This window comes from Fusarium keratoplasticum, chromosome 5, assembly GCF_025433545.1.
Source record: "Fusarium keratoplasticum isolate Fu6.1 chromosome 5, whole genome shotgun sequence".
NCBI lineage: Eukaryota > Fungi > Ascomycota > Sordariomycetes > Hypocreales > Nectriaceae > Fusarium > Fusarium keratoplasticum.
The window spans coordinates 1,918,151-2,985,096 of NC_070533.1; the positions used below are offsets into that span (position 1 = coordinate 1,918,151).

Genomic DNA, 1,066,946 nt, shown 5'->3' on the forward strand with positions numbered 1-1,066,946 from the left:
TCAGCGGAGCTTACCGAATGGTGGCCAAGCAATGTTAGTTGTTGCAGAGATATGCAGGAGAGCTCTTTCAGTTCAACTCGGACAAAGTGCGTACAACGCCATGCTCCGATGGCTGACATACACTTTCCCATCACAAAGCGGCTGGAACCTACAAGACGCGTGGTAATGGCCATGGCTGAGTTACACCGACAGCCCAACGACTATTCGGAAGGGGGGCTTTATACAGCCAACACTCCAGAGGGCCGTCCCGGTTCCTTACCCGGCATCAACCCCCATGATATGATATGAGGGAATGATTCGATACTGGCTTCTAACCCTGCGCATACCAGCATCAAGCCACGGGACCTTACCGCCGGGAGGCTTAAGAGGATTGAAGAATAAGTTGCTGAAGGAATGGAATTCATTGGGTGCTGCGACTCCGGGGAGCGTAGCCGAGTGCCCATTGGCCTTATGTGCAGAAAAGACGCAGCGCATGACACACTGCGTAACGCAGGTACTGTGAGCTCACCGGGAACACACCGTAATTTTTCCTTATTTTTTTCTTCCTTCGACCGGCAGTGAGTGGGTTAGGTGAACATTCGAGGTCGGTGCCCAATCGGAGCATGTTGGTTGACCGTGCTCTCATTCAGCTTATGCTTCTAGCTCATGAGAACCCGCCGCTATGACGTGGGAAGAAGATGACGTCGAGCTGGGAATTGCTCAGGCGTCGAGGTGTTATCTAGAGTTGTACATGGATCCTAGTGACACTGAGCTCGGGTTTCGCAGTGGTGAATGCTGGCAGGTAGACTCTTATCATGATACGTCGATTGGTATACATGCCCAATGTGCTCGACCCACGGGACGGGAGAACTCTGCCGTCTGCAAACCGGACCAGCAGCCGGTGATGCTTAACTAGTTACTGCAAATGGAAATATCTGGAGAGAATAGCGGCTTCAACACCCCACGTTCTGCCCAGTGACGTCTGACGTCTTTAACTGTAAAGGGCAGCAATTTGACAGGCAGAAGTTGTAAGCTTGTCTTAGCCCTTTAGACACAAGAAAAAAACTCGACGTAAAAAACATGGGTTAGCAGGCCAATGCACTCTCTGCTAGTGGTGCCAGGTCATCATGTTCCTGGGAACACCCTTCCAGGCACAGCCATTGCACGGTTCAGTACTCTCTGGTGTCCAAGGATGCTGTTTAATACCTCGCGTAGGACCCCATTCTTTTTTCCATCACCGCCTAATCGACATCTGGGGTTCTAAGTTGGGGTCTGGAGGGTGTTGCTGCCCAAGGTTGTCCGTCCGTAGTGAGACAGGAAAATTATGACGCTGCCGTGGTCTGTTTTGCGGTGGGCGTCGAAAATTTTACCCGCATCCCCACCAGGAAGGTCCGGGTACGTGCAGGTGCGTCGTGGCTGCGAACTCGTTAAAAAGACAAGCCTCGCACCTTTTTCGACTCTTTCATCACCGCTCGCAGTTGGACTCATCGGCTCGTCGCTTCATTACCATCGTCGCTCGCAGCTTGTTCTTCCTCTCTCTCACTCTCTACGCTTCTTCAGCACAATGTCTTCCGAGGAGATTACCCACGAGACCATCAAGGGTGAGTTTCTACACACAAAGTTTCTACCCCGCGCTGCCCCTCTCCCATGATGATCGCCCATCCCGCTCCGTCTTCCCCATTGTCGCGAATATCCTCAAAAATGCGATCCCGACGACCCGTATCTGGAGAGAATTGCACCAAGAAATCAATTCCCGATTGAATGACACGCGTCGACCTCATCCCGAAACCACGGCTCAACCTCACCTCACCCCTCGTTGGAGACTACCCCAAGCTTCCCCTCATGATGAGCCCACCGAAAGACCGCTCCATTACTCGCATCTCAACCCAAACCCCAACATCGGCTGACTCGTCAATCTCTAGATGGCTGGTTCCGAGAGATCTCGGAGATGTGGCCCGGCCAGGCCATGACCCTCCGCGTCGAGAAGGTCCTCGTCCACGAGAAGAGCAAGTACCAGGACGTGCTCATCTTCAAGTCGACCGACTTTGGCACCGTCCTGGTCCTGGACAACGTCGTCCAGTGCACCGAGCGCGACGAGTTCTCCTACCAGGAGATGATCACCCACCTCGCCATGAACTCTCACCCCAACCCCAAGAAGGTTCTTGTCATTGGTGGTGGTGATGGCGGTGTCCTCCGAGAGATTGTCAAGCACGACTGCGTCGAGGAGGCCATTCTCTGCGACATTGACGAGGTACTTTACTTTCCGAATACCATTAGCTGCAGTCTCACTCACACCACCAGGCCGTCGTCCGTCTCTCCAAGCAGTACCTCCCCACCATGTCCGTCGGCTTCGACCACCCCAAGGTCAAGGTTCACATCGGCGACGGCTTCAAGTTCCTCAACGACTACAAGAACGAGTTCGACGTCATCATCACCGACTCTTCCGACCCTGAGGGCCCCGCCGAGGCCCTGTTCGAGAAGAACTACTTCAAGCTCCTCCACGATGCCCTGAAGGAGGGCGGTGTCATCTCTACCCAAGGTTGTATGTTCCCTATTTTCCTCAGGGAAGTAACTGGGGTCACTAGGAACGGCAGAATCGGGGAACCTTCCACTGTCAAAGTTGACTGGTGTGCATGGGCTCACCCTCGATTGGCACATCATGGTGCCACTCCCGACCTAGCGACTACCAGAAGCCAGTGCTGCTTCTCCAGCTCAGCTTCCGGTAGTCCCGCGTTAGCATGCATTTTCCGTTCCTGCTTTTATGCGTGCCGCGTTCTGCTGTTCCTGCCTCGTTACTTGTTGCACTGCATGGTAGTTCATGATGGGACTACGCTTACACAGTTGACTCTGCCACAGCCGAGAACCAATGGCTTCACCTGCCTCTCATCACCCAGCTCAAGAAGGACTGCCGCTCCATCTTCCCCGTCGCCGAGTACGCCTACACCACCATCCCCACCTACCCCTCGGGCCAGATCGGCTTCATGGTCTGCTCCAAGGACCCCAACGCCGACGTCAAGACCCCTCTCCGACAGTGGACCAAGGAGGAGGAGGATGAGAAGTGCCGATACTACTCTTCCGAGATCCACAAGGCCAGCTTCGTCCTCCCCAAGTTTGCCGAGAAGGCTCTCGAGTAAGGTCACCATTAACGACGACCGAAAACGAGAAACGACGACAATTGGGTTGGGCATTGCTTACGAGTTTAATGTTGGAAATGGGATCACGGGGGAAAAACCAGGCCAAGGTGGCCATTTGGATTCATGGATGCCAGGATATGCATCACAATACGGAAAAGACTCTGGCGTTACTGCGAGTAGGGCTCATGGAGTCATGAAATATAGAGTATTTCAATCTCTCATCTGGGGTCTTTGTCTATGTGAAGTTGCTCTGACCATGTTTTATATCACGAACCAACTTGATCCAAGGACACGCGACAGTCTATAACTTTTGACAGGTTTCTATTATCTAGTCTCATGCAATCATAGCTCGTCGAACTGGACCTTTCCCTGGCTCACATCCGGATACACGTCGAATCTCCGTTGTGTGTTGAGGGGAATATTCCTCCTGGCCTCGGTGATCTTTTCAGGCTCAAGCTCCCACTCGATAATTGTCTCTTTCTCATCAGCCTCAACAGGGACGTGTGCCAGAGGGTCGGCGACAAGACTGTGACCCCAGGCAACATAGTCCGAGTCGACGTTGCGGGCGGGACTGCACAGAGCAACGTAGAGCTGGTTATCGGCGGCACGGGCTCGGCCGAGAAGCTGCCAATGCAGAGCGCCGGTGGTGGTGTTGAAAGCTCCGGGGTAGATGAGGGCAAAGGCACCCTTGCGGGTTGCGATGGTGGCCAGCTCGGGGAAGCGCACGTCGTAGCAGATGGCGACGGCAATCTTGCCGTACTCGGGCAGGTCAACCAGCGTCACCTTGTTCCCCGGGCTCAGGACATCAGATTCGCGGAAAGTGACCTTGCCGGGGATGTCAATGTCGAAGAGGTGCACCTTTCGGTGTGTGGCCAGCAGCTTGCCGTCCGGTCCAAACACTAGACAGGTGTTGTAGTGCTTGCCTGTGTCAGGGCTGAACTCGGGGATTGAGCCACCAACGAGGTAGACACCGTTGTCGGCAGCCATGGCCGAGAGGGCGTGGAACGACGGCGCGGCATCGCGGGAGGGAGGACTCGGCAGGAGGGTCTCTGCGTACTCGGGGAAGTGCTTTGTTCCGTACGGCGAGTTGAAGCACTCGGGGAGGACGACAATCTTTGCCCCCGAAGCTGCGGCGCGGGCGACGTGCGAGGCTGCGCTGGCGAGGTTGGCCTGCTTATCTGCCCCCGAGGCGAGCTGCACCAGAGACAGCTTGACGGGCTTCTTGAGGACTGGGTCGGGGATTGACGACATCTTGCGGACGAGGGAGGGCGTGTAGCAGCTACGGGGGATCGAGGATGAGAAGATGGATCTTGAGGTTATGGCGACTCGACCGAGGGCAGTTCGCATGGTGAGATGTAATAGAAAACCGAAGAAGGAGGAGAAAAAGGATAGCTATATATCATGCAGAGAGAGATGTCGTTTACTCCTCCGCTCCGGTGACCGGATGGAAGTGGGGGTGGGGTCAATTTGCCAATTACGCGATGGGGCCCGGCATGACGCGGGGCAAAGAATCGTGAGGGACGCTATTTGTCAGGACGAAAATGGTAACGGGGAGCGACGGAGGCTGTTGTCCGCTCTGTGATTTTCCTTGAGGGTTTAGATAGTCTACAGGTTGGAATAGTGTGTGTTCGGGGTGTGATGTAGTTCCGAAACTGGCCGAGATTCTGAGATTAAGCACCAGTATGAGAGCTTTTACACTGGTGACCCATGTTGCTCTATGTGCTCGCCATCAATTGGATATATATGACACCTGTTGGGATCAATCATGACTCAGGTCTAAGATGGAAATTCAATGTAAGATGCCATGTAAGTAAAGCCTGATAAATGCAAGGCATAGTCTCATAGAGCAACATTCATTGACCAACATTCAAGTGAAGCTGGAGAGGAATTGTCATGATGAGTTGTGCAATCACAACTTCAGTGTCACTCAAGAGCATAGTAAGTGGTTGGAAAGAACAGAGTTGTTGTCGAGGTTCTCTAGACACGGCAAAGAAGCACATAATACTGCCTCTAATGCCCAAATCGAGTAGCTCATCAACGAGTGACTCAACACATCTTTCTCAAACAATTGCCCATGGTATCGTTCCATCGTCAAAGAAAAGGAAAAAAAGGGAAAAAAAGAGACGAAAAATCGAGGTATCTCAAAGTATCAACTCTCGCAGACTCATAACCCTCTTAAACATGTGCTGGTTGACATATACATGCGAGACCCAGCAGGTCTCTCAATGTTTAGAGAGCCCGTCAGGAAGAGGGACGGCTGTACACGCCTTGGTTGCTTGGCGGCGATCCATGGTTGTTGTTATTGTCGCGCTTTGGTGGTGCAGGCGGGTTGCCCCCCTGATGTTGCACCTGTGGAGGAGCAGACGCCCCAGCGAGATAGTCATAGGAAACCCTACGGACCTTGCTCCCTTGGCAGAGCTTGCAGATTTGACTAGTTCTGGGTTAGCGATGCTTGACAATTGTAATATGATGAGTAGACATACGCTTCGCGTTGGAACGAGCCACTGCAAAGATCACAAGTGATCCAGGTCATGCCATACTCGTCAAAGACGTAGGAGGAAAGGGGTGAGCTCATGATTGCAACTCGAGAAGGCTGTATGAGATGAGGTTGAGTTTAAGTTGATCTGGCTGTCGTGGTTCAGGTTGCTTGCTCGACCAAAATAACACCATCCTGAGACGTTGGGAATCTTGTCGGTATATATACTCGGGATCTGGACATCATCAACACTGCCGAAGGAGAACGACCAACAGACTGGGCCCCGTCCGTCCATGACGGCAACCAACACTTCACCGCCCCGCGGGGAGTTATCAAGACGAGGGTTGACACAAGCGCGCCCGTCTGTCAGAGTCGGTAGCCGCTGTCATGACGCCGGCTGCAATCGGGTCTTGTGATGGCGATCATGTCAAGGATGGGCAGTTGCCTTGATTCGGGCTCTCACACCTCAGCCGTCAAAGCCATGTCATGTCTGGGACAATCTGAGCCCAACCGTGAAAGGAAAATTGTCCAGGCGGTAACGACTTCCACATTCTCTACCGCTCTGTGGTCATCTTGGGCCTCATTTCCAGGCGTCCATCCATGCTCATGCCCACGCATTCTCCGCAGCGCGCAACTACAACTGCAACTGCACACGGTGGACCGAATGGCGAGCAGCCTTGGCTTCCTACGCCTCCTGCAGCCTCCCCCTCGGTCTGCGCAAGGAGCGCCTCGCGGACCACATCCTCGGTGCCTACTGGAGTGTTGGGCGGGGAGTAAATCCCTCGACGTCTTGACCGGTTCCGGAGAGGACCGGCAAATGGAAGCCCGCGCTGACCAAACCCGCCGGCTCGCTGCATGATCGCTAGGTCGTGCTTCACGTTCCGGCCGCCGACGAGCCAACCTAGGCCAAGACCCGTCGAGAGCGGCGGATTCGGCTGAACGTCTGCGGCCTTGCGGTTGGCGGCAGCACCCCAGCTCTAAGAGACAAGCACCTGGATGCTATTGCGTGCATCCATGGTTAAGCTCCTGCATCAGCCATGAGACCATGTGCGAGGGGCTTGTTGGGGTAGGGCAAGAGTCGGCCAAGCCATTCGTCAAATCCACGTCACATCTTGTTTGAGAAGCAGATATCTGAATCTCGTGCAATGTCAGGTGTAGCCTTACCTGGAGGCGGCCTTGGGCTGAAGGCGATGCAATGACACTGACAAACGGCTCTGTCCGATGATGCAGCTGTCATCCAGTGGTTCTCTGTAGTGTTTCCATAGCAGCCTGTGTTATCCAGCATGTAGAGGCCCGAGGCTGTGGACGCCTCGGCCGCCGTCCCCGTCCCGCGTCCGTCCCGTGTCGTCGCCCGGTGCATCCTCCCGATAAGCGTCGGGCCCCCGTTCAGCTCAGCAAGGATTCTTCCCTTCCTTTCACAACTAGACCGACTTTTTTTCGGCAGACCGTTTACATGTTCGTTTCTGCATCAGGGAGGGCCGAAAAGCCCGTTCCCGAGACAGGACCAAGCATGCAAGGCCACGACGTTTTTGTCGACATCCCACGCTTGTGTTCCCCATCATCAGCTCGACCGGTCAACAATAATCTTCCTGAATCGACCAAGCGAACCCCAGGAATAGAACGAGTTAGACCGGCAACTCTTTGTGATTTCATCGATGTGTACGTGTGCTTCTCTTCCCTGGCTGTATCTTGTCGTGTTACCCTCTTATCCTCTGGGACCCTTGTCACGCGCCTTGTCGTCTGTCCATTCAGGGTATCCAAGAGTTAAAACCACTCGTAGAAAGAGCTGTGACCAATCTGAGAGTTTGTTATTGATTAATGCCGTATCTGGCCTTTTGCTCGGCACAAGAGCTCAGCCAGTGCAAACGAGGCTATTCACGATCTGACCACCATGTTCCAACTCCCTTGGTTCAGTTGGTCCACGAGCCACAACCCATCATCCGTAGACACTTGTCGAGAGAATCAAGGTGGGGGGGTCTGGCATAGAAGTTGGGCACAAGGCAATTTCGAGTCTGTTTCACAAACTTTCTGGCAAGGCTCATCAGGAGATATGATGCCACATGCCTTAATTTTCAGTCCTGCAGATCCAGTTCTCGACAGTTGACCTGTTTTGATTAGATGGCATCCACGTTGATGCCAAAAGATCAGATGACCCGCAATGCAGCTCGAGGCAATCGATGGCAACGCCGGCGATACGAGGCCTCAGCTCGCAACGGAGGGACAACCTGATTCGTGGGGCAACGTGGCTATCAATAGACAGCCCAACTATGTGTCGCATGGCGCGGCTTCGGCTTCGGACTCTTCTCCGATAACTTACTGACAAATGCTCGGTTGAGAGGGCCTCAGATAGGTCAACCACCCTCTCGGCTTCGGCGTTACAAGCAGGGGCTCCGGCACTTGCGCATGCCACTGACGAATATCTGATGCATCCCCCAAGACTGAAGCCGAGTTGACAGGTTTTCTGACCAAAATCCGAGACAAAACGGTAGGTATGTCTAAGAATTTCCGAGAGAGCAGGGGTTGACAGGCCGCAGTCAGCTTCCAACGGCGTCGCACAGCATTGGACCTGCATTGTGACATATTCGTGAAATGATCTGATAATGCAGTTGAGAGGTGTTTTGAAATTGACGTTGGCCAGAGGGAAGGGGTATCCGCTGAGGGTAGAAGAGACCGGGCTTCACATCTGGTTGAATACCTCCTCAAGCTGAACTCCTCAAACACTCGTCGTAAATCACACGCAGAGGCTGAACGTTGAGAACAGCAGCAAGCGACATATGTGTAGATGGCAGCGCTCGAGTCCAGCCATGATTCAGCGTGGCGTTGTCATAACGGCTGTGGGTAGCCGCCTGCAAAGCAAGGCTTACCTGCCTGATCCAATCGTTGAACAGTCCACTGGAACATGCTGGCGTGGATAGGTTCTGGTAGCACTCGAAGGAAAGAATCCCGACGTCCTGAGTCAGTGACCCATGCAAAAACCTGTCGCCAATATGCGAGACGGGTGATGACATGGGCAAAAACGTCGATGAGCTCGTGTGACCTGTTGCACAGGCGGAGGTTCCTCCGACGCAACAATGACGAGTTCGGCGGATAGGCAGCGCCCCGCGGGACCCCATAGAGGTACATTCGTTCGTCTGAAAGCTTGTCATTTCGTATGTGACCTGAGTCCAACTCGTGATGGTGTCTTTTCTGGTACATCGTCTTCGTGGGATGAGCCATGTTGTATGCCGAAACAACTCATTTCGTTCTCCAAACGCCTCGATGGCAATCCCATGGTTCTGGAAAGATCATGCCTGGTCTTGACTGGCATTAAAGAAAAGTTTGTGGTTAGAAAACAAGAAAAGTTGATGTCGTGCTGTGAGGAAGGCAGGGAGGAGGGTTATGCTTGACATCGGGGTCATGCACGGATTAGAGCATACCCCGATTGGTGCATCTCGGCGACCGCGTCCCGCGCAGCGCAGGCCAAAGTTAGGAATCAATGGGAGTTACGATACCTCTAGAGCTACCTCTCGCCCTCCTCACCCTAGAAAAGGCTACAAAGTCCCTGGAGGACTCGTCTACCATGAGCTGAGCTTCAAGCGACTGATTTACCGTCTTCAACATGTCTGTCATTCTCTGCACTGGTAAATGCGACTGACCTACTCCACGACTTGCGACTCACGAGCTAACCCACGTCGCAGCTGGATATGACCACACGATCAGGTTCGATTCGACCCGCGCTTCCTCCACGAGTTTCCCCCGTTGACACTCTTTCTCGATAGGTTTTGGGAGGCATTGTCGGGTATCTGTTCGCGCACTATACAGCACCCAGACTCGCAGGTGAACCGTCTGTGCATCTCACCCGACAAGCGATACCTCGCCGCCGCGGGCCACCACACGGTCAAGCTCTACGATATCAAGTCGACCAATCCGAACCCGCTGCTGACTTTCGAGGGCCACACGGGCAACATCACTGGCGTCGCCTTTCACTGCGAAGGAAAATGGATGGTAACTAGCTCCGAGGACGGCACCGTCAAGATCTGGGAGACAAGGACAGGGACAATTCAGCGGAGCTACAACCATGGCTGTCCTGTCAATGATGTTGTGATCCACCCAAACCAGGGTGAGATTATAAGCTGCGATCGGTCTGGCAGCGTGAGAGTCTGGGACTTGGCCGAGAACAACTGTTCCCACGAGCTCATCCCGGAAGAAGACGTCTCGGTCTCTAGCGTCACAGTCGCTAGTGACGGCTCTCTCCTATGCGCTGCGAATAATGCTGTAAGTTCCCACCATGCCACTTGAGGGTCTGATCCTGACATATACAGGGCAACGTGTTTGTATGGAACCTTATCCAGAACTTTGACCGCACCCAATTAGTTCCAGTCACGCACTTCAGCGCTCACAAGGAATACATCACGCGCATCCTGCTCTCACCTGACGTCAAGAAGTTGGCGACCTGCAGCGCCGACCACACGGCAAAGATATGGGAGGTCAAGAACATTGAGCCCACCACGGACCCAGAACCCAAGCCGTACCCGCTCGAGGCAACCCTCACCGGCCACCAGCGCTGGGTCTGGGACTGCGCCTTCAGCGCTGACTCTGCCTACCTGGTGACGGCCTGCTCGGACCACTACGCGCGACTTTGGGAACTGCATAGCCAGCAGATCATTCGCCAGTACAACGGGCATCATAGAGGAGCGGTTTGCGTCGCGCTCAACGACTATTCCGAGACGCGATGATTCAGGCATTGGGTGCTGTCAAGATTGGTTGGCCGGAGAATGGCGTTGGGTCCGTGTGTTTTGGTTGTTTAAAGATGTGTTGATGATTGCTCGAGAGGTTTTGTATGCTCCTTGCATGGCAGGCTAGCTGTTCCCGGTTGTGTATGAATGGCAAGTGTTAGACTCGGATATGAAGTTCTATGTTGTAGTGTCTTTGCGGTGATTGGTTCTGAAACGATGCCAAAGCAAGAAAAGGAGTGAGTACTTGACACATCAACTAGGCTCTTTGACGTCCATATTAATAGTAACCTTAGGGCAATCTAAGAACGAGAGAACAGGGTCTAAAGGAATGAGGAATTCATCCAAGTCTCTTCTGCCTATGTTTGGTCCTTATTCTAGAACAGGTTGTGAATGTGTGCTAATATCTGTTCTATGCAAAACATGAGACTACAACTCTCCCATTGGGACGTGGCGCAAGATAAGAAGCATCCTTGACAAGATAGTCCAACATGATGATATCGAGTCGAATGTGGTTCTTGACCAGTGTGATATTTGTCGATGAGAAGGCTAGATTGGATATGAGGAGTGAATCTGGCAAAGTCACAGTAGTGGTTCAAGAAATTATGAAGCAGCAACTCGATTGCTCATGCTAGATACAAAGCCAATAGGTCGCTGCAGATTTCCGTATGGCATTCCATCGCTCGTGAAATTATTCGCCCATCTTGTTGAGGCGGTCCTTGGCAGACTCCTTTGCCTCGTCCGAAGCGTTGGGGTTGCTCAGGGTCCTAGAACTGGTCAGTACAGCCCCATACTTGTAGAGACGAAGAGACTCACGACTTAAGACCACCGGCAACATTACCAGGGTTCTTCTCCTTGTTGTCACCGGCCTTGGAGACTGACGTGCTTGTTAGATTCGGTTTCATGGTCAGGAGTTGAGTGTCTTTACCATTGCCGTCGTTGAACTCCTCATGGAGGACCTTCTTGGAGTGCTCCTTGGCCTCCTGGGAGGTGTTGGGGTTGTTGATGGTAGCCTTGTGGCCGCCAGCGATCTGAGCATCGGTCATTTTGATGGTTGTAGGTGGTCGGTTGGAGTTGATGGAAGTGGTTGCTGTTGCTGTTGCTGTTGCTGCTGTAGGATTGCTATGTTGATGAGAATGATGAGAGAGTCTCTTCGAAGGACAACGTCCCCTTCTTATACTTGGTACTCGACACTCATTCTCGCAGATCGCCGATGTGCTCTTGAACGACCACCGTGAAAATCGACTTCATTGACGCAATTGATGACCTCCTCGATCCTCTAGCTCATCTGTTCCGGCGGTGAAGCTACTAGTAGTCTCGCACATTTCACGACCTCCTACTCGCTCGATCACGGAGCTTTCATTCTAGAGACTGTGCCGTCTGCCAGAGTGGTGACGTGTGGGCGTATCCGGGGTAAGACTTCTACAGGGATTCTTTCTCTCGGTCAGGAACAAACACTCCATGTCTCCCCTTGCGTGCCAGTCTGCCCTCTACGGCATCAGTCATCTTCGGCAAAAGGCGTGCCCGGGAGATGCTAACCTGTGCGATCAAGGTTAGCTCCGATCCGGGCTACTGCGAGGCATCAGAGCGGCTTGTATACACCGATGGCCTGTGAGTTATTAGGCAGACGAGGAAGAGTCCTCCATCGAGATTCACGGTCAATAGAAGAACTTTGGTTCACCACCGTGATGCAGCAGCTATCACCGCGCTCGTCAACGTCGTAGCCCAGGGGTTAAAGTTGAGACTGGTCGGGTTGGGGGCCTAAGATATGAAGTCATGACGCATCAATTTTGACGGTCGATCAAAAACAACACACACTTGCCCGTTGTAGAAACGGCCGCGAGATGACGGGTTTTGTTTTAACAGAGAAAAGACGCCAAAAAGCAAAGAGAAAAGAGACGGGAGACGCGGGCTGCTCCATCGATGAATCATCATGGGCGCGTTGTGCATGACATCGAGACGTGTCTGGTGCTGACACGAACACTGCGCGAAGTCCCGTGAATCTGCACACACAGCAGGCTACCGTGTGAATCAAGGTTCAGGTGAGATGATGAATGAGAGGTCAGGAATTGTCCTCTTGAGAATGTCTTGTAGTGGGTTTGAGTGGTAAAGAAAAAAAGGACAAGAGTTCAGCCGAATGCGAGAGACGAGCTGAGATGATACTGTAACACGGCTCGGAGGTACGCGACCATGTCAGACCTGACCTCACAGAATTTCTCGTAAAGGAGATGGCCGTGGTGATCGGTCATTGCCGGATTATGTGCATCTCTTGTCACTGAGAGAAAAGGGGATTGATGATAGGGATAGCATTTGATCCTTCATCAGACAAAGGCCGCAACCAGTAAGCCAATGACCATCGTGATCCCGGATATGTATGTTGATCCGGAACTCTGAAGAAACCACCTTTTGGAAACCGACCCAGGCCAGGCGTCCTTTTGAACGCCACGTCGATCAAAGAGCCCAACTCGAGTCGGCGTGTCCGCGTCAAACCCGACGAATCAGGGTCAAAAGGTGCCCCCTGCGCGGCTCTTGGCCATGCGTCCATCACCAGAAACCTCCACCCGCACGAGGTCCCGGCTAGAAAAGATTGGATGAGAGAGGCCTACCACGGGCTGTAGTCGGAGTGTTTTTCAAGACGGCACATGACGTTGTGTAAGAACCTTATACCCCATGTCCAGCTGAGCAGGGATCTGAAGAGTGAGCGGACCCAAGCGCCCGGGGCGGTCTGCATGACTTGACCAGAAGAATCCGTTGGGATGGTTGATGTCGATTGTCAGAAACGAAACAGAAGAAATGCGGCTAAAAACTTCAGCGCAGCCAACCACGCGGCGTGTGGGGGAATAGCAAGCCACGCCCAAGCCCCCCCTGAAGGAGGAAGATCGGGGGCGTCTCCATCCTGTGTCTGGACCCCTGTAGCAAATAGCGTCAGCTAGAGCGAGGCTGAGGCCGGCCCGCCACCTCCAATAATAGAACGCATCTGGCATCTTGTGTCGATGACATCCACCTTGGATCAACACCATCTACAACTCCAAACTCCGCTCACAGGCCTCACAGGGCTGCCAGACTGAAAGCCCTCTCAGACGCACGAGCCTCCTGTTCCCCCGTCTCTCTCTTTCATTCTACACGCCCCTCCCCTGGACTCCACGCATCCATCCCTCCTTGAGCCTAGAACAATCATGACCTCAGACGACAAGCCCCCAGTCTTCAACTACATCCTGAGCTTCATCCTCGTAGGGCTCGCATGGGGCTTCACGACCCCTTTCATCCGCCGGGCCGCCCAGTCGCACAACCCTCCTGCGCATCCGGTCCTCGAGAGCCCTGCCGTCCAGGCCAGCTGGCTCAAGTCCAAGGTCTACGGGGCATTCTTCGGGGTTGTCGATCTCCTGAGGAACCCTCGCTACGCCATCCCGCTGGTTCTCAACCTCACGGGAAGTGTGTGGTTCTTTCTGCTCATTGGCAAGGCCGGTAAGTCCGCTGTCTCTGATGGGCGCCTGTCAGAAGAGTGTCGATCCTCCCAACTAGTCTAGACCGGCCGAGGTTGACAGGTCGCCACCTCTAACCTCTGTATCAACTGCTGATGACGCCAATTGTCCAGAATTGAGCCTGACGGTACCCATTGTGAACACTTTGGCGTTTCTATTCACTGTTCTCGGTGATTGGTACGTTGACGGCAAGGTAATCAACAGAGGTGAGTGTTTTCAGTGCCCATCGTTCAGGGGTTGTCTCTAAACGTCTACTCCAGATACCGCAGTTGGGATGGGCCTCATGCTGGGCGGTATTGCCTTGTGCGTCCAGAGCAAGCGTTGATATATATCGGCCTTTTTATGTATAACATGTACTGTTATGATTCTTCATGCACAAATGTCAGCCCGGTGTCTCCGGATTGGTTACCGCCGTTTGCGGCATGTTGATGCGTGACTCCACCGCAAAGCCTCCCACGCTTGGAGGCTTTTGTTGAAGATGCAAAGACATACTGTCAATTCAAGTCTTATAGAGACTATGAATAGCGAAAAATTGATGAATTTTTACATGTATGCTAGACTAGTCTTGAGTCAATATCTTGTGACAATTGCAAGCTGGACGCATCTTAACACGTTGGAGCACCAATATGTCCCCGTCTTACCATAATGCGCATACTCGCTTAAAAGCAGGAACAACGCCTTTCTGGAAAACGGTGCATATAGTAGACCGCCATATGCCACCATGCCAAGAATAGTTTCTAGCGTAGAAGGATGTTCAAATATGTCTGTCCAGATGTAGTCAAACTTGTTCGTCATATAGACGCCAAATGATCCAAACAATGCCAGCTAATTGTCCATGTTAATCTTCTGCAGCAACCTCACTTCTCACAAGATAGCCAAAACAAGGTAAAGTAATTGTTCATGTTGATTCTTCTGCTCCTGGCAGTAGTTGTATTACAATGGAGCCCAGCCCCATGTTGACCCCCCTTGGAGGAGGAACCCTCTCTCTATCTCTTTGGATATGATGCCCATGCCAGGTTGCAAATGCCATTTCATGGCCATGAATAAAAAAAAAGGTTCATGAATCTTTCTCGGTCGTGAGAATGTCGAACAGAAAAACACACTTGGTTCTCCTTGACCCCCCCCTTTTTCTCCTTGCGTGTATTTCACCAGTTCCCAAAAAAGAAAACCCGACATATAAGAAAAAGAACTCCGTGCAAAAATGTTCCGGCCGTGGGGGTTTATCTCGTAAGAATCGTAGGCGTCAAGAATAGAAAATTCGTGTGAGGCGTTGGGTTGTTGTTTTTGTCGGTTCATTCATGAAGTTGTTGTTGTGTTGCTTCCGGGGTATCTTTGATCGCTTCATCACTTCTTCTTCCCCCCTTCAAGCCATTCGTTCATCGGCGTGCTCGAAGCCAGCGGAGCACGCTTCGAAGGCTGGGGTCTTCGGCCGTCCAGCGGCCCATTCCGTCGTCCGAGGCCTTGAGCTCGGCGTAGATTACTTCGTCGCTGATGGCTGCCAGTTCCTAAACACAGAGGCGGTCAGTTGGGGGCCTCTAAGAGAAACCGAGAAGACGGTCGTACCGTTCGAAGTTGGCGGTCGCAGGCTCGGAGTTGCGACTGGTTTCTCGATGGTGAGCCGCTCTGCAGCACCTGTCGTCGGTATTCGACCCATCGTTGCGCCGCCGCCTGACGAAGATAGATCTTCTGTCCCTCGTGTCGTCTTGCGTACGCGTCCAGGAGAACCCTTTACCACAATGGTCAGCCTCGAAAACCCCTTATCCTGCACGAAAGCACCTACTGCTTGAGCTCGGCCTTCATCTGCTCGTCCTCGCCGCCAGGAGGGTTGGGCACGCTCGTGTCCGCCGCACATTCCAGAATGTGCTGTCCATCCAGTGCACACTGGCGGAGAGCGGCCCAGCCCTCGGTGTAGTAGTCACCCGTGTCCTCAGGGTCGACAGGGGCCGCGGCGATGTAGTACTGCAGCGTTCGGAAATCGGAGAGAACCTCAGCAACCCGTGCTGTGCGATACTCGTTCACTGTGGGGAGACAAGGGTTTTACGTGTCAGTGCTTCTGAGCTGCTGTAGGGAGGGTTGGGGGGGGGGAGAGATGGGATGGGAGGGGCGGCGGTGCAAGGCTGCGGCCTGGGGAACCAATTGTTCTCCCAGGAGAGCCGCCAAGATTGCCGGATACGACGTACATCCGTCCATTGTTATAGAGATTCCGGAGTGGTAGAGAATGTGTAGAGAAAGGTTCAAGAGTTGACTAGGAATGGTTGAGAGTCGTGTGTTGGTCAAGCCAGTAAAGGTCGAGAGATATTCGAAAGGGATATAATTGCGATTTTGTTGTTGCAGGGGAAAGCAAAGTTGGTAAAAGGTCGAATGGTAGACGGAGGAAAACAGGCAAGGAAATGATTATAGAGACTTTGTCATGCCGATCACTGGACAATTGAGAGAAGCCGGTTCTTCAAATGCTGCTTGACTGAACAAGTCACAACACGATTCCATCAACCGACTTGGGCATCCTTTTTGTATATCGTGATGGTCCGTCGAAGGCCTCCCGACGGTAGTCCCCCCCCTTCGGAGAAAAAAAACACAAGGAACCACAAGCCTATGCTCCGGAAAGGGACCCATCTCCTAGAGGAGAGACGACGGCGAGCTGCCAACAGCCTTTCACTCTTTGCACCCCACCAAAACGGGAGCGAACGGCTACTAGGGGCCACCCCCTCCTTAGCTTGGTACAGTAGACACACAAACGAAGACGACACGACATCCATCACAGAGTGTGAGGGACCCGGCAATTGAGCCAGCCTTCCCATGCGGGCCACCAGTGAGAGGGTCGGGAGCGCTGCCTCCACCCGGCGGGTGGCAGGGTCCTATCCAAGCTGGAAAGGAGGAGCTCAAACACACAGACGACCCTGGACGAGCTGTGGCGAAAACCACTTCTGTCGAACCGACGACCGAAGCCTCGCCCTCAGCCCTATCCCACCCCTGGCAGCAGCATAGTTTAATGCAGGGCCCGTAGGATGGGCACGTCATGGGTCATGGGAGGTGTAAGGAATTGGGAGCCGTGAATGGTGGACAAGCCACTCTCCGCGATAGGCCTGCATGTCCGAGAGAGTTTCTGAGGCGTCCTGGAGGCTTCTCCTTGGTTTCGGCCGGCAGATACACCCACAAAGCCTCGTGTCACCAACCCTGGATGGGGATAGAGACGCCGAGACGCGGTGCTGCTTGTCTGAGCCGCGTGGGTCGGGGCCATTTGCGAATCGAAAGGCGTCGATTCCCTTCTGCTTCTTTACAAAGCAGAAAGGGCCGGGCTGTGTCCACAAATCTACCAGATGAGAGATAGGTACCGGACTGTAGTTGCAGGGGTTTCGGAAGAGGGGGGGATTGCGGTCAGAATGACCTAGTACCTAACTTGACAGGCGCGCCCAGTATCGTGCCAAACGTCGCCGGTACAAGTTGAAAGGCAGGGTATGTCGGTTCAGTGCCTGATAGTCCGCAGTCCGGCGCGGACTTGACTGCAAGTGCATGTGCATGTGGTGGTGGTGGTAGTGGTGGGTTTCTGCGGTGGGTGGAGTATTCATGGTAGTGGCGCCGGCTCAGCTATGTCGAGCCACCACTAGTCGCGCCAAAAGAGGAAAGGGCTTGGGGCTCTATTGCGGGATAGTCGGCCGGGCGGGACCAATAGGCGCGCGGATGACGCCAAGGGCAACGGTTTGGGGCGAGCTGAGGAGGGCAGTTTGGAAGACGTTTGACGTATATAATTGGTCGGTTGTGGTCGTGTCGCTAGATCTGGTCAAGCCTACGAGAAAGAGGCCGTCTGAAAACAAGAGGGAATGTAACCCTAGGACACTCAAAAGAAAAATGTAGGTTGAGAGAAATAAAACACTCGCTGCGCTGCACTGCACTGTCAGGGGGGCCAGCAGGCTGAGTCAAATCCATCGCGGTGACACCGATTGTGAGAAATTACAGGTGGTGATGATGGAGTTGAGGGTCATGAATGGAGGCACGAGTGATACAGACAGCTCCCATCACGATGCTGTACTTGCCGAATCGGGTAGGTGTCAGGTGTCCTGACGTCGGCTCAACTCTTGATGCAGGCCTCGTGAGGCGCAGGCTCAAGCGCAGGCACAGACACAGACACAGGCACACACAAGCTCGAGCGCAATCTCTAGATCTCCTGAAACATTACTACACCACTGCATGCATGCATCTGACTGCTTATCATCCATCCTTCTCCATCTTCCAGCTCGGCCGGGTTCTTTGAACAAAAGCCCGAGATCATAATCGTCCGTTCCCTGCATCTTGTCTGTGATCTAGGCTGGTTCCATCGACGTCAAAGAGCCGCCCGCCCAAACTGTGGCGTCACGCTTCTATTGTTTGCATGGCGCCGTTTATTCTTGAGGCCGCCTCTTTTTGTTGTCTCTCAACGTCTTTGCTGCCGCCATTCGCCTCCGCCAACAGTTCGTTCACCCGTTGAAACTAATGTTAGCTGTTTGTACCGTTCGCCTCCCAACGGCCTCATCACGGCTCCCCTTCCCGCTCCCGCTCCCGCTTCCCCCATTGTCTCGTCGTGTGCTTCGCTCTCCTCCTGGATTGGACGTGAAATCTTCTTCTCAGCGCCCCTCGGAGGCTCAAATCGGCGCTTACCGGAGTCAGCCAAACTGCCTCCCAGGGCCCTCCCAGCCCCCAACCGAGAGACTGGCCAGGGCCCCCCTGTAGACAGATCCGATCGACTGGAATGCCTTTCAGATGCTCCTCTTCAAGCCCCCTCAAGCCTCTTTTCGTAACTCACGACATCCATCACACCCGCACCATTTCCAAGCGCAGAATCGACGCCAGCCATCGTCCACCCTGGACCCACCACGCGACTCGGGAGCCCTCCTAGTTCCAAGGTCTCGGGCTGCTAGTCCTTGGCGCAAGGCATACTCGCCCACCATTGGGCTATCAGGCGCGCCCATTCACTTGTCAGTTGCTCAATCCGAAATGAAGACCTCGTCAGAATCTATTGCACATGGTTTGGACGCCTCCCCAGCCAGACACCTTGAACTAGGACCCACGCCAACCACCACGACGGCATCCAAGTTCCTGATCCCCATGATCCATCCCCCTGCATGGCCCACGTTCTTGGAAGCAGCACGCACGTCGTGTCTACTTGCTTGCTGCATTACATGCTGTGAATCAACTTTCTGCCCTTCTAGACCAGGTCCATCGTCCCATTCATCGTCGGCGGCGCTTCTTCTATGATATCATCATTCTCTCTGTCCGCTCAGTCCTTCTCGGCAATAGCTTGTAACCGGTCGTCAATCTCCTCCTCGGTCAAGGTTCTGAACCCTGGGTAGGTTCCCTCCTCACCGTCGGCTCGCGGGCCGCCCACGATACCAATCTCAATCTCCCCCTTCTTGAAATCCATGCTCAGGACGGTGCTCAGCGTTGTAATGGCCAGCTCAACCACATCCTCCCAGGAACCCTCGGCGTGATCCTTGTTGCGCAGCTTCTTCTCGAGGTGGTTCAGCGCTTCCTGCTGCTTCGGGCCCGCCGCGGTGCCCTTGTAGCCGATGTAGTATCCGGCAGGGTCGCACTTGAACAGCTGGGGACCATATTCCGAATCGAGTGCGATCAGCGTCGTCGCGACGCCGTAGGGCCGCATGTATGCCTGGGGATGATGTCAGCACATGATTGGCCACTCTGTTTTGACCGCTAGAGCATGCTTACTCGCTGAGTATAGACCTGGCTGATGTTGGCCAAGCGCTTCGCCAGGGCATCAGCTGGCATCTCGTAGCCGTACTTGTATCGGAACTCTGCCGCCTCGCCCTGGGCCCTTTGAGCAAAAGCTCGGGCATCCGCGATGGATCCTGTAATCACGCATCCGACCGAGGGCGAGATCTGGAAGATGTGGGAGACGGAGGCAGGGTCGATCAGCTTATCCTGTTGCCTGCATCAGTCTTTGATCTGGACATCTCATTCGAACACTTCCAACATACGGGGACCTTCTTCTGGGACAGGACAACGGCGCAGTCCTTGCCCCTCACACCGACAGACATGATGTTGGCTGCTGTGATCGCCTTGAAGGCGTACTCTGTTTAGGATATCATGTCAGTCTCGGGAATAGGCGCTCGTCAACGTCATCGAACAAGGGAGCATCGTGGGGTTGGTTTTGCTCGGGATCGATGGGGGGCTCGCATACCAACTTGGTACAACCGACCATTGTCGGCGAAGATGGTGATGTGTCGGTCGTATGCGCCGGCTGTGATAATTGAAGGTTAGCTGAAGCTCAAGATGGATGGATTGCGGGTAGGTGATAGCCTACGTACCCGACATTGTGGAGGATTCGATGGGTTGTGAAGGTCGGTGTCGGACAAAATTAGACTGCGAAGCTCAAGCAGAACACTACAAGTCCTGGATGAGGAGATTCAAGGTGGATGTTGACGATGTGGTGGTGGAGGGGAGCTGTTGCTGGTTGAGATGGTAGTCGACGCGTTAGCAGGAGCTTGCCTAGAGGCTAGAGCACACGAGGCAAGCAAGCTCAGTGGGAAGGCTGAGTTGATGCCTCGTTGTGATTACTTAAGCCTCAGGCAGAACATTGTAGGTGACAGAATAAAGAACCACAGTCATTCTCATATGTGAGCACCAAGTATCGGGATATAGCATTCCATAACCTTAAAAAAGTGCATTTCATCAATTTTTAATATCCAAAGATCTATCAATTTCATGATATTTTCATCATCAAGCTGGTGGTATAACCAGCTAATAAAAACCATCAACATATAACTCCCCTCTATAATTATATCGTCCTAGCTCTTATCTTATCAGCCACCAGCTCCACTCGCGATATCTTCCAGATCCATTCAGAAAAAAGTTGCAGCCAACAAACATCAAAGGAAATCCGGCCCGCAACAACACGACACTCTGCATATCGACCTTGCACTTGCGCTAGAGGTCCTGCAGCCATTGGCAATTCTTACAAACCGCTTCCTTGCCCGTGTTTGACTGCTATTGGCTCTAATAGGCCAGTGTCAACAACAAGTCCACCGCTCAGCAGCAGCTAGAAGAAAAAATCCAAGACCCCGGCAACCGCGAAAAAAGGTCCAGTCCAGGACGCGCAGAGCAGAGAAAAAAAAAGACTGGCTTTCGAGGTCAGAGCTTGGGTCTCTACGCTGCATCCTCCTCCCTCTCGCTCCCGTTCGTTCCCTAGCTCCTCAGAAACACCATCTCCCACACAATGTCTTCGTCCACAGGGAACGCGCCAGCGCAGCAGGTGCCAGCATGGAAGAGACTGGGCCTCAAGCTCAAGCAGCCATCTGCTGCATCCGAGCCCGCAAGCACCCAAAGCTTTGGGCACCCAAGCACAAGCACCACCCATTCGGCCACAAAGAGAAAACTCGACGCCCCGCAGCCTTCCAATTCCTCCCAGGTTGCTAAGCGACCACGCCAGCATGAGACCACGGCAGACCGGAATGGACAATTAAAGAGGCAGAAGTCGGTCACCTTTGCCGACACACCTTCCAGGAGCACAAACGCCGGCGTCGCCTCCAAGTTCAACACCCCGACAAAGACCCCCAAGCAGAGCAAGGCCAAGAGCAAAGGCCCCGCCAAGAAGGAAAAGCCCCAGGCTCCCACGGACCTCAAGCCTGCCTTGGAGCACCTGAGACTCTGGAAGACGGCTCGCGATAGCTGGAAGTTCAACAAGATCCATCAGAGCAACCTCGTCAAGCACGTTTTCGATGCCGACAAAATCCCCGCCGCCGACATCGACGCCTTCTACGACTACATCCAAGACTTGAAGGGCTTCGTAAGGATGCGCCTGCGAGATACTGCTCGGGAGATTAGGGACCAGGACCAGTCCGAGGGGGCAAAGGCCTTCCCCGAGGGAACCAAGGATCTCGAGGCCACTCAGCAACGATATGAGACGGTACTTGCCAAGTATTTGGAGAACCAACCCGTAGGGACCAAGAGGAAGGGCTTCACAGAGGTTGACTACCTCTCTGATTCAGACGATGATGCCATTATTATCCAGCGGCTTGTCAAGCGCATGAGAGCTGAGCTGATCCTCGAGGAGCTGTCCGACAGCGATGACACCGAGACCAGCACGACATCCTCTCAAACCATCACCGCCAGCGACAACAACGCCACGACGACTACAGATGCTGATAAGCGTGTCAAGCTCAATGACGGCACTGGAAAGCGGAAGCGGAAGTTGCGTGTCAACATGGACGACAGCGACACCAGCAGCTCTGAGTCGGAATCTGACTCTGACTCTGATTCAGACGGCGACTCTGATACGAGCAGCAGCGGAAGCTCGTCGTCCGAGTCCGAGTCGGAGAATGAAGGTCCTGCTCGGCCTTACCGACGTCCAGGTGAAGAGGACTCGAGCGACTCTTCATCGTCTTCAGACGACACCAGTTCGGAGGAGGAGGACTCGAGCGAGGACGAGTCAGATGATGAGTGAAGAGTTGATGATACCAGGACACCATGCCATGATAATGAGGGATGATGAGTGTCGGCGTGGTGTGATTGGACAGGCTGTAACAATTATGTTTGGATACCAGTTCCCTGTTAGATACCCGCGGAACCTGTTTGTCACTCTGCTTGTATAGTGGCTTAGTTACTTTTTGGAAAAGATGGAACATAGATGGATGCTCCAACGAGCACTTTGATAACGGGCTTGCATGACGCACCTGGCATTTATTGTATAAGTGAACCTAGCTGTACAGTTTCGTGAAGCCCTCTGCAGGCGGCTGGAGCCAGTTCCTCTCGTCATAGTCCCTCTCTTGCCCCTCGATGATGTGGAATGTGTAAATGATCCTCCCCTTCTGACTGGTATTCCTCTCGCTCTTGTGCAGCAAGTTTCCATGGATAAGAACCAGATCGCCAGCCTTGACCTCTCCCGGGACGTACTCGGCCTGGGATTCCGGCGCAGCATCTCCATATCCTTCCTTTGCCGGGAACCGCGGACCGTCATTGTCCACCATCTCGGTACCAACATTACCGGCCTTTCGTACCAACCTCTTTTCGACAGGCGCCCAGCGGTGCGATCCAGGTAGGAAGCTCAGACATCCATTCTCAAGCGTCGCGTCCTCAAGAGCATACCAAAAGCCCACAGCCGAAGGTGGCTTCGTGTACAGGAAAGTCGAGTCCTGGTGAGGAGGCACGGCACCACCAATCTCTGGCTGCTTACAGATAACCATGCTCTGGAGACATCGCGGATCCTTGAAGCCGAGGCTCCGGGCGACAGCGGGCGGGCTGACGCTACCGGCGTCGTGGTCAAGCAGACGGGCAAAAGGCGGCGACAGAGCGTGCAGATAGTGACCGATCTTGTTGACGGCCCGGGCCTTGGGCTTGACGAGCTTGCCGTCGTCATCAAAGGCGTCCTCTTCGAAGAAGAAGCGGACCTTGTCGCCAGACGTGAGGAAGTAGTCATCACCGACGTGGTCGCGCTTCTCGCCGGTTGAGAACCGGGTCAAGGGGTGGTCCTCGAGAGAAAAGGAGTCGAGGAGGCGATGAGTTTCGTCTAGGAGGGAGGTGACGGTCGAGCTGGAGAGGGCTCCTGGGAGGATGAGATACCCATCGCGGTTGAAGGCATCAAGCTGCTCGGCCGAGAGTCCAGGCGTTGATTTGGTTGCCATTGTGAATATCTGTTGATATACGCCGTGATGTTATAAGTCGAAATGGGGATTTGGCGAAAGCAGTAGGCAAGTGTTGTTGATAGATTTGTAGGTGCTGAGATGAGGTTGGCGATAAGTGAAGTTGATATCTTTGATTGTGAGTGGCACAAGGTGGGGGAGGGGTCAACCCCGCCTGCATCATCACTTGGATGCCTCACACCAAGGCAAACAACGTCGAGGCCTCCCAATACGAAGCTATATCTACTCACACTAGTACTAGGCTTCGACAAAAGCCTACATAGCAACTTGGTGAACAAAGGAGGCGTCCAGTATGATGCACATTCACAATCTTCACTGACCGACCTAACCGTAAGATGGAGAGTGAGAAGATACTCTATAGGCATTATCCTGAATATTTGATCTTCTCATCCTAAGCTAGGATTATAAGAGTCAAATGGAATGAGGAGACGCTGGTAGATTTACCCAAGGTTAACCTCGAAGGCATGCCAACCAAGCCTGAAGCTGTTCCCGTCCTGTTTACTCCACATCATCAAGTCCGCCATCCTGCTTGTGCATGTTCTCATCCCCTCCAGTGTTAGGAGCGGCCTATGGTGCCTGAATAACACCATGTAAAGACTCATACCATCGCACCCAGGCTATCAGGCCATAGGCCATGCCCTCCAATCTCTCCACCCGATCCGCGATAGCTCTGGACTCAGCAGCACCCGACTGTAGTGCACTGGTGTCTGATCGTAGTTGGTGAAGGGAGTCGTTGATGGAGGAGACTGCTGTCTCAAGGTCGGTCAATCACTATTTTGTTGTTAGTATCTGGGAAGCCACATGCGAAAGATGAGATAATACTTACAGGACTCATCGCAACCATACCAAGGTTGAGAGCAGTGGCCTGCGCGTTGGAGCTCTTTTGTGGGCAGCCAGACTGTAGGTGGCCAAACTTGTGACAGTAGTGGCACTTCATCTCGTTGAGGTCTCTCTTCACCTAGGTACATAAAATGTTAGACAAAACATGAGGACAAGGCGAAAGGACATACATTGTTGGTGGCGGGGAGAGGGCATCCAAAACAAAACTCCAAAAAGAACCAAGAGGAACCAAAAGAACCAAAACACAAGGTACCCCGAGCCAGAAGACAGCAAAGCCACAGATATCGAAAGGAAGAGATGTAGCGGGTCGGTTAGGAGGATGAGTTGGATGGAAGATGGTGGGGATGAAAGAGGAACAGAGGAGGGGAGGGACGAAGGTCAGAGGAAAAGTTGTGTGCCCCTAAGTCTTGGGATCCCAGGGCAAGACACAACCTTGCCCGCTCCTGGGTCCTAAGACTTACCTAAAACCAAGGTATCTAGGTTAGAACCGAGCCTCCCTCACTTTCCCAAGTAGCATCGATGACGAGAGCTGAGCCAATGGTCCACGCATCTATTAGCTGGCGACAGCGCCTTAAACCCTGCGACTGAAGAGAAGGAAGGGGATACTCTGATCGGACCAAGGATACACAACTGCGGCTAGCTAAAAGAAAAGGCCCTCAAGAGGAGCAAGTTGACAGTTTTTCGAAGTGTCTACGACTAGGTTAGCGATAGGACTACCTAGTTATCAAGGACGATCTGCTGTACATAAACATGAGCCATGACATGAGCCTCGTCGCCGAGCTCGCCCATAGTCCGAGCTCGAAGGGACTAGTGACGGCGGTCGCTGCAGAGAGAAAGGCGCAAGTGTAGATACCAAGGGTGACAACTGCGATGATGAATGTCCAAGATCCATCTGAACTCAAGTAGACAGGGTCTTTTCAACGGCATTGACCTTTCTAACTAAAGTGGCATGGCTGGCGGGAGCATGCATTTGGTACACCAACTTGACTTTAACATCCATCATGCCTTTGAGGCCAACCTTGGGCAAATATCTATCAGCGTCTCATCGCACTATTTGACTCTTGTAATCCTAATTTAGGATAATTCCTATCAGTACCCTTAGAAGAGGATAAGCTAATGCCTTTGACCTGGACTAGCTTGATGTCTGTAAGCTTGAACAAAGTGAAATAACATTATGAGATGTGTAATTCAACACAGGATTGAGAGGGTATTGTATCACATTCTTGGTGTAAGTGGACAGTGCGCCGCAGAAAATTGCACTGTCATATTGAAGTGGGTCTGAACTTTTTTTCGTGATGCCTCTAGCTCGCCTTAAATCTTTCACGACGCCAACTCTCATCACCGTGACACGCTCTTTCTTCACCCTCATACGTGGCTCTACGGGTGAATCAACATGGCCCCTATCGAGGAGACTGGCGATCAGTTCGCAGTCCTCCCCATAAAGATCCCAGCGACGCCATCCTACCCGGAAACGGCCATCCACGAGATCCGCGTCCGACGAAATGCGCCCAAGATCCCAACGCCAAACGACTCGCGAAGTCTGTTCCTGAAGAACATCCCCGTGGACAGCACAGAACCCCACTTTCGCGCTGTCTTTTCAGAGCTCGTGGGCGCCGGGCGCTTCGAGAGCATCGCCTTCGAGGACGAGACCCGGAGGGCGCTCCCAATCGATCCCGCGCAAGCCATAAAGGTCGCGGGCTTTGCGCGCAAGAGGAAGCGCGGTGAAGTCGAGGCAGAGGAGCAAGACCGTGAAGAGCAGGCGGCTCAGCTACCACAGATCTGGACTCGTCGAGTGCAGCGAAGCAGTAGCACAGCCATCGTGCTTCTCGCCGACGACAAGAGTGTGCAATTGGTGCTCAAGGCCATCGCAAAGCTTCAAAAGACAAAGAAGTACCCATCATGGGGCAAGGGCGTGTCTGACGACGTCCCGGCTCTCGGGTCTTCATGGATTGCCTCCCATCTACAGCTCTCTCGTGTCGACAAGCCAGCCACCCAGAAGGCTGTGCACGCCTTCTTCAACACCTTCAACCGCAAGGAGAAGGAAGCGGCTGAGCTGGCCAAGCGCCTCCGCAACGAACCTGACGAAGATGGCTTCGTGACAGTGACGCGTGGCGGACGAGCTGCTCCAGCTAGCCGCAACGAGGCCGAGGAGGCCAAGAGGCGAATGATTGAGAAGGACAGTAAGAAGAAGTCAGAGATGAAGGACTTCTACCGCTTCCAGATGAGAGAGAGGCGGAAGGCTGAGCAGGTGGCTCTGCTTAAGAGATTCCAGGAGGATAAGAAGAAGGTGGACGCGATGCGGGAGAAGAGGGGGAAGTTCCGGCCTGAAACATGAAGTCAATTGAGTCGAGAGAGAATCAAGTAAGTCAGCCCGGTGTGTTTCTTGTCTTTTGACTTGCCCTTTGATCCTTCATGATGACGTCGCGGGGCCATCGAAGCATGAGGGGAGTTTGAGGCAACTCGAGCTCCCCTCTGGATGCCGAAAAAAACCGCGATATTTTAATCTTCTCAACTTGTCTGAAATCTTTTCGCTTTTCTTCGCTTTAGTGCCGGCTTTTCTACCCTGATAGGAGCTAACTCGGGGGCACAGCAGAAAACCGGCTTGGTCGGTACCGATGCTCAAGTCAAGTTGCCTGGTGAGCTGCATATGTCCTCTGGACGACGACTCGGTTCCATCTGCATGGTGAGAGCCGCGCTGTGGAGAGGCAAAATTTTTGACTGAGATGCCTCCACTACGGATGGAGGCAGAGACGAACTCCTTTGCCAGGCTTCTCCTCAACAACCAAGAAGAATCCTCACGACGGCCCACATGAGGGGATTCCAATGCTACATAGGGGTCCAGGAGCCCCAGGAGCCCCAGCAGCCCTAGGTGGGGAGAAACGGTTATCAGGGTAACCCTTGAGGCCGTTGAGCCGTTCCGGCAGCTCGGGTGTTAGCCTTGAGGCTCGTGTGGACCCGTCACGATGACAAGTGAGGGGGAAGCTTCGATTGGATCCGACGATTGATCGGGCATTGACAGCGGGAGAGGTGTGTAGACGTCAATATAAGCCCCTGCATTGACCACTTGTACCAATTCTTTTTCTGGATTGCTTCGTGTCTCTGTTGTCGTGTCTTTTGGCCGTCTCAAGTCAAGGCCTTTATGTGAGGACAACGTCATGGTGGACGGGTCCCCTGCAGCAAAAATGTTTGTTGTCTTGACCGCCTCGACCCATTGACCCCTCCGCTCGCCCATGGACGCACGTAATAGCTGTGTCTGCTGCATATGGCCCAGTCTCTGCCGTAGAAACGCTGTGATCTGACCGACGGTCTTGTTGCCCAACATGGCGCTCTAGTCGGACGAGTGGACCTGTCGACCCAGGCGACGGCCCGCGGGCAAGACCCCATACTCCAGTTCCAAGGGCATGCGGCTCGAGGGGAGCAAATAGAGCATCATGTTCATCCTGCAGTGCCAACTGTCGAGGCTTGTCCCGCCAAAGAGGACCCTGGTAGAGGCGTGGCCTGGACCTTGGGAGCTGGGGCCTTGATGCGGCCCCTGCCTTAGTCATCCGTCCACTTCCTTTGTTCTTCAATGGCTTGGCCACTCCATTTGTTTACTTTGCAACCCCACATAGCAACCAACCCAAACAAAGGCGACCAGGAGCTTCTGCTTTTTCTGCTATATGCGCATTCATTCCCGATCGTTGGACAGTTTCTCGAAAGAAAGGTCACATCGAAATTAGATCAGGGACATGAGTATCGACGCTCCGACACTGCTTCAGACTCTTCCCTAAGCATGATCGACACCGACAACCTTCGTACAGCATCGCTGTACATCAACAATCAGCTCCTCTCGAGAGGACTCCTTCGCGATGGCCAGAGCATTGATTTTGCCAGTCCGGCAATGTTTGATGATGAAGCTGCCGCGACAATGGGACGCATCGTGAGCGTCCTCAACGACTTGATTCTACGGCGCGATGTATGTAACCTCGTCTCCTCTGCTGAACGTCTACTGACTAGCTCAGCGCGACGCCGAGCATCGCGAATCGCTCTCTGCAACCATGCGAACCCTCCGCGCCGACAACCTCAAGCACACAAACGACATTGCGCGCCTAGCAGAGAAGCATACCGAGGCCAAGAGGAAGCTCGACATCGCCGAGGCGTCCGAGGCCTCCCTCAAATCGCAGATGAAGTCGGCTGATGCTGCTATCCGCGGCTTGAAAGAAGAGGTTGCCCGTACAAAGGGATTGGTCGCCCAGGCGCGCGCTGCTTGCGCAACCGATGTGCGGCGTCGCGATCGCCAGATTGATACCCTCAAGAAGCAGCTCGGCGAAGCTGGTCGCGCTCGAGGGGCGAGAGGAAACCCTGCCGTGACCTCGATTATTGTCACAGGGGACGTTGGCGAGCAAAAGTCATCCCCAGCACGAGGAGGAAGCACAAAATCAGATGACTATGATCTGCGCAACGAGACAAACTGTTTCCTAGCCAAGCTGGCCCAGAACCTTAGCGAGGAGAACGAGGCCATCCTGACCATAATGAGGAGGACGATGAAGCAACTACGCAACATGAGCGGGTGGAGCAACGAGAATGAGGATGGCCTCGTTGTTAAGCAAGAGGGCTGGGAGGACATGGCCGCAGAGCTGGACTCTGTGCTGGACCACATGCGGACAATTCTCACCAACCCGTCCTTTGTGCCTATCGAGGAGGTCATGGTCCGTGAGGAGGAAATCAGCCGCCTCAAGGATGGTTGGGTCAAGATGGAGAGCCGCTGGACTGAGGCCGTCCACCTTATTGATGGCTGGCGCAAGCGAATGGCCGCCAATGGCAGGCCCATCTGCGAGGAGGAGCTCCAGATGGGACTGCGACTCAGCCCTGTGCGTGTTAGAGACGTGGCAGAGACAAGACAGGCGGTTGGGCTGAGACTCTCGGCTGTGGCTGAGGAGCCTGAGGATGATATGGATGTCATGAACTCGCCGTGTCCTTCGGCGCACCGGTCTCCCCATATGCAGACCATCGACGAGTATGACCACGACGACCACGAGAGCGACCCCGAATCCGATTTTGACGACCATGTACCCGTGGAAGAGTACGATGTGGAGGAGCCCAACGTTCAGATCCTTCAGCAGTCAACAGGGGTGCCCTTCATGCAACATGAGCCCAACTCTTCTTCGCCTCTACCAGAACCTCCCCAGATGACGCCTCTACGAGATTCTTCATCAGCGGGCAACCGTGGCTCTGCGCGACTCAACAGGCATCCCAAGAAGCATGGTGACTATACCACCATTGTCGAGGAGGATACCTGGGAGATGGCCGGATTGGCTGATCCTCTACCCATCCGAGCGAACCGGGACCCTCTGGACCGTGTCTCCTCTGCTTCGTCCCTCGAAGAAGTCCTCCTGGTCAAGTCCCCAGAGCCTGCGCCTCAGATGAGTGAGACGAGGGCATCCACTCCTCGCCGAGGAAGTCCCCGACGCAGTGATAGAGCGTCTACGCCCCAGCAACAAACCCCTCGCCGTAGCGACAGAGCATCTACTCCTCAACAACAGAGTCCTCGACGAAGCGACAGGGCTTCCACACCTCATCGAGACAGCCCTCGACGCAGTGTAGATCGACCCGACTCTCGGTCAGGGACTGCGCCGCCATCTCCCAACCGCTCCCCACGCCGTACCGCCTCGCGCCTCCCACTGCCTCGAAACATCGACCCGGCCCCTCAACAGAGCCCTCTCACAATGGCCACCATTGCCGCCAAGCTGGCTGCTTCTGAGCGAGAGGCCGATGCTGCCCGAGTACGGGCCAAACTCCGTGCTGCTCGCGGCACCCGCGGCGTCAAGAAGCCCACCATCACCAGGTCACAGCCAGAGCCAGAGCCGGCGGCGCAAGAGCAAGACTCTCAGAGAAACGGGCTCGAGGACGTGGACCCCGTCAAGAGGGATCCCACGCCACCAGCAGAGGAGCATCAACTCAAGCCCGAAAAGAGACGGCGTGAACGACGAACAAGCAAGACGGCCTCGCGGCGGAGGAGTACACTAAGCCCGTGGGAGCTAGAGAGCTTGATCACAGGAAAGGTGCAACAGTGATGGGAAACGAAAAAAAAAAAAGAGGGCTTTCACGTATTGATGACGACGATGCTACGAGTGTGTATGCCTGGGATATCCTTGGGAAAGCTTGGAGCGAAACGAAACATTGGTCTGGCGTTTGGTGTAAAAGGGGGATTGCGTGGGCTCATCGACAAGGGGCCAGCCAAATATGTAGTTCTCTAATGCATGAGGCAATGACATGATACGGGGCGGAAGTTTGTATATCTAGATATTGAGATACTCAGCTAGTTTCTTGGCAATACAACACCTGTCTATATGCCTCCCCTGCCCCCAGAAACTGAGACTCATTTATGTGATTAGTTTTGAACTGGCGTCACGTTGAGCTTCAATGGGTACGTAATCATCAATTCCTAACAACACTTGACAAGAAAATCATCCTCCGCGCCTGTCCTCCGTCTGTCTGAGCTCAGAACTGGCGCATTTGTAAAAGATAGCTTGTCCCTTCCCTTCCAGCTTTGCATAGTCCTCATGTTCACATCAAAAGCCAGTAGTAGCATAAAGATCCATCCCTCAAACCCCCAATTCTCCCTTAACTCCAATACCAGTCAGTGAGTAGAACCATCCATCTTCCTTCTACAGCGTGGGGGCCGTGGCAATGAGAGCAGACATGACAGCGACGCCGCCCAGTGCTGCGTAACCGACTACCTCAGCGACACGTCGAAGACGCTTGCTTGGCGGGGCTGCCGCTGGCGTAGAAACTGCAGGGCGAGCCATGTTGTTCATACGGCGTCTGAACCGAAGACGGGCATAGCGCGATCGGTCGCCCCGGGGAACCACTTCAGCGTGCTTCTCTTCCTCCGGTGTAAGCTGAGAAATGTCTTCGGCCTTTCTCTTCGAAGATCGAGGAGTCTCTGGTAGGTCGTGTGACGCCTCGGGTAGCTTGGGCTCAGCATGCTCAACGTTGTGAGCTGGTTCTTCAGCGATATCGCTGGAGGGCATGGCCTTCTCGTCGGTTTTCTCATTGCCGCCCTGAGTCAACTCCAAGGGCTCCTCTTCCCTCTTGTCCGCGGTATTAGCATCAAGACCACCATCGACATCATCCATGGCATCAACAATAGCAGCAGGGGCATCCGTAACGACAGCATCGGCGCTATCAACAGCACCATCAGCAGCACCATCATTGTCCTTCTTGCTGAGAGCGTACTCATAGGCAGATGATGCATCCACGGCGGGCTCTTCTGTGGAAGAAGGCACCTCGGGCTCCTGAGGGGGCGTGTTGAGGAACTCGGCACCAGACTTTGCTAGGTCAGAATCAACCAGCTGGAGCCCTTCGCTAGTGTCGTTGTTGTGTGTTTCCTTCTTCCGCTTGGAGAAAGACGGAACTGGACGCAAACTCTCTTCTAGAGCATGCTTGCGGGGAGGCCTCCGGGAATCTGGGCTGGAGAGAGAAGGACTCTGGGGGACTGGCAGTGGTGTCTGGAAACGGGGCTGAGGTAGCTGCGAGCTACTTGCCATGGACAACGAGTCGGCCTTGTTTGCTTCGCGAGCAGCGAAGAATTCGTGCTTTCCTGTCTTCAGACCTAGGATCTCGGCTCCCGACAATCCCTCCTGGTAAGGACGGGAGAACAATGGCTGTTGGGGAATGGTCTCCGAGATGGAAGGCAGCCTTGGGTGCACAACCAGGTTCCGTGGCAGAACGGCGACGGGGAAGGGGTTCAAGAGGTAATCCATCTGAGGGGTGGCTGTTCCACGGCTGACTGGTTGAGATTGTTCCGGTGCCGGGGCTCCCACGGGCGTGGCCTGAATCTCCTTGGCAAAGCTGGGGAGTGAGGAAGGCACAGTTACGCGACTCCCGACTTGCGAAAACTCCCACATATGGCCGGCGTCCTCTGGGTCCTCCTGGTCCTCCGGCTCATCCGACTCATCCAGAGGGTCTTCGCAGTTGTCTAAAAACAAGTCAATACTGGCCAGAGTATCGAATTCTTGGTGATCCATACACTCATCCTCCTCAAACTCATCACGCTCCTCAAAGTCTCGCTCGCTCATATCATCCGAATCTTCATCTTCGTCCTGCATGATGGCAGACACAGGGGAGAATCCGACGCTCTCATCATCAGATTCAGTTCCAGGCAAACTCTCCGTGTCCATATCCGTCGACTGTGTCAGGTTGATATTGTCGACGTTTGAGAATGACCAGGGGTCACGGGGCGAGTGAGGAGCATCATATTCAGAATCCTCCATCGGGATAGGAACAGATACGCGAGCCTGAGTTCTCGTCATATCTGAATCAGGCTTTGAGCTGGGAGAAAACAAAGCCTGGTGATCCACCTCATCCCTCACGTTGGACAGGGGATATTGATCCTTGGTCGTCAGATCGATTGGGGACTCGCTGGGAGACGATGCAGGGAATGCGGCGGGGAAAATCTTCATGGTGCGCAGGACCTCGTAGCTCTCGCGGACTTGTTCGTCTTTCTCGCTGTCCGAATATTCCACGTCAGTGTCATCGGGAACACTGAAAACCTTGGGTCGATCCTCAGGGCTGATGCGATGGTTAGCTTTTCGGAGTAAATGGAAAGGGGCAAAGCTTACTCGACGGTGCCGAATTCTAGTCGGGCCTTCATCGTGCAGGGAGGATATCGTTCCATGCCTCTCTCAATAGGGATTCCAAACTTTACCATGTCGCCAGTGGCCAAGACTGAGTAGGAGCCCCGAAGCAGTCGCTGCTCGTTCTTGAAGGTGCCGTGGAGGGATCCGTTGTCCTTTATGTACACCTTCTGTTGAAAGGCCACATCAGCATAGGAAACCACAAAGTTTAAAAGAAAAGCTTACCTGCTTGTCGACGTCAAGCTTGAGTTCAGCATGCGTGCGGGACATGACAGCCGAGTCGAACCATGCATTGTTCTTAGCAGCCTCAAAGGTCGAGTTTCGCTTGCTCGTACGCCCGATCGCAATAGTAGGCTTCTCTTTGGTGAGGAAGAAGCGGCGATCAGGAAAGGCGAAGTCGGATGGAGGGTCGATGCTCTCGAGCGTGACCAGCACTGGCAAGGGTTAGGAGCTGCCCAACACTGGAGGATATTGGGGTTGGATTTTGGGGTTTCATCATACCTTCGTCGCGATACTGAGGCACTGCCATTTTGATCAAGTTCGGCGTGCGAGGCAGCCTTGAACAAGAAGTTAAGACGTGGTTGATTTATCGAAGTGGTGAGGGGTGTATCTCGGCGCAGTGCAGTCCAGTGCAGGCGTCTCCCGCTGAGGCGTACAGTTAACGACGTCAGCGGGGCCGAGGATGGGGCAGGTGAGGCAGAGTAGACTGGAGGATGAGGCCGAAACCATGCGCAAAGCAAGAAGAAGAGGTCACGGAGATGAAGATGGAGAGAATGAGGAGAGATGAGAAAAGAAGGCACAATGAAGATGAATGCAAGAGTAAGAGAGGGCGAGCGGATAGGTGACTTGTGAGGTGCTGAGAAGGGTCGAAGGTGAATCCGATCGAGGTGGGGCAGAGGTGCTGCGGTATCAGGCAGAAGGCAGACAGGTGACTGAGGGAGGTCCCGCAGGCAGCGATAAGCGGCTTATCGGAGCTCGGCGGGGGAGGTAGTTGGGTGGAGGGGTGATTGCTCACAGTGTGGCACACGGCTTGTCGAAGGATGCCGGAACGACTTCCTGCCTTTGGCCCACGGAAAGCAATAACATTTTATCATGATAATTTGGTCTTAGTAGATCTTCAACATACAATAGCTATACCTTTTTGCCACAAGCCTGTGAAATCAATGAATGCTATTGCTTGACATCATACATTCTCTGAGATGCGGTTGGTATGGTACAGTGTGAACAGCCTGCTTGGGAGCTCCCTTCACACGGAGACAGACTACCCATGTCCCTGGCTCGGAGCACCTGGATGTCTTGAAAGTGCTACAGCTCCTAGGTACCGGGTAAGCTGGCATTCAGTGCGCGGAGAAATTATTCTTAGAATTATGACTCCTCAAGAAGAGAGTTTATGCCGCCTTTTCTTAGAGAGGCTTAAACAAAGAACCCGTCGTTCAAGAGCCCGAATGTTGGGAGCTTCTCAGGGCAGGGAGTCCATACTTTAAGTGGTTTCAGGGTCTCAGCAGCTAAGCCTATTAGCCCGGTGAGTGGGCGTGTGCATGGGGGCGCACTGTACATGGCAGCACGGACTGCCGAGACAGCCTCGATTTAGACGGACCAGGAGATGGATGATTCTCTCACTCGGCCTTGAATTGCAATCTACCTGGATGGATACACAGAGTACGAGGCTTCTCAGGCCACAAACCTCGAGTATAAAGCACAGGACTCGGCTCAAGTAAGCGGGCCTTTGCATTTTTAGCTCGGCGAGCAACCAGAGCTGACTGACATGATCGCCTTGATGCGAGGGTCGGACCGACGGTAACGAAGCAAACAGGCCATGGATGTCTAGGACAGAGATACAGCACAGTATGCAAATGGATCACCGAGGAGGATGGATGGTATCTGTAGGTAGGCTACAAATTTCAAGCTAACATAAATGCGGCATGGCAGGTCGCTTTGGAGCCATCTCATCAATAATGCTACTGTAGATGATGAGCACCTGATGCTCGCTTGCTATCTGAAGTGGACTCCCTCCCCCGCCGCGCCACCACAACACATATCCATCTCGACCACTGGTCAGTGAATCAGGCTCCGAGAGGGGATATGGTTCGCAATAATCGCAATAGCCATCGCCAGGACCAAGGCACCTGCGGCTACCACGTTTCGCCCGCTTATTTGCGTAATTTGAGAGGAGATGCTGCAATAGTTCAGGCAGTGAGGCTCCCTTGCCTTGAGTGAAGCGAGCATGACCGTGCAAAACGACAGGCTTTCACACACGGCATAAAGCCGCAATCAATGAATATGGTTCACGGCAAACCCTGGCCCCTGAACAGACAACTCGATGCGGCCTCCGGATTGAAGCCTCCGTGCTCGAGCCGTTCTATGGCCAGTTTCACAAGGCACAACCAGCATGAATCGCAAGCCCCTGTTTCCTGTGGCATTTCTTGTCGGTCGCCTATTGAAAAGCTACACGCCCCGATTCCCTCCACGGATGCCAACTCAGTCAGGCCCGAAAGCAAGCGACTTCAGCTCACATCCAGAGAAAGCCTGTCACATGTCGGCTGACGAGCCAGCGGAGTAACGCTGCCTGATGACCCAACAAGACAGCCCGAGAACAGACACGAGCTCATCGACTGGCCAAGAGCGCGCAATTTTCTGTCTCATCGTCCCGTGCTTTTTCGTCGGCTTTTCCGCCCTGAATCAGAGCAGAAACCCATCTCGGCTGGTCGTGACAACGGCCTAGAACCCTATTCCTCCCGGGGCTTGCTTCTGCTGTTCAGGTGGTCTTTTGCCAACAATTAGCGGCCCGCAGTCACACCACCGCCTTTATCGTCAGTTTCCTTCTCGCCCGGACAAGCCCGCAAAACATCGCAGGATATTCATAAGCGATAAGGGGAATTCGGTAGCAGACGCGCACAAATCTGTCAACCAGGGATCCAGTCGCGTAAAGTGATGATCGATGACGCTGTTCAAGACAAGGGTTGTTGATGGGAGGCACTTGCTAACGAGTGGAGCAGCGGGCGAGTGGGACGAAACAGCGGGGGGGCTGCCGGATGTCTCTAGCGGTTCCCTGACCCTTTTTCTGGGGACAGGCGTTGGATGTTGTCATGATGGGGCCAAGGTCAAGCCCAGGAACAACGGCGTTGAGAAGCCTTGCTCAGGAGAAGCACTGGCAAAGATCTCACAAGCAGCTTGGGAGCCATCGCCCGAGATCTAAGGGAATCTAGAAAGCTCCAGGTACGCTTATCTAGACGCATTACCAAGCCCATAACTGTCGTGCATGATTGCATCCAGTGATGCATGACAACCAGACGTGGACAGACAGCTTCGCCAGGGTTCGCCACTGGAGCCCTGACATTTCTCAGCGGCTGATCTTGACTGGCTGATGGTCCGGGCCCTGACCCAGGCCCCCCTTCCCGGACCAGGCCAGGGTCGCCACACCAGCTCACGTTCCTCCGCCACGCCACAACCCAGTTCTCCTTGATTTAAGAAATATTCATCGCTGTGCGCTTCCAGTCTTGTTCCTCTGCTTTCTCTCTTTTCAACCCACACAAGGTGCGCCTCTTCGTTAACACCTATCCCCGAAACTCTGATCGAATCACCCTCATGGACTTTATGCCTCGCTACGCTTATAAAGTTGTCCAAGCCCCCGTCTATTGTTCCCATCTCAGTCGACCTAGACCGAAAGCCATACCCAAGTGACAGAGCCTGTCAGACTCTCTCACGACGAGGATCACTTGCCGCACAGCTTTCGACTTGCTGAATCGCTACTAAACTTGCTTATACTCTGGCTACGCCCTTTGCAAGTTTTCCTCGTCGGCCTACACAATACACAACTCTCGATCACCACTTAACAGACTCGTCCACGGACCATCCCAGCGAATCCACTCCTCGAGCACTAATTAATCGATTTGCCAAGCAACCACCGACAAAATGATGAACCACGCCCGAGTCAAGGCCCTCAAGGGCGACGGCAAGACCGTATCCAAAAAAGCCATCAAGTCTGGTCGCGCTTCTGCTAGCCAGACCCCTCGAAGCTCCCCCTTCGCCTCTCTTCTGACGTCACCTGCGCATTCCACAGCCCCGAGCAGGGCCGCCTCTGACCTGAGCGAGGACGACTACGACTTTGACGACACTGTTAGCACGCATTCCGGAAGCTCCCTAGTCGAAGCCAACGAGGATGGTACTAGCACCTTTGACGCCAAACAGCTCATCGAGGAGCTCCAGGATCGCAAGCACAACAACAGCGACACCCGAATCCAACTATTGGAATTGTACATCAAGGTTCTGCGAACTCGCTACGGCCCTTCCACGCACGAGTGGCTTGACGAGTCGGCCAATGCCCTCGCCGAGCTTTTCCTTCGAGGCGCCAACCGTGGACTGGAAGCCAGGGAGCGTCTGCTCAACTTGCAGTCCTACATTCTGACCCTGAGCACTACCGAAGACGCTGACGTTTACGAGCATGCCGAAGCGACCCTGAAGCAGATTGTGGCCGACGACGATGACGAGGAATGCAAGGCATATGGCATCTACGCCCTGTGCTTTACAGCGCTCTATGGTGGTGGCGGCGAGAATGAAGCCTTGGATCTACTTGACTACCTGAACACCATCATCGAGTCTGATGGTGAACACATTGATGCTTATGACAACGGCTTCATTGTTGCAGCAGCCCTGCAGGGGTGGGCCTTTGTGGCCAGTCATGTTGATGACTTTTCCTACGCGGCGTTGATGGCCCTGGACGGATTCTATGACCAGCTGGACAGTGTCGACGTTGGGGTCCAATCCAACGCCGCAGCATGCATCGCTCTCATCTTTGAAGCGGCGCGAAACCACGAAGAGGAAACCGGAGAGACCTGGGAGTTGCCCGTCAACCCCGAGAAGCTTACTGGTCGCATGTCAGAGCTCGCCAAGCAGAGCTCCAAGTCTGTTTCCAAGAAGGACCGTCGTGACCTTCGCGACAGTCTCATTAGTGCCATCACCTCTCTTGAGAAGGGAGTTGGTCCCGGATACTCATCCGCTGGATATGCGCCCCAGAAGAGTGACAAGAGGCCTACCAACAAGACCAATGAGGATGGTGTTGTCGAGTTTGGATACCGCCACAAGCTCCGCCTCGGCAACTACGTTGCCGTGATCGACTCGTGGTCGCTCTCCTCTCGAATCAACATGATGAAGCTCATTTTTGGTGGGCATTTGCAGAAGCACATCTTTGAGAACCCTGTTGTTTCAGAGTGTCTCAGTGACGCTGACTTTAGCGACCAAGGTCCCGTGGCTAAGAAGCCCGCGAAGAGATAAATTCAGAATGGATGGAGTATTGTTGGTTTGTTTTTTTCGTTGGCGTTCTTGTTGGGCATTTGAGCGAGAATCAGTCTCGCTGTGAAGCACATGACTACGGGCCATCTCGTAGTCACAGTTCAGTCAGTTTCCCAAACCTGTGTGTCCTAGAGACCATAGAGACTTGGAATATGCAATATATGTTTTATAGTCATTATTTAGTTCAAACAGTCTTCTTTACAGTTCTGCTGTCGTGTGTGCTGGCGTTCAGTATACCTCTTCAACCACTGCTTTCCACAATGAACGTTCTCTTCTATATGTGTGACAGTTATTCTACAATCTTGTTAAGGCTTTATGCAGTATCTCACTTATCACGCATCAAGGTAAGTAGGCACAGTGATCAGATGTCCACCCAAGGTGACACTTTTCCCTCCAACTATGGGCGTATTCTTCATGATCGAGGGCTTGGCGCACCGGGTCCCCACTCTGGTTCATGAACGCAACACGCATATTTCCATATGGACGAGGCGAGAACATCAAGCCTGATAATTAGGATGCCGCTTCTATTTTCATGGCCCCTCATCTTCGGCGACCTCAGCCGTATATTATGGCTCGTTGTATGTTGTATTGAGTATTGGATAGAGGAAGGTAAATGTGCTCGCTTGTAGGTGTCATTGGGCTATTAGTTGAATGTACATAATTATGATGTATTAATACTAGATGTCTTTCTCTCTATGCAAAGAATCCAACCGAAACGCCATACCCTTTCTGATTATAGTGACCCAGACAATAATGTGCGTAATGAAAAACCGTCCAAGGACGTTGGGTAGAGATACCCTCTCAAGCATCGAGCGGGTCCGCCAAGAAATCGTAGCCTTCCTCGGGAGGAAGAAGATACGCCGAGAGGACAAGTCCTGCGGCACCGAGGAGGCAGATGATGGCGCTGACTGTGCTCAGATAAAAGGAGGCGTCCAGGTTCCATCCAGGGATGGTGAATTGGTCGTCGTTATCGTAAAGGTAAGCCTGGCCCAGTTAGCATATCTTCCACGTCTTTGGACCCAGTAGACTTACAACGATGGAGATGGTGATGAATTCAACAACAGCGACCAACGTCATCATGCTTCCAACAAAAGGCCATCCCGTCTCCCGCTTGTACTTGCCACCGCTCATGATGACGACGAAAGTCACCAAGCCTCCCAAACAGAGAATGGTAGCGAACGAAGCCATAAATCCAACCGTCCTCCACAGGGAGCAAAAGTAGCGCTCCCCTTGACACAGCTCCTTGGGTGGAAAGTCCAGACATTGCGGTTCGGTCAGAGTCGAACAGCTCTTGTGCAGGCCGATGTGCTTCTCGACAGTCTCGCCGCTAGCGGTCGTGACGGAGTAGCTGACCCAGTTGGGCAGCCAGATCGAGGTCACGATCATGACGGTCGCTGTCGCGCGTTAGTGATGCTCTTTTCCTGTTGATGTTTCACAGAGTGGAGGGTCTCGAACGACGTCATCGCGGATGGCGTGTGGCGGGGGAGTATGGGGCGAACGTACCGGCCGCAAAGGCCACCAGGGCCGATGTGTAGATGGAGACTCGGGTCATGGCAATTCCTATCGAGGCAGCTTTCGTCAAGAGTGAAGAAAAAAGAGGTAAAAGGTTGCGTGGGAGATGGAAGAGGAAATGTTGGTGCCTGTTTGCCTGTCATGGTCGGCTTGAAACAGGGAATGGGCGCGTGGCTGGTGGAGAGGTAAAGTGGCATCTGTAGGGATCCAGCGGGGTTTGTTGTGGCTTAGATCCTGGAGCATTAAAGGAACAAGCGCGCCAGGCACGACAGTGGGATTGAGACGATTTCCAGCTTGGAGCAATTGAATAGTAAAGTGAAATGAACATAGAACCGATTTATTTTGTGTATTTATTGAATCCTTCGCTATTTCATGCTGGGTTGTCGCAATCAAGCGACAGTGATCAAGGCAAGTTTACAGCATAACAGATAACAGCTATTTCTGGCGGTAAAAGCACCTTATCAGATAGCAGCATATCACTTAAACAACAAGGTCATGTAGTCTGACAGTGATAATGCATCAAAGAACAATAAGAGCGTTGTATAACGAAGAAAAAGAAGAAAAATACAAGAGAGAATGCATCTTCCAATCCATCCTCAGCTTTCACTGACAAGGTCCTCGCTTCTCATGAGCATTTGTTGAGCATCAGGCAGAAGATTCTCGCCATGACGGCCTCAGGACCCCTGAACAATCTCCATAACTCTGCCAAGCCCTCGTTTATGAAACAAAAATTGCCATATTTACTCCCGGGCCAGCTGTCAGTTGCCTAGCTGAGAAATGGCGTCGAACCGGATCACTCTCCCCCCGTCCCGGACAGCAGATGCCCAGTTCCTGCAAGATGTGCCCCCCTCAGCCTTGGGAGACTCGTCAGCTGGTGCTCTTATCAAGATGCAACGAGTGAATCCTTCTATGGGATCTTGCCTTGGATACGTGGAGTGCGTCCTGTAGGGAATCCCCTGTCTGTACGACAACGAAGCTGTCAGCAACGGAACAAATATGCTCCCAGCTGAAGTATCTCAGACAGCCTCCCCCGGTGTCAACCTTGGCCTAGGTACGGCTGAGCTCCTCGGGGGTGTTAGACAAGGGCGCGCCACAATAAGTGGCCTTGATCGGTGCTTGTCTGGAAAGCTGTAACCATCGCGGGTCCAAGAATCTGCCGCGCTGCGGTTAGCCAACCCCGAATAGATCACTCCCACGTCCGCAGACTAGGGCGGTTTCAGACGTCATTGCCATGCTGTCATTTATGGGTGTCCTTCTCTCGCTCTCTCGCAAGATGACCTAAAAACGTACATGGCTTTGCACCAAGCTGCTTCAGTCGGTGGCTGGCACTACCGGCCCAGGATGTGAGGACGGGCAACGGAGAGGGCTGAGAGGTCACGTTCCTTGCTCCTCGAGCAGTATTTTCTCTCCTCCTTTCAGCTGTTAACCCCTGGTTTATGAGATTCTGACGTCGACGTCAGGACAGGAGCAGAAGGGTCGCTCCCTCTGCTCACCTTCTCATATCATGACTGTAAGGTTCCCGAAGTGAGACATCTACACACAGTGCAATGGAAGAAAACAGGAAATTTGCAAGAGCATAAAGCCGCTTAGGCAACATTGACCTCAAGGCGCAGCCCATCGAGTAGCCGTTGCAGAGCGACATGACAACTGCGCATCAAAGAGCGCATGCTTGCGTCCTGGAAAGAGTGAGTTATCAATTCCCCAATGCCCATAAATAAAAAGGAAATGTCTTTTTTTACTGCATGCGAGGAGAAGGCAGTATTCAACACCCCATTATAGCTTACGGGCTTTTGTGGTTGCGCATTTCCCCCCCTCCATATGCAGCCCTCGCGGGCCAAAAAGAAAGGATTCTGCCTTGGCTGTCGTCGAAACATGCCTTGGCCCGGTGACCCAAGGGGAGGAGACGGTGCAGTTCGATTGGGCCCGTCCTGCGAGTCGACGGAGTTTTCCATCTCGTGCTCTGATGCGCTGCTGCACTGCCACCCCTCAGTCCCAAGATCTGGGAATGTGTGTCTGGCCAGACTCTCAACCACCATTTTCGTTCTTGCTCTTCAATGTCCTGCACTGGACTGACTCTCACAGCTTTTCGGCATCTCCCGCTTTCTGTCTGCCCGAGAGCCTGGAACCAAGGGGCCTCCGGCATGACGACGTTCCGGGTGGGGGATGCAGTGAGACATGCTGGATGGTCGGCAGTCGACGATATCGTCTTTACGAGAAACAAGTGGTTTTTGCTCGGATTAGCTGCCGAGTTTAAATTCCCGTCTTAGTCATACAACTTAGTTGCCAAGATTTGCTTGCTTGTTTGCTACAGTCTGTCATCAATGGTGATGGCATCTCCCGCGGAACTCGCGAAACTCCATGCCAGACATGCTCGAATCGTCAAATGTCTGCCGCTATTCTCGCACAAAAACCTTGGTTTCAGCTGAGGATTCTGTGGCATATGACGATTGCATCTCGATGCTGTCATTGGCCGCAAAGAGGTAGCCACGAAAAAGCCATGTAAGACTCAGCCCAACTCAACTAAGGAAACCAGAGCCAATGGCTCGGCGCCACACAGACGGCGCCCGTTTGATCCCCCTTTCGGCGACCACATTTTTCCCTAACCACCAGCCAGGACTCTTGGTATCGTGGTGGGGGATAGAGGGCCAAGGACTCTTCGCTGGTGAGCCACATTGTCGGCTCCTGCATGGACGGGACCAGGACGAAACGAGCCTAGGCAATGCGCCTCGACGCAACTTTCCGTACAGTGCTTGTCCCTGGCCTTGTACTGACGCCCTGCCGGATCTTCTGCCTGCTGCTGTGGGATTCTGGCTTCTCTCCCGTCTATCTTGTATTAGGCAGCATGGCCGATACTCAAGACTTGGTTGAGGGTTGCGGGTTGTAAGCTCCATGCAACGCAAGACGGCCTCGCAGAATCTTGTCGACAACGGTCCTGGGCCAACCATTGAGGAAACATCAGGTTGGTGGCTGATTTTGTCTCGCTGCTAGAGCATCCCTTGTCAAATCTCGATGAGAGAGCCCCGGTAGGGGACCACTAACCTCGTCTTTGATGAAAAGCAACTGCGGCCTGTGGATCAGACAATATCAAGCTTCAGCAGGAGAATACAGGGAACAATACCAAACTTGCGCCTCCCTGGACGTGACCGGGGTGTCCGATATACTCCCAACTTTGAAGCTGTCTCGGACAACAAACAACACGGAAGCATAGCCATGAGCGGTGTGTGTGCGTTGCAACGGCTCCTCCACCAAGACTGCCTCGCCAAGCTGGACCCTCACTCACGATGCCCTCGAAATAAGCATCTCACGCGTAGAGGCACTGCCTCTCGGCACATGTGTCATTCACAGCCGTGCAGGTTGCGGCACCCAATGGCTTGGCCGGGCCTCGTCCCCCCCATGTTACCGTCCGGGTGGTGCGCCTTCAACCCGGAACACTGCCACGCTCCCAGGCTATCAGCCCTAAATGATGCAGGCGTTTGACGGCTCTTGACGTGCGGGCTTGAGAGGCTTTCCCGCCGGTTCTAAGATTACCTTCCAATGAGGTTGGCCGTACGCCCTTTTTTTTCGAGGCCGTCTTGCTCTGCCTACCCTTTCTCTCTTCCTCGCGAACCCTACCGTACAGTGTGGGGGGAGATGCTACTTTTGTTTCAAAGGCCAAGGCAACCAGCTCGAGCCTAGAGGTCGTCCGGCTTGATGTTTATTTTGAGACACGGTTCTGCTTCATACATTTATTCGCTTGGCGCCCTGGGGACTTTGACAGCTTCTCTCTCGTGGCTTCATCACCACAAACGCCTATGTACACCGCGACTCAACAACAGCATCCATGGCCTCCAAGCACCCATTGAGACGGTCGTGTGCCTTTTGCCGGGCGAGGAAGATCAGGTGTTCTAACGAAACCATCTGCGAGGCCTGCCGCAAGCAGGGCGCTGACTGCATCTACGACTTCGAGTCACCACGGTCCAGGGTTCGGAACCCGAGCATTGACAGCACAAAGTCCAACTTGTTACATGTTCGAAGCGATCATGGACTGCCGGATAGCAAGAGAAGAAGATCTTGCTCTGCTAGCTCCACCCCTTCTACTCCCCCGAAGAACCAAGAGGATCAGGGTCCCCCAGGGGAAGCCTTTGAAAGCATTGCTGCATCCCTAGAGCAGATGTTTCGGGAGAAATTTCCTCACAAGTCTGTCAAGTTTACCCCCGAAGAGCAATCCAACTCTCAGTCAAAGCCCAGACCCAAGGATATCAGGTACACCGGTCTTCTCTCCCTCCTGGCCTACGACCTTGTCGGGCTTGTCGTTGACAGATTTGGCTCCTTGGGATGCTACCACAATGAAGAGAACAGTAGTCGATTCTTCCGGTCCGGCCTGGCCAGCGATAATACCCAAAACATGTTCGACAACCTTGTCCAGGGAACCAACCCCCTTTCCGACTATGGCCCACGACAGCGGACGCAACTGATCGATGTCTGGTACTCCATCCACCCCCTGTCTTTCCTCATCTCCAAGACCCTACTTCTTCGGGAGGTCCGCGATGGCACCTGCGACGAGGTTCTTATAGCTGCTATGCTCGCCGAGGCCAGCTTCGTCCTTGGAGACGAAATCAGTGTTGGTCGTGGCCGTGACTTGTTGAAGTGGGCCGAAGCACAACTCCAAAACCGTCGACGTCATCAACAATCCAGCGAAGACAACTCCATACACTCGAACATACCCACGAGGGTATACAAGCGAGTCACTACTGCACAAGCCTTGGTCCTCCTGGCCTGGAACGCTCTCTCCTCCTATGAGTTTCGTCGGGCAGTCTGCTACATCGACCTGGCTAGCAAGATGGTGACGGAGATCAAAGAATGCATGGCAAGAGATATGTCCCCACCAAACTCCAGTCGTATCAACGGGGTCGATGTGCTGGATGTTGAGAGAGAGGTTGTGACCTATCTCTGGTGGACAACGTTCTCCCTGAATCTCTGGACTTGTGTCCAGACGGGCTTCTTGCCTGAATCCACCCCCGCCACTTTCACCCTTGATTCCCTTCCCGTGACGGAGGCCTCCTCTATCATCATTCAACTGGACCTGGTATCCGAGAACTTCAGCACGTTGCAGAAGCAGAAGGGCAGCATGCGTGAGATGTGGCCTCTCGCCCACATTTCCAGCACTGTTGCCTACCTGTTCCTGCATACTTCCGACCAGGCGGCAGCAAGACATGGCGTGGGTGTTTGTCGAGAGGCTATCCGCCTGCTTTCTGGCGAAGCAAACAAGGCAGAAGAGAAATGCAAGGCGCCCTTCAGACGACAATCTGATGACGCTTCACGGCACTTGCTCCTTGCGTTCCATCATACCATGGCTGCCCAGTTCCTCTTCCCAAAGGCCTTCCGGGATCAGGCAACCATCTCTCCAGATACTGTTGATCAGTTCTGCACCTCGATGGACCAAATCCTTCGATTCCTCTCCTTGACCCCGGAGCAGCCTTGCGACCCCATCTCCATCACTTCGTCCCTTCACCAGTCTCTCCCCAAGGCCCTTTGCCTTCTTCTTGATACCTGCTCCCGAGCCTTCAACTTTATCCGTGCCAACCTGGGTCTCAGCCTGAACGAGACTTACTTCCATCAGGGATGGGATGGGAGACTACATCCTCTTGCAACCCGGCTGTACAACATGAGCAAGGACGACCGCTTCCATCAGGGGTCGACGCTTCGCGCCGTCAGGAAGCAACTCAAGACTTGTGCCCGTGCTTTTGGAGCAGCTGGTGCCTCGAACTCTCTGGGTGTCCCTGAAGCAAACACAAACAACATGCGCTCAGCGTCACATTCTCCTCAGCACAATGTTCAGGCGCCCGGCTACTTTACTGCCACACCACAGGCGATCGGTGACGCTTCGTCGCCATTCTCATGCATCGAGGATATTTCCAGAGTGTCTTCATCCATGCCATCGTCGTCTGGCTCATCGGCGAGCGTCTCGACTCCATCGTTTACTCCTTTCGAGCAAATGAGCAAATGGCCGATCGATGGTGGCTTCTCTCCAGATATGCTGAGCACAAGCACCTTTAGCCCTCCTCCGGCCATCCAGCATGGCGTCACCAATGGATCGGTCATGAGCAATATGTGGTACTCTCAACCTCCGATGATGGACCTCGAGCCCGCGGGCCCGGTCTCGATCCAGCTTGGACAATGGGTTTGGCCGCCCACGAGCTCTGAGGAAGCTACATATCTCTCCTTCCAAGCCTTGGATATGGAGGAGGCTCCGGAATAGATTGAGCTTAGGAAAGATGGTATAAGCCAAGAGGGCTAAGATTGGGACAGAACTTGCGAAAATCTTGATAAAAAGACGAAAGGTTGAGGCGGGGTTTAGGATCAAGGCTTCTGTGAGGGGGGAGGCTACCCACCATATGATCTTTGCCTGCTTTCAACGCATAGACTATATCATATAGCACGGGATGCTTCTGCCGCCGGCGGCATTAGGCCATGGAGTTACTGGATGTCATCTTGGGTACAGCGCGGGCGTGGGTTTGGCAATTCATGACTTGTACGTACGAAACGAAACAACCGAGACTGGCACGTCTTGCAAGAAAAACAAAGGAACGAAGAATGATGGAATGAACGCGATCGAGATTAGTTTCTCCAAATTCATCTACATGTTAGATACTTGAAAATCTTTACTATTTGTGCCATTTTAATACGACGTATTGCGCCTAATATTCCCTGTCCGCTTAGTTCCGCCGCAGTTTGGTATGAGTGCAAGGGGATGTCTTGAGGCCTCAAACATCTCCGGGCCCTCTGCCACCAGCGCAATGGTGTGCCACGCGTTGTCGAAAGGCTGCTCCTGGTCGTGCGCAGGAACTTGTCAAGTAGGCAGAGGAAGAACAGAACAGTACTATGGCAATCACCATCGCTGTAGTGTAGGCCCGTCTGAAGGCATTTTCGGTTTCATTAGGGAAGGACAGAACATGGACAGGGCCCAAGTCTAATAAACGATGTATTCTCCTAACGCTTTAAATTTTTGCGAGCACCTTAATACTAACCGTTTCTATACTGCTAGTGTTCCCCCTTAGTCGCCACGTTCACTCATAGTAAATTAAGCCCTCGTACTCCGAAATGTACTACCGTCCAGCTGCGGCAATCTTCACGCCCATCTGCCTCGCGTGCTGAGCCATGAGGGCGTCAGCAATAGTCAGAGCGGCCATGGCCTCGACGATAGGAACCGCGCGAGGAGCAACATTAGGGTCGTGACGGCCCTTGGCGGTCAGGATGCCCTCGCCCGAAGCGTCGTAGCGAGCAGTAGTCTGGTCCTGGGAGATTGTAGCGGGGGGCTTGAACGCAACGCGGAAGAAGATGGGCATGCCGTTGGAGATGCCGCCCTGGATACCGCCCGAGTGGTTCGTCTTGGTCTGCAGGCGGGACGGAGGAATGCCAGCGCCAGCGCTCGGCGTCGCATCGTCGGCGGCGGCGGTAGACACGAAGGGGTCGTTGTGGCGGGATCCGCGCATCTCGGCGCCGCGGAAGCCAGAGCCAATCTCAAAACCCTTGGTAGCAGGAATAGACATCATAGCGTGGGCGAGGAGAGCCTCAAGCTTATCAAAGCACGGCTCTCCGAGACCGGAGGGGCACCCGCGAATAATACAGGTTACGGTACCACCAGTAGAGTCGTGCTGATCGCGGAGCTCGGCAATCCTCTCCTCCATACGCTTCGCGACGGTAGTATCAGGGCAGCGCACGGGAAGGAACTCATCCACCTTCTCGCGGGTTAGAGAGCCAACAAGCTCGAGGAACTTAGGGTTGCTACTAAGGGAGTCGATATCGTCGCTATCGGTTACAGGCCTGTCCTCAAAGAGCTTGATGTTGCCAACCGAGGAAACAAAGGCAACGATCTCGACGCCGTAGGCCTCGCGCAGCCACTTCTCGGCAACAGCGCCGGCAGCGACGCGGGCAATAGTCTCACGGGCGCTGCTCCGGCCGCCGCCAGAGGAGGCCTTGATACCATACTTCTCAAGGTAAGTCCAGTCGGCGTGGGAGGGGCGCGGGTAGAGGTCGATGGTCTTGGAGCCGTAGTCGTGAGGGCGTTGATCCTCGTTAGGCACGGTCAGGAGTATGGGTGTGCCCAATCTGCGACCCTAGGGTATTAGCATCATGGCAAATATCATGACTTCCTGTAGGGTTGTCACACGTGCGCCCAAACTCGCATCCAGATCCTATAGTCACACGGTCCTTCTCGTCGCGCGGGGTGGTGATGGCCGATTGGCCCGGGCGCCGGCGGTTGAGCTGCGGCTGGATGTCGGACTCGGTGAGGGACAGGCCTGGCGGGCAGTTCTCGATGATACAGGAGACGGTCTTGCCGTGGGACTCGCCGGCGCTGTGACGATGGAGGTCAGTAGGCTGTTGTCTTGCGTTCCTAGCAGTTTAGTGGAGGGAGAGGACTCACGTCGTCACGCGAAAGTAGTTGCCGAATGTCGACATGGTGTCTTTATCTGTTCTGTATGTTCACTGGGTGAATTGATTGACGGAAGAGAGAGAGGTTAGAGGGGGAGGAATGTAGCGATATCGCAAAGATATTTTTCTGGGGAGTCATACCTGCACCGGGGCCGGCGCAAATAAGTCACGTGCCCGCCGCACCGAACCATGAAAAAGGACAAGCTGGGCAACGAAACACTCAAGGAAGCGAGGGAGATCAAGTCGCAGAATAATACGACTATCCGCGGGTGTCTTGGACAGGTTCCACAAAGAAGAGACAAAGCCATACATCTTGAACTACGACATTGTCCGCGGAGAAGGCAGTGACTGTCGATGAAGGGGTTGGTATTAACCCCAGGCTGATTAGACAACACTGACTTGATATATCGTTTGCGACACAAGCCTAACCTTTTTATGATCTGGCATCCAAAATATACTATCATGCTGCCTTCCAGGACTTGACAAATAACATTGCCGCCACTATGGCTGACATTTCTTCTGGGACAGATAGCGCTTGCCATGGTGGCATCTCAACGCAACAACCTCCCTTCTCCTCTTCAATCAAGGAGCGAAAGTACAGCCAATGTCGTCCCCTCTTCGCCAGACACAGCGGAGGCTCCCAGCTCAAACAACAACGCATAGATGGAAAATTCCAGGCAGCCCAGAGTGCATTCGAGCCAAGCGGTTCTTGGACTAGTCGTTTCTAATCGCATCGTAAGAAGAGCAACACAGAAAAGGACCAAGATTAGAAAACGTCAGCCCAGGAGTGTATTTAAGTCAAGAGACTATCGAGAAGCTGAGCCAAAGTTCATGGACCTACCAGCGTTTTATACCGTCGATGTCTTTCTCAGAGGTGGTCTACTTAGTTTTCTCCAGGTAGAGAGTCAAGAACTCGTCACAGGGAACACGCATCATCGCTTTATCTGGACGCTTAGGTGCCAGAATTAATGCATATAATCCAAGTTTAGTGTGCTAACAGATGTGCCTTTGAGCATGGCTGGAGGGTATACGCTTCTGCTATATGAGAATATGTCGATAAACCTTTCCCCTAGTCATCAATCGTGTCTATAAGTCACGAGCAGCTCAATTAAAGTTCCCAAGGTAGGTAGAACGATAGCGACTGGAAACGCCGAGTTTGAACGTGGAGAGCAATATTAGGATATTTGGTCCGGGATCTCGATCTTAAGGTCTCCCGCCTTTGTCTCTTCGTTCGACTGAATTTCTGTCCCTTAAACAATCCTAGATTCGAGCAATCAACTATGCACCCAGAATTTAACCAGGGCGACAGGGGATTAAGAATGCCAAAGCCTTTTAGTAAATTTTCGGGATGATACTATTCAAGATGAGCTAGACCTCTACACAGCATACGTTAGAACCATAACCGTATAGATCGCATCCATTGTAGCATGACTTGCACTTACCCTTTGGTATCCATATCTAACTACCCTATGCCTCAAACGTGGAATGCTTGGTTGGAGAGTTAGTTATCGTATATGACACATATTTTCGTTTAGCTCTTCAAGATAATGCTTCGCTAAAAGCTCAATGCCGGGGATGTTTTGTTTATTTACAGCTCCGTAATGGCCTCAACATCGTGTTGTCCTCACCTGACGTGCCGTCCATCTGACCTCTACCGAGCACCGGTATCGCTTCATGCTCAATGATATGGGACCGGGCCGTGTCTAGGCTAAAAATAAACGTCACCTGTATTATCAGCCGCGGACATGCGCATACCGAACGTCGCCACCGTCGAAAGAGTCGCTTGGTGTCGGCCCTTTGAGAATCGGCCCGGAGGTCCGGTGTCTGGCCCACTTTTCCGGCCCGGGACCGACCTCTTTAGGAAATCGAATCGGTAGCGTTCTCAATGTGGGACGGAGGGGTTCGATGGCCAGATGCCGACCGGATTTTATGTCGGTAGAAGAGGTCATGTAAGCTCGCCCCCTGAGAGAATTCTGATACGCGATTGAATACTCAAGACAGGTCACAGCCTGGTACGAGCAAATCACGGGGCGGGGTCGCTGCTGAGAGTGCAAGAGCTTCGTTCAGGCACACCACACCATCCTGCAGCTCTGAGGCGAGTGAAGCGAGGGTCCAATGAAGACTAGGATTAATCGGTGCTCAAGCTTCTTATCTCTCCATGATATCACATATGATCAAAGTAACCCCGCACAGATGAGATAGGAACAATATCCCGAAAGCTCCAATGTTGAACTTGAGAGATAGTAGATAACATAACCGCCATGTCTTTAATCGCATAGCAATGCGAAATTCGCACCATTTGCATTTAATAAAGCTTCTTTCAACACGGTGTAAGCTGATAAATGTCAGTAGCCCTCCAATCCTTAACCTACAGGGCGGAACTGTCAATTCACAAACATGACAAACAAGTGTCAAACACTAAAAAATGATGACAACAACAAGGAATCTATTCCTTTTCGCTGGGAGATCCATGATATGTACTTGAATTATGCTTCCTTGCATTCTTTCAGTGGCTGGTGTTGTCCATCTCACACACCCTTAGGTAGAGCTCGCTCACCCACGTGCTCTGGCCTCAGCAGCAGCCACCGTCGCTGACGTCAGCTGATAATCTGAGCTCACACTCCAAAATTGAATCCAGTGTGGACATGCCAGTTGGATCTATCAGGAGCTCCAACGCACATTTCTTCTCCCCCCTCCAAGCTTCGTTCTCGTCCCGCAAGCTCCGACAGCGACGGCCATGAAACCGATCATTGCCGTCCCCGCGACCTGCGCGCTCGTCTACCGAGCGTGGAGCAGGAACTCGCTGACCCCGGCCGGAATAGCCGTCGCAACCTTGACAGCCATCGCGCACGCCTACCACCCATGGAATCTTCCTTTCGTCCTCCTCTGTGTCTTCTTTTTGGCAGGAACACGCGTGACGCATGTGAGCTTTTGCGCCCGCCGCCATGGACTGACCCTGATATCCTGACGTGGCCGTAGATCAAGGAAGATGTCAAGTCGCACTACACAGTTCCCTCCAAGGGAACATCTGGCGGAGAAGGACCTAGGACGCATGTTCAAGGCAAGTTCCTGAAGCGCTGTCCCCGATGGGAGCTAGCTAACCCTTGCGCGCCAGTCCTCGCGAACAGCCTGATGGCCTCGGTCCTCACGATCCTCCACGCGAACCAACTGCGCAAACGAGAAGCCGCCTTTGTCGACCCGAATACTCCGGACCCCGAGAGTTCACTGTGCTTCTCCTGGGGTGGCGATCTCCTTGTTGTGGGAATCATTGCAAACTACGCTGCCGTCGCCGCTGATACCTTCAGCTCTGAACTGGGCATCCTGTCCAAGAGCCAGCCCCGCCTCATCACGTCGCCAACACTGCGAAAGGTGCCCCGCGGAACAAATGGAGGGGTCACTCTCACAGGTCTTGGCGCGGGACTTTTGGGTTCCATGATCATCGTCACTGCGGCCATGATGTTTCTACCTTCATGCACCGAGGAGACGGCACAGAAACCTGGGGGTGGATCGCCATGGTCGGTGCTCGAACGACGCAAGTTTATGGGCTTCATGGTGATCTGGGGCACGTTGGGTAGCGTTCTCGACAGCTTCCTGGGCGGAATGTTTCAGCGATCAGTCAAGGACGTCCGGTCTGGAAAGATCGTCGAGGGGGAGGGCGGCAACCGGGTGCTCGTGGCTGAGTCTGCCGAGGCCATGGCAGCGCACTCCAAGAAGAGGGCCGACATCAAGGCGGCCATCATGCATGGGGAAGGTCAGAGGGCGACTGCGAAGCTGGGCGGCTCCGCCATTGCAGACGATGACGATGGTGAAGCTGACGCTGATGTCTACGATCCTCGGGACAAGCACCGGAAGGCAAGTTTTGGGGACGAGCGGCCTTCTCGCGTGGTTGAAAGTGGATGGGATCTTCTCGACAACAATGATGTCAACTTCCTCATGGCCGTCTCGATGAGCGTTGGCGGCATGGCGGTAGCAAGCTGGTACTGGGATGTCCCCATTCAGAGCGTCATGGGTGTGTAGGGCTAGTTGAAAGCGACGTCATCAGAGCTTCTGGTGCATTTCCCGTCCCTCCAAGACAAGGGGGTCAAGAAATAAACGAGACAACAGAAGAGAAAGAGAGTGACCTAACTCCTCATAATTATTATGAATAAATCTATACAAAATATAATAAAAATTAAATTATATATCATAATAATGATAATATTTTAGAGCCTTTTTTTATTATTCTTATTACTATCTTTAAGGGAGAATCAGCTAATGGGTTTATACTGGTGTCTCGTTTTTTCCTCGACCCGGGTGCGTGTGCAGGGGTTCGCTGCCAAGGCCAATGAAAATCTCGTGGAAAAAACAACCCGCTGTCGACTGCTGTAGAACTTGACCCATAAACCCACCCGTTGATTGTCATAAAACTCGGCTCATGATGACAACTAAACCAGCGTTACCCGTCGCCACTTGTGGTGTTGAACCACACCAAGCACTTGGCCTAGGTTTCGGCAAGGTCAACCCCGGTGAGGCCCCGTCACACCCCCGCCCACCCCGCCCGGGTCTCGGCGTGTTTCGCAGAGTTTTCGGGAGGCAACCCGGAGGGACCTCCGGCGCACGAATGGCACATGGTGTGGTAGCTAGGGAGGTGTATGTAAGACAATGAAGAGCCACGAGGGCACAGCAGCTTAGATCCACACGATTGGACCTGTTGTGAAATATGAAACAGGCTGTATCGTGCTGATCTCAGTCTCGGACTTGTGTGCTTACTTCCTCTAATTCTTCAACTTGTCTAAGAGGCTCGCTACTCCTCTTCCACAATCCTTTGCTTACGACTCCGTGCTCACCTACGCCCGCAGCTCTGAAACCCAGCACCCTGGAATGGGATCCCGAGCATCTCGGCATCTACCCCAGATGCCGGGATCCAATGCGCAGCCGGCGGATTGGGATTTCCAACCGGCACGATATCTCAACAAGTCAGGACGACCTCATTCGCGCGGGGGTTCTGGAGACGTGATTCCATCACCCAATCTTCCCCGGATTGTCGCGCCCGGTAGAACGGGAAGAGGGAAAGGGAACCGCACCCGTGATCCGAGGATCCAATAGACACGAAGCCTTTACTGATCGCGATCAGTTTGCTCTTTCGTGTAAAGATAGGGAAGATATCAACAGTAAAACCTGGGGTAAGCTCAGAGGCTAACGGGCTTTCATTACTCATTTCGTCGTGTCATACCGTCGCACAGGCCTCTGATTGGCCCAGGCTCTTTCTGGGAAGACGAGTTACACGATTGCGGGGAGCCGCAGATCTCCCAGGTGTCCGAGACGACGATGAAGGCGAAAAAGACCGCACAATATTATGAGTGACCAAAGAGGAAATGGTGGTTAAAATAAGACACGATTCTTATGATGAGTTGCCGTCCTAAACATGTGTAGATAATTGTGTCGACTGCATCTGCGTGGGTCATTCGTTACGTACCCCCGGTTTTGATGGGGAACTTCGTAGGTGCTGGGGTACGAAAACGTAGCTACGTGCATGTATAACGCGTCCGTGTACCAAGTCATTATGTTTTAGAAATGTATATTCGCCTGCATTTTTCAAGGTAGGAAAAGGCAAACGTGGCTCAGTATGAATGCATGCGCATTGTTTACTCCCCTGTTAATTCTCATGACTGTCAGACACTCGAGGATGTGTCAATTGAGAGTCAAAATGTGCAGGGCGACTTGCGACCCTTGCAACCAAGTCACTCTCTTTCCCTGGTCTTGTGCCCACAGGAGAAAGCAAGATGAACGGTTCGTTACAGGCAGCCGGACCCAGCTCGGGAATAAAATCTTGACGCCGGGAAAACGGAGGCGCTTTTAGATGAGTTGCCAAGGGGGAAGGGAGGTCGGTCAAGAACCCGAAAGATATTCTAGATGAAGGGATCGTGGGTTAAACTAGGAGCTACGGGACCAGATGAAGAAGTTTTTTCCCCGAGGCCGGAGAGCAAGCTTTGGGACCTGACAATCTGGAGTCAAGGTGTACGGAGACGGTCTGGGGAAACGGAAAAAAAAGACTGGGGGTTCGCCCAAAAACTCAGATTTGCTCAGCCCGCTGAGCGATTTTACCCAACCAGGAGCTTCAACGGCTGGCAGCCGTGGCCGTGACAGCCCAAGGTGAGATAACAGGCATTATGCAGAACATCCTTGGGACCAATCAAGGGCCGACGATAAGATTCTGCTGTCCGTCCTGCGTCCTGCGTCCTGGTGTGGCTCCTTTGACTCCAGAGCATGCTTTTTTTGGGGTGGCGTTTGTTGGTGCAGTATCCACGTAGCTGGAGATGTACCTCGAATGTCAAAGTTGATGACTTTTTTAGGATAGGAATGAGATGAAAAGGCTCTAAAATAAAATAAAAAATATCATAAAACTCATCAAATTCATTAAATCTTCTATCTAAAGTTCTCTAATTTTCATCTTATTATTATAGGCATTCTTAAGGGAGCACAAGCTAATCCTCCCGTACCGGTGTCTTCCTCAGCGTGGTACCTTGGGCTTCTTGGGCCTTGGGCCTTGGGTGTGCTTGGAGAGACACCGACTCGTCGCCCGGCAGCACCAAGAGGCGGCGGCACAAGGCTTCCGCCTATGGCGATGCGGCGCAGGGTTGGGAACAGGTTGGAACATGTCGAACAAAGAAACAGGGCCTCTTACCCAAACGAGTATAAACCGTCTGGGGCTCAAGCAAACGATTTGGTAACAGAACGGGGACAAACCGGAACCACCGAGCTCAGACGTTCTCAAGAGTCACAGGAACAAGTCAAAGAAGCCCGGACTCTGAAAATAACCAGAAGGAAAGGAAAGAAAAACGACAGGGCAAAATTTTACAAGGCCAGTCATCCATGGCTCGCATCTGGGAGGGGCTCGAACAGGGCGCTTGTTGGCCATGGCAGGCTGCTGCCATCTGCGATGCCGCGTGCTTGCGCCTTTCGCTACATGTATGTACATACATGACATTAGGACGTGGGCCAGGGGTAAAAAACAGGGTCCAGAGTTGGATCTCTCGTCGAGGCCAGGAATATCACTGGTTCCTGGGGAACACTGGGGACCGCACAAGGATTTCAAGGTACCGTTGTGTCGTCTCTGGCCGCACAAGCCAGCCTCAGGGCGTCAAAGTCTGTCTTTTTGCCTGTCCCACACTTCAACCCCAGAGTCTTCCTCGCGGGTGCGGGAGCCATTGATAGCCTCGACGCCGTGGTGGGAGGATTTGGGGGGCACACACAATATGGGGGGGATGGGGAATGGGGGACAGAGGTCAATCAGATAGCATCGCTATCTTCTGACTCGATCAAAGTGTAATCACAAACTGTCAAGGCTTCACAGGGCAGTCCGCGATGGCTTCGGTCTGGAGGAAGAGTAATTGGCACACGCCGAGTGGACGAGTGGACGGGCTGATCAATGAGCGGAAAGGGCTTCGACTTGTCACCCCACCATGCCCCTTGCGGGCATGCGGCGGGCACACACACGCACCACAGCTAACTCGACTCTTTAACAGTTTCTGACGATAAGAGGCCCTGGCGCGCGTTGGGTTGGGGTCTTGGATAGGCATTTGCATTGGCCGAGGATGGGGGGAACTGATTGCGTTGCGTCTCTGGTCTGGCCTGGTCGTCGGGGATGGGACTCCGTGGGCGAGCGAGTCGGAGGAGGGCGCTTCTAGAGGAATCTCCATCCGTGGTCGTCAATTCTCAGATGACTCTTTTTCAAAATAGAAGCCGAATCGGCACTGTTCACTGTCTAATTACAGCATTACAATTCAGTTAACAAGAGGTCGCTGAGCCAACCCGGCCCGGTGGTGGCTGGGGAGGGACCTCGAAGGGGCACCGCCATATGCCGCTGGCGATCTCCGCCGAGCGGCTGTGCGAGTACGGAGGTACATGGATCAGACCCGGCGCACACACCCCCTCGTGAGCAGAGCTCCGCCGAGGCCGCCGCCCGTTATGTCATATGGGTACTCAGCGACTCCCCTACCCGCCTCGGTGTCATCACGAGGCGGCGGTGCCCTGAAGAGAGTAGCTGTCCTGCCGGCAGCAGCAGCATTGACGCAGCCCATTCTTTCTTGAAAACCGGTTGGGGGATGGGGGGGCCCTTGGCTGACCGGAAGACCGCAGGACCGGATATGATGAGAGCGGGCGGTGGGATGCTGCCCGCCGCGCGCACAACGAGATGGGATATGACAGAGAGAAACTGACTCCGAGCCGACTCTTGAATGCGCTCAATTTAGCAGCCTGCTCGGGTTCTGGGCTGGGCTGGCTTCGGGGCGTGGCGAGAGTAATCCCTGAACGGAACGTCGTTACCTTATGGTTTCTCTCTCCCGCGACAAGTACATGTTGGAGAAGGAGGTGTTCTATGTAGAGCTCATGTATCTTCCATGTGCGTGCGGTTTGCGAGGATCCTTACGCCACCCCCCTCCTTCTGGCCCTGCCGAACGCCAATCGCACCCTGTGGTGGGCGAAATACCCACCATGGCCGGTAGCAGCCACACCCCTGCATCCGGCCACAGCAAGTCTTATCTTTTGGTGGGCGAAAGAGTCAAGCTGTGCTTGGAGACGGCGGCGCTCAAATCCGTCAACATAAAACCCTCATCCGCCCCGGACTTTCAAACGTTGAATTTGGTCATCCTTCACATTCCCGTCTATTTGTGTGATACGTTTAGTATCAATTCACTTTCTTTCTTCCGGATCTCGCTTGGAATTCTAATCTCTTCTCCCTCACCTCACAAAAACAACCTTCACAATGGTGAGGCTTATCATGTGCCCCTCCTGTTATCGGCGCCCACTAACACCACATGTCACAGGCGACTTCAGCTCCCGTCACCTCGAGGACCGAGACCCTCGCAAAGTATCTCAAGCTCGACCAGAAGGGCCAGATCATGGCCGAGTACGTCTGGGTTGATGCCGATGGCGAGACTCGATCAAAGTCCCGAGTAAGTCTTACTCATTCTCTCCTTTCCGGGCTCCTTTGTCCGGGCTGCCTTCTCCTGTTGCGATGGCGAATCGGCAAGTTTTGGCCACCCGGCCGGACCCAGCGTCATCACGTCGCAGGGTCTTCATCCGAGGCTGAGCAGCGCATTCGCCCTTTCCGGCGTCGCGCCTGCCTTCTGGCCAATGGGACCAAAAATAGCCACCCGCATACCCCACAAAGTGGGGTATTGCGGGTCCCGATCCGTCGGCCTGGATAAAGCCGGCATTGCCCGATTGAGAAGGAAGCAAGAAACGACGACGAAGAATAGTCATACTGATACAATTCTCGCAGACTCTCCCTGAGAAGGAGTACAAGCCCGAGGACCTCCCCGTCTGGAACTTCGATGGTTCTTCCACCCGCCAAGCCCCCGGTGACAACTCCGATGTCTACCTCCGACCTTGCGCCGTCTACCCCGATCCCTTCCGTGGCTCTCCCAACATCATTGTTCTCGCCGAGTGCTGGAACGCCGATGGCACTCCCAACAAGTACAACTACCGACATGACTGCGTGAAGGTCATGGACACCTACGCCGATGACGAGCCCTGGTTCGGTCTTGAGCAGGAGTACACTCTCCTCGGTCTTGACAACCGACCCTACGGCTGGCCTTCCGGTGGTTTCCCCGCTCCGTAAGTCGTCCGATATTCGTTTGCGTATACTTTTCTAACCTCATTACAGTCAGGGCGAGTACTACTGCGGTGTCGGTACTGGCAAGGTTGTCCAGCGTGATATCGTCGAGGCTCACTACAAGGCTTGCTTGTGTAAGTTTTACCCACCCTTAAGCCGTCTACACGTTTGAAATATCCTGCGAATGATAAGTTACGACATGTAAACGCACTTGTCATTCGTGGGAGCTCAATCGCGTCGTGATGGCGGTCACGTGACACCCCAAACTAACATCACCCAGACGCCGGTATCAAGATTTCTGGCACCAACGCTGAGGTTATGCCTGCCCAGTGGGAGTACCAAGTCGGCCCTTGCCTGGGCATTGAGAGTATGTCTGAAGTTTCCCCGTTTTGCCCCATTTCGTCGCTAACCACCAAAATTTCGCAGTGGGTGATATGCTCTGGGTTTCGCGATTCTTCCTCGCCCGTATCTCTGAGGAGTTCGGCGCAAAGGTTTCCCTGCACCCCAAGCCTATCCCTGGTGATTGGAACGGAGCTGGCCTGCATTCCAACTTCTCCACGAAGGCTATGCGTGCTGAGGGTGGTATGAAGGTGATCGAGGAGGCGCTCAAGAAGCTCGAGCCCCACCACGCCGAGTGCATCGCCGAGTATGGCGAGGACAACGACCAGCGTCTCACTGGTCGTCACGAGACCGGCTCTATCGACTCGTTCTCCTGGGGTGTTGCCAACCGTGGAACAAGTATTCGCGTTCCTCGGGAAACCGCCGCCAAGGGCTACGGTTACTTCGAGGACCGACGACCTGCTTCCAACGCCGATCCTTACCGGGTCACCAAGGTTCTCCTTCAGTTCTCTATGGCTTAAGCGTTTCTGAAAAGATTTTTATAACATGGTTAACGGCGTGAGGTTTGGGACACTATTCAATAGATAGCATGACAACTGGTCCAGCGAGATCCAGTAATTACAATGATCACTGATTCAAACATATATTCTGTCACTAAGGCCCATGAACTTCTGTCTATGCTGTGTCTCTATCCCCTGTCTCTCTATCATCCGTCGGTTGGTGCTCTTGAGAACGAACAGGCGGCAAGCCGTTACCGGTTGTGGCGCATACGCTTACCCGCTGAATGCAACAGTAAGAATATATTCCGATGTCCTTGCAGGTCCCAGACTCGCGTTCCCAACAGACCCAACTACTATGCATGCTCTTTTCGTTATTCAGCTCAACCTGCATGTCCCACTTGGTACGCACTCTCGTCGGGCGTCCAGCAGACCCACTGACAAGCAACAGAATTGGGCATCAAGAATACGGCAGATGAAATGAGCAATAGGGGCAAAAGCCAACTTTGAGTCTGAACTCTGAACGCGGGCCAATGCGACTCTGCCGGCGGCAATCTCGTCAACGCTGACAGGTTCAGAGAGCTGTTAACTACACCCTCTCTCCAGTGTTGCGTGCTGTTGGCGCGACAACCCTTGAATGAACGTGGTTGAAACTCTGTTCTGTCACTGATCTCTATGACACTGAGCTCTGCTTTCAGCCTTGGGAAAGTACTGTATCCACCGAAGCGTACACCATCTCTATGCCCTGCTAGTCTTAGTACCCAACTATAACTCTTCACTTGTTGGGCGACAATATCTCTTCCCGACATGATGAAGTTCTCAAGGAGGCTGAGCCGGCCGCACCTTCCGGCTTGACAGAAAAAGGTGGCCGCTACCCCCGCAAAATTCTATGATTGGAAATAAGGTTATTTATTTCCGTGTCGACGGGAGCGGCTGCAGATGCGGGACCCACTAACCGCCATCCTTCTCTCATTGATCAACAGTCCACCAGGGAAAGCGCGATGGGTTACGGCAGAGTTGCTTAGTCTGAAGCTGTATTAATTCCGGCTGTTGGGATACTTCCTATAACAATTGATTCGGCCGTGAGGGAGTGCCATGCTGTAGTTAGGAAAGATGCTTGCTCTACCTAACAAGAGTGAAGAGGCAATCCTCTTTCTTGATTCTCGTCACGACCTCGGTCATCTAGGCCGTCTACGACACCTGTCTTCCGAGCCTGTCAATCTTTCATCGTAGCTATTTTCTCACAGATCGAGTTCCTTGTCCGGTCCAAATGGTCCAAGGGAACAGGACAAGTATCGCAGCGCATCATTTGCCCGTATGCATTCGTTTCTGTCCGCCTTGTTCCCCCGCAATTTTGTATGAGAGCAAGGGCATTAGCCTTGCAACCTCTATTTTTTGGCAGGGCTGATCGCGACAACACCAGAATCACAACTAAAAACCCAAGGTTTAAGGACGCAACTTCCTTTCCCATTGAATGCGTATTTATAATTTATATACGTTCGTGAATCGGTAGCTCTAACTTTTCAACTATAAATACCCCCTCATTTCCTGCAGCGATTATTCTCTTTTCCCTCTCCTCACACATCACTCATCAAGATGCCGTCACTCGCCAGCTCGCTGGCCGGCCAGAGTTTGAGGACTGTACCCCCAAGGGTGACACGTCTAGGCGGAATTAACCTAAGCATACCCACGATACCTCTTCCGCTAGGAATACATATACCTTGCGTCCACCTTTCTCTTACTCCTCAACTTTGTATTGCCTTGTGTTAGATGCTTTTGTCTAATTATACTAGAAGAAGCAGAACAGACAAGAGATGACCTGCTACTGCCTCAAGAAGTCCCAGGACGAGAAGTTAGCTGCCGCGTCCTTTGGGTCTCCTCATCATAAATATTAATAAATAATTAGAAAAGACTTCATCAGAATTTTGTTTCATCTTAGGCCAGACACAAGGTGACAAAACGTAGACGAGTGAGAGAAAGGTGGATGCAAGGTACGGATAGATTTGGTGGTGTGGGCGTCCTTGGACCCCTCGTCGTCGAGGAATAGCTGTGCGAGCGAAGGCATCGTGATAGGGAGGAGAAAGAAAAGAAGAAGCTCTTTAGGAATTGAGGGGTTATTTATATTATAAAAAAGTGGGTCTACTGTTTGCGTGCAGTGCAAGCAGTCAGTAAACTCAACGCGCAATTAATTGACAGAATGGAAGAATGACAAAAATTGTGTCCCTAGTCCTTACGCTTTTGGTTGTGATTTTGGTGTTGTTGTGATCAGCCTCTCCGCGGACGATGTCGCAGTTCAAGCTGTATGGCTTTATCCTTTCTTGATAGAACCTGCGCGGATAGCCGTGTTATCCTGTGACTTGATATCCTTCGCTTCCCTGAGTGTTTCGCTGTTTAGCTTGCACTTCTTGGTGCCTTGATCATTGCATTTCCCTGGTCAGTTGGTGTTTTCGTCATAGGCGAGGCCGTTTAAGGTGACGCTGCCTTTCTTGACATCCGAGCGACGCAAGTCGAGACTCCTAGATATGACGGGCGTGGTATCGAGGCGAAGGGCAGGCCGTTCTCCTGATCGCTGTCGAGGTAGTCCCTCGTGTTGAGGGCAACACCAAGCACGCATATGGCTGACACGTGTTGAGCAAGAGTAGTCGAAAACCATTCGTCTTGTCACGTTCAAAAGCCATGGGTGGACTGCCACGCTGACTGGTTGCTTGATATGTGACGCCGAATTGAGGTCTCGACTTAATCAGAAGGAATTCGATTAGAGGTGGCGAAAGAGGAGAGGTTGTTGGCTCATCTTTTCCATCCACTTTCCCTGTATCTATTCACCGATCACTGGCGCATTCTCTGGCGCTGGAGCTGCGTTACCTCTGTCCGAAATGTGAAAGCCTCGAGTGTCTCCTACCTGCGAATAACTTGCGACATCCCTTGGATTGTTACCCCTTTCTTATTCCCTGCTCAGCTGTTAGTGAAACAACACCGTGAATGAGTCCTCACTTTCTCTCCGCCTGGCAAACCTACCCTTGAAGGCACTCCTCCTTGTTCCGCCATTTCTCTCCGCAGCTCCCTCGTCCGAAAGCTTGCTGTGGCTGTCGCCCACTCCTTGCTCTCCTCGAATATTTGCTTGGCCCTCCCCGGATCTTGTTCTTCTGCCTTCTCTTTAAATTCCTCCTTTTTTCTTCAACATCCCCCCCCCTTTTCTTTTTCTCTCTCTGTGTCTGTCCCACCCTTTCCATTGTCGCTCTCTTTCTTCCGTTCCGATCTGTTTTCCCTCCCCTTCTCCTCCGCCATGGCGGTCACTCGCAACTCCACAAACAACGTCTCATGGCCCTTCTCTAATCTCCGACTTTGTCTCCTTTATTTCATCTCGCATCGTCTGATGTTGCAAATACTTAGCGAGGCTGTTTCGTTATACTTGGTGGTGTTTTGACATCAGGATCGAGTTCGACTACACCAATTAGCCGGCGACGACATGATGAACATGAGTTATCATCCCCACCTTTCGCACCTCCGGTTAAGCAATTTGAAGATAGACTGAAGCCATATGGACCATCAAAAGGATGTGGGTCACCTTCTTCAATTATGGTAGTGTCATTCCGGGGGCCAGAGACTCGTTGTCGTTGAATTCAGTCTTAGAAAGCTGTCGCGCCGTGGGGATATGCTCTGGGAGGCCATGAAGCGATAGGACCCTGATCAATAGAAGTCTGGCATTATTGTCGATACGAGAGGGGCCTCCGTTCTCTGCCTTCACGTGCATGAGGTCGGATGTATGGGATAAGGATAGCTGGTATATCATTCATCCTCCTCTTTCGCTCCATCATCGATCGTGGCGCATATCCGTCCATTTCTCCAGTGGCCATTCCGGGCCTCATTCATGTTGTTAACTCATGGTGCTAAGAAGTTTGTCAAAAGAGGTGCTTTGGTATGAGCGACTTGGTGCTTGGAACTTGGCCTGATACCGCCGTGTTGACATGTTCATTGGTTTGTTGGCCGTCTCGGCTTTTCTTTAGTAGTGCCTGACCCTTCGCTTTCCATCGCACTGCGGACGTACTTTGCGGGATCACCTTCTTCAGGCATTGACGGTGAGTGTTTCTCTGGAGATGACCTCGAAGAAGTGCGGTCAACGATCACGATGATTCTATAGCTGCGGCGGGGTGTTTATGAGCGCATGACACTGTGACGACCTGAATTGATGATTAGAGCTTTCGTATCATAGAGTGCACAGCAATGACGCACCTCGGCTTTCCATATTCGCAGTTGGGGTGTCCCGATTGTAATATTCGGATATTCGCTTCGAACTCGTCGTGCTTCTAGGTCGCCTGATTCCTGGGGGATCATATGTTCGCTTGCATCAAGTGGCTGAATGCTTGAGTTGTCGGTTGTTTTGGGTTTGCGTAGTTGTTTTGCATACTCGTCTCGTGTTGTTTTGCGTGTTTGATGGTCACTGCTTGAGTTTTTTAATGGGAAGTGTCGATGTCGGCGTCGGTGTCAAGGTCGATATTCTTCATCTTTTAATATAGATAGGAAGTGATTGATGCGAGCTGTGACGCAGGAATAGTTTGCGTAAACCTGAAATCTTCCTTGCCGATATCTGTGAATGGGCTGGCCGTCTTGGGAGGGATTGTGCTCCCAGTCCTCCGTCTTGACCCCAATGTGCTTGGCAGGCTTCTCTGGTTCACCTCCACCCGTCGCGCTGGCCGAACACCCGTAATTTGTCTTCGCTACGCGTGGTAGTTGTTGAGGGTTCGTTTAGATGGTGCTGTCGAGGAGTCTTGTAATGGGTGGGCTGTTTGGTCGGGCTCAGTCATCCTCTCACACAGCGAGGAGGCAAGAATGGTCTTTGGAGATGCCTGGCGCAGTGTTGATGAAACTCTAGATTAAAGTGTCTTGTACATCACTGTCGATTTAGTTCTCACTTATTACTTCGTACGCTAAGACTAAAACATTGTTTTGTTAACCGTGGGCATCTGCCCTCTCGATCTCTCGTTACCTATGCTAGAACATCACCACAGTCCAACCAACCGTTCGTAATGGTGAATCCAATCGGCGGAGACCAGTTGCCGAAAGATTGAAGAGGAAAAGTTGGTTTATATATCTCTTGGTTCTTTGCTTGTTGAGCACGTGAGCAGTATGTGATCTTTTGCTCCCTGTTTCCCATTTATGAATAGAAAATCGACAATCTTGAGTCCGCCTCCTTGAAACTGAAGAACGACATCGCCACAACTGCAGACTCGCCTGAACTCCCTCTTCAAAATCTACTAGGATATCCAGAGCGCGATTCAGGGACATGGGGTTTTGGCTGGACGGATTCGCCACTCTGGACATATCCATGGTGTTCTCGTAGCGCAACGAGATGCCGGCAAGGAGGGAGATCATATTCATTATAAGAATTAGTAAGTAGTAAGAGAGGACTCTATAAGAATTCATCTTGATCTAAGACTATTTTCTCCCACCCTGAGACCTTTATCCCATAAAGAATTTGTCAAGGTTGGCTAACTATTATTCTTCGTATGTGATAGAACGTGGCCGTACAAATCCAAGTACCCCTTGAACAGTAGCTGTTTGATTTAAGCAGTACTCACCTCTATCGACAGAAGTTTTAATATAAATACTCTTTCAAGGCCATCAGATCTGCTCCCATACTCTCTCTGTACCCCTTCGGCTTGGCCCTTAGGCATGATATGCTTGACAGAGCAAGTTGGAACAGGCCAAACCCGAATGGCCGACTGAGGGCGTCCGCTCTCTTTGAATTAAAATGCATACTGAACGCTATTAAACTATAGCTGACTTGTTCATTGGTTTGTGGAGGAGGTGCACTCTCCTGTTACGACCTATATGGCAACTATGCTATCTATCTTATACCACAAAGTCCATCGCACTTTTTAATGACCCTAGTGCTTACAGAGTTTGTGTAACCGAAAGTGCAACTAATAGATCCCAGCATACGTTGCAGCCGAGTTCGTATTTGCCGAACTGGGTAGGTAGTTGTGGGGTGGGACTGGGGCAAAGCCATCAACATCAACGTAGAACTTCCGACTAATATATCAAGGTCTTTGCTTCCACTTCTATAATAAAGGGTGCTATGGATGAGTTGAGTACGTTCGCAATGGCCGAGTGTTGCTTGGGCGACTTTGCTCTGTGATAGCACTAATTAGGCTATACTAGGTAAGTCCTCATAAGCAACCAGGATCACTTTGCAAGATGTTTATCATAAATTCAAGAATATGATCATCATAAATGAAAAAGAATAAGGCCAATGTCAGTGCAAAGTTAGTGAAAAGTATCGTCTGCATATGAAGCAAGTAGCCGAGTTGATGTATCAATTATATGCTCACATTCCCTCACACCACTTGCTCGCAGCCTCGTTTTCAGAAGCATATTTTGCACTTTGAAACCCGTCTCGAACGCCAAAATGTGTGTTTGATATGTATGTGTTGTCAAATCGATCCGCTTCCTGCATCAACCATCTCCTTTCCATTTCCCCATGGCGAGTGTTGCAGTTGCAATAGCAAATAGCACATGCAGGAATTCATCGTCTGGGTTTAGTCCCTCACTTAATATCCATCTGAGCCCCATCTACAGCACTTTTGTTTCGCCCGGTCGTAGTGTAGCGTACTTGAGGGGTTCAGGCGGGCGCCTTGTCATGATCTGGCGAACCACCCGGATCCCCTGGGCAATTCTCTCCCCCACGTTGCACAAATTAACCCGAGTCAGAACCGCTTCTAGACCAGTTCGTTCGAGACGAGGCAACCAGTAAGCAGTTCTCCTGTTATTGCCGTCCCTGGACTTGCTTTTTGGCCATGTGACTATGTGCACAGCCCTGCTGCTAAGACACGCGAGATCAGAAGCAGGCCTTGAGGCCTCCAGGCTAGTCTTTAATTCGCGTAGCTAGTTAATTTTGAGGCAAGAAAACAAGAGCCTCAAAAGTCTGTTGTGTGGGCATACAGCTCAAACGGGTTACCATGTCGTGCACTACGATGACATGTTACAAAGGCTGGCCTGAGGGTGGTCATTCAATGTGTTTTATTCATGTTTTTAGTGTCTTGGCTTGGATATTTCATGTGCTTCTATCCACCATCCACTGAAGATACGGCAGGCCTCAGAGTCCTCAGAAACTCAACCCGTTGACGAGGAATATGACATGTCGAAGCCATGCGCAGCTCCGTTCCCCATACTCATTGTCTGATACAACGGCAGGCCTGGCGTGACGAACAGTGAGGGGCCTTCATGTCTAACCTGATATGTAAGCCACTCGCCCGGGCTGTGGGGAGACAAAGCTATATCATCGATGCTGCAGCTGGACTCCTGCGAGTGTGAGTGTGGAGGTGTGTTGGGCAGCACAACACTCGGGCGGGCTGCATCTGTTGCAGATTCGAAGGGATATTTCGGAAAGCCGGGGAACTTCAGGCTAGGATCGTATGAGATAAGGGTGACGGGCCTCAGTTGCCCTTCCCTCCGTGCGGGCGAATAGACGAGAATTCTCTCGTCCATGCTCCATTCGAGGCCGTCGAACCTTTGTGAGGGGTTAATGACCTCATGGAGCTGGGCCAAGGCGTCGTCGGGTTGAGAAGGGCTTGGTTCTGGCGGCCACATCTCGACTGTTTGCTCTATGCCGTCCTGTCTCGATGAAGATGGATGCCCCAATTCCTGGTCGACGGCCTCCATCTTTGGCCTCACCCTGAGCTGCAGCAGCGGATTGGCGCTATATGCTTCGTACACAAGATCGACGAATGCTTCGCAAGACGGGTTATAAGACCGGACTGGGCATTCGCCAAGGGTGTAGGTGATGGTGTCGCTTGGGTTGTCGCCGACGTGCATGTCCCCAGGAGTTCGCTCCTCAAAATGCTTCTCGCAATCCCAAGGCGTCTCGATGGGTGAGTTTTCAGCAGTAGCTGGCGGTGTAAGTAGAGAATGTTCGACAAGATCGTGGCCGAATCGGAGTCTTTTCTTGTAACAAGTCCTCTGGCTCCCCGCATTTCCCGGGAACCACTCTCGACGGACTTCGATGATGAAGACTTCTCCTGTATCTTCATCTTTGTTGAGTTGGAGTGAGGTCCAGCGGTCATCTAGGGCGCCCTCTGAATCGTGACGCCGCCAGAGGTTGCGCTTCAGGGGCTTCTCGCAACTCTCATGCGTTGCTTCACTCACTGGAAACCTAATCGCTTGGTAATAGCAGTTTGGAATCTCGTAGTTGGTCTGCGTCTTCAACTTGTTCGAAACGCAGTAAAAATGGTCGTCGATGATCTCGAAGCAGATATCGGATCCAACCTCGGAGCCCTCAAACTCCCACAGGATAATATGTGAATCCGACCACTGCCGGGTTGCGAGATCGAGCCGCTGGACACCCCATCTGTAGGTGCCGTCAATCCTGGCATGTGACTTTGTGACGCAGAACAGGTAGTTCTTGTCGTTCCGGATCAAGATCTGATGTTCTGAACACAGCCGCTTCACGACAACCCATTGGAAGTCTGACCTCACCTCAAAGATGATGAGCCAGCAGCACGTCGTGCCCCCCTGGACCTGGGTGGCCCGGCACGACAGAACACCCTCGGCGCAGTACAGGGGCTCAAAGGAGTACGGCAGAAGTGGATCGTACTCGCGGACGGCGTGCAGGAGCAAGGGAACGTTGACCTTGAGCTCCTCCGAGGGATTTTGACGGACGTTGAGGACACGGAGGTGCTCGCGGTTCACCGTGTAACACAGGTACCCGCTCGTATACACGAAACGATCCGCCATGGCCACGATGGCTGCCGTCCAGGGCTCAGCAGAGCGAACGGCCATTCGTCGCTTGACGAGCCGCCTAAAGGCCCTCGCAAAATCCCCCGTCTCACGCGCCTCTCTGGCCTCGGCCGAGTGGTCTGCCTTCTAAGCTTTCGTCAGCAGACTTGTAAGCCAAGGAGGCGCAGCTGAACGAACGGACCTTGAGAAGGGCAAGACGGCATATGCGTCGATCATAGAGAATGTAGCTGAGGCAGCGGCTGGTCAATCCGAGGTTGAAGATGCTCTCTACATCGAGGTTTTCGACGAGGAGGGCGACAATTTCGGCTGGGAGGCGGAGGATGCTCATGACGGAGTCGAGGTCCAAGGAAGAGAAAGGAGCCCTTTCAATAACGACGTCATAACATGGTCACCATGTATAGGAATGTGTAAATGGCGAGAGGCTATCCAAGGGCCAGAGCAAACAGGCCTATAAAACGAAAGCCACAGCAGAGCCGCATTGTTCGAGAGCCTGATTCACTCCCTGCTGATTGAGGCTCTGCTTCACCCGCCCTAGACGCCAGTGAATGAGCTAAACTCATGCTAATACCACCGAAATTGATTAGTTCAGGAATGGTTGGGGGAGAGGAAAACAGGGCTAACCTGGTGGGTTGGACAAAGAACGAGCAGTCTCAACAGGCTCTCTGAAGTGAGACGACAGAGGATGGTGGTGATGCTGACGGCGATTTTTTTTCCCCCTCGCACGCGATCAAAACTTCTAGTAAGACTTCCAAGTTAGTGTGCTACGCCATAAGCTGTCATGCAGGAGCCAGGAATCACGAGAGAGCTATTGTTGAATGTGTCGTGGTGCCACTATCTTGGCTTCATGGTGTTGAGCCTCACGCTTGGTTGAGCGCTCATTCGGCTGGAGGCGTCACGAATGGACTTGTCTCGGCATGGTGCTCATCTCATCCAATTCATGCCATTTCCGATTCAATGGTAAACCAATAATCTCGTTTGTCTCTGTCTCCCCGAGATTTTGAGGCGCAGCAGTGCACAAGCATTCACGAGGAGGTTACACACAGAAGAGCCAGTGTCTAAGAAACACGGGTCAAAGCTGGGCCCAGAAGGTGAATGCGGCTCTGCGTGGTGGCGTGCAACTGCAGGGTTTGTTATTCACTGAGCAACTTACATGTGTCAATAACAAAAGAGCCTCAACTGCCAAGTCACTTTCACTGACGATTCGAGCATTTAGAGTTTTTCAGATGCGTTTTATTTGCGTTAGAATCAGCCATTGATGCTCCTCCGTGGTCTGATTCAGTCACCAAAACATCAAATCTCAGAGCCTGATTTATGTATGAGGTCCTTTTTTACCAGGCTGTGTTAGCTTTGGCCGGGCGCCTCTTCCCGCTCCCCCTGGCTACCTACAGCCAACAATGTCGCAAGAATGCATCTCTGCATATGCCACTATTGGCCTGGCACACTGGTCGACAAACTGCACATCCCCAACACAAGAACAGAAGAGGTTTATATAAATAGTAAAAGAAATTACAAAGATCATCATAATAATAGACATTATTTTAAAAGGTTTATGTATTATTTTATAATTTATTATTCTCACATACACTTGTGCCTGCTTTCATTTGATGCCTGCTCTACTAGCGTCCGGTGCTATTGTTCCTCAACACCAACGTTCCCAGCCCCGCATCACGAGAGGAAGCTCAGCAGAGCCTCATTTCCTTCCCACCGAATTCTCTAACCGCTTTTTGAAATCAGGCTCTGGGCTGGGGCAGTGCGCTGCAGCAGTCGTCTGCAAAAATACGCCCTTCCTAGTCACCCTAGTCCAAGCAATGGTCACTCGGAAAGCTTCCCCGGGCCCAGGGTGACCTCGACCCCGGCTGCCTCCCAGACTTCACCTGTCCGACCTGCCCGATGCCCCAAAGTGAAGGCATACCCCGCTCTCACGAACGAACCCTTTCCTGGTCATCAGAGCTCTATAGCTATTCTACCAATGCCTCGGCTTACGCACGCGAGCATCCCTCTCCTCCTCTCCTCTTCCGAGAGAGCCGTCCCCCTGTGCTCCACGCGCCCGCTCTCAACCTTCACCTTGCAAGTGCCGCAGTTGCCAACCTCGCAGGATGATGGGACATCGTCAAACTCCCGGCGGAGCACCTCCAGCAGGCTCTCTTCCCCGTCCACTCGGACTAGCTTGTCGCCCCGGTTGACCACCTGCACCTCGAATGCATCCCCCGACACCTCAGCCGCAAATGCCTCAAAGTGAACCTCGTTTGCTGGAATCCCGTGTTTCTGGACTGCCTCTTTGGCAGCCGCCATCATCCTGGTTGGCCCGCACACGTAAAGGTGGCTGTTCCAGGGGAGTGCCTTGACAATCGCTTCGATGTCCATCCTCTGTCCCTTGCTCCCATCATAGACGACCACATCATCCCCTAGAGCCTCTAACCGATCCCGATACGGAAACTCTTCGACCGAACGCACAGCATAGTGCAGCTTTAGCGCCCAGTGGATCGTGTGATATCTCTTCAGCAGGTCCATGAATGCAGTGATACCTATCCCCCCTGCGATGAAGACGTGTGTGCTTGCTGATTTGGCCGGGACGACATCGCTTGTGATTCTGCCGACCTGGATAACGTTTCCCAGCTGAGCGTGGTCGTGTAGATACCGGGAGCCTCCGCGGCTTTTGTCGTCGAGAGCCACGCCCAGCTCAAACAGGTTTCCCACGTTCACCTTGTCCTTCTTCTCTGCTGTTGACACTATCGAGTAGGACCGTGTGAGCCCGTTCGGGAGCTTCAGTCGTGCATGAGATCCGGGAACAAACTTCTCCGCCTCTAGATCGGGAGTAACGGCCTGCAAAACTAGTGAAACTACTCTGGCAGTCTCCATCTTGCGGCTGATGATCCTGTATTCCTTCCAGGCATCTTTCCTGTTCTTTCTCCTGGCCCTGGCAACTCTCTTCAGGAACTGCCCTCTGCTCTCCTGACCCAAGACTTCCAAAGTCGACAACTCCTCGTTCATTTCAAGATTGTCCGTGTTGCGATGCAAGTACTCCTGCACCCGTTCAACAGTCCACTTGGGCCATTGACGTTCCACGAGCCTCAATTCATCTCCAACACTGACGAACCCTTCACGTAGGACACGGTAGTACCATCCGGTGCGGCTCGTCTGGTATGTAACAGGCGCAAAGTTCTTGAGTGAGAACCGGTGGTTCAGTTTGAAGCATGGCTGACGGGGCAGAGAGACCTGCAGTAGAACCTCGGGACCAACAGAGATTATATCGCCGATGCAGACGTTGCGCTCGTTCATCTTGGCCGTCACAAAGTTTTCACCGAATCCACCAGGGACAAATCGATCTTGGCGTTCTGGATATGATGCTTGCCAGGCGAGATAATGAGATGAACAGTCTGGGCCGGGTCAGCAATGGGGTTGAATAAGCATATGAAACGGATATTCTCATGCTCAGATCAGAAGAACATAGGTACTCACATCCGAGGATGGCCTTGTCTGGGCCACCATGAAACGTCGGATCATGCTCATCGCCTTCAAGACCAAGTTTGCTGACTTTCATTGGACCTAGACACATTTTCTTGTCGATTCCCGACATGACCTCAAGACCTGGCATCTTTTTCATCCTCGATGTCCGGATCTCCAGTAACCTGTCCACTACAAAGGGACGGCTTAGCTCCTCGGGAGACATTACAGTCATCTCGTATCATACATCGGCGGATAACTGTCACTTGAACCGGGGTATTGTGAAGAAAGATGTCCTTGCTCGTAGTCTGTGAGAGTCCGTTATCGTTTGTGTAAGAGGTCAAAATTGATACGGCAGTGGAGGTCCTTCTCATTCTAACTGGCCTAGTAAGTGGCTGTCCCCACAGCCGAAGAACAGAGGCAGTTGGCACTTAAATCTCTCGAAGGATTAAATGACAACTATCTAGAGGCATAGTGAAAGGACAGGAGTGTCACTCAGTCCCTAATCTAAGGATGATACTTACTCATCATAACTGACCTAAAGACCTATAGGACCTTACTATAATAATGATAAGGGAATATGGCTGTCTGCTGAAAAAAATATTGACAAAAGTTTTGTCTTTAGGTACGTCGAATTAACACCCCTTACACTAACTAGGATTGCTATCATACCTATCGAAAGACGAAAATATGCTCTTAGGGTTGTTCTAATGCCAGGCGCCTGGCTATCCTGACGGTCGTCAGACATCTGCTCCTGATGGATGTTGGTACATGCCAAATAATACTTCCGCCTCGATACAACGAATATACGAAATGATTAGACACGTCCCCAAGCCTAGAAGTATATGAAATAATCTTGTCTCTTCTGATCCAGGTCAAGCCCCTTGGGCAACACAAGGACCCAGCGAGTTCTGCTTATGGCTCTACCCTCATCCTCAAATATCAATATGATTTAGATTATCTGCTTCTGCAGACGTCAAGCAAATGTCCTTCCATAACGCCAGGAATGCCCGTCTTTGACCGCAGAGGCTCGCCCACATCTCCAGATACAAGAGGGCTCCGGGATATCGCTCCCGGGTTACATCAGTCACGCACCCTCCCTCTTTCTTGCCCGCCCCTTTGCTTCTCCCATACGCCTAGAACCCTTAGAGCTCCACATCTCCGGTGCTGCTCTTTTGCATTTATGAGCGTCTATCGTGGGCGCGCTGCGATGACATGATTCGCTTCGTTGTGGTGGTATCGAGGTAAGTGAAAGCCTTGTCGCGGACCGGGCTGCCGCCGTACATGGTGTCATGGTCAGATTCTTCAGCCGTTAAGTTGTACATAGTTGCCTGGCATCGTGGTTAGCTTTATAGTCGAGAATTGTCCAGGCAGACCTACCAGGGAATTGTCCCTCCTTGCCGTCTAGACGTCCCGTCCACCATTCATTGTCATTTTGCGTCCTCTGTATAATCTCAATCACGTCGCCCGTCCGGAAACTCAAGTCGCCCTCAGCTTGCGCGGCGTAATCGTAAAGAGCCGTGACCGTCTCGGTCGCAGGCGCTGTTAGGCGCTTAGGCTTGGGCTTGGGCTTGGGAGGCGGGGGCTTCTTCTTGCCAGCGGCGATTGCGGCCAGGCCGGCATTGGCACCAGTTGGGGGAGTATACGGTGGTGGCGCGGCCTCGTTGGACTCGGTTTGGCGTTGGTATCCACCAATCTTGGGGCTGGTGATAGTGCTGGTCGGGGTCTTTGAGTCTTCGCCCTGGGTGAGCAGCGCGGGCTGCTTGGGGCCCTCGAGTGCGGGTTTGGCTCCATATCTCACTGGTCTGGGGCGACCGGTTGTCTTGAAGCGAACGATTGATAGGGCTTCGGCCTGTTCTTGGATATCGCCGCGCTTCTGGTGGAAGGCCTCCTCGATGTCGAGCGTCAGGTCAAAGTATCCAATATCGCACTGCTGCATCCGTTCGTGCAGGGTATAAAAGATGTTGAGCTGCATATAGTAAAAGGACTGGAAGAGAGGCTGGATAAACTCGCGCTCGAGCGCAAACAGCTTGGGCAGCTCATCCTTGAGGAGATCGTTGAAGTAGTTAAAGTCCTGGGTGGCCTGCTCAACGTCTCCCTCGGCCTTCCACATGGCCTTCTCGTCCTTGGCGGTGCGCTCCTTCTTGTCCTGCAGCTTCTTGAGGGTGGCGCGATGGCGGTCGTAGTCGAGTCTCTTGTGCTCGCGCTTGACGGCCGTCTTGCGTATCACCTTGATGACGTCGAGCAGCTCGTTGGCGGGACGGATAACTCTAGTCTCTATCATATCCAGCTCGGGCGCTAACGTTTCTTGCAGGTCCTTGACGACGGCTTCGTACTCCTCGCAGGCGGCGATGCCCTCGGGGTTGCCCTCGACAATGGCCGAGTCGGGGTCAGAGGCACGACCTGAGATGGGCTTGTAGACTTCGGTCATGGCCTTGCTGAACTCGATCTGGTGGGATAGCATGCCATTGATGGCGTCAAAGTACTTTTTGGATTCATCGTGGAGCTTCTTGGTCTCGGTCTCGAGTTCCTGAAAACGGCGTTCGGCGTCGATGTAGACAGCATCCTTGGTGTGTTCGCCAATGTTGAACTTGGCTTTGAATTGTTGGGGCGCCTAGATGATCCAGAGGTGTCAGTATTGCTTCTCTCTGTCGCATGATGATCCAGCTGGCTGTTGATCCTCCCGTGTATCCAGCTTGCGCGGCATCGCGAGGTGTCTCTGCGCGCGTCTGCAGGCTTCCACAATCCAGCCACCAGATGAGGGGCAGGCACGGCTTACCCGGGTGAGGCTCTTTTGAAAGCCTTTGAAGCTCATGGCGAGGGCGCGATGGTGTCAGGCAGATACTTGATGGTTCGGCGGATGGATCAGCAGAGGGAAGAAAAGATCGCGGAAAACCTCGAATCGCGAGGCCGCCAAGTTGAACGAAAGGGCATCAACCTTAATTAAGAAGGCATGTGGATGGATCAATGTGACGACTCGTGGAACGGTGACGACTTTGAAGTGGCTGTGCCCTCAGCACTGAGCGTCCTCGCCCAGCTTTTTTGCTGCCCAGCCTGCCCAGCTGCCAAGCTATTGTTTTGTGGCGCAGGCGGTTATTCGGAATCAGTTTTGGGGGAGTTTGCACTGATTCCACGGGGTTTAGAGGGCTCCCGGGGCCCGTCATAAGCCACAATGTGCCACTGCGTCACAGGAGAGTTGCGTCACTTCTGCTGGGACCCAGGCATCCATGGATCCATCAATCTCACTGTTCAAGGCACAGCACCTCGTCTACAGGCTCGTTCAGGGCATCCAGGCGAACACCTGCTATGCTGTAGGGGAGGGTACGTACCTTTAAGAAAGAAGCTCCGCAACGGGAGCGACCATCCTCGCAGGGAACAAGGCAGGACTGTGCTGGGGTAGTTCTTCTTAAGGGAGCTCTCCTGGAAATGACTGAGGCCCTGCAGCAAAAACCAATCTCTGGCACAACGACAACACCAACCAGTTTCATCGTAGAATTTTGTGCCAAATTGCCTCTTTGGGTCTTTCTACAGCTTCTCGCCACTCGACACAACTCGATGACTTTTCCATCGTCTTCCCCCTCCCACGCCAAATACCCCGTCATGTACCTAAAAAGCCGCCATGTCCGGGTCCCCAGCCGCTTCAGCCAATAGCCGGGCCGGATCTGCCGAAAGCCCAGTCTTAACCCCGATGCCGAGCGGCGAATGACAAATTCTCGACTCGGAGCTCACATCTCCTCCTCCACTCAAAATTCCCTTTTCTTTCCCTTCCCTTCCGCTCTTGCTTGCTCTTGCTCGACGCTTTTCTCGTCCATGCAACTGCCAGCAAATTGACCATCATGGCCAGCAACATTGCATCCTGCGCTCTGCGCTCGGCGGGCCGAGTGTCTCTGACCTCGAGGGCCCGTCTGTCGGCGGCTCCTTTGCGAGGTCTCCGCGCAGCTGCCGTCGTGGCGAACCGGACGTCGCGCCGCGGATACGTCTCCGAGTCCAAGAGGGATAATGCCCAGGTCGAGACCGCCATCAAGCTCGACAAGAAGGACTTTGTCGATATCCCTCCAGCGATGGAGACCCCCTCCAACGCCAAGGTCAGCCCTATGGCCGGTGAGTTTGCCCATCTCCCAGCCTTTGCAAGCTTCGGAAAATTGACAGAGAGATATCAGAGGTGTTGAAGCAAGCAGCAGTCATGGAAGAGGGCCAACGCCCAATCTACCTCGACATGCAAGCTACCACCCCCGTCGATCCTCGAGTCCTTGATGCCATGATGCCTTTCTACGTCGGCGTCTATGGCAACCCCCATTCCCGAACACACGCCTACGGCTGGGAGAGTGAAAAGGCTGTTGAGGAGGCCCGAGAGCACATCGCCGCCCTCATCGGCGCCGATCCCAAGGAGATTATCTTCACAAGTGGCGCTACCGAGAGTAACAACATGAGCATCAAGGGCGTCGCTCGCTTCTTTGGCCGCTCCGGCAAGAAGAAGCACATCATCACCACACAGACTGAGCACAAGTGCGTCCTCGACAGCTGTCGCCATCTTCAGGATGAGGGCTTCGAGGTCACATATCTTCCCGTTCAGAACAACGGCCTCATCAAGATGGAAGACCTCGAGGCCGCCATCCGGCCCGAGACTGCCCTCGTCAGTGTCATGGCCGTCAACAACGAGATCGGTGTCATCCAGCCGATTGAGCAGATCGGCAAGCTCTGCCGACAAAAGAAGATCTTTTTCCACACCGATGCCGCTCAGGCAGTGGGCAAGATCCCTCTCGATGTCAATGCCATGAACATTGACCTCATGTCTATTTCCTCACACAAGATCTACGGACCCAAGGGCATCGGCGCCTGCTATGTCCGAAGACGACCCAGGGTCAGACTGGACCCGCTCATCACCGGTGGTGGTCAGGAACGAGGTCTCCGAAGTGGAACCCTCGCACCGCCCCTCGTCGCCGGCTTCGGCGAGGCGTGCCGAATCGCCAAGCAAGAGATGGAGGTATGTACCACTCATTTCTTTTCTTTCCCCGTGTCTTTTCTACGTGATGAGTTGCTCTACACATGCATGGCTTTCTGAATGGCCCGTGACAAGGCCGGCCCTGTTGATTGAAGCGTTTGTCTGATTCTGTTGCTTTACTGCTATCTTTGTTACTCGTCCGCCTTCTGTTTCACAAGGTACTGACCTGTTCCTAGTACGACACAAAGCGTATTAAGTACCTATCAGACCGTCTGCTCAACGGTCTGCTGGCCATGGAGCACACCACACAAAACGGCGACGCCAACTCATTCTACCCGGGTTGTGTCAACGTGTCCTTTGCCTACGTCGAGGGCGAGTCCCTCCTGATGGCTCTCAAGGACATTGCGCTGTCCTCGGGTAGCGCTTGTACATCGGCCTCGCTGGAGCCTAGCTACGTTCTGCGTGCACTGGGCAACAGTGACGAGAGCGCTCACAGCAGTATCCGATTCGGTATTGGTCGCTTCACCACCGAGGAGGAGATTGACTACGTCCTCAAGGCAGTTCAAGAGCGTGTCACATTCCTACGAGAGCTGAGCCCTCTGTGGGAGCTGGTGCAGGAGGGCATCGACCTGGACACTATCCAGTGGAGCCAGCACTAAGTTTGTGACTGATGATGATGAATGCATATAAGGGGGCGTATGGGGTTGTTTGATGGGGATGGCCGGTTGGAGCGAGGCTCAGCCGTGTCTGTACAGCATACTGTAATATCAGAGATACCTCTTTCTTTTGGACTTGGAGAGGGTGAAAATGGGAGGGGAGTCATGGAAATTCCAACCGGACTGGGGGATGAGATCAAGGATAGGATTCATACAGAATGAGACATGACCATTCATTCGTTAACCTGAGCTCTGGCCGTGAGTCGGGGAATCTGAGTTAAGACTATCCAAAAGATGTTAAAGCAGCCAAAGTTCTCTTGTCTTGTGATTGTTTGTTTCACTCGAGCATCATGCCCGTTGAGCGACTGGTTTCGAGTTGGTTCTACAAAGGAGCAAAAAGCCATGTGTTGTTTCACTTGACAACGCTTTCGATACTAAAATGGTGCCATCCCTGACGCAATTGTCCATGTCCTTGCACATCTTTGCGTCTTCCGTCCCTTCCATCACGTTGCGTCGTTTGTGTGCGGCTCTGCGCGCGCTCTGCAGGCGCTGCACGCATGGGATATCACATGTCAACAACACTTGCGCGAAACATCCCAAATCTCGATCTCAACGCATCAAGTGACAGGGGGGATCAGATGCCATTACGTTTTCTTCACCCCTCTACAGTAAAAGACTGCAGCCTGTAATTACGTACGCACAAAACATTTGCTGTCAGCGTCTGAGGTGCTTGTTTGCAGTCAAGGTCGCTCGCCGAATCTGGAACGCGCTGTGTCTCCCGTTGACGTCATGATGTCCCCGCCTCCTGCCCGCTATCCGCACCCTTTCAACGCCGCAACTGCGTCACCAGCATCCCGATTGTTTGCAATGACATCACCGAAATCCCCTTTCACGGTCGCGATGGCCATGGAACTGGAACCTTCATCGCGCCTGCAGCTGCCTTGTTGCACCTGCCTACCTTCGTGAACAACTTCCTCTGTTCAGCTATAAAGATCCTTCCTCTCCTCGTCTCCCTCCCATCTTCTCTTCTCCATTCCATCTACAAACCAAACCTCAAGACCAAACACACCATCCCAAGCCTTTTCAGCCTCAACAATCCATCAACCCAACAACCAAACCATCTACACCTTCACACCAGTCAAAATGGCCGACAACAACTCTTCCACCCTCAAGTCCTACGTCGACTCCGCCACTGGCGCCGTCCAGAACGCCATTGGCAACCTCACTGGCAGCACTGGCGACCAGGTCCAGGGCGAGGCCAAGAAGCAGAAGGCTGAGGCCGAGCATGAGGCTTCCCACACTACCGCCAAGCTCCCCGGTGCCACCCTCTCCGGCTCGGGTGCCGTCGCTAAGGACAGCTCTGACCGCACCGAGGGTTCTTGGAACCAGACCGCAGGCGCCACTAAGGAGGCTATCGGTGGACTCATCGGCAGCGAGGTTAGTTGATTCCGATGTTGTTCAGACATTCTCTTACTAACACACATGGTACAGTCCCTGAAGAACACCGGCCGTCAACAGAACCTCGAGGGCCAGCAGCAGGAGGCCAAGGGTCAACTCAGCGACCTTGGCTCTGGCATCGGTGACCGCGTCCAGGGCACCATCGGCAGCGCCGTTTCCAACATCACCGGCGACAAGCAGGGCGAGACTCACTACGACCAGCTGCACGCCGAGGGCAAGACCCGACAGCGCGGTGTCGAGCATGACCTTCAGAAGAAGGCTGAGGCTGAGCAGAAGTAGAGCAATGACACGATTGGACGTGGCGATGAGCGGAGGATGTTGCTGAGCACGAGATGAGAACATGATACCCTAAGTTGCGACTTGGCATGACATAGGAGAGTAGCATTGGCACTCTCACCCAAATTCATTCACCTTTCACATCTTTCTTCTCTCCAAGTGATGAATGCTGTAACTCCCTCTTCTTGACAATGTGAACATCACCGCCTTGCATGAGAGCTGACCCAGGGTTGAGACACCACAGACCTTCAGAGATCTTCAGAGACGTGCATGGTCTTGGGAATATCTTCAATTCGTGTGCCCTGATCATACCATCTATCACCCAGGCGAGCGATGTATCAAAGACAACAAGGCGGCCGCTCAACGGCGGCCCAAAACAACATGACGCGCAGTTCCAAGTCCCTTAGACCAGGCTATTTAGCACAGCCAGATTTTGAATCCAAAAAAAAAAAAAAAAAAAACTAGGTATTAGAAGGTACATGAGCTCATGGGCGTATATATCCTCGTCCAAAACATAGCTAAACATTCGCATGCAATAGATCGCATCGTAACGTGGACGCTTCCGTCCCTCAACTACTTCTTCCGACGCCCAAACATTTTTGATAGACTGCTGCCACTGCTCTCTTCCTTAGGAGGGCCCGTGATGACGGGCTCGGGCGGCGGCTCCGAGGTTCGGAGGAATGCAGCGAGGTCAGACGTGCGGGACACGTTGGACACTGCATCTCGAGGCTCGAATTTCTTCATCGGCACGCGCCCTGAAGACGATGATGAGGCCGGCAGCGAAGGTCGAGACGAGCCCGAGTCGATAGGTCCGTACTTGTCGTAGCCCGGCGGGATGTTGACTTGGATAGGGATGTGACCCTTGAATCCGCTGCGACTGTTGAGGGACCGGGTATCGTTGCTGATAGCCGGCGGTGGTACGGCACTAGAGTGGCTGCTATCCCTTCTAGTGAACCGTCCAATGAGGCTCGGTGCGCTGGCCTTCTTCTTGGGCACCTTGCTCGAGATCGGTGGTGTAACGGGCTCCGGTGGAGGCTCGTAGTTCCTCAAGAAGTCTGCCAAGCTTTCCTCCTTCTTAGCGGGAGGCTTGGGGGTCGTGATGAAATCATCCTCGTCCTCCTCATCACTGAAATCGAGGGCATATGGATCCTTGACGCGACGGGTCTTGCGCTTGGGCATCATGTCCTCATCATCATCAAACATCTTGCTAGTCGGTGCTGGAGCTCCCTTGTTCTTCAGGAGGGCCGTATTTGAGTTCACCGAAGAGTGGATTGAAGGCATCGATGTGTCGGTACCGTGAGTCGAAGCCTGGCTGTATCGGATATCGGGGATATTGGCGTCGATAGCCCGTCCACCAACAGCTCCAGACATCTCTTCAGAGTCACGGAAGGGCGCAATGTTATGCGGGATGCGGTTCCTATTCGCACCAGGCGGTCCCTGTCGGATAAAGTCGATTAGATCCGAGTTGCCAGACCGGGCCTCCGTGACAGCATCCCGAGGCATGTAGCGGTTCCGGTTGCTTGCCGACGAAATACGACGCGTATCGAGGCTGGTTTTGGTGGGGGTAGGCGGGTTGCTCACATTTCGAAGGGGCGTCGGTCGGTTATCTCCCGTAGGGCCAGTCGACTTGATAAACTCTGCAAAGTCCGCAGTCGATTCACTAGGAACACGTGCATCTCTGGGAGCAGCAGACATTCGGGACTTGCCAGAGTTGGGGGATGGCAATGGCTTCATCCTGTCATCGCTGAATCCAGCTGATCGCTGGTGCGGGGACGACTTCTTCATGTCTGTTGCAGCAGAGGATGACCGAGATCGGTTGTGAGCACGAGTATCCTCGCTCTTGCGTGCTCCCTTAGCACCAGAGCCGTCGAGGGAGTGCTTAGCCTGCGATTGTTAGCATGTATTTCCTCCCAGGAGTAGTCAGTGACTCACGTCAATATCACGCATGTTTTCAGGCGTCAGCGTGTATGTGATGGTCTGGTTGCTCTGAATCAGCTCCTCAAAGTTGCGCGCCACATTTGTGCGGTTCGAAGCGTTCTCTTCCGAAGTTCGGACAGCCTTGAGACGACTGGTACCAGAGGAGGCCGATGAGCCAGAAGTGTGAATTGGTCGAGGAGGGACAGGAGCATCTTCGTCTGAATCCCTCGTCTTCGATCGCTCGATAGACACCATGCCGATGCTGTGGGTCGGGGAAGTTGGCACCTTGTCGCTTCGAGAAGCATGTCGGCTCGAGTGACCTGGGCCTTTTCGAGAAACATCCGTGGATCTTTCTTCGGGCACGGTTTCCGTCACGCCTGTCGAGCGAAGAACCGTCACCTTGGTTCCGGAGGATGACTGGTGGATAGTAGGCGAATGGTGAGGGGATGCAATGATGGGCTGAGGCCGTCTTCGTTCTGTCGGGGAAACAGCCTCTGGCACAGTAGGTGTCGAGGGTTGGTATGCGGAATATTTGGGGATCCTCTGTTCCCTATGTCGCTCTCGCTCCGGCTCTTCCTCAGACTCCGAGATCGTGGCAGCATTGGAAATCGAACCTCGCTTACCATCAACCGGTGATCGGCTCTTGGGCGCTGTGACGATGGGGCGAGAAATGTTGGCGGCAACCTTGGGAACCTGTGCGTCCTCCACGCTGACCTGGTTGGAAAGCCCACTGCTAGGGGTAGTCGTGAGACTGGCCCGGCGGATTCGATCTGCAGCCTCGGCTGAAGGCGAACGAGATCCGCTAGGGCTCTTGGGACCTGCAACGTCGATGAGGCGAGCCGAGTGCACGCTTGATGATCTCTTGATTGCGAAAGGACCGCCAGTGTCAGAAAGGGCAGGTGAAGAGCTTCCAGCGACAGACACCCGAGCCGAAGTCAAGATTTCGGCCTTCTCGTATGTCAGGTCATCGTCCGCGCCATGTTGCGATCGAGCTGCGTCCGGGGCAGTTGTGATAATCTTGGCCAACCTCTTGTTCTTCGAGTTCACAGGCTCCACAGTAGCCTCTTCCTTGGTCGTCGCCTCGTCCTCCACCTTGATCTGAACATCGTTGGTTTGTTCCTCCTTGGCGTCCTCAAATTCTTGCTTGTCTTCGGGAGTGCTCGTCTCGGTGGGACCGGTCTCCTTTGAGCGCTTGAGCGCAGCTCTATATGGCGATGTACCAGGAGTTGGGAGCGAATTAGATCGCTTTCGGCCGGCAAAGTCAGGCGTATTGGGTTGCGACAGAGTCGGCGTAGGAAGGCCATGGGTAATTCCCAAGGGCGAAATCAACAGACTCTTAGGTCGTCGCCCAGTAGGTTCCTCCGCACTCTCTTCTTCATCTTCATCATCGCTATTGATTGCAAGACCAGGGACTTCGATCTCATCTACATCGTTGCTTCCCATAGGCAGCGCAATCTCAGACGGTGATAGCTCGTGGCTACTGGCCTTGGTTTCGCTCTTCTTGGTCTCGGCTTCTGCGTCGCTGTGGGTTGCAACCCGGCTGAGGGCAGGTGAGTCAGATGCCCTTGAAAAGGGGCGACCGTTCAGGTCAATAACGGGCGATCGTATCCGCTTCTTCCATCCCCTCCAAAGCCGTCCTAGGGTCCGGTCAAGGGCGACTCTCTCCATGTCTTGCTCTTCGACAACAATGCGGTCGGCGATATCAGTGGGGTTTCTGGCACCCTCCTTGATCTCCTTCTGGAATCTTGTCCGCAACCTGTGGTATGCGGCCTGTCCCGCGACAGTCAGGGTGAGCTCACCCATGTACTCCAGAACAGAAGTGAGGAAAATGGCCACGGCGGGGGATATAACGTCGGAAACCTGTTCATCGGCGCCGATTTCGAGGTTCTCCTGTTCCATATAGAGATCTTCATCTTCCTCCTCCATATCACCAAGAGACGAGTAGACCATACATCGCAGTCGTGTGCGCTTCCAGACCAGCTCGAGGTCCCAATCGCGTGACGAATTTGATCCTTGGGGTTGGACATAGTCTTCTTCGTCGCCTTCGCCGAGGTATTCGCGCAGCTCTTCGTCAGCGTTGTTAACAGCATCTTTAGCGAGCTTAGGTTTCAAAACTTCAGAAACGGCGGGTCGTAGGGAAGCGAGCGTAGTAGCGCGAGAGATGGACAGGAAATTGAAGAGGAGCTGATCGAGGAAGCTGTTGACAAGCGAAAGCGCCTCAGCTGACACCAGCGCAGTCTCGCCAGCTGGCTCAATACCATGCTGATCGTACCAGGTATCGGCATGGCTATCGTGATCGTTGGTGACAATCTGTGAGGCGGCCGAGGCAGCGATGAAGGCCGCCGCGGGTGAAACAGAGAGTGGTGGTGACATGAGACTGTGGGCGATGGTGGACGGTCGGTCGCTGGAAATACTCTGTGTCCTAGATCTCACACCACGGGGAGAAACGATGCCCGAGGCTGGCCGTGACATGGCCAGGTCGGGACTTGGGGCTGCCATGATGGCGGTCTATATGGTATCGACGGGTAGACCTACACAGGCCTCCCAAGGATTATTATCGACCGGGCTCCGGTCGCTAACGGTAGGGCTTTCGTTTGTCTTGTGCGAGGCGAGCCCAGAGAGACCCGGACAGACGCAGGCTCAGATGGCAAAGTGTTGAGGGTCGCGATTCACGGTGGCTGGACGGCTGCAGGCTGCGTTTGCGGGTGAATGCTGATTTCTATTAGTGGAATTGTCGCAATCGAGATGGAACACTGGAGCAGCGAGATTGGGGTTGCAGTCGCATCCCTCGTAGGGTCTCAAGCGCGGAAGCAGAGCGGATAGCGGGAGCGGAGAGATGCTCATGTGTAACCACACTTGCAAGACTGTACAACACGGCCACCATCTGGGAGACGACAGCTGATGACGACGGGAGCGCCAAACGTCACAGGCAAGACGGCTGCAGGGCGCCGATCGCACCAATGCGATTGCCGCAGGATGCCAACAGAAGCGCAAGGCCGAGGGGATGTTTGCACATTCAAGGTGGCTCGCCGTGCGTCTCGTCTCGTCTTGAGGCTTGAGGGGGCAAGAGGAGGTAAATGGATGGAATAGGGATGACCAATGGACTCACCTCGAAAGCCAAGATTGGATAGTAAAGAAGCAGCCGAGATGGCGGCCGCAAAAGCAAACAAACGAATACCAGCGAGCGACGGATGGAGTTGGGAGAAAACAAGAGCTGAGAATGGAATAGAATACGACTAGGAAGTAGGTACAGTAGAAGTCGAGGCGGAGGAGGAGGCGTGAGCGTGTCGTCGTTTACCTTTCTCTTTGTCTGCGCGGACTGTGGTGGTGGTCTCGCTCAGGCGGCGGATCGTAGGTTGGTGTGCAGCCCCTGGACCTAGACCCGGACAAGGACCTGGAAAGCTTCTGGCGCCGACACACTCGGGGTTCTTCAGAGCGAGGGAGAGGGGATGGACCCTGCGGCGCGCGGAATCGACAGCAGGTTAATGGGCCACGCAGCTAATTGTATGTACGGCAGCAGGTAGCGTGGTACCAGAGTCGCTGGCCAGGCCGCAAAGTAAAGTCCCGTCGCAGCGCAATGCAACGGAGCGCAAAGCCAGGGACCCGGCTTGGTGAGGAATAGTCGACACAAGATAATGGGATTTGCGACGGATCCCCGACAAAGCCCTGAAGGGGTCTAGTCAGTCTAGTCCCTGACGGGGATGATGGGATGTTTCCACGGCGGCGGCCGGGGTGGACTGGGATGGCAGGCCTGGCTGCGACTGGGTGAGACACAGAGACCTCGCTAGATGCAACTCCACAGAGAGGCCGTTCCTGGACAAGGGCCTAGGAGGATCGCAGGGTTCGAGTCAGGGACTGTGGGCGGCCACGGGCTTCGCTTTTGATTGGGATAGATGGAGATGGAGGGGCCGGGGGGCCACTTGGGATCAGGAGTTTGGTGGTGTTGTGCATTGCTTTAATTGCGGATGGGATGTGTATCAACGGGGGGGAGGGCTCTCGCAGATAGAGTGAGCTATGTCGGTACCCAGAAAGCCATGAGCACTGTACGAGCACTTTGATACTAACAACACATACAGAACAGAGGCTGGGAGAGATAAATGACACGGCTGAGTGGCTACAACCTCGATGCCCATGTGTAATTTAGCATCTCCCTCCTTAGCAGCATTTGCTCCGCGATATTCATTACTATCGCGGCTAGCCTCGTGGGCACTCGGCAAGGCCGTCTTTGCGGCTCCTCGTCATGACTAGGACGGTTAGTGAAAGGGAGCTTGGCGTGTCCTGCCACTGACTGCACCGTCGTGGTAAGTCTATTTAGGCATGGCCTCCTTTAGAGCTGGAGGCTTGTCCAGTGCCCCGGTGGTTGGTGTTGAGGGCACTTCGATACCACAGTACCTTCAGCGCACGATGGGGGAGAAAGGTTTGTATACGGTGCAATTTCTCGTCATCACACACAGTCATTTCGACTTGCGCCTGCCCGGAGAGTCTGAGGTCCCCGTCGCTCGCTCACCAAATCCACATCCACATAGAAGGAAAGAAGGAGCGATCTGTGCGGCTTCGTCTCCTTCCCCGTCCAGTTCCAGTTCGACTGTTCGTGCTCAGCCGGGGTCGCTCTTCTGTGATCTTCTTCCGTGACCATCAGACCACCTGGTGAATGGATGCACAACAGCCCGTGGCCTCCTAATATTGACCGAAGCCGTATGTATTCATTTCTCTCTGTGCGTCGCAAAACTTTTCCTCCCGTGTTTTCCTTTTTCCCGTTGCGTTGAACATTCGATCGCCATAATGGCCTGTGCCAATCCCTGTTTCTCTGTGCTTCACGACTCCATTCTGCTGAGACGATATGCACATCCTAACACCTTCTATGTATGGCACGGTTACATAGTGGATTCTATAGCCGGAGGCATGGCCAAGCAGGGTTCTTGACGACTCCACTGCCTCTTGGGCCGTTCGTCCAAAGGGCGGCAACTTTCATCTCATCTGCGCTCGCTCTCCATCAGCCCGTCTCTGGACGATTTGATATCATCCACTCGCACAGACGGACGCCATAAGGCGCCCAGCTCTGTGCAAGTCTCCGTGGTCAACGAGCCAAGCCCACCCGCGCGGCGTGGCAGCCCCTCTCAGCTTCGCAGATGGCCGGTGACCCCCCGCTAGCTCAGTCCGTGTCTACTCCACAAGCCACGCGGGTCAATGGAATGCTGGGCTGCCACCCACCCAGCTCGACGCGGATGGAACACCTCAGGAGGCCGCGGCGAGCGGGAGGCGGCGAGACGGGATGAGGCCAAGTCACATCGCGCACCAACTTACACAAGCTGCAACGCATGGTCTGCAGCCTAGGCCGGCCAAACAAGTCCAGCCGGTACGCTCTGGAGCTCGAGGAGGATCCCCAGCATGGGTAGGCCATGCCTCTCCTGAATACTGCCGACTGAACCTCAGGCCTGGAATCAACGGCACTTCTCTCCGGCTTGATGCAGGCAGGGGGACGTTGCAGAGGCTCGCAGAGGTTGTCGATACCTACTTGCATCCAGGCATTGGATCGCTGCCCCGGCCGTACGTCCATCCCGCCAACGGTAAATCAGGGGTTAGGCTCGGGTACCACCACCACGTTGTCTTGTTCCCTGACAGAGAAGCGGTGTCTGTCTCGTCATTCTGTTTTGAAACCAGATAGTTTCCACAGCACAGGGCAGGGCAACCACCTGCCCGATTCTTCAAACCGTGCACTGGCTTGTACGATTGCGTGTTTGCTCAGCTAGCCAGATGTGCTGTGCTCGTTCCCTTGGTAGTACGCATCCGTGCAAAGCTGATCAACAACGGGCTCAGGCAGTGGGCGGCATGGGAGATTAGCCCATGGTCATCACCCGCAGAGGCGCCGTTACACAATCATCTCAGAAGAGGCAATGACTCGGCCAGCTCCCGCTCGAGATGAAGATAGAAATGCGGCCACCCGCAGCTTGCCTCATGGAGCACCCCAGCGTCCGCAGGCTCGGTCCCCACTGCAAGAGACAGTCCAGAGCTTCTCGACGAGACATTGCGAAGGCGCCGGTGCAAAGTCAAATTCGTGTTCCAGCCCAACGGGGCTTTCTGGAAACGCCCTGATTATCTCGTCCCAAGAACCATTCCGGCTGGTGATTGGCTCCAAACCGACCGCTTGAGGTTGCTCAATCTACGATCCTGCATACAAGCTGGGCTGGTGGCAGGTCGGATATTTTCCAGTGCCGGCCGAAGGACGACTCGCACATGACGGCACCCAGCCCCATGGGTCGGGGTACGACAAAGAACACTGGGCTGGCTGCTGGGTCTCCGACACGGGTGTGATCGTCACAGAGCAGTGTCTCAGACAGTTGCTGGGTCTCACCTCTAACATGGCTCAGATACCGCCGCGCTTGAGCCCATCGGCTTGTTGGTGATGACTACTGGCTCTCGTTTGTCGCCCACATCGTGTCGTCACCCCGATCGACATCTCAGCTCTCCACTGACTTTCTCCCCTGCGGCTTGTCAATCTGGCCAGCAGCCACATCTGGAACAAGTGGCGGCGCTATATCGGCTGGCACCAGTCGCAGCTCGAGATCTCTGGATCGTTTGGAGCTAGTAGATGATGCCCAGAGCGCTAATTGGCGTCACTCTTGTCAGGCTCTCACCAACCGACCAGGATCCCCAACCACAGCTGCGTTGTCATGGAAGACGATGCCTGACGGCTTGGGCACGGCAAGCGAAGAGCTGATGCGTCTTTCTACATCCTGCCTCGTCTGGTGGCCAGTCTGTTTGCCAACCACCTTGTTTGCCCTGCCCAACGTCTCTGTGCCCCCAAACTGTGATGGACTATTTTGAGACATGTCGCGGATCTCCCGCGCCAGACAGGGCAGGGCTTCTTTGATACCGAGCATTTCACCAGTCCCCAGCATTGTCTTTGAGAGTTGGTCCACTGTTGAAAGGGATATGAGGTCAGAGATCAACTGATGAGCTCGTCTCAGGCCGTCTTCACTATATGGCTAGGCAATTCCCATTCACATCAAGACGGGAAAGGCCGATCTCCCATCAGAGACAAAGCAATTACCCTCGGAGCAGAGCCCGTGGGATTCTTGCCTACTTCGGAATCGTGGTGACTACCTGGCTCGGCCCGAAGTCTAGGCGTCCTCATCGGCGCCTCAACTAATAGCCTACCCTGCCATCGGTACTCGTCTTTACGGCGCTGTTTGCTCGATTGTTTGGTCGATGGCGCTAAAACTAGAAACAACAGAGACGGGTGGGCAGTGCATAACGCCTCTGATGCAGGTTGCCATGCTTTGAAGTACAAGGAAGATCTGCACAATAGCGTTGAGGCCTGGTCGAGACTCGTGGTGAAAGGAATGCAAAGCGGCAAACCAGTCACTGCGTCGAAGACAACTCCCCCCCAGTCTTCCATCTTCTCTGTAAATCGATCTATACAGAGGAGCATACAATTTAGGACGATTTATATAATACAAGGTCTAGTTACTATCTCCTTGCTTGCGCGGGGACTCCCAGAGCATACTCATCCCACTATTAGAGCACTATCTAAGACTCTACGAAAATAATACAATAATAGGCTAATCTCTCATCTCAATTTTGGCGAGTATAGGAAGAGACTAATCATAATTGGTCTAGATCCCTGCTCAGTACGCAAGCAAGGACATACGGGTATCAGGTCAATGCTTGCAAGTACATATTTTGGATAAGCGTAAGGAGTACATGAACACATTCAGAAGACAAGAACGGAGAAAGGATTGGGTGGGTCAATATATTATATTTGCAGCTATATACACCCAGCCACGGTTTCTACAGTCTCGCCCAAGAAGGCTCTATAGCGGAGGAGCCTCTTGTCCCCTCCACTTGTAGACACTCTCTGGTTTCTCTACCAAAGTAAGTCATTGGCCTGTGGCACTTTGTTGAGACTTCTTGCCGAGTTCTGTCGGCTTTCATAGGAGTCCTTGCCACTCCTCCAGGCTCAAGGCTCTGGGTATGTTGCTTCTGTTCGGGCGCCTCGCAACGCCTGCAGACTGACGTCGTTCCGTGGGGAATGGACCTGTCCAGTCATTGGCTTCTACTCTGGCCATTGGTTTCTCAGACATGGCCAGGAGTGACACCTGGACCCGAGGCCGAAGAGTTGTGACATGTGTTGGTCTGGAGTGAGCCTCTGCGGCCCTCTGCCGCGGTTGTTAGTGGTTGTGGTGCGGAAAAGCTCTGCGGTGATCCTACCTCGTCCACGGACATATTGACACGCTCTGCAAATGAGCTCGATGCTGCGTGTGAAGCCTTCAATTTTGGGTACGCACACGGCCAGGCCACAGTATTGCTCGATCCGAGGGACACGGGCTCCGCACACGGGGCAAGGAACCCACACGCCTTGGCACATGGTTTCTGTGTTTTGGGGGTTTTTCAAGAGGATGATGTTTTTTTCTCCTCGCTCTTGACTGATGGCCGGAAGGCGGTTTTGTTGCTGGTGAAAGCTGTCGAGTTGCTCGAGTTGTTGCTTTTGACTGCGAATCCGATGATGGTGAGGATCAGTTCCAAAGCCTAAATCAGCCGACCATTTATATATGGAAGGCTTCGGTGAATGTCCTCTCGTCGATCTTGCGTTTTCCGGTTTGTTCAGTTGTTCTGTGCTTGTTCAGTTCACTCTGTTCAGTTAGTTTCACTCGGGGTGACGCGCCGCACAAAGGTCGAAAGCCATGATTTGAAGGTTATAAAAGGTTTGTTCGCAAGGTCCATTGTCTATAACAAGTGCTCTTAGATTCTGTTCAGGCATGTTCGAGGTTCCAGATAGAAAGTTGCTATTCTCGTCGTGTTTCGATATCAGGCTACGTCGTGTTGTTGAGCCGCAAACCCCCCCTTGTTCTTTGTTCATTGAGACAAGATGAAACTAAACATTGTCGCGCCTTTCGGGTTTGGGTTAGTGTTTTTTCGTTTCTAGAACAACATTAAGACAGGAGGAGAAGAGACAAAGGGTCAGCCGTCAAAACATGGCCAAGGAGTGTCGCCGGGGTATCGGGCCAAGGCAATTGAGGTCGCGGCCAGTTTCGACTATTGTGAACATAGATGAGCCGCAGCCAAAGTCTTTCAGATAGAATGATATAAAGCTGTTATTGATATCGTTCATGTCGTTATGGATGTTTGATGTTTTGTGCTTTCTTTACCGTCTTCAACCTGAGAGGACAGCCATGGCCGTCAACTCCGGTGCGTGTTTCGACTATGGTGAACATAGATGGGCTGATGCCAAAGTCTTTTGGATAGAATAATATAGAGTCAATAGTACGTTCTTGTCGTCATGTATGTTTGATGTTGTGTTCTTTAGTTGTCGTCGTCAACTTGAGACGGGTATAGCCGTCAGCTCTGGTGAGGGTTGCCATATTCAAGGGAGGTCAGCATCCAAGGCAGCAAGTCGGAAGACCAAAATTTTTTCAAGAGAAATGCCTCGCATGGCAGACTCGAGCCCTTTTAATTCACAACTGGCATTACCCCTGCATAATTCCTTTGTCGTCTTAGTTCTTTGATAGCGGCCGTCGGCTCCTGGTTGTGTCACAATTGTTCCAACCATCAACTCTGTCAGAACAAAGGAAGCCGCACGCCAAGTTGAGAAAACATAGGAGTTCTGAAACAGAATGATTGAGTTGAAAGAAGTTTCTGTGGTGTGTGTGTGTGTGATTTCTTTGAGTTCAGCCAGATCGATCGGCTCAGGGTCCTCATGGTGCCCTGCACACAAAACAACTTGGCCATCAGATAATCTACCATGGGCCGGTATTATTAGATTCTTTCGAGGAATATTCTAATTCTACCATGTGCGAGGTTGCAGTTCGTTCTCCTCGAGTTACTTGAGAAGAATGCAGGATCCAAGGGTACGACAACCACTGCGCGCCCTCGTCCACACAAGCATCATGAATACTAGTTAATAAAATAGCCATATTTAATATGCAAATCAAATTTAATCCTATTTTCTGTTTCGGAGAGAAATTACCTCCCTAGAGAGGTATATTGATGGTGCTCTCCAGTTTTGCACTGGCACTGTCAATCAACTGCACATACCCACCCTAGGTAGACAACAGAGCCGATATGTTCTATTGAGAGCATGGCCATCAATTGAACACACTTATGGCGACCAAAAAGGAAAATTCATCATCATGGCGAAGGCCTAGAAACACCAGAAAATTCACCATCCATTGTTTGAAATAATCTTCACCAACTTCATACTTCAGTCACCATGTGGTCTCGCTCATGCAAGGTCCCGCGAAGCTGTTTGCTCCCCTTTCTAGGAGTCTTTCTCTTCGTCATTCAGCTTGGCCTTTCTCTGGGAGACCTGCCTTCGGTCAGGCTGATGCAGGACACTGTTTGCAAGAGCCATTACGGAATCACGAATGATGAGTTACTCCCGGAGGAAGAGTGTCGGGGCGAGGAGGTACAGCAGGAGCTCAACACCATTGTGATGGGGATTCTCATCTCGGTGACTGTGTCCTGTGAGTCGTTCAAATTGAACTTTGAGCAGGATTATAACAGAGGAATAGGCGCTCTTGTGGCTTTTCCTCTTGGAATCCTCGCAGATCGAGTCGGCCGTGTCCCCATCCTCAGCTTAAGCATTCTCAGCATGCTACTCTCTCAAGCATACGGCATGGTCATATGCTGGCAATGGAAGAAGATACCAGTTGAAGCACTCTGGGGTCTTGGTGTTCCATTGCTCCTGGGTGGTGGACGAAGCGTTGCGGAAGCCAAGGTGTTTGCCATCATCGCAGACGTGGTCCCCGACAAGAAACGGTATATCGCATCTCGTTTAGTAAAGGATTGGCTGCTAACAGTCAGCCAGGGCCGTATGGTTTCAGTGGATAGCCGCGGCTGTACTTTCGGGGCAACTCCTTGGGCCTCTATTGGCGGGTGTTCTCGTTCAACCCTCAATATGGCTACCGCTCTGGATATCACTCGGCTTGATCACCCTCGGAGGCGCCATTCTCGCTGTCTTTACGCCAGAGACGCTGAGGAGGGGACAGACTCCGGACATCTTCAACTTGGACTCGAACAACCCTGCTTCACGCAATGCCTTCAACTCAAGGTTGGCAAAAGAGAATTGTTCTGCTTGGGCAACGCTCAAATTCATCTTCAAGAGGCCGATGGTTTGGCTCTTGCCCGGCGCTGTTTTGACAATTCCCCTCGCGACTATACAATCCGATATTTCTATCCGTCTGATGCCTATCCAGTTCGACTGGCGCCTGGACCAGTCTATACTCCTCATCTCTCTACGGAGTCTGGCCACGCTCTTCACGCTCTGTGTGTTACTACCAGCCGCCTCTTATCTCTGGACCAAGCTGTCGACAATAACATTCCCTCACCAGCGAGATCGCATCTTCGCTCGCGCAAGTTCACTCCTCTTCCTCGCTGGGAGTACATGCATGATGATGGTGTCTGATGAAACCTTGGTCATGGCAGGTCTTACCGTCTCAGCGCTGGGTTCGGGCCTGCCGACGCTGTGCCGCGCGATGCTGGTCGGTGCGACAGGAGAGGAGCGGGCCGGGACCATGTTTGGCATGCTGGCGGTCTGGGAGGTGTTGGGGTTCCTGGGATGTGAGATGGGCATGGGAGCGCTGTTTGGAGTTGGGTTGAAGACGTGGATTGGCATGCCGTTTTGCCTAGGGATGCTGGTCGCTTTCGGGATGGCTACGGCGACGTGGATAGCCCCACAGAGGCTGCCAATGGCCAGGAATACGGGACGAGACGTGAATAGTTTGTAGATAGTTAAGTGGCTGTGAATCAGAGAAGAGGTTTTCTCTCAAACGATCAGCTACCTACCCTAGCAGGCAGCCAAGGAATAAGAGACGCCAGAACTACAGAGCACGTCTAAAACTTCTCAGAGATTATGAGGTTTATTATGAGAAAATTTATCTAAATACATTAAAATGAGACAAAGGATACTCTCATAATATTCATATTTTAGATATCTACTATTGGCGCGCTCGCGCGAGGATCTGGATGACGGACATGTTGTGATCCACAACTCAGGTCGTCAATCTCCACGCCAGCCGCATGAACAAGGTCCAAGACAAGGTCCATCCCAGGAGACGAATTCTCAATCCGAGAGAGTGATTTGTCCACGTCTCTGCGGACCAAGAATTGCACGACATGTCACAGACGCGCCTCAGAGGTGTACCTAGCTGGAGATCCAAAACTCAGCTCAAAGCAGGTACCACGGCATCCGAGGTGTCACTGGGTAGTATCAGTCTGGCACTGGTGACTCAACAGTCACGGCTAAACCCCCTTGCAACTATCACATATGTTTCCGCCGAGTGCGGGCTTTTCATCCAGTCCTCTATATGCCCGTGTCTCAGAGCCGCTGAGACACCAGAACGGCAAAGATCTAGACTAACTTTTAGGAAAACTTAGGACTAAATTTATATACATATAGAAAAATAGTACTATAATTTAGTTAAGATATTACATCTTTTTCATTTCATTTTATTTTATCTTTACCCTTTGGGGATCTTAAACTAAGGTACATATGCAGGTCAACCAGTGCCCCATTAACAACTGCAAGTCGCAAATTGCTTCTCTCCATGTCTCAGTCCCTGCCAGGGCATACGCGGCAATGCCCGATGATGCAACTCGCCCTACCATGTCGTGTCATCACTAGCGATCTGCCCGGGTGCTCTTTTTCCTCTTCGTCTCTCTAGCCCTTGATTCCATTGCTGACCTTCAACTTGCCGTTCCTAGGAAGTGAGATTATAGACTCGCGCTACTCCGTACTCCAAACTCGACTATCCACACCAGCGAGCACGTCAGCGCCCAACACATTCTCCCCCATCAGAAGTCTCTCAATTGCAGCTTGGGGAAGGGAAATCTCTTCCCGCACAAGCAAAAGATGGCGGTGGATCAGGTCAACACCGAAGAGGCACTTCGGCGGGTCATCCAGACCACTCCCATCATCGACCATCACGCACACCCGCTGCTCAAGCTCGGCGCGATAAGGAAGCATTCGCTTCTATCTATCGCTACCGAGGCTAACGGTGATGCCCTCGACTCCTCGCGCACAAGTTTGGCTCACATCCGCACCGTGAAGCATCTGTCCGGACTTCTCGGAACTGAGCCAACCTGGGAAGCTGTCGAGGCAGCTATCGTGAAGAAGCAAGGGGGAAACTACCAGGAATGGATCCGGACATGTCTGTCGGGGATCGAGAACATCCTCGTAGACGACGGTCTGGGCAACTCGGCTGATGTCGAGCCTTACAACACTCTTGACGCCTATACGAGAAGCCCTAACAAGCGTATCCTCCGCATTGAAGAGGTCGCGGCTGATTGTATTGAACGGGCATGTGCCCAGTTCTCTCACCCCTCTGAGGCATTCTCGGGGGCCGTCGAGAACTTTATGGATGCCATCTACGACGCCCTCGACGACCCCGAAGTTGTCGGCTTCAAGTCCGTCATCTGCTATCGGACCGGCCTCGACGTGGTCCAGATCACCGACCTGGAACTTCTCATGTCAAAGTTCCAGGTCGTCTTCGACGAGAGGAAGGCTGAAGGTGCTGAGAAGTTCACACGGCTTGAGCATGAGCCCCTCAACGATTACTTCCTCCATATCCTGGCCGGCTTGATACAAAACAGCGAGGACGAGCACAAGAAGCCTCTTCAGTTCCATACGGGTCTTGGCGACAACGACATAACCCTGACCAAGTCATCGCCTGCCCATCTGCAGGAATTCATCAAGACATACCCCGAAGTGCCGATTGTGCTTCTCCACGCCGGCTATCCTTTCACCCGCGAGCTAGGGTATCTGGCCACTGTCTACAGCAATGTGTACGCAGACATCGGCGAGGTGTTCCCCTTCCTGAGCCGTGACGGACAGGAAGGAGTCGTCCGCCAGATTCTGGAACTCTGCCCCGTATCCAAGATCCTCTGGAGCACAGATGGCCACTGGTTCCCCGAGACGTACGTTCTGGCCGTTGACCAGCTCCGAGAAGTCCTGGACACGGTCCTCGTCGACTATGTCTATAAAGGGGACTTGGCCTGGTCGCAAGCAGGCCAGCTGGTCCAGGATATCTTGTTCAACAACGCAAACAAGCTCTATGACCTTAGATTGGAGTTCCGACCTCTGCAGCCGGACTCCAGCTATAGGCTTGAGGGCTCCGAGCACAACAACATAGCAACCCTTGCCCGGTTCCTGAAGAACAAGGAGGAGCCGAGGTTCCTGCGGGTGTACTGGAACGACTTCACAGCGATGCCTCGGATGAGGGCTATCCCGATGCGTAGGGTATGGTCTATGCTTCGCAACGGTGAGGATTTTACTTTTGGCGTGACAAAGGCCGGCCTTGGTCTTCTCCAGGTTGATGTGCCAGCGCCAAATGTCACACCGACGGGAGAGTACAGACTGCATCCGGATCTCAACACTCTGCGCCTTGGTCCTCGGAAGGGGCATATCACTGTCATGGGAGACTTCAAGGAGAAGGACGGTTCAGCTGTTGCTCTTTGCCCTAGGACCCTATTGAAGAAGACTCTTGCCAAGGCAGCTGAACAAGGTCTGGCGTTTACCCTTGGGTTCGAGATTGAGCTCATCCTCTTCCGTCGTGGAGAAGAGACCAAATACGAGGCTCTCAACGGTGATGGACATGCATGGTCAGTAGGACGAGCTATGGAACACGAGGCGATCGAAGTCCTCGAGGACGCCATCGAACAGCTCGACGCCGCTGGTGTATACATCGAAATGGTACACCCCGAGAGCGCCAATGGGCAGTACGAGGTTATTATGCCCAAGGCGCCTGCGCTAGAGGCGGTAGACACTCTTCTCTACGCACGGGACGTCATCAACAGCTGTGCCACAGCTCGAGGATTCCGCATGACGCTGCACCCCAAGGCCTACGCCATGGCTTGTGGAACGGCGGCGCATGTACACATGTCAATCTCATCGGCCAAGGGCTCGGACAAGGAGGTGTATGAACCATTCTACGCCGGTGTCCTAAAGCACCTTCGGGCCATCACCGCCTTTACATACAGCAACATGGTCAGCTACGAACGAGTGCTGGACGGCTGCTGGGCTGGTGGTACTTGGGTGGCCTGGGGCACGCAGAACCGCGAGACGCCGCTGCGCAAGATCGAGGACAGTCACTGGGAGCTCAAGTGCATCGACGGCCTCGCGAACCCTTATCTGGCGCTGTCGGCGGTGCTGCTGGCGGGCACCAAGGGCGTGGCCGACGGGGAGAAGATGGCGTGGGGGGACTGTGTCGAAGACCCGTCGCAGCTGTCGCTTTCGGAGAGGGAGAGGCTTAACGTGAAGGTGAAGCTACCTAAGAGCATCAAGGAGGCCCTCGGGGCGCTGATGCAGGACACGGAGCTGTGCGAGCTACTGGGGTCGGGGCTTGTGCACAGGTATTTCGATGTCAAGAAGGCTGAGACGGACATGCTGGAGAAGATGGATGATGAGGAGCGGTCTCGATGGATCATGGAGCGGTATTAATGGAGCAGCTGTAAGGATAAGAGGCTGATAAAGGTGCGCGGACTAGATAGGAGGAGAAGCTAGAATCAAGCTCGTCACATTTGATTGATAATAGATGAATTGAGACTCGCACGCCAGAGGATTAAAAGAGTTGCCTAACTCCTCACAAGTAGTACAAGTAAGTTTATAAAAATAATATAAATCAACATAAAAACTTGGAGTATATTTATTTATTCTTATTATATCTTGTTAATTATCTTTAGGGCAAAATAATCTAAAAAGTCTATCCTAATATCTTGTTTTGTCCTTGACTCTGGTGACAGGCTTTCGCCGTAAGAATGTGTATGGTTGATGCTGCCTGGCAATTGGTTCCTTTTGGGGGCCGCGGAATGAGGCGTCTCTAAGATGGCCTCGAGCCGGTGCAACGGCCTGCAAGGAGCATTCCGGTATTGATATGTCTATTCTAGGTACTCAATGTTCGTGGTAGACCAAGGACCTGTTGATTTCTTGCAATTTCTGCTCCCAAAACCGTCGTGAGGCTCTACTGCATCGCCATGTCAGGATATCCTCGCACCGCGCATGGAGTTGAAAATCACGGTGGACCCGAGCAGACGTCGATCCCCCGTCCAAAATCAGATCTGCAAGGAAAATGGGAGAAAGCTTGGCCCTGGCAGGACCCGCTATCCCACTCCGGAGCAGGGTCATCTCTTGGGCTCTTTGCTCCGTCGTCGAGATTAACGGAGCAGGTAACAAGCCCGAGCCCGGGGCAGCAAATAGCTTGTTTCTAGATGTTGACTTGACACCGAGGGCGCCATCTTCCTTGGAACTACCCGTGTCTTTTTTTAATGCTCTTATTTATCTTGACTTCAGGACCAGGGCCATCAAGAAAAAAACCCCTGGCGTAGCGTGCCCCCAATCATATGCGGCTAACCTTTCCAAGGACATTCGTCTCCATCCCCCGGACTGCCCGTATAAACATCATGACTTTTGCCGTGGAGCTGAGTGGACCAGCGTAAAAGCATCACGGCAGTCTTTCACAGCTCAAAAGTAAATACCGAACGATCCGTCGTCGTCACATTCGCAGAGCAGAGCTGAAGACGATGGATCCGTCCATTGTGAGGTCCGCCAAGGCTCGGCCTCGTCGCCTCAGCTGGGCTTGGTCGCCCGGAAAGCATCGCCCATGGCTGCGCTAATCCATTCCATCCGAGAAAGAACCTGAACCTACTGTACGGGTACCCATGTGCCTGTCCGCGACCTTTGATCTGGGTCTGTGCTTTTCTTTCCCACTGGTCGAGATGGCCCGGCCGATCATTTCCTCTTGCTGGGTTATGGACGCTCATCACCCGCAGACGAACTGAACCCAGATTTTGAGCTTGTTCGTTGGGCGTAGCATTCGCAGGTAATTACTGGAAATAAGCGATGGACACCCACCATGGCGAGAGTTGCATGCGGAAGCTGCCAGACCGAGAGAACCTAGAAACCTCCCGCCCACGGTCAACCAGCTGCTTTCATAACATGAAACTGCCCTGGCAATGATATGGATCCATCCATGCTTCTTTTCCGCTGGTGGGCCGACGCCGTGTTGTCGCAGTTGTCCACTGAGCAATTACCACCACCTCCACTGTAGGTCACTAAGAGTGCAGCGCTAGACTGCAACTAGCCCAGCACCGCGACTGCACCGTGTTCTAGGTCGACCTCGATGCCCGCCCACGCTGGACGCTTTGCCCATCTATTATTGACCATCCGTGGATGGATGGATCACTTGGATTCCGCATCTTACTCTGTGCAAATTCTTGCTTCTGTTGTTCTCATCTGCCCCTGCCATTCATTCCCTTCTCTCCTTCATCGCCGTTTCTTCCCTTCTTAGACGTCGAGTTCAAGGTACCATCTCCTCATCCACCTTCCACGCGTTCTCCATAGCCCAAGAGAGCCAAGCTTTACTGCCACGCCTCGGTCCCACGCTGCCCCAGCCAGTACCAGAACCTCTGTCGATCGCTACCCTTTCGCTCTGTTCTCTTCCTCCCTTCCTCTCCATCCCCCCAGCTCTCCCCGTCCCCCCGTCTCCGCTCGCTGCAGCTGCTGCCAATTCTCCGGACTCAAACTCTGTTGGGAGACCCCGAATGCTCACGAGGCAAAGATAGGCATCAGAGTCGGCCAATCCGTTCCCCCTTTGCTAGATAGATCCATCATCGTCGTTGTTGAGGACGGCCGACTCGGGACGACCGAGTCAGCACACCACGGGGCAGCCCTCGACTCTTCGCCTCCCTTGGCCGTCTTGCCGATCGTCGATCCACAAACCGCAACGTTCCTCTGCGACCGCAGCTACCGACCAGATCGACGACCTAGACGTAGCCGAGAACCACCACGACCGAAGAGACTCTGGGTGTTGAGACGAGGACGCGAGACGAGCTTCACCGAAGCTCCCACTCCCCAGCAAAAGGTCGCCGTCTGCCTCCTATCTTGAAGCACGAATTCTCGCACCCGCCCTGTCCGCGCCTTCGACCGACCGATCTGAACGACACGACGATGCCGCGCCGTCGTGCTCGGCCCTCGATCTCTTCTCTCTAGCCTGCCTAACATGAGGATCGCCATTCGCGAGCAGCTCGCAGCCCTCGTCGTCTTTGCTGTTCTCGTCGGTCTCGCTGTTGTCTCTATCCCTACCTGGATCTATGTCAACCGTTTCGTCGTCGACGTCGAGCGCGAGGGCTTGACACTTACGGCCTCGCTCAAGGCCTCGCGCATTTCCGCAGAGCTGAACCTCGTCCAGACAAGCTGCATCACCATCGCCTCTCGCATTCTTCTTCAGGATGCCCTTACTGACTTTTACGACACTGGCCGTCGGGACTGGGATGCCGCCCAGGAGGATCTCCAGAGTGCTCTCGCCGTCAGCGCGTCTACGGGGTTGTTGCAGATAAGGTTGTACTCGAGGAATCAGACGGGTGCTTCGCAAGGTGGTCTGCTCAATGTCACGTCTCCTGCGGTCCCCAGGATCGCCTTGCCCTACAGGGACTCGTCTGGCAATGAGGTCCTCCTTGGTGATGATGGTCCGGGCTATCCCCCGAGCCTCTACCCCAACATCACTTACGTCGATCTCGGCCACCCAAATACCATCAGGAACAATACTACAGCTGTGGCTGCAGAGGCCTTCAAGGATGTGCGCATCTACCGCGATGGGGGTTTGCTACTGGGCCCGCTCGTTCTCAATGAGACAGCGTCTCTCCTGTCCGTATCGATACCCATTCGAAGCAACAACGATACCTTCATACTCGGTTACATGACCGTCGTCGCACTGGCCAGGTCCCTCACCCTCATACAAGAGTCTCGTGAAGGGTTAGGGAAAACAGGCTCGGTCCTGCTCATAGGACCTACCGATCGCTCAAATCGCTTCAATTCGTCGTTCCCTGCGAGCAACACGACCTACCTCCCTGACCCAGAAGAGTTTGGCAACCTTATGGTCAAATTCATCCTCCCTCCCAAGACGCCCGAGGGCTATAGCGACCGCCATAGCGTTTACCAGTTTGACAAGGAGTACGACAACAAGGCATTCCCCGTTGAGAAATACCCAGCCGCCTTTGACTCGTTTGCTAAGCGGTACAATTCCGTCAACAACGCCAGCGCCATAATCAACACTCACAACGAACAGGGCGTCCCGGTCGCTGTTGGATTTGCGCGTACCCAGACCCCCCTGGTCAACTGGACTGTCATTGTTGAGAAGGCCAAGTGGGAAGCTTACAAGCCAATCGATACACTGCGAAACATTCTCCTCGGCACTGTGTTCGGAACAGTCGGCTTCATAGTCATTCTAGTTGTCCCATGCGCTCACCTCAGCGTCCTGCCGATCCGGAAGCTCAAGGCCGCCACTGAGAAATCAGTCAACCCCCCTGGGTACGAGGAGTCCTTCATTGACTCGGAATATGAGGATGACGAGGAGCTGCCAAGCTCGGGTGGAATATCTCAGAGATCAAAGAAGAGGGGTTTCTGGTCCAAGATGAAGCGGCGACTCCAAGGGAAGCGTACCAAGCCGAGCTCCAATCGAGACGTTGCCCGTCGGATGTTCAAGATTCCTGGCAAGGTGGACGACCGGAAACACTTCATCACGGATGAGCTCACCGAACTAACGCGGACATTCAACGACATGAGCGACGAGCTGGTGAAGCAGTATCTCTCACTTGAAGTCAAGGTAGCTGAGCGCACGAGGGAGCTCGAAGAGAGCAAAAAGGCGGCCGAAGCTGCCAACGAGAGCAAGACGCTCTTCATCGCCAACATCTCGCACGAGCTCAAGACCCCTCTCAACGGAATTCTTGGCATGTGTGCCGTCTGCATGGAAGAGAACGACATTGTCAGGATTAAGCAATCCCTGAAGACCCTCTATAAGTCAGGCGACCTGCTGCTGCATCTTCTCGAGGATCTCCTGAGCTTCTCCAAGAACCAGATAGGCCAGCAACTTAGCCTCGAGCTGAGAGAGTTCAGTCTGGCCGAGATCCGGTCACAGATCCTCACCATCTTTGACAAGCAGGTGCGAGAAGGAAAGATCAACTTTTCGGTCGAGTTCCTTAGTTCCGATAATGTCGAGATTGGTAGGAGCCCGGATCGAGCCGGCGGGGAGACCAAGTTGCCAGCACTGGGACCTCAAGGCACGGGACGTCTTAAGGATATGTGGCTCTGGGGCGACCAACATCGAATACTTCAAGTCATCATCAACTTGGTGAGCAACAGCTTGAAGTTTACTCCCCACAATGGCAGCGTCTCGGTACGCATCAAGTGTCTCGGAGAAGCTGAAGTCATTGCTGAGAACGAGAGCCGCACATCATCGCTCTCGAGGAACTCACGAAATAACTCGCGAACCGGACGCACTCGTCACCGTGGAGCGACCAGCCCGACGCACTCTAGCAGCTCTGGCCGAAAGGACTCAGGACAGCGTTTCAACGGCACCGGAACGGCACTATCCATTAACCCCATGGACCCCAAGGCGACTCCCCATGTGCAAGTCCGTGAGCGGTCTCCCACGCCTCCACCACCAGGAGCAAAGGCGTACATATTCCAGTTTGAAGTTCAGGATACAGGCCCCGGTATTCCCGAACACATGCAACAAAAGGTCTTTGAGCCGTTTGTTCAAGGAGATCTCGGCCTGAGCAAAAAGTTTGGCGGAACTGGCCTTGGATTGAGTATTTGCCATCAACTAGCTGGCCTCATGGGAGGATCGATAACGTTACGAAGCACCATGGGCGTTGGCACGACATTCACGATGGAGATTCCTCTTAAATACGTCAAGAACAGGTAGGTCCTCTTGGACAGGTCTTGATGGGCGTGACTAACTGTTGAATCTAGGACTCCTAGCACTGCCTCGAGCAGCGTGAAATCTCGGCCAACAAGTGTTGATGCTACTGCCGATATGGAGCCACCGCGCAATCCCAACCCTCCGAAGCCCGCAACCGATACCAAGTCGTCCAGCGTCCTGAACCCTCAGCCCCGACTGGTCGGTCTAAGCCAACCGTACTTTGCTGCTGACCCTCCTGCTCCGAGGAGCACGACGCAAAAGATGGCCGAAATCGATCGAGCACTGGCCAATAAGAATGGTCAAGGGAAGCTGCGTGTCCTGGTCGCCGACGACAACTCGACCAACATTGAGGTCGTCAGCCGGATGCTCAAGCTCGAGGATGTCTACGACGTGACCATTGCCAAGGACGGCCAAGAAGCTTACGAGCTGGTAAAGGCGACCATGGAGAAGAACGAGGCGTTTGATGTCATCTTTATGGACGTCCAGATGCCCAACCTCGACGGTCTACAGAGCACCCGTCTTATCCGCGAGATGGGATACACTTCCCCTATCGTTGCCTTGACGGCCTTCTCCGAGGAGAGCAACGTTAAGGAGTGCATTGACTCTGGCATGGACGAGTTCCTCGCCAAACCGATCCGACGGCCGGCTCTCAAGCAGGTTCTCAAGAAGTTTGCGACAATTCCGGAGGAGCCGGAGAATGAGAAGCGCTCCCCTTCAGTCAAGCCGTCAACACGGACAAACGGGAATGCAATCCAACCACACACTGAGGGACAGAATGGTACTCTCAAGGAAAAGGAGGGTTGAACTCCACCTCACACACATCATATACCAGAGTCTTTATCAAAGAACAGTCGCGAACAGGCCGCGACATGACAAATGAGCAACCTGCCATACTACTACAACACTTACATGTCCCACATTAGAGGACCTCGCACTGCATATACAGTCAACAACCCCTATCTCTGCCACCTACATCTAGAGACCTTACAAGGGGGCGACTGACATGGACTGGGGGATCAGGTCAGCAACACAGCCTTTGCTTCCCCTTCCTACTACCACTACCACTAGTATTACTACTACTACTACTACCAACTTGCATATCCTACCTCCTCATTCCAAGCTACAACAAAAGTTTCAAGCGGGAGGAAACCTCGTCTTTGGCGTTTGGTCGTCTTGTGTTTCTTGATTTGTTATTCTCTTGCAGGAGGGCGCGGGACTGGCGATAAAACAAAAAGCCCCTCGGGTGTCACGGGTTCGGTTCATTCTGGTTATGCCATTTTCTTTCTTCTCCCTTCACATCGCGGGTCTTTTGGTCCTTTTTTCCCACCCTTACAAGTCTTTACTACTACTTTGCTTTTGCTTCTCTTTCGCTTCTCTGGCCATTTGACACTCACACACAACACGAACGATCGGACCCGCGCGTATAGGTACATATGTCTTGTCATTGTTTTTTTCTGCGATTGCGAATACAGAGGCATGGTTGCCCTGAGGGAAAGGGTAGAAGAAGATGAAGAGGGGGATTTGAGAGCGCAGAATTGAAAGAGAGATGAAGGGAAGGGATCAAGAGAAGAGGGTGGAAAGGGAGCGTCTATATATATTCATGCAACTATATGTATGCGCATAATACTGAGATGAAGGATGAACAACTATTCAACGTTTTGCTTTCTTGACTTTTGATACGCACTTGGTGCTATGATGCACTGCACCATTGATAGATGATGCCTTGACCTCCGGATATCAAATATATGACCTCGAACATTTTAGACTAACCTCTTCTATCTTTACTTTAAACCCACAAGGCTTAGGTCAGAGAGCGAAGATTTTAGACTTGGCCTCTTCTGGCCTCTTTACTTGAAAGCTACAAGGCTTAGGTTAGAGATAGACGTTAAGGATACGGGTCGAGTAGCCAATACTCTTCATGTCACGATATTGAGTTGGAAGCGTTGGAACTTGAAATGGAGTGAATTTTTTGAGTCCATCCCCGTGTCAGAGCAAAGCATCAACCAGCCTGACCCCTTACTCGACCCTGCCCATCAAGGGCCCCGTCCCTGCCCGTTTCATTGACTTCGTCACTTTCATTTCATCCGCTCTCCCCTCACCGCGGGGCGCGTTTCCCAGACCAGAGAACTCCATCCTGTAGGAGCCTCCCATGATAACCCACCCACCCACCCACATCCATTCCATGCATAGCCATCCCGGGTCGTGAACCAAAAAGATACAGACAGTCGAATCGAATCGAAACGAGAAGAACCGATAAGAACACAGCTAAGAAGAGAGAGAGAAACAATAGCCACAGACAAGTCAACAACACGGACGAAGGAGAATTAATAAAAGGAAAAAGAAAACACGCCAGAGACCAGAGCAACCAAGAAAAGCACACATGTACCACCGCGCGTTTGAAAGCGAGCCCCCGAAAACGCCTCGTGTCGCGGAATCCCAGCCGCTCTCACCGACCAGAAGCCTGCCCAGGCGCCACGCCTTCATACATAGGAAATCAACATGTCCAAGGAAACAAAAACAGGTTGGGACGCAATCGAGGTCCATGAACAGAGAAGTGGAGCAGGGAAATCGTGTACTGTTTGGCCTTCTCCGTGTCGCGTCGCGTCGGTTCGCAAGCGGATGACCGTTGTTGAGATTAAAACGGCGTTTGGTGTTGAGGTGTTGAAAAGAAAGCAATCCAATGCGAATGTGGCCAGTAAAAGCCGCCCAGCCCAAGAGCTACAGCGCAACAGCCGTGTCGATGGAGCTGGCCTAAATCTCCATCCGGCCGGCGATGTCTTCACTCATGAACCTCTCGTTGCTTCTGTCGAGCATGTCCATATCGTCAATGTCGTCGTCAAACTCGTCATCTGAATAGGCAACAAGATCGCCATCTTCCCCTCTGTTCCAGAACAGTCCGTCGTCCATGTCCTCATCGTCTTCCGTGTACGGCACCAGCTCAGCATCTCGATCACCAAGCCAGTAGTTGGCACGCTTCTGCGCACCAGCTGACTCGAGCTCTTGTCGGTTGCTGTGGTTCCTTGCCAGGTTCGTAGGCCGGAGTGTCGGGCTGTGGGATGAGATGACAGGTACTACACGCACGTAGAGGTATGCCACACGCTTCAGGGATCGGTTGAAGAAGAAGTAGTGCGCGGCCCAGATGGCGCTCTCGTCCTCCTCAAACGGGTCAGTGTCGGGGTGATAACTGAAGATTGTACACTCGTTAAGGTGCATTTCCTTGTCGATCAATGACCAGCATTGGGGTCCCCAGTTGGAACTTGTGTCGCTACCGAGAGAGGAGCCGAGCGACTTGGGCTCAAAGTTTGGCCTCACATTTTGGAGAATCGAATCGAGGTTGACCATGACGCGGCGCAGGTTTCGCTCGCGCTTAAAGTCGTTGGGCCGAAGAACGTGGGAGAAGTCGTAATGGGGATGACTGGCGTTTAGCGTCGCGATCAGGTACGCAAATGTCCGACGGCTTGAAAGTTCTGATAGAGGACCGAAGGCACTCGAGTGTGAAAATAGTTGCATGCTCGGTGAGGTGGCCAGCATCTGCGCACGCTCCGGTGGTGATAGGCTGGCGCCGAGCTTGAGGAGGGCTTCATGTTGCGAGTTGAGATCCTTATCGATATTCTTGTAGAGCTTCTTGTCGGATCCTGTTGACTTTGTCGTGTAAAGATCGCAACCGCCAGTAACGTTGCAGTCGGGGGTGTTGAAGTTGAGGGCGCCCGTCACCGCTTCGAAGTCTTGCACTGGTAGATACTGCAGTTCACATGTCAGCATGGCCATGGCACGGGGAGTCGCGAATGTCGGGATCGCTTACCTTCATATTGATGGAGGAGGAGCTATCTGGCTCCGATGTCGCGATAGAGGTGCCGTGGTGTCGCTTTGCGTTGCTATGCGATGATTGTCGTGATGCGAGAGCGCGGTCGGGAGGGAACCGATTGCGTCAGCGTGGAGTAGCGGGCCACGGGGCGGCAGGAGACAGATGTCGCGATGCGGAAGGTGCGAATGGGGCGCAGAGGTGGAGATGGAACCGGAGTCGAAGTCGGAATCGGAGTCGCAAAGCGTGGGATTGAAGTCGATCGCAAAGGGCGACAAGGGCGACGATGGTAACGGTTGGTGTTTGGGGGAAGAAGGGATGGGAATGGCTTGGCTGGATGGAAGTCGGGGTAGATAGATGATCGCCGGAGCCTGCTGCGGTTCGGAAGTATGAGGGAGGGGCGCGGTCGGCGTGGTAAAGAGACCCCGTGAATCAAGACCGGAGATAAAGAGACCAACGGTTGGGTGGGGGTTAATGCTGTAGGTCAATTCACCGGTAGTTGCGGCGATTGCAATGGTCAGGTAGAGAGATAAGCGACCAAGATGGTGAAGCTGCCGAATGAGTACGTAAGTGTGTAAGCTGCAAGATGAATGGAATGCAACAAGAGGGAAGGAAAAGGAAGAGGGGCGGCAATGGCAATTGAAGTTGCGTGGATGGAAGGGAATGACCGGCTGCGGGACTGATGGATTGGATGCTTTTGTCTGAGGTCAGCGGGTTCACGCAGGCAAGACAGCTTGTGAACCAATATGGACGGCTTTGTGATCTGATGGTCGCGGCCACCCGGCCACGGGATCGCAGCAGCGGATGAGCCACGCTGGCACCCGCACCCGCAGCAGCAACAGCTCTCCTGGAGCTTTGCCGGTCCCGGCCATCGACACCGATGGGAGCTGGAGCCAAAGAGGGAATTCCGGGGACTGCGCCAGCTTGTCCCGTCGGTATTCGGGTCAAGCAAGCTAAGCCGGCGGAGCCCTCCCCCTGTCAGCCCATCTCATGCCTCATCTCGTGGCTCTCATGAGACCAGGGGTCCCGTCCCAAGAGGTCCAAATCCCTGATCTTGACCAATTGCCCAGCTCTGCTTCCAATCCAATCGATTTGCCCATGCGAGCTGCTGGCAATCTGTAAGCTCAACAGAACACTTGTTCCCGCAATCGCTAGGTTTGGGGCACCACAAATAGGGGGGCTCCTTTGGCGCGACATAACAGCGAATCGGGCACTGCTCTGAAACCACGGGCCGCTGTCGAGCGCCATCATGCTTCAGCTCCAGCATTCCAGGCGCACTAGATGAAGCTTTCAGTCATGGTCCAATGTCAGTTTGCAAGTAAAAAAGGCAAAAAATGAGGTCAATCGTTTCTCTTCATTCTGGTTGCGAGGCGTCCCGACGGGGTAATGCGATTGCGCTCGCGCTCGGGTTTGTCGAGCGCCCAAGGGACACCAACGTGTCAAACTGGGACATGCCGAGTGGCATACGGCGTGTGAACTCGGTGCATCCATTGAATGCCGTCACTCTTCGCCATCCGAGGTTCCGCTGTCCTTGATTCGACTCTCTGCATGATCCCTCCGCAATGGGTCGACGTCAAATTGCCGTCCCTTGCGCCGTCAACCGCATCTGCCGCGCGGCGGACGCCTTCGCCCTTGGGCCTCATCTCTTGATATGAAAGAAGGTGGTTTTCCACCGTCAAAGATCTACAAAACAAGACCGTATCGGCCTAGGACTCCCCAAACACCACCAGCGCCGGTTCCCACGATGCAAATAAACATGCGTGTCCTCTCTTCCCATTGAAGAGATGCTCAGCCGCCTGAGACTTGCCCCATTACACAAACCCCGCATCCTTGAGTGATTTCAATATTTCTTCTTCGACCTGTTGATCCAAAGTTAATCCGAGATCAACTAACGCGTTGTAGTTCTTCGTATGAAACCGTATCATGGGGGACATCGCTCGATCGGTCTGGGGATTCGTAACGCAAGTCGAGTCGAGTTGGTGCCAGGCAGCTATTAAACGTCGTCGCCGAGGATGGTCTACATGATCTTTGTAACTTCGTCCTCAACCTTGTTGACATTCCGGCGTTAGCTGTCATCTGGCGATGCTTTTGCTGGGTGCAGGTTGCCGGGCCATCACGAGACTTCACTAGTCGCCAAGCTGGATATCACCCCTGATTACTCACCTCCATGTCCTCAAGAGAGTCTTGCTGGCCGATGCAGCGGAGTACGTTCTTCTTGCTGCTCTCCTGCAGCTCGCCGGCGAGGAGGAGTTCGTCGAGGATGTAGTATGCCTTGGTGAAGGAGAAGATGATATCGAGCTCGCAAACGTTGCCATAGTACTTGTCCATCTGCTCGACGTATCGGTGGATGATTTCGAGGGTGATCAACTCATTGTCCTCCGAGGAGCATCCCGCAATGAAGAAGAGCGAGGCATATCGGCGGTAGACGATCTTGGTGTCTGTTGCTGTCAGCATAGGCCGGCATCAAGATAGGAGCAAAGGGGGCTGACCCTTGTACTCCAGAAAGTTGCACATCCGCGTCCTACGGGCGAGCACGAGCTGCGACACGTCCTTGACGATCTTGGCCTTGTCCTTGGGGGAGAGTGTTGTGAACCACTTGGCGAGGCGCTGGAGGCACTAGTCAGTGACGACATGTCTTGATGGGAGCTGGCAGACGGACCACTTTGCCCTGACGGGACAGGAGAATGAGGTATCTGGGGGGTTAACTCTAGGTCAGCGGCCGGGAACGGGCGAGCAGCTGTGGAGGAGCATACTGGATCGCCATCGTGATGTTGGTTTCACGCTGCCGAGCCTGCTTTGAATCGTGCAGGAGGGAGCGAAGGAGATGTTTGGGGAGATGCGAGTTGATGGAGATAATTCTGGCTTCAAGGTGGACACGGAAGCAATTTGGCGGGTTGGTGACGAGTCGGGCCTCAGGCGGGCAGCCCAGTCAGAGTGCCCGGTCCAGGCTCCAGCCAATGCGCCCGGGCCAGACTGATCCCCGCTGCGAGTCAGTGGACAGCCAGGTGGCTTCAGTGGTTACAGCAAGTGACGGGCGATCAATTAGCGGCCGCTTACAGCGAGTCCACAGGAGGCTCACCTGGGTCAAGGAAAAAACGAGACACCAGTACAAGTATGTTAGCTTATTACTCTCTAAAGATGATCAATAGAGTATACTAAGGGTAGATAAAAAGCACTCTAAAATATTCCTTTCTTTATGATATCTTTATTAGTTTTATTATATTTTATTATATTTTGTTATATTTTATGTAAATTTATTTATTATGATTGAGAGGACTCAAGTGATCCTTTGAGGAACTCTGGCGTCTCATTTATTTCTTGACCGGCGTGCCTGTCTATCCAGCTTCCATCGATCCATCTGGTGTGGACGATCTCAGACAAGAACAGCCATGATTCAACGGCTCAAGACATGGATCAGTCTTGCCTGGGCAAAGCACTCCAAACCCCGCGTCAGTGATGGAGCCATATCCGGATCGCGAGATCATCATCGTATTGCCCATCCCCGTCCTCAAGCACGCGACTATGCGCTCCCTCTGATGTCAGTCGCGATGGAGGTCCTTGGCCATTCAGGAATCAACCTTCTCCCACCACCTCCCACCTCTTCATCACATCTCATCCTCGACCATCATTCGACTCCCCTGCAACCGTGACAAACGCAAAACCTCCACGCTTATCATACTGCGCACCACTGTGATTCCAAAGCTCCCGTCTGCGTCTGCGGCCAGGCAATATTACTAATCCCACCTCCGCTCTCCCCCACGTTTCCCTGGGGACTCAATGGTCTCGAAAAGCCCGCTTCCGAGCAATCGGAGTGTGGGCAGCTGGGAGGAGCTAGCAAGTTTCGTTGTCTAGCCCAGGGCGCGCAGAGTTGATAAAGACGGGACTATCTGGGCTTGCCGCTGGCGTCTCCGAGTTTAAGCCTTGAAGACGCCGACGCCGAAATTTTTCCTCCCATTCTTCAAACCTTGGCTCAGCCTTTCTCTACTTTAGCTGTTGATATTTCTTTCTTCTTTGATCATTTGATACCTGTCTATTCTCTATTTTACTCTCATATACCCATCATGACGAAACTCATTCTCTCTACGGCGTTTGTACTCCCAGATTCCTGTGAGGCGCTTTCGTGCTGACAAACCCCTCTTTAGCAATGTCATGTCGGCAGGCCCTTCGGTGATTCGCAAGCCCGGAAACAACAGATCCAACCTCGAACTCGTCAATTCCCTTCGCGACAACTTCGCTGAGGCTCAGCGCGACTATGCGACCCATGCTCCTGGCACCAACGGCTTCACGAACGGTGATGCGCCCAACGGCAAGGCGACGGCCGTCGAGCTCTGGACGGAGCGACAGGGCAGTGCGCTATACGTTCCCCGCATCAATTGGCAAGCCGCCGGGTTGCGGGAGGAGTCGAGTCAGTATGAGATCACCGTGAAACTGTTCCTCTTGCCCGGGACGCCTGTCGCCGAGCGGGAGCAATACGCCAAGGAGGCCCTGGACTTGGTCCGGAGGGAGCTCGGTATTCAGACCATCGATCTGCTAATAGTTTCCTTCCCCGGCATGTCGTTCGAGGGCAATTGCGAGTGGGAGGCGGACAAGGCCAACGCTAATCAGGGCAATCTGGAGGAGGAGCTTGCGACTTGGAAGGTATTCGAGGGTTTGCACAAGCAGGGACTTGTCAAGCGACTGGCTGTGTCCGAGTTCGGCAGCGAAAAGCTAGGCGCCTTCATCAAGCGCGCCACCATTCGGCCCGTCATTGACCAGATCAACCTGCGCAACTGCTGTGATGTCCCCCCGCCGCTCAAGAAGCTGGCCGAGGAGGAGGGAGTCGAATTGCACGTCCATACCGACTGCACTGATATTCTCCCCCCCGGAACTCTGCGCGAGCTTCTCGGCCACGGCCCCAGAGGCGCTGGCCTGCTCGCCGATCCCGCCCACAACGGAACCGGGCTGGCTGGGGAGATTGTTCCTGAATGGGTTGTGCGTTACACAGCATTTGTCCAGGATCGAGGCGTCATCGAGAACAAGGGCTATTTTGCCGGAGCGGAACTGGTGGAGCCCTAGTTCCGCAACTCCGCAACGGTTGAGGAGTGGGATGGTGATGATAGGGAAGAGGTGTTTCCGAGCATATCTGACAGCACGATATCGGGCTGTGGATGGATTTCGTCCTTTGGTTTTTGCAAAACAGCGAGCATCAGACACACGGAGTTTAGACACTATGACAGGGAAATTGGCCGAGACGGCTTTTCTGTTTTTCTTTGGTTATCCCAGCATGCTTCTTTTGCGACCTCTCATCCGTACATCTTCAAGCTTCTTGAGTACGATTTTGGCCTGCTTGAAAGTTTGGCCATACGCATCGAGCAGCTCTGAGAAGATACACTCAGCACGGGGGTGCGTACTACCAAATGCCCTCTCTAGCACGTAGAGATCTACCGCCCGGTCTTCATCTGATACACTCCCACTTGCAAGACCGAGGTCGATGATGACTAGCTCACCATCGAGGGGACTCTGGTTTTTTGGATCGGTAGGGGGCGCCAACATCATGTTACTGGTGGTCAAGTCCCCGTGGACAATTCCAACCTTGTGCATATTGCCAATAGCAGTGCCGATGCGTCGCATCAGGCTCTTCAACTCGGCGTCATCCTCGATGCCCTCTGTGCGGCTTCCGAGGCGCTCGTTGATGCTCTTGCGAACGGGCCCTCCATGTATCCATTCCAACATCAACCATCCAGCAGCCTCGTCGACAGCGTAGACGGCTGGCACGCGGACGCCATCGCGACGGCACTTTGCGAGGATGCGGGCCTCTGACAGGATCCGGTGTCGCGTGAGGCGCTGATCGAGAGTCGGGTGCCGCCAGGGCTTGGGAGGGCGGTACTTGAGGGCGCAGGGGATGTCGGGTAGCAGGTAGGTGCTCTTGTAGAGGCGGCCCTCGGCGCCTTGTGTGATGAGGGTTGGCGGGGTCGACGCGGGGTATTCGAGGATCTTGGGGAGGGGAAATTGATTCGCCTGCTGCGCCGCGGGGTCGGTGGCCGGCGCCGTCACTGTGGCCGTCATAGCTGCTGAGCTGAGCTGAGTGTTGATGATAGAATAAAAGTCAAGGATTAGATCAGTCAGTGGGGAAAGATCTAGCAATTATGACGAGCTGCAAGACGAGCGCAGGTACGGGGCGGTCATGAAGTCAGTTGAAGACACAGACAAAAAGGCTGATTGGCACCATGCATCGAACGGAGACGCGCAGTCAGCAGCGGGCCGATGAAGGGAGTGGACGGCAACGGCTAGGAACATTTTTTGGCGGGCACGAGAGAGAAACCTGACTGGCGGGTTCTTTGCACTAACAACCAGCCTGTGGTCAAATCACGTTTATTTCTACCAAGCTTGACGCCATCGACGTCTTGCTGCCCCTCAAAGTTTTGACAACACATGGGATTTTTCATGTCCAGAGATGCCTTCACTCACTCATGTAATAACACCCCCGAATTCACTCAGCGCACATCGAAACCCTAGGATTGATCCACTGCGCCTCCCCAAACCCTAAGCCCAGGCCGAGGCGCATTTATAAGTCCCCTGGATAGCCGAGACACTACTGGAATAGGCCTGGTAATAGTGCCGCTGGAAGAATCCCTCACGACCAACCGATGCCGGAATCAACTGCACAAGTCCACCCGGGACGCTGCCAATGCAATCGAGAACCCGCTAGACGGTTCGGCATCGCAGCATTAGCGCTGTGGGAGGGGGCGACTCCAGGGGCAAACAGCTTACGGCGCATCCTCTTTAACCACCACCTCTTGAGTAATACGGTCTTTGTCAGGGTACGTACAAGAAACACCAACAGTCAGCATCACCATATCCTGACCGTTTCTTCTCGGATCTCGTATGCCCGGCACTCCCGCTCGCCACAACGGCCCTCTGCCGCGTCCGAGGCGAATGGCTGAGGGGCCGCCGTCAAACTAAATCAGTCACACACAACGCCATCCGCGCATCCCACATCCACCTGCCATGTGATGGGTTTCCCTGCCCTGGGTCGTAATGGATCTTTTAGCTGCAGCTACAGGGGCCCTTCTCCATTCCCAGCCATCCGCGCCAAGTGGCCGAACACGGCCGCTCCAGAACAAATCTGGCAGTTCGGCCTGTCCTGGCTACTGGACGGTACGGCGCTGCTTGAAGCCCCGGAGGCTAGAGCAGCGCACACACAAACTGCTTTCGCGCTTGTGCTGCCCCCCGTCGTCATTCACTCACTCACCCCTCTGTGCCCAGTTATCTTGTGCGCCGTCGATCCAGCCTCTCTCCTCTCCCTTTTCCCTCCCCTCAAAGAGAGAGACACCCCAAGGACCATGCGCGATAGCCTCACCCAACGCCCTGACTTGCCATCCAGACGCTTCGCGCTCAACCATGGCAGAGTCCGACCTGCTCCAGTGGACCACCGTCCTCATTCTGACCGCTCTTTTACTTGCCGCCATCGTCCTCGCCCAGATCGTCTCCGTTTATACAGCCTACCAAGTGGCGCCGCAGGAGATCGCAACTTTCGTTGACACGGCCGACTTTTCCTCCCAGGAGAATGAGTCGTATGACCGCGACGTCTCCAAGGTGCAGCGTCTAGATGAGAAGCTACGCTTGACCCAACTCCTAAGGGAGATACAGAGGACGTGCGACGATTTGCGCGAGGACCTCAATGGCATGTTGCTCGAGGAGGACGCCACCCAGATGAGGACCGTCGCCAGGTTGCTCTGGGCGTCGAAGCGATCGAGGCTGGAGGGTCGTGTCCGGAGGCTTGATATGTTGCGCATGCGCTTTCTTGTCGTGTACATGGGTGTCGTCGCATTCAACACCAACACTACCAGCCATACTGAGAAACCACAACCCCCATCTGTGCCCAGGGACCTCGAGAAGTCGCCCGTCTTCAAGACACCACCTCGTCCAGCTCTTCCCAAAGGCCTGATGGAGGGAATCATCAACCGTCCCCCCCTCCGCAGTCTGACCACGCAGGCACTCGTCGGCCACCAGGAGCACACTTCCAAACCCCATCGCAAAGGATGGGCTGGCGTTGTCGAGGAGCTTCAGACGTCTCCCAGGATGCAGCAGCGCCACGCTTCTATCGAGCGCGCAATGTCAAGGTCCTACTCAAAGTCGCCATGATCTGCTAGCATCGGTTTGGTCATCAAAGACTTCCCCTGGTTTTCCTTGCGTATTGGCACACGGTTACAGCGACACGACATAAACTTTCTCACAGGTTGCCCATTGTATGCGACGGACAGAGCGCGGGCATGGCACGGCGTTTTCTGGTGCGGCCATCTTGGCCACCAAACATTTTCACGATACCGCATGATCCGATAAAGTACAGCACAGCATCGGCATTCTAGATCTTCTACAGGCATGGAGGGGCGCGGGTTATGAGCGATGATTAATGATGCGTTGGTCCGGCAAAGGTTGGAGGGCATTGAGGAGTTTGGTTCGTTTTCACTTCACTTCGCATAGATGGGATGATACCCCTTTTTTTTTCTTTTCCGAGGCCTTAAGCCTTGGTGCATCTTGTTTTGTGCCTGTTTTTGCTATTGACGTTGATAGCATACTCCTATCATGTTTCGTTGCCGTTCTTGGGAGATATGGAGGATACAGCAGCCCCCCATCAATGACCAGAGACAGCTTCGGGGCCGGTACCGTTTCTTTCTCCGACTATAACGTTGTTAGTCTTAGCTTTAGACGGATCTGATTTTTGAGTTTTGACTTGCCATCGAGAGCCACCAAGAAACGGCTCACACAGTTGTAGCAAGCCACCTAGGTTTCGGGTTAGCTCAGACTCAATTTACTACGCTGGGCTTTATCTTACCGTTGCTGTGATCTCGACAATCTCCTGCTCGTTGAAGAACTTCTTTAAGTGGTCAAACGTCTCGTCCTTGACCTGCACGTTCCTCGTCATCTCATCCGTGTACAGTAACACGGCCCACTGCTTCTCCGACAACTCGGCTGGACGCTCGCCCAGCGTGTCCTGCTTGACAGCCTCGAGTCCCGCCTCAGATACGCCGCCCTTCACGGCCAGCGGGGCGTGGTGCTTCCACTCATACCAGGCCTTGTTGCAGACGGCAACGCGTGAGATGGCGAGCTCACGTAGGTCGTCGCTCAGCGAGGTCTTTGTACGGACAGCGCCGAGGAACGAGTTCCATCCGTCTGCCACGGGAGGAGAATGAAGGAGCGCAAGGTCAAGAGACTGAAGAGGGCGAGGGTTCCTTCGCTCCTCGATGCGCTTCACAATGGCAGCTTCTTCATCGTTCTTGGTCGGGGGAGGGGTGGGTACGTAAGGGATTCTCATGATGCCGGTTTGGTGTAAGTTGACTGTGTGTGTCAATTGAGAGGATAGTGTGTGCTCAAGAGGTGCTGGATATATGAGGATTGAAACAAGGGGATACTGTAAATAATGTATAAGATGAGAGATAAACCCGACAGATGTCGAGACCCGAAAGCCGCTCCTTGGTTATATGTTCTCCCGGATGCGCGGGGTCGGTTTAGAATCGCAACTCCCGTCTCCACTTCCCGAAAAGCGGCGCCGAGAGGCGGAGGTTTATCACGGCATCTGGACGGTTACCAAGATGGGCTTGGAAGATGCATTTAAAGATGGGTTGAATGAAGTGTTGCGGGTAGAGTTAGACCAGGTCTAGTCGCAACTAGTTTATAGCGAATTGGCATTCAGGAATATCGAGTAGAAGATGGGCATTCACTCCCGAGCCCAACATCCCCCAGGTGTTCATTGAAATGCCCATCTCCATGGACAACCTAGCATTTTATCACTATATGAATTTTCCATTGAATTTAGGACACAATGAAAGTTTCCCTTCAAATATGACGAGCGTTTTGAAGCCACGTGCCGTTTATTGCTAGGACCGCTGAGGCAGCAATATTTACACTGCTATAATCCGAGTCTCGAGATTCTTTGTTGCTCCGTCAACTCTCCCCTCAACATCCACACCCAATTTCACCAACCGCTCAGTATTGAAGCGTCAAGATCCAACCAAGCAATCGTATTTTGCAAAACTCGAGAAGCGACGCATCAAGCCACATCGAATCATTTGACTTGAGATATCCCAGTCTCACAGCGACATTTGCGCGGGTGCGCTCCAATCCCTCCTGTCAGATCAATCCAGTTCATCCGAGCTTGGATCGCAGGGACGCGTTGCGCACCGTCACGTGACAGGGAGCTCCCAACCTGGATCATTAACGCGACCTCACTTTTTTCGCGTCGTCACGACTTCCTTCAAGCTCTTCCTCCTCCCCGTTCGCTCTTCCGTCACTCTCGCTCGCGCGTCCATCAGCAACGATGGCCGAGATCAAGATTGACAGCAAGGTCTTCCAGGAGCGCATCTCGCACTTTGTGACTGCCTGGAAGAATGACCTCCGAAGCAAGGATGGCCTGTTCGGCGGCGCCCAGTCCATGATCGTGATGATGGGCAAGGTCGAGGAGATTCCCGAGTTCCACAAGAACAATGCGATTCACGTATGCGACCCCGATAATTCTCGATTCGAAGCGAAAGATGGAAATGCTGACGACTTTTACAGTTCTGGCTCCTAGGCTACGAATTCCCGACTACACTGATGCTGTTCACCCTGGACACGCTGTACATTCTCACGACAGCCAAGAAAGGTACTGTTGCTTATGCGCTCGTTGCGCGATTTATCAGGAGCTGACTGTTGCCTAGCGAAGCATCTCGAACAGCTCAAGGGCGGCCGATTCCCCATCGAAGTACTCGTGCGAGGCAAGGACGCTGCCGAGAACGAGAAGCTCTTCATCAAGGTTACCAACAAGATCAAGGAAGCAGGAGTAAGCGAATCAATCCCCATCGTCTCGAGCCCATCTTAACATGTTGCGATTTCAGAACAAGGTCGGCACCATCTCCAGGGACACCTCCCGAGGCCCCTTTGTCGAAGAGTGGAAGAAGCTCTTTGCGGAGCAATGCAAGGACGTCACCCAAGTCGATGTGTCAGCGGCGCTCTCGACTCACGCCTTTGCTGTCAAGGACGAGAGCGAGCTCCGAGCGATGCGAACCGCTTCCAAGGCCTGCGTGGCCCTGATGACCCCCTACTTCCTCGATGAAATGTCCAACATCCTCGACGCCGAGAAGAAGGTCAAGCATTCGGCGCTTGCCGAGAAGGTCGACAAGAAGCTCGACGACAACAAGTTCTGGCAGACAGTGCAACTTCCGAGCAAGGCGAAGCTCCCCTCCGACCTTGACCCGACCCAGCTGGACTGGATCCTGGGACCTTCGATCCAGAGCGGCGGCAAGTACGATCTCCGATTTGCGGGCGAGCCCAACGACGACAACCTCCATGCCGGCATCATTATCGCCGCCATGGGTCTCCGATACAAGTCGTACTGCTCGACGATCGCACGAACCTACCTGGTCGATCCCAACAAGTCCCAGGAGAGCAGCTACAAGCTCCTCACCCTCATTCACAACACCATCATCAAGGAGATCCGAGATGGTATGACGGCAAAGGATGTGTACGCCAAGGCTCTGAGCATCATCCGAAGCAAGAAGCCTGACATGGAGAAGCATTTCCTTAAGAACGTCGGCTGGGGTATTGGATTGGAGAACAAGGACCCAACCTTGGTGCTCAACGCCAAGAACCAGAGGACCCTGAAGGACGGCATGACTTTGATCATCAACACTGGATTCCAAGACATCGAGAACCCCCAGCCTCAGGACAAGCACAGCAAGGTGTATGCCCTTGTTCTTACCGACACCATCCGAGTCACATCCGCAGAGCCTGTTGTGTTCACAGCCGAGGCGCCCACTAGCGCTGACGCAAACTCGTTCTTCTTCAAGGACGATGAGGAGGCCGAGCCTGCCCCAAAGAAGGAGAAGAAGGACTCTCGTGTCGGTGCCGTTGCTACTAAGAACATCACAAACACAAGACTCCGCTCCGAGCGTACAACTCAAGTCGCCAATGACGATCTTGAAAAGAAGCGACGCGAGCACCAAAAGGAGCTCGCGGCCAAGAAGCAAAAGGAAGGTCTGGCGAGATTCTCAGAATCCACCAGCGGCCAGAACGGTGGCGAGGTCAAGAAGTTCAAGCGATTCGAATCATACAAGAGAGACAACCAGTTTCCCCCCAAGATCAAGAATCAGGAGATCATTGTTGACGTCAAGAACAACACCGTCGTCCTCCCCATCATGGGACGCCCTGTTCCGTTCCACATCAACACTATCAAGAACGCTAGCAAGAGCGATGAGAATGACTTCTCTTTCCTGCGTATCAACTTCCTGTCTCCTGGTCAGGGCGTGGGAAGAAAAGATGACCAGCCATTCGAAGATGCCACAGCACACTTTGTGCGAAGTTTGACCTTCCGATCGTCTGATGGAGAGAGATACAATGAGATAGCGAATCAGATTTCCAACATGAAGCGTGACGCGGTCAAGAAGGAGCAGGAGAAGAAGGATATGGAGGATGTCGTTGAGCAGGACAAGCTAGTGGAGATCCGAAGTAAGTTCATGTCTTTACTGTGGGTGACCTGATACTAACAGAGACCAGATCGGCGACCGGCTGTATTGGACAATGTCTACATTCGACCTGCCATGGAGGGCAAGCGAGTGCCCGGAAAGGTTGAGATTCACCAGAACGGTATTCGATATATCTCACCCCTGAACGCACAGCATAGAGTGGATGTGTTGTTCTCCAACGTCAAGCATCTTTTCTTCCAGCCTTGCCAACACGAGCTGATTGTCATCATCCACATTCACCTCAAGGACCCCATCATTGTGGGCAACAAGAAGAAGACCAAGGATGTGCAGTTCTACCGAGAAGCGACGGACATCCAGTTCGATGAGACGGGTAACCGCAAGCGCAAGTACCGGTACGGTGATGAGGATGAGTTTGAGGCAGAGCAGGAAGAGCGACGCCGGAGAGCAGACCTCGACCGACTCTTCCAGGGTTTCGCCCAGAAGATTGCCGAGGCTGGTCGCAACGAGGGTATCGAAGTTGATATGCCCATCCGCGACCTTGGATTCCATGGTGTGCCGTTCCGCAGCAATGTCTTCGTCCAGCCTACCACAGACTGCCTTATCCAGGTTGTTGAGCCTCCTTTCATGGTCATCACTATCGAGGAGGTTGAAATCGCGCACTTGGAACGTGTTCAGTTCGGCTTGAAGAACTTTGATATGGTCTTTGTCTTCAAGGACTTTACACGAGCACCTTACCACGTCAACACCATCCCTGTTGAGTTCCTCGACCAGGTCAAGGACTACCTGGACTCTTCCGACATTGCCTATACGGAAGGACCTCTCAACCTGAACTGGCCTACCATCATGAAGACAGTCACAGCAGACACTCACCAGTTCTTCGTCGACGGAGGTTGGTCCTTCCTCCAGGCCGACTCGGACGAGTCTGGCGGTGAGGACATGTCGGAAGAGGAGTCAGCGTTTGAGATCGATGACGATGAGCTTGACGAGGCGTCCGAATCTAGTGAGGAGGACTCCGACTTTGGCAGCAACGCCAGCGATGATGATGACGACGAGGATGCTGAACTCGACAGCGACGAGGAGGGTGAGGACTGGGATGAGTTGGAGCGCAAGGCGAAGAAGCGAGATCGTGAGAGCGCCATGGAGGACGAGGACCGTGGCAGCAAGAAGAAGCGCAAGCGCTAAAGGGGGTGACTTGACTGACGCCTTGCTTCCCCCGAGGCGGAGGGTGATTTTGGCGTGAACGGGAAGACGATGGGACTGGTTTATTTGGTTTTTTGGCTTGGTTTCTTCGATTGTACTAAAAAAATACTTGCCTCCTTTTGGTTTCTTTGTATGGCCGTCAGGCACTATGCTCCCAAAGGGGGAGAAAGGGGGTATTCAGCAGAGAAGGGGCAAGTGTCTGTCGAGCTCGGACGTACTTGGACGCTTCTCCCGCGAGGCTTTTCATATCATATCGAGTTGGAATGATCAGGATCAGAGTAGGACAGTTGTACCAGATAAGATAATTCACGATTTCAGCATAATGAATGAGCGGCTCTTGCACCGATGGAAGTGGGTGTTGTTAAAACATGTATAGTTTGTTCTTGAGCATAGCATAGCATCAACTTCACATGGACAGGCAAGCGACAATGATATAAACCAGTTCATTCTATCCTTGAACCAAATTGCATCGCGCCCAAACTCCCTTACCCAATAACGATACCAAGGTCAAGATCCTTGCTCTTCCGTCTCATCCGTCTCTTTGATCCGTGAAGAATAAGCTCAGGGGAGGAGGAAGAGACATCAACCCCTGAATTTCCCAGAATCGCATCCTTCAAACGCAAGAGAGCAGCAGTGCAGAAAATAGCTGACACACAGTCGGGCGCTGCGGCGAATAATGGTACAGAAAACAAGTAACCATGTGAGAAACGACGAAAAAACACACCGAAGCAAGTTTGCACTTTTCCTCCCACAACCCTCGACCCAATCTCGCGCTTCAAGGTCAGAAGCCCGAGTTCTCACGTCTCCCAATCAGAGGCGACATGGCAGTGCGGACAATGCTGTCCGTGGTGCTGGGAGGAGACCGGATGGACGCAAAGGAAGGTCTCGCGGGAGCTCGGAGGAGAGTGCGGGAGTCCTCGCGAGCCGCCTAAGCCTCGCCAGGACGAAGTTCACGGCCGGAAGCGACGGCTGTGCTAGGGCCGGACTTGGCGCCGGGGGCGTTGTTCCAGGAAAGATAGGTGTGGTCACCAAGTTTCCTGACAAGATGTTAGCATAAGAAATGCAGACTAGAGAATTAAGGGCATACCTAGGGCGGATCAGATGGGTCACTGTAAAGACAGCACCGAGCAAGATGCAAACACCGCCGACGACCACGTAGGCGATTCCAAGGAAGGGGTTGCGGCCTCCCATGACGGTCTTGGTAGTGATAATGATGGACTTGGTACCTTCATACTTGCTGGCGGGGAAGTCTAGCACACGTCAGTCAAGCGTTCCGCAGAAGCGTACATCTTGGTAACTCACGATCATCAACCTGAAGCTCGTAGGTACCGGACCACATGGCAAGGGTATCGTTGCGCTGGTACAGCTTGCTAAAAGTGGGAAGGCCGGCGGTTCGCATCCACACGTGGAAAGCCTCCCACTCCTTCAGGTTCGGCGGGGGGTTCTTGGTGGTGTAGTTGTCCGGGTAGCGCTTATGCCAGTTGGGAGGGGGGATCACGTCGTCAGGCTTGTAGCTGGTATTGCCGTACAGGTCCCTGTCGCTTCCCCAGGCAATGTTGCTCGTCTTCATGTCGTAGGTCCAGGTATCGTTCTCATTCTTGGGCTTGCTCGAGGCCGGAACAGTCACAAGCTCGGGGCTGTAGAAGGTATCGTTGAACATGGAGTTGGCGATGAGTCCGCAGGGGTAATAGGGCTTCGAAGTCTTGGAGTCTCCGTACAGGGGGCCGCAGTCACCGTTCTTGATGTCGCCGTACGAGCGAGCCTTTCCCTTGAGCTGCTCGCTGTCAAACGAGAGCACGTAGCGACGATGGTTCTGGTAAAAGTTGGTGAGGTGGTAGTAGAAGAGGACGGGAGGGCCCATTTCCTCGGGCAGCGTAAACTTGAGATGGCACCGGTTTGTCTCGTTGACCCTGACGCCGTTGTCGAGGGTGACGGTGATGTTGGTCTCGCGCGCCCACATCGCATTCACGGATCTATTAGAGCTCTTGAAGGCAGTCTGGACATTGTCGCCGGGCATGGACTTGTAGCCGCCGCCATCCCTGGAGAGATCGGGGGCTTTTTCTGTGCAGTCGGTGTAATCGAGTCGAAGTTCTTGGACCTAACCAGGCTGTCAGATGCGTCTTGTTGAAGCGGCAACGTCGGAGCTCACCTGGGCGCTGGCATAGAGCAGCAATCCTCCGATAGGAGCGAATATGATGCCAATGGTGAAGAACAGGGGCAGGACGGTCTTGGGTGTGAGGATGGGCCTGTCGCAATGAGCATCGAGAACGGGGAAGAGCAGGGAACGAGGGCAACGTACTGCCAGGCCTTCAAGCGCTGCTGTCGGAACGCGGTGTCTATCGCGAATCAGTCAGCACGAATTTGTCGCGGTGCACGGCGGCTCGGCTCGAGGGATGCTCACTCGCTGGTCGACGACTCTTCTTCTTGTCCGGCTGCTTCGGGCCATCGTTGGAGTCGATGGAATCAGTGTGGTCGATGCCACGGGGATCGTCGGCCATTGTAGGCAAGTTCGGCGGTGGAATCTGCGCGGGCGCGCGATGAAAGATCCGTCGAGATCGATGTTGGCGCGAGGCGGTGGGTGGGAGATGCTTGATTGTTTGTTCTGTTCGTATCCCAGGGGAGAGAGAGCTGATGGGATGGATTCAGTGCAGGTGTGGCTTGGCTCGTGAAGCGTTACGTGTTGGACATTGCGGCGTGAGTGGGACGTGCTTGGCTGTCAGGGTGAGTGGCTGTGCAGTGACAGATTGCGGGCTATGCTGCTCGGGGTTTCGGGTCTTTGTTTTATCCGGGCGCGTACTCAGCTCGTTGAAGGTGTGAACCTGAAAAGGAATGTGATAAACAGACATATTTAGGGGTATCTCTCTCTTTCTTTTCCAGTTGTATTGTATGTTAGTTGCTCTGCATGTAGGTTGTGGTTGCATATGCCTCAAAACACCTTATTTTAGCCTATCCACCAGGCGGCATTGGCAGCTACCGGACCGTTTCTCAACTCAATGGGACTGTCAACTCAATTCATGAGATTTCCAGTCTCGGGTCTCGAATAACCCTCTCGTGGTACGGATTGATATTGTTTTCTATTGTTACTTGGGAAGGAACAAAGTCCCATCATGTGTAACTGAACCATTTATTAACCCAAACTGATCGGGGGCACAAAGTCAGCACTGTCATCGCATGAACTGTCGAGTGAACAGAAAACAATATTCATCGAGAACTCGTTTTATATTTGATGCATCGTACAGTTATTGCTTTCCTCTCCTTTTCTTCCCCATTCTTTACCAGCAATCAGCCCCATTTTCATCGACCCATTGTCCCATTCACCACCAGCCGTGAATCTAGGACTCACTCATCCAGCCTCACCAACTCATATTCACCTGCAACAACTAGGACTCGTTCATTCAGATCCACCAGTCCTACTTTTCAACATCCCAGCATCTGTAAAGTCCAGCGCCATCATTCGCTGCCCCTTCTTCTCCATCCACCCCCAAAGCCTTTGTCCCTTATGCACACCGTCACTTAACATCAGGTCCTCCATCTGCAAGTCCTTAGCATCAGCAGAGCCCGCTAAAAAGCTACTGGACCGTAAGCCACCAAAGCTCGACCTACACATACAAGTCAGCAGCCCAAGGCTGTTTGCGGTCAGGCACGAATCCAAGGAAACTGACTGATATAAACTGGGCTGTGTGCCTCACTTCACTGTCCCCCTGTCTTGCGCCGCGTAATCCTTCTCTTTCTTGTTCTTGTTCGGCGCTTCAGAATCGATATACACGACGTCCGTCTAAAAAAGGGACAATTAGAGCCCATATCGGTCGGCACCCCCCGATAATACTTTTGCCAAGCCGACTATCAACGCTCTGAAGCTCTCGCTACATCTTCCCCTCCCCCACCACCCTTGGCGTCAACCTCTCCGAACGTCAGGTCGCACCACCCAAAACAAAACAACCCCCCATCACCACCACAGCATTCCCCCATCGCCCGCCAAAACCCACCGTCGCGATGGCCTCACCCTCCGCAAAGGACCCCATCACCTGCCACGTCCTCGACACCCAGGCCGGTCGCCCCGCCCGTGGCGTCCGCGTCCGCCTCGAGGGCCCCGTCCCCGCCCCAGCGCCCGGAGCCAACCCGCACACCCAGCCCCAGCCCAAGACGTTCGAGTCCATCACCGACGACGACGGCCGCGTCCTGGTCTGGCTGCCCTACAGCTCCGCCGACTCGGCCGGCGAGGTCCCTGTCTACACCCTCCTCGACGTGCTCGACGAGCGCAAGGGCCAGGGACCCTCGCGCTGGACACTGCGCTTCGACACGGCCGCCTACTTTGGCGAGGAAAAGACCTTTTTCCCAGAGGTGACCATCACCTTTCGTGTCGAGGAGGGGCAGCACTACCATGTGCCACTGTTGTTGAGCCCATATAGCTATACTTCTTACCGCGGAAGCTAGAGGTAGACCTACACTACCATTATGTGTGGAATATCTATAGAGGACTAAGTTGTCGTCTTTCCCCTCACAATTCGCTACCAGCATGATGAATGCGCATAGCCAGTTGCGAACGATATGGAGGATATACGAAAAGGGTCACCATCATGGACACACCAGCATAAATAATGATAAAGATCATGAGAATAGCGATGATGCTAGTTATTAATTCTTTAACGAATGTCCTAATCGTTGATTGCTCCCTCGCTGACTGGCCGGACAAGTGACATTCCCGTCTCTCCCTACCAGAGGGGACCGTAATCTCAAACTTTTGGCCCCTTGTCCTCGGCAACACCGATAAATCCTGAATCCAATCCATGCCCATGCCAATGCCCTTGTGCCCATCAAACGCCACGCTATCCACAAAGAGAAGTAATTGAAGCAGTCCGTCTGAGTGATGTTGCCATCCTCGATCATCAGGTTCGGCCGTATACGTCGTAACAGCAGTCGTCATCGTGTCCAGATTTGCCTTGAACACCTAAGGCTTCACCAAGCCGCTTCTAGTTCTTTCGCCACTTCCTCATGAAGCCCTTCTTAGATCGATATGAGGGCACATCAGGAGATGTTGGTGGCGTTTCTTCGTCCCTCCTCGTGTTCCTTGATGCGAGGCTCTCGGTTTCGTCCTTTGAAAGCCGGATGCTCGACATAGATGGGCGAATGCTAGACATGGATGGCCGGATGCTAGTCATGGATGGGTTGGCTTGCTTAATGCTGGCGTTGTCTCCAGTGTCGGTGCTAACAAGGGATAGCACGCTGTAGAGGGCTTCGGACGTGGGTGTGATACGTCCGTGGTTAAGAGTCCGTCGCTTCTTCCTCAAAAAGGACCGGCGAGTTCGAGTGAGTGCCCGGTTAGGATCGATGTCTTCTTGACTGATACAGGCGTTTGGTGAGAGGTCTGCATCGGGATGAGGTAGAGTAGTGTTGCGGACTGGACAATGGTTAGCAAGGCCACGGTTCACTGCATCTCGGAGCTCTAGACTCACCATCGTTGAAGGGCTCTGGGAACCCTGTGTCTCGGGGCTCCCGTCGAGGCTTGGTGGTTGTTGTAGTAGTAGTAGTAGGAGAGGCGGCCATGATTTCGATCTGAGGGACAGATTTAGACTCTGCAATCATCGAATTGCTCCGAGCAAATGTTTGTTTTGAAGAATCCAGGGCAGAAGAGGAGTCGAGAAGCCGCTCAGCTTGACGAGGCACTCTCGACCCTGCCGAATCGGGCAAGTACAGAATGGAAGTGAGTTGTGTAAGCGCGATGCCGTTTTCGTATCAGTCAGTGAGCGGCAAGGCTCAATGAACAGTCGCGGAATCGATCGGGAGAGTCGAGATGACAATAGGGAAGACAAGAGAGAAAAAAGAAAGATCGGTCACTCGACGAAGAAAGAAGAAAAGGGGATTTGATTTGATTTCACTAGGAAGAGGCGTCAAGATTTGTGTGAAATTAAAATCCGACGCCAGGGGATAGGGAGGATACAGCTGAGTTGAACTGAACTTGCTGGGGGAGGAGATTTGACGAGACGATGGGATGGACGACGGGGCCCAGGGCCGCAAAGGGCCAGAACGACAGGGTTATATTGGGACGATGAGTTGCATCCGATCAGCAGGCCACGGAGCCGCTTGGCGAGGCGCTTGATCGGATCTTCGGAACTCGACAAGTCTGTGTCGCGGCGACGAGGAATGGCGAGTCGAGGTGACGAGCAGATGAGCCAGTCAGTGAGGCTTGGCTCTCGCTGTTCGGCACAGCAGCCAAGAGAGAGTCTCTCGACGACGCCGTTGCGTGGCTCCGCGCCCCAGAAAAGTCGAGAAAGCACTGGGACCGAGCAAGGGTGTAGGGGTGCAGCGTGGCGGACGACAGGGGGTGGAGTGGTTCCAGAACAAGACAAAGTCCAAAACCCCAAGAACGAGAAACTTGAACTCACTTTGCGCCAAGCTGGTGCCCACGTAGTTGACCGTGATAAACGCCCTGATCCCTACCAGAAGTGTCCTTGACTGCAGACGGCCGTGTCAAGTCCGGATCCTGACTGAGCTGAGGATCGACGAGGCGTCCGCCAGGCAAGATGGGAATCTACAGTAGAGTAGTCCAGTCCGTCGACTCCTGCAATTTACACCAACAAGCCGGCGTTGGAGGATTCCACGCTTCCTCTTCCGGATCCAAAGCGCGAGCTCTCGCTGCTTGCTGTAAGGCTACGGCGGCGTCTGGGGTAGCACCTGGTGTAAGTGGCTGATTGAGGCTCGGTCGGCCCTGAATGGAGCCGCTCTCGGATGGAACTCGCCGTGGAGCCTGGGCGACAAGACGGTGTCGTCAGCCCGGAGGGGCGTCTGTCTGCTTGGCGACTGATTTGTTGGGCCAGAAACGGTGCACGATTCTCTGCGCCTCTCGAAAGAAGCTGAGGATCCAATGTGTGTCGTAACGGTCAGCAAACAAACGGCGGCGACAACAGTTGTCCAACGTCATCCATCCCACGCCCGAGGCAGCAGATGTTTGAAGTGCCGCCTTGTCCGAGTGGGTTGCTGTGCGATATTTATACCGTTATGGTCGTCAGCATCACAAGGCCCCGGCGGCACACATCTTTGAGTTTGACTCCTCTTTGCTGCTCTGTATCTGCTGGTGCTGCTGCGGGCTCAGACATGCAGATATTCAGTCAGCCATGGTCGACAGTGAGGACCGGCCAAGTGGTTCCCCAACAGTCTGGGAAAACCCCCGAACGGACCAACCCCATTTTTCTTCAGGTCGTCCCTCCCGGACCAGATGATGATCATTTCCCGCCGGACCCCTGGACACATGACGACAAGGCCGGACCGTGCAGTAGGTGTCTCGCAGGCGAACGCGTTAGTGGCCGGCAAAGGAGCCCGCGTCCTGCCAGCGGGCGAAACCCTCCATGGCTAGGGTCCCAAGGTCTTGGATGTGATGTATCGGCGATACTGGCCTGTTCAGACGGCAAATCGGCCATGGCGTTTTCAGAATCTGGTCAGGAAATCAGTTCCAGTGGATGGCGGTGTCGCCGATGGAAGCGAGTGGGTGCAGCTGAGTAGCCCACTCTACTTCTTGGCCCGGCATCACGTGAGTCACATCAACCTGTTCTCCCTCCCGTCTGCCCAAGGTACGACTATCGAAATAATCGGGCATGAATTCATCCATATTACATCAGTCTTCCCCTAATATTCTGGAGAATATTGCAAACTCTTAAAGTTTTCCCGCCGCTAGGGCCATGATTCCACTTATCTCCGGCAGTTTGGGCGTGGGCTACCTCCCAATTTCGTCTCTCAGCTCCTTCATTCCGACCCCTGATCAGCCTTGATCTTCAGAGCCCACAAAAACAGATCTACAAGAAGCACGCAAAGCTCGACGACGAGTTTATCCAGAGCTACAGTACAGAGCGCAATACCTACGTATTCGGCTTTTTGGCAATTATCCGCTGTTGACCTCGGCTGGCTGAACATGTCTGAAACCCACTCTTGGCTGCATGAGCGGTCAAGACCTTGGTCACCGAATCGACGTGCCTATTCAAGAAGGTCGAGTAGACATGTCGAACCTGTACCATACCGTGATTGGCTGTTCAGGTGATGCATTGTCGTGACCAATGTTTCTCAAACTCTGCCAATGGCTTGGTTGAGGGGTAGGCTAGGCAGCGTGTTGCTGACCAAATGGGCGGTTGGAAGAATACGATAGCTTGCCATCCAAGGTCTCCCATGCTCCGTCAACTTCAAGATTTCTCGCCATGGAAGCTGCTTCTTGATAGGCCAGTCCGTACCGGCTATTGTGGCGGAGGCCACCTGAAGCATGCAACTCGTACAGCAGGCGGAACACACGGAATCATCCAGCCATCGAGCGCTTATGCGGCACGTCTGCCGTCTTGCTGAGTTCAAGGGCGGTTCAGAACGACCCGTTGAGCAAATCTTTACCTTTGGGCTGAAGAGTAAAAGCCGTCATTGTACAGCTTGACATCGGCATTCCCGCCTCTAGTAGATCTCTGTGGAGAAGGATCCAGCAGACCACGCAGCTCGCCCGTCTGCCGTCGAGACGATCATGCCCTATCGGCACTCGCTAGCTCTTTAGCTCAAGTTTCACGTTGGCTTTGATCAGCGAAACCAAACACTTTGTGCTGTACTTGTTTGGATGGTAAAGTTTGCATCGTTGCCTTTTACAGGTTGTCTTGGATGATCTTTATATCACGTGTGTTATCCCAGCCATTGAACTGGCTTCCTGCATGTGAGTCTGAGAAGTGTCGATGTAATCGAATGCGCCCAAACTCTTGACTTGAGCAAATCTTGAGGGATTCCTCTAGCATGCAGAGATCTCACGCGAATAACTTCGGTGGGCAGAGCGACATGGCGTCCGGGGAGGCGCCTGTTCGTGATGCTTCCACATATGAGAAAAGCATTAAGGGTACCTATGTAATCAGATACCATAGTGGGCGGCCAACCACCTTCTTTCACGGGTATCCCAAGTCACACGCCGTTCTGGACAAGATATCTATTTCCCTGAACTCACGGTACTTATCTAGCGAGATGTTGATCCAGACCCCCAGAGACACAAACGAGTACACTCCCCGTGAACCCATGTCATTTGAATCCAAAGGATCGAATGCAGCATGGCCTCATAGATGATAATCCATATAGAAAAGTGCATTACTTAACGTCTATGTCCCGTACTATTCTACCCGTCACCGCGAAAACAGTGTAAGACTGGTGAATATCCATCCCAAAGATACTTCATCCATCGGAAAGAAGAACGAGGAATGACATGCGAACATTTCCGGAAGCAGAAGTAATGACTGCAAAGGAAGACAGAAAACGCAACAGGGGTTATCTTGAAGACTCCTCTGCCACTTACCCTAGACCTGGGCTCAAGAGTAAGTCGGTGACAGCCCAGGAGAATTAACCAGGAGAATTACCCAGGAGAATTCAGAAGTTATGAATATGAAACAAAACAAAACAAATATCTATACAGTACCTCATATGTACTCAGCCCTCTGAATCCTGTGTGCCCGTGATGGTTGTCGTCCCTGAGGTTGCGTCCAGCCATCAGGTCTCGGCCCTTGTGGACCCAAATCTCAAGTCGCCCATCACCAACAAAAGGCGCGGTGGCAGAGTGGTCTAATGCGATAGACTAGAAATCTATTCTCTTCGGAGGCGTCTGTTCGAATCAGGCCCGCGTCGATTGGTTCTTTTTTTGCTTCTTTTTGCGGTTGTTGATGAGTTGGCTTCTTTTTTGGTGTGTGTTCAAGATAGTTGACACATCTAGAGACGAAGTCAAACGGTGTTTATGCGGTTCAGATGAATGAGGAAATGGCAGTCACAAACATGATAAACTCTATATCAAAGAAGTCATGATTTTTGTTCTGGGTGACAGTATCATGTGGCAACAGACTGGTCTTGACGTCCTTGCCTGACAAAATGAAACAGTCATGAGGCTACCCATACGTGGCCTTCCTATTCTGTCTAGATCTACCCCTCCAAACCGCCAACTCCACCATGAAGACGGGAGCTTCTAGAAGATGCCCAAATCTTGAACTCGACAACCTCTCAACAAAGCCACCTCTCAAACCTGACCCGATCCCCATTATCGCAAACCCTCTACCGACCGTCTGAATCGCCATCTCATAATGGCCGCCGTAATCTCTGCTGACGACGCCCTCGAGCCGTCCCTCCAGTCCCTCCTCGACCAGCGCAGCCTCCGCTGGATCTTCGTGGGCGGCAAGGGCGGCGTCGGAAAGACCACCACCTCGTGCTCCCTCGCCATCCAGCTGGCTCGCGTCCGTCGCTCCGTCCTCCTCATCTCTACCGATCCCGCACACAACCTCTCCGATGCCTTTTCTCAGAAGTTTGGCAAGGAGGCTCGCCTCGTCAACGGCTTCGACAACCTCAGCGCCATGGAGATTGACCCCAACGGAAGCATACAGGACATGCTGGCTGGTCAGGGCGATGCTGATGATGTCAATGCCGCCGCTGGTGGCCTGGGAGGCATGATGCAGGACCTTGCCTTTGCGGTGAGTTTGGAAACTTCACAGCTCTCTACCTACTGCTGACATGACAGATCCCTGGTATCGACGAGGCCATGTCCTTCGCAGAGGTCCTCAAGCAGGTCAAGTCCCTCTCCTACGAAACCATCATCTTCGACACGGCCCCCACCGGCCACACCCTCCGCTTCCTCCAGTTCCCCACCGTCCTCGAAAAGGCCCTCGCAAAGGTGTCGCAGCTCTCGTCGCAGTACGGCCCTCTCGTCAACAGCTTCCTCGGCTCGGGCGGCCAGCTCCCCAACGGCCAGAACCTCAACGACATGGTCGAGAAGCTCGAGTCGCTGCGCGAGACCATCTCCGAGGTCAACACGCAGTTCCAGGACGCCGAGCTCACCACCTTTGTCTGCGTCTGCATCGCAGAGTTCCTGAGCCTGTACGAGACGGAGCGCATGATCCAGGAGCTCGCCGGCTACGGCATCGACACCCACTCTATCGTTGTCAACCAGCTCCTGTTCCCCAAGAAGGCGAGCGACTGCGACCAGTGCAACGCCCGTCGCAAGATGCAGCGCAAGTACCTGGACCAGTACGAGGAGCTCTACGCCGAGGACTTCAACGTTGTCAAGATGCCCCTGCTGGTCGAGGAGGTTCGGGGCAAGGAGAAGCTCGAGAAGTTTAGCGAGATGCTCGTCACCCCTTACGTTCCCCCGGAGTAAGCAGGTCTATAGAACCAGGCAAAAGACATGGACACTTTGAATGTTACCGCGCAAGATGGAATGGGCAAGACAAAAAGAAAGGTCATGTAGCACATACAGGAGCAAAGAGGGCGTGGAGTTGTCGTTAGGGGTTGATGGTTTATGACAATACACAATGCTATTTATTGGTTATACGCACACAGTCATGAGAGAAAATACCCAACAATTTCAGCAAGTTTGTTTATTATTTTATTTGTTTTCTGCTTCATGTTTGCCTCGTAGACTAGCGACGCCTCTCGCTGTCAAGTCATGCCCCCTGCCAAGGCCAAAGTCTGATGAAGTAATTCCTGAACCCCCAACCGGTGGCATAAACTGCCGTGAAACCCTTCCAAGATCCATATCTACACCCCGAACGCCGTTCCGCTTGCTTGACGGAATCATGCAACATGCGAAAGCAACCCCAAACCCCTTAAACAATCCAGAATAATGACAGCTCTGTAAAGCTCGCGTTGATGGCCTCATTGTATGTAGGGCGTGATACCCTTGCTGTCGAGATGGTGAGAAAACAAGAAACAGCCGCTGGCGGAAATCATAGTCGTGCGGGAGCTGAGCATCTGGCTCACAGCTCTCGATAGTCGCTGGGTCGAACTCTTCGCTGCTTGTTCTGGTGTCGATGGGGGTTGACGGGCTTGCGGAAGTAGGCGTCTTCGTCGCCAGCGTTACCGCCCTGGGAAAAGTTGCCGTTCTGGAAGCCGTTCATGCCTCCATTCATGCCTCCGTTCATACCCATGTTTCCGTTCATGCCATTCATGCCATTCATGCCGTTCATACCATTCATTCCCATATCCCAACCGTTCATGCCTCCAAAGCCACCATTCATACCGGGGAACCCTGGCATGCCCATCATGTTGGGCATACCCATCATGCCCATGTTCATGTTCATGTTGCCCATGTTTGGCATTGGCATCATATTTGGCATCATGGGCATGCCATTGAACATCATGTTATTCATTCCCATGTTCATACCCATGCCATTCATCATGTTGGGCATCATGTTTTGCTGGTTCTGCATCGCCTTGGGACCCTTGGGAATCCGGGGATTGTCGAGAATATCGTCTGCAGGTCGCTTCTTGGAGTTGACATCCGTGGGCTTGGCGCCGTCGACCTGCTTGTCCGCGTCTTGTGAAGCGGGGACGAGGCTCTTGGGACCAGTTGGTGGAGACTTGACAGTTGCCTTTTGAGAGGCGGGTGAATTTGACTTCTCCTTTGGTGAATCCTTGGACTTGTCGGCAGCATCGCTCTCGGGCTTTTGCTCCGGCTTGTCAGCCTCCACAGCAGGCTTGTCCTCCTTCTCTCCATCGGCCTTGGCTTCACCTGACGCCTTGGGTGATGGAGGGGGTGGGCTTTTGGCTGCCTCCTTCTCCTTCAGATAATCCTGAATCTTCTTCGATGTCTCCTCATCTGGTAGGAGGTCATCAATCAGCACGCCTTCTGACTGGCAGGCAGGGCAGACGAAGTCGCTTTCGATGAGAGCATTGGTTATGCAATCATTGCAAAAGGTCTTCTGGCAGCACGGAGTCTTCATTGGCTCTATGAACATCTTCTTGTCGATCGAACACTCCAAGCCCCGTTCTTGAATCTCCTTGTCCTCGGCCAGGGGTGCCTTGGCAGCGGAGGAAGACTTGGCCTTGGCCTGGAACTGTTCCCAAGATGCCTTGTCTGGTTCGGCAATGACAAAATCTCCTTCAGCGTTCACCATGATGCCCGAGGGGCGCTTGGATTCGTCGCCGTCAGTCTGAGCTAGCACAACAGACTTGTCGACCTTTTGCAGGAACGAACGGGGAATTCCAGTAGTTCGCTTGACTCTCGGGCGATTGTCAAACTCAGGATCGTCGTTAGTAGGGCACAGTTGAATCCAGTGGCCCTTGTTGCCACATCGGTAGCAAATGTAGCCATTCGGGGGGTCATGGTCTGGGACATTTGCTGGCCTCTTCGCACCGGGCTTGAAGACGGGTGTTTGGCTATGGCATGTTAATGATTGATCTACTTGCTACGGGTGGGCGATACTTACTGTGACATCTCTTCCTGCTGGGCTGACCACTGCTCGGTCTGCGCTGCAAACATGGCTGCCATCTTCTCCTCTTCGGTCATGGCATTGTTCATTTGGTTGATTGCGTTAGAACTAGGTTTTGATGCCGAGGCCTTTGCTGCTTGCTCTTTGCGACCAGCATTCTTGGCCGTTGAAGGCATCTTGCCAGATACGTAACGGGCAGCCCGCCCCGCGCCTTGCTTGACGGCTGGCTGACGTCGAGCGATCACCGTTGTTGATCTGGGAATAATGGTGGTGTCGTCATCATATTCTGAGCAGTGATTAGCAGCGCTCATGTATTACGCTTGGGACGTAGACTTACCCTCGCTGTTATCATCGGTGTATATATGAAGGTCGAAATCAGAGCCATCGCCAAGTCCGCTCTTGATGATGATTTCACGCTTGAGCTCAAAGACTGAGATGCCGGTGCCGTCGAATTCGACTCTAGTGGGTTCCCTTTGGGACTTGAACTTGAAGAAGACGGAAGACGTCATGGTGATTGATGTGTGCTGTGTGTTTTCCTACAAGGAATCAAGACACCACAGCACAGAGGGACAAGAGGCGGTGTTATAGCGGAGGTCGAGTAGTTTTCCAAGTCGAAGTGGCCGGGCGCACAGAGCACTATGTGAGTATTGATTGCCTCTTTTGTGTTTGCAGAGGGAACTCTGATTGTTCTCTTTGTTTGTTCGTTTCTTTCTTGCACTGCCGTGCCTCTTTCAACTCTCGAGATGAACGGAAATAATCAATTTTGATTGTACTTGGAGGGAACAATAGTGGCAAAAGGGTCAAAAAAAGGTGCAATGAATAAAGGAGTACAGCTGGCCAAAGAAAACAGCCAGAAGAGAGACAGCCCTGAAACTCCACCTCAATTTCCAGTCACCACGTTTGTTAAACCACTCAACCAGAGACCTTGAGAGTTAGCAAGTCGTCCTAGGATCTACGCCCTTTCGAGAGAAGGCTAGCGACAGAGCACGATGGCGTCTCGAGCAACGAGGATGCGAACGGTCGGGCTCGCGCGAGGTCGGCGAGATCGCGTCAGGTAGCCGCGCGTTGCCAGGTGGATCAAACGGCGCTCGATAATCGTTGAGCAAGAGTGAAGAGAAGAAAAGGTCGCGCGCAGGCGAAAAAAGAGTGCAGCCAAGCGACTGCTCTGGTGTCGCGAACTGAATACTCGATGGGCGGAATGAACAGCGACGATGGATGAGTGTCGAGACGGGTGGGGAGAGGAAGAGTCTGCGAGGGAGGAAAAGCACTGCCCCTGGGGTTAGTAAGCATCTGGACGTGAGGAGGCCGGATGCCTAGGAACCTAGGGAGGGGGAATGCGCTCGAGAATTCCGGAGTCGGGTGACCGCAAAAAAGATTTTCCTCCCGATGACTCAGCTACTTGCTGGCTGGCATGTGACGTAAAGGCTGGTTGCATCTTGTGCTCTTTTGCCCAACGCAAACGTTGCCCATTTTCCCTTACTAATCACTACTCGGCCTAATCATTATTGGTTGCCGTTACTAGCCGGTCTCCTTCATTGCTTGCGTTCAAGCTGCCCCGCCATAAGGTGAGCACGGCGCTGTCTTGCATCACTATCAGCCCGATAGAGCAGGTCCGGCGTAATGCCCCGCACCTTCCTCCTCAATAGGGCAGCTCTGTGTTGTTTTCGAGTAACAGCACTCCCCAAAAGGCCCTTTATATCATCTCGTGTCTCCCGGATCTCCTCACAATCCCCCAAATTTCTTTCCCGACCATACCTCACCGACTCTATACGCGCCCACCAAGCAAAGAAGATGGCCCCTCAGCTTGACAGTTTCTTCCAGCAGGTCGACAGCTCTGCTGACGACTTCATTGAGCGCCTGCGCAAGGCTGTGGCTATTCCTTCCATCTCCGCTGAGGATGCTCGCCGCCCCGATGTCGTCCGCATGGGAGAGTTTCTCGCCGAGGAGCTCAAGAACCTGGGAGCTTCGGTAGAGCTTCGACCGCTGGGAAAGCAGCCCCACAAGGAGCATCTCGAGCTCCCTCCCGTCGTCCTCGCTCGATACGGAAACGACAGCAACAAGCGAACTATTCTCGTCTATGGCCACTACGACGTTCAGCCTGCCGAGAAGAGCGACGGCTGGGCCACCGAGCCCTTCGATCTCACCGTTGACGAGAAGGGTCGTATGTTTGGACGTGGATCTACGGACGATAAGGGCCCTGTCCTGGGTTGGTTGAATGCCATCGAGGCCCACCAGAAGGCGGGTGTCGATTTCCCCGTCAACCTGCTCATGTGCTTCGAGGGCATGGAGGAATATGGTTCTGAGGGCTTGGACGACCTCATCAAGGAGGAGGCCAAGAAGTACTTTGCTGATGCCGAGGCTGTCTGCATTTCTGACAACTACTGGCTCGGTACCGAGAAGCCTTGCCTGACCTATGGTCTTCGTGGCTGCAACTACTACTCGGTTGAGATCTCCGGCCCTGGTGCTGATCTTCACAGTGGTGTCTTTGGTGGCACAGCCCAGGAGCCCATGACTGATCTCGTCAGGGTTCTGGGATCGCTGGTCAACACTGATGGTCAGATCCAGATTCCTGGTATCATGGAGCAGGTGGCCCCTGTCACCGCCGACGAGGAGGGTCTCTACGATGGCATCTCCTTCACTATGGACAACATCTACGAGTCGCTCGGTAGCACGACGACTATTTTTGAGGACAAGAAGAGCACTCTTATGGGCCGCTGGCGATACCCCTCTCTGTCTCTCCACGGCATCGAGGGTGCCTTTTCCGCTCCTGGAGCCAAGACGGTCATCCCTGCCAAGGTCATTGGAAAGTTTTCGATCCGAACAGTCCCCGATATGGACATTGACACAACCAACGAGTGTGTGTACAAGTACGTGAAGGAGCAGTTCGCCAAGCTCAAGAGCAAGAACACCCTGAATGTGTACGCACAGCACACTGGCAAGTGGTGGGTGGCGTCGCCCAAGCACTGGAACTTTTCGGCCGCTGCCAAGGCTGTTGAGCGTGTGTGGGGTGTTCAGCCCGACTTTACTCGCGAGGGTGGAAGGTAAGAGTCCCTGATGTAAAAGAATATGTGTTGAGTGCTAACGATCCTTGTCAGTATCCCCGTTACTCTGACCTTTGAGGAGGCCACTGGCAAGAACGTTCTGTTGCTTCCCATGGGTAGCTCGACCGATGGTGCGCATTCCATCAACGAGAAGCTGGACAAGCGCAACTACATTGAGGGCATCAAGCTGCTAGGAGCCTACCTGCACTACGTTGCCGAGGAGCCCAAGGCCTAAGCTAAGATTACATCCTAATAATGTAGATGATTGAACGTGATATGATATCCTAGCTTGGGATTCTGTGACATGTTTGGTGTGTTTGTAAACAGGACTCCAATGAGTGAGGGTTGGAAGGTGATTTCAACTCCCTTGATGCTCCTTGTGAGCACGAGTATGATGTCGGGTCCCTTGTCACCAACGTGCTCTTGGCATTGTTACGCCATCCATAGCACAACGGCCCCCACTTCATTGGGAAAGTTAATGATGGCCATGAAACCATTGTGGTTGTAAGCTGAGTAACAAGAACTCACTCCCATCCGATAGCATTATACACTATTCTCTGACTGGCAAAAGATCCAACTGATAAGGGATTGTTGATTAATACCAGTTGGTGATAGTCTTGATGATGGGCTTCGGAACGAGGGTTTCCCATCTGCACGTTCCCGCGAGCGGCCCCACATTGTACGTACCTTGAACCCCTCCCTTCGAGTTCTGGCACCAGTCCGCTCCAACCGCCATCCTTTCTTGCCCCTCCACCGCCCTTCCATCCACCCATCCAATCCGTCCATCCGTGTTAGTTGACTGATGAGACAGGTCCGGTGATCGCTGCCCGGCTGAGCCGTCGCCGACATGGCCAAGTGACCGCTGCATTGCTTTTATCGCCGGAGGTCGCGGGCGATACTCGTCTTTTCCTCACCTGCAGCCTCACATACTCGACTGTAACACCTCTTGTCTCGCCTGCGCATCCCTTGTTGAGCTCCTCAACGTTCAAGACTCATCAGGCCTTACAAGGACCTGACTGTACGCCACTGGTGGAGTGCCTGACTCTGGCAGTGGAACTCAACGCCGCTCTAACCACACCTTATCGGACCCTTGAATCTACCACTGGAAAAGTTCCAAGAAACGGTCACACTTGAAGATATTTATTTCACTGCGAAATATCAGATCTGGGATCGTACAAAGACGTCAGCTTCGACCGCCGAGATGGTTCGCGAGAGTGGCATCTCGGCTACCAAGCCCATCTTTCCCACCTACCTGCTGTCCAGCATCAGACTACCTTTCTCTCGTCGCCACTCTGCGTCGTCGAGTTCTGCCACCGACTCGACCGCTTCTTCTGCTGTCACGACACCGGCAAGCTCACCTCCGAACCATGGACCCTTGACAAATGCCGAAAAGGGTTCTCGGCTAACCAAAACCGCGCCGAATACTCTACGCTGCGCTGGGTGCTCGACCGATCTTGCCTTTGCCTCCCAGATTATATCCAAGGGCTTTACTGGCCGATACGGTCGCGCGTTCCTTGTTGCTCCGCCTGCGCTACCGGCGCCTCAAACACTGAACAATATTCGAGTTGGCAAAAGCGAGAACCGGCAACTTGTGACGGGCTGGCATATAGTGGCAGATATCACTTGTGGGATCTGCTCAACCAAGCTAGGTTGGAAATACGTCGACGCCAAGGAAGAAGGACAAAAATATAAAGTTGGCAAGTTCATCCTGGAGGTAGAGCGAGTCGTCACATATCGAAGCTGGGAGGACACTGCCGACGACGATGTCACCTACATGTCCGAATTGGACAAGCACGACGAAGATGAGATTGTGTTTGATTCGGACGATGAGGATGAATGCGAGGACATATTCGCGGGGACCTGGGATCCTGAAGTAGTGGGAAGGAGGCGGAGCCGAATGGTTGCACGAACAAGTCGTGCCGGGAACGAATAAGTCGTCGTTGCTGTGGTGCTTCGAGGTGAATGCCCCTTGATCTGGGGTCAGTTGAGACATTGGAATGGCGTCAAGGGATGGATGAATACTGAGACCGGGATGGCTCACGAACAGGACAAATACCCAAGAGGAGGAAACATGACGGAATGAAATTGCTAGTAATTATCAACCACTCAAGTCATTGAGCTGTCTACCCCATACTCGGGGGAGTCAAAATATGTTTCGCGTGTTGGTGGAAATGATAGAGCCAATGTGACCGTGGCGTTTGTGGCTAGGTATGGTTAACTCAACGTCTAGACTATCCGGGCCGTGGAGTTGCTCGTGTCGATACTGGGGTAACGGGCAAGAATGGTTCTGGAATTATTTCCACCTCGTGTCATTCATCAACCTGGCATGCCTGCACGTTGTCTGGCGGAGCAACATGTCTTGGGACGTCCCCCCTTCAATCTTGACCGCTGCCGAGCCGGTGCCGGTTGGGCGTTGAGGAATCTGAACATACTGACGTCGACCTGTTGTCATGTAGACTATTTAATGTGAAAAGAACGGGTCTTGATATGATGATCTTGAGCCTTGTGAACAAGAGTTTCCACATATCGCTTGAGGTGACTCTACTCGGAGCTGCCTCTGCTGGACAACACGCAACATGTCGTTCAGACTGTTGGAGCGGAGTTGCCTGTTGGGGTATCCCATATGCTTCAAAATCATGCCCAAACGTCCATGCCAACCTGACCGTTTGGTCATGTCAGGTCATCTAAGATCCCCAGTTTACATCTCTTGTCAAAGCACAAGCACAAGCGTAAGCGTAAGCACAGGGGCCTGGTATGCGAGACACCGCGGTTCAGGGGGGGATTGCATCCAAGTGTCCGGCAGTCGAGTGACCTTGAAATGGTCTGATGGTATCGGCCGGATATCCCAGGCCTGAATATGCGTGTCCAGTATCCTGGGATTGGTAAAGGGCTGAGGTGGATGGGTGGATGGATGGGCGGGATGGGTGTGCTGGGCACGCGGGATGTCATGGTGGGGGGAGCCGTTTGCATGGGGGGCCAGCTCGGCTGGGCGAGGTGCGTCCTGGGGGTAACACAGCAGTGGGTTACAGCGGGCAACGCGCAGCAACAGCGCTGCCGGGGAGGCCAGGTATGGGGCGGTTCTTGACGTTTGTGCCCCTGTAGTGGAGCACCCCTGCTGCTGCTGCTGCGTGATATCGTCACATCAAACACCAAAAAAAGCAGAGGCGGATCTGGGAGAGAGGTGAAACAGAAGAAGCCCGCGAACCAAAGGCTGCGTAACTGCTTCTTCGCCCTGCTCTTTGCGCCCTCACCGAACGACTCTGCATCAATTGACCCCCGCCGCGGCCCCTGTTTCCTCTTCACCGCTTCCCCGGTTAGGAAGTTCGGTCAACGAGACCGAGGCCGTTTGCTAACAATCTACCTGGATCTCTCTCTTGCTCCAGCTGGCTTCGTCACCGGGGGACAGGCCTGGCTCCATTCCATCCTCCCTCCATCCCACCTCATCCAAAAGAAAAAGGCCCAAGCTCTCCGCCACTTTCTTTGCTCCTCCCGCCCTCTCCTCCTCTCAAAAAGCCCCCTCCATACCCTGCCGTCATCCCCTACAATTCCTTCACGACCAGACCTCCACAGCTACTTGTTTTGTTTTCCTGCATCCTCTCCTCGTGACTTGTCCCTATTTACGTCTGACTGACTGGTGCCCCTTTCTTCTGACCTCGCAACCTTGTCAGCTCAATTCGCCTGTGCCATATCATCTGCGAAGCTTCACACTTGCCTCCCGTCCCTCCATCCATCCACCATCCGCCCATCTGGCCAACCCCGCTCTGTCCCATTGACAACGACAGCTTCAATCCTGCTATCGCCATGGCCGCGCCCAGCCACCGCTCGCGCGGTTCTGATGATGGCGTCTTTGACGATGCCAGAACATATTATACCGAGGAGCGCCACACTAATCGTGCTGGCCCTCGCACCCGAACATACTCGCAGGTGAGCAGTGAGGTGTCCTTGGTGCAGATGCAGCAACCTTATCTGACACGGTGCATGTAGAACAGTTTGATGCGCCAATTCGAAAGAGTTGGCCTTCGTGAGCCCTTCCGACGAGGTAGTCATGGTAAGCAGCTAAAGACGTCATTGGATAGTGAGGCTTTGAAGCTGACGTTTCGTCCCCAGATGAGAGCTCCCAGCAGAGCCGCCGCTTCCTCATCCAGGTGGACTCGACCCTGGAGAGCCTGCAGCTGCAGGAAGATACCGATGGAAATATGCAAATCACAATTGAGGACAACGGTCCCAAGGTCATTTCGCTGCGGACCGCTGCCTCTGCTGGCCACAACCGGTTCGACGTTCGAGGAACATACATGCTGTCCAACCTTCTCCAGGAGTTGACACTGGCCAAAGAGTACGGACGTAAGCAGATCGTGCTCGATGAGGGACGACTCAACGAGAACCCTGTTGATCGCTTGTCTCGTATGATTCGCGATCACTTTTGGGAGGGCTTGACTAGACGCATCGATGCATCCACCATTGACATCGCCGCTCGAGACCCCAAGGACTGGACCGATGATCCCCGCCCGCGTATCTATATCCCACATGGATGCCCCAAGCAGTACGAGTTTTACAAGAGAGTGGCTGAGGAGAGACCCGACATGCGGCTGGATGTTCAGCTCCTGCCCGAGAAGATTACCCCGGAGCTTGTCCGTGATATGAACGATGCGCCTGGTCTGCTGGCTGTAGATGTTGAGGAGGTGGAAGATCCAAACCACAGCAGTGGATGGTCTCTCAAGGGCTTGCCGTTTGTTGTCCCTGGTGGTCGCTTCAACGAGCTCTACGGATGGGACAGCTACATGGCGTCTCTGGGTCTTCTTATCAACGACCGAGTTGATCTGGCCAAGTCTATGGTCACCAACTTCTGCTTCTGCATCGAGCACTACGGCAAGATCCTCAATGCCACTCGATCATACTACCTCTGCCGATCGCAGCCTCCATTCCTGACCGACATGGCTCTCCGAGTCTACGAAAAGATCAAACATGAGCCAGACGCCAAGGAATTCCTCCGACGCTCAATCTTGGCGGCCATCAAGGAGTACCACAGCGTGTGGATGTCAGAGCCTCGACTTGACCCTACCACTGGACTCTCGAGATACCGACCAGAGGGTATGGGTGTGCCTCCTGAGACTGAGGCTACTCACTTTGTGCATATTCTTGACCCATACGTCAAGAAGCACAACATGACCTTCGAGCAGTTTGTGCACGCTTACAATCATGGCGAGGTCAAGGAGCCTGAACTTGATGAGTATTTCATGCACGATCGCGCTGTGCGAGAGTCTGGCCACGACACCTCGTACCGCCTCGAGGGAGTGTGCGCCAACTTAGCCACCATCGACCTCAACTCTCTACTTTTCAAATATGAGACTGATATTGCCCGTACTATTCGCAGTGTCTTCAACGACAAGCTTGCCATGCCCGAAGAGTTCTGCGCTGGAACGCCATACCAGCCCGGAGAGATCCTTTCATCGGCAGCCTGGGACCGACGAGCTAAGCGACGCAAGCTGACAGTTGACAAGCTGATGTGGAACGAGGAGGAGGGCATGTTCTTTGACTACGACACGGTGAAGCGCGAGCGTTGCACATATGAGACTTGTACCACCTTCTGGGCCCTCTGGGCTGGTATTGCGACACCAAAGCAGGCCGCCGAGATGGTGCGCAAGGGTCTCCCCAAGTTTGAGGTATACGGCGGTCTCGTTTCAGGAACAGAGGAGTCGCGTGGAGCGGTCGGCCTCAACCGGCCTAACCGACAGTGGGACTTCCCGTACGGCTGGCCGCCACAGCAGATGCTGGCGTGGACTGGATTGATCCGCTACAGCTTCACCGAGGAGGCGGAGCGGATTGCTTACAAGTGGCTCTTTATGGTGACCAAGGCGTTTGTCGACTTCCACGGCGTGGTTGTCGAGAAGTATGATGTAACGCAGCCAGTTGATCCCCACCGAGTGGACGCCGAATATGGCAACCAAGGTCTGGGCTTCAAGGGCGTCAACAAAGAAGGGTATGCTTGCTCATGTCAAGACGAGGCATGGACGGTTTGCTAACTATCAACGCAGATTCGCATGGGTTAACGCGAGTTACGTCTACGGATTGCAGATTGTCAACGCGCACATGAGGAGAGCTCTGGGAGCGCTCACACCTTACCCAACACTGATCAAGGCTATTGAGCAGAACAACGAAAAGGCGCTTGCTGGCCTGCTGGCGCCTTGAATAATGCGCTGAGAGTTGGAATGCTCGAGTGGGCTGAAGGCAACACTAGGTGACGCCGTGAGGAAGTGACATTTTGCCATGATATGCCATCTTGGTTTTTGTCTTTTGTTCTGTCGCATCAAGGTCTTTGTTCGGAGTTGAACTTGAGGTACGAATTGTATGTCGGCAGTACGGGGTGATATTGGGTCGGTTTGGCAGGTTGAGGGCATCCCGACGGGTTGAAAAGCGTGTAATGGGGGAGATCGATACTAGAGGCAGCAGCACCATCGAACGGGAGAAGGGGTGAGAGGCTGTGGTGGTAGTTGATGGGACAGGATGGAATCAGCACGGGTCAGGGCACAGGTTGCTCACAAGACTGAGTCCACCTGCCTATCCCGAGGACAGTTTGTGTCGGTGTCAAGCTGACGAGATCTGAATGAGCTGAGTTGAGCTTGATAGAATGCAGTACTGTATTGAGTCAGGAATTGAATAGCCGGTGCAAGTGAGTGACAGTGGATAGATTTCCATGTGATGCATGCAATGCATGACTTGTGTAAGTATAACGATGTGGTCGATATGACGAGGGTCGTCGGTTGGTAGTGTCAAGCTCGGGAAGTGACCGAAGAGAAATGACGGCTGATAGGGCACGTGAGATCCATGAAACAAAGGAATCTGCCGTCAGAGGGCAAGCTCGAAGTGTATCAGTGGTTTGGGGTTCTCGGTAGAAAGAAAGCGGAAGGCCGAGGTAGTTTTGTGCCTCGAGACGCAAGGCGTGGGGCTGATGAGTGCCATTGGCCTCTCATAGGTATCTGGAAACGCAAGGATAGGGGACAGCTTCTAAAAGCAGGGGAAAAGAGATGCAGGAAATAGATGCTGTAGGTGGTAGAAGGGGGTGGGAGTGGTGGACTTCAATTCCCGGACAAGTCAGCTCCGAGGGGGGATCAAGGCCGTGAGATTCGGAGAAGTATGCTCGGAGAACCGATGAAACTGTCAAAAAAAAGACGGTTGCTGTTCTCGGTGACTGAGCGAGAGTGCGGCGGGTTGCTTCACATGCCAGAGACCTCCGCTGCTCCGGTGAGGGCGGGACTCGGCCTCGGCCAAGTTCCGGGGACGGAGAGAGGCAAGGCAGGGACGGAGGAAGGCCGAGAAGGGCAGATTGCGTGCGTGCAAGAGCAATTGTACCTGTGTAGAGAAGGAAAAAGATTGAAGCCTGGCTATTTTACTGATATGCTGATTGGAATTGCATCGCTATGCAGCGTGGACTGCATCGTCGTGATGTTGGTGGTGATGGTTGATCCTCTGAGCCGTGATCTAGTTCAACTAGAAGAACCTAGATCCGGCCTAGAGGGATGAGGTCACAGCCGGTGAAGAGGGAGAGTCGAGGTGAGTCAAGGTGAGAGGGAGAGACGTGTGTACCCCAGGTTTCGAGGAGGATTACTTCATCTAGCATGGATCAGGTTAGATGTGGTACGGTAGATGGCCAAGTACCGTATCTGAGATTTTGGGGTATGGGATCTCGGTTTGGCGTTCGTCGGGGAAAAGGCACATGGCGGACCCGAAGTCTACACAGGGTTTTGTACATTATCTTTTAGAGCCGTTGTTGGCCGAAGTTTACTGTCTCGTCGGCGACTCGGAAAGGGTCATGAGACTGGTTTATTGTGAAGCAGCTGAAGAATTGGCTTTGGCATTCAGTCAGATCAGGTCTGAAATGGGGTATCATAGCCGGTATACTGCAGTATCTGGTCAAGAGGCCTCAGATCGAGGACACCTACCTAGGTATTGAAAGGACGGCGTTCGGCATCTCGGTCAATGGGCGGCAAAAAAGAAGCCCTGGCCAGCGGATCCCCGGATCCGCCATGTGCGGCAAGGTGCGAGGTGTCAGGCTGTGCCAGCCTTTGAGCCGAAGATACGCAAGACTTGACTCTTGTGTCGAGAAGAAACAGAGAAGAAGGAAAGACGTCATGCAGGTTCATTCTCCCCAGGGGCGCACATTCTGACGGCTCTGCAAGGCCAGGGGATGGACATGTACCGAGCTCCGTTTTTTCTTTTTAATTCTGCTCTGCAGGCGGTATGTACAAGCTGCGTAATAAATGCACAATACGGAGTGTGTACATACGTCTCTGCAAGCCCAATTGCCCGTCGCGATCACGCTGCGGCCGTTGATTCGACAGAGGCTCCATCACCGTCAACGGAGGATTACCGTCCAGTTTCTCTGCTCGCCCGTGATGGCCTCGACGTTTCTCCCTCGGTGACTGTCCGGAGGTACGTACCCGCACCGTCCGGCTCGTCTACCCCAGTTTGTTGGCCACGGATCATGCCCGCGCGCCGGCCGGTTGGACGGGGTTAGACGCCCCCCCCCCTGCTTTTGCGGCTGCTCGTGACGACAGGATGGCGGTTCTGACATCCCATCCATTGAGTCCTTCTCTAGGGCCGAGGTGCAAAAAATTGTTGTTCGAAGGCTGGCGGGTTTAGATTTGGTTCCTGCTCGGTGGGATTCCGAGCGAGGGCCACTATTCTTGAGCCGCAGTTGAAGCGCCGGTACCTGGCTACGTACCTGGGTTACGTAGGTGATGCTATACAGAGCATCTAGATGCTCTTGAGTGTCGAGTTGCAATGAATGAACCACTGTAAACTACCCGTTCGTCCGGCTCGTCAAGACACATGCAAAAGTCAATGGCAAAAAATACACAGAAAAAAAAAAGAGACAATCTGGCTAGGCTGACGGATCTGTCCTGGCCTTGTGATTCTGGACCAGGCCCTGTTTGCCGCTCTCGTGGCTGGCTCTTTCCTCGTGGAGGGCGGGTCCACTATTTCGTTACAGTACCTCCATCTCCACCTCCACCCTCCACTTACAACTTCCACTCCCCCAGCTCTTGTTCGCCTTTCAACCACGGCTAACCAAAGGCCAGGCCAGACCAGACCCAAAACCGACTCTCGACCCCAATCATTGCCTCTCTCCAATCACTGTGGATACCCTGGGCGTGCATCCTGCCCGTCCTGACTCGGTGGGGCACCCGCTGAACGCCGGGTGCGGAGAACAATGACCACCATGGGGAATGGGACCGACGGGGGGACGGGGCACAGGAGAAAGAGATCCAAGGTCGAGTGACTCAAGCTGTTGGAATTCCCGGCCGTGATTCTACTTAATATAGCCTCCTCCCTCGTCCTTCGGCTCGAAAAAAGTCTCCAATTCCTTCTCCATTCTCATTCATCTTCACTCCTGTCTTGTGATACCCTCCTCCGCTCCGACTCTTCAACTTACACACGCGACCACCTCAACTCAACCCAATTCACCTCCAACCCTCATCACAAACAGTCACAATGGCGGCCAACAACATGGCGAACCCCTCCGTGAACCCGGATCACGAGGACGAGCTCTTCCAGAAGGAGGTTGAGGCTGTCAAGGCCTGGTGGTCCGACTCGCGATGGCGACACACCAAGCGACCTTTCACCGCCGAGCAGATCGTCTCCAAGCGAGGATACCTGCCCATCAACTACGCCAGCAACGCCCAGGCCAAGAAGCTGTGGAAGATTCTTGAGCAGCGCTTCGAGGTGAGCAACTGCGCGACGCCGGATGCTTGATCAACACTAGACCACTAACACGCATTGTCTAGTCCCGAGATGCCAGCTATACCTATGGCTGCTTGGAGCCTACCATGGTCACTCAGATGGCCAAGTATCTCGATACCGTCTACGTCTCTGGATGGCAATCATCTTCTACCGCCTCTGCTTCTGACGAGCCCGGTCCCGATCTGGCTGACTACCCCTATGTGAGTCTTGCGCGCAACGCCATTGCCACCTGAGCATGGCTTTCACTCAATTGCACTCGCGACTCAGTTTGCTGACTCGGAATTCAGACTACCGTCCCTAACAAGGTCGGCCACCTCTTCATGGCTCAGCTCTTCCACGACCGCAAGCAGCGCCAGGAGCGCCTGAGCGTCCCCAAGGCTCAGCGTGCCAACCTCCTCAACATTGACTACCTCCGCCCCATCGTCGCCGATGCTGACACCGGTCACGGTGGTCTCACTGCCGTCATGAAGCTCACCAAGCTCTTCATCGAGAAGGGTGCTGCCGGTATCCACATTGAGGATCAGGCCCCCGGAACCAAGAAGTGCGGCCACATGGCTGGCAAGGTCCTTGTCCCCATCCAGGAGCACATCAACCGCCTGGTTGCCATTCGCGCGCAGGCTGACATCATGGGTGAGTTTATTTACCCCAGATTCTCCAAATCTCACATGTGAACGTTGGACGCTGACATGTGATATCAACAGGCTCCGATCTCCTCGCTATCGCCCGTACCGACGCCGAGGCCGCCACCCTCATCACCACCACCATCGACCCCCGCGACCATGCTTTCATCCTCGGCTCCACCAACCCCTCCCTCAAGCCCCTCAACGATCTTATGATCGCCGCTGAGCAGGCTGGCAAGAGCGGCGCCGACCTTCAGCGCATCGAGGACGACTGGCTGACCCAGGCCAAGCTCAGCCGCTTCGACGACGCCGTCGCTGCCGCCATTGACGCCGGCTCCTACTCTGACAAGGCCGGCCTCAAGCGCGACTACGCCGCCAAGGCCAAGGGCAAGAGCAACACTGAGGCTCGCGCCATCGCCAGCCAGATTCTCGGCCGAGACATCTTCTTTGACTGGGACGCCCCCCGAACCCGTGAGGGTTACTACCGCCTCAAGGGTGGCTGCGACTGCGCCGTTAACCGCGCCATCGCCTACGCCCCCTACTGCGACGCCATCTGGATGGAGTCCAAGCTGCCCGATTACGCCCAGGCCAAGGAGTTCGCCGACGGTGTCCACGCTGTCTGGCCCGAGAAGAAGCTCGCCTACAACCTGTCCCCCTCTTTCAACTGGAAGACCGCCATGCCCCGCGACGAGCAGGAGACCTACATCCGCCGCCTCGCCAAGCTCGGCTACTGCTGGCAGTTCATCACCCTCGCCGGTCTGCACACCACTGCCCTCATCAGCGACCAGTTCGCCAAGGCCTACAGCACCGTCGGCATGCGCGCCTACGGAGAGCTCGTTCAGGAGCCCGAGATGGACACCAAGGTTGACGTTGTCAAGCACCAGAAGTGGAGTGGTGCTACCTACGTTGACGAGCTCCAGAAGATGGTCACCGGTGGTATCAGCTCTACCGCTGCCATGGGTGCTGGTGTGACTGAGGACCAGTTCAAATAAACTGGGAGACGCCTAATGAAAACAACGAAAAGGAAAGAGTACGACTTTCAAGGACGCATTGGCGAGGAAGAGTACAGTACAGTAGACTAAAAAGGACCCAAGGGTTGTTGGTCCACAGAAGGGAAGCGGCGACAATGTGCTTTTAGCCATCATGTTTTGGACGTTTGATATCATACCGCGGAAATGGTGTTTGTTTCTGTTTTCATTAACGTCGCCTGTTTTCTTATTACCATACAAGTCATATACAAACTAGGACGTCCGGTCACTAGAATTAAAAGATTTCATCTTCAATCTCGACGTTTCATCTGTTGAATATGTGTGAAATCATGTGAGCTCGCTGGCACCTCCCGTCCAAGTCTATCTAGGTGGTGTAATCCGTGCCATTACCTTTCCTGCGCCCTATTCCCTTACACCTTGAACCCATCATACTGCATATAGGCATTGCAACTTCGTATCAACATCATCTCTCGAGTGATTGGACCCAGCCCGTGGTAATAAAAAAAAGACGTCGCTAACACAATCTGTGCAAGATGGCTATAAATCCCACCCCCTCTTGCGGTTCCGGTTCCGATCCCACTCCGAGGTTCGGCATTTCCGAGTCCGTCCGCCCGGTCACGGCGCCGGCTGCCAAGACCTATCGATCCCAAGAGCATCCGCTCCGTAATCGCCTCCTCGAAACGATCCTTTGGAATTGGAACGTCTTCCTCCAAACGCTCATGAGTAGCGCGCGATTCCGGGTGGTGAGTGCGTCTCAGCAAGGTGCTGTGTACGCAACATGGTGCGATTCGGTACGTCCGAGGAACGTGAATGATCGTGGTACCAATATCAAACGATTTCCTCCTCTAGTCCGCTTCCGCCAGCTGCATAATCAACTTGGCAGCCATGTCCAAGAAAGGGAAGGGACTGGTGACGTCCTTTTCCTCGAGCAGCCGGCCTTGGGCTGTCTCGTAACCAGAGCACTTGAAATCGACTAGGTAGACACCGTGCTCCATTTCGTAGATCTGGATATCCAGGTGCAGGGCGACGAACGGCTCATGGGCGTGTCGTCCATCAGTGGTGCCGGCTTTTTCCTCCAGCTTTTTCTTGAGGGCTGATGCTGTTAGTGACAAAGAAGCCGAGAGGAACGCGCCGGACTTACTTGACGTATCCCAACGGACATTAATGTGCCATGGGTCGGCTGGTAGCCTGTATCGCTTCATAGGATCAATGCTTGAGCTGGAGCCTCGGCTGCCATCATAGGAATCGGCAAAGCTGCCGTCACCCGATGCTTCAGCACGCTCCTCTGCGTGTCGTGACTCGTATTCCTCGTCAGGGATGTAGGTCGCCCCCAACTTGTGCAGAGCCTTGTGGATGCACAGAAGGGCCTCCCATGGCGAGTTGCGTGATCGAATACCAAACTGCCACCGCACCGGCTTCGTCTTCTTAGGAGGGTTGATGGGTGTCATGCCTTGGGGTCTTGTGTTGGCTTCGTCAAGGCGCAGCTGGCTTCGCGAATGCGGCCTGAGGCGGCGTGATGTCTCTTCCTTCTCAGCATCTGTCCTGGCAACTGGTAGCTCGTCGTTGATCAAGACCTGAGGAGGCGAGTTGTTGATGGCGCCGGCCTTTTCTCGCTCGACGTAATCCTTGTGATAGGCTGGAAGACTTGAAGGCAGAATGCCAACCTTGCTAACATAAGGACGAGGGGTGGTCGTGGTGGTGGTCGAAGTCGCCGACCGGGCTGAAGACATGCTGAGCATGGGGCTTGACCCTTCAGGCTCTAGCAGTGCTTCAGGGTGTTCTGCATCAGTTTCAATACGCCATGGGGCCAGGCCAACTGGAAGGGGACTCACGATTCACTTGCATCATCTTGTTCTCTCTCACGATCATGTAAGCATCCTTGATGGCCGAAGGCTCGGATGCCTGCAGTGCCTCCTCGACATCGTTCTTGCCGTAACCCATGGTCTTGCTGATCTTTTCCGTGACTTCATTGTGAAGTCTCTCTTGGACCTTTTCGGGAGCATTAGGCGCGATGTCGTTCTTTTGGATGGCCTTGTTTGGATCCACTCCCGTATTGAAAAACTCTTCGACGGGAAGCTGGAGATAGGCGGGGAGATCAGTGGTGAACCAAGGATCTGCCCGGATGTCCTCGATCGTGGCTCGGTGCACGGGGTTGACCACCAACATCTTCTTAATCAAGTTGGCGGCGCCAAGAGGCATCCACTGGGGGATGCTGTAGGTACCCTTTGCGATCTTGGCAAACAGGCTGGGGATGTGCTCGTCGTCAAAGGGAAGACGGCCGACCAGGAGGACGTAGAGAATGACGCCGCAACTCCACACATCTACTTCAGGGCCAGCATACAGCTTTCCACCGATAACCTCGGGGGCGGCATAGTTGGGACTACCGCAACTCGTCTTGAGAAAGTTGCCGTCCGTCATGATATTGCTGAGACCGAAATCGGCAATCTTGACGTTGAGGTTCTCGTCAAGGAGCAAGTTCTCGGGCTTTAAGTCACGGTGGACAATCTTGTGGCGATGGCAGTATTCCACTGCGCAAAGCATCTGCTGGAAGAAGCGACGGGCCTCAGCCTCCTTCATACGGCCGTGCTGGACGATGTAGTCGAAGAGCTCTCCACCAGCGTATTCGAGGACCATGATGATCTCATTGGGGGTCTTGATGACGGTGTAACTAGAGAACCGCGGTCAGCCATGGGTCTGGAGGTTGCATGCTCGCAAGTGTAACGTACAGCTTAATGATATGGGGATGACGCAGCAGCTGGAGGTATTCGATCTCGCGCTCCACGCGTCCAGCCATGTCACGGCTGATGAGCTTCTTCCTGGCGATGATCTTGAGGGCGACCTGCTGGCCGGTGCCGTTGTGAATAGCAAGCTTCACCTTGCCAAAGGAGCCCTCTCCCAGGGTGCGGAGGACCTTGTAGGCGCCGATGCGCTGCTCCGTCTTGATCCTCTCCTTGAGCGGCGCATCGGCGGGGCGGGAGCCAGGTTGAGGAGCATGTTGCTGTGGCTGCAGTTGCTGCTGCTGCTGAGGTCGACGAACGTGGGATGAGGACAAGGAGATGGTCAGCTCCTCGTCCTCGAAGCCTCGGGGAGCCATGGTGATGTCGAAGGAGGGGTGTCGAGAGCCTTGACCAAGGCCAGGAACGAGAGAAAGCGACGGCGGGGTTGGAGGGATCTCGATGGGTACCTAGCGGCGGTGGATGTTGGTGCCCGCTGGGTATCGGGTGCTAACAGCGAATATCAGGACAATGGGCGAGGACGACACAATCCTGATATGTGCGATATGGTCGGTCTGAAGATGGAGGAGGGGAGGGGGCGTTCACAAGGATGAGACGACAAGATGTGAGAGTTGGTGGTGGTGGGCGCCCAAATTATTAGTGCTGTAGCACATGGGAAGTGGTGCGCTCTAAAAGCTCCAGTCTCTCTCGCTGTAGGAGTCACTGACGATGGATGGATGGGTACCCCGGCAGCCCGGGGAGGGGCCCCTCTGACCAGGTGAGGTCGGGTTTTAGTGGAACCCCAGCCAAGGTCGTTCATGGATCCATGGATTGGATTGGATATGGATGGCTGGGAGCAAACGAGACGTGAAATGTGGACCATTGATACTGTATCTATTGATTCCAAGCTCAAAAACACAATGCTTGTTATCATTACAATCTCGACCGACAAGAATCCATCCGAATACGCAACCGAAAGCGTCCTCTTTCAGCTCGGATTTGTTGGGCTTCCTCGTCTCAAGCCATCTCCCTGGAAAATTCTTGGTGAAGCCATTCGTTCGTTCGTGCCTTGTTGGTCGTCGTGTTAATCAGCCCATGATTCATATGCACCTCTGGCCTCATACAATCCATCAGTTGAGACTGCTCGTGGCTGGCTTCCCACCAACTTTTTTTTTTGCTTACCGTCTGATTCAATAGTAACCCGAATACCTTCCCAACAACTCAGAATGAAAGTTGCGGAATAAACCTGGCCGGGAAATCCGGTTTCACTGGTTATGTAACCGTTAAAGAGTTTCGAAACATACGCTCCTAGGTATCCATCCCACAAACGCTCATTACTTGACTCATCCCGGCCAACAAATGCAATGATATTCGTACAATAGTCGTTACAGCTATGATACATTGTCTTCAAGGGCGGTTCCAACCCCAAGCCACTCGCTTTTCCCTTTTTCGTACTCCATCTGTTAATACGTAGACAGACACGTCACTCCCTCAACCAGCTCAGCCGCTACGTTGCTTGGCCTCCTCTTGCTTCAGCCTCTCAATCAACTTGCCCTGCAAAAACGGACTGAGTCCCAAGCTGTTCCCCTGATTAGCAACACTCCCGTAGATCAGTTGTAAAGCTCACTCACATTCCAGCATTGGTGAGGATACGGTATGTCCCACTGGGCTGCACCTTGCCGATGATGGTTCCAGCGCCGTCCACCTCGACGCTCCCCAGGATATCCTCGGGCCAGGCTATCCGTCCAAAGTCTGGGGGATTCCGTCGGTCGCTGAGGTGCACCCATCCTCCCCGTCCTGCCCCGCCGGCGCCTCCTTGAGCGCTTGCGCCGCCAGCACCGGAACCTCCGGCGCCACCTCCGGCACCTTGCTTCCGTGACCTGCCTCGATTAGGCCGCTTTGCGGAGAAGAAGGAGCCTCCAGATCCGAGGTTGAATCCTCCGGGGCTGGCGAATGCCCGCGCCTGGCTGATTAGGTCTTCATCCTCATGGCCGTACTCGGACACCACCTCGTTGAGGATCTTGACAAAGTCGTGGTTCTCGTTGAAGGACTGGGGCGTGGGAGGCACTTCGGTGGTGGTTCCAATCGCTAGGCGCTCAGACGGAGGTTCGGTCTCGAGATAGCTGAGGATGTGTGTGAAGGGGGAACTGGGATTGTTCAGGACTTTCTTGATTCCAGTCAGTGTCTGGTACATTCAGGCTGTGGCTGAGGGTGGTGGTGTATACTGACGATTTTGGGGTTGCTCGAGAGGCTTGAGATTGCCCGGAATGGCACTGCCCGTTGGCGAGCCACAAAACGAAACGTTGTCCCCAGCATTGCGTTGCCAATTGGAGATTCAAAACTTGATGTTCTCTCTCAACTCGTCGCATTCGAGCTCCGAGCTCTGGGAACCAGCCCCACGTTGGATGAGGTCACTGGTTCAACGCGGGACATGTCTTTAGGCGTGTTATGCACTAATGCGGATTCAATTAAACGCGTCGACGCGGTCTTGGACGCGACCCCTCGACGGCCCCAGACAATTTCATGGGGGGCACATGTAAAATCGTCGACATTGATGAATTGATCAATATCAACCTTGACGATTATAATGCTGAACTCATAACCTGAAAATGGACAAAACACCAGCTCCCATATTTCGCAAACAGCGACCAGGCGCTCCACCGTCTTCTGCGATACCCTCATCCTCTCCCGCCTTTGGCACTCCTGTCCACCCTCTCAAGCCCTTCGCCGTCAACGCCCCCAAGGCCGCCATCCTACCGATCATCCTTCCCCCGCCTACGCTACGACCTCTTGCCTTTCGCACATTCACAAAGAAGCACTCTCTTACCCTTACATCATCCGCTCTTCAAGAACTTGCGTCCTTCATCGGAAGGCATTGCGGTTCAGGATGGCGAGAAGAAGGTCTGGCTGAGAGGGTGCTCGAGGAGGTGGCGCGCAGCTGGAAGAACCGAAATGGAGGTGTCATCGTTGAAGGGACTAGCAAGGAGCTGCAGGAGATCCTCAAGGCGCTCGAGGGAAACATGAGCGGTGGCAGAATCACAGGCCCAGCTAGGGGACTCCCACGGGGTGACAGCATGCTCGATATTAAGGATAATGAGGCGCTGAACACGAGACTGGGACTACGGCCGGCGGAGCTCACGACGGACGATGCCAACAAGAGCTTTGGAATGTCGGGATTGGGTGTGGAGGAAGAACCTGAGGAAGAGAATACCAAGGATCCCAGGGCATGGCTCAAGATCATCAACGCCTATGAGCAGCCAAGGCTGATATACAACGTCAGCAAGAAACACTTTGAAAGGTCGGTACACCAGTATATTGGAACCATGCTTGTTGCTAATTCTTCTTCAGAGACACTTCGTCGCCTTCATTATTACCAGCAGCATCACACAAAACGACAGTCTTCCGCAACCGCTACAATGTCATCCACCAGCGTCTCCTCCGAAACGAATCCTTCCAGACCTCGGCCGTCTCCTCCTCTCGCAAGCGCACTCTTCAGCGTTCTCTATCCAACCAACAGTCCCTCAAGCTCACGCCGATTGCCAACCTGCTGGGTCGTCATGGTAGCAGTCACATGTTGCTAGGCCTGCTGGTCATCCTCCCTACTGGTGATCTTGCTATCAGCGACTTGACGGGTACTATTGCCCTGGATCTTTCTCAAGCTGTGGCAATCCCCGAGGACTCTGCCTGGTTCTGCCCTGGTATGATTGTCCTAGTGGATGGTGTTTATGAAGAGGAAGATGAGTCTGTTGGCAAAGGTCTCAGCGGCAGCAGCGGCGTTGGAGGTACACTAGGCGGCCGATTCCAAGGTTTCTTCATCGGCCAGCCTCCGTGTGAAAGACGCAAGGCGACCCTTGGAATCAGCGGTCCTGATGGTGGCCAGGAGCAGACCATAGGAGGCGGCTTCGGCTGGATCGACTTCCTCGGCGTGGGCAGCGAGCGCGCTTGCGGTACTAAGATGAGGAGGCTTGAGCAGCGTCTTCTTCGCTCCCGGGATGAAGAGGATGATGCGCCACCTCGTGGCCGCGTGGTCATCATCGGTGAGCTCAATCTCGACCAGCCTCGGACTCTCCAAGCTCTGCGGAAGATCCTCTCCACGTACGCATCTGAGCCTGAGGGCTCGGCACCCCTTACCTTTGTCCTGATGGGCAACTTCACACAGCATTCTGTTCTAGCGCGTGGTGGCAGTGGCGGAAGTATCGAATACAAGGAATACTTTGACGCCCTCGCCTCTGCCCTCTCCGACTATCCCACCCTCCTCCAGTCATCCACCTTTGTCTTTGTCCCCGGCGACAACGACGGCTGGGTCTCTGCTTTCACCGCCGGTGCCTCGGTGCCCATACCCCGGAAGCCCGTCCCGGACATGTTCACATCCCGCATCCGCCGCGCCTTTGCAACGGCCAACGCCGAGGCAGGGGGCAAGTCTGACGGTTCTGCCATCTGGACGTCCAATCCCAGTAGGATCAGCTTGTTTGGTCCTAACCACGAGCTCGTCCTCTTCAGAGACGACGTGTCTGCTCGCCTGCGTCGAACATCCGTGCGGCTCAAGCCCAAGGCTCACGATGCCAATGCCAACGACTCGCAGCAACCCCCTGAAGCATCTCGAGATGAGAGACAACCCTCCGAACCTATGGATCTTGATGCAGCCCACCATGATGACCCAACTACCACTGACACTGCATCTCCGGCTACTCCCCTAATTCCCCATGATGTCCACGCCGCACAGAAACTCGTCAAGACCCTCCTCGATCAAGGCTACCTTGCGCCCTTCCGCCAAACCATCCGTCCTGTCCACTGGGACTACGCCTCAGCGCTGCACCTGTATCCGCTACCTACGGCCATGGTCCTCCTTGACACGACGGCACCACCCTTCTGTGTCACATATGAAGGGTGCCATGTCATGAATCCTGGTAGTGTACTCGTACCAGGACGCAAGGGTGTTGGACGGTGGGTGGAATATGAAGTTGGTCGGTTGGGCCGACTAAGGGAATGCGCTTTCTAAGCCACATACAGTTCATGGATATTTGCAAAGGAGTTGGCGTCAAGGATAGGGCTGCGATCTGGGTCATGACTATAGGGACGAGATAGATAGATAATCCATGCGACTTGAGAATCACCAACAAGAACAAGTTGAAAACACAAAGACTTATAATCGTATATACCTTACCTGTATCTTTCCTGTATACGTATCGTGATAATATCCTTGAACACGCCGAATGCCTCTCCTAACAAGATATAACCAGTTGTCGTCCAGAGATAGCTATGCAAAACGACCGATAGACACGCCATGAATCTCTTCTCCCATCACTGCAACAGCAAAGACTCCTCGTGTAAAACACCATACAGACCCTCAATCTCAGCCCTCACCTTGTTCAGCTCGGCCGCCACCTGCAGCGTCACCAAGGTGTACGCATACAGCAGGGCGTAGTCACTCTCCTCGAGTGCGACCGGTGACTCGTTGCCCAAGAGATCCACCCCCATGTGCTCCTTTCGGAACTGGTAGATCTTCCCCAAGAGCCGATCCTTGTTATTTTCGACAGTTGGGATGGCGTCGGTCAGCGGATACTCCAGCATCAGGCACGAGGCGATGACCTGGAAGACGTGGCAGATGCGTTCGCAGAGCAGCATTCTCTCCGAGGCTGTGAACTCGAGCAGAGCTCTTTCACCGTCGGAAAGACTACTCCGCTTTGACGTGATAAGACGCATCGCGTAGAAACCATTGAGCATGTTTCTCGTGGATCGCATAATGCGGCCATAAGCTGCATCCGGGAATGGTCCCCGGAGTTCAAATTCAGACTTGGCAGAGGAACGCAGACTTTCCAGCTTGAAAGCTACCACAGAGTCAGCGCCAATTTCAAGGGGTGGGAGGGAAAATGTACTTACCATATCGCTGAAGAGCGGCCTGCTCGCCCTCGCGCATGTAGTCGAGTGTATTGTTACTGTGAAGGGACACGGTGAGAGGGCCACGCTTCCAGATGAGACCCATCTGTAGATACAGAACAGAAAGACCTTCTCGGAACTTCTTTCGCCCAGAAATGGGCCAAAAGAGACGACAGAAGATGATACCCCAGAGGATGCCCAGAGTAACCGAGATGACTCGATGGAAGGCAATGTCCCAGATCAAGGGGTCGGCGCCTCCTTCGTCGTCATCGTCATCATCGACACTCTGGGATATGCTGTACGCATACAGAGTGCTCACATTGTATGCCAGCAGGGCGATTCTGCCCAGGGGAGCCTTCTTGACCACCAAAATCACATAGAAATTGAATAAAGCCACAAGGCCACCCAGGAACACCAGAGCAATGGCATTTCCTCGGCTGACAGTCCAAGCAGTTATAGCGAAGGCAGCACCGATGAGAGTTCCCTTGAATCTGGCAGTTCCTGTCGTGTTTGCCGCGCCAGTCGTCATGGCCGCGACAATCATGAAGGACAGGAGACCCCATTCACCTCGCCATCGCTGATAAATGGGCCGTGTCGAGGGGATAAAAGCGAGCATGGCCCAGAGCAGTGCTCCAATGCCAACCTTGAGACCGAACAGAATATCCTCTCTCACGAGGAACCGTGAAATTGTGAGTATTCTCTGAGCGAACCTCCTCATAATCTTACTAGATTGAGGAGCAGCATCCCAGTTGAAAGTGTCACGTCGCTTCACCATTGTGTCGGGAATACCTTTTGGTAGCTGAGATTTGCGAAGTCTCCTGACTGGTGGTTTGGGAATCAGAGTCTCTCGCTCAGGGTCGTCGACAGGGGCTTTATCCGAGGCTCTAGCCCACTTGAAGTACCTCCAGACCTTGAGCCAATTCCAAGACCGTGAGCCGGTCTCAGTAGAGTACTTCAAGTCTTCAAGGACATCCAGGTAGGCGTCAGTCTCTTCAGCAACAGCCTGCAGGTTGAATGAGAAATGCCCGCAAGCCGCAGCTACCTCCTCGATATCGGCTTGGATCTTTTCCGATCGAGCTCGCCCCATCTCAATGGCGCGGTAGAGTTCCTGCAGGGACTCTGCTCTGGCATTATTGTAGAGGTTGAGGGCATCTCGCAGACTCTCTCTCAACTGCTCGTTGACAGCAATATCCGTGTTAGGGTCCTTGCCAAAGGCAGGTTCGCGGAGGATCTCGGACAGAGTATGAGCCAGAGACTTGATCGACGGGCCAAGCATGTCGATGAAGAGGGCAAAAATGTCCGAGGGCACTTGGAAGGTAGTTGTAGTAGCAAGGGCGCTGTCTGACTTGTTTCTGTTGTTGGTCTGACGTTCCTCTTCGCTCTCGCCAGACTCATCGATGACAGCCAATCGCTCCCTGGCTTCATCCATGAAGTCGGATATCGCACGGGTCAAGGCAGGCGAGAAGCCAGCCTGTGTTGGGGACGCAAGAGGCTGGTTTTCCAGAATCGGAGCCTCTCTAAGCAAGGCGAACTGGGTTTCCAGTGCACTCCGCAATCCTCCAATTGCCTGCGACAAGGTGTCAATGGATCTAGTCAAACGCCTGTCAAGTGGATAAACAGATTCGCGACCCAAGAAGTAGTGCTCAAACTTGGCTTCGCGGAGTGTCGAGTTCATCTTTGCGTAAGCAGTGTTATACCTGGCTGAGACACGACCGTACTCTGCTGACCAGAGCTCATCTTCGGTGCCACTAAGGAAGCCCTTTGTGATGGTCGAAAGCTTGTCGCCCAGAGCCGTAGTGGCGGACATGATGGACTTTCGAAGCACCCGTCTCGCCGAGACCTTCCAGACTAATACATTGACTGCCAAGGTGCAGGATATGCCAATGACAAGCATCTTCAGGACTTGAACAATCTTGTCATCGTCAAAATAACCGCCGTGAACACCCTCTTCTTTGGTAATGACAGAGATGATGGCAATCGAGGTCAAGGTGCAGCCGACGTTGACCAAGGGATTGTTAAGCCTTTGCTTGACCCAACCGACAAAGCCCAGACCTCCTCCAATGCAAATAATCAGGATGAGGGCGTGGGCAGTAGCAGTCAAACCGAACTGTGTCTTCATGGCAATGGCTATGCCCATCGACAGCAACGATATCACTTCTGCGTAGAAGACGGCGACAAAGGCTATCACGGTAGCCTCGAGCATGGACCCAAAGGTTCGAGCAGGGTGAAAGTAGACGGTGATGGTAGCTGTAACATGCTTGCCGTCTCTGTTTCCCAAAAAGTTGGAGAGAGGCGACAGAAAGGTGCCCATGCTACCGAGCACATAGGCGAGTACACACTTGAGGACTCCGTGGCCCTCGTCCGTGTTTAGCCATGCCCATAGTAGGACAAAGGCGACCTTGATGTTGTGAAATACGATGCGCAGACGGTCTTTGTTCGATTCGGCCGTGTCGAATGAGCGATAACCAGAAGCATCGTTGGAGTTGTCGCTGTTGGATGTCGCGTTGGTCGAGGTGCGCAACGAGAATTCTTGTCGCGAACGTTCACCGGTTCGAGGGATGATGAAGGTGCCATTTCTCAGTTTCTGCTCAATGCATTAGACAAGAACAATGGTGTTGATATGATGTGCAGCCGTATACGTACCATTCGCTGAGAAGGGCGCTTGGGTGGCCATGCGGCGGTGGAAGAGCTCGTGGCGGAGCTCATGGTCGGTTCGCGTCGACGTCGTCGTCTTTGGAGTCGTGGACAGTTATTCCGAGGCGCTTCATTCTCTCAAATCTTTAAAACTCGATGGACAAAGCGGCGGCCATCACGAAGTACAATCTAGAAATGGTGTCGAAGCTCGAAGAGGATGGCAAGCTGACGTTGCCGTGGTTGTATTGGATGGATTGGAGCAAACAATGGATGGATGGAATCGGATTGGATAAAAGCCAAGGATGACGATGATGAAAAACCCTGGACCTGAGCTCGAGTGGGGATTGGGCTGCCAAGTGGACCCCCTAGCGCTGTCTAGTGCGAAGCCACCTTGATGGGACGGGCGGGAGCCTGTTGCTCGCTGTTGATAGGTGCTAAAGCATTTACATACTTCTTGGCTAAAAATGCTATTAGGCTATCTATCTATGAATATGTAAGTAATTCATAGTCATTATCCTAGCAAGTCGCGAACATTGCTAGTTAGTCCCTTGCAGCATGGGACCCCAGCTGAGATAGGCGCCAGCCCAGATGTTATTAGTTTCATGTGATTCGACCGCCCTATGGTTGAACTAATAAATAGGCCTCGACCCTACGAACTTCCTTGTCCTTCGTATTTCTGTTACCCTACCTTCAGCGGCAGCATATCTTGTTTCAATACGAAAACCATTCAAGGCTTCAGTGTAACATAGTTCATTCATCTTTTGCGGGATAGCAGAGCACAAATTGACACTTTACCCCATGTTTAATTTTTATAACGCCTTTTTACCATCCTCCTCTTTTACGTAGGGCTTGTGCCCATCACTTCTTTGTCTGAGTGATCCCAAACGACGTCAGGTGTGGCCAATCTATCATCCAGCGTTAGAAAATCTGCCAACGACTTGAGACGAGACGAGGAAACATACCAAACGTTGTCCGGTCTTTGTTGATGTACGTCACCTTTGCCTTTTGTCCAACACGAATCTTCTTACCCAGCGAAGAGCCAAAACAGTACCCGTAGCGTCCAAACACGGGGCTATACTTTGCTCCCTTGTCTACCCTCCGGTCCTTGTTGAGCTTCTTCCACGCCATGCCCCTATCATCAGTCGCTGTCTTGCCCGTGTCGTAGTCGACAGTGATGCTCTGACACCGGTAGCAATTGGCCGTCAAGGGCATCTGGATATCCCCGTCAAAGGTCAGCTCGCCCCAGTAGTCCTCGACAAAGGCGCCCGATGCGCCTCGTACGACGATGTTGGGCCGGAACTTGGTTACGTCCATGGTATACCCCTCATCGAGTCTCGATGTGACTTGGTCATTTGACTCTTCTGTTACGACGAGGTAGTGGGCGATGTCGTTGAACACGAGAGATTCTGGCGGATGGGCCAATCCTGGGAGCAGCGATTGTATACGGCGTGTGAGACGGCTTCTCGTGAGACCCGATTTACTGTTGGGTGCCATGGAACCAAGAACAGGCCTAGACCCGTCTCCAATATAGACGAGGAGAACTTCGAAACCGAGACGGTCCGAGAACCAAGTTGACAGTTTGCCATCCATCTCAAAGGCTATCGCCTTGCTTGCATGCAGGCTCGTCTCAAACTCTTTGCGTCCTTTTGTTGAAGGATGGAGCGGAAATCGAATCTCGTCGGCCGTCTTTACGTCCTTAGCCTTGTCAAACTCAGTGCCTCGGCCACGCCAAGTCACTACCACTTCCGGGCCCTGGTCTTGGTAATAGTCGATTGAGGCTTGGAACAGCATCAATTGCAAGTAGTAGCCCGCCAGCATAGTTTCGTATTTTATCTCGCCCGTTTCTTCATCACGGTGGACCTTTTGAAGGCTAAAGGTGCGGTCTCCGACAACTCCGTACTTGCCAATACGGACTTCTTTCATCGGCGAGCCTCGAAGCGCCTTGACTGGGTAGACATAGAGCTGCAATCAAGAGTCAGTTGTGGATTTGGCTGAGATGTATGGTTCTTGGATTACCTGTGTGACCTCCAACTTGTCCCCATCATGTGGCCGGGAGGACAGGACCAGAGCAAGTGTGGTGAGCGCCACGAGAAGCAGTGTGATGACGATGATACCATCGCCAGCTACCCCCAGGCTGCCCATGGCTATCTCTCAGAAGTTTTGGGTTGCGTAGCAAGATGGGGTTGTTTTAAGAATTAGAAAAAGCTATGACAGAAAACGTTCGGCCCCGAATCGATCAAGACCAGGGCATGGGTTTATGTAGGTGTCCGCCATAGTTAAGCTTCGGCTCTTATCACTGCAAGTGGGTTGAGTTACTTAGACTATCGCTGGCGTAATGCAAGCGCCAAGAACCGCCCCAAGGATTCCTTTGCCTATTCCAGTAATTTCATCGACCACATCCTTAGCGTTCAAAGACGCACCGCTGATCCTGGCGCAACAGGCGGGGTGACATATGACGCCCTGAATCGAGTGCCCGGTCAAGTGTTTCACTGACTCGAGGGCTTCCTATCCACGAACCGGATATTCTTTACTATTTCCCGGTTGGCTTGGATTTGACTGGCGGTTTTGAGAATCGTTCACATCGGATGTCTCGGTTGGTAAGCGATCCGTAGCTGGGTATGTAACCTCCACCGCGGGGCGATTAGCATCCATCGTGGAGATACCGTTGATACTCGGTGGTAACGACTGAGATAATACACAACAGGGCAATTACTGGAACGATATCTTGATATTCACGAGCGATATTTAGCAATCTGACGAGATACGCTCACTCTATCGCCAATAGACGGTCAGGACTTTATTGTACCGAAGCAATGTTCACATAAAAGAAAGCCAGGATGGACAGCAATCCAACTCCAAAGACTGACACCACCCACATGTACAGACCAGAAAGCCGCTTCACCGTAGCTGTATTCTCCTTCTTGGAAACATGCAGCTCGCCAGCAAGCAGTTGTTTCAGCTGCTCCATCGCCTCCTCGCTATGTCCCACCTCGTGGAAAGCCTGTGTAGCGTCCGTCCCGAGCACTTCAGCTAGGATATCATCGCCGCCTCTGACAATGCTTGGTCAGTCGGACTCAGCAGGCAGAGAGAGTGAGTTACTGACGGATGTTTTGACATGTAATCAGTGATTTCGTACACCTTGTTGTCAATGGCGATGTACCCGGACGATTGTGTCGACTTGCTAGCGACATCTTGCAATGTGAATGTTGTCATGGTGGGATTTGTGTATGACGGCAAACTGCTTGGGAGTAGTTGTTCCTCTGAAGCACATTGCGAGGGCTTCTTTCATATATGCCACAAAAGGGGCTAGAAGAGAAGCCATACGGGGAAGCGTGATTGTCCAGACAACCCATCAACAGGCCTTGATTTGGAATCAATAATTCCACAACTAGCTATTTGGCTAGTCAATTGACCGATAGATCCTTCGCTGCTGCGACCATCTTGCTGTTCGTGCCTGGTTGCCAAATCTGTTACCAGATATGGCAACTTGTGCGGCCAACTGCCAAGATAACGATGGATACTCCAGCCACTCATAGCCAGGACGAGGACCGCAGTGAAACGAATCCCATATTCTCGTCCTTTTGTGTCGTGTGGATCTGCTATGGACTTTTCTCGGTCGAAATAGAGTGAAGCCCCTGTCTTCTTCATATGGACTTCCCCAAGTCAACACCCCTTATCTTCAGACGAAATCTCAGAACATCCCTACTCAACCAATTCCTCGAATCGTCCATTGGTCTTTTTTTTTTCATATTTCCCAGCGGCCTCTCTCTAAGCAATGTTCAGCAACATGCCCGTATCTTGGCAGCTTGACCACGGCCTACCTAAGGGTTTGGCGCTCTGCTTCATCTTGCCAGGGGTTGTCGCCGTCGGCCTTTCGTTCTCGACGCAAGTTGACAAGTCTCTCACCTTGTTGTCCGCAATTGTTCTCCTTGGAGGTGCATTCTACCTCGGTCTTGGTGAGAATCTTTGATTTCGACCCCTATCTACATCGAGCTGCTGCTGACATCTATCGTTGTCAGGCCCAAGACACAGAACTGTTCTCAAACCCGACGTTTTCCAAGAGTTCAAACTCGCTGAAAAGACCATAGTCAGCCACAATGTAGCCATGTACGACATAATTCCTCCATCATGGGACTCTTTCCTTACTCACCATCAAATTTAGCTATCGCTTCAAGCTACCATATCTCGAGTCGATCCTTGGCCTCCCTATCGGCCAGCACATATCCATCGGAGCAGCCATCAAGCAGCCTGACGGCAGCGTCAAGGAAATCATACGGTCCTATACCCCTATCTCGGGTGATCACCAGCCTGGCTACTTTGATCTCCTCATCAAGGCGTACCCAAAAGGGAACATCTCCCAGTTCGTGGCTTCACTTTCCATCGGTCAACCCATCCGGGTACGGGGTCCTAAGGGAGCCTTCACATATACCCAAAACATGGTGCGCCGGTTTGGAATGATCGCCGGGGGTACGGGCATCACGCCAATGCTTCAGATCATGACAGCCATCGTCCGAGGCCGGTCCAGCGGGGATAGGACCAAGGTAGACCTCATCTTTGCCAATGTTACGGGGCAAGACATCCTCCTAAAGGATGAGCTTGACAGCCTGGCACAGGACGCGGGCATTCGCATCCGATACGTACTTGACAAACCTCCCCAGGGCTGGAAAGGGGGAGTTGGCTACATCACGGCCGACATGATCACTGTAAGAAACCGAGCAAGGTCTCACTTTCTTAGGGGTTTCCGCTAATAGTGAACAGAAATGGCTTCCTGCCCCTGCTCCAGATGTAAAGATATTACTTTGCGGCCCGCCTCCAATGGTTGGTTCTCTGAAGAAGGTGACTGAGAGCTTGGGATACCAGAAAGCTCGAGCTGTGAGCAAGTTGGAGGACCAGGTTTTCTCGTTTTAGAAAGGGGGGGCTACTGAACGATTTCATGTTTACTCTGAATCATCACGTAGCTCAAGTCGGATGGCATTTCTATCTCGTCTTTGTAAGCAGTAGTACTAGGACATGCAGATGAGGAGAGAATTAGGCCGCCATAACGGATGACCCAAAGGACCCAAATTTACGACTTGGCAGTGACTTAGACAGGCATCGTGATCCCTCTCGATTATCGGTAGGTAGTGCAAATGAGGCCATGCATGTTCCACGCGTCATGGTCGCAATCGCAATACCAAACTAGGTAGTCAGATCCAGAGTCTAGATCCCTGCGATAACGTTAACCAAGATCGATCAGCCCAAGTAGTTTAATCCTTCGAACCCATCATCCATGGCCTCCCGCGCCACAAGACATGTGTCATGTCCCAACGCCTAGTCAGGCCCATTTGGCCCCGGATAGACAAGAGGCCCATCTTGTTGCCTGGAACGGTATAGCCCTGGTTGGCCCCCTAGTCCTCGTGTCGGCAACTAGTCTATCGACTTTCTCGATCGCCTCTATCTTGGCCTTTCTCAAGGCTTAGTCGCTTCGGCCGCTAGAGATGGCATGTCCATAAGAACCAGCTCAACCTGCGACAACTCGTCGATCTATTCGACATCAACCATCCATCGCAAAGGATCATCTTCAACTTAACTTTATCTTATCTCAATCTTCTTGTTTCTAGAACAAGATGAGTTCCACTCCCATTCCGGGCACCGTCCAGCTCGTCGACATACAGGGCGTGGTCCATGCCAAACACGGCGAGGGCCACAAGGACATCGTCCTCATCCCCCAACCCAGCGATCACCCGGATGACCCCCTTGCTTGGACTCCCAGACGAAAGTTGTTCAACATCTTCTGGGCAATGACCTGGTGTTTTCTGGCTGCCGCAATTATCTCGGGCCTGTCCCCTGCATACCTCATGATCGAGGCCGACACGGGTATATCCGTAGCCGACCTCAGTACCGGCAACGGCCTGCTATATCTCTTCCTAGGTTGGGGGACTCTCATCACTCAAAACGTCGCCCTCACTTATGGCCGCCGCATTACCCTGGTCGCCTCGATTCTGCTCACTACCTTTGTCACTCTATGGTCCGCCTACGTCGAGTCACGAGCCGAGCTGTTTGTCAACCGTATAATTCTCGGCATTGTTTCGTCTCCCATGGAAACTCTCATCGAAGTCATCATCGGCGATGTCTTCTTTATCCACGAGCGAGGTCTTTACATGGGCATATACTCCTGGAATCTCTGGTGCAGCGCCTTTCTCTGCCCTGTTGCCTCTGGCTTTGTGGCGGAAGCCCATGGTTGGCGTTGGATTCAGTACATTCTTTCCATTATCGGCGGAGTTCTTACTGTCCTCACATTTCTCTTCTTTGAGGAGACCATGTTCAGTCGCCCCGAAACAGTGCCTGCTGAAGCTCTCGAGATAAGCGCCAAGGGCGAAGATACCCCTGGGTTGATGGAAGCGGCGCCGGAGCAACCCTCAGAAAAGTCAGAGTCCAAGGATGCTGAGCAGAGACCTGCTTCGATCTCTGCTGGGCGCCAAGTTGACTACCTGGCTCAGCCAAAGACGTTTGTGCAAAGGCTAGCTCTATGGGGATTTCAGTCGCCGCGACCAGCGACCAAGCGCGCCATCCTCCTCCCCTTTCAGCTCTTGCGATATCCGGCCATTGTCTTCAGCGGTTTCCTCGTCGGCGGTATCCTCTCGTGGTATAACGTGGTCGGAGGTTCCTTGGCTCTCATCCTCGGCAACGAGCCATACAACTTTGGAACCAACACTATTGGTCTTTTCTATCTGGCCGCAGTTGTCGGTGTCTCCATCGGCTGTGTCCTCTGCAGCACAACGAGCGACAGGATGGCCGTGTGGTTTGCCAGGAGAAACGGGGGCATCATGGAGCCAGAACAACGCCTGTGGCTCTGCCTCGTGTGCATTGTCGCGCATCCAGCCGGTTGTCTGCTCTATGGAATTGGCGCCGCATACCACCTCCACTGGGTAGGAATCGCTTTTGGGCTTGGCCTCATCAGCGTGACTCTGCCGATCGGGTCGGCTTTGGCTTTCAACTACATCTTGGACAGTTACAAGGAGGTGGCAGGTGAGGGCCTCGTCACGTCTATTTTGATTCGTAACCTCATGGGTAAGTACAAAGATTCACCTCCTATTTCAGGGTTTTCTTCTCACATTATCCAGGTTTTGCTTTCTCCTACTCAGTCGTTCCAATGATTGAGAACCTGGGACTCAAGAATGCCTTCATCTTGATTGCAGTCCTTGGTCTTGTGCTCTGGTGCATGTGTCTGGTCATGATCCTCATTGGCAAGTCTGTGAGGCAAGGTTCGGCAGAGAGTTACTGGAGGCTCGTTGATAAGTTGGGCGCTAAATCGCACTGATAGCATCCATGTTATGGATATCGGTCTATTGTGACTATGTGGTGGTTATACAGTAATTGCAGGCTTTATTTGCTTCAAGTCTCTTTGAATCCGTTATATAATCGATCTAGGAAGCAGATCCACTTCAAAACCCACCTCGCACTAACTCGATCCTCTACAATCTTCTCTTCTGTTACATCCATCACAATCATGAATCCTACACTGGAGCTTCCAAGCCTGCAAGATGCCCCCGTCCGCCACCCAAACTGCTGTCTCAGCTTTTCATCCAAACTCGTTCAAATCTTGACCCGGATATTCTCCAGCGCGGCCAATCCAAACGGAACATCGACTGTACTCTCTATTGGGAGCGGCTCAGGGCTACTCGAGGCCCTTTTGCTCGCCCATGCCGAGACCAAAGACGACTCAGGGGCTCCCAGCTTCAACGTGGAAGGCGTCGAAGTCCAGCAGTTGAGTGGGAAACCCCCGGTCAACAGATATCTCCCAGAGCAGGCCATATACACAGTTCGCGGTACTTGGGACGTCGTTTCAAGACTGCAAGATCCCGATGTAACAGCCTTGATGTTTGTCTACCCACGACAGCCCGCTCTAGTCACCGAGTACATGAAAGCCATTGCTGAGCAGGATCTACGCATACAGACCATTGTCTGGCTGGGGCCTATGGCCGACTGGGATGTCTTTGAGCCTTGCTTTTTGGCCAACGAGCACCAAACGGAGTTAGAGAAGAGACAGGGGGAGGAGGCTGGGCTCGACGAATATGAGATGATGGCTGTGTTGAGAAAATGAGAAACCGAGAATTCAGCCAAAATTGACGCATTAATGTCAACGTGCCAGGAAACCACTAAGGACTGCCCTAGATGATACCACTCCAGCTTCAACGTTTTTATCGCTCCGATTCTCCCAGTTGAGTAAACACCATCAACACTGCCGCGTACCTATAAACCGTCAGAACAACTCTTGTGAAACGCTATGAAAGTCTTACGCTGCCGTCGCTCCAAGAGCCTCAAAGGGCTTCGAAGCCATTGCAAATGACAGTACCAGAAGAAATACGAGCACAAACGTGGTGATAACCGCCAGTTTGGCCCGCAACCCGTCCATGGCCTGGAGCACCCAGATGGGCGTGATGAGCATCACGATGCCAACAGCAACAATCACGACAGAGGCAGTCTTGTCCATGCGAGAATCCGAGTAGTAAGAGACATGCTCAGCGTCATATTCTGCTGCTGCCTTGCCCTTGTGTTTCCATATTGGCAACGTTCGGATAGTCAGAGAGGTGTCTATGAGGCGTCGCAGAGGTGTCTTGTCTTTCTGCACCAGGCAGATGAGATCTTTTTCATGCTCCAGGTACTCTTGCTCTTCGGCTGCTATTGCCACATAGTCGTGATTATGGTGCCAGTTTCTGATGCTTCTTATGTCGCGATGGGGTGCTTCGGGAAACCTTCGGAGCTTGGACTGCTGAAGCACAAAGGCATCTAGTTCGTGGAGTCCCATGAGTTTCATGTCAATTAAGTTTGTTCTGGTGTACTCACTATACCTGTAGAGCTTGTCCGATATCAGCTCGGTCAAGGCCCTTCGGTCTTCTGCGTCTCCTCGAAACCTCCCATTGTGTCGGTCTGGCGATTCGCGTCGGCTATAGCTTTCATCCAGCTCCTTAAGTTGCTCCTCCAAAACTGATATCTCGTCTTGCAATGCAAGGGCAACTCGAACGTTGAGTGTACCAAAGCGTCGGAGAACAAACCAGTCATCCTCAGATGATATAAACTCAGTGTATCCCTTGTAACCAATGAACTTCCACGGTTTGCGCTGGATTTCCTCTTCTAACGGGGGTGCATTCTCTGTGTTGCTGGACGATATCTGTGTTGTCGAGCCCTGTTGTGTTTCTGAAGAAACACGGGTATGTATTGATGCTCTTTGCGACATTTCGAAGACTCTGGAACATTTAGCATCGGATGCATTGCAGAACAGTCTTCAAACCAGGTAGTCAGACGCACTTTGATGTACTGTCTAACGACTAGGCTGTGTCATACTACCGACACAGCCAAGAGGTCCTTGCAGGTGTATCGCCCAACAAGGCGAAATGAAGTGGCGGATGCCTACAAGTATCGAAGTCACAGAATAATCAGTTGCAATCTCAGAATTCTTGTTCCATCAAAGGCTCTTGTTGATCATTTGTGTTGGCTACAGAGCCCCCGTTTCCGAATATCAGATCAGGCTGCCTCCCTTGTATCTGGTTCACACAAAGTCCAGCTTGTCCGTAGTGTGTTCGCAGTTCTAAAATAAAGCCTGGTGAAGGGGTTCATTCGAAGGGCTTTTGCACAGCCTATCGCCGTTCTGCTTTCAACCTCTTGTGTGGCACTTTTGAACGCAGTCGTCAGTTTGGGCTTCCAGCCATTGGGCCCCAATCCTCTCGCAGCCAGCCTGCTTGACATGGGACCGAGGCAGAATCGGGCGGGCAGTTTGGTGAGGCAGACCGCCTGCAACGCGAATTTTCTGTCTATATAACTCAGTAGTGATGCACACAGAGTGTTATCCCCTATCAAGATATCTTCGAAGAATACTACGGCCAAACACCAGCTGCTCATCTTGAATACCTCTCGCCCCCTACAAAATTGCTTCAACATGACTCCAGAAAACCACGAGGCGACCGAACTAGCGGAAATAGAGCCCAATCAGATAAATGATCACATGAATCAGAGCTTGGGGCCGGTCAAGTCCAAGACGTCGGCCTCCCAAGACAGCAATGACCATCCCCTGAAGGGAATCAAGGCCCGCCTCCCAGAACCTCAGTATCGCACCGTCGCCGGTCACGTCTCCCGCAGAGCCAACACATCCGTGGCAGCAGATCCTCCTCCTCCTCCGCCAGCCCCTAGTCGAGCGACATCCTCTGATCAGCGAAGGAGACAGCGCAAGACGGACAGTGGTGGTTTCGATGATGATTCCGACGACTCGGACTCAGGTGATCAAAGGCCAGGCCAGCGCAACGGCAGTCCCAGTGCTACAGGTCGTCGAAGCCGACCACGGGCCCAGGACGATCACGAACCTTCATCCGCTGGCGCATCCTCCCGACCTTTCGAATCGTTCCAGTTCAAACCTATGCAGTTCAATAAGGAAGAACAGGAGCGCCTTGATCGTCGACGCGAATTGAGTATCATATCATCCATTTGGAAGGATACAATGCCACTCCGAAGACGAAACTGGAAGCAAGCAGCCAAAAGAAGAGCCCAGTTGATGGATTACATATGGCGGAATGATTTCCCCGGGCCCAGCGTTGGTTGCTTTGTGGTTCCTAGCTTTCCGGCTCCTGGAACCATTGATCACCAGCACCACGACGAACGATTTGGCGTATACCTGGAACGCCCCCTTCATCAGGCGGCTATCGAGGCCATCACTCATAATGTTCACCCAGTGATGCAGTTGACTTATCGGTTCATACGTGAACTTGAAAAGGAGGTAATCCTACGGTGCGAGGAGGTGAACCATGCACAACACGCCGAATCCCCCTCACACCTCCAGAGAGAAACCAGAAATGCGACCCTCCTCCACATGGCAGCACACTTGATACCAGAAGCGGCAATAGTGGAAACTACTGATCTTAGCATCGAGACTTGGTCTGGCGCTGTCAATATTTTTGCGGAAGCGTTAATCAACAAGATGATGAGATGTGCCGAGAGTGGACGAGGCTGTCTAGATTCTCCCTTTGCGCAGCCACCACTGGCATTCGCAAATAGTGAAGACCGAACTCGGATCTTTCTCTTCAATCGGAAACGACGCGGGATAACGAACGCTTACATGGAATGGCTGTGTGAGGACGTGGATATAGATTCCATCCAAAAGTGCCCCATGGAGTTACTCGACGGTCTCCGGGGAATACAGAGGTTGAAGTCATCAAGGGAAGGGACTCGGCAAGAATTCATATCCCACACCGAAGTTTCCAATGGCACACCCTGCCTCTGCGTCTCACTCGTTATGTTCAAAGGAAACCAGCCGCTACGAACCCAAAGGGTCAAGCTTGATGAGCTGTCTCGTATGGGTTGGATTCGCGACACACATGCCCTTTTTTTGGCGATCTTCTTTACTCGAGGAGGCTATCCCCGGGGAACAAGGGACCAGGACGGCGGTGTTCAAGGTTGATATGAACTGCGCTGTCCTGGCAATTCAACATCCAGACGGTCAATGGATTGATTGGAAAGATATTGAGGGTGGAGAATGAATCAACTGAGCATAACGAGCAAGGCCGAAGACATTCGAAGTCTGTTTGACGTGGCAGTATCCAAGTTTCATCAATCAAGGCATGTATGAGCTCTCTCACATGAGCCTTCTGGCTGATCTACAATCATGATACTTTTTAGTGTAGGGGGAAACTGGGGCCTCGACGATTGATAAGAGGATGAAACTATTCAATTCTGTAAAATAACCACAGAGCGTGACTTCTAAGCAAGGATGCATCTAATTCATCGATATTAATCGACTTTATACTCACTCGTGATATGTTCATATAGTTGTTGTCCTATGAGGAGGCATAAACCTCCAGCCTAGTCACGACGGGGATTGGAGCCAACCACATCGTAGTGCAGATCAAGTTTTGAGCCGAGCAGGAAAGCGTCAGGATTATCTTCTTGCTCGAACCCAGGTCTCTCCACCAAATGTACGTTTCAGAAATCATGTTGTGCCTCTCTACTCAGTAGCCAAGGCGACCTTGCAGTTGTAGAGCCCGACAAGGCGGATGGGTCGCCCAGGGGGCTTGCCAGGGTAACTAAGCTACAGGAGAAGTAATTGTAATTTCATAACTGCGCAAGATCGTGGCAGTTACTCATTGGTCATTTCGTATACCACAATGCCCATGTATACCAAGTATCGATCCAGGGTGATGGAGGTTTGATCCACGTCAAGTCCGGTTCAAGCACAGCGCAGAGATACAAGAGGAAGCCAGGGGGAAACGTCATGTCGACGGACACTTGTACAGCCCGCCACCGCAGTTCTTTTCCTTTTTCGTGGGATCCTAGTCCATAACCTTCTTCCCCGAAGGATAACACACGGCCACCCAATCTTCAGCCACCAAGTAGAAATATGATCTTCTCACGAGTCTACCAGTTAGTATGACATCCTGACTTAGCTCTGGTGATTATTTTGGAGGCACTCTTAGTAATTTCCAACCGCGTAGTAGTAGCAGCTTGCGAGATAAATTATCAACCCGTTTCTCATTGGTTTCGGCTCCCAGCCATTGGGCTCACCGCCAGGCTCACAGCCTCCCTCAGCCCGACTTACAGCTAAGGCAGAATCTATTGGGTGGCTTTATGAGCCACACTACAATATACATTTTCTGTTTATTTAAGCACACAGTAAGCGCACTTGAGCACTACGCCTGACATCTCCCGATACTCTTGCGACTAGTCTTGGTTACCCATCTCGAACACCGACGCGCGTTACGAATTGCTTCACTATGTCTGACGGACCCCCGCCAGCCATAGATGACTGGATCAAGGCACCCCTTGATATAAACATCATATTCGGCGCAGGCCACGTCATCAGAAAGGATACAACTGCCGTTGCCAATCCTCCACCATCAACCCAAAAATAGTGACCCAAGCGAACAGCAACGATGATTCCAGTGGCAGTTTTACATATTAGGGGGAAGGGTCGTCAGGTTTGGCGACCACTGTCTCAAAAGGGTGACGAACCATAGCCCGCGGATCGTGCATATCGAGTTTGCGAGTCATCCCAGGTCCATACTCTGTCGTTTGATGGGGGAGAGCAGAATCGCCTTCTCTCAGACACCAGCTACGAACCAAGTCATTCGTTTCAGAACGCATTGCCACACCAAATTCAATATGCAGAACAAGCAACCGAAAGGCGGATCTAGTCCATAGACTTCACGTCTGAGGACAATAAAGCAGTCGCTCTGAGATGTCCGAAATCGACAGCTTTTTGGACGTTCGGAGTCGTTCCGTCCAGCGCAACAGGGAGGCATCAGCCAGGGTTGGTTCAAATAGCATTGTCTTTGAACTTTGGGGTTCAGGCGGCTGCTAGGGTTGACTAGGAGGAGGAACGGATTCAGTTTAAGTCTTTCCGAGGTGGAACAAGGGGTTACTTCAATTACGGTGGTCAGGTTTCATCAATCAAAACTGGATGTAGAAGCTTTCTCATCGGGTTCTTTGAGTCCATATTTGCATACGGGCGTATAATTACCTAACACCAATTGTGATTGAGCCATGGGGTAGGTATGACTTGTATAGTGCACGATACCTACCTAGTCAGCAATAGTCCAACCGTTCCTGACCAAACTTCAGTCGCCTGCTCGAGAAGTGCCACAATATCTATCTACCTATCTAATACCTCGGTACTTTCTACTTAGCCATAAGGGTCTGGGCGATTGATAAGAAGATGAGGTTATTCAAGACGTCAAAATAACAACAAAGCGTGGCTTATTGACTAGCACCTAGCCTTAGTAGCCCGCGGGTTATCCTCGTCCCCCCACTCCTAAATTGGTAGGTTAAAGCGTCATCTCTCAGTCAATGCCCTCATCGTTCAAATCAGCAACAGCATTCATTTCCTAGAGAAGCAGACCTCACAAGCTTGGTCAGCGACAGAAGGAGGCAGCCTAGTTTCTGTGTCACCTTACACCCTTCAACCCTTTCCTTGAAACTCCTTCTCCCCCGCACATACTCAACCCTCTCGGCATGCTACGCCGAGCCATTTCCATCATGGCATCGTCATCCCCCAAGCGTTTTGTCCCGTTGAAGAAGGGCCCCCATGACGTTCCCAGTGACACTCCCGCTCTCCGGGGCGTCGTCTTTGACATGGACGGCACGCTTTGGTAAGATCGGCGCTTCCCCTTGCTTCGTTTATCTAGTTATGCGCCTCGGAGGGTTTTTACCCCAGCCAGTTCCCCGGCTCGGCTCGTTACCCTACACCGAGGCGTAGGACCTGGTTCAAGAGGTCTTGAAGGTGGAATATTGAGGGATAATGGCTTGCAGCATTGGAATTGGGATGGTCCTTGGCTGTTGTTGTGCCACTTTGCTTCAGACTACCATTCAATTGGGTTGTCATACACTGAATATGAGTGCTAACCACCTCACAGCCAACCTCAGACTTACATGTTTAGAGAGATGAGGCAAGTCCTTGGAATCCCAAAGACAACAGACATCCTCGAGCACATCGACACCCTCCCAGATCACGAGCAAAAGACGGCCCTCGAGTCCATCCGCGCCATCGAGCGCGAGGCCATGAAGTCGCAGACCCCGCAGCCGGGCCTCATGACCCTCATGGCCTACCTCGACGCCAACTCCATCCCCAAGGCCATCTGCACCCGCAACTTTGAGGTCCCCGTGCAGAACCTCCTGGAAAAGTTCCTCGAGGGTTCTCGTTTTCACCCCGTCATCACCCGTGACTTTCGGCCACCCAAGCCTGACCCCGCTGGTATCCTGCACATTGCCAAGGACTGGGGCCTGCAGGACGGGACCGGCGAGGGAGACGCCAGTGGACTCATCATGGTGGGTGACTCCATCGATGACATGACGGCTGGGAGGAAAGCTGGTGCTGCTACGGTGCTGCTGGTCAATGATGTGAATCGAGAGCTGGCCGAACACGTCCACACGGACCTGGTCATCAGCACGCTGGATGAGCTGGTTGATATTCTCGAGCATGGCTTTGTTGGACGGGTAATGGATGATGAATGAAATGGGGGAAAATTAAGACAACACGGCGCTCTGTAGGACATGTATCACCTAGCCGCTGAACAAGAACGATACCAATTTTTTTCTTCACCAAGCAAAATAAAGATCCCTACTCAAACGCTGATTTCATTTCATCTGGCTTTCCTACGTGGTCCTAATTCCTGTACGAGGGCCCTCCTCCTACACGGCTAGATACAGAAGAAAAAACCCCCAGAACCGAGATCGAACCAGATCCGCTGCCTCCTCAAGAGATAGATGTGATCAGGCCTCTGGTTCTAGACGAGCTATGTAGTGATTTGAGTGTGATGATGGTCTGTCTAGAGACCACGATAAACATGTTCAAAACAGTGCGCCGAGGTATGCTAAACGAGTATCAGGGGGGCTGGGCCGCTGTTTTCAATATGTGCGGGAAGGGTGGTGTAAAAGTGTACAGCTTTTGGGCATCACACGGTTTGAGGCGCTCTATACGCCATAGCCCGGGTTTGGCGGCAGTCCAAATCTTCGGTTCTCCCTTCGGAGCTCGTCGGGAGTCTCCTTACGAGGTGGGGGAGGAGGAAGAGGGCCACCAGGGGGAGCTGGTCGGACCGGCAGGCTGAATGTCATAGCATTTGCGCTCATAGGGCCAGCACTCTCAGGGTAGCCCGACACCTTGGGGATCGAGTTTGTCGTGGCGACACGGGGCAGTCCAGGATGCGCCGAACCCGGCGTGCGGGCAGAGCCATAGCCGTTGCGAGGTGGCGATCGGCTGTGGCTCGAACCGTACTGATCCCGAGGAGAGATGATTCCAGCCCCAGCAATGGGGATCTCGCCAGAGGTGGGAGTATGGCTTCGGTCTTCGGGTTGCGGCTGGCTCTGAGTAGGGGAATCGCTCGACCGGAGGAGCTCCTGAGTCGCGGGGGAAAGTTGAGGGGCAAGATGGGATTTCCGGTTGTCACGCTCAATCAGTCCAATAGCCCACTCTCGAAGATCGACTGGTGTTCTCTTGGCGGCTTGAACAAAGGGATCGCGATCCTGGTTCCGTTAGTAAATGTCAGACAGGCTGGGCTGCATCTCTTACAAAAAGTTCCTGGGGAGTTGGTCGAAGTTCAGGCTCCTTGTAGAGACACTTCTGGATCATGTCCTCGAGGATGCTGGGGAATGCATCACTCTTGGGGAGCTTGGGCGCCGGCTCATGAACAATCTGCTGGAGCAGGTCCAGGATACCAGCAGGGGCGCAGTCACCATCCGACAGCTGTTCGCTCGCCGCAAAGGGAAACTTGCCAATGGCAAGCTCCATAATGCTGAGACCGAAACTCCAGACATCCGACTTGACCGTGTACTTTTCTCCCTGGATTCGCTCGGGGGCCATGTAGGTAGAGGTTCCAACAAAGGTGTCGGCGATGGAGTTGACGAGCTCGCCCGAAACACCAAAATCGCAGAGCTTGATATGGCCTCTCGAGTTGACAAGAATATTGGATGGCTTGATATCACGATGCATGATGTGATGCTTCGTGTAGAGATATGTCAAGCCGCCGAGAGTGGCTTCGGCAATCTTTCCCAGTACATCGACACGGACGGGACCAAACACCTTCGAGACTCGGTCAAGGGCGCTAAACATTAAGTCAGCCATCGCGTCCCCTGTAACTAGTCCAAACCATACTCACCCAACGTCCATGTACTCCATGCACATAATAACATCATTGTTGGGATTCAAAAATGCACCGTAGAATGTAACGATGTAGTCGGAGTGGCATCCATGCATAATCTGGAGTTCTCGAACGATTCGCTTCCGTATCTCTCGCTTGGCTTCGACGTGAATGACCTGAAACCATTAGTGTCTTGCAAAGTTGGGCCGGTGGTGGTGAGCCTACCTTGCGAGCCATGACAGTTCCTGTTGTGAGGTGCCTGACTTTGCTAACGGTGCCGCCGTTGCCAGAACCCAGCTCCTTAACGATCTCGAGGTCTTCGGGTCTCAGATCCAGCTTGTACTCGATTCCAATCTCCAACTGCTCATCTCTGCCCGCATCTTGGCTCCCCGAGTTGAAGTCGTGTCGGTTGGTTTCGGCGGTTGGTGGGGGTCGAGGGGCGGCGGCTTTGAGGGCAAGACCTTTGACGTTTTTGCGCTTCATGGAGCGCGGAGCAAAGGGATCGGCCATGATGACGTCGGGTGAGCGATCGCGCTCGTCTAGTGAGGGTAGAGGAGATGTAGAGGTTGGGCGTAGCGAGGCCTGAAGTCGAGTTCAGTCAGACACAGCCAGTGTCTGGCTGATGCTCCCCGCGACGGAAGATCGAGGATGAAGACGGAGGAAGACGACAGCTCTCGGGAGCCTGTGGAGATGACAAGTGCTGAGATGCACGAGTATCGATCAAAGCAGCGACCAGAACAAGAGCCGCGTCGATCGAAGGGGGGGTCGAGGGCCGCGTTGAGATTCTCGCTTGGAATTGCTGTTCGGTGAAGTGATCTGGAGTCCAGATGGCGTCGGAGCACACTGTGACTAGGTCGCAGCAGAAGATGACTGGGTGGCGTCGCCGAGGAGAAGAAAGAGTTCTTTGACAGAATGCGAAGCAAAGAACCAAGAGTATCCGTCGACCGTGGACTTATTAAGAGGTCTGGTCAAAGCGTCGCTGAAGATTGCACGGGGTGTCGTCTATCACGGCTCCTGGTTAGGCGCGGACAGGCAGGACAGTGGCCAGTGGAGGGCGGGGTTCGACCAACGATAACGTGACGGGAGTGGCTGGAGGTGCGCTGAGCGAGCTGGAGGCGCAGGCGCAGGCGCAACAAAGGACGTCGAGAGGACCAAGGCGGCAAACAAATCACATCAAGGAAAAGGGGGCCAAGACGGGTTTGCGATACAATCACCGTCTCTACAAACCAGCAGCGGCGGTCATCCAAATTATGTACCTCAGATCTGGTGGGCCACTCGCTGTAAGGGGAGAGACGACGACGGGACGGAGTAAAGGTTTATAACACGGAGTAATTATAGCGGCTGATTGAGGCCCAAGCCCAAGCCCAGGAGGTGATGCCCCTGGTTGGCGATTGGGGATGGAGACTGGCCAGGTAGGGATTTGAGACACTCCACGCCTCGAGCTAGGTGCACGCATCGACTCAGGATTGCGACGAGGTAACATGGGAGCTGTGTGATAATTTAGGTCCTACATTAGATTCATACGACAGGTCAACCAGGTCAACCAACCCCCCATCTCCCGGCTCCGTCTGGTCGACATCCGTGGCTGCCGTAAATCACGACACTGGTAGAATAAGAATACGCGGAATCCATTTAGATAGGAGGTTCAGGCGAGGCTTGACAGGCATGATTTCGTCCCGCGGTTGAGCATGAAAAAAGGGATGATAGACCAGACGCTCCTGCAACCACCGGTCGATTCGGCACTATCACGAGGTCGGCACTTGGACCAGGTTTGAGTGAGATTTTGGAGACTTTGACGAATTGAATCCGGCTCCGTTTGCAAGAGAGTGAGGTTGCATTAAGAAATTCACCATCGGTGTCGCGCATGGAGCCAAACGCCTTGTCCTTGTGTAGATTATTATCCAGACCAGCATCAATGAGGAGGCTCAACTTTCATGGATCACTGGATGAATGATTATGTCAGGAATCCTCCTCGGCGCCCCGAATTCTCTGCATTGCACCATGCCTAATACGAAAGGGGAAGTTCCAGCCACAACGCCACACTCTGTCTTGTGTGCTCTCATGGCTGGTCCTAGGATATTTGAACGAACATTTTCATTGAAGTAAAGAGTAGAATTAAGAACTCGAGTCGAATATTGTAAGGATTAAGTTTAGAAACTTCGGGACATCGCTCTTAGGATGTACTTTTATTTGAGTAAACTGTCAGGGCGCTGAAGAGCAGACGCCAAAGCTGAGAGAGGCTGCACTCCTTCGGCCCGGAATATCACTGCTTCCGAGAACCCCTGCCAGTCGCGACAAGGCTGCACGCTGCACGTGTGTTGCTCTTCCAGCGCATGTCCAAAAAAATACCAAATACCAGAAGCTTTCCAGGAAAGCTCATCATCAAACTTCTCCCATCTTTATTTCCTCTTCTCTGAAAACGCGAGTCCAGTGAGCCTGGGAAAAAGCTCGCGACCGACTTTCTCGCTCAGTTCTCGAGCAATCGACCCCCGAAGCCGACCAAGAAAGCTTTGTTGCCTGCGCGGCAGCATCGCAAATCGTCAACATGAGCAACAGCATGCGCGATTTAATCTCTGGGGAGGCCGAGTTGGACGACGAGGAGGACGACGAGTCTTTTGACGAGGATGATGGTGGCAACCGCAGACGGAGACCTGCCGTCGAAGACTCGAGCGAGGAGGAGGAAGACGATGACGATGAAGAGGAAGCTCGCAAGGTTTGTTTTGGCCTCGAGCCTCTAAAATAAGGCACTGTGGCTTATGCGCTGATTCTACAGGTTCGCGAAGGTTTCATCGTCGACGAAGATGAGGACGAAGACGACGTTGACGAGGATGACGCTGATGTGCGACCCGTGGTCAAAAGAAAGCGAGAGCATCGCGACCGTGAAGAGGAGGAGCAACTAGATGAAGATGATCTAGAGCTGATCGGCGAACAATTTGGCGAGCGACCCAAGCCGCAGAGTCAGGTGAGTTTTCATGACGGCAGCCTGCGCGACCTCGACCCCTTGGCACCTCTAACCTTTACCACAGTCCCAGTACAAACGTCTTAAGCGCGGCCATCGCGGCGAAGATCGCGCATCCGAGCGTCGTGGCCTTGAAGAAATCTTTTCCGACGACGAAGATGACGCGGGCGAGCAACGAAACTATGGCAGGTCATACCGAGGACAGGTCGACGAGTTTGAAGACTTCATCGAAGAGGACTTCCCCGACGACCCGGATGTGAAAGCACGGGAGATGGAAGATGCTGAAGTCGCCCGACCCAGAGATCGCGGTGTTGGTCATGTCATTGACACCACCAATCTGGACAAGGACGCGTTGGACGACATGGAGGCTATCTTCGGCAATGGCGAGGACTACGACTGGGCACTCCAGATGGAAGAGGAGGAAGAAGACCGTGAAAGGGAGGAGCAGGCCATCGAACTCAAGGATGTGTTTGAACCGTCCCAGCTGAAGGAGAAGCTCCTGACCGACGAGGATAACGAGATCCGCTTCACCGACGAGCCTGAACGATTCCAACTCGACCGAAAGAACTTCAAGAACCTGCAGCTCACCGCCGAGCAGTTCAGAGAGGAGGCACGGTGGATTACCAACCAGCTGTGGCCAAAGAAGGGCCTGGCCCCCGATCTGCAGAGCCCATTCGGCAAAGCTGTTGGCAAAGTCCTCGAGTTCTTCATTGTCGATGAGGTGGAAGTGCCCTACGTCTTCCAACACCGCAAAGACTACCTGCTTCATACTCGAAAGACGCGCAACCCCAACCGCGACGATCCTGATGCCCCTGAATATGTCATCAGTGCCGAAAAGCTACTGAACCAAGATGACCTCTGGAAGATTTTGGAGTTGGATATTAAGTTCCGATCTTTCGTGGACAAGAGAAACTCGCTCGAAAAGACCTTTGAGAACCTTCGAGGCTTGGATATCAACGACTCGATTGTGGAGGAGATGATTCCCGAGGCCACAACCATGGAGGAACTCCAGGATCTGCAGGACTACTTGCATTTTCAATATGGACCCCAGCTCAAGGACCTTGCCGCCATGGCTGGCAACCTTTCCCTTACGAAGCGGCCGGGTTCCAAGTCGAATCTCCTGGAGCGAGTCCGCCAGGGCAAGGCATACAACTTTGTTCGTGCCTATGGCATTAGCGCAGACCAGCTCGCCAAGAATGCTTTGCGACAGGGAAAGAAGGTGTCTCCTGATGATGACGCTCAATATCCTATGGACTTGGCCGACAGCTTGATTGATGATAACTTCAGCACAGGCGATCAGGTCATGAACGCAGCACGACAGATGTATGCTGAGGAGCTGTTTGCCAGTCCGAGAATGCGCAAGCATTTCCGAAACTCGTACTACCAGGCTGCTGAGATCAGCTGTCGACGAACCGACAAGGGACTGCGCAGGATCGACGAGACTCACCCTTACTACGAGGTGAAGTACTTGCAAAACCAGGCCATTGCCGACCTTGTTCATCAGCCTGAGCTCTTCCTCAAGATGATGAAGGCCGAGGAGGAAGGATTGGTCAGCATCAAGCTTGATATGCCCGCCAGATACGACTTCCGCAGGCAGCTCTATCAGGAGTTCGAGTCGGAGAACTTCAGTGATCGAGCGGAACAATGGCGGGAAGAACGCAAGAAGGTCCTCGACGTCGCATACCCCAAATTGGAGAAGATCATTGCCAAGAACGTCAAGGAGGTTATCCGAACGTTCTGTCAGGATGAGGTGCTCAAGATGTGCCGAGAAGAGTACGCCAAGCGACTCGACCAGGCGCCTTACAAACCCAAGGGCATGATTTTGGGTACCACTCCTCGTGTGCTGGTTCTCTCCAACGGTATGAGTGACCCTGCTCGCGATCCCGTCTGCTGGGCTTGGGTCGAGGAAGATGGGCGAGTGATTGAGCAAGGAAAGTTTGGCAATCTTGCTCGAGACGAGCGCCAGCGAGAGGACTTTGTTGAAGTTGTCAACCGCCGTCGACCCGATGTGATTGGTGTCAGCGGTTGGTCTGCCGATACCAACAAGCTTGTGCGTGACCTGGAGACTCTGGTTACCGAGAAGGGCCTCATGGGTCCCGAGTTTGAGGACCCAGACACAAACGACTACCGCACAGAGCCTTTGGAGGTTGTGGTGGTGAACGACGAGGTGGCCCGCCTGTACAAGGACAGCCCCCGAGCGCTTGCCGAGCACCCGAGCCTCAACCCCGTCACAAGGTACTGTGTTGCTCTGGCACGCTACATGCAGAACCCCATGAAGGAGTACGCGGCCCTCGGTAGGGATGTTACCTCCCTCTCTTACCACCCGTGCCAGAACCTCCTCCCTCCCGAGAAGCTGGCCAAGTATCTCGACTCGGCCATGGTCGACATGGTCAACCTCTGTGGTGTGGACATTAATGAAGCCATGACCGACAGTTACACTGCCAACCTCTTGCCGTACGTCTCGGGTCTGGGACCACGAAAAGCCTCGAGCGTGATAAAGGCGATCAATGCCAACGGCGGCGCTGTTAATACCAGAGATGAGCTCGTTGGCGATCCCGATAGCGGCAAGTTGCCAGTCGTGGGCCCCAGGGTGTGGAACAACTGCGCGAGTTTCCTCTTCATCGAATACGAGGCCACTAACCCGTCTTCTGACCCTTTGGATAACACGCGTGTGCACCCTGAAGACTACGAACTTGGCCGCAAGATGGCGGCCGACGCTCTGGAGCTTGACGAGGAAGACGTCAAGGCTGAGACAGACGAGAATGGCCCGGGTGCAATCGTGCGGAAACTCTTTAAGCAAGATGAGCAGGACAAAGTCAACGAGCTTGTCCTGGAGGAGTATGCAGAGCAGCTTGAGAGGAACTACAGTCAACGCAAGCGAGCCACTCTGGAGACGATTCGTGCCGAACTCCAGGCTCCTTACGAGGAGCTGCGAAGGAACTTTGGCCTGCTAACGGCCTCAGAGATCTTTACCATGTTCACTGGCGAAACCAAGTTGACACTTTGCGACGGCATGATTGTGCCCGTCAACGTGCGAATTGTCAAGGATGACTTTGCCATTGTCAAGCTGGATTGTGGTATCGAGGGCAGAGTCGAGGCTCATGAAGCCAGCCACCGCGCGTCCATCAAGGAGGTGCTCAGTGTTGGACAGACAGCGCAGGCCAAGATCCTGGACATCAACTACAAGGATTTCATGGCCAAGTTGTCAATGCGGGAAGACTCGCTGCGGATTCCGTACAAGCGGCCAATCAACTTTGGACGTGATGGGTGGGATTACGCCCTTGAAGCGGCGGACAAGGAGGAGCTGCGGGAGAAGGACAAGACCACGGGCCGAACGCAGCGTGTGGTCAAGCATCCCAACTTCAAGCCATTCAACGGTATCCAGGCCGAGGAGTACCTCGGATCGCAACCCAACGGTGAGGTGATTATCCGTCCCTCGTCCAAGGGTAACGATCATCTGGCGGTCACGTGGAAGGTTGCAGATGGCGTTTACCAGCACATCGACGTGCTGGAGATGCAGAAGGAGACGGAGTTCTCGGTGGGCAAGCTGCTGCGCGTTGGCGGCAAGTACACGTACAGTGATCTGGACGAGCTGATCGTGGAGCACGTCAAGGCCATGGTGCGCAAGGTGGAGGAGATGATGCGGCACGACAAGTTCCAGAGCCGATCTCGGGGAGAGACGGGTAAGTGTGACAAGATGGATTGGATCAGACAGGGGGCATGATGCTAACAAGGGGCTGCAGAGAACTGGCTAACGACATACATCAACGCCAACCCGAACCAGTCAACGTATGCATTCTGCATTGACACCAAGCACCCTGGGTACTTCTGGCTGTGCTTCAAGGCCAGCCGGACGGCCAAGGTGATAGGGCTGCCGGTACGAACGATCCCGCAGGGCTTTGAGCTCAAGGGTTACCAGTACCCGGACATGCGAGCACTGTGCAACGGTTTCAAGCTGCGATACCAGAACGAGTTTTCCAAGATGGGACGCCGTTAGGTCGGCAGCCAGATAGGCAGGCTGAAGGGACGACTAAGGGGGAGAGCGGGAAGCACATGTTTGATTAGACTTGGAATGAGGATGAAGCTGCAAGTGTACTTTAGGCGTAAGTTAATGAGTTTTCTTTTGCGAAACGAGGAGATAGAGGCGAGCTATGGCAGCAGGGAAAAAATGAGAACCAAAACCAAGCTTAATCGACATGATTTGACGCATATCGAGCCGTTTGCCTAGGGGTGCATTCACATGAACGAGGAAGCCAACACTGTGAGATGAAGGCCGATGATAGGCATCCATTCGCCCTATCTCGAACTGACCTTTGACTCACGGTGCCTAGTTGACAATCTCATGGATGAGCATGATTGCGTATCATGTTGCGCCATAGGCCGATAACGTTTAAAGAGTGATATCACAACTCAAATCTCGGAAGGCAACCGAGTTAAACTTGATAGGAGATGATACGATCAAGATAGAGTATCGCGATATCTATAAGCGTATGCAGATAGTCATGACTATGAGGTGAACCATGATTATGGTTACGCCATGGCCGAGATGGGTTGATAAGGTGCTTCTCGAGGGGGAGTCAAAGGAAAGTCACGACGCCAGCCACGCGCTAATGTTGCCAACTCTGAGCATAATGGCCCATCTGGAGATATCACAAGCACTCGGCCTCGAGTTGCGTAATTCCCAAACAGCTTTGAACACTTGTCCACTGCAACTGAAGCAAAGAGTCGGTGATTGCGATAAGAATGGGGCATAGGGACGATCATGGGACCTCTCTTGGAGTCTACTGGTTCTTGTTGCTTCTGGAACGAAGCGGATACCTCGGGCGTGGTCGTCGCGAGAGGCGCCATGAGTGGCGAGCTGTGACGTGTGGCTCATGCATGAGCGATCGCGGAGGAGGGGGAAGCTGAAGTCGCGGTTTGATCTTAGGGGGTTTGTTGGTTCCATGAGGCTCAAAAAAGGGGATCGAGAACTAGCTGGAAAGAGCTCGAGCTCAATTGAAGCTTGCAATTGGGCAATTGGAGCCCAACTTGGCTCAAACCCCTGAGAAGTTGCTCGAGTGCTTTCTGTTGTTCGAGGTGTCGTTCGGGAATGGGTCGATGAGGTCATGTGCACCGCTGCGCCTGACGAACAGGAGCGCGTGGCCCGCTGAGTCAGTTCCAGTTTCGGGGAGACCCACTCGATGGATGTCAATGTCAGCCAGGCAAGAGCTCGAACTCCGAGAGCGGCATCGGACTTTGGGAGTTTGTAACTTGTCTATCCTATCATGATGGGGAAAACTTGATGAGATCGGGTTCTTGTTAGGTTGGAAGAATGGCGACCCACACGTTGGTTTTGGGAAGGAGGCTCGTCGGTAGGTAAAGGTAGATTTGGCGGGTGGTTCCCCGGCAGATGCGGCTCGTTGGAATTGGTCAATGTGACGCTGGGAGTAGTAAGAATCAGCCAATATCCGCGACAAGTCCTCTGTTTTGCATCTCAAGACGAAACAAGACGATGCAGACACGTCTGGGCCTCAATTGAGTCTCTAGAATGATGAAAGCATACTCACATACTCCCTCGTATCTGTTGACGACCTTTTGCTCAGCTATCGCTATCAGCGGCACTCTCCTAGGGCGTACGCCGGTACCTGCGTACCCCGGATCCCCGCAATTTAGCGGATCCTCCTCTCTAAGTTGTGGCCAGGCGGACCGCCCGCCGCCGACCGCCGAAGAGAGAAAGGGAAGGAGGCAGGGAACAGGAGACCCCTGCTGCAGCTTGAGAGACACACCGACGTCAGTTGCTCTGCTCACCACGAGGTCACCTGGTCCTACACGCGCCCGCCGCCGCTGCCGAAGGAAGAGGAGCTTTTGCTCACGCGTAACATGTTGCTGCTGCGAGCGCACGCACCGCCTTGGTCAAGACAAGAGGGCGGATGGCGTGTAGGTGCCGCCAGTCAGAGAGGACAGCACAGCAAACTTGGCCATGGATGGGATAGCTAATCTGTCGTTTAAGCGCCGGGGAAGGGACGGCCAAGGAAACCCTGCTAAAGAATCTACAGTGCTGTACTAGATTTGGGAGGGTCAAGGGGAGGCGAGATTCAATTGAGCCCATTGACCACGGGCAATGGCACGAGCATCGTCATGGGATTCGAATTGCACAATCTGCATCACGGCCTGTGCTCAAATCACCTCAATTGTCTCTGCAATTGCTCGCAATCTCTCTCCGTCTCCCTTGTCCCGGGGGCTGGAATGTTTGTGACTCTTTCCCCCGCAGTGGTAACGTGCTTGTAGAGCTTCGGTCGTGAGAGGCATAGAGTTGGGGCGGCGGCTGCTTGCGTCAGGTCACGCGATAACGGACGGGATGGGGACGAGACCCGCCCGCTACTGTACCAAGACAAGATCCCCTCCCCACTGAGTTGAGAAGGTGGAGCCAGAGTGAGGCGCTGCTTGCACCGAGACCCATGATGGACCATCATCATCATGAATGATGGGGAAAGAAACTGGGCCCTTTGTTGCAATGACTCTTCCGTATGCGTTGGTCAATTGATCCATCCCAGTCTCCGGGGCCGGCACTCGCTCGCTTCCATCTTGTTGGGGGGAGATGCGAAGCTCACCTGGTAATCTGCCTGCACAGGTACCTACCTATGTACTGTAGCAGACAGGGGAGGAGCTTTGGGAGCTTCCCCTCGTCGACGTCCTGCCTAGGGAACATCGGCCGGGCCATGACCTGATTGGGCACGAGGTGATGCCATCACCCAGCGTCCCTCGCGTGACTCTCGGGATATAAAGCTTCGGAGCTGTCCCTGGATTGCATCTCGCTTTATCCCATCCAGCATCTGTCTGCCCATCAACAACCATCAACGTCAACCAATTGCGAACCAACGACAACATCTCTTTTTGAGATCCAACACCTTCATCCGTCTCCTCAAGCACACTTCTCTCCAACAAGACTCCAACACACATAATACAGGGATCCAACGTTGATTCACTGTCTACATCCACTGCCTACACAATCAACCAACGCTCAATCGCCATCATCCAACACGTGCCCGCCTGCCTTGAATAAGAGCACCTGAGCAACAGCTACACAAGAACTTGACTTGTTCCTCACATCACATCGCAACACTTTACTCTCACACACTCATCAGCATAACATCGCCTCCCAACTAGTCCCTCACACCTCTTTCATCAAAAGTAAGTTTATAGTCTCCTTTTCCCTGCCGCCTCCCGCCACTTCCTCGTCCCCCTGCTCCCTCGTCCCTCCTCCGTCTCCCGGAGTCGAGGTATACACGGAGTACCTGCCTCGCCGCCCAGTACAGACTCCGGCACCCCGCACCCGCATGGAACACCCAAACTCGCTCACCCGGGGAAGGGGCTCCCTGGCGATTGCCGTTCGTGTCTGCGTCTGTCTGGTGACGTTTGGCCGGGCCTCCATTTAAAAGCCATCCAAACCCCCTTCGTTCTCGAGCCTCTTGACCCCTCTTTCCCATCCTTCATCATCCTGATCATCCATCACTTGTCATCTACAACCTGTATCTTCGCATCAACACGACTCTCCTCCATCTGTACCACCAAGCGTCTTCCCCTCTACACCTCTCACGAGTTAGCTTGCTGTCTACCCTTCTGCCTCCAACCTCATGCTGACTCCATCCCTTGTAGTGACTCGTTCCCACAAGGCCAACGACCGTGACCACAAGGGTCTCGCTGAGGGCACCGCCCTCCCCACCGAGCATCTTCCTCGCTTCTTTGCCAAGCACGGCTATGCCGATGTCGACCCCAAGAAGGTGAAGAAGGACGGCTCTGGTCGAGGTAACTGGTATGTGGCACAGAAACCTCTTGACTATACAACAGCGCACTAACACGGCTGCCAGGGGAACCGTCAACGACGACATCGCTGACGAAGACTTCACCTTTACCAACGCTCGTCGCCGCTCCAACAGCAGCAGCTTCTCACACCACGTCTCAGACCTCAAGACCAAGTTCGAGGTCAACGAGCCCGAGCCCGTCTTTGAGGAGTCGGTCCATGGTCCAGAGGAGGAGGACCATGAGGACCTCTCCAAGACCGACTCTTCCGAGAGCGGCCGATCCTCCTCCTAATCGGCATATCGCATCCTCCTCGAGAGGTCGATAGTCATACGCTCGCTGCCATGTTTGGCAGCAGCAACTTTTTGAGGGTCCAACTGTACAAGGAACTAGGGGGCAAGGTTTGATCTTTTTTCTTAATGCAAGCACGAAACGACATGGAATGAAACGAATGAAACAACAGAATTATCAGGGGATGAATACTTGATCAAACGGATGGGGAAATCGGAACGGCAATTTTGGACGGAGTTGACGGACCCTCGTGGCTATTCACTGATCTCGACGTGGATCATCATGGTTAAGGACCGCCTGTGAAGACTTCTTTTTCCACGCGGCCAGATGTATTACTGTATCACTAGCTTAGCTTATCAACAAAGCGACGACAAGGCTGGAAAGATGCTCATATGAGCCCAGCCGAAACCACTGTGTTCCTTGCATGAGTCCCATGTCTTGTCATGACTGTTTGTCTCATTGACATCAAATGCCCCTCTTATAATATGCATATCCGATGAAGATGCGGTCTTTCATATCCGGAAACCACTAACTCAGCTGGGCTGCCGGGCCTCAAGACCCGAGACCATCACGAGTTCACCTGCAGCAAATGAGAGTCGGATAGGGACATGCCCAGAAACCCATTGAGCGAATAACCAAAGCGGGTTGCCCTGTCTATCCTCGACAAAAAAGCCCCCTTCATCTCTCTCTTTCTCTACCCCGCTCCCTCAAACTCCCCTCCAGCACAGTATCAGGAGCAGCAGCCACGGCGGCGGTGTCGATCCCTCGCTTGCGCCCATCCCCAGGTTGCTAGCGCTGGGAAGGGGTAAGCGTCACAGTGCTCCTGTGTGGTACTGTGTGTGCTCTTTCGGCGCCCGGCCGTGATGGAATGTACGCACGGGAGTTGTCCCATTTGCTGTGACGGGAATGTATGGATGCTCGTGGATGGTAGTTGGTGGGTGTCGGCATGGTGATGCTGAAGCTGGGTCCTGCTGGAACTTGTGTTTTGAAAGTTGCTTTTTTTTAAAGCATGTCTGTATTTTGACCTCTCTGGATAATGTACCATAGATTACAATACCAATTGATCACCAGCATCTCTCCATCACTCTCTACCCATCTAAAGTCATCGTCCATGTCGTCGTCCTTATCGCTATCGCCATACATGACCGCAGTGGAGATTGACCCTCCTGCGGATGTGACCTGCATCGCGATGGCCCGCTGTAACACCCCTAAACTTACAGGGGGGTTAGCAAGAACCCCGCGATACCCGGATGGGGTGGCGGGTTCCTCGTGGTTGGCCCGGGCGTTGGGTCAAGCCACCAAGGCTGCGGGCGAGGCTGAGTTGTGGTCTGTGCGTTTTGGCACCGTCGAAATTTCCAAGGAGAGCTTGCGAGGCTGTGATGCTTGAGCTTCAAGCTTGCGACGCGACCAAGAATCAGCGACGACTCGAGACGATACAAGGCAACAATTGGGAGATCACTTTTGGACCGAGTAATTTCGCGATATACTTGGACTAAACACTACACAATATCTGGCTTCCACGGCCAACACAAGCGCAGTCTTGCCAAAACACCAAGCCAACCATCACCATGGCCGTCCCCCCAGCATATCACGAGTCGCTCCCCTGTAAGACTCTCTCGCCCGTCACTCATCCAAACAAGGCTAACAAATATCCTCCCAGATGTTGACCCCGAACCCTCTCCCGAAGCTCTCGCCGCCGCCCGCGCCCTCATAACCGCCGAGGCAGCTACACAACCCCCCAAACCCTCCTCCCACCCAGAGCCCTCTTTCTCCCCCGCCATAGCCGCCGAGCTCGCCCGCGTATCCAACTCGACGCCCCTCGCTCCCCTTGATCTCTCCCGCTACGAGGCACCCTCGCCCAGCGCCCCTCCCGCAGAGGCCCTCCCCTCAGCCGCCGTTGCGCACAGCTACCTCTCGTCGCGTCTCACCAACCTCGAACTGCTCGACCGATGGGGCAAGAATGCATGGCTCCTCGGCAACCATGCCCTCGAGGCCGAACTACAGGCTCTTGAGCGCGAGCTCGCCGCCACCAAGCGAGAGGTCGACATTGTCAACCTCGAGAGACAGAAGCGCCAAGGCGCCGTGGGAGCAGAGATCAAGGCCCTCGATGATACCTGGCGCGCCGGCGTTGGCAGGGTGCTCGAGACCGAGGTCGCCGTCGAGGAGTTGAGGGGCAGGATCCGGGAGGAGTTGGCGCGGAGGGCGGCGCAGGGCGATGGGCAGGGCCAGGAGCAGTAGAATGGGAGGGTTTCAAGTTGGGGTTGATATTACACGACACATCACGGGGTACATCACGGGAATGCCTGCTGATCAGCATTGACCCTTCACTTCGTAGGCGTTTTGATACCAAAGGGTTTCTTTTCTGTTTTGAACATTGCCATATTAGACACAATTGAAGAGCCAAACAATATCACAGGCACTACTCCAAGCAGTCAAACACTTCCTTTGAGCCAAACACATATGCACACTCATCGCTGTCCCAGTCATAGTACCATATACTTTTATCATGCAATTGAGCGGCGAGTCATGCATAATCATGATGCTGATATCGACCAAGGTATCTGATCACTACCTACCTAGCCATGCTGTCTCAGGAAAGCGAAGGTGGGAGAAGAACCTCACAAAACGCCAACCACAAGTCCATTTCCTCCATGCGTCACCTCACGTCAACCCCTCAACTCGGATACAATCGTATCCAGACCATCCACTCGAGGCAAATTGGGGTTACACTTGCTTGATCCAAACACCGCCCTCATACACCGAGGTTCTTCTGCTCATCCACCATCTTGCCATAAACATACACACGTCCATACCAATCTTGTCGTTTGCCCATTTATCCAGCATGCAGAGGATCCATCTCCTCGACGCCAGACTTGACACCCTCGTACTTGGTCCGTCGAAGAATACCCTCCACAGGTCCCAACAGTCGCTGGAACGCGTTCTTGCCCAGGCTCGCCACCTTGACGTCCGACGTGGCCACGACACTAGCTGCCCGTGGTGCATCATTGAGCAGTGCAAGCTCACCAAAGAAATCGCCTTTGACGTAATGGCGCACCGTGTTCTCCGGGCTGCCCTTGTAGGCATCTGCCTCACCGTTCTCCAGCAGGTAGAACGAATGGCCGGGGTCCCCCTCGTTGATGATGATCTGTCCTGGCGCAAACTTCTTGGTCTCCAGAGCATCTGCAATCTTGGACCTCTCGTACGGCGTCAGGCTCGCCAGCAGCGGCACCTCTTCGAGGAAGCTCTCGTACATCCGTCTTCGAGCAAACGTCGACTCCATAAGAATGCGTCGGAACGTCACACGGTCAAGAGCCCATAGAGTGCACCCGGGTTCGGCAGAGATAACGGTTGCGGCTCGGGGCGCGTTATACATGAGGGCAAGCTCACCGAACGAGCCGCCAGCCTGGATGTTACCAACCTGGTTACCCATGCCGTCTGGGCCGGGCTGGAGAGTGCCGGCAGGGTTGACATAAACATCAAAGGATCCCTTCTCGACGATATAGAAGTAGTCGCCGGCATCACCCTGGCTGATCACCTGCACGACGGTTAGTAAGACATCTTTCATCTTCGGCTAGCCACAACTTACCTTGATTCCCTTAGCAGGTATCGGTTTCTCAACCAGAGCGCCCAGGATTTGAGCACTCTGCTCATCCTCCAGGTGGCTAAAGAGAAAGTTGCCCTCAATGGCACGCTTGAGACGCTCAAGCTGGTCGGCCGACTTCTCGTGGAAGGGGGGAGACCAATTATCATTAGAATCAGCGCCAGGCTTCAGGGATTCGGCAGACACTGAAGTCCGGCGCCCAAAGTTGTACTGAGCAGGATAACTATCTGGATTCGGGGGTGTTCGAGAGCTGGGAGGTACATCGCCCGGGGCATCGCCGCCGAAGCCGCCGCCAAAGGGACCTGAGAACAGCGATCCAGAGTTTTGCGCGCCAAAGCTGCGGTTTGTGGGTGATGTGATGTTGTCCGTCTCATCCTCTTCGATAACACGATGCATCAAGTTGTTCGAAGCTTGCCCTCTGTCTGTTCCAAAGGGGTTGCTATTCTCCCCAAAAGGGCTAGAAAAGGGACCGGCCATGATTTGAAGGTAGTTGAGGCGGAAAGTATTTATATAGATATCGTCGAGTGTTGTGCGAGACGACGCCTGTCGACTTTCCAGCCGAGAAAAGAAGAGGCCGGCGCCAATTTGGAGGGATCGAGGGGAAGGGGAACAGCTGTTGTTCAGGCTCCTATGTCCTCTTGGTAAGCTTCCGGGAAAACGGAGAGTTGGTAGTCCGAGGACGATCGCAGATGGGGCGTGAAGCTGTAGTGATTCGCGAGGCGGCGGCAGGTGAAGCGAGGCGAGGGGTAAAAGTGTGATGGAGGTCAACCTACCACTATCTAAGCACCCTCGTAGACGGTCTTCAGAGCAGACAAGCTGGGCCAAGGTCAGCACAAGCTGCAGGTGAAGCTGGGATAAGATCAATGGCGATTTGGGAGCAACAAGGGGGTGGGTGCCGTGCAGGAAAGGGAGCTCCGGGGTCTGGGCGCTAAAGATGAAGCTGGACGCGGGCTGCAATCCGCGCTTGAAAGTGACGTGTTGTGGCGGGGCCTAGATCAGGACCCTGTTGCAAAGTCTATGCGTAGCTCAAAGGGGGAAGTGATGAATCAAGTGCAAGACAAGATACTCTTGGCGTGCAGCATCAACGACAAAGGAAGTGGAAGGGAGGGAAGATGGTGGCTGTAGCGCTTGAAAACGAGTCCTTCAAGGTCTGAGGCCGAGGGGAGAAGCATCCGAATGGTGATGATGAGATGACCCAAGAGGGGTGGCGTAGCGAGATGCGTTCGAAGTTGGATGGCGGGACGGCGCAGGGAAGCAGGAAAACAGGGTTAACTCACGCTCAATCCTAGCAAGGTAGACCCCAGGAATTCGGATTTGACCGAAGGATGAAGGTATTCCGTGAGTGTTCTAGAAATCAGGTACCGACGAGGGCTGGACCGGGGTTGGGTCAGGACGGCGGGGGAAGGATCAAAGCTGTAGGCGACGGCGGGCTGAGGTCGAGAGGTCCTAGAGCTGGAAGCGAAGATGAAGAGGCGAGATGTAAGAGAGAGGAGGGGTCATGACATGGGCCTGGAGCGGCCAAACCGAGGAGGAGGAGAAGGAGAGCAAGTCGCAAGGCGAGTGGGGTTGAGCTTGGGTTGCTTTGCTTGACGTCCGTTCTTTTGCGCTTGCTTCCCCGCCTTGCCGTGGTCGTCAAAGGAGCAAGGGAGTCGAGGAGAAAGGCTGCAGGTTATAGAGATGGAGTTTGAGATACTGAAAGAGAGAGAGTAAAAGGAGAAGCCGATGAAGAAGGAAGAGATGAGCGAGCAGAGAGTCAAAAGGCAAGAGACCTGACTGACTGACGGAATGGGGAGAAGTGGGGGAAGTGAAGGGGAAGGTGAGAGGGGAATCTTGTTAGTTAAAGCGAGAGACTTTCCCAAGATGGTTGCCGCCCAGGGAAGCTTTCTAGAACGAGTGCGCACGGGCCAGTCGACGGCACGGGCTCCTCGGGCACTTGTTCCACAGGCCGTTCCGCTGCTCTTCGATGCAGCTCCCGGACTGGGAAGCTGCTATTGACCTCTAATGCGCCGTGATGCCAACCTCAGAGATGGACGCCTAGACTAGGTACAGTAGGTGATCGCTCCATCACCAAGGCTTTTACCCTTTCAGCAAAACGTCCGGAAGCAGAATCAACGCATGTTTCGGGCCCCCGCCGGTGGAGCCGCCCTCCTGCTGAACCCTCTGCGGACGAACCCAAACGATGGCTCTGGTATGTGGTAGGGCGCTGGCTCCAAGCTAGCTCCTTGCCACCTTTCTCCCCTTGACCAGAGCTGCATGCCATTTCCCTAGAGATCAGGCTCGGCCACGTTATACCCGTGCCTCGCTCGTCTCATGCTCGATCCTCTGGGAGCGGCTCCTTGATCAGACTCGGATGGCTCCACGGCGCCGGGCTGCTAGATCAGCCCTGGGACCGTCCATGTCGCCCCCGCGTAAGCTCCCCGGGAGCTCCTAGCTCCCATTCCGGATGGTGGCGGCCAACTACACCACTCTGAACAAGAACAATGAATGAATCGAGTGGACCGCCTCCGTCCGTAGATGCATTGCGGCCTGCTACCTAGTTATTTGCATGACTCTCCTCGTCATGTTTGCTACACCATATCTTCGGCACTTGTCCCTCCAGCTCGCAGCTTGCTCTGCTGCTACTGCAGGTATCCCGATATGCACCATCCTCCAACCTGCACAGCAAGAAGCTGCCGTGTCACTCTTCTCCTTGCCGTATCCCCCGCATCATGCCACACGTCTTCACCTCTGCAAACATTATACCCTTTTTGAACTGATTTCTCTTGAGCCAACGATGCGCTACATACGTAATACATGGTTGGCCTCTGTGAACCCTCCACCCATCATTGGACGCAGCAGCTCCTGTCCCTCAAAAGCTGCTCGGGTATCGTTCCTGGCTGGCAATGATAAAGTACAAAAGTCCTCCTCCTGCTCATCTTCTCAATCACGCACCCCCAAGTCTTTCTCCCCCATCATCCAGCTACGCTGCTCGGCGTCCATCATCATCCCCTGCTCGGTAGCAAGTACAAGTATACAACAAAAGATAACAAGACAAGGCCGCTGCAATCGCAACCATAAACAAAACCCCCCAAGAAACCCCTGCGCCAAAGAATAAAGCCGTCCGGTGCAAATGCATTCGTTTGATCCCCCAAATCCAAGCTTGGCGCCAGCAACGCGGCCTCACGCTCGTGCCCGTGCCCGTGTGCCTGTCAAACGCCGGCTCCTTGCACGCCTTGCCTTTCCATCCTTCTTCCTAAATCCCATATCCAGTGTCCACCTTGGGACGCGACCTGGAGCCTGAACTCCTTGCCTCGTACCCTTTAGTGTGTTTGCAGTAACATCAAATAATCCATCAGACATGCCTTTCAACAGACCGAAATCCCCAGCTGATGGTTGGCAGCTGCGCATAGTTGGCCCTGCACCATAGGACCCCACCACTAGGCACGAGTCCAGGAGTGTGTCCAACATATCCATGTCATGGCTCTCTGTGCCCTCCCAATGGCTCTTTAAGCCAATTTCCACGGGGTGGAGGGGTCTATCCGGACTCTGGAGAGTCGGCTTCAGATCTCGTGGCCCAGTCGCAAGACATAAGTCCAAGACTGCGTCCAGCATCTCCAGATCCTGACTCCCCGCACCCTCCCACCATGTTTTTATATCAATATCAGGACGACCATTCGGGCTCTGCCAAGTGGGTTTCATGTCCTATGACCCGACCGCAAGGCATGAGTCCAAGACTGCATCCAGCATATCCATATCCTGGTTCTCTGCGCCCTCCCACCATGTTTCTGTGTCAATGTCCATGGCGTCGGGGTGGCCGTTCGGGAGTTCGTACACTCTTCCGCCGTTGATCCCTGCCACATGGTTTTCTTCCACGTAGCCTTCTGGACCCTGATCGTGAATCCAGGTGTAGTCGTCCCAGTTCTCCAGCTCGCCTTCTCGGTACCCATACAGAACTTGTGTCATGAGCACCGGGAACTGTGCCATTCCTGTATCGGCCATTTCCAACGACAGGCGCAGGTCTGCCATGCCCAGAGGTCCCCTCTCGCTCGCCGACTTGGACTCAATCGGGAGAAGCCCGCTCTTGTCCCGGGATATCTCGCCTCGCATGGCCGCATCTTCTTCGTACTCGAGTTGTTGCTTATACTTGTGCGTCTGTATCCACGTCGTTCCAACGCCAAATCCGGCACTGCCAGAGTCGCCAGGTCCGTTACTCCGTGTGCGACTGAACACTTGCGTCAAGACTTCCTTGATGAATGTCTCTACAGCAACCGACATGAACTGAGGAGCATCTCCAGCGTGTCCGCTGACAAGACCTGCCTCATAACAAAATGGTAACATCCGGCCTGAGATCATACCGATATCGGGGAACTCGCCGGATTCGACCGCCAAGGGTTGGGCATATCGTTTTCGAATCTCGAGGTCAAAGTCTTGCGCTATCGTTAGGACACTCGTAGAATGCGCGAACATGCCCGATACTTACTCATATTATTGATGACCCCTGCGCTAGGGGTAGCATCCGTCACCATGGACGGCTTGCGATGGGTATCTGTAAAAACATGGGATATACTCTCGTGAGGATCCCACTTGGTACATGTTAGTGGGTGCGACGAAGCGGGCTGGGATGCACAAACATCATTGTGAACCAAGTCCTTGATGCGCCGTCGGTCTCGCGCAGGCAGTTGCATAACATCTCCCTTCAACCTGCGCTCGGCGGCATCGCCTGATACTGGTTTGCTCCCGGTGGTAGCTGCGGGCTTGTCGTTGGCGCTGACCCAGGGAGCCAGCCCTTGGTCGGGCATCTCACGGGTGACATTTCCGTAGATGGCCGCTATAAGGTTATTATGTAGATGTTCCTTGTCGCCGGGGCCTGCGAGGATGGGGTCGATTCGTTCCGAGTATTCGGCCTGGTTTAAGCGTCCTGGACGATGAGGTCAGTGTGCGCAACCGTAGATGTAATGCGCACGACACCTACCGGTCAAGAACTCGCTGGTGGAGGCCTTGTAAATGGGCCATTGTTCGTTGCCGATGGCGGCCTTGAGGGCGGCATACGGGGCTTCGAGGTCAATTCGCGCAGGGATGATCTGGCTCGACTTTGCGATTTTGGGCGCCCCAGTGCCAGAGCCAGCGAGGGTCTTGTTGGAGAGGATAGGAGTCGAGAGGCTGATGGATGGGCGACTCAGAGCCGCGGGGTCGATGTCGGGCATCTTGACAGGAGACGAACAGGCGACGGCGGCGTCGCGTGCGGCAGTGTAGCGCGGCGCGACACGGAGAAAAGACGCATGAGTTGGATAGAACGAATGGCTGCAACTCTGCGATCACGGTGGAGGTATTAATTCGATGGGAAACGCATTCTGCGGTGTCTAAGTTGATGAGGCACCCTCTAACTGTTGACGTGAGGTAAAGGGTTGATGGTTGGAGTGTAGTCCTTTTTTTGCCGCGAGGCCTGACAGAGGCGGACATCAGAGCATGGCCGAGGTAGTGGATACATAGTTGTGCACACAGATTAGTGCGCTGTGCCGAGTCACCGCTACTTTCTAGCTCCCGCACCCTCTCACCCAACAGCCTTGAACCACCACCAAACTCTCACTGTCGCGTCTGGCGCGTCTGAACGAAGTCAACTCTATACTTCACAAATATACCAGATTTGGCGAATCTGCCTGCGCAAGCCCAATTCTTCCCGTTTTTGACGCTTGCGAGCTTCACAAACTCATCCATACGCTCATACTGCACCTGCTCGTCCTAGGTCGCTTGCGACGATGCCGTCATGGCTCCCGACCGCATAACCAATGCCATCGACAGCTTGATAACCCACCTCGTGCCCAGCAACCCCAACGACAATGAAGAAGTCGCCCAGGAGCGCCATGATACTTGCTTTGAAATTGTCAAATCCATCATAGACAGGTAACCAACTGCTTTGCCTATTAATCATGTACCATCAACCGCTAACCAGGCCCTCCACAGCCCATCCTCCCCCGCTATCTCTTCCGACGTCAACCATGCCTCCGACCTCATAAAGCGAAAGCTCATCCAGAGCAATCCCACCCAAGCCCTCCGATTCTCGAACCTCTACACTCGTCTGCTCTCTCTACCTGTGCTCGAGCACAAGTGGGCTATCCTCTACTTGCTCTACCAACTGGCTGATTCTCCAGACCCCAGCGAGCCCCTCCCGCTGAGCCCTGTGAAGCCGTCGGCGCCCAACTACCGAGACGCCATAAACCGCGATGCTATAAAACGTCAGGGCCGGGAGCGTGCCACCAAGACATCTAGACAAGAAGAGGAGCAGTTCAAAGAGGCCTTTCAGCCAGAAGGGCTCAAGAAGCTTCCACCAAAAGAGCCCAAAAAGTCGGGCAAAGATGGGGACCCACGGCCTGAAGCGCCCAAGAGAGACGTCTCTCTCAAGTCAACGTTGCTAGCGAGCAACTATTCAGAGATCGAACCTCCGGAATCAGTCATCCTCAGAGACCTTCCCTTTACACTCCAAGGCCTATCTTCCACGACATTACCGTTTCCCAAATCAGACACCATAAGGTTACCTCCAACTCTACCTCTACCAATCGTCTCTCTACTCCACACTTTGGCGGAGCCCTCGCTACTATATCGCGGCCTCGATGGCTTCTGCAAGACTCCTGCCAAGGGACTTCTTGGTCAGAGCTTGAGAGCGGCCATTGGCAGTGAGCTCAAGTCATATCTTAGCTTGATTGCTACGCTAGAAGGGCAGATTCGAAGAGCTTTAGCCTCTTTGGATGAGGAAGCGCCACGGGCAGGCATCGGGAAAGCCGGCGTGACACTGAAAAGATGCGTGGTCTGGACTCGCGAGGCAACCATGGGGCTCAGGTTGATGAGTCTCATCGCTGAAGAATCTGAAAAGAAGAAGGGAGGCCAGCTCGTCTCGCTTATCCACAGCTTCTCATCGTCTCATGGTGACCCTGTCGTGGCTGCCTTCGCAGAGCGTCTCCTGGGGAGCTTCACGCGACCGTTTTACGACATCCTGCGCCATTGGATATACGACGGTGAACTATCAGATCCATATCAAGAATTCTTTGTCAGGGAACAGGCTGCCAACAAGGACCCTTCAAAGGCCAAGGGGGCGGGCAACGTCTGGGAGGACAAGTACGAGATCGCAACAGACATGATTCCGAGCATCATCACCCAGGATTTCGCCCAAAAGGTGTTTCTGATCGGCAAGTCGCTCAACTTTATCCGACACAGCTGCGGTGATGCAATGTGGGTTGAAGACTACTCCAAGGCAGCCTCCAAGGAGCTCCGGTATGGTGACACGGCCACGCTAGAGGCTTGGATCGACGAGGCCTACAAGACAACCATGAAACGACTCATTGACTTGATGGCCAACAAGTTCCATCTGTTTGAGCATCTGCAGGCGTTGAAGAACTACATTCTCCTGGGCCAGGGAGACTTCATTGCCCTCCTGATGGAGTCGTTGGCTGCCAACCTGGATCGTCCTGCTGGAGCACAGTACAGACATACGTTGACGGCGCAGTTGGAGCACGCCATTCGAGGCTCAAATGCTCAGTACGATTCGCCCGAGGTGCTACGGCGTCTGGATGCACGAATGCTCCAGCTGTCACACGGTGATATCGGATGGGATTGCTTCACACTCGAGTACAAGATCGATGCCCCTGTTGATGTTGTTGTGACTGAATGGGGCAACCGGCAGTATCTCAAAGTCTTCAACTTTCTCTGGCGCATCAAGCGTGTGGAGTTTGCCCTGCTGTCAACCTGGCGCAAGTGCATGACAGGTTCCCGTGGCGTGCTCCAGAACTCAGACCCTGCTGTCGCTCAGGCGTGGAAGTCGACACGTGGAGTTCTCGCCGAGATGATTCACTTTGTTGGTCAGCTACAGTACTACATCCTATTTGAGGTTATTGAATCCTCGTGGGGCGAACTGCAGAAGCGCATCCAGAAGGAGGACTGCACTCTGGACGACCTTATAAAGGCGCATACACGCTATCTCAACGACATCACGCATAAGGGTCTACTTGGCGCCAAGCGACGAACGCACAGCGCGGATGAGGATGACCGCACAACCTACATGATGCAGCTCGGAGAGATCCTTCGGTTCATGCTCAGCTACCGAGACTCAGTCGACGGGCTCTACAGTTGGAGTGTGTCGGACTTTACCCGGCGACAGGAGGCCGATGTGAGGAGCACCACGCGGTTCAACGACGAGCACGACGACACTCCAACAGCAGGCTCGGGGGCTGTAACGTCCGAGTTTCCTGTCCTGCAGGAGCGGCTGCGGCATCTGGGCGTATCATTCAGGACCCGCCTGCAGATCCTCCTCGGCGATCTCGCGTACCAGCCAGACGTGGACATGCGGTTCCTGGGTGTTGCCATGAACTTCAACGACGTGTACCAGCCTACGAGGAGGAAGACCAAGGTTGCGGGTTCCTCGACGGCGACGCGCAGTGCATCGGCATCGAGGGGTTGAAGCGGGGCTCTTGTTTGGGTGTGAGCGAGCCAGCGCTGGGCGTGGCTCGACGAGTTGGAGAATCGCCGAGTGCATAGCGATGGGTATCATGCTTGTTTGCGGGAATCCGGAGTTAATACACATGTTATTTGGCGCAAGTCTGGCAATGCCGGCCGGTATAACACTTCCGGTGCCCTTGTGATGTTTTGACGGGTTCGAGCTAGTTCCCAGGGCTTGTCACCTTGGTGGAAGAGAGGCAAGGCTAGTCTAGTTAGTTCTCGGGGCAGGCAACAGTCTTGGTGTTGCTATTATGGTATCTTTGAGGCCCAACATTATGCATGATAAAGTTGCCAACTGGCGAGCAAGACCGTGGTCTCGGGTAATCCCCATCGCATTTGAGGTTCTTGCTGAGAGTCCAGGGTAATCAGATAAGTCATGAGTCAAGAACGCCTTGTTGCCAGCTCACCCACTGTTAGGGAGTGATATCTGACTCGTCAACTTGAAAATGGTATTGAAGGGTCTACGAGAGCCCCAACGTCGCATCATGCCATGCCACGTGCTCGGGTATCAACCGACGAAGTCATGAGGCAACCATAAAGACAAAGTTAGAAGAGCTGTGTCAGATAGAACAAGTTGGGGGTAACTGTCGGACCCTGAGTGTATCCAGGGTAACTCGCATCCCAGCACACCCGTTTTAGTCCGTTCAAGGCCACCTATGAGATGAAAATAACCTCGCTAGCCGCCCGTGGAGTTTCCCCGTGTAATGGCTTTGGCTAGGGAGAGAAGCCCCATGGGGCAGGAGGGTTCGATAGTCGAACGTAAGCTGGTGGCTTCAAGATAACGGATTGCTCAAGATAACAAACGTTCAACTCAGAATTCCGGTTGAACTAGGCTGCCCCCTGTCAACGTCCGGCGTTATCAACCCGGCGGGATAGGTAGGGAAAAGAGATAAGCCCGTTTACTTTTCCGTGTCGGGGACTTACCCCCAACTATCTTAACCCTATCTAGCAGGTAGTGAAGGAGGGATAAGAGCTGTACCGGAGGGTATTGTCTCGACAACTGAGTCAAACAGTGTGATCGGCCAACGGGTCCATGTGAAAAGGGCGAGACGCTGATCTGCCATTTGCCTGAATACGGCAGTAGTCTGATACTGGCTGCGTACACTGAGATGGCTCGTGTCACCACCAGGGACTTCCCCGGCAGAGGAGCAACAGAAACGCTCCAGTAACGTTTGAGACGCCATGGTCAACAACGGAAACTCAAATGGCGTGCACGACATCCCGACCCTAGGCACAGGGCATATCCGTATCAAGGATATGTCGAAAACGCCTGGAGGATCTGCCTGCAAGGTCTTAGATCCAGGAGGAAGTGGTAAGCAAGCGCAACTTGATCAACCAACTCCAGTGTATCCAAGACATAGAGCTCACTGGCCCTTCACAACTGAGACGTCCTCGATAAACACACCAAGATGTGCAGAATGGCTGCCACCACGGACTGCCGAAACGGCTCGCTACGCACGATGATCTGGGGTAATATTCAGGGAGCAACAACCCCGGCGGCGTGGCGTCCCCGAATGCAGGAAAAAAAGCTGGAGCCGTGCATGAGAATCGCGTCTCAGTCCGCCAAAGATCGACAGGATAAACTCGCAGACCGTTACGGGCGCCGACAAGGTCCCCATTCTACCACCTGTCCAATGTCGACGATCCAGCCAGAAAGCACGAGGCTGCTTGGTGTTCCAGAATGCTCCTCTCAAGCAGGTACGCGTCCCGCCCCATCGAGTACAGGCCAAAGAGGTTGTGATCGTCGGACAGTTTGAGGCTTGCTACGTGGCAGCTTCATTGTATGCCTCGTGTAGAGTAGAGGCCGCAATGCCCGAGATTGATGAGTTTGAGGCAAAGCAGCTGAGCGTTGGGCAAGTCCGCCCTATTTCTGGCAGCTGCTCTCGAGACGATGGATGGATTCGACCTGTCAACCCTGTCGCGTGTACGAACCTGAAGCAAGCTCAGGGTCCAATTTAACTCGGACTGCATCCGGGGTGTGATGCAAGCTCTTGGTGGTCTTGTCGATTCTCAGCAAAACCATCGATTGTCATTTCTTATAAACACCGCCTCGTGCCTGTGTCCCTGGGTGCACCCTGACTCGTCATGCCGTAGCGCTCCCCCACACAACACAACTGCTGTCCAGGCGGCTTCACGAACGAACGAATCCGTCTGGTCATGTTTATCAAATCTTCTCCTCCGCCTTACCTGTCCATTGGTAGTTAAGTGCTTGCTGTCCTTCCTTGTTTGTTCGACAGTACCAGGGGGTTGCTAGTTTAGGCGCAATAGGGCCGGAATCCAGGAACGCGGACGCGGCGTCCCGCCATGATCCATGGCCCGTCCGTCTCCGCACTCCCACTCACTCCCTTTCTCCTTCTGGGCTTTGCCTTGGCTTTGGCTCTGGCTTTATCCCCACACGATATTCCCATCTTCCGGCGCCCCACACGCCTCTCCAGCCCAGCTGCCGGAACTGGGCAACTCAACAGGGGCGCCGAAGCGCTAGAACGCTGAAGAAGGACAAGGGGCTGCAGTGACTGTGGGGATCATGTTCCCTGAGACTCTTCGCTGAACAAGAGTCAGGGACAGTGGACACCAAGCATGGTCCCCATGTCTGCGCCCGGCGCTGCGTCTTTGATCTGGCACCGGGGAAAAGGCGGGAGCTTGAGGCATTGGATTAACCTCGTGCTTCTCAGGACGAAAGGTAGCAGGGGTGTGGACCAGCCAGCATTGGAAACAAGGGATGAGAAGAGAGAGGGAGAAAGGGCTACGTGAGCCAGAAGAAACGGTGAAACGGCCGCGTGCCAACAGCTTCCGCGGGCGGCTGTTTATGTCCTTTGCCAGGATTGTATGGCTTGCTCTCCTGTCGCCACTCTGCCGTGTTGTTTACTGTTGGTATTTATCGCTTGAGTGAGCATGCTGCAGTGAGAGATCGGACACCCATCGCTAGTTAGCTTGGTGGTCCAGATGCGGTGACATGGGCTCGACGCTGCAACTGTGTGACCAGCCCCTTGCGCGGGTTGGCATTTGGGGTATCCTGATGCTGATAATCAGGCGTCTTCGAGACCTTCATCTTTGATCGGTCTTCTGCCAAGTCGATTACATGTGCATTCTCACCAAATGGATTGCTCAACGTGGGGGAATATACTGTACCTGACCCATCTCGTCATGCTCAACCATGGTGTCGCAACAGAGTATCCGCACCGATGAGTCTTGTGTGACATACACGTCTTCAGCCAAGCAAGCCTCTTTGAACGGGAGGCGGCTGGCGGAGTATGAAGACCGGTCTTGCGCTCCACCCCCCGACTCAGTTGTCCGGCTTCCGGCGGGAGGCAGCATTGCGAGAGTGCCTGAACTGAGTATCGTATCAAAGCACCCATACATCTTGCACCGTCCTATCCGTCCTTGTCATGCTGACCACTCGCAGTTGCTGAGAGTTGGTCGGTCAGTCTTCCAGTCCGTCTGTCGGTGAGCAACACGGCCAGAAAGCGTGGGATGTCTAGAAGATGCCACCCAGAGGGACTATGCTGCCATCGTCATTATTACTTACCCTGAGAGCCCTGGAGTCCCACTCAAGCTCCCTCGGAGACCCGGGTACGCGCCGTGTCTGTCCCCTTTGGACTTCCGCCCGGACCGCTCGCAATGGCCCCCGGCATAAATTTCCCAACCCCTGGTCTCATCTCGCCTTTGTCAAGTTTCCAGAAGAAAATACTGGGGAACATGGCGGCACCACCGAGTCAAGCTCAGATAAGAAGAGTACTTTGGCTTCTGGTACCCCTTTCCAAGATCCGCTTCTTGGGCGGAGGTAGGCCGTGGGTTGAGTGTGGGAGAAGCCGCTTGATGTGCGCTGGGTATCCTGGACCTCGGACAAAATTTCCCCTTGTTCCGCCCGTCTTGACGTTGCGTCGTTGTTGTTGCATCTTTTGCCGTTGGATGTGCGTGCTCTCTATCTGGATTTGCACTGACTCACTGTTGTATCTGCCTCCCTGATTTGGCAGAGCAAGCCGCCATGCCATCCTGCCTGTTACACAAGCATTCCTGTATGTAATTCACAATAAGTGTGAGCATGCAAGGGGGGAGATAGCTGGCGAGAACAAACCAGGCAGCAGATATTGTGTCGTTTCCCTCCCAGCAACCTCGCACCGCAGAAAGCCTTCGTACCAGTCCAGTCACCCTGCTCACTCCCTGGGCCGTCCACATGTCGATTGACCCGAGGGTTTCATGGCGGGTAAGATTGAAGTCGGTTTAACCTGTGGCTTGACCGATGCGTGAGCCAACAGAACAGGACCCATCAGTCCCATCAGTCCCATCAGTCCCAGACTTGGGCCAAACATAGTTGGAGTTAGATGAGAAACCCAAGATAAGAGCCCAATGAAGACTGCTTAGGCGAACTTGGCCCTGAGGTAATCAGGCCATCACGATGGAGCAGAGTCGTTTTCAACGGAGACAAGTGCCGAAAGCTTCCTTGTACGAGAAAAAATTCTTCCAGGTTGCTTTTTGGGTTGCGCTCGAGTTTCATTGTTGCGTAACCATTCTCATGAAAATCCTGAGTGGTTGCTTTTTCCACCGTCCGTCTTCTCCGGCTTGAAGCCGTCACCCTTGACGATGCGGCGGCATTGGGCGGACAACGGCCTGAGGTTCCACGAGCTTTGAATCCGATGGGAGCGCATTAATTCGGGCAGAGTTTTAGGCCCTGCTAACCGAGTTTCCAGAAGGCATCAGGAAAAGGAAAACGACTCCATTGTGCACCCATGGCACTCTTGACCCATCTTAACCGGCAACCCATGTTTGCTCGGAAACAAGGCCCCGGTACGGCTGGTCCCCCACGCCCTCAGTTCTTTGCTTGGGAACTTCGTGTGTTCGTGCTCTGTTCCTTCTGTTGCCCACTTGTCCTCCTAGTTCAGAGCCTCGTGGCCGAGCTCGTGCTTGCAGTGGTGCTTCTCACTGGAAGTGCTGGCTGACGTCCTTCTCCATCCGTATTTCGTGCGTCCCCTAGTGCCCAACGTGCTCGCCAGCTGCCCTGAGCTTCAATATCATTTCTCGACCGCCAGACCATCAGTAGTATGGCACTGGACTTGCCCATAGTGCTCCGGCCCAACAAGCTTGACGTTTCCCCTCCCCTCTTCCCCCCTTCCTCACTCAATATTGCTTGCTATCTTTTCTTTTCCTAAATCTCTGACGACGTGTCAGAAGTGCGGTGCTTCTTCGGGAGGGAGCTGAGCTGCGTGATCACTCGATGGCCGGTTTTTCCTTCCAATGATATTGGGGTGATGCAGCGAGTTTGCAGATGAAGCAACTATTGGTGGTGGACCTGGGACGGTACATACCCCGGAACGCTGCTGTTGGGCTGGCTTTCTGACGGGAATGGACGTGCCTTGGTTTGGTTGCAGGCTTATCGAGAATGCGGCCCTAGAGCAAGGGACAGGATGTTGCAGCTTCTTCGCAATCTCGTCGCGGCACGCCGTGGGCCTCTGCAGCTCATGGCCAGACACAGAGAGAATGGGCACTTTGGTCTTTGATCCACGGAAGCCATCCCGATCAAGGTGCCGAGCTCTGCTCCGTACATACCCTGACGACCGACACCAGACAAGGCTCCTTGTCCAACTTGGCCGCGGGAGTCCCGGGGGTGAGGAAATCGTGGGAGTGCAGCCGGGGGGTGCAGTCTCGGTGCATGCCTGGGCCGGGTGAGTGTACGCAGTAGTGTGTGTACAGAGTATGGCTGCGACAGGTACCTGCACCGCTAGTACCAGAGCCAAGACGTGCCTCCCGGCCTGTTCCCCAGGTTTTTCGCTTCCGAGGCCCTTGCTCTGAGTCGTTGCAGGTCGCCGTCTCACAGCGCCGCGACCGCCGGCTTACCAGCCCAGAGCCGACCAGGCAGACAGGCCATCCCATCCCATCCACAGGCGCACGCAAATCGGCTCGCCCTGTCAATGCCGCTGGCGTTGGCGTTGTCACTGGCATTGGCATTGGCCTTTCTTTTCGTGGGGCCCGTCGTCGTTGTGGCCGCCCTTGTTTGCCCCATCTTGGGACTGGCACTGGCTCGTTCAGGTCCAGGTTGGGCTGTCTCTTCCGAGTGAGACGGGAGAGGGGAGACGATGGGACTGGACTCATCTCATCTCCCTCCGGTTCCTTCCCTTTAAATAAGCTATAACCATCCTCCTCCCTTTGATCCTGCCTTCCCTTCCTCCTTCCTTTCCCCCCGAACTCTATCTTCATCTCTTCACAAACGCTCCTGCCTTGAAATATTAATCCTGCTTGGTCTTGATTGCCCTTTGCATCATCTTCCAAGACTTCGATCGTTATCAAACTCCACCCAAGCAAGCTCCATCTGAACATTTCACCCTCCACTACCAGCACAAAATCCTCACTGTCCATACTTGCCTCGCTACGATCTTTCTAATCACCGACTCGGTTCGAGCAATACCAAAAAAAGAATACACCTTTCGACAGACCTCTGCTCTTCTCCACCGTCGTGCCCTCGTATCTGCCGACATCTCCGATCCCCAACGCTTATCACCAAGGCACCACTACGGGGCTAGTCTCCATCTCATACCCACAGTTTACGCAAGCCGTTCTATTCTGGTATGTCTTCTATAGCTTATAAGACATCCTCACTTCACCTGAAGAAAGAACTCTTCTGACAAGCTCACTTTACAGATTTCATCACTCATCAAAATGCCTGGCTCTCACTCTTCTTCGATCCAGTCCTCCCCTCGGAGCATGAGGCTGGTTACTTCACAGGATCTCTATACCAGCATCAACGCTACCCTCACCTCCAAGGACAACCGCCCTTCAACTCCTGTTCACCACATCCAAGAGGACGACTACACTGTTCCCGCGCCTCCCCCGCCCAGCCCTGTCAGCTTCAGGCCTGAGCATTGGCCCACGTCAATCCGCCGCTGAGATGCAAGTCTCACGGACGGAGGCGTCACACAGCATTGGCGGCGCCCTGTTCCCCCAATGCACCCCACACGTATCAAGTTGCTGGGGGCTGGGAAGTAATGGATCCATGCTTGTCTTCTTGTACAGTTGGCGTTTGACATTGCGATATCATGTTTGAGCGGTCTGGAGTCTGGGTCAGCGCAAAGCTGCTAATGGTCGTATGGAGGATTGTGCTTTTGTGATGCAGGCCTTCATGATAGGGGGCTGCACATTTCGGACGAGGGCGCACAGGTTCGGTACGGGGAACACGCAAAAGTTTCTAGGGTTGGTTCTCATGTGGTCTCTTTCAGGAGACAAGGTCGAGGTGTTTGTGTGTATGTTGTAGCCTTTACAGTCATGGGAAGATGACTTTCCACCAAGACAGTGAATAACAGTCGCCAAGACACGTGTGTACTCTATGATCTTTGGAATACGATGTCTTTGGGAGCTGATGGTGAATGACAGACGTTCATTGGCACACTGGTGAGAGAAGATTACCCAGTTGTGCGTCCCAGCCAAGGCCGCGAGCGGTCTGTCTGGAATTGAGGTGCCCTAATGTGGTACCTCTGCAGAGTTGTGCTGGGTTTGCAGTGTACTTGGGGTCAAGTACACCAAGGGCCGCAAACATGTTGCAGCTATCAAAGCCAAAAGCCATGCCATTCGGGAAGCACGGATAGTCGTTTGATACTCATTGATTTGTCTTGTGTGCCCAGGGCACAGACGGCCAGACCGCCATTCGAGCTATTCTTCAGCTGAGTGGGCGAAATATTGGACATGAGGGGGGAATGGTGGTGAGCTAACCCACAAACAACACCATGTTCCCAGCTATTGGGCGTGTTTCTGATGAGTCAATGAGACATCATCCAGCAAGAGGCTCAAAGTCATATCAGGCACAGGCAACAGGCAACAGAAGCCGAGGTGTGTAGCACAGCATGGCATGACCCAAAGTCTCGACAACGCTGTGAATGGTGGTGCTGACAGTCACGACGTATCAGGTCTGTCCATGGGGAAAATTCTGCACAAGCTGAACTCCCAAGGTTTTCCCCGGATGAGCGGCTTCGTAGCCGCGGGACAGGAAACGTTTCTTACAGCCCAGGGAGCGACGGCATCGAAGGAAGCTTGTTTACCAGCCGGCCGGGTTGGATGGATGAGCTCCCGCAAACTATCGCCTGTTCTAGCTGGGCCACCCCGCAAGCCACCTTCACAATCGTAACCGCATCAGTCCGGGGAAAGCCAAGCCACCTGAAAGGGAAAGACAAAGGGCAGCGGCCGCACTGCGACGCTGGCGAATTCGGTTAAAGCTGGAGTGACGTGGAGATGAGGTGAGTTTAGCTCGAGCCTCGTCTCCTCGGGAGGAGGGGAGAAGGTACAGTAGAAACAAGGTACAGCGGACATGTACCCGCATTGCTGCTGTCGCGTGGCCGAGCTTGGCTTGTGCGTCGCGGTGTTGCGGGCCACTTTACGCGTCCACGACACGGATCGAGACGCGTCTGGGCGCGTCTTGGGTCCCGCTTAGAACTTCACGCTTCACGTTCCCCTTGGCGACGGTGCACATGCCTGCTCTTCTTTGCGGGCCCCATGGCCCATGGCTCTTGCCCATGGCTTCCACTTTTGCAAGACATCACTTTGGCATTTTCATTGCGATCGATTGCGCCTTCTGCATCTGCGTCTGCTTCTTTCTTCGATTCTGCTCGCATCTTTCCGTTTGTGTAAACAACTGCACCGCTCCTTCCACATTTCCCTTTCTAAACTACCACGGCCTCGCACCTTCTGTGTGTTTGAGGTATCTCATCGCCATCACCCCTCACGACTGCTCCTACCCTATCCCCGAGAAAAGCTTTCAAGATGCCTCGACCGGCCAGGCGCAACCAAGCTGCGCCTGCTACCACCCAGTCCATCAGCAGCTTCACTCGAATCTCCAAAGGTCGCCTTGGCGATGCCACCGGCAAGAATGCCATCGCCGATACCAAGTCAACCACAGTCACAAGGAAACGAAAGGCGGCCGTCGAAGAGGATCCTCACCCCAAAGCCACATCGCGGACATTTTCATTTCCTCCCAGCAGCGATGATGAGCTTTCCGGGCCCAAGAAACGCGCTTGTCGGCGCCAGGAGCCCGTCATCAACTCGCCCGCCAAGAGTGTCACCGTTGCCAAGGGCAAGCGAGTAGCAAGGACGACACCTTCGAGAGCTGAAGCTGCTCACAAGCCAATCAACTCAACCATTATTTCCAAGACGAGGTTGCAAGGGAAGACGGTGCAGACAAAGCTCGACGGCGTCTTCAAGAAGTTGAGCAAACCCGGAAATGGCCTTCCTCCCCATCTGGCCGAGATGGTCGACCTTCACAGAGCCTTCGTCAAGACCATTATGATCCAATTCGCTCACAATGGAAGCAATTCGCCAATCGATGTTCGGACTGTTGCTCCTCACATCGCACAGGCATGGGGCAAGAGACAAGTCACGATGGAGGACATCCGGCGATGTATCGCCATTGAGACTTCGGCACAGAACAACACTGTGTCGCCATTCATTATTTCCGACTATGGTCGCAACAAGATCTGCATCGAACTCGCCTCTCACGACAACAACCCGATTAATGAAGAGCGACTGCTCAAGCAGTTTGAGGCGAACCTTCGATCACTGTGCACCGAGCGATCCGCTGACGACATGGATGTCGACCTTCCACTGGACAGCCTTTCGCTCAACGATCTTCCTCAGGTGGCCATCACGAATATGGACACTGGAGCCAGGGCAAACCCTCTCCTGAGCAAGGGACAACGCGCGCTGTCAGAGCTCAAGAGCGGCATCGCCACCAAGCAGCAGGAAAAGGAGGCCAAACAAGCTGCGGTTACCAACAACCCCCTTCTTAACCCTGATGGTACTAAGATGAGCCTTCTCGACCGACTTCGACTGAAGCAGCTCGCCAAGGCTAATGAGCCACTACCGCCTTCTGGCCCTGAGCTTCAGCGACGCGCAGCTCTCAACCGCGTCGTAGATGTAGCGGCCACCATCTCTATGCTCAGCCTCTCGAACCCCATGTCCCTGCCACGTCAGGCTTTTACAATGGCTGTTATTCTTGAGAAGCTGAAGGACTCGCTTCGCATGCCTGTGTCTAGGGAGGAGGGTGCGGCTTGTGTCCGGCTCATCGCTAGCGAGGTGGCTCCCGAGTGGCTCCGCATTGTCACTATTGGAGGCAGGGAGAACGTTGTGGTGCAACGGCATAGCCAACCAGTCGATCGAGTCATTCAGGAACGGGTGCAGAAGCTACTGGGTTGAGAAAGACCGATTTATAGGCGGTCGAATCATGTGTTTATATGAGAATACCCCGTGGAGGATGGATCTGCTTTATCGCACATCACTGAAGGAGTTAAGAACTGCGATTCCCTGATTTGGGATATGGAAATGGATAGGTAGGCATGGCATTGCATCGAGGTGCATCTTGACACGCATTGGATGGAGTTGGCGTTGCGGCATACCATATTGTTTTTAGTCTGCGCTGAGCATTCGCATTCGCATTCACACTCGTGTATAGAGACAGACATCCATGATAGGAGAAGGAAAAAAAAATCGAATACGTATTTTAATCAATTTCGGTTCCCATACGAAATGTTGCATCAAGTCATGGGCATTCCGCCAATCGGCTTGTGCAATCATGCACCGAGCTTTCTGATTGATATTCGGTCGTCCCCCCCGAAAAGGTGGGACTCCGGCATTGAATTTATCGGCCGACGGAAGCAAGGTTCCGCGCCGGCGGACCGCGGCCTCTACCGATGAGCCGAAAACATTGCGATTTCCCGCGCTATATGTGTGATTTTGGGGGAAATGTAGGACTGATTGAATCCTGTTAGTCACTGGCATTCGGTGGATATCAATATCGTATAGAAACAACGTGTTTGTAGACATTTCACCTCCCCGGACTCCGGATGTCGGCGACCGGGTGTGGCGCGGATCTGTGCAAGACGAGCAGAACCCAAGTGGATATCCAGGGAACGCAACGCACCAATCTTGGATGCGGATCTCGTGCTCAACCGCCTGTGATTGATCAATGGGGAACTGAAAAAACGCCGGGGGTTAAAGGAGGGTGCGGATGGAAGGATTCAAAAAGGCCTGGGGTTCGCATTATGTGTGGGGTTGGATGTGTGATGGATGGATGTGATTTCTTTTGCTTATCGACGGTTTGCAGAGTCTTTCGAAAGTCAGCGGAATATTATCCGAGCTTTCCTGGGTTTGAAATGTCCTACAGAACTTGCCAGAGCCCAGTTCTGCCTTGAGACACCTTGGTCCAAGACCCAATCCTCTATTTGGTATTACACAGAAACCAGCATACTTCCCAGCAGGGTATCGACATCATGAGGGCAGCGGACGAGGAATCATCAAGCAACCGTAGGCCGTCATCGTCTTCGGAAACAGATGTCGAGTCACAACACATCACTTACGCCGCAACCTCGGGGGACATTCACCACGCAACCTCTCACGTTTCGGGCCACGATGCCTTCGAACCGGACCAGACTGGTACTCCAGATAGTCAGATTCCGTACCACGAGGCGGGCGATGAGGTATACGACCGGCTATCGCGGACGCGAAAGGCTGCTATCGTAGCTGTGCTGTCGTTCGGGGCGTTTCTATCGCCAATATCGAGCACGTCGGTGCTGGCGGCCACACCAGAGGTAGCCAAGGACTATGACACCACCGGCAGTATCATCAACGTGAGCAATGCCGCATACATGGTTGTCATGGCACTGTCTCCTCTTGTTTGGGGACCAATGAGCCAGGTGTTTGGAAGACGAGTTGTGAGTGCCCATTTTCCAATTCTCCTTTGATAGGACCTATCCCGGGGCTGTGACGGCCGTGATGGTTCCATATGCCTTGGACACACATGCTAACATTGCATATAGGTATCTTTGGCTTCGTCTGTGATGTTCTTTCTGCTGAGTCTCGCAACCGCACTGGCACCTAATTTGGCCTCGTTCATTGTCTTCCGAGCCGCTTCAGCCTTTGGTGGAACGGCCTTTATTCTCATTGGGCCTGCGTGTGTCGGGTAAGCATTTTGCGTGTTTCCTTCAGTCAATTGCCTCATCAGGGGTCTATCTTCTTGGCCAATCTTGAACAAGTAGCGTATAAGAGTAGAACAGCATGGCTCCTCGAGAAAGACATCGGACTTATGCCCCAATTGCTTTCATACGCTGGCGGTCATCGACTCAGCTGCTCTTTTCGTAAGCATCAATAATGAAGGAAGCACTGACACTTGAACAGTGACATCTATCGCCCAACAGAACGTGGAACAGCCATGGGTTGGTTCTTGACCGGCACGCTGGTCGGGCCTGCATTTGGCCCTTTCCTGGGTGGTATCATTGTGACATATTCGTCATGGAGAACCATCTTCTGGCTACAGACAGCGCTGGCTGGTGCTGGAGTTCTTGGAGTGTACTTTGTTGTACCGGAGACAGCCCATCACTTGAAGATTTACGACCTGGAGTCGTTCTCCCGAAAGGAAAAGACTTTTGCGATCCTCAGCATGATCAGTCCTATGAGAGTGCTGAGGCTGTTCAGGTACTTGAATGTTGCGCTGGTAGCCGTGGGCAGCGCATCCTTGACATGGAACATGTACAGTCTTCTGACCCCGATCCGATACGTCCTGAATCCGCGGTTCAACTTGGAATCACCGCTGTTGTCGGGCTTGTTCTATCTGGCACCCGGATTCGGATACCTGCTGGGGACGTTTTTCGGTGGTCGTTGGGCTGACTACACCGTGAAGCAGTGGATCAAGAAGCGAGGAGGCGTCCGGATACCGGAGGACCGACTTCGGTCCACGCTGCCTTTCATGGGCGTGATTATCCCTGGAAGCATGCTGGTGTATGGCTGGACCGTGGACCAAGAAGTTGGGGGCATCCCTGTGCCTGTGATTGCCATGTTTGTGCAGGGTGTTGCGCAACTGTTCTGCTTCCCTTCCTACAACACGTACTGCATCGACGTGATGCCCGGGCAAGGGGCAGAGGTGGCGGCGACCAATTTCTTCATGAGATACCTGATCGGTTGCGTGGCGTCGGCTGTGGTCCTGCCAGCGGTCGAGGGGGTTGGCATCGGGTGGTTTTCAACCATCACGGCTGCGTACTTGGTTGCTTCAGCTCTGGCCACAATGGCTGCGATCCGATGGGGGAAGGGATGGCGAGAGAGCATGCAGGCCAAGCTCGAGGGTCGAAGGGAGCAGAAAAAGGTCGAGGGAGGAGAGCACCAAGGCAAGGGCGTTGAGGCGGTGGAGGAAGAGCTAGGACTGGACAGCCAAGAAAAGGCCCGTCAAATGAAGGAGACCGAGACATTGGCTGCGAGGTAGTTTAGAGAGGGAGAGTGGTGATATTGTTCTCTGGTGACGCCCTGGTGCAGTATAATTGGCCGAATGTGTATATACTGAATGAGACAAGCAGTCGAACAAGGTATCAAGGCTGGAATGCGAAACTCTTGGAGTGTGTACTTGTGCCCTTGAGACCGGAATAAGCTCGTGTGAGATATGCCCCTTGGGTGGTAAATGCCTGATTTATAACTGTTCGGGCTTCCTGTAGGAACTCGGTACCATCTCAGGACGGGATGCAAGTGCCACACTCTCTTTTGACACCTACTGTGTCAGGGAGAACAAGGGCAAATGCTGAAATTGTGAGACAAGACCAAGTAAACAGAGATGCTACGTGGTACGCAATATTGAACGCCATCCACGGACTCGGGCTGACACTCCGATGTGTCGTTGTCTGACTGTTGCATTCAGCCTTGAATCTCTCTTACTCAGAGTGGGAGAACTCTTGGCTCCAGCTCTGGAGTATTGTGGCCTGTGGCTGGTGATGACGCTGCTGACACCACCCTGCAATGCCGCTGGTGCCGCGCGTGGAGCGCCTCAATCGGCCGCCAGAAGTGGGCTGCCGGTGGGAGGCGAGCTGTGGCGTTGCTAAATAAAGACGGCGCGGGAGAGGTAAACGCCTGTGGCAGGTGATAGAGAGCGGCCGACTTGAGGGTGAAGGGCAAGCATGGGCCATGACGGGAGCAAACAAGGCCATATCCGCACTCTCGTCCATCTCATATAACCATACGGGATGGATGTGTGTGCGTCAAGCATCGATCCGCGGCTCCAATCACTCAGTGTCACATTGTGGTGCTATGCGATAGGGCACGGCGGAGCTGGGGACAGATTTGGGGAATCCGGGCCGGGAATCTCGAGGGGGTGAGATGAAGATTCCTGGGCTCAAAGGTCGAAACAAGATGAAATGCTTCGCGTTGTGGCATGGGAGGCATGCAGGGCTGCCAGGTCCGACGTGGTGACTGGTGGACACGAGCATTGGCGTCACGGCGAGACCCGCTTGTTCAAAATGATTCTGGAGCTATCCCACGACATGGAGATTACTCACTCTCGCAAAAGCCCAGCCAAATGGCGCCGCCCGCAGGTTCCGTCTAGCTTCGATATGCATGTATGTGTGAGGACCTGACCTGCTGGGTCAGGAGATGAACGAGACCCATCCGTCCTCAGGTATGGCGAGAAACTTGGAACAACAAGGCGCCCTGGTCCTGTCCTGGGGAGAGAGAGCAAACATCGTCGACAACAAGCTTCTCCGGCAGTGAATGTGGGAGACGTTCCGATGCGATGAGATGCTCGTCAAGGATCACCTCTTGGCGACACGTTACACGGCCGAAACACGACCACGGGGACCATGACGTGGAACGGCCTGGCCGTCGCCGGGTGTCGTTTGAAAGAGGCGTTTTGAGGGTCTGTCTGTACCCGAGCCCGTATCTGAGGAGTTGGATCGATGAACCAAAAAAACAAAGTTGCCGATACGAAAAGCCATGATCCATCGCCCAGCCTTGTCGGGGTCACAGCAAGCAAGATCCAGATGTCTCCTCCAACACGATGATGAGCTAATAACGAACCTGCACTATGTCAGCAACCGGCTTGCTTCCTGGCCTGGCCATTCCAAAGCAGGGCCCAGGCAAGCTGCGAATTGGCAGGCCTCATCCCCTGCTCCCTTGGCCTCTCAAGGGCCCATTTCTAGTTCGTGTCAGTCAGTGACTGACCCCCTTGGCAATCTCGCCGTTACGGCGGCTCCATCTGCTTGTGGGTGTCGAGCAATGTGCTGTTTATTAATGTCAAGCTCGTGGGGCCGTCCCTTGGTGCTGGTCCTCGCTCGAGGGTGCCACCTGTGGCGTCTGTTACGAGGCAAGAGGACAAGGTGATATCTTGGCGCCCTAGCGGGATGCTCTTGTCAGGGTGCAAGAGGTGGTTGAAGGAAAAGTGTCAGCTTTAGAGGCCCGCCGGTAGTTAGAATAGAGTCAACGGCTCTGTAGCCTAGGCCGGAAGAGGCAGCAAACTTCTTGATACGCCATGCAACCTGGTCAGAGTGAGACCGGCGGTGGAGAGAAAGATGTAGTGAGAATCACCTCTAGCATGGGGATTTCTGCCAGGCATTCACCGGCACGACATTCTGGAATCGACATCCCCAGGTTCGGCCGTCTCAATATCCCCCAGCATCGGGTTACCGGCTCAATATGTGAGAAGCGCAACGAACTGAAAGCTGAGACTGAGGGACGCGTGGCGGGAGGACCCTCAACAGCCTCTTCTCAGGGCCTTCAGGGCCACTGACGATCTCCCACAGACCGAAGGGGGTGCGGCCGATGTCCGCTAGGGGGTTCGCTTATCCGAGACTGGTTGTCCAGGCTTGGGAGGGAACGTTGAGAAGCGTCCCGTCGATAGAGAAGGCGGAAGAGGAGGGTCGCGTCGGTAACTCATTCGTTCAACTTCAAGGGCCCAAGTTTGCTGAGGACCTCGTTCCAGCCTTCCAGGGCAGGTCGTCGCGTCTGTGGTACTATCTGAACCGATCCGCAGGCGCTCAGAGCATCCATGATTAAGGGACCGCCTGCCTTCCATCTTCTGGAAACAACGACCAACGCCCGACAATTACGAGTCCCACGGCCGATTCTTCGGGATGTGGCCGCCTCCCCACTCAAACAGCCGCGATGTGTTGTGTAGGTGGCGATTGACAGGCGGCTCAAAGCACGAGGTGCGGCGGTCCTGATGCTCAGGTGTCGATCAGGAGTTCGGGACGCGCAACCACCGTACTGTAGTGAGTGTCTGCCTCTATGTCTGAAGCCTCTGGAGCAGCAGAGAGCCACGAGAGCCTCTTGTCTTCCTGACGAAAGGGGCTTGAACCAAGGGGCGGATTGACCCTCGCTCGTGGACCCACAGACCCACGAGCCCCCGACTCGCTTCTGGCTGGGATGAGGCCTGGAGACTTGCTGGGATATGGCGCAATAACAGGGGATGCAAGGCTCGGGTCAAGGCTTGTGAAGCTGATACTGTTGCTGCTGCTGTTGCTGTTGCTGGTTGTGATTGTCAGTGATTGTCCTCGACGTACAGAAGATGCAACAGCTAGTGAAGCAACCAATGGATCCGTTAACTCTACTGCGTTTCCACGGCAGCGGAACAGAAAGCGCCCGTCTCCAAAGGCAAAAAAACGCGCAACGACGCTGCGATGACATTATCGATGGGGGATGAGAAATGGCCGATGCTTTGTTGTTGACAAGCATTGATGATTGATGATGGCCGTTCCATGTCAGATCAGCGTGGATTGGACCGGGTCCTCTCCCAATCCAGGCCAGCAATTCCCCCGACAGCTTCTCACGCTCGCACTCTCGTTGGACAGCATGTGTCTCTGGCGCCGCCCATTGGCTGATGGGCTCTCCGCCCGGCAACGCCGTCCCATTGGGCGTTGGCTCAAGGGCCATTCACAGCGCTCGTTGAGGTGATTCCTTGGGGCGTCGAGGGGCCCGGGGAGAGAATTGAGTGGTGACCAGCCCCCACCCTTTACTGTTTTTGGAGCCTCCAGGTTCCATCTTGCCAAAGCTTGAACGGGACGGGGGTCGTGTTTTGTTGCGGGTGCTGGACTGGACTTCTTTCCATCATTTTCTCCCAAATGCCAGAGGTATCTTTGCGGCGACACTTGGCTGCCAATGTACTTTCCCGCATGCCTTACTGGGGGTCAGCTTCGGGTTAGAATCCATCCAGGCGGAGAAGGGAAACACCTTGTTGCAACACGCCCATGATTGTAGTGGGCATCTTGCGGCCCTCACCTCGGGTTTCTAAGTATGGACTCGAGAGACTGGAGTCTGTCCAGACACTAGTAGACTCACAGCTACAGTGTCAGCTGTGTTCGTCTCTCGCGGGTGCAAACCAACCCGAGATCGCTCTGCCACAGTACTCGTATCAAACCTCCATCTCAGCACAGCCATTCCATCGGCGTCGCCAAGCCACTGCGCTCCCTCCCGCCAACCACTGTGTGTCCCGGGCCTGCCGATGGCTACGTTGCCCTCTGAGATGTGCTCTCCAGCGCTTCGCAGACCGCGCCGCCACCACCACGGAGGGCACGCAAGGGCTAAAACCGTACAGTAGGTCAGCTCAGGAATAGCACCGTACCTGGCAGACAAGAGTAGATGCGACTACGCACCCCCTTCATCCCTAGGTCCCCTTAGCGGACCCCGTAGCGGGCCCCTCCCCTGGCCACACTTGGTTCTTGCCTACCCCGTCCCCCTATCGCTCTCTGCAAGGCCCTGACCCTGGGATGCCAATCCCTTGTCCCGTGTCCGTAATCCCCTGCTCGTGCCTCTCCTGGCCTGGCCTGGCTTCGGTTTTTTTTTTCTTCTCTTCCCTCTCCTATCTCTTCTTGGTCGACTCTTTTTCCTCTTCCCTTCCCCCTCCTTTCTCTTCCACCCCCCGTCAACGCCCTTCGCTCTCCGGCCTGTCCATCGCCGTCCTCGACGCCGTCGTTTTCCTCTTCTCAATCGCGAATTCAAAGGCACCGCGCTGCTCATCAAGCTTCGCGCTGCTTTTCATTTGCTTTTGCGTTGCGTCGCGTGATAGTCGTGTTCAGTCTCTTTTATCTACCTGCCTTCGTCTGATGACGAGGTAGCGACTTCGCCCACCAACTTCCGCTCCTCGCCGGACTTCATCTTTCGTCGGTTCCCTTCATAGGTTGTCTCGACGACTGCCAGTCGTTACTTGAATTGCTTTCCGGCCAAATTCGCCAGTTTCCGCAACCCGTTGACTTAATTCCTCGATGACGGCCGGCTCCACCTCGACATTCGCTCTGTCCTAGGCTCCCTAATTTTCTCAACCTCAATCTCACATAAACAACACATCACCCTCAACTTGCCACACGCACACAACAACACCCACCGTTGCGACTCGATCGACCCAAGGCCTAAGCGTGCCAGACTTCCCAGCCTAGCATGCAGCGGCGCCATTCAGTCACCATGGCCGCCCGCAACAACAGCTCGCGAGTCCCTCTGGGCAGGAAGATTGACCCCCTGCTTCCATACTCAATTATTTCCGAAAAGACAAAGAAGCCCCGGCTTCGTCTACGCTCCCTCTTCGGCCACTGTCATTACCGAAGAGTCTTTACTTGGCTCATCGGCATCGCCTTCCTCGTCACTCTGATCTTCGTCAAGTCCAGAAAATCCGGATATGGTGGCTACAACATCGGTGGTACCAGGACCCAGGAGCCCGTCGCAACTGCCACTGTCATCAACACTAACGGCGAGCCCGTTGTGATGCTGACTGGTGATATGGACGGTGACGGAAAGCTGGAGACGGTCCCCGAGGATGAGTATGTCACGGCGGATCAGAAGAAGGAGGTTGCCGAGCAGCTTCAGAAGATGCCCTGGTTGAGATTCCCTCAGTATGTCGCCCCTTAGCTTGTCTGCCCCCCGCATTGCTAACCTCTCTCCCAGCCTGGATGGTTACTTCCATGGCCTCCGGACCCTCGTCCCTAAGACCAGCCTGCAGCCCGAGTACCCCAATGTTACTGAGAAGGCTCCCCTGCCCTCTCCCGCCATGAACGATCATGTTCCCAAGCCTAAGAAGTACAGCCCTTATGAGCAGTCTGCCGACATCAAGACTTGCTACCTCGATTCGAAGAAGACTGTCCCCGCTCCGGATCTGTACGCCTACAATGGTGTTCCTCAGCATATGCCTGACCCTGCCATTGGCTCTTACAAGCTCCTGGGTCTTCGGGACGATGTCTGCTTTGACCGTTTCAGCCGATACGGCCCTTACGGTCTTGGTTACAGCAGAGCCCACGGTGGTTTGGATACTGGACTCGACACCGAGAGCTCGGGCAACGAGGCCGTCTGGGCCGAGACTGGCAAGATCAACTACATCGATGTGAACTGGGCTGAGGCCCAGGAGGCTTGCTACAAGGCCAACAAGCACCGCTTCAAGCAGGTCAGCCCCGAGACTCAGGAGCTTCAGGAAGGCTCGACCAAGAAGGGCCGCATTGCTGTCGTTGTCCGTACCTACACTGGCTTCAAGTGGACTGAGCTTGCTGTCCTGAACTTCCGCGCCCTGATCAACGAGCTGTCTCTCAGATCCGGTGGCGAATACCAGGTTCACTTCCTGATGCAGGTCCGCAACATTGATGAGCCCATTTGGTCCGACAAGTGGACTGTGCAGCGCATCATCAACGACAACGTACCCGCCGAGTTCCGTGGCCTCGTTTCGCTCTGGAGCGAGCCCCAGATGAGGCTCATGTACCCCGGCAGGTTCGGCGAGACCATTGAGAACCCCAGTGGTGCCGATATCCACGGCATCTACCGCAGTGCTCACTTCCCTCTCCAAGTCTTTGCCATGCAACATCCCGAGTACGAGCACTACTGGAACTGGGAGATGGACATGCGATACCTGGGCAGCTACTACGAGTTCTTTGACCGTCTTGGCAAGTGGGCCAAGGAGCAGCCTCGCACTCTTCTCTGGGAGCGCAGCGCTCGCTACTACATTCCCCCTTACCACGGCACCTGGGAGAACTTCTCTCAGAGCGTCCAGCACGACACTCTTGCCTCTGGCCGTGCCCCCATCTTCGGTCCCTTGTCCTTCGAGGGTAAGGAGCAGCTTCGACACGACGAGTGGGGTCAGACCATGATGCCTCCCTCTTGCAGCTCGGATGCCCCTGATCGATCCAAGTGCGGTGTTGGCGAGGACGCCGATATCATCACCCTCAACCCGCTTTTCGATACGGAGCAGTCTGGCTGGGTCTTCTCGGACGATGCCACAGGCTACAAGGCCCCCCCTCCTCGACGATGCGCCATCATCACTGCCTCTCGTCTCAGCCGTCGCCTGCTCATGTCGATGCACGAGGAGGTGTGGCGATACCACCACACCATGTTCTCGGAGATGTTCCCTCCCACCGTCGCCCTGCATCACGGCATGAAGGGTGTGTACGCGCCTCACCCTGTCTTCCTGGACCGAGCCTGGTACCCCTTCAGCGAGATTGACGGTGCCTTCAACGCTGGCCGAGACCACTCAACATCAGGCCCTGGCAGCCCCTTCGATCAGCTCAACGAGCACAACCACAAGGGTACCAGCTGGTACTTCAACAGCGAGTTTGGTGGTCTCCTGTGGCGCCGATGGCTGGGCTATGCGCAGATGGATGGTCGTGGAAAGCACGGTGGTCGTGCCAACGAGGGACGGGAACGAGGTGGCAAGACGGAGGAAATGGATGAGCACAGCAGCGGCCGGTTATGTCTGCGTGGTATGCTGGTGCATCCCATCAAGTTCGAGCATCCTTCGGAGAAGCCGTAATGAGAACCTCCCTCACCATGTCGCCGTCATGAGCAAGGCGACGCCACCTCTCCCCCCTCGACCAGCGCACACGACAGACACCACACGCACATACGCATTTGCAGGAGCATCTGTACAAATATACCCACGACACCCGAACCGCCAGACATCCATCCGAGACGAGACGAGACGAGACCAGCGCGGCGCGGCGCAGAACGCATCAGCCATGATGAGAGGGGAGACGACGCGAATTCTCTGCATCCATTTTACCCGATTCTTGTTCGACCCGACTTGTATTCCGTCTGTTCACGGACCAACCAGCGGACTCGGCCTAGACCTACCTAGACACTTTATTATTTGAACCTCGTTTTTATCTCTTCACTTCCACGTTTGGGTACTTTCGCCAGCAAGGGGTTCCAGAACGCCGTCCTAATCAATCCCTCTCCGCTGGGAATCAAAGGTTGTCTGCCTTTTTTCAAAACAAAAACTCTTTTAACCTTATTCGACTGTTTCTTCTTGTTTTTTTAAACCCCGATTGTTGTCATTTTAACTGTGTGGCATGTTGTTTCTGGGTACGAGGCATCCGGGACCAGGAGCGGAAAGGTTCTCCGCCCATGCTACGGGGCGTTTGGGATGGGGGACATTTGGGAAGACACATGTGAACAACGGTGCTACTTGTATAGATTCGATCTAGTATTAGAAGAGGTGGTAGTTAGGTGTGAAATTTACCTGGGTTTGAAACGAGTTTCTCTCCTGTTAATCAGTTATTTTCTTCCTGTGGCGTGGACTTGTTCGAGTTGTGGCCACGTCCTTTCGGCGTTGAGCCGGCAACGGCGATTGCATTCGATGTAACCGTGTCCTAACCCAAGCTAGCACCGAAGTACCATCTGCATCTGCACCTAGGGATCCCACCGGCGTCAACAGAACAGGCTCAAATGGTAAGCATCACTCACCGCATTTTCTAGAGGCTTGTCTGGTCAAGGCCAAGTTTCAGGGCAACAATTTCTTGGGGAATATCAAAGATAAGGCGGGTTGCTACCTCGGGAGCTAGCTTCTTACCAATGCAGCATAGTATTATCATCCATGGATGCTAGGCAGCGGATACCTTTGCGACTACCAGCCACCTCAATAGCGCCTATCCGCTTCACTCGAATCAAGGAAGACAAAAGGCAATAGACAGACACTGGTCTGATGCTCTTCAACAAGCGGGGTGTAGCTCTACGAATCGAGTGGACCAAAAAACACTCATGACACAAGCCCTGAAGGCCAGCATGAACGCGTAAAGTGCATGTAGTCATTCGTTCCCAATATACGAGATAATCCTTCCAACCCCCCCAAGCCTAGTCGTCGTTCACTCATTCAATGACGCCTTTCCTCTCGCCGGCCTCCGTGTCTCATCCCAGCCAAACCCAAGTCCCATGTTGGCCGTTTACCCGTAAAAAACAACAACACAAGATTTCACATCCAATCATCTCACAGGTAGCCCAACTGTCCCCCGTCCGCTTCATCCTGGACTACCCTTGTGGGTAGCTAGACTTTGTGATGCAAACCAAGGCTTTTGAGGCCAAGGAACTAAGCTGAGGAGCACAGCTCGAGATCCATATCAACCAAAAACACCGCCGAGAACGCTAGATGCAGTAGACGCGGTTTCAAGAATAAAAAAAGAGTCCCCCCCAGGTATCAAACGCCCCCAAGACGCCATCAACACCTTGAACGCCACGGTGACCGAGGCCCCCGAAAGAACAAGCAGAAATACTCGCTGGACCAAAGTGACCCAGAAGCTTGATTCTGATGTGGTCAGAAACGTGCTAGCGTCTCAGAGCTGTTTCTTGTTATTGTCATCGTATCGTCTCTGGGTGTAGCAAGAGCCCGAGGTCCACGCAGGAGTTACAAGACCACACACCGTGAACCAAGTATTGTCGCCTCCTACTTCCTCAGAACCGCGTCGTAGATGCTCATAAGACCAGTGATGGCAGTGCCAGTCAAGATTCCCTTGTAGCCGCCATAGATGGCGTTGTTGAGGCGCACAATCGACATATCGTTGAGAAGACCGCCAAAGTTAACGCCCTGTCCGTAGACCACAAACGAGATGAGGGCCTTGACAATGCTGAAGGTCAAGGGGTCCACCACATACTCGGCCGTGTTGGAGCGAAGGCGGCCGCGGGTGGGTGGCGTGCTGGTGGCGCTCAAGTTGAAAAAGTAGCCCATGAAGCTGGGGACGGCGACGCTGGTGAAGATCCAGGTCAAGGTCGGGGACCAGAAACTGGATGAGAGGAGCAAGAACATGTCGGGGACGTAGACAGGGTAGTCGGAGGTGCCGAGGAATTGGATGGCGGGGATGGTGAAGGCGTAAATATTACTCAGAACTTCGCGACGGACGTTCCACAGCTCCCAGGCGGCGACGCAGAAGAGGACGCTCGTGACAGTGCTGAGAGTGTCGCGCGTCGCATGGCTGACCTCGGTGATACCGCTCTCCTCATACATCGACGAGACGCGCTGGCGCACGGCGCTGGTCGAGCGATCTACCGCGAGTGCCACGTCGGCCGGTGTGGCAGGCAGCGGGATGCGCGCCGCGACCTGAGAGAGAGCCCGGCCGGGGGTCTCGACGAGCGCCGTCGATATAGCTTGGGGAGAAGCTGCTTGAGGAGATGCGGCTTGGGGAGAAGCATCGTCGCTCCTGTACATGCCAAAGAAGGCCTGGTCAGCTTTGGGGGTCCAGAGAGCAAGGCGCAAGCTCCTCTCTCGGTCAACACAAGACGCGCGCTTGCGCAACGCGCAGTTTCAACGCGACAAGAGGACCAAGGAACTCGGAATGGCGACTCACTCAGGGGTAATCTCTTCAGAGAGCTTTGTCGTCCGTCGGCGGGAGACCTTGAGGGGTTTGTCGGCCTCGTCGCGCATCACCTCTCTCTTGACGGGCGAGCCGAGAGCCTTGGAGCGGCTGTTAAAGTAGCCCGCCAGCTCAGGATCGGCGAGGTAACGCGACGAGTTTTCCGAGAGGTATGTGTCGAGGGCAATACCCAAGTCATCCTTTTTGGAACCGGCGATGCTATATCAATTAAAGTCAGCGCGTTGAGGGGCTTATTTGTCGCATCGAGGGGTCGTGATGGAAAGTGGGCGCGTCGCGATGACGCCCGGACTGGGGTATGAATGAGGCGAGGCGAGGCGCAAACAATGGGCAAACAAAGAATGCGCCCGACGGTCACTTGTTGAAGATTGTTGCGCGCACCGCGTAGACAAAGAAAGCGCAATTGCGGGAGGCGGAAGCACACGTACTCTTGCAGGCCAAACTGCTGGGCGAGCTGGGCAAGCTCGGGCTTTTTCTTGGTCTTCAGCCAAGAGTTGTAGCTGTGGTTGGACATGGCGATAATATGAGGGTGTCGCCTATAATAGGCGATACTAGAGAAACAGACGGAAGGGCTTCAATGGCCTTTGTGGTTGGCGAGGGCTGGTGGCGCCGTGGGAATTGCTTCAAGTGGGCGGGCGATGATGATGTTGGCGATGGTGACGATGATGGAGATCTCGCCTACGACGGTGTTGGGTGGGTGATGGAGCTGGAGCTGGAGATGGAGGTGGACGGCGCGCGGAGCAAGAGGGCCCGTGTCAGCGGGTCCTGCGTTGTTTATGTTTTTTTCTGGCCTGGAGCTGAGGTCCCCGCAGATCAGCCTGACCGTGTTGTGCTTGCCTGGAGCTGGAACGAATGCAGATGCTGGAGCTGGAGCTGGAGCCGGGCGCTTGGCCACTAAAATCATAGGCACTTGATTCACTGGAGCTCTAAAAAAGGCCATGACCTCACAGCGTGCCTGCCTGCATTGGAGCTCCAGTTGCCGGTGGAGAGCTTTCGGATGATGACATTCATCCATTTGTTCCATCGGCGCTAGAACGTTTGGATGCGGTTGAACGAGGCAAACAAACTCCGTGACGCGACTTGCTTTCTATCACGAAGAGACCTTATAGGCCATACATTAGATGTCTGCTGTAATACTCTATTGAACTACTTAGGTATCTTACAGACAGTGTTTACCTAACTGGGTGAATTATTCTACTACACTTGTTATTTCGAGAACAGACACAATAATGGCCAGGCAAGGCCTTTCATGGGTTATGGCTTCCAGTCGAAAGAGGACGGGTGTGTCCCACTACGACTAACGCCAAGATGAACAACTCAACACTAATGAGAGTCTACAACTTGAACACATATTGGTCCGTCAACTGAAATGTTTTCATCCTGCACCACAGGAAACACCTTCATCCATCCCTAATGTTTACTCCAACCGCCTCTGGCCCGACGCGTGACGTGTTCTGCGTCTAGGACGCGACTGATGAATCCAGACCGTTGTTGGTCAAGCTAAGCGCTCACATCGCACCCGAATCAATCGACCCAATCAGGTGTAACATCGGTGCTGCCCTCAAGTTGATCAAATATCGCCTGTTCAAGGTCTGCCAATCACGAGCTCGATCACTTCTAGGACTCCTTACGAGTGTTTCCCAGCAAGGGTAACTCTTATTGTCTATTGGATCATGTACCTCGGTCATTATATCCAACTCGTAAACCTCTCCTGGCCCCTTCTAACGAGCCTGACGGGCACATGGTCATCGTTCATCTTCAGTGTGAGCACTGAAGTAGCGCCTAGGAGCTTGTTGCGGCTTGTGGTCTGCGCCTTGGCGTAGACTTCGCGTCTTTGCTCGCGGTCCATCGACTCAACCTGCTCGTCACTTGCCCACTCGTCCACGGCTAGCTCGATACTATGGTCCCTGAAGATGACGGCAAGCGCTGCAATGATCTCGACCTGCGCGATCCTACGGCCTAAGCATGAGCGTGGGCCGTCACTGAAAGGGATATATGCCCCCCTCTCCGGCCGGAAGAGCTGAGAGCTTATGTCTGAGCCTCCATAACCTCCAAAGTCTTCTGCTTCTGGCTCTTCCGTATCTGTTTCCTTGGCTACTGGGTCCTCGCTGTTGCGGTACCAACGCTCAGGGACCCAGTCATTAACGTCGCCTTCGCCCGGGTGCAGTTTGCTTGGCCTCGCAGGCCAGTATCGAGGATTTCGCTGGATCGACACTGCAACTAGAGACACGACTGTGCCCCTCGGAAGGAGGTGTCTCTTCCCATCGACTGTGATGACCTGATCCTGACCTGGGGTTACCTTCTTAGGGATCTCCACCACGGCAGGTATCATTCGAAGCGTCTCGTTCATGCATGCGCCGAGCATGCTGGCCATCATTGGGTTGACTAGGCCTTCGTAGTCCCATGAGCTTGGATCTCTGCCCCCAAGGATGTCGTCGATATCCTTCTGAAGCCTCCTCTGAGATGCTGGGTTATTTGCCAACTCTAGCAGAATAAAGTGCATGGCGTTGGCTGTTGTCTCATGCCCAGCCACGAGCATGATGAAGGCGTTTCCTTGGATTTCGTCACGGGTCAGTGAGCCTTTCCTGGGTTCAGCCCCCTGTTTCCCTTGGGTTTCGCCTGTTCCGTAACTTGACCTGACGAGTTGCCCCATCAAGTCCATGCCTTCGACACGTTCGCCCCGTTGGGCTTCCTGAATCTTTTCATCCATCAGTTCCTGCATGTATTTGCACCAGTCCTCGTGGGCGTCGGCTGCGAGATGGGCCTTTTTGAAGGGCATCAGTCCTGAAAGTTGGGTTAGCACACGACCATCTTGGCAATTCCTACGCTGACACTCACTCAACAACCAGCGTGGTATAAGTAACAGCATTAGGATGTATTCCAAGAGGATAGCAACGGTGTTCACAAAGCTTAGTTTGTGCCCAGCAGAGGGTTCAAGCGAACTATACTTGGCCAGCCTCGGGTTCACATCTGGAGGTAGGGTCTCGCCAGGCCAAAGCGACCTGAAGCCAAATCCCACGTATCCAATGATGTTGAGGGCCAGCCTCATGGTGTCCTGATCCAGTGTGTGAATAGTGCCGCTGTCGTCGTCGTTGGACCCCATCCACATTTTCACCATGCCCTTGGCCTGGTGGATGGACTCCTTGAACACGAGGGCTGCGTTCTTCTCGTTAAACGAAGCCGATGTGACTTTACGGTGCATACGCCAGACAGCACCTTCAGTAGTCAAGACATTGTCTCCAAACTGCTGGAGAATCTCATAAGTCTCGACATACTTGGGGAAGTGCTCACGCCTAGCAGTGATCTGGTGGATGGCCTCGGCGTTGCAGACCATGGTAATGATGAGTTTCGGCGAGACAACCATAAAGATGTCGCCGTATTTTGCGAACCCATCATGGCGCGTGCGATATGAGAAGCCAGGCGTCAAGACTCTACCCAGTCGGCATTTGTTAGCCACGGCTCAGCCAGGGGGGAGAGACACATACTCGAGCCACCTCTCCCACCATGGTTTAGGAAATAGTTTAATGATTGGTGTCCATAACTTGAACGTCAACTGCCATGGCAGGAAGATGGGTGAACACGCTAGATTGGTCAGATGCGAACTATGAGGGTAGCAGTCAAGGGAGGACAGGCGTACGGGCGATGATGTAGGGCAAGCCGCTACGCTTTGCTTCTGCGATGTTTTGTCGCAGATTGGAGATGTATGTGTAGACGGCATAGGCAAGGGCGGCGCCGATGAGGATCAGGACCGATTGCATGGCGTGGCAACGTCTCTGGTGGTTTTCACCGAGATGCTACTGAGTTGCGCCAATGACGCTGGTTGAGTCTAGGCTGTCAGATAGGCGTCAAGAGTAAGATTACGACTTGGTTAAGATAAGAGAAGAGTTTGCGCACAGAAACAGATTGATGAAGAAGAGGATGAGAAACTAGAATGATGGGATTTATCAATTAAGAGGGTGCCTCGTTGTCTTCAGTGTCTTCAGTGTTGGCGTTGGCTCTTCCCACACACATTCTGATGCACCCCCTTGTTTCCCGCCGCCCCGTCCGTCCTGCGTTCCAGACCTAGCCGAGGGACGCTCGCCGCAGAGAATCCCCTTAGCTCCAATCGTAGCGTCTTGAAATCATCATGGCACCCCATGGGATCCATCCATTGTGCGGCGGCTAAGTCGCCGGTCGAGGACGACATGTTTCTTCAGTGTGACTGTCAGTTTCGAGTGTGGGTTCCAAGAATCTTACAATGTTACCATGGACACAACAACTTGTGGATGTGCTGATGACTATTTTGCTGAAAAAGGGTCGATAGTGCGAAACCCTTGCTTTCAATCGTTCATGACCAGACGTTTTGCCTAATGGAGTTGATGGCATCCGCCTCAAACAGCAACAGGTCAGCTTATGTCACCGCCATGTGTTCGTTCAATTGCGCCTAGTGTTGTGTTACCATTATCATGTGAAGGGGATGTATGCAGGCAGGTTTGCAAGCACCGGGACAACCGGCGCATTCTCTTTCACTTAAACAGAGTCAATCTTTGGGGGCTAGGTACTCCGAGAAACATAAAACACCATAGTGGAGGATATTCCGTGCAACCAAATTACTCTTGTGTGTTGACTATCACGAGCATAGCATCATCGATATTCCTATCGCTTGCTCCACCACGTTTTCAAGTAATTGGACGTATTCCACAAGACATGCATCACTAGTACAGGCGCATTTCCCATAGATCTCAATATCGAGCTTGAGTAGGACTATGTAGTGTCTACGCACATGATCGCGAGTCTTTGACGAGTGCATGTTGCATCAGCTGATGAAGGTTGATTCCACACCCTTTGCTATCCATATCCCATCACATCCTGATCCGACCCCATGTGCGCGGGTAGAACATGGCGGACGACTTTTGAACAGGAAAGCCAGTGGTTGCGGTCGATACGCGGAATGAATGAATGGGCTGCCTCCTTCGTCGGCGAGTTCCATCCATCCAATATCAATGATTTCTCTGGGTCAGCCAACCTCCGCAGGTAATTTCCCTTGAACCTGGGCGAGCTTGGGGCACACTGGGCAAATCCATCATGGCACCTTTAAGGTAGACCCTCTTGCGCGTCGGGCCTTTGCTGAGGCGTAGAAACGGTGGATTAAAAAGGCCACGATGGCGCTTGCGTGCATGACATGTCGGCTGCTTGAGCGAACCATGTAGATCTCTATTTCTCTCTGAAACGTCTGAGCAAAGAATCTGGAGTTGAGCGAGAGGCGTTGCGGGCGTCTGGTGGACCCGTTTCACCTGTCCGTGATGGATGGATGCTCGGGGCCAGTGGATCTCCCCGACCTTGACTGCCCTGAGTTAGGGGCCCAAGGAGCAATTCTAGGGAGCCACTCCCCTGCAGAGACCCCCATCTCCCACCGACCGACGGGGCCCGGACTGTGGGTGTCATCGCCTTGAGGTGGCCGCCGCGGACTCCATCCATCCAGGATCCTTCCCAAATCCGCAGGTCACCGATAGAGGGAGCCCCGTCTGATCGTCCATTACCGCGACCGACCTGACAAGGGTTTCTCCAAATTTCGGGAGCTCAATGATACGAGTCCTCCACTGTGAACTTCTCCCTGGAGCTTCCATCTCAAAAGGGTCTCGTGACAGGAGACGTCGCTGCGAACCTCTATCCTCCATCGACGAACCGTGGTCTCGGGAATCGCCCTCTCCGGACCCCCGTGTCTATTCCAATCCGTCTCGTCCGTCCAACGTCGACCGCTCTCGCACTTCACCACCACCTCTCGCAAGCGCAGCGAACGTGCGCCGACTGCAACGCTTCCCGCCCCTTTTGTCAGCCTCGTTTCTCCGCCACGAGTATATCGACTCGACTTTACTTTGGCTTGGGCGATATTAGATTCGTTTCGTGTCGTGTCCGCTCGCTTGTTCATTATTCAGCATGCTATGTTCGACTACGTCAACTGAGCAACCATCCCTGTCCCGTCGCTTCTCGTTTGCTGTCATCAGCATCTAGGACTTTCAACACCACAACCATTAGAATCGAGTTCGAAGCATCGTCATGACACAGCATAAACGGGACGAGTCCGTCTCGCCCATGGACGTCACTCCTCGTTCCGCCTCGCCCTCCAATCCCGAGTTCAAACTCACCCCTCCGCCTCCTCCCAAACAAGCTTCCAACAATCTCCTTCCTCCCGTTGACCTCAAGGTCGCTCGTCCTCCAGAAACTCAACCTCCGCCTATCGAGACCAAAGGCGCTCTATTTGAGCCCCCGCACGCATCCTACTCGGCGCCCACGTCGGCCATACCAAGGTCTACCCCAGCCTCGACCAAATCACTGAAGGATCATGGAATCAACGACCGAGACTTTGGACTTGCACCTGAGGGAGAGGGCCAGGATACTAGCCAGGCACCCTCAAGACGCAGTGTACAGTTCACCCGACCCGAGGGCGTAGAGTCTCCTCCAACACATACTCGAAACAATTCATGGGAGGAGCCTGATACTCCTGGAAAGTCCAAGGGTGTCTCTTTGATGTCCAAGCTCAAGGCTCTCACTAGCACGGGTGGTCTGCAGACGTCAAAGTCCTCGACCCTGCCCTCTGCTTCTTCCGAGCAGGGCATGCAATCCATGGCGAGCTCTCCTACTGGTTCACGGCCGCCCCGTGGTATCCCTGGCACATTGACAGAGGAGGATACTGATGCCGACGCCGACGGTGAGGACACGGCCGACGAGGGCAACGCCGAGGGTACCAAGTCAAAGAAAAAGAAGAGAAGGATGCGTCGCATGAAGAGGACGAATGGTTCAACACCCGGAACACCAAAACGGTTTGCTCATGACACGAATGACCTCGACCCCTTTGATCGCATGGTTAGGCGCCGTGCGAGCATGCCTGATGCATCTGCTCCTGACTACGGAGTGTCTGAAGGTGAAGGTCGAGATCGTCTAGGGAGGGGATATCGCAGAGGGAACTCGTGGATGACACCTGCTATGCGACCCCCTGGCGAGGAGGCCGATGAGGTGGAAAGCCCTGGTGCCGTTGGACGACGGATGGGCCACCTTCGTCGAATTACTGTATTCGGTGGAGGAGGTGTGTCAGACGGCGATGCTATTACTCCTCGACGGCCATTCTTCACATCTGAAAGGGCTTCCACCTTTGGTGCTCAGAAATGGAAACAAGTGAAGAACACTCTCAAGCTCCTCCGACAGAAGAAGGAAGATAGGTTCGACTACTTCAAATCAGCGGAGCTGATGGCTGAATTGAGAGCTGGAGCCCCCGCTGTTCTCATGCTCGCCAGTATGATTCAGAGAGATGAGCACGGTAACAAGAGGATCCCGGTTCTCCTGGAGCAGCTCAAGCTTCGCATCACTGACAGCTGCCCCATGGAGGATGACGACAAGGACAGACACTGGATGTTCACAATAGAGTTGGAATACGGAAGTGGTCCGAGCAGGATGAGCTGGACCGTCACAAGGACACTCCGAGACATCTATAACTTGCATCTGCGATACAAGTTCGCTATCAACAACGACAAGTACATGCCTGGGCGTCTGGACTTGGGTGGCCGTCCGAAGCAGCCCAAGTTCCCTTACTCTGCTTTCCCTTATCTTCGTGGTTCCCGTAAGAAGGGTGAGGAAAGCGACGACGAGGAACAGGGCAGCGGCCGCGGCGAGGAGACCCAAGGCGAGGGCACCGCCACTGAAGCAGCTGGAGATGGCGTCTTCAGTGACCCGGAAATGCTCGGCGCCCAGAGAAGAAGGTCTCGTACCTTCTTAGGCATGGGGCCTAGACGCAGATCGACGGGTATTACTGATCCTGGCGAGATGTCTAGTGCCGAGGGCGCGGGTATGGATGTGGCAACACGAAGGCAGCGCTATGTTGAGAAGCAACGGCGTATCTTAGAGAAGTACCTCTCCGAGATGATCAGATGGCTCATGTTCAGAGCGGACAGCAACCGACTCTGCCGCTTCCTGGAACTGTCGGCGCTGGGTGTTCGTCTCGCCGCTGAGGGTAGCTACCATGGAAAGGAGTGCTATCTACACATCCAGTCCTCCAAGGGCCTGGACTTCCGCCGCGTTCTCACACCCGCCAAGGTAATCGCTCGTCACAGTCGCAAGTGGTTCCTTGTACGACAGAGCTACATCGTGTGTGTTGAGTCTCCCGAGAACATGAACATCTATGATGTATACCTCGTCGACTCCAAGTTCAGCATTGCCTCAAAGAAGAACAAAATGAAGGCAATCGGCTCCAGCCAGAAGAAGGATGAAATGGATTTGACCGTGGAAGCACTTCCTGAGAAGCACCATACGCTCACCCTCCGCACATCCGAGCGTAAGGTGCGATTCTTCTCGCGCAACCAGTCCGTCATGAAGCAGTTTGAGGACTCGATCAATGAGATGCTGAAGCAGACCCCTTGGTTCCAGGAGAAGCGTTTCGACAGTTTCTCCCCTGTACGCACAAACGTGTTTGCTCAGTGGCTTGTCGACGGCCGTGATTACATGTGGAATGTCTCTCGAGCCATCAACATGGCTCGCGACGTTATCTACATCCACGACTGGTGGCTGAGCCCCGAGCTTTACATGAGAAGGCCAGCAGCTATCAGCCAGAAGTGGCGACTGGACAGACTTTTGCAAAAGAAGGCCCGAGAGGGCGTCAAGGTCTTTGTCATTGTCTACCGAAATGTCGAAGCCGCCATCCCCATCGACTCGGAGTACACCAAATTTTCTTTGCTCAACCTCCATCCCAACATCTTTGTTCAAAGATCACCGAACCAGTTCAAGAAGAACCAGTTCTTTTTCGCGCATCATGAAAAGATTTGCATTGTAGACCACGACGTTGCTTTCGTGGGAGGTATAGATTTGTGTTTTGGACGTTGGGATTGCCCCCAGCACCCGATTGTCGATGATAAGCCAACCGGTTTCGAGGTTTCTGAAATCCCCAAGGATGCAGAGCATTGCCAGCTCTTCCCTGGTAAGGACTACTCGAACCCTCGAGTCCAGGACTTCTTCAGGCTCAATGAGCCCTATGAGGAGATGTACGATCGAAGCAAGGTTCCCAGAATGCCCTGGCACGATGTGGCCATGCAGGTCGTTGGACAGCCTGCGAGAGATCTGACGCGCCATTTCGTTCAGCGATGGAACTATCTACGCCGTGGACGCAAGCCCACTCGTCCCCTGCCCTTCTTGCTGCCTCCGCCTGACGCAAAAATGGACGAGTTGGAGGCTCTCGGACTCACTGGCACTTGCGAGGTCCAGATCCTTCGATCAGCCTCTACTTGGTCCCTGGGAATTGAGCAGACTGAGCACAGCATCCAAAACGCCTACATCAAGATGATCGAGGACTCGGATCACTTTGTCTACATGGAAAACCAATTCTTCATCACGAGCACTGAGGCATATAATACCCGGATCGTGAACCGAATTGGAGATGCCTTGGTTGAGCGCATCATCCGGGCTCACGAAAACGACGAAGATTGGCGATGTGCCATCGTCATTCCCCTGATGCCTGGTTTCCAGAACACTGTGGACGAGCAGGAGGGCACAAGTGTTCGTCTCATTCTCATGTGCCAGTTCGCGAGTATCTGCAGAGGAGAGCAATCCATCTTTGGCAGACTTCGAGCCGCTGGCATTGACCCAGAGGACTACATTGGCTTCTACTCTCTTCGACAATGGGGCATCATGAGCAACGATGTGCTCGTGACTGAGCAGCTCTACATCCACGCCAAGACCATCATTGTCGATGATCGGGTGGCCCTCATTGGCTCTGCCAACATCAACGAGCGATCCATGCTTGGCAGTCGTGATTCCGAGTGTGCTGCCATTGTTCGCGACACGGACATGATCATGTCGACAATGGCTGGAAAGCCGTATCAGGTCGGCCGCTTTGCCCACACACTCCGTCTGCGTCTTATGCGAGAACATCTCGGCTTGGATGTTGACGAGATCTTGGAGGAGGAGCGCCGTGAGGAACTCGATCGCCAGGACTTTGAGAAGGAGATGGAAGATATCTACAATGAGGATGTGGCCTCTCCCAAATCTTCTACCTCCAACTCCAAGCGTCCAGAGCCTCTGCAGGTCCCCAGCTTCAACCATGATCTTGATGTCGCCACTGCCCGCGAGATCGACACCTCCAGCACCAGTGACAACCAAGAAGAAACACCGGATATTGCCCAGGCTGAAGGCAAGAGAAAGCACGAGCTGGATGTGACTGGGTACGGCCCTGACCGATGGAAGAGTGCCGAGAAGACCGGCCTGGACGCAGGTCGTGACTCCGTCATTGTCAATGGCCGAGAAGTCCTCGTCAATAACGTTAGCAACGAGGGCAAGGGCACGCTGGAGTCTCCCAGGGAAGCACACCAACATCCTCCTCTGGCGGACAACAGGTACCTCGAGCCCGGCCATGCTAACAGCGATGGACTTCCTCCTGTGCCCGCTTTGAATCGACGGACCACCGACCAACTGGGACTGCCTCGACCAGCACAGCTGCCTTCATTGCCGATTAGCGATGACACTGACATTGGAGGGCCTCCACTACATGTTGACCCCGAGTCTGGAAAACTGACCAATGGCGTGTTCCACCCGATGGCCGCAGACATTCACCCTGCTCACATCGACAAGGACTGTATGAAAGACCCGGTCAACCCCAACTTCTTTGACGAGATTTGGAATCGCGCTGCTCAGAACAACACCAAGCTCTACCGCCGCGTCTTCCGCTGCATGCCTGACTCTGAGGTGAGCACTTGGGCCGAGTATCGCGAATATATGGCCTATGGTGAAAGGTTCCGCTCAAGCATGGAGGGACGAAGCAGATCAAGGGGCGAAGATTCCGAATTTCCCCCTTCTTCGCGCCATCGTGGTTCTACCTCTGCAGGCGCCGGCGTGGGCGCGCCAGGACCGGAGGTGTTGGCCAAGGCTGCCCAGACGGAAGCCGAGAAGGCGGCCGGGAAGCTGACTGAGAAGCTGCCCTTTTCTGGACATCACGATGATGATAGAATCAAGATCGTTATTCCTGACGAGGGACCACGGGCTATGGACGAGAAGCAAGCATTGCATGATGGTGAGGGAGGCTCGTCTCGACCAAACACGGGCCTGGACAGCGAGAGTGCCGTTGACACTCAGCGGCCGATAGAGGCACCTTCTCCCGTTTACTCGGTGGGAGATGTGCCATTCCCTGCTTTTGAGAGCAACAACGGAAGGTTCTTGGAGCCGCAGACAAGCACCAAGAACAGGGAGCGTCGAACCACCTTTTCGACCCTGGAGAAGCCGTCCTCGCGAGAGACTAACGCTCCCCCGCCTGGTCAGTTTGGTTCGGTGAAGCGTAGGCGCCGCGCAACCACTAAGAACAGCCGGCGTGGCGTGTTCACCGTTGACGATATGCCGTCGCGCACTGAGGCCGAGGAACTTTTGAATATGGTACAGGGGAACATTGTACAGTTCCCTTACGACTGGCTTCTTACCGAGGAGCAGAACGGAAACTGGGGCTACCAAGTGGATGGCGTTGCCCCCTTGGCTATCTAGTAAGTAACTTGCTCCGCATGGATGACGGCAGTGCTAACAGATCGCAGCAATTAATCATAACTTGTTTCAAGTCGTGTTTGAACATGAGTTTGCACAAAAGCATGGCAAGGCGTTTGGGTTTCCAGGAATAAGGGAGCATTCATTGGGCGCGCTGGTTATAGCACACGCAGAAAGTTCCTTTCGTGCATTGAGTCTCATGTATACATCTTTCTGACTCCAGCAGACGCAAGTATTTCTATATTACATGTATAATACAACTAAATTGATGCTTCACACCCTCTCGCTCACCCAGATGGCACCCCGACAGCCTGCTCGGATGACACCGGTGAGTAGCCAGTGTGGCTCTGCTTTTCTTGCGTCATGCTCGACGGCATGATCTAGATGCTCCAGCTCTTCGTCCCTAATCCTTCGAAGGGTCTTGACGAGCTCTGATAGCTCTTCGCCGACTTCATAACCCTCGGCCTCCCACTGAGTGATCATCTCCAACAGCGTTCGAATCTGCTCATTGTAGTGACCCCCAATCTCGGTCTCGACAGCTTCGGTGCAGGCCATGGCAGCTTCATAGCCCATCATGGCGGTTGACCAGCCCAAACCTGTAGCCATGACGGACCACAGGGGGTAGAGCGCGGTAGGTCGGATGCGGTGCTTGTGAATGAGGCTGTTGAAGGTCTTGAAGTGGCCGTCTTCCTGGTCGTACATGTGCGCCATCAGCTTGCGGAGGTGTGGCTTTGAGCGGAGGATGACGGGGGACTGGGCGGCGTAGATGAGGACGGCAGCGAGCTCGCCGGCTTGGTTGACGCGAAGCTGAGGATCTGTTAGCAGTGCACCGGGTGCAATTGAGTCGCTTGTGCTTACAGCTGAGTCAAGAAAGTCACTCTGCTCCTTGGTAAGTGGCTTGCGCTTCTTGGGAGCTTCAGCAGATCCGGCGGCCACTGAGGCCTGGGCATTGGAGGTTGTCGCAATGGAACGGACACATGGTCTGTAGAAAGAGGCAACTGGCCGAGCCCCTATAGTGCACAGAGGCCGTACGAGAGCTCGAGTCGAGGCCATGGTCACTGTAAAACCTTGGACGTCAAAATTGCCTCTTTTGAGCCGTCAATTGAAGGGTCGGTGGCTCGAGGGTTCACGGAGTCCCGAAATCGAACGATAAACTATGACGGCGCCGATCGAGCTCCGGGTCCTCTCGGTGAGTTCACCGATTGGTTGCAGCTCACCGAGGGCGGACTAAAGCTTCGCCGGGAGCACGGACCAGCCATACACGTGCAGTAAATGACATAGCCTTGGCCAATCAAGCGCAAGCCAGCAGACGACGAATTCAGCACAGGTTGTGGAAGAGAGCGACTCTGCTCCTTCAATTTCTTGCACAAACACATTCTCTCCATCAAACGGAACCTCATTCATCCCCGCAAACCTTTCGCGCCTGCCCTGTCATCCTTACGGGCTCTCTTTCATCTCGACACGGCCCGAAATTTTCATCTCGAGACGCGAGCGACGCGCCTGCTGCGGCTGCCATAGCTTTACGAGCTTGCGCCTCCCCCTGAGAGCACTGTGCTTGAGGTCATCACCAATCCCCGAGAGCAATCGCTATGGCCGATATCGATGACGAGCTTCTCGCCCTCGCGGGTGGAGATTCCGATGATGAGGGCTCTGGCAACGAGAGCAGGGACGTTTCGGCGTCGCCGCCGCCTGCCAAGAGAGGTGGCTCGAAGAAGGGATCGGGAAAGAAGTCGGGGCGAGGAGGCGACGACTCTGAAGAGGAAGGCGAAGCGTAAGTGACCTTTTTTTCGCAAAGAGCCATCCTGTACTACAGGAAGCTGTTCTTGCCCTGCGCGCGAAGTGAGCGGCTGGGCTACCCTCTTCTCCAAATCGCCATCACCAATTCATCAAATGCTGACGTGCGACACAGATACTCTGGACCCGGTACCCCGAACTCTCTCGAATCCGCACCGATGGACGAATCCGACTCTGACGCCGAGCCGTCGCGAAACCGAGCTGCTGCTGCGGACGACGATGATGACGACAAGTACCCCGTCGAGGGCATGTACGTGAGCCAGGCGGAGAAGGCCGAAATCATGGCCATGCGGGAAGTCGAACGAGAGCAGATTATCGCTGAGCGTATGATGGAAATCGAGCGCCAACGCCAGAATCGCCTACTTCGTCAGATGATTAGCAGCGTCGAGAATGAGGAGCGCACGCAGGGTAAGAAGAAGCGCAACGCCGACACGGCTGAGCTTGAGGGTGGTGAGGGGAAAGCATCACGGCAACGCACAGGCGATAAGGGAGAGTCTCACGGGGACTCTCATCGCGGATCAGCAATGGATTCCCTGCGCCGAGCGAGGGCAGAAAAGGCACGTCGGCGAGAGGATCACGAGAGACGCAAGGATGCCTACTCTCCACGCGATCGCGACTCTGATCGCCAGGACAGCGACGACGACTTTGGCCACAGACGCTCACCCACGCCCGAAGCCGACGAACCTCGTGACCAGCCGCCAGCTGAACTACGGGATTACGACCGAGTACGATTGGGACGAAACGAGTTCGCCCAGGTCTGCTTCACGCCTGGTTTCGAACATGCCATCACGGGATGCTATATCCGCATCGCTCTTGGACCACACCCTGAAACCGGGATTGAACAGTACCGCATGGCGTTGATCAAGGGTGCGTATAGAAGAGGGGATATATCAGGCAACACTGACAAGATGTGCAGGTTTCACTACCAGCCGGCCATACGCTCTCAACGGACCCAACGGTACCTTCGTGACGGATCAGTACGTAAAGGCAGCCCATGGAAAGGCGATCAAAGAGTTCCCCTTCATCGCTGCCTCGAGCGGAAAGTTCACAGATGTACGTATAACATGCCTCGGTTCCTCGACATAGTCACTGACTGGATGAATGATAGGCCGAGCTCAACCGATACAAAGTTACCTGTCACAATGAAGGTGTAACGCTGCCTACAAAAGCCTATCTCCTCGATAAGATCGACGAGATCAACAAGCTGATCAACCACTCGTGGACGAGCGAAGAGATCAAGGGCCGGCTAAAGAGGATCAAGGACTTGAAGCGGCGGTTTGACCCAGCAGAACGAGAACGTGTGGCCCGAATCCTTGAGGAGGCTCGAGAGCGTGGTGACGACGCAAAGGTTGAAGAGCTCCAAGAGGAACTCGACAAGCTTGGTACGCAGCGCCTGGCGTTTAGAACAAGCCTGGGGCCGTCCAAGCTCTCCGAGACTCCCAAGGGACAGTCAGAACAAGACCGGTTGGCTGAGCGCAACCGAGAGAACCGACGTCTCAATGCCGAGGCAGTACGAAAGGCTCAGTTGAAGGAGAAGGCGAAGTCGCGCGAGATTGAGATGGCCATTAAGCGTGGCGAGGCGTATCAAGGCGACATGTCACGACGACTGAGGACAAAGGCCAAGTTCGTCTACGACGTCAACGAGTCGGTGGACAAGAAGCCGGCGGCCAACGGAAGCGGCGCCAGCACACCAGGAACAAGCACACCCAAGCCAGCAGCCAAGTCTCAACTATCATCACACTTGGCCAAGTTGCAAGAGGAAAAGTACCAGGAGAAGAAGGGCATCCCAACGATCCACAAGCCCCTGATGGACGACGATGTGATCGGGTCGCTGGACCTGGACATTGACGTCGAGATTTGAGGAGGGAGCGTTACTACGAAAAGCGCGGATAATTAATTGCTTTGTATCATTGCTTTACGGATTAGAATCAAGGGCAGGGCGTGGGTTGCATTTTATGATACGTTCCAGGTTCTCACTGATCAGTAGGGGAGGCTACAGGCGAGGGACCAGGGCTGCTATGTGCATTAGATCAGGCTTGAGCAAAACAAAATTACTATTAAGTTTAAATCCTCCATCTGATGAGTTGTCACTCTTCGTGGTAGTTTGTGGCCCCATGGGGTTCCGAGTGAACACTCCAGTACTATCGTGGCTTATAAGTGATCAAGTGTGGTCAAGGGCAATACTTGGGTGTTCACGCCAAAACTGCATCTTATTCTCGGCTTATGTTCATAGATGGAAAGCGGTGTATTTCAACTAAATTATGCCAAGCATTACATGTAAACATCTACTCGTGTCTCTTCTCATGAGCTCTCTCTCGTGTATTCTGGCTTGTGATCTATATCCCATTAGTAGCATCTCGCTCATCCACCCCCTACCGTCTATCCAAACTCTTGCGATCCTCGAGGTAGTCAAACTTTCCCTGGACTCTCCTGACGATGTGGTAGGCCATGACTAGGACCTGGAAGAAGAGCACCGAGCACACAGCTCTCACCTCTTCCCTCGCCTTCTGAGCCAGTCCCATCTTGGGCCGGATGACCTTGCCGTCCATCTCGTCCTCGAAACGCTCACACACATCAAGGTACAGCCGTGGGTCGTCGGTGATGACCCCGTCGATGAGGGCAGGGCCAGCACCGGGGGAACTCCTCCCACGGCCCAGGTTCTGTCGGATGCACCACTCCATCCAGCGCGGCTCGTTGACGGTCCAGGTCAGGAGGAGCTTGTCGGTGCGCTGGAGCTCGCGGAGGAACATGCGTCCTGGGGGTCCCACGAGGCTCTTCTGGTTGAGGTTGAAGCCGAGGTTGGGGACGCGGAGGAAGTGGTGCGAGTAGAGCAGGGAGGCGCTGATATGGGCGAGGGGGAAAGTCGGGAGGTGTCGGCGGGCTGCCTGGAGGAAGGATGCCTATATGCTAGGGTTAATCAAGTTCTTTGAGGATGGAGTGAAACCGTTGTGAGTATGAGGGGTGTAAGTAGTGAGAGTGTCGCAAAGGCCCTGAGTTGACCACATGGTGACTAGTGGAGGGTGTATAAGTCAAACGCGACTCACGTTCCAGCATCCCAGCACGATACGTTGATCCCATGGCACCGACCCCTGTACACTATCAAGGGCCTTTGAGATGGCAAGCATCAGATCGTTGGGGTCATCATCAAGCTAGTAGTCGCATTAGTCCATGTCTTACACATGTCAATCTTGAAACTCACCTTGATGTCTAGCACAACCCAGATCTCGTCAAAGCGCGGCTGGGCCAGCCACGAGAGAAAGTCCTGCAGCCGCGGCATGGCCTCGTGAGGCTCCTTGAGGGTGCGCATGGTGCTGAGATACTCCCACGAGCAATCGGCGATGCGGGCGTCGACGCCGAAGCATCGCTTCAAGGTTGGGTCCTGCGAAATTCACATGCGTGCACATGTCAGCCCGTTTTACAAGATATGAGATTTAGTGGTGGTTAGTTTTATGAAAAGTGGTTGATTACATGTGACAGCACGGCGACACCATCGGCCGAGAGATGGACGTCGGTCTCGATGGCATGGGATCCGGCTCCGAGTGCGCCCCGGAACGCGGCCATGGTGTTTTCCGGAAAGTAGGCCTTGGCACCGCGGTGCGCGATTGCCTGCGGGAGACGGCGGGATGGATCCCGGAGGGACGGCCGGGCAGCTGCCCAGGGTGCTTCCTGCCGTGTAAGCGCCATTGTCTTTGTTGTAGGTAGCACAAGCAAATACTCACCCCGTGGAATGGCTTCGCTCTGGGCATCCTTATCAATCAGGGACTGTCTCTCGTGTGACATGGCTGTTACTGCTACTGCTGTTGATGTTGCTACTGCAACAGAGCGTCGCTGTTGGTGACTGAAGAGGAAACAAGGGCCTGCTGCAGCCTCATGCGTCGTTCGGATATATCGGACTCGGAGGAGGAGAAACTGGCGGTCAGGACAGGCACGCGATAGGAAAGACACTCGCTCATGGACTCTGCAGAATGGCAACGAAACAGAAAATGGAAGAGTCGTCGTCGTAGAGAGAAGCCTCGTCTTCATCCCAAGGCTTCCGGCTGAAGTGGCTCCATGATCCGATCCACCTTTTGAAGACGACCCCTGGCCCAGATGACGGAGTTTACGTCGTTAACCCCAGCCAAAAGGGACCTCTGGAGAAGAAACGTTTTGCACAGCCACTATCAGCCACATATTGTTTCAGCCACATCCGGCATCGCTCGCTACCTACCGAATTAACCTCCCGGTAGAAGCTCAACTTTCGGAAACAACGTGGGATTCCTGCAGCGTGGGAGCTATTACAGAAACAGACTAAAAGACAGGGGAAACGCAATACGCGCGTGTCAAATTCATCACTAGGAGACACAGTACATTGCGCACTGCTTCTGCGTCGGTGAGACTCCGAGAGCTCGGTTTCTCTAGCGGCAGCCAGTTAGAGTTAAACCTCGGCTATTGACCTCGGTCTACCAAGAGAATTCCATGATGGGAAAACAGACAACTAATACGCACAACTAATACATTCAACCCAACATGACACAATAAAGAACCCGTCATCTTTTTCTTAGTCACGGGACCATTCAATGCTTAAACCTGTTTCTTTGTCTTGTGCTATTATCGCTAAGCGAGAGACTCTTCTCGACTCACTCTGGCTCCTGATCGACGGTCTCGACCCAAAACACCACACTTATAACAACAACAGCAACCATCATGGGGATGATGAATGGCAGACCCGGCTTTGCTTTCCGGGGCACACTAAGCAGCGGCATGATGGATGGCCACTCCCCCTGATGCATCTTATCGTAAATGTATGTACTGCCCGTTCCTTGAGCTGAAGACAACGCCTCCCTCCCGCTCACGCGACACCCAAGCCATAGAGCCCGCATGCACAACATGACAGCGGCGACCAATCTCGTGCTAATCCGGACCGCCTCCCATTTTCCTTTCTTTTTTTCCTTCTTCCACTCCCTCCCCCGCCCTTTTTCTCCAAACATTATTCCTCCCCCGGTCCCTGCTATAGGCGGCGTGGTCCAGTCCCCTTCCTTCGCAGGCCACCGGCAACATCTTTGGACTTGGCCAGGCCCGGTCGAGGCTGCCATTCTTTTTTTCCTTTCTTTTTCCCTTTGTTGTTTTTAATTCTTCAAACCCGGGGTAGGCGAGTCCCGGGGAAAGGTGTGGGTGCATCTTGTGTAAGAAACTAGTAAGCCATAAAACGTCCAACGGACAAGATTATCTGCATGCCATGGGGATATCTGGACAACCCCCGTCAGACGGTGCCGAGACACCTGTTGGAATTGGCTGCCTGGCCAGGTTAAATTAATTAGTGAAATATCTTGGCTTAGCCGGCCGCAATGCTTGACGCGCCCTGGCATCCTTGGCGACTTGGCGTACACACGCCTGCACATGGACGCATCCCATCCTCCCAGAGACCATCCCATCCGCCTGCCGGTTCTCGAGACTAGGGCCGGTGACCTGGTGCTGCCTGTCTCACATTTCACTCATCCAAGAGTGGATAGGGGCATGTTCTTCAGCCGAGGCGTCATCACCGAATTGCTTCAGAGTCTTGTTTGAATTTCTTTCTTTCAGCTATGTACGAAGTAGCAAGCAGACTTTCTAATCTCTCGTCGCTTTGCGAGGCCCATCCTTGGACTCTGGCCATCATTCGTCATTCTCTTCTGTTCTTCATGTCCTCTCCGAGGATCCAACCCATCGATCAACTCCTTCAAAAATCAAACAATAAACTGCTGGTGTCCGCCTTGCCGGTCCCAGATTACATAGAGTGCCAACACCAGGCGCAATAATAATAAGAATAAAAGCAGTCGCTCAGGTCCGCCAAAAGTAGCGACAGTTACCTCCCTTCGGTAGATAACCGAACTGTCTTCTTCCCAACCAAATCATCAAATCATTCCAAAGACTCCCGTGAAACTCCCTGTCAAACAACTCCGTAAAAGTCATAGTCATGCCCAGCCGTAAGAGTTTTCAAAAGCACCCGCCCGAGGTATCATTTTTCCTTTTGGTTCCATCCTTACATGGGAAACGCCTCCATCCGGTTATCAAGCATGTATCCTTCAGGGTTGTGTTGTTGCTGCTGCTGCTGTGCCATCATCTGGTTGCGGTAGTCGACATTCTCCACGCTGAGGCCGAGCTCAGAGGGGCCAACCTCCTCACCCGAGCTGAGGCTCTCGTCGCTCATGCTAAGAACGCTCTGCGGGGGCTGGGGGTTGTTGCCAAAGTCGCCGATGCTGAAGCCGCTGAGGTCCCAGTTGTCCGGGGGCCAGTCACCGCAGTTGCTGACGGCGATCGACGCCTCGTTCACCAGTCCCTGTCCACCGTAGATGGCATCGTAGACATTGTTCATGCCACCATCCAACGAGCCCAGGAGCGTCTCCCACTCAGTGGTTGAAACTCCGTGCATCTTTGCCGAAGCCACAGGGGAGTGCGCCATCATGGGGTTGGCCTGGGGTGTCTGTCCAGAGTGGGAGTGGGCGCGGTTCTGCTGCGGCGATGCAGGCTGCGGCGACTGCGAGGGGTGGCCGAAGGGCATAAAGTCCAGGTTGGGTCGGGATAGAGGTGAAGCCTTGTGGCCGGGGTTCGGCGAGATCTGCGACAGGGACATGCGGTGGTCTCGGTGGCTCATGGGAACCTCGGTCTGCAGGTTGTCAAAAGACTGGCGGGATCGGGCACGGTACAAGTCTGGTCGCTGGCCGGCACCGGCGGGCATCGTCATGCGCCTCAATTTCTCCTGCTGGTCCATCAAGTTGCTGTCGCTAGCCGCGGCCCCCGGGAGCTGACCGAGGGGGTAGGCGGTGGCGCTCTTCTTCTTGGGGGCCATACCCGCAGGCGGCGACCCTCGGTTGGATGCGGGGGCGGCGGGCATCGACACCTCACGTGAAGTGTGCATGGGCGAGCCGACAGTCTCATCCAAGGTAACCAGCATGCTGGCCACACGCTTGAAGTCGACCGAGCCGGTGGCCTTGGTCTTATCCAGGATCCGGACCACAGAGTTCACCAGTCGCTCATTGTCGCGCATCAGCTTGCTGTCGTGCTTGAGGTCGATTGAGTGGTACAGCAGTGTCATGCCGCAAACAACCAGGAGGTCGGACCGGTTCAGGCAGAATGAGAATGTCATGCTGCGCTCCTCGAGCAGCTGAATAATCTGAATAATGTGCTTGCTCGAGGTGCCAATCGAGATGAGTGCCGAGGCCGCCTTGGGTCCCAGGCTGGAGCCGACGGCGGGGCGGTAGATGAGTGTGCGGATGTAGTAGTAAGCCAGGGCCTGTGGTTCGTTAGCGGGAAAAGTCCACAAAAATACCTCAAGGATTTCTTTAGTGACATACCAGGAGAGGTGAGCGGCTGCCAGTCACATCTGTAGACGGCTTGTCCTGGACAAAGTTGAGTCTCAGATGAGCAGGCAGCTGGTCGTACCAGGCATCAAGCTCGCTCTCGAGGGCTGCCATCTGCTGCAGCGACATCTCGTAAGAGGTGGCAGCAGGGTAGTTCTTCTCAAGCACCTTGGCGAGGATGCGGGTAGCGCGGAACAGGGCCAGAGCACTGGACAGCCGAGTGTACTCGCCAGGGAGAGTGGGCTGGAAACCCTTCTCGGTGACGTACTCATCGTCAGTGTCGCAGGGGTACTCGGCTTGGACATCCTCCTCCTTGAGGAGCTTGGGAAGGCCGAGGATGGCAGCCGAGAAGCAGTCAAGGGTGTAGAGAGTCCAGAAGACCTTCTTGCGAGTCTCAATGGTCAGGGCGCCAAACGAGAATCGCTTCTGGCTCTGATGCAGACCGAGGCGGTGCGACAGGCCGATGGCAATGCCCTTGTAGTGCTGGAGGCGCTTATAGTCGGCGCGCATGGTGCAGTAGAGGAGGGCAAGGGTGAGGCACTGCAGAGTGTTCATGGTGTTCTCCATGAGGACGGCGTCGAGAGCCTTGCGCCATTGCTGCTCACAGGCAGCCAGCTGAGGAAGATCAGGGGCATCTGATGAAAGACCGGCAATGTTGAAGACGAGGTAGAGCTGAGCAAGCTTGTGATTGCTCTTGACCTTCTCGGGATCGGCGACAAACTCCTCATAGACGTGCAGGAAAGTGGGCTTGTGAAGGACAGGGAAGAGGGGAGCCCATTCTTGGAAGTAGACGTTGACGCAGCGGTCAGAGAACAGACGAGGAGGAACCTTGAGTGACTGCTCAGGAGTCTTGGGGCCGAGGGACTTGCAGCCCTGGATGTGCAGGAAAGCCTCTGGGTTGAACTCAGTGCTGGGCTTGCCAGCCTCCTGAATCTTGCGCTTGAATTGCTCTGTCGGAATTGTCAGTAGATATTTTTGTCAAAACGGCTGTGGTGAAAATTACCAATAAATGTGCGGCCACTAGAAGCACCCATAAAGTAAGAATCAGAGTTCTCAACGCCGAGCAACAACGGCGCGGCCTGAACTCTGAATGTATCCTCCTTTGTGGGCTGGGCGTCACTCCGAGTGTCCATGGCGACCGGGCTGCTGGCGGGCATTGAAGGGCTTCTCCGGTTGCCGTGAATCTTGGAAAGCATGTCGATCTTCTCATCCTTCTCGTCCAGCAGGTCCTTGAGCTCTCTCACTTCGGCCTCTAGTTGTCGTACTCGCTCCTCCAGGGACTCGGTGTAGCCACGGGGAAAGGCGCGGCGGCTGAGCTTGTCGCTTGTCCGGCACTCAAAGCCGACGTTGGCGCACTGGGAACAGGTAGGGCGGATTCCGTCGCAACGGATCTTTTTACTCCGGCAGCGATCACAAGCCTGGGCAATCCGGCTCTGAGAGCTGGTGCCCACCTTGATGACCTTCATGGGAAGAATTCCGGGCATTTTGGTGGTTGTGTGTGTATGTATGTGTGTATGTGCGGTTATATGGGTGGGCGGCTAAATTGCCGAGGGAAAAAGAGGTTGCCGAAGTGTCGTCGCCAGAAGCGGTTGTTTTTATGTCCGGCGTTGCTCCTTGGGATATTGTGTCGTCCGTGCTGTCACCAGCTAAATCGTCCAGTTGAAGAGTAAGAGGTCACACAGAGTGAGTCGATTTCGTGTGTAGACCGAGGTCTTGTTCGGGTGTGATATCAGCAGCGCCAGGGCCGGGTATATAAGGTATGGTGGTGGATGGTGGGGGTAGCCTTTGGGCGCGCGGTATTAAGCAGCTGTAGTGTAGGTATGGGTATCTCTGAAAGATGAAGGTTTGAAGGCTGGTGTAAGTGATGACAGCCAAGGGGAAGGGAGGACAGATATAGGTATAAGGGCACGAGACAAGATAAAGAAGCAAAGGGCAGAAAAAAAGGTGGGAAAGATCAGTGAAAACAGGGCAGATTTTAGAATTCTCGGGGTGGGAAAGAGGAAGATTTAGTAGAAATGAGGAATCGGGGGTCAAGGCCTAGGACGCGATTGTGGAGAAGAAGTGGGAAATCCTGGGGGAGCCCGGGGACAAGCCCGTGTGCACGCTCTGCTGGCCCAACCGCCAGGTGCGAAGAGCCACTGAGGATGAGGGTACCTTGGATTACGGCGGAAGAGCAAGGTTGGCTCTAGGTACCGTCTTAGTGCACGAAATCTGGGGACGCCCATCTGAGGGCGTGGACGAGGGGGGCGAGTGTGAGTGTGAGGGTGTGTAACTGAGAGGGAGTGTGTCATGACGGCGACGGGATGCGCTCACGGTCCGGCACGGTACGGTACAGTGCCGGAGACGGAGAGAGAGCTGGTGCGGTGCACATGGCACTGGCAGAGTCGCCAGGGGCCGGGAGTCACCGCTGGACGATCAAGGGACCGGCGGCGTCTTTGACCAACCCTCACTCAGCATGGCGAGATGAATGACCTTGGTGAGAGGAGAGCAGCAGAAGGTGTGTGCAGCACGTCAAAGGCCCAGAACGAGGTACCAGGTGTACAGTGCGGATCCAGAAGCGGCTCCCACTGGGTAAACCGACTCGCCCGTTGGCGGACTGGCTTCCTCGCTGGCTCACCCCCGAAACCCGAGAAGGACAAGAGAAAAAAAGCTACTGCTGCACGCAAGCAAAAGCACGCTTCCTGGCAAGAGCCACTAAACTCCCTTTGGGGTAGTGGGGGGACCCCTCTAGCTGGAGCGCTGTGCTCTGAGTCGAGTCGAGTCGAAATCCAGCCCGTCGATTGAGTCCAGTCGGTACCTCAGGTACGTACAGCCGCAGCAGGTGTTGAGGTGTGGCATGCCATGCCCTGGCCACGTCCGCAGCGTCTAGGGGCGTGCGATGGACGGTTCCATTCTGTTTTAGTGCAGGTGTGTGGGGATTGGAGAAAGACTCAGATGGAAAGAAGAGAAAGAGATTCCGGTCTTCTCTTCTCAGCTGTGGGGAGTTGTCGTGTTGTTTTACGGAGAACGGAGTATTCGGAGGACACGGAGAAATATGTCTTCAATTCGCGGCAGCGCATTCTCTCAGTGCTGAACAGAGCATCAACAAAGGATCCAAAATGCTAACTACTCACTAGAATCATCTCAAGAGGTTGGTATAAGTCAACCCGAAGCAAATCATGGCGGTCTGCACAAAGGTCAAGAGGCGTAGTCCCTCTAGTCTGCATCTAATCCATCCATTGGATAATTCACTCCCTCCTGACTGCAACCCAAAGCATGGAGGTTTCGACTCTTGGGGATAGGAAGGTAAGCTCCCTATCCAGAGTCCAATCGCGGACTGCGGATTGCGGCCGGCGCATGTTGCTTCGTCTTATTCCTCTCCTCCTAGCTTCTCATCTCATCTCTAGTCCCAATCATTTCCACTTCCTCTTCTTTTCCCTTGTCAGAGTTCCAATGTTGTCTTTTTACAAGCTAGCTTGGCAAAAAAAAGACGGCCGGCAAATAATGGAACGAGTCCCCAACCAACGCAGCCTAGCATTGGATATCCTTTCCAAAACCAAACAGCCCAGCCCATGACAAAATGAAACCTAGACGTAACGAAACACACAGTACGCGCCGATACATCCATTCTATCAGCTCCAAACCAGCGGCGGCAGCAGCTCGTGGCCATCGACAAGCGCTTGCCTTGATCGTGCGAAATGACACCACCCTCGCAACTCTAGAACACCCCAGGACATGAATAACAGCCCACCATGCCACACCCTCACGGCCTTGGCCGCTGGAACCAGAGCAACTCTCGTCACCTCCCCATCCGCTTCGTCTCTACCCCGGATTCCTTCTCGAAGAACCTTTTTTTCCTCTGTGCGGTGCGGGGAAAGTTGTCGCGGCCGCATCATCGTTTTGGCTTTTTCCTCTTGCTTCTTCTCTTGGCCTTCGTTCCACCGACGTATTGAGTCGCATCGTTGCCAACCAGCCAAGACTCTTGATATTAGCCAGGGCTGCGCCTTTGGATGCCACGAGCCAAGGTCGTGTGCCTACATACGTCTTAACCCACTGCTTAACCTACGCGTCGGGTCCAATCTCTGCCCTGCGGCCCTCACCTTCACCTCGTCGCTCCACCTCGTTGCACCGCAGTCCGTAGTCACCCCACCCAAGCTGCTCGCCCACCCCCAGGAAGAGCTTGTTTTTCGATCTATTCCGGGGCCGGTCCTGAAGCCATCAAGCACATGGCTGACCAGGTCCAAGGCTCCTCCTTTGCCATGCCGCCCTATCCATCCTTGGTTGTTAGTGTCGTCCAGAATCATGATGCTACTGCTACTGCTGCAGCTGCCGCTGATTAGACCAACAACCGTCGAGCCAACTTGCCAATCACCATCTGCACCTCAGACCTTGGGGCCCCAGATACCCCGGAGCCGCTCTGCGGCCCCCCTTCTCCTCGTCCGCTCCCCGTCTGGGCGTCGAGATCCGTTGTGCGATCACCGAGATTTCCCAAACCAGCCGCCATACGCACCCTGTCCTGACCTGCATATGCCCTCACTGGACAGACAGTACGCGGGGTGATGTGATGCCACTCGCGGGACGGACGTCCATGCTCTGAGCCCGTCATGGCAGATTTACCCCAGAACCCAGAAGCACAAAACATCCGAGATCTCGAGATTTCCCCAGCTTATCGTCAAGCGAACTGCCCATGTTGTGTGAGCTGGCCATTAGTCGTGCGTCACAGCATCTCATCTCGAGTCCGCCCCCAGAAATGTTCATCTGGGGTTACAAACGGCCGCCATGCCGTGACCATGTCCTCCCCGCAACCCAGATCTAGCATCATGCCGTTCTCCCTCGCCTCTTGTGTGTCTCAAAGTCCTGACTCAACTACACTAACTCTACTCCCAATCCCGTCCGCACGGATCCCGCTACCTCGAACCGTGCAGTCTGGGACTGTATACCAGCCGGCCAGCCCTGCCTGAGGTGAATCAAGGTCAGCAAGCACAAGAGCTAAGCTACACCGTAGCTAGTGCATGAAATCCGCAGCTGGCGCGGATTAGCATCAAGGAACACGGCACGCTCACCGCGGTGGGACACGACGTTCTGGAGGTCTCGTTCTTGGCCAAGGGGGCAAGTCGTCGTTCTCGTTCGTATCCTTCAGGGCGCAGATCCCCAAGATGCAACGACAGAGTCGTAGCAAATTTCATTCACGGATTCTCGGATTCGCTCACGCGAGCAGGCAGGCAAACGGCCAAATCTCCATGAGATTCATGGATGCATATCCAGCTACTCTCACCGTCCGTGCCATGCTAGGCTCAACCCCGTCCACCCCATCTCAACTTGTCAAACGCTGCTAGCTCCGCCGCCTCCCTCAAGCCCTCGAGCGCCCCCCAAGCCTCTCATCCTGGGGGAGCCGCAATGGACCCACTTCGGAGCCGCAATCGTTGCGGACGCAGATCACTGATCCGCAGCTAGTCCGAGACTGTCTGGGCCCTGGAATTGACAACTCGCCGTCTCGAGTCTCGAGCCTCGTTTCTCATTTCGACCTGCGGTTAGTTGCTGTCCTGTAGGTAACACCGCTTACTTTTTTCTCGCTAGCTGTTCACTTCTCACTTCTCATGACCCTGCTTCTCTCATCAAAGGGGGTTTGTGCGTTCCAGGGGTTCAAGCCATCCAGCCCCAAGTCCCGAGTCTCAGGTCTCTGCCCCATCATATCGCAACCCTTTACGACTCGCATCGCATCTAAACTCTCCTGTCCTGCCATGCACTATACCGTACCTACAGTAACTTCACGTAATTATGTTCCCACAACCTGGGAGATGGCTCTGGTGCATCAGGAGGCGCAAACTAGAAGCTTGAGCTGGTCGTCATCATCTCCACTGGCCTTGATCAAGTGCAAACTGTACTGTAGTCCGCTCCAAGCCTTGACTCTCTGCCTGCGCCTTCGATCCTCATCGACATGAAACCCTGTGAGCGCGGCGCCAGTAGACAGATCCCCGACTTCCGTCTGCCTACTGCGCAGCACAGCACAGCAAGGCATCCCCTTTACGCAGTAGCGCGCCCTCCCGCTCGTCCCATCCTCAACGACGGCTCCGTCCTGACGCAATTCGCTTTTTCCAAGCGATCCGCGAAAGGAGAATGCTGGCATCACCTGGCCGGTAGTGGGGATTGGCACCTGGCGCCCACCGCTTCCGCGCCCTCGCAGCGATCCTTATGTGCAAGCGATTGAGTGAATGAATTAGTGAAGGAAATAAATCCCATCGCAGAGATCGTGTTTGGGTCTCACAGCTACTGGCGGAGAACTGGGGTGTGCGACTAGCGCCAAGGGTGTGAGCACAGTGCCTGCATCTCATCCTTTCTCCTCACGAGAACCACCCGGGGAAAAAGGACGTCGCGGCCAACGAAACAACAGTAAAATCCTCCGCACAGGTCCAAAAGGGTGCTGTACCGTGTCCTGTACAGCACTGCCCGGCCTCTCTTCCGGGATAATCAACCCTGATCCATGCTGTTGTCAAAGCAGCAGTTGCTGACGCTGGTGCCCCGGCTCTGGAGCAGATTCAGTGGTTGACACTTAATCAATCGGATCGCTCTCATGCCGCCGCCCATCTCGTTGCAAAAGAAAAAAGAACGGTTAATCCTTGACGCACATCCTCATCCACTCGGATAGAATCTGATCAAGCCGACTGCGGCAGATGACATGGCGCAACTCCGTTGGTGATTTGTCCCGAATGTTGCTGCTCAATTGCTGAGGTTACCTGGCGAGCACACTTGTGCGGTCCGTCGCCGGATCCGAATCTTGGTGCGATTTTGGCATCTCCGAAAAGCGGAAGTTGAGAAACTGTAAAATAGGTCGTTGTGCATACCGCGCCTATTCAATTGATGCAGTCCAAGGCCTTTCTTTGCAGGCACAACGGAAACTGACCGAAACGATAGGTGCCGTAACCGTTCCGGCCAAACGTCAATTCCGTTGTTGGGGTTCTCGGTTGGCTTGTTGGAGAGGAGAGTTGGAGAAGCTGGCCAAATCACACCTCACTTGACGGAACGAGAATGCACCGGAATCTGAGTGCAGAAGTAGCGTCCGAATGTGGGAGTCCCCTGTTGCTTTTGCGAGACGGTGTTGTCGGTCGGTACATGCAGTCTCTCCATCGTGGTGGGCGGTCAACGTCGAAGGAACCGTCAGGAGGGCAACTAGTTGCGAGCCGATCACAGATGGACTGCGAATAGAACCAAGAGGCCGCGATGGCATCGTCATAATGCTATATCAAAGAACCAAATGTCAAGAAATCGGCAACCCGTAGAAGGTGGCCAAGGCAAATGCGGAGCCCCACAACTCGCATAGCCGACCCAACATGGCAATGCTCAACCACAGCCGAATCGCGGAGGCCAAGGTGTGCTTCGGTCAGCTAAAATCGTCCTCCTCATTGGCTGGAGCGTCATGCGCTTGTCCGCTTTCGGAAACTTCCATCGATCCGAGATATGCCACCACGTGGTCGTCCGCAAAAAGGTGGGTCCTCTGTAACATCCGATGACGCACTTGTTAGTTGTGTCTTCTGTTTGTGGTTCATGGCAGCCAAAAAGCGTTGAGATGTGTGGAGGGAGCTCGGTGTGTGGCCGAGCTCCCAATTCTTGGGCCTCGGGATGGGTGGACTCGCCAGCCAAAATGCGGAGGAGTTCCTTAGGCTTTTGAGGGGAACGTCCGGGGGTGAAGGGAAGAAATCTGGGGAAGGCTACCAAGATCTCACTGAACTGCCGAGTGGCCAACTTTGACCTTGTTCATGAACCATGGCCATGGGGAATGAGAATTGGCATGCGTCAGTTGAAGTCCCAGAATGCCATTTCCTGGTATTGCCATCATCACTCGATCCGGCAATTTCGCCACCCGTTGTTGCTTCAACGTCGAAACTCCAGTAGGGCTGAGTGAAACAGACTCTCTGACACGTACCTGTTGCTCCAATGCCTCGGTTGCACTCTCAAGCACACTAGCCTCAACCTCCCAGAGTGTTTCCGCTGCTCGGATACACTCCTCTCTCACAAGTCCGGCCCGGCGCAACGGGTCCAGTTGATCATGGGAAATCTCGGAGGGGAGGTGCGTCAGCTGGGTAGACACCACCTCGTGCAGGACGGTCACCACTCGAAGCCTAAACACCTGGCAGAGGGGGTGTTGCTCGATGAGAACTTCAAAGTCGTCCGCCCGTGCCGTCACGTCCTGGTCTTGCCAGAACAGCTTTAGCTCCCGCTCTCCGTCCTTCCCCTGCAGCACCCTGAACTCGAGACCATCTTCCTCATTCAGACACATGAGGTAAGCAAACGGGCTGCGCCAGGTTAGTCCCCCGTCTGACCGAGACAGCTTCAGCGTAGGCGGTGCCTTGAAGATGTGGAGCTTGGCCTTTCCCAGCGGATCGTCGGGGAGCGCCTCCAGAGGCAGGGTTAAGTCGTGGACAGCCGAGTCTCGGTCAATGAACCCGTAGCTGAAGAGCATCTCTGCAGGGGACTTTTCCCCGTACGAGATGGACATCTCTTCTCCGCCTGTCACCTCCACGCCTGGCCGCAGCAGTAGCACGATATCATCCTTGTCGTCCTCCTCATAGTATGCAGTCGGATCATGTGAGTGGTTGGCCATGTCGAGACCAGGGACCATGGCGTCCCCAGCTCGGGGAAGTTCCAGGCAACGGGAACGATACAGTGCATCGATCAAGATCCAATCTTGGATAGTGGCTGTCTCCTTCTCCCAAAAGAGCGAGTTCCAAAACGCCAGCCCCGAGGATTTTTCGCGGAGTTCATCAAACTCGTTGTTAAGTGCCGCAAGCTTAGCCTCGAGCGCAGCCTGGAGCAATTCGTTAGGGTCCTTTTGTCCAACCATGGGGAAATTCTCCGACAATCATCATATCCGCCATGAAATGATTGCGGTTCCGCAATCAAAGAGGCTAGGCGTCAACGCAAGTCTGGGGAAACGCTCACCTCTAGCGATGTGCCCTGCAGGAGAGCTCGCTCAACTTCCGACCACATTGTTGGTACGGGGACATGGCGAGGCAGAAACTTCAAGTACTCGGTCCACGGCGTCGAAGCAGGTCCCCGAGAGCCGGAGGGGCCTTTGGCGGAAAGAATGAGGTGCGTCAGGAGATACAATAGGATGTCCTTCCTCGTAGACTTGGCAGTGTCAGCAGTTGCCTACACCACCCATAGCCTCTCTTGTCCATCCTGGGGAAAGGCTCGAGAAGTGCTGAAGGTGTTACCTGATGTCCTGCAACATCGAGAAGTTGACGGAAGTTCTGGTCGACCTTGGTGTATTCCTCAATGGCAGCCGCTGATAGGACCAAGTCGTGGGGAATGCGAAGCAGCTGTATTGGGTCGTGGTCGGTGTCTTTGCCCTCATCTTGACCCCCAATTGCTGTTCCAGTCCCAGCTCTTTCGTCATCTTTTCCATCTCCAATTGATAAATCATCTCCTTTCCCATTGGCGTCTGATGTCGTTTCCTTGGTTGGCCGTGCTGTCGTTGTCGTCTTCAAGTCCCTCGCTGCCACCAAGCCAATTCCCTTCACATCCGTCTCCCTCAGTTCGGCGTTGGTGAAATCCACATCGTTAAGTCGCGCCCAGGCGGGAAAAGACGCAATTGATAGTGGCGGGCTCGATGCCATGACCAGAAGCAGAGCAAAAAAGAGGCTCAAGTAGAATCAAGGCGGGAAAAGCCTCTTAATAAAACAAGCGCACCTTATCGTGGCTTCTTCCTTGCACCTTGGTTGAATGGCTTGAATGGCCGAGCGGGCAGGTACGTAGAGGAGGTTGATGTCCGGCGGTTATGTCCCGCTTACGGCCGCCGGGCACGATATTCCGACCCACTTCAGCCTCCTTGGCCCAGCACCAAATTTGCGTCAAGAGGCCTTCCATTCGATGGCATCGCCGCCTCATGGCCCTGCTGCGTTGCCTATTACATACAAACAATCCCCGCACAAGCCTGTAACCTCGGGCAAGACAAGGGCGAGAACGCACTGGAAGCGCTTGCACAGCGGCAGGAACAGAAAACTCGCGCTGTCTGGACCTTGTTCTTGGTCTTGGCCCTCCTCTAGCATTTGTCCTCGGCTCTTGATCCCTCAAGCGCGCGCCGGACCAAGCCCGTTCGCCGCCGGCTGCCGTGTCTTGCATCTCGGAGACTCGGTCTTACGTCCCCTGCTTCTTACTTGAGCCTCGCTCGACTCGGACACCTGGTTCCCGATCCTCCCTCTCTCCTCTTCCGTCATGCCTCGCGATCCGCTTATCGGCCTCGTGGGAAAGCCCTCGGCTGGAAAGAGCTCGACGCTCAACAGCTTGACCGACGCCTCCTCTAAAGTTGGTTGGTACAAAGACCCTAGCCAAAGCTGCCGCAGCTCGGCGCTGATCGCAACTTTTACATAGGCAACTTTCCGTATGTCTCCTTCATGAAGCCCGCGCCTTCTGTGTAAGCTGTTTCCTCTCTGGAAGCTGACCTTGGTCTTCAGATTCACTACTATTGATCCTCAGCGAGCGATTGGCTACCTCCAGATCGAATGCGCCTGCGCCCGGCACCACGTATCAGATAGGTGCAAGCCCAACTACGGCGCATGCGTTGATGGCCGACGTTCTGTGCCTATCGAGCTTCTCGATGTCGCCGGTCTCGTCCCCGGCGCCCACGAAGGCCGTGGCCTGGGCAACAAGTTCCTCGACGACCTGCGCCATGCCGATGCGCTGATCCACGTCGTTGACGCCTCCGGTACAGTTGATGCTGAGGGCAAGGAAACAAGAGGCTACGATCCCTCGGTAGATATTGCATGGCTACGAAGCGAGATTGTGGCCTGGGTTCTCGGCAACCTCATGCAGCGATGGGGATCAATCCGACGAAGGCATCAAGCTATCAAGGCAACGGCGACAGAGACGCTACAGGCCCAATTCTCTGGATACGGTGCGACGTCGACTATCGTGAACAGGGCGCTGGATCGCTGCGGGATCAAGGAGCCTCTGGAAGACTGGAGCGATGAGACGGTCGAGCGTGTGGTCAACGCCTTCATCGACGAGAAGTTTCCGACGGTCATCGCGCTCAACAAGATTGATCATCCAGACGCCGACAAGAACATCGCCAAGATTGCCAAGCAGCAGGATCCAAACACCATTGTGCTATGTTCAGCCATCTCAGAGATCTTCCTACGAAAGATGGCCAAGCAGGGCTACATCAAGTATGTCGAGGGCAGTGAGTTCATCGACACCAAGGAGGACCTAATTGAGCAGGGCGACCCTACCGGCGGTGGTCTCAAGGACCTAGACGAGAAGAACCGCAACCGCATCGAAAACCTCAAGGACATGGTCCTCTATCGATTCGGGTCCACGGGTGTCGTCCAAGTCTTGTCAAAGGCTGCCGAGCTGCTTGGTCTGGTGCCCGTCTTCCCGGTCAGGAACACCACCACCTTCACCTCTGGCGCCTCCGAGTCCAAGTTCGTCTTCCGAGACTGTGTTCTTGTCAAGAAAGGCAGCACCGTCGGCGACGTGGCGCGCAAGATCATGGGTGATGCCCCCATTGCGTTTGTCGAAGGTGCTGGGAACATCCGAGTATCTGAAGACGATGTCGTGGCTGTGGGGAAGAACGACGTAGGTCTATCTCGTTCCTAGCCTTGCTGAGCTTATGCTAACCATTCGTAGATTTTATCATTCAAGGTTGGTAGGGCGTGAGTGTCCTGCTTAGGCACCGCTGAGCCAACCATCTATCATGAGATCCGAGTTATAATGATACATGTCCGTTCGAGGTTGTAGATATACGGGGAGGCGTTGGGATCGTTATTATTAGACTCGGACACGAAAAAAAGTCTGGTATAGAATTTGGGGGCTTGGCCTAGAAAAGCATTCAAACAAAACAGTTGCTCAGGGCAGACTCATGGGTGGTATTGTAATAGAGAGGGCTCTTCCTATGATATAGGCTAACAAAACCAACACCCAGTTGAAGCGTAACTACCACGCAACGCATGTAGTCCAGTTTCTCGAAAATTTGGGCCAGGAACTGTGCTGTCAGGGACTCTTCTCGGCCCAATCCTCTCATAATCCATACATTCCTCCGTACAGCCCTTTCATAGGGGTATCTTCAAACACGACTTTCTTGACTTGCACAAAATCGAACCACTCAAACTTACTCCTCGATTGGCAAAGGCCATTGCCGCGGTCTCTCTCCCCAGACAAGCTCCACCTTGTACTTGGCAGCCAGTCCACGGAGCTGGTCTAGCGCGATGCCCTGCACTGTGGTCTGGTAAATCTTCCGCAGGTGCGTGACCTTCAAGATGGCCTCAATCACGGTGCCGAATTCGGGTCCCTCGTAGTGGGCAGAGTTGATCTCGATGACCTCGAGGTTGGGGAAGGTAGCCAGGAAGCTTGGTAGAGGCAGGTCGTCATCGTTCTTTGGATATGAACGGAATCTGAACTCAAAGATGCCCAGACACCTGATAGACTCGGCGCTGCGCAACCATGCATGTTTGCGGAGGTGTTCGACACTTATTGATCCTTGGGGGGTGCCAAATGGCTCCAGCGGGAAGACTAAGTCAAGTGTGTGAAGCTTGCGAGCTTCGATGGCATCGCTGAGGACCGCTTGGAGTTTCGAGGGCGGGATCAGCGCTCGAGTGAGTCGCAAAGAGTGTAGGTTTTTGTACTGGTTACCATGGTTGAACTCGTTACTGTCCATTGTCGCGGGCTCCTGGTTTAGCATGTTGGACAGCATCCTCAGACCAAGCGGCCCCTGCTCGTCGTACTTCCAGCGAAAGTCGAAGTCGACATACTGCAATGTGTCTCCTTGGCGTATCGAAGCTAGCTTCTGGATGGTTTCTGCTGTTTCAGGATCAGAGTCTGTCGAGCCATTCACTATAACCGCGTTGAGGTTTGGCCAAAATTCGTCCAGCTCGGTGTCTTCAGGCTGGCGCCCTGACAGTTGCACGTCGCTGAGCCAGAGTTGCCGAATACGTGGTGCCCCAGCTGCAATGGTCCACTGTGTATTATTAGCCATGGTATCGTCATGGTGATGGGAGAGCTTACAATTCCCAATCGAATAGGGTTGGGTTTATTTTGTTCTTCGATTCGCAGATATTGCAGGTTGGGTAGGCTTGGAAACCCAAATGTCGTGGTCGTTCCGACTTGCGGCAGGCCACGGATGTGAAGGTTGTGTATGCTCTCAGAAGCCTGTGTCAACAGTGGCTCCAGGATGTGAGGTTTTCCAACGAGTATTTCGTCAAGGAAGACGCGATTGAGCTTCTTGAAGAATCCGTTCGCCATCGGAATCTGCAGGTCCTCTTCGATGTTGCCTCGCAGAACAAGGGACTCGAGGTTCTTTGACCCTTGCAGGAGAGTATTAAGCTTTTGTTGTGTGAGACGGAATCGCAGCACGCTATCAATGACAATTTGCCGGACATCGTTTCCAGAGTAGGAGATGAGTTTCTTGAGAGAGGCGGTACTGGGAGCATATCGGTGAGGAAACTGTCTTGTGAACAGCAAAGCCCGCCAGAACCGCTCGTTGCCCCGGCTTGTGAGGTATTGCCGCCAGCCCTTTGAGACGTGGAGACATCGCACGATGGTAGCGAAGTCGAGATACTGAAAGATGCGCTGCACAATCTCCCTGGGGTTCCTTAGAGGATCCCGGCGATAATACCGAACATGTAGCGGTTGTCTTGCAGAATGGAGCTTCTATGGTCCAGTTAACAGTCGGTTTTTGCACGATACTCTTGCAGTGGAACCCTACTTGGAACTTTGGCGATTCTGCGAGTTGATGTTTGTTCCCAACCTCGATGCCGGCAGTGTAGACATGCCATGCGAATTCGTGTTTCTTCTGAAGGCGCGCGATCTTGCCCAGCCGCAGATATCCCTGCCCATGTCAATAACCAGCAAGACCAAGATCGTCAGCTTCTTACATCTGGAAGACGAGGCGCCAGCTCAAGAATCCACTCAGCATCTCTCCGCGCTCGGTCAAGCTCCTGGAGCGCCTCCCAGGTGGCTGCGCGGTAGTCGAGCGCCTGGATGTGGTGTTTGTTGTCGCACTTGTTGAACATCTTGCCTACGGTGCACTTGCAGGTGTACATGGCCTCGTTGAAGATGGAGCCGCCCTCCTGGGCCACCTTTTCGAAGTCCTTGCAGCTGCAGCGCTCCCGCCTCGTCTGACGGCTGCAGGGACACAGCTTCATTGCCTGTGGAATGGTCAGCAGCTACATCGGATTGTATGTAGTCGGCGTTCTCACTCTTGTAAACTGCTCGAGGGCGGGCTTGAAGCGCTTCGCTCCATAGTGCTGGCGACCTGCAGCAATAGCTGCTTCTGGTGTTTTGGGGTTTTCAGAAGCCATGATTTCGCAGCGTAGTCCGGGATCGGAGGCCGCACCAAGCCAATTGAGGTTGCCAGCTGAGTTGTAGAAGTTTCAAGGTCTCATTGAAGGAGGAACCAGATATGCAGTTGCAGCTCTTGGCGAAGTGGCCGAATGGATCCAAGGACCAGGTCTGCGTTGCTTGTCAACTCAAGTCCCCAAGCTCTCCATAAATACTGTATATCTCAAGCTGCCCAAGTGGCGAGGTTGGGCCATGGAATGTCCGAGCAATGATATTTCCAAGACAAGGAGCGAGGTCGTTGCCATCAGAAGCTCTAGGGTTGTCTCACCTTGTGATGGGCCTGGGGGAGCTTGACTTGGTACGGCGCGATCGGCGTGCGTGCCACGAGGGAGGAAGCGCTAAAATGACCCACGTCGCGCGTGGCTGTCACTTTTGCTATTTCCTCTCTTGGGTGATGGCGCTGGCTCTTTACATGGGGTGACGATAATAGGAGAGTTGATCTCGTTGTTGAGCTTCTCTTTCGCGTGTGTAAATCGATGGAGTGAAGGTACAGTAAGGTAGCTCAGCAACGCGCTGCACCTATCAAGTGGCCCCGCTTTTCTTCTCGCCTACCTACCCTGCACCAACGACCATCACCACCAGCTCTACCTCCAAATACCATCCCGCAGTGCCACCACGATTTTCAGGCTTTCGTGCGTATTTGCTTTTGTTTCTTTTAAACAGGTCATCCGAATATTGGTGCCCAGGGTGACATTGAAAAGGCTGATAATCATTCACTAAGACAATGCCAGGCATGATCAGCAAGCCTCAACTCCACCCTTAATAACACCATCACGCTCTTCACAACTCTCGAAGCCTCATCCCGCACTCTCGTATTCGGAGCTGCAGATAATCCCAAGCCACTGACTTAATCTAGCATTTCATCCCTTGGATCGTGATCTGCCCACGTTTCTTTCCACTGTCTTTCGAGAAGACGTGCTGCCCCCACTGTCTCCAACCGCGCTGCATCCCACATCACATATCCCCAATGTCGGATCTCATCTGGGATATAGTCTCCATACAGCTTGCTATAGGACTCATTCCATAGCGTCGTCCATGCCAACGGAGGACATAACTCGCTGTCCCCTAGAAAAAGCATATGATACCGTCGCTTTTGGTTATCGTCGCGCGACGCAGCATCCTCTCGATGCCGCCTTTTCTGAGCAGCCTTGCTCAGGATGGCGTCTTTAAGAAATGATCCCCCAAACCAAACAACAGAGCTCCCAATAAGGACCGAGAGATACTCATCATCCCTGGTCAAGATAGTGTGAAGTATGGGAAGACCTTGTGAAATGGTGCTCTTTAAGAGGGTGGTCCTAATTGCTAGAGTATAGTAAGGCATTAGCAGGATGTTTTCTTAGAGGCAGAAGACGGCACCAACATACCAGTATCGCCCAGATCATAACCGTCTTCTGGATCCGGTACCTTTCGTGGCCTTGTTTTTGCACCATCTCCAGCGGTGCACCGCCAAACAGCCTCAAATACGCGCTCAAACCGTTCGTTGGCAAACGAGTAAATGCACCCCATCTCTTCAATCTCCCATGGCTCAAGCAGACTGATGTAGTCAGTCAAGATACGCATCGTTCGCCCGTTACTGCTCAAAGTAGATGATTCTGGAAAGTTTGCCATGGTGAACAAATTGCAACACAGTTGAAATCGGTAAAGTCCTCTGATCAATCGAGCCTGTTCGACCTGGCTTAGTGGTTCTTGACCGACAATCCCACCCGTCTGCTCATCTAGGACCTCTAGGACATGTCGAATGTAGAGCTGCATGATGGGGTCGACAGTAGAATAATGGAATGCGGCGATTCCGACAGCTAGGTTCTCGGTGACACTCTTCCTGAGGATTGAGTAGGAACCGGACGCCCGTTGATGCATGTAGGCCTGACGGAAGTTGGAGATAGTCTCGTCATTCGTAATACTGGGAAACTTGGATGACCTGGCAGTTTGGTAGACCCAGTATGCATCCAGGACAGTCCTCCCAAGAGTTCTTTCTAGACACAGGGATAGGATAGAGCGACGCTCCAGGACATACTGGCGGTAAAAGACTGGAGAAGCGTGGACCACGTTGCGCAGAGAGGAGAGGTCAAGCGTAGTGAGAAGTTCATGCCGTACCTCCGGTGGCAGATTATCAACCATGGCATCTGACGTGCATGTAGAGTGTGTTGTTTCCATGTCGAGATCGGCCACCAGAAACCGGAATGTTTCGTGGCTGGGAGAAGTTGTCCCGAAAAGCAACGAAGAAAGATGGGGAAAACCGAAAGGTTGCGGGGTGAGAGGCAGCCATGTCACACAAGCCGGAGAAGGGACAGTTGCCAACATCCTAATGCACAAATGGTGACACAGCTGGATTGGATTTATGCCCAACACGCCACCAACTCGTCCGGATGGAGATCGTAGCCAAGACGGGAGGGGCTGTCGTCCCTATCATGTTGCTCAACCTCTATTCTCTTTCTCGTAGGCTGATAGTCGCGGACATGAAGCCTCTGACGCCGTTGCTGAGCCAGCATTCTTCGCCGTCGGTAAGAGATTTGACATTCACAGCCTTCTCAACTGCCAATCCTCTGTTTGCGATGTCAGTACCAAATAGTCAGTTGGCTGGGCAAAGCCTACCTCTCTAATGCCCAACGCCTCGAGGTTCCATCTTGGCCACCACTACCTTCATCCCAGCTAAACTTGGACGAGATGGGAGGTGTAACCCAACGACCATCCCTCCAGAAGTAAGGAGTAGTCCTAGTCCCTTCCATCACAGACCCGTCATCTTGATTAATGACGAGTACTTCTGCGAGATCTGCTGGAGAAATGCCAGCTCTTTGACTGGCAGCGTCGTACATGGCCCTTTTCGTGGTCTTGAAATGGGTATACTCGGACCTCGAGGTTGAGGCCTGATCTACGAGGAGAGTATAATTGGGGGAGTTTCTCGGTTCGTCTGCTGACGAACCTGACGACGGGACGGGCAGCCGGCGTGGCAACAAGTTTTCCAAGGGTGCCTCGGGAACGTTGAACTTCTCGACCCTGATGTCCCCTTCACGAGATACCACAATTCTCAGTCGCAGAGCGGTCCCTGGAGGTGACCCAACGGCCTCGTCTATCAACTGAGCAAGAGACTGAAGTCCACTGACACCTGACAGTCGATCAATGGCTGGATGCCAGTTCCAATATGTTGCTGCCCTGAGTAGACGATCACGATGAAAGTCGAGCATATAGAGCGGCGACTCATTTTCAAAGTTCCAGCCTTCGCCATTGAGCCCATGTTGTCGAAGCTTTTGAAGCTTTGGATCGTACCTCATTGAGGTGAATAGGGAAAATTCGTCACTCATTTTGTCAATGACTTGCCCGAGAGCTGGTTTCAAAGATAGATGATTGCTGTTTGTTGAGGTGGGGTTGATGCGGTCCAGTTAACATTAGTCAGGTACTCGGAAGTTTAGCGACGGGACTCAACCTCCGGTCTAGTTGGAGGCGGGTGGACATGTATTTGGGCTCTAAAAACTCGTAACCTGCTAAACCAGGCGGATCAATGCAAGATTGGCTATCTAACTGAAACATACAGTATGTACTTACGCCTATGTACAGATAATCCAGCTTGCAAGTAACAGAAGTCCGAGGGTTCTGTGCCCTAGGCACCAATTGACTATCCGTACGGCACACCCCTCTCAATGACGATGACGCTATTGAAGTTCTGGCAGCTGTATCGAATTGGCATTGGCCAAGTCCCATCCTCTAGATGGACTAGATCAGTCGCTACTTGCTCAACTAGCTGATTGGATCGCAATTGCTCGGATCGGCTCTAGACCAGTGCGGCGGCATCATGTATCTTATCGTGTCAAAACCCCCCGCAACAAGTCACCTCATTCTTGACGTAAATCGCCAGACCGCTTGAAGCCGGCGGTAGGGGCCGCAAACAGACGATGCAATCTCTTGGCCGTCTCAAGAACCCATGTCGGCTGAGCCGAGAAGGAACAAGGTCCGTGTGTATAGGACGTGTGGTGTTTATGTTCTGACTTGGTGGGATGTTCTGGTCTGGTAGGTTCTTAAAGCCGGCGTCATCCGAGTGCCTCAGGCATACGTCAGTCAATCCATCATTCAGCAGGTGCTGGAACTAACCGGAAAAACTTTCAGTGGGCCCCGGCCCGCAGTCTTGTTGGAGCCAGCGCCAAATTTCAAAGACGGCCGTCAGCTTTTTTTGCGCGTGCTCCAGCTCGCCGTAGCTACCACTCCATTGCCCGTATTACCGCGCCCATACATCATCGGCTTCCCGACTGCTTCTACCGCATCGACGGCCTCGATTCCATCCTCACCTCCCGCCGGTCCCCTTAATCGTCCATAGGCCTCGTCATGTCGGCTCCGACTCCGTCAATGCCTCCGGGCAACCCCACGGCTATCCCTGTCGACCCTTCCTCTGGAGTCTGGGACCGGATAACAAACTGGGTCTCAGAGAACAAGGCCGTTGTCTACACCATTGCCGGTGTCTCCGTCGTTGTTACGGGCGCCGGTATCGTCTACTACCTCTCTGATGTATGTCTTGTCAACCCCGCTTCGACATTGCTGCTGCTGCTGCTCCCGCCCACTAGTTGGTGCGGGCAGGCTGGCTGTGGCATCGAACCATTTCCTCGTCATGATGAATCTCAAACTGACGTCCCGCCCCAATCTCTAGTCCTCCAAAGACACATCCCCCAAGCTCAGCAAGAAGGAGAGGAGAAAGCGCAAGGAGGCTGAGCGCAAGGCTGCTGAGACCAAAGAGACCCCCTCCACCGGTGCATCTCAACCCAAGCCCGTGACTGCCGAGAGCGAGCCGGAGCTGCCCGAGATCAATGAGGAGACAGTCGCTACTCTCACCCAGCAGCAGCGTGATGAGTATGCCGCAAAGCTGAAGCAGGCCGGTAACAAGGCCTACGGCGACAAGGCCTATAACAAGGCCATTGACCTCTACTCCAAGGCTATCCTCTGCAAGGCCGATCCCGTCTTCTACTCCAACCGAGCCGCCTGCCATAGCGCCATGAGCGAATGGGACCAGGTCATTGAGGATACCACCGCCGCCATCAGCATGGACCCCGAGTACGTCAAGGCTATCAACCGCCGCGCCACCGCCTACGAGCACCAGAAGAAGTACTCCGAGGCCCTGCTCGACTTCACTGCGTCATGCATCATCGACAACTTCAAGAGCGAGTCCACCGCACAGGCCGTCGAGAGGCTTCTCAAGACCTTTGCCGAGCAAAAGGCTAAGGAGATGATGGCCTCCCGACCACCTAAGCTGCCCAGCCCCATCTTTGTCGGCAACTACCTTCAGAGCTTCCGCCCTAAGCCCCGACCTGCCGGCCTCGAGGAGTCGGAGGAGCTGGACCCCGAAACCGGCAAGGGACAGATGCAGATTGGACTCGAGGCCCTGGAGAAGAAGACTGGCGATGGCTACGAGGAGGCGCGACAGGCGTTCGAGAAGGCTCTGGAGCTTGGCGATCTCGGCGAGTATGAGGCGCTCGCCTACAACATGAGGGGTACTTTCCGCACTCTTCTCGGCAACCATGCCGATGCCACCAACGACTTCGACAAGAGCATCGAGCTTGACCCCTCCATGACCCAGAGCTATATCAAGCGGGCGAGCATCAGCCTGGAGCTTGGCGAGCCCGAGAAGGCCGAGGCCGAGTTCGCCAAGGCCCTGGAGCAGGATAACAATGACCCCGACGTCTACTACCACCGTGCTCAGGCTCACTTCATCAAGGGCGACCTTGCCGATGCCCAGAAGGACTACCAGAAGTCGATTGATCTCGACAAGGATTTCATCTTCTCTCACATCCAGCTCGGTGTCACCCAGTACAAGATGGGCTCAATCGCCTCGTCCATGGCTACGTTCCGACGATGCATTAAGAACTTCCCCAAGGTGCCCGATGTCTACAACTACTACGGCGAGCTGCTCCTCGACCAGGGCAACTTCTCGGAAGCCGTCGAGAAGTTCGACACTGCCATGGAGATGGAGAAGCAGACCAAGCCCATGTCGATGAACGTGCTGCCCCTCATCAACAAGGCCCTGGCTCTCTTCCAATGGAAGCAAGACTTTAAGGAGGCTGAGGCTCTCTGCCAGAAGGCCCTTATCAGTAAGTACCCCTAGTGATGTCGGTTTGAGTATGATCTAACTGTCATCTAGTCGACCCTGAGTGTGATATTGCCGTCGCCACCATGGCTCAGCTCCTCCTTCAGCAGAACAACGTGCCTGCTGCCCTCAAGTACTTTGAACGCGCCGCAGAGCTTGCCCGAACCGAGGGCGAGATCGTCAACGCCTTGTCATATGCTGAGGCGACCCGAACACAAGTCCAGGTCACCGAGAAGTACCCCAAGCTGGCAGCCAAGCTGGCGGGTGGTGGTCCCGGTGGGCTCCGAATGGGTCCCCAATAAATCTGAACGTGATATAAATGACAAAAGATGGCCGGAACGGCGTGTACGTGTACGAAATTTGGGAGCAACGACGTGACCAAGAGGAAGGGAGGGAACGGAAAGATGTCGAAACCGGACGGAATGCGGGACTGGCATGATATGCCCGCCGTTCCGTCTTCCGAGGGAGCTCGTCCGGATGGGTGCGCTGCCTCGTCGTCTCACAGGGAAGTGAGGCCCAATGCTCTGGAGTTGGGACTGTAATGCGCACAATCGAACCCTATTGTACTGTATATAATAAGCACTTCTCTCATGTCTTGTTTCAGCATAACGGAATTGTGAGGACGGACGGACGGGAAGCGCAACAGGTACTCGGGGGATTTGGGCATCGTTTGGTGAACGGAGAGTTTAAAAAAAAAATACGGTCGTTTCGTTATGCCTGCTGTGCCAGTTGAATTTGTTACCGTGATGACGTAGAGTGGCGGCCGACAAAAGGCTTGGACATTATTATACCTGCGTGGGAGCTCTTCCAAACCATGGATCTCATGCATCCAAGACTTTTCTGGATCACCTCCCTCAGATGAATAGATACATACACAGCAACCCCAGTGCCTCTCTCCCATCCCACTCTGTCCTCCATCATGCGAGCAGAACAAAAGGTATTCCTACAGGAGAAGCGAAAGGGTGTGAAAAAACAACCACCGATCCAGTAAAACAACCAAGATAAACCCTCCCAGCGAGAAGCATTTCATGAACCCCCTTTTCATCAAAAGAACTCTTTCTTGGTCAATCCTCCGTCAAGCCCTCCGCGCCTTCAAACAATAAAGAGGTCCCTAGCGCTCGAGCGCTTCGGGGAGAGTAAAAATTAAGTAAGTATCGGGGTGTGTGTGGTATACGGATGAAATATGTCGTATACTCTGGTCTTGCGGGTCAAGAAACGACAAGACGAACAGTCATGGAGATATCTATGAAGGAAGAAAACAGCGTAACAAGATAACAGCATATCATCATGGTGGTAGCGGCAAAGGCGTCGCTGTCGAGGTCGAAGACTATGCCCGCTTCCTCTATGAGGTGCTGTTCTTGGCCACGCTGACACCGACACCAACACCGACGGCGATGGCAATGATGATGAGGAGGACGACGAGGGCGCACCACCACTTGAGCTTGCGGCGGCGGCGGGCGTGCTCGTTGGCGACCTTGACCTGCTCGTTACCCTTTTCGATGTTCTCAACCGTGTTAATAGCGTTGGTCTCGGCAGCTTGGATGACGGGCTCCTGCTGCTCAACGAGCGTGGCGAGCTCCTGGTACAAGATAGCAAGCTCGGAGAGAGTCTGCTCAATGCGCTGGAGCTCGCTGTGGCGGGCGCGCACGTTGCCAAGCACGGAGCTGGCATGTCCGGTGCGGTTCGTCCGCAGCTGTTTGGGGTTATACGTTAGCTCGGAGATCACGGCAGGGTGTGATTGTCAACGCGGAGATTACTAACAGCAGTCTGGAAAACACCCTCATTGCCCCAATCGGCCTCGGTGGCCTGGCGAACCTCATCCTCGGAAGCATCGGGGTTTACGATGCGGTACTGGCGGGCGATCTGGTCGCGGTAGCGCTGCTGGTAGTCGCGCTCGATGCTCTGGTACTTGTCGAGTTCCGACTTGAAAAAGGTCTTGAGGGACTGCAGCTGGGTGTTCTTTGTGGTGCGGGAGCTGTCGGTGGTCTTTGCTAGGTCGCGCTCGAGGCCCTTGATGCCGTCCTTGATGGCGGTGTTGCGGATCTGGGTCTGAGAGACATACTGCTCAAGCTGCTGGTTGGCGGTGCCGTCGGTGCTGCTGAGGGTGCGCTGGTGGAGCTGGCCGATGTAGTCGACGTCGTTGGTCAGGGCCTTGATCTCGTTGCGGAGGTTCTGAACGCGGTTGAGGAACTCCTGTTGTGAGAGGCTTGACGAGGCGGGAGGCTGCTGGTTGTAGTCCTGCATCTCATACTGGTTGTCTCCCTGGACCGGCGCGTTCTGCGCATAGGGATTGGCCTGAAGCATCGCGGCATCCGAGTCAGCAAATTATGGTCTGTCGGTTGTCGGCGGGAAATGAAGCTGCGCTCGCTTGTTAGGTTTGCTTACCTGACCATAGCCAGACTCTTCGGCCGGGCCCTGCTGGTAGGGGTTCTGGCTGTACTGGCCGTAAGACATGGTGAACGGCGATGCTGGGTGGAAGTCGCAATGGCGGGGAGGGATGGATGATGATGGGAGGAGGAGGAGGAGGCTAAAAAGGCTGGGGGAGGGCGGGCCGTTGGTGGTGAGAGCGACGAGATGAGGCTACCGAGCTTCTTCTCCGGGGGCGCTGCCTTGGCTCGGGCTGTGGATGGGAGGAAGGAATAGCGGCCGGGGGGCCTGTTGCCGGGCGAGGGAGGAAGTGCTTATGACACCCAAGTCGAACGCCAGTGGTCAGTAGGTGGCGCGGCCCTTTTTTTTCTCTTTCTCTCAGCGGTTAGGTTGGCGGACGGCGCAGGGTCGGATGACGGGGGCCGGGCGGCCGTTCAGTGGACGGGTAGCGCTGGAGGGAATGGATGGATGCGCTGAAACGTGACGTAGGGGCCCACGACCCAGGTTTTGGAGATGAAAGAGGAGAAACAAGACCCGTAAAAGTAATTAAGTTGAGGGGAGGAGAGCTCGGTCCAAGAAACACGAGAGACGATCGCGTGAGATTGGACAGGGGAGATTGATTTGTTTAATCAGGAATGGATGTTGCGAACAAAACAAAGGGAGAGATGGAAATAATGATGCTCGGAACTGCGCTGCTTATGACCCAGCGATGGATGGAGGCTTACGATGCTTCCCTTCCCTTCCCTTCCCTTTCGGCAGCCTCGGGTCCACTCCAAGAATCGTTAGCAGCTCGTCCGCAGCCCAGACGAAGAAAAGTCGAAGGCTGCGTACGCAAGTGGCGGGGACAGTCGTCCGGTCTCCAAAAATAAGCACTGCCTGCCGATTTGCCTACCTGGGCAGGTCTATGGCGATGGAGTCCACTGTCTGGACGAACCAAGGGCCTATCTTTTGCTCTGCTCAGCCCGCTCGTCTTCGCCATTCCATTCTAGTCGTCAGCGATTGAGGCTGTGACCGCTTTTCTCGGCCTGCGAAATGCGAACTGCTTCTTCCCCAGCTTGAGCTCGGTCCGACCTGTCAGAGTTGCAGCTAGCCCACCCGGGCCCGTGTCCGTCGGACATCCAAGCCAGTCCAGCCCAGAATCTGGGTGTGGCTTGGCCATTGATGAGACCGATAGGTTGGCAGTTGCCAAGACCGAGATGTCGATTCCACATGCACTCAATTCATCCATGGCGTAGTCCAGCCACAGATTCCATAGACGGTGCATCGTCTAACTAGTCGGCTTCTTTCACATCAGGCTGCGGTCAATGACTGGGTACCTAGGTAGGTAGCAATGGAGCATATTCCTTCCTTATGATCTCTGTTATAGTCACCGTCATACACACACACATTCAAGTGCTGATGTTGGTCGTCATCAACCAATAGCCACTCTCCCCTCTTGTGAACCAAAACAGCCATTTCGCCATAAAATGTTGACCGTCTGCTCAAAATCATCGCCTTAATGTCTAGCATTCTGCAACCAAGAACTCCAAACTCCCGATTTTCCCGACCTAGGCCACCCCCGCCACGTCACCGCTGCTGGTTGACACTCCACCATCTCGTTTTCGACATGAATTGAGCACATAGTTCGGATATCCCACGTGGAACCGAGTGTCTCGGATAACTTGTCGTATAGGTACGATGCCGGGTCCAGAATAGGCATGCAGCCTGCCTGTGGCCTGATCCAAGATGATGGTGGTTGACTTAGCTTGCTGCGATGTAGCAGCAGATCTGCAAGCATCGTTGGTTTGGCTCGACCAGCTTAGAGGTAATTCTTCTTCTTGGCTGTTCTTGTATATTGCGTGAGATGCCATTCAACATCACCATCCTTGTTTTCCAGAGTACCGCCTCGAATTTCAAACACTCTCATAGTCATCCGTGGCCCAACCTCGGCCAACTCGACGCTGTCGTAGCCCGTCCTCACAAAGACGTGGTGTCGAACTTCAATGCTGTCTTCAATGTTCTTGAATGTCACAACTCGGTTGCCGACCTTGTTCTTTGCCGTGATAGCTTCCCTTGGAGGGAAAATATGCTTCAGAATCTTGACAACCCGCTCTCCCAGCCGAGTCGTGAAGCCATCAAAGATGAGATGAGGGTACGACTCGCTGACAGTTCCTCGCACACTGCCGGGAATATCGTGTCGCAAAACCACGTTGTGTAAAGAAAACGAGATCGTCGGGCCGTGAGGGAAATGCGACAAGGTCATGGCAGTTGGAGTACCGCGATGCTCGTGGAGAAGAACAACATCGGAGAGGCCTGCAGCTTGGGCGGATCGCACGAGGTCGGGCAGGATGAGGTTACCACGGTTGAGACGGACAGCCGTGGGAAGGAGGAGTCGGATCTCCTTCGCAAAAGCTGCCAGCCTCGCAGAAGGGTCGCGGGAAGTCGTCACAAGCACACGGGGGTCGACAATGCCTGAAAGCTGGGCATACTCATCGTCGAGGTCAAGCTGCTCGTTCGTGGTGAGATCGGGCCGCGACTCATCGTACTGGTAGTCTTTGCGCAGAGACTTGTCGTTTGCAATGGAAGGATCCAATGGCTTTCCCGAGGCCAGCGAAGACCTCAGCTTGGCTCGCTTTTCGCTGATCTCGGCGTCTCGAAGGAGGAGAGCTCGTCGGTAAAGGTAGTCGCGCCGTTGGCGCGCTTGCTTGCGCTTGAAGTTCAAGTATTAGCTGATGATGGCTCAATAAACAAGCCTTCAATTACTTACAATCATGATGAAGAAATAACAAATGCCCGCTGTGAGGAAGCTTTCTTCAAAGTTGGCGGTTGGTATAAAATTTCCCGAGCGCCGCCGCGAAAAAGTTCCTTATCAGCCTTTCGGCCTGCCGCCACTACTCGATAACAAAAGCGCCCTATCACGTGGGCGCAAAATGTCCCACCAAACTCCGCCGGCAAAGAGGATCCAACTGTTCACCCATCGATATAATTCTGGTTCACAAGAGAACAAATTTGTCGCCGAAACCTTGAGAAGCGTGCTTAGCAAGGTTTTGTGCCACCCGACCGTCTCGCTTGCCTCTGAGCCTTCCTCCCGCACCCTGCCACGCTCTCGTTCCGGCGCATTCTTCCTCGCGATGATGTGAGCCTTACCAGCGATCTGCAACTCCCAATCACTTTCCCATTCCGACCCGAGTCGCCCCTGGGCCTCCATACGGGTCCCGTACCGAAAGAATAGAAGCTGTAGGTGAGTCGCGCTCGCTTTGGGGTGATTTTGAGGCGTTTTGGCGCTGCCCTCGTTCACTGCGTCACCGCCACCATTGCGCGGGGCACTGGTGTTGATTCTTTGGCCAAGGAAAACCCTACGAGCCGCAACAACTTTACTACAACACCAACATGGAGGGCGCGTTTACCCATGTTGGGAATCATTTGATATCCGATTCCGCTGCCGCCATCAAGGCTGGAGCCGACGACCTGTCCGCGATCGACCCCGACGAGAGCTTGCTCTATGGCAAATATGGAGATCGGAGTGGCCGTCGCCGAGCCGATGATGACGACAACCAAACCGAGGCTTTCGAAGAAGACGACAACGATAGTCTGAATAGTGTTCCGATCGATGGCTTGACTGGACTCAAGCTCAAGGGCCCTGAGGAGGAGAAGGAGCTTCCGGCCCATGCCTGCGCGTAGGTTTTCTTCCCGTCTGGATTTATCCCTGGGCCAGGCTGACATGGGCTTAGATACTGCGGAATTCATTCCCCAGGATGCGTCGTTAAGTGCCTCACCTGCAATAAGTGGTTCTGCAGCGCAAGAGGCAATGGTACTTCCACCCATATTGTGAACCATCTTGTTCGAGCTCGCCACAAGGAGGTTCAGCTACACCCCGAGTCGACGTTGGGCGATACGGTGCTGGAGTGCTACAACTGCGGGACAAAGAACGCGTTCCTCCTGGGTTTCATTCCAGCCAAGTCTGATACGGTCGTCGTTTTGCTCTGCCGACAGCCGTGTGCTGCCAACACATCGAACAAAGACATGAACTGGGATACCTCGCGATGGCAACCCCTCATCGAAGAACGCGCTTTCCTGCCCTGGCTGGTGGCGACCCCTTCTGATTCCGAGCAGCTCCGAGCTCGCCATCTGACACCGAATATGATTGCCAAGCTGGAGGAGATGTGGAAGATTGAGCCCAAGGCGACGGTGGTTGACCTTGAAAAGGCGTCTAGCATCGATGACGATCCTAACCCCGTCTTGCTGCAATACGACGATCCCTATCACTACCAGAATATCTTCGGCCCCCTGGTCAAGATGGAGTCCGACTACGACAAGAAGCTCAAGGAGGCGCAGTCTGAGGACGGCCTCATCGTCCGCTGGGACTATGGTCTGAACAACAAGCACCTTGTCAGCTTCAACCTGCACAAGATTGAGTCTGGCGATGTCAAGCTTGCTGTTGGCGATGAGATGCGACTTCGCTACAAGGGCGAGCTCCGATCCCCCTGGGAAGGTGTTGGCTACGTGATTAAGATCCCCAACAACCAGTCGGACGAGGTGACGCTCGAGTTGCGCAAGACCGGAAACGAGAAGTCGGTTCCTACTGATCTATCTCACAACTTCTCGGCCGATTACGTCTGGAAGGCCACTTCCTACGACCGCATGCAGCTAGCTATGAAGACGTTCGCCGTCGACGACATGAGCGTTTCTGGCTACATCTTCCACACCTTGCTGGGCCACGAAGTTCAGTTGCAGCCTCTCAAGACAAGCCTGCCTAAGAAGTGGTCTGCCCCTGGCCTCCCTGATCTCAACCCTAGCCAGGTCAATGCCATCAAGACTGTTCTCCAGAAGCCACTGAGTCTGATTCAGGGCCCCCCCGGAACTGGCAAGACGGTCACTTCTGCCACCATCATCTACCACCTCGCCAAGATGAGCGGCAACCAGGTTCTGGTTTGTGCGCCATCTAACGTTGCTGTTGACCAGCTGTGCGAGCGAGTTCACCGTACCGGACTCAAGGTTGTTCGTCTTACTGCCAAGTCTCGCGAGGATGTTGAGTCGTCTGTCAGCTTCCTCGCCCTGCACGAGCAAGTGCGCATGTCGGAGCACAATAGTGAGCTCGTCAAGCTCTCGCAGCTGAAGAACGAGTTGGGCGAACTGTCGAGCCAGGATGAGAAGAAGTACAAGCAGCTCACCAAGGTCGCAGAGCGTGACATCCTTAACAACGCTGATGTTGTCTGCTGCACCTGCGTGGGTGCTGGTGACCCTCGTCTTTCTAAGATGAAGTTCCGCAATGTCCTGATCGACGAGTCAACCCAGTCGGCCGAGCCCGAATGCATGATCCCCCTTGTTCTCGGTTGCAAGCAAGTTGTCCTGGTCGGTGACCACAAGCAACTTGGCCCAGTCATCATGAACAAGAAGGCAGCCAAGGCTGGACTTAACCAGTCTCTCTTTGAGCGATTGGTTAACCTGAAGCTCTCGCCCATCCGACTCAACATTCAGTACCGAATGCACCCTTGCCTGTCCGAGTTCCCGTCCAACATGTTCTACGAGGGTACTCTGCAAAACGGTGTTACCCACGAGAACCGGCTGCGAAAGGATGTGGACTTCCCTTGGCCCGTTGCAGAAATGCCTATGATGTTCTGGTCCAACCTGGGCCATGAGGAAATCTCAGCTTCTGGAACATCGTACCTCAACCGCACGGAAGCATCCAATGTTGAGAAGGCAGTCACCAGATTCTTCAAGGCCGGCGTAAAGCCAGCTGATATCGGTGTTATTACTCCGTACGAGGGCCAACGAAGCTACATTGTGACTACCATGCAGAACTCAGGTACTTACAAGAAGGAATATTACAAAGAGGTTGAGGTGGCTTCAGTCGACGCTTTCCAGGGTCGTGAGAAGGACTTTATCGTTCTCTCTTGTGTTCGATCCAACGACAACCAGGGCATTGGTTTCTTGTCTGACCCCCGTCGTCTGAACGTGGCCTTGACCCGAGCCAAGTATGGCCTCGTTATCCTCGGAAACCCCAAGGTCCTGTCCAAGCACGAGCTCTGGCACAACCTCCTGGTTCACTTTAAGGATCGCAAGTGTTTCGTTGAAGGCCCCCTGACCAACCTCCAGGCCTGCTTGCTGCAGTTCAGCCGCCCCAAGGTGAGCTACCGCCAGAAGAACCAGCAGCCGCAGTTTGGAGCTGGCAGCTATCCTAACGGACGGTTCAACCCACCACCCGCCGCGGGCCGAGATTTCGACCTGGGCTCTATGGTGTCGTACATCCCTGACGATGTCTCGTCTGTTCACGGTTCTGCGTTTGGCGGCGCTTCACTCAACAGCGCGTTCCCTCCCATGTTCTCGAGCTTTACTCCCGATCAATGGCCCGGCCTGCCCGGTGTCGCAGCTCCTGGCCGTGGTGGAAAGGCCCGCAGCCGTGCTACGGAAAGCATTGCAGGCGAGAGCGTGGCCAACTCGGAATTCACGGATGCAACTTCGAGCGTGATCGGCGGCAAGGGTGTTGGCCAAGGCGGTGTTAGCCTCGGAGCAGGGCTCCACGATGTCGTGACGGGAATGCGGCCTGTTTCATACAGCCAGAGCGATCGACTGAAGCAGTACGTCGAGAGCAGTGGACGTATGGTCCCAGGTAACGGTTATGGACGACGCTTCGACGACGACGAGAAGAGCATCAGCACGGCATTCCACAGCCAGATTGGCGGTGGCTACGACTGAAGAAGGACGTGAGGGCTACGAACAGATGATGACACCAATTTTGCATCTCACGGGCTCTGGTGCACGACCTGCCACCGCCGGATCACCAAGAGCGGTCGGCAAATGGTTGTGGTTCTTCAGAAAGAAGCCTTTTCCGTCAGGGGCTCCCGTCAGTCAGAGACTCAACGCGGTCAGGCCGGCGTGAACGGCAGAGACCGTGTCGTGTCCGACTTTTGGACGCCGGCCGGCTCGACAGGCCAGGACAGAGACATGGAAATCGCGTTGCCAGCGGCTCGACCTACGACGACCACCATGGAGTCGTAGCAGGCCCGGCAGGTGCAGATTGTCTTGATCTTCAAAGAATAGTGATAGCGGAGGAGCTGGAGCGAGGATGAGAGAAGTGTGCAGAAGGGGCGAGTAGAGGAGAGCAGAGGGCAGGAGAGGGCAGGGATGGTCGAAGAGGACGGCTTGACGTTAAGCGGCCGTCGATTGTGATGATGGAGGAGACGCCTCATAAGCATGATATGATGGCGAAATCCACATCTCAAGACTTCCTGACCACCTGGTAGTCGAGTTATGCGGTGCTATTAGTACCAAGTTGAATTTTTAACCGACCGCAGTCACCCGTTTTCAAGATAGATAGACAATTAACTTGAGTCATTCCTTTATTTATGGTTGCTGATCTCTGGTGAACGTACTGGCGCGAGAGTACCAAGTTGGAGGCTTGAGAGTAATGATAATGCCTCATGTCGAACCAAGCTGCCATCACGCAAGAAGGGACTGCCCTTGAGCCGAGTCTATTCGACACTAGACTCGAGGTTGTTCAGCTCAGGTGTCATCCATGTTGGTTCATACGCCCCAAGTCAGGATGAGAACAAATGGCCAGAGCGCCAGGGCAAGCCACAATAGCCCCCACGTCCCGATCATTCAGGGGAAAGATGTTCCAAAAGTGATAAGCCAGGATGAAGCTCCAATGAAAGGCCAGGCATCCCCAGGGCAGAGCAGCCAAACTGGGCTGAGACGGGAAACAACGCAAGAGGGGCTTTTCTCGCTGTGCCAGGGGGTTGCAGCACTAGGGAATTCCCACATAGTGCTTATGATGCACTGTAGGCAGCGTCAGGGGTCCAGGGGCCCCGGGCTTGGGTCCGGGTCAGGGCCATTTTTTTCTGGGGGATAACGCGGTTTAAATGGATCAGGCAAAGTTGCGCGTCTTGTCTTGGGATGAAGCTTGGACGTGATCTACTAATTTCTACGTCACTCTCCATCGCAACTTCGTGGGCCATCCACGAAACACATTGGATCCAGGACATGGAAGACAAAAGCTGGAAGCAGTAGGTTCCTTGTCTCTGGGCAAATGAGAGTATCCAGCTTGCAAGGTTCCATTTGGACAGAATAGCAACAAGTCCTGTGCGGCTCAGCACACACACACACACAGTCTTCTATTCTCACCCACCCCCTGAGGCTGCATATGTAATACTTGGGGACATTTCTTACCCGTCCTCCCTTGGCTTTCCCTTGGCTTGTTCCTAACCCACATCCCTCTCCATCCCATCTCTCCCTCCTCTCACTTCTTCCGTGGCTTGTTGCGTGTCTCTCCTTCTCGCTCCTCCACAACCCGCCGCGACCTTGGGAGGATCTCGTCTTTTTCTTCTTCGCTCGCTACCATTCAGATCTTTTCCCTCTTTTTGGGTGCGCGTGATTCTTGTGTGCCTCGACTTCCAGTGCCTCACTCGCTCCTTCTGTCTCTTGAAAGTTGAGACACAGCGAATATTTCGTCACGTGCAATCAGTACAACCTCTTTCTTCCACCCAAGCAGTTTGAGGCGGTCCAACCCGTAATGCGCCCATCATGTTCGGTCAACTCAAGGGTCTGAGCCGTCGCTACTTTATCCTCTTCGTCTTCATCGCCGTTACATGGTTCCTCGTCCACAATTTCCGGCCCATCGAGCGCTACCGCACCGTCAGGATCGGAACCTACAACTACCTCCCCAGCAGCTATGACTGGAGCAAGACCCAGGTCTTCTACCCCCCGGAGAATGTGACGGCGCCTCCCAATGCCACCGCCAAGATCCTGCCCCGGGTCCAGTTCGACCGCTCTCAGGCCGCCGATGACCATGAGACCCTCTCCAAGAAGGTGGCCATCAGGAAGGCCTTTGTCAAGAGCTGGGACACGTACAAGAAGCATGCCTGGGGATGGGATGAGCTTGCGCCCCTGTCCCTCAAGGGCAAGACCACCTTTTCCGGCTGGGCCGCCCAGATCATTGATGCCCTCGACACCCTCTGGCTTCTCGACATGAAGGAGGAATTCCACGAGGCCGTCCAGGTTGTCGCCATGATCGACTGGGCTCACACCCATGATGATTACATCAACCTTTTCGAGGTCGCCATCCGTCACCTCGGTGGCCTCATCTCTGCGTACGAGCTCTCCGATGAGGCCGTCCTGCTGGGAAAGGCCATTGAGCTGGGTGAGATGCTGTACGCCACCTTCGATACACCCAACCGGCTGCCCTCCCACTGGCTTTACTTCAAGGATGCCAAGAAGGGCACCCAAAAGGCCGATGAGAGCATGTCGGGCGCTGCAGGCGGTTCCATGTGTCTCGAGTTTACTCGTTTGACTCAGATCACTGGTAACCCCAAGTACTATGATGCCACCGAGCGTATCAAGCAGTTCTTCTACCGAAACCAGGGGAACACCAAGATCCCTGGCCTATGGCCACATGTCATGAACTACCGGGATGAGAAGGTTGACGAGTCTCGTTTCACCCTAGGAGCTGGCGCGGATTCTCTCTACGAATACTTGCCCAAGATGCACGCTCTTCTGGGAGGCCTGGACCCCGAATACGTTCAGATGACAACAACCGCCCTCGACACGGCGACCAAGCATCTGCTCTACCGGCCACGAAACCCCAAGGATCTGAACATTCTGCTGGCGGGTAATGCTGTGGCGGGCGAGAGGGGTGAATCCGAGCTCACCGCTGAGATGCAGCATCTGACATGCTTTGTCGGTGGTACTTATGCCCTTGCTGGCAAGCTCCTCTCCCGCACCGACTTGGTGGACCTTGGTGTGCGCCTGACAAACGGTTGTATCTGGGCGTATAATGCCTTTGCTACTGGCATCATGCCCGAGATTGCTCAGCTCGAGCCTTGTGAGACCATTGATGGCAAGTGTCTCTGGGCGGACAAGCCTGTCGAGAAGAAGGATAAGCTCCCCGAGGGCTTTGTCCGGGTGCGAGACGCGCAATACAGGCTCCGACCTGAAGCCATCGAGAGTGTCTTTTACATGTGGCGTATCACCGGTGATAATGTCTGGCGGGAAGCTGCGTGGCGGATGTGGCAGGCGATTACCGATGCCACGGAGACGGCAGACGCTTTCGCTGTGATAAGCGATGTTAACGACAGAAAGTCAGAAAAGCAGGACTCTATGGAGGTGAGTTTTAGTTACCACTTGGCAAGGAAAATGAAGCTGACTCTTGACAGACATTCTGGTTGTCCGAGACAATCAAGTATTTCTACCTCATCTTTGAGGACTCTGAGGTCCTGAGCCTAGACGAATGGGTCTTCAACACCGAGGCGCACCCCTTCAAGCGCCCCAAGGGCCAGGACCCGTACCAGGTCGAGACCAAGAAGGGCAAGTCGTGGTGGAGTTTCGGCGGATAGACGCGGGTTTCTGGTTCTGAGGATTCTTGGGCCTGGTTGAGATTCTGGGATAATGACGGGTAACTAACGTGCGTACGGCATGAAGAGGCATCTTCCAGGGATAATGAAGGGGTAAAATAATGATTTTTGAGTACATGTTTAATCCACAAGACTTGCTGTTCTTGGGCGATGAGACTACCTACCCATGATGCTGTCGTACGATGGGCGAGGTCCCCGCGTCAAGGGTCCAAGCCGAGATTCAGGCAAGATATGAACTTCGGGCAAGAAACTCTTCAACGTGCCCGTGACAAGCCCAATCTCTCCAGAGAGAAATCTATCATACAATCCGGTCCGGAAACTGATGTCATTGATTCTTATCGTCTCCGTTGTGACTCCCAATGGCTCACCAGACATCCCGCTACAAGCATGACCCCGCCGGACGAATACAACCGTGTCGCTTTAGATTACATCACCACCAACAAAAAAGATCCCTTCCCACCACTTACACATTTCCCGCTTCCACCCGAACTACTTTTCTTTTCTTGCCTTCTTCCTCTCCCCTCTTCCCCCCGTCGTGATGAGGCATGCCGCTGCGTCCAACTTCCCTCCATAGGCTGCGCCCGTCGCCGGTTGAGCTGCCGTGCTTCGCCGCCGCCGCCGCGTCCCGGTGGACCCTCCTCCGGTGTCGGGCCGGATTCCAGCTGCAGCAGCAAAGAGGTCGTCATGATGAGGTTGCGCGCAAGAATCATTATGAGCGGCTAGATGTGCGGCACGATGCGACGCCCGCCGAGATTAAAAAGTATGTCCCTATCAAAGACAACAAGAGACTGCTCTTACAGATAACTCCTCAGGTCCTTCTACTCCCTCTCCAAAACCCACCATCCCGACGCCAATCCCACCGACCCAAACGCCTCGCACACCTTCTCCCTCCTCTCCGAGTCCTACACCGTCCTCTCCGACACGGCCCGCCGCGCCGCCTACGACCGCGACGTCCTCCGCGTGCACCACGGCCACCATCATGCTCACGGGCATCACAACCCCCGAGCCTCGTACCACTCCACCAACCCGGCCGGCGGCCGTTCGCCTTCGGGTCTGAGCCGTCGGAGAGGTACCTTCCGTGGTCCTCCGCCTAGCTTCTATCGCAGCGGAGGGTGGGGGACCCAGGAGGAGAAGCGGCGCAAGGCGCATGAGGAGTCGACTGGATTCGGCGGAGGTGGTAGTGGTGCGCCTCACGAACACGGCGGCGCATCATCCTCGACGCAGCATCACCAAAGCCCATGGGGGAACCCCTTCAACCACCACCAATCTTCTCACGGTGGTATGGGCCCTGGTGATGATCCATTCGGACACCAGGAAGAGGTGCCGCACTTTGACAAGGCAGGCCACACGCGGACGCACCGACGGGAGGACCAGCGCCGCAAGGAGAGGCAGAGGCGTGCCGTAGGCGATGATGATATCGAGTTTGAGCCGCAGGCGAGCATCACGGGCCACTTCTTCATCATCTCTGGTATCCTAGCCGCCACCATACTGGCACCGCTCATCTACATCCAGTTGATGAGCGTGGGGCGGCGGAAAAAGAACGGGGAATACTGAACCGACGGTTCAAAGAGGTGGGATATCTGTGTCATAGGGAAGGCCATGGTACATAGAGCAATCATGGGACAGGTCGTACATTTGTTGACGGAGTTCATTGGCAGGGAAGAAAGTATTAGAGGGAGCATGACCACTGAGCACGGCAGGCAATGATTCTGCAGGCGCATGCCGCAATTGAATTGAAAAAAAGACATTATTCTTCATGTTTTTTTTTATTTTGAGATAATCTACATCCATGAGACCACCGCAATGCAAGCCTGTAAGATACAATAGCTGTGGAGAGTGGGACAACTCTCGAGAGGATGGATCTAGCGAGTGGGCGGTGCTAGTAGAGTTCAGCGAGCAGGGGGAGTATTTTAACCCTCGAAGGTGAAGCTGGCACCGAGCTGTGGAATGGTCAGCCTCCTGTTACCTATAACTTGTAGCATGTAGAATCTCACCTTGTGGGTAGCCTGGTCGAGCTTCTGGGTGTCGAAGGAGCCACCGAGACCCAGGGTAACACCCTCGCGGAGGAGGACGTTGTAGGCAAGGGCAGCAATACCCCGGTCGTTGATCTTGACCTGTGTAGCAATGCGCGTCAGTCCAAATCCGACCCAACTTGATCAGCCTGCGTAGACGAACCTTGGCGAAGGAGACGGGGTCGATGCGGTACTTGCTGGCAACCTCGAGGCCGACAGTGTTGCCGGTCTTGGAGTTCCAGGTAGCCTTGGCACCGGCCTCGACCTGGGAGTTGACCTTGTGGTAGTAAGAGGCAGCGAAGACGCTGAGGTTGTCAGAGGCAGTGATGGCAGCGCTGTACTGGGGAGCAGCGTAGCCGACGGCGGCGCTGTAGGCAGTCAGGGCAGCCTTGTTGGCATCATAGCCAGCGCTGGCACCGGCGAGGAAACCCTCGTGGCCGACAACGGCATCGACGTTAGCAACGGGGCCCTTGAGGAGGTCGAAGAAGGCACGGCCGTGGAAGCCGGGCTGCTTGAAGTGAAGGTTGAACTTAGCACCCTTGGCAGCAGTGGCAGGGAGGAAGTTGAAGAGACCCTCGAGCTTGAGGCCCTTGGCGAGGGAGTCGGAGACCTCGATCTTGGTGTCGAGGGCGTTGGCAGTGTTCCAGGTCTGGGTGAGGGTCAGGCCTGCGTGCGAGTAGAACATTAGCAGCTGAGCATAGCCGGGTTGGAGCAGCGTCGAGAATCCGATCGGCCAGCCGGTTGCGGGCCCAAGGATTCGCGAGAGGCTGAGGGTGGGAAGATTTGATTTTCTGCGCGGGGGCTTGCGCTTGAATATGGGCGGTGGTGACGGAGACGGAGATGGTGAAAAAGAAGACGACGATGAAAGAGATGACGGTGTCGTACCGGTAGGCTTGTCGGTGTATTTTCCCTCAATCTATAGCAGCTCAATGGGCCAGGTCAGTCATCTGTATCCAAGGACGCGGCATTGGGCGTTGCCGAGGCTGGCAGGTCTCGCGGGGGAGCTCGAAAGACGCGAGGCGTAGACGGCTGAGAGAGCCGCGGTTGCCCGAGCACCAGCCTCCGAACCCCCGAGGGAGATGCCATTGAGGTCGGGTTCGCAGAGGTTGAATACTAACAGCAGCAGAGGTGGCCTTCTCGTGGCTGGACTTGCCAGTGACCTTGAAGGCAACGCCGTTGGGGGCGGTATCCTTGAACTCGAAGGTGGTGGCCGAGAGGTGGTAGAAGTCCTTGTTGAGGAGCTACAAAACGGCGCAAAAAAGAGGCGCAACGGTTAGCAGAGCTTCTCGAGGGGTAAAAAACAAGCTTTGGAACAATTGACGATCAGAGCTATACCCTTCTCTTCCAATCTCGTTCCGTTCGGCGCATTGCCGGAGAGACAAGAATGGACGAGCTGGAACAAGCTCAGAGCCACACTCGAACCAAAACAGAGCAAATAAATAGCAACAACACCGGGGAGGGGAGACATCAATCATACATCGTTGGCCGGCTTGGCAATGTCGGAGAAGGCGGGGACAGACATGATTGCGGTGGTTTGTCTTTTTTTTTCAACGGGGAGAGACGAGCAAGGATGAGATTATGTTCGAGAGAGGATGAAGATGAAGATGGGAGATGGAGGAGGAGGAGAATGAGCAAGCGGATGGGGCCTCACGGGAGATGATGAGAGGAGCCGGGAAGGAAAATGTTTGGGGGGGAGGAGGGGGGAAACCCAATTGACACAGGGGTCCGTATGCGCACCGGGCTTTTCGTTGGGGGGCCACGGCATAGGGCCAGCAGAGGCTCCACTGTGATGGAAGCTGAGCGCTGGCGGCCCCAGGGGAGGAGGGGCCCTGAAGCTGGCTGCCGTGGTCAGCCCTGTGCGGCGGGATTGGCACCTACCCGAGCCCTGGAAACCTCAGTCGCCCATGGATCGGCTGATGTCGGGCAACCGCTGGACGGCGTCTGGGGACCTGGCACCGGGTGCCCGTCCAGTGTCAGTTTGTCTCGTCACCAGGTGACGAACGAAAGAACCCCAGAAGCAACCAGAAGCAGGGGGGCCTGGCCCACGTGGAGAAGCAAAGTTGGACTGGACCAGCAGATGAGCCTAGAATTTCAATCACAAATCTGCGGCCTCTTGCTCGTCTTCTTCGGCTGTGCTACCGATACGATTGCCGAATCGGGTCATGCTGCCATAGGGACGTCGTCTCCCATCACGACTCATCTCCAAGAAAAAAGCACGCAGGTCGCAACACCCAACGTAGCATCCTCCACCGTCTTGGGCCTCGTTCTCTGAGATGAGAAAATCCCAACCTCTATGGGTTGATGGATGCATGAAGCGTTCGGCCGGCTAGTTTGATCTGATCATGCAAAACTGCCCAGCCAAGCAGGAGACGACCAACCAGTTTCAACCACCAGTCCAATCCAGCCCAGCCAGTTCAACTTGCATCAGAGCTGTGACTCTTTCAGATTTCTCTCTCAACTCCAGTAGCCGGCGTTTCGTTTCATTTCGTATGTACCGCATGAACTCTCAAAATGAGACTAACACCTCGTCCTCGTGACACACCAGCCAAGCCAACTCAGAGAATGACTAGCTTCACAGAAAAGTCCCTCCCTCTCGCCCGCGTCAAGAAGCCATCATCCGTCATGCCATTGATGCAATCCAATTTCGCGCTTGCCCGGGTGCTTCTTAAACATTGACACCTTCTCGTCGCTTCTCGCGCACCCACGAACTGCATCAACGCGCCCACGTCCAGTGACATGGCCAGCCTATTGGCCAGTTGGTGCCAATCATTGCCCTACAACGTAGCCCGCGACCCTTCCTGCATCAAGGAACCGGTCATGACCTCGGGAACAAGACTTCCACTGCTCGACGGTGTCGAATCATGTCAATGCATTCACCGCCATCCATGTCCTCTCACATAAATCACCGTTGAATCTTTTTGTCTTTATTCATTTTGATTTTCCATTCTCATACTCCTCATCCATCCCTTTTCCAATATTCATCATGCTAAGCAATAACCCAAGACGCCCTTTCTTGGTCCAGGAAAATGGCAACCAGATATGCTTTTAGCTCAGGTCCATGAAAGGTACCTGATATAATGTAAGATACAATGAATGGGTAAGCAAGTTTGCTTGCTTGTTCGATTTGCTATGTCATTAAGCCGCGTTGTCGTACTTGGCGTTGTGGATGGAGATGGCTCTGAACTTGGGCATTAGCATCGACTTTCATTCCCTGGCATCTAGACAACAGGGATATCACTTACCGGCCACTGGGGTCCGACTGCTTGGACCAGGTGGGCGTCCAGCGCATAACCGTTGATGCGCAGTGGGGAGGGAAGTGCTCATCGAACATGCATCGGTACCAGTAACTATGCATCAACTGTCAGTCACATCCGTCACATCGTCTAAAAGGGCAAAACATACGCCTCCTTGGTGTCGGGAATGTCGTCGCCCCACTCAGGCTTGGGGTTCTTCATCATCTCGTCCGTCACGTGGGCCTCGGCGTTGTCCTTGAGCGCATCGATCCAGCCGTATCCGACACCGTCGGAGAACTGCTCCTTCTGTCGCCACAGGATCTTGTCGGGCAGGTAAGGCTCCTCGCCGGGCTCGTCGCTGGTGTCAAAGGCCTTTCGGATGATGTACTTCTCGAGTCTGTCCTTGGTGATCATCTTTTCCTTGGGGTCAATGTTCATCGAAGTCTCGAGGAACTGGTTATCTTGTAAGCATGTTTTCACAATCTCACCACCATGTCATCAACTCACCTCCTTGTCGAGGAAAGGCACACGGGCCTCAAGACCCCAGGCGGAAGTCGACTTGTTGGCTCTCAGGCAGTCAGCCAGGTGCAGGTTCTTGACGCGGCGGACAGTCTCCTCGTGGAAGGCCTCCCGGTTGGGGGCAGCGTGGAAGTAAAGGTAACCTCCAAAGATCTCGTCGCTACCCTCGCCGCTCAGGACCATCTTGATACCCATGGCCTTGATCTTGCGCGAAAGCAGGTACATGGGGGTAGAGGCTCGGATGGTGGTGACATCGTAGGTCTCGAGGTGGTAGATGACGTCGGAAAGAGCGTTGAGACCATCCTCAATGGTAAAGGTCATGACGTGGTGCTTGGTACCGAGGAACTTGGCGACCTCAAGGGCAGCCTTGTTATCGGGAGAACCGGGCAGACCGATGGAGAAGGAGTTGAGCTGGGGAAGGTAGGTGAGGGTGTCGATGTGGTCGTCATCGTCGATACCGACGAGGCCCTCGCCAGTGTCGGCGTTCTCGGTAGGGAAAACGTTGCCGTTGGCCTCGAGAGCCTGTTTTCGCAGTCTTGTCACCTCACGCTGGGCAATAGCGGCAGTCAAACTGGAGTCGAGACCACCCGACAGAAGAACACCAAAGGGAACCTCGGCCATGAGACGCTTTCGGACAGCCTTCTCGAGCGCATGTCGGAGGACCTTGTAGTCCACGGGGGTATCGGGCACCTTGGCGGGGTTCCACCACGAGGGGTTGAAGTAGCGAGTGGTCTCGCCGGTCTTGGAGTCATAGACGTGGCCGGGAGGGAAAGCGACGATCTTGTCGCAAACGGTGTGCAGGCACTTCAGCTCGGAGGCGAAGTAGACGGTGCCGGGCTCCTTGGAGGACCAACCCTGGTAGAAGGTGGTGATGCCGATGGGGTCGCGGGCGGCAATGGTGCGATCTTGCTTCTTGTCGTAGAGCACGAAAGAGAACATGCCATCGAGGTGGTTGGGAGCATCGGTGTCGAACTCGGTGTACTAATTGGAGCGCTGTGAGTCCGTCGTTCCTAGCTTGTCTTGAGTCCAGGTTCCTTACCAAGGGGATGATGACCTCGCAGTCCGAAGTGGTCTTGAAGTGGTACTGCTCCTTGAGGTGTCTTCGGATCAGACGGTGGTTGTAAATCTCACCGTTGACGGCGAGGATGATGCTATCGTCGGCGTTGGTCAGGGGCTGAGCACCAGACTCTGTATGAGGCGGTTAACGGGGAAGATGTTCCGAGATCGCAGGATGGTTTCACTCACCAACACCGACAATGCTAAGACGCTCATGGCAGAGGACTAGAGAGAAGGATTAGAATTGTACGAATCTGCAGTCTGGAGGCCAATTGACTTACTGGTGTGGTTGGAAATGATACTGCCGCCTGGACATGCGACTTAGTATTTGCGCTCGGGCGACGATCCGGACAGCCAGTTCACTTACTCCAATCGGGACCACGGTGTCGGATCCTGCGCCAAGGAGGTCAGTTTCGAAAATCTCTGTCAATTGACTCGGTGGGAGGACACATACTGCTTGGCAAGCTTAAGCGCAGTCGGCTTGAACTTTTGAACGTCGGGGTGACTGTGAACAGGCGCTGTGTCAGTCCCGTCATGATCATTTTTTATTTTTCCCTCCCTCCGCGGGGTCATGGCATGAATTGATGGCGGGGTTCCTCCCAATGCCCGCGCCTCGTGTGCCCCTCCAAAAACTCATCATCCAGGCACCGCGCGCGCAGAGGATCCATGTTCGCAGCAAAAAGAGGCGCAGGGGGGAGCTTGAGAGCGTACCGATGACAGGCGAAGATGCCACACATGATTGCGGTTGCGCACGACGAGTGTGAACGGTTGGAGAAGAGGTGTGGCGGTGATACAGAGGAGGGAAGGGGATGGGAACGAAGATGGGGACGGGATGGAAAGATTAATATTTAGTCCCTGCCTCGCCCAGCCCAAGTCCGAGAGGGCGCGGGCAGGGAAGGGAGGAGTCATAGCAAAAACTCCACCCTCCTTCCGCCGGTACAGGCAGAGGGAAAAAAAACAAGCGCAAGGCTACCGACGGTAATGGTCGAATCCAAGGTCAAAAGGTTATCCACACGCGATACATCTACTCCGCCGCCTCAATGGGTCTCGCCCGCGGGCTGCCAGCTGCTTGGACGAGCTTCTCTGTGGCCTCTCCACTGTTGATAGGAGCATGATTAGCCGGTAGGTCACATCACCCTTGGCTGCTTGTCTTGTTTTCTGTCAGCCTGTATGTCTGTCTAAGGTCTGTCCGTCACCTGCAGACGGGATAAAAAGGCCGCTAGGATCTGGATGGATTCTCGTTGCCGGCGAGGGTCTCTATCAAAGGTCGGAGAGAGAGTTGGATGGCCGACTTCGGATGGTAATTCGGCCATGTTCATTGGCGGCCGAATAATCTAACGAGAACCCCTTGATTGTTCGATAAGGAAATGGGACGGCCATGTGCCTGGCCTGGCCTGGTTCCTTTGCGTCACAACGTGACCAGCCATGGATGGGGGTCAAGCGAATGTAGGAACAAGGCGCTCATGGAGGGGCAATACCAAGAGCCAATGGCGAGGTGCTCACACCACGTTTCGGTCGACAACTCAAATTCTTGTTGCACACAATATTTCTCATCTGTATTTCCTTGGCTAAATACAGTAGCCAGATAACACCCATCAGCCCGTGGCTTCTTCGGCTGTTGGACGCCACCTTCGGTTGTATCGCCATTCAGGACATCCACCATGATAAAAAATGGTGGGGCAGATCCCAGACATCCATCCATTGCTGGTGGGCGTGGTCCGAAGACGCAGCCGCAATGATTCACGCCGACGTGGAATCTCGATCGCTTCAACCGACAACGGCTCTTGACATACAACGACAACTCATCAAAGAAGAATAAAACACTTGCTTGAGATTCCAAGGAAAACGCTCTCTTCGTGACTCGACCGACCACATCCCCTCTCATGGGCTGCGAGGTCCGAAACTAGGTACCCAGCTCACTGCTCATTGTCAACGCGAGCCATATCGTGCCGTGGTCTTCAACCACGGGCTCCCAAGTGAATATCCGCCTTGGTATTTCCCCAAACGCCGTAGCCTGAGATCCCTTACAAATAAAAAGTGTCTAAAACGCCTCTTCAACCAGCGCCTCTCGGTCGTTCATCAGGGAGTGGGGTTGTCGCGGACCAGACGGCGAACCCGCTTCTCGTACTCGGCGCGATCCTTCTTAAACAGGTTGTACGCCTCTGCCTGGGCAGGAGACTCGGGGTTCGGGTCGTTGAGGAGGTCCTGGATGCCCAGCAGGATCTGCTTGACGGTGATGGCGGGCTTCCATGCCTCCTCCTCGTTGAGGATAGACAGGCAAACGGTGCCTGAGGGGTAGACGTTGGGGTGGAACAGCGGAGGGACGAATTTGCCTGCGAGCGTTTAGTCAAGGCCTAGACTGCGTGTTGATCGCTTGTTACTTACACTTAGGAGGCTTTGTGGGATATTCTATCGCACAAAGGCGAGTTAGCACAGGTCACGAGAGCAAGGCTGTAGTCCAGGGACATATTTGCACTCACCGTCAGGGAAAGCGATGGTCAGCTTAAAGAGTCCGCCAGCCCAGATGGTGTTGTCCTTTCCGGGAATGCCGCACTCCCAGTTCTTGACATCGAGGATACCCTCCTTGGTACGTTGGGGCTTGGCATAGAACCCAAAGGGATGGTCTCGCCGCCACTGCTTTCTATCCAAGTCTCAGCATCATCCTCTGACTCGCGAATATCATGCAGAGCCTCACCTCTCTTCTTGTAATCGGTTCTGACACAGAGCCATGGTTTCGTTCTCGACGTCGGTCGGCGCGCGGATGAAGGAGGGGTGACTGCGGGTGAAAGAAAGGCGGGCTTAAGAGTTGCGGCGACAGCTTGCACGAGGCCTCGCTGATGTGTAAAGGTCGTTGACGACGATGGAAAAAATATCAGAGAGTTGTGGAGATGATTCAGCCTCTGCAGGTTGCGGTTGCAAGGAGTAAGTCGTTGCACCAGAAAAAGAGGTGACGGAACGAGATGAACGGATCAGATCGAGGCTGGAGCCTGACGGTGTTTGCGCATCCAATGCAATTCACGAAGCGATGGACGTCGGTGGATGATTCGATGAATGGCTGCACCGCCCAAAAGTCGCAGCCATGAATCGGGTCGGGTTGGTCCAAATGTGGCGCCAGCGCTGAGAGCACGTCCCCACGGGTCCGAGAAACCCCGCTGTGCGTAGGGGCCACCCGCCATTTCTAGTGAATCGACAGCGCTGTTCTTTGGCGGGGTGACCGCCAACCCGTCAGTGAGGGGCTTCACTTAGCTACCTAGGTAGGCACGGTAGCGCGGCCATCGTCGCCTCGGCTCAGGTCACTGGTTGGAGTCCATGAGCTTCCATCAAGACCGTACCTGCCTTGGTGTGGATGAAATTACTACCCAACTCTCGCAACGACGAGCCTCATCTATCCACGACATCTATTGCGACTTTCGCATCTCATCTATTTCACCTCATTTAACGGCATCAAGACTTGCGTCATCTTCAATCTCATATCTACTGGCACGGCCTGTCGCATGTGGGGTTTGTGAGCTTGTGAAGAAGAGTTGTCTCAGAGAAAGAGGAGCCGGTGACCATCATGGACGCAACCAAGGACACAGAAACTGCCAAGCAGGAGGAGGTCAAGCAAGAGCTCAAGGAGGCTGTCAAGGAGGAAGTGAGAGATGAGGTGAAAGAGGAGGAGAAGGCCGATATCAAGGCTGAGACTGTCGCTCCCCCAGCCGCTGCCTCTTCATCTGATACCCCAGTGGCCGACGCTCCGGTTGCCGATCCTCCAGTCCCTACTCCCTCGAGCATCACTCCTGTGCCAGCAGCAGAGTCATCCACAGCTTCTCCTCCAGAGACTAAGCCTTCGGAGGCCGCCGTAGCTGTCACTGCTGCCGCGGCGGTGACGGCTGCAGTTGCGACAGAGGCCGTAGTAGAGAAGGCTGCCGCTGAGAAGGCTACCACTGAAGAGACTACCGCTCCTCTTGAGCCACCAGTTGAAGCAGAAAAAGATGTTGAGCAGCCTTCCGAAAAGCCTGTCGAGAAGGCCGTCGAAGAGCCTACCGAGAAGCCTGCTGAGAAGCCCGCTGAGCAACCTACCGAAAAGCCTATTGAAGAACCCGCTGAGAAGGTTTCCGAGCAGCCTATCGATAAGCCCGCTGAACAGGCCGCCGATAAACCTGCCGAGCAGACGGCCGAGAAGCCTGTTGAGAAGGTTGTCGAGCAGCCCGTTGAGAAACCTATCGAGATACCTGCCGAGAAGGTCGCTGCTCCTCCTGCACCGTCGGCTGTCGAGGAGTATGAGGATGTCCCAGACCCCGATGAGGACGATCTGGACGACCTAGACGGTGTGTTCATCCTGGCGAGATTCAAAACCACCGTGCTTTTTTACTGACTCCCCATCAGATATGCTGGATGATTTCTCTGCTGTCAAGATAGAGTCAAAAAAGCCAGCCGCGCCTGCTGGTCCCAGTTCAACCCAGGCTGCCAAGGAGCCCGCTTCTTCCAGCAAGCAGCCAGAAGCCGATGATGCCTTCTCAGAAGAAGAGTTTGCCAAGCAGCTTCAGGCCGGAATGGCAGACTTGCTTGGCGAACTCGAAAAATCCGTAAGATGCTCTTATACTACATGTCTTGTGGACAGGTACTAAAAATGACTAGCCGGATATGCAGGCACAGTTTGAAGACATCTTCAAGCACATCGCCGCCGCAGAAGGGGCTGGTGACGCCCCTCCTCCTCCCGCGGCGGCCTCTGCCTCGGCTGGACCTGCGCCTAGTGCACCAGCAGAGGATGCTTCCTTTCAGGAGACGATCCGACGGACCATGGAGCGTATGCAAGCATCAGGTGACCAGGCCACGGCCGCAGCCGCCGAGGGGCCTGCCGACGACTTCATGTCCGAGATGTTGAAGCAGCTGTCATCTGGTGACCTGGGCGCCCTCGGCGGTGATGGCAGCGAGGAAGAGTTCTCCAAGATGCTCATGGGCATGATGGAGCAGCTCACCAACAAGGAGATTCTGTACGAGCCTATGAAGGAGCTTGACGACAAGTTTCCTGAGTGGCTCGCCAAGAACCGCAACTCGACACCAAAGGAGGACCTGAAGCGCTATGAGGAGCAGCAGTCCGTCGTGCGCGAGATTGTGGCCAAGTTTGAAGAGAAGACGTACTCGGACTCGAACGCGGCGGATCGCGAGTTTATCGTGGACAAGATGCAAAAGGTATGTGTATTCTCGTCTCTTCTTTGTGACTCTGGCCACTGACTGCCTGCTCAGATGCAAGCAGCGGGATCGCCTCCCTCTGACCTGGTTGGAGACATGGCATCCGCGCAGGAAGCTCTCAACCCCTCGGATGAAGCATGCAATCCTCAGTAGATCCGAACCTGGACATTCCCTCCAAGTCATCTATATACCCTTTCCCGAACAGTAGCTGTACACGCACAATGCTATGTCACTGGTATCGCCCAAACGCCTTGCCAAGGTAGTCCGTATAGCCCCAACTCCAAAATGAAAAGCAATTACAACCCTCATAAAACAGACCAAGATTCTCGTTCACTGCATCTCAGTATCCCCAGATTCGTCTATGCGGTATAGTGGCCCAGGGTTGGCGCTCTGTTGTGACTGTTCTTGAGCAATGAGCTCAGCAAAGATATCGTCATAGTCCTCGTCTGACAGTGCTGGCGAGGGTGGCCGCTGCGATGATGTTGATGTCTGATCTTGGTAGGATGCAAGCATAGCCTCGAGCTGGTCGTCCTCATCCATCATCATGTCATCTTCCTCTGTGATTTGGATTTGTTCTTGCTGGAATGCCATGGCATCTTCGATGTCTGCGTCGGTAAACTCGGGAGCGTCACGGGCCAGTTGTCCCTGGTCTGCGAGGTAGTTTGTCTTTAGGAACTGTAACATGTTAGTAAGTGTCGCGTGTATCACGTCAGAAGAAGGAGCATACCTGTCCCTCGATGTCCCGTCTCTGCCAGGCCTTGTCCTCACTCTTCTGGCGCACATTGTTCAGAAACAGGCGTCGCCTGCCTTCTTGCACATCCTCCCGCTTTCGCACAACGGGGTTCGGCCGCGTGGGACGTGATGCAAACTTGAACTTGATTGGCTGAATGGGTGATGACTGGATCTGGCGCTGGGGGTGCGAGTTTCTGTCAATGGGCGACAGTGGCGATGACGCGCGAATGGGGGAGGAAGAGAGCGGCGAGGGGACGCTGGGGCGATGGTCCCAGGAACCGGAGAAGATGGGAGTAGGAGCAAAAGACAGCATATTGTCGGCTGTTTGGTTCTGGTTTCTCCGTTGCATAGAATTCAAGAATCTGATGTGTTGAGGGAAGTAGAAGTGGATGGATGATGGAGAGTGGGATGGGTCGTGTAAAGAGGCGTCCAGCTCCTGAAGTGAAGTACTCAACGCGGTCGACGCGAATCGCGCAGTCACGTGACAGAGCGCGAACCCTGGAGGCGTGTTAATTAAAGTGGGGTCCCCCCCTCCGACCATCGCATCTCATCGGACTCCGTAATGTACAATGTACCCACCCGAGTCGCACCCGGCCCCAGCCGAATTGGCCGCCCCTCGACTGGCTGGCCTGGCCTGGGCAGACGGAGGTTCATCGGTGAATCGGCACACCGAGCAAAAAACTTGGCTTGGGGGTGGTGACCTCGACATGACCTGAGGCAAATTGTTTACAGTATTTCTGCTTTTCTTTCTGGCTGGCAATTTCATGTTGGCTGTCGACTTAGAATGAGGAACCTCGCCCTGCCGCTACCTTGTCCTCCTTGCTCAGTGCCAGTGCTCCCATGAAGGCCTTTTCCGTCTCGGCCCTTGCGACCCGTGTCGCCGCTCGACCATGGACCTGCTCGACCTGCCGGAGCCAATTGGTCCGCAGTAAGGCCTTCCAGAATGTCAGAGCAAAAGGCTTCGCCTCGGGGAGGTCCTCGCGAGGTTCCAATGGCCGGAAAACAGGCCCCAACCGCGCTGTTCTGTATGCCTCGGCTGGCGCTGCGACTGTGGGCGCGAGCACCCTCGCCTTTACCGACGATATCAAGAGCAGCTACGAGGCGGCAGAGCGGACGGGCAGAGTCGCAGTTGCGCTCGCCGTGTGTATCAATGAGTAAACGACTATCTGACGCTCCAACAAAGGCTTGAGGCTAATTGGGTTTTTCAGTTACCGAACGACGTTGAATGCTAGAGAGACGACCGTAGACGAGCAAGAGCAAGATAACCTGCTAAACGCCTGCCATAAACGATGCGCCGAACGAACTCTTGTTGTACTAGAAAAGAATGGCGGAATCTTTATCAAACTCGGCCAGCACCTGGTACGAACGACTTGACGATTCTCAATAAAAGCCGCGCTAATCACCACCATGAACAGAGCGCCATGAACTATCTCCTACCCCCCGAGTGGACCACCACATTCATACCCCTACAGGATAAATGCCCCGTGTCGTCGTTTGAGCTGGTTGAGGAAATGTTTCGCAAAGATACGGGAGAGGAACTCTGGGACTACTTCTCCGAATTCGCTTCCGAGCCTATCGGGGCTGCCTCTCTCGCCCAGGTGCATCTCGCTACGATAAAGGACTCGGGTCGAAAGGTGGCCGTCAAGGTCCAGCATCCGGAACTGGAGGCCTGGGCTCCCCTGGATCTCGCTCTCACCAGGTACACCTTTTCGACCTTGAAGCGGTTCTTCCCCGAGTACGATCTCGAATGGCTGTCTTCCGAGATGGACGTTTCTCTTCCCAAGGAGCTGGACTTTCAAGAGGAGGCCAACAATGCCCGGCGGATGAAGGAGCACTTTGCAAAGATCCCCCATTTGCCGCTGGTTATCCCAGAGGTGATATGGGCCAAGAAGCGGATCCTGGTCATGGCCTGCGAGTCTGGACGACGTCTTGACGACCTGGAGTTTCTGGACAGCAACGGCATTGACCGTGATGAAGTGTCAGCTACACTGGCCCGCATCTTCAACGAGATGATCTTTGGCAATGGTGCACCCCTACACTGCGATCCTCACGGTGGCAACATTGCCATCCGCAAGAACACTTCTCGTCGGTCTCTAGGACGGGGCCCCAACTTTGATGTGATCCTCTACGACCACGGCCTCTACCGTGACATTGACCTTCCCCTGCGGAGGTCATACGCCAAGATGTGGCTCGCAGTCATTGATGGTGACATGGACCGCATGAAGAAGTACGCCCACGAGGTGGCCGGCATCGAGGACAAGGACTTTCCCCTCTTTGCGTCCGCCATCACTGGTCGTGACTACAGCATCGTCAGCAAGTCTGGCTCTATTCTTCAGACTCGCACAGCCGATGAGGAAAAGACCATGACTGGTGCTCTTCAGGAGGGTCTCATCGTGGACCTCGTCCAGCTCCTCAGCCGCGTTCCACGCATTATTCTCTTAATCCTCAAGACCAACGACCTCACCCGCAGCCTGGACGAGAACCTCCAGACGAGACAGGGCCCTATCCGTTCCTTCATGATCCTCGCCCGGTACTGCACCCGCACCGTCTTCCACGAGCAGCTCGACGAGATCCACCGAAACGGCTCCTTCCTCTGGCCACTCAACGCTATACGGGTTTTCGCTGCCTGGGTGGGCTTCATGCGTGTAGAGGTCAAGCTGGAGGCGTTTGAGCTGTGGTTGTTTGCCAAGAGGATGCTAGGACTACGGAGCGTCGAGTTTTCGGGGGCGGCGTTGTAAAAAGGGAAGGGAATACAAGAAAGACATAGACGATATATCAGTTATAGAACTGCACATATAATTAGCTGTTTCAAGCAATAGAGACGAGCTCTTGGATGATGGCATTTGTTGGTCATGGTTGTGGTGTTGTCTTGGGTGTGCTTGTTGTCAACTCTATGCGTGCAGAAAAGGACTTGGGAACAAGGAGGATTAACGGCCTACATGGGTATAGAGGCGTCTCATCATGTTACAGAGTTCCATTGATACAACCGGGATGGAGAATGCGTCGTTCAGCTCCAGGCATCACCCGCGCTAATCAAGCCAAGTCTGACCGTGAATTATTGCGGTGTAATTACATACCATACATAACAGCGGCTTCACCCCTGCAGAACAGACGGTAACTTGGTCATTTCCCCTCCAGATAACTGTAATTGACAAGCACAATATGGTTCTCCTTTCTCTGCCTCAGGAGCTGTTGCTCAAAGTCGTCAAGGAACTTCATCTCGCAGATGTTGAGACCCTAGCTCAAACCTTCAACAGACGCATCCACGCCACATGCATGCCCTTCCTGACCAAGCGCATAGCCGCTCGCAAGCACTCCAACCGCATGAAGGAGTGCTTCGGCACTCATGAGACTAGCGGCCACCTCTACAAGCTCAGCGGGGATGTAGCAGAGCAGCTGGGCTTTGACGGGGTCGACGAGATATCGATCCCCGAAGGGCCTACAAGCGTGGAATACCTGGACCTCAACGGGGACCTGTCCTGGATGGAGCCGCTCGACCCGCACACGGCGCAGAGCATGGAGCCATATCACCAAGGCCCTGCTGCTGAGGATCCGAAGCTCATCGACAAGCTCATCGCTGACGCTGAGAAGCTCGGTCTAGAGCTGCCGCCTGGGTTTGTCACCTTCATGCGCAGCGAAGAGTTACAGTACCGGATCCCCTCTGCCCAAGCTGCATATTTCACCCTCGCCGAGGACGGTTTCCGCAAGTGTCCCGACAAGCTAGACAACGGTCTTGGGGGCTACATCATCCGGTTCTTTGTCGACCAGCAGTGGTGCTGGGTCTGGAACCTGTACCTATATCCCGGCGGCAGCGCCGTGCTGGGCAGCCCTGTGGATCTCAACTGCGATCCCAAAGAGGCGGCCGACCAGCTCCTGGAGGAGGGTAGGGCGACGCAGGAGGAGATTGACAAGGCTAAGGAAATGGGGTTTCCTCTCACCTATGCAATGGAAAACGATCTCGTCTTGCATAGCCTCGGCTTCGAAGAGTTCCTGGCGACGACGTACTATGAGGAGTTGATGTTTTTCGTCATGCATGAGGAAACAAAGGTTTCAAAGGGTCTGAGAGATTATATTGATTACAACTACAGGAAGAAGGGGGGGCAAGCCAAAAAGGAGGAGGTCCAGCAGGAGCAAGTTGAGACACCTAGCTAGAGTCCGAGTTTCTATGCTCTTTTCGCAAATGGCATTGTATTATCTTCCTACCTTGACCTGTGCACCAGTTCCCCTGAGCTGATCAGACTAATAATCCAAGCAGCATCTACAGGATCATCTTTCTAGCCAGGCAAAAGGTATACCAGGAAATCATTGATGGAAGGAAGCACCATCACGAACAACCCCAGGGTAGCAATATCTTCAAGAGAATAAGACCTCCAAACGGCAAAAAGAGTGGTTCCGCCCGGGATCGAACCGGGGACCTTCTCGGTGTTAACGAGATGCCATAACCAACTAGACCACGGAACCGTGTCTTGTTGTTGATGACCGAATCGGAATTGGAGGCTATTCACCAGAGAGAAAGAGGACCGTTATCGTGAGACCCACTCCACAACGGGGCTTCAAAACTAGTCGATCCACAACCCTTCTCTCCTCCTCTCCTTTCTCTCTCTCCCACCACGCCGGCACATGTTCTGCATGTGCTTCTCGCCTTCCATCAAGCAGAGGTTCCGTGGTCTAGTTGGTTATGGCATCTCGTTAACACCGAGAAGGTCCCCGGTTCGATCCCGGGCGGAACCACTCTTTTTGCACTCCTCCACAACTATCACCAAAACCCTCAACTCACCCACAACCCCACGCTTCTCTTTTTTTCCCACCTCCACTCCAACTCGACGGGGTCTTGAGCAGCATACGCATCTCTTGACGTCATCAAGCAAACGGGTTCCGTGGTCTAGTTGGTTATGGCATCTCGTTAACACCGAGAAGGTCCCCGGTTCGATCCCGGGCGGAACCATCCTTTTTGCTCTCCTGGCCCATAACTCACACGTAAATACTTCGCAGACTTCTCGGATGCTTCTCCTTGCTTGTTGAGAAGTGGTTGAAGGACTGGTGGCTTGGTGGTGGTTGAGTCTTTTTTGCAACTCGAGACTAAAACGCCAACCCGGGTTGTGGGTCTCACGATTTCTCGGAACTCACAATCAACTTCACCAAGTCTTTGGCAACTCCATTTCAAAGCGGATAACTCGTGACTGGGCATGAAGTTTGTTAGAGGATGAGATTTTCCAAATAGCGACTACTTGTATTCAAATGTGCTTGTTGGTAGTATATTCTTTGGCTCGGGACTTTGCTGTCAACACTTGTCGGAACATGCGGCTCAAGGGCGTTAGCTACACTCAATGTCATATGCTGTCAAGTATCTACTACAGTCGTCACAAGTTGAATCATGCATATCAGTTTGAATACCAGTTTGTTGAATCAATAAGTCTCTTCGTTATCAGGTACAATGCCATGCATATCATGATGCCTCATGCGCTGTACAACCCCAACTCCGTGCCAGGATATCTACATAGGTTAGTCTCTAAACAGTCATTCCCTTGCCCTTGTGTTTGATACACCAAACTCCGTTTCATCCAATGCCATGTTACTCAAAAGTTCCTCTGCCCAGTAGACCGCCCACAACGCCAATTCTCCTCTCGGCACCCTTGACCTTTCTCTCCTCTCTCCTCCGCTCACTCTCCTCCAGCTTCGCCCTTCTCTCACTGTCACGCGCGAAGGCGTGCACGCCGCTTTTCTTGGTGGCACCCTTCTTGATCTTGGCTTCTTCTCCAAACCCACTTGTTGGTGTAGAAGTTCCAGAGCTTGTTGTGGAAGTTGACCCTGAGACAAGCGAGTTGGTTGTCGCACGGCGAAGTAGGGCAGGCACCTTGAATGAAGATGTCGAGGACGACCCGAATGCCATACGCCCAGTGCTGACCGACGATGAGTTGTTGCGCTTGAGACTAATCCTGTCAACGACGGCAACGCGGCCGCGGCGGGGATTGGGTCCATCATTCTCCTTCTCACTGTGGCCATGAGGAGCAGCTTCTTCTTCACCCTCACTGTCCGACCCAACCTCGGTAGCGGGAATGACCGACCCGTGAGGCTCCTCCAGAAGGTTGGAAAGAGTCTCACGGACTTCGCCAATGTTGGAAGGCTTCTTGCCATCCTTGGTTCTTCGCATGTGGGCAGGAGGTCGGTTGTCCGCAGAGCCAAGTGTCTTTCGTGGCTGGCTATCAGGGACAGTGTTGGATGTGTTGCTGTCTTCCTCCTGAGACTGGGACTGCTGTGATGACTCGTTTGGTTCCTCTGGGGCGTCCAAAAAGTCCATCTCATCGTCACTGCCCCGATCTTCAATGGTTCGCAGGAACGCTTGGTTACCAGGGTTCTCGGCAATCTTCTTCACACGCTCATCGGCAAACAGTGCCTTCTGCATTTTTGCAAACTGGCGACGCTTCATGCGCCTGCGGGCCTCACCATCATCGTCCGAATCATCGAGATCATAGCCCGCACCACGCTTGCGGCGAAGCATGCCAGTCGTGATGTCCTTGAAAAGCTTTTCAACTTGCTTCTCATCCTCTGCACGCTCGCGATCACTATGAAATGTTAGAATATGCTTCACCAGTAGAGTCAGATTACACTTACGCATAGAAAGCGGCAAGTTTGGCCTCGTCGACGTCGTTTCCGGCAGCATCGTCGATAATCTCCTTGAGCGAGGCGACAGATTCGTTGTCACTGTCCTCACCGTCCGCACCACCGAGACCAGCGTACTCATCCTCAGATTCCTCGGCCTGCTCCTCAACCATTTCCTTAGCCTTGCTCTTCTTATGGTTGAACGCCTCTTGGGCCTTGCGCTTCTTTTCCTTCTCCGCACCCTCCTTGAGTTTGCTGAAGGCAGTGTTGGTGTTCTCGGCAGCTGTGGGCTCTGGTGTTTCTTCGATGCGTAGAGGAGTCTCCATTCTGCGACGAAGACGTCCGCGACGAACCAGAGGCGAGTCTGGGCCAGCCTCCTCAGTATCAGCCATCACAGTATCGACAGTTGAGACAGGGACTTCAATGAATCTGTCCTTCAGGGGAGTGTGGTCCTGAAGACCACCATCCTGGGATAGCTCGATCATCTCGGAAAGCTGTGTGCTCTCCTCTCGCAGCAAGCTGTCAAGGCCACGCATCTGAGATTGGGAAAAGTTGAGTTTAACGCCCTGGGTTATCTTTTGTGTGTCGTCCTTCTGACTATCCATAATCATGTCTTCCATCGGCTCGTCCATGGTGGCTGAGAAGTTGGAATCCGGGAAGTGGTCGAAGTCGGGCATCATGGATTGGGTCGGGCCATTGGCAGAGTCCATCTGACTATCGTCCATAGTCCCAGCAAAGATCTGGGTCAGGCCAAGACCAGCAGGCCCCTGAACGGGTAGGCCTGGGATGAAGGTCTTCTTGGCTGATCGAAGCACTGATGTAGGGGCGGCAGGGGACTGCGTGTTGGGAACAGTGGGTGATGTATGCACAGCGGCCTTGACGGCCTTCGGTGTCGACTTGACGATGTCTTCGTCCTCGTCGTCAGAGATAATGGCGATGGGTTTCCGCGTTCGTCGCTTGTGCAGGACTGGGAGGTCGTCTGCATCTTCATGAACGTCCTGGCTGACAAGAGGAGTTGAGTCCTCAGCATCGTCGGCAGATGCTTCCGATTCCGCGTCTTCTGCCTCAGCCTCGAGTAGAGGGTTGCTGTCTGCCTCTTCATCAGACTCTTCGTCCTCCTCTTCAGATCCAGACAGCTCAACAGCTGACACCTCTGCATCAGCTTCATTGCCAGACGCCTGGTATTCCTCGTCGTCGCTGTCATCCCAAGCAAGGGGATCAACCTCTCCATTCTCCTTCTTTTCCTTCTTTGCAGCAGCTCGCTCTTCCTGCATAATCTTCTGTGCCTCCTCTCGTGCTTTGGCAACAATGTCATCGACCTCCTGCATCTGGCGCTCGCGCTCCTCTGCAGTCTGGATAACGACACCCTGGGCCTTGAGCATCTCGATTCTCCGCTCACGCTCCACCTTGGCTTGCTGACGGGCCTTCTGCTGAAGGTAGGACTGAAGTTCGCCTGCAGTCATGCCGTGATCGTCTCGTCGCCTTGTCTCCTTGCCAGGGGACTTGAGTTGAGCAAGAGCTTTCAAGGTATGGATAGAGTTGTGCTCTTGAGCCTTCTTGGAGGGAACATTGTCGAAAACGGCTCTGACCCGGTCCTGAACGGTTGTGGTGATCTCAAGTTCATCATCCGAGTCCAACATGGTGACGTTGACTCTAGCAGGAGGAAGCTTGACGCGAACCTGGCGACGAGGCTTTTTGGCGGGTTGCTGGCGATCAGGGATATCGATGGCTTTCCCTTTGCCCTTGTCCAACTTGAGCTTGGTAGACTTTGCCAGGCTATCGGGGTTTGGCAATTCCATGTCCTCGTCGACCACCTCGGCCACGGGCTCAGCAGCCTGCTTGGCCGCCGGCGGCGAGCTGGGAGGTGTTTCCGCATCCTGCATCTCAACATCGCTGTGAGGCGTGGCGCCCCTGCTCGAGCTAACAATCTTGGGTTCTGGCTCGCCAGCAGGACGGTAGTTGAAGCGCTCGAACAGGCTGTTCTTGGTGATCTTCTTCCTCGTCTTGGCCTCATGTGTGAGCTGCATGTTTCTCGCCATCCTCTGGGTTTCCCGGTTCATCTCCTCGATGGCCTTCTTGCTTGCCTTCCTGATCTGGGGTCGGTCGGTTTGCGTAAGCCGGCGGCCACCCTCATCGTCAGTGATGCCGGAGTCGTTGTCGTCCGAAGCCATTTGCTCGAGCTCCTGCGCAAGCTCCTCTTGCCGGGCAAGTCGCTCGGCCTTTCGTGCTTCCTCGGCAGCCTCTTCGGCGCGCCTCTCTCGCGCCTTGCGCTCGGCGAGTGCCATGAGACGTTCCTTAGGGGGCAAGTAGCCTTCAGGGTCGGAGTCGGCGTGGGTTGATTTGGAGGGCGAGGGACGAACGGGTGATGATACGAAAAGGGCCGGGCTGGGTTCTCTGGACGCTCGAGTTGAGCCATTGGCAGCTGGTGATTGTGGTGCTCGGCGGAATAATCTCCGGGGAGCAACGGGGAGGTCGTCCTCTTCCGACTGAGCATCGGGCATATCGGCATTTTGCTCTTTCTGTGCCTCCTTCTCGAGCTCAAACATCTTCCTCACGCGGTCTCGGGCTGTTGTTTTCTTGTTGTTGGTTGTGGCCTCTGCTACCTGTGGTGCCTTGGTCGCGGCCTGCATCCTCGACGCGAGCCTGCCGCGAGGTCTAATCTCTTCCTCGGACTCATCATCAGATGCATCCTCAGTTTGTGTAGATAATTGTGTGAGGTCGATGTCTCGTTTCCGCTGTGGCGACTTGGTCTTTGTGGTTTCTTGTGAAGGGGAGGCTTCGTCGTCGCTGCTCCCGGCTTCTAGGAGGGCTTTGAGCTGAGCTCGCGGTGATAGTTGCGGTTGCTCTGGTGACCCGACTGACGACGCAGGGGACGAAGATCGAGGGGTAGTAGCCATGGTTAATGGCTGTGATGTTGAATTAAAAATCGTATGAAAGAGGCAGCATGTGAATATAAACAAATGTATCGCTTAATCGGTCAAGTTTTGGAGGGGCTGAGTGATGTTGATGAATTGATGGATGAGAGTGTGGATGCGGATGGTGGGTGTGGAGGAATTGGGAGGTGGCTCTCAAAAGGTGTCAGTGCGTGGTGGGGAGCTTTACGCGACGCGTGGTTTAAGAGGCGTTGGCGATACGCGACGCACCACAACCGCGTAAAGCACGTCGCGAGCCACCAAAGCCACATAAAAACTCCCTGTCACAATGGTTGCTCCGTGCACGCATTCATCGATTGCCGCGGTTCAGAGCATTTGACATTTTTAACAAGGCACGGGCCAAACTTGGACATGGGTATTAAGCGTTGTCATGGCATCAAGGGACTTGGCATGAGAAGAATGGACATGTTCAATTTAGGAGCCTATGAATATGTAGTTGATACTTGTCTCTCCTCCCTTTTTTTGTTCTTTTATGTTGTCTCTTTCAGTAATGACTGTCCTAATTCCTCCTCTTTCATTCTATCCAAAAGATTGCACCAATTAAGCATGCAATGCTTAGAAGAGCTTGTGCTCAAGGGTCATGTCAGACTCGGGCTCAAGACCGACACAGGCGCGGAAGATGTTGGTCAAAGCCGCGCGCTGCTTGGCAAGAGCGTTGACAACCGGAGTGCCGGGAGGAGTCAGAGGAGCCTTGAGCATGTAGCTGAGCACACTCAGGACGCTGTGGAAGCTCTTGTACTCAGTGGTGGCAGCTCCGTCAGTAGACGCAGCCTTCCACTGGATACGAGACATCATCTCAGCAATGATGACCAGGTCGATGATCAGGGGAGAAGCAAGGAGAGAGTCCTCGCAGATGTTGAACATCCTATTTCCTGTTAGCAAAGTTCACATCATAGCACAATTATCAACTTACGAAATGGTCTGGTGGCCACCCATGAAAATCTCAGCGTAGTACTCATCGAGAGCACGCTTGTTGTCGGCAACCGCGGGCATGTACTTGATCACAACACAGTGGTCGGGATGCTCACCCTTCTTGTACAGCACGTGGTTAGCCTCGACCATGTCGTCAACGACATTGGACTTGGAAATCTCCTTGGAGCGGAACTGCTTCTGGGAGCTCAGGTTCTTGCCGTCATTGTTGCCAAGATGGTTGTAGCTGGCAATAGAGGTCAACTTGATACCGGCGTTGATGAGGAAGTCAACAAGGGCCGACTTCATCTTGGTCTGGCCAGACTTGAAGTCATCACCACCAATGAAGGCGTTGTGCTTCTCGGCAAGCTCAATGGCACCAGGGACAAAGGTGTTCTGGGGAGAACCGTTGATGAAGGGGGCGCCCTCAAGGATACAGGCGACAGCAAAGACGGTCGAGGGAGCAACCTCCTCATGACCTTGCTCAATGGCCTTGAGAAGGTTGTCGGCCGTGTCGTTGACACCCTGGATGAGGTCGGCATATCGCTCAGTATTGGCAGTCCACATGACAATGACCTTGTCAAGACCGTTCTTAGCCTTGAAGTCACGAATGTCCTTGCGGAGCTGCTCAACGTGAGCCATGGAAGCCTTGGTACCCTCGAGGACGTTGTCGGCGCGATCCTCCTGGTTGGCAGCAATGAAGTCAGGGTAGTAGATGGAGGGAAGAGGAACCATCTCGGCCATCTCCTTCTTGACCTGGGCCTTGAGGGTAGGCTCAAGGACCTGGGCGCGGTCCATGGCCTGAGCCAGGTTCAGCTTGCTAATGTCCCAGCCGCCAATGACGAGGTCGTTGGGGTGGACCATGGGCAAGATGTTGTGGAAGGGGATGTTGACCTCCTGGTGGGTCTTGGCATCGGTGCCGAGCTTGAGGGTCGAGCCCATGACAACGGAACCATAGTAGTTGGACTCGCGAGGACCCTCCTTGGTCTCCCAGGAGAGCTGGCGGCGGTTGGCGAGGATGCCGGCGGTGACGGTGGTACCGTTGTTGCCGCCCCAACCGACCAGCATCATGCCGACCTTGGGAATCTTGCGGTCGACCTTGAAGTCGTAGAGGGTCTCATTGGGAGTAGCAACATACTTGCCATTGGCGTCAACGTCGACTTTGGTGGTGCGGTAGGTGTACTTGGAGCGAATCTCCGCATCAGTGTAGGTGACATTGGGGGAGTTGACGGTGAAGAGGTCCTGGTGGGCCGAAGAGCCTCGGCCGTTGGTGTAAGCCCCGTTCGAGGAGCCCGTGCCGACTTCCGCGTGAGGAGCCATGGTGAGCGAGTGGCTTTTAACGTGGAAGTTTGCGATTTACGTAGATTGGACGGGTTCAGATTTTGATTTCGACCTTTACTGTTCAAAGGTCGAGTCCGCTGAGCCTCCGGAATCGGCTGAGCAGCGGGCTCCTGCGAACGGGTGGTGAGTCCTGGAAGGGGGTCAGCATTGTGAATTCCGGTTGTGGTTTTGACCATCATGAGGAGTGTCCTCTGAGATATCGAGTCTTGACATACGAGTTAAGGAGATTGGAAAACGTCTTGACGACTGTAGTGACCAAGGTTCGGTGCCTTGGTCCTCTTGTAAGAGTTTGTTTAGTTTTGGCGGGGTGGTTGTCGCGGGGTAGCGGGGTAGACAGCAGTCGAGGTGATATGGGGTTTTAAAGGGTTAAAGGGGTTGAAGGTGTTTGTTAAGAAGCTTGATGTATCTGAGAGTTTTGAAAAGTGTTGTTGGTAAAGTAGAAGAGTAGAATCAGAAAATCCACGGGATGGGGAGGGTTCAAATACGGCACATGAGATGGAGACAAGCAGCAGGTACTGCCACGTTTGGTTCCCCATTGTGGGTTTTGGGCGGTGAGCGCTGACGACGCGGCGCTAGCGGAGTCGCGATAATCTAGCGGCTTGCGGAGCGCCTGCGGAGGGCTCGGGGGGGGACAATTGGTTGGGCCTGGGTAATGTCTTCTGTATGTTTGTGGACACTTCTGCACAGCCGAAGGCAGCAGGCTTTCCCATAGGGTTGGCAGCGTTGGGATCGGAGGCGCGGAGGATCCAGCCAAGAGCTTGGAGAGAGGATGGCTTCGACTTGATTTTGTAGCTACATTGAGAACTAAGAGCTGGCACGCGAGCACGTTTGACTGTGAAGACTTGTCTTGATCTTGAGCTGGTACATTTAGAGGCAGTCTCGGCAATTGAGTTCAACATGACACCTCCAGCCCTCCAGTCAAGTCATGGCTGACCCTGCCATCATGCAGAGTGCTTCCTTTTGCTCCCCCCTCCATGCACAAGAAGACCCGTCTTGCCGAACGAGTGGCCTGAGCCCCTGACATTGTGCATTTCCCAACATTCGACACCTCGGTACGGTACGGTACGGTACAGCACAGTAGCTTCGCTTGATGTTAGTTCGTGCAGGAGAGAACACAAGAGGCATCGTCCCTCTTAGCCGCCGCCAATGAACCCGTGTCGTGTGTCTTGTCCCTACCGGTGTCATCCCCGGTGATTGGCCTTACCCGGGACCTTCGGCGATCCTTTAAAGTCCGCCCCCGATTCCGTTGAGCTTCCGCGACTTCGGCGTGGAACCGAGATTTCGAGGACGCGGAAAAACTTGGACGGGCAAGAGGTCTTGCGTGTGTGAACTTGCAGAAACATTGTCGCACCATACCGAGCCGCCTGCTGCAGATAACCCGTTATTGCCACAGGCCGTCGTACTCGCATGTGGCTCTGATACGCTCGAGACACAGCATGCCAAGATTGCGCGAATATGTGCCTCGCTTTTTCGTCGTTTTGTTATGACGAGGGAGCGGAAATTCTTTGCTGGAAAATGCCCACTGTGTCAGCCGCATATGTAGGGAACCTTTGGATAGAGAAGACCGCGGAAACTGTCCCGCAAGCTCGAAGAGGTTATTATTCCATACACCTAAACAGCTGGACTCCTGGTCTTGGCACGAGACCTTTGAAGGTTCTCGTTCAGTGACTGAATTTGCTCTAGCTTCTCAAGCATGATACAATCCGTCCTGCAGACTTACAACAAGACACGTGCATGCCAATCGATAACGTATCTACTGACCGCTGGAACATGATGCTATCGAGCACGAAGAAACCACGGGCAAGACTGTTCCATCGCTTGGTCCATCCCGTGAGTCGTGCTGCTGTCGATCATCCCACAAGAGAGCGCTAACTATTATCCCGCAACGGCTCCAGCGCTTGCGGCAACAATTCGCTTGTCCCAGCATCCATATCTCTGTCCATTTAAACAGGGGTCATAGCGCCAGCCAGTCGCAGTTTGCTGCAGATCTCTCTCCAGGGTCTCATCATTGTTCCTGCGGTGAGGTGAAACTTGTTCCTTCACATGTAACTGTGGATGTTATGAGCCGAAGCTCCACATCGGTTCAAACTGATGTTTGCGATGATGGGCTCTTCTCCGCCGGGTGAATCGATGTTCCGGAGGTTCCGGCTTCACCGTCAAATGCGGGAGAGCCAGAATGTAGTTAGCAAGTGAGTTTGCTCCGTGGAGAATTCGTGGAGAGGCATGAGGCCTTAGGAGCTATGACCTCTTTCTTGGATGGAGAACTGCTGGATCCGAGGAAGCTTCCCCCCCTGTGGACCACAGTTGTCAGTTTGTCCCAGCAACCTGATCAAGTCCATTGTCATGGAGCCTATCACCATCCGAACCAGTCTTCGAATGGACCCGTGGGTTGATCGACTATGCAAGACCCCATGGTCGACCTGAAGCATCCTCTGGTCAAGTTCTAGATGTTGCGGGGCGATCTCTCGTTCCTGATGAGGTCTTTGTGTGGGCTCTATAGAATCTGCCAAGAACCGCCATGTCTCTCATCGCCATGGCGACATTATGGTCTTCCGTGTCAAGAAGGCGCAATAAAAGCTAGAAGCAGAAATATGCCGCTGCCACTGCTAGCTAGAAGGCCAGTCGAAGCGCCCATCGCGGGGACTGGCTTGCCTAGCCTTCGTTGCCATGCAATAATTGACGACATTGCTTCATCTCAGCCCCGTGCATCCGAGACAGGTCATGTGTGTCAGATAGCCGATCGACGATCATATTCACGAAATTGCCCCCCCAAAAACCGCTGTTATCGTGAACCACCCAAGCCATCACCTTAAAATGAGACCCATGCGAGGCTAGGCCTGGAACCCCCAATGACGTTCACCGACACTATCAGCCGCTGTGGGCTTTTAGCAACTCATGACTAGCATGGGCACTAGATGTCAAAGGTCTGATGAGGTAACGACCCTGAGGGATACGGTTCTTGATAGCATTGGTCCCGACGATAAGGAGGATGTCAGACGCTGCGGAGCCTAGAATGCTTCGTTGAAGATGGTCGTATGATGGATTTGCTTCTGTACGGCCGAGGCGTCTAAATGTCTTTAATCTGGACGTCATTAGAGTATGACAAACTCTCTTGGATGGTTCTTAATGCCGAACTTGTCAGCCACGATCATCACACGACTGTGGTCTTGTCCAGGGGTAGCTCCAGTCTGCTAGCCCGGCAACTGGAAACGAACTGTTTTCAGCCCTAGGTCGTGTGGTTGTTGTGGCGGGAGTTTTGAGCTCTCGTCTGCCGAAGAAATGACTCTTGGGGCGTCTCATCGTGGCGTTTCTTGGTGGCCGATCTATTGATGTTCGGCCGATGCTTGGCGCTCCAGTGTTGATGCCCTCATCCGGGAGAGAGGATCACAGAAGATCCCGCCAAAGACCTGAGACAGTGGGTACCATAGCAGCGGCATTAAATGCTTGGCTGTCTCGGGCCTTTGCAACACGCTTGTCTTGCAGATCCGGCTGCGCTATCCTCGGCACAATTCTCGACGCTTGGAGATTGCATCGTGACTGAACCCTCCAACCACCCGCCACCGAGTGTCACTCTGATCACGGGGTAGTTAGCACTAACAGACAGCAACCTGCTGTATTTGGCGCGTAGAGATGAAGATCAGCCACGGTCTGTCACGGCGTAGCCCCCCCAAAGAGGACAAGCAATTAAGAAGCAGTCTCTAAGAGGCCGGGGTCAAGCGTGTCAAAGCCATTCATTTTATCCTCCAGTCGCCAACACAAGCCAATCAGTATCAATGGATGGCAACCCATGCCCGCTGCCAGAGATTACTCCGTACGGGATCCATCAAGTTAGCAAGAACCGACGCCAATGCATCCATGCATGCACAATTTCTCCGCTTGCGGTCCCCTTTCAGCCTTGTTCATAGTGGGTGGTGGGTGATAGCTAAACCGGATCGAGAAGCCCGCTGATGCCGTCTCGAGGTCGGCGAGTGATGAAGCGGCATTGTTGGTTGTCTCGCGTCTCTAGTGGGCAGGATTATTGATTTGTAGCATCCTCAGTAATTGCGCTGCGGGCTTCCATCTCGAATTCTAGCTTTGACAGGCTGTTCCCCACGACGCTTCACACCACGCGAGGAGCAATAAAAGCAGGCGTTTGATGAGGTAGCTCCCCTTTTGGTCGGCCGAGACCCCATTCAGGACTAGGGCCGCCAGGGGCGCTTCTCCACTGGACAGAGCTCCTGCAAGGTACCCGTAGCCGTTCGCCTGTTCCATTCGCAACGTTGGATCCGTCCTTTTCCTTCTCTTGTAATGGATGGATCCATGGGAGAAAGACGGACGCTGTGGCGTCTCGTATGACTTGAGCCGGCTGAGGCCGGGCCTTTGTTCTTGTTGCGCTTCTTGGTCGACGGTTGCGGGAATCGTTTGATGAGCAACAGTTAGCAGAGCGCTCCGTGGCCAGTGACGGTAACGCATCTGGACGATTCGCACTGCAAACGTTGGCGTGAGCTGCATGCATCGTCTATCGACGCAGCCAAGAGCCAATTGCGGACTGTTCAACCCTCTTCGGATCACAACGCAACCTTCCGTATCGGTGGAACTGGTGCAGGGCGGCCAGTCCGAACAAAGGACGGTATTGCCCAGGTACAGCGTTGCCCTTGTCCCCGTCTTCCGAAGAGGCAATGGATGCATATGCATCATTGAGGAGGCGAACGAACCGAATCACCGAAGAGCGAGGCCCTGTGCTGTATTCTACCAGGAATGACAGGCCAATCTTGGCTCCCGCAGTGTCTCTGCCATCTCGCCAACCCGCCCTGAAGATTGACCGCATGGCCGCAGAGCCGTGTCTCAGGCCGCCTCCCCACGCACGCCAACGCCAGGGTGTGCGAACGCTATTCTAGCAGAGAAGCTTCGGCGAAGCAGCCGGCAGGTCGTACAAAGTTTCGGATGCTGGGTCACGGTTGGAATGCTCGTTACCACGAAGTTGGAGGCGACGGCTAAGAATAGCATCCACGGGAGGACAAAGACAAGAGATTGATGGGACGAGCACTTGATCCGATGCATCGATGCGCCGCCACCAACGACAGAGCCGTGGGATGGATGGGGCATGATTTTAGAGTCAAAAAGACAAGCTCAGAACCCACTGACAGAGACTCACGGATGCTCTGGCCGACCTCCATCATATTCTTCCACACCGCGCCCACCGCAAACCCGTCAGGTTACAAGCCGTCTCGTTGCAGTCACCAACCAGGGGTACAAGGATCTCTCGGCCAGCGCTGTGACCAAGGGCGCCGACGTGAGCCAGGATTAGAGCCTGGGATAAGCCTGCGACCAGCCATTAGTTCGGTCAAGGGTCCCCCCCTTTAGCATCAACCCGCCCACTCGCCCTCCACATTCGAGACACGATGCGCATCGTCCCCTTCTTGCAAGTCGACACCTGACTTTCTTTCCGTCCTTTCACGTCGCAGCCGTGTTCGTGTCGTGTTTCGCCTCTTTCTTTCCGTTCTGTTCCAGTTTTCTGCTGAAGCTGCAAGTCATTTTCAGTTGAACGACGACGAGGCTGGACTCGAGACGAACCATACTCTCGTCCTCGACATCGCTCACCGACTGACTCGCTTGGATACTACCCCGACCACCGACGCGGCAATTCCACAGGGATTCTCGACTCTTCAGTTCAGCTCAAACCGATCTTGACATTGCAACTTGACAGTTTATCGGCCGTAACATTCATCACAGCTTTGCCTTTTGGCATCCTTCGCTGCCGTCATCGACCCCAGGAACACCGGTCACAGAACTGGCCTGGGGTACGAATGTAAAGGTCTCACATCAAGCGCTCTACTGAGACGACCGCAACAGAGCCTGTGTTTATCGTCCGCTCTGCGCATTCCATAAGGCCATTCTCGCAATTTGGCTGGCGAAGCTGGACGGCATCGCTTTAATGCAAATCGGAAGAGTTGCTGTGTCGAATAAAGCTGGATATCACCGATTGCGACACAACACACCGTCACCATGGCTGTCCCACGAGAGTCAATGTTTCTACCGACCATCAAGTGTTCGTCATGTGGTCGACAAGTAGAAATATCTCTCATGGGCGAGCACATCTGTACCCCTGCAGAACCTGAACGTAAGAACATGAAAGAAAATCCAGCTTGCGCCTGGTACTGACTCGATACGATAGTCTCACCGCCGCCAGAGCAGTACGAACCCTACACGCCATACAGCCCAGTACCACCTCCCGAAAAGCATGGCCGGGTACCGCCATCACTTGACGTCAATGCTGCCAGTGAGTAGGTCTAGCAAATTGGGTTAAGGAGTCGCTGACGATGTTGTAGACCAGCCTTTTCTGCGCCAAGGGCAGCTTACACCGAACAGTGATCTATCACCACCGGGCGAATTGGGAACCTTTTTTGATTCAGCCCCAACACCCCATGAAGATGACTTGATCATGCCGTCTCCGCGCCCGGTCGAGCGACCCGGCGCTTATGGAGGCTTCGGTGAGAAGAAGCATGGTCCGGACATGCAACCTCGCTCCATTAGCCCCAACGGTGGAGTGAATAATACACTGCTCAAACGACTCGATACGATCGCGCCAGGCCCTTTCGATGCTATCCGCAGCCCCTCAGCGACATCACCGTCGTTTCCAAAGGAAATAACTGGCAGCACTAATAACACGATCACTAAGCACGACGATTTTCTGAGCGCATCACCAAAAGACATCTACATCTCGAACAAAACCGACATGTCAACGTCTCCCACGGGAGGCAACAACAACAACGCTGTACCACCGCCGCGGCCGTCGAGGGACGACTATGAAGGGATTGGGAATCCTTACGATTCAGATGACCAGCTTCAACCTCAGCCTCTGGGACTCATCAACCGCTCCGATACATTCCCCAAGTCATCATTTAGGCCAGAGCCACCCCTGAGGACGCCTTCAGCACCGGGAACGAAGCCTGAGCGTGTCAAGGCCGAGGATGGCCGCGGTCATGTATCAAGGCCATCCATGGGACCAGACACATCAAGACCGCCTCCCCCACGCAAGAGTTTGCTTCGACCGCAAAATCCCGGCAAGATTTCAGCATCGGTTGATCTTGCTGCTGAATTCGGCATCAACAATCCCTATCACACCCCCTCCGACTCAACGTCATCCGGCTACTCGACTTTTAGCCACCAGAGCCGTGGCAGCTCCCAGACCAGCCAGGCTAGATCTCAAGCTCGCCGCGACCATTCAGACACATCGACTATGGATGGTTTAATGACTGACCTGGAAACCTCAATGGAGAGCCTTGGTTCCAAGGACCCTGCTCCACTACAGGTCCCTTCTCGGACCAAGTCACCTCTTTCGGAGTCGCCCCTGGAAATTTCTCCGAAAGACCACAAGCCGGACTTTACCACTCAAAATGGACCTCAGGTCGAGACCCGAGAACGACCAAGCGAGCAGAACTTGTTCCCGGCCTATGGATCCTCGCCGCAAGACCCATACCATCACGATCCGGTCGCGCAATCAGGGCGTGGGGCCAGCAACATCCCCTCCCCTCTGGCACCTCCCATGCGCAAGGGTTCCCAAGATCCCGCGAGGTCTAGGGGCAACTGCAAGGCTTGCGGACTTGCTATTACAGGAAAGAGTATCTCTTCAGCGGATGGAAGATTGACAGGAAAATACCACAAGGCCTGCTTTGTCTGCACAACATGCACTCAGCCTTTTACGTCGGCCGAGTTCTACGTCCTCGACGACAAGCCTTACTGCGAGCACCACTATCACAAGCTCAACGGCAGTCTCTGCGGAAGCTGCGCGAACGGTATCGAAGGACAATACCTGGAGGACGAGTTTGCCATCAAGTATCACGTTGGCTGCTTCAGATGTCTCGACTGCGGCCGATCCCTCTCCGAGGGCTACTTTGAGGTGGATGGCAAGTCATACTGCGAACGGGATGCCTGGCGACGAGTCCAACAACCTTGGATCTCTCCCAATGGACAGCCTATGGACCCCAACGGGCCTATGAAGGGACCACCAGCTCGGTCAGCGTCCGGATCCCGACCCCCGAACGGCATGGTTGGCCTCCCCAGCCATCCCGCACAACGGCTCGGCCCTGGCATGGGTCTCCCGCGACCTCCGTATGGCATGCCGCCGCCTGGCCACCGCCTTGCACCCGGACCTCTCGGCCCCCCTGGCCCCCGACCCCGGATGAACAAGCGCAACACTCGCCTTGGCATGATGTAACGACCTGATGTATACTTCGCCTCATATGCTTCGAACGCTACGACGCTATATGGAACACTACCTTGTCTTGTAATATTGATCTTTGACGCGTCCAGGACGCGAATACTATAACTCTGTCTGCTTTTGCTGGTTTTTGTGCGGGGAGTTGAGCTGGCATGTGGACGTTTTTGTCGTTATTATACCCCCCCTTGTTTTTGAACCCTTCCCCGAAGCACTGTTTTGTATAGAGAGATCCCTCCCGGACCTGTTTTGAGCATCAGTGCGGGCGGCTTTCTTGTCCTGATTTATGGGATGATCCGTTGCCAGCAATCATGGGGGAGATTTGGAGTACGGGATGAGCATTGGGCAGGATAGGCCTTGGCGGCATAGCATTGTGATGAGTACAGACTTGACGTCTCCCTAATTCAATTATAGTTGAGGCTACTTTTGATATTCTTACCGGGATTGCGGTTCTCGACATGTTGGCCCCCTTGCAATGACTGGATATTAAATGTCTAATTGGGCCTGTCAACCGAGGATGAATTTGCACCCCTGAACAGAGTGCTTGTCGTTCAAGGTCCCGCTGTGGCTTGCTTTATCTGGACATTTTCCCACGCGACGCCCTCGGCCGTTATTCAGGGGTAAGGGAGGCGACAGGATCGGAGCCGGAGGAATTATTGACGCCTAATAATGTCAAGCCTCTGGCTTTTTAGTTTCCCAGGATAATGTAGAAAGGCATTGGCGAGGGAGGTGATTCTTGTCTGGGCGACTTTCAAGTTTGAAGCGAGCTTCCTGGTCGTGTATAGATCTTCTAACACTCCCTTGGTCTTGTTCTCCGTGATCGTCTCCTTGAGATAAGCGGCAGAGTCAACGGCATTGTTCTTGACTTCCCATATAGCTGATAACTGACTGAGTATAATCCTGTTCTCCCTCATCATGAACCTGGCCGAGGTCAGTCGTCTCTGACAGCACATAACCCACTAGAAACTATCAACCGAGGCATAGAAGATGTCCTGATTGTGGGTTAGAAAAAGAAGCAAAGTCCAAAATCTCCGTAATGAAGCGTGGAGACGATCCCGTTGCAACGGGAGCTAGGGATTCTTGGCGTCCCGCCCAAAGACCGCGCCTCGACCTCAAGGGCTTTTCCCACCGGGGGGGCAGGGTCACGCTGCGCTAAAAGGTTCTGGTTATGGAGAAGCGAGCGGATTCTAAAAGTAGGACGATCAGCGTTGTGCGGAAAGGCTTGGCCTCTTGGTGAGAGCCTGGGGAACTTGGCTGTGGTGAGAATTGGTGGGTGGGACCCGGCCCCTCGGGGTTGTCGCGGGAGTGAAATATTCGAGGTTGATTTGTCTGATAGAGCACTGCCATCAATGGTGCGTATCATGTCAGACTCGATATCGATTGAACGTGTAAGGAGCAGAGACTCATCGAATTACTCTGGTTCGTCAAGCAAGGTCGTTGCAGCAAGGGCGGGCAATGTCTATCCATCCAATAGCTCTAATCATGTGAAACCCAGCTTGTGTCTTGGCGAGGTGATTCCGCAGCCAGGAGGCTCAATGGGGATGCCCTCGTGTTAAGGGGAGGATGCCGTATCCAAGTTCCATTCCATCTTGACTGTTCCTTGGAATTCACAAGATCCCCAACGGCTCAGGATAGGTTGAAGCGATGGACCTGGCGCACGTACAGAGAGCTGGAGTGCTGGAGTTTAGAGTCCCCTCCACTAACGGCGCCGTACGCGCCAGTGTCGCGCCACCTCCTGCCCGCTCGCACACCCATATCCCCCTAATTAGAGTCGGCGGTCCATGTGCTGTCCAATCCATCTGCGCTTCGTCATCCGCACCCCATTCCATCCTATCCCATCCATCTCACCCTCCCTTGAGAACTTTGGTCCCTCCCTTTTTCTCTGCCATTCGCATTCGTCCTCTCAAGACGTAGCGTCTGGCCTGTTTTTTTCTTCTTCTTGCAACGTAGTCCTCTGTTTCTGCGTCCCATCTTGCTTGCTGGCCTTCTTTGACAGAGGCCGCGCCACTCCTTTGCAAGATCTCGGCTCCGAATCGAAAGGGACTTGCATTTTGCGACCTACTAAAAAAGAGGCATACGATCCTTGGCCTTGAACGACTCGGCTCGGCTCCCTTTCGTCGACATTCATCCCTCGCGTCGCACCAAACGACAGTAATCACCTCCGAATGATGCGCCACTGATCGTTGTTCAACGCGTCCACTACCTCATTTTCGATTGCGACGACCTAAACCGATTCTGAACTACACATCCTCACTGTCTTCTATATCGGCCATTCTGTCGAATATTTTTGCCCACCATGAAGAAATGGCACCCTCATGGGCGGCGCATGATTGGCGTCAAGCTTCGGCCTAGGTCCATGGTGATAATCACCTTTGCCATGGTGTCGGCCTACTTTCTCCTGTTCAGCGGAAGTCCCAACATCCAAGTTGTCCCCTTCGACCCCAAGGCCCAACCTGCGAGCGGCAATGGCAACGGCGCCAATCCCCAACCCAACGAACAGACCGAAGATCAATACTCTAGCATTCAGCGAGAGCTGTGGGAGCTGACAGCTCAAGATCTAAAGGATTGGTGGGATCCTACCGACAACGAGGACCCCAATGATGTTGAGCCTGGTTACGAGACTGATGGAAAGGAGAGAGGCTTCGGAGATCTCGGCAAGCTGCAACATGAGAAGGATATGAGAAAGGAATGGAGACACGCTTATTCCGTCACCTCCAAGTAAGTCCTCATGATCTCTACTCACACCAACTCCAAGCTAACTGCGCCTGCTCCAGCTTCCCCAATTCGAACCTCATTTACGGAAAGACGCTGGCCAACCTCGAGTTCCAGGAACAGCGGTCCGACGACTTTAGCAAAGACTTGCGATTCGACGCTGATGCCGACGTCGAGTACAGTGCCGAGAAGCCAGTTCGCTACGACCCCTATCCCTCATACAACAGCGCCGCCTGGAAGGAGGCTGGCTACGCCCAGTACTTCCCCTGCAAGGGAGCCAATGGAGAGGTTGTCGAGGACCTTCTCGTCTTCAAGGGACGACCGCGCGAGTGGCCGCTCCCTCGCTTTGGTAGCTTCGACGCTTTGAATATGGATCCCAACCTCTGCTGGGAGCGTGAGACGCGACTTGGTCCCTATGGTCTGCACCGTCAGTACAAAAAGGTCGGTGGCGAGCCGCAGCCTCTGAACTGGGATACTGTCAACTGGGGTGATCTTCAACGGGCCTGTCTTCACAGAAACGCCCAACGTTTCGACATGAACAGAGAGCGTGTCAACGAGTACCTTAATGTGTACCCAGAGACTGTCATTGGACCCCAGCTGCCTGAGCAACCCGATGTCCCTGGGCAAGTTGCGCCAGTTTTGCCGGGTGGTGCGCCAGCTGAGCAAGCTGCCCCGGGTGTTCCAGTTGCGCCCGTTGCGCCAGTCGCCCCTGTTGTGCCAGCTGGTCAAGCTGATCGGCCAAACCTCATGAAGCGACAAATTGAAGTCACGCTGCAAGCACCCAATGTCGACAAAACCGCATCAGAGGAGGATTCTAACAACGCTTCCAACGAGTCCCCGGACCGGTCTCGCGAAGAGCCGTCAGTCGATCCTCATGATGGAACTGTCAATGCACCTCGCAACGAGTCCTCCAGCGAGCCTAGCACTGCGCCGTCGACCGAATCTCCTGATGGGTCCTCCAATGAGTCTCACGATGAGTCTTTCAGCGAGTCTCGTGATGAAAATGCGGATGAAACTCCCAACAAGCCATTGAACAGCTTCGACGAGTCCTTGGACAAGCATATTCGTGTTGGCAGAAGCACCAAGAACCCAACAACCGGCTTTGTTTCCGAGGCGCGAACTGCTATTCTTCTGCGTTCCTACACTGGCAAGGACTACACCGAGAACGACAAGCAGGTGATTCGTGCCCTCGTTTCTGAGCTGTCTCTCAAGACTGGCGGCCAGTACGAGGTCTTCTTGCTCGTCCAGGTCAAGGACAACAATCTCCGCATCTTTGACGATGATGAGATTTACCAGTCGGTTCTGTCACAGAGTGTTCCAGCCGAGTTTCGCAGCATGACGATCCTTTGGAATGATGAAGTTGTCTGGAACCTCTACCCGAAGTTGACCGATGAGGAATCACGAAATGTTCACACAGCGCAGTGGCTCTCTGTGCAAAAGTTCAGCCAAGACTACCCCCAGTTTGACTATGTCTGGAACTGGGAAATGGACTTCCGCTTCACCGGCCACCACTATCACCTTCTGGACAAGCTCGGGGAGTTCGCCAAGGCTCAGCCTCGAAAGTTGCTCTGGGAAAGGAACGAGAGGTGGTACATTCCGTTGTTCCACGGCGACTATGACACGGCTTTCCGTAAGGATGTTGAGGGCCGATATGGCGACGACACCATCTGGGGCCCCCCGAACCTGCCCTTCATCAACCCCATCGGGCCCAAGCCTCCAGTCTCAAGCCCTTCGCAGGACAACTATGAATGGGGAGTCGGCGAAGAAGCCGACATGATTACCGTCTCGCCCATGTTCAACCCTATCGGTAGCAACTGGGTCATTGCTAACCAAGTCTGGGGCTACAATGATTCGACACACCGATCCCAGGATGTCCCCCGACGAACCACGATCGTCACACAGTCTCGAGTCTCCAAGCGTCTCCTCAACATCATGCACGTCGAGAACCTCCGCGGTAACCATGTGGCCTCTGAGATGACGCCACAGACAGTTGCTCTTTTGCATGGCCTGAAGGCAGTGTATGCTCCCCATCCTGTCTTTATGGATCGAGACTGGAACGGAAAGTTCCTGAACAAGTGGTTCAACCCTGGCGAAAATGGCGAATGCGGTGGCCGCGGCAGTCCTATGGGCTGGGGACGCGAGCGAAGATATATCGGTTCAACTTGGTACTACAGAGCGATACCCCCCAACCGACTGTACAACAACTGGATGGGTTGGGTCGACACTGGCATTGGTGGCAGAGAGTGGGAGGAGAGGCATGGCCGCCCATGCTTGCCCCCGATCATGCTGCACCAGGTCAAGAACACCGAGCCAACCTCAGAGGGCCATGAGACCACCTTTGAGCTGGCCTATGGCTGATTTTCAGGCGCCATATGATTCGTGATCTTGTTACCATCTTGCTCAAGGGTCCTGTTGGACCCTCCCTAATGACGGTTCTACCAGGGGATGACATTGTACTATGATTGTGGAAGATACTGTCGCATCGCGTTCTAGAAAGGAAAGGGAGAGAAATAAGAGATGCACAGCCGGGCGTTTTGCGGGAGTTGGGATCCATTGTCGGTTTTTGCATAATGTATGTACCAAGTGTAAGAGACACAAAGACACAAGACAGACAGGGAGGAGAGGGATAGAGATAGATGGTCCCTTGAAATGAAAGCTCCACATGTCACTTTTGATCAAACAGCGTCTGTGTCGTCTAGAGTGTATCCGAAACACGGTAATCGGGGTGAGATCCTCGGTAGATGGGCACGGAGGATAATGTCGTGCTTGTTGGTTCATCGCTGTGAGGGTGTTGATGTCCAACTGGAGGTTGAGATGGGGACTTGCTTACGTCGTGGGTGAGACCCGAGATTTTGCCGCTCCATCACAACTCCATCGTCAACGTCACTCACTCTATTCACATCACGCTCAAGCAACATCATCATTCCTAGCATCCTCTATCGAGCATGGATCCCGCATGGAGCAGCTTTCACTAGCAAGCGGCAACCCGTCGTCGAGATTCAAGCCACACACGGGCTCCTCACATGGTCGTGGTGCAGCCGCCATGCACGCTCACACAAGACCATGAGCCCTCCTCCAAGTGTGAGATGGCTCATTCACTCCATACTGAGGGAGCTTTCTTCTGATGAAAAATTTTAGACGCCTACGCCGAGGAGATTTCTTCTTGCGAAACGCGGCGCCACTCAGTCGTCGCAGACTCCTACAGGTCCTCCGAGATTTCAGTCGACTCCGCGCTTTGGCTCTTCATCTGTTCCTAGGCCGACGCAGAGTCGCACCATCGTCGACATTGAGGATGTAGAAGAAGTTGATGATCTCGTCGAGGAGAGTTCTTCGAATACAGACGATGAAGGACTTGAAACGAGGAAGCATGCTCCCCTCAACGACTCCATCGAAGTCGAAGATGATGATGTAACGGCTTCGCGTGATGGCAGTGTCGGCATCAGCATCTCCGAAGATGACGAGGAAGAGATGCCTCGGGGGTCTATCGAACGTGAATCGCCCGGACTATTAAATCTGCCTCATGACACATCTCCCTTGGAAGAGAGAGAGCCCAAGCGGCGAAGAGTCTCAATCTCACCAATGCCAGAGTCAAGCCCTCTTGGCGAACACCACTATCTAAACGATAACAACCTCCAAGATGCGGAAGAGAGGGAGCACACGCCTACGCAGAGTTCGGTAGAGAGTCTGCAGGACGCCATCCCAACACACGACGAGGCCAGGGCACCCCAACAGCCAACCTTTCGCCCGCCGCCGCGTTTCAAACCAGCAGAGGTTGACCCCACGGTCGAAGGTCTCCCCGCGGCCTTTTCCCCCCAGCGCCGGGGCGCAAAGTATGTGGCAGGCGGGCTTGCCGCCGGGCTGCAGGGGTGGCTCTCGGAGGTGAAGGGCTGGGAGGGCACGGTCCCGTCTGCCGCCGCCGCCGTGTCTGTTGTCAAGGTGGTTGTGGAAGAGGTTCGGCCGGGCCGCCGGATGTACTTGGTCACGGGCCGGGTGGGCGATGACGGTGCTGCGCCGGCGAGGAGGTTTCTGCTCGCGGGAGAGGGGAGGTTGACGGGACTTGGACAGAGGGCGGCTGTTACTGTCGGAAATGTTGTCGAGGTCGGACAGCCAGTGTGGGATGTCGAGTTGGATGGGCAAGTTTGGACTGTTGCATGCGATTGGGGAGTATCTTGACAGGGGAGGAGAGTCGTGTGCAAGTCAACTAGAAAACCTCAAGCTATCAGCCGGCCTTGTAGTGCGCTGGGAGAGGGAGAATTACGTACCGGATATATAGAGTTGCGTACGACAACCAAGTTAGAGTCTATTCCGCAAGGCATCATCCTTGCCATCGTCTTCCACAATTCCTGGAGTTCCCAGACCTCAGGTACTCAAGTTGTAGCTTGTCCTGTACAGCCCTGGTTTTCAACTCCATCCACACACAGCACTATAGAGCCTCTCGACATCAAATCAAGCACATACGACCATAGGCGTTAGAGAATACGGGATCCCGTCCGCTCTCCCTTAGTCAAACTGGCGACCGCTGGAGTAGTAGTCGGGTCGGTGACGACCGGCGAATGCCCGGTGTTGTATGTTTTTTGCCCCATCTTTTTGCTTCTCACGATGTCTGCCCAGTAAGTGCCGAGTTACTGTGCGTTAAGCAACTCAACTTGGCGCATGACCAGTACTAGAGAGAGAGACTCGGTCTGTGCCCCTCTCCTAACCGTCAACTCTGCCGGGTCTTTCAATACCACCATCTGAACTGTCACAGAGAAAACTCAGGTGAGGAAACGGTGTGCGAGACCTCTTCTGCATGTGCTTGCGGGGGGACAGCTCCTCGGCTATGCGTGCTGTGCCGTGGGAAGCGCCCAGAACTGTAAGCGAGATTCTACAATTTAGTTTCCATGATCCTATACTCTCTTCTGTCCGTCACGGTGGTGGAAATCAGGCTGCGAAATGGGCACAAGGTCGGCGACGGGGCATGTGTGGGCAGATCAGTTCAACACTCTGCCATACACCTACCCCCCTGGTTGCTGCCTCGGCTTGGAAGCGAGAAGTCGTTGTCCTTCAGCCTCGGTCAGTGAAACAGCAACAATAGCCTAGAGACAACTCAAGTGCACGTGTTGATCCCTCAAAGGCTTGGTATCTCTGACATGTCTCGTCCACGTTCCTGATCAACAACACAGAAAAGAAATATAGGCACCCCCACTAAGAGATGGCAAGGTTATATCAGAAGGCTGCCAGCCGATGACAATACCCAGGCGTGTAAGCCCTGCCATCATCTATACGGCCTCGATCGCCTTGACTCACATTCGTCTTCTCTTCCCTTCGCTGGCGTTCGATGAACCAACAATATCCCATTTCAATCCGCAAGAGCGCTTATCTCGCTGAAGCCATCCTTGTAGATATGACACGTCTTCCAATCAGCGTCACACCGCTTAAAGAGGGCCCCTTTTCTGCATAATATACTGCTGTTAAGCCTCCTCGCGCACACAGGGGAGACCTTCAGGTGCCGGAGGGTCAATTGGATGACTGGACGTGGCACGGTGCCCGAGGGCGGCTCGCCCAGCATGAAGAGGCTGCCTCTTAATGGGAGCGTTATGCTTGGATGCCACCTGTTGGTGTTGCGCTGCGGCGGTGCCGAAGGGTTGGTTGGTTGGATGGATGCCTGCTCACGCTCCACGGGAGTGGAGATCCATTGCAAGTTGGAGGTTAGTTGCAGGATGCTGACGATGGGATGGGATGAATGCCAGATGAAAGGCTGGACGATTGCCAACAGGCGATTTCAATGCGACTAGGTTATGAGTGAGGCTTCCCTCTCTTTGATCCGATCCGGGCGCAGCTCAATCTGTTGTATTGCGAGCTGGCGGGACACGCGTCTCAGAGCAACACACGGCCATCCGTTCTCAACAAGATGAAATCAGGAGACAGGGATAACGCCCTGAATCCAGAACACAGACAATGGTGAATCTGAGCGGCAACCAGCGGCTTCTCGTCCCAGGTCAAGTCACCACCATTTGTGTAACTGTAGTTAGGTATCCGTCAGAGGCCGCTGCAGCCGCGTCTTGAGCACCGAAGCTTGGATCAGACAATCTGCTCAACCGACGGGACACTTAACCGGGCCCCTCCTCTATCTCGCCACCTCCTGCAAGCTGAAGCCCTCGGCCTCTGTAGTTACCCTGTGCATCCTGGGCAGTAGGCTCTTGTGTGCGTCAAACCCCCCAGTGGGGGCTCAGAGATTGAGCCTTCGCTCTGACATGAGAGAGCCGATCTACCTAGGCAAGGAGGCCGTTTGTTACCGGTCCTTACTCGAAAGCCATCATCTGGATAGCCGTCTTCAAGTAGATTCTTCCGTTCATTGGTTGTTGAGAAAGATTCTTCTTGCGAGCTGGCTGAGTTCCTGGAGGTTGCGAGGCCTTGAAGCCGTATCCCTCAGGCAAACTCCCTTCTGAACAACGCACTAACTCTGCATCCGTCTCTGCACATCCCAAGCCGTGTGTTAGTTTGCGCTTGGGTGCAGAGAGTTAACGAATTGGTTCTGTTTCCTCATGCCGCACGTCCTTCAGGTTGAGCGGCTCGCTGACCACCATGAAGGCCATCATCTTATGCCATGGCAGCAACTCGAGTCTGCTTCACCGACTTTATGCTGGCGGTAGAGTCTTGCCTTTTCTCTCTCTTTTGACGATGCTGGCTTCATGCAAAAGATAGGGATCCAAGGGGACGGGTCAAATGTCATCCATCTAATGCGCCGTGGCTTCAACCAAGCATTACCCTACAGACCTTGTTTAAGTGCGGTGGCTAGACGCAGCTTAACGGTAGTTCGGGTCCTCAGTTATAGGCAAGGGGCGGTATAACATCTAATGATGCTCTGCAATTTTCGGTAGCCCCCGCATGAAACAGGTCTCCGGGGTCAAGGGTTCGTTGGCAGCGAGCGCTGATATCATCCAAACCCAACAGCGAACAGCAATGCGAAAGACTGGAGTCCTGTATGAATTTAGCAACTCGACCTCTGACCGACAAGAGCAATATGCCCTCACCTTGATCATCTCGATACTCCATCACGGTCTCGATTGAACCTCACTCAGCTCCCTGACCTGGGAGTGCATTCTGGCCACATGAATATCAGGCCTGCATACTCACCTTGGGCATTGAGTCTAGCCTCTGGGATCCACCGATGGTTATTTTTTACTCTTTGACCTCATCGATCCACCTCGAGGTTCCCGGCCGGTGGTGGTAGTGGTGGTGGTGGTGGTGGTGATGCTTGCTGCTGCCTCGATCCTCGATGCGTACCAAGCTGGATTCATTCCCCTCTCCCTCTGCCCGAAGGTGGCACACCTGCTATTTTGGAGTAGTACATACCTCTCACCTTCTCGTACTCTTCCCCCCATAGACTGACCTGAAACAATTTCTTCATTCGTCTGCAGGTGCCAGACTAGCGCAGTGTCCGTCGCCCGTCGGCGTAGAAAAGCATTTTGTTTGACGCAGCTGAGCCCCCGGGGCGCGGAGCCGGGAACGCCCAGGACGGTGGATGGATGGACCTGCACTAGTGTCAGGTCGAGTCACGATGGGCAAATGGCGTCTTGCAAACTGGCGGATTGGGGGGGCCGAGAACAATGCTGTCCATGGGCGTCGATTGGGTGTTTTGGAAAGGCTGGCTCGGCTGGCGAGTATCGAGGTCCACCAGCGTGTGAAGCACTTTCAAGCATGCCCCCTGCTCCAAGCAAGTCGTGGTAGTGGTCGAGGTACACTAGACTTCGGTCCGTCAACAAGATCCAGGAATCCAGGAAACCAGAAACTCAGGGATTCGAAGGGAAGGTTGGCCGGGGTGGATATGCCGGGGTGTTTCTAAAAACAGAGGCGGAATGTTGTCGAGGTGGGAGGGCCGGGAGATTGGAGGATCTGCGAATGATGCGCAGGAAAAAGAAAGGGATCTCGCCTGTCAAACGGGCTGAACCATGACAGACAAGACCGTTGACCTCTGTTTCGGCCATGCACCTTGCAAAAAATCAACCATCATGAGGATATGCCTTGCTGGGACGGGTCGACAGCGCACAAGGGGGGGGAGAGGGCTCAAGCCAATGGCTGTTTATCCTCGTCAAATCTGCTGCATGCAGGGCTCCCCCCCATCGGATCGACTTCCAGAGAAGTGTCAGGGGCGTTTCGAGAAGAATGATGCTGCCGTCAGTGCGAGCGACTCAGCTGGGTGAGCAGCAGTAAGTAATTCTTGCGAGGAGCTAGCCCAAGCCATAGGTGTCGCGCAGGAACTCTGTTTGGGACTTGAACATCCCATCGCATCGCACTGCCGATAGCGTCGCCGTGGTGGAGTGGTAGGATTGATGGGACGGGTGATGATCAAACAAGTGTCACCGCGAAGACTTCTAGTCGTAGTCTACCGCGCTTCTGGCGGCGTTTCGTCCTTCGTCCCGGCCCTAGACACCTCATGAGTTATTCTATTTCCGGTTGTTCCTCCGTGATGGAACAGGTACCGGGGAGGGGTGCCCGTGTTTGAGAAGTTGGTGTTGGACACTTGATGATGCAGCACCCCTGACGACAGCAGCATGCGGTGAAGAGCCCCGAGACTCAAGTCGACACACATGAGACGAAACTTGCCAGTTGGATCAACGCGCGGATCTAAAATGAGTCGGAGCGTGTATCAGCACTCATCCGTGCCAGGAGTCAGTCCCGCCCTGGTTCCCGCTAGTGACTGGCGCGCCTGCATCACACACCAACAAGCTTTGGAGATGGAGGCCTGGTCTGCGTCGGTCTGGGGAATGAGTTCGTGATGTGGGAGGAGAGATTGATGGTTTGCTGGGGCTGTTGCGAGGAACTCTAACTCTTACACTTCCGGGCTGAGCGCCGCCTGCTCTTTCCCTCCGTAGGTACAGTAGCTAGCTAGTCAGGTTAGGCAAGCAGCTAGGGCTGGCTGCTTCCTTCCTTCCTTGATCATCTTCTGGAACTTGCCGTTGGATGATGATGCTGGTTGGCAGGTGGTCCTTCCCCCCTGCTCTCCGCTGCTAATCATTCAGCGTCCCAAGCTTTCATCCATACCAATTTTCGTCTCCCCGCCAAATGGAACGTCACTTACAGACAACACCAACGACATCAAGACATGATGTACCTTGCTGTTCATCTATCTGTCTGTCCCTGTACTCACAGATACGAACGAATCTCACATGTGCCTGCGCTCGTGCCAAACGGTCGACGCTCATTTCCTGCAGGAACCAACGGCTTTGAATCCTCCTCACCTTGGAGGTCTCACCTCACTTCAAGGCTCAAGCCCCAGGGCAACCCTCCTTCACCTGCCTGACGTGTAACGACGGCCCTAGACAGGATTACACAGACAGCACACACCTTCCCGCCCCGTTCTCAGCCACCTGAGCCGTTTGCACGACAAGGCAGAGGCTAAATCCAGCTCAAGCACGCGCATGAATTATCCTTGCGCGCCACCGCCTGTTGCTGCCGCTGACTCGGCTGAAACTTGCTTAGCCTCGCCCTTGGCTGGGACCCAGGAACCTGCTCAACCATTGAGCCTCTCCCACAAGCCGAACCTTTGCTATCTCTACCATGACATCCCTGACACCTCTCCGGCGGCATCGTCCTGGATCCTGGCCTGCGACACCTCGCGCATGAGGCGTGGGGCATGCTATCCCGACCCGGAGCAGCTTGCGACCCCCCGTCATTCCCATTTTCAACACCATTGGCATTGTTTGCCAACGTCGAGCCTAGTTTCGTGCTCCATATTTCGTACTTCGTCCATACCTACCTGCGATGCGGTCCACATCGACGAGGCCCACGGTTGTCTTCGAGCCTCTCAGCCTGGCCCAATCAGCCCTAGTTCTCCAGCCCGGCTGGCTAATCGACGCCATGGTGATGAGCACTTACCAAAAACACTTCTTTGATCTAGTTGTCACCTGAAGCTTCGACCAGCTGGAAGAAGCCCACACTACGGTGTGCAATGTAACGCGATCGAGTTACGGAAATTAAGTCAACCGGCATCATCCCATCACCTTATTTGTCCCCCAGATCTATGACAGCCGCCCTAGGCGTTGCGGCTTTCTGCTACTGGTCCCAGACAGGCAATGCCTTCGCCCGGCCTGCCAGACTGGTGTGCGGGAGGCGTGGCTGTTTGCACAGCTCCATTGCTATTCTTGGCGGTTTCAACACAACTCAACCATTACCTCGAATACCGTGATTAGATGGGCCGCTTCAACTTGGTCAGAACTGTCTTCATCGTCATGCCATGAGGAGACGGTAGCTGAGCGGATAATGCGCCTACGCTTGCCGGAGTCATGGCATAGGACGCGGCAGCCGATCGCATCAAGACAATGGCCGAAAGCCTGGCCGCCGCGGCCGACGGCTGCGCGGAGCGGCTGCCCATGCTCTGCCGTGCAGCTTCCCGCTACCGCGTTTTCATTAACCTAGATGATCCGCCGGGTCGCAAGATGCCACCCAGGGCCATCCCCAACGCCCAGTCTCGGTATCTCCCGACCAGCTGTCGACTAGTACATGGGCGTCCTCTACAGCGGGCACCCAGGCCTGTCTGTGATGTTGCAGCGGTCGTGTGCCTGTCAGTCCTTTCTTCTGGTGACATGGATTGCATCCCCAGACTCCGGCACACAACCGCTTTTAGAACACTTTGAGGCACCCGGGACCCCTGGGAAAAGTTTCACGCATCAGAGCACGTATCGGCTTGCAGGTGGATAGGCGGCTGCGCCTCTCGGTGACCCTCTCCGAGTGCAGCAGCTTTGGAAAAGGGGTGCTGTCGCTGCGCTGATGTGGGATATCCATCTTTTGACTCCTTCAGCCCAATAGCCCGCCCGGCTTGGGTGTGGCCCTGGCCGAGTTGGCCCTTCCCTCGTTTTGACTCCTTGACCCTGTCCGGACAATTTATTCCCTTGTGGAGATCATGGTTCGGACGGGGCTTTCAACGCCATGATCTACGACCCGTCATGCTTAACCAACAAGGGTGCTCCGTCACTCGAAACTGCCGGCAAAACAAGAGGTAGTCAATCTTGGGTGGCCCTCGCTTGGCTCGGCTGCTTCTTGAGCTCTCCATTGCGGCCTTTCCTTGGCGCTACGATACTAGGGCTGCCCCGGCGCTGTCTTACCTAGTAGGGCGAGTCGACCCATGGCTCAACGGCTGCCCGAGAGCACGCTGAAGAAGCTGACCGGATGGCCCCAGAATGGCATTCCTCTGGCCATCGACACTTTATGCACTGCGGCACCGTGTCTGTGCTACCGGGACAGGACCGACTGCCGCAGTCTTAGTCTGGCCCGTTACAATGATGATGCTGGTTCCCGCTGCAAGCCAACGCTTTGGTCTTCCTGACCCCTACATCCCAGGATTGCGATCGCGACTTTTCCTCTTGCTGAAAACACAGACCCTAGGCAGTCTAGCTTTTATCCATACGTCTTGTGGAAGACCCTGATCCTGGGCGATTCCTTGTCTTCTTGATCCACACCCATTCAGCCCTCTGTTCTCGACCCCCCCCAAACCCCAACCCCAACCCCAAACGACTACCGTCTTCGAACCCTACCGACCACTTCATGCGTTGTCCATCTAGTCATAGCGTCTAGCGACTTGCCTTCCTGTCGTGGCAGATTCGTCTCATCTCTTTCTTTTTCCTTCCTGAACCAAAGCCGTTGAATGTTGCTCGCTTCTGTATCCGCAACTCATCTCTGGGCTTCTTCCCTGTCAGACTCCGTCTTTAATTAAAGTCGATATCTTCGAGACGGAACGGCTCCGACGATCTAGAGCTTCAGGGACCATATCCAACACGTACGGAGCTGAAAGTCCCTGGCCCTTGAACAGATCGACAGCCGACTTCTTCGATTCAAGCGGGTCAGATTCTATTTATCTGACGCTCCTGCCGCCTTTACCATCCTTCACTCCCGCATCGAAATACGAAAGAGACCCGTCTGCCAAGTTTCACATTGTCCAGCGACGAGCCAGCATCCCAGTCTCGAGGACAGCATACAAGAACGGACGACCCCCTTGGAGCTCTTCAGATCGAATCCCCAAGCACCCATCGATCTCTATTCCTCTCCGTCCGATCAGCCTCCCGGTTCTATGGAGTGCTTGTTAACCTAATCAATAATTACCCCGGGACGAGATCGAACCGTTTCTAGCACGCTTCAGCTATTATCATGAGACAGTAATCGTTTGTACCATCTCACCACTATCCCTTACGACGGAACCAGACCTCGCTCGACACTACAGCCATCTTGTCGACTTCTTGTGTCAGTTCCGTTCCTAATCAACTGGAAACAGCACCCACGCCTAACACCCCCAGAATCTCACAACTCTATCTTAATCCATTATTCTTTAAACATACTTCGATATCGTCTTCAGCCATGAAGATTGAATCGATCCTCAACCAGTCCACGGGGCTAGGGCCTGGAGCGGAAAGCAAAGGGGACAGAATATCGCCATCTGGTCCAAAGAATGGCCCAGAGGGGCCTTACTTCTCGCTGCCAACTCCTTCTCCAGAATGCGCACCCTCTAAAACAGCCAGTGGACAGCCAGACAGTCGAACTCGGACTCCCTGGGATGCAGGCGGCTACTCTCTACCCAGAGAACCCAGCTCAAACACTTCCTTGAGATCGTCCTTCGCTTTTCTCTCACCGAGAGACCATAGGGACACTGCGAGACCTACTGATGCATCAAGTGATTCCAATTATCACTCCCGACGGATGTCTATGGAAACGTCAACAACTGCAGTGTCTCCCGGCGTCGCAACGCCTTACTCTTTACCAGTTCGGTACGCAGCAACTTCCCATCGGTACTATTACCACACATTATGGAATCTGATATGATGTTACTCAGGATGCATTCCATTCCAGATGTTCAGCAGGATTCATGGACTCCAACGCAGTAGGTTCCATGTCCTTCATTTAGGCCAGTCTTGGCCGAAGCCCCTCATTGTATTTCGTAGTCTTGTCTGACAGATCGACCATCACAGTGAAGTCCGCCCTTCACATCACGCAAGAAGGTTAGTATCTTTCCTTCTCTTTTTAGTACCTGCGATCCCAATAATCTTGGGCCCTTCCTCTTGTCCCCCTCTATTTAACCTTTTAAGTCCTGCCCTTCTTTGAGCTTCCGTATGCTAATGCTGGTAAAGATCCAGTGTTTGGACCGATTACAGCGTAACCCCTGGTACAGGAAACCACAAGGTCTCGGATAGTCGTAGCAGCTTCTCGTCTTGCTGTTCATCGACCTTCTCCGCTGGGCACTCGAGGATCTCTTCTATCTCAACCATCAATGGGAGCCACCACTTGGGCTCTGGAATCGCCGACTTGGAGGCTAAACTGGAACGTCTCCCGAGACTGACAGCACCTCCGCCGCCAGCTGCCCCTACACCTTCTCCCAAGCCGGAAGTCCAGTTGCCCCGAGCTGTTGGAGCAACTTCCGCTGGGACATTATCCTGCAGCAGCCCATCTGACTCACTCTTGGAGGCTCGGATGATGAAGCGCAGGCGTGGCCATCTATCTCAAGACCAAAGGTGAGTTGTTTTCTCGCTGTTTTTCAGAATCGTGCGACCACACCGCCCCCCTTATCCCATCTCAAACAACCCAGCTATGAGGGACCCGTCCGATGTTATGCTCCGTGAATAGGTAGCAGAGGCATTTTTTCGAGCCGAAGGCGCGGGAATTCCATATCAGTGGTCTCGACCGTCCACTGGCCCTCACATGCCGCTATTGACGTCGGTGAATCGCGAATGGGGCTATTTTCTATTGTCACGAGAACAATAGCTGCCTACTGCAGCGCTGCCGTAAAGGGCTGGCAGTTGGGGTTGTCAAAGCTGCATGGCTAGAAAGAGAACTCTCGTCTGTGCATCACTGCCACAAGCCGTCCTCGGAAAACCGAAGGCTGTTTATCACCCCCTGGTGACTCCCACCGTCCTCTATTGTGAAACCCTTTTGAGCAAACGTCTTCTTCACCAAACAGAACTCGGTTGCTCTGCTGTTTGCCCTTTTCAAACCCCCTCATTGGCGCTCCGTCTGCTCTCGATCCTCCGCCATAAATCGAGTCTTCGAGCCCATGCTGACTTCTTTCCTCCAGCAACTTCAAGCCCAGAGACCACTTCTTGCATTCTTTGGACCGCGCCCATAAGCGTACCATCTCTGCACCCAACCCCCCTCAAAGCTCTGCTTCAGCTTTCACCCGCATCCCTACGACTTTGCCGTCGCTCGCATCCGGGCATTTCGAGGCAACATTGTCGCCATCGCCTCGCCTCAGCATCGCCCATCAACGTGCAGGTTCTGAGCACAATCAGTGGTGTCGCCTGGAAGAGATCTCGCCAACTGCTAGTATGGCCAGGAGGTCTCCTTCGCGTGAGATTCACGATAACGAGAGAGCCATGTCCACCAACGATATTCAAGGTACGTGCTCTCCCGCTTCTATGTTCTCGAGACTCGACTAACTCCGTTAAGCTGCTTCTCGCGGCGCCATGCCTCAAGCTGGCCCCAACGATCGCGTCCTCACAGCTTGCCGCCGCTTCAGAAAGGTGGAGGTGAACAAGCCTCTCGAAGGAGGCGATATTTGCATGGCAGTCGAGAACTGTACCACAGGTTCCGTCCCACGAAAGGTCATTTCCCACCTTTTTGGTCGCAACAAGGTCTGCACTCGCCGCATCCCTGAACGGGTCTGGGTCTGCATGTGCCGCAAGCATTACCAACGAATGCGGTACCGAAAGGGTGCAGACTTCAGCGTGACGCAGATCGGGATGGTCTATGAGCAGATTGTTCGCATGATCTTCTGGAGCCGAGGTTTGGAAAGCGCCAACAGAGTCAACCAAGAGGCCATTACCATTCGATCCTGGACATTCTCAATCCGCAAGCGGGAGCTTAAGCGTCTCGTTGACACCAACGGGCGGGACCTTGTTCCTCGATGGATTGTTCAGAGCCTCGGAGATGGAAAGACTCATGACGAGATCCTCGATATTGTCGAACGCCTACACCATGAGATTCAACAAGGTATCCTGAAGGATGTCCCCCCTGTCGAGTTTCTTCCCGAAGTTGTCGACGCCTACACCAACGTTCCTGCCCAGCTCTCCACTCACATCAACCGCGAGAGTTCCAATGAGGTTGACGTGTCAGCCATCAACCGGTCTGGCCGCCTGGGGCAGCTTGGAGAGGCTACAGAGTCTCCCATCTCTTTTGTCAAGGACTCTTCACCCCTCGAACCCGTCCAAGAGGAAGGGTCCATGAGCGAGCGCAGCAGCGAAGCCTTTTCTTCGCCCACTCCCCCCGCAACTTTTGACGATCGCCAGTACGGGCTCAGGCCTGGCCATCACAACCAGCAGCAGGCCGATGATGCACACAGCCACACGGCCAACTACGCGTTCGGAGCCAGATCCCCCCTTGTCGGCTCTGGCATGACTGCGTTCGCCGACAGACGCGGTAGCGTCCCCTATTATGACAGTCAGAACCCAACACAACCCTCACTGAATCACTTCGGTATTAATTATCAACTGCAGGCACCAGCGAGCGATCCCCGAGGATCACACGATAGCGTGTTCCATGCTCCGGGCACCTATGCAGGTGGCGGCCAACGGGGCCCAACTGATTTTGTGCTGATTGATAGACCCTCCAGCTATTTGAACACTTCGGAAATAATGCCACAGGGAGGCTACGAGATGCATACCGCAGGCTACGGTAACCTTGGCACTCGTGAAGCCCACGGCCTGTATGGTACACCAGGTGAATACCAGACCCCGCCCATCTACTTCAACCACCCTCAGCGAGTTGCCCCGGCACGGGCTCAAGAGGACGAACGGTACTACCATGAGCCATTGCCACCCCGCTCTCGGGTTAGCGCGGTAGATCAAGATGCTTTGCTGCTCTTGTCGATTTCCGAAGAGCCGTCGACTGCTTACCAGCAGCCTCTTGAGGCTCAGGATCTTGCCTGGTACCATGGCGAAGCTGGGTCGAACGTCAGCGCCGGCCGCACCGTGAACCAGGCTCCGTGGCAGTCTGCGGCCCACAGCTACGAGGATGGTTCTCCCAGCTTGCGTCAACGCCCGGGAAATTACTCGCCTGACCGAGAGGCGACTGTCTCTCACAGCCCTGGTTGCCATCCTCACCATCGTGGCATGGGCGGATTTGACGACAACCATTCCCGCGGCCATCATTCTGGCTACCAGCCAGACGAACCGATTGGCGACGATGAGTAATACTACAATGGATATGACACCCGGAAGCTCGGCAAGAGAGCATTTTGAACAGCATCTCGACCACGACTTGGCACGGGATTTCACGGCATGTTGCTTTGTTCTCGCCGCAGCCGGTTGCCGGCATGGCTTACGACAGGGGACTGGGTTTTTCTCTGCACTTCGGCCACCCAGAGACTTTGATTTCTAAGAATTGTATGATTAAGGGGACACGGTTTTCATTCAGCACTCGCGCGGTCTCTGTCAGGGGTCCGGCTTCTGCATTTCGGCTTTGTGTATTCGACTCACTTCAGCGCATGAATGACGGTCAATGAATTAATGGATGGTCACAATGGAACAACGGAAAGGCTGTAAAGGAAGGGACTGGTATGGATGGTAATGGAGTTGAGGGGGTCTCTGGAATTCGCATGGTAGTTCGTCCCTGAACTTGCAGGGGCTTCCGATGATGGAGAGGATCAGGGACAATACCAATTGCTATGGGGGCGAGGTAGAGGTAGAGCTTCGGTTAGGATTGATAGTCGGGTTCTCAGCGCCTGAAAGGTCAAAAGTGTGCAACTGATTTATCTTGGTGTCAGCGGTCGATAACTACCTAGGTACATGTTGCCTTCCAGTGTAATGTCCCCGGGGCCTGGCCAGGCGGTCCTCTACTTGGTTCACTCTCCCCTGAACATGATAACGCCACCATCCCAATCTTTCAATTCTCCAACATTGGCCCTCGCAACTTCGACATAGCCGAAACGGGAGTAAAAATCATCCAGGCCACGCAAGCCCACGAGCCAGGTGGCAACGCCGGCACGGTCGGCCTCTTGCAGGCCGGCACGGAGCAGCAAGGAACCGTAGCCGCTGCCCTGCAATTCGGGCGAAACACCTAGACTGGAGAGATACCAGGCAGAGCGACGGCGAGGAGAGTGCAGAATGGTGGGCTCAAGGGTGGCGAAGACACGGTCGTAGATGGTGACGCGGTGATGGTCGAGCCCGGGGATTGGGGCGATGTACGACTGGAGGTTGAGCAGAGACTGCATGAAGGGAGCAAGCCATGCGTCTTTGTGGAGTTGAGTTAGCAGTGTTTAAGTTAGTGAGTGGGAGAAGATGTGGCGATACATACAAGGAGATAGCCACCGCTCACGAAAAGAAAGGGACTCGGTTGGGCGGTGCCACCAGGAAAAGCCCACAGGCTTGACCTTTCCCTTCCCGTCGGAAGCATCGAGTATGGTAAGGACATACTCGGGCGTCCAGTAGCGCATCCAGAAGCGGCGGGAGATCCAGGTGTGGAAGGCGGTCGGGTCGACGGCACGGTCGGGAAACATATAGTCGAGAAGAGCCTCGTTTGCAAAGCTCTGGGTGTAGAGCACGGCGGCGTCATCGACGTCGGAGAATGTTCCGGGGCGGATGCAGTACGTTGAGGGCATCTTGGCGGTGGAGTTGGTGATGGTCCGAGGCGCCGATTTATGGTGTTGAGGGGTTGGGGCAGCTCACGAGGCGTTGTCTCAGTATAATATCCTCGAGAGCAGCTTCGGAGGAAATAGATGGGTCTTTGCGCGCACAAACCACCAAGTCGAGTTTGTTTTGCGAGATGCGTGTTATGAGTTGACCAGTTCCTAGGTAATGAGATCAATAATCATATTATGCATAGAAACGCGTGCAATTGCAAAGATGAGGCGTCCGTCACGCTAACAAGCCGGTCTTTGGAATGGATGTCAGAAAGCTTGAGTTCGATCAATTGGCTTCTAGACCATCAATTGAGTTGCGGGAAGGCGTCTTCTTTTTTCTATGGATGGATTTAAAATACAAAAAAAGAGTGCGGTTGGTTTGGTTGGTTGATGATGGCGATTGGCCTCCACTGTCACCTGCCAGAATTGGATGGGATTCTCACCGGGTGAGTCAACGGTGTGAGATGCATATTGTAGGAAGGGAATACACACAAAGTTCTTTGAAGGTGTAAGAGCGAGAGGGAAACAATTCAAAGCAATTATTAGGCATTGAGGACAACTATCCTCTTGACTCCAAGTTTCAGCTGCTAATCATGGAGTTTCACCGTTGTTACGTACCATTGAGACTCAGCCGCAATGGTTACACAGCCATCGAGATAGAGCCTCCTGCAACTCAACTCAGCCCAATTGGCCAATGGATAAAAATAGAGGGAGCTTGCGTTTTACGAGACAGTAGCTTGACGTTTCCAAGGAACTTACCGTCAGTTGATCCCGTATCTTGAAGTCTTTGTCATGTCGCTTCCATCAAGTGGAGATGATCGAGTCAAGAAAACGAGGTTTCCCGCATCTCGGCTCGTAAAAAAACGGCCCGGATGCCAAGATCATGGGGTCTATCGAGGTAGGAATCCTTGTGGCTGAGAAAAGAAGCGAGGGTTTTCGTTTGGTGGAATAGGTACGTGATGCGCTAATAAGGAAAGAGAGTGATTTTTTTTGTTTGAATGAAATCAAGTTTCGCTCGTACTCGTTCCTGAAAAGACGCCAACACACTCGATGGAACCGAGAAATTGAAGCAAGGTCGGAACCCGACTATGCATTGATCGCCGCTATTTGATTAAGGAACAATGAGGTCGTCTCATGCGTGCAGTAGCCAGTGATGAGTGGGCTAATATCTGCTTTCGCTTGCTTCCCCCGAAAGAGCGGACGCTTCATGATGCAAGCATGCCATAAGCACCCGACGAGCTGGTAAGAATTAGAAGGTTCTGACAAGAAGAACAGGCGAAACCTGGGGAAGACGTGGGAATAACGTCGTCATGTTTGGGGATGCTTGATAAGTGCTTTGAAAATGAACGTGTTGAGATGCAGATCACCGTTACAGTCACAGATCGCGATCGCCGTGGCCGTGGGTGGTTTATCTTGTCATCAGCTTGTCAGTCGCCCTGGCCGGGATACATGGTGCTTAGGCATGATTATCCATCACGCTTCTGGGCTCACACTCACATTCGCTACGCGTATCCATCTGCCGTAGGGCCAGTCCCACTTGAGTGGTTTGCATCCACCCATGGCCTCACTGGGCTGAGAGGCCGTCACCTCAATGGCCAACCCAGGCCTCTCCACCCCCCAAACCCAACCCCCGGGGAATTTTAGATCGATGGATGGGGAAAACGCAATCCATTTGCTGCTTAAGGGAAAAAAGGGAATCAGGGAGAACGAGGGAGGAGGAGCCAGAACCTTGCTTGGCTCGGACCGCGTGTGCGTGCTCTTGCAGCTCAGCGTAGCGGGTGGTCCATCAAATCCATGGATTGCAACCCGACTCTCCTACATACAGTACTAGCTATCCGTATTCCTGGGTTCATGGCTGCAAGTGCTTAATCCTGTCGGATGATGCCATGCTTATACCGCTCTAACTAATCGACTTTAGTTATCGCGACAGAGCTGCCATCATCATCAATCAGGCTGAACTCGACCACACGTTCTAGCTCGTTTTGGGTAATATCAATTTTTTTTTTACCTCATCTCCTGGCCTGCCTGCCTTCCTTTCTGAGCCTGCTGCGCATCTCCCCATACTCTTTCCCTTTCCTACCTAATCGCCGCACACTAGGTACGGCATGCAGTGGCAGGTGGCAGCCTTCCCTCTCCGCTTACCTACTACTGACCTAGGTACCTATCCTGCAATTAATTTTCCCTCTGTTTTGCATTTTCCCTTTTTTTTTTATCCCTCTCCCCCTTCCAACTTATTCCATATTCTTCCTAGCCTGACCTCTATTTTTTATTCCACCCCTGCCCGTCTCCTTCTCTTGCTATCTGTCGTCACGAATTCCTTCTTTCACTCTCTCCAAAAATCTGTTTACCTCATTCTTCCAAATCCACACTCAGCCTCGACTTGTGATCGACCGTCAGCAGCTGACTAACCCATTAGACGTCATTCCCGTCCCTGTCAATCACTTCCCCGGGACCCGGCCTGGCCTGGCCTGGTCTGGCCTCCACTACGGAGTACCGTCCTGGCAGCTGGAGCCCTGGGCGTCCATCTCCCGGGCTGGCATCCCATCTGCAGCGGACGGGAAACTCCATCGCGGTGCCAGGCCCTGGGGTCCCGTCCTCGACGATATCGACAGACGGCGTCTTGGGGACGGGCCTTCCTTGATTTGCCTCATCCCTCAGACTCCCGTCGAGATATTTCAAATAGCCCTCGCCTCCCCCGTCCCCATGGCTTCCCTTCTCGTGTTCACCACTCATCCATTCATCCATCCATCTATCGATTCCAAATCTTCTGTACTCACAATATATATATATCACCGCTGATTATACATATTGCTACCTTATATCTCATCAACTGCCTCCTTGTCTGACATAATCCTGCCGCCCTGTCAGACCCCGTCAGCACTTACACCCAGCCAAGTCCAGGTACTTTACCTCCATACCAAAGAACCATATCTATACCCGCCTACACGGGTCACTCATCCTTCACCACGGATCGAAAAACGAGAAACATCATGTCTCGCTCCGTGTCTTCTTCACGGGGCTCCGAATCTCCAATGGAGCCCGAACGTGCTCATCGAGCCTGTGAAAAGTGCACTCGCACCAAAAAGAAGTGCGACAAGGCATTACCTGCATGCTCCCGTTGTACCAGGTGCGTAGACCTGTCCTGTTCCGCTCAATTCTCCTCTGCTGTACTCTCTCTCGCTTCTGGAATCCCGTACTGACCCGACCCATTCAATAGGCTCACCACCACGTGCTCCTATGATTTCATCTACACGGCACCGACAACCGCCGTCGTAGACCCGGGTTATCTCCTGGGATCCAAGGATACCTACGGTCCTGGTGTCTTTGACCCGGCCTTTGATGTATCCAGCACCATGATCATGTCGCTTCTGTCCTCGCGCAACATTGCTTGGCGCGAGGCCACTGAGCGTTACTTTCAGACCATGAACCCCTGGCTCTCTGTCGTCCACCCGGAGCTCTTCGCTTTGCGCGCTGATGCCATTGGTTCCGGCTCCGGTTCCGGGGCTGGCCCGAGCTCCGCCGCCGATGCGGGACCCCGGGACCCGGCCGTCGCCCTCCTCATTGTCTGCATGCAGCTCGTCTCTCAGTACGACGACGAGGCCGCTGCTGCCAGTACCAGCGTCAATGAAGGCAAGGATATGATGGAGATGCCTGCCTACCGCGCCGCAAAGCGCGTCCTCAGCGTCCTGCGTGGCCTTTCTGCTCCTAGCATCGAGCTTGTCCAGTGCACCATCCTGCTCGCCCTTTTCGAGTTTGGCCACGGCGACGTGCTGCGAGCCTATGTCACCATCGGCGATGCAAACACCATGGCTCTTGCCTTGCGCATCAGTCCCGGAAAGTACATCGAGGCTGAGCAGGACGCCCATGTCCCCTACGATGAGGAGGAGCGTCGCTGTGTTTACTGGAGCCTCCTCGTGCTCGACCGTCTCATCCACGTCGACTGCTCCCTCACCCGCATGCCGCTGCAGGTGCCCTCTCCTGCTGCTGATGATCTTCTCCCGACGACCAACCTCGTCTGGAATAATCAAAGCCAGCAGCCTGCTCGCGTCATTCAGCGCCACCCCGCGAGTGTTGCGCCCTCGGTGCCCCTGGGCCCCTTCCAGAGGAATTGCCAGTGCGCCATGCTCTATTCCAAGGCCTTCTCCCCCAGCCAGCCAGGTTCCGCTGATGCCCTACTCGATGACTTTGTTGAGCTCGACATCTCAACTCGCGCCCTCGTCGAGGCCATGGTCATGCAGCAATCTCGCTGGGGAGACTTTTATGAGTGCTTTGCGACCTGTACCTGGTAAGTGAACAAACTTACCCCTGAAGTCGCCCGCCTCAGACCGACTATGGCTTCCTCGCCCTCCCCGCACCAAACTAACAAACACTCTTTCCACTGAAAAGCCTCCTCCTCTTCCTTTATTGTCGCCAGCTGCGTGCCGCCAACACCATGTCCGCCGCCACCCCCTTTTCTCCTTCTGCGGCTGCAGACGACATCGCCCCTAAGGCCATCGCTGGCCTCAACTTCACCATCCGTATCATCGCCGACACCACGACCGATCTCAACGACCAGCTCGCCCGCCGCCCGCACCTCCTAGGCCCCTGTTCTCCTGTCACTCCTTACTCGGCTTTCCACTGTCTCATGGTCCTCAGCCACTTTGAGCATCTCATCCCAGAGGCTGACACCAGGTTCCACAACATCTATTCGTCGTTGCACTTTTTTGCCAAGAGATGGGGCGTTGCAGGTGAGAACTAGCTACTTATCAGTAACGTAAAAATCAGCATCTAACCATGTTATTTAGGACAACTTGTCAGAAAGGTCGAGCTATTCCTCGCAGAAGCCGATGGCGCTCAGTGGTGCTTCCTGAATGAGTGAGTCGCAGCCTCAAGATGAACTACATCGACATCAATCCATATACTAACTTGATAATAGCTGAACGGACCCACATCACCGTCTTTCGCTCTCTACCTTTATGCTTGCGCGGTTCACTGTTGCACGAGTTACCAAGAGAATGGGCACGCAAATCGCTGATATTCAACAACTCAACTAAAGCTACGCCCTGGGGCTCATCATCGCTCCGCTAGCCGCTCAACCACCGCGAGGTTTCATCACAATCTATTCTCCGCCATCAAATCTCGTGCAACACAAAACAAAAGCGATGCATCAGTCAAAACAACAACGCTCGTATCATCAACAACGCATGCATGCTGCTTTTGCACTATCCGTTCAGAACTCGAACGGATCAACAACAACCACGCTTTCCACGTGGCATGCGCTCAACGCCAAACACCAACTCAATGAGTCCACATAAGTATATAAATCATGGTGCAGTCTTCTGGCACCGGTATCAACAACGGACGAGAAAAGAGAAATAAGGTTATGCCGCAACGTCAGCACGACGTCAGGGGGCGTTCCCCACGACAAGAATCAGCAGGATGCCGTTGAGGAGACAGGCCGAGATAAAGGCGACCCAGACCAACAGCTGATAAGGGAGTGACAGCGGGTCACGTCGATACAGTGTCATACCCAGAGCACTGCACGCAGAGAACAAACTGGCAACCACACCGACAGTGACGCCAGCATCAACCTCGACACGAAGCCTGTGTCGGCCCGTAGAGATAAGGGTGCCGGCGATGAGGAGTAGGAGATAGGATACGGCGAAGGAGCAGACGGTGCCCCAGAACAAGGTCTTTTCGCGATATCGGCTCGCCTCCTGTTGACTGAGGCTGGGGAGGGCGTAGTGGGTAGCATAACCAGTCGTAGGGAACCCGTCCGAGCTGGCGTATCCCCCTTCCTCGTCGGATTCGCTGTTGAAAGCGGTACTGGAGTACTGGTTCGGCGAGTGGTTGGCACCAAGGAGGGACTGTCGCTCTCCATGCCGGTTGGGTTTGAACCAACGCTTGGCCTTTTCGAGGGGGCCCTTGAAGATAGTGTGTAAATAGTCGAATCCCGGAAAGCTTGTATCGTCGTCTGGGTTAATATAAATTGCATATCCATCATCATCGCCTGCGCATTCGCTGCCGTCGTCATATTCGTTCCAGTACTTGACCCGCTCTGGTATTTGGGGAGGCGGCAAGACATCAAATTCGGGGCGAGGCCGGCTAGACGGCTGTTCTGAAGGATAGGCGTTGGAGTTGTAAGAGGCCGCCAGTGAGTTGCGGCGATAGGATTGGGCCAAGGATTCAGGGGAGCTGGGCTCGCTCAGGACGGGGGCGGCGGCGTGAAGAGTGCACGTAATTTCGTCATAGCGTTGTTGGAGGGGAGAAAAGTCGCGACGGGTAAAACTCTTGGGGTCCGAGAGGATGTTCTCGTACAGGCGGGTGCCGAGGGTCGTAGAGCCGGTCCATTTCTTCAGCCAAGTCAGTACACGCCAAACGAAGCATGGGGCGCAGTCGATGATGCCATACCTTGTACTTCTTGGTTATTTTGCGGAACGCGACAGTCTGGGCCTTGACGAAGCGCTCCAGGGCCTGAATGTCGCCTCCGCAACGAAGCAGCTCCCGTTCGTACTTGGCAAACCTCCTCTGGTGCTTAATGGCCGAATCCTCCGTCATTTCGTCTTGGGGCTTGGAGGCCCATCGGTTGATGCTCTTGGCAAGGTGTTCTGGGTTTGGCTGTCAGCTTGGGGCATGTGATCGCGTGCCATTGAGACATGGCACAAGGTGGCAATTGGGCATACCTAACCGCCGGGAGATCTCGTCGGCCTTGCTGCAGACGAAAAGATGCAGGCGCTCATGCTGTCGACCAAGCTCCATGTACAGTCCATCCTCGAATCGCGTCAGAGCCTCGTCCTTGTGGCCGGGGATGGCCATGGCGGTGGCCTGGTCGCGGGTCGTATGTACTTTGATCTCATGCTTGAGCGAGTTGTAGTCGAGGTTGTCTGGGTGGGAGAAATCCATGTTAGAGAACGAAGCACAGCAGGGCCGACATCGGGGACGTACGAAGACTCCATTCGGGAACGGATTCCCGCTCAAGATGCTGACCAAACTTCATGTTTGAACCAGTATAAGCCAAGAGGCGTCGGGGCCAATTGGGGTCGGTGTATTCGGATAAAGGAATGGACGATCGAAATCGTCTCCCTCAAGCTACTCGCAATCGTTGCCCCCCAATCCAATCGCAGGAGGATGCGACGCGCTGGGGAGGTCGGAGAGGAGCTCGCAGAGGGAGAATCGAGTCGGGATCAGCGGGAGGAGCGAATGGAAAGTCTGCTGCTCAACACCGGGCCAAACTGCGAGTACGGGGCGGCGCGAGGTTGCTTCTTATACTCTATATGGAAATAACGAGTCGTGAGCGGAATGGACGGTGGATGAAAAGCAAGATAAGATCTGTAAAATGGGCTTTTGTTTCTAAGGTGAAAACAGGAGCGCAAATAGAAAGCAGATTGGGTTGACAATTGGCTGGTTGGCGAGGAAAAAATGAGAGACCAGGCAGGGGATGAAAGGAACGAAGGCGTCCGAGTTCAGCTGAGGCCCATGCGAAACTGTAGGGAACTGGGACTGGAACTGGAAGAGAAGGGGAATGACGTACGTACCCGATTGCTTTCCCCTGCTCGGGTCGAGACACAGCCCACCTCAAGATTTAGAGATTAAGGCCTGATCCTGACGATGGCGGCTGGATTGGATAGGATAGCCGGTAGGACGGCCGATGGGGCGCCGGGCAGGTCCCAAAAGCAGCCTTTTAGGTGTCGTAAAGAGGCCGCCTCAGCAGGACCGGGGGAGAGGGAGTCTGTGCTTGTGGAGAGAGCCAGTTGAAGCCGGCTTGAATTGGTCAAAAACACAAGAGACCCCTGCGTGCGGGCGTTGTCTTGGCTTGTCTTGGCTGGCTTGGGAGCTGCACAGATGGCGTCTCTTATCAACAACTGCTTGATCCGTCTGGGGATAGATAATGGATATGTATGTAGGTAGGAACTCAATCCTCTCCTCTGACAAGGATGGCTGGTTGCTGATATGGAGATACCGATCGATAGATAGATGGATGCTCCAGACAAAGAAGGAAGTCCGGGGAAAGATAAGAGGCAGCGCAGAGACGGTCAAGATTCACCACACCAGATGGGGCGCCAAACACAGATTTGATGCTGTGGTATTGTCTCGGGAGATTTCACCGTTTCAGGCAGAATCTTGATTTATCAGATAGTCGCGACGCCAACGGCGATGCAATGCGCGTGATGCGATGAGACGAGATGCGGGCAGGCAAAAGAGGTCGAGACGGAATGAACCCTCGAGATTCCAAGCAAGCCAAAGCAGCGTCAACGAGACAAATGGTGTGTGACGGAGAGGGTGTGTGTGAGTGTCTGAGTGAGTGTCTGAGTGTAGGTGGGCGTGTCTTCTAGATTGATGATTGACACTCCTCCTGGTTCCAGAAACAAGAGTCAATCTCTCTGGCTTCAATCTTTGACGAGTTGCTGCGTGAGGCTTATTGTCGTGACGATTTCGACAAGAGGGCTTGAACCAAACAAGCTCGAGACAAAAAGGAAAAAATAAAAAGAGGCCGCGTGGGAAGGGAAGCTTTTCAAGTTATATCCGAACCCAGGCCCAGCCATTCAGTCATACACCGTCCGCCTCTTTTCCTGTCTCGTCCAGGTCGACCACTCACCAGCTCGCGCTGGGCCTGCATCGGCTGCACCCACACCAAGAAAGAGACATGGTGGCCATGATGCACTGCTGCACCATGTGCATCCGCTAAAAACACAAAAGCACGAGCTTGCTTCCGCCACCCCGGTTAGCCTAGCCTGGCACGCCTGGGCCTGGGCGGATGGGGCGGGTGGGCTCTGGAGAGAGTGAGGGGCGAGAGTGTCAAGGGTCCCTCGAAGAGAATTGGTCTTGTGTGGTTTCTCTCGCGTAACATTGGACAATTGGAGACTCGGAGAGATCGTCGAGGATCCCGCTGTACGGTCGGTGCATGCCTGCGGCGTACACAGCATGTCGACGTCTAGATCGTTCAATTGCGTTGAGCCTCGGTACAAGTGCAACCGCCTGCATCAGAAGGAGGAGGTATGAGGTGTGCACAAGGGCTAGGATAAGGCCTGCTTGCTAGCAGATAACAAGCATATGCTCTCGACTGCGCTGAGCTCAACCAACTGACTGAGCTGCAACTTGCGCTGGTGGTGAAACTGTAAATGCAACTCTCTCAAGGCGGGTCAGCGATCCGCTGGGAGAAGGGAACTCACTCAACCGCCTGAACCTGATGGGTAACTGGAGCAGGCTAGTCTGGCACCGGGCCCAGCGCTAGGTGACGTTCTACACTCTGCTGGGTCCAGATAATGCCCGGCGTCAAAGCTCCGTCGTGGTTGTCTTCAGCTCGAACATCAATGTCAAGGTTAAGCTTCGCGATTGGGACTTCTAGTGGCTGATACTGCGGTGTAGGTACCTTAGGTACTTGAGAAATGGGTGATAAAGGGGAAGGAGTGACATGGCATGGCTTCCATCCAAACAAGCCAACCGAGCCAACTACCGTGCGCAGAAAACGCCCCTTCCACGATTGCACCTCATGGCTGGCTTACAATACTGGCAAGCACACGCCTAGTACACACACCGATACGGGAAGGCGAGTCGGAGGGTGTGAGCTTCTTTCGATACGATGAGGGGTCAAGTGCCGATGCCCGGCTGAGTGATGTGTGGATACTGTCATTCATCATCCATACACAGCTCAGCCTGAAGTTCGAGTCGAATGGAAAGAGCAATGTCGTGATTCCTTCCTCACTCATGCCATACTGCGCTGCAGTGTCGCAGCACCCAAAAGTTCATCAAGAGATCCACGCCGCTGGGTCTGGGTCTCTCTGTCACAGACACTCGCATCCATCCGCTGCATCCAATGCTGTGTAACGCAGGCAGGCCCTAGCATGGTATGGATGCCAGACCCATCAGTACACGACCAAGCACCTCGGCTGCACAACAGCAGAGCATGCATCATCGCTGCCCCGTCGCCAATTCGGTCGTTGAAGTTGACTCTTATCAACTGCAACCCTGTGGCTGGTTGCCTTTCGAACTGAGACAGAAAGGACCTGGTGCCTGAGCTTGAGCAAGCCAAACACACACGCCTACAGTACATGGTACGCACACAGAAGGTTTTCGAAGCAACCAGCACCAACGGTTTACGCTCTGCAGCTCAGCTCATGGAAAACACCCCGGCCCAGGCGAAGAGGGCTAGAGATGAGCAGCAAGACGTCCTGCAAGGAATGGCCCAGACCCTACATACGACTCACTGCCGCCCTCGAAAGCCGGTGACGGCTTCAGTAGACGCAAGTCAGTCTTCTCTATGACGAGCATCTCCGAACCTCCGGAGTCATCAGAGAGTGTCACGACTACAACCAAGTACGTAACCCGCCCTTGGTCGGATCCGTTGTCATTGACAATAACCATGCCGTAACAAGCTCAAAACACCGGCAGTCGGTACACTCAAAACGGCTCCGTTGCAGACCAACGACCAGCCATCGTGGGAGAACCCAATCGAAGGGAGGAATTGAAGCCATCTCCAAGCCCTTGTCAGCAACCAGCATCCACCAGCCAACCAGGGTCAGAGAGCTAGACACACATGGCAACCTGTCCTATGAAGACCGCTTGCGAGTCCCGACGCTACTCTCAAGCCTGACTATTCCCAGGCATCGGTTTGAAATTTTCAGCCTCCATCGTCGTCCCCTCTTCGTTCCTTCGCTTCGGCTCGACAAAAGTTGGCCCGGCCCCAGTCCGCAACATCCCCGAGATCCTAGACGAGAAGGGTCCAGATGGGTCCCACGGATGACGGGTATATGGACCCATGTCTCATGGCTTCATGGGCTGGGATTTACTTGGGGAGTCTGGGCAGCGCTCTCCGGCTACTTGCTCCGGATCAACCGAGTCTTTGCCATCATCGTACAGATTCAGAGTCCCATCGAGTGTCTTTAATCCGGGATTATGAGCTGTTCTCTGCTCATCACCCCAGCAAGAAGGCATCGATCGATTCTTGGTCTTCAGCCGTCGACCTGGCTCTGCATCTCGCTCTCCGTCATCTTGCTTATACCGGGGAATTTTAGCGTGTCAGGTCCTCCACTCCCCGTGGCTGCATGGGCCATGTGCTGGATTGACTGGCCCTGGGTCACCGAGCACCCAAGACAGGAAAGCTTGGCAGGGTCCCGCTCGATGCCCAGCCTGTGAGCAGCTGGGGGTGACAGGGGCCCAAAGAGGTTTTCTCTGGTTTGCCGGTTGGAGGCGCTCCAGAAATTCCTCTTGGGCCTTGCAGCCAGCGCAACTTGACTCTTTCGAGCCGCTCCAGTGGAGTCCAAGTTAAACAAGAGAGTGAGCCCAATGAATCCACTCTCCGTCCCATCCACCAGCTTTTGAATCACAGCAACCAACGCCAGGAACCATGGCCCATGCCTCGCAGAGACGCCCTATGTCGAAAACTCTTACTGCTGCGTTGCTCCCCCGCTGCGGAGCCCCAGGGCGGAGTCTGAGATGACACTTATTCGTCTCGAGATGAGAGCGACGACGCGTCGCCGCATGGATCGGTCCAGATTGCTTCAAGTTTAACCGCCAAAACAGCCAACGATGGGTGGGCAAACGACAACGGTTAGCCGATAAGCAAATACGGAGCGCACCCGAGAGACTAGATTATCTCGTGCCCCATCGTTTGCGGCTCCAACTGGCCCCAGAATCCACTTGACCATACCAACTTGAACCGCAAACCGTCGGACCGGCAACTAACTTTCAACTACACGTGCAAAGGGTCTTTTTTCCCAAGTTCAAAGGGTCCTAGGGACCCCCTCGAGATGGGGACGGAAAATACGAAGTTGCAAGCTTTTCTCCTTCCAGTGTCTGGACCTGACTACGGTGCATGTCGAAACGACTCGTCACAGACGATTGGTCGACCCATTGCGGTGGCTAACTATCTGTACGTAAATCTCGATGCGGATATGCCAAATTGGGATCTCGGTCTGGAAAACTGCATTTTGTCAGGCCTGCCCCTCATGCTCGTTAAGCCCTGCCTGCTCGAATGCCTGTCTTGAGGGCATCTCCGTCCTGTACCCAGATCCACAACACGCCCATCATCTCGCTGCAAAACTTGCTGGTCTCATCACGTTGCGGCCCGTCACGGTGCTTCAGAACCCTGGGATCGACCCCTTCCTCAGCCCTCTCCTCCAGGGGCCGAAGACCGAAGGAAGTTGATGCAGGCCCACCGAGTACACAGTCTTGGTAAAATATCCGCTGCACAGACACGGATAGGTCCTGCAGGCGTCGACATGCCGTGCCGTCAACCACGGGCCGTGGGCTTGGCTCTAAGTTGCGAGAATACGCGTTCCAAATCTGGTAATGGGTCACGCACACTCCTCTGCGAGATCGGCCTTTGCAACCGGGGCTGAACAGGACTGGGACTGGGACTGGGCTCTATCTGCACTGCAGTCATTCAAACGGGGCGCGGCGGATAAAGCGGCCTGTAGTCGGTACTATAACTCGGCCTCGATGTGACAAGTAACGCTGTTGACGGCCAGTCGAACAAGCTTCAACTCATGCGTCCGCTGGCAGAAACTCGAGAGTGCAGCGAACCAACATCCTAGGTCCTCAGCTGGCCCATGCTCGACAACCAAACAAGCCTTTCTGGCTGTGTCATCCCTGACTCGAGGCTTGATACCCCTGTTCAAACGCCCTTCTCCCTAGCCTCCTAGCCCGTGCTGATCCCTCTGAGCCGGGCATCAGGTCACGCGACCACATGCATCGCTTCCATGTTTGTTGCAGCACAATCTCGGGCGATAGATACAACAGCCGCGAGAGGAACCCTTGCAGATCATGACAACCTTAGCTTGAGCTCGAGGCTCAGCATAATTTCTCCGTAATTCCCAAAGCAGTCTTGTGCAGATGAGGGAACCACTGCATCCGACACTCTCCCGTCTTCCATGCAGCTCAACACGAGGTGTGAAACATGGCCATGTACCTCAGGCTCCTCGCAATGGAACCTTTTAATCAGGATAAGGTATAGGCTAATTGCCAGTCAGGACTTTTGTTGAATCAAGCTTGATCAACAGCGGCCAACGAGACAAGGCTTCCTTCGTGACAACCCAGGTGTATCTGACACACGGGTCACCACCGAGCCGCGCTGAGACAAGGGGTGGCAGCACTGCCTCGTTCCCCATCTTTAATTTCCAACACAATTCCAGCCTATTCCTGCTGGTTTTCGACGCACTATCGCCATTGGTCGATTCGCATCCAACTTATCCTGGCTTGGCTGCAGAGAACCTAGGTGTGCCTCGGCATTGGCCTAGGGTAACTGTTATCCACGCCCAGTCCAATATCGCCTCGACTCGACTTTCTCTGGTGGATCCACATGTACTCTCCTAGGGTCTCGTCAGCGTGCGAGGTCAGTGTCGGGTAGCATTATCGATATGGTGCGTGCTGTGTCGCAATCCAGCTGTTCAAACATGCGCCTTCGGTGGCTGTAATGACGCGGCTTGTTGTGCAGCAGAGCCGTCTCAGAGCGGGATAACATCACTATACCTGCACATGGCAAATCTGGATACAGACCAAGACCGGGAGCGCCCGCCCGTTTACCTAGACTTGGTGGTATCAAGAGGGCGAGGTTGAGATGCTGCGTCTTGGCCAAGTCCTCAAGTGCCCTGCCTTGACTTACCATTGACATGTTAAGACTTCTTATTTACTCCCTATACTTGCAACCCAAGATCTGTGCCTCTTCACCATACCGATTGCAGAGTGTCTCCCTACTCCATGGACCATGAACTATACCTATTGCCGCTACTACTCTGACCAGGGAGGTTATCACAAGAAGTAAAAGAGGCCACATACGCAAATCCCCTCATTGGGCACAGGACCAACCTGGGGCAAGCTAAATGGCTGGGTTGTGGCTAGCATAACACAAGATCAGCGACGGCTACTCGCATACGGCCCTGGCGTGGCTACCTACATACTTGAACACCACCGCCCGAGTCTGCATCTACAGATGACACTCCGAGATGGCCACACACACACACACCCACCAACTGCCGGCATATCCTTGACTAATGATGGCTCGTGCGATTGTACTTGGGGGTTGGCCAGCACCCATGCCATGGTCGAGTTGATACATCAACAACCTACAGTGCGTGACCATGGAAAGTGACCAATACGAATGATAGGCGCCCTTCCGAGACATGGTGATGCCACCTGCCATGTTCATAATAGCACCTATCTTTCCCGAAGTCTCGGTCAAAACCGTCCCGTTCTTGACCGGTCGAGGTTTGTGCTTGTACGACCACTTGTTGGACTAGTCTTCTGCAAGTATGGCAGACTATCAACGACACAGGGAGTGTCCGCGCATTGTAACCCCCAAGGGACTACCCCAAACAAGTGGATACAGTCCTTATCGCATCTCGAGAGACTTGCATGACCTTGCATTGCTGATCCCGAGCTCCCCACCCCCTCTTATATGGATGGTGTTGCCGGCGAAGGAGAGTATGAAATCCGATGCTGTCCAACAACCTAATGGCCTGGCACAACCCCCACTCCAGACAGTGAGCGACTATATGGGAAGGACGAGTATCCATAACTTGTCTATCAGAGAAACACATGCATGTGCGCCCTCTGAGGAAAGCAAGATCGCGAGCCGGCGGCACATGCAATCTAGAATAGCCTCGGCACCCAGCGCCTAAGCCAAAATTTCATAGACCAGTCAAGTGCTTAGTTTTGTGTTGTAAATGGTTCAGCTTCGTATGGCATTGGCCAGATGGAGGATCAACATTGACAACCCTACCTCGACTCACCCAAACAAATCCAAGGCATGACTGGGCTTGCTCAAGTCTCTTGTGGAAGTTCTGCCAACTGAACGTCAAGGAACGCAACACACTGACAGTTTCAACGGAAGTCACATAGTACACGATATAGTTGGCAAACGTATCATCCATGAATGCTCCAACATGGGCAACTCTGTGCCTGTGAGTTCAATGCTCTGTTCCAGTCTATAAACGCCAAAATGCATCAATATGCCACTGACCGAGTAGCAATTCGTTATCCCCTAGTCATAACCGCCAATGCAATGCCATCATTTCCGTGCCTGGTCCTGCCAGACATGATCCAGGCCACCCTGGCGAGAACCGAGACGCCTTCCTTACAGATAGTCTTCCCAAAGCAAGGCCCGTCAGCACTTGTGATTCAACACTGTGCCGACCTCCAGGACGCCAGAAATCTCCCCATTTTCCATTACTGCAACAATCGCCTCCGGTCCACATGCAAGGTCCTCGTCGAGAGGTGACGACTGCGTATTATTCAAGATATCCTGCGCCTGTCGGATAGTCGTGTCCGAGTAGAGCGAGAGCATTGATATCTTGGATACCAGAGCGTCGGGGAGTTCCCCGAGACTCTTGCTGAGATCATGCTTGTCGATACCCCGTATTGTGCTTGGCGAAGCAATCCGATCTTGAACCCTCACCCATCCGGTCGGAGAGTCGAAACCGGCACGGAGTAGGTCAACTCCGGGGCTTTCGTCACCCAGTTCAGGCGCTACCGGTATATCACGCCAGCTGATGGAGATGTCCTTGATAGTCCGAGGCTGTCGAGCGGCAGCACCGATGGCACCCCCTGGGTGGTTCCTCGCAAAGACGGATGCCACACTCGCATGCATTTCCTTGGAAGCTGCCACCGCGAGCGCATCACCGAGTGCTAGCGCAACAGTTGTCGACGTGGTAGGTGCTGAGACACCGAACGAAGTCTTCTCGGGCTCAGGGATTGGAGCCGGAAGGAGGATCGTGTCGGGGCGATGTTTGATGAATTCGCATGTCTCGTGGGAAGTATGAGACGTGAGAAGGATAACCGGAAGAGATTCATCCAGGTGAGGCAGCATGAGAAGGAGCTCCTGCGTCTTGCCTGAGTATGTGATGAACATGAGGGTATCATCGGGTCCAATGATGCCCAGATCTCCGTGTAGGGCTTCCGTGGGATGAAGAAAGACAGCCTGTATGGCGAGGCTTTTGAAGGTCGCGACTAGTTTTTGGCCTATATGCCCTGACTTGCCGACACCGATGATGACAAGCTTCCCTGTTGTCTCTTGCAGTCGGGTTATGGCCTCCACTGATTGGTTGAACCCATCACGAGCGACAGAGTCTGTCTCGTAGAGCCGTGTGAGACTCCTTAATGCTAAGGCTTCTGTGTTTAGCACATGGATCCCATCCAGCAACCGTTGATTCCTGAGCTGGCATTCTCCCCGAAGTTCTCGGTCCAGGCTCAATGGATCAATGGGTTCGCAGAATGTGTTGCCTGGCGGCGAAGCAGAGGGCGTTGGAGGCGATGGAGGTGGTATCGCAGGGCATTGAGATGCTCCGAGTACAACAACCGCACTCGTCTGTACTGGCCCATGGCCGGATTGTGGCAAGCCTGCCATGTCGTTGGAGCTCCTGAGGCGCTGATGCAAGTAGTTTTTCGAATTTTGGGGGTTTCACGGTGGCGGCTAGCAGTAAAAAGTCAAAACTTGTGCACCTGCACCGTTTTCGGGATAACCGCTAGACGCTCCAAAATGTTGTTGGCTGACGATCCGAGTTGGCTGGCAAGTAAGTATTCTGTAGCTCCCGATTATCGGCTTCTCGTGTTTGAGCAGCTGGTTCAGTCGTTGCAGGTTGCAGCCACAAAACTTGTGTAGCAACGAAAAGAAAGCCGCAATGGTCTCGGGAACCAAATCCGATGCCACCAAAGACCTGGCGACTTGGCGGAGTACCAGCAGTGAAATGAAGAGCACGGGCTTCGGCGAAGAGGACCATATATGATTGAGATTGAAAGGCGGGCGTCGTCTTTAAGGTGCAGCCCGATCCTTGCCAGAGTCATGGACAGCTTACGTTTGGAATCCGAGATCTGGGGGAAAAGATGGCGGCATATCCCTGTTCAATTGGTTGTGCCATCGATTGCGACCGAGTCCAGCAGCCCGATCTGGCCATGGTCGCGGAATCAAGTGGGTGCGATAAGGAGACCGAGACTATCCGGAGTTCCGACATATCCCACTCTTGTCACCGGCGGTTGAGTCAAGAAGCGAGATATTAGATTGGTCCTTCTCAGGTCTTGGACGTAATTGACTTCCTCGCCTGTTGTGTCGACCGAACTCGTTGGACTCGATTCTCAGGTATCAATCTGATCGTAAGGCTCGGGCCAAACATCGAGCCGTTCACGGCGCAACGGCGGCCCCGAGAGGTGCCTCGGGTTGCTGCCGCTGCTGCTCCTTGCGCGGCGGGGGCGGGGTTTTTTTTGTGGGAGTTTCTAGTCTATGATCCCTTGAATGAGAAGTCATGGACGAACCAGAGAACGCAGACTCGGTTCGGGACCACTTGGGGGAATGGCGCAAGCGGTACGATCGAATGCCGTGCTGAGTAAACCTCATCCTTAGCTTGTGCCGCATGTTAGACAAGTTCCGCGGATCGAGTCGACCAAGACTTGGAGGCTTGGCTCGGCCAGCGGTTATCTCGGGACATGTAAATGATGCTGTTGGTGGATTGGTAAAGAAATGACTGGATGGCTCAAGCTGAAGCATGCGAGAGGTTTGATGCGCTTCGCTTCCCGTCTTGGACGAATTGTTGATGGCCAAGTTCAAGAGCGACTCTTGAAGTACAACACGGATATATGGCTGCGAAAGTGGCAGAGTACGTACCTGTCAACCCGCACCTTCCCCATCCTGCGAATGGCGGTTTGGAGGAGGGTTCACACGCACGTGGCGTTGGAGAAGGCAGCCTTTGGAGGTTCCAGAACCTCTGTCGTTCCTTCCCCAATGGTTGCTGATGGGCTTGCTTGCATCATCGTCATGGACCCTGCGTTTGTGCGTCTCTGTTTATTTGTCCAAGGGTCTATCTCCTATTTTGACTGACGACCCGGTGCTCCTTATCATTGGAGTATCTTTCATATCAGCCATTAGCGTTCAGAGGAGGAAGGAGCAGCCCAGGTAGCAACAGCCAAAACAATAAACGCTTTATGGAGAAAGATCCGGCCCTTACAGGGGGTTTTCAAGGAAGGAGCGTGGGGTTCAAATTTAATCTGCCCGCTAAACACTTTCTCGTTGACCCTCACCTCGTCACATCGTCGTCTCCCCGAACCTCAACAAATGATTAAATCAACCACGGATGTTCCGGAGTGCGATATAGATATACATTGACGAAAACCTCGCCAATCGCCTATTACCCGCATCTTCTACAAGTCACATGGCATTCCCAAGAAATGCGACCTTCACCTCTGACAGCACAATCTCACAGCATCGACAGGCATCAGGCATCACCAACCTCAACGTCAACGTCGTATTACCGCGCGCAACATGTCGATGCGTCGTAACAAGCATACCCAACAAGGGATACTTTGTGCAGCGTGCAATGTCTCATCAGAGCGTTGATCAGTGTCAAACCTCGCCCTTGCAGAGGATCAGCATCCAGCACAAATAGACGACGGGAGTACGCGGCCGCGGCACAATCAATGGTCATGGTACACTACACAACTCATGTGCGGTATTCATGGATCGTGGCATGTCATCGTCACATTACAAGCCAGCCACGTACTGGCACACCGGCACTGGCACGGATCGACTTATCGAAATGTGGCATCAAGGTCTCGTCGCCTCTGCAAAGATGGGGTGACAGTTGAGCATGATGCTTACACTGGATGTGGAAGCAGAAAACCAAGTGTGTCTGTCAAAGAAGCACCCTTCTTGTCAGATGGCAGCTTGCTACGTATGCCCAGACTTCGCTCGGCGGGTCCATGCTGAAGGATCCTCTTGTGATGGATGGGTGGGATGGACACGACGAGACAAGACAAGGGTTCGTGACGGATTGATGAGCGGCTGTGGGAGATTTTGAGTTTCAGACTCGTCTGAAACGTGCATTCCTTTGCAACGGCAGATCAGGAAAGTGCTGACGAATATCACAACCTTTGTTTTATCATGATTAGCTTGAGCTCCAGGCCAGCGGTTAGCTCGTTCGACACGAGCATCTCCCTAGCGTCAGCCAAGACAATCTGGCGCAGGAGGATGCTGCAAGACTCAGGGGTGCGACAAAGATATGGCGTTTCCACGCGTCGAGTCGAGGAGATGACGGTCTCCCTCGCTCGCTACGCGGGATGGGGAATCTCAGCGAGAGGGCTGATTGTCATAGCCGGAGCCCACCAATCGCCATCAGCACCAGCAGCTGGAAAGGAGAAGACACGGGCCGCCCCCACTTGAGCTGATGCTTGGCTTTTTGGCGCTCGACTCTAGAGGGAACTATCGACGGCTAGAGATGCCGTCAGCTCCAAACGAAACAATAGGTCGACCCAGACTATTGAAGTCTGGAATTGGGGTTTGATTTTTTTTTTACTTTGCCCTGAAGAGCGCCCGCTTACACGGCAAGTCGGTTCTGGAAAGGGGGAGACAGGACTATGGGATGCTGCAGAAGCAGCAATGTTAAAATTGGCCGTTTTGGGGAATGCAGGAAGCTTCTTGTCAGCCACAGCATACATGGTCAGCCATCTGCGCCGTTTACAGAGGATTGAATTCCAAGCCGGCGCGGGCCTGGTTGCAGAAGCTCCGCGTACCTGCGTTCCAGGAACAAGCTCTGGACGACGACGATGGCTTGAATCAGATCGAATCGCCAGCCAAGGGCCTGAACAGGGCAAGATGGGATGGCAACTGGAATGGATGACAGTGTGAATGAATGCGGCGGGCGGGCGGGCGCTTGCTGGTGGTATCGAGGGATCTTGATGGTGGTCCGAGTTTGCTCGCCGCCGGGGACCGTTCAAGGGTTTCGAAGGCCGCCAAAGGCTCTCAATCTGTTGCGGCGGCACCACCCCTGAGTCGTAAGCCCTGCGAGTATCCACTCAGCTTCCATCTTGACGCCGTCTGCGGAGACTCTGTCTATCGGTTCGTCCGTTCTTTGTGGACGCCTCTTGCAAGCCAGGGACAGTCTGTGTCGCGCGGCGCCGCGCTGGAGAAAAAAAAATGTCAGGTACATTACTGACTGACGTACTGATCGCAAGGAGTTAAGGGCAAGGAAGTAGGGGCAAGCTGATGTGGGTATCTTACCTATCGACACGTCGCCCGCCCTTGAACGGAGGAGGCTTTTTCTTGGGAGAGATCGTCCACAAAACGTGATCCTGATCCTGGCGCTGGCTGAGTTCCATCTCTCGTGGTTGAAGAATCTGGGCAGCCCTCACATTCGTTCGTATCGCTCGCTCAGCTTCCCTCCCTGCAGAATCCTTCCTTTCCTTTCCCTTCCCCCAACACTTGGTCCCCTCACCCTCACTCAATCTTGTATTATTTTTCTTTTCTTGTAATTCTTGTCTATTGTTCTTTTTGGTTCTTGGTCTTTTGATACCAGTTTTGCCAACATGGGCCTCAAACTGGGCTCCTCATGGAGCACGCCTCGAGGCTGGAGGATGATTTCCCTCACCCTCTTTGCTCTAACCCTGCTACTCGTGGTGCCCCTCCATCAGCTGAGCAGCGACTCACCCGGCGTCTACAACCAAGTATCCAAATATCTCAAGCACGAAGGCACCGTCTACGACGTCGAAGACGGCTTCATCGCAAACCTCAACGAAACCGAGACCGAGCAGGTGGTTGGCGGAAAGCCGAACGGAGTCGAGAACGGATCTACCGGCCAACAACCCGGCGGTGCGCATGAAGCTCAGGCCATCGGCGAGGATGGCAAGGAGGCTCAAAACACCGACGGCAAGCCGGTTGAGGGCCAGCAGGTGCAGGGCGGCGAGAATGCGACCGGCGACAACAAGCCCCAGGCTGAGGGCGGCGATAACAACAACGGCCAGGGCGTAGGTGGCCCAATTCAGGAGGGCGAGAAGCTCGAGACGAACCAGGGCAACCCGGAAGACAACGAGAACAACGAGGATGGCGGCGGCGAAGATGAAGACGAAGTCCAACCGGCCCGACCGCCCAAATTCATCGTCCACCCTGACCCCAAGCCCACGACGACGAGCCATAAGCCCCCCGCTCCAACCCCGGCCAAGGAGAACGATAAAGAGAAGGAGAAGGAGAACCATGACAACCACGAGAACAACGATAACAAGGGCAACGAGGATAACAAGGACAAGCAAGAGACCCCCAACCCTGGCGACAAGCCCACGGAACCAGCGGCCATCGAGTTCCCCTCCAACCCACCAAACCCGAATGATATCTGCGCCGGATTCCCCAACCTGAACGGCATCACTCTGGTCATGAAGACTGGCGCTACCGAGGCTTTCTCGAAGCTCCCCGCTCACCTTTTGACGAGCCTGCAGTGTGTCAAGGACGTGTTGATTTTCTCTGACTTGGTGAGACCAACTATTCCTTACAGTCTACTGATAAGTTTGTAACTAACAGAACCGTGCAGGAGCAACAAATTGGAAGCCACCACATCGTTGACGTCCTCGACAATGTTAAGGAGGATGTCCAAAAGGGTCGCAAGGAGTTTGACCTCTACAAGGCCCAGAAGAACTGCCCCATCCCTCAGAAGTACTGTACAGCCGATATGAAGGGCGGCTGGGATCTCGACAAGTACAAGTTCCTCCATATGATCGAGCGCGCCTGGCAGATGCGCCCCCACCAGAGGTGGTACGTGTTTGCTGAAGCCGACAGCTACATCTTCTGGCCAAACTTGATCTGGTTCCTGAACAACAAGGTGAACGCGACCGAGACTCCATATGTCGGAAGCGTGGCCATGCTCAAGGGCACACCCTTTGCTCACGGAGGCAGCGGCTATGTCATTTACGGCGACACGGTCAGGAAGATGGTAGAGATTCCGGACCTTGCTCACAAGTACGACATGATGGCTACCCACGAATGCTGTGGCGACTACCTCATGGCGCTCGCTGTCAACGAGACTGGCAAGAAGGTCAGACAAGCTCACCCCATGTTTAACGGAGAGAAGCCCGTAACTCTGCCCTTTGGAAACAACCATTGGTGTGAGCCCCTCATCACCATGCATCACATGGACCCGGAGGAGGTCAGCTCGGTATGGCAGTATGAGAAGACACGAGAGAAGACGGTATGTTTTGATCAAGGAATCATGGAGTGCGTGCGCTGACTTGTAACAAAGGGCCCCATCCAGATCAGGGAGATGTATGAAACATTCTTTGCTCCCAACCTCAAGGATAAGAGGGACGAGTGGGACAACTTGTCTGACGACACCTGTTTCATCGGACCCGAACCTGATGCTCAGGCCAAGGCCACGGATCGACAGAAGGGACGACAGAAGAAGGAAGCCGAGAAGACGGCCGTCCAGCGACGTGCTCACCAGTCTGAGGAGCTCTGCTCCAAGGTCTGCGAGGCTGATGGACTCGACATCAATGAGGAGGAGTTCATGGGTCTCGAAAACGACGGACTACGTGCCGCCCTCATCAGAAAGAAGTATGAGGAGCGCAGGAACGAGAAAGACTTCCATGGTGCCCGCAAGTGCTTCCAGTGGCGTTACCAGAAGGGCATCTGCTGTATCGCAAAGAGCTTCAAGCAGGGCAAGCCTCGCAAGGAGGCCAAACCCGAGGACAAGGCCGTCAGCGGCTGGTTTGTCCAGGGCATCAACGACTGGATCACGGCAAAGGGCGAGTGTGAGCCCAAGTGGAAGATCCCCAGCTAAGCCAGATCAGACCTGATCTGATCTGACGGTACATAACGAACATTCCTACATAATCACTCCTTCGACTTGGATGTGGGAGTGTTGCTTTTTCAAAACGGCGTTTACGGTTATTTGGGTAACTTGTACACCAGGATAGAGTGAGGACATCTTGTGGGACGAGTCCTTTTTTACACTTTTCTTTCTATGTTTCTTCTGGTGTTTCGGACAGGGGCGGTCTTTGCCCGAGTGGCATGTTTAGGATCACAGCCAGGGTGGTTGGATTTTGCTTTGTTGCCGTTGTTGTACAGACAGACGGGGAAGAGGTTATACCAGCATGATACACGTCAGGGCCTCGGGGATACACTATAAATCAGCATCAAGATTTCTTTCTAAAGATGAGGAGGAGGAATCACAAGAGAGTGTACAAGACAACGAGAATGGCAAAAAGATTACTTCACCTTGTTTCCTTTTTACATTGTGACGCCATATCATATCACATACTTGATGAATGGCACTCGAGCGCTTTAAGCTTTATCTTCAGCGGGAAGACGTGCATTTAAACGATCCGTCCCGAAAGTGCCCAGCGCTTGTCTACTGTAGGTTTGTCGCAGCGATAAGCTTCTCTTCGTCAAAGACCCAGACCCCCCATGACGTTGCAACACCACAGCGAGTTGCCCCATGCGTGGCATGGCCCCTCTGTTATTGCATCATAGCTTTTACCAGGCCCAGTTTAGCCTATAAATCATAGACTTCTGATCACCCCTTTTATCCACATGTTGTTATCTGTCGTGTTGTGCAAGGCAAGAAAAGGCAGCAGATTCTCTGGAATGTTGTGGCATTGTCATATTGCGTCATATTACCGGGAGTAAGTTCTCCTTTTCCTCTCATGTGTTCCATCATGATCCCACCCATGAACCCTGGGATATCCATAATCCCCCTGTTAGCCGCGCTCATAAATAAGAAAAAAATTATAAAAAAAAAAGTTCCCAGTAGATGATGTGCTAATACATGGATTAATTAAACCCAGTCGAAAAGGAAAAAAGGTACGGTATGTGCGTCATTGCACTCCGTGGATATCTCAACACCTTCTTTTTGTTGCCCGATCTTCGCTCTCGTTTCGTCATGGTCTCTTTGTGTGTTCCCCATCCATCACTTTCTTCTGTATCCTTCTATCGTGTCTAGAATCATCTTGTGTCTAGATCTTTTCCTGTGATGCAATCTTCTTTCCTCCGTGACGTCCGCATCGCGAAGGGTTCTTGGGTGACTTCATATAGCAGTAAGCCTTGGCGTCCTCTCCGGCGGGCTTGCCAAACACCTCTTTGATGGAGCAGTATTCGTAGCCTTCGCCCATCCACTCCTTCAGGTGACGATGCAGCTCGCAGCGGGAGATACCGCACTTCCTGCAGTAGACCTGTCCCTTGACTCGCATCTGCTCCATGGGGCCCTCCTTGTGGCCGCTTCGCTCATGACGGTGAACAAGAGGGCCGGCTCCTCGCCATGCCCATTCCATGTCGTTGGGTCCCGAGTAGCGGCTAGAGAGAGGAACAGTTCCGTGCAGTCGTCGGTGGATTTCGTAAAAGTTGGAGTTTGTGAGTCCGAAGCAAACGCTGTCGATGGGGTCGAGGTGGTCAAAGATTGTGTAATGAAGCTCTGCGGGGAGGTCCAGCAACGTGTAATCCTTTGGTGGCTGGGGCTGAGTCTGAGGAACGGGCTCGTAGTCCATGACAGAGTACGAGCGGCGGGGAGGAGGCAGCTTGGGCCGACGAGGAAGCTCGGTCGTTTTCTCTTGGGCCGGGGCTTCAGGCTCCTGGTGCTGTTGGTGTTGGTGTTGGTGTTGGTGATGCTGGTGATGTTGGTAGTGGTAGTATTCCGTGGCAGGGAGGGGCCCGTTTTCGGGAATAGACGCTTGGCGGTCAACTTGAGAAGAGCTCGATTGTCCGGGCTGCGAGGCATCGTGGTCGCCCTGGTAGTCGGTCATTGACCATCCTCGCCTGGGAACCCTCATCGCTCGCTTCTTGTTTAGTTCCTGCATGCGTCGGGCATGTTCCTCCCGGGACATTGGCCCCGAAGAGTCTGTCCTGCCGAAACCAGGTCGCTTTGCAAGAGGGCCATCGATGCCCTCGTGCGTCGGGGTTCCGGTGGAGGAAAAGGCTGGGTCTGGAAGCACTTGAACCATGGTGAATTGGTTGACAGGGGTGTTGCTGTGTATGTCGAATTGGTAGAGTGACGTGACCTGCAAGTCCAGATTCGTGTATATCTCGAAGCTAGTAGTCGTTTGCAGGGGTTCAATGTTGTTGAGATGCGTTTCAGGCTTGAGACGTAGACCGAGGTGAAAATGTGATCAAGCTGAGATTGGGTTGCTAGGTTACGTTGACAATGTTATACCGGCGTCTCTTGGTAGAATGTTGGTGAGGTGAATTCCTCACTAGCGCGTTCATGAGCAGTCGGGGGGGTATAAGCTGATGGCCGGTTGTTGATCAAAGCCAAAGCAAGGCTTGAGGAGTGGCGACCTGTGTGGGTTATAAAGAACTTGACGCCGATGGAGAGACGCCCAGGTCAGTCAGTCACTGAGACGAGACAAAAGCCGGTCGGAATCCGAGGGCGGTGGATGCCGTGGGTGGTGTGATGGGTCCCGGGCCCATCGCGAGCCAATTCCAGATCTGTGATTCTGTCTCCAGGGGTTGGGTCCCTCGAGGCCAAGGAGTCCAAGGCTCCAAGAAAAGCCTTGATAAGCTAACGCTAGCGTGAGGCACAGGACGAGATGTGTGTCGCCCACTCTTTCTGTGGCTCTCAGCCTCTCAAGCACGGTCCCCTGTTGTCCATCTGACACTGCAAGTGTGGTGACGCCGAAGCCCGCACCGCGGTACCCAGGCTCGGGCCCTATTGCCGCGCATGCCGGGGCCTTGACTCGATCGACGCTTGAGTGACGGTGGCAAGACTCCAGAGAGCAACCCGGAGCAAACCCATGTTCAGGGACGAGGAACTCCGGAGCCGGTGGGCCTGGTGATCAGAGCTATCTGGATGACCTGCTTTGCAACAGCCTGAAATCGACTCCCCGGCCCGGGAAGCCATTATGGGCATGGGCATCGTATGACGGGAAGAAGCGAGCCCATATGGCGTCTTCCCCGGATGATTGTGATGTCGTGGCCGGTCATGTGGGGGAAAATCCCCTCCAAATCCAGTTTGACAGCCGCTTTCCAAAGCTTTTTCCAAGCTTCGGCTCCGTATCCAATTCACATACGTATTCGCCGGGCGTTTCCGTTCAATGACACAACACCAAGGATCAGCCTGACAAGCAGTCGATCCGTCAGCAAAAGAGTGACACAATGCTCCGTTGTACAACGGCGAGACCCGATCTGCCTTCAGGTTCCCGAACGTTTCCACGGCCGCCGTTGTCAACGACCAAAGCCGGCGCTCAACGTCATTGTGGAGGCCATGCACAGTCCCCTCACCGCACTCAGTTAAAGAAAGGGACGGCGAGCCCCGCCCAGAGCGGGCCTGATCTCCAGTCAGGGTCGTCGTCCAGCGGGTTCAACTCGATGGTTCCCATCTCCTGTCCTGGCAAGAGATCAACAAGGTGAGGGATGCTATCGACTATCGACCTGCGAGTCTGGGTCTGGGCTCGCTGTCAGTTGGAAGCACGCGCATAGGTTGGACCCTGAGCCAGGAGTGAAAACTCTGAGCACGAATCAGGTTGCACCCTCAACCCAAACCTGGGGTTGGTCAGGTCATCGGTTTCTCCGACTTCTTTTCGGGAGTCCGAATTTAGACGCAGCGGCCTGGCCTTGCAGCGAGGCTTGCGGGACCAGTCAAGAAGGCCGTTAAGATGCCGTTCCGCTGCTCTGCTTTCTCGTCAACTCAACCATCCATCCGTCACATTGCTCTCGCCCACATCTCACCATCAACAAGCCATGCCATCCCGTCAACCGCTGCGGTTGTCGCATGTGCATATGCACGTTGCATCGACCGTGCCGAACCTAGCCTGTATTGCGCGTTGCACCTGTCTCTTCTTAAGCTGCCCCGCGACTCGGATCCGATGAGATAACGGGTGAATGGGTCGAGACCCCCACGGGCACAGCCGTCCAACGCTTGAAGCACCTTGCATGATTCGAGATCCCTCAGAGAATCTGTGAGAGCATCAATGGTGGTGTCGACGTTTCCAAGTCTCCGTATATCGCCGCACGTGCAAGTGAGAGGGGAAGGGGGCACCTTGCAGGCTGCTTCATGTAGGCGTGTAACCCGACGAACTATCGGGACCAGGCAAAGATGCGAGTCCTTGGTTCTCTTACAACTTGGCGGCGCCTCCATGCATCTGTCCTTGATTGTGGCATGTATATGCATCGCTGCGGCTCATGCGTGTTGTGCCAGGGCATGGCTTCAGCGGACTGACGCCCAATATGCAGCTATGGTGGAGAGTCATGGGCGAAACAAGCGCCAAGCTTCGTCACCATCTGCTTTGTTGGCCGGTATGTGGCTCAAGGGGGGTAATGGAGGATGGGACAAGGAAAGAGAAGTATGTCGTCGTTCAGTTGTCAGTTGAAGCTTGGTTGCTATCTCGTGTTGGCGTCACGTGGGCGACATCTCCTGATGCTATGCACCAAGCAACTACTCTGCTTATCGCGCCTTCCTTCCACCAATGAGCCCCAGATGAGAACTCGTGTATGGCTTCACGGGCGTCAATTCCCATGGCCTCATTCTACATGGGTAGAGGCAGTCCGTCGCAAGATGGAATTGTTGCCATATGTCTACAATGGGTAGCTCCGCCAGATTGACCGCCTGTTGATGGCACAACCTCCTCATATGCAGCGGAGATGGCTTGCATCGGGGGCTTTTTGCGGAATACCGATTTGGGCAGTGCCATCAGTCGTTCAAGATCCCGTTCCTCGTCGTGACATGCCGACGGATCAGCCACACTGTAACATCTAGGTGAAGATGGTGGGATGATAACAACAGCATGGCGTTCGTTGTCCGTGGACGTCATTATTCTAATCAGGATAGCTATAGGATTCAGTGAGGAGATCCGACAAATTCCGTCAACAGCCGTATGCGATGGAATCCGGGGCTACCTAGTCATCGTTTGCTGCTGTGCTTGTGCTGCTCCTCTTGAAACTGGGAACCAATAGGATTGACTGGGGCGCTCTGTTCTCGTGATCGCCTCACTTCAAGTGACAGGCTTTCCTGGGTAGGGTACGGTATCAGTGTGAGTCCTTTCTTTATTGGCGGGCGTTGTATGATCTGATTCCCACAGCTTGGTTAGCTATGCATCCAACCCCGGACGACCTCAAAGCGTCGTCTTGGCCATCGGGTACACTTACATGTGGCAGTGTAAATGATAGATGATATGCTACCTCTCCATGTAGGTTCGGGTGCTTCCCCTGTACCTGTGTTGTTGTGATGGAGGTCATACGCTTCTTCTAGTGCAACCTTACCGATCATCTAACCGAGGATCTGGATATCGTTCCTTGGATGATACCCCGCGGTGATAATGTTCATGACACATTCGGAGCTACTACACGCAAAGGCAGGGCTCCTTCATGCGTAGGCAATGACGACTGGATCAACGTTCATGAGTGTCCATGTCCATGGTTTGTGTCTCGTGGGTGGCTATTGGGGATTTACTAACTCACAGCCTGTGGGACTAGGGAAATGCCCATGGCGAGGCCAATGAGTTATCATACCCCGGGGATCTCTCAGTGCATGATACCCGGTTGGTTCAAAGTAGTTAATCTCACGCGTACACGGTGATGGTTGTGCTGGTGTGGATGATCATGACAATGCTCATCTTGGTGGAAGGGGGTAGCTGGAAGGGAACAGACATGGCAGCAACGATAATAATTCATAACATTAGCTGTACTAATGTTAATATCAACTGTAAAACACCCTAGCTCAAAATATCAAATCTAAATATCGATGTTGGAAGAGTATAAACCGAGCTGTCTTATACACTTGGAGACGACTACCCTATACCTTCGCACGAGACTAAGCGGACTTGAACTGTTGCCAATCTTCGACAATCACATTGACGAGTGTCACGAATTTTGACTTGAAACAATGTTAGACTCTTTACTGAAATTTGAAAACGGGAATAATAGCAGCTCTTGAGCTTGGCGACCCCGTGGGCTAAAAGCTCTACCACCATGCACTCTCTAGTGGCCATCATTACACATGCTGAAAGCTCATGGATAGCTGCGGCCTCAACATGCAGCGGAACTGGGTCTCCAGACACGATCACAATGGAAGAGCGACGTACGTTAATAGTTGAACCCATGGCCTTGTCATCTCCCCATCACCCACATATCTCCAGGGGTCGGTGGATGCAAACAAGGGGGATCAGTCCCTAATGACTGTCTCATCTGCCATTGATGAACTGCAACACAAGATGAGCCCTCCTAACCCTCGAGCCAGGTAGTTCGAGCCAAGAAATGCACCGTCAAGGATAGAGACATTTTATTATTCCGCCAGTTATGTCCTTCCGGTATCAATCTCAGGTAGTCCACTACACCGTTCAGAAAACACTGGCAGAAGCCAGCTACCTGGTTCGTATTATCAATTCCAGCACGTTTGTACATCCAATGCCTGCAAGAACACCAAAGTCGGTGGCAGATGGCTTAGCCGGAAGCTCGATCATACCCGTTGTATTCCCAATGTCACGCTTCCCAGGTTCCTCAACGCCATTGCTGGATCAGAGTGCCATCAACGCCCCGAGGGAAATGCGCGTAGTTCGGAGCAGATGGCGTCTCCAGACTGCTCAGTCGCCACGTCTGGAGCTCAGATGGCGATCCAGATGAGCATGACAACAACGTCCAGGCCCTTGCCCTCGCCGCCATCGTACTTGAAGGTCCACATGCCGTCCTTCTTCTCATCCCAGTACGCGCCGGTCGCGCTGTGCATTCCTCGTCGACCGACGTGGGGCTTGCCATCGGTGGCAGTGGCCTCGGAGCTGGTGGAAATGTGAGGCTCCTCAGCCTGGGTCTCGGTGCCTCCACGGGGCTTGTTAAGGGCGGATGTGGGGACGAGGTGCTGAACGATAGTGCTGTTGCAGGCGAACTTGAAGGAGGGAGCGGAGGCGCCCTGGGGAGTCGACTCGGAAATGACGGCCTTCAGCACGGAGCTCTGGGAATGGGTTAGCGGACACAGCCAGGAGATGGTTGCGGGCGTGTTCCACTCACGATGATGGTCGAGTTCCATTGCTCAGTCTTTGCATGATCGTAGAACTCGGCGCTGCCGATGGCGCTGTTGCAGGCCTGCAAGAGTCGGTGTCAGTACGCGTGCTGATGATGATGGTTGCCATCGACATTGGCGGTAAGGAACGTGAGGGACTACACACATCGGTAGCAATCTGCTTGAGGCGGTTGAAGGGAATAGGCTGGAAAGAGCTGTCAGCACAAGTCTGCACCGATAGAGGGTCGTCAAGCTGATGCGCGTACAGGAGTGGCCATTTTGAAGTTGGACGTAGGTGCGTAGTTGAGAGGGGGAGGTTTGGCGCTTGTGTTGATGGCGTGGTGGAGGAAAAGGATAAGGATAAGGAAAAGTAAGAGTCGGTAAACAAAACAGCGTCACAGCGTTCAGTTCGTCACGTCGTTAACAGAAATAATCCGGGCTTAACAAGCACAAACCACCAGTTAGCATCATAAACACGTAGGTATCAAATTTCTTCTACATCATGCACAAGAGACGATGCAATACTCTACTCACGTGCAGCTCCAACGCGCCCGTTGCTCGACGTGCAGCTCAGCGCAATCGATAAATAATCTACTGTCGTTGTTTGGATTCCCACGTACCTGGATTGTCTTTCCCTTTCGGGCATTCTGCCGGAAGCGCATTCCGCCCAGGCGACGCGATCTGAGAGTGTGCACGTGACTCTTGCATATGGCCGCCAACCAATCGGCCCACGTGCCCTTCCCTTGCGGGTCTTGCGAAGCACGGAAGTGGGGCCTTTCCTCCTCCCTTGACCGAGCCACTGTCGTAACGAGCATCTTCTGAGACGCTGAAGCTTTTCTCTTGGACTTCACAACCCAACCTTGTTTTTGAATCCCTTCAGACCTTTGCGAAAGTGCTCGAGTCGCCAATTGCTTACATCAGGGATAGCCGCGCTCTCAATTGACGGCAGTATCGATAATTATTCAAGCGCAGTCTTGACCCAGCAACAATCATCAGCTATAGCTTAATACCTCCCAACCACCTTGGACGACCTTATCGCGGAACTTCACCATGTCTTCTCAGCCTCTTCTCCAGACCACTCCTGGTACGAATATCCATCGCCATAGCTTCTTGGGCCTCTCGAGAAATTTCCGCACCTGTGCCGCGCATTTCTAACACTGTCGATAGGCAAGCGCATCGCCCTGCCGACCCGCGTCGAGCCCAAGGTCTTCTTTGCCAACGAGCGAACCTTCCTGTCATGGCTCAACTTCACCGTTATCCTTGGCGCCCTGGCCATTGGTATGCTCAACTTCGGTGACCGCGTCGCCTTCATTTCGGCGTTCCTCTTCACCGGCGTCGCCATGTTGACCATGCTGTATGCCTTGGTGACATACCACTGGCGAGCCAAGTCTATACGAATGAGGGGCCAGGCCGGCTTCGACGACCGCTTCGGTCCTACTGTTCTGGCCATTATCCTGCTCTTGGCCGTCATTGTCAACTTTGTCCTCCGAATCACCGACCAGCCCAGCAAGCACGGTAACAACTGAGTCGTGGATAGCGAGAGTAGAGACAACAAGGCAACATGGAGGGCTGTGGAGGAACCGATCGAGGAAGAGAGGGGCCGAATAGGGTTGAATGGATTCTTTGGAGGACTGTTGGTGAATTTGGCGTTTAAGCCGGTGGTCTAGTTTGGGTACTGGGTTGGATCGTAGGACCGAATCAATACAAGTAAAAAGTTAGGATACTAGATCCTCTTGGGTATCTCGTACAAACATGTGTGGCATTTCCATAATCATGCCGAATCCTTGCCTCCGGACGCCGAGCAAAATTCATGTTCCCTCCAATTGAGCCGCCCCAATGTTCAACTATCCGAAGTCGTTGACCGAGAGGTGTGGATATTTACGCCTGTTTTTGCGCGCTAGACTGGATAGTGATTCCCTTTTTCGACTTGAGCTCCATTATGGGCGCGATCGAGAGAAAGACCCGCATGGATTTGACCGAGCGTGTCGAGGGACGGGGCAGCACGGCATCTTCAAACCGGCTGTGCATAACCTCGAAGTCGTCGCTGTCGGAACCGTCGCTTTCCTCCGCGTCCTTTTCAAGTACCGTTTCCTCGACCAAGTCTCGCTTCTTTGGCTTCTCCGGCAAATCGAACAGTTGATTGTATTGGTAGTATGCCTTGCCCTCCTCGCCTAGGACCTTTTTGCATTTTTCCACCACCGTGATGAGCTTGCAGACGTCTGCGGTCCGCGCGTGCAGCATTACCAGTCGCGGTCGTTCGCTTTCTTCGAGAAGGTGATGGAGGACGGATGTGATGCGCTTGGTGATCTTGGTGGACGAAATGACGGAGACAGCGAGGACTTCGTGCTTGGATCTGAGCTCGGCGAGGATGGCTTCGTGCGGAGCTATGAGGGCCGATGTTGGCGATTGTGGAGCCTGGTTCCGGACTCGCTTTTGAGGATCGACATCCTTAGAAATGATTGCATCTGGCTTTCTCTTGCCAATGCCATGTCTTGGGGCGGACATGGTTGTGTGGGAGGGAATTGGATGAAGGAGATTCGATTCTCGAGGATGAATGAAAGTGGCGGGCGGAAAAGTTGCGGTCCCGTGAGTCTGGGGTCTGGCTTGGCGGCGACGAAAGACTGCCCACGTCTGCCAGCTTGAGGGCTCCGATCACGAACGGGCTCAGAGAGATCCCGGGTTCGAGTTTTCGGGATAACTGCCTATCGGGCGTGCTTAGCTCAATTAAGCACCGGTTCTAGCAGGAAATACAAAAATCAATTATCATGGGTGCATACTGGCATCCATGATGGAGCTTTGCTTCGGTGAGGAACCCACCAAGACTCGGCCAAACGAAATCTACCGCAAACTGCCTTACGTAAGCATTCGACAACCACAGCAAATCCCGACGTCTCTCAAGTGTAAGTTGGAATCGAGTAGAGGTTCCGGTAGCTACTGACCAAAGCAAAGTCTTGCCGTATGATACTTGGAATAAGCTGTGCTTGAAACAAAAGACACTGTACGAAGTATTCACTATACTGCTTAAGTCTATATGTTAAATGCATCTCTTCAGTACAGGTTGTGACAAACTACCCCCAGCGCTTTCCTCTTTCGCAGTTAGCATAGCAACACACCCGAAGAATCGGACTGTTAATGTTCTATCGCCCCTGCAAATTATCACTCGGTAAATACTTGCGTTGCCTTTCCTGGGACCGCTTGTAGATTGGCGCATCCCTTCTCTCTAATGCGAAAGGGAGGCTTCGCCCCTCTTTGAGGTGATGGATACCGCACCGCTGCGGAATAGACGGATACTCAAAGTCTGTAGTACTTCTAGGCCGACTCGATCATTCAATAGGAATTCCCTGATACTCATCATACCCGAGCGCGAGGTTCATGTTCTCTGATTATCGTTGTTAGCCAAAATAGAAATGCTATCGTTCGTCAAAGAGACTTACGCAAACATTGCGTGGCAGCGCCCTTGTTGAGGTTGTCAATCGTGGCACAACTATCCAATATTAGCCGAAGGAACCCCAAAGACCAAAGCTATGGATGGGATACTCACACAACGACACGCTTTCCGGTCTTGTCAACGGCAAAGCCTCCAATCTCAACTCCGTGCTTGTTCTGGATCGACTTCACAAGCGGGGCTTCACCGACGACCTTTACAAGCTTTTCGCCAGCATATCGGTCTTGATACATCTGACGGATATCTCGAGAAGTCAACGTCTTGTTCAGGGGGATATTGACGGTCAGGTGAATGCCACGGAACCAGGAGGCGCTAAATTGTTGTCAGTCTCGAGACATAAAGAGGGAAAAGAGATATAACATACACATGCGGAATAAATGATGTCGGCACACCAAGTTGATGGCTGATCTCTCGCTCATGCACATGTCCAGTCAAGCTGTCTGTTGAAAGTTAGCTTCCTGTTTGCTTGTAGCTGAGCACTCAGCTCTTACATGGGATAAGGTTGTCATGGAGAAGCTTGACGTCGTTCTTTGGGGAAGGCTTCGTGCCGGCTCCGCTATAACCCGAAGCTCCAAAGACCGTTGGCATGCCTCCTAAATGCTCCAGAATGGGCGACAAGGCCAATTGCGACCCTGTCGCATAGCACCCAGGGTTGCTGATGCGAGTTGATTGAGCAATCTTGCTTCGTTGCACCAGTTCAGGCAGGCCGTAAGCCCAAGTGCCGTCAAAACGGTAGTCAGCGGAAAGATCAACGATCAAGCTCGAACTCTGGCCGAGAGCCTCCACGAACGGCTGACAGACACCGTTGGGAAGAGCCATAACCCAACAGTCGACCTTGCCGTCTTGGTCCAGCTGAGCTACTTCCTCAGGAGAGAGGTTCTCATAGATGATTTTCCGCTTGCTATATCCTTTGAGCTCCTGGCCGCAGAGTTCCCGAGAGGATACATGTCGAAGGTCCATATTGGGGTGCTCGTTGAGCAGATCAATCAGGGCTTGGCCTGTGTAGCCGCGGGCTCCAATGAGGCCAATCCGGGATGGTACATCGTTGGAAGCATTCTTTTTACCCAAGGGTGGATTCGGGTTTGTGTTGATAGCATATGACAGACGTCCTGTAGAAGAGAGAAAACGAGCTTGGGCGATGTAGGTGTTTCCCGAGGTTGCTCGGGGGGCAATGCGGCGGGCGCTGATGCGCACCGCCCCAGAAGTAGCAGAGAACATAGCTCTATTAAAGGCGATCCCAATTGACCAGTGGGTTAGTAAAGCAGGTTGAATGGATGCTGTGTACTGCACGGGTTGTTCTGTGTACGATGTTGTTAATAGCTTGATAGACGTGGATATTTTTTGGGTGGGGCTTGGGGGAGGGTTGTGACTGGCTACATAGCCAGCCGAAGTCGGTCGTCTTGCGGGAGGATGTTAAATGGACTGTTGTAAGGAAATCTTGACTACACAGAATAGATCATCAGTTAAATAATTGGCTATTGCATGTGTTAGGAGGCGAGTGGAAACTCTTCCTGCTCTCTTCATCAATAAAAAGGAGACCATTTCGATGTATTTATCTCAATGGGTTAGGTAAGTTGCTCTCTACTAACAATAGTATAAGGTGGTATCGTCTAGTGCTACGCTACGAATAAAGAGAAGAACGATGGCCGAACATCGCATTTGACCTCGATGCACTGCTTTCACTAATGCTCACCTGGCAGGCATGGGCCCATCTCAAGATCCAATCTGATATTGATTCTCTTCCAAATTTGAGGCTCAGAATGAGTGCACGTGGGACCCAAGCCACGGTCATGTGACTTGGGCCTGAAATTGGGACATGGTGATTGTGGCTGCTGCATGTCTCGGCGCTAGTGGCTCGGAATCCTGAGCATGCCTCAGCCTGAGTCGATGAGGGCGAAGCATATCACGGCGCGCATGACTCTTGGCTTCGGTCCCGGACCCGACTAAGTTGAGATATGATCACTTCATTCCTCCTGTCCGTGACTGGGCTTTCCTCTGCCACCGGTCCTGCAAAAACTCCTCCTCTCACAACCGATCTGAGCTATCTTCTACGTATGTCATGTATGACGACTTGGGCGAGAATCAGTGGGGCGGGGAGTGGTTCCGCTGGAAGCATTTCAGCCCAGCTCCCCCTTGGACTTGCATGTCGTAGCTTGGTCGAGAGTTGATGTGCTGAGGCTATGATGCCTCCCGGTTCGTTCCCCGGATGTTAGCCACTGTACCTCGCCTGCGACACATGGTTTATCAGTGATAGTGAGATACGAAACAAGCCAGATGTTAGTGCCCAGGTCGAGAGCATAGGAGCTTGGGCCTCCAGAGGCTTGCTGCCGCCTTTAGGGCGTCCAGCCGGATGCCACGCTCCAGAAGGATTGGAGATGAGAGCCTGGCGTCTTGTTAAGGTGCTGTACCGCATTAACAACTTGACCTTGGTCCAGGGCCAAGTGGGCCAAGCCTTGAGCTGGTTGGAAGTGGCTGCAGCAACTCGGAGTGGGAGCCCCACGTCCCACACATCCATTCTATCTCAGCTGCGTCTGAGATGGTTGCACTGTCAGACGTACCTCGTCCCTGAGTCCAACAGGAGGAAGGATTGACAAGCAGGAAGCAACATGTGATGGCAGCATCGAAGCGTGAGACAAAGTGGAAGCGAGGTTGGTGTCAGTCGGGAGAGTAGAGGCGAGGCACACCGAGATGCTTCTCGTTGTTGTTGAGCACAACTTATCATCTTAGGTACAGCACTGTAGATTAGCCGATTCGGAGCCATGGTGGAATGGGTTGAATTGGTGACATGGATCTGGTCCCGCACCTCCTCCTCTGTTTATGCTTTTACATCCACGTTTTGGAGGGAAACATGGTTTGCCGGAAGTCATTGGGTCATGGCAAAAAGGCGCCAGAGACGGCGCATCCTACTCTTGTGAGCACCCTCACGGCAGGCGACTGACTCTTGTCTGAGACTAGGAAGAAAAAAAAAAAAAAAAAAAACATAGCTCTCACGTCCTCATTTCGCATCCGTGAGAGTCGCACTTTTAATATGGATGCCATGGATGAGATGGGCGCACGGGCTCGGAGCAAGTCGCCGATAAGCTGGATCCATTCATTAGTTAACGGATCTCCTGCCGTATCCTTGACGGCATTTGGCACCCGTTAGTTATCGACCTGTAAGCAGGGGAACGGTGGTGGCCCACCCCTGCTCATCTAGGACTCGTGCGCTGTAAGCAGGCGACCTGCGAGATTCGTTACCGTGAATATCGGCATTGATGGGAACATTAACCGGTCGGGCAGGCTGTTGGCTGCCCACTGCGCCTCGGCAAACAGGAAGGGCGCTGATAAGGTGATAATGGATGGATGCCTAGGTACCTTGCCTTGATGCTGTTGCCCCGGCGGGTGCCAACTGCGAGACGAGTGCCACTCTCGCCTCATGTTCATGGGATGCGCTGGAACGACGACATCCTTGACACTCTCGGGATTGGTCCGTCGCAGCGTGTTCCAGTATCAAGAAGTGGGTGCTGGGGCCTTCTGGGGAGGACTCTCCCTCTGCCAGGCTGCTGACGGGATGCGGACCTGGATGGCTGCCCTGCTCTGGAGCCTGGTCTCCCCGTTCGTAATTCATGGATGGTGTGCTAGAGTGGATGCTCCCAAGCTTGGCTGGTGGTCCACTCCCCCAAAACAACAAATCTCCCCCCCGGCGCGCCCGCCAACAGCCTGGCAGCCTCTACCTCTAGCCTGCCAGCGCCCCCGAGCTTGCTTTAGCCCGCCCGCCGGTCGGCCCAACAGGCTTCGCCTCAGGTCTGCGTTTCGTCAATCAATCACTCAATCAGGTCAATCAGTCAATCAATCAGGGAGCGAAACCCAGCACCGAGCGTCACCCTCTCACGTTGCAAGTGCCACTTGCTTCCCCTTCCCCTTCGCTTTCCCTTCCTGAGCCTGGGTTTGACTTTATCCCGTCCTCCTTGACGCGGCGTCCGTCAGTCAGACTGCAATCCACCTCGCTCCCTCCCTCCTTCCTTCAAACCCCCCTCGACGCACCTTCCCCCCTCCCCGTCTCGACTTCCCTTTCGCACCTTCCTTTGTGCTTGCACCCCCATTTCCTCTCTCCCTTCGCTGCCTCGCTCTCTTCCCTCTTACACGCTCCCTCATCTCCCTCATACACACACTCTCCCTCTCTGAAAAAAAGACTGCTCTGTTGGCTGTCGCCCAGAGATTCACGAGTCGAGGCTTTTGTTAGCGCTCGATCACTTCTTCTTTCCCTCTCTTCTGCCTCATCTCTTCGACTTGAGCCCTTGTCGCTGCTGTCGCTGGCTGACCCAAACTCCCCCAATTCTGGCCTGTTTTGAGGGGCCACATCATCAACCCCTTTGCCTGGCGCGCCCGCGCCTGACTCCGATCGTCCGACCTGCAAGCAAGCCTGGTTACGTCAGCCCTGCCTGCGCCACCTCTTCACCAACCTCAGGCTCCACTGTGGTAATCCTCACCCACTTTCACACCCGTCTCGTCGGCGCCTGCGGCCGTGCGCTCGCTGCCTGTCGCATTCCCTCAAAACCTCGTTGCGAACCGCATTCGCAACTCTTCTGTCCTCTTCCCCTTGACACCTCGTCAAGGTCTGCTCATGTTTCGATTCTGGGCATCCGAACCTCGGGGAAGTGACAAGACGCTCCAGGCGCCACAGCCGATCGTGGATCTTGTAAAACCACTCCAGCCGCATCTGCTCCCCGGCAACACCACGACGATAGCATCATCCACCGTGCAGCCGCCCAAACGGAGGCGGCAGAGCTGCGACGGCTCAGATGCGTCGCCCGATCTGGCCGCGCCTGCCAAGCGCTTGAAAACTGATGCCGACCCTAGTCAAGGTGTTCCGTCGGCATGCGACTCGACATCTGAGCCCATCCCTGCGACTCCTGATCTGGAGAGTGCCCGGGACGAGATCCGCCACCAGTTCGGCCTTGAGATTCTACTAAAGCATGATGAGTTGAGGCTCATTAACCAGGAACTCGCCAAGTGCCAAGTCGCGCTGGAACAGCTGCGTCGCTGCCATCTCATTCCGTATCCTGTGAATTGTCCGACTCCCGAAGAGATGCTCAAAGTCAGTGCCGGGAAGGGCCCTGCTATACAATCTCGCCCTGGAGAAGCGGTACCCAGGTGGGCGCCTCCATTTGGTGTTGTCGACGGTCCATACGCCAGACACTATGCCAAGTGGCTTATTCCTGACCCTTCCTTCGACGGCATGCAACCTGAGTGGCAGTTCACACCGGAAGCTGCTCGTGCAAGAGCTTCATTCACCGAAGGACGCACGACAAGGAATAGCTTCACCGAATCTGGAAGCTCATTCAAGGGTCGCTCCGCTCGTGGGGTTGCTGGCCAGAAGCTGCAATCCTTGTCGAGTGGTTATCCGCAACCGAAGGACAAGGCTGGTCCATGTATCCTGAAGCGAGCCGATGGTAAGACAGTCAAGCTGGTTTGCTTGGATTGTAACCGTGAGAACTTCTCAAGCACGCAGGGCTTCATCAACCACTGTCGCATCGCTCACAAACGCGACTTTAAGAGCCATGAAGAAGCAGCTGTTCACAGTGGGCATCCCATCGAGGTGACGGAAGGAGGTGGAGTTGTAGGAGAAGAAAAGGCTCCGGCGCCCGCGGCACCCAGCTCGACCTCTGCCTCTGTGCATCCTCTCGCCCGACCCGACATGACTGAGCAGCAAGCCTACGTTGCACTTCAGTCGAGGATCTCGGAATCCCTCAAGCTCTACCATCAAGGCAAGCTGCCTGGTGTGACTAGCATTCCTTCTCTGTCCAGCGAGGCTCGCGGTCGTAAAGATAAGAAGGCGGCTTCTCTGGAGGGAGCTCCAGATATGCCTCACCTCTCTCGTCTCCTACAAAGTCGGAAGTTCGACGGCAACCTGCGTGAATTGGCCGCAGACGCAAAGACCAAGATGCCATTGGACGATTTCGCTTCTGGGGAAGAATCAGAGATGACTGAGACCCCTATTGAACGCCATGTTGGAAAGGATTCAGTCGTGCGGACACCTGTCGTTATGCGTGTGCCTGCTAAGGCCACACAACATCCGACCATGGTGAACACGTCAGCTCGTCCTGCGAGCAGCAAAGGTCGTGTCCCTCCGATTGCTTTCAAGACGCAGGCGAACCTGGGCTCCGATCTCGGACCGAAGCACGAGCTCTCAGACGAAGATTTGGATATGGAGGATGCTGATATGAGTCCTCACACCATGGTCAGCAACAACGCGCCCTCCCTGGTCAGTGACGACGGAGAGTACGACGATACAGACGACGGCTCCTCTGTCTCTGGCGCCAGCGACAACCTGGAAACCGAGTCGGTCTCTGATGTGGCTGAGATCACACTGGACGATGACCAAGACCCTCGATCACTGCGTCGGGGTTCAAGCGGCGTGTCTGGTGCTGTTAGGCTTGGCAAGGACGATCCTAAACATGTCACCCTGATGACTCCCGTCAAGAACAACACCGCTAGGGACCGACGTCGCAAAGTCTAGGCTGACTTGAAAACTCTGGAAAACGAGGTTCACATGGCGTTCGCAACTCGCAAGCACGCGCACACCACCCACACACGGTTATTATTGCCACGCACAAATGCCCAAAAACTCATTGGATTCACCTCTCTTCTTGAACCACCACCTTTCAACCATATTCTTTTATTCGACACTTTATGATGACATCCTGGGGACTGAAAGATGGAGCAAGGACGGCTGCCTGGTTTCAGTACGTCCAGAAACGGAAAATACGGGGGGACTGAGGCGCCATGCGGGTTTACAGAATTTGAGAGACGTTTTGTTATTGTTTTGATTCCATTTAGAGATGCATGATTATTACACTTCGGCGCTAGGGGAGATGGGGGATTCCTGAGATTGGGGTTCTGTGTTTTTTGCTTGGTTCTCGATTCCGTTTCGCAGCTGCTGCTTTGCTCAACGACATGGCTCCCCCAGAAGAAGGTGGACGTCTGCTGTATGATGATGGGGTTAAGTTAAGAGAGCCCTCAGGTCACCTTATTTGTATCATAGTATTTGAGGTGGCTCGTGGGTAGGCTGAATACGAAAGACAAGAGAAGCTCAATATTGAGCAACAGGTGAAACTGAGACCCGAGGTCTCGTGAATGTTTGTGACGGTGGTGATGAAGGGCACGGCCATGCTCGGCCATGCTCAGGCCGTTGAAGGAGCCGAGGGAGGGTGCATGATCGTCAGTGGCGTTACTTCAGGGGGTAAAGCTTGGGCTTAGCTACAGTAGCTGCTGCATATTAGCTGCGTTCCTGGACAATTGACTTTGGGGTCTGTTTTTGAGTTCAAGAATCGGATCTCGGTATCCGTTCCAGTGCATGATACAGCAGATGGCTTCAAATCCAATGTTTATTAATGAATTAGCGTGTAATATATTTACTCTAAAAATCCCAAGATGTACGCGCTTTTGACCCAAGCTTTGAACCGGCTGAAACTCCACCTATTGACGCGACCGAGCGAGCTATCTTAGTTTGTCCCTTAGAGCATAGCAGCAACAACACCAGCAACGGCGAGGAGGACTCCACCGGTGTTGCGGGCAAGGTCGGCAGCGTTGTTGGTGCTGTCGGGGCTGGAGGAGGACTCGGTGGAGGAAGCAGTCTCCTCAGAGGCGTCGGCACCGGTGGCAGTGGCATCGGCGGTACCGGTGCTCTCGGTCTCGGCGGTGGCCGTCTTGGTGGTCTTGGTTCGGGTGCCGTAGAGGGAGGCCTGCTGGCAGTAGATCTGGACCTGGCTCTGGGCGCTGGAGGCACGGGAGTCATCGGGGCAGTTGTTGAAGCAGCTGTGCAGCGTCATGTTAGTCTTGACGGTGATGCGGAGGAAGGTTTCAGGGGTATTTCTTACGTAGCGATGGCCTCGTAGGCGGCGCAGAGGCAGTCCCAGTCGTCACCCTTGCAGTCCTCGGCCTGTAAAGGACGCTGTTAGTATGCTGTGCGTGTGTAACTCGTTCTAGGGGGCCCATTGTACCTTGGCGTTCTCGGTCTCGAGGCATCGCTTCACAATGTACTCGGCCTCGCACTCGGAAGAAGCAGAAGGAGCGGCAGCGGTCTCGGCAACCGTCTCGGAAGACTGGGCGGAGGCGCCGGCAGCGGCGAGGAGGGCGAGGGACCAGACGAACTTCATGTTGACGGTTGTGGTTGGTTTGTTGATTGGTGATTAAGGGATTAGAGGCGTGGGTGAAGATGTACGGGACAAGACTGGAGAAGAATGGAATGAAGTCGAGAGAGATGGATCTGGGGAGAAAATAAAGGGAGACGGGGGTGGGAGGTCAAGTTGTAATTATACCAGGACGGAGCGAAGGCACGCACGGGGACGGGATGGGGGATATTAGCAACAGGGACTTGTTTTAGCATCTTGACTCTAGTTGGGCCAGTTATGCAGCAGCGGGCGAGTTTGCCGTGCCACCCCCGGGAAACGACCCATGGGATGGACGGATGGATTGCAGGGGGCTTGGTGGTCAAGTCAGGGACCGGCCAGCCAGCCAGTGGAAGTCTGGATTGTTGAACCTCTGTGTGAATCTGGCGGGCTGAGATCAAAGGGGGCGGCGCCAGATGCAAGTTGCCGTGTATTGGTGGTTTGAGGCTTGAGCCTGGCTTGTTTATTATTTGTTTTTTCTTCTTGTGTTTTCTTTTATTTGCCTACATTCTTTGACCGTGATTAAACAGTCTTGATAGCATAAACAGGTGTTCAGAGAGTGAAAATCTGATGAGTTTACACAAAGTGGACAATGTCTCCATCCACCATCACAAAGCATGTTCGTATAAAAACAAAAGGTTGCACTATTATCGAGGCTGCAGCTAGGATGCGTCGCAGTAACAGTGCATTGCATTAGCCTGCGTTCCATTTTTTGGTCCGGGAGGCGCGACAACTCAGGTGGGTATCCATTCTTTTGTTGGTCCCCCGGCTCGTCGCGTCCCCTGATAATACCGTGCTCACTCAATGTGAAAAGATCCATGGATCTTTTCCTTGAGAGAGCGGGCCGACGACTGGCCACTGGCCCCATCCAGAGCCTGGTGATGTGATGGGATGGGACCCTGCGTGGTTCGACGAGCGTTGCAATCACGGGGAAGACGCTAAATCAGCTAATCTCTCCTCTCCTCTCGTGGTGGTCCAAGTGTTGAGTCGACCGTCTCTGGGAGATGATGATGATGTGAGAACCCAGGACGTGGCTGAAGCTGAAAGAGCATCACACAGAGAGAGAAAAAAAGAAGATTACCATGGCGCCCTGTATCACGCTGCCGTGTCTGGCCGGTCATGGATCCATCCATTTGCTGTCCCGTGCAGTGCGGAAAAGGCTTGGGGTTCCTTTGGTGGAACATTGTTGACTGATCGACCGGGTGGTTTCGCGCAGACGCGGGCCAAAAGCCAAACCTTTCTGTTGTCTGTGTTACAGCGAAAGTATCCTGCATCACCATCTTGGTTGCCTCGGAGGCCAACTTCGTATTGACAGATCCTGCGGCTCATGGACCCGTCAATCGAATCGAATGTGGAGGGTGGCCAACAATAAACCGGCAGCGTGACAGCCAAGCCAACCCTGGATCATGGCACCCATCCGTCCCATTCATCGTATCCAAATAAAGTACAGGCCATAGCCCGGCCTACAAAGCATTGAAGCCGCGGCAACGGCGTTCCCTCCCCCCAAAGGCATCACTTCCATCACGTCGGAGTCGGTGGCGGTAGTGTGCTCTAGATCCAGCCAGATGACGACGCCTTTTTCCTTTGCTGCATCTGGTATTGGTTCATGGCTCCCGTCGCCAGTGCGACTTGGGCCGCCCAGAGTGAACCCGCAGGTCGTGATGCATCATATTGGTGATGTGGTGTGTAAACATCCATCTGCATCGGGTTGTGCCACCGATGCCTCATGCAGCTGAAAGAGGTATGGTGACACCAAGACAGTAGACAGAAGAGGTCTAGACAAAAGCATTACCAGCAGATACCATCAACAGAGACGTTTCATCACCAAAGTACATCATGAAGCCGTCTTGAACTGACGTGATCAGGCATAGTATAGGATAGGTAGGTGAGGACATGATCGGGAACGGTCCCGATTCTAGGTTAGGTGAGTAGGTCGCCTAACGGTTCGCATCATGATGCCTAATCCTCCACTATCCACCAGGCAGCTACTTTTCACGCAGGCAGACAGTAAAGATTTGATATATAATTGTTAACAAAATAGGATAGAGAATAGCTATTTTTACCATCGGGCTTGCAGTGTCTTGTCTGCTTTACCCAAGTCCGTGTCAGGGAGCTTCAAGCTGTGACGAAGAGTGCCCCGCAGTAGCTAAGAACCTGCCCCTCCAACCCAAACAAACTCCCCACGTTTCACAATAACCACCAACACCACCTAAACAACAAGACGCTGACGACATCCCCTAACCCACTCCAACACTCGCGCATCTGCATACCGTCTTTCTTCTGCAACCATACTCCCCGTATCCCACCGCAACCGCCGCTGCCGTCATGGCTTCTCCCTCAATCACCCTCGATCGCATCCTAGCTGCTGTTCCCGTCACCAACCGCGGCCAGCCAACTCAGCTCTCGACCGACTCCAAGGGTCAAAGGATAGCTTATCCCGTAAGCTCAATCTCTATCCAGCTGGTCTACGACTATGAGATTCGTCGCTGACTGCTCCCCGTCGCCCATCTAGTGCGCCAAGTCCATCTTTGTCCGCTCCATCGACGACCCTTCAGACTGTCAAGAGTACACCGGCCACACCGCCCCGACCACCGTCGCTAGATTCTCTCCTAATGGCTTCAAGGTTGCCAGCGGTGATGCCACTGGCGTGCTCAAGGTGTGGGAGCCCGCGTCCATCGACAGCACAAGGGGAGAGTATGGTATCATCTCAGGTCGCCTAAATGACATTGCCTGGGACGGCGAGTCGCAGCGTGTCATTGCTGTTGGTGATGGTCGCGAGCAGTTTGGACGCTGCATCACCGCTGACAGTGGAAACTCTGTCGGCGAGATCATTGGTCACTCCAAGTCCGTCAATGCCGTTGCTATGAAGCCCCAGCGACCATTCCGTGCTGCCACCGTTGGCGACGATGGCAACATGGTCTTCTACCACGGAGCCCCATACAAGTTCAACAACAAGAGTGCTCAGCACACTGGCTTCGTTCTCGGCGCTGCCTACTCCCCCGACGGAACTACCCTGGTCACTGTTGGAGCCGACAAGCGGATACAGCTCTACGACGGCAAGACGGGTGAGCCTACCAAGGAGATTGGTCAGGGCGAGCACACAGGAAGCATCTTTTCTGTGTCATGGTCGCAGGACAGCAAGAAGTTCGTGACGGCCAGTGCCGACCAGACCGTCAAGCTGTGGGATGTTGAGGCGGGCAGCGTCATCCAGAGCTGGAAGTTTGGCGAGGACGCCAGTGTTGGTGATCAGCAAGTCGGTGTCGTCTTTGTCCACGGCCGGACTGATGGACTTATTATCAGCCTGAACCTTGAGGGTCACCTCACATATCTTGCCGAGGGCAAGTCGGAACCAATTCGGGTTGTCTATGGTCACAGCAAGAGCATTACTGCCCTGGCCACTGGGTCTAACGGCCAGGGCTCTGATATTTGGTCTGGCAGTGTCGATGGCCGGGTATACCATTGGGACGTCAAGTCAGGCATTGCGAGTGTGGTTGATGGCCAGACACATACAAACCAAGTCGCCCAGGTTGCGACCGTTGATGGCAAGGCTTTCAGTGCTGGTTGGGATGATACACTGCGAATCATTGACGAGTCAGCCAAGACGTTCCTGGGAACTTCGGTCAAGCTGCCGGCGCAGCCAAAGGGCGTGAGTGCGTCCAACGGTCTCGTTTACGTCGCAACCTACTCTGGTGTTTCTGTCTACTCTGGCGAGAAGCTGGTGAAGGAGCAGAGCTTGGACTTCACCCCGGGTGCCATCGCGGCATCTGGCTCCCTGGTTGCCATTGGAGCTGACCAAAACTCGGTGCGCATCTACACAGCTGGATCTGGTGGTGCGCTTGAGCCGGTCAAGACCCTGACCAACCCTACTGGAACCATCACAGCCCTGGCCTTCTCCAAGGACGGCTCTCATCTGGCTGCCGGAAACAGTGTTGGCAAGATTTATGTCTACAACAGTGATAGCTGGGACCTCGCGACGGACCGCTGGTCGGCCCACACTGCGAGAGTCACCTCGATCGCCTGGGACGACACAGGTGCCTATGCCGCGAGCGGCAGTCTCGACACCAACATCTTTGTTTGGTGCCTGGAGAAGAGGAACCAGGGAAAGCGAATCAAGGCTGCCAATGCTCACAAGGATGGCGTCAACGGTGTTACCTGGGTCGAGGGCGGCAGGGTTGCCAGTGCAGGAGGAGATGCAAACGTGAAGATCTGGAACGTCCAGAATTTGCCTTGAGGTCTATAAACCCCTAGACTAGATCGGTCAACTTCCATGAGCAGACGGAAGCCGGAGTTAACTTGAGATAAATACAGTTTTTGATAAAGATCCGTTTCAGGGGTAACGCCCCAACTCCAAAAACATGCCACCCAGATAGTATATATAGATACACTGGCCGCCTTCGCCGCGCTGTACTTCATATGTCGAGAAAGCGTCTCAAAAGCCCAAACGCCTAGTCGTGGGTCATGGTTGCATTCTGTTCCTTGGCGACCTCATGAGGGGCAAGATCCCAGAGGCGCCGTCTGTCGTTTCCCGCCGACGGCACCTTGTTGGGGGGCCAGCGAGCCTTGTTGTCCTCCCACAGGAGCTCCACCTTATGCATTGCTTCCTGTAGATCGTCCACACTGTTTATTGTAAGGTGATGTTTGCTGCGAGAGGTTGGACAGAGGCGTTTGCATACCTGCCAGTGCTCATGATGGCATACCCCTCCTTTGAGAGATGCTTCGCCATCTCGGTCTGGTGATCATTCAAGAGCTGCGTATTGGGCACCACGATGATGGGAAGGCCCAGCTTCCAGGCGTCGAGGATAGTTCCAGTTCCTAAGCTTGTGAGTTGCCACATTCTCAATATCAACAACGCCCGTGAAACGTACCCGCATGTGAGATGACGAGACCGAGCTGCCGCTTCCCGTCCAGAGGCTTGCACAGTGTCATCTCCTCTTTCATGAGATTTTTTCTCATGTCAAAGATGTCAATATTGAGGCCTCGGGGAGCATCGCCCTTGCGGGCAATCAACTCTTTGCTTGCCCAAGCAACATCTGGTCCGCACTGTATGTGCAGCTCGGTGAAGCCCTGTGAGACCAGGTACTTCCAGAAGATGGGATCGAGGGTGGCTTCGGTGAGTTTCTTGAAGCCGACGGTGGCGCCGACCGTGACCAGGCAAAACCGGCCAGTGGGATTTGAGTCTGAAGTCATAGGCTCGATTTTGACAGAAGAAAATAATTCCCGGTGAAGGAAATGTGAAGTTGATGAGAGTGCATGTGGTATAAGAGGGAGAGAGGTTATCTCGGTGTTAGCCGAAGCTTTTCCACGGTGAAGAGGTGAAGAGCCGTCAAGAAAGTGGGATGGCGAAACTTCGGCACCCGCCAATGCCCGCGCTCCAAATTTTTGAAAGCTTGCCCACCCAATTCCCCAGACGGACGACAATTCGGCGCCGCCATTGCTCCCCTCGAACGACTCGCAATGGCTTCAGCTTCGGCTGCCGCAAGGCTATGTGTTTTGGCGTGCCGCAGGGCGCCCCGGCTTCAACAGATCCCCCGCTCCCAGCAGATCATTCGGCAAAGATCCGTCCCCCAGCGGGCATTCGGCACCTCGACGATAAGATGGGCGCGTGAGCGGGAGCAGCAGGAGCAGGAGGGTGAGGAGGAAGAGGAGGATCTCGGGCCAATTGAGCTCAAGAAGCTCGAGGCTGCGATTGCAGAGGCCGCCACCCCAGAGGGCATGAAGCAGTTGGATGAACTGGCCAAGGAGAACGGCTACAACACGATCGACGAGTACCTGGAGACCGAGCTGGAGCGCAGGCCTGGTTGGGCCTCGGAAGACAGGTCCCTTCAGGATGAGATAATGAAGGATGACCGGGGAGAGAGGCCGAACAGGCAGTCATTCTGGTTCGACGAAGAGGATCCCGAGACCAACACCGAGGAGCTGGAGGAGTTTGATGAGGACGACATTACTTCCATGGCGCACGGAAAGCTCGACCAGATCCGAGAGATGCGACAATATGACAGATTGGCCGTCTGGGAGTTGCCCCTCCTCTCAAGTGAGTGAATTCAATCCCGAGTATGAGACCTGGGAATACTGATGCCATATAGAACTCGCCAAGCCATTCGTCCCTCCTACCGATAACCAGGTCCTCCGATGGAGGTACACATCCTACATGGGTGAATTCCACCCCGCCGAGAAGAAGGTGGTGGTGCAGTTCGCCCCCGACGATCTGAAGCTCACGCCCGTGCAAACCGAGAAGCTCAAGAAGCTGGCCGGACCCCGGTACAACCCGGAGATGGAGATCATCAAGATGAGCTGCGAGAGCTTCGAGCACCAGGCGCAGAACAAGCGTTACCTGTCGAACCTGGTGGACGACCTCATCGCCGCGGCCAAGGACCCCAAGGAGACGTTCGAGGACATCCCCCTCGACACCCGGCACCACGAGTTCAAGCCCAAGCCGCGCTTCCCTAAGGAGTGGCGCATGTCGCCCGAGCGCCGCAAGGAGCTCGACGAGTATCGCCAGCGTGCGGCCATCGAGGATGTGCAGCGGGCCGAGGGCGGGCTGCTGGTGGACGGCACCCAGGCCATCGACGACTACCTGATGAAGAAGACCCTGGAGGACCAGAAGAAGCAAAAGGTTGCCGAGCTCGTCGCCGCGCCCGTGAAGAGCGCCGGCGGCAGCCGGGCGAGGAGGTAAGGGGCAGTCCCCTCGCGAGGGATGACGTTGTATTATAGTCACGCTAGATCTGGGCGGGGACATGTACAGGGAGTTGAGCTTTGTACGATGTAAGGTTTAAGTGGGCATTTGACAAGATATGCATGTACATTGAGCCATGACAAGTAACGACTGGTCCACTCTGGATATTGATGATGTGACTTGGGGAACAAACGAGGCAACCTTGCAATTGAGAAACTGAAGCAGCTGAGTTTGGGTACGTCGATCTCAGCTTGATTTGGACACCAGCTAGTCTTGTGCTACCCATGACAATGGCTTATGATTGTTGAATAGAATCAACGACTTCAAAACCCAAGTAAACAGGATATCTGGTGCACAATCGAGGGAAATAGAAGCTTCGACCAGAACTCATGATGATCTGACTTTCGAACAACTGCTGACTAAGAGTCATCATGACAATGAACTCAGTGAAGCACATGATTTATTACCTTCCATGTAAACCTAGCTCTCACGAAACTGACACAAGATAACTTACTCACAAGGGAGAAGGAATAATCGAATGGAAAAATACGCATAATGAAGGCCGAACAGACTGTCAACATCATCATCTTGGGGGCCCCTGCCGCGGGCAAGAAGAGTCTGATACGAAGGGTGAGTTGACATGACAAGACAAGAGTCTCCTCGGGCACCATTCGAAACCTGCAAGAAACTCAGCTGCTGACATTATATATGCAGTACTGCATGGACGTCTTCACGGACCTCTATGATCCCCTTACCGAATCATCCGGCGACAGTCGCCTTGCCCTCATCTCGGGTATTCCCACCAACATCAACCTCGAGCGCATCCCGTCGACCTTTATCCGCTCGGCACCTGAAGCCAAACGAATCGCATCCGAGGCCGATGCCCTGATCCTACTGTACGCCGGATCCTCAGTGGAGGGTCTTGAGGAGCTGCGGCGCATCCGGCTAGAAGTCCTGGCGCCGCACCTGGGCTCCGACGTCCCGCCCACGGCGGTCGTGGCGAGCAAGGCCGACGGTGCGGCGTCGGAGGGGTGGGACGAGGGCGTCAAGGGGGGCAGGGAGCTGGCTGTGCAGTTGGGGGCCAAGTTTGGGGTTGCGTCGGCACTTTGGGGGGATGGGGTGAAGGACGTGGTGGAGGAGTTGGCGGCGAGGGTGTTGGAGAGGAAGGGAGTTGGGAAGCACTAAGTATGGGGAGAGTTTGAAGAGGTAATAGTTTGTGTGTTTGAAGAGTGGTGGAGGCAACTCGCTAAGCTCTTAAAAGTTCGATTGTCAGCATGATGACGCTGAGGTGGAAGCTATTCCCATGGTTGGCACAGCACGACTTATTACCTAGGTTACCTATTCGATACCAGCAACTCTTGCAGTTCCGACTCACTTGAATCTTTTTGATCAGCTTTAGTATTGGGGTTATTGTGTGAAGCTTGCTTTGGCTGGGTCCTGGAAGGGCTATTGCTTGCCAGTTCAATTTGGCTTGTGGTAATTGTCAATTAACCTGGACGCATTGCTTGATAGGTAGCCTTGATAGATAGTGAATATAGCTGTACTATTGCCCCACACAGATATGCAACCGCTTTCAGGTCCATTTGAGCAAGGAAGAAACTTGATCAATTGCTGGGGTGAGTGTGAGAGCGATGGTACTAGGGTGAGAGGCATAAAGGGCCATTACTCGGGTGGGAGCTATTTGTTAGTGAGATGAACCCTGACTGCACCAATGTATCTATCCAATCGCATTGAGACTGAACAGTAATTAACTGCAAGATGGGCAATGAATTGATTGATGATATAAAATGTTGAATACATTGCCAAGCATTGATGCTATAGCAACTGTATGATGGAGCAAAGTCTTGCTTGTGATGCATCTGTTGTGACTAGCCAATGACTGTACCCCAGCCTGTCAATCTTAACCTCTCTTCTCGTTCTCAATTGCAACTGCTTCCAACCCAAATCAGAAAGTGACCGACAATTCAAAGTCGCATCCTCTTCTCGGGCGCCCGTGGACCCCGTGCCTCGGCACGTCTCAAACACGTGGACGCCTGCCGAGGCGGGAGTAGGTTCCATCCCAGGATGAGACCCAAGGGACAAGGGCACGGAGTACTATTTCGGACGAACATGGGGACATGAGTTCATCCGTGTCATGTCTTGACCCCTCACCTCATCTTCTCCCTCTTTCCTCCTTTTACTGTGAATCTCCCCGCGAACGACGGCTTTAATATTATATAAGTGTATCTGTCCCGATCGATCGGTCGGTCTGGGGAAGCTTGTTCTAAATCCTTTCCATTCGGTAATTTTTCGTTAGCGCACTGTACTGTACGCGACGACACGCTCCGACTGTGCCGCTTGATTAGGAGACACGCACGCTTCTGGTATCATCAGATTCATCACCTACAATCCTTTCCTTTCCTTTGCGACACTTCTTTTCTTTACTATCCGTATACCCTATCCTATTTGTTGCTTTTCTTATATATCTTACCTATCTGGACCCACGAGGCGCGCCCCTGCCAGCTGAACTGTCGCCGTAATCATCCTCTCAACCAACCACATCTCAACATAATCCACCACAATCACAATGGCTGACAACACCCCGACCTCTGTGATTCCTCCGCTGGAGCACACGGCACTGGAGGATATCCCTGCCAAGGTCGATCGCCTCAGAAAGTCCTTCAGGGCCGGCCGCACCAAGCCCCTCGAGTTCCGCCTCGTCCAACTGCGCAAGCTCTACTGGGCCCTGGTCGACAACACCACTCTCATGCAGGATGCCCTCCTCAAGGATCTCCGCAAGTGCAGGTTCGAGGCAACCTTCTCCGAGATTGACTGGTGCAAGCGGGAGTGCCTCGACACCATCAAGAACATGCAGAAATGGGCCCGCGACGAGCCCGTCGTCAACGTTCCCCTCGAGTTCCGCGCCATGAAGCATCGCATCCGCCATGAGCCCCTGGGAATCGTCCTCAACATTGGCTCCTTCAACTTCCCCTTCCAGCTCAACCTCCCCGCTGTCATTGGCGCCATCGCCGCTGGAAACTGTGTTGTCCTCAAGGCTTCAGAGTCTTCCCCCAACTGCGCCATGGTCCTCAAGAAGATCTTTGACGATTCACTGGATCCAGAGTGCTATACCTATGTCAACGGTTCCCTCCCTGAGACTCAGCGTCTCCTCGAGGAAAAGTTTGACAAGATCGCCTTCACTGGCGGCAAGACAGTCGGCACGATCATCGCCAAGAAGGCCGCAGAGACCTTGACTCCGGTCCTCCTCGAGCTTGGCGGCCAGAACCCGGCTTTTGTCACCAAGAACGCCAACCTCAAGCTTGCTGCTAGACGATTGCTCTGGCAAAAGGTTCTATGTGCTGGCCAGGTCTGCATGTCTCACAACTACATCCTTGTCGAGAGGAGCGTTCTGTCATCGTTCCTCGGTGAGCTCAATGGCCAGCTGCGCACCTTCTTCCCCAAGGGCGTCAAGAACAGCCCAGACTACACCCGTATCGTCAACATCGGCCACTTCAACCGCCTCAAGAAGATGCTTGACTCGTCAAAGGGCAAGATCGTCCTGGGCGGTTCTATGGATGAGTCTGAGCTCTTCATGGAGCCGACAGCTGTCCTGGTCGATGATATCGAGGATAGCATGATGGTGGAGGAGTCTTTTGGCCCCATCTTCTCTATCATGGCATTCGACTCTCTCGACCAGGCTATCCAGATCGCTAACCAGGTCGACCCGACACCCCTTTCTCTCAACACCTTTGGGTCTGATGCCGAGAACAACAAGGGTATGAACCTCCTGCTCATCCTTTAGCATAACACTCAACTAACCGTTTCTAGTCCTGGAAAACGTTACCTCGGGAGGTGCCACCTGTAACGATTCCTTCTTCCACAGCCAGATCCCCCAGTCCCCCCTGGGCGGTGTTGGCCAGTCCGGAATGGGTCACTACCACGGCTTCTACTCGTTCAAGACCTTCAGCCACCAGCGCGTCATCGCCCAGGTGCCATATTGGGCCGACTTCCTTCTCCGTATGCGCTATATGCCCTACTCGTGGCCACACCTGAATCGACTCAACGCTTTCGCCCCGAAGCCCGACTTTGACCGCAACGGCAACAAGACCAAGGGTCTCAAGTATATCCTCGCCCTGACCTGCGGCCTTGGATCGAGCAAGACAAAGGGCGCTCTGTTAAGGTGGGCTATCCTCGTAGCATTGGCTGCGATCCTGGAAGTTAAGAGAGGCACTGTGAGCCAGTTGCTCACACGATCGTAATTTAGTTGATTTCTGCAATTCGTCCGAGTAAAGCAAAATGTTGAACGAGAGCTTTGCTGTGTACTTTTTTTTCTTCTTTCTTGTTTTTTGCGAACACTTGTCCCGATGGCTATCGAGTTCATTGTTGGTACCTGTACAGTTTCGTTGTATAATAGCGGCAAATTGTCCTACCCATGGAGGTTTATAGTATAACACGCAGGCTGGTGGATGTCTGGCCGAGCAGGGGAGGGCACTACAAATGAGAACTTGAAAAGCTAGGTATCTTTGGTTGCACTTAATCCTTTTATTCCACCTCGTAGTCCAACATATTTTAGTGACCAGTCAAAGTTGCTGCCAGACGGCGTCCCTTGTCGCCACCCAGATACAGGTCGTCGTCTGTAGATTCCCTTGCCAGATCCACGGCTTCGCTGTAGCCCCTTGTAACCATATCTTCATCGACCTTGAGCCCGTTCTCGACAAGAGCGAGGATGACACTGCGGATCCTCGCAATCTCACGCATGGTCGACACCTCCATGGGGTCGTTCTGGCTCGAGTAGACCTTGCTGCTGACGCTCTCCTCCATGCGGTTGATGCCGGCAGCCTCAGCAGCAACGTCGCTCTCAATGTGCTTGCTGATCCAGATGTACCCGTTGACACCGAGCAGCACGTCGACCTTGCCGCCAGCGTTGGCCACGTCCATGGTCCAGACCTGCCTCTTGGCGCGGACGACACCGCCGCCTCCGCCAGTGCCCGTGACGGAGACAAAGACACCGTTGCGGAGCTTGCCGTACTTGAGACTGCGGGTGTGCAGACTAGCAGCGCCGTCCTGGTGCAGCTGCTGGACCTCCGCGACGACGAGGTCACCCTCGGCGAAAAAGCTGCGAATCTGCAGCTCGTCCGTCTCGGTGCGCTTGCGGAGGATACCGCCAGGGAGGTTGATGGCCGAGATCTGGAGGATGGCGAGCTGTGAGGCGGCCACGTCGACGCGCCAGCGCTTGGCCTGGACCTCGACGATGCGGCCGACGACAAGGTCTCCAATCTCGGGGGTGTAGCGGGCGCGCAGAGGACGCACCGATAGGAGCTTGTTTGTCTTTGTGAGGGTTCCAGCGAGGGAGGATGTGATTGATGATGAGCCAGAAGGGATGTAGGTGCCGTGTCCGCTTTGTGAAGAGGTCAGTATCAGATGAGATTTGAAGATGGAAAGGCTTACCGCATCCACTGGGGATTCGACGTTATCACGCTGCCTGGTGTGAGGATGCCATCGCCGCCAACGTCCGCGCCGCCCTCAGAATCAGAGTCAGAGTCTGAATTGGCCGCTGCCTGTGGCCTTCGAGGCGCGGGAGGCTGAGGCTTGAGGATTGTGATGGGCATTTTGAGATGAGAGGGAGTGCTGAGGTTCAGCTGCTCTGGCCGCTTAGCCAGTAGGCGACCGTAGATATACTCTCAGTATCTAGATCTTAAAAGCACAGGATGATAATCTCCTGGTGTAGTCCGTCGTCAGTTTTAGTTGTTGCTGTCGTGTCGTCGGTGGTTGATGAGTTTGTTAAAGATTCAAGGTGGGTCCTCCAGGTTGAGATTTTAGTCTTTGCTAAACGGTTTGAAATAAGAGCTTCACATGAGAGAGCCAGCAACTTGAGCGACAAATAAAAGCAAATTTGTCCCAAGAAAATTAACACTTAATTGCTAATATCAAATTATAACTTGGATAACGAATTCGAAAATTTTAATTAATACCCTTATGTGCGTTGCTACAGTCTGCCTATGATCGGCATCCACGACATCCTCATCCATCCCTAACGTCTCATCTCACCACTATTGAAGTCACAGAGAGGCTTTGCAACCTATCAGCCATCGCCATACAGAGGCTCCCACTAGAACATTCATATAAGAGCTAAAACTAGCGTTTCCTTGGGAAAGATGGTGTTTTCTCAAGACCAAATGATCAAGGATCGGTAGCTTCATGGTTCACATTACATGAAATGAGATACCACACCTCTTTAGACCGTTTCAGCCCACACCTCTGAACGCCTTCTATGCAACCAGAAAATGCTTTTGATACATCGAAAATCTCAGCCAGCACCAGTTTCTGGTCACTGATGCCCCATGAGCTCGAGAGAACGCTGCTGCAAGAGCTGCTCGCAGGGATGCCGGATATAATATACATGCTAATTCAGACGGAGTAGAGTTCGTTTCGAGTCGTTTCGAGATCGTTTCAACATCACTTGAGCGCCCTCCACAGCCCCATCCACACGAGACCGAGGGAGATGGTGGTGATGCCGAGTTTCCGGCTCCTCATACCAAAGGGGGACTTGCTCTGGAGGATCAGGGCCTTTTGCCTCTCGAGCTGCGACATTCCCGAGAAGTAGCTGTAGGCAGCGAGGCCAAAGAACGCTCCGCTGCCTACGACGGTGTTAGTCCAGTGTCCCGGCCGCTGAGGAGTCGGGGCGTGAGGGCCGATGGCAAAGAACTGACCAATGACTTTGCAGGGCAGGCAGTCGTCGCCTCGGTCCTGGCGCAGGATGTCCTCGAGCTTCTCTGGCCTCTCCAGAGTCTGGACCGTCGGAATCTTGTCATCCCCTGCCATTTCGGAGGTTTGTTGTTGAAATCGAGGGGGAGTTGGCTTTGGCGATGGAAGTTATCACAAGCTTCAACTTTTGAGAGTCGCGTGATGAGCAACGTTGATTGGACGATTTGACCTTCCGATGGCTGAGTAATCCAGGGCCAGGGTCCCAACCAGTTTCGTCATTGCCCGTCCCGCGCTGGCGCAAACACACATCAGTAGCTCTAGCTCATGCTTATCGTGCCAGCCAACGCCTGAGGGAGGTGTTGGTCGACACCATGAACGGCGTTATTGAGGCGCTGCACATTTGCGATGACAACCGGCATGTCTTCTACAGCCTCGCTTTTATCCTTCTAGCTAACGCTGTCTAGTAATCCTATCCTATCTCATACCTACGCAGGGAGGCCGCTCTCGGCAACCCATCTTCTACCCCTCTACCTAGAACATCCCTCACCGCGGCCGAATCTCATCTACCTCGCCAACACAAGTCCTCCGACCCTCGTATTTAGTCTGACCCATGCGAACCTCTTGTTCCTCGTCACTTCATCGACCGAGATCGAGCCGCTCCTCGTCTTCGAGTTCCTACACCGCGTAATCGATGCCTTCGAGGACTTCCTTGGCGCGCCGCTCCTGGCCGTCAAGATCGAGAATAACTATGACATAGTCGCTCAGATATTAACTGAGATGTGCGACTCTGGCACTATTAGCACGACAGAGCCCAATGCCCTGCGAGAAGTTGTGGAACAGGAGGGATGGGTTGGTAAACTACTAGGAAGCATCAACCTCCCTGGGTTCGTGTGCCAAATCTACGTCAAAGAGAGTCCAACACTGACAAGCTACTAGGAAAGCGCCTCTGAGCGCCAACTTCTCAAACTCGAGCTCGCCATCTGTGATCCCTTCGAATACACCCGCCTTGCCATGGAGACGAGCGAACGTGCGACACACGTCCAACGAGATGTATGCCGATGTCGTTGAGACTCTGTCGGTTACGCTCGCGCCCTCAGGAAGGCCACTTGCCGCCTTTGCCAACGGTACCATTGCCTTTACATCAAAGGTGTCAGGTGTACCGGATATCACCCTGACTCTGACGAGCCCGTCTGGAAAGCACAATCTCGGAGGCATCATGGAGTTACCAGTCTTTCACCCTTGCGTACGGCTAAACCGATGGAAGGAAAGGCCAGGAGAGCTGAGCTTTATCCCACCTGACGGAAGATTTATCCTGGCGGGCTACGAGGTGGACTTGCTACCCTTTACTAGCGGGAAGAGCGGAAGCCTAAGCTCTAATAACCTCAAACTGCCAGTCAATATGGAGGTAAAGACTGGGCTCGGGGCTACAGGATCCGATTTCGAGGTTCGGTTACAAGTCAACAAGATTCTAGGCGCACCTTCTCCGTCCTCATCAGGTCAATTTGGAAGAGGCGGAAGTGGTGGCCGACTGGGAGGACCACATCCAGGATCACCAGGAGCGCCGCTGATTGACGATCTCACCGTCACGATCCCACTACCGACAGACGTTAGGAACTTGTCGGAAATTCGACCTAGCAAGGGCGACGCTAGCTTCAACCCGGGGGAGAAGTTCCTGGAGTGGCACATTCCGGCAAAGGAGCTCTCGGGAGGGACGTGCTACTTCGGGCTCCGGTGTACCGTCGTGGGGCCGATCACAGGCGAGGATGAGGACGGATTCGACCCCAACGGTTTTGGCTTTGGGACCGACTACACGTTCGACGGACCTTACCAGAGCGTGCCGGTGGCCAAGACGGCGAAGGACAAAGAGGGCGCCAGTGATGATAGGGACGTCAAGAAGATTGCGCAGAACAAGATCCTGATGCCGACGTCGGCATCAGTGAGCTTTTCCGTCAAGGGATGGTTGGCGAGCGGGTTGAAGGTAGAGAGTATCCTTCTCGACACGCGCAAGAGTAGGGGACTGGGAGAGAGCGTCAAACCGTACAAGGGGGTCAAGTACTTGACAGTGAGCAAGGGAGGAGTGGAGATTCGGTGCTAGGCGGCGGTGTTGCAGGCGGCAGCAGACGGGACGGAGGAGCATCGGCGTCGTGGAGCATGACATGGCATGGGATGGGCTCATGATGTTGAGGAGAGCGCCGCCGGTAGAAACATGCGGATGCGGGCCAATGGCGGCACCTGGAGAGGGTGTCATGAGCACGAGACAAAAAGAAAGCAGAATGCCCCCATGCTGCATGAATAGAACGGACTAGTCTCCGAGGAAGACGGAAGAAAAGGAGTGACCCAATGCCAGCAAAGCAAAAAGCAGCCGTGGTAGATTCGTTCACATAATGTTAAACAGCCGTTGGCCCATGGCGCGCCGTGGAAATGGATCTCGGAGGAGGCGCCAAGGAGCGACGGAGATCCGAAGCCGCACGAGGTCGGGGCATCGGCTCTAAGTGTGGGGCGAGACATCCGACCGCTTGCTACTGCCGCTGCTGCGCGTCTCCAGCGGCCGGGGGGAAACTGCCTCGAGGTGCGTCAACGGCTTGCGGCTTGCGCTGGCATTGCTATTGGACGCTGTGCGTTGCAGAACATGCGCTGGACAAAAGGGACCGGGCCCCCGATTCCGATGAATTCCATGAGGTCAACGAGGTTCCATTTTGATTTTGGGGGTTGAAGAGAGGATCCGAAAGAGAGAGGAGCACCCCTCGGTTCCCCCCTGCTCCTGCCGTCAACCCCCAATCCCAATGCCGAGAGTGCTCCTTCCCTCTGGTTGCTGTTAGTGGCGCGCGAGTGCAACTTGTAAGTGACCCCGACGTCACGCAAACTGGAAGGTCCCGGAACCCAGACCCAGGGTTTCGGTTTCCATTCCCTTTTGTTGAGCGGGCTATCTCGTGACTTGCCTTTTCCTCTTTCCCCTTCCTTTCTCTTCCCATCCCTCAGCCGCTCAGGGAATTGGATCACGACGGCGGGCTTCCCCAGAATGAGAGCGTCAACCCGTGCGTCTTGACCTCTAACCCGCCGTCCCCAACGCCGTTAGACGGCCATGGAACGGCTCGCGACGACTTCGATGCGGTGCCGTCGCCCTCTCACAGGCACGAGACCGTCGCTACTATCACAGCCGCTCCTGCGACAGCCGCAACCACGGAGATGGAGGTCTACACATCGAGGCGGCACCAGGACCGCTCTCTTCTTCCCAGGCCAGGGCGTCCAACGGGTGGGCATGCTAACGCCATGGCTCGAGGCGTTCCCCTCGACGGCCTCGCAGCTCCGCGATGAGATCGACGAGTATATGGGCTACAAGCTCTCCGACATCATCCAGTATGGGCCCTCCAAGCTCCTAACCGAAACCCCCAACGCCCAGCCCGCCATCATGGCCACCTCCATCTTCATCCTCCGCATCCTCGAGCGCGAGTTCGGCTTCAAGGTCACGGACCACTTCGACGTCACACTGGGCCACTCCCTCGGTGAATTCGCCGCTGTCGTTGCCGGCGGGTACATTTCCTTCCAGGACAGCCTGCACCTGGTGCGCAAGCGGGCCGAGGCTATGTCGGAGGCGACGCGTCAGGCCATCGAGCAGTACGGCGGCGAGTACGGCATGGTGGCCGTTATTTCGCACCCAGAGCACATGGAAAACCTTATCAAGGCTATTCGCCAGTTTGTCGGCGTCTCAGCCGAGGACATGGACGATGTGCCGCCCATCGAGCAGGTGCTGATTGCAAACATCAACAGCAAGAACCAAATTGTCTTGAGCGGCAACATCGAGCGCATCAAGACCCTCATCGCCCACCTCCGCCAGTTCTTGGGCTACGATCCCCGCGCCGTCCGCCTCAAGGCCGACAGCCCCTTCCACAGCCCGATTATGAAGCCGGCCGTAACCGTGATGCGAAACCTGCTCAACGAGGGTAGCCGGGTCAAGGGTCGTGAAAACGAGGACATGGTGACATTCCCTGGCCAGCTGCCGATCGTGAGCAATGTGTCTGCGCGGCCCGTATGCTGCAAGGCCGACTTCAAGGATCTGCTAGCTCGAGGCTGCCTCGACACGGTTCGTTGGTGGGAGAGCATCAGGTACCTCGATCAAGAGGGACGGATTCGACGCTGGGTAGGCGTGGGGCCTGGCAAGGTCGGGCGCAACCTCGTCGGAAAGGAGGTGGGTATGCGCGGTAAAGATCTAGTAAAGGGAGGAGGCGTATGGGCGATTACAGACCCTTCAGAAGTAGAAGAGGTTCTAAAGGGATTAGAAGACACTGCTGGCATCATGGAAGATGACGAATATTCAGAGTAAAAAGGACGTATAAAGCAAAACGTCCGGGGATCGTGTACGAGTCTGGAGCGTTTTCATGAGGTATTGGGACCGGGCCCGAACAACGGGAGGCTTTGGCATGATTTTGGGGTTTGGTTTCTGGGTGTACGCTAGGGAAAGGCTGCGTGCAAAATACGCAACTGGCGGGATCATTGACGAAGCACTTTTATAGCATCTTTATGGATCAGATTATCCTCCCAATTATCGAGGTAGAGACGGTCATGGTATGGTCATGGCTACGGGTAGTGATGAATGAGGGTCCCGCCTCAATGTTCGGTTTCAGCCTTCCAAGGGAGCTAAACAGAGACATTTCCGACTTCAGACCTTGAAATTCAGATACCAAGTAAATGCCTACATACGCAAATAATAAGATACATCTCGCAAACGGTGAATTTATTTGCGTCCATCGGTGGCCGAGCATGTGTAAGTGGGGTTGCGCATAGACGAGCCATGAGGTTGGATGGATATGGACATCGCCAACTAAAGCTGCCAGCTTCACACCAAGCAAGCTCCAACACTCAGGCTTCACCTCTCTCAACATCCGACCTCCGACATCGCACCCCGCAACCATGTCTACCGCGATACCTTCAATCGCCTGCCTCGGCGTCATCGGCCGTAATGTGAGAGACTCCCTCAGAAGCAAATAAGCACTATCGAACTGACCTCGTTCTCCCAGAACAACCCCCTCCACATCTCCATCTTCCCCTCGCACGACCCGGCAACAAACAACTTCACCCCGATCCGCACCCCGCTCCAGTTCTCCCTCCTCCTCTCGTCCACCATCGACGTCTTTGACCTGCGCGCCCGCAACAACGCCGTATCGGGTGTCGGCCTCTCGGGCGACTTTGGCCTGCTGCACGCCGTCGACGACCGCCTCGCCGCCTACGGCTTCGAGACCAACACGGGCGTCCGCATGGTGTGCGTCGTCGACATGCGCGGCCGCCGCGTCGACGGGAGCGCACCCGTAGCCGCAGCCTCACGGGGTGCCGCGGCGGCTGGCCTGCGCGACGCCGAGCTCAAGCCTGTCTTCCGCGCCATGCAGAGCGCCTACGTGCGTCTGTTGCAGAACCCCTTCTACGACCCGGACGAGCACGCGCCCCTAGGTGGACGAGGGGGCAGGAAGATTACGAGTCGCAAGTTTGCAGAGGATATGAAGAGGATAGGAGAAGGCTGGACACCCGGCGTGACGAGTCTTTGAGTCGACTGTTGAGACGGTGTATGAGTAGACCACAAATACAACGGGGGGCATGGCGTTTGGAGTATACCATGGTGGGATATCCGGTCATAGACTACCTAGAGATCATCATGCATGTGTGGGCAGTATATTACTTTGAGAACTCTTTATACATCTCTGTTGCTTTTCTTGCATGGCTTGCATTATATGTGTCGTGTTATATGTACCCAACTTGCTTCTCTCATATACGCCCCCAGACCATGAGATGCTGAGTCGTTCTACGGGCTCTTATCGTTCTCAGTCTTTAACTGCTCCACGCTCCATTTCGATAAGCCAGCCATCTCGTCAACCTCCAGGCTCTCACCCATTCCCTCGCCCATGCTGAGCCTGCTGGCACCAATCTGGTGATCAATGCGCTGAGAGACAGGACCGCCCTCCCAGTGCCGAGCGTCGACGGGGAGAGGCTGCCACCATTCTCCCGTCCTCGCGTGCCATTGTGCGCTACACAACTCCCACAGGCGAGAGATGGCGCGCTTGTATGCGAAGCGCTCGTCTTCTCCGGTAAAAGCACTCGTGTTGCTGAAGTTGACGGGCTTCTTCTGCAACCCAAAGTCCGAGTCTTGGTCTGGGTCGTAGGATGATGTGCTCGACTTGGTGTCGTAGTAAGCGACGTTGGGTCGGAAGGGGGACATCTGGTCCTGGTAGACTTCGGCAATGGTCTCAGAGTATAGATCATCAGGCTCATCAGAGTTCCCAGGTTTTCCAGATGCCGAGCTCTTCTTCTTGGGGAAGAATAGAGTGTCTGGTGGGTTCCGAGCCCTGATGATCAGCTTGCACCGAGCCTCGTACAAGGCATCTAAGAGTGTGATGAACCGCCTGGCTTCGTTCTTCTTCTCGTGTGTCAGAATTGGAACGTTGTCGATGATGAATGTGTGGTATGTGGAAGCCATTGTGATGTAGTCGGCAGGCCCAAAGGACTCAGCGAGCCTCTCGAAATCCCAGTATACATATCCGTTGTAATGCTGAGGAGTCTTGATCTCTCTGCCGTACACGACCACGCTCGATGGCTCCCAGGGCAATGGCTCAGGTCCAGACCACATAAGTGCTGCTTGTATCCGCTGCTGCCAAGAGCCATCTTCGTCAGTCGACAGGTAGTAGTTGACCGGTTTCTTGATGGCTTGGTCGGGCTTGTCTTGAACGACCTCCTCCACTGTCGTCACTTCACCCTCGATCGCATCTCCGGCCAAAGTCACAGGCGCTTCGGTCTCCTCTCTTCTCCGCCAGTCTCGAGCCCCCTCCATCTGCCAAAAGTCACACCTGGCTTTCAATACCTCGAGGAAGTTGGCAAAGTCGCTGGTTGACCCGTACAGCTCGCCTCGGGCCCGGACCGAAGCCCCAAAGAACTTGCGAATGAGGCCCTTGGACGGGGCAGGCGTATAGTCAACACCAGTAGCGTTCTGAAGCTCTTCTGGCATGCGGTTCGAAGATGCGATGAGGACGCCACCCAACTGGAAAAATGCAATAAAGAGGTGGTTGAGAATCTTGCTGGCGGCCCTATCTGGGAGTTGGAACTCGTCGAGGAACAGGATGGGAGATTCGTCGACGAGTTTCTTGGCCACCCACAAGATAGAATAATCGCTCTCGTTATTTGTATTTCCGAAGTGTGATTTCCGGTGGTGTTCGAGCTGCGAAATGATGTAGAGCATAAAGGTGTTGAAGTGCCATCTCCGCTTTCGCTCCGTGGGGAGGCCATCGGCAAGCAAGTCGAGAAGCATCGACTTTCCAGTGCCTACTTCGCCCGAAAGAAACAATCCCTTGGGAGAGTCAATCTCAATAGCAGTCTCATGGTTGGTGAGAACCCGAGTCAACGCCAGGCTCTCTCTCCCCTCTGGTGTTGTTAGGAGATGCTTGAAGAGCGGGTTGCGCCATATTGAGTGATTCCGGAGCGCGAGAATGTTGCCGTCGTCTTCATCTTGGTCATTTTTCGGCTCAGTGAGACGAGCCACCTCTCTTAGTCTCTGACGGTACTCAGCCTGAGGTGAGTAGTCCTTGATGCGGTGGTAGATCTTTTGTAAGTGCCAGGCGAGACGATGCTGAGCCGGGTCCGGGGCGTAGAGACCAGCCGCCACGCGAGTCTGATACTTGACCAGCGGATCAGTGATAACGACGGCGGTCGAGAAGCGCCTCATGTTTCAACGCCGGTTTTGTCAGAGGTGAGTTATTTGATCTGCGGTTTGCCTGGCCAAGGTAGACATGGCTTGGGGGTCCCGGAACCCCCTCCGAAAACGTGATCGGTTAGATCCGGATTGGGAAATCAGGAACAAGAGGGCGGTTAGTCAATTCAATTGGTGACGAGTCCAGGAGGAGAGTGGGCGTTGATCGGAGTTGTCGACTTGAAGTTGTGAGGCGAATGAAGCGTCGAGCGTTGTAACTGGCTGATCTCGTGAATTATAGGCCCGAGGTTATCAGATCTTGAATGCGGCGGAATACATCATAGATTGTGTCTAGGCCAAGGTCGGACAATTAATCCGAAGGTCCTAGGGACAGTCACATAAGAAGAAAGAATTCAGCCTGCCCTGCCTAGACATAACAAGCCTCAAATGAAAGAAAGTAGTCAAGCCAATGCCCAACAAGAGTTGCCTCTCGATCTCGAGTGAATGCACTGGATGAATCAATCGCTGACGGCTTGTCGGTTCTGTCGCTGACTTGAGGTATCGATGAGCCGAAAGTACGCAGGGATCTGTCAACCAGAAGCCTTACCCAGCCTCAGCTCCGACTAAGGCAAGGTACCGCAAGCTCAGAGGTACCTCCGCACAGAGGCTCTTCACCACGCGATCTGAGGTGGGGCAGAGGCTGAAAGATACCGGCTCTGGTTGGTACGTGCGCGACTGAGCAACGGGAGCTTTCAAGGGGTTTCTAGGCATTGCCAGCTCAGCGCAGCATCTCTAGCACCTCCCCAGGAGGCACCCAAGACCGCTTCCGGCCAATCAGAGCGCGCCAGACCTCACTGTAGCTAGGCGACCGCCCTGTCCTACCCCCGTACTGGGTTGCTATTCGATTGGCTCCTGGTGCACGCTTCGTCACTGCAGTGCCTTCTCAGGCTCATCCCAGTTTTCCATCGACTTTTTAGCTCCCCATCATTCAAAGTCACCGCTCACAACGATCACGGTCCTTGTCACGGTCATCCTCACGCGGCGAAATGCCTCTATGATCACGAGGCTGATTCCATCGCCATCTCCCTCGACACGTCCCGCGCCGCACTCAACCGCGACATCCTCCTTTCACGACATCAATACTCACCTATAGACGAAGACCCTGTTCGCGATCCGCCCAAAATGTTTTCCCCGTCTGTCGCCGAAGGTGGCCCGGCGACGGCGACTCGTTCACGCCGCCGCCAGCGCCCCTTGAGCTCTGAGAATCTCGCACAGCAGCCAAAGGCGAAGCGACCGCGGATCCCGCTGACGGAGCAGACTTTTGTCAATCCTGACGTCCCGCAGCAGCAGCAGGAGATGATCGAGGTCAAGACCGACAAGGTCGCGACTCTGCCTACGAAAAACAACAACATCGAACCCGCTGAGAGCCTCAGCCCCGTCCTGCGCAAGGAATTGAATGTCCGTGCCAAAAAGGCCAAGCATGGCGACCGTGCTGCCAACAAAGGCGATGGCAGTCTTGTTTTGGTAAGGGCCAGACTATTGTTCTCTTGACGCCCCCAAGCTGACCATCCCGTATAGACAAGTACAAATGCATATATAGTCAGCAAGCTTCCAGCTCTTCCCGATAAAACGCGCGGTGACTGGTCAGGTAGGTTTTTGCATCGCCAGCACCTTGCTCAAGTATTCGCTCACTCTCGTCGTCATAGGAAACCAAACCGCCGACATCTTTTCCTCTGGATATGCCCTCAGCCTTTACCCTGCCCATGCCCTCGTTTGGCCCTACACCTCGACGTCGCAATCCCCCGAGACCTTCACATTTCAACTACCTTCAGCATCTAGACCGAACGATCCCCTTCCTGTAGGATGCCTGGTGTCACCCTCCGCCGCGTCGACGGAACCTGGCCTGGTCGTGGTCATGGCCGGGAGCGGCAAGGTCGTCTATTGGGAGTCCATCTCGAGCGCAGCTACCTTTGCCTTTATCAAGAAGGATCGTTCTGGTGTCGAGTACACAATTTCGGGAATGCAATCCGGAGAAACGGTCGTCGCCATTACCAACGCCGAATCCGCCGGCTTCATCCTTACCTTTAATTCTGGACGTCTCGCGTACATGAACGTGCGCGACAGCTATGGACGACCATCCATCTCGGTCCAGTTCTTGCGCAGCAGCCTCTCGCCCACATCGAGTGGAATTTTTGGCAGCATCCGACATGCCTTTTCGCACCTGTCACTTAAGGGAGACATTGCGGCAGTCCGCGCCGACCGATCTGCGCGCATGGGCGAGAGGAATATTGTGGCGCTGACCGGAAAGGGACGTCTTCACGCCTGGAGAGTCCACCGAGGAGGACACAACGAAATCATTGGGGAGGCAGATGTACGCGAGAGCATTATCGATGCGCTCCACGAAACCGACCCTGCCTCTCGAGAGTTCCCTGAAGAGTCTTTCGAGGCGATTGACTGCACCTACGTCCCTAAGGGTCTGGAGGCCAAGTACCATGACTTGAGCAGATTGAGCGAGGCCATGGCAACTGACGACACTTCGGTGCAACATCTTCTGATCCTCGTCAGCCTAACCCAACGAAGCACGGCCCGCTATGCCCTGGTTGAAGCTATTCTGACACCCAGAGATTGCCAAATCGGCATGGTCCGTCCTATCACCTCCTACACTTCCCCGATATCATTCTCCGACATCACACCTGCGACACGACCCCGTCTATATCTCCCTCGCCCGGCGCTGGTCGCCTTCGTTGTCTTTGACCGCGCAACCGTCATTGCATCAATCGCTATCCCACCACAATCCCCCGACTCCCAGCTTCAATCCGACAGCCACGTGCTCCCTGCATCCTTCGAAGACGTTGTTGACTTCCGTGAAGACGATGTACACGAAATCATTGGCTCTGGGTTCGAGGAGATGGCTGCGGTGTCGAGCCACGACGACAACCGACTACATCGTCCCAAGACCAAGAACCCGGCAGTGGTTCTGATGGTTCGGGGCGCTGGTGTGGTTCGAATTGTGACGACTGACGTGGACAAGTTTGCTAGTGACCAGCCACCAAAGGTGTCGGCAAAGAGCAAGCTTGAGCAGGCAGTCTTCTTCGGCGTGAAGCAAGATAACCCTCTGATCTTCGACGGCCGACAGGAAATCAAGTTCTCCAACGAGGAGGTTGCCCAAGCTGCTCTTGAGATCAGCCACGAGATTCTGAGCTCAAGCACACCATTTATCTCAACCCTACCGGCTTCCCTGGAGGACAACCTACGCGCCAGATCGAATGCGCTCGAGAGGTTGATGTCTCAGCTCAGAATCTTTGGGGCAGACCTTGACCGTAAGACGCGATGGAACCTGCTCTACAATGCTGAGAAGATGCATGTGGCTATTCTGCTCTGGAAGCGTCACGAAGCTTTCACTGCAGCTCGTCCTCCACAAGACAAGAAGAGTCTCATCGGCTCGATAGTCGAGTTTATTCACCAGGACCAGAAGCACAACCCCGTTGCTAAGATTGGCGAGGTTGACCGAGTCCGCCACTGGTTCATCAACGATGTCTTCCGTCTCGAACTCTTTGTTGCTTGGGCATACGAGGTGATCAAGACCCTGTACAAGGACCACCTGCTCGACGATGCCAAGGTCAATGTCATGATTTACGAAGCTATCCAGGTCAACACCTGCACGCACGTCGCGGCTCTCGATTTCCGAAAGAACAACCTCAGTTTCTACGGACTAGGATTCGAAGAACTCCGCATGGGTATTCTACGCGACGGTTACGAGGATCTTCCTGAGCCTTGGACTGGCTGCCACTATGTCGCAAACAACCTCAAGCGCCTCGTTGATCTCTCGGACCAATGGGTTATGAAGCACCTGGGCGCAGACGAGTCTGCCAAGGGATCAAACCAGCCAGACCCCAAGATCATCGCCAAGATCTTTGAGGAACTCCCTACCGTCACCGATGGAATGCTCACCTCTGTGCTGGAATATGCCCGTTGGGCTTCGACAACTCCCGATCAGAAGACCATGTCCCAGCACTTCGTCAAGGTCTATCAGACAGACCGATTCGAAAAGCCCCTTGCCTTGGCGCGATCAGGAAAGTGGGAAGAGGGTGCGACTATCGCGGAGAAGCACGAATGCCTTCGCGCACTGTCGGTCATTTTGCTGGATCACATTCAAGAACTCGAAGTTCGACTCGCTGAGCCTGGAATTTCTTTGTTGGAAGCGCAAAACCTTAAGCGGCTTAGGGAGAGCAAGAAGGCCAAGCTGGAAAGCAGCTTTTCCAACTATGGCCAGGCATTTGCCTTCCCAGCGTACGAATTCCTTCTTCAGAAGCACGGTGTTGAGTCTGTTCTGGAGTTCGATCTGGATAAACTGGGCTTCAAGACACAGTTCCTCCGCAGCAAGCCAGAGCTGGCACGAATCTCATGGATCAATGACGTGACCCAGGAGAACGATGTTGGTCACGGCGCCGATACTCTTGTGGACCTGGCTCTCACCAAGGAGCAACAGGTGTGGAACAAGAAGATCGAGTTGAGTCTTGGAAAGCTGGCTCTTCTGGCCGAGATGGAACAGAAGGAGCTCAGCAACAACACCTTCAAGGTCAACTCTGACGAGGCGCGTGTTGACGAGAAGCTCAAGAAGGTTGACAAGGAGTTGATCGCTATCAAGATTCAAGATCAACTCTACAACCAGATTCTTCCCAGCACATACGATGCCGTGGATGATGCTGCTGCCCTCAACTTTGCGATGGAGGTTCATAGCATGAACATTCCTCGCCGTCAGAAGGCACAGCATCAGATCTTTGAGGACGGCATCAAGCGCCTCCTCAAGCACGAGGCTCTGGATGCCATGACCCTCATCGACTTGCTCACCCTGGTCTCACTCAGACCCGAGTCGCGAGAGGAGACTGCTCATCCGTTCTGGCTGGCCCTCAAGGTGGCTGAGAGCAGCTGCCACCGTGACGAGGTCAAGGAGGCCAAGAGGCTCATCTGGAGGCGGTTGTTTATCCGTGACGACTGGGCCAAGATCAATGATACCCAGCTAAAGGATGACCGCGAGGTGGTGGAGAGGCTAGCAGATACCGAGCTGTATGCCATGTTCGTGGACTGCATCAATTTCCGTAAGTCGAATACCTTGATTCTAGATATAGAATTGTTACTAACGTATACACAGAGGATGCACGAGAGCCCTTCCGGTCTCTGTCGCCCCAGGAGGCCCTGGGTTCCTTTACTGAGAACCTGGACCGCCGGTTCCGTGACTTTGATACTTCGTTCCGGGCGAAGCTGATTGATGCTATGAAGTATGAGGATAAGCTCCTTCATCAGTACATCGAGAAGAACAGGCTTAACGAATGGGCTCGCACCACCCTTGAGGCTGCCCGGGCTGAAGTCGACAGTAACATGGACGACGCAACCAAGAGTGCAGCTGCTCCTCTGGTTCTCGAGGGTGACTCCAAGGCTGGCTCTCTCTTTGAGAACGCTGGCAAGCCCAACGGACTGGCCGGAGGAACCTCCATCTTTGCCTAGACTCGACCTCAGAGAGGTGGCATTTCATTCCCTTGTCTCATTTTCTACAACTATTCACGGCGTGTACTATAAACCAACGGCGCCCACGAACCCGAGGCGGGCTGCCCACGACATCAGCACAACAGGCGTACACTCATATCACTTTCGGACCTACTCCTCCTGGACCTTGAACACAAGCTACAAGCAAACATACACGTGTGCAGAAAAAAAAAGGGGGTATTTTGGATTGGCGGGGAGAAACAAAGTGGTATGGTCTTTCTGCGTTCAGGGAGGGGGAAGGCATATGTCTTGTTAAATTTGATCCTTTTTTTCTTCTTTCATGTTAAAGTAAAGTCTTGCGGGAAGGGGGAGGTTGAATGGTAGCATCCATCGTTTTCTTTTTGATTTTGGGAATGGGGGGTAGGGGTTTACTGGCTTTACTCGCCTCCTTGGGGTGAGAAAGGAAAGCGGTTTTTTTCTCGCTGTGTTGATAATAAAAAGAGATTCACGCTGAGCATGCTGGCTGTTGGCATGCGGTTCAACTATTTTATCCATTCCTTTGGTTTCAGTGATTGTTGTGGCATAGGATGGTCAGAGACTGAATTTGAACATCACGTGGAGGGAGACTCGATGGACAACAATCCATATTCAGTGACAGCACTTGATGCAATCTTGATCATTTCGGCATTATGTACATAACCCATACGCCACATCATAACCCCGGCACCCGATTCCATCTTGTATCGGGTCCGACATCACTCCTTTTTGAACCCCCAGCCAAGACCATATCATGCAGGGAGGGAGGGAGGCAGCTCTGCAGGCGATGCCCAATCCAAAAACCCGAAATTCATACTCATCCTCATTCGGCCACAAACCGGAGCCAGCTCGGCCGGGGGAGACACAGAGATGGGCTCCAGCTACGCAGCCGCGATATAGCACCGCCAAGATTCGCACGTAGCCGCCCGCGCCCACAGGGCAGAGGACAGCTTGTCGAGCGCGGGTGGGGCAGAAAGGAAGGGAAACGAAGAAGAAACGCGGGGCTGCTTAACCCTGCATCTTTCTTCGCTTGCCGACCTGGGCGGAGAAACCAGTCTTGATAGCAGTGACACTTCGTCGGGAACCGCAGTTGTTGCAGGTGATGAAGTACAGACGGTTCTCTCCCTTGTTGAGCTCTGTGTCGGGGGACTTGCAGGTCTTGCAAGTGACGTATTCGACTGGAGAGCATGTGAGCAATGGACCACAAAAGTGAGAAGGCTCATAGACTTACTGATGTATTTTCGGACAACGTTCTCAATCTGCTTCTGTTGGAAACGACCCTTGATAACCAGTCTTCGGCTACCGTCGACGGAACCGCTGGTACCCAACTCGGCAAACAGGTAGGCGGTGACGTGCTCCTCGGTTCGCTTCATGCGCTTGCAGATATCGGCAATGTTGGCAAAGACGGTTTTTCGGTTGCCTTCGCGCATGCACTGGGGAGGGGGGATCTTGTAGCTCTTGGTGCCGCTGATGGCGTGGTCGGGGTTCTTCTGGGCGAGCTGGCTGAAGAAGCGCTGGAGCAGCATGCTGTAGCCAATCGACTTGGTCTCGTCGTGGGCCCAGATGCCGGTGCCCTCGTCCATGTCACCCTCCTCAACCTCCTCGGCAGGCTCGTCGTCCTCCTTCTCGAGAGCCTCGAGCTGTTCGGTGAACTTGTCCTTCTCGGCCTTGGAGCTCTTCTTCTTCTTCTTCTTCTTGAGGGTCAGGTCGAGACCGCCATCCTCAGCGGGGGCGGCATCATCCTCGGCGGCGGGGGCGGGGGCGGCGTCGTCCTCGGCCTTGACCTTCTTCTTCTTCTTCTTCTTGAGCAGGGAGAGGTCGAGGCCACCGTCCTCGGCCGGGGGGAGCTCCTCGGCGGCTGGGGGTTGGGAATCAGTAAAGGATTCAAGGGCGGCAGAGAGCGGCGGCGTACGAGGCGTGTGGGACTGGGCCGTGTCCTTCGTTTCGTCGGTAGCGTTGACCATGGTCACGGAGCCGTCAGCGTCGACTACGACTTGTTCGTCGGTAAAGGCGACTGATTTGCGGGATTTGCGTTCGGGAAGAGCCTGTAAAGCAAGAGAAGGAGAATTCACGTTAGTATAGATCGCGGTGGAGGTGGAGAGTGGATGTGGTGAGGTTTGGTTGTGTCGTGGTGGAAGACAAAGGTTGGTGGAGAGTGGCGGTTTTGAAAATGTGACTCAGTGGAATCAAGTCATAAATGTCAATGTCAACCCGCCGGCTCTCCCCCCAGAAATTGGTGCAGAACAGTACGGAGGTACTTTCGCACTTGGTGTGTGCAGTTGCAGTGAGTGGGCAGCAAAACGCAGAGCGCAGTGACGGTGGGGTAAAGCTGATAGGGCGCTGGTTTTTTTTTTTTGGAGGGGTAGAAAGCCCAGAGAGGACAGCCCTTGGGGCTTTGACTGGGGTGCTGGGGCTTGCATGGATGGAACTGGAAGGATATGGGCGTTGTAACTCACCACCTCGCCATCCATGGTTGCGTGAGGCTGCTGCGCGCTGTTGTGCTGCTTCTGCGGCTGGCGGCAGTTGTTCCGGATTTTTGGTTGTGGTGGTTGTCGCAGCCGGTCTTGTTCCTTTCTGGCCTGGCCTGGTTCAGATCGTGGATTTGAGCGACTGTCACGACTGTAGTCTGATCGCTGACTTGTTGCGCGCCGTCGCTGCCGTCGCTCAGAGCGTCTTGGGTGAAGCTTGTTGCGGGTTTATGAGTGCAAAGGGAAGTGAGTCGAACGTCATGGGCGGGCCGAGTGAGCCAGATACCTTAGGTACCTATCTCCAGCGAGGCGCAAGCAGGCCAGCCGGCGATAGTGTCACGCGCTATATCACGTGATGTCGGACTTCGGAGCCAATCACCTCAGTGAGGTACTACTGGCAGCTCCTCTAGCTAGCTCCGGCCCCGATGCGACTCCGGCCGTTGACGACTCCTCGGCTGTGACACGGGCATCTCTTTGCGCAATACCTTCCAAGTTCTCGTTTCGTCGTGTTTCAAGCATTTCGGGACTCGTACCAGCTTTGTTTGAAACGGAACCCCCGCAAAGTTGCTTCCCTGTAGCTTTGCTTGGCTCATGACCAAGGAGCTAGCAAGCTACCATCGTCCGAAGCAACCCGTGATCCGAAAGCCCGCCCACCCTCAACCATCGTAGCTCACCTCGACACGGCCTTGACATCTTCATTCCTTCGACCGCAATCCTCCCTTGCGTCGATCTTCGGATATACTCGATACGATCTCTCCCTCATCTCGGACCGCAACCGCCAACATGCCCTCCACCGAATCCCTCGTCGACCTCCATGATGCGTCCATCATGGAGGACAAGGATGATCTCGACTCTCTCCCATCTATATCCACAAGCGACATCTACTCTGACACATCCGACTCGGATGCTCAAGCAGAGTGGGAGCGCAGTCTTGAGCAGCTGCAGCTCATCCTGACCATGCTGGTCGTCCCTTGGATGGGCAAGTACTTTGGCCGGAAGTTTGCATACTGGAGTAGGTCCCCGATGACTTCTACGACGCCGATGAAAAAGATCACTAATGAAGTTCTTCCTAGGTTGGTCGCGATACATGGAGTGGGTGCACAATGTCGACATCCGATGGACAAATAAGAAGGCCTTCAAGGCGGCGGGAGTTGTTGAAACGGCGGCCACGTTATAGACGACATGAGACCTTAAAAGATGAGGGCCTGCGCTGGGCGGTTTCAAAGTAATTCTCGCCTTGTTTGGAACATGCATGGCTTCGACACGGTGTTTAGGTATTGGTTGATATGGGTGCGGTTTAACAAATAGATGATTGGGAACTCTACATCCGTTGACCATGGCATTGCACGAAGCTCAGGGAATGGTCAAGGGTTATCTATCATGGCCTTGATGCAGATATTGATACGGCTGATGACATCCTATGCCGGATAGTGACACATGAAAGCAGTCATAAAGTCAAATTTACTACATAATCATTACCCATCGTCCAACTCCTAGGCTGTGCATGCTTCTCTCCCGGCTTTTGTTACAAAAATTATCAACATGTAAAGATTCCTGCTATAATGAGGCACATCCAAAAGGCCTCGCTGCTTCTGGCATGCATGGCGCGATCCATCTCTCGTCCATCATGATGAGTGGTCCTGCTCATCTATCCTGTAGTGGGCGTACATGCCCGTTCCGAGCAACCCCGGACCAGTGTCACCGAGTGCCTGCAGGCATGTCGTTCCCTAGCTAATTAAGCTGGTCGATGATGGATGCGTCAAGCATCCATACCCGCTAGAGAATGCGCACGTATGTTCTTGGCGGCGCATCACTGTATTGTTGTTTGGCTGGTGTTGAGCCATCCATGTTGTTGGCTTAGACACCGATCTGGGACATGCTTGGCCTTGAGCCACGGATGGAGCCATAGGTGCTGCGAACGTCCCTAACGGTGAGGAACAGGCTGCCACAGAAGGATCCGAAGAGGAACCACATGAAGACGGTGCTGGCCTGGAGCTCACGACAACGCTTCTCGTCGCTGCCAGAACCCCACGCGATCCAGTCGCCTGGCAGAGCCTTGGGGTTGATGTCTCCGCAGTCCACAACACGCAGTTTTGCTGCAAGAACGATGGCGGCAATAAACGTGAAGAGAACGACACTGCCGTCGAGGACCAGTTGTGCGACAGGCTTGTCGAGGACCGAGGCAAAGAATGAGCCGAGTCCAATAATAGAGACAATCCAACAGACAGCAGCGACGAACATGACAAAGTTGACGGCGGCAGTCGCTGTGCCAGCGGCATCAATGTTGGATGCGATTACGTTGCCGGTCACAGCTGTCAGCAGGAGTGTTATAAGTAGCTCGAATCCGCGAAGGATCATCTTGACGAGGTTGTACCGCATGATGGGCAACGGCTAGCGGGTTCGCAAGCTATAAAGGGAGCTGACAAGATGGCAACGGCAGCACTGGGGCTGCCAGAGTTTAGGGGCTGCAGGAATTCGAAAGCGTCGGGGTCACTTTGACGTGGTCGTTTCGGTGGTGTGTAGATGTGGTGGGCGAGCGATGACGTTGGTGAGGCTGGTGGTGATGATCGACAGCAAGATATAACAATTGACTGTGATGGAGGAGCTTCCAAGAAAAGATGACGATGTAGCTAGTGAGGCTGCGACTCGGTCGAAGGAAGAATGTGGAGATGGTTTAACGGGATGATGGGATTTGGGACTGGTAAATGACTTGTTGGTGATGGGATCGTGGTTGAGCGCCTGCGCATTGCCTGAGCAACCGTGGATAGCTTAAAATGGCAGTTGAGCCAGGGTCAGAAAGTGGAGGGGTTGATTAGACCCGCGACCACGACTACTCTTTTATAACGCCTGGCTTCGCTTTCCCTGCACTCATTAAAAAAGCCCCTCTCTGGAACTCTTTCGATCAGGCGCATTCTAAAACAGTCTTTGTTTCTCCATCTTGATTTTTTGTTCTGAAGACAGGTTCCAGTTGACTCGGGATGGCCTCAGTTGTCTTGCGTGGCCAAACAGCACAAAGGGCCGGCAACAGGCCGCATGTCCGTTGGAAAGACAACAGGACTGCTCCTCGGCAATGCAACGATAGGCTGCCGTTACTTGGTGAACGTCTATGCATGCTTCCCTCTCGTAACCGCGCGCGCATTCGCATTCGCCGCGCAAGCTGCTGAGCCATTGCCTGAGATTTGACATGAGTTGATGTGCCCATGTGCCCCTCCATGCTCCTGCCCTCTCATGGATTGCGTTGGCAGGTGGACCAGCCAAACCCCGGAAATGACAATGACGGCGCTTGCTGAAGCCGCCCGCTCCTGCCCTGCACCGCACCAGCAACAGGGGTCCCGTCCCTCCTTCCCTTCCCTCTGGGTTCCTCCTCCTCCGTCCGCACACAGAAGCCCCCTCCCCCTGCAAGTATGCCATCGATCCCGTGACCTCCTTCTCCATGGAACTTGAACCTCCATCCCAACAACTTGGCTGCATTCCTCATCGTCCATACCTCCCATCTTCTAGAGGGCTTCGCAAGGCTTGATTAAGCCTTGGTCAAGCATTCGCCAAATGCTCTCGCACGGCCGTCGCCGGCGCCCCGCCGCAAATTCACTGAATCGAATTGCTCCCTCCCCCGGAAGAGGCACCAAACTCGCCAACTGCCGTGCGCCATCCATCTCTCTGGGTCTCGTCGAGCCCACGGACAGCTTCTGCCCTGTGTAACCATGCATACCTGCATACCTGCCTGCCTACTGTTCCTGCTATCCTCAACTTTCTCTTCCAATCACCTTGGCGACATCTCCGCGGCTCCCAGCCCTAACAGGCGCCAGAAACTCTGGCCCTACCAGTGCCATCTCTCGACTCGGCCGGGTCGAGAATTGTCGTCAATGGAATGGGGTTGAAATGGCACAGCCCCCAAGCCTCCCCCACCAATGAGGCCCTATGGCATCCAATTCTCACGATCCCGCGTCACATCGCAAACTCTCTCCCGGATCCCTGGTTCGCTTCTCACGTTAAACTTCCATGAGAGGAACGAATCCGTCTAGACGGAACTTGCCTCCCGACCCGTCGGCTCCGGGTGTGTTGCGTGTGCTTGACATACGCAAGCCTCGCTCAACTCGAGAGTTTCCCGTGTCATTGCCTGCAGCTGTCAAGTCAACAAGCTTCAGGGCATCCAACGACGGTCCCGCGCTTTCCAGGAGACTTTGGCTCTAACTTTTCCATCCCCAGCTGAAGGCGCCTGTCACGATGATTAGGCTTTGGTGTATGTGCTGGATGGTTCGTCTGCCGGGTCGGCCGGAGCTCGCCCAGTCAACCTTATTGCTGTCCCCCAGCTCGGGTTGCGCCAGTCTCAAATTCCTGTCGCGGCTGCTTTGCCCCAGCTTGGCAGGCGAAACAACAGATCCCAAGATCAAGCATTTGAAACCAGGTGCCTGTTACCCGCGGCCCGTCACTCGAGTCAGGAACGCTGCAAAGAGTTCTTTGTGTCGTTGCCACAGGCCGCAATTCGACTCGGGGATCGACATGTTGATTGTGTCCCGTCTGCCGGATCGTGATGCCGATACTGGGCCGGGATCAAACTTGACCCCGAGAATAGGGATGCGGTGAAGATTGCAAGAGATGGTTTCACAGAAATGTCGGTCTGCAAATTCTCATTGTGGCTAGACAAGGCAATGTCAGAAGACACGCCCAGCTCGATTTGGCAGAAACAATGACGGCTCCATGACTTTCATGGGCAACGCCCGTAATCTGTCTGGGCGCCATGCCTTACCCACACCATCCTCGTCTCCTCTTTGAGATGCCGAATCCCACATCTCTAGAGGGTGCAGTGCTCACCGCTCCTGAGCCCCATTGGACATGATGACCCTTGTTGCAGCTGTCAGTGTCATCTCGTTCCCGCTCGAAATCGGAGTTGCTGGATAGATCCGCTGTCAGTGATGGACAGGGGTGTTGAAGAGCCTCATTAACCACAAGGGATGTAACGTCAATGTCGAAATGTCTTGCAGAGTCAACATCACGACAGCTTCTTACATGGTCAAACACTTCAGAAACACCGACGTCACTCTTCACCGCTTCTCAAAGGACCCCAAGCGGGAATGCTTTCCACGTACCGAGCCACCGGCTCTTGCTCAAACTCTGTTCAAGGTCCCCTTTGCCAGGAAACCAATGGCTGTCGCCAAAATCGCCAACACGAGGCAGTCCACCCCGTCGGGTCCTCGCTCCCAGAGAGTCGGAATATTCACGCTCATCTCCACCATGCTGGGCGCAAACCTAAGCTGTGAAGCCTTCTCAGCCAAGGTTACGCCCTTCCCTAACCCTCCGAGCCTCTTTTCCGCCCTGTTTGGTGCCTCGTATGCCATGTACCTGATACTTGGGGGCTTCTCGGTGCACACCCTCTGCGCCAATCTCTCGGCGATCGACCCAACAGCGCCGTGAACCGAACAATGTTTGTCTAGCGAAACGCTATTTGCCCACGCCCTTCTTCGCTTTCGCCTTCGCCTTTCGCCGTGCCCTTTTGGACAATGCTTCGGGAAGTGGCACCACCGGCCTTGCCTAATGAGGTGACTTACGATGCCTCATCCGGCAGTGTTCTAGAAGCCAACGACCTTCCATACCTGATTGCAAGATATTGCACGCCTCTCCACCTATTTGAGTTTCAACATGTTCAACTTACCGACTTTCTGGGCTACCCAAAAGAGTCACCGCCAGTTCAAGTTGGCACAGGGGTCCAAGAACCCGGTTCTGGATCGCGCAGAGAGGGTCCTGTGTCTGTTGGGAATGGCGTCACACTCAAGAAATCAGGAGAGATGGAGATGGAGGCCGTTCGCTGCCGTGTTTCATGTTGCAACGTCGCCGTAACGACGGCTTTACCAAGCCTAGGTGGAAGACCAAAGCGCTTTAAGACTGCTACAACAGGCAAGGCAACAAAGAAATGGCAGAGCTAGCGCTGCCCGTTTGGTCAACGGCATCATGAGACGTTCCCAAAGAGGCGGCCTCTCCCCATCCCCATGTGGAACACAAAGGGAGAGTCGACTCTAGGCCCGGCCAAACGGTCAATAATCGAACCCATCCCGTAACGCCTCTGCTGCTATTGTCGTTGGTTCTAAACCTGTGGGCGTGCGGTCCCAGAGCCTTCCTGCATGAGCCCATCGTTTCAAAGTTTGGGCCAGTCTCTTGCCGCGGCAATCCAGGAACCTGCAATGCACGACGCCCCGTGATTGTCCAAAAGAGGAACCATTGACGGTGACCGTCATGATGAGCGAAACCCTGCCGCGACGCATGATGGCCCTTTTGGTCTTCGCTCCTCCCATGGCCTGGATATAAACTTTCAGGCGCAGGCGCCCTCAACGTCCTTTTTCCGGCTCGAGGATGCTGTTTGGGCATTTGTGATAAGGGGCTGTCATCAAGCATTTGCATCAGCGGCTCGCCCACAAACTCTATCCGTTTCCCTTGCGTCCAAAACAGGGTCTCGAGAGGGGTGCTGGTCCAAGCACAACTCCTATTCGGGGTGCTATTACCGCATGATGCTGACACAAGGGCTGCGACTTGTGCAACATGAAGCTATGATGCGTCGCTCCCTCTGAACGAGGCCGTGACGGTGGCGGGACGTTATTGGAGACGGCGCTGTGTTTAACCAGTGCCTTCTGGCCAGTAGCAGCGGCGACTAGAGGAAGCTCCTAGTTGCCCTTCAAAAGGCTTGTCGACGCCTCGGCTCGCGATAGTCGAGGTAGTGCCTCGTCTAGGCTTTTGGCTGTCCTATTGCTGAGGGCAATGGGAAATGATCAACACTTGTGGAAGAGACTGAGCCGTCGGTTAGGTCAAAACACATACGAGGCACGCCGCACTCGATATCAAACGCTCTACCGGCATCCCATTCCTCTCGAGACCGTGCAGATCCCCCGCTATGATCACCGCGATTATTCCATAAGAGCATTACCCGTGGCGAAGCTATTGCCATGATATGCAGGCACATGTGACAGCTGTCTGCATCTGTTGCGGTGTGCATCTGCGGTCATCTCGGGTCCGAGCTGCGAGTCTACAGCGTTCCAGCCCGGTGCCATCGACCCTCCTTCAGCGGCTATCAGGCGCAAAAGCTCCGAGGGCTCCTGTAAGCGAGATGGAACGCCTGGAAAGCTTCGCAGACCAAATTGTTTGGCCGGTGCCACTTTCTGTGTTCTGCTCAGAATCACCCGATTTTTCGGTGCCGTGGGTGTTCTAGACGCGTTCCAAGACGTGACTTAGGGTTGGGCGGGCCCCGGGTCCCGTGATGAACGGGGGCGGCGTAACGGCGGGGCTGCCGCCGCCGATGTGGACTCGGCCGGAGCCCAAGGTTCGGGGGTCAGTCCTCGGAGGAGGTCCGGATTTGAGCTTGTGGTGTGCGCACGAGCAAACGCCTCCAAAGAAGCAAGTGTCTAGAGAGGAGGGCCAGTTTACTGCCAAAGTCCATGTCGATCAATGCGATGCGACGGTGATGTGGTATAAAGTTAGGCAACTGTCCGGATTCGGTCGAGGGGGCTTACACTTGGACGTTGATGATAGTGCCAGGTGGGTTGCAATTGCTCACAATGACAATTGTAACGAGGCCTCGTGGTGGAAATATCGCAAGATACACGTCATTGTGCGGATTTGACATGATGTGTAAACTCATTCTTGGAATGTCTGAAACCAATTGAGAAGTAAACTTGAGATAGACAGTTGTCACGTGTTGTTAGAGTGTGATGCCCAACCCGCCTCACCCTACCAATCATGCCAAATATGGCATCTCAGTAAAGCCAAAAGACAAAGGTTGGTAGTTATAGAGCGAGCAGGGTCAGCTGGGGCAGAAACAGTCCCAAGTCCAACGGCTGGAATCGCATTCACCATGACATTCATCATTGACAAGTAATTTAACCTCATAGCATGCCCAAGGGTAGATCAAGGCAACTCAGTCAGAGAGATACAATTTTACACACAATCAAGCCATCATGCAATGACATTCATCATCACTGGCAGGATTCAAAGTATGGGCATATATCATGTGATTTCATGTATTGCTCTATATGTGGTGCAGTGCTAATAATGTATAACAAATGCCAAAACAACGCTCTGTGGTATTTCTATAATACGACGATTCTTGGTAAATAAAAGGGGTGATGGGTGAGAAGTGAAGTGAAGTGGTCCTGGATGGGAGACAACCCGAGATGCCATGCAAGTCGTGAGCTAAGCCAAAAGAGGTAGTTCCCAGAGAGAAGCCAAAAAAAAAATCATAATCGTGATGACAAGGGGGGGAAAGAAGAAGAGACAAGATTACTACAATTTCGACTCATCAATGCCTCGTCTCGTACAGTAGCGCCAGGCCCCATGTGATGCGGCGGGCGAAAAAAAAGATGAGTTAAAAAAGAGAAAAATGACAAAGGGGGAATCAAGAAGTGTTTCCTGCTTTCTGCCCGCGGGCGGAGAATGCCGTCGGGCCCCATCTCGTGTCAGTGGTCAGAACTTGGTAAGCAAAAACGAAGTCTGGTACCGCCGAGAGTTGATGGGGACGCGTTTTTTTTTTTTTTTTTTTTTCCTTTGGTAGCATGATTTTGTCAAGGCAAAGGCGGCTGCCGGCAGCGGCCAGAGAGTCAGTCCATCGGTCCAGCGCAGAGGCCATGCGACGATAAATGAGTCGTCGTGGCTTCGGCTTGATGGAATGTCTCAGAGTAGTATCGTGAGGTAAGTTGAACATGCTTCGCCGTGTGATGATAGCAAGGTGTGATATAGTGGCAAGTCGAATGCACTGTATGTGATGCGTGAGAACCAGCACCAGCAACCAGTCAAGCCAAGTCAAGGTCAAGGATCCCCTTCAGGGCTGAAGGTGAAGGTGAAGTGAAGTGAGGGCGGGGGCATGATGTGCGCCCAGGCTCATTGCCAGCAGCGCCGTCGCAAGAAACCTTGGGACGATGCGACGACACGGCCACGAGTCAAGAAGGCGTGGGGCAGGCGGAGAGTCCTGACGAGCAGCTGAGACAACCATTCGCTGTGTCTCTGTCGAGTCGAGGAAACAAAAAGCCCAGGGGTGACATGATCAGCCTCCAGCTTTCTCTTCAAGGGGAGACCCCCGTATGAGGGTCCGTGAGACGACACGACCGAGGAACCCGTGGTTTCGCAGCCCAGCCCTGTGAGAGATTGAAGGAAGGGAGCCGCAGGAAAAAGTAATCAGCCATCGGGACCAGGGCAAGAAAAGGGCCCCCAAAACCAAAACCAACCCAAAAGCGAGGGCACCCCTGTCCCTCCAAAAAAGGCAAATGTCGTCAGGGACGCTTGGGACTGGGGCCACACGACACGGACGGCGGGGCGCCATGCGGATGATGCGGTGGCAGCCCCACTCAACGAACGGGCCCGGGAACCGGGGGTCTGCCGTGCAAGTGCAAGTGCTTGGTTCCATGAAGGGGGGGAGGGTCCAGGACAAGACAGTAAGTTCAGTAGCCGCGGAGTAGAGAGAGCATCAAACAGGGTTCTTTCTGGCAGTGCTCTCTCACACTCCGCGCTACAGTGCCATGACTCCGCTCCGCATGACTTGGTAGTGCTGTGTAATAAGTCATGAGAGGTTGGCGCGCAAATTAGTAACAGACCAGACGTGTCTGTTCCGTCCGTCCTATTGCCGCGGATATCCTCTGTTCTGCGTTTTGTTGTCTTGGCAGCCCACTATCCTCATCCTCCATAGTGGGGGTTGCTTTTTGTCTGCGGCCTGCGGTGAAACTAGCTTGAGCCCTTAGGTTTCAGCTATCGCTTCTTGGCCATCGTGGACGTGGCAGGCAACCAGAAAGTCGGGCATGAATTCCTAGGGAGGTTGGACTGGATGGCTTGTGGCGGCGGAGGCGAGCAGGGTGGTGGTTGAGTTGGCGGCGTTGGTGTATAACAGGTGCATGTGGCGGGTGATATAGACGGCCGAGGCGTCATATGGTTGAGCAACAAGAAAAAAAGCAGGTTGAATCGTTTTGGGTCCTCAAAATGGGCCGGTTATGCAAGAACAAGTTCGTGAAAAAGGAGCGCAGTAGCGCACGGGATGGGGAGGGTTGCCATGTGTAGACGGGATCCTAGCGGGCGATCAAGCGTGGGTGTTGTCCCAGTATCGCTTCCGGGCCTTCACCGCCGTCTTATCACCGGTAAACCGGTGCTGGAAGAAGTTGAAGACGGCAAACTCGTCTCTGGTCATGACGTACGAGTCGGGATGGGCCTGGACCTTGGCCCAGATCTGGGCGAGGGCGACCTCGAGGATCTTGCTGATGGTTGGGTCTGAGGAGCCGTCGGGGCTCTCGCGGGCAATCTCGAGGGCCTGGGCGACACTGGCATCCTGCTGGGAGCGGGCGTTGACGGCGGCAGCGGCGGCCATGGCAGCGGTGGTCGCCGAGTCGAGGGTTGGCGGAGGGCTGATGTTGGCAAAGTTGAAGTAGGGGATCTCGGGGTGAGGGTGCTGTCGTGGCGAAGAGTCGGAACGGTAGGGCATATAGTAGTAAGGCTGCTGGGACTGGAATTCCTGGGGGGCGATGGACAACATGGTAGGACTTGTATGTCTAATATAAGCCGGCGAGGAGGATGGGGTTGGGGTTGATGCAGGCGAGTCGCGCATGTATCAGCGAGATTTCCAGGCTAGGAGCTGGAAATAGAGCCGTGCAAAGAAGTGGGGAGACAGGATGGGAGGATGGGGAAGGGGAGGGGGGCGGCGAGTGGCTCGGGTGGGTTGACAGGCTGTGATGATGATGATGATGCCTGCTCGAGATCTGGGACAACGTCTCAAGTGGATCGAAGTACGACAGGGGGCACGAGGGAAAAGGATAATTTGGATGGGCGGGCTCTGTCCGGCTCGGGGATTTTGAGTTGGCGGATGTCTTACACCGACACCAGCACACCAAAATGAGGATAGGATGGCGATGCTTTGGAGGCTTGGGGCTTGGAGGACGAGGGTCCTGATCCTGGTCCTGGTTCTGGTCCCGGTCGTTGATCCTGGTCGATTTCTCTGTAGCCCTGGTTCAAGGCCTTGCCCTTGCTCTGTTCTGGGTGTCTTTTTCCTTTCTCGTCTGGTTGATTGGTGACGAGGGGCAGCAGGGATGGAGCTTTTTGTACGAGCGGGTCGTTTTGTGTGTGCGTGTATATCCGTATGTGTGTGTGTGTATTGTGTAGTGTAGACAGAGGTTGATGATTGTCGTTGGGCAGATGATGTAAACAAAAAGTCCAAAATGTTTCCAAATGACAAGGATGCCGGGGAACGATGCAGATCAATTGCGCAGCAGAAAAGGACGAGCGAGCACTGGTGAAGATGCTATGCTATGCTGATGCTGATGCTGATGCTGGTCGAAGGTGATGAGGATAGCTCAAGCGAGTGCTGACCCAGGAGTTCGGAGCAAACGGCTTTGTTTTATACCCAGCATAACGACTGACCCAAGAACCAGCATGACGGAACGGGGTCTCGGCTTCAGGAGCGACAAGCTCCCAACCGTCGAGCTTGTAGTGCCGGCACAAAACAACTTACTTTGTCGTCTACCTCTTGCCTCTTCCTCTCTCTTCGTCCACCCTTCACCGCGTCGCCAGCGTAGAGTCTCTGGCCCTATGCCGCTGGCTTTTCCACTTTTTTTTTCTCCTGAGCCGCCGCCTCCGCCGCCATAGGTCATCACCATCGCCGCCCCGGGGCGCGAGGTTTGACCGCAGGGGCGTGCGTGTGTGTACGCGCCTGTGTGTGAATAGACGCTCTTCCCAAAGTGGTGCAAAGCGGAATGGCGCAGAGGGGGCAGCAGGATGGAGAATGGGAGAGAATAGAAAAAAAAGGGACCACAATCAAATCAAACCAGGGGGTGCGACGCAAAGTCAAATTCACAGGCCCAAGGTCGTGAGTACAAGTCTCGGGGAACTTTGGGTGTATGATGGACAGTTTTGGTCTGTTTTTGAGTTTGGATTTCTCCTTCGGGCGTAAAGGGAGTGTCACCAACAGCCCGTGGGGCCTGGAAAGGGTATTGGGCCAGCCAAACAAGGCCTACACCACAAGATTCTGCTCCGTACCGTATGTACGCGCGCGCAACAGGAGGGCGGGCCCAGTGAGAGGGAAAAGCGACGATGCCAAAGTCTATTTGCACCGGGCGGCCAGATCAACAAGCTTCAAGCTTGGCCCCCCATGAGATGAGCCCTGGTTTGGTCCGGCCTGACCCGGTCCTGTGAGGCATTCTTTGTGGTCCAGCACATGAAGAAAGGGTGCGAAACGAACAGCAAAGCCCCCCCCTTGTCGGGGTAGATCTGCTCGGGATCTGAAGGGGGAAACGGTGGCGCGAAACAACACGCTTCGCATCTCTGACCCGCCTGGGATATCTCGATAAAGCAGTCACCGGTTCCTCTTTTGGTGACACGGGCTGTCGACAAGCAGAAAGCAGCCGCCATGACAGTTGTGGCGGCATGGAGCAGGATGACGACGGCATTGTGTCGCTCCCCGTGCCGGGCTTCATTCAACATTAACGTTTGAACGCGAGAGCTTTGATGTGTGATTCGGAGGTCCAACACGGAGATGGTGGAGGCCGGAGACTGCTTGTTCCGTATAATGGTCCGGAGGACATGCTAGTCAGACAGGCAGAGCAAGGATGAGAGTCGCCGAGAAATGCGAGCAATGTCTCAGGTCCCATCCCATGGAAGCTTTCTGTGTGCTGTGCGCTGCTTTTTTTTTTTCTTCGAACCTTTTGCGTTGGATTCTGACGTTGCCTGAATCAGATAGTCCCCGTGGGGCAGAAAGAGAGAAGTCGGGAGAAGGAGTGGGATCCATCGCGGCAGAAGAGCGGGATGCCGACAGCCTCACAGCGATGGGGCCAATCACGCCTTCCTCATAAGTCTGCAGCGCAGCAGGGCAGGGCAGGTATGGACACCTCAGAACTCGCAAAGGGCAGGCGCAGGCGCACGTACACGCACACGCATACGCACATGCACACGCACAGAGTGAATAGTGGATAACTGTGAATAGGTCGCTGCTTCCAACTTTGTGCACCGACCGGTGCATCTCAGAAGGAGCGAACCACACGGCCTGAAGGAGCGACGCCAGCGCAGTGGCCGCCCTGGTCGACCGCGATAGACTTTGGTACCACCTGGGTCCCTAACCTCCGTCAGGCAGGATGCTCCCTTTGATTTTCCAATACTGGGGCGGCCTGGGGGCGGCCTCGGCTGTCCTCCATCTCGTTCTTCGCTTTGGCGGCAACGCTTTTTGTTGTGTGCGCCTTTTGTGTCATTATTCAATCTGTGGCCGACACCGCAGACGGGGCCTAGGCTGAGGAGCGGGCGCAACAAAGCCCTACAGGTTGCGTCTCGTGAGAACCTCGTACGCCAGATTCAGGTCTCCGGCGTCGTGTTCCAAGCTGGCCTGGATGACGCCTCCTGTTTTGTGAAGCACCCTCGGACTCGACATCACAGCCTCCCTGCTTCTTCCGGACGCCTGCAAATCTGTTGGTCGAGGACACAAGCATCCAACTGCCCTGCTCATCCTCAATCCTCCATCTCGACATGGTCCATGCCCAAGGGCGTCCCTATTCACAACGGCCACCAGACCCTCGAATATGTCTTCTAGGCGTCCTTTGGCGACAAGCCCAATGACTCCAATGCTTCTGGCTTCGTTCTGGCCCCATATTCCCCATGCCGTTCTGAGCTGTGGCTCACTTTGAGTGCCTTCTCCTATTGATACCATTCCTGACCTCCACTATTCTCAAGGTGATATTTCAAGCTTCTATTCTCGACCAATTATACACCCAACAATCAACCGGCACCCAACATGAAGAGGTTTCCCGATTCTGCCGATTATACATAGCACCCCGGTCTCGTGTCACCCCGGACGTTCAAGGGTACTGATTTGGAGAGCCCTGGATAGTCACGTCAGGTCGAATCGACGTGGAAACGAAGACGGGATTGCGGTGCCAGCCATGCCTATCAGAGACATCGTAGACATTGGCAGCTTGACAAGCTCTTTTCCCATGTGCATGCCCGATGATGACCGCGGAAATGCGATGCAACCCTCTGACGCAGGCGCCTGTAGCCCGGAGAGTCACGACCGTTCATCACAAAAAGTCTGTCTGTCTGCATGCACAGAGAGAGAGGTAGACAGAGAGACAGAGAGACAGCCGGCCAACGCAGACCACCTGCCGGCCCTGATGCCGGAGTCCTCTGGGGCCCTCCGGTGACGGGTCTCCATCACGACCCGAAATGGGGCTAAAGCCGGTTGATTGAGCAGAAGAATGCGCCGAACTGTTGGCTCGCGGGACAGTGCAGAAATAAACTCGGCGCTTTGGACTCTGCCCCTGTTTGCGACATACATGCATGCATATTGTCTTGCTTCTTGGTGTTGAAGACTGGGGCCGTATTGTTGACCGGCCGGAATTCAAAACCGATTTGCGCCGGGACTCCGATTCATTAGGCTCACACGCTCCGACCCTCCGTCCGACGCGGCGGCCTACAACGGGTGTAGTCGTCTGCACTTCTACTCGTGTTCTACCGTCCAACAGACCAAACGTGTTTCGCCTCAAAGTCTAAATCTCAGTCATCCACCACAACTGGTCGAACACGTCTTTGTTTCCCCCATCATCTCCATTCACGCACGACTTGATTTGGTTGTTTGTCTAGCACATTGTCTCACCGACTCGATTCTTGCCTTCCTTTTTGTCGGCGTCTCGGTCACGCGGCCTCCTCGACGATATGGGCGCTTGCCCACCTAGCCTGGTGCTATATCGAACTACAGGTCCTGGTGGTAATTAGGTGGCTAGGTAGTTACCTGCGACTCTCTCTATCCGTACTTGGTCGGTGCCTTGCTTGCTGGCTCGTCTCGTCGTTCGAGTCAGCCCCACGTCACGATCCCCAAGAGTCAGAAAAACGTCCCGCGCTGGACCCAGTTCAGGTGGCATTGGACCCGTTCGACCATTTCTTCCACGAGGAATCTAGGGTCGATTTAGCCGCTGGGTCTGTACGTGTTCCAAAGCCTCCCGAGTCGTTCTCCCTGACCCAGTCTTGTCTTGGAACAGTCCAACGAACGGCCAGCCTAAGGGCTCTCTCAGGGGCCCGGGGGCTTCTAGGTTCTTGAGGCTCCACGGACGCCATCACTTACCGCTTGTTTGCCGCGAGCGAACCTGACCTGTGCCTGTTTCGGGTCTGAATCTTGAGCTCGCTTGGTCCCCATCGTCAAGTCAACACCATGATACTAGGACCCATCTCCCCCGGGCAGGATTCCCAGCTTTTTGGGTACAATCGAGGCACAGTTGTGGGCTGGTCGTATCCGGTCCTATCCCGTTGCTGCTGCGCTGGCCCACCTCGCTTGGTATTGTTGCCGCCCAGGGTTCAATCATGGTAATCACACTATCAACCTTGTCGTGTACTTTGCACGTGGGGACATCTCCAGACTCCGTGAAGCCGGGAGTGTGTGCCTGTGATGGTGACTTGCAGGAGAGCACCCACTCGTGCCTCAGCGCCAAGGCCTTGGGCCTCCGACCGTCACCATCTGGCACTATTTCCATTTCCATCTCCATGCCTGGCTAGGTATCCCATCCCATATCACACGCGACCCTCCGTTGCCGACCCGCGAGGCGACCAACAACGACGTGTGCATAATGCTTAGTATCACGCCAGGGAAATCACCGCAGATCGGCATGTGTTGATCGTTTTTCGTTCGCCGATGCGGATGGACGCATACATCTACACCTACATATGCACATGTATTCATCGCTTGCTTGCTGCTTGGCCGCTCCGCGGTGACCCATTCCGCCCTCGAATCCAGTCTTTAACCCGATTGGACAAACAGTCGAGTTCCTGCGAATTGCGTGTGGGGATGCTTGTCGGCTGGCCGGTGCGCTCATGCAGCGCCTGCTGCAGTCGATAATCCATGCTGATGATTGTCAAGGTGTCAAGGTGTCAAAGTCACGAAACAGTCAATGCCAACCTGGAAGCCCGGGACGGTGGGCATCCATCAAGAGCGAGCGACATGCCGCGTAGCTTAGGTGAGGTCCTATTGCACAGCACAACACATCACAGCACATAGGCCATGTCTAAAAACGCCAACGTCGCAAGCCGACCTCACCGGTCGGGTCGCTCTGCGGCTGAGGCAACGGGAGGGAGACTTGACAAGTGACACCTCATACTGATTGAGGCAGAATTGATTACATGGCGGCGTCATTTATGCCCATGCTTGCAGTTGCTGGCCGAACTGAGAGGAACCCGGACTATTTGGCCATGGTCGGCCATGGGGCTCACTCATCTCGTCCGCCTGGCCTTGACGATGTTACAGCTGGCTACCCAGCTAGCTACAGTAGGTGAGTCCGGATGGGATGCTGACCTGACTAGGTAGGCTCCCACTTCCCACATGGTCTTTTGGCCTGATCCTTGAGTCTGACGCTCCTTTTAGTTCCTGACGTCTAGTCGCAATTTCCACGAACCGTCCGCCAATGGCCTGGCCTGTCCGCCGCCGCTTCACCTCGAAACTCTATTCTCACGCGCCAACGAATGTCGCTCTGGGGCAAACTCGTCATCGACAGTCCAAAACTAGAGCAAACAGAAAAGAAGCCAAAATAAAAAGAAAGTAAAAAGAGAAAAATGAAAAAAGAAAAGAAAAAAATTCAGTTATGCCTTTTGTCAGCACGTTGCCAAGCCTTTTGTCCTATTGTCGCCTCAACCTTTTTCTTGTGCCGTTGAACCGGTCAAGCCCATCGAAACTTCTACTCGCTCGTTAAAGCCGACCGCAGTTAGGGTCGGCCGACGCCCTTGTCGCTACCATGCACAGTAGCACGCTTTCAACGTCTCAGCCCTCGGGAACCTCGTGCGATCCTTGGAAGTCTAAACGGCACGACGGGCCTGAGAAGCAAAAAAGAAGACAGAGCAAAAAACTCATGATGAACAACACGGTGACTCGCGTGCGTTTGGCCCCTCTTGCAATGGAGCGGAGCCCACCCAACCCCTTGTGGACTCGCGGAGCCGCCTTTTGGCGTCGATTTCCCTCGTGGTCATGATCAGTTTTGTGAATCTGTATCCGTATTTCCAATCTGGCCAATGCTTTGCATGGATGCTTCGCCTCGATGGGTCAGAGCGGCGAGCAGCGCATGGCATGGATGGGATGGGATGGGATGGATGACACCCTTTTCATCCCTTGCCTTCCTTCCAAGTCTCCACTTCACCAGGCACCCCCTTCGAAACATGGATCCATGGATCCTAGGATCCAAAACTTGGGCCGTTATTCCCGACTGATAAGCCCGATGCCAGGACGGGATAGAACCCTCGGTTCTTGAGTGGACAGGCAGGGCAGGCAGTGACGGAAGCCAGAACGTCCGGGGCCGGGGCCAAGTGAAATGCCTAGGCTGGATGATCTCGAGCCAATCCTATCCCGTCTCCACTTCCTTCGACGGACGGGTTTCCTTCCAGTCCTTTCCAGAGCCCCGACCGAACAGGGACGGGACCGTAAAGTTCCATCTCGGTCCCCAGCCCGAAGCGCAAACATGAGTCGTCCGTCCGTCTAAGGCCAAAGGATAATCCCCTTCTCCCGGAGCTTCTATGGAGTCACGTCGCGTCGCGTCCTCGCCTTTCCAAAACGGCTTTTACACACCTTCTACGCCCGACGTTGTATCCTACCCCTGTCGGTGAAGGTCTTGGCTTTTCGAGGCTGAGTTGAGGGTTTCAGCCGCCAACTGAGACCGTGGTGAGAAGCAGGGGTTAGTCGGGGACATTCCATCCAGCCAAACGTTGCAGATTAACAGTGGCTGGCCTCAATCAATCGGTGAGCTCCCTTTGGGTGCATTCTGCTCAGGGGGACTGATCTGCGCTATTGCTCGGTTAGCCGCTGGATCGGGGGTCCTCGCATGTGAATTGCTTCGTCCCATTCCAGCCGAAGGATCCATTCATCCATGCATGGTAGCTGGGTTGCTGGGTCGCCTTGTCGCTTCGGTTGCCGCTGACCTCGCGAATGCAGCCAAGCTGAGGGAGTAAAAGCCTCGCGATACTGGTGGTCTGATGTCCCGAGACCTGCTCAAAATAGACGGGGCGGTCCGTTTTACCGCAAGTCACATTTTCACTTTCCGGTGACTGAGGCGAGCGGCTTGAGCAACTGTGGGATCATTCAATATCTTACAACGAGTCTACTCCGTACCACTGCAGTGAACACTCTGGAAATCTAAACTAAGGTAACAGCTACAAATACAAGACTCGTAAAAGAGCCATAGGGTAGGTAGAAAATGGTGCGGTAATGTGTGGGGTGTTTCAACCAAGTGCTACTCGGCTGCTCTGGGCAAGCTTGGTCGGCTTCTAGTTTCAGACTTCTAGATCGTCATGACTTCCAACCTTCTCTTAGTCTAACCGCTCTTCTTTCCTATCTTCCAGCCCCATGACCGAAGCACCTTGACGACCTTGGGCGTGACGGCTGCCGTCAGCGGCACCCGGAAGACGATAAAACTCTTGTGGATGGCGTAGGCCAGCGCCAGCTGAGTCGCTAGGCCTACCGGAGGAAATCGAGTCGTTAGCCTTTGGAACGAAGTCTCTTCCAAGCGCTCTTCATCTCCACTCAACAAAGAGCCGTAACCTTCACTCCCCCAAGCGCCCAGGAACAGGAAGAACAAGGGAGGGGGGAATACTCACTAGCATCGGCGGCGCGATTCCGCTCCTGGGCCTTCTCGACGCTCCAGGTAGCCATCTCCATCTTGTCGCTAATATCGTCATCGCCAAGCGCCTGCACCTCGGCCTTCTTGAACGACTGCCAGTACTCGTGCCATGTCTCCCGAACTGAGTCGGGAATCATGGCCTTGACCGACGACACGACGTAATGCTCGACCTTGCCTAAATCAGTCGGCGCACGTTAGCCATCTGGTTCAACAACACAGCACGCACGCACGCCCACACACGCCTCAACGGGTAAAACGTGAGTCTGCGGCGGCAAGTTTTCTCTCACCGATCGTCTCTGCCCCCACGATCCTAACGAAAAGGAAGCAAAAGGGGAAATCCAAAACGCTCAGCCCCAGGTAGACGCCAACCGTTGCCCAGCCGTAGTCCTTGGTGAGCTTCTTGAGCCGGGCGGTCAGCGTCATGGGCTTCTCGGCATCGCTGGCGACTGGGCCCTTGGCTCCCTTGCGGCGCGCCGTGAACCGGAACCCGCGCCTCAGAAGGCCCTGCATCATGCCTGGCGTTGTCGTTGAGCCAGTTCCGAACCGGGTGCTTCGCAGCCGCGCCAGCATGCTCTCCCACGAAGCCGTCTTTAACCGCCAGAGCTGACGGGAGGCCTTGTCTCCCGACTGCGAGGTGAAGAACCTCCTCCAGGCGCCCTTCCAGGCTGCCTGGTCAAAGGTTCGAAGCGGCGCGCGCACGCCGCGGAGAGGTTGTCGCAACATGATTCTAAAAGAGACTTGGTTTTCGCAGAGCGCTGCAGTCCAGCTAAAGGCACAGACCGGTATCCTTCTCAGCCGTTCCTGTTGAAGTGGGCGTATTCGAGAAATTCGTGATGCGACCTCGGAGACTGGACGGACGAGAGGGGCGAATAAGTCAAAGTTGCCGGGACTTTCGGATCTAAAGTGTCGCTTTCTGGGAGTCGTGGAGAGGCAGAAGGGCAGCCAGTGTCATTACTATAGCATCGTGACTCTTGGAATCGTAGTCGTAAAGGGCAATTCGTTCCCCTGTCGTTCGTGGGCTCGTTCTCGTTCAGAAGGGGAAATTTTTGGGCAACCGTCGAGCGGCGAACGCTCACCATGATGTAAAATCGCGCCACACTGGCTTCTGCATCTCCGACCGATGTTCCGTTACGAGCCGATGCTGAGCCACATCAGACTGTGGCGCCCTCCATCACGTGCGGCTCTCATCAACTACAGTTGGCCCTGATGGATGCCAAGGTCACCAAGCACAAGTTCGCAGCAAGTGATACCTGCTGTGCCACGTCTTCAAGACATTGTCTCAGATTCTCTCGACTTGCGTTATTGTTTGAGATGCGACGGCGATGGCGCTCGAGGCTGATTAAAGTCTCGGGTCGTGTCCCTTTACCAATATGTAGGTAGGCACTAGGTCACACCGAACCAAGAGGTGTCTTGTCTCAAGCTGGAACTCTCCAATTGTGCAGTTCGTGTAACAGTCCATTCAGAGCTGCACTTCCAAGGTTTCTACTCGCTGCAGTCAATGCATGCAGGTGACGTTCATGGGGAGCAGGGGTGATTCGTTTGTTGGGAACTTGAACCCCTCTATGAGTTCGATACATATGCTGCAGCAATTGGGTAGGATTGCTATGGGCCGCAAATGCGAAGCGACCATCATCTTAGTACATGCGTATGTGCAGATGTTCAAACGATATACGAAAGTTTGCTCGCTCGCCAGGTTGTAGAAACACGCCAAGCTCTCAGCTCCCAAGTCGTCATGTCGGAGGCCTATCAAAACAATATCGTTCCCTGTTTGAGTCAATGGCTGGAACGTGGTCGCAATTTGCAACGTTGATACCTCGCCCGGCATATACCAGAGGAGACAGGGCCACAGGGGAGAGACGACAAGGGAAAAGTCGACCTGGAACATGAACTGCGGTGCAACGATCAATGTGATGCTGAGTTCGGTATGGTGACGGAACAGAGCGAGGAGGCGCTTCTCTTCCGGTAGAGGGAAGAGGAGATCTGAGGTAGGACAGCAGAATTGTGTGTTTGTGCTGCAGAGGTGTTGTTGCCTTGCAAGGGAGATACAGATACTGGCATGGAAAACAAAGGGCACCAGGATCTTCTTTCTTTAGGTGCCTTGCAGTTGCATTTCATATTGGCCCAGTGACACTCCAGAGCTCTTTCCCGGCACTGGCAGTCCTTTGTAGAAAATGCCAGCCGATATCGCACCGGCCGCCTGAAGATTACAGCGTGCCTACCTTCCGTTTTTCCCTTGATGGCTAAAAAAAAGTTGAGAGGTGAGCCTGTAACCTTCCACGAATGATAAAACCTACGGCACGTGTGAGTTCCTTCCTTCTCTTCTCCCCCTCATCTGTCATCACCGTCTCTGCTCTCCTCACATTCCTCCTCACTTTGACCTGAGCCTTAGACCTCTGGGAGTCTGCTCTCAACTGGGATATGGAGTTCACCTGGTGAACATCAGCAAAGATTCCATTTCCTCAGTCATCGACGGCTTTCGTGGTTATCCCTCTCCGGGGCGACATCTCCCGCTTCTGATTCGTTTTGGCACAGCTCGCTGATCAACCGCAGTTGATCCAGGCACTCTGTGAACAACTGTCGGCCCAACACATATTCACTCCTTTATTTTTTGTTTGTTAGTCACCTACTACGCAACGCCCAATATGCCATCTGCCACAGTCACCTACGGGAAGAAGGGCCTGTTAAGGTCTCTGGGGTCACGTCGTCGCCAAAGGTACCTGGGGGAGTCGGTGTCACGAAGAAAATCAAGTAATGTCCTCGCAATCTGCCTGGCGGAACAAAAACTGACTCATAAAGACTCACCCATATCTTCAGCTGCTGCTGCTAGCAACACACCTCGACGAACATCACGGAAGAGAGCCATCGGAGAACCGCAAAGTATTGAAGAGATGGCAAGCCGACTACTAGATGATTCGACTCTCCCCCTACAAGCCCGCGGCGAAGATTCATCTCCAAACAAACGTCGGGCTACTACCCCAAGCGTCACATTCCCCGCTGGAAGCGAACCTGCTATATCGCCACTTGAACTACCCTCCCCGCTTGAGCAGCCTCCACCCCCTGCCGAGCCGCATACTAGACAGTTGCGAGTTGGCAAACATTCGCCAAAGAGACTCAGAGAAACTCCAAGACGGGCTGCCACGGCTCGAACACCCAGAGATGCACTCCAGAAGCGAAAGGAAAGGAGCTTGCAGCGATCCCTCGGTCCTACCAGGACGCTATCCCTTGACCCCTTCAAGTTCCACCCAACAGACAACCTGAAGGCCCCAGCATCTGTGCCGCTATCTACTGTTGACGGTAACGTCCGACGCCGTCTCACAAAGGATCAGAAAAACGCAGTCGTTCCTGAGGAGCCTACGGAGCCTAACAGCCCGGATGATATCAACCAGAAACTCCACGCTATGCTAGCCGCCACTGATGCCTTGAAGCCCTCGCCACCTCGACGGGCCAACAGTTCTGCCTCCAAGCTCACTCGAATGGTCCCAGCAAAAGTCTTTGCTAAGGTTTCGAATGCGTGGGACCGCCTACATGCGAAATCTTCACCCCAAGAAACAGGGACCCCGGGGAAAGTGTCACATAGCGGACAAGACTACGACAAGTCGGACAGGCTGGAGAGTGGACTTACATCATCACCCAGCAACATGTCTCCAATTAGCACGATCGAGATCCGCTTGAATGAAGGGGACAATCTCAACAAGAGAAAAGTCCAGCGGATTGTCGGTGGTCAGGTCTCTCGAAAGCCTGTTGCAGATGACGGCAAATCACTAAGGAGCGGAAAGTCCTTGGACGACCCATTTTCTGAGGGTGGTAGCTGGCGGACTCCGACAAGCTTTGAAAGTCGGCTGAAGAAGGGTCCGGACAACGATCAGAGTGTCATTCCTCCTCTGCCGCATAACCCCTTTGAGTCCGAGAAGGAATTCGACGACAACATTAAGGATAGGATCTTGAGCACTACACCAGTTGGATCGTCGACACCTCGAATTCGAGTTGAGCGAATCTCGGCATCAAGCTCCGATCAAAGCCTCACGTTGCAAGCTCCAAAGCTCAATCAAAAGCAGACCAGTTTGCGGCCGGCTGGCACGTCACTGAGCCATGGGCAAAGAGAGCTTCTAGGAACGTACCACCCAAAGCTCGCTCGACCTGACTCTGGAAAGAGAACCCTAGTTGAATCTGTGAACGAGGCTCGAAAGGGCTGGGAGAAGGCAATAGGGGAAACAGATGCTTTCGGGTCTAAGAGGGTGAAGAAACATCCATCTCCCAGCAAGGAAGCATTGGAAAGTTTGGAGATGGCCTTCCGAAAGTATACGGACCTCAAGGTTTCTGGAGCCAGTATCGATGACCTGGACGAACTTGCGACTAGCTTCATGTCTACGAGTCCTTCTATGAAGCCTTACGAAAAGAAAAGGCGAAGTTGGAACCGTCTGTCGATCTCCAACATCGACGACGTGGCAGGACTACCACTTGGGAAGACACACCGCCGCAGAGGGTCTTCGCCGTCGATGATGCCGTTGACACGAGTTCAATTGACATCAGAGAATCCACTCAAGTTGCACCGAGATATTCGACTGGCACCGCCTTATCGCCCACCAGGCTTTTCCCCTCATGACGTGGATGAGTTGCAGTGAGCGGGACCAAGAGGACCAGGGGGCGCAGTCAAAGAATGGCCAAGGATGAGAGGATTTGTTGCACAGACTGGGCGGCTTGGTCATCCCAGGAGCACGAGTGATTTGTACGAATTTTAATGGGAAAGACACGAGTGCTAGGAATTATGGTATGGTAGTCTCGATTGACTGCAAGTTGTAACAGATAAGTCGCTGGCGACTGAAAGTTCAAAAGATTTAGGCTGCTTGATATGCGGCATAATAATACAGTTCTTCTCTCAACATGACTGAGGGTATCGTTTATCATAATCGTACATGTGTTATGGACATGTCCTGCTCTTGAGATGCTCAGCATCCTCTCCTGATTCTTGTTCTTGGCGGTTTAGAAGTGACGGGCACGGCGATGAGAGCCGCGGCCATCGGTGCCACGCATGCGCCGAGTTCCAGCAGCCTGTTGATAAATCAGTCAGTGGTTGCTATAGGCAAGACATTTATTGTAAAGAGGAAACATACCTTGACACCAGGTCGACGAGTAAGGCTACCCTTGATCTTAAGAAGGGCTCCGCTGACCTTGTCCTTCATGGAAGGCCTGCGCTGCTGATGATGAACGGGAGCAGCATGGGTACGGCGTCCACCGCCCAAGAAGCCGCGACGAGGCTTTCTGGTGGTGGTTGTAGTGGTTGTGACAGTGTGGTGGGAGCGAGCCGGAGCACGACGGCGGGTGCTAAAGATGGAGCGGCGAGGGGTAGTATGGCGGTGAGTTCTTGTGAGAGGCATGTTGGGCTGTCTTTGTTGGAAGAAGAAATACGGTGTAGTTTGATTGTGCTTGTGCTTTGTGTGGCTTGTGATATTGATCTTGATTGTCTTAAAAGTGGCTGCTATGGGAGGAGTTAAGCATGTTATATACACGATTGACAGCTATAGAATTGCAAGTTTTTGAGGATATTGCATCACATATTACGCCCTCTGATGCCATACCAAGACCCTGGTTTGCAAAAGGATCTGCGGTATGAGGAAAAAGGGATCCTGCTTGAACGATTGCACAGGAGAAACTTGGAAGTTGAAAGCGTGACGGAGTTGAGGGTGGCGGGTTTGACGTTTTGGAGGAGGAGGGGATTGTGGTTTCATTGGTGGGAGGTTCAGTGGGGGACCGAGATGCAGGGTCCAAAGTTGGAGTGATGTCATAGGGCTGGGGGTTTGATGATGGAGGGGGGATTGCGGGTTGGGGGAACAGGAGGATTAACTGCATCGAGATGGTGAAACGTCAATGTACAAGATTGAACTGGTGGTGTTGAGTTGAAAGGCTCAATGAAATTGCTCAACTTTTGGAGGCAAGAAAAGATGTTTCACGGCAATGCATGGGTTGGTATTGCTACGCCTGGTATCACTTGAGTTTGCGAGGTAATCCAACTGAGAAGCCTTGGCTGATGGCATCAACCACAACGAACCAAAAATAACCAACACCCTGTAGCATCTGGTATCACTCCCTCAGGTTCTTCTTGATCGTCTCCAAATCATCAGCCGAGAACCCCAAAGCCTTGGTGACGTAGCCATCCCACCCGCCAAACTCGGCATCAACCCCCTCGACAAAGGCTTTCCAGAAGGTCGGCCGCAGGCTCGCCATGTTCCAGAACCCGGGCGTCTCGGGGTCGTCTACACCGAGGGCTGTCTTGATGAAGACGACGAGGCGGTCGCGAGCTTGTTCAGTGCCGATGCGGGAGAGCATGTAGTCAAAGACCACGTCGGGCTGCTCCGTGCCGGCGAGGGTCTGGAGGAGACCGGCGACTACGCCTGTGCGATCACGACCAGCTGTGATACATGAGTGCCTGTCTACTTGTACTTCAAATAGGAGGTATACTTACCTGTGCAGTGAAAGAGAAAAGGCTCCTGGGGCTTATCTCTCACGTGCTCTAGAACAGCACGGATGGTTGGCTTGTACGCCCTCGCAACAGCCAGCAACTGCTCCCTCCAAGCAGTACTTCCATCATCAACAGCGAAAACAGCAGGGTCAGGCGATCCAGGATATGAACCATCACGCTCATAAAAGATAAACTTGACACCAGGAACTTCAGGACTCGGATACCCAGCGCGCTCGCGCTCACTGCGCAAGTCAAAGACGGTACTGACGTTGGCGGCCAACCAGGCGAGTGCCTCCGGGTCGGCGGCGGCAGCGTCGAGCATCCCCGAGCGGAAAATGCGGCCGGGGCGGATGGCGCTTCCCGGCACGGCGCCGAGGTCGCGGACGTTGACGAGGGAGCGGGTCGGGATGAAAGGCGGGGATGATAGCGCGGCAGCGAGGGGCTCCGAGGGGATGGCGTCACGGACGTGAGTTGCCGCGAGGGCTTCGAGGTCTGCGCGCGAGAGAGTCATGGTGTTTTTGGTTGGTTTTGGGTAGTGTTGAGTGAGAGAATGGTGATGTTTGGATATGGGCTGAGGTGAGACGAGCTATACAGACGGGTGCTGACGGTTTTATAGTCGCATAAGTAGGTAGGCGGCCGATATTCGAAACGCCGTCGGATACGCATCCCTCATCACAGATCCGTTTGTACAACACGGTCATTGAATTAGTCCCCAAGCTGCTAGGAAGCTCATCGTATCTCGCTCTCATTCCCTCCGAGTCAGGGACGGAGTTCTCAATTGCCCCGCATCCCCGCTAGAGCTTGCAGAAGGTCTAGGCATCAAGGGAACAGCTCAACAGCTTCAGCTTCAGCTTGTGACATTAGCTAGGGGGTTGAAAATAGATCCAGAGCTAGTCTGGGGTTGAGTTTTCGGCAAGGACGGGATGGGCGGCCACATGGCAGAATTGCCCCGTCATTCCAGGAACAAGCTTGATGGATCGTGGGGTTGGTATAGGTTAGTGGTCAGACTGTTCCATTCAACCTGGAGACAGTTGATGCCTAAGAGACATCTAGAACGTAGGCATGTAAGAACATGTTTAGCAGTGAGAAGACATGCAAAGAGAACCGAGATCGGACAAAAATGATCCAATTGATCAACTCGATGCTTCCTTCCCCAGACTTTGTTGAAATGGCGTTCCCCCACCAAAAATAATAAACCAAAAATATCCCTTATCGATAACATCTCCGACCTCGCTGCCATGACTATCACCGCCAGTCGATGATCCTCTCTACTTCGTCACTACCACTCTAATCTCCATTTAATAAACTCATTGATCCCCGTTGCCAACCCGGGAGACAGACAATGACTGTCCCCTTCCTCAGATGGGGCCTCCCCATCATTGTCGTCGCTTTTGCAGTCGCATACCGCCTCCAGCAGCCTCTCAACAAGGCTAATTCAGCCACGCACTGCTATACAGGCGTGCGTACACATGATTCAGAGCTCCCCTCTGCCCAGTGCTTCTCTGTCGTCGACGGTGTCTTCACCGCTGTATGGAACAAGGAGGTAGATGACCAACTGCACAATCAGACTGATGGCTACGTGATTCCGGGTCTGTGGGACGGACACGGTCACTTGCTTCAGTATGGGGAGTTTCTTCACTCTGTCGACTTGTTTGGTGCTCAGACCCTAGACGAGGTGCGGTCTAGGATTAAGAAATATCTTGTTGATAACCCTGGAGCTGGATCCAAGGATAACTGGGTTCGTGGTGTTGGTTGGGACCAGACATTCTATGGCCGTATGCCCACAGCTGTAAGTCAACTACCTATATATCATCTCATGTATTGGGACAACCTTACAAACCTCATACAGGCCGATATTACAGAGGACCCAGAACTCAAGGACATCTACCTCATGCTCGACCGCATCGATGTCCACTGCACCTGGGTATCCCAACCCGTCCTCGACCTCCTCCCTTCAGACCTCCCCGAGACAGTCCCCGGCGGCGAGATTGTCCGTGAACCAGGCCTGGGCGTGTTCTGTGACAATGCCATGGACCTTGTTCTTTCCATCTGGCCAAAGCCCGGAACCGACTTCAAGACCCGAGCTGTCAAGACCGCCATGAAGCGTCTCAACGAGGTCGGTCTCGTGGGCATGCACGATGCCGGTGCTACTCCAGAGACTCTGGCACTCTACAATGAGCTCTCATCGGATGATGACTGGTCTGTACGTGTATACGCCATGCTCGAGTGTCCCCAGCGCAACTCGTATTGTCCCGACGAGGCCGTCAAGTTTGCCCGTGACGACGACCGCTTCGCAGTCCAGAGCGTCAAGCTCTTTGCTGGCAAGTCTAGCCCTTAGTCCCCATCAATCCATAAATACTGACCCTTAGAAAGACGGTGCCCTCGGTAGCTGGGGAAGCGCCATGCTTGAGCCCTACTCAGATCACCCCTGGACATCGGGCACCCTCCTCATCAACGCCTCAGCCCTCACAGACGTTACAAAGCGTTGGGCTGCTGATGGATATCAGGTCAACATCCACGCTATAGGCGACCTCGCCAACCGCAATGCCATCGACGCTCTCGAGGCCGCACTCGTTCAGCAGTGTCTCAACGAGGCCACTGCACAAGATGCCTCCCCTTCAGCACCAGATGATGCTATCGCCCAAGATCAAGCCAAAGCGCTCGCTACTTGTCAATCCCGCCACCGCTTCCGCATCGAACACGCCCAGATCATTCATCCAGACGATCAGCACCGCATCCACTCCATCGGAATCCTCCCCTCAATCCAGCCCACTCATGCCACATCAGACATGAAGTACGCCCTCTCTCGCCTCGGCTCGGACCGTCTCTCTTCCTCCGCCTACCGCATGCGCTCCCTCCTTCCTGCCCGGCCCATCCTGGGCAGTGACTTTCCCGTTGAGCCCCCGAATCCCTTCCAGGGCATCTACGCTGCCGTGGCCCGCCGGAATCCGCACACAGGTCATGGCACTGATGATAGTCCTAATGGTTGGCATACAGAAGAAGCTCTGAGCTTGGATCAGGCTCTATGGGGTTTCTCCGGCGCCCCTGCTTATGGAGCCTTTCTTGATGGCCGTGCTGGTGTCATTCGTGAAGGCGCCTTGGCCGACTGGGTTGTTTTGGATCATCCTATTGAGGAGGTGGACGTTGAAGATTTGCGAACTCTCAGGGTGAGAGAGACATGGGTGGCAGGCAAGAGAGTCTACAAGCGCCCCAGTTCGGAATAACATGTTGGAAGACATCAGTTAGGAAAATCAGGAGTTTAGGGTATTTAAACACGTATAAAGGCTAGATCATTGGAGATCAAAATACGACATCTTGTTTCAATCTGCTTCCATTGATTCTTAACATTCTGATTGAACTGAGCTCTCCTTGACTGCCCCGACATACACACAAGATTCACCCTCAATCTCTGACAATGTTTCCACGTTGTCGCTATCTAGTGTAGTCGCCCTCGCGACCAAGACTAAGGAAATGGAGCCGAAGAGGCTACGCCGGGACAAAGTCCGCGGACTTTCCTGTCCTCTATCCCGCAACATGATAAATTCATCCACCTAGAACGCCGTGTGCTGGGTCTCGCATCCTGGAGCCCACCCTCTGCGCATGTCGCAACCTGTGTACCGCTAAACGCCAAAAACCACATGTCATAACCAGTGTACTTTAAGTTGGCCGCCCCTACTCGGCCTTGACAATAAGCTTGCTCTCCCACCACTTGGCAAACTTGACCGTGGGAATGTCGACGGCTCGCCAAAAGATGTCAGCCCACCAGAAAACGGTTGGGATGACAAAGAACGAGCTCAGGACAAAGCCAGCTGTGAACCAGTTGCCCTCAATGCCTGTCAGGCCATAAGCCCACATCTCAAACCGATATCCGACAGCATGGATGGCAGGTCCATGCATTAGATAAAGGGCGTAAGAGATCTTGCCCAGGTATTGGACGAAAGCCGAGTTGAAAACTCGCTGCCAGTTAGCCGAGCGGCTCACAGAAAGTACGAATATGACAGCGCCCGTACACTGCCAGTATCGATACTTCTCGGCCGTCCACCACTTAGGAATCAACGACGTGAGGTAGATCCATCCTGGGGTGGTATCTCCTCCCTGGTCTGGTTGACTCATGAAGTAAAGGCCCACGATGCTCAGGAGAGCCCAGAAGATGCCTTGGAGTGTTCGGCGGCGAGGGGGTTGAGTCTTTTCCTCGATGGGGAGGGCGGGGGCCGAGACGTGGGCACCTCTAATATGATCCATCTCGGCAAGGACCATGCCGCAAAGGAACATGAGGAACTCCCACTGAGAGTTCCGGTAGGTGAAGAGCATGATACCGCCAACGGTGAGGAATCGATACTGGGTTCGAAGTCGTGCAGTGCCTAGGAGGGTGAGGAACAGATACAGGGAGCAACGGAATTCGACGGGAATTGTCCAAAGGTGTTGGTCATAGTCTGGAAAGGGTCAGCCACATTGAAAAAAATATCGAGGCCATTGCAAGTACTTACTGGTACTTCCACCATGAGTCTTCCAGCCAAAGACATGGACGAATTTAAACATGTCCTTTGCCCAATCCGCCAATTGAGCATAGTTTGTCTTGAGCCTAGTGGGGTGAGGCTCAATGACGTTTCTCATGTAAGTGCGGTCCAAAGCAAATGCCCGAGTCCCTTCGTACGCTCCTGAACGGATAAGAGCAACGATCATCAAAGTAGAGAATGCGGTAGGTAGATAGAGACGGATGCCTCGTCGAAACACCAGAGAGCTCATAGCAGTGGAGAAGTCCTGGCTGCTTCGGCTCCGGATGAGCTTCAGGGGTCGATAGGAGAGGGCATAGCCCGAGATGACAAAGAAAAGACAGACGGCGGGTGGTCCTTGAAACCATAGTCGTAGGATGGGAAGCTTGAGGATATAATAGTGAGAGTCGTTGCAGCCCCAGCCCTTGGCAATGACAAAGGCTTGGTAGAAGAAGTGGCAGAACAGGACGACAAGGGCAGCAACGCCTCGCATGCCATCAAGATATGCCGTAGGGGCGAGCTTGGCGGGTCGGATCTGCTCACGAGCATGGCGGCCCTGGAGGAAGCTGGGGACGAAGAACCAGGCGAGGCGGACGAGGAAGACCCTCCAGGGTGTTGATCGGAGGTAGTCGACAGGAGCGAGGATGGGACCGGCCCATTTTGTGAGGAGGAATCTGTGTTCTAGGTCATTCCGTCCGCTGTCGCTATCAACATCAGAGATGGATCTGTCGTCGAGCAAGCCCATCTTCTCTTCCTCCGAGGGCGACCTGTAGTGTGTAGGAGAGTGGCCGTTCATTGTTCCAGCAGAATCGGCCGAGAGGATATGGGATGGAAGGAGAAGAGGGGATGGAGGTCTCCAGTAAAAGAAGGAAGGAGACAGTCAAGTACTTGGGCAAAAATATTGAACGAGGGAAGGAAGGAAGGAACCAAGCAAGCAAGGAAATGGAAAGGAGGAAGGAGAGGTTGGGGATCGCCACGCTTCTATGACTGGGACAACCGATATCTCATGAGATGGATCAGAAGCCGGTTCAAAAATGAATGACTAGGGCTCAAAATAGGTCAAATGGATGATATTTTGAACCACCATCGAAAAAAAAGTCGTGATGTGAGCGAGAGGAGGAGGAGAGATGCCAAGAGATGACCACCAGGGAACCTCTGCTGGGCTTTTGATGTATTTCAAGGCGGGGAGCACAGCCCTAAAAGTGTATTGTATGTATCGATTATGCTGAAAAGAAAGAGACAGTAGAGAAGAGCACAATGGACGAGGCGGAGGAGGTCCTGCATGAATCAAGTGATGAATATACAGTACATCACAGTGCCCAGCCAGTGACGGTCCCATGCAGGTGGCCGCCAGGTCATGAATCAAATGGCTGGCTCTCAGCTCACGCCCGCCGCCTCAACAACGGAAAGTGACATGCCATTTCCCACTCGAGACGGGGTTTCGTCTCGATCTCTTGCTTCTGTGTCTGTCTCTCCTCTTAGACGCCGCGGTTCAACTCGATGTGCCGTCTCTCCCCACCACCACCACCACAGGGGATAATACCCACCACGAATCCACCCACCACCAAGCCTTGGATGTTGTCGCTGCCCTAGCGCCGCAGTAGAGAGTCCCATCGTCAGGGCTAGCCAGGGGATGGATTGCGGTCTGCGGCGACGGTCGCGGGACTCCGGCGATCTTCAGCAGCTCAGTGGGCATCAAACCCAACTTTTTCAGGTTTGCGTCGCATACACGAAGCAGGTCATACAGCTGAGGGCATCGAGATGCCGATAACCGATCATGAATGTTTCATTAAATAGAAACTGCTTCAAGTTATGAGACCTGTAACAGAGCAAAGGCGGCTTGATATTATGCGTGGTTGTGGTGGTTTTGCCCCGTGCCCTGCAGTTCCCAGGAACCCGGGCCGTGTGTACAGAAAAGGGCAAGGACGGCGGGCGGCAAAGACAAGCATTGGCCAAGAACGCCAAGGCTGCATCCTGGGCAATAGACTTTTTGGGGGTGAGTGGGTGTCCCTGATTCGGTTCTGACCATCGACCAGGGGGGTTTAGAGAGAGTTACATGGAGTTTCATCTGGCATAGACTTGCAAAGTTTCAGTATCAGTTGTTTGCATTGGATAACCAGACGATGGCTTCAGTTGAATATCTCTTAAAACTGATTCTGAAATATTCATCGTTCGTCATATACCGCCTCTGTCTTGCACTGACGTCTACTTCTCCACCAATGACCCAAAAACCACCCATGAATCTCTTTGTTTTGATCCATGATGTCCTCCCACACCACCCCCAGTTATTTCCGACATGGGGCTCCATTCTTTTTCCAACCTTGGACCCAGGAGGAACGCGCGTACAGGGAAGTCCAAGTCCCCTTTTTTCCCTATACTGTACAGAAGGCCGACCAAAGACAGCGATCATGCCATGAATTTGGTTCCCAGAAACAGGCGCTGGTGTCAACTGGATACCCGCGCTTCATCTGGCACCCAGATCTCATCCCTGCTCTGCGTTGTTGGTTCGTCACAGAGGACACGGACGGGTAACCGCCCTGATGATCCCAACGTCCATCGTCATCTGGATTGTTCGTACTCTTGGTGATCTGCGCGTACTTCCAAGTTTTCAAGTCCGAGTATGCAAGTTACCACTTTTTGCGTCGTCATGTCTAATTCATGGTGTTGAATGTTGTGAATGTTGTGAATGTTCATGTTTCCCCAGCCACTATCGAAAGCCCCCACGGAAGTGCTGTTGACACGAGGTGAGGCTGAAAACAAAGTGCACACCTCCTTCAGCTAGACCCAACGTCCCTTGTTCAGCTCAGCCAAAAGCCTCAAGTCGTCTGTACAGATAAGTACCTAGTTCAACCCTTGCCAAGGGATGATTATTGACATCTAGAACTTCCATCACTTCCACCGCCCTGAGCCGAAATTTTATGGGTATTATCCCATGGGAGACGGCCTTCTACTTTTGGTCTACAATCACACGGCCGAATCCCTCCGTCAGGAAGAACATCAATGGGGACATTCCCACCTTTAACAGTCTTAATAGGCGGCTACTGCATCACCCTCGAGGTTCCCCCAGCCAAGGACCCATCAGCCCAACCACGCCATCAACACAAAGAGGCACAGGCACAGACACAGAAAAGCTTAGCCTTCTCCCCTTGCCCTCCATGATACGGCGGCTGTCGCGCTGTCTCCCTACCCCCTCGCCCTGTTACCCACATGGCGGGCACACGACAAGACAGCTGGAGCCATGGAGCCTCCGGTTGGAGGGAAGCTCTACGACTCTGGCGGCTCCCATGAGCTGACGACGCCGACAGACCCAGATTTCTTGATGACATTCATACAGTGTCGTCGCCCGGGTTTCACTACCGTGCTGTGTGATCCATGGATCGCCCATGGATCGATCCTGGGTCTTGATGGTGAACCTCTCTCTATCGGGGCGTGCATGCATACAAGCCACCTCCACAACTGAAGCCATTCATCCCCTGTCCACGTCTTCTGCCGGCTCATGACTTCTATTTATACCCCCTCATAGCTCTGTCATCAAGCTGAGTGAGCATGCCTTATATATCATCGATGCCCATTATTCCATGTTCCTCCCCGTCGTCCTTGTTTGTGCACATCGCCCAATTCCACGACAAGTTTCATCATGCCATTCACCTGAATTATACTGCACCAACGCCCGTCACAATCCTCCAGGTTCTCCTTGGCACCACTGATAAGATATCAACATCCCCATCGTGTCATTCGGACGTCCTCGACGAGAAGCGTAAGTCTCCGACAGTTGAAACATATCCTTGGCATCAACCTGAGATCTCAAACATCTGGTCCGTCGACCTTACCGTCGCAACCGGGTCCCAGAGGCTAAGCATCTCAAAACTCAACACGCACAATCACACAGCAGCGGCTATTCGCGACTTCCTCTGAGGCCTCCCATGAATATTGATAATTCTTTTGCATTTCTTGTTTTGCCTTCTATCGGCTTGAGCGTTGTTGTAACCGTCTAAACTCAACCACTTGTTTTGTTTTACAAGGCTCCTCTCCACGAGGGCCGGTCATAAAAAGAGCGATAGCAAACCCCATTACCCGTAATCCCTTGCTGTAAATCAATCCATGGCTCCCGGCTTATTTAATCATCCAAGTTTTTCAGTAAAACACCCCCAACGCCTTTAACGACCAGTTCACTGTAGTTCGTGGCCCATGGTATATATGTTGTTCGTCGTGCTTAGTTCTCGAGCCAGTCAAGGAAGTCAGGGGTGAAGTAGCTGACCACGATCGTGGCTCCCGCTCGGAGGATACCCTCAGTCGACTCAAATGCCATGGCCTTGAGGTCAAACACACCCGCCTTGGCTCCAGCATGAATCATAGCGTACTCACCGCTGACCTGGTAGGCGGCCACGGGGAGATCCTTGCCCAGCTCCTTGGCGTCACTGATAATGTCGAGGTACTGGCTTGCAGGCTTCACCATGATGATGTCGGCACCCTCGTTGATGTCTCGGACAAGAGCTCGTCGGGCAAGACCACGGCCACCAGGGGGGAGCTGGTAGCACTTGCGGTCACCAAATGAGGGCGCAGATCCAGCAGCGTCTCGGAAAGGACCGTACAAGCAGCCAGAGAACTTGGCCGAGTATGACATGAGCACAGTCTTGTGGGCAATGCCCTCCTCAATCAGCTTGAGCTTGATGGCGCGAATGCGACCATCGTTCATGTCTGAGGGAGCAACGCAGTGAGCTCCGGCCTTGGCGTAGGCAATAGCGACATCCGAAATACGGTCAACAGACAGCTGGTTGTTGAGGCTGCCGTCATCGCGCAGGATACCGCAGTGGCCGTGGGAAGTGTACTCGCAGAGGCAGACATCGCAGCAGATGAAGAGCTGGGGGAAACGTCGACGGATAAGCTGGATGGCCTTGATGACAGGGCCCTCGGGGTCATCGGCGGCGGTGCCCAGAGCGTCCTTGGTGCCATTTCGCATGGGGACACCAAAGAGCATAACTGAGCGCAGGCCCTTGTGGACGAGAGGCTCGAGGAAGGGGATCAGCTTGTCGACGCTAAGCTGGTGCTGGCCAGGGAGAGAGGGAACGAGGATCATGTCGCCTTCGCCATCGGTGACAAAGATGGGGTAGATGAGCATCGACTAGAAGCACAAGTTAGCGGGCTTTCTCCCTTGCGAATGTCTTGTCTCGGGTTCCAATTGCAGCGCTTACCTTGGTGAGTTGACGCTCGGCCTGCCACGAGCGAGCCAGAGGGTGAAAGTATCCGCCATGAAGCTGGCTCGAGATGTCGCCCGAGATGCTGACGCTGGTCGCGGCGGTGCTGGCATAGGACATAGCCCGCGAGATGTGCGATGCTCGGTCGTCAAGAGTGGAGACGGAAGAGCGTGGGCCTGGAATCTGAGGGCGGCGAGCGGCATTGGTGTCGCGGAGGCTCAGGTCCTGAACAAGGCTGGAGAAGGACATGATGGCGGTGTCAATTGAAGAGTTTGTTGAGTGAGGCAGAAGGTTGACGGTTGAAAAAAGACAGTTTTTTTCTTCGGCGTTGGGGAAGAACGGCAGCAATGACACGATGCGGGCAGGTGGCCAATTTTCAGCTCTGGCGGGAGGGGCCTCTGATAGCGGAATCGCCCGGATGAATGGCGGAGGGAGAATGGATCTCTTGAACGAGATGAAACAGCGCAAGAACGACACACGACGCAATTGAAGATTTGGGAACGGGGAGAGAAGGAGGAAAGAAAACGGTGAGAGAAGAAGTGGGAGGAGGATGGTGAAAAATGAACTCTGAGGGATGGGATGGATGGATGCGACTCAGCCCAGGATCGGGATTGATTTGCAATTGCCAATGAGAGAGTCGCCATAAGCCTTCCTCAGGTTCCGTCTGCGACTTCCTTCCTTGCACATGTGCGCTCCATGGAAGGCGCGGCGGAAACGCCTTTCCGGCACAAGATCGGTCAACCTCGGGATGTCCGGCGTCCAGCCAATCAGGGGCCGAGATCGCCCACCGCGCCCATGGCGCCCTCCAATCGCTGTCGCTTGCCACTGAAGGTCTCCGCTGAGGAGTCCGCTGGAAAAATCGCTGCACCGGCGAGTACCGGTGCGCATCCAGGCCAGATTGGGCAATTGTAGCAGGCGAGCGAGACCCTTGAGACAGGGGATGAAAAATATGGACGGGGTTGAGATAAATACTGAGACGTTTTGTGTTGGGAGTCACCTCCTAGGCTGTCTCTCTTATTTCTGCCCCTCACAAGATGCAGGCTTTTTTTCCCTCATGCAGCAGTCAGAACCTGCCGTCCCCGCAGACCAATCACGGCCCCAGACTTTCTAATTGTTGGTGTGGTCGTGTGCCCGCCTCCTCGCCCGCTCCTCTCTCGCCTTTGTTGCCGACCGCTGCCGGTTACCGGACGGTGGAACAGGTGGGGATGAAGGAGGACCGCACGGCATTCACGGACGGGTCGGATTCGAGCATTTCCGGAGGAGTAGGAGATGCTCTATTACGGAGCAGTTGCTTATCGAATGATCCCATTGCACGCATCTCCTCGGCCGGGAGCTGCTTACTTTATCCTCCCCGCTGTCAGACTGGGTATGTGAGACATGGGGTTTGTCGTATTCGGTTGCCGAGAATGTCTTGCTCGTGAGGATGTGGCTTGCGCACAAAGTCGACATCGTTTCTTCCCAACAACTCAGGTTGGGCATTTGAAATTCCATGGCCGCCCTTGGCTGCCTATCTACACTAGAACGGTCACCGGCTTTCTCCTCTGGTCATCTCGAAGCCCTCCAACCATGGCGGGGTTGACAAGCTGACACTTTGCCACCCTCTCAGCCCTGCAGAGCGACAGTAAACCCTCCTTGATAACCGCCAACGTGTTCAAGATCCCACCACCCTCAGACACAGTCAGTTCGTAAGCGACTTGTAACTGATCAAACTGCACCCTTTCATGTCCATACCCTTCATGTCCATGTCCAAACACATGCAGCAGTGGACGGACGCGCCAGAGCTCTCGCAAAAGATGACGGCATCCAAGCCTCATAAGATCAAGATGACCTAACGGCGGACCGTGAGTGACAAGGATATCAGTATCTTCTGGGACAGTACCTGACCAGATGTCCTGTGGCCGAGGATATTGAAAGGCCCAGTTGCCATGGCGTGGTGACAGAGGACTCCCATATATCCTCAAGCGCCGGCCGTTTGCACAGGTGATATTTATCATCTCGTTTTCGAGATAAGTGCAGCTCCCCCAGTCCAGCTTCGCTCTTTCTTCCGCGTCTTTTTCGGAACGATCACAAGCTTGATCGAGTAATATGTCGTGGTTTCCTGCAATGACGATCTTGTGGGGATGAGGTTGGGATGAAAGCCATGAAATGGTCTCCTGAAGCTCCTTGAGAGAGCCCGACTGTGTGAGGTCGCCAGCGTGTATCAAAACATCGCCAGGAGGCAGGTCGAAATGGGCATTGTGCGTGTCTGATATGCATACAACCAACACCGGGTTTGCCAAGGTCTCGTAGGCGATGCGGCGGTGTGTGTAAATGTAGCGTGCTATAAACTTGCACGGGCCGGACCAAAACTCTTGCCATTTGGTCGGACGCGGTCTGTTTATCAAGGCTTCGAGGCCTGATGGTCGGCTTGAAAAGAGCATGATTTTGATGAATGGATGAAGAGTGCTTGTCTCACTCATGCAGCGTTGAAGCCGAGTATGTGCAGAGGTGATTAGGCACCCATCCCCATCCATCCATCCATCCACAATAGCCACGGGGTGAATCTGCCCATGCCGAATCAACAATATGAGTCCATATCACGTGTATGGGTATTGAGATATGAGCCAAAAGCTAGATACTGCTGTTTCGGTCATGCTGATTTCTTGGTGGTGCTCGCCAGTTCAGCAAGCTCAGCAAGGATGCACTGGTGACGATAACGCAGGTTATCTAGGCAGGCGTGTGCAAAGCTCGTCGAACGGCCGTGGTCTTGATTTCTAATATCCCCTTCAGTCGATTACCCAAGCACGTGCATCTAGTACGCGGCATGCTTTCTCTTAACCCAAGCATCAGCTCCCACGTTGGTCGGCGTACAGAGCAGAGAAGTCCCCGAGTCTCAGTCACAGCATCAGCATCAGCATCAGCATCAGCAACCTCAAAACACCGCATTGATTGGTCTATAGTCTGTGGTAGTAGCGCGATTTAATTAAATTGCTTGTTTTGGTCTGTGGGTGATATCCAGTCCTACCTAAAAAGAATTGTGGTGAACTCGAGCTGTTGGTCCAGATCATGCTACCTACTTACACGATGCAGATCAACTCGAACTAAGCCAAGCACAGAACTACCATGAACACCACGGGTTGGCTTCATGATCTAAGAGAGCACATACTTTCCTTGGTTACAATAATCACAAGCACCTGCATCAATACAATGCAGAACTGCTATAAAATAGCAGTTACTATCTATTATTTACCCTAGAGTATCGAACTTACATCGGGTAATTCGCAAGAGAGGATACAACACCCTCCAAAGATGTCCGCTGCTAGATCACCAAACTGTGATAGTGCCAAGTCAACTCCCCATTTCTCGTGCATGCCCTTGAACTAGGGCTTTTGGATGGCAACGTCTTCTGACTCGTCAGAACCGTGATGTGGCCTGTAAAAACTGGGAAGCCGGTTACGTTACGGTGCAAGATGACGATTGACCTGACTGTTGATTCATTTTCATTGACTCGTGATTCATCTGACCCCTGTGACGTCTGTTGATTTCCCTGTGAGTCATTCGACTCGATAACTTGTTCCTTGACTTGAGGATGCTCTGCCCTCTTGGAGGTCGTGTCTGTAGATTCTGGTATCTTGGGCTCATTCTCGCCCGCCTGTGGACTAGCTGACTCCTTCGACGCTTGTTCATCTCCCCCCATGTCCGTGACACCGCACTCGTCACCCGAGCTTGGGGCGGTATCACGGCCAGCTGTGGCAGTGTTTTGCTCTTGTTCAGTATGTTTGGTGTTGCTTTGATGGCTAGTGGACTTAGGGGGTTCCTCCTGAATTGTAGGCAGGGTACCGTGGTCTGCATCGATATTATCCGTGCTGTTCTCCTGGCTAGTCGCTGTGAAGTCGTTCTCTGGAGCAGCAGGAGACTGCTGATGGATGGTACTGGTAGGGCTAGTCTGGCAAATGTTCTGACGGTTGGTTGTTTCGTCGTCGTCCTGCACAGTAGGAGATTGGAAATCGTCTTGCCTACGAGATGTTTCGGGATGGCCCCCCTGATGCCTCGTCGCAAGCTCCCTCTCCCCGTTAGTACGTGTAAAGCCGGTGTCGCCAGACGACTGTAATGGGGTCCTGTCGCGCGCGGGCATGGGGTAGTTTGTACGATCGCTACCCACACTGGAACGGTGTTCATCAATCCATGTGTGGTTCTTGTTGCTCTGTTTAGCTTGGCCCAGCATCATTCCGTAATCGTTCTCACCGTCGTCCACCCCAAGATCACCAGCTGCGCTGTTCATTTCATCGGCGTCATCCTCGTTCTCGCTTTCGTCCTCCCTGTGCTTCTTCCTCCTCGTCGTGGTCGTGGTCGTCTTCTTCTTATCCGTGGAACGCTCTTTCGTGGAATGCTTCTTGCTGCTGCTCTTCTCCTTGCTAGACTTATGGCTCGACCTCTTCTTTCTCTGGTTGGGACCCCCCGCCAGCCACCAGATCCACGGCGGTGCCGATGGGGGCGGCTGTTGCGAGTGTCTCTTCTTCTGCTTCTTCTCCTTCTCTTCACCTCTTGCCTTGGCCTCGTCCGGCTCCCTCTCCTTGGGCTTTTTCGACTTCTTGAGCTTGGTCATCTTGTCGGGCATGATGTTGTCTTGTTGAAGGGACGGGCGTTTCTCGGGGCTTTCAGAAGTATCGGAAACTATATTTGTCTGCTGCGGATGCAAAGCAGCCCCCCTGATGACGAGACTGCCCGACATATAGCCCATGATGTGGGAAAATGACTAGAGACCGTTATCAGCTGCCTCCCGGGCACAAACGTGATGTGATGCTGCGCCTGGCTTCGTTGGGTTGTTCATACCAAGCTTTTCACGTCCATGAAAGCTTGGTCTCTATTTGGGTGACTCTAGGGAATGGTGGTACACAAGCAATGTACAACGAGCAACATTTTTTTCCACATGGCATCACGCCCACTCATCATCAGGCAAACCGGCTCGTCAGCAACACACACACGCACGCAAACGCACCTACACCCCCCTCAGCTGCGTGTTATCCCTCTTGTCCATGGGCGTGTATCTCTCCTTGAGCACCTCCTCCACTGTCTGCTTGGGCTCGGCTTCGGGCTTGACGAAACGCTGCTGGAGCGCCCTCTCCACGGGTGATAGCACCGGCACTGGCACCGGCACCGCCACGCTGCCGTCCTCCTGCGCAATGTCCACATTCTCCTTGTCCTTGCTGTGATCTAGGGCCGCGTGGGCAAACTCCTTGCTCTCAGCCTTGACCTTTTGGAAGGCACTCTTCGCGGCCGCAGCGACCTTGCCGCTGGCCTCGCCCAATTTGGCAGCCTCCTCCTTCACAATAGGCTTGATAGTAGACTCGGCGCCCTCTGAAGAGTTGCCAAAGGCCCGGCTCCACAGCCGCGACGCCGTGTCCTCGAGGCCCTCGCGCACCTCAACCCAGTCGGTGCGCTGCACCCAATGCACGGCGTTCATGACTTCGGTGTTCCATCGCTCCTTTGCAACCTCGACAGCGTTGGCCCGCTGGGCAGCGGCGACTTCGGACCGTGTAGGGGGTGGCAGCGGCGGGAAGGGATCGATCAGGCCCTGGATGGCGAGGGCCTGGGATCGGAGGGCCTGACCTTGTTGCTCGCGGGTGCGCTGGTGGGCGAGAACTGAGAGGTAGGCGAGGGAGAGGGTGAGGGTGACACCGCCGGTCTTGCATATAAGTCAGCATTTAATCGCCAGTTGGTAAAATGAATTGAATCGCGTACAAAGCCGGTGGTGAAGCCCATGGTTAGAGCTTTGTCTGTGCCCGGTAGACCGAGATAGAGGATGCGGCAATTTGCGGGTTGCTCAGGTATCGCGAGACTGGCCAATTCGTTGCAAGATGGTCGATCAAGGCCTAGATGCAACGTCTCATAGCGCGCCCGAGCTCAATTGCCCCCAGGATCGCGTGCAATTAATTCCCTTGGAGGGGGATGTTGTAAGGTTGGTGGTGGGTTGACGTAGCTTCCATTGGATCTCAGGCCCTCTGTCTCTCTTTGCCGTTCTCGGCAGACGAGACGTGCCGGCTCCGAAAATTCCAAGCCAAAAATTTCCACTGCGAACCACCAAAACGACCACCACCACCAAGAGAAGCGCCATATCGGAGGAGCCGCCCACGTGCACAACCACGACAAGTTGAAAGTCGGCCCCCGATCCTTTCGAATTGCAATCGCATCGAACCGAAGTTTACCTCTACGACCCTGCGCTTCTAGCCATCCGCTACAATGGCTGGTGGTCTCGTCAAGTACCGGCATCTGAGCCGCAACTCTGCGGCTCGAATGGCCCTGTTGCGCGGTCTCGTCACCCAGCTCGTCAAATATGAACACATCCACACCACTTATGCAAAGGCAAAGGAGGCCCAGCGCATGGCGGAGAAGCTGATTACCCTGGCCAAGAGGGACAATGAGCCCTCGCGGAGATCAGCACAGGGCATCCTATACGTACGTCGACTGGAGGGGTCGTTCTTGTCGGATCAATTGCGAGGGACATGATGCTGATAGGACAATCTCCGTTGCAGACGCCACACATCCTCCTCCCTAAGCTTATGGGAGAGCTAAGGAACCGATACCTCACGCGTGAGGGAGGCTACACCCGTGTCGTCCGCACAGAGTCCAAGAACACCTACGACCAGGGCGAGAGCGCCATCCTCGAGTTCGTCGACGGCCCCAAGGACTCGCGCTTCATGATGACGGCCAAGACGGTCGCCCGCGACCGCATGCTCGGCCAGGAGCACACCCCCGTCACCCGGACCAACATCAAGAAGGTGACACAGTTCCGCGGCCAGGAGCCTTTTGAGGATATGGTACAAAAGTTCCTGCTCCTCAAGGTCGAAGGAGACAACGTCGCCAGCGACGCCAGCGATGCCAAGCCCCGAGATGAGAGCAGCTTGGCAGAGGTCGAGGCCGAGAAGACGGCGGATAAGAACGCCGAGAAGGCGAGGGAGATGGCGGCAGGCATTGTGCCAGAGTCAGTCAAGAAGGCGACACAACAACCAAAGAGCTCATGAAGCTGAGTTGTAACATTTGATGAGCGGGATGAAAACTCTGTACAAAATCTGTACCAATTACTATATCATGACACATTGTGCTTTTAATCCATTGACGAATACCTCGACAGTCTGTGTCAGAGCTCTATCAAATTACCTGCCCCAAGGACAACCAACGTCTATCTATATAAACTCAAAGGTATCACCGCGCTCCTGAATCATCTTGCCCACTCTCTTGGAGCCCACGATGCGCTCCAGCTTCATGACATCATACTTGGAAAACACAACTTTGACGCTCCCCTGACCAGGTTCGAGCCTCATGTCCTGTTCACTCTTGCTGAGGTACCCGCCCGCGATCTCATTGTAGAAGATGGGATTGTCGGGCAGTCCGTAGAAGATGACACGCTGCACGCCGCGGAGCTGATACCGTCTGAAGTGGTGAGCTCGCTCAGTGTACAGTAGAACACGGTGGCGGCCGTTAAGGAAGTGGGAGCGTGCACGAGATGCCTCAGGGACGTCTGCATACTCTGAGATTGCTCCAAACGTGACATTCTCGACAGCAGTTGAGGTCGCAAAGTAGTTGCGCACACGGACAAAATCGAGGTATGAAGGGATGAAGATAAGAGTTCCAGTAGCATCCTTTGCCCGCTTGGCCAGCGAAGGCACAATGGCCGAGGTAAAGTACTCGAACCTGGCATCAGGGTCCTTGTCAACCGAGCTAGACTGGAACCGCGAAAAGGTCTGCTTCAGCTTGACGCCGAGCTGTGACAGTGACCCGGGGTATTCAGGCTGCAGGCGGACCTTTCCAGCCCAGTTATGACAGTGCAGTCTGAGCAACTCTGAGAGCTCAGGCGTGTTAAAGGCAGACAAGATGACGGTCTGTCTGAAGTACTTTGCCCAGTCCTCTAGGTACCAGTTCCTCACACGACTAAAGTCGCAGCCGTGGGCGTCCTTGGGCTGAAGGTTGAGGTGCTCAAAGATGAACTCGACGTGCTCCCAGTTCTGCATGAGGAGAGCATCGGCCTGGTCCACAACCACCATCTCGATTGAGCTCAGGAAGTCAAAGTCGAGCTTCTTGTCCTCTTCAGATCCAATGGCCATTCGAAGACCGAGAGGACTGGCAAAGAGAATGTCCGAGTTGTAAAACTGCGAAAAGTACTTGATCGTCTTGCGGGTAAACTTCATGCCCAGACGGAACATGTCGTCATCGCTGCCCTCAAAGAGATCTCGAAAGTCAGCTGGCCTGTCATCGCCAAACTTGGCCTCCTTGTCGACGTAGCCTTCTTCGAAGCGTTTGCGGTTTTCTTGCTGGTCTGGCTCGCAGAGATCACGAATAATGTTGACAATTCGGAGACACGAGTTGCGAGTGGGGAGGAGGAAGAGCACCTTCGGACGGGTGAAGCCCTGGTCTCGAAGCTCCAGTTCCGTATCCTGTCCTTCCTTGGCCAGCTTGTAGTTATTCTTGATGACTCGATCTCGTGTCCTTGTCTGGGTTAGCAATTGGGCCCGGAGTCTTGGTGATTGGACAACTTACTTGAAGACGTGGTTGAGGGCATGGAGACATGTCAACTTTCGCAAGGAATCCGAGTTCCGAACGGTGCGGTCGCAATGCAATACATCGCTATAGTTGAAGAGCAAGGGGCTGAACGCGCGCTGCGCAGCATCGAACTCGCCAATCTTGCGGGCTGCCGTCTCCTTGAGCTTCTGCTTCAGGCTGAGGCCGTCCAGACCGGCCATAGGTTTGGGTACCTCGGATCCTGCATCCGAGCTGGGATATGTGACGGTGGCTCTTAGATTCTGTATCAAGGCCCTCTTGGTCGCCCACTCCCCCTTTTGTACTGCCTTGACTCTCTTTGCGACCGTGTCGTCGTCGGGATGCGCAAAATGCGTGTCGAAGGGATCCGTTAGGTTGTCCTCATCTTCTGAATCGTCGTCGTCTTCTATTTGCTCCTCGGCGTCTTGATCCTCAGGCTCTTCCTCGGCTCGGTCAATATCCTTCTCTTCCTCTTCTTCGTCGGCCTCCTCCTCGTCATCTGAGGACTCTTCAGGCTGTCCTTGAGCTTCTTGGTGTTCCAATTTCCGTCGCTTGGCCTTGGGTGCGTTGTTTTCGGTGAAGCTCTGCAGAAGAGCCATGTAGGGTTTAGAAGATGTCTGCTCATCATCGTCGTCGGCGTCTGAATCGACATCCTCCATCACTTCGTCTTCAGGAGCAGACTCTGCTTCGGAACCAGAACTTTCTGACCTAGGAAGAAGAGAATTAGTATAAAATTGCTCGAAAGCATGATGAGAGTAAAGCATTCGGCGGACTTACTCATCATTATCTGCGAGTCGAGCTCCATCAAATCGTCGATTAGGTCCAAACCGGCTTGTTGCTCTTCCTCTGCCTCGACCGCCTCTACCTCTCCCCCGACCTCCACGGCCTCTGAAGTTGCCTCCTCTTCCACGGGGGGCCATGTTGCCTAACCAAGTGTCGAATCACCTTAAAACAAAGAAAAGTGGTTCAAAATTCGACCGTTGAAACTTGCAAAAAGCGTCCGTCGCGGTTGCAAGAAAAAAAAAGTTGTGAGGCTACCTCAGCCTTGCCATCACAAGCCACACTTTGGTGGGGTAATGTGGATCACCGTCTCGGCACACGCCACAAGCCCGGTCTTATCTCTAATCTTAGCGCGCACAACCCCAGCGCCCGTCCCGCCAAACCAACCTGCAAATCTTCAAAATTTGGACGGCATCGCGAAACTCCGGCCCGGCCTCTGATCTGAACCTCGTGGTTTAACCTCCTACCTCTCCTCTCCACCTACACCACAATCCTCCTCCTCACCCCCCGCCAGCCCCGAGATCAGTTGCCCAGTATGGCTGCTGCTACCGAGAGCTTCATCCACCTCGCGAGGCCTCTGGCGCCCAATACCGTCGGACTCCAGACTAACCTTGCCCCGCTCACGGTCAACATCCAGCCTCAGGTACGATTGCGATAACCCCTCTCGCCTCGGCGCCTCGATATATGCATCCTGAACCCGTCTGGATATCATCTGCAAGGGAATGCCTTGGCTAACTGGACCTTTGTCTGTCCTCTAGGCCGTCCTCTCCATCCTCGACCACGCCGTCCGACGAGACATCCGAGACACCCAATCCACCCGAGTCATCGGCGCCCTCGTCGGCACCCGCTCTGAAGATGGCACCGAAGTCGAGGTCCGCTCCTGCTTCGCCATCCCTCACACCGAGGAGGAGGACCAAGTCGAGGTCGATGTCGAGTACCAGAAGAACATGCTCGCCCTGACCCTCAAGGCCTCCCCCCGCGAGCACCTCCTCGGCTGGTACACCACCTCGCACGAGCTCAACAGCTTCAGCGCCCTCATCCAGAACTTCTTCGGTAGCCCTGACACGGGCACCTTCCCCCACCCCGCCATCCACATGACCATCTCCACCGAGCCCGGCGAGGACATCCAGACCCGATGCTACATCAGCGCTCCCGTCGCCGTCAACGCCGAGCGGGCTGCCGACAGCTGCCTCTTCATCCAGGTTCCCCACAAGGTCCTCTACGGTGATGCCGACCGAAGCGCCCTCGAGACCATTGCCAGCGCCAAGGATGCCGAGTCACGGACAGCTCCCCTCGTCTCCGACATTGAGGGCCTCGGCCGATCTATCGAGCAGACAATCAACCTCCTCGACCGGGCGAGCGAGTGGATCAACGGCGTCCTCGATGAGGATGAGGAGCCCAACAATGCTATTGGCCAGTACCTCATGAACGCCCTGTCCCTGGCCCCCAAGGTCGACCCCGAGCAGATCGAGCACGACTTCAACAACCACATCCAGGATGTTCTCATGGTCAGCTACCTGGCCAACACCATCCGCACCCAGATCGACCTTTCTCAGCGACTGGCCGTTGCCAACCTGACCAGCCCCGAGAAGGAGGGTGAGGGCAAGTCCGAGGAGAAGGGTGGCCAGCGGGGAGGCAAGCGAGGAGGACGAGGCGGCGGTCGCAGCGGAGGTCAACAGCGTGAGCCCCGGGAACCCCGCGAGCCCGCTGAGTAAAGAGGTAAGAGGGAAGAGAGAGGAAAGAGTCGAGTCGAGTCGAGTCGAGGTTCTAGATATCGGAGCCCAGGGTAGAAGAAAGCGATGTCCCGACGACAACCACTAAAAAGTCTAGGATATCCCTCCCTGAAAGGCATGTGATATGAAGGCACGGGTTATTGTGTTACAATAAAATCATGGCGTTGCGGTAGGCTTGAGAATTAGGTATGGCACCTGGGGCCATAGAACTGAATTCAACCGTCATATAAAACTATCTTTTCCCCCAGTTCTGTCTGTCTGTCTGTATGAATGAATCAATGACCTCTACCCCCCTGCCAAGAAGAATTATGTCAAAGTGGAATTGACTCATCTAGTAAATTGGGCCGCAGCCTACAAATTCATGTCATCCATCCTATCCACCGATAACGCCAAGATGCTAAGTATGCCGTGTACGCCTTAATGGGTCTCCCGCCTTTGAACACCATGTGATGCTTCCCCCTCTTTTTTTTGTAGTGTATGAGTATCAAATTCCAGTGGCTGGCTTCTGAGGTAGAGTCGCCGGGTTGCCGTACGTCGGCAGATGTGAAAAGGCCTGATTCGGCCCCTGTGTCATGTTGGGTCGGTTAGGGATATGTGCCGGAGGGTTGTGAGGGAGGGGCTGGGGAGGAGCCATATGTTGCGGGTTCTGTGGCATGGGGGGTAGTGGAGGTGCATGCTGAACATGGGCCACATGCGGAGAGTGATATGCTGGCATAGAGCTGCTGGACCCCTGCCTCACCATGCCATACCCGCCTCCATATGGCTGGGGCATTGGCTGTTGATAGCCGCCAGGGTATGCAAGGTGAGGCGATCCGACCTGAGGGCTGCCATGATGTGATCCAGGAGCAGTGAATGGTGGCTGTGGAGGCGGAACGGGAGCCATGCCGCCTCCGGGGACAAACGACTGCGTCTTTGGGTTGAAGGCGTGGTTGCGGTTGTAGCTACCTGGGATTGGGTGCTGGCTCTTGGGGTCGTTGGGGTTGGCGTTTGCCGGAAGCTGACCAAACGCATACGGGATCCCCATGTGTCCTTGAGGCCCGCCTGGGGCAGGTCCCCTAGGTTGGGGTTGATACTGGGCGGGGGGAGCAAACCCAGGCTGCCAGGCGGGTTGCTGTGGTCCAGTCGGGGGCACAGGAGCACCGTACGCGGTCATAGGACTTCCATTAGATGGGTAGCGTGGCTGGTTGGCCTGAGGAGCATACTAAGAGGCGTTAACGCCCAAACGACGAGTCTCATCAAGTTGGGACAACATACCGGAGGCATAGCATATGGAGGATAGGGCTGGTTAGGCACCATACCCGGCATCGCGGGATACCCAGGGCCCTGCTGAGCATAGACGGGACCCATCTGGCCTTGATACGGCGCGGGTGGCGGTCCTTGGGCACCATATTGAGGGTTGGGCGGCGTCATGTACTGAGGTTGCGGTACCCAAGTCTGTTGCTGAGGGCCCCAGTAAGCTGTGTACTGATTCCTTGAGTCGAAGCTGTCGGAATCGTCACGTCGCTGCTTGCCGGTTTTGCCTCTCTTGCCTAGATTCGACTTGTCTTTGGCGGACATGGAGCTGGCCCTTGACACTCCGTTATCGCCATCGTTTTCTAGACTTTAGTTAGTGTGATTCTTGGCATGATGATATTCAATCTAATCCTTACCTGTGACATTCTCCTCTGAACTACCGAAAATGCGTTCTCGAGCTAGCTTGTAGAGCTCCTCGCGCTCTTCTCTTGTCAACCTAGGTAGTCATGGGTTAGTTTCGACTGTACATAGTGAATTGGGTTGATTTACGAACTTTTGATTGGCAGCTGCTGGCTTATCCTTGGAGTCACTGCCAGTCTCAGAGGTTGGCTTAGAGGGACTAGCACTTGGGCCGCCCTCACTATCCTGACCGCGCCGCATGATCTTTCTGGGTAGCACGGCCGGTGGTGGAGTGCTGCTGCTGGACGTGTTGGGGTTCGGATTGATGAGCGCCAGTGACGTAGGAACTCGACAAAAAGGTGTTCTGAAAATCCGCACAGATCCAACATGAGGCTCAAAGGAATGCGTCATATGGTAATAATCAGCCAGCTTGTGGGTTAGCATCCTGCAGAATGAGTTGGACGGCGGGAGGTCCATATAGGGTTCCCTAGAAGAGGGGGTTAGTACTACTCGAGATGAGGTGGGACATGAGAGCGCACTTGGAATCCTGAACAAAATCGATGACTTGCTTCTCCAATCGTAGCAGGAAGAGCCGATCCTTAGGCGAGGCCATGGCTTCAAGAAGTTTTTCATCGGGCGCTTGTCTATAAATGACGTTGAGGGCATCTGAAGAGCCGCTGACACCGAGAGGGGCGCCGGGAGGCTGCTCGGACGACGAGCTCTGAGGGGTCAAAACACCCTGAACCACGACGCCTGGCGCAGGCTGGGGATGCCTACGCTCTGGGATGTCCCCAAGAGGATTGCCTCGCGCCCTGGCAGCCAGCTCGGATCCCATGCGTGAGCCGGCAAGTAGAGAGCCGCGGATGGAGAACGCATCGTCGTCTTCTGCGGCCGCCTTGACGCTGGCGCTGTCGTCTGGCCTGAGAGACTCTTTCTCGTCGAGTGCAAAGGTTGTTCCCGAGGTGATGCTCTTTCCGTCCAGACTCGGAGGTTTGGTGCCAAGCTCAGAGCTGGAGTCGGCCCTTTGAGAATCGTCGGATCCGCTGTCCCTGCCAGTCACAATCGTCGGTCGCTCAGGAGCTAGGGGTCCGCTGCCGTTGACAACAAGACTGGGCGCCTTTTCTCTGAGGCTCAAGTCATTCAAGGAACCCGCGACGTTATCTACACCGCTCCTCTGCTCGACCGTATTGGTAGTAACTCGGGGCTGCGGCGAGGGCGTCTTCCCAGTTGGTGCCTTGCCTGATCGGCCATTCACAATGACGGGCGCGGTAGATGTGGGCGGCAATGTCGAAGCCATGGGGGGCTCTTTTGACGGTGTGGCTATCCGTCGCAGCGCAGGAGGCGCGGAATCTTTTGATACGGAGGCGGCAACCTGTTGCAGAGAACAAATTAGTCGTGTCAAACAAGTGACGGGATTTCCCTCCTCGAGACAGGAGAACCATGTACAGCGAGGAGAGACGAGACAGTGGGCGGCAAGCTACCTTGGCGAACGAGGGTTTTGGAAGATCAGGAGACACTTGGGCCGTGGCCATGATGGACGGCGATGGGGGCTATAAAGCCAACCCAGAGAGCGCGGTGGGTAGAAAGGCAAGAAGATATGAGACAGGCACAACGAAAGCAGCAGTCGACCAGGTGCGAGATGAGGCTGCAACTTTTTGAGGCTGCGGCTGCGGCTGCGGCGGTGACGACAAGGCGATGGATAGGAACAAGGAAAGGACAGGACGGGATCGGGAGAAAAAAATCAAGAAGCAGAATCGATCGAAGAGGACCAGCAGAAGGAAAACGGAGTCTCGGTGCTCATCGTCGTGTTGTAAAAGGCATTGTTCTCCAGCTGATGGGGGGGAGGTTTCCGAGGAGGGGTCGCTGGTGGTGGTACGCCGTTTTGGCTGATTCTGGCCGCGGGCTGTTGGTGCTGGTGCTGGGCTTGTCTGTGTTTTTTTGCAGTTCAGTTGCAGTGACTGAGTGAGACGGGATCGGAATCGGGAGGTTGAGGCAACGCCCTGTGACGCCCGGGTCCCAAGGCCAGGCGAACGGCGGGAGAAGAATGGGCACGCGGAGGGTTGAGGAGGACAGGGCCGAGATGGAGGCGAGCGAAAGCGATCGATCAGGCAAACGAAAGACGAAGGAGAGGAAAAGACGCGGCGGCCAATCTGACAATGGAACCTAGGCGGCCCGGGGCGCAAGACGGGGCGATGCGATGACGGAGGATTAGTGGAAGAAGGGTTTTGGATGGAGGGGAGCAGCAGCGCAGGAGGTAACAAAGGAGGACCCGCGCACAGTGAGAGCTAGAACCCAGGGGACAGGGACGGGCGCTGCCCTGACAATGGACGGAGCGATGACCACCCGCTGAAGACGGGACGGCCGCTGAAAGGCGGGAGTGGAGGACCGCTGAAGGAGCCTGGGCCACTAGAAAGTGCAGATTTCCAGCGGCATACGATGGACGGCCAGTCAAAGCAAAGGGGGAGTTGGCTGTGGAGGTTATTGCTGGGACCAAGAAAATTATCCTACAGTGCTCTTCTGCGAATGGCCCCAGCTGCCGCTGTCATCCAATTGCAATTACAGTGCAGGCAAATCAATGTGCAACAATTCGCGTTTGTACACTCGGGATAGACACCGACCGCTTGGTCTTTTCCACAAGCGGGCCGAAGAGAGTACAAACTCTGGGCAAGCGAAGCATCAAGAGACCAAGCAAAGGAGTAATACTCCTGAGAGTATGGACACCTCCAATATGCCCCTGTTCAGGGACTCCTGTGTGGTGCCTTCCATGCATGCAGGCTCGCTCGAGACGAGAGAAAGGATGATTATGTAACCAGTCACTTTTTGATTTTTGAGCCCGACCCTGAGCCAAGCCTGGTCAGACCTCCTGCAGCACTTTCGCCCAGGATCTCCCCAGGATGTTTTCTCAGCTATTGCATGATGTTGGGCACTCAAAGCGCCTCTCCAAGTGATACGACCAGACTCGTCTGCTTGCTGCCCTACTGACATTTGTCGTAATTCCTCTGGTGTCCCGGAGCACAACAAACCTTGTCACAGCCCGTTATCCACTGTCGCGAGATGCAATCGCGGGCAGGATCCCTCCTTGAAAACACATTGACAATGGGGACATGTATTTGGGTTGGGGTCCTAGTTTCGGATCATGACTGGGAGGTGGATGAAATTCCATCCTTTCAAATGGCCTTTACAGGAACGCTTGCCTGTCATTCTTGAGGGCTTCTGATGTGTCATGGTGCTTCGGTTGATGCTTGTAATGCTTCTTGAGGCCAACAATCCTTGGCCATTCGCTTCTGCGGCCATGGCGTCAGATTCTCTCCTGCAGCAACATCATCACCCCGTCAGAACCAATTCCGTCTCAGCCTACTCCGTACAAAGATAAGGATATGTGTGTGTCCCTAGAATCGCGGACCGAGGTCATTAAGCACAGTGTGGGAATGCAGACAGAATAGCACAGACCCGCCATCTTAACGCTGGACCAAGAGAAATCTTTCTTTTCCATCAAAGATCGTGGATCATTGCTGCGGGAGATAGGAGAAGGTCTCCATGGGTTGGTTAAACAGTTATCCGCTGCAACCAACCAGAGAGACGCCTGGGTTTCACACCGTCGGTTGCCTCACCCGCCAGCATCTCATCACAAGATCTGACTCTTGCTTTCATTGATCTTCGGAAGAAACGACGGCGATCGTGGCGGCGAGATTGCTTGAGTCCGAAAACTTAGACATGACCTGCCATGACTGTGAAAGTCTAGGATTGGTATCAAGTGTATGTGAAAATGAGGCGAACAACCGGCACTGTGAAGTGCATCATATGCCTAGGGTGAAAGCTGGTGGTAAGTACCAGAGATCCGTCGCCATGTGATGGGCGCAGAACAAGAAGAACTTCCAATGACCCATCTTGTCTGTCTTGGTGAGAATCGCCGTAGGGCTGTTCGGCTCAGACCCAACTAATTCATTCGGTCATCAACCAATGATGGTTGGTCGTGGTGTGCCTGTAGATATTCTGCCTGCTGTGTCAAGGAGGCCTGGCTCTTTCAGACTCTGATTATCTCGCATATGCTAAACATCGCATCCCGGTAAAGGCGACTTAGCTTCTGAGATCGACAATACCTTTAGATCAATAAGCCACTCGAAGGGGCTTTATTTAGGCTCATTTGAAGGCCGAAGTAAAGAGGTAGTTCAGATTTCAGCGCATACTTTGCCTTGGGTCTTTCCGCCCTGGTGTAAGATCACTATTGAGAAAGAAGATGAAGAAATCAACGCCAATCAAGATTTACTAATGCTAGCCTTTATGGTATTGGGTGCCAAATAGCCAAGTTGATCTGCCATTATCTGCTCCTTTAGACGGCCCCAATGCGACTTGGCTCGCCCAATCACGTGACGCAGGCTGCCGACATCACTGAAGAACCATCCTCAGCTCTCTGTTGCCTCACTGACCATCAACCTTTATCCCAACCATACTTATCTGAAACGACCAGATATTTCCCGATATTCAGTAAAGATACATCAGTCTCACTTCGATTTATCCCACTTCACCCCTGGAAAGCGATTTTGCCATATCACACCTGATATGTTTACTTACAGGGGACGTGGCGGCCCTTCCAGGTCGACACCCACCAACGTGCAATGCCAAAAGTGTCTGAAGAGAGATATGTACTCCAGAAACGTTACAATGAGTGCCTGTGCTGACCATCTTAGAACGCCACTACTCTTATGAGTGCAAGGCATCTTCCCAGGAGCGGCCATACGTGTCGCGCCCGTCGCGCTCGCAGCAATTTCGGAACCCAAAGCTAGTCCCCAAGCTCACCAATGACACATTGAATCCCCTAGAGAAAAAGTGCGTTTTATTGATGAATCCTTGAGCTCTATATACTCACAAAGTCTTAGGCAGGGTGTTGCAGATGAACAGCTCGCCAAGGCAGAGGCTGAACGCGCCCGCAAGCGTGAGCGCGAGGAGCGTGATGATGAGTTGATCGAGTCTGCTGCCAAGCGCCCGAGATCCGTTTCATCGCACTCTGTCTCTACCATTTCGACTGGCGCGTCGAGGTCGCCCTCGCCTGCTAGGGAGAGGACTCGATCACCTCCACCTGCCCGACGTTCGCGAAGCCCTTATTCTGATGAAGACGCTGGGCCGCGCGGCGGACGCCGGGATGATAGTCGGAGTAGGAGCCGGAGTCTGAGCCGCAGTCGCAGTCGGAGCCCGCGAGTTGAGTACCAGCACAGGCGTTCTGTGTCTCGTGACAGTCGCTCCCCTGAGGACGACCGCCGAGACCGCTACCGATCTCGGGAACCTATCCCCCCTAGAGAGGACAACGGACACTCGAGGCGGCAAAGGAGGTATTCATCGGAGTCTAGGGGATCCTACGAATCTCGACATCAACACCCTCGCGAGTCGAGGTCACCCGAGCACAGGGGACGACGATTTGAAAGGCCAGATCGACGCGATACTCGGCCAGGACGAGAGAGGCATCCTCGTGGGGGGCATAATGGTCGGGGACACGGCCGTAGGGGCCCGCCTCCAAATGAGCAGCCTCGGGAGCGCAGCTTGAGTCCCTTTAGTCGGCGGTTAGCCATGACCCAGGCTATGAACATGGGAGGAAGATAATTATTGGGTATATTGTAAAGATAGTGTAACCGTGATCGCGCAATGCGCCAGACCCCCAAAAATGCAAATAAAAAGGACGAGGAAGAGCCAACGTACAGTATCATCCACCTCATGCTCCTAGCGCAGCCTCTTCCCGTTCGCGACGCTCCTCCTCTGCTTCTTCCCTCTCCCTGACTCTGAGTCCCTCGACCAAGGCCACACCGTCCATGCCGGCAGCTTCGCCGTCGCCTTCAGCGCCGTCGGCCGACTTAGTCTTGGAGGCAGCCTTTTGCGCCCCCGTGATCCGATCGCGAACCAAGCGCGCGATAGCGTTGTCAGTCCGGGCGTTGAGCACTTCCATCTTCTTATCCAGCTCCCGCTTCAGGTCCCAATTAGGCTTCTTGGGCTGCAACTTGAACAAGTCGATACCCTTATCGTCCTGCGCCTCCTCAGCAGCCTTTTGCTTGATCTCAGCCTCGACTTCGGCGGCTTGCTCCTCGAGGGTGGGCTTCTCGAGGCTGAGTGTTGGATCCTGCTCGAAACCGAGCTTTGGGCCCCGGGTCTCTGGGTCGTAGTTGCGTCCGGAGAGGTGTAATCGAGATACATCGGGTTCTGAGGGGGGAGACGCGGCTCGCTCTGACTCTGGCGCGACGATCTCGTCGCCTGGTTGCTTTCGCTTGAGGTTCTTGAGCTTGGCGAGCCTGGCTTTTCGGTCGTCCGAGGCAGCACTGAGGTTAAGGTGTGACGAAGACATGGTGATATGTGGTAAGCGAAGGGAATGCGCGCAAACACGGCGTAGGATCTACCGCAATTGAGGAAGCTCGAGGTTGAAGATCGTGGGTAGAGGTTGGCGGGGTGTAAAATGTAAATTCAAGGACGGATACCTCTAAAGGTGCTGCGAATACGTACCTGGAGCGCGTCAATCGAACCGCCTGTGGCAGGGCGTCTCAGAGCCGCTGCAGGGTCAAGCGCCACTAAAACAGCCGGGGCTAAGCGCAACCTAACCTAAAAAAAAAATGTTGGTCTGAGGCGCGACAGGAGCGACCTCGGAAACGGTCCAGTTGAGAAATTCCCGTAAACCGATAACTTCCTAGACGATAATCGACCAAACTTCCGACAGCCCGCGACAATTCAACGTCGTCCTCAGCAAACTCGCCTAGGCGATCATTATGAAGAACGGCTGACCTCGAGTTGACGCCGACTCGACTCGGGGGAAATGCCAACGGCTCTCATGTACCGCGCCTGCTTCACGAGGCGGCTCGAGTCCTCGGTGACGGCGCAGACATGGACACGACGAGCGGCCTTCCTCGCAATACGACTCAACCACGGGTACGACCGGTCGATATTTGCTCGGAGATATCATGCCACGGCTCAATTACCGCTCCCCGATAGCGAACCTTCAATACTTGCTCAATTGCGGCCCCGTAATGCATCTCCGAACCCCTCCGAGCCCGCCCTAGTGTCCGAGGCATATTCAGAACCACCATGGAGGCCCGAACAAGGTCGAGACGATGCAGAGGCGCATGCTGAGGAGCACACAGAAGGATTGAGAGAGGAGAACAGTCCTTCTGAGACCTCTAAAGACACAGGTTTCTTCCAGCGCAGGGCTAAAAGGGATCCGGAGAAGGCAAAGAAGCTGGCTGAGGAGCGTCGCAAGATGAAGTTGAAGCTGAAGCGAAAAAAGACGATAGCCGACCAATGGGCCTACCTACGCTATCAAACTCCCGCCTCCGAGTTGGTGGCTGTCAGATCACGGTTCAATTTCTGGAAGCGGAAAATGCTTCTGATCGAGGCACCCGCAAACCCGAGCTCGTGGCCGTGGCGAGATGACGGTAAATGGCTATTTGAGCTGGGGAACTTCTCGGCCATGCAGAAGGCGTGGCGGGAGCTCGATGTCGAGACTCGGAGGGAAAAGTGGCCAACAGTTATGTTGTCTACGATGCATCTTTGTCCAGAAAAGGCACCGCAGGTCCTCGAGGCTACCTTGGACCCTCTCCCTCCTGGGTATGCCGCCTCCGACGTGGCACATTTTTGCATTGCAAACTTCAAGCTTGAAGATATCAAGGTTCATCGAGACCGTGTTTCAAAAGCCGACGAGTTGCTCGAGCTGTTTGCCAAGTTGGCAGAGGACCTCCCACGCGGCCATGTGCCGTTTCGCCAGCACACCCTTGGTCATATTGCCAAGAGACTCCCTGTTGAGCAGGCAGCTGAGATGTACCAAATTCTGCAACGTGCGGGCATCAAGATGCACTCCTATACCCTTCTGCAGTTCGCGAGCAAGCTTTCAGAAAGTCTCGCTCACAAAGAAACAGCTTTTGAGATCCTGCGTCATATCGCCGAGGGGGGCCACGACCTCAACTCTGCACCTGTGGCGAGTGTTATTACGACACTGCTACACACAAAGCAAGAAGGAGAAGCGTGGAACAAGACAGAGGAAGACACCTTCTCGCCACAACGAGCAATGGAGTACTTTCTAGAAAAGGGCTTCTCTCCCAATCTGGTGAGCTTCACAGCCCTGATCGAGTCACTCTGCTCTCAGGGCGATATCGCCGAGGCTGTCCGGCTTCCGCTCCTCCTAGTAGAGAATGGAGCTGAACTTGATACTCGATGCTACACGACTGTTTTCAGGGGCGCAAAGAACAGCCTGAAGGCATCCAACGTGCGCCTTGCTCTTGATGTCGCCCGAGCGGCAAAGGTGCCCTACGTGGATGTGCTCAATAACACGCTCCACTCCATCTTTTTCTTTGCAGAGATGGAATGCCGAGAAAAGAAGTACCCAGCTCCATGGGTCCTCCCCCTATTCGGACAGATGCTCCGGATCTATGCCAAGAAGTTTGACCTGGAGCCTCTGCAATGGCTGGTGCCAGATACCCTACCCCTGATTCTAGGACAGGATAACGTCGACGGTACTGAAAAGTTCAGATCCGGTCCTCGGAGAGATTGGGAGTTCAAGAGCACCATCGTGCCTGTTGTTGATGAGTTCTTCGAGACAAGCGGAGGACCTCGACAAAAACCTAACGCGCAGACTCTGGCCATTATGCTACGGGCATACATTAAGAGTCTCTACCGACCTTATGACTTGATGACATTCTACACCTTCTTCAAATCCCGTCTGGAAGAACAGGGACCCGAGAGGAACTGGGCTACCGAGGTGGTCAGGGATCAGGGGAGCGTGATACATGACACGCTGATCCTGGTGATGCTCGAGCGGAAATCTCTGCAACGGCCGGCGTTGCAAGTGTTTGGCGACATGCTCCGCTCCTCTCTGTACTCGAGACCAAAGGAAGAGGACAGGGCAACAGGGGTGAATGCCGACGAGGCGCCTGTCCACCCGGCTCCCAACCTCTTCACCTTTAGCATTCTCATCCACGGATTGATAATGAGGGGGGAGAAGATGCTGGCCGAGCAGGTGCTCCAGGCCATGCAGGAACATGGCCTAGAGCCAAACATTGTGACATGGAACACACTCGCCAAGGGCTACGCCTCGATGCAGAACCTGTCCCAGACGGTGGGCACGCTGCAGGACCTCGAGGCAGCCGGATTCAAGCCCGACGTGCACACGTTCAAGGCATTTGCGCGACTCCGGGATCAAACCCGGGCGCTGAAGACGATGGAGAAGATCATTGACGCCAACAAGAGGCGGATGGAGCAGGATCGGGCTCGGTAATGTTGTATTAGATAACGGCTGGAGTTGTTGAGTCATGGGGCAGCGACACGACCTTGCTGCTGGCATTGTATCAATCACGTCATATATATCACACAGTCTCTTGGATCATAACATGTACGATAGAGAGGGCATGAACGGGGTAAAAAGCGGACGAGGAGTCATTTTGGGAATAGAGATTACGAGCCAAGAAATGCTTGATGAACATACTCTGTTGAGATTTCATGTACCTACCTAGTCGAGACTATCTTTGATGAGCTGGAGTTGTGAGAAGAAACCTGGTTATCAACCCCCGCATTTAACGGGATTTCGGACTTAGTAATGTACAAAGTCAATAACGTTATGCAACAAGTTCAAGTTTGCTTTGTGTCTACTCATTTTGAGCCTCGACATCTATCAAGGGTAGGTATCTGTAAGTCGTCACTTCCAAGACAACCATAGTATTACTGAAACAGAGAAACTAACCTCACCTCTTAACAGGGACCTATTGTTTAAACAAGAATTGGATTAAAACCATATCCCACCAACAATCCTGCAGCTTGCCGTCTGGCGTCTGCGGTTCTCATTGGCCCAGAGACGGTGTGTTTGTCTATCTGCTGGGATCTAAGTTTAAGAGGCTCAGCAAGCCTCGTTCCGTACTTTGAACCAAGCATCGTCACTTCTTTGTCTCTACAACTCACCTCACCTCTTCACTTGTTACTACTACAAGCTCAAGTTGCCACTGACCATGCCCGACCCCGAAATCGCCCAGTTCACGGGCGTCTTCCGCGCCAGGGACGCCCACCGCATCACGCGAAACCGCAAGCCCGTCTCGTGCACCGCTTGCCAGCGCCGCAAGTCGAGGTGCGACCGTGCAAGGCCCTCGTGCGGCGCCTGTCGGAGGCGCGATGAGACGATGGAATGCGCCTACGGCGAAGCGCCTGGTAGTAGCAGGCGCGAGATGCAGTCCAAGGTCGCAAAGCTCGAGGAGATTGTCAAGCGCCTCGCCGCGGCCTCTGGTGGGCAGAAGAGGGTGGAGAGTTGTCCGAGGGATGGATCGGACGCTGCGTATCATGGGGAGACATCGTGGGAGGCTGTGTTTCAAAGCATCCATGATATCCAAAGCGTTCTCAACACAGAAGAGGAGGAGGAACAGCCAGAGGAACCCGAGAACTTGCCTGCCCTGGATATCGTCCTTGGAGGCGTCACTCCCGTCACAATCGATGAGCTTCGGTCCAGCATGCCCTCTCGCCAAGACGCAGACGTCCTCGTACGTACCTACTTCGACGCCAAGTTCCTCGTCGTGCCCTTTACCCACGAGCGACACTTCTGGCGGCGTTACGAGCTCTTCTGGTCGAGGCCCCACGAGTCCAACCTCCTCTGGCTCAGCATCATGTTCTCCGTCCTCAGCCTGGGCGCCATGATTGCCAAAGTCAAGAGCCCCTTGCTGGAAACGGTCGCGGAGCCGAGCGTTTATATGCACCTCTCGGCGCAGTGCCTCATCACGGGGGAGTACCTCAACGCGAGGTCATACTCGGTCGAGGCGCTCATGATGTTTGCACACTCTCGCAACGTCCAAAAGGTAGACTCGGACGTCACGATATGGTCGCTCTACGGCTTGGCTGTCCGTCTAGCTCAGCGCAGGGGGTATCACCTCGACGCGGCCAGGGTCTCTCCAAACATCACGCCCTTTGAGGCTGAGATGCGTCGTCGGACTTGGTTCATGGTCCAGACGTCTGACCTGCTCTTTTCCTCTCAGCTTGGCATGCCGCCCATGATATACCAGGAGGTCTGTGACGCGGACCATCCGCGCAACTTGACCGATGACGACTTTGGCGAAGACACGGATGTGCCGCCCTCAAGACCACCAATCTATCCCACGCCCCTACTGGCTTGGCGTATCAAGTCTCATCTGTGCCGTCTGATCCGCCGTGTCCTCATACACACTCTAGCGGTAGAACCGCGACCATACGAAGAAACAATGGGACTCCAGGCCGAGCTGGAGGCCTTCTACGACAGCATCCCCCCCTGCTACAACATCCGACCCATCAACAGCACCTCGCCCGAAGACCAGGGCCACACCATCATGCACCGCCTGATCCTCGAGCTCTCGTACCGCAAGACGCTCTGCGTGCTGCACAGGCCCTACCTCAGCGTTGCCAAGGATGAGCCCCGATACAGACTGTCCCGCGACATCTGCCGCGCCGCCGCCCAACGGATACTGGACCTCCATCTCGAGTTTGACGAGGCCATCCGTGAGGGAGGACGAATGTACCATGACCGCTTCATGGTCTCGAGCCTGACGCTTCATGACTTTCTCGTTGCCGCCATGATCTTGTGTCTTGATCTCTGCGAGTCAACCGATACAAGGCAAGTTTCAAACATCTAACCGTAGCTCATCTTCTGACAACCACCAGTCCACATGATCGCCAGCACCGTATCCAACTCCTCCAGAGAGCACACGCAATCTGGAACGAGCGCGGTGCCAAGTCCAAAGACGCCCGGCACGCCACAAAAGTCCTCCGAGCCATTCTCGTCCGCGTCGAGACCCCGGCCGCCACCGCCATATCCGAACCCGGGACTCTTGAGACGGCCAGCACCGAGTATGCCTACATCGATGGTGGCACCTCTGGAGTAATGCCTGATCTTTCCGGAATCGCGATTGCCGAGTATTCTATCGATTATCAACAGTTCCTTCCAATGGAAAACTTCTTTGGTTCCGCCGAGGGTTTTGACTGGGTTTGTTCCCCCCCCCCCCTCTATTTATCCATGGATCCCGAAAGCTCTCGACTGACAACTCCAGATATCAATTGACCACTATCTCCGATCTGGGAACGTGAATGAACCCCAACAGCCCCAGACGAACCAACCGCCTCCAGACGCAGCCGAATACATGCTCGGAAGGGATGTTGGTTTCGACTGAGTTATACGAGGTTTACTGATGTCTACCCCCCACTCGGAAATCCATCCATCTCATGCGACAAAAGATGCGGCCTCGAGGTTGCGTTGACGAGGACGCACTCGTGCGGGTACAATCCATCATCGCCATGGAGACAAGATACAGATTTCAAAGTTGGGCCAAACGAAAAAGTCAATTGTTTATTGATATCACGGGTGGCCTTGGGATGGGTCGCATATGTGGCCATACAGGCCAGACCGTTCACTTACACTGCATGCATAACCCAAGCGAGGCCTGACTCGCGTTCACATTGACCCTGATTAGGAAGTTGTCAAAGAGTTTCTAGGACTGAAGTCCTGTTAGTGAGAGCACTTGCTCAGAGTCTGACCTTGAACCCAAGTCGAGTGCGAGATGGCACAGACGTTCAATATAGAACCAACAACACATACCAGACTTGCTACCTCAATGAATAAAACTCTCAACTATCATCTCTGACCAACTGCAACTAAACTGCTGTAAGCAACAATCAATAATATGGATATCTCACTGCAGGCTTTCGCCCGGCTTGTTTATCTCTCATAAGTCATAGCACATGCAACAGAAAACACAGAGAACCCTGCCCTCCCACCCTGTCCCATTGGATACCATTCCATCCATCTTGTCCCATCATCATACCCGATCCATAGGTTGTCGTACCAACCACCTCCTACACTCCTACTCCTGTTCAGCCAGTTCCCAAGCCCGTCTTGGGCATCCCAGATCCGACAACCAGCGCCTCCTGTAAAACTCGCTTTTCCCTGCACTTATAACCCCTGTAAAGATAAATATCCTCCCAGTAACATCAATCAACCAATCAATCAGACAAGACGCAACGCCGGGACTTTTGTACGCTTGGCTCCATTCGTGATCGTCGACAACTCCTTATTTCCACCGCCAAAGGAGGAGGTTAGGAATCATCTTGACTTTATACATGTGAATACACTAGGGTATCATGACATGAAGCGAAGAAAGAGAAGCGCATCGCCGAGTACAATAATTATGAAGCGATGCCGCGGAGAACCCTTGCGGGGTTTCCAGCTACAATTGTGAATGGAGGAACATCCTAATACACGAGTTAGCTTTGGCTGCTTCAAGAATGTCTTCCTGTTAGACTCACCTTGGTCACAATTGACCCAGCGCCGACAGTGCTACCCTTGCCAATGGTTCGCCCAGGAAGGATCATGGCACCTCCGCCGATCCAGCAGTCCTGCTCAATGATGATGGGCTTTCCAAGCTGGGGACCCTGCCCACCCTGGCGCTTCTTGGGGTCGATGGGGAGCGAGGCCGTGAAGATGCTGACATTGGGTCCAATCACACAGTTGTCGCCGATCTTGACTTCGCCAACATCATTGATTGTGCAATTGCGTCCAATTGCCACATGGTGTCCGATGGTAATGTTGTATCCGTAGTCACAGGTGAAGGGAGTCTCGACAGTGACATGACTACCGACGCGGCCCACGTTGGTGACTGGTGAGAGCTCCGTTGGAGAGACTCGAACGGGATCGCGGGGTTTGAGAATCTCGAGAAACAGTCGAGCTCGCTCCTCAGTAGACACGCCGATGGTCGGCGGAGTGGTGAGGTTGTTGAATCTCCAGCAGGCTGCGGCGCAACGCTCACGCTCCAGGCAAAGCTCCTTGTCGAAGGGATAGAAGTGTCTTCCTGATAGCATCTCCTCTTTCTGTGTCCGTCTCTGCGGGAACTGCGAGTGCGAGAGGGCCAGTTGTGCTGCGACCTGGGCATTCGAGGTTGGTGCAGGCGGAGGAGGAGCCGGACTATTCGTCCTCGTCGGTTGCAAGACTTTGATCTGCGGGAGCTGGTTCCCAGGATGGGGAGTCTCAGGCTCCGTCCTGCTGAGATCGTGCAGAGGAGGCACGCGCTGATATTCCTTGGTCATCCTTTCTCCAAAAGGCGGTGGTGGTTGAGGATTTGCGCTGACTGGAGTTGGAAATACGTTTGCGGGAGTATAAGGCATGGCAGAGAGTTTGTTTTCGGGACTTGTGACGGACGCGCTGGGCAATGTTGATGCCGTTGGCCGGTCGTCCTCGGTCACCAAAGGGCGGCCTTGTGGGGGGTCAATCCGCAAGGCCTGGCCGCGATACGGCGGCAGGGGTTCGCGCTTCACCGGCTGGGCACCGTAAGGGCCTGGTTGTGGCATTCCGTAAGCTCCTGGTGGCACATAAGTCGGATCCTTGGACTCGAGGGGAACTGCTGCGGCCTTGCTGTCGGGCTTCTGCCACCCTGGGCCCCGTTGAGGAGGGTAGCCAGCACAGACAAAACTACCACGGAGACAGTTACCGCCTATCAGGTTGTCAGCGCCATGTTCCATGCATTGTTGGTGGTGACTTACACTCGGGCTTTTGCTCATCGCACTTCTTCTTGCGTTTACGACAGGTCAGACAGCCTGTCTTGGTTCGATTGCTAAAGTTCCTCTTCCGTTTCTTGGGGTCGTGCTGCAAGACGCCATCGCGCCTTTGCTCGGGCGTGTACTGACCGCCATACATCATGGACCGGTCATCGCCCTCGAGGCTGGCGTTGGAGTAGTCGCCGTGGTCCATCTGGCCAGCAGCCCTTCGTAGCGCATCGCTGATCTGCTCCTCCGTCTGGCCGTGGGCTGAGGTGGCAGAGTTCTGCTGAGAATCATAACTGCGCTCATCACGTCCCTGCTGCGCATACCAGGAGTCCTTGTCCCGGTGCTCATCGCCGTAATGTCGATAATCTCTTGAAGGAGTTCCGTAAGGCTCGCGTGAATCAGGTTGGGGAGGGCCTGTCACTACTTCCGGAGACCGATCCTGAGGCATAGGATCTCGTCGCTGTTCAAGAGAGTCGGAGCGCTTGCGCTTGTGAGAGCCCTCTACGTCGGGGTAGCCGGGCGATTGGAATGATGGTCGGTCAGTATCCTGGGCGGGTCTTTGGTTCGCTGATAGCTCAGGGGTGGGCGGAGGCTGAGTCGCGGCCGTGCTGTGTGCGCGTTCATCTGAGGCGGAGCTCTTTTCAACAGTCACGGTGGGCGGATCAGAAGCCCTAGGAGGTGAGCCCCCATTAAGGGCGGTAAAAGTCGACATGACTGTGTCAACTGCAAGTGGGCGCGAAAGCGCGCGAACCCGTGGTTGAATGAGATCCGTGATTGAAACCTGAGAATTTCCGGTATCGAGCAGCTAGAAGCGTCCCGGCACCAGGCGGAATCAGAATCTCTCCCGGACCTTCCGTGGGTGGCTGTCTGGGAACCCCGGGGCACGCGATTGGCGATTTGGAGTCCAGCAAGGAAATTGACGAAATCGTAGACGGTATCCGTGAGAGTCGTGGAGAGACTTGAACCACGGCGTGGACGGAAAGAGGCGCGATGCGCGGTACTTGTGAGAATCTGCGCGGGGCTGTGAGATGAGCCGCAGTCGACGTGAACGCGCCGACTCTCCTCTCGAGGCCGTCAGTGAGGGCAGCGTCACCTCTTGGCGTCCTTTCCTCCGCAAGCTCGAGAATCCAAGACTAAAAGATAAAGCGCGAACCGTAGGCGTCGGTGGCGCAGAGAAATCCAAGGGTGAAAGCTGAGAGATGAGAGCTGACAGATGAGGTGAGTGGGCGGGACTTGAAGGAATGTGCGCGGGTGAGTCTCGCTGAGACGGCAAGACAAGACAATAGCCGGACTGTGATCGTTCCTTCCTCTGCCAATTCTGGGTCCTAGCCTAGATAATAATGGTCCACGTCAAGAATCAGGTTCAAGAAATAGCCTGAAAGCCTGTTGCATGCGCGCGCGGGGGATAAAACGAGAGAAAGGCGAGAGGGCGCAAGTCAAATCAAGTCGGCAGGTGGTTTGCGGTTTGTACGATGGAGGTGGTGGGAATGGCGAGTTTCGCGGCGCTTGGGGCGTCGGTAGGTTTTTTGACGCGCGATTATGCTGCGTCTGTAATCGGCCAAAATATTGGCGGGGGGTTCGTGGCGGGGAGCTCAGATCAGGCCTGGTCTAGTCGAGAGGGGATTTGAGGGGAAAAGAAGAGGACGAGGAAGAAAAGGAAGTGGAAAAAAGGAAGAAGGATCGAGATTGGGGTGAGATCCCAAGACGAGGGTGTGCCGGAAGAAGAGAAGAGCAGGCAAGGCAAGCAGACAAGCAAGCGATGGGCGTAGGGGAGAGGCCAAAAGCGAGACGAGGGAATCTGAGAAGCGAGAGAGCCAGGTTCAAGCTAAAAAAGAGGGCGGCGGCAATCGACAACAGCAGTATTGACCAAAAGGCTCAAGAGCATGGCCAGATACCGGCGAATCTAGGTAGTGGAGGGTTCGAATTCCCCGATCTGGTCTCTGGCTCACCTCGAGTGATACTGAAGCGCTCGCTCCGGTTTCGTTTCAGCTCGTGTTAGCCAGGCTCAGGAGCAGGAAACAAGGCCGTCAGGAGTCAGTCAGAGAGGCCAGCGAGACAACCCAAGGTGAGGTGAGCCTCGAACGTCGAGAGATACCAAAACAGCAGCAAGAAGAAGAGAGCAAGAAAGTGAAGCATTCGGTGCCAGCGACCACTGGGGGGGTGGGAGAATAATAGAGGCCGGGGCCGGGGACCCTGGGAAACCAAAAGGTGGGCGGGCAGCGGCCGGGGCGCGCGGTTGGTGTTGGTGGTGGTCGTATAGCAGGTAGCTAGCCCGTGGTACCGAAGGAGTGGAGGGAGCGGGTTCCAGTGCGGTTATGCGATGGATGGGTTTCCAGTTGACGACGAAGATGATGGTGATGACGCTGATGGTGGATGGATGGCGGATGGTGGTTCGCGGCGGCATCCAATGCATTGCATGCTCAGGGCCATGGGCGCAGTCTTCGCAGAAGCCATGAATGAGATGACCAGAGTCTCGATCCAACAGAGGAACCTAACCCAGAATCCAGGGTCCGTCCGTCCCCTTCTCGCCGGTGCCATGCTTTGTCCATGCCCCGACTCGGCGTTGAGTCTCAATCGCCAAGGCAAATGCTAAGCCCGGGGCCGTGAGAATCTCCTCCGAGTTCTCCAATTTGGGGCGGCATGGCGCTTCGCACTGCGTCACTCGGCCAAGTACCTCATCGACAACCGCAAAGTACCTGGAGCTGGCGAGGTACGTCAGGACTACCTCTGCGTTCTGCGCAGTACCACCCTGGTATGCACCTTGCGCGTCTCAAGAGCCAAGGTCTGAGAGCCGAGAGCAGCCTCAAGCCCGATACTGCAACGGCATCCCCAACTGCGACCAGGCATATCACATCACCATCTGGGATTGGCCCAGATCGGTCCCCCGAGCCCGAATGTGCAGCATTTGGTCCAAGATGAACAAGGCGCGGCGTACCAAGGGTTCCGTGCCATTGCTCAAAAGGGAATTGCTGTTGGCTTGCCCTCAGCGTTGGACGACAAAAAGTCTCCAGCTGGTGGCTCGGCTTGCTTCCACCTGTTGGACCATGGGAGCTCTCCTCCAGTTGGCAGGTAAGCGATCAGTAGCCCCATTGTGTCTTGTACCTCCTTCGACGAACGGAACCCCTCCGCCGCTCGTCACCTGTCTTGTCCGAACTAACGTCGCGCGCACCCCTTCTTTGGCGCTGGCGCCCTCTCCTAGCCCCTCTCATCCGTAACTCTTGCTCCCTCTCACATTCTTGCTTGGTCCCTCTGGCGCGAGCAAAACTGGCCGGGCGTCTTTCTTGCAGCCATGGGGGCCGCGCGACTGGCTGAGCGACCCCTAGTTGACGATGGGGCCGCCCTGGGCCGCCCAGAGTCTAGAGTCCAGAAGCAAGCAAGGGTCTCTAAGTGGCCCCAAGAGAAAGACACACTCAGAGAGGGAGGGCGTGTCTCCATCAAGATGCGGACCACGGACCGCAGAGTAGACTACGCGCTGCTGCGCTGCCGCCGTCTTCCAGTCTCGAAAAACGGCACAATGTCTGGCATGAACAACGCCCTTTTTTTCTTGTTTGTGTCCTTGCCACGGTGGGTTGCGTCAGACATGATGGAGCCATCGATGGCAAACACGAGCTTCTTCTGCACAGAACTTTCCCGCGTAGCCTCTTTTGGGGCCTGTCACCTTGTCTTGTCCGAGAAGTAATTCTGAAGCCTGTTAGGTCGTCTGTCTGAGTCATCCTCGTCTATCTCACGCGCGACAATGAGAAAGACTGTGCCGCGAGGATCAGCTGCAAATCACCCATGCCCATCCATCTCTTCACTCCACTCACCTGTGTACTGACGCTGCCATGTTACGTCCATGATCGCCTCAACAATGGATGCTCGACTCGATCCGTACGACTCAGTACGTTGCCGCCATCGCCAGACCCTGGATGCCTGGTTGAGACAGCCGCTGCCGGCCGATCTTGACAGCGCTCGACCTCCAGCTGGCTCATTAACAGGGAAATGAGAAGCCACCTCTCGCGGTAATGGTCCCAACGTGTACCCGCAAGATCGTCCTTGGGGTAATGATCCGGATCCAATAAGCGACCCATGCACCCTTCAACTGAGGGTCCCAGAGACGAGAGTCGTGTGTCGGGCACCTGTAACTGACGCCTGGTGCCCTGTCGCGCGACTCTCCAAACACCTAACCGAGCATTGCTGACGCTCCTTGCCCTTCGTACCACACGACAGGTGCCAGCTTAGCGCGCCTCCGTTTCTCTTTTGGGTGTGCAATCTCGTCTGTGTGAAGTTATCGAACTTTATCTCTCTCCGCTCCTGCGAAACGATGAAATGCTGCGCCCTTATTTCACCTCTGTGATTCTAGCCTGGCTCTAAGGCGGCAGTTCAGGCGGGCGGCGGCACACATTTATCAAGCGCACAAGATGACATGTTTCCGTTAGAGATGAGTAGGCACAGAACACAGGGTGCTCACTTGGTACAGTGTTGTGCTACCATCAGGGCTCGCCTGAGAAGCTTGGGCGCTGAGGCGCGTAACCTGGCCTGTCGCGTCAATGGTGTCTGCCTCCATGACCTTCTCTCGTACATGTGGCTCTTGACAGCCTTCCTCCTTGGCTCCTTCAGGCGCACATGGCTGCCTTACGGAGAATGTTTGGGCATTTGACCAAGCAAGTGAAGTAAGGTGGTTTGATTACACTCAAGGCACCTGTTCGTGCTCGGTAGTGCACTCGACTCGTTTCGAGTCTAATGATGGCGCTGGTTACTCCCGCAAGACCAACAATAAACCAAGGAACGCTAGGACGTGTTAGCTCCGGGGCCTCAACGGGCTCCTTCCCTTCCTTGTCGTCGGTGGGGAACCCCCGATGGCCTGTTCGCTCTTGCCGCGGTACTGTAGCTTGCTTCGATGGCAGGCACGTCCTGGAGAGAGAAAAAAAAATAATCATCCCCGTCCCTCCGCCCAGCATGACCCCACCCTCCTCTTTCTCTGATGCTTTTCAGCTACTGTGCCCTCGTCAACTCTAACCTTGGATCATTCGTTATTACTCTGGTCAGGCTGGTCACATCATATTCTTGGGAATCCCAGTGTCCCGATGACCTCATCTCTCTTGGCAACAGATGGAGAACACAATCACTGTCTCGAGCGCCTTCTCGTGGACTTGAGCAACGACTCGACAAAGAGGACGAAGAATATCCCTTGAGCCAACCACCCACGCCCTTCGTCCACCGTCCACCGCAAGCTGGCGGATGTGGTGTTGGGACTGTGCGCCTCCTCGCCCCAGCAGCCAATCACGCAAGGTATTCCAGAACCAGACCGTGGTCTCGGCAAGGATGATGTGGCCGTTCAGGCACCTTAGGCGAGACAGCCTGCGCTCAGCGCCCATTAACGCCGCGTCTAACACGCTAAGTCTGTTGTCTCGTATCGCCCGCCGCCGTCCGCGGCTGTGCCAGGACGTGGAGCCCTACATTGAGCGTATCCTGATCAGGTACGTACTGGGGGACAGGCACCATCCTTGGCCCGCTTGGAGGCGTCTGGGAAGCTTACATGCGCCCGTGTCCGACCGGCGACCACCCACTAGGCTGAACGCCGTTCAGATAGACTCGTGCGCCGTGACGCGCAACGAGCCTAGCATCTCATGGAGCTGACCAGCTTCACATCCTGGCTCGTTCCCGGCATTATGGCTCAGGCTGGCGCGGCGCCCGGCTTGAATCGCGCTTCTCTCATCAATCACTTGAGAGCTGGCGTGTCGGGAGGCAACCGCTTACTACCTATCGTCGCCTGGCGGCCTCTCTCGATGTTACAGAACCCTGCTCGCCTTACACATCCCTTGTGTAAATTGATCGGCGAAACCTTCCAAGGCAACTGTTTATGGAACATCAGGGGTCGAAGGTCCAGTCATTTCTCATCGAATTTAGCAGCACCAACAGTCCTTGAGCACATAGATATCCCGCCAACATGCCTCCTCGGATGGAGTATGAACCATGAGGTAATTACGAATCCCCCCATTTTTAGAAACCATATTGTGTTTAATCTGACAAGACGACATGGGGTTCGAGGTTTTTCCTTTGTCAACTTCCGTCGTCGGTCAACCATGCAAAGGTCCTGGCGGTTCTGTTTGATGGCGAAGGACTTGGCATCCGTTTCGGGATGTACTGGTTCATTTCACGATATCTGCACCAGCTGATGCCTACGGCAGAGAGCTTATCTGTCACTCTACGTTCAGTAGCTCAGGCACACATCCCCTCAGTTACTACCGTCCTTGCGATGTGATTGTCACCAGCTGCTGACCCGAACGGCTTTCATTAGTATGTTCTGACTTTGACCGTTGCGTCTTGGCTCAGTGGCTCCTAGGTAGGGTGCACTCCCAGCCGGTTCTTTGCTAACCTGTGATGGATCTTGGCGGCCTTCTGTCTGTGATTGGCCACCCAGCGAAGAGAAGGGGCTGGTAGTGGTGATTCAAAACTGTCACGGCAGATGAGAAAGACCTGAGGGACGTGTGATGAAGTGTTTAGCGCCTTTGACGGGAAATCGATAGCCAACGAGGCAAAAGTCGGGTCTATATTACTGCATTATGCGTCTTTGCAGGCACACCGCCGCATCGATTGCGACCTCGCTCCATCGCTCTGTGGTTTCTAACCAGAATTCTGCTGTGTCTCGACGGGTGTCCGCGGGGAAGGGAGACCCACGCGGGGCGGTGGGCAGCATTCAACTCAGTCTGTCAGGATGGGGCCCTCTGGGGCTTCAAGTCCTCAACGATGCACTTCTCCGGGTGGTATTTCGGGCTCTTTCCCCCCAGCCTTGCCAGGATGGGGCTTGAAACGGAGCTGGTAGCTAAGGAGGATGGCCATCATCAAGCATCACCGGCTTGCTCCATACGGCAATGAACTGGTGAAGCCAACCACCAGAACAAAGCAAACCGTCACCTGGAGTCAAATTGCCCGCTACCTACTCAATGTTTCTCGCCCCAGCGCATGAAAGGTTACAACAATCCAGAACATCACGGTCGCGTTATTGGTCAAAACGTGCTGAAGGCAAGGGTCATTCTGTTGGGTCATCTAATCTAGGCTTTGACTTTAGGAATGGCATCCGAAGGCCATCATGGTGTCAATGCAGCACGTTTACGCCTGTCACAGAAATGGCACGCAACTTGATTCATGACGCGACGCTGCAGCCAACAATCACACTGAGTGTGTCGCCGGCAGACGACTTTGTTACAGGCGTTTTTATCCACCACGGAGCTACCGATTTGCATCACCGTCGCGTCGGTCTAAATATAACATGCAAAGATGTCTGTTCTGGTGATGCTGGTTCGAGTTCCAGGACAAGACGATGTGGTTGGCCAGTGGCCACCTTGATTCAGGCCATTCACGGCTGGGCGCTTCGATTCCACCCTCAAGTGGCGTCTTGCCCCTCGAACCCCAGCGCCTGTGAAGGGAACATGCCCACCGGAGGTCCGGCCGTCATGGTTGCCGGCAGCTTGCCGCTGTTGCACCCCCGGATCACTAGCGAACGGGGAACGGTCGAGTCTGGAACTCGACGCACCCCGACAGCCCTGTTTCGTTTGCACGGAAAGCCTCATCTCATGGACGGCAGAAGGAACAGAAAGTTTGTTCTAATCATCGCATTGGCATGGCCATGGGTGGTCTTGTTGGTTGGCTGGCATGCCGGGTTATTAGTTGGGTAGGTTCAATTGGTTGCGCATGCGGATTCCTTGCCCTGCCGGGTCGGACGTCGAGTACATGTCCCCTGTCAGCTTCATGCATCAATTCCCCTGCTTCAGGCCTTCTGTTTCCCTTCGGCACCCTCTCTTTTGTCCCTCTCGCGTGGCTGCGGCGTGGAGTGTGTTTGATGGCCATGTGCTGGTTGGGTGGTCTTCGCATTCGCTGCCCCTGCAATAGGGCACCCCCTGCCTCAAACAAGACGGAGAAAAGAGGGAATGACAAGGGTCCTGTCAAGAGCCAAATCTCGACCAAACCAAACGTGCCCACGACAGGGGAGGGTTGCTGTTCGCCGAGCCAGTTCGCCGAGCCGTCCCGTCACTAGGCTGTGCTCCATGCCGAGGTTCATGGCCTTGTTTGCTCCCATTTCCATCTGATCGTCGACTCGGCGGGGCGACGCGGCCTCCGCCTATTCCGGTGCGACGGGACGGTAGGTGCACAGATGGGTGAGGCATCATATCAGTTCAGTGGTATCAAGGCAACGTCCTCCAAGCGCACGCACAATTCCTACCTCTCCGGGGCGTCTGCACTCGTTTTGGACAAGCCCCTTTTAGCGAGACATATCACATGACGGCGCGACGTTGGTTTGAGAAGCTCCTCATCTGCGACGGTGGCCAATAACGGGCCGCCTGCACAAGGCCCAGGAACGAACCAGGAACACAGACGTCACATCACAGAGCCTCAACACCACAAGAGAATCCGTTTACCACCTTCAGTAACTACCATCTCCAGGATTTGGCTCCTACATATACGACATGCTTCATGCTCTAAAAATATCCAAGATCTATAGTTATGCTGCTGAGTTTGTCACAGGCGTCACACCCAATCACAAAGCTTCGAGGCTTCGATAGCCGCCGGCTAAGCGCCCGGTCGTCCACCATCTTGCTCATCTCGCAGCATCTATTCCAGAACTATCAAGATCCCAGCGTCTACCCAGAGCTATTTTTATCTCAGATCCGGTAGTTCTATGCAAAGCATCCGTCTCGCATGTCGAGACGCTTCCTCCACGGGGTCCTCCTGCAAGACATGGGTTGCGGCCTAGTGGTCTGGTCTCCTTTTCTGGTCCGGTTTAGATGGCGATAGACGCCGACTACAACACACACCCCTCCTCCACTAGCTCTCATGCAGCAACGCCGGGCGTCTCGCCGAGGAGAGAAGCATGGCGATGGCTTCATCTGTTCGAAGCGCCGGCTCCTGTGACCCAGGCAACATGCGCCTTCCCCCCGGCGCCAAAGCACGAGTATATTCCCAGGGGAGCTGCAGCATTATCTGAAAAGATCTCAACCAGCCGATTGGCGCCATAGAGCCTATTCCGGTATGTCGGCAGTGGGTATCATGCCGGCCGCGAGACGTTGGCCAGCCCGTCCCGAGAGGACGGAAGACGCCCTGTTACCCCTTGGCAGTTCATCCCTCCTTGCTTAAGGGTCCTGACCCAAACGGGGTGTCCACAGACATGTGCAACGATAAATATAGGAACAGGTTGCTATATTGGGCGATAGCCTCCATGCAGCCGTGGATGAGGTGCAGCTCCTTTAACACGACGTCACCTCCACCGTTCAACGTCCCCCTGAGCGTCTATTTCATCCTCGCCATCACCGCCCATTCATTTCACTCACTCGGAGTCCCCGATGGTTTCAAGTGGTACTTTTCGATCCTGGCTAAGCCTATCAAGCAAGCACCTTGGTTAACGCCCTGCAAAATGAACTGGGTAACCTCACACTTCCCCACCTGCTTGCTGCTCGAAGCGCCCATGCCCAGTGTTCCATGGCTCAGATCCTCCTCTCCAGCCTGGCTTGTCGTCGAGCTCGATTGCAGGTCTCGGACGTCGATGATGCATTGGTGTTTGACAGTCACACAGTTGTACCCCACTGGCCGGCGCTTCTACACGCTACAGCATCTCTTGAGAAATTTGATTTGTGGCACGATCAATCTCATCCATCTCTCTGCACATGAAACCGCATACAGGTTCAAGTGAGACCCTGTTTCGCCGCTCCCTAGGCCCACCTTTGTGACGGATCTCAAATCGACAACTACCGGACTTGGTACGGCCTCTTGTTGTCATCTCCGTCTGAAGGGACCCCTGCGTCTCCTGCAGGAACGTTTCTCGGTTGTCTCTCGGATGCGTCAAGTCACTGGCGCGTCGAGCCATGTATAGAGATACTTTGACGATACATTGTCCTACTTCTTCTGTCGTTTGGCGCTCTTGTCACTTGTACCGCTCAAGACACTCGCACTGCGTTTCTGCGGGGCACCGCTGCTACCTGGACGGTCATCCTTGTCGACCTCATTTGCATCCTTGGTCGAGGCCTCCGGGCCTTTAGCCGTGGGGGCAGCTGCTTCTGCAGAGTCCTTCTTTTCGTTGCCGGCGGGTGTTTCAGATGTGACGTCTTCGCCGTTGGGTTTATCTGCAGCGTCACTTTTCGCTGCAGCTGCCTTTCCGGCATCATCCTCGTCCTTCTTCTCTTCGGCCTTCTCCTTTTCTGATTCCGGTTCCGGTTCGGGGGGTGCCATGGCCTTTTCCCGCTCTGCCTTCTTTGCCTGCTCAACCTTGATCTCGGCGTCGATCTTATCCGATACCTTACGAGCATCGAGCAGACTGTTGACAGCTCCAAGAAGCATCTCGTACTGATGCGTCGTCGCTGCTGTGGGCATGGCGAGCTTGCTAGGCACGTCCAGTTCGTTGAGCACATTGGTGATGCGCATCTGTTGCTGGTTCGACTTGTGAGAGAACAACTTGTTGATCCTCTCTGTCCGGAACGTCGGTCCAGAGCCAAGTCGATCATGGTGCGTGACACCATACAGTACCTCTTCTTGGCTTGTAAGTTTGCGGCGTTCTTGTTGTTGTTGCTGGCCCTTCTTGTTATTGGGAGCAGTGGGCGTAGGTGTAGGTCCAATAGACTCGCGATGGCCAGTAGAGGCCGCCGTGCTCTCCCGTCTACCAGACTCCTGGGTAGCGGCGGCCGCTGCGGCCGCGGCTGCTGCTGCTGCAGTTTGTGGGGGCGCAGGGCTGGCACCGTCGCCGGGCATCAGTGACTTTCGTTTCTTCGACTTGTCGGCGCTCATGAGATTCTGTAGTAGATTCTGCAAGCCAGCGGATGACTTGAAGGCGTTGATGTCGGTGTCGGCACGGGGATAATCGAGGCGGTGGTACAACTCGCGGCGTTCGTCGTTGAAACGCTCACTACGTGCCAATATGCGTTTGATCTCCAACAAGAGCGATTCCTCCTCTCGGGCTTCCTCGCGAGATCGTGTCAGGGCGTTGAGAGCGAACTCCTTCCGTAGTCTCTCCTGTTGTGGGTTGAAGTGTGCCATAAGCTCGTGGAGTGCAAACTCAGGTTGTGTCATGTACTGGACGGGCTTCTGCGCCGCCATCATCTTGGAGGCAACCTCGTAGTACCGGGCCTTGAGGTCTTCCAGAGTACGTGAGCGCGTGGCCGGCACGATGGCCTTGCTCTCGTCGCCGTCAGCGTTGGCTTCGCCATTGGTTGCGGGAGGATTCCACTCGTATCGATCCCATATCAATGGCCATCGAAGGTCAAAGTCGCGTGCCAGCTCGAGCAGATAGTCCGTCTCCTCCTTGGTCCAATCTCCATGTTGCAGTGACTGCTGGTATTGGCCGTCGCTGTATTGGGGCACCGATACCTGCACATTGTACTTTGCGAATGCGGAATCCTCCATCTCCTTGGTTTGATCCGTCCTGTCCCCCTCGGCGTCCTGTCCATCTTGAGAATCGCCCTCTGGCTTGTCGTCCTTCCTCCTCCAGTGTCGCAGTGTCAGGTCTGAGGATCCGCGCGCCGAGTTCTTAAATGGCCGCATCTCCCATCGCGCGGCGGGCTTGCGGCTCGCGAAGCGCCGCTTCTTGAAGTGTGTGACCTCGGGGACGATGGCGATGGGGTTGTCGCCGCCCAGGTTGTGAACCTCGCGCGCGAGGCCCTTGAGGTTCGGCCTCGGGGCCGAGAACTTTTGCTTCTTGGCCGGTCGGGGACCAGAAGACCCGTCGGGCAGGTTGAGGACATCGCGGACGTCGGAGGAAGTCATGATGGGCGTGTGTGTGTGCTTGTCGTCGGGATATATGCAGGACGGTCGGGGGAGGGTCTAGACAAAGGCTTCCATCACCAAAACCATCAAAATCAATCGCTCTATGTTGCGCTTGAATTAATCGAGCCAAGAAACGGGCGCATCAATTATTCGGTTGAATTTTGGCTGGAGCGGAAATCGACATGTTGGACGCGTCAAGTTTTGGGGAGCGGGCGTAGGTTTGGTAAAGTTTAGCCAGCATCAGATAGCGGGTGGAGACATCCATGTCCATTGGTTATCACGTGATGGTGACTTCCCCCCTGACAGGCCGATGTTCGAACGTGGCAGCTTCGCGGGCGCCAAAAGTTCAAGGGGAGAGGTGTTAGACTCCTTGGGTACAACCTCATCTCGCACACTCGACTCGACTCGACTCGACACATCGACGGCCCTCTCGAACCTCCCCCTCCAATTGCGCCCCCCGATCGACTTTTAGCGCATTGTCTTGTTTACGAGCCCGCCCATCATGAAGTTCCTCCTGCCCCTGCTGTCGCTCAGCGCAGCTGCGAATGCGCTGCACTTCTTCATCGACGGCGTCACCCCCAAGTGTTTCTACGAGGAGCTCCCCAAGGACACTCTTGTCGTGGGACACTACACCGCCGAGGAGTGGGATGATCGGGTCAACGCCTGGGTCAAGCACGACGGCATCAGCATCTACATCAATGTCGACGTACGTTGAAAGCCCTCCTTGAAGTAATCCCCATGTGCTTCATGACAGCCATGCTCACACTTATCACCAGGAAATCTTCGACAACGACCACCGTGTCGTCTCCCAGCGCGGCGCTGCCTCGGGCCGCTTCACCTTCTCCGCCGCCGACGCCGGAGACCACAAGCTGTGCTTCACGCCGTCGTCCAACTCTGGTCGCACCGGCTGGACCTCGGCCTCGAAACCCAACGGCGGCATCAAGCTGACCCTCGACCTCGTCATCGGCGAGACCAACCAGATCGAGAGCAGCGACAAGGGAAAGATCCAGGACATCACAACACGTGTCAAGGACCTCAACGCCCGCCTCAACGACATCCGAAGAGAGCAGGTCTTCCAGCGTGTAAGTGACAACTATCCCTTGAGTCGGTTGATACGACTAGGTCAAGAAGAGGCACCAGAAAGCTAACCACATCACGTACAGGAGCGAGAGGCCGAGTTCCGAGATCAGTCCGAGTCTACAAACGCCCGTGTCATCCGCTGGATCGTCATCCAGCTCATCGTCCTCGGCGTCACCTGCGCCTGGCAGCTCTCGCATCTCCGATCCTTCTTCATCAAGCAGAAGCTCACTTAATCTAATCGTTTCCGGGGTGCAATTCGGGTTCTGCAGCTCATGCAAGGTTAGAGCCTTGTCTGTATGGCTGGCTGGGTGTGGAAGAGATAGCCATGGATGGGAATAGTGGCAACAAAATTTTGGCATTAGATGTTCACAGGGAATGGACTCCCTTTAGATGATGCCGTGTAATGTTACATATACGTGATGATACTTTATACTTGTGTGCAGTTTAAGTTTATTCAAAGAAATGGATGGATAAGACTATCAGTGTTGAAAAAAGGAGCGACAACGCCTTTTTTTCCCATTATAAGATTCAGACAAAAAACTCCCTATAGTGCTCTATCTTCATTTCACGACAAATCACCAAGCTGCTTCTTCCAAAGTGAACAACAACAACAACGACAAAAAAGACCAGACTCATCATCCCCACACCTCCTTCTTGCTACCCCTACCTACTCTACCCTCCCCTACCATACCATACCCTAGTAACTACACCAGACAAGACTGGAGACGCTCGCTCGCCCTCGTCTCGCTTTGCCTCACCACCCTCAGGTCGCTCAAGAGTGGCTTTCGTCTGGGTAGGTGATTACGCACAGAGAGATTATAGACAGCGTCATGAGAAATACGACTAAGAAACACCGAACCAGACCCAAAATGCTGCCCTGCTCGATCTCCTTGCGCCGTGCTGCGCTGGAAGATTAAACGTGGTTTAGTATAGTTTCGTGATGGAATGCCAGACATAATAAAAAAAGGAAAGCCCATTCCCAACTCCAAGACCAGATTTGCTTCCCCTGGTGGGCGGTCCTAGAAAGATACCTCGGTGTATCAGTTCAGGAGACAGAGGAAATCTATGGTAGCGACATGATGAGGTCCGAGTTTGAGGAGATCCAGGTTCCAGAGCCAAGTCTCGATACTCAAGCAAATGGACGTCGCCGCATCCGTTGTAGGAGCATTACCCACCGAGCCGGGTCGCCATGGGTGTCGAGGTCCAGGAAGCAAGTGTAACAAGATTTGCTCCAGGTGGGCGTTTTATCCAGCAACCACATCCCCTTGTGACCGTTTGGGGACATCATCCTCAAGCTCAGGACTGTCATTGAGACACAGATCCTGAAGCACAACGCCGCAGCAATGAAGAAAGAAAGAAAACCGTAGCCATCAACCACCCCTATTTAACCGCAGCAGAGCGTCTTCATCAGCTTCTGGAAGCCACTGGGCTGAGGGTTGGCAGGCTGGTCGCTAGGCTGGGCGAGCTGCGTCGCCGGTCCCTGCTGGGAGGTCCTCGGCTGGGGCAGGTTCTGGGCGCTGTTCTGGAACTGTGCCTGGGTTGAGCCAGTTGGCGTGGCCATGTCCCGAAGACCCCCAACCCCGCTCCCCCTCTGCGCCGACAAGGCGCCGGGGGCGCTTGGCCGATCTCTCTGCTTGCCCATCTGCTTGATCGGAGACGGAGGAGGGGGTTGCGCGGCGTTTAAACGGCTGACAGTAAGGTTTTGCGCTTGTTGGTGAGAGTTCGTATTCCCGGGACGGTGGCCGCTGTGCAGCTCCATCTGCGAGGGGCCAGGCCGCACATTGGGGTTGTGCAGATACGCGGCGTTGTGGTTCTTCGAGTCCCATCCCTTTCCCGAATCCTTGGAGATCTTCATCCAGTCGTACTCGCCATCCTCAACCTCGCCGGTCGTCTTCAGGGCCTGGGTGAAAAGCTCTCGGAGATAGTCGTAGTCGGGAGTATCCTCGAAGCCCAAGTTACGGACATAGGTAAGATACTTGTTGAACTCCTCGGGGAAGCCCTCGGCCAAGTCCTTAATCGCCGTCGTCTGCTTCTTCTCACCGATCTTCTCGTACTTTTGCTTGTTGGTGGCAGCTTTCAGGCCCTGCCAGGGGAGTCCTCCACGGAGGAAGTACAGGAAGACGTGGCCGAGGGCCTCGAGGTCGTCTCGTCGAGACTGCTCACGACCAAGATGAGTGTTGATACTCATGTATCGAGCAGTTCCGGAAAGCGACTTTCGCTCGCGATAAGGGATGTGTTGCTTCGTCTTCGGGTCACGGTACTGCTTGGCCATGCCGAAGTCGACCACATGGATAACGCTAGAGGCCTTGGTGCCGGGGCGGCCAATGAGGAAGTTGTCGGGCTTGATATCACGATAGATGAGGTTCTTCTCGTGAATTGTCTGGACCCTGGACAACATCTGCTTGGCCACCATGACGACGGTCTTGATGGAAAACCTCCTACCACAATGGTCGAAAAGGTCCTCAAGAGATGGACCAAGCAGGTCGATCACGAGGATGTTGTGAAGTCCTTCCTGACCGAAGTAGTACACATTAGGAATACCAGCTAAATCAGAAATTAGCATCATGCAAGTTATATGTTCGAATGAGATGGTTCTCACGGCATCCAACAAGGATCTTGTACGTTCGGTACTCATCTCGCAGCTGAGGAGCATCACTCTTGCGAGGTTCCTAGAAACAGTGTTAGATTCATGGGGAAGACAGATAATGCAAATCGTCAGGCGACTCACGAATTTGATAGCAACTTGTTGGTTGTTGAGCAGATTGGTGCCCTCAAAAATAACACCAAACGAACCCTCTCCGATCTTCTTTCCCACCCTATAGTGAACTCCAACCACGTTGGAAGACGACGAAGCCATTGCGGCGGTAGTGGCGGTCACCGGACCACCTTGAAGAATGTCTAGGCAGAGAGACGGAAAGTTTCGGTCGTGGCAACGGCGTGGATCGAGTCTGGAATGAAACCGTGCTTGCAAAAAATCGATGCCTGTAAACAAATACCAAACCAGCGGTCAGTGTTTGATGAAAATTGATGGAATTCCAAGATGTCGGTCGGGGAGTGGAAGGGGCAAGAAAGAGTCGGGGACTGATGGCGTGGCGCTGCGTGCGGTTGGACAGCAGAGGAGGATGAGGCGACAGGTTGATCAAGCTGGGCTGCTGCCGGGTGCTGGGATCCTTGATTGGAGGCGTGGCAAAAAGGCTCTTTCAGCCCAGGACTGCGGACGCAGGCGCAGCAGCTCCTGCACGACACTGGCCACGACTGACTTTGCCCCTGATGGCGATGCCGACAAGAAAGCAATCAAGCCTGTCGAAAGGGGCAGGGCCAAATCCAAGATGTATCGATCGAAACGATGTCGGGTCGTAGGAGAAGGGAATCAACCGGTTGAAGCAGCAGCAGCCTGTCGAATATCCACGCCCCAAGCTCTGTGGCTCCAGAAGCCAAAACAGACCACCAGCACCGCCCCCGACAGGTGTGAAGATGGAAATGTGTAATCGGGTACTCACCTGAAGCAGAGAAGAGATGCCAAAAGGATACAATGTGGCAGCTCGCTCGGGCAGGCGATCGAATCGAGGGAGAGAAGTCGAAGGCGAATCCCCAAAAGCGAAGGAAAGGATGAGGTTGATGGGGAGATTGGGGATGGATGTAGGAAAGGGGAAGAGACCTCAGCGCTGGAGAAGGGGATGGGAGAGCCCGTGCCAGGCCCCCGACCGAGCCAGAGTCAGTGACCCCCAGCTCCACTGCCCGAGAGAACCCCCCCGGCCACTGCAAGGCGGGCACCTTGGGGCCAACAGCCAGTCTCTTTACAGCGAGCAACCGCTACAAGAAACAAGCGAGAGGGCGCTGAGGCCAACACACCCGACGCTGGACGCCAACCAACCCGACCCGACAGTGGATGGGATGGGATGGGATTGGGACGCCCAGCCTACCTGCCAGCTCTGGCTGGACCCAGCCCCAGCTTCCAAAGGGCCCAGTCCAGCCGCCAGCCAACCCGCTCTGGGACGAGGGCAGCCGGATGCAGGAGGCTAGGGGATACATGGGGCCGAGGTATCTACCCTCAGGGACTCAAGCTTGAGGGCGGCAGATGAAGGGTTCAGCCACGCACTGTAGGTGGCACTGGCTAGATGGTCAGATGCCATCTGGCTTAGCGCCCTCCGCTGCCAGACATGCAGGTGCTTTGACGTTTCTGACAGTGTGCATTGTGAGGAAAGGTTGCCTCTGCACCGTATCAAGGGGAACCTCACCAATTGGGGAGATTTACCTCCCTCTCAAGTACCTACCATCGTCCGCCCGGGTCGTCCCCATGCTCCCTACCTCGTTCTGCAATCCGATAGTTTCCCCTGTTGGCCTAGACACTCACTGACTGGCAAAAGCAATCCATGCGTCCTGTCACTTTTCTCGAGTCGCGCGAGTTTTCATCATCAAGAGACAAACAAGAAAAGTCTACCGCCTCAGACACATGTGGATGTCGTCACCTGGACCGACATGTTAGGCTTAAACCCTAGCCATCAATCCAATCTATCGGTGAGCTGTCGCCGGTCACAGCAAGCCCCGTTCAAGTCGAGATATCCCCTTGAGCCTTGCCTTGCCTTAGTCAGTCAAGGAGCCGGTGACTTGCCCATCTCCCACCGGGGCGCCGTTCGTCTTGACGACAGACGCCTACGGGCGCGCGCCTGTGCCCACAGGATCCTCCCCAATGGGCCATGAGGTGTGCCCCTGGTCCTCTTCTTGACTCGGCGTTGTCCACTGAGACGTCCGGTGGTGGAGTCCCCAACGGCAGGCCCGGGGTATTGCTACTTCAACCGCGGTGCAATCTCCCAGCCTCTACCCAGGTACTCCATACCCGGGCCGTCCATCATCTGCGATGGATGGTGATGGGGACGGAAGGCTGCGGGCATGCATGGGTTCAAGGTTAAAATCAGGGTGAGAGTTCAGGTTCTCGTCGAGCGGGGGCAGTCTCTTTCTGGTGGTTTATCCTCGCAAGCATCCGGGGGGCGCCTTGCAACCGGTGTGAAAGGGCACGGATCTGGACCAATTCAATTCCTCTCGACAGACCCTTTTTCATGGATTCCAGATGGATCGGCAGGTAGGACTTGTGCTTGGCATTACAACCACAGGCATTGCTACGTCGAAGCTGTGCGGCGTTGCACCAACAAAGTGCCATGCTTTTTTCTCGCGGTCTTGACCGCAACAAAACGCAAATGCCAAGGTCGTGGCCCTGAGGCTCTTTTCTGGTGCCTCTCCGCTTGAACTATTCATTATTCCTTGCATCAGTACCTACCGAGAATAGCTTGCATAGCGGCCGGATCCGTCCCATGGCCGGGGCTGCAACCAAGCACTTCGACAAGCCACAGCAACGCGCCAGAAGAGTCAAGACGTTGCTAGCACCCGTCCATCAATTTCAGTCAGGACAGCCACTCCCATCCGGCCGGCTGGGAGTGGAACTGCTCCGTTGCCCATCCAGCCGATCCGTTCCTCACCTCGCATCTACAGATTCCCTGGAGGACGAACTTCGTATCGAGCAGGGAAATCCCCTCCTTGACGGATGCAATCGAAGGCCTTGTCCTCATCGCCTGATTCATCATCTGCCATCTATCCCCATCGGGGCACGAGGCTTCAATTACCCAATAGTCCAGGACGGGAGGATGCGAGGTTGCTTACTACCCCGGCCCCAACAACAGCACCCGGCTCAGAAGAGAGATATTTCGGCCAGGGGCCCCCGCTAGAGGCGGCTCTGGCTTTGCCCCTTGTGCAGAAAACGTCCACCTCCCTCTTTCTGTATCGCGTTCCCCTCGGCGGCTAAAATGGGTGCTGCGTGTCCTGGACGGCTCGTCGCCAACGCATGAGTCTCACAAGCACCTCGTACACGCATGTGTTATGGCTAATGCACTCGCCACATTGTTCCCCAGCTCGGCCTAATTCGGATTTGCTGCCGACGTTGTATTGTCTCTGCTTATGCAGGCCAGCTAGCCAGGTCGCATGGGCACCCTCATCGATGGAATCTTGCCTGCCTTGCTTGTTGGCTGTCGATCTCAAGATTCATGTTGAGGACTCCGTCATGTTGACGCGCTGTTCTACGCTACTAGGGGCAGATTGCATAGGGAACATGCCATTAGGATGCTTCACCTCGAGACGGTCATCCATCGTGCTACCGGAACCTGGCTTTCAGTATCCGTTGCCTAGCAAGGGTGACCACTTGTCTAAGTCATTGAGCCCCCAATGGGATCAGACATTCCACTGAGACTTCCGAACTCAAACTGAACCCCGTCATAGGTGTTTACCCTGCTTTTAGTACCGTCTCTGAGCGCCTCTGATGCCAGCCGCGGGAAATCAAGATGGGCAAGCTGCTCGCTTTCGGAAATTTGAAGCTCATTTAACATTGGGTAAATCTCCGAATGGCTAGGTCATTTGGCGCTCACGAGACATGCATAGGCCCTTTTGGCCAATCATGCGCTGCATGCGGATGCCAATTTGACTTTTTGGCACAACAACAGCCAATTGTAATGCCAGATTCCCAGGTCGTTGCTCGATGAACCATTGGGATATCTTGTTATGAAGCTGGATAAAAAGCATAACCAACCATCACACCGTCTCGACCTCGGGAGTCGCGTGGGAATGGAAGCCGGCTTCATCTGACACACGCCATCCTGTTAACGCGCCCTATAGGACGCACCTGATCTAAGATTGTGCCTGGCTAGTATCACCATGAGCTAGGGTAGGGGGAGATGGGATCGGTGCTGAAGCGCGAATTTTGGGGGGGATATACGACCATGAATTATCATCCAGGTTCTCTGGATTGATGCTACGTACTCGTACGCAGGGACCTGCGAATTGAAACATCTCATGTCGGTAAACGAAAGCATAAACGGTCCTTTCGCCTATGGGCTAGAAGGTCTGTATCATTGTTGGGTGCGTCGTTTCGGTAGAGCCCCAACAGATCCCAGGGCATATATGTGCTCTATGATACTTGGCACTGGAGCTGGTAGGTCCATGTCCTGTGGCGCGAAAGGGGCAGTCGGCAGTCCACCAGTTGTGACTAGATACAATCACGAGTTTGTTTACCAGGATAATCATTGGGATATCGAGATGACGAGAAAACAGACCATCAAATAAAGACCGATGTGCATTGCAGATATATATAGTATTGAGGCTGAAGTCGTGGCGATGCAATTTCACTTATGGATTGATGTAGGGTAGTGGTGATATGAGGTTGCAGTCCATGATCTCTCCTTCAGGGAGTTCATTATCTCCGCGTGCCCCATGGTAAATAGAGCACGAACATAGACCGACCCCCAGGTCTCTAATTCGACTTTCGCTGGACTCAATATTAAGCTGCCCGACATGGTTAACTCGATGATCTCGAGCTCGCCTGCGCTCAGGTTCCTCACTCAGAGGCCTGTCACGTGCTCACTTAGTTAGCATGTCAACATCTGAATGCACTACAACAGTGATATTGGGACTGACTCTGCCTCAATCATCATTAGGAAAAAATTAGAGAAAAGGGCAAAAAAGGGCGAAATGCAAAAAAGGAATCACGTCTTGTGACGTGGGCGATCTCTCCCGCCGGGAATTGAACCCGGGTCTCAAGCGTGACAAGCTTGCATACTGACCACTATACTACGGAAGATGTGTGATTGTGAGCAACCACTGTAGTGAGGATTCGATGTCACGTGTGGAACAAAACACTCCTTATATGGGTAGGTAAGAGAGGGTAGAAGATCCGTGCATATTCAATTGATGGTCTCTCATAAAACGCAGGGAACCAACGGGCGATGAGAGAGAGAGAGAGAGAGATAGTCCACGCAGTGGGTAGCTGTCTACGGGGTCCCTGCTACCCCTCAGACACTTCTGGCTGGCTCCTTCCTCCCACAAAGGGAGGTTCTGTTGTGTACTTCTTGTTCACCACGCCAAGGACCTAGGCTCCTGTCTATTGATGGCCTCGGGAGGAAATAGTCATAAAATGTACATAATCATATACAGAAACTTACAATTAACTCTTCGCTAAATATGATAACTATCATATGATACTGCTATAACCCGAGGTTTACTCTCATCACATTGGGTAGGTAGTTAGGGAGATGTATTCATCCCGGCTGCAAGACGACACTGCTGGTCTCCCTACCTCATTATGAACCTCTTGCACCAGGTAACCCTGGGAAAGAGGTACCAGCTCATCGAGCAGACAAGATGTATTTTATGCCTTTTTGTGTTTCACACGTGGTGATATTCCATGATAGGAATGTCGCTCGGATCCTCACCCTAAAGTGAGCGACACCTTCAGGAACGAAGAAATCTCGACAAGCGGAAAAAATAGATATTTCCGGGCCCATTTCGAATTTAAATTCGAAGAATACGTCTAGTTAAAGGGCCAATGTCGAGATCGTATTGGACAGGTAAAGCCGTTGATGTCCTCGATGCCGCTTGACACGATTCGCGAGTCACCGGGGATGATCAAGCTTGAGCTGTCTAGAATTCGGCGTTGTACGATGCTTGAGTTTATTGCGATTCGGGGATGACTGTCACCGAGGATGGCCATGCCCTGTACTCTCGCTCCCATGAACGCTAACTATCGTTGTCCATCGTGTTTAGTCTTCCATTCATCTACCTACAGTCTGAAGCTTAAGACTACGCCATGCATCTCGGCCTCTCATTTCATTGTGCTTGGGTTATGTCTAGCCTGTGTGGCGCCAGTCCAGAGCCACGGCCCTCGAGAGAAGAGGCTTTTTCATTGTGTATAAACAAGCGCCATCCAGCTGGTACCCCAGAACCAACTCGTCTCATCAACACTGTTATTCCCAGCAAGGCCCTTTATACTTCCCCGTCTATGTCTACAACACAAAATACAGGCCCATCTTGGCTTGCGCCGTACGGAGTTTTCCATGATCTCGACACCGTCCGGAGACGCCAAGCAAAACTCGAGCGCCACGAGATTCTACACCATCTCCGTGGGAGCCTGGAGGAGCACCATCGCAACCAACTGGAGACCTTTCAGATCCACCATCCACATCTCCTCAAAGATATGCCACATCTCGACAAGATCATGGGGCTGAATTGTTGGAACAAGACCGTCCCGATCTTTCTGCTGAAAGGCCCTGCAGGCAGAGCAGGTTATCCTGAAATGCTTCGGTCTGCCCTCCACAACTACCTCTATCGCGGTGGTTTCGCCCTTACCGTACTGATATAGAGTATGGCCAGTTCATCGCCCACATCCTCCACTTTAGAGACCAGCCGGCAGTCCAAAACGAAGACTCTGCGGTAGACCTGACTATAAGCATGCACGGTACTGTCTGCTCCGGCCTTGACAGCAAGACACCCAAAACAGACCCCGAGAACCAGCAGTATTACATAACTCGACCGCTATTCAGAGCTATAGCTATTGATATCCAGGGGCAAGACTATTCTCGGTGCTACGATATTCGTCTAATTACCTATATGCCGGTCTTGATCATCCTCACTGGCCAGGATGACGGGTTAAGTGCCCCTATCACGTTTGACTCGATCCCCGATGCCGAGACCGTCACGATTCGTGGCAAGATAGCGGCTCGCACGAATCTTGAAACAGCCATAGGCTTCATTCTGGACCTGGAGGAACGCGAGAACGCGGCATTTGGTCCACAGCCTGACCCGGTTGCCTCCACGGCCGCCTCCACGGCCGCCTCCACGGCCGCCTCCACGGCCGCCTCCACGGGCAACTCGATTTACCGTTACCGCAGGAGCACTGCCAATGAACTCGGCTGGGGCAATGGGCCATTGGCAGGACCAAGCTCACAGTGGGTGGATATGAAAAAGTATCCAGACTGGACTGGCCTGGGAGCCCGATACGACCAGATTATCGATGTCATAGAGCGAAGATCGTTTGAGCGCCATATGACACTGGAGTGCAATTGCATCGAACGGGACTTAAGGAACCAGTAGGCTGGTACCTCCTCCTCTGCGGCTGCAATGGAGCTCTAGGATTGGAACGAACCAGTGCGAGCAGTTCAGAGCAGGTGTATGGGAATGTCGGGACAGTGGTCGTGGTTCACAAGTTGACGCCCGAGGTTCTTAACAGCAAGTCCCTGGAGATTGTATGGTGATGTTAAATAGTTACAAGAGAAGAACAAGTTATGTTTGACAACGAATAAAAAAGGGACATGGCAACATTATCGAGTTGACCGTTCCACTCAATTGTCCGCGGAGATACTTCAACGACGTCTGTATGATTCCGATTCCTTATTCCGCGGTGCAGCATCATGACAAATCAGACCTAGGAGTCACAATTGCGTTGCCCCATATCCGTACATCCACCAGACTAGGCGTTGGGTGCTTGACGTTCATTTGTTGAGCAATACGACGGAGGCATCCATGTAAGCCGGAGCATATAAAAGAGAATCTCCCCAACAGCGTCTCTCAACTCCATCTCATGTCATCAACATCCCCAAAAATGAGTCCTTCAAAGCTTATGAACCGTTTCCCGTGGGCAAAGAGCCCCCTCATCAGCAATGGACCTATGCTTGGCGCAGCTTCTGCCCAGCTGGCGACCGAGGTAACCAAAGCCGGCGGTTTCGGTATTAATATCCATTTTTCCATGTAATGAATGTTGAATCCATGAGGCTGATGTTAATAGGCTTTCTCCCATCGACGGCTGACCTCTCACCCAACTCGGCGCACATCAAGACCCTCTCCAGCGATCTCGAAGAGGCCCGCACCCTGCTCGGCGCCGACCAACCGGCGGACGGCCCGCTCCGGGTCGGAACCAGCTTCATCACGGGACACCAGTCCATCGGCCATTTCACCGAGACGGCGCTGCCCCTCCTGGCCAAGCACCGGCCCGCCGCGGTTTGGCTGTTTGCGCCGGACGGTGACGTCAAGCCGCACCGTAGCATCATCGCCGCGCTCAAGGGCCTGGACGTGCCCCCCGTAGTGTTTGTCCAGGTCGGCAATGTCGCGGCGGCCCGGGAGGCGGTGCTTGACGGCGCTGATGTCCTCGTGACTCAAGGTGTTGATGCTGGTGGCCACCAGTTTCGTCAGGGTGCGGGTATCGTGAGCTTCGTGCCCGAAGTGAGAACTATGCTGGAGAATGAGTTTGGGGATAAAGATATCAGCATCGTGGCTGCTGGAGGCATTGCCGATGGGCGAGGTGTTGCCGGTGCCTTGGCCCTGGGTGAGTGTTTCCAAGGTTGCAAGTTGCTGATGTTGACTTGAGACAGGCGCTGAGGGAGTCGTGATGGGAACAAGAGTAAGTCATCTACTGGTCAATGGTTGAAAAAGGAAGCTTATAATTCCTAGTTCACTGTCGCGACCGAATCCATCTATCCCCAGTTCCGAAAGGACATTGTCCTCGGTGCCGTTGATGGTGGAGTGTCCACGCTTAAGTGAGTGTGTCCAGCTTACATTCAGAGAGCATCTTTAAGCTTACGAGACATAGGTCACCTTTCAACGACCGGATTAATAACAGCACCCTCTGGGGACCTCTATACGACGGCCGTGCCATCATCGGGCCTATCCACAACAAGTTCATTACTGGCGCATCTCTCGAGGAATGTCAGCGGAGCCTCAAGGAGGACTACTCACAGGAGGATGCTAGCCGAATCATTAACACCTGGGCGTAAGTGTCTCGGGATAATTCTGCTGCCTTGTCTAACTGCGAAACAGGGGAACCGGCGTTGGTCTTATCAACAAGGCCCAGCCGGCTGGTGAGATTGTGCGCGAGGTCCGGGAAGAGGCCAAGGTCGCGCTTCAGAGAGCGGCTGGTCTCGTCTGACGCGATGACGTATGAAATGAAACCCATCCCATCTGATGTAAGACAAAAGTCATATCAATTGACAGAGCGCGATATACTCCTCTATATAGTAGTCGCCTCTACGCCGAGGCAATGGGGGCAAACAAGAAATTGATATCATACAAAAAAAGGCAAGACTGCTGCTCATCCAGACACCGTGACCCCTGCTCGCGATTACAGCTTGGCCTTTGTCTGGGCCTTCTTCAGCACGGGGTCCAGCTTGGTCGCCTTCATGACGTTGCCCTTGACCTTGAGCTTGCCGCCCATGAAGAGGCGCTGGGCATTGGCCTTGCCCTCGACGAGCTTGCCAAAGTTCTCCTCTGAGAGGCTCAGTGTGACTAGAGTGGTGGTGTTAGCCGCGCTGTCGCGTAGATGAATGCGCCGGAGGGTTCGGATGAGCGCATCGCGTCTATGCTGTCTTCACGTACCATCAGGCTTGGCGCCAACTCCGGTGCCGACAGCACCCGTCTTCTTGAGGTCGATGTGCCAGCTAGCCTCCTCGCCGCTCGCGTTCTTGAGGACGAAGGCGTACACGCCGTTGCCCTGCTTGATGGCGTCCGCGCGGTCGGCGTCGCTGGCATTGATGGCGGCGTTGATGGCGTCAAAAGCGGCCGAGGAAGGGAAGTTGTCTGTCGCAGAGTCAGTTTCGGGTCTATTCTCGTCTATGGCATGTGTCTACCAACGTACCGTTCTTGAGAGACATGGCTGCTGGTGATGTTTATGAGAGCTGACGGGTCGAGCAAGAGATCTGTAGAGAGAGGACGGATACGAGATGGAGATGCAAGGAAGCAAGAAAGAGAAAAAAGTGTGGGGGAATTGACCGAGGTTTTTAAACGGCGACTGGGGGTTACAGAGAATGAGAGGTCATGGATCTTGTTGACGGCGGCGATGGACGTTGGGCTTTTCTGGGGTCGGCCCCGATCGTTGCATGTGAACCTCGGAGTTGCATCATGTGCTGAGCCTTTCCCCACAATCCCCCAAGCGGGTCCCAACTGGCATCAGATCTCTTGACATTGTCGCCTTTTTGTTGGAGACGATGAAAAAGATACATGAGATTAGCATGGCCGACTTGTAATGATCAGTTGTACCCCCGAATGCGTCGGAAGCCGAGTCAGTTGGCGGCAGATGGTGGCCACGTGCTTTTCGTCTAGCTCGGAAACAGCTGCACCGAAGCCATTCAGAGGCCAAGGACGGACAGGCCTCGACTCTTGGGAGCCTTGGCTTGGGTGTTTCACGTGCAAAACGGTATGCTGAACTTTGGCAGTCCGAGAATATCGTGCTTCTGTAATGAAGCTGACGATAGTTAACTACAGTTGCATACATTGACAGACTCACGTTTGTCGAGTACAGCATCAGACTCAAGGCCCTCACCAGACTGTGTCATTGGTTGCGCATACACATGCTAGACCCCAATGCAGTTGACTCGGATCTGAGCTAATCTTGCATCACCAAGAGCTGAGTGGATATCCAGCCGGTATTGTATGTGTTGTTATACATGTGTGAGAGCCAAGGTGAAGTCATTCCCGTTGCTCATGTCTATCGCTTGCTCCCATATGCTGCCTCCATTTTCGGTTGCCTGCTTTTTACTACAACTGCCATTCAGGGACGCCAAAGTCTCGGTGCTGGGGCCAGTTTTCGGGTCTAAAGCAAAGTGTTAGCCGCCAAGCCTTGACTGATTTGACTCTGATACCACGTACCTGGTTAGGAACAGCACCGCCATGCGTCGCCTCCTTTCTATAATATCATCAGATGCTGTCAACCGCAGCCAGTCGCCGAGCCAGCCTCTCAGCTCCGTCTCACTCTTCCCAAGAGTATCAATCCCGCGTTCTGCGCATGTGATCCGCAGCTCATCGTACTGAAGTCCCATGGGCCCGCCATCCTCGATAATATTCTTGTCGTCGCCTTCTAAGTATGCCATGCGGTAACGTCCCTTTGCCTGCCACATACCGGGCGGGAGGAATCCTAAACGGTCCCAGATCGATCCGCTAAGGTGCAGACTCTTGAGAACATGGGCGCGCGCAACGGATTGCGTGACACGGGGGCTCAGCACGCCGTTAGGGTATTTTGCCTCGAATTCGTCAAATGCTGCTTTGCGACGCTGCTCGGCCTTTTCGAGGGCTGTAAAGATCTGGGTCGGTATTCTGCAAGGGTACGGCACCGCACTATCGACGTATGCGACCACAAGTACGGTGAACTCCCCAATCACGATCAACATGAGCCCGAACAGAGGCAGTCGTATCATGTCGTGCCTGACTCTCCAGAGGAGAACCCAATCAGCCCTGGAAAAGGTCTTGGGGACATAGTATGGTCTGAATATCGAGGGTCGGTCGTCGGCGGGGGTCCGTTGGAGCTTTTCGCGGAGGAGACGACGGCTCGCCCACACATTCTTGAGGCCGTCCTTGTAGAAGCGAAGATATCCCTTTCCCAGCTCAAAGTAGTATTTCGGCGCCGAATCGCAGTCCCTGCGTCGTGGGAGGGTGAGCGGCGGTGGTCGGGTCACATCGGGGGGGTTAACGAGGGGGTTCAAGCTCTTGGGGCCGTCATTGTGGATGGATCGCTGCTGCTGCCAGGGCGCCGACGACGTTGCGAAAGGGGTCCAATGGCGCGGGCATTGGACCTGTTGGCGCTGGCTATAGGCGCAGAGCCGCCATGGCGTTCGGGAGCTCATGGCCGGGGGGCAGAGGTTGGGTTTCGGAGGTGAGGTCGGGGCTTTTGGGGTGAGGATGAGCTTTCAAGGCCAAGAGCTCAAAATCTAAAAGGCGATGCGTCATTGGTCTGTTTCGTTGACGTCGGCAGATTCGGGGCCGGTGCCGATCTTCTGGTACCGTGACAAACGGTTGAGCATTGAAACTTTCTTTCATTCTTTCTATCAATACTTCATACTAGCAATTGAAAGAGTATTTGCTATGGCGGATGATAAATGGCCCAAGAAGAATGCTACACAGCTCATTTGCACATACATGCGCCCGTAAATGTTCGGTTCGAGCTCGTGCCCTTTGGCACATGCCAAAGGCAACGAGCATTACACTCATCACCCGGTTCAACGAGAGATAACGTCTGTAAGTTAATTGAGAAGTGTCATCTCCTATTTCTCACTCCCAAGTCAACTAATATCTCTTCCTTGTCATAGTCGCATCCTCTAAAGAGCGGTGGCGCCTTCACCTTGTACGTGAGGCGGACGCGGTGAGCAGCAATCCCACGACGAAAAAGGAAAACAAGAACCCTTCAATTAGAGATGCCTGAAAGGCGCAGGCTTAACAAAACCCAGTTTTCATTGGAGCTGAAATTCCGACATGGACATGGGTCGGCGATTTTTGCAAGGAGGTAGGGACGGAACCCCAACCTCTTGGAGCTGCAGGAACACCGAGCCAAGAATCAAGAGGAGGCCGTTGCTGTCCTACTTCGTGGTAGTGTGTTTCTCGGCTACTGTAGATCCTGGAGTGATAAGGATGATAGCAAACTTCGGACGAACTTCTTGATTGAATCAATAGTTCAAGACGCCGTTGGTCCGAGTTTGCTTGCTCCTTAACCAGCCACTTCTATAGTAGCTAGTTAGTTCCTGAGCAACGATATCTTTCCCAGCCTCAATGCGTTGAACTAATCTTATGCACGGGGCAGTTGATCTTAATCTTTGATCCGACTAGCGTTTACTCAAGTGCACTTCTCTTATCCTGCACTAGGTCTTCAGTTAAGCCCTAGGGCGGGTCGCGTGACCACTGTGAGACCTCTTGTATCGCCAAATAGAATAGCCAGGGAGGCTTTGTCGTATGAGGACTATCGAAAGGGTCAAGCTGTTGCATGCTGCATGCACGTTGAACGAATCTGGCGTTTATTTTGCCTTGGCGGTCATGCATGGGAATCGTTGGCATCAGTACCGCTAAAATGGCATCGAGACGCAATGTGTACATTTTTGCGGGGAGCCCAAATTCATACTGGGACTCAGTCGAAGCAACCATCTATGACTGAGTCTCCAGCTTTCAACTCCACAACATCACCAAACTTTGTGTTGAATTTTTCATACCACGACGCATATCCTTGAAACCCATATCAGAGCCCCGAGAGTTTGAGAGGTCGTCCAAGTCGAGAAGATGGTGCGTTCTGGCTGAACCAACTGCCGAGTCTTCACCGTTGTTTCAAGCTCTAAACTCACGCCCAAACCAGGTTCACGCTGATGCATCCAACTTTGCCGACGGCATCACCAAAGAGGACGCTTACGAACAGGTTCTCTGGCAAACCGAAGGCCTGATTACCGGCCAGCGAAACTGGGTTTGTGATACTTCCCTTACTGCCGAAACTACTTGGCTAATCTTTGGGCGTCTCCATCACAGGTCTGGTGAGTGAAACCTTACCTATTGTTGACATCCCTTCATGAGCGGCTTAGTGACGGGTTTATAGTAACCTTGCCAATGCTGCGTCGTTGCTCTGGCATGCGTACAAGTCGCTGGGTTCCCCAAGCAAAGATGTGAACTGGGCCGGTAGGTCACGGACCCTTCTCCGCGATGGGACATGATTGATGTTGATGGAATATCCTCGCACACAGGGTTTTACGTCCTTGATAAGTCATCTCAAGACCCGCAGCTCATCCTGGGTCCGTTTCAGGGCAAGGTCGCCTGTCAGACAATCCAGTTCGGCAAAGGCGTGTGCGGAGCGGCGGCTGAGTCGCAGCAGACGCAGCTCGTCCAGGACGTGGAGAGGTTTCCGGGGCACATCGCCTGCGACGGAGATAGCAAGAGTGAGATTGTTGTGCCGATCGTGGCTGAGCAGGGCGATGGTTCCAAGAAGTTGGTGGCAATCATCGACATTGACTGCGCGGAGCTGAACGGTTTTGACGAGGTGGACAAGGCTCATCTGGAGCAGCTTGCCGCCCTGCTCGCCAAGGGCTGTGACTGGTAGAATGCAAATATGAACCCGTTGATCTCGGATTGATCGTTCCGTAAGCTGACACCTGAGGGTAACTTCCCTGATAATTCACATTTGTGCCGCTATCGATGAATATTTGATGACCGATGACTGATGAACCTGCATTGCTTGCGCATTCCTCCACACCCACCCGCCCACACCCACTTATTCTAGAAACGGGTGTGTGAAACCCGCGGCGCTACAGCATGACATCTCTCCGTTGGGCGAAACCAGTGGATGACGGAGCTGGGTGGAAACAGTGGTTAGCTCGAAATTCATGCCCCAAACAATCGAAGGCGTGACATTCTTTGGCTGTCTCCCTGGCAACAGGGCGCCATGAAGACTCCTCTGCCGCCGGAAACTTGGACGCAAAAACCTGATTCGGAGGGACCGTGGTGGAGGAGCAGAAAAAAGATTGTTTTTGGCGTCTCAGCCAGCCAAGGAAGATGAGAATGACATCGAGGTGGTGGGTCAAAGGCAGCAGTCCAGACTCTTCAGGAGCTTGCTTGGACGTTGAGAGGTTAGGCGGGTTGATTAGATTCAATCAATTGCGTTGCAGGGGTTCTTCATCGGGGGTCCATTGGACGGGCTTCGGGTCGTCGTTGAGTTTGCATTGCAGGTCCCCGCAGACTGGAGATGGGATCCGCCATTGCACAAGTTTGTGGGATGAGAGCTGCTTGATCGCTACCTAATTTAGCAGTCTTCTGGCGAGGCCGGACACATCCAGCCATCAGAGTACAGCAGCTAAGCAGGTCGGGTGGCATGGATACCGCCCATGGTCGCGATTATGGGCCGGCACAGACCACACAATGACGGATCACGGCCAGTTACGTGGGCCATGATGCGAATATCCAAGGCCCCAAGGGACTCGGGACGCGGAGGGAGGCGACGAGTAATAAGACAAGGTCCTACAGGTGGGATGGAACTGTCAACGTCAGCCCACGGCTTGGCAAATCGTCAGTCCGAGAGCGTTGAGAGCTAGGTACGCAAGTCTCCTGTGGCTGTGACCTGGCATGGCCAAACACGCGCGTTCCAAAGTCTTCCCGCAGCGTGCGTGCGAAGCGGGTTGCGAAAGCAGCATGGCGGTGCAGATACGATACGAAGTCTCGATCATGACTGGTGGATGACTTTATCCAATGCTCAAAGTTATCCGAACTCCGTTCGGATTGCAACTGACGGCGTTCAACATCCAAGGCCAGTCGCGCTGAAACCCGCCGGGGCTGACTCTCCCCTCCCTGTCTCTGGATCCTGAAATGCCGAGACTCGGCTAGGCGAATATCTGTTCCTGGGCGATCCCCTGAATAAACGGGACACCATCCGACAGCAAGGAACAAACTCGTCTCGTGGTGACGCGCTCCGACGACTGGCCATTTCAATTTTCATGCGGATCCTGTCCAATTCGCCAAGGTCCAAGTCCCAGTCCCCTGGACGCGCCCAAACCTTAGAGCCCCCCCTGTCTCCTGGCGCAGGTTTCCCTGCAAATCCCCCGACGGCGCTGGACGAATGGGAGGCCACAGCAGCGTCTAGGCGGCTCCTCGCTCGCTCCAGGAGCCTCGATTCAGCCCCTGCAGCGGCGCACCAGCCCCCCCGTTTTCAGCCCAGCCTCCCGCCAGGCGGTCCACTCCGTCCCACGACGGCCCACAGTACTACCGCATTCGGCTCCCAACCACACGCAAGCTGGTCCTATACAACGCTTCGATATCCAGCTTTGAGGAGCTCATTTGGAAGAAAGAGACTGCTTGCTCTCTCTGACCTGACATCCATCCCTCCTCCTCCTTCATCCTCAGTTCTTTGTGGGAGTCGAGTCGACCTCCCTTTGGCGGATTTTACTAACCATACAGCTCCATTGCGTGCGTCAGCCGTTAGCGCCAAACACTTCAACGTTCACCACCACCACCACCACCACCAGCTTCTTCCTCCTCCACGAGTCCAAACCTTAGCACCTTTCACATTCCCATCCGCGGTACCGTCACTTCTGCCTTTCTAATCCCTTTTCCCTTTCTCAAACTTTATTTCCCCCACTATACTTTTTCCGGATTATTCATTGTTCCTTGACTCGTTCATTCTCACTCTGTCCTTGGTTTCGGGGTTCTCGATTTCATTGCCGATTGTCGCCTTCTTTTGGGGCTAGTCCTTGTTTGCGGTTCCTGACACCAATCTATTCTCGATCTACGGTGAAACCAAGCTATCCCTTGGTCAACTGCGACGCCTCGTCCATGTAAACAAAAACCGACAGCATCGATTTTCCAGCATTTTTCTTCCTCACCTGCAACCTTAATCCCGAGCACCCCGCCCCCGCACCGAGCTGCGATCATGGCCACCAAGGTCAAGAACCCGCTCAGCGCGGCGCACACCGCGGGCATCTTTGCCGACATGTCGGTCGATGGCCCCATTATTGGAACTCTGGTCGCTATCGTCGACCGCGCCAAGAACTTGCCGAATCGCAAGACCATCGGCAAGCAAGATCCCTACTGCGCCGCCCGGCTAGGCAAGGAGGCCAAGAAGACAACCACAGATATCCGAGGCGGGCAAACGCCCAAATGGTGAGCATTGACGATTTTGAGAGCTAAAATCGAGTTCGGACTGACTGGCTTTAAACAGGGACCAGGAGCTGCGGTTCACAGTCCATGACTGTCCAGATTATTACCAGCTCAAGATCTCCGTCTTTACCGACGACAAGCGGACAGATCTGGTCGGAGAGTCATGGATTGACCTCAGAGGTATCATTGTGGCCGGCGGTGGACAGAGCGACATGTGGCAGACATTAAGCTGCAAGGGCAAATACGCTGGCGAGATCAGGGTGGAAATCACATTCTACGACACCCGTCCCAAGCCCGACAAGCCCGCGGCGAAACCGAAGCAGCCTGCCCCCGCAGAGCAAGAGCAAGGATCCGTCAAGCAGAGAACGCCAGTCAAGAGACGGCCGTTGCCATCTGATCCTGTAACCGGCGAAGCTCCTGTTGCGACTCCCCCAGCAGCTCCCACAACGGCACCTCCGGCACTCCCTTCAGCAGCACCTGCGGGGCCTGATCACCGCACTCCTCCGCGACATGCAAAGCAGACTTCACACTCGGGCGCCTTTATCCAGGCCCAGTCTCCTCTGCAGGCAGTCGAGTACAACACACCACCGTCACAATCAACACGCAGCCGTCACGCAGACAACTATTCTCCGTCAGCGCACGCGCCTGTACAACAAGAATATGTGACACCGACACGCGCGGAGGTGCCTCGCCAATCCCGCAGGTCCATGTACGAAGGGTCACCGCGACACTACGATGACCGGGACTACAGTCCGAGGTATACGCTTCAGCAGGACCAGATGGATCATCGGGGCCACTACTCTCCACACCAGGATCCCTATGACCAGCCGCCGCCTGCAATGGCGCCTATGGACGATCCCAGGCAGTACTCTCCCATGGAAAATGAGCGTCCACCGCCACCACCTGCCCATAGGAGCCGACACAGCGGCACAGGTCAGGAACTTGTGCCGAGGGGCACCTATGATACGTCACCGGTCAAGATGCCGCAGATGAGACATGACGTTCTGAGACATGAGGCTCAAAGACAATCACAGTCGCAGCCCCAGCCCCAGCCACAATCGCAGTCTCAATCCCTGGTACCTTACCCGGGGCGCCCAACCTTTCGCGCGTACGATTCGGCACCGGCTGCCAACCCTGTCCCGTCTTCCAACGGAATGGGCTACGACACTACGCCGAGACACAATTCCTATGACGCCAGCTACGATCCTCATTATCGGTCAATGCAACCAACGGTCGAGGATGCGCCCGAGAATGGCGGTCCGCCAGTCAACAACTTCAGGCAGAGTAGTTCGCGGATGTATCCCGACGAGCTGGCCTTTGAGGAAAACCCGAGCCCTGCGCCGCTGGTTCTGCGGCGATCAACCGGAGGCTCTCCCTATCGGGACGACTACTCACCCTCGCAGCCTGCGCGTGGATACCAGAACCAAGATGATGGATACCACAACCCGGAGGACTGGCAAGTCGCATTGACTTCCTCCCACCGACGAAGCTTCTCAAGAAGCCCTGGTGACAACTCGTACCACTCCCACAGCAGCCAAAGCCATCATTCGGGTCATGGGTCTGAGCTGGAGACCAAGCACATTCAGAGCTCCTCCAACTATGCACTCCCTAACATGCCTGCGGCGCTTGTGCCAGGATTGGATGCATCCCAATCTCAGGAGTTGACAGATCTGATTTACGAAGACCGCCGACATGAGAGACGGCCACATTCGCAAAGTCTCTCAACACCCACTCGAGGTCGGCAGCGGAACGAGTCCTTGTCAGGATACAACCAAGCACCACCCGAGCAAAGCTATGATCAGGGCTATGACCAAGGCTATGATCAAAGCTATGCCATCCAGCCATACAGACGGGCCATCACATATACCTCTGCGGCCGACCAGCAGATAATCAAGCCTAGAGCTATCTCGCCAAACACTCGCACTAGCCCGAACCCTCAGCACAAAATCAAGCGCAAGTCGGTCAGCCCTGCGCCTCCTCCAGATGAGAACCGAAGGTCAACCGAGATCCCCTTCGGACCCGACTCTTATGATGCCCTGAACCCGAGTCTTGTTTCTTCGAAGGATGGGGCCAGTCCTACGCCGCCAGATTATCTGGGTGGTGAGCCGACAAAGATCATCACCTATGATGGGCGAGAAATCGACCCTTCGGATCATCTTCCCGAGGATACCTGGGCGCCGGAACCAGAGAAGAAGAATCAGGAACCGGCACCAGAACCACGATCGAGACCTCCATTGTCGGGGGCGCAGCCAATGCCGCCCAGCACTCGTAGGGCCCGCCGCACTGGTCGTCACTCCATGTCCACGGTGAACACGTCGTCATACACATTCTCCGAAGAACCGCGGACACCTCCAGCACCTACTGGTCGGGCTCGGCTCCAGAAGCGAAACAGAGCCTCTGCTGGCAATTCTCCTGCGGCGTCTAGTCCTTTGGCGCCGATCTCCAAGGACAACTACCAGGAAAGGACCCCTTACGGAAACTCTTCTCTTCGAGGCTTGCCGCGAGCAAGCACCTGGGATTTCGAAGACGAGAACCGTGGGGTGTATGGGGGTCCACCAATCCCAGCCAAGATCCCTCTTCCACTCATGATGAGCGGTGCCAATGGGCCCGGTAATGAGTTGGCCCTGATGGAAGAAATGCAGAGGATCGACATCGGGTCAGGAAGGTCCCGACGAAGGGGAGGATATTGAATAGATGAACGAAGGTAATGAGACCTAGAGCGAATGTACTATACAATCAGGGGGTTTGATTTGGCGTTAGCGTGCGGAACAGATATGGAAGGATCATGGAAATGTAGGAGTTTTGAACATGTCCAAATGGAAAATATTGGACAATTCATTAGAAATTGATGATCATATTTCATTCAACCTGTTCCTTGCTTGGTGACTGTCTCATAGTGTTCTGTTTTCGTGGTTGTGGATGAGGGAAGTGTTATTGACGATGTCAGGGACTGGTTTCTGAGGGGGGTTGACTAGGTGAAGAATCTGGGCAACATGCAGCGAAGGGGGGATGATATCGACCCTTACGTGATCGAAGGGGAGAAAGCCAGCTTGTAATAGATTTTATCAAGCCCAAGATCATGAAGGTGCGCATTGCACGCTTGGGACGAAGAATAGACATTGGGTGCTGCACACTCTATTGGGTTCTCTGTCTGGTTCTTCTACTTCTGGCTTTATGGGATGCTCGTACTGCTTGTGTACTATTTGAATATTCCAGGGGCTCTTTTAGACTTGAAAGTGACTCCAGAGTGTCTACATTGGGAGTAAAACGTGATGGCTTACATGTGGTTGTCGTTGATGCCGTTCACCAAAAGGGTACGTACTTTTCGATCATGCAGGGGATATAGAACCATGCCCAAAATGGCTAGCGCTCTTTATCTCTCAGCCTTCGACTTTTGTATTCTTTATCTTATCGCAGAAAAAAAATATCACGGCGCAACCTACCATTGCAGCTCAACACTACCACCACCCACCATCGATCGCAAAGCTCGTCATCGCAACAATTAACAATGGCAGCTCAGGTGGGACCTCTGCCACAGCTAAAGCTGCCCTCGGGCCCGACGCCCGTGACCGCCGAGCAGCGCTACTGGAAGACGTTCAAGAACCAGCTGCTCATCCCGTCGCCGACCTCGTACCCCGTCGTCCACATCTCGTCCAACAACGACAGCTTCGCCGTCACGACGGGCACGCGCGTGCAGATCTTTTCGAACCGGACCCGGAAGCTCGTCAAGACCATCACGCGCTTCGGCGACGTCGCGCGCAGCGGCGAGATCAGGAAGGATGGCCGGGTGCTGGTGGCTGGTGACGACACGGGAAAGATCCAGGTGTTTGACGTCAACTCGAGGGCCATCCTCAAGACATGGGTGACGCACAAGCAGCCCGTATGGACGACAAAGTTTTCTCCCACGGAATTGACCACTCTGCTAAGTGCGAGCGACGACAAGACGGTTCGGCTGTGGGATCTGCCTAGCAACGAATCTACCACGACCTTTGTTGGCCACTCCGACTATGTTCGATGTGCAAACTTTATGCCCGGCACCATGTCCAACATGATTGTGTCTGGAAGTTACGATTCGACAGTGAAGCTCTGGGATCCCAGGACAGGGAGCAACAGTGCTGTCATGACTTTCAAGCATGCGGCTCCTATCGAGGATGTCTTGGCTATGCCCTCGGGAACCACCGTGTTCGCGGCGGCTGGTGAATCCATCAGTGTTCTCGATCTTGTCGCCGCACGACCCCTGCATCTGATCACCAACCATCAAAAGACGGTCACGTCGCTCAGCCTGGCATCTAATGGCCGACGACTGGTTAGCGCTGGTCTCGAAGGTCACGTCAAGGTGTTTGAAACAACTGGCTGGAATGTCGTGTCGAGCACCAAGTATCAGTCTCCTGTACTGTCTGTCAAGGTCATCCCCTCGAGTGATGATCCCGACTCGGTCGACCGTCACCTGGCTGTGGGTATGCAGTCTGGTGTCTTGAGCGTGCGCACTCGTCTTACAGGACTCGAGGCTCATCGGGAGGCGGAGCGTGAGAAGGAAATGGCCGCTCTCGTGGCGGGAACAATTGAAGCCCACGACGCCAAGAGGAACAAGCGGAAGCGCAGAGTTGCTGCCGCTAAGCGGCTGGATATGGTTGGCGAGGGTGCCGATGTTGTTATTGCCAACGAGCCTCGCCTGTACAAGAAAAAGGAGCGTTCATGGCAGAGCGATCTACGACACGCCCGATATGCCAACGCTCTGGACCAGGTCCTCGACAAGCATGCGCCCGACCACTCACCCCTCAACGTCTTGACCCTCCTCCTCGCCCTCCGTCACCGAAGCGCCCTGAAAGACGCCCTGGAGTCTCGAGACGAGCTCTCGGTCCAGCCCATCCTCAAATGGGTCTGCGGACATATCTGCGACCCCAGATACGTCAGCGTATGCGTCGAAGTCGGCCTCCACCTCCTAGACCTCTACTCAGAATTCGTGGGCGCGTCAGCGGAACTGCACGAGGGCTTCCGGACTCTCCACAAGAGAGTCAAGGCCGAGGTGGAGAGAGCCCAAGTGGCATGCCAGACCGGAGGCATGCTAGAGAGCCTGATGGTCGGAACCCTCTGATGGAAAAGGAGCGAGTACGTCTTATACCCCCTCTAGGCTGGGTTCATTTGCATTACGCGTGGCGTTTGGGTGGCTTAAAACTTGGGAGTCATGGAAATGTATCAGGCTTTTTGTATAGAGAAGTCGTCGGGTGGAGGAGGAGGTTGAATGGATGCGCATGAGATGTTGCTGTTGATCATGGCCATCGACTATTTGCAGATCTCTTTATACATGCGCGTAAGCTAAATGAGCAATCTATTTTATACGCTTTGATACAGTATGAGTTGTTTGTCATTGCTTGTGTGAATATGTGTCCTTTGAAGCCATCATCGTACAACCTCGAGATAGCATAGTAATCTATCGTAATGATACTCCTCTACCGGTACGCAGACTGACAAGATCCTTCTATAGGTGATATTGGGCCAGATGTTACTGGTCGAGAGCTCTTTGTGAGGCATAGTGAGTCTTTGGCCTAATACTACATCTTCGTGGTGGGTGTGGACTTGGATGAGGATACGGGTGGGTACAATCTATGGTATGTCGTCTTTGTTACTCTTGATATTTGTTGTCTTTGAGGCCAAAATATTCGAGGTAGAGCCTTTTGCCCGCAACGACATGTCTGAACACAACGAGGAATATTTGCGACTATTTTGCATGACGCCTCATTCCTTGTTACAGCCTTGATGTGACTGGTGGGAGCAAGCAAACCGGCATCTTTTCGACCTTGTTGATGCTGAAAGCCACCAGACGTCTCCTTGTGTCTCTTTCACATTATGGCAAGAGCCTGGAACGAGTTGCTTGAAGAACCAGAGGGAACTTCCGATAAATTCTGGCCTCGATATCTCATCATGGCGCTCTCTAGGATGCCTGGGGAATACCAGTGATCTTGAGAGTCAACTAGTCGCCTCAGAGGCTATACATAAGGCTTTACACCAGACTGGATATTCCAGTCTGGGCAAATTGATATATACAAACTTCCCGAGAATCCCATCTTTGAGGGGCCTCCCCGGAACTCGAGGCTCTCTGGGTCTGGACTGGACAGAGGTAAGGGTGTAGGCCCAAGCCTTCAAGTCCGCGTTGTTATTGTCGTAGTTTAAGATGGCTCAGTACTGGACCAGTCGAATAAAAGCAGGTACTGGTATTCATGTAGCAACGGTGAGTTCCAAGGCATCGGCCGAGAGGGCGTTGACAAGACCGTGGCCTCTGGACAACTCACGCCCAAAGGACGAGCCTCCGCCTCTAGAGTTCCGTAAATTTGTTTACTGGCCCTTCAGTGTGAGATTAAGAACTACAGGCTTGGTAACTAATCCCACAGAGACAACTATAGTCGACTGGACTGTCACCAGGAGTATTGGAAAGTCGACAGAGTACATGCATCCTCTATGACAGAGCACATAGGACTCTAGTCTCGCCTACATCACCAGAACACTTATCAGCTTTGCTAGACTTTCTGGGGACCTTGACTTTTTACAGTTGCCCCTTTATGTATTCTTCTCTTGGCTTCTTGGTGACAACTTTCGCCAGCTTTGTGACAAGATTGGCAAGTGACTGGTAGACGGTGTAGACGGTGTAAACAAGACGGCTCTAGCTCAGTCGCTTTTCTACTGAGTCTCAGGAGGATCCAGAGACTCCTGATGCTCTAGCCACATCTCATACCACATTTCTACTTTGGCGGATGGTAACTGCTAGGGAGGAGCTACTTGTTCGACGAAACATGGAAATATGCTCGATCTTTTAGGACTATGCTCAAATGGGATCTCATCTCTACGGCTTCTCATTCGCACTCAAGGTGGTAGTTGCTAGTCTCAAAATGGGTTCTTAGGGGAATCTTGGCCTAGATAACCCAGACTGCGCTGTGAGCCACGCCAAGGAGGTTGGATCTTGTCAAGGTAAACGCAGAGTTGGGGGACAGGTTGAACAAGACGCAACTATAGACCATCCTTGTGTTACATCTTGCATCTTGTAGCGTACTTTCTCAGATGACACTACCCAAACATCCTGCTTGCCAGCCTCACTCAGTCAAGCAAGTCAAAGTAAGGCTGTCCTCCATGTCACCTCATACCGCCTTGATTCGAACAATCCTCCGAGGATGCCCGATCCTTCGTAATCGGTGAGAGTAAACAGTTGCAGCACGTAAAGCACCTACCTACAGTAGATGACCGAACAAAGGTTCCACTTTGAAAGATACGTCGTAAGACTTGATGACTCTCTCCCCTTTTCACTCTCTCTCTCCACAATAACCACCACGTAACATAACCACGTACGTAGTAGATAAAACAAATAGACCAACCAACAACATCATCAGACCCCCCCTTTTTTTTATCACTCACTCTTTGCCCACTCCCTCGGATCCGAAGAGTGTTGGCCCCCAAACACCACCACACCGCGGAACGACATCCGGCTGCAAGGCCTGGCCACCCTCCCTTGGAAGCCTTCTAGAACACACAAAACGGCCACGCCGATCTGGTCATGGCGCGGAAAAATTTTAAGACAGAGAGAAAAAAAAAAAAAAAAGAGAGACATTCTGGAAGATGGTGGGGTGATGTCTTCCCCCACTCTACCAGGGTGTAAGGAGGGGGGGGGCATGGTAGCATTCAAGGCTCTTTTGTACATCGGAGATGCTGCAGGCGATAGATACTATTAATGCCTTGCCTTGCAGGAGAGTGCAGGGTCACGATGGGTCTTGCATGGTCTATATACATGGGTTTCTTTTTCTGTACATACAAAGTGGCGTCATCTACCATGGAGATGGGTTGTCAACACTCACTCATCTTCAATCATACTAAGACAAGCACATCACATACAACACCAACTTGGACACAAATGTCTTGTATTGTTGTTTCTTTTACCTCAGGTCCCAAAACCAGCAGTGCCTATATAAACTAAATAAATAGCGATTGTGAGCTTGCAAAAATCCTCCCTCCCACCATCACCCAATACCTATATACTATACTATGTACCTAGTATGCTCAGCAACCATCCATATGAGTGGTATCTCCTCCATGTCCCTCCAGAAAGAAAAAATAAAGGAAAATGGGTTCCATGACGCTCAAGACAATCATGTGCCATATAACGAAATTGAAGCAAGCGGCCATGCCATGCCAGGCCACGCATGCAATGCAATCCAATCCTTTTGAGCCAAGTAAATTTGACAAGCAAAAAACACAAAATATCAAAAGATAACCTCTCTAAATAATAATAATCAAAAAAAAAAAAAGACATTTCCATGTATATACATACAGGCGGATGCCGACATGTTCGAGTTTTGTTTGGGTTTGCACCTCAAGGAGGATTATTCTTTCGTCATGCGCCGTCGCTGATGGTACAGTACAAGAGCTTCAGGGGCCCTCCTTCGATCAACTAGAACCGATCAAATGGCACCCTTGCTCTTGCTGCTGGCTCTGCACTGCACATCTCGTTGACCGTATCCAAAGATGATGGTTTGGTGTGCGTGCGCAGAGCGGGTATGTGTTTGTGTTTGTGTGTGTTGCGTTGTTGCTCTATTTTGACAAGTCCATCGCGTGTGTGCCTTGCTGGGTGTCGACTTTCACCCCCAACCACGGGACTCTCCGTACTCTTATGGTGTATTCAAATAAGTCAGTCAGGTTGTTGTTGCTGTTGTTGCCTTAACGCCGTGTCATGATGATTAGATGGTAATGAAAAAAGTCATCAGCGCTGCCGCCAGTCTCGTCTCGTCTCATCTCGTCTCGTCCTGCTCCGTCTGAAACGGCCATTGTCTGTCATCACTGCCCGTGCGATGAACTCATCTGTTGCAGATGGTGAGGCATGGGTCGTGGAAGAACCTGGTCGTTCATGTGGTGAGGCACCTGCGGTGGTGCAGCCATTGCAACTGGTCGAGGCGTGTGGTAGCCGGGTGCACTCGTGCCGCTCGAGAAGCTCGAGGTCGTCCTCGGGTCGGGGTACATAAAGAGGTCTCGCTGAAGGCCTTCAAGGATATGCATATCCGTCCTCAGTGAGCTCGTCGCTGTTGCCGATTGTCGAAGGAACTGAATCGTCTTGTGGAACAGTGTTCGCAGCAATTCCTCATCCACGTACGAGTGGAGGACTGGGTCCTTGAACGCTGCCGACAGAACCAGTAGGTTGCCCCATTGCCTATCACAATGTCAGTTTAACCCTCAAAAATCGAATCCATCAATCGCCACTTACGCATGCGCTGTGCCAAACACATTCGTGATGATGGGTCGCTTTTCACCCAGACCGTGGAAGGCCCGTGTGCTCTCAATGAGTGCCTTGATACCCTTCTTAGCCAATTCCACCACCTGCGGATCGATATCGCCATGTGTCCTGGCCTTGGGGTGGATCACGGGTGCCGTAATATCCTGTCGAAACTCGGACGTGACGTTGGGGAAGTTGGGGCTGGATGCATGGTTCTTGATCGAGTGCGAGAACTGCAGGATCTGTCGGATAAATGGTCGATATGTGATGACCTGCGCACCCCAATACTTGGCCCGCAGCCTTGCCGCTAGGATATCGTCCGCTGGAGGATCATCCTCCCGGAATGCAAAGCTGGGAGCCACCCAGTGCATCCCCGAGACGGCGTCAGACACAACCCCGACGTTCCTAAACTTATCCTTGCCAGCCTTGGTTGGGTCTTCGGGGGCGTAGAACATCCGGTGGATGCTGTTGAGATGTGTTCGGAGATACAGCTGACCGGGGTAGCTGTCTAGGATACGCTGGTCATAACCTTCGAGGAGACTCATGTTAGGATGAGGCATGTCGTCTTCATACGAGAGAAGACCCGATGGCGGAAGCTGCATCTCGGCGATGAGATCACTCTCAAGCTGGAGACAGGTCCAGAACGTCAGGGCGAGCTGGTTGTACTTGGTTTCCTGAATGAACTCGCTATTCCGCTTGATTCGTCGCATCTTGTCCAGACTCGGTCTCATGATGACCTGGAGCTTGTGGCTCGCCTTGTGGATAAAGGCAAAGCTCTCCATAGGCCTTCCCAACTGTCCATGGTACAATCCCGCAAAAATGTTGGCGTACACATTCTTCATGTTGTTGTAGGCACCTGTGTGGTTGCCAAGAATATCCGTGGCGTAGGCAAAGTACTCCAAGCCTGGAATTACTTCGTAGTTCTTCTTGAGACTATATCCAGAGCGGAAGCCACTGACGCCGTGAATCGAAGACCGGCGGCTATGAATATTCCTGTCCTGCTCCTTCGGCGATGGGAGTCCTGATGAATGCGAGTGCGACGAGAATCCAGGAGGGGAGCCTTGGTTCGGCGAAGGAGGAACAGCGCCATTCCGGATGGCAGGGCTGCCGTGAGGAAGCGGTTCTGTCGAGTGCACCACGTCGGGCACGTTGTCACGATACAGACAGATCTTACCCAAAGCCAGCACCGTAAGAACTAAAGCGCTGTGGATGGACCGATCCGGCCGGCCGGCACGGGGCGGCGCGGGTGTGGGTGGCTCGGACCCATCCGGCCCTGGCGATCGCTTCCGCTTTGAGCCCGTGGTCTCGGGCGTCTGCGAACCTCCCCCAACGGCAAAAGCGGGCTTCGACGTCTGCGGCTTTGCTGATCGTGGATGCGCCGCAGGAAGAGTATCCAGAAAATGTCGAACCCAGTAATCTAGGAGCTTTGGCTGGATGATCGGGTGCATGTTCAGGATGTTGTCTTTGAAACTCTCCACGTATGACCACACCTTCGCCTCCGAGAAGTCGGGGTTTCCATCGAACGCCAAAACACCACCCTTGTATTCCACCTGATCGGGGGGGCTCAGGCCACCGAGTTGTCCCCAGTCAGCCGCTGGCGAAGGAGACGCCATGTCTGATGAATCGTCGGCCATATCCAGGTTTCCATGGTCGGCGGGCTCCCGGATATGCCGTGAAGGGTGAGAATCTTCGCCCCGTCCATATACGATCAAGACACCTCTGTTCTGCTCTTGGCTGATAGGATACTCGCTGATGTACCGAATCCCTTCCTGCTCGAGATGATGCTTTGTTAGCTCACGAATCGACGGCCATTCCAGGAGTAGGCCCGCAAGAGTCGTGTGGTTGATCGGAATGGCAGGTTCTCCAGGAGGGACTGGTGGACCAGGTTCAACTTCCATCTCATCCTCAGCCATCATGCGAAGAGGAATGGGCTCCGCTGATGGATGATCACGGTGTGGTTCATTCGGGTAATAGGTCTCGGCAGAAGCGCCGTTCGAAACGTAGGGAGATGCTGGAGCGCGCTTGAAATCGTCATCTGTCGCAGGCTCGGTCTTCAATTCCAATGTCGGGGCATGCTTCGGCAAGAGGGATTCCATCTTGACCAGCCTCTGGTCGAATCGTCCGATTTGGCTCATAATGGTGCTCAGAGAGCTCTGCACAGCTGTGAGCCCCTCCAGAATGTCGGCTTGGGCCTTGTCCGTTCTGATCACCAGATATTAGCCAAACCCATGGCAAACCAGCGAATTGTGTCATAACTTACGCTTTGGGTACCGGATCTCGGTATTTGCACTCCACGCCCTTTTCCTTGCATGTCTTGCATGGCTTGGTCTCATCACACTTGGCCTTGAGCTGCCTGCAGCTATCACACGCCTGCGTCTCGTTAGTGTTTGCGCGTACGTCAAGTACAAATCGACTCATACCTGAGATGCCCGCGTGTTCTTCTTCTTAGCTGGTACGGATGACGAGTAGACACTATAGAACGGCTCGTGGCCGGAGGGATATCCTCCATGTTGCTCGTAAGATGGTTGGTGAGGGACGGGAGTCGGCGGGGGGAAGCTAGGAGCACGATAGCCACCCGGTGTCGGGGGCATCGAAGGCGCGCTTTCGTAATTCATGTGTCGTGGTGGATTGTCGGGGTAGCTGCCTGGAGGGGGAGGTGGTGGTGGATGAGAGGTCGGTGGGAGATGTGGTGTCGATGGCATCCCCTCGGGCGCATGGCCCGTCGAGTTGGGCCGGCGTTGATCCTCACCAGGATCCCGTTTTATGGGAGGATCTCGGGAACCGTACGGCGGGTACGGCTGATGCGCTGGATGCGCCGGCGACGGAGGGGGCTGATGCGGAGGCGGATGTTGCTGCTGTTGCTGCTGCTGTTGTTGCCGGTGATAGTCTTGGACAGGAGGGTAAGGCTCTTGTTCATGATGGCGACGATCGGCGTCGGGATGCGGTTGCGCTGGCGCAGTATGAGCAGGCGTCGGCGGCGCTGATGAGTGTTCGGCAGATCGAGGGGGATAATGTTGATACGGGCTCGTCCCAGGATGATGGAGCGCGCCGGGAGGAGGAGGAGGCGGCGGCGGTGGTGGAAGCTGGTTCGGATGTGCGTGATGAGGGTGAGGATGCGGTAGTGACACTCCTTGTTGAGGTGTGCCGGCCGGCCACGAAGAGAGGCGTGGGCGTTTGGTATCGGGAGGTGCAGGATCCATGCTTGTGTATGCTATATATGTACGGTACTACTTGCACACATAATCAGGAACGAGGCGAAGAGAAAAGCAGGGACCACGAGGAAGCGGTGGCCATGGATAGGTACTGTAGGTTTTGGCGGAGGCGAAACAAAGGAAGCCCCGGGGGAGTGAAGCTTCCAGTTCCTTGGGAGCTGGAGGGGCGGGTGATAATTGGGACCCTTCAGCAGTGGCAGTCGATAGACCGGGACGGCATGGGGGTGGGTGTGTCTGGAACGACTGGGTATGATGACATGTACGAAGTACTCCGTACCGTCAGCAAGATGGGAGGTTTGAGAGAGACAGGAGGATGCCGAGTCAAGTCCAGCCAGCCAGCCCCAGGCCCCGGCGGGATCAGCAGTTGGGCAGAGACGAGATGGAGATTCGACAAGCTCTCGGTCCCTGGAGACAGGCGACGGTGGGGCACAGACGCGACAGCTGCGCGAGGTACGAGAGTGAGAGGCGAGGGGGGAGGCGACAGGAGGAGGAGAGGCGAGAGGGACGCGCTCGAGAGGCTGCTGGGAGAGGGAGAAAGAAAGGCGCAAGTTTGGCGAGATCGAGTGGATGGAGTCTTGGGTAGGTATGATGTCGACCGTACCGTCGAGAGACGAGCGCAATTCTGGGACCGATGGGACCAGCCTCAAGGCTCAAGGCACAAAAGACGGTCTGCCGGGGTGGGCGGGCCAGGCGAGAGGCTGCTGAGAGCCAATTGAGGAACCGACCCTGCCGAGTTGACAGTCGGAGGAGGCTAACAGAACCAGGGGGTCGAAGAACCTGGATGCTTGACGAAGACTGGGGATGATGTCGGCGGAGCGTGCGATGGCCGACCCCTGCTTGCCCGTTTTTTTCTGCCACCACCTGCACCCAATACCCTAAGCACCCACTCTGCCGACCGAGTGGGCAGAGGTCACTGTACCTGGAACCGCCCGCGCGCTGGGGCCGTCAGGTACTGGGGCCCGTGAGGCACGTACGTACGTAAGAGGAGAGGGAGCGGGTTGATGAGGGAGCGCAACGTCGTGTGGTGCGTGCTGGCTGGTGCTGGTGCTGGGACGTGACAGGCACAACCACAGGCGGGGGCCCTCTCTTTTTCTTTCTTTTCTTCTGGCTGAGAAAGATTGGATCGTGTCGGCTGGTGACTACCGAATGTGGACAATAACGCGCGGGACGGCCAGACAGCCCAGGCTCGTATGAGGCGGCACGTATGTCGGGTAGGTAATACTGTAGTATGAAGGAGACGCAATGGAGGAGACCAAGATTGAGATCGCGCGAACGCAATCGAGCACGCAAGAGCAAGATCAAAAGCAACGGACAGATAACAATCAAGCGCGAGATGCGACACGCCAACTCAATACCGCAACTTTGAGCGATGATGGAAATGGACGGTGAAAAGTGGCGGGTGTGCTTCCAAAGCAAATGGCCAGGCGGCGCTGATGGCGGAAAGAGCAGTAGCAGCACCAGCAACAGCGACGGCGGGCCTTGCAACCGGCCGAAGGACGAGGGCGCAGGGAACGGGAGATGGAGGAGCACGCACACATGGACGCACGAGGGGGAGCTGTGGAGGAGCCTGCTCCCGTGAGTCGAGCGAGAGTGATGGTGGGCTGGCCTTTGGTGCGTGTGGTGGAGGCCCCGTGGCCGTGGCGTGGAGCCAGACCAGTACTAGCCCAGGACCTTAAGCGTCGTGTAGCGCGCGACGAGGGACAACCTCCCCACCGGCTTTGATTTTCGATGAGGTTTCGAAACCGTGGGTGGATACGGAGGTACTCCCTCGAGTCCAAGAGACGGGCAGATGACAATTAATTGCTGGTACGGAGTACTCTGTACGACGCAGCAAAAGAACCCGGACACCTATTTACAGTTGATGGAGACCACGTCAATCCCGGCGGATAAGGTCCTAGGACAAGGACGGATATGGCAAGTTGGAGGCTGGCGCTCCGCAGATCATGTCGAAGAAGGTTTTGCCGGTTCTCGCTCAGTTACCACGGGCCGTTGAAAGAGGTGAAGGATAACGGAAATCTTGATACCCAACTTAAGTGCACGCATGTCTAACGCCCAGTTTGAGGGGTCAAACCCTCCGAGATCGAATACGCTCGGAAGCTGCCCAAGATGCGGCGACATCGCCGTTCTTTCATCCGATCCTCCACCAAGTCTAACAAGGTGCCTACGTATCAATGACCAACTTTGCACACGCGATTTACCCAGGGATTGCTCCGTAGATCAGAGTCCGCCAACTGGGCACAGCCCAGTCAACAAACCTGCAGTACAAAACCACCTACTGAACTGAACTGCACGGACATTGATCACGATGATGGCATTAGCACTGATCGTAGACATTTAGTACACATCCCTCACCCCTGGCTCGCATCCCTCAAGGATGTTGGACCTTGTTGAAGGCTGCCGTGCCACGTGAGAGGTTGCAGGTGACGCTGTCCGCGGGAGTGCGAGGGCCAGCAAGCAGCCCGGGCCCGAGAGAGCGAGGGCAGCAGCAACGTCGCTAAGGACAAAAGCACGCCAGACAGCCTCGACTGTCCTCTCACGCCTCTGGTTGGTCCAACGTGATCCTGCCTCTCAGCCTGGTCAAGGCCGCCTGGTTGGTCAAAGTAGGCAGTGCCCCAGACCGCCCAGCTGAATATGGTCCAGGTACCCGTGTTCCAAACCTTGGGTAAGTCGTCATGTTAGTCGACCAAATCCTTCCTCGCTGTCATCATCATCCATCCTGTCGGTCCGTAATTCAGACAGCCGAATAAAAAGGAGAACTGTCACCTCAGAAGTCGACAAACCCTTGACGGAGGCTATCAATGGCTGGTCGGCAATCCAACCATGGCCCATGGTCACCTGGTGGCCAGAGCCCCTAGCTAGCCGCGCCCTCCATATTGTCATCTGAAGTCGCACAACGCAACGGGCTTCGAAATGAAAGAGGCGGCATCCGTCGTTGTAAGCACTGAGTCATTGCCGCGCCAGGAGCATGGCGCTGCTGACTGAATGGGAAGGAAAACTGCCCTGGCGTGAGGTGCCGAGGGCGGGCCAACCCAACAGCCGCAGGTCCCAGTTGATGCCAATTGTCGCTAGACACCACCCAGGAAGCAGCCATGTCGATCCCTCTCACTAACATGGGATACCTCAAGCGATCCTCAACTCCCGATGCACCTCAGATGCGAGCTGACGTCCAATCGGCAAACGCTAGGGCCCTGAAGCAGCAGGTTCAGCCAGCGCGGCTCAGCTCTGTCTGATATCGGACTGCCGCTTGCCTTCTTTCCGAAACGCGACGAGCCAGCGATCCAGCCTAGACGTGACCGCTTGCATTCAGTCTACCACGGCCAACACCCACACCGTTCCTTGAGGTTGGTTGATGAGGTTGGCTCGCTACCAGCTGGGCGGACCTAGCAGGCCTGAGGGAGGTCTCGCTCCCGAAATTAAGCCCAACAGCTTTGCTACACAAGCTTTCGGCCCGGCACGCCCTGTACTGGATGGCATCGATGTGCCGGTGTCACGATGACGACCTATTCCGTGTACACGATCCTGGCTTACAAAGGAAGCAGACCCTGATGGATTCCTGGAGTGGCCGACGACAACAGCATCTCGGTCCAAAACACACAGACACAGACAAAGTGCACCCACTGGCCGCACTCTCTTCGACCTGATACGATACGGCAAACACTTGACGAGATTTTGGTGGGCCCTGCATGGATAAACGACCCAATCGCAATGAGTCAGCCAGGATTGCAATCATTCTACGACTTCCACGAGGTCTTCCAAGCTTCCAATCTTTGACCCCATCCGACATCACATCGGCTGGCTGGACATGGGGACACAGCGACGGGGATGGGCGGGGCCGTTTTCTTTTCTTCTTCTGATTACAGGGTCTCGCATCGTCAATTTTCCGTTTCGCCAGCGCTTCCTACGCATCAGCTGCCGGGTGCCATCACCTCCAGAAAAGAATGTGCACGCCTCCCAATGCTATTCTCATGAAACCCGATGTACGAGAAGAATAGCCATGTTGCGGGTAATTCCGTACGGGAGGCCTGCATCACAAAGCAAAGTGGCAGACAGGGCAGGCAGGGTGGGAGACACAACATGGATGGAAAGCAAGACATGGAAGACCACCAATAACGCTTTGACCCGCTCCTGGCTCTGCTCTCACTGTGAATCTTTTTTCAAAAAATTTTCCCCATTGCCGCCGCTTCACTTCATTCAGCCACTACTCCCGCCCTGACCGACAAAGCGTGACAGCCAATTCAACATGGTCCATCAACTACAGGCCGGCTAATGAGGCAGACCCCGAACACTTTGCATATTGGCCGTCACCGCCTCTTCCTCTATCAACCTCACGGGCGATGAATGTCTGCTGTGGGTGGGTCTTGTCTGCTGGCGAGCACATCATGATACACATGACCAGACACCGGACAGGATGAAAATTTGTCGACGACGCTCGCTCCGTGCCCGTCAATTTCAAGCTCTCGATACGGTCTCGCTAGTGTTTTCCAGGTCCACTGCGCAATCCCCATAGCCTTCATCTCCCGCTGAAGGGACAGGGACCATGAACCGGTCGCCAAATGAACACACAGGTCTCTCGGAGCGCCAAGCCTCTCCATGATCGGCTTCCATGCTCCAAAAGGCTTCTGGAACATGGCCTCATCTCCGCTAGAGCCAACAAATCCACTCGACTGTCAACGACTCAAGGGTGCCCAGAAGGGGCATGTACGATGGATGCAATGGCAGGCCTGTCTAGAGGTGCCTTGGTGCTGGACTGGACCCGTTGCAGAGGGCCGATGTATTGCTTGCATTGGATGTCGGGGTGCACCATGCGATGCGATGCTCCGGGTCTTGCCCGCGAAACCCGCCCTCCGGCGATAGTGCCTTCGGTCGACTCCCACGCAGCGCAGAGCAGAATCTTCATGGCACTATGGATGTGCCCAGCCTCACTACACCCATGTCTCACTCGTCATATCCGCCCAGAGCACTGAATGTGAGAGATTGAACGAATGGGACATGGTGGTGCAGACCATCCGGCCTCAAACCTGCGCTCGATCTGACTCGCCGAACGATGTAAAGTCGCTCAACCCCGGCCACGATATTCAAATCGGCCGAGAGAATTGTGCGCACTTTGCGAAAGATATCCATCCATCCATCCATCCCCGGCCAGATGCTGTTGTATCCTGTACCTTACATGACCAGCAGTACTGTACTTGTCAGCGCCCCTGGCCAAGCGCATGCTTGTAACATCGCTTAATCGACAAAGTCTGAGTGGTTTCGTCGATCTGGGGACCCAGCGAGTTGGCATCAACGCCGACAATCGCCATGGAGAGCTTTGTGCCCAACGTCCCCTCTGCCCGGATCTTGGGCTGCATCGCATCTTTGCCTATTCCCCGCACACGGCGGTTGTCTATTCGATAGAGCTCGTTCAGAGCTGCGTTTCAGAGCATCGATCAGCAAGCAATCGACGCGCCATGATGGAGGCTTGTTGGAACTCCTCTCATCAGACCCAAGAGTCCAGTTGATTTGCAGCCTTGCAGGGTCCTGAACCACTCCACAGCCCAAAGTCTCGGGTGCCCAGAGACCGAGGCTCAAATGCCGCACCCGCTCCCTAACGCCGTCTACGTTTCATGCGAGCTCTGGTGTCCCCAGGAGACGCAGGCCATTGGATAAACCAACGTAGTGGTTATCCAACAGTTTGTTTTCGCTACAGCATCAAAGTTTCGGTCACGAACATCTCGACGACACCACCTATTCCCATGCTGCAGCATCGAGTGACTTGACCTGCGTCACCATTGGCTACGTTCCCAGGTTGGGGTCCAAAGTCGAACTGTGGCCCGTTCTTCCAAAGGCCCTTCTAGCGCACGTCCGAGAAAGGACAATGTTGCCGACGTCAGAGGTGTGGGGATAAAGATAGCGACCGTCTGATCTGAGCAGCATATCGGTACTGGACTGGGTCTCGTCTCTCAACAGCCGTTCCGTACTTGTCACTGTCCTGGCTCATGGATAACATCATTTGCTTTTTTTATTGCTCGCAGTTTGGTCCTGCCCTCCTTGACATGCCTGGATGCGGAACCCCGGCGACGGCGGCCGTCAGTCTCTGAGGTTTCCAGATCGCTGGGACGCCGCTAATGGACCAAGATTGTCCGTCTAGGTGAATTGGCGTCGTGGGCTGCGAGACGACGGGCTCGTCATACGTCCCAGAAGCGACGGTAGCAAGGGGATGACCCTGGAAGGTGACTGGGGATGTGATTGGCCATCAATGTCACCGGCCGAGCTGGCTAAAGGCAGAACATCTTTGCGGCATGCACCATCGCTAAGGTTGCCCAGGCGTACAACGATAACAACATGGACTTTGCTCTGGGGGCGTTGTCATCTGAACTCTGGGCGGTCCACAGCAACTTCAAAGATTGCGCATGGCCGTGCCCCAAGAGCCTCGCTTGAGATAACGAAACGTGAGCGCAATCTACCTTGCAAGAAACCCGGCTCTGGGGGAGACTAGCAAAGACGCTGACTGACCGAGCAGCCTGAGAGAGTCGCGGTGAGCTGCCACACCCGCCACGAGATGGCACCGACGACATGGGACTGGGTCAGACGGGCCTCTTAGAGCCAGCCCCTACACTCAACCATGCCCTCTTTGCATGCCTCCCTTGGAGCGGAATTGCCCACAAACGAGAAAAAGAAACAAGAATGGGCGAAAAAAGCAAAACCAAGGCGGCGAGTCAGCTCTGGCTTCACCGCGGTTCTTCCCTTCTGCCGCCGCTTGCGGGCCGGTGCGGACGCGGAATCGGCTTCTTGAGGTTCCGTACGCTATCTTGGCTCCAGACGTTGTTATGGAACAACTAGAAGAGAATTGCAAGTGGAGGTTAACACCATCACAAATGAGTAGAAGGGATGAAGCTGCGCTAGAAGGACGGGGTATCGTCGTTGCAGTCCCGAGTGGATTAGACATCCGCCCCTCCCATCCTTTTTTCCACGACGAGTGAGTTGCTCTAAGTCGTTGGAAAGGAGACGACGGCGCGGCTGAATCTAGGAAAAAAACGTGGCGGTAGCATGGGCCACCAGCCTACGGATTCTTGGTGTTTTCTAGTGTCCCGCATCGGTCAGGGGAGGGGGGAGCAGCAGCAAATGGAAGGCCGCACACCAGCAAAATGCAGGACGAAGGCAGCGCCACCAATACTTTGGGCCTCCTTTTGTTCCCTTTGAGTGAGTCGTGTGTCTCACTTGGGCTCTTGTTTCTGTACATGGCCCAGGAAGTCCTCCGCATCCTTCAGCGGAGAAGGCGGAGGAGGCGGCGGCGAAGGCGGCGAAGGCGGCAGGGGGTGGGCAAACTTGCACTTGTGTGTTGCCTCCCCCTTGACCTATCGAGGCACTACAGGAGCCGAGTCCACGTCGTCGGTGACGATACTGAGTCGTTGGGCATGCATGTTGCAGCCTCCCTTGATCGCCACCTCCAGAAAACGATGGCTATGACGTCCCTTTCAGCTTGAATCTGCCATGTCGGGACAACCACACAGACTAAACCGACCAACCAGAGGTATTGGCCAGAAAACGAATGAGGTTAAAGGGTCGACTTTGATGAGGGCTGACCCACGTCCTCCGAGCCGCCGGTTCATGCACAGAAAATCATGACTGACGGGGTTGCCGTTCAGCCACAGCCGGACGGACTGATCAGGTCTCTGTGACGACTGCTCCTTTTTTTTTTTTTTTCGTCCATTCTTTGGACACCAGCCATTTTGTTTGTGTCACCTACCGAGAAGGTCTTGGCGAGACCCAAGTTGGGAAGCTCAATGACACGGGAAATCCCTTTCACCCGGTCTCTACAACTACGGGCAAGGTTGCCGACGTTGTATTGCTAGGTCACTGAGGCCAAGGTTTCAGGGAGCTCCCTTCCTCACCAGCAGAGCGAGCGAGAAGCCCCGAGCCCGAGCACTTGGTCGTGTTATTCTAGAAGAGAAGTTTTATGACCTGTCGCTTTTGAGAACCCGCTTTCGCGTTGCCAACGGTCGGGCGTGGTGCCCGACTCCGCCCAGCAGCCATCAGGAGCCAGCCTCTTCCCCTTCCTCTTCGCTGCGTAGCATCTGAAGGTCTTTCATCTCATTTCGACACTTATTCAATGCCAGTGTTTCGATCTGACATATTTACCTATAGTCTAGGTTCTTATAGTCTAAAAGCCTTGACAGTTGCCAACTAGTATTTGGTCCCTTGTCGCTGACATCTCAACAACCACTTCGCAAGACAAGGGATCCCAGAGTCAGAGTTCAGACCACCTCATGGTGAAACTACGATCGGAAAATCCATCGGAAAGCTTTTCGCACATCAGTGCTGGGCTAGTCACTCTGACAAAATACATACATAATACTACTCGGTGTGCGGAACCTCGGCCGTAGCTCACATCATCGCCGACCTGGGTACGACAGGGATTCCAGAGATCAACGCCGTCGACCAAAAGTCCCAAGAATGCGGCTCAAATTGCAGACCGCTTGCCTTTTCGAGGACATTTGGAGATGCTGAAACAGGTTCCGTGCCTGGTTTACCCACCTATAGCCGAATATCCAGAGTTGTCGCATTGCCTAGGGAGGTAGATACTTGGTATCTGGCCTCTGGCTACCCTGTTGGCAGTTGAAGCAACCAAGAGGCAGCCAACCGCAAAGACGACCATGTCACTATGCATTATGGATTAGATGTGCATAAGCTCGGCATCTATTTCTTCAACTTCCTGCTGACAGTACAATACGCTCGCACGTCCATTGTTGACACGCCTTTGGCAGTCCCATCAGGGATCCCATGGCTTTGGCACCCAACCTATCGATTTGGCCGCCAACCTTGTCAGCATGATAGGCGTGAAACCCCCTCTCGGCTAATCGCCCTGGTCCTCTGAGTTTCCGAGAGAACCTAGTTCCCTCATGCGAGAGGATTCGGCGGCTGAAATCGATGGTCCATGGTCATACGATGTAACCACAAAGGGTGGCTGGGCAGTCGTAAAACTGAGGATTGTGGGTGAGAGGTCATATTTCACTCGGGCGAAGCATGCCTATAGCCCATTTACCTGGTTATTGGGCCCTTCTGTTCTGGAATTCATTCGATACCAGGCGTGATGGTCTTGGCATGGAGAGACGTCAGCCAGAATGACCTCTCCATATCTATCTACCTGCCTGGTCTGGCCACGACCCTGACGGATTCATGATATGACATGACAACCATGTCGTCATCCGTGTGCCTCCTGTCAACCCAGGTACCCGAAGCTGCAAATCGAGAGTATGGAGAATGGGCATCCGGCGGCCGAAGGGGGTCACGAAGCAGGCAGTCGAGGCTGGGCCATCCCTGAAGTTCCGATCTCGACCCCATGCCGAATCTCACGGCTCTGACGGTTGCAGAGAGGGCTGCTGCATCGCTCACCACACTACCGAGATTGACCAGAAACCAGTCAAGCGGCAAGCATATCATCATCACGTTATCATGCCTCGAGTCACGAGAGGATAGAGCCGAAGCGGGGGAGTGTATCGCTGGCTCCAGTGACCGAGGCCAGGAGCGGGGTTTGTTGATTTGGATACAGACCTCATCCCTGGCAGGTGGACGATTTGATGATTGCTGGACGTGCTGTCAGACAGATCAGCGGCCACATGACCTCGAGCTGATGTCCGAGACGCGCAGCGAGACACGGCGTATCCGTACGCCGGCGTGGGATATGTATGTATGTGTGCGTGGGTAGTTCAGAGTCGGACTATTGCAACAGTCCGAGCGAGAAAGGAAAAAAAGAGGAGGCCATTCGCGATGCGACATGGGCAAATGTGAGGCTCACAAGCGGCATCCGGGTCTGCATCTGTGTCGCGTCTAAGCTAGGGCGTAGTGCAATGCATCGCATCGCACTCAACCAGAAGAGCCCCAATGAGACGGCCCAGTCCTGTCTTGTCTGTGGTTGTGCGGCCGGCGTTTGGTGTTGCACTCGTCACACGTGTTGGTGATGCAGGTTCCCCCATCCGCGCCGACGCCAGTAACTTAACGCTCGCCCATCCATGTCAGTGTCTGAGCGCAGTCGAGAAACGGCGTCAACGTGTGGGGAGGGCAGCAACGGCGCGGGCGGACGCGCAGGCGTACGTGCAGCTTCTGAGGCACTTGGGCTCAGGATGCAACAGAGTGTTGAGTAGGAGCAGCTACCTGCGCTACAGCGACAACACGTACGTGGACATGGGTCTCGGTTCCATGAGGTCGCCGTGCGCGCGTCGACGGAGGCTTTTGCCCATTCTTGAACCCTCACCCAGTATGAGGCCATGTCTCCGTTGCTCTTACTGTGGGTTACTGGGTCAGAGTCCATGATATGATGGCTGCGTTTCCCCCTCTTCTGTGCCCGCTGTGTGGGCGTCTTCAAGACGCGCTCGCTGCAAAGGGGGACAGATGTTGAAGGACCAATGTCTCAAAGATGGTGTTGATGGCTTCGAGGCTTACTAGTCGACGCAGGCTAGCCGAGACCTTTTCTCCACCGCGCCCTGTGGCGTTTTCTCCATGGGCGGGAAAAGGAAAAACTTGTGTCGATCCTGGGATGGGATGGGCGTGGGTAAGAGGACGAGTCGAGTGGCTTTGAAATGTGAGCTGATGTTGGAGAAAAGCCGCGCGCGCGTTCCCCCAATGCAGAAGGCAGGCCGCCATGGATGAAGCCAAGCCCGTCGAGGCCCTGGAAGAGGCCGAGCCTTAGAGGGCGCCGGCGGCCAATGTCTTACTCTTGACGGATGAGACTAAAGGGACTGGGGTGTGGAATCACAAGGCGGACGTGGAGTTTAACTTGGTTTGACGACAGCCTCACAAGGAACAAATTCAACTACCGACGTTGCTTCAATAGTAACTCAAAGACCCTGATGAGGGTTTGATCAAGCAAGCATTGGACCCGTCCTCGATACCACGCCGCCATCCTCGCTACTCTCCGCGGAGACTCAATCATCGATCGATTACTCCATGCGACGGACGTACGTCTTCACTCACTCCCACCGTCATGCTTCCTTCCAATCCATGACATGGCCAGCAATCAACTGGGCACGCCAGAGTCATCTCGAGGTCCGTGCCGGCAGCTGAGGCTTGCGGCCAAGGTCGAGGGTGGCTTGTTCCATGGATCTCTCTTGCAGAGGATTCATTGATTGAGAACAAGCCTAGAATGTCGGGCCTCTCTGTCCCATCGCTGCGGAGAATTTTCTAGTTCTTTGCCGTTTTCTTACTGTCCTCCAATGCTCAATGGTAGGTCATGTTTCAAATTGACACTCAAGTGGCCTGTTTTCTGCCTCTAGTTTGATGATGGAGTCCGTGTGGTGCTGGATCTGAGCGTGCAGCACCGTTCCCGTCTGACTGATGTTTTTTTTATCCCTCTCTTGCTAGCTTCATATTTACACGGCTGTTGATGCAAGACACGTCACGCCGGTACCTGGGAAGAGTGGGAACTTGTCGAGTTGGTCACCGTGCTGAAGGCTCACCGTGATGGGGCATCACCATTGATGGTGTGCAGGTTGGCCGACAATACAGGCCCAGGTCCATGTTTCGCACAATCAACTTTTTCATTCTCAAGATGGGCAATGTTGGTCTCTTGAAACAAGATCCCCATCCGGGGCTGCATTTAGCCTGATTTGGGGGTGTAAGTCTATCTCGATGATTCAGAGCCAACTATTGGCAATAGAGCCTCGCTCATCAAAGAAACTTTTGAGGCTTGAGCCAAGGTACCAGCAGTTCGGACCAGGCTGAATGAACCGTCGGGTTCATGTCGACGCCCGTTATCCGCACAACGCTGTGTTGTCATGGACTACAGGGTATTTCGTCATCATCATACTTCCTCGGAGAGCTTAGCAGGCCGGATACGCCAAGTAGGCTCTATTGCCCATATTTAGTATCTCCTAGGGTTTATTGTCGATGGACCCTGCCCTCGTCTTTCCCCGGAGCCTTGTCTCCGAGCCTCAGCGTCGTCAACTATATACCAAGGCGGTTGGTGAATCCCTGGTCAAGCGAGCGGCTCACAAGTAGCGCGGCAGAAACAACAACGGCTCGGCGTTGGGCCGAGACTCAGCCTCCTGAAGATCTCCTCCGCATCGTTTGTTATGTATCGGTCAGGTGGCTTCCGATGCTTGCCAAGAAGGCATCTCCAAGTTGGCACCCCTGCTTTTTTCCCCGCGTATATCAGAGCAGATCCTGATAAGACAAGCAACGTCTCAGAAGGGCCAATGGCTGCATCCAAGGCGTTATACCGGGTTCCGTTGTTCCTTGACAGCTGGCGTTGGAGAGAGCTCGAATATCGTCGAATAGTCGTCTACCGTCAGCACGGTGAGATATCTTCCACCACTGAGCTTACGACCAGGATTTCAAAACCGCCTCTCGCCCGAATCGTGCTTAAAAAAAAACATCTCAGACCATTCGAAGCCCGTCAATATAGGCTGAGATATTGGGAGCGGTATGATCACGGACCAGGCAGGGTTCCTGACGTCTGGCATGTCGATCACGGGCTCGCTTCTCGACGTGAGTGGTTGTCGAATGGGGCAGAAAAAGTACCAGACACTGCCACTTGAGCCGTGCCAGCCAGTTTCAACTCTGAAGGCGATCTTCTCTCGCCCCGTCGTCAACCGAGACGAGACGGGCAGGTCACTCGTCATCGGCATCGACCTTTCTCCGCTTGGGACCTCTCCGCAGCTCGACGTCATCGTGCCCGACAATGCGGGCATCCTGGCGCGCCGTTTCTTCTCCGTCGTCGTCCTGGCCCTCGGTGAAGACTAGATCGCCACGGCGGCCGAGGACTTCCCTGCCAGCCTCCTCGAGCAGGATCCCAAACGCAATGAGCGCTGTCTCGTCCATGCTCCGCTCATCCGGGCCGCCGTTGCGACCGCCGTCCTTTGTGCCGTAAAAGGCACTCGCATAGCCATGGATGGCCTTGAGGAGATCGCTCTCTGGAAGAACGCCCTGGCCACCGCGAGGGAGGCGCCTCTCGTGGGCGTAGTAGATGTCGTTCTCCAAGTAGCGCTCTGGGGCGTCCTTACGGCGGAACAGGACCTCGTCGGGTGCCAGGGGAGTGTCTTTGGTGGAGTATCTGATGGCCTTGGGGTGGCGAGGGGTGTACTGAGGCTCTTCTGGTTCTGTCCCTGGGCCCTGTTCGTATGAGACTTTGCCTGGTTTCCGTGAGTTTTGTGTCATGTGCGTGGGTGTGGGTTTCATCACCTGCTACAGCGTCATAGACGGTTGCATGTCGACGCCGTGATGTCTTGGTGAGAATGTGTTCAGGTTCTGGAGTCTCTGGCTCATTCGACGTATCTCTCTTGAGAATTGGCACGACGCGTGTGCTTTCGCTGGGGCTGTCCATGGTTCCGACTGGGTAGGTATGAAAACCTTGATCCGGATATCCAACTATTCCTTATTTCAAGGTAAAAGTGTGGTGATGTATGTGACACTTTTACATCGATAGTTGTGAAGCATTGTCTGTCAGGATTCACTGTGGTTCTTAGGCTGCAGCAGAAGATGGCGTTCAAGTTAGTCTCGAATGACTAGCAGATCTTTTGACGAGCTCCAGGGACTGAAAACCCGATATCTCCTGTTATAATGCGAAATAGAACAAGAGTGCAAGTTTTGAGGCTGAGAAACCAAAGTTTGAAGCGGTCAATTGTGGGGTAGCGAGCGGTAGGCAGGTCCCCTTGCAGAACTCAGCTGACATCATCAACCCCAGACGATGGAAGCCTCAACTCCAAACCTTCAACATTCACGTCGCATCTCGAGCCTCTTCGTCCCGTCTCCCTGCGCGCGCGCGATTCACTTCAGATGAATGCTGTCCAACCTCCTTGCCCGTGAGGCGGGCGACCTCAGCCCCCGAGACCTGACCCGCTCCGTCACGACAGAGCTTCTGGGCTCGTTTGCGCCCGCGCCTCAGCATCGCTTCAATGGCGAGAGGACCCCGAGGTCGGACCCGGCTGGCGTCGACGAGCGCGCCCACAACATCCGCGCACATCCCGCAGGTGTCAGCAGCCTCGCTCTTGAAAAGTTTGATGGCCGTATCCTCCTCTCGGGCGGCGCTGAGGGCGGCATCAAGATCTGGGACCTCGAGGCCTGCGCGAATCCTCATGCCCTCCACACGTTTCGTCCCGTGAGCAGCATCGCGAGGTCCACGGACGACGGGAAATTCCCAGGACACACTCACGGCATCACGCACCTCGCCTTCTATCCTTTCGATCCGGACGCATTCCTCTCGAGCTCGTACGACAAGAAGCTGAAGCTGTGGGCGACGCAGCGATGCGCCCTCTCGGCCGTCTTTGACCTCAACGCGACGATATACTCCCACTCTACGAGTCCCATCGCGGACCACCTCGTCGTCGCCTGCGCTACACAGCACTCCAACGTGCGCCTCGTCGACTTGAAGTCCGGGTCTGCGGTGCAGGCCTTGGTGGCTCATGGTGGCCCTGTGCTGTCGACGGCGTGGAGTCCACGACACGAGCATGTCCTCGCGAGTGGGCATGCGGATGGAAAAGTGCGAATATGGGATATTCGGCGTGCTGGCGGTGTAATTGCGCAGCTCGACCAAGAAGACTCGCTTGGGATTGTCCACAAGATGAATCATGCTGCTGCGGCGGGAGTGGGCGATCAAATACCCCGGTTTAGAGCCTCTGCGCAAGCCCATGATGATGCGGTAAATGGCCTCCAGTGGACAGATGATGGTAAATACATCATCTCAGCTGGCCTAGACCGTCGCATTCGGGTCTGGGACGCTGCCACGGGAGCCAACACCCTCGCAAGCTTTGGCTCGCTCATTCAGAATCAACATGCGAAGACTGCCAGCATGTTGGTATCACCGTCTAGCCTTTCAGCTGGGCATGAGTTTCTCTTTTGGCCGAATGACCAAGAGATCCTCATCCTCGATCTTCATGACGGCAATATGATAACTCGACTCCGTAGTCCCGGCGTGACAAACCCCGTGGGTGCACGGGGAGGAGAGATGGGTAGAAATCGCATAACGAGCATCGTGTGGCGTGGATCAGGTGGTAGCGGGCGTCAAGTTGGTGCTGTCATGGGAGGCGGAAACTCGATCGGTGCCATATACAGTTCCCACATGGACGGACAGATTCGGGCTTGGATGCCTCAGATTCCTGGTCCTGATGACTTTGATCAAGAGGAGGAAATCGAAGAGGACGAGGAGGTAAGGAGGAAGAAGAGGAAGGCCGTTGACGACGCGTACAAGAGCCTCATGGGAAAGAAGATTACCTTTACATAGTGAAATATTCTTGTCACATCCTGACCGGTGCATCTGTATAAGTTAGCGGGTTGTCAAGAGACTTGCGTCAACAAAGTGTATCCAAAAGCAATCATCTAATGAGCCCATCATGTGGCTCTACAAGAAGCGTGGTCATAAATGCATATCCCAGTAAGCATCGAGGTGCATCCCAAACGCCTCCATACGCCCTGCTATGCCAGTCAAATCCAGTAACTCGTTATAACACGATAACAACAAGGCACAGCCATCCGTCGGGATATGCAGCTTCTCTCATCAACTCCTCCAAGGGTGCGGCAAAGGGTACTCCAGCACCGTGCATCACCACCTTAGCCAGGATAGGATCTCGACTGCTGGGGAACAAGCCTGGAAGCACCTCCTTGAGCGCTTGCCCCAGTAGCTTTGGCCGACGGTCAGATCCCGATGCAGGTACGAGCGATTGAACGACTTTGAAGGTGCCAGACTCTGAGGGCGTTGGGGATGAGTCCGGGCCGGTTGATGAGGTTGGGATATAGATGCGCAGCGGGATGTGCTTGAGAGCTGTGGGGGCGTTGAGAAGACCGCTGTTTATGCGGTTGAATGAAGCATAGTCATTGTCTATGACTGCGTTCCAGAGTTGAGTCGTGTTGTCTTTGGACATTTTCATGATTTGGTTTGCGTTGCCATTGCGGATGAAGTCGGCCTGAGGTCACGTCAGAGCAAGGCCTTGGCAGTAAGATGGGCATCAAATGGCAGCTGCGTGATGTCATCCCAAAGCGGAACTGATAGAATCGAGGTAATACAAGCGTGCTAAACATGTCATCAAGCTCACCTCTTTCACACAGTTAAGAAACGTATCTGCAATATCCCACCCCACTCCATCGTTGACAGTCAGCCTCCACGGCAGGCTCGGGCGGTACAGGTCGACGAGCAGCCCCACGGCCAGGTTCCTCAGCTGGACGTCCTCGAAGTGGAAGCTGGAGCAGGGAGATCCGAAAAAGGCCGACAGCCTCGGCAGCAGGAGGGCGAGGTAACTGAAGCGCGGGACGCTGGTGATGAATGGCGTGGTCGGTGATGAGGGGTGCGTGACGTGTAGTGGGATGCGGGCGTTCCAGAGGGCCTGAGGGATGGGTGAAGAGGAAGACATTATGGCGAGGGCATGGTGAGATGATGATGGTGAAGAGAGGGAGTGAGCGAGTAGATGTCGTGGTGGTGTTGAAAGAAGGTCCAATTTCGGGTCCAGGCAGCTGTCTAGGGTAGCTTTCATGGAGGGGAAGAGGGTGATTAGATAAGGCAGCAACGATCAACCTCATGCTTCATAGTCTGCCTTATGGACGTCACAAAATCACAAAACAGTTTGGGTGCATTTATGTCGGGCTGTAGAGATATCATTGAATCACCACATTGGTCTTGAAATCCGATATATACATGGTTGGGTGAACTCCTGGTGATTCCTCGTAAACTCCGTACTGTCGCGTGTAAGTGATAGCCCTTGTCGTCCTGACCCAACGAAAGCTAATATTGATCAGAGCCAATAATAAAAGTCCGTCAACTATTTCCAAGGCGCTCGGGTTAGTTGTACAACTTCGTTCATTGTTCTAATTGGTTATGTGTTCACAATCATGGCATCAGAAGTGGACAATGTTTTAAGAGTAATAGTCATTAAGCATCATAAGAAATACTAATGTACATATGCGTAAGTCATAACAGTATCCTCATCCTTGTCCTCCTCACAGGCCCCGGTGCTTCTCCTGGTGGGAAACGCTGTGTCGTCGCGTGTGGTCGTGCTCATCGTGCTCATGATGGATCTCGGATGGCACATGCTTCTGCAGGACAGAGGGGGGAACCTGGGCCGCATCTGTGGGGTCCTTGCCAGCATAGTCGTTCCTGTAACAGGGAGAAAACATAGTGTTAAGGAGTGATCTTCTCTTATGGATGGGGGAAAAATTTGCGGCCGGGTCGTGTTGACTTACGAGCGCTCGAAAGTCTTGTCGCGGCCGACAGTCTTGCTGCCGTCGAGGTCGCTGTCCACGCGGGGGTCGGCCTTGTTCATCATGTCGGACTTGTGAGGTCCGGCAGTGCTGGGAGCAGGGCCGGTGCCGTAAGCGCCGCCAGCGCCACCGAGGCTGGTGCCCTGGGTACCGTGAGTACCGTGGGTACCGTGGGTACCGTGGGTACCAGTGGAAGATCCGTAGTTGGTGGTGCCAGCACCAGCACCACGGTTGCCAAGATTGCGGCTACCGTCGAGGTCAGAGTCGACACGAGGGTCGGCAGCGTTGGCAACGCGAGAGTTGTGAGGGCCAGTGGAACCCTCAGGAAGACCGGAAGAGTGACCGGAAGGGCCGTGAGCACCAGTACCGGCGCTGGGGAAGCCAGAGGTGCCAGTGGTACCGCCGATTCCACCGCCAACGGTGGTCTGGCCATAGGTGCCAGTACCAGCGGTGCGGCTGCCGTCGCGGTCAGAGTCGACACGGGGGTCAGCGGCGTTGGCCATGCGAGAGCTGTGGGGCCCAGTAGTTCCTTCAGGGAGAGAGGTATCACGACTTCCGAAACCGGTAGTGCCATGAGTGCCATGAGTGCCATGAGTGCCATGAGTGCCGTGAGTGCCAGTGTGGCCGGTGGTAGAAGTGCCATAGGTACCAGTACCAGCGGTGCGGCTACCATCGCGATCAGAGTCAACGCGAGGGTCGGCGGCGTTGGCCATGCGAGAGCTGTGGGGGCCGGCAGTGCCCTCAGGAAGAGAAGTGTCACGGCTGGAGTAGCCAGTTGTACCAGTTGTGCCAGTTGTGCCACCAATGCCAGTTGTGCCACCAATACCAGTTGTACCAGTTGTACCAGTTGTGCCAGTTGTGCCACCAATGCCACCAGTTCGGGTAGAATCAGAGGCGTTGTAGGCGCCGGTACCAGAGGTGCCGTGAGGGTTGGCTCCCATGTTGCGGCTGTGGTCGCGGTCAGAGTCGACTCGAGGGTCCATCTTGTTCATCACGTTGGACTTGTGAGGGCCATCAGTGCTGGTGGCAGGGCCGTCGGTGCCACGGGTGTTGCGGGTATCAGTGGTGTAGTTGGTGCCAGTCGAGTAGTCGCCAGTGCCAGTGAGGTTGGAGGAGTGGCCAGCACGGTGATCGCGGTCAGAGTCAACTCGGGGATCGGCAGTGTTGGCGACTCTGGAGGAGTGAGGTCCGTGTGTGCCCTCAGGCTGCTCGGTGGACTTGTCCGAGTGGATGGCTTCCTTGACCTTGTTGATGAGACCAGACATGGTTGATGTGTGTTGGGTAGTTGATGTGTGTTGGGTAGTTGATGGGTATCTTGTGGTAATGGGGTTGAGTTAAGAGGTTTTGGGTATCTTGAGAATGTTGTTTTTGTAGTTGTTGATGATAATGAATCAGATCTGCAGACAGCGAGATGTCTTGCATCTTATATACTTGAATACCTCCGTATGGGAACCTCCATCTCGATGTCGTCTACTTCAAGCCTGAATTCGCGTTTGACAAACCTGGCATTCGCAAACCAAGGCACGCAATGCCTGGGCTTCTGCAACCTCACGGCTGTCGCCCTCCGCCGACCTCATCCCGCGTCATAGCGCAATCCAATCTCACAGATCTCTTCCCATCAAGCCTCTGCCGCCGAGCCTGTCCTTGTCGTGCGATTGGGCGACGGGTCGATTCGCGCTCTGCGGTCAGGGGAAATGGTAGCGTCATACCTCACGGGAAGTGACGTTGACGATTCGTAAATAGGGCAGAGGCATGATCACAAACGGAAATTCTTGCTTGTCCAGTCAGGCTGCCAAGCGGTTTGTTGTGGAGAATACGAAGAGCCAGTCGCAAGCATGACGGAGGAGGCTCAAGGAGGCATTCTGCGGGAAGAGTGACGCAAGTGGGTCTCGGCAAGTGTGGCGACGGGATGGTTCTGTGGCTGTGGTGGCGTCAGCTCCCCCAGTTTCCCCCGCACTTCCAAACTTGGACACGGCCCACAAGCCACGAAATCTATGACGCCACAGGTGGCCGTTTCTTCCGACATGGCATCCAAATCACGACACAAACAACAGACCGTCTTTCAGGCCAAGACCAAGAGCCCTGAGGGCGTTCTAGAACTCTGCAAATCAGGGTCACGGGGTTCCACAATGACGGAGGTTTCTGCCCCTGTGCCTCTTGCCCGTTTGCGTTCCACCAACCAAACCAACCTCGCGGCGGTTGGTTGTGCCCCTGCACAGGCACATGAGAGAAGCGTGGCCTTAGCCTGAGGGGGGAGATCTCGATGGTTGTGGGGTTTAAGACGGAATTTGTGAACAAGTGCTGACTGGGATTCTCCTCCCCGATGGTTACTCTAGTTGGGAAAATACCCGACGCAAGCCTTGACGGGATGTGGCCGTGGTGTCACACAGTGATACGGACTGATAACCCAGCGGGAACCTACTGTGCCGCTGAGAACCCTGTATTCTGATTTTCAGAGTTGCAGATCATGACAGCTGTCTCGGCTGTTTCATCTTGGAGGATCTTGCACCAGTTTGGAGAGATGACGTCGAACCAGCAACAGGAGGGGTCCAATTTGGAGCATCTGATAATCAGGATGTGATTTTGAAGAGGCAAATACTCGCTCACTAGGCGCAATGGACAGACAAGAGTAGGTTTGTTTAGATCACATAAGAAATGCTTTCATTATTGTTAGGTAATAGGTTCGTCCATCGTCTTGAGGGTATCCAAAAGTTGCGTTACTCAATTCCAAAGTTCCAACTCAAAAGGACAAAGAAAACAAGGAAACAGCCACACATGCCCCCATTAGTCTGCGCCCAGCGCGGGAAATCGGAATGCTCCAAGCTATAACACGGTATCGCCAAGGCTCGGCAAGTAGCCGCCAACTCAAAAAAAACCAGGACATAGTCTTGAAACTCCCAAACTCTGTCTAGAGCCGGTCGGTCCCTTAGACACGGCTGCGGCGGAACCAGTGCCTGCGGCGGTTGTAGTGGGCGGCATCGGCGCGGGCGACGGCGCGCTCACGGCGGCGAACCCAGAAGAAGCCGACGAGGGCAGAGACGAGCCAGAGAAGTGCCGAGAGGAAGCTGAAGGCGATGGTGGCCTTGAACTTGCCGCACTGATCACCGTGAATAGGATGGACGTTGCCCCAGTTGAACACGCGACCGCAAGAGTCTCCAATCAACTTGTAGCGAGCAGTTAGCTATCATGATGTTCAAGTGGTGTAGTGAGGGTGAGGGTGTGTGACTTACATCGACGAGCAGGCCAAAGACGATCCACCAGTTGATGCTCATGAAAATATCCAAGGGCCAGTGAATAAAGGTGCTCGAGAAGGGAATGAGGAGCAATAGAGAGAACAGTATGCCCAGCGCGGCCACCACTTCGGTGTAAATGAACCGGCCGAGTTGCCATGAACTGGCGCCCTCAGACTTGTGCAGATACTCGCCGTTGACGCCTGCGACGATGGCGGCAAAGACGAGCTCCGCGGCGCGAAGAACAAGGCTGACGATGCGATCGATAGCCATGGCTGTGAAATGTAGTAAAAGGGTGTGAAAGGTGAGATGAGTGATTTGTGACTGGCTCTTTAACTGAGCTCTCTTAAAGGAGGATTAACCGCAGTAGATTTTCAACCCAACGCAGCAGATTGTTACTCTTGGTGGAACACACTGGGATCTCGAAAAGTTGCAACACAGGATCACACTGATTATTTATCTCATGCGACTCGCACGGCAACTCACGCGTCCCTCCAAGAAGCATACCACATGACGATGACGCCTTCCCCAACAAAACGAAGCCTGTTTTTTTTCTTCTTCTCCCACAGCCTCGAGGTTGGCAGTTTCAAGCTCCTTCGACACGTCTGCCGTGGCTCGTGGCCCGTCAGGGTTGCCCATATGAGGTCATGCGGACCAGGACAAGGCGACGTGTGATTCGACGGCGCACTTGTTGTCAATGCTCGACAGACAAATCACGCCCCGAGGCCAAGGGATAATCCTTTACTCTCTGGCTGGGATTCATTCATGAGCCAAGTGCCGGATGCGATAATGGATGCGTTGCACGCCAAGGAGAAGCTAAACCCTTGAGCCTCTTACATGGTCCAAGAACAGGAAGCTGGACGATTATGACGACGATGAAGATCTTTTTCCTGGGCGTTTGATCGGCTACAACTCTTTGAAACAAATCCTTTCACTGGCCAAGAGTTGGTGATGGGAGCATTTCGCAATCCGCCTACGTGTAGCATGCGGCGCAGCTAAAGTGGAACAGCACTTTTTGGTCCCTGCATCAAGACTTTTGTCGCGTTTCTGCGCCACGATCATGATTGCGTAGATTTCGACTTGCACTAACGAATGTGAGGCCTCTGGGTCGGTCTAGACTGAAGGATTGTGGGTAATAGTGAAGTGGGAGCAATGCCGATGCATGAGGTGCCGTGGCCGGCATCGGATCTTGGCTGAAGTAATGCGCACGAGAGCCAAGTTGTCGCGACATGTCTTGGCCTTTCAACCCGACTTGATTTGTAGCATGAATGTTCTGGCTTGCGCTGCGAAGGACGTCACTATGGAGAGCGATAGTTCCTGACATATCAAATTGTCGAGTTGGGTGAACTAGCTGATAACACTGCTTGACAAATAGCTGGATGCTGTACTTGGATTTGTAACTGTTGATATTACAGCCCTACCCCTAAAACCTGATGTCATGGGGGTGCTGCTCGTCGTTTACACTATTCCTAGACCTGTTCTTTAAAGGACAGTGTCTAAGACTTGCCATTTTGAAGACAACACAAACTCCAAAAAGTCTCCGTTGTATGTCTTGAACCGATCATAGAAATGCATCATGACGAACCTTTCACGGCGGCGCCGAGGTACTATTATCCATGACCAAGCTAGGCCATGAGCACCGGTTCAGCATCTGTGTATTCAACGGACATTGGATTGTGAATTTAGCATATTGTAGAATCATCGATCTGGGTTATCCTAGGAGACTTATCGGGCTGGGCCGAGCCAGTCTTGACGTCGGCAACTCTCTTGTGAGCCAGTCACTAGGTATCTATTGATCCAACATCAACGGCCCCGCCTGGGTCGGCACTTCCCCTTCCCCAGATATAATTGTCGGTGTAAGCGATAAGATGCTTTTGACTCCATACTTGGCGCCGTTTCCTTAGTGTGATGAGGGCCTCAGACTGCAGTAACCTTGCTGCATGAGAGACTTGCGACTCCAATGCAGTGACCTGGCGGTACTCTTTTGGCAGCTGTGTAGGTGGCCAACATTATTATTCCATCTTCATAATGCGCATTGTGCAACAAGAAGCCGACCGACATACGAGAAGAGACAGGGGTGAAGTCGTTGCCAACCAGGCCGAGCCAACAACGCTCAACAGCCAAGAGCAGAAGACAAGAAGTAAGCCAATCTGCCGCATCTCTCATCCGGAAGTTAATAACAGAGGATCCCCTACAACCGAGCTTCAACTGCATGACCAAGACCCCAGCTCAAGAAGCTCTGCTCAACCAACCACCCCATCTTCTCACAATGTCACCCACCTCCATATCAGATCAGCGCATGACCCCAGACTCGTTCCGCTCTGGCAGCAGCCATGAAGCCATTCCGCACGGAATTGCTTCCGCGTGACCTTCCAAGCCTGGCGCGGAGCATGCCTCGGTACCCCACAAATTACCGGGCTCACCTAACCAGATGCAACCCTCGACTTGTGATTGAGCTGTTCTGTGGTACCTACTTAACTACGGCAGGTCAAGCCTGGATTGACGGTTACAGCATGTTGCGTACATTGTTCATAGTCGGCCATGGAGGCGTCGGGAGCAGACAAAGGCTTCTTTCAGAAGCCCCCCGTTTTGCAGAATCAGTTTCATGATGATGCGACCTACCAGAGATGCTTTAAACGTGAGAAAAGACCATACCCTGGCTTTCGAGATGCTAATGTTCCTAGTCTTTCTTCCGCAGCACATCGTGCGCCAGGTCGAGGCTGAAGTAGCGGCCCTGGCAGACGAGGTCCTCTCTGACCAAGTCTTTGCCTGGATCACTGATGCCGAATTAAACAAGCCTTATCTCAAAGGTTCTGGACGTGATGTATTTGGTCAGTGGAAAGGTGATCTAGTCACGGGTGAGGGATGGCGCGGCCTTCAGAATTTTGGCCTGTCTCATGGGTAAGTTGCCTTCCGAGTCTAAGAGACGATATACTGAACGATACGTAGCTTCGTCGCCGCTGGATATGATACTCCTTACGGTCCCTTCTCTAGAGCATACCAGTTCCTCCGTCTTCAGCTCTGGACGGCATCCTGCGCAAACGTCACTTGTCCATCAGCGATGCAGGATGGCGCCGCCCGGCTTCTTCAAACACACTTGCGCACACCGGAACTGAGAGCAAAGCTCACGGAAGAACAGACGAAAGTCCTCGAGAACGCCTTCAGTCACTTGACCTCACGAGATCCAGCTTACGCCTGGACTAGTGGCCAGTGGATGACTGAGCGTACAGGTGGTAGCGACGTATCCTTGACCGAAACCACGGCAGTTTACGAGCCTACTCAAAAGGTTCAGTTAGCTTCAAAGACAGAAGATATCCCTCTTGGTCCCTGGAGCATCAACGGATTCAAGTGGTTCTCTTCAGCTACGGATTCGAGAATGACAGTCCTCCTCGCCCGCACAGCCAAGGGCGGACTCTCAACATTCCTTGCTCCCATGAGGAAGCATGACCCTCAAGCAACCACATCCACAGGCCGTTCCATAGAAAATGGCGAAGCCCTCAATGGTGTCCGTATTCAGCGCCTCAAGAATAAGTCCGGCACACAGTCTCTCCCTACTGCCGAATTGGTCCTTGAGGACATGCGGGGATGGCTCATCGGCCAGGAGGGCCGTGGTATTCACGAGATCTCTACCGTTTTGACTCTCACCAGAGTCCATTCCTCGGTCGCTGCCATGAGCTATGTAGGACGAGGCCTGGGTATCGCGAGGGCATACGCACGAGTTCGAGAGATTGGTGCTGGAAAGGGCGCTCGTATGAAGCTGATCGAGAGCTCGCTGCACATGAGGACCTTGGCCAAGATGACATCCGAGTACCGAGGTCTCATGCTCCTGACGATGCTTACGGCCCATGTCCTGGGTGTTTCAGAGCACCCCGTCGACTCGAGCCTGTCACCCGCTCTTGCAGCCTTGACACCGTCGGCCAAAGACGCAGCACCCCTGATCCGGGTCCTCACCCAGCTGACAAAGGCCTACGTCTGCAAAGCTTCGGTTCAGTTGCTCTTCTCCTGCATGGAGTCACTCGGAGGCGTTGGATATCTCCTCAACGAGGAGCAAGAGTACCTCAACGTCGCCCGCCTCCACCGTGATTGTGCCGTCCTGCCCATCTGGGAGGGGACGACTGACGTCTTGAGCACCGACTTTCTCCGCGCGCTGAAGCATCCCAAGGGCGGCAGAGATGCCCTAGATGCCCTTGAAGCTTTCATCAAGAATGGCTTTGACTTCCAGGCCAAGACGCCGAGGCCTGCTGGATGGAATCCGCTGAAAGCTTGGCGAGAATTGAGAAGCCTCATCGAACGCGAGTCTTTGAAAGATCTGATGGGAGACGCCAGAGAAGTCCTCTGGGCCGTTGCGGATCTACTCGTGTCGGTGCTGCTATACGTTGACTCGACCAGTGACGGAGACGAGGTTTCGCTTGACATCTTTTATCGCTTCTTGGAAAACAGATCCATCATCGAGAAGCGTGCAAAGGCCTCACCTACTGAGCAGCTTGCGCGAGACATCAGCATTGTCTACGGAGGGACAGCGAAGGACATCTCTCCGAAACTCTGATCACGGTCATGGTTCTTTAGGCCAGTTTGGAAGAATTATAGTCCAATAAGGAAACCGACTCTCTGCCAGTTGAAAGTGTGTACAAGAAGAAATACAATCCAAGTGTAGCAAAACACCGTCCCGAAAGAGGTCATCTTGAGACTCACGCGCACAGGTGAACAAATACCCCAACCCCATCCTGCCAATTGTTTCCCACACCTGCTTGGATATACTTGAGACTCCAGCCACTCACGCCTGTTGCTTGAAAAGACATGTAACGAACGGGTCTCTCCAACGTGCTTCCGGTGCAGTCAAAAGTACCAATCAACACGCGGTCTCCAGGAACCGGTTCAACGATGGGTTCACCAACCCAGTCGGTGGACTCCTCGGCCTTACTGACGAGTTCCCAAGCCATAGCCGAGCTGGACAGGGATTCCAATATCATTCCTGTCCATTCGTAACATGGATAACCATGACGCAAGTTGCTGCAAAACGGAAGGTGAAAGAAGAGACCACATGTAGCCATGCGGCTTGACGCAAAAGGAGCAGAAAAGGTTGGAACCTCAAAGTGAAACGTGGTACTCGAGTCTTCTGAGATGACAGCCAGGCGTTCTCGGGCAAGAGACCGAGCATCACAATGCCACAGCCCAGCAACCGAAAAGTCCGTGGGGCTAATTTGAAAACCCCCGGGCTCGCACGACGTGGAGGACGTCTATTCTACCTCGGAGCGAGCAGAGAAGTTCTTGCATGTGCCCTGGAAGTTCTTGGCCTTGAGGGTCGTCTTCTTGCAGGAGGCCACATTGGGGTGATTGTTGCTGTATAGCACAGTTCCCTTGGCGCTCGTTGAGGGCTTGGGGCAATGGTTGAAGGTGCTGTCCCCATCATGAAGAAGCAGAGTGTCGCTGCCAACCTTCTTGAGGGTCCACGACTGGAAGCCGGGGGTAGGATCAATACACTTGACGGAACCATCCGGAGGGTTGATGAAGCAGGCATTGTAGAGATGGTCCCTCAACTGGTCCAACGGATTGGACAAGTCGATGCAGAAGAAGCCGTCGGTCTGGCCCGCATTGAAGAACAGGTAGCCATTGGCATCATTCTCTTGGACGGTGGCCCCAGTGGAAACGTCATGTAGTGTAAAGCAGCAATGATTATCCCAGACAGTGTTTCGAGGGATGACCGCGGCGAGAGCCAAGGAACAAAAGAGGGAGAGGAGAGCAGGGGAGCGCATTTTGGAGATGTGTAGGATGGAACAGAGATGGCAGGTTTAAGCGAGATGAAAGAGTTGAGTAGAAGAAGGCTCTGCCTGAGAGTCAGACAACTTATTTGGCTCGAGTGAGGGTAGGCACGATGAGGAAGTAGAAGTCATCACCAACAACGACAGACATGGACCTTTAAGTAGTTCTCCGACAGACCTCTCTGACGGGCTTGATCATCCCGTCTCTCCGCACATCAAGCTCGGACTTGTCGGGATCAGCGCAAATGAGCGCTTTCCTGCGTGAAATGGGCATCCAACAGACCGAGACCTGCGTATGCTGTTGGGCCATGGGTTAGTTGGGAATCAAGTGACAGATGGGGACCGGGGCAAAGCAAGCCCCTCAGCAACGATGGGACACGAAGGGTTGCAAATGGTTGCAAGCGGTGAAGGGGCATTGATCACTAAAAGGTGTCGTCGATCTTGACTTTTGAAGCTCGAGTCTGTGATGGGTCGTGCAGGTGACGAGAAGTGATCAGGAGTGATGGACGTGGAGATTCTCATTGGGAGCCTCATGGGTTTCGCGCTTATAGGGCAGAAGTCTAGGACGAGTCACTCAGAGCGAATGGCGGCTCGGGAACAGGCGCGAGCTAGCAGGATGGCCGCACTAGAGCCCGAGCCTGAGCTGTTTTCCCTGCCATGGTCGGCCGTTTGATGACGAGGGTCCGTCCGTGGTCGTTCATGACATTTGCCATCTGCAAGGCACGGCGCAGGAAGCGTCTGGCAGATTGCAAGGTTGCAGCTGTAGAGTCCATCAGATGGGGCGGAGGAGTCGTGAGAATGGGTTGCCCCTCAGCCACCAACCGACAGAGACATTGTCTCAGATCGCAGATTGGCCGACGGTGATGTGACGATGCGGGATCCTGGAGGTGATGAAGGGCGGATCTGCATTCGACGAACCAGCGTCTGTTGCTGAGAGATCGACAGACGTTGGTGAGACGCGGCGTTGGGTGTCAGGTGGTAACATGTGCACGGTCACGTGGGGACCTCTGTTCTGCTCCACGCACCGCACGCGAAAAGTACGGCGGACCTTAGCAGACTGCAGTGTGGAGAGCTTCACCGTCTGTTACGCATGCATTCCCCACGACCGTTTCGTTCGCAAACATAGTACCTCCACAAACTGATATTACCTATATTTTCCCTCAACTCTCTATTCCTATCGTGAACCTATTCTCCTATCTTAACAACGTGGCCACTGTATCTCGAGTGAGATCACAAGCTCGCCATCCGTTCCACTCGTCCCACTCCCCGCAGTATCCAGGTTTCACCGACCTGCCATATCCGGGTTGGAGCGACATATATATCCTGCGTCTGTTTCCGTCCATATTTATTGCTCTTAAACCTTTCAAGTAATCGGGGCAACCTTTAGATCACCGCCTTCAATATCAAAAGGTCCCTTCATTTCCGTCGTGGACCTGCAACCACATATCAACCATGGCTGGAGAACACACAATGTCCAACGAGGAGTGGGAGGAGGTCGCCCAGGACATACCCTCGCTTTCTGATCCCTTTCTGCAACAATATCTCACCGGCCGATCCAATCTCATAGCCCAGGAGCAAAAGACCCGTTCCGATACATCCTTCAAAGCCTCTCTGTCGCCCATCGCCAAGCGTGCCTGTGACATCGTCGACCGCATTCGCGACCACGAGAATGCCACCGTCTGGACGCCCCAGGTTGAGGAGGAGCTCTCTCAGGCCGGCAATGAGTGTCTTTTCCCCGGCATGATGTTCATGCTCGCCAAGGATCGAATGGAGAGGACGGATCTGTGGAAGATTGTCCGCCGCATGCCAAAGGGTGCCCTCCTCCACGCACACATGGACGCCATGGTCAACTTTGACTTTATCCTCGAAGAACTCATGAAGATGCCGGGCATGCACATGTCGAGTGACTTGCCCCTTACTACCGAGGCCGCGAGGGAGGATGCAGCCCTCAAATTCCGATACAGAGCCAAGGAGAGAACTGACGGCTCCATCTGGGAGGATTCATATGAGCCCGAGAGTTTCCTACTACTTACGAAAGTGGCCGATGATTTCCCTAACGGCGGGAGGTCTGGTTTCCTCAAGTGGCTCAAGGGCAGATGCGTCCTCTCAGTCACAGACAGTCACGAGCAACATCACGGCATTGACGCAATCTGGGTCAAGTTTGCCAAATGCTTCGTTGTCGTTGCCACCATTATCCACTATGAGCCCATGTTCCGGGTATTCCTGCGTCATCTCATGAAGACGCTCAAGGAAGACGGCGTCAGCTGGGCCGAACTCCGGTGAGTCAACAGCGAACATGTATCCGATTTGCTCATCTCATTGAATGATAGGTTCACATGGCCCCTCGACTACTGCCGTGACAAACAGGAGGAGCCCGAGAAGGACTATACACACATGTTCGAGGTCATCCGGGAAGAGGTTGCGCGCTTCAAGAGCTCGCCAGAAGGCCAGGGATTCTGGGGTCTCACCACCATCTGGACGACCATCCGCCGACTACCCACCCGTGACATTATCGAAAACATGGACTGCTGCATCGCCACAAAGATCAACTTCCCCGACCTGATTGCTGGCTACGATCTCGTCGGAGCTGAAGATCTGGGCCGGCCTCTTTCAGATCTGCTCCCGGAGCTGTTCTGGTTCCGCAAGCAGTGTGCTATGGAGGGCGTTAACCTGCCCTTCTTCTTCCACGCGGGAGAGACATTGGGAGATGGCACAGACACGGATGGAAACCTCTTTGATGCAATCTTACTCGGAACCCGACGCATCGGCCACGGGTTCAGTCTCTTCAAGCATCCTCTACTCATCGACATGGTCAAGGAGAAGCGCATCCTCATCGAGTCATGCCCTATCTCGAACGAGGTTCTCAGGCTCTGCGGCTCCGTGACAGCCCACCCCCTCCCCGCCCTCCTTGCGCGCGGAGTGGCCTGCAGTCTCTGCAACGATGACCCCGCCATGCTTGGCCAGGATACCGCTGGCATGTCCCACGACTTCTTCCAGGCGGTGCAGGGCTGGAAGAACCTCGGTCTCGCTGGTCTGGGCAGTCTTGCTGAGAATAGTGTCAGGTGGTCTGCCTTTGAGGACCAGAACCAGACAGAGTGGGTCAAGGGTATTAAGGAAGCCAGCCTGGGTGACGGCGTCAAGGCCAAGAGGCTACAGGAATGGCAAGTTGAGTGGGAAAAGTTTTGTCTGTGGATCGTCGAGGAGTATGGAGATGAGTTCAGTCCTGAGGAGGGGGAGGAAAAGGCGAACGAGGATGCTTAGTTGACCGAGTTGGCGCAAGAATCATAATCACGGGGTGTGATAGACGAGCATCATGGGGGCCAAATCACCGGCAGGATACACTTTAGATGCGTTTTGGGGGTCATGTTCAACACTGACGGCTTGGAGTTCAACAGGCGTCATGATTGGGTGCAACGGCAGCACATGTCATGGGAGTCATATACATGCATGATATGATAATGAGAATGATGACGAGAATGAAAATGAATCAACGAAAGAGCTGCGATGCCATCTTCGCAGTGTATTGTAATGTATTGCTACTAAGTCCCAACCCGAGCGTGAGCTCAGCGTTATCCAAACACCAGCATCTCAAGCAATGAAAATGAAAGGAGAGTTCATCCCAACATACCCATAAACATAACCTCAAATCGTGTCCAGCCATTCCTAAGTAATACAAGAAAGAATGTGAGAGTTCTAATGAAACACAACTCCCCTAGGCGGACCCAGGGAAGTACACAGCCAGCCAGTCACGGAACCTCATTGGTTGAACGTCGACGGACGGGCTTGCATCAACCATGTCATTCAGCGAGGTCTGTCCAAAGTCGTATCGTCCTTCGACTGTTGCTTGGAGCTGCTGATAGAAAGCGACTCTTCCAAAGTTACCCTGCTCGTAGAACATGGTTACCAGCTGTGGTAGATCGGCAAGCTGCCACTGGGAAAGCTGGAAAGCAGCTATAGATGGGTTAGCTTCTGTGTTGACACGGCCTTTGGATCTGATACTCACCATTCAGTTGCCTTCCGCACTGGCCAACAACATCTCGAAGTGTCACCCGATCACCACGCATCGTGAGCTCCCGAGGCCAGTTCGCAGGCCCGAGATCGATCGCTGCAACGACAAACCGGGCGACATCATACACAGAAGTCATGCAGACACGAACAGAACGGCCCTGGGCATTCTTTTCCACATACTCAGCTGTGTAGTTGTTGACGTCGAGCAAGTATGAACCTGGGTCGGCGAGGTTGGCACCATATCCGATCGTCAAACTCCCGAGACCCTGAGGCAGGAATCTCTCCATGAAGATACCGCAAGAGAAGACAGTCCATTTCATGGGTGATGATCTTGCCCATCTCCGCAACAGTTGCCTTGCTTGTGATGAAGTTGATGTTGGGTCAAGAGGGTCAGGGTCTCCCGGCCGCTTCTCGATGGATCCCTCGAACTCTCGTGGCACAAAGTATTGAACGCCGCTCTGGGCAGCAGCATTGATCAAGTTGAGTTGTTCGTTTCCACTCACGATGGATATGACGAGGTTGACGCCATGTAGGGCGTATGCTAGGCTTGAGTAGTCATCGTAGTTGACTTGCATGACTTGGACATCGAGTGACGCATAGTACTCAGACCGATCCTATTTCTGGTTAGAAGAGCCCAGTAGTTTTGGAAAGAAAGATACTAACGAATCGTGATAATACAACGACGTTGTAGGCGTTTGCAGCCTCAGAGAGTTCTTTGGCCAGGAGATATCCGAGGCCGGAGCCTCCAGCGATAGCTATTCTCATCATGATGCCTTGGGTAGTGAGGAAGGAGTAGAGAAGAGTGTGACTGAGGCTTCATCAGGCCGCGGGATTCTGGGTCTAAATAGTTTCGATCCTGGAGCTGTGCTTGGGCTCCCACGCAGTGCCTCAGAGCAGTACAAGCAGAGCCGCAACCTGAACACTTGACGCAAGCTTCACCATCTTGAGAGAGCTGTACAGATACTGCGCCCTTGGGACATCCGTATGACTCAAAGGCGAGAAACAAAAACACAGCCAGGAGAATCTGTCACAGGCAGAAGCCCCCAAAGCAAGCAATTCGCGGCCTCTGTCTGGACCAAGAGCCACTCGCAACTCATGACAGTCTGCCGTGAATTCAACAGGTGGATACTGGACGAATGCCAGTACAGAAACACCCGCAGCTTGATTCGGCCGACTGAAGGCAGTCTTGTCATTGCCTCGTCGTCGTAAACGGCGGAGTGTGCATAGATGCCCCTTCAGGCAAAACGTCCGAATTGTCAAGTAAAGGGGGCCATAACGAGACTGGAGGCGCCACTAGGCGCTCGAGAATGTGAAAGGTACCCAGAAGAATCGCGGAAAGTAGCGGAAAGTAAAGAAATCCCGAGAGAATGTGACCTCAAGTGTGGGTTAGAGCAACCTAGGTGGCACGTTGCGTCTGAGGTAGTGGTTGTACATCTAGGTCAGAAACTTCTGAAATGTGCTTGGCTCAACCGCGAGAGATACAAAGACGGTACAAGCAACGGCACGAGACGTCCATAAGAACAAGACGCCTTGGGGTGCCTTGAATTCAGCCCTATGGGGACCCTATCTGTGGGATGATGGTTAAAGCCGGTGGGATATGCAGTCCAGAATGACCACAGACTCGTCTTCACGGTGGATATGGCCATCCAGTTGTGAGAAGACTTGCTCCAAAGTCACCACATTCCCAACCTCCTTCTTGATTGACAGGCACTCGGCGGGATGGGCCAATCAAGCAAGTTGGTGGTTGTCACATTCGCCCGTTTAGATCGAACCACAGGAACAACGATACACTCAAAGTTGGCTCTCTGGCAGAGGGTCAATGCCATCAACCAATCCGCAAACCAGACGCTAGGGGAATGGACTTGTCCAGAAATGAGACAATTTCCTGTCTTCAACTGAAAACCGCATGATCGCTTCAGGTGAGTCGCGAAGTCGAAAAACTCCTAAATCGCGAGTTTCGACTCGCCGATATGCATCCCTGAATCCGCGGCGCAGCGGACAGTCCGTCATTGGCCGTGAGATATGCAGAGAGCCAGGCTACACCGGCACTATTCAGGCAGAAGGGCTTGGAGCCTGGAGCAGCGCGTCAGACTGGAACAAGGCCGCGGTCCACGGGGCAACTAGGGGCGACTGAAGATCCTTTGAGCTTGAAAGAGTCCAAGGGGTTGGGGGCCAAACATGTCTCGGCCCCGGTCCATCACTGGTCGAGCTAATGCGCGGCCATGCAAGGATCCCTGCTGATTCCCGTAGGGCTGACAAGGGTTAAAGAGGGTGGCAGACAAGCCAGACGCTGATTGGGCGTTGCCCTGGGATTCGCTGGGCCCGTAAACAAACGAGGCTCGGTCCGTCTGGATTGGGGCAGAGAATCCTCTTGTCCGAGTTGAACCAGGATCGCGCGGGGGGAGTTGCACCATGATTCGCGAGCATCTTGGTTGCCTAAGGTTGGACATGCATGCGAGTCGGTCGCAGCCGCCATTGATCCAGATTGTCGGGGTTGTCGTCGTGGGGTTGAAGCGAGATTGAGTCAGTGGTGGGTGGGCGAGTTTCGTTTCTCGGGGATGTTGAAAGGTCCAAGTTTTGTCACGGGGGAAAAAGGCCGAGCGAGGGGGATTTGGCATTTGGCATTTGGCGCCTTCCCGTTGCGTCCTCAGGTTCACGCTCATCGTTTGCTCTTGCCTTTTTGGACGATGACGGCTCGCTTCGAGAAAAAGGCAGGTGGTGGTACCTTCTTCCCTTAGGCATTCAACTTGGGCCGTCCTCGTATTCTAACCAAAGATAAGATCTCGGATAGTATCTAATCCCGCTCTCCAAGAATAAATCAATTATTCGTACTTGCTCCCTACCTATCTTCAGATCCATTCCAAATTAAACGTTTCTTGGGGTCCGTCTATCGTCCAGGCAAAAATAAGCTTGATCAGGCTTTCAAGATGGGACGAAAATAGCTTCAACGTCCATCTCGCTTAGAGAAGGGTTTACACCTATCCCAAAATAGTTATCCGATCAGATCATGGCTTCATCCCTTCGACCAGAAGATGACCAGCTCGTCACTTTTCGTACGAATCAGCCGTCTTGGGGTGTAAGGGAGGATGAAGCCTTCAGCCGTAGAGTCGCCGTGATGTCTTCAATATCAAGGTTTTGGCCAAGACACTGCATAATGCGAGCCATCACATGTCAAGAATGAGAAAAGAGCAATTAGATCCATCACGCACGCGGTTCACGGCGGGGAAAGGAACAAAATGTCTCATCCTGTCCAAGTTTCAGGGTGACTCTATCTGTGTCCCCAGTTCACGGCAGTGTCTTTCCCCTCAAACCCACACCCACTCCTCTCCCTTGTATCAATTCTCCAATGATCCAAGGCCGGTTGTGTCAATCGGCGATAGTGGCGTTGAACAACTCCTCAGACAATTCCTGATTTGAATCCTGGACCCAACACTGACTCAGATGCCGCTGCTATTCCGGGATATCTCCCTTGGCGGAATCCCTGGGGAAGGGTGGGAGTTGAGGAACGTATTCGAGGCTCTGTGAATACAGGGCTTGGCCATTCCTGGCTTTTCTGCCTGGTTTTGGAGGCATGTCGGTTGCAGTGGACGTATGTGACGAGTCGTAATTCACGCAAGATACATTCGGCACTTTTCTTTTGCTACGGTAGATAGCCTACAGCCGGTTTCTAGACGCAACCGAACGGGTAGCCAACTCCTCTTCTTGGCCGTCTAAGCCTGGAGTGCCGTCTCTTCCCGCGCGCTGCCACTGCCCTTCCGCCATGCCTCTGTGTGATCGACCTTTCTCTTCGCTACGCTCTCTGCCCCTTCAGCTCCCCATCCACCTCCTCCAGGAGTGCACACAATGATACGGTCTCCAGCATTCATCGAAGCAGTGTTCTTGGCTCCCATGTTGATGTGCCTCTCTTCATACTCCACCTCGGCGGCATCCTCCTGGGTATGGAACTTCTTCAGCGAAGACTCCCAGTTTGCCTTTTCCACCTTGCGAACCCAAAGGTTGAGACCGCACTCTCCATCTCCTCCACCGTTTAGACCGTAAGGGTGATAGACGCGGCGCTCACTGAGAATAGAGACTTGAAGGGGAATGCGGAACTCGATGTCACGAATCACACCATCGCCACCACGGTGCTGACCGCGTCCTCCTGAGCCCGATCGAATAGAGAACTCGCGGAGAAGAACAGGGTACCGTCGTTCAAAGATCTCAGAGTCCGTGATTCGAGTGTTTGTCATGTGGCAATGAACTCCGCTGGTACCCTCCCAGTCAGGACCTGCTCCGCTTCCACCAGCAATCGTCTCATAGTAGCCAAAGCCCTTGATGGCCTTGGTTCCGTTCTGGTTACCACCGAAGCCAAAGGTCAGGTTGTTACAGCAGCCTTGACTGGCTGCACAGGCTTGGAAAGCCTTGAAGATGACATCGGTGATGCGTTGGCTGGTGAGAACATTTCCGCCAACAACTGCCGCACCTGGTGACGGAGACAGAATAGACTTGGGAGGAATCTTGACGTGAATCGGCTTCAGACATCCCTGGTTCAGTGGAATATCCTCTGAAATGAGGCACCGCAGACAGTAGATGATGGCGCTGTATGTGATGGCTTGCGGCGCATTCACATTTCCATAGACTTCAGGCCCGGTTCCTGCAAAGTCGAATTCGGCCTCTCCCTTCTCTGCGTCGATATGAATCTTGAGACGAATAGGGGACCCATCGTCCATGTGATCAACAGCTGAGAGATCCTTGCCTTCGAATCGCTTGTGCACCTCCTTCAGGAGTCGGCGGACACAAAACTCGGCATTCTTCTGGATGTTGACCATGTAGAACTGAACGGTTTCCTGGCCATACTCGGCAATCAGAGTCTCGATCAAGGAGATACCCTTCTGGTTCGCAGATACTTGAGCTCTCAAATCGTTGATGTTGTCGGCCAAACAACGTGTTCCACTGCATCCGGGGTACTTGGCGGGTTCTTCGTAGAAGAGCTCAACAACTCTCTTCTCATTGAACTTGCCACCGCTCACCAGCTTCTCGCTCCTGATCGAGGCACCTTCCTGGAACAGTTCTCGCGAGTGAGGAGGCATACTTCCGGCGCTGATGCCACCAATGTCCGCGTGATGGGCCCTCGATGCGGCGTAGAAGAGAATGTTCTCCCCCTTTTCGTCAAAGGCCGGCATCAGGAGAGTCACGTCAGGAAGGTGAGTGCCACCGTATGACGGATGGTTTGAGATGATGACATCTCCCTTCTCCAGCTTTCCCTTCCAAATCTCAGCCTGGCGTCTCACGCAGGTCGACATTGAGCCAAGGTGGACAGGCAGATGAGGAGCATTAGCAACGAGACCGCCAGTAGCGTCAAAGATTGCACACGAAAAGTCGAGTCGCTCCTTGACGTTTGTACTAACGCTTGTCTTTTGCAGGGCACGGCCCATCTGCTCAGCGATAGCCATGAAGCGGTGGCCGAAGATGCTGAGCATGATGGGGTCAACTTCACGGTCTGTAGTCGTCTTGGTGGACCTAAAGTGTGTCAGTACGGCAGAGTAAATAGCGATCAAAACACTCACTCAGACTTTGAACCCTCCTTTTCAAGGTTGATGACGACATGAGTCTTGAGAATAACCGCCGTTGCCTTTGGCGTAACCACGATTGTCTGCGTGCCATCCGCAAGCATGGCTGGTCCAGGAATCGAGTCACCAACTTCCAGATCCTCGAGTTTGAAGACTGGGGTTTCCTGCCTTCCTCCCTCAAAGTAAACCTGCTGGCTGTTGAGCTTCTTCTTGTCAGAGACAGCCTGTTGCTTCAGGGCCTTGAGCTGCTTGTCAACCGTCTCTTCACTGTGGCGGAAACTCTTGCCAATGCCTCGGACACGGACGTCGTCGACAATGACATCCCGTTCATCCAGAGTGAATCCAAACTCATAGCGGTGCTGCTTCACAAAGGCCTGCCCAAAGTCCCAGTCGTTTCCTCCAAAGCTCTCCTTGGCCTCTTCTAGGCTAGGTCTGACAATCATGAGTGCGGACTCAGTACCACGGTACCTCATGTTGAGATACTCTTCAAATGCGATTTCGTCATCTTGGAAGCCTTGTTCCTTAAGAGCTTGTCTTGCCTGGTCCTTGAGCTTCCCCATCTTCTTCTGCAGCTCACCAACAACATCCTTATCATCCTTCCACACCATCGATTCAGGCTCCTGCCGTTCGTCAACAACATCTGCCAATGCCATACCGTAGGCCGAGAGAACAGAGGAATATCTGTGGACGAGGATTTGTTGAATCCCCAAGGACTCGGCGATAGCAACAGCGTGCTGTCCTCCAGCACCACCAAAGGTCGCGAGCCGGTGCTTAGATGAATCGTGACCCTTGGCTTCGGTGATTGATCGAATAGGCCGGGTCATGGTCTCGTTGGCCACCGTCAAGAAGCCATACGCCACCTCATCTACCGACAATTTCTTGTCGCTCTGCTGGTTCACCTGATCAGCCAGCTCTTGAAGTACCTTCCTGCTAGCCTCAACATCAAGTCCCTGGTCCTCATTCTCGCCAAAGATCTTAGGGAAGAACTCGGGTAGAAGACGACCAAGGACCAGGTTAGCATCAGTGACGGTGGCTGGGCCTCCTTTGCGATAACACGCGGGACCAGGGTGAGCGCCAGCGGATTCAGGCCCAACAACGAAGAGACCGTTTCTGAAGAAGAGGCGCGAACCACCACCTGCTGCCACAGTATTGATGTCCAGTTGAGGGGATTGGATGGTGACACCAGCTGTAGTCGTTTCAAAGACGTGCTCGTATCGCCCATCTCCATATCTCGAGACATCTGTGCTAGTACCACCCTGTTCGATGTCAGTAGAGCACGGGTTCAGGGCCAATAATTTGTACATACCATATCAAACCCAATCACGGGTGTCTTGGTCTCATCGTCGTAAGAGGTTATGGCGTATCCAACAACGCCTCCTGCTGGGCCAGAGAGAATGGCCTTCAAGCCAGTGAACTTGTCCACGTCCACCAATCCTCCATCGCTCTGCATGAACTCACACCTTGCCCCCTTGGCGCCCTTCTCCTCCTTGACGCTGCGGGTTCCAAGGCCACCTTCAAACCCAGCCTGGAAGCCATCAATGTACTTGCGAATGGCTGGCGTGAGATAGGCATCGGCACAGACAGATGTGGCTCGAGAAACAAGCTTAATCATGGGCATGAGCTCATGACTTAGCGAGATGTGTTGAAAGCCAATCTCCTTAGCTATGCGGCCAATCAAAGCCTCGTGGTCCGGGTACGTGTAGCCGTGCATCAGACAGACGGCGATGCTGCGGATGCCTTGGTCGTAAACCTCCTTGAGCTTCGATCGGACGTCTTGTTCCTCGGCCCTCTTGAGGATCCTCACGGTCTCACCCGACAAGCCGCGAACCAGAGTCTTTCCCTCAGCCTCCTTGGTCCCAACCTGGGCCTCTGCCTTGGTGGTCGTTCTCTCGGGATCTTCTGCGTAGTCCTCAAGTGTAACTCGCTCCTCGATCTCAACAACCTTTTCATACAGAACGTCTGGTTTCCGAATAGCCAAGTCAAAGATCTTGGGTCTTGACTGGTTGCCGATGGTCAAGCAATCCTTGAATCCCTTGGTCACCACCATGGCAATCTTCTCACCCTTGCGTTCGAGCAAGGCATTAGTGGCAACGGTGGTTCCCATGCGAATGGAGTCAATCTGAGAAGTGTCCAGGGCCTCACCCCGAGGAATGTCTCGACCCAGGAAATGGCTCATGATGCGTCGGATGCCCTCAAGCGGGGCATCCTTGTAGTTGGCCGGGTCCTCTGAGAGGAGCTTGATGATAATTTCCTCTCCATTGCTCTCGCCGACACAGTCTGTAAAAGTACCGCCACGGTCAATGGCAATTCTAATACCGCGGTGTTTGGTTGTTGATGCCATGGTGGAGGTACAGGTCGATCCAATGAGGAGGGGAAGAGGCGCCACTTGATAGAAGGAATACTAAAGATGGGAGACCGACAGCCTGACCTGGCTATCTTATCAAAGTCGAAGGAAGCAAGACGAAAATAGCTGCAGGAGAAGAAACGGGTGATTAGTTACGCGAGGCCGACGTATTTGTAAGTCAAAGAGCGTCGGGAAAGGTGAATGGCTGTCGACGTCATGTATGGACCCCACGTTCCGTTATTGGCAATTAGTACCGGGAGCTTGTCGTTTGGGATCTCAAATACCTGATGAACTAGCCGTTTGTTCAACGACAGGCAACCCTCCCAATTAGATTATCAGTGTATATCGGCAAGCAGTAATATCAAATAAGGCCAGTACCAGCAAAAACTACCAGAAAACAAACTCTACGTATGTCGGGCCGCCACGTTATTTTCACCAACCGGACGGGAGCCGAGGACCGGTGAAGAGCCGTAATGATTTAACGACACCTTTGGGCACTGAGATCACATCTTCTCACGATGAGCATTGCCAATGGCATATTATAAGCACGCAGACAATGAGAGAAAGCAATGGAGAAAAGGGTAAAGAACAGGTCATGGTGCAGTAAAGCGTGTACCAAGAAAACTCGAACAATTGGCACTTCCGTGTGAAAGCAAGTATGTAAATAGCAGCGGACACCAAACTACAAATATGATAGATCCAAGCATCTGTGAACAACTAGTACCAAGCAACTCGCCAGGACAGAGGTCACAGTACGTAGAAGCAGCAAAAATGAAAGCATCACGACCCAAGAACTGTGCACAAGAACAAAAAGAAATGGTTTGCCGTCAGCAAGACTCGAACTTGCGTTTTCAGTGCTTCACATGAGCCACAAACTGATGTACTAACCCCTATACGATGACGGCTTTTGTTCCTTGTTGCAGAATAGTGATGTAAAAGAGTCCTACAAAGACAGCCTCCGTCTTTAAAGGCAGAGGAAAAAAGAGGCGGAAAATGCAAAAAAGAAAGGATTGCCGTCAGCAAGACTCGAACTTGCGTTTTCAGTGCTTCAACTTGACCACAAACTGATGTACTAACCCCTATACGATGACGGCTTGTTTTCCTTGCTTGATAATCCCTGTCGCTTAGTTTTGTCTATAGGCGGGGGTGGAACATGGCCCGATCTCCAAGTTGGCAGAAAGTGGACCACTTCCACAGATCTTGTTGCAGGAATTCGATCGATTGATCAAGTATATAGACGAATAGGTAGGTATGCAAGAGGCACTAAGCGTCGACAAATTGGGATCCCCAGAACTTAAGAGTCAATGGAAGCTGCACTAGAACCCGGCTCTTCGGATGTGGCGGGATTGACTCAAATTAGCGGCAATCAAAGGGAACATCCAAGACACGAGGGAAGCTCCAGAAGGGCATGCCAAAACAAAGTTCGATTCTTTTGGGGTAGGTACAGTACTGTGTTACGCAGCTTCCTCACGTCAGGCATGCGGCATGATTCCAGCTTTCGAGGTCCGGCCCCGGCGTCCCCGTGGCGCACGGAGCGAGGAATGCCGGGCAGATGGGACACGGAGGACGCCGGCTCGAGCACCGGGGCTCTCGAACATATCACGGAATGAGGGAATACGATTGATAACATGATGCCGTTGGCAGCAGATCCTTACATTTCTCATGCAGCGGGTGTAGGGAAACTCGACTCAGGAGTCGACTTTTGCATCAGTTGATGATCTATCAACAGTCGACACGACAAGTCTTTTTAAACGACCTTGCTTGGCAAACAGCCCACCAATCTCACCAGTTTGAAGACAACTTTTTTCAACCCAACAACATGTGTGCCCCAGGATGTAGTTGAAGATGGTGCTAGCAAGTATTCACTAGTTGAATCTTGCACTAATGATAATCTTGTGGCTTGGATCCCGTGGGCTTTTCTCAAATGACGAGAAGTTTGACGTGTGGATTCACGGCTCTCGCGTCATTCCTTCAACAACAGGGAAGAAGCCACCCGCTGTGGGGGGTTGAAGACGAGGCGTCGGAGCATTAACGAGGCTGACAAGATTGGCTCGTACTCTTATTCCAAAGAGGTTGTCAATGAATGCCTGCTCCCGTGTACCCAGCTTGGCGCGCGCACTTGCTCCCACCGCCCGTATGTAGCACACCGTAAGCGCCTAAATTCGCTGCCGCCGGAGGGACGACGACGGTGACGGGATGCTCGCGGCATCGAGACGCATCCAGACCTGACTCGCCCCCGGCTCCGAGAGAAGAGACTGGGACGCCGTCCCAGAGGGCGTCTCCGCCGGAATCGATTGGCTGGCCGCATGATGCAGTGGCTTCCCGGCGCACCAGGCGACGAACCTGCTTGTTGGGGGGCCGATCCCCATGCATTCAAGCATATTCCCTTTCAAGGCAGGTTTGGGGGGCGTGTGAGAGGGAGGGGACCTTGACGAAGGCCCTTTTTCTGCAGGGTAGCGGGCTTTTGACAGGGTTGACTGCAAATGGATCCTACCCCGGTTATCGCCCATCAGAATGTCCCACGGCATGGATGGAATCCCTGGAAACGTGCCGGGGCCCACGGTAGTCAACAGGCGGAAGCTGGAGTACGTAGACCACCTACCACGGACCCAGGCCAGCAGCACCTGTTGGCAGCCAGCCTAGGGTCCATCCAAGGTCCATGAACGGACGGTGTAGGTAGGTAGAGAGCCGGGCCTCTGGAGCGGCAGCCGAGGCAGCGGGCGTTTGAGGCACAAGGCGCTGGATGAAGCCATTGGCATCGGTCGTGCAGTCTTCAGCGGTGCTGCCACCGTGGTCAGCAAGGATCCGGCGAGAATCAAGAGATTGCAAACCATCCCGTCTCCGTCTGCCGTCATTGTCGGCCTCAATTGTGCTTCGGTTTATCCGCCCACCTGATCGACGTCACGCTGGCGCTACGCTAACTACGGTACGCTTCTCTCTCTGTCTCTGTCTGTGCTGTGCTGTACTTACTGTACGGGGGCCCCGCCCCATGGAGTCCTTTGCAGCATCGCCTCCACCGCTTTCGGAGCCTCGCGGTGACCCTTCAACTCGCCTCTTTCGCTCTCTCTCTGGAGTCCCGGGTCCGGCTTGGTCATTCCAGTCCCCCAGAGGACAGCGCCTCCGCGGGTAAAAGTGGCCCGTCCGGGTTCGCCAGGACAGTCCTTGGTCAGCGCAACAACAACAACACCCTCGTTGCCCGTGCCCGTGTACAGCACAGTACAGAAGTTGGAGGGGAGTACCTAGCTAGAGCCGGGGGGCGTGTTTCCACGGGTTTCTGCCGTGTCTAGGTTTTTTGGTTTGGCGGCCGAGACTGAGGCCCGGCTCCATGGGAATACTGTACGCCAACGATGTACATGTCGATGCAGCCAGGCGGTTGCTGAAGCTAATAAGCCATGGAGGAAAACGGCGGCAGCAAGCAGCAAGCAGCAGAATCTGGGTTGCATTCTGGACCACCAGGTACCTGCAAGGCTTGCCTTGCCTGGGTTGGTCCCCTGCTCTGGCTGGCAGGCTGTCTTGTTTCGTTCCTCATCTTTCCGTACCTAGGTAGGTATCGTGTGTGCTACTTCGTACTGTATGCCGCTGCCGCTGCCTCGCCTGGGGTCCGTCACCTACAGCACTCCTCCCCTGTCGACGGCATGTGGATGTGGTGAGAGCGAAGCTAGAGGCGAACAAGACAGACCGCTGGCTCCACCCGAGCATGATTCATTCATCAGCCGCCTCGCCTCCTTATAAAGCCCGGCCTGGGTCCCCTTCTGTTCGTTCGTTGCTGTTGTCTCTGTGAACGTCTTGTTTGATCACTCACTCTCGTTGCGTGTGTGTGAATCTCATCCTTACCCCGGGTTCGCTCTTCTACCGAGTTCCAAAGGCGCATTCACCTGCTCCGGGCTCCAACTATTAAATCGTCTCGTCGAACACATCTTACCGCTCTCTCGACTCCTTCTCTCTTCCATCTGCACTCTCACCGTCTCTGCATCTCTACGGCTACTACACCTTCTTCATCCTCCACCGCCTACTCTCCCCCAAAACAACAACCGCAAACATGCCTCCCAAGCGAATTCGATGCACCGCCGCCCAATGCCGGGAGCCCGCCCAGCGCATCGTCGGCGACTGCTCCTTCTGCCAAGGGCACTTCTGCGGCAAGCATCGTCTGCTAGAAGACCACAAGTGCACTGGTCTCGAGGACGTAAGTTTGAGACTGCATTGTCTTGAAGGCCAGTTCCGCTAACAAACCATCCAGTGCAAGAAGCAGTCTCACGAACGCAACGCTGCGCAACTCGAGTCGGAGCGAACCCAGGTTATCCGGGGTGTATAAGCACGACCAACGAGAAACACCGAGCGCCGGCCCGGGAGACGGGCGTCACTCCCACGGCACACCGAAAGGCGTTATCCTTGACGGCCACGACGTAATGATGGGGTTTGGCTTTCGTTGATTTTTATTTTGGTGGCATCTACAGCCACAGGACCTGCGAGGCGTTGCCCGCCGTTGTGTACATTTCTATTCTCGGGTAGTTGAGGATGCTGCGTTGGCGTACAGGATGCATGGCTTTGGGGACATAGCAGATTCCCCATTTCAGCGGGGGAGCCTTTTGAATTGATTCACCCTCGCACAATCAAACAATGGAACCGTCCAGTATTCATTCATTCACATTCAGCCGTGCGAATCAAGACCAGAAGCAGCAGCCAACTGGCGGAATCAACCGACAATTGCAGAGGCGGTGACTTTGACCTTGACTCAGAATGGACTGACGATCCGTCGCCTTGGCTTGATTACGTGGTGCTGCTGCCCGGGTCTGGGTCTGGTCTGGCTTCCATTCAAGGACCCTGTTGCCAACGCCAGCTGAACGAGGGCAAGACGCCGTCTTATCTCCGATATCGTATCGGGCGCGTAAATGATCTCGTGAGCAGCGGCTCTGGCCCGCGCATACAATAGCGCCATCTTGGCCGAGCCCACTGTCTGGACCGCGGAATTGTTTGCTTTGCAGTGAGAACTGATCAGTTTGCAGGGTATCTATCGATGGGTATTGATGCGTTTTCAGTGTCTATTCAAAACGCCCGCCCTCAGCGCCATCGTTCGTCGGCCTCAAAGACGTGGTCGAATCGTTTCCTACCAGGGCCTTGTCATTTGCTGGGATACATTATGGGGTGGCTGGTTCCGGAGGCGGGGCCGCGGCTTCCCCCGCCGGATCAACTGTTGTCATCCCATCGATACCCTCCTCTTTCTTGACCACGACGTCTTGTGTAACCTCGACCTTGACTGCTGCGCCGTCTAGAGCCTCGAGCTCCATCTTCTCCGCCTTGATCTTCCGCCCCTCCAACACCTTCTTCCGATCCGCTGCCTTGCAGAGACCCTCCATTCCCAGGTCGCATTCACCGCACTTGCGCCCGACGGGGAGACATACTGACTGGCCCAGGCCGACCAGCAGGTGGTTTATCTCGTGCCAGCGGTCTTTCGGTAGCCATGATTGAAGTGCTGCGCGCGTCTCCTCTGGGTTTTTGGTCTTGTTCCAGCCCCAGAGGTTCGTGATGCGATGCACATGCACGTCGACGCCGATACCCTCTGTGCGACCCCACGCGACCGACATGCACAAGTAGGCCATCTTGGGACCGACCCCTGGTAGAGATGTCAGTCCCTCGATAGTGTCGGGAATGTCACCGTTCCACTTGTCGCGAATAATCTCGGCCGCTTGCTTGATGTACCTGGACTAGGTTAGCCAAACCATCCTCGCGAGTGGTAACCGTCTCACGGGCAGGCACAGACTTTGTCTTGTTGTTGTGAAATCCCACCTGCCAGATAAACTCATTCAGGAGCTTCGGTTCAACGGCCAGTATGTTTTCTAGGTTCAGTCCGACCGGCGCCCCTTGTTTGTACGGCGGTAGCTCAGTCTGCAACCTCTTCATGACCACAGCATTCACCGTGTCCTTGGTCTGACTCGACAGCATAAGCGCCACCAGTGTATGGAATCTCTGGTCTTTGGGCGATGCGCTTCGATCCGCCAGCCGCTCGCAGCCCATTGTGTCTACGGCTGCGCCATGTGCTCGTCCGCCAGGCGCTCGCATTTTCCTCACCACGTCGTACATGGCCTCCCAGTCGGAGGGTGGCTCTATAGTTGTCTCGCCGGTCGATGGGTTGGTCGTTTTGCGAGCGGGCTTGCGAGCGCGTCGCGGTGCCTTGGCTGGCGGCGATGGGATGTCATCGAGGGTTTGGTCGGCGGCTTCGGCCTTGACGGAACTTGTAGATATCGATGATTCGATTTTCGTGGCAACGACACGCCTTCGTTTTCGGGAGGGAGGAGCTGCGATATCCTCAATATCGCGAATCGTAGGTTTTGTTTCTTTCGTCGAGGGGGCCAAGGCGAATTGGGCAAGTGATGATCTCGTTACTCGTCTCGGTGGTGAGATTGGTTCCGATACGCGATCGAATAGCTTCGAGGCATCTCTTGATACCCTAGAAGTCCGCATTTTGGAGCTGTGACCTGTAAACTGGCTGTCGATATTCGGATCAAGCTCAATCGTAGACGCGTTTCTTGAGTCAAGTCTCCTGTGGCAAAACCATTGCCAAAAGGCCCCCACTCTGACGAATCGGCGGCCACAGTGGGGATACCCCGGATTTCGATGCACGTTCCGCCAGGGACCAATTTCTAAGCAGCCAATCCGTTGACTCTATTGGAGGTTTCGGTTGCTGGGCAGCAACAGAACTTCTGTGAGAACTGGATGGTCATGGGTAAAACTAATCACATCTACGGACTCATCGCGATTGACAACGCTCATTATTGAGGCCTCATTGGTAAAACCAATTGGTTAGGTAGGTATAAAGGTAGTCTTGAAACATGACGCCCGGTCAATTTTTGTAAGCTGCACAGCGACACAACGTGGTGTCATGAGAAGTCAATGAGCTGCCAGCAATCACCTCCACCTTATCAGTTCTCGTGGATCAAGAGTCAATGCCAGAAAAGACTCGGCATGGATGCACGTGTAAAACAGGTACGCATTGTACACTGCCTGGTACGAATCAGACAGGGTGAGTGAAGTGGCCATCAAGGTAGCTATGCGCCGGATCGATCCATATAAGTAGGGTCACTCCACGCCTTCTTCACTTCACTTTGGTCAAAGAGTCTCGTTGTTACTCAATTATCATTCATTTATACTACATTTTGGGTCATTAAATCTTGGGGTCAAGCTTTTGCATGTCGACGACGGCACGGATACAGTCTCCCTGCTTCATGGTCTCGAAGGCGTTGTTGATCTCGCCAAGCACCTTGCGGTGAGTGATGAACTCGTCGACCTTGAGAGAGCCGTTCTTGTAGTCGGCGACGAGGCCGTTCAGCTGAGAGCGACCCTTGACACCACCGAAAGCACATCCCCTCCACACACGGCCAGTGACAAGCTGGAATGCTGCAAAATGTGTTAGTCTCTTCACATCTTGACAAGTTGGGCATTGACTTACGTCGGGTGGAAATCTCCTGGCCAGCGGCAGCGACACCAATGATGATGCTCTCACCCCAACCCTTGTGGCAAGCCTCGAGGGCAGCGCGCATGACACCGACGTTGCCAGTGCAGTCGAAGGTGTAGTCGCAGCCACCGTCAGTCATCTCAATGAGCTTGTCCTGGATGGTCTGGCCGTCAAGGTCAAGGGGGTTCACGAAGTGAGTGGCACCGAACTTTTCACCCCAAGCCTTCTTGGAGGGGTTGACATCGACCACGATGATCTTGCCAGCCTTGCGGGCGGCGGCACCCTGGACTACGGACAGACCGACACAGCCGGCACCGAAGACGGCAACGTTGTCGCCCTCCTGGACGTTGGCGGTGATGGTAGCAGCACCGTAACCGGTGGTGATACCGCAGCCGAGCAGGCAGGTTCGGTCCATGGGAGCATCGTGCTCAATGGCAACGACCGAGATGTCGGCGACGACAGTGTACTGGGAGAAGGTGGAAGTGCCCATGAAGTGGAGCAGATCCTGGCCCTTGCATCGGAATCGAGAGGTGCCATCGGGCATCAGACCCTTACCCTGGGTGGCTCGGATCTTGCCGCAGAGGTTGGTCTTGCCGGACTTGCAGAACTTGCACTCCTTACATTCGGGGGTGCTGTTGGTGAGGCAAGGTCAGGTGATGCTACGACAGATAGGGTTGAGCATGGGAGCTTACTAGAGAGCGACGACGTGGTCGCCGACCTTGACGTTGGTGACGCCCTCGCCAACGGACTCGACGATACCAGCACCCTCGTGTCCGAGGACGATGGGGAAAGCACCCTCGGGGTCCTTGCCAGACAGAGTGTAGGCATCTGAAAAGTATCAGCTAACTGCTCATGCTGCTCACGAGGCCAAGCGGATGCTCGGAGCTTGATGACGAGGCATGCAAAAGAACTAACCTGTGTGGCAAACACCAGTGTAGTAGATCTGGATACGGACCTCGTTGGCCCTGGGGGGAAGGACTTCAATGTCCTCAATGGAAAGGGGCTTGCCGGCCTCCCAGGCGACGGCGGCCTTGCAAGTGATGGTCTACACCATGAGGTCAACTTGAGCTCTTCCATCGCGAAGGTTCCATCCCCATCAACTCAGGGTGGGGTATTGGGCATAGATGAGGGGTAGCATAGGGTGGGAGCAAAACATACCTTGCCAGCAGTAGAAGCCATTGTGTCTTGTTGAGATGGAAGATTGAACTGTCAATGAAGGAGAGAAGAAAAATAGACAGACAATTGGGGAGGAGGGATGGGCTTCTATGATTCTTCTCAGTTACGACCAAGTGCGCAAAGTGTTTATGTAGACGGTTGGAAACCCGCAACGCCAGATTCCGATCCCCGAGCAACTCCGTTGAGCTGCTACCTACCCCGCAATGGAGGTGAAAATCCACACGCACAATTCGGCTGCGATAGGAAAACTGACGCGGTGCCGACCAGAGGCGCCTCGCCCATTGGACCGTGATTGCTCCCGGAACTGGATTTGCGTGGGAGCAGAGTGCGGGGAGGTTGGCTGGGCGTGCCGAGGTGCTGCGCCATTGGTGCGAACTGCAAGATGGCACCGGGGCATGAGGTAAATGCTTCCCGAAGATGGGTAACTGACGAGACACGCAAGTGGGCGCAGTCCTGCGGCTTCGGCAGATGAGACCGACGAGACCGACGGTCTTGATCAGCAACGCCCGGCGTGACTCAGGCAGAGGTGCTCTCATTGCTGCAGCGTCGTGGAGTTTGTCCATTCACGGGGTCGGAAGGGGTTCCGTGGCCCGTCCTCTGATGCCGTGCCCACTTGCGCCATCGTTTTTCGCGGTGGCATTCGGCAAGTTCATGATCACCTCAGTTGTACTATGTAGCTTGGCTCAGTGGCTGGTCCAAAAGACCGAAGCAAAGCGGAGGCGGTTCCGGACCTTAAAGATAAGAGGTTCCATCAGGAGAAATGAGGCTTCGTAAGAAGAAACGAGCGGCTTCCCGAAGAAAACTCTGCGCGCCTACGCTAACCATTGGTGATGGATGCTCTGCGCTCCCCTCGCATTCCAGTTTAGTCGTCACCGAAATCCCATCTTCAAGGTGAACAATGACCAATGGCCTTTTGAGGGTCGTGCTCGTCAAGCAGACTGCTTTATCATAAAGGCTTTCCCTTTGAGAAACAACAATGATCCATAGAGTTACGACGTATCCATCCCTGAAAAGCGTTCCAACGATACAGCAAGAGGTGAGGTCGCAAATAAGCTCAGCCAGTGTCCACTTCGACTGCTTCTTTTGTCTTTATACGAAAAAAATGTAAATGCATCAACAATTTTGTCGCTCGCTTTGATCAAGCGGGGTGGACAATAATGAGTGGAACAACGGGGGCAAGGTGTTTCTTATGCCGGATAAACACCGGACCATGCGTTGCCTATCGCGATAGCTCCCAAAAAATATCCCAGGCGCGTCTCAGCTCGCAGCCAACGACAACTTTGTCAATCCAACGCCTCATCAAACATCGCCATTCGTCGCGTCGCAAGAGGACGACCGTTAATGCGAAAACAGCGCTCTTACCGACTGGACGTATGACGGACCTTTCCGCCATCGCTGCGCCAAACTACCCCATCATTTGAGGCCCTGGGAGCTCTCGCAGCCTAGCTTCCTTGCATCATGGCCTTCAGATTCGTTGTTCCCGACTCGAGCCCTCCCGCCAGTCCGGCACCGTCGACGCCGGAAAAAGGCCAGAACTATGGTACGGGATTCTCTTTTCTTGGCGATAACCCCTCGACGACTCCAGCCGGGCCGCCACCCTCCTCGGTCGCTTCCTTCACGCCCGCTGGCGCGCCGACGGCCTCATTCTTGGGGAGCTCCATGATGCACGGTATGACCGACACCAAGCCCCTCAACTTTGGAGTCTCAAACACCGGGTCTGGAAGAAATCTTTTTGGTGGTGGTCGAACGAGTACCTCAAGTAACCCGCTCGGTCGTTCGATTAGAGGAAGACAGCCTTCAGCCCTGAGCCGCCAGCTCAGCGCCGCAGACGAGGAGGAAGAGGAGGAACAAGATGCCGAGGGAGAAATGGAGCTTCCGCCTCACCGGGGAAGCCTTTTCCGCATGTCTACCATTCCCGACGAAGGACAGGAGGAGGACGACGAAGTCGACGCCGAGATTGAACGATTTATCGACCAAGACATTGACGAGGATGCCCTCGGAGAACCCCAAGACGACGACCCCTTTTTTGCGGAACGTGAGGGCTCCTCTGACCCCGACATGTTTCTGAACATGCGCCACGATGATCGACCTTATGGGCAGCCGATCATTGGCGACGAGTCAGACCTGATGATGCTCAACACACCGGCCGCGACGAACCGAATTCGTAGGGAGGCAGAGAGTATCTTTAAGCAGTCTTCAGCCCATCTGGGTATGACGGCCAGAAAACAGGGCTTCCAATTCGCTTCGATTGCCAAGAACCTCTATAGCCAGCATGAACCTGCGCGAGTCGTCGAGCCTGCGGACCTGCTCATCAACACCGAACAGCTCGTTTGCCGGCTCTACGAGGAGGGAGTCGGCCCCGAGGAAGATGTCGAAAAGATGGACAACTCTCTCGCCAATATCACATACCGTCTGGTCGAGCTCTGGAACCAATACGTTGACGCCCTACCCCAACCAGAAGGAGAAGACTTTGCGACAATTGGCCCTGGACCAAACGCTGTTCCCTTTGAAAAGGCATCATATATCGCACATCTAATCCTTCGAATGCACCACACCCGTTTTGACAGCAACACCGATGACGAGAAGACGCCACCCTTGCCCGAGATCCTTTTCGACTGGATGCAGACCAGCCACAACCTCTACCCTGACCAAGTGCGCGAGATCAGCCGCTATAGCCCTAGTCCTGCCTGCCATAGCCTGTTCTGGCAGACAGTAAGATGCGCCCTGCTCCGCGGAGATGTCGCTGGTGCGTCTAAGCTGCTGAGGGAGGCTGGTTGGGAGAATGTTCGCCGTGGGCCCCGGGGCGAGCTGGCGTACACAGGCAAGGCCCTTGAGAACGTCAGACGGTTTGCTGCCGCTACTTGCGAGATCCTCGATCAATGCCCTGCTACGAGATCGGAATGGGATATCTGGAATAGCAACTGGACTTTGTTCCGAATCCAGGCACGCGGTTCTCTGAACAGAATGACGCTCTTTGCCGAAGGGAAGGACCAGACTGGCCAAGACCTACTGGATGATGATTTCTCACCTCAACCACAATCGCTGTCCACAATGGCCCGGAAGGCTTCGAGCCAGATCCCCTGGGACATTTACGAAAACCTGCAAACTGTGTACGGCATCGTGCTTGGAAACCACGAGGCGATCATGGAGGTTGCCCAGGATTGGTGTGAAGCAACTGTTGGTCTGTTTGGATGGTGGGATGACGGCAATCAACGCCACAAGACGCTCAAGATCTCTCAGTCACAAGCCCTGCGAGCGTCGTCTCGATTCGCGGGCTCAGAAGACTATTTCGAGCGACTGACGACCACCTTCCACATGGTCATCGACTCGGATCTTAACCCTAATGTAATGAACCCTGTCGAGGTGGCCATTGCATCTGCATTTGAGGGCAACGTCAATGCCGTCCTGGGATTCCTTCGAGTATGGTCTCTGCCCTTAGCCTGCACCGTGGCAGAGATTGCCTCATTGGGTGAATGGCTTCCCGCTCCCGAGGGCCCAAGTCCTTTGCCTCTTGATACTCTGGACATGGATGACCTTGCACTATTGGGAGTGGCTCAGCCAGGGGCCGATGAATTGGAGGGGATCAAGGATACAACCCTCGTCCTGTACGCTAGGGAGCTGGCTGGCATTGAGCAGCTGTCGCCTGAGCGCGACGGCTGGGAGATGGCTATCCAGGTTCTTGGTCGAATGGACTCCCCTGAGAAATCTGAGGAGACGGTTGGCGAGCTTCTTCGAGATCTGCTCGCTACACTAGATGAGGACTCGAGCCAGACGGTCGACAAGATCTGGGCGATATTGAATGACCTGGGCATGATCAACTATGCCGAGGAAACAGCAGAGGTAAGAGAGATATGCAGCATCTTGGTTCTGATTCAAGCTAACATCGGGAAAGACTTTTGCAGAGATTCTGTCCAAGGCATCACACCGATACGGTGACGCCCTTTGGTATTATGCGCTCTCTCACCGACCTGACAAGGTTCGCGAGGTGCTCAACCTGCTCATGTCCTACTCGCTCGTTCAATCCACAGTCTACCCTTCGGAGAAGGATCTTGACGGAGAACTGAGGGACCTGCTGCGGAAGCGTACCGAGACCCTGGAGAGACGCGCCAAGCAGGACTTGGAGGCTGCTCAACTTCTTGGCCGGATGCTGAGTGGCTACGCGACGCTGCGCAAATTCTACGAAACCAGAGACGCGGAAGATTTTGAAGCCATTTCGCCCACGAGGGCTCTGAAGCTCAAGAAGCAAGCAGCGTCTGCACTGGTGGCTGTCATTTCCAGCTCCGACGACAACATCCGCGGCGGACTTTATGACGACACCCGAGACTCGGTAGTAAGCGAGGACTTTTTGCTGGCCTTGCTCGGCGAGGCTACTGTCTTTATCAACCAGTCGCCCGGAGTCATCACACTGAGTCAGATTGACATTCTGATGAAGGCGATCGAGGATATCCAGACTGTCGGCGAACGAGTATATTCGGCATGTGACGACTTCTTTGGCCTGGTACTGGCATCTGCTCAGGGTCTGAAGGGATCGAGCCCACAAGATCTGATGGCCAAATCAACATCGTCACTGAGCGGAAGCAGTTATATCATGAGCGGTAGCTCCATGCTGGTGAATCATCTGCACAAGTCGGTCTCAGCAGGAGGCAAGGTGCACAGAGGATGGGATTGGAGAAAGCCTTGGTTGGCCACGACCAAGGGAGAGGATGTGCTTCGAAAGCTGCGATTGGGATTGGCTAAGGACCTGGCGGCGTTATGGCTGGAGGATGCTGATGGAGTCGCTGTGTATTAGGATGCATGTATTTGAGATGAAGGATTGAATGGTTGTTTTGATAGATAGATGATGGACTTGGTCAGGGCGAGGATGCGGCGCCCATGATAATACAAAGCATTGAACGAATGGAAACAAGTAATATGCACAATGGGCATTGCCATTCAATTCTTCTGTTAATGTGTATCTTTCGTGTTGTGAATAGGTAGCTTCCTGCATTCATTCATCAATCCACACCTCCCCTCGGCCGGTGGTCGGCGCAGGTGGAGCCCCACATCCCCGGATCTAGCCCACAAACTCCAATCCGCTCCTGCCAATTTACAATTGATCCAAAAATTTCCCCCGAACTCGCCCCCACCAAAATCTACAAACGACTCCATCGCAGCAGCTGGGGACTTAGAAAAGAGTCATCCTTTTCCATCGTCACTGTACAACCGCGCACCATGGCTTCAATGGAGGTGGCCAGCCGCTCAGGCGGCGCCATGACGGTAAGTTGTCTTGTTGTCTTGTTTCTGTCGTTAATCGCTGCAATTGAGTCGGTCTCTCTGTCAATTCAGGGAGACCGACCCGACAACGGAGAACCACCACCCAGACTGACTCTTTGCTTTGCCTCGTATAACAGCAACTCTTGCGACGCGCCGGCCCCAATGCCGTCCGATCGGCTGCTGCCATTTCCGCTACGAGAGACTCCCGGAGAAACTTCTCGTCGGCCAAGTCGCTTCCCCCCACCTACGAGAAGCTCTACACCAAGTACACCGAGGTCCGTCGCGTGCTCGGCAAGCAGCGTCTGACCCTCGCCGAGAAGATCCTCTACAGCCACCTCGACAACCCTGAGGACTCGCTGCTCACAAACACCGACAATGGACGCAGCATCCGCGGCAAGGCCAACCTGCGCCTCAAGCCTGACCGTGTCAACATGCAGGACGCCTCCGCCCAGATGGCCATCCTCCAGTTCATGTCTTGCAACCTGGCCAAGCCTGCTATTCCCGCCAGCATCCACTGTGACCACTTGATTGTGGGTTCCAAGGGTGCTGAGGATGATTTGGAGGCCGGTATTCAGACTAACAAGGAGGTGTTTGACTTCCTTGAGTCTGCGGCGCGCAAGTATGGAATGGACTTTTGGCCTCCTGGTGCCGGTATTATTCACCAGACTGTCCTCGAGAACTACGCTCTTCCTGGACTGATGATGCTTGGTACCGACTCTCACAGCCCTAACGCTGGTGGTCTCAGCACTGTGACCATCGGTGTCGGTGGTGCTGATGCCGTTGAGGCTCTGGTTGGTGCTCCTTGGGAGCTTAAGGCCCCCAAGATCCTCGGTGTCCAGCTTGTCGGCAAGCTCAACAACTGGGCTTCCCCCAAGGACATTATCCTCCGCCTCGCCGGACACCTCACTGTCCGTGGAGGTACTGGCTCCATCATTGAGTACTTCGGGGAGGGTGTCGACACCCTCAGTGCGACTGGTATGGCTACTGTGTGTAACATGGGAGCAGAGGTTGGCGCCACGACATCCATCTTCCCCTACACCGAGGCCTCGGCTAGATACCTCGATTCGACCCGGCGATCGAACGCGAACAAGAATATCGAGGCTCTCGAGAACTTTGCCAGCAACAGCTCTGACCCCGATGCTCAGTGGCGATTCAAGGCCGACGAGGGTGCCGAGTACGACGACCTCATCACTATCGACTTGTCTACTCTGGAGCCTCACATCAACGGCCCCTTCACCCCTGATTTGGCCACTCCTCTTTCCAAGTTCAAGGAGGTTGTCAAGGACCAGCAATGGCCAGAGGTTCTGTCTGCCGGTCTCATTGGTAGCTGCACCAACAGCTCTTACGAGGACATGACCCGAGTCGAGAGTCTGCTCAAGGACGCTAAGGCGGCTGGTCTCAAGCCTGCTGCCGACTTCTACATCACTCCCGGCAGCGAGCAGATCCGAGCCACACTTGAGCGTGATGGTACTCTTGAGACCTTCCAGGAGGCTGGCGGCATCGTCCTCTCCAATGCCTGTGGTCCCTGTATTGGTCAGTGGAAGCGACAGGACGGCGTGACCAAGGGCACCAGCAACGCTATCCTGACTTCTTACAACCGAAACTTCCGTGGCCGCAACGATGGAAACCCTGATACCATGAACTTCCTCGCCTCCCCCGAGATCGTCACCGCCATGGCCTTTGCTGGTTCGACCACATTCAACCCTGTGACCGACAGCATCAAGACCCCTGACGGCAAGGACTTCAAGTTCTCTCCTCCTCATGGTCTTGAGGGCCCTCAGACTCCCTTCGAGTCCGGTAACCCTTCACTAGGCGTCCTGTCTCAGGCCCCTGACGCCAACGCCCAGATCGCCATCTCCCCTACCTCGGAGCGTCTGGCCTTCCTCGACCCCTTCCCCCCATTCCCCTCGTCCGACCTCTCCGGCCTCCGTGTTCTCGTCAAGGTCACTGGCAAGTGCACGACTGATACCATCTCTGCTGCCGGCCCCTGGCTCAAGTACAAGGGCCACCTGCCCAACATCAGCACCAACACCCTCAACACAGCCATCAACGCTGAGACTGGTGAGGTCAACGCCGCTTACGACCTCGACGGCTCCAAGCACACCATCCCTGAGCTCGGCCAGCTCTGGAAGGACCGTGGTCAGGAGTGGCTCGTCGTCGCCGAGCACAACTACGGTGAGGGTTCCGCCCGTGAGCACGCCGCCCTGCAGCCCCGATACCTCGGAGCCCGTGTCGTCCTCACCAAGTCGTTTGCCCGTATCCACGAGACCAACCTCAAGAAGCAGGGTGTCGTGCCCCTGACTTTCGAGAATGAGGCCGACTACGACAAGATCGCCGCCGGTGACGAGGTCGCCACCGTCGGCCTCTACGAGATGCTCCAGAACGAGGGCAAGGGTGAAGTCCAGCTCCGCGTCACCAAGGCCTCAGGCGAGGAGATCCTCATCCCGACCAAGCATGCCGTCACCAAGGACCAGGCCGGCTTCATCCTTGCCGGCAGCGCCCTCAACCTGCTGTCCAAGGGCGTGTAGACGACAATGCCAAGCAAGGGGGTTTGATACCAGCCACAGTAGGCAGGCAAGTCGCCGCCGCGAGACAGGTGTTTGGCTCTTTTCGGCGCTTCTATAACTAACGAGTTTGGACATTTGGATATTTGTAGGAAACCAACCAGTGGAAAAGGGGCGTTTTGTTTGGGCGGGAGAAAAATGTCCGGAGTGATAGACTGTACATAGCAGCAATACCAGTTGTCCTGTTTGATTCCCAATCCAATCTTTATTCATCGTCTCGTGTCGTGAGTCTGTATGTGTTTATGGATGTATGTAGGTTTATGTGTTCTATCGCTGGTAGAAGAGGCCTGATGCAGATGGCTCTCGCCATTGACCGGTAACCGCGTGCAACTCCATGTTTCCCATCCCAGATGCTAAAAATGACAAACACCAAGAGAGCTCCCAAAACTCCGCCCTGACAGCAACATCTGCTTTGGGACTGCTTTTCAACACCCCGCCCGCCCATTCTTTTCGTAGCTTCGTGATGTTCCCCAGTGTGACTCAGCCATGAACTCGTGGCCGAGCCTATCTCTCTCACAGATATTCCGATGTGCTTCTCATGTTCCTAGGGACTGAAGGGTCCTGCCTGTTGCTTCCTTCAAAGGGGGAGTTCGCTAAAAGCCTCCATGAAGAAGCGTTGTGTCTCTTCAGTTGTTTTATTGACTTGGTGCTGGCGTTGCAGTGCTTTGTTCATCGTCTCTCGATGCCAGGCGCATGCCTTCAACCACGCAGGATTGTTGCGCACATCCTCCGGCAGCTCTTCTTCGGGGACATCTCCAAAGTCGAGAATCCGCTTGTGTGTTCTTGGTTGTGGAGGTCTGAACGGTGGATCTTTTCCTGCCAGCCGAGCCTGTTCGCATTCCTCATCCAACTTGGCCTCCCTCGCATTTAGCCATCTCTGTCTCTCCAACACTTTACCGAACCATGCTTTTCGTCTAGGGCGGCGCTTGATCTCTTGGCACTTTTTCTTGTACCAATCTTCTGATCGGTTGTGCATTCTATGAATGGCCGGGTTCACAGGCAGAAAGAGCCGGGGTTCTTCGCTTGAAGCCTTCGCCTTTCGAGTTTTGCGGGATGGGATGACAACACCAGGAGGCGGACGCAGATCTGACTGTCGATAGATACACGCATCGAAGGCAGCCGAGTCAAAAGCAGCCAGCATCTTCTTCCTACGAGCTTCATACTTCGCTCTAAAGGGTAGCATGACCGTGTCTGCCGGCTTGGGGTCTTCGTCGTCGTCCGAAGACTCACTTACATCAGCCATGTTGGCTTCGTCGTCATCTTCAGCGTTCAGATCGATTGATTGGGCTGGCGGGGAGCGGGTCCTACTCGACGACGATTCATCATTTGCCTGTTGAGATGGGATTTTAGAACGAGCCAATGGCGACTCCGGAGGAGCAACATCGGTAACCTTAACGCCCTCTTGTTGAATCGGCGAGTCCGGCTTCCTCTTTTTGCGGGGCGGAGGGCCGGACGGGCGATCCTCCTTTCTCCCTTCAGCATTGTGTTTCTGTGAAGCAGGAACGACTTCCTGCTGTGTGGTCAGTTCTGATGGGGCCTTCAGCTCTTGAGGCAGATCAGGCATGCCGATATCCGGCAATTCTTCAGTTGTCACCGATACTCGAATGTGGGCAGACACATGCACTCGCTCATTCGTCGGTGCTTCTGCCTCTGAGTCTCGTATTAAGATGGGCTCCGGCTCCATGTTCGTAACGGGAGCTGGATTCTTCTTGGCCAGCTCGGGGACACATGGCTGCTTCACTGTATTGTCTTTCATACTCTCAATAGCCTCGGTTGGCAGCTTGTGAAGGTCGGAGGCACCAAAAGACATTCCATCGGATGAAGGATCCTCCACGACCTTGGTGACGTCTCCATTGGGCTCGGCATGAGTTGTATCTGATATCGACGCTGCGCTAGGTTTTGGCTTTGAGGCATGATTTTGAGGATCATCCACATTGTTGTTTTCAAGAATGACGGAACTAGCCTGGCCGATGGACTCGCTGCGAGGTCGGCCGGGATCTGGTTTAGGCGTGGGACTTGCCGTCCCATGTGTTTTCGCTTCCGTGCTGGGTCTCCCCTGAGAGGTCCCGCCAGGTTTTGCTGGAAGCTGACTCTTGACTGTTGACCGCCCAGGCCCAGATGATTTTAGAAGGAAACGCCCTCGGCCCCTCTTGGCCGTGAAGCCCCGATCAACCAAGCCGGGTGTCATGGCATGAGTGGTGGTCGTGGGAGGAACACCGGATGCAACTGAGCTGGACCTCCGCGGCTGGTGTCTACTGCAGAACTGTGAGGTGCTGAGCAACACTATGCTTCCACACCCCGGGGATGCGCAGCTTCCGCCGATCTGTGAAGGTGCATTGTGGCCAGTCATGTCTACCACTGTGATGGTTTAAACCGCATAAAGCTCCACCAAGCGTATGCTTTGGGGAGAACCGAGTTGCATGTGGTTGGAGAGAGAAGGCCCGGGGCTGACCTGAGGTAGAGGAACACAATCCAGACGTCGTGAGGCATATGGTTCCGCTCGAGATTTGAGTGATGTTGGTTTTGTTTGTCGATGAGTTGGGCTGGTTAAGACCAAAAATGAGGCCACCTAATAGAATTCAGTAAGCAGATTGCAACCGCAGAGCTGAATGCGAGCGAGCACGATTGTGAAAACAGTCAAAGTCAGATCTTTTCAGTTATTATTGGCCGTCAAGCTAGGCACCTCAGCGGTTCCGCCACGTCTTCCCTGATCCATTGCAGACCTAAGCCTGCTGTCTGTCGCGGCCTTTGGTCGAGATCCGTGGCAGCGACAAGGAAGAGGACTCCATATTGCGACAGGAGATACTCTAATGTGACCGGCCCCGAATGCCCTCAAACAAATGTGATATGTGGGAGAGCTCAGTTGGGGCGCGTGTGCTTAAGGCGGAGTTGATGGAAGCAACAACGCCATTGAGGGGATCAGGGTGAGCATGACGCGACCAGAAGGGTTCCGTTCAGTCAGACCTTTTACCATAGGCATCATTCGACAAAACAAAATACAAAAGAGAATAGTCGTGACGTACCAAGGCTTCGAGGGAGGAGAGAACAGATAGATGTGAGTATCGCGTGCTAGTGGCCGACTAGGGCCACTGTCGCACAGGTGTTGGGCGGCTGGACGCGCTGGCAGATTATTGCCTCAGGCTCGAGGCATCAAGACCAAAGCTGGGAAGGCAGTGTCCGAAGGTCGCACCTAGAAATGCTCATTAGGCCGCATGAACGCGTACTCGTCCGCTCTTCGCAGGAGGAACGCGGAGATGAAAGGAATAAATTCACTGCGAGGCTGCAAGAGCCCGCTTGTCGCTGTATGCCTGTTGGCTGTTGGCATTGCAGGAGGTCGGCGGGCTATTGGTCCGAGCGCCTGAAGATGAACTGGAAGAATGGCAAGAACAGAAGAGGCACGCCTTCCTTTCTGGTCCAAATTGCAGCCGGAACTTTGTTTTTCCCCGCTATTGAAGCACCTCTTAGCCGCTCTGAGTTTAGGCAATATCCCAACTCTGTCTCATGCCAGTCGAGTCGACGTCTTGCATCGTCATTAACCAAAGCGCAGGCGGCGTTTGTCTCAGCTGTCATCAAGACCTGCCTGTTGCAGATCTTCCCTCATCTTTCCTTTTCTCTCCGAGACAGCCAAGAAGGCTGCGTCTTCAATGGCTGCGTGGCTCAAGCTGAATCTGCATTCTCAACCACACACCTGTGCTACATATGAGATATGCACTTTCTTGAACTTTTGCAAGTTTATAAAAAATACTATTCTTGCTTTCTTTGCTATACACATGTTTGCTTCGCCTCCCAAGGCAGATTCGCTAACCCCCGTGCGCCCGCATTTGAATCTGCGTCTGGATCTCTCCCATCATTGGATTCTTGCGCAGTATGGACTGTGGACAGCTGACTCTAGGTGCTACACACCAACGACAACGGGAACTCCGCCCAGCCTGACACAAATCCCTTCCCAATAGCATCGCGAGGCCTCAATAATGCTGCGCCATGTTGTTGTCGAGCCATAAACATCCAGGCGTGTCAGCTTTTGCGCGCTGCCACCTGTCTGGCAGCCTGCTTCTGCATGGCGCTCCCCTACTACCAATCAGGTTGAAACGAGGGCGAATAGAGGCATGGTAACAAACCCAGGCCGCCATGAGTCCTATTGGTACTCGAATCTATTAAAAACCAGGCTCCGGGAAACTAGCTCTTTTCTTTGCAAAATCCTCACCCTCGCATTCTCCTACATCTTCATGGCCTGTCTGCTTCACTCGGGGCTCTTTCTTGCTATCTCTAGACCTCCATGTCACAACAATTATGGATCTCGCGACTCGCGCCGTATCCGCAACAAGCTCTACGGCTTATAAACAATTCGACACTGGGAAACGCAGCCGTCGCCTCAACAGCAAGGTTGGAGGATTTATTGATGACCAGTCAGAGCACATTGGAAGCGTGAATGGACATGGTGCGATGGTCAGTCTCATGCCGTTGAAGGACAACACCTTGCACCAAACGCCCAAGTCACATTGTAGTGATGTGGCAGCCCCCGTTACATCTTCAGATATGGGACATTCACCACGGCGAACTTCGAAAACCTTGACGGCCCCGGGCGCGAAAAGCCAAGAGGTCCTTGATAAGTCTTTTATCGACACCGAGCTCTTAAGACGCCAAGAAGAGATCGCGTATGAAAGCTTCATCAAGGGCGACTTTTCCGAGGCTGAGCAGTGTCTGCACCAGGCCCTCCAAAGCTCACATGGTGACCCTTGTGAACACGAGGACCTCTCGAAACTCAAACTCCAGTGGGCTCTTTACTGCTGTCTGCTAGGGGAATGGGACAGAGCGGCGACAATAGTGTCGGAGCTGTCGAATTCGGAATTTACGCCCCTCACTTCAATCTATGACCTTCGGCAAGCAATCACAATTGCTCTCTTGCAGGAGGGTCGCTTGAAAGACGCCTATAGCACTTGCAAATCTGTTTATGAAGCAAAGAAGAAGCTCCTTAGGCGAGACGACAATGATTACCTGGGATGCTTATCACTGTTGGCAAATATTTGTGAGAAAAGGGGCAATGCCACGGACGCACGAAGCTATCGTCAATCGATACCCCAGGAATGGGCCCTCGCCAATTCGAAGGACACCATATCTCCCGTAGGCTACATCCTTGGTCGTCCATTGTTGCTTGAATCGATACTGGGCAGAAAGGTGCGCATTTGTTCCAGCCAGTGGAAAGCTGCTCAGCTCTGCAGCAACAACTCGAAGTCAGCCCAGCCGACCGGATCTTATGGAAATAGCCCACCAGTTACAGCATCAGGTTATCGGCCGACCTTTGCTCCAAGCGATCAGACTGGCGTCCAGAGGGCTGAACTAGAACAAGCTCGACGGCGTACAGTTGGTGAAGCGGATACAGGAAAGGAGATGATGATACAGAATGCCCAGCCAGACCTGCGTCCGGGGGGCAAAGCACAGTTGAAGAGCTTTGGGATCCCTTCAAAGCTCCCAGAGCTGTTTCCTAGTGCACGCTCGGGACCACTGCTGCGACCACCATCGCCGAAAAAGCATACACGGAGGGCTTCTGAGGACTCTCGACGGATACCACAATCACGGCAACTTGATGTTCCCCATGACTCGAATCGAATCCCTACATGGAGGCCAGAGAAAGACATCGGACACCGCCTATCATTTTCTGTTGGGAGTGCGAGTGAGCTCACCAAAACTCAACACCAAGATCCATCCCTACGGAGGGTTCGCAAATACGGGACTTTGAGGCCGACGAACTATGATACAAGAGACGGAACGACGAACCAGAACTACCCAAAACGTGGTGCTGCAAAAAGCCCAGTCCAGCTCGTTTCCAGCGGCTCACACCCTAACCTTCTGTCCATGGATCCACGGCGAATGCTCCAAGGTCAGCAGCCGCAGGGAAGATTACCAGTGATAAAGGGTCGGCCAAACGAGCAGATAAAGAACCAAGCGGACTATGCTAGGAGAGCGGTCGACAACGATACCTTGGCCCAAGCGGCTGGTCCCCCGGTGGTTGAGGCGCCCTTGAGCACGCGGTATCCCGCTCTAAAGGTGACGGCACCCAACATGGGGCTTTCATCCTTGGACCTGCCTCGGGTGCCAAGCCCTGCACTTTCTTTTCAGGTTCGGAAAGTTCCCTCATCTGTTGATATGTCAAGCCTGAACAGGCCCAAGTTCATATGGAAAGTTCGGCAAAACATCAGCAACCTGGAAAAGTCGATGAGGCCGTTTGGAGAGTCCAGTCCAGGCCGACTTGCTGCTCGGTCCAAAAACAATATCCATCCACACGCTCGTTATTTCGCGGTTTCGATCAAATATGGGGAGTCGGATTCCATTGCCATGAATACAGGCCGGGAAAGTGTGGTTATCTGTGAGGTGCCGGTATGTACGCGTTCAATCCCAATACGCAGAAACGAGACTGATTAGGATTATCCAGACAGAGATCAACCAGCCACCTCATACGGCAACAAAGGCAGCGATGATTGGCATGAAAAAAGGAATTCGGAGAGGTCCCTTTTTCGCTTTGAGAGAATCCCCTTGGATGGGCATCTCCGGCTATTTCTCTTTCATCCGCAAGCAATCCCCTCTAACGGACATTTCTGACTATACGGTCGACCGTTCAGGCCCTCGAAACTGGACAAACACGGCAAAAGTCGACCCGAGAACGGGCGAGTATCAGGTTTCTTACAACCCAGAAGCGCTTAGCTCCGGATTTGCGTTTGACATGTCTTGGATTGAGCAAGAGATCGCCCAGCTGGCGGATCCAGGGCAGGCGGCCCATGAACATGGTCAAATCGCCACCAAAGAGCTAGAAAACATCGTCTGTTCTCTTTCCGACTTCCTGATTCGTACAGCATGGAGATTTTGGGCCAACCTGTTGGTGGAGAGCAAACTCATGCAGCACGCCAAGGTTATTCCACACTCAGTGGCCGTGATTCAGTATTACCTGCATTGTGGCGCCCTGAAGCTTGAGACGGGGACACAGCCCCCAAGCGCAACTGTTGTTGTACTGAACTGTGGAGAGATGTTGGTGGATTGCGTTCCCTATCTCTTGAAGGGCCGGCCAACGACATATAGCCAGGTCGATGTTTGCTCTTGCAAGACTTCGTACATGGCCGAGATGGCAGGGTACGCCTCTATACATTTATTTTTTCCTCCTTTGTCCTCTCAGAAACGAGCAGAGTTCCACTGTTGACATTAAACTAACTGATGCTTACAGATTCAAACATGCTCAGGCCGAATTCGCCAAGATGGCAGCACAAAAGCTCCTAGACTTCAATCAGAAGCTTCGCTCCAAGGTTAAATCTGCCGAGATTGAGAAGCGTCTCAAGATTTTTTCGGAGTACTTTAACCGGGTAATACTACCAGGGTTCCAGAACAGCGGAAAGTCATGGGAGATTCCCTTTGACCTTCCTGGGAGGACGGGAGGAGTTTCATCGAGGCTCACGTTCACCGATTCCGAGGTGCTGAGTTGCCTCAACCCAAGTGTCAGCATGGTTCGCAAAATGCTTGAACAGACCGTGGTCTTGGTTCAACCGCAGTACGAGGTTACAGTAAGTTCTTAAACTTTCACTTCCTGGGCCTAATTGTCCCTGACTGAGCTGCATAGCATGTTCTCCTCGCAGGCCCTTACTCTGCTTCCAAACACTTGGTCAACGAGCTAACGGCGAGTCTCAAATCGGTGCAGAGAAGGCCAGCGAAGTTGCTTAATCACGCGGACGCAAGCGATATTTGCGTCCTTGGAACGTTGACTCACGCGATTAGCTGCTGATGAGGAATGGATGGCTCAAGCACTAATTGAGGTGGACGATAGACAAGAGGGGATATTGGCATACAAAAAATGGGAAAATTGGTTTGAGAACGACATGAAAAGACGAATACTAGATGGACATGAAGAAGAAAGCACGTATCAAGGAACCCATGGCTACCTAACGATCCATACAAGAAAGAGATGCTCTTCAGCGTCTGATGTTGCCGTATCTTACGCTGGGTGCCACCGTAACTGTGAGCCCGGATGGGAATAACCAGGAGCCGAGCCCCTCCACTGGGCATGGGTCCCAACGGCACCGACGTAAACTGATCGGGCTCTAGCGCGGGGAGCTGGCCCCTGTAAAGGTACCTGACGTACAGCGGCCAACAACCACGTTGCGCTTCGACAGGAAGGGATACATTACGTCCATTACATACAGGCAACCGTTTCTTTACATCTTCCTTTGGTGATTTAGTCACAACAGCTCCGAGCCTTTACTGAATAGTTCCTGGCATGAACTTTCTCAAGTCTGCGGTGGCTTCGGCCATTGCCCAGGGACCTCCCTTTCCGTACACGTTTGGCGACAAGGTCGATATCGACGAGTCGATATGGACTCTGTACAACGGCACCAAGCGTGTAAGTCTTGTAGCCCTCGACTTTGGTTGCCGGTTTGCTAATTGTGTCTCTGCAGGAGGACGGGTCAAACTGCAGCATCTTCTCTTTCGACATCACCAACAACCGATCCCGACTTCCCCTAGCCAAGAACGCCCTCAAGAAGCTTCGAACCCTGCGACACCCTGGAGTTATCAAAGTGCTGGATGCCGTCGAGGTATACACGGGATGGATATACGAATGCGCTGGGCATGTTGCGCTGACGGTGCCTTCTAGACCGAGACGTACATCTACATTGCGACCGAGCGAGTGGTGCCCTTGCGATGGCATGTGAAACGAAAGAGCTTGAGCCCGGAGACGATAAAATGGGGACTTCACAGCATTACGGTGCGCTTCTTGGTCAATACCAGCATATTCAGAAGCTAACTGTGCTGCAGCGCACTGTCAAGTTCATCAATGAAGACGCCTCCTCTATTCACGGTAGCCTGAAGGTCGGATCGGTCTATACTTCGGAAAGCGGCGAGTGGAAGTTGGGTGGCTTCGATGTTTTGAGCAGCGTCAAGGATGACGAATCTATCATATACGTAAGGATCTTGCGTCTTGCGACGAGGCTCGAAGCTGACGAGTCCAACAGACATACGGTAGCGTGGTACCAGACTCTGGACGATATGCGCCCCCCGAACTTGCCAGGGGCGGCTGGGACGTCATCAAGAAGAACCCTCACACAGCAGTGGACTCATTCAATCTCGGCACATTGATCTTTGAGGTCTTCAATGGCGACTACAACGGCGCTGACCAGGCCGGCCAGACCAAGGGCATCCCTCCGTCACTTCACTCCAGCTACAAGCGCCTCTGCAACGGAAACCCCAAGGCCCGAATCACGGTGGGAGCCTTTCTCGACCAGGGAAACAGAACAGGGTCTTTCTTTGATAGCTCCCTCATCAAGCTGACGGATGGTATCGACAACCTGGACATCAAGACCCCTGACGAGCGGGAAGAGTTCTTGGCGTAGGTCATGAGAATCTTGATCTATTGAAGCTTACTAACACATTGCGCAGTGGACTGGACGATCTGAGTGATGATTTCCCTGAAGAGTTCTTCAAGCTCAAGGTGATGCCTGAGCTCATGAAGTCGGCCGAGTTTGGCGGAGGTGGCCAGCGAGCAGTCTCTGTCGTCTTGAAGATTGCAGCCAAGCTTTCCAAGGAGGACTTTGACACCAAGATTACGCCCTTCATCATTCGCCTCTTTGGAAACCCCGATCGAGCCATCAGAGTCTGCCTACTGGACAGCCTTCCCTTGATGATTGATCATCTATCGCAGAAGGTTGTCAACGACAAGATCTTTCCGCAATTGGTATGACGATCCCACTTACGGATTAAGGAACTTGGCTGACATTTCCAAGATTACTGGCTTCACTGATGTTACACCCGTTGTGCGAGAGCAGACGCTCAAGTCTGTACTCGTCATCATCACCAAGCTCTCTGACCGCACCATCAATGGCGACTTGCTCAAGCAACTCGCGAGAACAGCAAACGACGAGCAACCAGGAATCCGAACGAACACGACCATCTGCTTGGGTAAGATTGCCAAGCATCTCGGAACCTCATCGCGGTCAAAGGTTCTCATTGCCGCCTTCACGAGGTCTCTCAGAGATCCCTTTGTCCATGCTAGAAATGCCGCTCTGATGGCTTTGGGGGCTACCTCTGAGTACTTCACTGAGGAAGACAGCGCGTGCAGGATTCTTCCTGTCGTATCCCCTCTATTGATAGACAAGGAGAAGATTATTCGTGATGCGGCAGTTCGCACTATGGACATCTATGCCCAGAAGATCAAGAAGGTGGTGGCCGCTATGCCCGAAAGCGTTCTCCCTCCTCCACAGGCCGCCGATGCTTCAGCACCTCGCATGAGTACACCCCAACCTCACGAAAACGTCCCAGGAGGCTGGGCAGGATGGGCTATCTCATCGTTTACCAACAAAATCTCAGCTGCGGCAGGAGAAATTCACGCGGAATCGGACTCGAGAGCCGCCTCTCCTAGGCCATCACCCTCACCTGGACCCGAGTCCAAGAAATCGGTTACCACAACAGCGTCGACGTTGCATCGTCAAGCTGTCAAGTCACCCCCAGCGACCCTGTCACGAAACTCGTCTGCCACAGCCAGTGTAGTGGCCGACTCATTCCTCCATGCTGATGAGGGCGATGATGGCGGTGACTCCTGGGGCGACATGAATGACGACTTTGACAGCTTCGACACATCGGCTGAGCAGTCATCAAAGAAGACAGCGACGGCAACAGCATCCGCTGCCCCCTTTGACGATGGCGAACCCGACTTTGCAGGATGGTTAGCCGCTCAGTCCAACAAGAAGGTTGGCCACCACAAGCCCCTTCCCAAGGGCCTGTCCAAGACCACGACGGCCAAGAAGCCTCTAGCCAAGCCAGCCGCAAAGCCACTCGGAGCAAAGAAGATTGACATGAAGCCGAAAGCGACAGATGATGACGACGGCTGGGGTGATGGCTGGTAAAGGACTTGAAAGAACCGGAGAATTGATTAATGCGTAGATTGCCAGCCTTGACCATATTGTTATTCATCTTTGGCGCTGGAGGAAAACTCAGGATACCATCCCAAGGTTTTGCATTGGCATATTGATAGAAAGGACATTTATATAATCAGTATCGAATGCACATATAATTAATTAATTGGGAAAATTTGAGCACAAAATCAGGCCTTTTCCTTGTAGCTACCGATTTGCAACTGACATGGACGTTTAGAGTGTCGTTTGTGGTGCTAGTGTCGTCCCGCTCACCGAAGCCTCACCTCGGTGAGTACATTACCCCGCTAGTCCCGATCTATCTCTCACCTTGATTTTTTCTTCAACCACCCAAAAACTACCACCAAAAACATCCCCAATCTCTCCCACCCTCACCACCACCAACCAACCAAACTTTCCGAAATGGCCCAAGGCACAATCAAGAAGCTCGGCCGGGCAACACCGGCCAAGGTGACGCACTCGAAGCGCCAGGCGTCCAAGGTGGCCAAGCCGAAAAAGACAAAGGCCAGCGTCGACAAGACGCACAAGAAGTTTACGAGCGGCATGACGGCGCGCACCGAGGCGCTCCTCGGGGAGAGGGCTGGGCATCTGGAGCTCATCGGGCAGGGGAAGAAGAAGAAGGGGGATAAGAAGACGACGCAGAAGGGAGGGTCAAAGAAGTTTGGTTAGACTCGGGGAGTGACGACTTTGGTTTTCGAATATCGACGGTTTTAATTTTATGCGACAATCTTGGGGAGGAATACTCTCTCGACCGATACCCCTTTAATACGCACCATCGGAATACACAGCGACTCGTCATATACTGCTTCAACCTACCATTCTCAGCAATTCTCAATATCAAACTCCTTGCCCTCGGCCACATGTGTCAGGATAGAAGTCACCACCTTGAAATCCCTCTCAACATCCACCATCCAATTCGACACGGCCACTCTGACCGCCTTCTCGCCCCTCCAGCTCGTCCCGCTCACGTACATCTGCCTCGTCCCATTGATCTTCTCGACCAGCTCGGCGTTGAGCTTTGGATCCTTGGCGCGGAACAGCACGATCATGAATACCTCGTCCAGATCGGCTCCGTCATCCGGCAGCAGCTCGTAGTGCTCCGAGTCCCGAAGGAAAGCGGCAACCCGACGGGAGAGGGTTACCATGTTGGCTAAGAGACTCGCCATGCCGGGACGGCCCTCGCTGAGGAGGACGGCGTACGCAGGGAGCGCGCGGAAGCGGCGCGAGTTCTCGAGGCCAATGTTTAGTGGAGACGGGATGGTCGACTGTCCTCCAGAGGAGAGGTATGCGGCGTTGGGGTTTGTAAAGACGGACTGGAGGATGTCTGGTGTTCGAGTGAGGAACATGCCGCAGTCATAAGGCTATGAAAAAACAGGTCGAGTCAGAAACGAGCGCTAGGTTCTGGGGTTTGAATACATGAGAGACACTCACAACATTGAGGAGCTTGTGTCCATCGACTGTGATGCTGTCTGCCAGTTCCAGACCTTCCACACGTTTGTGAAGAGTCTTGTAATCGTCCTCGTTGGGGAGTGCTCGAGCAAAGATGCCAAAGGCTGTCTCATTGTCAATACGAGACCAATATTCGCAAACTCATACTTACCGCCGTCAACATGAATCCAAGCCCCATGCTTATCAGCCAGCTCCCTGACTTTCTTCATCTCTTCAACACCCGTCAACGCAAATCGACCCGTGTTAACCTCTCCTGCACTCAAGGCAATGACGCTTGCCACGCCCTCCCTCTGAAGCTCCCTCTCCAAGGCATCAATATCGAGTCTCCACGGCTCGTCTCCGCTCAGCCTCAGCTCCTTGACCGATGCCCTTCCAAAGCCAACAACGCTGGCAGCCTTTGACAGGGAACTATGACCCGCGCTGGTGAGGATCTGTAGCTCCTTTATACCAGCCGCCATACACGCAGCCAGCAGTCCCAGCTCTCCGACGGTCTCCCCTTCAGCAAGCTTCTTCCCAATAATAGCCTCCCTACCACACGCAAGTCCTAGGACGTTGCTTGCTGTAGCGCCAGTAGTGAAAGTCCGTCCGCGGAACCCGGTCAGCCCCAACAGGGCGCCCAACATCTCAAGTGCCGCATCCTCAACAGTCGTAGCCACTGTCTGCGTAGGAAGATGCACCTGGACGTTCTGATCCACGCGAGAGACAACATTGTCTGCCCACTCGGCGATGGGAAGCGTCCCGCCCGTGACGAAGCCATAGTACCGAGACGAGCTGGCCGGGCCGTTGCAAGCCGGGACAATGTCCTCCGTGATGTGCCGGAGCACCTGCTCCCGCGACACTCCCTGGAGGTACGTCTCCGAGTCCGGGCGGGGGAGCGAGGCCTCGGCTGCCTTGATGGCCGAGAGGGGCGGCAGCGTCGGCGCCGGACCGGGCCCGGACTCGGAGGCGTGCCGGCGGGACAGACGGGCCCGCTGGGCGTCGAGATTGAACAGGTCGCTCATTGTAACGATGAATATCAAGATGATGTGCTTTTTTCAAGAGACTGGAAGTTGAAGGAGTGAAATAACTCAAAAGACCGGTGAGTCAGCTCTAGTTAGAATTCTTGTAAGTCTTTATAACTCGGGCTTGGCCCCACTCAGTATGCCGCTCGAGACCGCAATCTGCGGCATCTTTGCCGTGATAATGAGTTGGTAGTTTGAAGCATTTCTCGAAATGGTTACGCAACCACATGGCATCTCGTTCAGCCGTGACAGAAGCGCGCATATCTCAAACAACCGCGGAATGAGCTTATCGCATGTGTCCTGTAACAGACGTTCCTGGTTAACAAGTTTATTGTGAAAAAAGGGCGCTCCAGCTCATGCCGCTTCAGCCGTGACTCGCGCAATGTGAAGGAGAAAGATACCGCCATGTCTTCAACCAGCCTCTAGACAAGCCCGATCGATCCAAGAATCCGCCCATATATGCGTGCTTAATCCAACATATAGTATGCGCCATGCCAGAAAAATAACAAACCAAAAAAAAGAATCACAACTCGTACAGCCAAAAAAGCCTCCGTCCCGTCGAGTCCCCCTCCATCGTTGCTGGTTCCCTTACAACTTGGCGCTCTCTCCGACTGCACCAATCTTGAGGTCCTTGCCGTACTTCTTCAGGACGCCCTCGTTGTGGTACTTCCAGAAGGCCTTGGTGGCGTTCTTGCCGGACCAGCGCTTGAGGATCTTTGCGCCGCCAGGGTGCTCCTCCAGGAACTCTACGCGCGTGTTAGCATGTATTTCACGGGAGGTATGAGTTCGGCGCTGATGATTAGGATCATCGCTCAAGTGGTAGACATACTCGACACGTCGTAAACGTCATTCTCGACAATGAGCCAGAAGCCGTTGGCCTCATCCTTGTGCTTGCCCACCTCGGCGGTAGTATAAGTCTCGGCCATTGCGTTCAAGGGTAAAAAGATGACAGGTTTCAAATTGCTATCACGCGACTGCAAGGCTGAAGTTACAAGTGTTGTTGTTTCGAGTGATGAAGTCGGAAAAGTTGAAGAAGGGGAAGAAGGAAGGGGTTCTCTCCGAAGCCTGCGTCGCCCTGCCTTTTTAGTTAGTCTGGCCTGGTCTGAGGAAAGCAAGTTGGCTCGGCAGGTGGGGAGGCACTTGCCTCGGTACGCGGTCACGGGCGGCCCTTCCCCCCAAAGAAGTGGGCACATCGCACCTGGGGAAGGCGGGTTGCTCACGCCTGCTCGCGCTAAAAGGCCCCGACGTCATTTCTGGCGGGGGAGAGCTCACCTATCACGGCGAGGTGATTGCCAAACTTTCAGGCACCTCGGTCCGGGGGATCAACAGGGCGTGAAAAAGACTGGGAGTTGTCTTGTAACTCTAGTGGTTCTACGTCTACAAGGCAGAAGCCACATCTTGTATACATAATATACACCCGAGAAGCTGCTCCTCGATGGGCATAATGACGCCCTTCCCAAGCAAAACTCCATCTTCTGTCCTTAATCCAATAATAATAGTCTTTCCTGTACTCTTCAGCCTTATCCAAATCATATAATAATCGTCGTGACGCCTCGTCGCATCGCCTGTCGAAACCGGTCCGCAAATGCTGCCGTCCCTCGGCAATCACTTTCCTCTCGCTTCTCCATGGCCTTGGGCATCCACTCGCTAATCTTGGCGATCCGGTTCTCGTTCTGTCGCACAAAAACAAACCACGTCAGCTTCTGTTAAGGTAAAAAGAACAAGGCAGACTTACCGAAGGATGCGTGCTAAGCATCTCTGGCACCTCCTGCCCGGGTTGACCACCCATCCGCGATAGTGAATCCATCCTCTGCCAGAAACCCACTGCCTCTCTGGGATCGTAGCACGCCTCAGCCATCATCATGAGACCAATGTAGTCAGCCTCACTCTCCTGTCTCCGACCCATTGGAAGATAGAAGAGCAGGTCTTGCAAATAGTAACCACCGACTACGTTCCAGAGGCCAAACAGTGCCAGTCCAGGGAGCGCTCCGGCAAGGAAGAACAAACTCCCCGCTGTCAGATTTCCTACCCACGCCGCCGACAGTCTCTCCGCAGCATGCGATGCCGTGTTATGTGCGATCTCGTGCCCGAGGACTGCGGCGACGGCGTCTTCGTTGCGGCAGACGTTGAGGATTCCGCTATGCACAAACACCTTGCCTCCAGGTAGGACAAAGGCATTGGCCGTTCCTATCGTCACAAATCATGTCAGCCGGATCATCTTGACAACCACTAAGCCTCACACCACGTACTGCTGTCAGCAATGACAAAAATCTCCCAGTTCAGGTCCGCCATTCCGCTCACGGGGATCAAGCGGCTCATGACCCTCTTGACCAGCCTCGTCCGCGGATCCCAGTCGGACAGAAAGTGTCCTCCCTGCGCCCTGACCTGCTCAATCGTCTCCTTGACGGCCTTGGAGTACACGCGTGCCACCACCGTGTCGGACAGAAAGTTGAACCGCCGTCGCCCGGTGATGGGCACCGTCTGCGAGTTGAAGAGGTAGAATCCCACGGCGGCCAGTACCGTGGCTACCACCATCAACCGCGAGTTGCGGCTGCTGCCCGCCTGGGTGAACTTGCGGGCCATTGGGTCTGGCACCAGTGGCCGCGCATCTCGCAGGCGTTCGTGCGGGTCCTTGTCATGTCGCTGCTGCAAGAGTCGAGGAGGGCATTTCGAGAACAGACGGTGTCGCAAGAGGCAGGGCGCAGCGGTTCGTGGGACGAGGACGGCTGAGCGGCGGCTGAGCAGGAGTATCGGCGTCGACCGCGCGAGCAGACGATGAGGACAGGCGGCAGACATGGCCGAGCCACCACCAGCCTCGGGCGGTTCGGTTCGGCGAGAGGATGGTATCTACGCAGAGAATGAGGCTCGAGTATCCCCCCTAGAATACAGCCAAACTTCAATGACCGAGCCAAAGGGTTGGCGACAAAGACGAGATGCTTGTCTGTCGTGTCTGGTGGTGCAGGCAGCTTTTCAGCCGAGAGCAGATTCGAGCTGGTTGCGTCATGGGCCCAACCCCCACCGGCGGTTTCGGCGACTGCGGGGCTACCTAGGTTCGCTGAGAGTTGGCGAGAAGGCCCCTGAAACTCGAGTAAGGCTGCGCTGTAGAGCAGGTACATGACAGACCGTTTCAGGGGCTTGGCTGGAGTGGCACATGCGCCTCAAATCCCCTATTCTCCGACAGCCGTTTATCGGGGCCACGACTAACACCACGCTGCCTACAAACAGTGAAAGCATATACACAACATACAGTCAACATATATCTTGCAGAATCTCAGCTATCAATATACAGATCCAACAATGAATACATCGTACCCCTAATATTTATGCTCAGCGCTATCCTAGGCTCCACCATGACAATGGATGTCTCCTTATCACTGCTGACCAGTGCCAAGGCCCGACTAGCAATCAGATATCAATGGCTTCAACTCCGACTTCAAAACAAATCCGTTCCGTTTTCTTCCCGAGGCGTTCTTGTGACAGTTTTCCTTGTTGATTTTTCTCGGTGTCTCTAACTCCATGTCAGACCTGTGAAACAACCCCAACTTACACCATCCTCACTCATCACCTGCATCACGGTCTACTTTCGGCCTTTCACCTTTACTCAGCGACTTACAAAGACGTTACGTCTCCCGTCAGCTCGGTTCACAGTCTAAAGATAACGATTCAAGTCGCAGCTGTGCCACTTTCTTGCAGCCGTTGCTTACCAACTCGCACAAGTACAAAAAAGTCACGGACTCGCTTTCTCCCAGGTGATGAGAGGAGATCACTATCTTCCGCCTCAACAGTTTCTACTTCTTCAAAATCACAGCACAGACAAGATGGGAGAGTACATCCCTGAAGAGCCCGATTTGGGCGCTCTCAAGCCCTCCTTTACCGGCTCCCCTGAGCCCGAGACTCCCGGGACCAACGCCCTCATCCGCACCCTCTCCCTGATTCCTCACATGGAGGGTGGATATTTCCAGCAAACGGACGAAGATCCCACCACTATTCCTTCGCCGTATCCGTCCGAAGCCCTCTCTGCTCAGACGACAGCCCTTGCTGGTCCTCCTCGTGAAGGCTTCGACATCAACACCCGTCGTCTCTCCACCACGATCTTCTACCTCCTCACCCCCTGTCGTCCTCAGGGGAACTTCCACCGAAACCGCAGCCGTGTCATTCACACACTTCACCGTGGCCGTGGTCGCTATGTCCTTATTCACCCCGATGGTCGTGTCGAGGCCTTTATCGTCGGCCATGCCGTCGAGCAAGGGGAGCGCATCCAGTGGGTTGTCGAGGGCAACGTCTGGAAGGCAAGCTATCTGCTGCCCAGCAAGGCGACCGCTGGTGAAACGCAGCATGGAGAAGGCCTTCTCATTTCAGAGACTGTTGTCCCGGGTTTCGAGTACTGCGACCATGAGTTCCTTTCCAAGCAGGCCATGAAGAGGCTGCTGCCAGAAGATCAAGCTCGAGAGCTAGATTGGCTTGTCAGAGAGTCTGATGACAAACCTCAGAACTCGACTGACCCCGAGTTGCCTGTCAGTTCAGATGAGGGTACCAGGATAGCCGAATCCATCCCCGAGATCAAGAGCATGGCTCCTGATGGGCATGGTGTCGAGCCCCTTTCAGTCGGAAGTGCGTGAAACAACCTGTGCGGAACAAGAAGAGGCTGGTTCTGAGGCTGTCCATCCATAAATTTGTACCAATAATTAATCTCAATGCTATCTTCTAGTCATGCAGGTCATGTCGACGTTATGGTGTACTTGGTTGTCGCTCTGGGGGTATCATGGACACGAATCTCCAAAATCAACCATCGGTGGCTTGCTGAGCGCCATATGCATCCTGTGTTTCTGCCTCGGGAGGCATGCCGGCCCCGTTTCGTAATGGCCATATCTCCTTTCCTTCCCCTTTCATCAATCGATGCATGCATTACGTTCGCTGGGGTGGGCGAGTAAGTTCCATCCAAATCCGGCCGTTTCCTGTCTCATGAGAATGACATCTGCGGTATCGGTCCCTCGCCCGGGAATGGCTTCCGGCCGATGACGACGTGAATCGGTATCCAGGCGTGTATTCGTGTGTCGATGAGTTCTCTGCGTACGTCCACAAGCGACACCTGCATCGGCTCGGTTAGTTGACTCCGATAAAGGTCGGCGCATTTGAGCCAAGCTCACCTCGATCTGCGCAGGAGTTCTGTGATAGACGCGGTTGAAAAGCGTGAACGAGAACCCGCTAAGACCCATCAAGAAGTTCCTCTCCCACATGCGCCCTATCTCTTTGAGGCGCTCGTCCTTGGGCCAGCCATTCATGGGCATCTTGAAGACACGCTCCTGCACATCAACAAACCCCGCCCGCTCGTACGCTTCCCGAACATTTTCAGCAACGTCAGTAGGCCGGCCCATTATAGCCGAGGCTTCTTTGATTTCTCGGAACCATGTGGCAAGGTGGCCATTCGCATCGAGGGAGTTGTCGTCGCAGTTGACCGTGGCATCATACTCCTGAGATTCGAACCAGCCGCCAGGGGTTAATGATTGGAAGGCTTGGTCAGCTATCTGTTCCTTGAAGTTGGACCAGCAACCAGAAGTAACTCGGGTATGGATGTAATCGAAGGGCTGAGAGTAATCCCAGGGCTCAGAACTAGAAATCCGGTGTAAGCATTAGGAAAGGGCCGTCGTAAAGGAGACATACGAGTCTTCAACGTAAAAGTTCACGTTTGGCGGTACGTTTCGAGGTTGAATAGGCGAGAGATCGGTAGCAACTACCTCAGTTTGTGGAAACAAATCCCCCATCTTGATAGCCCAGTCACCAGTACCTGTAGCGATATCCAGCATGCTTCTAGGCGGAGTCGTCCTTGATAAAGGAGCAAAGAACAGCCGCCCGCCAAAGAGCTTCACCAAGGCTTCATTTTGTAGGTCTAGGCGCTCTCGCTCTAGCTGATCGTTGGGGAATGCGTAAGCTAGAGTAGGACGGTGAGCGAGTGAACCGGTCAGGACAGAGGCTAGAACTCACAACCAGCGCGGTAGGCATGGTATGTGCGACCAAATTCTTCTGGGAAATTTTGTACACTGTCGGTCAGGGATTCAGAGTCTCTGAGGATGCTGATCAGCCTGGTTAGACAATGAAGCCAGGTTGGTGTCCGAGACTTACATATCCTCTGCGTCGGGCTACACGAACAAATGTCAGCACATCCACAACGACGAGTTCAGGCAATTCAAGGGCAAGGATGAAAACCCCCAAGGGCCACGGTAATGAAAAAGCAATTACACACATCAGGCTCGATAAAGCTATTTTTGCCCGAGTTTGAGGCTGAGCAGTTGAAAGTGAATTGAAAATGGTTGAAGCTGGAGGGAGATGAGGCAGGCATATTCTCGCGGTTGGATGATTGAGCTGGTCGTCTAGGCATCACCGCGACTGTAATGGAATAGGCGCAGTTACACCAACAAAAGAGATGGCAGCAACAAGGCCAGCAGTGCCATCCAACGGTAGCACAGGGGAGCTCAAAACGGATGTGGTGGATACAAGTAGCTCAGGCCAACGGTTTTCGTGAGTGAGTGAGAAGCCGGTGAAACTGTCCAAGGGAGAACGTTGGGGGCTGCCGGTGGCGATCAACACTCAGGACCCGGCGCGGAAAAGGAGTGCCTTAGTTGAAAAGGGTCGGAGGATCCAACGATCTACAAGCAGCGAGATCAGAAATGTTGGTAAGGGTCAAATGTCAGGCGCAGTGAGCGGGGCTAGAGACATATGCCGAAGGTGGTGGCGAGGACGATGCCAGAAAGGCCAGAGATGTGCACCCAGCTATGGGGGTATTCGTGGTGATGGTGTTGCGGAGCGAGCCTGGTCTGGCCTGGGCGATGGGGGGAATGGGGGTCAGAACAAGAGACAAGAAGAGGTGGTTTGAAGTACGGCAAAAGGGTTTAGTCGCTTTGGGACAACTTGGCTAATAAACCAGTCAGGAGCCAAAAATGCCGGCGAGGTCCAGGAGTAAAGGACAAGGGGACAGGACCAGACCGAGGTGCGAGAAATTAATTTGGGAATAGAAGCTGGAGGTGGAAATGGAGAAGGACAAGAAGCTTGGATGGAATCCCCGCTCCTCTGGGGCACCAGCTAAGGTAGGTAAGGCAAGGTAAGACAAGGTAAAGAGAGATGGAGGCACCAGAAGAAGGGAACCAAGAACCAGACCAGAATGACCCAAAGACCTGGTGCGACCAGACTCGTCGAGTGGATGCGGGCTAGGATGAGACCCAAAGGGACCCAAGGACCCAGCAGCTTGGGACGGGTATCTGGCTCTCGGCTCTCCAGCAAAGCCACGAGCCCTACCAAACTGACGCGGATGCTGGCGTTGGTGTGGTGGGCGTTTCTAGGGTCGCCCGTATCTCCAGTCTTTTGGCGTCAACGGCCCCCGGCCTCGAGCACCGGAATAAGAGGCGACCCAGTCAGTCGGGTTGTGGTTGTGATACCGGGACCCCCTCGAGCAGCAATCCCATGCACACCACCACACCCAAAGGCAAAGCTCGGGACGGTCTGAGCACCAATCTCGGCCAAGCAGACGTGCAGAATGAGCTGCGAGGAGGCAGAGCCCGAGGCAAGTCAGTCAGGGCAAGGGATGCAATCCTCCCTCTGTGGCTCTCCACCACACAGGCACCCACAGCTCCTTAGCCCCAGAAGCGCGGGCCCAAGCTTAGCAACTCGCGTCAGCAGGGCACCAGTTCACGAGCGAGCGAGCGAAAGAAGGCGTCAACAACACCGTGTGCGCAGGTGCGTAATTTCAGAGCAACAAATTTCCAAAGGAGCAGCAAGTCAAGTCTAGGCGTCGTCGGTGCGGTTTCGTCCGGCTCCCGTCCTGTACCTCTGTAAGAGCGAGTTGTGGATAAATTGAGTGTCTTGGTCTCGGGCCTTATCCGCAGATGCCTGTCCTATCCCAGTCCTCGTCGTGAATAAGGAACCTCTCTCGTCAGGGCCGGCCGTCGCCGTTCGTTTGTCTCCCACAGAGTAAAGTTCAAAGGGGTCCCAACAACCTGGGTAGGCTAACCCAGTGGACTGGGGCCAGGATCCGAGAGCCTGGGTCGGGAAAAGTGACCACGTTCCCGGCGGCTTGGAAATGAACAATGCCCTTTGGGGGGAAAGGGGAAAAAGAGGCCCGGGGGTGTGGGAACGTCGTAGGCGTTGGGCGTGTGCTCCGGGGAAATCTGTGAAAGGGTTCGCGATGCTCCGCGAGAGCGTTTGTGCGACGGGGGACTGACTGACACGAGATGCTGGTTGCTATCCGATCGTCTGTGTGGCTGGCCGGCGAGTTGACAACTGGCTGGCTAGTTACTATGTCAGTGTGTGTAGGCACTGTAGTGTATCCAGCTCGGCGGCTCAGCTCAGGGAACCCAGCCCCCAAGAGATGGGCTAGCGACGGGGATCACGGGAGATTGCGACGGAGCCTGTAGGGACGGAAGGGAACCGACAGGACGGATCCGGGAGACGTGAGGTGACGTAGCGGGTGTGTTTTCTTGGGTTTTGGGTGTTGGTTCTGACGACGATGATGTCCGGGGAAGAAAAGAAACGGGAGGAGAGAAGAGACAAGAGAAGGAGTGGGATAGAAGCTACCTACCCATGAATGGATGCATGGATTGGACGGGACAGGAGCCGAGAGCGGGACGGGAACAGAAGTGGAATAGGAATAGCAGGTGCAAGTGGATGTGGACGTGGACGTGGAAGCGGAAGCATCAAGGAAGGCGCGAGATGAGCTGGCGAACTACCTGCCGAGTATGGCAGGACGTCCAGAAGCAATGCCGTGCCTTAGTCGCCGAGCAATTTCAACGTCCAGGGGGAAGAGTGAGTCTTACACAAACAAAGAATCACACGGTCATGAGCGGAGGTAATATCATGGTACGGGATGGTCTTGTAAATTCGCCTCTGCAGAAATGATGCAAAGATATCCGCAGTATGGGCAGACCACCGTTGTTGACCCCCCTGGCGGAATGGAGCAAAAGCTCCCGTGGCCGTTGAAACGGTATAGCGGACGGCAGATTATTGAATCCCGATATTCCGACCTAGGCGCGGAGCAGCAAAAGACGATGGCATCACATTCCACTTTTGACGCTTGCGCGATAAGATAGAAACTGGAGTGCACTAACTGCATAGCACCGCGAACCGCCGCCCGAATCGCAACACTAATGTTGCAATGAAAATGCGGTCTAAATGGAACGTGCCGTGCTTCTCTTGCTCTGATAGCCATCCCGTCTAGCCTAGGGCACGCGCTACTCACCGAGGAAGCCTAGCCTGCCGGCGCGTGGACGGGATGATTGACAAACCCCTCAAACCGATGGGGGGCCTCAAGATGGGGAATGGGAATCGCAACTCTTGCAACTCTGTATGGGAATCGTCTAGAAAGCGCATCTTGTCTGAAAAAAAAAACGCCTTCGATTAGAGTCTGAGACAACATAAACTCAATCTCTCTCCCGTCGCTCGTCATCACCCAAGGTGGAATCTTGGTCCTGCCCCCCGTTTCCGACTTCTTGGAAACGGAACTGGCTTTGGCTTTGCCGGCCCTCGCACCGTCCCGCGCCTCTACAGTAGCCCAGGCCCCGTCTTCTAAACTCGACGTCTGCCCATGCTAGTCTATTCTCTGACTAAAACCTCCGACTCACGAGACTCAGCCTGAGGCAGCAGCTATATGGCTCTCTTTCGCTCTCGGTATGGGCCAACGCGAAAACTCGATGTCGTGGCAGAATGATGCCTCTACCAGCCCACAGGTTCCCAAGGAGATGGGACTTGCCGATCACTCGGCGCTCCAGCCTCTATGGGCCAGGGCCAGGGAAGCCCGGGAAGGGAAGAAAGGGAGGGGTCCCGTAGTCGCGGGTATTGTTTGTCGGCCCAGCAGAAGAAACCCTGGGCCTCTTGCTTTTTCCGTCTTTGGCTCTGCTTCTTCCCCCCTCACTTCTAACAAACCTCACTCCATCTTTCCCCCCTGCTTCAAGGTCCCCCCCAGGCGGTTATTGTAACTTATCCGCGATGACCTCGGTCATGGGCATAGCATATTGGGAAGGCTATCATTCGTTCGTGTCATGTTTTCGCTTGCGGGCTTTGACCGCGGCACAGAAAGAAAGGGTCACGGCTGACGGGACGAGCAACCTAGCTTCTCTCTAGAGGGGTGGAGAGGTGTATGACCCGCCAGCCTGGGTCCGGCTGGCTAGGTACTTGACTCGAGCTGTTTGGTCTTGAGTGTAAGGGTTCTTGTTGTTGCTTGTCTCTCTGTGGCTGGGATGCGAATGAGAGCCTCCTTGCTTGCTGACTTGCTTGCTTCTCCCTCCCCCATGACGGTGATCCGGTAAAGGCTGTCACTTTCGATGATCTGGGTCTCCCGCCCTCCATCATATCATTTTCCACACGAGTCGTGACAGCAAGTCTAAACCCTGTAACACGACCCGGGCATGAGTAGATAAAACGGTGCCTGGGGCTTCTCCCTCTGCTGCTTGGCCACAGATGCCGGCCGGACGGCGGGCGAATAGACAGTCTCGGAGCCACGCCGAGGACGTATCATTTTCTTTCCCATGTTCCTCTCGGGTTTCCCATCTCGAGTGAGATCTTCATGCCTCCCTAGCGTCCTTTGTTCGAGTTGTGCTTGTGCTGTGCCGCCTTGGTCTCAAAGACACCAAAAGCACGCACGTACGCACATCCCTGAGCTTTTTAACTTCGTCTCAGAAATGAGCCTCTGGATGGAATATTCCGTTTTGCATGAATTCAAGTCCGTCCGCGCCGCTGGGTCCCTCCACCTCCCTAACCAGAGCGATGCAACATAAAAAAGCATGCTCAGAACCAAGTTGGAAGACTCGACTTAATTAATAATAAACCGTTAGCCGCCTTGACCGACAAATGTTTCTTGTTAGTCCCCTGTCTTTATATCCGACCGAACCAGAATGCTCTCTGCCTGCTTGGGCATCCCTGGTCGTCGCCCACAGACGGAGCTGCTACAACGTAGTAGCAGTACGTACTATCTTGTCCTCCACTTTGTCTCTCTTGTGCTTCACCCCTTGCACGCGACTCGGCTGGTCAAAAAGCCCGAGGAGCGAAAAGTCGTGATATCTCGGGAAGAGCAGAGCAAGACCCATAACCATTCAGGGGACATTAGAGTGGCCTGATGCTGGGATGCGCTTCCAAGCCGAGGTAAGTTTGGATTAGCGAGCCCGTACGGATACCACAGTACTTTATCAAGATTCCGAGGTGCTGGTCAACAGTGTGGCTCCTGGACCTGATTCCTGGGACTATCCCCTACTCCTTTTCCTCCCCAGGGGACGGACGGGATGTTTCTTTTGTCTACGGCTACCCGTCCCGAGCTATTGTTGATCCTCGACCTGTCCATCTGGATCCTGAGCAACTTCAAAGGAACCCCAAGATAACAACACACACTATTGAGCTTGTTGATGCAGTCTAGTGGAATCAGCGCGGGATTATCTATGTACCGTCCATTATGCATCATGTATCATATGCATCCATCTCGATATATTCTCTCACCGTCCACAACTCCTCGCCGTGTACACAGCCCTGCATCGTCAACCCCTCCTAGCGTGGCTTGCGTATCTCAAACCTCGGCGGCATGCATGTTTCACCCCGTATAGGCAAAGGCCCAAGGAAAGGCCCTCTCTTTCTTTTTCTCTTGTTTTTTTCAACCCATCCCTTCCCTTCCCTGGTGCAATGTTGTGTAGCATTGCCACACATGAACCCTAGCCATGGAGCACAAGTTCCTCCATCATCTGCTCAATTAGTAACCTCTTGAAGCCACCAACAGTGCTGCGTGACTATATCCAGCCAGCCACGGCGATAGGGTATGAGACAAGCAAGACGCCTTTGTCTCGATTGTTGGTCACCAACAGAGCTTTCATTGTCAACATTCTTCCTGCATTATCTGGTCTCCATCCAGCTTGCAATTTCTCCCTACATGTCCCGCCTCTGCAAAGCTCTCGGAGCTACAGTATTCGTCTAAGATATATCCAAGTTTTCTGGCTGAAAAAGTCTACATCATCTGCGTTTCCCTCCTCCTCCTACGGGGGTATAAGTCATCTCATCTAATTCACCGTCAAATAAGTAACAAAGAAAATTATATGCCCAAAGTGAGAACGTTTCACGTCATGATTCCGCCTCAGACTCTCTCAACCCCTCTACCCCTTTCCATTTCTTCCCCTCTAGTATTCGCTTCCCGGGTACGGGCTGGCCATTCCGCTTCCTGACAAGCTGTCGTTGCCCGACAAGTATGTCTGGTCGATCCGGAAAATCCAGTCCATCTTGTCCCGTTCGCTCCGGGCTGCAAATAGCCATGTGTTGTCCGTCCCGTATATGGCAAACACCGCCGACTGCATCCGTTCGGGAAGACGTTGTAGGCCGGGCCCCCCGTTTGAGGCTCCCCCGCCCGTTCCAGTCCAGATGGTAGAGATCACACGGCCGGACGAAGTTCGCCGATGCCCTGGGGTAAAGTCGGATCCACCCGTCTGTCCGCTGTGATCTGATGCATTATCGTAGTCATCGGACCCGTTAAGTAGGGCAAGCACTCCAGGCTGACTGTCAATGCGAGAGTTGCGCAGGCTTACCAGCCCAACCTCGTCACCATCACCAGCCGAATGAAGGTGAAGGTATGGTCGTCGTAGCTCGACAAACCTCTTGACCCAACGTGTCGAGTCGCTGTTGGGGACCAACAGGTATCCACCCTTCAGCACCTTGGGATTCTTGGGAACACGGATGACCGTCGCGACAAGGGTTGGTTGCAATGGCGCATTGGTCATGAGTCCATCTGTTGGTGGCGCTATGTTTGCTGGGCTGAGGAGATTTGATAAGGGGTCGGGGAATTTCTTCCAGAGCTTCAAGCATTTCTGTAGCAGATCCGTCTGCTCCTCGTCATACTCTGGCTTGGGTTGTGGCTCTTCCACCTTGATCGGCGTATCATCCTCTGCTGTGGCTTCTGGCGGTGTGTCTTCTGCGTTTTCAGCCTTTTGCTCCTCGGCCTTGGATTCCCTATCCTTGGGCTCCTGGTCATCGGGGTTTCCATCCTTGGGTTCTCCCTCCTTGAGTTCATCCTCTTCCTTGGGCTCTTTAAGCTCCTCAGGCTCTCCTTCGTCAAGAGCCGCCTCCTGCACCTCTTCTTCGTGCAACGAGGGAGCTGGAGAGGTTTCGGGTGTGTCATGAAGGAGGTCGTCATCGCTGGGAATAATTGGCTTGAGCTCCGGAGAGGGCGAGGGCGAGGGTTCCTTCTGTTCGGGCTTCGCGTTCGTCCCATCAAAACCAAGTTTGGCGAGGATAGTCTCAGTGGTGACAATATCCGCGGCGCGCCTCTTCTTTCTGCGAGCCGTGATAAAGTCGCTCACCAGGGACACACCTCTAGGGGTCCAGCTTGTCAAGTTTTCCTCTCCCTTGACATAGTCGTGCTGGCTATTCAGCCTCCACAAGTCACCCACCTTCTTGATCGGAGCAGGGCGCATGGTGAGAGTGAAGATACCTGTCGAGGACCGCACAAACCGAATATTCTGCCACAGGGCCGAGAACATGGAGGTCTGGCGCACAAAGGTTCTCGACAGAATTTGCACACAAACCTTTTGCGAGAACTTCATCGGCTCTGCCAGCTTCTCGGAGCTGATCTCCCATGAAATGGTCATCTGCACCCGATACTTGTCCTGAGTCACTCGATCAAGGAGCAACGAGTTGTGCACACTTGAATCCCACTGGGCATAGATGGTGAGGCTTTTGGTGCCGTTGGCATTCTCCCGGAAGATTGGACTCTGCGACAGCTTCAGAGGGATATCCGGTTCATTGGCGCCCATGTCAGGCGTCTTTCCGGCAGAGTCAACAAGCTGAATCCTTCCAACGCGGACATAAGTAACGCCACCCCACGGGAGGGCATCGCCAGAGCTGTGCGAAATGTTGATGCCAATCCTTCTTTGCAGACCTTGGTGTAGCTGGAAGGTTCCGGTATCCAACTCGTTCGTCTGAGTCACTTCCACTGCGCTATACTCACCCATCTCGTTGAGCTCCATGATCTGGACCCGGGACAACAGGTCGTGCTTTTCTTGGGTGAAGAACTGAGATTCGTTGATGCGAGTTGCTTTGGTTATGTCGTCTCTCACAGGCACAGCATCCCTCATATCATCCCAACTAAGGAGCTTGTCCAAGTGCATTGTGGATACCTTGGCGAAGATGGCAACCCTCAAAGTGACATCATGGGATGCGAAGAGAGGAATGCTCATGCTATGGACACTCTCGAAACGGATAGGGCCTTCGTCAAAGTCCTTGATCATCTGGGTTGTGGTGATACCATCTTCCTCGGAGATGCCAGGGATGAAGAGTTGGGCGTGCACCTCAGTGCCTTCTCGCTCCGCGAAGCCAATGAGCTCATGCATGACAACGTTGAACTTGAGGGTGTTTGTAGGCGCACGCGCATGTGAAGGCTCAAGAGAAAGCTTAATGATGCCAACGACATGAGATGTGTAAGGAGACAAGACATCGAGAACCGAATCCTGGACTCGACACTCGAAGACAGCCTTCAACGGCACATCAACTTCACCCACCAGAGTGTATGATGGCATGCAGGTCTCCACAAACGGGTTGTCGAGGCTGAGGTGTTGCGCGTATTCGGGCTGGTCTAGGTACTGGTGCATCTGTCGCATCTGCCGCACCCTATCATGCAATTTCTCGAGACTCCATAGGTGGACCACGCTGTTCTTGAAATCGACCACTCGAACACCAATGCATGGTTTGGGGGCCTGTTCCAATGCAATGTCGTCCCCCTCGCCTGTCAGGCCGTTGAGGACCATATCATAAGATGAGCAGAGAACATGACCAATGTCGACGACAGCAAACTGGAAAACGACGCTCTCATCGAGTTCGTGGCTCATGATCTGGGCTTCTTTGAGAATCGCGGCGTTCTGCAGCACCATCTCTGCCATCTTGACATAGTGCTGGCCTTTCCAGACCTTGACAGAGCGCTTCGCTAGCCCGATTTCCTCTTCAGAGAGAGTGGGGCTCTTCTTTGGCATCTTCAGGGGGTCCAGCTTTTCGATCTTCTCCTCGAACTGCTTCCGTTGATGGTTGAGCTGCTTCTGCATGTCCTCCTTCAGCTCCTTTAGCGCTGCCTCCATCTTCACCTTCTCTTTCTTGATCTCCTCAATCTCAACGTTCGCTGCTTCTGCATTCTTCAGCTGGTCTTGGTATTCCTCCTTTTGCTTCTCCAGTTGGTTCTGCAGCTCTTCTCGAACCTCTTTGAGCTTCTCATCTGGCTCACCTTGCTTCGGTGTCGAGGGCATCGTCAACGCTGTGTCCAGAGATAGGTTGTCCATGGTACCGTTTGACAAATACTTGTCACGGATAGGATAAGAAGATTCCGAGTCGTCTCCATCATCACGACCGTTCACTCGCTCTGCCCTCGCCCTCTGCACATCTTCGAACAATGCATTCAGTTCCTCGTCGTTGAGACTGGTAAAGTTTTGATCAGTTCCAAGAATCGCTCCGGCGGCTTCACGTCTGGCGAAGGACCAGTCCGAGTCACGGCCGTTCCGCTGGGATAAAGCTGGTGAGTCCGGACGAGAATCGCCGAATTCAGATACCCTACTAAAAGATCTTTCATGACCAGGGCGAGGGCTTGGTGAAGGAGAGCTTCGCTCCAGCGCCTGAAGCTGGCTTGCAGTGATAGAATGACGAAGCAAGCTCTGTGGCCTCTCTACTTCAGCTCGTTCTGCTCTAGCTTCCATGGGATGGTTGAACCGGAAGATGTGGAAATCACCGAAAATGATACGGTATCCAGAGTGAAGTTGTGTAGGCTCCGTGATACGCTTTCCGTTAACCATGACCGAAGCACCTTCGCTCGGAATAACAGTCACAGTTCCATCGGCTGCGTTGTCAAAGGTACAGTGGTCGTGCAGAATTCGGCTTCCGTTGAGTCGAATGTTCGCTTGGTGATCCGCATTGGTGTCGACGTTGCCCACTGTCGTTGTTCCGGGCTTGAGATTGTAGACGAGACACTCGGCGAGAAGGGGGTCATCCGACAAGTTGACAAGATGAGGCATCTTCTTGGGAGTGTGCAGGCCCACAAAACCCTTCTCAATGCTAATTCCGAGTTCCTCCAGGGCAGCTTCACGCTCCTTGTGAATCTCCTCCGTTTTGAGAAGCTTCTCCTCCCATGTCTGATTCAGGTCCGTAAGGAGCTTCTCACTCTGGCTCAGTTGCTCCGCGATCTCTGCCTTTGAAACTGTCTTCACAACACCGTCCGCGCCAGTAATGCTGACCATCTGCTTCTCGAGCGGCGTGCCTTCAGCATAGACCTGGTCGGCGGGTCCTGAAGAAGCAGCTCCAGCAGGGGCCGGTCCATGACCAAGTTTGCTTCTCAAAAGCATCAATTCCTCCTTGAGTTCTCGTATCATGCGGGCATTGGCATCTTCGTTGACAACTGCGTGGTTCTTGATGCGCTTGGCAGAATCGGCGTAACGCAGTGTACTCAGGGTTTCGTCGTAGTTGATATCGGCAGGACTGATGGCTGCAATCATGGCCGTCATACTGTTTCCACCCAGCGAGTCCTTCAACAACCATGTCAAGACACTGTCTCGGTATGGGACTTGACCACCACCCTTCTTCTTCTTCCCTCCCGTAGACAAATCGGCCAGGGCAGCGATGACACGACCCAGCGTCGACAGCGATCGGTTGATTTCAGCACCTTCCTTCAGTCGAGCACCCGTTGCACCAGTCGACGTAGCTCGTTCGGAACCTGCCAGATCGACCAGACTAATCTTGGCCACCTTTTCCATCTCCATCTTGGTATCCACATCGAACTTCTTCTGCGTCAACATGAGAGTAAAGACAGCGTGACTTCGACTGGATGTTTCGTTCATGTTGGTCGCGGCGACGGTTCGCGCTTTGTTTCCTTCGTCCATAAGGTGCTCGATTTCCTGGAACCCCTTTACGGCGAGCTTGGCGAGATCTTCGACATAAGGACCGGTAGAAGGGTGTTCTCGAACTTTGAGGTTACCCTTGGTCGATGGGTTGAGCAGATCGCGGACTCGCTCGTTATAAATTTCCAGATATGAGACCTCGACGGTGCATTTTGTCGTCCCGTCCGCTTGAATGGACTCTATTCTCTTAAACATGTCCTGACAAATCATGGGAATGATACCGATCTCCTTGCCGTATCCCATCATCGAGTACGACTTTCCGGAACCGGTCTGACCGTAGGCAAAGATACAGTTGTTGTAGCCTTGGAAGGCATTGTCAAGTAGGGGCTGTCCCAGATCATCGAAAAGATTAGACTGGCCGGCGTAATTGGGGTCGTTCTTGTTAAAGGACCAGTATGATCGATCGAATGCGAAGGCCTTGGGCGCCGTATCTTTGACGCCCTTACCTTGGTGTCCATCGGGGGCGGATAGAACCGTCTGGTTCCCCTTCATTTCGATGACACATTTTGAACCTCGATCGATTTCTGCATGCCGTTCAGCAGCGCCCTTTCAGCGTTCAAGCCCATCCAAAAGACACTTACCTCTACCGTTGAAAGGTCGGCACCTCACCACCACCTTGATGTTTCCTCCTCCAGCAGGCGCCATAGCTGCGGGATTGTCCAGGGGACCCAAGGCGGTCCCCCTCTAGACAAGGACTTGGTGGTTGAGGGATGCGCGGGGCTTGGTCGAAATCAAGCTGCGCCGGTGCGAGTGCACAAGATAAATATGTATCGTCTCTATAAGTGAAGCGGCATGCGACGTGTGGGCGTGGTATCCATCCAAGGCCGCAGCTCAGCGCATCGTCTCGTCGGTGTCGGTATAATTTCGCAGGTAGGGGATGGCAAATGGCGGGTCAACCGTCTCCTTAGCGAGCTCGGGCTCTCGGGGGGTATCCAGAAATGACGACACTGTGTCGCCCTTTGGCGGCGGCGCACGTTGGAGAAGAGGCTTCGGGCGGATTGCGATCTTTGCCGTCCAGGCAAGAGCTCGCCGTTGATGCAGGTCGCGATGTGCGAGATTGTCGTCGTCAGCCTGGGGAACAAGGCCAACGGGAGTCTGTGGGAGGCCGTTGTCTGGCGCAGGCGGTGGTTGCTTGTCAACAAATTTCGCAGGGAAGGTTCCAGGTTAGTGAGGACGCGGTCGCGCTGCACTACCCTGCACTTGATCCAGGTCCCGTGCTTCTGATTGGGCAGCTGACATGAGATGCTTGAAAGGGGACCTGGGGTGGTACTGGCTTCGGGAGTTCACGTGCAGGAAGCTTGCGTGCGCTGCCGACTCAATCAGCCGGCTATTAGCCGTCAGCCATTGTCGTGATATCCAATGAGTGTCTCGTTGTTTTGGACGTAATTGACATCGAGACAGGTGATGATGGCAAGAGTTGGTCCAACATGGCATTCTTTTAGCCTATCCAGAATACTCTTCCATCTTTACACACATGCAATTTGAAACTCTAACACACTAGCTTCACCTCCCGCTCTGACTTCCGCTCTGGCGCACGGTTGTGGATCACGGGTATGCACTCGCAGGCCAGACAAAGCGAGCTGGGACATGGACCAATGTCTCGAAACCCTCGAGTTTTTGATTTCCGATGATCCCTTGGCTTTTCCCCATGAAGCAGTTGCCCAGTAACAAAGGGAGAATGCACGTTGGTTGTCTCTACCACAAGAAACAGGTGCACATCATTCAAGTTGGGGAAGCCGTAACACGGACAAGACATCATTTCGGGGCATTCCGGAGGTACACACGTATGAAAAAGAAGCAACGACAGCGTCTCAGAAGTAAGTCGAGGGGGGGGCTCTTCGCAGTGGCGATCGCTTGGTTGGTGGATGGTGACTGAAAACATTGCCACATGGACCAAGATCCCTTCGCCTCGCAAAGTAGGACTTTGGAGTAAAAGAGATTAGCATTCTGAACCAATGCGAAGGCCAAGGCCAATGCACACCACTCCAACACTTCAGCTGAGAATTTGCGTTCCTTGCCTCGAGGGGCAAGTCCTCTCTTTAAGCGGCGTCTGGAGGACCCCGTTCTATGCAGTCATTAAGAATCACAGACACCTGCACGTGGAGCCGCCGGGTAGACTACTGTCGCGAATCTGGCTACAGCGACATCAGAGATGTGCGGTCTCCGGTGTAGGCGAACTTGCTACTTCACTTGCTCGTACGAAATGGGGCTTACGGGACCCTTTCCGAGCTCAGGGATTCAGTGTCATTCCAGGGCGGCAGGGCTCCATCACCAAAACTCTGTTCTCAACGAGTCGAACCAGTCTGATACAGTCGCTCGGTCAGGGCTGTTTCGTAGCCCTATTAGCGTGAGTATTATAGCACCAATGACTACCAGACAAGCCGGTTGCCTCGGGCTCAGGGCAGATTATAACACCACGGCGACAAGGACAAGCTCCTCCCCGCTCCTCTCGAGGTGACACTCACGAACCGCCCTGGAGTTCTCCTTCGGACTCTACGGATATATTCGGTTAGTGTGAGTAAATACGACAGAGTCCCAAAGTTTGACAGGTTCAGGGAAAGTAAGGGGATCCTTGGTCGCCTACGAGATCGACATCGCGCGCAGAACATCCAGGAGATGAGGCGATACGTGCCGTGACCCCAGATCGACGGATGCACCTGGCGCTTGTCTAGCCCAATGAGCCTTGCGGCTGCGATACTAGCTCAAAGCTTGATCGCGTGCTAAGCGCAGATCCAGGTTCGTTCAAACGAACTCCCGCCTCTGGCATCCGCGTGCTTGTCAGGCGGAGTCTCAACAATCCCGTCCTCGACCCCGGACAGGGCCTTGGCAGACGTCGTCTCCCGTCGCCGTCTGCACCTCAATGCGCCCGTTTCGGCGTCAAGATAGATAGTCGACGGGCCAAGGCCTGTTCGGTTTCCGTTCAACGGGTATTATTGGCACCAAATGCACCTCATTTGGCATTTGCCACGCTGGCAGGGCGGACGCTGGACGCCGCACACCAATGACCGACCACACCGTTCGCCTCACTTTTCCACCGCGCACCATTTCTCACGGCGTATCGCAGGGGTTTTCCTTCCATAATATCTCCGGAGACATGGAACGGGCGAAACATGTGCGGCGAATTGTAGTGCAGATGCCCCTTGATTCGGTTCCAGAGTGGCTTTGCTTTGGAATATCAGCCTGCAGAGCGGTGAGCCCTGCCTGTCACACTGAGCGACGGCCAGGACCGACCGACATACCTTGGGTTCGCATACATTAGCATGAATGCACCCGTCACTCGTCAGGCACATCGTCGAACATAGCCTGCCCCCAGGCTATACCTGAATAAATACCCCGGCTCAGCCCGGCCTATATCCCCCTTCACCTCCCCAGCTTGTCTCGATATTCCGTAAACTCATCGCTAGTCGCTTGTACGACCACGTCGAACAATGGCATCCTCCATGAACAAGTACTGGATCCCACACCAGGATATTCATAGAAGGGTCATCACCCAAGAGCTCCAGTACTACCTGGGTCCCCAGGCCACCGTCCGCCCTTATACGTTGGAGGTATCTCGATCTCGAGGGAGCCCTGGTAATTTCTGTACTCATGTATCGACCTAGGGAGAGGATGGTTTCCTCATCACCACCCCCGGCTCTTGCCTGACAGATGTTGGTGATCTATCTTTGACATGAGTGGTCTTGTCCTCGGTATGTTGACATCATTGCCAGGAACAAATCGATGATATCTGTCGAAAATCAAAGGATCTATGGGATCGACAGGCGGCCGCCAAAGTCCAGCAGAATCCAGAAAAGCCACTAAAGCGACCGTTGCACCAGCCCATCATCGTTTCCAGAGGGGCACCCAGGGACGCTCGACGCCACCGCGATCGTCGTTGACTTGGCGAGGACAGTACTCGAGCATGACATGGCGCTGATGACCACAATGCTCTTCAGCTGGTGTAGAGACGGGTCTGGTATTCATTCAAAGGCGGCTATCTGCAAGTCGAACAACAGGTGTAAGCCGTTACACCGGGTCTGGAAGGTCCGCGAGGCGACTCATAATGGGATGTGAAGCCTGCGGTGAGGCAGACAGAGCGCAAGCTTGCGCATCTATGGTGGAGAATTCCTTGTTAATCAGGTGTCCGAGAGAGGCATGGGAAGGATGAGATACCCAATTGATGCGAGTTAAGCAGGTGTCATACTTGGCCGTCGTGCCATCCAAAGACACGGCGCCAGCTGGCACCATTCCAGCCCAACCGAGTCCAGATGAGTCTGAACACTGCCCAAATTGCACCTGCTTCAGGCATGTAGTGCAGGTAAGGTCGCCTAACCGCGCCAGAGCGCAGTAGTGGAGATGCCTAATCCGGGTTCCGGCCAGCTTCGTGTTCCAATTGGATTGCAAGCTGCAAGTTCCTGTGGTAGACCGCACGGCTGGGGCACGCCGCACACTGGCGGACATGACTCCGGCCGACCTCATTCACTGCTGGACTCTGGATGTTTGCGAGGTGAAGGCCCAGGTTTCTGGTTGCAGCAAGAGATCGAAGCAATTAGCTGCGGCAGGCAGTCCATCGGCCATGATTCGACCGTCGACATCATGTGGCCCAGCCCATACTTCAACCTCCAGACTTGGGGGGGTCAAGGATCCTTTCGTACTTTTGCAAATCCATCGAACCAGTCGACCAAAGTGCGATAGCTTGTACAGACACTTGCACTTCTTCTCGGGACGGCAGCTTCACATCACGGAGTACCTTCTTGGCCGTGATATAGCCTATGATGTTGAGGTACTCGCCGACACGTGTCTGCTCGGAGGTGAGCGTCTCAAGCAGCAGGCTGACATCCACAAGGGCGGTGACATTGGTGTCTCTCGGGTAGAGGTGAGCCAGGGAGAGACAGGCTGACGACGTTGAGTACGAGATGACACTATCAGCGTTAGTGGGTGTAAGGCATCGTAGAGAGTGTGGGAGCAGAGGCTGATGATAAAGAGAAAGCCCAGTGAGCTCTGTTGGTCATACCATCCAAGAAACCTGACCTTGTCACCAATAGATAGAGCCGGTAGGCTTGACAGCAAATGAAGCTGAGACGGAACTGGGCCCCGCGACATTCCCGATGCCACTGGGATTCTCCTCCCAGCTTTTGAGGCCCGAAAGATGCGGTATCGCTGCAGCGTAAGAGAAATCCAGGCAGGTTTTTGATGTGCAGGAGGTAGCATCGAGGACACAAGAGGTTGAGGATGCAGTTCACGCATGTCCAGCTTCACGTGAAAGGAGGACGGAGGGGGCACTAGAAGCACAGTGCGTAGTTTGGACAAGCCACAGATTTTCAGTGGGGAAGCCAAGAAGACACTGTGTGGACTCGCACTCGGCCTATGTACCCTAAACACCACTGCATCGCATCATCGCTCACTTGTAGCCTTTCAGCACAATCATCAAAACATCGTGAAAATGACAGCCGAAGCTCCCCCAAAGTACATCTACAAGATCGTTCCAGAGGCTCCTGCAGAGCCGTTTCCAAAGGAGCATCCCTTGTCAGAGCTTGATAGAAACGATGGCTTCATTCATCTAAGTACATCTACTCAGGTGAGTCTTTTTTGTCATTGTCGACTGCAACGTGCTGATTGTCAAGGTGCCCAAAACCGCCAACTTGTTTTTCAACAAAGCATCATCACTCTGGATAGTCAAGCTGGGCTTTGAACAATTCACTGGGTCTATCAAGTGGGAGGATGGATTTCCTCACCTATATGGCAACTTTGGAGCCGACAATGTTGACTCTGTCGAGAAGTTTGTTAGGGCTGAAGACCAAACGTGGGGACAAGTCATGGAGAGCTCAAGTTGGTTGGAGTAAAAACATTGGTTGCTTTTCCTCTACGGTATGCTATCTCGCATCAAGACATCCATCTGCAGCCTGATGCATGCCTCGGTACACCGGGTTCGTCTAAAGGCCAAGATCCTTCTCCACCATTCCCTTGCAAATAGGATGGTAAAATTCCTTGTTCTTCTCAAAAGTGTCCAATGCCAGCTGTCGGTCTACCTTGTTCAGCGCACGGAACAGAGGGCGCACAAACTTCATGCGACCGACCCGCCCGAGCAGATCGGCAGCGTCTTGGTAGATGGCTGAGTCTTGGGCCTTGAGAGCGATCAGATAGTAAGCTGACAAGATCTCGACGTTCTTTGAAGAGAGGAAGTCATAGGTCTTGCCCATAAGCTGAGCCCGCTCTGGGCTGAGGGCGCCAAACTGCTGCACCTCGGCCAAGAAGACGAGCTTCTGGTTTGCAGTGAAGTCCGCCACATCCTTGATGCTGGGCTCAAAACCCTAGTGAAACATTAGCAAACCAATCCAGGTCCACAAAGATCGGACATACGGCATCTTTCCACTTGTTTGCCAATTCGTAGCACATGTTTGCTAGGCTGGTGTCGAAATCAGGCTTCGGGGGAAGTCCAGGTGTGTAAAACTTGTCATCCCAGTCAATCTCGGCGATCTTCTTGGAAATTTCCTCATCGCCGAGACCGTTAAAGAAGTCAAGGAAGGTCTGCTTGAACTCGAAAGAGTCGAGAGACTTTCCAGACCACTTGGTAAAGTAGTGCGGGATGAACTTGTCAAAGTTCTCGCGACCAACCAGGCGCTCAAGGTAGTAGACGAAGTGGAAGCCCTTCTCGTACGCAACGGTGCTGTAGACGTCCTCAGGGTCAAGGCCCTCGTGCTTGATGATGAGCTTGGTGTATTCGTGATCCTTGCCGAAAAGCTCCACGGCATCCTCTATGCAACGGTAAGTCTTGTATCACAGTGTTGGTGTGATGTTACCTACCGAGGGCCTTCCAGCCGATGATGGCAGAGAAGTGGAACTCCGGTTCACCATGGATAGCAGCCTGAATGCGACGCTCGAGATACATGGTCCATCCCTCGTTCAACCAGCTGGGGAGAGTAAGTATTGTAAAACCGGTTCTGGAACATCCGGACTCACAAGTGTTCCCAGCTCGCGTTGGAAACCAGGTTGCCACTCCAGCTGTGGCTCAGCTCATGAGCAATGACATCCACATTCTGGCGGTCGCCGCTGATAATTGTAGGGGTGGCAAAGGTGTAGATGGGGTTCTCCATGCCTAACGGTTCTGTAAGTATCGTCTCGACTCTTGCCCTGAAAAAACAACCATACCTCCGTAGGGGAAGCTTGGGGGCAAGACAAGGACGTTATAAGCCCCCCACTTGTAGGGGAAAACAAGCTTCTCTGCGACCTCCATGAACTTCTCCATATCCCGTTCAAGCTCCCATTTGCATTCCGCCAGCTCATTGGGACCCGTAGCCACCACGCTGCGAGGGCCAATGGATGCAGTTGCAATATCGCCAGAGGCTACGGCAAAGAGATAAGAGGGGATGGGAACCTTTTGCTCAAACTCGTAGAGCTTCTCCTTGCCAGGCGTCGCCTCGTGGTCTCCAACAGGGACACCGCTCGCAACAACCGGCAAGGACGAGGTGAGCTTGAAGGTAAAGGTAGACTTGACATCAGGGGTGTCCTGGCAGGGGAAGATGGAACGAGCGTTGATAGCCTGGCATTGGGAGAACATGTACGGGTGCCTCTTGTTCGAGGTCTGAGCGGGAGTGAGCCACTGCAGAGCAGTGCACTTGCTAGTCGTCTGGAGGTCAATGGCAAGGTCAATGACCTCGCCCTTGGCCGCACCTTCAGGCACTGAGATGTGAAGAGGGGCACCGAGGGGCGCCGAGAAGTCCTTCAACTCCCACTTGGACTCGGCCGAGTTGATGCGAACAGTGGAGATATCAACGAACCTAGAGTCGAGGATAATCTCCTTGCTCTCCTTGTCGGTTTGAGATTCCAGCTGAAGAGTGACAGATCCCTTGAGGCACTTATCCTCAAAGTCAATCTTGAAGTTGGCCGTGGTATGGCGCGTCCGCCAAGCGCCATAGTTGGAAAGGGTGCTGGGATCTCGGGTCGCCATGTTGACAGTTGCAAATGTTCGTCTGAGGTTGTGAGTGAGTGTTACTTGCGAACTTCGCAGAAAGGCGGGCTTCTTGAGGAATGAGAGCCACGACATGAGGCTCTCTTGATCCAATGGCACGGCGGTATTTGGCGGCTCACGTCATGAGTGCGGGTTTGTCGCGGATCTCGGCAGCCATTGAGATGCCTCTTTTGGTGAGTCACGTGACATATTGTGCACCACCTGCCTAAACCAACTTACTCACCTTCCTGAAGATGCATCATCAACCACAAATTGTGGCATCTTGATGGTATTTTTGTCTACTTACATCCATATCACGATGCCATTTTTGGAAGGCGATTGATGTTGAACCAATACTCATATGACTTTAACCCTATTGATTTGTCCTTGCCAGGGCTTCTGGAACCACGTGGGAAGATGTTTCTCCGCCTCAACGAAGTTCATGGCCAAATATAGACGGCCTCAATTCGCAACCACAAGGAGATAAAAAGCTAGGCAGGACGGACTTAGCGATCAACGACGACTTTTGTTTCTCCGGAGCTGTGCCACCACTCATTAATGAGTCTAGTCGCCTATCCAAGATGGCAATCTCGCATCAGCCCCAAACCTTGTTCTTATTGTTTTCCCGTTTCTTTCCACGACGGGCATATTGTCGCCGTATGCTATCTTTGCTTACTTTGCCATGATTCTCACCGAAGATCACGGCCAAACATCCCTGGTCAGGTAACCACCGAAGGTTATCCCCGTCCCCCCGGGACCGCACGATCTTTGGACTTCGTCAAATGTCTTGGCACAACTGAGCAGGGAGCGGAAGCAGGCCCTCAATTCGTATCTTGACCCAACGGCAAACCTAACATCCGATGAAGATACCCACAGATGACGCTCGAAACGATTGAACATAGGGGAACCAGATTACCGGTGCTCATTACTTGCCGTCAGGTGTAATGTTTCTCCAGCTAAAGAGCTTGCAGATGACTTCTTCCGTCTTGCGCGCGCAAGCAATTCGCTTAAGTCCACCATGTTTACCTATATCTCCGGAATGGAACTGGTGATATGTTCCGGTTTTCTGTTCGCGCAGGATCCTTAGGACTTGTGGAGATTGCCCGGTACAGCCAACAGGACCAAGACCAACGAGTCAAGTCAACCCCGAGATGAAGGGGTTTCCCTCTGTACTCAACGTTGAAAGACACCGAGATCTTGATGAAACGTCGTTTCAACCCCGCAAGTTTTTCAGAGCTCTCCCTCTCCATGGCGGCCGAATCCCGACCGGCTCCCTGGCCGTGTGATACGGACATGTCTCCTGTTTGGACCTCACGATTGCGAAGATGCCATACTGTTGGTGTTGACCACGGGCAGGCTCCCTGGGCCTAGCTTCTTTACACAACTGCGGGACAGGGCATGGTGAGGCAACAATATCACCCCACGAAACCACCCAGCGCAAGCGAGCTTGGACTGGGCCTACGGTGGCGACGGTGCGAGTTAGTAGTGGGGATTCCCGGCCGTTGGTGCTAACGCAGGGGCCGCAAGGCGAAGAAGGCCTCGACTCCTACCAGGAACCCCCTGCCCATAAGATGCGAGTGATATCAGGAAAATCCCACGAGATATTTCAGCCCTTGCCTATATCCCGACCGGAACACAACCGGCTTGACGAGACACAACCCTGGCAAGAGTCCAAGTTTGGGCTGCCAAGCCATACTCCCGGGGATGGGCAAGTCATCCATCGATCAGCACTGAGCCTAACAAATGTGCGACGACAACAGATTCATGACCAAGACTGCCCTCACAACAGTCGAGTCATTGGTTTTGGATCTGCGTCCTGGATGCTCGGGTTTGCCGTGGACGGAGATGCCGATCGCACTCCTTTTGAGATGCATTGCTAGGTTCCCTTTGACCGTCGCTCTACCATCGTCAACTGCTGGTCCATCTTTTAGACTCTATGCCTACCTTAACACCCGGATTAACTGCTAAATTGGTTGAAACCTCCAAGCCAAGCATGACCGCTATCTATTTGAAGCCGAGGTATCAGATGCGTGCATCCAGTTAACTAGTGGCAAGCTAGGCCCTAACTCGTCAACGGATTGGTGTGTTTGTTGGTCTCGGTCTTGTAGGGCTGTTACATAGGTGTGTAGACTCTCTGGGAGCTATCCGGTTGTAGTCTTGGCCAGCACGTGTTCTCGTCCGAACTCCTCTAGCTCGTGGTAGGTAAAGATGGTGTGCCATAATGCCATGCATTATTGTTGCTGCTGAAACGCTCAAAAGAGAAGTGCTGTTTCGTTTCTTGGAGGACGATGAGCAAAAGCAAAGGCTTCACTCTGTCCTGTCTCATCACCGAAATGCCATGAACTTGAGGACGTCATTGTCTTCAACTCCCAGCCATCATGTCTGTTCCAGTCTTTGTGGGACACCTCGGGCTGCCGACTTTCCGGTTCCAGTCTCGGTAGGGGCCGTGGAGAGGACGTTTCATAAAGCATGAAAGAGGGGAGATTGTTTGCTCATTCAACTACACGAAGCTGTTGGGGAGACGATGACTCGTGTATCTCCCTAGGGTTGTGGTCACTAGTCACGTTGCCCCCAAAGGTCACAGGGAAGCTGCAGAGATGTGGCGGGACATGTTATAGAGTTGTGATAACTCTGTACCTTACATGAACTGCATTGTTGTTTACCATCACACAGATTTTGGCGAGTCTAGACTTGACTGATGTGACGTGAATCCACTTTGGTAGCCATGGTGAGGTCCGATATGAACTCGATTAGGACGGCACGCAATCTGATCCGGGGCGATTGGGTTGACAGGAGTGATGAAGCCATTGGAACGCGGTGATGATGATATCTTCCCCGGTCTAGGGTACAACAAGGCATTGTACTGTAGCAAGTGCGACGCCACAAGGTTGTATGGGCATCTGAAGCGAATACTCGGGTTGACATGGATGTCTGGATCAGAAACACTGGTGTTCAGGGGACAAACGACTAGCCCCCAATCTGGAAACGGGCTCGTGGTGGCCATGGTGGGTGGCTGTCAGAAGGGTGACAGATTCCTCCGGTGAATGGCCCATCCCTGGCCGGTTCAACCACCCGGATGAGAAAACGCACGGGATGATGCAAGGGACCCATGCGAGCTGCGGTAAAGCACGGATGACTTGGGTGACTGAAAAGCAAGGTTAACAGAGACAAAGAGGTAAGCTGTGTATGTAGGTGAGCAGGTGAGGGGAAAGCCACCGTGCTTGAAGATGCTACACCAGGTTGCAACAGAGATGTGGTCAATAGATGTGACAAGTGATGTCTCTGCCAAAAGAAGATTGCAAATGCATATGAAACATCATTTTCGTCCCCTTCAGGAGAGGGCTTCGGAGATGGCTACCGAGAAAGAAGCTGTGCCGCGCTCAGATCTTAATAGCCAAGACACAAAGGGCCGGGAGTGTGGCACCCCGTCGGGTAGATGGACGTGTCGAGTATGGCTCGTTCCAGAAGAAATGTTTTTTCACCGGGGAGCTGAACCAGAAGAAGGGTCTAATCTGGACTCCTGTTTCAAGCTGGAGCCTGTCTGGGCCTGGCCGGCTTACGGAAGCAGCCCTGCGACGCTGACAGGTTGGTGATGGAGGTTGAGACAGTGGTCAAGGATGGAATAAGAAACGAGAGCAAACTTGAAGCTGGATGACGTCAAAATAATGAGGGGTCAATAAAGCAGCTGTAATAAGCATTTGCATCACCAAGGTTGTGTTTGCATGCAATCTCTCAACTTGATACCGGATTTTGAAAGCTCATCCGAAGGTGCCACCGCCCTTCGTCCTTGAAAAATGTCGGGTCCCTCGTGTTGCGGCGACGCGATGTTAGTCTGGGTAGGCTTGGCAACCCTTGATCGCCATTCGTCGATCAAACTGAGGTTTGACTTTGACTTTGATCTGCCTCTCGCGTGTAAATGGCCCGACGGCGCGGGATCGCCGCGCTCCACGCGAGATAGAGGTGTCGTGAATGTGCTTTGACAAAGGGAGAGCAAGAAGAGCGGCAGGTGATGACTTTGTTGATTCGCATATGCATGCTTTCAATATCTTGAGACATGAAAGATGTGATATTTTGACTGCATTGCAGGTGTTGTTGGGTTGGACGAGTGGGGTAGGTTGGCTCGTGACAGGTTTGAACTGCACAGGCGGCAGCTCATCAGCCAAAGGGTTTCCGCGTATGTAAATTCGGGGCAAAGAAGCTGTAAGCGAGGGTGTAAGATACGGCATATAGCGCAGCCTACATAGAACATCCGTGCTGGCGGATTCAGGTCCAGTCGATCTTGGTGCCTTCAGGTGGTGTTGAGCGCGCTGAGGGAGGGCCGAGCTTCGACTTTGGCGGAGGCTGAAATCGAGGGTTGATCCAAGGAGAAGGCAACTACAGAGCTCATTGGTCAATCGCAACGGGTTCGACCAGTTGTCTCCGAGGGAATACGACATGGGAGAAGCAAAGATCTCAGGCGAAGCAACCCAATGGAACAGATCGGCGTTGGCTGTGTCTCCCGCCTTGTCCTCTCCTTCCAGATCCGACTGGCCATGAAACGTACCTTCCGCCGCTGCTTCCTGTGAGAGTCAGCTGGAGCTTCAAGGCATAAAAAATTTGCTGGACCTGAGGCATTGGCTTGACTTTCCCATCTTCTGTCAATGCCAAAATGCTTCGACTCCTTTTTTCTTGTTCATCCTCCATCAGAGATCAGCAGCACCGCACGAGCCATCGCTTCTCGTTTCTTTAACGACGATGATTGATGGGAAGTTTTGCACGATAATTCAGCCCTCGCCCTTGAGCAACCAGCGTGCCAAGAGAGTCCGGCTCAACTGGCCCCTGTCTCAAGCAACGGCGAGCCCAAGGGGCCCCTGATCATCGAGCGTCATGGTGGAGCGGCTACCCCTGCCTCGGCGTCGGTAGCGCGGCGGGCCCTGGCTCCATCGAGCCCCCCGGTCGGTTCCAGGGGCACCTGGGACCTCAGGGAGAGAACCACAAGGGACGGACAGAGAGGTATGATTGAGCAGACGGCCGACGAGGCGTTGAATGGCGGCCGTTGGCAACCTCCTGGTCTGTTCTTTTGCACTACCCAAAGACCTTCTGAGTTCTGACAGGCCTAGTCCATCCATTCCCTTTTCTGCCTCGACCCCGACCCTGGGCCCTCCAGGTGGCGCTTTGCTGCCACTTGCAGCCACGAGTATCGGGCCCGTCAACACCAACACCCCCCTGGCTTCTCCCGCGTCCCCAGACCTCTCTGCGCTCTTGTCTCAGGCCGGTGTACCAAAGCTTCTCGATGCTTTTTGCCTCCGGGGCGTGACACCATCTGGCGGGGCTCTTGGGTCCATGGCCGTGGCTAGGGGGCCCGATATCCCATCACGGTCATCAGCAAGGGGCGGATGACTGAGAAACGGCCTGGTAGTCTCCGGTGACTGCGTGCCTGGGCAGATGTAAGCGAAGGAACCCAGCTCAGAGCGCGCCATCTTGGCATTAAGCCGTCGTCTGGGGTTGACATCCACACTTAGATTTGTTATATACCCTCAATGCCAGAGTCGACGTTGCAATCTGGTCCTGCCTGCCTGCCAGCCTCCTCGAACCCGAAACACTCCAACCCTACCGTGTGCCTGTTTGACCTATGCTATAGCTCGCCGCCCTAGCACCGACGGCAGTGTCATCTGAAGCCGGCGCCCTCAATCTCTGACACTGACCTACTTCCTCTTCTGGCTACCCGAGCAAACAGGATTGTTTCGACACAATGGCTCACATTGCCAAGTGCATCGTCGATATCGACGCCAACCATATAACTAAGCCACCGTCGCAGCCTGCAAACGAGCTGGTATGACCCCAATTCTCTTCCCATCCAAACCTCTTGCCCTGGCCCAGACTTACCTGTGCCATCTTTCCAGAAAACATCCCCCCAGCCCGAGAAGCCCTTCACCTGGAGAATGCAGCAACCCGAGCCATCCAGGAAGTATCAGCTCTTCCCCAAGGAGAGGCGATTGCCCATCCTGAACAGTGGCAAGAACCCGGAATCTGAGAAGGCTGCCCCGGCTCCCGCCGCCCCTTCAGCCTCGACAAACGAAAAAGCAGAGAAACAATCGGTTCCCAATAGCTTCAAGAAGAGACTCAACCAGGCCAGCTTGGTCCGACGCCGCAAGATCAGTGTGCCCGAGGTTGGACCTATGACAACTGTTCAAGAGCTTTCAATGGACTCACGTACGCACACACCCAGTATACATTCCAAGATTGGAAACTGACTCGATTGCAGCAACCATTCCTGGTCGCCCGCCGTTTCACGAGCGCTCTATTAGTGCTCCAGGCCACTCAAGCAGGAAGCACCAACTTACGGATACCTTCCTTTATATCTCTAGCGATGATGAAGGCCCTGATCCTCGCGAGGAGAAAGAGTCTCGCCATCCAATGCCTCAAGGCTCGATCCCCATCTCGCCCAAGCATCTTGCCCCATTGGTCATCCCCAAGTCTGATGCACACTCGCCCCTACTCCGACGCCAGCAATCTCTCAACTACTTCCCCACGAGGAATGATTCGCTTAGAACTGGCCGTAACAATGTGTCACCCAGAAGCCGAACTCCTTACACTCCCGCTTCCTCGATGCCCGATCTCACAACTCCCAAATCAGCATCGACCAATGGAGCTTCTACTGGAGCGCTACCAACTCCAGTTTCGGCACCGATAACCGAATCCCGACCTGCGTCCCCCAAGCCTGCAGAGGGCCGTTTCACTCCCACTTTGACGGCTGAACCGAGCAGCGTCTTTCGGGGTCACCGAAGGGGCGGCTCTGAATCATCGAGCATGACGGACCGAGGTCGCCCACGAAAGAGGCCCGACTTGCGCACTAACAACGGACCAATTATCCAGAGGACAGAGTCCAAGAGGAGCAAGAGCTCTGAGAAGAAGGCTTTTGAGAAGCTCCCCACTGGTGTGAAACAAGCGGACGCCACACAACAGCTCGAACAATCGGAGCTTGATTTGCTTCAGAAGCAAGCCTTTGCTCAAGTGGGGCGATTCGAGGTGCTCAAGTCGACAGACGTTGAGGCTCTATCAAAGGAACTTCGTCACTTGGATGAGAGAACCGAGTACCTCCGTCGTACCTACAATGCTCTCCGTGTAGGCCGCCGAAACCTCCACTCGCGTATCTGCCAGTATCTGCGCTCTCCTCGCGTGGCCAAGTTTAGCCACGACTCGATGCTGAAGCAAGAGGAGGCGCTTGCCGAGCTGGATGCTTCTATTGACGACTGGGTCAACAAGCTGGAGCAGGCAGAGAACCGACGCACTCGTGTTCGTCAAAAGCTTCTTGAGCACGTTGCGGCAGCTGCTTGTCTCCCTGTCGGCGGACTGCCCATGACACCCGAGCCACAGCAGCAACAGGCACCGAGCAGCACTCCCTCTTCAGGTGTCGGCAACATCTCGACACCGCCCCGAAGCCCTTCTAAGGATACCTTCACATCTCCTCACAGCACAAGCAGCCCACACAACTCGCCCTCGCCCCAACGTGTTGTGGCTCAAGTCCCAAGCACCATCCTGGAGCAGCCTGTCATTGAGGAGGCAGAGACACAGGAGGAGGAGCCAGAGGAGCGCCCAACAGCCATGGCATCTTTGAAGCGATCCGACGTTGAGAGCATTCGCATCTATGCCGGAGACGACGTTTATGCCCTCTTGGCTGATGTTGAGAACGAAATCACTCTGATGAGCAAGCAAGCCAGCGAACCCCCATCGGCAGTCGACATGATGGAGACTAAACGGATCGCACTCCATCGTCAACGAAGCCACGAGATGCTCAATGGCTTGTCTATTGATAACTATGCCATGAAGCGAAGGGATATCTCTGAGCCCAGAGCAGTGTCTCCCTTGGCATCGCCCCCAACGACCCGTGAAAGCGAGCCTGCTGAGGACGACATTCCCCTTCTTACGAATACTGTCTACAAGCCTTGATGGCTCAGCACAAACCCAACACTTTTAATCACTTCATCGTTCAGCACCACTTTACTATGAATTACGGCCGACCCCATACAATCCTTTGATACCCCCAGCATATTTCTCGACTCTTTCTTAGCATCATCATTATTCATATTATCATTAAGCCTTTTTTTCATTGCCTCTTAACGAGACCACCACGGCTGCAACAGCATGTTAGACATCTCATATCATATCATGTACTATCATTGGGCGGTGTTGGCAGGTTTACTCTGCGTTTCCTGTACACTTTTTTTTTTTTTTTTTTGGTTGGTGATTGGCGCATCACATTAAGCCCTGTATCTTTACTATCTACACTGGGACACTCTAGATCCCTTGTCTAATCATATATTACTCAAAACCTTACTTGTCAACTTTCAAGTCCTTTCCATTGTGACTGTATGTCGTATTTGACTTGGTATTCACGTCGCACCATGATGTTAGTATGCTGTCTCCTCGGCTGAATATGGTTGAAGGGGGAAAGCCCCACGTTCCCATCACAGTGTCACCAGCCAGTATGCATATCAAGGTTGAGAAATACGGATACGGGCAAGGATAAGGGTGTCTATCAGATGCGTCAATCCCTGAGGGTTGTTAGATGGTAGGGGTTAAGGATTGATGGTCTTGACCGAGTTTGGATACGTTGTAAACAAAAGAAGGTTATCACGTTGAAAGAGGAAGGAGACGTAATCTAGAACAATGTGAGGAAGATCAGGGGGCACACTAGGAAGTCAATAGGTGGAGGTTTTTTTTTCACATTGTCTTGGATAGAATATACGTAGGACTTGGCAAGAGAGATAGTGTCTGGACGTCAATTGCATGACTTCAAGACCTCGAGATTCTTGATCATCGGATTGTGGGAGACCCGCAAGCAAGACCTTGTCCACCGGATAAAGAGACCAAGCGTTCTTCGCCTGTTGATGGGCACACATTGAGTAACTAAGCCACGAGCCTCCATCCCCAGGCTGTCAAGAACATGGCTCCCGGTTCCTGGAAGATGATCAACCCTGCTCCCGCTTCCATCCCCTCCCCTAGTCTAGCGTTCATCCCAAGACCGGACGAAAAAAAGAAAGATGATCCTCCCACGTGCAGCCCATGGCTAGTAAACGGTCAACCGTCGATAATCGTACGACGGCTTTTGGCCCCCCCCCTTTCACATGCGTTTACTTTTCTTTTTGGTTTTCGCGTGGGTCCCGGACGGCGCGGAGATTGAGGAGGACCGTGGGCTTGACAAGGGGAAGGGATGGGGGCGATCTACCACCACCGGCCGGTGAAAGAGTTGCTTTTTTGTCCGGGTGGGCTATGGGGGAGTAAAGTGCAACTCAGACGGGGAGGATTGTTTACTCTTTTGTGAGGAGAGATGACGTGTACGGAATCGAATTGTCCGCGCAGAGGCCATTGATTGCTGCACATTCGCGGGTATGTTTGGTTGAGTATCCGTAGAATGTGACAAGACGTCTCTAGTCTATAGCCCTCCCCTGAGCGGTGATTCGGACGATGGATTCTTCGGGCGGTGCTTCGGGCGTGAGATCATGCCCGTCTTGTCTTGGTGAATATAAGCGTCTTTTTACGCGTCTTCCTTCGTTCCGGTATTAATAAAAGCGAGCGAGGCCATCAAGGCCCCCGTCTCGACATATCTACTATACATGATCCTCTTCCTCTTCCTCTTCTAGTGCAGTTTGCAACAACATTTAAAAACCCATCTGCTCCGTTGCCGTTGCCGGAGTTGCCCTTCTGTGTGATTGATGTTCACCCCCTCCCAAAGTCGTACAAGAAAAACACAAAAAAGCAAGCCTTTCCCTTCCTTGGATCTCAGCAAGAAACCCTCGAATACACCAAACACCAGGTCATGTTTCTTTCCCATCACATTACGTATTACTCGCGCAGAAATCAGTGTGTCACAATTCGCACAACTTGTAGGATCAGCCCAAAGAGCAGTCCCCGAGCCACCTCTTCGATCTGGAGACAGTCAAACACTCGGCCGAGTGCCTCGCCTGTCGCAGCCTGACCCATCACGCCCATCAGCGCAGCTGGCAGGCCGCTCTGGATGAGCAGACGACGAGCCTTGACACGGAGCTTCTCCTTCTCGTCCGCCGTGAGCTCTGCGGGCCATGCGGCAAGCTCTTGCTCTGTGGGCATCATGTTCTCCCGGATCTTGCGCAGCTGGTGAGCCAGGCCCGCGTCAGACGTGTTCGCGTCGATGACGGACTTTTGGATCAGCGACTGGACCGTCAAGAGGGACGGGTTGCCGGGGCGAAGCAGGAATGATTTGGCTGCCGTCAAGAGGGTGCGTCGGATGTTCCATGCCGAAGACAGCGTGTACATCTCATTGATGACGGCAAATAGCAGCTCAACTGCAACCCGTGTCTCAGGCTCGGAGAGCTGAGCATACTGCCTGGCAGGTTTCAGAGATAACCTCTTGCCTCCCGAGACAGACGGAGGAGGTGTCGGGATCTGCTGTGAGCCCTTGCGTCCGTGCTGCTGGTTCAGGAAGCTATCGTTCATCTTGTCTTGCATGTCACCGTTGCCCTCGGGCGATCCATAGTCATCCGCGATCTGATCAGGTGGAGGTGGCAGCTTCGTAAAGTCGAGACTGGCTGATGAAGGAGATCGTAGCTGTGCAAGGCTCGGCGCACGGCTATGCTCCCGACTAGGACGAGCACTTGCTGATGCCGACCCGGTCTCCTTACGGTCTGCTCGGCTCATGCGTAGCTCTGGATCCGACTCACTCTGCGACTGGTAGCTAGGACGACGCTCCATGGGGGGCATCTTTCCAGGCTGCGTAGATACAACCGACGACCGCTGGCTGTCCATGCTGTCCCGTGCCGAGCGAGCCGGAGATCGCATACCATCGATCCGAGTCGGAGGTGTCGAGATGGAGAGTCTGCTCGAGTGGCTCGTCAAATCTACAGACTGGCTCGTAGTCTTCCTGCTGAGGCCCGGAAAGTTGCCAAAAACTCCTGTAACGCCTCCAACCAAGGTCTTGCCTCCCTCCATGGCACCCTTGGGCGCCGTTGTCAGCACGTCCAGCATGCCCTTGCCCATAGACTCCCACCCGAAGCCAGACTTGGATTCACTGTGTGTATGCCCCTTAGACTTTTCCAGGAATCGCTTCATGCCTTCACTCTCGGCCAGACTTTGGTACCAACAGGCATCTCGAAGATACCTCTCCAGCTCGCCACGGAGTGACTCGCGAGTGTGGACTTTCCAGTCTGGTAGGTCCTTGTGAAGTTCAGTGAAAGCCGTGGCGCCCGAGATATTCGCAATTCGCCTCAAGATTTCATGGAGAGTCTCGAAATCATTATATCTTCGTACAATCATCCACCCAGCATAGCCAGCCACAGATGGCTCGACTTGGACCCAGTAGTCCCATGTAGGCTTGGTGCGGATACGGCTCTTGTCGCCCGTGGCATCATCGTGCAGGGTGATGGAAGCATTATGGAGAGTAAGAGGCGCTTTCTTAGGTGGCTCATCCTCTTCGTTGTCTTGGCCCGGAGGCACAATCTGGTCAAAGCTCGTGAAGCGAGTGCCCTCTGATCCCTTGGGGGATGATTCAGGGCTTGAAGAGTCCATGGGCGATCGTGGCGTAATCGGAGTCGGGGCAATATCGCTCTTGGTAGAAAAGCCCTCGGTTGACGTTGCCGATGGGAGGGACCTTTCAGCATATGCAGCAGACTTGGGAGATTGCTCACCCGTGGTGGATAGTCTCTTGCTAGCGTTTGATGTTGTGCTGGATCCCTTCATAGAATTGACCGACTCGCGCTTTCGTCTTGCGTCTTCCTCAGCAATCATTTGGTTCATGCGCTTCATTTCTTCCATGGCGTCATCCATTTCCTCCTCTGCCTTGCTCAGCTTCTTCTTGTGACCAAGGGGCTCCTTTCTTCGAGCTCTTTCGTTCTCGAGTGAGCTGCGTCCCGGCTTTGCGATACCGACGTTTCCGACATTGCCGTCTAAATCCGCAAACACATTCGTGGTAGCGGTCGCCTCAGGGCCACGCTGCATGCCAACATCAATGGCCTGGTTCAAGTCAGGTTCGCCGGCTTCGAGGAGATACACAATCCATCCGTTGATCCAATCAGCTTGGCTACATGTTTGTAGCGTCTTCTCAAGAACCGAGTTCGCAAGAATCTCACGCAAGAAAACACGGGCAGGATCGCAGTTGTATGCGTTACGATCGAGAAAGCCTAGCAAGTCTTCAGCCACCATCTTGAACTTGGCGGCTTGCTGGCGCTGGTTTAGCAGATTGGCCAGGTGGCAGTCGGGATTGGCGGCAAGGTAGTTGTAGACGGCGTCGGCCGCTGTCATGCTGCTGTCGGGGGGCAGTTCGGCAAAGGCGGATGCGAGCTCGGACATGAATACGATGATGATCGATGACGAGTTGGTGAGGAGGTCGAGGAATGCGTCTGCGGGTCTCTTGCGGCTCAGGTGATTCGAGACGGCGAGAAGATACGAGGTGAGCGTCTTCCGGCAGGCCAGAGGAAATGAATGGTCAGCCGGAATGATCGGGCTGTACCACCATTTGACGTAGTCCCTAATAACGGCGTCGACGAGTCCTCCAAGGGCTTCCCGAGTCTCAGGGCGGAACTCGTCAAAGTTTTTGATAGCTGTCTCTTCATCGTCGCTACTGTCCTCGGCTTTCTCCTCTGTTTTGTTGTTCTTGGATTCGAGCAGCCGTTCTATAACGTCGATGCCTCGTTCTCCTCGGACTGCCCTAGAGACCTCTGGGTTTCGAGCTTCCCACGAGATGAAGCCAACAACACCGCCGAATGCGCCGATAAGGACGAGGCCCAGTCGTCCCATGGTCAGGTATGTGAAGGCAGCGAAGCCGACTGCTACACCAGCAAGGGAACCAGGAGTCGCAGTAGCTAGAAAGTGGAGGACCTTGGCGACAGGTGTCTCTTCATCGGAAGGGCATGTTGCGTCGGCGGTCGTATTATTCGTTGTCGTCTCGGGCTTCTTAGGGGTCGTATCGTTTGTTGATTGTGTCTCTTTGACGGAACCATTCACCAGCTTGTCCATCAGCACTGGCTTCTCGTTTTGTTGAGTTGAAGCTGGTGAGCCATTCAGCTCTTCGCCCTTGAGCTCTGGCGAAGCCGGGCGGTTGGCACCTTGCTGATGCGCATCTTGGTCGGGGATTGAAGTTGAATTCATCGGGAAGGGGAAGCTGTTTTTTGATGCTTCTTGCGCAAGGGATGGGGGGTAGCTTTCCCTAGTGAACAACCGTAGCGAAACCGTCGGGGGAGATCGTCACCATAGCAATAGAAATAGCAGGAGTTGAAGGGCGAAGGTGACGATGAGGTGACGGAATGCGAAAGGCAATGGAAGGTTGGTGTAGGATCGAAAAGTCGCCTGGAACGCTCAGGGAATGTATCACTTGGTGTCTCGTCTGGAGTGGGAGGTTGTGTCGCGTGTCCTGCGATTTGCTCGGCCGGGCAGGGCTACCACGAAGGTTTCAAATTGCCAAGGATTGGAATTGCTTGTCTTTGTCTGTCAGGGGTCGAGGCCCGTAAAACCCCCTAAAAGCCCCTGGGCCCCCTGCTGTTGTCAGCGGCTCGTTCGCTGCTGGCGCTGTCGGCGTCAATGATGGGGTTGCAACTGCCACTAAAAACGGCACACAGCATGGGGCTGTTGAGGGCTAACGCAGCCCCTGATCGATTGATGGACCCCTCCACATGCGAATACGGCATCCAAGGATGGATCCCTTCATCTGGCCAATCTTTGTGAGGAGCTGACTGTGTTGTTTCGTTTAATTAGCCGTGCTGCGCGAGCAGGGCTCACCTTGGTAATCGACGATCTGAATTTTCTTTGCTCTGCCTCTTTCATGTGCTTCTTTCGTTTGCCATGTCAGCTGATGAGACTGACGCCCTCAAGCCCGCTGTCGGCATGGATTAGAAGGATGGAATGTATGAATATTTTCGCATGAAACAAGAATGGAATGCAGACAACTCCCTCGCTTCGAATGACTTAATAGCCTCTGATTGGCTGGCGGCAGTTCCGCGTGCAAGGGTGTTAATTAAACAAGTCGAGTCACGTGGGTTGGTGTCACATCAACTCCCCGCGTATCAGACGCGTCCCGCAAACAGTTGACAATTCAACATCAGCTCAACCTCGACATCAAATCCATCTGCCACGACTGTTCTGTTGCCGTCTCCTTATCGGGATTCGGGTCGCGATCCTCATTCTAGCCTTCTGGTTCATCGTTTAGCGCACACGACCTATCGCGACTCTTATCAAAATGGCCCGCATGGCGACCAAGAAGCGCGCCGCTGAATCCGACTCGAGCGACGCCGAGGTTGCCCCCAAGGCAGTCAAGAGGACGAAGAGCTCTGGATCCGGCCCAGCTCCAGATGGCAAGGATGATGAAGGTCATCCATACTGGGAGGTACGCGCATATGCCTTCTGCGCTGATACTCGTTGAGTCGCTAACGCGAACTCGTCAGCTCTCCAACAAGCGCCGGATTGGCGTCTCTCAGTTCAAGAAGATGAGCTTCATCAACATCCGAGAATATTACGACAAGGATGGCAAGACTCTTCCCGGTAAGAAGGTGAGTTGCTGAAACTTCGCAATGTGGGGGTGCATGTTAATCAACGGATGCCAGGGTATCTCCCTTTCTGTTGAGCAGTACAATGCCCTCGTCAAGGCCATTCCAGCCATCAACGCCGCCCTTCGCGCACAAGGCGAGAAGGTTGAGGAGCCCGAAGATGAGGCCGAGAGCGCCCTCGTGCCCGTTTCGAAGCCCAAGAAGGAGAGGAAGAGATCTCCCAAGGCCAACATCGAGGCAACCAGTGATGAAGAGGAATGATGTCGTGTTGATTGGGGTTATACCAGCGAGGAGAGTATTGCATCGATACATCGGGTCTGGAGTCAGGCGTTTTCGGCGGGAAGCCGGATGAGTATGGTTTTGTGAAGAGAGTGCTACCAAACTTCATGTGAAAGAAGATATGAGTTATTTCTGTCGGGGAGCCAATTATAGTGGACAGCAAACCCATAAAGGCAAAGCATTGACAGTCTCTTGTGAAGTTGTGTGCAGTTGGCTGGTGGGATTTTATCTGGGTTGTGTAGATTCGATGTGGCATATGGAACACGGGAGAAATCTTGGCACCAAGTCAGTGCACTCTCCCTCCCAGTCCTCATCCTGAAAACTCGTAGCTGTCACGGCCCAATAGCTTGACCTGTTGTCTGAGCGCGACCCCGCGGATGGATAAGGTTGTTGGCCAATAGATGGCCCGTCGATAGTCTGCCAGACAGCCGGGATCACATCAGACAACACTTCCTTTCCTCCCAAGATGCTAGCCTCAAATGTCTCTAGCATAAGGCTTTAACACCGGCCAAGAAGCCGCTGGGCTTAGCGCCTAACGGAGCATGGCTTTGTCCTGCACCTTGAATGGGGTCATTAGCTGGGTGCATATCGCGGGAATCAATGATAAAGGACAGGCGTCAATGGCCCTTGTTTGGTAGAAGCCATCCATGTCAGCGATTAAGACGAAAAGACAAACATTCGATTTATAGATAACAGAGAATCAGCGTGGTTAAGACTTGCTGTGAAGCTGTGTTCGGTCAAGAGATGCAGATTGCAATTCATAACCTCCTTTCTCGTGCATTAGTGGTGCTGGGATGGTTGAGATCTCAGAAGGCAATCCAAGGCTCCGTACCGCTGCCGTGGCTGAAAAGATCAGGAATTAGATGCCTGACCTTGAGATTCATCGTCTTTACCCGCGTCAAACTCCTTTTCCCAGCAAAGATTGCCGACCTTTAATGGCTTTTGGTGTCCAAGGGGCCAGACACCCTTGCATGTCTTATTCCCGGCCGGCTCGCCCAGACCCCGGGGTCCGTCCCGAGAGAGCAGATGGGAGCAAAGAATTCCATATCGAGAGGGAGAGCTAAGGATGCCTTCCAGATCCGGTGAATGACGGGCATCATCATCCTCAAGAAGACGGGGGTCGGGTTAATCTCGAACAATTGGATGCGGCTGATCCAAGTGTCGCTGACCGAGGACTGCGCCCCGCTAGGCGCTTGGAAGCGCTGGAGATCAGGAACTTGATCAGCAACTTGGGCATTGGCAAATATCGGATGGGAAGCCGATGGTGATCAGGTTTGATGCAACTGTTGTATGCGGCTTCAGCGTCTTTCAGCGTCTATACGAGCTGTGCAGAGCACTCGCATCACTCCCTAGACCATCGATATGTAACAAAACTCAACATCGACATCACTAGATCCAACAATACATCTAAATCTGGACCATCGTGAACCGCCATGACCGATAACGGTATCCTACACGATCCCGAGACCCAGACACGTCCCTGGGGATGGGATTGCTAGCTCTAGTGCCGCCTGACACTAGATCCATGGAGCCTAGCCCCTGGAAAATACGGGGATCATCAAACCTCGCACGCCTCTCAACTCCTATTATTACCTTCTGAGCTGTCCTCTTCAAGGTTTGGAGAGCCGCCTTGTCTCACCTTTTGCATCTACAATTGATCTTTTATACTGTAGTCTCTTCTTTTCTCTACTGATCTTTAAAAACCCGTCACTCATTTTATTTCCATCTTTCCTCGCCACCTTTTTAGCGCTCGCTGGGAACTTACTCGTCGGGTCTTCCGCCCAGTGACGCAGGCACTGACGCACTCACACGATCCTTCGTTTCATCCCGGATTTGAAAGGCAGGGAGTCACGTGCGCATCACTTTGTACGACCTCTCTGCCCTTTTTTTAATCAACTACTGTCTTTTCATTACTTATCTATCGGACGTCGTACATAACCAATCGCAGAAATGAGGATCTCGTGGCGCCTGGGCTCGGGGTACGTCGAGTCGGTGGATGATTACATCGGAGTCTTGGTGCCGTTGGATGAGGCCCATCTTTTCAGCCAAGCGGCGAAGTCGAAAAAGTCTACCGAGAATGAAAAGGCTGAGGGCGAACTCGATGACCTGGAGGCCAAGGAGGAGCGCGAGGGCATGCTTGGGGGCGATCCTGGCGAGTACACCATCGAGGGTCTACGAAAAGAGATGAGGGAAGGGCGACAAGGACGATGGACGACGTATGAGAGTAAGTGGATGAGCATGGACAATTCAAGGCATTGGAAGCTAACATTGGCACAGTCAAATCAAAACTCATGAACAAGGCGGTTGGGGATATCGGCATGGGTAGCTACAATTGGCAGCTATTTGTGCTCTGCGGCTGCGGATGGTTTGCCGATAACCTCTGGATGCAGGGAGTCTCCCTTACTCTCCCGTCTCTATCAGCCGAGTTCGGCGTCGACGAAAAGACGGTTCGATACACGACCAGCGCCCTGTTCGTCGGCCTCTCCATCGGCAGCTTCTTCTGGGGCATCGGCTCCGACTTTCTGGGCCGTCGCATCGCCTTCAACATGACCCTCCTCATCACCAGCATCTTTGGTATCATGGCCGCCTACGCCCAGAGCTGGGGTGGCGTCTGCTTCTTCTACGCCGCTCTCGGTTTTGGTGTCGGTGGCAACCTCCCCGTCGACGGCGCCCTGTTCCTCGAGTTCCTCCCCGACGCCTCCAGCGCTCTCCTGACGCTCTTGTCCGTGTGGTGGCCCATCGGTCAGCTGGCCTCCTCGCTCGTTGCGTGGTACTTTGTCGCCAACTGGCCCGTTGAGCAGGGTTGGAGGTACTTTTTGGTCACCATTGGCGTCATCACATTTGCCATGTTTGTCGTCCGCTTCTTCATCTTCCACCTATTCGAGTCGCCCAAGTTTCTCCTCAACAAGGGCCGACAGCACGAGGCCGTCGCTGTCATCCACGGACTGGCCTACCGCAATGGCACAAAGACTTGGCTTACTTCGGACCTGCTCGATCAAGTTGCCCTTGAGGATGACGAGGAGGGTATTCCTCGTGTAACAGAGCAGCGAAGGCCAAAGCAGTCTGCTGCGGATGCTCTCCGAGAGAAGCTCCGGTCCATTTCCGGAGAACGTCTGCGCCCCCTGTTCAAGAACAAGACTCTCGGGCTCGCCACGGCGCTCATCTGGTTCTCCTGGGCCAGTATCGGCATGGGCTATCCTCTCTTCAACGCCTTTCTTCCTCAGTACTTTGCCCGTACACACGCCGACTCGAACGAGGGCTTCCAGTCCGAGACGGACACCATTTCAGCAGAGACATATCGCAACTATGCTATAGCCTCCATCATGGGCGTCCCCGGCTCTCTACTAGCTGCCTTTCTCGTCGACCACCCATCCCCCTTCTTCGGCCGTCGGGGAACGCTTGCCAGCTCTACTCTTCTTTCCGCCATCTTCCTCTTCCTCTTTGTCTTTTATGGCACGACCTCGACCGCCCAGCTGCTCATGTCGTGCGTCGAGGCGTTTGCCCAGAACATCATGTACGGCGTCCTCTACGCCTTCACGCCCGAAATCTTCCCTGCCCCTGTCCGCGGCGCTGGTACCGGCGTGGCCAGCTTCCTCAACCGCGTCACCGGCCTCATGGCGCCTGTCCTTGCGGCTACAGTTCCCGGTGATGGTGCTACTACGCCCATCATCATGTCAGCTGTCCTGATCTTGTCAGCCTTTGTTGCCATTTGCTTGATCCCTATCGAGACAAGAGGTGCCCAGCGCCTGTAAAGTCCAAAACATTGGAAACATAATAGATACTCGTAGAGCCCCTGACCTTGCGCCGGTTGGTCAGGGGCCCCAGTTAAACTCAACACACGCATACTAATGACCTGGAGTCAAAGAGTGGTCTTGGGTATGGCATGCATTTATGTCTTATTTGTAAGGGTTGGTTGGCGTTGTTCTTTTCAACATCAGGCGTTCACATAGGCAGTTAGAGCAATCGTCTATTCAAAATGTATATTAGGCTCAGGCTTGGTCTATCTATCGTGTTCCCTTGGCGCCCGCAGGTGCATCGACTCTCCTCCTCCTAAGTGACGTACCCATGGCATCCCTCACCATGGGGTCTGCTCTGATGGTATTCTGCACAAGCCACTCCCTCATCTTGCCCTGCAGATTGGACGCGGCCTCGGCATCTCCCTTGTAAGGCGCCATCTCCATGTCCAGTAACCGCACAGCATCACCGTCGAGCTGCTTTGTCAACATCTCAAGGCGGTGGAGGCTTTCTTGCAGGGCCTTCTCGTCCTTGTCGTCGGCCTTTTGTTGGCCACTGGCTTGAGCCACGAGAAGTGGTCCGATCTGGTTGAGAGCAATGTATATGGTAATAATAAGCCTCCGAGCCAACGAAATGACCTGAAATGGGAGGTATGGTGGTAGAGAGCTGACACGAGCTATGACAGCGTTGACAGCATTAACAAAGGGAGGAAAGTCAGGTCGCATGACGGTATGAAGCTCGAAAGTGCAGAGGGTGACGAGAATGAGCCAGCGGTAGTATTTGCCAAACTCCATGTAGCCAAACAGGCCGAGAACGTAGATGGACGCAGCAGCGACAGCATAGTGAGGCAGGATGCCCGAGACGATTCCGCGGGTGATGTAGTCTCTGATGGTGACGCACTTTTGCCAGCGCGCAATCTCGGGTCCGAAGCGTTCATAGGCGAAACGCTTCACGGCGTCGTGTAGGGTGTCGCTCGCGAGCTTGAGGTGCATGAAGAAGGCGGCAGAGTCTGTGGCATCGCGGCCAGCCTTGTCCGGATGGTGCATGGCAGCGAGACGTCGGAATCGGGACTTGATGTCGCGGTCGGTCGCGTTGAGGGGCACGCCAAGGTCGGCATAGTAGGAGGACATTCGACGCTGATCATAGTCGGCCTCGAAGATGGTGTAGGCCAGGTAGATGGCTACGACGAGGATGTGGATGGTTCGGCGGTGCGAGTTGAATCGTGCCGAGCCCGGGGTGGGCTTAGGGTCGCCGGCGCGGATGGTGATGCCATAGTAAATGGTCTGTACCCATGAGGTTGCGAGCTGCAAGAAAGTTAGCCGTTGGAGAGGGTGTCATGATGGACAGAGCGTGCATACGCCAGGAAGAAAGGCCCAGCCTAACATGGAGAGGTAGCTCGACATGCTGGGCGACTGAGCATCAAGTGATGCTTTTGACGGTTTAGAGAGAAGGTAAACTCATCCAGCAGACGAGCAAAAGAAGTTCCAAGAAAATGAATGGCAAAGATCAACCAGGCGCAAGTTGGTTGATCTTGGATGTGGCCAGGTTGCCGTGTCTCAGAGAGACATCGTTGGTGTTTGGTTAATGAGATGCGTCAGAGTGGGTCCAGCGCTACAGCCTGGACTATTGCTTGATTTCATTCCTTCAACTTCCACCACTTTACAACGACATTCTAGAGAACAAAGAGCTGATATTGGTCAGCATCGAAGTCACTCAAGTCAAACCATCTGATGCACCGCCACGTTTGTCTGTGCCCAATCGTTGATCGATCATGCCGGATCGTCAGTTTAAACTCCTGGTCGGTTTCAGCTTCACCCTGCGAAACCACAACCATGGACAAATCATCTGTCAAAGACAATCCTCCTGCGAACGCTACCCTACCCATAGAGCGGTTATTAACGTTTAACGTTTCAATTTTTCTAGCCTCTAAGAGGTGTTCCATACATCAAACTCAGCATAAGCCATACCACCCATGCCCACGTTGCAACCCACTTGCACTGCTAGGGTCAGCGCATAAGAAACATCTGAAAATAGGTTACCAGATCAGAGGATCACTGGCCATTTTCTGACGTTTGACGTGATATGTATGCATGTGATTCGCTGTACAAGCGCTCTGAAACATCTTCCTCGGTAACCTCCTTGGGGGCCATGTGCAGTGGCGAGCAGCATTAAGATGGACGCCATGCTATATCAGTGATGGATGCCCTTAGTCGTTCCCATACGATGTTGTCTATCCATCTCACTCTCTCCAAATACCCTTCATCATGTTCCTCGCACGGATATTGCCATTTGTTGCGGCAGCATTGGCATCTTGCAACGGCCATGACAAGCTCTGTGGTCGCAAGTATTCCGATATTACCTTTATAGGCACTCACAACAGCGCCTTCGTGGGAGAAACGCCAGTCCACAATCAGTACAAGTCAGTGAAGGAGCAGCTCGACATGGGTGTACGATTCTTGCAAGCACAAACACAGGATAAGGATGGCGAGATCCAGATGTGCCACACTCACTGCTGGGAACTCGATGAGGGGCCTCTGAAAGATTACCTGCAAGAGGTTTCTGACTGGATGAGCAAGAATAAGGAGGAAGTTGTGACGTTGCTCCTGACCAACATTGATGGACTGTCGGTTGAGAAGTTTGACGATGCCTTTGAGAGCACTGGGCTTAAGGACCTCGTTTTTCACCCGAAGAAGAAGCTGGCCCTGAACGAGTGGCCAACACTCCAGACATTGATCAATGATGGAACTCGTCTGATTGTGTTTATGGGTACTCTTCTCAATGACGGCGTATGCTCTTGTTCACTGTGCTAACTTAAGTCAAGACTACCACATGGACCAAAGCAAGGTTGACTACATCATCAGCGAATTCGACTACTTCTGGGAGACTTCATACGGTGTGACTGATGATTCATTCCCAAGCTGTGACGTCGACCGGCCAGAGAATGGCAACCCGACCAAGCTCATGGGTATCATGAACCACATGCTCAACCACGACATTCTGGGGATTGTGGTACCCAACCAGATTGACGCGGCAAAGACAAACTCGGCCGAGTCCATCCGGAAGCAGATAGATCTCTGCGAAGGGAATTGGGGCAGACGGCCGAATGTTGTTCTTGTAAGTTGGCCGACGAAGCTGTGAGGATGTTGCTGACAGGTATTGTAGCTGGACTGGGTGAATGTTGGAGACGCGATGGATGTGCAAGTATCTTTGAATGGGCTATAAGATGATGAGTCTGCTCTAACTATTTACTTGATTATTACGCAGAAACGAGACAGTGATTGCACGAGTTTTCCGCATGAAGATTCCTCTGTCTTGGTCCGCTGGTGAATAAGGCAATTCTGGACCTCCCTCTCCAACAAGTGGAGCTGAAGCAGCTCTTCATCACTTGACGCGTAATTGGTTTAGTGGTAAAATTCTCCGTTGCCATTCGAGCAGCGTCGGGGAGCCCTGGGTTCGATTCCCAGATTACGCATTCTTTTTGGCCCTTTTGGAGTTTGTTGATGATTTCTTTTTGCTCATGTTGACGTTGTGCAACAAGATGTTGCCGTGGTGTCGTGGTGGTGATGAACAACAAACGTTATCGAGTGGTAAAAGGGCGGGTCTCATTGGTCAGAGCGGCAACCTTAACCGGATGGCCAGGGGAAGGTGCCCTGACTAGCGCACTAACCCGTCTCCACAGGGGAAGCATCAGTGAAGCTTGTGCTCCCCGCGAACCAACCACTTGCAGCTCAACGCTCGATTTGGGCCAGGGTTCCCGGGGCAAAGGGCTTCTTGTCAATAAACTCGGGAGGGATATGACATGAGGTTACTTTCTGGGTTCAAGAATACGAGGGGGAGGTAATGGATTCGTCATCGGGAGCCTATGTTTGGACAACTGACAAAGACATGGAATGGCATAGGCAAGGGAAGTAAAAGCCCCTTTCTGCTGGAATGAAGCTGAAATCTCTCCCTCGTGATGGCTCCGAGACAAGACGACTTGGACACAAATGCATCGTCACATGGAAGAACGCTTCGATTGGATGTTTCCTCCCCCGGTCGGCTCGTGAAATTGCACATCACGGTACTTTGAGAGGCAACCATCACACAGGCAAAACACACACACATCATCTGCCGTATGCAGCTGTGGTCGCCGTTCCGTTAATTAGTGGCGCGCCTCCTTTTCCCGCTTGGTCTCCCTGATCTTCGTGTTTACGGGGCCGTGACAGATAGCCTGGCATCAATTCGTCTCTTTTCTTCTTTCTTGCATTTTTACCCTCTTTTTTTTCTCGTCTCTTGTTTATCCCTTCTCTCTTCCCCTCATACATCCACCTTTTCCCCCGCGTGCTGGAAGCTGTTGCACTGCTTTTGCTTTGATCAGCTCCATCTCGCGATAACATCATGTTGCTTCGCAACCTATGGCGTGCCGCCCTGGCTGCGACAGCAGGTAATAAGCACTACTGCCAAACAATTACTTGCATGGGATCTTACTAACCACCACTCACCTCTCAGTCCTACCATTCTCCATCGCCAAAGACGACAAGGATGAGGGCGGCCAATCCACCTTTGTCTCGCCAGACGGCAATGTCGCCTTTGCCATCGACATTGGCGAGAACGTCGACACCGAAGTCTACTGGAGCCTGCGCGTCAAGAAAGACCTGTCATGGGGCGCCGTCGGCCTCGGAAGCCCGGACATGCCGGGAGCTCTCTATCTCATCATCTACAAGCACCCCGACGGGTCGAGCGTCACCTTTTCGCCCCGTACCGCCTACGGACACTACGAGCCCAAGTTCTATGAAGACATGAAGTATGACATCCTAGAATCCAAGTCAGGTATCAAGGGCGACTACATGTACATGACAGTCCGGTGCATGGAGCGTTGCCGCAGCTGGCCAGCCAAGGACACGACCGGAGGAGTGCTGGATGTATACAACACCAACAAGGCCATCTACGCATACGGGCCCAAAGAGGGTTACCACAGCAAAGAGCAGGACGCGCCGCTCAAGTATCACAAGGGCTATGGCGTATTTGAGATTGACGTGGGGAGGACGCACGGCAAGTCTGAGCTGCCGTCCATCAACGACTCGACCACCAACGTCGGCTCCAAGCTCCTATCCGAGGACGGATTCAAGCCGAAGCCGAACTGGATGTCGCCAGTCCACGGCGTCTTTATGGTCCTATCCATTGTCCTCCTCATGCCCGTTGGTGTGGTCTTGCTTAGATCGGGAGGCGGCGTCAAGTGGCATGCTCTGAACCAGGTCATTGCCACGGTTGGCGTGTTTGCTGGCTTTGGAATTGGAGTCGCCAACAGTTTCTACTATCAACGGGTATGTTGTCTTGATTTTAATACGAAGGCAGTAACTGACAACTGTCACAGTCTCGCAGCTTCAACGATCCTCACCAGGTCGTTGGATTCATCGTCACTGGCTTACTGCTGGGACAATTTGGCCTGGGAGTCATGCATCACACTCAGTTTAAGAAGACCAAAGCGCCTACAAAATACGGCAGGGTTCATCTCTGGGTTGGTCGCATCATTCTCTTCCTGGGCACCCTCAATGCCTTCATGTAAGTCTTTGACCCACTGGCCCTCGTCCTCGCATCGCTAACTTATCTAGGGGCTTCACCTTGGCTCTGAACCGGAAATGGGGCATGCTTCTGGCTATCCTCATCATCTTTATCTGCCTCACCAGCCTCATTCTCATCTACGGCCGCCGATATATCGAAAACCGACGCCGAGGACCCCGAGGCCCTGGACTTGCAGGTCCCCATGGCTACAGCGCCGAGCCCTGGAGACAACAGCCTCCCCAGCACATGGGCTACCCTTCAGAGCCTCCCCCCGGCTACGAGCCCCCTTCGAACCAGCCAATTGGGCTTGCTCCTCTGTCACCTGCATCGCCGTCGCCGTGGAGGTCAGAGGCAAAGGATGACGAGTCGGATCTGAACATTGGGCGTGAACAGCGGCCGAGGGAATTTACTTGAGCGATTTTTTAATGTCTGGGGGTTTACATGTTTGGCGTTTAATGGTACTGGTCTGAAATATCATGAGTGGGCATGGCAAAAATCGTCACCAGGTATGTGACGACAAGATGGCTTGAAACGCCCAGAGTCAACCGTATGAGCGGATGACATTCCATAACATGAAACATGAGAAGCATATGACTCAATTCAGTCTCGCGCTGTGACGTGACTTCTATCCGCATCAGATATCGTCTCATCTTCGTCGCCTGGGAGCCATATCTCATGTCCATCCCCTTCCTTGACGAACAAGCTGGCCAAGATGCCACAGATACCAACGCAGCTGAGAATCCACCACACCAGACCGACCATGCCCTTGTTAAGGCCGAAGCCGTAAATCACACCACCAATCATTGGACCGATTGTCCTTGCCGCGCTGCCCACGCTCTGACCTATCCCATGGATAGTGCCGAGGACACTTGGATGGGGCGAGCAGTTGTTGACGAGGATTGTCTGACTTGGAATTGCAAAAGTTCGACCCAGTACTTGAATCGAGAGAACACCGCAGATGGCCAGCCAAATGGCAATTCCTCCCTTAGGGCCTGGAGGAGGAGAAGACTCGCTGCTGGGGACGACTGAGAGGTACGGGACAAGAAAGTAGGCAATAGGGAAGCAGAACAAGGAGAATCGCCAGGCCTTGGTCGTCCCCAGGCGTGCCGAAATCCGCGGGTAGAGAAATAACTGCAGATTTATACCGATGAAGCCCAGAGTCGCCATCGCGAGTCCCACAGACCGAGGAGGGAGGCCTAATCCACCGGTGAAGAGAAAGGGAAGATGGCGCGGGTGCTCCGAGGTGTCTGGATTCCAGACTGGGGTTGACAGGAAGACGAACCAGAGAGAGTTGAATGTGCCAATGTGCATTCCGAGTAAGAAGCTCGCGACAAAGGTCATGGTGACGTTGCGTGTGAACATTCGCTTGAAGGGGAGGCGCTGAGTATATCGCCTCGCTGGACGCTTCGTCGTGACCTCGCCCTCCGGTGCCAGCTCAACATCTTCAGCGGGAATAGCGGTATAGCCTTCATGCGAGCCACCCGATGAGAACCGCTTCCGTATCAGTGAAGCGAATCTATGCCCAAGACGCGAGCCAAGATCTTGCGGGCCATCCCGGAGTGCGTCGAGCGTCTCCTCGAGACCGAGCCAGACCGTCAGCGCAGCAATGGCGAGGAATATTGAGCTAATGATGTTTGGCGTTGCATATGGATACTTGAGAAAGAAGTCGACCTTCCCAAAGAGACCAGGATAGCTACCCGCCGGGTCGGATAGGAGACCGCCCATAATAGGACCCAGGATTACGCCGCAGTTGAAGGTCATGGGGAGCAGGAGAAAGGCCCTTGACTGGTACTTTTTCTCTCGGATGATCTCGCTGATCCTGTTGGGGGTTAACAAGTGCCGCTCAGTGTAATATCTATGGCTTACATGGTCCTCATAACTCCAACATTACCGTTGGTGGCACCCCCAATTGTTCGAAATAAGAGAGCCTGCCAGAACGACGTAGCAAATCCAAAGCCTAAACAAGACAAGCTCGTGCCGCAGAGACCGATGAGTAAAACCGTCTTGCGTCCGGAACGGGGCGAGTCCGCAACGCGACCCCAGAGCATGGCCGTGAGGAACTGGGCAGCGGTAAAACTAGCATGAAGAACACCAGCCTGTGCTGAGATGGTCGAATCTGGTGCGTCTGGGTCGAACCACTTGAGCTGGTAAAACATGTAGGCCTGGAGGGAAGACTGAACGAGGGGCTCGCTCATGCGGGCGAGGGTGATGATGAAGAGCTGATGTTTCTGAGGGAGGTCGGACCAAGCGATAGGCTCGTTGCCCTTTGGCTCTGGAGTTGAGCCTGGGCTCGGGGGAAGGAGGCCATCGGGTTCTGTTACTTGGTTGAGAGGACGAGGTGAGTCTTGAGTTGTCTCGTGGTGTTGAGAGCTCGGGTCATGATGCTCCGAGACCTCGGATTCATTGTCACTGTCGGATTTACCATGCATTTATACGGATAGATCCAGGTTCAGTTCGGATATCTCTTCACAGGCAACGAAATAGTCGAGAATGAACAAGAACGAATGTGTCTGAGGCAATATTTTCCGAAGTTTCAACATTCACCGTCGCTCTCGCTTGATGAGCAATTGCGATGACGCCCAACCAGAGTCCAATGAGATAAGCAATCTCAGCCCCACGCCCGCCTTCCTTGTCCCTCGTCCGACCGACGGAGCAGGGAACGACTCCTCCCGGCTCCCTGCTTCCGCTGTGGATGTGGATACCCGTGGCCACCGATTCGCGGGGCCGGAGCGATAGCGGAGCTCCGCACGGCATTTCGGCATTTGGTACGGAACTGACGGGAACGTTGAAACATGTTTCCTCTTTGTCTATTCTAGTGTTGCACCAACATGACAATCGCTATTACAACTTACTGCCCTTGACATCGGTCGCAGGCGTTAACCGCCTACCAGACTCGTCAAACTCAATCTTCTTTCCACTGATCAGACTCTCCTGCAGCAGGCAGCAGATGGTCACAGCCTTGACGGCCCCTTCCAGCTTCACTGGGAGCTCCTTATCGTGGAGACAACAGTCGGTAAACTCTTGCGCCTCGGTGATGAAGGCCTCCTTAAAACGACCGTAGTAGTCGCCAGGGACCTGTCTCCTGATGCCATTCACGTCGTGGACGTTGACCAGGTTTGTCTGCGGCTGGGCGTTTACTGTCGCCTTGCCCTTTGTGCAGATGAGTTCGGTTGTGTCTTCTTGGCCGGCTGCCATCATGCGTGAGGCGTAGATCTGGGCAATCTTGCCGTCCTAAAGTCCAAGGTCAGCTTGTGTCAATGTGAGTATATCGGATGTTCTTACATAAAACTCAATGATAGCCAATGCATTGTCTCTGTCGGTGTGGTCAAGCATGTCCTGCTGAACAGCAGTGACACCGGCTGAGCTGATGGTCTTCACCACACTGTCATGGCCCAAGAACCAGAGAGCCAGATCAACATCGTGGATAGATGTGTCGATAAAAATGCCAGCGGCATGCTTGAGGTAGCTGGCAAAGAATGCAGGGTTTAGCAGATCGCATGTCTGCGATCGAAACACAGCCAGACGGCCCAGGTCTCCGCTCATCACCTTCTGGTGAGCGTCTCGGTAGGAGGCATCGAATCTCCTCGAGAAGCCGCACATGACCTTTTGCTTGGGGTACTTCTTGAGAGACTTGTTGTACGCATCCAATACTTGTTGGGACTGGTCTGTGGTTAGTCAATGGCTGGGATTCATAATCTTGGTGGACATACAATCTCTGGGCTTGGACTGAGAGGCTTCTCACAAAGCACATGGAGGCCCTTCTCCATAGCCTTGATAGCCTGCTCTGCATGAACAGATACTGCACTCGCAATGACAACAGCCTGGAGTGTCGACTCGGTGCTGAGCATCTCATCATATGAGAGATAGGTCCTCACTTGGGGGACCAAAGCCTTGGCAGCATCGAGCTCAGCCTGGACGGGCGAACTAACAGCGATGAGATCCGCGTCGGCGACCAGCCTATGAAAATGCTCTGCATGGCGTAGTCCTAGATGCTAGTGGTGAGAGGGTGTCGTCGAGTGTTGTGTGCTTGGTGGAAGAGCTTACCCATGCGGCCGACGCCAGCGATTGCGACTTGGAGGTTTGCGGAGGTAGACATGATTCCGGCTAGTACTTGTTATATCGTGTGCCTTGTTTGTCACAGAAACTGAATGATGTCGCGGTATACAATTCATTTTTTTCCTCGACTTGACGTTTCTTCTTTATAGATGCTCATCGAGGTACAACATGATCAAAACTCCCTCTCTACGCATCCGCGCTTCTCTCCGTGCTCATGTTTTCTATCAAGTTTCCCGAAAATAATTCTCTTCTCAGCCATTCATGAAGCATGAATTTGAATCCCCCCACAACGATACACAGCCGACATGACGGCCGGGTTTGAATTCCGAAGAGTGACAAGCTCCACTTACATCGTGGAGTTTGAGATGCGGTTATCATTGGCTTCAAGTTTCGGAAATGTCAGTCCGAAACCTAGACTTGCATATGCAGCCTAAGGAGAATGGGCAAATAGTAGGCTTGGAAGTTTATGTCGAGTTACAAGGCTATCAATTGGATAAAAAATAGACATTCGTGGTGTAGGCATAAGTGGTTGAACGGACAAGAGTCAACTATCTCGGTCAATGCACTGAGCTGGTCAAGTTCGGGTCTAGGGTAAGCCACTGGACCGGGAACTCTCGCTATGTCCGGTTCAGGAAGTGTTAAATTGCGGGATATACGAGTCCATTTGATTGGTAACGTGAATTTGATTGTAGTAAAATTAATTCCTATCCGGTTCGGTGCCATTGTAAGGTTAATGGTTGAATTGACGGTTTCTTACTTGGTAGATGGTTTATAGAAACAAACGGAGCGAGCTAGAGTAACATTAGTGAAATCCTTGAGCATGAAAATATTGAATTGACAGACAGTGTATTCAAATACGTGGAGATACAGTATGCCTGGAAAATATACAAAAACTCTTAGTATATCGCATTATTAAACGCGTTGCTGGTTGTGATAGCTACACCGCGACTCTCGATAGTGCAGAGTCGCACCCACTATCCACTGTGCCGCGAGATAAGAAACCGAGCTTCAACCACCAGCTCCAAACTTGCCTACGTCACTCCTCATTTCATCGCATCGACTCTGTATATCAACCATGTCCGTGACAATCAACATTAACGACTTGGACATTCAAGTCACGGCCGATCGCCTCACGCAGGAGGCATTTGCGCCCTTTGGCGACGTCGTCACCAACCCTCGACCAGACCTACACCCCACCGCCTACGCCTACGCCTCGCATGGCGGCTCGCTGCCATACGAAGGTGTCTCGGCGAACCAGGGAACCGCCATCAAGTACAGCCATGTCAGCAAGCCCAAGAACCTCTACGCCCAGGCGCCCAGTGGCAATGGCGAGCTCATCATGAGCCAATTCGTCTGCGAGGCCCGTCAGCTCAAGGAGACCGACGACCCTTCTCAACGCGAGTTCACCGTCAGCGTCCTCGAGAGACACCCCTTTACGTCCCAGACCTTCTCCCCTCTCATGTCTACCTCTTCAATGTACCTGGTCATCGTGGCACCGAGTCTTCCCCCAAGCCCGTTGGATGAGGGCCTCCCTGTGCCAACTGGCCATGGTTTGCCCGGCAGAGGCCTACCCGACCTGAGACGCCTACGCGCCTTTGTGGCGACCAACAGACAGGCCGTTACCTACGGCGCCGGGACATGGCACGCCCCAATGGTGGCAATGGGCAAGGAGGCGACGACGCTGGACTTTTTGGTTGTGCAGTTTGCGAGCGGAGTTGCTGAGGAGGACTGCCAGCTCTCCGTCTTTGAGCCGGAGGAACCAAAGATCAGGGTGCGGGTTCCGGTCGTCAGGACAGGTCGCTCTGGGAAATTGTGAATTAAAAATAAAATAGGCGATATTTGAGGATCAATCAATTGCGTAACTTGGCGGTGGCTGAGTTGGACACAAACGAGAATGTTGATTCAAATGAGGCCTTTTCAACTTTAACAGAAAAGGCCAAGAAAACACCACGTTTCGACTAAGCTTGAAGTGACTAGAATACCCGTCCGCTCTGACTCTTCTCGGACACGAAACGACGAGAATAGTTCTCGCTGTAATTGTCAAATACGAGACTGAGATGCAGCTGGTTGGAAGGATTAGTCATCCGGCATTCCTGGCCATGGAGGCTCCATCACGACGACTTCAAGCGATGCCCATATAAATGTTGGAAGCTGTTCAAGTCTGGAGTTTCATTCAAACAGGCTTCATAGCCACTGGGTCTTTTGGAAACTATCGGGGTAAACCAGCCATTTCAGCGTGACTCACTCACAATGGTGGCTCAACTCGAACTCACCGATGCTCGCAACAAGCTTGAGGATCTCTCCGGCATCCAGCTTCAGCCCGGAGAGAACCCTTACACAGCCCTCATAAGAACATGCAATGACAACCCTGTAAGTGACTACCATTTCTTCAAGGACTACTTCAACTAACACCATGACCAGGCCGAGATCCAGACCCTCTACTCTGTCCACCGGACAAAGAGAAACGCCCAGCAGGCCGAAAAGTTCCTAGACCCCAACTTCAAGGAGCTCATCATAGACCAGTATCTCCTGAGGCTGGAGGATCAGACCGTCGAGCCGGGCTTTCGTGACCCGAGGAACTGTCTCGTCTTTTGGGCGAGGCCACCTGATCACGTTGTTCGACTGGCAGCTAAGCTGCAGGAGTTGCTGAAGCAGGCTGCCCCAAGTGAGCAAACTTCAAAATGAGCTGTATCGTTTTTACTGACGTCCGATTTAGATGTTTGGCTTATGCCTACTCACAAGATGCACCTGACGGCGCTCGAGGTTGCTTTCTCCAAGACTCCCGATGAGATTGCCTCGTTAGTGTCTACGCTGCGGCCGTCAATCCCCTCAATTGTCAACTACCCCTACTCGCATAGGTCACGTCTCGTCAAGCCCATGATCTCCTACGATCTTTCCGCCTTTGCCGTCTCATTCCTCCCGGCGGCTGGCGAAGCCTCTCTCTCACCGCCCCCTGTGGAGCCTATAGTTACGGATGGCATCACACAAGGAGATGACTACACCTACCATCACCTCCGCCGCGATGTATTCGACCAGGTACAGGCGGGCGGCGTTGAGGTTGGATCTAGATATCAGGTTCCAAGCGCACACATCACACTTGGTCGGTATCTCAGCCATGAAGACCATGATACCCCTGAGAAGAGGGCAAGCTGGGTCAAGGCCATTGACGAGATTAACCAGTGGTTGGAGAAGGAGGTTTGGGATAACCCCGACACCGAGTTTGTGGGCGAGTGGATCGTCGGCCAGGAGAAGGGGCTCGATGCGCGGAACGGCACATTGTGGTATGGAGGTGGCAGAACCATCATGTTGGGAGAGGGTTTCTAGATGTAGCGCCAGCTAGATAGATAGACAGACAGACGGCAAGCCCGAGATTTCGATACTTGTTAACTTTTCCCCCAGACCGTGCCTCCCGCCTTGAGTCCATCTTTTGGCTACTTGGGTATGACTCAAACCCGGACGCCGGCCTTGGACCTTCGGAGCACCTCACCACATTGTGCCTAACATTGGCGGAAAAGTCGGTTGGTGCAGTCACAGAGATTTTTTTGATTCACTCCCTATGAAACATTCCTCAGCCGAGGACATGTACCTCCCTTCGCCAGTGTCCGTGATGCCCAAATGCCGCCAGGTAAGCATGAGAAATGGTGACCGTGAGACCCCAAACACAAAGCACTTAGAACACCAGAGCCGCACCCTTCGTCTTCTTGTCACCACTGCAGAGTCGTTAGCATTCCGTAGGCGCGTGGCTGGACAGGTGACGTACCCGAGCTCGAAGTGCTTGCATCGCTTCAGCGACAGCTGGAGCTTGGTCTTGCACTTGACGCACTCCAATCGCAACACGACCTTCTTGGTAGTCTTGGCCTTCTTGTGGAAGACGGGCTTGGTCTGACCACCATAACCCGACTGCTTGCGGTCGTAACGTCGCTTACCCTGGGCAAACAGCGAAGCCTTACCGGCCTTGTACTGAGTGACCTTGTGCTGGGTGTGCTTGCGGCAATCCTTGCCCTTGCAGTAGGTGTTGCGGGTCTTGGGAATGTTGACCTGTGCGATGCAGCGTGTTAGCGACCTGATGATCAGGGTTATTTGTCAAGTCTCGAGATGTTCCATCGCCCGCCGCACGAGACAGTCTAGGAGTTGACAGCAATCGGAGAGTCTTTCGTAAGAGGCGCAGAGAATTGGAGTAGTCGGCTGGTCGTCGAGGAATCGGTGCTGACTGTCGATGATGTCGCGAATCGTCTCCCTCCAGCAGCTTCACCACAAAAATTCATCCCACTTTCTCGCGGATTGACTGTCATCGTGCGGGCGGTCGACGGGCGCAGAGCTCGAGGGGAAAGGCATCGCATCTCTTGCAGTATGCTGTTGCTGATGAAGAGGGCTTTGGATTGACTGTTGCGACGTACCATCTTGACGACGTTGTGCGGTGCCGTTCTTTGGGTGTTTGGTGATGCGAAGTTCCAAAGACTGGGCGAAATTGGGAGGTTTTGGGGGATTTCTCTTCTTTGTGGGCAACTAGGGTCCGCGCCTTGCCCCATGAGGCGGGCCTGTGGCTCGCTTGCACCAGCCACACTTTTGCGCCTGACATCTAGGGCTACCATGATCACCGCCTCACCGAGGTGAGGCTAGGGGAGGTACGTACCCCTTGAAGCTCCCACCCCCACGAAAGGACACCTCAGACTGCTTGGTGGACTTGAAGGCCCCACCATATGACCTCGCAGGCGCATCACCAAGTGTTCTCAGGACAGTTTAAAGGACGACCGTTATAGAAGCCAGTTCGAGTCGTATCATAGTCAACAGCCGCCAACATGGATCCCTACTCTGCCGAAGGCGAATTGATCAACATCCACAACCACTTCCACCAGGGCCAGTACCAGGAGGTCATCGACTTCGACACCTCGTCCTTCTCCCCTGACAACGCCCTTCCCGCGCGCGTCCTCGTCCTCCGAGCCAGACTGGCCCTCGGTCAAGCTGAAGATGTCCTCGCCGATGTGAAGGGGGAGTCGGATCCTGCCCTTGAAGCTCTGGGTGCCCTGGCCGAGCTCAGCCTGGGCAAGGTCGACTCTGCCGTCAAGACCGTCGAGAAGCTGGCTGCGTCGTCGGCCGACAACACAACCGTTCTTATTGTTGGAGGAACAGTACTCCAGGCTGCTGGAAAGTCTGACGAGGCCCTTGCGCTCCTCACGCAACATCAGGGAAGCCGTACGTTTCGAGGGACTCTGTCCAAGCTTGTCGCCTTTCGCTGACCGCTGTTAATCAGTTGACGCCGTCGCCCTGATCGTCCAAATCCACCTCCAACAAAACCGAACCGACCTCGCTCTGAAGGAAGTCTCTGCTGCGCGACGATGGGCTCAGGATAGTCTCCTGGTGAACCTGGCTGAGTCTTGGGTTGGATTGAGAGTGGTAAGGACCGCCCTGTTACTACATGGGACAAGTTACTAAGACCGTATAGGGCGGAGAAAAGTACCAGCAGGCGTTCTACGTCTTTGAGGAGCTCGCGCAAGCTCCCTCGACCTCATCAGTGCGAAGCCTCGTCTCGCAAGCAGTCTGCGAGCTCCACCTCGGAAGGACAGAAGAGGCCCAGGCCGCCCTGGACCAAGCTCTGGAGAAGGACGCCAACTCGGCTGATGCCATCGCCAACTTGCTTGTCCTGAATGTGATTTCAGGCAACGACGCCAAGGAGCTTACTGAGTAGGTGGACCATGTCTGTTTCTATTTGATTGATGCTAACCTTTACTAGGAAGCTCAAGACCGCCGACGCCAACCACCAGTTCCTGGCCGACCTGGAGGAGAAGAGCGCACTGTTCGACAAGGCCGCCACAAAGTACAGCCCCAAGGTTTCGGCATGATTTGGCTCTAGGTGTATGAATTGATAGATTTTAATGATGGGCGCATAACTGGTAGAGGAACGGAATTCCCTGAGCGACAACTGTTGAGATCTTGTCTACGTTCTACATGAGTTTGCCTTCGAAGCTCAGTCGGGCATTGGTTTCCTCAAAGCATCAATATATGGGTTTAGGCGACTGAAAATAGACCACATCTCCTGATTCATCTGAGTGAGGCTTTGGGCTTGGGAGTCTCCATCCCCGCTACCCTACAAGTCCACTTGGAGGAACTTTTTGCTAAGGTCGTTTCAGCTTGGGTTGGTCTTTGTCCTTTGTATTCTCTAGATTTACTAAACTGACTTCCACCTTTAAAAAAAAATGGGACTTTGGGGTCCAGGTCATTGAATGTTGCGGTTAGGCGTTGTGTTGAGAAAGTGGGCAAGCAAACGTCTTTTTTGTTTTTGAAACTATTCCACTTATCTTTAAACCGCCAGTCAGATATACCACCACGTAATTCCCGGCTGTTCGGCTTCAACCGATCTTCAACTGCAACAAATCCTCAACGCCAATGGTATCTCCGCCGTCGCATCTTTGATGGTTCCCGGCCGTCGTATTGAGGTACGCGGCACGGAGCCTCACAATCGCTCCTTGGTCTCTTTCTAGCCACACCCCACGACACATCATCATCGGCAAGGAAGGGATTCGGTAAAGGACTCGGGGTAGGTGCAAGGCTGGGAAAGGCTCGGTAGAGCCTCGACTCCAGGGGCTTCATCGGTAGTGATGGGTGGGCCGCATGCCTCATGAAGATCTGGGTGACCTCTGCCCCGAGACTAAATCTCGGAGATCGGTCGGTCGACCGCTTGGCTATTAATTCATCAAGTTGCAGACAGATGAATTCCATCGTGCGCTTCCGTGCCTGTTGTCCTTGAAGGAGCTTGAAAGCCCTGGTAGGAAACATGGCAGATGGCTTGCCGTCTTCGAGCATTCGTTTGACAGCTTCAGTCAATCCATCCTCCTGACGGGTAAAGTCTGCCTTTGAGAGAAGCACGTCCAGTACAGAGAGATATTCCTTTGGGTGTTGTCGAAACGCTTGAGAATTTGAGAACCCCATGATAAGAAATGTTGCCCAAACTGACAACTTACAATCTCCCCCTCCAACTCTGGCATTCGGGTCAGCACCGAATTCGAGGAGCATGCGAAAAAGTCCACTTCGGAGAGCCTCAGATACATGCTTGCTAGGCGGCTGGAACAAGAATGCAGGCTGGGACGAGGGCCAGGAGCGCCCATGTATCCCGCCAATAGGCAACGCATTGCCAAATTCGTATCGAGGAAGAAGGCGATGGACGAAACTTGCCCAAGGAGTCAACACACTGGCAGATGTGTCGTCCTCGGAAGAGGAGGTATTTGAATTGGGATCGTAGCCATGGCAAAGAAGACATCGGAGAAGCTCAATCTGTTCAGGCTTCCACAAACTGGCTTGACCATTGCTCATCTTCTGACCCAGAATGGGCGGTAGCGGGTCAATGCCAACGTCATTGAAATAGCTCTTGCTCTTTTCGAGCTTCATTACAATGTACTCTGTCGACACGGCCTGCAGAGCACAAGATCTGAACAATGCACTCGCCTTTCTGCAGACATCGTTAGGACGATTGCTCCTGGGTGTCCGAAAGATTCTCTGGACTGTCTGCTCCAGCTCATCCAGCAGGACCTCTGCGTTGACGGCCATTGACTTGTCGGATGTGACTTGGAGAGAGTACGAGAATGTCTCCAGGAGCGTTGACTTCAGCCGAGACTTGCCAATCTCGAGCATTGCTTTGGCCGTGATTGACAAGTCGTAGAATGGGGCATGCTTCGTCCAGGCCACATGTGCTTGAAGAATAGTTAGGTGCGGATCAAAGCACTCGCGGGTGTTTGATTCTAGGAATTGCTCCATGTCTTTTGACCGGAGGAAGTCGTACACTGTCCGATGCAGGAACTCGACATTGTCTCCGTTTACCTCTAGGAGCCCCATACACCTCGCGTTTATTCGCCGCGTGACTATGTTGCGTATATTGTTCAGCATTTCGGGCTCCCAAGGCGTAGTCGGCTCCCTGAGAGCATAGCCACCGTCCTCGTATTCCTGATCGTGGAAGTAGTAGATGGCAAGTGGCAGCGGTTTCCCGGCTTTGACGGCCATTTGGAGCATCTCGGACATCTTGGTGTGATAGAATGGCTCAACCGAATCTATCATATGCCGGAAGAATGGCTCCAGGTCTGTCGGAAGCAGATCCAGTCTCTTGTGCAAATCGCTGAGGGTATCGTAGTTTGTCAAGCCATCTCTGAGGAGCCTCGTCACCAAGAAAACCCAAAGAAAGACACCCTGAGCCCTGATAGTGACCTCGTTGACAAGAGCGGCTGTCTTTTTGGACTCAACTAGCAACGTCTGCCAACGAGGATGGTTGCACAGGAGATCCTCGACGTATTTTCGGATGTCTTCTCTGGTGAGCTCGTGAATATAGATCTTCTGGGCAGAAAACCGACCAAAGCTTTCCTCGAAGATGTTCCAGGGGCGGGAAGCAAGACACAATTTGATGTTGCTAGATGCGGAGAGCTGGAGCAGAGACTTGCAAATGCGCAAATGCTCGCCACTAAACTCATCCAGGCCGTCAATAAAAAAGCAGAAATTGACCTGCAGCTCTGGTTGACTTGCAATCGCATCTATCGCTTCCTGCAGATCTGCCAAAGTCCAGGGGCCTGTGTCAACGTCCTCATTGAGAGAAACGTTGTCACTCTTGTCCCAGCGTTCAGGGCAGGCAATTGGGATGAGCTCTGGGGCCTGTTGGAAGATGTCACAGAGGAGAGACCGAAGAAGGCCTTCTTGCGACCTCTGGATATGCGACCCTGCATACCAGAAGTAATGAGTGGCCATGTTCAACTCTTTGCCGGCGGCCGTAGCCCAGTGCCGCAAGGCAGCCTTGGTACCGGGGTGTTCGGCGATGTACTTCATGAGTGTGGATTTCCCCGAGCCTGGCTTTCCTGCTACCCAGAAAATGCCATGACCGTGATGGAGCCAGTTCAGGAGGTGTGATTGCTTCGTATCCTGTTTGGATCTGTCGAAGATCCATTCGAACGTTGTCTCGTGTGCCGGACTGATCCCTTCATGCCGAGCTGGGCGATGTTCGTAATCAATACCATGAAGCACAAAAAGTTCCCTGGCACACCGCCTTGACTCTGAGAGCAGCTTCGTGACCTCTGTGGAGAAGGATAATACCGGCCCTGAAGTGACCAGAGTGCTGTCAACTCTTCTTCTCTTCTCGATGAAGCATTGAATCTCCCCAAGCAGCACCATGGCGCTGTGCGCGACTGACTCTTTTCGTTGCGATTGTAGGTTCCCGAATTTTGACGATAGGCCCCGGAGCCAAAGTCGTAGTTCCTTAACGATGTTGCTATTTGCACTTGTTAGGTCCCGTTCGTCGTTGGTCTGCTTGGGCATACTTTAAGATATCGAGAAGCTTCTCAGTGGCGAGCCATTCACGCTCAAGATGTATCCTGCGGATTGCATCCCCATCCATGTCAGGTTCATAGCTCTTGGCTATGATGTCTGATAGCGATGTCAATGGCTCGGATCTCACTTGAGGAGTGCACCCGTTTTGGGTGTCTCGTAGCCATGCCTGAACCCCATCCTGCACCGACTCGCAATCTCTCTTGCAACCCTTCACAACTTTGCTCAGACCATAGAACAGGAGGGGGTCAGTTATCGTCGGGTCTCCGGCGCTGATATCCCTGTTAAACCTCCCTAGAGTTTGTATAACACCATTCAAGGTTGTATGACCATCATTAGTGACCAGAGATATCTCCAGATTGTCACCGGAGAGGACCGAGATGTACTGATAAAACCTGACAGCTGTTGTTCCTAGTTGCAGCGCAGTTTCAACCTGGGCCGCCGTGGAAATCACCGACGGTTTTCTGTGCGACATGCTCCCTTGGTTGATAGACTATTTGCCGCCCTTGAAGAAACCAGGACAGCGGACCTTGACGCGACAACTCTTGCGGGTGAGGGAGGTTAAGATCCGGGTTTTATCTATCAGTGAGCCCCCCAGAGAACTGTGCAGTTGTCAGAATGAAGATAAATTATTTGGAGCTGGGGAGTCATGAACGCTCAGGATTGTGCCCCAAGGCAACCCACCCGAGCCCATGATCCAATCCAATCCAAGAAGCCACAGCCTGCTTCCAACTGCAGCGCGTGCCTGCTTGGCGCCCTCATTGCTTCATAGAGCCTGCTTATTGGTTCTGCAGGCAAATTGACAAAAGGCCCACGACTCCAAAAAGGCGGATGAAGTTGGCCGCGCACACGAGGCCCCGTGTAGGTAGATTCGCTCTCCAAGTTGTCATATCAGTCTAAGGCGGCCTGTGTATAGATCGAGTGGATTCTGACAAGGGGTACAAGGCAACGGCTTACCGCTTGCCTCGAGCCGTCAATTGGGCATCAATCAGATGTGAAACATGCGCTTATCAGCCAAGAAGTCTCGGGGCACGTAAACAAAGGAACCAATGTTGTTGAGAGCTCTCGAGGTCTCCGTGATGCACGAGAGATGATGTATTCAGGTGGACGGCCCATCTAGACCGTCCTGTTTCTCAAGAACTAAAAAACTCGACGTTCCCGTCAAAGAGTCCTTCTTTTTGCCTTGCCTTCAAAATCCTGAATGCTCGTGATTAAATAGAAAAAGTCTCATGTACCCATGTCATAAAAACATCGTGACAGCCCACACGAAACTCCCGGATTTCCCAGCCAAGATATCATTCGCTAACGCTCGACTCGGCCCTGAAGCCCTCTTACAAATCTTTACCCGTCCAGGTTACCCCGTTCACTTCTTCTTGTTGGGGAACTTGGGGGCGCCAATGTCGCTGCCGCGCAGCTTGACGTTGAGCACACGCTCCATGGCGCCGAGCACCTTCTGGTCGGGGGCGGCGGTGCCTCGCTCAAAGTCGGCGACGATGGACTGGGTGGTGTTGCAGCGGGTGGCGAGGTCCTTCTGTGTCATCTTGGGCTCAATCTGCTGCCGGGTCTTGGAGATGACGTCGCCGACGGTCTTGCCAATGGTGTTGGGCTTGATGATGTCGTCGGAACGGTCGACCTTGGTCATGCGCTGGCCCTCCGGTGCGGAGCCCTGTGGGTGATTGTTAACGAGTGTCGTGGCTATCGAGGTAGAATGTACATACGGCGTTGGCAGAAGCGTACTTCTTCTCAGTGGTGAGGCCACCAGCTCGCTGAGCGGCGTTGAGAGCGGCCTTGCCTCGAACAACGGTCTCTCGCTGACCGGCACCGGGGCCACGGGCACGGGAGCCGATCTTGGTGGTGGAATCCCAATCCTCAGACATCTTTGCTGTATTTGCTTGTAGTGGAGGTAGTTTGAAAAGGGATCGAGGTTGACGAGATGAAGTCGAGGAAGAGCTGAGTGAATTGTTTGTTGTTTGAGCACGAGGGAAGTGAGGTTCGGCGACAAGAATTTATGGAGAAGGTGATGGAATGGATGGAGGGGACTGACTCAATCGGCGGGACAGCCTGAAAGGGATGGCGGGGGGCTCTGCTGCACCGTGCGTGGGTGGCCTCTCCTTGCGCCTCTTTGTCCCCGGCGGTAAGGCTCACTGCACTGCGCAGCACAGCACGGCAGAGCACAGCGCAGTACCCGGCGCCTCCTGCTCCAATTTTTCAGCGCGCACCGCCACCCGGTGGCTCGCGTCTCCCCCCGTAGAAGGTGCTAGAGCTTCCGGCTGGACCAGCGTCGAGTCCGTCCCTTGCCTCCCGCTGGGCACCAACGGGAGAGGCAAGGATTGCTTTGTTTGCATTGCCGGGGACGGGTCGGACACGCCTAGCCCGGTTCTCCGGCTGACATAAGACTCCCTTGCCCTTGCAGTCTCGGCGTGACTGGCCAAGCGATGACGACAAAGCGGGAACCCTGAGAAAGTGATGCGTTCATCGCACTCCAATTCCTATCGCGAATTGGATGACTAAGGTGAATTCTCGCCGTTGCTCTCCCGCTGCAAGTCAATGTTCAGTATGTACCGCAGCTACCTTGATGGACAAGTTCAGGACGGACCGACGTAGCATTGGTTATTGTAAAGCTCGACGACTCTAGATACTGGGTTTCCCCTCTTCTCTTCCTCCTTAGCTCTCACCTACCTAAAGTAGCTGAGAGTCTTGTCAGCCATCGTCAAACAGCAATGCGCATACCTTGAGCATCAACCCTGTCTCATGGACGGTCTGTCTGAGGACTCGCCGCTTCTGCCGGTGGTCCTCACCGGAGACCTTCTTGATCGTCTCCTGGAGCATTGGTCGTCGTCTTCAGTGGCGGCCTTTGCAGTCTCGGCGTATTTCACCTTTGTTGGGAACGCAGTTGATCTATCGTTGGTGTTGGCCTTTGTCGGCTGGAACCATGCCTCGGCAATAACCTCACTCATCAAGAGCCTAGACTTGACACAGTTCGGACTTCTCGCCGGAGTCATCGTTCCAACATCGGTGCTGGGTTACCGGCTTCTTGGACGCATTCTCAATGTGCAAACTGTCAAGTGGAATGGTCCTGGCCGTCCATTCCTAGTTCCAAGTCGCACCACCCATACTCGGCTGTTCCCCAAGAAGCACTCGTTTTCCTACTCATATCTCGTCGTCGGTGTTCCTGTTGGATACTCGGGGAACGCTGATGGCATGATATCTGCTAACGTGCCTGGCCCATCCTCTTGGTTGTCTTACATCTTGGGACGGAGAGCCTGGTTTGATGTGAACCCAGCCGACTACCTCCAGCGTGGACACAGAGATGATGGGTTGCGCGGAAAGTTGGATGACTACCTCGAGAAACAGGTTTGGGAAATAGCATCTCCATACACAAATGAGAAGCTAATCGAAGTAGAATGTTGATCCTTCGCAATACCCTTATGCGTACCTTGTTACTGCTGCACGGTTCCTGGGCTATCACTTCAACCCAGTGTCCTTCTGGTTTCTCTATTCTCATGAAAAGGTTCTATCAGCCATTGTTCTTGAGGTGAACAATACTTTTGGCGAGAGACGTCCTTACCTGGTCATTCGAGATTTTGAGGCAGAACGACATATCCAGAATCGCCCTGCCGACGATGAGAGCCAGGAACCCCAACGTGGTCGAGTGAAAGCCTCTTGGAAGAAAGACTTTCATGTCTCGCCTTTCAACTCCCGCAAAGGATCCTACTCATTACTTGCTAGCGATCCGCTCGGCCCCGAAATGGAAGGGTTTCGAGGAATTGACATCACGATCAATCTTTCATCGTCAAAAGGCCACCCGAAGCTTGTTGCAAGACTCTTTTCCGAAGGCGATGCTCTTGAGCCCAACTCAATGGGTCTTTTCCAGAAGGCCAAGTTTCTTCTCGGATGGTTCTGGGTTGGGTTCGTCACGTTTCCCAGAATTGTCAAAGAAGCTGCGGTTCTCTTCTTTAAGCGCGGGCTTCACGTCTGGTATCGTCCGGAGCCGCTCAAGGAGAGCATGGGACGCTTGGCCGACAACATTGAAAAGCAACTGGAAGATGCATTCCGCCAGTATTTGCGTCATCTCGTTCAGCAGTCACCCGCCCCGATCACCGTCAAGTATATCCCAAGTGGAGTTGTTGGAGCTGCTGAAGAGGTCTTCAGTTCTTCGTCAGTGACAGGCTCATCAGCGACTGCGGAATCTGTCGAGATCAAGGTCCTCACGCCAGTCTTTTACTCGCGCTTCGTTCATTATGCACACGATTTCGAAGCTGTCTTTAGCGAGCTGGCCGAAAGCAGTACCCTTTGGGTTGATAAGCCAGAGCTTCTCCCAAAGATATTTCTGAAGAAGGCCTCACCACCGCTGCATGCGTCAATCCCTTTCGATTTCTTGTGCTTTCAGTTGATCAAAAGCCTCCGGAGTCGACCAGAAAAGATTGAGAGGCCATTGACATCGGCGGATCCGGTATCGTCGTCTTCGCAGGGTCTGGATATTCGGGATTTTCGCATTTCGTCGATGGATGCCTTTGTTATCGGACAAGGAGACACGTCACTAAAGAAGGCGTATAGAGCGGCTGTTCTTCGACTGTTTTTTGCTGACCGGATCGCCTTGGGCAATACTGACTTGCTTGGCATGATGGAACTTGGGGCAAGGGTGGGTGCGTCATGGGTTCTCGCGTCTCTCATCAACCAGGCGATCCGGAGGTTCTCATGATGGAGTGTTGCGCACACGATACGGGACGAAAGACATTCAAATATCGTCGGTTGCATTGGATAAGAAGACAGTCGACCTGAATCAACCCCCTGGCTCTTCGAACCCGCGACTTTCCGACCTGGCGTTAAGGTGGCGGAGGAAAAGATAACATATATCGACCAGAACCAGGGTCTCGATGCTGACCAACCGACTGATACCCTTTGTTCCTCGACGGCGAGCTCGCCCCTTGATGCACAACTTTTGGAATCGGTATTGACGTAAGGATTCGGAATATCGCAAATCAGCCTGAATCGAGAGGTTCATGCGAGTCAGCCAATCAGCAACACGGACAGCCCTGGTCGATGAGCTCTCCACTGCCCCGCGACTTGCATCATGGCTTCTGATCAAGCAAACAGATGGAGTTGGTGGAGAGCTTTCTTTACAGGACTGGATGAGGAACGAGACTCTTGGATATCAAAGGATTACTCCCCTTGGACCGATATGACATACAATGGACGGAGCCGCCGCCTGGCCAATTCCAAATTTCTCCAATTCCAAATCTTTGTGTCTGGTTGCCCCGCTTTGTCCGTCCATCAATCTGCAGGCTTTCGCGATTAGAGGAATGACAAATTCCTCAGTCACACAGCGGTTTGCTCCTTTACGCTGAGCTTACTGCAGGGGGAGGGTTTTCTGCTGCATATGGGCGTTGGATGAGCTAACCGTGACGCTGTCCCGATGGCCCGAATAGCTGGGATGGGCTGGCTGACTACTGAATTAGCAACAATATCTGTAATACCATCCGTCAGATCACGAAATGAAGCTTTAACCTCCAACGTGGACATGGGACAGGGCTCGTTTGCCAGCTCGGAGCCATTGCCCATCCTGTTGCTTTGAGACCTGCAGCTCCCCGTCCGCCGTCCACCGTCCACGCCGTCTCACCCAATCGTCGATGGCTTGACGCCGCTCACTCGAGGGATCTGATCTTCCTCAACGTCATCCAATCGCAGCCCCACCAACGCCGAGCTCTCACCCCAACTCATAGGTACTGTACTGCACTGCGCCGTCACCCTCAGGTCTCACCTTGGGTACCAGCGAGGAGAAGAGGGTCGGTACTTGCCTTTTACCCCGCCGTGGCCCCTCTCGAAGCTGTTGGAGCTATAAACTCTGCTCTTCCCGCTCTCTTTGGACTTCAGTTTCTACCTCCATTGCTCAAGCATCCAGTTTATTTGATCTGTGACATATTCCACAGCTTCTTTATCTTATACACACCAACCACCGAGCTCCTTAACAATCATCATGCCTCTCGCCGGACACTGCCTCTGCAAGGCCGTCACCTACACGGTCGACATGGACGAGCCTCTCCTTGTTGGTTATGACCACTGTGACGACTGCCAGCGCCAGAGCGGTTCCACTTACTGTATGATTCCTCTGGAAATTGCCCCTCTGTGCGAATCTTGACCAAACTGACACCAATTCTCAGCCCTGGTTGCCGTCGTCAAGAAGGACAAGCTCACCATCAACGGCCCCGTCAAGACCTACTCCGGCAGCAAGGGATCCTCCGGCAAGATCGTCCACCGCCTCTTCTGCTCCGAGTGCGGTTCCCCCATCGCTCACGACCCCGATGCCGCCCCCGAGATCATTGCCCTCAAGGCTGGCACCTTTGAGTCTGAGCTGAAGCAGAAGCTCAAGCCCGTATGTACTACGAGTGATGGGGCTTTGACAATAGCTAACATGAAGTTAGGACACCGAGATTTGGACCGTTGGCAAGCTTCCCTTCTGCCAGGAGCACCTCGCCAAGCCCTTCACCCACATGCCCGAGTAAATATTGGTTCCTGCAGAGTGATGATGTTGATGACGGTGTTTGATGGGGTGTTATGATTGTGGCTATTATTTTGGATGCAAAAACAGCTCCAAACTTAATGAGATGGTTGATGAAAGAAATAAAAAAAAGTCAATTATACATGTTTTCATGTTCAGAGTTTTGTGACTGTCATGTCGAAATGATAACTGCTGATGGTGAACGAAACGATATGAGAATTGCTTCTAAGTACTCATTCTATGATACAAAGTTATTCTCATAAGCCATGGCTGCGCAGCTGAGATTCATGTCATTAAGCGTGCCGCGAGGGTATCTAGCTAAATCATCTTACCATGGTCAAAAGTTACAGTCTATGTACGGACGCTTCATATCCCATCTTCATTGCCCAGTTCTCCATCCAAAAGGACTATCTTCATTAAAAGATGCTTTACACGAGGGCAAAGCACACAAAGGCCGCTGCGAGACCCGCCAGCATCATGGCCGGCTTCTCACGAACACTCACATCTGCCTTAGGGAACTCCTTCTGCACGCTTCCAGTCTGACTCGCCTGCACAGTAAAGCAGCTGGCCGTTCCGCAGTCGTATCCAGTCGGGCAGCATCCTGCTACGGGGCCGGCGCTCGCACCGCAGAGGAACCAGCCGTCTGCGCAGGTTGACGTGGGGCCCGGCGCCGGGGGCGCATCGGTCGCGAGGATCACAACAGTTACGCCGTCCGAAACGATGGTTGTCGACGGGGCCGGGCAGTCGTGCACATCGCAGTCCCGGTCGGTGCGGCAGCAGCCTCCGCCGTGGGTGGCGAGACAGCCGTAAAAGCCGGTCGGACAGCCCGTCTGGGTGTCGCCAGTCTCCGAGGTGTCGGTGACGGTTGTGCCTGTTGGACGGTAGGGCGGGGCGCCGGTGATGGAGCCCGTGGCTGTTGTTCTGCTCCGGGTCGTGGTCGTGGTCTCTTCTTCAGACTCGGTCGTTTCTTCGGCTTCAGTTGTTGTCTCTTCTTCTGAAGCCGTTACGACTTCGGTGGTTGTTTGTGTGGTGGGCTCTGCCGAGGGCCTCTCGGTGACGGTCAAGGTGACGACGACAGTGGAAGGGTTGCCTTCGATGATGGTCGTCCGAGTAGTCGTGATCGTTATCGGCGAGTTCGTTTGGGTAGAGCTCTGGACGGCGGTACTCGTTCGTGTTGCAGAAGCACTGGGGACGCCTAAACTTCAAGTCAGTACTCACGGGCAGAATGAATCGATGGTTCACTTACATCCAAGCCCTTCACAAACATAACCTGGAATACAGCATCCACCACCCAGCTCCTCTGAACAACTCGTAGCACCGGAAGGACAAGCGCCGACTCCTCCGCCGCAGGAAGCCCCGTTGGGACAGCATGCTACACCTCCCGCCACAGCATCCCCCACGTCGACGCAGTATGTCCCCTCCTGACAGCATTTGACCTCGGAGGCAATGTCGGAGCAACTGTTCATGCCCTCTGGACAAGAGGACCGCCTCTGCAGCAGAGCCAGGGCTTCGGCTGCCCGGCGCAGAACGCCATCCCGTGCCTCATCGCGGTGAGGCGCAAACGCCGGCCGGAAGCGCCGCTCGGTGCCGTTGAGCGCCAGGAACTCGTCGTCCTGCTCATCCAGGAATGACACCGCGGCGGCGGCGGCTTCTCGCGGGGAGAGGATGTGCAGCGGCGCAAATGCGAGGTGCTCGCGGAGGATCTTGTGGTTGGAGTTTGGCGGGAGCTTCTTCAAGGCTGTGGGCGCGGCGGGTTCGGCTGAAGCTTGGGAGAGGAGCACGATTAGAGAGGCCGGGAGAGCGAGCAAGGCTGATACGGATCGCATCGTGGTAGATTAAGATGCCGACTCTCAAAGCTGTTTGTATCTCCAAGCCGGAGGAGCTCTCTTTAGCTGCTGTGATCGTGGGGGGGGACTTGTTGGCTGCAGAATACGGGGCTAGGATGTATGCTCTTACACCACCGTGGATACAACCCTGGACCGCGTCAGCCCGAGGATAAATGAATGTGAGGGAAGCAAGCACAGTTCCTTTTCTATAAATACAGATACGAGATGGGGGACAAATCATGCGAGAGAGAGTACGTCAGGCTGCTGCTGATGTGGCATGGCTGCTCGGGCTCTCGCTATGGCTATGGCTCTTCTCGCTTTGGTAGGTAAACAATCCGGTGGCTGGGAGACGGGTAAGGGACGGGATGCGGTGAGGCCACAAGATGGGGGTACGTTGTGGAATTGAGGCGATCAAGGCTCTAATAGTTTAATGAGAACTTGAAATTCGACTCAACATAAAAAAAATCACAATTCGAGTCATGAGTCCGTTTAATGTGACGGTTGTTGATGCAGAGCCGTTGCAAGGTAAGAATTCTGACGGCGCGACGTCATGCAGGTCCCGGCCCAAACAGGCAAGTTTCCAGAACCACCATCTAGATCAACGACAAGACACTCCATAGGCGCTATGCTGTGCACGCTTATAGATCTATTTTCTTTAATCGTATTATACATCGTAATCATACATGGATGACATGCCTCCCGTATATCCAAGCGCCGCCCAGATGCTTTTCCGATCGTAGTAGTAGTCGTACATGAGTGTAGGTGAGTCGTCGTGAAGTGTTGTTACATGAAATGGTTGGTAGCTTAGAACATCATCTCGACATTCTCAGCCTTTGTTTCCTCCGGTTTCTTCTCCTCCGGTTTCTTCTCCTCGGGCTTTTCTTCCTCGGACTTCTTCTCCTCAGTCGTCTCCTCCTTGGGCTTGTCCGCCTTTTCTAGTTCGGCCTCTTCCGCCTTGTTTTCCTCACCGCCCTCGCTGCTGAGCAACACCCCCTGCTTTTCAGCCTCAACAGGCTTCTCCTCTGCTTCGACTTGGACTTGAGGCTCTGGGACCTCAACCGGGGCGTCAACCTGCACCGGCTTGGCTTCAACCAGGGGCTCCTTGACGAATGAGTGGCATAAGAGTCCTGCAGCAACGCTAACGTTCAAGCTGTCAATGCAGCTCCCCTGCACAAATCGAGGCACCGACAACTCGTAGTCGGCTGCTACCTTGAGTGGCTTCGGCAACCCGTGTCCTTCATTGCCAAGGACAAGAAGACAAGGATGCTCGTTGAGCGGGCTGTTGGCCTCGATAACATCTGTCGAGATGAACTTGTCTCCGTGCTTGCGGACCAATTTCCGGTCGGGAGGCGCCACGGCAGCAAACGTCTTCCAGCCGGCCTTGCTGGAGTCCTCGATGAACCTGAGCGGGTCATCGACTGTGAACAGTGAGATCTCCTCCACTGCGCCAGCTGCAGACTTGAGAGCCACGGGTGTCAACGTGGAAGATCCCCGGCTGGTGATGCCGACTGCATCAATACCAAGGTAGCTAGCCGTTCGGATGATACCTCCCAGGTTGCCAGGATCCATGATTTCGTTGAGCAAAAGCACAAAGGGCTTAGGCATGACGTCGTTGGCTCGTCGGAAGAAGCTTTCAGTGCCGTTGATGGCCTCTTCTTCCTTGGTCTGGAAGTCAAGTTCCACATGGAAGCCCAGGCGAGCTGGAGTCTCCTCAAGCTTTCCCAGTGACCGGATGGGCAGCTGGGGCAATGGGGAAGCCTCAAGCACAAAGCCATTGTGAGGCCGTCCCATGCTCATCTTGTCCATCAGACGCTGCTCCTCGGTGGGCACGATGGTAATGGGGACGCCCTGCTTCTCGGCAAGCCGGGACAGGAACGTATTGTCCTTGTTGTCCCTGCGGTTCTCACCGCCATAAATGTACAGATTGTACAGCTTCCGCCTGCCCTGCTCGAGAGCTGCCTTCACCACCGACCTGCCGTAGAGGAATTGAGAGGCAGCGGTGGTATACTTGATTGTCATAGGCATCATCTCCTTCTTGCGCCCGCGCTTTGGAGCTGATCCTTCGGCAGAGTCACCCTCCTGATCATTCCATCGGTCAGTACGGCCTCTGTCTTGGCGTGAGTGAGTGTCCCGATCCGATCGATCAAACCGTCTCTCGGATCGTGCAGCATCATAACCTGGCCGGGAATCGCGGTCTGATCGATCAAACCGTCTTTCGGACCTTGAAGCATCCTGAAATGATCGAGAGTCGTTATCTGATCGATCAGACCGTCTCTCGAACCGTGGAGATTCCTGATCTTGCCAACCGTTGGGATCTTGAAAGTCAAATTGCCGTCGTTCATTGCGGGTTTCGCGGAATGATCGCGGCTGGACGAACTGTTTGATGGGCAATTCGGCGGCCACATCCTTGAGGTCTCCATACTTCATTCGGTGCACAAAACTCTTTTGGCCAAACTCGTTTTCTGGATCTGCGAATCGCCTTCTCCGGGTGCGGCGGCCGGTCTCCTCGTCGCCTGCCTCTTCTTTTGCCTTCTTCTCTTCCTCCTTCTTTCGTAGCTTCTTCCTTAGCTTTTGCTCCTGGCGCCAAGACCTGGTGCCACCACTGTCCTGGGCCCTCGCATTGAACTTGTCCATGAACTCATCCCGACGGGTTGGGGTATCGCGGTGAATTGGAGGGGCCGCTGACCTTCGCCGAGCTCTTCTATCGAATGTTCCATGATCGCGCGATTCGGTCGAGTCCCTTGTAGGACGGCGAGATTCTCCAAACTGGGCTTTCTCCGAGTTGCGCATACCCCGATGGATAGCGGAAAGACTCTTTGCGCGGACCAAGATTCGAGAAGGGCATGGCTGAGGTGTAAAAAGGCCAGCAAGTGGCCGACGAAGGGCAGCTGCCCTCAATTGCACCGGATGAAACATGGCATAACGTGAGCCTGGCTATCAGACAGAGACTCTTTTGATGTGTGCTGGTGGTTGTGGTTGAAGATAGCCTCTGATGGAAATTCCACCCATGTTCGCTAGGAACTTTTTCTGCCGGGCCGTTGCAGGGGTCTTGCGGGCGGTGAGGCCCACTTCCAGTCTCTGATTGGTAGATATTTTCAAGATTCGCTTTAGCGCATCCGGGCTCGGCTCGTGTTAATGAGATTCGAGACAACGCGTTTGGCTACGACATCGCGTTTACCAAAGTAAACGAAAAACGACTAATAATCTTGCACTTCGCATCACGGCCTGACGATGATTTCTAGGCCTGGCTAGATATGCCTTCATGTCCGTTTTATTCTCCTTACAGTTTGTAATCATAGATCCCGGCCCCTGCCTTTCTGCAACTCCTCGCGAAACGAGGGTCCTCATGTACCCCACGTCCCCTCGACAACGACTCGACTCGACCGAATGCGCTGCCGGGAATGGACACCGATGATGTCTTCTACGAGCCCCTCGAGGGCTTCAACGCTGGGGGCGATCAGGATAACGAGATCGAGAGATCATTACAACGTCTCCTAGCAGATCTCAACGACGATGAAGTCCCGAACCCGAACCCCGGGACGAATGATGCGTCTACTCCCGACCCAGAGTCGATTCTAGACTCAGTGCCCACGGTTGAACAGGAGGAGCACGAACAACAAACTCATGACCCGACCAGCGAGTCACAAGTCTCGATTCCGAAAATAGGTTACACGATTCAGGTTGCGATCCGTGAGATGCCACTGGAGAAACGCAAGGAATACTCTGTGGTCCGGAGCGAGATCGTCGAGTTTGTTTTCGGAGAGCTTCCACTCAAGCGCGTCCAGGCCAGTTATAAAGTCGAGTTCACAGATGGGAGGCAAGAATCGGTAGGTGAATATTCTTCATTCAAACAAGGGGTTGCACAATGCGATTGTTCATGAGTCTATCCTTGCGCTCACTCTCTTTGCGCGTGGCGGCTGGCCTACTTTAGCTCGAGGCAGCGCCGCAGCATGCAAACGGATTCCTCCGCACAATATCAAGAGCCCGCCTATTGTTCAATATTGCCCTTATTCACTGTTGCTGTTATAAACCTCTTCTCCTCTTTTTCGCAGCCCCGCACATTCTCCTCTCATCGCATTTCTCCTACTCCTCCCCTTCATCCCTCCACTTTCGCGCGCTCACTTCAGCTCAAATCGCTAACTCAAGCTTGAGATACCCTTTACTGAACTCGTCGCCCTGGAGAACGGAAGAGCTGCCTTTGCTCGTTTTAACCAAGGACCTGGGCCTCTTGAGACCGACTCCATGGCTGGGTTACGGAAGCGAAAGCGCGAGCTCGAGGATGAGTGGGATTCTGACTCCGAGTCAGTTGCCTCTGATCCCATGGACATCGACGACAACGAAGAGGAAGAAGAGGAAGAGGAAGACCAAGAGCTCATTCGTCACAGACGTGCACCCAGTCAACCAGTTCGACGTCTTCGCTCTCGGGAAACGACAAAGCAGATCTCTCGAAGCCCCTCCGTCCAGGTCACTAATGATGATCTGGATGACCTCCGAGAAGAACCCCCAGTCCCGACCAGATCACTCCGAACGCGCCAACCGAGACAGATGACCCTGACTAGCATGACCTTTAAGAACGGCGATGGTAGTCTGGACCAGGATGAATTGCTTCAAGACCTACCCCCAGAGGAGGAAGAGGAGGGTGATGATGATTTTATGCCCATCATTGTCTCGGACGTCTTACCCAAAAAAGGACGCCCCAACAAAGCACGTCAACGACCCAAGCGCCTCCTGAGTGCACGACACAAAGCAGCACGCCTTGCGACACGCCAGAAGTCTCATGACTCTGACATCGAATTCGAAGCCCCTCGACGTTCTTCAAGAGCCACCCGAACCACCGCCAACATGCAAGACGATGCCCTCATGGACGAGGATTCGTTCTACGTCGTCGATGAGAGGGTTCCAGGCCCAGCCAAGGTTATTTCAGTCAAGGAGGTCTTCCAACCGCTGCCTTCGGATTCAACATTCGTTACAATGCACATGGATAAGTGCCATACATGTGGTGGCTCGCGGAACAGGGGACAGATGGTTTACTGTCAAGGCTGCACCTTGTCGTACCACAAGAACTGTCTCTCGTTTCGCAGCGGACGGGAACACCAGGTCACCAAAGTTGGGGTGGACGACTTTGTGTTGCAGTGCAGGTACTGCATTGGCATCCCGATCAAGAAGGATGAAAATGCTCCCAAACACAGCATGTGTCAGGGCTGCAAGCGTGACGGCCGTGCCTGCGCAGCCTTTTCCGAGAAGAAGACGTCTCGCCAGGAGGAGAAGATGCGGGAACAAAACTATGGTGTTGACCCTATCTTCAAAGTTGCCCCTGACCTCCTGAACAACGACGAGATTGTGCTTTTCCGATGTGTTTCGTGCCATCGAGGTTGGCATGTTGAACACTTGCCGAGCCTTAGGGGGGACTCGATTGGTACAGATCTCAAGTCAGAGCGACTCAAAGATCATTCTATCGACTGGCAATGCCACGAGTGCGGGACAGCCAAGCACAAGATTCACCGCCTGGTGGCATGGCGACCTGTGGAAAGGGATCTCGCCAAGCAGGTTCCTCGACCGACATGGCATGATGTTAAGGAGGACGACAAGGAGTATCTCGTCAAGTGGGACACACGATCCTATAGTCACTGCACATGGAAGCCAGGTGCCTGGGTACATGGTGTGGCTGCTGCTACGATGCGCTCTGCCTTTGGGAAACGAGATGCTGAGCAAGATCTTCTCAAACTCGACGAAAACGATGCAGTTCCAGACGAGTTCATCATGCCCGACATCATCCTCAACGTCAAGATGCACTCTTCGATCCCCAGACCCAAGACGCGAGAAGATGAGCTTGCCAACATGAACAATGTGAGCAAGATCTTCGTCAAGTTCCAAGGCCTTGGCTATGACGATGTCGTCTGGGACGCACCACCAACAGAGGACATGGGCGATATCTACGCCGCCTTTGTGGAGGCATACTACGAATACGTCGAGGGCAAGTACTTCAAGTACGAGTCACAGCACAAGATCAGGGAACGTGTCAAGGCGTACAAGTCCGAACCTTTCGAGGAGATCAATGAGCAGCCTGCTGGCCTTAAGCGAGGCAAGCTCATGGGTTACCAGCTTGAGGGAGTGAATTGGCTGCTGGGCAATTATCACAATGGACGCAGTGTTGTTTTGGCTGATGAAATGGGTCTCGGCAAGACTGTCCAGGTCGTTGGCCTGGTCACTTCACTGATCCAGGATAGTCCAAGGGTAAGTCATATCCGCACATGTCAAGCCGTGGCGACAGTGTCATTAACATCATGATAGTGCTGGCCCTTCCTCATCGTCGTTCCCAATGCCACATGTCCCAACTGGCGCCGAGAGTTCAAGCAATGGGCCCCGGAGCTACGAGTTGTGGCGTATCACGGCGGAAAGGAGCCGCAAGCCCTCGCTCACAAGTACGAGCTGTTTCCGAACCAATCTGCGGACATGAAGGCCCACGTTGTCATCATGTCTTACGACTCAGCTCAAGACCCCGCGACTAAATCCATCTTCAAGTCGGTCAACTGGGCAGGACTCGTCGTTGACGAGGGTCAGCGACTGAAGAATGACCAGAACATACTCTACGGTGCTCTTCGTTCTATGAGGATCCCCTTTCGACTTCTCCTCACAGGCACTCCGCTCCAAAACAACAAGAGGGAACTGTTCAACCTACTTCAGTTCATCGACGAAAAGAAGAATGCCGAAGAGTTGGATGCAGAATATGCAGTCCTCGACAAAGAAACGCTACCACAGTTGCACAACGAAATCCGCCCCTACTTCCTCCGCCGCACCAAGGCAGGGGTGCTCAAGTTCTTGCCGCCCATGTCCCAAATCATTCTACCCGTCACGATGACGGTGATTCAGGAGAAACTCTCCAAGAGTATCATGGCCAAAAATCCAGAGCTCATCAAGGCCATGTTTTCCAACAGCAAGATGAACAAGAAGGAACGTGGAAGTCTCAACAACATCTTGATGCAACTACGAAAGTGTCTTTGCCATCCTTTCATGTATTCCGAGGCTATCGAGGAGAGACATCACGACCATACGGTGCTTCAGCGCAACTTGATTGAGGCATCAGCTAAGCTACTGTTGCTGCAGGTCATGCTTCCAAAGCTACAGGAGAAGGGTCACCGCGTGCTCATCTTCAGTCAGTTCCTACAGCAGCTGGACATTATTGAGGATTTCCTCGGTGGTCTCGGCTACGACTATCGTCGTCTCGATGGTAGCATTGGCAGTTTGGAGAAGCAGCGACGTATCGATGCGTTCAACGCACCTGGCTCGCCCATCTTTGCATTTCTGCTCTCAACAAGAGCTGGTGGTGTGGGAATTAACCTTGCAACCGCAGACACAGTAATCATCCTCGACCCCGACTTCAACCCACACCAAGACATCCAAGCTCTATCTCGTGCCCATCGAATTGGACAGAAGAAGAAGGTCCTCTGCTTTCAGCTAATGACAGTAGACTCTGTGGAAGAGCGAATCATGCAGATCGGCAAGAAGAAGATGGCTCTTGATCATGCCCTGATCGAAAGCATGGACGATGACGAACTTGCTGGAGATGATTTAGAATCGATTCTCAAGCACGGTGCCCAGGCGCTGTTCAGCGACAACTACGAGAAGAAGTCTATCCATTATGATTCTGCTGCGGTTGACGAGCTGCTGAACCGAACGCACATGGACGAAGTCGACGAGGACGAAGATGCTGCCTTTTCCTACGCAAAGGTATGGTCTAACGAAAAGTCTGGATTCGAAGCAGGCCTCGCAACCGAAGAGACGAAGGAGCCAGAGGCCTTGAACTCGAGTGTGTGGGATCGTATTCTAGCTCAGCGAGAGGCCGAAGCAAAACAGCAAGCAGCTGCGAATCGCGAGGTCCTTGGACGAGGCGGCAGACGCCGACAGGTGAGTCGAAACAGATATGATGGTAGTATCGTCAGCTAACCACTTGTTCAGGCTATCAACTACAAGACGAATGCAATAGACACGGTACCCATTCTCGGTGATCTCGAACCCGAATCGTCAGACTCGTCTGATGACTTTGCCGGCGGAGACTCTGGAGAAGAGTCTGATGAGGAGGATGGCACATCGGCCAAAGGTAAACGCCAAAAGAACTCTCCCAGTCAACTAGCAACCCCAGCCACGACACCTGTCAAGAAGACATTTCCAAGCAGCAGCATTAACAAGAAGAACGCGCAGACGCCGAAGAAGACGGGCCGATCAACCTCCAAGCCTCCAACGCCCGCAACTCAAGGGCGCAGCAAGCCCTCGCCGAAATCCACCAAGCTCAACAGCAGCAGCAGCAAGTCGGCCGGAAGTCCCGTCAAGAAACGCCAAACACCGTCAAGCACCAAGTCTCAAAAACCGAGCTGCCGAAAGGAGGCAGCAAGCAGCAACAAAGCAACGGGCAAAAAGGCACGCCCAGCGGCCAAATGAGCCATCAACGCATGCCAAACCCATACCCACGTCCTGTGATTGGGGTTGGGGAGAACGGGCAGCTCCCTGTTCATCTCTCACGATACATCAAAGGTAACTATCTTAATCCAGGAAGCCCTGCAGAGCCAGCGGCAGTGCCAGTGCCAGTGCCAGTGGCACCACAGCATGCTGTTCCCACGCAGCCCGTCAACCGTCCTCCAATAGCTGCCTACAGTACCGTCCGCCTAGGGTCAGAAGCCGAAGTGAGGATGGCAATCGATTGGCTGCAGCGCTCACACTCGACATCAGACATTGAAGCAAAGCAGCAAAAGGCTCTGCTGCTTAACCAGCTAAGAACAGTTAGCAATGACATGCGCAAGCAAGCGTAGTGTAGTATTTTCTTGAGGAGGGGGGACGCTTTGTTCCTTGTGTCACCTGCCAGGGGACATTTGCCACATGGGTACCATGGAATAGGGGAGGGAGTGGGACATACAGTCATCCGGGCGATTGCTTACCTACTAAAGATTTTGTTTGTTTGATATGGATCTTGGGGCTACATGACGACGTGGGCGAACAGGCGAGGAGGGAGGGAGATGATGGGTGGCAGGCAATCAATTAACCAATCAACCGAGCAAGCAAGCAAGCAAACAAGCATATATTGGAGTTGGGGTCATTCGCCGCGATGCGATACATCAGACCAGGCAAAAACGATGATGGATGGATAGACAGGCCAGCTCAGGTTAACTACTCAGGTAGCATTAACGGCCATTGAATCAGAAAAAACATTACATTGCAGCAGACGACAAGCCGTGCCAGTGTTGGTCACGGTTTTCTGAGTGTTTCATGACTTAGCCAATAGAGCAACACAAACGCCAGCCTGCATGCAGCCGTTGAAATCGTGCATTTACACCCCCCTAGTCACAGCAAACGCTCACGGTGAAGCGCAAATATTGAGATTCTGACAGTGGATAAATAGGCTGGACAAATCGTGCTGGAGCATGAATTTTGATACATCATCTCTGGCTCTGGCTGACAAGAGCTAGCTTCTGTAGAGTTCTTGTTCTTATTCTCGTCATTGTGCACTTCTCTGCAGCTGTCGACAGCTGTCTCCCCCTGGCGACGCCCTCTCTTGTCCTCGTCCCCGTTTGTCACCCCCCCGAAATCCCCATCTCGAAGTCATCTCCCGTCGTCGTCAGTCGGCTACCCGTGTCTTATCTTGCCAGCCGTTGGTCGCCAAGGGGGCCACGGAGTCGTCCTTGTTGTTTCTATAGGCCAACTCAACCAACCCATCAATTTTCGTTTGCAGAGACTCCCCGACTTCGGCTCGCTGCTGCTTCTTCCCGTCGAAGCAGGATGGCCCGTCACCGCCAGGGAGTTGCCTCCCCGACCGCCGTCTCCAGAGGCTCAAGCTTGTCTTCTTCGTCCTTGACTCCCGTCGAAGACAACAAACTCAGCTTTGTCAACAACATCCCCTCCAACCGCATTAGACCTTATCCACAGTTCCCAGTTTCTGCTAAGCAAGGCAGTTCTTCTTTTGATACTCAGGAGATCACCATTCAACACGCTGCCATGGATCTTCCTCCCTCTGGACCTCAGAGCAGCTCCTATGTTGCCTCCAACGGAAATCATCACAACGCCTACTATGGGAACTGGCCTGAGAGATCCCAGATGTACCAGGCGTTGGCCCCTCGGAGCATGGCTTCGGCCAACTGGCGAGGTCCTCGCCCATCTATCGACTCCATTACTACCGGCGTCAACAACTATTCGCTGGCGGGCCCCAACACTTCCCCAGGTGCCTCCAACAACGACGCCCCTGTCAGCATCTCGGACTGCCTTAATGGATACGCCTACTGCGTGCAGCGTCCTGACGGTAAATACACCAGACTTGTCCCCGCCGACATGCTTCCGGCCCTCAACGAAGTTCCCGCCAAGCAAGCCAGCGCTCAAGGCATGGTCCTCCTGCCGGACCTCCACATGCAGCCGCCGCAGGGAGTGGCCAAGATGAACCAGCCCATGACTGTCAAGGTACGTGAGCGTCGAACAGCACATCCAACGCCGGCCAGAAGCTGAGTGTGTAGCCTCCACCTGCCCCAGCTCCTGACCCCCTTCAGGTAACCAACCTCTTACCACTGCCTCCTCTCACACAAGATGATTACTGGCCAAGCAAACTAACCATGGCCTTAGAATCGTATTGATCGCATTGTCGCCACTTCGCCTGCTCAGCAACGAAGAACCAAGATCTACTGCGACAAGTGGATTCACGACGGCACTTGCGCCTTTACCCAGCAGGGCTGCAAGTACAAGCACGAGATGCCCTTTGACAAGGCGACTCAGCAGTCTCTCGGTCTCTTCCATGGGTTCCCCAAGTGGTGGAAGGACCTCCAGGAGGACCTCCAGAAGCGCCACAACAAGGAGAACCCAGCTCGCCGTCCGCAGTCGGTTCTGCAGCAGGACTGGAGAGGGGAGAGCAACGAGGACACGCCCAGCCCGGCCACTGCCCAGGCCCCCATCGGAGCCGAGAGACAGACCAAGGCCATCAAGGGCCGTCGTCACTCTCCCCCTACCAACGAGAAGCCAAACTGGGTGCCTATTGAACCTCAGAGACCCGGCCCTGAGGGGGACTGGGTCATCACTCCATCAGCCCTCAAGGCGTGGGCTCACGGCAGAGACAACTCCTCTCCCCGCTCCTCTGCGGGCTCGGTTGAAAACAACTTCATCCACTAGTTACTGGATGGATGCAAGCTATAAGGAAAAGGCGTCCCGGTCGACCACGGTGGGATGGAATGGCGACAGCAGATGGCAACTTTCCTGGTGTCCGACTGTTCACGTCATTTGGTTTTAAAAATCAGGGCTTTCTTTACAAGAGTCGCTCCTTTTTTTCTTGATTCATGGTGATGGTTTACTTTCACTTTTTGTTGGTTAGATATCACTCTTTTTCTGTTTTGACAACTTTTGTCATATTAGATACACAAGCCCAGCGTCAAGACTACACAGGTCGGTACACACACGGCGGTGAAAGGGGTTAGGCCCTCAGGTAACAAGAAATGATTTGCCAGAATTGTCCTTGTCTGTCTGCGTTTCAGAGCTGCTTTATGACGGAAGCCCTTGTGTGATCAGTCACCTACCCCCAAGTTACACGTGTCTTGGCTACACGCTTGTGGGAGCAGGATCGCTGTGGCACAGGGAGTCTCTTGATGCCCAAGGTCAGCATCTTGGTACAGGATGCCATGCGTAACCGTGCCCAAGCCTTGTAGGAGCAACCTAGATGCTTGGAGCTTGTGAGTGATGTAGTCTTTGGGGTGTGGATGTTAGTACTTTAGGGGGGCAATTAGACCTAGGGTTGAATCCAGAAAATAGATAGGAAAAGCCAGCCTCAGTGCCTGGTACCTGGGCAACCCCAGATCTCTGGGTTGTATCGAGCGCTGTTAGCGAACACGCTTGCTAGCTACCCCCTGGCATGAGCCTAGTACCATCCAGACTCCAGTATTCGTAGCCACCAATAACTCATTTGACGGAAATTTTTTAGTGTCAAGAGAATGGAAAAGCTCCCATGACTTTTTGTTCAAGGTGTAAGTGTTGTCGACTGGATGTTCAAGACCTAAAAGTGAAGCTATCTCGGTGACCCCGCGATTTGGAGGGGCATTCTTTCCTTATCTCGGTGAGCAGGGATCATGCGATAAGCGCTTTCCCACGGCTGATCTCCGGCTGATCTCCCCACCGTCACCACCCCACCAACGACCAGCGGAGCTACATGCTCTCATGAGTGCTGCCTTGCATCTTCAACAACCAACAAAGCAAAGCTCACTTTTCTCACCTTCTCATTTTCTGCACACCTGTTTTTCGCCCAAAACAAGAGCCATAATACCCATTTCGTCGCGTCCAAGAGCTTGTGGATTCCGTGACCTTAGCATGACGAGGAGGAAATAATCCAAGGCACCGAATCAGCATCCACTTCCCGACCTCCGATCAACTCCTCCTCCACCTTCACACCACGCAAATAGACGCCCTCCTCTCAGGATGGACTCTTTGTGGGAAACCTTGACGAATTTCGCGCCAGCTCAAGCTACTGCTCACTCCAACAAGCAGCTCGATCTTGCCATCAAGGACCATGTTGTGGCTGTCAACCGGCTGGTGACGTCTCAGCGGCAGCTCATCAGTGCTAACGCTCGCCAAATTTTCGAGGTAGGCGCCCCGTCTTTGAGACATTCTTGCAGTATGCTGATGCAGAGCTTCAGAGGCTTGATCCCGCCACCGACTCCATCTCCTTCCTCGCCATCCTCAACCTGTCGCTAGAGCTATCGACAACTACGCCAGGCATCGACAAGACCTCCCTCCTCGACGAAACCCTTCGATTCCTACTCAATTTCAATCCTGTTCAGGTTCGATATGTTGGTTCAATGCTTCGGAGACTTCTCGAGCATGTTGCGACGGGCAGACTATTTACAGTATGTGGTCCCTTCGCCACGACCATGACCAACGAGTACTAATCTCATGACAGCCACTTGTTTCAGTAGAGGCGATTGCTACAGCCCTGCTGCGAATCGACCCAACCGGGACCATGTTCACATCTACTCACCTAACATTGGTCAAGTGTGCCTACCACTCATCATGGATCGAGCCGGCACTAAAAGTGCTTGATCACGACATCACCTTCTACCCAGGCATGGCGGGTCAAAAGGACTCCAGGCTTCTTTGCGATAGCACTCTGGCTCCCACCTCTTACATCTCTACCGAAACAGGCCTGACTGATCAGATCCGAAGCGCAACTGTGCTGGAGTACAACCTCGTGAGTGCGCTGTGCTACATTTCACGAAGGGACTGGGCCAAGGCCCAACGGGCTCTGGAACGTGTCATCACACACCCTTCAAAGGACAAGGGCGTTAGCAAGATGATGGACGAGGCGTACAAAAAGTGGCTGCTCGTCAGCCTTTTACAGGATGGAGCAGCCTCAGATGTTCCCGCATACACTCCGCTACCTGCCAAGAACGCCTATAGCGCGCTGGGAACGGCATATCGGAATGTCGCCACCCAATTCCCCACGATAAACGTTGGGCAACTAAAGATTGAGGTGGAGAGCAACCAGAAGGTATGGGAGGACGACGGCAATACGACGCTGGTGGCAGAGGTGGTGGCTGCGTACCCGAAGTGGCAGATCATCAAGCTCCGCGACATTTACAAGCAAATATCCATTTCTCGACTGCGTCAAGTGACGCTTAGCGCGGAGACGGGCGAGGTCCTCAAGGATGATGAGGAGGCAACACAGCTCGTGCGCAACATGATCGAGTCGGGGCTGCTGAATGGCGAGCTCCAGCTCGGCAGCAGCGGCGATGATAGCTACCTCCTCTTCCACGAGGACAGCGAGTCTATGACGGAGGCGGCATTTGCACAGGAGATCGCCCAGAGACACCACAACATCGAGAGCCTTGGCAAGCAGTACAAGACGACAAACGAGCGCCTCGGCTCCAGCAGAGAGTACGTGCGGCACGTAGCCAGGGAGCAGAAGAGAGCGGATAAGGATGCTGATCCAGGGGTTGGGTTCGATTCTCAGATAGAGGATGAGGACCTCATGACGGGCATCATGGCCCATGGCTAGGACACCGCCTGGGTGCGGTCTTGACTGTGGATTGGTAGAGGAGAGGTTTCCGGCGCTCGAGGGTGTCAACAATTTCATGTAGCGATATCATTAGCGCAGAGATGCATGACAGTAGAAGAGAGGCAAGGTGAGGCCGACCTAGAGTCGCCTACCTACCTACATATGAGTCACGGGAAATGAAGACATGGTTGATTAGGATCTCGAGGGTAATTCCATTTCTATCCAGGGACTGTTTCTCCAGTCATCCTTGTCTATAACCATCTAATTGAAGTAACAAAACGCCGCAGCCCATGTTAATGAGTATATATCCATCCTCGCGAACACCCAACCCAGGGTACACAGTCTAGAAAAAGAAGTATAACCACGACCAGTTCAGAACATCCCCCCCATCTCGGCAAGTTTATAGCTTCGACTTTCCCCCCTTTGTCTTTGCCTTTTGCTTGGCCTCATATTCCTTCACCTCGTCCATCCATGTCAAGGTGGGATAGAATCCCAGCTCGTTATCAGGTCCGTACCTGAGCTTCTTGCTCGGCTGGATCTTGCCACACCGACCACCAGCAAGGCAGTGGTTGAGGGTTATGGCGAAAGACTTACTCTCACTGGAGCGGATGCCGTCAGTGGCGATCCAGTTGGGGTATCGTTCCACGGTCAGGGCCGCCCAGAGCTCGTAGAACAGGGCCTTGTAGGTCGTGATGGCCATCTCGGCGATGAACTTGGTGCCGATGGCGACGTCGAAGCCCTGTTGGGTGACGATCCAGTCGGCAAAGTAGAGAGTCGAGGTGCGCTTGGTCTTGCGCTCCTTGAGATCCTTGACCGTGACATCGATGAGCCCCGGGGTGTCCGGCTTGTTGGCCCAGACGTGGTGAACGGGGAAGTTGGCCTCGGTGACGAAGCCCTGGGAACCTCCAGGGTACGACTCGTCGTACCTCCACTCGCGGCGAGTGCGGATGAGGACGCCTGAGGTCTTGTTGGCGACGAACTGCTCCAGGGGCCACCTGGTGAGGTCTCCGTTGTCGGGGACTTCGACACGGTTCCTGAGCCTCTTGAACTCGTGATACATGACTGCTCGGTCACCCTCGCTCATCTGCTCAACCTTGCCGTTAGGCCGGCGGACAAGAGCCTGGTTGGGGTGGATGTCCCAGATGATGAGCTCTCCTGGGTACTTTTTGTTGAAGGCGTTGACCTGGTTGATCATGTCCTCGAGCGACACCCCAAGCCCGCCGTGCCACTTGCCACCAAAGATTGAACCATGAGACTCCCAGGTTTTGTAGCCGTGCTTGCCGTAGTTGAGAAAAGGTCGGATATCAATGACACGGACACCACCCTCCTTCAGCTGGAAGGTCAAGTCCTTGTACTGGGTGAGAGTGTTGAAGATGCTACCCATGCCAAAGTGCTCGCTCATCTTGTACATGCCGGCATGATGAGACCGGGGGATGGCGAGCTCACGGAGGGGGATGTGTCCGATCTGGTCCATCTTCTCCGACATCCAGCCCGGGCCGACGTCGTCGGCGGCGATGAAGTCGCCCTCCTTTCCGGCGAGGACCCAATGGCAGCTTGCGGGAAAGTCCCACCACTTGATCTGCTTGACCGACTTCTTTGGGCTCTTGAACGTCTCGAGGTTCTCCAGGTAACGCACTGTGATCTCTTTGGGGAGGTCGCCCTTGAAGATGTGGTCTTTCGTCTGAGGGGTCCGTCGCCTGATCTCAAAGGACATTGGCTTGGAGACGCCCTCAAGGTGGTAAACGGTCTCGCCAGCGGCGTCCCAGGGGGCCATAGTCTCGACAGAACTGGTGATGCGAACAGTCTGGCCGGGTTCTATATACTTGGGCCAGTTTGGTATCCACGAGATCATCTGGTACGAGTGCGTGTGGCCCCTACGCCAGCGGTAAGGGGTGGCGTTGATGAGGGTGATCTCGACCGGCCAGTTATCCCACTTGGTTGGGGCCCAGACGTCGACAACCTTGTCCCTCCAACCCATCACGGCACCCCACCATCTCTTAAAGTACTTCTTGTCCGACTTGCTGGGCTGGGCTGTGTTGTTGTTGTTGTTTGCGGGCTTAGTAGAGGAGCCGCCGGCGCCAAGACGCTGGAGCATCCCCTTGATCCAAGAGTTCTCCTTGGGCAGCGTAGTGGAGTTGTAGAGTGTAGTTTCGGGACCGAGAATGATGCTCAGGTCGTTGATGTGAGGGAGGTCAGGCTGGAGAAGATACTCGAGGCCAGGGGTGATAGCCAAAGCCGCCGAATGAGGTACATCCTCTGTGAGGGTGAGGTTTGCCTGAGGCGGTGGTAGAATTGGAAGGCCATTGACAACTGAAGGGAGAGTATAAAGTAAGGCCGTAGCCTTGGCTGCCATAGTGAAGATCATTTCGGCAAATCTGATGTGTAAGTAAAGGTGTGTGTATCAAGAAGCTGCTGATAGCAAGCTGTTCTGTGGTTGCTCGAGAGCGAAGAAAAGAGGAGTGAGTAGAGAAGATGCGAAGCGAGAAGGCGTGAAGAAAGACTGATGTGAAGTTGCTAATAGCAAGTAAAAGTGTGTGTTCGCAAGAGCGAGAAAGGAGAGTTGAGTAGCAATTAGCAGTGAAGCAAGGCTGATGGTGAAGTTGCTGATAGCAAGCTGTCGCGAGCAGTCCTCAAGACGATCTGGTGTTCTGGAGAATGGTGCAAGGAAGAAGATGAAAACAGAGAGAAGGGGAGAGAGGACGGTTACTTATGTTTCGAAGGACGATTAGAGTTCTCAGACTTCTCTGTTTGTTTGTTTTCTTTTTTCATGTTGGGGTGATCTCGATGCTTCTTCACGATGCAAGATTTTAGACACCAAAGCATAACTGATGTCGTGGCCTTGATAGAGCAGTATGGGTCAATTTTTAGGCTGAAAAGGTTAAGAAGGGGAATCAGGGGAAGAGCATAGAGATCTAAGTTTTCAATACTCACTCACTTGATCTCCAGTATGCCTCGTTGATATCTCAACACCAAGTCCACGTGGTCGAAATTGCAAAACCATTTCAACCGTTTAAGCCGAGAGTCAATTGCTCTTTCTCATCAGGAGGAAACAAGGCATTCTTCATATCACAACTTGTCCTCTTGTAGATACCCCTTATCGGGCACAACGGTGAATATGGTTTTTCTCTCAACGTTGATATCAAACCCAATGCCACATCACTCAGACAACCGGGGAAATAAGGCCTCTTGCATATACAGCAGCGAGAACTTTGCATCACTCAACTTTGACAGCAAAGATGCCGATTGACTCATCCAGCCCAACGTCTTGAACAGTCGATACACAGCCTCAGGTTACCAGATCAACAGGAGAGGCTGGAACTCAGTTTATCCTCTGAAACAGGGGTTATTTTGTTTATTCTATCTGGTACTCTGGTAAAATATTTTCCTCCAGGGAGTGAGTTTGGCTCAAGTGCAATGAAAGCCACTCACGGATGTCAACAGAACCGCAAAGACGAGGCACAAGAACGGCAAAGAAGATCTACCTCTTGATTAAACTTGGGACCAAATTCACATCAATACATGAAAATAACATTATAATTTAATCAAGATATTAGATCTTTTTTCATTCTACCTTATAGGTACCCTCAGGGAAGGATAAGCCAAGGTTCGACCCGCGTGCCACTCACTGTACGCCGGATGCCATGCTGTGTAAGCCAACCCAGTCTATTTCAAAATTCAAACGCTAATGTCCAATGTCTAATGGATTCGAGAAAAAAGAAACACCTAGAGCATGAGATACGCCGACAGGAGCGCCGCCAGCAGACCGGTCCATGAAGCGACCTGGGTCAGAGACGCCGAGCTCGTGGTGCCGCAGCAGCTGCCGCGGTCGTAGGTCACGTTGTTCATCTGGGCGGCCACCTCAAAGACGGAGCCGGGGAAACCTCCGTAGTTGTAGTAGTCGACGTTGAGAATGTTGGGTGCGCGGCCCCAGTCAGAGCGACAGTTGTTGGCGGCCAGACCCAAGCTGCCGTAGCCCGTGACGTTGTTGGTTTCATTGAGCAGGGCCACGGCGGGCACGAGGATCTCGGTGCCAAAGATATTGAACTCGGCATTGAGGTTGTGGTTCATCAGGTACAGGCGGTTCTTGGCAGACTTGTCGCTCAGGTTCGGGGGTCGCTGCACCGTGCAGGGAAACTTGCGGTCCAAGGGGTCAAAGGGCGTCTCCCACATCTGGGTGAACTCGTCGAGCAGCCAAGGGTACTTCTTCTGGTCGGAGACGTAGTCGATGAACATGATGACTCGCTTTCCGTGGATAATCAACTCCTCCAGGGTGGGCCAGTCGTCCAGAGCCATGGGGAGGTATGGAGCCCTGTAGACGTACTTGAGGATGCCGGTCTGCTCAATGTACGGGACGTAAAGATCCGGATGGGAATAGTTGCCGTTTCCGAGAAGGATGGTGACAACATCGTAGGGGTGGGTATCGACCCATTGGCGCACAGTTGTGAGCCATTCGGTGATGGGGCCGGCGTCGAGCAGATCGCACGATGAGTGGCAGAAGTGAGGAACCGACGAGTTGCTGGGCCACTGGATCTGGGCCTGGAGGAAGCGTACACCGTCGTTAAGCTGAGTCGTGACGTCGAGCTCCTGGTTGGAGCCTGAGTTTCCGGGTCTCACAAATGGTGAGTTATGACATCCGATCATAGTGATGTTGCTGTATTTGCGCTTGCACAGCTCGACATAGTTGTTGCAGGCCTGAGTGTTTGTGGGCTTTGCCTTGGTGGTGGTCGATGTTCCCGTCTCGGTGCCATTGGTAGTCGCGGTACCTGTCTCGGACTCGGTCAAGTTGGTTGCGGTAGTGATGTCTGTGGTGGGAAACAGGCCGGTAAGTGTGCTAGTGAAGCCATCGTCCTCGGTGTTACTGGACCCGATGAGCGTGATCTTAGAGGCGTATGTAGTGTAGGCGCCAGTGGGAGGAGCGGTCTGCTTGGTGAGTCTGGCTGTCCTCGTGCCCTCAACAAAGGTGAGGTCTGATGTGGCTGAGAGCTCGATCGACTGGGCTGCTATCCGTACACTGGAGGCGAGGGCCAGGAGGAGAGCTCGGTGATGGAGCTTCATGATGGGTGATGACTCAGCGAGGGATACCGGAAAGACTATGAGGAAGGTGCAAGAGACTGCGAGATGCAGTCCTTGATATGTCGTTAAAGTCTATGCAGTTTAACGAGGTTCGACGCGATAGACGTGGTGCGACGTGACGGTTGATATGGTGGATGGATGGACGTCGGTGGCTTCCTAGCTGCAGGAGAAAGGGTCACACAGGGGAAGAGCGTGGCCAACGTCAAAGCCGGCGTGACGGCGCCACGAAAGCGAAAAAGAAAAAAAAATGTGTGAATACGCGGATGAAGATCAGACGAAGATCAGAATGAAGAAAAGAGAAGCCAAGCTCTTGAAACGACAAGATCTAATGTGATCCGCGGTGGGTTATGCTCGATCCTTGTCTAGTAAACACCAGTCCCAATATCAGGGAGCCACCTGCAGGTATCGGCAGACGGACGAGATGAGGAAGCAGGGAAGATGAAAGCCTTGGAAGGAGAAAAAAGAGTGGGTAAAAAAAAAGGAAGGACGGGAGCCAAGCTGGCAAGGCAACACAGACGAGACCGGGGCGAAATGAGACTTGTTTGACCAAGATTGGCACTGGCACTGCCTTGCTTGGCTCTCTTTTAGTCCTTGGAAGTATTGGAAAAAGAGAGGTGAAGGATATAAGGAAGAAAGGAGGCTAATGATGGGTATGAGTAGTACGAGGATGAAAAAAAAAACTTGGCTGTCGTGGTGATGATGCGGCGCCAAACCCGCCATGACATAATATGGGCTTTTAGGTACAGCAATAGTCAAGAGACGAGACAGCGGCTACGGAGGATTATTCTTGGTTGCAGTGACTGACCAAGACAATTGGGCCATTGGCTGTCTTGAGCCGCCAAAATGGAAAGCCATGAATCAATCAGTCTCCAAATGTCTTGGGCGCTTCCCGTATTAACGCGTCAGCACGTTGGCCGCAGTGAGCGACCCTACGGTGCGGTGGCCCCAAGCCGGTTCATCGGCACCTCCACTTCCACCTGAAGCTCAGGCTTGCCGTGGGCCTGGGGCCAGGAATCCAATAACAGGACAAAGGCCGGGTCTAAGCCACCTGGGCAGGCGCTTCTAGGGGTCTTGAGTGTAGTATCATCCCATGCCTGGTTTGGGTCTTTACGGGCGGCTGTCTGTGTCTGCCACAGCGTCAAGAATGCCCCTATACAATTCCATACTCTATAGATCTCAGGGGTGAGCAAGCTTTGGCGTGCGTGCCTACCGCCCTCTAAAAGGTCAGTGACTGTCTCTTGGCATGGACCCAATGGACCCATCCTCATGACCCTGGACCGGCAGGCGGCAAGCCTCAGCTGTTGAAGGGTGTCAGAGGGTGCCAGATCCTGGGTCGATGGGCACTGGGACTTTACCTGGATGGGCCTGGAATTGGGATTTTCGCGCCCATGACGACAAAGCTCCACGGGCCGGGGCAGCTAGCTCCAGCTTTTTTTCCCAAAGGGTGGTCCCCTATGATCGACGCCAACTTTCAAGCTTTCAACACACACACATCATCAGTTTCCCTTTGTCAGTCGTTTTCTTTTTTTTCTTCTCTGGGGGAAGTCTAGTCTACCACTCGCTCGCTCGCTTCTCTTCTTGTTGTTTCTATTTGTTTCAATTCTTGTTTCCTTGTCTAGTTTCTGTTTGTCTCCTTCTCTCCGAGAGAGGTCATCGCCAACCACCAACAAGCCCTCTGGTGGCTCTCCCTTGCGACATCCCACGACACATTCCCAGCCACGATACCATATTCAACCCGATAACTCTTCACCATGGCTCAACACAGGCGCAACACGGCCGTTGCCGCCAGCACCCTCTACTTCCTCTCGATCCCCTTCCTAATCCTCGTCATTATCGGCAACACGCACATCAACTCGACCCTCAACGACATCTACTTCTTCCAGCTCGACGTGTCGCAAGTCATCCCCATCTCGGTCGAAAACTCAAACCTACTCAACTCTGTCGCCCGAAGTCTCGGTCTCCATGACTTTTACCAGGTTGGACTGTGGAACTTTTGCGAGGGGTACCTTGACGAGTGCGTGCCACGATCTTATCTTATATTATAGACTCAAGTACTGATACACACACAGAGGCGTTACCTTTTGCTCCGAGCCTAAGCAATTCTACTGGTTCAACCCCGTCGAGATCATGGTCAGCGAACTCCTGGCCGGCGCCCAGATCGCCCTCCCCTCTCAGGCCGTCACCGTCCTCAACCTCCTCAAGATGGGCTCCAAGATCATGTACGCCTTCTTCATGGGAGGCATCAGCGTCAACTTCGTCCTCATCTTCGCCAGCCTTCTCGTCATCCGAACCCGCTGGTGGAGTCTGCTTCTAACCCTCCTCGCCGCCATCGCCTCCATCTTTGTCTCTGTCGCCGCCATCATCGCGACCGTCATCAGCATCGCCGCCAAGGTCGCCCTGACGGCCCAGGACCAACTCAACATCCGCGCCAACATTGGAGTCAAGATGTTTGCCTTCATGTGGATCGCCGCCATCTTTACCGACGTGGCCTTTTTGCTCCACGCCGCCCTGGGATGCTGCTGCAAGCCGGACCGAAGACAGGCCTCCACGGAGAGTCCACGCCCGATGCAGGAGAACAGGCAGAGGATGTCACTCCCCAACTTTGTCCGTCAGCGAAGGAGTCACCAGGCGTCGTCCTAGGCAACCGGTTCAGAGTTTTGTCGTTTTGGTTTGGCGGGCTGGCGCAGGTGATTGATTTCAATGGCATGAGCGACACGGGATAGATAGGGTCGATTACTCGATAGACTGTTGGTATCACAGCATCATTCGGAGCAGGCACGCAGCGCGTCTAATATCCAGTTTGGATAATGGGGTCTTGAGCGCATATCAGCGGGCATCCATTCACGGTGTGCCATTTTTATTTTTTTTTAGACCACAAGAGTGGGAAGACAATGTGTCGCTCACTTAGCACGATGCTCACTATCTAACAATAAAGATAATCTCACTATGACCATAGGGAAATAAGAGAACGTATATCACAATAACTCGTCTGATGTTCTATAGTGAGGTCCTCTGTCGCCTTGTCTCAAGGGTTTGTTATTCTCGCTGTTGCTCTTAGGTTGATTTCACATTGAATAGACATTAAATCACAGTCAACACTCGATTATTTCCGGAAATTTCAGATGATATGATGACGGCTAGAACAAGGACAGATATTCTCATCAACTTTGCCTAAGTAGTCATAAATGGCAATGTTTTGCGACCCCTGTTTCCCAGGACTTTCATGAGCGTCGGTGTAGGGTATGGTGTGACATTCAACTTTAGATGGAGAATCACAACCACGAAAGTAAGCACGCATCTATTGGTGAGCGAATACGGAACATATGTCAATGACCTGCACCAGAAACCCGTATCAGATGTCGAATTGATACTGGCTTACGCATTGTTCCTGCCGTTAAAGCCGGCTTGAGGAATATAGAACCACAACAGTCGTAAGCCCGAATTCTCGGAACTTGGACAGCCGCGAAGGAATTGACGCGCGGCGACCATGTCAAAATCGGCAAACGGGGCAAATCCTTTGCGAGTTTATCGGGGGGAGACATGCAAGCTGCGTGCCGTGCTATATATGGAACCAAAGGATGGGGGGGCCGCACACCGAACAGGGTCGCCAGGATGGCCTTCATGCAGGCCATCGCCACCCAGTTCCATGGGTGATGGATGATTCCACTCAGCTCTGGGAAGTGGGAGGGAGGGTGATGACCTCGAAATGGAAGACGGGCGGGGGTTTGAAAGGATGTCAACGTGTCTTGGAATACCGTCCAGGCGGGAGGGCATGATCCCAGAATGTGCACAGGGTTCATTGCGTGTGTGGTTGCACTGCAGCAACAGGTCCATCACGATCACCGTGAATGCCTACCTGGACATGGGCACACGACCAAGGCTTTACGCCTGCTTCGCAAGGGAGAGCAACGGTTGAGAAACTCTAAAATCTGTCCATCGGCAAGACAATGGAGCTCCCCGGTGGCTGATGAGAGGCGCTTGACGAGGCGGATTCCCTTGAGCGTGAGACGCTCTCACCGTCTCTCTGGTCCGCAGGAGGACGGTGACCAGGAAAAAGTATTGAAAGAGAGCAGGGAGGCCGCCCGAGAAGAGGCTCTTTTCCCTTCCCATCCTCTTCAGCGATTGGGCTTGGGCAAGCGCCGCATGGGAACCCAGCCAACGAGACCGTGAGATGCCCAGCCCTATCGAGCCTTGGTGACCATCCCTGAACGATTCAGGACCAGGCGGCCGGCGTTTGAGGCGCCCAGACGTCCTGAACGGGGTTGGAGGCGGCGCGCTATCGACAAGCCTCCAGGGAGACGACCTCCCCCCCTTCTCGGCAGATGCCCTGGCTCCATGAGAGTCAATGAGAAGGAAGGAAAAAAACCCTCGTGGTTGGCAACGGCACGGGAGTTGAAGAAACCCAACCTTAAACGGGTGCGAGCTGGAATCTACCCTGACGCCCACCTAAAGTGCGAACCTGACCTACCCCTTGACTTGAGTCGAGGCCCGAGTCACAGTGGGGAGCCCACCCCGGAAAAAAACAGCCCTATGGCGTTAATCCAGTTCACTTTAAGCAGCCATAAGCGAAGGGCTCTCTTTAGTAGTTGGATCTTTGGGGGCTGGAGCCTTGGCTGGCTTACCTCTGGGGCATCTGAGGTGCGTTGCGTTGCGCTGCGCTGCGCTGGCAAGGGGGGTCCCATGAATATGCCTCCCCTTCTTTGCTCATGGCTGAAGCCGTCGGGACCTACCTACGGCTGGCCTGGGCTGGCCTGGTTCTGGTTCTGGTTCTGGATGAGGAAATTCTCCTCCATTCCTCCTCCATCAACTTTCAGCTCAGCTCAGCTCAGCTCAGCCCTCTCCTATCTGTCGTTCGCTCGCTCGTTCGTTTCAACTTTTGTCGCTCGTTCTCCCACTGGCTTCAATTGCTGTGCACTTGCACCTGTTCCCGTCATCTGCTGATACCCGCGCTCAACTGCCCTTCAAACGCGTCTACCGCTGCCGCCTCCCGTCCAGCTGCTGCCCCGCCTACGACCCCAGCGATCCATTGCTCCCCCAGGCTTTGCGACAACGGAGCCGGGCTGGCCTTTGCTCGCCGGCAGTTCTGCGAGTTTTGAACGTATTTCTCCTTTGACAATGTTGAGGATCGCGCAACATGGCATATCATGATGAAGCGGGCAGAGAGCCCTATGCGTCCTACGACTCCTACCAGGGCATCACGCGGAGACCCGCGACGAACCAACCTCACCTCAGCCATCGCGTCTCGGCCATGACCGTCTATGCCGACGACAATCCCTATGATCAGCCTCAGCTCCACGGTCGCGAATCCATGGTCTCGCTCGACTCCTTTGCTGGAAACCCAAGCCCTCCCGAGCAAGAATATGGAGGCCACTCATACTCCCCGGGATCTGGATGGTCCGCCTCGTTCGGCTACAACGGGGCCGGGGGCTCGTATGCGCCCGTCTCGGCTGCTGGTCCCCCGCCCTCGAGATTTCCTTCCAAGGCCAAGCGAATGCCCAGCTATGGCTCTGCACTGGGACATCCCATCCCCGAGGAGACGCACGATGAGGCGTACGACCTGTCGCTGCTCCAGAGTGCAGCTCCCATGGGCACGTCGGCCCGCTACGACCCGATCGCTGAGGAGGACGACGTTTCACCTGGTTTCGACTTGACGGCCGCCCTGGGGCCCATGACCTCTCACGATGAGGAATTTATGAAGAAATTGCAGGCCAAGGAGGCCAGCGGAACATTGACCGGAGGATTGGGTCAGGGCATCCAGCCCGACATCAAAGTGCGAGATGCTGATCTCTTGTCCTCGCCCACCATGGTCCAGCGCAGTATTTCGCGCTCATTTTCACGGCGCATCGGGTCTGGTCGAGCTGAGGAGATTCGACAGAGAGGGCAGGATGAGGCCAACCGAAAGGGCGAGGTTATCGAGGTCATCTTGGAGGAGGAGGGGCCAGGAGCCGATCTGAGCAGCATGGAGGGACTCAACACCCTGGCCAATGAGGATGACATGCGCCGTTCGACGTTCCCGGTCAAGAAGGAGACCAAGACTGAGATCTTCTATCCCCAACCAAATTGGAAGCCCATTTCCATGCGCTGGCCATATCTCCTGCTGCTCATCGTGCTCTCAATCGCACTGGCAGTTCTCCAGGAGGTCCTCTTTCAAAACTTTGGCAAGACGCCCATTATCAAGTTCAAGTCACCAAACGACCTGGACGCTTGGCTTTACTTCGCCGTCAAGTTCCTGCCGACCCTGTGTGCTGTCGCATACGGCGTCTTCTGGCAGTTTACCGATTTTGAAGTCCGCCGTCTGGAGGCCTTTTACCAGCTGTCCAAGCCCGAGGGAGCCTTGGCTTCCAAGTCGATCAATGCCGACTATGTCACCAGTTTCAGCTTCTGGAGGCCATTCCGCGCGCTTAGACTGGGCCACTATGCGGTGGCACTATCATCAATTGCCTCGACCTTTGCCGTGTCGCTGGTGCCCACCTTTGCTGCTGCTTCTATCGTGTTAAGACCGGATCGTAGCCAGCGCATGGATCGTCCAGATGAGCCCAAGGAGATTTTCGTTCATGAAATCTGGTCCCGGCTTCTGACAGGAACCCTGGCTGTTAACGCGGTTCTTGGGTGTGGTCTGCTGTTCGTGTTGCAGTCACGACGGTCAGGTCTGCTGTCTGATGTGAGAGGTATCGCTGGTCTCGCAGGCATGGCTGTCGTGAGCCATATCCTGATGGATTTCAAGGACATGGACACGGCCAAGCACAAGGATATTCACCATAAACTGAAGCGCCGTCGATATATGCTCAGGAACTCGTCTCTTGCGCCGTACGAGGGAAGTAGCGCCAAGTTGGAGGTTGACCGTGAGCAAGACGATGGCGCACATCTTTCTGAGCACCCACACCCAGTGATGCTGCGGCCGATCGGAAGCATCCCCTTCATCATTGGATTGCTACTCTTTGCAGGCTTCATTCCGACCTTCCTCTTTACTCCTGCACGCATTGTCACGGACAAGGCTGCTTGGGCGGTGACGGCTCTTGCTGTCATGCTCAAGATGAGCTGGGGCGCCATGGAGACGGCGGTGCGCATGATGGAACCCTACTACATCCTCTCGAAGCGCCGCGCCCACTCAAAGACGCTCACGCTCGACTACACGGCCTTGCCCTTTGCTTACATGCCTCTGCGCGCTCTCCTGAACGGCCACTTTCTGGTCTTTATGGTCGGATTCGGAACCGTCATGGCCGAGTTCTTGACTATTTTGGTGACAAGTCTTGCTACAGTGGATGGACAGGACTTTATCGTGGGGTACAAGGGAATAAATGACCTTGTCAAGGGCCACTCGAAACAGGAAGAAGAAGACGGGCTCAATTCTGGTCAGGAGACTGTACGGTCATTCTACATGACCCTCGGACTCACCCTCTTTATGCTGCTCTACATGTTTGTCGTGGCAACTATGGTCTTCTTCCGGCGACGACATCCCTTCCTGCCACGACAGCCCAACACGATCGCATCAATTCTTGCCTTTATTCACCAGAGCAAGATGTTGTACAACTTTGTGGGGACGGCCAAGCTCAACAACACGCAGATGGCAAAGAAGCTAGACGATGGCAAGACATATGGTCTGGGCTGGTTCACTGGACGTGATGGACAGACGCATTGCGGTGTGGATCAGGAGGACCTGACGAGCTCATACAAGCACGGCGTGGACTACACGACCATGAACAACCCGTGGAACGCTCAATGGGATGTGCTATAGAAATGGTGGAGTTGGGTGGGCATGGGCCATTTATGACTATGAAAGAACGGATATCATATTATTACATGGATCTATTATGGACAGGGATTTTACTGCATTTATACTTGGACGACTGGGATTGGACTGGATTGGACTAGATGTTTGGCATTAACATATTTCATGCTCTGATACCCTGGGTGTTGTAGTGCATGTGACGCGAGCGGTGCCTTTTGCCATGCAAAGAGACTTGAAACGTGGTGGACGAAACTAACCTACGGTGAGACTCGGATCATGCTGAGCCGGAGAAAGAGATGAAGAATCAACTCGAGCCCTTTTCCAGCGACACGTGCAAATCTGCAAGATTGATGGGGACTCATGTCGATCACACACGGCTTCTTTGGACGATGAGTGGGTTCCGAGTTGACGCGTCCATGCCCCGTCATGTTTGAGATTCGTCAACGGTCCATTCACATGCTCTACTCTTCTCAGTGACGTTTGCCAGTGGAGAGTCACTAGAGCGCGGGACATGTTGCTCACCGCAGTAATCGGCCATCTCAGGTGAGATGCATGTCAGCGAGAGAAGAACCCCTGACGAGCTTAATCTCCTTCCACCGTACAAGACGAAAGAAAAAGTGCGAAACATTCCTTTTGCGAGGCATTGTCTTGATCTAATTGGCTGGCTGCGAGTTATGCGAGGGGAAAATCTTACCCCTGGATTTTGAGGCTGTGAAGGGCGGGTTTGCATATTGGTGGGGGAAGTGAGGGGGGGCCACGAGTTTTTGGAATGTTCTAACGAACGAGATGATGAATCTTCGAGGGTGACGTTGTAAGTTCGACAACTGCTGAACTCAATTGGGGATCATCAGGGCAACGGCTGCCGATTACACGAGTGCTAGGCGCCACTGTCAGCAAGGTGAGATCAATTAGCAGAATGCAACGGTGCATTGTATGGCTTGGTTTGTTACTATCGCGGATGGCTACGAGTTGGGAACTCGGTAGAGCCGGATGAGTGACTGGGCTGTTTTCTATCAAATGAGACCTTTCATCTCGCAGACAAAGTCTGCTTGCATTCCACCTACTACGCAGTACTCCGTATACTCTTGCTATAGTTGGTTGTCGAGCTCACGACAAAGCTTCTTCTGCGGCCACGCCGACGAGTTCGTATTGATGTTGTTAGTGGCAACAACAGTGCACGAGGTCCAACACGAATACTCCCTCAAGCACACAAGTACGTACGTCCTGCACAGCCTCCTCCAACTTGCTCATTTTCGCATCTTGACCTCAATACCAAGCGAATATTCATCTTACTTTGATACGACAGGCTCGCTTGGTCATTGTCTGGGCATACCGTACCGTCTCTTGGGTGGTTTTCTTTTTGACTGACCTGAGGGAGCGAGCAAGGGGTCGATGAGGGCCCCCTAGTGTGACCGTTCGGGCTTCGGCAGCGTTGGAGGGGGACGGGAAGGGAGGGAAGAGGGGGCTGTGCAAGCCTCCAACTCGGGGTGGTTGCGTGGATTTGCTGGGTCTCGTAAATTAGACAGGAAAACCTGTGACAGGATGACGAGGTGACATCCGTATGCTTTGGGAGACAAGAGTCCAGCAGAAGCAGCAACAACAACAACAGCATCTTTGGTGATTGCCGAGCACGCGCCCAGCCTTGGCTGAAGGCCATCTGACCAGAGTCGTTGACACAAAGAGGTCGGGGGGAAAACCAAGAAACCAAGATCTCTGGCAGCCCACTGCCAACGATAGCATGGCCGCTATTCGACGCGGCATGCAGTAGACTTGGTCGCCAGCAGCCCAAAACCGGAAATGTCAGAGGCCGGTTGCCGTGGTCGGGCATCTCTTTTGCATCATGGATCAGCACTCGATGTGAATGATGTCGTTGTTGTTGTGGTTGTTGTCGCGCACCTTGGAAGAAGCCACTCAGCCCGCCCTCCCCGAACTGCAGCCCAGCCATTGTTATTGCCAAGTTCTGTGCGTCCTTGTTAGAGTTGTTGTTGTCACCGCAACTCCTAGCCAGCGCAGGTAGTAGATCTGCACTATCGCCAGAGAGAGCCCATCTATTCATGGATCCTTGAGAGATCTCTTACAATCCTCTGACCTCTTCCAGTGTCTGCAAACCCGAAACATCCGCTGAGCAATCTCCAGACTGCCGATTTCGTACGTGTGCTCGCCCAGCGCCAGGGGGTCTTCCGCGGCCTTTTCCCTGCCCCGGGAGTGACAGGTATCCACCATGTACCTCTTGTTAGAGCGTATACGAGATCCAAGTCGTCACCCTTGCCCCGGGGGCCCCTTGACTTGTCCTTGTGCCAGCGGCTGGCCTGCATTCCAGGTACCTGCACAGCCCGCTGATTCTCGCGCTAGGGGGTAGCAGAGTCCAAGACATGCTAGCAGCGGTACAAGGTCGTTTTTGGTTTTCTTGGGTTTTTCTTGGGTATTGAGTGAATACGGACGGTCTCGATACGACGGATGGATCATCATCTTTTTTCTGCTTGCTGACTGAGATGGGTAAATTTGGCCAGGCGTCTGTGGCCCCATCTTCTATTGCCGCTGGCGGGTGACTGACTGTCTCCGGTGACTTCTCGTGGCCACACAAAGCAGCTCATGATCTGGAACTACAGTGATCCAATGTTGGCATGAATTCAGCGCAACCAGTGACGGTCCGCCCTGGAGCAAAGAAAAACGATTCCCTTGCCCAGGAAAAAAAACACTGGGCCATTAATCGCCCTTGTCTTCCTCCCCTATCACACTGCAGAACACAAGACACGGCCAAGCCAATCCGGTCGCTCCCAGCCCCTGCTTCTGGTCCCCATCTTCCACCCCCTGCACGGGCAGGCGACGCACCCGACGCACACGTACCTACGTACCGCAAGCGCAATCATTACCTGTTGGGTACCTTCTTCCACCGTCGGCGCCAATCAATTAGTACCTCCTCCCTCCCTCCTGCCCCCTTCCCTTCCAGGTCCTCTTACTTGCTGACGCTTCCAGTTCGCTGCTGCCGGTGCCTCTTCCTTCCCATCCTCCTTCCCCCCCACACGCAAACCCATCTCATTCATCATCGAACAGCGACAAACGGGAAAAACCCAACCCTATCGACGACGACGCTTCCAGCCACGCCTCGTCTCGGAGACGATTTCTCGCCTCGGCCGTTCGCTAGTTTTTCTCTCTCGACTTTATTCTCTTTCTCTTTCTCTTCGTCTTGTTCCGTTTCGTAATTCTCCGTCCGCTCTTCCAGTCGTTCCACGCGGTCGGTCTTCCCTCTCGCTTGCAAGTCCGCCGTCTAGAACCACGTCACGCCTCCTGGAAAACGCAAAACAAGCGCCGCCTCTCCCGACCAGACCAGCCTTCGATTTTTTAGCCTGCTTCTCTGTTTTTCGACTCACTTATTCGGACGACTCTCGTCGGCAGTCTTTACGGCCCCATTTCCGAGCGCGACCCGACCGACGACAACAGGCCCCCTGTGCGCCTTTACGACCCCCTAACGACAACAACGCCCGACAGGCCGATCTACCAACCATCGCCAGACCACCGATTGAGGAGCATCAGAATTGGCCGTCACAATGTGGTCTTGTATAATGAAACCGTTGGCGGTTCTCGCCTCAGTAGCCGCCCTGGCGGCGCCCGTATCGGGTGAGAAGCTGCTCTATTCCAACTCTCTCAACGCCTGTCAGAAGGAGAACGGTTTCAGTGCCAGTATGTTCCAGGTCACCCTGACGCCAAACAACGGTTCCGCAAGAGTTGTGGCCGCTGCCACTTCGTCCATCCAAGGCAAGGTCATCTTTGACATTCGACTGTCCGCCTACGGCTACCAGTTCCTCCAGAAGGAGTTTGACCCTTGCACCAACAACCTTCCCGGTCTCTGCCCCATGGTTTCTGGCAAGATTCCCTTCAAGTTCAACCTCCCTGTTGGAAAGGAGAATCTCAAGCAAGTTCCTGGAATCGCCTACACTGTTCCCGATCTCGATGCCACCGTCCGTGTTTACGTCAACAGGAGCGACACTAGAGAGTCTGTCGCTTGTGTGGAAGCCGACTTTTCCAATGGAAAGACTGTCGATCTCGTGGGTGTCAAGTGGGCGACTGCCGTCATTGCTGGATTGGGACTCGTCGCCTCTGCCATTGTGTCGGGTGTCGGTCACGCCAACACGGCTGCGCACGTCGCTTCCAATTCTCTCTCGCTTTTCGGCTATTTCCAGGCGCAGGCCATTCTCGGTCTTACCAGCGTTGGACTCCCCCCTATTGTCTCTTCCTGGACTCAGGACTTCCAGTGGTCTATGGGCATTATCAAGGTCGGATTTATGCAGGATATTTTCACTTGGTACCAGAGAGCCACTGGCGGTACCCCCGAATCTATCCTCTACACCGTTGGCTCGATTTCCGTCGAAGTTCAGAAGCGAAGCCTGCAACTTGCCTCAAACAGTGTCGACCTTTTCAAGCGTGGCGCGGCAATGATGCCCCGAGCCATTGTCGACCTCGCCAAGCGTGGAAACATTCAGAACGATGACGGCACATATACCGTCTACGGTATTCAGCGCGTAGCCTTCAAGGCCAAGATTGAGTCGACAAACCTGTTTATGACAGGCCTCACCTTCTTTTGCGCCTTTGTTGTCATCACGGTCCTAGCCCTCGCCGCCTTCAAGGGCATCTTGGAGCTCTGCGTTCGCCAGAACTGGATGTCCAAGGACAAGTTCATGGACTTCCGCAACGGCTGGCTCACCATCCTCAAGGGTGTTTTGTTCCGCCTGACCCTTATTGGTTTCCCCCAGATGACTATTCTCTGCCTTTGGGAGTTTACCCAGCGCGACTCGCCGGCCGAAGTTGTCTTGGCCGTCTTCTTCCTCTTTGGCATGGTCTTCAGTCTCGCCTGGGGTGCCAGCAAGGTTATCCGCATCGCCCGCCGCTCCGTCGCCATGCACCGCAACCCGGCCTATATCCTCTTCTCGGATCCCCAGGCCCTCAACAAGTGGGGTTTCCTCTACGTCCAGTTCCGAGCCTCTGCCTACTACTTCATCGTTCCTATTCTGATCTACACCCTGGTCAAGTCCATGTTTGTGGCCCTGTCCCAAAAGAACAGCGTCGCTCAGGCTATTGGCTTCATTATCATTGAAGTTGGTTACCTGATTGCCGCTTCGGTTCTCCGACCCTGGATGGACAAGCCCACCAACTCGTTTAACATTGCCATTGGTGCCATCAACTTTATTAACGCGATTTTCCTTCTCATCTTCTCCAACGTCTTTGGCCTGCCCAAGATCGTCGTTGGTGTTGTGGGCGTCATTCTCTTCGTCCTCAACGCGGCTTTCGCCCTCATTCTTCTTCTCATGCTTATCGTGTCGACCACCATTGTCTTCTTCCGAAAGAACCCCGATGCGCGGTACCAGTTTATGGCCGACGATCGTGCTTCTTTCATGAAGTCCCAGACCCAGCTCAACACCACGACTGAGCTTGATGCTCTTGCGGCTACCGCTCGAGGCGACAAGACGGGTTACAACAAGCACCTCGACCTTGATGAGGAGGATTCTATGTCTTCGGAGAGCCTTCGGAGGCGAGCTGAGATGAACAACCAGTCCCAGTCCTCGTTCCACCGAGGTGATGCTCCTCCCCGATCCCCGGTGAACCCCTCGATGCCTCTATTCCCTGCCGACGGACGGCCTCAGAGCCCCTTCCGCTCTGCTTCCCCTAGCCCTTACCAGCAGTCGGGGTCGCCGCTCGTTCAGCAACGGTCAAACAACAACTCTAGCCCGGGTGGATACCGATCACAGAACAACGCTAGGTGAGTCTAGACAACTTCTGCAACTTTTGTACATCATATGCTAATTCAATACAGCCCATGGCAGCGAGGTGCCGGCTATGATCATTAATTGATATAATGCCAGGAGCGTATACCTGTTTTTGACCAAGGGCTATATCGTCTGCGCCCTTGTTGGGTAGACTTTGCATTCACGCGATTTTCTCGGGTCACGACTGTAGCGGACCCTGGTAATCAACAACACACGACCACGCCAAGACCGTGTTTTCTTTTATTTTGGATGGCTTTTTTATCGAAAGCATGACGACGGCGTCTGCGACGAGACTTGGCGTTGGCGAATATCGAAATCTTTGAGCTCAGTACGAGTATTTGCTTTGTGTATATAAACCATATCGGGAAGGGATAAGTAACGGGGGAACATGTTTGTACAGCTGGACTGAGTTGGCTCAGACCAACCAGCTGATTTTCGATATCCGAGGAGGACGATGTAGTCAAGACATGGCTGTGGCGGCTGGGAAGCATAGCATAGCAGCCCGGTCATTGTCCTGGCCAATACAAAAATATTCCAATACTTGGTTTATTTTACCTTGAGCAAATGGTGGTTGGTTAGTATGGACAACTAAAGGCAAGTCTTGGTCTTGTGATGAGACAAATGGAATCGTGTGAGCTGTTTTGTCTATGAAAAACCTATGGAAGAGTCATCTCAATGACTTGATCGCGCACCAAGAATCTGAGCACGATGCCCAACTATCTACTAACCAGTATCGAACCGATCATGATAGCGAATGATGTATCCCTCTACACTCACTCACGCCTACCGCAGAAAGAGACAAGAAGGGAACTCAATGAATGCTAAAGCTAACCCAATTCCTAGGCTGATCCTACAAATACAATGATTACTCCATGGAAGAAACGAGGGCCGGCACACACACTGACCAAGGAAACAAAAAAGGACAAGACGGTGCTGCTAGAGGGAAGAAGAACAAGGGGAGACTGCAGGAGGTCTTGTGGTATAAGAGTATTGATACAAGAATGGTATATTGAAGCAAAAGACGAAACAGAAAAGAAAATTGTTGAATTGATCCCACAGAGGGAGGTGTGGTTGGTGTTGTAAAGGATAAAGGAAACGGAATAGGAGGAGGACTAGAGGTGAGAGGGTGTGATGCTTCTGACAAAGTTGATGGTTGAGAGAAGCAGGAGAGTAAGTTAGAAGAAGGATATGAAAGAGAGATGAAGGAAAGGAAGAAGAGGACAAAGGAAGAAGTATTTAGTCAGCGCCGTAGGTCGTAGTTTAGCGCTGCTGTTGGTGTTGTGGTTGTGTCGGCCCCCCTCCACTTCTAAGATGAAGTGGCTCGTGATGGATGTTTAACGCCCCCCGCCATTTCCCGTTCATGTTGACTTGCACCGTCCTTTCCCAAATGGAAGTTGTCGCAAATTGTTTCACCGCCCAACCCCTGCATTGCATTTGCATTGCATTGCCTTGCCTGGCCCTGCCACTCTTGCGCCTTTCAAACCAACCTTCTCGACTTGATCGTGCGTGGGCATTTGATTGTGTCTTGTCGTCTCTCACTTTCTCATTTCCATGTCTCTTGGACGTCCTCAAGCTCTGAGCGAGCACTGAAGGAATAACTAGTGGCGGCAGCCACGTCGATCATCATGCAGGAACCGACCCGTTGAGGAGCATGCATCGCTAAAAGGCAAAGCCTTGCTCCATCAACTTGTCGACATCGCCGCCCGCCGCTTGAACCGCCTTCATGGCCGCCTCGCTCAGCCGTCGCCGTCGCTCCATGGCCTCGCGCTCTCGCCGCGCCTTGGTCTTGGAGCTGCCGCTTGGAGCCACGCCTGTCATGAGGATGCTGCCGTCGCTGGGCGTGAAGTTGACGAAGCCAATCTCACCTCCCCCGCCTACGCTGCCGCCGCTGGGCTCCCGTGATCGTCGCTGCTTGCGCATCGCCGTCGGAGTCCCGGGAACGATGCCTCGCCCTGAGGCGCTGCGTGCTGATGTCGCGGATCCGTTTGAGCTGTGGCGCGAGTGCGCTGTTGCTGGCGTGGGAGATGCGGATGGTTGACGAGTCTTGCGGATCGGCGAGCATGAGAGGTGTCGGGCACCAGACGAAGGGGCTCTCGGTGGCCGATGGCGCTCAGAGGTCGCGTTCGTCGGTGGGATCGGAGGTGGAGGAGGAAGGTAGGTCTGCGCGTTGAGGGTGAGGTCGTGGACGGCAGCTGGAGCTGCTCGGGGCTGTGGCATATGGATCATGAGCCCTGGGGCGTTGGGGTCGTGGACCTGGTACTCGTACGGCAGCTCGGCGTGCTGGGCGTGCATGGCCAGGTTGAGGTTTGCGTTCTTCTGCTGCTGCGGATCAACCACAACGTACTCGCCGTTCTGGCTGATCAGGTTCAGGTCCCACCAGCCGCTCTGGTGAGGGTTCTGGGCCATGTACTCGTGTGCTGCCCATGACTCTGGCGCGGATCCCGCCACGACGACAGGGTGCGAGTGCCCCTGAGGCGGCTGTTGGTGCGGGTGTGGGTGGGGATGTGGCTGTTGCTGGTGTTGCCAGGACGCTTGGTGTGCTTGTCCGGCCATCTCGGGCGGAAAGTTGCCATGCTCTGGCTTCACTCCTGGGGACTCGACCGGTGTGTGGAGTCCGTTGCTGCCGAAGAACCGGAGTGAGTCGGCCGGGGGCGGCGCGGGTATCTCATTGAAAGGATCATCGAGGATTCCATGGACGAAGTGGGCGTTGTCCGGCCTCCCAGTCGGAGAGTGTGGGAACGCGTCGTTACCGTTGCCATATTCGTGATGCTGCAGCCTCAAGGCTCGGGGTGGATTGTCCATCGTCGGAGAGGCTGAGCGATCAATGATGATGGGCTTCTTGGCCTTGCGAAGCTTGCCGGCCTTACGGATGGTGGATGAGAGTGCTTCGACAAACTTGTTGGGCTTCCTGATGTTGGTGTTGGGCGGTGTCGGCGAAGAGGGCTGTGAGGCCGGTTCTCGCTTCACAGGCGAGCCCTGTAGTGAGATACCTTCCACTCGAGGCAGCGCTGGGTCGGACATGGAGACCCGGGGTACCTGGGAAGGCTTATCGGTGGTGAAGTCATCACTGCTCGCAAGCGCGAGACTCCGAGGATCAATCTCATGAGAGAGTGTGGGCGCGGTAGATGAGCTGGGCTGAGATGGCATGGTCGCGTCGACCTGGGAACTACAAGAGAAGAAGTCGAACTCATCTTCGGTTGTTGACACGCCGGATGAGGCGGTGGACTCGGCGTGATGATCGAGGATGCTGCCTGGCAAAGTGGGCACGGCAGGATCGGGACCGTGAGGATCGGCCATGGAGGAGGGGATGTCGGTGTCGAAGTTGATAAACTGACCAAAGAAGTCGCTGGAACCATCGTTGGGGCCATCGTCGAGATCCTGCCAGTAGAAGCCCGGTTCGCGGTCGACGGCCTCAACCCGGTAGGGAAGTGTCCAGGAGGCCATTGGTATCCTACTCGGCTGATCCTCCGGGCTGGTGGAAGCGGGCGGATGAGGAGGCAATGGGGGAGGAGTCAGCCAAGCGAGTCACCTAGGGCTGGCTAAGAGAGTTGTTGGACGCGACGGGGATGTCGAAGTCGAGATCGAAGTTGGTGGCATGAAGGAGGTGAGAGCCAAAAAGATGGCAAACAGGATGAGAAGAGATTCTTGAGTGAGAGTGAGAAGAGAGCGGGAAGAGAGAGGCGAGAGGCGTGAGCCAGTCAGGAGAGAGGAAAACAGAGTTCGAGACGAGCAACAAGAACTCGGCCGGGAAGCGAACGAGGCCTCGGAAGGCGTGGCGTGTGTGGGCGAAAATGATAGGTACCAGGTTGGCCAAAGTCAAGTCGATGGAGCAATGGATGGATGAGCCAGGGCAACGGACGGCGTATACAACGGGCGCCAGAGGAACCGGCGAGACACGGGGAGACCAAAACAAGGATGGGAGATGTTTGATGTCTTTGTTGTTGTTGCTGGGCAGAGTGGATGGCGATGAGAGGGATCAGGAGAGGGCGACGACGACGATAACGACAGGCGCAAGCAAGAGAAGGAGAGCTACGAATTCACTCTGGCGTAGCAACGGCCGTTGCTACTTGGGGGGGCACATTTGGGTGCGACAGCGGGAGGAATGCACGAGGCTATGAGGGAGCATTCCATTGACGGAGCGGCTCTCTTGTCACGGCAGTTGATTTACGCCCTTTGTCTACTGGGGAGGGACAAAAAAGGACGATCACTCTGCGCAGCAACCGTGTCCTCTGATGGACGACATGTTTTTGCAGTCAAGAGCATGGATACTGGGAGTCATATCAAGGAGACAAAGAGTTTACTCAGGCACGTCAGGTCGGGTGTAGTGAGGATGGTGGTGTGGTGGTGACGCCCATGGGAATAGTAACGGGGGCTGGCGCGCCTTCTTGGTCAGGTTGCCTTGCATGCCCGAAGCCACTCGAGACCCAGGGCGCTCGACGGCCTGAACTATATACGGGTGTACCTACGTTAGTATGGGACGGGAGGGCCAAGACCAAGCAAGACTGAGGAGGAGCAAGAGAGGAGGCGAGGCCAGGCGAGGCCAGGCCAGGGCGATCCGACGGGCGATGGGGCGGAGGAGGATTTTGAGTTGGGGCCGGTTACGAGAATGATGTGACATTTTGGCTGGCGGGTGAGAGCGGGTGAGTTGAGTTCTACTATGGTTAAGTGAGTGAGATGGATTGATCAGTGAGTGAGAGTGGTGATGATGGTGAGTGAGTGAGCGATCGATCAATTGATTATTGAATTCCCTGCACTGTCACTTGTCGTCCAACACTTGTTCGATTGCCCTACATGAAAATCTATTTCAAGAAACAATAATTGAAAGAAAAAAAAACCCCTGCCCTGTTTCTCCTGGTTCCTTGCAGCAACGGCCCTGCCTAGCCAAGGTTGCATTGCATTTGCATCCATCCCATCAATTGATGCCATCCATTGGAGATGTGTGTGTGTGTGCCCCTCTTCCTCTGATCGCCCCGGCCCGCCCTGTCAAGAAAAAAAAAAAAAAAAAATCCTCCACCAAAACACCACTAAAAAAGATCATCAACGACAATGGAAAAATTCCATTTCTTCATCTTTTGTCTCACTTGTAAAGAATGTAAATCTTTCCGTTGACATTAAAAAAAAGAGGGTGTTTCAAACACATGTTGCCTCGTCAACAAGTTTCAATTTTTATTTTATTTTATTTTTAATCGTCGTACCTCTTACCGCATCACGAGGGCTTCTTTTCTTTTTTTGCCTGCCTGTGATCGTCAGCCCCCTGTCAAGATCTCAAGAGCCTAGACCTTTAGCCCTGTACCCTTTTTTCTTTTCTTTTGTTTTCTTTTTTTTCAGTTACAAAGTGGACGCAGGATGCGCTGATCTCGCGCCTCTTGGCGTTTTACTTTCCTTTTCGAGGACGCCCGAAACAAAGGTACGCCTATAATGAGATGCATCTTCAATTGACGAGAATATGATGAATCATGAATGGACTTGACAAGCTTCACAACACAATACACTCACGCGAACTTGACTAAGCCAGTCCGTTTCAGCCTTCTGCCCGGACCCAGACTCTCGGCTCTCCAGCCTTTCCTCCCACTGTCGAATCATGAATCGTGACGCGACTATCGACCTTCCCGTGATGCTTAACGCCTCAAAGATCCATTCCCGCAGTCGAGACCCTCTTGCTCCTATTTCCCATCTATCCATGACAAGCATATACCCTTAGCGCCTTGATCATTAATCACAACCCTCGTCACAGCTTCCAGACTCACAATATTGTGTAATACAACATGGACATCTTCATGTTTGTGCACGGAGACCGCGCAATCGTGTATTTCTCTCCCTTACACATGTGCTACCCGGGTATGAGGCTCTGCTAATCTACCCACCAGAGCTTGACCTTGTTCCTCGTCGTCATCCCCCAATCCCTATCCCTGACCTTGCCCATGTACATATGATATGTGCCCCCAATCATGATGCGCCTGTGCTGGTCCTGTCTTCCAAGCACATCCCAATGTCCTAAAACCGACTCCCCGATCATCATGATCCCTAATATCACGTCCCGAGTATGCCCCTGACCTTGATCCCGTTGCGCCATAACCCATGAATCTTTGACCTGCCAGAAAAACGCCAATGCAGACTTATGCCCCAAACCCCTGAAAAACAAAAACGCCTTAGACCTTCCGTGTGTGCCGTCTGTTGCTGTCTTTCCCAGATGGCGCGCGCCTCGCTCGTGTAGATGCCCATCCTGTGTAACGCCGTTGTGTCGTGAATCTTCCCTCTGTGAATGCCCTTCGTTTCCTTTACCCAAGGAGCCCTCGCTATGCGCCGCCATGTACGCCATTAAAATGCAGTATCAATGCCATCCACTGGTTTTGGCTCCATTATTGCACCGACGCCACCATCTTGGAGGCGCTGGCGCCCAGGCTCTCTGCTGCGGAAGCTTCGGTCGACCTGGGCTGTCTTCTCCTCCTCTTGTCGCGGCGTCGCATTCTCGGCAGACTATGGATCGCGTTGCTGCAACGACTTGCTGCCTCGGCCGATGTTCTGTATCGGAGTCCGTATCGCTTCGTGATTCCAGCTGTCATACCAGCTGACCTCAACGACACAGCTGACTCCAGCCAGCTAAAGTCATCTTCCTCTTCGCAGTATCCTTCGTCCACTTCCAGGCTGCCAGAGTAGTCGTTGAAATCGGGCCCGTATATCGTGCGAGAACCGTGGTTTCGGGCTTCGAGGTAGGCGGTCGGGTTGACAGCAATTGGCGAAGCGTGCAACATTGAAGAGATTACAGATGAAGAATCCTGTGCTCGGCTGTTGGGGGGAATGAAACCCTCTTGACCTTCAGCACGAGTGGTGCTTGTGGTGGCCACCGAAGCATCTTCGACATCAATGTCCATTGATACTGAGCCACGCTGACGAATGGCCGACTGGACGTTCACAAAATCATCATCCGGTAATGAAGTCGGGGATAGGGCGGCGACTGGGGGTTGAGAGAATCCGGTGTTCGGCCCAGAGTGATACTGCTCCAATGATTGTTTTCGGAGTTGAGACGCAAGCATGTCCATGGGTTGAGCTCGAGTGGGTTGGAACGCGTGACACGAGGCGGATAGCGGCGAGCTTAGTGGCGAGATGGGAGAGATCAGAGAGCTCGCAGAATCCGTTGGGATAATTGCCGCCTGCTCGGCAGCCATTCTTGTCGTGGAGGAAGTGTTGAGTTGCTCTTTATGTGCGGGTGCCTTTGAGGGCGAGTCTCTCCATTCCCCGGCTAAGTGAGGCTCGCACATGGTTGTGCGACGGCCTGCCCATGGAAGAGAGGTTCGTATGAGGATAGACTATATGGGAGTGACGAGTGGTGCTGAGCAGTCCGAGGCAGATGAGAGCGGACGCAAAGGGATGTCAAGTCTCAGATATAGATGAAAAGGCAAAGACGAGGGTTCTTGAGGAAAGGAAACCTGGCAGCAGGGGCGAGCAGGCCGGGTAATATGAAGGCATCCAAGGCGTTGCGCTAGACGAGTAGGCGTTGACGCCGCTCAGTGCTGGGGTGGAGCGGCCTGTACTGGAGGCTATGGAGGCTACCCACGGAGGCTAAGTCGCTCTCGTAGAGCCGAAGAGGTGGTGCCGTGGATCGATGGCGCACGTACGCTGGCTGTTCCAGGTATTCATTCGCAGGAGCAATGTCAAGGACGAGTACTGTGTTGTGTCTTGTCTCCTCTCCTCGAGGGCGTCCTTGGAGGCGCCCCCATCACGCCCACAAATCGTGGACCAACGACCGTCCTCCCGGGGCCATCAACCTCTGGATCTTGGGACGCTGGATCCTTTGGGGCTTGAGATGGTACCGACAGCTGGGAATGCACCCGGCAGCACGTCCAAGGGTGGCCCCAGTTGCGGTGTAAGTGGGACTTTTGCGCCCACTTGGGCGTGGGTTTCTCGGCGTGGGATTGGACTGCCTTGGTTTTGGTGTTTTCTTGGCGATATCTTGGCGCGCTACAAGGTCTCTCTACTGGTACCTCGAGCGGCCGAAGACCCCATCAGCATCAGCATCAGCTCCGGCACAGGTCCAGCTCAGGCTCGTGGTCGGGTTGGTCATAGAAGATGAAGAAGGAGGAGGGCGTGGTGGCTGGCTGGCTAGCTGGCTGCCCTGCGGCGTCGAGACACACCTCAGGCCTGGGCTGGGCAATGATCTAGATTGCCCTTGCAGACGTATCAATGTGTCCGGTGATACCAGAATCCAGTCTGTCGGGAGATCTCCTGGAGAAAGTGACGTGTTTTTTGCTGCCATCTCGGTTGGCTTGCGCTTGCCTTCTCCCTCTTCCGTCCACCGGGTCCCGTCCAATTTCACCCCTGAGCTGATCAAGAAAAGGCTGAAGGGGCCGCCAGAGGCAGTGAGTAATGGCCACCTGCTGGCGCCAGCGCTCGACTATGGCACGGGATTCCGCCTAGGATCCCAAGCAACAGCCCAAGTGCCGCCCAGCTTGTTTGCTTGACCCCGCGTCCCCAGCTTCATCAATTTCTCGGCGGCATGTAATCATCGGAGGACAAAGCGTAGTGCCACACGACCTGGACGACGTGCTGGATACTGTATTCGTACATAGGCAGGTACGTTTCGCATCGCCATGGATGGATTGATTGTTGATCCAGGGGGCGGCCATCCCAGGGTCATGCTGCTGCGTGAGATTCACTGTGCTTGCTGTCTTTGTTGCAATTGATGCTGTTGCACTGGGCAACTTTGGAATGTAGCTTGGTTGTTGCTCTGCTCTGCCCTGCTGGGATGGATGGAAGATGGGACAGAGCTTCCCAAGCCCACTTACCTAGAAGGGACAGATACCCGCAGGACGAAGAAGTTACGGAGCTTTGACTGTGTCGCACCTTCCAAGTTCTCATCCCTAGCGGCCGACAGCTCTTACACTTCCACGGCAAGTGCATCATGTGCACCTCCTTCCATTCTTTCTAGTCTTCCATCCAATCCAGCCATCTAAACTCCATGCACTCACTCCAAAGATTCATTGCTCAATCCTGTCAGCGCCATGTGGTCGGATCAATCATCATTTGCCTTCTGCTCCGTACCGAGATAGCCTTTGAGCCTTGGAAATTCCCCGTCCCCTATTTTTCAAGCCTCGTAGTCGAGACCTGTTCAATACCTGAGATCAAGCCCTGGCGCGGCCGTCTGGAGCTTCTGGCGAGGTCCCCCCGGGTCCTCGATACCAGGAAGGGCCTGGCTTTTCACCAGCCCTGGCACGGGCGCTAATCCCATGTGGGTTCCTGAGCCGAAGCCGTCTCTGAAGGATTCACACCGCGGTGCCTAGGATTAACGAGTCAGGAGCCTCTAACGTATCGCCCAGGCACTAATCGTGAGATCTCGCAAGGCATCGGCACGGATTGTTGCTCTTCAGCCTGTTCGTGGCTCACCCTCGCCTTGTCCTTTGGTGCTCGTCTCCCTGACGCTCGTCCAATCCAATTTTCCTAGCGACAGAGAGAGCCAATCTCGTCGACGCCACCCCTCGCAGCCCGACACCCCATGATGCCATGGCCCAGCATCAGCCAGTCTGGAACTGTATCAGCCTTGGCAAGGAGAACATAGCTGCATGGCGCCAGTTGAGACTTGGGGCAATTCACAAGTGGTTTGGCCTCAATTTTTCCAGGAGCCGTCACGCCGTAAACTGCGCGAATGGGGCGGCCAGCCCAAGGCTTACAGCACCATCAACCAATGTCTCGGATTCCTTGCTGTCAAGCGGGTTTTGTTCTCTGCGACAGTCATTAAACACCGTCAGACTAGCCGCGAACGCACGTGCGTTTGCTTCAAGACATCTTCATGCACGTGCACCAGCGTGGAGGCGGCCTGGTTCCAGAGCTCGCAATGGGCCCAGGATCTGCGTTATGGAAACCACCAACATCATGGGCCAGCGCCAATGCCCTCGTTGAACCGGGCGCATGGCATCGGAGGCCAGCACTGTGGCTCACCGTCACGGCAAGCCGCCCAACTGCCTCTCTAATCGAACTCACAATGACACAAACACTGTTGACTCGACCTGCTGGATTGCGGGGCGGCAGAAAGTCGAGATCTGGCCATGGGAAACTCCTGCAGGCAGACCAGCAGAAACCTGCAACTGGCTAGCAGCCTAGCCCGCTGCTCTCCGGGTTTCCGGATTGGATTCTGGGTCTGGGCCTCACCGTTCCTGGCGCCAGCGAGAGATTGAAGCCGCCGCCTCATTGGGCTGGGACAGCACTATTGCCCATGATTTCGAGTATTCGCTGCGATTTCGTGGACACCGCCATTGCTACAAGACTCTGGGCTACGAACATCTTCGAGGTACCATAGAGTATACACTCTGGATATGGCATATGAATCTCTAGGGTTATCGTCAACCTCGTGGGCTAAGCTAAAGCCAGTGTCTTCCGAACCTTCAGACAACAACCAAGAACCATGGAAGCCATCGCGCAGCATTGATGACTTGCAGGATGCGTCAACGAGCTGGTATCCCTCTCCTTGGGATTGACTCGACTGTACTTCCTATCGGCAGACGGTTGAGATCTCAGGTCTTTGACCTTGCAGGGGGTTCGGAGCGATTCATGTGGCTTGAGGCCAAAGCCCAAAATTAGCGCTGGTCTTGACCATTTGTGTCGTAAACGCCACGAGCTAAATTCGCAAGAAGCTTGAGATTAACTCCATCAGGAGGATCTGGCCACAGGCTTAGTGCTCATCTGTGTAAGCATGCTGGCTTACAGCAACTATCCACAACACGGTAAACTTCGAGAATACACAACAGACGTAAGTCCGAAACGCAGTTAGAGGAGCCCAGCCAAGTCTTCTCAAACAGGCCGAAATCCATCGATACTTTGGCAACTTGGAGCTCTTCTTGGGAAAGAACGTGACCCAGGTGTGCGCCCACCTCAATGTGGCAGCTCCATCATACGATATGTCTCTCAACCAGCGCAACCGGACGGTTCAGGTGATGAGATGGCTTAGCACGCATCGGCAAATGGATACCATCGTGGTGATGCTCCTCCTGCGTTGACCCATCGGTGCTACCCAGGTCCTCGGGTCCATTTGGGCCAACGGAGCACAACATCAGATCGACATTGGTTGACTCCCAGGGGAGCCTTGCCAGCCACAACCGCAGCATGCCCCCGCTGGGATATTTCCGTGGACGGAGTATACGGTCACCGATTAAGGCAAATCTCTTTGGAGGTATTAGTGCCTGGAGATGACGTTGAAGGTTAGGGACGATGATGTGATTTCCGCACAACTCTGGTCATCAGGGGCTCAGATCCAATGCTGAGATCAAGAGGCCCAGGAGCAGTAGAGCTCCTAGCACACTTGCGTCAAGACACCCCCAAGGATGTTTACATGTCATTTACAAACACCCATCAACTCTATCGGTGTTGCAACACTTGCTTACTTGCACACGACAGCGTCACTTTGCAAGCCCCTGAGCTGAGCTTCTCTCGATCGCCTCATCCTGAGACTCTTGGGTTCTCAAACGGTAACTGGATGGCACGCCCTCGACACTCTCGTCTGCCAAGACCGAAGGCTGCTCGGGAGGCGTGGTCTTGATGGTCCATAGGGCTCTGACCGCAGCCTCATTTCTGGAGCAGCTGGTTGGCGCTTTGAGGTTTTCTTCACCTCTAACAGCAGAAATGAGCAATTATGAGATGTTTCCGTAGTCGTTCCGCGCCACAGCCCAGTCGTTGCGCTTCAGGCTCGCCTGTAGACTCTGTGGCCCTTTGCCTTGCTGAACGGTGGCGTTTGGTCTTCGGTTGGCAACCTGTCAGTCGGGTCGCCAAGGGAGTATATCTTCATTTCAATCGTGTCCCGTCGATCCCATATGCTACTCTTGCCTCTGGAGTGTGCACGGGGCGGCCGAACCCTGGAAACTTTGACCGATGTGTTGTTCAGCGATTCATCAACTTAATCGATGCCACCCCCAGCCGCGTCTCAAGCATGGGCCTCTGAACATCTAACGGGCGCAGTGATCTGCAAAGACGGTGTTTTCTTCCAGATAGTCGAACTTGTCTCACTCATTGGGCACATTACGTTGTTGGGCTGCGTACCAAGATTGGGAGACGGGTTCCCGGCCCAAGACAATTGAGACCGTGTGTGCTTGGCGGCTTTGTGGCTGGAGAACCCCTTCTCATCCCCGGAAGGCGGACCCAAACCTCCATAGAGTCCGAGGCTTGGCTATTGGTCTATCAAGGCCTTTGGAATCTTGGCCGGTTTGCGCTGAGGAACATGTTATGCTAGGCTCGCATGGTTTCGCACCGTATCGTGGCGTCCTAACGGGAGACCCACGACCGTGGTTCCCTACCTATCGTGGGTAGAGCATTCTGGCGGTGTTGGTCCTTGCGACGCGGGCCGTTGTGACGGAGATCCGGGGCCTCGCGCTTGGCGTGAGCATCATCCCAGGGATGATCTTTAGGCGAGATGAACATCGAGTGATGGTTTAGACAAGGGATCGTCGGTGAGCTCTGTGTTCCCGGGAAACGGAACTATCTCGCAACGTCACAAACATGCCAGTAACCCAGCACCTGACTAGCCTGGGTACACGATGACGATATCAGAGTACAGATAAGATCGCACAGTAAGACCGGTCAATACCCGTTTCGGAGATAGGGTTCAGGATGATTTCATCGATCAGACAGCGGAGGTTACCTGACAAACGTCATATTAGGGGGGAGATCAGAAGGAGTCTGCCAAGAGCCTCCGGTCCTAGTCGGACTTCTCTTTCGCGGTCGAAATGTCAACACGGGGCTCCATGGCGTTAGATGGGCGGTCTTGGAAGATGAAGCTCCGATCCTTCGTGGGACGGAGAGCTCTAGACCCGAGAAACAAGCGCTTCCTTCGGCACCGAGCATCTTAGGCGCGTGGTTACACAGGCCGTGCAAGGAAGAGGGGGCGTTGACGGAAGCGGGAGATACATTTGGAAACATGTGTTCTGGGCGAAACACAACAGGCACGCAGAAGGGAGGCTCGTGGAACGCGTTCCCCAGACTCTGCCAAGAAGCGACGATGGAATGAAAGCTTGGCAGGCTTGACGAGAACCCGGATCACGTACCCGAGGCATACCTACCAGATCAGTGATGGTGTTTCTGAAACCTGTCCCACGTGACGACGCGACGATTCAGCTGAGAAAAACACGTCGTTCTTGAGGGAACACGACATGAAGCGCGAAGTTCGAGAAGGCTCTCAATGGAGGAGAGCGGTCCTGGCTAGTCACCAGCGAATTTGCCTCTTGAGCCTCAGTATACCAATGGGATGGCCCGGATGCATTTTAAGCGCCCTGGGCAGGCCCCGCGTGAGCGCCTACAGCTCTCATCCTGGCCTCACTGCAGGGCTTGATGACTTGGTTGCAGACGTTGATTGGGCAGGCATGAACACTAGGCAGCATATTGCGGACTTCTTTGTTGCAAAAAGCAGAATCGCGATAGGCAATGGCAGGAACATTGTTGGTTTGATGCGACTTTTGGGATGCCCACGAAGGAAAGCATGATGGCGGAGAGACTTGGACTTGCTAAAACATGACACAATTCCATGGCGATTGTCAATCAACTCCGGACCAATTCAATTCTCCGCAGGTTCAAGCATCCAAATCCATGGTGAGGGGGAACAACGCAACGGTGCGGGGCTGTGTATGCCGAGCTTGGCACAGCTTCCATGTGGGCGGCTAGAGCAATTAACTGACCACCTCGAAGCTGTGCTGGCGAGAGCTGTCCCGGGGTCGGATCCTTTTTCTTTCCTGTTCTCCTCCGTAATCTTGTTGTCGATCATTCTTCTCCTCATCATCTTCTTCTTGTCCTGAAAGTGCCACAGCCGTTGTGTAACAGGAGCTCAATTGCAATGGCTTCCCACTATTATCCTCGTAAGTCGCTCCTCCACGCCTCGTGCCCAAGCAAGTTCCACCAGACTGACCATGATATCTTCACAGCTCCGCCCGGCGCGGCCCAGGGTTCGCCAGGTTCGTGCGAAGCTCGCAGTTGACTTCAGTTATAGCAAAGCTGACCTCGGCGTATCTCTACCAGCTCCTCCTCCACCACAGCAGCAAGTCCAATATGCGCCACCTCCGACCTCTCCCCCAGCGAACCGGACGCAGTTCTACCCTCCTCCGCCTCAAGCGCAAGCTGCGCATGCAATGAACTATCCTCCTCCTCCCCAGCAAACGCCATCTCCCAATGCTCCGCCATCGCCGTATCAGCCAACGCCGATACACTACCCACCTCCTCCTCAGCAGCAGCAGCAGCAGCCGACGCCTTCTCCCCAGGCGCAAGCTCACCCTCAGCAAGCAGCTCACACGTACTATCCTCCTCCTCCCACCTCTGCGCCGGCGCAGCCGCACCAAGTTCAGCAGCAACCTCCTCAGCCCACGCCTCCACAATCACAGGTCCAATATCCTCCCCCGCCAGGACAGCAGACCAACTTGGCCATGCGGCCCGCAGCAACTCCCCCTGTGGCAACTCCTCCTGCAGCAACTCCCCAGGCTCACCAACAGCACTTTGAACCGCCACCTCCGGCCGCTGTGCCCCAGGCCGAGAGCAGTTCACACCCAGCCGAGAAGGAGCAACAGCCACAGCCTCAACAACAGCAGCAACCGGCGCAAGTCGCACCAGCCATGACTGTCTCAGGAGCACCTCCGGCGGGTCAGTTCGTAGGTGCCCAGGCCACGTCCGATGACGTCGGCACATTCAACGGAGGTAGTTACCGAATCAGTCATCGAGATACCAACACCATCTTGACTGTTCAGCTTGCCATGGGCTGTCCGATGAGTGCTAAGCCAGGCGCCATGATAGCCATGTCTCCCAGTGTCACTCTGAAGGGGCAGATCAAGTTCAGCGTCAAGAAGATGATCACCGGTGGCGAGATGTCAAGCTCGACATTTGTTGGTCCTGGTGAGGTGCTCCTCGCACCGCACAGTCTCGGCGATGTCACCACGCTTCGTCTAACTGGTCAGGAGAAGTGGTCAGTAGGCCATGACGCCTATCTTGCCTCGACACAGGGCGTCATCAAGGACTTTAAGCGGCAAAGTATCAGCAAGGCCATGTTCAGTGGTGAAGGTCTGTGGGTGTACAAGATCAGTGGCACAGGTCTGATGTGGATTTCGAGTTTCGGTGCCATCATCAAGAAGACGGTAAGGCTTTCTCAACAATCCTAACGATGGAGTGTCCCACTGACACGATATGTCTATAGCTTGTCGATGGCGAGAAATACATTGTGGATAACGGCCACTTGATTGCCTGGAATACCAAGTATGTCATGGAGCGCGTGGCATCTGGTGGCATCATCAGTGGCATGGCTTCGGCGGAGGGTCTCGTCTGCAAGTTCACCGGACCCGGTACCATCTATATGCAGACTCGAAACTCGGTAAGTGCTCATCTCCGTCATCGCTTGAGGGGTCTGGTTACTAACCGTCACTGCAGAGGGCGTTTGCTGCTTACATGGGCGGACAGCAGTATCAGGGGTAAGGGTGGGAGTGAACGGCGTAAGGACCAAGCGATCACGCCACAACTGTCATTTCTCAATGTGTACGAATTTGTTTATAGGTGTCTGGAAGTTCTTGGTTTGGAGTTGCTTTCGATTTGGGTTAGTTGGATACCTCAAATACCTTGTTCATGCAGCGCATCTGCTCATCCTGAGTGCATCCTCCAAGTCCCTCGAATTTTGTGTGATCCTATTAGTGCTTTCTGAGTACCTCTGGTGTTTCCACCTTAGCATCCACTTCTATCTACATGCCTGGCTTTCCCATCAGTGGGAAGAAACATACAGGAAGGGGCGTTGAGTTGTCGGCCGGTGGCAGGTAGTAGGTAGCAGGCGAGTAGGTTGAGGCAAGCAGCGAGTACCAAGACGACGGGATTGCCCTCAGGAAGCTCAGCGAGTCTATAGAAGGAAGGCAAGATCATGACTCCCCCATGGCGCACCTTCTCCTTTGGTCATTGTAATTGTAGCGGCAGCCCTGGTGTGACTCCTTCCCATGACATTCTCAACTCGCACCTGCTCCAGCTCTTTGACATCATCATCTCGTCCTCCATTTTCCCCATCAATCACTTCCTCTCCCAGCAATTACACCATCACATCTTGGCCCTCGCTTTGAGCTTGCTAGCCCCCTTTTTTGGACCTTCTATCGCGCTACACGCAGCATTAAGGCATCTTGTCTAGAGCAATAAGCCTGAAGCGGTTCCTCTTCCAGCGACCATTCCAACCCATTTCTGCCCCTTTGTTCTCGTCATCTTGGTCCTTCTTGGAGGGTGTTCGAGTACCGCTGCTTTGAGACTCTCGATTTCCTACCCTCTCTTGGCAGGGAACGTTCCATCCGGCGGGTGGCCTGGGAGTTGGTGAGTGCTTGAAGTCCCTTCATGGTGCTGCAAGAGTCTTGTCTCTTGACTTATATTGACACATCCTTTTACTTAAGACTCTTTCCCTCTTGGATGTCCACTGAATGTCGCTTGACACACCGAGCCCTTCACCAAGAAACCGCGCCCGCGACTTGTCAGAAGCCCAGTTCACCGGTCTGCCACAGTACCTCAATACCACCACACTCGTCGAAATAAGAACACAGTGAAGACTCACAGACCGCTTCAACAATCACAAGTCCTAGGCACTTTATCTACCTAGGGTTAGTGTCGCAGCCTTGATCCTCAGTTCGGTCTTTCTTGGCACACAAGCTGCGGCATCTCCTACCCTAAGCCTTGAACCATCTCCAGCAACGCTCGACAACACACAAGATTCTTGTATGGGCTCCCCTTTGATATTGTTACCAATTGAATTTTCCATTTGAAGCTGACTCACAGGGCCCTCAGGTTTCAGTATGGTCTCCGAAAGAACCAGCCGCGCCCGGGTAGCCCGAGGCTTGATCAAGACGGAGCCGTCCTCGATAGATGAATCTTCCTTCGACGAAACGTGCTCCGCTCCTTCTACCTCCCGACGCGACCACTCTGGTGAGTACAATGGTAGCTCGAAGTTTGCCGAAGCAATGAAAAATCCGGACTGGCGTCGTCGAGGAGAGGATCGAAGCCCGCAACAACCCGACACGTCAAGTGCAGGCAATCCTCACACACAAACAGACCCTCACGCACCTGGAGACGAAACGTTGCACGGGAACGAAGAAATCTGCAAATACACATGCCCTTGGGATCACATCAATCCTGTCAATCACTGGCGATCAAGTCATGATTGCTCCGAGACTGACGTGGATGATAAGGACTTGGCGTCCAATGCCAGTCACGAAATGAATTTATCATCGACCGAAATGCACGAAACCGACACCATGGACCGTGGCTTGTGCACGATAGTTCACCATATGCCATTGCCGGGCCTCTTTGCCAACGGTCGGCCTGTCAGCATTATCAAGGTCACCCCCCTTTTCGCAGGGGGCGGCGGACTGTGGCATCACTCCGGCGCCAGCAGTACCCCAATTGCATCTGTAGCTCAGATTCAACGCATCCGCAGAGAATGTCCCAAAATCACCGAGGAGAACAATGATGACTGCGGCTTTGATGAGCCTCGGGCAGCAACAACTGGAGAAGCCCCTTCAAGGCCCCGCCACTCCCCAGCGAGACAGTCTTTTGAAAGCAAGGAAATAGCCATTGATCAGTCCCAGGAGAGACGGCTTGAAAGAGCAAGAAACGCTGTATTTCATGACCCCGCGGTTGCTAACATAGGAAGTGTTTACTACCAAACTCAATCAAACTCGAACACGGGAAAGCAAGCGGCCCCCTTGCCCAAGGGAGCAGAGAAACAGGGAGAACTCGAGTCTCGACATGACGCTTTTCAAAGAATGCTACAGAAACTTCACCGGGGAACACGGCAAGAAGAAAAAATCACAAAGGAAGAACCCGAAGACGCATCGCTTCGCAGCCATGGGTGTCCTTGGGGGCAAGCCCTTGGACAACGGCAAGCTAAAGCTGGAGAACGGCAGAAAGCCAACAGGTCCGACTCAGGGATCAGCTCTTCGTATATGGAGGGCTCCCAGCGGAAAGAAAGCTCTCGAGATTCCGGTGTGTGTATGGATCCCGAGTCGCTCTCCAGGGGTTTGAACCCAAGAGCAAGAGAATTTCTTTCGTTTCCGGGGGCCATCACAATGACAACAGCACAAAATCAAGATGACCAGAAGCCTTCCCAAGAGCTCACGGGAGATTTGTTGGACATAGAGGGTGGCAAAGAATGTGGAAAGAGAGATGACTCGATCTTCAGCACCCTCCAGGCCATCAACAGGCCGTACCCCCTCTTGCCGGCTGACTATGGTGCCGATAAGATGGACGGAACTTCTCTCCCTGGCTTCGGGACGATTCCGACATTGAATATGAGTGCTACAGGGTTTGGGCCGTTGCCGGGGCTGCCACCATTCTCTTTCCCGTTGAGTACCTGCCAGCCTCTGGGGCTCAACGCAACGCCTGGAGTAGCATCTGGGACGATTCCTGGGCTTGGGCTGGGCTTAAGCGCGGGAGGCTGCCCACCATCCGGTGGGTTGACGAATCAGTTGAACTTGGGGGCGATCAGTCCCGCGATGCAACCATTCTCTGTCTCACCAACGCCCTTTGTGAACAACCTTTCAGCTCTCCCGATGCCAAGTGCTCCACTGGCGACAACGGGGGGTGTGCATTCTCAACCTCGTCCTGTGCCCAAGCCAGTAAATCCAAATCCGGGGCAGCAGCAAGCATATGAGGCATGGATCGAGTGGCGCAAGGCAACCGAACCAGGCTATGCTCTGGAGTGCAAGAACCGGCAGCAACGCAGAGCCCAGCGAAATTCGACAGTGCACATGGGACCAGCTCAGGGTCCCCCAAAAACAGTACAAGTGGGTTGACTGACCGTCATGGAGACGTGACAGGTCGGGGTTTCTGACCTGGAAGCGAGCTGCTTGGAAGCCGGTCACACAGTTATCGAAGAAGGGTTTACTTGGAGAGTGGGACATGTCACAGGACATGTCAGGCGCTTGATACGGACGAATGAGGTTGAGGAGTGTTGTGCATGAGTGAGTGAACCTCCTTGACCTGCTTTATCGCCAGGCTGACTTGAACATGATTCAACAGATCCAATGGATGAGCAAGTCTATTACGTTACTGAACAGTTAATGGACGACTAGGCGCTGCCAGTGGGGTGGTAGCTGAGATTATTCGAAGTATAGATAAGTGTTGCTTGGCAAGTAGTCGACTATTGGTTGTTTGAGAGACTTGACAGTCATGGATGCATGTTATAGAGCGTTGAGAGAGCCATATGGAGGCGCAGCAAGCAGATTTAGGCATGTTGAGTACGGAAACAGACAGAAGGGAGTAGCATGGATAGCTATTAATGGGACAGAGTGTGAGTGAGGTGAGGCTCGGCGAGAGAAGTGATGTGAATGAATGTGCAAAGTGACAGGGGGTGAAAAGAAAGGAAAGGACTGGGCCGTTTGGGCCCCCAAGACGCACTGTATATGTATTCAGATACCTAGCCTCCACTATCCATTACGTAGCAGATAAAAGTGCATCGAATCCTACGCTCCCTCTCCGTGGTATTGGATCTGGACAGTGCGTGAGTGCCCCCAAAGTGCGGATGAAGAGCTAGCCAATGTGGCTTGACAGGGGGAGGTGGGTATGAGGATTAAACCAAAATAAATTAAAAAAAAAATGCGACTACGACGGATTCAGCCATATAGACGCGCAGAGAGACGCCATAGCTTTGCCGCCCAATAGAATCTCGCCGGTCCCAGACCGAACAAGACGATCTACATCACCATAGCCTGCCCCCAAAGATCGAAGTGCATCGCCTGACCGCCAGGGGGGGAATGGAGAGGGGAGGGGGGTGGGACTGGACTTGCCCTGCATCTTGATGCAGCCCTCCTGCAGCGAGGGGAAAAAGGAGAGAGAACAAGGTAAACGGTACATGGGGTCACGGGCTGAGATGGAGGGCTGGGCTAGGCATGCCACGCTCCGGGGGCTTGGACTGATGCGTGCAGCTGATCTATGGCTGAGGAGGATTTCTCACTGCATGAGCTGGGAATGAAAAGCTGGAACATGGGATGGAAAAAAACCAGGCCATGGAAGGTGGAAAAAGTGCAAAACGGGGCGTCTGGAGGAGGGGACTTGAGGCTCTGCGGGTAATGACGGAACTGACGAGATGGAATGGATCGAGATGCTCAACGTCTGCTATGTCCAGGTTCCATTGGTTGTAGGTGTTGTCTGACCAATGAGTGAGTAATTGACGACTCTGTAAAATCCCCCCTTCGTAACTCGTAAACGACATTATCACTCTCTATCCGCTCCGTATTCTACCGTAATGCAACGTGTAATAAGACCTTCGTCTGAAATGCTCATGATGCCAGTGAATGAACCAAAATGAATAATGCGACAGCCCATAGAGATAGAGGGCATGAAAAATTACATACAAGAGAGCAAGGAAAAAGGAAATATGCCCATTATAGAAAACTTCCATCGCAGGAACCAAAAACTTCCATGCCGATGCGATGGTGGTATCATGACGACAAAAGAGAAAAACCCCAATTTGGACGCCAGCAAATTATCCATCGTCACTAATTAATCATGTCCAACCGTGCAAAACCTGATCCTAGCCCAAGATGTCATCAATGAAAATCAAAACAACAACGAACGCCCAAATCTCCCTCGACTTCTGAGGGTCCTGATGCCGCCGAGTGTTGATGCTTCTCGCATCACTCGTATGTGCACTCCTCGCCCTCGGCGTCTTCGTCTAGAATCGTGTCAATGCTTGGAGCTTCGCAGAGCTCGACCCTGGTCGCCTTGAGAGATTGGCATGTCTTCCATCCTCCCGTAGTCAACTCAATGACATTCACGTTCGGGCTTGACGCCCATTCCGTGAGCTCAACGTCGTTGGCACCGCCAAATAGCACTGCGGGCTCCTCATTGCTGGCCGCACGTTCCAGGTGAATGGCAACGTGCTCCATGCGGTTGTCCCATGTCTTTGTGGCATTGTTGAACTCGACGCGGCAGTTCTGGGCAGGACAACGCATGAACAGCGGCAGCTCGCAGCGTTGTCGAACTGCCCGATTTTGCATCATCTTCTCCTGCGCCACCCAATCGGGAGGGAGGTTCTTGTCCTTCTCTGCCTTGACAACATGAGCAGGCGCGTGCATCCGACGGATGTGTTGCGTGAACAGGTCCTTTCGCCTAAAGATTCGACCATGGGTTGGATCCTTGGAGTAATCGCCGCCCTCTTGATTCGATGCGTGCCCGCATGCGCCATTGGTGCAGAGCCAGTAGTGGAGGTTCAGATGCTGTGCCCAGACGTGACGTTTCCATTCGTTCTTGTTGGCAAACACCTTATCGCACCCCGCAAAGTGGAAGACGCAGGTGAAAGGACGCTTGTGGAGGGAGTTGATGTGCTTCTGGAGCGTTGCCTGATCTGTGAACCCGTTGCTGCAGTGTGGGCAGACTTTGGTGTTGACAGCAGACGACGAGACCAGCCTGCGGGCCATGGGAGTGCGGGATGAAGGACTCGGCTTGGAAATCTTTGTTTTACTGGCATTTGTACCAGAGCTCGATCGTCTTGGGCGCCCACGGCGGGGGGTACTCTTGGGGGCTCGGGATGACTTGGCTCGGCGCGTGGGTTTGTATTCCTCGTCATCGTCGTCATCGTGGTTGGTTGGACTGGAAAGATCACTGATGGACCCTTCGTCGGCTTGTTGTGCATCTTCTGTGTCAGCGTCCTGGAGGTCGGGATAGGCCTTAAACGTCTGAGCCTTGTTGTTAACCCCATATGTTGGGTTGTTTAGCGAGGCGAAAGGGTTCGGGCTGGGGTCATGGTAGAATGGAGTCGACGTGGAACTGTCCGAGCCGGCGCCTGGGTCGGCAAGGCCAGTGAGCATAAATCGAGGAGAGTGCGAATCCTGCGGGGCGATATGAGGGGACGAGATGACATTGTTGGGAGGAGTAGATGGGCCTTGGGTGCTATCAACGTATGGGTCATTATCGCTGGTTGCCAACGATTGCTGGTATGAGATCGGGGAGTCGTGTCGAAATTGCGCGCCAGGTGCAATCGACGAGACAACCGAAGGGTAGCCATAGGGAGGGATTGGCATGGGGCACGGATGCGGTTCGAACCACAAGGGTGGTTGCTCCTGGAGGTATCGTTGCATGGTTGCAGGTTGGAGACGAGGATCAATCGGGCCTTCGAAGTGGTGATTGCTGTAATGCGTGCTGGAGCTGGAATAGGGATGGTAATGATGTTCAGATGCCAGCCCATCAGTATCCCCAGGGAAGACGCTGTAGTCCATGATGGCAATGTTTCTTAGCCTGCAGCTAAAAAAGAATAGACCAGACTGCCCAAGATGGCAAGAGTATGAGCAATAAAAAAGAAAAGTATAGAAAAATATTGGTTCAGGGCAAGGAAGCGGGAAGGATATGTACGCGTCGCACTGAGATCATGAGAAGAGTACGCGGGTATGACATATGAAGATGAGGCGTGTACTTGGTGATGGATGCGATGCAGGGCACAATGTGTGTTAGCCAGGCACCAAAAGACGGCTGGCAGGGTTGAAAGGCCGGGATAAAAAACGCTCGTTGAAGAAAAGTGGAAGCGATGGGCCAGGGACTGTTTGCTGAACAGCAAGCCAAGTAAAAAAAAAGATTCCATTGTGGGAGGGCGAGAGGAAGCTGATCTTTAAGGCGAGGCCGACCACCCCAGTCTCGAGGCCAAAGACGTCTGTGAGGGCTCTTCTGCACATCTTCCAGCGTGGGAGCACTCGAGTCCCTGAGCAGAGCCAGCAGAGCCTCATTTGTACCTTTGTACCTCCGTACCAGGTACCTCCCTGTCTACCTCGGGATTGGGAGTGGCGGGGCAAGCCACGACCACGGCGAAGCGCTGATCTTTGCTCCCCTCCTTGTCGAGTGCAGCAATCCCAGGCCCCAGGCATCCTGGTGCTTGGCTTGCTCAAGGGTGGGCAGACTCCGTCCGTTCTGGACTGAAACAGTAGGTTAACCGGAGTTAGTGGATGTGGTTCGCGCCAAAGACCTCTTCGGGGACCTCAACATTGGATCAGTCAGTGCCCGAATTCGACGCCCCCGGGTGGCTATCGCAATTCTTGCTTGATTTCTCCTCGGGGCGAGGCCGGGGTTCACTTGACCCCAGAGCACTTGCCTATTGCAGACAGAACACTATCGCCTGCGAGTCCACACAGGTGATGCCTTTCGATGGATGCTTGTTCTAAGACAGTGAGTAGTGACCTCTTGAGGGGAACTCAGCTCTCGCGCGGCGCCAGCACAACCTGCACATTATGGGTGGGCTTGACGGTCGTTACCTCGGGTATAGAGTTGTGTTGAATTAGACTCTGAAGAAAGGCTGTCATCATGACAGATGAGCCTTGAACGCTTGACCTCGTGGGTATGCTGCTAGTCAAGGCACACAGGGCCTTGACGCCACCGCCAGTGTGGCCCGCTCCGCCGTCCCGGCCCTTTGATTCTCAAATGCCATGCACCCTCGTCTTCAGCGGTGACAACCACGTTGCCGCAGAACGGTGGCAGGACAGAAGAAACGGTAGCTGTGTGGATACTTGAAGAGATTGAATCAGCCATGACCCGAGAGAGGGAATTCGTTAAGGGATGGACAATGGCGTGCGAGCGAAGAGGGACGGATGGACGTGACCCTGAGAGTAGATCCGGACGGCAGTGGCTTGAAACGGCTGTCGGCAAGAACCATCTTGAGTCAGTCAGTCGTCCATCAAGATTAACCTTTTTACAGATGCCGTCGATGACTGGTATTTCTCGGGCTTGGGGCGCTCGTTCGCGCAAAGAAACATGGGCATCGAGGTGAGGTCTGAGGCTTGTTCAAGTCATTGTTGGCGCGTAGGTGGTTGGCGTCTGTCTAGACGCCGCTATGACCTCTCTGACGGAAACTATTGGTGGTGTTTGGCTAGGCCATCCGCGGTCCAGCTGGCAGTTGAGAGTCGACCACTCCAAGGACGCGGCAGGCCATGGGCCTCAACGGAAGACCGTCTGTCCGTCTCGCCCTACGGCCCTGGGTGAGGTGGCCGATGACGAGGGTGACGGAATTGGCAGATCCTAGTCTAGCGCATAGGCCACGAGCCCACAGGTGGAGCAGCTAAGCTTAACGGTTGATGGAGAAGAGACGGAGAGATAGAGATGGAGATGCGGGAGGGTATTTGGTTGGTGAGCTGGAGCATGTGGGCGGGATGATGAGGCTAAGCCATTTCCGTTCCAATGACAGCTTCGTGCCGGAAGGGCAAGAACGGCTTGGGCTGGCTATTTCCAGGATCGGAGGGAGGAGCGGCAGTCCGATCGAGCGTCTCGTTAGCGTATCTATCGAACCGCATCGCATCGTGGCAGATGACAGGCGGGTAGGTCGGGTCTGGGAGTGGCCACTGGAAGTTTTCTCATCTGAAATGGATGTCAGTCTCTTCTTGTCTCCCCCCTCCCCTCCCCGAAGCTTGGGTTTGAGCCGGCCGTGATGGGTGAAGGGGTGAGTGTGAATGAAGGGGGTGATGGCCAAGAAGCGAGAACGCGAGATTAGCGGTGCGCCAATCGCTGGAGCTGAGGAAGGACCCTTGGACCCACTGTGGGAAGGCGGCAGGCAAGGTGGGCCTGATTGGTGGGGGAGAAGAGGAAAGTGGAACTCAAAGGACTCCGCTAACCCTTTTCAACCTCCTTCATTGGCTGAGTCCAACGCAGAACTGATCCGGCCATTCCAAAAGCGGAATAGCCCCCACCCTGGGATAACACAACCAACAACATCTCGTCGCCCAGCTTGAGTGAAGAGCAACTGTACCAGAACCCAGAACCCTTTTTCTCCAATTGCACCCATCCCTCCACCTGGCATCTGCTGCACGGGTCATTCCGTGCCTAAAGCTGTATCTCGAATGCCTAGGTTGACATTTGCTCTTTGCTCCATTCCTGGCTTCTTGTCATCCTCGATAGCATCCAGTGACCCATCTTGCCGTCAGGGGGCACCCATGTCAGTCTATCGAGCTCAATCCCACCTCAACTTCAGTGCACGATGCTAGGCCACCCGCCCATGCACCGTCGCCATCGATATGGCTAGACTGCTTGATGATCGTCAGAGACACTTTACACTGCCAAAGAGTGTCCAAATACCACACGGCTGAAAAGGGAATTTCAAACTTCTGTCGACAAGACTCCCTCCTCGGTACAGTACCCGACATGACCTGTCCCCTCGAGACCTCGGGACTGCACAAACTGGACGCGTCTAGATGCCTCGCTTCGCTCACAGGTGGTTATCAGATGGCGTATCGTGGTGGGGGCAACACAGAACGTTAAATCTGCTTTGCCAACGAACGACAGCTGCGGCCCCCGGGCTTGGCCTCCTCTGTTGGTACCTACTCCGTGGACCCGTACAGGAGATGGATGCTCAACATCGTCTTGACCCCGGTCCTCCCTGGACTAAAAATCCCGTCTATCCGGTTCGTCCACTGACCTGTCGGATCGGCAAGGCCCCTGGCGTCGTTCTTGGACACACCAGTCCACCTCGATTGGACAGCGGGAGGCACAGCTGAAGAGCTGCTGCATTTCTGTGTAACACCACACATGGGCTGGGTAGCCCCCAACCGCCAACACTTATGTCAAGTCGCTGAGGCTTGTGGCTGCGGCAATGTTCGTCAACGCAACCCAACACTATCTTGGCACTCAGCCGGCTGGCAACTCGATGCACGATGAAAATACTCGCCGGTTAGATGGGCTGAGCAAGGGGCATTGAATGCCCCGCCAGTAAGAACCCGCGCCATCAGGGACGAGGGGCTGAACAGAGACCCATCGCTGGCTGCAGATGGGGTCCTACCTGGTGCAAGTTCCCACTCCTGGGCATCTTTTCTCGTTTCCGGACATTTACGCCTTCTTCGGCAGATCGTCGAGCTGAAAAACATGTAATGGTCGACGGCGAACTGGGGTGACGGGCGATTGGTAGTGAATGTCACCTCATCCATGCCCTTGCTATTTTCGGTAGTTTGACGCCTCCAATCTCATGCTGTTGGGCTCCTGGTTCATTGCCATCCTGGGACAGTTCATCTTCAGCCCTCTGAGGCGTCGCCCCTTGCTCACAGAAGAGCTAACCGCGGGCCTTACAAGTCTGGGGCACACACTGGCATGCGACAGGAGGCCCACCACTAGTCTCCAGCCGTTGTTTGCTGGCCGGCCCTCCGTCCCCCGTCATGTCTATCAACTGCTGCCAAAGACCCTCGACGTATCATTCATGTGTCCACAGTGCTCAATAAAAAGAAAAGATGCCCGCCAGACCGCGCCCCAGGTTGCGGCCCTCTGTGGCGGCGGGCCCCTTTCTTTTGCAGCGTGTTTTCTAATGACCGAACTAGGATCTCTGCGAGCAATACCTCACCTCACAAGGTGACTAGGTCCTGAATGTCTTGGACCCTGTCGAACTGACGCACCGGAAACCTTACATGGGCATTCTATTGACATGCGTCCTGTCATCGTCACCCTCATCGTCATAGCCACCACCCACCCCTAGTTCTCTGTCCCCAGACCAGGTCGACTCAGCCTGAAGACAGATCTTGCGTGTCTGAGACACGGGTGGAATAGGCTACTTCCCCAGACCTTTTCCTATAGGACCGTGAGCGCCAAACTGCCTGATGTTCGCCGAACAAGTCTGGTCAACCCTGGTCTATACTGAGCACTGCTAATGGTTCTTTACTTTTGAATTTGCTTTTTCCTTGGCCTGAATCCTAGCCCTTTGATGACACGATGGTATCGACAAGATGATAGTTTTCTGCTGTGCAACACGATCTATCATCAAGGCCCAGTCAGTTGATGAACTCGCAGTGTTCCAGCTCCCGGCCAACCACCAAGAATGTTGCCGACCCTGTCTAACTGCGAAGTCCTCGCGGAAAGGATGGTTGCAGGACGCTATCCACGACGGCGACTACAGCCGGTTTGCCATAGCTGACCCCCAACCGTCAACCCCTGTTCAGCTCATCTGGGTCACGATCCCGATCCTGGGTGGCTTTCCACGATGCTGGCAAGAGCTTCCTGCTTGCCGATCATATCTCGGCACTTGTATTTCCTTGAACTCACACCGCCGTGAGTCTGCACCCCGATGCCAACCTCTGCTAGCTAGGGTTCTCATCGACTAAATGTCAGTCCAGCCGCTCGGGCGCTTCCTGACGACGGGATGTGACCACCGAGACAGACCCACGCGGCTATGGACTCGGTGACCAGACTGGGGAATTTGTCACCCTTCTGCGGCTCTTACAGGCGTAGAAGGGTAGAATGGGGATGCAGCTGGTGTTCCTCCCACACGGCCCACCAGCCAACCAGCCCACCAGCCCGTTGCTCCTGCTGATGTAGTTGCCCCTTTCGGGTTGGAGAATACGCGCCTTGGGCGCTTAGGATGATGTACCTGGGACTCTTGGGTCTCTCCACGCGGTGCAAGCCAGAAGGCGGAAAACGGGAAGCTGGAATTCACTTGTGGCGTTGCATGTCTCTGCAGCCCAAGGCCCGGTTTCCGTCATGCCGGCGCCTATGCCTGCCCTTTGCCAATCTCGCCCACAGAAAATCATGACAGGAATCAAATCATAAGCGATATGTATGGTAATCAGGGGGCAAGGATCCCATCCACGCCCATCCTTGCCGCCGGCATTATCAGGTGCCGCTTCTGTAAGTCTGCATGTCGGGATAGCCTCAGCTGGGAGGATGAGGGGTGATACACAACGCACATCATTAAATTGCAAAGTAAATGGGTTTATCATGTTGTACAGCATGTGCTCCAAGGTCAATGTTGTGTTTAAAAAAAAAAAAAAAATCTGTATTCTTTGTTCCCGTGTCCAACACTGCATGTCTTTGCGAGTGACTAACTAAACAACAGAGTGCCCAACTCAACAAAGGGAAAGAAGTCGTCATAAATCATATAGTAATAGAAAAAACTCGCCCAAACCGCTGGCCTCCCCTTTTCTGTCTCCCACAACTATTGTATCCAAACACGCCAGGTAGCAAGTAGGGTATATCATCCGTCGTATATCTATCCATCCATATCATCAAAGCAGTAATCAAACCATCACTCAGCCTACGCGGCCGCCCATTTCTCCAAACAAAAGCCCAAGAAGAAAAGAAGAAGGAAAAGGGATTCGCCCTTGCTGGAAGATAGCGTTTAGCCCAAATCCAATCGTTCGTTAACGGACACCCCGCTGATCTTGCAACCTGTGCAACGGTTGTGGTTGCAGCTGAAGCAGGGATTTGTTGTTCTGCTCGTATAGTTGTGGTATTCACTGCAGTTGCACTGTTTGTTGGGGTTAGCTAGTTTCTATGTATACGGCAAGGACAGATTAAGACTCACGCAAACCCAAATGTATTGAGTTGGGGTGCTCTTCTTGGCCTCGGTAGTTGGCGTAGAGCTATTCGGGGACCTGGGGCCCGTATTGGAAGTGGAAGACTGCGGTGGCGAGTCCGGCTCGGTCTCACGAGTTGGGCTGGCCTCGTTGTCCTTTGGATCTTCGTGCTTCCACTCGGAGATGCGCTTCAGGGGTTGTCCGCGGCCGCAAAAGTGATCATCGATGTGGTCACATCGCTTGGCCCAGGCATTCTCGGCCTCGGTGATTTCAATGATCTCGACGCAGAAGCCGCACCAGAACTTGACATCGCAGTGACGTCCTTTCCGGCAGCAGTCGAGCTTCTCCTCGATCGCGGTCGAGTCTGAGATGGCGTGCTCTTTGGTAAGATGATTCCGGAAACTCTCGCGGCGGTGGCAGACCTTTCCGCACACCTCTGTCGAATTTGGCTTGGGATGGTCACAGTTCCACGTCTCGAGCTGGTAGTGTTGGATGCTTTCGTGTCTCTTCCAGTCATTCTTGCTGCCGAAAACCTTTCGGCAGTTGGGGAATGTGCAACCGTAGGGCTTAGAGTGCCTCTTAAGATGTTTCCTAAGGGTGCGTGTTAGTATAATAGACGCTGGATGGTCCAGGGTGACCGGTTCTTACTTGAGCTCGCACTGCCTGGAGAACGTCTTTATACACTCTGGACATTTATGCATTTGATTCTGGCCCTTGCCGACGGCCGTATCCTCTTTTGTGGCATCATCCTTGGATCCAGCAGAGCCGTCTTTGACTTTCAGGTAGTTCTCGATCAAGTCTTTGGGAATCCTGTCCAGAACAGCCTTCACTGATTCTCGGCTTGGACTGGACGAGTCTTTTGCAGCCTGTCCTCGTGGGGTTGACGTTGCAGCAGGGGTGTCATCTGCATCTGTCATCCTGACATCGGGTTGCTCGGGCTCTTGGTCTTCGGTATTCGAGCTTTGTGTGCCAGACACCCCGATATCCGATTGACTATCCCGGGATGTGTCTTCCATGGTCATCGATGGAGCGGTACCCTGTGGTTCAGATCCAAAAGCACTTTGGCCACCTCCAGAAAGGTTCTGTTCACTGGGATTTGAGGGCTGCCATCCAGTGGGGGAAAGGGAAATTCCGGTGTTCGAGGCCGGCCGGTTCAAGTAGCCTGGAGCAATGTAAAGCCCATCACCTTCTTGGACGGGGGCGAGGTTGGATGAGTCTCGGTCAAAGGAGACTGAAGTCGAGATCCGAGGCAAGAACTCATTGTTGGTCTGAAGCTGCGAGGCCCGACGCCTCGATTCTTCACTATACGGGTCGCGGAAATTGGGTGGCATGATGATCTCGGATGAGGGAGGGAGAGCAAAATGAGAGCCCTGGCTCGGCATGTACTCCATAGCAGATCCTCCCACGCCCTGGAGATCTTGCGATGGAGGTGGAGAGCTGGCATGTGTAAGCAATAGTTGGGAGGATGAGACGGGTGGGACTCGAACATACCGATAAACATACTCGGTGAGGTCATCATCGGCGCGGTACTGTTTTCCGTGCACGCGTGAGAGGTGGCACCGGAAGTTATCTGCCCTCGGCCAGAGCTTGTGTTTCTTCTTGGCGCAGCCATCAAGAGTACACACGAAAAAACGGCCGGCTACTGAGCGATCCGCGTGGACGGTCCTCTTGTGTCTGTCAAGGTCGTTCCTAGAGGTGAAACCTTTGTCGCGCGAGCACCCACGGACATCGCAGTGGTAGGGTAGGGTATGCTTCAGCATGTGCTTTCTAATAAACGTGAGTCAGACATTTTCTCATATCATGAGATGCTAGACATACCTCAACTCGGACTTGGTCCGGCATTGTTTGGGGCATTTGGTACACGGGTGAAGCCGTTCTCCCTTGACCGGGGCTGTGGCAATGCTCGCAGGAGGGTGAGGGCGGTTCCATGGGGAGAAGGGGGAATCATCGGCTGCAGATTGGGTCTGCAGCTGGAGGGATTGTAGATCCCTCCCAACAAGCTGGGCTTCAGCGTTGGACTCGGGGTCGGGATCCTCGCCATAGCTGGAGATATTGGCATTGCTCTGGGTCAGACCGCTTCCATAGGTGGAATCTGGCAAGGTTTCACACTCGGATATGGGCTTATTCCGATAGTTCTGACCAGGGAACTCGAAACCGGAAGCGCCAAGGATTTGCTGGTGAGTTTGGCTATCGTTGGAGGTACCAGAGAAGGCTAGATGTGACCAGGGAGCATTACCCCAGTTCCAGTGGGAGGGTACTCCAGCCTGAGGTCTTGACTGAGGAAAGGGACTCAATATTGAGCTTTGTTGGGGCGCCTGGGAGGAGTTGTTGACGCCTCTGCCTCGGCCCAAAGAAGGATTGTAGTTGTTCATTGTAAAGATATTGTCCAGGGAAACCCCGTATAGTTACAGGTGAGGAAGAGTATGGCTATCCTGGTGTTGGTCTCGTACTGTATACCGAGAAACACTGGTCTTCATGAACGAGGAGGTTGCTAATACGAGGGTGCGAGGTTGTAATAATGTTGCTAGGAACGAGGAAGCAAGAGTCGGTCAACTACTCATGCCCGAGGTCAGCATCTGGCTGGGTTGTACGGACTCAACCGGACATCCCACAAGTGGTGAGGAGTAAGGGCAAGAAGAGCACAGAGGGGCATCAGTGGTGTTTGAGGGACTGTTCGTTGGCTGTGCAAGGCATGGATTGGGGAGTGAGGAGGAGAATGGACGGAGATGCAACAAAACAAAGGACGGCAAGATGAAGAGAGCAGACCGTGGAAAGGGGTGCAGATGGTTTTCCGTGTAGTAGTTTGAAGGGATATTGTCGAGGGCCAAAGGCTCAAGACATTGCAAACAAGCAGGCCAAGTGGTACGCAGGGTTTCCAAAAATCCAAGAATCAACAGAAAAAAGCATACAGGTAGCCCAAGACCGGAGGAGCGGGATCGCAGAGCCTCATTAGGTGCGGGGGTTGGTCTCGGGGAGGGATCCAGGTTCGACGACTGAGTGTGATGACAAGCGCTGTGATGTGCTGTGCTATGCTAGGCTGTCTAGACTGTTTGATGGTATAAGCTATATGCTGAATGCTAGGTAGTCTGATTAGATGCAACGATGGCGCTTGAAGGCTGAGGGTCGAAAGGCGTCGAGTCAAGGTTCGCGGAGCGAGTATGAGGTCAGGGAGTTGAAGCTTCGCGTCACGGGCTACCTAAGCAAGGTACCTTGTTGGAAGGAAGGAAGCCAGTGAGAGATGACAAGAATGAACGAGGCAGGAAGTGGCGGACGAGCAAGCGGCAGAGGGCGAAAGAAAAGGAGAAAGGGGGGAAGGGGGACAGGACTCGATCCCAAACAGCGATGAATCAGGTCCAAGATGAATGAGAATTGTTGGGCTCCATCCATGCACGACAGTTCATGTTCTTTGAGGGAGGAGGATGGATCCAAATGGTTTTGCGCTGGGCCGCCTCACTTTTGGAGGCGTTGCACCAAACCACGAAGCGTGTGTGGCCAATCAGGAGGCCAGTTTCAACCCAGGACATTGTAAGGCAACCGCAAGGCAGAGAAGGACCATGGAAGCCTTTTTGCGAACCACGAGGATGCGGCTCAAGCCATGAAAAATGCCGAATAGAGGGCCTCCATCACCGCATTTCATCCATCTATTCATTCATTCTCATACATTTGATGAGTTACTCGCACACTTGTGTATTTACTCCTCTTCAGTTCCTCGTCCCCATTTGAGATATCTCACGATGCTTGGGCGCAATGTGCAATCTTGGCAGGCCCATGAGCCACCACCACCACCAACTTAGCAATTCTCTGTCTAGAGCCCAAACCTCCGACGAGGCTCATCACAGCTGCGCCACCCACCCTTTCCTTTCCATCCACAGAATGCGACCCATTCCAACACAATTGTGGGAATTTCTGGTCCTATCGTCTGTTGGAAATTCCGACCACGCACGAGGTCAAACTAACCTCCGCAGCTGTGTACCTGGGCAGGCCATCTCCAGCCAGGAATCGCCATCTTGCCAGCATCTGTCGCGGCAGCCCTTTGATTGGGCCACTCTCTTCTCGTCTCTCATTGGAAACGTCTTATTGTCTCCTATCCAAACTTCAAGTGCCCAGTGGCATCGACAACTGCATCATGCGTGTCTCTGATGGCCCTAATGTCATGCCATGGATGCCATCTCACCTTGACAAAAGACATGACATCTCGGTTGTTGTCTCTTCTCCCACCTGAACAAACCACGCTAACGGACACCTGCTTCTCTTAACTTCTCTTCCTGTTCTTCTCTCTTTTCCCACCGACGCTTCCGACAAGCCTGAGTGGGATGCCTGCATCGGTTCCGTTCGTTAGCCAAATTTTTGCTGCATCCTCCCGTGGATTCATTCTTCGGAGACCGCCCCTGAGCCGAGCTGATTCATCTTGATATGGGGCATCTATCGATCGCGCATGCATGTTCTTGTGCATGTCGAGTCGCGTACCGTACATGATTCCAGTGATTCATTTACAGGAGATGCTTCCGCGTTGATGCCATTAGACGTCTATTAACGAATTGCTTGCGGTTTGCCTCATCGATATGAGCCTCAGTGGGGATGCCCTTGAAGTCAAGGCCAAATATTCACCCCCAAGCACCATGCGGCTGGGCACTCCTCATGCTCGTAAACACAATACAGAACCCAACTGTCAGCTACCACACTCGACGCAATCTACAATCTCTATCAAACTGCCACAAACGACACTGTGCGACCTGAGTATCGAGTCCCTGGCCCCTCCTCCCCACGCTCCCCCTGGATATCTGCGTTCGTCCACCTGCAACATGCTCCTTTTAGAAGGACGTTGCCGGGAACGTGGCGACGAGAACTTCTACACTTGGAAAGTGATCCCATCGAACCAGAATACCGCATGTGCCACCAAAATTCCTTGCATGAGATGCTGGGTCAGCCCGGAGACTGTTAGATCTGTAACCATGTCGCCCCTCGCTGGTTGTTCAACGTGTGGGCGACAGCCACAGGAACCAGCAACTATCAGACATACATGTCTTTGGAGAGATGGGCCTTGACGTCAAGGCAGACTTATCACGGCTATAAAGGTCTCGAGTCCTGCCTCATCGGACTCTTCTTGTTCATCCTCTTCAAAACAGAGTTCCTTCAATTCGCAACCGTACTATACTCTACGCTCTAGATTCAGCCCTGCCGCCATCTTCCATCCCTATTTTCAAGGCCCTGAAGCACAATCGCCCATTGTAAGCGACCAATACTTCCATATCCAGTTCCATTTAACCTTGATAACCCAGATACTCATCATCCAATCCCCTCAAACACCCAACATGTGCGATTGGGAAGAATTCCTCTTTCTATGCAACCATTCTACGTTGCGGCTCAAGTCATACTGCCACTTTGCTCGCAACGACCCCAACCACCAATGCTTCGGCGTCAAGGTTCTCCGGAACTCGTGGCGGCAGTGCGTGCCTTGTGATGACTGCGCAGCTGCATGGCAGGCTATGGAAATACAGGGGCAGCACGACTACCAGGGCGGCCAGCATATGCCTAGTCAGGGTTCTCAGCAGTCAGGTTCTTGAACAGGTACTTCAGTTTGGTAATGGCGGTGGGTGGGAAGACGAGTAACCATACTCTAAGCTAGTCTAGCTAAGGGGGGAGGGCTACGTCTGGGAGGTCAGCCGGTTACGGTTCATCGTGTGTTCCTTTATATATATGTACGTAGTTAAATCATTTCGGGGCTTGCTCTAGACCCGGCACATATGCGAGCCGTGCAGGCCCGTGACCCGGGTCGTCGAGGATCTCGTGCGGTTACACATCAACGATAGCTAGAAATCTTGCCACGGGGGTTTTCCCGATTGCAAACACGTAAAAACTGGGCCATGTGGAACGGACCTGTCAGGTCTGGAGAGTGTGTGTCCCCTGCTGTGCTTCGGCTCCCAAGCATGGAGTCATCATCGGTGCCCAGTAGAGCCAGGAGCGCGGTGGTTGGCCCGCGGGAGGAGAGACCTGCGGCCCGGCCTGTGTTACGATGCCGGCATGAGAGAGCTAGGAACCGTGTGGGAACGGGTTTGCATTCAGCCTTTGAAAGGGGTAACGTCTGTGGTGCATCCTCATCTGGGGTGTGACCTGGAGATGGGGGTTCCAAGCACAGACCGTGGGTTCCCAAGATGTAGTTTCGTATCAACATGATGGATCCTGTCGTCGTATGATGTCGAGTCCCAGTAAAAAAGCGATAGTACAAGCTGATAGATCCATGCTAAAGCAAAGCATTGTAACTTCCCGTCAGCTCATATATCCCCTGACCACCACATGGCGAGCAACAACGAGATCAAAGATGCTCCAGGTGGCCTCACACTCCACAAAGCTCACAGCAGCGGAGAAATAGATCGGACAAGCTAGGTGATTGCACTGCACACGAGGCACCAAAAGGAAGGGGGGCTCAAGTTGGGAAAATCTACAGCTTGACTTGGACGCTCGGAGGCAACTCGGCTAGTCAATCCATGTTTGTGGCGCCCTCCACGACACCGACGACGTTGTACCGCTTGGAGAAGAACGTGACCCAGTCGTTGAGGACTCCCTTTTCCTTATCATCCAGATCCTGCCAGTCTGGGCGCGCGTCCTCGGGCTTGGTCGAGGTCTTTCCCAGCGCCCTCGAGGCGTCCTTGCCAGCAAAGACTAGAGTAGCAGTGTTAGCGAATTCGGGTCATGTCGACTCATAGGAGACGCAGAGAATTACCGTTGTATGATCCTCCTGGCTGGTAAGCCTTGTTGCCCGTGACATCGTAGACCTTGCCCTAATTCATTCCAGATGGTTCAGCCGTGTTCCTTGGAGAGGACGAGTTGTACGGTGCATGCGTCTTGACATACCTTGATGGCCACGTAGCACTTGCCTCCATCTCTGCCTGTCGTCGAGTTAGCTCAAGTTTAACATTTGCAGAGGGTTCAATGAGGTTGGAGACTCCTCATCATGGCGGGGGACATGGCCGTACCGTCAGCTGCGGCAAGCTCCTCCGGAGAGATGGGATCGTCCTTGGGGGGATCCAGGTTCACGGGGACCTTGGGCTCGAACTTTCCAGACATGGTGATGAGCGTAGAGAATGAACAAGATGATTGAGTGAATGGGTTGTGAGTGAGGACAAGAAGAGAGAGAGTGTGAGAGCTTTAAAGATTCCGTCATATGCCATCGTTTGGGCTCTGTTTCCCCCGGGCCCCCACCAAAAGGATCGCTAACTACAGGGCTCCCCTCCCGCCTTCCAAGGTCCAAAGAGCCTCGGCCACAGCGTCCGTTAGTGCTTGCCTGATTGGAAACGCACGAGCCAGCATTCGCCGAGGTTGGCCCGTGCGCAGCCGTCATGGCCAGATGGATCCATTAGACGACTTGCAGCTTTTCATGGTTTACGACATCACCAAAAACCTCGCCCCTCATCATACGTGGGATTGCCCCCCGACCATCGCCTGTCCATTGCTTTCCGTAGCAGGCCAGCCATGTCGGTCTCGGCCGTCGCCTCGCTGAGGCCCCTTCGTGGGAGATGCCTGCAGCATGCGACTTCGGGTCTACTCTCCGTCCACCTCCGGTCGCGCTCCGTCAACCTCAGCTTCCGCGCCGTCATCCCGCTCCGGCCGGACCAGCGCCGATTCCAGACCACCGGCCCGAAGGCCAATGCGTCCGCCGATGGCTCTGACAAGGAGCTCGAGGCCAAGAGGAACCAGCTGCCCAAGAAGAGCCAGCCGCCTCAGCCTCAGATCACCTTTCGCCAATTCGCCGGCCGTGCCCTCGGTGCTGGTCTGCGCAGTCTAGTCGTGGCCATGAGCCCGACAGGTATCAAGACAGCATTTCGCCAGAGTCCCGGAGCTACAACGCTGGGATTGTTCATGTAAGTGACTTATATACCCCCGTCTTCATGCGCCACTAACAGAAAACAAAGACTCGGCGTCGTCTCCGTCATCGCCGGCTATACTGTCTACCTCTACTTCACCTACTTCTACCACTACCAATTCACGAGATACCCCAAGCCCATCGCCAACTCCCTGCGACGCGCCCTGTACTATACCAACATTAGCCCCGATGCCGAGCTCGCTCTCAAATACTACAAGCGCGCCATGGAGCAGTGCGCCGAGCATGGCCTGGATCCCTTCTCCGACGAGGTTCTCGGCATTCGTCTGCAGACTGCCCACTGGCTCCAGCTGATTACAAACTATACCGGATCTCTGCAGGTCTTGGAGGGCGTTTTGGCCGACTGCAACAAGTGGATTAGTGTAATGGAGCACTCTGTCAAGGATGGCCGAGTCAGCGATGAGGGCAGACTTCTCAAGGCACCATCGGAGACCGCTGATGCCGCTGAGACCGCTGTCGCCGCCGATGATGCTACCCCTGGTACTGAATCAGAGAACAAGGACGAAGACTTTGTGCCGGAGAGCCTCTGGCATAAGCGTCAACGACTGCTCACCAAGACTGTTGGAATCGCCATCAAGCTCGGAGAGCTTTACGCTGACGAACATGTCCTCGAACCCGACAACTCGCAAAAGCACCTCATCTGGGCCGTCGAGACCGCCCTCAAGGAGTACCGTCGCCGCAAGGACGACGGCGTAAAGCCTGGTGAGGGTGACTGGCTCAACCCGGAGCAGATGGGCGGCGCCATGGAGTCTCTGGGCCGCGACTACGAGCGCAAGTCCCAGTTCCACCTCGCCATCCCCCTCTTCTTCCAGGCCCTCCGCCTCTGCGAGGTCCCCTGCCACCGCGCTGTCATCATGAACAACCTCGCCGCCAGCTTCGCCCAGCACCCTATCTTCGTCCCCGTCAGCGCCGGCGAGACGTCGGATGTGATCAAGGAGCTGCACGACCCGGCCATGCCTGCCACGAGGAAGGAGTGCCTTGAGGCCGCTCAGAACTGGGCCAAGAATGCCTACGTCCATGCCAAGGATGTGACGGGCAGTGAACGCACACCCGAGTGTGATGAGGCCTGTGCCGTCGCCCTCTGCAACTGGGGCGACGTTGCTGCTATGCTGGGCAACGGTGAGCTGGCTCGCAAGAAGTACAACCAGTGTATTGACATGGCGACCAAGCTTGACTTTCCTCAAGCCGCCAAGCAGGCTCGTTCTGGGCTGGCCAAGCTGACCTCAAAATAAGGTCAGTGTGTATATAAAAGGGCAACGTCTCACTTGGATTGGATATATCAACTGGTGATGGGACAGGAACTGTGTCCATGAATGTAATGGACTAAACCAATGTAAAATAGAAAGAATTGCACAATTGCATCATATCCAACTCCATGTCGAACCTCACAGTTTATACAGAACCAATGTGAGGCTATACTGCAGCTCACAAAGTGTTGATATCATGAATACATTGTCTGTATAGCAGTACTAGAGACAAATACCAGCTTTCTGCTGGTCAATCCCAGGCTCCCAGCCATTCTCTACTGCTTTCTCAAATACCATAACAATCCCAGACCTAAGCTCCTTGCAAATGATGAATCCCTTTCCATACCGATGCGCCCGACTCCGTGATGCCATTCCCATCCTGTCCGAACCCGGGTCCCAGTTTCAACATCTACGCCATCTTCTGCCTCTTTGAATCCACACCATTCACCGTAGAAGCGCCTGCCGATCCACTGCCGTTCGCAGGGAGATCAGCCAAAGGAGGTCTTCCGTCAGCAGGCGCCGGTCGTTTTATCGTTGGTGGTCGGTACGATCCTCGGTTAGCCAAGGGACTACCCGAGCCACCTGGTGCACCAATTCGTCGAGTATGATCTAGCGAAGGGTTCACGACATTTCCCCGGGAGCTCTGAGAGCTCGGCATGGATGGGCGCACAGGGGTGAAGCTGCTCGTGTTGGAATGGGGCGCACGGCTCGCCTGGCTGCTAGATGGGGGAACGTGCTGACCGTTCCTTCCGACAGGCTTGGATGAGTTGTGGTCGATACCTGGAGTCTTCCGGATGGACGGGCTTTCTGCTTTGGGGTTGAAGGCTTGTTGGCCATGTGGTACCGCAAGGCGAGCATTAGTCGACCCTTGCAGCGTAGACTCGGGGAGCTGGTTGACGGCCTTGGCAGAAAAGAACCCTACAGTTTCGGGGATGTTTTGAGGCGCGTTGGGTGGCGGTCGAGGGTTTCCGTTCTGGTTCGGAGTTGTTCGACCGCTAACTCCAGGCTGGGGACGGTTTGAAAATCCGGCTGGACCTCCGTTCGAGGCGTCAGGGCGTTGGTGCCCTTGGTTCGGGGTCTGCGGTGGGCGGCTCGCAGGTCCAGCAGAAATCGACCTGTTAGGTTGCTGCTGAATTCGTTGAGGCGCATTGTTTGACGTCGGATTTGACGCTGAGTTCGATGTCGAGTTCGATGTTGAACCCTGGCCCAAGATCGTTGTGGACAACATGATTTCGTCCGGGTGCCCATCTTCTGGCACGCAGAAGTCGGCCTCGTCGAGCTCTACAGATATTCAGCCTCGATTTCCTCAAAACCATCCGAGGACAGTATACCTCCGAGATAATCATCAAATGACTCCGACATGGGGAGCGCGGGCTCGGTCTTGACGATTGTCGTCGTAGGAGCCGCAGGGGGGGCAGGTGCCACGGGCTCGATCTTTGGAGCATCGCGCTTGATAAAGTCTGAGTGACGATGAAGGTTGTCTTGGTCAAACTTCTTGACCGGCTCAGCCTTCACTTTTGTGACTTGCTTCACATAGTCCTTGTCGTAGATGCAGTTGCCCAGGACGTTGCCAAAGTTTCTCAGGGCGCGCTTCAGTCCATCGGTTGTACCCTCCTTCTTAGCCTTTTCAAAGGCCATCGCCTTTCCCTTTGCATTCTCAATCGATCCGTACCCGATGTCTTCGTGGTATGTGCCATCTCGTAGAGTAACTCGCACAATGACGGACAAGCCGATGCTGACACGCTGCGTCTGGGGGTTCTCGTCGGCGAAATCGACCTGAATATTTTGGATCGAGGATGACCATCCGTTGAAGCCAAATACCTCGTTTGCCAACGTGATGCACTTCTCGGCGGTGAGGTAGTGAACCTTGGTGCCACCAGGACCTGCACGAGCAGAGATGTATTCAGGACCAAGCTGCTTATCAAGCTTCGCAGCAATAGTAGCAATGTCCTTGGCGGCCCATTCTGAAACTCGCTGACGCGGCTCCTCGAAAGGGTTCGTCACGGTCGTGTGTTGATCGCCCGGACTGGAAACCTAGTTAGTTGGAGAGTCAAAGGGGAACGTGACACGTCCAGCGACATACGCAGGCATGGTGAATGCTTCAGCACTTGACGCAGTTTAATTCGACATGAAGAAGGAGAAGGAAGCAAGTCAAGCAGGCTTGGAATCAAAGACCAAAAACTGAGGCCCAGGCAGAGACGGGAATGTAGCGTAGCTGATGAAGCTTCACCAGTTGAGGCGGGCTTGATATTGATTGATGAGGACGCGTTCACGGCCAGGCAGTCGCGCGTTTAGTGCGAGATGACGGGAGAGCACGTGATTCAGAGCAGGCAGCGACCCACTCACTTTCCAGACCGGATCGTCGGGAGCCCCCGCGCTTGCCCCACCTGTTTCTCGATCTCTTTTCTAGAGACGCCCTTGACGCTTTGGCTTGGGTTGTAAGTAGAATAGTACCGGGAGGGTCTGGAATGGTTGGACTACCCTCATCACGCGGCCATATCTTGTGACTCTTGAACAGCGCTGAGGATGGCAGACCTTAGTATATGCTGCCATGAGAAAGCGACCTCCGGTCATGTAAAGACTCTTCGCGACAAAACTGGAGCAAACACTTACAAGACAAGTACGTTTATGAGCATTTCACAATGTTCTAGAAACATTCTGTTTCATACCAAACCGGACGAATAATACCTCAATTTCCAGGCTTAAAAATCGGTCATGTAGATTGCCGGAGTTTGAGTCACGGCAACATCGCGCATGACCGTCTCCATATGGTCGTTTCAACGATCGCCGATCTCTACAAACAGCCCCATATGTTTTTTTCAGAGTCTAGAGCGGTGAAGACAGTTAGGTAGGGATCTTCATTTGCCCTCTGTTTGGGCTTAAAAGTTCATTTATAGGTGAAAATTTGCTGTGGCCGTAGATGCAGACTCGGCCTCGATGACAACAGCATCAATATGCGTCTGCACGGTGTAGTTATCAATCGCCATCCAAGTTACAGTAGGCATCTGGGAGGAAACTCAGCATGTCAGCCAAACTCTTTGTATCATCGCAAGTTACTATCGACTTTCATGAACCAAGTTTACACTCAACCTGCAATTCGGTAGATGTGAAGGCATGGCCCTGTTGCCCACGTGGGTGCCAACAATTAACTGAAGAGTGAGACTGTTGCGTTACTTCGATTAGATGGGATCATTTCCTGTGTCTGCACTCGGATGATAAGGATCAGAGTTACAGAAGACCATCAATGCGGTCTCCCTGAGGTCAGTCTGTGTCATTGGAGGGACATAGAATATCCGTGCAAGGCAAATCTCCGGACGTCACATCAAAGGATTGTCACTCGATCATAGCTGTGGGCAACGTAACACGATGACGCCGAAGTAAGCCAATTATCCAAGCTGATTGCCAAAGCTGTCAATTATCTCACGCTCATGAGCAAAGTATAACCCGCTTCAGGCGAGCTACAGTCTACCACAATCGTCGCTTGAGAGGATCACCTCAGCGGTGGTCAGGTAAACTAAAGCAAGTCTACATACAGGAACACGCGGTCTGTCCGCGCTGTCAAGGTCAAGACTGGTAGAATAGAAGAAAAATCCCAACACTGATCCCTGCTATACGCGAGTGAAGGAGAGGGATATCAAAAAATGCACGCAAAAAAACGCCACCAACCCTGCCGTGACGAAAAGGGATGCCTCAAGTCTATGCCAGCCCCATGATGCCTAAAGAAAGTCGTCGTAAAGATGCGGTCGTAATATGTGCAATGATGACTCGTCCGGTGCGCCGCGATATGCAATCATGATTTCGGTCTGTTGGGCAAAGAGCTGCCCTACCAAGGTCCAACCCGAACAGGTGCTCCGTACGTACCAGACATCAGCTGGTTGAGGATGGAATTGGGGTCAGAGGCACCAGCTGGTCCGGAATTCGCGCTGGGGTCCAACCAGCCAACACTCGTAGTCATGGCATTGATGGCGTAAGCGAGCCGGCCGCCAGATTGCTCGTTGTGTCGTGACAAGATCTGGTCCCATCCCCCACTGTGCAAGTTGATGCCTCCAGCCCTCTTGCCTGCCTCGTTAATAACAAGAGCCCAGGCCTTGGAGATCTCCTCGTATGCGTTTTCCTTGTGGTGTCGATACGTCTGGGGTTCCCAGTCGGGGAGCTTGTGAATAATGTTGGTGGCCTCGTTCAAGAACTCGAGCGACTTGGTGGGCTGAGTCTCGTTCGGGGGCAGAAATTGGGGAGTGAAATCGGAGAGTGCGTCAATCAAGGCCACAAGGGGCTCCTTGACTCGGTAGTAGGTGTATTCGGGACTCGTCTCGCCATAGGGAACTGCGTTACTCAGTTTTTCCATATAGCCCTGCAAAACCTCAACAACCGACGAAACGGACGGGCGAGGGGCCCCAGTTTCAACTTCATGGCCAATGTCGGGATGCCTTTCGCATATCCTCTCGAGGACAGTCCTCAGCTGGGCAGTATCGAGAGTCTCAAGGAGTCGAGGGAGAGCAAGGGGTCGGCCAATAACTTCGTTGGCACGAATCTTTTTCGAAGGGCGGGCGAGAGGTCGGGAAGAGATAGTGGGCGAACTCCGAGGAGACATGGTCTCATCGCCATCTTCGTCGGCTTTTCGCTTGCGGGTGGCCATGTTATGAAAGGGTGATACTGGGGTGAGGTTAGTGGCAAAGAAGATCAAGGGGTAAACAACACCAGGAGGGATGCAGCGAAAGGGATGAAAAGAACAACTCACAGGATCGCTGGGGGGAGAGACGATGGTTTTCGTGCTGATGAGGGAAAACCGGAGGTTGCGGCGAGAGCAAGACGTTCATGGTGAATGGAGGTGTATTTCACCGAACGGTACTCGACCGACAAGTTCGACGTTGGCCGACGAGGGAATAAGCCGGAAACGACAACGGTAATCACGCTATTCGAGCGTTTATGGAGATAAAGATGGTTTGATGGTGACGAATATGTTTGTTCGTAGGTAGGTCGTCGATTGCTGTGACGGCAGCAGGAATCTCACAAAGTGGAGAGTTTCGTCGAAAGGCAAAAGTTACCGTCGGCGGCGATAGTCAGGGGTCCAGCGAGGCGAATCAAAGGTCAAAGGAAATGATGCAGAGGGCCGGTATATGTTCTGACGAAGGGTCGAGCTCGGGCTCGCAGAGATTGAGGTCGAGGCGAGAGAGGACGATCGGGGGGATTGATGGCGTGAAGGAGGGTTTTGTGAGGTTGTGAGGTGGAGGAAGATGAAGGACCCGCGGACGGGGATTGGAGTCGGGGTTGGGTTGGGCTTTGAGGGAGTTCCCAGGCTGTTTTTGGTTCCGTTGTCTGGGGCTAGCGTTTTTTCGCCTGGGCTGGCCTGGGCTGGGCTTGGGTCACGGGCGCCTCATTCGCTGACAAGGGCCTGCCCGTCCTGGTTGGTGTCTTGGGCCGCAGGTTGAGGCCCACAGGCCACCAGTGAGAAGCTGGCTAGGTGCCTAGGCTGCCCGGGGCATCGCTAGCCGCACGTGACAACTCGGCGCCGTTCAGAGCGGCCATGGCGTCGTACGGAGCCGCTACAGTGGGAGAGTGGGTGATTAGTGGGGGTTAACCTTGCCGAGGTATCATCCAGGCGGACTCTTTTCATGCGTTGAAGTATTCAATTACGCCTCTACCTCTGCCATCACTCTCTTCCTCACCCACAAGCAAGATAGGTTCTCTCCTCCGTGACAAAGCACCTGTCAGAGTTGCGGAAGCATACCGCCTCGTAAGCCACCTCGCACACGTGTCAGCGGAATGGCTGGCGGGTCTCTCGGCCTGCCGGTCCCGGCTGTCATTTGCTGGCGCCGCAGTGCAAATTACGGAGGCACGCACCCTGAGGAGCTGAGGGAGCGCCTGGGCCCGGGCCGCTCGACGGGGTCGGGGTCCTTGCCCAATTCGTACCCCGTCCGGCGGTCTTTCCGGCCGGCGACGGTCTCGGCGTCCTGCATCTGCACTCTTCTGTCGGCGCCGAAGCAGCAATTTTTTCCCAGGTAGCATCCGGCGGACCTGCTCCTTTACTCGGAGGATTTCTTTCTTTGTTCTCAAAAGTACTTGCGACAATTTATTACTAGGGCCTTCTGAGCCACGCCAAATGTGACAAAAGTGCATCTGGGCTGGTGGCCACCATCGAAAGCTCCGGGTCAAGCTGGGCCAATCCACGGGCGTCACTCCTTGGTCACCCGCATGTCCAAGGAACCGACGATGTGGCTAGCAACGCCCATTCAATGCAACGACGTAAGCGCTGGCCATTGAGAGCTAGGCCAAACACTTCGGCGGTCACGACGAGCTGGGCCTTTTCTATTCAATCCCAGTTTCTTTTTTTTGCCTCAAAGAAATCGCCTCCGAAACACGCATTCTTTCAGCCAAAGTCGTCTGCTTGCAGAGGCGCCAGTCTTTGACAGCCACTCTTCAATTTCCGCCCTCGACGCCAAGACTCTCCTGGCGTGAACCTTTGAGCCTAGGAAACCACCACGTTTTATCGGATGCAATGCTACGTTGTACCTTGGGTTGGGAGTCAAAGCACAAAGAATTTCCAGGGGCATCCCTCATTCAGGCACGTGCGGTGAATTGAATGTTGGGCATTTCCCTGTTTATTCATTGCCGTTTCAGACGGCCGATCCAGCTGCCACCTTGTCGCAAGTAGAGATGCCTCAGATCCCTGCTATGCAAAGCAATCATCCCGACATTCTGACTCACCGCCAAGGGATCTAGAAGATGCGTTGGCAAATTCAACATCTGCAAGTCGTCACAGAATTTTCTCTTTTGAGTCCATCAACATCTTTTCAGTTCCAGGAGGTTGGTATTTGATGTCTTCAATATCCGACATCTCATAAAACGGCATTTGCATGCCCCGCATCCGGAGGAATTGCAGGGGTCTAGCCTCCGGAGGGTGGACCCACCTTCGCCGATAGGTCCTTTTCTTATCTTATCGCAGGAGAAAGACAGGAAATTTTCCTGCGCTTCGAGGCTCGTGTTGCTTCGTCCAGATCAACCAGCCCAATCAGCACAAAATGGCGACAAAAGAGAAGAAGGAGAAAAAGTCCAAGTCCAAGGCCGAAAAGCCTGAAAAGGCCGCCAAGGCGGAAAAGACTGCCGAGGTCGAAAAGACCGAATCGACCCAAGATGTCGACATGGCCGACACCGAGCCCACGCCCTCTTCGAAGCGCAAGATCGATGTTGAGGAGATCGAAGTCGACTTGACCGCCCCCGAGCCGCCGTCCAAGCGCGCCCGTCGTGCGCTCAAGAAGGGCAAGGCCCTCCCGGCGAAGCAAGATAGCGACGATGAGAGAAAGGAAGGCAAGGACAAGAAGGATGCGAACCGGTCAGAGCATAGCGTCTGGATTGGCAACCTGCCTTTCTACCTCACGTCCGTCGAGCTGCGCAAGTGGCTCGTGGACAACTCTGGAGAGGTCATCTCCGATGAGATGATAACCCGAGTCAAGCTCCCGACCAACAAGGAGCCCGGCCGCGACAAGACTGCCAAGCCCACCAACAAGGGTTTCGCCTACGTCGACTTTACAGACATCGGACCCAAGGTCGCCGCGATTGCGCTCTCCGAGACAGAAATGGGCGGGCGAAAGCTCCTCATCAAGGACGCCAAGTCCTTCGAGGGCCGCCCCAAGAAGGAGCCCGAGCCCGTTGCTGTTGGAGAAACCCCCGAGGCCAAGGCGCAGGCTACCAAGGAGCAGAAGAAGGAGGCCAACGCCAGTCGCAAGATTTTTGTGGGCAACATGAGCTTCAAGACGACCGACGACGACCTGCGCAGGAACTTTGAAAAGTGCGGCGAGGTCGAGTGGGTCAAGGTGGCCACCTTTGAGGACACGGGCAAGTGCAAGGGTTTTGGCTGGGTTAAGTTCAGCGAGCCAGATGCCGCGGCGTGGGCTGTCAAGGGCTTCGTCAAGATCAAGGAGGAGGTTGAGACGGAGGAGGACTTCAAGGACGACGAGGACAAGGATGAGAACCAACAGAAGAAGTACAAGATGCGCAAGTGGTGGGTCAACCGGATGCTGGGCCGCGAGCTCAAGATCGAGCTGGCCGAGGACGACCAAGTGCGGTACAAGAAACGGTTCGGCAAAGACAGGAAGGCGGATGATAGCAACAGCAACCCTCGTGGTCGACCTCCACCCAGGAGGAACGACCAGGCAGGCGGCGAGGCCAAGAGCGAGGGTGGAGTGAAGCCGCTCAAGGAGGCCGAGGACATTGCTGTCGCTAGGTTGACGGGCGCGGTGGTGAAGCACACAGGCACCAAGATGACTTTTGACTAGAGAAGCCAGTGGGAGGGAGGGGCCCCAATTCACGAGTTCAAGATACCCCAGTTTCAAGTCCACCATCCAATGCATGAGTGAATGAATGAGATCACATGCGATGCGAGTCTGTGGATCGTCTTTGGAATCACGGCCGTTGCTCCACTGCCCGACTCCGGGCGGCCGGAGGTCCGGTGCGGATCCGACTTCCCCGCATTCTGTTCCATCATGTTCATTTTAGGATATAACATCAGCATACCTGTAGAGCATTTAATTGACTTCTCCAGCTTCGTTTAGTATAACAAGTCATCATGTATGAATCCCAGGTCACGTTTGTCATGGACACCATCTGTCCTTGGTATGCACTCTCTCATGGCCATGCTCACAACTCATCACTGACTCTGTCTCAGGACATATCTCGCAAAGAAAAGGCATGAAACTTACATATATAGCCCAGATACAACCCGTACATGATCGTCTAACTCTTCTTCAGGCTCGATCACGCCCTCGACCAAGTCCGTTCCTCATCCTCTTCCACCATCTCCTTCACCCTCCATTTCTCCCCCTTCCAGCCAAGCCCCAACCGCGAGGCCACAATCCCAGACCGTGCCGCGCATGCCCTCCACCACAAGCACAACGACAATGCAGCCGCTCAGCAACTCTTCCAGGCACACATGCTCTCCCTGGCGGAACCGCTAAACGTCCCGCTCGGCTTCACAGGGCCGACGGGCAACTCCTTTCCCGCTCACCGAGTTATTCAGCAGGTCCAGGAGGTATATGGCACGGACACTACGAATAAGCTCGTGGATGCGATATTTAGGCTGTACTTTGCGGAGGGAAGACATCCTGGCGAAGATGAGATGCTGATCGAGGCTTGTGTTGAGGCGGGAGTGGATGAGAAAGTGGCCAAGAGCCTGGTGGAGGATAAGGAGAAAGGGGAGAGAGACACTAAGGAGAAAATTAGGAGCATAGGGATGGATATTGATTCGGTGCCAACTGTGATTATTGAAGGACGGAGAAGGGACTTAACGTTGACAGGGCTCAAAGAAGTTGCCGAGTATGTCAAGGCCTTCGGAACCATCACCAAGGAGAGCACTTAGTAGCACAGACTTCAAGCCAGACAAGAATCACAAGTGATAATAGGTCAAGATGTACATTTCTCGTTTCTTGGAAAGAATGTCGTTACGTAAATACATGAAGGGATAAAAAAGGACATGATCAGTCATATCTCATTACAAGTCATAGCCACTCTCTCCAAGACGTCCATCTCATAGCCAGTGAAGCTACACTGCTCATGATCGGCTAAACATCAGAGGTACCAGCACACTCCGACTCTCCAGTCCTCTTCGGTCTTCCATGACCATGCCGGGGCCAAAGGCGGTACCCAGGTCCCGGCCTGCAAGGAGCCTGCACGCATTGGCCTCACCCACGCGCGGCGGCTTCTTGCCGTGGCAGAATTCGCGGCTTAGCTTTGTCAAGACCGCAGCCTTGGCCTTTTGCAGGGCGCTTGTCCGCGCCGCGGCGTCCTCGGCGAGCAGCCGGTGCGCCTCCTCCTTTTCAATATTGCGCTGAACAGGAGAGATGCCCTCGTCTGGGTCTGAAGCAGCGCTCCGCCTCCTAGCAGGGTCATATGTGGTGGGCTGGAGGAGGACGGGTTGGGGGTCTGAGGCGAGGATGGGGGCTGTGATGTTGGGGACGGGAGTAGAGGGCCGGAAGTCGTCTTCTTCCAGTGATGGACGGAGTCTGGGTTTGGATAGCTTGTGGCGATGTGAGGGAGAGGGCATTTCAGGGGCATCGCCATCTTCGCTGCGATGCTTTCTCCTGCGGCGACGGGAACGCTTCTTTCTGAGCTTCGTGCTAAAGCTCACTTCTGATTCTGTAGGCGCTATTTGAAGAGGAGCAATGAACTCGTCTTCGAGGGGCAGCTCTTCGATGACATCTCTCTCCAGGTCGTCAAAGGGAAAGCCACCAAGGTCCATATCCAAGAGCTCGCGGCTAGCAGCAGCCACTGCGGCACTGGGGCTTGGTAGATGCTCTGAGCTAGGGCTTGTGACAAGACTGCACTCGGATGGAGTAGCCAGGCTGCTGCTGCGAGACCAGGCGTCGTCGGTATCAATAGGCGCCAGGACGTCGTCCCAGTTACCATTGTCGGCGAGGACGACACTCTCAAAGTCAAACTCCTTGACTGTTGGACGGTGAGAGTTGATAAGGGTGCTCAACTGGGGCGCGTTCATGGTAGAATTCCGGATCTGGAGGTAGCGCAACTTGGGGAAGTGAATAGGTCCTCTTGTTGGGGGTGTAGGCAGTGGTGACATAGGGGATGTGACTTCGTGGAAGAGCTTCCTTGAGGCGCGAGGAGGCGCAAACAAGGGGTCGGCGGCCAGGGCAACGGGGCAAGGTCCCTTGCGGCCAAGCCAGGTGAAGGCAAACTTCTCAAGGTTGGGGGCAAAGGTGCGGATGTACTCGTCGATGATCTTGAGGTGATCACGACCAGGGGATGGTCCGTAAAAGTCCCAGGAGTCAACAGAGATGGAGAGCTTGCGGATCTGTCTCCAGCGACGGCCGGCTGAAGGGACAGTTCCAAAACCATTGAGATGACGGAGGTAGTTGAAGGCGGCGGGGTGAAGGGAGGAGAGTGAGAGCTTGTTCAGCTTGGTCAAGGGGGCACGCTCAAGTGAGATACGCAAGCTGATGAGGGCATAGTCGACAATATCGCGGCGATATCGCTCTCTGGGGTCCTGTCCGGGACATCGAATAGTGAGATGGCGCATGTTGGTCAAGTTGCGCATGGCATTGATGAAGCTGGGCACGTTGGTGGCGGCGTGGAAGAGAGGAGGATACTGTTGGGTGAGGATGTCGCCAAGCTCAGCGTTGGCGTACTTGGGCCGGGACAGGACAGAGCCCATGCTCGTGTGAGGCGTGTACAGGAAGCATATCTCGTTACCAGAGACAGGATGGATGAGAGGAGGGAGGAAGGTAGCGTCTGAATGAGGCAGGTAGAAAGTGAGATGTTCGATGTGGTGACCGATACGGGCGAGGGCAGCAACGCGGGCAGGTCTGGTAAAGGTCGAGGCTGAGAAGGAGACGTGGACACGAGTGAAGAGGCGCTTGGTGACGAGGTTGCAGCAGGCAGATGAAGCCTGACGGACGGCGCAAATGTCTTCGGTTGAGAGGTGAGGGAGGAGGGAGTCTTTGATGTGATCGCTCCTCAAGAGGGCGAGGAAGAGCTGTTCTGTTGATGAGGACATGTTGATAGCATGTCGCGGGGGAAGAAGGCTCTGATGTTGATGTCGGTTGGCGATGATATGTTGTTGTTGTTGTCTTGATGTTGTCCTGGTGTTTACGTATCGATCCTCGTCTTGAGAATTGCCGGAGATGAGTATGATAATGATGTAAAATGGTGTGATATCAATGTTCAGGAGCCGAACAGGCACAAGATGGTTTGAGGCTTGACTCTTGGGAGGTAGACGTCCTTTACCCGTTGTCAGCTCTCAATTGAGCAGGACGAACAAGAAGGTAGTCGTCGCAAGAGACTCAAGGTGATAATTGTCAAGTATGGAAGCAATGTCGCAGTGTCAAAGAAGTTGAAAGCAAGTCGTCTTAAGTTGTGGAATACTACATCAAAGAGAGAAGGGGTCCGGCTCACGAGCGCCGGGTCCGGGCGGCCGAGATATATCACCTCATGTCCCTTCCTCAGATCAGCCTCGCCTTTTTCCACCTTTGGACCTGCAAGATCCAAAGAGAGAGGGGGCGAGCGAAGCGAACGGGAAAAATGGGATTCCCACCAGCCATGCCCAGTCTCTTGACTGCTCTAGTGCCGAAGCCCTCCTGCATTGGTGCCATCGCGAGAGGGCCGCCTTCGCCGGGCGACGACTGGTCCGCGGTGACTCAGGCTGCAAAGCTGCATGTCGCGGGACCCCGGCAGCAGATGCGGCTTGGTGGAGCACGAGGATCCGTCGAGGTTCAAGCTTGAGAGGAAGGCATCGCGCGTTGGAGGACTGACCGACCGCGCGCTGCGCTCGGGTGCTGATTGGCCAGCTCACCGTGGTGCCTCGCGATGGCTTCTCCATGGAAGAACATGGCGGTGTACTCGAGGGATACCCGCAGACCCCGTCTCTGCGCTGCAGTCGAGTCTCGTGGCATGGTGATCGATGGCCACTCGGAAGGCCTTCTGCAGGCTCTTTTCCTGCAGAACCCACGTCACCACACTGGCCGTCTTGCCCCTCGCCGTAAAGTCTACTCCGTCCTCGGTCAGGCCTCCCGGATCATCACCAAGTATCCCACAAGTACCTTCGGATGTTTATCGATGGATCTGTAGGGCCCAAGGTTGCAGCGCTTCCCCGAGTGTGGGGCCGTCACCCACCCGCGCCTTGGAAACATGCATATGGCATCTGGCCAATCGTTTCCGTGTCCAACGACGCGACAGACGCGTTGTTTCAACCAACATTGTCGCGCTGTGATAGGCTCATTCGTCTACTGTCGACTTCAACCGCGATAGACGAGTTCGGTCCAAGCGGGAATCGAGTCTCTTCCAAGAGACGGGACGGGGCGAAACGAAACAAAACGAGACGAGAGGGGGATGCTACGCTACGCCCATTCTGCTGGGCTAGGAGAAACTCCAGTTCTCGTTTTGGAATCTGTCAGGTCCCGATGCTGCTGAATCTAGGACTGTCAAACAGACACTTGGCTCCATACGACATGAGCTCCCTCCCGTCGAAACCAAGCTCATGGTCGATCAAGCGCAAATCATCCTCGGTCCCCTCGCAGTCTAGATGCAAATGCGCGACACACACACAAGTCCATTCGGATGCGTCACGTCGCGCCACAATGATATCCATCCATTCGCCTCCATCCGTCCATCCATGTCCGTCCCATCACATCGCCTATCCTTGCTCTGCCCAGCCCAGCAACAACTAGGTGACTGATGATCCACTAACCAACCAACCAACCCTTCTTCCCAAATCGAGCAGATGGATGAAAAAGCCGCAAGCCTAAAACATGCATCCCCATTAAGCTTCTTACCAACGTCCCTGGCCTTCTCTGTCCTAGACTTCTCCACCTGAGTGGCACAGCCCCCAGTGGCTCTTCGCTCTCCGTCCTCGAAACGCGTCGAAACATCTCGTGGCACGCTATGTTAGTCCCTTTTTCTCCCTGAAAGAATTCCTACCTGGGCCCTAGGTTGATGGGGTGCTGTGCTTGGTCCCCTTGTCACACGGTCCCAGTCATGATGCCTCGAGCGTTGTCCAATGCCTTATACCCAGATGGCTCTTGTTCATCGGCAGACCTTGTCCCATGTCGTCGGAGGGCTCCGAAAGTCTGGTTTGATAGTTTTCATCTTGCAAGAGTTGCCTGATTCTCAAAGCCTTTGCACTCGCAGGACAAGAAATATGCAGTATACCATCCAAGCGATGCTCAAGGCTTCTCCTTTCTTCCTGCTATTGCCCACCCTCAGACTCTCTCCCAGGACATATTTTGCACATGACCCTTGTCATGGGGCCGCATGGGACAGAGGCACATGCCATGTGCCAAGTGGTATCAATGAATGTAAATTCCCCGTCTATGATGTCTCCCCCTTCAACTCGCTGTCCGTGGTATATATGCAAAGTTTAGCAACATCATGCTTGCCTCGAGTTATTGGATCTGAACCGAGGAGCCTTGACACAACCAAGGCCTGTGTCGTTTCAGAAAGCTTTTGTTGATTGCCGTCGCCACATTCAAAGTCTGTCTGTGGCAGATGGTGGGTATCAAAGTCGCCAGCCCCAGTCATCCATCCAGTCCAGACGAGTCCCGCTTCGGCGAACGTCTCGGTTCTGGTTTACCAACCAACTCCCGTAGCACCCTCTGCTGCGAGGAAACCGTTTCGTCGCCTCATCGTCTCCTGCTCCGCACCAACCATCTCCGTCATGCTTGATCCCCAATTAGAATGGGGCTCTATTTTCCCCTGCCCCTACCTCGTCCACGACCTCCTCGTCCACCGCGTCCGCCACGCCCACCTCCTCTAGGCCTTGGCCCCTGAGGCGCGTTGCCGTTGTTTGGCTGTCCACGGGAGCCCTGCTGAGGTGGTGGGGGTACATTGTGGTAGTCCCTTGCGGGAGGTTTTCGAGGAAGCGAGGGGGGAGGCGCTGACGGCTGCGATCCGTACGACGAAACACCCGGTGGAGGAGGTTGCCCATAAGCTGTTCGAGGAGGTGGCGGCCCAGGCGGAGGAGGTCCGGGGGGGAGGGGAGGCTGGACAGGCGCTCCGTTCTGTCTTCCACCTCTCCCCGGTCTGCCATTTTGGGAGTTCCCATTCTGCGGCATCTGAATATTACTGGCCATCCGAATCTGTCCCAGTTGTGCTCGCTGCTTGATAGGCCTGTGGCCCAGAAACTCCACATCCGAGTCGTCACTTTCTGAGTAGTGAACGTTTGTCGTCCGCGCAGCGTGGCCGCGGATCTTGAGCTCAGGAGCGCGCGTCGTCTTGCCGGTTTGCAGCCCTCCTGCCGTATCCTCGATAGCAGCCAAGCCACATTCAGGGTCAATGTATTGGTCGCGGTTCTCGATCGACCAGGTGGGGTTGGGTACAATATCGCGACGGCGCTTGCAATCGGCAGAGAAGTGCACATCACTCCCACAAAGGGAGCAGGACGCCGGGATAGACACAACCTTCTTGATCGTCAACGCGTCTGGGTGAAACGATCGCCATAGCAGTGTACAGTGTTCCTCAAGGTGGTCTGCCGAACTGCACACTGCGCAAGCAAGCCCTTCCTCCTTGGTCAATGCCAGCTTCTCGGTGCAATGAGCTGCCCGGTGGCCCAGTTGGCGGCACTTGTCGCATCTTTGTCTCGTGGGGCAGCAGATGTCTGCATGTTCCAGACTTCCACAAGATGAGCATATTAGCGTCGGGCAACTGGGTGCCAGGTGCGTACTCCGACCGCAGAGAAGACACATCTGAGTAGGATCAGTGGCCGAGGGGAAATATCTGCGCTGCTGCTCCAACGCTTCCGATCCAGAGGGGACGTTCCTCTGGGTATCGATTGGCGCATTGTGCGTGTTTGAAGACCCTGATGTTTGCTCTGCACCAGATGTTTGGTTGCCATTTGCCAACCCTTTATCCAAGGATGACGACGCCCCTTCATTCGCGTTTGACGCGGCTTCTCCGCCCTGCTCCTGTTTGCTCAGGGTAGGTTCGTATTCGACTTCGCTCTCAGAGTTGGCCGCATCTCCGTCGTCCGCAATCTCACCCTCGCTGATACTAGAAGTGCGCGAGTGTTTGCGCTTGCGGCCAGTTTCTTTGTTGGGCTGTTTAGCCAGCCAACCGCCAAGTGTTCCCTGCGAAGGTCCCTTTGGCTTCGGTGGCTGGAGGCTCTCCAGGAGAGCAGCCAACTCGCCTGTGCTCTCAAACTCTTTCGCTACCTGCTTAGCACTTCGTCGCTTCTTGGGCTTCAAGCCCGCATGGTGCTCGATATAGTTAGCATACGCGGCCTGGGTCAAGGAAGGCGTGATAGCATGACTCTGTTCAGAGTTGAGGCCGTGAAAAGCCCGTACCCAGTCCTTGAACCGATTCAGCCAGGAGCCCTGCTTGCCAGTGAGGCCAGGAACCTGGAAACTAAGCTCGCCTCGCTTATAGACAGGAATTTCACCTGAACTCTCAAGCGCCGACTCGCTCGGCGTACTTGCTTGCGTGGAGGACTTGTTTGTGCCTGTTGAATCTCCCGTAGGCTTCGATTGTTCAGTCTGGTCTCCAAGTTGTGGAGATGAGTTCCCTTTTGTAGAAGATGCCTTGTCTGCATCGCGAGAACCCTCCTCGCCGACTTGGGCATCTTGGACATCCTCTGCTTTCACTCCTGCAGGCTCTGATCCGGCAGTTGCTGTCAGATCAGTCTTCAGTCGCTTGGACTCGGGTGCCGTTGTCGATGGTGAATCGTGAGAGTTTGGCCCTTGAGCATCGTCCAGTGACCTCTTCTTGCTGACCGGGACAGCCTCATCGTCGCTAGACATGAGGTTGATGACCTCACCGGGATCAAATTCCTTAGATGGCATCTTCGGAGAAGCAAAGGTGTATGTGAGTGCAATGCAGCAAAGGAATGAATCCCCTACAATCAAGCTAGGGGCAAAGGGTCAGAGGTTTGCAAGAAAGGTTTGTCAAGCTCCTCAAACACTCTAAAATCCCAAAGCCTGAGGCTTCAGCCTCGGAGAAACGGCTCCAACCGCAAACTCTCCAACGGCTCGGCCAGATGAAGGTTCCCCACAACTAACACCTAGTAAAGTCTCAATCAACAATGTCCAGACAGAAATAGAAGGGTGAGACGAGTGTATTTATCCCAGTCAAGGTCTCGCCGAGAGGTGGTGCGATAGATCCAGGCATCCACAGCCTGCACTGGCACATGGGAAACAAGGAGCTTCGAGCTGAGATAGGTTGGTAGGTAGGGGTACATAGATGCACGTACCCGTGATGCTGCCGGATGTGAAGCCACAATGCTTGGTTTTCGAGGGCATGTGCTGAGGCGGCGAGTGAGGGAATGAACGCGCCTAGTGGCCTCCCAATGCTTGACCCAGTGAATTGAGAATCGAGCGCTGCAAATGAAGTGCGCTGAACAGGATTTGTTGCGTCAGGGGAGAGATGCGAAATGAAAGCTGTGATGCTATCGATAACGATGAAAGACTCGACCCTGTTTTGCACAAGCCAGCCAATCAGAGGAGGCTACGAGTGTCTCTGCAATTGGCAGTTGCTCACTCCGGCACTATCCCCGAGGATTACCCAGCAACAATCCCTTGCTCACACTCAATGCCCCCGGCCCTGTATGCTACGACAAGCATGCGACGTCAGCCGATATTCAAGATCTCGCGCCGACTTTGTACGTGCTCAAACGTGGCAGTGACTGATGCATCAGACGTCTATTGTTTGATGCCCTCGTCAGCTTGACGGAGACAAGAAGCGGCCAAGCACAAGTCGGTCAGAGTAAGACCCATGCTTCTCTTGCTGTTTGGCGACATTGACATGCCATGCCACGCCATCTTGCCGTATTCTGTTTCCCATCTCGGGTAGCCCAGAGATTTTTATATCACATTGCAATCTCGCGGCGAAATCTGGGCTCAATCTCTTCAGATCTCGCTTCCATGCTTTTGCTCCCTTTCCACCGGTTCGTCACCGTTTAGTGAATCATTGCATCCTAAAAGCTTGGCCCAGCCTTCGCATCGTTCAATCTCCAGATTTGCAGAATCGCCATCTAGTCCAGAATCTCCGTGGCATATCGACTCAGCATCGACGCCGGCCCTTTTAGTGCTTCGTCGTCCGTTCCATTCGCCGATCACGTGTGCCCCAGAACATCTGGAGCAGTCTGGAGCGCTTGGCGTCCCAGGCCAGATATCACTTGACTCGCCTCGCTCTGGGGACAATTCGGCCACTGTTGCCCTCTCCGGACTTTGAGACGGGAGAATCCCTGCTCTGGTTGAACGGTTGGTCTTATTTCTGGACACCACGAGACGAGAGATTCCCCCGTGCTACGGTCCCCTAGAATCCCCTGAAGCTTCCCCTGGGCCAACCCCACGGACTAACTATCCTCCAGCGAGCTACCGCTGCAAGTTCGCCCGCTACGCCCGCTAATTTCAGCAACCCCTCCCCACCCGGAGCCTGGTTCGTGCATTGCGTGTCCCTTCTGGTGGTCCGGCTCCTTTCGTGAGAGTGGCTCCTCCTGGCTCAAAGCTTCCACATCTGCTCCTGCTCCTGCTCACGGGGGGAACTTTGGATCTTCCGTTTCGGCTTCCCGTCTCGTCCTTGCCTCGACTTCATTCGTGTCCTTCTTTTCGGCATCCATTCTTATCTTCATTTCCAACCCAACCCGTCGCGTCCGACCTCTCTGTCTCATTATCTAGCATCACCATAAGCATCTCGCCTCTCACTTTGCCCTTGCATCCGCCTCGCATTCGCCCCCGGACACTTTTCCGTGACATCATTAGGGGGAGCCGCTGCAGCTGCATCCTCATCTCTCTCTCAACTCAATCCAGAAAAACCGCCTGTCTGCCATCATCGACAAAGGCAGTGCAAAGCCCGAGCATCCGCCTCGTTGCGAGCCGTCCTCTCCCGCCGATCCCTCCCCTCCTCCCGCTTCACGCTTTTGCGTCGAACCCCGTCAATACCGCCAAGCTGTCTTCCCCAATCTTACTTCAGCGCACCGTCTCCTACGACGCGGGTACCAAACCTCCGCGCCGGGGCAGCATCTACCTCAACATGCCCGACCGAAACACGGCGGCCGGCGCTCGGAGGAGAAGGTCTAGCAGCATCCTCCAGGTCTACCATGAGCCTCCCGAGACTCTCGAGCAGATTAGCGACCAGGCTTCCCTCCCTAACCTCAACGCCAACTGGACCAACGCCAAAGGTATACCTGGCCTCCACATTCTGCACTTTGCTTCACTTCGGGCCGCACGCTGACATGAACCTTGCTGACAGGTGCCTGGACTATCCACATTGTCCTGATCGCTTGCTGCAAAATTATCTACGATGCTCTCCCTGGCGTCTCCCAAGAGACCTCGTGGACACTGACCAACATGACCTACATGTTTGGCTCCTACATCATGTTCCACCACGTCCGTGGCGTTCCTTTCGACTTCAACAGCGGCGCCTTTGACAACCTCAACATGTGGGAGCAAATCGACAATGGCGCCCAGTACACGCCTACCAAAAAATTCCTTTTGGGCGTTCCCATTGCCTTGTTCCTCGTCAGCACTCATTACACACATTACGACTTGACCTATTTCATTATTAACTTGCTTGCTGTCTTGGGTGTTGTCATTCCCAAGTTGCCGTTTGTGCGTCCCCGCCGTCTCAACCCTTTCCCAGCCGTCTGCCTGCATCAGCCAGACTGCCTATTAAACTCTATTCTTACATGCTAACGTGTCAACAGAGTCATCGGATGCGATTCGGGCTCTTCTCAGGTGTTCCGGAGGATTAGGAAACGGATGAGGAAGCACAATGACTACTACTACGGACCGAACTTGCTCGACTGGCGTCAGGGGCGTTAGGGAAAGATTGTGTTTGACAAGAAAGAGATTGGGAGATATCACAAAATACAGAATGGGGATGGAGAATGTGCATATTAATAGCGAGCATTATCTGTTACGCGACTGATGGCGCTAGGTACGGTCGTTCAGGGGTAGCTTCGGAGACAGCAATTGGATTTGGCATCAGCAACATTTTCTCAACATTTTTCCCTTCGCACGACCGGTTACGCATGGACTCGCACGCAATACGTTCATGGCGCTTACTGCGGCTGCTATCATGACGGATGACATGATGCTGTTCTCGGCGAATTTCGCAACGTATGGATCATTCAGTCGGGACCACAAGGGTTGAACAGGCTTGAGCGAGAGCGCCATAGAAGTCTATGGACCTATCAGGCTCTTCGGAAATCCTACCTGGCGTGAACTGAGAAGTTGAGGCCGCAAATCATGACGAATTGTGGTGCGTTCAAGGGAACCTGGACTTCCCCTCGCTCGGTTCAACAGCAGCAAGTGGCTAGAGTCCAAGCAGCATTGGAAACTGGTTGCTCAACTATATGACAAGATGAAAGTTATAAGAAGAGGCCAAATTGGCTACTTCTCCTTGAGGGTTCCTCAGCTTTCTTCAACCTTGGACAGAGCCGAGACAACGCTCTCCCCATTTGGTGCACTCAGTTCCCCCTTCTTTATTAAGTTAGTTTTTCATCTATATCACTATCCTACATCGATATTCACCATGAGGTGCAACGTCTTGGTCCTCTTGGCCTTGACGAATGGCCTCGCTCAGGCTGCTAGCATTGGCCGGCATGAGGATTCCATCAAGGTCCATGGACATACACATGGCAGCTCCTCTGAGCCAGACGTCAAGGCCGCCATCAAGGCTGAGGCTGACGGTAACCAGCTTGAGCATGAAGCCATAGCCCGGATCAAGAACAAGGGCAAGGACCAACGTGTTGATCTCCTCATCAAGAACCCTGCGGGAAAAGGCGAGACTCTGACGGCGGAAGTGTTCACCCCAGGCACCAACCAGAAGGACCGGAAGGAGTCAGACCCAAGGGGCCAAGAGACATCCCAGGACGAGGATGCGGTTGAAGAGGCAAGGGCTGCTGCTCAGCGCGAGCAGCGTGAGATTGAGTGGAGGCAAAGACTTGACAAGGAGGTCGCCGAGGCACGCAAGAAGGTTGACGAGCGTGAGCGTGAACGCAAGGAAAAGGAAAAGAAAGAAAAGGAGAAGGAAAAAAACAAGGACAAGGACCACAAGAAGGGCGAACATGATCCTCTTCTCCACGTGGACCCCTGTGAAGGCGTTCACCACCATGGCTCTCATCACCACCACAACTCCTCTCATCACCACCACCATGACTGCCATAGCCATAGCCATCACAAATCTCATCATCGCCATGGCTCTCAACATCACCATGGCGGCCATAATCACCATGACTATCATCATCATCACAACCATACTGGACATCACCACCACGGCCACAAGCACGGTCATCATCACGGCCACGGTCACGTTCACGGTCACGAGCATGGCCACCGACACGGCCACGGACATGATCATCGACATGGGCATGAACATGGTCATCGACACGGCCATGAGCACGGCCACGGCCACGAGCACAGCCATGGCCACAGGCATGGACACCACCACGGGCATGGCCATGATCATGGACATGAACACGGACATGAACATAGGCACGGTCATCACCATCATCATGGACATCATCACCAACATGACCATGGACATCACCACCGCCATCGTCATGGTCATCAGCATGGTCATGGCCATAGCCACGGTCACAGCCACGGGCATAATGAGCATCATCGACACCATGAGCACCACGGCCATCACCATGGACATGGTCACGGACATCATCATGGCCATCACGGCCACCACAGTCATGATGCCAGTCATCACGGCGGTCATCACGGCGGTCATCACGGAGGCCATCACAGCCATCACGGTGGCAACCATGCTGGAGCTGGTACAGGCCACAACAACCATCATGGGCATCATGGAGGCCGTGGCGGTAACCGTACCGATGCTAGCAACCACAGCGAGGGGCATTACGACTACACTCATACTCCCAAGTACTATGATCACACGCACTACACCACTCATGAGCCTACGCTGAGAGCCGACTGTTCTGGTGGCAGATGCAACCGCAAGCCCTGCTGCAAGTGTAACGGCCACTGGGCCCAGCCTGGCTGCTGGCACTGCAAGAATCATCAGGAGTTCCCTGGAGACAGCTGCCCTACCACCACTACCACCACCAATACTCGCTTCAGCACCAGGTACTCAACTACCACCCGCACTGGTGCTCCCACCTACACCACCACGACAAAGCGCAAGTATACAACCTCGACCAAGACCTACGAGCGCAAGAGCACCACCACTATTGCCCCTCAGATCACCAAGGCTCCCAAGCCAGCAGAGGAAGCCAAAGGCATCGAGGTCCCCAACTGGCAGCCAAAGAAGGATGGCAAGGGCTACAAGGTCCCACAAGGTTACGATGGCCCCATTCCTAAGAAGGAGAAGGAGGCAGCCAAGGAGGTCCTGTTGGAAATTTGCGCCAAGATCGAGAAGGGGGAGTACAAGTCTGACAATGTCTGCGAGAAGATCAAGGTGGAGTACAAGGGCGAGTACAAGGATGAGGACATTTGCGAGAAGATCAAGCACTGCCCACCCTATGGCAAGGCCCCTGCTCCAGCTGCGGTCCCTGAAGACATTTGTGAGAAGGTCAAGAAGGGTTACTACAAGCGTGAGGAAGTTGTCTGTGATCAGATCCGAAAGGGACTGTACACGGGTGACTACAAGAAGGAGGAGCCTTTCTGCAACAAGATCAAGCACTGCCTACCCCCCTATGTCCCTGCTCCGGCTCCGGCTCCGGCCCCAGTCCCCGAGGACATTTGCGAGAAGGTCAAGAAGGGGTATTACAAGCGCGAGGAAGTTGTCTGTGATCAGATCCGTAACGGCCTGTACACAGGTGACTACAAGAAGGAGGAACCTTTCTGCAACAAGATCAAGCATTGCCTGCCCTACTACGCCCCTACCCCAAGGGATGACATCTGCGAAAGGGTCAAGAAGGGAGACTACAAGCGCGAGGAAATCATTTGCGTTCAGATCCAGACGGGTCAGTATACGGGCGATTACAAGAAGGATGAGGTCGTCTGTGAAAAGATCAGGCACTGCCTACCGTATCATGCCCCGGCCCCCGTTCCCGTTCCCGCTCCTATTCCCGCGCCTGCCCCTAAGGAGGACATTTGCGAGAGGTACAAGAAGGGCGAGTACAAGAAGGAAGAGGACGTCTGCGTGAGGATCCAGAAGGGTGAGTACAGGGAGGAGTACAAGAAGGAGAAGGATGTCTGCGAGAGGATCAAGCCTTGCCAGGAGCATCACTACTACAAGGCCCCAGCTCCGATCCCCGCGCCGGTCCCTGTTCCTGTCCCTGCCCCCGAGAAGTACAAGTACGAGGTCAAGCCGGAGATCGTCTACAAGCCCGAAGAGAAGGTCTTCTACAAACCAGAGGAGAAGATCATCTACAAGGAGGAAGAGAAGATCGCCTATAAGCCGGAGGAGAAGGTTGTCGTTAAGCCTGAGGAGAAGATTGTCGTCAAGCCCGAGGAGAAGGTTATCATCAAGCCAGAAGAGAAGCCTGCTCCTGCCCCTGTCCCCGCCCCGGCTCCAGTTCCGGCTCCGGCTCCAGCCCCCGCACCCAAGCCCGCCGAGGAAAAGCCCGGCGCCAAGCCGGAGGAGAAGAAACCAGAGGAAAAGAAGGTGGCTACTGTCACTCCGGAAGAGAAGAAGCCTCCTTCCGAGGGCAACGCCTTTTCTGGAGGTAAGACGTTCCGTGCTGGCGATGACAACCCTCCGGACGTCCCGTTGACCGTGTCCACCTCAGCATCGAGCCACGCCGCCGCCATCTCGACCGCCGGTGCCGTCTTCTTTGTCGTCCTCAATCTGTTCCTGTGAACCTGAGTGGATAGACCAAGTCAAAGTCAATGGGAGGGGTGGAAAAGTTAGTTTTCTGATGCGAGATGTTTTGGGGCACGGCTTTATCTTGTCGTTATAATGGTAATGGACTCTGGGATGCATTTAGTAGGTAGGTAGGTAGGACCTAGGGAAGAAATAGACGGGCCCTCTAATTGATCGTGGTCTCCTCTTGATGCATGATGATCATGTCAAGTCAGCCTCGGATTGCAAATTCCCCCGTGTCGTCCGGTGATTCGGTCGGCCGAGCATCGGACATGCTGCCGATGGTAGGCGTGACTTGGGCTCGCTTCGTCAGCCGTGAGGAGAAGGAAGACAGAAACAAACGTCATTTCCCACATGTAGAAGATATAGGCCTTTTAACTCCGAGCCACCGATGTCGATGGTGTGGACTGCCACTGCCAGCCGTGTAGCTTTTATTGGTGGGCCGGAAATCGGCATTGAGGTGGGAGAATGGCGAGACGACGTCGACTCGGTTTCCGAGGATCTTGAGATGCATATAAAGATCCAAAGAGAGTCATTGTGTTGATGAAGTTATACCCATTCATCTCAAGTCATCTAATCAATCAGTCAACCCCATCGCCAATATGAAGGACAACGTTACCCCGCTGTATACCAGCCCTCAACTGGGCGCCAAGGTCTCGACATATTCCGAGCAGCACTCGACGCCGCTGCCCAAGTACATCAGCGACTACCACGCCCACATCTCCTCCACCCGTGATGATTCAGAGTACTTGAGCTCAGGCTTCCAATCCCAGTTCAACATCTTCCTTGCCAAGTCCATCGGTGCCAAGAGAGGTAAGTTCCAAGCTCTGCCGAGTCAGATATTCGCCAAGTTTACTAAACGGGCCGTTGAACAGTCCTCGAGATTGGCGTCTATGCCGGGTTCTCTGCCCTTGTCTGGGCTCATGCCGTTGGTCCAGACGGCCAGGTAACTGGCTTGGAGTACGAGCCCGAGTACGCCAAGCTCTCCAACGAGGGATTCGCAGCCAACGGCGTCAACAACGTTGAAATCGTCGTCGGCCCTGCATCTGAGACGTGAGAGAGAGACGCCCTGACTCGCCGAGAACAAAGAATGCTGATTCGGATAGGCTACCAAAACTGAACCCCAGCAAGCCGTACGACCTCGTCTTCATCGACGCCGACAAGACGGGGTACCCGGGTTATCTGAGACAGCTCCTCGAGGGGTCTCAGCCCGGCAGCACAAATAGGCTGCTCCGACCGGGGGCCCTCATCGTCTCGGACAACGTGCTGCGCCGGGGCCTGGTTGCGGATGACAAGGCGCTCGGCGACGAGGAGCTCACTGGCGACCGGCTCGCCAACGTCCAGGCCCTGAGGGAGTTTAATGACCTGAGCTTGAGCAACCCGCGACTGGAGACGTTTGTCATACCTCTGTGGGACGGTGTCAGCGTCACCAGACTTATTGATTAGATTAATTGGGGTGCACCAGTTATGTGTGATTTGTTCCAGGTGGTTCAAAGGGGTTGTCTCAGGCTCAGTATAAGTTTAATTTGATCGAGTACACGTTAATACTGAATAAGTGACAACAAGCAACATGGAGATGGAACATCTCTTGGTATTGTATCTGTAATGTACAGGTGAAAAGAAAATGTCATGATATTCATATTTGCGTGTAGAAAAGTAGCTCTAAAGAGCATTCTGGGGTATTTCCCTTGGCTTAATCCAACAGTAGTCATTAGTCCTCCTCTCTCATCTTCTCAACAGAATCCATAAACTCAAGTAAAAATTGCAGTGTGCCTCTTCTCAACCCACGTTACTTAGTAGCGGGTAGGGGAGGACTGGTAGGCAGCCATCTTCTTGCTCTCGCGGCTGCGGCGACGACGGCCCGAGCAGCAGGTGAAGAAGACAATGATGGTGGCAGCCAGGGCGAGGACAGCAGCGACAAGGACGAGCCAGATACCGACAGCCCACTCAGCGTTGAGGTCGATGTCTGCATTGTTGACCCGTCTCTTGACAATGGCGAAGCCAGCGAAGTCGCAGGCCAGGGCGACAATAGTGACAAAGAAGGCCAGGAGGGCGACAAGCGACGACATCAGGGAGCCCAATGTGCCGGCGCCGAGGGCCAGGAGGAAGGCGATGAAGCAGAGCCCGGTAGCAACGGGGTGCAGCACCATGACATAAGTCAATGCCTTGGCCGTGTTCTCGGCAGCATCAGAGAATTCAACGACATTGCCTCCAGCAGCGTTGTAAATGACAGAGGCAGGGTTGTAGCCGATCTGCGACTTAGAGCATTCATCGCTAAGGGCTTGTTAGTACGATGTTGACAATTTGGAGGCCATCGCCTCAACAATTGGGTTAAAACTTACCCGCTCTCTCTGAGAATGCAGTAACCAAAGGTGCCAAAGTTGATTGTCGTTGGGGTCTGGCTAGTGTTGGTCCGGGCCAGCTCGTTAAGGTCGACCTTAAGGATGGCGATGTCGTTGACTACAGGAGCAGTAATGTCAACGACGATAAGCAAGACTGTCGCTGCGAACAGCAAGAAGCCGCCGAAATGGTGGATGAATCGTCCAACGCCCATTGTGATGTGGTATATAGTGCGGTGTAAGAGTAGAACACGCTAGAGTATAGATGATACAGCTGATGCTAGAAAACAAAGAGATACGATGACCAGCCAGCCAGAAATCGAGGTCGTCGACGGCCAAGATATAAGTCGCGACACAATGCCGCTACTCAGGGCAACAAGCATTGCGCAGCAGATGGAACGGCGGTGCTTGGCTGAGACGTCATCACCAAGCCCTGTTTTGGGCTCGTCCGTGCCGAAACCCGCCATGCAGAGAGCCAAGCCATGGTAGTGATGCCCATCGCGAGGGACAGGTTCTACGACGCAGTGACGTAGATATGGTGGCTTTGTCGAATCGTGGCTAATCTGCCGGGGTGTGGGGTCGCTCGATTATGCCTGATTCGGGCCATCTTGTTGTTGGTCTTGACAAGGATCTTTTTCCTTGGGACGTGTGCCGTCGCTTTTCCAACGTCACACGTCCAAATCCTTGGCTGATCCAATCGAGTCCAGGAGCCTGGCGAAGTGAGGTAAAGTGAGGTGCTCAGTCTTGGAATGATCTGCTTGATCCATGGTGCAATTACACCGAGACAGCTTCCTCCTGGTCCTCGGTGAAAACCGTCTGGGCTGCCTCATCGCCGCGTGATACCAGGGATGAACATGATCGTCGCCTCAGGCAAAACTAATGCTAATTCGAGGTCTCCTGGCGTGGAGATGCTTAGCTTAGCCATGAGTTGCGTTGCGCAACTGGCTAAGCCTCAGTCGAGGAGCTGAGATTCGTCTCCTGTTTATGGGTCTTGTTTGACAGACTTTTCTTTTTCTGTTGTTGGCTGCTCGATATCATCCTCCAGTTCGACATCTTCTGGCTCATCATTCTCTGCAGACGCCTCCTCTTTCCCGCCAGAGCGTCTGAATTTGCTCGGGATCCCGTTCCGAAGTGCAAATCGCGCGGCAGCATTGGAATTTCGTGATGGCTGCGCTCCAAAATCGGGGGTCCATTGCTTCAGTCCCGTCGTCGCCAATGAGTCGGGGAGCGATTGGTTAAGGGTCTCGGAAATAAAAGATTTTTGACCCTTAATAAAATCGGGCCATGGTCTGCTCAATGTCGACTTGGCGCTGAGCTGATGTCGGTAGTCAGGAGACGGAGACACTTCGACAGTAAACTCCCTTTCCGCATCTTCTTGATTGTCTTGCTTGAACGTATGTCGACTTTCGATTACATTCAGAAGAGTTCCAAACCCTCCAGCACTGGCCTTGCGTTTTTCGTTCGCGGGTGTCGTGGACTTGGTCGGTGTCTGGACTATGACTTTATATGGGCTACTGGTAGTCACTTTGGTGGCCGCTGCAGCATCTCTCATCAACGATACAAATGAGGCATCTTTGCCCTGGGCAGTGTATGGTTAGCACAATTAGCAAGCCTCTTTGCTGATAAGGATGCCTACCGGGATGGCTCTAAAGTGTTCGACCGGCCCATGCTTCTCCAGCAACTGAAGAATGGACCGCCTCTCGGTCAACGTGACTGGCGGTGGTGAAACGGCAATGGATACAGAGCGCCTTGCTGTTTCCTGGGCGCGAACAGCACGTGCAGCCTGTGCAGCGGTAGACATGGCGCAATTGCTGAATTCGATCAAGGCGAGCTCGTAGAACAAAGAGCTTGTCCTTCTTGGTGGTGAGCAGAGAAGCTCCAACAAAAAGAATGCGGGCGGATGGCAGGGGTCAAACTCGGCTTGGTGGGGCCGAACCGTGCACGCATCCCGCGTCTCCAGCTCCTTCCTTACTTGCGCGATGCTCTTTGACTTGAACCTTCAACATTCGAACCTTTCATAAGCACACGACTTTGCGACCTGCTCAGACATCGCCTTCAACTTGTTACCAACGTATTCATCGCTGATCGATCCATCACCCTGCGACCGTACTTTATCTTCCGACTGCCGAAGAAACAAGCTACGAAACCTCCCTCCCACAGGAGGGCATCGGCTCCATCGACATGGCGACGCCAACAGCCATGAAGCACGTCGCCTCGCAGCAGGGCCGCACGCCCTCACAACTCGCTGTCGCAACGCCTCCCGTATCTACACCCTTCTCCAACCCCGCTCATGCCGTGTTTTCACCCCGAGGGCCGCGTTCGTCGCCGCAGCAGTTTAAGAAGTCTCCTGCTTCAACGCTCATGGCGGCGCAAGCCTCCAATGCGCCCTTAAACTTCGACAGTCCATCTACAGCGGCAGCTATGGGAGCCCTTGGTATTGGTGCTGGTCTTGATATTGGCCTCGACAATGTTGGCGTTGGCCTTGGGAATCTGGGCGCCCTTGCGGAGGATGATAAGCTGAAGCGTCTGGAAACCATTATCGAGGTCTTGAACGTATGTGGCCTTGCTGCTTCCAATGTGTTTCTCTGCTAACTTCTCGCAGAAAAAGAAGGGACTCGTCAGCGAAGCCGGCTTGGAACGTCTAGCGCAGCGAATAGGACTCGACTGTCTTTCAGAAGACCACACAGCACCTGACGGCCGAAAACGAAGAACCCTTGTCATAGCAGGCTCAGCCATTCAGTTGGATATTGCGTTGGACAATAATATCGTCGAAAACATCTCGCTTGCTTTTCCAGAGTCTGCTCCCTCGGTCACCAAGCACGTCGATCAAGCAAGTCAGATCCTCCTCAGAGATCTTCAACTGCTTCCAAACCAAAGCCCATTGACTAAAACCCTCGACAAATTCGCCATCAATCTAGAACGACTAGCAATTCTAGACAAGCTCAGCATCATTCCAGGACTCGACTGTCATGAGGCTCTGGCAGGCATCTATGTGAGCCTGGAGAGACTTTACCAGTGGGACGTGGCCCAACTCAGCCAGGAGCCAGGAATCAACAAGTCGCCCAGTGCGCTATCCGTTGCAGCCATGTGCACGCGGCATGGGTTCCCGATTATGCACTCGAGAGAGCGAGTGGGCTTGGCTTTGCAGTATTGGAAGACCCTACGACTTATTCAACCAACAACCGACAAACTCGCTTCATTTGCCGAAAAGCGAGAGAAGGTCTGGTCACTCTTAATCGGTTGCGCTTCTATGGGTGGCATCGGTCATCTGCCTGTGAGGGTCTCTGAGGACTGGATTTCCAAGAACGTGGTGACGGCTGAGCCGACCATGGATCCCAGGAAGCCGAGCCTGGACTGGCTAGAGCCCGATAATGTTGTTCTGCCCCCATCCGAAGAGAATAAGGACGCCGGAATGGAAATGATTCAACCAGATCTCTCAACGGCAAGGGTACCTCAGGTCATGTTTACCGTCACGTTTGACCCTCCTGTCATTCTCCCTCAAAACGACTGGATGCGGTTGCATGCACTTGCGAACGTGAGCGCTCCGCCCATCTTTGGATATCCGCCCACCTTTGACAGCTTGTTCTTTCCTGTGCCTCCTGGCAGTGCTCAGGATCCCAGTGAGCTCCGGACAATCACTCGTCAGCGCGACGTCCGCGTATATGACAAGGATCAGAAGCCATTTGTCAAGTCTCACCGGAACTCGTTGTTCATCTACAAACCTATATATTCTCAGGTCGTTACCGAGATGCCCTTCTCTCACCCTCGCCAGCTTATCGACATGCTCCCCTTGCTTCGGCAATATGCTTTCATTTCAACCTTGCTCGAAAGCAGCTTTGGGTCCGAGACGAAGGAAGCTGAACCGCTACCCAAGCAAGGAAGCGCACCAACCCCTGCACCCAAACCCAATGTTGCCAGCAAAAATGAGTTGGCAGACTTTATGGACCTTTCTCCTGCAGCTCCCGAGACGTCGGCCAGTGAAGAGATCAACTTGGATGTCACTCTCTGGGTCCATCCTACTCCTCATCTGCAGGTCGTCTTCCCCTTCCGCAACTCGACGGCTAACGTCACGCTCAAGGTGCTCGAGGACGGAGTAGTGGAGGTGGCTGATGAGAACGTCATCCCTCAAGATGAAAACGCCAAGATGAAGAATAAGGAGCTGACGCGGTCGGACCTTGGCAGGGTGCTGGAGCACATGGAGGATCTCTGCAAGTGGACTGAGTGGATCCGTACACGTCTTGCTTGAGGCGAGGTGGGCGTGGCCAGAAGTTGAGGAGTCGATTATCGCGTTAGGTAGAGTTGGATGATACCCCGAGAGTCGTGATTACGCACTCATGAAATGAACGCGCGTCAAGATTGTGGGAATGCAAAGTTAATTTGACCTAGTCATTCTCAATAACTCATACGCATAGAATCAATATTGAAGAGCATGTCAAACCAATGCCCTGGCCAAACTTCACCATCAAGTCAACCTCGGCTGGCATCGCCCTGGGATATAATACATTGTCTAGAGTTGATGTTAGTAGTACATGTACATGGGCTATTCCTTTGCCATCTGTAGAACCACAGCTGATATGCAGACTCATGGTCAATCCCGGCAACACAATGCCGACTATTGAAAAGACTTGAGCACAATCGTCGCGTCTCGCTCCGGCTTGCCTTCCTCTTTAATCTTCCTGACCCAGATCAACTCGCCGCTGGGGATATGGATGATGGCACTCCCGTCACGCTGGTCCGTGACAAGAGCCTCATACTTGGGCCCCTCCAGCCCCGGCTCAAGATTCAGATGGAGCGACATTCGTGAGCCGTAGACGGCGGGATCCATCAGAGATGCGACCTCGGCGTCCTGGAAGATTAGCCGCTTGGTTTGGCCTTTCTTGTTGACAGCGTGCGTCCAGATCGACCCGAGGACTCGCACCCTCCGTACAAACTCGTCGGCCGTCCAGTCGCCCCAGTTGATCTGCCCATCAGCCTTTGTGACTTTTGGCGCGTGGACGAGCTTCCTATCTCTGAGATCCTCGGCCTTCCAGTCTACCCTTTGATGAGGCGGTATGTGCACACCGTCCTGTAGGCCTTGGACGAGCATCTGGGCTCCGATGGGTGCGAGGAGGCTTGTGAGCTCCTGGACGGTGCAGCCGGGGGGTATTGGGATGCCTGGGCGAGGAGTCTGGGCTAGCACGGTGCCGTGGTCAAAGGCTTTGTCGTCGAGTGTCTGGAGAGAAACTCCGGTGTTTTGATAGCCTCTTAATATGGCATGATGGATTGGTGCAGGTCCTCGAAGGCTGTGTTGTTGTCAACCACTACGCCTGTATCCATGGGATTGTTCTTGACTTACTCTGGGAGCAGAGAAGGATGCACATTGAGGCCCCCATACTTGGCCGATCTCAATATCCGAGGAGGGACGAACAAGCCAAAAGAAACAGCGACGACGAGGTTCGTGGCCTCGGGTAGCTACAGAGCTACTTTCAGTCTCTTGAAGTAACAAGCCGGTTGGGGCCTTGAGCAACTCACCTCCCATTTTGTAAATGTCTCGCGCTGGTGGATCTTCAATCCTAACTCCTCTGCTAGTATTTTGCAGGGAACTAGAAGAGTGTCAGTATTTATAGGTTACATAAAGGGCTGTTGATTCACCTTCTCTGAGTGTTTTGAAGCTTCTGCCCATGCGCTTTGGGGGCAGAACCATGACATCCAGGGACTCGATCAGATCCTTGTTCCGACTATGCTCCTCGTATACGGCCTTTAATGATGCACAACTGAAGTCGTCGGAGCCGCAGAAAAGGATCCGTAGAGGCTCTGATGACCTTGTCGCTGCATGAGAGTAGCATTGCCGCCATGGGAATGATTGTCGGCCGAGCAATGACCTCGACCTCGTGAGAAGACGAAGCATTATAACGTGTATCCTCCCATGGGACGAAGATATAATGTTTCTCTCCTTACAACAGTCGGTGATGGTGAGTGTTGAATTCTTACATGCATCCTTGTCAACAGTCTCGATGGTCCCAGTGAAAGAATGGATCACAGTCGCGATTGGTGCAACATCTGCTTATTTGCATCATCCGCCCAAGAAGGCACTATCATTATTTGAGTGACAAAAGCTTCAGATTATATCAATGCCGTCTAGAGGAAGCCGTGGGCATCTGCATTACCATTATCCAAGTTTGTTGAAAACAATTCGTTGTGAATGCTGCTAATTGCACGCACACCGAAAAGATTGCGTTGTGCTCTAGGGTAGCGCCATCAACGACGAGATGCCAAGCAATCATTGGCATTCACCTCCATCTAAGGACGGCTTGCTGGTTTACGTTTATTCAAGATAGACAAGTTTTAGCACAGATATAATCGCAAAGCGTTCAAGTTGTTGCTTTTGGAACCATTCAGTATGTTTTGCCCTCTTGTCAAATCAATCTCCCTAGTGTCCAACCATGTCCTAAGCGGCCGTGTCCCTCGTCTTCTTCATTGCGTCCAGGATCCGCTGCTCGCACTTTTTACATGACCGTATATCAATAGATTCCTTCCGGGACAATATCTTCTTTTGACACATTTCCGGTTGATTGCTCATGACATGCTCGCACTTCTCCTCCTTTTGGTCGTAACGGACGAGGTAGTCGCATATGTTGCAGTGATACTTGATGAAGGTAGTTATGCACATCTCGAAGTCTTTTGGTTGCTAGAGCTCAGTGATGTTGAAAGGCTGGGATTGTTCGTTGAGGATGCTGGGGATATCGAAGGGCTTGGTCTGTTGGTCGGAATAGTTGGCTACTTATATGTGGACTCTCGTTTCTTGAAATGCTGTGGCATTGCTGTGATACATGCTGGTTTAACTCGAGACGTGGTGACTTGAAGCCATAGCCAGTACGATTAACTATCAAGTTTCAAACTTTTAAGTAGGCCAATGGGATAATGGTACCACACAATCTCCTGTTAGCTGGAGCTGTGTATGCCCAATTGGATATTCCTATCATGTGTGTCCTCCAAGACTCAATATCGCCCACCGCCATGCGAGGACTGGGTGCGTATACGAGTAAGGCGAGGCAAAGACAGGAATCCCTATTACAGAGCGAGATATGTGCTGCTGTCACGGAGCTGAGACTCAACTTGGGCCTGATTCTCCACGTAGAGTTGAGACGATGTGGCTTCAAGGGATGGTATAATCATTCAACATATTAGAATAGATCATCCACAGCCTTATCGGCATCCTTCTGGATCAACTCAACCATGCCCTGAAATGCCATATTAGAACCTGACTTGCATGGAACGGGCGATCACTGACCTTGGGCATGATGGGCTTGCCATCCTCACCCTTGACATAGCGGAAGGGCATCTCGGTGCTCTCGTGCTCGTTGAACTTGAGCTCCGGAAAGTCGAGGTAGGGAATCTTGTCAACGGGCACTAGGTGGTCACTGTGAGCTTCCAAGCATAACACCATGTACCTATGGCGGTGACGAACCCCTGTCCTGCACGACGATGCGAGTCACTCGCACTGCTGTATCTGTTGTCATCTGCTTTGGTCCCAGCCTGCGACCCTCGAAGCCCTTCTTCCTGAGCTCGGATGTTCGGTCTGTGAGTCCATGTTAGGTAATGTACCACCACTGGGAAGTATTCTTGTCATTGCCACACACCTCGGGGAGGATCATCGCCTGAATATCATACGTCAGTAACTCCTCAACAGTTCTCAACAGAATTGGATATAAACGTACCCAAGATGCCTCCAAACAAGAATGCGTCAAAAGTATCACCATCCTCGGGGGAGAGATCCTTGGCAGCGGCAGGGTCAAGGAGACAGACGCGAGACTTGTTGGCTGCGTAGAGCTCCTCGACACCTCGCTGCTCGGCCGTGAAGGCGGGGTTGCTGGCCAGGTCGGCAGGGACCTTGAAGGTAGGAGGCAGACTAGACAGGATGAAGGAGCCGTGGGTATCCTGCGTCTCTTTGGCAATGGCCAGGTACTCGAGCTCTGACCAGGGGCCGAGCTCTGGGTCGAGATGCTCGACAATAAACGTCTTGCCTGTGGTGGCCATGGTTTTCTTTGTCTGCGCTGAGGGGTAGTGGGCAGGGGTTATTCGCTTGTGCACGCCGTGATAGTGGATGGTCTAGAAACGCCCGAGATGAGCTGAATGCCTATCTTGACCTGACTGTTTTATTGATATGATTCTGTAAAAGAGATTTTGGTGGTGCGCTTGGTTGGCCAAGAGAGGGTTTTGGAAAAATTGCTAGCTAGAGGCAATCCAGTGAGAGATCGCCAGTGGAGGCACTGGGCTTGGGTGCCACGAGAAGTGTGTAAGTGATGCGACTCCGCAAACAGATTCAGTCAGCGGAGAAGATGCATGATAAACAGGAAAAAATACGAGTAAAACATGCATATTCATAGCTATTCTCCTCGATGCGAAATACGCACATTACGCTTGTAAAGTAAAGATCCATGTCGCATCTATCCGCGGATCCATCTCCAATACTCCCTGCAGACAAACGAGGCTGCTATTGAGCACTGATTATCGGTCACAACAGGGCGCCACGCAGTCTATTGAGTATCTTGGCAGTAGAGAGCAAATAGGCTCAACACTTGCAGTAGTAAGACATCCCTATATCGCAAATCATAGTCTCGTGGTCAACAACAACTCCTCTTACGAAGGCACAAATTGGAGGCAATTGTTAGTGGAGATATCCCCACTACAAGAGCCCCTGGACGTCTCCTTTCCCGGAAGAATCGGTGCCAGAACTGGCGCCAAGCCACAAAGCCGAGCCCCAAGCCTCCTCATCAGCCGCCACTAAAGCGGAAGCTTGCTTGCCTGGTTGCAGCGCATTCGGGGCTCAATGGCCCCGTAGGTCCCGGCGAAGGTAGTTTCGTAGCTGTCGTCAGGCGAGGCAGGAGGTAATCTGTAATCCGGGGTCTCGACCTGCCACCTCTCCCTTTAACCCTTTCAAGATCCATCGTTTCAACTGTGCCAGGCCAGTTCGTCGACCAACTCTTGGCTGGCATCGGCTTTTCATCTCTCTTCTTATTCTCTTCTATTTCTTTTCTTCCCCCCGTACAAGACGCAAACGCGCTCGCTCCTTGATTCTGCGTCTCCTTAACATCTCCCGCGGCGTCTTCCGTCCGCAACTTCATCATGGCCTTCCTATCGATACCCTCTCCGAGGCGATGGGTCGCCCTCCTTTCTCTCTCCCTCGGGCCAATCCTGGGCGCAGCAGACGCAACACCGAATTCAGCGGCAGATTATTATGTTCGCGACCTGCCTGGGCTCCCTGCGAATGGCCCTAATATCAAGATGCATGCTGGGTAAGTTGGCACGTGTCTCCGCCTCGTCCGCTCCCGCTGACGCGTTCATCTTCATCGCAGTCATATCGAAGTTACCCCCGAGAGCCACGGAAATCTGTTCTTCTGGCACTTTGAAAACCAGCACATCGCCGACAAGCAACGAACCGTCATCTGGATCAACGGCGGACCAGGATGCAGCTCCGAAGATGGCGCCATGATGGAGATTGGCCCCTATCGGCTCAAGGACAAGGAGAACCTCTACTACAACAATGGCTCCTGGGGCGAGTTTGCCAACCTCCTGTTCGTCGATAACCCTGTGGGCACTGGATTTAGTTTGGTCGACACCAATGCCTACGTGAAAGAACTTGACGAGATGGCCGATCAGTTTATCCAATTCCTCGAGAAGTGGTTCGCCCTCTTCCCCCAGTATGATCGCGATGATGTGAGTATCTGTTGGCCCTGCGGAAATGATGACTTGCTAAGATGTCGCAGATCTACATCGCTGGCGAGTCCTATGCTGGACAGCACATCCCCTATATCGCTAAAGCCATCCTCGCCCGCAACAAGAAGAATCCCAGCAAAGCCTGGAACCTCCAGGGATTGTTGATTGGAAATGGCTGGATCTCCCCCGTGGACCAATATCCCGCCTATATCTCATTCGCTCACGAAAAGGGGATCATCGAGAAGGGCTCCGATAACGACAAGAAGCTGCAATCTGCCCTGCGAGGCTGCGAAAGAGTCATTGCTTCCAGCCCTGGTCGCGTCGACTATGGTGAATGCGAGGAAATCTTGAAGAACATCCTTGAGTTAACCCGAGATGGCAACAAGTGCATCAACATGTACGACGTGCGGCTCAAGGACACCTACCCCAGCTGTGGAATGAACTGGCCCCCGGATCTGGAGTATCTGACTCCTTATCTCGGAAGAAAGGACGTCGTCGACGCTCTGCATGTCTCCGCGATGAAGTCTACCGGGTGGACAGAGTGTAATGGAGCTGTGGGCGGTGCCTTTACTGCCAGGAAGTCGAAGCCCGCTGTTGAACTTCTGCCAGATATTCTCAAGGAGGTCCCAGTCCTCCTTTTCTCTGGAGCCGAAGACTTTATCTGCAATCATCTTGGCACTGAGGAACTTATCAGCAAGCTGGAATGGAACGGTGGCAAGGGTTTTGAGGTTACCCCTGGAAACTGGGCTCCTCGTCGGGACTGGACCTTTGAGGGTGAGACTGCCGGTTTCTGGCAGGAGGCTCGAAACTTGACCTACGTTCTGATCTACAACTCGTCTCACATGGTCCCCTTCGACCTTCCCCGCCGTAGCCGGGACATGCTGGACCGCTTCATGGGTGTCGACATTAGCAACATCGGAGGCGACCCAACCGATAGCCGCATTGACGGCGAGAAGGGTCCCGAGACCACTGTGGGTGGCGCCTCCAACAAGACTCAGTCTGCCGCCCAGGACCATCAGAAGCAATTGGACGAGGCCAAGTGGGCGGCTTACCAGAAGTCTGGCGAGATTGTTCTTGTCATTGTCATCATCGTTGTCATCGCATGGGGCTATTTCGTCTGGCGCGAACGTCGCAAGGGAGCCGCGTACCATGCCCTTGCCAACCACGACAACACCAGTCATTCAAATGGCTTCCGGGCCAAGTCACAGCCAGGTGATCTGGAGTCGGCTGCTTTCGACGAGAGCGAGCTGGACGATCTGCACGGGTCAACGCCGGCCACTGCTACCAGCGCCAGGTTTCCTGTGAACCGTGGTGACACTCAGGAGAAGTTTGTCACTAAGTATGCTGAGCCTAGTTCATAAACGGAAAGCATACTGGGTTTGGGCAGGAACATGGTCCAACATTCATTTAGCTGGCGTCGTGGTCTTTTGCATACTGAGAGGTCGGTATAGGAGTAAGGCGTTTTTTGTATAGGAAGGGAGGTAGTTGAAGTAGAAATCAAATCATATTTTTGTTGTAATCATCTAGATGGGCCGAGCTACGCCGTGAACGCCATTTCTAAAATCTAGAGCGCTCCGTAGAAAACCAGCCTTTGCCTCCTGGCTGCTTTTGTGATGCAGCCTTTGTTTGTCCTATCCCAGGTTCCCAAGAGAATCCAATCCGTGCCGTGATCAAATCTGTCAATACGCCTGCAGTGCCGCGCCGTCGTGGTAGTTCATGAAAAGAGTCTGAAGTTTACAATTGCACATCGTTGTTGAGCAGCCGGACCTCCTCGCCGGGCTTGAAGGGCGGCAGGCCGATGTAAGGGCACCCGTCGCATCGGAAAGCATCGCCCAGCGAGCAGTTGCCGCATGAGCCAACCTTGCCCTGGACGGTAAAGTCGATCTCAGCAAGGTCGTCGGTGGCCAACTTGACGCTCTCAAGCTTCTTGTCGGCTTCGGCGCGCTTCTCAGCGTCCTCCTTGGCAAGACGTTCGGCCAGGCCGCAGCTGCAGTCCTTGCAAGCGCGACGGCGTTTGCCGGCCTTGGGCTGACACTCTGGAGCTGATGCAAGGTCAGTAAAATGTGGGGTATATACTGGGAAGGAATTGACATACGGACGTTGATGGGGCGCAAAAGATCTTCCTCTGTCATGAGGGTATCCTCGTCGATGAGGTCATCGTCGTCAAGGTCGTCGCTAAGATCGATGAAGCCGACACCGGCGGGGACCACGGGCTTGACCTCGACAGGCTTCTTCTTCTTCAGATTGAGGGGAACGGAACCATCCGCAAGAGGAGCGGGCTGGTTCTTCTTCTTAAGACCAAACTTCAAGGTGACGGCTCCCTCGTTGTCGCCGTAGTTGGGCTTCTCGAAACCTCCCCGCGAAGCCACCAGGCCGGCCAGCACCGCTTCCTTAGACAGGGTGGACTCCTCCAGGCTATTTCCATCCTGTGACTGCAGGCGACCGCTGGGCTTGAGGGCTTCCGCGACAGGGCCAAGAACGGCGCGGTTCATCAGAGCCAGGGACTCGCCCAGCATGGACGAGGCGTCGGCGAGGATCAGGACGAGGTCGTAGGTGGAAGGCGGCAGCTTGACCAGTCCCGCAGAGAGACGGTCAAGCATCTGGAGATCGGTAACGGAGCGGTCATAGTCGGCGAGGACAGACGAGAGGGCGGAAGAGTGGGAGGCAAGAGTGGGAGGAGCCAGAAGCAGCGTCCGCTTGGGTGGCGAGACAGACTTTGAGACGGGCATGACGAAATCGTCGCTCGGATCGATCATGAGGGTTGCAGGCGCCATTGCAAAAGAGAGGGACTGGAAGAGCTGATGAGGACAAGATGAAGACAACGAGGAGGAAGAAAAGGGAAGGGGACAGGGCGCTGGATTTGTATTGGAGTCGGTACAAGCCCTGACGACTTTTAGCCCAGGGCGTTGGTGTGAACCGGATTAGTCAATCGAAGCAGTAGCCGCGTGTGGCCCGCCGTAGATGGACTGTGCACTTTGCCCTGGTAGAAGCGGTTGATACAGTGCGGATGCGTCCCCGGACGGACGGTACTACATCGATATCAAGAGTTGCGGGGTTCACTTCTGCTTTTCCACGGACAACGAACGGAAGCCCATGATATCGATAAGGCCCCCCCCTTGTTCCGACTGCGGAGGTGCGGAGCCAGCCACAAATCGACCCTGCAGCCGTGCTTGGACGGAGTTGTACTACGAACGGAGCCAGAGATAATCATGACGGGTTGCTGACTAGACCCAATTCCTCAATTGCGTCCTCAAGAAGATGCGGGATGCACTGTGTGGCTGCGAAACAACCTTAATCCTAGACCTTCACCTCACCTCTCAAACCCCCTTTCAGTTCACCTCTCCCCCGGAGATGCAGGAACTCGCAATTCTCGCTTATGTAGAAATCGCCTGCTAAACCGTATGACCCGGCTCTTGCGAACCCTCGACTCCCGACCGTGCTCTGTCCTATGCCACCACTTGTGATTGCGCTGACATATCGTCCTTGGTAATCGGAAAAGATGGGGGGAGTGTTCCGGGCTAGTAGAGCGATGTCGGACCAATCCCGACGACGACGATTTGTCTTTCCCCGGCACTTTCTGACCCAAGGGGATAGGTTGCCGATCTTGTGATCTCGTGAGCGGATTCATGCTCCGTGGCACCGATCACCCTAATTTTCCGCGCTGGACACATGCTGCAGCTGTTGTGGGGAGGAGGAGGGATTTCCGGGGTCGAGCATGCCGGGTTCTTTCAACACGTGCTTAGCAATCGCTTGTGCTTGTGAGGCTCGCCGCCGAGCAAGCACTGCTGGGTTAACGTGAGAGCTATTACTGAAGCTGACCTTTGCTACCGGTGGCGAGACTGCTTGCCCCTTGTTCTAAAACTTGACTGTCTTGACCCACGCGGTTCAGCAGTGTCTCTTCGCGTCTAATAAACTACTCGTACTTGCTCTCTAGCAGCGGGACGGACCGCAAACTACTTACCCTTAGCTTTCTAATATTTTATTTATATTTCTTTTATTTCTTATTTATTATATATTTGTTTTATCTCTAGAGTAGTCTTCTTTAAAATTTACTTTCTTTATGCCCGTAACTGTTTGCTGCCTTATTTTATCGCAGAGTTCCCTTCTCTTAGACTAGTATCATCCTAAGGCTTCACCACCTTAGGATGAGCAGTGATCGCAACTGCCCGCTATCGGGACGGTCACTGCGTCTTGCATCTATAGAATCTTCTCGTAGAAAAATACACGCCGGTTTGTTTTGAAAACATCTTCGCCTAAGGCATCTGCTCCGGTCGCGTGCCTTCCTTCTCTCTTCTTTGATCGCGAACGTGCATCTTGGTTGTGAACCCAACGCACCTTCCTCAACTTCATCTCTCCGCGTTGAGCATAAGGCATCACACCTTGTGCTTAAGGCATCTTTGAGATAAAGCAGAGGTTCTTTCCTTCTCCCTCTTCACGCAAAGACACCAATCTTTGCCGCGATCTCAATACGAGCTCGCCAACGACACCGGTACACACCGATACACAAGGTACGATCGCTCTATATTCTCCTTCTTCTCATATTCCCCCATACTGGGCTCTCGCGGGCATATCACGGTCCCTCACGAACTCTCGCGATTCTCTTATCCCGCTCTTCGCGAGCTCGCGATCCCGCCTACGGTTCTCGTCTCGATCTCTACCATCACAGGCATACCAAGCTCTAGGCTTGACAGCCCGAGTGGCATCTCAAGACCATATCTCAAGCTATCTTCCTTCTCCTTCTTCTTCTTTTCCTTCTTCTTTTTTTTTTGTAGTAATTCTCTTATTTCATCTCCTTGCGCGCAAGATTGGGACGGTCGCGCAGCCCAACTTCCTCAAATCTTTCTTTTTCACTTCCTGGCTTGTTCTACGCCTGCCTCATACTAACAAACGGCTACAGCGACTCACCTTCGTTTCCGACACTGCCTTTAATCATGGCTGACTGGGGTCAAACCGATCAGGGGGGGTCGTCCCAGTGGAACACTGGAGGCCAGGACGAGTGGGACACTGGAAAGCAGGACACGTGAGTTTCTTCTCGTGGGGACGAAAGATGGCTCTTTCGCCTCTTCTAACCCTCGTAGCAACAACTTTGGCAATGACGGCGGTTTCGACAATGGTGGCTTTGCCAATGGCGATGGATTCGACAATGGTGGCTTTGAAAACGGCGACGGTGCCGAGAATGGTCATGCCAACGACAATGACAAGTGTTTCGGCTGCGGTGAAACTGGGTATGACATTTCAAGAACCAAGTCTCTTGTTTCTCACATACTGACACTTCCAGTCACCGTCGTGCTGAGTGCCCCAACCCTCAGGAGATGGCCTGCCGCTACTGCAAGCAGCCTGGTCACATGGTGAAGGATTGCCCTGACAAGCCTCCCATGGTCTGCGAGAACTGTGGTGAAGAAGGTTTGTTTCACAATGCTCCAGGGCGTGGGCTTCGCTCACATCTTCGCAGGCCACATGCGCAAGAACTGCGAGAACGCTCGCAAGATCAACCGCGACCACATTGCTGATGTCTCTCTCGAGGAGGCCTTGAACAAGATCAAGCAGGCCGTTGCTGAAAGAGACGTTGACGACGCCAAGGAGGGCGTCCAGGAGTACATCAAGGCGACCAACGGAGAGGCCACTTACCGTGATGTCCAGACCGCTCTCATTGAGAAAGACATCGGTCTCTGGCTGATTGCTTCCGAGAAGCCCCTTCTTCAGGTCTTCGCCAACATGGACCTCCAGGGAAACATAGGCAAGAAGTACACGGTCTCGTACCGCTTCACTGAGAAGGCGGACCGTCCTCGTGAGGTTGAGGGTTGGCCCAAGGACCGGGACGAACTCCTTTCTCGCCTTGACGACGCTGGAGAGGTCGTCGACAAGGGTATACCCCTGTGCAGCAACTGCAAGGAGCTTGGTCATATCTCCAAGTACTGTACCCAGGAGAAGGCGGAACGCACCGATGCTCCCAAGATTTCCTGCTACAACTGCGGCGGGGAGGGCCATCGTGTTCGTGACTGTGAGTATTGGAATCTAGTCAACTGTCGTTTTGCTGACATCTTCGGCAGGCCCTGAGCCTCGCGTTGACAAGTTTGCGTGCAAGAACTGCGGGTTAGTTGCAGGTCCGGACGTTCAACCTACTTCAATGACTGACATACATTTAGCCAATCTGGTCACAAGGCTTCTGATTGTGAGGAGCCCCCTAACCCGGCCAATGTCGAGTGCCGCAAGTGCAATGAAGGTGCGTAAACCAGCTACCTACACTCTTTTCAACATGAACTAACCCTTGTAGTCGGTCACTTCGCCAAGGATTGTCCCCAGGGTGGTGGTCGCGCGTGCCGCAACTGTGGTGAGGAGGGCCATATGGCCAAGGAGTGCGACAAGCCTCGTGACATGTCCAGCGTCACTTGCCGCAACTGCGACAAGCCGGGCCACTACAGCAGAGAGTGTCCCGAGCCCAAGGACTGCGAGTGCTTTGATAGGACAGCTTCTACCAGCGGTGCTAACTGAGTTCTAGGGAGCAAGGTCCAGTGCTCAAACTGCCAGCAGATGGGCCACACAAAGGTCCGTTGCAAGGAACCTCCCGCTGACGAGATGGATGGAGGCAACTTCGGTGATGCCGACAACGACGCTGGTTGGGCTAGCGCTGGCGGCCAGACAAGCGGTGATCACAAGATCGCCGATGATGGCTGGACAGTTGCTCCAGCTGCCTCGACTGCCGATGCTTCGGTTTGGTGAATCAACCATTCAAGAACAAGAGTTCGGCCGATGTCCAATCTCACGCGTTTTGGGAGTTGCACTCTACACCTAAAGGGCACCTGGGGATGTGTATGTAATGGGACAATTTCGTCCAACATTGACGATGGGAGACAAAAAGTAGGTGGCCAGAATAGTAACTGAGTGCAATCAAATCTCAATTCAATCAGGACTGGTAGTTGTCGTGACAGGGCTATAGATTGTAGTCTAGTGCAGAGTGAACTAACGTAGTGAAGAGTAACACGCCATTGGTCCTTGGCGGCCATGAACAAGATCGTCCCGACGACCCGCACCCCGCATCATCAACCGAGGGTCCGAGGCTCGATGTGATTGAGAGCTGGATCATGAGTCTAGACCATCTCATTTTGGGTCTGGGCGTCTAGGTCGACGCTGTTGAAACACCAAGATCTGTGTTTGACTGGTATTGACAAGGTGGCATCAATCACAATGGCCAACCCTCGTGTCATTGTCTACCACTACTCGTACTCACCATATGCCAGACGGCTGATATGGTATTTGGCCCTACGTGGCATACCGTACAGCCAATGTGTAAGTTGGAGTTTGAGCTTATACCACATACCTTGGCTAGGTACTCATTGGTACTGACAGGGAGATAGATTCAACCTCCTTTGATGCCCCGACCGGACGTCTCCCGTCTGGGCATCTCATACCGTCGTATCCCGATCCTCGCCGTCGGTCGCGATGTCTATCTCGACACGCGGCTACAGATGCGCAAGCTCGAGGCCATGTTTCCTGAGCTGCCTCGCCTCGGCGCCACGAGCCCTGACCAAGTCGCTGTTGAGCGCCTACTGTCGAGCTTCACCAACGACACGGGCATCCTAGCCACAGCTCTACAACTCCTCCCGCAAGACCTACCTCTCCTCAAGGACCCAGCGTACTACCGCGACAGGGGCGACTTTCTCGGCTCCGAGCTCAACGGCAGTGGCATGGATGCGAAGAAGCCAGAGGCGCTCGTCGAGGTGGCCCGCGCCATCGGCTTCCTGGAGACGACTCTTCTCGCCGACGGGCGCGACTGGATCTTGGGGACCGAGAAGCCGAGCCTGGCTGACATTGAGGCCATCTGGCCGTTCCACTGGATAACAGGCCTCCCAGGCGCTCTACCTGAGGACAGCTTCTCCCCCTCAGTGTACCCGCGTGTATATGCCTGGATCCGACGGTTCCAAGCCGCCGTGTCGGCGGCCAAGAAGCGAGTGGGCGCCCCCGTGACTCTCTCTGGCGAGGAGGCAGCCAGCGAAATTCGGGCCGGGTCGTTCTGCGAGCCCGAGAAGGATGTTGAGGCTGGTGACGCGGTCGTTCTCGCGCAGGGCCTACGAAAGGGCGTGGCGGTGATGGTCTGGCCGACTGACACGGGGTCTTCGGGCCGTGACGAGGGGACGCTCACGGGTATTGACGCCGACGAGGTCGTGTACGAGACTCGAGGTGTTGAGGGCTTGGTGAGAGTTCATGCGCCGAGGTACCGGTTTAGGGTAGAGAGGGTCAAGGATGCCAGGTTGTGAGGAGGGCGTTTGCTAGCGGGGATGGAAAATTGTTGCCGTCTTGTTGGGTCGCGAACTTGAGTTCTTGGGATCGACATGGTTGTTAAGCCGCGGGCCTTTTTGTGATTCATATCCTAGCTTTTCGGGGTGAATTAGAGTACATGTTTTGTGTTGGCAGCGAATTCATGAATCATATATGTACGTGTTGTTCCGCTTTGTCGGCGACCGTGACTTTTCAACTTGGTTGGGAATCCCCTCACTTACAAGCAAACAAACACCCAACATACAGCCAAACTTGCTTATTGACTCATAGACACCTTTCCCAGACGTGTAGCTCCGAACACGGTAGTACTCCATGCTACCTCGCGCAGAAGTCTCGTCAACTGACACGATGCAGAGCATTCAGAGACATCTGGTCTTTTACTGCCATGGTCTAGGGTGGCCGTATTGCAAATGTGCAACACCAACAACCCATCGCGACCAGCCCCACGGTCGCGGGCCTCGGCCGGATCTGCAACAGGTACCAAAGCCTCCCAGGAGAGAGAGGGGAAGATGGGCGCACTGATCCTGTTTGGCCGTTGAATGCTATTCATGGAAAAGCGATACGTCAGAAACACAGCAAGATTACTACATGGGGACGTGCAATACCACCAAGCACTTCAGACACACACAAGGCACCGCTCAATACTTGGCATCAGCCGGAAACAACTTGACCAAGTGTCCCATCCGAGACGGAGTCGCACATCGAATCTCGATCATGTGCCGTCGGGATCTCGATTATCCTCCAATATCCGATCCGACTGTGATACAGGCTCTCAGGACGGGCACGATTCCTTGGACACAAGCGCCGACGAGCCAGCTCCGTCTTCTGAATCCGGGCTCTTTTGCCCGGCCACCAGACGCACAGTAGACGTCCAGTCCAGTGTTCAATGTTGTAGGTGCCAACAACTTGTGTTGATATGCAGTTGAACGTGAAACGCCATCCGTAGCTCGGCCGAGTTCACATCACGTCATGGTCTCAATTAGAGTTCAGAGAGACTGGAGGCGGCTCTGCTCTAGGTTTAAAGGCGTATCAAATGGACACACGGCTTTCAAGCAATGCTCGACGACACTCGCACATACATACGCCTTATTCCCCTCGGCCGTGCCAGCTGCCATCGCCAAACGCGAGATTCGAGGTTTGATGAGACATGTCGCCATGATTTTTGGCGATAGAACCATGCGTCATAGCCCAAGGGAGGCGGGTCTTCTCTCACGTTCGTGTGGGGCATGGACAGGACAGAACCATGAGCCTCTAGATTGCCAATGCGGGACAATGTCTGTGTGTTTGTTGAGCCTCGAAAAACCGTAACTGAGGCGTGTAAGCAGCACCATCTGGCCCCCTGAGAGTTCGTGTTCACGCCATCAGTTAGTTAGTTCATGTCGCGGCTGCGGACGGAACGCTTGGGGGAAGAAAAGCTTGGAAGTGGACGCTTAGAAATGCGAGCCAAGGGGCACGGCTTGAACGGAGATGCAAGCCGGCCGAGCCAGCCAACCTGGTTCTGGGATGGACGCTGGACAAAACTGGACCGTAACGGGTGGGACATTCCTCAGACGGCCAAAAGCTTGTGACAATGGACGAGGAGAGAGGAGACAGACGGATGGAAAGACAGGGAGAGAGAGATGTCTCGTCCGTCTCGTCCGTCTCCAGCATGTCCGTGTTTCTGAACTGACGTCATGGGCCAGTCATATTGCGCTTGAACGCCTGCAGGTATCAGCACAGTGCTGGACCCAAGCGCGTCCTGGCCTCAAACGAGACACTGTGTGTGCTCAACGACATTTGCAAGTCCTCGCGTTTCGTTTCGTTTCTGGCCTCTCTTTGGCTGGGTGGGATCAAGTCCCCCTCCCACCAGTTCCGGAGCCATCTGTGAAATCTCCCCGAAATCTTCAGGGTGAGATGGGACACCATCCGAGATTAGTTGCTGCTCACGCTCTGATCCCCTTCTTCTTGTAGAGGTTGCTAAATGGATCTGGCGTCCGTCGCCGCTGTGAGGCGAGGCGACTCGACTCCCTCTCAAACGCGCGCGTACACGCGATCTTTGTCTGTGACCCGGGCGGGAAATGGCCAGATTGGGGTGACGCTGACGAGGATCCGATATGGTCCAGGGGGGATGAGTTAGCGCGCCGCCTCGATTTGTAACCTGCAAAGACTTGGACCAGTCAAGACCGAGCACCGCAGAGAAGGAGACGGGGAAGGATTCGAAGTTTTGCTGTCAAGCTGGCCACTAGCAAAGTGGTCATTTTACTTGGTGCAAGTGCTGAACTCCTGTCTCCTGTACCGCATCTCGGCGGTCCCCCGGACCGGAAGAGGAGACATGGGGTTGACAAGTCGGTCAAGAGGTCGTGTCGGAGAAAGGGGCTTGCAGCAATCAAGAGCTTCTAAATCTGCTGGGTTGTGAATGAATGCGTGAGGTTGTTTGTTTGTGCGGGCGTGCGTGAGTGTGTGTGTGGTAGAGTTCAGGGGGGTGTTGCAGCAACGTCGATCTTTCGACAGCGCCTCAACTCGGTGGATGCCGGCAAGGACCGTGAAAGGAAAGGAGGCATTGAAGGGTCGCCCGATTATTAAGAATCGTCAAGTGGTTGAGGCAGACAAAGAGGTCAGAACGAGATGTGGTGATGTGAGTTTGTGTGGAGAGAGGAAACGTGACATTTGATCCATCTCGCCTTCCAGAGCCGAAACCACGGACGGACAAGCAAGTGACGGAAGGAAGGATTCGAGACGAGGTCACGAGCTTTTAGAAAATTGCTGCAAATTGGAACGCGGAACACGAAGGGTTTCGATGCAGTCAACCGCGCTCGAGCTCGTTCTGAAAGGCCCTGAAACAATAGTTCCCTGAAAGCGGTCATTGCTGTCGTTGTCGCTGATGGTGGTGGTGATGATTGCTGGCTGTGGTGAACAATCATCCATGATTTTGACAAGGCATGGCCTTCCTTGGACTCCTGCGTCATCGCGACGTGCGCCAGGCCAATTGGGCCGAGGGGGGTGGGAATGACGGTGTTGCTCCGGCTTCGAGACCCGCTTTTCTCTTGCATCCTGCTGGACACTGGCTCTGCAATTGCTCGAATTGGGGTGTGGAGCAAGCAAAGTGCTAGTGGCTCGTGTACCCGTACAGTGTCAATTTTGTGCATTGCTAGGTATTCCGACTTGTAGATAGCAAGGTGCTTGCTTTGTTTGAGCCAGTATCAAATTCGGTACGATTGCTGGTGACAATTAATTCAGAAGACGGATATAAATCAAACCCTATGTGAGCAATATCTCTCAAGGCCAGATACATGCCATAATTAGAATCGTCAAGTAATCACCGATGCGTGGGGTGTTTCCAGGACATGGCGATCGTCCCTATTTCCTCTGGCACTTCTGTCCCCGTCCGGGCTCCCCTCCTTGCAACAGATGACGCTGATTGGCTTCCCCGACATTCGCAGAGGGGAAAGAATCGGACGACTCAACCTGCAGCACAGTACGCACGGTACACTCCATCCAGTGGCCAGTGGGTTTTGTCAGCCGCCCTAGCGCGTCGCCCTCTCAGGCTCTTCCATTTTTTTCGCCCCCCCAGGTCCGGCCGCGCCCACCCCCAAGCAGGCCTTTCCAGGAGCCCAGCGCCGCCGCCTTCTTTTTCTGCGCCTTCTTTTCCTCGCTGCCCACAAACGTCATCTCTGACGTCTTTTCCCAACCTGATCCTTTCACAATCCTCGTCCATCGACGCAATCCCGCAAACAACGCCGCCCGCTTTGTCGTTCTTCGTTCGAGACGGGACGCTCCTCGCCAGGCACGAGCCGCAACTCCACTGCAGAAACGCTGTCGCAGTTGAACATCTATTTTCCCGTATCTACTCTTTTTTGCCCATCCCTAATATTCTTTCCCACCCGTTGCACGCCCAGACGTGCGCGCGCGCCTCGCCTCGCCTACCTATCTACGCATTGCACACTCCCACATCTCCTCCTTGGACGACTTTGACGCCGAGTGTCGAGTACGCATATATCCATCTTCGACCAGATATTTGCCTTTCTAGCAAGCGCCGCCCTGGACTCAACAACTCGTCCCAACCGGCTTAAACAATCGAGAAGCTCCAAGAGGCTTATGCGTTGCGCTGTACGTGCGCTTTTGACTGTCCACGACAACTGCAACTCTTCCCCAGTCCAGCTCCTGGACTACCTTGCCCTATAGTATCTTTGCGGTCGTAGACCGGCTGTCGCGCTGCTTTTCTACCTACCGTCGCCTCTGACCTCATTTGACTTTTTCGTCTTCCTCCATCCTCTTCTCCTACCACCCACCCCACTCGTCAAGTTCGATCAACCTAGCCGCCTGCCCCAGATATAATACATCATCGTCATGGGGACTTCAACAACTGATGCCTCTGCTGGAGGCGAGTCGAAGTCCCCAAAGCAATCCAACAACTCTCCCCCGCGACCAGGTAAGTCCTTGGACATCCCGTACCTATTATTACTTGTCCTTTGTGTCGCATTCGCAGCAGTCAGAGCAGTGGCATTCCATGCTTTTACCTCACTGCCAACTACTCGAATGACGTATCATCGTCATCGCTCCCCGACCTCCCTCACCATCTTCACCTTCGTCCACCTCCGTCCACCTCCGTCATTGCCTCGCTCCTTCTTCCCTCGCCCCTAGTCATTGTCGACACCATCGTTCCTCTTGGTAGTTGTCTGTACCCCTTGCTCACTCTTGCCGTCGCAATAGATCCCTCGACCGACGCGAAGGCAACCGATCCTCCCGTGAAAGCAGAGGCTGCGTCCAATGCTGAACCAGCCAAACCACTTGCGCCTCCTCCTCGGCCCGGTCAACAACAAAGCAACAACACTCCCGACTACTTCGCTGCCCAAGTCGGCGGATCCCTCAGTCTGGAGCCCAATCCATTCGAGCAGTCCTTCGGGGGCGCTCCTGAGACTCCAGGTGGAACCAAACTCCCCTCTGTCGCTGCATTGACGTCACCATCCTCTCTCCTGCCCGGAAGCAACGCAACACCGTTTAATTGGGGAGGAGGATCGTTGCGGACTGGACCTCTGAGTCCGGCGATGCTTTCTGGCCCGGCCAGTGATTATTTCGGCGATACTCATCACCTCCGAGGCGGTTTCCCTACCCCCAACGAGTCCTCTCTGAGGACTGGCCTGACGCCTGGCGGGAGCGGTTCTATGTTCCCTGCCCCCAGCCCTAACTCTCAGGCCCTTTTTGCGCAGCTCGCCAGTGGCGGAGCTACGCCCAGCACACTCGATTTTCATCGAACTGCTATAAGCGCCGCTGCCAAGCGTGAGCAAACCAACGGTCCTCCACCACGATCACAGAACCAACCCCAGCCCCCGCCTCCACCACAGCAACCTCCTTCTGTCACCTCGCAACCCCAAGATATGCCCAACGGTGCTCCCACTGTCAAGCCTGAGGCGAAACCCGCGTCGGGCCCCTTTGATCCGCACGATAACGACGCGGCGAATGGTCTGTTTATGCTGGCCCACGGTAGGAACGGCGCTCAGAACGCGAACCAATTCGCTCCCACCTCGGGCGCTCCTGTCCACGCCCATCCCGCGCCTGTCGTACCACAGAATATGAACACGTCCCCACAGATGTCGAGCGTCAATGGTGGCTCTGTCGGGTCTGGTCGTGGTGTTAGCGAGGGTAGCGTCGCGTCAGATGAAAGCGAGCAGGCTAGACCCAACACGCGAGGCAAGGGCAAGAGGAACCCGCCTCCCACTAATGGCCGACGAAAGGCGGATGAGCCTCCAGTCAGGCCGCCCGCCAACAAGAAGACCAAGACCAACAACGCTGCTGCGAATGGCAACATGGACTACTCTGATGATGAAGCCATGAAGCACGAGGAGGGTGGCTCCAAGTCCAAGATGACAGACGAAGAGAAGCGAAAGAACTTTCTCGAGCGTAATCGGTATGCACCTCTATCCCCCTAATGGCAGTTTGAGATTGATTACTAACCTTTGGAATAGTGTTGCTGCCCTCAAGTGTCGCCAAAGGAAAAAGCAATGGCTGGCCAATCTGCAGACCAAGGTTGAGATGTTCAGCACAGAGAATGATGCTTTGACGGCGCAGATCAACCAGCTTCGAGATGAAGTTGTCAACCTGAAGACGCTGCTTCTTGCCCACAAGGACTGTCCAGTCACTCAGCAACAGGGGCTTTCAGGTAGCTACATAGCGCACATGGAGCCGTTCCCTCAGCAGATGAACCCGTACGGCATGGCAGCGCCCATCCCGAACCAACAGGTGATGGCCGGCCAGGGTGTGCAGCGTCGCTTCTCATAGAGGTGCGACGGGGATTTCGGACCATGAAGCTGAGCCGAATCAACTGGAGTCTACGCCGGACTCGACGATACGACCCTTATTTGACTGGACCAGGAAGGACGTGGATACCTCGCGCACACAGGCAGGGGTAATGGTTTAACATACACATTATACAGAGGGCTGGAGGGGTTGCCGTTCCGAGAGCCTGCTGGCTCACATCTTCGTTTCACCTCTTTGGACTGTACAACATTTGACGAGCGAGAACAACCAGGCGGGGACCGGTGTCTGGTTTGTGCTCGGTTAGTGAACAAAGTGTTGGAGACGAGTTCACAATCTTCTTGTAAGGGGGTACCAGTGGTCTTGCGTGCGCCTAGGTGACTGGCGGAGAGACCTGGGCCCTCGCAACTCTTTTAACCTGTAAGTATTCTGGCAAGGCACACGGAACGAGCACATCAAAAAGGTGTTTGGCCAGGCGGACTTTGCCTGGGGGGCGTTATGAGGAAATTGGGTCTTGGTGGACGACCACACTTGGTGTTTGGACTTGGCATTTTTGCAAGTAGCGCTAGGTAACAAAAGCTACTAGGTTCGATGAATGATAGCTGCGATATGAAAGATAACAAGTATTATTGATAGTTCAACTGAGGTGCCTACTCGTGATGTGATGTGAGTTGTCTTGGTGGTGAAGGGTGTCGACAAGAGCGTAGTGAAGCTGTGAACAGCTGAGAGATGACAAAGCTGCCAGTTGACTTGTAAGACCAGTCTTTTGTAGCTTTTATAGCTGTGACTACGTATTGACTTAGGTCTGGGCTGACGTGCTTATTGAACTGTTTCTGCATACCTAGGTCGTGGAGATAGAGAAGGATGTTGGCATGAACATCCATAGAGACATCAATTAAAAAGGTGGCGGTCGGTGAAGAGGAATTGGGTACCTACCTCCTCTGGGTCGGCACAGAGGTGGGGCGGCAGCTGGCAGCCCTAGATAGGCTTAGCGCAGAATCTGACTGGGTAAATGATCCCTCATGTAAACAAGACGATGCGCCTCATCTATCACCACCAACGTCAACGTCGCGAGCCGGAAACACGCATCAACGAAGCCGCAGCCCGACCGAGTCATCGCGAATTGCGTCCAAGAGAATTCTCTGCACGTTTTACAGAGTTTATCACCTCGACCGGCACGTGCATCACGACGCGACGCGCCTGTTCAGCCTGCGCGACCGATTCGGCCGGCACAGACTCTCCACCCGGCACTAAACAGTCTTGAACTACCTTGCCTTGCCGTGACGGCCTCGCCAGCACCACCCGACGGTGACCTCGCAGCGCAGACGGTCCCGAATGCGCCACTCATGACGACCCTGGTGACGACTCGGCGGCCGCTTCAACTTATTAGCATGAGCAATCAGCCCCAACGACGGACGAGCAAGCGCCTCGCTGGTAGGTGGATGGATGACGACGACGCGCGGGGTGCAACGCGCGCTGACCTTTTCACAGCAGTGGCCGATTACGAACGCGACGATGACTTTCAGTTTGTCCGCAAGTCCAAGAGGGTCAAGACGGAGAAGGCAGAGGAGCCCGAGCCGGTCAAGAAGGCGGGGAGGGGCCGCACCACAGCAAAACAACGCGCCGCCACCAAGGCCTCGACCACCAACGGGACGATTGTCGAGGAGGAGACGAGTGTGAAGGAGACGGCACCCAAGGAGAAGGTATTGAAGGAAACCACCACGGCAGTCAAGCCTGCGACCCGGAAATCTACGAGACGAAAACTGAGTGTGGACGCGTCTGTCGAAGAGCCGCCGCTCAAGGTTCCTAAGAGGCAGACCAGGAGGAGCGCGCGGGTATCGGGGGAGAAGCTTGAGGAAGAGCCTCCGCAGGCCAAAGAACCTCATCCTCAGACCAATGGCGCATCTCAGAAGCGCGCTCGCCGGCCGAAATCGCCTCGCCGCCCGCCTCCGGACTGGGACAAGTCCCCCGAGCCTCGCCATGCAGCGCCTGTTGAGTCAGCCAAAATCGCCCTCCCGATGAGCGACACGCCCGTCATCAACAGGAATAAGGAGATGCGAAAGAAGGGGGGCAACTCCAACAGGCGGAGCAGTCTGGGTATGCGAGGGCGGAGGGCCAGCTCACTGATCGAGAGCGGTCAGACGGCGATTCCGCACCGGGAAGTCAACACGGCGGATTTCTACAAGCATATCGAGGCAGAAGGCTTGACAGAACCTCGGCGGATGAAGCAGCTGTTGACTTGGTGTGGTGAACGCTCTCTGGCACCGAAACCTCCTCACGGAACGCCAAACTCGAATGCTATTCTAGGCGGTGAGTGACATTGTTGTGTGTTTTTTCAAGATGAAGATTGCTGACTTTCAACAGCCCGTGCAATTCAGGACCAGCTCCTCAAAGATTTCACATCTCGATCAGAGTTCTCGGACTGGTTCAGCAGAGATGAAGACGTGCCAAAGGCTCCTGTGGTCCTGAAACCCAATCCCAAAAACATTGAGCTGGACGAGAAATTGGCTCAGCTAGAGATCAACATTAAGAGGTATGTGGAAAGGAAGCTGCAAGCTAAAGTCCCATGTTCTAACCATGACCAGATTACAAGAAGAAAAGAAGGCCTGGCAAGCAATAAGAAAACCACCGCCTGAACACCCACCTCTCTTCTCTGAAGAAGAAACCGGCCCAATCGTCCTCCCAGACTTTGACCTTCTAGATCCAGAAGAAGGCAAGATCAGGGGCCTATTAGCAGACGAAACAGCATCATTCAACGTTATCCGATCACAGACCGAGTCACGGTTACGAACTATTCAGTCGTCACTTGAATTCCAGGTCGACCAGCTCGCCGACAACGTCCATAAGCTCGAGCAGCGGGTCCTGGTCGCAGGAAGGGAGGCGGACAAGGTCCTCAGCATCAGCGCACTGCGTCTACGCCAACGGGAAGAGAGGGAAAAGGCCAGCGCAGGAACTAGGGATATGCCCATGATGGAGGTTCTGAGAAGCCTAGGCAACATCCTACCTGAAGGGGGCGGATGAAAAGGGGGGGAAATCTCTCTAACCTGAGCAATGAAGGCTTTGACGTTGACGGTTTCCTTTTCCCCCTCTATTCTTCAGCGTATGATATTAATGACGATATGAGATGACGCGCCTTTTCTTTTACTCTCCTCACCTTTGTTCTACGGAACTTGGCGTGTACGGATAAGATAAGCTGGATACCTATGGCCTCGGGACGGACATGGCGGTGGTTTTTTGTTTGTTTTCTTCTTCTTTTTCACTCTGGGTTGAACCTGGGAGTTGGGCATCGCATGGAGTTTTTTTCTCAACCTCCCTGGGAGAAAGGGAGCAAGGAGGAGAGGTTTTTATATGTGTGACCTTTGCAGGCACAGACGTGACTTTAGATATTCAGCGAACCAACGAAAATCAGATTCCACATTCGCGTCTTTTTGTTTACTTTTATTCTAGTATCTCGTATGCGTTCTTGCTTTGTCAATTTTTGACTTGGTTCTAGGCTTCGAGTTATACATGATAGTTTAAACTTGTACATAATAGTAGTCTTCAACCTCTATCTTCCCGTAATGCTTCTTTTCCTTTACCTCAGGCGTCCAGGGGAGGCATAAAGCCCATGCCACCGCCCTCACCACCATCAACACTCCGGTTCCGAACGTGATCCCTCAGCATGGCGAGAATCTCGCTGTCCTTCCACCGCGCGGGGACGGGTCTGTACGCGGGCTTGAAGTTGCCGACCGTCTGCGCCCACTCGCCCGTGGGAGGGTGGCGCGTGACCTCGTCACTGACGGGCTTGGCGTCCTCGGAGGATGGGTTCGTCGAGGAGAGCTCCTCCTTTTGCGTGGCCCAGTAGTAAATGTCCCAGTCGTTCTCGTCGAGGAGGAGGTCGTACTGGTCGAGCAGCTTGGGGGGGAGCGTGGGGAGGTGCTTGGATGCGAATGTCGAGAGGAGGAGGTCGGACTCGAGGGTTCCGCGCTTGCGGGACTGGTCTTTATACTCTGTCAGCTTCCATCATCGTCATCTTGGTGGAGGGAGGAACATACACACAAGACGAGCTCGCTTGGTGGCGTCGTCCTCGCCTACTCTCCGTAGAGGCTCAATCCTGAACTTTGCGCCCTGCAATTCTCCAACTCCAAGCTCAGAGGCCTGGCTAGCATCGTCCGCCCGTCGAGCGGTCGTCATCGAGAGGGGACGCATAAGGACGAAGCGGCGACCCGCAGCGGCGACGGCCGGTCGCATGGTGCGCGAGACGAGGGACGTCATGGCAGCAGCGAGCAAGAATTCAAAGAGAGAGGCCTTGTGCGATTGTAAATGCGCGCAATTGAAGGTGGTGAGAGGCAAGTCGATGGGCGGAGAGACACGGAGTGGGTTTCTATTTCTTTTGAATCGTTGACGTCGAATATTCGGGGCCAGAGCCGAGGCCGAAGAATTGCACGCCCGAGATTGGTAAGTCAGAGCCAGAACCCGGAGCGGGTGGGTCCGGGGTATCAACCGACGGACCCGGCAAATCTTGGGATGCATCATGAGTTCCACCAAGTACTTCATGAGGAACTGTAATAGTTACACACATAACTCCATTTATTCGTAACGGTCTTTTCTTCTTCTTTTGTACTCATGGAGAGGGTATATCAACTCAGACCACCCCCCAAATCTAACATCTAAGCTGAAGGCTCAGCCGTTCTGTCGGGCAGCTCGACAGTCTTGTCCTCGGCCTTCTTCTCAGCCTTGCCCTTCTTCTTCTCCTCCTTCTTGTCCTCCTTGGGCTTGGGGTTCGGGTTTCCGGCCCACTGCAGTTTCCGCGGCTTCATGAAGGCATCCAGCACCTCGTCCGTCACCTCCTTTCTCCGCTCCTGGAACTGCGCCACGTAAGGCTGCAGGGCCTCGATCGCCAGCTTCTTCAGCTCGCCTGTCAGGAGGGCGCCGCTCTTGTAGTCTTTGTAGATCTTCTCGAGCTTCTCGTCGTCGTCCTCAAAGTAGGTGAGGTAGATGTACGCCACATCGACATCGGGGTTTCCTCCCTTCTCGCGGTGCTCCTCAAGAGTCTCACGGCCGCCACTGAAGGCATAGCGGTTGATCTTGTTCTATACGGAATGTAAGCCTTATGCAATTGGAGGATTAAATCTTCAAACGCACCTTAATCTGCTTAGCAGTATCCGTCATGAAAATAGCCGAGTTGGGGTTAGACGAAGACATCTTGCCACCAGCACCCTGCAGTGCCGTGAGGAACTTGGAGTGGATCAGGGCAGGCTTTGGCGAAGGGTTCTTCATGCGGTGCGAGTTGTCTCGGAGGAGGCGGAAGTAAGGATCCTGGTCGATGCCCATGGGGATGAGGCACTGGATCTTGCCGAGCTGCTTTGTCCGGACGGGCGAGGGGTCATCGGTCCAGATCTCGGGGTACGAGGTTGCGAACGCAGCCACGCACTGCACCGAGGGGAAGAAGATCTTGCCAATGTTGGTGCTTTTAAAAGTCAGTGGTCCGTAAAACATCACAAGGATAGTCTGTCTACCTCTCGTTGAAGCCAAAGGCTCCTCGGACTTGGTTAAAGGTGACCAGCTTGGAAAACTCCCAGGCGTTCATAAGGAAGTGATGGCTCAAGTACTTCAGGTCGCTGTACACAAACGTCTTCTTCACATCGAAACCCAGAGCGATAATGTCGCGCGCATTCTCCATGCCGTACGCCAGCGTCTCCTCAAACGTCAAGCTGTCCTTGAACAGGGCCTTCTCGTCGTCCGTCAACATGAAGACCAGGGGCACGTCAAAGACCTCCTGCAGCCATCTTGTGAACTCGAGGGGGATCGTGTGGCCCAGGTGGAGGCTGCCGGTGCTGGGTCCGCGGCCCGTGTACAGGAAGAAGGGCTCGCCGTGCTCGTACTTTGTGAGGATCTTGTCAAAGTCGCGATGGCTGAAGAAGAGGCCGCGTCGGAGCCAGCGGTGCGGCTTCCTGCCCGTCACTCTCTCGAACCGCTCGAGAAGTTCCTGGTTGATGATTGAAGTGTTCCATTTCCTGATTAATTGTCAGATATGAAGGAGACGAAGAAAAGAAAAAGAAAAAAAAGTCGAGTTCAAGCCTGGTACGATTTTTGGGCTGAACTCACTTGCAGATGGCGTCGTAGTTGATGGCAGCGACTTCACCATTCTCGCCCTGCGCACCCTCGACAGACCAGGGGTTGATGTCCTGGTCTTGAACGACCGTCTTGGGGGGGTTCTCTTCAGCCATTCTTTCTGTCTTTTTCTTTGCTTCTGCTGGACTCGAGTCAATCTTTCTTTGAACAGACCAAGTATCGCGGGGTCGTTCCTGGGTGTGGAGGGGCACAGCACCTTCCCTCCTTGAGTCAGAGCTGGTGGCCAGCGCGCCAATTGAATTGATTGTTTGAGTTACCTAAGCAGGGCACCCAGCCACACTTGACCTGTCACAGCCACTTTCCAATTGACCAAGGAGCACACGCCACACTTTCATCTGGTAGCCAAGAGATCGCGTGCCCTCCTTTCATCTCTGCTCTGGGGTAAAGTGAAATCATGTATATGGACATAAATTATTGCTCTGTCATGACTTTTGTTACACTCAGCTCGTCAATCAAGCCTCAGCTCGGACAGGCCTAGCCTTGTTTTCCCTTCCCGACCATGTACATGCCACGGATTAAAAACGCCAGCATGCCCGGAAACTCAAACCACCTACACAATTACACACAAGCAGCACGAGGCCGTCTATCATCTCCAACAGGGAGCAGTGTGGTTCCTCCGCAGACAGGGTCGCGCACGCATTTCTCAAAAAACAGCAGTCTAGTCTAGTCTCTAGATCAGATGCTTTGACCGGAAGTAGGCGCGGAGGTACATGATCTGCCACGCCCAGAGGCCGATGAGCAGCCAGGTGGTGGCGACGCCGAACCACTTGACTCGGTTGTTGGTGCTCTCGTTGGTGTCTCGCAGCTTCTGCTCTCGGGCGCGGAGGTACTCCATCTCGTTGACAAGCTCGGTCGTGATCTCCTCGATGCGGCGGAGCTCGGCCTCGAGGGGCTTGAGCTTCTCGGTGGCCTGGATGGCGGACCAGTCCTTGGCGTCGGCACCAATGTCAATGTCGAGCTCGATGTGGCGGGTAGGGTTGTTGATTCGCTTGGCTATAGGAGGTGTTAGTTGATTCAATGACAAGAAGCAGCATGTGATGGTGCTTGCGGCAGCACTCAGGAGCCGTCACTTACAGCCAGTAAAGACATTCTCGAAACAAACGTCAAAGGCAGCGTCGGCGTGCGAGGTGAAGACGGTTCTCGACTCGCCAACAACATCCTTGGGGCGACCGTACTCGTTGCCAACGGCATCGCGAATCTGTGAAGGTCCGTTAGAGACCTTTCCCTTTCTCGAGGACGGCGCAAGCAACATACATAGAGGTTCACCATCATGCCATCGCCCTTGAATCCATCAATGGTCGCCGTCACCACCACAAGTGTGTCCTTGCCGACAAAGTTGCGGATGCAGCGCTCCTTCTTAGAGCCCTCGGCGGTTGCGATCAGGTCGAACTTGAGAGCGCTGGCAGCGCCGACGAGCAGCAGGACGCTGCAGAGATACTGCAGCAGCGAGCGTTGGGGGGCCATGGTCGTGGTACTAGGTGAAGAAAGAATGCCTGGTAGGGGTGGCTTTCTCTCTCTCGCCTCTGTCGGTTATGATCGAGTCGTCGGGGATGGAGAGGGAGAGGCTACGTACGTAGATACGATGTTCTCCTACAAGACAAGACAAGGGGCTTAAACTGAAAGGTGTCCCGGTCGCGCTGGGGCCCACCCACCCTCCAGCTGCTAACAACAGCCCCTAAAGCCTCGGGCCAATCACGTAGAGCCTTGGCGCTGGCCTTGTCGCCGCCATCACGTGTGGGGCCAGCCTCGTTGACCTTGGGGGCTTTTCGCGCCCGAGGATCGCAGTCCAAAACACCATCACCAAATTATCCAATTCGAATAGCGTCATCGCGCATTGCCGTCACGATGCCCAAGTGTAAGTCAAGGCCCCATTGATGACTTCCATAGTCGCGCATTTCGCTAACATTCGCCATAGTCTTCTGTAAGTCCTCCACGATCCGCGCGCCACCTCGCCAACTGACCTTTGTTCCCAGGCGACTATTGCGATGTCTACCTCACGCACGACTCCATGAGCGTGCGCAAGGCTCATAACAGCGGCCGAAACCACTTGCGAAACGTGGTAGACTACTACCAGCGTAAGTCATGTCCAATATCCCCCATCTCAGCTCGCCAGACTGACCCCTCTACTAGAAATCGGCCATGAGAAGGCTCAGTCCGTTATCGACTCCATCACCTCCTCCTACGCCGCCGAGGGCCAGGCCCACGCGAATCCCATGCTTCCTCAGAACCAGCCCGGCCAGGGCTTCCCCCCGCCCCCGTTTGGCTTCCCCGGTGGTAAGTCAACGAGAAATATCGTGCCCCCAAGGTTGAAAGAGCAAGGCGCGCTGACCGGCTATAGGTATCCCGCCACCCTTCCCAGGAATGCCTGGGGCACCTCCAGGCCAGTTTCCTCAAGGAATGCCTCGTAAGTACACGTTGCTACGTTCTCGGAGTTGCTCGCTTATTGACATTCTATAGCGCCCCCTGGAGGTGGCCGCGGCATGCCTCCTATGCCTCCATTCCCTCCTGGACCTAATGGCATGCCTCCTGTGCCACCAAATGGCCTTCCTTTCCCTCCTCCTCCGGGCGGCTTCCCTTTCCCTCCCCCTGGTGCCCCCGGTGCTCCAGGAGCTCCCGGCGCATCGGGCGCTGCTCCTCCGCCTTTCCCCGGACTGCCCGGCATGCCTCCGCCCGGCCAAGCGTTTCCCCCAGGCGGTCCACCTGGATTTGCTCCCCCCGGAGCCCCTGCTCCAGGTCACGAGAAGCGATGAGTGTCGACTACGATAGCGGGAGATGGGATTCCGGCTGATTGTAACCATAGCGTTATTGGCGAATTAGGCGTTCAAGGACAAGATCGGGACAAACTGATCAACTCTAGGTAGTAACCTTTGACACGGAAAAATAGATAATTTGAGCCCATGTTTAGGACAGAGGCCAGCCTCTTGTGAACTCAAGTCTACGTTGTAACCACAACACCAAAAACATCCGTTGAATCAATCGTTTGCCCAAGAAGACAACCATGAAACATCCTTTTACTACATCTGCCGTATCCATCTCAAGTAACAACAACTCGTCCTTGGTATATATATTTTACACGGACAGGCATACCCGCGGAGAAGAGCAACGTAAAACATCTCCCGCTATTCCTTCGCCCACATATAATCCATTCCATCATCAAACTTGTAACAGCAAATCGTGAGCAATATCGTTTCCGTAACCCAGAATCATTCATAAAGCGTAAGTCATCTCAATCATGAACCTTTTGTCTTGATCATATGCAGACCCGAATGCCGGGTCTGCGTGCGTGGCGTGATGGGATGAGGTTGGCCAGGGCCAGTCCAGGGCCATGGCTAGTGGCAATTCAAGCCGGTGTGTGTGTTTGGTAGTGATCGCGCGCAGTGCCCGACCGGATCACGTCTCCTACTCCATCTCGAACCTCCTTCGGTCCACTAATCTTTTGACGGAGCTCTCGAGACCGCTTCTCGCGTCTCCTTTCACTGAGCTTCCGCCGAAGGTTATGGATCTCCTCGAGTCTGCTACCGAGGGAAAGCCGACGTCTTTCCTTGTTGGCTCGTCGATGCAGACTGTTCGACCGCCAGAACGGCCTCTTGACGTCTCCGTCCAACGCGCTGTAAGGTCGCTCTTCGTCATTGTAATTGCGTCGCAGAGAATCCAGGCTGGCACGATGTCGCATAACTCGAAGATTTCCACTTGGAGTTCGGCCAATGGTACGGCGCTCGGTAGTGGGCCAGTCGTAGCTGGTGTAGTAAGAGTCTTCGCGAGGGAGGACAGCAAATGTGCGCTTCATTCTCGCGCTGAAGCTTCTCTCAAGTCCCTTTGATGGTCGGTTGTCCACAGGAGGATATCGGTAGACTTGTTCCACCGGGTCGTTTGAGAAACGGACGCCGTCGTCATAGCCGTCCCAGTCATCTGAATCCTCGCTGGACCATTGTGGGCGCCAGAACGGGTGCAACTTGTTCTCTTCCGCTGGACTATCGTCGGGGCTTGGATACGCTGGTTCACGTTCCATGTCTGGCATCCCCTTGCCGTGTCGAGTGCGTGAGAGAGACAATCTCCGGGTCAAGAAGCTCTGGGCCTTCGAAGTTGAAGGGCCGAAATCAACCGAGTGGCGACGGTGACGGCTGAAAGCCCGGCGCACCACCGAAGGACGTCGAGGAGGCTTCTCTCCAAGAGCCTCAAAGTAGTTGCCCATCTGCACCATCTTTTCATGGGCCGGTGTGCTGCCTGATGGAGTTGCGGGAATGAAATTGATGGCCGGTGGGTGACTGGGTGGCTCAGGAGGCGCTCGTGGGTTTCGGAGCGGTGAGTCGATGTCGTTGAATGAGAATTTTGTCTGAGGGGGTGTAACAGGAGTTTCCTCTGAGGAGTCGGTCGGCAGTGGCACTTCCAACTCAGCATCTTCCCTCTGATCCTCGTCAAGCGATTCAGATGGCCTAGTCGAGTGGTCAACCATTAACAAGGACGAGTTCTGATGAGGGTACATCTGCACTGCTAGAGCTTCCGAAACCACTGGGTTAGTCCCATTTGTATCAACAGAAGCCAGCGAGAATGGCGTGTTTTGTGGCCCATATCCCTTGGCGAACAGGAAATCGTCGTGACGCTCGGAACTCAGGCGACGATGAGCCCAGTCCTTCTCGGAAGCATTAGAAAGAGTCCGTGGGGCCAGCACATCTTCCGAAAATTTGATGTCAGGCACCTTGCCTTCCTCCTTCTTCTTCATCAGAGACTCCTGCAGGGCGTTGTGAAGCTTGATGCTCTCGGCAGTCAATGAGCTGGCCCGTGAGCCATTGCGACTAGTAGGCGCCGAGAGGGAAGATGAGCGAGCCGGAACGATAGGAGGATAATCAATAGTCCTCTGGTCCGAGTCATCGGGCACAGAACTTCTACGACCTCGAGACTCGCGAGACACGAGAGTTGCTTCGTCGTTGGTCGTCGATCTGTCATTGGGTGCCGGGCTGATGCTTGCAGTACGGCTCGAACGAGATCTCAAGGAAGGTTCTTTGCTGGACTTTGGCTTGTGTGACGACAGGCGATCTGGAACCACCACCACAGGAATACCACCAGATTTCCAGACCTCCCGTCTGGCCCTACCGCTCGAGACAGAATTGAGCGTCGTGCTTGAAGCCTGGCTCTCATGCTTTAAGGTATCCGGGCGGCTGCGAACGCGTTGCTCCTTCTGTGATTTGTCCGACTTGAGAGAATGGGCGGTTGAGCTTGGCGAGTCATCGAGAGGGTCCCTCAAGATAGTCTGCTTTCGGACATGGCGCAGGGTCCTCTGCCTCTTCGGTGTAGCGTCCAAGAGGTAGGCCTCTACAACAGTCGAGACGGTAGATTTTGTCGATATGGCCGATGCCCTGCGCGGGTCGGAGCTGGCGGTGACTGTGCTCGAGGGAGCCGATGGTGCTGCATCACGAGTTGAAAGTCGTTTCGCAGAGGGAACGCTGTCATTTCTTTGGTGCAACGACAGATTCCGAACTGCCTTGGCTGCTTGTGTCGGTGTTATTATGTTGGGCTCAACAACCCTGATTCCGTACGGGTTTGAAGTTGGTATCTCGAGAGGCTGAGGTCGCTTCTTGACGGTTACCAATCTCTGCAGGTTGTGGTCCCATTCCTGCTCGACCTCGCTCACGGAGCCCCAATCGCTGTCATTATGGCCCCAATCCACCCCTGATCTAGACGTACTGCTCCCTTCAGAGCGAGGGGGCAAGTTGGCTAATGCCAGGCCCAGTGCCTCAGGCTGCGGAATGTAGGCGCCGGTATCAGGCACTTGGCGCACAGTCGAGCGCGAAGCCTTCGTATTGGCAGACCTATCTTCATCTTCATCCACCGAAAGCTCTTCCCGGGCGGTTGTGAAGGAGCCAGATTGTGAGCCAACAGTTGTGGTGCTCGAACCAGGGCGCTCAGTGACGTCGGGGCGCAGCAGTTTGGGACGGCTGGCATGGTGAGGCGGTGTTACATCCGGGGTAGGTGGGCTCTTCTGGTTAGGTGGTGTAGTGGGTGGTCGTGGTTTCGACTGCTGAGGCGTCTGCAATGCTTCGTCGGTCGCGGATGGACTACTCGCCTTACCGGACGAGTTATCCGAGGACTTGCGCGAGTGTCTCGGAGGAGTAGGGGGGAGATCTGGACCACTCCCAATCCTTCGCGATTGATGTTTGAGGGTTCGGGGGCTGGACGGTTGAGCGCCGTTTCCAGAACGTGAGGTTTCAATGAGCAGGTCACGTTTAGGCGGAGTAGCTTTCGCGATCTGAATTGGGATTTCAGGCGTTCTCTCGTGACGTGGACGAGGCAGAACTTTGTGCTTTTTGAACTGCCTTTGGCCAGAGAGACTGGCCTCGAAGGGCGGCTTGGGAGAATAATCGGCGGGAGCTGCCATTATGACCGGCGAGGAAATAGAATGTGCAGCTGAGAGCATGACTCGGAGTGGCGACGACTTTTTAAAACTTGAGCTTCGCGACGACAATGTTGAGGCGACTTGGTGTTCGCATGCTGGCAGCGATGGGTCGAAGAACAGGGTTAGGAAAGGTTGCGGCACACAACAGAAGCGACAGGTTGAACAGCAATCCGAGACATGCAAGCAAGAAGGCGATGCGCTTCTGCAGCGGTAGCAGACGGTTTTCGATCAAAAATCAGGCAAGGTGGCAGGTGGGCACGGCCACAGCGTGAACCCAACCCGTTCAGCACTCGTAACGTGGTTCAGGAAGTAGCGTCGAGGATCGAGCGCGATGGTAGGATACGCATAGTGCCCGAGGGCGAGGTTGGCGCCGGGATTGGAGATTACGGTTTCGCGTCAATACTTGAGTGTGAGAAGCGAAGCTTGACGGGCGAAAAAGCGACGCTGGTGCGAGAGCGGAAGCAAGAGCAAAAGTCTGGCGTTGAGGAAGAATGGAGGGATGAGGTGAGGTGAGATGACGAGAGCGAGCGGGTTGATCAATGGAATAGATGGATGACGGGAGGGTGGAGGAAGACCAAGGCCAGAAGAAGCAAGGGCGCCGTCAACTGGAAGGGATGGAAGGAACCTAGGGAAGGGAAGGGGGGGCCGCCCGCGGGACACGCTAAGGGGGTCGAGGATTTCAGTGGCCTCAGCGGCTCCTTCAGTGGCCCCAGCCTGTGCATTTCACGAGCTGCAGTGGCCCAGCGGCCCGTCCAGTGAGGTCGCCCAGTGCCAGAGCGTCGAGTCCTCGGTGGTCCCCAGTGGGGATCCTCGATTTGGCACTGGAGCACTGACGCAACCTCGAGCAGGGGTGTCGCCGTCTCGTCGAGTCTCCAGCCTTGCTTGGCTTCCAGTCCATGGTTGCTTGCTTGCTTGTCTGCATGCACACTGCCTGCCATGCCATGCCATGCAATGACGGATGCCCGTCCTCCTCAGCTGGCACAGCGACCATACCGTGGCACCAGCGCGCACGCATCGAGTCTTACGAGGGCGAAGGACATGCCGATGGATATTTCTGGGACGGTCCGACGAGCACGCCTCCCGTTGGGTGCATGGGACGGGACCCAGAAGCTTTCTTGCTGTCACTCTTGATCTAGCTCGACAGCCCAGACTTGGCTGGTGTCCCTGGGGCGACTCTATTGGGCAGATCTTGGAGTCTCGAATCTGGGAACAGGCGCTTGTTTCCATACTCGTACTGTGAGACCAGTGCGATGCGATGCCTTGATGGACCGATGCTTGAAGTTGGTGGGGACCGCCATGCAGAAGCTGGAGGGACTTGGATGAAAGACAGTCTGGTATTGGGCTGAGGACCCTGGACTCGCGCTCTCTCTTTTCTTCTTTTGTTTCCATTCAAAACCTTCAATGCCGGGAAGCTTCAGGGATCATGGCCTGGCTTGGACAAGCGCCGCGCAAGAGAAAAAAAAAACAGGTCCCCCGCTCTCGATTTACTACCCACTGGTGATGCAAGGCGCCAGCTTTGTTGATCATTGATACCCCAGATGGATGACATGGCTGGCTGGAAGATCCGCCTGGAATCACGCATCCTTCAGTCCAACTCCTTCTCTTTCGGCCAATGTGATCCTCCCCATGGCTCATCCCACGATTTCTCCTCTCACTCGTGGCGATCAACTCTCAACTTTGAATCCTCAACTGAGGCGCTACGTGAAGCGTCGTCCCTACACCCTCACCAACCTCCTTGCCTCGGGAAGACGAATCGGCCGCGTCGGAGGCGCAAGCCTAGGAAGAGGCCGCTAAGACGAAAAAAAGAACTGCCACCTTGGGGCATCTGCAGGCTCGCACAGAGTGGTGTCTTGGACAGCCACTCACGACTCAATGCACCTCTCCCACTCGATCTCGCCCACGGCCCTCTTTTCTCGTCCGTGAACCAAATCAGAGTCGACTGCTGCAAGTCGTGCAAAGCGGAGCGTCTCTATGTAAGAGCTGGGGGTTTTTCTGACCCCCTGCTCCTATTAGCATGAGATAGGCAGGTGAAAGTTGACGACGCAGTTTGTCGGCTTCTCTGGACGATCGATCAAATCGACAACGACCTACCCTGTTTCCGGCTCCGTCAGCATGAACATGTCTCTATGCGAAGCATAGTCTGACGTTCTGTTGGGGGCCACAGCGTGGTAATAGGTGCCGTTGCGAGCCCTGACGCTGCAACACAACATGAGACATAAAAATTGGTCTCGCGTGCCAGATCCCGCCCTGCATGTGTAGGCTCAGGCTGGTGATTAGCCCACCGAGATGGCTTCAGTCTGTGTGTTCTCACGAGGACGCTCTGTCCCTGACAACGAGCCCCTGAAGCGATGCGTCCCTGAGACCCTGCATTTGACGTTTTTATTTCTGGAATTTTGGGGCCGATTTGTTCTCCTGCATTTTGCTGACTGCCGTCTCGAATCGACCGCCTTTTCTGTGCCAGTGAGATTCCGTTGAAGCGACTTGTTGATGTGGGCTTCGCCAACAACATATGCATGTCTGATTCGGCAAATATGAAATCGCCTCTCGCTTCCTCATTCATGAGACCTCGAGAATGGACATGTGCAGTCTCGCTAAATTTGTTTGCCTTGGCCTGACTTGTTTTCCTGTGCAAAGTGGCAGGGTGAACGTGACGTCTCACAAAACGTCGTCGTTCGACGCATCACCAGCACAACAAGACTTGATGTGTTTGACGATGCACGAGAACGGCGGAACAAAACAGCACATCTCTGACTCAGAAAAATTCTGCAGCTTGCGCTCGATCGAGAAGGCGTTGGCCTAAAAATGAAGCTTGTCGGGCCTCATTGCAAATATTGAACAACGTAGGTATTCCACCAGCGCTTCAGACCTAGGGGCGGATCGGTAATGAGGAGACCAACAAGCGACAATGACAATGTAACATGGAAGGTGAGATGGAGCCAATCTTGTAGATCCAATATATTCTTCTCCTATTCCATAAGAAACGAAATAGTCACCCTAGTCCAATCATTTCGTCTAACCATGGCCAAATTATTTAGCTTCAGTTTTCGATGGAGTGTGCACTTATCATCTACCCTGGCAAGAGCCCGCCAGCCGATATCCCATCTCATATCTCCAAATGACAAACCCCCATCCTCGATCCGCACCATCACCAGCTTCTTCTGCCGGGCTTTCTAGCTCGATATCGGCACACTTCCGATTGCAGATCTCATAATATTACACCGAACTGTCGCCTTCGAACTTGTGGACTGGATGTTGCGGTTGTTGGTCAATCTACCATGGCCCATCACTTTGACATATGGCCTCTTTTCACGCAGCAGCAGCTGAAGACATCACCAGAGAAATAGGACAAGGGGACGGTATCCTGCAAATCTTGCCAAGTCCATGTCTCGATGACTCGAACCAACACCCTACACTTGAGGGTGCAACAAGATTCTGACTATCACTCGACGTGCAGCACACGTCTGCAAGCGTTGATCCCTAGGCCCGAGCGATAACGACCTGCAAACAGGAATCCAGCTCCTGCGAGATCTCGAGAGATAACCTTGCCGGTGACCACCGTGCTTATAACCACCTTCAGAGAGTGGGCCCATTCCTCCAAGAACGACTCGACTCGAGATGGTCATTCAGCCTGATCTTGGTGCCATACAACGTCGGTGCGGGGAACGATGTTGGCCGGGGTCTCCAGATACGAACACGCTCCTCTTCTCGTATGGGAACTTGTTTATTCGCTCATGTTATCACGCCTTTTCCGAGCCAATATTGAGCTTCTCCGCACATTGTCGGATGACTGCTGTCGCTTGAGCGAATATTGAAGCGGTCGATGTCACCTACTGTTGACGGACGACGGAAGTAGGAAACGGCGGTCTTCCATTCTCTGGCGGAGATTTCCACGGAGATTCTAAGAACAGAAATTCTCTCGAGGAGGAACGCGTGGCTTTCGGCTCAGACGGAGGCCGACAGGATATATACCTATCAAAGCCATTGCGAAGCAGTCAGCAATGCCGTGCCGTGTCGCCGATGGCGTCCAGCCCGTCCACGTTAGCCTGTGACACTGTGTGAGGGACAATGAGGCTGAGGCTGGTGGTGGGCTGAGTGCAAGCCACAGGACCCCAGATGTCGGGTCTCGCGCAACGTTACGACAGCGGGTGATTTACACAGGCTTCTAGATCCAACGTCGCCGGCGGAAGTTTACGAGCCAGTGGTCTTTGCTTGGATTTCTAAAATAGGTCAAAGACATTCATCTTTTTCGGAGGAGAGAGGGTGTCGGGCTATACGAGCGTGGAATAGCGAATGATCTAGGTGAATCGACAAGGGGAAAAAAACGAGACGAGCGAGACGTGACAACCAAGACATGCGACCTTGGTTCGGTGTGGAAGGTCACGGAAATGGCACCAAGAGGGTTGCTGGGCCATCTGGCTGAGCGGGCCATCAGTCACTTGAGTCACCAAGCGAGTCACTGTCTTCCCACAATCTACACGACGACTGAGGGGTCTCGATACGATTGACTTCACAATCACCAGATCCTGGTCACGGCCCGCGGTGATCTAACAGCATTTTCTATTTGGAGAGACCGAGGCACAAGACCGAAAACCCAAGATCCTGGGGCTCATTGACGATGAAGTCATCGGGCTCCTGAAGCCACTGGGCATTCCAACAGCTTCTGAACCCACTGATTCCTCAGTCCCAGGGCGCTGGGAGCCCGAAATGCGAACTAGCGGCTCCATCTCGGTGGTGAGCATCGCCGCACTTTGGGTGCCGGCAACCCCGGCACAGGGCACATGGCGGTCCGCTAGAAACGCCCATCTTCCAAGAATAGCCCCTGTCGCCTCTTGACGGGTAGCCCTACACTACACAACCTGACAGTGCCTCCGCCATGAACAGCCAGCTGGGCTCGTTGTTTAAGCTTTCCCGTCGGATCAAAAATCGACGCAGTCTGACATAGCCACCCATGTCCCGAGAGTTTGTTCCACGGCCTTGCCCAATCCAGGGGTCTCCCCAGCATCCGGTCGGCGAATTCGCCTTGGTCAGCGTCAGCGGAGATGTACTGACAGCACTTGGCGACGCGGCTATTGCGAACGCAGTGGGGGAAAATGTCGAAAAATGCTACCTCCGTGACTGTGCGGACTGCTTGCATGGAGACTAACAAGATTGCAGATGACGTGAGGTCTAGGCTCTCAGAGAAGCATCGTGGGCGTGGCGTGCAATCCCTGTGGTTGACGATAAACGGCGGGCCATGGTAGCATCGCCGACTTGGGCATTGTTCCCTTTCGGGACGTGGTGGGGCGCCTTTGAATGGTCATCAGCAATACGGACATCCAGGGTCCTCCTCAACGACCTCCCACACCTCGTATCCATATCGCCATTCTCACTAGCCACTTCGCCATGCGCCTATCAGCCCTGCCACCGAGTCGGCCGCCATTGGCCTCTCCGAGAGTCGAGATGACAACTCTTAGCAGGCTCCGCTCTATCTCGCTTACACACCGGGTGTAATCAGGCCGCCGGCTCTTCCAAGATATAAGAAAGGCCTTGCCTGATGCCAGATGCCTCTCTCATTATCTCAACACACCATCGTCTTTCGTTCAAGATTAGCTCTGTCGATCAATACATACTTCACTCGACATTATACATTCGTTAATCCTAAACACCAAACAACAAAACACATCAACCAATATGCGAACTTCGGGAATCATCATTGTCGCCGCGGCAGCCGTTGCCAACGCTCACTACGGCGAGGAGGTCAGTCGATATTCCAGCAGATTCTATCCTTCCATATGTACTAACAAGAACAGCCCGTTGTGTATCCTACACCATCGGCCAGCTCTGTGTCTACCGAAGTGATCCCCCCCAGCTACTCGACAACAAACGCTGGAGGCTTCACCACCATCTACACTCATCACGTCTACCCCAACACCAACAGCACCACCGTCAAGCCTACTCAGTACACCACGAGCACTGTCTACACTACCAAGACTTACACCATCACCCAGTGCCCTCCCACGGTCACCGACTGCCCGATTGGTCACGTCACCACTGAGACTATTCCTGTCTACACCACCGTCTGCCCCGTCGAGACTGGAAAGCCTGTCGAGCCTAAGCCTCATGAGCCCAAGCCCAACCCCGAGCCAAAGCCAAACCCGACTGAGCCCGGAAAGCCTCATGAGCCTCTGCCTACCAACCCTGCCGACTGCATCACCAAGACTCAGACTTATGTCTACCCTCACCCAACTCAACCCGGCCAGAGCGTGACCAAGACCATCACTTACACCATCCCCAAGGAGCCTTCTCACAATGCTACTGCCGTGAACCCTCCTCCTCACCACACCTACAACCCACCTACCCCCACTGGCGGTGCTCCCATCCACCCCAACGGAACCAAGCCCGAGTACCCCGGATCTCATGGTGGAAAGGGTGTCAACGGTGGCAAGCCTGCAAACGATGAGGGTACCGGCAGCTCCACTCCCGATAAGGAGGCTGAGCGTCTGCCATCCGGCCCCACTTCGGAGGAGGAGAAGCCCGAGACCGTCACCTCCGGCGCCGCGATGACCACAGTCACCGGACTCCTGGCCATCGTCGGCTTTGCTGCTGCCTACCTCATCTAAACCCCGCACCCACTCAATCTTGTTGGAATTGTTTCAACGTCCTTTCAAAATTCTCACGATCCTTACATGATGCATGAAAGCATAGCATTTGGGGCTCTTGTCATTTTATCGCACTAGCGAACGGCGTTCTTTGGAGATTCCGCTCTGGGCACCAAGATGACCTGGGCCGAGCGATGACTGGGCAATGCTTTATATGAGATGGAAAGGGTTCAGCGTCTATTTACATACACGCAAACACGACTTGAAGATATATCACTGCTAATTTTATGGTTAATACTAGCGATCATTCCTTTAGACTAGACCTTGATTTTAATTTTAATTCCTCCATCAAAAGTTGCCAAAACAGAAACGTTTAAACATATAAACAATTGCTCCATTTCCATTTACCGTGATCATAATTCGTCAATGCTCGCTTACAAAACCCAATCCTTGCTCATTTCTTATTCCTCATCGCCCTGCCTTGCACAGTGCATCAAAAACCCAAGCCTGTGGTGCATCCTTCTCACTCTCACCCTCATCCATGTAGCTCAGATAGAGCGCATATCGAAACAAGGCCTCCCTTAGATCATCCTCAGCAATATCATCCCTCCCCACGCCATTCTGCCACTCATCAATATCCAACTTGTCTCCATCGAGACCCCTCTCGACAGCCCAAGAATCCCCGCGCAGGCCGGCCCACAGGGCCATGAGAAAGGCCTCGTCGATGGGCAGGTTCTTGGGGACGCTGCAGCATGGGGACCAGATGGATGGGCGTCGTCGACGGCGTTGGGGGTCCCGGGAGATGGTAGCCAGGGTACGCTGAGCGACGTCTGGGTCGAGGAAGGATACGAGCTTCTCAAAGGTGCGCTTGGCGAGGATTGCGTTGAAGGTCCGGGAGGTAAGCCGGGCGTGCTTGACAGCGGGGGACGGCAGGTGATGGAGGATTTGGAGGAGGATCTCCGGGGGGAGGGTGTCCATTGTGGTCACTGCGGCTGCTCGTATCTTGTACTTGGGGGTGGTGGAAGCGTGATGAGGCCACCAGTTTGTAAGATGGTAAAAGATGTTTGTGTGTGTGTTTGAGAGGAGAGAGCAGAGTTGATGAGGCAGAGAAAGGAGAAAAAAGGGACACGGGCTTACTGACCCTTTCGTCCGAGGTTTATATCTCTCCGGACTTGCAAGTATCTACGCCCCCGACGTCGTCCCAAAACCCCGGTCCGCAAAGGTTCTCACACCCCGGGGACCATGTCAGAAGACCAGCGAATGTCCGGATCCACCGCCGCCGAGTCAGGCGCAATAGGAGCAATTGGCTAAATGACCCTGGTATTTGTTTTTGCTTCTCTTTGTTTTCCTTACCCCCCAGCGGACGTACATGGCCGATAGAACCACCGAATGCCAGTGTTTTCCTTGGATGAGTCCTCGCGGAGCTTCAAAGCCGGGAGGGCGATACCGGCTGTGACGTCGATGGGGGCTCTCGTCAGATGGTAGTAAGGGATATGATTTGAATTTTGGTTTTGTAAGCAATTGTCTTGTGACGCTTCATGCTGACCAGGTTTCTTTTTACCTGATGACGTCTCGTCTACAGTCACAGCTCTAGATAGCTTCATGCTTACGCCCCCACCGGCCCGGTCGTCTCCTCCTCCCACCACTCTTTCAAGAGCCGCAGCCTCTCGGTCCTTTCCCTGGCCATCCGCCGACCCTCGTCAGTCTTCATCATGCCCTCGAGAAGGAGCAGCTTCTCGTCAAAGTGGTCCATGGTGTTCTCCAGTGTACGGCCCTTGGCACCTCCAAAGGCAAACGTCCGCGCGATGCCCACGGCACCGATGGCATCGAGCCTGTCGGCGTCCTGCACCACCGCTAGCTCCGGGTACTTCTCCACAAGAGCCCGGGTGCGCGCCGGGTCCTTGACCTCGGAGGAGTAACTGACACCGAGGCAGATGGCCTGGACGGTGTCGGCGAGGGCGGCCGGAGCACCGAACGAGACGAGGAGGGTCGATACCATGCGTGAAGCGTCCTCACCGGGGCGTAGGTATTTCTTGTCACCGACATCGTGGAGTAGGGCCGCGAGGGTGACGAGGGAGCGGTCAGCGTCAGGGGTGACCGACTGAATGTGGAGGGAGAGACGGAGGACGCGCTGGATGTGGTTGAAGTCGTGTGAGGCGTCGTAGTTGGACATATACTTCTCAACGTACGCCGTCACCTTGGAGACGAGGGCATCGTCTACCACAAAGTCTTCAGAGGCCATGGTGGATGAACAATCGGTCTGAAATGAGCGGCTCTTTGAGAGAGAATCAGGGCCGTAAAAACGAGTGGCTTGATTGAAAGATCGGATGGAAGTGAGAGAAGGAGTTGAGTTCACCTGGCTTCTTTTACTCTGCCAGGCAGCGAGGTATGTTGGTGATGATAAGGGTGAAAGTTGATTCACTTGGACTAGTGAAAATTTGGAGCGTCTCATCTCTCTGGATTTCTAATCAGCAGCAATTCACGGCAAGGCAGCAACACACTAAAGCGGATCAAAATAATGAGAAACCCTAGAAATGAAGCTCAAAAAGGCAGGTCGACCATGCTTGGTGTCGATCTGGTGCCGCTAGACGCGACGGGAGTTGCGCGTCGAGCTGGGCTTAGGGTTGAACGCGACGGGTACCCACGTGACCTGGCTGTATCCTGGCATTTATCGCATCGACTTGAGCGAAAAAGCTTGGAACAACCATAACTGTCATTGTTTTTGTTGGTCCTTGGTTTGGTCCCTGCTCTGGCATGCGATGGGTCTGGAGGAAGCTGCAGTCTGACGTTGTCTGCATCGGCGACCCCATTTACTGAGCAATGATGCTGGAAGCTGATATCTCTACTGCAATGCCTTGTCCAAGGCCATTCAATTGGTCTTTCGAGACAATATTGACCTGACTATCGAGTCGAGAGCGTTTAGCGACGCCGACTCTTTCTCTAGCTCTGGCTGTCAAGGTTGTTCAGCTCGCACAAATGCAGTCCCCAGCACCGAAGCCATGCCCAATCAACGGCTTCGGCATGTGAGTGTTGCCAAGTTCAGGGCACATCAAGTGATGAGCATCCTCTGTGAGGAAGCTTGGGAACGATCAATCGCGGTGACTACAACTCGCAGCGTCTATTTCCACCACCATCAGGACGGTCACGCTCTGTTCCAAGTCCACACCCAAAGATCCTTTCCCGCAGCCTCTCCCGTAGGACACGAGGGGGACCCCTCACTCTGGCGAACAGGCAGTGGCCGAGCACACACACACACATTCTCTGAAGGAAGCGGTGGACGGTCCTTCCCTTGTGTGACTGAGCTCACATACCCGCCGAGGCTAAAACCCGTGGCATGCATGAAGCCGGATGGCGGAGGGCCGATGCTACCGATGCTAGGCCCGGAATGTGAGGCCCTCGCGGACGGGCCGCAGAGGAGGGGAGGATGGGGCGCGGCTTGCATGGACCCAGCATGTTTCCAGCATGACCATGGGCAGCAGCAGAAGCAGCACCAGCAGAAGGAAGAGTTTCTTTCTTTTTGGTGACCTGATGAGTGTTTCCCTCAGAGTCGAGTTTTCCCCCTGCCGTTGACGATTCTCTTCTGCATAAGAGAGGATCCCTTGGCAAATCCAGGTGGCTGGTCTTAGGGATACGAGTGAGGCCACAAGCAAGGCTCCATGGATGGGCGACCAATCCATACGGCTCACTCTCCGCTCGAGGCCGTCAACTGTACCCGTCTCGAGTTGAGTTGCAGTGTGATATATCACGGGGCAAATACGACGCAGGTCGCGCGCCGGTCCTCGTCACCATCTCGTGAGCTACATAGTTAGCGAGCGAGCGAGAGAGGGACACAGAGTAGTGCATCTGCCGCTGCGCAGCGCAGCGCAGCGCAGCACATACTCTCTGACTCGCCCGATTTCCTTGAGCCGGCCGCGCATGAACTCAAGGGTTGCACCACACCACATGTACGCCGGGCTAGACCTCGTGTGTGCCAATGGCGGGAAAAGGACACAAAAGCTGTCAAGAGGCAAGACATCACGGCAGATGGGTGAGCGGGCATGTAGCCTAGACCGTGCATGATCCATAAGATCCATTTCGTGTGCTATTGCAGCAGGGCATCGAGTGGTCTCGGAGCGGAAAGAGGATCACGCTGCCTGGGCGAGTCCATAGCGGAAGGCCCCGTCCTAGCTTGCCTTGTTTGTGGCGGTGATGGTGATTTGCAAAGCTGAATGCATATGCACTCATGGATGGTTCAAGTCATGGAAGTGCGGATGGTGGATTAGGGAGGTTGGCTGAGGCCAGACGCCATTGGCTGGGCTGCAACGTGACGAGAGGACCAGAGGCCGGCGGTGCCACAGGCCAATGGGGGCGCTTGAATAGACGCCCGCGGGTGGTCTCCGCCGAGGCCTCTTTAGCGGCCTCGACTCTGTGATTGGTCGATTGTTTCTCACCAATGGCGCCCCGCACCCGACGGCACCCACGATGCACGCACTTCCCGCCCACTTTTTGTGCTAGCTAACCGCCGACGCTTGGGGAGGAGGAGATGTGATGGGCGAGAGATGGTGATGGGACCGGGCACCTGCGAACTCGGCATCTCCTTGCCCCGGGGCTGTCATTGGCCGGCCAGGTAATCTCTGTGAAATTTTTCCTTGTTTTGGTCTATGTCTTGTATTTTTGCTTATGCTTATTCCTAAGGCAACTAGAGGTAGTAGGTTCGCAGAGGGAAGTCGCAATGGGATGGCCACTCTTCCAGGCCGCCTTATAAACAGGACCATCACCCTCCGCCCCCAAACCCTTCTTTTCTTTCTTCTCTTCAGCAAGTCCCATTCAACCGCAAATCCGTTTTTTGTTTATCCCCCGTTTGTTTGTTTTTCGTTACGTCCCCGTAGAGCTGGTCTCTATCTTATTCTAATCTTCAATTTGTCTCATCAAAGCCTGTCAAACCGCGCCGCCCTTTGTCCATCCTCCGGCACCTTCAACTCGCGCGTCCTCCAAAGTTGCTGGCCAGCTTAGAGACAAACCAAAGAGCCATCGTTTATGTTTTACTTGTTCGAATTATCAACTCCTTCCATAATATTCTAATAACAGAAATCACGGATTTCACTTGCTCGCCCGACAAGCGCTACCTACCAACGATTGCGTTCGCGATCAGGTACAATAGTCAACAGCATCGACCACCCAAACAACACAACTGGATTTCGGTAAAAAAAATAGTCGTCATGTCGTCTATTCAGCTCTCGTTTTCCCTCCGGGTTTCTTCCGGTGTAAAGACGGTCCATCTCCTGGGCTCCTGGGACGGCTACGTCGGCCAGCTCCCTCTCTCCAAGGACAAGTCGTCGTCCAAGTCAGGTTCCTGGAAGGGAACCTTCCGTTTCCAGAACGCAACTCTTGAGCCCGGCCAGAGATATTGGTACTACTACATCATTGACGGCTACCACGTCGCCCACAACCCCAAAGTCGAGTCCACCGTCGAGCCCACCACCGGCCGCGAGCTCAACATTCTTGATGTATCTCTGGACCCATCCAAGTCTTCCTCGCACCGCTCTTCCTCTTCCAAGTCGTCTTCCAAGTCATCTTCAAAGTCGTCCTCGTCTTCTTCCAAGTCGTCTTCCAAGTCTTCCTCATCCAAGTCTTCGTCGCACAAGTCATCATCGTCTAGCAGCAAGAGCTCCTCTCGCCACTCGTCCAAGGACAAGGAGTCTCGTTCCCGCCACAGCTCTAGACTCTCGGTTGACATTCCCAAGGGACGGCCTCTGCCGCTCTCTGACATTCAGGCGCCTAAGCCCATGTCTCCGCACGCGACCAAGCACATCCTGGAAGCCGACTACTACGACAATGAAGCTCTTGATGAACTCACTGCCCGCTTTGGCAGCACCAACATCGAGGAAGAGTACATCACAGACTTCACCGCATCGCCCATCTCCAGCGGCTCGTCCCTGTCCTACCGCTCCGACAGCTCCTCACCCAACTCGTCCCTGTCCGGCTACAGCACCCCCGGCTCCGAATGCAGCACTTGCACTTGCGAGAGATTCGGCATTACTCGCAAGGGCGAGCGTGTCAAGCTCGACTGCGGCGGAGTCCGATGCGGTGGCTATACCAACGATGAGAGTTCCGATTGTTCCAGCGGAAGTGAGTCCGAGGATGAAGAGTACGAGTACGAGTACCAAGCCGCCTCAACCTCACCAGCTAGCTCTCGCCGCCATGGCATCGTCGGAAGATGAGCGGTTGGCTGCGTGTCAAGTCGTTTGGCAAGAGGCTGAGAGAGTCCTCTGCCGTTCATTCCTTGTTTTGAGCAACCCGTGGTCGCGTCGCTGCGCCGGGTTGACTCAACCCATGTTGTTTGTGGTTTAATCAGCACAATCCTTCAACTTACGGCCCACGCCCTTGAGCGCGGACGGCACGCCAAGCTGGTCTTGGGCTGAAGCCGACCGCGCCAATGCGTGATGTCCAGCTAGGTCGATGCTACGACCTCCCGTTTTCCGGTGGCCATGAAGACTCCTCTCGTGGCCACGCAGGTATAATTTCATTCCCTTTGTTTGTTGTTGGTTCCCGAGTGAGCTGGGAGGCTTGTCCTCCCGGAACCAACGTGACAAATGCTGGAGGATCTCGTCCGCCCTGAGGGTGAGATGCCAGCTCCAGAAGGCCAATGTTTGGATGTAGCCATAGATCTGGCGATTGGAGGATCTTGGCTAGCCATTTTATGAAGTATGAGGTGGATGACACGGAAAGGCAGTTCATGAGCTACGATACGATTTATGAAATGACAGCTGCCTTTGGATAGATGACGATTGAATCTATTCATGAATGAAAGAGTATCCTTCGATGATTGTGAATGAGTGACGTGAACATACCAGTCCCTGTATTGTAAAGTGTCGTAGACTCGGTGTTTCGGGTTAATGTTGGGACCAACAACTCGTGCGCGTCAAGAGCGTCTAACGAAACAGGTCCTGTTAGGGAAGGCGGGGATGGCGGGGTAAATTTAGACTAGACTGATGGATGGGAGCTGTAACACGGACACGGCTGCACACCGTATCTCGATAATCTATCACAATCTGAGTCTCAAGACAACTCTTCTCCAGCAAGGATTCATTTCTTTCAATTGCCAAATATCGGAGCGAAGGGGGACTCGTTCTACTGTCATTAGCGCCTCCAACTCCTCATTCTACTCAAAACCAACTCACATCCCATCTCGTCCACCACCGCAACCATGGCCGACGACCAGCTCATCCTCCCCATCATCGACTCCCACATCCACCTCTATCCCGCCTCCGAGGTCGACTCCCTCGCCTGGTGCACCCCAGAGAACCCCCTCAACGGCCAGCGCTCGGTCGACGAGTACCGCGAAGCCACCGCCTCGGCCCCATCCCTGCTCGGGTTCATCTTTGTCGAGACGGACCGCAAGAATGACCTCGAATCAGGCGCCGCCGACGGCTCCGGCTGGGAAGGTCCCCTGGCTGAGGTCTCTTGGATCAAGCGCGTCGCTCTGGGTCAGCCGCGCGACGGGGAGGGTCACTCGACCGACGATGCGAAGCTTTGCCTAGGTATCGTGCCATGGGCGCCCCTGCCGAGCGGTGTCGAGGTCATGGAGCGTTACCTCGATCGCGTCAAGGAGGAAGCGGGTGATGCGTGGCCCAAGGTGAAGGGTTTCCGATACTTGGTACAGGACAAGCCGCACGGCACCATGCTGGAGGAGAACTTTATCGAGAGCGTCAAGCTGCTGGGCCGTCGCGGGTTCGTCTTTGATGTTGGTGTTGACCAGCACCGTCGGGGCAAGAAGCAGCTGGAGGAGCTCGTTGAGTTTGTCGACCGTGTCCACGATGGTGTCCCAGAGGAGGAAAAGGTTACACTGGTGCTAAGTATGTCGTACTCTCCTCTCCCACATTGGCACTTCAACTAACCTCTTGGTAGACCACCTCTGCAAGCCCGATTTCACCGTCTACAACATCACCTCGGACCCGTCCTTCCACGCCTGGCGCACCGCCATGTACACCCTCAGCAAGGATCCCCAGACCTACATCAAGCTCTCGGGCGGCTTCTCCGAGATGCCCGACTCGCTCAAGAACCAGGACCCCAACCACATCTTCGAGTCCACCCTCGGCTGGCTGGGCATCGTCCTCGCCACCTTTGGCCCCAGCCGCATCATGTTTGGCAGCGACTGGCCCGTGTGCACCATCGGCACCGAGGATGCCTGGCCGCGCTGGCGAAGCGTCGTGGAGCGCATGTGCTGGATGGCCACGTTGGGTGATGAGGAGCGTGCCATGATCTTTGGTGGAACGGCCAAGAAGGCCTACAACCTGTGAGATGCCCTATGAATGGGTTCGAGGTTTAAAACAAGAGTGCATCTCGATCAGTATTGTCGAAAAAGAATGAGGCTCAACAGAATAGTTGAAGTTAAAGCACGTCAAGGATTCAGCAAGGTTCATATTGGATGGTTGAGGCTCATTATGAGATGCAAAGTCACCAGAGGAGAGCCCACTCATAGAATGAATGAATATATACCCCATCAATATTACTCGGTTTTCACGTTTTGCCAGTCCAGCCAGCTATCTATACGTTCATCCTACTCAACCAACATCATCACCATGACAGAGATAGCAAATTAATTGATCCAACAATTACCAATCATTCATATTAACATGTCAGCCAGCCTACTACTCCAAGCGCCCATCGGCTATAACAAGCAAACCGACAGGGTCGTTATGCCGTCACGCCTTGCCTCCCACGAGATCGAGTCTCTCTCAGAAGCATGTTCATATATGCCTTGCAGAAAAAAGACAAAAACTCCCCGTCATACAGTTTGTGTCATAAGTTTCAACTCTCTATCGTCCACCGTCAACATTTTTGATGAGTCGTCATTCTTCACTTGTCTTCCTCCTCCCTTACTCAGCTCCGCGTCCTCGATAGCTGCCCATCTTCTCAATGGAGCTCATGATACCGCTGCGGCCAACACCACCCGGACGGGGAAGACCCCCTGCGCTCTTGGTTCGCTCGTGAGGCGCTCGGAGGCCTGATCCAGGGGCTCGGAGCCCAGAGGCGCGGTTGACGCTGCTTCTAAAGTGGTCCGCACTCCGCTTGGGCGTCTTGGCCTCGGGCTGACGGTCGTGCTGTCTCTCGTGAAGCTGGTGGGAGAGATGCGGCGTCTGCTGCGGTTGAGCTTGGGGCTGAGGCTTGGGTGTCTGCCCAACAAAGCTCTGCATGCTCATCATCTCCTCGGCCAGCTGAACCAGCTCGCCCTTCTCAACACGCTCCTGCTCCAGCATGCCTCGGAGCTGCTCGTTGTCCTTCTGCACCGTCTGCACTACCGCCTCGAGGCGCTGGACGTCCGCATTAAGCTCCTTGATAGTTGCGCTGTCACGCACAGCCTGAGCCTTGCGTTCCTCGGCCTCAGCGCTATCAGGCTCAACCTTGGTCATGGTCGCATCCCGACCCACGCGGAGGCGCTCGTTCTCCTCGCTGAGCTCCTCGATGGTGCTCTCAAGTTCACGAACTCGCTTCTCCCACCGAGTCTCGTACGACTTCTTCAGAGCAGTCACCTTGGATTCGTGCTTGCTCTTGTAGAGGGCATGCAGTTCGCGAGCTACACGCTCAACGGCGAGCTCAACTTCATGGTTGGATGAGCTCGGGCTCTTTGGCTTCTCGGGTGACGACTTTTCCATATCCTTCCCGGCACGCATACCCGCCATCTTGCTCTCAGCTTCCTGATGCATAATCTCTGCAGCCTCGCGTCGCTTTTCGCTCTCCTCCAGCTTCTGTTCCAACTCTTCTCGTTCTCTCTGGCTGAGGACAATCTCCTCCTTGACCTTTCGCAGGACATTCTCCATCTCACGTCCACGGTTCTCCCAGCCTTCCTTCTCGACAGCGAGTTGCTCCTTGAAACCGCGTTCCTCACGGAGCTGCTCCAGAGACTCTCCAACACGTTTCTCGGCATCGCCAACTGCAGCCTTGAGTGACTGCACCTCAGCCTCCTTTCCGCTGAGCGAGGCCTTGAGGGAGCTAATTTCGGACAGGAAGTTCGACTTGAGGGACTCGAGCTCTCTAGGGGTAATGCTAGGGACACTGCGAGGAGTTGGCATCGGGGGAATATCAAAGTCGATGAGGTTGGCGAATTGGCGAGCAGGGGTGGCCGCAACGTTAGGGGCCGTTCGGGACGGCGATAGGCCGCCCTTAGAGGGGGTCTTCTGAGGGAATCGCATTTGCTCGGTAAAGTCGAGCAGATTGGTAGTGTTTCCAGAGTCTTGCATAGACATCGGTCGTGGTGTCCGGGACGGTGAAGGTTCAGCTCTGGTGCTGACACGAGGAGTGAGGCCACCAGCATTGGAGAACTTGGTCGAGGTTGGAGTTCGGCCCAGCTTTGCAAACATTGTCAAGTCTGGCACGGCTGAGAAGGTGCTGAATGTGCTGATCATGGTATCATCCGGGCCCACGGACTCGTCCACGTCCATCTGTCCAGGGGGGATAATGTTTACAGTGCCCACGGTGGTATCCATCTCGTCGTTGTCGTCCTCCAGCACGCTTTGTTCATCTTCAAAGATCTCAATGGCGCGCTTCAAGCCTTCGTTCTGCCGCACGGCGTCCTCCAGGCTCATTGTTCTCTCGTGGGTCGAACGCGGCGAGTCGATCGGGTTGCTGACCTTAACAGGAAACCGCTTCTCAGGGGACACCTTTCGAGGACTGCGGGCGCTTGGGGGCAGTCTCTCGGCTTTTCTAGACTCTCTGTCTTCTCGCTGATCGACGAGGATCTTGAGTGGTGAGAGGGTTGCCCCAGAGAGGACACGCGAGTGTCGTGACTTGGAGGATGAGGGAGGGACGTTCTCTTGGTCGGTCAAGATGGCGTCGTTGGCTGCAAAGGGTGAGGCACCTCGCGAAGGGGTGTCGTTATCTGAAGACACAGAGACGGCTCGCACTTCGTAACTGTTGTACCGTCTGGCGGTAGCTGGTGTTTGGATGTTGAGCGTCGAGTCCTGAGCTGGCGATAGAGGTGTTTCCATTGTGATGCACGCTGAAAGCAAAAGCAAAATTCATTCAAGAAGAGGTGGACGCCAGTGGAAGAAGGAGAGAAACCTGGTGGCTTCTTGTTGCTTGTGCTTGTATTGTTCGAGAAAATGGAGCTCAATCGTGTCTTGGGGGGCTAAGACCAAAGCGAAGTTGTTTACTGGTTGACCTGGCAACAGAGTTACGGTCTACCACGTGACAAGTCGGCTGACCACAACCTCGACCTCCCCTCCTCCATCAGGTACCGTTTGAGTGATGGTGCATGTCACGATAACACAAGCCGACGGGAGGCTTGCACTCGCAGGTCGGCGTCTTGGAGATGCTTTCGGTGGCGTGCCATCCTGCAGGTGAAACAACCCATCCCATCTCGTAGGTCGGGAAGTGCATCTGTACCACGGACGGACAGACAGCCTTTGACGACGGTTAATGTCCAACATCTTCACATATACCTTCATGACATGAAATGCACACATCACCATCGGAACTACCGAAGCGCCTCTTTGTCAATCACAAGCCATTGCATGCATAAAGGAACTCAGACGTCTTGTTAATTGATGCTTTCAAAAGTCAATTCTTCTGATCCAACTCTCTAATTGTATCAATTCTGTGGTAAATAAAATCAAAACAGCTTTTATTGTCCTTCATAATTCGTTACCTAGTAAATCGACATTCCAGGAAGAAGAAAAACACAGACCGTCTTTGGCGCTATCAATCAGCATCAAAAGAGTCAAGAAGTGAAGAAAGGTTGTGTAAAGTCATAAAGTCGTAAAGAAGTGTCCCCAGCCTCCTCTCCAGGCCCAGACGCCAACCCACAGGATTGGTCTTGCAAGGGCCATGAAGAGACATGATGGGTCCGCCCCGAACTCATCGTTCCCGCCTGAGGATCATTACAGGCAGTGCTGTCTCATCCCGTACACTCGTGTCGTCTCCCGGACTAGTCCGTAGAAAGGGAAAAGTTGGTTTGGTTGCAGTGGCTCTCTCAAGGAAAATTAAGACCTCCATGCAAAACGTGACTCATCAGCCATGTACATCCGTGACAGAGCATCTTAAGGTAAACAGAGAATCGGAAGTCGTATCGTGAACTCGTCAGCGTCATCTTTCGGTCCAAAGCGTTTGCCATTGAGTTTTTTGCGAGAATGCCAGGAAAAAAGAAAAGAGAACAATGCAGAAAAGGTGATAAAGAAATAAGGATGAAGGAAGGAATGTATCGTTGCGCCATGTAAACAACCAAAATGGCGCACTTCGATTATCCATTTGGGGCATGCGGAGCGGACGTTCGCTCTCTTCGGCTCCAATGCAGCCACTCCCCCATAGCCATCGTTGAGCAATATCGGTTCCACTGTGCATCTTGACAGTGTTACTATTGCCGCCGCGGGGCACCAACGGCCGACGCAGGTCGCGTCATGGCGTCATAAGCAGGCGCAGGAACTGTTGTCTCCATCATCGTCTTGCGTCGCTTAAGATCGAGGCTGCCCATCGAGTTTGGTCCATTACCGCCAGATCTAGACAGGTCGTCATCATCGTCACGGCCTCGCTTGAGCACGCCAGCAGCTCCGTTCATGACAGGAGGCTGGGCATAGCCATTAGGAAGCCCAGACATGTCAGCAGCGGGGGCATAAACGTCGTTGCCGGGAGCACCGTTGGGAGCACCCCGATCATTACCACCAATGACATTGTAAAGGCTGCTCGACGTCTGCTGGACACGGGGAGGAGTGTTGTATCCAGTGTGCTGGTTGTAGTAGGATTGGGCGGGGGCAGTCGTCCTAGGGGTGGCTCGTCCAGATGGAGGAGGGAGGCTGGGGGAACCCGACATCTCTGTTGAGAGATTGGCATCATTTGTCAAGGCTCCTACACTGGGGGCGGTATAGTTGTAGTTGTTGCGGCTACCGTCGTAAGCGCCGCTGTCATGGGTGTACTCGGCATCATGCTCGTGGTCTCCCTCATCCTCATTGGTGTGCTGCTGGGGTGGCTGATCCGACTGGAGCATTCCGTTTGGTGGCTTCGTGTCCTGCTGCTCTGCAGAAGGTTCAGAAGCCGAAGGCCTGCTCGCAGGTGGCGCCATATCATTCTTGGGGTAAGTGCTGGTCTGTCCGTAGATGCGGTCCTGAGGGTTTCCTGCCGAAGCCTGGTAAGGAGACTGGTGCGACTGCGGGTTATACATGGGGCGAGTGCCATCGTAGGTCTGGTTGCCAGAAGCGTAGTTCTGCATGCTCTGCAGCGAGTTGCCAGGAGGGGTGGTAGCTGGAGTATTGGGCATTGAGCGTGTGTTGTTAAGACCCGTCTCAATGGTCATTGGGTTGGTACCTTGAGCCCCATTCATTCCCTGACCCTGCCAGTTGAAGCTGTCTGAGGCTCCCATGTTCCCCATGACGCTGGATGCGCTCGTCGGTGGGGTGGGGAATGTGTGAGCCCGATCGAGGGACGGGCGACCCATGCTGTGAGAGGGCAGCTGAGTCTGAGGTCCTGGAAGGGGCATTGGTTGGTGATGGTTGATCGAAGGCAGGCCGGGGTGGCCTGGGTTTCGCATGCCGTTAGCCTCTTGTTTCCGCCTCTCCGCAGCCGCCATGACCTGCGTGGTCCTACTCTGGTTCGCAGGGTGGTACAGGAGGGCACCAATGTTATGAACGAATAATGGGTAGAGCAGCTCCGTGATCTTCTCCTTGTTGGCAAAGTCCAGGGCACGGTCGTAAGGAATCCTATCGGTGTTAGTGGATGAACCAATGTCTCATGCATTGAGGGAAAATGACATACCAGACACCCTTCAAGTGCATTGGCCCGATTTTGACGACGTGTCGAACCTTTTCACTCTTCAAGATACCGTCTCGTCGACCTCGGGTCATGCCAGCCACATTCAGAAGCTTCGTGCCGTTGATCATATGATTGTCTGTGGCCTCTGAGTTAGCCCGCCAATGCATTCAACACACAAACATGAGCTCTCACCTTCTCTCCGGGCGACGCAAATGCCCCTGGCCTCGACCTGGAAGCACAGGCTACCCTCATCCTCCCAAAGTGTGGCAGTGACGCGGGGCTTCATTCCGGGTGGGGGTTGTTGGCCTGTTGTATCAAACCCTGTGTACTGGTTCTGCATAGGGTTCTGGTTTCCAGCTCCCGGCAGAGGTAGCACGTTCTGGGGTGCCATTGGGTTTGATACCGTGGGCTGGGCAGGCGGGGGTGAGGTCAATCCGTTAGCAGCATAAGGATAGTGGCTGTATGAGGGAGTTGAGTATGCAGCAGCGTGACCGGGCGGCAGCAACGGCGGTTGTTGTTGCGTATAGTGGCTCATGGCACCAGAAGTTACGGTCTGAGGCGCAGGCGCCTGACCTCCAGACATATGCTGAGAGTAGTACATTTCAGGTGCGCCTTGCCCGTTCATTGCGTCGTAGCTAGGGATTGTGGTTGAAGGACCTGTAATGGCGTTGATGGGCAGAGTTGGGGACGGAGTCTTGGGACCGTGGGAAGAGGCGACCGAAGTGTAGGAGGACTGCGAACCCGAGTGGGAACCGATCGAGGAGCCGATCGAAGAGGCAATGGAGCTGACCCGAGGCGACGAAGTACCCGAGTAGGCCTGACCCGGCGGTGGAAGCGGGAGCGATGGCAATCTATCGCCGCTCATATAGGCAGGACGATGCTGGGTGGTTTGGAGGTTGTAATAGGGCACGTCGGACGAACCCCGGGCCTTGCCTTCTGAGTTGGACTGCGAATCCAGTTTTCCGGTGTTCCCTTGGTTCAGGACGGAGGGCGGATGTGAGCCGACCTCTAGGAAAGGTCTGTATCGTGTATAGATATGTTGCGCGGGTCAAGTATGTTGCGCGGAGCAAGACAACAGCGGCGGAGGTGGTGCAGAGTAGAGAGTCGTAGTCGAAGCAAGAGAATCCAGAAGCGAGGAAGAAGAGGAGCACGGGCGCTGCGGTACTTAGTTACTTTTCTTCCGCGAGCCTCAAAAAGAAAAAAGGTGGAAGGCAAGGAAAGAAAAAAAAAATGAGGAGGTCGGTGGAGTCGTGAAGACGAAAGGAAAGAGGACGAAGGAGAGCACCCTCCTCTGGGGAAGGTTTTCTTTTTGGCGGCGGTGGTGCTGGTGGTCTTGGTGGTGAGAGGAGCAAGAGGAGGAGAGGCAGGCCTGGTACGTACCTCTCAGTCCCAGTCCCAGTCCCCGTCCGGGCCTCTCCCCTCAGAGGTGAGGTCGGTAGGTAAGGTAGGTAGGTACTGTACCTGCGGTACAGTAGGTACAGTACGTGCCCACGGGAGGAGTGAGATGGAAAGTCGACGGGTCCCGCAATTGAAGTCGCAGGGAACGACTGGGTAGACCAGGGTGAGGCTAGCCTGGACAGGGTCGGGATGGGGGAGTGGGGGAGTATGGGAGGAGGGCGTGTGTGCGTGGGCACTGTGAAGGTGGATGTGGACGTGGATGTGGATGGGGACGAGGACGTGGCAGCTGGCGGGAGGGGTGATGAGAGAATGCCTGCCCGCCTCTCAGTTTGAAGAGCGAGTGAGTGATGCAAGTGCCAGTACCTGGGTTGGGCTGACTTGTCTTCTGTTCTGTAGACGAGAATGTGAGCGAGCGGTTCACTTGAGGAACAAGAGGCCGAGGCCATGCTCGACCAGGGGGGAAAGAGGCTGCCTTTTGTAATGCATAGAGGTTGTTTTTTGAGTTCGTTGCTGAAGAGTCATTAACGGTGTATATGGCCATGTTCTTTGGTGGGAGAAGTTGGTCATATGCCACGGCCACCGAAGCTGCCCCGAGTCTTTCTCTTGCCATTCCCCTTGATATGATGCCGATGATGATTTCGGTGGCTATCTGTCTATGCGCCCCGTTGACAAGCCCCGGCGCTCGACTGCAGAAGTCGACGGGGACCAGATCTCGTTACTGCTGGCCTGCATCCACCTATGCCTCTCTACCTGCGCAGTGCGTCTGGGGCAGACCAGGCAGGCATCTCAGTTTCTGGAAGTTTGATAAACGCGAAACTCTGAAATCTTCCGATAGACGCTGACTGATGACCGCCACAAGTTCAATTGGCTTTTGAGCAACGCCGAGATTCCATCTGTTACGTTTGTTTTTCTCCCCTCGAGTTGAATTTTGTTGTGTCGTCGGTCGTCTTTTGTGGGCTCCGCGGTCAACACTGACTATTACGCCGGAGGCGTGCCAGAGAGGGAACCCTCAGAGGGCGGCCCGTACTGTGCTTGGCGGAGATCAAGAATACTGTTCGGAGGCTGGATCTCGCCTTGCCGTCCGCTGATATCCTTCTCTCAGATGGAGTCGAGCGTGATCCGAATGCTTCCAATGTTTCTTCTGCATCTCTTCCCGGCATCAAAAGGAAACACTCCACAGTCGGGCGCGCACTGGTCGCTCTCCTGTCAACGCACAACAGAGCCAGGGACCGCTCAGCTCGCAGCCAGCAGCACGCAAACTCGGTGGATGATTTGGGGCGCTGAGAGTCCTGAGAGAGAGGCCCTGGGGCCAGCCAAAGAGCGTCCGGAGCAGCAAAGGTGGGTGGTGCGAGGGGCGTGTCGACAGGGGCTCTGAGAAGGGGTGGACTGAGCAGCGTCGTACCAGGTGGGGAGGGGCCAAGTGTTGAGCGGAGGAGGAGGTTGATCATGGGGGTCGGGTCTTTGATGTTGACGCTGGGCGGTTGCTGAAGGCGGGCCCGTGGTCCAAGAAAAACCTGAGACACCAACAAACTTGATCAGTTTTCTCGCTGGGCGATGAAAGAGGCTCAAGGGATAAGTGTCGATTTAGAGTTGTCCAGTCTTAGGGGGCCTTAGGGTGTCCTCATCATAATTTTTACAAAATTTTAGACTTCTTTTATCCGAACATCTCACACGTACAAACAAACAACAGCGAGATCTGAGCGCCTGCCGGTATCTCGAGATTTTCTTCCACTTGGACCGTGTGGCCGGGCGTGGCCTGGGGCCTGCGGTAGGGGACTGGGGTACCCCCTGGATAGAGGGATCGGTCACCTCCAAGAGGCCCGGAGGACCCAATGGCTACAGGGGCCACGGGGGCCGCCAGGGCTGGGCTACAGCGTCCAGTGCAGCTGCGGATCCCGGGGGGCAGACGGGAGCGATGCTTGGTGGCATCGCCCCCTGGCAGCTCCGCTCACTCGCGCCAGCACCGCAACACACCCACTGGGCGGCATCCGCTCGATGCGACGGGAAAAAACCCGCGCACACGAAATCAAGATCAATATCATCCAGAAGGACAAAGGGTCATATCATCGACGCTTGGACGAGGGACGCTGGGGAATGCAAGATCTCCGTAATGCTACTCTGAGCTTTGCGCCTCTCTCACAAGGTATGGCGTTTATCGCGGTTGAAGCAGAGCTGTAGAGGGTGCTGGAAATAACTACGCCATCTGCCATGCTCAGATCTGTTCGACATGTACAAGTCTTTTCTGTCAACCTCTCATCCGTGGATCCTAGGTGGGCTCGCCGGGGCTGGAGCTGGGGCATGAGGTTGGGCGCTTGGTGCAGGCCGTTTCTTCTTTTTTTTTTGCTTTTTCCCATTCTTTTCGACATGGCCTCGGTCTTGGGCGCTTTGTTGCTCACTCATTTTGATGCTCTGGCCGGCGTCTCGCGGCTGCGCTCACTGCTGGACTGGGCTGCGCTGCGCTACGAGCCCTGGTTGCTTTTGTGTCGCGTCATCCTGTTGTGGGTTTTGAGTGGGCTTGCTCTTGGGTGGTGGTTATCTTGTTGTTGTGTTATTGCTCCTCCTGTGGTCGTGTCGTGTTGGTGTCGTGTCGTGTGCTATGTGTTGCGCTGTCGTGTTGTGCTGTGTTGTGTTGTGTGTGCTCTTGTGGCCTTGACGCTATTCGCCCGTTCAGTTCTCCTGCTCGCCTTCTCTCGCGCTCTCCTTCCTTCTAGCTCCTAGTTGCGGCACAGCACTGTGCTAGCTCATGGTTCTTGTACCGGGTACCATCCATGGATGGATGGATCGAGTTGAAACCAGGATCGAGTTGAGCTCCGTGGAGTGTTTCCGAGATCCATCTCTGCCAATGGCAATTGGTCCGACAAGGAGCGACAAGAGAGCCAAGCTAGACGGGCAACAGAGTTTCGCGCTTCCAGGTCTCTGGGCTTCTGGCTCGCGTCTCTCTGGCTCTTAGTAACTCCTCTATCTATCGCCCATTTGCTCGCCCGTGCATTCTCAACGGCGCGCCAACCCAGGACGGGGACCGTTAGGTTGGGTTACCTCTGTTGCGTCAAGTGCCGGAAGAGCTTGCCTGGTTACACCACCATTTTCATGTGCAACTACCGACACTTCGTATCGAGCAGGTTGAGAAACCAAACGGAACAAGAAGGCCTGTCTGTCTGTCTGTCTGCCCGCCCGCCTGCTTCGAGATAGTGCGGAGAATCCATCAACCGACTACACATGCAGACTAGGAGCGAAGAGGCTGTGCTCATCGACTAACTTCTGACTACGGATGTGCTTGCGCAGGAACGGCCGTCGACAAAGAGACATTCAACAGAGGTGACCGTCATGCGCTCCGAGTTCCTCGCAGGGCTCAATGGGTTCCCACTGTGATAGCTAGCCTCCCCTTGTCTCGTGCCCGTCACCGCCAGCCTCCTCCGAGTCTGGAGCCTGGATGACGGGACTGAGCGAAATATGACCACATCCCGGTCGTTGGATCTCGGGCGCAATCGCGCGAGCCGGCGCCCGCTGATGCGGAGGAGGTCCATGGCCCGTGGACCGTGATTTCATGGGTCGTCGCCCTCCGAAGTGGCCGGATTCCCCCTCCAGGACTGGGATCCAGCCTTGGGACAAGCAAGCAGAGGCCACACGCCGCCGCTGGCGCTGGCGTTGGCCAAGCTGTCTCTGTCTGGCTCAACACATCGACTTCGTGGCTGGGCTGGCCCGCCAGCAAACCTCGCACAAAGAAACACAAGGACCCGGGGCGGGCTAGCTAGGACACAGTGCCAACGCGGCACCACGCCAGCAGCTAGGTCATGACAAGACTGATGACTGTCGTCTACGGTATTTCCGACCCATGGCCGCTTGCCCTCGGGTCTTGGGGTTGCGCTGTGGCGGTCTCAATGAGCCACTTGCCAGGAATCATGTCTCACATCCTTCCGCCGTCCTCAGTTTGTCTCTCTCTGCCATTGTTGCCTCTCCCTTGAGAAGGACTCAGCGGGCTGACGGGAGTGGAGGAGAAAGATCGACGATGCTCAGACAGCCCCAATCTCGTCCAGACCCAGATTTCTTTTCTCTCTTTCCGCTTTGTTGAGTCCATCCCAGCCAGTCGCCAACAGTCGCCGGCTGCTTCAGCTTTCACGAAAGTTTCGATGGACTTGATCCAAGGAGCCCACTCAGTTGCCAAAACTCGGGAACCGGTCAGCCACCCGAGCGTCCAAGACATGTGAAGCCTCTGTACTCGGTACATTGTACAAACGCGCAGGGGACGTTCATGTTTGCTTCCCTAGCCCTCGCACCTATCATGATGATTTTGGTGCCACCGCTTGGCCGCCTCCCACGTCAATCGCCCTTGCACATTGCTTCGCCGGGCCGGGCTGCGCGGAATTGACTTTTTTTCTTTTTCTTTTTCCCTTGTTTGACCTGACCGACTTTTTTGCGATCCGTGTACTCGATGAAATCGACATGAGATGATATTAAAGATGAGAACGTGTCTTGATTGTCACTGGGTCCCGGATGCAATGTCGACACGCGAAAGCAACGCAAGGGTCTTTGTTCTCGGAGCTTTTCTTCTACTCTAGCTTTGCAGGCCCAGCAAGATGGACGATGTACGGACCTTGGCCAAGGAAGAGGGGTCCTTGGAAAGTTGGTCGGTGCTATTTCGACCGGGGTTCTCGTCTATGGGCGGGGATCCTGATGAGTGAGTGATGAGTACGTAGTAGGCGCTGACCGACCTCCGATTTTCGCCTTGGTGCTCGGACATGACGGGGCAGCACTATCTCCGTTGAGTTTGTGACATTGCAATCGTGGTCATGGTAGATCGAGACTCTTGTCTAGCTTGTCTGAGGAATTCTCCAGCGAGATCAAGTCCTAGGGGGCCGTTGGCTGAGATATAACAAGCTTCGTGAATCCGTAGATCTCATGCTGCCCATCTAGCATAGCATGACAGACGGAGGGATACCCTACTCACGCACCGTTGACCGGGTATGCAAGATGCATAAGTGCTACCAGGGCGAATGTGACAGGGCCGGGCTGGTCCTCCTGGGGTGCATGCCAATGCACACACAAGAGGCCGGTCCCGGAAGGTGTGCATAAGTGGATGTACGATGGTCTTCAGTGCAGATGACACACATCTAACCACGAGGCTGAGTGCGGCGCCATGGGAAAAGCCGATAAACGACCATGGTGTTTGATATCCCCAAGTCGAACAGTATTTTTCGTATCTGGATGGCGCTCTCGCCGTGGCCGAGAGAGGCGGGGCATTTCAAGAAAGGGCCAGAGACATGGAGTCCTGGAACAGCCCGGCCAGAACAGCCCGGCCAGACAAAACCCCCGCCAGATTTAAAGTTCCTTCCCCACTCTGGTACCTTCCCAGTCGAGTAGGAGGTGCCTTAGGTAAGGAACTACGAGGCACAGCGCCAACCTGCAAAGTTTTCGGCGATAAGAGGTCATTCACAGATTTCTTCCTGTGCCCTGACATATGATGAATGCTACCATGCATGCTTAGTTTTGTGGCACTGCAGACGATGGCTTCATCTCCAACTCAATTCCCAGCTTTCGAGTTAGTCAATGGCGGCGGTTGGGCGTAATGGCTCCTATTTTGGGCATATTAGGGCGTGCAGGATCATGTCCAGGTCTACCAGAAAAGAAAGAGGTTGGCGTTGACATCAACGCCCGGGCAGGCCGAGGATCAAGCACAGGATCTCTGATTTCTCTCGGCCGAGGGGACGCCTCGCTTGCCAAACCCCAGGCGGCTACGCACATGACGTTGGTTCGAGGCTGCGGTTATGATTGCATACTGGTCCAGTGATGAACAGTCCAAGTTTGATAGTTAGGTAGAGCTCCAGCTTTGAAGCCTGGGGCACAAGTGACCACAACCAAAGGATGGATTAAAAAAGAAACCTTACGTAAAAGAAGGAGGCGTCAAAGTGACGACGGCATCAGGCATGGGCTCAGGATCTGTGTCAACGTCGAAACGCAAGGTGTCCAGAACTGAGACGAACCCGGCATCGTTGGATCGGGGACGATCTGGCATTTCACATCGCATCAAGACACGCAGCAAAGGGCAAGGCAAGGCAAGGCAAGGCACTGCACGAGACGCCGACTGCATTTCCAGAAGTTTTACCACGAGCCAGGGCCTGTCGGCCGTCATGTCGGCACCAAGGACCGGGGCGCGCATCGCATTTCCGTGTCACTACAGAGGATGGCCAAGCGTGCAGAAGCTCCGTGGGGACCATGTGCCCAGATGCAAGATTCCGCTGCGACTAAGGCAAAGCTTCTCTCGTCCGGCCACTGGGGTCCCCTGGAGGTCAAGGGAGGGCATGGAGGGAGGGAGGCTGGGAAAGGGGAGCCCGCGGGGGACGGAGAGAGTCGAGAACCCCGTCAGAAGAAAAGACAATGTCTCGCGGGAATCGAGCTCAAGCATATTCCTTGCGGCCGCCCAGAACCGCGCGAGGTCGGGGAGTTTGGCTAGCTAGCCTAGCACCATGAGATGGATCTTGTGACAGCGAGAAAAAAGGAATACGGTACGCGATACAATGTAGGGAGTACATGGGCTCGACGCCGGTAAGCGAACCAGTCGAACATGAGCCCGCCTGTGGCTATGCTTGGAATTAACGCAGGTACCAGGCCAGACCAGGACCAGGACGCATCCCCAATTTGAGGACAGGTCGAAACACAGCTTGGAAACTCGAGTCTCCGTCGGGGTCTTGACTTGATAGACTCCCGTCGGGAAAAGGCTTGACTGTCGTGCAGTTGAGATCTCGCCATATCCCCACCAGGCAATTGCTTTTTATATCATCCCAACGTCGTTTTTTGCCCCCACCAAAGCAAGTAATACAGGATGCTTGCAGGCTGTCAATCCGATGATCGAGCTCTGCTGGACCAGAACCATCCATGTCTTCCAGAGCTCGCAAGTCGCTCCTCGAATGGCGCGCCATCCGATATTGGATACCATCATCACCAACGCACCTACCTGGGTAGCTTGGAGCCGAGGGTCGGGAGCTTGAAAGAGGAAGGAGCGGTCGCGCACTGTGACAGGCATTAGCAAGTACCGGTACTTCGCGCCGAAAACCCCGATCTCATCCCGCCCGCCTCTAACCTCCACCATCACCGACGTCCACTCTAATCCGCCTCACCCATGGATCCCATCCCATCAAACAACACCAGCTTGCCATTCTCTTTCCCTTCTCAGCCAGCGCGTCTGTCCCTGTCGAATTGACCGTTGCACTCTAATCTAGAATTTCATGTACCGATCGACGAGGGTAGGCCCATCCGAAGCACCCCCTCCTCCATCGCCCTCGTCATTCGCTCGCCGGCTGCCCTCCATGGCCAGGGATTGCGATGCTGGCTCTCAGCCGTTGATGGAGCTAGCAAGGATGTGGAGCAAGAGCGTTTTTTTCCCAACGCGCCAGGCGATTTGTTGTCGCTGGTTGGCTGACTGGCCCTATTTTTCGGCGGACACTTTCGCACAATCGCACTCAGTCTGACCATCAGCCCAGGGCGATTATCGCTATCAGAGATCAGGCACTCTGCTTGGCCAACTGGAGTGCTCCTCGGGTCTTGGTGGTCGGGACAGCTTGACAGCTGGCTGCCCCCGACTGGCTGCACCGCGTTGCCCAGCACGTTTCAACGGAGGACACATGTCCAGCCACACTTGATGACCCGAGCCCTCAGGAAAGCCTCCTTTCTATCCTGGATCTAGGCCTCTTGTCTCGCCTGGCCTGGCCAGAGAGAATCCACATCTACAGACCACGCGTAGAAGGGGTGTCTTGAGACAAGACTGATGGCAGCCCGAGAGACACCCAGCCCTGAAGACAGTGAATGACAACTCGCCCCAGCCTTCCCGTCTCATCGACACATATCATATCCATGATAGATTGACTGACAGATGCCAGCAGCCCCGCATCGGAAAGTTGAGGCTTTTCGCTCCTCTCACAAAGACCCTCGCCCCATTGTCGTCGGATATGCCCGCCTGCCACATATAGCCCTCAACACAAGGAACAAGTCAGAGGAGAAGACTTTGCTTTTTTCTAGACTCGTCGTACCATGCTGTTCTACCTAGCTGCCGCTAGCCCGCAACAGCCCAGGATGCGAGAAACCCAAACTCGAGTCTTCAACGCAAGCAAGCAGCCGGATGCCCGAGGAACCCATGACAGCGGCCATACTACCGTATCGACGTTCGTCCTCAGCCATGTTCCGGCAACATACATGAGCCCGCCTGAGTGCGGACTTAGGGATGAGCCTCATCTCGTACACCTGTCATCCATGGCGAGCCAATCTCTCAGACATCCCGTCAACCGGCCTGAGACCTCGCAAACGTTGATTGAACCACAGCCACCTGGTCTATTGGTTAATGATGTGCCTTAGTTCCCGAGCACAACTGCCTTGCAAGTTGCGGGGTCTCGTCTGTTTGACTATAACCTCAGCCGGCCACGCGGCGCAGCTCTCAGCCGGTTGTTGTTGAGGAGTTGTGCTGCTTGATGAAGCTGGTCCTGCCTGAACAGCGCCACCTCATTTGCCCAGCAATCAGATAAACCTGGGAAACACGGTACACAGACTGGTAATACTAGCAAGGACGATTTGCGGAGATTGTCTCTGCAAAGCTTCCAACGGTGGCAAGCCTTAAGACAACGGCCGGGCTTGGGCCCTGCTCAGACGAGATTGGAAACCCATCCGGATACTATCGTCATTGTTGGCTTCTCCATCAGCCTCTTGAAACCCTGCACGTGATGGCAAGGAATGGGTGATTCGGAGAGAGAGGGCCCTTGTTGGTGAGCCCCCCGTCGATAGGTCTCACATTCCCGGCTCGACTCGACCTGTCTCAGCCCTCTGACAAACAATCCGGATACGAAACGCTTCAATCGTTCTATCTGCCGGCACCCGGACGTCAGTTTGGCAGAGTATGAATGGCCTCGTGGCGTGATGAATGCATACCCTCCGTCATCATCCGTGATGCCCATGCCCATGTTTCTGCAAGCCCCCGGAAGGGCTGAGCTTTCTTTTGCTGGTCGATTCAAACTTCCCCTCCAGAAGCTCCAGTCCCTGCAGCCGCCTTCTCTCCCGGTCAGCAGGGATGGCAGGGGGATCATGTTGGCTTGAGCACTCGCATGTTCTGCACAGCGGCTATGTAGTGCATGTCTAGAACATGACCAATGGAAGCTGCAGAAAGATCGGGAAGAATGAGCATGGGTCCCCTGGCTGGGGGCGTTTCAGCGACCCCCAGCCGTCTGCTAGCCAGCGCGCGAGCCCTTTGCGTCTAAGCCGGCCAACGACTGGGCTGCCTCTGCTCGTGGCCACCGTGGGGGAATCGACAATGGCCAAGAATTAACGAGCCGAGTCGCCACATTTGCCTCCTAGGGCGTTAGGGCCGTCCAATTCCTAGCACACCGGTGCCCGTTAGCCAGCTCTTGGTGGGGGATCCTGGCGTTAGGCTACCCGTTCGTCTCGCTGTCAGATGCGAGATGGGCACAGTGAGAAGAGCGGCCGAGAAACAGCTGGCTAGCTGGGTGCTGACAAAAGTGCCCCCCAGGACTTGACCTGACTGACCTGACTGGGAAGCCGTTCGGTTTTCGGCCTTGGACTCCGGCCGAGATGCAACTCGATTTCACACTCATATCGGCACCGGTTGTGTCTTGCAGCGGGGCAGACGTCAAGACAGCCCGAGGCATTTCTTCTGGCCTCGGGATGGACAACCACGCCATGTGCTGCTGGCTGGTCGCCTCCAGGCCAGGATATCGATTCAGATTGACCGTCAGGATAGCAATTGCCTGGCCACCAAACCAGGTAAGGCAAGCAAGCCGCGTACCGCCGGGCCGACCGTCTCTCAACACAACACGTCTATCGCCTGGTGGTCGGTCTGGTCTGGTTCCTCAAGCTGGCTGATTAGGGAGCCGTGATGGCACTCTGCTCTGGGCCGGTCACTGGATCTCAACCCAATGAGCGTCCACCACGTCTTTTGGCACACCACCATTGCAAGCCAACGGCCATCACTACCCCCAACAACCAGCGCGAAGGGTTCAGTAGGTCGATGGTCATCAGATTCGATTCGACCCTGCTCCTCAGCCAAGGGCCCCCTTTTATCTATTTTTGTCTGCGTCGTGGACTAGGTTTGGTTCTTGAATTCCAGCAGCAGGTGGCCGCCTAGGCGAGGGCAATCATGAATCCATACGCGGGTGCAAGTTCCGGGGAAGTCCACGATGCAGACACCAGCCCAGCAGACTGGGCAGCCGGGCGGGAAGCCCAGCAGTTGCAGCAGCGTCCCGCCTACGGGCAACGGTCCGCTGAGGATTGATTGCCTGCCCTGCGGCGAAGGAATGAGCGCCGCTCACACGGTGCGGCGCCTGGTTGGTGAAGTCAGTTCTGCTAGAGACGGACGGCAGACAGCCACTCCAGCTCCGGGATATTTCGCCCAGTGCCCTGGTGCCATCGCATCCATAACCCCGGCCTCCCGAGCTCGGGGCTTTGTCCACATACTGCCGCTGCGCTTCTCAATCCATCCCCAGATGCGATCTGGCAGCGCTTAGTGCGCTCCTGTGCTCTGCCCTCCGCCCGGGACTGCTTGGAGATCTGACCTGTGCTTGCATGCGCATCCAGCTCTATAATTGCTACTCTCCTGCCTACGCAGCATGCCGATTGAGTTCTCAACGATGGTCTCGGGCTGCTCCTCCTCAGTGGTTTCCGAATCACGTTGAAAAGGGCACCAGGATACCGTCCGTTTTCCGCGCCCCGATGAGAACCCTTTGAGGCCTAGTGCTGCCCTCACCGCTACTCTCTCGCCCGAATGTACCTCCAAGTGTGAGAGAGGTACCGGCCCTAGAACAACACCCTCCCTTGCATGGCTAGACAGGGGTGGCCCTGCGTGGGAAGCGGGCCATGATAACGGCACCACTTCCCTGCCAGCTCACTTGGTGGCCCCGCTTGGCCACGACGAAACAGATCTTAAGGGAAGCAGCCAACGAAAGCCATCGGCGGGTGCGTCGCTCCCTGTCAGCGTGCTGGGGGGGCTTGACGGGTAGAGCATGTAGCATGTACTCCGCATGCTAGTGAGGATCCACGGCGGCATCAAAGAAGAAACAGAGACGAAAAAGGACGACTGTGCGACCCAGACTGCTCTCATCGAGATATTGCAGGATCGCATCATGATGATTATGGCGGGCAGATGAGGTGCTACTGCCTCATGGAAGCAGGTTCCACATCACAGTCGGAGAGCAGTTCAGAGTCAAGGACCCCACCTCTCATGGCAGACCAGCAGGGCGGTTGGAGAGAGGAGGGCATGTACAGAAACAAGAGGTTGTGAATGAGGATCTAACCGTTGACTTGCCCACTACATTAGCCTTCCCGCGCAACACGCAGCGGGGTGTAGGAGGGATGGATGGGGGACGACATGGCTATCCACCTGCCAACTAATGTACGAGGAGCCCTCATGCGTGCGTGCATGCAGGACAACCGTGGTTATGTGCGGATATGTACATACATACATGGCTACTACGACACTGATGGGATGGGGGAGAGGCTCCCTGGGCGGCCATACGACCTATCTGCTCGAGACACATGCCCAGACTCTGGGGGGACAGGCAGAGACGATCGAGCACTCAGGACATATCTGCTGACATTTTTCTGGACGAGATCCCGGTCTCCACCAGGGTAGTTATTGGGGGCGTGAAGAGACGGGGCCAGGCGTTGGGCTGGTGAGATGGAGTTGGAAGGGGGCGTTTGGTGAAGCATCCGGTCGGTGGCATCCTGATCATGTGTGTGTGCATCTGCCAGGGCCATATCAAAGAGGAGGGACAGACATGTACGGGATTCCCGTTGCCCCTTGAGCCCTGCCCAAGGATGCTGCTACCCGCGATGCAAAGTCTCACTCCACAACAGCTTCACGGCAGTCAATTGCGTCTTTATGTCCGGAGAAGGAAGCTTCGATAGGTCGACAAGGCGTAGCGACGGGATGTGGGCTGCAGGTATGATCCGCATATGTGCAGATAGAGGTGGTGCTAGAACCGCTTGCTTGCTTGCTCGGTTTCCTGGAGAAGGGAGGGGAGGGAAGCCTGGAAAGGGCAACTGGCTGGCTGGCTGGCTGGCCGGCTGGGGAGGGGAGGGAGCTGGGGGGTTGGTGGCAATCGACGTTTGGCAGTAAGAGGGTGATTGTCGCGAACGCCTCATCCTTGATGGTGTCAGTTCCCGCAATCCTGGTCGGACGATGGGCGAAAACATGGCAATGGCAGAACTAGGGACCACGGTCGAGGCTGGGGGCCAAGTACGAGAGAGGGGTTTCAAGGGGACGATCGACCGGGAAGGGTCGCGTTGGGCGCTCGGCTCGGGGTCGGCGATCGAAGGAAGGCTGGCTGGTGGTTCCCGGGAGTCGTCGACTTGACGATGAGTGAGGGGTTGGGGCAAGATATGGCGAGGATGAAGGGGGAGAGAAGAGGGATCGCCCCGGGATCATGAACGGAAGTTGTCCATCTCGAGCTGACTGACAGACACGGGCCGCCGGGTGGTGGTGGTGGTAATGGTGGTGGTTGTGAGAGGGAGGAAGGGAAGGGAAGGGACGCGAGGGACGGGCCTTGACAGGCTACAGGGGAACACCATCCATCATCTGTCAGGCTCACTGCATCGCTTGCTTGCTTGTTTGTTTGCTTGCTTGTTCGAGTCTTGGAGGTTGGTTGTTGGTGACTGACTGACATTGAGCTCAGGGACCCCGTGTATTGCGGGAACCATGATGGGCAGATGCGAGGCGGGCATTGGATTGGAGCATCCATGCCAGCAGAGATTCCAATGCAGGGATCCAAACCTCTTGACGGCCCGGGCGTTCTTGGGTTCAAAGACTTGAGGCAATCTGGGATTCATCAGGAGACAGCTGAGGTCGATGATGGCACCAAGCATAGCATAGCATGGACGCGGCAACGCCCGCAGCAGTGAGACAGGCTAAAGGACAGGACCTGGATATGATGCATGCGATGCCATGCTATGCTATGTATGCTCTGCCGCACCGCGCCATGCCATGCCATGTCATGCCCATGCCAATGCTATACCTGGGGGAGTGACGGATGGATGGCATGCCATGCCATGTTCTAGTTCTACATGGCCGCGTGGTGCGGCGGCGGCGGCGAGCCATCTGCGCGTGAGAAGATCAAACAAGCAAGCAGGCAAGGCAAAGCAAGGTAGGTAAAGGCCAGGCAGGTATGTCAGCCCTGCGCAGCTTGAATGATGCACATCACGATTGCAGCTTTGCATTGGATTGCATGCATCTGGCGACAAAGTGGAGAGATGAGCGACGCAATTTTTGGAGGGGGGGAGATTTGGGATGTGAGAGATCTCGCTTGGGACTGACTACGGTGACACAGACCAAGTTGGTCAATTGAATTGGTTGGCTGTTGGTGATTTTCAAGACTCGACTGTGGCTGTATCTTGAGAAGCTGAGCCATTTCCCGCTCGATGGTGCGATTGCGAGTTATGAGCTGTGAGTGGCCTGAGACGGTCATGAGTGAGTTTCGGGGCTCATCTAAGCGTGGCTTCGTCCTTTCAAGGCCTCCAACGGATATGAGAGAGGATTGGCTTACCCTAGGGACATGAGGTAGGACAGAGTTTGAGCCATGAACCATGACGGGATATTCATTCAGGGTCAGATACCCCTTGAAAATTTTGATAGTGATCAAGCTAAACAAGAGGCGTGTGTTGAGCCTGGGTGTGTAATGATGAAGTTGATAACGATTCATGGATGAGTGAGTGAGTGAGTAAGTGAAGTATCTCCTATTGCATTCCTACTAGCAGCACGCGAAATAAGCTCTCATGTGACTTCGCGTCTGAGGTTGGAGGGGCAATCAACCATCAGACGTGGCCAGTGTCACTCGCACGCGCCAACGCGGGTCATGACGACACGGAATGTCAAAATGTAGCGTAAATTAACTCTCACTCGACCCAAAAACACAAATGGCACGCCCACGTCTGCGCAGAAACACCGCCGCGCTCGAGTGATCAACTAGCTGTATCACCAAGCTCGTCAGATCCTCCGTCATGCCGCCAAAGCAACCCTTTCCCAAGGCCGCAGAGCCTCTCCACGGCGCCTCGTTCGACCCGTGGAACTCATCTTCAACTGGTCACCAGCGCCCGGAGAACAACCCGGGTACAGGCTGGCGCGAGTCTCGAAACCGCAAGCTCAACAGCCAGTTCCGCGGCGGCTCAGCTGGAGGGGAGCGGATGAACGACACGTGGGGTGCCGGCGCCGAGGACTACGATGAGAAGCGCAAGGCCATTATCCCCAAAGCTGCGAGGGAGAGGTCTCAGCGGAGTGTGAGAGACATGCTTGTCCAGCCAGGAAAGATGAAGGAGAGTCTGGCTGGGGAGGAAGAGGTCGAGGGGGGTCTCACGGGTGAGGAGGCGTTGATGGAGAAGAGGAAGCAAGAAGATGAAGCAAAGAAGGAATACAGACGCATATTTGACGGTGTGGTCGTCTACGTCAACGGGAGCACGTTTCCTCTCATCTCGGACCACAAGCTGAAGCATCTCCTCACCGAACACGGCGGTCAAATGTCACTACACCTCGGCAGACGACGAGTAACCCACGTCATAGTAGGGAGACCGGCCGGAGGACTCGCTGGTGCTGGAGGAGGGCTCGCGGGAGGTAAACTGGAAAAGGAGATCCGCAAGGTCGGCGGCTGCGGAGTCAAGTTTGTCAGCGCTGAGTGGTAAACCTGCCAGAACCCCTTTTTTCACCTCACGTTTGCTTACTTATCCACAGGGTCCTCGAGAGCCTCAAAGCAGGAAAACGATTACCCGAGGCGCGCTTCTCAAACATGAAGGTTGCGGCCAAGGCTCAGGGGAGTGTCTACGGGATGTTTGCGAAACAACCAACCGGACAGTTGTCCAAGGAATGATGATATATCAACGACGAGGGTGCCCGCATCGGGTATACGAAATGTTTACGCTTAGAGGAGTTGGAGAGGTTGGCTTGCTAACGATATGGAGTGGTACATTGACATTATGGACGGCATTGCATTTGGGTGTGGACGGTGTATGGAGGCTCTTTTGCATGAGACGAAAACATGAACACTCGGAGTTTGTCGGTTACTGCATAGATCATCGGAGGCCTGCATATTCTCATGAGACCATGGGTAGGGGTGGCTGTTTTGAATTCAAGTTGCCGTTATCATCTTAGTTTCCCAAGAAGAGACGTCTCGCAGAACCTATCGTTGATCCCAACAACTGCTTCAGCCCAGTGTCATCTTTGCACCGCTCCAGGGCAACAGCTTTCCACTCCTCCCAACCCAATCCCCCATCAACATAGAACTTGGCGTTATTCTCTTCTTTCAGGTCAAATAGCGCAAATGGAATCAAGTCGATGAAGAACCTGTGGGTGAGTTACGCATCCGCCACCTGCTGTGAGTACACTTCGTCCCGCCATGTCAGATCCAAGGTAAGCCTCGATGGAGAAGAATGACAATCTCGCGTAGATAAGTTGACCTCTCAGCGAGTAGTTAAGTCTGAGAAAGATAGCAGGGACACTCGCGCACAAAAGGCTACCAAAATATCATGAGCCAGGTTGATCGAGGGCCCCCAGGAGGTCAAAGGGGTATCCCCGAAGCTCAACAAAGGTATCTGAACTAGCCTACGGCCTTCCTCCCTGCTCTCCTGGGGCCACATACTACTGGAAGGACTTGCAGTGCCGCTAGCTCATCAAGATGTTGCCGGCAGCGTTGGAGGGCAAAAAGATAATCGTATCAGACCGCAAAAAAAACATACAACAGCGGGGATTCGCTGGTCGTCACCGACCCAACTACTAATCCGCCCCTCACTGGCTTATCTATGGGAGAGCGGACGGGATCCCGAGTTCTCCAGTGGGTATGGTCGTATGTGCTAGGCTGAGCGTCTGAATCGCATCATGGAGTCTATCCTGATCGAGTTGACCAACACCCTCTCCTTAGCCTTCCTGGCTGCGGGACCAGAAGGATCTACCCGACTGGTTGAACATATTGTTGGATTAGTTGATACGATACTCAAAGAGGTGAAGCAACCTCCTCTTTGGAGCAGTCAGGGCTTGCCATCGTGGTGATGAGAGCGCCGGTGATGGTTGTAGAGTCCACAATCACCCAATCTCCTCAAGATCGCAAGTCCACCAAGGCATGTTATTTTTCCGTCATAGAGCAAATAGAAATGCGGCATCGAGGCAATTGCACACCAAGTATTTATGTGTTTCAATTCGATATACTGGTGTCAAGTCGCCTAATGCGTCATGAGACTGTGACAACCAACCCCTTTCTTGCGAGGCTGTACGGCTGTGCAATTGTCAACATGACCATATTAACTAGAAAGATCCGTAAAATGCAGGGGACCAGTTAATCAACCATTAGTGGGACTAGTCAGATGCAGGCAGAACCGTTCGAACTGTTGTAGCCAACATGGTAGGGCATGATTGCTATAGAGAAAGGACTTGAGGCTGCAACTTATTCAAAGGGAAGACAACAATCCAGCTCCAAACAATCGCTATACAAAGGAAACCTGGCTGAAAATGTCCTCCACATGAACTGTCCTCTTCATTCTTGAACCATCCTCCCTCATCCTGCCGGAAACCACTCCCGAGTTTCTCACAGTCGAGCCTTGATCATGCCGTCCACCTCTCCATGCTTGGCTCCCATCTTCTGGAAATACTCGCTGACCTTAGAACGAGCGACCTCCACCGTAGACGCATCTTCGATTGTACTAGGCACCGCCACCTCCTTGGCAAGTTCGCCGCGGACAGCATTCTCCACCATCTCCCTCAACACTCTGCGGAGTATCTTGCCCGACCGTGTCTTGGGAATCATGCCCTTGCCCTGAATAATACCACCCAATGTTGCGATGGCACCAACCTGACCACGAACAAGCTTCTGGATCTCCTTAGTGAGCTCCTGGTTAGGCACCGCATCTTCAGGGTGATCCCTCAGCGAGAGTGTGACAAAAGCAAAGGGAAGCTGGCCCTTAAGGGAGTCAGGAATGCCAACAACACATGCCTCAGCAACGAGGGGATGAGAAGCAATAGCCTGCTCGATAGAACCTAACAAATTGTGAGCTCAAGTCTTGACCAAAGCAGAACAGTACTCACCACTGGACAGACGATGCGCGCTGACATTCAGAACGTCGTCATTTCGAGCCATGACATGGATATAACCCTGCTGGTCGATCCAGCCAGAGTCACCAGTATCAAGCCACTTGCCCTCGAACCTCTTCAAATAACCCTTCCAGAAGCGCTCCTCGTCCTTCCAAAGAGTTCGGAAACCTGTGGGAGCCAGGGGCATCGCCAGGACAATGTTGCCCATGCACCCTCTTTCCACCTCAACACCCTCGTCATCGACAATGCGGACATCAAAGCCCGGCATGGCCTTTCCGGCACTGCCAGCCTTCAGTTGAGGTGGGGGGTGTCCACGAACGTCCGTCTTTCTGTGCTTGCCAGCATGAGGAACAAGCGCACGCCCGGTGATGGGAGAGCCGACCTCAGTTGACCACCAGTTGTCGATGACATGGGCGTTGTACGCGCAGTACTTGGTCATGAGCTCTTGATACATCTCGATCAATGTAGGTTCAGATCGCTCGCCAGCAAGGAAAAGGCCCTTGAGAGTCTTGAGGCCTCCTCGCTTGCCATACTCTATGAAGAAGTGGTTCTCGGGGTCCTCACGCTTGATGGCACGGAGGGCGGTAGGCGCAGTGAATAGAGTGGTAACCTTGTACCGGCTGATAATATCCCAAAACGCAGACGCATCAGGGGTTCCAACGGGCTTGCCCTCGTATAGGACAGTTGCGGCACCAGTCAGGAGAGGACCATACACGATGTAAGAGTGGCCAACGATCCAGCCGATGTCTGAAGCCGTGAAGGACACGCATCCAGGGCCGTGGATGTTGAAGAGATAGCTGATAGATAGGTGTAGACCAACAGCATGGCCACCAGCATCTCGCAGGACTCCCTTGGGAGCGCCAGTGGTGCCAGAAGTGTGGATGATGTAGACAGGTGAGGAACTGGGGACAGGCACACAAGCCGCCTTCACTCCACGAGAGTGAGCACTGCCGACGAGACTCTGCCAGTTGAGCTGACCCGCTTTGCGGTTGACATTCCATTTGAGTTGGTCTCGTTGCCAGACGATGACCTTGCCGGTTTTGTGGGTTGACAGGCCAATGGCCTCCTCAACCAGAGGCTGATAAGCAATTGGGGGCTTGTTGCCGTCGATTCCGCAAGAGGCTGTCAAGATCAAGACAGGTTGACAAGAATCAATACGCTGCGCCAGGGCATTGGGTGCAAAGCCACCAAAGACGATCGAGTGGATGGCACCGAGTCGGTTGATGGCAAGGATGCCTATCACTGCGGCGGGAATCATGGGCACTGTTCATGGGATCAGGTTGTGTTCCACGTGTAAGTCAAGGTTTAGTGGATCTACTTACTGTAGAGCATGACAACATCGCCCTTCTCAACCCCCTGCTCTCTGAGGACACCAGCAAGAGTCTCGACCTCATGGAGCAGTTGACGGTAGGTGTATGTTTCCCTTGTGTTCGTGACAGGGCTGTCAAAGTAGATGGCGACAGATTCACCATGGCCATCGAGAACATGACGATCAACACAGTTGTAGCAAGTGGAGATCTCGCCGTCCGGGAACCACTCCCAGCTGTCATGGGTAACACCGCTCTTGAGGGTCTTTTTGGTCAGCCGAATGGTAGCAGAGAAGGGCTTATGCCAGTGGAGGTGCTCGGCCTGGTGGCGCCAAAAGTCTTCCCGGTTTGTAAGAGAGTGCTGGAGCACCTCGTCCTGGATGTGGTAGTCGTGATCGTCGGCCATGGCTGGTTTCTCTCCTGGGCTCTGGTTTGCTTGCTGTGTCTCTTTCTGGGTGTGGAATGAATATCTTCGTGTTTTTGTACACGATAGAGGCTGTATCTGTGGCAGCAAAGATGACAATGTAGGCCGGCGAGAACAAGAGACAGGGAGGGAAACCGAAGCTCTACGGGGGCGGACGAGGGTGACAACTTCTTGGAGAGCCTGTCTCAAGTTCAACGGCATCAGATTGCTTGAGAAGCGTCCGTTGAAGTCCCTTTGACAAGCTGTAGACGGCTATGCCTAGTGAAGAATATCCTCGGCTATGGTGCCGTCTGACGAAGGTGTCAATGTCAGAGTTAAAGGGAGAAGGAGAAGATCCGGGGAAAGGCGTCGGCATGGATGTGTGGAGCTTTGTCCGGTTTGTTGGAGCGTCTGTAAGGTAATCAGGGCTTAGTTGCGGGTGGAAGCTACTACTAGATCGAGTTGTTGAAGTGACGGCTTACGTCCAGTGCTCCTGCCTCGTGTCTCCAAGCTATGTGTTCGCGGCGCCTCGACTGCACCTTCCGCTCTCCGTGCCCACTGGGAGCTCTGGTAACCCGGGGAAGGCGCTACCTCCCCCGCATTCCACCCAATCCCCCCATTGGAACCAGCTTCAACTTCCCCTTTGTCCGGTAAGCTTTACCGATGACCGTCGGTTCGGGGCCCAGCCCGAGACCATGCACGGAGCTCCTTAGTTTTTTGTCAATGATAAATGAGGCTCGCTCATTGATGAACCAGGCCCGTGCCAGGCGTCGACGGGGATATTCCGGGTGTTCGGCGTTCAATTGCACTTGCTAGGTAGTTAGCGTACCCGACGAATTGGCATCTTGCCATTAATGCGTAATCCAATTTGTAGAATGGCTGTCTATCGTTCTTGGGATATCTGTTGACAATAAACAGTCATTGCCTTACACACGTTGTTCTTGATGCGAACGCGGACGTGCGTCGGCTCAACTACCGAACCACCCCGGACGGGTCTTCCTCCTTCCGGCCGTGCGACGACGACACTGCCGTGACTGCTTGCAACTCTGTGAGGATGGCGCTGCGAATGAGGCAGAAAATCACACCACTTGGGTGTTTTCAGCCCGGATGGAACCGGGGGTGTTTGGGGTTGTCCTTATGCATCCAACTTGAGTATGTTGTCGGCACTCAACTCTGGCTTGTCTGCGGTCAAGCTCAAGTTCCGCGGCAAAGCCACCATGCAACTGATGCAATTGGTTACCGAGACGCACTCGCGAATGCCTCGGTCCTCGTGGCATGGAGGAATGGATGAGCTGCATGGTAGGTCCAGGAACTCCCAATCACAATATCGAGCAATTGACCGACCAACTTCAAGGGACATGAATGTTGCATCCTCCGGAGGTGAAGTATGAGAAATGGGAGAGAGGGACTTGGCGAAGAAAAAAAAGTATCGCGACAATCCTCCAGGGTAGGTGGTCTCCCAAGTTCGCTCTTCCCACGAACCAGCCGCCCTTTATCCATCCTCAGATGTGATGTTTATGACTACTGATTTATGGAGTGAATTCGTTCATCCTATTGTGCACCTGCCAGTTCATGTTTGGTACGGTTGGGAGTGATATATACCTGCAAACGCTGAATGTTGCTACATCTTGTGTCCTCAACTCGATGGGCTTGGGAGTCTACCGATTCCTCCCAGGTGCCAATAGACAAACATGGGCTGAACCAACAACCCTTATCTCCCCGCCTCCAGGTTTACCAAGACACGACTCACCGCGGCTTCTCCTAATATCCCGATATCGCTCTGCCGTGTCCTATCTCGACAAAGATGATGACCAACAACCATGAATATCGGAGACGGCACAGCAGCTCTTTTGCCGGTGAACCTAGCCAGCTTCGGACCTCGCTGCCCCACTAGGCCTGAGCGCAAGCTCTTGGACAGCAAGCAGAAAGAACCCTGGTGTTTTGATATGGAAGAGATGACACCGCAATTTCGCTTAGCAGCATCCACTGTCTCGACGCCTCCGACGCCGCCCGTGGCCGCCACGATTTGGCCGTTCGCGCCTCTTTTTACCGCTTGGGAAGTGGTGCATCGCTCGGTCGCCGGTGGCGCTGGCAACGGCGCCCAAGCTGTCTGATCCTGCAACTTCACTTAGTCGGCGATATTCTGGGAAATCAAGGACTAGCCAGCTCATGCGCTTCGTGGCATGCACCCCGGTGTGACGTGGGCGAGAGAGGTGATAACAAATGTGGTATGCGTCGTGACCTGAGCCAGCAAGCGCCCAGGGATAGATAGTCATGCACAGTTGGGCACATGGCCAAGCTTTTCACACGCTGGTCGACGAGACTGGATCGTTGGTGAGATTCTTAAAATGACCCCGGGCTATAATGGTCGCGTGCTAGTCAACAATGGCTGGTCGGGGCGATACTCCGAAGAATGCAAGCAAACAAAGGCCCTTTTGTTTTGACGCCCGTATGCCGGCTGTATCCAAGACATCAGCACCACAAACATAAGTTCACGTTCAAGATCGAAGAAGATATGAAGTTTGCCGAGCCAAAACTGGCCTCTCAGCAATGATTGCTTTGCCTGAGCTATAATACAAGATTTCCCCAGGCTCACAACATTGAAAGTACTTGTCAAGAGTCCATAAACACGCCCAGCCGTAGGGGGGTATGTGCCTCGACCACCTCGGCGGAAGACTATTGAGAGGTGTTCGAGTTCCCCAAAAGTATATCGCAAGAATAGGAAAACGGAATCGGGTGCGAGGTGATTCGAGGTAGGTAATGCGTCTCTTGAGGTTTCTGATCAGGGGCAGAAATGAGAACGACCCGCGGGCTATCCAAGGCACAATCGTCCCATTGTTGCTCCAAAGGCAAATAAACACATTATATTCCCAGCCTCGAAAGAGACCTCACACAGGGTGTATGCGAGTTCCTTCCGGACGCCGAGACAAAGCTCATGTACAAGAATGTCTCATTCCTGCAAAGCGTGGCCATCATTAGACAAAGACTCCATAGAGCTGTGCAGAAGTATACCGGTTCTCCGTTCGTATGTTCGTGTCCAAAAAGTCTATACATTCCCTGAAAATCGCTTGCATCCCCTTTGAAAAGAAACCAACACTAACTCTCCCACAGGCTCCCACGCGAATTAGGTATTACCGAAATAAAGAAATCGTAGGTAGGACGTGGTCGACGAGACGCGCTAGGTGCTGATTTACAGGAAGGCAGCGAGACCGACGACGGCAGCGAGGCCAGCGCCGGAGAGAGCGGCGACCTTGCCGGCGCCGGCAGTGGGGACCTCCTCGGGGGCACCACCGGTGGGAGTGGCAACGGGGCCCTCGGGCTTGCCAGGCTTGCCGGGAGCGGTGCCAGTGGGGACAACGGGGACGAAGGTGGAGTTGCCGCCCTTGGCAGGGGGAGGAGCAGGGCTGAGGCATGTTAGTGATGATGCTTTGCAGCTCGTGAATCTGGGGACTTACCAGTCGTGGCAGACGACAGCGGAGGTGGTGATCACGGGCTTGGTGATGGTGCAAGGGCAGTCAGTGATGGTCAGGGTGGTGGCCTCAGTGATGGTGTAGGTCTTGCCGCCGTGGGTGATCTCAGTGGGGCCGGGGCAGTAGGTGGTGTAGGCAGTGACGACCTCGGTGGTGTAGGTGACGTTGCCCTTGGCGTAGGCAGAGACGCCGGCGGCGAAAGCGAGGGCAGCAGCGAACTTCATTTTGACTGAGGTTGGAGATATTAAGGTAACTCGAAAGTTGTAGGTAGGTTGTTTAGAGGTTGGAGGGTTGCTGGAACGAATGTACTTGACTAAAAGTCAGGGTATTGTAGCGAATGTGTGAGTGGGTGAGGAAGGAAGAAAGAAACTCTCATGAGGTCTGGAGGACTCAAGCTTTATACCGAACGGACGACCTGCAAAGAGGATAGGGATGGCCGTTGATGGGATGGCGACGGGGGGTGGTGCATCGTGGTGGAGGGGTGGAGACAGCTCATTCATTCAACCATGGGTGGATGCTTGATAGAGAGCCTTCTCTGTACAACGGAGCATCGAGTGGAGATGCGAGGGCCGGACGTCTCTTGGAGGAGGTCATCAGAGGCGGGAGATGGACGCTTCTCCCAATGGCTGCAACGCAAATTGAGGTGAGCAGGGGGCCCTGCCGTCTGGGAAAACAGAGGGTAGCCACACCACTCGGCGTGGATCCTGGGCGGCTTCTTTTTCCAGAGCCATGTTATTTCAGCATGGGTCAAATCAGCGACGCCGACATGACGGGGGATCCAGGGGCCGGGACCACAGAACAGAGCAGGGGGCGTGCGGCCGACAGCAAGCAATGGAGAAAGGGGAAAGGGGGTGTCGATGTGGGGAGCTTCTCTGTGCCTGGTGATGCTTCTTGGGTGGAGTGAGCCTTAATCCCGGCTATTGTCTCGCTCCCTGACGAGAGTGATGACCGAGACGGACCAGCCTAAAAAAAACACACAAGAACTAAAAAAGAAATCAAATGAGGAGATGCATGGCACGGTTTAAGCATGGGTCGGTGCTAGAACGGGATGAATAACAATGCACGAGGAAGGTGCAGGCACCGCAAGCTGTTCCCGACCGTATCTCATAGAATTGACTGGGCATGCACAGCGAGCCCTCACCTGGAAACGAGATTATGCCCCCCGTACGGTACGAGAAAAGCAGCACATCATCATGGTCTCTATGCTTCGCTTCACGGGAAACATCTCCGTTTAGACGAGTGGCACTGACCCAGGAAGTTCATCAGATGCTGCCAGGCGCAGACCAATATGCGGCCGGAGGGCCCGACGCGGACCTTGCTAAGGCTTAGATAAAGAGTACCTGCTAACACAGCTTGATTGATAAGGCTATACAGGTATCCCGCTGACTCCCTAGCATCAGCCATCATGGTCGTTCATGCATCCCACGCCATGATTGATTAGTGGTTGATAGTGCTACCATGATAATGGCATTGCTACTGAACGTGGTGGTGCTATTGGGTTCTGAATTTGGTTACGTAGGATTTTGCTATTTCTGGTTTCATTTCATATGTCGATCAGTACTGATATGGTGAGCTCGGAAATATTCACAGGAGGGCCTTCAACCAACAGATCGATCTTCGGCTCGATATCACTTCTATTTCTGTGGTCTGAGATTGCGTGTCGTGGACGATCCCACCTCCTTCTGCTCACTGGGCGGGTGCGAGGGTACATGCGACATCCGCCGTCCTGAGTGTTTAGCGCTTTCCCTCCATCCCACCTGCACAACTGCCAGCTCCATCCGCCCTGGCATAAATGTTGCACTAATGCAGGAACAAGACCCTTCCCGCCTTTTGCATCCATCAAGAGATGGATGCCTCCATTGGCTCATCTCTCTTTGTTCTGTTCTGTGTTGTGCTGAATCTGACTGTATTGGAGCACTCAGTCAGCTGACATCTGGAGCCTCCATGATCCTCTGATACCATCTGAGCTGAACCGAAAACCCCAGAAACAATCGCCACAGGTCGCTAGGGCTCATCCTGTCCGCCACAGAAGGCTTGTACGACCTGGCGGCCAGCAGCGCGAACCAGTCATACCACGACACACACACTGGCCTTGAGCTTGCGGGCTACCAACGTGGACCCCTGTCTAGCTAGTGCAGGCCTTCCAAAGTCTGGCAGCGAAGCAAAGGCCCAGCCCAGTGAGGCAAAAAAGGTACCTGGGGAATTCTACAGGCCCTGGACACACCGGCCGGCAATTGTCTCTCCAGCTCTCGTTGCTCCTTTGCCTCTGCTCTGACTGGCCAGCGCTCTGCAGCCTCGGCTCTCCACGGCGATTATCCACAGTCACACAAGCCTCAGGCAGGGGATAGGGGAAGGAGAAATTCCTTGGAAAGGGAAGGTTATCAAAGTGGACTCCAAACCAGAGGAGCGGAAGCGGAATAGGGAAGGTGACTGGCGGGGAGCCAGCGAAACGAGGGAAAATTCCATCGAAATCCAACACTCCACGACCAGGGCGCCACACCGAAGACCGGTTAAAGCGGCGAATTGCTTCATCAGAAAGGGATCATCCAGACCAAGACTATTGGCCCGCCGCTTGGTCCACGACCAGACAATGCGTCGGCGCTTCTCGATTTGCTTGGACACTTCATTGGCCGTTCCGCCCCTAGCCCCAGATGAGCAGCGCCGCCCTTAGCTGACGAGTCTCCTTCCAAAATGGAGAGGCTGCCGCTCTCCAAACAGCCGGTAACGGTAATTTGTCCTCGGCTGGTCGCCATGTTGCAGTTGTTAGAGGGTTGATCCAGGCCTGGTGGACGGTTTGCGACTCGCTAATGCCCTGTGCTGTTCTCCGACTCTCCCTTCTCAGGGCTTCTCGGCTGTTTCTGTCCCCTGGTCTGGCCGAGAGAGATTCCATGGTTGCATCTGGATGTCTCGTGGGTGCCAGCATCTCTCTGGAGACGACCCTGGAAACCCCTCGAGCCCCTTGTCGGGGCCTTTTGCGCTCGAGTCAACTCCCAAAGCCGGACTTCATCAACAGATACGGCTCTTCCATACGTACCCCAGACGTTCGGTGATAAGGCATCAAGCGTTCCTTGGTGGTTTGATACACACATGTCTCCTCCATAATTTCCCCCTTATCCACCAGGTTTGCCCCAGAGGCACCAAACCCGACTTCTAGTTCCGACAACAGCGGCATGAGCACCTATAACCAACCCCCGCAGCCTTATCATCCCACAACATCATTTCCGGCCCTCACATACAGTCGAGACCAGATCGGAGCTTGAGCCCATGCCCTTTCAAGCTCCGAGCCAGCGAGTCACAGCGCGTACCAGCTATCAGGGGAGCTTGTCTGTGGTTCAGTTCTCGTATCTTCTCCATCAAGCCTTCCCCATCGAGTCATGACTCCCCGACGAATGCCCTAGTGGGGTCGGCGACCCACGACCTCATCAAGATGATTCTTTGTTCTACCGCCTTTTCGCCTCCAGGACAGACGGAAAACCCATGCCTCCTAAGTTCAAACCCCAGCCAGCTTCTCCATCTCGATTCTTGCCCACATGAGAGAGATTCAATGGCCAGGGGTAGCCTGCTAGGTCTTTGCTGGTTGTTGTCAAGCTTTTGACCGTCCTTCTGTATCCAGAAAACCGCGATAGCCAACCTGTCCAATGCCACGAGGCGGCGCGCTAGCTTTGACCAACAGACACTACGTGGTTGGCATGGACTTCCCGCGAGCTTCGTCTACTGGGGAGATGGAAGGACAAGCTAGCAAAGAGAATCCTGCCAAGGCAGGGTCATTCAGGATGATGCTTGTCCCAGGTGCTTTGATAGACGGATCCTGGAACACCCCGTCTGGAGAAGGCCTGGGAGACAGGCTTGGCAGATAGGCCCATGAAAGTGCCTGATACTGGATCGCATCTCGCAGTCACCATCGACAAGAGCACGCGATACCGTGCAACCGGGCCTCGAAACTTTGTCGGGCGAGTTTCTTTTCTCGCCGTCCAATTTCGTATCACCCCCATATCCCATTTCCCCTTTGGCACACGCCCCAAGCACCTCCACTGTCCCAATTCGACTCATCCCACCTCGAGCCGTCAGTGAACAGCTCAGACGTTGGATCTTCCGCAAGCCTCCCAAGCCTCTCAAGCCTAGTTTCCAGGAGCAAAGGCTACCATCGACGCTTGTTCGTCGGTCAAGGTTTTCTTAGCCGCTCAGGGCTCCTTGATTTGGAGCTGCTCGGAAGGCCATACCCGGAGTTAATTTCCACACTGACCATGATCTGGAGATCGCCCAGACTATTCCCAGCTTAACCTTCTCATCTCGCCCGTCCCGCAGCCATGCTTCTTGCCCTTGCATGATACAGAGAATCTACTGTGCTGCAACCAGACGTTCTGTGCGTTGCATGCTCATGCAGCGTGACCGACATCTCGCGAACGCCCCCGAACCGCACGAATAGCAACCCGGGGTTCGAGTTGCTGTCGATTGTGTTGTTGTTTTTTTTCCCCTGCCGGCGTTTAATGAGCCACTGCATGTTTTGACATCTCGCCCAGACAACCAAAACACCCAATTTGCTCGCCCCGTCGTTAGTCGACGCTCCGTCGATGGAACCAACTGCGGTCCGTCCAAGTCACATCTCTAACCCTAACCTACTTTGTTATCACTTGGCTCGATCTATACTTGGCTGGTTCGATTTGCCACATCCGGGACGACTGGCCGTGGATCCTACAGGTCGGCCCCTCGCTGTTTTCTCCATGGCTAATTTCCAATCCCTTGCTCGTCTTTGAATCACTTCTCCGGGGGCCTGACCGAGGATGATAATTGCCTCTTCTCCGAATGGTCTGACCGGCCCTTGGCCAGAACAGCTACCGTCGAAGCGACACCAGCACACCATCCCATCCCCAGCGTCTCCGGGAGTTGACTATCGCCTCAGGCGTAATTGCAAGTGCTTTGATTCGTCTGTTCGAGCCGCACGCTTGTCTGTGTTTCTTGGCTGTGGTGGCAACACTCTTGGCCAACCGAGTCTGAGCGGCTTCCGCTTTGTCTCTCGTGTTGGCGGAGACAAGATCATGTTCTGTGCCGCATTCTGTATCTGTTTTTGGTTCCGCGGCCTTTTTTCGCTAAGACGAACCTGCCTCTTGTCGATTTTCGTTCCGCGACAAGAGCAAGGGTCCTCGGACTCTGCTCTTGACATCCATTGAGAGAAGGGCGAAATGCGCTCTGTGATTGAGAAAGGGGAGAGATAACGACGTGAGCAATTCCAGGTGTCAAGCGACCCCGGTTCAATTCAATCAGGCCAATTGCTCGATTGCACCTCCGGTCGGACCTCTGAATCAATCTTGCCCTCAGCTTGTGTCTTCTTGGGACTTGACACTAGCGGATTACCTTGTCAAACACCAAGTCGAAGTCATCATGGCACAAAGTTGTGTGTTGCAGGTGTCGTCGCTACACAGAGTATCATTGGCTCTGTATGTCTGGCCAAAGTTTGTCGGAGGTTGGCGACATTGCGTCTGAGAGTATTACTAATGTGCGTCATCGGTTTCACTCAACCATCTGTGACCGTCTTGCGCTTCAAGCTTCAGCTTCGAATTTCCACCAAAGTCACCTTTAACGCCCGAAACGAACACCTGAAACTACAACATGGCGGATCTGATCAAGGCAGTCGGTACGGGAGCAGGATGCAAGTCCAAGACCAGCACTGTCTAACCTAGTCCGCAGATATCCGAGGCGGTAAAGGCGAGCGAGATGCCCTCTTCATCAACCCTCAGACGCCAAAGCCCTCGCCTACTGAAGGACAGGCCCTTGTCCGTGTCAAAGCCTTTGGCATAAACCGCATGGATATAGTCCAGCGACGCGGCTTCTACCCGCTTCCGCCTCAAGCCCCCGCAACGCTGGGCGTCGAGTTCAGCGGCACCATCGAGTCCCTTGGGCCTGGTGACCACGGTGTCTTTAAGCAGGGTGACGAAGTCTTTGGGCTTGCCTACGGTGGCGCCTACGCCGAGTACCTTGCCGTCAGTACTCGCATGTTGCTGCACAAGCCGTCGTCAATGGACTTTGTGACATGTGCTGGCATCCCGGAAACTTGGATCACGGCGACACAGGCACTGCACCTTGTGCTTGGCTTCACTAAAGGTAAGTCGATCTTGTGGCACGCCGGTGCCTCGGGCGTGTCTATTGCTGGCATCCAGCTGTCAAAGATTGCCGGTGCATCCCAGATCTTTGCCACAGCCGGGTCCCAGGAAAAGTGCGACTTTATCACCTCGAAGCTCGGAGCCACCGCGGCCTTCAACTACAAGACGCAGGACTGGGCGGAGGAGATCAAGAAACATACCGACGGTAACGGCGTCGACTATATCGTGGACTTTGTTGGTGCAAGCTACTTCCAGCAGAACCAGACAGCCGCTGCACGGGACGGACGTATCGTCCTCCTGGGTACGCTGGGTGGTGTCAAGATCCCCGAAGCCGACATCTCGCAGATCCTGTACAAGAGACTTCGAATCGAGGGCAGCACGCTGAGGAGTCGGGACGAGGAGTACCAGGGAAAGCTTCGTGACCGCCTTGAAGAGTATCTCCCAGACTTTGAGTCAGGCAAGTTGAAGATCCTTGTGGACAAGGTTCTGCCATGGGAGGAGATCCAGGAGGCTCACAAGCACATGGAAGAGGCCAAGAATCTGGGCAAGATCATATGTACTATCTCGTAGGTACCATCCATAACTCGAAAGTAGGAGACAATTCTTGACGACGCCACGCTTGTGTTCGTCAAAGCAAAGAAATCCATCGCTTTCCTCAATGTGACTGAATCCACTTGAGCATCTGCTCATACGCTGTAGCCTGGGCGTCCTTGATGGCAGCATCCTGATACTCGCCGACAACGGCAAACCCTGATATAGTGAGTTGACGATCAAGATGTATAGATGGGTGAAGCATTGACTTACCGTGCGGCACTCCAGGATATACCTGGACCTCGTGCTCTAGGTTTGCATCAGACATGGTATCCTCTCCTGCTATCCGCACCTCATCGGTGAAGAGAGGATCATTTTCGACGCAAACCAGGCTCAGAGGAGCACTGATGTCTTTGAAGTCATCGGGGGTGACTGAGGCGGCATGTGCCAAAGCACCGGCCTTGATGAATGGCCCGGACTTGAGTCCTCCGCTCTCGGCATCCCCCTCAACAACCTTTGTCTTCTTGGCAAGAAGCAAAACGAACCGCGCACCGACGCAATACCCGGCCGCATAGATGCCATCGCCACGCTGGATGGAGTCTGCGTACTGCTCCCGGGCAGCATCGATCACCTTGTGCAGGATTGGCATGACGCGGTCCTCAGTGACGCGGGCGAGCCACATGTCAATGAGGAACGATTTTGTAACCTCGACAGCCTTTAGCTTGAACTGCTCAAGGATAGATGTGGAGTCATCGGTGACAGCGGTTGCGCCTGGGGCTGTGTCGCCGGCGAAGAGGTCGGGCATGAGGACGAGGTAGCCCTCCGAGGCGAACTTGTCGGCCTGGATCTGGTTGTTGGTGGACTTGATGCCTGTACCTCCGGTGAGGAGGAGGAGGAGTCGGGAAGGGGCATGAGGGTAGTCGGTGGGCTTGGAGATGTAGACCTAGAGGCGAGCGTCGTTAGCGACAGTATAGATGGGGTCACCAGTTGGACGCACATCAACGTCATTGAGCTTGATGATCTCGCCGGTAGAGGCCTGTCCAGACGCTACACCTGTTAGTATGGGATGGGAATGATCAGGAATGCAGAACATACGAGTAGGCCTGTCGGTTACACAGTGTTCGCCGACAACAGCAGCGCTGGTCTCCTGGGCGTCGCTCTCGGGAGCTCGAGTAGCATTGTCTGCGTCAGCCATGGTGGTTTTCTGGTTGTCCTATCTGCGATCGAGATGCGTAGTGTCGTAGGATTGGCAGGCAGATGATGTTGTTGTTTGATGCATGGCTGATTGCAGTTGAGGGGCTGCCTGAGGTTGGACAGCTGCGCTGCGCTGCGGCGCCTTGGCTGGAATCCAACGTCATGTTGGAGGGGTAACTCCCTGCAGGAGCTCTTCCTTGCGTGCGTGACGCGGCGACAGGTGAATATTGGTTCATGCGGCAGCGGAGTCAGGTGGTTGATATCGGTAAATCTGAGCTTCAGAATATCAATTCTATACTAGAAAGGCCCAATACCCTGTATATCTTGACATTCACACTTGGTATTCTCTACTAGCTTGTCGAGATCGTGTGGTTCGTCCCCGGTTGCCCCAGCCATCAACTGCCGTAGCATTACATAATCCAACGACCCCGCGATCTCTTGCCACACAGCGCGTTGAGTGGAACGCGCTGAACGCGTCGTAGGCACCATCTTCCTTTTATCGTCCACTTCCATCACCTTCCCCCAGACAGCTACTCAACCAAGCCATCAAACCAACGAGATACACACAATCTACCGCCGAGAACCTATCACAGCTTACGGCAACCATGGCTGCAGCTTCAGCGCTCTCTCGAGGCGCCCTTGAGTGCGTTTTCTTGTCTCTCAGCTCCCTTCTCCATTCACTAACTTTTTGTCAGCGTGATCTTCAATGATCCCGACAAGGCCGCCAAGCTCTTCCCCGTACCCGTCTTGCAATGCCTCCAAGTCAAGCAGATGGCCCCTTCGGCCCAAGGTGGAGAACGATACCGCCTCGTTATGAGCGATGGCCAGCATTACGTTCAGACCATGCTTGCCACACAGGCCAACCACGTCGTTCGCGACAACAAGCTCGTCCGAGGCTGCTTTGCCCGGATCAAGCAATACACTCCCAACAATCTGAAGGGCAAGAAGTGAGTTCGTGATTCACCGTCGTCTCGACTGCTTCTGACCACATCTAGTATCCTTGTCATCCTCGATCTCGAAGTCGTCGAATCCCTTGGCATCCAGGACAAAATTGGCGAGCCGGTCGCGGTCGACGCAAAGCCACCCGGTCAGGAGGGTGCCATCGCCGGAGGAGACTTCTACGGTGTTAAGAAGGAGGAACAAAAGCCACAGCCCCAACAATTCCAGCAGCAGCAACAGCAGCAGTCGATGCCTTCGCGACCAGCCATGCACGGTGGCAGCAACATCTACCCCATCGAGGGCCTGTCGCCCTTTGCGCACAAGTGGACCATCAAGGCTCGAGTCACCTCCAAGTCGGATATCAAGACATGGCACAAGGCCACAGGCGAGGGAAAGCTGTTCAGCGTTAACCTTCTGGATGAGAGTGGTGAGATCAAAGCCACTGGTTTCAACGAGCAGTGCGATGCCTTCTATGACCGCCTGCAGGAGGGCTCTGTTTATTACATCTCCACTCCTTGCCGAGTGTCACTGGCCAAGAAGCAGTTCTCCAACCTTCCCAACGACTACGAGCTCGCTTTTGAGCGGGATACAGTCATCGAGAAGGCCGAGGACCAGACCAATGTACCTCAAGTGAGGTTCAACTTCTGCACCATCCAGGAGCTGCAGAGCGTGGAGAAGGACAACACAGTCGATGTGATCGGTGTGCTCAAGGAGGTCGGCGAGATTGGAGAGATTGTATCCAAGAAGGACGGCCGACCTTTCCAGAAGCGAGAGCTAACCCTCGTGGATGATACTGGCTACTCAGTCCGTGTTACAGTTTGGGGCAAGACGGCCAACTCGTTCGACGCCCCTGCCGAGTCTGTTGTAGCCTTCAAGGGCACCAAGGTATCCGACTTTGGTGGAAAGAGTCTCAGTCTTCTTTCTTCTGGCACGATGAGTGTCGATCCCGACATTCCTGATGCTCACCGACTCAAGGGATGGTATGACTCCGCTGGACGAACAGACACTTTTGCAACCCACCAGGGCATGGCAAGCATGGGCAACGCCACCGGCCGAAAGGACGAGATCAAGACTATCTCTCAGGTCAAGGATGAGAACCTTGGCATGGATGACCAGGCCTACTACACCATCAAGGCGACTATCGTCTTTATGAAGCAAGACACCTTTTGCTACCCAGCCTGTGCTTCCCAGGGCTGCAACAAGAAGGTGACGGAGATGGGAGATGGCACTTGGCATTGCGAGAAGTGCAACGTGTCGCACGATAAGCCGGAATACCGATACATTCTGTCTCTCAACGTGGCCGACCACACCAGCCACCAATGGCTCAGCTGCTTCGATGATTCTGGCCAGAAGATCCTGGGTCGTACAGCCAATGAGATGATGGAGCTGAAGGAGTCGGATGACCCAACCAAGTTCACGGCGGCATTTGAGGAGGCCAACTGCAAGAAGCTCACGTTCCGATGCAGAGCAAAGATGGACAACTTTGGCGAGGCTCAGAGGTACGTTGCCGTGTTCCCTGACTGTGTGTGAGATACTAACATTAGCGTCGTAGGATACGATATCAGGTGATGAGTGCTATGCCCCTGGACTTTACTTCGGAAGGCAACAAGCTCAAGGAGATGATTAAGGAGTACGAAAACATGGGAGTATGAAGATGAAGGCTGCGATTCCAGGGCGTGCGGGATGGCGAAAAGAGATTCGGGATTGTCTTAGCATGTATACCTTGTAAAGCCGGGATGAAAGGATCGGTCTACAATGCCGTGGACATGAACATTACGCAACACATAATGAAATGAGCATCGCGACGAAGGCAGTGTCATCTGGGATGAGTCGAACAAGGGTGTAGAGAATGATGTAAATGCTCAAGAGGATTCAACAAGCTTTTATTAACCCAACGCCGTCATGTGTGCAGGATGCCCCAATGCTTGGTATCTAACTACAGGGGCAGCCTCTGGTGCTTCCAGGGCTTCTTGCCCTCGCCGTCTCCGTAGTCAGCGGTGGCCTGGTAGTCACCGCGGATCTTGTACTTGTAAATGGTCAAGCCCTCGAGGCCAACAGGCCCACGGGCATGGATCTTGTTGGTGCTGATACCAACCTCGGTACCGAAGCCGTAGCGCATGCCGTCGGCGAGACGGGTAGCGGCGTTCCAGTAGACACCGGCAGAATCAACCTCGTTCATGAACCGCTCAGCCTCGGCTGAGTCGGAGGTCATGATGGCGTCGGTGTGGTGAGAGCCGTGGGTGTTGATGTGGGTGATGGCCTCGTCAAGGGAGGAGACGGTCTTGACGCCGATGGTGAGGGAGAGATGCTCCGTGTCGTAGTCCTCGGCCGTGACATCCTGGACACCCTCGAGAGAAAGGGATGCAATGGCGGCCTTGCTGGCCTCGTCAACGCGGAGAGAGACGCCCTTGGCGGCGAGAGCAGCAGCAACACCGGGGAAGACGGTAGTCAGAGCGGTATCCTGGACGAGGAGGGTCTCGGCGGCGTTGCAGGCAGCGGGATAGCTGGTCTTGGAGTCGACGATGGCGGTGATGGCCTTGTCCTTGTCTGCAGAGGCAGTGAGGTAGATGTGGCAAAGACCGTCTGCATGGCCGAGGACGGGAATCTTTGTCGACTCCTTGATGTAGCGGACCAGATCGTTGGATCCACGGGGGATGACGAGGTCAATGTAGCGGTCCTGGGCAAGGAGCTGGGCGATGACATCGCGGGTGGTGACGAGCTGGATGGCTGAGTTGGGAACCTGGGTTGTCTCTAGGGCTGAGGAGATGACCTTGGAGATGGCGACGAAGGACTCGGTGGATTCCTTTCCACCTAGGAGGTGTGAGTTTTGTGAGTTGAGATGATGGGGGGAAACTTACCCTTGAGGATGGCAGCGTTGCCAGACTTGATGGCGAGAGAGGCAATGTTGGCGATGACTTCGGGTCGGGCCTCAAAGATGATGAGAAGCACACCGATGGGGCATGAGACACGCTCCATGACGAGATCATTGTCAAGCTCAGTCCTCATCTGAACCTGACCAACTATTGAAAAAGTGAGTCTTTCAAGCTCAACCACACAAGAATAGGAAACCAACCTGGATCCTCAAGATTCCTCACGTCGAGAATACCCTTGAGCATATCCTCCCACTTGCCCTTCTTGCCCAGATCCAGCCGCGACACGAGAGCCTGGCTGAGGGAACCATCAGCAGCAGCCTTTGCGGCGAGCTCCAGGTCGCGGGCGTTGGCGGCGAGGATGTCGTCCTTGGCGGCCGTGAGTGCGGCGTGGATGGCGTCGAGGGCGCTGTTGCGGGCCGAGGCGGGGAGGGTGGCGAGGGCGAAGGATGCCGTCTTTGCGGCGCTGGCTGCGGCCTCTGGGGAGGCGTTTGTGAGGGACATTGTGAGGTTTGGTGATGTTCTTGTTTGGTGGTGAGTGTTTGATATGGAGGAGATGGTTTAAAGTGACTCAGGTGGTTTGGTGGGGTTCATGCACCCCGCCATCTATTGGAAGTGCGGGAGAGCTTCCGGAGCTTGAGAAGGGCCAGTAAGGACAAGGCATTACAATATAAAAGAGTGATTGGATATTCTAAAAGCATTAGTTACAGGCTAGACTCTACAAGTATTGACATTGATAGACTATAAAATAGAAAAATGCTGGTCTTGTCTTGATGAGCTCACATGGATGTTTTCACAGATATGAGAGTGGAGCGATGTCGGCGGCTGGGGTATAAAACTCGAACTGTTGCTAAAGTCAAGCAATGTATTATTGCTGGACATTGTGTAGCAAAGAAAGCCGCCAACAAATGTAGAACAAACTTGTGAAAACGAGTACTATAAGTTAGAATAGAGATTACCCTTACTTATGCTGTGTAACTTGTGCTCATTGCTTCAATCTCATTGCGAAGTATTAGAAGCGTTTGGTGATATACACCATTGTAGCGACATCTTCAAATTTAATAGCACAAGGACGAACAACAAATGAATTATATTCGAGTACTTCGTAGATATATATGAAAAAGTGTTATTCTTTTACCTGATCACTTACTCCTGTCGTGTTGTGTGCACACCGTCGCGTGACCGCCGACACCTACTTGGTTAGGAAACCTCCTCCGATACAGGAACGCTTCACATGCTTGAGGGAACGCAACTTCTGACAAGGCGCAGTTAGCTCAATTGCAAAACGGCGAGATGCTGATTAATTCAAATTCCAGCACAGGCCATTTTCCAATTGCACTTTTGTTCTTGGCCATTTCCCCCTGTCTTGTCGAGTTACTCTCATAACAAGTCATCAACCATACAATCACAGTAGACAACTACATATCATCAATACACAATCATGACAACTCAAATGAAACTCAGGAAGAATACATCCGCACCCTACCCCCCGCGTTATTCCCCCATCGAGTGCCGCTTTTCCGTCCTGTCGCCCCCCTTCGGCACCGCTCTCGGCGTTCCCTCCACATATCCGCTCCACACAGCTAATTCCCGGCTCAAGCATCCGAGATAGAAACTGGGAAATCATTGGTCAAACAAGCAAAAGCCGGGACCGGTTTGCTCTTGGACTCTCTCTCTCCCCCCGGGGAACAAATGTAGGGTGCGGAATGATAGATGCGGGCTCGTCAATGGTACCCTTTTTCTTCTTTCGTGTTTGTTTTTCAAGCCGGGATCATTCTTCCACCCCCTACCCACCACCACAACCTTGATCTTGGCAAAATCTGACTCTTCATCTCCGCCTTTGAATGAATACATTTTTCGGATCTTTTTTTCGTTCAGTAGCTTTTTGAGATTCTTTCAGTTTAGAAAACAGTTCCGCTCCCGTCTCCGGTTCTTTCTGCTCCGTCTTGCTCCGGCTGCCGTCTCCCCGGGTTCGGCAGACCGGTCCCCACATTTTCTTTTCGGGGCCGACCGACGTCACCATGAGACCTGACCGTGACGACGAAAAAGTCGATCAAGGAATCGACGAAAAGGTAGAGCAAAGGTCCAGCCTCGAGCGAGGTGAAGTGGATGAGAAACACGGAGGCAGGCGTCCGGCTTCCACGGTTTCAACCTCCCGCTCAAGCCATACCCAGAGCCGGGCGGACTCCGTACGTCAGGAACAAGATGCCATTGAGCCCGTCACACTTGGTGAACCGTTAGGCCATATAGACACACGGAGGTCCGCCAAGCGCAGTTGTTCAAGGGCCTCATCCGCCCGTTCGAGGCCCTTGTCCATCGTCCCCCGTTCAAAAAGACGAGGTCTGTTCGGGAGCATCACTCTAGTCCCTGAGATTGCCTATCCCCCAGATTATAAGAACTCAACGAAATGGGGCCTCACTTTTATCATTGCCCTGGCCACGGCTGCGGCGCCCCTTGGATCGACAGTCGTGTATCGTAAGCCTTGTCCTTGCTAACATTTGAGTTAAATCGATAGAGTGCTGACGAGCAAAAAGCTGCCCTTCCCGTCTTAGCCCGCGAATTCAACGCCTCTGAGACGGTCACCAACCTTTCTGTTGCGTTGTACATGATCTCAATGGCCATCTTCCCCCTCTGGTGGTCTTCCTTCTCTGAGCAGTTTGGCCGTCGGTCCATCTACCTCGTCTCCTTTACCCTCTTTGTCATATTCTCAGTCCTCTCAGCCGTATCGACAAACATCACCATGTTGGTCGTCTTCCGTATGTGCGCCGGAGGTGCCTCAGCGAGTGCTCATTCTACCGGCGCTGGCTCCATCGCCGACTTGTTCGAGGTGTTTGAGCGCGGCCGAGCCATGAGCATCTTCTACCTCGGACCACTTTTGGGGCCCTTGGTCGCACCCGTCATCGGAGGTGTTTTAACGCAGGAGCTCGGCTGGCAGGCGACCATGTGGTTCCTCGCCATATATGGTCTTATAGTCTTGCTGATGATCCTCTTCTTCCTCCCCGAGACACTGCAGCGGCGCAGGCCCGAGGAGGCACTACCGACTGAGGAGCTCAGCCGGATGCGCACCATGGACTCGGCCAAGGTCAGGACGAAGCGTCTAGTCAAGTCTGTCCGTCGGTTCCTGATCGATCCCCTGGGCGTGGTGCGCTACCTACGATTCCCGGCCGTCTTCATCACCGTGCTTCTCGCCGCTATTGCCTTCGGCTCGCTGTATGTGGTAAACATTGCCATCCAGCAAAAGTTCACTCGCGACCCGTACAACTACGGCCAACTGCTCCTCGGTCTGTTGTATATCCCATCAGGTGCCGGATACATCGTCGGCTCACTTTGTGGTGGACATTGGATCGACAGAATCATGGCGAGGGAGGCTCGCAAGGCAAACCGCTACGACGAGAATGGGAAACTCATCTATCTCCCCGAAGATCGGATGAGGGAGAACGCATGGATCATGGTGACGGCGTATCCGCTGGCACTGCTCATGTTTGGTTGGACATTGAGATATGGTTTGCCCACTCCGGTGCCATGTGTCGCTCTCTTCTTCTTTGGAATCTCGTCCATGCTCGTTTTTGTAAGACACCGCATCTCATATCAGTAGTACTTGGCTAACATCATGTCAACAGAGCAGTGCGACTACAATGCTTACCGAATTCATCCGAAAGAGCACATCTTCGGGCGCGGCGCTCAACAATCTGGTGAGAAACACTCTCTCTTGTATTGGAGCCATTGTAGCTGCGCCGTGGATCAATGCCATCAATGTCGGCTGGGTATTCACAACCATTTGTTTCTTTTGCTTGTTGGTTAGTTACACCAGTGTATGGCTGTTGAGGACGAACGCGACAAAGTGGAGGCGGACGATGGACGAGGCTTTGAATCAGTGAGAAGCCATATTGATAATACGGAGTATCAAAGATATGTTGGATTCTAGAGATTGAAAAGGGAAGGTATTCTCGTATATAATATGCCCATAAAAGGCAGACATTTAATTAAGCGGATCATGACTTTATGGCGGCCAAGGATAACGAAGCATGGTAACGCTCATCAAAACAATGCACAAGTATTGTAAAACATGTATTCAGATTCTGTTTAGGTAGGCCAGGTCTATGACTCTACTTCCCCCCAGCAAACATCTTTCCAAGAGCATCAACATCGACATTTCCTCCGCTGAACACCAACCCAAGATCCCATCCATCCTCACCAGCCTCCTTCTCCACCATGGTCCTAAACTCCTCGTCGTACAGCGCCACGGCGAGGGGAACACAGGCGCTCGGCTCGACAACCAGCTTGAACCTCTCGTACACGAGCCTCATGGCGGCCAGGATCTCTTCTTCTGATACGCTGTACATTCCAGAGACCAATTTTCGTTTGTAGATGACGGACCATGGGTGCTCGCCCACCGGCGTGCGGAGGCCGTCGGCTACAGTCAACGTTTTGACTGCCGTGATGCGTTCACCGGATTCGTATCCGCGTTTACCGTCGTCAGCTCCTTCGAAGGAGGGCTCAGCGCCAAATACGCGGATGCCTGTGCCTTCACAGCTGAGAGCCACACCCGAGAGCATTCCACCGCCGCCGCAAGGTGTCATGATGGCATCCAACCCAGGCTTCTCCTTCTTGCCTCCTGGCACACCCGGTCCAGCGTTGTCCCTCCCCGTAGCCGGAGCGCGGAACACCTTTTTCTGCCCGTCGACTTCAGCGTCGGTCGTCATAAGCTCAGTGACCTGCTGCTGGAACTCAAGACCGAGTGTGCCCTGGCCGAGCAGAATGTCTGGGTGGTCATATGGCGGTACGAGTCGAGCACCTGTCTCGGCAATAACCTTGTTTGCGACGGCCTCGCGCTCTGGAGCTGTGCTGCCACTGAAGATGACGTTGGCGCCATATCCCTTTGTTCCAGCAACCTTCTTGGGGTTGGAGATCTCAGGCATGACGATATGCGCCTTGATGCCACTCTCACGAGCTGCCAAAGCCAACGCCTGGGCGTGGTTTCCTACAACCAGTCAGTTCAAGCCCAATACCCCATCTTCGAGTTATTCTCTCACCTGAACTATGCGTCACAACACCCTTCTCCTTACCCCCTCCCTCCAACCACCCAGGCTCCTGCTTAAGCCTCTCCACAGCGTGAAACGCCCCTCTGGCCTTGAAGGCCCCAATCCGTTGCATGTTTTCGCACTTGAACCAGAGCCTCAGCACCGGCCGAGCCGGGGTTCGACCTTCAAATCGGGTCCCATCAAGCGTGCGAGGTGTCGAGGCCAGCTCAGTGAGGGTGCGGTTGGTGAGGACGGGTGTCAAGTGGACCAAGTCGCTGATGAGCTTGTGGGCCTCGATGACTGAGTCACGGTTCAGAGGAAGAGTTGTGGATAAGTCGGCCATGATGAATGTTGCAGAGGCTAGAGGTTGAGTTTCAGGTCAAGAATGTGCTTGCTTGAATCCAACGTCTATGCCATCAACATGAGTCCTTATATATCGTGCTCCGGTTGTCGGTATACGTGCCTGCTTAGTGGAACCACCACACCTGTCGCTCTCGATTTCCTCTTTCGGAAACCGACTGGAGTCTGCCAAGAAAAGCCCGCACAACTACAAGTCAGTTGTCCCTTCAAGGGCGTGCCCTAGTCAATGATTACCTCAGTAAAGGTGAATGTCACAGATACAGGATAACAAGTTGAACAATAAGAAATTGGTATTCGTTTTGGCTCCGAGCCTGATATCAACTTTTGGACCAGCCTAGATCCCCCAAAGATCCCAGGAATTAAAGTACAAAAGTTCATGCGTTTGTTTTCATAAGACCGTTCATTTCCCAAATCTTTCCATTCCTTCTTCCCCTCAGACGTCAACACTCATTAAACCCAGTTTACTTCTGGTTCTCGGGTCGGAGAGCGCGGACGGCCTTGCCGGCGCGCCAGATCTCGAGATCCCGGATCTCCTGCATCTCAGCCTCGTACTTCTCACGGTAGTCGGGCTGGCTGTTGTACTCGAGGGATCGCTTGGTCTCAGAGCCATCCTTGACAGAGTCGTACAGCTGGTTGAAGACGGGCTTCAGGGCATCCTTGAAGCGGGGGCTCCAGTCAATGGCACCACGACGGGCAGTGGTGGAGCAGGCCTCGTACATCCAGTCCATGCCGTTGGCACCGATGAGGGGGTACAGGGACTGAGTAGCCTCCTCGACGGTCTCGTTGAAGGCCTCGCTGGGGCTGTGGCCGCGCTCACGGAGAACCTCGTACTGAGCGAGGAACATGCCGTGGATACCACCCATCAGGCAGCCACGCTCACCGTAGAGGTCAGAGTAGACCTCCTTCTCGAAGGTGGTCTTGTAGAGGTAGCCGGAGCCGATGGCGACACCGAGGGCGATGGCCTTCTCCTCAGCCTTGCCAGTGACGTCCTGGTAGACGGCGAAGGAGGAGTTGATACCACGGCCCTCACGGAAGAGGGATCGGACGGTTCGGCCAGAGCCCTTGGGGGCGCAGAGGATGACGTCGATGTCGGTGGGGACCTCGACCTTGGTGAGGTCCTTGAAGACGGGGGAGAAACCGTGGGAGAAGTAGAGGGTCTGTTGCAGATGCTGTTAGTCTAGTGACATGACTAGCGTGGGGCGGGGTCATCTCTTACCTTGCCCTTGACGAGCTGGGGCTTGATGGCGGGCCAGGTCTCAGACTGGGCAGCATCGGAGAGGAGGTTCATGACGATGGTACCACGGGAGATGGCCTCGTCGACATCGAACAGGTTCTTGCCGGCAACCCAGCCATCCTGCTCAGCGTCCTTCCAGGACTTGCCGTTCTTTCGGACACCAACAATGACGTTGAGACCGTTGTCACGGAGGTTAAGACCCTGGCCGTGACCCTGAGAGCCGTAGCCGATGAGGGCCAGGGTGTCGTTCTTGAAGTACTCAAGGAGCTTCTCCTGGGGCCAGTCGGCACGCTCTGTAGCTGGTTAGTATCATCATGATGAGTGAGGTGGGGTAGCTCTTAAGCCCCCGAGACGTGAGAAGAGCTTACCGTAGACGTCCTCCTTGTGACCAGCAAAGTCAATGGTCTTCACACCACGGATCTGCTGCTGAGCAGGGCCGGCAGCAACGGGGCGGGCGACAGCACCAGCGCGGACGGCGGCGCGGGCAGCAGCAACAAAGGTGCGCTGCTGGACGCGGGGCACAGAGGCCAATTGGCGGGCCACGGGGGCGCGGAGGGTCTTGGTGAAGCTGCGGGAGGCCATTGTGACTGGAGGGGATCTGGGGGATTGAGGGGAGAGTGTCTGAAGATAGAATGAAGAAGAGAAAGAAGAGAAAAACTGGTGATGGGGAGAAAGGTTAAGTATAGCTAAATTTTCTGGACGAGGTGCCTGCCCTCTGGGGGGGGGCAGGCCAGATTCACCGATTTCGGCTTGTGGTGGGCTGTGGGGCCCACGCTGAGCAGCGGGGAAAGGTCTGGGGCCAGACAAGTAGTGTATACACGATTGAACACTCTGATTTGTTTTCAATTGCAAGTATCTACGACTCTGACCTGGAGAACCGCTGGGTCGAACGCAGGGATCTCACAGCTTGAGTCACGTCTAGAGCGGCCAATGGGTGGCGATTCAGTTGTCTAACCTACCAAGCTCTGTGCGTTCGTCAGCAGCCGGTGTCGTTGCTTGTCTCTGCACCACGGCAACGCCTAAAATTGGAGATTTGATGCTCAATTCAAGTTGATGGACAAGAATTGAGTTATCTTTGCACATGTGTCAAGTTCTGTATTACGTTGTAAAGGCACAATCGACGCTGGCAGCATGTCCCTCGAGGAACAACACACTCTCACCTCACCACGAAAAAAAGCTGCCCGCACTCGAAGCTAATGCTGGCTGGGGTGAGCACGCGAAACAGTGGGTCTCAGGGCTTCCGGAGTCTGTGTAGTCTCCCCGGGAGGGCTCCATCCCCAGCAGCCGCATGTCGTCCGATGCCAACCCCTCCGCCACCGCTGTCCAATGAGGCCTTGGCCAGATCAAACGGGTCTCGATGTCCACATGGATGTGGCGTTTCCTGGGTGAGGAGCATGTTCGAGATGTCGGGGCATTGTCCATTACTCCGGCCAGCCTTCTGCAAAGGGTCCGGACGTCAAAGGACAATGACTGATGTCCCCTCTCCCCGGCTTGATCCACTTGCTCCGGGTTACGGATGCGGCGTGCGTCCAGCCGCTAGCGGAGCCGTCGTGGTATGCAACTCTCACCATACATACCTACATCCCTGACAATGGACGTGATGCCTTTGGCTGCTCATCAATGTCGGTGTGCACACTCACAAAACAAAACCCCGACAGCCCGGTGTATGCCACAGGCGTAACGGCCCGATCCCGTCCGAGACCCGTTCTTCACGACCGGACATGCTCAAAGTGGTGATGGCGTTTAGCCGCCCAGTATATTTCTTCAATCTCATCTCAAACCCTCAAGGGGCAACAACAGTACATGCCCTCCTCCTTCTGAACATGGTGCCCTGTCCTCGAAACGCCGCTGAGGGAAAAGAGCAATGCCTGCTCCGGATCATGGACTCGTAAGACGCCGGGCGATGCATGCCTGTATGCTTGCCTGTTCCTTGTCAGACGCTTCGCCGCGAATATCAACGCATTCATTCAGCCGTCTTTTTTCATCCCCAAGTCTGCGAGGACGCATGACAAGCCAACCTCCCCCCCTAAAAGTATTCCATCTTCTCTTGTGGCCTAGATCTATTTGAGGACTCTGTCGTAACTCTGGCCCTTGACCACACCACCGCCCATCGCGGTTCGGACGTTGCGCTTGAATCCTTCTCGGTTGTTTCGTAGGTCTTCGGCTGCCTCCTTGTTCAGCGGATCGGATGCGTTGGGCTCGAGGAAGAGGAACTGCAACTGTGTTAGTCACCACCCTCCAAAGCTGATTCTTCTCGCAGCGCTTAGGAGTGTCATACCTGAAGTCCGACTATCACCGCGTTCAGGTTCAGGACTGGCTTCCAGTCTTCTCGGAGAATGTTTAGGCACACCTTGCCCTCGAGGTCGATGTTGGGGTGGTAGATCTTCTCCCGGCACCGGACCTTGGGAGGCTCGTGGGGAAAGTTTTGGTTGATGGTGAAGTCGAATGTGAAGCGGCTGCCGCGGTACATGCCCTCGTCGGGGTCGATCGTGAGCACAAAGTTGAGAATGTCGTCGGGGTCAGGGAATTCTGTCTTCATCGTGGAACCCAGGGAGAGCTCTGACAAATCTGTATGCGCCGCATGGTCAGTCTCGTCATTCCCCTTGAACACCCCTCCAAACACACAAGCGTGGAAGCCTAGACGTACCCTTTTGCACGCGCAGCTGAGCTGCCGTCACCTTCTTCTTCTTGCCGCCCGAGGCCTGGCCCTCAGCGTTCTCCGCCTCTTTCTGCTCCTTCTTCTATGAGGGCGTCAGCATCTGCGCGCCATCAGGCTTCTCGGCAAGTCATCTCACCATCGACCATATCTTCAACATCGTGGACGGCGGGGGGCCCTTGTAGGTGGGCTGTGTTGGGTGGGATTCGGTGAACGAGTTGAAAGAGGGGATCGAGTCGAGTCCCAGTCACGGTCTCTAGATTAAAACAAAGTTCAATATGTGCAAAAACAGAGGAAAACGCCAGGGAATATAGACGGCGAGGTCAGCGTCAAGTCGTGTGTTGGCTTGGTAAGAAGCTGCGAGAACGGACTCGGCGGGCGGGCTGGGCTGGGCTTGGTCGAAAAGGCGATGATGCTTGATAAGATATGGAATTCAGCCGTAAGGCAGCCGGCCTGGATGCCACTGGAGCCCAGCCAACTCACAAAGTGTACCCACCCAAGTTTAGGCGGCCAATTATCATCGCCTCCCGAGGCAACTCGCCGAATTCACAAGGGGAATGATTACATGTCACGTTGTCAGTCATTATGAAAGATGGACTCATCACTTAAAGGAACTCATATCATTCAAATGCGTCATGAACCCCCAAGGGCAGATGCCAAACTGAAAAGACTACGTAGAGATACACTTTAACTGTGTGTGCGTACCTATCCCGATCCAACCCCGTTTCAATCAATGCCCTCAGCCGCAATCAAATATTTCTTTTTGATTTGATTCGATTCGATTCGCCCTCCATTAAATAATCAAAACAGACAACAAGCAAACGTTACACAGTAGAGGTATCCGAGAACAACCCAATTTATCTACTTTGACAAGCGCCATGTCCTCCGTATCCATGGCTCCCCCACAAAACATGCGAGTGTAGATGATTTCAACGTGCGTAGCCCGCCGTTGCGCTCACCGTCTCGAGAAGCAGCACATGAGACCGGTCTTACCCAGGAACCACAGGAAGCCGATGAAACGGACGATAGAGAGCACGGCAGTAGCCCACAGAAGGAACTGGAAGTAGTGGGCTTTTCGGGCGGTGGCATCCTCCTATAACATTTGTTAGCACTTGATACATAAAACCACATCACTAGAAAACTTACGCCAAGACCAAGACCATCGAAGTTATCGCTGGTAATGCAGAGAATGAGGAAGATGTTGCCAAACAGCCAGGTGACGACAAGACCGGTACGGAATGACTTATAACCATCCTCGACATCGGCCTTCTCGACCTCCTCCTCCTCCTTGAAGGGAGCAAGGGCACGGCGGACAGTCTGCTCGAACTGGCTGTCGATATCCTCCTGCTCCAGCTCAATTTCCTCGACAACGGCCTCGTTCTTGTCGCCCTTGGTGACGTGGGCAGAGGGAAGAGCCTCAGCCTTGTCGGAACCCTTGGTACCCCAAGAAACATCGTGCCAGTTGTTGAAGGCGTAGACCATGAGAATGTTGATATATGTGGACATGAGAACCAGGTAGTAGGGGAAGGAGTGGAACATGTGCCAGGGGTCCAGGTACATGAAGGAAGCCACAAAGTTGAGACCATAAATAGTGATCAGGGCAACGAGAATGACACCACCAGCGCTGTCGCCGCCGAAGAAACTGTTGAGGAATTCTTGACCAGAAGCGAACGAGATCTGCTGTCCAATGGGTTTGTCGAAGGCGCGAACAACCAGGTAGGCTGAGAGAACCAGGATGTAACCCTGAATGAGAGCAAAGACCATGAACGAAGCAATGTAGGTGAACTTGGAACCCTTGGGACGGTTACCCAGAGCCAGAATGAACTGGAGGATGACGAAACCAAGATATGTCCACTGAAGCAGAGCGTTGACCAGAGGAGTAGCAGTGTCACCAAAAGGCCAGCCGTGAGATCCGCTGGTCACCTTGGGTGTGCCTACGAGATCCATAATGACCGACGTCGTAAGCCAGTAAGAACCGAGAGAGAACCAGGAGAAGAGAGTGTTGAGGAAGTTGTAGATGAGCTGAATGTGGAAGAAGAACATGCGGATGATGTTGTGGCCCGACTTGTAGAAACGGCTGAAGTGCATCAGCGAGTACAGAGTGGCGGCGAACGAACCGTTCAGCCATCGTCGACGCTGTGAGATGAATTCGGCGGCACCTTCAGGAACATCGGTTTCACCCTTGGCGGCCTTGATATAAGACAGATGCCACTTCTGGCCAGCCTTAGCCACCAGCTCGAAACACAGGATACGATCTTCGGCCAAGAACATGTTCTTCTTGAAAATGTTCATGCCGTCAATACCCTTCTTACCAAGCATCTTGGACAGGGTGTGATCACCGTGGAAGTACTGCTCCAGGGGACGGCCCATGATAGCTCGGAATCGGTACGCCGAGAAGGCACCGGGCAACACACTGACGTAACCGAATGCAGACTCGAGAGGCTTGTCGAGAATGTTGGAGATCTTGTACTCGAAGTTCTGGACAGCAACGAGAGGGTTGAACAGCTTCTTGCCGCCCTTACCCAACATGGCGTGAATTTCACCACAAGCACCACCGAGATCCTTGTCGTTGTAGAAACCCTCCCAGAGGGCCAGCAGAGACCGCGGGCTAGGCTTGGTGCCGGCATCGATCAGGATACACACCTCGGGGTTCAGGATACGGCCAAAGGCATTGAAGAGCCAACGGTGAGAGTTGATCTTCTTGCTGTTCTTCTGCTTCAAGCAGAAAATCATCTGGACGGGCGGCAGAGTATTAGGGCCGTCGTCGGTGGGCCGGATGAGCTGCTGGTTGGGGGTGACGGAAAGCTGGGAGGTGTATTCGAAAATGTGAGCGACGGTCTCCTTGCCGTCGACATCCTTCTTGATGACACCATCCTGGTAAATACCCACAGTCGCGAGGACATCAAGGGTGTTCTTGTCGGCCTTCTCGATACCGTCGAAAACCAAGCACACGACAATCTTTTGCCAGGCAGGGCCACCCTTGTTCCAGAAAGTCGACTTCTTAAGGTTGACAATGTCGCGAATGTTCTGCATAGTGTGATGCAGAGTTCGGGCAAGCAGAACCTTGTCTTCGTTGTAGTAGGTAATGGCAATGAGCAACTCAGTGTGTCGGTTATACATGCGAGGTCGCAAATCGTAACCGTTCTTCAGTGTGAAGTCGTTAGGGTCACAGGTAGCGGCTGTGTATCGCATCTTCATGAACTCCTCGTTGCCACCCTCGACATCGCGGTAGCGAGCCTGAACAGCGTTCTTGATGGCACTAGGCACCGGATAGTCAATGCTGAGAACGGAACCCTGAACGAGCTTGACCTTTCGGGTGTTGAAGCGCTTCAGGCCACCGCCCTTGCCAATCATGGGCTGCTGCTGTCGTTCGACCCAGCTGTCTTCGGGGTCAAAAGCAGAGTCGGGTCGGGGAAAGGGGGCGGGCTGGTCGAGGTTGGCGCCAAACTGGCCAAAGCTGCCGGTGTGTTCGCCATATCCAGCACCGGGCTGAGGAGTCGTCGAAGCTCCCGGGGCGTACGATTCGGTGAGACTGTAAGCTGAGACGGGGCGGTCGGGGGGAGTACGAGCGCCGAGTCGATCTTGGTCGTAGCCAGAGTTCAGGAGGCCACGGCCCTGCTCCTCGTCGTTCTCCTGAGGGGGGAGGTGATACTGCTGAGCGGTAAAAGTTAGTCCTTCCGCCATCTGATGTGCGAGCTGGAGGCGTAAGCAGAAAATAAGGTGCACTCACGCTGCCACCACCAGGCATGTCCTGCATCGGGTGTCCCCCGTACTCCTGATCACGGCCATTGTACGCCATGGTGAATAGTAATGCTCCCGGAGCCGCTCAGCGCAGAAAAAACGATTCGGATCCAAGTGCGATGGATGGATTTTGACGATGGCGATGATGGGGGGGAGAGATGCTCCTTTGTGTTGTTTGGGGATAGGAGCTGAAACAGGAGGAAGTAGATCCAAATGCAGGTCACGGGCGTGGGTGCGGGAGCTGCCTCTAGGTCCACTGGTAAAACGCAGCAACAAGCCCTGGCAACGGTAACAAAACTCGAGGCGCCAGCCTCTAAAGAATGGTGATGGTTAGTTAAGGAGGGAGTGAGGGGAAAGGATGAGAAGGAACAGAGAAGTCGGAATTAGGAGGGAAGGGCGAGGTTTGAATGGCGGGAAGGGGAAGGGGAAAAAAAAGAAGGCCAGCAATAAGCAGCAGGGTTTTTTCTGACGAGATGTTTTGATGAAGGGCCCTGGGGACGAATCTCGTTTTTGCTCCACGGCTCACGGCCCTGCAACCTAAGCAAGCTTGCTGTGCTCGAATGGATGGAGAGAGTAAGATGGAATAGGGGACTGGCTACCTGTGCTGCGCTACGCGCTAAGCATGCTGAGCCACTCCGCCGTAAGTTTGGGGGGGGAGGATCCATCCCATCTTCGCATCCTTGTTCCCACTCAGAGACACGCCGCCCAACTCTGAGAGGCTGAGGATGGACCCAATTGCTTCCAATTCTGCATCTCGCAAGCAGCAAGCAAGCACACAGCCTGGGAACCCTTTCTCTGGATGCTTCTGCAGCCGGACAGCCCTGCTCGGGAGACCTCCGCCACCGCGCCCAAAGATGCAGCTTCCTCCAATGCCCGCTGAGCGTTGACGGGCAGCCCGCCTAGAGTTTACTGGTCCTCTGCAGGTCTTGACGGCCACCTCCAGGAGGCGCGTTGCTAGCTCCAAGCAGCTACCTGCTTGCTTCCTCCAGCAAGTCAGCCTCCTCCCTACCGGACGCAGCATCCTGGCTCGTCGTCCCCAATTCGGGGTGCCTTGGCTGGAGGAGGCGGCGGCGGCTGGGCTCTCTCTCATCAGCCACCTCAAAACCATCATGGGGCTTCTGCTCACCGTACAAACGCTGCTCGCTATTTTTCACTGTCTGTCAGACAAACAGTCGGATCTCTTGGCCGGCAAATTAATGGAGAAACCAAAGTGCCAAAGAAATGGAGACGTTGCTTGACTTTGACGGGCACCCCTGACATCTTGCATTGCGCATCCATGGATCATGCCGCCGGGAGATGCCACGCCGCCTTTGGAATTGTATACGGCGGCGGCTGCTGCTTACCTGCCTACGGTACTTGATGCTCGGGCCTCGTTGCTCATCGTCCCCCTCCAATTCCGCTGTGCAGGCTCTCATGGGGGAAGAAAGGTCACCTTCCAGAAGGTCTGGTGCCATTTCTGGTCCCTTCAGCGCCGTCACGCCTCCAGCTCCATCCCCTTTCTCCCGCCACAGCCAGAAGCCATGCGTGTATGCGTTGTACAGTACGGAGCATGGTCCCTAATTTCCCCCAAAGGGCCCGGGCTTCGCAGGTTTGGTCCCGTCGAGCCTCCTAGGGCAGTGATCCTCACGCCTCAGTCCTTCACCCTTAGTCGGCGAGCGGTACGGTACCCGCACCCAGCCCTGCCGGCTTACGATCCTTTCCATTAACCATTGGCCTGCTTCAGCCGGCTGAGCCTGCTGGAACGCCTCGTGGCAAGCCCGCTCACCTACAGAGTTAGGTCGCAGTTTGTCTTGTCAGCGTCAGATTTGCCCATGTCCTGGGCTGGCTGGGCTGGGCGTTGAGAGGTTGGTGCTGACTTGCCAACGCACAGCACTGGGACCCGGGCTGGACGCCCAGAAGAAGCATGTGCCTGTGTCTGTGTCTGTGTTTCTTCCCTGCCATACAGAGCCCACAAGTACCGGGCATCGTCCTGTGAACCCGTCCACTGGAGAGTTGCAGTGACATCTGGAAAGTCCAAATGGGGATCCCCCCTTGAGTCGGCCGACTGGGTCAACTTGGCTCTTAGTCCGAAACAGAGCCAAAGCCTCCTCCCGTACCCAGAATCTGCCACAGTTGAGCTTCCAAAAATAGCCCCCCCCCCCTGCTTGGTGAAATTGACTGGGATGAGCCGAGAGGCCTGGGGCTGGAGTGCGAGATTGGGGCGCAGGCATGTTGTCGTGAAGACGCTAGCACGGCGTTGGCCGCCTTTTGGTCTCCAGCGCTCTCCTTTGTTCAGCCGCCAGGGTATGGAGAGGTATGGCAGCTGTCAGCTTTGGATGCAACAAAACGGCTTCACTCCGCTCCTAGTTTTAAGCCCCCAACTCTGGGGCATAGGGCAAGACCACTGGTTCGGCAAATCTGACTGCATCGTGGTGCCTGATAAAGATGCATCGATAGCCCTCAGTCGACAAGCAATACGGATGCGATCAAGTCCGAACCATACCCATGGCGTCCAGGCTCTTCTGCGTGTAAGACATGTTCGCCGCCTCACGTCAGCAGCTTATGGGCGGCCCGCCCAAATGGGCTCGTTGTTCCCCAGGTCTATTCTCTCAAGAAGAAACGCCGAGAAACGTTTCCGGCCAGGGACACATCGACTGTAAGGCTCACAAATGCCGCGATTCTCAGACGGAATTCCTTTTTGGCCAAGGGCTTATCCTGAAACCCTCCGGTGGAGATAATCGCGAGATAATCTGTGACGGCCGACCCTCGACAATATATGTAAGGCCAGCCGCTGTGGAGACCGTATTCCTCTGCCAACAACAGCATCGACTTTGCTTGAGGGAGCGGACGCACAGCTTTGGGCTACAGCTTTGCCCTACCACACGTTACATACGTCCTGGATGAGGAAATCTCCGGATGGCCATTTCCCGTGTTGAACAGTGGGCCAATTTGACTTGCCGTCGCGATCTCTCGTGCTCAACCCCAAAGCATGTAGCTCCCCGTGCTCGGTTCACCACCCGAGACATCAGCCACTGGCTGTATTATCGAAGCATCTCAGAGTCCGTGTGTTCCCATGCATTGGGACGGGAAACGACATGTGCTACCCTAAATGGCTGTCGTTCCCCGGCCACGGCCCGCTGAATGTCTGGAAGCATGCTGCGGCGACGACATGACGAGGATCAAGAAATGTTTATTTCTGCATCGAGGTTCCGAAGTCTTAAAATATGGAAAGTGACGCGTTCTTCGGCTGCCCACGTAATCTAGCAGACGCTATCTGGAATCAAGCAGTGAGTGCTGTTCCTGGACTATCGGTAAGTGGGCGTGACAACGCACCGAGGCAACGAGATGCCGAGTTCCATTCTCAGTCAATATGAGTCTTCGTGTCCAACGACCGCACGTCATGCCACATATCAGCCACCGTCGCTACCGGAAGGGAATCATGCCTCTGGTGGACGGTGAATGGAGGACTGCTTCTATCACGGTTGCAGAAGCATCTCGCCTGGCTTGATGCTTGGCAGCCCAGTCCGTTAAGGCTCAACGGCCGTGTGAGTGACAGCCAAGAACATATGTTATACTTGGCCTAATCAGTAGTGAAGAAACATCCAACCCCAGGAAGGGTTAATAAAGACGATCATTATCGGTATAATACAGCTGGATATAAGACGCACGGTGAAATGGCAAGATTTCCGCCTGCCCTGCAGCGTAGCATGCGTGATCCGGAGAGAGTCGAAACGGGATCACACCTAGGGTAGGAAACATCAGATATTCCAACAGGGACCGAGTAAACTTGCTCACTGGGCTGGACGGGAACAAACAACTCCATGTCAATATGTTTGGAACAGGCTTCTGGACCTGCAAAGTGAGATGAGGCCAACAAAGCGGCCGCATGACTGTGCCGTGATTCGTTGATGGGTAAATGAGCCACTGGTTGGCTTGAGATGCGTTGTTGCTGAGCGAGCCATTCAAACAACACCAAGCACTGCAACCGTTTCGACAAGACAAATGCCCTCGCTAACGACCACAGCCACTGCCACGGCAGAGATTCACCGCATCACGCCGTGGTCAGGTATCTCTGGAATGCCTTCAAGCGGGGACCCGACTCCTCCGCAGGGTCCTGGATGGGGGGGTTGTTTCGAACTGAGGGACGCGCGTGCGGGCAAAAAAAGAGTGTTTCTGCAACGCCCGCCCGAGTCTGGCATGTAAACTCGCGCCACTCACTGGCCAGCCGGTTGAGAAAGAGGGTAGTGGAGAGGAGTTTGTGCTACCCACGGGTGGATTTCGCTAAGTGGAGGAGGGAGGCCTGAAGAGAAGAGGCCTTTGTCGTCGTGGTTGGCCAGACCAAGGCATGGATCTAGATGATGGAGATGGCGACACTGCATCGTGAGGAGGTGTTTCTCGCAGCTCATTCGATCGCTGCCGTTGGCGATGCCTGCAGGGCTCTGAGCCTCTCGAACCGTACCGTACGTCTCCGTCGGTAGCTGTCTGTAGTTGGTCGTAGGCTGGTTGCATCTACCTATCCATCCGGGCCGCCCTGCTGGTGTTCACCTGAAGCTGGCTGATGGCCTGCGGTACCTGAGGTATAACCTGGGCTCATTCATGCTTGGACCAGGGAAAGAGATGGGAGGTACTTGTGACTGAGAGGAAATCGCTCGTCGACCAAGGTACCAGCCCAGTGCCCAGTTCGTCAAACTGCACAGTGCATATCCGGGATGATCAGGGGCCTCAAACACTGGGCTGTGGGTTGCTGGCCGGGATGGCCAAGGGCATTCCACACAATCACTGACCCTGCGGACGACAGAATCAGGGGCAGCGGCACCATAGCACACGGTGCGAATAGATGGCGCGCCGTTTAATTGTTTCGCTATGGCCGAAAGGATCCTAGTGTGGCGGGCTGCCCCTGTCACCCCGTCCCCTCGTGCTTCCAATGTGGTTGCAGCGCTCGCCCAGTCGGTCGCAAGACCAAGTTCCCGGCGCTTTCCTTGACTCTTTTCTTTGATTTGAGTAAGAGTCTTGCCTCCAGGCCCTCTTGGATTTCCCTCGCTCCTTCATCGTTCTCCCCGTCCAAACGATCGTATCCCGCACGCACGCAAGCAAATCCATCGACCGTCAACCGTCAAATCGACTCGAGCGGAGCCTCCGACGACTCTTTTACTTCTTATCCATTCGCTTCGTTACTTGAGCCGTCGCCTTGGTCGATTATGTCTCCTTCTTGCGCCTCCTAACCAGCCTTCTTTTCATCCGAGCTAGCCTCAGAATCCACTCGTTTCTTACTCACTCTCCTCGCCTTTTCTTCCACCATTTGCCGACTTCTCTCAACTCGAGCCTGAAAATATACCTATCATTCTCCCGTGGAAAGGACTCGGCGAACCATTCAATCCTTGTTTTCTTTTATACTATCGACCATCTGTCGCAAACCACCTTCGAAATACACCCATCGCCAAGCCTACGCCGACAACCGCCCAACTTAGGCTTGACTGATCATCTCAAGTGATCGACACCTGCCAATCTAGGACTATCGATCAACTACAACCTCTTCCTAGTCTCTCATTATTGGATATCAACATGGAGGGGCTTCATTACTTCTCGTCCAGAGGCCTGGATGGGCCCGGATACGTCGTCGCGAGAGATTTGAACGAAGTTAGTATGGGTAAGTTAATACGGCTCCTCATGTGTACCCTGTCGACGGCGTCTGATCATCTTGTCTAGCGTACCAACTCGTTCCTCGAGACGGCAAGTGTATTCAATGCGATGAAAACACCCAACTTGAATGCCCTAACTGCCCCGAAGGCAGTGAATGCCGATTTACCGTACCCCTCGAGTGTCAGAAGTGCCCTACATCATTCTGCGACGAGAAGTCTGCATCCCAATCCAGCAAAAGCTCTGACGGCCCAAACATCGGCGGAATTGTTGGTGGTGTTGTCGGTGGTGTCGTCGTGATCGTCGCCATCACATATCTAGTATGGAGGTTCTGTGTCCGACCCAAGAGGTCACAGATTCCCACTTCCATCTACGTTGAAGACGTGGATGCCCCTCAAGGCTCAGAGAAGGATGCTGCCTCAAGGGGAACCCGACCACCCTCAACACACACCGTTCACTCGATCGCTTCCACCGTCCTCACCCGAGCCTCCAACATTATTCAGATCGCCTACATTCCCGGCGTTACGAACCGAGCGACTCCTACATCACCAAATGTTCTTGTCCCCCCCGTTCCTCCGATCCCTATGCACCACGCCGCGGCCGCCCGAGGCGAAGGAAACGACGACCAGCATTTCTTTGTTCCCGGTGACCTCCGAGACTCAACCTACTCGGGTCTTTCTGGCTACTCTGACCGAACCTCATACGCCCGCACTTCATACGCACCTCGATCGAGCGTTGCTTCTACCATCTACGGAAAGCAGGCCCAGGTGCTCACGCCCGCCCAGACTGGAATGCGCGCCAAGCCCACAGTTGTCAGTGTTAAGTCCGTTGGCAACAGCAGCGTCGAGAGCAATGCTCCCCCGGTTCCCAGCATCGACTTTGAGAAGTTCGGCGGAGGTCGTCCCAAGAGCGGTGCCAGCGCCTTCAGCGTCGGGTCGACATTCCTCAACAGCGCCAACACTGCTACGCAGGCTCGTGCACAGGTGGTCAAGGTTGGAACACTCAAGAAGGTGGATATGGGAAGCAACAAGTCCGAGACGGGCTCAACAACAGCATCATCATCAGTGGGAACCTCGCGGCCCACAACACCAAGCGCGAACGCTACTCGAGACTCGAGTGCCATCACCATCATCGAAGACTCTCCCTCAGTAGACCAAGGACCCTTCTCAGACCCTCCCGACCGACCCAGCCCTCAAAAGTCCAACAAGGCGCCCAGCCTCGGGGCTGTGATTGAGGAGTCGGCAGTCGAGAACGAGAAGCCTGGGTCCTCCCAAAGGCGAGACAGCAGTCCGTTCGGGGACCAGCACGCGACAAAGGAGTGATGATGGAATTTCCTTGTCGTTATATATCAGAGTATTTTGTTTGAAGATGTCACGAATCTAGCCTCGGGTTGGATAGAGTACACATCTCACAATCTGCTTTTCTTCACTTCAATGTCAATTTTTTCTTGGATAGACAATTCCGGATCGATCTCACTTGGGATATAGCAACCCCCCCTTTTTTTGTGTTTACAATTCAAATAGCGGCGACGGTTCTTGGGTATGGACTATGGCGTCATGGAAAGGGAGCCGCGGCAAATGGCTCCGAGGATGCCAGGAGGTTATGGAGGTCTCTATGTGTCTATTGAATAGAGATGATCTATCACGTACATACTCTCTTGTTGACATGAATGATTTGCCTGTGTGCCTGTGTACTTGTTGTGTTGAGCATGTGAGCATGGCATTGTGAGAAGTCTTGTTATTCAGCAGTCAAGGTTCGATAGTGATGGTCGTTGCCATGTCTCAGCCTGGAGATTTGGTCTTGACTCGAGGACACTTGATGAGGACGCAAGCCATTCAGGATGACGAGTCGTCTTTGGCAGAGTTTACCCTTGTTTGACTGCCTTTCGTCCTACTGCGGCCGCTGACAATGGCTGAGTATGCGTCATGAGATTGTGACGAAGCCATCGCCAGTTTTCGGCCGCTACCACCCAAGACTAGGCCGATAGCATCACTAGGCCGACATGATCGGTCAATGACATTCAAGTTCCCCGATGGACATGATTCGGGAGTTGAAAAAAAGAGGCTTGCGGTTGTTGTCAAGCGTCATCTGGAAAAACAAGGCAATGGAATGGAATGCCGTTAACCGTCAGGAAAAGAAGAAAGCTTCTTGGATTATGGTGAAACGAGCTAGAAGAGTTGGGCTCTTCTCCTTCTGGTCGTGGCGAAACGTTGGCTTCTAGTCGGTCGTCTCGACATGTTCTGCCACTTTTTTTTTTTGAGGGTGTGTGAGAATCTCGTGATGATGAATGGGAAAGTTGGCCGTGAAGTCTCTAGACAAAGCCATTCTTAGCTGCTAGTCAAGCCATTGCCTGTCTTCTTAGCACTTCTGACATGCATTCAATAGATCGGACATGTCCCGTCATGACTCCCCTCAGCCGATCCAACGCTAGTCTCCGGTGTCCGGGGAGAAAGAGAGGGGGATATGGTAGGGGCGGTTGTGTTTAGCGCTACCGTCCAAGAGGGCTTTTATTGATCGGGGAAGAAAGAGGCTTTTGACTTTATCCGCAACTACCAACAGTGAGAACCCCAACATTGGCTTTTGGCTTTTTTCCTGCAGGGCTGATTTTTTCGAAAACTGTTGACAGGTAGAAAAAAAAAAAATCTGACGTTGGAAGGAAGGCTTGGTAATGCAGGTGATGACCCTTTGGGAGATTCTGTCATGTCGTTCAACTCTTACGTGTAAGGGCCTAATTACTCTCTAGTTAGTATCCGTGTCTGTCCGTAACCTAGATGCCCTTTTTGTTATGTCTTGTTCCAGGGTTCATTGTATCCATTCTCTAGGCACCCCGGTTCCGGGACACAATCTCCCCTGTTCCCCGAGTTTCCCTGGCTTCTTCCATCATAAAAAAAAGTTTCTCTCTCTCTCTTCTGGTGCCCCTGATTACCTTCCCCCTTTGGTGCATTTCCGCCATTCTACCGGAATGAGGGGACACACAAGCATAGGGTTGTGTGTACCATGGAGATGGGAAAAAAAACGTTCCATGTCCTCGGAGGGAGAGAGTCCCATTGTCCGCATGTCCGCCGCAAGGGGTAGGCCCAAGCACTCCTTGGTCCCGTGTGCTAGCCTCCGATCAGCACACCGTCCGCCGGCCGGACCTCCTCCGGTGTTGACGCCGTCTCGGGGAGTAAGTAGTAATTGGTAGCGCGCATGAGGAGGGGAGGGAAAACTTGCTCTCGGGTCTTGTCCTATCCGAAGAACGAAAAAACGAAAGAAAGCAACCAAAAAAGAACTATACTACGTAGTAGAGAGAAAGAAAAAAGTGTCCTCTTTTCTTACTTTTCACGCCAGCCAGGGGGAGACAGCAGGAGTGGAGAGTCCTCGCGCGATGCTACCGAAAGGCTGGTCTTGATGGACTCTTGTTCAACGGCGCGGTCTTCGGACTTCGAGCCGGTAGCATCGGCATCGGATGCTTCTGTGTTAGTGAACGAAGCTAGAAGCGGTGGAAGCGTCTACACTATGTAGGTATCTAGGACGATCTGCAAGACACACAACGAAAAAAAAAAAAAGCCGCATCAAAAGAGGGAGAGGGGACTTTGTCATCGCTCTTGTTTCCATTCGTAGCAAAGGCCCGGCCGGCACTTTATGAGCCTGTCATGTTGAAGCATTTCCCCCAAAGGACCGGGCAATTATGAATGACATCTTTTAGTCTTGTTTGACAGCTTTTCATTAGATCTGATTGCCCACGTTACGTTACGGACACCAATGTCCATTATGGCTTGTTGTCCCGAAACGTCTCTCTACTCTGCCCGTTTTGCCATGTTTTCCTCTCGACCCTGCATCTCCCAAGGCAAAGCGCCACCATCTGCAACCCCCAAATCGTGACGATGTACTCCTCCCGTGTGCGTGTGTCGTCACAACACGAGTACTTTGAGGAGAAAACGAAAAAAAAAAAAAAAAAGACAAGAGCCCACCCCCCTTGGCGCCATCTCGAGAGAGTGAGTGTGAGAGGGATCATGGTTTAACAGGTAGGCCCTTGCGTGGGGGGGAACAAGAAAAAAAGGTTCACAACATTTGGGGAGAAAGGTGTGGAAGGAAATCAACAGATAGCCAAACTTGACCGTGTTTGTATCGAGTACACGTATCTTATCCCATCGGGGAACCTTTGTGGCAGCCCATACAGACACCAGTAGATTAGTTACTGTTGAGCCAACCTCTGCCTTTTTTTTTTCTCTCACGTATCCGTACGTACGTAGCCTATCCCCCACCAACACAAGAGACATCCCGTCCCCATGGCATGGCATGGATGGATGGTGTCAAGAGAACCCCCACCTCTGATGGACCGACGCCCATGAGATTTGGGTTGGATTCGACAGCCCTGCCTTGCCATGCCATGCCATATCTTTTGGTATCCAGAGCCACTGCCACTGTCACTGTCACTCCTTCAGGGAAGCACTTCGTGATATGATACATGCTAGACAGCCTCAGACACGAGCTTCAGCTGATTGCGCATGACATCAGCTGGGGGGAAACTGTTTCGAAGTCGTCATCAGAAACAACACGCACGCGGCTGCGCCCATCCATCTACCTCTAGTAGTTATGGATCGCATGTCTCCCCCAGCTTTGCCTGCTCCGTGCGCCGCACACAGGGATCGATCGACTGCGACAACATGCAACGCGACGCCTGCTCGTCAAAGTGTCAAAAGTGCGCCCATGTAAATACAATACACCCAAATGTAAATGAGGCTAGACCTCGATTCATTCACTCATTCATTCATTCCATCCATCTATGGATGGATCCGTGGATGGGGCCGTCCGCTAACCAAGGGTCCCTCCATCCCATCCCATGGATCCCCATCGCTAATGACACAACTACAACTTCCCAATACAGGGGATCGTCCAAAATCTCGGTGCTTTTCAGGTCATCTTCATTTCATCTTGCTCTTGTATGGCGAGCCGTCATTTAGATACATCGGCCCAGCTGCCCACGCCCTCCCACGCCGTCCAGCTCCATCTCGTCACCCCTGCCCTTCTCTGCATCGCTTGCTGCCAGATCCAGCCGCCATGGCCAGCTAAGCCACCCCATCCGCCCCTCGATGTGAGCATGGACAAGCCAAGATTATGCATTCTGCTACCCGCCGTTCGCACTTCGCTTGTCCTGTTCCAGAACCGCCTGTCCCTGCCCGCCGAGGGGCACCCGTCTTTCCAAGGGGGCAAGGCTTGAAACACATCAAGTCAAACCCAGCCATCATGGACATTCGAGTTGCTCAACCTCGACCAACTAGTCCCTCGTATCCCCTCCCCAATCGAGTCATGCCAGAACGAAACGTCGTCGTCTTGTCCCTCCCTGCCAGGGTCCGTCCAAGAGTCGACTGCCAAACAGGAGACCGCTGACAAGGTAGACCACAAACGTCCAGCCGAGACTGAGAGTTGAAACTCGAGAAACCCCACGGCATAGATAGACAGATAGCGAACCAAAACAGGGTAGCTTTCCAGAAACTACGTCGTCATACACGACTGTGAAGAACCCCACGATTGACAGACAATAACGCCTCCCAGGTCTTGGTCGTAAATTTTGGAAATAAGAATAGTATAAATGTCAATAGATAACCTAGCGCCCCAAGAATATGCCTCTTTTTGTTCGTACGCCATTCGCCGGTGCGGAACTGCTTCTGCTTTCGTTCGTCGTTCGATGCTGCGTCGTCATGCCGCCCTCGTCGTTGGGCATATGGCCATCTAAAATTGCAGGAAAAGAATAAAGTCCGTCTCTCCGTGCCTCCCGCTGTGTCTCGCCAATCATCTCCAAGTCGGCGGGCATATCCCGTCGTGGGTGAGGGGTCGCGCCATTGCCGACCCCTCATCCGCGGTTGTCGTCGCCGGCTTCTCATCGCCGGCCCCCTTTGCTTTCTGGTTGTCTTCATTTTTTTTACTGTCGTCTTATTTCCCTCCTCTTGATTGGCGGAAGCATTCCTCTTACAGTGCGGGCGTGGTCGCTCATAACACAATGCACTTGGACTTGCTTCGCTCGTTCTTCCTTCGGTGTCTATCGTCGCGATCACCGCCTCTCGCGTCGCCGTTGCCTGTTCGCGTCCGGCCACTGGACCTTTCTGAGGGTCGTGAAGATTGTTGCCGCTGTCGACGTAGGATCCTAACTACGTCGTAGAAGGCCTTCTCGACATTGATGCAGTTCTTGGCTGAGGCCTCGACAAACTCACAGCCTAGCTCGCGTGCGAGGGCGTGGCCTTCTTGCGTTGAAACTTCTCGCTCGGTGACTCGGTCGCTCTTGTTGCCGACGAGCATGATAGGCACGGGCAACTGGGGGTTGGCGGCAGAGATGGGTGAGCCGGGGTACGACGGCGACGAGGCGCACGACTCCTTGACTCGTTGAATCTGGTGATGAAATCGCTTAATGCGGGTGAAGGATGAGCGTGAAGAGATGCTGTAGACTAGGACAAATCCTTCGCCGTCACGGATCCATTGGTCTCGTAGCGCCGTGTACTCTTCCTGTCCGGCAGTATCGAGCACTTCGAGCATGCACGGCTGGCCGTCAATGACGACTTGCTTTCGGTATGAATCTTCGATCGTCGGGTCGTACTGCAACGGGAGGTCAACTTCAAGGTCCCATGCACTCGGTGCAAGCAAGCACAGGCAGGTAGATGAAAACTCACAGTCTCGACAAAGTGTTGCAAACATAGCTGGATGGTGAGAGCCGTCTTTCCCACGCCACCATCTCCCAATACCACCAGCTTGTACAGCACCATTCGGCCGGCCATGATGACGGCGACGGCGAAGAAATCGACGAGGGGGGAGAGAAGTCGATGCAAGAGGGAAGAGGAGACTCAAGGGGTAGAAGGGTCCAGGCGGAGGAGGACCGAGGAGAGGGGAAGAGAGGAAGAGGAGGGTGGGAGAAAGGAGGGTGTGGTCGGTGATGAGGCTTTCGAGGTTATGGATCGAGGGTGGTTGGAGTTGGTGAGGTCGTCGTCACGAGCGGAGGAGAGGCGAAGACGAGGGACGACGGGAGGAGGGGGTGGCTTGATGGAGCAAAAAGAGCTGTGACCCAGCAATTGCAGCTGCGGCGGCGGCAATGCAGAGGCAGAGAGCGGAGGCGGAGGCGAGGCGACTGGAGGCAAGGCACAAGGCAGCGCGAGGCGGCAAGCAAGCAAGCAATCCAGAAGCAAGCAAGCGATGAGTGGATGTCAAACGGGTGAGCGAGCGCCAGTGGCGAACAAACAGGAACAGATTTAGCAAGGTGAGGTAAGAGTAGCAAGGCAAGGCAAGGTAGGTATGGAGGTAGTGAGTGTATAACGCAGGTAGTAGTGTCCAAGAAAAGAGACGGAGGACTGGACAAGACCAAGACAAGAGGGCAGCTCAAGTTTAGATGGATGTTTGGTCTAGGCGTCGACGTGGAGCTGGCGCTGGAGGCGAAGTTGGGAAAGACGGCCGGGTGGAGAACTTTTTTTTCTGGTGCTTGCTTGGTGCTTGGTGCTTGTGCTTGTGCTTTGCTTAGGTGCTTGGTGCTTAGTACATCCGTCCCTACCTTAGGTTGCGTGCACGCACTGGTACCTCCATACCTGATGCTGGGAGGCCCATGGCATCCATCCAGCAGGCATGGATCCATGGATGGCATGGAGCCCATCCACGCCCGCGGGCGGGGCGCCAGGTTTTACCAAGTACCTGGGTTGAAGGTACCCATGCAGCACGGGGACGCAGCAGCGGTACTCGCCAGCCCGAGTCCAGAGGGGGGCTAGAGGACTTCCGGGGTCACTTTAGGGGGGGCACCAGCAGCAGACAAGCCACCTCACCTCGCAGAGGGCCTAGTACCTTGTGTGGGCGATTTACCTGCCCCAGAGGTACCCTCTGTCGGTTGGGCATTGGCCAGAGGGGAATGCAAGAGCACACCACTCCCGTCCGTCGAGGGCGGCCAGCCCAGGACCGAGATACATCGAGATAGAGTGACGGACGGGGACTCACGGACGGGGACCCTGAGGTGGGATGGAGCAGAGGAATTAGGGGGGGTGAAGGGGGACATGGCAAACCTCCACTGAGAGGGGGGGACAACACCCAAGAGGAATCAAATCACCTCGACGTCGCAGCAGCAAACAGTAGCAGGTACTCGGTAGACCTGGATAGGATATCGGCTCGGTGGGCGAGCCCGAAGAATGGGAGCGAGCGAGGGTACGAGGCCTTTGGAGGCTTCTGATAGGCGAGGGATGAAGCCGGAAGGGTGAAGCGGCGGCGGACGACGTGCACCCCCTGGTCACCAAAGCCGCTGCTGGGCGACTCCCACTCCTCTTCACCTTGGGGATTGTGTCCCCTTGTTTGGTGGATAAGCAAGCAAGCATCTGGTCTGGAGCATTGGTACTCGAGCGGTGCTGCGTGGGAGAAATGCTCGTGCCTGGACTATGGAGAGCGTTGCTTGTTGAGCCTTGTCCTGTACAGATGGGCGGTTGAATCTCAACCCAAGAGCGCTCATGGCATCCATCTCCAACAAGCAATGCGTTTTGCATGAGCAGCTGCTCGCTCATCCCTGCCGGCGCGGGCTGGCAGGGCATGGCATTTAGCTGGGCTTGTCTTCCTCAACAGGCCTCAGAACCGTCCATCGGCAAGTACCCGGGAGCCCGGGTCACGGCTCGGTTGCGGTGCACCGTCGCGGCGCGCGGGCGACTTGACCGGCGATAGGATAGATACTTGGCGTCGTCGGCCTTGATCCGTACTCTGTACAGTAGGAGTCGAGGAAATTGGAACATTACCCGCGCTACGGCGGCGCTGGGCTGTGAGGTAACTGAAGAACCATCCTGACTGGGTCAAAGACGTGCCTTAGTGGTTGGGGTGGGGTCATTTGGGGACATGTTGTTGCTGTCGCAATTCTTGTCACGTCTTTTTCTCGATTCTGGGATTTCTTGATGGGATTGGATCTTTGCGAGGGGTTAGTACAATTGCAATCCGATACACGGAGCGGGCTGTGCTGTGGATGTTGAAAGTGACCAATGTCAATCGAGTTATTGTGAGTGAAGAAAAGAAAGAAGAAGTAAAAAATCTTCACGGGTCTTTTTTCTTTTCTTCTTCTTTGTTGCTACGTCCGAGGTTGCGTTTTTTTCCCCTTCTTTCCTTTTTCCACCCTAAAATTTTGCTTCTTTCCCCTACTGCAGCAACCTGGTGGTTGCAGCTTGCAGCAAGCACGCAGGAAGGGCCAGGTGGTCGCAGGACTGGTGAGTGGTGTGGTGTGGTTGTGTATGTACCTGGGCTTCGTCAACCAGAACAGGCTCCAGTCCCTGCAAAGTCCCTGCGAGGTACTGCGACACCTTGCCGGCGGAGGCTTACACTGCGTCTGGTGCTGAGATACCGCAACTTCACCTGCAGGTTACCTCGCAATCTTTTAGCACGATGCCCGAGGGGACAGGGTCCTGGTCTCCCCGGGAAGTCCAGTCCTAGGGGGGAATAGCGAGGTTTGGGGAGGAGCAGCCCTGGAGAAGGGGTGGTGGCCTGTGCTGAGGCAGCTCTGGGTGACCCGTTGGATGGACCTGGAAGCTGCCCTGCCCTGCTGTCTCGGGCTGGACACCGACCAGGGGAGCTTTTTGGAACTGGAGGGGGTTGTTTGGCGATGTTTACACACTCGACTCCACGCAAGACGACGCTGTTGCTGCTGCTGCTCCTGCATGGTGGAAATATCTTCCATGCCTGGCGTAATTGTCGGTCAACAACCTTGCCGGGTCAGACACATTGCTGAGCCCATTCATGAGCTCATGAGCTGCAGCAAATGCAACAACTGCATGGAAGATCGCACAATGGTGAAGAAGGGAAGGGAAGGGAAGGGCACATGAAAAATCTTTTCACGGCCGGCCACGAATCGATGGATGCAAAAGAAGCGACGAGCAACAAATCACGGATCCCAGCAGTTCCAGAGCCGCGCTTGTCGGCTCCAGCGACCGGCATTGGCGGGTCGTCCAGGTTGGATCCCCCTTCGGGTTCTTTCAAAGCAATCCCGCCCAGACAAGGGAAGGGAATGAATGATGGATCCTGTCTGGTCTCCATCTCCAACAAGCAAGCTCCAATGCCCAAGCTGTGTCGTGCTGTGGTCTCTGCTGATGGGCGGTCCTCCACTCTGGGGAATTTTTGTCCCTGTCGATGTTGATCTTGCTCCTCTCCGTCCCTCTCATGCCGGCTTCTGAGAGCTCTCCACCAAAAAACCCGAGGTTGGAGAGAGGTTGGAACGTTGGGCACCAGCCGAACCCGGCCTGAGGGGGCGGGCAAAGAAAAAGGCTTGTCCCGTTTTAATGACACGGCGCAACCCCAAAGATGGAGCCATGGATCGCTGTCGACGACGCCGCCGCCTCCTTCCCTTCCCTTCCCTCGGTCCTGGTCTCGCCCGGCGGATGAGGGTCAGTTTGAGGGTCAGCATCAAGATGCTTCGGCGTTGAGCGTCCCATTCCAATTCGGTCGACCGAGTCAGCTGGCCCCGGTTTGGCCAAAGAGGACGCACAGGACGGCCTCTGTGATGTCGTTACTTGGTCTCTATGGACAAAACGGCTCTCCGGGGGTCGATTTCAAGATAATGACAGTTGAATCGTGACTGCATGGTTGGATCCCTGACCAGGACCCTCCCTGGAAGGGGCTCTGGCCTCTCTCCAAGGTGGCGCAAAAAGGAGGCTTTTCACTTTCACGATCCCCCACAGGGCACGCACAACCACACGACGGGGGGCGCTGCGCTGCGCTGCACTGCAAATGAGAAAGCCCGGTTTACTTGATGCCCTCTGCTTGGCAGCATCTACCAAGTCAGTCCACCGCATAATGTTCCGAAAAAACGACTGCCTGGCAGAGCTATCCCACGTCGTACGCTACATGGGGTGCCGCCTTGCCCGTCTCGGTAGGGACCCTGCTTTTCTTTGCTGTCTCTCCCTGAAGCTCGCCCCGACCTCTGGCTCTGCCCCGAAACAAGATGGAGACGGCCGGGACGCTCCAGACAGACAGCCGCCCGGCCACGAGTCGTTGTGCGACATTCTGGGAGGTGGCAGTGGGCCGGGCACCATCCGTCACTCCGGCGAGCGGGTTGGATACACAGAGTCAGTTGGATAGAGACTCGACAACGGGAGACCCTCACAGGCACGCACCGCACCGCACCGCACGGGTGCTGTTGCTCCGTGCTTCACCCGCATACCCGCCCGCGGGCGTCTATCTGGTCTCGTCACTCCAGTCGTGTGCCCATGCTCGTCGGCCAGCGGCCCAGACCTTGACCCTGCCGTGCGCCTGCACAGCGGCTGGCACCGCCAGGGGCTGGTGAGCCTCAGGATCCTCGGGGTGCATCATAGCTCTCGTGCTAGCTAGCTGACTTGTCTTGGACCTGCCTGTTTGCCATGCCCTAGGCGTTGGGTCATGAAGGAATTGCCCGTGCTGGCAGTGGCCAATCCCCACAGACACGTAAGAGTCGAGCAACCCGATAGCCTCATGGAGCAAGATCAGAAGAGGGTTCCAGGCATAATCCCAGCATTGGATCAAACCGTCATGCGAACCGTCCCCTCGACGTAACCCCGAACGCGTTTGTCTCGACTGCTTGAATCTTGTCGTGTCTGATACCCCGCAGTGACATCAATGAGCCAGTGAGTTGTACAGACACACGTGCCAGGTACATGTCTGCCAGGTATCTTGTTCTTGAAGTCCCCTTTTCCACGAGCTGGATATTTCCATCCGTCGTTTGGTGACACCTGTTGGCTGGGTCGGGTAAAATTAAGGGCCAAAAGTCTACGAACAACCTGCAGTGCATCACCTTAAATCACTATTTTTTAACATTTTAAAACCATGATAAAAGCCTCAATAAATTAGTTGGAATATTAAAATTATAATATATATTATATAAATAGCTTAAAATACTTATAGTAGTTTTAAAATAATTTTATTATTATTATTAGATAAGATATAAAGGTAAGAAAATAGAGGAAATAATATACATTTTAAGGCTCTATAATATAGTGGGAAATATAGAGGACTTTAGTGACTTATAGGGGGCTTAATACAGTGCGACGGAACTCTTTTAGGGCATTTTCGCACTAAAAAATATACTTTTTATCTTTAATAATTTATCTAGGCTTAATTATACTATATATAAAAAAAGTAAATAAGCAGAAAGTTAGATTTAGTATTTATTTATAAGAAAAGATTTTTTATTTATTTTATTTATATAAGAATCTTTTCTTAGTTATCTTTTTATATTATACAAATTAGTGGGTTTTATGTGGCGCACTGTTATCTGTTCGCAGACTTTTGGCCCCAAATTTTATATTTGGGATTGGATTCGATGCAGGTCCAGCCGGGCCAGCGGCCCCATTTTACCCCACACCAAAACGTCAACTTCCAAACCTACTAACAGTGCAGTACATAGGTACAACTTCCAAACTTGACGACCAACCGGTTTTGCACATGGATGGGAAATAGGCCTCCGGGACAGCGCAGAATAGCATGATGCTGATTATGCGGGAATATTCCCTCGTTCTTGCCTGATGTCATTCATCCATCCTTTGGGCATCTTCTCCAGCTCCCGCATTCTTCTGTTTGACTCTTCAGCTCTCGGAGCTTAATGGAGCTACCAAGGTCCTTAACACGCACCCCGGCCTTATAGGACCGATTGACATCCCATCCATGGATCCTCCTCCGTCCCTCCAACGGGCGGGCACGCTCTGCCTGTCCAAGTTAGATACAATATCATGGTCTAACCACGTCATGAAAAGCTTCCCAAGCCTAAATCAACCATGAAGGGAGTTGCTTCTCGGTCGTATCCTCGGTCCGCGACGCGCACCCATGGGGTAATCTTGACGTCTTTTTCCCCAGACTTTTTCCCTCCCCCCCTCTACAGCGGATGTAGTCGGCTAATTGGTTGGTTTTCAAGACCTCATTAAAGACTTCGGGTGTTTGTGGGATCAGAAGCCGTCTTTCGGCCCCAGATGCCTCTTGAACCGGCCACTTCGCTCCTTTCAAACACCCGGCATCCCAGACTGGCGGATGTGCTATCCGGCGAGCCCGGTCAGTTGGGACTCTGGGATTTTGTCTGGGGTTCCCAGGTTTGGCCAGCCTTTTTGCGGGGGAACGAACGAGATGGGTTGCTGTTGGGCATATGCATGCCCTTCTTCCTACGGGCCTACGGCTGATACGTGCCATGACGCCGCTGGCAACTTGTACTTTACAGGCAGCTGTTTTCTCCCAGTCGTGAGATTAGCGGGCTGTTGGCGCAGAGTTGAACAAGACGCTTTGTATTTTCAACAGTCAGAGAAATAGAACCCAATGTCGCGTGAGCATTACGTTAAAGACAGACTTAACTTGTTAGTCTGGCACGGACACACTTTGTTGACCACTTGGTTCCGTAGTTCGTCTAAGAATTCAACGGCTTCCGCACTTGTCGGTCTCTCCAGGTACACACACTCTTTCTCTCTCTTCCATGTCCTCCCAAAGATGGGATATCTTAAATTGCCTCACCCACAGCGTACCATTCCCAACGGCTGCATCTAGAGTCGCATACTCCACACCCTCTTCACTTGGTCCGGGGAAAGGCCATGCCTTTCTTCGATGGCCTTTGAGCGAGGCCGAGTCTTGTTCCTTCCCCTCCCCCCCTGCCAATGCAACCCATGGCTTTCCAGACGGCTGGCTAGTGTGCTTCTGGGTCCGGGGGCCTTTGTATCTGCCTTGTTGGAGATCCTCATGGACTTCATGTCACTTGAGTTGCAAGCCTTCGGGCCGGTGCGCTCGAGGTCACATCTCTGATGCATCGCCCGCATCGGCTTTGTGACCGAGCCAACAACCCTTGACACTTTCACAAGTGATTATGGGGTTCGTTAGCAGTAGCACATGTCATTTCTAGTCTTGTTGGTGTTGTGAGCAGATGCATCTGGTGGTGTATACGGCAAGACTATCTTGAACCACACACACAGTGCCTTTGATGGCCTCAGAAAACAACAAGAAGAAAAGACAAAACAATCCATTCGGCCGAGCCACGCCGAGAGGCTCGGAATCATTCGACTAATATCTTACTTGCTGCACGAGAAGAAGCTCCGACGCACAATATACGCCTGGTCTATCAACTAAGGCACTCGCTCACCAACTCGCATACAGCCACAGTTTACCAATCATGTAGGTACCAGCCTGGGCATTGGGGACCCCCCTGTTCGACTATCTTTCTCTGCCTTCTCTTGTCCTGGACAACGCACACCTCAGGCTAGCTCTTTGAGCTTACGGGCAAGGGTAAGTAAGCCCTCCTCCTCCTCCGTGATCCAGAGGTCGACCCAGTCCTTGGCTTGCTGATACCTCTCGTCGTCCTTGGCCCATGCCTCCTCGTCCGGGCGCTCCACGTATACCGTCCTCAAGCCACATGCCCTCGCGCCGGCAAGGTCGTTGAGATGGGTCGCCACCATGGCGACCTCGTGCGGCTCGACGCCCAGTTCGCGGGCTGCGCCGAGGTAGACGGTCGGGTCTGGCTTGTACGTCTTGAAGTTTTCGGCTGAGAGGAACCCGTGGAAGCCCAGGTTTCCAAAGTCGTTGAGGTCTCTGAGCAGGGCGAGGTTTCCGTTGGAGAGCGTGCTGGTCTTGTATATCTTGCCCAGCTCTCGGATTCCGTCCGATGAGTCGGGCCACGGTGTCAAGCGATGCCAGACGAGGCTGAGGGATTCGATCTCGGAGGGGCTGAATAGGCCAGTCAGGTTCCAGCTCTTGAGAAGGTCGACGAGGCTGTCATGGTGATGTTGGTCGATGCTCTTCCAGGAGTCCTTCTTCTGGTCGTAGCCAAGTGTGAACTTGCTGTAGGAGTTCCGCCACTCCTGGGCAAAGCGGCCCCAGTCATCTTCTTTCAGTTCTTCTAGGCGGGATTTGAGAGGTTGAGGGAGGTCGGAAGACAGCTTGCGATGGGCTCTCAAGGTGAGCTCCTCAGTAACAGATGAACGCCAGTCGACGACGGTGCCGAAGACGTCAAAGGTAAGGGCTTTCACCTTGCTAAGTGGTGAGATGGCTCCCGGTGACATTTTTATTGATGAGTTTGGTTAGGAGTTTCTTCTCGATGTGTTTCTTATGAGGAATATGTTGCTCTTCGGTTCTTGGCCGATGATGATTGCGCAATGAAGTAGGTATTTCAACAAGCGTCACATGATGCTCTGCGCCCTTCTAATGACGATGTGAAGTGGGCTCGAGGCAGAGACGACCTCGGTTGTGGCCAGAGGAGAGGAGGTCGATCGGACAGTCTCCGAATGATTACTGATAAGCAAACACCACGTTTGTTGGGTTGAGACGATTGTGGATGATGCCTTTGTCGATGGTCAATCACATTGTTTCAGCTGTTTGTGTCTAGGGTAGCCAAATTGTACCAATTCCGGCGCGCGATGACAAAGCCACACACAATTGACTTTGTCCCAGCCTTTCACTCGGGTTCAGCTGGAAATTTCATGACCTGTTTTTGAATATGAAGATAATTTCGTCGTATTGACAAGGTAATCGTCTCGCCTGAAATGGGCGTAGAGGCTTACTGCGTACCCAGCCTCGTCATATCGGATAACGGCAACTCGTTCCTTGCTTAGCGGCGTATAAGCCAAAACATCAGAGCATTTGTTGTCGCCCCCCGGCACCTTCGCTTTGACATTGTCTTTTCAGGCTACGTCCATTGACTAGAAAAGAGGACATGCCCCAAGACTCACCCTCATCTAGTCCTCCAGCATTACTCCCAACTCATAGGCATCTCGTCACCATGAGACGGCCACAGGACCACTTCATTGGGCGTCACTATGACGCAGAGCACAGCACCGGGCCTCTCAAGTTCCTGAATCCCACGAAACGGTACATGGTGGCAGGAAAGAGGCAAGTTACTGCGCCTGAGGTCGAAAGAGACCAACTACCGCCGAGCGGTCGAGTTCCCAAGGTTGCCTATGTCTGGAGGAGTCGAGATAACAGAAAGGGACGACATGCACTGGCCGTCGATGTCGATCCTCACAAACACGAAAAGACCAAGAGCCCGAAGCCGACGAATACAGTAAACCGGACCATGAGAGGGATTGCAAAGATGTTTTTGAGATACCCTGTCTGGGATGTGTCCTATGATGTCGCCGTCATCTTTACCATAGGTATGAGCCAACCCTGACATCTGACATCTGGATATCTAAAAAGGACAAGGTTCAATCATCTGGGTCGTCAACGGGTTCTTCTCCTGGCTACCCGTACAAGACCCCTCGACAGAGTTCAAAGGCGAGACCGGCTGGGCAGCTGGGTTGACAGCTCTCGTCGGAGCTACAGTCTTCGAGGTTGGCTCAGTACTTCTCATGCTCGAAGCCGTCAACGAGAACCGTTCAGACTGTTTTGGCTGGGCAGTCGAGGAGAGTGTGGACGGAGTCCTCCACCTCAAGACTGTCCACGAATGCAGGCACTCGCATGCACAGAAGAGAACCTTTGTCGCCGGCAAGTCTATCAACCAGCAGCAAGTGGACGAGAGTTCGCCAGAAGATGGCCGTATGTGGTCTTGGTGGCCGACTTGGTACGAACTGAGGACGCACTATTTTCGTGAGATAGGTTTCCTCGCTTGCTCCTCACAAATGTTTGGTGCCACCATATTCTGGATCTCGGGATTCACAGCACTGCCACCTATCCTCAAGAACCTCTCCACGCCGGCTCTCAACGGTGTCTACTGGCTCCCGCAGGTCGTTGGCGGCACGGGATTTATCGTCTCGAGCACACTCTTCATGCTCGAGGTCCAGCCTCGCTGGTATATCCCCGCACCAGGCGTCCTCGGATGGCACATTGGGCTATGGAATCTGATAGGGGCCATCGGGTTCACGCTCTGCGGGGCGCTGGGCTTTGGCATGAACCAGCCAGGAGTTGAGTATGCGCTGACGTTGTCAACATTCATAGGCTCATGGGCATTCTTGGTAAGTTTTCCTACGCTCTTCATCAAGGCATGGACCGGCTAATGATCGCAGATCGGGAGCGCGATACAGTGGTTTGAGAGTCTCAACAAGTATCCGATATGGGTAGAAGACAAGGTCCGGCGCCTTGAGCGGCAATCTGACTGAGACGGCGCCCGCAAGACGAGTCCCCGGAGGAAACCCGAGTGGCAATTCCGTCTCGACTCTCGTCCTTGAAGACGCAAGTCGCTCCGCCGTGGACGCTAGGCCTACGGCCGCAGGTCAGGCCGCATACTGCATCACCACGAGGCGGAAGCAGAAGGCGGCTGGCACTTTTCCCCTGTAAGCGCCGGCATGATGCAGAGGACGGGCATTGAGTATGATTCTCTGATACACCGCCTATCGAAGGATGCCTCCGCGGCCCTTGGAAGGACCCTATCAAAGACGTGATTCGTTGAGGCGTCAGTTACGGATAAAGCACGACTCGGAGGATCTGCCCCCACACCCGATATTCTTGCCTCAGTTACCTGCCGGCAGAGAAAAGAATCATTCCGCCATGTACGCTCATCACTTGCAAGACTCCTGCCGGCAATGTCAGGGTGGCTGACTGTGGGACTGAGATCGACTTTGCATACATAAACACGCAGTGACAGTCGTGAGCTAGCCGACCACCGCATATCGCCGTTTTCGTGTGGAGCATCGCAGAAGCAAGAATCTCGATACTATCCTGTGCCCGGGCGGGTCAATTCTCTGGTGGCTTGGTCAAACTTTGCTTGTTTAACGACTTGGAGTGAGGCGAGGGACACAGGTGCAGCTGGTCGTATCGCAATACTATGGCATGTTGTTCCGAACGGACTCTGTCCGGCCTCAACGATTTCGACTTGCCTTGATTGAGCTGTATGCTCAAGTTTTGGTATCATCGTTAAGAATTGTTCATGGGTTGCAGTAGAGAGTTAAGGGATGTGATTTGGCCCCTGAGTCAACGCTGTCTAAGAATAACCATCGTGGTCAAGATGGGCATTTGGAATTGAGCATATATGGAACCCCAGAAGCACTTGATTCCCACTCGCCCTGCATCAGCTGTCATGCTGTTCCAGTGCCGGTGGGTTAACACACCATTCAGGAGGACGGTGAACGCCGCCTGATGGCATCTTGGTCGCTGAGAGTCCACAAGCGACAAAGTAAATAATACTCCGCAGTACCCCATCCGGCCTTTGCTTTTTCTCTCCAGAAACGTCAAAGTTAAGCCCGAGTATCCGTACACTTCTCGATACGTATCATCAACGATGCAAGGGGATGTGTGGACCAAGATAACTACGTTGTATATGCAGCTCGTAAGGAGTCAAGCGCATCGTTTCTACCACATGACCATCCCGAGCAGCAAACAAGAGCCGGAGGAATAAGCACGAGGCTCCCTGGAGCCGGGGGAGCCGGATAGGGTGACGAGATCCTTCTTGGGTAGCTCGAAACGTGCCTTTCCCATCTTTGCTTTTTCTACAACGTAACTTGGATGTTTCACATACTCGTGAAATTAATAGGGTTGGACTTGTTCCAGGGGTCAACCAACTCGACTTGACAGGTCGTTCGACAGCTGAGCGACGGACTTATCCCTTCCGACCTCTCGGAAACGTCCCAACAAGTGATGATGAAAGCAGCTGACGTTCGTGAGAAACACAGTGGGGCATCATGTTTAAGAGAAACAAGCAAGTCGAAACAAGGCTAGGTGTGGGTTGTCTTCAGCCAACATCGAACCTCTCCTTTTCTGAGCCGTAGGCACAAATGCCGATCAGGGAACTAATGGTCGATTGGGAAAGAATCCGTGATCCGTCAATGAAGCCACACGTTTCATGTGGCAATGAGGACAAGCATTGGGCATTAGCATCGAGCATGGGCCACGAGGCGACGCGAAGACATGAACCACTCCAGCGGCGCCGAAGAACCCTTGGGCTAGTGTAGTGCTCGTCCGAGAAGGGAACGGAGTGGGAAGTTCGGGTGAATCTCTCAGGCGTTGGCAGGTCACATCGTGTATTTCCAACGAGAAGGAAGCGAAGGACGCGAAGGACGCCGAAATCCATGTCGACAGCCGGACCGAGTGGAGCTCGTAAAGTAGCAAACAAGGCGGGCAAAGTAGACCCGAGGTCCGCCATCACAAGAGTCGCTTCTGGCGGTTGGCTTTTGCTACCTTGGCTAGGATTGCGTTATGGATCCTGAGCCGACTGCTGAGAATTGCTTCTTGGTCGAGGTCAACACGGGCCGCGCTTCGACTAGTGAGCATAATGGGGCTGGTTTTGATGAAGGTGGTTCTTCAGAGAAGCGGGAGCAAGGCAATCAACCAGGGCTAATTTCCAACTGCGTGTTTGGGGCGTCATCCATACGATGAATTGTGCCCTGTTTGCAATTAGAATCAGACGCTGGCGTAGGAGGGGGAAGATCTTGGTTTGCGCTCCTTAGAAGCGCACGTATCTGTTCCCGACCCCGACCGTCACGGGTGGCTTGCTTTGGTGAGGAAGACGCGGCCGAGAGAGGCAGGGTAAGCCAGATCACCGATAATGCATAGGGGATGGCGATAAGGCGCGGGGAGAAGACGTTCGGCAGTTTTCGCATGGCTGATCTTTGCCGTCATGGGGTTCGCTTGTTTCTCAGGCCTCAATCACTTCGTCAGTCGACAACTCTTGACGCCCGAATGATACGAGGCACGAGATGACGAGGGGTCAAGACCCCAAGCCTGGAACAGAGAGGTCAGTGATATCGATGCGGCATGCATATGTCTTGCATCATCAGAACTCATTTTCTTGGGGATAAGGAGACTCGCTCGCAAATGCCATGAGTGCTCAAGGCATAATCCCGGTTGAGCAATCTTGCTCAGAGAGGGCTGACAATCAAACTGAATCCATTCCAAGTGGAGCATCAGCAAGGGCTCGAGCAGCGGCCATCTGGGGTACAGCTCCGGTCATGGACTTATGTACGGGTGCAGGATGTGCCATTGCCGTGCATTCGCTCGTGTCCATGGGCCATATGTTGGCCAGGGTGTAGGCGAGCATCTCTGCGTGCCGAGCCCCCTCGGAGTGGTCTGGACAACATCTGTGATAAAGTGGTTGTTATCAAGAGCCGCGCAACGTCTCTTATGAACGAGGACTTGTGAGTATTCAGGAGCTACGCAATGGGGTAACATTGCTGTTGCAACTCCTCGGTGTCGCCGGCCTCGGTTGAGGTGCCCTGGTTGACGTTGACGGTGACATTGAACCCTGGCCTTGTCTTCGCCTTGCCGGCAACTACCGCAAGCTTTTTGACAGCTTCGCCTGCTGAGGAGGAACCGAGACATGGACGATCCGTCAACGTACACAGTAGCACCCCCGAGATCAGGCTTCTGTAGCCATTCTCCCACCCCTGGGCGAGAGTGGCACGTGCATTGCTTGCTCAGAGGTATAGGAAGGACCAAGTCCCAGCCTGTTGGACCTGTCGCCGGCTCTGCCAAGCGTCTTCGGAAGCTTCTCAGCCGTGTCGATGCCTGGAATACTCCGTGCCTCGTACGTAGCCAGGAGCCACTTCTGGGCCATTTCGTACTCTCGCTGCTTGCCACAAGATCAGTGAGCCGGTGCATTTCCAACTTCTGTCAATATTGCAGTGGTCGGCATAGGTCACGCCATGGCCTGAGTGGAAAAACCGTTGGAGGATGGAAAAGCAAGAGGGCGGAGAAGCAGGGAACTTCCATGTTGGAAGCGGGATGTGTCTGGCGTATCTGACGATGGTAATTCTTCCCGCACATCGACAGCTCCAACTCCAGCGTGACCCTTTGGGGATGGACTCTCAAGGCCAGGTCTGGGATACGATGCCCGCAAGGAGAGGATCATCGAGAGGAAATTGCAGGTCCCAAAAGAGCACGAGAAGCCTGGACCTCCTATTCGATCACTCGAAGTGAGGCCAGGACCATCCCAGGAACTATCCAGGGCCGATATTGCGGCGCTACAGGGGATCCCGGAAGCTGCATTAGCTTTCCCGGGGAGGGCTCTTTAGCTTGGCTAGCGAGTGGGTGCGGTACGTAGAGAGGTTGCCCAGGGCTCCAGCTCGGTCGTTGATGGGCATGAGGTCGTCACCGAGAAACAAGCTGATAAAGTTGTTGATGGATGATTCCTGGATGAATGCAGGAGTTTCCTGCTTGTTCTCCCGGCCCTCCCCGTCTGCCTCAGGCATCACATCACACCCACGTCGGGTGATTGGGAAGGTTACAGTGCACCTCACTCTCCATTTCTGGGCGGCCACTAAATTAACGTTGTTTCAACATCCACCTTCTTCTGCATCTCTTCAACTTGAGCACAATCATCAACAAATCACTTTTTTCTCTCTTTTCGTGGTGCCTGCGGGGCTCATTCCCGAGAGCCAGGATGTCGAGAGGGAATTGAATTGCAGCCAACTGCAGACCCTGGCCTGCCCCATCACTTTCACATTCGACTAGTCAAGATGAGTTTGCTTTTGGTTGGCCTGCTAGGCCAGGCCCAGCTAGACCCCTCCTCGAGCGAGTCGAATCCAGAGAGGTGCCGACTGGGCTAAGGAGAAGAGGAAAGGAATGGTCCCAAATCGCCGACGAGGATGGAAACAAGACAAGCCAATCCGGAGCTGGCATGAGGCTTATGGAGGGCCGTTGGCTGGCTGGCATTGTTCTTCTCTCGGCCGCTCTTGAGCCGTGTGTTTGGGTTGGGGTATGAGACACCTTCACGTCCAACCATCAGCCTCTCGTCTCTGCGAATATCAGACAGCCGCCCCCTTTCGACACGCCTCATCCGGCCGGCCCTGACTCCTGCTATTATTACCATAGACAGAGCATCCCATCTCCGCGACCGCCACCCTCCATCTTCCATCGTCAGCCAAGTGAGCAAGCCTCGTCGACCCTTAATCAAAGAAAGCCAGGCCCGTCTTCTCGGGCCTCCGGCCTCGCTCCACCTCCCGTCGCCTAACACTCCCGCCTTTCCCCTTTCCGCTCCAAATCCACAAGCCCCCCATGCCATTATCGTAACCCCATGTTGGGTGTCGTCTCCTCAGCCGCGAGAGCACTGCCGGTACGTACCTTGGACGTGCTTGCTCGCCGCTGTCAACTGAGCTCTCACCTGCAAGGCTTGCCTTCTTCACTCTAGACCCTGGCGTGGTTGAGGCCCTCAGGTGAACGCCTCACGACCAAGTGGATACTTAACAGGGTCCTGGTCTTCTGCGCCCGCGTGTGCTCCGATCACTTTTTGGCACCTGAGGGAGACACCCGCGTCACTGTCCTTGGACCCTCGAGATTCTTGTCTTGATTGTCTTGTCCTTCAGACGACTCTTCTCCTCCTTTTCCTGCTTTCGCGCTCGCCTCTCCTTGTCTTGATTGTTTCGCTTTGGCCCTGGATTGGTGCTTTTGCCGGTGCTGGTGCTGGCTTTTGATACTCGTCCGGCTCTCCCGCTTTGCGCTCGTCTACCCCACGACATCCATCTAACTAACTGCCCTTCGTTTGCTTTCCCTCATCGTCCATCCAGTCCAGTCAACTCCTCCACTCGAGGTCATGACACTCCGCTCTTGGTAATTGCGAGAGTGAGTGACGAGGTTGGACTATTGACGCTATTGCTTTCTGTTTCTCATTGTACGTTCAGCCGGGCCGTCCCGTGGACCGTGATTCCACCGGCGCAAGTCCCAACCCTCTTCTTTTTGTTGGCCATGTCTTTGCGTCCTCTTGTTGCGATCCTCACGATCTTCCCGCGCGTCCTTCGACTCGATCCATTCGTTCGCCTCGAGGCTTGATTAGCTGACTAGTCCCTGGCTGCAGCTTGCGAATTGTTCTTGCGTATTCTATAACGACTTGGTGGACGGCGACATCCAACTTTGCTTCAGTTCCGACTCCTATAAGCTCCATTCAGTTCCCGTACACGACTACCTCCACAACTCAGCTTGCCACCACGCATTGGCCTTGTCTTCGCCCCTCCGATCGACGGGAGCCTTTCCACGACCAAATCGTCTGTCGCATTAACTTGGCACGGGGCCTAACGTTGACCTGGATCCCTTGTACTTTATATAAAACATCTTTCTTTCCTCGAGGTGCGTCGTCATCTTCGATCGCTGCCATTCGTCCATGGCGGCGAGTTCACACATCAGAAACCATCTGAGACTAACTTGTTCATGCGACAGAGGTCACTTTTTTACTTAACTTCAAGCTCATTTTTCTTTTCAAGCTCACTTTACGCGATGTAAGTGGTTATGATTTGATGCCCCTATTCGACCTTCCGGTGGCTGACATCGAGCCTGTTACAGCGCTTGGGCTCTTGTATCAGCCCTTGGTGATAGCTTACGGCCTTCTTCAATAACAGCGTTACGTGCACAGGTTTGCACTGGAGGATCGACGAGTGCAGCCAGCTTGGCGGGTTTGGACCGACACTCCCGTCGCCAGCGACTTTACATGAGAGTCAGCCGATGACTATCAGTATCAAATTGCTTCACACTCAACTCGTGAAACCGCATCTACTTCTTCAATATGGGTGTGTGGGAGACCGACGACGAGTATCTCAGCGGCCCGGCTGCCACCTCTCTGCCGACGCCTCATGATACACCATACCGCACACCTTCACGAACATCAAGGAAATCCCGGCGTTCAGTCACGCCACCTGGAAAGGGAGTCTCACCTCCGCCTCTACCAAGCGACATGGCATCCAAACGCTCATCTCGGGACGTCACCACAGACGAGAGCATCAGTATCCTTGACCCTCGACGATTCACTCCCACATTGCATGCCAATCTAGTGTCTGAGATATTGGCCCTTCGAAGGGACCAGGAGGAAAAGTTCAAACAGATCGAGATTCTAGAGACATCTCTTCATGCTGCAAAAGAGGAAAGGGAGACGCTGAGACAAGATCTTACCGAGACAGGAAAGGAAAGCCGGTCCCTAAAGCGCCAATTATCGCTCCTTGAGGGCGGAACATCATCTGCTTTGGGCGAACTGGCTCGAGAAAGAGATGACGCAGTTGAATCAGTATCTGATACTAGGAAACGACTTGAGGCCGCACAAAAGAAGATCCGAAGTCAAGAGGAGGACTCGCAAAGGGTCCATGAACTCTGGGCACAGGAGAAGGACGGCTGGGAAGATGAGAGACGGAAATTCGAACGCCGAATCCACGTTGCCGAAAGCCGCCTCAAGACCATTCTTGATGAGGTTGCTGCATATCAACAGGCTCAGATGAACAATGCGGCCAACAACGGAACCGGCCCAGGTCATGAGAGCGAAGTTGAGGAAAGCGGTCGAGAAAACGATGCTGCAAGTGTGAGGACTATGAGCATGACCAACAGCGTCCGGTTCTCTATCATGAGTGGCCCTGGCATGGCGAAGCTGAACGGCAACTCGCTTGCTGATGAGCTCAACTTTGACGACGACGAAGATGAGATGAGCGATCTGGATGGCCGTGAGAGTGCCATGTCGAATCACGCAACGTCTTTCCATGTACGCAACTTCAGCCGGGACAGCGTTCTGCACCGCCTACACGGTCGCAACCAGAGCTTGGAGAGCATCAAACGACCGGGAAGCGTAGCACGTGGCAGACTCTTCAAGAACCAGGCAGTGCTCGAGGCTCTGGAGGGCGAAGATGGTGAGGATGAGGAGGAACAGCACCCTCCTGCTCCAAAGGTGTCGTATACCGACACGGGCATCCAGTACTCGCCGCCTCCGTCACCCAAGCTCCCTCCCGCGAAGCCCGCTACTCCAGAGCCTCCCGTTCGCGCCAGGTCACCAGAAGTTGAGTGTTCGCCACGGGCAGATGGTGAGATCGAGGCAAACCAACGCCGGAAGCGAGTTCACATCAACCGTCCGCTCAGTATTGAACCACCCACGCCCAGACGTCTGATGGTCTCTGCCGCTGCCCAGACAATGGAAGAGCCCTTGACACCTCCCAAGACGCCAAAGTCGCCGACTCGCCCCCCTCCTCCACCACCACCCCCAGTAGTTGAACCGCCGGTCGAGAAGAAGCCTGTGATGATTACATCGTCGACACAGACTGACGCACTGCCTGTCCGCGAGCCCTCACCTGTGCCCCCTCCATCTCCTCCACCGCTGGCAATCCCTAGCATCAGCGTTCACCCTCCCACCAGTCGTCCCAACACACCTCGTGAACCACGACTGCCGCAATACTTCAAGGACTTTGGCTGTCAAGTCAATCTGTCTTCCCCAGTTTCGACGACTGAAGCCGGAGTTCAGACAGAAGGCATCCAAACCGACAAGCGGCTGGCCCTCCTTCCAGCCCATCTCCAACCTTCTGCCATCTCCTCAAGACCTTCATCCCCGAACCCAAGCCCTGTCAACGAATCTTCCAAGAACTTTACACCTGTTCCGGGCAACGTTCCACCACGAAACCCTCGCCGGCTGACAACCAAGCGAAGCCTGAGCGACCTGCCCTCGTCTCCAATCTCGGTTGCCGACGATGACACCCTCCACGACGCTTATCCCGGAAACAATGATGATGGTCCTTTGTCGAGCCAGCGGGCGCCTGTGCGGAGGCCTCATCGCTTCAGCAGCCTGTTTGCTGGCTTCGATGGTGGAAGCTCTGATGAGGCAGATGAGTTTGGAGATGTTGAGATGAGCGATTCTGAGTATCGGACAGCCTTGTCTGCACCCCGACCAAAGTCCATCTCGAGCCGCCCTGGCAAACGCAGCTCAACGGGCACGACTGGGACCAATGGTACAATCCCAACATCTCCTGAGCAAATCACGATGCGCCAGGGACCACGTGTGGCAGCAGAGCTTCATCAGGCTTACCGTAACGCTGATAAGGATGGCATGGGTCGAATGTCTTCGAGCAAGTCTGGCAGAGCCTACGAGAAGGGACCTGCCGGCATGTCATCTAACCGGGCCAGTGTGATGAGAAAGGCGGCCATGATCCAGAATGGTATCGCAAGTCATCAAGGCCGCTCAAGGAGCCCAAGCCTGCCCGAATCCAATAACCCACCGTTCCCGATCCCGACCCGAGCTAGCTCGCGGAAGCTTCCATTCAGTGCAAGCGCCCCAAGTGACGGACAGAGAAGCCCAACCAGAGGAGACACCTTCCAGCGCCGAGGCTCCGGTCGTGTGTACCGCGCGAGCAGCATCAGAAAGGTTCGCTCCGCTGCTGCTTTGCCACGCAACCAGAGACACCGTCGACAAGGCAGTCGCTCTCCCCCTCCGTTGTCTCCCTCTACGGAGGCACCTGAGAGCCCCAGCCTCCCCCCCCTGCCACGGAACGATATCACAACTCCCCGTACTCGAGTCCGACATAGTGGACAGTTTAGGCATCAACACAAGCTTTCAACTAACACGGACAACACTTTCAACACGTTTAATACGTTCAACACGTCTAATACTGCCAACACTGGTAGTACCGACCCGCCGCCATTCATGTCCAGCAGTGCCCAGAGCACTGGTGTAGTGGATGCCATTGCACAGGCCATGGTTGGTGAGTGGATGTTCAAGTACGTCCGCAGAAGAAAGTCGTTTGGCGTACCAGAAAGCAACGGCAAAGACGACACTGGCAACGACCGGCACAAGAGATGGGTCTGGCTCGCACCATATGAAAGGGCCATCCTCTGGAGCAGTAAGCAGCCGTCCTCGGGCAGTGCCTTGATGGGCAAGACTGGCCGAAAACGTAAGTTGCTTTCCCTCGCTCTCCCGAACCTCGAATCGCTGACGAAATCAGTGACGATCCAATCTGTGCTGGATGTCAAGGACGACAACGCCGCGCCCAAGGGCATGGCTCCTGTCTTTAACCGATCAATCCTCATTCTCACGCCACAGAGAGCCTTGAAGTTTACAGCAGTATCTGCCGATCGACATTATATCTGGTTGACGGCCCTGTCGTTCCTAGCACATTCATCCCAAGCAGTGCCCGAGATCATTTCAGCCCCGCCGCCAATCCAACAAACACCGCTGCCCGAGTTTGAAGCGCCCCGATCCAAGATGAAGCGCGGGGGTATTAGAGACTCGATCCGTCTCGCCAAGGGTCGCACGGCGGCTCCTAGGCCTGGACCGCCGAGCATCCCTAGCATCCCCAGCATCCCGAGCGCGCCGTCTTCACAGATGGGCGATGTGACGAGCTTCCCAATCGCAGAATCCGTGGGTGGCTTCTCAAGCTCGGTAGGCGGCTTCTCGAGCAACCACTCGCGCGATGATTCGAGAGATGCGGCAGAGCCTCCCTTTATTCCCCGCTTCCATGAGCGGAACCAAGCTATGGTTCATGGACGTAAGCGAAGCAACACCGGTGGTCACGTACCGCCGCCGCTCTCCTTCCGGGGCTTCTCTGGGCCCATTGGCGGTGTTGGTCAGCATCAGGCAACCAACAGCACAGCCGGCAACAGCACTGGAACAGCAGGCTCTTCAGACATTTACCAGGCATCTAGCACTGGCACTGGCACCGGAACCGGAACTTGGGGCATGAGCCAAGCGGGGTCCGGAACAGGAACCTGGGGCATGAGCCAAGCCGGGTCGGGGCGTACCTCGGAGGCATCATCTCGGCCTAGCAACTTCTTCGATGCTATTGGAACCGTACGGATGGAGGCTTTCATCAGCCCTCTAGCATTCTCGCAATTCAGCGATTATCCGGATGAGAATGACGAGTTTCGCCACTCTCTCCGGAGGCGTAGCAAGGAACAAAGGCGGCGACAAAGCCGGAGCCGACATAGGGACAGCCATCACTCTCGTGGCAACCGTGCAGGATTTGACGACTATTATCATGGAAGCAGAACCGCCGGCGAGGAGGACTACTTCCGTGACGATCCTTTCAAGGGATTCTAAGATGTAGGGGGTTCAGCAAGGGCGGCATGACGGCCGTCATCACGTTCATTCTCATTTCCTTGAATCTTGACAAGCACGTTGGATAAGGACGGGTCACAACGGATATTATACCCTTTTTTGTATATTTACTTTGGGATTGGTTTGGGAACTGAACTGGGGTTGGAACGACCCAGTCGACACTCGCTACAGGCGCGGAGTTTTGGAGTTTCTTTTTTTATTTGAGCAGGGACAAAAGGCTTCAAAAGTCGAAAGAAATGGATGTGGACGGACGGTTTAGAGCAGCTCGACATGGGAGGGTCGGGTTTACTACCTAGTGGCAGAGGATAGTTGTCATGGATGGATCCTATATGGAGGCCACTACAAGTCGGAGCTACTTGAAAGAGACTCACGGTCATTGACCGCAACCTTCTAGTTCCTGGACAAGATGTTGTTTGATTATATATATTGCGATGGATACCTAGATTGAACTTAGATAGCTGGTAGATAGAGAATCAAAAGAAGTAAAACTATTTCATTGCCTCCTTTTGTAAAGATCATATAGTTTCTACGAATGATGTTGTGTGTATATCACATCCATTGCAGCTATTGTGAGTGTTCTCTGCTCGTGTGACGTCGAGAGATGAGCATGTCGTTGCCCCACCATCTTGGGGCCTGAATTTTCCCATCCCGCTACCCCGCGATCTGAGCTCTCCAAGCTTCACCCACCTCCACCAACCTATAGATATCCCTTCACTATACCTTTTCTTTCTTCGCCGTCGTGTTATACAAGTGGAAGCTCTGGTATCGCCACCGTCCTCTACATCTACACGCGCACCTCCCCGTCGACCGTTATCGTCGTCACCATGGACGCCCCCGAGACCCTCGAGCAGGTCCAGGCGCGGCACCGCCGTGAGCTCAAGGACTTGCAAGGACGCATAACGGGAAAGAAGAAGAACGCGACAAAGAAGACACGCAAGGGTGTCAATGACGAGTGCGCCGAGATGGAGCGGAGCCTACGCGAGAAGCATGCCGCCGAGCTGCTTGCGCTGGACCCCGCGAAGCCGGACGAAGAACTGGAGGAGATCACAGTGACAGAGAACAAGCCAGAGGAGGAAAACCTCGCAGCGGAAACTGCAAAGCTTAAAGTGTCAGAGCCAGCACAACAGCAGCAACAACAACAGCCGGGCAAGAAGCGAAACCGTCAAAAGGAGCGGATGGCACGACGTGCCGCGGAGCAGGAGGAGGCGGCGCAGCGTGCCGAGGAAGAGGCAGCAAACATGACGGATTACCGGGCAAAAGAGAGCGAGTTTATGAAGACGACGTTTGAGAAGCACGGGTTGGTCGAGGAGGATATTGCACCAGATGGCCACTGTCTGTTCTCGGCCGTGGCGGACCAACTGGGCCAGCACGATATTCCCCTCGGAGCGGGCGACGGCGAGAAGGAACCAGCCTACAAGACGGTGCGTCGAGCAGCTACGGCGTACATGTTGGAGCACGGGGATGATTTTGCGCCGTTCCTGGAAGAGGACCTTGGGGACTACGCTCGCAAGATGCGGGATACTGCCGAATGGGGCGGACAACTGGAGCTCATGGCACTGGCACGACAGTACAAGGCGGAGATCCGCGTGGTACAGGACGGTCGTCTCGAGCGCATTGGCGAGGACGAGGGCGCGGCATCGGGCAAGACGCTGTGGCTGGCATACTACAGGCACGGCTACGGCTTGGGAGAGCACTACAACTCACTCCGCAAAGCGCCATGATGAGAACGGAGAGCAAGAGGGATCACGTTTCTGTGCACTGCAACAACGACGAATCATGTAGGGTGGTTGTTTGGTATCAAGTCATAAAGAGAGAAGCGGCGGGCGAAGTGCTCAGTTGGCTATCGACTCCACACCGAGATAAAGTCGAGGACGGCGCCGTCTTCGCCGGTGCCGGCCTTGTGTGTCCGTGGAGGCTTGATGAGGCTCAGCCGGTGTAGGGCGTTAGCCCAAGGTTTTGAAATCGGATCCTCGTGGACGGTGCCATCGTCGTTGTACGCGATCTCCTCGCCCGGGGCCGACAGGAGGGCCTCATAGAGCTCTGGAGATACGCCCCATGGGGGTCCGTTGGCGGACATGGGCTTTGTCGAAGGCCACTCGAGACAGACGAGTCGGCCGTCATGGGCAAGCAGATCCGTCATGCGCTTGGCCCATCGCGGCCTTGCTTCCCGAGGCAGCGCGCAGAGAAACTGAAGAGTTAGTCGGGTTGCTTGAAGAGGAGAGAAATCATATAGGATCTCGAGGAAAACTGGGGAGACATGGTATTACCGTATAGTCATAGATGAGATCGAACTTGACGTCGGCGCCAATGGGCTTGACCCAGTCCTGACTGAAGAAGTCACCCGTCACCCAGTGAATTTTGCCCTTATCCAACCCATCCACAGCCCTGTATAGACCCTCAGCTTCGGCATGCTTCTGGTTTTTTATAGCCTCTTCCTTTGCGGCTGCGCTGTAGTCGAGTCCCCATACGTCGTAGCCCCACGAGCTCAGAAGCAAAACATCATGACCGCGACCGCAACCAGGAACCAGGGCCGTCTTCTTGCGAACAGCACCTACTGAGTCGCGGAGAAGCTGGCCGCGGTGGTCATGATTTTGAGAAGGCGGTACAAGATCAGGACGCTGGGCGAGGAGGTCATGCAGGGCTAGTGAAGCGCTGCCGCGATCCCAAGGTGTGCGAGCTTCCCGCCAGCAGTTGTCCCAGCGGGAACCATGGTCCGAGAAGGGTACAGAGGCGAATCGCGCCTCGAGAGGATTTTCTGTGGCCATTGGCGACGAGGAAGCGGTGTATAGCGGTCTCGTATGGTAGAGGATCAATGTGGGAGGGAGTCGGCCGAGGGCGAAAGTTCTTTGATCAGGAACTGGCCAAGTCTAGCGTGCTAAACACAGATGAGGGGGAGGGTCGGGTCGGGCGATGGATCGGCTCGGATGGTGGGGTATGATGAAGCTGGACGATGACGGAATGGATGGATCGTTTGCGGGGGGAGAATGAGACTGAAGACGGCCAGGACGGAAGCTACTGTATAAATACGCGTGATATATCCAATGATGAGAGGAATTGCCGCGATTAGGTCATGGGTGTAGATGATGATGGAGTTGCCAGATGATAAAGTGAGTGAGGGAAATCAGGACATTTGTGGTGGTCGCGTGCTTGCTCGAGTTCGGAAGGAAGGCGAATCTCAGTCACGGACATCCGGAGTGCCTGCCCTAGTTGCGACGCTAACTGTTTCCTTGGCAGGCGACTGTCTCGGCAGAGAAGGAGCGCCTACTTGCAACTGCCTCTGTATCAAGGCATGTATCTATTGGTATCCATCACATCTCAACATTCATCTATAGATCAACAATCTCCCCTCGTTTACATCTCGGGATAAATCTCGAATCTCCATCAGAATCAGCAAGTGACCGGATTGTGGGGGACTCGTGCACCACCATTTGCCATGATTGGTGCGTTGGTGAGCCGAGCAGGCGAGTTACAGTCAACATCATGAAACAGAGCCAAGGCATGATGTCTGACCGCATTTGGTCACCGACTTGGTGTCAGTCTGAGAGGTCGCATAGAGCGCGTGAGGCCAGATACACAGCATGACAGCTGCAGCACCAATTGTTTGCAGCCGACGTCTGCTGTGTGACTACCAAGAAGTTTATATTCGGTTTACGATGTCTACAGTGATCCACTACTGCGTCTTCGAGTCTCCATCATTGCCTCTTGTATTGTCAGTTCCTTCATAGGCCGCCTCAAAATCTCTCCGGAAATCATCAGCCATTTGTCGCACCACTGTCTTCAGAGCGGCCATATCACGGGGTCCGTCATCACCCATCGCGCCCTGGTCTGGTTTGCTATCCTCCGGCAGAAGACTCCATAGAAACTTGACCAAGAGTTCTTCGGGCCCCTTTGATGTATTCGCATCCGTGTTCGACCCGTCCGTTGAACTTGCATCTTCAGGCTCAGGCGTAGACTCTCGTGAGCGGTTGAACAGTCGACCAAATCGTTCCTTGGTGTTGGCAACAGTGTTGACAGCACGTACTTTGAACTTATTTCCTCTGGTTCCAAGCTTTGTAGCAAGAGATATCCTTGGTGGCCTTGACCTATCGGAGAAACGTGATGTCGACAAACTCGGGTCCTCTTCGCTCCCTAGAGGCTCTTGGGCAGATTGTTCGACTGACGCTTCAGAGGCCGAAATCTGGGCACCAACTGACGACGTTGACTCAACAGTTTCCTTCACGCTGTTTTCTGGCCTTGACATGAGTGATTCGAGCCGGGCAGTTGAGAAGCTGCACATGGCCTTGACGAAGGCATTCGCCTCCCGTGATAGCTTCATCTCCCCTTCACACATTTCATACGCTGGAAGCTGGACGAAATCTTCCATGAGCTTGACTGTCCTGAGCACTTCGTCCTTGGAAGATCCGAACCATTCTTTGTGCCCGCCTCCGCACTGCTCGCACTCCACGACCTCAATGTTCTGGTGGCGGAGGATGACTTGGACAAGCCTCTCTGCCTTTGAAGCGCCGGCAAAGCGTCCGGAGCTTGTCTCATGAAGAACCTTGGTGTCCTTGCCATAACAGTTCCCAGGCTGTCCAAGACGCTCAGAGACACTCGTCCTGGTCCATCCAATCTTGAAGAGGCCAGGGGTCCCTGTGTGCTCCAGAACATACACGATCCCCTCTTCGAGCTGCTGCGGCGTGAGGTGTTTGTGCAGTTCTCTAATGACTGGAGAGTCATCTCGTAGCGAACCCTTGCGCTGCAAAGTGCTGATGAGGCCAAGGCCAACGACTCTAACGTCCTGGGTAGCCTCCTTTTCACCGGTCTTTCTCGTGCTGCTTTCTTCGCTGACAGCGATGGCCATGGTTGAAACATGCTCGACAGCAGCTTCTTCTGTCACGGGATTTTGACTCTTTTGCGGGAGTTCTCGACTAGAGATGGCCATGGATGAGAAGTTCTCCACGACTGTCTCCGAGGTGTTGAAAGTCGACTTTTCCGGGTCGGTGGTAATTGTCATTGCTGAGATGCGCTTTGAAACCACCTCTACACTGCCGAGCCGCTCAGTTTCCTCGGGGAATCTGAGGCTTGCCGTAGTTGACCTGGTTGGTGTCGACTGAATAAAGCTCTCCGCCGCATCAGAACTTGAGCTCTTTGGGGTTTTGGGCGTGTCGTCCAGAGTAAGAGGGCTGGAGAAGGGCGTAATATCAGTATCGGAGGGGAACTCGATCGAGCTGCGTTGCTTTGGCGTGCCGGGCACCGAACTCTCAGATGAAAAGGAAGCGGCGTCGAGGGACCGCTCCATCTTCCAGCTGCGGTAGCGTTCCAAGGCATCTACCACATGAAGATTGCAATGGATGCATTCTAACAAGGTCTCCAGCTTGTAGTAGAAGTCCTCATTGTCCGGAAAGTACTCTCTGTTAGCAAGGTCGGCCCATAGTGGAGGTGCTCGGGACCGTTTGGCTGCTGCGATCGGATTGCTGCACTTGACTCGCTTCTGATTTTTTCCTCTACAACGAGTGAGGTCTGGATTTTCCAAAGGCGGCAAGAAATCGATAATAGATGCAAGATCTTTTAGCCCTGTTGGCGCGGAGTTATCCATGATAGCGATGTGAGATTCAACGAATTAACACAAGTTGAAGCAACTCAACCAAGCCTTGTAGGATCGCGTTGAGGCATTAAGAGCAAAGACACGAGTGGCTGTGAACCTGACGGCAACCCTCAAGCTGAGACTCGATCTGGATACCTCGTGAGTTCCCTGCACTCCCTATGCAGTTGGTTATTCTTGCATAGTGCCCCTGTGCTTGAGAAACATGCGGTTGGTTGTGCTACATGCGACAACCTAGTCCAGATGAGGAACGGATCCCCCCAAAGCTGAAGCCTCATGCATAACCATGACGGGATGAAAACGGTTTCCTCAAAAGGGCTGACGAGTTGGCTAAAAAGAACTATGTTGCTGTGTGTATGCCGGCCTCACGCCGCCGCCATGCATTAGGTGAGACACGGACTGTCTTCAACACCACCCCCTCCTGAGGAGGAGAGGGTTGCAACCACGACCAATTCCAGCTCGTACGGGGGTTTCGGTGAGGATGTTGACGTGGGGGTTTGTTGTTAGAAAAGCAAATGGGGACTTTTGTCTTGTCTCGAGAGTTGCAGTGTAGTGTTCTCGCTGCAACTATGTGAGTAAAAGGCTGTTTCTGACGCCGCATGGTTTTGTGTCATGCGGAGGATGGTTATAGTGACAACCCCTTGATAGTAAGGCGTAAGTACAGGGGTAGATGGTGAAGAATAGTAGGCAGCATATCATATCAGGTCTATTTATCCGCGTATTCGAGTACGGCACAGATACTCGACTGTGCTGCAACCGGATGGTCCACAGGACAGGATGGTGGTTATCGCGAAACCAAAGCATAAGCGAAGCAATGTGAGAGACATCACGAGATTCATAGATACCCTGACCTGACTGCATTCGCCGGTTTATGTGTGATGGCATGCCCTTGCGATGCAGTTGGTGGGTGGGTGAGAAACCGAGGTGCCTCGCCAAGGATCCATGACTTGGCCATCGAGATCTGGGCACATTTATCCATCCATGGCGAGAGCAACTGTTGGGAAGCAGGAGACAAGAGTCGAGTTGATCAAAAGGAAGACCGCTTGCATTATTATGATACCCAATGTAGATGTCCTATCTATCCAGACCAGATATGCCAGATGCAGCTTAGCTTTTCTTTCCTCCGAACAAGATAACGATAAATAGTAATAGTTTCCAGCTTGCTTTGCTTGCCATGACCCGTGGTATATTCCATGTCCGACCGTCCCAAATACCGGCGACACAGATTTAAAACAAACAGTAATAAAAAAGCCAACAAATACGGGTCATGACCCCCCGTTTTGATCCCAAGTGCGCCGAAAACCCCAGATCGCCAGAAAAAGAAATGTGCGTAGTCAAAAACAGGTGATAATCATGTTTCGTCGTTGCAGGATTAGGAAGCCGAGAGAGAGAGAGAGGAGAAAAAACTCTGATGCGAAGCCGCTCTCGCTCCGCATCCGAGGTAACAAGGGAAGGCCGCATTATTTCCACCGAGTAGAGCATGACATGTCCATATCATGATCCACAGCAAGGCCCATGATCCCGGCCCGACAGGAGGAAAAGGACCGGATTTCGGAGCCCCCCACAAGCGTCGGGCTTTTTCTGCTGCTGTCGGGTTCCTCCTATGGAACCACTTGGATGGATGCTTGCAGAGGAAGAAGCGAAGAAGCCGAGACAGAAGCACGATAAGGCTCGTGCTGGTGGTGATTGGCAACAAGAATCCAAGACGTGATAGCGAAACATGCCACCAACCGAGGCCGACATGGGATGGGGTCTAGGCCGCCGATGGGTGACATGGGATGGTGATTGGTCAGGGTGAACCCCCATGTCGAGGTTGTTTCTGACGGGCTTCTCTCTTTCCTCGCTCCATGCATGGAAGCCTTACGTGCTTTTGCTTGGCTCTCGACTCGTTTTTTAGATGCCGCACTCTTCAAAGTCGCGCACCATGATGGCCATCTGCGCTCGCTTGGCCGCCTCGGCGACGAGGTTGAAATCCTTGAGGAAGGCGTCGGTAGATGCGGTCCTCACGGGGGCGGGGGCGGGTTGGGGGAGCATCTGGACGGCGGGGGACTGCTGAGCCGACGAGGAGGAAGAGGTAGATCCAGAGGGAGCGTCCATTGTGGTTGTTGGTGTTGATGTTGTTGTTTAGAAGCGACAGTGATGGTAGTGTTACTGATGTGGTGCAAGAGAGTCAAAGACGCAAGGTGCTCTTGGACTCTGGGGGTGGGGGGAAGTGCTCAGTTTAAGTACCTGAGTTGAGTTGACAGATCAGGGAAGGGAAGGGATCCAATGTCTTGCTCGGCCCTTGGGATAGAGTGTGTGTTAAAGCGCGTGGGGTGGTCTCGAGTAAGGAATCAATGTCTAATCGGCTGTCTCACAGGGACCTGATTGGAAGGGATGCTTCTGCCTGCGAGGTGACGTCCTGGCTGGTGGGTGACGTTTGATAACTAATGGAGTTGGATGGTGGATGGAACCTGAGATCCGAGGCAAGATAATGGGTGTGTCTATGGATACGTAAATATCCGGGCGTATTACAGGCGGTACCGGGGACTGGCACTGGCACTGGCACTGGTAGACTTTAGGCTGATCCCGCATATCCGCTGAATCTACGGAGCTAGCGTCAAAGGACCGACAAGTGAGAGACTCTGGGGGTGGGTTACGGCGGTTCAGACCCAAAAACGTCTTGCCCGTGTGAGACGGAGTCGCCGAAGTGTGGAGGAGGAGGAGGAGGAGGAGGAGAAAAAGGTGGAGGAGAGAAAAAAGTGGAGGGAACGACAAGAGCATCAAGGTTGGACCGAGATGGATGGAATTTTTATTGATCATGGCACCACCAGGGACCGATATCCATGAGTTATCGTCATGAGCCCCATCGCGGCTGGACCCTCAGACCCTGTAGATGGCTACTGTAGGTCGCTGTAGACTGTGGATCTGGGGTGGAAACGTGCTGCTGTTTTTCCCTCGTCGTTCTCGAATCTATGAGGGGTTCAGTAGACAAGCCCCCAGCTGAACAAGGACCCTGAAAAAAGACGCCATCACAAGCTTCTTCATTGGCAGCGGAACCGCATCTCCATTTCACGGATACTCACCGCCGCCATCCATGTGCCATTATCCCCTCCAATACGCTTCTCGGCTTCTATCTCGCAAGCCAAGCCTCATGGTGGTTACATACCAGGCCCTTGTAACTGTCCCCACGAGAGAGAGCATGGTTACTCTCAAGAGCAACAGGGAAGATGCCAATACTTGACACAACACGAGTGTCTCTCTGTCTGTGCTCATTGCTTCCAATAACTGCACCGTTACCTCATCCCACGCACAATAAACCTACATGCAGTTCGTGCTACTCTAATCTGTACATGTCACACAAAACCTGCATCGAGTCTGCTTGAGAATGGCCTCATCCATTCATTCATGAAACAACACAACAGCATGACGAAAAAGATTCGACTGAACCACTGATAAGCCCGGGTTCTTTCGGGATTAGTTATTAGTTGGTCTCTCTTGTTCAAATCTTGCGGTCCCGCGCTTGTGGGGAATGCCGAGCTTTCCCCTTGCGAGAGAGCAAGCAAGCGCGCGCCCACCCCTTGCAGCGGAGGGGAAAGAACGCTCATGGATTGGTTGCAACGCCAAGTTAGCGACAAGCTTTTAGCCTCATTCTCACCTGCTTTTCCGATGGTGGGTTCTCTTGGCTGATGCTTTTCATTGTACCGAGCGGCTCTTCGGAGCGACTCTTTCGGAGCGACATCTTTTCCCCCCAAGGTTGCCTCGGGCCTTTGGTCCGTCTATTTCGCCACAACGTCATGCCCAGCAAAGCTAGTTTAGCTCGTAATATCGACCGAGGCCATTTCAATGCTGCTCGCAATTCGGGGTAGTGGTGAGCCGAGACTCAAATCCTTACCTTCCTCTCTCCCTCGTCAACCGCAGTTGGGCCGTGGCCTGCCAAAACAGGAAGGCCTTGACACTCGTGGTGGTTCGAGGAGCCTTTTCTAGACCACATGGGATGATTTATGATGGCAGCCCTTTCGGAGAAATGAGATTCATGGTGACATTGACTGTAGGATTGTCTAGATTAATGCTACCAAAGACAATTGCCAACTCGATTTATCCCCCTTGTCCCATCTCGACACCTCACACCATACGCAGCCATAGGGCTGGGAACATGGCTCAACGCAGGAATGTTCTGGACAATAGCCAACGCTCCCAATCCAAAGGCCTACCACACCAAAATCATGTTTTCGGCTTCTCTTGAATGAGTACCTTTGAACCGCTCTTCTCTCCGTAACCCCGGAGCTTCAATGGAGCACCCCCTTCGGACGCCGAGTACGTACCCTCCGCATCCGGGGTTTGGCCGCCGCCGCCGATCCGCCGGGGGGGTTTAGCCAAGCCTCACCACCAAAAAACATCAATTCAGCCAAACCCCAAAGCATCACACACCCCGCCGACGTTTCTCGAGTGCCATGGCCTCCGCCGTCGCCGCCCCCGATGGCTCGGGCCCCCAATCGTCCGATCGGTGGTTCGCCGTCCCGCGACCTATCCGGAACTTGTTCGACTTGTTTCCCCTCCAAGTCCTCGCCTCGGAAGAGCTCCCCGCGCGAGCCCCCGCAGCTGCGCGCCGCCGGGCAGCTCTATATGTTTTTGCCGATGATGGAGAAGCGGTGCTGGGGAACCCGAGCTATAACCCTTCATGTTTGAAGTGGCAGGTGTGTTTACGATGGATGTCGTCTATGCTATAGCAAAAGCTAATGTAGTTTCGATAGACAGTACTAAAGATGGCCGGCATCGACTTCGAGGTCGTCCCCTCCAACAACCACGCCTCGCCCTCCGGCGCATTACCCTTCCTCCTACCACCTTCATCGCCATCTCCAAGACCTTCAGCTCCCCTCACCGGCGAAAAGATTCACAAGTACGCTCGCGAGCACGCCGTCCGCGAGCTTCCCGTAGTCGCCTCCCCCCGCATCGAAGCCTACCATGCTCTCCTAACACAACGAATCCGTCCAGCTTGGGTGCGCCAACCTCTCCTGACTATGCTTTACCAATATACTGACAGCCACAGCTCTATGCGCTATACCTCCTCCCCGCCAACGCACCCCTCCTCGGCTCCCTCTACCTCCCTTCCTCGATCTTCCTCCGCACACCTATCCATCACACTCTCCACGCCGCCGCCACAGCAGAGATTCTCAAGACGACGCGACGGGCGACTATCTCCAAGTCTCGGCTCTTTGATGACGCCACCATCGCGCTACAAGCACTATCCGCCGTGCTAAACGAGGACGAATGGTTCTTTGGCGCAGATGAACCCAGCCTGTTCGACGCCGACGTCTTCGCGTACACGTACCTTATGGACGCTGATGCGCTCGCGTGGGAAGACGACTCACTAAGCAAGTGCTTTGAGGGGCTGGACAATCTGAAGAGTCATCGGAAGAGACTATATGAGAGGTGCTGGGGAGAAAAGAGCTCCTAATTGCACCTCACGACTTTCGACATTTAATCTGTCACGATAATCATGCATGTATAGACACTGTAAAAATATGTACACCTACCAAAAGGAGGAATCCGAGCATCACGAATAGATAAAAAAGGCAGCTCTATTATAATGAGCAAAATGGCTGTCGTGTTCAGCCAAGGTTTCAATAGTTCGCTCAAGAAATCCAAATTCAATATCTCATCTATTCGCTGGCCACTGTACAATCGAGTCCGCTCCCAATCTCATCTTCATCCGTATGAAAGAGGGGAGTTGTCCCTTTGCCTCCAAACAAAGTCCCTTGAAAACCGCTGTGGCCGCCCCTTGACCGCGTCTATACGTAGCATCACCATCAGCCCACGAGCCTCCACCCAAAACAATGCCGGCATAAATCACAACGTGCCAAGAAGTATAGTGGAGAACCGTTTGCATGGGTCCAGATAGACAAAGAAACAATGGCATGCACCAAGCTGCCACGGCCGACTCCTGGACGACTGATATCGCATGCCGTGGACCCATCATCGATAGAAGCAGAGCTGTGTGCATGTGATACGAGAGAACAACTCCTTGCTGCAACAACATTTCAAACGCCGAGGTATGATCCGAGGCCGACCTATGCGAAGAACCCACAATATGGCAGAGAGAAAAAGTGACAGTGAGCTAACCCCAGTGACATGCTCAGAGATGTGTCGATCGAGGAATTCCGTCCCAGGCATCGTCAACAGACACAAAAGCCCCCTCGCCTCCATCCTGACGGAGATCCTCAAGGAGAACGCTCGTCTGCGCGTAGAGCTTCTCCAGCGCTGCTCGGGACGATTTGCCGAGGGATACTACTCCAGTTAGCGACATGCAATGTCAAGGCACAGGTCATGACTCACATAGAATGGCCGAGTTAAGCTCCTCGGCAACAGCCACTCGCCCTCTCCTATCCAAAAGATGACTGACTTGTGGTTCTTTCAGAGGATTCTGGTATGCCACCAGTGCCCAAATCTCATTCAGCGCCTTGCTCACTTCTTTCCGCGGATCGTTGGCATATTCTTCCTGCAACTTCTGGCCATACTCGAGCATGCTACGCTCAAGTTCAGCGAGCTCAGCTGCGTTTTCGCCACTATCAGCTTCCCATGCGGCGGTGTCGCTTCCGTTAAGATCAATATCCATCGATTGAGGTGCTGCGTTAGAGCCACGCCCATTGCTGTTCTTAGTCTCATTGAGCATGTTGAGCTGGGCGGCTTTTCGCACCAGCTCAATGAACCGACGGCATCGTAGCCTAAAGTAAACGTGCTCGTTGTCTTGTAGCACATGAGGGTAGTATGCGTTGGTGTACTTAAGCGCCCTGTCAATATCTCCCTCTAGGATAGCTCTCCGTATGCCTAATACCCTGTCAGATTGGCAATTAACCAGTCAGAGAACAAACTTACGTTGTCGGTTGTTGGCATCTTCGTCATCTCGGATATTGACACCATCCACCTTAAGTCCTGGGTCAAGACTGAGAGCTTCCTTCTGAACCTTCATATCCTCAGCAAAGGCACGGGCAGTCTCCACGTAGCCATCGTGCTGGAGGAATTGTAGAACCAGAGCCTGGATGACATCGGTCTCACTCATTCCTTGTACGAGACTCGATGTGTCGGTGCTCTGGATATCCTTTTGCACCTTTTCGCGCTCTTCCTAATAGGGTATCAGTCATGTCTCACGCAGCAAGATGAGTTGCACAAGCCTACCCTCATAAGGTCGTCAATGTTGTACACGAAAGGGGTCTGTCCAAAATTGGCCCGGATGAACTCGCCAGGCTTCTTCAAGCTAACAGTTGGATAGAGCTTTCCTCGAATAACATCGTGAAATGCAGTTCCTAAGCCTGTCAGCTACATGCCAGAATAGAGACTTTTAAAACTCACCAATCTTGACCCCGTTCTTGGTGAAGAAAGCGGTATTGTCCCTGAAATTGACGCCACATCCAATAACGTCGTTTGCGTTGTATAAAGGGCCAAAATGCCGTCCAATGTTTTGACCTGTGAAACATCGACCATCGTCGCCGTGGTAGCCCCAAGCCTCGGGTTCCCAGCCAACTGGTCGTGATAATGTCGCAGTCTTGGTAGAGAATCCTATGCCTATAGTCGCACTGTTTGGCTTGTTAGCATGAAAGAAGCCTATGAAGAGATGGCTCGGCCAACAGGCGGACTCACTCATCTCGTATAGCAGCCAGTATCTGCACCTCAAAGTAGTACACTCCACATTGGGCAGGCATGTAATGATCGGCGCGCGCGGCACATGCCTCATGATCGCGGTCGTGCTGGTTCTTGGGCCCGACATACTTGATACTCAAACCATCGGCTTGAATCTCGATACCTCCCCATTGGTCGTCCTTATTCCATCTGGATGGTAGTGGGGCGAGCGAGTCATCCTCGTCAAAGACGGGAGGGCGTTCGATAACAGTATGCGCCATGCCTCGGTGCGAACCTGGCGGCAGAGGATGTTGGGTGTTAAAAGTGGTCAGATTCTGGGAGAAGCCGTTGGTTGAGGTCCGGTTGGAGTCGCGGGCTTGGAGCTTGGACCTATGCGCCTCGCGGAGCTTCTGCACATATGTTGAGCCCTCAAGGTATGACGGGACAAAGAATGAGTCCTCGTCGTTCTGAAAGGAGCCGTCGGCGGCCTCGGAAGCCCTGAGCATGTTGAAGGCCCGTGAGAAGGAGGGGAGGGCGCCCCTCCAGACACGAGAGGTGGTCTCGGTATCGACGTTGTCCATCTTGCTAGGATCGATCGAGCCTGAACCCGAGATGGCCAGGTCACCGGAAGCGTTAAAGATGGAGGTTCGGGCGGGATGGGTATAAAAGTTTGGGATATTGTCGATGGACGAGTTGTACGGAGGAGGAAAGCGGGAGGAGGTGGATGGCGCGACGGATGGCGAAGCTGATTCGGGCAAAGCAGACGAGTGTGAGGCGCGTTGGAGGGGATTTGCCATGACCACGAAGACGTCGAGCAGGCAGGATCGATGACGAGCCGTCACAGGCCCAGTCGCGCAACGAAGCCGAGAGAAAGAGGCTTCCGATGCGTACGTGCGAGCTCGTCGTTCGGGACGGCAGGTAGGTGGTGGTGGGCACCACAGGGATCGGAGCACGAGACGGACAAGGACGAGCTTTCAGATAAGAGCCGGACTAGGAGGAAAAGAAGCCTGCAACGAGAGAGCAGCAGCAGTAAATGACTAGCGATACGAGAAACGGTTCAATCGTCGACAGTGTGGCTTCGTAGCTGGCAGAGTGAGGAAGAGAGTAGGTAGATGGCGGAGAACGAGCAATAGGTAGGTGGTCGGATACAGGTGGAGGTGGTTCCGTTGAGCGTCAAAGGTGCCGTCACCACTCGCTAACAAAGTTGACGTGACCCGCTCACATGAGATGGCCCAGCACCACCGGTATCGACAGATATGTATGTGAATAAAGACTTTGGAGAATAAAAACAATTCTCTGTTTGCTACGCGGCACCAGTCGTCGTTGTTGGGTTAAGCCGAGTCATGGTTGGATCATCCAGAGTAAACGGTACGTACTGTTCAGTCTGGCAATCACGAGAACTCCAACGCTCTCTAGTCCAGTCCGGTATCGTCTGTTAAGCCGCCCCCAGTCGACTGCTGTCTCGGCTTAACAGTGGAGGCCCCGCCGGCTTCCCCGCTGTCCGGCCCGGATGACCCAACTGCTAAGACCCCAGACCAGGCCAAAACAGGTCCGAGGCCATCGATGATGGCACCATAGCGCAACATTGCGATATGATGCCGGTGCTTCATGTTTATCGGATACCATGTTTATGCAAGTAATTTAAGTCTGATGAGAAGAGTTGAGCATTGGACAAAGTACTGGCAGATGGGCAGTTGCCGAGGCCAAGAATCTCGTGCAACATTACACACCAGAGTTGGCCCAGCAAAGGGATTGGTCCAGGGACATCAACACAAACCATGTCCTGTTGATGCCGATGATGTATCTCCTAGACTACATGAGTCATCAAACTAATAGTTTTCAGCTCCTTGCGTCTGAGGCCTGCTCTGCAGAGTGATGTGGCTGTCCACTCTAAAAAGGACTCGTCACAGAACACGCTGTCACCAGTGTTTACCAAATAAATCTCCCCAAAAGCGTGAGCAATACGTCAAACTAAAGTTCTCTGTGATTGAAAACGCAGTTTGGTGTCTAGATCGAACACAATATGTCTCATTGTCTATTCGTCAAACGAGGCTATCGCGAGTTCAAGACGAGAAAATGCATAGTTCGCGTCATGGTGCCATAAGCCGCCACTTCATAATTCGATCCGCCTCGATATTATTTCATAAGGCTCCAACACAATAGTATTTAACATTACATTTGAAGCGCAGTTTTTGACGGCTTCTATTCTTAACTCGCCTTTATCTAGGAAATCTATGCTCGGATGCCTGCGTCTTAGTCAAAGCGAAGAAGTGTGTTGCCCGCTTAAGCGTCTTTCAACCCCGTCCATACGACTGCTATCTACTACTTTACCAAGGGCATACTTCAATTGTATGCAGTGTGCAACTCGCAAGTATCGTTGTCATGCTTGATCTGCTCATTCGCTTACGTTCTGTCCACTCTCCGGATCAGATAGGTCTCGCACCGACATGTCATGATCAGATGAAATTACCAAGCGACGCCTAATCAACCCCCTGTGCTCTATGTTATACGCAAGCTTATGGAATTCCGTGGTTATACTTCATCTTAGCAGCTCTAAGCAGAGAATGGTCCAGTCAAGTAGTACGTCGTAGTTATCGCGTCTTCTCCATCGTTGTAGTCATGCCAAACTGAATCCACCATATAAATCGCTCAAATCGCTCACCAGTCAAGTCAATACCATAACAGTATTTTAGATTGACCCAAGTTCTCTGCTAAGAAAGAGACACTTGCTGATTTACTAATGCGAATGACTTCACTCAATGATCACAGGTGCCTTGTAAGTTCAGAGCCACCAGCGGAGGATCTCGACTTTCTAGCCGAGGTATATCGAGCTGATGTCAACTTTCGGCCTGTGCCGCTCCTGAGCCTTATAGGCATGCCGTTGTTGTTATTTTACTTCTCTCCTGTATCTCTCTGGGGAAATACCCTCGCTATTTCAGTACTTACTCCTGCAACAAGAACCAGCCACAAGGGATCAAATTCGACCTGGGTTTGATGGACACAGGCTTGACCGCAAATGATCAACCGAGAGGAAACAATCCCGAGGTTAAGTTGAAGCGTATGTATCGTACCAAATGACATTATTTTCTGTATTCCATCTCAGAACCACTTACACACATCCCAACTGCCACGACGCCCAGCATTCAACACCCAGATGTCACCAACTAGGCTTCACATTCACTCTAGCGATTGAAATGATGCATAGTGCATCTCATAGACAATATCTGCTCATTATTTCCATCCATGCTCTGGGACAAGTGACAAGCCAGGCTCCTTCTCGATGAGCCCCACGCTCTCTTCTAAGTTCCTCATTTTGACATTCAACAGCGAGCGCGATCCAGCATAAAAAGGTAAAGCTTGAACATATCCGAATATTCCCAGGCTCACTACTTACTGGATTTCATCTTCATCTTTCATAAATATGCATTCCGGCCTTTGCATCTAATCTCACGGACCTACCAACGCCGGTTCTCGGTATCCCTCCTCCGTGCTCCGGGGTGGAGCCCGTCGGTTGCGGGGTATTAAAGTGGGATCGCTCAACGCCTCGCTGCAGCCACGATCCAATGAGAAGCTTCGGTGCTGCATTCGAATTGCCTCATGCTTTGCTAGGTGGCACGAAATGAGACAATCCCAAACTGAATTTCCTGGGTTGACTTGGAGTATGTAAGAGTGCGAGGCATGCAGAGTTCCTCTCCTTGCATAAAGAGCGTGTCAGCAAGGGAGACGATGTTGAACAGTGCGTTGTCATCCGCATTATTGTTCCCAGCTGAAGAACAGGAATACCAGCTGGCAAAGTTATGCATCCCTTGATTCGGGATAAACTGCGCCCCACATCCGCTCATCCACTTCCTGGGCGACCCCGGTTGCCCCTGGAACATGGATGACTAAGCGCGCGCCTGCGCTGCGACCACACCATCACCCAGTGACATTGAAACCATGACTCTCATGAACCAAAGACGAGCGGAAAACGTACCCACAATCTGGCCATTGGGGCACCTCATCCCCTCCAAGCTCTTCGCATGCCGCTCAAGATGGGAAATGCCTCACCTGAGCAGCCAGCTGTCCTACGACACACGCCAGAAACCCACGGGACGTGTACCGGACTTGTTCAAGGCTTGGGAATAGTATCTTCGGGACGGGATCCCGAGCTGGGGGGATAATAAACCAACCACCACCATGCATCTGACTTTCTCGCGAGAGGGAATTTTTCGTCAGCTCGGCTTGAGCATATGCGTGCCGCCTGGACCGGGCGGCAAATCACCAAACCCTGATGCCACTCCTTCTGCCTTGGCAGGCTGCGACAATTAAAGTCTACGATCAGCGCTGGAGGCATACCATGAAAAGATCGGTCTCGACAGAGCTTGGATCAATGAAATGCTGAAAATTGATGCAATTTGCCTGGGAATACCATCCACTGTCTAATATTTCCCGCCAGAATCGTCCGTTATGTTACAATAGGGCACTTTATGTGCTTTCAAAACATGATACATCCCAGTCGCCAACCCTTTTCCATAGCGTTCCATCTTCGCTGTTCCTGTAACGCCAGCGACACCAGCGTCGCAATCCCTGATGAAGTAAATAATCAAGTTTGAACCCTTCTCCATGCCCATTCTATTGAAAGGGACTTGTCTCTAGTCGACAAATGTCGACTTGTATCAACCTGAAACTCCGCTGTGACATGTTGAATAATAAAACAGCCTCTGTGAAAGGGCAGAATGAACACGTCAATAACGTGACAGCCCTGTCTATGAGGCAGCGGCAATAGGCACCGGTGCTGGTGATGCGCCGTGGACGCTGGATGCACTGCGCATCTCGACGTCGACACCACTGTTGCTGGCGCTGGCGCTGTTGCCCTCTTGGCCGTTGACCTTGTTCTCCTTGCTGCTACCTTCAGCTGAGACGGTAGCAGAATCCTCAGTGCTGGACTCGGGACCCTTCTTTGGGGGTGCCGTCCAGCGTGGGATTTCCCAGACGACGCCAGTAAAGCTCTTGAGCGTGAAGCCGCCCTTGTTCCACTTGCGACACGGCTTGCCAGACCGGTCGAGGGCGCGAAGGCCGGCATTGATAGCACCTTGGTTCGCCTTGGGGCCCAGCTTGTGGCCTCCAGCCGGTCGATTGGCCGTGCTTGAGTGGTCGATTGTCCCGTCCTCCCTATAAATAGCTGTTAGTGCATTGTTCTTTCATGTCGGTTTTGGCAAAGGATTAATCGGCAAGACTTACAAACGAGGCTTCTTCTTGGGACCCGGCTTTCCTCGTGGCTTGGGAACGCCATCTATTCCGTTGGCATTGGCAGCCGATCGCTTGACACCCTTCTTCTTGGGTCCTTCGACGGGAGGGCCCATGGCTGAAGGAGCTGGAGTTCCATCGGCAGGAGTTGCATCGGCAGCAGGTGTAGCAGCATTCGAATCTGAAGCATTATCGCCGTTCGAGTTGCTGGCAGGAGGTTGCGAGCCAGTGACAGAAACGGTGTCGGCGGCGGGCGAGTTGATGTTTTCCTTTTCAGACTTGACGGGAGAGTCTTCCTTGGCGGGCTTGGAATCGACGAGGTCGCGAAGCTTGTCAGGCGACACCTTGAGAGTGACGAGCAGCGTGGGCTTTGCACTGGACTTGCGTCGCGCGTCGGCGGACTTGGCTTGAGGAGCCATGGTGTTGAGAAAGTTTTGCAGCCGGCGAGTAAAAGGTGACGATGGTGATGAGACAACAGGCAAGGGTTTTATTTGGTTTGGTGAGACGAGGCGAAACGAAACGGTGGACGGCGAGTGGTGATGATGAGCAACGGCGATGGATGGCGGATGATGATGGAGAGAGGAAGAAGAAGGAAGCGAGATTTGTGGAATGGCCTGGTGACGGGAGAGGCGGCAAATGGCCTAAGGCTGGTGGTGATCCCGTGGTGGTCAGGGGTGGTGGGCTTTTTGGGGCTTGCGTGGAGCGGGAGATTTTGTTAGCTGGCGTTGCGACTTGCGGCGTCGAAGGCTCGTTCGGGGTCTTGGTGATGGTCTGCGGCTGCGGCAGTGGGAGCAAAGGGAGGAGAGTTGATGGACGGAGGGAAAAGTGGGAGGCCGGGGGGGAAGGCGTGTCTTGTAGGTTTTTGGGGTCTTGGTCTCATTGTCATTTTCGATTCTGGGGCCCCGAGGCGGCGCACAAGGAAAATTCGGTTGGTTTTGGGTTGGGTTGGTAAAGGCTCTGCTCGTTGTTCGTGCGCGCCGCTGCTGCTCACTCTCCCGTCACGTCTGGGGATTTTTCGCTGCCCCGGGGCGGCGCGTTCCCCAAGAGGACTAGCGCCCCTCTGCGCCCAGGTAATGCAGTTATGGAGGGTCCCGCATTATTTGGTCTTCCGATGGGACCGGGGGTGATGCAAGCGGTTCGACCAATCACCGCCCCTCCTCGTCGCCATCTCCTGGCTTCCTTCAAGTCTGGATTTGCTCCCTCCCGTTGGCCTGCGACTCGGCGATTCAAGACCAGCAGAACCGCTCTCCAAATCACCTCCTTCAGTGCCTCTGCCTCCCACGCTGTTCGCGCTTCAGCCCCAGCCCCCGCCCCCCCCGTGGAGGGAGGCAACAGCCAGAGATGGTGGCCAAGACAAGCAAGTACAGTGTCCGCCTCATCCAGCCAAGGCATCAGGTTTCTGCAGCGATAGACGCTACCATGTCACATTGGACTTTGGTTTCCATAGGACCGCCGTCGGAGATGTGCAGGACAGAGAGCAGCGGGATGCACGGGATAAACACACGAGACGAAGCTAGGGAATCATCGCGTGCCCCTCATCCCATCCCTTTTCCCGACCGTGGTCGCTCCATGGCATGGCCTGGCCTGGTCTGGCTCATCCTCCCTCCCTTATTAGCCGACCGTGACGGACGGCGCAAAAAGCAGCGAGAGATGGGACTCATCCATCAATGGGAAGCGAGCCCCTGCTGGCATTTCGCGGTGGCGGAATTCACCGACTCACCCTCAAAGCTTGACACAGGGATACGGCTGATAGCCTTTATCAATGAGACAGACACCTCCACTGTCCTGTCACCCAAAGAACAGCGCATGCCCACGACCAAGGGTCCGATGCTTATGGATGGCCTCACATTCGTCCACAGAGGTAGCCGGCACCTCAACCCTCGGCACCTCTAGTGCTTAGCCTTTAACACGGCCCCCAAGATCCTGGGCGACTTGCTATTATTTGAGATATCATTAACTCGCAAGCGTTTCAGTCGATATGGACCTCAAGGATTGCTACTGTACTGCGCCTGGTCAACCCTCACCTCAACAAGGCTTCGACCTGGTCGCCTTACGAGAGATTCCTGCAGGGCGATGGTTATCCACCACCAAACCGCATCAAAGAAGCATACCAGCGCCTTTGACGCTATCATCGAAGTGCATCATCTCTCTGGACGAATTTGTGCATCTCAATCCTTTGTCTCTTGTAGATCCAAGTTGGAACCCGAGAATCGCCGCCATCACTGGGCAGCTATCCGGTGCAACCGAGTGCGGGCAAAGAGTGACAAACCACCCGACCGTGTGAAATTGCCAAGTTTGATCCGTATTTCGTCACGGCTCCGCCAAAAATCCCTGCGTCAGTTTCCCGCCAAAGTTGGTTATTTTCGTCATCTCTGCATAGCCTCGATCGTCACGACAATGACCCGAGCAATTACATGCTGCGCTCAGCGACATCGACCAATATGTCATCGCTCCGAAGACCGGCAGATACCACTTCAAAGGTGGTCTGTATCTGTCGCACCAGCTCCAGGAATGATAGCAAGCCCAAGACCCAATGAGAACCAGCAAGCGTTGGTTCACAATGAATTGAAACCCCCGAGACTAAGACACCATGACATGGCCCGTTGCCGTCACAATCATCGGAATGCGTTGCTCCCTGCAACCCAAACTCGACGGCAGAGATATATGAAGAACAATAGACCATGATGAATGTTTACGGCCAAACCACCTCACCTCATTTCATTGAACCTGTCTAGTTGACACAATGGTTCGCCTTTATACACTTCTTTCCATTGTTCCACACCTCCCTTTACCCCTTCCATACGCTCATGCTGCTCTTCTACCTCGAGTGGACGTTCCATCCGAATCGCCGGGGGCAGTCTCCACGGTACCAGCAACCAAACCTGCCATCAAAGTGACGCCCTTCAAGCAGCCTCGCCATGGCTTCCCCAAGCTACACCGCACTCTCAGTGTGGTGAAGCGACTGGTTGAGGAGAACGGTTTCATGGTTGAGGTTTCTGAAGAGGCCTTGCGAGATGTCCTGGACCAGATCAACAGGCTTCAGGACCAAGTGAGCAGCATGTTCTCGCCTGACTCCCAAGATAAGGGATCTCCTCAACCAGGAGTTGGTCAACCAGGAGTTGGTCAACCCGGCAGAGAGTCTGGACAACTACCCAGCGGTTCTTCTAATACACCCTCCAATGAGAACCTACCAGCTGAGTTGCCTACGCAACCCAACAGGACTGGGTTGCCCGACTCTGGTGAAACTTCTGGTCCATCAAAGGTCCCAATAGTCTCCGATACCGACACAAGATCCAACCTACCTGGACAACCCAACATCCCCAATACAATTGTTCCGCCTCTACCTTCCAGTTCCTTCAATCTACCTAGTGCCCCCGAGCAACCAGGACAAGCAGGACAAGGACAGTCCGATGACCAGGCAGATACAGTTGCCAGTGAGCTACCAGGAAACTCAGATGGGGAACCAGCCAGTCTCCCAACTGAGGTACCGGGCGGGGATTTGAACAACGTCTCTGCCAGCAGCGCAGAGACTCAGCCATCTAGAGTCGAATCAGCCCAGCAGCCAAAGGAGTCCTTACCTAGACAACCCGGAGAGGAGCCCGGCGACTCCAAGGTGCCATCTGAGGAACGGCTCGGAGTGCAGCCAAATGGTCAATCCATGAGCCTGCTCGACGAACAACCTACGGGTCAGCCTGGCGAGCCCGCTGCTCAGACAGCCAATCAGCAGCCCCAAGGTCAAGCAGACCTACACTCTGGTACGATTCCAGGATCTCGACCTACAGGAGCTCCCAACAACGTACCAGAAGACCAGTCCAGCGCTCTTCCCGATGGACAAGTCAACGGAGAACCCAGTGGGTTACCTGGAGGTGTATTCGTGGAGGGGCCAGACAAGGTTTCCGGTTCTAGTCCAGGCGAGACAACTTCCATAGGACAAGCCCAGATTCCAGGAACAGAAGGAGGCCAGCAACCATCCCAAACCATAGACCCTAGTTGTCTTGATGAAGATGAGGTGAGTGGCCAACCCAACGTTCGCCGAAACATTAACTGCGCTCCAGGTGTTAGTTCGTCCGCAACCGACCCGGGTCGGATCTCTTCAGTCATGACAACGCATAATTCAGCAACCCAAAGAGCACTCGGCGTCCAAACGGAACTCGGTACCCAATCGACACTCGGGATCCAGACAGCAGTCAGCGCTGAGGCAACTCTTGAGTCTCCGACAGCACTCGGATCTCCAGCAGCGCAGGAGTTTGAGACGACACTCGACATTCAGACGGCATTCGATACTCAAACGACACGCGACCCTGTGGCCACGCTCGACACTCAGGAAATATTCAACGCTGAGACAACACTTGCCATTGAGGCAGCATTCAACACGCAGACAGCATCCGACGCGCGAACGGCATTCGACACATTAACGACAATCAGCATTCAGGCACAACTCGACACGCGGACAACATTCGATACTCGAACGGCGCCCGACACTCAGGCAACGCTTGACGCTCAGGCCGGACCAGACACTCAAACCGTCTCCGGCCTCAGAGGAGCAGAAACTTCGCGGCAAACGACAGAACAACCAGCCACGACCTCTGCCGCATCCGGCATTGATAATTCGCAAGTTTCGGCTTCGACTGAGTCCCCGGCAACTCTCACCACGGCCATGGCTGTGCAACAGACTCTCACGGAATACGCAACAACTCGTGAGACGCAGCAACTTCGAACTTTGGTCTTCACATCGGTTCTTACGAGATCATCAAGGGTAAAGTGGACGACAACACACACCGAGTTCTTTCATATCGGTCAGCCCACCGAGTCCCCTACAATCCCCGGTCTAGTGTTTAAAGAGGACCCGGATATGACGTTGAATGGAGATGAAGGCCCCACAGTCGCAAGCGAGAACTCTGGGTCCAGCACGGATGAAAGCATATCCCAGAGCATGGCGCCAAGCACGGCAGAAGCTTCGGGGTCGACAAGCTTTCAAGAGTCAGGGCTTGATATTGCGGCTGCGCTCTTAACGGAGAGCATTATCACCAGGATTTCGACAAGCATGATCTGGAGTGACGGCAGTACTCCAGCAACGACAGCACCCAGGTCTCCACCAAGACCACTGTTGCCTCCCAACGCCGCGGCCGCCAACACGACGTATGCAACCCCGGCCAGCGGGTTCAGAACCATGGCAAAGCAGACGAAGAGTTTGATGGAAAGGGCAGAGATGATGTGAATAGATACGAGTTCTGGGAGGAGAGGATACGAGTTGTACTTTATTTGGATACGTATACGACATGCGAGCAAGCTTAAACATGTGGAAATTCGGTCTTTTTCACGCAGATACGACATGATGATCAACAACCAACGCGCGGCTATCTCCTTTTCCCACGCATGACCCGTGACGAGTTGGATCCAACTAGCCAACCTACCAGTCAGGAGGGCGGCTCTTTGGCGCCCCCCCAGACAGACAAGATTCGCCCGTCTGCGCTAAAGCGGAGAAATGGCGAGATGGTAAATGATCTACAAACGACGAGGCGAAATTTGTTCCCTTGACCCCTTGCAAGTGGATAAATGGCGAAACCCAGGAGTGACAGTGACCCTCGCGAGGGGCGCAAAACGTCAAGGAACCAGCGGCAAGGGCCTTGGCAATAAAGGTGAAACGCGTCTCACTCATAATCCCATCCCTTTAACAGCCTTGTATTAATACTAAGACTAAAATCGAAGTGCCTTGTTTGTCTCTCGCTTCTGTAATTCTGGACTGAACTCTCTTCTTGATACTACTCACTATCTCTCTTGTTTGTTTGCTTCCATTCAATTGTCAAAGCTCTCATTCCTTACGGAGCTTGTTTCTCTTTCTCTTTGTCTTTGAGACGAACAAGGCATAGGCCTGCCACAACAGCGCCATCATGATTTGCAACGAGAAATCCCGCTCGCTGGCGAGCGACGACACATTCAGCCAAGACATTATCGGTACGATTCGCCCTGAGATTCTTCACCAGCACATTTACTCACATTGGACCCCGACAGGCGACGTGGAGAGTCTTGAGCTTAGCGACTCAGTCCCGACATTATCAACATGGGAACTGATCCAATACTTTCTGATCCTCAACTGGCAGTTGTACAACGCCTTCCGCACATATCTCGTCTACGAGCACTGGGACGGCTGGGCCAGCGTCATGTTCACCGACAAAGCAGCAATCGTCCTGGGAGTCGCGCAATTACCGCTCACAGTCCTGATTCTGATGGAGCTGATAGACATGTGGCGTGACCGGAGAGCTGAACGGCAGATGAGATTACGGCTCGCTGCCCAGGAACGCGTGTCCAAGTGCTAAGATAAGGATAATCCAATTTAAAGAAATTGAGCTGGACTCGACAGCGATTCATTTAATATAAACTAAAAGGCTTTAACTTATATTCAAGGTTAACTTTACTTTGCAACGTTAATTAAGCTGCAGAGTTGTGTGACAGGGTTGCATTCCTCTAAGGCGCTTCTCCTAAACGGTGCTTGGTGCTGACTCGTCAAACCCCCGACCCCTTGCGCAGCTCTGAGTGGCTGACCTTCCTATGGCGGTCAAGACTATGTGTGTGGGTTGTGATTATTCGAGGTTGGCTATGTGTCTATTTAGCTTCGCATCATGGCTACCTCTTGGGCGATAGCTGCTGCGGCTGACGTTTGGAACCCTTTGTTCTGCGCCACCAACAGTCTCATCAACTAACAAGCAACAAGGCCTGACTCCTTCGCTGTCTATTCCCACTTGGGGCGTCCAAGTCCCCATCTACTGTCAGCACTTGTCCCCGAGCTTCCCAATTACCACTCACAGCTGAACAACAATGAACGCACCGCCACGCCAGCAAGGCCCTTGGAGGGGTTGGCTCATGGGGACACACAATCACCAAAGAAAGAAAAGGGCCCTTTGTGCTACCACCACTTAACTCGGCCTGATACAGGGTATTTCGCCGTTTACCGAGTCTTACCTGCATGTGCAACTCATCCTCTTGCGGGAGCCTCGTGCCGACGAGGTTTCCGTCACTGCCTTTCTTTCATTGCTCATCCTTCTTGAGCGACTTTTGTCCTTTACCGATACTATTAGCTGGCGATTGAACGCATATTCAAGAGTCGAGCGGCGCGATGCGACAATGAACCAAGCGCATTAGCCCACCCCCTCTCAAGTTGTTGTCGCGCGCGCTGTCCTCACCATGAGACTCTTTGTTCCCACCGGCTTCGTCCTGCTTCCTCACCTCGTCGTCGCACAAATCACCAGGCGCTATGAGGCGCTTCCCATCGCGCAGGGCGACCTCGTCCCGCGCTTCTTCCTCGACCAGGCATTTCCCCTCGCGAAGCGCGACGCAGACTGCGGGCAAGGTTATCACAACTGTAAGTCCTTCAACGGCGCAACAGATTGATTGACAATCAACTCATGTCCTCGCGCGACAGGCCTAGACATCGGTTTTGCCGACGACTGCTGCAAAAACGACCAATACTGCTACGTTAACAAAGACGGCGATCCGAAATGCTGCCAGATCGGGTCCAACTGCGCCAGCGAGAACCTCTGCTCCAAGGACGCCACTCGTCAATACTTTTGCACACGCACCGTCACCCGGAGCGGGACAGCCGTCGCCCAGGAGGGCTGCTGCGATCGCAAATGCCCCCAGACGAGCCTCTACCTATGCCCCAGCGACCTGGGCGGCAATTGCTGCGGCTTCGGCTCGGAGTGTAGGCCCGACGGGAAATGCGCATCCACAAAGCCCGCTTCCCAGACCGGGTTGCTGACACCCGTGCCCGAGGGTTGTACCACGTCGCAGTTCAAGTGCGCTGATGGCGCTGGGTGCTGCGACGACGGGCAGGTTTGTACACAGGTTAGCGGAGAGGGATACTGCGCCGAAGCCAAGCCGACTGGGAGCGACGTTAGAATTGTTGACGACGATGAAGATGGAGGTGGAGGACTATCCGACGGTGCTAAAGCTGGAATTGGTGTCGGCGCAGTTGTAGGAGCGAGTATTATCATCGGCGGACTCACTTGGCTGTGTCTGGCTAAGCGGCGCCGACGCCGGGAGACCACAACCGGAGAATCGAGGACTGAAGGTGACGGCGAAGGTACCGGTACTGTGCGGGACGGCATGACCGACGTATCCGGAAGCCAGGCTCGGCACGGCTTGACGAGAGACTACTTCGGGCCCGATGCCGTGGCTGGACCGTATACGGACCCGGCCATCAGTCCAACGACGGCTACTTCGCCGGGCATGGACAGAGCCGTGCCGATACAGGCCCACGGGCCCGGCGATATCGCGGCGCCGGTCGAGATCGACTCGACGTTCTTATCACCAATGACCAGCCCGAGTGCCGGACATACACCCGGCTCAGAGACTATTGATGGACGCTTCGAGCTATACGGCAACGACGAGCCCATATCACCAGGACGTCCATTATCAATCGTCCCAACACCGCGGCAAACTCCAGAACCAGAGAACCCACCACGAAAGAGTCAAGATGCTGATGCGCAAGAGAAAAAAACTGAACCCTTCTAATATTTTTCATACTTATCAACGCCTAGCCAGACCATTCAGGCAAATATCAAGGTCATCCAAATCCTCCCTCGCAGTGCCAATCTTACAAAAGAAAGCAAAACAAATTAATGTGTACCGACTCTGTTGCTCAAAACTCCGCGCCAAGGTAAAGAAGAAAACACAAAAATGACCCATCCGAGTGCCGTCCAACGCCGTTATTGTGCTGGAATGAGGAGAATAAAGGAATAGGAAACATGTCCACTTGTGCCCGGAAAACGATCCTCCTGCCTGCGTTTAGCAGACGACGCCCCCAAAGGGAGCGCAGTTTCTGAGGTCTTTCACAAGCTCCTCGACACTGCTCAGATGTTGGCTGAGCAGCTCCTGCTTTTCCTCAGTTGTGAGATAAATGTCATCCGCATCGGAGCCAGATCGCTTGCGACGGGCCTCGTTGTTAAAGGCGCCCGCAAGCTTGCTAGGGCTCCGTTGAAGCATGCCTGGAACAGAATCGCGTTGGTCGGCGCGGGGGATGGAGGGCGACTCGGGCATGAGATAAAAGTAGAGGAACTCAACAAGCTTGAGCTTGACCTCGCGGGCCGTGGAGCGCGACTTGAAGAGAGAGGTGATAGTAAGAAGGCCATCAAGGCCCTCAAAGGTACGAGTGTTTCGGGGAGTGTCGAGGAGAGCGGTGACAAGGGTGAGAAGAGTCGCGCATTGGATAGCCGGGCAGTTGAAGGGCTCAAGGAGATCGAGGAGAAGCTATATACAAGATATGTTAGTTGATGTCCTCTTGTTGTTATGAAGACGATTCATATCACATACGTTCATATTCTGCTCCCGGGAGAAGAGCGACTTGCTGGGGGGATGCAACAGGAGAGTTCCCTGAATGAGATCAAGGGCATTGAGGATCAAAAGATCATTCTGTCCGTCGCTGCCCTTAGCCATGAGACGGTCGAGAGTGCCGATCAGGCGCATGGCAACATTCCACTCGAATCCCTCCTGCAGCTTGAAGAACTCCTGGAAAGCGGGATCCTGGGATAGCTCGGCGAGGTCCTTTTGTTCAGGCGACGCCTCTCCGTTGTTTTCGTGGTCACGGCTGCGGCGCGAGTTGTCGTTACGGGGATTCGAGAGGCAAATCTGGGCGAGCAGACCTTCAACCTGGCGCAGGCCCTTGCGGACCTTGGGGCCATCGTAGGACGACAAGTTGTCGAAGGCGAGAGACAGAAGCGACTCCATCATGTTTGTTTGTGTGATTGGCGAGAGAATGAATGTCGTGGGCGTGGAAACACCGGTATGGAAGAAAAGAACAGAGAAAAAACGCTGGAGATGGGGCAGATATTTTGTGGATGGATAACTGCTTTCTTTTTCTCAAGGCACGAGGAGGGATGGAAAATGGGACAAAACAAGGAATAACTAAACGAAGAGAAGGGAATTGGGTATCAAGCAGCGCTGAGAGTTGGCTCGAGCCCAAAGCAGCAGCAGAAAACCTAGAGAAGAAGAAGAAGAAGATCAAGAAAGTTGCATCCAGATGTGGTGTTGAGCTGAAGCTAAACAGCGCCGGGCCCTGGACTCAAGGTGGAGGCCATCTCCACGGCAACGGGGCCCTGACAGCGGATGAATTCCAGCACGAGGTCCAGGGGCCATGGCGGGGCTTCTGTCGCTGTGATCGTCACGAGAGGGGGCCGCTAGGGCACGTCAGCCAGTGGGAGAGCGACAGCAGGTGCTGTGAAGGCGCTGGACCTGTGATGGGCTTAGTGGGATCTCAAGGTGCAGCTGGCCGACAGGACGAATTCCAGATTGGACGGAGTATGGAAGCGGGATGGAAGCCTGAGGTGGTTGATTTGATCAGAGGTGGCCCCTTGCTGATTATCTCACAGCGAAAGCAGTTTTTTTTGCATGTGACAACTCAACTTGGCGACTTTTTATCTCTACTGTCCACATACCTAAGGAATGCAGTTTGAGAATATCTGCTCAACTACCCGCGACCGCCTTTGAATCACCCACGTCTCGTGACGGACGACATGATCCAGGTCCCAGCTTTGACGTGTCTAAACTCAGTTGGCGAAACATGGGCTTCGCAAGGGCTGATCTCACGGTGGGCTGAGGTGGTGTGGTTTTTTCGTCCCAACGGATCAAACTGTGAGATGAGCTACGACGATGGAGATTAGATAAAGGGACAACTGGCACTTTTCTTTTGGACAAGCTTGACCGATCTTGAACTCTGTTTCTCAAGGCCCTTTTCATACTCACGATAGGTCTCCCTATTGCGCACCCAATGAGGTAAGGAACCCATCACCCTGCTTCTTGGCGGTTTAAGGCGGACTGCTCGTCTATGTGACATTGCGCCCAGCTCTGACGATGCCCAGTCGGGGCTGGCTGGAACTGCTGGACCGATGGTTCCGTGAGACAAACGTCATTGTCCATCATCGGATACTTTCTCGGCGCGTGTCCTCTGAGCTTTGTCGCTGTCGCAACTGCATTCCAAGTCGGAACTGGTCCTTGTCTTGTCTCATCTCTTAAATAGAAGAAACGGTTGACATCCGCATCTCAGCAGATACCCATCCTCTCCCAACGTCTAGCCTCGCTCAATTGTCTCTCCGTAATAACCGCCATACCCCGGATTATCACAAGCTTTCTCACCCCCCCTCTCTCAAAAGGTACGCTACACCAACGTGACCTCTGGCCTGCAGGACTCTGTGACTGCTCCTGGGCGTCAAAAGACCTCTCCCCCACAATCTGGCTGGGCTGGGCTGCCACCTACCTACCTTACCCGCCTAGCCCGCTGTGCCGCTAGCTCCTTTGCATTAGCTCGTGACGAAAGGTCGTCTTTCTTGCGTAGGACGAACACGTACCCTCGTATGGAGCTTAGCTTAGGACAAGCCCTCTTCTTTTTCTTGGTCCTGCCCCTCAACCTTCTCGGTTGCATATGCGCGTATATATCTTAGGCTACCTGTGCTGCCTCGCGCACATGCCCGCCTCTATGCCTTTGCATCAGGCAGAACTGAACTTGGTTCGGGACGCTCAATGACGTCGACTCTGCTACAGGTCTCAGCGATTCGATCCGATATACCCTCTCGCGACACTTAAATAGAGCTGCCTAGACCAAGGCGCAGCCCACACGACAAACTCTCAACAAGACACAAGGCATCCGGCATCCATACGAGCTCGATATCTACCCAACGCTTATACCTCCCGCCTCGCCACTTTCCCTTCACCCCCGACTCAGCCTCACACACACCGTTGCACTCTTCAAACGCTGAACGCATGATCCCCACGGCCGATCCGAGCTTCTCTTCCGACTCCTGGGCTCTCCCCCCGTCGACCCTGCACATGCTGTCCCTGTCGCCCAGAGACATGGAGAAGATGCCTTCCAACAACAACAACCCCCCTCTCACCTCCCCCAACGCCATCCCCCCTCGCACCTCTAGCACCGGCGTCCCGACCTCGCTCAACTCGACTCCCACCAAATCCGTCCTCCGCCCCGTCGCAGAAGGAGACTGGCTCAGCCAGAAGCAGCGCTCCCCAAGATCGACCGTCCCGAACCCAGGCTTTGGCGTCATGATGCAGGCTCCGAACCCACCTCCTGACCCCGAGCGCTACGCCTACGAGGACCTCAACTTTACGGCCAAGCGATCCTGGACCGACGACAAGGAACAGGTTGTCCGCGGTCCTTACGACTATGTCATCAGCCACCCGGGCAAGGACTTTAGAGCACAGCTCATCAACGCCTTCAACGCCTGGCTAGACGTGCCCCAGGAGAGCCTCGAGGTCATCACGCGCGTCGTGGGCATGCTCCACGAGTCGTCGCTGCTCATCGACGACGTCCAGGACTCGTCGGAGCTGCGCCGCGGGTTCCCCGTGGCGCACAACATCTTTGGCGTCGCGCAGACCATCAACTCGGCAAACTACATCTACTTTGTCGCCCTGCAGGAGCTGCACCGCCTCAACAACCCGGACCTCATCACCGTCTTTTCCGAGGAGCTCGTAAACCTCCACCGGGGGCAGGGCATGGACCTGTTCTGGCGCGACACCCTCACCTGCCCCACTGAGGAGGACTACCTCGAGATGGTGGGCAACAAGACGGGCGGTCTATTTCGCCTTGGTATCAAGCTCATGGCCGCCGAGTCGTCGGTACCTACTGATTGTGTGCCCCTCGTCAACCTCATCGGACTCATCTTCCAGATCCGCGACGACTACATGAACCTGTCGTCCAAGGAGTACAGCCACAACAAGGGCATGTGCGAGGATCTCACCGAGGGAAAGTTTTCCTTCCCAGTTATCCACAGCATCCGCTCCAACCCGACAAACCTCCAGCTCGTCAACATCCTCAAGCAAAAGACGTCGGATATCCAGGTCAAGCGCTACGCTGTCGCTTACATGGAGTCCACCGGCAGCTTCGAGTACACCCGTAATGTTGTTGGAATTCTCATCGAGCGCGCCCGCAAGATGACCGAGGAAATTGACCAGGGCCGTGGGTACACAAAGGGCATCCAAAAGATCCTGGACAAGATGGTCATCCCCTAGGCCTCAGTCTTGACCCGTCGCGCTTCTTTCGAGTTTCTCAACACCCAACAACTTTCCTAGTCATAGTCAGGTTTAATGTCTTACGAAGCGGAGCGCATATAGAATGTTCTGGCCGGCGTCGGGAGGGATGTCTGATGAACGATTGATTGTACAGAGATCTATTATGGAGGGAGGAGTCTGAACGGCATGATACCAACCTGGGCTCGCTGATGGCGAGCAGCACCGGTCACTTGAAATTGTTGTAACAGTCAATGTTGGATTATCTCCTGGCTCATGGCGCTTTTCTGTCATGGAGCATATAGCTCAGATTCTGGAATATATTAACCATCAATGATTCATTTCATAAGTCTCCCTGTCCACGACCGTGACCCATTCACACCGCATCCCGAGTGGGAATGCTGCCCTTGTTATCCTGTCCGTCACCCCAGACCCGTCAACGCCACGCAGAAGCGAACTTAAATACGCAAGACTCCATTAATTTTACATGGAAGAACTGGCCATCTTAGACGGGTTGCACTGGCGCTGCCTTGCGTTTCACCAACCGCACCCATCGTCGCCGTCTCCAGTCCCCTCTCCTGCCAGTGCCGTCCTCACCCTCTTCCCAGCTCGGCTTGGCCGCAGCAGCCTTTTGCTTCCCTTTGTCATGAACTGGAGGATCTACCACCCCTGTTCTCTCATCCCGCTCATCGTAGATATCGTAAACCCAACGCTCGCCTTCCGTCTCTACTTCAACACCCGTGATGATGCGCTCCTCAACCCATTCGCGGCTCCAGAGGTCGAGAGCCCACTTCTTCTCACTCCACTCCCAAGCCTCCGGGGGCATGACATCCTCAAAGAACCGTGTGCCCCTGGGCCGCTCGCCGGCGATACGTGGTTGTGAGAGCGGATCGTAAGGAGATGGACAAAAGAGCCAGGGCTCCCACTCGCCGCTGCCACCAGCTATCTTGCGCTGCAACTCAAAGATCTCGACCTCACGAGTCTCAGGGCTCGAGTCGAGAATCACATCCTTAGCGATCCAGTCGTCAAGCCATGATCGAGCCTTGGCCTCCTGTGGCTGAAGGCGCTCGCGATGGGCGACAGCAAGAAGACGAGCAACATATGGATGGCCTACACCGATAACAGCCCAACCACCGAGGAGGAAAATGAACCTCCATGGGATCAACTGAGCTGCAATAGTCATGAAGATGCCACCCGCAAAGAGAAATAGAAAGAGGGCGGAACTGAGAGCCTCATCACTGAAGTTGGTCACCGGCACAAGAAACGCGACAACCTTGTCGTGCCCCTCGCTAAAGTCATCCATGCTGTTCTGCAGGTCGCGCATATTCCGGAAGAAGTCCTTGCTAAGTTCTTTCACGGGTTTAACAGTCGCCGCAGGTGCCAAGGGCGGTCCGCGGGGGGAGTACCCAACATTCTGCTCGCTCGACAATGTGCCTTTGGGAGGTGCCGGGTGACGTGCCAAGAACGCAGGGATAAAGACGCCGAGCAGCAGTATCGCAACAGGTAGAACACATAGGAGGTATGGGTCGAGGCAAACAAAGGTGTATACGGCGAGAAGAGAGAGTGTATGGGATGCGCGATGCCAGCAGAGGATGCGCTCGACTCGGGCCTGGAACTTGAAGACGACACCGATGCGAGCATTGAAGCGGCGGAAGTTGTAGGACATGGTGGTGATGTTGAAGTTGGGCCTCTCGGTCTGCGTAGGCGCATGGTCGTCGGCAGCAAAGGCAACGTCGTTGGGATCATCTTTGTCCGCTGGGATGACTTGCTGAAGGAGCCTGGAGGACACGATTAGCAAGCCATGGGAGAGCAAAAGCTAGAGCACAACAAACTTTTCAACCAAACGATCCTGCAGGCTGGCTTTCTGCCGAATAGCTGCAAGTCCGCCGCGCAAACCCGTCTTCTGGGGAGGCGCCGGAGTCGCCTCGGGCTCAACGGCCGGCTCCTCATCATGGCTGCCGTCACTGACACGGCGATGGCGCTCGGGGCTCTCCGGGGAGTCAAAGGCGCGCCCGGAGGCGATGATCTCGGTGGTGAAGTCGTCCATTGAAGGATGGGCTGAGCTAGAGCTCAAGACATGGTGCAACGTCGGAGTGTGGAGGTTTGAAGATGGGGTTCCCGCGTGGAGGTGTCACCATCACGGACGGGTGTGCATGTGACACTGGGCGCTGACATCACCAGACTGCCGGGAAAGTGTAGCTCCCAAAAGGAAAGGCATGTGTGCCGAGGGTCGCCAAAAGGTGAGAATTTGGCTTATTGCGGACATGGCCGGGTGTGAAATGCCTTTCAAGTTGAAATATGCAGCATCATGACAATAGTTAAGAATGAATGCGGAATAGTCATCAATATCATATGCTCTTGGTGTGTTGTTGTCTTCCTTTCTCAAGTCAAGTCATCACCTGGCCGTATGGGGACCGTTATTCAACACCCGCTGATCCTCACTTCAAAGCAACTCCAGCTTCTTGGTGATCATGGCTGCCCACCCTCCATGATTCAAAGTTTACAGTAGTGCCATGCGGGCCGTGGCGCCTCCAACTTGTGCTGCTCCTTGAGGAAAGAGTTTGGTTCATAGATTACCTCATTTGGTGACTTGGTCATGAGGCCGTGATGCGAGTTTGCTGGCCGAGGAATAGGGGCTATGTTGACGCCTGAATACGTGCTTGCGCTGACTGGCTTCTGCATGCAGGCTGTTCCAGTTGATTGTCTTACCTTCAAAGAGCATTTCTTAGCGAGCCCACATGAATCAAGCAATGACCTCTTCATTTCGGCACCTACTAGTTTTTGTCTATTGCAGGACCGAGGATTGAGACCTACATGGCCATATTTTGCTCGTCGCAGTTATCCATCTGTCAATCTCGTGTGCGGGCAGGATTCGGCAGCGAGATAAACACGGGCGAGCTTCACCACAATGCGGGCTATGAGGTAACATCAGAGGTAGATTGCCCTTGGCGACGGCCGGCCACAGATTCTAGATGCCAGATTGGCCATCTGGTCTCCTGCATCAACGAGATGCGTCCGGCTGCGGGGGTACTCGTCTGTTGGTCTGATGGATCATGGCCCTGGATGGATACCGCAGGCGGCGAAAAACAACAATACACGTCCAAACACAGCATCATCCTTGATGTTTGGCGGGCCAACAATGCAGACTGACAACACCAGTGATGGCACGCCGGCTCTATTGGACCGGGACTGATGGAAGTACCTTGGTCGAAAACAGAGAGCATCCGTTTGACCTTGCCGGTTGATGATGCCCGAACTGCCTGCCATGACATGGCATGGCATGGCTCAGGGTCCTTGAAATGTGAGACGCGCGACCGACACCCCCGTATTCGCCGCCGGATATCCTGGTCTAAGCGGCATCCTCGAAGAGGCTGTCCACCAAAAGGAGAGTTCCGACCCTGGTTTCGAAACGGGACATATCGAAACGGGCGGCGATTCGTTTCGGGACGCAAGCTACCTTTTAGCTCCAATGCCATTCTCCCTTTTGGCGTTGATGCGTCAACAGACAGGTGTTGACAGTAGCATCGCTCGCTCCTCTCGCCGCCGTCTCCACTGCGCGCAGGAGGACCCCTACCCAATATCACCGCTGTCGCCTGTCGCTATCGGCGTGGCTCAACTGGAGCCCGCTTGCTGTTGGACTGGACTGGACGCGTTGAGACAATGAGCGGCTGGCTGGGCTGGGCACGCACGGCTGGGCTGCGGGCATGGCATGGCTGGGGAGCCAGGAGCAGGAGGGAGCAGAAGACGGTAAGTAAAGGCAATTGTGGCCTTTGTCCGGATCGGGCCCGGGCATGGCATCCATCTGAATCGTGATCCAGGCATGTCTCATCTCCCCCAAGTGCGAGTTGGATCATGATTGACGTTCCTTTCATATCTGCATCGTGGATTCGAGGGAGACTAATAAAGTAAGGGGACGTTGCATTGTTTGGGGAAGGCACAGGTACCTCGGGCTGCGGGCAGCTGATGCAGCGACCGGCAGGTACCGACCATACCAAGGCAAGGAACCTGACCCTCTTCAACGAGCGCCCTGCTTTAGTTAGCAATGAATGAATGGAATAGCGGTAAAAGAGGAACTTAGCGGTATGGACCTTCACGTCTATCCGCAATTCAGGGACCAATCTCCTCGTCCCGGCGCCAATCAACTGGCGGTATCGGCGTTCCATGCCCCACAGGGTACCTTTCTAGAGGTGCCTTCCGCCATCGCAGCCTCTCAGGCGCCTTCCTTCCCATGCTTCCCTGCCATGGCGTCGCCCCCCGTGGACACCCCATGGCCCCCATGCCCCCTTCCGGAGCTGCCTGTGCCCGCCTGTGCCCGCCTCTGGCAGCGTGTGCCCAAGCCTGGAGCCCGCCGCAAGTCACTGGCTGCATCCATCAGGTCCATCCACCATTGGAAGGCAAGACCCAGTGCAGTGCAGAGGCCATCCATCCCTCTTTTCCGAAAAACAACGACTCCATCCTCGACCGACGCTCTTCTCATCCCCATCCCATCCATCTCACCATCCCCTTCCCGGGACACACCGTCCACAATCAAACATCTGTCGCCTGCCGTCCGCCTACCGCTGATTGCTCTCCTCTTTCCGTCGTTGTCTCTGTCGGCCCCGGAATGAGGTAGCCGTTCGAATGCGCTCAGCTCCCTGACCGGACTGAGTCTGTGCTAGCGACCGACCCCGTGAAATCCACCTCCGTCGTCGCATTGCCAGCCACGCCCCTCGACCGGACCCTATGAGCCGCGAGCACAAGGCACCTGCTGGGCCTCGACCAGCCAACTTTTCTCCAACTCGATTGTGAGCCTCTTGTTCTTCTTGTTGTCCCTTCTCCTCCATCCTCTCTTGCTTGGGCGGCCCTTCTCTGTCGTCGTTGCCCTGTGCACGCATCATCGTCGCCGCCGACCCTCGCCGCCTCCTTGCACATGGCAAAGCTGACCTGGATCCCTTTGTGACAGGGGCAAAACTCCTAGCCATCGGAATCGACCACCTCTTCCTACCGCGAATCCTGGCCTCGCCTTCGACGCTCCAATGCTCAGCGCAACCGCCTCCAACAACCATTCTCTCTTTTCTTTCGGTCGGGATGGGGAAACTAGTCAATTAAACGATCCCAACGCGTCGTTCGATTTCCTGCCCTCTGTGAGCTTTGACGACCTCCAGAGCAGCATCGAGTCCGCTTCGACCGAGTTCAAACTCACCCAATTTCCTTCTCCCACCGGCGAGGGGAGCATTCTCGAAGCCCGTGGCTTAGATGACAGCAATATGTCTTCCAAGCCCCAAGCAGCCCCGTCTCCCGCTCGCCCCTCGAATCAGTCCGGTACACGTCCCGCTCGATCAGGCTCGCTCCTGCGCAGACCTAGCAACTCGAACAGACAGCCTGCTCATGGATCCAATAACATCTCTGCTTCAGGGGCCGATCATGCCAACGGTCCAACAGCCCGCGCTCGCCGACAGAGCCAATACCCTCCCGTATCCAGCTCTGTTGCTTCCAAGCCCCCTCGAAAGTCGATAGGACCGGGCATCATTGGCGATTCGGATTTCGGCCCTCGAACTGCCCAGAAGAGGCGGCCCAGCCTCTTATCTGACGGGGCATCCACTGGCTCGGCTAGAGCCTCCTTGGATGGTAACTCATCATGGCTTGATAGCGCGAGAGGCTTCCCGAGCTCGAGGGCTGCCAAGTCCAAGTCGGTGCAACCTCCACCGCGACCAAGCCATGGAAACCTCAGCTTCGGTAACACTCTCACCCCAGAGCAGAACCGGCACTCCACGCTCACCCCGCGGTCGCCGCGCGTCGGAGGTCGTCTTAGTACTCCATCCTCAAGCAGCAAGCGAGTCTCGATGATGCCCGGTGCCCACCATTCCTCGCACGCCACTGGTCTCGGTGCAAGGACTATCAGTCCTACTGATACTCGGAGGATGAAGCGCCTTTCAATCATGCCGCAGTCCCAGAGCCTAAATCAGGTCTCCAACCCGCCGCCGCCACCCCCAGTGTCGATGAACAACCAAGTTGAGAACCGGGCCGAGTCCAAATCGCCCTCGATGATTCCAAGGAAGGCTTCTGCAACCCCATCCTCATCAAGGACCACGCCGGATCTCAACCGCAAGTCTTATAGCTCTGGTCTCTCAGCCGCATCTGCCTTTAGCTTCAACACGGCGAGGACATCGACTGGATCCATGCATCGCATGTCGGGATCCTCATCCACATCACGACTACCCGCTCCGAAACATACAACTGTTCACAACCCCATGCCCGCGGACGACGAAGAAGATGTCCCTCCTGTTCCCGCTATTCCCAAAGCGTACGAGTCTCCAAAAGACTCGCCAGCCGACACTTATTTCATGGAAAAGAAAAAGACGGCTTTGAGCAACTTGGACGCAATGAGCATGAACGCTAACTCAACTGGGACCATTTCCATGCCTGTGTTCCCTGAACCGACTAAGGTTCAAAGAAGGCCGAGCGCCCGTAAAAGTGCATATGTACCACACGTCGCGGCCGAAGGAGACAACAAAGCTACTCCGCCGAACAAGAGACATTTGCAGCCTTTGCGACTGCCACCTATTAGCTTGGGGCCGTTGAGCACTCCAACTGCTAACAAGATAGCAGCGTTGCAGGATCACAGCAGCGTCGAGAGGAGCTTGAGTCCTCCGCCATCACGGCAATTACCAAAAACACCAACGACCCCAATGACAGCGTCCAAGAGTTCCTTCTTCTCCAAGAGTCGTCATGGTGACACCCCCGAACTCCCTTCATTGAGGAGCAGCAGCTCAGTCCATCAAACGCATCTCACACCTACACCTCCTGACGCCAGCTCCACGGACTCATCCCTTGCCTTCAAGGAGATTGATCACAAGCAAAGCATGTCACCATTCCTGTCCTCCTCTCTGCCCAAGGGAGGTCCCGAGCACAACTTCTTGAAAAGATCCAAGACAGGCGCCGATTTCACCACACTTGACGACCATCTTTTCCAAGATCGAGTCCCCCCTAAACCCGCGGGCCCGCGGGCGCCCAAGACGGAGCAGTTCGTCCCCAAGTCTCCTCCACCGGAACCGGTCTCAGAGGAACCTCAAACCCCATCATCGATGAGCTCCATTCGACGAAAACTCAGTATTTCCTGGAAGCGAAACAACTCGAAGAGCAACATCAATGCGCCTGCCGACGTTATCGAAAAGGCCAATGGCAAGCATCCAGAAGAGGCTATGCCTCCCCCCAGAATTCCTATTTCGGCTACCCTCAACAACCTATCCAACATGAAACAGGCCAGCCCAAGCCCCACTATCAAGCAATCTTCCAGCGGCTATCTGGAGTCGAGGAGGCGTAAGAGCTCGGGTGGAAGCCTCAATGCCTTCATGTCCCACGACAAGACCAAGAGCGAGTCCTGGGGAACGAAGAAGCCTGTCGTTGATCCCTCGACCATGCCTGTGGGCCGAAACACCTCGGTCATGCAGAAGATTCTCCGACCTCGAACTTCGTCGGCAACAGTAAAGGGCGTGGATTCATGGACTGCCGAACTCGACAAGGATGACTTGTCGGCCGAAGAGGAGATGGCCAAGCTGGGCTCTCGGCGTAAGGAGACGGAGGTTGCTGCACGAACGCTGGACGCACTCCGGAAGCGTGCAACGCCAAAGGAGCGCGTTGGCTCACACGAGGCAATCCGCATCGCCATGCTCAATATTTACGAACGAGGAGAGATTGTCGACTACAACGATGTCTATTTCTGTGGAACACAGAATGCCCACAAAGTTGTCGGAGATCTTCAGTCGGATGCGCCTAACTTTGGCTACGACGATGAGCGCGGCGACTACACAATTGTTCCTGGAGACCACCTTGCATACCGGTATGAAATCATTGATGTTCTTGGAAAGGGAAGTTTCGGGCAAGTTGTTCGGTGCATCGACCACAAGACGGGCGGCCTTGTTGCCATCAAGATTATTAGGAACAAGAAGAGGTTCCACCAGCAAGCTCTTGTCGAAGTCAATATTCTTCAGAAGCTCCGCGAATGGGTAAGTTGACTCCCTTCTATCGCCATCTCAAATTTTAGTTCAATGCTAACTCATGGCAGGATCCCAAGAACAAGCACAGCATGGTCAACTTCACCCAAAGTTTCTATTTCCGTGGACATCTTTGTATCTCGACTGAGCTGCTCGACATGAACCTCTACGAGCTTATCAAGGCGCATGCTTTCCGTGGTTTCTCAATCAGGATCATCCGACGCTTCACCAAGCAAATTCTCAGCTCTCTCAACCTCCTCAAGCAGCACAAGGTCATCCATTGCGATTTGAAGCCTGAAAACATTCTTTTACGACATCCCCTTCATTCCGAGATCAAGGTTATCGATTTTGGTTCTAGTTGTTTCGAAAACGAGAAGGTGTACACCTACATCCAGTCGAGATTCTATCGTTCACCTGAAGTCATCCTCGGTATGACTTACGGTATGCCCATCGACATGTGGAGTGTTGGCTGCATTCTGGCAGAGCTTTACACTGGAGTGCCCATCTTCCCTGGAGAGAATGAGCAAGAGCAGCTGGCATGCATCATGGAGGTGTTTGGACCTCCGGAAAAGCATCTAATTGAGAAGAGCACCCGGAAGAAGCTCTTCTTTGACTCGATGGGCAAGCCTCGTCTGACCGTCTCGTCCAAGGGCCGCAGGCGCCGACCTTCTTCCAAGACATTACAACAGGTGCTCAAGTGTGACGACGAAGTCTTTCTGGACTTCCTGGCGCGTTGTCTCCGATGGGACCCTGAACGGCGACTGAGACCCGAGGACGCTATCCGGCATGAGTTCATCACTGGGCGTAAGATGCCCGTGCCTCGAATGCCGACTCGCGAAACGTCGCCAATGAAGCGACACAACACCATCTCCGTTCCACGACCTCTTCCGGAGCCCCCTGGTGCGGGTGTCAAGCCTGCTGGGTCCCTACGAACTGGAGTCAGCCCTCACAAGCCTGTCTCCGGCGGCCCACGCAGAGCATCGGGGACTACGGGACCTATCAGCGCTGTGCCTACAAAGAGGACCAGTGCCGGTACAGCTGGGTTTGCCCAAACCTCAAGCGGCTTGCCTCGAGCCGCGGGCAGGAGCGTTAGTGCCAAGCAGGACCTGGCCGCAGCTGGCGCAACGGCAGCTATGAGTCGACGAGCTTAGTCCCGTTGCCGGGGATGTCTATTCATGATGATTGGAGTTCTGGTACTGTCGAGCATTTTGATTTGATCCTTGTGCGTACTTGGGTAATCGATACATTCCACCGGAACACAGCCTAAATCGGCACAACGACTTTGCCATAACCTGGCGACAACTGCGTGGATTTCACGACAATGACATGGGGGCTGCGAGGGGCCAGGAGGAGGAAGGGGGCGATCAGCGACATGGGGGGCATTTCTTATTTTCTCTCTCGACTATTCATTTCGACAACATATCGCCTAGCGTACATGATGACTGACGACATCTCACCCTGTGGGTGCCTTGCGGCTGATACTCAGGAGGCAATACCGTGGTGCAATGCGGCAAGGCCAAGTGAGTCAAGGCCTTGGAACTGGGGCTACAACTCTGTGAAAAGGGTGTATATTACAAGATTTTGAGGGTGGTTTCAATTCGATAGATGTTGACGTGGGGGATAGGGCTATAGAAACTAGTTAGGGGTCGACAAGAAGGAAGGAGTGATGTCACCCAGACAATCAATGAATGGTCAGGACCAGCGTGCCGTGTAGGCATCAAGACAGCTTTACACGTAATGGAATATTCGAGACCAGAGGCATCCATACTTGCCCATCACCGTTGTGACTGAGGCCTCCACACGTCATGACGACGGCCGTTGAGTGACGAAGCGTTGGGAATCAGGGGAGGGCAGTGTGGGAGGTGAGACGCTTATTCGATGGTCAAAAGTGCTAGGAGCAAAGGTGCTTCGAAGAATGGAACAGTTTCGAGGAATCGCCGCCGAACCTGCATATCAGCCTCGCCCGTCTTGTCACGCCCGAACGGTTCACGGACCACCGCAGAAGGGAAGGGGAGGGAATCGCGAATGGGGCTGCGGGAGCGGCAAAAGGGTGAAGGAAGAGACGCGAGGTCTGCCTGGCGGCGGCAAGTCTGGTTTGGGGGAGACTAAGGGGCGCGCGCGGTTGCTAACTGCAAGCGGATGTATCTTTCAAGGGCGTTGAGGAAGGGCGGAAAGGGAGGGAGAGGTTGCGTGTGGAGCCTCAACGACGATGAGCAACAGCCGCGGCGTCAAAGGAGCCCAGACGCCTGCCGCCCTTGTCCCTGAGTTTCAACCACCAAGCCCGTTGGTAAGGGAGATGGCAGACCAAGGACTGTCATTGGCAAACAAGCGAACAAGAGGCTTGCCCGGTCGCAAGGTTAAAACCGGGTCCGGCCGAGTATTGAGTCTGACGGCTTGTGTACGTACGCACGCACGTATGATGAAGCATCTCGCTTCCCGAGAGACAATGACTCCCCAAGGCAGATCTGCCTGCTGACGGAGTCGTGGATCACTGGTACGCCTAACGGCCGGGGCCACAGAGTTGCAGCGAGCGCCTAATCCTCATTGACCGAGAGCTACTGCAACAACACGGATGAGGAAAAGAATGGGAATTGGGAAGCCGTCTTGAGATGATGCGGCCGGGGGGGAACAATGTAAGTCGTCGAGATTCTCGGAGTCGCCGGCGGAGACGAATAACGGGGCAAGCCACGGCGGGAGGCGCAGCCGGCGGAGGACCGTGGCGCGGGCGGCCGGTGATTGGCCTAATCCGATCAACAAGGCATCGGCCCCACTCCCCCGCAGATAGGCCTTGTCTTCTTGGGCGAGGCTGTAGGCTTGTAATCGGCCTGTGGAACAAGCGTGTGAGGTCATTGAACAGAGATTCAACCCTCCATGACGATGGTCATACTGTAGACTGTCTGTCTGTCAGTCAAGGGCGCGAGTTTGCACAGACTCGGCCGTGGTGGTGGGCATCCCCATGACGGTGGTGACGATGCTGATGGTGTTTGTTAACTTGGGTGACCACGGGATTGCTGCGCAAAAGATCACGGGGTTACCGTCTCTCACGTTCCTAACTCTCCCTGCATCCAATTCCCTTAGGCAGAGATAGGCAGAGTCATCAGCGAATGCGACAAGCCAAACACCAACTGCCCCTCCATCTTTCTTGTCTGTGCTCACGTCCTGTCTGTCTCGGCCTCTCAAAGGTGGTTGTTCAGATGGAGCGCTCGGCCGACCAGTTGCTGACTGGGTTAGTCTCCTTCATTGCCTGCATGCACATCTTTCGTTTCCCGGCGGTTTCTGATGCCTGATTAGACATGACTCTTTGTGCTCACACTACCAGCCTGCACAACCTGTACCTTTCTTTAGAAACCGTTCATGCCTGACCCTGGGGTCGGCCGAAAGTCAGAACTGCAGGCCCTGTCAGAAATGCGGATCCTTACCACCATCTCTCGCCCAGGAGAAACGGCAGACTGAAATTGGGCATCTGAGACAAGGCCCTCCTGAATTAGGATCGATTGGCTTCTCTCCTTTTCAAGGGTGTCTGCTGGGTGAGACATGTGAACGGCAACGGACCGCAGTTGGTGTGGGTACAGTGATAGAATTACATGGTGTTGAAGTTAATAATCGGACTTTGACAACTTGCAGCAAAAGATCCGCCAGGGGCCGAGGCTTGTGTAACCGACGTCGACTCTTGTTCTGAAGAGTTGTGCCCGCTGATACTTGGGAAATTCCGTGCAGAACAACATTGATGCTTGTCAGAGTCGTTTCCTCGGTCCTGTATCCCGATGCATCCTCTTACACAGTTCCCAACCCACGGGAGGCCTTGTCAGCAATTTGGTTACTCAGAGCCCACGTGAGGCGGGCGAGTGTGCAGATGTCGTCCCAAGATAGTCGAAGCGCCAGGCAACCCTGAACCTCTGGCCCAATCGGAGCGTCGTCGTCAACCAGATATGAGGCAGGGGTTGGGAAAACTGCCGGAACATGTCAGCATTCCCTTTAAGGTAGATGTACAGAAGACTGTGCGAAAGGTACAAGAAATACTGGTGTCTGCTAAGTCGCCAATGCAAGGCTAGGTGGGCTGCCTCCACATTTGACAAGCAACGGGTGGCTGGTGTGGGCATGACTGACGGTGCTGACTGGCCAACATCTACGTACTGCGCGGCACAGTACAGTACATGCCCGATAGTCTTTATCCCAAGAGGTGGTGTGATGCATGTCAGTTGCACCGAACGCTGCGAGCCAGGCCTGATTGATGGGCCACCCAGTTTCCGGCGTTCTGGTGAAGGAGGGGAGCCACGGGCGATCTGGATCATCAAACGCAACCATGATAACCCCCGAAAAGGATCGATAAGGATTTCAAGCGAGGGTTGTCGAGTACACCATTCATCGACTTGTCCACAGCCCTTGCGCTTGAAAACAGTCAACTGTCTGTAGCCATGTCGAGACATGCATATCAGCTTTTAAAACATACATCGTGTGAATTACCATGAAGGGTATGTAAGTGGTCATTATACGTACTGTATGAACGCCTTTTCCAGGCACCGTAGCTTCGGCTGGCACCAGTAAGAGCCAACGACAAGAAGCAAGCAAGTGGGCAAGCATTGCCAAGGTCGGGGGTTGACTGCGGACACAGCCCTATGGGAGACAGGGATCCCTCTGCTGTGGCTGTCAGCAAGAGAATTGGGGATAAGAGTGTGGCACCCTATTCCAGACACTTCCAGGTATTGCCAGAGTAAGAGAAGTGACTTGCTTGTATGCGAAGCGCGGGATATGCAACGATGCTGCATCCCCGTTTTCGAAAGGGGCATCCGGGTTGCGAATGGACGGCACCCGAAATATCGATGTGATAATAGCGCCGAGAAGACCTGCAAGGCAAAGTCAGCTCGATTCACTACCACAATAGACTGCCTGCAATTCTGTACCCCTTAATGCAGCCCTGCCGGTATGGATCGATACGGGAGAGATGATGAGCCAATCACGATACAGAGGAGGTGAATTAATAGAAGTTGCAGATGCACGACGTTAGGATGCCTGGAAGCAACAGCAAGTCGTCAATCCGGAATCCCTGAATCCCTCCTGCACCGTTGACATGGCTCCCGGATCCAGACCCATGAAGACTGGGCGGCCAGTCGGCAGCCAAGATCCCCTGCCCGCGGACCGTGGAGTTGGGCTCGTGGCGTCTCTTTCTGCAACACCACTGCACCAGAAACGAAACAGGAAACGAGACACCAGGTCGGGATCGAGGAGCCAGACGGACCCGACTGATGGAGAGAAGAGAACCGCTAGGGTCAGGGCGATGGGCGCAGCATGCCCCCGACACCCACTACCACCACCAACAAGTGCCGACTAACAGGGATCAGTGCTGAAGAGTCGCTAACCCAGCGTCCGCAGTCTCTGATTGGCGCGCTGGTCAAAGTCTCTGGCACATCGTCGGTCAGCCGCCGGGGACGTTTTCTTTGTTCGGAAGCGGCAGAAGAAGGAGCGTGTATCACGGACGTGGTCGGTCGCCGGAGACGACGGAGGAATGCTGCAGAAGGGACGAGGTTGCGTTGCCTCTTCTGGCTCTGCAGAAAGGCATCCATCCATAGGCATCAATGGCCAGTTTGTGTGGCTGGGGGGTCTTTTCAGTTGTCGCAAGCAAGCATGGAGCCAAGGTAAAATGGTTCCGTCCTGTCAACTCCTTGTCGCACAACAAACAAGACTCATCAAAGCAAAGCCTTGCTGCCCGCTTGTGGGTGTGATGGAGAGGTGAAACCAGAGTTATCAGTGGAAGCTGCGGATATCTCTGCCTGGCCTGCCTGGGGCACGTGTGATCTCGTGAAGGAAGTTGCAGGCCAAAGCCACCGGGCGAACCATTGCCTTTTAGTGAATGACTAACTCGGGCTCCAAAGTCCCAAAGTTCTGACGCAATTGCACCCTCTTTTCTGCACCTACGCGGGATGCTATGCGACGGATGGAAGCGAAGCGACCTTTGTTCTTGTTACAACTTCTTTTTCTCCTTCGTCATCGCCTTGCGCGTAAGGTAGGTTGCTTTGAGCCTTGAGCTTCCTCAGTACAGGCGCGGCTCATTACGTATGCGCGCGCAGGGCATAATCCGTAGCTTCCGCGCACCGCAACTGCTCTCTCCGAGCAATTCATCCTGCCGCGCCAATTCAATCTTGACGGCGGCTCGTCAATCGCGACAATGACACGGTCGCCATCACAAGCTTCGTCCGAGACCGTCTAGAAACTTGGCGCCTCGGCCGACCGTGGAGAGATTGGTACTGTGCAGTGCCGTACATAGCTACAGTAGCGCAGCAGCAGCAACACAGTCCGGCCGGCGTGGTTGCAAGTCCGTCATCAGGGCCCCTGGCCGCTCCGTCAGCTCTTTCTGCAGCTCAACTCTGCCACAGGCCAATGGTGACTCCTCACGCCGAGGATATCTGGAACCACTTCTCACTTGTTCTTGGCAGCTTGTTCCCTGTACCCCTGCACCCCGGTACGGGTACCCAGGCTACACCTCATCCACACCGTGCTGCGCCTTACAAGCCAGCCCGTGCTCGCTCATACCTACCTCAGAAGCGTTCCGGGACGGACAAGCAGGACTCTCTAGGATCCCAGGACAGATCATGGCACAGGGCGCTCGACACACATGGCCCAAATAGTCAAAGGGTCAAAGCCTCCAAAGCCTCCCCATCCGAATGAATGGACCCCCCACCCCCTGTCATTCTTTCCAATGGCCAAGCCCAAGCCCAAGGCATCTTTTGCTAAGGACCTTTGGCTCTGTGGGTCTTGGTCTTCCCCACGCCTACGAGGAGCCTATGTCACCTGTCATGACAGTCAGACACCAGTTGCGGCTATCTCTCTCTCGTGCATTCTCACTGGCGTCTCTGGCGTCACTGGTGCCTTGATGCCAGTCCGGGGGGTTTCTTTCATGCCCTCCGCCCTACGTAGGGGCGTGTCGGTATCATGGTCCTACTGTCCTCCAGGCTACAAGCAAGGCCTATAAGGTTGCGATGCCTCGAGACGCTAATAGCTTCTATCCTCACTCATCATCTATCCTTTTATTCACAGCATTCATAAAGCAAGCCATTCTCCTTCACTATCTTGTCCTGAGGTCTCCATCCTTCTCTTCCATCCTCTCCTCCAACCTACCTACCTCACTTCACGCATCACCACAAACCAACCGCCTTACTTCATCTGCCTGGCTTTGACGACTTGAACCAACACACTCCGGAGCAAACACCTCGAAACAACCACTTGAACGTCTCCTTCACCTCCAATCTCCGTTCTTCTCCACTTGACCCGACGCCAGGCCAACATCCAGGCCGAAGATCATCATCATGTGTTATCAACTAGTTGAGCTCTACTCGGCCTGCCGATGCCTCTACTACCAGCACGCCATTGACCGTTGTGCATCATACGGCCGTCCTGGTCATCCCATTGAGCAGCGAACAATATTTGTTGGCTACGCTTGCAGCGCACACGCGGGACACGCTGCCCAGTATGCATCACCGTGCAGCCATGCCTACTCAGACTCTGGCTACTACAGTGGCTATTCTCAATGAACAGTCTTGTCTTTGGTAACTGGATGCCAAGCATGGCACTCCCCGCGGCTCATCCGGTTTGAGTTTGACGATTGGGTTTGCTACATCTGCTCGTTCAACCCGTCGCAACTCTCCTCCTTACTTGCTGGAACCCGCCGTTAAGTCGTTGACTTTTGGGCTTCGATTTATCGGCATATGAGCGCTCCGCACGCTTCTCGACCTCATACTTAATTCCTTTCTCCACCGGCGACTCCTCTTGCCGTCCTCTCTCGCCATAAGGCTTGCAACGACGTTACCGAAGACATGGCAACGAGCCTACGACATTGATACGATTACAATCACGACCAAACGCCTCTCCTCGACCATGAAGCAAACGGATTCAGCCTTGACTTTTTGTGGCGCTGTATCCTCCTCTCACATTACGGCCTTCTCCTCGCATGACACGATTCTCCTCTTTTCCGGCTGGTTGCATTGGGCCTTTGTCGACGGTCTCAAATCTCTCTTCTCATACTTTACAGGGCTTTCCTTTTACTTTCTTCTGCACAGCGATGGGTTGATTTTGGGGCTCTTTTTTCTCGCTTGGCTGGAAACAAGTCATGGAATGACGACGCAAAACATGGACATTGGTTATATTCTTGATCAGCATATGCTGAAGGCCTCGCGGCCCTTTTGGATGGTTGGATTTTTCTTCTTGAGCGCTGGACTTAGCGATGCCACTGGAATTGGCTTCCGGCTGCTCGACCACTTCTGCTGGTCCTTTCTTCTTTTCACTTCTTGGACACCCTTTTTGAGACTGGGTGATCCGTTCTTCTAGGGTTATTGGATTATATCTTGGGCGTTTTGCATTTCGAACTGGCAGGGTCTGGCCAGGGTTCTTGTTTGCAAAAGACGGAGACGATGTTTGGCTGGCTAGATGTTGTTTCTTTCTTTGGCAGGGAAGTCTCCTTGTTACCCCCATTTGTACTCTTTCTTGGGCTTTGTCTCCTTCGCCGGCATTTTCCGGTTTGATTCTCCAGAGTCTCATACATTATCACGATGTTGTACTATCAATTCAGATGGACTGCGCAGGCTGCAGTCCCCTTGTCACGGACAAGGACATTCACAAACGACAGCAGGGATTGGGGCGCTGGTGTTCCCAAAATGGATCCTATAGAAACATGAAATTTATCCTGTCAACCTCTCATCTATTTACTTGCTTCTTGGCGTGAATTCATTAAATTAAGCCGGGATTGATTGGGCAGGGCATAACAATCGGCCGAGTCCAGACAGAGGTGAAACTCATGCTCGTGACTCGGGATTGTCGGTCAAAGTGGGTCAAGCACAGTCACATCAAGTCTTCTCCACCAGCCTGCCACCGAGTTTCGCAGGCCTCGGTCTCGTGGCCGAGTTTAACGCAAGTGGGCTTGTTGTCCGGCAAGGGAGATCATGGCGGATCTATTCGAGTTACGCAGGAATGGACCCCAATAGCCGCAGAGTTAGGCTGAAGCTGAAATCCAACTTCTGGTGTACGGCATCGCAAGAGGAGGCCTCTTTCAAGCGCCCGATTGCTATTTCTGAGTTCATGGTCGGACTGACAAGGCAGACAAGCCTAAAAACAAAATCACCCACATCAATAGTCACAGCCTTGCAGCAGAAGAGGCTTCGGCAGAGGCGTCGAGGCCCATCGTTTCTGGTGCGACAGAGCGCACGCTCATTCATGGATGGGTTCGAACTTGGCTTGAGCCCTGAAATGGACGGCTTCTATTAATAGGCTGCGCCCCAAAGTGAGTTACCTGATCGGGCGACGCGGGATGGATGTGTTCGCCGAACGGAACCAGTCTGGCGGAGCCTGGGATGACACTAGACGAGCTAGCGAGAGACAACCTTGACGCAGACGCAGGGAGGTCTGGAGGCTGGTATGATTTGCGGGCGGTGCTGTTTTAGGCGCGTTGCGCGGGGGGGCAGATTAGGCGCACTGGCGCGGTGCACAAGGAGGATGGGATGGATGGATGGAATGGATGGCTGGGGTGTGAGACGATCGGACGGGTTTCGGAGCGGGCAAGGATGTTTGGGGTTTTGGGGATTGGGTGTTGCAGCCTTGGGAAACATGGAGGGGTGTGCTTGGAGATGGATGGCGAAGACAAGCCTCGGGACCTTGTTTTTAGCCCCCTTGTCAGTGGTACAGTACCTACATTACACCATAAGGCGATGCCATGCCATGTCATGCCAGAGACGGATGCGATGCGGCTCATCACCCATGTCTCGGGTAACGGTGATGATCAGGAGCAACAACAACATCTCACAGCAGGGTGGCGGATCCGAGATACATGATGTGGTGATCTTGAAGCAATCCATCCGCGGCAGCGACGTGTTTGCCGAATGCCATTGGATATTTTCAATGCCCCCCTACTCGGAGATATCGACAGAATAGGGTCGGTCACTGCTTGCCTAAGCACGGGGAACCTTTTTCGCCTGCATGCATGCAGGTCTAGCCTCGGTGTTGAAGATCGGCCTGCAGGGCGGACGTTGAGCCAAGAGGGAGAAGAAAAAAAAAGAAGAAGGATGATGTGAGAACAAGGTGAAGGAGGGTTCCAAGGTGAGCGAAGCCGTGTCTCGGCACCTGCACCGAGCCAATGTCAGAACGGCGGGGCCTGTTGCTGACGGGTGGCGACTCCGGGAATCCCAAACCAAGGCGGCGCCGTTCGGGCGGGTTTCTTTGAAGAGAAGAGCCGGGGTATGACGTTAAGTGGGGAGCTCAAGGCGTTTTTTCGTGAAGTGGGAGAGACAGACGCTTTCATGGACAAGGGCGCTTCTTGCGCTTAGGTTCCAACCCAAGGTCATGGGATGATATCACTTAGACGGGGTAACATCGTCGCGAAAATGCGACCGAGCACCCAAGTCATGCGAGACATGCTGATCAATTCGTCTCGACTCATGATCACAGTTACAGTGGTATACAGTAGTCCGTAGGAAGCACTAGTGAAAGTGTAAATTCGTGATAGTCATCCTTGGTGTTTTCTTCTCTTGATGCCTAGTTCTTGCCTGCTGGAGGGTTGGAAGCACTTTCCCGCAGCAACAACATAGGCCGTCATTCGTGAGAACAACATACGAGGCAGTAGGTAGGCAGTAGGCACGTACTCAGGTAGGCAGGCGGCTACGAAGAAAATGTGCTCGTGTCAATTGCGCCTGCCATTTCTCAAGCAACAGGGTAATCAACCCCATCATTGCTCCAAACGATGCATCCAACCCTCTCCATCATTGTTCATCAACCAACCCCTTCCCTTTTCCTCTTCCCCCACTCTTCACCATCCGCTTCCTAATTCACCTTCTCTACCACTCGATGCAATATCCATAATCCGATATCATGATCTTGGTCGCACATGAAACTCTCTCTGGAACCCCTCATGTCCAGTGGTCGAATATCCCAGCAACTGACTTCGCCAACTGACGTCCCCCAATAATCGTTAATACTGTCTTCAAGCACCCGCTTTGCCAAAGCATTAGTCGGCCGATGTCCTCAGAGCTAGCAATACCATCGCATCTCCGCCAGACAGACAGTCCTGTTACCGTGATACACATCTCACCACCGTCTGTTTCACCAACACCAGGCACGCCGAAATCTGCCATGTTTTCCACGTTCTTTAGTTACACCGAAGCTCAGCTGCCCAAGGGGCAACTTGAGATGGAGACTGGTGACTTTGACCATACTCCTGCCCCGAGTGGGCGCTCATCATTGGAGCTACCGAGGGACGGTATGGACCTGCCGAGGCACTATGTCGACAACCAAAAGTACTTCGATGAGCCGAGGCAAATTCAAGGCTCGGGCTTCCGGCACCACCTTCTCAAAACCTCCGCGAGCGTTCCCATGATTGTCGAAAAAGACTGTCCAGCCCCTCCGGTGCTGAGTCCAGTCTCTGAGCCCGAAGAGATGACTTTTAAACCCAGCAATCTGGCGGCGGAGCACGAGAAACAAACCTCCTTTTCGGCCGAAGGATTCGCCTCCGCGCCCGGCACTCCATCTCCATTCATGCTACCGCATGATGGGCAATCGTTGCTTTCAATTCCAGCCACGGATTCGATTCGCTTAGAATCCTTAACTCAACCTGAAAGTCCCGATGCTTCGATGCATTCTCAGGAATGTGATGATGCAGCAGACTCCTACGGTGCTGAAGAAGTAGGCCAAGATGAAATACAAATTTGGCCCTTCCTAGACAACGGTTCGTTCAAGTCTTCCGAGATCCATCTAGGAGGCGACTAGAAGTCCCAAAGTCTTCGAAGCGGCGATCCCAACGAAAGAAACAAAGAGAGGACGATCCCTCATATTGGAGGACAGCAACTTTGTGTGAAAGGGCACCCTGACTTCAACTACTGGCCACTAGATTACGGGAAACATTTTGGAGACCACCCAGACCTGCAATATCGTGGGACAAGCAAGGTTTGCGCTTTTGACCCAAGCCTGGAGCATACAGAAACCCGATCTGAATACCGAAATGACACTTCCTCTCGAGATCCGAGCGAATGCAGTCAAACACGCAAGCCGCGCACGTCAATGAATTCGTCCAAGGGTGCGCGCAGTGAGGTTCAGTTTGAGATCGGAACAAAACCTCCTTGCCAGGCTTCGCATGTCAAGTCTCGAGCCAGCTCTACAAATTCGTCAAGCCGGCGCAGATCACTGGGATCCATACTGGACTTCAAACGGACTACCCAGTGGCTCAAGAATTTGAATAGCTCGTCTTCGAAATATAGTCCGAAGTTCACAGATATCCCAACCCGAAGGAGATCATCCAAAGTATCATTTGTCGACCATCGACGCCCTTCTGAGCCGGTCCTTCCAAGCAACATAGCTACTCGTAGGCTATCGGGAAAGTCCAGTCTATCCGGAAGATCAGAACCTCGAGTAGACAGTCTCATGTTCAAACGCGCTATCAGCGACCTTGAAAGACTCCTTGGTGAAGCTCTTTCGCTTGCTTCGCAAGTTGCTGACCAGTCTGAGGCTGCAGTCAATACTGATGAGGATCGGCTGCACTCCCTCTCGAACGAACCTCGTCGGTCGAGTTCTTTAAGTGAACAGTCGATGCATAGCGCTCAAGAAAGTGCCAACTTGTCTATTGCCGACATGGACGATGCCCCTTGCCCGAGAAGGCCTGGATACAAACATGCAGCGTCCTATACATACTCTTCCAAGCGCCCTCGATTAGGTGACATTGTGAAAAGCTACTCCGGAGCGTACCAGAACATTAGAACCAGGATGTTGGGTGATCGGCCGCCCCCTGTTGAGATTTTGGAGTTGTCGGCAGAAAATAGTCCAAGTCGACGATCCAGCAGGCTCTTTGAGGCTGAACAAAGCCAGGAAGGAGCCGTTACAGAAGGGAATATCACCGGCACCAGTATCTTCATGAGCCTGATCAATGTAAATCGAAACATTCAGGGGGCGGAGCCACTACAAAAGCAAGCTGCAACTGCTGCCTCTGCTAGCCGGAATGCCACTGGTCAAGACGTGGTCGCTGGTCACGAAGTTGCCAACCGAAAAGTCCATGGCGAACACGGGATCAGTCTGCGAAGAAGATCTCATGTCAGTTTACGCAACATGCAAGGATTCAGTCTTCCAAAGTCACACAAGCGACAGCCGATTGCAAGGGACTAGTCGCCCATCCGCAAGCGTTTCGTCGCCTCAGTTGCTTGCCTGAGCACCGCCCTCATTGGGGTCATACTCGGAATCTACACTGGTCTTGTCCCATCAATTCAGTACTACATCGTGGATCAATCTCATTTGACTGTTCATGGAAATACGGGATGTTTTCTTGCCTTGGCGTTGCCGTCATTCTTCCTCTGGCCACTGCCGCTCCTTCATGGCCGAAAGCCATACATCATGGCGAGTCTCATTATTGCAATGCCTTTGCTCTTCCCACAGGCCATTGCCGTGAGTAGTCAACGATTGACCAACACTGCCTCATGGAGGGCGTTGTTGCTTGCTTCTCGTACTTTGATGGGAGGCTCGCTTGGGTTTGCCAGCATGAACTTCCACTCGGTTCTGACAGATCTATTCGGAGCGTCGTTGATGAGCAAGCATCCTCATCAGGAGGTGGTTGACCAGTTTGATGCGAGGAGACATGGAGGAGGCATGGGTGTTTGGCTCGGTATTTGGACATGGTCTTGGATTGGATCTCTGGGGCTTGGTTTTCTCATCGGGGCAGCCATCATCGACAGGCATCCGCCGGCCTGGGGGTTCTATGTCAGTATCATGTTCATTGCAGTGGTACTCCTCCTCAACGTCGCATGCCCCGAGGTTCGTCGATCAGCTTACCGGCGGTCTATTGCGGAGGTACGAACTGGAGAGGATGTTTCACGTCGGCTAGCTCGAGGAGAGATCATGATGCATCGAGTCAAAACAGGCCCCAAGTGGTGGGGTGAAGAGGTGTACCATGGGATTCGGCTATCCATCGAGATGCTTCGGCAGCCGGGTTTTGCGGTGATGGCGATCTACGTCGCGTGGATCTACGCCCAGGTGGTGCTCGTTATCATCCTTCTGGGTTCACTTGTCTCGCGATTTTATCGCCTGAGATCACCTTATGTTGGCCTTCATGTCGCTTCGATCACACTTGGAGCCCTTCTTGCTATCCCTTTTCAGAAGGCCAGTATCTTCTCCAGGTCTCGAAACCGACGAGTCAACTCCAGCCGCGAAACTCTAGACAAGAAGGTTGCCTGGTCATCTCATCTCATCCGCCGGGCCCTCTTTACAGTCTCTCTGCCCATAGGCGGCGCCTGCTACGCTGCTGTTTCATCTGGGCCGCCGATCAATGCTGGTGCACCTACATTCTTTGCCCTGTGCATCGGGTTCCTGTCTTGCCTCGCGGTCTCCGAGTGCAACGGCTTAATCATGGAGACTTTTGACACTTCAGACTTGTCTCCAGGGATGGTTGGCCGACACCGTGATCCCACTAACCAAGACCAGAGAAGAACCAACTACTCGTCTTTTCCAAGAGTCACATCAGGGTTTGCGATCATCCATTCACTGGCCTTCGTTCTTGCGGCGGGTTCAACTGCCCTGGGTGGTCATATCCAGCGAAAGCTTGGTCAACAAGTTGCCACTGGCATTGTGGCAGGCATACTCTTCCTGTTGACAGCTCTACTATTGCTTGTTCTCATCCGCTTCAAGAACGTACTAATCATACCTCGATCCAAATCGGAGGAAATGGACAGGTTGACCCAAGCTCGGCGACGGTCCACAAAGCGCCGTGCCTCCATGCCCAACGACCTACGAGCCATGATGGAGGAGGATTTCGCCTGGCGGCCTGTCATGATGGGCAATCCCATGGGGAAGAATCGTCGAATGAATGTGTTGGAGATGGGCAACATGACGCGGTGGCAGGACATCCGGCGGAGGAACAAGCTTATCGATGCAGGTGTGCATCTTAACCGTGACACATTGGATCAAGGACTAGATGCTGTGGATGCAGCACTCGAAAATCATATCGATGACATGCGTCGAAACGATCATGGGCTCTTCAAGCGAGGAAGCTTGAGAAGGCACGGAAGTCGTCTCCGTCGCAGCAATCAGAGTAGCGACCAGACATTCCATGATATGGAACTAGACATGCTCGATCCCGTGGCGACGCCGAGTGAGCCAGCCCAGCCACGGCAGTTTGTTGAGAGAGAATGTGTCATGGGACAGACAGTCAAGGAGGAGAATGAAGACGAGGCACAAGCGGGACCAAGCAGTAGCAGAAAGGATTGAAGCTTGAAGGCACGAAGAGCGATCGAGAGCTTGAAGACACCAAGTTAGGAACCTAGAATGAACGTTTATCAAATACAGAATGTTCTTTTCTTCCCTAATAACTTCCCATTGCGGTTCCGGCAAATATTCATCCAGTCTATGGCTGAGGCTCATTACAGCAGCTGGTGCATAATAGTAGCTAATGATACAAATACGGTTTTCTACTTGAAAAAAAGAAAAGGGAATAAACTATGTTGGTATGTGGTGACAAACAAAAGATGCATTGCGTAAACTCATTTTCCCTACTGCACGTTCAGGTACAGGTCATCTCCGCGCCGAGTAGGTGTCAAGGTCGGCTTCCAGTGAGGGGACAAGGGAAATCCAGGAGGAGTTAGGTTGGGGTCCTCGCGGCGCCATTTGGAGGCTTTGGGTGAATCAGTGCCTATGGACATGTTGGCGGCACGGTCCGAGCCGAGGCGCTTGGCAAGGAGGGTCGAGTCGCCTGATCGTGGCTGGCTCGTGGTTGGTGAAGGATTGTAGGTTTGGTATTGGATGCGTGAAGGATGGATTTGTGAGTGCTGCTGGACCTGGGCCTGCGGCTGTGGTTGTTGTTGTTGTTGGTATTGGAACGATTGGTACGCAGAGTTGCGCGGGTATGGAGGGTTGGGGTTGGGCTGGAAAGATTGGTATCCTTGAGGCGGCTGGCGCTGGAAGGATGTGTTGGGGGGTTGTCGTTGGTGTGGATGGATGGGTTGCTGCTGCTGGAAGGACTGATAAGACTGGGGCAGTCTTTGAGCGGCCTGCCAGTTGGACTGAGGTCTAGGAGACGGCTTATGCGAGGGAGGTCGTTGGTATGGTCTGTATGTCTGAGCTTGAGAGCCAGAGGCGGAACGGCCATGTTGAGATGAGTGACTAGTGTTGATAGGTTGATGCATAGTGTTGAGAGGTTGAGGGTAAGGAGGATCAAAGTAGAAAGGAGAGACCTGGGAACGGTTCGGGTTCATGGGTTGGGCGTTGTAGGCCTCATCCTCGTTCGGTGGAGGAGAAGGGTCGACGAGACGCATCGAGGGAGAATCCTGTTCAAGTCCAACGTTTGGAATGACCTCGGGCTCGTTGAGTTGCCGTTGCTGTGGAGTTTGCATCATTCCCAGTGTCGGGCTGGGCTGTCCGGGAGGGTGATAGACAACCTGGCGCGTAGGCGGACCAGATCTCCTGTTGTAGTCACTCATCTGGCTCATCCGTCGGGGGTCTCGAGGCGGGATCCTGGGTTGACGGGGAGGAGACTCCACAACGGGCGAGAGTGTGGCCTGCTGCTCCTGAGATAGGGCGGCCACGGCAGGCACAGGAGCAGGTTCTTCGGATGAGGTGGTGATGGTGGTGACGTTGCTACTGCTCGAGTCTTCACGCGGCCGGGTCAGGTTCCGGGTCATGGAACGGCGCGTAGTCATGTTCCGCCGAGGATGATTCTGAGACGAGAAGAAAGGAGACGGATACTGAGGGCGAGGGCCAGCGGGCTTCTCCTTTGGTGGAACGCCCGCGGGACGGATCTCTGCCGCGGGAGCGAGGGATCGAGACCTGGCCAGACCAGCAGACGGCATGTTGTCATCCTTGGGCGGCGGCTTTGGCGGCACACCCTCCTGCGACTCTTTGGAGCCTTGTGAGCCTCGAGCAATGACAGACGCGCGTTTAGAATTACCAAGAACCCAGTTCCCGTACTGGTCAGCAACGTAGAACGTGCCCGCAGAGATGGGGGTCGTCGGCGGCGGCCGCCAGACCTGTGTAGAGTTGGTGTTTGCCGAGAACGAGGTCCGATCCTCTTCAAACTCGGTCACGTTGCTCTCGCGGTTGTTGTTGCTACTCCTGCGGCCGGCGTTGCTGGACGTGGTGATGTGCAGCTTCGGTGGTGTCGGCTTGGTCCTCGACGGGGAACCTACACCTGCGGCTGAAGAGAGCGCCGGTGGTGCCGGCATGTGAGAGACGTTCTCTTGGCTAGACGAGCCAACATTGTGGTGCTCGTGGTCGTCCCATTCTGGCTGGAGTAGAGGAGGGGACTTCTCCTTGTTGATCTTGAGAGGAAGGCTTGGCAGAACTGGCTTTGCTGGGAGCAACTTGGATATCCTTCTCAGGGGCGATGAGTGGGCGGTACGACTTGAGGGGGCGGGTGAGATTGCCAGTCCAAGGGTGCTAGGTCTAAGGCTCTTCCTGTTATAAGCGGGTGGTGGTGGAGGAGGAACTGATGGATCGAGGGTTGGGCGCATCTGATGGATCATCCAGGAGTCATGTCCACCGCCGTTCCTAGGATCTTCCGGTTTGTAGCCCCAGGTATCTCGCATGGGGAGGAATCCTGTCTTGGCCTTGGGATGGTTCTTGCGTCGGTAGTACCTCGCCAGCACAATGGCTCCGGCAGCGACCCCGGCAGCAGCGAGGACACCGACCGAGATGCCAGCAACTTGCTCACTGGAGAGCTTTCCTGATTCCTTATCATCTTTATCCTTGCCACCAGCGCCGCCAGCTGGCGCCTCAGTGGATGTGGTGGCCGCTGTCTCTGTCGTTGATGTCGAGGTAAAAATGGTCGACAAGGTAGTCGGATCGTCGGTCGAGGCACCTGAAGAAGTCGGCGGTTCGGTGATGAATGCAATATCCGTGGGATATTCCGATTCTTCGTCTGAAGTGGTAGCATCGCGATCCTTGCTTGCCGACCGTTTCGTAGATGTTCTCGTAATGGGCAGCGGAGGAGGCGACGATGTGTCGACAACGAGTGTCGTCGGTAGTGTTTGAGAAGATGAAGTACTGGAGCTTCTATGGTGCGGTACGTTGGACGCAGTAGGTTCAATTGGTTCAGTGACTGTCACGGATGGGAATGTGATGACTCCTCCTGAGGGGGCCAAAACGAGTGTTGCTGTAATGGTGCGTTGTGTTGGGCTGATGGCATCGGGCCGTCCATTGCACATATCGTACGCCAATTCTATTACCCGGTCTGTGTTGCTGTAAGTCTTGGATCTTTGCTTTCTTTATCCGTGTAAGACGTACCGCTTGCTTCCCTCTCTGAACAATATCCAACTGATCGCTCAGCAGAGATACACTGCATTGCGCCCTCGCCTAGTGTAAAGCCCGTAGCTCCTATCCGAGAGCACATGCAGTCCATCGTCAGGTTGCTATCGCAGCCTGTAGAGGCATAGTTGACTGAAAGGAACGAGGCGAAACATTCCTCTGCGCAGCTGGGGATATAGCGCCCGGCTTCGCTCGGTAGGCTAGCTGCCAACACGGCGGTCGTATAGAAGATTAACCATGGCGAGGGGAAGAAAAATGGCCTTCTGGCCATTCTACAAAGAAACATCTGAAGAGTAGACTGTCAGTCTCGACCACAGTATTTGGGTGGCGTCAGCGTTAACACACCTAAAAGGAAGGGGATCCTATTAAGAGAGATGGCCAGCATCTCAACGGAGTGTATTCATGAGAAGCCGCAACAAGACCACAAGAGAACTATTAAGACCAAAGGAAAAATAAGAAAAGGAAAAAAACGGTCTTGTGGGAGTTAACGACGGACACACAGCATATGGAGTGAAAGGAACAAAGAGAGAGAGGGAAGAATTGCGAAACACCATCACCGGGGGGTAGGTTGGAAACATGGGACATATGAACCGAATCACACCTGGCCTACTCTCCCAGCCGCCGTGCTGCTACACCCCCGCAAAGTTCCGCGACAAGGCTCCCAAGGTAGGTCAGCGCTTGCTGGCCTACATGGCGTTGTGAGTCCTGCAAGCCTCCCTCAGCTCGAGGGCCTACGACGGTCACAGAGCCGCCAGGGCGGGCCACGAGGTCCCGCATGGTACCGGGGGAGTCTCTGCGTCATGGTTGCAAAAGGAAAGAAAAAGTTTGGAACCGGGAAGGGCTATTTTGGAAGGGAAAAAGGCCTGCAGCCTGCAGCGCCAACAGTACATGTCAGTCGACCGCCGTTGAAGGGAGGAGAGGCCACCCCAGGCTGAGACCCACGATGTTCGCGGCGGCGGTTAGGGTTCGCACCATGAGTGGCTGAGGCTGACCCGTTTCCCTTAGGCGCCGCTTAAACGCGGGAGGGGGCTCCACTACGGCGCCAGCCGCTGACAGCCAACCATCCAACCAGAAACAGGCTCTGGATCATCACGTGATACACCTCCGTCCAATGGCGGTGGCGCTGTAACCTCGAAATGCAGGCCTTCTCGGCGCAGGCCACTTTCTTTCTGCAGATCCAGCAGAATGTGACGACCCTTGGCCCCAAGTTTCGAACTCAGTTGAAGGCGCCTGGCCGACTTGCTGTCCCCGGGTACTTGGTTTTGGGCTTCCACGTCTGTCTTTCTGCGGCATCCTTCCGCAACTCTGACATGCAAAGGCAACTAACATCCAACCTACCTGAAGGGGGCCGCCCAACGGCCCGGCTGAAAGAACCAAACTCTCCACTCGGCCCATTGCGAGATCTCTCGAGACGAGATTAGATTATCCAAGCAATCAGGATCCCCCGTTTTCTTCGGCTGGGCCTTGTTTCGGTGACGAGATAGAGATCCCGCCATCAATCCAAAAGAAAGCGGCCCGACCCACACGTCTGGACAGCGAGGTGGCCACATCAAGCCCTGCTTGTGCTCCTGGTAGCCAGAGAACATGTCGATCGTGCTGTTTTTCCATACCTTGACATGGGGCCTGGTTTTTGGGCCTTCTTGACGTGGACTCCGTCATATCATATGGGAGTTCGCCAAGATGCTCGCTCTGCGGTTCCGCCCCTTGTCACTCGCAGCTTACAAGTCGGACCTGGGCAGACATGTTCAGCTGATGTCGGCCGTTCAAACTCGGCAACGTCCCATTTGCACGAATGTTACATGATTTATTCGCATTAAAGATCTAGATTCTCTGCCATCTGAAAGCTCACCACCAAGCGTCACCGATGTCCCTGGCCCGGCGTTCACATCCTACACCGCCTGCAGAACCATCAAGCGAAACGTCGCCGAGATGAAGAGCGCGATGTCAATGCCAGTACCAAAGGGGCAAAGATGGACAGTGGTTTGCAACCAACAAGCATCAGCAACAGCCTCAGACGCCAACGCCGACAGAACACCCAACAGAATAAAAAAGACCTGTAGGACACGAGGGGGTTCACAGACCATCCCCTTCCTCCCCCTTTCCCTTTCCATTCACCTCTTGTTAGCGAGGAGAGTCGGCGTAAATGTATGTGGTCCCGCGCTCAAATCCCAACCAACCAGATGCTATGCAACAACCGAAGCCGCCCAACAGTCACCTCACATGGCCATCTCAGCCTGCAACTTTCGCAACTCGGCCTCTTCGTCGTCTTCCTCCACAGCCTGCTTCTTGCTCGATTGAGCTACCGCATGTTAGTTTCATTACAAGATCAAGGTCCGCTCTGGGCACTTACGCTCTGTGTTTACCGGCGTGGGCATCTTGTGTACTGCATCTGACACGGGCACGTTGCCTGTCGTGAGCATTTGCTCGTCGAGCTGCTCCTGTTGTAGCTGCTCCAACTCCTCTTCCAGATCGACGTCGTCGACGTAGTCGCTGATAGTGGCGTTGGTCATGGCGGCGACAATGTCTTCGCTCATGGCATTGTGCTCCCGCAATTTCTCCCTGTATCAAGAAATCAGAAAATGTCTCCTTCACAAGCGGCAAGAGTCGGGGAGGGGGTTCAGATACGCACATTGTCTCGTCCACCTTCTCCGGTGTAAGTTTTTCGTGGATCTGTGCCATGGCCTGGCTGGCCTTCTCCATCGCCACCAGGGTCTCCCGGTTGATGTTGGCCGACTCGATCGCGTTGATTTGCTGCTCCAGTGTCCCTATCTGCGAGATGGTCTGGTCGAGCGAGTGCTCATGTGTCTTCTTACGCCTCAAGGCCGCCTTGGCCGCTGTCATCTCCATCAGCATCTCTGCCCCGCATTGTCCCGTTACTCCAGTGAGGGCCGCATACCATTCTTGTTTGTGTTGACGTTCTTGCGAGCGATGGCGTCCTGCTCGTCAATCTGTGTCTGGAGATGCCTCTCGCGCTTCTGCAGCATCTCCAGCTGTGCGCGCAGACCGAGGATCGCATTCTTGGGCGTGTCCTTGCGCTTCTGCGCCGCGCCACCGCCAAACCAGCCCCACATGTTTCTAGTAGTTGTTCTGTGTCGGGTTGTTGATGGAGGAGGAGGAGGAGAGAGGATGAGGAGCAAGAGTCCTATTTCCTCTCGAAGAACAGGTCGATCCGGAAAATGGCGTAACGGACGGGGGCCTCGACTCGGACTGGGATAGTGGGGTTGGGCCGAAAGGTGCTCTTGAGGTGGTGCAGTTGCCAGAGAAATAAAGGCAGACGTACACGGACTCGGGACAGTCGAGGGATCCAAGTCTACCCCTTCGTTTCGGTCTTGGTCGTCGTCAGCGTCGTCGTTATGTCTGGTGTTTTGGTTGGTGGTTGACAAGGTTGGGTCGAGGCAGCCTGCGAGGACTCTTATCGTTGCCTGTGCCAGTTCGCGGGAGGATGACGGCACTCTTTGCCTTTGTCCGAGATTTTCCCGATCATGTGACGCAATATTTCACATGGCCAACCCGAGATGAAGGGTATGATTCGCCCACGCCCTTACTTGTACAAGCTAGACTGACAAGACCATCATTTCATTGGGGGCTTTGCGATGATTGATAGTCGAGATTATTCTTGACCAAGGGTTATTTCACGGCTACATTGCTAGAAGATCCGAATGCCTCTTTCTGTTCTTTTTCTGTAAATATTGAGCTGCTCTATACACCCCTCTCACAGGATGTATGCGGATGTGTCAGCGTCTCGGGCTTGTCGCGGAACCACATGCTTGGGTCACGCGAGCCACCTCTCCGAGTCAGAGATGAAGCTATTCCCACCTAGCAACTCCATCGGCCAATCACCAGACGACCCCAAGTTCTCAAGTCAAGGTGGCATTTCACCATCAGATAAGATGGCATTCTTCTGCCTACGTGAGATTGCGTCTGTGTTTTAGACAATTATGTCACTGTTGGCCGACGATAAATGCTTTGTGAGCTTGTGTCACCCTCCAATTTCGCTCTTACACTCTGTTCCCCATTGATGAAGACGGGACCTGGAGGCTGCCTAATTAGGGAGACTTAAGGCACATTATTTTTATAATTGAGAGCCAAGGTACAATTTCTAAAAGCGAAGTGAAACTCACAACACACTTGGACTTCCCTCATTACGCTCTCGGCCCCTTGTCCTGGTTACACCTTCAACTCACGCTCACACTTACCACCATAGACTTCCAAAGCCATCCAGGATATCCTGTTATGATCTTCAAAATTTTACTTCAATGACATTTCTCTCTGGTTCTCCCCCTCTAATGAAGATACCCCTGACATTTATCTTGTCGTTGCCTTGTTCCATTACGCAACCGCGATTTTCTTCTGTTAGGCATCTGCCGAGACCCCTGAACAGGTCGAAATGGCGGCTCGGATTTTCTTGACCAATATTGTGCACGAGATAGTGGACGACGATCATGTCGCATGAGTATAGATGGTGGAACAGACCGTTCTACTGGATCAAGAGATCAGGCACCAGCCTCCGCAGCCCTGGTTACTTTCAAGAGGGGTGGTAACAGGCTTTATGTATCGTCAGCATTATTATAACGGTCGAAATATTCGAGTAGGATTGAGGAAGAGGAACAATATTGGCTTGCGTGTAGTTGGAGGCAGATGCCTGAATGGTCAACTTCGTCAGGCAACACAAACAGACCGTCGCTTGGGGATGCCCCACAAAGTCGAACTCAAGAGTAGTCAAGGACCAAGCCAAGGCGGTCCTGGTCCTGTTCAATGTACAAATTATGTTGTGTTGTCTATTTGCAAATCTGCTCCAGACTCCGCCAACCCGCATCCACCCACCAGGACTCGCCAAGTCTCTATCTACACTCGCGTTGCTTCTTCTGGTGCTTCTCAAACCCAATTCGATCCATCACAACCCAATCTTGACAATAGACAACCAGTATTCAAATATTACAGAAAAGCATCTGGTTCGCTTTTGGCCCACCCCACCTCCTGAAAATCCCATAGCGCCAGCATGACCGTATTAAAGACGCGACGGGTCGAGTCGAAATGAAATGGAACAAGTTGCCTGGAGAGCGCCAAGATGGTTGTTGCGCTCGCCATACTCGGCTCGGTATTCTGTATCGAAGCCGCTGAAAGTTGGAAACGTTAACACGCGTAACGTCATGGGTCCACGTATAGAGTTGCAGGTCCAAGGACCAGCCTTCCCTTCCCTTCTCAAAGGAAGGTGCTGAGGCGTAGGAGATCAACTCGAGCCTGAGCCGTTGGTTCGAGCATTTTACTTGTTGCCCTTTTCCTGCGTGTCATAGTGCCAGACGATGTAGTTGGGGAGGCCAATGACATCGTATCCAGCACGCTTGGCCATCTTGGCAAAGCCTTCGGTCTCAGCCTGGTTTTCAAAGGCATAGCATGGGAAGTTAATGCCTGTAGAACATGTCAGTCTCTGCCCCTGGTTCAGCTCTCGGTGGTAACGAACCAGATCGATGGACGTCAGCCTTGACAAGGATGTTGACGCCACCAATGCCATCAAGTTCAACTTCGACGTCTTTGTTGTCACGCCAATTGCCCATCTTGGCCATATATTGGCGTCCAGTGTCAAACTCCTTGTAGCCTATATGCATGCTGTTAGAATAGTTTCGGCCCGCGCATTGGTATTACTAACCCTCGACGATGACGGTATCTTTGGGCAAGCTATCGGCGAGTTTGCGACCCTTGTCCGATTCGATCCAAGAGTTGTAGTCGACTGTTCACGGATGTAAGTATGCAGAAGGTCATTGGCTAGATATGAATCACTTACATCGACCCTCAATATCAACACCCTTCTCGAAACGGTGGAACCAGATATCTAGAATAGTTAGCCTCGCCTCTACCCGGAAAAGGCATAAACGTACTGGGAACGAGGACATCTTTGTCGTGTGCAATAAAGTCCTCGATGATCCGCCTTGGGGCCTGCTCAATATCCACATCGCGCCAATACACCCAGGAGTGCTCGGGCTTCAAGGCTGTGGCCAGGAGATAGTTCCTGGCCTTGGCCATGGCTTTGCGCCGAGGAGCCTGGACCTCGAACGCATGTCTCTGGTCGGCATTTTGGCTCAGGTGGAAATGAAAGTTCTTCTCGACGACCGTAATGCTGTTGAACGGGACCTCGTCTTTCCGCTTTTGTAGGTGGTCCAGTTCAGACGCCAGGACAGCCAGTGTATCGTCTTTCGAGTCGGAGATCAGGAAAGCGAGGTCGATCAGGCGATGGGGGTAGGTGAGCTCGGCAATGAGCTTGAAGTAGTTGGCGAGGAAGGGAGCAGCATCCTTCAGGGGTGTCAGGATGAGTATCCGCTCGTTCCTGATGAGGGCCTGATGGCTCGAGGTTATAGGGTTCAGGTCGATGTGCTGGATCGTGGGAGATTCGACCTTGAGCGGCTTATGGTGGTTGAAGATGACGGGTGTCTGCATGTGAGCATTCCACACGGCATGTTCGTTCGGCGTCATCTCCATGGGGGACTTATTCGGACCCCAGCAGCGAACACTGGAACTCGGTCAGCTAAGGATTTCTTGGACAGGTGGTGCCGAGTCTTGGCCATACTCTTGCGGTCCCGGGGGTGTTCCTCGAATGCTGCGGTATAGTAGTACTATGATGCCAGTTACACCGATAAGGAGCAACAGGCGCGACCGTGTCAGGTTGGCACGCAGTACTCTGCTCGGGGGCATCTGGGCCTTTGCGGCTTTCCAGTTGAGCCCGCCGTGTGGGAGAAGCATGGCGAGTGCTTCGGGTGGACCGTCGTCACCACCCAATCGTCGAGTTCAAGTCGTCCGTCGTGTGTATGATCCAAGAGCTCCCGTCGCAGCAGCAGCAGTCGTCGGCACGATGGTCGTCGTAAGCCACGTGGCTCTGCTGTCCCTTGGTGGTGGCCGATGTCGCAGCAGTCGTCGCAATCGCCGTTGTCCAGAGGCAAAAGTTCGTCCCTCGTCTTTTTCCTCCGGGGACAGATATGACGCTGAAATGGCTACGGACAGGGGTTTGTTGGCGGCTTTGGGGGAACTGAGGTCGTCGCGAAAGGGGTCTAGCGTGTCTAAGACGGCGCTCAATATCAACAATGCAATGTTCTGTTCGCGTTGATCAAGGTTCAGCAGCAAGACTAAGGTAGAAACGAGTGTGTGGCGGCTCCGGTGCCAATTGGTGATGACGGCCAGGTCAGGTCGTGAGATGGCAGAGCGACGAGAGGGACGATGGAGCCGGCCAGAAAATACTACATTGTCAACATTGGATTGCGACAGCTCAGCACTTTCCCTCTCAGGATACAAAAAAAGCCTAGATTCTCGTTGGCTTAGCAAAGCTGGAGCCCAGTGCGTGCGCAGGTGCAGGGTCCCCGAAACCATTCAGGGCCGCCTCCCCCACTATTCTCGTGCTCTCCAGGCACTCCACAGGGCCCGCCGCCCGGCGTCCTTCAGCGGCTTCAGCGGCAGACAGCCCCTATAATGGAATCCGAATGCCGTCCACGTCCGGGATGAGTGGGTCTTTTGAACATCCATCATGGATCCCTCGTTTTATCTTGGCTTACCCTGGATTCGTGATAAATTACCTGATATTTGGTTTCATGATTAGACAGCTATCTTTGTGTTCTCTGATTTGTTTATTGCAATGATTCTTTAGGTAGGTAGTGCAGTCGCGGTGCTTCGAGAAGTCAAGCTTCGTCATGCCATCCATGGTGAATGATCAAATGGCTACACACGACACACCCGTTCCGATGCCATGTCGTGAAACGGACCACGAAAATCACCATCAAGACCATCACGAGTAGGAGAATATCAACCCAAATCAGCGTAACATACCACCACTGTAAGACCGGCGACAAATAGCTGCAGTTACGAGTGAGATACTCTAGATGTCCATACCACCCTGATGCGTCGTTCCATAGGTCTTGGATACGAGCCTACAATTATTACAGTGCGACAAAGAGGCCAGGAATCAGCATGAACGGAAGAACATCATGGCCCCGATCTAGCGGCACTAGCATGCCTTTCCCCTGGCCGGCTAATCCACTGATCGTAAAAGATCTCCAACTAAACGCCGTCTGCTGACACCATCCCAAACGGCTGAAAGAAATAGCAGCCAGTATTCTTAAACCAACTCCAGTTCTGGCGGGAAAACTCTGCTGGACCCCGGTGCAATTTACAGGATATAGAAAGAAGAGCACCGCAAATAGAACACATGATTGATAAGCTGGGGAATAAATAGACCAGGGAAGTGTCCATGCCAAGCAGCTGGCATTGAAGTGATCGACCGAGAATTCTTTCAAGCAACTCCGCTGACGTCGTCTTGTGTTCCAGATCGGCCTTGAGGATTGGACCAATGACATCGACAGGGCGCAATGTCGCTGATCGCTGACTGGAGCAATGTCTCAACCACCACCATCAGCGTGAATGTCTCCTATTCATCAAGATCTCCAGGAACAAGATACTCTACCAAATCGCCTGCAAGAAGGGTCACATTTTTCAGACATCAGCGTGAAGACGACCTGAGATTTTTTACGACCAGCAATCTCACATGCACGTCGTGCATTTGCGACATCATCTTACATCGTTCATCCGCCGATTCACGATACCATCAAGGACGACTCAAGTCACGACAACACTCACAACATCACGAACAATGGCCGCAACAAGGCGCTCTGCACGCATCAGCGCACAATCTACGCCCAAGCTGGAACCTCCCACCCAGACTGCGCCCAAAACTAATGGCCGGAAACGCAAGGCACCACCAGCTAAAGACGGAGCTGAAGCGCCCTCGACACCACCAAGGAAGCGCGCGCAAGGCAACCCGACAACTCCGGCAGCAGCCCTCCCGCCGCTGACACCGACTCCTACTGCAGCAGGACTTTTCGCCGAGTCTGGAAACTCTACTAGGAAGCCTCGCAGCGCGACCGTCACGCGCCTTGCGAACCCCAAGCTGACAAATGCGTCGCTGTTGTCACCAGAGACGTCACGGCTTGTCGCATCGCGGGATATAGAAACCGTGTCGCCAACCAAGGCGCCGCAGGTCAGGACGACAACCGAGAACTTGCTTCAAGAGGCATGCGACTATCTCATCAAGGTTGACGGGCGCATGAAGCCGCTGATCGAGAACCACCACTGTCGAGTCTTTTCACCAGAGGGGTTGGCAGAGGAGATTGATCCATTCGAGAGTCTCTCGAGTGGAATCATCAGCCAGCAAGTATCAGGAGCAGCGGCCAAGTCGATCAAGGCGAAATTCATTGCCTTATTCGAGGAACAGCCCGACTCGCGATTCCCGCACCCATCTCAGGTTGCCGCCAAATCGATCGAGGAGCTTCGCACAGCAGGTCTTTCGCAGCGCAAAGCCGAGTATATCAAAGGCCTCGCTGAAAAGTTCGCCAGTGGAGAGCTAAGTGCTCGGATGCTTCATGATGCCTCGGACGAGGAGGTTATGGAGAAGCTGATCGCCGTACGCGGCCTCGGCAAATGGTCCGTCGAGATGTTCGCTTGCTTTGGGCTTAAAAGAATGGACGTCTTCTCGCTCGGCGATCTGGGGGTTCAGCGAGGCATGGCTGCCTTTGTCGGTCGTGATGTTGCCAAACTCAAGTCCAAGGGCGGCAAGTGGAAGTACATGTCTGAGCAGGACATGATCGAGCTGTCTGACAAGTTTGCACCGTATCGGAGCCTCTTCATGTGGTACATGTGGCGAGTTGAGGAGACAGACATCAGCACGATGGAATAGCCTCCTTTTGCCCCTGGTTGCTGGGTCAGCTTTTGTTGTTGGTTGTATGCTGTTTACTGCGTAGACAAATGATCTCCTGAATGATGCGTCTTGACGGATCCGTTCCGATGCCCATCCTCTGGTAGCGTCGAGTGGTGATGTAATGTCACAGAGCTCATCAATAGTGTATGAATGATTGGCGCAAACCGACTATCGAATCCATAGGCGCCTGATGATCTTCAGGAGTCGTTCTCCCAACCTCGTCGGCTCATCCAAGCTCGAAGGGCAGGATATGCAATCAATGGCAATTATTTCGGGACAGGGACGTGATTGAAGGACCTGCTCGATTCGTCATCGACGATCTGCTCTGGGATGAGCCCGCTTTCATGGCATCGCTTCCAAACGGCGTTGAAATAGGTTACGCCACACGACGACCAAGAGACGCCTTTGCCGAGCGGCCAACCCGCAGGAAAGAACATGGATATATCAGATCAGGTGCATGGATACGTGGTCAAGCTTCAGCTGGTTTGCTCCGACAAGAGGTCTTGGCAGCTCGACGGCTAAAGCTGTCTTATGCAGTGAAAACCTTGATAACCACCCCCCCATTCACCTGCATCGCCAGCTCGCTGCAAACCTGGCATGGTGGAATCTGAAAGCGGGAAGTGGGAGGCTGCTTGGCGAGGGACGACAGGCCATGAGCGGCCTCAGACTGCTGCACGCCAGGCCGCGGCAACTTGATGGACTGGATCAAATGTGGAGTTGGAACAACCTAACCTACGCGTCAGGGGGCGGCGGGACGGAATGGAGGAGGCTTGCGCCGCAGGCTTGTGATGGCGGACGATCCAACCAAGTAACGGGGACAAGCCCCAAGCTCACACGCATACCGGCGGCGAGCAAGACGATGACATTCAAACCGTCAAGTGGCCGGCGAATTGACTTTTTAGCCCTTGCGGACGGGATGTGAGACTTGAAACTCTTTCTCATGCTTGTGTGAGAAAATGGCCGAGGGCACATGCGCCCGTCTCCCTGTGTTGCTCTGATGATAGATTCCTCTCCAAGTGTTGATTGTAATCATGATTCTCCCGGCTAATTCTCCAAATATGCTCAAGAGGGAGAAGATGGATGATAAGCTTTGTGGTCCTTGCAGCCGGGGAGAGAAGGCCAGGGGCGAATTTGATCCAGGGGTGGTGTGAAAAGGGGGTACATGTAGCAGCATCTATCCGCGGCATATTCCCCAGTCTGGTAAATGATGGTTATCCACTGCAAAACAGAATTTTTGGTCTTGGTCTTGGTCTTGGCTTTGCGGGCACGGCTGCTCTAGAACTCCGAGATCCCTTGTGTGATCGAAGCATCAGCCAAGACTTACATTGGAAGCACATGATGGGCGAGAAGAGATACTGTAACCCTGGCCAGGATGTCACCGGCTTTCTTCACTTCCCGAGGCGCGTAGGGAATAGATATCGATAAAGTATCAGGGGAAATAAGGATTCGGTTCCCAGATGAAAAGGCAAGGGATAGAAAAAGGAGGACATTTGGTTTCTTTTTTGGTCTGCGGGAGTCAATAAAGAGGAGAACAACGACGATACCCGCTCGGAGGTTCCGGAGGCCCCGGAGGACAGTCGGTCGAGTGTGTTGCTTCGTATCGAACTGTCTCCATCAAAAGGTCAATGGTGTCCATGCATGTGTGTGAATCCCATGCCCGGCACGTCCAACTCTCGGTGTACCACAGAGCAGGTCCTTGAAGGCCTGGACTCACGCTGCCATTGAACAACACCATCGTTTGTGTTAGTATCTTGGTCATTTCTTGGACATAAGTGCCCTCTAATGGCAAAGCTTGCACTAGCAGGCCGCACAGCCGTGGCCTAGATGTAAAGACAAGACTGAGCGAGGTTTAGCCTTTGTGTCATGGAAGGATCATGACGTTTTGGTGCCAGAAGTGTGAGGTGAAACAAGGTCTGTTCAGGATCGGTCACGGCTGTATGGCAATGCTTGCCGACGCGTGGACCGTCGCAGCGCGGATATGGACAAAACAAGACGGATGAAGCAAATTGATCCTGGCCAGGGGCGTCGTTGAAAGAGTGGTGCATTAATCGCCTCAGTCGCCGAGTGTTAGTGTATACTTTCGGTGGCCTCCCGCCCAAGGTGATGATGGGTGATGACGTTGCCAGCCAGCAAGTATCTTGCTAACACATCTGCGGATTACCTCCGGGGACAACCTCCCGCCATCCTTGCTAGCCTGAGCAGAAAGCGGACCTCCCCAGCAGCATCAACAGCTGAAATGGGGAGCAAATCTCGCCTGAGTGGGAGGACACGATGGAGATCGGAGTCAAGGAGAGCTGGGCTTGAGTCTGTGCCTGATCTGGAAGATGCCGGCCCGGGAGCATACGATATCGAGCTTGGAGTTGATGAGAGAAATCTCGACCGCAGGTGAACGTCGATGGGAAACAATTGTATCCCCTGCGAGATCAGGTTGCTCAAAGCCAGCCACATTCCGCTAGAGGGAGAGATAGCTGCTACCACACCAGCAGGACGGCGGGCGTGGCTGCAACGGTTGGAGAGACCTGATTAACCCCACTCGTTGTCAAAAGGTCAGGCAAGTATTGATACGCATTGGTAGATGCGAGAGCGATGTTGATTGTTGTTGTTGTAATCATGGTTGCTGTTGGCCGAGCAGTGTTGCAACCGCGTTGTCACCCATCCATTCATTGCTGCATCAAGCGTCGCTTGCTTGCCTGTGGTGCGTGGCCCGCCTGTGCCCAGCGCCAGACAGAGCAAGGTTTGAGAAGCGGCCACCTCGAGGCAAAACTCAATGGATTGATGGATGGATAAGTGAATCGAACCTGGTGGTGAGTGACTCGAGCGGCCATCCATTAACAATGGGGCCGTGGGTGGCTTGTCTTTGATCCATTTAGCGGAAATGAGTGCATGGCATGGAGCTGGAGCAGTGTCCCCGAAGAACAAGCCGCATTTCTCGCACCTGGCCTTGCCCCCGTCACACCCGTTCGCACCTCGCGCTGGCCTCCTGTTGCAATGGATGGACCCATGGGCCAATGGACCCGTCCATAGCCCTGGACGGACCGCCCTGAACAGGCACTGGCTCCTTTTTTGGCGTGTCTGAGTGCCCCTGGGCCCCATGGCTCTAAACTGGCCTGTTGGTGCCCTGCTTTGACATTTCAGTGGGTGGATAGGATGGGACCACCCCTGCTATCCTGGCCTATCCCTCCCCATTTCTTCCATGCAGGCGACGCCAGGTTCCCACACGGTGGGAGCTTGCTCTCATCTTGCAGTGGTCGTCCATCTCTCATCTCGTCCAATCTCTCTTCTCCTCCTCCTTCTTTCTCCTGTTGTCGACCTCTTCCTTCCCTCTCTCTTGTCGTCGTCTCGTCTCGTCCACTTTTTCTCTTCACGCCGCTCGTTTTCGTCAGGCCTTTTGCGACTTCCCGTCTCAAGAATCGCCCGACTTTATCTAAACTACCTACCTAATTCTGAGGAGGAATTCTTCTGCTGATCCCCAGCATCCCGTCCATCCCAGTCGTTCACCGAGAAACCACCCAAGAATACTAAAGGAAACACATACAACAAGAAAGAAAATCAAGGAAATACAGGATCTAGTCCCGTTACAAATTAGGTACGTACAAGCAATCCATCATCGCTTGGCCGACCCGACTGCGCTGCACGCCGAGGCGCGTAGTATGCGTATGCGTTTTATCAGTGCTTTGACACCTGGGGCGTCTCGTCTCGCCTTCGGTTTTCCTTCCCCTTCGCCTGCCCCAAACAAAACCTCATCTTTCTTCCTCCCACACCTCGTCGTCACTGTCCTTCGCTTGGCCATTTCTTCCTTCCGCATTGGCTTGCTCACGTCTTGCCTCCCTCTCCCATCCTTTGCTTCGTTTTCTCACACGTCTTGTGTATAGGTTGGTTGTCCTCGGATCTCCCCATATCCTCACTCCCCAAAAGGGGGACATCGCCACCCTACCGAAGCACCCTCAACACTCGAGATATTCGCCGTGTCTACCAGCGCGATCATCTTTCACGCCCGATCTACCCCGAGGCCGCTGCAGATGATTTAGACGTTACGGACTCGACCCACGACCCATCCACCTTCACGCTATATTTCCGCTGCCAGCGTCTTCGATCTGTCTCGAACTCTGATACTAATTTGTGCTTCCTTCCAGGCCATCATGCATTCCATGAAGCTCCTCTCCGCCATTGCGGCTCTTGGTGTCACCGCCGTCTCTGGTATGCCGTCTTATAATTCGCAGTCGGCGCGTGTACTAATATTGCCCAACAACAGGCGCCGCCACCTGCACCAAGGATGTCAAGGTCACCCAGCCTACTCCCGTGATCGACTGCAAGGTCATTGATGCCAACCTTATCATCGACAAGTCCGTTGCTGGCGAGGTCGTCATTACCGGCCCCGAGGAGATTACTGGCGACTTTATTGCCAACGATGCCTCTAAGATCATCTCCCTGTCGAGCAGTTCCATTACCACCATCGGTGGCAAGCTTTCCCTCGAATCCCTCGAGGCTCTCCAGACTCTCCAGATGGACGCTCTGACCGACGTCGGCGAGCTGAGCTTCATCACTCTCCCCCGTCTCGGCACGCTCGTTTTCGGTACCAAGGGCGTTACTAAGATCAGCTCCATCCGAATCAGCGACACCTACCTCAGCGATCTGAGCGGTCTCAGTGTCGCCGCCGTCGATAGCTTCCAGATTGACAACAACAGGAAGATCACCAGCTTCAACTCGGATCTTGTTAATGTTACCAAGGAACTCCTTATCTTTGACAACGGCAACAACATGGACATCACCATGAACAAGCTCGAGCTCGCTGCCGAGGTCCAGATCTCCAACGCCAAGAACTTCGAAGTTCCCGCCCTTGAGCGCGTTACCAAGAGTCTTAAGTTCACTAGCAACCCTGAGCTGAAGTCTCTGACCTTCCCCAACCTCACCAAGGTCTCCGAGACCATCTCTTTTGTCGACATGAACAAGCTCACCAACATCTCCTTCCCCGTCCTCGAGACCATTGGTGGAGGTCTTGCCATCGAGAACAACACCAAGCTCCTGGCCATTGACGACCTCCCCAAGCTCAAGACTGTTTATGGCGGTATCAGCCTCCGTGGTAACTTTGACACGTAAGATTTTGTTCTAGGCTCGTGTGTTTTGTATTTACTGACATGAAGTCTTTAGCGTCAAGCTCCCCAAGCTTGATACCGTCAGCGGCACTGTCGTCGTCACTTCCACCACCGATATCAAGGAGTTCTGCGAGTTCTTCAAGGATCTCAAGGATGACGGCAAGATCGAGGGCAAGGAGACCTGCACCTGGAACAACCCCGAGGCTAACAAGGGCGGCGACGGTGGCGAGAGCGACACCAAGTCCGGCTCCAGCTCTGATAGCCAGGATGAGGAGGATGCTGCTGGCATCCTCAACGTTAACATGGCCGCTCTGGCCGTTGTTGGTCTTTTCGCTGTTGCTCAGCTGCTGTAAGGAGGACATAGACGAGGCAAAATGGTTCGGTTTTTGGCGTCGTCCCCTGTTCTCATGTTCTTGTTTTTTCTCCAACATATTGTGTTTTGTCATCCTTCGTGAGGCACAAGATGTCTTTCGCGGGGGCAGCAAGTGCGTGCAAAGGATAACCCGTTAGAGCTTAATAATCGACTGTACTTGGACTGAACCTCCTCAACTCGTGCGTGCGCCATCTTTTACTCCCTGAGACCAACTCAGCCATGTTATTATATGACATCTCAAAGCTTGCTTCTGTCCATACTTTCTAAGTGCCATTTCTTTCTGAATTCCGCCTTGTGAATCAAACAAGAAAAACAGTCAGACATTGATTGCGAAGTCCGTTATGAGTGGTAAGGAAGACGTTAGTCTCTGTTTAGCTCTAAGCACTCTCCGCATGGTAATTCGACTATCCGCCAACACTAGGAGATACGCCAATCATTATCTGAACGCAGTCCTAGCACATGGCCCATTGTCTTACATCATTGTTGATTCGCTCATTTCAAGACGAAAAAAGCCTTTGGGTATCATATTATGCATGCTACTGTTGAACCAAGTCCAAAACACAACTCTATCCCAACGCCCATTCAGCAAAACCATCCAGGCCAAGTTCCATGCGCCATGTCTAATCGTACAACCCCTTCTCGAACTTTTCGGTGCTGAAGAATTTGGGGACAATGGCATTGCCGTTAAATACGCGCCCGTCTAATTCGTTTACAGCCTGTAACGTGTTAGCTGATTGGTGGTGAGTGATTTGAGGAATTATCGAATTACCCTGAGCGCAGAAACCTGGTTCGTAAACTTGATAAACACCTTCCTGCTGCCCTGGTCGATATATAGCCTCTCGACACGCCCGTACTGTGTGCCTGTTAGCTTCAATACCATTTTGAGACTGGCGATAATGATCAGTACCTTTTCTCCACACTCTTCTCCAATCTCTTGTCCCAGGCCTTCAGCAATCTCTTCTTCGAGATTGGGCATATTCTCGAGCATGTCGTGTAACACAATCACGTCGCTCATGAGACCAAATTTGCCCGTGTCCTCGACCTTGCGCTTGCCGCCAATGATCTTGCCCTTACCACCAGGTTCTGCCCAACCACCACCATCGGCGTCGGCTTTCTTTCGTCGCTTCTCGACTTGAACACGGAGAGGATTGATGATACCCGATTCATCGGCGCCAAGGCCGGTGCCCTTTGTCCAGCCATACTTGCTCATGAGGCGATGAGCAAAACCCGCTTGTCCTGGTCGGCTTGATCGAGGTGGAGGGTCGCGTTCGAGATCATCAACCGTAGAACCGCCGCCGAGGGCTGGAGGCGGAGAGTATGCGTCTTCTTCACCTTCATCCTTGGGCGCTTCAGGCTGCGTATATCGTACGGGGGCGCGAGATATGGTAGCCGAGTTGGAGGCCGGAGGGGGCGATGGTGGTGGAGCTGATTGAGAAGTCTGTCCTTGAGACATGGCTAACCGGCGCGCAAAGGCGTCATCTCCTGTCGCATCGTCTGGCGGAGGAGCTGGGGGAGATCGCGGGGGAGGGGGAACAGCGGCGTAGGATGCAGGCGGTGCGAATTGAGCTGTAGTTGGGTTAGGCAGGGGGGCAATAGGTCTTCTGTCTTGGTCGAACTTACTAGACGCAACATGTCTCGCATCCTCTTCATCATCTGAAAGGTCGCTCTCGTCGCGCTTCCTCCGATGTCTGTACAGTAGAGCTTTCCATTCTCTGACCTCCATCACCTTTTCGTCGCTGTGCAAGTACTCTTCCACATTTGTTGGGCGCGTAGGGTCGTAAATGTCATCCCAATTAGTTTCGATCTCAGCCTGCTGTTGCCGCTTCTTCTTCTTTTTGCGCCCTCCGCGCTGGCGCTTCTCGCCTGTTCCATATAACCACTCATCTTCTTCTGTCGCTGCCCAGTCTGCAAGAGTGCTTTTTGGTTGCGCAGGAGCTGGAGGGGCGGATGGGGCTGTCGTTTTAGGGGCTGCAGGTTTGGGGAACGCAGTCTTTGGTTTCGTTTGCTTTGCTTGCGGCCGACGAATGGGCTGGAAGCGGAGGGCTGGATCGATAGCCTTTTTAACAGTATTTTCGGAAGAATTGTTATCTGATTGGTTGTAGCGAACGGGCGCCGATGAGATGGTAGCTGAGGCGGAAGATGCGTCTTGAGGGTCGAGGAGGTTTTCGTAAAGCGACAGCCCTCCACGAGGTGGCGGCGGCGGCGGAGGAGCTGCCATGATGTTGAGGCTGGAGGCGATGTGTCCCTTTAGAAGACAGTAGATATCTTGTACGGGAAACACGACTTTCGCCGAATGCCTTTGGCAGCGCACAAGTTTACCGGGGTACCGCACCTATACTGTAAGCAGTTGGTGAGAATGAAGGAAGTTGACCGGGAAGCTATTCATTGTCGCGCAGTTGCGCGTGCCGGGTCAAGCTGTGGCTGAAAGGACTAATGCGCCACATAAGGCGGAAGCTTACCGCAAGCTGCACCTGCAGCTGGGGCAGGCACAACTGGTGCTGCAACTGCCCCTCCATCCCGCCTGAGAATTGGACCCCGCCAACCTGACCTCACGGAACCTTAGGTGCCTGTAGCTTCCATTGCGCAGACGGTGACTGATCGGCCTGAGATTCTTTGTTGTTTACGCCCGATTTCAGCCTTCAAGGTTGATTCTTCTTTCTTCATCCCCCTTCCTTCTTCAGCTCTATACGCGCCGGCTTTCTTCATAACAAGTAGCCATCGCAATCCCTCAATTCACCATCGTGACAAAATTTCTCTACTGTCCAGTCCTAGCGCCAGCCTAGACTGCCGCCTGAGAAAATCATCACCGTTCCAGGTTCCTATCACCGCTCGCCCCCCACTATTCCGACCTTCCTCCTCCATCTCGCGATCGAACAAACACATTCAGCTTGCCTACCGCCCGCCATGGCTGATCTCGCAAGCCGTATCACGAACCCCAACGAAGCGGCCACTGATGCGCCTGCCGAGGCCGCGCCTGCTGCTACCACCGCCGCCGACGAGGCTGGCCAGACCGATGGCACCGTCGAGCAACTCGGTGGCTCTGGCCTCCAGGAGCCTGAATGGGACGTCGAGGTCTCCTTGAGCGAGCTTCAGGACAATGAGGCTACGCCTTTTCACTCCGCCACCACTTGGCAGGATCTCGGACTGTTCGTCGGTACAAACTCCGTCATGCAACCACCGCTAACACCTTCATTCCCAGCCCCGAGGACATTCTCAAGGGCCTCCTCTCCCTGAACTTCCTGAAGCCTTCCAAGGTCCAGGGCAAGTCCCTACCTCTGATGCTCAGCAACCCCCCACGAAACATGCTGGCACAGTCCCAGTCTGGTACCGGCAAGACGGCTGCTTTCGTCACTGCGATATTGTCGCGCGTCGACTTCAGCAGGCCTGAGCAGCCCCAGGCCCTTGCTCTTGCGCCCAGTCGTGAGCTCGCCCGCCAGATCGAGGGTGTCATCAATGCGATCGGCCGTTTCATCCAGAACCTCAAGGTTGCTGCCGCCATTCCTGGAGCCCTACCCCGTGGCGAACCAGTCCGAGCTAGTGTCATCGTTGGAACCCCGGGTACGGTCATGGACATCATCCGGCGCAGACAGCTGGATGTCTCTCAGCTTCGGGTTCTTGTGCTGGATGAGGCCGACAACATGCTGGATCAGCAGGGACTTGGCGATCAGTGCTTGAGAGTCAAGAAGTAAGTCTTGTTTTGATAGGCGCCTTGTTACACGAGTACTGATGGGATGTGTAGCATGCTGCCCAAGGACATCCAGGTCCTCCTCTTTTCCGCCACATTCCCCGAGAATGTCATGAAATATGCTGGCAAGTTTGCGCCTAACGCTCACAGCCTCAAGCTGCAGCGTAGCGAGCTCACTGTCAAGGGCATCTCTCAGATGTTCATTGACTGCCCCGATAATGACATCAAATACGATATTCTCTGCAAGCTTTACGGTCTGATGACCATCGGCCAGTCCGTTATTTTCGTCAAGGTGAGTAGCAATCATATAGTCACTTTCCACAATCGTTAACACAGTCATAGACTCGAGAGAGCGCCAACGAGATTCAGCGACGTATGACCGCGGATGGTCACAAGGTCTCTGCCCTTCACGCCGCTTTCGATGGCTCTGAGCGAGACGAGCTTCTGGCCAAATTCCGCCAGGGAGAGAACAAGGTTCTCATCACCACCAATGTCTTGGCCCGTGGTATCGACGTTTCCAGTGTTTCCATGGTCATCAACTACGACATCCCCATGAAGGGACGAGGTGATAGCGAGCCTGATGCTGAGACCTACCTGCACCGTATCGGTCGAACTGGCCGATTTGGACGTGTCGGTGTCAGCATTAGCTTCGTCTACGACAAGAAGAGTTTCGATGCGTTGAGCCAGATCGCTGCCAACTATGGCATCGACCTGGTCAAGTTGGACACTGACGACTGGGATGAGGCCGAGGATCGAGTCAAGGAAGTCATCAAGAAGAACAGAGCACAGGCTTCCTACGCACCCAGCGCGACTGAGCCCAAGGCGGCTCCCGCGGCTAGCTAGGAGCCTGCGCCTGCCTGGGAGTGGCCCGCGTTGGGGGTTCGCTACAAAATGGGATACAATGGAATGAATCCCGACGTCAAGGTTCATAACCTCTGAACCACGATCGAAGGGCTCGAAACGAGACGGGCCGAGGCGAAATGATTCGCAATGGGGTGTAACAAGCAACCATCTACCTTTCTTGGGCTGCTAGCAACGAACGACGGGGAGTGAAAATGTCCCTGATGACGATGGAGGACGGGTGGATGAGGATGGACTTAGCTACCCTGTGTCTGTAACATTGCAGGTACATGACGAGATACCAAAGAGAAAAGCTGACATTTGCCCAACTCCGTATCGAATCCAATATGACCCATCACGAGTACATTGCTGATTGATCCGTGCCGTGGTGGTTAAGCTACGTATTCTTGGGTTGAGCTGTGAGGACCTCATTCCAAGGTGACTTGGGCATGAAGCGCCGGACGATTCTGTGCTGGCTCGATGAAGCAACCACAAAGGTGATACAATCAATGCCCAGGAGCGCTCCAGCTAGGAAGACCCTCGCCAGATGACGTGGAGTGCATCAGATATCACTCCCACCAGTCTGGAAGCAGGTGTCTCGCAGGTGGGATGTTGTGGGACTTGAGGCCCGCGTTGTTCATGCGCAATTGGTAATATCTCACAGTTCTTAGACGCCGACTGATTGGCAGCCATGTCTTGGGAGATATACCTAAAACGATAAAGCGGAGGAGAGCATCAGAAGCTTGTATATGTACCTAGGTGAGTGGGCGGGGAGTGAGGAGTGAACGGGGCTTTAAAGCTGCTGTTTCTAATCATGCATCACGACTGAAGCTGGTGAATGGTGATACTGGCGCTAGTACCTGCACTGGGCAGACTCCCTGCCTAAGAATTTAGGTACCTGTTAGGTAGGTACTAACATGGATCCTAGGTTGGTGCAGTTGTTGAATCAAATTGAACAATGGGAAGAGTGGCTTTCCACTCTCACGTGCTGGCGCTTGTCGAGGGAGGTTCTTTGTCCATCACTTCACAATCCGTTCTAGAAAGGAGAACCTCAACGATTCACAGCCTCCACTTTCGGGGGATCCAACTCACCGCCATGATGTAGCCGCCATGATGGCGCCCAAGAAATCGTTACCAGCGATAGAGCCTTCGTGTTACAAAGCACGGATTGCGACTTGCGGTGGATGCTGTGGAGGCTAGGCACGGCTTTTGGGATCAGCGGCCCCCCAGGAATGGATACGCGATGCATCGATCAAGCCAGAGTTACTGGAAGCAAAAAGGACCGGCGCCCGCGACAGTGGGTCGGCTGTTGGAGTATCCAGAACGACCATGGACTTTGTCAAAGTGACGACAGCAGTATGTCTGCATTGCTACTAAGTTCAGCACAGTTCATATTGCGTACAGCGCTCCCAACCTCGGCGCCAGCCTTCCTTGCTTCCTTGACAGCGAAGACCGGCGAAGCGGACGAAATGATGCTATCGTACCCAACCAACCTCCGGGTTTTCTTGTTCCCAGCCATACATAATACACCAGCCTCAGCGCGGGATGAGCACCATCCCCCAACCGGACGGGTTGTAGCTAGGACATGTCTGAGAGAGAACATTGACAGTGATGGGCCCAAATCACCCCACCGAGAGAAATGGCAAGACGAGTCGGCCCAATCCCCGAGGCCATCCGATATCGAGATGCATGATGGGTCAACCAGAGGACGCCTTAGAGGCGAGCCACGTTGCACGTCTGGGGAAACTAAACCACTCAGCTGCAGCCGCGGACTCACGACAGGCCAGCAAGGTTTTCGAGATGTCTTCCTCCACCCAGGGCGACCTGGGATGCCCGTACCGGGATGCGCCTGCAGGGAGAGTTGGGTTAGACGGTGTCGATGGTCGACGTTCGACGTGGAGATGGCGGGATGTGCCCCCCCTCAAGGCCCCCTTCGTCCACACTATGAGGCCCCGTCACGACTGAATCCAACCCGAGGCTGCAGCTGGCGGTTGACGGTGTGTGGCCTATCTGCGTCTGACGGTCCTACCTAGGTATCTGGATGTACTGTTACGCACACTGGCGGTGCACCGATGCCTCGCCGCCCAAATGCAATCTCGGCCACCCGATACGACATGAGGGCCGTTAATCACCCGCGCTTGACTCAGGCTTCCTTAGTTGCCATGCTGGCAGGCGGCCCGTCATGCAGGTCCGCACCGATTCTGCCGTTGACTCTAGGTGCTATTGGGCCGCGATATGCCTCATCAGCTTTGCTCTGATGAATCAATGCGTCTCTGTACAACCTCGTCTTGTCGCTCGCCCCGTCAGGCTCGCCTCACAACCCAATTGCCCCGGCGACGTGGCGCCAGCCAGTGCTGGCCATGCGTGGGCCAATTGCGCATGGGCACGACGCAGCGAGCGCTGTAAGCATCCATGGGCCATGGGCCTTGGGCGCCTGTGGCCCATTGCGAGCAGGGGACTGGGCATTGAGCTTAGCCTGTCGGGCTTGCATGCTTTTTTGTCTTTGGCAACCTCTTGTCTCGAGGAAATGGACCCATCCCGCCTCAAGAAATCTCGTTAATGACCTCTCCGGACTTCCCACCCGTTCGCCCGTTATGATCCGAGGCCTGCATCTCGCAAATCATCGTTACTGAGAACCCATCCCTTCTGCCTCGCTTTGCGTCGTCCAATAGCATTTCTTGTCCCTATTTTCCCTGCGTTGTCGTGTCCTGCTGTACGCCGCGTGATACCCCCGACACAGACGCGCCCACCCCCATCCGCCCCCCATTTTCCGTCAACAGACTACTGCGTAGGTACGGTGACAACCTATCCGTCTTGTACAGGCTACAGTTACGGGTACATCCTAGGTAGGCTTGACATCCTTCAGGGTCTGAGAGAGATCTAACGTCCCGCTTGGCGGCCCTACTGCATCTACCCGATCGCCTGACCGGCCCATCTGCAAGCAGCAAGATAATAGAGTCGCTCCCCAGGTTTTTTGAACCTAGACCTTCCCGTGATGTCGGGTGAAGACAAGGGAGAGAAAGTATGGATTCTGGCTACTACGGCTCCTACTATCCTGGTAACAGGACGCATATTGATTGGAACCATGTACAGTTTTCCAATTTCTCAAATATTCAGTACTCAAGACCGGATTTCTCAGACACGGAGGACCAAGAGAGGGACGAGTACCAAGGTGAGTATACTCTGCCATGAGAGGCTTCCTTTGCTGAGTTTTCTCTAGGCGACAATGGATATCCATCATACATGAGGGTGCCAATGGAGGCACCCTCACCTCCACCACAAGCAGCTCTCACCAAGAAGGAGAGGAAGAAGCTGAAGAAGCAACAAGAGAGGGCGGCAGCGGCAGCGGCAGCCGAAGCAGAAGCAGCAGCTTTCGTGCCACCCCCAGCACCAGATCCGCCAGCGGAGGAAACATGGCCTGCACCTGTATCATCATCCAGCAAGAAGAAGAACAAGAAGAGTAAGAAGAAGGACCAAAAGACTCTGTTGCCACCTCCACCAGTTCCCCTGCCTCCACCTGTCGAGAAGGACAAGGAGGAGGAGAAGGTTGAGGAGGCGGAGACGAAGTCAGAGGACCCAGAACCTACAGAGCCAGAAGAGAAGGCCGAGGAGACACCAGCCGCCGAAGAGGAAACACCAGCGGCAGAAGAAGCTCCCAAGGAGGAGGACAAGGACACCGCGAAGGAAGAAGACGCACCAGCCGAAGAAACACCCACCACAGAAGAAACACCAGCTGCCGAACCTGAAGAGACGCCCGACAAAGAGGAGACATCAACAGACGAGGCGTCCAAAGAGGAGACCGCCTCAAAAGAGGTACCCACAGAAGAGACTCCCGCAGAAGACACGTCTAAGGAGGAGGCATCTACAGAAGCCGCGCCCACGGAAGAGGCTCCAAAGGAAGAGGAGTCCAAGGAGGGGGAAGCGTCAACAGAAGAGACAGCGGCCAAAGACGAAGTACCTGCTCCTGAAGAAGCGGCCGCCGAGGACGACAGCACCGCCAAGGCCGAGACTCCTGCAAACGAGGAAAAGGCCCCAGCTGCAGAAGAGACGCCTGCCGAACCCGAGGGGTCAGAAACTCCCAAAGAAGAAGCAGCCGAGAATGACGACGGTGGTGGTGAGGACGAGACTGCAGCTCCTGTGGAGAAGAAGGCCTTGACGAAAAAGGAAAAGAAGAAGAAGAAGGAGAAAGAGAAGAAAGAGAAGGAAAAGAAGGAGAAGGAGGAGAGAGAGAGGAAAGAGAAGGAAAAGAAAGAGAAGGAAAAGAAGGAAAAAGAGAAGAAGGAGAAGGAGAAGAAAGAGAAGGAAAAGAAGGAAAAGGAGAAGAAGGCTGCCGCAAAAGCTGAAAAGTCTCACCACCACAAGTCGAAACACGCACACTCGTCCAAGGACGCAAAATCTTCCGAAGACAAGGCATCTGTCGCCGACGGCAGCGAGACGGCGGAGAGGAGCGCCCCGGCTGCTGATGCAAAGGAGGAGGACAAGGCGGCCGAATCTGATGCGGAGGCCAAACCTGCGGGCGAGGAGTCATCACCAGCGGACGAAGCAGCTCCGGGTAGTGATGCAACGCCAGATGAGGCCAAGGCGTCAGAAGAGGAGAAGCCGGCTGAAGAGCCTGCACCCCCTTCAGAGGAAGCTGCTCCTGACGCAGAGAAGCCTGCTGATGAAGCTAAGCCTGAAGAGTCCGCTGAGGAGTCTCAACCAGCGGGCGACGCCAAGTCCGAGGAAGAGAAGCCCGCGGAGGAGGAAAAGGCTGCTGCATCGGAAGAGAAGTCTCCCGAGTCAGAGGAGTCCCCTGCGGAGGCGGATAAGGGCCCCCAAGAGGAGACCGCCGCTGAAGAAGCGAAGCCTACCGAAGAAGCACCCCCGACTGAAGAGAAGCCTGCTGAAGCAGATGACAAGCCAGCCGAAGCAGACGACAAGCCAGCCGAAGAAGCCCCTACTGTCGAGGCCGCCGCTGAGGAAAAACCAGCTGAAGAAGCTCCCGCCGCGGCTGCCGACAAAGAGCCTGAACCGGCAGAGAAGCCACCTGAAGAACCTGCTGCTGCTGAGGCTACTGATGCTGAAGAGAAGCCTGAACCCGCTGCTGCGGCTGCTGCTACCGATAAGGAGCCTGAACCAGCAGAGGAGAAGCCAGCTGAAGAGCCTGCTGTCGAGGCCGCCGCCGAAGAGAAGCCCGCGGAAGAGGTGCCCGCAGCTGAGGAGAAACCTGCTGAAGCAGAGAAGGCACCTGCTGCTGAGGAAAAGCCTACCGAAGCAGACGACAAGCCTGCTGAGGAGAAGTCGGCCGAAGCAGACGATAAGCCCGGAGCTGAAGAAGCCCCCCCTGCTGTCGAGGCAGCCGCCGAAGAGAAGCCCGCGGAAGAGGCCTCGACTGAGGAGAAACCTGCTGAGCCAGACGATAAGTCAGTCGCAGAGGCACCTGCAGTCGAGGAGAAACCCGCTGAGGAAACACCTGCGGGCGAGGAGAAGTCTGCCGAAGCAGAGGACAAGGCCGTTGAAGAGGCGCCTGCGGGCGAGGAGAAGCCGGCCAACGAAGCTAAACCTGCAGAAGCAGAAAAGCCGGCCGACTTAGACGACAAGCCAGCTGGAGAGGTGCCCTCGGCTGAGGAGAAGCCCACCGAAGCAGAGGCGAAGCCTGCCGAGGAAAGCAAGCCTGTCGAAGCAGAGGAGACACCAGCTGCTGAGGAAAAGCCCGCCGAAGCAGGTGACAAGCCAGCCGAAGAGGTGCCCTCGGCTGAGAAGCCCACCGAAGCAGAGGCGAAGCCTGCCGAGGAAAGCAAGCCTGTCGAAGCTGAAGAGACCCCTGCTGCTGAGGAAAAGCCTGCCGAAGCAGAAAAGCCATCCGAATCAGATGATAAGCCTTCTGAAGAAGCCAGCCCGGTCGAAGCAGAGAAGCCCGTCGAGGAATCTACCCCTGCTGCATTGGAGGAGAAACCTGTCGAAGAACTCAAGGCGACTGAAGCAGATGACGAGACCTCTGAATCAGATGGCAAGCCGGCCGAGGAAGTCAAGCCAGCCGTAGCGGAGGATAAGCCGGCTGAAGAAGCCGCCCCCGCTGAAGCTGATGACAAGTCCACCGAAGAAGCCAAGCCAGCTGAATCAGAGAAACCCGTCGAGGAATCTACCCCTGCCGAAGCAAACGACAAATCCCCTGAGGAAGCTAAGTCTGCTGAATTAGAGGAGAAACCTGCCGAAGATGCTAAGGCAACTGAAGCAGATACCTCTGAATCAGATGACAAGCCTGCCGAGGAAGTTAAACCAGCTGAACCAGAGGAGACGCCTTCTGCGGAAGTCGAACCAGCTGAAGAGAACAAAACCGCCAACGGCACTCCTGAGACCGAGGCCAAGTCTATTGAAGAGATGAAACCCGAAAAGGAGACAGAACAACAACCTGAGGCAACCGAACAGCCTGCCGCAGCCGAGACCAAGAATGCCGAGGAGGAGTCTGCCGAGACTGAGGAGCCTGTCGAACCAGAGCAAACAGAATCCGGTGACAAGGCCGAGAGCGAAGAATCCAAGGCTGGGGACAACGCTACCACAGATGGCAAGACTGCTGGCGATGATTCGGAAGAACAGGCCAAAGAAACCGCGTCTCCCGAAGCAAAAGACGAGGCCGCCTCGACTACTGACGGGAAAGTTACCGAAGAAGAAGCACACGCTACATCGGATGATGACCCCGCTGACAAAAAACCACCTGCTACGGAAGACCAACCTCCTGAAGCAGCTGAAGCGGATGATGGCAAGGCAGCTCAGGAAGCGAAGGCTGCTGATGACGAGAAGGTTGAATCAGAGGTGAAACCCTCAGAGGACGACAAATCCACTGATGGTGAAGATGCTGGTGAGACCGAGAAAGCTGGAACCGCTGAAGCAGAGGAGCCAAAGGCCACCGAAAAGCCTGACGAGACATCAGATTCTGAGTCTGAAGCTGAGTCTGAGGGAAAGGCGGCAACAGCAGAGGCCAAGGAGCCCGAAGCTGAGGTCTCCGCACCCGACGATGATGAGACGAAGGATGCGGACGCAGCCGCTTCTACAGAGGCCGAGACCAACGCCGCCGCCGAAACACCTGCTCAGCCGGAGGATAAGGACAAAGAGGCCCCGGAGACTCCTGCCGAATCAGCGCCGGAGCCGAAGCCAGCAGCTGACGATGCGAAGCCTAAAGAAGAGCTCGACGCCAATGCTGCCTCTGCCTCTGCCGAGAAAAGCGGTGATTCCGATTCTGACAGCGACAACGAAGATGATCAGCCAGTTGCTGAGGCGACACCAGAGTCCAAGCCTGAAGCGCCAAAGGAGGCCCCCTCAGAGGTCCCCGATAGTTCCAAAGCCACAGAAGACTCGGACTCCGCGGATGACGACGCTGAGAAGAATCAGCCCCCAGAAGTATCATCGAAGGCTGAGCCTGAAGAGGCTACTCCTGAAACCCCAACAGAGACGACTGCACCTGCACCGTCCCCCGACTCGGAGAGTGACTCAGAGAGTGACGCTTCAGAGGACAGCCCTGATGCCGACAAGGAGCCAGCCGCTGCAGCCGCAAAGGAGGAATCCGCAGCCCCAACTGAGGAAGCCAAGCCAGAGCCCACAGCAGAAGAGACTCCCAAGCCTTCCGAGACCAAGCCAAAGGAGGAAGCAGAGGGAGAACCGGCTGCTACTGAAACCTCATCTAAAGAGCCTGACGCCGAGAAGGCTCATGATTCCGATAGCGAGGATGACTCCGATGACGAGGAAGCCCCCAAAGCTGTGGAGGAGAAAGCGACGCCCGCTGCCGAGGTCGAGAAAGAGACACCCGCCGAGGCCGAAAAGCCTGGTGCCGACCAAGCCAAGGACTCCGATAGCGATGATGAATCCGATGACGAGGAACCTCCTCAGGCTGGAGACGAGAAAGCGACGCCTGCCCCCGAGGCTGAGAAAGAGGCACCTGCTGAGGTTGAAACGCCGGATGCCAAGAAGGACCAAGATTCTGATAGTGATGACGAATCTGATGGTGAGGATCCTGCTAAGGCGGGAGACGACAAAGCGACTCCTGAGGCTGAGAAAGAGGCACCCGCTCCCGAGGCTGCGAAGCCAGATGCCCAGAACGACGACGACTCTGATAGTGACGACGATTCTGACGACGGGAACGCTTCTAAAGCCGGAAACGACAAGGCGGTTCCCGAGGCCGACAAAGCGACATCTGCTTCTGAGGCTGAGAAAACGGCCCCTGCTCCTGACGTCGAGAAGCCAGATACCGATAAGGCGGAGGATTCTGACAGTGACGACGAATCAAACGACGAACCCCCCCCTGAGGTTGACAACAAGAAAACAACCCCTGATGCTGAAAAGGAGACGCCGACTTCTGAGACCGTCAAGCCAGATGCTGAGGCAGCCTCCAACTCCGACAGTGACGACGAATCTGACGACGAGGCCCCCTCTAAAGCCGAAGATGAGAAGGCAGCACCTGCTCCAGAGGCTACAGAAGCTCCAGAAGAAAAGTCCGAGCCTGCAGCCGAGAAGGAGGCAGAGAGTGTTGCAGACAAGTCCGACACAGACGATGCCGGATCGGAAGCCCCCGCAGAGAAGCCAGCCGAGGTGACTCTTGTTGAGGCCGATGCTGGTGGCGATGCTGGGAAAGCTGCTGAACCGGAGGCACCAAAGGAAATCGCCAAGGACGAGGATGAGGCAAAGGAGCCTGCCGACGAAGCCAAGGAAGAGGCCTCGGCCGCCGAACCTGAATCCGCAAAGCAACCAGACAGTTCTCCAGAGGTTACACCTCAGGCCAGCGATGAGAAGCCCGAGGACACTGCAACCATAGTCGACGAAGAGCCGGCACCAGCTGCTAAGACTACTGCTGCTGACAAGGAGCCCGAGTCACCAGAGGAGAAGCCTGCAGAGGAGAAGCCAGCCGAGGACAAGCCAGTCGAAGAGCCTGCCGCCGAGGAGAAGCCAACCGAAGAAGCTCCCGCTGCTGCAGAGGAGAAGCCATCAGAAGAGGCACCTACGGCTGAGGAGAAGTCGGCCGAGGAGGCACCTACTGCCGAAAAGGCCCCTGTCGTTGAAAAGGAGCCTGAACGGGCCGAGCAGCCTGCTGAAGAAGCTCCTGCTGCAGAGGCTCCGGTAGTGGAAGAGAAGCCAGCTGAAGAACCCACCGCTGACACTGCTGCTGCCGAGGAGAAGTCTGCAGAAGAGAAGCCGGCAGAAGAGGCCCCCTCCGTCGACGAGAAACCAGCCGAAGAACCTGCCACCGAGGCTGCTGCTACCGATAAGGAGGAACCAGCAGAGAAGAAGCCTGCAGAGGAACCCGCTGTTGAGGCTGCTGCCGAGGAGAAGCCCGCGGAAGAGAAACCGTCTGAGGAGGCTGCTGCCGCGGAAACTCCCACCGCCGAGGAGAAACCGGCTGAGGAATCCGATGCTGCTGAGGAGAAGCCGGCTGAGGAGAAAGCAACTGAAGAACCCGCTGCTGAGGCTGCTGCCACCGAGAAAGAGCCTGAACCGGCAGAGAAGCCAGCTGAAGAACCCGCTGCTGCTGAGGCTACTGCTGCTGAAGAGAAGCCTGAACCTGCTACTGAGGCTGCTGTTGAAGAGAAACCAGCTGAGGAGAAGCCAGCCGAAGAAACTCCCGCTGCTGAACCGGCAGAGAAGCCCGCAGAAGAGTCTCCTGCTGAGACCGCCGCTGAGGAGAAGCCAGCAGAAGAGGCTCCTGCCGCTGAGGTAACCACTGAAGAGAAACCTGCTGAGGAGGCCCCCGCTACTGAGGAGAAGCCCGCGGAGGAGAAGCCAGCTGAAGAACCCGCTGCAGAGGCTTCTGCTACCGAGAAGGAGCCCGAACCAGCTGAGGAGAAGTCCATCGAAGAGGCACCTGTTGTTGTTGCCGCCGCTGCTGAGGAAAAGGCTACTGAAGATTCTCCGGCTGCCGAAGAGAAACCTGCCGAGGAGGCACCCGCTGCTGTCGCCGACAAGGAGCCTGAACCAGCAGAGAAGCCAGCTGAAGAGGCTCCCGTTACTGAGACTGCTACTGAGGAGAAGCCAGCTGAGGAGAAGCCAGTCGAAGAGCCTGCTGCTGAGGAGAAGTCAGCAGAGGAGCAGCCAGTCGAAGAAGCTCCCGCTGCTGAGGCTGCTACCGAGGCTGCTACCGAGGAGAAACCAGTAGAGGAGAAGCCAGCTGAGGAGGCCCCCGCTGCTGAGAAGGCGGAACCTGAAGAAGCGCCTTCAACTGACGACAAACCCGAGGAACAGGCCACGCCCACCGCCGTCGAGACAACTGAAGAAGCGCCCGCAGCTGAATCTAAGGCAGAAGAAGAGGCCAAGGCAGTTGAAGAGGAACCCGCTGACGAAAAACCGGCTGCTGAAGCCAAGCCAGAGGAGGATTCCAAACCTGCTGACGACAAACCAGAGGAAGAAACCGCAGCACCCGAGGAGAAGCCCGACGACAACGCTAAACCAGCCGAGGAAACATCCGCAGCCGAAGAAAAGCCCAGCGAGGAAGCACCTGCGGCTCCAGCTGATGAGGCCAAGGAAGAGGTTGCGACTGAACAGCCCGCCGAGGAGGCTCCCGCAACGGAGGAGGCAGCCAGAGCTGCCCCCGAAGATCCACCAGCTGAAGATGCGACAACTGCTCCAGCCGAAGACGCCAAACCGGCTGAAGAAGCACCTTCCACTGATGAAAAACCAGCTGATGACGTGAAGGCCCCTGATGAAGAGGAGAAACCTGCCGAAGAGACTGTTGCACGCGCAGCAGAGACAGACGACAAGCCGGAAGAACAGGAACCTCCCGCACCAGAGGCAGATGCCAAACCTGCCGAGGAAGCATCTGCTGAAGAAGCACCTGCTCCAGAGCCTGAAGACGCCGCTACCAAGTCGCCTCCCGAGCCTGAAGCAGAAAAGGCCGCCGAAGCCGAGAAGAAAGATGACGAAAAAGCTAGAGCAGAGGCAGAGGCAGAGGCCAAGGCCAAGGAAGAAGAAGAGAGCAAAGATACTCTTGGTCCGATTCCAGGCGAAAAGAAGCAGGCGAAAAAAGGTGAGGAACGACATTCATTAAACGATACCCCTTTTGATTTTCCGCAACGTTTGGGACTCCCCGCTACGGAGTTACAAGAAGATATGGATCACGGAGTTTTGGAGTTACTTTCAGACGATACCCAGGGACAGCGAGAATTACCACCCAACGAGGATGATACAGAACTCACACCTATCGCTCATGATTCGAGCCAGCCGCAGATTGTTGAAGCGGCCGACGAGCGCGATGGAGCCAGCGAGGCGAAATCGCTTGCTCCGTCTTGCACAGAAGATGATCAAACTATCACAGAAATCACGATGCCAGGGTTACACGAGCCGAGTTCGGGCCAGAATACGAACATTGGAGTAGCGGAGGATCCCACGCGTCCAGAGCCAAAGGCCGAGGTTCTGGGCGACGTTGAGGAGCCGCTGGTGACGAGAGACACTCTGGGCCAAGATGGTTCTCGTCAAGATGGTGAGGAGACGAATGGGCAGGCTGAGGAGCAAGTTGCCATAGAAACTTGTCCGGCAGCGAAGCTTACCCCAGAAAGTGGCGATGACGCCAAGCAGCAGTTGCCGAATGAGCCCTCAGACCCAGCGCCAGAAAGCCAAGAAGCGGCTGTCAAGGCTCCCGAGCATGTCGTTCCAGTTGTCGCCAAAGAGCCAGATTCGGTCGCAGAAGCAGATGGCGCCGATCTGGCTGTCAGCCACGCCGTCTCAGAAGCCAATGATGGTGTCGAAGTCCCCGCACCTCAGAATCATGGTGCCACAGACCAATCAACGGAAGCCGTGGAGAGAGAGGCCGCTGAGGCTGGGGCTGAGCCTGTAAACATTTACATGGAATCACCAACCACACCTGAAGCACACGCCAAAGAGCCAGCTGATGATGCTCACGATGGCAACGCGCAGACTGATGGAATGGACGCCAACTCACCAATTCCCGTTGCCAATAACTCGTCTGCATCACAACTGGGCGACAGAGAGCTGCCACTTGAGCAGCCCGAAACCCCAGCTGTGCTGACCTCTGACACCGATGCAGAGACTCAGATGCCCAAGACTGGCGTCTCTGACCTCGAAGTAGAGGGAGACACGGCAAACCTCCCCAGCGTCTCCCGCCCATCTGCAGCTGTTAGCATGCAAACTGAAGAGGATGAGAAAGCAGGCTCAGAGGCGGAGGGACCGGCATCACTCTCTGAAACTGCCGGCCGACCTTCAAGCCCCATTGATGTGGTTGCTGCGAAATCCGGGACAACCGACGCTTCCGATCCCGAAACTATCGACCAACAAGCGATATCACCGGAGGTTGCACAAGACTCGGACACTCCAGCTGCGGCCTCTGTAAGCACCAATGTTCCCGACTCAGATTCGGAAGAGGAACAGCAGATGACTGGCAAGGAGGAGGCTCAGGATCCTGTGTCTCTTGGAGTTCGACTTGAAGAGGAAACAAAACCTGCCGAAATTGGACCTCAAGTTGAGAGAACACCAGCTTTAGAACCAACACAGGAAGTGTCCATGTTGGGACTATTGCAAGCTCTCCCTACCGCTGATACCACACTGCACGAGCCCAAAATCCTCGACACTGATTTCGAGAGCGTACTGCAGACGCCGGGAGAGATACCCCAAGACCGCGCAGTTTTGCATCTGGAGCCTGAGCAGACCGAGGCCATTGATGACGACTTCAAGTCAGGTTCCACAGAGCCTGAGTTGTCGCCGCCAGCCGTAGGGTCTCAGTTCGAAGAGCCCGTTGCGTTCGATGACAAGCTAGAGGAAGGACAGCAAACAACCGAGGATCTATCTCGCGATACCAAGGGCACAGACCAGGAGGTCCAGGAACCGCTGACCTCTGTGTCGAAGCCCGAGGAGAAGGATGATGACGCACTGCCACCCGTTGAAGTTCTCTCGCGCTCTCATTCTTCTCTTAGTGGCACCGACGCGGAGGAACCGAGACACCTTGGACCAACGGAAGAAGCTTCAGGCCAGCCACCAGAGCAACTGAAGTCCATTTACCGGGCCAGTTCCCCAGATATGACAATTGACGACACTGAGGGAGTGTCCCACCCCAAGAACCTACCGCACTCCCCGACAGCCTCGACAGTCTCTGAAGCCGACGAAGACATCCTTGGCACTAAAGAAGCCGAAACTTTCGACCTCGAGCAGCAGACCGTTGCCTCCAGGCCTGCATCACCTGAAAGCACCCCTGGAGACCGTGGGATCTTCGATCTTGGCGCACATAGCGATGACAAATCCTCTCATGAAGATAAGTCCGCTCCAGCAGCCCATACCGAGCTCGTGTCAGAAGAACTTGAGGGTGGAGAGAAGGCTAGCCAACAAAACGATGCCATGCCTGAGCTCGAGAAAGCTACAGCTTCTTTCGAATCTGGGGAATCGGATTCTGAGTCGGAGAATGACGAGCCACACGAAACCGAGACCCGTGATGCGGGAGTGCTGAGCCCTTCAAGCCCCGCGGAGCCGGCGACTAAGCCCGGTACCGCTTCACCCTACTCGTCAGGACCTGAATCCGCCCTGGACAAGGCTCTCGCTCAAGATAGCCTTGGCACTGACGAGCTCACTGTTGGCGTGTATTCTGAGTCAGCCCACCCCTCTAGAGCTTCTACTCCAGATGCTGGCATCGAACGTGGTGTCGCTGGTGACGGACAGGCCCCCGGTTCCGAGCCGCGCCAAACTTCCGTTCACCTACCAGACTCTTCTCCAGGTGAGGTCGAAGCAGCAGAGATCGCCTCTCGAGCTGTTGATGCACCTGCTGTTGAACCCGAGCACTTGAGCCGTTCTGTCTCCCCTGCGAGCCATCAAGAACCTACTGCCCTGCCGATTTCTGAAAGTGAATATCTGGGAGATACTCAGACAACCGGGGATCTTGACGTGTCGGAGCTGAAAGATCACGAAACGTCCAGATCTCCAACTCCCAATATCGTCGCTCGGACTGTAGAGCCCCAGGAACCGCTCCCAGCAACTGATGAGCTTCATGACACTGAATCGAGCCCGGCACTGAAGACTTCCGCTGCCCCTGGCATTCCAGAGCTACCTTCCCATGAGGACTCTGAAGAGGACGAAACTGAAGCTCCTGTGCCACCTGTTGCATCCACACAGGGTGACATGAGTCGGGAGAAGGATGAGCTTGACACTGTTGGAGAAGAGGCCCCGGCCCAGAAAGCCATCGATGTAACAGCGGCAGTTGCCTCAGAAGAGGGATCTGATGTTGAATCGCACGCATCCAGCTCGGAGCCTCCGTCACCAACCTCCAGGACTCTCCACGTCATCATTCCACAAGATGCACGAGAGACCCCCCGACCTCGCCAGGTGAGTTCTCCGGAGCTCGAGCCCTCTTCTCGTACTCTTGAGGATGAGGAGGTCGACGGTGGTTCCGACTCGAGCGACGAGATCCAATCCCTTCTGCTCGAACTCTTGGAGTCGGTTGCGGATGGACCTATTGACGAGGACGATTCCGACCACGATGAGCATGTGTCTGGGCCAGTTTCGCCAAAAACACCAGCTCGTGATCTCCGAGAGAGGGCACTAGCTGGCGACGAGTCACCTTCACCTCTGTTCTATCGCGATTCGCCAGTCGCGATGCTCAGCCCAGCCCATTTTGAGCCCACAGGCGGCGTCGAGAGAAGATCTCTGCTGGGCCTTGACGAGGCAGGAAGCCCGTCGAGGTCTTCATCGCCTGACACCATCATTGAGGTGGCGCATGATCAGCCGGATCTCTCAGAGGAGCCACCAACCGTCGAACCGTTAAGCCCTACAAAAACCAAAGGCGCCATCGGCCCAGATGTTGCTGGTCTTGACACGGCTGATGGTGTTGCTCCAAGAGGCGCCCTCAGCGAGTCTGAAGACTCAGATGATGAATCAGATTTCGTTGTCCTTGGCCCATCTGATGCCCCGGCACCTGGGCTTCAGGGCCGCCAGGACTCCACAGAGATGAGAGACACGTCTCTACCTGCTCATGCAGGAGCTGAGGCTGATACCAAACCTGTGGAAGTGATACCATCTGAAGACGAAAGCGACTCTGAACACGAGCCTCATACCGAAAGACCGCCTCAGACTCGAGATCTCCCGTCAGCTGCTCCCTCGACCGGTGTAGCACCGGTACCAGCACCAGCTGCTTTAGCACCTGAAGCTGTGGCTCAGCCTTCTCAAGCCCAGGAACCTGAGTGGGACAGCAGCAGCTGCTCAGAGGACGAGGAATACAACACTGCGGTTGAAGATCCTTACCCAGAAAGCCGATCTCTGCATTCAATGCAGCCTCAACAAGATGTTGGTGAGCACAACACACTGCCCGGTGTCGGTACTCGTGATATGGATGACGATGAAGACTCGGATCAGGAGCCAACCCCTGAGGCCAAGCCAAGAGAGGCGGCCGAGCTGCAGCCAATATCTCCAAGCTCCGAGGTTGCGACAGAACATGAGGCAAAGCCAATGGAGCTACTTCAATCCGAAGCATCCAAGCCGCCGAGGGTGGTGCAGATCCCCCCGCGAGACAAGGGCAAAGCAGTCGAGATTGCACGAGACAGCCCCAAGAGACCGAGCCCCGTCTTGCGAACAGGCCTCGGGGCTGCAGCCGTGGCTTCTGGGCTTGCTGCCGCCCGAGAGGCAAAGGGCGAACGGGCCGTTGCAAGGCCCTCTCGTGCCGAGCCTCCCCGAACGTTCTTGACGCAGCAGCAACGGCCTCGAAGGTCGCTGAGGATACGCCCTGGCACCGAGATCTACACAAAGGACCCTATCTTCATGCCCGTTACCAGCCGGGTATCTGAAGCCAGACCTGTGCCGCGACCCTTCCCTCTACAGGTTGAAGGCGAACCGTCTAGAACACCGGTGCGTCCTATGCTCAGACACCGTACTTTCGAGACCCAGGGCGAGTCATCAAAAGCAGCAGCACACAGAGCCCAGAGGCCTCGCTCTCTCGACGCCAAGGGCGAATCGCCCAGAGCTGCTGTGCAGGTGTCCCCTAGGCCTCGCTCCCTCGAGATCCAAGGCGCATCCTCAAGAGCGGCCGCACCAGTAGCAACCAGACCTCGTTCTTTCCAGGCCGAAGGCGAGTCGACAATGGCCCCTGTTCCTGTGCGGCCAGAGCTCAGGCATCCTGCCACTACCATCGAGGAGGGACTGAGGAGGAGAGATGTTGCTCACTCAGGTCCCTCCTCACCCACCGAGCATGAAGGCATAAGGCCTCCAACCCCTGGCATCGTGATACCTGACACAGATATGATCGACTTACAGCGAGCCCATACCCTCCGGCGGAAGCGCAAGATGTCGATCCAGCGTGCAGAGGACACTGTAGCTGCCGCGGTAGTCATCTATGCGGCCGCCGAGGCGCTGAGCCCTCCCAGCAGCCCCCCACCGCTGCTCAGGCAGCATCAAGAAGAAGAAGAATATGATGATGATGATGATGCATACCTACCTAATCTGGAACATCAGATGACAGCGGATCCCGAGAACTCCTACTTCCCAGTTTCTTCATCACCACGGAGGAGCTTCGAGGATGCGCTCGAGGAACTCTACACGTCCGATGCTGACTGGTTTGCAGACGACAGGAGCAGAGAATCTGACTCGTCGCGCAGCGATAGAGACAGAGACAGACATCACAGGCGCCGACGCTCGCACCGCTCGCACCACTCTAGCAGGAGCCGTGACGAGGAGGGCAAAGAACACAGATCGAGCCGTGGTGAGGACGACAAGAGAGCCCACCGGTCTCGGGATGAAGATGAGGGTCGGCGCCGTCGCAGGTCTCATCGGGATCGGGATGAAGAGGGTCGATCTTCTCGCAGACACCGTGATGACGAAGAACCACGATCTCGTGGATCACGTGGTGAAGGCGAGGCCAGGGTACGGAGCTCACGAGGTGCTGAAGAGCCCAAGCCCCGTAGCTATCGCCGGGAGGAGGAGCCACGATCGCGTGGTTCCCGTGCTCCCGTCGAGGAGTCTTCCTCGCGTGCTCTGCCCCGTGAAGAGGAGCCGCGAGAGCGTACGAGGCGATCATCGCACGGTTCCCACTCTCACCGCCGTTACAGACCCGATAGCGCCGGGTCAGGCACCCCGGGCACGCCTCCCAGAACTCCCAGGAGAGACAGTGGATTCTCTGCCGAAGGCAGTTCTGGTAGCTCTGGCCGCAGACGCCGCACGCCTGATGAACAGGCGGCCCACGACAAGCGAAAGGCGGAGCGGGCAGAGCGGCGCGCAAAGGAGAAGGAACCTGAGCGGAAGCGTGAGCCTTCACGCCTCCGAGAAGCCCCCAGGGAGGCCCAGGAGGCCCAGGAGGTCAAGGGCAAGGAACCAGAGGCCGAGCCGGAGCGGAGACATCGTCGCTCGCGGAGACACAGCCACTCTGGGCGACCTCGGCCTGATGACATTAGGGACCGCCCCTCAACAGCAGAGCGAGAGGAGTCGGTTGCGCCTGCACCTGCGCCTAGGAGGAGGTTCTTCGGCATCAAGACTTCAGATAACCCGCCGCCTGCACGCGAGGAGCCTGCTGTGGCGGAACCAATTAGAGAACGAGCGAAGGAGTCTCCTCCCGTTGAAGAAGCGCCCAAGCGGACAAGGTCCAAGTACAGACGTCCTCGGGAGTCGATGGATGAAGCACGCCCTCGGTCGCGTCGTACACGCGATGAGCCAGCACCTGAATCTCCCCGAGACCGAGATGCCCGTCCATCCAGGCACGTCAGGATGGACACGGAGGACTCGCGACGCAAAGCTCGACATGAGGAGCGGCGCAAGGCGCAAGCCAAGGAGGAGGAGAAGAAGAAGCCAGGAGGCATCAAGGGTGCATTCAAGAAGCTGTTTGGCAGCTAATGAGCGCGCGGCGCGGCTGGCTGCGTTGTATTTTTTCATGAAGAGCAACCATTGTATCATGTGTGACGATAGGAACGAGTTTGTTGAGATGGTGTTTTTGTATTTGTTACCTGGGATCACGACAGAACTGTTGCAGGTTGGGTGATGTTTGCATTTGCGAGGGCGGGCAGATTGAGAGTTATTTTGCTGCATATTGATTGAGTCCGCATAACCTAATTTATTTGTCTTGTTTCCTTTGAAATGGTATCCATTGCCTTGAAGTAGTTGGCCATGGAAAACGGCGTGGCTAATGTGAATACCTCGAGATACTTGTCATTGACCAGACGTGGTGTTGAGACCATGTATAGCCGAATACTGTAAACTCTATAATTCTCCTCTGACGTCCATAACTGGGCAGCCTCTTTATTCTCCCGTGTATCGCCATTCTTTCAACTCCAGCGTGGCCTCAACTCGAAGGACAAGTGGTCTTGTTGAGGACCATGACATCAAGGCCAGCCGGCCTCACTCGGAGGAGGAGAAACCATGATTAATGAGGGCCATTGTTTGCCATTTGGCTTCTCAAGGCAGACATAAAGAGCGTGTCTTTTCCTCTCAGATCTGTTCAAGCAGACTCGACAGACTCCTCCAGAACTCGTCCTCACAAGTCGTCTTCTGCTCTCCCCCCCTCCTCTCCTCTCTTCCCCATCTTGCCCAAGATGCGTTTCGAGCTTGCTCTGCTCGCCCTCGCCCAGGGCGTCCTGGCTACCCCTTGCAAGGGGAAGAAGGCTGTTGATAGTGGTGATGGCACCGAAAGCACTGCCTTCTTGACCCCCACCGCGGCCCCGACCACTAGCACCACCACCACCACTACCACCACGTCTTCTACCTCCAGCACCCCTGTTGTGGTCACCTTCACCAATGCTGCTGGAAGCACCATTGTCACTACCCTGTCTCCCCCTTCGACCAGCACCACCACCACTACTACTACCACCACTACTACCACTACCAACCAGGCTGCTGGAACTGGAGCCGCTGGTGGTAGCGGAGGCCGAAGGTTGATCCAACGCAACGTCAACAACGACGACAAGGTCTTTGTCCTTCGTCAGACTGTCGACCGCCAGTTCCGCGTGCCCGACACCAAGTCCAACACCAAGTCCAAGACCGGCAGCACCAGCAAGAGTGGCACCAGCGGCAGCAGGGACGGCCGTATCGACCGCATCGAATCCATCCCCAATGGCAGCAGCACCAACGATGGAGGCTCCAAGGTCCGAAAGATCAAGTACCCCTCCAACAATCAACCCATCCGCGGCATCGTTATCGCCGGTGACGCGGACGACGATAGAATCTACGGCATCAGGCAGGTGAAAATCCCCGCCCCGGAGCCCTCGGAGGAAGAGTACGAGGAGTACGAGAACAAGCTGTACGACAACGTCAGCCACGAGGTTGCCAGCGGCCTCGGCCTCTCCAGGCACAGGACTCCCAAGTACAAGTACAAGCACAAGGGGCACCCCATCTACAAGAAGCTCGGCCTCACGTCCGGTCCGGACGGCAGGATCCGCTACAAGAACTACAAGCGGTCCAGCGGCAAGAAGCCCACCCTGGTAGACCAGGCCAAGATCTCCAAGGAGCAGCGCGAGCGCCTCCGGGAGCTGTACCTCAAGTACCGCGAGATCCTCGCCGGCGACATTGTCGACGACCTGGACAAGGTCTTCAAGGTCACTGTAAAACAACCCTTTTACCAACCTGAGTGGATGAGACTGAGAAGATCATAGGCCGAGAAGAAGCGACCTTGAGCTGTATAGCTTGAGTTTCGCCTCTGTTATACGATAGAGGTGAAATGCGTCGACAACGGGTGGATGCACTGCTGTGTGAAGCTCGGTGTGATGGGAAAGAGTTGGAAAGTTATTGGGACCTGGAAAAGTGTTGAGTTGTTTCTTAGCTTTTGTACGGCTAGGATAATACATTTTACTCTTGAAAGGAGGGTGATTTTGATGTTGTCTTGATGCGTGACGTTGTTGTACAGGTGAAGGTTGTGTGGCCAATCAGGCTTGTGAATTAAAATAGAGCATGGGTCAAGTCCGCTCAGGACATGGTCGGATAGTGAGTTTTCTAGCCAATCATAGCTCTAGATAGGGTGACCACAGACCACCATGGGTCAGGTTGGCTCAAGACCACGTCCTGGGCTGTCTCTAACACTCAAGGGCACAGACAAAATGCTTTCTGTCAAGGTCAATACTCACCTACGTAGCGAAGGTTGGGCTGATAATGAATCATCATCGGTCAGATTCAAGACCGAACACCGATTGTTCATTAACAGAGGCTGTTCGAGAGACAGCCGAACCAGCATCCTCAGACTTTCAATTGGGGTGAATTCCAGACTTGTGATACCGCTACACAATGAGACGGACAGAAGACCTGACCCATGCTCCACTAACAACAACCAATGAATCTCTCGATACAAATGGAGCATGCCCTGGGTTCGCTCATTGTAATGGAGCACCTGAATAGTCTTGGCAGTGGGCACCTGTCGACTCGCCCACCATGACTGCTTTTCAAGACACTTGATTGGCTGCTACACCTTCTCACCTCGACTCAACCTGACCCCTGGTGGTCTGTGCTCACTTTGGGAGCTGAAACAGCCACTCCCGTTCCGTTTCTCAACATTATGTAATCAGGGCCAAAGCCCTCTCCACCAATTTCGCCCACCCCACCGGCAAAATCGCATCCCCAATTTCGCGGCTCCGGATTGACGACCAACCCTCGCAAGCCCCAAACGTATTTTTCCCTTCCTCTCAGGCGCAGGATTCGACTTCTTTGCGTTGACACACGAAACACCACCAACAAACCAAAACAACCCATTCACAATGGCTCCTCAGGCAGTACGTACATGACACCGCTTTGCTGTAAGGCCCTCTGCGGTGAAAGCGACGGTGGGGGATGAAACCCTCGTCGTCGCCTTCTTCAGCATGAGAGGCGCCTCGGAAATGCAGTAGGCTAAGGTCATCTTAACAGAAGAAGTCGGGCAAGGCCCAGAAGCAGACCAAGAAGGTACGCTCAAAACGATCCCGATCCCCTTGACATGCGCCGGGCGACACACGATGACGGCGCGACGACCCGACGACGAATTCAAGGATCGAAGTTACTCTTATCGAACCACGAGACTAACGTATATCGCCACAGTACATCATTGATGCTTCTCAGCCCGCCAGCGACAAGATCTTCGACGTCGCCGCCTTCGAGAAGTTCCTCCAGGACCGCATCAAGGTTGAGGGCCGCACCAACAACCTTGGCGACAACGTCGTTGTCCAGCAGCAAGGTGAGGGCAAGATCGAGGTCATTGCCCACAACGACCTCTCTGGCCGCTACCTCAAGTACCTGTGCGTCCAACAGCTGTCCACATTCCACACCAGCCTACTGACAATCCCCCCAGGACCAAGAAGTTCCTCAAGAAGCAGCAGCTCCGTGACTGGCTCCGCGTCGTCTCCACCTCGCGGGGTGTCTACGAGCTCAAGTTCTTCAACGTCGTCAACGACGAGGCTGACGAGGACGACGAGTAAATGTACGACCAAAAACCAAACCAAAGAAAACCCGGTCAGCATTACAACGGCGCAGGAATGGGTTGGTGAATTGGGACAGGGAAATAAAAGTTTGAGGACTTGGCCAATAGAACCCAGCCAATCTGTGTGGCACTCTTTGTGGTGTTTCAATTTCTTGCTGTCTCTGTCTGTATGTGAATGTGTGATGCTGCTTTGATAAATGCTCGCTTGTGACCCGACATCTTCTCGTCAGGGGTATGTACTTGTGTATATGTATGTGTAAACTCATGGCAACGCCCTCATGACACCCTCAAATGCAACCAACGCCATGGCATTCGCCGGGAACGCCCTCAGAAAGCACGGCACAAACCCCCTCCAGTATCCTTTCCATCCTGCCTCCCTATACACAGCCGCCGCGGCATCCTTCCACCGCGGAAACCTCCTAACTCCATCATTCAGACCGCCTCCTAGGGGGTCTGTCATGATGCGCTGCTTGACCACGTCGCTCGGATAACTCGTCAGCCAGAAAGCCTGCGCGCTCAATCCACCCGCCCAAAAGTTGACGGCTGGCGCGCTGAGGTTCGTCCGCTCCCTCAATATCCGCGAGAGAACATCGTAGCTGGCCCACCAGAAGAAGAAGAATGACCGGAAGAGCAGTGTCGCCGATAGTCCGTGGTATACGCCCTGAACCCCGTGGTACCGATAGATCTTGCGGAGACAGTCGATGGGTCCCGCGTACAGTCTGTCGGCCTTTTGAGCGGCGTACTGAATCTGCAGCCGCGCCTTGATGTGTTCAACCGGCGCCGCGATGAAGCTAACTGTCGAGCCTGCGGCGATACCCGCGATGCCGTGTCCGTACGACGGGAGTGACGTCCTCCCTGTGGTAGAACCCGGCTGTACGTGAAAGACGTGATCGGATAGAAGTCGGCGGTACACTGTCAATGAACCCAGCATGACCGAGTCCATAAACATCCATCCCACCAACGGCGGTGATGCGCCCTTGTACAGCCCTCGGAAGCCCTCATTGCGGACTGTCTGAAGAACACATTGTAGAGGACCTTTGAAGCGAGTCGGGTCTGTTGTCTGCAGCCGAACCTTGACTGTATCAAATGGATGCCCAACTAAACTCAATCAGTATATATACCTCTCATGAAAAACTCATAAAGCTGCTCATCTTACCTGTGAGCTTGGCTATGCCACTGAAGACGCCCGCCACAAAGCCCTTGTAGTGATGCGCCTTGCTCTCCTGCTTTGGCACAGAAGCCACCGTCTCCTCTACGGCAACCTTCCCTCTTACATCCGCGGCCATTGAATCTGAGTGACTCTTGAGCGAGTCTCTGGAAGATGAGGTATCTCTCTCTGTCAGCGTCGATAATTTGAGGGATGCCGATAAAAGCCGATGGCGGGGCGTCTATGACGTTGAGGAGAGAGAGTGTTCAAGAAGAAGAGAAGATAAAGATAAACAAAACACAAAAACTAGCTGCCGGTGTATAGACAAGTCTAGAATATTATGAGAATCAACAGACACAGACGGATACCGCTGTTTGACGATGAACTGCACGTCGAGCCCTTTTTCATGGATTTTTTGGATATTGGCTCCCCGCCATTCGCTGACGCCCCAGTCTGGAGTAGTTCCGCACTAGTAGCCTTGCACCGACCTCGGAGCCCCGGAGTTATGCAAGTCTCCCCGGGGATCCACTTTTAGCCCCAGACTGACTGATCCACACTCTCAACGCTGTCAACATCTACGGATATGCCTTGAGGTTGCTTCCATCTTGTAGGACATCACATTCAATGAAATAGACTCAGTTCATCATCAGAATCTCCCTTGTCAATTCGATCCTCTCCTCATTCGTCCCCCAATTACAACCCATGTGGTATCTATCACAAAACTACAGCTAAACCTATCTAACTTGAAGAGTGCCCAAAGCACACATCAATCCCAACACACGCTCGCGAGATACCCTCATCTTCCTCCAATCCCCCCTTCCTTACATTGCCTTGCCTATTCCTTTCCTTGCTCGTAAAAAAATATCCAGTCCAAATGCCCCCGCGAAAAGCAATCGCTTTGCTGAAACCAGACAGCCAAGTCATGTCGTCGTCAAGAATTGAAGCAGAAGCCCCTTGATGCAAAATCCGATCGATGATCCTCCTCCTCCCATCGCTTTTACCCTTCTTTTTTTTCGTATTTTCCAACACCCAATATGCTTATCAGTCATTATGTGATCAGAGTTGCCCGCCTCTCCTTCGGCTGGTCATCCTCCTTCAGTCTATAGGCGATTCTTTTCTTTGTAAAACCGTGCGTCTGACAGGCATGTCCTGTCAAACCCCAATATGTAGATTCAAAAAGCTGTGTCGAGAAGTTGGTGGTTGCTTCATTCTTGGATTCGACAACAGCAGGGAAATGCGGTTCACACAGCCAAGCCCTTTAAAAGGTTTCTGTGTCATCCGTGTTGCGCGAGGTAACACTACCGAAGGTGTCTAGTCAAACAGTTAGTTGAAGTTCCGTTACATCAGATGGCTCTTGCACATACCTCTCTTGCGTCGCTGCGCTTCTTGCTCAGGGCTCTTGGGGGTCATGGCTCGCGGTCCGCTAGGTCGTCGAGCGGGAGCTCCCAAAGCAGCGTTCAAGTTGCGGTTCTCGGGCTTGGGGCTGCTGGTGTAGTGACTGACATGAGTCCCGCTCATCGTCCCATACCCGCTCTCGTCGCTGGGATGTGGCACAGGGCTGCTCTTGGCCAGCTGTGAAATGCGGGCGCCCCGCGGCGCGTTTGGGTTCGAGGGACTGCCTGTGGGCTCAATGGGCTCCTTGGGAGGCCTGGGGGGGCCAGTTGGGGAGGTGGTCCAGTACTCTGGGTCCCGTGGTGCGCCTCCGGAAGACGCCATGCTGTATCTGTTGGGGTTCTGTCCCAGCTGGTTCAAGCTGGATACCGAGCCGCCCCAGTCCGCCGACCTAGGGGTCATGGGGACGTTGTACTCTTGAGCTGAGAACTCCAAGGCGTTTCGGAAACGCTCAGTCTGGCCCTGTCTGGGCTGGGGGTGCTGAAGGTTTAGCGAGTTTCGGTGAACCTTGTACTTGGGAGCATCTCCAGGGGACATGGTTCGCTCACGCAGAGTAACCGCAGGGTTAGCTCCGCTGGCAGTGGGTGCTGCTGCGAGCTCCTGATCCGAGAGTCCCGTGTGAAGCCTGTCCTCGCCGTAGGCGTTGGTGCGGTATCCATCCTCGTCGTATGAGCCAAGGCTAGAGGCAGATCGCGAATGAGCAAAGTCGTCATACTTGTCTTTCTTGCCGCGGAAAGCCTTGCCCATGCTAGAGGCTGTGGTTCCTGACCATCGAGAAAACTTGGGCAGCCAGCTCGTTGAGCCACCAGACTTGTGCTTCTTCGACTTGTCTGTGCGAGGAGTGTTGTCGTTGCTCATGGGCTGAGCTCCTACTGGGGGCTGAGGAGGCGTCTCGAGAGGGACAGAGCTACCGCGGAAGCCCGAGCGGCTTGGTGTCAAGACGTTGCTGTTGGTCCGCTCGGCAGCTGGGCTGGGGTGGTCGAACTCGTACTCGCCCTCATGCTCAGCGACGGTGCTGATGCGGTTGTCAGAGACCTTGCGATCACCTCCAAGTCGTGATCGTGACTGGGACAGAGAGAGGTGGCCTGACTGGCTGGGGGTGATGGTCGAGTTGCCTTCGGGCTCATAGCCTCGGTCCTGCTCATAGTGACCCTCAGGGTGCAGGTTATCGAACGAAGAGCCGCGTCCGCCGGTGGTAGAAACAGGCGGGGCTGTCTGAGTCTTGAGAACGTCCACTTCGCCGAGAATCTGAATAAGAATCTCCTCAATGCGCTTGAAATCACTAGTTCCCTTGTTGCTGAGGCCCTGGAGGGCACGCTTGAACAGGTTCTTCTTGGCAGCAGCCTCGTTGAGGGTGTCAAGCTGAGAACTGCTCTGGATTGAGCGAGGGCCAGGGTAGGGGCGTGGGCCATTGATAGCCCTCTGAAGCTTCTCCGTGTTCTCAACACCAGCAAAGATGACATCGTCGCTGGTGTCCTGGACGAGGTTCTTCAGCTCGTTGAGAGAAGTTCGCATCTCCAGAGCAGAGTTCATGAGCAGGGCCACGATCTCGGTATCGCGAGCACTGCGCTGAGCATCACGGACCATGAGATGTTGCATAAGAGCGACAATGTCCTTGTTCTCAATGCGGTCAATTCCCTGGCCAGTGGCAGCATCGTAGAAGGGAGATGCCATGCCTTGGGACATGCCGCTGAGATGGCGAGCGTCCTTGGCCATAGGGGCATAAAAGGGGTCGTCACCTCCAAGGTGGGGAGATCCGGGAATAGACAGAGGCTTGACCTTGGGAGGGAGATCGGGAGTCCTGTTGTTGCCGTTGGACATGTATCCCTCGTCATACTTTTGGCCGAATCCAGGGCTTCCAGTGTGGTAGGGGACGCCATACGATGCATTGAGACCACGAGCACCAAGAAGGTTCTCGTTCAGAGCAGGGTTGGCAATCGGGCTGGCGTCCTCGTAGGGGTTCGTCACGAGAGTATCCCGCTTGCGATCATCGGAAGATCGCCATTCATCGTGGTCATGGCTGGGCTCGCGGCTATGACCGTGGCCGGCAGCCATTCCGGCAGCAGCGCCGAGAGCCGCCGCACCAGCAATCTCTGCAGCCCCCGGGCCGTGGCTGCTTGCCGCGCTCTTGCTGCGGGCAGCCTCCTGTTGCTCGCCAACATTCAGTGGGGTAGGAGTTGCCCGGCCAGATGAGAGATGGCCTCGATCCTCGCCATCCAGGCGCTCTTGAACAACCGAGGGGTTGGTGTGAGCATCATCGTCAACGTACCCAATCTCGGGCATGGGGTCGTGGAAGTCGGGAACACCAGTTGCGCTCATCTTGGGGAGCTCCTCGTAGGACAGACGGTCGATGCTGTGGGCGGGTGTGTTGCGAGGCTCGTGACCCTCAAGAGTGCGCTCCTTAAAGGACTTGTTTCGGGCCACACCAGCGGGTTGGAACTCTCCCTGTGCAGATCCCTCGGCAGCCGCCTGCTTCTTGCCTTGAGCGGCCTTCAGGGCCAGAACAGCTCCAGATGTGATGGCCACCTCGGCAGCGGTGGGAGACTTGGGTCGGACAACCTTGCGGCCATGCTCATCCAGCTCATACTCGGTGAACTCTCGGGGGGATCTGTTGCGAGACACAGCGCTGGGTGTAGCATGCCTAGAAGACTCGCTCTGGTTGTCGGTGTATCGCTCGCCAGGGCTCAATCCACGGCTGCTGTAAGTCCTTGACTGCTCGTCATAAGACAGTGTCGAATCCCGGCCACCGTTATAGTCGTTGTATGAGGCGCCGGTAAGGACAGACTGATCAAGCATCGAGCCGTCAACAAGGGAGGCCACGGCCGACTCGACTCCCAGAGGGGGGTGGACAATGTTGGGGTTGGTGGCACCAACACCTTGCACCGCCTGTCCGGATGTGACCTTCTCCAGCTCGCTGTCGTCGGTGTAAGTGGTGTTGCGGTTGTAACCCGAGTCGTCGGTATAGGTTGTGTTCCGATAGTCCATGCCAGAGCTTCGAGGAGACATCTGCTCAAGCTCCCTAGCACGAATGGAGCTCAGGGAAGCAGTAGAACGACTGTTGCGGGGGTTCTCAGATCGCTCGTAGTAGGCGTCACTAGTAGAGTGCATGCTCCTGGAGTTGCGAGGCTGGTGTTCGCTGCCACCCTCGGTGTAGCCAGAGACGCTAGGAATCGGGCTCAGACCGCGGGCACCGGCTTGATACGGCACATACTTCAGAGGTGGAGGAACATCCTGAGTAGCAAAGTAGGAGTTGTCGTAACCCTCAAACTCGCCCACGTCAGAAATGTCGTCGCCATCATCCTCGCCGTACTGGTCACCATGGTCAATGGGAACCTTGTTTCCATACTCGTCAGTCTCATACTCGTCGATGTACTCCTTCTTCCCGCGCGGCAGAGCAGTTAGATCACCGTGAGAGACATTGGCATGTTGTGTAGACAGGGTGCTCTCGAGATTTGGAGATCGTGTTGGTGTTGGCATGTCAGAATCAGAACCGTCCACGTGAGAAACGTTTTGAAGAGGAGTAATCTCCTCGGTGGCTGAGTGAGGCCTGTCTGTGTCGGCGGAGCGGATAGATGTCCGGGTCAGTTCCGTGCCGTTGATTTCGCTCATGAGAGGCATCGGGGGCACAGGAGCATCGTCATAGTCGCCAGAATATTGGTCACGTCCCATGCTTCGGCTACGGGCAGCCTCGGCCTTGCGACGCCTCCGCTCTCTCGGCTTCAGGTCTGAAGTTTGTGACTTGTCATCCAGCAGTGAGGAGGCGGCGGTGACGGAGGAAGCAGCAGCGGCACCAATGGCAGCAGACTTGAGCAGGTCGCCGCTGCGCTTCGGTGTAACATGGTCATCATACTGATCAACCGATTCATTGCTAATAAGAGAGCTGTCGTCGAGCTCATGGCGGGCCTCCCTATTGCGCCCAGCCTTGATGTCGCTGCGCTGGCCCGAGGACCGCCGGCGGTCCGGGGTAAACTCATCCCTTGATACAGACGTTCCAGACGACGTAAAGGAATCGCGGCGACCCTCTCTCTTGCTCTGCTCGCGCTTGAGCGCACTAAGCTCGGGCAGAATCAGGCGACGGATGGCATCCTCCACCGTCTCCAGGAGCTTAGGGTTGTTGATTGACGACGCCTTTGAGGCGCCTGAGCGTGTGGAATGTGTCTCATACGTGCGGTGGCTCGGAGAGAGATTAGAGGATAAGACACTCGTATCCGCACCTGACACAACGGATTCCTGATGACTCTTGCTAGAGCGACGACGGGGGGATTTAAGTTCCTCGGCCGTCCGCTCAGTGACGCTGCTGGTTCTACTCTTGGGTCGTCGCTTTCGTTCAGACGTCGACTTTTCCCTCGACTTTTCAGACGACGACACCTTTGACCGGTCTCTGTTTCGACTCTTGCGGCTCTTGATTTCATCCACAGCGGCGGCTGCGAGTGCACCAGTGCCAACGGCGGATGATGACATGTCGCGGGTTCCAGTAGGACTGTTCAAGCTGCCCTTGGCATCGCCGTCCAGGAAGCTGTCTGATGGGATGGCGGAGATTTCTGAGGGGTTGACGGTGTAGCTCTCTGAAGGAATCAACGGACTGGCAGGTCGCCGACGTCGGTGGCTCCGATCAATCTCAATGTCGATCGGATTCCTGGAGACATTGGACTCCTCGGTGGCAGAAGCATAGGAGCTCATACTGTTTCCGTCCTCGTCGTAGTCGAGGTGATGCAGGTCCAGAGGTATCCGTCGAGTCACGGAGGCGTTGCGAGTGCCCTTGGTCTCTGTGACTTGGAGATGGTGGTCGTTGCGGCCCCGCTTGGACGGTGTCAGGCGAACACGGACACTGGGACGACGCTCGCTGGCGGAGCCAGAGGCGGGCTTGCCTCCCTCGAAGTATTCGATGAGCAACGAGGTCTGTGATTTGCTGGCCTTGTGTCGGGTTGCGATGGTGACGGGAGTTCCGTCCTCGGGGATGGAGTATGAAGACTTGCCGTCGTCGGGCTTCACCTCATCCCCCGTCGTCAACTCGGTGGGCGTGGTGTTGGTAGTCTCGGTTTCGGTAGGGGCGGGGAGAGGGAGAGATTTTCTCGAGGTGACGCCCATCGTTGATCTGGTGAGGTGATTGAGGTGGTAAAGTGTCGGGGCCCTTTTCTTCCCAGGCCTGCGATCCGGAGCGGATGCAGAATATCACCCAAGGGCCTTCTCGGGGTGGAAGGGGGCGCAGGGGGTTGTTGATTAATGGATTTGCGGTTCTCAATACATGCGGAATGTTTGACGGTCAAGAAATCGCAGGGCAAAAGTGTCTAAAGACGAAAGAGAGGTCAGCATTTCTCAAGCTAGGGCGAGCGACGGGCACGAGCAAAAGGCAACGGTGTAGGCCAATGGCGGAGAGCGATGAATCGCCACCAAGACGTGAATCGACTCATGAAGAGGGGGCAGACAGAGGGGAATAGAATAGACTTACACAAGGACAGATAACCGTAGGAAAAATTAATCAAAACTCGACCTCGCACGTAGCAGTCGATAACTTACAATGTCGCTCTCACTCTCGGAGGACCTGGCTGTGGAAGCCTTGGGGCGATTAATCGAGAGCGAAAGGGAAAGATTTGGGGAAGGGTTTCGGATGCGGCGTGGGCGCGGGCGGAGGGTGTGGGTGGGTGGGTGTCGCCTTGAACCGTCCTTGGGGACTTGGGGGGGCGGGCCAACTCTTGCAACCGCAGCAACCAGCGCAATTTAGGTACAGCCCAGTCAGACGGACGGAAGCGAGCCGCAATCCAATGCAAATCCCAGCCCCGAGTAAATAAGGATTAAAATAAAATAGTAGAGTAGTAATAAAAAAGAGCAAGCCTTGTTTGGGAAAGTTCGAAAAAAGAGGGAAGCAATCAATTTAGGGTGCAGCAGACCCAAGTTTAACCGCCCTGACGGTGATGAGAAGAGAGGAGGTTGGTACTCGGTCCCAAGGTGGAAGTTTGGAGGCTGGGAAAAACGGGAACTGCAGATTGCGACGTCGTGCGTGGTTTTAGCAGCGGAGGAATAGGAGACAAGATTGAAAGGAAGCTGTCCGTTGTTCCGTCTTTACTTTAGTTTGCTGATGCTGCTGCTGATGATGATGTCGTCGTGTCGATGGCCGCTTCTAGGTTTGCCCGTCGTCTACGCTGTACAGTATTGCCAAGGTAGAGACGAGGAGGAGTTTGTAGAAAGACGGAACGCCCAATCTCGGCAGGCTTTGTTTATTCTCTTGAACAAACCGACTCCAGTGATGAGTGGCTACCCATCCAGCTTCAGCTTTCTCGATTCCCTTGCTCCATCAAACTACAGCACGCACAGCAAAGCACAGCACATCACAGCGCACACAGCACATCACAGCACAGCAGCATCCATGGAAAATGGATCTAGCGGCGGGGGAGGAAGCAATCGGGATGGGGGATTTTCTGGCCCTAGTGCGTTCTAGAGGGGGGTGATGAGCTGGCGCTGCCGGAGCGCTGGTCCAATAGCGCCCGGCGGCCGGGGGTCCCGTCCTCCGGATGTGCTAGCCCACGAGCCACCGAGGGCCAAGGAGCGCTACCGCCCGGCCGACCATGGTGGTTTCTCTGCCAATGGATGGCCGGTCGCCGACACGAGAAGGAACCCCAGAGGTGCAGCGCAGCAGCAGAACGTGCATCGCAGAAGCAGCGCACATGCAGACGAGGCCTGACGGCGTTCGTTCGTTGGGACGGACGATGTGAGTGATGAATGGGACGAGCAAGTCTGTGGATGAGAGCAGCCTGTGAGTGAGTATGAGCTGCCGCCAGAATTCAAGCCGCAGTCAAAGTGTCTGCCGTTGCCATGATGGTGACGGCCAAGCCAGCCCTCTCTATTCGACAGGAACAAGACAAGGTCGATGACCGTTGGGCTGCCATGCACAATAACTCGTGGATTCGTCCCATCAGTCTGCCTCGCTGCAGGGTTGACCCCAGACAGGTCAGAACTGATGGGCCCAGCCTCCAGGAAACCGACAGCTTTGTTTTTTTCTTCTGAAAAGCGCTTCATCAACAAGAGCGCCTCTTTTTGTCAAAAGAACGTCCGTCCTTCTTCAACACCCCGGTCAGTCAAATCTTTTGCCCGTCCTCGGCCCAGCGCCACGGCCCCAGAGTCCGGGACCCGAAAGAGGAAAAGCCTCGCTTCCCATGCCCATGGTGGCCCCGGGAGACGGAGCGGAGGCAAGAAATCACCTGAGTGAGCCTCAAATCCATGCGCTCAGATCAAATGGGATCCATGACATCTGTGACAGTTGCTGCATGCGCTTTGGGCATGGGAAGACACACCCTGTCTTTTGCTTGTCACTCACTGATGTTCAATTGGCGCCAGAACTGGGCTTCGCAATCACTCGATTAAAAATGGTTCTTTGAGTTGCCTCCACCAAGTTCAATTTCCTCCGAGTCCCTCTACAAGTGGATTGTAGGGCTGAAGGTCTCAACCACCTCGACTTTGACAACTTTCGATACTCCTATTACTCTATATTCCGTAGTAGGCACCATGAGTGTGATCTCATACTACATCGTCCCAAACAGCAACATACTACTCCGTATGGTCACAAGTACACAGGAAACTTCTGGAAACAGCAACATCCACAACATCCAACCTAGCGTGACGCCGACTATGCCATTTCTCCAGCAGGTCAAGCTAAGAACCTAGTCCTGTCTGGAGTTCGCCCACTTTGCTTACTTCAACAAGTTGTCAAACCCGATTCTCTCATGTTCGCATAGAGTAAAAAACTCAATTAGTCGGTCTGAGCCCACATTCGGGTTCAACCTCCTCCTTTTCGTATCGTTGGCAGGCACAAGGGGCTTGGCAACACGTCAATCAACCACAGATCAGCCCTTGCTTGAGAGTGACACGGTCAAAAAAGAAAAGCCGGCCAGCCTCCCGCATTATTTCTTCCCCCGGCACCGACTATGGCTCGTCTGGTGGTTTAATCTCCGTTCAACACTCAACAAAGTGAGGCTTACTATTAACTATTACAGCCTCGGGTTGCGAGATGCGATTTTTCGCCAAAAACTCAGAGATGGGTCCTCTCTCCCCCCCCCCCCCCAGTCAAACAGAGGGGGAAGCATACCACGGCACCATGCGAGACACACCCCAAGACATGGGACATCCCTGGAGTCCCGCCTCTGAGACAACAGCCGTTCTGCTTGTCTCACCTCGAAGCAAGCAGTGAGCGAGCATCCACGGTTTTTTTTTTTTTTTTTTTTTTTTTTTTTTTTTCAGCTCTCTGACGCTGAGGCGTCTCTATCTGCAGGAGCAGCATCGCCCCTCCGCGTATGCCCGGCAGCAGCAGAGTGAGGGAGGCCTCTGTTTCAAACACACCGCTACAAGTCGGTAGCCTGTAGAGACGTCGATTCGAGAGTCGAGTGGTGAGACTTTCGTCATGGGTTGAAAGTACAGATCAGGTCCTATGAGCTCACACACCCTGGCTTCTAACTACCGCGGCCTTTACTGCGACCCTGGACAGTTCACACTCTCTTTTTGCCGTGTTTAGTCAGTTTACTACAAGGGTCCTTCAAACACTCACAAGCTCAAACAGCTCCGTCAACATGTATCTAGCCGATGCTTCATTGTATCTCAAGTCGCACCAGCGATCTCGTACAACCCCCTTTACCCGATTCCTTGATTCAGGTCGAAACCCGAGCAGATTGTCCGTTTCCGTACACTCTTGCTTGTTCGAGTCGTGCCGCAAGAGTTCCGAAAGCCCTTGCATCATGGATACACTACATCACATCCACAGGCAGAACGCCGTTTTCGGTGTACACCCAAAACTTGGCCCACAAGGCCATATTCACATTAATCAGACTATTCATATACTGTGCACATAACAAGTGCTCTATCAAGATGCGTTGACCCATAAAGCATCAATCAGATATCATCAGAACGCTGCTCAGACCCAAACACCAAACAAAAGGTATCCAAAAGCAAACCCGCCCATAACAAAAAGACCCATATTGGTATCATGAAAAAGCATTACTCCCCCCTCCGACTATTCCTCGTCACAGCCGGTCCTGGCACAGCAGGATACTCAGGCGGACTGCCTCCAGCTTCCAGATCCCGCAGCTCGACGGAATCCTGCCTCTCCTTCTTGCCGTCGTACGGCGGCGGCGCCTCTCCCAGCTCGTTGAGACCCTCTTGGGATCTTGTTCCGGCCCATGGCCCACGGCGCCCGTTCCCCCGGGTTCCGTTTGCGCCGAATAGACGTCCCGGAGGAGGGCCTAGTACGCGGGGCCCTTGTCCGGCCCACTGCTGTTGACGGCGGCGGCGGCGTCGGCGCACTTGGAGAACGGTTGCGATGCAGCCGATTATGATAATGACGGCTAGGGGAATGATAACCCAGGCAAAGGGCCTATCGGTGATGGAGAAGTCGTCGTCGTTGCTGTCGTTTGATGACATTTTATGTGTATGTGATGATTCGTGTGGCGTTCACTCGACCAAGTTATCCAAGACAGGTAGGCGGTTTTAATAATCCAGCAGCCGGCGATAAGCTTATAAAGTGTAGAAGCTCTTGAGGCCTCGTGATCGTGTGATGTCTCAGTGATATGTAGATAAGATGCCCTCTCACAAAGTTCCTTGTCGTCTGCAAGATGAATATCAAAGAATCAGGAAGAGGAGCAGTAAAAGCGGGATGAATAAAAGCGTCAGAGACTTGCGTAGCTTCACGTCATCAGCTGTTCACGGCATCAAGGTTGGGGTGGGCAGCGGTCCATTTGTAGTTGTTGCGTCCTTTTCGCCTCCCCCTTAGTTAAGAAAGCCGGCCGACCCGTTGTGTGACTTCATATTCGTGGCTTGGATCTTTGGGATGTGTTGGTGGACGCGAATCGGGTTCTGCGGCATGCAACTGTAGCGCGGGGGGAGAGACGATTGTCACCTGTCACTGACCTGGAAGCGTCACGGCGCAAGGCACAAGGTTTAGAGCAGTTCAGGTTTGTTCTGCACGTATTTGTCATACATGATTCTGTTAATCCAACACGCCAGATCAGTCACAAGACACTATCATCAATACCTGGGCCTTCAGAGACATCGGGCATCTTCTAGGCCGTCGTGTTCGACCGTCTTCTCTCGAGAGTGGCTTTGTCGAGGCGCAGGCGCTGACGAGAAGCTGTTATCACGAGGAATGTGACTTGATTCCTCATTCTGGGGAATCTGGAAGGCTTCTCCGCTGCCGCTAGCGCTGAGTTGAACCTGGTCCGTGCGTATTCAAGGCTCCAGGGCTCCACCAAACTCTCGACGTGAACGGAGTGGTTCAGCGTATTTCAACTCTTCTCGACACTGCGAATACGCCTCCTTCATACGACCCCAAACCAACCCAGACGCCGACCTACGCTTTTTTGCACCGCCGAGTACAGCCCATCATGCCTCGCGCGATCAGAGGTATGACACATTGACGTAATAGGCTTTCTACTCCCCCCCAAGCTAACCAACACCCCTTGCGATTCCAGGCGTTCTTATCGAATGCGACCCTTCGATCAAGTCCATCATTGTTAGCATCGACAGCACGAACCACGATTACATCATTGAAGATCTGGACGATGAACGCGTCGTGGTCAAGGAGAACATGGTTTCCATGCTCAAGGCAAAACTAGAAGATGTGTGTCTACCTACAAAGCCTCTGCCCAGCGCCAACGACTCTGGCTTAGAGCAGGCTGCGCCTTGCTGGTGATCATCGTTATCTAACATATACACAGCGTCTCAAGGAGAACCTCCCGCCCGAGGAAGAGTCCGGCTCCGAGTAGTCGTCGAACACGAACGACGACGATCTAGCCAAGCGCCAGCAACACGATACCTCTACAAAACCCCAATCTTCTACAGCTTCTCAAATCTCGGTTTCGTCTTCTTCAGCCCACTCATCAGCGCCTGCGAAAAGTCCTTGCTCTGCACAGCCGCCGCATTCCACACCTTTGTGTACCGCAGACTCTCATCAACGCTGTGATCGCGCCCGAAGTTCAGCAACTCCTTCGTCCCCTGCACCGCGACCGGGCTCTTGCTCGCCAGCGTCGCCGCCAGAGCCACCCCGGCCTGCACAGCCGCCTCCTTGCCCTCGTGCACCTGGCTCACGAAGCCCACCGACAGAGCCTCCTGCGCTGAAAAGTCCCGCGCCGTGAGGCACACGTCCTTGACCCACGATGTCGAGCCCACGAGCTTGGGCAGCCTCGCCAGGGTGCCGATATCTGCGGCCAGGCCGATGTCAACCTCCTTGACGGCGAACCGTGTGTTGGAAGCGCAGATGCGGATGTCGGCGCAGCAGGCAATGTCGATGGCGAGGCCAATAGATATACCATGAACGACACAGATTACAGCTGTAGAAGAACAAACCACATCATCAGTATTCGTCTCAACTCCAACATACGTAATACTTACGCTTCTCGCACTTTTCCATAGCACTGATAGATGCCTGAAACTCCTCAATGTGACTCCTCAGGGCCTTTGCCTTTCTCGCAACATCCTGCTCTCCCCCGTTGAGGACGCCGTCTGAAGTAGCCGCCTGCACATCCAAGCCCGCGGTGAAAGCGCGGTCGCCTGCGCCGCTGAGGACGACGGCGCGCACTTCAGCATCGTGGCTAAGCTGCTCAAAGACGCGCCCAAACTCGAGCCACACTGCCTGCGAAAAGGCGTTGAGCTTGCGCGGGCGGTTGATCTCGACGTGGGCAACAAAGGGCGCCGGCGAGCTGACGAGCATGTGCTCATATGAGGCGTACGCGGGGAGGGGACTGTTGGACGACATGATGAACTGGAGGCGTCTCGCTGCAGAAATTGTAGTAGAGATGATGATGAGACGACAGAGTATAGATGTAATTGAGAAAGGACAATTCGGGGTTTTACTACATGTCAGACAGGCTTGACTCTCAGGCGGGCATGTAAGTTAACTAAGTGGCGGATGGGACCAGCTTGGAGATGCCGAGGCTCGTTTCCCCGGACCGAAACTAACCCCCGACCTGAAAGCTCCGGGGTTCAAGCTGGCTCACATGCTCTGTTGATCAACATCGGTCCTGTCCTATCAACTTCCATCATGACATGACACGCCGTCCATCATGGATCCATTACAATCACTCAGGCTCAGATAGCAAGGAAAGTCTATTCGATATCATTTTCAACTATAAAAACAAAAGGCTACTATGGCCCAGACAGCATTATAATCATTTCCCGGCTGTCTACCCTTCCTGGGCTAGACGCCAATGCTCCCGTGGAAAAAAAAGACGAACCCGACGTGTCCAGCGCATCTAGTCCAGCGCGTCCCTCCACAGCATCCATGTTGCTGTACCTGTCATGAATCACAATGGGGGCCTGGCCTATGGCGTTTGCGGCAAATCCCAAAGACTAAAGCAAGAAAGACAAAATGAAGAAGTGGTCCTCTCTCTCGTTTACAGGAGAAGGGTTCCGAACAGAGTGAAGAGGGTGGCGGCGCCAGTGATGTAGAGAGGAGCCAGGTCCAGAGTGGAAGCGGCGCTGTCGTCGTCGTCGTCCGAAGACTCGGAACCACTGCTGGTAGAAGTGGACTTACCAGCGCTGACACTGGCGGTCGCGGTACCGCTGTCGACCTCAAAGTGGGAACCCTCGCCATCGTTGCCATCGAAGCCGGGACCCTTGCCAGCACCGTTGGTAAAGTACTTCTTGGCCTGCGAGGGCATCTCGGGAACAAGGTCAGGGTCAACCTGCCAGACATCTTCCTTGGCGGGGCAGTCGACACCGTGCGTAGACTTGGCAGCGCCGCCAGAGCCGGTGGGCATGGGGTAGTTCTTAAGAGCCTCCTTCAAAAGCTTGTACTCGTCGGTGGTCTTGACGGTGTTGCCGCTGATCTTGACGATACCGAAGTCGTTGTCCTCGTACGAGTACTCGTACATGAGACCACCAGAGTAGACACCGGTCATCTCGTCGCTCATCAGGGCCTCGAGCTCCTCAAACTTGCGAGGACGGTTCTTGATGCAACCATATTCGGAGAGGCTAAGGAGAGGTTAGCAGAGAACAGGGCAAGTAAATGTGCGATTTTGAAACGTACAAGATGGGAAGACCGTAGTCAGTAAAGTTCTTGACCTTGACATCCCAGCCAGCGGTCTTGAAGTCACTGTTGCACCAAGAGTAGTCGTTGAAGGCGAAGAAGTCGGACCGCAGATCGTCGGAGCCGCAGTTGAAGTAGTGGGCAGTCTGCATTCTGTTCTGTGCGACATCGGCAGCCGAGTAACCGACAGGGACCTGGCGGAGCTTGCGGGCCTTCATGAATGCCCTCATATCACGAGTGACAGCCTTGACGTAGGGAGCGGACTTGTCGGTATCCTCCTCATCGTTGATGACCTCGTTACCCGAGAAGAAAGCGAGGGTGTTGTCGTACTGAGCAAACATCTCGACAGTGGCAAAGACGCTCTGGAGGTAGGCGGCGTTGTAGGAGGGACCGGGGTTGCCGCGGTTGATAGAGTACTTGGGGTTGTTGACATCCAGGACGAGGTAGATGCCAGCATCGTTGAGCGCCTTCATGCACTCATCGTGGTCGGCCGTGTTGTCGACGGCGTAAACACGAATGACATTGACGCCAAGGTCCTTGAAGTTCTTAATATCACGCTCGCAGACCTTAGTATCGGCCAAGGGGTCCTTGTTAGCGGAAGCACCGCCAGGCTGATAGTCAATGCCTCGAAGGTAGAATCGTTCATCGCCGGCCCAGAAAGCTGGGGTTTACGTGTTAGCGGCCTTCAGGGGTCACTGGCGCATCTGATGGGATCGTAGGGCTTACCGTTGCCCGAGACCGTCACGGTGGGGAGGGTTGCACGCTTGCTAGGAGGCTCCTTGAGGGTAGGGGTGGCCGAGACGGCGCCAATGCCCGCCAAAGCGGAAAGAAGAACAGCGGTCTTCATTGTAGATGAATTGGACGGTAGTAGTTCAACGATTCAAGTGGTGGTGTTGTCCAAGAAAGACGGTCGTTGGAGAAAGACGCGATCCGATCCGAGGGTGTAAACGAGGGGATTCGAGTGAGGGAAGGAGAATTACAGTCAAAGTAAAAAGAAAGATCCAACAACGAGGGAGTTGGAATGGCAACGAAGAAGGAAGACCGGACGAGAAGGACACAAACGTGCCAACAAGGAACCGGTGGAATGGATGGAGGGATGAAGTCGAATGGAGGGAGAAAGAAGGAGGGAAGGAGAGGAAAACGAGAGTGATGCGGAAGAGGCTGGAATGGGATTTAAAAACGGGCCAGAGCTGCTGAGCTGAGGGAGGGAGAGAGTGCTCCGACTGTACAGTACATGCAGCCAGAACAATACGACCGCGGTAGACAGTCAAGCCCAAAACTCTGGCCGTGGAGCCGTGTCAAATCAAGGGATGGTGACCATTGGATCCCGGTATCTTTGTCTCGGTATTCAATGGTATCACGGCGGGTGTCGGGGTATCTGGGCTTCTATTCCTGGGCCCTCGTCTCTATTCCTGGGCATCTACGGTCAACCATCTTACGACCGAGCTCGATTCCGCACTGAACGATCCAGCAGCCGCCATCAATTGGCAGCTCGAGCACATGGATGGGCATTGGGAGGCCGTGATTAAACGTGGGGCGCCTCTGGTCCATTCATTTCGGGCCCACCTCTTGGTTGCATGATGGCACGCTTCTCTCAATCTCGAAAGAGTGAAGGCATGATGATGACTTGGACGTATGGGAGCTAGCATTCCTCGATTCCCTTCGTCGAGACCGTGTTTTGAATAGAATGGCCATAATCTCTTGCTCGCAATTGTTGTGTTTGTTGTTAACAAAGCTGGCCAAACTGACGGACATGTCGTGTCCAGGAGATGGTTGGGGCACCACACACACACTCAGACGCACACGCACAAGCACAATGACCTGACCAACCAGCCTATCAAGGATCGACATCCTCTACGCTCCTGTGCCGTACCTGACAGACACAGGCTTGTGCTTGTCTGTGCTTCCAGCACGAACCAAACAGCAGCTTCATCCTGCGCGCGAGGCGGGTTACGCTATTGCATCCAAAGGGCAAACCTGATAAACCTTAGGTTCGCCAAATCCCACCAAGCACGGATACAGTGGTAGCAACCGTCTAGACGACCATGTAGCATCTGCCCTCCATCCCATCGCTCGTATCTTTCCAAGCGTGAGTGCGTAATCGATGAAGGCGCCGAGAAAAACTTCCCAACCTCTTCCCTCTTTTGGATTCATCGACATTCATCCCCAAGACTGCGCAGCCACAATCTTTTTTTCCTCAAGCAGGACCAAGATGCATCTCGAGACCAATAATGCTTCACTTCCAAGCAAGCGCTTGTCGACTTTCCGGTTTCTCGGTCTTGGTGAAAGCTCGAATTCTTCTCAATCCTGGATCTGGGCCCCACCAAGCGTCGTAATGGGCTCCTCTTCCCCATACATACGCCCCCTCCCCTGCGATCACTTCACGCCCCCTTGATTCTGAAGCAAGCTGGAAGTGGAGGTCTCTCGCTATTGGGTGTTTCGTCAAAACCGGCTTCCCCTGAGGCTCCCTTCCTGATCGTGGGAGTCGTTGAACAGCGGACGGCTGGGGCTGGCAGGTAACACAGTCCAACCTCCTGACAGCGCATCCATGATGAGCCACCGAATGTTGTTCAATGGCATCAATCAAGCTCCTCCATATGGATCACTTAAACGAGGCACCCACAACACGACCGAGTCTAACAGACAATCCAAGCACCCGTCGTCTCCAGCAGCTTTGATCTTCAGGGGCCGTCTCTGCCACTCCCGCCTCTCTCCAGCGCCCTTTGTCCGTCAAAGTTCTTCCTTCAACTTGAGTGGGATGATGATTGACGGCGCTTGGCATGGATTCTCGCTGGATCCATGGGTCGCAAAACAACCCCCCAATCCAGCACTGTTCCCCATTGTCCCCCGTTCCGTCTGAGACGGTGGAGTTGGCTCTGGCCTGCGAAATTTCAATCGTCGGGGCGATCGTCAAGAAGCACCCGCCCTCGCAACCCTTGCAAATCCCAAGCTCCCCTTCGCTTCCAGTATCACGCCGCACGCTACGGATACCGCGCCAGCTCGCATCGGTTGGCCAAGCCAAGCCAAGCAAGATCTGCCAGCCAAGCAAAGCCAAGAACTAGTCCTGGGTGAAACAAGACCATCCGCAGAGTCCACTCGCCTCGTGGTTGCATCCCGTAACCAACGCTCCAGCCAGGCCAGGCCACTCACGACCAGCAATGTCGATACACAGATCCTTTCCAAGGCCTTGTACTATAAATCACCCTCAGTCCCTGCTCTGGAACTTCAAGGCCCTCTTTTCATCTCGAAAAATGTGGGGGGTTCCACCTCCCCTGAAAGCATCCCCATGAGCCGGGTTGCACTCTATCTTGAAGCCAAGCCTGCCTTGGGCCCTGCAAGGCATCTCGAGGGCAATGGGAGACTGGAAGTGACAGTCCCATTGCGCGCCAGTCCCGTTTTGAGGATCCCGAGCTCCCTGATCAGGGTATCTACACGGAACACTAGGAGGTGATCGTCAAGTCGGTTTCGTCATGGTTCATTTCTTGATTTCGAAGAGAACCCTTCAACTGCAACTTCAAACTTCTACTCTCATGGCAATGACGACACCGCGTAGAATGTCTCCTTCACACAAACCATAGCGTCTCTCAAATGCCCAGATGTGTTCAGAAGTAATATGTTACTACATGTCTATGGGTATCGACAACGAAGATGAGGGATTCCAATTACAAAGTGTCCGCTATTCTTTTCAAGAAAGTTTGAAGAGATTCTCTTCAACCCCTTGCCATGTTCCCTTAGCCCGCTCCTCCCAGTAGCTGTCCTTGCCCGTCTTGAGCTTCCAGACTTCCTCGCCCTCTGGTGCGTTTTCCACCTTGACAAACCACCGGGGCTTGTATGTCTCGCCACGCTCTTCCAGATCTCGTCGCCGGCCGCGCTGTGCCTCCTCCAGCGTTTGCTTCATTTCCTCTGCATCGTCCACCTTGCCTTGCTCGTACGCGCGCTGGTCGGGGCGCAAACGACAGTCTGTGGGCGGGAGTTTGCCCTTCTCGATTTCTGTTATCTCGTTGAGGCTGGCGGCAAAGGTTGTCAGACCATACGTCTGGTTTGCGTTCTCGACCAACGATCCCACCCGCCAGATCTCCTGACCACCTCCCTTTCCAGACGTCTTCAGACCAGTTGTCCATGCGCCTGTCAAGCCGCTGCCGGTGTTGACACCGTCTGGACTAAAGATCTCTACACTGACGTCTTCAGTTCGTCCACCCCACATGCCCTTGCTCTTGAACTCTACGGCAGCCTTGTGGCCCGTAGTGTCGTTGACAACGTGCATTGTGCCCACGGGTTCAACGTACTTTTCACCCATCACCACGTTGCGCAGGAACATGGTGGCAATGTTCCACGAATACCGCTCCTCAGATCCATTCGAGAGGCGCAGGACAATTCGCACGCGACCATCAGTCGTGATCTCTGCGCTCTTACCCCAGAACTTTTGACCAGGCGCGGGTGATTGGGAGAAAGACCAGTTGGATGAGTCTGCCTGCATCGCCAGGAGAAGGGGTCGGTGCTGAACCTTCTCGACCAGAAGCCTGAAACCTCCAGGAACCTCCTTGTCGGTGCGGACAAGCTCAAATGTTTCTCCAAGCAAGGGGGTGAAGGGTTTCCTGATTGCGCGCTCCTTAGCTCGACCGCTACTAAACTGCGAAACTGCAAAAGCTGCGACAAACAACAGTCTATCAGTAGGAGACGATTGCCGAGCCGCCTGGTTCAACAGCTGTGCGTACTCGAGTTGCTCAGCAACCTTTTGGCACATAGAAGTGGGCTCGTTCGACGTGACGGGCATGCTGATGGTGCTAAAGTCCTTGCCGACGTTCTTTCTGAAGAATGCTATCAGACTGGGTGCAGGAGCCGTCGTGGGCGGTATCGTCGATCTTCTTGCAACCACCTGGTCAAGGGGTAGCGGTGTGAGGCTCTTCGGCTTCGCCGGGAACAGGTGAGCAGCATCGTCGACGTTGACCGTGTCGTTTTCCCCTATCGAGGATATCGACGAGTTATCCCGGAAGGAACCTTCATCTCCATTATCATCCCCCTCTTCTGAGTCTGGGGTTTCATCCTCACTACCGTCGATCTTGAGGACACCAGAGTTGGCGTCCTCGGCGTCGAAGAACTCGTCTGCTGTCGAGACGGTGTCTATACTCTTTCTTGAGGCTGCGCCTGCAGAGGGAGGTACCGACATGCGGCGTCGTTTGCTGTTGTTAATCAGAGTCGTAAACTCGGATACAACTGAATCGAGATCAGTCAGGAGCGACTGGCAATGGTCCTGGAGCGAATTTTCTTCTCGGATCAGTCCCTTTGACTGTCGTCTGGCGTGATTCGCACCACTCGCCGAGATGGTCGTGGTCACACCTCCGGGTACAGGCACTGCCAGAGCAGAAGCTGTGGTTGCGCCGAGAGTGGCCGGAGATACTGCAGGGGTGTTTGATTTCCGTCTCCAGAATGATCGTCTGGCCTCTTGTGTAGGGGTAAAGTACGTGTCGCTATCGTCGATGGCGCTGGTGCTGGCGGCTCCAGGGGAGAGATATTGAGGACTGGTGACAGGCTTTGACTGTGCCGCAACCTCCTTTGTCAGACGGCGAAGCGCATCACGAGTCCCGACAACACGGCTAACCAGGGCCTCGACCTGTTGCCATTCCCTATCCTCGTGCGGGGAGGGTTGGTGGTGGTGGACAGACACATGTCGAGTGTTTATCTTTGTCTCATCCACCGTGGGAAGATCCAGTGTTTCCAGTCCTCTAGCTACACGACTGGCCTTTTCCAGTGCGTGAGCCCATTCCTGGAACTCTCTATCGTTGGGTGCCTTGAGGTGCCAGACCTCGGCACCCGAATCGATGCTGATTTCCCTCCGTCGTTCGTCTGCAGCGATTGCTGCTAGACTCAGTGGGATAGCGCCACGAAGAGCGGACGATTTAGGGTTGTAGTAATACGACAGCGTACATGTCGAGTAATCGAGCGAGAAGAAGCGCCGCGCGTAGCCTTGTCCCTTCTTGCGACGTCTTTTGTGGAGGGTTCCAACATGGTAGTTGCTCGAAGAGCCGCCATCGCTGCGACCAGACACAGAAGTTGCCTTCCCACCAGCTTTATGGCTGTGCAGGCTGTCGAACGATGCAGATGCAACTCCGTCAAGCTTGGGACTGCTGTGACGCCCAAGACTCACCTGGCTAGCTCCAGCCTTTGCTGCGAGGTTTGGTAGGTGTGAGGAAGTTTGAGGGGGCGCTCCTGTTGGGTAGGTCATGACAACGAATGTCGCTGTCTTTGATGTCTGCTTCGAAAATGTGTTGTCGAATACCAGACCATACATGCCGCTCTGGCCAGCATTGACCTCGAAGGTGCCAATAGACACCCTGTCTGCCTCACATTTGCCTATCCATTTGATGGGGATGAATCCCTTGTTCTTGAGCAGGTCCTGCGCGTTGATGTCCTTTTTAGAAAACCGGCTGGCCTTGCCGTCTGAGGTACCACGCGTTTCTTCAGCTCCAGCATCAAAATCGCTGGTCGCCGAAGACACTAGAGTCGTGGCACCGCTACCAGGGTGTTTGACCAGGCCGAAGTTGCTGCTTTCGCGTCAGCATTTTGGCCGTGTTTAAACGTGAGGGGTAGGATCGCGCGGGGTGTCGCAAAGTGCGGGTTCCTACATGGACTTTTTGTGAGGTTGGACGCTCCATGACAGAGTGTTCCCTTCATCGACCTTGACCCAGCGGACGATATACGACTAGTAGGTGTTAGCTGAGGATTCAAGCCCGGCGCCTAGCGCATCGTCCATTGCGCAGGAGGGCAGGTGACATGCCTTGCTGTGAACCTCGAGTTGTTCAATGCCCGCCATATTGGGAGTTGTGTGGGTGGTGGTCGTATCCCTCGCGCGGGAATCGAGGGGTTCGGCGTTCGGAAAGAAACGAGTGCTTTAAAGAGCTGTCGGAAAGGCCGGTCTTGGAATTCGGTGGGCTCGGGAGTGGTGTTGCGGTCTTTAGCAAGCGTCCATGCCGGCTCGCTCGGTATCGCAAAGAATTTGGAGTTTCTGGGGCGGCGTTTGGGAGGGCTCAATGTGATGACAGTGATGGGTTCCGCGGGCCAGGTGGAATTATGTGGAGGGGTGGCTGACAACGAGTCGGTCCTGCGCCTGACCGTACTTAAGGGCGCAGAAGCCAAGAGTCTTGCCTGGAAGCCTGGATGAGCTATACGTGGGCTATACGTGTACAGTAGTAGACCGGGAAGCACGAGGCAGCTACCAACCCAACCGACTAATATTCGTAGTCGTGGTACTTGGAATTGGGCTGAACAGGGGATGGCCGCCCTGGAGGGGTAAATGGAGGCTTGCTGACGTTGGAAAGGTGCCCGCGTATTGGGTCCCGTCCGAGTACAGCCACCTCAACGAGCCACTAGAGCCACAGATGCCGTCTTTTTCTGGTCGGGCGAGACGGGACTTGCAAGGCGCGGCGAAACCGTTGCAGGGCTCCAGTTGATTGCCGCGATCCCGACGGCTGGGCTGTGTGGCTGGGACGAGGCGATATAATGTTGGAGGTTGGAGTGAAGGTGGCCCTAGCAAGGGACGCGACGATGGTGGCTGGAGGTCGGAACGCAATGGATACTGCGCAATCTGTAATAAACGCCGACGGCCAGACGTTGAGTTGCAAGGGTCAGAGTGGAAGACGTCGTCGAACTTGGTGGAATTGTGGACGAGGAAGTTGCGTAGTTGAATACGAAAAAAAAGGAAGGAGGCCACTCTTTACGAGCAAGTCCACTCCCGTCGCCTTCTTGTGAGGTATGCTCGCTTCCGCACTATGACGTTGTGCCAACCTCATGGCAGCGTCGCTTGATGGATCCCGAACCTTTCTGCGACCATTTCTGTTAGAGGAAGGCAATTTGAGTTCACCGTGCCTGCGTTGATGACACCTTAATGGGACGGGTATTCAGCCTAGACTACCGAGCATCTTGTCTAATCCTCTTGGGGGTGGGCAGCTCAATCAAGGCCAAGTGGCGATATCCTATTGTTTCACTGTATCGATATCTCGCATTGAATTCCCGTCTCGAGATCACGTATATCTTGACTGGTATTTGTGGGAGTGGCTTGCGTCTTTTCTCCAGTCAATAAGTTTCACAACTGGCTCAGTGGTGCTGGCGTCCGTGTGGTTCGGGGTCAGTGCAAGATGCTCCATTGTTCGGGTTGTTAAGAAAGTCGTCGATGAATACGGGAGATAGAGAGAGCAACACCTGGTCATCCCCTCAAACGCCAAGTCATCTACTATGAATGGGTTTTACCACGGCTAATAAACCATGAACTCCAGGCTCACCTTCACTTCACCATTTCGAGGCCGGCTCCATGGATCATCACTGCTACCCTGAAGCTGATCATCAACAAGACCTGGAGATTTTCGAGGAACGGACCAACGCCTAGCTGTGTATGGATTGGGGTCACCTTGGTCACGTTCGTTAATGTGTTTCCATTAATAATTGCCAGGTTCACTCGTTTTTTGGGTTGCGAGCTTGTTTACCCAACCGAGGTCCGCTATAAACCGACATCCATGGATCCATCATCATCGACCCAACTCTTAGCCAGGAACAACCCAGCCATCCATGTGGATGGGTTGTTCGTCGGGTACCTACCTTTAGAGTACGGATGTCCCAATTTGAGATGCACGCTTGTGCTGACATTGACTGCGAGTGGGAATTATTGACACGTAGAGTGGAATTGCAAATCTCACGAAAGATCTAACCGGCCATATCCATCCATTCGTGAGATTGCCCTGGCGTTTTGGAGGCTCATTGGCCAAACCACCACTTACACAATGGATCATCACGCCCAGCGACCCGGCCGTGAAAGGTCTCTCCCAGCCATTGACACGCACCGAGTCTTGAACAATGGTTCCTCGTCTCAACCCTGTCTCATCCACGCGACCTGCCCCTGACGCCGTCGTCGAGCCAAGCAGCCAAGGCCTTCGAGACGCTTCAACTGGTGGATGGACTAATCCGTGGCTAGGCCCAGTTCGGATGGCCTAGAAGGGAACCTTAGGGGACCAGTGGAGCACTCTTTGAGTGAAGAACTCCACTGTGGCTTAGAGGAATCGCTTCTGAAAGCCAGGGGCCTCTCTGGGCGATAGGGGGGTCGCAGGGGGTTTTGGTGATGTTCCATTCCTGATTTCCCTGCCAGCCTGCCCAGCCAATTCTGCTGGAGCACTCATTCCCCTTTTCTGGCCTGCCCGGAAGGAAGGCCCTGACAAGTGCGTGCACCGGACGCCCTGGCGAGGCAAGTGCACCCGCACCCGCACCCGCACCCGCTGTACCGCTTGGACCTGAATCGCACACAGCAGCGCGACGGGACGCTATCCTCATGCAATAGCCTCCCCGTCGTCTCCTTGAGTTTTCCATCCCTCCTCCTTCTTTTCCTTCTCATGATTCGCCTTCTGGGTCTCGTCTAGGTCGTCTCGTGAGCGGCTGAATCCGCATCTTCTTTCCGTCTCTCCTTCGCCTGGCTTTCCGTTAATCATTGCTTTATTCGTTGCTTCATCGCTTTGATCCTTGATTCCCTGTGTCTTTCCGTTCTCGACGACGACCCCGTTCCGGCCTCCGGTCTCCGTCTCCATCTTCCGCCCGCCGAATCTTGTCCTTCGCGAGCATCGGGGAACTCGTCCCCGCGATCGACTCGACACGGTTACACCCTGACTATAATCGTCCTGGCATCGTGCTTTCCTGAGGGACTGCCCGAGACCACATCTGCTTAGACCCCGCCATCATGTCAGGCATGCTGAGCAAGCGCCAGCAGGCGCGGAACGAGAAGGCCCTCCAGGAGCTCGTCCACAATGTTCCGGGCAACAACATGTGCGCCGACTGTCACGCGCGCAATCCAGGTATGCCTCAAATATGCCTCGATGTCTGCCCGGGACACCGTGCTCGAAATGTGGATGGTCTCGCTAACATGATCTGTTGTATTCAGCTTGGGCATCATGGAGTGTAAGATTCTCGAACGGCATGGCGCTGCATGCTGTACCCTCCGCGACGAACACCGAGCTAATGCGAACACCAGTTGGGCGTTTTCCTGTGTATGAGATGTGCCGCGATCCATCGAAAGTTGGGCACGCATATCTCCAAGGTCAAGTCTCTAAGTATGGATAGCTGGAGCAACGAACAAGTCGACGTGAGCAGCCGGACTACCCAAGTATCTAATCACGAGCCATCGATTTACTTACACACACCTACAGAATATGCGAAAGGTTGGAAATACTACGTCGAACAATATTTACAACCCAGAACACCGCAAGCCACCCGTCCCCGTCGACGTCGATGAAGCCGACTCGGCCATGGAGCGATTCATCCGCCAGAAGTATATGAACAACACCGTAACTGGGGCTGGAAAGCCCAAATCGCCTAGTCTAGGCGAGGGCGTGCCTCCTCCTCTACCTCCCAAGAATTCGACAAAGTTTGGCTTTCGATCAGCCTCGTCCATTTTCCCTTTGTCGTCCAAGTCGAAGAAGGAGGCCAGGTCGATCGCGGCCATTCAGGATGTGCGAAGCCCGTCCCCAAGGCTAACAAACAAGCCGTCCAAGGTCTTCGGCGCGACGCTGGACCTCGACCAGCCTGATGATATGGAACAGAAGCTGACAAGGCTTCGCGACATGGGCTTTCACGACACCAAAAGGAACGCGCTGGTGTTGAAGGGCGTCAATGGTAACATAGAGCGAGCGATCGAGACCCTTGTGCGCCTGGGCGAGGGTGGTGGTCGACCCTCTCCTCTTCCTACACCCTCGCCGCGAGAACAGACTCTGCGCACTTCGAGGTCTCTGACGCCTCTGACGCCAACCTCTGGAGGACTGGGACTTGGTGCTGGATTGAGTGTTCCAACTCGTTCAGCCACAGACCGACCAACCACGCCTTCGAGTGCTTCGACGAACCCGTTCGACAACCTGGGCCCGGCTCAACCTCAGACAGCGCAGTCCACAGGCAGTCTCCAGAACAGGAATGTGTTTGGCCAGACGAACCCCTTCGGTGCCCCGGCCGCTCAGCAACAGACCGACCCTTTCAGCCAGGCCTTCCAGAATATGTCGCTTTCTCCTCAGCAACCTCTATTCCCCCACCACACAGGAGGGCCTGCGCCACAGCCAACTCAGCAACCCGCGGTTTACCAGCAGGCGATAGCTCCTTCAGCTCCCACGACACCGAATGGCTTCGTATCGGCGGGATTTAATAACAACATGGCATATCCTCAGACAATACAAGCCCAGCCTACTGGGTATAATCCATTCTTTGCGAATGCCACAAACCCCATCCAGCAGCAACCGCAACAGGTTCCCAATTCGATCATTTCGGTCAATACAAACCAGGGCCAAGCAGGATACAATCCCTTTGCGCGCTCCCCGACTCGCATCGCATCACCAAGCCTTGGGCAGATTCCTGAACAGACGCAGACCTCGTTCCAGAGCCCATCTGTCTTCCAGGGCTCTGCTGTATATCAGAGTCCAGCGCCCATGAACCCTCCCGAAACGGCGACAAACCCTTTCTTTGCGAATGCTACCCAGCCGGCTGCGCAGATGGGCCAACAGGCGTATGTTCAGCAGAATGTGATTCAGCAAACCCAGCCACAGCCCCAGATGCAAGCAGGCAATAATCCGTTTGGTCAACCACAGCTTGGCCAACAGCTCTATAGCCAGCAACCACAGGTGCCACAGCAACAACAGCAACAGTTTTATCAACCTCAAAGACCTGATAAAGCCTCGATCATGGCGCTCTTCAACAACTATCCTCAGATGACTCCCCAACAGTCAGCTCCCGAGCCTGTACAGCCGCTGAATCCTATGACACAGCCGATGCAGTCATCTCAACCACCAACTATTCCCGAGCACCAGCCAATGCAAACGCCTGTGGCACCTATGCAACAGAACCGCAGCGTTTCCCAGCCGCTCTCACCGAGCACGAACCCCTTTATGAGCGCCGCTCCCGCAGCCGCAGTTCACACCAACACGACGACTACGTCAGATCCTTTTGCTGCAAGGAGCCGTGAGAGCATGAACCTTGGGCTGGATCTTGCATGGACGAACGGTCGACACAGCCCTGATGCTTTTGCTAGCCTCAGCGCACGACATGCATGAATGCACGATAAGAAAACATGGATGGATGGATGGATGCGTTGGAATATAAGATGTCTAGGATAGTACATATGTGACGTGGAAGATGTGGGATACATTGTATGATAGTAATACTAATGTCGGTCTACGGCTGAGCAATATGGTTATAGACGTGAACACAGGATAGAGAAGCTGACTGATGGACCATGATATGATGGGCATGGCATCACGCAAATATTGAGGGTTCCCGTTGAAGAGAGGGATAAAGATGATGCTTTTGTCTTGGCTTGGTCAACGAGTGCAGTTGGGAAGCTCCATGCATGGTGTTCTCACGTGAGGTCGGGATAAGCCAGGTTTGGATATTCGGGTTGCTGATCTGCAACTCTGGCTGCATCTTTCGAGCAGGATAAACGCTGCCAAAAACATGGATATGGATGCTTTGGTGATAGTCTGGGCCGGAAACCTTCCCTAGCTTCCCCCGGGAGGAAGAGGACGCATCAAAACGCGGGGTTGGGCGGCGAAGAGTGTGACAGCCCACCAATCAACTTACACGACCGGGGCTAGTCTTGGCGGGCGGAGGAGGGCCGAGACTGACATTTTTAGCACCGAGAAAGAAGGAGATTGGGATGAATCATAGTGATCATGAAGTTGTTGTCAATTGCCACGGAAGTGGAGGGTCAATTTGAAAAAGAGGAGAATGCGGATGGGATTGAGTCATATCAGATTTTTCTTCCTCCTTGTGATCATGCAAATTGGAGACCCTTTCCTGGGCGATGATGCCATAATGGTGGAGGTTGTGGAGGGTCGTGATGATTTGTGTGGCACTTGATTGCGACATGGTCTTGGGTAAGCGCCCACTTGCAGGATGCGCAATGCAGACACCAATTCTAGACCCTTCGCAAGACAACGGTGGCACAGGATTGTGCGGCTGAGACAAGCGTTGCTTCCCATCCTCTGGTGTCTGTTTCCTAGTGGTTGGCTAATGTTGCGGCTGCATCCGGCAGACGACAGGAATCAACCATGGCGTGTCTTCCCTTCTGAGTCTCTGTTATCATGAATGTTGTGCTGACTGCGCTGTACTGTGTGTCGGACTTTTACAACCGTTAGTCAGGCCATGGATATCCGGAAGGATTGGATTGGTCATTGGTTGCATTGAACCGTCTGCAGAAAGCGGTGATCGACAGCCGGAGGCCAGTCGACTTGGACATGTGCTGTGTGGAGGCGTTCGCGTTAGTGTTGCGTAGGGGTTGGACAGAAAAGACAAGATTGAGCAGGGCTGATAAGCTAAACGAGTGTCCGAATTATTTTTGCCAGAAGCCTCCTTAGCCTTGCTGCTACAGTGGCAAAGGCCCCGCCACAAAGGTCAAAAATCCAGCCCAGAGCCTCAGGCGAGGACCCACCCAGAGCCAGTTGCCCGCAGCACACACCCGGGTCCTCTCTCTCCTGCCCCGAGCACCCCGAGGTTCAAATTCCCCCCGTCCCTTCCTTTGTTCCACCGTCACATCCATCCTCCGTCCCAGAACTCACCGCTGCCCAAAACCCAACTCTTCCACCGTCTAGCAACGACCGAGACATTCCTGTCCAGTTGCCATTCATCGCAAACGTCTCTACGAGAACCAACCGCCGAATTCAAATATTTCAACACCTCCTGCACCCCCAACCACTTCTGAGTTTTTGACAAATCTGCACGAGTCACACAACACCACCAAGCTCTCTTCTGCCGATTCATACCCTCAATCCACGTCAACCATCACCACTCAGTCCGACACCCGTACAACATCATCAACAATGGCGCCAATGAAAACCCAAAATTTGAATTACAGTAGTAATTACGGCGAGGCCGTTGCCCAGAAGGTCAATGTCCTTGCCTCTTGCTACATCGTCGACTCTGTCGCCAACCTTAAGGGCCTCCACTACTGCACTACCGGGGTTGCAGGTACGCTCTCCCCTCCTTTCGTTCAAACCATCACACGTCGCTGACTCTTCACAGGGGCCGAGTGGTATTCCTGAGGTCCCTTCCTCAGGCCTACCCTCCCCTCGGACAAGTCCCCCCCTCGCCGCACTAACCTCGTCTAACGAGCTCGCCCTTCTGCCCAAGAGCAAGAAGCGCGAGATCCCAGGCCGGCGCCTGGCCCGACGAGGGGGGGCAGCACTCTCGATCAGGGAAGAATGTGAGAGATTCTTCTGCGAGTCCATGAAGACGACTTTCCACGGTGAGAGGAATTCGTCGATGAATGGCTCCGGCCTGTCTGGTGCTTATTTGCAAACGCCGCCGCCCGATGACCGGCTTCCCGAACACTTCAAGCAGCTCTCCGACGACAAGCTGCCCGGCTACGACATTACTGCCTGGTTGGAGATGTGGGACTATGCCGGCGGTGCGAGCTTCCGTGCCTTTGTCGCTGACGACGGAGAGGAAAAGACCCTCTTTGTCTTCTTCGACATCCAAGGCGTTCTTGGCCGAGATCTGAAAAAGGCGTATGTGTTTCTGTTTCCCCCATATTTATGATTTATGCTGACTTGAAACCTAGTCTCATGGCCCTTATCGAACTGGCTGACGGTCCTCTGGACTGCTCCCACATTGTCACTTGCATTGATAGGCGCATCCCTGTGGATGAGGCGCGGTCTCTGTCCAAGAGTCTTCAGTGGGTTGGCTTCGACATGATTACCCTTGATCACTGGGCTCATGACCTCGACGTCACGAGCAAGAGGTGGATGTTGATGGGTATGGAGCTGTAGGTGTCATTTTTACTTCAACGGAGTTGGTGGAGTGGAAGGATGCCTTTTCCTACGTCTCTCTTATGTCGTTCTAGTTCGTTGGTGTTTACCAAAATTTGATCTGGAGGCTCTCTCGGCGGTTTGCTCTGCTATTCTCGGAGACGTCTGGTAGCATTCGGGCGTTGAGTTGCAGAAAATCACAATATCCCCAGGGCTTTTGGCGCATCTCTCTTTGTTGATGCTATGGATTCCAAGGTGTTGGAGCGTATGGATGTACCTGTACCCAGCCTTTGTCTCTTGCTTTATTGGCTTTTAGTATGACAATTCTATGTAGCACATTCCTGTGACTAGGAACAAATGAAATCAATCTATCGCACTCTGTAGCATGGTCTATAACTTTTGTTGCATTTGGTCTATCCGATAGCCATCTAGAAACCCTCCTCAAACTGTCTCACCTTGAGTCCCTGCTCTTGTAGATAATCCTTGACCTGCTTGACTGTGTACTCGCCACGGTGAAACATGCCGGCGCCGAGGGCGGCGTCAGTCGTGGTCTTCTCAAATACCTCCTTGAAGTGGCCTGGGTTTCCGGCGCCGCTCGAGGCGATGACGGGAATCTTGATGGAGGCCTTGACCTGGTTGATGAGCTCGAGGTCGAAGCCACTGTTGGTGCCGTCCTTGTCGATGCAGTTGAGGAGGATCTCGCCGGCACCCATGGCCTCAACGGCTTGGACAAGCTCGACAACGTCCATGTCACGGGTCTCACGGCCGCCCTTGATAGTACAGGCGTACCAACAGTACTCCTCGCCCTTGGGGCCAGGGAAGTTCGTCTTGATGATGTTGTGACGAGTGGCATCGGGCTTGGGGACATAGACGCGCTTGGGATCGATGGAGACGACGACAGCCTGGATGCCGTAGGCACGCGAGATCTGCTCAATGGCAGTGTTGCCAAAGAGCTTGCGTCCGAGGGAGTAGTATTCCTCAGCAGCGAGGACAGCATCAGAGCCGATCGAGACCTTGTCGGCGCCAGACTTGAAGTACATGGTGGCGATCTCGAGGGCCGACACTTTTGTCCCATCCGTATCCACGGTGTCGCGAATGCCACCGCCGATGGTGAGTGGCACAAAGACGGTGCGAGACGTCTGGCGGAGGATCTCGAGCATGGGAAGGTCGGCAATGGGGCAGTCTCGGAAGGAAGTGATGTTGAGGAAGGTCACCTCGTCGGCACCAGCTTCATAGTAGCGCTTGGCCATCTCAACGGGCTTGCCGAGGTTGCGTACGCTGCGGTCGTCGCTCTTCTCGCGAACGTCGTACTGGTCGCCCTTGGTGACAACAAGATCGCCCTGGTCATTTGTGCGAACATCAAGACAGGCAATGACTCGTCGTGTGAGACTGTCCTTGAACTCGACCGGTGCACTAGCAACAGCTTCGTCAACAACGGTGCCAAGATTCTTCAGACCTTCGCCAGTGAGAAAGGCGCGAATAGTCTTTAGACCGGCAACTCCAGACTTCTCCGGGTGAAATTGTGTTGCGTAGACGTTGCCTTTGGCAATGGCGCCTACGAAAGTCTCGGTGCCATAGGTACCAGTTGCTACCGTCCAGCCTTGGGACTCGAGCTCGCCCGGTTTGTAGGGACACTTGTACGAGTGGACATAGTAGTACTTGGAGTCGGGCTGGAGGTCGTACATGGCCTTTCCTCCAGTAAAGGCGTTGTTCCACCCAATATGCGGGACTGACTTGGTCGAGTCATCGAAACGGTCCAGAGCCGCGGGGATGACTCCCAGGCCGGGCACATCCGGGTTCTCGATTGAGCCCTCGAAGAGAGCCTGAAGACCAACACAGACACCGAAGAAGGGCTTGCCCTCCGCAATGTGTTTCCGGATGGGCTCGAGGTATCCGGCCTGGGAGAGCTGTGAGAGACAGTGGCCGAAGTGGCCGACACCGGGGAGGATGAGTTTCTAGAAGACGACGATGCGTCAGTCATGATGAACAAAGAGACGGAAGGAAACTGGCCGAACCTCTGCCTTGGGGACTTCCTCTGGCGATCTGATCCATTCAACTTCGTAGCCCGACTTTTCAATGGCGTTCACCAGGCTCCTGACGTTGCCGGCGACATAGTCCAACAGGTGAACAGTGGGCATCTTGCCCGAGATATTATGAGCAGAAGGGGAGAGATGCGTGAGGAGGGGTGGGGATGAGAGATCAAGCCGTAGCAGGAGAGAGGAAAGTCAAACAAGAAAGAGCGGAGAGAAGGACAATTAAGTTTTGAGGCTCTAGACGCCCAGTCTGAGTCAAAAAGGAGGTATCTTGAAAATGTCAAGATGTGACTAAGTCTGAGTCCAATGAGGCTTGTCGAGATGCGACAGGACTCGAAATTCAAACTGCGATAGCGGGGCAGTCGCGCGCTGGACAGAGTTGCCCCGCCTAATCCCTGCAGCCGCAGTCGCAGCCATTGACTTTTCTTTCCAGTTGCAAGTGCCACCCGTGACCGACTTCCAGCTTGCGCGACCTTGAATCGTCTGTTCTCCAATTGGCAAGTACCTAGCTATCCGAAAGTTCCGCGATTCGACAACCTCCAACCTTTTTTCCAACTCTCTATCCGCCTCCACTGTCACAAAGGCTTCGTTTGCCGAGGCTACCCAACGGGGGAGTTCCCTCCTTGGTGTCATCCTTCGATGCCCTGAACTCATCTTGAGCTCCTCCAAGCTTTAGCGTCACTCTCTTTCTTCTGCCGGCAGTATGGCTTCATCGCTGGACGAGACAACGTTGGCCGACACGCCGGCTGTCCTCACTATTCAAGATCAGCTGGAACGAGACGAGCAAGAAGAATGGGAATACGAGTATTCCACTACTGAGACCGAGGTGCGCATACACTCCAGCCCACCAATATCTGTCTGGCGTTGACGTTCTCTAGACCTACTACCTGACGCTCGAGCTTTCATATCCCGAATTCAAAGACAGACAATCCAGGGCACCTCACCATAGCCGGGGAGGGTACTACAAGAACTGGCTAGACCATAACCCTAGCCAGATGAAGGGCATCGGTGGCCGGGATAATCAAGCGGACAACGACGATGATAACGACAACGAGCCGCTACCAGAGCCCGAGGCCGACGACGACGAACCCGAGATCGACCCCGAGCTCAACAATGACAACAACGATGACAACGACAACGACAAGGGCAAGGGCGTGGATGCGCGAGACGCAAGGGAGGAGGACGGCGACAAGAACCAGGACGATACAGAAGATATCCAAATACTGGAGCTTCACTCTCAAAACCCCGTCATAGCATACAAAGGCCGCGTTTTCGAGGGACAATGGGCCGAAATTATCGGCACAGAAGCCATTTTTGCGGCACGCGACAACGAAAACCCATTGCCTGCTCTACGCCGCCTGGATGGAAATATCGACTTTCTTGGCGCCTGCGCATCTAGAATTACTACGACCGAAAACTTGGTGAAGCCAAAGATTTCTAGGGAAGACCCTTTGGCGGCTATTCGAGAGGAGTGGAACATTCGAATCCCAGTCGGCAAGGATAGATCAGGAGAACGAGCTCAGCAGACGCGATTCTTGGAGAATTTGATTGCGCTCAAGAAACAAAAGGGCGAAACAGACCAGGTCACAGTATGGGCAAAGGATGGCGAGGGCAAGGATTTCAAGGACAACAGAGACCCTGATTACAAGCCTCGGCGAAGGAGGAGGATGTTCAACGAAGACGGGGAGGAAGTTATCCCAAAGCGCGAGCGCCGACGCGGAACGGGACGAAAAATTGGGCGACCAAGGGGCCGTGGTCGCGGACGCAGAGCAACATCTACCGCAGCACCAACATCAACGAGGGGAGATCTCGGCAGCTCCGCACAAGAAGGGGCTCTATCGACGCCAACGCCCAGCCGATGGAACGATCTTTTTGAGAGGGAGGATGACGGTATGGACGATGACGAGGACAATGACAACCCAAGTGAGACGGACGACGACGACGACGGTGACATGTCAATGGCAGATTAGGCGGGCAAGATGCGACCAATGCCGAGATCTCAAAGTGATACCCGATCATCGATTTAGAACAACTCGTGATTGAGTTGGGGGCTTCTTGAAAGCCATGGTTGAGCAGCGGAAGCGGAGATACGGACATGGTTTTCTCTACCGGCGCATGATTATGATACCCGTGGCGCAACATGCGCCTACAATGGATATGGATGAAATCGTCATTGTGACTTGTGCGTGCTGACTTGGTTGTGATTTGACTGTTAGATTTCGTATTGGATGTGTACTGGACTTCCGCGGGCTGGACTATTGCGGCACACAGCAGGGCGATGCAATACGGCGGCGCGAATGGCAACGGATCATGAGAAAGCCGCGTGGCACTTGCGGTGAAGCGGTAAGGCTTCTCTTGAAACCCACGCGTTGCGCGACGATGCCACTATTGGCCACGGTCGACATGAAGGAGGGGTTTAAACGGTTGGCTAAAGACTCGGGTCATGTTGGTGTGGGAGTGACAGGTTCGTCGGAATAGAGAGTCACTGGGCCGAGACCGGGGTTGATTCTGGAGTCATGGTGGAGGGCGACGCTCAACTCATGACAGTCTGGGGGAAATCATTCGGGAGCCTGTGGTTGGTGCAGTGCCAGACCATGGTTGCCATGCTGTTATGGGGCGATACTGTATGTCCTGGTCTCTGTTGGTTAATCGCTAAGAGGGAACGACTCGCCCGTTTTTGCTCAGGGAATTGCTGATTACAGCTGCCCAACTCTTTTTGACTTTACATGGCAAATGTGTCGAGTCCTGTATACAGTTAGAGAGCGGCGAACTAGAGCCCGGCCCGGCCAGCGCGACGCTATTCCGAGAGATGGGGTCGACTCCAGAACGTGGGAGGACAGTAGGTCGACGCCAGGCTGAAGTGTTGTCAGACAAAGGCTGCGCATTACTCGAAGATCTAGGCCGTGTACACATACCTCAGGGTACCTGACCCGACCTGGTACCCTGAGCGTGTGTGTTTCGGACGATTGTCAGGGATCGCTTGAACCAAGATACTGTCTCAGATCTATGCGACAAATCTGCATCTTCACACTGGGACAGCCATTGCCTCTGCCCGTGAGCTAATCCCATGGGTTTAGTGACTTTCTGCCACTGAATGACTTGCTCATCCGTCTTCTGATGCTTCGTGACTCGCGGTAGAGAGTGACCAGGTCACCCAACCCAACCCACCCACAGCTGGCTGCTTTGGCCCCCCTTGGTACGGAACTCCGTACAGGCCAGGACCCTGACCTCAGGCTCGCTCGATCGGGGAGGTAGATGGCGTCGCTGCCATAGACGAATCGGGCCAGCCCCCTCCGCCGTGCAGTTGTTGTCCTTGCAGGCGGTTTGGACAGTATTTGTTGGGGAGGATGGCGTCTGATGACCGGGCCTCTCTCCCTCCAAGGCATGTCACTGTGAAGCCGTCTGTCTGCTGTGCCGTCTCTGTGATGTCTTCAAAGGGAGCTTTGTCTTGATTGTATCAGTTGTCGTAAGCAAGGATACGTTCCTTGGAGAGATCGCCAGGCTCCCGCTTTTTTTCGGTGAAGCCTCGGAGGGCAGATGTGCTTTCCGGGCATGTAGGCAGCGGCAAAACAGCCTGTAGGAGGTGGCTGTGGTTTGCTTAGTGGCGGTCGAGTACCCAATACATGCACGGTAGCGGTCTCGGCTTTGGAAGAGGCTGGTACTCTTGACGACTGTTAGCGGTCTAGCCCGCCGGGCTATTGTGCGTGATTGACAAAGCCTCGCTGGGTTCAGGAGGGGAAGCCTGTCGCGGAGAGGGGTCCAGCGGCCTTTTTCCATCCCTGGCGAGGCGCTAAAACACTGGACAAGAGTCCCTGCCTTGCCCTGTCCCTTCGGCGGAGGATCCGGTTTGACAGACCGTAGCCAGCCAGCCTTTTGTTTTTTTTTCTTTCTTGTTCTTCGCCTCGGTGGAATACAAGAAGATCAGCAGTGGATGCCAGGTACCCGAGGTATGAGACAAGGCGAGTAGATACGGGGACAGGGCGCTCAATGGCTGACGAGGCGTCAATAAACTCCAAACCAGAGTTGCGAGATACGGTACAGCCAGAAGTGCCGCTTGGTACCTGACCGGACCTGGTCTCTTGCCCATGATAGTCAGGCACTATCTAACCAGAGGGCGATTTCGCCATAAAGCGTGCTACGATACCTGAAGAGATTGCTAACAAGCACATTGACGGATAGGCTATACTCTTCTCCCTGCTACTCCGTGTAAAGGCTTCCGAGGGTCATAATCCATCGCGTAGTTATACAGTGTAGCCTCCTCTCGCTCGCAAGGCAACACTTTGGATTGTACCTACCTCTGTAAATAACGTATACGTATTCGTACCTGCGCAACTTGCCCAGAAACAACGGCAAGGCAGGCCCCTCGATTCGTGCCTTCCCCCCCTGCACGACAGAAGAGTCCTGGAAAGGTACCCGTACCTCTCTTCTAGTGGGGCACTACCCAAGTGGGCTGCAGTTCTAGCGCCTCCACCTCTTCCGTCTCACCTTCACCCGCCAATCCATGCCTTTAGCATCCATCCCCCATCCCACGGCCACGGCGTTGAGCGCTGTCTTTTCCTTCTTGAAGGGGATGCATCCTTCGTCATTCTCTGGACCCTTCCTATTTTCTCGTCCCGTGCAGCAGCTTCTTTCCTCCTCATCCCTCCAACCCAACCCTCGGTCCAGCCCTCCCCCCCGGACGACTTGCCGCCAGCGGCGTCGTGAATACCCTCGTTCCTTCGTGATGCTCATATAGCTGGCCTATCTTTCCCCCTCCTCACCTCCCCTTCTTTGGCCTCGCTCGACGCCGAGACCATCCTGGTGATATACCTATCCAGGAGACACTATTCCTTCCGACCCCTACATACATACAACTTCCGGGCCGAAATCGGTTCGTCGCTCCCCGAAACCATGTACTGGTTACGTCGCTTCACCATCTTGCTGGCGTTCCTGCTCCTGATATCGTTCGGCGCATGGCTGGCCCCTCGTGTACTTGATCCAACCGACAAGGGCCCTGAGAAGCGTTTAAGAGACCGTCGCTGGGTCGACAGCAGTCCCTACTTTTGGGATCGACAGGCCTGCCGCTGGATTGGTGTCTGTGGCCTGCACCACCTCCGAAGCGATCCTGCCGCGCGCAAAAACCACGACGAGGACGAGCCCGAATGGGGTGAGCTGAAGCGTCGGTCTCTGTCTTGGGAGCCCGAGAACATTCCTCGTCAAGACCCCAAGAGGAACCTCCACCACCGCCGAAGGATCCTTCGCGACATTCCTGACTATGTTATGAAGCATGCACCTTTGGTTCACCTTTACTCTGGAGAAGAGTTCTGGCCCTCGGACATCCGCGAGCATGTCGAGCACATGACTGTCCAGGTCGACGACAAACCCCTCAACTCGACCGAGAAGTGGACTCTCCATAACCTGCACAAGTTGAACAAGGTTACTGGCAGGGTTATTCTTCAGAGCAACGACGACGTCGAAGACCGCCCGAACTGGCTACACAGCCATCACAACATCCCCAAGCCATTCCCTGATGAGGAAGAGGGCAACCACGATGACAACAACACGCCTCCGGGCAACCCCGAGCAAAACCCTGAGCTCCGAGAACCCACAACTTGGTACGATATCGACAAGTCTCACCCTCTTCACCGCATTAATGACCCCCGGAACCGCAAGTTTCAGAAGGACCGCCGTTCTGAGCAAGAGCCTATCCGAACCAATGGACACAAGCCCGACAAGAATGGTTACTCGAATGCGCCAGCCGTGCTCATCGTTGTTGACAAGGGTTCTGGTATCGTCGATGCCTTTTGGTTCTTCTTCTACTCTTACAACCTGGGACAAACGGTTCTAAACATTCGCTTTGGCAACCATGTGGGCGACTGGGAGCACTGCATGGTCCGGTTCGAGCATGGCACACCCCGGGGAGTCTTCTTCTCGGAACACGAGGGTGGACAGGCGTACGCCTTTGAGGCTGTCGAGAAGCGTGGCGACCGACCCGTCATTTACTCGGCAGTTGGTTCGCATGCCATGTACGCACTCCCCGGGATTCACGCCTACATCCTGCCTTTCAAGCTCCTGAAGGATGTGACGGACAAGGGACCTCTCTGGGATCCCGCTCTCAACAACTACGCCTACCATTACGACTATACGAGGGAGGTTGACGAGGATGACGACGACCCGCGAGAGCCTCAGAGCCTCATTCCCGCCGCGTCGAACCCGCACGCACCCACCTCTTGGTTCCATTTCGGCGGCCGCTGGGGTGATGAGGTTTACTCGCTGGCAGACCCCCGTCAGTGGCGCTTCTTTGGCCAATATCACTACGTCACAGGACCCGATGGTCCTAGGTTCAAGGGATTGGATCGCGCAAAGATGTGCCAGACGCGCAAGTGCAAGATTCTCTACAAACTGGATCCCAAGGGGACTTGGTATTAGACATGAGGTGTATGACACCAATTTGCTTTCTACTGGCGTTTACACAGAGTGTTGTTTCACGGATCTCACACACACGCGGATTGAACTTGGAAAGACAAAAGCGATCACCCCGGGATGGCCGGAGTAACGGCGCAACCGGGGGTAGAGGGACGAACGATCGCATTTGGACGAGTGTGGGAACTATAGGCATGGGCCGGAAAATCGGCTGGTTGGCATCTAGAAAGGGCATGGCCTTGCGGTGTTTCTTTTCCCGTTTCTTGTTTTCCTTGGATGGGGTGTCTTGGCTTGTTGTTTACGATGCCTGGGGTTACTGGAGAGATACAATAGGGCGCGCTGCGTGGGATAGAGGCCATGGATGGCTTTGCTTTGCTTTGCTTTGCTGTTTGGATGATGGATTGCGTTCATGATGGGGCTTCTGATACCCGGATACCAACTGTTTTGTTAGCCCACGAATAGATCAAGACTTGACTTGTATGAATTCATGTTTCCAGAATGAGACGAAGGACTGTGAGACTTGAGCTGAACAAAGCCTTGCTTCCACCGTCGTCACCTGTTGCGCCTGCGCCTGTGGAGCCTTGAAGCCATGATGGAGCAACTCACCGCTCCAGGCAACTCAGCAAGTGTCGTGCCTTCGTATTCGGGGTTTGGAGGCGGGACAGCAGATGCCAAGGGAAGAGCGGCCTTGCTTTTTTGAAGCTATGTATCTTTGTTTGAACATCTATAGTAAGGTTGGACAAGAGAGAAGAGTCCAAAGCAGAGAGCAGCGGGCTTGGGCGTGTTGTACACCCTTTTCGTTGAGGATACAATCTCAGCAGCTGAGAAACAAAGAGGAGGAGGAGCAATATTGTGATACAAGAAAAGCGAGACTCCAGGTCTTTAGAGAGTGCCTCTGCGCCATCGACAACATATAATCCAACAGGCGAAGCGAGTACCGGCCTGATTTTCCAGTCTCTTGTCCTGGTGTAGCCCAACGCATCGTACACCTCTAAACCTTGGATTTTCTTCCCGTCAGCTCGCCCTGGAGAAATCACAGCAGCAACGCCTTGCAGAAAAACAAAAAAAGATGTCCCGTTGTAACGCCGGGCTGTACAAGTATAAATGAGATGGAGGAGGAAGGTGATGATAGGTGGTGGCATATGTGAGAATAGGTAGGTAGATGTATAAGGGTAAAAGGAACCATATCGTGCAGCATCAAACGTCTCGGACATGAGTAGATAGGTAGATATTTCATGACGCGTTTTCTTCATCTTCGTGAATATGAAAGCCAGACGTGTCGCCGTTGGGCCATGCACTCTGTGTGCTGGGGTATTCCGATGGCTGGCTGCTGGCATTGCTGTGACGGTCCGCCTGGAGAGGATCGATGTTCTCTCCATCCGAGACATTGTTTGGGTCTTCAATGCCAGGCCATGGCTCATCCTCTGGCAGCTGCCAGCCCTGAGAGCCTTGATTGGTATTTGTGTGGTCTTGGACAACCATCTCGACGATACCAGCGCTTTCGTCGTCATCGTCATACATGTCATCCGAACCACTCTCACAGATCTGGAAGTCAAAGTCTGAGTCGTCGTCCAACCCATCTTGGACTGCAGCTGGTGCAGAGCTGCCTGCCCGGACGGGACGTTCCTGGAGAGGAGCGTTGCTGAACGGTGTGGCATATGCAAATGGTGTAGTGCCACGCGCTGGCTGACGGTCCGAGAGGCCAAGAGGCATGGGACTTGGCGAGTGCGTCCGTCTCGGCGTGAATCGAAAATGACTTGGCGATCTCGTGCTGCGACGGCGCTTCATGATGGCTGACTGAGGGTTGGCGGCTTGGATGGCAGGGGATGAACGACGGCTCTGTCCATACGAGGCGACACGACGCTTGCTGAGTGCAGGCGAGACTTGAATAGGAGCAGACATTGGCATGGATGAGGTTCGGATATGAGGAGGACGAGACCCTCTCCGGCTGGAGAGCATCGGGGACTGGCCTCGTGTAACTGAAGGACTTGAGGATCGCATCGTTTGTAGAGCAGGGAAGAATTGCTGCGACGGCGATGATGACGTTGGCTGCCTCTCATTGCGCGCACTCATAGATGTGTGCGCGCTCGGTGGCTCGTCAAGTTGCTCAACCCAAGACCAGCACTCCTCGCCGACGTTGGCATCCGCCTGTGACGCCGACGCATCGATGACGACTGGGCTCATCTCCTTGAGGTTCTGCCACGTCCAGCCCATGTCGTAGGCCTGGAAGTCCTGGAGGTAGGCATCAGGATGAGTGATGAACAATCTAGGTTCAGACGCCCTCATCATGACCGAACTCAGGAACGACACGTCCCAGATGGCCGGAGTCATCATCTCTGCAGGGCTCAGGAAGCGCAAACGCGAGTCCTTGTGAATCTTGCGTAGGGGAACCCAGGTCGACTGAAGTCCCAGGAATGTTGATGACCGGGGATCTGTAGTCTGCGGACGGGCAAAGATGTTCATCTCTCGAAAGACATGTCCAAATGCTGTGTTCATAGCCATTGTCACGCTGCGCGCGTCCGAGCCCATAACCGTGATGGTCTTGATAAGCCCACGGCTTCGCAACCGTTGGTCAATGACACTCTTGTCCCGGAAAGCCTTGGGAAGCAGCCACCTCAAGTCCTGGTCTGAGGCTGTCCAGTCGGGATACAGGGACGTCTCAGACCGCATAGTGGCTGTACTGTGTGTCATGGGGAGTTGAGTCCAATCCTCATTAGAAATCTGCGGCTCAGTCTTGAACTGCTGTGCCTCCTGCCACACCTTCTTAAGAGGAAATGGCAAAAACACCACCTCGACCTCGAACGGATGACTAGGTGAGGGCATTAATGACTGAAGATGGGTGACCTGCGCCTGCAGCTCCTGGACTTGGCTCATGAGCTCTTGTGAATGAGTTGGCCGGCTCGTGGCATTTGTGGAAACCGACACAACGCTGGCATCGTCGGCGCGGCGAGAGGCAACACTGTTGTTGTCATTGACGAGCCTCTCAACCTCATCGACTCTGCTTTCCAGATCTGTCATGCGGATATCAGCATGGTCATGCTTCTCATGACAATCCTCGTGCCCAGGAGCAGTGAACGAAACTGTCTCCAACCGATCCAATCGCTGGTCATGGCTGCTGACGGTATCTGAGAGGTTCTTGAAAGCGCGACGCGAGACGGCCGCATTGAACACGGCCGCCCGTGGCTCGGACTGTGTTGGCGTGCCCGCGCGAGGAGTGTCGGGCACTCTGTAATCCTGAGAAACGTATGTGAACGAGTCAGCATGCGGCGCCTGTCCCTGGGCCGCCGCAGCTGGCTTGGAGCCGGGAGTCCTGTCCAGTAGGGGAGATAGGGGTTTGTTGCTGCTCGCCACACCGCTGAGCGTTTGGAGGCCTTTTCCTGCAAAAGGCCGCAAATACTTGGCCTGGACAGATGAGGTTGTGGAAGCTGTTTGAGACGCAATCAAGCACTGGGCCGGTATGGGAGGTATGGCGGAGGGGTGTGGTTGTGACTGGAGAAGTCCGGTCCAGCTGAGGGTATCCGGGAGTGAAGCAGAAGCACCGGGATTTGAACAGACAGGTGGCCTTGGGTAAGATCCGGCATCCTCTGGTGCCCTTGGGATAAGAGATAAGGCGTTTCCTCCATTGAAGCTTGGAAAGTCCATTCCAGTAAGGGCAGACGGTGTCTTGATGGTTAGGTCCATGACGGGGCTCAAGGGATCTCGACCAGACCTGGGCTTCTCATTCTCCTGACCCGGCTGGGTAGCTTCAGGCTGCTGGACATTATGGTCTCCCTCCTCATGGAAGCAGGCGTGGTGATTGCACATGCACCACTGGGACTGGTCCGGGACAAGGCTGTTGCCGGTGGGACTTCGACTCCAGAACCTCCTGCATCCGCATCGAGCTCCATTGGCGCCAGGGCTCAGGTCCGCAAAATTGCATGATCCCCCGGGCAGGTTGGGGACCGGCGCCTTGACCGTGGCAGCATCAGTGTAGATATCAAACGCATTGGCGAAGTGGGACGGGTCGAACGGAGTCGCTGCCATTGGGAAGTCGTTGCGCGCGCGCGCTCATGTCGCGGGGCCTTTATCGGGAGCGAACGGGCAGGCAGGCTCGAGTGCCGTCGATATAGATGAAGAGTCCGGGCTGGCGATGGAGGATCTTGGAGAGGGTGCGTAGATATCGCAGCTTGGTTCGAGAGATGGGTGCCGTGATGAGGTGTCACGGGCCCTCAACCAGGCCCAGACGGGTCGCAGGCAGAGCGGCCGCCTAATTTCAGTTCATCGCACTACAGGATCGTCAGTGGGAGTCGTTGAGGGAAAATCCAGACGGGCGCAGAGTCCATGGGAAGCCAGGCGAGGAAACAAGGAAATGGAAGAGCCGTGGGATCCTGAGGCAGACGGATGGAAGTACTAACCACGGCGCGAACAAGAAGGGGAGGGAACAGCGAAGGCGACAGGAGGAGATGGCGTTATATATACTAGGATGAAATGGTTCGTCGCTACAGACGGCGACGGAATCGCAGGCGGACGAAATGGAGTGGACGACAAGAAAAGTCGCGAGGGAGCGAGATGCCCATTGCCTGTAGGCGTGGGAACAGACAGGGCGGACAAGGCGTCGACTTTCTCGAGGTGGGATGGTATGGATGGCTCGCGAGAGATGGGGGACGGCCCTCTTCTCCCCACAACACGCCTTGGAGGAGTTGACGCGCCCACCCTGTCGAGGCACTATTGCCTGATACGGTAGGACAACATGGCTGCCTTTAGAGGTGGTGATGGTGATAAGTGGGAATGTGAATCGTGAGGTTGGACGTTGGCGATCATCAATGTGAAAAGTGCAAGCGTGATTTTGGTCATAGATAATTGCCCTGCATTGTTAACGCTATGCTACCCCAAACTCGAAATCTGCAAAGAAAGAGAAAAACCGTTGAACAATGAAGCCTCGAATCTTGTCCAACACACAATTCACTCGCAGCACACACACCATGCAAGGAGTAGGGGGAAACCAGACCGTTAAAGCAGCGCTCCTCGTGTCTCAAGACGCGCTCCATCCAAAGTCCCTTTTAGAGCTGCCTCTCCTTCTCACCCCGCCAAATTCAGTGCTTAACGCGGTGCACGCCCACTAAAAGGTACAAGGCCACAGCATAGCGCAGCGGCCCCCTCATACCAGGGGGTCGTGGCCAATGGGATGCTTCCGCCGTGGGGCGGCCGCTGAAACTGGACGGCAAACCACGGCGCCTCCCCGTTGAGAGGTTCTGAGCGTTCCGCCTATCTCGCCGTCTAGCTTCAGCGGCGTTGGGCATCATTCACAGAGGAATCGTGCGTGAAGAGGAAAAGAACTTGTGATAGATAGCTCTAGATGCAAGGCGGATAGGCTCATTGGCCATCGGCTCTTGTCCTCGTCCGGGGATTGACGTGATTGTCCCCCAGTTGTTGCGTTCCAGACTCGACTCATTGAGTGAGGCGACAACTGGGTCTATCGCCTCGACACAATGGCTGGCTCTGTGAACCCGACAACTCGCGTGAGCCATATGCAGTATAAGATTAACAGGAGCTTTCACTACCTATCCACCTAGGTTCAGGACAGATTTCCTTTTCGTTCAGGATGCTTCCAGTGTCCAACTGTTCAATTGATGCTTGCCCTAGCCAAGGACAAGATGTGGATATCTTGACCGGGAAAAAATCACACCTCTATAACTTGCTCCAAAACGACCCAAAAATCCTGTATTTGCAAAAATTTCAAAGTGGTGATGTCCAGTGTTTACATGAAAAGAAGGAAAGAAATCATGGACCCATTATCCATTAGGCATGCAGCACCCAGTGCTCCTCGTGGCGCCGTCAAGATGCAACCGTCATGGCACAGCCTCTGAGCAAGCATCCGTTCCCATCTCTCGTGGCACTTTACACACATCGCACATCACATCGCATCACACCTCACCCCAGCTCCCCATCGGCCCGTTGGACGCAATCACAGAACCCGTACCCAGCGAGCCCCCAATGTCCCAGTAGTGACGTGACGACACGCTACTCCGTCGAGCCGACCGTCTTGTGCTCTGACTCGCGCAGCTGCTCGGGTGCCGTAGCGCCACGGGACTAGCGGGCGTTGTCGCCTTGAACGTCCGCCGCTCCGTCGGGGGCCGCATTCGCGACACAAGGGGGTGGTGTTGCCGGACGCGGGCCAGTTTGGCCGCAATGTCCTGTGTGCTTGACGTCGCTAGGTGAGTCGTTGTCGAGGGAGGCGGGTTGTTGCTGCGCGGCATGAATCGGGACCGTAGGTACCGGAACACAAGCTTCATGTCCAGGTCTCTCTCCCATTCCTCTTGCGTAAACACGTTGCTCATATGGGTATCTTGCCGTGGTGCCTGCACCGGCTCGGCTGGTGGCTCCGCGGTCCTGCCGCGAATGTCGATGGGCTGAGCTGCTGTCTGCATCGTAGGCTGGAACTGAGGGAACGATGCCTGCTCGGGTTTGGTGGGATGGATGTTATCCGCCGCTGAGTGTGACGTGTTGGATTCCGGGATGATGGGGAGGCCGGCATAGGGGAGAGGCATTTGCTGGACCCGCGAGTATGTGGAAAAGGCGCCAGGGTGGTGAGATATCTGGCTCACAAGCATTCCCAACTCCTTCGATATCTTCTCCAAAGCGTCCAGTTGCCAAGCCTCTCTGTTTGTGGGTGGTGGGGGTTGTACCCCGAGCTGCTGCGAGGCGCGGGGTGTTGATGATAGATCCTCGTCGTCCCCAGGTACGGCTTCTCCAAGCAGGATGGAAATCATTCGTTCATCCATTCCAATCACATCTCGCATGAATTTCCTCGTCATCTTCGTCAGGATGCCCTCCGAGTGGGTCGGAGATCCTACAGCATCTTCGTCGTGCCATGTCATGTTATCAGATTCAGCATCGTGAGCAGGTTGTGAAGGCAGCGGGATAGGGTTAGATGATGAGCGTTTGTGAGATGCCTGTGAGAGTCGTCTTCGTCTTGTCTCGCGCTGAATCTCGCCCAAGAGCACACGGCTGTGTTCCAATCGCCACGCCTCGATTCTCTGTCGCTTCTCCGACTCTTCAACATGGTCATTCTCCACGTCGAGCTGCCTCAGATCAAAACTTTCCTTTCTCCGATGTTGCCGCTTGGGGTTGAAGCGTTCGAATTGGTATATTTGGTTTTGGGCCTCAGCACCCAAGGTCGGCTGGTCCAGGTGGAAAGAGCCAAGTCCATCGTGAGCGGGGAAAACGGGCAAAGATCCTTGGTTTTCATCCTGCTGGGCGTTGAGCCCGGGAAGCGACCGAAACTCGGGCAAGTGGCTGTCGAGGCTATCAAGCTCTGCATCGTCCTCTTCTTCAGCAACAGCCGATGCAGAGGCAGATGGTCGTAACTCGGCCTCGACCTCCGATCTCGCGACCGAGTTCAAGCTTCCCAGATCACCCACTCTCGACCGGCCGGGCGTCACCAGAGACTGGTCAGTCTCAGTGAGGTACGACGTGGTCGTCACGTCGGTGGGCGCGAAGAGGACCCATGTCTGCGACTCGTCCTGCTGGCGCTCCTGGGTTATCGGCGCCTCTCTTCTCGGGAGCTCCTGCTCGTCGACCGAGGGCCGGACGACGCGCTGAATGGATTGTCGTGTCGGTTGGTGGAAAGCCATGAGTAATTACAGCTCCCAGTGGAATTCGTCGTGGTTTGTGTCGTGTCGTGATGTTTGGGTTCTGATAAGGACCAAGTAGACAGCCCGCTCAGGATAAGATGGATCGGTGTAGGTGAGGGAAGTGGACCCCCCTATGTCGGCCTATGTCGGGGGCTTGCAGCGGCTGTCTGCAAACAGGGTGGAACGGCGGTGGTTGGGGCTCGCAGCAAGAACCTTGAACAGGCCAAGCTCGACGAGAAGAGGATGGGGATCAAAGAGTGTAGGCTCAAAGAACCGCAAGGTGAAGAGAAGACAGACAGACACTCTGTAGATAACCAGAGGGAAGAGGGAGAGTGACTGAGGGAACGTCTGGAGGGGACCAGTGGCCAGAAGAGGGCACTACGCTCATGGGCGTCATCCACATCTAGACGCTGGCAGTTAGGTACAGTAGTCGGGGCTTGATCGGCGGGTGTGGGGGGGCGCTGCGCTCGCGTGTCCCGTCTGGTGGACATTCGATCCATCCATCCGCCATAGCCAGCCCAACTCAGCTCAGCTGGTACTGGTAGGCCAGACCCCCCAACAACATAAACAATGCCCTTCTGTTAAGGTGCTTAAGCTGGGCTGTCTTGGAATTGCCCGGGGCTTGCATGAGCAGCGCCAACACGCTCAGGGCAAAACTGCAACGTGCGAACGCTATGCTCTGACGTGGACGCAATGCCATCCAAGGCATAACCATAACCTGATGGAATGGGAATTCCCAGCCCTGTCGCCTCGACATGTATGTACAAGTCCCTTGACCGTGCTCACCGGCATTTCGTCTGCATCCATGAGTTGATTCCAGCATCCATGTCATACGGTCCGAATCGCCGCAGCCTTCGAGAAAAAAGGGGACCATGTTCGCGAGCAGCCTCCATCCATGGGTCATGGCCCGTCCCTCAGATAGGTGTCTTATCAGATCAGTGGGCCCTGAGACTGCGAGACGATAAGAGATCTAGCCCGCCACTCTGCAGTAAAGTGACACAACCGCAGCCAGACGAGACCGAGACGGGTGCTCCCAGCTAGAGCGCTCCACCGCTAGCCACTCTATCCGCATCAATGGATGGGTTGGATGCTACACTGAGGGCAGACTACGGAAGCCCGTTCAGGTACATCGCCGCATGACAAAACGAGATTTTTTTTCTCTCTCTTTTTCCAGCGGATCCGATGCCAGCCCAACATAGAATATTCCAAATCTCACTCAGCGGGCTTGCATAAGAAAAACTCATGGCCTCATCTCTACCCATGCTCGTACAACAACAATGCACCCCTGATGTCTGTCTCGCCCGTCAAAGGACGACGCGCGCTACTTGTGACCTCGCTCAAATGGCGTCACAAACCGTCCAAGTGAAGTCATGTGGCCCGGATGAGGCGCCGACTTGACCCTGGAGTGCCCCAACAAGACATTCTGTCTCCGCGAATCGTCTGCCGAGACACACTCACTCTCTGTTCTGTTGACATTTGCTGGCATTCACTATGCTATAAACCTTTAAACATCATGCTAAGTCTTGAAGACAACAAGACAGACAACAAAGGACACTTCAACTCTGATGGTCATGTGGGTTGTCCAAGTGAGTTCAAGTCGAGTCATAGATGTGATGCTGCCACACTGACTAATCGGCCTTTTCCCTTTCAAAAACAGATCTGACGCAAAGGGTTGAAATGTGATGACATTCCTTCTCCCTGCGCTATTCTTGCTGCGGCTTCGTCACGTGGCTGAGCGCATTTGAGGGACATTGACATTGCGAGTGGTCAACAACATCGACTGTGTGACTGCTATCCACTCAAGAACGGGGAAGCATGCATAAGTGATCGTCCATCCCCGTACATATCAGGCAAACGACGCTGCAATACATACAGCCAGCAACAGGTACGAGACGGTCACCGCATACGATACAGCATGCCTGGGCACGCCAGTCCGGATCCTTGGACAAACATAGCACTCAACGTTACACACACAGCACGGTCAGCACTTCTGTATTTAAGGCCGAAAACAATGGTATTCCACGATATCGATTCTCAAGTACCCAGATGTTACACGAGACAAGGAACGGGGCGAGTGTGTTTGCAAGATTTCAATTTGCCGAATCGACACCCTCAACTCAAGACTTCTCTAGAGGTCCTTATTTGACATGCCATTTTGACGCCAGTAAACCCAGATGCCAACCCAACCATCATTTCTTTAAGCCTCAGACTTGAAAGCGTCGGGGAAGCGGCGCATGTTGTTGGCGAGGTTGCCGTGGTTGGAGAGGAACTGGACGTAAGCACCGTCGACCTTGACGCGGCCGGCAGCCTTCTTCTCGAGGTACTCCTCACGTCGGAGAGGGGTGAAGCCCCAGTTCTTGGAGACAATGATCTTTTGTCGGCCAGGGAACTTGTACTGGGATCGTCGGAGAGCCTCAAGGGCAATGGCGCGGTCTGATTGTTGATTAGTAACGTGATCCAAGAGTGGCAAGGGATTTGTCAGGTAAACTTACTGGCATCACGAGTGCGGACGCTCATGAGAATCTGGCCAATGTTGACACGGGCGACAGTGCCGTTGGGCTTGCCCCAGGCACCACGCATACCGGTCTGCAGTCTATCGGCACCGGCGCAAGACAACATCTTGTTGATACGGACGACGTGGAAGGGGTGAGCACGGACTCGGAGGTGGAAACCCTCCTTACCGGTGTTCTTGACGAGGTACTTGTTGGCGCAAATACGGGCGGCCTCGAGGGCCTCGGAGCTCAGCTGCTCATACTCGTTGGAGACGAGGTGGATGCAGAGAGGGAAGTCATCGACGTTGGCGCGCTTTCGGCCAAGATCGAAGATTCGGATCTTGGGGTCGGGGACACCACGGTTGAACCGAGACTTGGGATACGGCTGTGAGAAGGAAGAGTCAGTAGAGTTCCAACATTATCGCGAGCTTCATCGATGGGAGTCGAGGACACCCCGCGGGAGATCGGTCATGAACATTTCGTCATGATATTCTCCCCTAAAAAAGCTCCCCAAATTCCCATCGACGTCGAGCGCATCAAAACGCACCTTGTTCTTGCAGTATCGGTAGCAACGAGCGGGACGGCGAGCCATTTTGTCGGATTGTTGGTGATCTGTCCGTAGTTGGGTGATGTGTTTGAGGGAAGACGAACCCGACAAAAGTGATACCGACTGCCTCTTCCTGATTAATCCACCAGGTTGATTTCAAAGCAGAGGTGCGATCCGTGCTCCACCCGTGTAAACCTCGGCTTAGGGCTCAGGCGAGTGCACCCTAACGCTCATTGGCCGACCGCCCCGCCCCGCAGAGCACCCACCTCCAAGCTGCCAAAACTCCAAATTCCTCGAACTTTTTGATATTCAACCTCAGCACTCCATCACCCAACGTCCAGTCGCCAACCGAGTCGCCAATCCGTCAAAATGGCCCCCCAGAAGAAGAGCAAGAAGGATGCCAACAGCATCAACTCCAAGTTGGCGCTTGTTATGAAGTCCGGAAAGGGTACGAAAACGAATTCCTGCGCCGCAACGAGAAAATCAATGGCTAACGAAAATTCTCAGTCACTCTTGGATACAAGTCTACCCTCAAGAGCCTCCGATCCGGCAAGGCCAAGCTCATCATCATTGCTGGCAACACTCCTCCTCTCCGCAAGAGTGAGCTCGAGTACTACAGCATGCTGTCCAAGGCCCCCATCCACCACTTCTCCGGCAACAACGTAAGTTGAACTGCGCTACGTCTCCTTCATGTCCATCATCTTGCAGCTTCATGCAAGATGGTTCTTTTTTTACTTCTCAGGAATGCTTGCTCGCCAGGCATTTCTCTGGCTTCAAGAAGCAATTCTTGAGGCCTGCCCAGAGAAGAAGTCGTCACGACTTTGGAGGGTTCATAGGCTTACTCGTCTCCCTACAGATTGAGCTCGGTACCGCTTGCGGTAAGCTCTTCCGTTGCTCCACCATGGCCATCCTCGACGCTGGTGACTCCGATATCCTCAGCGACCAGCAGGCTTAAGCAGCCAGCTAAAGGAGAGTGCATTTCATGGCGTTTCGGGTAAAAAGGGTCCAGGGCATTTGAGGATATACCAATCAATGTGATGAAAAAGCGACGACTTTCAGCGAGAGCATGCCCGCCGCGAAGGCGTGGAGGTTCTCCCCTCGACCTATGTGTCTTGGGCTTCAGCTGGGCTTGGCATCGATTGCCAGTCCAAGTCAAATGAAAAAATAAAGCTCATGACCGTTGTTCCCCGCCATTTGTTGTCTCTGTGCCTGTCTGTGTCTTGTGTCGAATATGCTGAGTGCCAAGTGAAGTGCTGTGTGGCCTGTTGCTTGTATCTATGACCCCCAGGGACCCAGCACGGGCACTTGATGGTAGACAGGGTTAGCATCACGTTTCCGATCTGTTCGTTCATCTCTCTTGGCTGCATGTCATTGCTCGTCACGAGCTGTGGTATTATGTCTGCCTGGACATTATGATACAAGCTGGTCAGTTTCTGTGATACAACGATGGCATGGATATCCTTGACGGCCAGTTGGTTGCAAGGGATTCTGGCAAATTAGACATTGCCGGCGCCCGGTAGTGATGGCCATCTTCTCACAACGCTCACCATGGCATTGTCAAGGTGCTCTAAAATCTCGCGCATTAAACCTGTAGCTGAAGCGCGACGAGCAGGGTTTCGAGTACAGTTACGAATGGTTGATAATCTGGCCATATTCAAGTTACAGCACTGTATCAGCAACAGGAACCCTTTGTGTAGTCAGCCCGCGATGGTCAGACTCCCTTTCCACTCAGTACATATAATCGATTCGTCATAAATCTCGGAGTGGCTGCTTTTAACGGGTAGAAGCTCCTTGCGAAATGAAGTCGATCAAGCAGCTTCCAAACACAGGCATCAACATCCCCGCCCAGCATCAAGATCCTTTCAAGGTAATTTCCAGTCTCTTGATTAGAGGCACCAAAACAAAGGTCATGCACGCGACGCATGGATCAAGCCTTGACCATGTCAATTTGCGGGAGAAACACAGACAGAGCTTCCTGTTGCCCTGGCCAATGAGTCCGAGGGTGGGCGATCAAAGGGGGAAGCTAGGAACGGTGCTACGTCTGGGCGGGAACCTCCGCAGTCATAGAAGACGAAGAGCAAATGGCACGTTTCACCACGGAGTATTGGACGTGTTGCAGGCCGCGCAAGAGTGATTAGCTGCTACAGTATGAGTTGCATCGGAAATACCGTGGCGGACGGACCCTGCAGCGTCCATCACAGAGGATGCCATCCATGTTGAGTGCAACTCATAAACACTGCCATGCCTTGTGTAGCCTCCCTACAGACCGTATCATCTCTGACACTAGACTCGACAGCAACGCCTTGTTCTTGAGCAATCACTGACTGCCGTGACAACTGCGCAGCCGCATTCCGAGGACACGTACTGTACCCGCTCTCTCCCGTCACCTCCATCTTCGGCATCACCTCGACTCGACTGGACGCATCCATTTCCTTTTGGCTCTGGTTAGTGGAGCTTGTTTCAATATTAACTGAGGCTTGACTGCCCCAGAATAATTATAACTCGGCTTCTGGACGCTCCAGCGCCACACACGCTACCCCTACCCCTACCCCGGGCTACCCAATTTGAGGCGCAGCTAGAGGCTCCCACCTTCGGGCACTCCTATTTCGCCCTCCGCTCTGTTGAGTATTTGTGTTCCAGGTCACTTGGGCGACGTGCAGCAAGCCGCACAGTCTCGACCATCATAATCAGCATATTTACTTATCTTTTGACTTGGTTGCCCGCGCACCATTTATTTCTGAGCATAGCACCTGCTCTTCTCTTTATTCTGCGTCTAGAGCGTTTGTCACAGTGACGCTCGTTATCGCGACATGTCTGCCGTTACCAAGAAGCCCCCGGCTGGCGGTGTCGGTCGGGTGTCCCACGCCGACTCGAGCCCTTCCCCATCTCTATCTCGCTCCAACTCCAGGGCATCGACCCCTACCAGTGGCCATGCGCGGACTCGATCGCTACGAACCGGAACACCTGTCTCTGCCCGTGCCGCTGCCGCTCGGAGGGACACAGGGCTCAGCAACGCCGAAGCTGATGCCCGAGCCGAAGCCGCTGCTGCTCTAGAGGATCTGCAGAAGCGTCTGGAGAAGGAAGAGAAGCAGTCACTTCAATATCACCGCCAGGCCGAGGTTCTGCAGTCGAAGCTCGATGAGTCGGTCAAAGAGTCGGCCAAGCTGGAGGAAAAGGCCCACGAGTTCGAAGAGCAGATCGAGACGTTGAAGAACGAGAAGCGAGAAATGACTCGCCAGATGCGAGAGATGGAGTCTATCTACGAGGCGGAGCGCAGTTCCATCCTTAAGGAGAAGGAAGACATGTCGAATCGAGAGGAGGAGATGCAAGCCATGATACAGAGGCTCAAGGACAGTCTAGCCCAACGGAACAGTACGCCCGAAGAGAACCGCCCGTCGAGACAACGTACGCATACGAGACTTGCCTCGTTTGATATCATGATGCTAACACATTTCAGATACAGCCAGTTCATCCCCCTCTCTCGACAGTGGCAGCTTTGCCCCACCATCCTCCATACAACGAAGTGACTCACGGAGCAGCTCCAAGCTCATCCTCCAGAAGGATAAGCTGATCGAGTCTCTACGTCTGGAGCTTGCAGAGGCTCAAATTAAGCTCGTCGAGTCGGAGAACCAGGGCGGCGGCAGGTTGCACGAGGTCGAGCGTCTGCTCATGGAAGCCCGCATGGCCAATGCTCGACTTATGGAAGACAACGAGAGTTACCAGCTTCTTCTTCAGGAGCGGACTCTCAAGGGCGACTTTGGTCAAAACGACTTTAGTTATATGGGCTCTAATTCCAACCAAGAGGCACTGAATGCCCTCGAGGGCAAGACTGGAGGGTCCAGCCTTGCTGATGAGCTCTCATCAGCTAGCGAGGCCGAAGCCCATGAACGACACGAGAACGACCGACGCCTGGAGAACGAACTCAAGTCCATGAAGGAGCAGAACAAGGCCCTTACACTATATATTAACAAGATTATTGAGCGCCTTCTTCAGCATCAGGACTTTGAGTCTATTCTGGACCAGTCGAGCGATCTGAAGATCCTCCCAGATACCAACAAGGACCTACCTCTACCGCCCACGCCATCGGACAGACAGCAGTTTCCGCCCAATCTGCTACAACGGGCCAAGTCCATGGCTGTTGGCCCTACGAAGACGAGACCGAGACCTATCTCGGTCATGTCACCTTCAACCACCTCGAATCACACCGACCCTGACAAGGCTCCTAGCATCCCTATCGGACTGACGCGGTCAACGAGCACGAGGAGATCACGACCTCAGAGCGACCAGTTCACGGGGGCGGCCAGTCTCGTCAGCCAGATGTATAGAGGACCAGACGGCCCCGTCTCTCCGCCCCTGGGCACACCGAGACACTCGCAGACCTTCTTCTCGCCGCCCAACATCTCAGGCAACCCTAATGCGGCCGCTCGTATACCTAGCGGAACCTCTGTGGCCACTTCTGGAAACTTCCCTGGCATGAGGAGTGAGACGTCGAGCTTGAGCGGAGAATCTGGAGACATGTCTACAGCTTCTTCGCAGTCACCTCCCCGATCCCACTCTGATAGGCACACGACGTCTTTTGCGGGAGGCAAGCCACGACCACTGCGACTTGTCCAGGAGAACCAGGAGGCCGTCAAGGAGAACAAGAGGTCGAGCTGGTACTCTCCGTTCTCCTGGGGCGCCAAGAAGGATGAGCCCCAGGCTCCATCCAGCAACCCAATTCCTGAATAGGATATGAGTCGGACCCGGAGGTAATGATGATGAGGAGCGAGTTGAATGGGCGTGACGGGTTGGATATATACATTCACGGGGCATCCATAGGGACTGATGACTGGACATGTACGATTTACGTCATTAGATATAGCGGCGTTGGGTTCATGGATTATCGCAGGCTCTATCGACACTGTCTCGTTATGCACTTTTGAGATGGGCGGTGTTTTTTTTTGGGGTAACGTCTTTGGTTGTCCTTGGGATAGAGATAGCATTGATGATGCCCTGTAGAGATATATGGTTGCTGGCCGGCTGGTTGTGATGAGGCGCGATGGTTGGGGAATGACACTCATGCTCCGTAGTTATAGTTGAATATTGAATGATGCCTCTCTATGGTTTTTCCTCATCAAGTGTCACGTCTGGAGTTTGGTAAGATGAAGCCGAGTTGTTACGGTTGCGCAACTCGAGGCAGTCAATCAACCGAGTTGTCAACGTCAAGACTACAGTGACGACATGTTACAAGGCGTTGATGAAGCTATCATGAGTTGATGAGACTTGTATCAAGTCCAGCAACTCACACCCAACTGAAACTACACCTCCGTATGATATCACTAGGGACGTGATGGAAACCCCGTGGCCGATGACGATTTCTGCGCATGGGACTTTGTACTACACTAGCCCTAGCAGCCGATATCGTCCTCCTGCCATGACCCCCAACCCAAGGGACCAACAAGAGTCACGCATTCTCTCAGCCCACTGGAAGGGACCCTTTGTGCATGCTGTACAAAATCAATAGCCTACGAAAATGGGTGCTACGATGCTAGGCAGAGTCCACGTCAATACCCTAGCAGGATTGGAGTAGAAAAATAATCACTCCATAGACTGTGATGTGTAAGGCGCCTATTCGCAAACCACCACCTGCGCTGCCCGCATAGGTAGACACACCCCCAAGCAGCGACGGACAAGTGGCCGGGCAGGGAAAAAAAGAGACTTGGGCGTGACGGGTTTTTTTCACGTCTGACAGCTCAACCCGGCCTGATGATCCGCGCAGGAACCCGAGGAGGCGATAGGTCCGGCGTGTCGCTCTTTTTGGGGGGGATGGATGGGCGCGTGGGGTTTGGGCGTTTTTCTCTTGGGTGTGAAAGAGTGGGATGGTTGATATGAGAGGGAGAGTCACTATCGTCATACAACAAGATCCAAGACAATATGTGTTTCTCATGTGCAGAGATGTTGGTGATTACTGGGACGCATGCTCGGGTTGCGTCATGAAGGGTTTCCTAGGCACCCCAGGCTAAGTACTCGCAGAATCAGCATGCACGTGTCATGCGATTCGTCCTTGACTCGATCCTCTGCCTCGTCCATCTCGTTGGCTTGTTTGTTTGGTTGGTGTATGTATAAAGTTGCTATTCGCTGTCAGAGCTGACGGGAGCTAAAGATAAAGCATAGCAACAACACCTACGTGTACAGGCTAGAGAAGCCAGCAGTGAATGAATGCCCCGACTTGGAAACTAAGTGGCGAGAGACTGCAGTGTCGGCGGTAGTGCTAGAATAGTTTGTTCTCTACAGATGAGATTGGTTCAAGCTGACGCCGTCACTTAAAAGCCAGGTTGACGCGGTTGTGGCTGTGAGGCATGCGCTGCGGATGTGGACTCAAACGGCTGTAATCGAGATTATGTCACTCCTCGAATCACATCCTCCAGCCGTCTCACATGAACCCTGCCATGTCTTGTGTTACACAGCCTACTGCGAAGTGGAAGTGGCCGAGACGAGGGGGCTCACGTCCAAGTCTTCCAAGTCTGCCTCTCCCTCACGTAAATTGATCACCTACCCCGTAATCTTATCTCTGCTCTGCCTCTGATCACGTCCGCCAGCAGTGGCTTGGGGTGCTGCCTCATATGCTGTTGAACGGGTGCCACACGCGCGGCCGATGGTGGGGAGGGCACATTCGTGTCGGGCTGTGAGAGGCCGAGCACAGCGTGAAGGGCTGTGACCTCGAGAGGGCTGAGGCCTTTTCATCATGGCAGTTGCACTTTGTCGCTGCTGTGTGCAGGCCCCTGGCCATCGTCACATCTACTGATACGTCGAGGTACGTGACAGCCTGGTGAATCCAGGGTTGACGGAGGCCGAATCTGGCATCCGAATCAGGTCACGCCCAAGTCTCGGACGGGAGAGCGGGAGTTCGTGGAGGGGCGGGAACCCCTCCCTCTTCGAGAACAAGACGGATAGAAGGGAACAACGACATGGATCGGAGCATGGAATAAGGCATGGTATGATACTGCATCACAATCTGTGGTCGCTAGGGGGTGGGATGAGAAGTAGATGAGACCGAGGTTCACTCATGAGCAGAGCAGCATCCAGGGTAGTTCCAGGTGAACCGTGCTTGGATCTGAGAGATGAGAGTTGGATGAAGGGGGATGACTGACAGCACAGGAGACAAGGCTCCGCCCGGTCCCCGGCAAGTACTCACCCAAGATTCGTTTTCGTTTCTCTCTGGGAGGGAGTCTACTGTTGTGCCTTGTCCCCGAGTCAACAGGGCTTAGTATCAAGGCAGGATATGACAAGAACGCCCAGTTAGACCGGCACAAGAGCGCTATCGTCTCGTCTCGGCCAGCGCCCAGCCTCGTGGCATCGGGAGCGGCAGCACTATATCTTGCATAGAACATCTCCCCGGGGAAACATGGTCGGCCGTTTCGGCCCCAGGCTCTCTGAGTGGGAAAAGTCCGCCGGACTGTATCAGCAAGGGTCGTCAGCGTCTCGCTCATTCAGATGCCCGTGCCTGTGCCTGTGGACCCGGGCAGGACGCTCAGTTCCCCGGGCCCTAGAAGAGAGGAGAGCCAGAAGAATCGCAATGTGCGGTCAGAAGGGAGGTCACGGGGCCATGACGAGAATACCCAAGGTGTACCTGCGGTGCCGTTGCCACGGAGCCGGTGAGGCTGTAGCCTGCATGTATTTTTGACCCAAGTCCTGTCCCTGATTTGGGGCGGACAAGTGCCATGTAGGAGCGTTTTCCGGACCATTCGTTCTTGTTTCCGGGCAGCCTGCCAATGATGGCCTTGGTGCTAGAGGGGAGCGTTCCCGCGGGAGGGCCGGCTCTCGGGGACATTGCCATGGGATCTTCGTGGGCGCATCATCCACCTACGTAGTGATTCCAAGGCTCCCACGAGTCCATGACGCGCAAGTTGCTGGGCAGCATCTGTCGACCCGGCTGGCAATTTTCTTTTTCTGGGGGATGGTCATGATCAAGCAAGCAAGACTCGGGGAGCATAGACGAGAGAGATGATGCAGATTTCAATGCCCGCATGATCCAGCCTTGAGCCATTGAGAGCCATGCCCGGCCACTCAAGGTCGTTGCCAACGTGGCGCTGGATGCCTTTACCAAGCAAGCAAGTCTTCACCGGGGACATCCCTCTTGGACCCGGTGCGCGTCTTCGGGTGCCGATTACTAAAGCCGACAAGAAGCATGACAGCGTGCCATTCCGTTCCAGAAGAGGCCTGATGGATCCAGCAGCGACGGCCAGACGAGAGGAAAAAGCAATCTCCTCCACCGCCTGACTGCCGGCCAAGTCAAGTGGTTGCGAAGCCCCTGCTGCTGCGATGAAGGAAGACTTCTCTCGCCTGGCCATGAACCCGGGACTTGGCGCACCAAACAAACTGGTGCGACCGGGAACTGACGGGACGGACGTTGGCGGGCGAGAACGAGCGAGGGGATATTGGGATTATCGGACAAACGAGGAGTCTCATGACCCGCGCGTCCTGAGTGATGAGTTCCTGGACAAAGAAGCGAGAGATGATTTGATCTGGAGCTGTTTTTTTTTTGGTGTGGGAGCAATCAGGTACCGGTTACAGGGGGGTCTTTCCGCCAAACAAGGGCCTGGGCTCTGAAGATGGATGGTGGTCCTTCCTCCGTCACCCGGTGCCAGATCCCGGCTCCAGGGGCCAGTGGAAGTACGGATTTTGAGCTCAAAACCAAGTTGATGGCGGATATTTGGTTCTGCTGTTGGGCCAAGCACGGGGAAGTCCCCGACATAGAATTGTTAAAACAGTTTGGGCATCAGAGTCTTGAAGGAAGTGTATCCTTAATTTTAGTCTCCTAAGTCCTTCTCATAGTACTTATAAACAGCAAGAAGCATCGAACCCTCCCATCTCGGTGACCCGGCTCGGCTTACAAGCCTAGGTGCCTCAACCGAGAGAGCGAGCGAGAGTTGCCAATCTCGCCCGCCTCGTTCTCCTCAAACATCCATATTGTCTCGGTCCCCGTCTATGTACTGTAGCTAGCCTGGAATGTCTCTCGGCTGTCGGTTGCCCGTTTCCTCTCCAAGAAAAAGCACGGGCTGTTTTGGCGGTATGGCTGCTCTAGCGACCACGCGCAATGGCTGGCTCAACGGGCTTCTTTAGCACCTGAGCAACGTCGAGCCCAGCTTCTTGTTCAGGCGCAAAAGCACAGACGGGCTTTATCAGCCCATCTCAACCAATTCCTCACTCTGAAGCAAACAATAGAGAGCAGAGAATGAGACCAGAGTGAAATAGAGCGTGTGAGAAAAGCCCTTTCACTAACATGGGGCTGGGCTGTTGAGAGTCTAGCCCACACCCACAGGCCAAGGATGAAAAGAAGTTTAGACAGTGCATCAGCGTGAACATGATTACGACATTATTGTAGTATCGTCCCCTCACTGGCCCTCACCGTGTAGCCTGTGGCTTTCCGACTTTCTTTTCCCTCTTTCTTTTTTTTCCCTTTTCTTCTTCTGTCAACGAGGGCTTGACTTCCAGCCAGCCGCGTCCTTGCATCAAGAGAGAGAGGGAGAAAAAAAAATCTGACAGCAAATCCACACACCCACTCACACACTCACACACGCACCCGCGCGGTCAAGTCACCCAACAAGCAATTATCACAGCTAGAGCCAAGGGCTTTTGTGTGTGCGTGTGGCATGCCAGCTCCGTACCAAGGCGACCCGACAGATTGTGTCATGCTCTCGCGCTAAGTTGGGCTGGCCAATCCCCTTGCTCTACCCCAGCCCAAATCTGCCCCTTCCTGGTTCCTTTTCAGGTTCCTTTTTCCAGGCCCGGTCCAGGGAGTGCTAGGTTTCTCTTATTTGGGGGCGCCTCTCATCCGACGCCCTCTGCACTGCGCTGCGCTGCACGTCCGCTTGTTTCTTACAGCCTGCGAGACAGTACGTACCAGCTGCGTCAGTCACTGCAGTGTCGTCAAGTCGAGTCGAGGTTTTTTTTTTCCCCTCCCCTCTTCTGGCGCCGACGCCTCGAGTAGGGCGGATATAGGTACGGCCGGGTACATCAAGATCGTCACCTCTCCCACTTCTTCCAGCACTACGCCCACCTCCACTGGCACCCGTCGTTTACACCCACCGTCACTCCCGCCGACCACCACCACCTCTACTTGACCTAAACACCACTTTCTACGACAAATAAACCACTTCGCTGCATCATCAACGTTTTTCTCGCCTTCGGTGCGCCATTACCACCGGACTGCTTCCTCCTGCATACCGTTGAACCTTGCTCTGCTTCCGTTTTACTGCCAACTTCTCTCACCCCCCTGTCTTCGCCTTCTGTCGACCCAACCATCCCGCCCGTCCGCTCGTGTCGTCTACCACCTTCATCGACAGACTTGCGCAAGCTGCCGCCCGGAATAGGTTGGGTTTAGGTGTCTGGATCTCTACCTTGCGCCCTTCTCACCACATACCCGCGCTCTCGAGGCCCTCGATCTCGCCCACGCCCCCCCAATGACGACGAGCCAACCACGATGATCCATCTTGAAGCCTGCATCGCCATTCATCGTCCCTGCTAAGGCCCGCCCCGGTGGCATGCTATGCTCCCTCGACTTTCACTCCACCATTCTTGCAGGCTACCGTAATCATGGACAAGTCATCTGCCGTCTCTGACGGCCCCTCCGGCCTCGGCCGTACTGCTTCCAACTTGTCCGATAGACTACGCTCCAATACTCCCGATCCTTCTGCTACCTCATCAACAACCACAACCACAACAGGCAGCCAGAACTCGAGACATTCTTCCACAAACAACTCTGTTGGCCCTTCGCCTCTCGCCTCCAGGGATTCATCACCCACACGACGTCCGCGAAGGACCCCCTCAGCAAATCGACTCCCCGGTACTCGATCCCGCAAGAACAGCCAGACCGACCAGAGTCCCTCGCGCCCAACACGACCAAGCTACACTTCCGCCGCTCCAGCGCGCTCCTTGTCGTCAACAACAACCCCCACACTCCTCCCCTCGCAAGACCAGCAGCAGATTCAAGCGCCGACTCCACAAAAACCAGGTTTCAATACGGATCTGAGAGATAGCCATAGCCCGCGATGGCCCGTCTCGCCCCGCTTGCGATCGCCTCCTCCCCAGTTTAGCAGGCCTGGGATGCCTGCTCGCCGCAGCGAACACGACCTGCCTTCTATCAACGTCCAACGACCCAGCCCTTCACCACAGCCGGTGGACCAGACCACGTCAGAGAGTGAGATGGAGGAATCACAATTCCCTTCTGGAATCAGGACTCCGGCCCGAGGGGCTCTGGAAACGGTTCAGGAAGTCAGCCTACCAAACTCTCCAAATCCTCCCAGCAACCCAGCTCTCGTAGAAAAGTTGAAGGAGAAGCTCTCCGGTGCTGAGAGCCATTCCGATACTGCACTTGCCGATGCCCGGACCTTGCGAGCTCGAGCCAACTTGACCGGCCAAGAGAGTGGGAGCGACACCAGTAATAACAAGACTGAGCCAAGAAGAACGACATCAGTCCCTCCGCCCATGATCACGCGACAGTCTAGTGCCATGTCGACGAAGCAGATGAAGGCGAAGCAGGACGGTTCCACACAAAGCATGACGGTTGAGACTGAGACCGTCCCGAGTGTTCCTCAAGTTGCTCTCGCAACTGGCCCGAAAAGCGAGGGTCCCAACGGTACTCTGAAGACGAAGCAAAGTACCGAGACCATCAAGCCCAAGAAGGAAAAGAGGAAGACGACGCGCAAGCAACCCGCTGTCAATACGGGGAATGGTGAGCTATCGCCTCGCCATGCGATAGGATGTGACTGCTAACAAATCTTAGCTTCATCGAAAGCAGATATCTTTGAGGCATCCATTGCGAGCGCTGTCGATGAGGCTAATACCTCGGACTCGGAGGAAACCTTTGTATATGATTCTAACCCTCCAGATGGAAATGACCGAGCTGGACGGCGATTTCATTCTCGGACTCCCAGCGCGACCTCCATGGCCAGCCAGGCTGACCGTCAAAATCTGCGTTCCATCTACGGTATCATGGAGGGTCCTGGGCCTGTTCATGGACCTAAAAAGACGATGAAGTTCGTCAATACTTTCACTAGCAACGGAAACGACAACTTGACGGTTGGAGACGAAGACAAAGCCTCCAACCGTGGAGGCGGTAGCGGATCGACACGAGGCACGACAAGGCACCATCATCACATTGGCCGCTGGGGTCGTCAACCTGGTAATGGCCACCCTTCACTCTTTGATAATGAGTCTCCGTTCCCGAACGCGGCGAGAACCAAGCTTGCGGGTGCCAATTCTCGCAACTCATCTGGACCTCCAAGCCCACGAAATGCCCATTCGAATCGAAACTTTGGTCATAAGCGTTCCGCGATGCAAATGTCATCGAGCTATGATATGGACGATACGACTGGGGCGGACGACGAGCGTACGCCGCTCATCGGCTCAATGCGATCCGGACGCTCGCAACGGAATCGACGGGGGCCACACAATCTGCGACAGGCCGAGTCGCAGACATTTACGAGACGGTCGTCATACCTGAACCGGTTCGCGGCATGCCTGGTCCTCACCATGATGTTCATGCTGGTGATTACCGGTGCCATCGGTTTCATGTTTGCCACTTCACAGCCAATGACCGGAATCGAAATCACTGCCATTCACAACGTGGTGACCAGTGAACAAGTCTTGATATTCGACCTGACCGTCAAGGCGCATAACCCTAATATCGTTGTCGTCACAATCGACCACGCAAACCTGGAAATATTTGCGAAGTCAGAGTACACGGGGACAGATTCAGATTGGTGGACACGTCCGCATAACCCAGGAGATATCCTCCCTCGGGATGATCCTGTGAACGATCCACCACTGGACGACCCTGACCCCGACGACGACCTCAAACCCAATGTTCTGTTGGGACGGATCACGGAGTTCGACAGCCCTCTGACATTTGAGGGCTCTCTCTTTCACCAAGGCACCTCGTCGTCAACTGGCGAGATGCAGCTCGGGTATCCACTGAACGGAACAGCAGGCGGCTCGAGACGATGGGAACGAATCTATCAGAACGAGTTTGACCTCATCATCAAGGGCGTCGTTAAATACACCCTTCCGATGAGTGCCCGCGTCCGTAGCGCGACGGTATCCGGAAGAAAGACAGTGAAGCCGAACTCAGCTAACGATCCATCTCACAAGCCGAACAGCACCACACTGGATCTTTCTAACTAGACGGGGTTCTGTCTGAAGAAAGGCGGAACCCCTTCTGGCCTTTCCTTTGTCACAACAACGAACGTTTGTCTTGTGTATTTTGAGCGCGCATGGCATGACATCTTGGGGATCGGCGGGCGTTGGATGTCAATTTCCAACCACATGATGGCTGATCATTAAAGGAACATGGAGATGCAAGATTTTGACTCATTGGTTTATAGACAGGGATAACGCCCATGCTTCCTGTCAGGTGTTTCTTGGGTGGTTTTTACGCGCGCTGGTTTCATTACTCCGGACGGCCAGCCTGACAAACACAAGACATTGTGTGCCGTGGTGCAAGTATGCCTTGCCACGAGGGTTTGGACGCGGAGAAGGGTTATGGATGGAGTTATTGCTTTTGTTTTTCGTTCTACAAAACCTTATAGATGGAAAAGCGGCAACAATATGTTGTAATTGTAACGGCTTATGACAACACCAACAAACAAGAAAATTATGAGTCGTCGAGACTCGGGGGAGATGGAGGCTTGGAGCACATATGAGATACATAGGGTGGAAATGAGAAAGGCATATCTTGCTGAACTTGATGTCCTCATAATTGAGCATGCTATATCGTAAAGACAAAAGGTATTGTATTGGATCTTGTAATATCTACTCTGAGAGCACGCTGTTCAATGTGAAGACGCCCCAACGCCATCTCTTTTATACGCCGACCTTGGCCCATTCATGTCCGTCCACCCAGTACTCATTCAGACTTTTCGGATCGTAGAGCGTATCAAGAGAAGTGGATGCCTTCTTCGTTGAAAGCAAACAGGAGGCGGAGGAAGTCATTTTCGTCACACTTTCCTGATCGCTTGTCGGCCAGCTCGGTCACGTCCTCGAGCACCTTGCGGATCTTCTCTCGAACGAGCTCGGCCACCTTTGTCTTCTTTCGCTTGCTCTTTGTCTTGGCGGTTGCTGAGTTCTGCATCTCCTTGAAGAAATCGGGCGCATCTTCGTCCTCATCGACGTCCATGCCGCCCTCCTCGGCGTCACCATCCTCCATGTCCATATCGTCGTCCTGGCCATCCTCAACCAGGGTGTCATCAACGGGAACGCCATTCATGGCGCACCAAGTACGGTAGTTTCGCTCAACCATGGCCAGCACCTCCTTGGTGCCGAGCCAACTCGCGCGAAGAGTCTTGTTCTTGCGGACGAAGCACACTCGCAGTAGTCCATCCCACTCGTCCCAGCTGACGTTGGGGCGGTCCTTGCCCGTCTTGGGCTCAATACGAACAACGGAGGACTCGACTTGCGGCGGGGGGCGGAAGTTGTTCTTGCCGACCTTCATGATGTGCGTGATCTTGGCCCAGAACTGGGCGTTGACCGAGAGGCGGCAGTAGAGGGCGTCACCGGGACGAGCTGTCAGGCGCAGGGCGAATTCGCGCTGGAACATGAGAACTGAGGTACGAGGAGGGTTTGGAAGGGAGAGTAGCTTGAAGACGAGGGGACTGGAGATCTACGCAAGAGTTGTTAGTTCTTGTTCATGGCACCTTGACAAGGCTGGTGTGGCATACTTGATAGGGGGTGTTTGATATGCAGACATCAAACTGCGGGAGCTCAGTCTTGATAACATCGCCCAGCAAGACCTCGAGTTTCCTCTGCTCAGGCGTTCCCTGCACACGCTTGGTGACTTCGGCCGCCATTCGGGGATCGACCTCAACACAGATACATTTCTTTGCGCGCTCCAGGATACGGACTGTCAGGTTACCAGTACCGGGACCGACTTCTAGAACGGTATCCGTGGGCTTGAGAAAGGCCTTCTCGACAATGGCATCCGAGACACCGGGGTTCTTGAGAATATGCTGGCCAAAGTTGGTGTTGAACTTGAAGACGTTGTTCTTGTTGGAGTTGGAACCGCTACCTCCACCACCGCTTGGTCGTTCGTACGGCGTGCTCGATGCGCTGCCACGCTTGGCGTGCTTTATCTTGGCCATGGTGTACTCAATTTGGCCTCGTCGTCGCTGGTTCTGCGATTCAAAATCACTAGAAATCAAATCGTGGGGTTCCTTGTGGAGGGGCGTTGGTGAACTTTTTTTCGGCGTTATCTTATCAATTAAAAGACCGGGTGTGCCAATATGCTCCAGCCCGGGTGTCAAAATATCGCAGAAAACAGTGGGCTCCTTGCCGGGCTGCATTGGGATTTTCACCCGTATCATTTCTGTTTTGGACCTCTCCATCAGCCTCAGTTTACTGCCTAGACTTTGGCTTGTGGCTAAATTGGAGCTCTGTCGCAACATCTTTCTTTCTTCAAACCCAACTCATCACCTTCACTCAACGCAATCGCTCATTTCAACCTCTAATATCGGAAGCGCCAACAGGCCCCGTCGCGAAAATGTCGGGACGACGCGACTTTCTCAACCAGCCAGCGCCTGAGAACTATGTTGCTGGTCTTGGACGAGGCGCAACAGGTTTCACGACACGATCCGATCTTGGTCCGGCTAGGGACGGTCCCAGCGAAGATCAGATCAAGGAGGCCCTTGCGAAGCGCGCCGCTCAGCTTGGCCTCGCGCCGGACAAGAAGGGAAAAGAGAAGGAAAAGGAGGACGAAGGCGGCGACGACGATGATCGATACCAAGACCCTGACAACGAGGTTGGACTCTTCGCCGGTGGCGTGTACGACAAAGATGACGAGGAGGCCGATCGGATATGGGAATGGGTAGATGAGAGGATGGACCGAAGAAAAAAGCAGCGAGAGGCGCGAGAGCAGGCCGAGAAGGACGAGTACGAACGCAACAACCCCAAGATTCAGCAGCAGTTTTCCGACTTGAAGCGCGCCCTAGCGAGCGTAACGGACGATGAATGGGCGAACCTGCCCGAGGTTGGCGATCTGACTGGAAAGAACCGACGTAGCAAGCAGGCGCTGCGACAGAGATTCTATGCTGTACCCGACAGCGTTCTTGCGGCGGCACGCGACTCGACCGAGATGGGCACAACTGTCATGGACGAGGGTACGGCATCTAGCTCTGGTGACGCTTCGGACGGGACCATGACGAACTTTGCCAAGATCGGAGCAGCTCGAGACAAGGTGCTCAAGTCCAGGCTGGAGCAGGCTGGCACCGACTCGGTTGCGGGAGGCACCTCGACGAGCATTGATCCTCAGGGTTACCTCACGAGCCTCAACAAGATGCAGATGAGTGAGGCGCAGGCCCAAGTTGGAGACATCAACCGTGTGCGCGAACTGCTGCAGTCGGTTGTCAAGACAAACCCTACAAATGCGCTTGGCTGGATCGCTGCGGCACGACTGGAAGAGTTGGCAGGCAAGATTGTTACAGCGCGAAAGACGATCGACAAGGGCTGCACGCAATGTCCCAAGAGTGAGGATGCATGGCTGGAAAACATTCGTCTCAACAACGATTCCCCCAACGCAAAGGTTATTGCTCGCAGAGCTATCGAGGCGAACAACACTTCAGTGAGGCTATGGGTGGAGGCTATGAGGCTGGAGACGCTCCCTAGCAACAAGAAGCGAGTTATTCGGCAAGCTCTGGACCACATCCCCGAGTCAGAGGCTCTGTGGAAGGAGGCTGTCAACTTGGAGGAGAACCCAGACGATGCCAAGTTGCTCCTGGCTAAGGCAACAGAGTTGATTCCTCTATCGGTTGACTTGTGGCTGGCTTTGGCCCGTCTGGAAACACCCGAGAACGCCCAAAAGGTCCTGAACAGAGCTCGAAAGGCTTGCCCGACATCACACGAAATCTGGATTGCGGCCGCGCGACTACAGGAGCAGCTCGGCCAAGGAAACAAGGTCAATGTTATCAAGCGTGCCGTCCAGGTTCTCGCAAAGGAGTCTGCCATGCCCAAGCGTGAGGAGTGGATCGCTGAGGCTGAGCGGTGCGAGGAGGAGGGTGCCATTATTACCTGTGAGAATATCATCCGAGAGACCCTTGGTTGGAGTCTAGACGAAGACGACGATCGCAAGGATACATGGATGGAAGACGCAAGGGCAAGCATCAACCGAGGCAAATACGAGACGGCGAGGGCGATCTATGCCTACGCGTTGCGAGTGTTCGTCAACAGCAAGACGATGTGGATGGCCGCAGCAGACCTGGAGAGGAACCACGGCTCTCGAGAGTCGCTCTGGCAGGTGCTGGAGAAGGCCGTCGAGGCATGCCCCAAGAGTGAGGACCTATGGATGATGCTGGCCAAGGAGAAGTGGCAAGCGGGAGAGGTGGACAACGCACGACTGGTGCTCAAACGAGCCTTCAACCAGAACCCCAACAACGAGGATATCTGGCTGGCTGCCGTCAAGCTCGAGTCGGAGAATGGCAACGCGGAGCAGGCAAGGAAGCTGTTGGAGATTGCTCGTGAGCAGGCCCCGACAGATCGTGTATGGATGAAGAGCGTGGTGTTTGAACGGGTTTTGGGCAATGTCGAGGCAGCACTTGACCTTGTTCTACAGGCTCTTCAACTCTTCCCAGCGGCAGCGAAGCTATGGATGCTCAAGGGCCAGATCTACAGCGACCTAGGCAAGCTGGGTCAGGCGAGAGAAGCCTACGCGACCGGAGTCAAGGCGGTACCCAAGTCTGTGCCTCTGTGGCTTCTATATGCACGTCTCGAGGAGAATGCCGGTCTTACCGTCAAGGCTCGATCGGTACTTGATCGTGCTCGACTGGCAGTGCCAAAGAACGCCCAGCTGTGGTGCGAGTCGGTACGACTGGAACGGCGAGCGGGCAACCTGGCACAGGCCAAGTCAATGATGGCCAAGGCGCAGCAAGAGGTGCCCAAGAGCGGACTGCTCTGGGAGGAGCAGATCTGGCACCTCGAACCGCGGACACAGCGCAAGCCTCGCAGTCTCGAGGCCATCAAGAAGGTGGATAGCGACCCGATCCTGTTTGTGGCGGTGGCCCGCATCTTCTGGGGCGACCGCAAGCTGGACAAGGCGCAGAACTGGTTCGAAAAGGCTCTGGTGCTGGACAGCGACTGCGGCGACTCGTGGGCGTGGTACTACAGGTTCCTGTGTCAACATGGCACTGAGGAGAAGCGGGCGGATGTGGTAACCAAGTGCGTGCTCAACGAGCCGCGGCACGGCGAGGCGTGGCAGGCTGTGGCCAAGAAGCCTGAGAACGCCAGGAAGAGCTGTGAGGAGATTCTCAAGATGGTTGCTGCAGAGCTTGAGTAGTGGTTTGCACAAGACCGAGGGAGGTTAGCTTGCAGTATTTTTAGAGCTTAAATATCAAAATAGCTTGAGGGTTTTGGAGTTTGGAAACTGGGTTGCTTTATCGATACTAGGGAGGTTAGAGAGGTAGACATCATCCATGATGGACATGTCATGATGCACGCACGAATAATATTCTTCCCTGTAGTCTTGGCCTGAACGAGAGATTGGTTCGATGTTTAACCATCATTCCTTGTTTAACTGATTATTACAGAAGACACATGGTCAGTCTCTGCCCCTGGGTGAGAATGTCCCATCCGCTCAACCCATGCCTTATTACGAGATCCGATGTTGATGAAAATAGTACACTTGCTTTCCGATGTTTGCCGGGCTCGTTTATTTGCTGCCGCCGCCGAACCAGCTCGAGATGCCGCTCTTGGCCTTGGCGGCTTCCTCCTCGACCTTGTTATCGAACTTGTCGACGGCCTTCAAGGCCTCTGCCTTGGCGTCTTTGGCGTACGATTCAATGTTGCTCTTGGTTACTGATGCCTGGCGGTCGGCCTCCGCGAGCTGAACATTTTCTGTTAGTATTTGAGCTTTCGTGGGTCGCTGGGAAGACATACAGCCTTGTCAACTTGGGCGCCAGCTTGTTGGCCGTAGCCCTTGAGGTCCTTCTCGGCGTCAACGGGAGAGCGACCGGGGAGGTGGCTTTTGACCTCGGCAGCGGCGTGGTGGGCATCGCCTGTGAAGAGTGTGTCAATATCACGGTCGCAATGCGTAATTGGGGTGAATTAGAGGATGCGCGTACTCTGTGCCTCCTCCTTAGCAGCCCTGGGGTTTCCGCCAGCGCTGTAGAGGTAGTAGCCGACACCTGCGGCGGCACCACCACCGAGAATGAGGGGAAGACGGGACTTGGACATGATGAATGGCTGTGAGGTGTGTAAAGTCGAGGAAATGGTTCTTTAGCAACAGCGTGTGTATTTGTTGGGTTAATGTCGGACAGTTGTGAGATGGCGAGAATGATCTGGATCGTGAATGAATGACGGAAGGGGAGACGGGACGGTATTTATTAAGCTACGAAAGGTCCGAGAGTTTCCTCGTGTACCCTCATCTACTTCCAGGCTCCCTACCTGCCTTGCTTTCCTTGGGCCGAAATTTCCCAGGTGCTCATGACGGTTGCGGGTGGTTGCAAATACATGACGTAGGTGCTGCGTTGACGGCGGGGTTGGAACCAATTCGATCTGGATCGTGATGGTAATGGCTTGATGTAGAACCTGAAGGAATACTCGATTGAGCGACTAGTTTTTTTTATGATTTGTGAATTAAAGACGTTGTAGGGAGTTGTTGTTGAATTGAAAGCTGCATATCTATAAACGGCTTCGAATCATGGTAGATCCGCCGCGTAGTTGTAGAGACGGACTGTTGAACATCAATTGGGAGCTACGCTACGTACGTTATGTCTTTAGTGCTCAACTAACATGTCTACCCCCTGCAGAAGTCGGGTTCCAGTAGGTTGGAATTGACTCAATGTTGACCTGTTCCATGACAGTCTCGGCAACGTTTCCTCGCTGTGATTCTCAGCCGACTTGAACAATCCAACTGCCGGATGCGTTTAATCTCTGTTCTCCAGCAGGGTGTACCTCTTGAGACATCCATGTCCACAGCAGCTGAATCAATAACACCGAGCTCCATCACTTGTCACATCTTGTCGTTGAATTATGATGACCGAGTCCATCAAGACTTGATGTCGATCACCAGCTTGCCCCACTGTTCGTCCCCCTCGATGGACCCGCCGACAGCGGCATTACATCATTGAACTTGTCGCTCCCTGGTCTTTGCCCACATGAGCTTCCTACCCTATCGACGAGTCCTGGTGAAGATCACGAAGCGATACAACGCGGTTCTTTCAATTGGAGAAGCTATTTGATATTTTAATTAAGGCCTCATCCTTGGTCAAAGAAGCCTCCCGCCTTCTTTATTCCTCAATGCTAGAAAGTTGCCGTAGCCCTAGCTTCAACGGAGGATGCCTCCTGGTGGTTCCCCTTCCATCTTAGCTGGGCGCCCCGCCGCAAGATCGTCCTGCTAAAATCAGGTTGGACCGCCCTAGCAGCGCCTCCCCCCGAGCTCACGACGACATCTTTTCTCCTTACCTTGGTTTTGACTTTTCTCCTGCTTCAACTTCGACCTCTTTCTGAAGCGATCCTTTTTTTGTGTCGACCGTTTTGATATCCATTTTCATCACGCTCTTGTTTGCGAAATTCAGGCTCTGGGGCCTTCGACCCGCCCTCCGCTCGCCCAGAGCTGCTTCCGTCACTTTGACGCCTTGCGCCTCCTGATCATGCCCCCTGCGACGAATACCGACCGAACAATCTCTTGCTTGTGAACGGGCGTCTCGCCCGCCGCCATCCAAGGCCCAGGTGCTACACGGCACATCTACCATGCTGAGGGTCAAAAGCTCTCGTCGTCCCCAGGGACTGAAACCTGGTGACTATGATCACGAAATCGATCTCGTCGACCACGATGCTGTTCGGACGCCCGCCGAGTCCATCACCCCTGAGCCCGCCAGCATGGCGAGGTGCTCGACGACCTCGCGCCTGCTAGCCCTAGATGACGACGAGGAAACGGAACATCGACAGAACGGAGAGAATGGGCACCAGCATAACGGACAGAACGGACAAAACAAGAAGGACGATGGTGAACAGCATAGGCAGGACGACTCGCAGACTGAAGACGGCAATGGCCCTGGATCATCCTCATCTCGAGTTCCTAATGGAGAAGATCTGCCGCACCCCATGATGAGGCCATCGATTGAGGTTCAAGGTCAGTCCCCTCGTAACACCAGGCGTCGCAGCTCCCCTAACACGCTAATAGAGCCCACACCCCAAGCCTTCCATGGAGATCATCCTCAAGTCATGACCAAGAAACCCCACATCGAGCGCGAGACTGCGATAGACATCTTGTACGAGAATGAGAGAGGTGGTTTCCTCTGTGGCATCGCCCTCTTCTCTGGCCGGGCCCTTGGAGGCCTTGACCCGCCTGCTTGGAGTAAGCTCACACTACATCCCCGCAACATGGCAACAAGAAATGCTGACCAGCTTCCTATTAAGCCAATGCCTACCACAAGGCATCGCCGACTAATATTCAGACTGCTCAAGTCCCAGACCCTACCTGGGAATGGGCATGGCCTGAGTGGCGCGTCAATCACCAGGAGGGCGTCGACGAAGAAGGCTGGGAATACTCGTTCCATTTCTCTAAAAAGTTCTCGTGGCACCGCGGCAAATGGTGGAACTCGTTCGTCCGACGGCGTGCCTGGACACGCAAGCGGGTGAGAAAGAGGCCCGAGGATGCCTCGACGGATCCACACATGCTCAACGCCGACTATTTTGCGATACGCCCTGCTTCATACAAGTCTCACCAGTCGCGAGCGAGCGTGGCTAGCAGCCGTCTCAGTCGCTCGAGCATGAGCCAGATTTCGGCTGCGGACGAGAAGCCACCCGACATCGAGCACATCGAGGACCTTATGGAGACCCTTCGACTGGCCAGGATAGACAGGGAGAAGCTCGACGCCGTTGACAGTTACCTGGAGCACGGGACAGACCTCGCCAAATTGCAGGACGAAATGCACGATATCATGTCATTGTTTGTTTTCCAGGCATCACGGCGCATACTGCTCAGCCGCCTAATGCAGGTTCACGACGAAACGACAACACAACTCAAGAAGACAAACACAACAGAGCTGCGGGAGCGAAACCAGGCGCTCAAGGATGCTGTGCACCACGCGGACGAAGAGGTGCGAAAGCTGGCTTACTGGAGCGATGTCAAGCAAATGGCCGAAAGCGGCGAGGCCAAGGACGCCGTCAAGGGCGACAAGGGATGGGATGAGAGTTGGGAGGGTGTAGACCAGAGCGGAGCATCCCATCCGGTACCAGACAATGCCAAACCCAATGGGAAATAAGCCGACCTGGAGTTGTGCCGCAAAGGCGTTTTCTTTATTGCTTATAGCCATGTCGATTCATGAGGGTATTTCATCATGGGAAGGAGTAGGAATGGATGGACGCTTGGGTGATAGTTCCGGAGGTCATTTTGGGCGGGAAACCGGATTAGGGGCGTTTGATATGGGTTTTGACTCGACGCTTTGTCGTCAGTTGCCATCACGGGGTAATGCTGAACCCCTTGTCAGAATTTTCTTGGTTGTAAGAGAATATATATCAAGTCATTCATGTTTATGAACGACTTCTGGTTGCTGCGTACCTATGGTGTGTAGTTGAGGGCCCACGTGACCCTCTTGCCGACATCGCGGCTGCCGTTATCGCGATAGCCCGCCCGCCCATCTTTTTTTCCGCTCTCCATTGAAGATCCATCCCAGGCCCTCACAGCCAGTCCAGCATTGACGACGATCGACGGGCCGCACCATATCCAACGACCACGACAATGCGCGACACATAACCAATGTCCCTGGGGATCAAGTCAATATGGAGGGCGCGGCCGCGATGCTCTGCCATCGCAGGACCTTTGCTGATTTCCAGGGCCCAATTGCCCTCCAGGGTCCTAAACCCCCGCCAAACTCTCCTCCGACTCGAGTCGACGACGACACAACCAGGGTCGAGAGACCCAGATGCCTCCTCGGAGACGGCTCTTGCGACATTGCGCGACAATCCGAATGTGAGCCTTGAAGCGACCGAACCTCACGACGAAGTGACCCCAGAACATATGGCTGCGAGTCTGGTGACGGACGACTCTCCAGAATCTCGGAACAAACTCTTCAAGGATGCTTTCAGGATCGATGCAGTGCGGGCGGCCGAGGATAAGGATGCATTGAAAGCTCACAAACCCGTAATTGGAAAACCGCTCCAGTACCCCAATTCAGCGGCGACAAAGGCGAGCATCGAGGAGCACATGCGAGATGCGCGACGGCAGCTCGGACTTGGGGTCGTCTGGGATCACTTCAATAAGAAGGTACCGGAGTGGACCGAGTGCTTCAAATTGATGAAGCGCATGACGCCGCAGTGGAGCGAGAGAGCCAACATGTCGGCCGTGAGGATTGTCCTGCCCAAGTCGTGGGATATTGAAGTCAACAACCAGAACCTCGAATACGTCGACTCTGCGACGGGCGTTCTGCAGAAGCTGCGAGCTGCGGTGGACAAGAACCCGTCGGCCATTGTGCTTCGTGGGCAGAGCAAGATCCTGGTCAAGGTGGCTGACGAGATCGTGCGGTACTGCAAGGAGGCCGAAATTTATGAACTGGGAGAGGTGGCGACCTCTGACTACAGGACGAGACAGCTATGGCCGACTATCGAGAACGCACCTAATGGCGGTGCCTCGTTGCCGGATGACCACAACGACAACATCTGGGTGCACAAGGAATACCAGCCGCATCTGATAACGGTGCCTTATGAGGACATCCCGCGACCCGAGGTGTGGACGAGGGATAACTTTGAGCATTATATTGCGAGTCTGGTCTACGGCAGGCTACCTTCGCACCTGGCGATTCCCTTCTACGGCCAGCGCCGCATCAACGGGAGAAACATTGACACGGACGGCATCCGCATTAAGCTGATAGTCGACGCTTTTGAAGACCCTGCAGCCCGGCCGTTTATCACAGTTCCAGTCCTCAGGATGACCGTCTCCATGATGACTTTCAGGGGTGGACATCGTGCCTCGGCCAACCGTCTTGTGCAGCTGGCGGAGGAATGGGGTATCCCGATGGACACTGACATCTACAACATCATGCTCGAGGGCTACGCTCACAAGCGTGATATTGGTTTCTTCTACGGGTTTCTTCGCAAGATGCAAGCACGGTACTTCCACCCCAATATCCGCACCTGGCTCCTCTTCCTTCAGCTCATCAGGGGAGAGGATGAGAGGAGGCAGGTGATTGTGGCCATGTATGAGCTGGGCATGTTCAACCACGCTGCCACGCGCCGAGGCATTGCCGATGTCATGGCCTCTCTCGACTCGTACGCCGCCTTCAAGGCTGGTAGGACTCTCAAGGGCTTCCTTGCCGACCAGAAGGAGCGGTATGGTGAAGACTGGCTGGCCACCGACGGCCTCAACGATATCATCACGGAGCTTCTTCGCTTCCACCGGACAGAGGACCCTCGGATAGGAGACTGCAAGAAGCTTGTCAAGATCCACATGGATGCAGGCCGCCACATCGACCTCAAGACCATCAACATCTTCCTCAGACACTCGGCGCTCACCCGGGACTGGGACACGGCGCTCTGGGCCATGTCGCTCTTCAAGGAGGCCGGCTGCGAGCCCGATCAAGAGACTTACACGGCGCTCATGTCTCTCTCTGTGCGGACACGCTCGCCGCATGCCCTGGGCACCGTCTATTTCTATGGCGTGCTGCACCGCAAGCTCAAGAAGGCATCGCGTCAGATGCTGAGCAAGGTGCTCCTCGGCACGCACCACGACACCTTCTGGAGGACCTGGGAGCACCAGCCGGGCATCTTCCCCAAGGATGCCATCCCAGACCTCGAGCTCAACAAGATCCCCCGCTTCTTCGCCGTAATGTCGCGTATAGAGCGTGTCATCCTTGATCGCTGGGCAGGTTATGTCCCTATCAAACCCCTGGAGCGCTCCCTTGAGCTCGCCTACCGTTCTAACGACAAGCCCATGCACCACCAGCTGCGCGCCGGCAAGCCTATCAAGGTGCAAGACCTCGTCGTCAAGCTTAGACGGGTCGACGGCCAGGAGGGCAATATCAACGTGAGGCTTTTGGGTCGCTTCGATCCCTTCCGCATGATCGAGAACTGGGTTGAACCAGAACCCCGGCAGGATCAGGAGTCTAGCTGGGTTGATCCAGATGGATCAGAGATGGAGAAAAAGCCCAAGAAGGAGTCAGAGTCAACGAGTCATGAGGCCCAGAGTTTATCACCACCTGAGAGACAGGCTGACGAGCCGTCTTCTGATGCATCGCTATCCGCTGGTACACCCCCCAGCTAAAGGCTATCCCCTATTCCGCCTGAACCGTCATGTATTACCATATACTACCATCTTGTACATCACACATCTTGGGATACCTCCTCATCCTGTAACAAGCATATTGTCACGACACATAAATGCCATGTATAACTAGTAAAAGAGAAGCATACTCAAAGAAAATAAAGAAGTAATGAGCCATGAGAACCGACAAATACCGCGTTGATCAACCCAGAAATATATACTTGAGCCAAAGTATAGTGTACGTGTAAATGTCCATCACCTGGTTAAATCTCACTAGTCAGGTCATACCTAGGTAGTCACGCACGCGCACTGGGGTAAGCAGTAAAATGATAGCTTCTTGACTCACAGCCGTAACCCAAAAGGATCTTGTAAACCTTGCCCTGTATATGCTATGTCCCCCTTACTTCCTTCATGCTGTTTCTAAACTGACCCAGCTATACTTGGAACGTGTGTGTGTGCTTGCGTGTATCCCGGCTGTAAATGAGTTTGGGACAAGGTTAAACCCCGTCAAAGGGGAAGAAGGGTTTTCAACCAAGGAAAAAAAGGATGGTCTCGAGAACCATGAAGTTGGTGATGGTGATGGTGATGATGGGCGGTGACCAAGAATGTATGTGGAATCCCAATGCGTAAAACGTCAAACAAAAGGTTTCTCTCTCGCTCTTCTTTCTTCTCTCTTGTATTTCCCCTCCTCGCGCACTCCAACACGGCAATCCTCTCCTTGTCGCTCTTCCCGCGACGCGCCTGGGCGAGTAGCCGACGAGGGCTCACGCAACGATCCAGATTCGACGCCAGTACACCGACAAAGTTGGGATGCAAGACCTAACATGAGAATATCTGACATCCAGCCTCCCCAATCGTCCTCGTCCTCGTCCTCGTCCTCATCCTCATCATCGCCCTCGCCCGCACTTCCCCATCTTCCCTTCTTCCTTCGACCTTTAGAACCTCCCGTTACCCCGGGATCCGAGAAACATGGCCAGCAACGCAAGTACTAGAGGGACGCTTTAATTCAGAACCGGATTCCCGTTCAATGAAGAAGCCACCTATTCCTTCTTGATCCCCTGGGGAGCCGTCTCCTCCTTCTTCACCTCCACCTCGGCGGGCTTCTCCGTGGGCTTCGACTGGGCCGCAGGGGCGGGTTTCGACTCGGCGGCGTTGCTGGAGGCGGGTGCGGTCGCGGTCGCGGCGCCGGGGGCGGCTACAGGAACGGTTTCCTTGCTGTCGGTGGACGTCGTGTTCTTGGCGACCTGGCTCTCCAGGTCCTTGTCTTCGTCGGCGTTGTCGAACATCTCGGTGTCATCTGAATCCGTAAGAACCTCAGTGCCATCGCCGAGGAAAATGATCCGGCCTCGGTACCCACCAACGCCGAAGCTTCGTCCTCCCTTGTTCTCAGGATCAAGCTCATAGCCGCTATCGCTATCTTCAAAGTTGTGGTGGACTCCAGGCCCTCGGAATTCGGCTGAAGAGAGATATGTCAGCCTGTGCTTTTCGGCCCGGAGCTTGACGCCAGTGGCATGGCAGACGTGTCCTGCTGCTCGTGGACTGTAGGAGGACCATTCGTACCGTACTCGGGGGGAGCGCAAGGGCCGTCACCGTTGGCGACTCGGCGAGCAATCTCTTCGTACCACTCGTCCTTGGTCTTTCCGTTGAGGAAACCGACAATGCACATGGTCATGTTGTCACAGCCGACGCCGCCCGTCTCGGAGTTGGAGGCCAGACAGTTGTCCATCATGTTCTCGCAGATCTTGTCGAGATCCTGCTTGGCGGCGATGCCTCGGCGGACAAACTCGACGACGGCCTGGGAGGATTGGCAGTCCCAGATACCTAAGCTAGTGAGTATTGTCATTACCAAAGGGCCCAGCCTGATCCCACTCACCGTCACAGGCGATGACCAGGAACTCATCCTCGTCGGTGAGGTCGTGTTGCTCGACATCGGGGTAAGCGGTAACAATCTGGTTCTCGGGAGACAGCTCGGCACTCTTCTTGAACTCAAAGTCACCAATAGCGCGAGAGAGGGCGAGGTTTCCATTCACTCGGCCAAAATCGACAAAGCCACCGGCAGCTGTGATTCGGTTCTTCTCGTCTAGTGGGGGTGTCAGCACGGCGGCTGTCGCAATAGAGATGCCCCAGCATGAACGGGAGCGGGCAGATGCGACTAACTCTCGAGTTGGGGCTTGTGGTCCTGGGACAAAGGCTTGGCACGTCCCTTGATGCCAAGAACTCCTCTTGAATCACCAGCGTTGGCCTGTGAGTTTATCTGTTAGCCTTGCGTTGCGTGAAGGGATACCCCTCGGCCAGGCCAGGTTGGTTGGTGGGGCGGGGCCAACGTGGGGAAGCGAGGCAGCGGGCGGACTGGACTGACGAGATAGAGCTTGTTTCCGGCGATCAGGCTGACACAGGCTGTGCAACCCGAGACTTCTTCTTCGTACTTGGGGTCTGACGTAGAGGAAGCATATAATGTTAGCGGGTTTCGAGTCCTGTCGTGAGCGAGAAAAGGCGCAAAAGGGAGAAACGATGATCATGTGGGGAACTAGCTGGCGCATCGTATAGCATACCGTTGAGAATGGCGCGGTCGGTCGCGAGGAAGCCGTCCTTCAGACCCTGAGCGTAGTCACCCGACTTGAAAGTATCCTGCTTAAAGATGATGTTGTGGATGTTTGCGCCGGCGAACAATGCCACCTTGTCACCGCCGTGGCCGTCGAAGACGCCGAAGAAGGACAGCTTGCTGGAGTGAGTCTTGTTCGAGTCCAGGTCGAGGACTGCCGTGTGGGCGTCCTCCATGCTGATGCGCCAGCCCTGCATGGCAGAGACGCCGTAGATGAGGCGCTCATCTTCACCTTTCTCCGAAGTCTGTGAGGGTTTGGATCAAGAGTCAGCGGGACAAGGTCTGACGACATGACATAGCAAGCAAGGCGGAAGCATCGGAGAGGCGGGGAAGTAGACAGCGCAAGACGGACGTCGAGGGCAGCAGCAGTCGAGGCAGAAATGGCCCATGACGCATGTCTTGTCTGTTCTACTTGAAAAAGGCTGGCGATTCATGCGCGGCTGGAGGTTTTGGTGGTGGCCCGGCGTGGAGAGAGGGGCTCATGACCGGGCAATGCCCCTCTCGCGCGAGTCCGCAGGTGCCAATCCCAATGCTCCAAACCAAGACCAGATGCAGGAAGGACGGAGACGTGGAGATTGATGGACCAAGAGCACACAATTTGGCGACGACAAGGCAAAAGGTAGCAAAAAAGGCACAGCACGTACCTTTTCGACAACGGGCTCCGAGAGTGTTTGGCCCATGACTGGAGGATTTCGGTTCGGTTCGATCGGTCGAGAGCTCAAGATCCCACGACGAAGGAGAGTAGGATGGAAGTGAGTGAGCGAGCGAGCGAAGCGGGAAATGCGAGAGGAGGAGATCGGCCGACGGAGGGGTTGGCGGGGAGGGGCTTCGATAGAGGGGAAGCGTTCGACCTAGGCGCGCGGTGGGGAGGGGGGGGGATTTGTTTGGATGAGGTCTCAAGGGGAACGAGATATCAAAGTGTGATACTGGGGAGAAGGAGAAGGAGTTGAAGGGGTTAGGGGAAAAAAACTAACACACGCACACGATGCCGGCGCCGGAAGCGTGGTGGAGGTGGATTCACGGTCTTCTGCGGAAGCGGGAGATGTGCGAGGTGCGAATGATGGGAGGGATGTGTGTGTGGATGCGGACCTGATGGTTTGGTTTGGCTGGGAGCTTGGAGCAGAGCAGCCCAGGCAACAGATGGAGGGAGGCGTAGCGGATATTATGGTGCTGGTCGCTAGCTTCTCAGTGGTGTTTATCGGTGGCTTAGTGAGGGAGGCACCTGCAAGGCAGATGAGCAGGGCATCAGCTAGCGGGCGAGAAAAATTGCTTAGGTGCTTTTAGGTGGGAGGAAGCGGGGTAGTATCGCCTTCCAGTTGGCGGGCTGTCTGTGGCTGGTGATGATCTGGGCTTGCTTCCAAGTTTCCATGTGCCAACAACTCCCGTCTCTTTACGACGTCAGTCACTTCCTTCACCAGAGCATCTGCCGCGGTCCAGAATCAAGTGCTAATCAAGGTTCCTGGTGAAGCATCGTCAGGTCCCCTACCAAGCGCCGACCCGACCCGACCCCATGAAATGGGATGGGATGAGATGGGATGCCCGTCAAGGCCCCGGTGCATTCCCCTGTCGCCTGGGAAATGGAACCGCCACCGAGACATGGACTCTGACACCATGACGGGCTCCAAACCAAACCAGAGAACCACCTCAAGTGGTGGCAGGTGCCATGACTCTCCGCCGATATCATCAAACCCATACCTGCATACCTAACTACGAAAACTGTACGATGCGCCCGAATCACCTTGGCGACCCGTGATAATGCGAACCACCTGTCAAGGCTAAAAAAAAAAACAGGCGTTCCAGACTCTCCAGCCGCAGAAGCAAGGAAGCGAGTGAAAGAAAAAAAAAAAAAATCCTGCACCGTCAGCTGCTGGCGCCTAAATACCTGCCTACCTAGACCCGAGATAGTTCCCCCATTGTTGGCCATCGCGCATATCCTCGCTGCATTGGGACGAGACGGGGGGGACCTGAAAATTTCCATCTCCAATCCCCTTTGCTCTCGCCACCTACCAGCCGCGTGCGCGTGTGCGTCGGCCAATGCTGCCTCTTTCTCTGCTTTGGCTCGGTTGTGCCTCGTGAGCCCGGTTTGTGTGACTGCATTCTCTGCGCAAATTGATTTGCCCGGCTTCATCCAGACATATTCTGGACAGCACTGGACCGTACATGTACCGGCAGACGCAAAGGCTCTCTGGTCGCGTGCCTGCTGACGGACCGGTCCGGCTGGAGCATGAACTGCCTGTCACATCACCAGCTAGATCCCATCAACGTGCTCGGGTGTGGCTGCGTCATCCGCTGTGCAGTAACGCAGTTATGTACCAAATAGATGCCGGCCTACCTATTCAGGAATCTATTGCATCCATCATGGATCTGGGACGCTGTGTCATTCACGACTGCATGCATCCTTGTATACCTCTTGCTCAGATAAGACAGCATTATATAAACTCATTAGGACTCCCCCCATCTAATAACTCCTCCCAGTTGCAACAGACATCGCCAACCAAATGGTATCGTTTCGAAGTACTCAAGTATATCCAGAAAATCTAGTACCCATCATCATCATATCAGCAAAACTGGCAGAAACACAGCGCTCGGGTATATATCATCCAACCCCTCAACTCCTCCATCCCTTACAGAAACGCGTAGCTGCCCCCCTCTGACTTCTTTGCCGAGTCTTCTCTTCTCCAGTTCGTAGCCTGATCTTCCTCATTTCTCGAGTCTCTGTTGCCCGCCAAGTTGTGACTGTGACTGTGGCCCTCCCGCAACGATGGCAGTGAACCTCGAATGCTTGCTTGTGCATCTCCCCACTGGCTAGGCGATATCAGATCTGAACTGGCTCGCTCTCCTGGTTGCGGCCAATCCTGGCTAGGACTCATCGGTGTGCTCGATCGTGCTGGGTGGAAGGGTGCCTCGTCGACGAGCTGCCGGTATGACAAGCTCGTCGTGTCTCGTCGTGCCCCGAGCACCCGCCAATTCTCCGTCGATCCAAATGACGGATCAATGAAGAACCCCCTTGAAACATCTCTATCGTACCAAGCCCGGCTGCCAGGGCGGCTGCCTTCGCCGAGAAGTTGTTCGCTGGATAAGCGCACTGGTTCAGGTCGCCTCAGCTCTCGTATACTTTGACCACCTTCCCCTGGAGCTGCCTGATCTTGTCCTGGGTGGTGTTGATCGTCGGGCCGTGTACCTGCTGCACTGCTAGGAAACCCTCCCGTCAGGAGTCTGGGGCTGGATTGGTGAGAAGATGCAAAGGCCAACGAGCTTTCGTTGCCGCTTGAGAATGTGCCAGACTGTCCATGCCTATGCACATGCCCATATGCTCGCTGGCCCCCGATGTTGGGAAGGTCATCAATGGATGGAATAGTTAGGTCGAGTCCACTTCTGAAGGAGCTGCCCCCGGATTCTGAGAGGAATGCAGGTGGTGGTATCAGCTGATGTGTAGACTCAGGGAATGTCGTATCTGAGTGCGGACTCCTTGATGACGCCTGGCTCTGTCGTGCTGTCGCTGTCGCTGTTCCTTCTACCGTTACCCACGATCGCCTCCCGTCATCGCTACTTGTTATGCTGGTGGACCGTGAAATCCTAAAACTCGAGCCCTCGGCTACAAACCGTGATGGAACTTCGGGTGTTGTCATCGTCCCCATCGTCCCCATTGTCCCCAATGTGGGGGATGATAATGACAGCGTCTCCGACTCAATTTCCGAATATCGTTGCCTGGCTGGGCAGTGCAGTCGTTGCTCCATGGGACCAATGTTTGTGGCTTTCCCTGGTTCTTGCATGGTAGAGGTGGCCCCGTTAACACGCAAGCTTTCCAGCACTGGGCCGGAGATTTTATTGCGAAACTTGGCGGACAAGTATGTTTGTCGAGACCGACGCCGTCGAATGAGGCAAAAAATCAGCAGCATCAGGAGCAATATGAAGGCGAGAAGGGGCAAGAGGATTGCGAGGAGGAGGCTGCTGGTCGACAAGCCTTTACTGGAACCGCCAGTGGGTGCCTCGGGCTCTGAAGTAGTCTCGGTAGGTGCATTTGATGCAGCAGATGAGGATGTTTTGGTAGATGTGGAGGAAGTAGAGGCCCGGGGCGTGGAGGAGGGTGTAGGTGTAAATGCTAGGAGGCTCACGTTGAGAGTCTCAGTTTCTGTTGCATCTGAGCTTTTGGATGAAGCCGTAACCGAGATCTTCAAGTCCCCTGATGCAGACCTTGGCACCTTTCCGGTAATGTTGAAACCTTCGAGTTTTAGCCAATCCCTGTCCGGCTTGACTGATATCTCAACGGTAACGTCATCTGGGTCCCAAAAGTACGGCTCCAAGTCGATGTTGGCTTCCTTCCCCGCCCTTATCTCGATGTCATCAAATGTTGATCGAAAGAGTGCTGTTGCCACATTGACAACGGCGTCGATGGCTAACGTGTCTTGATACGAATCGCGAAGGTTAATGGTGAAGTTGGTTGAATGGTCGCCTTTCTTGGGTGTACCCTCGATCTTCCAGGTTTCCTCATCGAGAGACAACCACTCGGGCATATTATCCACGGAGACCTCAATATCGCTTTTATCAACTGGCTTGTTGTCAAGTTTGACACTATCCTCTAGTCTCTCATACTGGAGCTTCTTGCCACGTGTGGCATTCAGCGTGATGGTTGGATTGTCTGCGCTGAGTTTATGTCTCCCCACGGTGATGGAGAATGACAAGGACACTGCTGAGAAGCCGACTATGTCGGAGGCGACAAGATCGAAGTCAAATGTTTGTGGTGGCTGTATAAGTGACTCGAAAGGAGGCGTTTCCCCGCTAAATGTCAGGGAGCCGGCGTCGAACCTCATCCACGCAGGCAAGGGGCTGCTGTCGCCGGAGGTAGCGTAGTAATTGATCATGTTGGGTTGGTGATCAAAGGTGCCTGGATCGAAGCTGAAGCTGAACTCGGTTGATGGATATGATATCAACGACGAAGGAGCGGAATAGTCGCCAAAGCCCCCAATCTGGTCCGAAAGAGGGATCTTGATAGAGGGACCTTTGCTTCTCGACACAACAAGAGTCGCAGTGAGAGATGCTGACCCGGTCCCATCGTCAGCAATGATTTCAACTTGCTGTCCCACCACATCTCCTTCTGGAACGGTATCGTCGGTTGGTGTCCCGTAGAGCTGGCCTTCGTCATCGATGGAGAGCCATTTGGGTGCATCCCCGAGAGAGTATGAGAGGTTGAAGTCTGACCGAAATGTGTATCGAGAAAAAGAGTACGAGAAGGGCTCGTCTACTCGGGCCACTGGTGGCAGTTGAGAGTTGATTGGAAAGTTCACAGTGGGTTGACCACTGGCAAACTGGGCAGCGAGGAGGAGAGAGGCTAGTATCACGAAAGAGAGCATCATGGCATGATATTGCGCTGTTCGGTACCAGATCGTGAAGCTGATGGAACACAGGACGCCATTCAAAAGTGAGCAAGGCTGCGGTGGAGGAGGTCAAGGCCAAAGAAGAAAGAAGCCAGAAGAGGATCAAAAGACAGGAGGATGGGCGAGACCGCCCAAAGGCATATCGTCACTTACATCTTGAAGGCTGGTGAGATGAGGGCTTCCCGAGTAATACTACACCCTTCATTCCTGTATAGCTGCTCCACTGGGCCAGTGCGGGAGACGGGAGAAGGTCAACTGAGGGCAGTTGAGCCAGGGGACCAGTGCCCGGCCTGGCCGTTCATTGCGGGAGGAGGCAATCTGTCTCATCTTGAGGCACTCTGTGAAGGAAGATGGCGTAAAACTGTGGCGGGAGAGGGTAAAGTGGTAGTTTCCAAGGCTGGTATTGTTGTGCACGCATTCCTGAGCGAGGTTCATCGGCCAAAGAGGCGAGTGAGACATTCAGAGGCCACCTAGGATGAGTCGACTCGCCCAATCAGGGAGTTATCATGTCGCGAGGGTGAAGGCGAAGACCCCATTTAGGTGTGAGAGGGAGGACAACTATTAGCAATAACGGCGTCATTGGAAGCGATTGCATTGCTAAAGAGGCAAAGGGGCCACTTTTTGCTTGATTGACCGAGAAGGGCACAATATCGATAAATTGATCATGGTCTTCTTGAAGGAGTCAGGTTTCTGAATCACGAACCACACGCGACTGGCTCGTGCCAGTCTTCCATACGGATAGGCAAGTCACTATGCTCACTTGAGCTAAAGGCTGTTGCGAGAAAGACGTTGCCATCCGCCTACCAGTCAGTCTGATCAGCCAGAGCCAACAGCTGGCAGGTCGGTAGTTCAACGGGCCGAGAGCGGGAGGAGCCCTTATCTCGATTAGTCGTTATCGTTTGTCGCAAGTCCCACGAAGCTTAACGAGCCAATCGATCGAAGTTCTCAACGAGTCCCGGACGAGTAGGATGAGGCGGAAGATGCGATGGAGAGGCTGAGGGCGGGTAAAAGGACAGGCAGGGCCCATTTGAGTCTGGATTGCATCAGCATTGGATCCAATGCAAAGCAAGGAGAAAAGGGCCCAACAAAGTTGAGGAGAAGATGGGAAGAGGAGAAGCGAGGAGCGGCAAGTGGCAGGCAGGTGACACTTGAAGCTAGTCGTGCCTTCCATACAGCACCAGGCTCCTTATCTCTTTCTGGGTTAGCCACAACCGACGATGGCAAGAGCGAAGCCATAGATAGTGCCCTCACATCCTCTGACTTGTTGAACTCCCATCCTCATTATTCAACCCTTCAATCATCTTCACCTCCATATTCTCAAACCCCTCGACCGCTCCCGTTGATCAACATCCCTCGGCCTCTCCCTCGCCATCCGCACACTCGGCCCTTACCGACGACAAGGTTTTTGTCTCTTTCACCGTCGGCACTGGTGACGCTATCCACCTAAGCGAGGCCCCAAAGACATCACCACTTTCACAATGAGCAGTCCACCGTCGTCTCCCTTGATGGATCCCGTCGCCATCAGTGAGGATCTCACCCCGCTGCCGACTCTCAAGGCGATCGGCGTCGCACAGGTTGACTTCGACGGCGTCCTTTCTCAATCCCTCAAGCTGCGTGAAGATGTTCGGTCAGGGTGCGGTGGGCAAACGTGGCCTGCAGGTATGCTTCTCGGCAAGCACATGTTGCGGTATCATAGAGACAGTCTCAACAACGCCCGGATGTTAGTATCTCCTCAGCCTCTGAGCATGTGACCTGGCGCAGCGCTTCCTTGTGCGGACAGTGTGAGAGGGGAACGGCAACGGACCGGACTTGCTAACCTCGTGGGTCGCATTAGATTGGAACTCGGAGCCGGAGGTGGCCTCGTCGGCCTCGCCGTCGCCCTCGAGTGCGATCTTCAAAATCCTTTGCTATTAACGGATCAGACCGAGATGTTTGAGCTCATGCAACACAACATCAAGCTGAATGGCCTGCAAAGCAAAGCGAAAGCCATGGTGCTCAACTGGTTCGTGTTTCTAATACCCCATCCAGCACCAACACTGTTGGATGCCACCATGTTGGATGCCCATAAGGGTCACATACTGCATCGCCGAGAGCCAGTTGGCTAACAGTGGCCTGTCCATGTAGGGGCGAGCCTTTACCCGCAACTGTGCTGGAGCAAAAACCAGACGTGATCTTGGCAGGTGAATGTGTTTATTTTGAACCAGCATTCCCTCTCTTGATGTCAACACTCAAGACGCTCTTGGAGTTGAACCCGTCAGCTGTTGTGTACTTTTGCTTCAAGAAGCGGAGACGGGCTGATATGAACTTTGTCAAGATGGCTAAGAAGGCTTTCAAGGTTGAGGAGATATTCGACGAGGAGCGGCCTGTGTTCCAGCGCCAGGGTCTGTTCCTCTTCTCGTTTACTCGCCGCACAGGTCAGCAGCAAGGTCAGCAAAGGGCAGCCAGCAAGAGCCAGGGCGAAACCCGATTGGCGATGAATGGCGACAATCAAGCCAAGGACGTTTCGTCTTAACCATGATCTGTTGTCGGCATGCATATTGAACTTTGGACTTGCACATTTCGCTCAACACAAAAGCAACAGCAAGAGCAACCGATCCTCGACTGTACACCGACGAAGGGAGCTCTGACCAACGAGAGCCTGCAACGTCGTCCAGTCCCCTCCATACACTTGCAATAGATCCATTCTGACGCACGTGCTAGCCTCTGTATCGGGTCATCCGAGAGGGCCGAGAAGTTGGCATGCAGGAATTGCTTCCTTCAGTCAGACTGTATTGCACATTGGTGGTGGCGGGCGAGGTGTGGGTGGCCTACACCGGCTCCCCACAGGTTGCGGTTTTCTACTGGATTGAAGGGGGCTGGGCTGCCAAAGAAGAGAGAGCCGCGTGTCCACCGCTGCAAGTTTTGCTTGTTCTCTGCGGGCTTTATTCATGCCTCTCTTGGCTCGCGTTGGCTTTGTCAGACGGAGGGAGTTGTCGGCGACTTGCGCAAGGGCTGGTTCACAGCACATCCAGCGCTTGCGTAGGTACATGGAGAGGAGGGCTGGAGAGTTTGAAAGTATTGAAAAAGTCAATCACACCGCATCGTTTTGAATCACATGGAACGGAACATGACAGAAAGACAGATGGCATATGGAAGGCGAGCAACAGACGCCCAAGTCACGGAGTTTCAACGTCACACATGCATTCGCGCCAGACATGAACCGAACGACCCAACGAGAGAACAAGACGAGAAAGACTTTTTTTCTCTCACACCATGGTTCTTTGAGTTTCGTTCAGACCAGTGCAAGCCATGAGCCGCTAGCGCACCTGGCTGTGAGGTGGCACCCCAGTGACGGTTGTTCACTGGACTGGGCCGTGTTTCAACTCCTGCTGGGCTCCCTCCACACCTCCAGGATGCAAGTTGACTCGTCGGTTCGGCGGCCAGTGCTCCATCCGCCAGGTAAGCCTCTCAGTTTCGGGCCAGGCACAGGGCGCCAGCGGAGGGAGGGGAGGGAGATCGATGCAGGCCTCCCTCCCACCATCTTTGACCCTCCAACTTGTTCTCGTCGATTCTGGCTGCAATAATCCCGCCGTGGCCAGGCACCCGGAGACTGCCATTGGCCCTCCCCCGACAATGGGCGCGCCCCTGGTACCTGACAAGAGGCCCAAAGCCGGAAGCTGGCGACAGGGCGGCCCCTTGCAGCATGGCCAATCATGGTAGGGCTAGCTGAGGAAATTTGGTTTGCGTCGGACCACGGTGCAGTCCAGCCCTTTCAGAGAGACTCGTGCAGGCCTCCGTGCCGTTTGCCAACAACTGATTCGAACAGTCCACTCAAGGTGTGTTGGACGACATGACTCTAGTGAGTGTGTTGACGTCCATACCTGTGCGGTTACGCGTCAGTTGATCTGATTCCGGGCGCCGGATGAGGAGATTCTGAGTCGTTGCTCCCAGCCTGCAGCATTCAAACTTCGTTCTGATCGCGGCGGCCGACATGACCGTCAGCGGGCTCTGACAGAACGGTCAGAGAAGAAGGGCTTCCAGCACTGAACAATGCCCCTGGATGGTGCCACGCCCCCCCTGGTTTCCAGCATGGTTCGGTCTCTTGTGGTCCCGGGCCTCTTCCCCTCTGTTGGGCTGTTCCGCTTGCATGGTCAAAGACGTTGACCTCTGGCTGGCCCCGGCAGATGGCAGTGACCCATGGAGTAGAGTGGACCAGTGAGGATCTCGAGTGCAGAGATGGCAGCTTTGCCACGCCCGTGCCATACCATACCATGCCGTCCATTCTGCTCCCCACCCACCTTTTCGGAACCCCCAGGCACACACACGCAAGGAAGCAAACGGGGCAGCGCTAGGTACCTCCCTATGTGGGCTGGAAAAAACCACGCTCGGCTAGGGGCCCCTGGCCGAAGCTTTCTCAGCTGCTACCTCGGGGACGAATCCGGTACGACACTGTCGGCCGGCGCGTTGCTCGCAATTGCGGTACCCTTGACCTCAGCTTGTTTACGACAGGAGCATGGCTGGGCTCGTGGGCTAGGGCCAAGACGTTAAGAGCTAGCATGAGGGCCCAGCGGCGTCGGTTACGGCGAGGCGTATTAAGAACCCACGCTTCCTCCCTCAGTTCTGCCCCTGGTTGTTTCCTTACCTACGAACTATTCGAGTTCAAACACCATTCCTTCCCACCTGAGCCGGACTCTTCTCTCTCACGCACACATTCCCTCAAACTCACGACGTCAACGTCCACTCCTTCCATTCTTCAATCTGTGCGAGTTCATTCCTGTTGAACAGAATCTCGCCTAACCTTCCTTTAACCTTCACTACACCGCGTTGAGATACCCTTTTGTCTCTCACATCAAGAGACATATCACAGCTACAACCACGCCTTTGGTTGGAATCAACAAGAACTCGAAAACCACAACAGAAAAAGGAACTATCAAGAACTCACAATGAAGTCCTTCACCATCGCCTCTGCCCTCTTCGCCGCTGTGGCCGTTGCCCAGCCCCATGGCAAGATTCACGGCATCCACCACCGCCGCCACCACCAGAACGCCGAGCGTGACGTTGTCGTCACCGAGGTCGAGTGGGTGACTGAGTACGAGTATGTCACCAAGATGGTCGACGCGACCACCACTGTCTGGATCACCCCCGGCCAGGAGCAGGCCCAGCCCACGACCTCTGAAGCCGCCAAGTTTGTCGAGACCCAGGCTCCCTCGCAGCCTGCTCCCAAGATCAAGAAGCCTGCCGAGAAGAAGCCTGCTCCCACCACCACTCTGGTCACCAGCGTTTACACTCCTCCCCCTCCTCCCCCCGAGCCTACCACCACCGAGGTCAAGGAGGCCCCCAAGCCCAAGATTACCACCTATGAGGCTCCTGAGCCTGTCACCACCCAGCAGTACGTCCCTGAGCCCGAGCCCACCACTGCCGCCCCTGCCCCTGCCGCTCCTTCCGTCGTCGATGATGGCTCCGACGATGAGGAGGAGAAGCCCACGAGCGGCGGTAGCTCTGGTGGCAGCGGCGGTGGCAGCAGCGCCGCCAAGACTGGTGAGTTCACCTACTACGACATCGGCATGGGTGCCTGCGGTGAGGACGACTCCGGCAAGGACGAGTCTGAGAACATTGTCGCTCTCTCTCACCTTCTGATGGGCGGTGTCTCCAACGGCAACCCCATGTGCGGCAAGACCATTACCATCAAGGCCAACGGCAAGACCACCACCGCCGTCGTCAAGGACAAGTGCATGGGCTGCGCCATCAACGACATCGACGTCAGCAAGAAGTGCTTCAAGGAGATCTCTGGCGATCTCGATGCTGGCCGCATCGAGGTCGAGTGGTGGTTCAACTAAGCACCATAACCACACCACGATGGATGCTCTCCCGGGTCTGGGAAAGCATGCAGTGCGCAACTTGTTTCTATTACGACCTCTTTTTTTCACGACTTGGGAATCTTGACACCCCTTGAAGGCGCCGGGGCGTAAAAGCAAAGGGACCTCGGGAGACGGGATGATTCATGTGTATATTCAGCCTCTATCTCGAGGCCCTCTGACAGATTCTGGATTGGGGTGTTTCGGTTTCTTGGAGGGCGGGTTCAATATGGTTCGCTTTCGTTGACTTCTTCTATGTACATAACACGTTTTATTTTGGCATGTGCAAGTTGGATAGACAAAGAAAAGTCCCGAGAATGAATGGGACGAGATTTCAACCATTTGGAAGTGTCGATTGCATTGTGATTTCCGCCTTTGATTGCGTTAATATCGTGGCAGATGAGTCCATGCTTGGCTGATCTTTGATTAGACGCCAAGAGGGTTGAAATTGGGGTCCTGGTCTTCTAGACGTAGACGGCGACCTCTGCTGTACACCCGCTGTATTGATCCTCCAGAATCCTTCTGCCGTCAGCTGCATGAGGTATGTGTCTCCAGTCAGCAGCTTAAACGGATCTCCCGCCCTGTATGAAACATTGGTAAATAACCCGAGTTCAATGTACGGGCCAAATGAAGATCTCTCGGGCGAGGGATAATTACAGAATAGCAGATGGAGGTCCCATTTTACAAGCATTGCGTAAAACATTTCGGATCCCTGAACGATCGTCCACGAGGCACTCGTACTTTATTTGCAGGGGTGTGTCTCGTCGTAATAGCTTGACCCTTTCATGTCAATTCCCGCCCCTCCCTCCAGTAATAAATCTACAGAGACTAACCATGTAGTGTAATTGAATTGAGTAAACAAATAGAAACTTGAAAGAGGTTGGGTTGGTTGACCCTTGTTCTAGAGTGACGTTCTATTAATACGGGGTATGAGGCACGGGATAGGGTTGCACGCAAATTTAGATGGACAGCAAGACGGACTTGATGCTCGTCCATCCCGTCCCAAGAGACAGGCAGAGGCCGACTAGCAGACCGTAAGACATACAGCGCATTGCACCGCACCCCGTACCCACCAAGGGGGCCCAGGGAGGAGAACAAAGGGCCCAGCATAGCACAGCCTCTCAGCCTTAAAATTAGCAATACGGGACGGATACGCGTGCCCCGTGCTGTCCGTCCTGCACTCTCAGGTAGGTCTTACAGCAGGCTTACAGCAGGCTCAGCAGCTCCTCCACGTACCGCCGTGTGTCGACCCCGATGCCCTGAGCCAGCCTCCCAGCGCCATCGCCGCCGCCGGTAGAGGCGTCAGTGCGGAACCCGACATGGTCACTTGCCCGGCGGATCAGAAAGATCTCCTTGGCCACCTCCGGAGTGCGCGGCTCCTGCGAGTCCGAGCCATCGCTGCTATTGTTGTCTTGATGATCGGCAGCCTGGTCGAGGGCCGTCTCGACCACGTCGGCGCCGGCCTCGTGGATTGTCGAGAGGTTGGTGCTCGCCGAGGGATCTTCCTGGCGGTCCAGCAGGCGTGTCCAGACGATCCACCACCCGCGGCTCGACTTCTCAGTCCGCTCGAGGGCGGTGGCGCGGGCGCGGGTGGCAGCGTACAGGTTGAGCAGGTGGAGGTGCGTGTTGAGGGCGTCTGGGCGGGACCAGGGCTTGGGATCGATGTACGTATCTGGGATGTTGGGTATGGAGGAGTGCACCGTCAGGGAGTGAGGATCCCATATGAGGTCGTATATGCTGTTCCCTGCGTTCCCGCCACCACCGCTGCCAGACCCGACGTCGGCTCCAGGCCGCTCCGGGCGGTATCTCGTCGAGGCGAGGAGGGGTTTGCGGAGGGGCGCAAGCTGGTAGTGCAGGGAGCGGTAGAGGGCGTCCATGGCCAGGGAGTCCGTTCGAAGATTGAACAGAAAGGCGAACATGAAGGGTCGGTTGACGTAGACCACGACTCGCAACTTCTTGGCCTTGTTGAGATCGTGCGAGTCGTAGCCAGGCACCATATTGCCCACAACCTGGGATTGCGTGAGAACGCTGGCTGGGTGCTCAAAGTCGCGTACAATAGTGGCCTCTGGTCGGCCCAGAGCCTCACTCTCCAGCTCGACGTTCACAGTCCGGAGAACGGTGCGCGAGTTGTGCTCGGCGGAGCCCTCATCATCCGAGCTGTGACTATCGGGATCGCTGTATTCATCGTCGATCTCCCCTTTGAGACCGATGAGATAATGGCCAGCCGCTTCATACGAGGGTGTACGGCCAGCGAGATTTGGCCGAGAGGATTTAGAAGCGTCCTCCTGGACAGGTTTTGACTCTTGTTGTGGTGCGCCTGCATCTGGGGGCTCCTTGGCAGAAGATTCCCCAGAAGTGCCAGTACCAGTACCAGTACCACCACCAGCACCGGGCAGAGACCAGTATGTGCCGTAGCCCAACTTCAGATAACTAACCATTTTATCTAGTTTGCCATCTTCGGTCTCCCGTGCTGGTGGTTGGTCTTTGCTTGCATCGTCAGCGGTCGCGGGCTCTGTCTCTGCCGCCGTCACCGCCGCCTTTGAGGATTCTCCCGCCTCAGTCGACGCTGGCTGCGTAGAAGCGGCCTGCTGTGCAATAGCGCGGCTGGCCCTTCTCCTCTTTGCCCGCCGAACCGATGTTGGGCTCTCAATGACTCCATAGGTGTGGTCTCCCCAGGTGTACAGGTCCTCCATCCATTGTGTCACATCTCTCAGAGACTTTCTGGACAAGGCACCAGTACCTAGGAAGATGGCACCGTCCTCAGAGCTAGGCTCTTGGCCGGTTCCAAGCCACTGTTCAGGGTCGCCATTCGGCGCATCTGGGGGAGGCGAGTCGGGATTGTAGTCGCCAAACTTGGAAACAACTAGATCGACGAGACCTTCAATTCTCCCGACCAGGCCCTCCAAGACTTCTCGTTCGCCGCTTCCACGGTCTTCCTCACCAACGCCAACCCCCAGTTCGCCCGAGGCGGCGACATTGATGCCACCAAAGATATCGCGGGCTGGGTTTCCATGCATGGCCACATTCCATGTCGAGAGAAACAGGTCCCAGTAGCGGCTGAGGACAGTTACAAACTTGGTTCGCTTGGTCCGCACGAATAGGGCGCTCAGGGACGAGTCATGATGCATGAGAAAAGTGCTGTGAGCTCGCAGAAGGTCCCTCAGAAGCAAATTTGCAGGTTTCATCTCGCGGCTGGAGTATTCATATCGTTCTTCGGCAGGTTCGCTGTTCTTGGTGGCAAGTCGTGGGGGGAGAGGCAACTTGGTCAGGTCGATGCTCTAGAGATATTGGTCAATAAAGGCCCCCAAACAAGAGGTAAAGTAATTAAATCTTACGGCCAGAATCCACCACCCGGGCTCCAGCTCGTGGAGTATCACTCTCGATTTCTCGGTGTCGATAGCATCTACGGGCGCACCATTGGCAAAGCCGCGACTAAAGCTAGCCATGCCCTGGGCGAGGCCGATCTGTCGGAGACGCTCATTGCGCTCCTCAGGGGAAATGTCCTTGGTAGGCTGACCGCGTGTGCGCCGGCGCTTGTGGGAGGAGGTCTGGGTGGTGACAGAGGCGTAGTAGACGATCTGGTCGTCGATGGTCTCGTCCGTGTTGCCAAGCGAGGGGTTGAAGATGGCTAGAAAGCCCAACTGAGCGGGCACAATAGACCCTGGAGCCGCAGCCGCAGCCCCTGGACGCGCAGCCATTGTGACGATGTCTTGTCTCTCTTCGTGATGTCTTCTTTTTTTTACTCAGGCGTCCAACGTTGGGCTCCGCATCGGTTGGCGCTGGAGGATGGAACTAGGTAGCTGAGCTGGTCGCTCGCTGGCTCAGTAGATCGGCGATGACGACGGGCCTCCAAAAGAAGCTCTCCCAAGAACCCGCGACAACGCCCAAACGCGCGCGGGTATGAAATGCATAAAAAGGGTGAGATCAAAGAGAAGAGAAGAGTTTAAAAGGTCAAAAATGAGGGGAAGAGAATGCCTCAGCTACCTTGGCCAGAGCTGGCGGCGGGCAGGCGCAAAGTGCGGCTGCAGCGGGAGGTCTCGACCGCGCTCGCTCGAGTCGAGTTGGTTGTTAGGACGGAGGAAGGGGTCCGACTCCGACTCCTGACTACGACCCAGACTCGATGGACGAGCTCGCTACTCGTCCAATTGGAGTTATTGCGTCATGTGGGACAGATGTCGTAGCGATAGAGCAGTTTGCGTAGTTTTTGGACGAGGGATCGCGCTTACAAGATGCGATCGAGATGAGAATTGCCCGAGAGGACGGATCGCAAACCGTCCATGTTATCGGCCAAAGCCCAGCTAGCTTCCTGGTATATCCCACCCTTCAGGTACT

General features: G+C 54.2%; 310 protein-coding genes and 10 pseudogenes across 320 annotated transcripts, besides 10 other annotated features; 157 read left to right on the forward strand and 163 right to left on the reverse strand.

Annotated features, from left to right (window-relative positions):
- Positions 1–1,543: 1,543 nt before the first annotated feature.
- On the forward strand, positions 1,544–3,113 carry NCS57_00722700 (Spermidine synthase; the record flags this gene model as incomplete). Its single annotated transcript, XM_053057083.1, has 4 exons — positions 1,544–1,580; positions 1,902–2,230; positions 2,281–2,521; positions 2,836–3,113. The coding sequence occupies 4 exons, from the start codon at positions 1,544–1,546 to the stop codon at positions 3,111–3,113; spliced, it is 885 nt and encodes a 294-aa protein (XP_052913278.1).
- A 342-nt stretch (positions 3,114–3,455) lies between these two features.
- Positions 3,456–4,460, reverse strand: NCS57_00722800 (uncharacterized protein; the record flags this gene model as incomplete). Its single annotated transcript, XM_053057084.1, has 1 exon — positions 3,456–4,460. The coding sequence occupies one exon, from the start codon at positions 4,458–4,460 to the stop codon at positions 3,456–3,458; it is 1,005 nt and encodes a 334-aa protein (XP_052913279.1).
- Positions 4,461–5,354: 894 nt separating this feature from the next.
- NCS57_00722900 (uncharacterized protein) lies at positions 5,355–5,688 on the reverse strand (the record flags this gene model as incomplete). The annotated part of the gene is made up of 2 exons (XM_053057085.1): positions 5,355–5,544; positions 5,597–5,688. The coding sequence occupies 2 exons, from the start codon at positions 5,686–5,688 to the stop codon at positions 5,355–5,357; spliced, it is 282 nt and encodes a 93-aa protein (XP_052913280.1).
- Positions 5,689–9,187: 3,499 nt separating this feature from the next.
- On the forward strand, positions 9,188–10,304 carry NCS57_00723000 (Target of rapamycin complex subunit LST8; the record flags this gene model as incomplete). Its single annotated transcript, XM_053057086.1, has 4 exons — positions 9,188–9,209; positions 9,267–9,288; positions 9,348–9,843; positions 9,891–10,304. 4 exons carry the CDS (start codon positions 9,188–9,190, stop codon positions 10,302–10,304), a joined length of 954 nt encoding a protein of 317 aa, XP_052913281.1.
- Positions 10,305–10,992: 688 nt separating this feature from the next.
- Positions 10,993–11,347, reverse strand: NCS57_00723100 (uncharacterized protein; the record flags this gene model as incomplete). The annotated part of the gene is made up of 3 exons (XM_053057087.1): positions 10,993–11,068; positions 11,118–11,178; positions 11,230–11,347. 3 exons carry the CDS (start codon positions 11,345–11,347, stop codon positions 10,993–10,995), a joined length of 255 nt encoding a protein of 84 aa, XP_052913282.1.
- A 2,130-nt stretch (positions 11,348–13,477) lies between these two features.
- NCS57_00723200 (uncharacterized protein) lies at positions 13,478–14,108 on the forward strand (the record flags this gene model as incomplete). The annotated part of the gene is made up of 3 exons (XM_053057088.1): positions 13,478–13,766; positions 13,897–13,989; positions 14,044–14,108. 3 exons carry the CDS (start codon positions 13,478–13,480, stop codon positions 14,106–14,108), a joined length of 447 nt encoding a protein of 148 aa, XP_052913283.1.
- Positions 14,109–15,159: 1,051 nt separating this feature from the next.
- On the reverse strand, positions 15,160–15,973 carry NCS57_00723300 (uncharacterized protein; the record flags this gene model as incomplete). The annotated part of the gene is made up of 4 exons (XM_053057089.1): positions 15,160–15,288; positions 15,347–15,509; positions 15,564–15,801; positions 15,964–15,973. The coding sequence occupies 4 exons, from the start codon at positions 15,971–15,973 to the stop codon at positions 15,160–15,162; spliced, it is 540 nt and encodes a 179-aa protein (XP_052913284.1).
- Positions 15,974–19,034: 3,061 nt separating this feature from the next.
- On the reverse strand, positions 19,035–20,086 carry NCS57_00723400 (uncharacterized protein; the record flags this gene model as incomplete). The annotated part of the gene is made up of 5 exons (XM_053057090.1): positions 19,035–19,421; positions 19,481–19,693; positions 19,750–19,844; positions 19,953–20,012; positions 20,080–20,086. The coding sequence occupies 5 exons, from the start codon at positions 20,084–20,086 to the stop codon at positions 19,035–19,037; spliced, it is 762 nt and encodes a 253-aa protein (XP_052913285.1).
- Positions 20,087–20,987: 901 nt separating this feature from the next.
- NCS57_00723500 (uncharacterized protein) lies at positions 20,988–22,214 on the forward strand (the record flags this gene model as incomplete). The annotated part of the gene is made up of 1 exon (XM_053057091.1): positions 20,988–22,214. One exon carries the CDS (start codon positions 20,988–20,990, stop codon positions 22,212–22,214), a length of 1,227 nt encoding a protein of 408 aa, XP_052913286.1.
- Positions 22,215–22,467: 253 nt separating this feature from the next.
- Positions 22,468–23,391, reverse strand: NCS57_00723600 (uncharacterized protein; the record flags this gene model as incomplete). Its single annotated transcript, XM_053057092.1, has 1 exon — positions 22,468–23,391. The coding sequence occupies one exon, from the start codon at positions 23,389–23,391 to the stop codon at positions 22,468–22,470; it is 924 nt and encodes a 307-aa protein (XP_052913287.1).
- Positions 23,392–25,642: 2,251 nt separating this feature from the next.
- On the forward strand, positions 25,643–26,584 carry NCS57_00723700 (uncharacterized protein; the record flags this gene model as incomplete). Its single annotated transcript, XM_053057093.1, has 1 exon — positions 25,643–26,584. One exon carries the CDS (start codon positions 25,643–25,645, stop codon positions 26,582–26,584), a length of 942 nt encoding a protein of 313 aa, XP_052913288.1.
- A 1,437-nt stretch (positions 26,585–28,021) lies between these two features.
- NCS57_00723800 (uncharacterized protein) lies at positions 28,022–30,302 on the forward strand (the record flags this gene model as incomplete). The annotated part of the gene is made up of 2 exons (XM_053057094.1): positions 28,022–28,204; positions 28,251–30,302. The coding sequence occupies 2 exons, from the start codon at positions 28,022–28,024 to the stop codon at positions 30,300–30,302; spliced, it is 2,235 nt and encodes a 744-aa protein (XP_052913289.1).
- A 594-nt stretch (positions 30,303–30,896) lies between these two features.
- On the reverse strand, positions 30,897–33,396 carry NCS57_00723900 (FHA domain-containing protein; the record flags this gene model as incomplete). Its single annotated transcript, XM_053057095.1, has 5 exons — positions 30,897–32,209; positions 32,261–32,802; positions 32,853–33,037; positions 33,093–33,301; positions 33,369–33,396. 5 exons carry the CDS (start codon positions 33,394–33,396, stop codon positions 30,897–30,899), a joined length of 2,277 nt encoding a protein of 758 aa, XP_052913290.1.
- A 3,383-nt stretch (positions 33,397–36,779) lies between these two features.
- On the forward strand, positions 36,780–38,138 carry NCS57_00724000 (IFRD domain-containing protein; the record flags this gene model as incomplete). The annotated part of the gene is made up of 1 exon (XM_053057096.1): positions 36,780–38,138. The coding sequence occupies one exon, from the start codon at positions 36,780–36,782 to the stop codon at positions 38,136–38,138; it is 1,359 nt and encodes a 452-aa protein (XP_052913291.1).
- Positions 38,139–38,957: 819 nt separating this feature from the next.
- Positions 38,958–39,807, reverse strand: NCS57_00724100 (uncharacterized protein; the record flags this gene model as incomplete). The annotated part of the gene is made up of 3 exons (XM_053057097.1): positions 39,660–39,807; positions 39,189–39,550; positions 38,958–39,140 (listed from the first exon to the last, which is right to left on the reverse strand). The coding sequence occupies exons 1-3, from the start codon at positions 39,706–39,708 to the stop codon at positions 38,958–38,960; spliced, it is 594 nt and encodes a 197-aa protein (XP_052913292.1). The 5' UTR covers positions 39,709–39,807.
- A 3,681-nt stretch (positions 39,808–43,488) lies between these two features.
- On the forward strand, positions 43,489–45,906 carry NCS57_00724200 (Zn(2)-C6 fungal-type domain-containing protein; the record flags this gene model as incomplete). Its single annotated transcript, XM_053057098.1, has 1 exon — positions 43,489–45,906. The coding sequence occupies one exon, from the start codon at positions 43,489–43,491 to the stop codon at positions 45,904–45,906; it is 2,418 nt and encodes an 805-aa protein (XP_052913293.1).
- Positions 45,907–46,753: 847 nt separating this feature from the next.
- Positions 46,754–48,107, reverse strand: NCS57_00724300 (Chorismate synthase; the record flags this gene model as incomplete). The annotated part of the gene is made up of 3 exons (XM_053057099.1): positions 46,754–47,756; positions 47,818–48,003; positions 48,073–48,107. The coding sequence occupies 3 exons, from the start codon at positions 48,105–48,107 to the stop codon at positions 46,754–46,756; spliced, it is 1,224 nt and encodes a 407-aa protein (XP_052913294.1).
- Positions 48,108–50,817: 2,710 nt separating this feature from the next.
- NCS57_00724400 (uncharacterized protein) lies at positions 50,818–52,097 on the forward strand (the record flags this gene model as incomplete). Its single annotated transcript, XM_053057100.1, has 2 exons — positions 50,818–51,003; positions 51,060–52,097. 2 exons carry the CDS (start codon positions 50,818–50,820, stop codon positions 52,095–52,097), a joined length of 1,224 nt encoding a protein of 407 aa, XP_052913295.1.
- Positions 52,098–56,823: 4,726 nt separating this feature from the next.
- NCS57_00724500 (Glutamine synthetase) lies at positions 56,824–58,535 on the forward strand (the record flags this gene model as incomplete). Its single annotated transcript, XM_053057101.1, has 6 exons — positions 56,824–56,826; positions 56,885–57,013; positions 57,343–57,677; positions 57,727–57,809; positions 57,956–58,042; positions 58,102–58,535. 6 exons carry the CDS (start codon positions 56,824–56,826, stop codon positions 58,533–58,535), a joined length of 1,071 nt encoding a protein of 356 aa, XP_052913296.1.
- A 7,086-nt stretch (positions 58,536–65,621) lies between these two features.
- Positions 65,622–67,572, reverse strand: NCS57_00724600 (F-box domain-containing protein; the record flags this gene model as incomplete). The annotated part of the gene is made up of 2 exons (XM_053057102.1): positions 65,622–67,370; positions 67,426–67,572. 2 exons carry the CDS (start codon positions 67,570–67,572, stop codon positions 65,622–65,624), a joined length of 1,896 nt encoding a protein of 631 aa, XP_052913297.1.
- A 1,616-nt stretch (positions 67,573–69,188) lies between these two features.
- On the reverse strand, positions 69,189–70,914 carry NCS57_00724700 (uncharacterized protein; the record flags this gene model as incomplete). The annotated part of the gene is made up of 2 exons (XM_053057103.1): positions 69,189–70,621; positions 70,704–70,914. The coding sequence occupies 2 exons, from the start codon at positions 70,912–70,914 to the stop codon at positions 69,189–69,191; spliced, it is 1,644 nt and encodes a 547-aa protein (XP_052913298.1).
- Positions 70,915–71,993: 1,079 nt separating this feature from the next.
- On the reverse strand, positions 71,994–73,503 carry NCS57_00724800 (uncharacterized protein; the record flags this gene model as incomplete). The annotated part of the gene is made up of 3 exons (XM_053057104.1): positions 71,994–72,019; positions 72,069–73,302; positions 73,468–73,503. 3 exons carry the CDS (start codon positions 73,501–73,503, stop codon positions 71,994–71,996), a joined length of 1,296 nt encoding a protein of 431 aa, XP_052913299.1.
- A 1,021-nt stretch (positions 73,504–74,524) lies between these two features.
- NCS57_00724900 (Cysteine desulfurase) lies at positions 74,525–76,289 on the forward strand (the record flags this gene model as incomplete). Its single annotated transcript, XM_053057105.1, has 3 exons — positions 74,525–74,789; positions 74,849–75,672; positions 75,867–76,289. The coding sequence occupies 3 exons, from the start codon at positions 74,525–74,527 to the stop codon at positions 76,287–76,289; spliced, it is 1,512 nt and encodes a 503-aa protein (XP_052913300.1).
- Positions 76,290–77,429: 1,140 nt separating this feature from the next.
- On the forward strand, positions 77,430–78,023 carry NCS57_00725000 (CsbD domain-containing protein; the record flags this gene model as incomplete). Its single annotated transcript, XM_053057106.1, has 2 exons — positions 77,430–77,723; positions 77,778–78,023. The coding sequence occupies 2 exons, from the start codon at positions 77,430–77,432 to the stop codon at positions 78,021–78,023; spliced, it is 540 nt and encodes a 179-aa protein (XP_052913301.1).
- A 570-nt stretch (positions 78,024–78,593) lies between these two features.
- NCS57_00725100 (uncharacterized protein) lies at positions 78,594–82,436 on the reverse strand (the record flags this gene model as incomplete). The annotated part of the gene is made up of 2 exons (XM_053057107.1): positions 78,594–79,904; positions 79,953–82,436. 2 exons carry the CDS (start codon positions 82,434–82,436, stop codon positions 78,594–78,596), a joined length of 3,795 nt encoding a protein of 1,264 aa, XP_052913302.1.
- Positions 82,437–90,147: 7,711 nt separating this feature from the next.
- On the forward strand, positions 90,148–91,663 carry NCS57_00725200 (uncharacterized protein; the record flags this gene model as incomplete). Its single annotated transcript, XM_053057108.1, has 2 exons — positions 90,148–90,695; positions 90,745–91,663. 2 exons carry the CDS (start codon positions 90,148–90,150, stop codon positions 91,661–91,663), a joined length of 1,467 nt encoding a protein of 488 aa, XP_052913303.1.
- A 1,124-nt stretch (positions 91,664–92,787) lies between these two features.
- Positions 92,788–95,373, forward strand: NCS57_00725300 (Gln-synt-C domain-containing protein; the record flags this gene model as incomplete). The annotated part of the gene is made up of 1 exon (XM_053057109.1): positions 92,788–95,373. The coding sequence occupies one exon, from the start codon at positions 92,788–92,790 to the stop codon at positions 95,371–95,373; it is 2,586 nt and encodes an 861-aa protein (XP_052913304.1).
- A 2,557-nt stretch (positions 95,374–97,930) lies between these two features.
- Positions 97,931–101,434, forward strand: NCS57_00725400 (uncharacterized protein; the record flags this gene model as incomplete). The annotated part of the gene is made up of 2 exons (XM_053057110.1): positions 97,931–100,629; positions 100,681–101,434. The coding sequence occupies 2 exons, from the start codon at positions 97,931–97,933 to the stop codon at positions 101,432–101,434; spliced, it is 3,453 nt and encodes a 1,150-aa protein (XP_052913305.1).
- Positions 101,435–103,381: 1,947 nt separating this feature from the next.
- On the reverse strand, positions 103,382–104,438 carry NCS57_00725500 (Repressor of RNA polymerase III transcription MAF1; the record flags this gene model as incomplete). The annotated part of the gene is made up of 2 exons (XM_053057111.1): positions 103,382–104,371; positions 104,433–104,438. The coding sequence occupies 2 exons, from the start codon at positions 104,436–104,438 to the stop codon at positions 103,382–103,384; spliced, it is 996 nt and encodes a 331-aa protein (XP_052913306.1).
- A 2,011-nt stretch (positions 104,439–106,449) lies between these two features.
- NCS57_00725600 (AP complex subunit sigma) lies at positions 106,450–107,196 on the reverse strand (the record flags this gene model as incomplete). Its single annotated transcript, XM_053057112.1, has 5 exons — positions 106,450–106,479; positions 106,596–106,870; positions 106,922–107,039; positions 107,092–107,125; positions 107,186–107,196. The coding sequence occupies 5 exons, from the start codon at positions 107,194–107,196 to the stop codon at positions 106,450–106,452; spliced, it is 468 nt and encodes a 155-aa protein (XP_052913307.1).
- A 1,297-nt stretch (positions 107,197–108,493) lies between these two features.
- Positions 108,494–109,487, forward strand: NCS57_00725700 (GCS light chain; the record flags this gene model as incomplete). The annotated part of the gene is made up of 2 exons (XM_053057113.1): positions 108,494–108,519; positions 108,575–109,487. The coding sequence occupies 2 exons, from the start codon at positions 108,494–108,496 to the stop codon at positions 109,485–109,487; spliced, it is 939 nt and encodes a 312-aa protein (XP_052913308.1).
- A 198-nt stretch (positions 109,488–109,685) lies between these two features.
- Positions 109,686–110,501, reverse strand: NCS57_00725800 (EKC/KEOPS complex subunit BUD32; the record flags this gene model as incomplete). Its single annotated transcript, XM_053057114.1, has 1 exon — positions 109,686–110,501. Exon 1 carries the CDS (start codon positions 110,475–110,477, stop codon positions 109,686–109,688), a length of 792 nt encoding a protein of 263 aa, XP_052913309.1. The 5' UTR covers positions 110,478–110,501.
- Positions 110,502–111,449: 948 nt separating this feature from the next.
- NCS57_00725900 (uncharacterized protein) lies at positions 111,450–112,556 on the forward strand (the record flags this gene model as incomplete). Its single annotated transcript, XM_053057115.1, has 1 exon — positions 111,450–112,556. One exon carries the CDS (start codon positions 111,450–111,452, stop codon positions 112,554–112,556), a length of 1,107 nt encoding a protein of 368 aa, XP_052913310.1.
- Positions 112,557–113,046: 490 nt separating this feature from the next.
- On the reverse strand, positions 113,047–113,727 carry NCS57_00726000 (CMD domain-containing protein; the record flags this gene model as incomplete). The annotated part of the gene is made up of 3 exons (XM_053057116.1): positions 113,047–113,093; positions 113,150–113,195; positions 113,248–113,727. 3 exons carry the CDS (start codon positions 113,725–113,727, stop codon positions 113,047–113,049), a joined length of 573 nt encoding a protein of 190 aa, XP_052913311.1.
- A 1,002-nt stretch (positions 113,728–114,729) lies between these two features.
- NCS57_00726100 (FACT complex subunit) lies at positions 114,730–118,054 on the forward strand (the record flags this gene model as incomplete). Its single annotated transcript, XM_053057117.1, has 5 exons — positions 114,730–114,906; positions 114,969–115,053; positions 115,109–115,230; positions 115,286–116,894; positions 116,943–118,054. 5 exons carry the CDS (start codon positions 114,730–114,732, stop codon positions 118,052–118,054), a joined length of 3,105 nt encoding a protein of 1,034 aa, XP_052913312.1.
- Positions 118,055–119,000: 946 nt separating this feature from the next.
- Positions 119,001–120,570, reverse strand: NCS57_00726200 (uncharacterized protein; the record flags this gene model as incomplete). The annotated part of the gene is made up of 6 exons (XM_053057118.1): positions 119,001–119,109; positions 119,160–119,322; positions 119,375–120,170; positions 120,222–120,318; positions 120,372–120,408; positions 120,474–120,570. The coding sequence occupies 6 exons, from the start codon at positions 120,568–120,570 to the stop codon at positions 119,001–119,003; spliced, it is 1,299 nt and encodes a 432-aa protein (XP_052913313.1).
- Positions 120,571–122,065: 1,495 nt separating this feature from the next.
- Positions 122,066–122,506, forward strand: NCS57_00726300 (5-hydroxyisourate hydrolase; the record flags this gene model as incomplete). The annotated part of the gene is made up of 1 exon (XM_053057119.1): positions 122,066–122,506. The coding sequence occupies one exon, from the start codon at positions 122,066–122,068 to the stop codon at positions 122,504–122,506; it is 441 nt and encodes a 146-aa protein (XP_052913314.1).
- Positions 122,507–123,042: 536 nt separating this feature from the next.
- On the reverse strand, positions 123,043–123,655 carry NCS57_00726400 (uncharacterized protein; the record flags this gene model as incomplete). The annotated part of the gene is made up of 2 exons (XM_053057120.1): positions 123,043–123,470; positions 123,526–123,655. The coding sequence occupies 2 exons, from the start codon at positions 123,653–123,655 to the stop codon at positions 123,043–123,045; spliced, it is 558 nt and encodes a 185-aa protein (XP_052913315.1).
- A 4,487-nt stretch (positions 123,656–128,142) lies between these two features.
- NCS57_00726500 (ATPase GET3) lies at positions 128,143–129,209 on the forward strand (the record flags this gene model as incomplete). The annotated part of the gene is made up of 2 exons (XM_053057121.1): positions 128,143–128,526; positions 128,574–129,209. 2 exons carry the CDS (start codon positions 128,143–128,145, stop codon positions 129,207–129,209), a joined length of 1,020 nt encoding a protein of 339 aa, XP_052913316.1.
- Positions 129,210–129,807: 598 nt separating this feature from the next.
- NCS57_00726600 (uncharacterized protein) lies at positions 129,808–131,771 on the reverse strand (the record flags this gene model as incomplete). The annotated part of the gene is made up of 3 exons (XM_053057122.1): positions 129,808–131,209; positions 131,260–131,548; positions 131,600–131,771. 3 exons carry the CDS (start codon positions 131,769–131,771, stop codon positions 129,808–129,810), a joined length of 1,863 nt encoding a protein of 620 aa, XP_052913317.1.
- A 1,111-nt stretch (positions 131,772–132,882) lies between these two features.
- NCS57_00726700 (uncharacterized protein) lies at positions 132,883–134,538 on the forward strand (the record flags this gene model as incomplete). The annotated part of the gene is made up of 2 exons (XM_053057123.1): positions 132,883–134,303; positions 134,358–134,538. 2 exons carry the CDS (start codon positions 132,883–132,885, stop codon positions 134,536–134,538), a joined length of 1,602 nt encoding a protein of 533 aa, XP_052913318.1.
- A 966-nt stretch (positions 134,539–135,504) lies between these two features.
- NCS57_00726800 (Yippee domain-containing protein) lies at positions 135,505–136,236 on the forward strand (the record flags this gene model as incomplete). The annotated part of the gene is made up of 1 exon (XM_053057124.1): positions 135,505–136,236. The coding sequence occupies one exon, from the start codon at positions 135,505–135,507 to the stop codon at positions 136,234–136,236; it is 732 nt and encodes a 243-aa protein (XP_052913319.1).
- A 1,868-nt stretch (positions 136,237–138,104) lies between these two features.
- Positions 138,105–140,489, forward strand: NCS57_00726900 (Trehalase; the record flags this gene model as incomplete). The annotated part of the gene is made up of 4 exons (XM_053057125.1): positions 138,105–138,227; positions 138,288–138,351; positions 138,411–140,280; positions 140,336–140,489. 4 exons carry the CDS (start codon positions 138,105–138,107, stop codon positions 140,487–140,489), a joined length of 2,211 nt encoding a protein of 736 aa, XP_052913320.1.
- A 3,300-nt stretch (positions 140,490–143,789) lies between these two features.
- On the forward strand, positions 143,790–145,650 carry NCS57_00727000 (Isocitrate lyase; the record flags this gene model as incomplete). The annotated part of the gene is made up of 4 exons (XM_053057126.1): positions 143,790–144,020; positions 144,083–144,238; positions 144,326–144,668; positions 144,740–145,650. The coding sequence occupies 4 exons, from the start codon at positions 143,790–143,792 to the stop codon at positions 145,648–145,650; spliced, it is 1,641 nt and encodes a 546-aa protein (XP_052913321.1).
- Positions 145,651–146,492: 842 nt separating this feature from the next.
- Positions 146,493–148,741, reverse strand: NCS57_00727100 (Non-specific serine/threonine protein kinase; the record flags this gene model as incomplete). The annotated part of the gene is made up of 4 exons (XM_053057127.1): positions 146,493–146,740; positions 146,789–147,427; positions 147,480–148,315; positions 148,374–148,741. 4 exons carry the CDS (start codon positions 148,739–148,741, stop codon positions 146,493–146,495), a joined length of 2,091 nt encoding a protein of 696 aa, XP_052913322.1.
- Positions 148,742–149,861: 1,120 nt separating this feature from the next.
- On the reverse strand, positions 149,862–150,677 carry NCS57_00727200 (uncharacterized protein; the record flags this gene model as incomplete). Its single annotated transcript, XM_053057128.1, has 3 exons — positions 149,862–149,940; positions 149,993–150,528; positions 150,591–150,677. The coding sequence occupies 3 exons, from the start codon at positions 150,675–150,677 to the stop codon at positions 149,862–149,864; spliced, it is 702 nt and encodes a 233-aa protein (XP_052913323.1).
- Positions 150,678–150,970: 293 nt separating this feature from the next.
- Positions 150,971–153,360, forward strand: NCS57_00727300 (DNA polymerase epsilon subunit B; the record flags this gene model as incomplete). The annotated part of the gene is made up of 2 exons (XM_053057129.1): positions 150,971–151,659; positions 151,710–153,360. 2 exons carry the CDS (start codon positions 150,971–150,973, stop codon positions 153,358–153,360), a joined length of 2,340 nt encoding a protein of 779 aa, XP_052913324.1.
- Positions 153,361–153,662: 302 nt separating this feature from the next.
- On the reverse strand, positions 153,663–156,944 carry NCS57_00727400 (uncharacterized protein; the record flags this gene model as incomplete). The annotated part of the gene is made up of 3 exons (XM_053057130.1): positions 153,663–154,189; positions 154,242–156,822; positions 156,882–156,944. 3 exons carry the CDS (start codon positions 156,942–156,944, stop codon positions 153,663–153,665), a joined length of 3,171 nt encoding a protein of 1,056 aa, XP_052913325.1.
- A 786-nt stretch (positions 156,945–157,730) lies between these two features.
- Positions 157,731–159,014, reverse strand: NCS57_00727500 (MOSC domain-containing protein; the record flags this gene model as incomplete). The annotated part of the gene is made up of 3 exons (XM_053057131.1): positions 157,731–157,777; positions 157,835–158,834; positions 158,889–159,014. The coding sequence occupies 3 exons, from the start codon at positions 159,012–159,014 to the stop codon at positions 157,731–157,733; spliced, it is 1,173 nt and encodes a 390-aa protein (XP_052913326.1).
- A 655-nt stretch (positions 159,015–159,669) lies between these two features.
- Positions 159,670–160,085, reverse strand: NCS57_00727600 (Cytochrome b5 heme-binding domain-containing protein; the record flags this gene model as incomplete). Its single annotated transcript, XM_053057132.1, has 2 exons — positions 159,670–159,922; positions 159,976–160,085. 2 exons carry the CDS (start codon positions 160,083–160,085, stop codon positions 159,670–159,672), a joined length of 363 nt encoding a protein of 120 aa, XP_052913327.1.
- A 574-nt stretch (positions 160,086–160,659) lies between these two features.
- Positions 160,660–161,780, forward strand: NCS57_00727700 (NADH-cytochrome b5 reductase; the record flags this gene model as incomplete). The annotated part of the gene is made up of 4 exons (XM_053057133.1): positions 160,660–160,828; positions 160,892–160,979; positions 161,035–161,575; positions 161,631–161,780. The coding sequence occupies 4 exons, from the start codon at positions 160,660–160,662 to the stop codon at positions 161,778–161,780; spliced, it is 948 nt and encodes a 315-aa protein (XP_052913328.1).
- A 698-nt stretch (positions 161,781–162,478) lies between these two features.
- On the forward strand, positions 162,479–164,172 carry NCS57_00727800 (MFS domain-containing protein; the record flags this gene model as incomplete). Its single annotated transcript, XM_053057134.1, has 2 exons — positions 162,479–163,922; positions 163,976–164,172. 2 exons carry the CDS (start codon positions 162,479–162,481, stop codon positions 164,170–164,172), a joined length of 1,641 nt encoding a protein of 546 aa, XP_052913329.1.
- Positions 164,173–164,361: 189 nt separating this feature from the next.
- On the forward strand, positions 164,362–164,955 carry NCS57_00727900 (uncharacterized protein; the record flags this gene model as incomplete). The annotated part of the gene is made up of 1 exon (XM_053057135.1): positions 164,362–164,955. One exon carries the CDS (start codon positions 164,362–164,364, stop codon positions 164,953–164,955), a length of 594 nt encoding a protein of 197 aa, XP_052913330.1.
- Positions 164,956–165,147: 192 nt separating this feature from the next.
- NCS57_00728000 (uncharacterized protein) lies at positions 165,148–166,089 on the reverse strand (the record flags this gene model as incomplete). The annotated part of the gene is made up of 1 exon (XM_053057136.1): positions 165,148–166,089. The coding sequence occupies one exon, from the start codon at positions 166,087–166,089 to the stop codon at positions 165,148–165,150; it is 942 nt and encodes a 313-aa protein (XP_052913331.1).
- Positions 166,090–170,846: 4,757 nt separating this feature from the next.
- Positions 170,847–171,845, forward strand: NCS57_00728100 (uncharacterized protein; the record flags this gene model as incomplete). The annotated part of the gene is made up of 2 exons (XM_053057137.1): positions 170,847–170,983; positions 171,248–171,845. The coding sequence occupies 2 exons, from the start codon at positions 170,847–170,849 to the stop codon at positions 171,843–171,845; spliced, it is 735 nt and encodes a 244-aa protein (XP_052913332.1).
- Positions 171,846–172,304: 459 nt separating this feature from the next.
- On the reverse strand, positions 172,305–173,977 carry NCS57_00728200 (uncharacterized protein; the record flags this gene model as incomplete). The annotated part of the gene is made up of 4 exons (XM_053057138.1): positions 172,305–172,853; positions 172,900–173,431; positions 173,486–173,643; positions 173,693–173,977. 4 exons carry the CDS (start codon positions 173,975–173,977, stop codon positions 172,305–172,307), a joined length of 1,524 nt encoding a protein of 507 aa, XP_052913333.1.
- Positions 173,978–176,012: 2,035 nt separating this feature from the next.
- On the forward strand, positions 176,013–180,423 carry NCS57_00728300 (Transcription elongation factor Spt6; the record flags this gene model as incomplete). Its single annotated transcript, XM_053057139.1, has 4 exons — positions 176,013–176,180; positions 176,241–176,429; positions 176,494–180,109; positions 180,170–180,423. The coding sequence occupies 4 exons, from the start codon at positions 176,013–176,015 to the stop codon at positions 180,421–180,423; spliced, it is 4,227 nt and encodes a 1,408-aa protein (XP_052913334.1).
- A 3,616-nt stretch (positions 180,424–184,039) lies between these two features.
- On the forward strand, positions 184,040–184,499 carry NCS57_00728400 (HABP4-PAI-RBP1 domain-containing protein; the record flags this gene model as incomplete). Its single annotated transcript, XM_053057140.1, has 2 exons — positions 184,040–184,218; positions 184,274–184,499. 2 exons carry the CDS (start codon positions 184,040–184,042, stop codon positions 184,497–184,499), a joined length of 405 nt encoding a protein of 134 aa, XP_052913335.1.
- Positions 184,500–186,064: 1,565 nt separating this feature from the next.
- NCS57_00728500 (uncharacterized protein) lies at positions 186,065–186,734 on the forward strand (the record flags this gene model as incomplete). The annotated part of the gene is made up of 2 exons (XM_053057141.1): positions 186,065–186,101; positions 186,157–186,734. The coding sequence occupies 2 exons, from the start codon at positions 186,065–186,067 to the stop codon at positions 186,732–186,734; spliced, it is 615 nt and encodes a 204-aa protein (XP_052913336.1).
- A 595-nt stretch (positions 186,735–187,329) lies between these two features.
- NCS57_00728600 (CAMP-dependent protein kinase regulatory subunit) lies at positions 187,330–188,574 on the reverse strand (the record flags this gene model as incomplete). The annotated part of the gene is made up of 2 exons (XM_053057142.1): positions 187,330–188,031; positions 188,083–188,574. 2 exons carry the CDS (start codon positions 188,572–188,574, stop codon positions 187,330–187,332), a joined length of 1,194 nt encoding a protein of 397 aa, XP_052913337.1.
- Positions 188,575–191,778: 3,204 nt separating this feature from the next.
- NCS57_00728700 (uncharacterized protein) lies at positions 191,779–193,280 on the reverse strand (the record flags this gene model as incomplete). Its single annotated transcript, XM_053057143.1, has 4 exons — positions 191,779–192,509; positions 192,557–192,659; positions 192,708–192,994; positions 193,049–193,280. 4 exons carry the CDS (start codon positions 193,278–193,280, stop codon positions 191,779–191,781), a joined length of 1,353 nt encoding a protein of 450 aa, XP_052913338.1.
- Positions 193,281–193,840: 560 nt separating this feature from the next.
- NCS57_00728800 (Spindle pole body component) lies at positions 193,841–196,525 on the forward strand (the record flags this gene model as incomplete). Its single annotated transcript, XM_053057144.1, has 2 exons — positions 193,841–193,977; positions 194,038–196,525. The coding sequence occupies 2 exons, from the start codon at positions 193,841–193,843 to the stop codon at positions 196,523–196,525; spliced, it is 2,625 nt and encodes an 874-aa protein (XP_052913339.1).
- Positions 196,526–203,214: 6,689 nt separating this feature from the next.
- On the forward strand, positions 203,215–203,442 carry NCS57_00728900 (uncharacterized protein; the record flags this gene model as incomplete). The annotated part of the gene is made up of 1 exon (XM_053057145.1): positions 203,215–203,442. One exon carries the CDS (start codon positions 203,215–203,217, stop codon positions 203,440–203,442), a length of 228 nt encoding a protein of 75 aa, XP_052913340.1.
- Positions 203,443–205,305: 1,863 nt separating this feature from the next.
- Positions 205,306–206,733, forward strand: NCS57_00729000 (CDT1-C domain-containing protein; the record flags this gene model as incomplete). The annotated part of the gene is made up of 1 exon (XM_053057146.1): positions 205,306–206,733. One exon carries the CDS (start codon positions 205,306–205,308, stop codon positions 206,731–206,733), a length of 1,428 nt encoding a protein of 475 aa, XP_052913341.1.
- Positions 206,734–207,806: 1,073 nt separating this feature from the next.
- Positions 207,807–209,788, forward strand: NCS57_00729100 (uncharacterized protein; the record flags this gene model as incomplete). Its single annotated transcript, XM_053057147.1, has 3 exons — positions 207,807–208,247; positions 208,353–208,495; positions 208,711–209,788. The coding sequence occupies 3 exons, from the start codon at positions 207,807–207,809 to the stop codon at positions 209,786–209,788; spliced, it is 1,662 nt and encodes a 553-aa protein (XP_052913342.1).
- A 4,928-nt stretch (positions 209,789–214,716) lies between these two features.
- Positions 214,717–217,063, forward strand: NCS57_00729200 (uncharacterized protein; the record flags this gene model as incomplete). Its single annotated transcript, XM_053057148.1, has 2 exons — positions 214,717–215,165; positions 215,218–217,063. 2 exons carry the CDS (start codon positions 214,717–214,719, stop codon positions 217,061–217,063), a joined length of 2,295 nt encoding a protein of 764 aa, XP_052913343.1.
- Positions 217,064–218,968: 1,905 nt separating this feature from the next.
- Positions 218,969–220,404, reverse strand: NCS57_00729300 (uncharacterized protein; the record flags this gene model as incomplete). The annotated part of the gene is made up of 3 exons (XM_053057149.1): positions 218,969–219,719; positions 219,867–220,091; positions 220,319–220,404. 3 exons carry the CDS (start codon positions 220,402–220,404, stop codon positions 218,969–218,971), a joined length of 1,062 nt encoding a protein of 353 aa, XP_052913344.1.
- A 1,173-nt stretch (positions 220,405–221,577) lies between these two features.
- Positions 221,578–223,648, reverse strand: NCS57_00729400 (uncharacterized protein; the record flags this gene model as incomplete). The annotated part of the gene is made up of 4 exons (XM_053057150.1): positions 221,578–222,674; positions 222,729–223,321; positions 223,376–223,472; positions 223,528–223,648. The coding sequence occupies 4 exons, from the start codon at positions 223,646–223,648 to the stop codon at positions 221,578–221,580; spliced, it is 1,908 nt and encodes a 635-aa protein (XP_052913345.1).
- Positions 223,649–225,926: 2,278 nt separating this feature from the next.
- Positions 225,927–231,434, forward strand: NCS57_00729500 (Phospholipase D; the record flags this gene model as incomplete). The annotated part of the gene is made up of 2 exons (XM_053057151.1): positions 225,927–231,379; positions 231,428–231,434. The coding sequence occupies 2 exons, from the start codon at positions 225,927–225,929 to the stop codon at positions 231,432–231,434; spliced, it is 5,460 nt and encodes a 1,819-aa protein (XP_052913346.1).
- Positions 231,435–231,650: 216 nt separating this feature from the next.
- Positions 231,651–232,430, reverse strand: NCS57_00729600 (5-demethoxyubiquinone hydroxylase, mitochondrial; the record flags this gene model as incomplete). The annotated part of the gene is made up of 2 exons (XM_053057152.1): positions 231,651–232,184; positions 232,236–232,430. The coding sequence occupies 2 exons, from the start codon at positions 232,428–232,430 to the stop codon at positions 231,651–231,653; spliced, it is 729 nt and encodes a 242-aa protein (XP_052913347.1).
- A 536-nt stretch (positions 232,431–232,966) lies between these two features.
- Positions 232,967–235,032, forward strand: NCS57_00729700 (uncharacterized protein; the record flags this gene model as incomplete). The annotated part of the gene is made up of 4 exons (XM_053057153.1): positions 232,967–233,148; positions 233,287–234,038; positions 234,088–234,224; positions 234,280–235,032. The coding sequence occupies 4 exons, from the start codon at positions 232,967–232,969 to the stop codon at positions 235,030–235,032; spliced, it is 1,824 nt and encodes a 607-aa protein (XP_052913348.1).
- Positions 235,033–235,543: 511 nt separating this feature from the next.
- On the reverse strand, positions 235,544–237,260 carry NCS57_00729800 (uncharacterized protein; the record flags this gene model as incomplete). Its single annotated transcript, XM_053057154.1, has 5 exons — positions 236,891–237,260; positions 236,640–236,833; positions 236,371–236,550; positions 236,216–236,320; positions 235,544–236,071 (listed from the first exon to the last, which is right to left on the reverse strand). The coding sequence occupies exons 1-5, from the start codon at positions 237,192–237,194 to the stop codon at positions 235,544–235,546; spliced, it is 1,311 nt and encodes a 436-aa protein (XP_052913349.1). The 5' UTR covers positions 237,195–237,260.
- A 1,909-nt stretch (positions 237,261–239,169) lies between these two features.
- Positions 239,170–241,971, reverse strand: NCS57_00729900 (Transcriptional activator protein acu-15; the record flags this gene model as incomplete). The annotated part of the gene is made up of 3 exons (XM_053057155.1): positions 239,170–240,420; positions 240,482–241,437; positions 241,491–241,971. The coding sequence occupies 3 exons, from the start codon at positions 241,969–241,971 to the stop codon at positions 239,170–239,172; spliced, it is 2,688 nt and encodes an 895-aa protein (XP_052913350.1).
- Positions 241,972–247,844: 5,873 nt separating this feature from the next.
- NCS57_00730000 (SET domain-containing protein) lies at positions 247,845–250,080 on the reverse strand (the record flags this gene model as incomplete). The annotated part of the gene is made up of 4 exons (XM_053057156.1): positions 247,845–247,958; positions 248,388–249,269; positions 249,404–249,613; positions 249,679–250,080. The coding sequence occupies 4 exons, from the start codon at positions 250,078–250,080 to the stop codon at positions 247,845–247,847; spliced, it is 1,608 nt and encodes a 535-aa protein (XP_052913351.1).
- A 598-nt stretch (positions 250,081–250,678) lies between these two features.
- Positions 250,679–252,118, forward strand: NCS57_00730100 (putative GTP-binding protein; the record flags this gene model as incomplete). Its single annotated transcript, XM_053057157.1, has 4 exons — positions 250,679–250,772; positions 250,835–250,844; positions 250,918–252,037; positions 252,089–252,118. The coding sequence occupies 4 exons, from the start codon at positions 250,679–250,681 to the stop codon at positions 252,116–252,118; spliced, it is 1,254 nt and encodes a 417-aa protein (XP_052913352.1).
- A 451-nt stretch (positions 252,119–252,569) lies between these two features.
- NCS57_00730200 (F-box domain-containing protein) lies at positions 252,570–254,757 on the reverse strand (the record flags this gene model as incomplete). The annotated part of the gene is made up of 5 exons (XM_053057158.1): positions 252,570–253,415; positions 253,463–254,107; positions 254,163–254,285; positions 254,332–254,604; positions 254,656–254,757. The coding sequence occupies 5 exons, from the start codon at positions 254,755–254,757 to the stop codon at positions 252,570–252,572; spliced, it is 1,989 nt and encodes a 662-aa protein (XP_052913353.1).
- An 887-nt stretch (positions 254,758–255,644) lies between these two features.
- NCS57_00730300 (uncharacterized protein) lies at positions 255,645–257,098 on the reverse strand (the record flags this gene model as incomplete). Its single annotated transcript, XM_053057159.1, has 2 exons — positions 255,645–256,099; positions 256,162–257,098. The coding sequence occupies 2 exons, from the start codon at positions 257,096–257,098 to the stop codon at positions 255,645–255,647; spliced, it is 1,392 nt and encodes a 463-aa protein (XP_052913354.1).
- Positions 257,099–257,219: 121 nt separating this feature from the next.
- Positions 257,220–258,108, reverse strand: NCS57_00730400 (uncharacterized protein; the record flags this gene model as incomplete). The annotated part of the gene is made up of 2 exons (XM_053057160.1): positions 257,390–258,108; positions 257,220–257,340 (listed from the first exon to the last, which is right to left on the reverse strand). Exons 1-2 carry the CDS (start codon positions 258,094–258,096, stop codon positions 257,220–257,222), a joined length of 828 nt encoding a protein of 275 aa, XP_052913355.1. The 5' UTR covers positions 258,097–258,108.
- A 997-nt stretch (positions 258,109–259,105) lies between these two features.
- On the forward strand, positions 259,106–261,163 carry NCS57_00730500 (annotated as a pseudogene). The gene is made up of 3 exons: positions 259,106–259,291; positions 259,431–260,865; positions 260,916–261,163.
- Positions 259,106–261,163: a sequence feature.
- Positions 261,164–262,203: 1,040 nt separating this feature from the next.
- On the reverse strand, positions 262,204–263,315 carry NCS57_00730600 (T-SNARE coiled-coil-like proteiny domain-containing protein; the record flags this gene model as incomplete). The annotated part of the gene is made up of 3 exons (XM_053057161.1): positions 262,204–262,554; positions 262,623–263,156; positions 263,247–263,315. The coding sequence occupies 3 exons, from the start codon at positions 263,313–263,315 to the stop codon at positions 262,204–262,206; spliced, it is 954 nt and encodes a 317-aa protein (XP_052913356.1).
- Positions 263,316–265,026: 1,711 nt separating this feature from the next.
- NCS57_00730700 (Brix domain-containing protein) lies at positions 265,027–265,980 on the reverse strand (the record flags this gene model as incomplete). Its single annotated transcript, XM_053057162.1, has 2 exons — positions 265,027–265,917; positions 265,975–265,980. 2 exons carry the CDS (start codon positions 265,978–265,980, stop codon positions 265,027–265,029), a joined length of 897 nt encoding a protein of 298 aa, XP_052913357.1.
- Positions 265,981–266,597: 617 nt separating this feature from the next.
- NCS57_00730800 (Regulator-nonsense transcripts 1) lies at positions 266,598–269,903 on the forward strand (the record flags this gene model as incomplete). Its single annotated transcript, XM_053057163.1, has 2 exons — positions 266,598–266,884; positions 266,939–269,903. The coding sequence occupies 2 exons, from the start codon at positions 266,598–266,600 to the stop codon at positions 269,901–269,903; spliced, it is 3,252 nt and encodes a 1,083-aa protein (XP_052913358.1).
- Positions 269,904–271,706: 1,803 nt separating this feature from the next.
- Positions 271,707–273,538, forward strand: NCS57_00730900 (annotated as a pseudogene). Its single transcript has 2 exons — positions 271,707–273,308; positions 273,359–273,538.
- Positions 271,707–273,538: a sequence feature.
- Positions 273,539–274,101: 563 nt separating this feature from the next.
- Positions 274,102–275,110, forward strand: NCS57_00731000 (J domain-containing protein; the record flags this gene model as incomplete). Its single annotated transcript, XM_053057164.1, has 2 exons — positions 274,102–274,316; positions 274,369–275,110. The coding sequence occupies 2 exons, from the start codon at positions 274,102–274,104 to the stop codon at positions 275,108–275,110; spliced, it is 957 nt and encodes a 318-aa protein (XP_052913359.1).
- Positions 275,111–275,466: 356 nt separating this feature from the next.
- NCS57_00731100 (uncharacterized protein) lies at positions 275,467–277,090 on the reverse strand (the record flags this gene model as incomplete). Its single annotated transcript, XM_053057165.1, has 5 exons — positions 275,467–275,496; positions 275,551–275,670; positions 275,732–276,484; positions 276,687–276,809; positions 277,046–277,090. The coding sequence occupies 5 exons, from the start codon at positions 277,088–277,090 to the stop codon at positions 275,467–275,469; spliced, it is 1,071 nt and encodes a 356-aa protein (XP_052913360.1).
- Positions 277,091–278,703: 1,613 nt separating this feature from the next.
- On the reverse strand, positions 278,704–281,113 carry NCS57_00731200 (uncharacterized protein; the record flags this gene model as incomplete). The annotated part of the gene is made up of 10 exons (XM_053057166.1): positions 278,704–278,746; positions 278,811–278,915; positions 278,971–279,254; positions 279,309–280,301; positions 280,360–280,508; positions 280,566–280,601; positions 280,658–280,684; positions 280,744–280,769; positions 280,831–280,881; positions 281,088–281,113. The coding sequence occupies 10 exons, from the start codon at positions 281,111–281,113 to the stop codon at positions 278,704–278,706; spliced, it is 1,740 nt and encodes a 579-aa protein (XP_052913361.1).
- Positions 281,114–282,455: 1,342 nt separating this feature from the next.
- Positions 282,456–283,106, reverse strand: NCS57_00731300 (uncharacterized protein; the record flags this gene model as incomplete). The annotated part of the gene is made up of 4 exons (XM_053057167.1): positions 282,456–282,709; positions 282,762–282,785; positions 282,857–283,017; positions 283,072–283,106. 4 exons carry the CDS (start codon positions 283,104–283,106, stop codon positions 282,456–282,458), a joined length of 474 nt encoding a protein of 157 aa, XP_052913362.1.
- An 826-nt stretch (positions 283,107–283,932) lies between these two features.
- On the forward strand, positions 283,933–285,704 carry NCS57_00731400 (uncharacterized protein; the record flags this gene model as incomplete). Its single annotated transcript, XM_053057168.1, has 4 exons — positions 283,933–284,686; positions 284,745–284,944; positions 284,997–285,551; positions 285,606–285,704. The coding sequence occupies 4 exons, from the start codon at positions 283,933–283,935 to the stop codon at positions 285,702–285,704; spliced, it is 1,608 nt and encodes a 535-aa protein (XP_052913363.1).
- Positions 285,705–285,881: 177 nt separating this feature from the next.
- NCS57_00731500 (uncharacterized protein) lies at positions 285,882–286,683 on the reverse strand (the record flags this gene model as incomplete). The annotated part of the gene is made up of 2 exons (XM_053057169.1): positions 286,279–286,683; positions 285,882–286,226 (listed from the first exon to the last, which is right to left on the reverse strand). Exons 1-2 carry the CDS (start codon positions 286,630–286,632, stop codon positions 285,882–285,884), a joined length of 699 nt encoding a protein of 232 aa, XP_052913364.1. The 5' UTR covers positions 286,633–286,683.
- Positions 286,684–287,123: 440 nt separating this feature from the next.
- NCS57_00731600 (ABC1 domain-containing protein) lies at positions 287,124–289,021 on the forward strand (the record flags this gene model as incomplete). The annotated part of the gene is made up of 3 exons (XM_053057170.1): positions 287,124–287,437; positions 287,492–287,642; positions 287,699–289,021. 3 exons carry the CDS (start codon positions 287,124–287,126, stop codon positions 289,019–289,021), a joined length of 1,788 nt encoding a protein of 595 aa, XP_052913365.1.
- Positions 289,022–289,445: 424 nt separating this feature from the next.
- Positions 289,446–290,435, forward strand: NCS57_00731700 (uncharacterized protein; the record flags this gene model as incomplete). Its single annotated transcript, XM_053057171.1, has 1 exon — positions 289,446–290,435. One exon carries the CDS (start codon positions 289,446–289,448, stop codon positions 290,433–290,435), a length of 990 nt encoding a protein of 329 aa, XP_052913366.1.
- Positions 290,436–291,855: 1,420 nt separating this feature from the next.
- Positions 291,856–295,780, reverse strand: NCS57_00731800 (MRC1 domain-containing protein; the record flags this gene model as incomplete). The annotated part of the gene is made up of 2 exons (XM_053057172.1): positions 291,856–292,846; positions 292,896–295,780. 2 exons carry the CDS (start codon positions 295,778–295,780, stop codon positions 291,856–291,858), a joined length of 3,876 nt encoding a protein of 1,291 aa, XP_052913367.1.
- Positions 295,781–296,371: 591 nt separating this feature from the next.
- Positions 296,372–298,045, reverse strand: NCS57_00731900 (Inositol-3-phosphate synthase; the record flags this gene model as incomplete). Its single annotated transcript, XM_053057173.1, has 2 exons — positions 296,372–296,681; positions 296,730–298,045. The coding sequence occupies 2 exons, from the start codon at positions 298,043–298,045 to the stop codon at positions 296,372–296,374; spliced, it is 1,626 nt and encodes a 541-aa protein (XP_052913368.1).
- Positions 298,046–304,051: 6,006 nt separating this feature from the next.
- NCS57_00732000 (uncharacterized protein) lies at positions 304,052–306,263 on the forward strand (the record flags this gene model as incomplete). The annotated part of the gene is made up of 3 exons (XM_053057174.1): positions 304,052–304,166; positions 304,221–304,325; positions 304,375–306,263. 3 exons carry the CDS (start codon positions 304,052–304,054, stop codon positions 306,261–306,263), a joined length of 2,109 nt encoding a protein of 702 aa, XP_052913369.1.
- A 2,296-nt stretch (positions 306,264–308,559) lies between these two features.
- NCS57_00732100 (uncharacterized protein) lies at positions 308,560–311,333 on the forward strand (the record flags this gene model as incomplete). The annotated part of the gene is made up of 2 exons (XM_053057175.1): positions 308,560–308,981; positions 309,038–311,333. 2 exons carry the CDS (start codon positions 308,560–308,562, stop codon positions 311,331–311,333), a joined length of 2,718 nt encoding a protein of 905 aa, XP_052913370.1.
- A 705-nt stretch (positions 311,334–312,038) lies between these two features.
- Positions 312,039–313,148, forward strand: NCS57_00732200 (uncharacterized protein; the record flags this gene model as incomplete). Its single annotated transcript, XM_053057176.1, has 2 exons — positions 312,039–312,056; positions 312,114–313,148. The coding sequence occupies 2 exons, from the start codon at positions 312,039–312,041 to the stop codon at positions 313,146–313,148; spliced, it is 1,053 nt and encodes a 350-aa protein (XP_052913371.1).
- Positions 313,149–319,276: 6,128 nt separating this feature from the next.
- NCS57_00732300 (uncharacterized protein) lies at positions 319,277–325,126 on the forward strand (the record flags this gene model as incomplete). Its single annotated transcript, XM_053057177.1, has 4 exons — positions 319,277–319,428; positions 322,073–322,453; positions 323,014–323,333; positions 323,385–325,126. 4 exons carry the CDS (start codon positions 319,277–319,279, stop codon positions 325,124–325,126), a joined length of 2,595 nt encoding a protein of 864 aa, XP_052913372.1.
- A 650-nt stretch (positions 325,127–325,776) lies between these two features.
- Positions 325,777–326,532, reverse strand: NCS57_00732400 (N-acetyltransferase domain-containing protein; the record flags this gene model as incomplete). The annotated part of the gene is made up of 2 exons (XM_053057178.1): positions 325,777–326,165; positions 326,229–326,532. The coding sequence occupies 2 exons, from the start codon at positions 326,530–326,532 to the stop codon at positions 325,777–325,779; spliced, it is 693 nt and encodes a 230-aa protein (XP_052913373.1).
- Positions 326,533–329,543: 3,011 nt separating this feature from the next.
- NCS57_00732500 (Zn(2)-C6 fungal-type domain-containing protein) lies at positions 329,544–331,411 on the forward strand (the record flags this gene model as incomplete). Its single annotated transcript, XM_053057179.1, has 4 exons — positions 329,544–329,680; positions 329,771–330,838; positions 330,940–331,280; positions 331,338–331,411. 4 exons carry the CDS (start codon positions 329,544–329,546, stop codon positions 331,409–331,411), a joined length of 1,620 nt encoding a protein of 539 aa, XP_052913374.1.
- A 526-nt stretch (positions 331,412–331,937) lies between these two features.
- NCS57_00732600 (SPX domain-containing protein) lies at positions 331,938–333,529 on the reverse strand (the record flags this gene model as incomplete). Its single annotated transcript, XM_053057180.1, has 4 exons — positions 331,938–332,885; positions 332,944–333,140; positions 333,216–333,416; positions 333,478–333,529. The coding sequence occupies 4 exons, from the start codon at positions 333,527–333,529 to the stop codon at positions 331,938–331,940; spliced, it is 1,398 nt and encodes a 465-aa protein (XP_052913375.1).
- An 8,103-nt stretch (positions 333,530–341,632) lies between these two features.
- NCS57_00732700 (SIS domain-containing protein) lies at positions 341,633–342,871 on the reverse strand (the record flags this gene model as incomplete). Its single annotated transcript, XM_053057181.1, has 1 exon — positions 341,633–342,871. One exon carries the CDS (start codon positions 342,869–342,871, stop codon positions 341,633–341,635), a length of 1,239 nt encoding a protein of 412 aa, XP_052913376.1.
- Positions 342,872–346,815: 3,944 nt separating this feature from the next.
- On the forward strand, positions 346,816–349,052 carry NCS57_00732800 (uncharacterized protein; the record flags this gene model as incomplete). Its single annotated transcript, XM_053057182.1, has 3 exons — positions 346,816–347,751; positions 347,811–348,464; positions 348,516–349,052. 3 exons carry the CDS (start codon positions 346,816–346,818, stop codon positions 349,050–349,052), a joined length of 2,127 nt encoding a protein of 708 aa, XP_052913377.1.
- Positions 349,053–350,226: 1,174 nt separating this feature from the next.
- Positions 350,227–351,207, reverse strand: NCS57_00732900 (uncharacterized protein; the record flags this gene model as incomplete). Its single annotated transcript, XM_053057183.1, has 1 exon — positions 350,227–351,207. One exon carries the CDS (start codon positions 351,205–351,207, stop codon positions 350,227–350,229), a length of 981 nt encoding a protein of 326 aa, XP_052913378.1.
- A 4,592-nt stretch (positions 351,208–355,799) lies between these two features.
- Positions 355,800–356,470, reverse strand: NCS57_00733000 (uncharacterized protein; the record flags this gene model as incomplete). Its single annotated transcript, XM_053057184.1, has 4 exons — positions 355,800–356,144; positions 356,201–356,275; positions 356,359–356,397; positions 356,459–356,470. 4 exons carry the CDS (start codon positions 356,468–356,470, stop codon positions 355,800–355,802), a joined length of 471 nt encoding a protein of 156 aa, XP_052913379.1.
- A 772-nt stretch (positions 356,471–357,242) lies between these two features.
- On the forward strand, positions 357,243–357,718 carry NCS57_00733100 (uncharacterized protein; the record flags this gene model as incomplete). The annotated part of the gene is made up of 2 exons (XM_053057185.1): positions 357,243–357,276; positions 357,360–357,718. 2 exons carry the CDS (start codon positions 357,243–357,245, stop codon positions 357,716–357,718), a joined length of 393 nt encoding a protein of 130 aa, XP_052913380.1.
- Positions 357,719–358,070: 352 nt separating this feature from the next.
- NCS57_00733200 (uncharacterized protein) lies at positions 358,071–358,697 on the reverse strand (the record flags this gene model as incomplete). The annotated part of the gene is made up of 1 exon (XM_053057186.1): positions 358,071–358,697. One exon carries the CDS (start codon positions 358,695–358,697, stop codon positions 358,071–358,073), a length of 627 nt encoding a protein of 208 aa, XP_052913381.1.
- Positions 358,698–359,515: 818 nt separating this feature from the next.
- On the reverse strand, positions 359,516–360,909 carry NCS57_00733300 (Semialdhyde-dh domain-containing protein; the record flags this gene model as incomplete). Its single annotated transcript, XM_053057187.1, has 5 exons — positions 360,129–360,909; positions 360,002–360,077; positions 359,734–359,949; positions 359,627–359,676; positions 359,516–359,571 (listed from the first exon to the last, which is right to left on the reverse strand). The coding sequence occupies exons 1-5, from the start codon at positions 360,853–360,855 to the stop codon at positions 359,516–359,518; spliced, it is 1,125 nt and encodes a 374-aa protein (XP_052913382.1). The 5' UTR covers positions 360,856–360,909.
- Positions 360,910–364,240: 3,331 nt separating this feature from the next.
- On the forward strand, positions 364,241–366,136 carry NCS57_00733400 (uncharacterized protein; the record flags this gene model as incomplete). The annotated part of the gene is made up of 1 exon (XM_053057188.1): positions 364,241–366,136. The coding sequence occupies one exon, from the start codon at positions 364,241–364,243 to the stop codon at positions 366,134–366,136; it is 1,896 nt and encodes a 631-aa protein (XP_052913383.1).
- A 997-nt stretch (positions 366,137–367,133) lies between these two features.
- NCS57_00733500 (uncharacterized protein) lies at positions 367,134–367,775 on the reverse strand (the record flags this gene model as incomplete). The annotated part of the gene is made up of 3 exons (XM_053057189.1): positions 367,134–367,434; positions 367,497–367,558; positions 367,620–367,775. The coding sequence occupies 3 exons, from the start codon at positions 367,773–367,775 to the stop codon at positions 367,134–367,136; spliced, it is 519 nt and encodes a 172-aa protein (XP_052913384.1).
- Positions 367,776–370,112: 2,337 nt separating this feature from the next.
- NCS57_00733600 (ANAPC4-WD40 domain-containing protein) lies at positions 370,113–372,018 on the forward strand (the record flags this gene model as incomplete). The annotated part of the gene is made up of 2 exons (XM_053057190.1): positions 370,113–370,226; positions 370,300–372,018. 2 exons carry the CDS (start codon positions 370,113–370,115, stop codon positions 372,016–372,018), a joined length of 1,833 nt encoding a protein of 610 aa, XP_052913385.1.
- Positions 372,019–372,232: 214 nt separating this feature from the next.
- Positions 372,233–373,013, reverse strand: NCS57_00733700 (UDP-N-acetylglucosamine transferase subunit ALG13; the record flags this gene model as incomplete). The annotated part of the gene is made up of 3 exons (XM_053057191.1): positions 372,653–373,013; positions 372,461–372,599; positions 372,233–372,404 (listed from the first exon to the last, which is right to left on the reverse strand). Exons 1-3 carry the CDS (start codon positions 372,972–372,974, stop codon positions 372,233–372,235), a joined length of 633 nt encoding a protein of 210 aa, XP_052913386.1. The 5' UTR covers positions 372,975–373,013.
- Positions 373,014–373,241: 228 nt separating this feature from the next.
- Positions 373,242–374,460, forward strand: NCS57_00733800 (MRP-S28 domain-containing protein; the record flags this gene model as incomplete). Its single annotated transcript, XM_053057192.1, has 2 exons — positions 373,242–373,818; positions 373,871–374,460. 2 exons carry the CDS (start codon positions 373,242–373,244, stop codon positions 374,458–374,460), a joined length of 1,167 nt encoding a protein of 388 aa, XP_052913387.1.
- A 555-nt stretch (positions 374,461–375,015) lies between these two features.
- NCS57_00733900 (uncharacterized protein) lies at positions 375,016–375,645 on the forward strand (the record flags this gene model as incomplete). Its single annotated transcript, XM_053057193.1, has 2 exons — positions 375,016–375,090; positions 375,175–375,645. The coding sequence occupies 2 exons, from the start codon at positions 375,016–375,018 to the stop codon at positions 375,643–375,645; spliced, it is 546 nt and encodes a 181-aa protein (XP_052913388.1).
- A 1,381-nt stretch (positions 375,646–377,026) lies between these two features.
- On the forward strand, positions 377,027–378,698 carry NCS57_00734000 (Aldehyde dehydrogenase; the record flags this gene model as incomplete). The annotated part of the gene is made up of 2 exons (XM_053057194.1): positions 377,027–378,215; positions 378,268–378,698. 2 exons carry the CDS (start codon positions 377,027–377,029, stop codon positions 378,696–378,698), a joined length of 1,620 nt encoding a protein of 539 aa, XP_052913389.1.
- Positions 378,699–379,008: 310 nt separating this feature from the next.
- On the reverse strand, positions 379,009–380,048 carry NCS57_00734100 (ECR1-N domain-containing protein; the record flags this gene model as incomplete). The annotated part of the gene is made up of 2 exons (XM_053057195.1): positions 379,009–379,837; positions 379,888–380,048. 2 exons carry the CDS (start codon positions 380,046–380,048, stop codon positions 379,009–379,011), a joined length of 990 nt encoding a protein of 329 aa, XP_052913390.1.
- An 847-nt stretch (positions 380,049–380,895) lies between these two features.
- On the reverse strand, positions 380,896–381,261 carry NCS57_00734200 (uncharacterized protein; the record flags this gene model as incomplete). The annotated part of the gene is made up of 1 exon (XM_053057196.1): positions 380,896–381,261. The coding sequence occupies one exon, from the start codon at positions 381,259–381,261 to the stop codon at positions 380,896–380,898; it is 366 nt and encodes a 121-aa protein (XP_052913391.1).
- A 254-nt stretch (positions 381,262–381,515) lies between these two features.
- Positions 381,516–383,239, forward strand: NCS57_00734300 (MHD domain-containing protein; the record flags this gene model as incomplete). Its single annotated transcript, XM_053057197.1, has 3 exons — positions 381,516–381,559; positions 381,609–382,028; positions 382,081–383,239. The coding sequence occupies 3 exons, from the start codon at positions 381,516–381,518 to the stop codon at positions 383,237–383,239; spliced, it is 1,623 nt and encodes a 540-aa protein (XP_052913392.1).
- Positions 383,240–384,226: 987 nt separating this feature from the next.
- On the forward strand, positions 384,227–385,465 carry NCS57_00734400 (PKS-AT domain-containing protein; the record flags this gene model as incomplete). Its single annotated transcript, XM_053057198.1, has 1 exon — positions 384,227–385,465. The coding sequence occupies one exon, from the start codon at positions 384,227–384,229 to the stop codon at positions 385,463–385,465; it is 1,239 nt and encodes a 412-aa protein (XP_052913393.1).
- Positions 385,466–385,902: 437 nt separating this feature from the next.
- On the forward strand, positions 385,903–386,681 carry NCS57_00734500 (uncharacterized protein; the record flags this gene model as incomplete). Its single annotated transcript, XM_053057199.1, has 3 exons — positions 385,903–385,906; positions 385,970–386,103; positions 386,160–386,681. 3 exons carry the CDS (start codon positions 385,903–385,905, stop codon positions 386,679–386,681), a joined length of 660 nt encoding a protein of 219 aa, XP_052913394.1.
- Positions 386,682–386,935: 254 nt separating this feature from the next.
- NCS57_00734600 (uncharacterized protein) lies at positions 386,936–388,846 on the reverse strand (the record flags this gene model as incomplete). Its single annotated transcript, XM_053057200.1, has 1 exon — positions 386,936–388,846. One exon carries the CDS (start codon positions 388,844–388,846, stop codon positions 386,936–386,938), a length of 1,911 nt encoding a protein of 636 aa, XP_052913395.1.
- A 1,146-nt stretch (positions 388,847–389,992) lies between these two features.
- On the forward strand, positions 389,993–394,315 carry NCS57_00734700 (uncharacterized protein; the record flags this gene model as incomplete). The annotated part of the gene is made up of 4 exons (XM_053057201.1): positions 389,993–390,334; positions 390,389–390,458; positions 390,517–393,909; positions 393,963–394,315. The coding sequence occupies 4 exons, from the start codon at positions 389,993–389,995 to the stop codon at positions 394,313–394,315; spliced, it is 4,158 nt and encodes a 1,385-aa protein (XP_052913396.1).
- A 1,023-nt stretch (positions 394,316–395,338) lies between these two features.
- On the reverse strand, positions 395,339–396,801 carry NCS57_00734800 (EIF2B-5 domain-containing protein; the record flags this gene model as incomplete). The annotated part of the gene is made up of 4 exons (XM_053057202.1): positions 395,339–395,508; positions 395,562–396,188; positions 396,243–396,375; positions 396,787–396,801. The coding sequence occupies 4 exons, from the start codon at positions 396,799–396,801 to the stop codon at positions 395,339–395,341; spliced, it is 945 nt and encodes a 314-aa protein (XP_052913397.1).
- A 780-nt stretch (positions 396,802–397,581) lies between these two features.
- NCS57_00734900 (uncharacterized protein) lies at positions 397,582–397,975 on the forward strand (the record flags this gene model as incomplete). The annotated part of the gene is made up of 2 exons (XM_053057203.1): positions 397,582–397,810; positions 397,872–397,975. The coding sequence occupies 2 exons, from the start codon at positions 397,582–397,584 to the stop codon at positions 397,973–397,975; spliced, it is 333 nt and encodes a 110-aa protein (XP_052913398.1).
- Positions 397,976–398,655: 680 nt separating this feature from the next.
- NCS57_00735000 (MARVEL domain-containing protein) lies at positions 398,656–399,177 on the reverse strand (the record flags this gene model as incomplete). Its single annotated transcript, XM_053057204.1, has 1 exon — positions 398,656–399,177. The coding sequence occupies one exon, from the start codon at positions 399,175–399,177 to the stop codon at positions 398,656–398,658; it is 522 nt and encodes a 173-aa protein (XP_052913399.1).
- Positions 399,178–406,843: 7,666 nt separating this feature from the next.
- Positions 406,844–407,293, reverse strand: NCS57_00735100 (uncharacterized protein; the record flags this gene model as incomplete). The annotated part of the gene is made up of 1 exon (XM_053057205.1): positions 406,844–407,293. One exon carries the CDS (start codon positions 407,291–407,293, stop codon positions 406,844–406,846), a length of 450 nt encoding a protein of 149 aa, XP_052913400.1.
- Positions 407,294–415,076: 7,783 nt separating this feature from the next.
- NCS57_00735200 (DUF1279 domain-containing protein) lies at positions 415,077–416,105 on the reverse strand (the record flags this gene model as incomplete). Its single annotated transcript, XM_053057206.1, has 3 exons — positions 415,077–415,219; positions 415,360–415,557; positions 415,670–416,105. The coding sequence occupies 3 exons, from the start codon at positions 416,103–416,105 to the stop codon at positions 415,077–415,079; spliced, it is 777 nt and encodes a 258-aa protein (XP_052913401.1).
- A 1,919-nt stretch (positions 416,106–418,024) lies between these two features.
- On the forward strand, positions 418,025–420,004 carry NCS57_00735300 (uncharacterized protein; the record flags this gene model as incomplete). Its single annotated transcript, XM_053057207.1, has 1 exon — positions 418,025–420,004. The coding sequence occupies one exon, from the start codon at positions 418,025–418,027 to the stop codon at positions 420,002–420,004; it is 1,980 nt and encodes a 659-aa protein (XP_052913402.1).
- Positions 420,005–420,362: 358 nt separating this feature from the next.
- Positions 420,363–420,856, reverse strand: NCS57_00735400 (uncharacterized protein; the record flags this gene model as incomplete). Its single annotated transcript, XM_053057208.1, has 2 exons — positions 420,494–420,856; positions 420,363–420,431 (listed from the first exon to the last, which is right to left on the reverse strand). The coding sequence occupies exons 1-2, from the start codon at positions 420,755–420,757 to the stop codon at positions 420,363–420,365; spliced, it is 333 nt and encodes a 110-aa protein (XP_052913403.1). The 5' UTR covers positions 420,758–420,856.
- A 604-nt stretch (positions 420,857–421,460) lies between these two features.
- Positions 421,461–422,350, reverse strand: NCS57_00735500 (TYR-PHOSPHATASE-2 domain-containing protein; the record flags this gene model as incomplete). Its single annotated transcript, XM_053057209.1, has 2 exons — positions 421,461–421,789; positions 421,843–422,350. The coding sequence occupies 2 exons, from the start codon at positions 422,348–422,350 to the stop codon at positions 421,461–421,463; spliced, it is 837 nt and encodes a 278-aa protein (XP_052913404.1).
- Positions 422,351–423,181: 831 nt separating this feature from the next.
- On the forward strand, positions 423,182–425,063 carry NCS57_00735600 (uncharacterized protein; the record flags this gene model as incomplete). The annotated part of the gene is made up of 3 exons (XM_053057210.1): positions 423,182–423,628; positions 423,689–424,160; positions 424,213–425,063. 3 exons carry the CDS (start codon positions 423,182–423,184, stop codon positions 425,061–425,063), a joined length of 1,770 nt encoding a protein of 589 aa, XP_052913405.1.
- Positions 425,064–425,511: 448 nt separating this feature from the next.
- Positions 425,512–427,128, reverse strand: NCS57_00735700 (Acyl-transf-3 domain-containing protein; the record flags this gene model as incomplete). The annotated part of the gene is made up of 2 exons (XM_053057211.1): positions 425,512–426,272; positions 426,327–427,128. The coding sequence occupies 2 exons, from the start codon at positions 427,126–427,128 to the stop codon at positions 425,512–425,514; spliced, it is 1,563 nt and encodes a 520-aa protein (XP_052913406.1).
- Positions 427,129–430,545: 3,417 nt separating this feature from the next.
- Positions 430,546–432,106, reverse strand: NCS57_00735800 (Delta-aminolevulinic acid dehydratase; the record flags this gene model as incomplete). The annotated part of the gene is made up of 2 exons (XM_053057212.1): positions 431,525–432,106; positions 430,546–431,454 (listed from the first exon to the last, which is right to left on the reverse strand). Exons 1-2 carry the CDS (start codon positions 431,774–431,776, stop codon positions 430,546–430,548), a joined length of 1,161 nt encoding a protein of 386 aa, XP_052913407.1. The 5' UTR covers positions 431,777–432,106.
- Positions 432,107–434,886: 2,780 nt separating this feature from the next.
- Positions 434,887–436,124, reverse strand: NCS57_00735900 (uncharacterized protein; the record flags this gene model as incomplete). The annotated part of the gene is made up of 2 exons (XM_053057213.1): positions 434,887–434,938; positions 434,989–436,124. 2 exons carry the CDS (start codon positions 436,122–436,124, stop codon positions 434,887–434,889), a joined length of 1,188 nt encoding a protein of 395 aa, XP_052913408.1.
- Positions 436,125–436,505: 381 nt separating this feature from the next.
- On the reverse strand, positions 436,506–437,269 carry NCS57_00736000 (MICOS complex subunit MIC12; the record flags this gene model as incomplete). The annotated part of the gene is made up of 2 exons (XM_053057214.1): positions 436,506–437,192; positions 437,249–437,269. 2 exons carry the CDS (start codon positions 437,267–437,269, stop codon positions 436,506–436,508), a joined length of 708 nt encoding a protein of 235 aa, XP_052913409.1.
- Positions 437,270–437,746: 477 nt separating this feature from the next.
- Positions 437,747–438,528, forward strand: NCS57_00736100 (uncharacterized protein; the record flags this gene model as incomplete). Its single annotated transcript, XM_053057215.1, has 2 exons — positions 437,747–437,962; positions 438,040–438,528. 2 exons carry the CDS (start codon positions 437,747–437,749, stop codon positions 438,526–438,528), a joined length of 705 nt encoding a protein of 234 aa, XP_052913410.1.
- A 162-nt stretch (positions 438,529–438,690) lies between these two features.
- On the reverse strand, positions 438,691–440,961 carry NCS57_00736200 (U3 small nucleolar RNA-associated protein 25; the record flags this gene model as incomplete). Its single annotated transcript, XM_053057216.1, has 3 exons — positions 438,691–439,990; positions 440,042–440,749; positions 440,819–440,961. 3 exons carry the CDS (start codon positions 440,959–440,961, stop codon positions 438,691–438,693), a joined length of 2,151 nt encoding a protein of 716 aa, XP_052913411.1.
- A 395-nt stretch (positions 440,962–441,356) lies between these two features.
- Positions 441,357–442,536, forward strand: NCS57_00736300 (Eukaryotic translation initiation factor 3 subunit F; the record flags this gene model as incomplete). The annotated part of the gene is made up of 2 exons (XM_053057217.1): positions 441,357–441,464; positions 441,580–442,536. The coding sequence occupies 2 exons, from the start codon at positions 441,357–441,359 to the stop codon at positions 442,534–442,536; spliced, it is 1,065 nt and encodes a 354-aa protein (XP_052913412.1).
- A 502-nt stretch (positions 442,537–443,038) lies between these two features.
- On the reverse strand, positions 443,039–445,718 carry NCS57_00736400 (uncharacterized protein; the record flags this gene model as incomplete). Its single annotated transcript, XM_053057218.1, has 6 exons — positions 443,039–443,755; positions 443,809–444,149; positions 444,204–444,283; positions 444,341–444,673; positions 444,726–445,558; positions 445,668–445,718. The coding sequence occupies 6 exons, from the start codon at positions 445,716–445,718 to the stop codon at positions 443,039–443,041; spliced, it is 2,355 nt and encodes a 784-aa protein (XP_052913413.1).
- Positions 445,719–448,620: 2,902 nt separating this feature from the next.
- NCS57_00736500 (uncharacterized protein) lies at positions 448,621–449,725 on the forward strand (the record flags this gene model as incomplete). The annotated part of the gene is made up of 4 exons (XM_053057219.1): positions 448,621–448,825; positions 448,878–449,013; positions 449,064–449,338; positions 449,421–449,725. The coding sequence occupies exons 1-4, from the start codon at positions 448,747–448,749 to the stop codon at positions 449,723–449,725; spliced, it is 795 nt and encodes a 264-aa protein (XP_052913414.1). The 5' UTR covers positions 448,621–448,746.
- Positions 449,726–449,890: 165 nt separating this feature from the next.
- On the reverse strand, positions 449,891–450,514 carry NCS57_00736600 (uncharacterized protein; the record flags this gene model as incomplete). The annotated part of the gene is made up of 1 exon (XM_053057220.1): positions 449,891–450,514. The coding sequence occupies one exon, from the start codon at positions 450,512–450,514 to the stop codon at positions 449,891–449,893; it is 624 nt and encodes a 207-aa protein (XP_052913415.1).
- A 462-nt stretch (positions 450,515–450,976) lies between these two features.
- NCS57_00736700 (uncharacterized protein) lies at positions 450,977–453,427 on the forward strand (the record flags this gene model as incomplete). Its single annotated transcript, XM_053057221.1, has 1 exon — positions 450,977–453,427. One exon carries the CDS (start codon positions 450,977–450,979, stop codon positions 453,425–453,427), a length of 2,451 nt encoding a protein of 816 aa, XP_052913416.1.
- A 724-nt stretch (positions 453,428–454,151) lies between these two features.
- On the forward strand, positions 454,152–456,326 carry NCS57_00736800 (Zn(2)-C6 fungal-type domain-containing protein; the record flags this gene model as incomplete). Its single annotated transcript, XM_053057222.1, has 3 exons — positions 454,152–455,773; positions 455,821–456,142; positions 456,207–456,326. 3 exons carry the CDS (start codon positions 454,152–454,154, stop codon positions 456,324–456,326), a joined length of 2,064 nt encoding a protein of 687 aa, XP_052913417.1.
- A 1,012-nt stretch (positions 456,327–457,338) lies between these two features.
- Positions 457,339–459,403, reverse strand: NCS57_00736900 (Zn(2)-C6 fungal-type domain-containing protein; the record flags this gene model as incomplete). The annotated part of the gene is made up of 3 exons (XM_053057223.1): positions 457,339–457,404; positions 457,459–458,639; positions 458,689–459,403. 3 exons carry the CDS (start codon positions 459,401–459,403, stop codon positions 457,339–457,341), a joined length of 1,962 nt encoding a protein of 653 aa, XP_052913418.1.
- Positions 459,404–468,561: 9,158 nt separating this feature from the next.
- On the reverse strand, positions 468,562–470,421 carry NCS57_00737000 (SWR1-complex protein 4; the record flags this gene model as incomplete). The annotated part of the gene is made up of 1 exon (XM_053057224.1): positions 468,562–470,421. One exon carries the CDS (start codon positions 470,419–470,421, stop codon positions 468,562–468,564), a length of 1,860 nt encoding a protein of 619 aa, XP_052913419.1.
- A 502-nt stretch (positions 470,422–470,923) lies between these two features.
- NCS57_00737100 (uncharacterized protein) lies at positions 470,924–471,734 on the forward strand (the record flags this gene model as incomplete). Its single annotated transcript, XM_053057225.1, has 3 exons — positions 470,924–471,127; positions 471,198–471,503; positions 471,585–471,734. The coding sequence occupies 3 exons, from the start codon at positions 470,924–470,926 to the stop codon at positions 471,732–471,734; spliced, it is 660 nt and encodes a 219-aa protein (XP_052913420.1).
- Positions 471,735–472,885: 1,151 nt separating this feature from the next.
- Positions 472,886–475,137, reverse strand: NCS57_00737200 (Casein kinase I 1; the record flags this gene model as incomplete). The annotated part of the gene is made up of 3 exons (XM_053057226.1): positions 474,230–475,137; positions 474,101–474,170; positions 472,886–474,045 (listed from the first exon to the last, which is right to left on the reverse strand). The coding sequence occupies exons 1-3, from the start codon at positions 474,356–474,358 to the stop codon at positions 472,886–472,888; spliced, it is 1,359 nt and encodes a 452-aa protein (XP_052913421.1). The 5' UTR covers positions 474,359–475,137.
- Positions 475,138–480,768: 5,631 nt separating this feature from the next.
- Positions 480,769–481,410, forward strand: NCS57_00737300 (uncharacterized protein; the record flags this gene model as incomplete). Its single annotated transcript, XM_053057227.1, has 1 exon — positions 480,769–481,410. The coding sequence occupies one exon, from the start codon at positions 480,769–480,771 to the stop codon at positions 481,408–481,410; it is 642 nt and encodes a 213-aa protein (XP_052913422.1).
- Positions 481,411–481,903: 493 nt separating this feature from the next.
- Positions 481,904–483,238, forward strand: NCS57_00737400 (NMO domain-containing protein; the record flags this gene model as incomplete). Its single annotated transcript, XM_053057228.1, has 6 exons — positions 481,904–482,042; positions 482,102–482,638; positions 482,685–482,713; positions 482,764–482,849; positions 482,903–483,082; positions 483,130–483,238. The coding sequence occupies exons 1-6, from the start codon at positions 481,919–481,921 to the stop codon at positions 483,236–483,238; spliced, it is 1,065 nt and encodes a 354-aa protein (XP_052913423.1). The 5' UTR covers positions 481,904–481,918.
- A 192-nt stretch (positions 483,239–483,430) lies between these two features.
- NCS57_00737500 (SCP2 domain-containing protein) lies at positions 483,431–483,959 on the reverse strand (the record flags this gene model as incomplete). Its single annotated transcript, XM_053057229.1, has 3 exons — positions 483,431–483,594; positions 483,685–483,885; positions 483,944–483,959. The coding sequence occupies 3 exons, from the start codon at positions 483,957–483,959 to the stop codon at positions 483,431–483,433; spliced, it is 381 nt and encodes a 126-aa protein (XP_052913424.1).
- An 883-nt stretch (positions 483,960–484,842) lies between these two features.
- Positions 484,843–485,945, reverse strand: NCS57_00737600 (Letm1 RBD domain-containing protein; the record flags this gene model as incomplete). The annotated part of the gene is made up of 2 exons (XM_053057230.1): positions 484,954–485,945; positions 484,843–484,897 (listed from the first exon to the last, which is right to left on the reverse strand). The coding sequence occupies exons 1-2, from the start codon at positions 485,922–485,924 to the stop codon at positions 484,843–484,845; spliced, it is 1,026 nt and encodes a 341-aa protein (XP_052913425.1). The 5' UTR covers positions 485,925–485,945.
- Positions 485,946–487,344: 1,399 nt separating this feature from the next.
- Positions 487,345–488,149, forward strand: NCS57_00737700 (GAF domain-containing protein; the record flags this gene model as incomplete). Its single annotated transcript, XM_053057231.1, has 5 exons — positions 487,345–487,347; positions 487,418–487,522; positions 487,585–487,589; positions 487,652–487,731; positions 487,797–488,149. The coding sequence occupies 5 exons, from the start codon at positions 487,345–487,347 to the stop codon at positions 488,147–488,149; spliced, it is 546 nt and encodes a 181-aa protein (XP_052913426.1).
- Positions 488,150–490,468: 2,319 nt separating this feature from the next.
- NCS57_00737800 (C2 domain-containing protein) lies at positions 490,469–493,385 on the forward strand (the record flags this gene model as incomplete). Its single annotated transcript, XM_053057232.1, has 2 exons — positions 490,469–490,698; positions 490,757–493,385. 2 exons carry the CDS (start codon positions 490,469–490,471, stop codon positions 493,383–493,385), a joined length of 2,859 nt encoding a protein of 952 aa, XP_052913427.1.
- Positions 493,386–494,203: 818 nt separating this feature from the next.
- Positions 494,204–495,790, forward strand: NCS57_00737900 (uncharacterized protein; the record flags this gene model as incomplete). The annotated part of the gene is made up of 1 exon (XM_053057233.1): positions 494,204–495,790. One exon carries the CDS (start codon positions 494,204–494,206, stop codon positions 495,788–495,790), a length of 1,587 nt encoding a protein of 528 aa, XP_052913428.1.
- Positions 495,791–499,512: 3,722 nt separating this feature from the next.
- Positions 499,513–503,145, reverse strand: NCS57_00738000 (Zn(2)-C6 fungal-type domain-containing protein; the record flags this gene model as incomplete). The annotated part of the gene is made up of 4 exons (XM_053057234.1): positions 499,513–499,882; positions 499,937–502,147; positions 502,206–502,315; positions 502,366–503,145. 4 exons carry the CDS (start codon positions 503,143–503,145, stop codon positions 499,513–499,515), a joined length of 3,471 nt encoding a protein of 1,156 aa, XP_052913429.1.
- A 12,597-nt stretch (positions 503,146–515,742) lies between these two features.
- NCS57_00738100 (uncharacterized protein) lies at positions 515,743–516,454 on the reverse strand (the record flags this gene model as incomplete). The annotated part of the gene is made up of 2 exons (XM_053057235.1): positions 515,743–516,263; positions 516,313–516,454. 2 exons carry the CDS (start codon positions 516,452–516,454, stop codon positions 515,743–515,745), a joined length of 663 nt encoding a protein of 220 aa, XP_052913430.1.
- Positions 516,455–516,910: 456 nt separating this feature from the next.
- Positions 516,911–518,350, forward strand: NCS57_00738200 (uncharacterized protein; the record flags this gene model as incomplete). The annotated part of the gene is made up of 1 exon (XM_053057236.1): positions 516,911–518,350. The coding sequence occupies one exon, from the start codon at positions 516,911–516,913 to the stop codon at positions 518,348–518,350; it is 1,440 nt and encodes a 479-aa protein (XP_052913431.1).
- Positions 518,351–518,567: 217 nt separating this feature from the next.
- On the reverse strand, positions 518,568–519,473 carry NCS57_00738300 (Autophagy protein 5; the record flags this gene model as incomplete). Its single annotated transcript, XM_053057237.1, has 2 exons — positions 518,568–519,029; positions 519,159–519,473. 2 exons carry the CDS (start codon positions 519,471–519,473, stop codon positions 518,568–518,570), a joined length of 777 nt encoding a protein of 258 aa, XP_052913432.1.
- Positions 519,474–520,056: 583 nt separating this feature from the next.
- On the reverse strand, positions 520,057–521,582 carry NCS57_00738400 (uncharacterized protein; the record flags this gene model as incomplete). The annotated part of the gene is made up of 2 exons (XM_053057238.1): positions 520,057–520,213; positions 520,300–521,582. 2 exons carry the CDS (start codon positions 521,580–521,582, stop codon positions 520,057–520,059), a joined length of 1,440 nt encoding a protein of 479 aa, XP_052913433.1.
- A 1,661-nt stretch (positions 521,583–523,243) lies between these two features.
- NCS57_00738500 (MARVEL domain-containing protein) lies at positions 523,244–523,820 on the reverse strand (the record flags this gene model as incomplete). The annotated part of the gene is made up of 2 exons (XM_053057239.1): positions 523,244–523,480; positions 523,548–523,820. The coding sequence occupies 2 exons, from the start codon at positions 523,818–523,820 to the stop codon at positions 523,244–523,246; spliced, it is 510 nt and encodes a 169-aa protein (XP_052913434.1).
- A 2,268-nt stretch (positions 523,821–526,088) lies between these two features.
- Positions 526,089–528,093, forward strand: NCS57_00738600 (uncharacterized protein; the record flags this gene model as incomplete). Its single annotated transcript, XM_053057240.1, has 3 exons — positions 526,089–526,185; positions 526,232–526,448; positions 526,497–528,093. 3 exons carry the CDS (start codon positions 526,089–526,091, stop codon positions 528,091–528,093), a joined length of 1,911 nt encoding a protein of 636 aa, XP_052913435.1.
- A 691-nt stretch (positions 528,094–528,784) lies between these two features.
- On the reverse strand, positions 528,785–529,300 carry NCS57_00738700 (uncharacterized protein; the record flags this gene model as incomplete). Its single annotated transcript, XM_053057241.1, has 1 exon — positions 528,785–529,300. One exon carries the CDS (start codon positions 529,298–529,300, stop codon positions 528,785–528,787), a length of 516 nt encoding a protein of 171 aa, XP_052913436.1.
- A 1,458-nt stretch (positions 529,301–530,758) lies between these two features.
- NCS57_00738800 (A-deaminase domain-containing protein) lies at positions 530,759–532,567 on the forward strand (the record flags this gene model as incomplete). The annotated part of the gene is made up of 2 exons (XM_053057242.1): positions 530,759–531,585; positions 531,637–532,567. 2 exons carry the CDS (start codon positions 530,759–530,761, stop codon positions 532,565–532,567), a joined length of 1,758 nt encoding a protein of 585 aa, XP_052913437.1.
- Positions 532,568–533,018: 451 nt separating this feature from the next.
- Positions 533,019–534,127, reverse strand: NCS57_00738900 (annotated as a pseudogene). Its single transcript has 3 exons — positions 533,978–534,127; positions 533,310–533,928; positions 533,019–533,257 (listed from the first exon to the last, which is right to left on the reverse strand).
- Positions 533,019–534,127: a sequence feature.
- A 2,897-nt stretch (positions 534,128–537,024) lies between these two features.
- NCS57_00739000 (uncharacterized protein) lies at positions 537,025–541,204 on the reverse strand (the record flags this gene model as incomplete). The annotated part of the gene is made up of 3 exons (XM_053057243.1): positions 537,025–538,813; positions 538,861–540,119; positions 540,170–541,204. The coding sequence occupies 3 exons, from the start codon at positions 541,202–541,204 to the stop codon at positions 537,025–537,027; spliced, it is 4,083 nt and encodes a 1,360-aa protein (XP_052913438.1).
- Positions 541,205–545,246: 4,042 nt separating this feature from the next.
- Positions 545,247–545,519, forward strand: NCS57_00739100 (uncharacterized protein; the record flags this gene model as incomplete). Its single annotated transcript, XM_053057244.1, has 2 exons — positions 545,247–545,390; positions 545,445–545,519. 2 exons carry the CDS (start codon positions 545,247–545,249, stop codon positions 545,517–545,519), a joined length of 219 nt encoding a protein of 72 aa, XP_052913439.1.
- An 823-nt stretch (positions 545,520–546,342) lies between these two features.
- NCS57_00739200 (Endonuclease III-like protein) lies at positions 546,343–547,702 on the reverse strand (the record flags this gene model as incomplete). The annotated part of the gene is made up of 2 exons (XM_053057245.1): positions 546,966–547,702; positions 546,343–546,904 (listed from the first exon to the last, which is right to left on the reverse strand). Exons 1-2 carry the CDS (start codon positions 547,664–547,666, stop codon positions 546,343–546,345), a joined length of 1,263 nt encoding a protein of 420 aa, XP_052913440.1. The 5' UTR covers positions 547,667–547,702.
- A 664-nt stretch (positions 547,703–548,366) lies between these two features.
- NCS57_00739300 (S-(hydroxymethyl)glutathione dehydrogenase) lies at positions 548,367–549,836 on the reverse strand (the record flags this gene model as incomplete). Its single annotated transcript, XM_053057246.1, has 5 exons — positions 548,367–548,599; positions 548,652–549,289; positions 549,350–549,485; positions 549,573–549,702; positions 549,816–549,836. The coding sequence occupies 5 exons, from the start codon at positions 549,834–549,836 to the stop codon at positions 548,367–548,369; spliced, it is 1,158 nt and encodes a 385-aa protein (XP_052913441.1).
- A 1,455-nt stretch (positions 549,837–551,291) lies between these two features.
- On the forward strand, positions 551,292–554,622 carry NCS57_00739400 (Nuclear pore complex protein Nup85; the record flags this gene model as incomplete). The annotated part of the gene is made up of 2 exons (XM_053057247.1): positions 551,292–553,673; positions 553,726–554,622. The coding sequence occupies 2 exons, from the start codon at positions 551,292–551,294 to the stop codon at positions 554,620–554,622; spliced, it is 3,279 nt and encodes a 1,092-aa protein (XP_052913442.1).
- A 422-nt stretch (positions 554,623–555,044) lies between these two features.
- On the forward strand, positions 555,045–557,614 carry NCS57_00739500 (Aconitate hydratase, mitochondrial; the record flags this gene model as incomplete). Its single annotated transcript, XM_053057248.1, has 2 exons — positions 555,045–555,089; positions 555,224–557,614. The coding sequence occupies 2 exons, from the start codon at positions 555,045–555,047 to the stop codon at positions 557,612–557,614; spliced, it is 2,436 nt and encodes an 811-aa protein (XP_052913443.1).
- A 613-nt stretch (positions 557,615–558,227) lies between these two features.
- NCS57_00739600 (uncharacterized protein) lies at positions 558,228–559,838 on the reverse strand (the record flags this gene model as incomplete). Its single annotated transcript, XM_053057249.1, has 1 exon — positions 558,228–559,838. The coding sequence occupies one exon, from the start codon at positions 559,836–559,838 to the stop codon at positions 558,228–558,230; it is 1,611 nt and encodes a 536-aa protein (XP_052913444.1).
- A 2,261-nt stretch (positions 559,839–562,099) lies between these two features.
- Positions 562,100–565,415, forward strand: NCS57_00739700 (uncharacterized protein; the record flags this gene model as incomplete). The annotated part of the gene is made up of 4 exons (XM_053057250.1): positions 562,100–564,025; positions 564,081–564,772; positions 564,864–565,197; positions 565,254–565,415. Exons 1-4 carry the CDS (start codon positions 562,106–562,108, stop codon positions 565,413–565,415), a joined length of 3,108 nt encoding a protein of 1,035 aa, XP_052913445.1. The 5' UTR covers positions 562,100–562,105.
- Positions 565,416–565,907: 492 nt separating this feature from the next.
- NCS57_00739800 (Protein kinase domain-containing protein) lies at positions 565,908–568,527 on the forward strand (the record flags this gene model as incomplete). Its single annotated transcript, XM_053057251.1, has 7 exons — positions 565,908–566,030; positions 566,086–566,223; positions 566,283–566,393; positions 566,444–566,590; positions 566,641–567,014; positions 567,065–567,359; positions 567,409–568,527. The coding sequence occupies 7 exons, from the start codon at positions 565,908–565,910 to the stop codon at positions 568,525–568,527; spliced, it is 2,307 nt and encodes a 768-aa protein (XP_052913446.1).
- Positions 568,528–568,956: 429 nt separating this feature from the next.
- On the forward strand, positions 568,957–569,223 carry NCS57_00739900 (uncharacterized protein; the record flags this gene model as incomplete). Its single annotated transcript, XM_053057252.1, has 1 exon — positions 568,957–569,223. The coding sequence occupies one exon, from the start codon at positions 568,957–568,959 to the stop codon at positions 569,221–569,223; it is 267 nt and encodes an 88-aa protein (XP_052913447.1).
- Positions 569,224–569,375: 152 nt separating this feature from the next.
- On the reverse strand, positions 569,376–571,010 carry NCS57_00740000 (uncharacterized protein; the record flags this gene model as incomplete). The annotated part of the gene is made up of 3 exons (XM_053057253.1): positions 570,155–571,010; positions 569,986–570,107; positions 569,376–569,915 (listed from the first exon to the last, which is right to left on the reverse strand). The coding sequence occupies exons 1-3, from the start codon at positions 571,002–571,004 to the stop codon at positions 569,376–569,378; spliced, it is 1,512 nt and encodes a 503-aa protein (XP_052913448.1). The 5' UTR covers positions 571,005–571,010.
- A 582-nt stretch (positions 571,011–571,592) lies between these two features.
- Positions 571,593–572,032, reverse strand: NCS57_00740100 (Cytochrome b5 heme-binding domain-containing protein; the record flags this gene model as incomplete). The annotated part of the gene is made up of 2 exons (XM_053057254.1): positions 571,834–572,032; positions 571,593–571,750 (listed from the first exon to the last, which is right to left on the reverse strand). Exons 1-2 carry the CDS (start codon positions 571,928–571,930, stop codon positions 571,593–571,595), a joined length of 255 nt encoding a protein of 84 aa, XP_052913449.1. The 5' UTR covers positions 571,931–572,032.
- Positions 572,033–572,533: 501 nt separating this feature from the next.
- NCS57_00740200 (Peptidase-M48 domain-containing protein) lies at positions 572,534–573,800 on the reverse strand (the record flags this gene model as incomplete). Its single annotated transcript, XM_053057255.1, has 3 exons — positions 572,534–572,677; positions 572,740–573,191; positions 573,254–573,800. 3 exons carry the CDS (start codon positions 573,798–573,800, stop codon positions 572,534–572,536), a joined length of 1,143 nt encoding a protein of 380 aa, XP_052913450.1.
- Positions 573,801–574,711: 911 nt separating this feature from the next.
- Positions 574,712–575,623, forward strand: NCS57_00740300 (Cupin-5 domain-containing protein; the record flags this gene model as incomplete). Its single annotated transcript, XM_053057256.1, has 1 exon — positions 574,712–575,623. Exon 1 carries the CDS (start codon positions 574,757–574,759, stop codon positions 575,621–575,623), a length of 867 nt encoding a protein of 288 aa, XP_052913451.1. The 5' UTR covers positions 574,712–574,756.
- A 341-nt stretch (positions 575,624–575,964) lies between these two features.
- Positions 575,965–577,386, reverse strand: NCS57_00740400 (annotated as a pseudogene). The gene is made up of 6 exons: positions 577,246–577,386; positions 577,125–577,141; positions 576,987–577,075; positions 576,666–576,933; positions 576,152–576,614; positions 575,965–576,093 (listed from the first exon to the last, which is right to left on the reverse strand).
- Positions 575,965–577,386: a sequence feature.
- A 5,758-nt stretch (positions 577,387–583,144) lies between these two features.
- NCS57_00740500 lies at positions 583,145–588,571 on the reverse strand (annotated as a pseudogene). Its single transcript has 2 exons — positions 588,469–588,571; positions 583,145–588,411 (listed from the first exon to the last, which is right to left on the reverse strand).
- Positions 583,145–588,571: a sequence feature.
- Positions 588,572–591,315: 2,744 nt separating this feature from the next.
- NCS57_00740600 (uncharacterized protein) lies at positions 591,316–591,765 on the forward strand (the record flags this gene model as incomplete). Its single annotated transcript, XM_053057257.1, has 3 exons — positions 591,316–591,435; positions 591,490–591,537; positions 591,598–591,765. 3 exons carry the CDS (start codon positions 591,316–591,318, stop codon positions 591,763–591,765), a joined length of 336 nt encoding a protein of 111 aa, XP_052913452.1.
- A 716-nt stretch (positions 591,766–592,481) lies between these two features.
- Positions 592,482–592,969, reverse strand: NCS57_00740700 (uncharacterized protein; the record flags this gene model as incomplete). Its single annotated transcript, XM_053057258.1, has 2 exons — positions 592,482–592,788; positions 592,881–592,969. The coding sequence occupies 2 exons, from the start codon at positions 592,967–592,969 to the stop codon at positions 592,482–592,484; spliced, it is 396 nt and encodes a 131-aa protein (XP_052913453.1).
- A 316-nt stretch (positions 592,970–593,285) lies between these two features.
- Positions 593,286–593,709, forward strand: NCS57_00740800 (uncharacterized protein; the record flags this gene model as incomplete). The annotated part of the gene is made up of 2 exons (XM_053057259.1): positions 593,286–593,444; positions 593,491–593,709. Exons 1-2 carry the CDS (start codon positions 593,310–593,312, stop codon positions 593,707–593,709), a joined length of 354 nt encoding a protein of 117 aa, XP_052913454.1. The 5' UTR covers positions 593,286–593,309.
- A 90-nt stretch (positions 593,710–593,799) lies between these two features.
- NCS57_00740900 (Leukotriene A(4) hydrolase) lies at positions 593,800–595,910 on the reverse strand (the record flags this gene model as incomplete). The annotated part of the gene is made up of 5 exons (XM_053057260.1): positions 593,800–594,177; positions 594,227–594,621; positions 594,671–594,777; positions 594,827–594,962; positions 595,016–595,910. The coding sequence occupies 5 exons, from the start codon at positions 595,908–595,910 to the stop codon at positions 593,800–593,802; spliced, it is 1,911 nt and encodes a 636-aa protein (XP_052913455.1).
- A 5,635-nt stretch (positions 595,911–601,545) lies between these two features.
- Positions 601,546–603,743, forward strand: NCS57_00741000 (Uds1 domain-containing protein; the record flags this gene model as incomplete). Its single annotated transcript, XM_053057261.1, has 3 exons — positions 601,546–601,626; positions 601,697–602,006; positions 602,059–603,743. The coding sequence occupies 3 exons, from the start codon at positions 601,546–601,548 to the stop codon at positions 603,741–603,743; spliced, it is 2,076 nt and encodes a 691-aa protein (XP_052913456.1).
- Positions 603,744–605,654: 1,911 nt separating this feature from the next.
- On the reverse strand, positions 605,655–608,915 carry NCS57_00741100 (PXA domain-containing protein; the record flags this gene model as incomplete). Its single annotated transcript, XM_053057262.1, has 1 exon — positions 605,655–608,915. One exon carries the CDS (start codon positions 608,913–608,915, stop codon positions 605,655–605,657), a length of 3,261 nt encoding a protein of 1,086 aa, XP_052913457.1.
- Positions 608,916–609,999: 1,084 nt separating this feature from the next.
- NCS57_00741200 (PC4 domain-containing protein) lies at positions 610,000–610,567 on the forward strand (the record flags this gene model as incomplete). The annotated part of the gene is made up of 3 exons (XM_053057263.1): positions 610,000–610,146; positions 610,205–610,309; positions 610,364–610,567. The coding sequence occupies 3 exons, from the start codon at positions 610,000–610,002 to the stop codon at positions 610,565–610,567; spliced, it is 456 nt and encodes a 151-aa protein (XP_052913458.1).
- Positions 610,568–612,535: 1,968 nt separating this feature from the next.
- NCS57_00741300 (MFS domain-containing protein) lies at positions 612,536–614,337 on the forward strand (the record flags this gene model as incomplete). Its single annotated transcript, XM_053057264.1, has 2 exons — positions 612,536–612,809; positions 612,863–614,337. 2 exons carry the CDS (start codon positions 612,536–612,538, stop codon positions 614,335–614,337), a joined length of 1,749 nt encoding a protein of 582 aa, XP_052913459.1.
- A 252-nt stretch (positions 614,338–614,589) lies between these two features.
- NCS57_00741400 (uncharacterized protein) lies at positions 614,590–615,723 on the reverse strand (the record flags this gene model as incomplete). The annotated part of the gene is made up of 2 exons (XM_053057265.1): positions 614,590–615,624; positions 615,679–615,723. The coding sequence occupies 2 exons, from the start codon at positions 615,721–615,723 to the stop codon at positions 614,590–614,592; spliced, it is 1,080 nt and encodes a 359-aa protein (XP_052913460.1).
- Positions 615,724–616,584: 861 nt separating this feature from the next.
- Positions 616,585–617,542, forward strand: NCS57_00741500 (uncharacterized protein; the record flags this gene model as incomplete). Its single annotated transcript, XM_053057266.1, has 3 exons — positions 616,585–617,086; positions 617,142–617,434; positions 617,483–617,542. 3 exons carry the CDS (start codon positions 616,585–616,587, stop codon positions 617,540–617,542), a joined length of 855 nt encoding a protein of 284 aa, XP_052913461.1.
- A 1,155-nt stretch (positions 617,543–618,697) lies between these two features.
- NCS57_00741600 (Cytochrome b561 domain-containing protein) lies at positions 618,698–620,275 on the forward strand (the record flags this gene model as incomplete). The annotated part of the gene is made up of 4 exons (XM_053057267.1): positions 618,698–618,743; positions 618,809–619,623; positions 619,674–619,861; positions 619,912–620,275. 4 exons carry the CDS (start codon positions 618,698–618,700, stop codon positions 620,273–620,275), a joined length of 1,413 nt encoding a protein of 470 aa, XP_052913462.1.
- A 186-nt stretch (positions 620,276–620,461) lies between these two features.
- NCS57_00741700 (MFS domain-containing protein) lies at positions 620,462–622,290 on the reverse strand (the record flags this gene model as incomplete). Its single annotated transcript, XM_053057268.1, has 2 exons — positions 620,462–621,680; positions 621,728–622,290. The coding sequence occupies 2 exons, from the start codon at positions 622,288–622,290 to the stop codon at positions 620,462–620,464; spliced, it is 1,782 nt and encodes a 593-aa protein (XP_052913463.1).
- A 412-nt stretch (positions 622,291–622,702) lies between these two features.
- On the reverse strand, positions 622,703–623,957 carry NCS57_00741800 (uncharacterized protein; the record flags this gene model as incomplete). The annotated part of the gene is made up of 4 exons (XM_053057269.1): positions 622,703–623,092; positions 623,144–623,521; positions 623,572–623,846; positions 623,906–623,957. The coding sequence occupies 4 exons, from the start codon at positions 623,955–623,957 to the stop codon at positions 622,703–622,705; spliced, it is 1,095 nt and encodes a 364-aa protein (XP_052913464.1).
- A 1,035-nt stretch (positions 623,958–624,992) lies between these two features.
- Positions 624,993–625,733, forward strand: NCS57_00741900 (uncharacterized protein; the record flags this gene model as incomplete). Its single annotated transcript, XM_053057270.1, has 1 exon — positions 624,993–625,733. The coding sequence occupies one exon, from the start codon at positions 624,993–624,995 to the stop codon at positions 625,731–625,733; it is 741 nt and encodes a 246-aa protein (XP_052913465.1).
- A 434-nt stretch (positions 625,734–626,167) lies between these two features.
- NCS57_00742000 (uncharacterized protein) lies at positions 626,168–627,241 on the forward strand (the record flags this gene model as incomplete). The annotated part of the gene is made up of 3 exons (XM_053057271.1): positions 626,168–626,287; positions 626,339–626,582; positions 626,634–627,241. 3 exons carry the CDS (start codon positions 626,168–626,170, stop codon positions 627,239–627,241), a joined length of 972 nt encoding a protein of 323 aa, XP_052913466.1.
- A 346-nt stretch (positions 627,242–627,587) lies between these two features.
- On the reverse strand, positions 627,588–628,404 carry NCS57_00742100 (60S ribosomal protein L44; the record flags this gene model as incomplete). The annotated part of the gene is made up of 3 exons (XM_053057272.1): positions 628,315–628,404; positions 627,678–627,955; positions 627,588–627,627 (listed from the first exon to the last, which is right to left on the reverse strand). The coding sequence occupies exons 1-3, from the start codon at positions 628,315–628,317 to the stop codon at positions 627,588–627,590; spliced, it is 321 nt and encodes a 106-aa protein (XP_052913467.1). The 5' UTR covers positions 628,318–628,404.
- A 312-nt stretch (positions 628,405–628,716) lies between these two features.
- On the forward strand, positions 628,717–629,757 carry NCS57_00742200 (Coatomer subunit epsilon; the record flags this gene model as incomplete). Its single annotated transcript, XM_053057273.1, has 4 exons — positions 628,717–629,110; positions 629,169–629,311; positions 629,361–629,599; positions 629,649–629,757. The coding sequence occupies 4 exons, from the start codon at positions 628,717–628,719 to the stop codon at positions 629,755–629,757; spliced, it is 885 nt and encodes a 294-aa protein (XP_052913468.1).
- A 535-nt stretch (positions 629,758–630,292) lies between these two features.
- NCS57_00742300 (uncharacterized protein) lies at positions 630,293–632,719 on the reverse strand (the record flags this gene model as incomplete). Its single annotated transcript, XM_053057274.1, has 2 exons — positions 630,293–630,822; positions 630,877–632,719. 2 exons carry the CDS (start codon positions 632,717–632,719, stop codon positions 630,293–630,295), a joined length of 2,373 nt encoding a protein of 790 aa, XP_052913469.1.
- A 1,858-nt stretch (positions 632,720–634,577) lies between these two features.
- NCS57_00742400 (Multiprotein-bridging factor 1) lies at positions 634,578–635,091 on the reverse strand (the record flags this gene model as incomplete). Its single annotated transcript, XM_053057275.1, has 2 exons — positions 634,578–634,880; positions 634,933–635,091. The coding sequence occupies 2 exons, from the start codon at positions 635,089–635,091 to the stop codon at positions 634,578–634,580; spliced, it is 462 nt and encodes a 153-aa protein (XP_052913470.1).
- An 874-nt stretch (positions 635,092–635,965) lies between these two features.
- NCS57_00742500 (uncharacterized protein) lies at positions 635,966–637,916 on the forward strand (the record flags this gene model as incomplete). The annotated part of the gene is made up of 2 exons (XM_053057276.1): positions 635,966–636,568; positions 636,618–637,916. 2 exons carry the CDS (start codon positions 635,966–635,968, stop codon positions 637,914–637,916), a joined length of 1,902 nt encoding a protein of 633 aa, XP_052913471.1.
- Positions 637,917–639,191: 1,275 nt separating this feature from the next.
- Positions 639,192–639,717, forward strand: NCS57_00742600 (uncharacterized protein; the record flags this gene model as incomplete). Its single annotated transcript, XM_053057277.1, has 3 exons — positions 639,192–639,312; positions 639,376–639,587; positions 639,637–639,717. The coding sequence occupies 3 exons, from the start codon at positions 639,192–639,194 to the stop codon at positions 639,715–639,717; spliced, it is 414 nt and encodes a 137-aa protein (XP_052913472.1).
- Positions 639,718–640,141: 424 nt separating this feature from the next.
- NCS57_00742700 (uncharacterized protein) lies at positions 640,142–641,539 on the reverse strand (the record flags this gene model as incomplete). Its single annotated transcript, XM_053057278.1, has 2 exons — positions 640,142–640,908; positions 640,960–641,539. 2 exons carry the CDS (start codon positions 641,537–641,539, stop codon positions 640,142–640,144), a joined length of 1,347 nt encoding a protein of 448 aa, XP_052913473.1.
- Positions 641,540–642,343: 804 nt separating this feature from the next.
- Positions 642,344–644,455, reverse strand: NCS57_00742800 (SpoU-sub-bind domain-containing protein; the record flags this gene model as incomplete). The annotated part of the gene is made up of 1 exon (XM_053057279.1): positions 642,344–644,455. The coding sequence occupies one exon, from the start codon at positions 644,453–644,455 to the stop codon at positions 642,344–642,346; it is 2,112 nt and encodes a 703-aa protein (XP_052913474.1).
- A 485-nt stretch (positions 644,456–644,940) lies between these two features.
- Positions 644,941–650,343, forward strand: NCS57_00742900 (uncharacterized protein; the record flags this gene model as incomplete). Its single annotated transcript, XM_053057280.1, has 5 exons — positions 644,941–645,366; positions 645,686–647,773; positions 647,831–649,444; positions 649,496–649,637; positions 649,739–650,343. 5 exons carry the CDS (start codon positions 644,941–644,943, stop codon positions 650,341–650,343), a joined length of 4,875 nt encoding a protein of 1,624 aa, XP_052913475.1.
- A 964-nt stretch (positions 650,344–651,307) lies between these two features.
- Positions 651,308–652,678, forward strand: NCS57_00743000 (C3H1-type domain-containing protein; the record flags this gene model as incomplete). Its single annotated transcript, XM_053057281.1, has 2 exons — positions 651,308–651,979; positions 652,139–652,678. The coding sequence occupies 2 exons, from the start codon at positions 651,308–651,310 to the stop codon at positions 652,676–652,678; spliced, it is 1,212 nt and encodes a 403-aa protein (XP_052913476.1).
- A 1,293-nt stretch (positions 652,679–653,971) lies between these two features.
- NCS57_00743100 (uncharacterized protein) lies at positions 653,972–655,547 on the forward strand (the record flags this gene model as incomplete). The annotated part of the gene is made up of 3 exons (XM_053057282.1): positions 653,972–654,136; positions 654,190–654,399; positions 654,453–655,547. 3 exons carry the CDS (start codon positions 653,972–653,974, stop codon positions 655,545–655,547), a joined length of 1,470 nt encoding a protein of 489 aa, XP_052913477.1.
- Positions 655,548–655,947: 400 nt separating this feature from the next.
- NCS57_00743200 (uncharacterized protein) lies at positions 655,948–657,912 on the reverse strand (the record flags this gene model as incomplete). Its single annotated transcript, XM_053057283.1, has 1 exon — positions 655,948–657,912. One exon carries the CDS (start codon positions 657,910–657,912, stop codon positions 655,948–655,950), a length of 1,965 nt encoding a protein of 654 aa, XP_052913478.1.
- A 1,358-nt stretch (positions 657,913–659,270) lies between these two features.
- NCS57_00743300 (uncharacterized protein) lies at positions 659,271–660,602 on the reverse strand (the record flags this gene model as incomplete). The annotated part of the gene is made up of 1 exon (XM_053057284.1): positions 659,271–660,602. The coding sequence occupies one exon, from the start codon at positions 660,600–660,602 to the stop codon at positions 659,271–659,273; it is 1,332 nt and encodes a 443-aa protein (XP_052913479.1).
- A 1,769-nt stretch (positions 660,603–662,371) lies between these two features.
- On the forward strand, positions 662,372–663,260 carry NCS57_00743400 (uncharacterized protein; the record flags this gene model as incomplete). Its single annotated transcript, XM_053057285.1, has 2 exons — positions 662,372–662,634; positions 662,690–663,260. The coding sequence occupies 2 exons, from the start codon at positions 662,372–662,374 to the stop codon at positions 663,258–663,260; spliced, it is 834 nt and encodes a 277-aa protein (XP_052913480.1).
- A 2,494-nt stretch (positions 663,261–665,754) lies between these two features.
- Positions 665,755–668,355, forward strand: NCS57_00743500 (uncharacterized protein; the record flags this gene model as incomplete). The annotated part of the gene is made up of 1 exon (XM_053057286.1): positions 665,755–668,355. The coding sequence occupies one exon, from the start codon at positions 665,755–665,757 to the stop codon at positions 668,353–668,355; it is 2,601 nt and encodes an 866-aa protein (XP_052913481.1).
- A 3,542-nt stretch (positions 668,356–671,897) lies between these two features.
- On the forward strand, positions 671,898–674,192 carry NCS57_00743600 (TRP-N domain-containing protein; the record flags this gene model as incomplete). The annotated part of the gene is made up of 2 exons (XM_053057287.1): positions 671,898–674,104; positions 674,159–674,192. 2 exons carry the CDS (start codon positions 671,898–671,900, stop codon positions 674,190–674,192), a joined length of 2,241 nt encoding a protein of 746 aa, XP_052913482.1.
- A 1,578-nt stretch (positions 674,193–675,770) lies between these two features.
- Positions 675,771–677,555, reverse strand: NCS57_00743700 (Developmental regulatory protein wetA; the record flags this gene model as incomplete). Its single annotated transcript, XM_053057288.1, has 1 exon — positions 675,771–677,555. The coding sequence occupies one exon, from the start codon at positions 677,553–677,555 to the stop codon at positions 675,771–675,773; it is 1,785 nt and encodes a 594-aa protein (XP_052913483.1).
- Positions 677,556–680,470: 2,915 nt separating this feature from the next.
- NCS57_00743800 (uncharacterized protein) lies at positions 680,471–681,370 on the reverse strand (the record flags this gene model as incomplete). The annotated part of the gene is made up of 1 exon (XM_053057289.1): positions 680,471–681,370. The coding sequence occupies one exon, from the start codon at positions 681,368–681,370 to the stop codon at positions 680,471–680,473; it is 900 nt and encodes a 299-aa protein (XP_052913484.1).
- Positions 681,371–687,783: 6,413 nt separating this feature from the next.
- On the forward strand, positions 687,784–689,537 carry NCS57_00743900 (Altered inheritance of mitochondria protein 24, mitochondrial; the record flags this gene model as incomplete). The annotated part of the gene is made up of 5 exons (XM_053057290.1): positions 687,784–687,940; positions 688,007–688,036; positions 688,101–689,203; positions 689,263–689,436; positions 689,493–689,537. Exons 1-5 carry the CDS (start codon positions 687,919–687,921, stop codon positions 689,535–689,537), a joined length of 1,374 nt encoding a protein of 457 aa, XP_052913485.1. The 5' UTR covers positions 687,784–687,918.
- A 5,180-nt stretch (positions 689,538–694,717) lies between these two features.
- NCS57_00744000 (C2H2-type domain-containing protein) lies at positions 694,718–696,298 on the reverse strand (the record flags this gene model as incomplete). Its single annotated transcript, XM_053057291.1, has 1 exon — positions 694,718–696,298. The coding sequence occupies one exon, from the start codon at positions 696,296–696,298 to the stop codon at positions 694,718–694,720; it is 1,581 nt and encodes a 526-aa protein (XP_052913486.1).
- Positions 696,299–702,150: 5,852 nt separating this feature from the next.
- Positions 702,151–704,700, reverse strand: NCS57_00744100 (uncharacterized protein; the record flags this gene model as incomplete). The annotated part of the gene is made up of 5 exons (XM_053057292.1): positions 702,151–702,279; positions 702,337–702,919; positions 702,977–703,765; positions 703,820–704,095; positions 704,147–704,700. 5 exons carry the CDS (start codon positions 704,698–704,700, stop codon positions 702,151–702,153), a joined length of 2,331 nt encoding a protein of 776 aa, XP_052913487.1.
- A 2,745-nt stretch (positions 704,701–707,445) lies between these two features.
- On the forward strand, positions 707,446–707,892 carry NCS57_00744200 (annotated as a pseudogene). Its single transcript has 2 exons — positions 707,446–707,556; positions 707,608–707,892.
- Positions 707,446–707,892: a sequence feature.
- A 914-nt stretch (positions 707,893–708,806) lies between these two features.
- On the reverse strand, positions 708,807–709,393 carry NCS57_00744300 (Cytochrome b5 heme-binding domain-containing protein; the record flags this gene model as incomplete). Its single annotated transcript, XM_053057293.1, has 4 exons — positions 708,807–708,988; positions 709,050–709,107; positions 709,181–709,215; positions 709,303–709,393. 4 exons carry the CDS (start codon positions 709,391–709,393, stop codon positions 708,807–708,809), a joined length of 366 nt encoding a protein of 121 aa, XP_052913488.1.
- A 405-nt stretch (positions 709,394–709,798) lies between these two features.
- Positions 709,799–711,439, forward strand: NCS57_00744400 (uncharacterized protein; the record flags this gene model as incomplete). The annotated part of the gene is made up of 2 exons (XM_053057294.1): positions 709,799–710,187; positions 710,239–711,439. 2 exons carry the CDS (start codon positions 709,799–709,801, stop codon positions 711,437–711,439), a joined length of 1,590 nt encoding a protein of 529 aa, XP_052913489.1.
- Positions 711,440–711,863: 424 nt separating this feature from the next.
- Positions 711,864–713,545, reverse strand: NCS57_00744500 (uncharacterized protein; the record flags this gene model as incomplete). The annotated part of the gene is made up of 3 exons (XM_053057295.1): positions 711,864–712,735; positions 712,786–713,480; positions 713,538–713,545. 3 exons carry the CDS (start codon positions 713,543–713,545, stop codon positions 711,864–711,866), a joined length of 1,575 nt encoding a protein of 524 aa, XP_052913490.1.
- Positions 713,546–715,277: 1,732 nt separating this feature from the next.
- Positions 715,278–716,271, reverse strand: NCS57_00744600 (Tethering factor for nuclear proteasome STS1; the record flags this gene model as incomplete). Its single annotated transcript, XM_053057296.1, has 2 exons — positions 715,278–716,107; positions 716,193–716,271. 2 exons carry the CDS (start codon positions 716,269–716,271, stop codon positions 715,278–715,280), a joined length of 909 nt encoding a protein of 302 aa, XP_052913491.1.
- Positions 716,272–718,473: 2,202 nt separating this feature from the next.
- NCS57_00744700 (uncharacterized protein) lies at positions 718,474–719,727 on the forward strand (the record flags this gene model as incomplete). Its single annotated transcript, XM_053057297.1, has 1 exon — positions 718,474–719,727. The coding sequence occupies one exon, from the start codon at positions 718,474–718,476 to the stop codon at positions 719,725–719,727; it is 1,254 nt and encodes a 417-aa protein (XP_052913492.1).
- A 290-nt stretch (positions 719,728–720,017) lies between these two features.
- On the forward strand, positions 720,018–720,806 carry NCS57_00744800 (DSBA domain-containing protein; the record flags this gene model as incomplete). Its single annotated transcript, XM_053057298.1, has 3 exons — positions 720,018–720,064; positions 720,117–720,137; positions 720,200–720,806. 3 exons carry the CDS (start codon positions 720,018–720,020, stop codon positions 720,804–720,806), a joined length of 675 nt encoding a protein of 224 aa, XP_052913493.1.
- A 192-nt stretch (positions 720,807–720,998) lies between these two features.
- Positions 720,999–722,954, reverse strand: NCS57_00744900 (uncharacterized protein; the record flags this gene model as incomplete). Its single annotated transcript, XM_053057299.1, has 1 exon — positions 720,999–722,954. The coding sequence occupies one exon, from the start codon at positions 722,952–722,954 to the stop codon at positions 720,999–721,001; it is 1,956 nt and encodes a 651-aa protein (XP_052913494.1).
- A 2,683-nt stretch (positions 722,955–725,637) lies between these two features.
- On the reverse strand, positions 725,638–727,728 carry NCS57_00745000 (uncharacterized protein; the record flags this gene model as incomplete). Its single annotated transcript, XM_053057300.1, has 1 exon — positions 725,638–727,728. One exon carries the CDS (start codon positions 727,726–727,728, stop codon positions 725,638–725,640), a length of 2,091 nt encoding a protein of 696 aa, XP_052913495.1.
- Positions 727,729–729,385: 1,657 nt separating this feature from the next.
- NCS57_00745100 (uncharacterized protein) lies at positions 729,386–730,707 on the forward strand (the record flags this gene model as incomplete). Its single annotated transcript, XM_053057301.1, has 3 exons — positions 729,386–730,064; positions 730,136–730,490; positions 730,590–730,707. Exons 1-3 carry the CDS (start codon positions 729,917–729,919, stop codon positions 730,705–730,707), a joined length of 621 nt encoding a protein of 206 aa, XP_052913496.1. The 5' UTR covers positions 729,386–729,916.
- A 712-nt stretch (positions 730,708–731,419) lies between these two features.
- NCS57_00745200 (uncharacterized protein) lies at positions 731,420–734,659 on the forward strand (the record flags this gene model as incomplete). Its single annotated transcript, XM_053057302.1, has 3 exons — positions 731,420–731,981; positions 732,055–732,722; positions 732,779–734,659. The coding sequence occupies 3 exons, from the start codon at positions 731,420–731,422 to the stop codon at positions 734,657–734,659; spliced, it is 3,111 nt and encodes a 1,036-aa protein (XP_052913497.1).
- Positions 734,660–735,264: 605 nt separating this feature from the next.
- On the forward strand, positions 735,265–736,108 carry NCS57_00745300 (uncharacterized protein; the record flags this gene model as incomplete). The annotated part of the gene is made up of 3 exons (XM_053057303.1): positions 735,265–735,475; positions 735,538–735,715; positions 735,769–736,108. 3 exons carry the CDS (start codon positions 735,265–735,267, stop codon positions 736,106–736,108), a joined length of 729 nt encoding a protein of 242 aa, XP_052913498.1.
- A 347-nt stretch (positions 736,109–736,455) lies between these two features.
- Positions 736,456–737,216, reverse strand: NCS57_00745400 (uncharacterized protein; the record flags this gene model as incomplete). Its single annotated transcript, XM_053057304.1, has 2 exons — positions 736,456–736,936; positions 737,005–737,216. The coding sequence occupies 2 exons, from the start codon at positions 737,214–737,216 to the stop codon at positions 736,456–736,458; spliced, it is 693 nt and encodes a 230-aa protein (XP_052913499.1).
- Positions 737,217–737,983: 767 nt separating this feature from the next.
- Positions 737,984–738,826, reverse strand: NCS57_00745500 (uncharacterized protein; the record flags this gene model as incomplete). The annotated part of the gene is made up of 2 exons (XM_053057305.1): positions 738,638–738,826; positions 737,984–738,580 (listed from the first exon to the last, which is right to left on the reverse strand). The coding sequence occupies exons 1-2, from the start codon at positions 738,800–738,802 to the stop codon at positions 737,984–737,986; spliced, it is 762 nt and encodes a 253-aa protein (XP_052913500.1). The 5' UTR covers positions 738,803–738,826.
- A 356-nt stretch (positions 738,827–739,182) lies between these two features.
- Positions 739,183–741,247, forward strand: NCS57_00745600 (Mediator of RNA polymerase II transcription subunit 1; the record flags this gene model as incomplete). The annotated part of the gene is made up of 2 exons (XM_053057306.1): positions 739,183–739,554; positions 739,604–741,247. 2 exons carry the CDS (start codon positions 739,183–739,185, stop codon positions 741,245–741,247), a joined length of 2,016 nt encoding a protein of 671 aa, XP_052913501.1.
- Positions 741,248–741,613: 366 nt separating this feature from the next.
- On the reverse strand, positions 741,614–742,972 carry NCS57_00745700 (Methionyl-tRNA formyltransferase; the record flags this gene model as incomplete). The annotated part of the gene is made up of 4 exons (XM_053057307.1): positions 742,633–742,972; positions 742,513–742,583; positions 742,337–742,452; positions 741,614–742,283 (listed from the first exon to the last, which is right to left on the reverse strand). The coding sequence occupies exons 1-4, from the start codon at positions 742,886–742,888 to the stop codon at positions 741,614–741,616; spliced, it is 1,113 nt and encodes a 370-aa protein (XP_052913502.1). The 5' UTR covers positions 742,889–742,972.
- A 1,192-nt stretch (positions 742,973–744,164) lies between these two features.
- NCS57_00745800 lies at positions 744,165–745,089 on the reverse strand (annotated as a pseudogene). The gene is made up of 5 exons: positions 744,699–745,089; positions 744,621–744,638; positions 744,449–744,559; positions 744,272–744,390; positions 744,165–744,221 (listed from the first exon to the last, which is right to left on the reverse strand).
- Positions 744,165–745,089: a sequence feature.
- A 1,017-nt stretch (positions 745,090–746,106) lies between these two features.
- On the forward strand, positions 746,107–748,058 carry NCS57_00745900 (Carboxypeptidase; the record flags this gene model as incomplete). The annotated part of the gene is made up of 3 exons (XM_053057308.1): positions 746,107–746,276; positions 746,337–746,697; positions 746,748–748,058. The coding sequence occupies 3 exons, from the start codon at positions 746,107–746,109 to the stop codon at positions 748,056–748,058; spliced, it is 1,842 nt and encodes a 613-aa protein (XP_052913503.1).
- A 373-nt stretch (positions 748,059–748,431) lies between these two features.
- Positions 748,432–749,570, reverse strand: NCS57_00746000 (Fe-S cluster assembly protein DRE2; the record flags this gene model as incomplete). Its single annotated transcript, XM_053057309.1, has 2 exons — positions 748,793–749,570; positions 748,432–748,739 (listed from the first exon to the last, which is right to left on the reverse strand). Exons 1-2 carry the CDS (start codon positions 749,469–749,471, stop codon positions 748,432–748,434), a joined length of 987 nt encoding a protein of 328 aa, XP_052913504.1. The 5' UTR covers positions 749,472–749,570.
- A 2,058-nt stretch (positions 749,571–751,628) lies between these two features.
- NCS57_00746100 (uncharacterized protein) lies at positions 751,629–753,417 on the forward strand (the record flags this gene model as incomplete). Its single annotated transcript, XM_053057310.1, has 8 exons — positions 751,629–751,717; positions 751,776–751,922; positions 751,976–752,100; positions 752,150–752,698; positions 752,748–752,790; positions 752,844–752,920; positions 752,972–753,145; positions 753,197–753,417. The coding sequence occupies 8 exons, from the start codon at positions 751,629–751,631 to the stop codon at positions 753,415–753,417; spliced, it is 1,425 nt and encodes a 474-aa protein (XP_052913505.1).
- A 465-nt stretch (positions 753,418–753,882) lies between these two features.
- Positions 753,883–754,952, forward strand: NCS57_00746200 (GST C-terminal domain-containing protein; the record flags this gene model as incomplete). Its single annotated transcript, XM_053057311.1, has 2 exons — positions 753,883–753,984; positions 754,053–754,952. 2 exons carry the CDS (start codon positions 753,883–753,885, stop codon positions 754,950–754,952), a joined length of 1,002 nt encoding a protein of 333 aa, XP_052913506.1.
- Positions 754,953–759,300: 4,348 nt separating this feature from the next.
- On the forward strand, positions 759,301–761,229 carry NCS57_00746300 (BZIP domain-containing protein; the record flags this gene model as incomplete). Its single annotated transcript, XM_053057312.1, has 3 exons — positions 759,301–759,382; positions 759,664–760,858; positions 760,917–761,229. The coding sequence occupies 3 exons, from the start codon at positions 759,301–759,303 to the stop codon at positions 761,227–761,229; spliced, it is 1,590 nt and encodes a 529-aa protein (XP_052913507.1).
- Positions 761,230–762,266: 1,037 nt separating this feature from the next.
- On the forward strand, positions 762,267–764,226 carry NCS57_00746400 (uncharacterized protein; the record flags this gene model as incomplete). The annotated part of the gene is made up of 4 exons (XM_053057313.1): positions 762,267–762,639; positions 762,697–763,515; positions 763,570–763,738; positions 763,791–764,226. The coding sequence occupies exons 1-4, from the start codon at positions 762,552–762,554 to the stop codon at positions 764,224–764,226; spliced, it is 1,512 nt and encodes a 503-aa protein (XP_052913508.1). The 5' UTR covers positions 762,267–762,551.
- Positions 764,227–764,784: 558 nt separating this feature from the next.
- On the reverse strand, positions 764,785–765,537 carry NCS57_00746500 (Succinate dehydrogenase assembly factor 2, mitochondrial; the record flags this gene model as incomplete). The annotated part of the gene is made up of 2 exons (XM_053057314.1): positions 765,240–765,537; positions 764,785–765,185 (listed from the first exon to the last, which is right to left on the reverse strand). Exons 1-2 carry the CDS (start codon positions 765,457–765,459, stop codon positions 764,785–764,787), a joined length of 621 nt encoding a protein of 206 aa, XP_052913509.1. The 5' UTR covers positions 765,460–765,537.
- A 317-nt stretch (positions 765,538–765,854) lies between these two features.
- Positions 765,855–767,459, reverse strand: NCS57_00746600 (Tryptophan--tRNA ligase; the record flags this gene model as incomplete). Its single annotated transcript, XM_053057315.1, has 4 exons — positions 767,293–767,459; positions 766,704–767,201; positions 766,330–766,654; positions 765,855–766,277 (listed from the first exon to the last, which is right to left on the reverse strand). The coding sequence occupies exons 1-4, from the start codon at positions 767,412–767,414 to the stop codon at positions 765,855–765,857; spliced, it is 1,368 nt and encodes a 455-aa protein (XP_052913510.1). The 5' UTR covers positions 767,415–767,459.
- Positions 767,460–767,989: 530 nt separating this feature from the next.
- On the reverse strand, positions 767,990–768,783 carry NCS57_00746700 (uncharacterized protein; the record flags this gene model as incomplete). The annotated part of the gene is made up of 3 exons (XM_053057316.1): positions 767,990–768,312; positions 768,394–768,517; positions 768,574–768,783. 3 exons carry the CDS (start codon positions 768,781–768,783, stop codon positions 767,990–767,992), a joined length of 657 nt encoding a protein of 218 aa, XP_052913511.1.
- A 321-nt stretch (positions 768,784–769,104) lies between these two features.
- On the forward strand, positions 769,105–770,069 carry NCS57_00746800 (U1 small nuclear ribonucleoprotein C; the record flags this gene model as incomplete). Its single annotated transcript, XM_053057317.1, has 6 exons — positions 769,105–769,174; positions 769,235–769,240; positions 769,293–769,394; positions 769,450–769,593; positions 769,658–769,723; positions 769,777–770,069. Exons 1-6 carry the CDS (start codon positions 769,165–769,167, stop codon positions 770,067–770,069), a joined length of 621 nt encoding a protein of 206 aa, XP_052913512.1. The 5' UTR covers positions 769,105–769,164.
- Positions 770,070–770,659: 590 nt separating this feature from the next.
- Positions 770,660–773,731, reverse strand: NCS57_00746900 (uncharacterized protein; the record flags this gene model as incomplete). The annotated part of the gene is made up of 1 exon (XM_053057318.1): positions 770,660–773,731. The coding sequence occupies one exon, from the start codon at positions 773,729–773,731 to the stop codon at positions 770,660–770,662; it is 3,072 nt and encodes a 1,023-aa protein (XP_052913513.1).
- Positions 773,732–779,380: 5,649 nt separating this feature from the next.
- NCS57_00747000 (uncharacterized protein) lies at positions 779,381–780,309 on the forward strand (the record flags this gene model as incomplete). Its single annotated transcript, XM_053057319.1, has 2 exons — positions 779,381–779,446; positions 779,500–780,309. The coding sequence occupies 2 exons, from the start codon at positions 779,381–779,383 to the stop codon at positions 780,307–780,309; spliced, it is 876 nt and encodes a 291-aa protein (XP_052913514.1).
- A 447-nt stretch (positions 780,310–780,756) lies between these two features.
- Positions 780,757–781,386, reverse strand: NCS57_00747100 (F-box domain-containing protein; the record flags this gene model as incomplete). Its single annotated transcript, XM_053057320.1, has 1 exon — positions 780,757–781,386. The coding sequence occupies exon 1, from the start codon at positions 781,264–781,266 to the stop codon at positions 780,757–780,759; it is 510 nt and encodes a 169-aa protein (XP_052913515.1). The 5' UTR covers positions 781,267–781,386.
- A 508-nt stretch (positions 781,387–781,894) lies between these two features.
- NCS57_00747200 (HD domain-containing protein) lies at positions 781,895–782,530 on the reverse strand (the record flags this gene model as incomplete). The annotated part of the gene is made up of 1 exon (XM_053057321.1): positions 781,895–782,530. One exon carries the CDS (start codon positions 782,528–782,530, stop codon positions 781,895–781,897), a length of 636 nt encoding a protein of 211 aa, XP_052913516.1.
- A 2,956-nt stretch (positions 782,531–785,486) lies between these two features.
- Positions 785,487–786,488, forward strand: NCS57_00747300 (uncharacterized protein; the record flags this gene model as incomplete). Its single annotated transcript, XM_053057322.1, has 1 exon — positions 785,487–786,488. One exon carries the CDS (start codon positions 785,487–785,489, stop codon positions 786,486–786,488), a length of 1,002 nt encoding a protein of 333 aa, XP_052913517.1.
- Positions 786,489–787,474: 986 nt separating this feature from the next.
- On the forward strand, positions 787,475–788,567 carry NCS57_00747400 (uncharacterized protein; the record flags this gene model as incomplete). The annotated part of the gene is made up of 2 exons (XM_053057323.1): positions 787,475–788,123; positions 788,176–788,567. The coding sequence occupies 2 exons, from the start codon at positions 787,475–787,477 to the stop codon at positions 788,565–788,567; spliced, it is 1,041 nt and encodes a 346-aa protein (XP_052913518.1).
- Positions 788,568–789,146: 579 nt separating this feature from the next.
- NCS57_00747500 (uncharacterized protein) lies at positions 789,147–791,255 on the reverse strand (the record flags this gene model as incomplete). Its single annotated transcript, XM_053057324.1, has 1 exon — positions 789,147–791,255. One exon carries the CDS (start codon positions 791,253–791,255, stop codon positions 789,147–789,149), a length of 2,109 nt encoding a protein of 702 aa, XP_052913519.1.
- A 1,364-nt stretch (positions 791,256–792,619) lies between these two features.
- Positions 792,620–794,872, reverse strand: NCS57_00747600 (Cell pattern formation-associated protein STUA; the record flags this gene model as incomplete). The annotated part of the gene is made up of 3 exons (XM_053057325.1): positions 792,620–793,955; positions 794,011–794,143; positions 794,200–794,872. 3 exons carry the CDS (start codon positions 794,870–794,872, stop codon positions 792,620–792,622), a joined length of 2,142 nt encoding a protein of 713 aa, XP_052913520.1.
- Positions 794,873–809,391: 14,519 nt separating this feature from the next.
- On the forward strand, positions 809,392–810,251 carry NCS57_00747700 (BRCT domain-containing protein; the record flags this gene model as incomplete). Its single annotated transcript, XM_053057326.1, has 2 exons — positions 809,392–810,062; positions 810,116–810,251. The coding sequence occupies 2 exons, from the start codon at positions 809,392–809,394 to the stop codon at positions 810,249–810,251; spliced, it is 807 nt and encodes a 268-aa protein (XP_052913521.1).
- A 1,707-nt stretch (positions 810,252–811,958) lies between these two features.
- On the reverse strand, positions 811,959–814,219 carry NCS57_00747800 (annotated as a pseudogene). The gene is made up of 3 exons: positions 813,784–814,219; positions 812,456–813,724; positions 811,959–812,407 (listed from the first exon to the last, which is right to left on the reverse strand).
- Positions 811,959–814,219: a sequence feature.
- Positions 814,220–817,361: 3,142 nt separating this feature from the next.
- NCS57_00747900 (uncharacterized protein) lies at positions 817,362–817,865 on the reverse strand (the record flags this gene model as incomplete). The annotated part of the gene is made up of 2 exons (XM_053057327.1): positions 817,362–817,575; positions 817,627–817,865. 2 exons carry the CDS (start codon positions 817,863–817,865, stop codon positions 817,362–817,364), a joined length of 453 nt encoding a protein of 150 aa, XP_052913522.1.
- A 5,383-nt stretch (positions 817,866–823,248) lies between these two features.
- Positions 823,249–824,309, forward strand: NCS57_00748000 (uncharacterized protein; the record flags this gene model as incomplete). Its single annotated transcript, XM_053057328.1, has 2 exons — positions 823,249–823,273; positions 823,327–824,309. The coding sequence occupies 2 exons, from the start codon at positions 823,249–823,251 to the stop codon at positions 824,307–824,309; spliced, it is 1,008 nt and encodes a 335-aa protein (XP_052913523.1).
- An 85-nt stretch (positions 824,310–824,394) lies between these two features.
- NCS57_00748100 (DLH domain-containing protein) lies at positions 824,395–825,465 on the reverse strand (the record flags this gene model as incomplete). Its single annotated transcript, XM_053057329.1, has 4 exons — positions 824,395–824,489; positions 824,544–825,213; positions 825,268–825,317; positions 825,366–825,465. The coding sequence occupies 4 exons, from the start codon at positions 825,463–825,465 to the stop codon at positions 824,395–824,397; spliced, it is 915 nt and encodes a 304-aa protein (XP_052913524.1).
- Positions 825,466–826,069: 604 nt separating this feature from the next.
- Positions 826,070–828,055, forward strand: NCS57_00748200 (Replication protein A subunit; the record flags this gene model as incomplete). Its single annotated transcript, XM_053057330.1, has 4 exons — positions 826,070–826,107; positions 826,160–826,411; positions 826,460–827,902; positions 827,956–828,055. The coding sequence occupies 4 exons, from the start codon at positions 826,070–826,072 to the stop codon at positions 828,053–828,055; spliced, it is 1,833 nt and encodes a 610-aa protein (XP_052913525.1).
- Positions 828,056–828,339: 284 nt separating this feature from the next.
- On the reverse strand, positions 828,340–829,777 carry NCS57_00748300 (Glutamate-5-semialdehyde dehydrogenase; the record flags this gene model as incomplete). The annotated part of the gene is made up of 3 exons (XM_053057331.1): positions 828,340–829,214; positions 829,262–829,423; positions 829,477–829,777. The coding sequence occupies 3 exons, from the start codon at positions 829,775–829,777 to the stop codon at positions 828,340–828,342; spliced, it is 1,338 nt and encodes a 445-aa protein (XP_052913526.1).
- A 1,517-nt stretch (positions 829,778–831,294) lies between these two features.
- Positions 831,295–833,151, forward strand: NCS57_00748400 (MFS domain-containing protein; the record flags this gene model as incomplete). Its single annotated transcript, XM_053057332.1, has 3 exons — positions 831,295–831,748; positions 831,808–832,841; positions 832,894–833,151. The coding sequence occupies 3 exons, from the start codon at positions 831,295–831,297 to the stop codon at positions 833,149–833,151; spliced, it is 1,746 nt and encodes a 581-aa protein (XP_052913527.1).
- A 228-nt stretch (positions 833,152–833,379) lies between these two features.
- Positions 833,380–834,637, reverse strand: NCS57_00748500 (PALP domain-containing protein; the record flags this gene model as incomplete). Its single annotated transcript, XM_053057333.1, has 2 exons — positions 833,380–834,254; positions 834,307–834,637. The coding sequence occupies 2 exons, from the start codon at positions 834,635–834,637 to the stop codon at positions 833,380–833,382; spliced, it is 1,206 nt and encodes a 401-aa protein (XP_052913528.1).
- A 478-nt stretch (positions 834,638–835,115) lies between these two features.
- NCS57_00748600 (Ketol-acid reductoisomerase, mitochondrial) lies at positions 835,116–836,788 on the reverse strand (the record flags this gene model as incomplete). The annotated part of the gene is made up of 3 exons (XM_053057334.1): positions 836,257–836,788; positions 835,871–836,181; positions 835,116–835,811 (listed from the first exon to the last, which is right to left on the reverse strand). Exons 1-3 carry the CDS (start codon positions 836,468–836,470, stop codon positions 835,116–835,118), a joined length of 1,221 nt encoding a protein of 406 aa, XP_052913529.1. The 5' UTR covers positions 836,471–836,788.
- A 1,160-nt stretch (positions 836,789–837,948) lies between these two features.
- On the reverse strand, positions 837,949–838,704 carry NCS57_00748700 (uncharacterized protein; the record flags this gene model as incomplete). Its single annotated transcript, XM_053057335.1, has 4 exons — positions 837,949–838,101; positions 838,167–838,456; positions 838,536–838,629; positions 838,684–838,704. The coding sequence occupies 4 exons, from the start codon at positions 838,702–838,704 to the stop codon at positions 837,949–837,951; spliced, it is 558 nt and encodes a 185-aa protein (XP_052913530.1).
- A 795-nt stretch (positions 838,705–839,499) lies between these two features.
- On the reverse strand, positions 839,500–842,343 carry NCS57_00748800 (Chitin synthase; the record flags this gene model as incomplete). The annotated part of the gene is made up of 3 exons (XM_053057336.1): positions 839,500–839,637; positions 839,691–842,198; positions 842,275–842,343. The coding sequence occupies 3 exons, from the start codon at positions 842,341–842,343 to the stop codon at positions 839,500–839,502; spliced, it is 2,715 nt and encodes a 904-aa protein (XP_052913531.1).
- Positions 842,344–847,826: 5,483 nt separating this feature from the next.
- On the forward strand, positions 847,827–849,223 carry NCS57_00748900 (Opy2 domain-containing protein; the record flags this gene model as incomplete). Its single annotated transcript, XM_053057337.1, has 2 exons — positions 847,827–847,911; positions 847,971–849,223. 2 exons carry the CDS (start codon positions 847,827–847,829, stop codon positions 849,221–849,223), a joined length of 1,338 nt encoding a protein of 445 aa, XP_052913532.1.
- Positions 849,224–853,874: 4,651 nt separating this feature from the next.
- NCS57_00749000 (uncharacterized protein) lies at positions 853,875–854,653 on the reverse strand (the record flags this gene model as incomplete). The annotated part of the gene is made up of 2 exons (XM_053057338.1): positions 853,875–854,474; positions 854,549–854,653. 2 exons carry the CDS (start codon positions 854,651–854,653, stop codon positions 853,875–853,877), a joined length of 705 nt encoding a protein of 234 aa, XP_052913533.1.
- Positions 854,654–862,072: 7,419 nt separating this feature from the next.
- NCS57_00749100 (uncharacterized protein) lies at positions 862,073–862,876 on the reverse strand (the record flags this gene model as incomplete). The annotated part of the gene is made up of 1 exon (XM_053057339.1): positions 862,073–862,876. One exon carries the CDS (start codon positions 862,874–862,876, stop codon positions 862,073–862,075), a length of 804 nt encoding a protein of 267 aa, XP_052913534.1.
- Positions 862,877–863,526: 650 nt separating this feature from the next.
- NCS57_00749200 (uncharacterized protein) lies at positions 863,527–864,907 on the forward strand (the record flags this gene model as incomplete). The annotated part of the gene is made up of 3 exons (XM_053057340.1): positions 863,527–863,965; positions 864,015–864,763; positions 864,815–864,907. 3 exons carry the CDS (start codon positions 863,527–863,529, stop codon positions 864,905–864,907), a joined length of 1,281 nt encoding a protein of 426 aa, XP_052913535.1.
- A 6,326-nt stretch (positions 864,908–871,233) lies between these two features.
- NCS57_00749300 (Mcp5-PH domain-containing protein) lies at positions 871,234–875,508 on the forward strand (the record flags this gene model as incomplete). Its single annotated transcript, XM_053057341.1, has 2 exons — positions 871,234–874,363; positions 874,415–875,508. The coding sequence occupies 2 exons, from the start codon at positions 871,234–871,236 to the stop codon at positions 875,506–875,508; spliced, it is 4,224 nt and encodes a 1,407-aa protein (XP_052913536.1).
- Positions 875,509–876,350: 842 nt separating this feature from the next.
- Positions 876,351–877,247, forward strand: NCS57_00749400 (OTU domain-containing protein; the record flags this gene model as incomplete). The annotated part of the gene is made up of 1 exon (XM_053057342.1): positions 876,351–877,247. The coding sequence occupies one exon, from the start codon at positions 876,351–876,353 to the stop codon at positions 877,245–877,247; it is 897 nt and encodes a 298-aa protein (XP_052913537.1).
- Positions 877,248–877,366: 119 nt separating this feature from the next.
- NCS57_00749500 lies at positions 877,367–878,381 on the reverse strand (annotated as a pseudogene). The gene is made up of 2 exons: positions 877,794–878,381; positions 877,367–877,714 (listed from the first exon to the last, which is right to left on the reverse strand).
- Positions 877,367–878,381: a sequence feature.
- Positions 878,382–883,000: 4,619 nt separating this feature from the next.
- Positions 883,001–883,204, reverse strand: NCS57_00749600 (uncharacterized protein; the record flags this gene model as incomplete). The annotated part of the gene is made up of 1 exon (XM_053057343.1): positions 883,001–883,204. One exon carries the CDS (start codon positions 883,202–883,204, stop codon positions 883,001–883,003), a length of 204 nt encoding a protein of 67 aa, XP_052913538.1.
- Positions 883,205–885,507: 2,303 nt separating this feature from the next.
- Positions 885,508–886,544, forward strand: NCS57_00749700 (uncharacterized protein; the record flags this gene model as incomplete). Its single annotated transcript, XM_053057344.1, has 3 exons — positions 885,508–885,783; positions 885,841–886,086; positions 886,137–886,544. Exons 1-3 carry the CDS (start codon positions 885,541–885,543, stop codon positions 886,542–886,544), a joined length of 897 nt encoding a protein of 298 aa, XP_052913539.1. The 5' UTR covers positions 885,508–885,540.
- Positions 886,545–887,222: 678 nt separating this feature from the next.
- NCS57_00749800 (Protein SSH4) lies at positions 887,223–889,500 on the reverse strand (the record flags this gene model as incomplete). The annotated part of the gene is made up of 6 exons (XM_053057345.1): positions 887,223–887,374; positions 887,423–887,914; positions 887,963–888,209; positions 888,263–888,390; positions 888,437–888,660; positions 888,725–889,500. 6 exons carry the CDS (start codon positions 889,498–889,500, stop codon positions 887,223–887,225), a joined length of 2,019 nt encoding a protein of 672 aa, XP_052913540.1.
- Positions 889,501–893,448: 3,948 nt separating this feature from the next.
- On the reverse strand, positions 893,449–894,348 carry NCS57_00749900 (uncharacterized protein; the record flags this gene model as incomplete). Its single annotated transcript, XM_053057346.1, has 2 exons — positions 893,449–893,854; positions 893,924–894,348. 2 exons carry the CDS (start codon positions 894,346–894,348, stop codon positions 893,449–893,451), a joined length of 831 nt encoding a protein of 276 aa, XP_052913541.1.
- Positions 894,349–896,672: 2,324 nt separating this feature from the next.
- On the forward strand, positions 896,673–899,147 carry NCS57_00750000 (uncharacterized protein; the record flags this gene model as incomplete). The annotated part of the gene is made up of 1 exon (XM_053057347.1): positions 896,673–899,147. The coding sequence occupies one exon, from the start codon at positions 896,673–896,675 to the stop codon at positions 899,145–899,147; it is 2,475 nt and encodes an 824-aa protein (XP_052913542.1).
- A 673-nt stretch (positions 899,148–899,820) lies between these two features.
- On the forward strand, positions 899,821–900,246 carry NCS57_00750100 (uncharacterized protein; the record flags this gene model as incomplete). The annotated part of the gene is made up of 2 exons (XM_053057348.1): positions 899,821–899,884; positions 899,942–900,246. 2 exons carry the CDS (start codon positions 899,821–899,823, stop codon positions 900,244–900,246), a joined length of 369 nt encoding a protein of 122 aa, XP_052913543.1.
- An 865-nt stretch (positions 900,247–901,111) lies between these two features.
- NCS57_00750200 (uncharacterized protein) lies at positions 901,112–902,440 on the forward strand (the record flags this gene model as incomplete). Its single annotated transcript, XM_053057349.1, has 2 exons — positions 901,112–901,289; positions 901,350–902,440. 2 exons carry the CDS (start codon positions 901,112–901,114, stop codon positions 902,438–902,440), a joined length of 1,269 nt encoding a protein of 422 aa, XP_052913544.1.
- Positions 902,441–902,713: 273 nt separating this feature from the next.
- NCS57_00750300 (uncharacterized protein) lies at positions 902,714–903,655 on the reverse strand (the record flags this gene model as incomplete). Its single annotated transcript, XM_053057350.1, has 2 exons — positions 902,714–903,175; positions 903,239–903,655. The coding sequence occupies 2 exons, from the start codon at positions 903,653–903,655 to the stop codon at positions 902,714–902,716; spliced, it is 879 nt and encodes a 292-aa protein (XP_052913545.1).
- Positions 903,656–905,680: 2,025 nt separating this feature from the next.
- Positions 905,681–906,940, forward strand: NCS57_00750400 (uncharacterized protein; the record flags this gene model as incomplete). The annotated part of the gene is made up of 1 exon (XM_053057351.1): positions 905,681–906,940. One exon carries the CDS (start codon positions 905,681–905,683, stop codon positions 906,938–906,940), a length of 1,260 nt encoding a protein of 419 aa, XP_052913546.1.
- Positions 906,941–907,442: 502 nt separating this feature from the next.
- On the reverse strand, positions 907,443–909,020 carry NCS57_00750500 (uncharacterized protein; the record flags this gene model as incomplete). The annotated part of the gene is made up of 2 exons (XM_053057352.1): positions 908,770–909,020; positions 907,443–908,715 (listed from the first exon to the last, which is right to left on the reverse strand). Exons 1-2 carry the CDS (start codon positions 908,982–908,984, stop codon positions 907,443–907,445), a joined length of 1,488 nt encoding a protein of 495 aa, XP_052913547.1. The 5' UTR covers positions 908,985–909,020.
- Positions 909,021–911,659: 2,639 nt separating this feature from the next.
- Positions 911,660–916,061, forward strand: NCS57_00750600 (Protein kinase domain-containing protein; the record flags this gene model as incomplete). The annotated part of the gene is made up of 3 exons (XM_053057353.1): positions 911,660–911,721; positions 911,880–914,922; positions 914,982–916,061. 3 exons carry the CDS (start codon positions 911,660–911,662, stop codon positions 916,059–916,061), a joined length of 4,185 nt encoding a protein of 1,394 aa, XP_052913548.1.
- A 12,202-nt stretch (positions 916,062–928,263) lies between these two features.
- NCS57_00750700 (uncharacterized protein) lies at positions 928,264–930,129 on the forward strand (the record flags this gene model as incomplete). Its single annotated transcript, XM_053057354.1, has 1 exon — positions 928,264–930,129. The coding sequence occupies one exon, from the start codon at positions 928,264–928,266 to the stop codon at positions 930,127–930,129; it is 1,866 nt and encodes a 621-aa protein (XP_052913549.1).
- A 281-nt stretch (positions 930,130–930,410) lies between these two features.
- Positions 930,411–933,196, reverse strand: NCS57_00750800 (uncharacterized protein; the record flags this gene model as incomplete). The annotated part of the gene is made up of 2 exons (XM_053057355.1): positions 930,411–933,085; positions 933,139–933,196. The coding sequence occupies 2 exons, from the start codon at positions 933,194–933,196 to the stop codon at positions 930,411–930,413; spliced, it is 2,733 nt and encodes a 910-aa protein (XP_052913550.1).
- Positions 933,197–935,375: 2,179 nt separating this feature from the next.
- NCS57_00750900 (uncharacterized protein) lies at positions 935,376–936,551 on the reverse strand (the record flags this gene model as incomplete). Its single annotated transcript, XM_053057356.1, has 4 exons — positions 936,056–936,551; positions 935,789–935,993; positions 935,510–935,718; positions 935,376–935,458 (listed from the first exon to the last, which is right to left on the reverse strand). The coding sequence occupies exons 1-4, from the start codon at positions 936,228–936,230 to the stop codon at positions 935,376–935,378; spliced, it is 672 nt and encodes a 223-aa protein (XP_052913551.1). The 5' UTR covers positions 936,231–936,551.
- A 1,871-nt stretch (positions 936,552–938,422) lies between these two features.
- On the reverse strand, positions 938,423–939,894 carry NCS57_00751000 (uncharacterized protein; the record flags this gene model as incomplete). Its single annotated transcript, XM_053057357.1, has 6 exons — positions 938,423–938,568; positions 938,621–938,755; positions 938,807–938,887; positions 938,942–938,989; positions 939,036–939,664; positions 939,722–939,894. 6 exons carry the CDS (start codon positions 939,892–939,894, stop codon positions 938,423–938,425), a joined length of 1,212 nt encoding a protein of 403 aa, XP_052913552.1.
- Positions 939,895–941,683: 1,789 nt separating this feature from the next.
- NCS57_00751100 (uncharacterized protein) lies at positions 941,684–942,871 on the forward strand (the record flags this gene model as incomplete). The annotated part of the gene is made up of 1 exon (XM_053057358.1): positions 941,684–942,871. One exon carries the CDS (start codon positions 941,684–941,686, stop codon positions 942,869–942,871), a length of 1,188 nt encoding a protein of 395 aa, XP_052913553.1.
- A 1,341-nt stretch (positions 942,872–944,212) lies between these two features.
- On the reverse strand, positions 944,213–944,651 carry NCS57_00751200 (uncharacterized protein; the record flags this gene model as incomplete). The annotated part of the gene is made up of 2 exons (XM_053057359.1): positions 944,213–944,497; positions 944,607–944,651. 2 exons carry the CDS (start codon positions 944,649–944,651, stop codon positions 944,213–944,215), a joined length of 330 nt encoding a protein of 109 aa, XP_052913554.1.
- Positions 944,652–947,031: 2,380 nt separating this feature from the next.
- On the forward strand, positions 947,032–948,338 carry NCS57_00751300 (uncharacterized protein; the record flags this gene model as incomplete). The annotated part of the gene is made up of 3 exons (XM_053057360.1): positions 947,032–947,089; positions 947,145–947,985; positions 948,041–948,338. 3 exons carry the CDS (start codon positions 947,032–947,034, stop codon positions 948,336–948,338), a joined length of 1,197 nt encoding a protein of 398 aa, XP_052913555.1.
- Positions 948,339–948,978: 640 nt separating this feature from the next.
- On the reverse strand, positions 948,979–950,576 carry NCS57_00751400 (uncharacterized protein; the record flags this gene model as incomplete). Its single annotated transcript, XM_053057361.1, has 4 exons — positions 948,979–949,074; positions 949,128–949,211; positions 949,266–949,924; positions 949,979–950,576. The coding sequence occupies 4 exons, from the start codon at positions 950,574–950,576 to the stop codon at positions 948,979–948,981; spliced, it is 1,437 nt and encodes a 478-aa protein (XP_052913556.1).
- Positions 950,577–951,262: 686 nt separating this feature from the next.
- Positions 951,263–952,886, forward strand: NCS57_00751500 (uncharacterized protein; the record flags this gene model as incomplete). The annotated part of the gene is made up of 4 exons (XM_053057362.1): positions 951,263–951,504; positions 951,558–952,043; positions 952,098–952,335; positions 952,386–952,886. The coding sequence occupies 4 exons, from the start codon at positions 951,263–951,265 to the stop codon at positions 952,884–952,886; spliced, it is 1,467 nt and encodes a 488-aa protein (XP_052913557.1).
- A 3,021-nt stretch (positions 952,887–955,907) lies between these two features.
- NCS57_00751600 (uncharacterized protein) lies at positions 955,908–970,655 on the forward strand (the record flags this gene model as incomplete). The annotated part of the gene is made up of 2 exons (XM_053057363.1): positions 955,908–956,055; positions 956,104–970,655. 2 exons carry the CDS (start codon positions 955,908–955,910, stop codon positions 970,653–970,655), a joined length of 14,700 nt encoding a protein of 4,899 aa, XP_052913558.1.
- A 695-nt stretch (positions 970,656–971,350) lies between these two features.
- NCS57_00751700 (uncharacterized protein) lies at positions 971,351–972,406 on the forward strand (the record flags this gene model as incomplete). The annotated part of the gene is made up of 1 exon (XM_053057364.1): positions 971,351–972,406. One exon carries the CDS (start codon positions 971,351–971,353, stop codon positions 972,404–972,406), a length of 1,056 nt encoding a protein of 351 aa, XP_052913559.1.
- A 1,092-nt stretch (positions 972,407–973,498) lies between these two features.
- Positions 973,499–974,191, forward strand: NCS57_00751800 (60S ribosomal protein L22; the record flags this gene model as incomplete). Its single annotated transcript, XM_053057365.1, has 4 exons — positions 973,499–973,513; positions 973,647–973,682; positions 973,815–974,011; positions 974,065–974,191. 4 exons carry the CDS (start codon positions 973,499–973,501, stop codon positions 974,189–974,191), a joined length of 375 nt encoding a protein of 124 aa, XP_052913560.1.
- Positions 974,192–974,455: 264 nt separating this feature from the next.
- Positions 974,456–975,506, reverse strand: NCS57_00751900 (annotated as a pseudogene). The gene is made up of 2 exons: positions 975,350–975,506; positions 974,456–975,291 (listed from the first exon to the last, which is right to left on the reverse strand).
- Positions 974,456–975,506: a sequence feature.
- A 1,092-nt stretch (positions 975,507–976,598) lies between these two features.
- NCS57_00752000 (uncharacterized protein) lies at positions 976,599–981,820 on the reverse strand (the record flags this gene model as incomplete). Its single annotated transcript, XM_053057366.1, has 2 exons — positions 976,599–976,651; positions 976,705–981,820. The coding sequence occupies 2 exons, from the start codon at positions 981,818–981,820 to the stop codon at positions 976,599–976,601; spliced, it is 5,169 nt and encodes a 1,722-aa protein (XP_052913561.1).
- Positions 981,821–985,714: 3,894 nt separating this feature from the next.
- NCS57_00752100 (uncharacterized protein) lies at positions 985,715–986,137 on the reverse strand (the record flags this gene model as incomplete). The annotated part of the gene is made up of 1 exon (XM_053057367.1): positions 985,715–986,137. The coding sequence occupies one exon, from the start codon at positions 986,135–986,137 to the stop codon at positions 985,715–985,717; it is 423 nt and encodes a 140-aa protein (XP_052913562.1).
- A 788-nt stretch (positions 986,138–986,925) lies between these two features.
- On the forward strand, positions 986,926–987,477 carry NCS57_00752200 (General transcription and DNA repair factor IIH subunit TFB5; the record flags this gene model as incomplete). Its single annotated transcript, XM_053057368.1, has 3 exons — positions 986,926–987,115; positions 987,184–987,332; positions 987,430–987,477. The coding sequence occupies exons 1-3, from the start codon at positions 987,097–987,099 to the stop codon at positions 987,475–987,477; spliced, it is 216 nt and encodes a 71-aa protein (XP_052913563.1). The 5' UTR covers positions 986,926–987,096.
- A 70-nt stretch (positions 987,478–987,547) lies between these two features.
- NCS57_00752300 (uncharacterized protein) lies at positions 987,548–988,466 on the reverse strand (the record flags this gene model as incomplete). Its single annotated transcript, XM_053057369.1, has 2 exons — positions 987,548–988,041; positions 988,103–988,466. The coding sequence occupies 2 exons, from the start codon at positions 988,464–988,466 to the stop codon at positions 987,548–987,550; spliced, it is 858 nt and encodes a 285-aa protein (XP_052913564.1).
- Positions 988,467–989,103: 637 nt separating this feature from the next.
- Positions 989,104–990,585, reverse strand: NCS57_00752400 (1,3-beta-glucanosyltransferase; the record flags this gene model as incomplete). Its single annotated transcript, XM_053057370.1, has 3 exons — positions 989,104–989,683; positions 989,739–990,399; positions 990,465–990,585. The coding sequence occupies 3 exons, from the start codon at positions 990,583–990,585 to the stop codon at positions 989,104–989,106; spliced, it is 1,362 nt and encodes a 453-aa protein (XP_052913565.1).
- Positions 990,586–993,423: 2,838 nt separating this feature from the next.
- NCS57_00752500 (uncharacterized protein) lies at positions 993,424–996,549 on the reverse strand (the record flags this gene model as incomplete). Its single annotated transcript, XM_053057371.1, has 3 exons — positions 993,424–996,280; positions 996,362–996,438; positions 996,514–996,549. 3 exons carry the CDS (start codon positions 996,547–996,549, stop codon positions 993,424–993,426), a joined length of 2,970 nt encoding a protein of 989 aa, XP_052913566.1.
- Positions 996,550–999,453: 2,904 nt separating this feature from the next.
- Positions 999,454–1,001,803, forward strand: NCS57_00752600 (uncharacterized protein; the record flags this gene model as incomplete). The annotated part of the gene is made up of 4 exons (XM_053057372.1): positions 999,454–999,568; positions 999,655–999,671; positions 999,745–999,855; positions 999,920–1,001,803. 4 exons carry the CDS (start codon positions 999,454–999,456, stop codon positions 1,001,801–1,001,803), a joined length of 2,127 nt encoding a protein of 708 aa, XP_052913567.1.
- A 1,764-nt stretch (positions 1,001,804–1,003,567) lies between these two features.
- NCS57_00752700 (Ornithine decarboxylase antizyme) lies at positions 1,003,568–1,004,515 on the forward strand (the record flags this gene model as incomplete). Its single annotated transcript, XM_053057373.1, has 3 exons — positions 1,003,568–1,003,708; positions 1,003,770–1,004,254; positions 1,004,308–1,004,515. 3 exons carry the CDS (start codon positions 1,003,568–1,003,570, stop codon positions 1,004,513–1,004,515), a joined length of 834 nt encoding a protein of 277 aa, XP_052913568.1.
- Positions 1,004,516–1,004,922: 407 nt separating this feature from the next.
- NCS57_00752800 (Imidazole glycerol phosphate synthase hisHF) lies at positions 1,004,923–1,006,632 on the reverse strand (the record flags this gene model as incomplete). The annotated part of the gene is made up of 2 exons (XM_053057374.1): positions 1,004,923–1,006,449; positions 1,006,510–1,006,632. 2 exons carry the CDS (start codon positions 1,006,630–1,006,632, stop codon positions 1,004,923–1,004,925), a joined length of 1,650 nt encoding a protein of 549 aa, XP_052913569.1.
- A 598-nt stretch (positions 1,006,633–1,007,230) lies between these two features.
- Positions 1,007,231–1,008,497, forward strand: NCS57_00752900 (TFIIIC-sub6 domain-containing protein; the record flags this gene model as incomplete). Its single annotated transcript, XM_053057375.1, has 2 exons — positions 1,007,231–1,007,353; positions 1,007,406–1,008,497. The coding sequence occupies 2 exons, from the start codon at positions 1,007,231–1,007,233 to the stop codon at positions 1,008,495–1,008,497; spliced, it is 1,215 nt and encodes a 404-aa protein (XP_052913570.1).
- A 2,920-nt stretch (positions 1,008,498–1,011,417) lies between these two features.
- Positions 1,011,418–1,012,935, forward strand: NCS57_00753000 (uncharacterized protein; the record flags this gene model as incomplete). The annotated part of the gene is made up of 1 exon (XM_053057376.1): positions 1,011,418–1,012,935. The coding sequence occupies one exon, from the start codon at positions 1,011,418–1,011,420 to the stop codon at positions 1,012,933–1,012,935; it is 1,518 nt and encodes a 505-aa protein (XP_052913571.1).
- A 1,227-nt stretch (positions 1,012,936–1,014,162) lies between these two features.
- Positions 1,014,163–1,016,952, reverse strand: NCS57_00753100 (uncharacterized protein; the record flags this gene model as incomplete). The annotated part of the gene is made up of 1 exon (XM_053057377.1): positions 1,014,163–1,016,952. The coding sequence occupies one exon, from the start codon at positions 1,016,950–1,016,952 to the stop codon at positions 1,014,163–1,014,165; it is 2,790 nt and encodes a 929-aa protein (XP_052913572.1).
- Positions 1,016,953–1,018,832: 1,880 nt separating this feature from the next.
- Positions 1,018,833–1,020,542, reverse strand: NCS57_00753200 (uncharacterized protein; the record flags this gene model as incomplete). The annotated part of the gene is made up of 1 exon (XM_053057378.1): positions 1,018,833–1,020,542. The coding sequence occupies one exon, from the start codon at positions 1,020,540–1,020,542 to the stop codon at positions 1,018,833–1,018,835; it is 1,710 nt and encodes a 569-aa protein (XP_052913573.1).
- A 2,197-nt stretch (positions 1,020,543–1,022,739) lies between these two features.
- On the reverse strand, positions 1,022,740–1,023,626 carry NCS57_00753300 (uncharacterized protein; the record flags this gene model as incomplete). The annotated part of the gene is made up of 3 exons (XM_053057379.1): positions 1,022,740–1,022,975; positions 1,023,035–1,023,419; positions 1,023,582–1,023,626. The coding sequence occupies 3 exons, from the start codon at positions 1,023,624–1,023,626 to the stop codon at positions 1,022,740–1,022,742; spliced, it is 666 nt and encodes a 221-aa protein (XP_052913574.1).
- Positions 1,023,627–1,023,950: 324 nt separating this feature from the next.
- Positions 1,023,951–1,024,536, forward strand: NCS57_00753400 (uncharacterized protein; the record flags this gene model as incomplete). Its single annotated transcript, XM_053057380.1, has 3 exons — positions 1,023,951–1,024,029; positions 1,024,089–1,024,243; positions 1,024,438–1,024,536. The coding sequence occupies 3 exons, from the start codon at positions 1,023,951–1,023,953 to the stop codon at positions 1,024,534–1,024,536; spliced, it is 333 nt and encodes a 110-aa protein (XP_052913575.1).
- Positions 1,024,537–1,026,391: 1,855 nt separating this feature from the next.
- Positions 1,026,392–1,028,309, forward strand: NCS57_00753500 (uncharacterized protein; the record flags this gene model as incomplete). The annotated part of the gene is made up of 2 exons (XM_053057381.1): positions 1,026,392–1,026,986; positions 1,027,039–1,028,309. The coding sequence occupies 2 exons, from the start codon at positions 1,026,392–1,026,394 to the stop codon at positions 1,028,307–1,028,309; spliced, it is 1,866 nt and encodes a 621-aa protein (XP_052913576.1).
- A 5,847-nt stretch (positions 1,028,310–1,034,156) lies between these two features.
- On the forward strand, positions 1,034,157–1,036,745 carry NCS57_00753600 (uncharacterized protein; the record flags this gene model as incomplete). Its single annotated transcript, XM_053057382.1, has 2 exons — positions 1,034,157–1,035,294; positions 1,035,346–1,036,745. 2 exons carry the CDS (start codon positions 1,034,157–1,034,159, stop codon positions 1,036,743–1,036,745), a joined length of 2,538 nt encoding a protein of 845 aa, XP_052913577.1.
- A 751-nt stretch (positions 1,036,746–1,037,496) lies between these two features.
- Positions 1,037,497–1,038,745, reverse strand: NCS57_00753700 (RRNA adenine N(6)-methyltransferase; the record flags this gene model as incomplete). The annotated part of the gene is made up of 2 exons (XM_053057383.1): positions 1,038,278–1,038,745; positions 1,037,497–1,038,219 (listed from the first exon to the last, which is right to left on the reverse strand). The coding sequence occupies exons 1-2, from the start codon at positions 1,038,695–1,038,697 to the stop codon at positions 1,037,497–1,037,499; spliced, it is 1,143 nt and encodes a 380-aa protein (XP_052913578.1). The 5' UTR covers positions 1,038,698–1,038,745.
- A 257-nt stretch (positions 1,038,746–1,039,002) lies between these two features.
- NCS57_00753800 (uncharacterized protein) lies at positions 1,039,003–1,041,879 on the forward strand (the record flags this gene model as incomplete). Its single annotated transcript, XM_053057384.1, has 1 exon — positions 1,039,003–1,041,879. The coding sequence occupies exon 1, from the start codon at positions 1,039,096–1,039,098 to the stop codon at positions 1,041,877–1,041,879; it is 2,784 nt and encodes a 927-aa protein (XP_052913579.1). The 5' UTR covers positions 1,039,003–1,039,095.
- A 372-nt stretch (positions 1,041,880–1,042,251) lies between these two features.
- Positions 1,042,252–1,042,775, reverse strand: NCS57_00753900 (uncharacterized protein; the record flags this gene model as incomplete). Its single annotated transcript, XM_053057385.1, has 3 exons — positions 1,042,252–1,042,425; positions 1,042,479–1,042,597; positions 1,042,664–1,042,775. The coding sequence occupies 3 exons, from the start codon at positions 1,042,773–1,042,775 to the stop codon at positions 1,042,252–1,042,254; spliced, it is 405 nt and encodes a 134-aa protein (XP_052913580.1).
- Positions 1,042,776–1,044,293: 1,518 nt separating this feature from the next.
- Positions 1,044,294–1,045,810, forward strand: NCS57_00754000 (uncharacterized protein; the record flags this gene model as incomplete). The annotated part of the gene is made up of 3 exons (XM_053057386.1): positions 1,044,294–1,044,675; positions 1,044,727–1,044,900; positions 1,044,963–1,045,810. The coding sequence occupies 3 exons, from the start codon at positions 1,044,294–1,044,296 to the stop codon at positions 1,045,808–1,045,810; spliced, it is 1,404 nt and encodes a 467-aa protein (XP_052913581.1).
- Positions 1,045,811–1,046,304: 494 nt separating this feature from the next.
- NCS57_00754100 (uncharacterized protein) lies at positions 1,046,305–1,048,803 on the forward strand (the record flags this gene model as incomplete). Its single annotated transcript, XM_053057387.1, has 1 exon — positions 1,046,305–1,048,803. One exon carries the CDS (start codon positions 1,046,305–1,046,307, stop codon positions 1,048,801–1,048,803), a length of 2,499 nt encoding a protein of 832 aa, XP_052913582.1.
- Positions 1,048,804–1,049,843: 1,040 nt separating this feature from the next.
- Positions 1,049,844–1,052,085, reverse strand: NCS57_00754200 (uncharacterized protein; the record flags this gene model as incomplete). The annotated part of the gene is made up of 7 exons (XM_053057388.1): positions 1,049,844–1,050,259; positions 1,050,364–1,050,624; positions 1,050,677–1,050,883; positions 1,050,961–1,051,045; positions 1,051,163–1,051,236; positions 1,051,356–1,051,650; positions 1,052,050–1,052,085. The coding sequence occupies 7 exons, from the start codon at positions 1,052,083–1,052,085 to the stop codon at positions 1,049,844–1,049,846; spliced, it is 1,374 nt and encodes a 457-aa protein (XP_052913583.1).
- A 3,286-nt stretch (positions 1,052,086–1,055,371) lies between these two features.
- Positions 1,055,372–1,056,759, reverse strand: NCS57_00754300 (uncharacterized protein; the record flags this gene model as incomplete). Its single annotated transcript, XM_053057389.1, has 2 exons — positions 1,055,372–1,055,507; positions 1,055,600–1,056,759. 2 exons carry the CDS (start codon positions 1,056,757–1,056,759, stop codon positions 1,055,372–1,055,374), a joined length of 1,296 nt encoding a protein of 431 aa, XP_052913584.1.
- Positions 1,056,760–1,058,258: 1,499 nt separating this feature from the next.
- NCS57_00754400 (Protein-lysine N-methyltransferase EFM6) lies at positions 1,058,259–1,059,292 on the forward strand (the record flags this gene model as incomplete). The annotated part of the gene is made up of 3 exons (XM_053057390.1): positions 1,058,259–1,058,500; positions 1,058,561–1,058,782; positions 1,058,905–1,059,292. 3 exons carry the CDS (start codon positions 1,058,259–1,058,261, stop codon positions 1,059,290–1,059,292), a joined length of 852 nt encoding a protein of 283 aa, XP_052913585.1.
- Positions 1,059,293–1,061,702: 2,410 nt separating this feature from the next.
- Positions 1,061,703–1,062,596, forward strand: NCS57_00754500 (uncharacterized protein; the record flags this gene model as incomplete). Its single annotated transcript, XM_053057391.1, has 1 exon — positions 1,061,703–1,062,596. One exon carries the CDS (start codon positions 1,061,703–1,061,705, stop codon positions 1,062,594–1,062,596), a length of 894 nt encoding a protein of 297 aa, XP_052913586.1.
- A 1,223-nt stretch (positions 1,062,597–1,063,819) lies between these two features.
- On the reverse strand, positions 1,063,820–1,066,312 carry NCS57_00754600 (Intu-longin-1 domain-containing protein; the record flags this gene model as incomplete). Its single annotated transcript, XM_053057392.1, has 2 exons — positions 1,063,820–1,065,892; positions 1,065,950–1,066,312. 2 exons carry the CDS (start codon positions 1,066,310–1,066,312, stop codon positions 1,063,820–1,063,822), a joined length of 2,436 nt encoding a protein of 811 aa, XP_052913587.1.
- Positions 1,066,313–1,066,946: the final 634 nt, after the last annotated feature.